At 35.3% G+C, this 972,771-nt stretch overlaps 7 protein-coding genes and 1 non-coding gene across 23 annotated transcripts; 4 read left to right on the forward strand and 4 right to left on the reverse strand.

Moving 5' to 3' along the window:
* Positions 1-32,831: 32,831 nt before the first annotated feature.
* LOC140748361 (putative ATP-dependent RNA helicase DHX57) lies at positions 32,832-47,777 on the reverse strand. The gene is made up of 18 exons (XM_073081249.1): positions 47,599-47,777; positions 46,606-46,765; positions 45,733-45,881; positions 44,414-45,386; positions 43,843-44,052; positions 43,149-43,428; positions 42,888-42,989; positions 42,434-42,612; positions 41,826-41,980; positions 39,907-40,089; positions 38,685-38,935; positions 37,795-38,042; positions 37,275-37,349; positions 36,732-36,938; positions 36,042-36,116; positions 35,503-35,749; positions 35,199-35,287; positions 32,832-34,929 (listed from the first exon to the last, which is right to left on the reverse strand). The coding sequence occupies exons 1-18, from the start codon at positions 47,664-47,666 to the stop codon at positions 34,786-34,788; spliced, it is 3,795 nt and encodes a 1,264-aa protein (XP_072937350.1). The 5' UTR covers positions 47,667-47,777; the 3' UTR covers positions 32,832-34,785.
* Positions 47,778-60,019: 12,242 nt separating this feature from the next.
* Ork1 (open rectifier K[+] channel 1) lies at positions 60,020-93,932 on the forward strand. Its single transcript, XM_073081319.1, has 6 exons — positions 60,020-60,699; positions 89,756-89,935; positions 90,388-90,509; positions 90,742-90,982; positions 91,231-91,493; positions 91,730-93,932. The coding sequence occupies exons 1-6, from the start codon at positions 60,555-60,557 to the stop codon at positions 93,812-93,814; spliced, it is 3,036 nt and encodes a 1,011-aa protein (XP_072937420.1). The 5' UTR covers positions 60,020-60,554; the 3' UTR covers positions 93,815-93,932.
* A 543-nt stretch (positions 93,933-94,475) lies between these two features.
* On the reverse strand, positions 94,476-291,876 carry IP3K2 (Inositol 1,4,5-triphosphate kinase 2). 10 transcript variants are annotated; one of them, XM_073081427.1, is made up of 7 exons: positions 291,709-291,876; positions 257,757-258,466; positions 102,046-102,225; positions 97,955-98,027; positions 97,309-97,436; positions 96,114-96,365; positions 94,476-95,709 (listed from the first exon to the last, which is right to left on the reverse strand). In XM_073081427.1, exons 2-7 carry the CDS (start codon positions 258,459-258,461, stop codon positions 95,362-95,364), a joined length of 1,686 nt encoding a protein of 561 aa, XP_072937528.1. In that variant the 5' UTR covers positions 258,462-258,466; positions 291,709-291,876; the 3' UTR covers positions 94,476-95,361. The 10 variants fall into 10 exon arrangements, with proteins under 10 accessions (XP_072937528.1, XP_072937756.1, XP_072937986.1 ...); XM_073081655.1 differs by lacking the exons at positions 257,757-258,466; positions 291,709-291,876 and adding exons at positions 178,481-178,965; positions 227,592-227,736; XM_073081885.1 differs by lacking the exons at positions 257,757-258,466; positions 291,709-291,876 and adding exons at positions 178,481-178,965; positions 227,605-227,731.
* Positions 291,877-299,779: 7,903 nt separating this feature from the next.
* Positions 299,780-310,691, reverse strand: sbr (nuclear RNA export factor small bristles). The gene is made up of 10 exons (XM_073082229.1): positions 310,368-310,691; positions 309,490-310,101; positions 308,874-309,064; positions 308,037-308,146; positions 305,329-305,365; positions 304,442-304,689; positions 303,870-304,038; positions 303,357-303,521; positions 302,413-302,564; positions 299,780-301,915 (listed from the first exon to the last, which is right to left on the reverse strand). The coding sequence occupies exons 1-10, from the start codon at positions 310,426-310,428 to the stop codon at positions 301,816-301,818; spliced, it is 1,845 nt and encodes a 614-aa protein (XP_072938330.1). The 5' UTR covers positions 310,429-310,691; the 3' UTR covers positions 299,780-301,815.
* A 1,282-nt stretch (positions 310,692-311,973) lies between these two features.
* mnb (minibrain) lies at positions 311,974-494,610 on the forward strand. 7 transcript variants are annotated; one of them, XM_073082412.1, is made up of 12 exons: positions 311,974-313,045; positions 343,608-343,789; positions 347,347-347,448; positions 478,817-479,005; positions 479,567-479,714; positions 480,812-480,985; positions 481,524-481,636; positions 484,380-484,589; positions 486,186-486,274; positions 486,729-486,858; positions 487,380-487,521; positions 491,216-494,610. In XM_073082412.1, the coding sequence occupies exons 1-12, from the start codon at positions 312,982-312,984 to the stop codon at positions 491,338-491,340; spliced, it is 1,668 nt and encodes a 555-aa protein (XP_072938513.1). In that variant the 5' UTR covers positions 311,974-312,981; the 3' UTR covers positions 491,341-494,610. The 7 variants fall into 7 exon arrangements, with proteins under 7 accessions (XP_072938513.1, XP_072938657.1, XP_072938814.1 ...); XM_073082556.1 differs by having other exon boundaries at positions 343,608-343,729; XM_073082713.1 differs by lacking the exon at positions 491,216-494,610 and adding an exon at positions 489,578-489,615.
* A 1,781-nt stretch (positions 494,611-496,391) lies between these two features.
* TRNAH-GUG (transfer RNA histidin (anticodon GUG)) lies at positions 496,392-496,463 on the forward strand. The gene has a single exon. It is a non-coding gene; the product is annotated as a tRNA-His (tRNA).
* Positions 496,464-496,887: 424 nt separating this feature from the next.
* LOC140749247 (uncharacterized protein CG43867) lies at positions 496,888-941,733 on the forward strand. The gene is made up of 31 exons (XM_073082324.1): positions 496,888-497,206; positions 562,994-563,017; positions 618,744-619,140; positions 631,953-632,112; positions 872,170-872,232; positions 914,076-914,171; positions 915,656-915,844; positions 916,231-916,347; positions 917,810-917,974; positions 918,546-918,645; positions 919,932-920,089; positions 920,921-921,046; positions 921,650-921,770; positions 922,165-922,398; positions 922,944-923,103; positions 924,358-924,565; positions 924,907-925,068; positions 925,956-926,087; positions 927,050-927,194; positions 927,455-927,567; positions 927,894-928,067; positions 932,746-932,865; positions 934,532-934,689; positions 935,200-935,377; positions 935,725-935,880; positions 936,212-936,386; positions 936,913-937,084; positions 937,696-937,825; positions 938,438-938,569; positions 938,935-939,015; positions 939,239-941,733. Exons 3-31 carry the CDS (start codon positions 618,989-618,991, stop codon positions 939,572-939,574), a joined length of 4,413 nt encoding a protein of 1,470 aa, XP_072938425.1. The 5' UTR covers positions 496,888-497,206; positions 562,994-563,017; positions 618,744-618,988; the 3' UTR covers positions 939,575-941,733.
* Positions 941,734-944,371: 2,638 nt separating this feature from the next.
* Positions 944,372-960,098, reverse strand: LOC140749769 (uncharacterized). Its single transcript, XM_073082962.1, has 16 exons — positions 960,024-960,098; positions 958,172-958,341; positions 957,515-957,675; positions 956,657-957,048; positions 956,128-956,351; positions 951,713-951,815; positions 951,255-951,382; positions 950,637-950,924; positions 950,025-950,309; positions 948,870-949,363; positions 948,344-948,527; positions 947,522-947,717; positions 946,394-947,163; positions 945,737-945,929; positions 945,134-945,247; positions 944,372-944,871 (listed from the first exon to the last, which is right to left on the reverse strand). Exons 1-16 carry the CDS (start codon positions 960,064-960,066, stop codon positions 944,798-944,800), a joined length of 3,819 nt encoding a protein of 1,272 aa, XP_072939063.1. The 5' UTR covers positions 960,067-960,098; the 3' UTR covers positions 944,372-944,797.
* Between the last annotated feature and the right edge of the window lie 12,673 nt (positions 960,099-972,771).

Below are 972,771 nucleotides of genomic sequence, written 5' to 3' on the forward strand. Positions count from 1 at the left end.
GCTCCAATGCGGTAACTTCAAAAGGGAGAATAAATACTAGTAAATAGTAATGTAGTACAAAGTACAAAATATACGAATTTATTTTAAGTTCATTTGAAAGTTCCCCATTTCTGAATGTTTTCTTTATATATGTACTCTGAAAATAATACTAAGTTATTATATAACTTTTAGCGGATAATGTACGACATATATCTAAATAATTGGCTATAAGCAATATGTATCACTGTTGCCATATAAAATGTTAACACTAAACTGCACGTAAGGAACTTTCTATATTAATAACTATGTTCAACAATGTATGCAATAAAACGTAACGTTACGTTAGTTAAAATAACCCGTGGTTTTAAACTGGTATTCAAATATAATGCTCTCCGAATTAGATTGTTGTATACGCTGCATCTGCCTATCGTTTCAAATACTCAACATTAAAATAGACCCCTTATACAAAAATTGAATAGAGGATTTGGCGAGTACGGTATCCCATTGTCATAGATCAGGTATACGCAAAATTGCAACATTCAAATTAATAAAATAATAAAACTAGTGCGCGTTGCAAGGGTTAAGCTTTTGTTAATAGAAAGGGTCTATCTATAGAACAGGAGTTTGATTCGATGCATGCATACTTTTCGAATATATTTAGAGTTGCCATTAAGCAAATTGTTAATAGAGTTTTAACTTTAACAAAATTAACCAATGCAAATATTTCATATACACTAATATACACAGTATACTTTTACTAAACTACTAAATGTTTACTAAAGGACTCTTCAAATAAAATCCGTAATTAATAAAAAAGGGTAAAAGGTCGTTAGGGTCATGAGAACTCTCGAATATCCGAAAATTTCACACTGATCGGCTCTTGACACCATAAAACATTGTGATTTCGCCAATTGGGGTAAAAATATCCCAAAAAGGGAATTGGGGTTAAAGGACATGTTATGACAAAAAAACGTTTGGATGACTTATTGTCGAGTAATTATGTTTGTATAGGTTTACGATTCGCAGGGTTATTTGTTGCTCTTTTTTATGTTTACTTATTTATTACAGATTAGTGAAATAAATTACTCAATAGGTAATTGTTTTTGAAAATGACGTAATTGCTTCTGTTTTTGTTTTCGAATTAATGTTGCTACGTATATATAACGAAATATCTAAATGTTAAGGAATAAATTAAATAGGGAACGTAGCACATTCTGAAATAGTTAGGAAAAAACGGCTCCTTTATTAAAAATACGGAGTAATGAAAGAATTGCCTTAAGTTCTTAATATTCATTTTAATCCAAGATTATGTAAAAATTAAAATAAGCAAATAATAAAGTAAACTAAACAAACAAAATTACCTATACCTATTTTTATGTACATTTTCAAACTTTCTAATAACAATAATAACGTAATCCTTCAAATCATTACAACTCTTCAAAATTAATGGTTGCCACAAAAAATTGCACAATCAGTTCTATTTAGTATTTCGGTAGCTTACACCGCTACAAATACTTTGGCCCGTTTTACACCCGAGCTATTGTAGTTTTTGCGAGAGTCAACGAGCAATTTTTTGTTACATTTTTTTTTTCAAAATCCTATTTCTCGGATTTAAAGGGATTTAGACACTTTGTTGTGGCAACAATGACGTTTGTACTATTGCACTATTTGTTTTGATTTAGTGCTGTTAGTTTTTTGGGATTCCCACGATTAGTTTGTGTTTAGGTTTTTTAATACAAATATTTTTATCTGCCTGAGTATCTTAGGATAGGTATTTAAATAAACATTTAATTCAACATTACTGTTTTCAAAAAGTTAATTAAAAGTTTTAAACTATAAAAAATCACAAAATATTATTAACTAGTTACTTGTACCACACTACAATATTTTGCAAGTTAAGCTATGATCAAAAATTCCTACGCAAGGAATCCACTCGATTCGCGACAGGCAAAAAACTTTTGGCGACAAATCCTAATCATTCCGCCCCTGCCTCCCCTATTGCCATCCAATCTCACAGCCCCAATGCTTGGCTTATCAACATTCGGACACCATAACAGGCCTTTTCTAGTCTCATACATATTTTAGGGAGCACACCCCGTTTGGTCAACTGTCAGTAATGATTTGCTGCTTTTTCTCCCTTCGACCACCCTCGCAAAACTTAGCCAATTTCGCTTGAGCTATGAATTAGATTCGTTACCCCGGTTATTGGCAATTGTCATTCGAACGTATGGCACTTGATGGCTCAAGGTAGGCTGGTGACGTGACGAGGCCAGGGGGCGTTTGGAAAAGTTAGATTATCTACTATTTTTTCGGACGCACGGATACCGGGGTGGATCTGTGGAAAATATGGCTTCCTATTCGTATATTTCGCGTTTTTGTAGTTTCTCTATTTGTACTGCGCGCCGTATCGTATACTAGCGTTTTACGGCCGCGGTTTATTCAGTGTTTATGAGTTCCATCTCCATATTTCCACGGAATATATACAAAAGAATATGCTAGCTTATTTAGTTGTAGCTGTCGTGTACCCAGTCTATCTATGGAATGATATGAATTTTATATTATTATGTCTCAGAATAAAGGCATATTTTTGTCACTCGTAGTTCTCACTAGGTAGAGCCGACTTGAGTTAATATATTATTCTATAGATAAGTTAATACCAGTCCAAAGATTTTCAATCAATAATGGGTGATGGTTGTGTAACCTAAGTATGTTTTTTTGCGAAATGTAGTTACCTTTATAACTGGTATAATATCTATATATTTATAAAGAACCAATTAATCATTTAATTATTCTTGTGTGCCTCTCACTCAATTTTTATATGTGATAAAATACCTGTTTCAAAACTGCTATATTGGATAACAATCTTTTACTTTAGTAAAGCATTAGATACACTTGCAAAAATTTTCATAAATGACACAAAAAATATTTCTAACATTCTTCAACTACACATAATAAATTACATCTGATACAAAAATCCAATTATTCCAAAGGAAAAATTAAAATATTATGCAAACGACTTTCATCAATTAGTAAAAACAACCCATCGCTGAAAAACCCTAACAATACATTCATATCGCTGTTAATATCAACAGAATAAAGTCAAACTAAATATGTAGTAACACGATAGCCACGTCAAGTTGTTTGCTTACACAAATGCTATTTACCGCCGAATCCGTCGGCCACTGGCGGTGTCACGTTGCCTCGCGAAATGCTCAAATAAACCTAAATGCTTGTTTGTGCACCTAAAACCTATATCTGCTGGCGACGTTTCAAATCGATCGGTTAATACGCTGTTACGATGTTGGATAGGAACTAGGTTTAATAGACTTGAGATAAGTGGTTAAATTAAAAACGAAAATATAGCAAACGTAGCCACGTAACTATTTAAAAGGTATTTATTCTTTATGAAATGAAATGAATGAAATGAAATGAAATGTTTATTTAAAAATGATAACATTCGTTTTAAACATTCGTTAGAAGCTACTTTGTAAGCATTAATAAATTTATACTTGTGACAAGCATTCTACATTCACTCTTCTATTACACATACATTATTATAATAAACAATAGACTGAGAGATCTAAATTGATAATACAATATTATAAATTTGATAACAATAACAAAACCAAACATTCGTTATTATAACAGTACCAAATTTATATGACTTCAATATATGACTTCTTAACAAAGGTAATTCTTAATCTTAATAATAGAGATACAACTTGGATTAGGATTTACCATAGGTAATAAAAACAGTCATGCAGAGATTATGCATCTTATAGCTATATTTGGCTTCATTAGGTAGGTAAGACTAGAATTTTTCGCTAAGCTATTCAAGACAGACATATTTTGTCGTCTACAAGAAATACGAGTAAGTATAGACAATAAATAGAAAGGTCAACCGTGAACGGACGTCGCGTCTAAAAATAAAGTTTCTTAATACAGAGTCAATATTGTTATTGATTCGAAGCCTCGAAATAGAAAAGCATTTGGTATGGACGAACTACAGAAAGTTAATTTGATTTGTAAAAGCACTTACAATGCTTAGCACTGTTTTTAAGTTAAAGTTGTCTCAAGATTTTATTTATTTATAATGAAACCATAGATAAGTATAGATATCTCACTGCCTTATAATTGAAGTAAGTCATTAAGTTACTTAAACAGCTGACAATTCTGTCAGCCATTTAATGGCTGTCATGGTGTAATTTACGCGGAACAATGCCGACATGCGCAGTTAAGACACGAAATCGAAGAAAAAGTGCGGATCGTTTCATTCGTAAACGATCTAAAAACTACATATTTTTAATATTTTTCAAACACGAAAATAAATGACAGTGACAATTTTCAAAAGGTTACATTTTCTTGTTAGGAGTGAGTAATCTTTACTAATCTAGGAATGAAATATACCTACATAAGGCTGGTGGCCACCTGATCGAAGTAGTCTTCATCGACTATGGGCATGCTCAGAAGAATTGCTAATACAGGCTGGTATAGCCTCAAGATGAGGTATTTCCACGTTGTTTGAAAAGATAATTATTATAAAAATTAAGTTGAACTGGTTAAAAATGTAGCCCATGTCACTTTCATAATTTGGACGAATCTACCGTCACCTCGTATGGTAATATCCTTCAAGTCATTTAAACTATAGAGTATGCTAAAGAATAAGAAATACAAACATAAATACGATCAATAAACAAAATTAACATTACGAGTACCTAGTACCTATGCTTTAATTACATAATAGTGGAAATAATGCTCTGTGCAGTTTGAAACAAGAGTTTAAAGTATATTAAAATCATAGATTAGTAATGATAACTCACTCCTAACAAAAAAAAATATGTAACCAGTTTTTTCCAGTCCAGTCCTCCTAAAAATGTAACCAGTTTTGACAATTGAATTTGTCACTGTCAGCTATTTTCATATTTGAAAAAGATATAATTTTTGTTTTTGCACCACTTTACTGCACATTTCGGCATTGTTCCGCATAAATTACACCGTGACAGTCGGAGACGTAATTTGTGGCTTCCTTGAATTACTCGTACAAGGCGGTGAGATATGTATACTTATCTATTTTAAAAATACTTAACGAGTAGTATGCTTGTGCAATTACATAGCTAGTAGCAGTAGTAGTACTAGTAGTAGCGTGCAGTCAATCACGCTCGTGTTACCTCGCTCCGTCTACCGGAATAAAAGCACCATGTCCCGTACGGCACTTTTATGGATATCTTTGAATAGCGAATGTGAACGTTCGATTTGTAAAATATGGGTTCTACTGCTATACGAGCGATGACATTGTAGAATGAAGCTTTGTAGACGAAATTTGAATACAAAATTAGTTGGGAGACGATACATGTTCCTAAAAATAAAGTTATCAAAAACAATGTCAAACATTATTATTGACAAAAAGTACTTTTTGGGTTTTATGATGACAACAATATTTTTCTTATTTTTTGTGCACAATAAATGTTAAAGTAAATATATTTTTTTGTGTTGAGGGTAAGTACTTCCCGCAGACGCACATAAAAAACGTTGGTAGTTCAATCCTTATCGTTAGGTATTTCAATTATTTAAAAAATACCTAAACATCTAAAAAAGTTATTTTTTTCTTTATCCGGGAATAATACCAATAATTAGTTTTTATTTCGTGTAATACCTTCTTTGTGACAAAAGGTAATATATTTGATAAATAAAGTATGGTTTAATAAATTAGTGACAAAACAACGAACAAATAATAATCTCATGTATAAAATCCGTGGTAAAATTAGAAATAGTTTGACCTCATATATTTCATAACCCTAACGAAGAATTTAACCCTACAGCCAAAGTAAACACAGTTGCGTCAACTAACCTTAGAAAAAAATTGCAAAATCCGGTATCATCTCGTGAGAACGCGGAAGAAGCACCCACCTGGTCTTAGACCGTAATATAACTGTTCACAAACAAAGACAAACCCTTTCATATCCGCTAGGGGTCCAAAAGACCCGTAGTATTAGAAAGGTGAAGGGTAATCATAGAATAATAGCAGGTGGTGGCAGATGCTCTATGATTCGCGTGAAATTATTTTTCTTTATATTTTTTTGTTGAGCATCTACCCGATTAGATCTCACGTTGCCTGATGAGGTGTGAAAATTAATAGCCTTCTTTTCAATTCACTTCAAGATTATGTCGTGACGCTCGGCTATAATTTTAATAACGTAGAAATTGTCGACATCGACACCAAAGGACAGATGTTTAAAAATCGCAAATTGGTAAATTACTCTAATGAAATATAAATTATTACCAATATATTTTTATACTTTTATAATTTAAGAGGTCAAGCATCGAATTTTATTTTAATAAAATTATACTTCGTATGTACCTATCTATTAATTTGGTTTCATAAACTTCATCATGAAACGATTACCAAGTAATCCAATTTTAGAAAAAAAGTTAAAAAACCAAGTGTTCATTTAAAAATAGCATCCATGAGAGTTACAATATCAACAGTCTTTAAATATTTTAAAATCAGTACTTACATTCCAAAATTTCATTATATATCTTGCATAACTGTCAACTGATTGGTAGAAGAAATATATTCCATACAAACTCCTACAATACACGTCAATCCACTCCACTACTGAATCCCACTTCAAATAATTAATACTCATTGAGAACATCGGTCAACCCTCCAAATGTCAAAAGAAACCGGATATAAACTAACCGCCTTTTCTTTACGCTTTCAATAAGAAAAAACTCGACAAACGTACCGGCAAAAAGGGTTAGTGGTACAAAAAAGTACCTTAGCAATGTTACGCCAATTTTGCTTTCAAGGAAATTAGATATCCTCTTACAATGCGTCGGGCTTTTTAACCCTTTATAGACGTGTGGGAAAAAATTGGCGACGCGCAGGTATCTGCCGGGTTAACGGGACAGCGGTTTTGATACATTTAAGATCATTTTTTTGTAACGGAAATGAAATGATACTACGAATCATATTTTTACATATAAACACAACTTCAGCTTCAGATGATCTTAATTTTGCCTTGAAGTTTCTATGAGAAATTGACACCTCTCCTGAATCAGAAAGAAGAGTCCTGGAACACCCTGGTAGACCACGATGCTCCATTACTTACAGGTTGGTAACCAATGCCTCTTTTCCCGTATTTTAAACCACCTAAGTCATATAAGGTTAATAACTTACAACCTGATGGATAGTATCAGAAATACAATTTGAAGATGGTAGAGCCCCTTGTGGTTCGACTCCAGCGGCACCACCGCCACACCTATTTCTGCCTCATAACAGCAGCTTTAAGCGCTGCTGTGTTCTGGTTTGAAGGGTAAAGGAGACATACTTTTCCGAGGCGATCCAGTTTAGTCTTCAGGGGTGCATCTGTGGCGACCTGTAGGAATATCTAATCCTATCTGGGATTGATTGCAGATGTCCGTGGGCGGCAGTAGTCACTTACCATCAGGTGGACTGCATGCTTGTCTGCTACTCCTATGTTATAAAAAATAGTATAATGCTTAATCAGTGTTGCTTAACTTCACATACCTTCGACATTCTACACACCACGAAGCCATGAGCTTATGGAGTCGCATTAATAATTAGCATTAAAATAAAACAAAAAGACAGTACTCGTGGCATGGCGTCCGGCGGGCATTACTCATCCCTCCTGAAAGGTATCCGGAGGGAAATTACGTACACCGCCGACGGTCTTTGCGTAATATTCTTATTCTATCTTGTGTTAGCATTTTATGTTAGCTCCGTTCTAATACTGCGCGGTTGCTGAGAAAAAATGTGAGGCGTTAGGAAGTACTCCATTGTTCGTAGTAATGACGGCGTAGGCAGTGGACTTGTTATAGGAAAGGTGTTGGAGGTCCATGGTTCGATTCGAGGCTTCGATACTGTAAAATATTATGTAATTTACCACAAGATTACAGGGTGATAAAAAACTTTGTAGAACTATATCCATTTATATGAGTATAAGTTGATAGAAATAATATAAGGTAGAAGTATATCCATTTATATGAGTATAAGTTGATAGTAATGACGATTGCTTGAAGAAATAGAGCAGCAAATAAGCACAATGCCTGAGAGTAAGCCGTCGCTATACAGGGTGATGTGTGTTTATATAACTCCATACAGGAATGGAGTCTTACCTTGTTATGGACTATGGAGGACAAAGTTCTTTTCTGTTGCTATAAAATTATTATTAATCATAGATATTAAGATAAATAGGTAGTGTAATGTAAGAGAAACAATACACTATCTTTTTATTGTTTCTATTTAGAAAAAATATTTTTCGATGGTTACGAACGTCGTACATGGGCATTAACCCTAAATACTATACATCTCCAACGGTTTACCAATTTAACCTACATATTCCCAGCAAAATAATGACGTAGCCATTTTTCATCGAATGATGAACAGCTCGCGCACAATACGAGTCGGCATAATCGAATTACCGATACATAATCGATACATCGAATATTCGAATCGAGTACTTGGACGTATAATGCTATATTGATGATTCTGGCACAGACTGATTAATGGTTCCGCGATCTAGCGTACAATGAAGGCCGTAACCCTGTGATTTAAGAGCGAAAAAATCGTATATCGATTCGCGGTATTCGATTTACATTGCTGGTTTACTAAGAAGGCACAGAATTGAAGTATAGTAAAACGAGCAATGGATGTTAAATGTGAATAATGTCAGATGTATCTCAAGGATAAACATATAGAGGTCAAATGTAGGGTTGTCGCCAGTATTGTGACTTGCGAGATTTCGTTGCGTGTATAATGTTACGTAAAAATATTTATGGAACTCCCATTTTTGCTGTGTATGCTGAACTGGAAAATTATAAATTCATAGCCTCAGTATAAAATAAGATTTTCTTAAAAGTTCATATACCTGCTTACTATATGTATAATCACCTACTCAAGAATAAAATATGCTTTTAATTTAATAATAAAATTCCCTTTAGGTTTTATTAAATTCAAATGAAAGAGCTATACGTAATACCTACATACAATTTTTGAACTTCATATTATTTTACTTCATAAAGTTATGTAATAATCCATCCGATATCGGCGACATTAAGTGTATGAAACGCAATATCAGACACGGTATCGGATGTAGTATCCGATACCATCAAAACGGCTACATTATTAGTGCTCATTGAATGGTAGATGTTAAGCGATAAGCTCTAATATCTTAGTAATGGTATTATTGTAATATGAATCTTTATGCAATTATGTAAAATAAATGTTGCAACGTCCTTATTTTATTTGTAAGAAGTACAAAGTCAAGCCTAACAACGAATTTTCACAACACAATCAACTTTATAATTATACAACCGAAGTTCTATCAGAAGTCGGCCACAAATGGGTAACTACCGAGCTGAGAGTTCTGCTATATATGCAAAGAGTCTACCTCTTTCCAGATACATATACAAATACAAACAATCACTACTTTGCATCGATAATAACGTCTGGGTACGCATATAACTGTGCTAACATATATCGGATCCGATAATTGTATTTTTTTAATCATGACATGTCTATAGATGCAACACCCTTAAAAGTTTGCAATGCTCCATTATGACTAAATATTTACCCGTAGCAGTAACTAAACGCAGTAGGGGTAGTGCCCGTGGTGAGTCGAATTATCGCACAGCGGGCGTCTTGCAGTGTGCATTGGCCTTAATTGACGAACGAAGGTTGCAATTTTAAATTATTGATAATGATCGGTTTTGTGCTCTGGCGCCTAAGATACACAAGTCCCAAAAGAATCTTAAAATTTAAAAATAAAAATAAGTTACTAAAATAGTTCTTTTCTAATCCGCAGTGAAGAGCATAGAAACAGAAACAAAGCATAGAAACGGTATAAAAAAACGGCAGAATCCAGCAAGTAATTACTCGTAATATATCAGTATTACAGCATACGTATGTACCCGTGTAAAAGGTGAAATTCTAAAGGTAACACCTATATACAAGATAGTATCTACCTATCTGTCTTAAAGCCTTTAAGGCCCAGCAGGGATGGGGTACTTTTAGTGTCAGCGATCGACAATTTATGTATTATTAAGAAACTAGATGCACTGCAACACTAGGAATACTATTGACCGTCGGTCGCAGCTACTTACGTCGATGCTAACAATTGCATACTTAGGCTGTTAATAAGTCATCTTTACATAGATCTCCCTAGTACACCACTTCGACTTCTATGCCCTTCATCCAAGGGTTTCTAGATATATTCTTCAGACCATCAGTTCACCTGGTAGGGAGACGCTCGCTACTTCTTTTGCCCAGCAGTCTCCATTCTCATTCTCAGTTGTACGCAATATTGCAAAAACATTTGCTCCACAAACCCACTTACACAACAACTGACAGTGCACCATTTGCTTCCAACGAGCATCAACACACAAGCTGTCGTTTTAAATCAATGGATTTTTTATTATTAATGGTTAACCCTTTGTCGCTGGCACCAATCGATTTCCGAACCCCGCGGCTCAATACAATGCACATTTTAAAATTTAAAATCCGATATCTGTAGTGAACTTTTTATACCACTACGATGCGTTTTTAACCCTTCACCGTATGTCTGTAAAGGCCAGTGGCTCTCAAACCAGTGTCAGTACGAATGAAAAGGTAAAAAAGTGATAATTTAATCATATTGAAGATATTTGTTTTTAAATTCGATTAAGTGCTCATTACATTTTTCATAAGGTCAGTTGGAATGTATGCTGATAACAATTAACGCTCGAGGGATATAAGTTGATATTCATGGTTGCATCTCCAAGGGAACACCTTTTATTTAAACTATGTATAAATAATTTAAGCAGTAAGTACTTCAAGTACTACTACGAGTATAAGTCAAATAGTATCAAGGTCGGAGCTTCGAGTTTTTTATGATTCATAATTTTATGTACGTACATTTTACAGAAAAAACTTAATAAGCAAACAAATAAAATGTAAAGTATTTAATAAAACCAACAAACTTTTAAAACCACTGTCCCGGGATTGTGTAACCGCGCTATGTCTGTACGTGACAATTTAAACAAATTCTGGGCCATTTGGCTTCTGGGGTCGCTTTTTTGAGGAGTTATTTTGAATAAAAAACGCCATTGATCCGGGCTCAGCCGGCGGACGATGCGGGATGAGTGTGTGGTCCATAATGAGGATGCACCGGTACTTTATTTCATACTGTTGGTGATTTTAAGTAAGTTTAAGCCCAGAATAACGTAATAAATCTTTGTGGAAGAAATGTTTAAGTATGTCTTTGGTTTCGTAATTACAGAGCGCTTAGCCATCTTATGGTTTGTAACAATACCGTGGTATGAAAGATAATACAGGTATTAAAGACTTCCTTAATAATACTCGTATAGCGAACAAATCCAGCTCTATAGTTTGTATTAGCTGAGTGCCTACCTCCTAACATTTAACACTGCTAATATTTATTTTTCAGTAATTTCATGTTATTACTTTTCAGCTGAATAGACAAGTTAATATCACTCTCAAGAATTTTTAAGAATATATTGTCACTGAAAAGGCTAAAGTATAACACACAAAGAAGCACCTTTGTGTTAACTAAGGTGCTTCTTTTAACCTTTTCAGTGACGATATGATAAGTACACCTAACTTAGGAAATTTAAGTTTATTTTAAGATTTTCAAATTTCCTTATTATAAAAATCGTCATAAGCACGTGTCGACTGTATAACTAAATAACCGGGAAACAGGCGCATAATATAATTTTATCACCTCTCAGTTAAATATAACATCAATTTGACAAAACAATGTAAAGACGACCGCGGATCCATCGACTACACTCACTGAATATTTAATACGTCGCCATATGTGATCTTGGTGATGATATTTTCATACACAGTTTTCCTTAACCATTCAAAGCCGTGAAAATTGGTCTAGCTTGCTTATTATTTTTGAAGGTGGTAGAACCCGCTGTGGTTCACCACCGCCACACCTATTTCTGCCTAATAACAACAGCGTTAACCGCTGCTGTGATCTGGTTCAAAGGGTGTGCTAAGGGAGACATACTTTTCCGAGGCGTTCCAGCTTAATCCTCAGGGGTAGCGGCGCATCTGTGGCCGACCTCATACAGAAATATCTAGTCCTATCTGGATTTGATTATAGATGTCCATGGGTGGCAGTAGCAACTTATCAGGTGGACTGCATGCTCGTCTGCTATTCCTATATTATATAAAAAAATGGATACTGAAAGTTAGTTGATACATTTCGAAGTTCGCCTTCGATAACAGTAGGTACTTATTGCTATCTTATAAAAGCAGTGTTAATCGCTGATGTGCTATGGTTTGAAGGAGTGGTAAAAGAGAGACACTTAAGAGGCATACAAACGTAATTCTCAAGGATACATATAATTTAACACTATTCATGTTATAACAGTTACTAAATATATAGCCTGAATAATTGCCTTATTTATGTATTTTGAATCATATAAAACAATAACTACTTTTAAATAAACTGTAAGAAATAAACTACGCCATAATAACAAGCTACTAAAGAATTTACAAGCAAAATGTGGAATGAACTATCACCCAAGGCACAGTATAAGGATCTATACGGTATTGTAACTCGGCCCTGTCCTTAAATTATATACCTACACCTACCCCTACGGGGCTGGGCTGGGCGAGAGATCGCGTTAGGGCTGCGCGCCTTCAGTATTTTAATAACGTCTGACTTTCTTCTAGTTTTTTTATTGTAAATATTATATTTTAGCCTTTACATAGCCGCTCCTTAGTAGGCGAGAAGTTGACGGACATTTTGTTTGAGTAGAAAATAATAAGTAAATTAAGAAGTTATAATAAATAAGTTGCAAATTAGTACTGCATTCATGCCTGTTCGCATACCGAGTGCATACCGACATCGAGGCACGTAGGTATAACTCGCGTTCCGTGCGTTTGTATGAAGATAGAATACTGTATACATACTTATACTGTGCCCAAGTTATCCAGCTATTTAATATAGGAAGGTATTCCGCGCTATGACGTAGGTCTCCAAAGGTGCAAAAAAGATCTTATTCAAAGCCTGTGATGCATTGACGACTCTGGTGTTGCAAATATCCATAGAAAATTTCCATTAGGACTATCGATGTCTAGGTTCGACTATTGATTTTTTTTTATTTAGAATATGAAAAAAATTCAAGTGTCTATCTATTATATCAAGAGGTAAAGCCCTGCGACAGACGGATAGACGGACAGACCGAAACACGGACAGACAGCGGAGTTTTACTAATAGGGTTCCAGCTTTACTCTTTGGATACGAAACCCTAAAAACTAAAAAAATCTAGGTACAACTTCGAAAAACAAATTCGAATTCTGAGTAATCCAGAAGTACGCTCACCAATCACAATCGAACTGTATATCATCTATAACAGACACCGCCTACACCGTGTTGTTCACGAGAAACCATTTATAAGGGAGAGACAGACCAATTTATATAAGCATAAACGAGGGACAGGAATAATTGAATGTAAAAAATAGCCCATTTGGCGCCCAACGTGGGGCTACATGCAAGGGTGATTTCGATACGCCATATAATTTTAATATTAAATGACGTCCAACGTATGGCTTCCAATCTAATAAGAAAGCAGCTTGATTCAATTTATTCCCTAGTTTTTCGATAGCTCAAGTTCTACGGAATCATAAAACCAAATAGGTGTGATATTTTGTACGTTACTATTACTAATTACTATTAAAAATTTCAAATAATAAAAAGGTGATTTTATTTAATTTCTTATTTAGCTCTTTAATAATTTTTTAATCTTTTAGTATCTACTGCTGGGCACAGGTTTCTTTCTAAAATGAAAACAAAATAGTCCACTACAACGACTAAGGTTGTATTCGTATTGATAAAATTTACATATCCTTTCGAACTTTATTGTACTATTTTAGTTTTCAGTTTCATATTTACCTACATACAAATTATTTATAGGTATTATATCATGTAAATTTATGTTTAGTCATAAGTCATAAGTATTAATATGAATAATTAACCAATTTCCCTATGACAAAATATTTAGTACGCGTATATAGAAATTTTATTAATGTCGATCATCGAAAAATTAGATCGATTTATTATTATTAATAACGGGCTTGACTAAGCGCTACATTCGACTACCCAAGGATATCTTGTACCTATGCAAGAATGCGCCATAAAGTTCGACTTTTTATATTTTTTCACGCATCAAGGTATCAATGTGAGATCCCCATACACGACCCAGTTGCTTGGCAAAGCTCCTTCTTGGAAATGTGAATTGGATACTGGGATAGCATTATGCAACAAGGATACAGTTAGCTATAGGGATACTACTTCGGTTACAAATAATACAACGATTGTCCTATTGATTTGTAATGACGTTTATATAATCTTTCATGTGGCGAAGTTTCTTTAAAATATTTCTTTCATAAAACTAAGATAAATATTATTATCAAGTTAAAATTAAAATAGCACGGTTTCGCGTCAATAACTTTTCAAGATTATTTATCTTCACTGCATTTATTATTACTAAATAATTAAAATTACAAAGAAGTAGTGAAATAAGGTTTTAATAAAACATCATTACTCCAGCCCTCGGACATATGTCCCTGTAGTTCCGGGACCAGAATAGGGCTACGGTATCCCCTGCCTGTCGTAAGAGGCGACTAAAAGGGGCTTCCGGGGTTGCGGGCGGCAAGAGTGGGAGCTCGAACTGCCCGGCTAGTGACCCCGGGAAGGACAGCGGTATGTGTGGTCGCATACCGTCGTGCCCACCAGACGGTGTGGCGAGCGTCAAGCTCACCTGAGCAGGGCCCGATGGGGCAACGCGCTAAGAGGACTCCGGTTGCGTTCCTTTGGAGATCCCGGAGTTCTCTACGCAGCGCCGAGGACGGCCACCGGGGGGGTTTTAGTGCGGTAAGAATCCCACATAACCCCGTGCCGCTCCCACGGCATAGGGTACCTTTTGAAGGTTTCCCCCTCGTAACCAAAAAAAAAAAAAAAAAAAAAAAGCCCTCGGACATAAAACTAATTAGGTACTACTGGATCAGTATATAAATACGTCACCTAACCACATTTAAAGTTTCCTGACAAAAGAAAGTAAGCGCCGGTGGATCTTTATCTTTTGCATAAACAAATAAACTCACGACATTCATATGGAAATACAGTATCTATAACGAGTTCAAAAATTATTACATACGTATGCAATATTCGAGGAAGACCGACCAGAGATGAACCCCTCGGACAAGTGGAGTCAGGCCGGTTTATGTTTGAAAAATCCCATATCTCCCTACAAGAATCATACGCTCACCCGCGCAAACTCAAGATTCAAACACTGATTGAGAACACGTGCTAGATGTGACAATACGGCAAGTAAATAGTAAAAAGTGGGACGTAGTAAATTACTTTACTTTTATTGCGTTTCTTTGTATGTTACCAATGAATATGACGAATCTTATTCTATTTAAAATTGAAAGCAGATATATCTGTAGACAATTTTAAACAGGATTCGATGTAACATCACATAACATCAGACATAAATTGCTTTAAAATGATATTAATTAAGTAAATAATAAAATTTAAATATAAATTTTATAATATCCTAACTCTTAAAGAATGACTTAAAAAGAAAAAATAATAAGTAAGTAAGTATAAATAATAGGTACCCATAATTTCGCAACCATATCTATGAATATTATAATCTAAGAATCGTCGTGTTGGGGAACCGCAAGTTAACACTAGTAGTATACGCTTAGTAGTAATGTACCTACTGGTAATGATAGTAGTAATAGTACTTATACTTGAATAGTCCGCGGCAAACTTCTAGTCCGCTCCGAAGTTTTTGCACGCAGGTGTTAGAGCCAATGCGGTCGAACACTACTAAGAGTACAAGCATATACTCCGTATCAACAGTAAGGCCATACTAACGCAGCTATGTACAACCTGTGGGCGAGAGCGGGCAGCGAACGAGTGCCAGAGGAGGTCCCACGCTGTCTTCGTTGTCTTAATATCTAAAATTTGGTATTGCATCACGACTTATTTCTATATTCAAAGCGGACTAGAAGTTTGGCGCGGACTCTACTCATACTAATAGTAGCAGCGGTCTTCCGAGGCGGCGACGCTTAAATGAACGTAGGTCTTCGTAGACCGACGTTGTCGTCTCATATAATGGCATATCTAGCCCCGCTGTACATTCACAATGCTACTTTTTTATACATTTTCTGATACATTTCTTTTCCAATGCATCTTCGGGGGAGATATTATTTGTGTGATAGTGCCGGTGAAGCGTTATGAATATAGAGTGTGCTTTAATAAAGTAGTTTGTTCCGATGTCGCTGAGATTTACCAAACATTTTTTTCATGTATCTGATAAAGCCGCCATATTGGTAAATTATTCGCGACGCCAAATATTCTGGATAAATATAAAAAACATAGAAAATAATAAGTGTAAATAAGTATATATTTTAAATCAACTTTTTACTGTTTTTTATTGATTGAGTGTTCTTTTATAACATAATATTTTTTCTTCTTTTTTATTGAGTGTTCTTTTATAACATAATATTTTTTCTTCTTTTTTATTGCGAGTACCTACCATATTTAAATGAATTGTCAGTTCTGTCTTAATTTAAATATAAGAAAGGATGTGGTAAAAGTATCACAATATACTATTCCATACGTAAGGAATTTTACTTTGAAAATTATACGGATTATCTACATTTGCGAACAAAAGTCGCCAAATACTTTTAAGACACATAAATTAAACATAATACGGATTTAGTCACGTAACATTTAAAGCTAAAGGATCAAGCATGGAGCACATTGAGTACAAACGATCCTTTATCGACGATAAAAAGTGTCGTGTATACGCTGTACGTGATCGGACGTAACGTTGGTGCGATGATGCCTTTACCCCGCAATAGTGCCACTTACACCAATACTTTTGTTTCGAGATGTAGATGCTCAAATGAGTGCTTTGTACGTGTGTGGAATACAACAAATTATATTCAAGTTATTCTAAGTCTTAGGGTAAAGGTGAAAGTGAAGTTTAAAGCTCGAAACTTCAAATGTAAACGACGGAAATAAAGGTTACTGTTGTCGGTTGAGAATGGTCGTTTATTATGACAAAATTTAGTTTTTTTTTTTTTATATGAGCATAATTTATACTGTTATATTGGTTTAGGTAGGTATTTTTAAAAATTAAACATTTTGTACAAAAACGATATATCGTGAAATATTTTTGTTACGAGTATTTAGTTAGGTATACAGAAAGTTCCTTTGCAGGTTTTAATTTTTAAGAATATCTAAAAACATTGAACAATTTAAAGATGACAAAGAGGTGTTTTAAATAATAATTTTCTGATAATTCTGATATTTTTTAATATCATTAAACTTCTTACAGTTACAAATCAGATAGCCTACAATGAGTAGAACGGTGTTATCATTTGAATTAAATGAATTCATTACCAACTTAGTTCAGTTCCGCTGAAATTTTACCCAAAAAACCAACTTTCGAACATATGCCGCCAACCACAACAAAACACATGACGTCATAAAACAAAAGTAAGCCCCGCCCATCAGTACAACGATCGTAAACTGGTTCCCAATAATCCACCGTCAGCAGAAAAAATAGCCATAGTAAAAACTCCTATCCGTACCTAATAACCCAAGAATATTATCAGTGAGTCGTCGGGTCATAACCCGAAATTGGTTTCGGGGTCCGTAAGTCCCCAGTTTTATATGTCGCATTATGAAGGCCGTCAAACGAATTCACGTAGAAAATCGAATCTATATACGGTGATATTGCTGTCGCCGGTCCTGGCTGGTTCCAGATAATAAAATAATATACCTCTTTTTACGCCTGTTACACGTTTTGTTTTCGTCCGCAGAAAAGGGTTAAATTGCTAATGATATCTAAGATCATTATAGAGTGTTCATTTTTTAAATAATAGATTTTTAGGTAACCACAAAGGTAGTTGTTATCAATACTTTAATATAACTATTTCACAAGATTTTCGATAGATTTTTATCTGTAGATTATTTTTGAAATATTACTATATTGTGTATTCAGATTATTTTTGAAATATTACTAGAGAACCAGGGTTTTTATTAGCTTTTAACGAGATGAAATAATAAAATGATAGAATTGAAAAACTTCTTATAAAACTTTATTTCTAGAATTATATTATCACATGTAGAACTTTTAGAACGTGTATACATATGATACTAGACCTACTTTATGACTTTCATATTACAGAACCAAAAAATACAGCCAAACTAAGTTTAGTTTATTTGTAATAAATAGCAATATTACACATTCCGAACTTTTTTCATCCCCACAACGTCTGAGACGAGAAATAACCAAAATTTAAGAACAAGACCGTATAAAGTGCCATAAAGGAGCTTCTCTTTGTGCCACAAAAATCTCCTGGATGGGAGTAATCGGGCATTTTACATAAGAAAATAATATATTATTCAAAATCCGCGCGAGCACACCGCCCCATATACTTATCGGTAATAATGCCCGCTACGGCGCGATGGCAAAGTAGCTTAACCAAAAAATGTTGCTTATACGCCACTTGTGACATTATTGCGTACTCTTTGATATTTTGTCAAAGCTTTCATATCGCCTCATTAAACGTATGAACAAATGCGAAAGAAAGTCGCAAATATACATTTCATATCAAATAAAGTGGTTTTAGTATAAGATTTCGTTTTTAAGTTTTACTATTTTCATTGATATTTTTTATTAATTTAACTGACAGTAACGCTTGCATAATTGCATGTAATTAATTATTATACATATCTGCATTATAAAAATATATATTTATATAATTAATTTACTTGAGATAATTAGATACTGCCTATTGCAGTTAATTAGAAATATTATCTCAAACATCTGTCCTTAAAGATTAGTCCAATTGCTTCAGGAGTCGTTAATTAAATTAAATAAGAACTTTATAATATCCAACACAACAAAAACTACTTCTTAGATTCTGATTACTTGAAATACTAGATATAAAATTTCTAAGTAATACAGGATTTTAAATTTATATATTTTATACTTACCTTCCTGCTTCCTATACGGCGGCTTACCTCACGGTCTCAGCTCTTTACAAATAAAAATAGAGCCAGCGAGCCCCGAGCCCTGCAAATCCACCTCGGTTATGATATTTGACGCACCCTCGCCCGACTTAATTTTTTTAACTCTATGTTTTTATAACTAGACGTACACAAATATCACCATTTAGCCAGTATACATCAGTAGATGATAGTGTGATATGTCCTTATTATCATTAGATGTTTCAATTAAAAACATTTAGTTTTATCTCATGTGAGATGATGTTTTTTAATGAATAAATATTTTCAAGGCAGTCAAATTTTAAATGAATGCCTCATTAAACTCCAGTTTGTCCACTGCATAAAGACCCTCAAACAGTTCAATATGCCTTTTTTACAAAATAACTTGCTAGACTGTTTAGGTGTTGTAATAAAGTGTTATCTATCTATAGTAATATTATAAAGAGGAAAACTTTGTTTGTTTGATTGATTGTAATGAATAGGCTCAAAAACTACTGGATAGATTTTAAAAATTCTTTCACCATTCGAAAGCTACATTATCCACGAGTAACATAGGCTATATTTTGTATGAAATTTGATAAATAGATTTTGAGGCGGTACAAAGTTTGCCGGATCAGCTAGTATTATTATAATAAGCGGTTATTTGAAACCATGATCAGACATGAATACTTATACATTATACAATCGCACATAATTAAATGTAAGATTTGTTTCATAGTTACTAATTTATTATTTTATTGTAATAACTACATTACTGTCACTGTAAATAGTGTCAAAATGATCGTACTTAAGTATTGTTTATACATATAATATGGTATTTCTTCGTATCATTATTTATGCGTGGACATAACACTGTTGAACGTAATGTAATATACGATGGGTATTGGAACAAAATAATGTATAAGGCGTCTGACAATGACCGTAAAACTTGTGAGACAGACCCGCGCCATAGACCAATATAATTTTAGTACGTACTCTTACTTGTTTTATCTTTCAATACAATGTTGGTAAGTTGTGAGTTGCCAATAAATAACACAAATCATCAGTTACACTACACATTTCTGAATTACAAAAATATTTTTACTATAAAGTATATGAAGCAACATATTAGAGTTACTGCCTTTTACCTCTTAACGATGTGAATATTTATTTTGAGAAACTTTTCATATTTTAATCATTAAAGCTAGAGACACACGTACGAATTTTAGGTTCGCGGCTTTGAAGATCGCGAACTTACACAGCTCGACGTCGATGACACACAGAAAGCTTGCTCATGCTGTATTTCGATGGTGTCGGCAAAATAAGCTTTGTGTCATTTAGGAATATTAATCATATTGCATTCCAAGAAACTATTAAACAAAGATGAAAATGATGGCTTGTGAGACGAGCTACAAGTAAGATTTCAAACAAGTTGGATCGCCGGCTACTTACGCGGCTGTTCTAATGTACGCGTATTTACGGTGACACACAGGCATAAAAACCATCGAGCCATAAGTACGCGTTCTTACTCGTCCGTGTATCACCCTCTTAATAAATTTTGTCACTTCTGATAGTTTTCGAACTCTACAGCCAATAGCTCATGACATCATGAATCTTAAACTAGAGAGCGGCAAATAAAAAGTGTCGCGTGTGTCCCCTGCACTTGAATTATGAAAACTTGTATAAATATTTGATGAAAGACGGCCGACGGGTGTGTATTGCACTTTATATTATATCACCCATTGTAGATGGAAATTTGAGGTGTTAAGCGGTCATATAACATATGTGTACTAAAATGTGAAGATTACTTGAAAGATAAAATACACGTTATCAATATGAAGTGCTTAAAGCTTTGACCGAATGGAACTGATTTTTAAAGTCAAGAAACACTGAAGGTGGTAGAACCCTTTGTGGTTCGACTCCGGTGGTACCGCCGCCGCACCTATTTCTACCTAATAACAGCAGTGTTAGGCGCTGCTGTGTTCCGGTTTGAAGGGTGTGATAAGGGAGACAGACTTTTCCGAGGCGTTCCAGCTTAGTCCTCAGGGGTAGCGGCGCATCTGTGGCCGAACTCAGGTAGGAATATCAAATCCTATCTAGGGTTGATTACAGATGTCCATGGGCGGCAGTAGCCACTTACCATCAGGTGGCTCCTCTGCTACTCCTATGTTATAAAAAAAAACTGCGGACATGATCGGGAGTTGGAGGGGGTGACCGATAGTAACTAAATTGTATGTGGTCTGTCGTGTTCCGTAGGACACCTTAAATTGTGAGAACAGGCTTGTTACCTAGGGTCGCTCATTAAATTGTAATGCCTTCGGTGTCGAACAACGAAGCATTCTACCACCCTCAAACCATAAGGGCTTGCAGCGAATGAATGAGCGAATAAAAATCACTAATTCTTATAACACCAACACCAACAGTTAACTAAAATGATTTCAAGAGTTTTAATCCGAGTTTCTTGTTATGTTATTATAAAATATTTAATACACAACCTTAATATCTCTACGTAGCGAAGACGTTCCACCCATCCTTCTTAAACCGCGAACAGGACAGCTCAGCTATTTATCATTGAGGGTATAATCAGAACAAAATACACAATTTGGAGCGCGGACGTACTCGTCCCATATCCATGAGGAAATTGTTGTGCTGGGTGTTGAACGTCCGTATCTGTTAACATCTACACGTTACAAATGTGTTACGTCACTAGCTAGGTACCCGTTACTTATCTTGTGCCTTATGGAGCTCAGGGCTATCACAAAGTTATTTAATTTATTTAGCTAATTATTACTTTTTGCTTCTTGAAATATTATTAAGTAGAATACGGACTTCGTTACTGATGTAACGGATAAACGTACTTACTTTGCTGATGTAAAATCTCTTTTATGTAACAAAAATAATTGTGATTTAAAAAAAAAAATCTAAAAGTTATTCACTTAACTGTAGCCATGTTATTTTAATAAACCAATAACCTAATTAGTCATTTTCAAGTAAATTAAGAAAATAATTAAAAAGTAATGAATAATATCCATAACAAAGAGTAAATACACAACTTTGCAATGGCCTTACATATCTAGAACGATCCTTACATCCTGCATGAACCACAAATCTGGGAAGACGACGGTTCGGTTCTTTATCATTGAGAGTATAATCAGAACAAAATACACAATTTGGAGCGCGGACGTACTCGTCCCATATCCATGAGGAAATTGTTGTGCTGGGTGTTGAGCGTCCGTATCTGTTCACATCTACACGTTACAAATGTGTTACGTCACTAGCTAGGTACCTGTTACTTATCTATGCCTTATGGAGTTCAGGGCTATCACCAAGTACTAAAGTAATTAAATAATTAACTTTTGAGTTTCAAACTGATATTTTGTAGAAACCATTACAAGCATTGTGCTGAATGTGCGATATTATTTTCTATTTATCATTTACACTCCCCTCTAACCTCCTCCCTCCTCTTTTTTAACATTTATCCATTTATAACTAAATTTAAATATTTAAATTTAAATATAATCGAGAATTCATGAACAGATGATACAGTTTACATACTTTAAACAACAAAAATTACACGTACCTGCTCATAAAACTTACGCTATTAATCTTACAAATGATTTAAATAGATCCATACATACACATGAATATAATTATAGCAATTTGTAATATACTCATATTAATATTGTTATAAAACATTTTATCACACCTTTATTATTACAAAATTATTCAATATTTACATTGATATTCAAATTGAAACTTGTAAAAGGCATTAAAAAACAGTAAGGTACCTGTATTACTTAACCACTTAAGTATCGAATTCCCCTGTCATTTACTATTACCCCAAAATAATTATGTAAATTGAATATCTGACCTATTGATCTATTCACAGCATCCCTCGTTACAGTTTTGATCTCCCTGACCACTGTATTATGGCTATTGTTGAAAACAGGTTTGGACAGCATCCCGTGATACACATTTAATCTTACACAAATAGGGATACTTGTTCCTTTACACAGATGACCTTTGACAGGTGAGGTCAGTACTCTGTAGCACAATTCTGATCTTATATTCAAGGGGTGGTTCAAGTTGTGAACTTCAAAACAGGTTTGAACAGCTTCCCTATGATACAGTTTTAATCTTATACAATGAAAAACATTTTTTATATAAAAATAATGACCTTTGACAGTTTAGACATCAGTATCCTGTAACAAAGTTTACATATTAATTACAAGGGTCAGTAAATTGTGAACTCCATAACAGGTTCGGGCAGCATCCCTGTGATATCATTTTAATCTTATACAATTGGGGACACTCGTTCTTTAAAAATGAACTTTACTAAGTAAGGTCAGTACCCTGTAACACAATTAGATGTTGCCTCAATAAGTTTGTCTTTTGCGATATAAGTTTGGTCAGGATTCTGTCACATGATTGTACTTTTAAATGAACTATGATTTCAAGAATTTTAATATCGAAGGAAGTAAATAAGATATTTTTAAAGCAGCATGAATTTCTAGTAAATTCTCAATAGGTAGGATTTCAAAACTTTGATAATAATTAATTTATGTAATTACCTATGTAAGTAATGATTTTAAAGTAGTACAAAAATATTTTTGTAGAGTAATGAAATGAGTAATGCTCTAAAAAAGCAAATAACACATTCAGATATTTCAATACGCGGGATAAAAAAAATCAAAACAACATATTGCAAAACGTTATGTAGAGACAAAGTGAAGGTATTAAATATCACATCACTTCAGAAATGTTGGTTAGGAAAATATTTTATGTCTTAACAGTGTCCTTCAGTAAATTTATTTTAATTCCATTACATACATCAAGCGACAAACCCTTTGTGCGACCAACCCTAGCGTAAGCATGTTACAGTTAAACGCGCCATATGTATATTTCAGGCAGTGACCAAACACCCGCCCACGCCCGGGCGGACCGCCGGAGATGGGACGAACAGGAAACACCATGGAGTCGCTTTATACTCAAAAATATAAATTAGATTAAAAAATAAGTTAATTATACAAACGTAGTCTATGGACTGATCAGTCCCGCAAGGTTCGGTCCCGGGTTAGATAATAATCTCAATAACATACTAAGATTTATTTTTTATGTCCATAATATTATAATTATAACATTGTAATTTTGATACATTTCCGCCTCATAAAAATAAAATCTGCGACACGAAAATTGTTTTGGTTTAATGGTATCCATTTCAACTTAATTTTTAAGAGCAACAACACATCTATGCTAGTTAACTATGTAAATGTTAATCTATTAAATATTAGAAAAGTCAAACATATTTTTTATAATATAGCAAGTGGCCATGTATGAGTTAAGAACCCTACTTGATTTTAGCCCAAGACGCGACTAGCCCTGAGGACTAAGTTGGAATGCGTCAGATAAGTATACCTGCCACCTCACTCCTACCCAAAATATGGCAGCGTTTAACTTCGGATTCCTCCGAAGCCGAAGTATACTACCATTTTCAAACACTTTTCATTTATGTTCATAAAAACATGTATGGAACAGCACTACGTATTTCTATGTGCTCAAAGACATTGTCGTCCGCACATTTAACAAGCTGATCCTAAGGCCGCGTCCCGTTAAACAAGTAGCCGGCGTTAATGCACGCGCGATTTAATTATTCACACATATCTCTACTATACAGAATAATTGTTGACGAATAATGGAATAATAATCCTTTTTAGCAAATGCAAGAAACATTGGAGATAAAATAGTAATTTAAACCTTGGCCCCCCTAGGTGAGGATCGTGGTTATCGTGGCATATGTTCCTTATCATAGATGCATTTTTACTACTTAGGACTGATATCTAGCTTATATGTATTCCGGCTGAATAGGTTTGACGATGACACCTCTCTGGTCGGTTTTGCCACTTTTCAAAGAAATCTTATACCGATTATATCCATATAATCGGTATAAGATTTCTTTGAAAAGACCTTCATTTTTTCATACCTCAGTGGAAACAAAAAAGATAATAATGCTTTCTACAAAAACAGCCCCACATTAGAATTAAACATCTCGTGGCTGACATGGACACACGCAAAGATGAACACACAGACGAAAAGAACTAGGACAGGCAAACTCATCATGTAAAGCTAAATTCCTAATCTGTCTGACCAACCCGATCGATAGAACCCGAAACATACTGCGTATAAGACTGGTATGATGCGCTTCCGACATGTAGATGGATTATAACGATAAATGATAATGAACTCTCCATTTACGTAAAAATGTAAACGAAAACAAACAGTTTCCAACAATTCCATACGGTTCCGTACGTAACACTCACCGAAACTTCCAAGTAACTAATGACAAATGTTATCAGCACTTAGTAAGGGACAGGATCTGTTAGTTGTATCAGTTGAAGCCCGCGCCCCAAAGTTTTCGGTCGAGGACAGCCCTACCCGGCCTCTACGACCTACGTAGGTACAACTCTTAATAACTTGATACGGAAATAAAATGTACATTATAAAAAAATACGAAAATTATAGGACAGAAACCTTTAAAATAATTTTACTATGATTATCATTTTTACTATACTGTAAGTGACTACTGCCGCCCATTCACATCTGTAATCAACCCCGGATAAGATTAGAGTCCTATCTGAGATCTGCCACAGATATATGCAACACCCATGAGAACTAAGTTTCACACAGTAAGACACAGGGAATCCTAGAGTGGGGCCTCATAGCCCCAGACTACCTAATAAACAAACACCCAGGCCCGGAATAGATTTCTAAATACATTATTCAGATCTGTCTGACCAGGGATCGAACCTGGAACCCTTTACGCAGACCGGCATGGTGACCCCTCCGGGTCGTCAGTAAGTAATAGTAAACAATAAATCCTAAAATGGCACAACAAAGCATTTTACTTAGAAACGGGTGGCGTACCACTAAGGCCGGGTTGGGTCCGGCCTCGACCTAAAACTTTAGGGAGTTCGGGTGCTTCTGATACAACAGATCCTCTCCCTAACAGCGCTGATAATATTTGACATTAGTTTGTACAACTGTTTCTGTGAATAACATCCGTGTTCAGTCTTTGTTATTGAAAGAATAGTCTCTGGTACCTATGGATTTTAATCCATCTGATGATAAGCGTTTTATTATTTAGATAGAGATACATCAACTAGGTACTTAATCCAATGAATAGATACTTAGTTCCAAGTCAGAATAGTTATCCAAATTGAAATTTTTGTTGCCGCTAAGCCGGGAATCGATACTTATGAATCTATCAAACTTTTTGTATGCTAAAATCACAATAGGGATCAGTAATTTAGTATGCGTATATTAATAGGTAATATTAATTAAGATTTCATAACGAATTATGAGCATTATTCAATAATTATATTATATTTCACATTAAATCTTACCTAACTATAGATGGAATATAATTTTCTTTGTTAAGACAAGAAAGACAGGCCAGTTTGTACAAAATTCACAATAACAAAATAATCTTATGAATACAGTACCACAAAAGCCTACATCCAAAAGATTTAGGTATACATCACACATAAAAGAGTTGGAACTTATAGCCGATCAATCACTGGTTTTTCTCCGCCCACGGTTCGAATCACAACATAATATAAAATACAACACATTCACATTATAATGTGTGATACCTACACACATGTAAATGTTACCCTTGTGTGGGTCACGTTACCCGTTTATCAGCCAATGGTCAAGCGGTCAGTGTAGAAAGAGATGGGTTTACGAGGGTTTCATTAGTAAAAAAGAGATAAGAAATAAGTGGCCCTTATTCTATCATATTGGGAAGAATACGGTTGATCTAAGTCTGCAATTTAATAATAAAAAGATTTGATTTAAAAGATTTTATGATTGTTGAAATTTTCACTAACTAGAGCGTGACTAATATTTCAAAGGATTTTATTAGTGTTGATTTTAGAAAACTTTACGGTTGCAGGTTTGATGATGAACTTCAAGAACTGAAATATAAATGTAGAGACATCAACAAAAAAACTTAGGCGTACACAACAAATTGATGACATGGAGATTTAAGTAGAGTAAGTAGAGTCGCCGTAAGATAGATACTACTTCGGTTAAAGTGTGCATAAAAAGAATAATTTTAATAAGTATGATTAAATAAATATCTATTTAATTTGGAACAATAAAGGTAAAAACTTTATTTCCTCTCCCGAGAATTAATTTTCTCCTAAGTTTCTCCACGGCTGTAGTAAGATTCTAGCCTCTACTCTCTTGAATGTCTTTCAGAAAATGGTACAGCCTTTGTAAGTCATAACGTGATGGACGTTTGTACGAATCACGTGTCACTATGTGAGAATCCATATGGACCTAAAGTTATTCATCTCATAAGTGATCAGGTTGCAAAGTAATTTTATTCTAAATGTAAGGTGACATGTATCTAGTTACCTATAAAAAACCCAATGTTACATTTATTACTTAAGTAAGTACAGGTAATTGTCACAATTAAATATTTACTTTTAATTAGGTAGACTCATAAAAATACTGATTTATTCTTGCCCATAACAATCACCTGCTTTTCAATAATATTTTTTAAAGATCCTTTCCTCCTCTATTCCTCCTCTCCTCTCCTCTATTGTTCTTACATCCGTTATTAATAATCAATCTATCCAATGTTTTGCTTAAGACATTTATGATACTTACTTACTTACTTTGATAATTCTAGTACTTAAGTCCAATTTGTTAAATTCCGACAGTTGCTACACTAAAAGCTATCCAGATTCAATATTAATAACGGGCATTACAGGATTAAGTAAAAGGCAATTCAAAACAATGACTAATTTCCGATTCGGCCACTTCCCTAAGTAAACTGTTTCAAATTAATGGAATACATTACGTATAGCTTTGGTTATGTATTTTTCAGCGGACCGAGGGATTACCCGCAGAATTACTATTGATTCGGGTGCGCACCCGCTTGGCCGCCTTTCAAATGAGCAGGCCTGGATGTATCTACATAGAGCGGTTAATACCACCAACGGATTATCTACACTAATATTATAAAGAGGAAAACTTTGTTTGTTTGTTTGGTTGTAATGAATAGGCCCAAAAACTACTGCACCGATTTTAAAAAATCTTTCACCATTCAAAAGCTACATTATCTACGAGTAACATAGGCTATATTTTATTAATATATTTGATAAATAGATTTTAAGGCGGTACAAAGTTTGCTGGGTCAGCTAGAATTTTATACGCTCATACTGTCCGTAGTTGTGGTAACAGATTTGATAAAGTGTAATGAATGTGTAATGAAAGATTTTGGATAGATAGGTATAATCTGTACAGTTGAGAATATGTAGGTACTTAATGTCAATCAGAACTGCACCGGCAATAAATATGTTTCTGTCTATCGACAAATTTATAATTATTGGCACTTACTGTCGTGTCTCGTGTCTCGACCGACCGTAGGGACAAGAACACAAGGAAACAATATATTTGTAATTCTTGCGTTTATGACACGTCCGTCTCTTGCCGCTACTAAAGTAGGACCACAGAACACCTATACTCCTAACGGAGAGTAGGACTGACACGAGTCGACCGGCGGGTTGCAATGTAACATTTATTATACAAACAGCCGGTAGAACAATACATTTTATTATACAGGTGGGTTGTACTTATAACATTTACTCTTATATAATTCTTATCCACACAAATATATCGAATTTAACAATAACGAATTATAATTATTTTTCTTTGGAACTCTTGCCTACCTACTTTGTAGAGATACTTAGGACATAACTACGCTGTCCGTAATTTAATGGCAAATAGATCTCTAAGGAAGATGAATCAATATAAATAATATTCATTTTATTAAAAGATGCGATTACAAGACCGTAGCAACATTATCGTCATTCAAGTTATTCTATTAACTATTCCCAAAGAGATCTTATTGGTTTATCAATAACATTAATAACAAAACAATAAAATATCTAAAACTAAAATGCTTTATTACATTTTACCTATGTTAATAATAATATTTATCGCACGGGGGTAAAAACTACTCGTTACAACTCCCAAAAGAAAGTTTGCAAGACCCAACCTGAATTTATTAAGCTGGACCCTAGAAAGGTTTGCCGTATGCAGATAAGGGATTTATTTAGCGGAAAGGTCCGTCCCGGGTTAGCGCTAAAACGCCTTTTGGGTCCAGATGACCAGGATTGGGACCAAATTTATTGTCGGCTTTCGGCTCCCTTGATTTATTCGACCTTACTGAATGAAATCAGGGCTTGCTGATAATGGGTAAGGGTGTTTGGTTAGATAGATGTGAAATATTGTTGGATGTTTCGAACCGTTTGGAAATTAATAGTTGTTGTTATTTCTTAAAAGGTTAAATTGTTTAAAACGGTTGAAACTTCTTATAATTTGTAGCTGATATTTTTGTAATTTTTATGTAAATCTGAAAACTGAAATATTTGAATTACTTATTGATAAATAAGAAGATATTAGGTAGGTAGACGCATTTAAATAATTACATTTCATAATGCTTATTTTGAATATTGCGTTTAATTGCATTTTTATAAAAAAAGGTTGTTAAGTTTTTTAATTAATTAAGAGCAGACGTTAGGTACTTCTACTTTATTACGTGAATACAATATAAACATGAGTTTCAATAATACTGATGGAAACTAATAATGAGAGAGAGGAAATAATAATGAAGATAGAAATTTCATTATTTACAAATTTATTTTCTATCGTCATACGAAAATATCACATTATTTTTTAAGCCCTTCATAACGGTAAAAGAAAACACGCTAAAGATACATACTACCCACCCAGGTACATCCTAAGGTATCACTTTAAATTTCCTATTCCCGCCACCTGAGCCCTTATCCAAATACAAGCAACCCTTACCAATGTTCGAAATTACGTAGCAGATATTGGCTTGCAACGGACGTTGTACCAAAAACGTGTAACGAAGCGACGGCCAGGGACGGTAAATGGCGCCAATTACGCCGCCGGCCCGTACGTGATGCGATTCAAAATGGCCACGGATGTTACGCGGGAAAACGTTGGGAAACTGTGGATGTGAATTTGCTAATGTGAAATGGGAATGTTTAATATATACGTAGTATTTATGAAATCGAAAGTAAATTATTTTCTATAAACGGGTTTGTTTTAAATAACTACAACTGCAATTTATTTTCTATTAACCCAGTCGCGAGTCTCTCATCGTCGTGAAGTACGGCTAAAATTGCAATGAATGCTATTCAAGGCTTAGAAAAAGTGAATACCTTATTTTAGGAAGTTAAAAAAGTATAACTGCTTAAAATAATGACATCATAGCCCATATTAAATGTTAAAAACACAACCACAAACAGACAAATAATTGGAGAAATAAAACGTTTCATTTAAAAAATATATTAGATTCTTATAAGAATGTATAGCAATTACTTATGGGAATTTAATTAGACCAATAAAAATGTGAGCAGCGCCATCTATATTTTAGAACAAACTCCAAATTGACTTCGCCTAATATTACCGCTATTGGACGATAGATGGTGTTGATCTAATTATATACGTTATAAAAAGAAAAATAAAAATATGATGTTCGATTGTAGTAAATGGTTATGTAACTATTATATTATTATAACTTGAAATTAAGTCAATAAGTTAATAAAACAATGTCATTTTCTTCTTGGGACACAAAAAATACGTAATAATTAGGTAGGTATTAAGATAGATATTTATACACGTCTGCTACCTTCTTTGTCATTTATTTTGCTCTTTATTATGTACCTTTTTCATCATTAATTATTTTGTTTTGTAACTAAGTGGGAAGCAGCCAGAATGTATTTGTTGATAAGTAGATACCCATATTTAATATTAATATGTTCGTGTCTAATAAGAAATATATTAACCGCATCCACGTTACCCCAACGAAGAAAGAACTCGGACGGTCCTAACCCGAAAGTTCGCCCTTTAAGCGTGTACACATGTAGAACAACCGAAACACACGTGCGTTTTACGACCCGACACTATTGGAATCGACCGAGAATGGAGGCTTTTCCAATTTTTTTACCTCCGCGTGAAATATTGCTACGGGCCTGTGACCGACGGTCGTTAGCCATTTTGTTGTTACTGGGGTGGGAAGTCGGACAATGTTCTCTGAAATGTGATTGATGGAGACCATATTTTATTTTGCGCGAGTCAATTTTATTTTAGGTTCTCTGGAAGTTTGTATTTTAAGGTTGTATCCGACACAGTGTAATGTAAGGTACCTGAGTTGTTTTTATTTTTTTAGGGAATTAGATAAATAATAGAATTGTGCAATACGTAATCTATTTACAGAAGTAGTTACGGGTTAGTGGTCCCTGCTGCATATGAACATCGTGGCCAACTCCATATAAAACAAGGGTTCCTCCCGAAATCGAAGACTCTCACTTAAATAGGCAGGTACATGTGTCATGCATATAGTTTCATTACGCACGCGACACTATAAACCAGCATAAGGCATTTTTATAAAGATTCTTTAGTAAAGTTTTGTTAACTACAGTCGTTCGTCTGTATACTTGATTATAATTAATCCTTGATAGCTACAAATTACAATAGAGAACTTAATATAATTAATAATCCTAATTTTATCTCCGCCTATAGATTTTTTCGGCTTGAAAAATAAAAATATTACACAAATTTGTCGGTAGTCGTGAAGGTACTTTAAGAAAAAAAAACGCTTTTTGTAAATCCAAAAATATATTATTATATTATTCATTTCACAGCAACATAATGACATTATGTACATTACAGACAAAAAAAATCAAATTACAGAAACATAATTTACTTAAACACAAACATAATTTGTAGCGGTAACATTCAGTTAGTCAGGAATAGTATAAAAATATAAATTTATAAAAGAGGAATACCTATTGGTTTGGATATACAAATATTAGTAAATAAATAGTTACATTACCTAGACAAATGTACATTTACATTAATTTTATACATTCATGAGATACATTTGTTATCGGGATAGATAGAAATAGATATAACTATTCAATGAAGAATTTTGTAAATACAAACATAATTATAATAGCTACAACATCATCCAAAAAGATAACTGCCAGACCAGACTGCTCCATCCAAAGGCACTGTGGAGATAGCCATAGCCCATAAGAGTGTTTGTCCACCGCCGCCGTCACAGGACCGTCACCGAGAACGAGATGACGGCGCCGAAGTAGCGGTACATACATTTACTATACCCGCGTGTCCACCGCACCTCCGTCATGTCATATTAAAGACGGAACAAAATAATCTCGTTCTCCGTGACGGCGGCGGTGGACAAACGCCATAAGCCTAAAATAAACTAAGAAAGCACAATTTTACTAATGCACTAACAACATACCTATACATGTATCAACGTCTGAAATGAAGTTTATTATTATTATACATCCGTTTACTCCATTTAAAGTTAAGGATCACTGCAGCGATGGACGTGTACAATCAACTTGAAATAAATCGTACAGTCTATATTATTTTCTATTTGACACCTACACTTCTATCAATTATTTAAAAGGGAACCCAGGAATTTTATTTGTAAATACATTTCAAACATTGTAAACATTGTATACACTATACACGCATATATAATCTTATATATAAAATTCTCGTGTCACAATGTTAGTTACCGTACTCCTCCGAAACGGCTTAACCGAATTTAGCCAAATTTTATATGCATATTCAGTGGGTCTGAGAATCGGCTACTGTCTATTTTTCAGACCTGTAAGTGATAAGGGTTTTTCACCCTTAACATTTTTTTTATTTATATGGCAACACACGTTAGCCGGGTCAGCTAGTGTATTATAAAAAATCTGATTTTCTTAAAAATATTTACTATGTCACATATTTGATGATCTAACACCTCTTGTTTTAAAAACCGTCAACCTATTTGGGTTGCAAGGCGCACCAAGGTATGTGGCATACTACATTCATACACAAATCCATACACTCGAAAGACATTTTGCCCCGCAGGAGGATAAGAGAATATGAATGACACTTATTATTGTATCAATAACGAATAATCGATTCGGTAATGTGAATGTTGTGATTTTTCCTACAATACTGGGTTTTATTCCGCATGCAAATATGGTCGACATTTGTACCACCCACATCATATCGTTTTATATACAATTTTTCCTGTCATATTTGACATACGCAAGAGGGACACGAGCGGACCGTTATGTGATATTACAGTTGTGCGGGTGGAACACTCGTGTGACAAGAAACAGGCTCTATCACTAAATCAATTTGTCAAGTAGAAAATAATATAGCTGACTGCATAAAGTCCCACACTTAAATAAAAGTATTCCTTGTGTGTTTAGTTTGTAAAGTTTAATGATTAAATTATAGTTGTAATATCTTAATATTGGCGATGATACGATGAGGTCTAAAAACATTTCAAGGTATAGTCCTTCTTCAGCATACACATTAAAATGAAATTTTATCTTTATTTAAATAACGTTAACATCTGTATAATAAAATATTTCTTATCAGTACATTAACATTACAACACACACAAAAATGTATCATTTAACTATCTAGTACAAAGAATTATGGTTTTAAATTCATTAAAATCATACTGATATTATCTGAATTCATTTCCTAACACAATTCCACAACAAATTTACAAGCACCAAACAGTAGAAATATAATTCGGTATAAGTTGCAAAGGCATAATTAAAATTATAGTTGATATTGATTGTAGAGATTGGGACAATTATACGGGTCTAATAAAAGGTCACAATTATTAAATTAAATTTTGGAAAATTTGATAATGATGTATGTAGTGATACCGGTAAAGGAAGATGTCCTAAAAAAACTTGTTCCTGAAAGTTTACCATAATTTTCTATTTCGCACTCGGCCAGCGTTGAAGCTGGCTTTCAACACAAGAGTTCTACCGATATCAAATAAAAAATAGTAATAAATTAAAAATTATAATATTACCCATGTTACATTAATCTATATTCGATTTTTTTTTAAATACATTACAACAAACCTATAGACGTTGCCAACTCTAAACAGGTTAAAATTGTAATCCATTCTGACTAAGTTGGAACGCCTCATCACCAGGAACGGTTCATTTCATTTTAAGGAGTCATCAGAATCTATCCAACATCGAATCTAAAATTTCCACTTTCATATTACATATATGTCATGTTTTATATTTAACAAAACAAATCGCATTGCAACATTCATATTTACATATCTTTCAATAAAACTATTAAACGAAAATAATACGCTAAAGAGATTGTATGCAGCCGTCACAAACTATAGACATTTTCAATATCAAACGAATTTGTTTGATTTTGAATTGTCAATGGTCTGGACGTTAAGAGCTCTTACGCTTCGAATTCACGGAGCGTTTTTCTACCGCACGCGGACACGAAATCGCAACACGTGAAGAAATAAGTAAATCTATGTAAATTATAGTTCCTGTTTTCACCGCAGTGTATGTTCACTGTGTCGCAACTGTCTGTTGTTTTCGCCGCGAAGAAAGCAACATATATCGATCTCTTTCTCTCCTACATTTATTCCGTAACGGCGAGGACTAATTTATCGCGGATGACTGCGGTCTCTTGAGTTTAAAAACAAAACAGCTTTTCAACGCCCGCTTGGGAGAAAAAATGTACTCAATATTATAGTAACCCAATATCATGTCAATTCCGAACAACCACAAAATAAAGTTTTACATTTTCTACATTACAATAACTATTCAGTATTATTCTAATAATTTATTTAATCTTTAGTAACAATTTGGACAATTGTCTTTATAATTCTGTTTCCCTTTTCGTAGTGCAGCAAGTTTAGACAGGGATCGTTTATTTTCTCTTCTAGAAGATTGATGAGTTCCACTCGTATTGTTTTCAACATTTCCGCTACCTGGGGGCAAATCATTTATTTTAAATGTGTACTTAGTTGAATTTTTATTTATTTAATAAATAATTCCTATGATTTCTTAACATTAGGATTAATTTCTTAATTATCTTTTTATGTGAATAGGCAAAGTGACATCCATAATTGTGACGTCAATAATGATTGTGTCTATGCATGTGTGTGTGTGCGTTTTCTTATGTGAAAATTTTCATGGAAATATTTCGAATTTTTTATCAGTTATTCAAAATTATGATATCGATGTGTTACACACTTACTTCATGTTTTTCCACTTGAAACATGATCCAACCATCTTCTAACGATACTATGAACGTTCCGTTATGTAACTCTACTGCCAAACTGCAACCTATAAATAAAAACAATAATTAATTATTTATAAAAGACAAAAAAAATTAACTTAAAAATGTACAATTGACTAAGCTGGAATGCCTCGTGTTCCTTGAGAACGAACATCTCAGTGAGATACAGATACGTTACCAGTGAAAACTAAGCTTGGAATACCTCATGTCCCTTGAAAACTAAATTGGAATGCCTCGTGTCCTTTATTAGACTGAATCTTACCGGAGAACAATACGAGTGGCAGCTGTGGCACCATGGAGCATTCTCGTATGAACACCCTGGACGTCTTGACCTTCTCCTGGTATACCAGATACGGGCTGGGGAAGTGGCCCACTGTAGAGTTGATTGACGACGGGTGTAAAGCCACGTAGCCATCGGTCTTCGTCTTAAACTTGAGTTCAGCTGGGCCAGGCTGGCGGGGGATCGCACCACCGGCTTGCATATGGAATGATTTCTCCGGTGTTAGCACCTGTACACAAAGTTACGATTAACGCCCATTATTAATAATCAATCTATCCCGACTTGACCTACCAAATATCGAAATTTGACAATTTGTAGTAAGCAGAAATTTTCAAATGTCGAAATTATACTTAAAGTCGATCAATAATGCATTGCCACGCTTGAGTACTAAGAACGTTCTCAGCCGGAATCAAAAACAAGGCTTCACGATAGAAATAGGTTTGACACATTTCTCTATACTATTTTCGTTAAAAAGCGTTAATGATTTCGCGGGAAACCATTTTATATCAACTACAACTCACCTTTACAACATTAGGATACAAAGCAGCGCATAATATTGCTGACAGCAGCTTGTCGTTGTTTCCATTTACATTCAACTGAAAAAAAAAAAAATAATGATTAAATTTCTATTAAATTTCAAGTGTTGAAGCAATATTAAATTATATATAAAAATAATAAAAAGTAGTATTTCACACATATAATATGGTCGCAATCATTAGTTTCAGAGTATATAAGGTTACTTTGCCTTGTTTATGTAATTTAAGTAAAATATGCATTTACATACAATCTATCTGATAGTAAGTAGGTACTGCCTTGCTTTGATTCTTATTTACTACGAAAGGTTCTACTAATACTGACCTCTTTGCCAGTCTAACTAAGCACGGAGTCCTTTACTCATCCGTCGTCATAACGCCGGCATGTCAGGCACGAAGCCGATGGCCGCCTGCAGTGCTAACAACTGGTGATTGATGTCCGCCAACATCACCAGCGCCTTGGATAGTTAATTCTAAAGCACGAAGGTTTCTACAATCTTCGACTGTCGACTGAGCAACAAAGGGAGTATGGCACCTTCCGTCCTGATCTATTTACAATACTCACCTCTTTACCCGTCCAACTAAACTAAACACGAAACCTTTCCCCACGCAAGATCGAAGCCGCATCTAATGTGAAGAATCTACCCCCATTTGTTCTGGTATTTTCACAATACTCACCTCTTCGCCAGTCAAACTAAGAACGGAGTCTTTCCTCATCCGTCGTCGCAGCGCCGGCATGTCAGGTACAAAGCCGATGGCCGCCAGCAGCGCTAACAGCTGGTGCTTGATGTCCGCCAACATCACCAGCGTTTTGTTGGAGAGATAGTTCTCGCTCGCGAACACTAGCGCTGCATGGGAACTCGATTTCATTGCTTCTTGCCATTTCTATAAGCAATATGAAGTATTTAAGATATAAGACAAAGATATTTCCTAATTCTAATTTCTAGTAATCTAATTCTTTCTTCTAATTATGATTATTTACTACTTTTTCGAGACTTCATCTGTAAGACTGCAATCTACGAAATTAGGTTAACTATACCAAGTCCGTTTCTCTTTAAAACAATTTAGGATGATTGTAAAAATGTCGTAGAAATATGAATATAAGTTCATTCTAACCAGATAATATAAAGTTAGAAATGTAGACTTAATATTTTTAACTACCAAGCACATGTAAAAAAATGTTAAACGCTTAAAAAGCAGTAAACGTATATATTCACTTACTCTATATGCTCTTAAAGTTGTCAGCTGGTCACTATTGAAGCATGAAAACTCTCTTCTTCTCGCGTCTGCTTCAGACTGAAATAAACAGCAAACATGTGAAATTAAATTTAGTAAAATAAACAAATACGGTGCAACCATATTTACAACCCACTGTATTGACTCGAACATTTGAACAACAAATAGTTATCAATCTATATTCAATGCTTCCACACTAACAACCGTCGATGCCATAAATAAAAACAGAAATACGCAATTTATCTTTAACTCTAAGCTAAAAAGGGTGCAAGAAAGCCACTAAAGGTTATTAATCAGACTCCTTACTCCGTCCAACATTGCATTTATAACCTACAACATTATTATAAGGTTATAAATACAACATTATGTACTGATATATACAAACCACGAGTCTACATACAATACACCTAAATTGCACGAGGCCACGCCACGACAAGACATCTACAAAAAGTAAATTATTTCTACTACATTTATAACCCAAACAGACATACCAAAAAAATCTCACCTTTTTCCCAAACGGAGATACAAAAGGACTCTTATGGCTCAAACAAGCCGCCATCGTCAGAGCAGAGTCCACACAACAGAAGATCGCCCCGAACAGCATCAGTTTCCCAATCCGGACGTCAACCGGTAGTGACGCTAGATGCTTGCCGAGCGCGGTCAGGGCAAACGCCTTGTCTAACGCACCTACGTCTTGGAGGCGCATTAGCGCTCCGTCTATGTTGGTTTTGGCTGGCGGTTCTATTGTCTTCTCTGGAAATTAAAGTTTTTTATTAAATGTTACCTGTCTCACAGCTGGTTACACAAAGGGTTAATCATAGACTAAAAGTCTAGTTAAATGAAAATTCATGTATTTTAGTTTCACTATATTTTCACCGGAGTTCCCAATCATAAACAGTTGAATTTGTCATAGAAACTATTTAAAAGAAACTGTATTATTTTAAAGTAAAAGTGCTCAAGTGATTTATCGTTCACCGCACTGATTTATCACACGGAGAGGTCGGGGTTCTAACCCTGGCCAGTCATACAATTAAATAATTATAGCTGACTGTTCTGAATATTTGCGGAGTCATAAAACGCATAACACAAATTATAGGGAAAGAACTTCGACTGTATAAAGCGTCAAAAAAAGAAAAAAGTGATACATCATTTCAATCAGAAGCATTGCATCATTAAGAACAAAGAATGTGGCGCTAGTGTCGCTACAATCGAATCGTTGACAACACGAACTCTTAAAATATTTCAAAATAAGTTTTTGGTATATTCTTTGCGACATTGACTAGCCAATTTTATGGCATTGATTTAAACATCGGTTTTGTCAAATCACCCACAATCTCATAGGCACCAAAAGAAGAACTTCAAATCCTCTTAAAATATACATAATTGTACACTTACCAAGCACTTCATGCACGCTCATATTCTGGAACAGCGGCAGTATCTTCAGCTTCAACAGCAGTTGCTCTAGTGGAACCCTATGTATCTCCGGTACCGGTTGGTCAGCTAGATGATATTCGTATCTATGCGACGTGAACAGGTGTATGCATACACCGGGCATCACTCTACCCGCTCTACCGCGACGTTGCTTCGCATTGGCACGAGACACCCAGACTAGGTCTAGGGATTCCATGTTGCGGTTGGAATCGAATCTGGAATAATAATAATGAAAATAATCTTAATGTTAGTCCTTTCCTCTAGTGTGCCATTTATCATTTCTTCCCGGAATTTGTTTCTTACGACTTACGACTCGAATCGATCTTTTTCGGAAACACTCGCCAATCTTCTCTTATAGCTTAAGATTGTCATCCAAATCCACTTGATAGTGTAAACAAAATCATAGATAAGTGTTCTGAGGAACTGTTCGATCTGGTGCCTACATCACCCTTCCTTCATCGCACCACTTGCCGAAGGATGAGGTTCCATCCACGTCAGCTTGACCCGTGGCGGTCCTCCACGGTTCGGTTTGCACGGTCATTTTTACCGCGTACGTGCAAAATGCGGAATGAACTTCCTTCTGAGGTATTCCCTCAGGACTATGACATGGGGCTCTTCAAGAGGGGTGTAAAAAGAACTCTCCTTCAAAGCCGGCGATTCTGGCTTTCCCGATGTCGGAGGAAGCTAGGGTGCTATTTAGGTTAGCTGACTTAGGTTTAGCAAAAAAATAATTTGGGTTCTATTCTATTTTTTTATTATTATTTTATCTAAAATCATATTCAAATTTGGTTTATTCAAAATTGATTAATATTGATTTTTTTTACGAACATTAACAAAATACCACCGCTTTGGATAGTGGTTCGTTATGGAGAGGAAGTGGGGAAAGAAACTCCGTATGTGCGCAATTTAAAATATTTTAAAAGTATGTACTCGTTTTATACAATGTTATGAGATGAATTGCTTAATAGTTTGTTTGTACGGGATGATGTGTTCGCCCAGCGAAAAAATCCCACTTTTAATTAAAAATAAATAAATAATAAATAAAGCCGGCGATGCATTGGCGACTCCTCTGGTGTTGCAAATGTCCATAGGCGACGGTGACTGCTTTCCATCAGGTAGCCCTTCTGCCTTATCGTTAGGTATAATATAAAAAAAAGATCATAAATAGATAAAGATAAGAACATACCGTTTCTCCTTCATCCGTCCACAGTCTATGACAAAAACACAATCGTCTATAGTCACAGATGTTTCAGCTATGTTCGTTGAAAGGACAATCTTACGAGCGCCGTCTCTCGGCTTCTTGAATACCATAGCTTGCTCCTCACTCGTTAACGTTGAATGGAGGGGCACTATTACGTATTTACCCGTTCTGAAAGAGATTACTTATTAAGTATATCGAATTTATTGCTTTATAGTCATGTATGCCTTTGATAATACCGCCGTCTCATTATAAATAGTTCAATTCAAACACTATGCAGAATCTCACAAACATGACTATGCTTGTTTTATTTATATTTTATTAACAAAGTGCAATCCATTTGATAGTCAATACGCGATGTCTAAAAAGGTATATGTACCTTAATCAAGAATGACAAATGCTTTGATGCCATGTTAACTAAGTTGGAATACCCTCCAAATCTTTAAGCCGTGCCAACTGCTATATACCTTTAAAAATATATGAAGTTTGCCGGGTCAGCTAGCCCGGCAAACTTTATACCGCCTCAGAATCTATTTATGGAATATATTTCATATTTACTCACCTTTTAAGCCTTCCCTGGACTTCCACAAATTATTCTAAACTAAAATTAGCCAAATCGGTCCAGCCGTTCTCGAGTTTTACCGAGACTAAGGAACAGCGATTGATTTTTATATACAGGGTGAATTTTTAAAACGGGCCTTCAGGGCCAAATCCGAAACTATAAGGATTAGCGAAAAATGTTGAAAGGAGTTACGAGGCCGATTTTGATAAAAACTATAAATGCATCATTACTTTTTTAAAATAACTTTTTCCCTAACCGGGAATCGAACGAGTTCATTTTGAAAAAAAATACACCCTCTATATTATTCCACTAATTGATAGTGTTGCTTATAACGATCAAAATCTGGGAAGTAATGATAAATGAGAAACTTAAGGAAAAGCCTCAATTTTAAGAAAATACATATTTTTTCATACTAATTTGGCAGTTAAGTTCCCGCCATTCATCAATTTAAACAATTCGTGGATAAACATTATTTTTGGCTCAATGTTTCAAATCATTCGAAAGCGGACGTTTTGTTCTCCAAGAATTTATGTTTTCATGTCCGACTTAGTTAAGGTTATTTTAAGGACCATTATAATAGGTTTAACTTGCTATGGGCGGAGTTTCGTTTAATACAGACGTAAAGTTGACTATTTGCAAAAATGACTTTTTCGAGTCAAATCCGAGTGATTACTAAACAAAGAGATAAAGAAAATCATATTTAACGTTTAAACGAAGTTGTAAACAACACACAATAAAAATTTACTATTTAATCAGTTATCTATTTCTATTAAAAAAATAATCCTAAAAACGGGGGTAACTTATTTGCCAAACTATTACTTTCTCATATTAAGCCGTAAGTCATGGTCATAACATCGAATAATTAGTTGATTAACCAACAAATTCTTCAATGGTATGACTTATGTATGTTTCTCAAGAATTATACATAAATCATTTGTTATGTATAATCCTTAAGGATTAGTATGTCAATGTATGAAAAAATATGTATTTTCTTCAAAATTCTCCTTTTCCTTTAATTTGTCACATAACATTACTTCCCAGAATTTGATCCTTATAAGCAACACTATCAGATAGTGAAATAATATAGAGGGTGTATTTTTTTTCAAAATGAACTCGTTCGATTCCCGGTTAGGGAAAAAGTTATTTTAAAAAAGTAATGATGCATTTATAGTTTTTATCAAAATCCGCCTCGTAACTCCTTTCAGCATTTTTCGCTAATCCTTATAGTTTCGGATTTGGCCCTGAAGGCCCGTTTTAAAAATTCACCCTGTATATAGATTCAAAGGGCACATTTTAAGTGTCATCATTTTCTTATACATACTGTATACAAAATTTATATACTTACTTAGGACTGAAAGTATGACTTTCAACGAGTTGGTCATGTAGCGACATTATTTCTGCAATGCCGGGTAGAAATATCAATATGGCGCCTGTTTTCGGCCATTTATGGTCTCCTTCCACGATGTATGCCAGCACATGCTCTACTAACTCTAGATTAATCTGTGAAAAGTGAATAAAAGAAAACAATTTTATTGTAAAAATCGAATACCATACATAGACAAGTAATATTACATTACAAACCGTAGATAAAATAGACTCCTTAGCATCAAACTAATGATTTAAAGTTATACAAAAACGATAAGCATAGGAAATCCTTTAGAAGGGGACTAGAACAAATATAACACCGTAGACGAAGTAAATATAGGCTCATAAAAATGAAAACCAACCAGACAATGATTTATGTTTAAGGGTCTATCGATGCTTATCGCATAGACTTTAAAACACTTCAAAATGTGAATCCCAAATTAATTTCGTCCCAAATTTGCAATAATGACATGCAATTTGATCTTTTTGTTTTTTTAATAAATACTTATTCTGCCAGAAATATTGTTTTTTATCTAAAATGCATAGTACATAGTAGTACATACTAATACATTTCAAAAGTTATTTTACCTTTTCGACGTCCATTAAATATAAGTTCTTGCACGTTGTTTTACCACAGCGCGGATACCTAGCTACCATTTGGAAAATGTTGAGGTTCTCGTCCCTTATTGAGTATTTAGGTGGCTCCATTGCTTCGCTTTTCACGTCGCACGTTTCTAACTCCGCCTCTAGGTCATATTTCTTATCAGCTGCATAATATATTAAATCAATTTTTAATTTCTTTGATAAAATATTTGGAAAACTCTTATGCATCAAAATTTCTTCACATTATTTTTCTTAACTCCTAAGCAAATAATTTTTAAGCACGGTATTACGAAAAATACTCAACTTTTAGTATAGAAGGACAATACTCATAACAATATCTTATAAGATACTGTAAAAATCATTTTAAAAAATGGAGGCTCTTTGTGAAATCTAAAGAATATTCTAGGCATGTTTATTTAAAGAATATATATGTTCTTACATTTTTTCACTTTACGGGCGTATGGTCCATTCTCCTCCATAATGTACTTAGTCGTTTCCATTATTTCTTCTAAAAACAGTTGTTCTACCGGGAAAGTTCGACCTGCGACATGAAATATAGTACATATTTGATATACCACAAGAATAAAATATAATGACGATCTCATACTGAGTTTTGAGAATTAATGACTTATTTTAACTTATACTTTGTTTTGGTAGTATTAATAAACAGATATTTCCAAAACTGTATGTCAAAACTCACCTGGTATTTCCAAAACTGGAATCTTGTCAAAGTAACTTGAGAACAGATCGGCGTTTAAAGTAGCACTCATGAGTATGACTGTAAGATCTTTTCTAACTTTGATAAGGTCCCTTAGAATGAGTAGAAGAAAGTCACTCTCCTCTGATCTTTCATGCACTTCATCCACTATGACATGTGTCACTGATTTCAACTGAGAGTCGTATTCTAATCGTCGTAGAAGAATTCCAGTTGTACAGAATGTTAAACGTGTTTTTGATGAAACTTTGCTTTCTAATCTAATCTGAAATTAAAAACATACACTTATGTTTAAAAGTTTATATATTATTGTATGTAGGTTTAATGCAGGCGCTCGAATGTTTCTTGTTGTAATGTTTCTACATTGTACATAAACTGAAATATGAATTAATCAAATAATTAATCTATTATAATTACAAAATGTTATAATAATAAATTATAATAAGAATATCTTTTTTGACATTAACTTACATTCTTAAGGTTTATAACTAATTTTATTCTGTTAATATTATTCATCATAAAAAACATGAATATTAATTGAAGTATTTAATTGACTTACGACAATATCCGAAAAAATACCTTATCAACTAACCCCATAATGTCACCAGACAAACAGATATACAAATCTATATGTATTTATTTACTTTTTATTTATGTATTTATAGAGACATTTAATTACCTGATACCCCACAACCTGACCGGTCTTTTCAACTCTTTCATCAGCAACTCGGTCCGCAACACCAATAGCCGATATCCTTCTCGGCTGGGTGCACACGATCTCAACATGTTCCTTGCCACCTTTGTTGAAGTTGTCCAACCAGTTGTCCAAAATGAACTGTGGCACTTGGGTGCTCTTGCCACAACCTGTTTCTCCACTTATAACAACAACCTAGAAATAAATGTCAGATATATTTAATTTCTGAATACAATTGCTTGTTGATATATACTTTCAAGAACTTTTGAAACTGTCCATCTTAAAACATGGTATTCTGAAATGTGTTTTCCATTTTTTCGGATGTTTTCATTCTTCTCATTTAACTCATAACTGGGCTAACAAGCTATTCTTTTATAAACATGTCAAATATATGTCCTGACTTATTGGTTAATTTTCTTTAAGAGAAGTGGACAACACATAGTCTTCTAGATTTTAAATGAAGCATCGTTTTTATAACTTGTGGTATGATTAATTAATTGTAAGACAATAATTCATTTAAATAAATTATAAGGCAATAAAGCAATATTTTACAAACCTGTGATTTTTCAATGGTGTTAAGTATTTCTTTCCTCTTCTCCCAAGCAGGAAGTTTCCGTCTGCCCGACATCATTTTGTTGTACCTATTGTTGTCTCGTTTCTGGTGCCATATCCTTGCTATAGCCTTGTTCTCTTTCAAAACTTCATCAAAATTAACATTAAGCCTATTATCTTTCGTGTTCCCTTTCTTGTAATGCGAGGGAAGATCCTCTTTACCATCGGGCTTTTCAACTAATTGAGGAAATAAAGGTTCAGATGCCTCTGGAAACTGTCTGGTATCAAACATAATGAAATTGCTAATATCTTCCTCATTATTCAACAATTCTACCAAAGAATATACACTGGGAATAGCATCTTGAGCTAATAACTTCGCCTCATCATATAATCTGGCTGTAATTAGCAAACAAGTTCTTTCTGGTATAACATTTGATTTATCGTTTGTTTTAAAGAATAACAAAGGCGGTTCATAAGGATACAAAGTACCTTCTGGAAATCTTATTTCCAATTCATAATTAATTTTCACACTATTTTTATTATCAGGTTCACTTGGTTCACTGCTTTCAACTTTGTTTTCGTGTAAAAATTTGCATTTAGCACCAAATCTACAAGGGCCTTTAAGAAAAAGTTTGCAGAGCTCCTTCTTTTTTGTATTATTATTATAATTTATATTTTCTTTTCTCTTAACTGCTGGGATATCTTTAGTTTCGTACATCTTAGTTAAATAATCTAGGTTTAGTTTAACAATCCATACATTTGTTTCTTTAACTGAAAAGCTTTTGTCATAGATAGATTCTAATACTGCTTTTTCGTCTGACCTCATCTCTAGTAGTTCTAACTCTGTGGCTACGTCCTCAGGTTTATCTTTGGGATCAATACTGAAATACTTATTGGACAAAATTTGCAATGCTTTTTCTACACTTTCAGCTGCAACGTCTAAAGCTTCCGCACAATGGGCCTTGTGAAATTTATATCTGTAAAAGTATAACATTACATTGAAAATATTGGGCACTTGGTGTTAGTGACTTTAGTCAATGTTATAAATTTTTATATAGTATAAAGTACAATTTGTTATAGAAACAAAAAAAAACAGCACAGCGATACCCAGTTTGATTAATAGGAACCTCTTACAACCCACAGATTTTTTTTTTTGTAAAACCGTAATTGATGTGTGAAGATATTATTTATAATTTAACACACTTTATTTTAAGAAAACCTATAATTAAAATTTTAAATTGAAAATTTTATTTCTTGCAGAAGCAGATTGTTTATTACTCCTTAGATGGTAGAAGATAGATTAAGTTTTAAAAATAAACTCACTTTTCTAATTTAGCTAATGCGAAAGCACGTAGCCTGGCTTCCGATGTGCCTATATCAGGCTTGGGCACAATTGAGTAGTCACATCCTCCTTGCACTACAAGGTTGCCTCGCTCCATCCAATACCGATTACTTAAATTAGACCCCTTATCCTGTTGAAAGATATATATTCTTGTTATAAATTAAACATTGGTATGTTTACAAAGCTTACTTCAATGTAGATTATCTTACTTCAATGTAGATTATAAGTTATGTATAATTTTAATAATTAAGGTAAAAACTAAACCGAATAGTGAAGTTTATTATGAAATTATATTTTGTAATAGTAGCATAATAATTATAAAGCTTTCTCCCGTACTCAATCTAATTTGTCAATACTTAAATTTTGATGATAAGAATGCTTTCTACACTCACAGCCCCACACTAGGATTCCCTGTGTCATGGGTACCATGGACACACACAGACAAATACACAAACACCCAGACCCAGAAACAGACACCTTAATTCATAATTTAGATATTTGTCTGGCCGGGGATCGAACCCGGGACCCACTGCGCATCAAACCACTATGGTGACCTCTCCGTCATGCAGTTCGATGGATCACAATATTAGATAATTTAAGTTCAAGTTTTCTGTCTTCTAAAATAATGTAATAGGGGTTTTACATATAATTATGCTCGTATAGTTTGAAGCCTGTGATATTGATGATAATAAATGTATATCATATATACTATAATGAATATTAATATTGATGGATTTATTATTTATTAGATGTACCAACAATGATGAGCTTAGAATTTCTCCTCTTTCCCATTGATAACTTTCAATTCATATCCCTCCATATGAAAAATACAAGAAAACAATACAAAAAGATACCTTATACAAACCGGCACTACTTAGTTTAAAGTCGGGACCGTGTATAAACCTCAGGGTATCCAACACCAGTTTCTGCGAGTCTGGGTTTAAGCGGAGAGTCTGCATTTCCACCTTGAGGTGAGGGTGGTGTTCCTCTTCGACGGGCTCATTTTTGACTTTTCTGTAACATTTTGATATATTTCTAGCATTCAATGTGGTAAATTAATTTAATTTCCTGTCTTAATACATGCTTTAATAACTTTGTATTGAATTTTATAACGACCAGGTACATACTTTGTTTCATTTGAATGAAAATCGGACAAAACATTATATGAAACAAACTTTAAAAGCTGTTAGGTGTTTAGCATATTAAATCAGTGAACATTTTATAACGGTATGACAGCAAATTCAGCGAATGACATAGCTTTAAATGTGACACAGTTTTTTGAAAAAACTTTATAGATTGAGTTAATACATTGCCAATCGCTGGTATCGCTGGCAAGCATTTTTGTTTACAAGTGTTTAACTCTATGTTCTGGTTTTTTGGGTGCACTATGCTAGAGGCCGTAACATGACCCTGACTTAATCTCCTTAGCTCAAACCAGTTACAACATTGATGTGATCGATCTCAAATATACACTGTAATCCTATTAATGGTCGATTATAGATGTCCATTAACCGCATGGTCCACACCAAAAAAAAATGTAAATTATCGAACTATGTTTATTCTATAACTTCAACGACTGATAGCTCGCTACAATCTACTACACTCCACACTGCTATTGTAGAGAACTTCCTGTATACTTGACACACACATAAGAAAACACGAACACAGACACTAAAGTAAAAATCTATCTTAATCCTTTAGATCTACTTGGCGGAGAATTGAGATTGGTATCCAGGGTATCAGACTTCGGGTCTGGCGATACAACGCCACGCGAGACATTGCCCCCTAACAAACACGATATCTTTATAGAAAACAATATTGTGCAATTGTTTATTGAAGTATTATACCTTATTCGAGCATCGGCGGGTTCCCTCAAAAAGAAGTCTTCAGCTAATTGCCTGCTTTCGTGATCCATGCTGTTTATGTTATTAATTAAAAGTTAATTCAAAATTTATACGCCCAATATTAGTTTCGAAAATCGAAATTCCAATGAAATGAACGTGCCCAAATGGAAGCAGTCACAAATGCCAACTTGACATTAGTGACATCAGCTCAGCTGTGACATGATATTTGAATACTTTTTAAATTGCGAAAGATTAATCTTAAATTTTACAAAGTATACAGCCAATATAATTTATTTATTTTTATCGGTAAAAATGTCAAATAGGGAATATGCACATTTTTATTTTATTATTTTAAACCACTTATTACATCGTTTTAACATAGTAAAAAATTTAAACAATTTTATTAGTGTTTGAAATATTTTTTTAAAAATTATTTAAAGTATCAATAAAATTTGACACATTTGAACGCCGCCATTTTACGCGCTCTTTGAATGACGTCACGTAGCGTGATTTGTATTGATAATGATGATAACTGTATGCACATAAAGGTATTATTAAACGTTTTCAGGTTTCATCGCTATTTACATCATGGGAACGGCTAAATAACCACTTTATAAATATTTCCTAGAGTTATTGTGCAAAACCACTACTATAAATACATTATATAGTGTTTTTTCTTTTGCAAAAGATGCGAAAATACGAAAAATGTGGTGCAATATTATAGGAAACAGATAAAGTATCTCCAAAATCGCATTAACATTTGCATTTACTGTAACAAACAATAATTTTAGGTAAATAATTTTAAAATATTGCATTGATCATCTACTTCGTTAGGTACTTATCGACTTCTACATCAAAGGCTATCATTTGAAACACACAAAATACATTATAATCTATTATAATTTACAATATTATAAAGATATGTGAAGATAGGTGATAGGCAGTAGCCACTTACCATCAGGTGGACTGTATGCTCGTCTGCTACTCCTATATTATAAATATTAACAAAATAAGTTATGATCAATTAAATATTTCTGAATTAAATAATACCAGTTTATTCATTTTCTTATTCATAAAACCAGTTTATTCATTTTGCATATTTTAGGTAAATAGTCCGATTGTGCTTTGACAAAACTACTTTCAATCATTGTTCTTGATTATTCCTAATAATACTATGTAGAAAAATCGCACTAGGTAATAAATAACACTGTAGGAATTTTCCTCTCAAACAGTTTGAATATTGACGCCGATAAACATCGTAACACGCTATGTGACGTCATTTTTCGATTCGACCAATGGGAATGCGTTTTGCAAATTTGAATTTCGCGCGCATAATTTACGAATTTTGATTAAAGTTTTAAACAATTTAATACGAAATAAAGAAGAAATAATGGTTTAGATGTAATTTCAGGACCGTAATGTACCAAGGAAAAAAATAACAAGCAAATCTAAATCACATGCATATTCCCTATTAAAAGAGGCAAAAACTAATAAAAATAAAAATTAAATCTTGTAAATTTGTAGTTGTAAATAATGTTATTTCAAATTATCGTAAGCTCGGACTAACTGAGTATGGATTCCGTTTCTTTAAATCTGTTGTTCCTTAAAATCAACGTGTAGCACTTTTGGTGTTTTGTTGAAATTTCTGCCCATGGAAGTGTGATATTGTATTATGTGCTTGTATTATGGCTTTGTATTATGTGATACGGCTTATATTTTATGCAACTATCTTGATGCTGCCGTTGCATTACAAAGGAATGCAGGAATCCTCTGACTGCGTTTCCCTGTTAGGCTCTGTCATGGTGACCATTTACGTCACCACACCTTCGTGTGCTTACAACGATATCCAGCCCATCGATACACATACCATCGCTTCCCGTCGCGACTTTACCAGGATTGCAGGCTGGGTGGTTAACCAATTACTCTTGCCGCCCGCAATCCCTGAAGCTCACTTTTAGTCGCCTCTTACTACAGGCTTGTAGACTTATTCTTGTCTCAAGACTACAGGTACAAAACAAATAAAGTTCAGAGGTTGTTACGAGTAAAAAAGATTGTGATGAGAAAGTAGTATGTATTTTATACAAAAATATTTTACATTTGCATGCGTAGATACTTTTATTAACGTACAGAAGAGCACTTATTTATGATAATACTTACGTGGGATCAATTACGCATAGCACGTATTTAATACGATTTAATGGCAATACTGCACTTCGGTGCGGTCATTTGGCATGTGAGTCGAATGCTAATAACAAATCTAAACAACAAGTAAATATACTTACTTAGTTCCCGTGACTTTGTGGATATAATTTTGTTTTAGTTTCATGCCACGCAAAGAGGAATCTCTGTGTTATGTATTTTTATTATTCTATACAAAATCTACTTACTAACGTAAATCGTTAATTTTACCACGAGTATAAAAATATTATTTAAGTGGTAACATAGAAAACATAGGATTTAACCGTAGTCTATTTATAAATAATATTTTGGTCTTTGCAGTAGGAAACAAGAGCATATCAATTTTTAACTCGAAATCGGAAACGAAATCTCACTCTAACATTATATTAATTCATTCCTCATGAGAATGAAAATAAACAGACACATTTCAGAATATATCAATATATGTTATTTGTAGGAGATGGATCAACTTGATGGTAAAATGGTCTCAATGATACAACTATCAATGTCACCGGGAGTCATCTAACTAGAAACTTCTGCTTACAATGTATGTAATTGGTAATAAATAACGGAATAAGAAAGCTAAAAACTATCCTTGTTCTGTGGTAGTAAATGGTAAACGGATATTCACTTGGATTAATAAAGAGGTCTTCTACGATGGGTATATATATGTATATCTAAACGATACGGACATACATACTATTATACAAAAGTTATTTGCCGTAGCCTTCGCAGTTTGCTGTGTGTGCTGGTGACTGCCCTAGATTTGTAACTTCACAGGAAGAGGTTGTTATCCACCTCCTGTTTTGTCTCATTTCTCTGTCTGAAATATTGAGAGATCTAGCGAGGAAGCCACATGGCTTAATCTAAGTATGAGAGTAACTAAAGAACAATAGCTTAAGTCACTACGTGACGCCTATCACGCCCATAGCTTACCATAGCATACCTTAGGTATATAAAAATAGTCTGTGAGTTAAATAAAAACACAAATGGTTATTTTGAACACTTCCAATCCCGGCAATAAACTCGATCGTCTGTTTATTTGTATTCAAGTAATTTTTCGTAACATTTAAACCGATTCAAAGACCTTTCAAGGAAAAGACTTTCCAATATAATAAGCTACTTTTTACCGCTCAAATACTTACTGAAGCCGCCTAAAAGGTAATGATCGTCCACAGACGGAGCTACGCGCAAAAACATTACCTTTAAACGCAGAACTATTAGTTACATGTCTAGAATGCTAATTTCTAAATACGTTTAGGAAGAAGATGCATCAGCCCATAAAATATTCTCAATGATAATAGTAGCAATGACAACAGGAAGATATCAAAACCTAATGAAAACTATTTTTTATAGCACCATTGCAATAGAAGAAGGTGACGGGGTTAAGGAAATAAGAAATTACTTTAAATTTTATTATCAAATATCAGATTTTAGTGCCTCCATTTTATAATGTTAGGTGATACGGTAAATCAGGGCTTGATCAAAAATAAAGTTATAAATAATTTTACCTACTTAAAGCATTTTTTTAAGACCAAAAAAAAAGGTAAAAAACGCCCATAGTAATAATCAATTCTAACCAATTTTTGTTTATCAACTTTATCTTTATCCTAAACTTTTAAAACATTTAGGTAACATTTTTAATACAGGTGGTATGAAGGTGGTAGAGCCCTTTGTGGTTCGACCGGCGTTACCACCGCCATACCTATTTTTGTTTAATAGCAGCAGTGTTAAGCGCTGCTGTTTTCTGGTTGGAAGGGAGATATAATTTTCCGAGGAGTTTCCGCTTAGTCCTCAGGGGTAGCGGCGCATCTGTTGCCAACCCCAGGTAGGAATATCAAATCCTATCTGATGTCGATTACAGATGTCCATGGGCGGCAGTAGCCACTTACCATCAGGTGGACTGCATGCTCGTCTGTAACTCCTACATTATAAAAAAATGCAATGGATGGAGGGGATCCAAGATTGTTAACAGATACCTAAATGTCCTCGTGTACCAGTCGCCCTTACGCCACATAAAATAGGCAATATACCCAGTTTAGCAGATAATCTTGCCAATAATAATATGGCCATCGCGATAAGAATTAGCCATGAGAGTTAGCTTATCGACATAAATGTTTTACAAGTTGTGGGTAGATGGACACTCGTATTGCACTAATTAAGGTTAAACAGATATTTTGTTAGGAAACATTCTTGTACGCAATAAATGGAATGTCTTGTTTAACTTTGTCATCCAAAAATAGGTGGAATTGTTAATCATTATTTACAAAAAAAAACGTTTTATTTGCAATGGATGGGAAAAATATTGGCATTGGATGGCAATCTGGATTATAAAATACATTGGTATCTCTATCATGTGGCCCTAAGGTGTATATAGGTGGCCTTAAGGCCCATAGATTAGTAAAGATACTTCACCGCCTTGAAATTTTGATTTTGAAGGTGGTAGAACCCTTTGTGGTTCGACTCCGGTGGCACCACCGCCACACCTATTTCTACCTAATAACAGCAGTGTTAGGCGATGCTGTGTTCCGGTTTGAAGGGTGTGGTAAGGGAGACAGACTTTTCCGAGGCGTTCCAGCTTAGTCCTCAAGGGTAGTGGCACATCTGTGGCCGACCTTAGGTGGGAATATCTAATCCTATCTGGCGTTGATTACAGATCTCCATGGGCGGCAGTAGCCACTTACCATCAGGTGGACTGTATGCTCGTCAACTACACCTATATTATAACAATATATTAAAAGTTATTTTTTTTTAATTCTTGACAAATAAAAACATTTACATAATAAATAAATAAGTAAATCAAATATTTTAGGGACATTTTAGCACGGAGACGTGGCAAAACTTTTTGACGCAAGTATTTCAATTTTCAAAACTGGTTACATTTTCTTGTTAGGAGTGGGTAATCTTTACTAATCTATGGGTTTACGCGAAGGGTGTACGTAACAGAAAAAAAATACTATTAAGTATTGTATTATAATTTGTTTTGTATAAGAAATAAACGTGTAATAAAATGTATTTAAAGATTAGTTACCTCATCAATTAATACCTAGACTAGACATCTAGACAATGTTAGTACATTGTCTAGATGTCTAGTCTAAAAATATTTTATTATATTATTAATTTTTAACATTAATAATACACTCATACAGTCCATAATTATTTCCTTCAATGAAAGTTTAGTTATAAAAAGGCAGCTTATTCGAAAAAAAAAACATTAGAGTAACTTCAACCTCTATTTAATCCTTCAGTCATAACAGACTAAGTACAGGAAAATGAAAATCACATAGTATGCGACAAACATAGTCATATATACAAGGACTTCCGGTACAAGAAATGACGATTTTGGCACTTGCATTTCAAATTAAGTTTTACCTATAGTTTGACTGTTAGCATTCAGAAAGCATCTTTGCAGAAACAGCAAAATGCACTCCACGCACAAGCACAAAATGTGCATTTACAATACCGATAGACGGAAGTTCCTGTTTGTGGCACTAATGTTTAGGCAGTTCTTAAAATAAACCCTCAAATATCTATTGTTTTCTGGAGATTAACGTACCAAAAGTTCATTCAGATGTATGTGTTAAGCCTGTTATTAATAAAATCAATCTGGTTTTTGAGTAATTCAATAAATTTCATTAATTGCAGCTCAAAAAATGTATAAATTTATTATTATGTTAAAAGCGGGCGTTAATATCTAGAAATTATCAGAGATTCGTCTCCGTGTTTTTATTTTTATTAAATAATATTATATATATGCAACTGTAACACGTGTTTGACTCGAATCTTTGATATAGACGACTATGGAGGCATTGATTGCTTGATGAAAATCTAAAAAAGGATTATTAATGCATATTCAAACTGAACCATTGTGGTTACTGCAGTGACTGTTATCCACACCTAATTCCTACCTACCTACCTACAAGGCAAGAAAATAGCCATAGATACACATTTACGACTACAATGCACTTACTCATTGAAAAAGCCGCAAACTGTAACGAAAACCTTTTATGGCCATGTAGGATAGAGAAACGTCATTATTTTTTATATAAAATACCGTTTATTGGTAGATCCCTAGGTGTTAAAAATGGTAACAAAATATAGTACTTTGTGTGGAAGATGTTATGGAAGTACCTAATTCTTATTCCTTTACACCCACATGATTGAGAAACATATAAGTTAGTTTGTACGGACGTTCTTGCCGCGAATGTGCAAGAACTTCAATAAATCTGTCTTCCAAAGCCGGCGATGCATTGGTGATTTCGCTGGTGTTGCAAATGTTCATAGACCAGGTTGACTACTTTCCATCGGGTACCACAACGGCTTTATCGTTAGGTTCCACTATAAAAAGGTCATGAATTCATGATAATATAGCTGAATGAATTTCCACATATGAGATATCGTTGGATTTGTCGAAATTTTGGAAGTGACATACGCTATATTTTTAAACGAGTTTTTGTTTTTATAATAATTATAACACTACTTTATACTACCATGGGATACACAGGATTTTTTACATTTATCTCCTTTTTTCAAATTGTCTGGTTAATTTAACCTTCATGTGACCATAAGACTGACGTCTAAGCAAGCAGGCTTTCCGATAATTCCTTAATGCTTGGCATCGGATTACGAGTGATTAGGAAGTGTTTGCAAATATGTGACAACAAACATATGAGCGTCTGGACATTGAACGTCAAGGGGAATCACTTCCCAGTAGCACTACCATGAATTTACAAAAGTATTACTCGCTAGCGACTGCGTAAAATAAATGTATGAAAAATTGTACAGCGCCTCTGGTGGTTACTCGTAGAAGTAAAATCCGTAGTGGCGTAACTCGATACGTAAAAAACCTATCGAAATCAAATCGCTAGCGAATGTCATTATGATTTATTGCCATACGATTTCGGTCAAATGAGTCATTAATTTGACAGACGTTGTCAAGAAATACCGTAACGATAGTAGTTATGTTATTCACTAGCAAAATGACAATAGTTTTCTATTTACAATTTGTATAGTGGCGTTTCTATGCCAACTCATGGTAGTGCTACTGAAGGCATTTGTCCGATCTATCGTCTATTGACTTTCTTATTTCAGAATTGTGAATCATTTCTATATAAAGCACTTCAAAACACTTACTTTGACCATTGCAGATAAATTAGCACTCTAATAAAATTAGTTATCATAAACATAAAGAAAGCCATAGATTAAGAATTTTTGTGAAATCTAATTTTTGAAAACTGGTTAAAAGGCAAATTAGATAATGACACCAATGCAATAACACGCCATTATGTTGAAATACGTCCAACCCTTTGGGATGTAGAGCGAGCCAATAAGACACAAATACATACATACTCTTGCAAAAAAACATTACTCTCTGCACCCGGGTGAGAAGAATAAAAGATAAATATTGATTTACATCACATTACTTATGTTCTTCTAGAAATATAAAAGATAGCTACAGAAAAAACTTAATAGAAGTTAAAAAATCAATTTCGTACGGTTGAAAAAAAAAGTAGGTATATCAGCAGTAAGAAACAAACAAACGAATCTTCGAAGACAACAATAGGTGACTTTATTAAACGAACTTCCGCAGAGGTTACAAAAATATTCTTTATTTAAATACAATTATTTGTAGTAGGAACCTGGGCTACAAGAGACTGGATTAAAAAGATCTTAAGTAGTTGTCCGAAATCATTCAACTGAATGCGGATATAGTTAAAGTATACTTAAACCTTGACACATTATTTAATCGGGTTTGTTGACTGTTCCACATTGATTACTTGTAATCAGAAAAATTGGGAAATCCAATTTCTTTTAGTCGTACGTACCGACTATTTCTCAATCGTCGATGATCAGATATTCTGAAACATTAATTGCAGAGTAATTGTTCGAATACAGGAAATTGTAGCTCCTTTATAATACAATTGTTGATTTTATTTATTATAAATAGACCAATATTAAATATAAGCGAGATTTCCAAAGATGAAGTTGTAAGTAGGTGCGTGTTTACCTGTTAATTGTTATTATTGATTTCATTATTAAATCATTGTCATCCGTCACGTTCCTTTTACTGTATTTTCTAGAACGAACTAAACCAGCGCTGTCCAAAGTACGGCCCGTGAGCTGTATGAGACCCGCAGCTAATATTTTTACGGCATGCGACGTATTTTTAATCAACCATAATGTCACACACTCTTTTTTAGTTACTAATTAAATTATATTATTTTATATTTACAACACATCAAAATAAGTTAATAAAAATTACGTGATCTTTTTTTCGCTATAATTCCAACTTATTTACATTGGTCCGTGATGACATCTCCCTGCATGGAAGACCGGTATGATGGTTTGAGTTGGTCATATTTGAACCCAATTACTCCCAGAAGCTTAGCATGCAGCAAGTAAGGTAAGTGGTCACTGCTTTTAAAAGTGAAGCTCTACCTGAAACCGATCATAGATTTGTTACCACTTGAAGATTGGCATGGTCGGCCCATATATAACTCAACCGATATCTACATCCTTCCACCGAAACGTTAGATATGCATTTCTAAAAATTTCCCCACACCCATTTCTAAAAATGGGTGTGGTTCTACCTCCCGGGTATATCACCTTCAACCTTCTGTTTAGCAAAAATAAATTTTACTATCACATCTTTCTATTAAAGGTATATTATTTGTCAACACGGGTACCCTATTATCATAATTTCGCTTTCACTCCATTATCAAAAAATAATTTGCTATACAACTTCCAACGTTTTTTCTTCAAGGAGATCTTAGGTCTACGACACAGCTGACTCGTTTCTGGGTCAATGGGTTACACATAACTTGTAGTTTATCTATAATATGCTAATGTCGGGAATTAATTGCCTCTACCTCAATTTCATTCTAATAATTATATATTTTAACTACTCAACTTTATTTCCACAACTCAGAGTATAACGCTATAAGAAACAGGATAAATAGTAAAGTGAAATAGTAGGGTTAAAATATCAAGTAAATAGTAAATATCAATTAAATATACTCAAAGTATTTGTAGGTAAAATGATATAATTTATGCGAATAAAGTTTTGCTATAAGTGAAATACTCTAAACAGGTTAATCATGTACCATTGTTAAGCGCACATAACATCAGAAAAAATATGCCTAGGATTGAACCCTGGACCACCACTGCGCCAATGATGTCACTTCCTTCCAAACCTATTAAAAACATAACATAATTATGATGACAAATTAATTATCATTACTATTTAACAATTAACAATATTTTCACATTTTTTTTATATAATTTAGGAGTAGCAGACGAGCATGCAGTTCACCTGATACTGCCGCCCATGGATTCTGTAATCAACCCCAGATAGGATTAGATATCCCTACCTGAGGTCGGCCATAGATGCGCCGCAACTCGTGAGAACTAAGCTGGAATGCCTAGAAAAGTATGTCTCCCTTATTACCACACCCTTCAAACCAGAACACAGCAGAGCTTAACACTGCTGTTATCAGGCAGAAATCGGTGTGGCGGTGTTGCCACCGGAGTCGAACCACCTTCAAGTTAGTAGTAACTTAGCAAAAATAGTAGTGTTGTGTAGTATGGTTTTTCTTTCCATAAACCGTCACTCAATAATTGTTTCTCTTAATGACTGCGTATTGACTTTTGCGTGTTGTGCGTCACTTTTCGGGGATAACTGTCAACGAACGAGGAAAACATGATAACGCGAATGAGACGTCTTAAAATTGAATCATTTCGTATAGCCCACCATAAAACGCTTTACCTACGTGTTGTTGGTAAAGACAACGTTTAGGAAAATATTTTTATATACACATAGGCTACGTTGGTAAATTTGAACGCGTAGCCGCACGTTATGAAAACAATAGAATAATAGCTGAGTAAAGGTGATTTGACTGTGGTAGCTTAAGCATAAGGGTAGGCACCAAAAATTCCCCCGGAAAATATAGGCCTGTAGCTAAAGTTGGTATTCATAACGGGTTATGGTATGAAGTGTAATAGGTAGGAACGTTATTGAAATATTTTCCGTCGCTCTTCATGTGATATTTCAATTTCATTTCAAGTGAAAATTAATTTCTAATACGTTCTTCATTACCATAGTCTGTTCGTGGGATTTCAACATTTATGGGCATGGCCGAACTTGCTACGCCATTACTTATTATCATGCATCTGTAATCAACTGCAGATGAAACACTAATAATACCTGAATTCAAAAGTGCATCAACAGTGCAATAGTGAACATATTCATAGTGCATCGTTGCCCTGACGACTAGTTGAAATGCCTCATGTGTTTCTAGCCTACCACACAGTTCAAAAATTAACACAGTAGGTTGTGTTAGATACCGTTGTGATTAATCAGAAGAAGGTGTCGGTGCCACTGGTGTCGAACCACAAAGGATACCTTTTGAACATGATTATTATTAAAAACCAAAAACTTAAACAATGTTTATTGTTTTTATTGTTACCATATAAGAGTTTTGCAATATTATGACGTTTATTTAGGGTTTTTACAAGGTTACATATTGTAAGATTTCATTATGTCCGAGAAGTCGAATCATTTTGGGGTTTACGATGAATATTTCACGATCGAATTATGATACATAGTGCCAGTATATACCTACTATGTAACGCACACATTTCCAGATTTCTATAAAAAATATTGTTTAAATATGTTGTGTGATCTTCTTTGTGGGATATTGATTTTTTCTTAATCCCTTTAGCTTAGGGCCTCTTAGGGAGGTTCTGAATCCGCCTCTGGTACCTAACTTGTAAGAAAAAGTGTAAATGAATAGTGGAAGATATGGTTAGTTATAAATCAATTTAACATCATCGCCTCATTATGTCAATATGTTGTGGCATCTTTAAGCAAATTTCTAAGTTAATTTAAATTTTATATGAATTAAACATACGTTCAATCAACTCCATGTTAGTATGATGGGTAATAAGGTATACATAGTTCCGAGGAAACTTCGACTCAGAACTTCACTGTTTCAACTAGATTTTTAAACAACTGAAGCTATGAAAGTTGTGTTGAAGTGTTGAAGTAAACCTATTCCATTGTCACAGTGAATAAATGCGTTGAAATAGTCACGTATTCTATTATTGAAGTGGGTTAAAAAATAAAGTGAAACCCATAGATAGTCATTGTTTAAGAATTGAAATTCATTATGAGGAAGCACATGGGGCTACATACGTCATTGAGGTACCTACGTGACCGATGCAGGGATATCCCGATCATGGGATGCAGCGTAGGCGAATATACGATGTGACTAGATTCCTAATGTAATTTATTCTAATGAAAACGGATTAACTATCAATGTTCTCATCGACTTCGATACTATACTTACACTTTTTATAGGAATGAAGGAAGAGATCAGGGAGGAGAGAGTTATGTGCGTATGAGAAATTAATTATCACTTGCTTAAACGGTGAAGGAAAACATCGTGAGGAAACCTAAAAAAAATACCATACCTGAGAAAAAAAGTTCTCAAAGGTGTGTGAAGTCTACCAATTCGCAATTGACCAGCGCGGTGGACTATGGCCTAATCTTTCTCATTCTGAGAGGAGACTAGTACCCTACAGTGGGACAGTAATGGGTTGGTGATGATGATGATGAAGTAAGAGATTACTATGCAGGTCATTGCTGCTGTAGACATTAGTACTCATCATCAGATACGATTGAAGTCCTACTTCAAGTCGGTAACAGATGCATTGCTATTCTTGAGGTCTAAGTTGGAATTATTAAAAATGTTAAATATTTCTGTTTTACCCACTTCCATAAATAGATCACAGCAGCGCTTGACTCCTTTTTCAAGATACGAACGTAGATTTCTACATTTATGTAGTTAAATATTGTGTTATATAAGGCATTTATTTTTATATTTACGACATATCACAAAAACATGAATATTTTAATATTTAGATAAAGCTTAGGCTTTTGCTACGTACATCACATAAAATTTCCACGTTTACAGCACCTAATGATTAAAGGATTTATCTGTTAGTTGATACTCGTGTGTATAGAGATTTACGTATGTTTGCTGTCAATCGCAAATTAATTACTTTCGTCATTTCAGTTAGGAGAGCTTATGAAACTAATCGCACCCAAATTACGTCAAAAATTTAAAAGAATTTACCATCAAAAATGATGTAATCTCATCCAGACGACTATTATCAAGCGCAGAATCCTCTTAATCTTCGGTCGTAAACGGAAATCTTTCGCTGAACGTGTTAGCATTATCATTGCGTTGTGGCTAACATACATGTATAATGCTGGCAATAACCTTACTTATTATCCTTTACGACGAGTTAATGCGACTTGCCAGTCAAACATTTAGAGCTGGCCGTATAAAAAAAGGACCCGTCCGCCGTCGGCACACGATTTGTAAGCGCGCGCGCCGGGAAAATCATTCGATCGCATCAACCGGTGGAGTCGAACGTCAACCAATCGGAAAGTGTCATCGGGGAAAAGTTTTTCGCGAACCGGACCACGAAAAAAATTTTTTTTTTTATTTTTTTTATTTCTGTGTCAGTGCTAGAAATTGAATCCTAAATGAATACGATATCATGTGCGGCACAAATTTCGCTCCAATTCGAAATCACAGTTTGATTTTGAATCGATCTACTGACATTTTGAAGATATTCCGGTTTCTGATGCTCCAATTGGTCTTACCGACTCAAAAGACGATGTGGATTTTAATTTAGTTGTGACAGCATTTCGTGATTATTAAGAACTTCAGCTGTGTTTTGTTTTGGAAAAGTAATAAGGGAACCTAGTCAAGATGATGTCCAAAAAGCAGCTGGCCTGCATGCTGGCCTTGCACATAGTGTATCTTCTTGTGGGCGCGAGCATCTTCTACCACATCGAGAGTCCGTTGGAGATGGCCCAGAGAGCAGAAGAGAAACTGGAAAGACTTGAAATCCAAAGTAAGTTACGGCTAGCATTAGTTATTCGTTCGAACAACTTGACCTTAACACTGCCTGAGAAATTGTATACGATTACTAGTTTCCTTTTTTATATCAAGTATCACCGTAATTATTGCAAGTTTTTCGCGTTCTTCATTAATCACTGCGTTTCACCACGCGTCAATATATCCATTATAAATCTAAACTAAGTAAGTTAATTTGCGTATAATTTGTTTAAAGAACACATCAAGAAAAAATAAAAGCTCCTTTGAATTAAATTTTCCAACATTTTACGCTACTATTATAATAATGTTTGTCAGTAATAATAACTGCATACTTAATATTACTAAGTAATTTAGACATAATAATATACATGAAATTATTAATGATCTATTTGCTTTAAAATATTTTTTAAATATTGCCTTATACAGGCAACTAGGCGCCGTGTCGTTGTCAAGCGGTGTAACCTTCCACTCGATTATTGGACAGTAAATAATGCAGTATTCATACAGTGGCACCACACTTATCGTTACACTTATGCCTATCTACACTCCACACTGATATTCACGACAATTAATGTTACATTGCTTGAATTATTCAGGATTTCTCTGTTAAGAAATCATACGTGAGTCAACGTTACCCGATGCTTGACTGTGAAGATAAGTTGGTATCTTCGTAATATACGTAATTAAACTGGCTCTACCTAAATATATTGTAAGATAGCGAGATCTTTGATGAAATATTGTATTTGATACTTATCGTATGATAAATAATCTTAAAAAAGCTAAACAGTAAACAAATGGTGTGTATCCAGATTAATTATAAAATAAGAAATGATTACTTTAATGATAAATTCATTTGGTCTGAAATAGCTCTGCTCCCACCCGCTTGATTATTTCAAGTTATTAAATTGTACATGTAACATTTATACATGTAACATTTTTATAAAAAAAACGTGTTATATTTTATTTTGCGGCATTTTCTCTAATAGAACACCTCGAGAAAGGTAGTTAATAAAAATAATTCTTTTTTTCTTCGTTCATATCTTGTAATGCGCACGTAAAATTGTTTCTTCGGACATAATATTAAAAATAGTATCAATATTGTAGTAAATTTATAAACATTCGTTTCTAATAAAATAAATATATTGCCGGTTCTTTATCAGGCATTGGTCTTTCTCAAAAAGGGGAAGAAATCTATGCGATAGTGCGCCACGCAGAACAAGTGTCTTAAATGCATTGACAATTTATTTTTAATATCTATCCTGAAACTAAAATTTGCATTATCCTGCCATTTACACTTATTAAAACGCATCTTCTACTTAATTTCTTAATTACTCAACTTTTCCGTGTTAAAGCTAGATATCCAACGCTCTCACTCAGATATCACTCAGAATCTGCTCTATTAAGCGTATTACTAACATAATTTGTCTATAATTCTTTTGTTCATTGGTTTCCACGGTTATAGTAAAAACCTGGGAACAATTGACAGCGTTAATCAATCGCACTCGTCATTCTGTTGACGTAAAAACTATTTATCGTCATGAACATAGAAATGACATCCTAGTTTGAAGATAATTCTGATTGAACCCATTATTTATGTGCTATACGTTTTTCTTTGTAGGCGCCTTAAAGAGACAAATTCATGAAAACAGAAAGATAAATCGTTTAAATGTATGCCTAAGACAGGAATCGAACACCATTAGCATTAAACTGATGTAGTGAACACTCGCCTCTACGCTAGTCGTTATAATGAAGAGCTACGTTTGGTTGTGTTTCTTTTTTTTTACTATTTTTATGATATTAGAGCAGCAAATGAGCATGCAGTGTACCTTATGGTAGTGGCGACTGCCGTCCATGGATCTGTAAATAATCCCAGATAAGATTAGATTCTTAATCGATGTCGACCAAAGATGCGCCGCTACCCCTGAGGACTAAGTTGGAATGCCTTGAAAAAATATGTCACCATTACCTTCAAACCCCCTTCAAACCAGAACATAACAGCGCTTAATACTGCTGTTAATAGGCAGATATATGTGTGGCGGTGGTGCTGCTGAAGCAAAACTACAGAGGGTTCTACCTTTGTATTTTGTAATATAACTTTAAATACTATTAACATTGCTTTACAATCGAGCTTGAGTGTTATACCCCTTTAGAATCTCAGTTTTCTAGATTTTGCTTGATCTAACTAGACTTTATCTTACTATGCTCTATATCATGATCGTCTACGATACAATACAATCGTCTTATAAACATATTAATCTATTATTTTGTTAGATTAACAAGCTGTAACCACGCGAATGATCTTATTCTTCAGATATTATGATTGTAGATAGTAGAGTTATGAAGATGTTCATCACACTAATCGCCTAGTTATTACTTCTTCCTATGAAGAATAAATCTATAATTACAATTAATCAAATAAGCGCGTTTGACTGTTGAATAATTCTAATAATTAATTGAAATAAATTATTTTAAATTAAAATAAAAACTTCACGAAATTAATAACTTATCGGCTGCGGTGGATCATTTTTGTGGGGAGGGAAATTGTTATGTTCTCAAGTTGGTAAGGTATAGTAAAGTGTAATATTGGAGTGGCAAAGAAGCTTGCAGTCCACCTACTAATAATTAGTAGTGTTTGAACTAGAAATAGGTGGTGTTTCCCTGATAAAACTACTGATTCTGCCGCCTAGGATTATGGTTAATATCAGTAAAACCCAGTAGACATTACACCACAAAACATCCAAATGGGATGTTGTTATTCAAATATTGTTAGAGATACCAGGGTATAAGTCATTTCCTAGAACTTGGCTGAGGAGCCTTAGTCAACTTACCAAGTTACGAGAATGGCTTTCGCAAAAAATATATTAATAAATTTTCCCCTAAGTTAATTAAAAAATACCGCATACCTATTAATGAATATATGCATTTGAAACAGGATATTGAAGGTAGATAAAAATATTGTTATAACAGTTTTAAATACTTTGTAGAATATTTTTAAATAAGTTGTAATATAGGTAATTGTTTTGCGTTCTTTCTTAAATACGCAGTCATATACATTACCCCACATATTCAAGAATTTTAAATATGCCTCACTTATAATTGCCGAGATATCATTCGTCTAGTTTAAAATGGATAAGCAAACTCTATAGACTCCTAAAATTACAGGCAGGTATTATGATTTAATAGACGCTTTCAGGAGTAATTGATGTACAGTAACAATTGGACTAAATACATATATGGGACGATTAATAAAGACATGATAATTTTTTATGAGATATAAAAATTAAATAAATATAAACATCTATTTTATTATTCCGTCTATCTGTTTTATAATAATAAAACACTGAATGCCATATTATTATTTTGATAATGACCAATACTTTTATATGCTTAACTGCAATATAAATCGCATTAATATTTTGATGGCGATTTTTTTTGTAAATATTATTAGGAGTCTATTTGTTCACTATATCTTTAACTAGTTTTTGCCCGCGGCTTCGCCCGCGTTTAAAAGAAAACAATATGACATACTCGTATTAACTAACATACATAAAACTGAAAATTCGTACCTTCATTGCAATGACAGTGGCGCCATCTGACGAAAATTGGTCGTACCAACTCTGAAACCTTCCTGGGCTCATGGACAACCACTTTGCTAAAGATCATCACTTGATCAAATGCATAGTTTACGATTCAATTCTTACTAATACCGATTAAAATAATCTACTTTTTTGGTTCAAAAGATCGATTCACCGATTAATCGATCTTAGATCGCCATTCCTACTTCTCGTGGGATTTCCGGGATAAAAACTATCCTATATCCTTTCTCGGGTCTCAGACTATCTTTGTATAAAATTTCATTAAACATTTCATTTCACATTTTGTACAAAATTCTGTGGTTTAGGCGTGAAGAAGAGACAACCAAAAAGACAGACAGACAGACAGAGTTACTTTCGGATTTATAATATTAGTAAGGATAAATACGTTGAATACACATATACTGAGAATGTGCAATGATATGTGTCCATAGATATCATTCCTGACGCGGTTGCATCGATGCAATCCAAATAATATTATCGCCACGCTAAGTATCTTGTTTATATTGACGCTTGAAACACTTATATTGTAATATTTGCTTTCTTTAACTAATCCATCTGATTCCATCCATGTTTCACACGTGACCCAATTATTGTTAGTTAGGTCTATTATAGAGTTTAACGTAAGGCAACTCTTTCCAATACTGTACGAAGCTACTAACACTACTAAAGCTGCTTAATAAACAACTTAGGTAATGTTTTGCCTAAAGAAGATCTACATTTGACACTTACTTCATACTACAAATTGTCTAATCGATCTTTGATAGGAATGGATAGATCGATTATGAATAACGGGTGAAAGAAATTAGGGAAGGGTTAAGGGATCGGAAACAGTGATAGTTTAGTGGTGTACACGCTCTCGGTCGGAGGGTGTAACGTTCATATCCTAAACTTTTATGTTTTGCAGATCTTACGGCTTATAGTGATTGAAAGTAGACATTGATAAATGTTACTCACCTTTAAGAACATCAAGAGGTATTCCCATCCATTAGGTACTACTAATAAAAGTTTCCTCAAAACCTTTTCGTATACAATTAAAGCTAGTTATGATCCATACATATTTACGCACAATTTTATCCAAATTTCTAAGAATAGAATATGATTTTTAAAATATTAAGGATGAAATCACTTACTTCGATTTTTTTGCTGCGTTCTAAAGCATTACTCAATTAAAATGTGAACCACGTAACGGCAAACGTCATAATTACCTATGTTACATTGCCGCAGAAGTTTGTGTAATTAATTGTAAACGAGATCTAAATTATCTCTATTATCAGCCTGCCCGAAACTGTGTCTTAAAATACTTAAATAAAAACATCTGCTTTAATACTAAGGTGAAATATATGAATAGACTAATTTAAGAATGAAAATAAAGAAATCATCAGCGCCAGCATGAATTCACAAACAAGATAAAAAGGCAAATCTGATCTCTAATTTAAAAATCTTAATCTCCAAGATCATTATTACAATAAATAATTACTTACATGATAGAAATATGTGTAGCCGAATTATCTCCACTTGTCCCATTTCAATTATTTTGTAAATTCCTTTAAATGGGCAATATACCTATAGGTCATGGAGTTTTTCATATCGCTTCTACAAAATCAAAAACAATAAAATAATAAATAATTAATCAGCGTTAAATGTTAAGAATTTTGGAATAACTTAATTAAACAATTTTCGGTGTTTTATAATAATGTTTGGGCATCCGGTAAGTAAAAATGTTTCATTCGGGAGAACCCCACTAACATTATCTTTAAGCAAATAATACTTCATCGTCACATGACGGACTTATGAAATTCGTGGACAGCAGTGGTCAATTAACACCAAATGTACAACATTCATTCGCTACTTTAATTTATTTTCAAAAATATATTTCGTACAAAAATCCTTCGGAATGCAGACGACTTATTGTAATTTTTCTCTTTCATTTGAATATTCTGTAAATACGTGTAAGCACATATAATGTAAGTTATTGTTAATTGTTACGTTTATGTGGTCTTTAGACTTCTTTGTATATGCAAATAAGACGATAAAATAATTAAAAGTACCAAAGCCTGTAGAAACAAAACATAGCAATAACTGTAAACGATGTTATTTTGAAATTGCATACACTTCCTTCAAGTAATGGTAATATGAATTGTATGAGCAAATGTGTATACGTTTACTATAATGTTTCGACATATAATGTAAAATATTTCATTGTAGGTACAGAGAAGATCATTTATATTAAGGATTCAATTTATATGTTTTTCGGAATAACTATAATAATTGGAATAATCTAAATAACTTTGTAACTGTCATGCCGCTTGCATTATTCATAATATAAGTTAATCCTAAATAATAATAAAACGTACCTATGTAGTGTAATGAAAAAAATAGTAAATCAAAAAGAATATATGTTTTGATAAATGTATTAAGCAATCTTAGGTGGTTTTCTTTTATATAATATTATCTACTACTGGTACTGAGAAGATACGGTGAGAACCTCAGCGGAATTGCTTTTGTTCTGTTTTCTTTTTATTTCGTCAGGTACATATTTTATTTATATTGTATATTTAAAATATAAATTATTAGGATTAGTTATTCGTATTAGTTATATATTGAGACGAATATTCGCTGCTAATATGAAAACGTTGAAAATAGAAATTAATAATCTTTTAAAATCGGCTGCGTTCTGGCTTACAACTGTAAAAAGTGTTTCTTACCAAATATAATTTCAGTTATCATTAGCAAATATAAACAAACAGTAATTCCTTATCCTACCCAAGTTTTTACACTACTATACGCACGTAGAAATATTATAAAAAAACTGTTAACAGCGCAGATAAGCCCCTACGAGATATTTTTAACTTTTATTGTCTATATAAGAACTACATTGTTCTATATTTTTATGATTATATTACTATCATTGTATACTTAGTCTTTATTATTTCAATATTATGTAATTGACTCATATCTGTTCCACTGTTAAATATGCCGTCAAACTATGTATGTGAATTTCGAAATTATGAAACTAAGGTACGAGGGTTGAGCTCATCCCCATAATAGCTGATCACAGGTGCTTATAAATATTTTTCACCCATAATTAATGAAGCTTTGTCGTCAACCGTTACTATCCGAAGATCAAATGCTTCGAAAAAGTGACTCTTCCTTATCATACCTTACAGTAATAGGTAGATATACCCCACATCTACTGCCATCTCACATGTTGCCACTGGAAGCGAATGTTTACATACATAATCCCAAGTAAGACACGCGACACACATGACAGAAATATAACGATCCATCTGGATCCTGGTCCTGCATCTGCAGGACATAATTCTAAATTCGTTACTAAATAGCCAGGCCGGGGATTGAACGCGGATCTCTACATGCTTATTAAATATCATGATCACGACAAGCGATGTGTCAATGATTTTTAAGTTAAACAAAATATTGTTTTGCTATTATATAATTATCTATATTAAAACTTTGCAATAATATAAGCGGGTCGTTACTTCAAGGAAACTGAAGTACGTACCTACTCTTTACAATAAATGGGTCGCGGCTTCACGGAGACTGAAGTACGCACCTACTTTTAAGTCTAGGCGCTTCGTTAAGTGCGCAATGATAAACTAATCTCTTCCTCTTCAAATGAATTTCCAGTACTTCTTTATAAGTGAAATAACTAAGTAAATTAGTTCACACAATAAATCTTTTTAAATTAGTTAATTGTCTAATCCTTACTAAGTTAAATATAAACATACCATAACAATGTTTCATGTTGAATCTCCACATCATTCATTTATAATAAACGCACCTTTCTACAGATTCTGTTTAAAATAAGTAAATATGATGAAATAAAAAAAAAATAAACAGTAATTTTCTCGCCAAATAGAGTTGTATCCAACATTATAATTACAAAATGATTTGCCTATGTTTATTATGTAAGGACGTTTTTCATGTCACGTCAGTAAACAAGCAGACACACAGGCTATGCATTGTTTTCGCGACCCGAGTGCGTGTGTCTCGCGTTTCAGGAATAACATCTATGTAACGATAGGTCGCAAGTGGTCCGAAAGCGGACCAGATCCGCGGACACGAACACCCGCGATCCGAAATCTGGGGTGATTTGCACCTTTGGTTTATCAATGTATACATATGGCCTAATAAATCCATCTTAATCATATGAAATGATATGAAATATATTTTATATAAGTAGGCCTGCGGAGGAACTCAAAAACTGACAGTTATTTTTTATACGACTACCGGATCGAAACAGATCAGTACCCTTAATATGAGCTTTTACGTTTTTACAAAAATGACTGTTTTTGTATTTGTTAACGCATTTCCCATACATTTTCAATCAGTTCTGATACAGTCCGCTAGGGGCGCTGATTGGAAATGTATGGACAAATACGTAAACAAATACTAAAACGGTCGTTTTTGTAAAAACATAAAAACTCATACTAAGGGTACAGAGGAGATCCGTGTCAAGAAGTGTGACAATAAGGGGTTCACGGATAATATAAAAGGTTACTCAATTAACTATATAGTTAACTAACTGTCAGTAAACTGTAAACAATCAACAATATTATAATCAGCACTTTGCATATATAAGTAAGACTTCGGAAGAGGATTACCAACACTATATCTTTTCCTCCAACCTTTCCTCATTACGATCGTGTTAATAGCTTCCTCTTCTAATTAATGATCCATTAATCATTATATCTTGTTTACTTTGATATAATTACGCCATCAAACGTTTAAGATAATCTGTATTAGTATATGGTTGAATTGGTAAGGTTATCAATGATATTGATAGCGGCTTTGTGCACTGCTGAAGGTAGTAAAACTCGTTGAGGTTCGTCTCCGGCGGCACCACTGCAACACTTATTTCTACCTAATAACATACTGCTGTTACAAATCAGAACACAGCAGCGCTTATCACTGGTTAAGCGTTGCTGTGTTCTGATTTGAAGGGTGTGGTAAGGGAGACATACTTTTCCGAGGCGTTCCAGCTTAGTCCTTAGGGGTAGCGGCGCATCTGTGGCCGACCTCAGGTAGGAATATCTAATCCTATCTGGGGTTGATTACAGATGTCCATGGGCGGCCGTAGCCACTTACCATCAGGTGGACTGCATGCTCGTCTGCTACTGGTATTTTATAAAAAAATGACGTTCTCAATCCTTTATTGTCCCATTGTTAGACTCAGGTCTCCTATCACAGTGAGAGGGGTTAATGTATAGTCCACTGGCCAAGTGCTCTTTGGTAGGCTTTACACATATTTGAGATTTCTAAGAACTTTCAGACGTACCTATAATGTACATAGATATTTAAGAAGATATCTGCTTCCACACTAGGAGTTTTATCAGTTAATAGATTTTTTGGTTTTGTCCCTTTTTACGTCCCATGGCAGGGAATGGATCTCTTAGTACAAGAAAGGCCTAAAGCGCTTACTTAGCAGATGTGCTTTAAGAAGGTCAGCGGTCAACTTGTGTCGGATGTTTTCAAACCGTCTCTTACTGATCAGATTTATGAATACCAATCAATGATATACACAACTGATAGCTTGACATACCCTCGGAAATGCTCATAAAAGCCACAGGCGGTCACCCATTCAACTCCCTACCGTACCCAACGTTGCTTAACTTTATAAATCAGGTACAATTGACATAAACCACGAGGCTACAGGTATTCTTATGTAAATTCATGGAATAGCAATGTATTTGTGTTTTTTGATATTATTACCAAACCACGTATAGTTTTGATTGCAGGACAAATTAATGTCAACAAAAACATAACTTGTAAAAAAACCAAGACTCATAAATTAATTCTTCTGCCATAAAAAGTTGTGAGATTCATGTAATACCAAGTCGGTTAATTTATTACCAAACTACGTATGATTTTGATTACAGGGCAAATTTTACCGTTATTTAATAATAAACAATTGGTGAATTGTAAGTATCAACATTTTCTTGGGCACTTTTAGGCAACTATAAAAAACATTTGTAATTTATAAATTAGATGCCGCTGGTTACCATTAAAATAAATAAATCACTTGATTCACCAGCGCGCGCAATATCCGTCCCTATACGTCTTATAAAACGCCCCAAAAGACGTATAACTTCAACACACAGCTTCAACAATAACGTATAAGATTCACGTACATGCATACATGTTGCTTATGTATATTGAACATGTACATTGAACACATTAAATCTTGACCTGCATTACTTTGGTTCCGGATTTTGACGGTCGCCTTTTCCTCACAACTCACTAGTGTCCTGATAACCTTTGATAAGGTGTAGGAAAACGTATTGTCACGTAGGGACCCCTTATTATGCAACAATGTAATGAATTGTAAACTATCGTATGTAACGTTACCAAATTCTAACAAAGGAAACCGCATATAATAAGGTCAATATGCGCGTGAGGGGTCACCATACCGGTCTGACGCGCAGAGAGTCCCAGGTTCGATCCCCGGCCAGACAGATATCTAAATGACGAATTAGTATTTTGTTTCTGGGTCTGGGTCCATAGCACCCATGATACAGGGAATCCATAGTGTGGGGCTATGAATGTAGAAAGCGTAGAAAGTGTTAGACAGCGGTAAGATAAAATTTGAAATCATTAAGAATTTAAACAGATTTCCAAAAGATATTCCCAGAATACCTATTACGTATTTAAAAAGAATTTAGGCATTACCTACCTCTGAATCGCTAAGAGTCTTATCCTCTAAATCCGATGTATCTTTTTAATCGCATTGTTCACATGTTCATAGACATGAGTAACATCATCAAAAAACCCAGTTTCACTTTTATTTTTAGTAACGAAATTCATATAAATACTAAAGCGTTCCGAAAGAAAGAGGATAAAATAACTATCAACGATTAATCATAAAAATACAGTCGATTAGAGAATCTCCTCTTTTTGAAGCCCGTTAAAAACCCACATACGTACTCACATGACGATGTCGTTCCATAACATAAAATATGTACCCTAGCAACAATAGACACTGAACTAAAGAGCGTAATAAATCAAACTTAATTAATCTATGACAAGGTAAGAAAGCCATAAATGAATTCTACGTGATCGAAATTATAAAATGTAGACTTTCAAGTTAAATAAAATAATATAAAAAGGCTATTGATTTAATGTATTAAGTCGACGCGTGACGATTTTGAAGTCTAAGACGAATATATACTTGCTGCCTCATTTTTATCTTATGACCAAAAATACAACTCGAAAATCAGTGAATTTTAGTGTTGCGTGACAATATAAATATCTTTTTCTCAAATTGGACAATAAGAGATAAGTCTCATAAAAGTCGAATTAGTGTCACAGAAATTGAAAAAAGATATTGTTGTTCTTCCGAAGATAGAAGCCCAGTGAAGGTCAGTTAGTACAAAAGCCCAATAAATTCGATTTATCTCTAAAGTCTCATTCAAGGCTTGTGAACCTATAAAACTGTATTTTGTGCAATTTTATTATTTGCATTTCAATAATGTTAGTGAATCAAGAATTTTCGTGGGTGCCTTTATTTGTGTTATTGTTTCTTAATCTATCCAGTTCAATGTCTCTTTATCAAAGATGCTGTATTTATACGGATTTAAGTTCATATTGTTAATAATTGTTAATTTTGCTTATTCTGTCTATATCGTCTATAGTACTAGGACTTCCTTGTGTTTCTTGATGTCTAAGAGTCCCGTTAGTGGAAAGCCAAATCAAAAAATATTTAGTATCATACTATCTTAGATTGAAACAATTATTTTGTATTTGGTAGTATTTATTTTGCATTTTGTTGTTGGCGGCCAACTTGGAGTAATACTATTTATACCACACTTGACATACATCCATTTCTACATCAAATCCTATAATTATATTTTTGTTTAGTAATTTATTTTTAATCTAAAAATCCTTACAATCCACCTAATTTAATTTACGCTAATGTATGAATCCTAATTTACGCTGATGTATGAAATTATTGTAAAGTTTAACCAAACTTTACAATAATTTCATACATCAGCGTAAAGATTTCTGGAAGTTATCAGCTTCCCCAGTATAATATCTATAAGATCAAGACCAGAGGATTTAATGTGTATATTTGTAGAATGCGTAGATTATGTAACTCATTCCAGACCAGATTAGCACAAGGTAAGATAACGGCACATACCTATATATCTACTGGATTATTGTCTCTAAGTTAGTTGACATTGGACTCTGTGACTATATGACTTTATTCGCGAAATTTGAAGGATAACCTTGTTTACTCTTAGGTCGTGTCGCATTACAAACACGCAGCGATAAACTTGATGAAATAGAAACAAAATAAGCAATTTGTGGTAGAATATTGATTTTTACACGGAATTAGATAAACATTGTTAGACGTCCAATTTTCATCATTATGTATTTTAAGTTCGCTTTCTCTTGAGAACTCAGCCTTTTATTGCATTTTGCAGTTCATGTGCTATGTGTTTCATGCGTATTTTCTTTAAATAGTTTATAAATCATAATATTATTATCATTATAATTTTAGCATTACAATACAATACAATACAATACAAAAACTCTTTATTGTACACCAAATTTATAGTTACAAATACAAAATATTTACAATAATTAAAGATACAACCGGCGGCCTTATCTCTAATTAGCGATTTCTTCCAAGCAACCATTTACTTATTGCAAGAAAGAGAGAATTATATAAAAGAGATCCAGGGTAGGGATGTACTTCGATATGATTCTTCATTAGCTTCTCTAAAATATCTATGGCACGTATGTAAAAGATCTGATGCATTTTCAAACAGTTCTCACTTTCCACGATAGGTAAAAAACAAAAAAATATACCTCTTTCTTGTATTTTTAGGATAAAATTTATTTACAATCGCTCAAAAACTATTTACAATCGCTTGTACGGTCACAGTGGGTTAATTTAGCGGAAATTTCTAGAAACATTAAAATTCTGCGGATGCCTTTAAGGAAGGCATAAGGAAAAGTAAGGACATCCACACGTCCTCTCTACTGTTCTTTGAATCTCTGATGACCACCGGGAAATGAGTTTTCCTCCTTATCATAAATCACGCGATTATTTTGAATTTAAGGTGATAGTCTAGTGATTTAAGTTTACGACGATATTTGAATATTAGAAATGTATTACCAATTATTTATCTAACAGTTATATACAGAGTGAATTTTTCAAATAGACCTTCAGAGCCAAATCCGAATCTATAAGGATTAGCGAAAAATGCTGAAAGGAGTTACGAGGCTGATTTTGATAAAAATGAAAACTGCAATAAAAACTAATGATGCAGTTTTAATTTTTATTAAAATCGGCCTCGTAACTCCTTTCAGCATTTTTCGCTAATCCTTGAATTTTCGAATTTGGCCCTGAAGGCCCGTTGGAAAAATTCACCCTGTATAGTGGTTGAAACTTGAGACTCAAGATTAACAAGCATTTCAGATTTTTTATTGTAAAGTGCTAATTACAAGCGGTGAAAGAAAATATCGTAAAGAAAGAGAAAAATGAAGTTTTAGAAGGTGTATGAAGTCTACTAATCCGCACCTAGCCAAGAACGGGCTAAAATCCTTGTCCCTACGAATGGCATCATGGCGAAATACATTTACTACTTATATTTGCATTCTATTGCATCTCTTAAAGAGGTATGATACTTGAGGTAAATTAATAAACAGCCTCATTATTTTCCCGTAAATTATAATTATCGATAAACAAAGACGCATAAATAATAATCTGTCTATAAGGTATTTCAAATCGATATGTCCTGGGAACATTTGCAACTTCCTTGCAATTCATAGATTCTTTAAGTATCATTGTAATTGCAACAAGTTTCGTGCTATTGTAAAGATGCAAATCATAATTAGTATTTTTACAATTACAACTTATTTGTAGGTACTGAAAATCCTACTAGACTAACGGAAGTCATGTAGATATGACGAATATTTATTATTATTATAAGTATTTTTCATTTTTGTATTATAAGTATAATACCTAAGTCCTAAGTCCTACACGATGTGTATTGTCTAATATATATTGGATTTTTCATACAAAATAATGTTTTTCATAAGTGGCAAAAAACCATAACCTACCATTTAAATGAAAAAAATGCTTTGGTATCAATATTCATTATAATCGAATTAAATAAAGTAAAATAGGTATATACGGTGTAAAAGAGACATGGAAACAGAAAAGGACGTGTATAGGTAAAGAGACATTCAACATATTACTAAAGCAAATACCGTTGGCCTCAACGGATTGGTCGTGATTCAAAAATTAGGTCTTTAATTAGAGATGTCGCTGTCACACCAACTTGCATGTACGTTATAAAAATAATACATACAACTAAATTAAAGCAAATTTACTTGTTGTTGTACTTGAAAAACATTTTATAGCAACAAAGTTAGTCACGATGGTTGGCGACCTTTTTTCTTTTTTCGTATTTTGGACGAAGGGCTTAGTAACTACGACACGATCGAAGTAGCGTTATTTTATGTTAGGAGGAAGGAAAAGTATTAAAATTGTTTGCTGGCGAAAAATATTTGTTAAAGAAATACGAAACGCTAATCGACAAGATAGTTTCCATCATTTTTAACAGTGGCAAGAAGTGACAGTGTTAGTATTTTCAAGTTTTAAAAGTATCGAGTAGGCATACAATCTACCTATTAATCCTAGTATGATGGCTGTCGCCTATGGAAAATTATAAAACTAGCAACAAAAACCATAATAGAAAATGCTTTCTTTCCTGACAACTCCGTACTGTTCTAGTTATTGCCTGAATAATACAATAGGTACTATGAATACAAACCAAAACTACTTAGTCTATTTACCAAATTTTACTATACAAATCTAAATTTATCATTAAGATCCCTTTCTGGCGAGAACATTACTGAAACCATCTACTTCAGACCGATATAATAAAATCTTAGGAATGGAAAAGTTATACTTACCACAATGTCTCCAAATGTTCTCTTGAAAGCTGCAAAATCCCAAGACAGCTAGCTTCTAACTTCTACGAGGTACCCGATTCAGAGTAAAATGCCAGATTACGTATGGTGATAAGAATAATCTCTTCTATTACTCACGTTCACGACCTTACCTAGGCCAAACATACTTTATGATGGCAATATCATCGTCAGCATAGTAACAAGATTTTTTAGTAGAAAGTTATATAATTCTTGTTTTATGTTCTACTTTTTAATTTTTTTTTCAATGTAAATATCTTACCCTTAACTAAGCTTCTGGTGTCTGTTCGCCTAGCCGTCAGTCCGTCTGGCAAAAGGCTCTATCGAAATAGATAGACACTTGAATTTACAGAGTATGTATTGCTATGAACGCCATTACAATAAATGTTAAAAATAAAAATATTTATTGTAATGGCCCCGGATAATTCCGAAAAAAAAAACATTTGTTGTATAAATGGTATTTTTTTTCGGAATTTTCCGTAATAACTAACTATTGAACTGTAATAGGAAGACAGTTTAAATGTTCACAATGGCTAATAATGAATGCATGTATTTCTATAGCTGCTACAACAACAAAATCAAAAAAATCTATGTACGAGTTCATCTCGTACTTGTCCAATTAATTTTCGTAAATCTTGTTAGTTGATACGTAGGCCGTACAGAACTATAATCACCAAACATCACGCGGGCTTCACGACGGCAAAACTACGTAAAGGCTACGTAAGAAACTTGGTTGAAGTCGTGCTATGACATTCATTCCTGCTAATTTATTACGAAGAATTCGCAAATATAGCTGAAAAGATCCGATTTTATATATATTTACGTGTTCAATTGGTGCTATTACACGATAGGATAAGTGGAGATTAAATTTTTAAACATTTAACCGGAGTAGCAAGCTATAAATACCATCACTATCGTACCGTTTAAAACAAGAGTAGGTACTACTTGAACTGGTTTACTATTATTATATCCATCCAACAATCCGTCAGCAGTTTGCCTTTATTGTCTGGGAAAAAAAAAATCAGCAGTCTGGATGAAGTGCAACAGGGATTTTGCCGCAGCTATTGCGCTTAGTTTGAAATCAAAGTAAGAAGGCGTAGGATGATAGCGATGCGATGGCAATCCATATTTTCAGATATCTTCTTTAAAATAATAATCTCGGGCACTTAGGAAATGGTTTTTTCTCCATCTGATTGATAAATTCTGAGAGTATAGTAAAAATATAATGATGAAATTATTTCTTACTTAAATATGTGTAGGCGTTTTATTAGTTTAGAAGCATGACTTGTATCTCCATAACCCTCTAATCGTATCCAAAGTTACCTAGGCAGTTATCTAGCTTGGTCCTTAGAGCTGAACTTGACAGTGAATTGGCCTTCAACCATTATGATGACTCGATTCAATTGTCACAATGCCGTAAATCGATTTTATGTCCGTTTAATGGTAATCGGACTACAACGACACCGCTCCTCCTTTTCAAGCGTACTATAAAAATCATTCAATGGACGCTGTTTAGTATGAAAAACCACTAATGACTTCCGTGACCGCAAGTGAACCTAGTCTGCAGCTATATCTTGTTTTGATTAGTGGATATTTTGAGATACCCAGTGTAGTTATTATCCTGATACACCTACTGCTATGAGTACTTTATTCATCATCAAACCATTACTGAAAAAGGCAATGATAGCCTAGTGGTTAAGAAACTCGGCCTCTCGATCGAGGGGTCCAAGGTTGAAATCCCGGCATGCGCCTCTGATTTTTCAAAATTTACTACGTATTAGAAATTAATTAAAAACCTACATACCTAAATTTATATTTAAAAAAAAAGTTATGTGATGTTTACCAATACGCACTTGACAAGACGTCTGTAAAGCTAGAAAGGTCAAGTCGGCAGAATCACTCGTTTTATATCTCAAAATTTAGTGCTCATTTAGTGCTAATTTAGTGCTGATAACAGATATTTGGTGCTGTGATAGGGGGACTAAAAATGAGAACGATGCTAACTTTTCATTAAGCTAACAGCACGTCTGTAAAGCTAGAAAGGTTAAGTCGGCAGAATCACTCGTTTTATATCTCAAAATTTAGTGCTCATTTAGTGCTAATTTAGTGCTGATAACAGATATTTGGTGCTGTGATAGGGGGACTAAAAATGAGAACACTGCTAACTTTTCATTAAGCTAGCAGTGACGTCTGTAAAGCTAGAAAGGTCAAGTTGGCAGAATCACTCGTTTTATATCTCAAAATTTAGTGCTCATTTAGTGCTAATTTAGTGCTGATAACAGATATTTGGTGCTGTGATAGGGGGACTAAAAATGAGAACACTGCTAACTTTTCATTAAGCTAGCAGTGTACCATTCGTGACCGCGCTATGATACAGTCGGAGCGAGAGGCACATCAGCTAATAATTTAGTGCTCAATTAGTGCTGCCTGTACAAGCAAACAGATTTAAAAAAATTTTTTTTTTCAATTTTTAAGTATAGATAACTGCTGACATAACGATACGAGCAATCATAGAGCTGAAAGATGACTTTAAAATCGGTATTGGTGAAATTGAAAAGAGTTACAAATTAGTGCTAAATTAATGCAACCGGTGAACCCAGAAAATTTTTTAGGAAAATCATTATTCAACTGCCCGCTAAAAAATCGAAGATTTTCAATAATCGAAAAGTTATAGGTATTATTCTGTATTGCAAATATCGAGTTTTCATCAGATCTCAACGTTATAAGGTCACAGGAAACGACCCTGACTCCCCTAGCGATGGAGCCGCTGTGTGTGTGTGTGTGTGTGAAAAAAAATTTTTTTTCAAATCAACTACTAGCAGTCTTGAGAGCTATAAAAAGACTCGAAAACGAAAACAAATGGAATCAAATGACGTCACCATTTAGTGCTCAATTAGTGCTGTCAATATAGCAAAAAAATTTTTAAAAATATTTTTTTTTATTTTTTTTTCAAATTAACTACTGCTAGTATAACGACACTAGCAGCCTTAAGAGCTAGAAAAAGACTCGAAAACGGAAACTAATGGAATCAAATGACGTCACTATTTAGTGCTCAATTAGTGCTGTCAGTACAGCAAATAATTTTTGAAATATATATATATTTTTTTTTTTAAATATTTTTAAAAAATCTTTTGCTGCACTGTCAGCACTAATTGAGCACTAAATAGTGACGTCTTTTAAATCCATTAGATTTTAAAGTCATCTTTCAGCTCTATGATTGCTCGTATCGTTATGTCAGCAGTTATCTATACTTAAAAATTGAAAAAATTTTTTTTTTAAAAATCTGTTTGCTTGTACAGGCAGCACTAATTGAGCACTAAATTATTAGCTGATGTGCCTCTCGCTCCAACTGTATCATAGCGCGGTCACGAATGGTACACTGCTAGCTTAATGAAAAGTTAGCAGTGGTCTCATTTTTAGTCCCCCTATCACAGCACCAAATATCTGTTATCAGCACTAAATTAGCACTAAATGAGCACTAAATTTTGAGATATAAAACGAGTGATTCTGCCGACTTGACCTTTCTAGCTTTACAGACGTCTTGACAAGCGCGGTGGACAATGGTCCAATCCTCCACTCGTGCCCAGTAGTGGGACAGTAATGGGTTCATCATCATCAACCCATCTCAGAATGAAAAGGATTAGACCATAGTCCACCGCGCTGGCCAAGTGCATATTGATAGACTTCACATACCTTTGAAAACGTTTTTTTTACTACATTATTAACAGAAATTAAACTTAAAGTTCCCAAACTCTATACTGCACATCTTATGAATTAAATCTATGTGAATCCTTTAGGCTTTTTATGTTTATTCATATTTTAATTACTGTACTCGATTACAATAATTATAACCGAAATACTTAAAAATGATATCCTAAATCCTAATACTATTTTATTAATTTTGAATGTGATATCCTGATAATTAGATATCTTACAGTTTTATAAACTTATTTAAAACCGATAAATCAAACGCATTGTAATAACTATATAGTGGCTTTCGAGCACATGAGTGCAGGAAATACAGAATTCCTTATAAGTAAAATTTATGGTGTCACTGAACGTACTTGAGAGTCATCAAGCTTGTACTTAGGTCTAGTTTAAGTATCCTTAACATAATTGTATCTACTGATTATAAAGTACAGTGATTATAAAGAGTTTGTTGATGAATACAAAATTTATCATCATTAGTAGCAGACGAACAAGTCCACCGAATGGTAAGTGGCTACTCTCGTCCATAGACATTTGTAATCAACCCCGGATAAGGTTTAATTCCTACCTGAGGTCGACCACAGGTGCCCCGCTCATCCTTACCTCGGAATAGCATGTCTCACTTACACCCTTCTATTATCTTACACTGTTATTAGACAGGAATAGGTGTGACGTTAATGCCACCAGAGTGGAACAACGAAGGTTTTTACCACCTTCAATATGAATATTTGATAATTACCTACATGCGTAGAAAATCGCTACAGTTTTCCTAAATTATTTTCTCTTACTATTACAGAATTAGCAAGCTGGATTGTAAATGACCCGCGTGGCGGAGCGGCCACCATACCGGTCTGACGCGCAAAGGGTCCCGGGTTCAATCCCCGGCCAGACAGATATCTAAATGATGAATTTAGATTTCTGTTTCTGGGTCTGGGTGTTTGTGTATTTGTCTATGTGTGTGTCCATGGCACCCACGACACAGGGAATCCTAGTGTGGGGCTATGAGTGTAGAAAGCGTTAAAAAGATATTAAATTTAAATTCGAACTCATACTTTTAACATAAGATGATAATAATGATACAATTAGCCTTAGACATAAATTTGTACCAATTCCCCAATGTCCTCATTCGAAGTGCCTTATTTGGATTGGAATTATGCATAATGCATTAATACAATTGCATGATAGATACAATAATTCAATTGTTTTCTCATTTATTATTCTGAATTGCATTTTCTATTTCATAGTTCATTAAGTAATTATTGTTATTGGCATATTACTATGATGTATAGGTATCATTATGTTTATTATTTGCTTCTATGTTATTTACTGTATTATTCTTTTTTTAATTACATCTGAATTATTTATACTATTTATTCTAAACTATCGCAGTTTATTAACCTTTATATATTTTCCAGATTTTATTAGTTAAAGTTTACTAACCTTACTCAAGATTTAATTCTTAACTCTTTTCAATTGTATACGAAATTCAATGGTGTTCTGATTTATTTTTTTGTGTCACTCAGTAGATAGTAAATTGTAACATACAAAAAACAAATTATCCAATTTGTGTTGGATCGAGCATAAAATTGTTCACAGTAAAAAGTTCGTTTAGTGCCTAATTAATGCCCTATATATAGTTTTTGTCGTGATTCTGAGATTAGTGGAATAGCTTTGTTTATTGTTCCTCACGATTTGTTTATGAGGGCCGACAATGTAGATTTAACAGCCTTGTTAATTGTAACAGTAAATATGGTAATAAAATCAAATAAGTCACTAACTACTCTAACTTAGTCGCAAATATTTTCATGTTTTCATTTCATGGATATAAATTGTCCACATTTTTTTTCGAATGACAAATTTAGATTATTAGAAGAAATCATTTTGTGCGAAAGACCTGGACATCGAATTTAATAAAATAACGTTTACAATCATATATGAAAGCTTTGAGCTCACGAAGTGATTTTCTTCAGCGTGAGGGCGTGGAATCGCAACATACGTAAAATCAAATGACAGGTGCCGTTTTCACCGCGCAATTTATTTCCGCGGCATTGCGATTGTTTGCAAGTTCCACTTTGACGATGAGCAAACTTTTTTTTTATAATATGGGAGTAGCACACGAGCATGCAGTCCACTTCTATCAACACGAGATAAGATTAGATAGTCCTACCTGAGGTCGGCCACAGATACGCCGCTATCCCCGAGGACTAAGCTGGAACGCCTCGAAAAAGTCTGTCTCCCTTACCACACCCTTCAAAACGGAACACAGCAGCGTCTAACAATGCTGTTATTAAGTAGAAATAGGTGTGGCGGTGGTGCCGCCGGAGTCGAACCACAAAGGGTTCTACCACCTTCAAACTGTATGGGAATTACACGAATATATTGATTTCTTTCCGTCTTACATCGACTACGTAAACGCGACGGCAAACATGCAAAAGTGCGATATCGTGGGTTTTAAAACAACACAGCCAATCTGCGTCCGCCAGCGAGGCGGAACAAAAACTATCTGTGCGTTCTCCCTCTATGAGGGTAAACTCTTATTTTCCTATTATTTACATTGCAATTAAAATATCCATACAGAAACTTCATAAAATCATACTTCATAAATATCATAAAGACATTGGTTTACTTACAGTTTCAATAATGACATCAACCTTAATTTTCTATGAAGGGCTCTCAAAACGAGGTAAAGTTGCTTTTCATGACTTTTGAGATGTGTGCCGAGTACCTACCTTCGTTATAAATTATACCATTACAAATTATCAGTTTTGGAGGTTCTTCCAAGCATTACTCATGACTAAGGATTGAAGAGAATCACGATCTTTGACTGACTCGTCAATTTAACAAGTAAGGTAGGCTTACCTGTTAAATTGACGAACACGACAAACACAATTAACGTCAAGAATCTATATATATCTTTCAGTTATGTTATTCTTATTTTCGTCCACATGTTATATATTGACCTTAATCACCATAGTTAGAAATTCGCCTTAAACAAAATTATCAAGAAGACATCTGATCCTGCACCGCCGCCGTGCCGTGGGAACGCTGACTCCGCACCACCGCTCCGTTTCCACTGTATAGTCCCGAACGTGGGAATTCACTCTGGGCGCTAACATTGCCCCAGCAAGTCACTTAGGATAGTTAGTTTTAATTTAGGTTAGGTTTAATCCAAAACATGTAATATTCTGTTTTGATTAAATACGTTTATATAAGTAATTCGGTCTTTCTGTATCCTGGCTGCTGCATCCCGACGCATTATATAACTCACACATTATATATATATAATCCTGAACTTACCACTGACTGACTGACATGCCGTTCTCCATGATGCCGGCGAGGAGCGACTTTGTTGTCTATGGCGGGTTTTCTCCTCTCCCCCCCGAGGCAAAGGGAAAAATATGAGATGCCATAGATTCAAGATGGCGGCCGATTTAAAAATTTTAACTTTTTTATTTATTGACTTTACGCTGATGTTTGTTTATTTTTCGAATAATATTCGGGTGGGGGTTACGATGAAATTGGAAAAAAATGAAAAACCAAGATGGCCGCCGAGATATTTGAGTTTGAAATTTTTCAATTTTCGAGGTGTTTTTGGGAGGTCGTATCTCTTGGGACTTTTAATATTTTGTTGCCATTTTTTTAAATTTTCTCGGATATATCCTCAATTTTGCCAAATCGGATTTATTTTTTTTTTCAACAAGATGGCGGGTCGTCTGTTAGGCGATTTGTAAAATGTACGAAAAAACGGATTTTTTGAAGTGAAATATTCGGAGGTTGGCAACGTTTGAGCGATTTGCTTTGTTCGGGGCGGTCATGGGGCTCGGTCCGAGGTGTTGCCAGGTTTGAGTTTTTTTCTCCCCACTCTTACAATTTTTCAAGCTTTTCATTCAAAAATATGAAAAGTAGAAGGAGAAATATTTTTGATGAAAATTTTTCACTGGAATATTTTTTTTGGCTGTCGTAATGACATTTGACCATTTTCGTCGATGTCGACTGGCAACACTGGCCGCAGGATTTTTTTTTCAGTTTTACGAAAAATCGACTTCATCGACCTGAAGGAGTGGTGGGGGGTGGGTTTGATGTATGAGTGGAATTTTTTATTTGCCTCCGTGTCTATGGGAAAAATCTGAAACTTTCAAAATTCAAGATGGCGGCCGAGCTGGATTGGGCAACTTTTTTTTTTATTTTGCACCTATCCAAGATCGGTATCGTTTCCGGCTAATTTGAGGGCGACTGATAAGATGAAATTAGAAAAAATTGAAAAAACAAGATGGCCGCCGAGATACTTGAGTTTGAAATTTTTCATTTTTCGAGGTGTGTTCGCGGGGTGGCACTGATGTGTTTTTTTAAATATTTTTTTTTATTTTTTTCGTTTTTTTTCTCGGATATATGCTCAATTTTACCAAATTGGATTTATTTAATTTTTTAACCAGATGGCGGATCGTTCGTCAGGCAATTTGTAAAATGTATGAAAAATCGCATTTTTTGAAGTGAAATATTTTGAGGTTGGCAACATTTCAGCGAATCGCCTTGTATGGGGCGGTTGTGGAGCGTGACTTGAAGTGTTGCCAGGTTTAAGATTTTTTTTCTTCGTTCATACTTTTTTTGGAACTTTCCATTCAAAAATGTAAAAAGTAGAAGGAGAAACATTTTTAATGAAAATATTTTACATGGGTATTTTTCAGGGGGGTCGTAATGACATTTGACCATTTTCATCCAAATTAACTGGCAACACTGGGAGCTAGATTTTTTTTTTCACTTTTTTGACATATCGAGTAGCCCAGCCTAAACTATTGGTGGGGGGTAGTAATAATGTATGAGATATTTTTTCGGTATATTATGGTGGTTATGGGAAAAATGGGAAACATACAAAATTCAAGATGGCGGCCCTCCTGCGATTTTCAACTTTTTTTTTATTCTGCGCGCCTATCTGAGATTGGTGTCATTTTCGGCTAATTGTAGGACGACTGTTACGATAAAATTAGAAAAAATTGGAAAAACAAGATGGCCGCCGAGATATTTGACTTTGAAATCTTTCATTTTTCGAGGTGTGTTCGTGGGGTCGTAGCGCGATGGTTTTATTAATATTATTTCGACATTTTTGTTTTCTTGGCCGGAGTGTATTCTCAATTTTATCATATGGCAATATTTTTTTTTTTAAACCAGATGGCGCACCTTGTGTCAGCCATTTTGTAAAATGTACGAAAAAATGCATTTTTCGAAGTGAAATATTTTGAGGTTGGCAACATTTGAGCGAGTCGCTTTGTACTGGGCGGTCACGGAGCTCGGCTCGAAGTGTTGCCAGGTAAAGTTTTTTTTTTCATCGTTCATACATTTATTGGAACTTTTCATTCAAAAATGTAAAAAGTAGAAGGAGAAATATTTTTAATGAAATTTTTTCACAGGACTATTTTTTTTGGGTGCCGTAATGACATTTGACCATTTTCATCTTAATCAACTGGCAACACTGGGATACAGAATTTTTTTTCGCGATTTTCACTTTTTGAGTACTTGGGCGGAAACCGTAGACAGAGCATATAAGTAATGTATGGGAGATATTTTTTATTTCAAATGGACCCTATGTAAAAAATCGAAAATCCAATGTTGCCATATACAAAAAAAATGTTTTCATACAAATGCATTTTCTACAGGATTATCGAAGATTTCAGGCTGTTGCCACCATTTGACGTGATTTTTTTGTATGAGGCGCTTAATGGCACTTATAGACTGTACCAATGTGTAAAAAAATCTTTCAGTGTTGCCATACAAAAAATAATAATTTTCATACATGTGCATTTTTGTATGTTACATTTCATGCTGTTGTAAATTTTTGACAACGTTATAATGTATGACGCGTTTGTATGTATTAATAGACTGCACATTTTGGTAAAAAAATATTTTAATGTTGCCATACAAAAAATATTAATTTTCATACGGATGTATTTTTGTATGTAATATTTCAAGCTGTTGTCTTGTATTGGTAGCATTAGAGTGTATGAGCCGTTTGTAGGTACTAATATTGTGCACATTTTGATTAAAAAATATCTTAGTGTTGCCATACAAAAATTAATAATTTTCATACATTTGCATTTTTGTATGTGGTGTTTCGGGCTGTTGTCTCCCTTTAAAGACCACCACCATCATGCCCAGCATCACTAAATATCAGTTTTCTGTATGAGGCGTTTAATGGTACTTGTAGACTGTATAAATTGGTGGAAAAATATTTCAGTGTTGCCATATAAAAAATAATAATTTTCATACAAGTGCATTTTTGTGTGTCACATTTTAAGCTGTTGTTTCCTTTTGATGTCATTTCAATGTATGAGGCGTTTGTAGATACTAGAAGTATTAACATTTGGGTAAAATAATATTTCAGTGTTCCCATACAAAAAGTAATAATTTTCATACATATGCATTTTTGTATGTAATATTTCAAGCTTTTGTATATTTTTGACAACCTTATAATGTATGACGCGATTGTAGGTACTAATAGACTTCACATTTTGGTAACAAAATATTTAAGTGTTGCCATATAAAAAATAATATTTTTCATATATATGTGTTTTTGTATGCAATATTTCAAGATGTTGTCTTCTGTTGATATCATTAGAATGTATGAGGCGTTTGTAGGTACTAATATTCTGCACATTTTGATAAAAAAATATTTTAGTGTGGCCATACAAAAAGTAGTAATTTTCATACATTTGTATTTTTGTATGTGGTGTTTCGTGCTGTTGTCTCCCTTTAAAGACCACCACCACCAAGCCCAGCATCACTAAACGTCCGTTTTCTGTATGAGGCGTTTAATGGTAGTTATAGACTGTATAAATTGGTTGAAAATTATTTCAGTGTTGCCATATAAAAAATAATAATTTTCATACAAGTGTATTTTTGTATGTCATATTTCAAGCTGTTGTTTCCTTTTGATGTCATTCCAATGTATGAGGCGTTTGTAGATACTAGAAGTATTAACATTTGGGTAAAATAATATTTCAGTGTCCCCATACAAAAAATAATAATTTTCATACATATGCATTTTTGTATGTAATATTTCAAGCATTTGTATATTTTTGACAACCTTATAATGTATGACACGATTGTAGGTACTAATAGACTTCACATTTTGGTAACAAAATATTTAAGTGTTGCCATACAACAAATAATAATTTTCATATATATGTATTTTTGTATGCAATATTTCAAGCTGTTGTCTTCTGTTGATATCTTTAGAATGTATGGGGCGTTTGTAAGACTTATATTCTGCACATTTTTATAAAATAATATTTTAGTGTGGCCATACAAAAAATAATAATATTCATACATATGTATTTTCTATTAAATATTTCAAGCTGTTGTATATTTTGACAACATTAAAATGTACGATGCGTTTGTAGGTATTAATAGATTTCACATTGTGGTAAAAAAAAATCAGTGGTGCCGTACACAAAATAATATTTTTTATACGCATGTATCTTTGTATGTAATATTTAAAACTGTTGTCTCCTTTTGAAGTTATTACCTAATACGTGGCGTTGTTAGCTACTAACAGTTTGAACCATAGATATATTATACTAATAGATTGGCAATCCGAAAGAGTCAGAGCATAGTATACGTATGTGTTAGAGCGAGATAGACAGGCGAGACATTATTAACATTATAAAAATAAATAAAATTAAAATTAGGTTAAAACCTTTCACTCGAAAAATAATGCTGGCCACATATTTAATTGGCTGTAACGCTGTATTCGTGATTTAAAAAAATAAACAAAAGGGTATTATGGCGAGAAACGGCAGATGTCAAGGACGATGTTTGTGGAGGTCTTGGAAATAAATAAAAATAACTAGGTTGATTCAAGTCTTCCATTGGAGATACGCCCAACAATTCAGCCAGTGGGATCGGGTGCGTAAAACTGCGTAAGTTAATTTATTCGATATATTTAAATACAACAAATTAAGAATCGATACAAATGTTGGTTGGCACAGATTGTTTTAAGTTTGCTATCTGAGTTTATTAAATAGATATATAGTAGCCTAGCCGGGCGTTTTTCAGGAATTTGATTTGATTTTGGGTCAAATGTTTTTGTTTTCATTTTACCTTAATTTGATATAAATCATAATAACACTATATTAGAAGTTCTTACTTACACAGTCGAGATATAAAATGGCAGTACCGTTGTTATGAGCAAATGTTATATTTGTTTAGAAGAACTTTAATGTTATAAGACAATTTTTGCAGGCTTCAAATTATTAATATTTCGTGATACATTTAACACCTCACGTTTTGGAGTATATGTTAAATATTTACTAGGGTTCATTGTGCGGATAATATCCGAATGTAATTATTGAATTTTAAAATTATCGATGTTATATTGTTTAACATTATATTATCCGTATAATAATAATGGGATTAGGTTATAAAAAGTTTGTTCTATTCCTAAGTGTCCATTACGTTACGGACAATTGGAAAAGTATGGTTACAGCTTGTACTTACTTACTTACATTTTTAAATAGAATTAATTGCAAGTTTTATTTTTGTTTTCATGTTAATATTGGATCAAACAATGAAGAATACCTGTGGTCTTTGGAATGTAATAATAACAGACTGGGCATTCAACACTATTAAAAGCACCTGTTACCATTTCGAAGGAGAAGAATTACGATTCATAAGATATGAAAGAAGAAAAGCAAGACAAATTGTTTAGATTATTTGGAGAGAATTTGATGGTTATCGGTTACAGGGTTTATAAGTATATATTTCGGAATTAATTTATGAGTCGTTTAAAAATGTATATGATTTAATCTTAATGAGCTAACTTATTGGTATGTTGAGAAAGCAATAACTGGTTTGAAATTTTTTTATGACTTGAGTTTTTGAGTATTCTATTTATTTTAGTTTAATTCGTTGTATGTGTTAAATTGTTTGTGGCTTAAGTTACCTATATGAATTTTACCCATGATTATTCTTTTTGGAGTGTAGCTCTACCATGCACATAGCAGGAAGGGGCGTAAGATGTTAGATTCTATTCTTACGTATTAATTTATAATTATTTATTAACAGACACAGACACAGATTTTGTGGATGTGGTATGTAGTCAAATAAAGGATACAAAATGTATTAATCTTCAACATTTTTGTGACTTTAAAAGAGGGGTAAAATATAAGATTTACTAAAGTAGGGCCATAATCTATTAGGTATATTTGGATATTTTCAAAGGATGGACAGGATAAATATGATATACGATTTACAAAAGAAGGATATAATATAAGAGGTATATTTTCTGCACTGCTCTGCTCCTATTGATTGTAGCGTGATGAAAAGTATACTATAACCAGCTCAGGAGTATGAAAAATAATTGTATCAAGTTTTGTTAAAATCCGTCGAGCAGTTTTTTTTCTATAACGGTTATATAGACAGACAGACAAAAATTTTAATGATTGCATTCTTGACATCAGTATCGATCCCTAAATACCCCCTGATAGTTATTTTGGAAATATATTTCTTGTACAGAATTGACCTCTCTACAGATTTATTATAAGTATAGAATTAATATAGATAATATAATATATAGAAATAATGTATGACGCGTTTTTATGTACTAATAGACTACACATTTTGGTAAAATAAGGAATGTAAAATAATACAATTCAATTATATCCATATTTTTCTATTGACAGTAAACAACTCGGTTGCCTGGAGACTTGATATTCAACAAAGGTGTTATTAATTTTCGTTACGGAATTTCTCGATTCGGTCGCCGCGCTCAAAGCCCGCGATAAAAGCTATGCAATAGCTTAAAAATATTTTAGTGTTGTCATACAAGAAATAACAATTTTTATAAATAGTTATTTTTGTATATAATATTTCAAGCTTTTGTCTCCTTATTATGTCTTTAAAATGTATGGCTTATAGACAAAAAAAATTACGATCCAAATTTTTGGTAATTTGCAAATATTAACTCATATCTTTTCCATACAGCCCCAAACAGAATTAATAAAACTTCAATATCGGGTAAAAAATGTAAAAAAATTTTGCACGCAAAACTAAAGAAGACAACCGTTTCGCGAGCTGCTTTAGCAGCGAGCGCACACAAGCGATACCTAGTTATAATATAATTGCCAAAACTTTACTAAACCTATAGTCTGATTCATAATTAGGTGTCCAAAATGTAAACAAAGAAATGTCACTGTCAAAATTAGCAAGAAACACAAACTTTAACAAACTCAACAAAAAACGAAAATTTAACAAATATACACAATTTAACAAACGCATTATGTAAACGAGAAAACATTGGAGTTTGATCACAATCACGAAAATGAATAATATCAGTTACGAAACTTAAAAATGACAGCATAAGAAATGTCTTGGATTCCGATTGTGTTACCATTATCACATTTTAATTTTCTACCATAAACTTTGTTTTTTATTATTATTACTGTATGGAACGAAATTGAGGTGATATAAATATTAGAAAATGTGAATTAATCTTAGTTTATTTAGATTATTATTGTATTATTGTTGTATTACTTAAATATCGACAAAAATAAAAAACTACCATTTCTAACATATTTTCTTGATAGGTCAACACCTTTGTTTACATTTTAGACACCTAATTATGAATCAGAGTATAGTAAACGTGATAATATGGAGCAGTATGGAATCTTTATGGATTTATCGGTATCATAATTGTGACAGACATGAAATTATTCACAAATGATATCCTTACTTGTGGAACATAAATCAGTAATGATACAACATTATGATGTCTTTAGTAAATTGTAGAAATTTTATGGTATTTCTTTTAAATTCCAGATCTTCTATACGAAAACTACATTCCGAACGATCCAGAGAAACAAGACACTATTCTTCGCAAACTCTCAGGCTACTGTGGCAAGTCCATGTTCAACTATACCACAGAGGATGAAGAGCCACCCGTGAAGTGGGATTTTTACCATTCCTTCTTCTTCTCTTACACTGTCGTCAGTACTATTGGTGAGTATAACTTTCTATGATTGTGTCATTAAGTACGAGCAGATCATGAGAAATTTAGTTTAGCAAATTACCAAGTATTATGTCTGCAAATTGCAACGTTATCGTAGTTTTAAGGTCTCTTTAGATCTCTTTAGATCGGCTTTGACTATATCGGCTAGGATATGAAATAACAAATTGAGTAGCATTATTTAATATGTTTTGTTGTTGTAATTTAGATTGTGTGTCAAGAGTGACTTAATCGCTTGACATATTCCATCTTAGTACTTGTGGGCGGTAATACATCAGAGACAAAGCCCTCATGGTTTTCCGTTTGAAGTTGGCCATGTAGGTTTGGTACAGATGGCCATTAGAAACAGACTTTAATTGTTGTTGAAATTCGTCACAAAAATAGTAACCCAAAAAAACTGATTTCTTTCCAGTAATAATAACGAAATCTCGTTTCCTTTTTCCAGGTTACGGCAACTTGGCGCCAACAACCCACTTGGGACGAATCTTGATGATTTTCTACGGTCTCTTCGGTATACCTATCAACGGTATCTTACTGGCAAATCTTGGTGAATATTTCGGGCTACAGGTATGTGTCACTTTTCTTTATGTATTAGCGCCTGTCAATCTATCAAATGTTTTTCGCCAAATTTACAATTTCTGTCTACTAGAAATTGTCAAAATTCGATCGCCGGTAGACTAAAATTGAAAAAAGTGAATAAATAAGTGGATTGTTACATCTTCTGTAATTAGAAAATGGTTATTCTTTCTTTGTTTTAAATGACTAGACTCTGTTTAATATTTCTTGTTTAAAATTCCAGCTCATCTCAGTATACCGCAAGTACAAGAAAAAGAATGAGAAGCGAGCAGACAATTTGAACTACTTCTTCAATAACCTTGGCATGCTGGGCCAGATCTTCCTGTATCTGATCCCAGGGTTTTTATTCTTCATCTTTCTACCCGCTTGCATTTTCGTAGTGTTCGAGGGTTGGGACTATGTTGCTGCTGTGTATTACGCCTTTGTCACCCTCACAACTATTGGATTTGGTGACATTGTCGCAGGTATGATTGTGCTACTTAAATATTATATACTTATAGATCTTTTATATTGATCACTTATGTAAAACCTAATTTGTTTATTTATTTTAATGACATAAATACGTACTAGAAAGGAATCCTTTTCAATTATCTGCGGGTACTTGTGAATTTTCGTTGCCCCATGAAAAGGATATAATTTTTGACTGTTATTTTTTTTTAATTTACTTAAATAGTATCAATTTTAATAAAACCTTTTTCTTTTTAAATTACAGGAACTGTCAACAATGGATTTAAATACGGCTACTATTTCACATATCAAATTTTCCTAATTGTTTGGATTACATTTGGCCTGGGTTACATCGTGATGTTGCTCGGTTTCATCACTAGTGGAATGAGATCCGAGAGTGTCCATAGATTAGAGCAAAAGCTATCTTATCAAATAAAGTCCACGCAGAGCAAGATTTTGCAAGGATTTACAAAAGATTTTGCCATGATAAGGAAGCTTATCAACGAAGCAAATTTATTAAAAGTAAAGGTAAGTCACGAAAAGTACTATTGACGAGTCAAAAAACTCACATAAATACTTTGAAAAATTAATTTAAAATTACTAATGAGTATTTAGTTTATATTTGTTTTCGATAATATGTAAAGGAATAATATTGAGAATTAATCACGATTCAAGTCTAATTATTATTTTAAATAACTAATTTTAAGTTAGCAAAAGTGTAGGAGTATGAATGATTACTAATAAACAATGTGTTTATTTTACAGCCGGTGTATGTTGAAGTAACTCCACATATGTATAGAAGTGCAAGTTGTCCAATCCTCACTTTTGATGTTGAACCAAGGTTCCCTGTGATTAAGAGAAAACGAGCTAATTCAGAAAATATTCAGTTATCTACTAAAGATATGCTTCGAATTCAGTCAGATACTGATTTACTTGGTATAGATAAAGAAAAGACATTTTCAGCATCAGCAATCGTAAAACCTGCGGAGCTATTGGCACGAGTGGTAAATGTTTTAGGTGGATTAGAACCACCCAAAAGTGACAGAGGTGTCCACATGTTTGACGATAAACATATTTTGGCCAGTGAAAAACCACCACTATTTAGCATTGATCCTGAATTCTTTAATAGTAGTCCTCCACGACATAGAGCTTTAAGTGTAGCCGTGCCAAATTATCGAAAAGAGTCCGTATCTAAAATGGACCCTGACATGACCTGGACAAATGGTGACACAGCTGAGAAATATAGGCGGGAAGCAAATATAAGAAGTGGTAAATTTTCATTACCTTCTAATGTAGTACCCAATTCAACAGACGACGGGTCCCAATCAAAAAGCTTTTTCACCAGGCTGTTTAGGAAGCCTAGTTCAAGTGAAAGTCCTGCTGAATACATAAAAAATACTATGAAAGGTAGAGTTAGTACTGCTCAAGGAGATAGATATGAGAATGCTGATAATGACCAGAAACCAAGACGCGGTAGTATATTCCCTTCATTTGGTTTTGGAGAAACTTCAAAAAGTGACGTCAATGCTTACAAAGAAAAGACAAAACGAGGCCGTCACAGTATATTTCCTACATTTGACTTCTCTGAAGATGAAGATGCTGCTGCCGCTAGGGAATATCAACAGAAACCTAAGAGACACAGTATATTTCCTACGTTTGATTTCAGCGAAGATTCGGGTTCAAAGCCTCGTAAGCAAAGCATCTTTCCTAATTTCTACTTAAACGATTTAGATAACAATGAAGCGGCTCGCTACAAAGAAAAAACAAAGCGTGGAAGGCATAGTATATTCCCGACATTTGATTTTAGTGACCCCACTAGCAATGATGATGATGATGATATCATTGATGAGGATGAAGTACAAAAATATCAAAATCGAACACGCAAAGGACGTGTAAGCCTGTTCCCCACATTCGGTAGATCGAAAAAAAGCGATGACGAAACTATGCCCGAAAGTTCGGATGAGTTAGTTGAATATAAGGAAAAAACAAAACGAGGCAGAAGAAGTTTGTTTCCATCTTTTGGAAAAGAGAGAAAAACAAGCTCACCTGAAGAAAGTACGAGCGATCTCGAAGCCAGTATTAGACAATACCAAAATCAAACTAATATGGGACGAAACAGTTTATTTGCAGGCGATATTGAAAACTACAGAAATGCTACTGAAGGTGGTAGGGGTAGTCTGTTTTCTAATGAATTAGAAAATTATAAAAGGATGACTAGTCGTGGTCGACGCAGTCTGTTCGATCCTGATGTAAATATTTCGAACCTACCAGAATCAGAACAAGTAGAAGTATTGGAAAATACGAGCGTGGCCGATTTACTCCGTGCACTTGCCATGCTTGAAACTGCGAACACGTATAGTAACGATGATGCTCCAGGATTACTAGACTTTGTATCAGATCCCACCAATGCTAATAATAGGAGACGCGGTTCAGTTAGACCGGACTTTTCGTTACCACCGATTCCTTCCAGATCGGATACAGAGGAAGCATCTGGTCCAAGACGGAGGCGAGTATCTGTAAGGGCAGCAGCACCGCAGTTTACACCGACGTTAGCAACGGTCGTTGCTGGTGCAGAGTTGCAGATAACCGCATCTGCGGCGAGAGAGAATCGTATGACGATGTTATCACAACCACCTCCACCATACTCAGAAAGTATTAGTGATGACGAGCCTCAACAGCCTAGAGTTAGGAGATATTCTCCAGCTCCCACGAGTACTGGGAGTACTAGCACTGGGCCAGTGCCCAGACTCTTTTCAAGAATGCGCAAGGAAAGCGCATCGAGTACTGAAGACACGTCACGACGAGGCAGCTTAACGGATATTGTAATCGATAGTAAAGATAAAACGTAATGCCTAACCTAGTGCCTTACAATTCCCTAGTGCAATTATTAGACTAAGTATTTATATTTAAGTTTAAGAGTCCATATAATAATTATTTAATTGAATTAATTATAAATCATCCGAAATATGTATGTGTATTATTATTTTATATTTCCATAATATTAAGTAATTTACTGACAGGTTAGTTAGATTACCAAAGCAAACAACTTTAGACGATACTATGTATACAGCTAAAACTAACACTGGTTGCATATACAAGATTATATAATAGTGCCGTAATAAAACTCTGTGTCAACTTATTCATAATCAATACAATAATAGTTCAGGTTACCCTCAGCTAAGAACTATATCAATAAAGAGCTTTCCTCATTATTCATCTTATATATAAAATTCTCGTGTCATAATGTTAGTTACCGTACTCCTCCGAAACGGCTTTACCGATTTTCACCAATTTTATATGCATATTCAGTAGGTCTGAGAATCGGCTAAGTGATAAGGGTTGTTCATCCTTAACATTTTTTTATTTATATGGCAACATAACGTTTGTCGGTTCAGCTAGTATTCATATAAGACAATTACATTTTATTTATTTATAGCGTAATGTCAAAAACAGAGTTTCTTTGAAAATAATAAAATAATTTAAAGGAGTTATGAAAGTCAAACACAACAGTATGTGATATGTTTTAATTAGTACCTCCTGATAATTTTAACTTACGTACTCATACCTACATTAAATCAAAATTAGCTAGTTTTACACTAATATAGTGTACTTATAACAATAAAATAAATTATAGCTGATTTGTTTGTAAGCAGTTGTAAATACAGTATGAAATTACAATTCATTACAAATTTCTTTAAATCAAACATTTTTATTATGTCAAAACTTTTTAAAAAACAAATTTAATTACGTCAAATAGTTTAAATATAATTCCCATAATAACCATTGTAATTATTGAATTCAATTTACCTTATTATAAAATATTAACAAATGAATCATTAACATTAATTAAAATGTGCTTGTCATTATTTGGTGACTTACAAAATGATGACTTATAAAACAATACATAATGGGGAGTTATGTAATATGAAGAATTTAATTCATGGAAATAGTTTAAACAAACAAGAAACTTCAACGTGAACTATTATTATATTAGCAATTTTTCTGTGAGAATAGTAGGTACTCTGTACATAAGCAAGAGTTTAACAATGTAATAATAATTATTCAATTGTAGTTTGTTGCATCTATGTTTCATGTCATCATCATTAAAATATGTCACCAGTCAATAATAATGTACAAAATGTACAACGTTCGTAAAGGATTCTATCCTATACAGTAACATTGAGTATTTTAACATCTTAGCAATAATACTAAAATAGTCATTATAGTTAAAACTATTTACAAGTCGATAAAATTCTTTCTTTATGTACACAGATTCGTCATCATCGACTAATACATCTAGGTCAGATCTGTACAACACAGTAACACTGTGAGAAGTAATACGCAATGCACCTTACAGAGAACCATCCTCTGGATAGGCATACGTAGTCTTCAAACCTCAGGTAGCTAAACTGTCTCTTCTTACGTTTTTGTCTATACTTAAATTTGAATAGCACTGGTCGATATTTCCATTATCGTCTTTGATTAGAGATTCGAAGATTGATATGAGATTGTCCAGACCAATAAGATAACCATCTTCGTGGTTGCCAACTTTCCAAGCGGAGTTGTGGTCGATGTTCACGTCTTCGGGTACTGGAACAGTTTTGGCGAAGTCGATCATCCAAATTGAAGCTTTCCTCTTATCATGAACGAAGAGTAACGAGCTGCCAATGAGTTCATGGGTTCTGAAGAAGTGTGATTCAATCAACGTTGCTCGAATATTCTTCAGACGCTCCAAGTATCTCGGCTGTAATTGAAAAAAATATTCATGTCATCACCACAAGAATTTAAAAGTTCAACCATTTGACACGACATAAATTGAATCATTTTGTTTCGCTCAATTAGATTATCTGATGTGTCACATAACATTTGTCAAATGATTACTCATAGTTGCCCTTCACCTCTATTTAGTCATAAATTAAGAAGGTTTTGGCTATAATTCAACACTCTGGACCAGTGCATGTAGTGTATGTACTTCGCGCATAAGACATGGAGAATTATCAAGAAGATTTCCTCAGAAGTATTTTTATCAACTACTATGGGGTACAATTTCGAAAAATTAGAGTACTATGGTATTCCAACTTCAGAATCCAGGCGGATAGCAAATTTAATACCATTGTTAAATTAAAACGATTTTGTTTCACAACTTACCACGGCATTAGGGAAGTTGTTTGTAAAATCTTTAAAGGCTTCGAGGATCTGTTCCCTAGTCTTGGTAGTTTTGAAGTCTTTAGAGCTGGTACCGTCTGCCTTCTTGACGCCGTCTATCCGGAAACCCAAGGTCGCTGTCGAGCTGATAGTCTCTCTCCAGATCATGTACCTTGGTTTCGTCACTCCTTTACTCCTATGCTCTTCTTCCGTAGGAGCTTTAGGGTCTATTTGGATCATCTTTTCGTACATGTCCTGGAATAATCAAACAAGTTCAATTAGGATTTGTGAAATGTGTGAAAACAATGATCTAATATGTACTTAAAATAAACAATAATTTGTTTAACTAATTCGATATAGTTCTTGTGAAATATTATTCCTATACAGTCGTATATCGAATTTTCTATTAAATGACTACTTGAGTTAAAGTTGTTACATAATATTTTATTATCTTATACAACTACTGAAATGTCTCTTTGACCTCATCATGTAATACATGGTTGATTTATTATTTACTTGTATTATTAATGAAGCGAGCCATGTTGTAAACAAGATTAATATGTTGTTAGATAACTGGAGAGTAACTATTTTAATGATAGTAAAAATTGTAATTTAATTTATTATAATATGTTGCTATAATAAATAATTTCCATATCATAATTATGTATTGAGGGATTAACCTCACATTGGAAAAATTTTGTCGTCCGATACATACATACACACATAGACAAGTTCACATTTTACAACATTAATCTCAGAACAGATATTTCATTTGATTATCAGATATATGTATAATTGGATATTGAACACTGAACTCTTGTATCGCACACCGTTACGGTAAACTCTATGCTATTTCGATGTCTACTCTGCCTCTTTTTTATAATATTGAAGTATTAACGATCTATCCACGGTTACTACATGCTACACCTAATAGTAAATGGCTACTGTAACCCATGGATTACCCTGTATTCAACCCCTGATAATATAAGATTCCTACCTGAGGTTGGCCATAGATCTTTGCCACTGAGAACTAAGTTCGATAGGTAAGTAGACACCTTTACTGCACTGATCAAATGAAACACAGCAGCTTTTAACACAAATGTTATAAAGCAGAGAAGCGATTGAAGTCAAAATATAAAGGGTGACCACTTCGGTTCTAACACCTATAAAGGAATCTTTATAATAATGTGATGTATACCTTTCGTAACTTAGTTTTCTCTTTTGCCTTAGCCAGCTCTTCTTCCAAGTACGTCCTGACTCCGATCTTGCAGTCCATGACACAAGGACAGTCGAAATCGCTGAGCAGATCTTGAAGCTGGAGGTATACTGTTGTAGGGTTTGGTTAAGGAATATAAAGGGTAAAGTTATTCGAAGATTTCTTGCATATGTGCTCGCGTTGGTGTTTTTAAGTTTATATTACAGTAATATTAAAGTTCTTGTGGCGCAATTAACAACGTAAGATATAATTAATAAGTATTATTTATTACCATCACTTTAATAGAAATTAACAGGTTCATGTTCTTTCCAAAAGTATTAAGAGTTAAAATTGACAAGTGAAACATGTAGAGCAAATACAAGAATTATGTTTTTTTATGTGAATTCTACATGATTTCTACAGTCATAGTCAAGCCTAGTCTATATATTTTTTTAAAATACAACACAAAAAACTTTGAACATCTAAATTCATTTAATTTTGCGCCTGGTAATCGAACCATGGACGTAAATGACTGCCTGATAACCATTGACACAAAAATCACTAATGTACGAATTACTGTACATGACGACTGACGAAGACGAATTTTGATGACAAATGACGATGAAATATTTTTTATGAAAAAGGATACATTCTCCATCTTCGCATGTGACTTGGCCTTTGTACTCAGGAACGAATGGCCGGAGGATATCTTTCATCAGCACCTGAAACAATCAAAATGTCACATTATCATCAACACTTTCCTGCATTTGAGGGACCTTCCTAAACGGGACGGGTTAAACTTTCTAAGTGTGAAATTGTATCAAAACATAGCCTGCATTTGTGTGAGAGATCAAGCGTCAGGGCAAGATAATATGACGAACAAGTACTTTTGTGTCGTAGTGTAATATTTGCACCATGTGACACACTATGGCATCATGACTCCTTTAGCAATACTTTCTGTCTCTCTTTTGCTTTTTATTCTGCTTAACTAAACGCAATCGCCATGATCTGTATAAATATGTTTTATACGTGTATACGTTCGTATAAAGTAGAAAGGGCAAATCCGCGTACTTTTGGTACATTCAATATTCGAATTGCGTTTTTCCTCATTAATCATAACACATTAAATGCAACAAACGTGTTTATTGGTAAAAATAAGCACGTATGTGCGTACGCAACTGACATTACCTATATACGCAATTCCAAGAACTTTGTACCTATAAAGCAATCGTGGAAATGTTATAACAACTTATTATATCGATAATGAGACAAGCTATTAGCGCCAACTGTAATAATATTACATGCAATTACGTTTAAAGTATCCATTTTCTTTAATTTCTTTAACCTATTTCCGTATATTCTAATTGCACCGCCAAAGAGCCACAGTTATCTAACAACATTTTTTTAAAAAAGTATTTTATCATAATGTTAATTGCAAAGTGCGTTGGACTCAATTACATAATGACGACGCGTTATAAAATTTTAAAACAATATGACGCATGCGCCGAAATGCGACGCCGTTTGACGTCAATTAAAGATAAAATTGTGAAATATTGTCGAGTTTGAAGAGTTATTGATGACGAGTTAAATTAGAAAGGAGAATCCTATTTCGTTAGTCAGCTATTGTTAGAGTCAAAGTAATTATGCTTATTTATGTTATTAAAATAGGGAAGGGACATGCAGATTACCTAATGTTTAAGTCTCCATTACTACTAAGGTCCCAGATGTTCATGATTAGAAATATTTAAGCAGAAATTCCGATCGTGGACATCTGGGACCGATAATGCCAAACAGTACAAGTATAAGTCTTGCCGATCACAGACTAATCCAAAATTATGCATGATTTCAACCTTCATCTGCTTCAGTGATTTTTAAACGGAGTCATCACTGTTAAGGTTGTTTCTAAAAATAATGCAGTTTTATATACATTTATTATAATATGTCCATTTATATCATAGTATTTACTTTACCCTGACACATAATTAAGTGGATTTTAAACAGACTGCGAGAGAAGGCTAATATGCCTAATTGGAACAAAAACAAATCACTGAGGAAATCATTACGGTATTTTAATTTGAGGCTGTTGATTTTTACTTCAATAAAAACCACTCAAGTGAGTTATTTTATCAATTGCCCTAATTATGTTCTTACTAATTATGCCGACATTAACGATAATTTGAAAAAAAATAATTATTGCCAAATTTAATTTTAGCAAATGTCCTAGACTCGGTATTTATAATGCCTTTTTGTATACGTGGAAAATTTCGCGTCCTAAATTAAGAAGCACAAAAAACTAGGACTCGATCATAAGTGACTCTCCTTTACCACTTTCAACCAGTCCTTCAAACCAGAACACAACAACGCTTAACATTGTGGTTAACAGAAACAGAGGCGGTCGTGCCACTAGAATCGAAACCACAAATTACTTATACATATTTCGGTTAGGTTTTTACCATTATTCACGAAATAATTTCCTAGAATTAAAAGTGGTCAGGATCACAAAATACCGATGCGTTTTCGTGTAAATAATTATTTCAAATTTCCTACTATAATTACGTCACCAACTAACGATAAGTAATAATTGGACCGAAAAGAACAATAAACTATCACGTACTCTGTGGTTTATGTGAATGGAGAGGAAATATTTCATTAATATGTACGGCGTGTGAAACCCCTCCTACGTCATAGGGTCGAGAGAATATAAAGTACTATCTACACCAACCGTAACGAAACAAGAGGTTATCATTTGTGTTGATACTTTTTATTGCGATAATGTAGTAATTAACTAAATATCTACCACAGTGTTCATTGACTATCAAAGTCATAATTATTGTAACCAGCATGAAATATATAATTACGTTCATACGTAGGTACCTATGTGCAATTGTAAATATTGTTCACGACTTATACATACTGACGTTTTACATATATTCATAGCACTACTAGAAATCTGTGTTTCGTCTCATCACCCTTTCACGCATCTCCAATGCGAGTTGGGGAAGGAAGGAAAAGGCCTCTGGCAGTCAAATCTCATCATCACAACCAGATTCGATGGCCTAGCATGTCCTCTTAAGCATGGAACTTAAGGTAGAATCGCTACTATTTACTTGGCAACTTGTCGCTAAAGTTACTGAGCAGTTATCTCGACCGATAAGGTTCGGGCGACCACTTTGTTGTTTGAGCAACAGACGAGTGGCACACGCCTGATTTCGATTAAAAATCTGTCAACATTCAACTGTCCACAAGTTTGTAATCTATACAATAAAATATTATAATTACCAAGCAACTTTTGACTACTACTTAATCGTCAAAGCTATAGTCCTCGTAAAATAAAATTGAATCGCGTCGCCATAGTAAATTGTATGACTACACCTGCTCGCAAGAACTTCAGCGCGGACTAGCAGTTTGTCGATGACTATAGCAGTTGCTCAAGCGATAGTAGCCAATGGTCGGTCAACCTAAAGGTCAATAGAGGTCATGTAAATCAATATAGAATTGTTATTAAATCCTCAAATAACTGCATGTCATCGTAACATAAAAAGTTTCATGCACGATACTTCGATGATGCACAGTCTGAATTCGTGTACACAAATAAGGAATGCTTCAATATTATATATTATGATGCAGCAAATTGTAGTGCTACCATATTGGACGTCAATGGATTTTTACTTACTGAATATTAAGCGAAAAATGACTTAGCAAAATTTTTGATACGATACGAGTTTCTGGTTGGTAAAATTGATACAGTAGAACTGAATTCACGCTTGTAATAATATATGAAGTAAATAATCGTCATCAACTGAATCGTTATTTATCATCACGATGACACAATATAATTTGTATTACCCGTAATGATAACGTTAAGAGAAGTATGCTTACTGTGACTTTTTTAAGTATTGCGTAGGCATTACATAAAAAAGTGTGTTAAAATTTTTCCTAGTCATCACTCATCCACGAATCTACTGTTTCACATATTTTTAGTGATTTTCTACATTTGTGTCACGCTGTATTATAAAACATCGTGATAATAATTGCACCAACTTTTCTCCTTTTCATAATATCAAAATGTCTCAAATCGATAGGCATATAAATTTCCTAATTGAAAAAAATATAAAAGAAACTCATTGTAGACAACCCTACACCCTAATTGACAACCCTAACACTAGTGATTTATAAAGTCGTTCTATAATTAATTTTATCTTGCGTTCGCGTAGCACGTCATAAAATTAGTTGTGGATTTCTCGAATGTATGACGCGTAGTGATTAATTACTGAACAGTAACCCGATATGGAACCAAATAGGAAAAAGTGGGGATTTACTGGCTGTGATTCCATCTGGTTCTGATAAAGCTGTTATATATGTAATGAGTTACGCGCATGATGCTGATTAAAAACCCATCTTTTTATGTCTTAGAAGTGAATGCGAATGGAACCCTGCTGATGTTTAGGAGTCACTGGTAAAGCCGAGGTTGAAGGAAACCTAAGAATTTCTAGTTCTATAAATGGTGAATCCAAAAGTAAAACAAATACCAGAATCTAGAATCCAAACCGAGAATAGTAGTAAATTTAGCATTTTATATGTACCTGGCCGAGGATCAAACTTGGAATTCTTTTTATATCAGACCGGTATGGTAACCGCTGTACGGTCGTCAACCTCTCGATTATGCTTCACAATATGCAGAGGCAATTAATTTGCATAATTTGACAAAGACAAAAGAAAAGCCTTAAAATATTGAATTACCTGAAAGCACCTCTCCTCTTGTTGACTCAATTTCTTCAGTATGGTGCCCTGGTCAGGGCCAGCTTTGAAGTTGCCCTGATGGCCAGCGAGCTGGATCCAGGGGTATCTCTGCTTCTTATAGGTTTGGAAGAATGGCGTCCATTGCACGATATTGCGGATCTTACGCCATCTCTCCGATTGCTGGAAAAGGAAAAAGAATCTTTAAGTTTCATCATTTGTTATATTATTTTTCCGAGCAAAATATATTTATATCTTTGTCTCGTTATCTACAACACTAGTAATATTATGAGAGACAGAGACGACACAGGTGGTTATTGACCGTTTAAAAATAAGGTGTGTCAATAGGTGCACCTTAATTTGTACGTCATTGAGTGCTGTGCGAGTGAAAACTTTACTTTCCACCAAAACTCTCTCTACAAAGTTATTTGATGTTTATATATAGAGTCGTTTGTGGACTCAAAAGCATTCTAACTGAAAATAATTTTAGGCTACATTTTTTCTTCTGTTCTATTCATTTTTGGCCCACTATCTCTTAGAATCACGTGTCAATTCAATAATAATGTTAATGATGATGATGATGATGTTAATGATAATGATAATAGTTATTTACGCAATACTGATGTCTTGACAATAGATAAACAGAACGTTCAATTGATAGTATATAACATAAAAGACTTGCAGTAACCGGCTTATTTTACGAGCTGCAATACAAAATGGTATTTAGGTTGAAACATTCAATGTCAACGATTTCGCGAAAACAAGAAACCTGTTAGAAGCCTGATAAACGTAGGTCAAGGTGACTGAACCTCACCGGAACAGGTTCACCGAAATACTTTCGGTTTTATAACTAACCATAAAAATAAAATGCAAGGAACAATTTAGCTAATCGTGATGTTTTTGATTTTGACGATCAAATCAAAAGCGTTTGGGTAAAGACAAATGTAAAATATACAAATTATTCAATGATACAAGATTTAGTGAGTGAAAAAAACGGTTTATTGTCGGATTTTGGTATGATAATAGCGGTCAATGATCCAAAAAAGATGGCCAAACCTTTTGGTCTGTATCAGCTTATAACTAAATATCATAAAATAACTTTAAAAAAATCATAGTCGTGTTACTTATATGATCATTAAAGAAAATATATTTAGAATACTTGTGTAGAAAAATAAAATTACACATAATGTCCTCAATGCACTGACAGTCATTACAAATAATTTCGTTGTGCATCGATGGAATTGGAATTATGTTTCATGTAATTTATAGAGTTTGTCCACCAGAAACATAGGTGTAAAATTTTCCTCCTATTTCATTAAATTCAGTTCACTCCGAGTAAGGTCAATTGAATTTGTATTTCATATATCTGTCTTTTCGAAATAACTGCTAATAAATAATCCATTTACTTGTAGCCTATCTCTCTCTATGTACATATTATCTTGAGAACTACAGATTCCGTTTCGGTTCGACATCCATGCAACAGAAGAAGACTTTTCTTGGGCAAAAATAAAAAATTTAAAACCCAAAATATTTGAAGGTTCAGCGTAATAATTGAAAAACAGCGTAGACACAGAAGTAATTAATTTGAACAACAAACTAAATTAGACCCACCTCTTTTTTATTGAAGACATAAGCGCAGTAAACAACATCCATAAATTCCTTCATGTCAAAACAGATATTACCGGACAGCATCTTAATTTAATCACTGATAACACTATCAACAGCACAGTATCACTTAACTATAACGTTTGTTACAACTCAATTGATGACACTTATGACGCACCTCACAACTTGTCGTGTCGTAATATAACTTTATTATTTTGGAAGGAACGTACTTCACAGCCGTTAGCAGTAAGCGTGTATGATACACTGAGATACAAAAACACGGCATCGTTAATATAAACCGCGTTATCCCTGAGTCAGTGGGAGGTTAGTGTGAACCGCAACCATAGCGACTAGACTCTGACGTCAATTATTATATTCCTCGTATGAAATTGCGTGCACAGGATTGGTGGAATTCCAAATGTTTGGTATCACTTAGCCTTATAGGTACTTAGTAATTCAATTACGGTGTCATCAGTTTTATGACTAATTTTCGCTTCGAGTTTAATTAATAATCGCCGTTTTGGGAAGTCGCTTTAAATGGAATAGATTAACCTACTGAATTTAATTCTTAGGTTTTCGAAAACGGATGTTGGGGTTTTACATAATTTTGAGTTATATTTACAAATGTCATACTAGAAACCCGCTGATGAAGGTTGATTTTTCGAAAAGGAACGAAGAAATTTTTGATGTTTCAAAACTGAGGACTGGTTTTCTATCGAATATAATAGGTCATAGTTGACCAAGTCAAGGGCGGATTGGTATATATCACGTACCTTTGGGAGCATTATGTAGAACTCTTACGTATGTCTGTTTTCTTATGGTTTTTCCTTCATAATTAAAATTATGTGCAAAATCAACAGTTCGTATTCCAGAAATCTAATATGGGATGATGAAATTCCACCATTGCGCATTCACTACTACTTCCATAATAATTGCATCCGCGTACAATTATGGTGACTGACGGTAAAATTCAATGGAATTTAGAATATTTCCTTTGAGTTGATTCACATACCAGTATTATGAGCTGGCGATCTGAAGAAACTGGACAAGAACTGACAAATAACAGAATCAAAGAAATGAGAGGAAAACGAGCGATTTTAAACCTCGCGATATGAGATGCAAGAGTTCAAGACTATGCAATTAGCCAAAAGTAATAATTAGAAATATCGGTAAGTAACAATTAACTAGATAATTATGTATCAAGTAAATTTGTAACTTACACTAATTATTTTGGATTTTATAAGCTTTTGTCTGGTAAGCAAAATAAGTTTTGTTTTCCAAAGTAAATTTCGATAGTAAAACCTTATTGATATTACATAATATGATCTAAGATTACAATAATATTTCTTACAACTATGACGTGTTCAATAGGCAAACGTGATCAATGGATCGATACGTCTTAGATTCATATGATAGGGTATTGTTTTATTAACAACAATGAACTGAAGGAAAATTAGCGTGCCTTTCCACATTTCTGCGAGGATTTGCGTGGTCAAAGCTAAACGAGTAAGATGTGCTATGAAACAATGTAGCTCTAACTCTTAGCTCGCATCCCGCAGTGGTAAGATAAGCAATGCAAATCAAGCAATTCTATTGGGAGACTTAATACATAGCGTAGCTTAATACATACCTTGCTCGTCAATGACTGAATGATAATAATATTTTTAATTTTTGTATTTTTTTACTTCTATATTATAATCCAACATGTTATATATCCGTAGATTACATACAAATAAATAGAAAGAATCCTTCCAGAAAATAGTCACAAGCATTTTCTGAGCTATAACTTTTCATTGCACAGGCAACTTTATTAAGGCGTTTGTACATCATTGACGATGTTTCATACTTATACACTCAAAATACAATGCTTGACACGAGTGAACGTAATAATGTAGAAATGCTCTTTTATACATCTTAAAATTATTTCAATAGTATAAGATATTAATATTTATCTCTTCTCGTTGATCGTTTTCAGTCTAACAAGTCTATTAAGGAAGTGTTGATTTATGACACTACTTCTCCCAGAAGCGTCATTATTTTTTATTGTGAGGTACATACATGTTTTGCATTATTCGTAAGATATATTTTTTGCTCATTACATTTGATATGTTATATTCATGTAATGCACGTGCATAAAAATTAATATATTCACGACTATGTTATAAATATTTATGTCTTACGTCAAAGACTTTTGTGTTTAGTCTAGTGTAATGTATCTTTACGTAAAAGTCATAACTATTTTAATATTACATTATATTGTTGTTAGATTTTTTTGTGGTCATTACAGTGGTCAACAGTAAGCAACTCGACATAGAACATCGTCCTCTTCTTACTGAAACCGAGCGACATACTCGTATTATGCGTTTCCTCTCCTGGATATTAAACGGGTCGCCTCATATTATCTAATGTACTTCTAAAAACACAAGAACTTCTTCACGCTTAAGGTGGTAGAACCCTTTGCGGTTCGACTCCGGCGGAACCACCGCCACACCTATTTCTACCTAATAACAGCAGTGTTAGGCGCTGCTGTGTTCCGGTTTGAAGGGTGTGGTAAGAGAGACAGACTTTTCGGAGACGTTCCAGCTTAGTCCTCAGGGGTAGCGGCGCATCTGTGGCCGACCTCAGGTAGGAATACCTAATCCTATCTGGGGTTGATTACAAATGTCCATGGGCGGCAGTAGCCACTTACCATCAGGTGGACTGCATGCTCGTCTGCTACTCCTATATTATAAAAAAACGCTAGAAATACTCGTATCAAGCGAAAAAGCGGTGGTGTCTCCCAGTAGAATCATACTCGTTCTATGTATCTCGCCTTTTTTTATGTTGCGCTGGCTATATATAATATTTTTTATTCCCTCGTCTATAGAATTGTAATATAATTATGAGGACGCACAACTCAAAAATTGTGGTAGTAGATGGTCATTGACTTTTCTTTGCATTTATAACATTTCGCTTAATTTTCTTTAACCATTTTATTTATTTTTACGTTTTTCGTAGAGACGCGAACTAAGGAGGATTATTAGACTTATACGTCACTTCAAAAACACCCGTTAGTAGTAATTCTGATAAATTCTAGCCAATTTTTGCTTACCTAAAAATTAGATTTTTACCTGACTATGGAGGGACTGATTTTCATGCGTAAATCATTTCAAAGCAATTATTAAGCAGTCGGGTTTATTGTTTTTAGGCAGTAGTTTTCAAATTTCGAACGTTTTTAGGTGGAAATTGGTTAATATTTATTATTACTAAAGGGCGTAAATATACAAAGACGCATTTCAACGGAGGTTAAGTAGAAGCTTCCAAGTAAATAAAATGTATTACACTGTAGGAAAACATAATGAAAAACTGCAAATTATTATATCAATATATGAAACAGGCGACGTCATTGTAACATAGTAGTGTGACGCACTTGTGAACCAGTTTGTAATCATCGAACAGTCCTCATCGAATAACAATATTACGATAATTGGTTTGTGCGATTACGTATTGGATAACGAGACGCTTTTATTTTATTTATTTATTTATTTAAAAGTTTATTGCATCACCTCTATAAAGAAATGCACAAAAGGGCAAAAATAATGCCTGATGGCATTCTCTACCAGTCAACCCTGAGCTGATATAGAGAATTTGCAGCAGGTGTGTACAAAGAAATAAAAAGCGACAAACAATAAAAAAAAAAAAACAGCAGATATATAATTAAATAAATATATATTATATTATGATATATATATATACATACATAAATACCATTCATCATATATATAATTAAATAAATAAACACAAATAGTAATAACAGTCGATTAAGAGTTTGATGAGGAGTTCAGATAATGTTCACGGACAAGCTTTTTGAACACAGCTTTACTGGGGGCTTTCCGGATATGCACGGGCAAGGCGTTCCAAAGCAGTATCGCCTGAACAGAAAATGAGAAATGATAAAAACCGCTAGAATGCAGTGGAATATCAGCTCTTAAATTATTAGACGACCGAAGCGTCTTGTCATGCGTTGAAAACCTATATTGGAAGTGATCCTTAAGATAAGGAGGAGTATTCGTATCATTCAAGATAGAGTAAAGCATAAAGAGAATCCTAGAATTACGCCTCTGACGAATAGAAAGCCACTTGAGTTGACTGCGAAACTGCGAAATGTGGTCATATTTGCGAAGGCCAAATATGAACCTGATAGAATTGTTGAGAAGGCGTTCTAGTTTATTCAGAAGGGCTTCGGTCAGATCTGGGTAGCACACATCTGCATAATCTATGATAGGCAAAATAAGGGTGTTCACAAGCATTAGTTTGGTCTTAACGGGAAGGAAGTGCTTTAGGCGGTATAAAGATCGCAAGGTAACATTGACCTTACGAGACACCTCTGTAACTTGTGTAGTCCATCCCAAGGAGCTGTCAATGTATATGCCAAGATTCTTCACCGACTCCGATATTGGAATTTGCGTACCGTCATAAATGACCGCTGGTAAAGAATTCCGGTCAATCCTAGCCAACAGTCTAGAGCTTCCTACGATGATAGCTTGACACTTGGCAGGGTTGACTGATACCCCATAGCGCATAGACCAACTCCGGAGAGCACTCAAATTAGTGTTTATTTCACCTATTGCACTGTGGATGTTATCAACTTCGGCTTGAGCATACAGTTGTAAATCATCAGCATACAGATGATACGAACAGTTGATAAAAGGAGTGATGGAGTCAATAAATAGAGAAAATAATAAAGGAGAGAGAATACCGCCTTGCGGGACGCCAGCATCTAAATAAGCCCAGTCCGAGGAGGCATTACCCATACGGATGGACTGCTGGCGCCCGCGAAGATATGAAGAGAACCAATTCAGGGCAGAGGGCGAGAACTGTAAGTGAGTAAGAATAGCGAGGAGAACTTTTTTTATCCTACACTAATTACGCTGGCGTATGTGTAGCTACTGTTTTGTCGGTGTTTGTGTGTTAATAATGTTATTAATAGGAAGTAACACGTATTAAAAGTGATGACGGCGTAATAAACACATATAATTCATAGATTGGGTTATGAGTACGAATGTCCGTTATTGATATGTATGTAGGTAGGAAAAAGTTGTCAAACGTTGGATAGATTGATTATTAATTACGGGCGTAAATTATCAAAAAAAATAATTGATAAACAAAAACATATATTTTTTGATAAAAAATTAAAACTGTAAAAATTTACGTTCTTTAGTAATAATAATCCATAAAACCCAATTTTTGCCTATCACAATTCGAAATTTGACTATTTCGCTAGGCAAAAATGGGATGAATTTTAGTAAACAAAGATTGTTTAAAATTGATCATAACTAAAAAGATTTGAATACATCTTTGGCACACGTAAGCACATGAGCTTAGAAAAATATTTAAATATGGAAATAATCCTCCGGTTTTGTTTATTCATAAACCTTAATTATTGTTGCAATCATCAGTTGTTCTTGGAATTCACATGGCATATAAGCCATAATTAGTGTAAGCTTAGAGGAAAATTATAAACAGAGGGGTAATCCAATTTAACAAATTGGCAAACCCAAATTGATATTTACCTATTTGTCCTCTCACTTCCTTCCATCGTTCCTTCCGTCCATTGAGGTCATATATGTATTTTAAATTGATTATAATTATCACTCGCTTCTATATATATGAAAATTAATGGTTGTCTGTATGACTTTTATAGAATCGTAAACTATGCATTTAATCATGTGATGATATTTAGCAAAGTTTTTGTGCATGAGCCCACGAAGGATTCTGACTTGGTACGATAAATTACAGATGGCGCCACTGTCATTCCAATGAAGGTACTAATTTTCAGTGATATGTATGTCATGTGATCTTTTAAAACACGGGCGAAGCCGCGGCCACTATTAGTTTTCAATAAAAAACCTAAAAATCTCAAGTCATATGTAGGTAATCTTCTCAAGGATATAAAGTCTACCTATGCACCTGGCTAATTATAATAAAAAATAAATATATTTACTCGCGATAGCATCTCGTCACTAGCGTATTCAAATAACATAGAAACATAATGTGTAAGTTTTAAAACAAACGTTATTAATATTTTTTGTCAGAACATAAGTATATGAAAAATTATTTAGTTACACAGAGAAATTAATAAACACAAATTTCCCGTTGCGTCACCTAATTCCATTGACGAAACGCTTTTTGGTTTCTATAATATATTAATTAGTGAGCTAATTAAATTTCTAGCCAACTTTTTCATCACCATTTTGACAATATTAGGTAAGTACCTACTATTGTTACATTTTTCAATTTAATCTGCAACTGTAGTCCTCCGTTAATATCACAAACTCTCTGTCCTCAAACATAATTAGCTCATCATCTTCAACCTGATATTATCCAATAACTGGGAGTAGGACTTTACTTAGAATTAGAAGGATGTAGACCATAGAAGGTACTGATTGGCAACGACGATACACGAGACACATTTAAGAACTTTTTTTGAAGATCCCTAAGACCTGCAGATATCTATCCTTACGATCTACGCACGTTATTATAATTATGTACGAAAGTTATTCATCATCATTATCATTAACCCATTACTGTCCCACTGCTGGGTACTGGTCTCCTCTTTGAATGAGAAAGATTAGGCCAATAGTCCATCGCTAGCCAAGTGCATATTGGCAGACTTCACATATCTTTGAAAACTTTTTTTAATTTAGATTTTTTTAATGTTTAATTGACGGAAGTTATAAATTTCTAATATATGAACTCAGGGTTAAAATTCATACCCTAACTATCATTGCTTACATAGTTATCTGGGAAGCTTATTAGTCGAACAAAAATATTTCCTTTTCGAAAAAAATGTTCCGATAAGGTCAGGTGGTAAGTCAAGAACACATGTGACGCACGGAACATACAGACACGCATCTGCAAACCTCGTTTGTTCGTCCTTAAGAGGTTATCAAATGTAAACATCTCGCAATTTTACTCTTGTATAGCATAATTATGTATAATAATTATTTATAAATAGGACAAGCAACTGACTGTTGACAGAGCTAAAAATAGTTGTGGAAAATTATGATGATAAAAATTGTTTTGTCTGCTTTAATGATTGCTTTAATGATTTATTGGTTGTCATGAAGATGATTAATAAATAAATGAGTTGTAAAGATGGTTTTATTATCTGCACTAAATAAATGTTGTTGGTTGATTGAAATTGATTTAATACTTATTTGTTTAATTTTTCGAATTCTTATTTTAGAATTTCGATTTGGGACTGAAAAAGGGTAGTATGGCATGTACTTCCACGAGTAAACTTTTTGCTGACAGAAAATCTCAGAATGCTGCTATTATGAAACTTATTAAATCAAGGAAATATAAAAACATAAAAATAAATGAATTGCAATATAGGCATAAACTTTATAAAATGAATAGCTTATTTTTTATATACTGCTTTCGTCATCACTTTTTTACACATACCTAAAATAAAATACATTAATTTATGAAATCGATAATCGCCTGTCATTTAGCCGGCCGTGGTCAAGCATGGTAAAAATACGGTTTGCGTCATTTGGAGAAAAAAGGCGGTTTTCAATAAAAAATCTCATTAAAACCAATCAATCAATAAGTAATTGACAGATTTTTGTAAAAAACCTATACCGTCTTTTACGTTTATTCTTTAGTCTTGACAGCGGCGGCTTTTTGTCAGTAATTAATGTTTTATAACTGATAGAGTTCCAAGCTTGTATCTAAATGTGATAAAAAAAGAACAATATAATTTTAAAATTTATACCTTGTACTTTGTTTCAGAAATACTAGAACTAATCCGGATCATTTATTGTTTTGTCTTATATAAGTACCTGCATAACTAAGTAGTACAAACTTTACAGCCCTGATAACAAGTGCTTATATTTTTGTAGTTAAATAGGTTTGATTTTGTTTTGTTAATTGTTAAAAATCAAATACTCGCAAAAATTAAATCACTCTCAATATAGATAATACAGAAATCGCAAATCGTGCTTGTAAAATTACATTATGTCAATAATTTCAAAATTGCCTTAAAGTACACTATTGTGGCTTCAATCACACATAGACCTTGTAAGAATATCGTGCCTCATTAAAACCTATTCAAAATAGTTTCTTATTGTATAATATGTTATTGTTACGAAATAAATCAAGTCAAGCCAAGTCAGCGAAGTCAGTCGAAAAGTACATCACGCTTTCCATTCGCTGAGGTGCCTGCAATGTTTCTTACCCTTAAAAACTAAGATCACTCTCGCTCAAACATTAATTGTACCCATTATCGACTATGCTGACGCCTGTTACTTGGATGCCACAGAGGAGCTTCTTAATAAACTTGAGCGCTTACAAAATTTGTGTATTCGTTTTATCTTCGGTGTTCGCAAATACGATCACGTCTCCCAGCTTCGTAAGGATCTCAAGTGGCTCCCAATCCGCCTTCGCAGAAACACAAGGATGCTATGTTTATTATTTAATATACTACGTAACCCCAACTATCCCACTTACCTGCGAGAACGTTTCTCTTTCGCTCGACCTCCTTACGCTCCTTGCAGAACACACGTTAAGACCCTACTTAAATTTCCTTCCCATAAAACTTCTTCCTATTCCCATTCCTTCTCAGTGCATGCTGTCAGATTGTGGAATGCGCTTCCACCAAAGATTCGCGAATCTGACACTATCTCTATATTTAAAAAGCGAGTTAAAGAGCACTATATTTCCTTATCTAAGTAGTTCATATATATATAGTAAATATGTATGTATAAGTATTTATATATTTATGTATATTTATATATCTATAGTATAACATATATATGTTATTTTTACATCTTTTTAAGTACACACTAATACTACCATTCTGCACCCTCTATCCACTCACAGGTCTGCTGGAAGAAATTTCTGACAGAAATAAGCAGTGCCTTTGTACATATTATTTCTTTATGTGTTTGTCTTTTTTCTTATATTGTGTGTGCATAAATAATAAATAAATAAATAAATAAATGTGTATAATGGCTTGAAAAGCGACATTCGTTGTGGCTTTTTCTAAAACTACTAATAAAAGAGCAGCTTTTTAAAAGGTGGTAAAACAAGTATAGTTCGCCTGAGATGGAACCATCGTGACATATATCTAGCGTCAAGCAGTTCTGCGTTTCGCTGTTACCTATTCAATACAACACTTATTCTATATACCTAAAGTTGATTACAGTATCCTTCGTATGAGTTTTACAGTTTTGCAAAAATGACTGTTTACGTATATGTTTACGTATTTCCCATACAATTCCAATGAGTTCTGAAACAGTCCGCTAGGGGCGCTGATTGGAAATGTATGGGAAATACGTAAACAGTCATTTTAGTAATAACGTACAAACTCAGACTAAGGATACAGATGTCTATGAGCGATAGTGCGGACATACCGTCTAAACCGCATAAAAATCGCAGTCATCGTCTAAAATAATAAAAAGTTAAAACACATGCCTAATATGTTAAATAACTGTGATTTATGTCTGTGAATAACATATTTAACATGTGAATCATATTAGTAAGAGAACTATTAATAGATTAGTAATAGTACCTACTATTACTCTATTAGTAATGGTTACATTACCTAATTGTTAACTGAAGCATATACTAGGTACTACGGTACAGTCGTTTCGCGAGCTCTTTTCTGCTGGCTGGCAGGGCAAGGCAGAGGTAAATGTGACGGTGATACCACCCTATTCAATTCGAAAAAATCCTCTTTGCCTATCAAAAAAAATCGAATATTAGTATAGAATGAAAAAACAATTCAATTATAACATTTAAATGATGCAGAAACATCCTATTCTGTAGTGCTAATTTATTTATTTGCACGCTAATTCGGTTAGCGCCGACCGACGGCTGTCACAAGGTCCGAATGCAAGAAAAAACATTTTGATTTCGTAAATCTTCACCTTCGATATGTCCTTATATCCCAGTGTCGTGACCGTCTGATCAATATTTTTGGGACAATAATAGTAAATAATATTAAAAATTATCAAGTTAATAAATCATCCATAAAGACTGGCTGTCTCGCAAACAGCAACATAGGTGCAATGATTAACAAACAAATATTTACAATTAAAATTAAACTTACAGAAAATTAGAAGAAATAAATTAAACTATAAATATAAAACAACTTATTTACAAAATTTACATATATACAAAAATGAAAAACAAAAATATAAAAACAAAAACACTACCATAAAAAATTGTCACCATCACTGTCTTTGGGCAAGGTTCCCAAGACGCTGGCAGCATTTCCTCTCTGAATTGCTATACCAATCCTTTGAGCGAAATGTATGCCAGCTCTCGGGTCCCCAGAGACGTCGACCAAACGAGTTGACAGCTGTTTAAACAGCTGCCAAGCATCCGGACCCCATGGACCCAAAGTTTCAACACCAAACGCCACAAATATATAGTTATTGCATAAACTAATGTGTGTGTTTTATTATGAAATTGTCTCCATTATTTTTTTTAATCTGTTTACCTAACGATAAACCAGACGGGATTCCTAATGGAAAGCAGTCACCGTCGCCTATGAATTTTAAGCAATAGCAGAGGAGTCACCATTGCAACGCCGGCTTTGAAAAAGAGCTCTTTTTGCACCTTCCTTGAAGAGCCCCATGTTATACCGATCAAGGAATTAAACCCGCTTTCTACCCTCGTGGCATACAAAATCATTTTTTTCTATACAATATGTTAAAGGGTAAAGCCCGTATCTGTAATTCTGTACATATAAATACTTCGATACAAAATTTAAAGGAGAAGATTTTTATCTGCCGCAGCACATGTTTGTCACGCTCTACATACGAGTAATAAATGAACCCTTATACTTTAAGAAACTGAATACCTATATACTGACACTTAAATACCAATTGACGTATTTTCATTACCTCTCGATTAGGACGTTAATTCCTAAGCTATTTTAGAACTGAGCTTCCAGACCATTAAATGTTCATGTTTATTGGATGAAGTCATCACTAATTATTTCCTGCGATCCTTTGCGGTTTTATTGTACAGTTTAGTTATAATTGCAGTAACTATTAACGGGTTCCTAGGAAAACCAGTACGGACAATCGTATGATGGATGCCGAAGGCTTCGATAAGAATTCCCAGAATAATAGCTTAAGGCTATAAGATACCATTGTGCTTTCCCACGTCGTTTCTGTGAACATCTGCATGGACTGTTTTTCGACTTAACGCATTAAATAATACTAGATACTTTCTGAGTAAAAAGAGTCTAGAGATCTCTATATTCGCAGGAAAGCCTAATTGAAATAGATTGTTTTTACCCGACTGCAGGGTAATTATTTTCTAGCGTATACGCTAACGTTATTACCGAGTGGTAATAACGTGAGCGTCATATATGACGTCACGATATGACATATCTGTATATGATATTCCAGCATATGCCTCTTTTTGGCATGCTCTGCAGCTCAAACGGCTTGACGGAATTTAATTAAATTTTAATAAATGCGGTGTCCTTAGATTTGTCTAAATGGTAGAAGGGACGTATGTTGTATATTTAAGTAGTCGGTTTTTGATTTGTTTTGTAATAATTATCTATTAGTAAATTAAGATTTAACTCGAACAATGAAACGATTTACGATTTTAAAAATAATATTACCCACTTTAGAAGATATATGTAGAGCTATGCTTGAAAAGCTTCTGTTTTTTTAAGATTCAAAGTGAATTGAAATAAGGAGTTAATTTGAAACATTTTTTTTATTTCTGAACATATATTTAGGTTTAAACGTATATGATTTTTTGGATGAATACGTAGTAGGCTATCAAGGTACTTAAAAAGGTAACCAACTGCAGAACAACAACATTGTAGGTAACATCAAAAAATAAAATGAAAAGACACCCACGTCTCGTCCAATTATCATTGTAATATATCAACCATTTAAGAGTTACTTATCTTAACGTCAGCGCATTCGTAGGCGGCTATAATGCAAGCGTTCGACCAAGAACGATATGCGTTAAATATTTTTCCTTCAAAATGTATCAGCGTTATGTAAAAAGCGTACGTAAGGGGAATTTTGATGGCGGCTTTAACATTACCTATTTATTCTACTTTAATAAACATTATTGGATAGAAAATACATGTATCTATTATTACCATTTTATGTTAGTCTAACACTAGCTTAAGCTTCAGCTTAAAGCTTTCGTGATTTTTCTAAAATTTAAATTAAAAATAAATGTCTACATTCAACTTTAGATTTCATAACGTGTTTCTACTTCGACATAAAACAAGCTGGACATGTAAATTTTTCCGAAAAGAACTGCTAAGGCGATTTCGTTTCTTGATATGACAATCAATGAATAATAGAGTAAAGGTTTTATCTAAAACATGTTATTAATTATATTTTAGATTCATCCGAAAGAGGTATCCCATCCTAGAATATACCATTTTTTACAATTATCTAGATGAATTTAAAAACATAAGTTTGGTACTGATAATTGGTACAGTTTTTTTTGTATAGGCATTAAAATGAACGCGCTGACTCGCTCATCACTACTAGAGCATGGTCTAACCAGTCACTCAAGCCGGTACCTTGTATGGAAGCTGTTATCTGTGATGAGTAAAGAGTTCTTTTATATTTAGAAGATTGATAGATAGCCACTTTTGTTGCTGATTTCGATACAAACACCCACGGAGTCCATACAAGATCGGTAATATTCACATTAAATCCAAATAAGAAGAGATATTTTGGAGAGATTGAAATCGATATACAAATTGTCTTTTTCTTTACGCACAAAAATCTCTCCTAATATCTTAAATAACTCTTCTGTAATCATCGCCTAATCTACACTAATATTATAAAAAGGAAAACTTTGTTTGTTTGATTGTAATGACTCAAAAAGTACTGGACCGATTTTAAAAATTATTTCACCATTCGAAAGCTACATTATCCATAAGTAACATAGGCTATATTTTACATGAAATATATTTGATAAATAGATTTTGAGGCGGTACAAAGTTTGCCGGGTCAGCTAGTATTTAATATTCATGTCTTTAATATTTTTTCTGACATCTTGATAAATACTTTAATGTCTCAATAACTCTTGATTTTGCGAAGTAGACAAAGATTTAGTTTTTCTTTAGGCAACCCGACAATATTTCAAATATTTTTAAAATTATGTCTTCCTTACCACACCCTTTAAACCAGAACACAGCAACGTTTAACACTGTTGTTATTTGGCAAAAATAGATGTGGTGGTGGTGCCGCCGGAGTCGAACCACAAGGGATTCTACCTTTATATATTTTACGAAATTTCTTCTAAATAAGTACTATTTTCTTACCAAGATTAAAACCATAATAATTCATTACTTAGTTACGAATAGATCCTAAAAAGACATCGCAATATAACTTGGATATCACATGTCACATACTAGGCAAACAGCTTTATTTAAATACTTTAGCCTTTAAAGCCTCTGATTTCTTAAACAGTCTTGGAAATGTAAAAATGTGGGTTACTCTATCCGTATTGACAGTGACACGTCCGCCATTTTGTTTCTTAACGAGCTTTCCATGTAGCTCTGTCTGTATGACTTGTCCTAAGGTTTTTCTTACAAACTCTAGGTACTACAAGTAGATCCGACATGGGGCAAAAGGGTATTTTGCGACTTATTTGTAATTTATTGGTAATTAATTGTTCTGAAATATACCTAAGTCAGTTGTTAATCAGAGATGGCATCAATGTGGAGTGTGAAACAAAGCACTTGTATAAAGATCTTGTCAAAGTCCGCTGTCTGGCTCTATGTATTTCATATTTTAGGGTTTTTCTTTTTTTATAAAATTTGTAAGTTATCAAATCACTCGCTGTCAAATATTATCGTCTTTCTATTTATAAATTAATTTGTGCTCTAAAATGATTTTTGATGTTTTTGTACCCTGTACGTAAATTTAAGCTTAAAATTCAAAACAGTTGTGTTTTCAGTTCAATGCATCATAAATTGAGAGTAAAATGATCTTAGAAAAGTTCTAGTTAAATCACAGAGAGACACTTCAATTTTATTTATTCGTATAGATAGTAAAATATGGCTAAGGTTAGATTTGAATCGAATAATTTAAATCGAGATTGATATCGATACGGTTTGATTAGACTCTCATGTCTTTAACCCATTAAGCAGATTATATTTTTTATGGTAATGAATTGATTTATGTAGCTTTTAATGCATCATACCGGTCTTTCCTACCCTTTCGGTTTAGAAATCTTTATTCTCAAAAGAATTTACATTCACTTATAATGAGAACTTATCTAAACTTAAAATTAAGTACAATATTCGGCGTGCGTACAAATAGGTTATCTTAAAATATCTTAAATGTTATATTCACATTACTAAACATTTACAATGTGGGTAGTTTTGTAAAATGCAAGGTATACGAAGCGCAAGCGACGATAAATTACACGGATGCAGAGTGACTACCCTTTTTTGTGTTCTATCCACTTATGTGAGAGATCTAACTGATTTATCTAGAATGCTATTTCGTTAGATCTTTCATAATTTTGAGGGCTCAAACTGCTTTTCGTAAGCTTGAACCGCTTGATCCGGTAAGATGTTAAAATCATTGGGTTTCAACATAAGCTCATTCATTCTAAATTAAAAAATATGACATTTTTGGCTACCAAAAATCGAACTTTAGAATTTTCTAGGAACATGATAATCATTTTAATATTTGTATTACTGAGTGTTTATAGAACAACATCAGTTTATTTATACACTGAAGACTATTTCAATGGTGTCGACGTGTATGTTTGCTAAAACAAGCCCAAAACAATACATATATTACACTCTCAATATATTTTATCATAACATAACACAGGCAGAATAGATGTTGATCAACATCAACCAGCTATCAAACAATCATAGTCAATCAGATTTACAAATTAATATCACTCTATCGACTCAATTGCTCAAGTACTGTTCACAATCAATTCAATCATAACGAGTGGTCGCAAGACCACGTTACTCTAATGAATAAAGACCTCTAATAAGGGTGCGGTCCCATAGTGAGCTATTAAATAGTAGCCTTAAGATATTTTGTAGCTTAGGAAGAGCTAATTGTCACTTGATATAAAAGTTTAGACGGAAATAGTAATATAATAGTTTTGCTAGTGTGATTGCCTACTACAATTGTTTCTCCTCGATAGAATTAATGCTACATTCACACTCTTGGCACTTGCTACAAACTTCAAACCTCTACGCATAAACTTGGACGTGGACACGTCGCAAGACACTTGTGACAAATTCCCTTTCATTTTCTAAAATACCGACACGGATACGAAAAATACGGCTACAAACGCTTACAAACCGACACAAACCAAGTCAAACTTCTGTGCGCACGTTAGAATTTGTAACGCTTCGTCGAAGTTTGGCGAATAATAGCTAATAGCTCTCAATGGGACCGCAGTCTAACTGTAATTTGATAGTAAATGCGTCATCACTACTTAAAATATACAGAAGATATCTTAATTGATAAGTCCATTGCCTTAATTACTTCTGAGATATTTTTGGAAGATTGCTAAATTAAAACAGTCTCAGTTAAAACAAGATCGTGTCTCGTAGATTAAATATTGCAACTAGTGTACAAAAGAATAAATTGATGAATGTGTTCAATGTTTGTACTAGCTACTTGAGAATTATATGGATTTAATAATTGTAGCTCTTCTTTTTTTTCTTTTTTTATAATATAGGAGTAGCAGACGAGCATACAGTGCACCTGATGGTAAGTGGCTACTGCCGCCTATGGACATGGGTGTTTGTGTATTTGTCTATGAGTGTGTCCATGGCACCCACGACACAGGGAATCCTAGTGTGGGGCTGTGAGTTTAGAACGCGTATAGCGTACAGTCGTAATGGTTGAGCCATGAGGATACAAAAGAGGATATTAACAACAACTGTAGCTATAGAGTATGAATTTTTCAAGTATGCATGGATGGCGGAACCGCAAGTATAAGAATTAGACGGTAGATTTTGATGAAAATTAAAACTTTAATGCACTCTTGAGAAATTCACCCTGTACCTATTAAATTGTCGAAAACAGAATAGATAGAAGGTGGTAGAAAACTTTGTGGTTCGACTCCGGCGGCACCGCCGCCACATCTATTTCTGCCTCAAACAGCAGTGTTAGGCGCTTCTGTGTTCCATTTTGAAGGGTGTGGAGGAGTAAGGGAGATATACTTTTACGAGGCGTTCCATCTTAGTACTCAGGGGTAGCCGCGCATCTATGGCCGACCTCAGGTAGTAATATCTAATCCTATCTGGGGTTGATTACAGATGTCCATGGGCGGCAGTAGCCACTTACCATCAGGTGGATTGCATGCTCGTCTGCTACTCCTATATTATAAAAAAGGTAATTTTTTTCTTGTTTTGTGTAAATCGATTTTTTTGGTTGGTAGCTAGTGTGTTTAATGTTAGAAATAAAAATTAACGTTACGTAAAGGGAACTTGTTGATCTCATATCGACATTATAACATCGCTGTCAAAACAAATAATATTAAATAATGTAAAGATAACGTACCCACTTCACGAATAAAGGTACGAATAACAATATAACTCACGTAACCGTTAGGGTTAGTATTCAATAAATATTATAATTTTATTATTATACAAAAATCGGGCATCACTACGGAAAAAATGTCAACTGTTTACTAAGTTAAGCAAAGTCGGGCGCGTTCAAAATTTGGATGGGTGACCGTTAGTGGTTAAATTTCGTATGCGCTTCTGTGCGCACTGGTTCACTTCGATTTGAGTCATCAATAACGTCCGTTTTGTTGTTTTTGTACTGCAGTCGTTAAACTTTATGTGAGGCCTTATGGACGGTTAGGAAACTCGCATCGCTGATTGACTATTAACCTTTATCCATCTATATACTTACCATATAGATACCATATACCATATACCATACCATATACCATACTATATTTATATACCATCTATGTCCAACATAGATGGGTAGGGAAAGGTTGGAACGATGGAAATAGCGCCAGGCTTCTTTTAGTAGTAAGTTAGTTTGAAAGTGATCTTATCGGTAGGTACGGAAGTTCCACCGCCATACATATGTCTAGCTAGTAGATCATGCGTTTTGGTGGAAGGGCGTGATCTCCAGCTGAATCACATATGAAACGACGACCTTGGTCCTCGGAAAAGCAACGAATCTGTCATTTACTTCAGTAAGAGCTCGTATCATACATAGATGGAGTTGGTTGCAGGTGTCCATGGCGACAGTGGCCACTGGCCATCGGGTGGATTGTTCTAGTTTATTACTTCAATGTCATTAACAAAGGAGAGATGCATATCCAGCAGTAAACTAAAGTGTCGCAGCCACTGAAGATGAAGCGAACCAAAATAAAAATTGCAATTTCATGATATTACTGAGTTCATTTCTAGAGGCCGACTTTAAAACTAATCGTTTGTCTAGATTATTGGTACCCAAAGAGATCTATATCAACTTCCTGGAGTCAATGATGACCTAGAATTGACAAATAAATTAGTTCAAAAGCACATCAGAAGGTAAATTTAGAGAAGACCATAGTAACTTGGCTCCTACCAAGGTTTACCCAAAATCGAAAAACGAAACAATTAATTTTGTGAAGTTATGTTTATAAATTCTAACTACATAAATTATAATTATTATTCTTATTTTAAACTCACCAAATGATGTACCGGATTCCCGTTATCCTCCTCATACTTTGTTCTTACCTGAAAAAACAAATACATATATTTAATACATTAGTCATGCACAAAATCTTTATGTTTTTCAAGTAAAATAAGCTAAACCCGTTTCAGATTTCGAAGAACAAGTATTGAAATATCCAAAACCAGGGCAGAAATTTGAATTCATAATTTAGATGTCCTGAACAGACACCAAACTAAAACTCTATCTGCCACCATGCTTTGTGGGTTATCAAACACTTTGTTAGAAATCTGAAACGTCAAATGTAAATATTTTGACATCACAGAATCTTAGGCTGGTAACATACGAACGACAGTTCATGTGATGTCTAACGTCATCGATTAACGTAACGATTGTCGCCACCGGTCGTTAGCGACTGTAGTCCACGAGATTCACAGACTTCTTTCGCCCTATGTGACTTTCGCCGCCGTCAGCGACTGACAAGCGACCAGGGTCATTGACGACAGTCTACAACAGTCGTTGACTATGACTGACGATAGGCAACGCGAAAAGATAACGGATTTCGACAAAAACAGTCGTTCGTATGGTAGCTCGCTTAATTGATTCTTAAGTATTACATGGTCAAATAGGTAAGTTCCCTTGCGGAACTTGGAAGGACATTAACGTTACATTGAAAACAAATGACGTTATGGTTAACGGAGGATTTGCGGTTACAACGATACATGACGTACCTGTGCGTAATGGAACAGAGAAACTTGTGATATTGGAGGGCTTCGGCGAATTGCGTTACATGTAATTTGTGCCATCGCAAGTATTTTTTATCGATTACGTGGAGGTATTTACTACAAAAAAGCAACGTAAAACATGAGTGACAGAACACTCAGTTAAACCTAGGTCCAGCAATGATATTTTTTTGTATCTCTAAGAACTAAGGCAACTTCTCGAAATTAAGTTAAACAAGTGCCCTTAAGAAATCGTATAAACGTCAGGGAGAGTCTTCATATTAGACATTGAGAGTTACGTAAAACTTCGTTAAATAATAATGCCATGGACAAAAGTAATTCATAATAACTTCCTACCCTCAAACAATAAATACTATAAACACAACTTTATAATAAAGAGCATTAAACAACCAGATGTAGATACACAATAGATAAGGAAAACGAGCTTCACGGCCTGATTTCTGCAGATTTCTGTAGCGTTTGACGTAAATTCAAGCGGAAATTAAATTGTTGAAAAAACATACCATTGAATGTGGCTCGAGCGTAGCGACCCGCGTCGAAAGGAGAAAAACTTAAACTGGCAAAAAATGTTTAAAACATATAAATTGCACGTCAAACATTCATAAAGGTATTCAAAAGACACTTTGCAGAAATATCACACAGGATTTTACATAAAATATTTTCGCAAGATGTACTGTGCAGCTGCGTGGATGCATGTACTCGTACTTTTGTAATAGTCAATGAACTTAGCAGACCTGTTACCGAATATTTTTAAATTTGTACCTCTTTTTCTCTAAAATATCATCGGGCGAAGTGGACCAAAAACCCTTGAGCAAAGGGTCTTTTAACTCTTTTTCTCCAAAATATCATCAAGCGAAGTGAACTCGAAAACCCTTGAGTCTTCGCTTTTGGCATACCACGAAAAGCTCTACCACCACGATAATGTTTTTTAAACTTCTAAATTTCTTTTCGAAGACATTATTTAGCTATTATTATTCCTATGTCTATCGTTTTTTTTTTAATTTTCCCTACTTTATTCTTCTCGCTGCTATTCTAAGAGCCTTTATTAATTTATTACTGAGTATAGTTCACCACTAGGAGGGCTTAACTTTTTGCTGCAATTACTTCGCTTGGGTGTACATATTATTACTATTGTGGACAAATTTCGTTAGCTGGCTATCTCTTGGATGTCACTTTTCTCTGCAATAGATATTCATGGAAAGAGTGTTATGCTGTTCTGGGCTAATACAACTGTAAGTTGTCAACTGTTAGTTTTTAGTAAAATTTGTTGAGTTTGTTTTATTTTACAATTGTCCATTATCTTTAAATCTTTTTTTCTACATTTTATGTAGTTTGAATCAAAATAAATAATCTTTTACAAAAAAAGCACATGTTATGACGTAACAACATGATCTTAATCTTACTACTCGTACGTAACAACAAATATTATTGTTATAGTAATAATTTTGCTGTATTTTAACTCTGTGACTCTAAACGTGTAACTCTTAAAAACCTGTGCACTGTACATAACTACATAGTACCTACTAAAGTCTGAAGCGTGACCCTTTTATACAAAACATGGAATATTTAGGTGACAATGTAAGTAGGCACGATCAACAAAGGCAATTCGGGTCAATAATGACGTCAATACTCACTAAACGTTCACGAAACGGCACCGAGACACGTTTAACACTTTGTAGACGAAAATAAACGCTTTTCAATTATTGTAACTGAAGGTTATATGCTACGTGACTTGTACTGTTGTTGTAATACTTTTCTATTCAACTGTTTTCAACAAAATTTAGCTGAACACAGGCTGAATGGAACAATTGTAATAAAATCCGATTTCGTATGATAGTTGTCTATTTTACTAATATAGATTAGTCTTTTAAGCGAATGTTCTACGTTTGAATTGAATTGATACATTGAAAGATCAAATACATGTTTGATAATTCTGCAATTAATTAATTGATTCAGGGTCCAAATCGGAATTGACAAGTGTGGTAAATTGTTGTATCACGCACTCTTGAATGAATGAATTTTGACTTTATTAACCATTGAATTGTATTTGATACAAACCGTATGTAAAAACGATTCCTAATCATAACACATTTTTAGAAATATCTGTAGCGTCATTTATCTCACTTACAAGTAGGTAAAAAGTAGTTGACGATATTATTAATTAAAACCATTAAGCGAATTTGTAAATGTTTCTTTGCGGCAAAAATATATTCAATATTAAAATATCTTGTATTTCATAGAGCCCTATTCTCTTTGTCATATTTGCCAAGCAATTAACTGCATGAGAGCTAAGCTCTATGCAACCTCTACTTAGTTTGCTCGTACTGTTTGGTTTCTGATACTGATACCTATTTATTTTCAAGATAATGTGTCTATTATCGTACTATTGTAAGGACACTGCATTCTAGGATTACATAGAATGATATAATATAAAACGATTATTGGAATAAAGTTAACTTTAGGATCATCTTTGATATGTTTAAAGTACTGCCTGTAGTCGGCTACAGGTGCATTGTAACATGCGAGGAACGTTAGTTACTGTCTCTACCTCAATAAATCCTTTAAATTAGAACATAGTAGCGCTAAACACTACGAAGTCTAACTACAGTGGTATACCACCATCGAAACAGTCCAAAATTGTCCGTTCCTGGAGGTTATTTCTGTAGTTTCTTGGTAAATGTAGTAAAGTAGAACTTTTAGAAAGATGTTGCTATCTGTGACCTTTTACGACATCCACAAAAATAAGAATACGAATCTACAAAATAAATCTATTATAAGAATAGCACCTTAGGTCATAGCTACTATAATAATATAGTAATGCACAATGGCCTAAACCCCTCTCACTCTGAGAGGAAACCAGTACCCTTACCATGAGTTTTCAAAACATCCCATAATTTTACGTTACGTTTACTCAATCCATTATTCTGTTACGTTTGCTTCAATAGAATGAGTAAACATAACAATAAGTAAGTGCTCAAGTCTTTTTGTCTGCCTCACATGTTCGTAAAAAAGAGAGACAAAACATTAAGCGCCATTTTGTCAATTTGGATATTTAATGTTACGTTACTGACACTATAGTTCTGATACAATCCGCTAGGGACGCTGATTGGATTTTGTATAGGCAAATACGTAAACAAATACCAAAACAATCACATTTGTCAAAACGTAAAAACTCATGGTAAGGGTACAGTACCCAGCAATAAAACAGTAATGAGTTGACGACGCTCGTATTTCGTTTTTATTACATTTCCGAGGTAAACGAGCCTTTACTCAATTAAACTAGGATATATTTCAAATATATTACCATTGATAAATACATCAATTAATTAAGTTTTACTTTAAACCAGCTGTCAGTTGAGCAAATTGGGTATAAGTGTGTTGTATAATGCAACATAGCGTGGAATGTCGTGTTCCGTGACGTGTATTAGGGTCCGTTCACACAGACCGGCTCGGAGAGGAGAGCAGATTTTTATCACGTTGGAAACAGATTTTTGAGTAATTGTATTACGGTTTATTTTTGCGTGTGCACATCTTTTGTCATTAAGAATGCTGGAACGCGTTTCGTGTGAAATAATAAGAGGAGCCGACCGGCTCTGACTGCGTGCGCATTCTTCCTCGCGCAGCCGATCGGCTCCGATTGTGAGCACTCAGATCTTTGCCAGCCGGTCTATGTGAAATAGTTGGCAGTTCCGCTCCGGCCAATTCCAAGCGTATACGATCCGATCTGTGTGAAAAGAAAAATGCGGGCCGATGCTCTCCGAGCCGGTCTGTGTGAACGGACCCTTAACGACTGAGCTTATTAATATTGTGTTGTAAATGTCAAATTTGTTTCCATTCATCATTTTCTTTGATATTTTATAAGGGTTTTTATAAATATTGGAAGAGAACAGATACTGAATTATACTGTACGCTGCTCCAACACTATATCGGGTATAGTCAAACTATTACTTATGGTCTTCGACAAGCTTTAAAGGTTAATATTAATTAAGTGATAATAACCGGAACGGTATAACACGAGCACGAAAATGGTTAGAAGATTTACTTAATTTAACTTTAGGTACATGAAAAATTTATAATACCCGATAGTAATAATCAATCTTAACCTATTTTCGCCTACCGGAATGCAGTCTAACGAATATTCCCAATAAAATATCTAATTTCAAACTTGATCAAGTTAGGATCTACTCAAACCGCGGGGTTCATGGGAACTTCGAAATAATACACCTACGTAAATAGAATGAAACGCTAAAACAAAATCATATTGCTATATATAGAAATCAATTACCTTCTGGGTAAATCACAATGTAAAGAGATTGAAAATAATTTCCTGTTATTGAAATATCCATGTATTCTTCGAATAAGTTGTTTTTACAATATTGTCTACGCCGGTATTAATTAATACTCATCCTTTAATATTTTTAAAGATGTAACTTGCTTTATGATATTATTGAAGTAGTAAGCGATCATGCGGTTCAATTGTAAGTGGCTACTGCCATCCGTGGGCGCATGGCGTGACGTACATAAAACCGATCACAGATACATTGCCATACCTGAGGACTGAGGCGACCTCATATATAAACATTGACTTTTTTCTAAAATTTAGTCTAACATACTACTTACACTAATTAAATCAAGAAGCACAAAGTGAGTTCGCCAAAAAGCCATTCAGTTATTCCAGCCAAGTGCACGTAGTACCGTGTACCACACGAAACGTTTCAACGTGTTTAAACCCCTATCATATCTTCGTTATCTTTCCACTCGTTTCGTTGAAGGTGGTAGAACCCTTTGTGGTTCGACTCCGGCGGCACCACCGCCACATCTATTTCTACCTAATAACAGCAGTGTTAAGCGCTGCTGTGTTCCGATTTGAAGGGTGTGTGTAAGGGAGACAGACTTTTCCGAGGCGTTCCAGCTTAGTCCTCAGGAGTAGCGGCGCATCTGTGGCCGACCTCAGGTAGGAATATCTAATCCTATCTGGGGTTGATTACAGATGTCCATGGGCGGCAGTAGCCACTTACCACCAGGTGGACTGCATTTAGAATGTTTGCCTAAAAAAATCAAAATTTAGGTACTACTAATTTATTAGACGAAAGTTATTTAAGATTGATAATTACGAACAATCGTGTATATTGTGTATAGAACCTAGTAAATATAAATAACGTTATACGTTATCACAGAGTAGCCGGATCCAGATAAGGAACAAAATAGTTATCAGTCTAGACGATGGTTATTTAACCTCATTACAAGGGAATCAACGGACAAACTAAGTGTATGATAAACTTAACTGTGTTACAAATTTTAACTGTTATACTTAAAGTCTTTAATCACCCCATAAATAAATTTAGTAAAGGTATCCAAAATGTCTGCAATTTTTAAGTATTAGCTACTTATTATAAATTGAAAACATATTTATTACTTATATTTTATTATATAGTTTATTAATTAATTATATGCAATTACAAATTTAACCTAATTCAATTCCAATTATGAAGTGCAAAATTATAACGGTGTAAGGTGTATAACAACATTAATTAAAGGCTAAATTCTAGGGACAAGTATGTATGCATAAACATATCTGAAACAAATTCTACAAGTCCTGAAACAAGTCCTTAATAAAATAAATATTTTACTTTACATATAAATTGTATATTTAGTACTCGGTTTTGTGTCTGCTCTGCGGTGTTTGCTGATCTTTATGTGTTTCATAACCCAGGGAAACTTAAGTGTGATTGTAATAAATAACCAGATTTACTTAATATTACATTTCAATTATTTTAACGTAATATAAAAAGATCACATTCTTACTGACGTTTTAATTAACATTGGTCCCGTAATTAAGAAAACGAAAGCCGTCGAGAATTTAAAAAGCTTGAAATGTGTTCTACATTATTTATAGCGAGCACAGCATCGCGTATAAATCGGTAATTTCCTCAGTTTTACAATTATGATCGATTAATTCAATCAGATAAAATTATCCGCTCTCTGGTCGGGTTTCTCTTACATTCGCACACATTTGTAGGTCGATTGCCGCATTTTATACCATAAATATTGCCACTTATTTCGCCGATACGCCAATCGTGTCGTGCCTGTAATTTTATCTCAATGACTGGTCGTAAAATTAAAAGTTAAAACATCGGAGTGAAGTTTAGAGAGTTTCCTATTGAAAGTTTGAAAACATTTAATTTGTCACTTTATTGAGAAGTAATTATGTCGGTTTATTTAAATTAGTATATAATAATCTAATATTGACGATATTTAACTTGAATATAACTTTAATAATAACTAGAAGATCTATTACCTATTATTTTTATTATTTAATCTAATCCAAATATATTTATAAAATAAAAATAATATAGTCTAGTAACCTAACAAATAGTGTAATACGAGTAAGTTAAAATATTATTAGCGATATGGCGAAGAATTTAACCAAAGTCCTTTGAATAAGGTTATTTATGTAAGTAAGTATGTATGTACATTGTCTTATACATAAAATTCTCGTGTCACAATGTTAGTTACCGTACTCCTCCGAAACGGCTTTACCGATGTTTACCAAATTTTATTTGCATATTAAGTAGGTCTGAGAATCAGCTACTATTTATTTTTCATACCCCTAAGTAATAACGGTTGGTCACCCCTTACATTTTTTTATTTATATGGCAACAACGTTTGCCGGGTCAGCTTGTCTTATTATAGTCATTATAGAACCAACATGTCATCACAATACCTTCATACGCTTAGAATAACATCCATGTATGATTTGTATCTGAACGATCATAATTCACAGCCCACAAACAATACCACAATCATATCATCATAGCTACCACAATCAGCTAGTCCAATAGCAAGACGACCTCTAATTACATACTCCGCTAATTGAGGGTCCATTGTCACTGACCAGAATCGCTATTAAGTTTAATGAGTTCATAATTATTTTCATCATTGCCTTAACTCGATGACGTCAAGTGTGACGTCAATGGGACATTCATCGACGATAAGCCCTTAGTCCTATTGCAAAATGAATAATTGTTGCACGGAAAAGCTGGTTACCTACACCACAATAGAGCAATTAAAAACTACGTCAAACCACTGGGCTGAGACGGGTGGAAGCAGTAGAGCGCAGAAACAACGGCCTGCTATGTTTCAAGGTAAATGGAAAATTGTTTGATGTAAATGGTCTAGTCCTATTAAACTAGGTGAAACAGAAATTCTTTTTAGTCAGTCATAGAAGGAATGATACAGAAATTCTATGTCATCGAACTTTAGATACAAATGTGGAATAGTGATGTACCTTAGATTCCAGGCTTGCTCCGCGAAATACCGAAATGTCTTATAAGGGAGAAGACGGTATACTTAAATATTTGAATCTTTTATAAATACGTATGTGTGACATGGTTCTAGTACATAATTATGTAAGGTACTTAAAACATATCGAAGTTTATACTGACAACTTTATCCTTAAAATTTGTTTGTGATTATACTAAAAATACTAAAATTCTGTTTAACTTTAACTGTACAGTAACATTGGATATGTTAAGGTCGTGTCAAAAATGTCCAATAACAGTGATAACATTCCGTGTTTATCGTTTATATCATTGTTTAAAGTAACATTGAACAATCAAAACCCATTGTAATGCTTTGGCATTGTCAATGTTTAGTATTCTGCTAACTGACGGCCGAATCACAGATTAATAAATAGTTACTACGCCGAATACAAGTTTTTTTTAAACAGAAGTAGCCAAGTCACATGCAATCCATCTCATCTTTGTGTATTTGAAGTAACACACGAAAAATAAGTCAGATAGTAACAGGATTACGTCCTGCAAGTGCCTCTAAACACGAAAAAAATATGATTCTGTAATACAACAGAAATAGATATGACGCCGGTTCCACCGAACCATGAAGAGTTTTACCACCTTAGACTTATAATAAAATTAAGTTTACGGAGACATCTGTAATCTATAAAATTATGTTTAACTGTCACCAAATAAAAAGGGAGTCTGTCTCCAACCATCCCTAAAAAGTATATTGTTGTACATAAACCACAAGTGTATGTTGTATTGTTGTTGTAAAAAAAGGTTTTTTTTTTAATTTTTACCGCATTTATCCAAATAGGTATCTTGATGACAACATAAAATGAGTTGCTTCGAAGGACTATTCAGCTGCTCCTATTTTGAATTTCAATTTGAAAAATTATCTAAAACTACATTTTAATAATTATACTAGTCTTCTATTACTCCTCAATAACCAATCGCCAAAATATATTTTAATATTACAGCTATACCTAAGTAAGTACACAGGTGTTAAACATTATTATGCGGAACACGCAGACAGAACTTCAAGCAACTAGCTATTATATATGGAAATTATAGGCCTCCATTGTAGACCACCATGACAACGCATTGTTGTAACACACGTAGATCTCTAAGTACCCCTATCTTTGGATACACACCATAATATCACGTAATTATACGATCGTTTAAATTCTTGGATCTCTATAGAGCTGCTAGTGTTTATATTTGAAATGTTATCTTGTGTGAATATACCATGGTCTAAATATTTTCTTGTTTATTTTTTACAAACAAACGACAGAACACAAAGCGAACACAAACGACAATTCATATCGATCATCTTTGTCGACTATCGTTGACAACCACCGAATGTCGGTCGCTCGTCTATTAGGTACTAGTTACGCCGCTTGATATTACTAACAAAATACCTTGAAAAGTAGTTGTAAGTTTTTGGTGTTTAAAAGTGACTCCAAAAGAGAAAGAGAAAGTACTCCAAAAGGAACATTTATTGTTATCAATAACGAGTGACAATAGCTCAGAAAAGTAATAATTAATAACATAACATAACTTTATATCACTTTAACATTATTTACTTTTCTAAGGCTAGTTACGCAGTTTGCTTTACCTTGGTAATGACAATAATAACAGAATTATATTAAGAACATACGTACATGAATTGTAACTCATGCGTATTTATAAATATCACGTAGTTACACAGTATCATAAAAATAACGAGACAATGAGTGAAAGGGAATTAAAGTGCGTATCTTATGACTGCGTCAAAAGTAATTTTTGTTCATGCGCAAAAAGTGACGTCACGATGCAAATTTGTATCTGTTGCACTTACTGTCACATACGGTGACACTAAACCATTGAACTGAATATCCGAATAGCGTAAACAGATAAACATGTTAATTTAAATTCGTTTTAAATGCCAACATTTAACATTATTTGTTTTTTGTCCGTAATTCCCAATTAAGTTCAGTGTGAGAGTTTGACCTTTGTAATTAAGAGAGTTGCTCAAAACATTCTTCTGTGAACTGATACGATCTGTGTTCCAAAATTAAGATTCATTTAAATAAAGTTACAATCACTTAATATGTTTGATATTTCAAGCAGGTAGATAAATTGATTAAAAAGCACATTTTGAAATTTTATACCTCATTTAAAACTGTCATAAAAATGTTGTGAACTTTAAGAACGAAACGAAATAAGATAAAACGTTTTTTCTTTGACAAGCGAATGAAAATTGGTACATGTTTCATTTTTAAATATTCATTTATATCGATGCAAGTATATTTAATAATTGGCCAAGTGCCTCGAACTCGCATACGGAGGGTTCCATACCACCAAAATTTCGTTCATTTTTTATTTTTAGTATTTGTACAATCAAACAAACTTACCAAGTGTAGTTCGATTGAAATTATGCTCCTAGTTGTCTCGTCCGAAGATGATCATAGAATACTGACTGTTAGTTAGCTCCCTAGCACTTACTAACGCCACATAAGTTTAAATAATCTTTCTGAAAATAAAAATTCTGCATAATCTGTACCTCGTTGTCTGTCACGCGCTGTCATTACGTCGAGCTGTCATTCAGTTTAAAGTTGTAAATATATTTTAGTATAGGAGTAGCATACAAGTATGCCGTCCACCGGATGTCAAGTGGCTACTGCCGCCCGTGGACATCTGTTACTACACTTAATTGATTCTACAACTTTCGGGAGCAGGTGTAATACCTGCAGGGGAGGGTGGGACTGATCATCTTCGGACGAGACAACTAGGAGCATAATTTCAATCGAACTACACTTGGTAAGTTTGTTTGATTGTACAATTATGCCCTAGTTGTCTCGTCCTCGATGATCATAGAATACTGACTGTTAGATGTTCAAAGACCTGTTGTAGAATCAATACGGACAAACATCACACAGCTATGAAATAAATACGCCACGCAGGTGCTGACCTGTGTGGTGGAACGGTCGCTGTACCGGTCGGAAACGCAGTGTTCAATTAGGAAACATCCTGAAAATCAAATAATAAATTCTGTTTCAACTCCGCGCTTCCATTAATTCTTCCCTGTGTGTGTTTATGTCTTCTTTACTTAAAAAAGAACCAATTATAATAAGAGAATGTAGCATAATTCAGCATCTTATACATTCAATACAAAAAAAAGCACAGTACTTATAAAATAAATATTTTTCGACTTGGCGGTGGCACTGCCGTGGCCCCAGAAGTCTTATCTATTACATAAGTATATATAATAAATGATAATATGTAACAACACTTATTGTATAACTTTTGATTGCATAGATGAGGCAATCTATAGCACAGTGTACTAAATGATACCACCAAAACGGTTCAAATGGACCAAATGTGGTTCCTTATGAAACATAAATAAAATATTTAAAATATTATTATATGAATTTGTTTTTTTTTTTTTTTACAGAGTCCAAACTTCTCAAGTTTCATAATTTTATGTATAGTTATCATTTATATTAACTTGATTGGTAATAGTGGAGGCTAAAGTATGTAATATTTTGTCTCGAACTAAAATAAATATAGTAATCATTTATATTTTCTCTGCATTTCAAATGTTTATTGCTACAGTAAGAAGGCTATCCACATATAGGTACTATTTAAATAATAATAATAATACTGTAAAGTATCACTTGTTAACATTTGTTCCCAATTTTGAATACAAAAACGTCTATCAGGAATGCTCCCTGATACCATTTTTCTTTTTTTTTTTTTTTTTTTTTTTATATTAATGTAATGTTCCACATATATATACTTGTATCACACGTATGTGAATTTCTCATTTGTTCTCAAGACGGAGTTATTTGAACGCACGCGGGATATCGGTGCGCTGGATCCTTTAGCGATTTGACACTGTGGGATTCAGCACAATTACCCATGGCGTTTTACAAATATAAATTTATATATTTATTTATTATGTACTACCTCTATATATATAATATGTATGTATATATTTATGTACATATATTTGCATAAATTGTAATTATAATTAAATATAATTTGTAACTGTCGAATTAATATAAACATTGTATATATTAATTAAGTGATATATATAATAATATATATCACGAAAAAATCACTGTGAACTCATCTTATGCTCAGCTGTATGAATAAATATATAATTATTTTGAGGGATATAATTGGTTAAGACTCCAATAATATTTTGATCAAGGTAAACAAAGGTTGGATATCTGATAGGTTACCCTGAATTCCATTGTTTCTTTATTCTTTTGATTTTGTCCTATAAAAATATGGAGACATAGAAGATAATATTTCAATGTTGTAAATATTATTGTGTATACTTTTGAAACTAAATATTTTATTTCATTCCCATTCTGTATGACCTAAGTAGTTCCTTGATATAAAATTTATGAATGAATTTATATAATTCAAAAATGCCTTGCTTTTTTCACCAAATTTACTTAATATAATCCTTAAGATTATGCAAGTGTAGGTGCTGTATACTAATAAAGCATTTTATCCACTAATTGCTGTGGCATATTATTAAAGTCATCTTAACAAAGGATTTCAAAAAGAAAGTAAATTTCTTTAATTTATTGATATATATATAATACAATATATATTTAAAGATAGCAATTATATGGACTGAATTTCAAGGAACTTACGTTTCCTTTAAATGAATAATTTTATTTATTTTTGATGACACATAATTGTCAAGTATGAAATACCAGGCTATGATATTTATATTCATAAAGGTACATAACAAGTGTATATATGCTATACAAAGTCAGCCAATAATAATAAATAAGCAATAAACTCTTATAAAAAACTGAACAAATTTTTATATCAACAAACAAAATTTATATCAAATGAAGTTCTTATTACTTACTTACTAGGCAACATGTCACTCCTTCAATAACACATAGCTAGGTTTATTACTTGGCAAAAATAGCCTTAGGTAACAGTTTTATATACAAAATATATTATCACATAGTACAATATTATGTAAGTCTATGCTAATTAAAATTATTTATTGAGCAGGTGGCCTATGTTAAAATTTGTTATGTTCAAATATTGAAATAAAATTAGTTTCTTTCTTAAATTTAATATGCGTATGCATTGTATTACCATGTTGCTGTTAAGCTAAGGAAACAAATTGTAAAGGAATAGAATGGTTGACTTGTGTTTTTTCCTTAAATATTGTTACTTGTACATTGTTACCCAATGAATGTTATCTATTATTTCCATTTCTCATTTTAGAGGGAAAATATATTCATTCATAGGTCAGCATAATTAAGATGGTAATCATGCCATCAATGGTATGAATCAAATTTGATATTTATACATACCAGTCTTGTACAGTTGAGTATGGTTAAGCATTGAGTAACTCCGGAATGGATGCCTGTCTTCCTTCCTGTGTTGAGTTGCAGGTTGGTTCAATCTCTTTCTTGCCATCGTCTGGACACTTGTATAGAGAGGTCCCTACTAGTTTAAAGAACTGGGTTAATTTTAGTTTTTGGTATTTGCTGTACAATTATTAAGTCTTCATGTTTGATGTAAGTCATCATAATATTAAAAAGTCGTCTGCTTCTCTAATAGGAGAAAAACACCTCTGAAACATAAATTTTTTAGAGATATAGGAAACCATATTTTATTTGTGGTCATGGTTACCTAAGGTACAGTATAGGTACTGTATAAGATACAGTATAAGTACTTTGCAGCAACATTATATCTGTGATGATATAATGTAAGATTTTGTTACCGTTGTGAACAACTGCAATGGATTACACCCCGGGATAATACCCACTTGTTTGTTAATCAATAATGAATGAGTCTCGTTTCATTATGGATTCAATAACCCACCATCATCACAGAATTGAGCTTTGGAAACTATATCTATTTTTTTTTTTTTTTTTAAATGGGAGTGTTTCCCCAAATACTCTAAGTTATTCACCAAACATTCGGTCACAATTCTTCTTCACAAATCTTCTATCCCAATTTCTATCCCACTACTGGGTACAGGTCTCTCCTCAGACTGAGAGAGTTCTTGCATAGTCCATGATAAAATAAATCCTATGTGTCTTATTCACAATCTGATTAGCAATATTTTTGTCAATAATTAAATTGCTTCATGAATAAGTTTAATTTTAGACGGGCTATAAATTTCATGTCGTTTCCAAGTATTTCAGGTATAAATAAATATTTGTTATGATAATGTTAATACTTTATCATTATAAATTGTTCACTTGAAATAAATGTTATAAGTAAGTTATCAGGGCTTTTCATTAGCCTAATCAGTAACCGTTCTTCATTTATTGTTGGTAAGATTAATCTCCCCTGCAATTCTTATAGAAACATGCTTCAAGTGCTCATACCAGCTGGATCTTGGAAAGACACATAGTGGTCCTATATAATATGGAATATTAACCACTGTTTACAATGAACAGTTATTAACTGTCATTTATTACATTGCTCTTTAGAACTAAACAATATCACAATAGTTGCAATAAATGTATGACCATGATATTCCTTGCGAATATCCATGGCAGCTTAAGCAAGTTTGACCATGATATTCCTTCTGAATATATGGCAGCTTAAGAAATGATCAGAGAAAAAACAAAGATCAGATAGGTCGGCTTTTGAGTTTTCAAATGTTTTGACACCGCCTCACCCCACAGGTGGGCCTGAGTGTCTATCAAATGATATATAAAGCCCATTCATTTGTTTTGAAATATTTCAATGCCGCCTTACCCATCTGCTGGGCATAAGTGTCCATTATCTGGGACTTGGTACGTCTCTGAGCTCCGAGATGTACCGACACGGTCACACGGTCACACAATGAAGGTGAGCCTAAGTATCCATCAGATATGTTTCAAACCCTTTTTATGAAATCTTTTGACGTTGCCTTAACGTACATCTGATGATTTTGAAGGACCGTCTTTGAGTTTTGAGATGTTTCAACACCGCCTCATCCCGCAGATGGGCCTGAGTGTCCATAACAAAACACAGAATTGGCGGGAACATAATAAAGAAAATAAACTTACCAATACATTCCGGAACGAACTTGTCGTTGTCGAACTCGCACAAACATTGCCCGTATATCCGCTCCGTCCGTATATCCATTGAAAATTCTTCTTGTTTGGTCTCCAATCGTCATTTTTTAACATAACACTATATACATTATACATAAAATAACATATTTTATATATTATTACGGTGACAAACATGTGGCGTCGTTAAGCGACATAGAAAACGAATGACAGCTCGACGTAATGACAGCGCGTGACAGACAACGAGGTACAGATTATGCAGAATTTTTATTTTCAGAAAGATTATTTAAACTTATGTGGCGTTAGTAAGTGCTAGGGAGCTAACTAACAGTCAGTATTCTATGATCATCGAGGACGAGACAACTAGGGCATAATCGTTATCATATCAGCCATAGACGTAAGTGCTTTGTGAAAATTAAAAAAATCTACCCATTACGGTTTAATACATAAAGCAAAAGAACGTTGGAAAGCACCGGTTTCTTGTATAGCGACCCCTATTTATTTTCAAGTTTTTTTTATTATTTTTAGTATCAGTTATTATAGCAGCCACCGCCTTACATACTCTTGTAAGTATAACGATGGCCGATATAACAAATTGTATTTTTTTTTTGTAAAATTTTAAGTGTCTATATATTACAGTTCAAGAGATGGAACCCTGTGACAGTCGGGCTTTAAAAATGTGCGCTTATTACTTAGTTACAATATTTGAATATCAATTGAACCGGTTTTCAAGTACCACAGAAGCCTCCTTTTGTTGAGTTTTAGGTACTACCGTTTACTCAATGAAATTATGCAAAAGGATCTTGTTAAATGTCACTTATAGGCTACAAACCGGATTTAAACAGGTATCCATTCCGACTATTGTTAAATGGCCATTTGGATGTGTATAAAAAACATAAGAAACCAAAATAAGATTGTTTTCCTACCTGTTAGGTGCAGGTAGATTTTTATATAAAGACTAACATTCATAGGTATAGAAGATTGGTCATGATATAAAAATGTTTCTAATAGGTATCTAGTCTTTTTCTTAGAAGCTCGCAGTTCAGTAGTAGGATATATACCAATGTAGAATTTAAATCAAATATAAATTATATGCTGTGCTTATTAAAACTGTAATACTGACTCAAGGATATAATACGTAGTAAAATGCAGTGAACCTGGGATTCTGGCAAAAATGAAAATCATGTAAAGCACACTTAAACAAAGACTGTTTTGTATTATTGTTTTTAACACGCTTTTATTAGCTTCAGACGTATGTATGTTGGTATGTTGGTATGTTAGTATGTAACGGAATCTTTCAACATGATTTTAACCCCCTTCAAAACGTCGGATTAACTCGAAATTTGGCATACTTATTAAGGACCGATGACAATTCAATATTTTAAACATTAATTAATAGTTTTGTACCATTGTCCTTATCAACATCCTCTGGATTAACGATTTTCGAGGCGAGATTTTTCAAACACCTTCAGCAAAGTTCATCGCAACTTTAGATTGCAAATAATTATTGCTATTTAGTTTCAATAGGCGTAACTTTTATATCGTGATTTTTAGTTTAGAAAATAATAATGTTATTTCCCTATAACTCAAATGTTCTGAAACATATCTATAATGCCCTCTTGTAGAATGATTTTTAGGATTCCGTACTCGAAAGGTTAAAACGAAACCCTCTGCGGTCTGTTCGTCTGTCGTTGGGCTTTATCTCTTAAATCGTAATAGATAGACACTTGATTTTTTTACAAACGATGAATAATGGTGGTCGCTATAACGAGAAATACTAAAAATTAATAAATAATTATAGTTCAAAAAACTAAAAAACACGCTTTTATGATAAAATCAACTAAAAAGTAGAAAATAATTTTCAATCTAAGAATCAATTAAGGAACAGTAAATAGTATAATTGTGGAAAAAGTGTGGGGTGCTCCATTTATCAGGTTCGAAAAGCACCCCACACTTTTTCCACAATTATACTATTTACTGTTCCTTAATTGATTCTTAGATTGAAAATTATTTTCTACTTTTTAGTTGATTTTATCATAAAAGCGTGTTTTTTAGTTTTTTGAACTATAATTATTGTATTATGAATTATAATCAATGTTATATGACATCTTATAAGTTTGCATTGAGGTTAAAAATATATTGCTTACAAAGTCGCTAAAAATGTTTTCTTTACAAAACGGTTAATGATGACTTTGAAACCACAGGCATCCATTAACATATTTACAACATTTACAACATGACTTCATGTTTTGACCACGAAAAAACAACAATTAGGTACCTATAATTAAAGAAATAATGATTTACATTAGTTAATGATATTATCACGTTGCCGCAGACTCAATAGATCATTGTTTACGTTTCATATTTTTGGGAATGATTCATGAATTTTGCACAAACAATTGAAGAATGGCTATAGTTCCTGCATACTTATGGAGGCACGACTTGATTGAATAAAGTGGTATGTATCACTACTATCACTGCCAATATATGTGTTACGTTTAGTTATATACAGTTTTTGTATGTTTATCCTTATGTTTAGTTAAATATTTTCAATTTTACCTGCCAAACATTGAAAGTTGAACATCGAATTATGAAGATATTCTCAAATATCGATCTTTGGTAGGCAAAACATTGGATAGATTGATTATTAATAACGCGTGTTAATCATACAGGCAAGGCATTAATTATCTATTAAAATAAATAAAATCGTAAAAATTAAAATACGAGATAGGTAAGTCATAAAATTCGAGTTTAAAATAAATCATACATTATCATACCAATATTTTATTTACCTGCATAAGTATGTGTTAAAGACATGTTTTAAGATGCATACGCAAGTTGAACGTGGGATAATGTGTGGGCGTGGGCGTGGCTCGAAGTACTTCGGTCAACATCGTAAATACGACAAAATTTTACCACATGAGCATATATCCATATGTAATGTTAGATGACATTGCATTATATAAACAGAAGTCAAAGTCACGGTCATTACTGAAGTGGCAAATGACCATGTATGTCACGCGTAAGTAACCATGAAGGCCACTGCACATCAATTAAAACAAATAATGTTATGATACACATACATAGGTCCCTATAGGATTGCACGTTGTGTCGTGGGTTCCCTGGACACATACATAGATAAGTACTTATTACCTAACAACAACCTACAAGTAATTACTACCTTTTTTTTTCTTTTTTTGTTTACGAGGGGGAAACCTTCAAAAGGTACCCGACGACCTGGGAGCGACGTCGGGTTATGTGGGATTTTTACCGCACTAAAACCCCCCCGGTGGTCGTCCTCAACGCTTGTTGGAGAACTCCGGGATCTCCGAGGGAACACAACCGGAGTCCTCCAAGCGCAATGCCCCGATCGGGCTCTACCCTGGGGGAGCACTTTTGGCTCCTCCCACACCATCTGGTGTTTACGACGGTATGCGACCACACATACCGTCGTCCTTCCCGGGGTTGCTTGCTGGACGGTTCGAGCTCCCACTCTTGCCACCCGCAACCCCGGAAGCCCCCTTTTAGTCGCCACTTACGACAGGCAGGGGATACCGTAGCCCTATTCTATTCCTGAGACTACAGGGACAAAGTAATTACTACCTAGCAAACTAGCTAAAGCAGTTTGGTAAGAGAGACTTATCCCAGGCGTTTCAACTTAGTCCTTGGAGGTAGCAGCGTACCTGTGGCTGACCTCGAGTACTCATCAGGATCTTATCTGGGGTTGGTCACAGGTCCGCCACTACCCCTGAGAAATAAGCTACAATGCCTCGAATAAGTATGTCTCCTTTCAAACCAGAACACAGCAGCGCTCAACACTGATATATTATGCAAAAATAGTGGCGCGCCCAACTTTCATACGATACAACTTAAGTAGTCTTTAGAAAATCCAGCCTTACTGCTTCATTTATATGTATCCCACCAAGCTCATTTAAGTTGATAATACATTATACAAGGAGAAAGCACGTTGTTGATTATTCAATCAGTTGCACAAATATACATGACCTTAAGCTATTTATAACGGCGATGCGAAGAATATACGATAATGCTTGCACTTCGCTAAGAGCACGCCTACATTATACTGACATAACCCGAATATAATCGAATGTCAGGAAATGAGTACAGATAAGACTACCCAACAGCTGATTGAACACAAAATTATAGCACATTGGAGGTGGTAGAATCCTTTGTGGTTCGACTCTGGCGGCACCACCGACACTCCTATTTCTGCCTCATAACAGCAGTGTTAAACACGGATATGTTCTGGTTTGAAAAGTGTGGTAAAGGAGACATACTTTTCCGATCCATTTTGTGTTCCAGCTTGGTCCTCAGGAGTAGCGGCGCCTCTGTGGCCGACCTCAGGTAGGAATGTTTAATCCTATCTGGGGTTGATAACAGATATCCATGGGCGGCAGTAGCCACTTACCATCAGGTGGATTGCATGCTCGTCTGCTACTCCTATATTATAAAAAAACATAAATCATTGTATTTTAATTCATACTTAAACTGTCGGACATGATATTAAGTTGACATTTTATCGGAACAATTTATAAATACATACATAATATAAGTATAATTCTGATTGCTTATTTACAACAAATCTTTATCGAGGCTATAACGTGACGAACCAATAAAATGAACCTAAGAACGGATCGTAATAAAATAATCCATAGTATTGACATACTGTTTATACACAATAAACACGGGGCATTGATGAATGCCCTTTATCTATCATAGTACTACGATTTATCTGCTCTCTCTAATAAGTATGACCGCAAAATATAATAAACACCGTACTAAAACCATCAATCGACTGTGAAAAGGTAATTTGTCCGGTTGTAAATTGCTATATTATTGAGAAAATCTATACCAATATGTTTTGATTATAAGAATTGGATACCTATATTTATTAAGAAAATGTTTTAACATGTTTAATAAGAGCTAGAAATTGTTTATTTTTTAAACTTTAGCACTCTCTTTTATACAATTATATTCAGTTATCACTTATGAAAGAACGTACGCTAAATACATATTATGAACATAATAATAAACATGAAATAATGTGGATTTGGCTTTGTATAATAATTACTCATGTAAATTTAATTGAAGTCTATAAGTACTCAATTAAAACGCATAAATAAATAAGTACTAAATTAAAGTATACATGTCGTCTCTACGATATTAAACTTAGATCATAAAGTGATCTCTACCAGTATAAGTTTATTAAGGTAATCTTTTTTCGGAATATTCACCGTCTTCAAATTATCACATGATAATATCACTTCAAATTATCACGTGTAAGTATAAGAAAATATCATAATTATATTATGATAAATAATTAAATATTTTTTTAAAATGTACTGAGATTAAAATATAATTAGATAATTAATAGATCAACTTCAACGAAATGGTTAGTAGAATATGGCTACTGTTCTGTATGCGTCGTCGTACTGCCCCAGTTTCGTCTTGTCAGCGATCGGCATCTGTAAAACGGATGTAGCCTCAATTTGTCAACCGAACATCTCTAAAATAAATTTATCACCAACCCATTACTATTCCACTTCAAAGCAGGTCTTGTCTGAGAAATTTTGTGCAACAAACCCTTGAAATTTTAGCCCTTTTCAATATAGAGGTGACAAACAACCTTGCAGTAAGTAGTTACCGCCATGTGAACTGCATGCCCTTAAATATCTCTAAGTAACCTTAAACAGGATTTTCGTCCTATCCGAGCTCAGCCATAGTGTAGTGCTACTCCTAAAGACAAATTAGAGCGTCTCTTATAGGAGAGTTTTCTTCACCACAACCTTCAAAACGGAACACACATAGCTGTTAGACCCAAACAGTCGTGACGTGGGTGCCTTCGGACTCGAGCCACGAACGATTCTACCACAGCTTAGTTCAAAACTAACCATATACGGATGTTCGTCTCATACTCGTATCTTCAAGAACATTATGTAGCACTTACATTAGTAGGTTAATACACGACAACAAAAAACGTAATAATCGGCCTGGGATTTGAACCCAAATACCAGCGACAGAAATTAATGCCACTGGGGTGTCTGTTACTATTATCAAAGTCCAATGTCCACGGTCTACGTCGTCCGTTGGAATTTCCCGCGATGTCCCAAAAAATAATTAACACTCAATACTGAAGATATAGAGCTTATATTTGACAAATTGTTGAGTTAGTGGTCGGTGTACACGAGACTTGGGGTTGTAGGTTATCAGATTAATGTTTGTTACATAATTATTTATACTTGTGCCGTTCATTGGAAAAGGTTATTTTTCTATAATAGTAACAATAATAAAGTCTTTATTTCAGGTCAGTTCCCATATTTAAATGTGTATCATTCTTGTCCAAAGCGGTCCAATTTAGTCCTCAGGCGTAGCGACGCATCTATTGCCAATTTTAAGTAGGAAGCGTAATTTTATCTGGGGTTGATTACAGCTGTCCGTGGGCAGCAGTAGCCACTTACCATCAGATGGACTGCATGCACTTCTGCTATTTTAATATTATTAAAAAATCAAATGAAAAGTGTTATTACTAAAAATGTATAATAAAGAAATTAAGTATATACAATTTCAATTAAAGGCAAATAGGTAAGGTTCCCAGTTTAATTTTATTAAAGGTAGAAATAGACGTGACTGTAGCTTTATATCTGAGAAAATCATTATTTGTAATTACAAGGCAATTAACTACAGTTTAATATGTTTACTTACTACAAGACATAAACATAAAGTGAGTACTTGGAAGTTTAAGCGTATTAGAAGTAGACCCGTAATTGCCCATACATTTCCAATCAGCGCCCCTAGCGGACTAATTGGAAATGTTTGAGAAATACGTAAACAAATACAAAAGCAGTAATTTTTGTAAAAATGTAAAAACTCATACTAAGGGTAAAGTTGTGACTACTTTGGTCCAGTTGGTTGGTACTTGGTTTGGTACACACCAGTCACGCATAATTCTGTCTTATGGATTCATAGGAGTGCTGAACGCTGCAGTGTTAAGTGCAGTAAGAGACTTAACACTAAAGTTAAAGCGTAACACAACCGAAATGTTCTTCGAGCGAATGTATGTATATCTCATTCTTTGGCATGGTCAACAGCCCAAATGGATATTACATGTGAGGTATGATTGAACTTGTCTAAATTGTGGGAGTGTCATATACCATTTTTAAGCATTCAGGTTTTTGTTTCCATAAAAAATGTTTCTTTTTAAACTTTTAATGTTTTATTTTTGCCAATTGCCAGTGGAGAGGTATTTATACTGATTATTTCATAAAATTTTATCACTCGGTATCTCAAATTTAAACCTATTTTAGTTAGGTACCTATAACAAGTTTGGAATCGATGAATGAGATTAAAATATCGCAATTAATTATTCATACTTACCCGAGTGTGTTTGTTATTCTTAGAGTATAAATAGACTGTTATCAACATTTTATCTTAATTTTAATCTATTCACGACATAATTAAATAGGCGTGTCACACGCTGTTTATTTTAACTTAAGTCACATGAGACATTACATTTTATAAATATAATAATATATCTAAGTGTAGCATGAATATTTTTAAAAGATTGCAAAGATTATGTTTTGTTCACTGAAAGTAAAAGTTACATTCACATCAATTAGTCAGTAGAAAATTGAAAATGTCAAATAACATTACAATTAAAAAATATACTTAGCTCCAAAATGCAATCGAAATAAATAATTTTAACGTAGGTCCTCTTGAATTACTTTAACATTAATTTATTTACTACCCATCAAAAACAAAAATAAAAATATTTTTAAATAACTACATACCTAAATCCCCGCAACTAAAAGAAAAATATAATTTCTATAAATCCTTTTATAAATTGTCTCTCTAATTTTAAACTAGAAACCAAGGCCTCGCGGGTCTACATCACAAAATAAAAGCAATATAAAGATAAATACATAATTCGGAAAAACCCACTAAATACATGAATCATTATAGACAAAGCAATCGAAATCGGCTCACGTCAAGATGTATATAGAATTCAACAAATATTTTTAATGCATTCATAATTCAGTTGAGCAAATATTTTTTGAAGTATTTAAATATATGCCTAGATGTTGCGTATGTAATATTAATCTCCTTCTTTAGTTGCTTAGATAATGATGACGATAATGATGATGCTGATATCTTATGACGTAGATACTTAAAAGATTTACAAATAAAATGGGATGACCAGGGATTGGAGTGAAAACATATCAAGCAATATTTTCAGTGCTTCAGGTGCTATTTAAATATTCAAACTTATTCCTTACGAGTACAAATGTATGTGTCTTCCAACTATTTTCATTAAACTTCTATTTGGGATGACGATTTTATTTATGTTGCGTGTCTAAATTTACATTTCCATTGTAAGAACCATAAGAATCAATTCAATTGACTAAAAACATAGACAATACCGTTAAAATCTAATAATTTTGCTCGCAAATTATGCTCCTATTACAATCTGTAATTACAGCATAATTTAAGACCTTGTCGTTAATGCAATAGGTACTTTTTATTCTCACAGTGAATGGGATTTTATTAGTCACAATCTAATTTCAATTCAGAGTTCTTTGTTCGACCCGACTTTTTATGTATACCATTTAAGTGAATAATGCCGGTAATGTTATTCACTTTAAAACAATCAACAACAAAAACAAATTGATTCGGACCATAAACATCAAAGCAGTCCAGTAAAAAGTCCGCATTCCAAGTATTTATTCAAGACATCCACAAGTAGTGAGTGATCGGACATAATTTCTCGAGTCTGCTACGTTTGCCTTACAGAATACTGAGAAATGCAACGTAAAATAAATCGTGCGTAAGGCAAAAAAGGTGCCAAGTGCGAGCGTGCAATTGTCAAGAATTCCGTAGCAAAAAGTAGGATAAAGTAAGTCGTGACTAAACTTAAAATTTAGAAAACCAGCGAATACGTATTACAAACGGGAAATGAACGACTTTCGAAAATAGTAATAGAAATTACGAAAAATATGCGAAAATTTAAAACTAAAAGAACCTATTCAGTAAAGGAAGAATCCGTCCTAATTCCTGTCTAATAATAGTATTAAGCACTGTTTTATTCATATTCGAAGTTTTAAAATGGTAAGGCGACACTTATACGAAACGTTCAAACTTAGTCCTCAGAAGTAGCAAGTCGTCTATGCCTATGTCATGGGACAGTCCAATCCCATGGGCCCTACCTCCAGATGTCCAAGAACAGTGATCAATACTAACAGATTGTCTGATACATTATTTTATGTAAAAAAAATCTGACGTATTTTCATTAGTCTGTCGTTTAACTGTCGTAAACATTGCAAGTTGCAACTCTATATGTTTATTTCCATAACATAATTACCATCGCACTAATTAGACATTGGATACAATGACGTAGTTAGCATATTAGCATATCTATACATCTAGTGCATGCACATGTTAGCATATTTGGTAAACCCGATCGCGATATGGCCCGGTTCTAACTCAATCAAGTAATTCTGCGCTTTTATTCAACTAGTCTTTCTTACAGACGTCGGCTGCATTTTTAGATATAGGTGGTTAAGTTTTTATTCTTTAGGTATTTATTGGGTTTCTGATGCAGGAATAACATGGTTATCTATTTTTAATTTTGGCATTTTTAGATATAATAAGTATGTAAGATTTATACTTTAGATATTTCTTAGGTTTCTGATGCAGGAATTAGATGATTACTTATTTTAAATTATGATGAAAGTTGGATTTTTTTTTTCACTAAATCCGAATTCATGCAATGCAAACTGACATGTTTTTGATGAAGTCATATAAATCTTAATGAAAGCAAAGTATCGAAAACTCAAAGACTTATTAATTTCAAAGCTTGGAATTTTATAATGCTAAGAGTTAGACAAACAATAATATTACAACAACAAAAACCTGCTTGAAAATAGGTTATCACTCCTACAATTTAGGCGGAACCAATGATATCTAATATTACGTCAAATCCGTCAAACCCTTAGACTGCAGGGTGTGACAAAGTATGAGACATTAAATATATACATACCAGCACATATTCTCGAATAACATTACCCTCCGCAAATGGGTAAAAAGCACAAACAGATATTTTTCTTTTACATTTTATACAGAGAAAATAAGAAAAAACGCCATAATTGACGACTTGGCAAGGAATCAATCGACATAAATTACTGGCTATTAGTGGTAAAAGGCCCGACATAGCATGACAGTTTTTATGTGAATCAAGTGGCAATTGCATATGCTGTCCACCTCCATTTAAATAGCTGCTGCTGATTATGCATAGTACCAACCACCTTAGGGCATCTTAGGCCTTTTTATACCGACTTGGCATTCTAAAGCGGCGTGTGTGATAAAAAGGTAAATATCGTGCTCGAAAACTTTAACTTTAAATGGCTTTATTCAAAATGGATTTCTATAAACGTTTTTGTACTTAAATGTTCTGCTTCGGTAGGAATTTTGTTAGAACGCAAGTAGAGTAAGAAATTATATATGTGTATAATAACTATTGCATTTTGTCTAACTGCTACGTTTATTATTATATTTTAAAGTTCGTAAAACTATAGTTCTACATGAGACTTCATAGTCGTATCCTACTCCGATCCTCATTTCGTCTGTGATCAACCAAGGACGACTCTAGTACTACTTGAAATTTGTTAAATATGCGCTAACTACTCTTCAGAACTGAGTTGGACCGACACGTGAAAATGCCTCTATCTTACATAGATTAGTAAAGATTACTCGCTGCGAACAATAAAATGTAACCTTTAGACAATTGTCACTGTAATCATTGTTACATCATCACTGTTACCAAAAAAATTCTTCAATGCCTGCCTCGACCTCAGCTTCTTTCCAACAGCCTGGAAGACAGCAACAGTTATCGGTATTCCCAAGCCTGGGAAACCGAAACATATTCCCTCCAACCACCGCCCCATTAGCCTCCTCAATGCAATGGGCAAGGTTTTCGAACGGGTGATCCTCGTTCACATAAGAGGGCACCTCTTCCCAATAGATGCTCCCCCACTCATCATTCCTCACCAATTTGGCTTTCGCCACCAGCAATCGTGCCCCCAACAAGTCCACCGCATTGTCGAGTACATCACAAGCGGGTTTTATCACAGACGTAACAAGACACTAGCAGTCTTCTTCGACGTCGCCAAGGCTTTTGACAAAGTCTGGCATGGAGGACTGGTATACAAGCTATACCAATCTGGCCTTCCTGATCGCCTAGTCCGCATCGTGGCTTCCTACCTTCAGGACAGAACCTTCCGCTACAGGCACGAAGGTATCCTCTCTTCACCACGCCCCATAACAGCCGGAGTCCCTCAAGGCTCAGTGCTCGCTCCCACATTATTCATATCGTACTCCAACGATATTCCTATCCCCAAAAATGGGGTGCAGCTATCACTCTTCGCCGATGACACCGCTCTTTACATCCAAGGGCAAAAGGAGTCATTTGTCCTCGCCAAACTCCAACGCTCGGTCAACGAGTTAGGAGATTGGTTTAGGAAATGGCGCATCGAAGTCAATGCGGAGAAAAGCTCCGCAATGCGCTTCGACCACAAACGCAGGCGCTTAAACAACCTGCCCTCCGTCAAATTACTTGGGGCCCCCATTCCATGGAGGCCCACAGTAAACCTAGGAGTTACCCTTGACCCGGGCCTCACCTTTAGACCCCACGTCTCTAAGGTCACCCACACCGCCCGCTCTTACATGAGCCGCCTCAACGCCATGATTGGCAGACACAGCAAGTTGTCAGCCAGGAATAAGCGAACGCTGTATAAGGTTTGCATTCGACCGGTGTTAACATACGCCTCTCCAGTCTTCGCTCACGCGAATCCCACCATCCTAGACAAACTCCAGGTCATACAAAATCTTTTTTGTCGTCGGGCACTTAATGCCCCCTGGTATGTCAGGAACGCTGACCTCCACCGCGACCTGGAGCTCGCTCCAATACAACAAGTCCTTAGACAATTCTCTGAAGCGTTCTTCGACCGCTCAGAAAATCATTCCAACCCCTTAATCAAGGGTGCAGCGGACTATGCTGCCCCTCTTCCTACCCGCTACAATTGCCGTCGGCCAAGAAATATCTTGACCGACGCTCCTAACAAACTCTCCACCGATGTGGAGAATCTTCTGGCCGCCCACAGGGGCGTACAACTCTCCATAGAGAATCGTCTTCCCGACGATTCTAGTCTTATTCACGATACGTTGACACCTTCAGTGTCATCTATCCAGCGGTCGCTCTCTAGGGAGCGCCGCTAGCGCCTCTCGTTCCGCAACGAGAGGTCGCTATCCGATGTCGGCTGTACGGTCCCCTTGGACGAATGCCTTTAAAGGAGTTTTTAGTGGGATGGTCCTCCCTTCAGGAGGACCTTTCATTCAGCTCCACACGACGCAGGCACCGGCCGTCGCGGCCTGTAAGTGCTTGGATGCATTTTTTTACTCCTCCCTCTCCGTAGAGGGTCAGCCCTTTTTCCACCTACATCTGGGCGCCAAAAAAAAAAAAAAAAACCAAAAAAATGTAGTTTTTAGATCATTTACGAATGTAACGATATTTCTCCGCACTTTTTCTTCGATTTCGTGTCTTAACTGCGCATGTCGGCATTGTTCCGCGAAAATTACACCATGACAGCCATTAAATGGCTAACAGAATTGTCAGCCGTTTAAGTCATTTAATGGCTTTCTTCAATTCAAGGCGGTGAGATATCTATACTTATCTATGCTATCTTACCACAACTTTTAATGAAATAATAATGTAGGTATATTTTATTGTATAAACAAATTCACGTATTGTTCACTTCTATGATACTTAGTAAATGTTAATAAACATGCATATATCATTGTCCTTTGTGAATGCCACAAATTTACCATGAAGGAAAACTGAATGGGAAATCGCGTACACATTTCGGCACATGTAACCTTCACTTTGGCATTGGAGAACCTCCGTATGTCATACAAAATTGAAATTTTAAACGGTAAATATTTCAATTTCACACACGTAACATCTACTTTGTGTCGTGTTTGCTGACGTTTTATGAATAACTTTCGAAAATTCTGTATGGACTAGAATTTTTGCTCAAAATTCTCTGAAATTCAAATTCATTTGTTTGTCACTTGAACGTTTTTGATCCTTTGATACCGATTTGAGTAGCAATCAACTTGATATCATTATTATTTTTATACAACGATTTGATATTTGGGAAATACCAATTTTGTATGACAGACATTATAGTTCACACGTCCATAAACGTTTAATTATATTTACATTCATTGAACTGAGTCAAATAGGTCGTGGCAGACAAAATAATAGGTTTTTCTCTATATTCATGGGGCCTATGGATCCGTTTACAATAGACAATGAGTATATAAAATACAGGTCGTGTCATACACAGTAATATTTTTCTATACAATATTATTAACATGCACAGCTTGTAAAAATAAGATTTATCTGCAAAAATTACGTACATATATAATACACATAGATAACATAATAAATAGACATATATATATAATAATAAACGAAGGAATTAAAAAAATTTTTCTCAGTTTTTAAGAACAAAGAACAGTACATGGATAATTATTACTGTTTACTACAATTTTACGACTTAGTTGATATACTTGCAAGATCAGACCACAGTACTGACATATTATATTACATAGGCACTTTAAGTATATTGTTCTGTACTGTACATATATTACCGTGAGAAAGATCGCTAACTAGGGGCAATTGGATTGCGGAAGTACCGTATTATGAATGAATAAGCATATTAACCCCCCACTGTATGTACCAGTATAAATAGTTACAAGGCTATTTTTATGTTATATAACCTAGGGAGATGATTTATGGCCATTCTTATATTGATATTACTATACTACTTAACAATAATGAGTGTTATGGTGGCTTCCCACGGTCCGCGACTCTACTGATTTGTGGCACACACGGACGGCAGACGACCACGAACTGCGCCAAGACTGCTGCAGGGCGTCGTTCTTGCGATTGAAGCCACTTTGTCATGCCAAAATGCAAAATGAGAGTTCGTTAAGCACCTTCGAAATAACAAACTCGAGGCGTGTAGGGTACACGGCTACAAATGCATCCGCGTTACCACAGACGATACTTTGTCGCTGTCGATCCATCTACCGTCCGTCCGTCAATAGGGTCCGTCCGCAATATAGCAGACCGTGGAAAGCCAGCATTATAGTAGCACGCTAGCAAATAGCGAACTGATATATTTGCTTACGTTTGAGACATAATGAAAAAGTCTCACAAATCAAAATAATTTACTTGGCTCTTAATAATTACTTTTGAAAGATGAGATTTTCATAAAACCGTTGTCTAGGATATGAACCCCAGACACCTATGAAATGAGTTATAGTTTCATACAACCGAGCCGTCACTACGCTAGTTCAATGATAACAGTAGTACAAATCAACATCAGTAGGTATTAAAATGTATTATTTCTTAAGACATAACATTGAGTCATTGATGGTTATTTATATAACATACGAGTACATTGCTATGCCTGCTACTATGAGTAAGTTCTTCTTTGAATTACATATGCTTTGTAAATCCGACTATTTGAAAATGTGGTCACTAAAATGTATCCCTGTTTGCATACAAGTTGGTTCGGTCATATTTCCAAAATCCATGGTGATTAGCAGTATAGCTAATGGTAATATATTTTAAGTGCAGTACACCTGATATGATGACTCCTACTTGAGGTCGACCACAAATGCGTTGTGACCACAAAAACATTGACTATGTTTCACCACCTGATAAGTATATCGCCCTTACCGCACCATTTAAACCGGAACATAACATGAAATTGCCCGTATAAGGGTGGAGCCTACTCCACCAACATTCTCCAAACGCAGCAAATATTTATATGTTCCACCATTTAAATACAGTTGATAATAAGAGATAATGATTATCATAGTTTAATGGGTTGCGTCCACTACTGTCTCTCTGTGTGGTCACTAACGTATCAAAGAATATTATATTTTAATACGAATATATAGATTTAAAAAATTCGAGTGCGATAATAACGCCAGAAATAAATATATGGCAGACCACATTATTTTATTATTATGGTTTATTTATTTTAAAGGCAAACAACATTTCAATTTAAATTTACTATCGTCATAAAGTTGCCCTAAAGGGGACACAGATAAGCCTTTGTGATATCTAAAATAAAAGTTATTATAAACATTCATTGACGCAATAAAAGAAATTGATTGTCCCGTATGACCTCAATTTATTTAGTCTTTATAATTATTGTGAAACGCGTGCGTCAAACATTTGTAGTTCGATTACATTAAAATTAAATTAAATATAATCAACGTACAGCTGTTGGCAACGTAATCTGTTACCGTTGACATATAATAACCCTGTTATATTCAACGGTCTTATTCATAAAAAATGCTTATAGAAGGTTTTAAGCACTCATTAGTTAAAGTGTTCGATAAGCTTATAAAACGTTCTATAAAATTGCTTATTCATAAACGTTCCATAAACCTTCTATAACTAATGTGTCGCTAAAGTCAACTATAAATGAAAATGTTGCCATTATAGTGAAGTTCGGCGAACAAATTGACAAATATCCATAGATAAACATCGTTAAATGACATTATTTCGTACTAAAAAAATATTCTGCCTTGACATTCTTGTCAATGCGTTGTCAATAAAACCAAATAACATGTCAGTGTCATTGTATTTGTAAATACCGCGAATTTAAAAATATTTATTTGTAAAAATAGGATTTTAAGCAAAAGTTGTTAAAAGATAAAGGAGTGAAAATTGGTTGGATATAAATGTTTTGTTAAGTTTCATTTTGTAAACATTCGCAATATCTTATGGCAGTAAACATTGTATTTCAGAAGGTGTACCTCCGCGATCTAATTTACGATCATTACGTACGAGATCAATTATAAAATTTACTGTCGATTTATTAAAGCGATAACGCTTCCGAAAGTCTTCGTCGTTTAAAGAAAACGGATCACTCTTTGGTGCAATGTTCGTCGAAGTGGACGGTTTTCTAGATTATTTATAATATCTAAGCTTTGTAAAATTTGCATTGTAATTTGAAATAGTGATATAATAATGTTATTTATCGGATATTTAAATAAATTATTTCAAGTTTATATACAAAACGGACATTGCCATCTAAAATTTATTAAAAACGTATTGTCAAATTAGGTTAGTAATCACGAATCAGCTGATGAGAGTCGGCCATCTTTGCCTTATAGCACTGTTATAGTAGGGTTCTGGCCTCTATAAGTTATAGAAGGTTTATAGAACGGTTTAGTGCCTAAAATGCGTTTATGAATAACACTTTTTGACAATCGTACTATAGCAACGTTTTAAGTGTGCTATAACTTTTTATGAATAAGACCGTTGGTCTTTACGCACAAAATCCGTAATTTTGTCCGAAGATTTGGACATTTTTTACTTAGGGAAATAGTATAGAAAGTTATTATATAAGTTACAAGTCGGGTATTTGTGTAAGTATTTAAGTAAGTTATATATATTTCAAACAGCAAATTTAGCGGCTACACGGCACGTGACGAGTTTAAGGCCGTCCAAAAATATTTAAATATTAATATTTTATTGCATTTATTTTTAATACAATTCATCTTATTGTGACTTGTTTATTTCATAAAGTAACAACTAATTACCAGAAGTATCCTTTGCTACTAACATTACCTACATGACAAAATATTATATGCCAAATACCAATTTAACTATTTAAGTGTATTTTTTGCGTCTTATTGCAATTTAGAGTACGTACTAATGGTAGTAGTAATTCATAAGAGTACCTACTTATTATGTTACTATGTAAATGTAATGTAATATGTGTTATAAGTGCATTAAAACATAATAAATTGAGATTAATATACTCGATAATTAAATTATATAATGATATAAAGTGATTAATACGCCTCGAAATACAATGCATTAAAAAGTAATTTAAACAGGATACATATTTCTTAATTACCTACCTGAAGACCAATAAGAGACCACCAATAAGAGTTGTAAGTAAAAACATAAATCAACTTTAAGCTGTTGATGAATACAATCGAATTTGGGTTTTTATTTATGTACCCTTAATTCATTTCAATTTATTCCATTATTATTTCATTATTATCTTCGCCTGAAGCAATATAAAATTTCTCCTACAAGAGAACAAGTAAACGCATAATTTCACATTTCGGTTGCCATTAATTTTAATAATTGTAATATTACTATACTCGTACTAGTAGTCGTACTACTTCTACTTACTATTATACTCGTACTAGTACTACTTTTAATTAATATTTACTACTCGACCTCTACTTTGATCAAACCACCTCTAATATATTTTCAATAGCCTCTTTTTTCCCAACTTCAAACTTAGACTTAGTCACCTTAAGTATTCAATACTATCATGATTTTTAATTACAAAGAGTACTGCCCGGCTAATTATAACATTGACAGATAGCCCGGTATCATCCGACGGATCAAACAAAACACAATGAGAAGAGGTTGTTGGCACAGTTTGGGTAACGGTAACACAGGTACCCGTACCTCGTTACCATACATCCCGAATTGGTCGGGACGGTCCGGCTTTCAAACCCTATCAATAAAGAAATACAAAGCTTACCTATTTATTTAGTTATTTATTTTCACGTATGAATCAATATCTATATTCCTTTTTTACAAATCAGACTTGATAATTATTTAAATATTCATAATTATTAAAATAAAAAACAAAAACTCATGTGCTTCAAAATATTAGTGTTACATAACAAATAACTAACCATATAGAAGAATGTAATGCTTACTATAGAAGGCACTTGTAGTGTTCTCGTTATTCATTAACAATATAACCTATATCACTTCCACAATTTAAACGAACCTAACAATACCTTACATGTCAAAGTCCGTCAAGCCATTTACTGCAGAATGTGCCAAGAAATGCGATATACCTCCATTTACATACACTTACATACACTTAAAACATTACCCTGCACAGGCAGGCAAAAATATTGTTTCGCCGACGTATTTAAAAGAACTGTGTACACTTAGATGTTATTGTTCTTTTTTTACACAGTCGTTTCACTAAAATGCCAATAATTTTGAAATAATGTCCCAATACAATGAAAAACTAAGTGGTCACATTACCCATATGCAAAGAAACAGATATAGAACTTGTATATGACGAGATTTACTTGGGTTCAGAAGGCGTACGAGCCAATAAATCAAGTTTATGCAAATATGACAGAGAATGAACGAATCATTAATGAATTAATAATGAGTAAGATCCGTATGACTTATATTCATACGAAGCAACCATGTACAGATTAAGGTGTAATCATTTTATCCATGTCTATCTCACTACTGGATACACATTTTATTTTAAAATAATTAAAATGATTTAGTCCACCACGCACAGTTTTAAAATAGATTGGTTAAGGCAGATTGGAGATTTTTTTTCAAAATGTCAGCTGTGTAGGTTTTCGATGATTTTATTTACTTTACAGCAAGTGAGAATTAACTGTATTTATTAATATTTAAATGCATTGTAATATACATATAGCATTGAAAAATAAACAATGTGTGCCTGAGACTCGAACCCAAAACCACTAGACTACGTTTGATTGAATTTCATATGAATACAATAGTTGCAAATGAAAAGTAAAATCTACGACGAATAAGATACGTATTACTGTTTTTAATAAATAACATTTTTTTAAATAACTGTTTTTATGAATAAAATTATTCAATTTCCTCGTTCAGTAATAATAAAATGAATACAACTACGTACAACGCAACTAACATATGATTAATGGATCTACGTCCTATAAACAAAGTATTGTAACATATTTAATTACGTAACGCATACTATGTTAATACCCACTTTAGTTATATTAAATAAACTTTTTATTTATGTATACGCAATACTTATATACAGCTAATAAAGAAATATCCGATCAAAAACATTAATGTAAAAAAATACAAATTTCAACAATAATAACAAATAATAAGTGTGTCCTTTGGAATTACGTGCGTTCTCTGAATTAGGTGGATGTCGTGCGTCTAGATAAGTAGGCACCTAAAACATTTTTATATAAAGCTACAACAAAGTACAAAAAATTAACAGATTTGCTCAATTTCTATTCAACACATTAAATGAGCAATTTTATATATAAAGACTGGAATACGGTTTTTGGTATTTGATGTTTATAACCAAAACTTGAAATTATTATAAATTATAAATAAGATGCTTCCGACAAATATAATGTGAACGTAGATGTACGCAATTGATTACCTTGAATTTCATAACTAGATAATTCGAAAACAATAACAAACGGTGACGTAACGTCTTGAAATATTACCAACTTGCTTTACTTAAAGTTTTACGAAATTGTAGAAATGTGTTACATGCGTGTTACATAACAAATAACTAACTAAAATAATGTAATGCTTAATTTATAGAAAGCACTTGTAGTGCCTCTTTCTTCATTAAATTTATTGATCGAGTAGTTTAGAAGTATCAAATTTGAATACAATAGCATACAAAATTGAATAAATTCGAACTGATGTTTTATTGACTTAACCTAATACTATTGCTTGCAAAAGACGAATGTGTACGAAATGTAAATAAAATTAAGATAGTGCTTAACATAGTGACAAACAATAAAATATTTTGTAACTATGACATCAGGTAATAAATTAAAGTATGACAATAAAAGATACCTGAAATTATGAACTCATTATTAAATTATAGTGAGAGTTAGTTAACTTATATAATTCAATATACAAATAAGATAGTAGTATTGTACGAATAGTGTATCTAATAGGTAACCTTGCAAGATATGCGCGCCACTAATATTTAAGTGATTAAGTGATTTACAATTAATGCTTTATTAATGATAGCTAAGCATTTGATACATAAGGTTAATGAAGTAAAATCTTATGTAATTGCAAGGTACTTTCTACATCTAGGAAATTTCTCTAAGGCTTAAGATATCTAGCTGAATCATGTACGGGAATTCTACTACTGTAATGTAATGTTGTACACTGAAAACCTGCTTTGTGACGCGGGACTCTGGATGCAAGTGCGTCAATCAGTTCTCAGTAACGGAGCTTCGAAGAAGATTTAGGAAGATCTGAATATGAACTAACATTGAGATTCTCAAGTAGCAGACGAGCATGCAGTCCACCTGCAGCGCTCGCCTTAATTTTTAACAAAACGAGATTTTATCATAATTCAAATTGAAATCATTGTACTTATTAGTTTTTTATAGTGTACATCTCTGCCCACTTAACTGCATCTCACTAGGCCTTCAAAGCACACAAGACCCCCTTGTTATCCACTTTGAGAAAATGGGCTAACAGTCACAGTGTTTTGAAACTACACCCAACATTAATAACTGTCTTTTGATAATTCAAATCATGCAATAAAAATAATTTAGTACTCAAAATATTTTGCTCAGAATGTTAAACAAAAAATAACAGAAACTGCTGTAATAAAAATATTCTTTGATGTCGCGTGCGATTAAATGGCTTGTTTCATCCACTACGCGTAAAGAGTAAAGAGTATAGTTACGATTTGGTTGGAAAATAAGTTTTGTTAACAACAATTATAAAAACACAATTTGAATAATGTGGTAAATTCATTTGTTTTATCTATTAGAACTATTTCGCCTCTCAAAAAACCGTGAGGGATTTAGACAGCTGATAGCCGACCTTCACTAGTTGGAGAGGCACCGCAAGAAGAAGAAGAAGATTAAATTTCTAAAGGACGTTACCCTAATTGACGACCCTCCTGTGGTCCGCCGGTAACTTGCTCTATGAATCCAGCGATTTCCTATATTTTTCTTCAAGGCACTGAGCAACTCGGGCGATGTGTAAACCGTGCTCTTATTTTGTTGTTTAGCATATACTCGTATCAAACAGTGTAATGCCGAAATAAAAATGTCATCTGTGTGAATTGAATTGGAATATTAATTTTATTAGTTGTCTATTTGTTTATCTTTCGCAGTGAGACAAGTCCTTTAACATATTTTTGTAATATTAACATTAACGAATGCGCATGCTTAGCGTAAAAACATATATATTTTAATTTTGTAAATCCACATCGTATAAGTTTATAAAAACTTGTTCTTTGCATTCGATTGTAAAACAGTTTGTTTAAGAAATCAACACAACTAGTTTTTATCATATAAATATTCAGATTAGAGAATTTAGAAAAAAATATACCACATAATCGTTTCAATTCCTTTTGGAAGTAATATGGGTTAATAGACATTGCTATTAACCGAAGTATATACCAATAAAATTCATCATTAAAATTACATTGGAACCGATCCAATCACTCAATTTAAAGCGTAACTGGTGCTACTAAATCGATCTCTATTTTTTCTATTAATATTATTACTGATTAGTTCTACGATTAACTCGTTTGATAAAATTCTCTAAATTTAATTATACAACTTGTTTTGTACCAGAGACTCTATTCGAACTTTAATAGAGGTAGAGTTAAAAGATACAAACTGGTAGAGTCTCATTGGACTATTAGAGTTCTATTGCATTTAACTTTGTTATTTGATTATATCACTTAAACAATTTAGTTAAATGATTGTGTTTCAATTTGTAGTTAATTACCAGTGAAGTCGAAATTAATTCATTATAACATTTCGACATGTTGCTGTTGCTAATTTGCAATTCAAGTGGCGACGCATAATTATCAGCTCTTTGCACGTTACTTCTATAGATATCTCATTTTAGTTTTACTTTACGACACGTATCTATACCTATTAATAGTCATTAAACCAGTTAAATATATTAAAGTTACATCGTCTTGTTAGAACGTCGTCATCTATAAATCTTTTAAAGTGCTCCAATTAGTTTTATGAGCAAAAAAGCAGATAGTCTTGTGGTTAAAAACTCTACTTTTGAATCGGGTTGTACTCGGTTGAAGCCCAAACTCTGATTTTTCATAGTTATGTACGTATTAGCAATTAATTATAACTTGCTTGAATGGTGTAGGAAAACTTCGTGATGAAACTTGCACGTATGAGACTTCTTAAAAAAACAAGGAACTTGGCCGCACTTGGCCAGCGGGGTGGACTATGATCCAAATCTTACAATATGAAACGAGTTAGTATTTATAGATATGTACCTTTGATATAGGTGGAGGTGGTTCCGGCACGTCGGAGTCCCACTCCGAACTGAGATCGTCACTCGATGCTTCGGTAAAATCCTCAGTCCAGGGCACATCCAACAGTGAACTCTTCATTTGATCGTATCCAGGGGATAACGTAGGAGGTCCATACCCAGGCGGCAATGGACTAGACGCTCTACAATCTTCACAGTTGCACGGCTTTGGGCCAAAAGTCTCTTTAGTTGGCGAATCACCTTTCAAGTCCGTTCTGGAGTTCCGTCTGCTATCACGTTTTCTAGCACTTCGTGGGGATAGTCTGTTGTTGCATTGCGGGGGGATGTAATACCTCGTGGGTTCAGACAACCGTCGACCACTGTCCGGGGTCTCGATCTTGACGGGTGCGAGCAGAGACATCTTCTTCGTCTTCGGCTGCTGCCTCTCATTGCTGTTCGTGGATCTGTCTTCGGACTCCATGGTGTATCTTATGATCGGTATTGTGAACGGGAAAGCATCGGGACACTCCGGCATATTGGCAACAATCACAGAATATAGAACTTTCTCCCACCTGTCTTCGGGAGAAGGGTCAACGACATTTTAGAGTAACAATTAACACTTATTTTGGAGTGCGCAAGCGCATGATCCGTGGGGCGAGTGACGCGGGCGGTGCCTCAGCGCGCGGTACGCAGACTGCGCTAGAGTACTCGATACTTGCTACTTCGCGGTTTCCTACTCAACATTTTTTGCCGTTTCGACAGTCAAACGTGAGATATTAACCACAAACGATTTTAAGAAAAACAATTCATATTTCAGAATCAAAATATTTTTGCTACAATCACTCGAAAATAACCAGTTCTACTTCTAAAATACAAAGTTAATGTTTGTTTGATTTTGTCCTGAAATTATGACGTTTTTGTTTGGTATGTACAAGGTTTAAATGGTGTTTTATCCTTGTTATGTAGACTTAAACACACAATTTCTATTTGACGTAACGGTTTGTTTTCTTAACATACTATTAACGCGTATAGATTGGAAAGTCATGAATATTATATTTACACATCTTAAAAGATAAAGCATGTTCTAGTAAGGCGTTGTTATAAACAAAGTTTTATGAACAGATAATGTTTGTAAAGCTGAAATAACTTATTTTATTTAAGTAATTGCTATTTAATGCCCTTTTCATGTAATCATTCTAATACATTTACGTCAAACATAACTTTTAAACAAAGTTTTTTTATAATGTCACACACATTTTTTGCTACATATAAAAATCGGATAAATTGCAGTTGAAGAACTAAGTTCACTCTGTCCATATTGTGTGACGTTGCACGCACCTATTCAAGTTTCACTCTCATCTTTTTGTCTAATTAACTAACACATCTAATTAAGCATGACTCCGAAAACCGCAATACGAGGCAAAGATAAGATTATTTTAATGACTCTATTTCTTAACACACATATATAACAACAGCACTTGTTCAACATTGACCCACACAGATAAACTTAAAAACCCATAAAGTACCGCTCGCATCCATTAATGAAATGGCAAATACTTACTACTCCTTAAAACTTTATCTTATGCCGCGTCCGCATGACCGCATGCCAAAACTCAACAAAAGCTTACGAATTCAAAAGTGTGGTTAGAGCATTTGACTTGATTTGTGTAGATTTGGAAGCGTTTTACGACGATCCAATGGAGTGTCGGTTATTTAACATATCAAACTGAATTTGCCGAAAACGTTCGGAGTTTGCGGCAAGTGCCAATGTGTGTATGCAGCATTAATTCTTTAAGGCAATGTCATTGGGCAATAATAATAAACTTTAATTCAGATATACCTAAGTATCATCATTTTTTTTATTTTTTTAAGAGAAATTTAAATAATTATATTTATTACGCAAATCAGATTTTGATTATAATAATAAACTACTGCAACCGTATTTTGACATGCAATCTTTTATTTGCATTTATTATGTCTAAAGAATGCATATTCATTAAAATCATTTAGATCGAGGCTATTATCACGTTTTTGCATCTTATACTAATATGTGTTATCAGTCTGCACACAGCTTTAATAATTTACCTTCAAGACACAACCATTTATATAAGACACGTCGCCGATTGTGCTAAAAGCCAATTTATATGCTTCTTCATTGGACTTCTTTATCTAAAAATAATTTCTTAACAGCATCTCGCGAGAAACTGGTTTGTGATATTAAAAACCACAGAGCTGATATCAATTAGAAATGGCTTGAATGCGATATGTACCTTTGATGGTGGTAGAGCCCTTTGTGGTTCGACTCCGGCGGCACCACCGCCAAACCTATTTCTGCTTAATAACAGTAGTGTTAAGCGCTGCTTTGTTCTGGTTTGTAACGTAGACAAACTTTTTCGAGGCGTTCCAGGTTAGTCCTCAGCGGCGCATCTGTGACCGACTTCACGTAGGATAATCATTAATCATTCCTATCTGGGGTTGATTACAGACGTCCGTGGGCGGCAGTCGCCACTTACCATCAGGTGAACTGCATGCTCGTCTGTTACGCCTATGAAGTGTCTTTGACACATAACTTTGTCTCGTTCCTCACACCTAATTTTAGGAGTTTAAAGAAATATTGTTTTGTTTCGAAATTTAATTGCGTTACAAAGAAGGGGAAGAACAAAATCTATTATAGGTAAATAAAATTACATTGCATCTTATTTGCATCCATAACACGTTCAATTATATTCAATTCAATATTCTCATGGTAGTGTTTAAGTTTAAAAATCGTTAAACTGCTTTAGACAAGAATGACGCGCAACCCTAAACTTATAATTACTTGAATCCCTAAACTTATTAAACTTTTTTACTTATTATCAAATTCTATCAAATTATCAATTCAAATTTTACAAATATAATAACTCTAACCTTCTTCTTTCTTTACTTTATCAAAATCTATCAAATTAGTAAATTCTACAATGATAATAACTCTAATGTTCTTGTTTCTTTCTTTTATCAAATTCTATAAAATTCGGGAAAATAAGTTTAGAGTTACCTGAATAAATTTTAAAAAGCTGTATATGACAATATTCGCGTTAAAAATCACGGACAAAAGTACATTTGACATTATATAGGTCACTTTTTTGCGGCCCTGATTTCCACGCCTAAAGGCGATGAGGCCATCAATAGGCACTTCTATTTTTTGTATGGTTTATGACAATAACAGTTGTCGAAATTGCATAACGTCATTCAGGTCAAATATGATAGCGTAATGATGATGATCCGGAAATATTAAATAACTTCAACTTTTTAAATAGTCGTAATGTTGGAAAATTTAATTATATATTCGTTTTTATGCCGTCATTACTTCGAATATTACCGTATAACGTCAGAACGTATAATTGTTTAAGTATTCAACATAACAATTCCAGAATTTTAATTAATCCATCCAATAAAGAACTGATTTATCGATGACGAACAACAATAAACATTTATAGCACTCTGTGACCTAAACCCGCATTTTAGCCACGCTTTTCTGTGTCCAAAGTAGCCGATTTTTACACTTTACGAATATCAATACACTACCCTCACAGTTGTAAAAAATAAACATCGCTATGAACGTTTCATGTCTTTTAAATGCCATTTAAAAATTAAAAGTGAGTAATGAGTATTTTGTTTAAAGCTATAATTATGTTAATATTTTATTTTGGACGTATTTATAAATGTTTTTGCCATTGTGTATATACTAAGCAATAACATCACTATAAGACTAACTGTTGAGCTTTATCGAGTTTTATTGTTTGTTTTGACTGTGTATTACGCTACACACCATAGTAGGAGATATTTAAATTAGGAATCATTATCAAAATTAGCCATAATACTACTCCAGTAGAATCTCGACTAAGCGACCAGTTTGTTGTCGTATTTGTGGCATTCGGATTATCGAAAATTTGGATGATTGAGTTTATGAAGAAAAGCTATTAAAACCGATTTAGGAAGGTAATGTTTTTCGATTATATGTTTGTTACGTGTTTTTTTAATATAAGATTACATAGGCTATATTTTTAGCAATCGGGTTTTGTTTTTTATAGTAACTTTTTAGTTGCGATTTGGCGCCTTTCCGGAATTTAAATGCACATGTCACACAAAATGTGACTGATTTGCAAGGGTTATTACAAAGTTTCTTGTTCACGTTTGCCAATCCGAATAATCGCGAATATTTATAACTGAGGTCCGGATAATCGATTTTCTACTGTATCACTAGTTTTAGTCATGAATTAGTTCATTATGTGATTGCTTATCATTTGTTTCTTTAATACGTTTAGGTGGAGTTCCCATTATTTATAAGTCATTGGTCTAGACGACTGTATGTAGCCTAAATAGCTTGATAGATTTCGACGTATGTGTGGTGTTAGATTTGTCTTTATCACAAAAGCAGAATAATTACTAAATTTTCTAAATCAAGACTTCTTCACATAAAATTTCAATGGTTTTGGTTGTGTCACATTTTTATTGTTTTTTTACTTCATAATTTTAGTTTCAATCATTTATAAGTTTCAAAATAATTATCATATTTTTTCATTCATATATTTTTTCACAAGTATAAGCGGGTTTATGTCACACGAGCTATAAAATAGTATACGATACTTGTGGCATAAGTAGCCTATTATGTGCACGGCGTTTAGCACCCTCGCTGCGCTCGGGCGCTAACTTCACGCCGTGCAAAAATAGGCTACTTTGGCCACGCGTATCGTAATGTACTATTATAGTTTTGCATAATAACCTTACATTGACGCACTCAATCGGAATAGGGCAGTCCACGAAAAAGCAAATGTGAAAAGGCAGTCAAGTCCATGGGTATATACTATGTAAGGTAAGGTAAGTACTACGTAATTCCTTAAATCGTAACTATAGCAATGTCCAATAATTATCCAATATTTCTTTAATTGATAAAAATTACCATACCATTACCATTTTGATATTGTTTTAATCTGATAAGTTTCTTGTAGTAGTTATTATTATCACTACAAACCATAAATAAAACAAATTAGATTTCAAAGTTTAGTGGAACACAATTTAAAGTTTAGTAAAATAAAATTTGCAAAGTTATTAATTGTGTATGAGACTAATAGTATTTTGAGTTACTATATTCTTATCGTCTGAACTTGTCCAATACACTCCCACGCGCGTAGATGCGATCAAAATAGAAACACATTAAGATGCAAAAAATCAATATATTTTATTTCGAGAACAGTATAATAGCTTGCAGTCATAATTAACAAAAGATCATCATTTTTTTAAATGTTCGTTGGAATTCCCTAATTCAAATTTGACACGCCGAACAGATTTGCATTTTTATTTCAATGACGTGACGTAAAATTCAAAACAAATGCTAATAAAATTATAAATGTAAAATTCGGATACATAATCAGCTTGAAATCATAAAGTTAATTCGAGTTCGACAAACCAAAACTTTACATTTGGGTTCAGTACCCTTACCATGAGTTTTGTTGTTGATTGTATCAGAACTTGGAAATTGTATGGGCCTATACATAAACAAATACCAAAACAATCATATTTGTCAAAACGTAAAAACTCATGGTAAGGGTACAGTATTACGTAAAATCAAACAAACACATTTGATTTGCAGTGTGTCTCATAATTCACAAGGTTATTATCAAACATCATCAGAATATCAATGCGAGTCCTTGACGTAATCCTAATGTCAATGGCTGCGTTCCTGCTTACATAACACTTTGCATAATGCACAACGTCATACGAATTACTTATTTGACTGACGTATAAAGTTTAGTATAAGCATTGCCTTCTATATAAAATGTCTACTTTTATGAGCTCTATTTGGAGATTAATTTATTAACGACTTTGGAAAACAATGTTTTATCGGAATTAGGCTACATAAACTAGTAAAATGCAATAGGTTTATCACAAAGACATAAATACGCCATGAAAAGAAAAACTCAATAATAATTGATGGATTTTTACTATATTTCTTTTAAACAATATGAGTTATCGTACAAGGTAGAAGCTCTTCAGTTTGAATCTCGTACATACATACATACATACATACATACATACAATAATCGTTTATAATTAATACCAACTTATATTTTTATATAATTAATAGTTTATATCAACAGCAATAAAAATAATATGAGACAAAAAATAACTACTTTATTAGTGTTACTCCGTTCTCAATGATCCAATACATACATAAGTGTTATTTTTCTTTTGTATATCGTATACGATCAACTAGTCGTGAGGTTACCCGAGCCTAAAAAACTTGAACACGACGCATACGTTTGCACATTTTATAAAACAATGAAAGAATTCGATCATGGTGCAACTGATAAAAATAGAAGTCTCACCATACCGGAGAAACATTCCGTACATAAAATTAATAACACATGAGCTTAGTCTACAAGTGACAACAAAAAGCTTGCATTCCACAGAGATAATGTAACCACATCGTGTATTGGTATTAGCGGACAAAAAATATCCGACAACATCGAATCCGGTACAAAAACACGACACGTGTTGAGCCTCTCGATGAGGTGTGATTGGTGTGACGGCCGCCTTATCGTAAATCTTGGATCGGGCATTGTGTTCCACTTGCGACTGAAGCGAACAAATGGGCTGGTGAAGAGCAAATTGACACCTGTTGAACGCTTTTTGCGTGCCGTGCGTAAGTGGCGTTAATTGTTTGGTATTGAGACAAAGTGAATATGATACGAGTATATAATACACAAGAAGCGAAAATGTAATACTACGAGGTCTAATTTGTACTGCATTCTTCATAAAACCGACCGAATTTGATTAGAAATAAATGGTCCAGAATTCGGATAAAATTGCGCATACGGAGTAGATTTTTATCCTATCGCTGGGCTTCAATCCTCCGCGCTGGTCCAGTACGAATTAGTAGTCTTCGCATAGCTTTAAGAACTATTTCCCTTTAAAAGAACTCTCAGACGTCTCGATTTCTTCATGATGGTTTCCTTCGCCGTAATAGCAAGTGATAATTAATTTTGTAATTAGCACATAACTTACAAAAATCAGCATGGGGGCAAACCCCCGACTGGGAGGCCTTGTTTCAATCATTAGGCTAATTAACCGTAAAAGAAAAGTTGATACACAATATTATTGTTAAAATTCAGTAATATTATAAAAGTAGACAAGAGCTTTAACATATTTATTTAAGTTTTTTTTTTATAATATAGCACGAGCAGACGAGCATACAGTCCACCTGTTGGTAAGTGGCTACTGCCGCCCATGGACATTTGTAATCAAACCCAGATAGGATTAGATATTCCCACCCGATGTCGGCCACAAATACGCCGCTACTCCTGAGGACTAATCTGGAACGCCTCGGAAAAGTCTGTCTCCCTTACCACACCCTTCAAACCAGAACATAGCAGCGCAAAAAAAGTAAAGTTTATTGCAAAGAACAAGAATAAGCTGTACATTTGCACTAAATATCAATTTTATATTCAGCGTATTACCTGTGCGCATAAATAAATACATAATGCACTTACTATGATATTTACCTACTGCATTCGCTTATCCCGAGGTTTATAAACCCATAATCATACATTATTAAGACAACTGGTTATAAATACAGTAAAAACACACAATGTGGTTATTGATTGTCAATAATGGATGAATTAATGCCGCAAAAACGGAGTGTTCAAAGTTTTCCTGATGATTATATTTATAAGCGTCAATACTAAACGTCAATGGACTTTATGTCGATAGACGTACCACAAGACGTACCAACTTGTTTGTAGATTGTGGTACGACATGTATCGTCATCATTGATTACTGTCCCATTGCTGGGCACGAGTCTTCAGACTGAGAAGAGTTAAGGCCACAGTTAAGCTGACAAAGTATCTATTGACAAAAATTTAAGAACAATGTTTGCAGAATTCTCAGATATATACATGTTCTCACGATGGTTTCCTTCAGTATTCAAGCAATATGATAATAATTTTCTGCTTATATTACTTAAAAAAACAGTGGTGAGAGGTATTACAATCTTGGACCCACAGTTTAAGTGATCAAATTTCAAAGCACATACATTCTTTATGTGATCAAGTTCTTTTATTAAAATTATCTACGATCGGAAAGCCATTGCTTTTTATTATAAAATAGACGTCAAATCCACCTTTAAACTCAGAAACCAAAAGTAATCTACAAAATACCGTAATACATTCAAATTGATACACACGCACAATACGAACTGGTTATTTATCGTTATTTAATTAACAGCTTAAATTAACGGCACTTTATATCGCTTATTGTGACATTTTCATTTACCAAACTTGTCATTGGGGAGAGGAATGTATTGACTGCAGTGTCCAGTGAAGAGAATTTACAGTTACGGTCATCGATCGATTTTGTATATAATTTTCTTAAGTGTACAGAATGTGCAATATTTTGGTATATGTAAAAATGCATGGAGAAATTAAAGTTTCGCTTTACAATAACAAGTTCAAGTATAAATATATTTATAGTTTGTATATAGATAGATAGATTATATATAATTATGTTACTTAATTAGAACCATTAACTACAATAAACATAATAATATTGGCTAAAAAAAAGTATAAATAAAATATATTTTTATTTTATAAAAAAACTAAATTTATGATAGGAAAAGGGGTAGGTGATTAAACAGACATAGGGTTCTTAAAAAAAATGTAGAGCTCTCCTTCAAAGCTGGCGATGCATTGGGGGCCCTTCTGGTGTTGCAAATGTCCACAGGCGCCGTTGACTACTTTCCAATCGAGTAGTACGCCTGCTTTATTGTTAGGCTCAAGTAAAATAATAGTTTAAAAAACTAAAAAAACGCACTTTTCTTGCTAATCGAACTAAAAACTAGAAAATATTTTTTAATTAAAAAGAGTTTAAGAGTGAAGAGTTTCAATTCAGAGTAAAAAGCGTGGGTGGCGTAGCGATATATTTGTGCTTGCATGCATGCCTGTGTAGTGTGAACATACACATAGTTATTATGTTATTTTAGATTTAGCATTTACTATTTACACTTACTTGTCAATCAAGATATGCCTGGTAGTATGTTTGCTCGTAGGTATAATATGCACAGAACATTTTATGATATTACGTATGAGATATTTTATTGGTGATAAACGCCATCACGTACTATTATAGTTTTATTGCTAATATTTTAATCTAATAAAGATAACGTTTATTAGTTGTCAACAATAATGTCAATACATGACTGTATCTTTTTGTATAAACGTGGTGGGAAAAGGTAATATCCATTATAATAAAAATATGAAACATATATTAACATAAAAATAAGTAAAGTATATTTTCAAAAATAGCGGTTAAGAATCTACCCACCACGTCGGTATTTACCCACAACACAAAACTCCAATGTAAATACGAGTGTTTTTTTTATGTATGTGAAACATCTAGGTTGTAGAACTCTCTGTGGTTCGACTCCGGCGGCACCAGCGACACATCTATTTCAACTTAGTATCAACAGTGTTAAGCAGCGCTGTGTTCTGGTTTGGTAAGGGTGTGGTAAGGGAGACATACTTTTCAGGGGTAGCGGTACATCTAACGGTAGGAAAGTTAATATTATGACGATTACAGATGTCCGTAGCAGCACTAATCACGTGTTGTTAAGTGTTCGTAAATTATTCAAAGATGGACAGGAATAAAGACCAATTGTGACTTACAAAATTCAATTCCGGTTCGACCCGTTCAGTCCCTATAATTCAATATCCCGTCTGACCCCTTACCAACTCATCAGTGACAGTCATGCAAAATGCAAATGCCCTTTCGAAATTACCGATCCGTGTAAATATGTATGAAGGACATTTCACAAAGACCGGAAAAGCAGGTCGCCCTTCACTTGTCGCAGACGTCAATACGTAATTGGAAAAATATAAATAAACTGACCGCTTACGTACACTAATAGAACAATTAAAATTAATAAATTTATAAATTAATTAATTAATTAATAAAAAACAAAACAATATAATTAAGGTACCGATTTAGAAAAACCAATATAGGTATTATAATAAGGGTCGCGTAATACTGAATAATTAAATTTTAAATTAAATTTATTTATATCAACCGTTGTAATTACCTAACTAACGTTTATTTTAGATTAATATTGTGCGTAATGTTTTTTATATGTATTTTAAAAGCTTGAGGTTAAACAATTGTAACTTGAAAGTTAATCTACGTATCATTCTCTAAAATTAAAGTTAATTATTTTGCCAAGTAACATCATCTTTAATCCGTCAATATCCTATTGCAAAACAAGTACAGGTCTGTGATCCCATTGCTTGGCACGGGTCTCAAAACTTTAGGACCTAGCAAGTGATGCTAGAAAACCCTTAGTCTATCTGGCTGGCCCGATTTAGGGACAATCGTTAATGGTTAATTACTTTATATTCAATTTAGTATGTAAAAAATATACCGCGCGTTAGTTTGCTAAAATACCTGGCTAGTTATATTAAAACTAAAATTCAGTTACTATGAAAATTTAAAAAAAATGTATGTTCTTAAAAATGACTTTTCTTTTGTCTATTTTGTCTTACATCTATGATAAAGGATATGTTTTTTATAAATAGTTTTTATAAGTGGCTACTGCCGCCCATGGACATCTGCAATCAACCTCATGTACGATTAAATTCCTACTTAAGGTCGGCCATAGATACGCCGCTAGCCCTGACGACTAAGCTGGAATGCTTACAGCTGGAATGTCTGATATACCTACAACCTCGTTTATATTTTAATAAATACAAATATGAATATAGAGCGTTGTTCACTCAAACATTTTAGCGTGCACACACTAAAAACATTCGATTGACGTAAATACATGTAAATAGGTATAGCCTGTAACACTGTACTGTAATAGTAACAGCCTGTGTATTAAGAAGCCTTGAGCTATGACTGTAATAGTCTGATGTTTATTTTTTATTTTTAGTTTGTATTTACTTTCTAGGTAAGTACCTGGCTAGCAATAATACATGTTTCCTATTAAAGGACTAGTAGAATCGTCAATGAAGTTGTGGTCGAAATGGTTTAAGCTATTTTCTATCGTTAATCTATAAATTTCAGCGTCGTTCCTAGGATCTGACGAAACAACCGCGGAACTCTAGAATTCACAGATATTTAAACCAAACATCTTGCCGTACGTATAGGAATTATAGACCCTTATAATCCTATAATTAATAATTTCTTTCTTGTATCATTCTTTTCAGTGGGTGTTAGTAGTAGCTAATTAAGCCCTCTTATTTAATACCCAACACAGCATCATTAAACAAATTCTATTTCTAGTAAAAAAATAAATCTAAAAGGAGCCATATTCAATTTATTGTGACGTCAAATAGCCAGATGATCAAGACGCTTTCAACGATACTTTAAATATGAAATAAACATACATTACGGTCAGAATTATAATCTTCTTTATTTTGTCATAATCGGTTAAAAATACTTAAATAAATTAAACTACAGCAAAACTTATCATAGTATAGAGAGTATAACGCATCGCGGAAGACGGAACACGACTCACGTCATCAATTCCCGTGGGCGTGTACGTGGGCTACTCAGTACTCAGTAGGGTTGCCACCCGTATGTATTGTAATATGTTGTATCATACATTTTAGTGTTCCAGTGTTTTATGTAGAGGTATAATATCACCCGTTTTAAAGGGTGTGGCCAAAGCGGAACACAACAGCGCTTAACTATGATGCTATTTGTCAGAAATTGATGTGGCGATCCATTCTACCATTTTTATCATTTTTATGTACGAAAAGTCGTATATTATTACCGGTAATTGGTAGTGTGGTGAGATTAGTGGCCCTCCTCTAAAACCGTTTCTTTAGCAATTGATGGAGTGGAGCGGATGAGTGAGTAATGAGAGAATGAGAGAAATAGATCGGCAAAAAATCAAAGGTCGTCAGAAAAATACAAAATTTGTAGTCGTTTGTCGACGACAAATAAAATAAATGTTCTTTTCGTATTTGGGCAACAAGACACCATCAACCAAAGCCCTAAGGGGCAACCCTAGCTACAATACAAAGTACTTTGTTGGATAACATTTTTTTACACCGTCATGCACAATAGAGTGTCGTTCTATTATATTTCACGCATACAATTGAAGTTTTATAACCTGGTTTCCTCGCCCATAGACATCTGTATGATAGGTGTCACTCCTGAGGATTAAGTTAGACTTCCACTTATTTTTTTTAACATAGGAGTAGCAGACGAGCATACAGTCCACCTGATGGTAAGTGGCTACTGCCGCCCATGGACATCTGTAATCTACCCCAGATAGGATTAGATATTCCCACCTAAGGTCGGCCATAGATGCACTACTCCTGAGGACTACGCTGAAACGCCTCGGAAAAGTATGTCTCCCTTACCACAACCTTCAAACCAGAACATCGCAGCGTTTAGCAATGCTGTTATGAGGCAGAAATAGGTGTGGCGCCGGTACCGCCGGAGTCGAAACACAAAGGGTTCTACCACCTTCAAAGTACGCTCAATTTAAAGTGTCTATTTAAAGTCTATCCTAACTATTCCCTTCATACCAAAGAATAGCGCTTCAATTTCTGTATTTCAAATTATAGACAGTTTGTTCCTACTAAGTGTTGACTTATAGCAAGCTTATAGCGGCTTACAGTATAGCACATTGAAATTACAGATAGTTTGATCCTACTAAGTGTTGACTTATAGTAAGCTTATAGCGGATTATAGTATGGCGTTTTCAAATTAAAGACAGTTTGTTCCAACTAAGTGTTGACTTTTAGGCAAGCCTATAGTGGCTTATAGTAGCTTTTTCAAATTACAGACAGTTTGTTCCAACTAAGTGTTGACTTATAGCAAGCTTATAGCGGCTTATAGTATAGCGTTTTCAAATTACGGACAGTTTCTTTCAAGTAAGTGTTGATTTATAGCAAGCTTATAGCGGCTTGTAGTATAGTGTCTTCAAATTATAGACAGATTGTTTCAACTAAATGTTGACTTTAGCAAGTTTATAGTGGCTTATAGTCATAGATTAGTAAAGATGACTCGTTCCTAACAACTTAACCAGTTTTGACAATTGAAATAGTTGCGTAAATAAGTTTTGCCACGTCTCCGTGCTAAAATGTCCCTAAAATATTTGAAATAATTATTTATTAGTATATAAATTACGCAGTATTAGTTATTTATTCGTAAATTTTCTCTAAAAATGTTTTTATTTGTCAAGAATTAAAAAAAAAACTTACAAATAAGCCGTTTGTGGCTTCATTCAATTTCAAGGCGGCGAAGTATCTTTACTAATCTATGCTTATACTATAGTATTTTCGCGGTAAAGGTATTGTTCTGGTTTACAGAAACCTCGCGCCAGTTTTAATGGCTCCATGAATTTGGGGCGTGCGAAATTACTTTACTCTTAATTGGATCATATAAACGATGGCGAACAGACGCAACGCCATTAATAAGTATGATTAATCAAAATGTTAAACGATAATTGGATCGAGCTTTCATATATATATGTTTACTATAGGTTACATATGACTCGAGACGATTCTTAATATATGTGTGAAAATAGGTAAAATTTTAATTTGTAACTATTTGTTGATAGACTTTTTACCCGACTGTTCCAGAAGTTATTTCACGCAGTACATATTCGATTACATAATATTTTGATACATAATATGCTTTAAGCATGGACTATAGACTAACAGACGCAACGCAAACAGCTTGTTGTTTTTTAACACTTGGGACTTAGTTAAATACTTGGTAGCGCTCGTAACATTAGAAATATTACAATAAAATTTATAAAAACAAGTTTAATTTCTTTGAAACGCGATGTATGCAATTTTAGTATGTAGGTACGAATACATTTATACTTATTTACAATTATGTGACATTTTAATTTCGTTTTATCTGAATCGAACAATCTATCACCTAACCTAATTGAACCTATATTATAGGTTTATCTTATATATAAAATTCTCGTGTCGCAATGTTAGTTACCGTACTTCTCCGAAACGGCGTTACCGATTTTCACCAAATTTTATATGCATATCAGTAGGTCTGAGAAATGGCTACTATCTATTTTTCATACCCCTAAATGATAAGGATTGTTCACCCTTAACATTTTTTTTTATTTATATGGCAACACAACATTTGCCGGGTCAGCTAGTATATAGGTATAAATATAAGTACTTCAACGTGCCTTAAAACGGAGGTTTCAGATCGCATGTCAAATTATAACCAAAAAAGGAAAACAGAAAATCTACAAGTGTACAATACGCCCAACACCGATGATTAAAACTAAAGGCTTATTAATGCGTATACGGTATGGCGCTAATAGTACTGTTATTATATTTTTCGCACCATATTCCATAGGATATCATATAGAGAACATGTAATAACTTCACCGGTACATATTTCAGTAAATCGCAGGTGACTGCCTCTACACTCCCGTTACGGTCACAACATTCGATACAACAGTCAATATTGCCAATTTGAGACGCAATTTTGTGACCATAAACATTCATTTTCACGTAATGCACATAAATATCGTTTATTGAGCCTAAAAGCACGTATTTAAGAGCATTTACGCAGCAGTGTATTGACTAAAAATGCTGTTATTAAATGTACGATGAAATATAACTGCTAAAGTTTTTTAATGCAGAGATATAAATACGAGGCTTTCTTACTAACTCCTCCTCGCATACTCCAACGTATTTGACAATGACATTGATTTTAGGTAAGATTCCAGTAGTAAGTAGTAGAAATAACTACGTACAATACTCGTATGAGGCCACCATCTAAGTGCTCAGGAGTGGCAACGCGTCTGTGATCGGCTTCAACTAAAATTCCTGTTAGGTATATATAGAGTTGGTAACCTAGTCAGACAGTATAGTACGGTATAGGGGCATGCTCGGTTGTCGCTTTTATTAAATAAATTAAGTACAGGTACTTAAGACAAATATTGCCTTGAAAATTTTAATAAAGGTATCAAACGCGTCAACATTAAAGAGAGACATTACTGTATATGCGGTTAAGTGTCATTACATTAATTGAACGCAATTGAGATCCTTTTTTGGTAATAATTTTATTGGCATTTCATCGCCATTTTAATACAAGATGAAACCCTATTTTTGAATTATTATATTTTTCCTCATTCCGGCAAGATACCTAATTTATACTTACATATTAAATTAAAATTAAAATAAGCGTCAATTAGTCAGTTTTGCGCTCTTTTTTGTAAATAAACCAATCATGAATAGCTCGCCTTAATTTACGCACACCTTTGAACTCTTAAGAAAAAAGAAAAAGTCGTCCATGCGCAATTTATGCGACATACTTTTGCCATAAACACTCGTACTGGATCGAATTCCAATAATTCGAATTTCGAAACTATCGACCCGAAAATGGCGCTAGAAAGCCGAGAGAAAGGAATGACGTATGAATGACGCACGCGCACCGCTGGACACCCGAGGCGCGTCCGGTGACGTCACCGGGACCTGTGTCAATGGCGTAGAATTTTCAGGAAAAATAAGCCGTACAACTAAGTTGTAAAGTCGCTTTTCGGTCCAGTCCCGTATGTGTCGTGTTCCGAGTATAATGTTGGAATAACAATGAATGTAAATACGTCAACCCGCTAGACCGTGGTGATACAATTTACTTCATTATACATGTTAATGGTGATTGGGGCACAGTCATCCGAATTCCAACGAATAGATTCGATTATTGGACTGTTGCGATCTGCGCAAACTAATACGTAAATACAACAAAATTGTATACCTATCTGTAATTTAATTATAATATGAAAATATAGTGAATCAATGTTGCAGTTCATGTTAATAATGCGTTAATAAGAATGTTTTGACTGTTTAAACTATGTAGTGCATTATAGTATGGTATATTACAACTAATGTTGCCTAATATTTGCGCAAAAATTCTACGAAAATATTTAGACTTTCCATAGGACACATCTCAACCGATTTCTGAGGTGTTGTTAAGCTCAGCCTAACATCAGGTGGATTGAATGCTCGATTGCTTCTTATACTGTTGTGACGAAGACAATTAAATATAACATAGAAAATAAGGTAGAACTTAGGTATTATAGAGGTATTATACAGGAAATAGATACACGACTAGGTTTTTGATTTGTATTTCGGTATGTCACTCTAGGGCCTCGGATACCTAGAATGATAAGCCGAGAGTACAGATCCTAGACTTCTTTAACCTTTTAAAATTTGGAAATTATGTAAATCCTTATTAGAAATTAGTTTTCACTCTTATTATAACGGTGAAGTTCTCGAAGACGTATAAAATCTCGATCTGCGCTTAGCCAGCAAGGTAGGCCGTTACTACCCCGTGAGTGCCTGAATATCTGAGAAAATACCTACACCCAGCGGGAGAACAAAGAGTTAATAATAAAATACAATGTTAAAATATGAATGCAGTCCAGTGGGCCTACTACCATCTCTTAAAACAATATTATTTTAATCATACTTTGAATTTTAGTACCACGACCACTTTAAAGTAAGATTGTTTTTATAATATTACAATAAGCAGTATTGTATGACATCGGCCGAAAACTTTCATACTTTTTTTTGTAGGAAATTTAACTTTTTAAGCAAAATATGACAATTTCAGTTGGTTTTATATATTGGATGAGCGAAAAATGAATAAGTGTCTAAACATTTACTAAATTTAATAATAAATTTCAAACATAAAAAAGATTTTCAATTGCGTATGATTTGTTTGAAATAATACTGTTTTAAGGAGGTCGTGGTATGAAACAAAATAATATTGATGCAATATTGAAATAAAACTTTCCTGAACTATGATGATTTTTAAAAGATGGTGGTAGACCCCCAGGGCATTCAGCCTTTACGGTCTGCGATTTGACGCATGCGCACAGTCGCCTGACGCACTATTTGACGTAAACGGGACGCACCGATGAATTTTACATTACATACCATAAACTTGGAATTTTAATTGCAATTTTAAATTCTAAGTTTTTATTACGAGGAAATAAAATTAAAATAAGTTTTCCGGGAAACAAATTTTGTTTTGTTTCTAAAATACTTGCCTATTGCAATTCGTGAGATTTTACAAGGAAATAAAATTAAAATAAGTTTTCGGGGAAACAAATTACTTTTGTACCTAATTCCTATTAAAATTTTAGACTAATAAATAGACATAAAAAATAGTAACAGGAAATTCCTATTACAGTTTTAGACTTTTGTCAAAATAATGTTTGTTTGTTATGACGTCTACATAAAAAATCAAGTTCAATAGAATCCAGTGACATTGAGACTTTTTAGATGGCAAGCTAGAATGTATGTTTTAAAGTTCATGAGCCCGAAACATAGTTGAATGATTTAAATATTTGCATGTGTCATAAAAAATGTTACGTAAGTTGTGGTAAGTGTTATGGTCTACAAAAAATAGATTTGACGCAACTGTGATCGTAAGCAATATAGAATAATAAAATATATTTCAATATCAATAACAGATCAAAAACATCATTATTTACACCAAGAGACTATTATCAAAAGTTAGAGTACTCTGTATGAGATTAAAGAAATTTCAATTTTTTTTCCTGTAATTAAGAATATTGTACGTTAAAAAAACGTTTTAGCAAGCAAGCTTTAGTGACGAAATTTTGCATTTTCGTCTATTTCTCAGAAAACCCTTTCATACCTATACCATGGAATGCTTAAATATAATGGATCTATTCAGAATAAATCTATAACAGTTCAGCTCTATTGATTAGGGTAAACTGGTTTAAAATTCAGCAAGATTTAACCCCCACAACATACGAACAAAGCAAGTTAAAAATAAAAGCGTATAGTAACGCTATGACACAAATATGATTTTTCATAATATAAAGTTAACGCAGCCAAAACACAATGAACCCGGTATTATATTTTTTCTTCTAGCACGAGTTGCGACGGAGAAAATACGTTAGACAGTTTCACCCACAGTTTTATAAGGAAAATCGAAAAAACACACATAAACGTTTACATGAGCGGAACAGCGCAGCAAAAAAGAACGCAATCTAATTGGGTAATTCTTCTTAAATTGAACACTAAAATATAATTAAACGGTTCTTTTGTTTTCTATTTTATATTGTGATCTATAACTGACTGCACAGAAAACTTTAAATATAAAAACACAAAGTTTCATTGCATTCAATTCCATTCTAATTCGTGAGATGTTTATTATTTATGACATACGTTTTAGGAAATAATGCGATTTTAGTATTTCTGGAACAGCCATAGATAATATAGATTACTCAATCCTAACAAGAAAATGTACCCAGTTTTGAAAATTGATATACCTAGTTGCGTAAATAAGATTTGCCACGTCTCCGTGCTAAAATGTCCTTAAAATATTTGAAATAATTATTTATTTATTATGTAAATTACGCCTTATTAGTTATTTATTCGTAAATTTTCTCTAAAAATGTTTTTATTTGTCAATAATTCAAAAAAAGAACTTACTAATAAGCCGTTTGTGGTTCCTTCAATTTCAAGGCGGCGAAGTATCTTTACTAATCTATGGGAACAGCGCCATCTGTGTATCACTCCGAGCTTCAATTTATGACTGATGTACAAGGCGTGCGCGAGCGCTTCCCGTAGTAGTGTACTAACGAGTGTAGTAACTTTTAAAGCTCCTCGTAGATGGCGCTACTAGGATGAATCTTTTAAATAACAAACGAAGACTTAGCGATACTAAATTAAAATTTTCTACGTTTGTTTACTCTTTAATGATAACGAGCGGATATTATCGTTTTCGATACTATTCGACTTCTGAAACAGTATTGTTCCTTTATCGTGAAATATTTCCACTGCTGTATTTGCATATAGCGTCATAGATTAGTAAAGATCCTTCGCCGCGTTGAAATTGAATGAAGCCACAAATGGCTTATTAGTAAGTTAATTTTTTTTTAATTCTTGACAAATAAAAACATTTTTAAAGAAAATTTACGAATAAATAACTAAAACTGCATAATTTACATAATAAATAAATATTTATTTCAAATATTTTAGGGACATTTTAGCACGGAGACGAGGCAAAACTTTTTTACGCAACTATTTCAATTCTCAAAACTGGGTACATTTTCTTGTTAGGAGTGAGTAATCTTTACTAATCTATGTATAGCGTACACTAAAACTAAAGGCAGACCGTTACCGATTAATGTTCCAAAATATTCGAATTGGTTTATTTAAATTATCACTGTAAACACGTAACTGCCTTGGTATCAGGAATAAATGCCAAATGGATGCCTAGGGTTCCTACTTTGCCAGGTGTGGTTCGGTTAGCGTAAGCATAACTTTGAAAACATTACGGAGAACTCTCGGAGAGACATGAGAAATAAGTTAAGTATGTTTTCAACTAAATGTCTGATTGTATGACTTAAAAAAATTAGAACTTTCGTAATTACTGCCATAACATTATTAATCGACTTCCCGAAGAAGAAAGGTTATCTATTTGTTATAAGTATATTTTTGTTATAAGTATGTTTCAAATTATTTTTTTATAATTCAACATTTTTTTTTACTTTACGCTACAATATTTTCGTATGAAATTGAAGTTGTAATTGAGTTAGACCGCCTGATTCGTCACTTCTATTATGCACTTAATATTTTACTACAAGCAAAAAGTTTATATTTTTCCGTTCTCTCGAAATATAAATCGATACTAGATACCTACTACTACCAGTAAAAATATGCGCTCAAATCAAGTATCGGGAAAACCACCATAGAAAAACTATGGTTAAGTGTACCATGGTAAGGGCAAATCCATTGTGAAATATTATTTACATTATTCATTTATAAAATCACATATTTAAATAACTCTACGACTGTTTTTATGGTAGATTCAGTAGAAAATATTATTAAGGCCTAATTTAATTTTAATTACTTATTTACTAATTATGAAAAGAAAAACAACTTACCTTTTTCAGGGTCTTATTCGCATCAGGGCTGGGCATATAAAAATCCACGATCCCGAGCAAGCAATCATCGCACCGACACACATCACTGGGCAGCGAGGACATCGATCCGAAACTGCTGCAACTGTCCATAGAGTCCGTCCGCACTAACTTCCCGGTGCTGAGCGCTTCCATCTTCGCCACTAACAGCGTCTCCATTAACGAGCGTGGCCTCGCCGGCGAGCGGGACCGCCTGGGGAAATCAGGCGAGAGCGTCCGCTCCAACAGGTCCGGCGATAGAGGTCTGTGTCGCGCAAAGTTCAGCGCTAGGTCCGGCGATAACGCACGATGTCGCGGCAGGTCCGGCGACAGAGGAATAGCTGGCCGGTCGGAAGACGACGCGCGTGACAATGGCGGAGTGACGCTGCGACAGTGGGACGACGTCATCTTAGTGGCCCGCATTGGTAACACCTCGTTAACACTCGCTTTTCACGGTCGATTGATGGTGCCTGTTTAGTTTTGTTGACGGGTTTAGAGTAGCGTTTGTCACGTAGTCGAGTATAAATATCGAGTTACTGTTAAGTGTTGAAGTGTAGATGTTTGTGTAGGTTGTGGGTTTATACTAGTTTGCACGTTGATTTTTATTTTACTTAAAGTACAACGGACGATTTAATGACGCACTGGTACAGGCTATGTGGAATGCAAAAATACGAGTATGTTTACAAGAAAAAGATATTCTATAATAATAACGATCGTTTGGATGACACAAGCGCACAGAAACACAAATATACAAATGACTATCATCAAAACAAAATGACATCGAAATCGTAATCTAATTTTCCGACTACCCGTATTTGAACCAAATGCGATAGACCGGAGTGGGGTTACATAGATAATAGCTGAAACAGATATTAATAACAAATTTCAATTAAATAGACATACGAGTACAGTGTTTACTCTACCAGTCTCAAAGTTATATTTTTTCTATAATATTGATGTAAAAACTAACTACACTCCACCTGATGGTAAGGGGTAACTACCCATGGACATCTGTAATCAGTCCCAAGTAACCTTGGATTCCCACCTTAGGTCGACCACAGATCCGTTGCTACCAACCAGGACTACATTACCTCAGATATATCTATCGCTATCGCTATCGCTATCACTATCACACCTTTTAAACCACCACAGCAGCTGTTAACAGGTGTTTTCTTATAAGGCTTATATCTTACAAAAAAATGGATGCGGCGGTGGTGCCATAGCGTCGAACTACAACGGGTTCTACCACCTTCAAATCATCATTTGCACCATGTTTTTTAAGAAAAGAAACAGAGTTATCTACAAACATATGCCTATACATAACTATAGCTTATATAAACATGTCAACATCACTGAATAATATGCTTACGTATTTTATGCTAATATCGTAAACCAGTTTATAATGTTTAATAAAAATGTAAAACCATATTTCAGTTCTGTTATCCTCGATTATAAGGCGCCAGTGAATTGTTGCCGAAGTTATGCGAAAACCTTATCTTAATGGTTAAGCCCTTTGAGATAAGAGTGTCAAAAGCATTACCGTAAAATTTTGCGAAATGTCGAATTTAAATAATGATGTAGATTTTAAAAGCTCGTGTTTCCTGAGCTTTATTTGTTAAATTTAAATGTTAAGTTTGTAAAAATAGATTCGGTTTAAGTTTAAAAAGTTATTTCATATGCTCGACTTAAGACTTTTGTTGCAATAGAAATTGTAAACAAGCATACAGTCAAATGTTAAGTGGCATCTTTAATCTATAATCAACTCCAAATAGACCGGACGTCCTACTTCAAATAGATTCATTAATCTATTTGAATATTATTATAGGTACATTTACCTAAATACATTCTTTCAAACCAGAATCGTACTAATCTGAGTAAGTTTTTGTGCCTATACAATACGCTACTTTTATGTGAAAAAGGTGATCGCATTGCTACACAATGCAATTCCTTCCAGACAACTTTAATATAAATAACATGGGAGACAAAAGTCAGACTGAGGGTATGCCGGCTCTACGCCAACATTTTGTTACACTGAAATCATTTCTTTAAGATGACTAAAAGAAAAGGTAAAAAAAGTTTGGAAAATCCAAAAGTGCACGACTCATAATGCTCATTTAATTATGAAATATAAAAAAAAAACTTAAGTCGTTCAAAATTAATTGCCGAAAAAACAGCTGTAGTAGGAAGAAGGTACTGCACAAGCGCCCCTGGTGGAATAAATGATTCCGTGAAATATCAAGGCTATAATAATAAAAATAGCCGCCAAAATGAAGCGAAAAAAATTTTTCGATCGTAAAGCACTCTCTGATGCTTCGCATCATGAGTCGTGCAATAATGGCATTATTATAACAATCGCATGTGCATCACCGACTTCAAAAATGTTTTTTGTTGTACCATAATCTAATCACAGAACTTTCACCTTTTCTCCACTTTATTTATGTCATTTCCCATAAATAAGAGCGCTTATGCTTATATTTACATCATGTATATCAAAACAGGAGGTTATGAATGCACCACACGCACTAACCGCTCCCCTTGTCAACACACCTGCAAACGCCGTGTCGCGGAAAATTATGATGGGGGCTTTCGCAATGTAATATTCTATGTGGCAAATATATTGGTCTACTGGACCTTTCTCTACGTAGCCACATACATAAGTCTAAATTTGTAGATACATATAGTTATGGTAATATTAGGATTAAGCGCACATAGGCTACTACGGCTCGAATGATAGTTGCTAAAGCTACAACGTGTCACTTAAACTTCAGAAGAGTCTTTAGCCGCTGTTGCTCAGGTGTCTAATTTGTTACTTGAGCAAACGACGAGCGGTATGTGTTTCATTTTGATATGGTCGCATAAGCTACTAAATAACTAAAAAAAAAGCAAAAACAGCAGCTCTGGCAGTAGAGTTCACCAAATACCAAACTATATCTACTAACTATGCCTTGCTGAAGAATATGTTAAAATAGAAGGCTGCTTATGTAAATTGGCAACGCATCTACCTATAATCGTAATTTCAATCCAGTTCTATATGTAGCTGGTTACAAATTCATCCATGAGCATTTGCTACTTGCATTGAAATGTTAAGTCAATAACTTAAAATCGGTCGGCAGAGAAAAACGCTAACTAGCTAAGTTTAAACTAGTAATATAGGAAAGAAGACATTAGAACCACTTCTCAGCGCGACCGAGCAGTCTACAAAGACAGCTAATTTAAACTATTAACTTGAAAATTACACATCATTACCGTACAGTAACTTTGCTTAGTTAAAATATTTTGCAGTGGATTTTTTCTAGACGAGGCTCATCCTGCGATTCATTGGCATAAATTAGGGTTGCTACATAGTTTTTAAATAAGTAAGGTGTGGTTTTTTTTGTTAAACTGATGCACCTATTTCTGCGGCATCATTTGAATCTGCATTGTTGCTAATTTACACTTGTTTTGGGAAGTTTCAAGAACTGACCAGATGTGTTAACATTTTCAAATAATGAGTCTTATATTGTGATGTCTTTGGCAAATGCCACTCGCCTTTAGTTACCATGGGCTAATTGTCTCAAATTTAAAATAAATTTAATTGAATCACTAATTATTGTAATTTACTGTACATTTCGGAATTAATGAACACGGCCCATTTAGAAACAACGGTTACAGACTCATTTAATTCAAAAGATATTTTTTTATTCGCTATCTCGTAATTTGACAGGTGACAATACATAACTAACACATAATTATAATTCATGTTTACACCCACATAAGTTCGAGAGAAATAATATTTTTTTCAACTGATAGCAACCGAGATTATAAAAGAAATAGACTCCTATATAACACAGTTAAGTCGTCCTTAATAAATATTAGCGTATAATCGATGATCTTAACAGTATAATAAGTATTTCTATTCAGTAGACCGACATTAATATATGAATTGAATTGAGAAGATAATTTAATATTTCCCCCGCGTAAGGCCTTCCTTCTATAAATCTTTCAGATATCGAATCAGGTTAGGTCCAGTCGTAATTCTGATTTATAATGTGAATGTAATTTAATAATTTACTAGAAGATATGATCTCTTTAAAGTTCATAATATTAAGCCTGATTTCATCTTAAAATGAACGGACTGATATATAAATCTTATAATATTTTCAAAAATATTGCTGTTAATATTGATAATGTTGAATAAAAGATTATGGTCTGTATTACCTACTTTGTAAAGCTTTATAAGAATTAAGCTCTACTTTAAATTGTAAACAAAATCCCCGACGCTTATATACTTGCTTAGGATTTGTTATTACCGCGCTTTTATTATAGAGTCAAGAGAGACTTAGTTAATAATATCACTGAAAGACAGTTTGACACTTTATTTTGTTCAAAAATATAATATATACCAAACGACACTTCCCTCCGTTTCATACAAAGTAGTATTCTAGGTACAATACCTTCTCTATTTTGTAACACATTACAAGACTTCTTTATTTTATAGATAAAATCATTGTCAAACCGTCTTATGATAACTCTTTTAAGTGGTTTATAAGCCACGGGTAAGGAATGACCTGAAAATTAGTGGATCGTGACTGCTATTCATATAGGTTGATTAAAAGCAGTAAAAAATCTATGAACATCCCTAGGCGTTAATTTATAATAAAAATGCACGGTGTGTTTGTCGATTGAAAAATTCAACTATCTTGTGCCCACACTGTACGTATAATATGGGACAAATTATAGAATCTTTGTCTACGTTTCAAACTTCATCAATTTCAAAATAACGTAAAAATCTGTTTTATTTTTTATTTTCTCTGCACAAAGCATCTTAACATTAAACTTGCTGAACCGACTTCCGTGAAACTATTCCGTCAAGATACAAGATTTGATAACAGAAAATATATCCTTGAAAACGACAGAACAGATTTGGACAATGACGTCAGATACAGGATTCCACATATTGATATTGAGCATGAAATAGCTACATTTATGCTACCGTTCGTCTTTCTATAGCGCATAAATAAATAAAGAAAACTCAGAATCCTTGTGGCGCCATCAATTGTAAGGCGGTCGAGCGGTAACAAAACATTACAGACACAACAAATCTGTAAGCAATTTGGTACCAATATCGGCTCGTAGATAAAAACGAACCCGTCCATCTAGTCAGCAGGTGTGATCTACGATGCATTCAAAACCCACAATACATTGCAGAACTAAGAGGAAACGTCAGTCTTGTTGGTAAGTTTTTATTCAATCACATCCTATCGACTCATTGCATCTGAACGTCCATTGCACATTGACAGCCGGAGATAACTAGCTGTGAAGTATTTAGTGCGGCAAACCAACAGCGATATACGACGAACTAGTAAATATACTCCTACAATTTAGATAAACAAATGATGTTTCTTGAAAAATTTCTGAAGTCGGCGCTCATATTAGACACGCTGTTTACATTGTTATCCAACGAAATATATTGAGCGCCGACTTCAGAAATATGTACTAAACCAACATTTATTTGAATTATTTTTTACTTTGTAGTGACATAGAAGTCGGTTGTATTTTTTGTTAAAAATTTTTTTCAATTCCAAAAAACAGTTCGTTCATAAAGTCTGTTGCTTTAAGATTTTTCGTAGAAAGAGAGGTTTTGCGGTAGCCAACTCCCTTGGCTATGCTTGTTAGTAACAACTCTAGCTACTGGTAGGAATAAATAAACTAATACACGAATGACAGACTACACCTACGATCGTCAAGAGGCGGCAATCAACAATCGTTGCTGAGGGTCATCAAGTATCGCGACACATTACCAGTGATCGTCGGCGACAGTCGCTGACTAGAACTGTCGCTTTTGTAGTAGCTCATTGGTGTTTGTATCGCTTAATAACCAGATAATGTAAATGAAAATAACATTTGAAAAGTGCATAATTTGTTTATTATTAAACATTTCCTCACGTTTTTAAGTTATTATTCTCTATTAACTCGCACCTCTTTTCTCGTTCTTAGTGAAACAAATTCCTTATAAATAGGTTAATTTTGTTTTTCTTTTGGTCATGTTGTTTTTACGGATTGATCTCATTACTACCGAAATAATTTCAAATTATCTTTAAGAGACATTTGTAACGATATCTAATTTAGAATAAACTGATATATCTAACAATAGAAAATGATGTAATAGAATTCAACTATTTGCTAATGTCATAATGGTGCCACGACACACACATAGACGAATGCACAAACACCCAGACCCAGAACAGAAATCTAAATTCATAAATGAGATCTGTCTGGCCGGGGTCGAACCCGGGACCCATCGCAGGTCAGACGACTGATCTCTTCGCCACATCGATTTTTGTATTTTTTTAAAAATTGTACTTATATATTTTGTGATATAACCACCCTATCGCCACCATATACATTCCTACTTGCTACGGCTTGCAGACGAGCCTCAATGTGGGTGGTCTACTATATAATTGTGACGTTCAGATTAGATCAATAAATCATTGGCGAAATCGCATCCATTTCTTTCTAAAGGTTAATGGAACGTGGTTGTCTGTAAATTTGGCAACTAATAACGTTATTTGTTGGTTTATGCTTAATGCAAAGTGGTTAAACGTGTTTGTTGGCTAGTAGGCCGGTAATGTTTTTATCGTATTCTGTAACAACAAAAGTGTCTAAGTAAGGAATTTTATATTTTAATCATTATATTTTATCATAAGAAATGATGATTTATAACATTTCGTCACTTAAATTGATGGAAGCCCTTTTTATGTCCCATTCCTATGTAAGATTTTTTTTCTTCGAGCGATGGAGGTCTGTAGATTGCTCCTACATTTTTCTCCAAAGCAATCCGCATTTGACGAGTTAGAGCAATTAGGAGCTAGCGGTCAACAAGCTCCTTTCAATAAAAAAAACTAATATCAATAAACGTATTATTTTGGTTTAAAATAAATTCATAAATCGAATGATATAATGGTCCACTCTGTAATACTATAAGAATTTTCGATATGACTTTTGAGTAATACGATAAGACTTATCTTAATGTACTTCAGTTTAAAATTAAGCTATAGTCTTAAATTAAGTTACTGTCAATTTTTTTTTTTTGTGATAGGATAATTTGACTAAGATTCAACCTTAGGGCGATGATGCAGTCTAGGAATAGAGATGCTTCACTAGAAAAAATAGAATTGTCTATATAATTACAAGCTTTCAAATTAAATTAAGCCTCAAGGCGTAGGTTATTACTGTGTCAGGTTATTCATGTGTCAGTACCATCTGAGTCATCTTTTGTTAGTCTTATACCTATACCTACCTATGAGCACCAAAAACTCTCCAGGTTTTTCCTATGTGATGATACACAGGCTTGTATTCTTTGTTCATACGTGGTTCAAGCAGGAATATTAGAATTTTACTTTTACTCCTACATTCCGTGATATGTAAAATCATAAGTGCAATAACTTAGACTTGTCGGGAATATGTCAGTTGCAGTAACCCTATTCCTTCGCGGCCCTACGATGCATTTATCAATACGAAGTTGAAAACAATACCACCCTAACAATAAAATGAAAAGTGAGAAGAAAATTTTTTGACTCAATTCTCATGTACGTTTTGTCCTATATATTAATGTAGAACTAAAACTGTCTATGTATTTAATGTAGAACTGAAAGTACATCGGATAAGTAAAACTTTTCCTACTTTCCACATAGTAGGCAGAGCGCGAAAAAAAAGAGAAAACTAGAAAACTACTAAAATGTTTTCAGTATTTTCCATTCCTAATAGCAAAATGTATCTCCCTGAAAAAAAAATTGTCTCGATTATCTCGTGCTCAACTGACGAAAAAAAAGATACTATATAGAACATATTTCATATAACCATTTTTTATCCTTAAAAAATAAAAGCGACCAAAAAACCAGCGCCAAACGAGGCATACGCAAGATCAATAACTTATAAAAGAATGAACACATAATTCATGATTATGAACGCCAATTAATTTATTCGGAGGTCTATACAAACGCCCACCTACTATCATATTACATTAATAGACTTTAAACATTACACGCGCTTTGCTCTTCGAGAGACGTGTGTGGTTTTTCGAGTTGGGTAAATATCGTGAGAAAACCTATGCGCTTGAGTGTTCTTTTTATAATACTAGAGTAGCAGACGAGCATGCCATCCACCTGATGGTAAGTTGCTACTGTCGCCCATTGACATGTAATCAATCGCAAATAAGATGACATTTATACCCAAGGCCTACCAAAGACGCGCCAGTACCCCTGAGGACTAAGTTGTAATGCCCAGAAAAAGTACCTATGTCTCTCTTACACACCGTTCAAATCACAACACAGCTGCTACTATGAGGCAGAAATAGGTGTGGCGGTGAATCCGCTCGATCGCACCACTGAGTTCTACCACTTTTAATTTAGTAGTAGTTCTTAAAAATAGTTCTCCAAGGCATGTCAAATTTACTTATACACACTTACCCAGTACGGTGAACTATGACCTAAACTTCTCTAAATCCGAAAGAAAACCCGCGCATGGGTAGCCCTATCGGGAGGGTTTCAGGTTCAATCCACGGTTAAACAGACATCAATCTTAAATTTAGATTTGGTTTTTATGTACTTTTCTTTACAAATGTCCATAGTAACCACGGCAATGGAAATTCTATAATCTTAAAGAGTGCAGAAATTGGCATTTACTACATTGCCTTAAGGAAACTCCTAGTAACTCCTAAAAATAAAGGCGACCTTGGTTCAATCATCTACTGAATTTTGAAAATGCCAATGCTTTTATCAGCATATAAATACCTCGAACATCAAGATCCTATCTTTGACATTAAATAAGAACTTTGCTGTCTTGAACTAACTGAACTATAATTTGATACAAAATTTATTTCACCTTGACATCTCAGAGTTATAAAAGAGCTGTCAATATTTGCACTCTGTAATTAGTTGAGTTGGTACTTATGATTGAAGGTATAAAATAGAATGTTTTTAGGCACAAATCTCGATATTTTAGCGGAGCATTTTATGTATATCTTAAATCTTCAAAAAGTCAAACACTTCATGGAGGAGGAACCCCTCAGCGAATGCAGATATACGTATGACTATATCCATATTTAATATACCTATAAAATTAATGAATAAGTTCTTAAAAAAAATCACCGATGCCGTGTTTAGGGTAAGGACTTTATAATTTCGAGACTGAACGAGAAATATATTCTTTTGTCACATAAATGAATACGCCCTATGGATTATCGATGGTAGAGCACATCTTGATTCGACCGGGCGATACCACCGCCACCCTTTATTCTGTCTTATAATAGCAATATTTATGAGAGAATGAGGTTTACGGGAGTGCCCTGGCTCTTTGCTTCAATAGCATAAAATACTAAAAGATTTATGAGGCGCCACAAAGCAATATCCTATAGCCGACGTGGGGTCACGAAGAAAGATCAGTAAGATCTAGACTATCCCAAAAATTATACACGTTAGAAGTCGTTAATCTGTCACTTTCAAACTAAATACAATTCTAATAAGGTTCGCCACCTCGGAACAGGTTGCTATACTGGCATACAAGTGTGTAATATTATAGCGAAGGTAACTATTAATATTTATTACCGACAGTAACGGTACATTGAGCGTTGCCAATTGAATGTAATGAGTGCAGGCAAGCCCTCGTAGACTCCACCCATATGACACGGCTCCTCCCCTTTCCTCCCCCTGTGTTCATAAACTGTGAAATAAATCTTATATTTCAAACGAGTTTTTGCCCGCAGCTTCGCTCGCGTTACGAAGTAATATTTTCATCCCTATTTTATTCCCTTGGGGGTAGAATTGATGAAAGTCCTTTCTTAGCGGATAACATCTATCTGCATGCCATCCATCCATCCAGTGGTTTGGGCTGTGCGTTGATAGATCACTATGTCAGTCAGTCACCTTTGAGTTATATATATTTAGATTAGATGTGGAGTAACACTATTAAACACTGTTTGTCAATGTATAGTGTAAATATAGCGAGAAAACCTATACCTATGTTTGTGTGTTTTCCAAAAGTTCTAAAGATGCGTGAAGTATTATTATTGTGCATTATAGCGTGGTGGATTTGGCAAACTTATTCACATTTATTAGACTCATGATCCATACCCAGCAATAGTATAAATGGCCATTTAAAATGCAGGAATTACTTGCTTTACATATTCATTGCAAAATAAATGTCTACTCTTAACGAATAATGTCGTTCGATAGGTCTCAATAGAATAAGAAAATAGTACATACGTACCGATACATTTGGTACTATCTATTGTATCGCTAAAACAACAACAACTATTATAATATTAGGTACTACTACTACTACTCTTGCTTACCTGAGGACTGACTTGTAATCCCTCGAAATTTTTACATATTACCGCATTCTTTAAAGCTGAACAAGAAAGTGCGATACATTATTGCTAGAGCCGAAAAAGGTGTGACGGTAGCGCCACTCCAGGCAAGTGTCAAAAACGTCAATCACATTCAACATTCCACATTTAACATAACTTATTATCTTATTGTAAGACAAAAATTGTAAACCAATCGCAATTAATACATTTTTAATTGGACGTGAATGCTTAGCGGTTGTACCGATCCTTGTTCTTAGCGCTACATGCTTGGCGCTAATGAAAAAATACATAGTACAACCATAAAACACCTGAAACATTGTACACGGAACAAAAAGTTGATTGCAGGAAATGCCACGCATCGCGACAGTGGGATCGTAATTTAATGGCTCGAGTACTTGGAAACAAGCGCATTATTTTATTAATTAAGCCACTTCCAGATAGCGTTGTGTGTGGCTTTGTAGCGGCGAGCGTGTCTGCTTACGTAGCGTTACGATCGCGAAAGGATTGCGATGATCGGTATCGTATAAAAAATGTCATTCTTAGATTACTGGGGGCCTACCACCATCTTTTAAAAACCATCATAGTTCAGAAATTTGTATTTCCTCCTTAAAACAGTAAAATATTCCATCATATACAGTTGAACAAACTTAAACCCTTATCAATTTTTCGCTTTCCATTGTATAAAACCAACTGAAATTGTCATATTTTGCTTAAAAATTTAAATATCCTGCAATAAAAGTAAAAGTATGATTAAAATAATATTGTTTTAAGAGATGGTAGTAACCCCCCTGACTGTCTTTTTTAGCTGTCCGCGGAAGGGAATGTTTTAGCGAGCGTATGCACTGTACTATGTATGTCTCATTATTTGGCACACACTGCAGCCAAAACCGTTTAACGAAGCGCCTAAATTTTAGAAGTGACATTGGCTACATTACAGCCAGTTCGAAACCGGTCATAGATGCTTAGCTACCCCCATGACTATGTTGATACACCTCATAGAATTCATAGAATTGTCTCTCCCTTACTATATTCTACAAGCTAGATAGAACTCAGAATTAAAACTGCTGTTTTAAGACAGTAAACGGTTCCACGAGGGGTTCTTTCACCTTTAAAATAACATTTAAACCAATTTCCATTGAATAAATACAATATATATGTTTAATAATGTTGATATTGTGTGTAAATGTACTGATGCGCCACTGAGCAATAACCTGAATCATTGAAATTTAAATGACCTATCAAAATGCCACTTACATACATAAATAATCTTTCATGTTTTGCAAAATTGTTAAACATGTATGCTTCTTGTACCAAAGTATTATGTAACCTCTACAGGAATATATTAACGGCTTTGGGAGACTACTTTTAGTATCGGCGATTTATGTTTTAAGGACTTGCTGAGTGCGGACGCATTATCGAATATGTGCGTTTTAGCTACTGTATTCATGGTACTTCGATTTTTTTGTGCTCACTTACTACATCGAGGATCCAAAATAAACTGCGACCGGCACTCAAACGTGTGCGTTTTTATTAATCGCCACACTTAACTTTCAAATAGCAGCTATATCATCAATATCCCGTGCTAAGAGAGTAAAATACCTGCTGCAAAATAAATTAGATTATTCGCTTATTTACAACAAAAACAAAAAAAGTTTGACAAAACGAACATTGACTACAAACCTCAATGATTGTGACGTGAAGTATTTCCCTCATATTGAATTAATCCGCCACTTCCCATCACTTATTTAATACAGTTCACTCGCCGCAACACGTTTATTTACATTCAAAGTAAATAAGAAAATAAGCGGTCGGTATAATCAATCCAGTTCTCATCTGAACGGAGGCTGTCGGCAGATCTGTGACAGATATCACACGCATCAAGGAAATGAGCTGGAAATACCTGCTTTAAATAAAAAAACAGGTACAATTTATTCAACACTAGTAGGCATGTTGTAGCTACGCGTTTTAGGGTTCCGTACCCAAATGGTAAAACCTTAGCAATAACTAAACGTTCGGTGTGCATCTATAAGAGGGCTCTATCTCTTGTAGAGACTTTAAATGTTCACAACGCATGAACTTCTATAACTGCTGCAATAACAAATAGTAACCAACAATTATTATGAAAATAAAAAATCCAACTGCTTAAAAATTTAACCTATGGCTACTTCTACAATTTAGACGAATCCAACGACACCTCATATGTTACAATCTTAAGCCGTTTGGGCTCTAGAGGATGCCAAAAATGAAACAATGATAGACATAAACAAACGCTCGAAAAACATCACCTTCTGTTCTGTTATACGGGACCCTCTGCATGCGAGTTCGACTCGCACTTGGCAGATTTTTTACGCATGGTTTTACCGTGGATGAGACTTGATGTTACTTTATCAGCAGATAGGTTTAAATAATTGTAATGACTGCACATCAGTACCTTTAACGACACTGCATTCGCTTTGCAAAATCATCATCGAACCAAACCTCCCACCGCGCAAACTTCCTGTCAGATTCCATATTTCCTCTCAAACTGAGAAAGATTTAGGGTAATCGCTGCTTTTTTTACGTTTAAACACGAAATACTTTTACCGTTAACGATAATTAATTTTACCCTTAATGATTATTGGATAATAATTAATTTTAAATACGCAAAGAGTTTGTAATGGTAATTAATTACCATAGCAATTAGCTGATGAAGGGCATCGAGCCATCCTTTAGCTAAAGGAGGTTTACTGGGCATAGACCTCCCCTGAGTGAATCATGTCGACCAGATCTGTATTGCATGTTGCACGGGGTTTTAACGTATTGAGGAGGGTAATGTACTGAGGAGGGTTTGACTATATGTACTCATATATCTTAGTTTTCGGCACGCCTATTGTAATAATAGGTACAACCCAAAAGTCTTAACATATGAGCTTGGATTCTAAATTATGAAAGTGATATAGGCTACATTACTTTCCTCCTCAGTATTTTTTTAAGCATTTGTTATTTATAATAATTCCTAGTAAGATTCCTACTCTTTTGTTAAAGCTTATTCTCAAGGACATATCATGCCAACCAGTTGTCCATCTTTCGAAATGCCAGTTGAATTTATCTCCGAAAACTTAAGTCCACAAAACATTACCTCCAATAATTAATATATCAAGCGAACATAATAAAGTTTACCAAAACAAAACGAAGCTTGATAAATAAGCTACCTCGGATCGATTCATCCATGTTATTATATCAATATTGATCTGTATTTATTAAAGTTAATGTGACCATAAACAACTATAAACACCGGATGTGGTTAGAGATATCATGAGCGGCAATATCAATGTGATGGACAGTTTAAAACCTATTACTTTTTCAATATAATATAATATTGTCATTTCGGATTTATTATAAAACAAGCTGTGCCCTGCGGTTTCACCTGCGTTAAAAAGAAATCGAACAATATCATAAACAAAAAGAGTCGTCAAGACTAAATGGTCTTTGAAATTTGCTTCCTGGAGCCTAATTTAATTTCAAAGTCTTCCTTTAGAATATGCACATAAAATAAAACAAAGACTCTTGCCTTTGGTGAACCGTTCCCTTCGTTCCCGAAAACCTACACCTCTGTTATACTTATAGATTACAATTCTAGAATGTGCCATCATTAATAATTACACATTATACTGTAGACCGGAGACTGGATATATGTATATATTTTGGACAATCCAAAAACAGACCGACAGTTCTAAGCTAGCTCTCCACCAATTTTCAGCCGAATCGGATCAGCCGTTCTTGAGTTATAAAATTACTTCACGGAAACACAGTCGAACAGGATAAAAAGTAATTTCCTGGTTCTAAGCTTCCTCTCTACCAATTTTCTTGAGTTATAAATAGTGTAACTAACACGACTTTCTTTTATTAATATAGAAATACTCGTTATAAGTACACAAGCATAACAAATGACAATACGGTTACGCTTTGTTATAAAATAATAATTCGTGACAGTGGAAACTATTGTAATACAAGACGAGCAACGTGGCGAAGTGGTAATCAATGGACCATGGCATAGTCTGAAATAAAAAGAGTTTTGGATTCAATCCCTGGCCAGGATTTATGTACCCGACGAATCAAAAAAATATAAATCGGGACCATAGATTAGTAAAGATACTTCGCCGCCTTGAAATTGAATGAAGCCACAAACGGCTTATTTATAAGTTCTTTTTTTGAATTCTTGACAATTAAAAACATTTTTAGAGAAAATTTACGAATAAATAACTAATACTGCGTAATTGACATAATAAATAAATAATTATTTCAAATATTTTAGGGTCATTTTAGCATGGAGACGTGGCAAAACTTTTTTACGCAACTATTTCAATTCTCAAAACTGGCTACATTTTCTTGTTAGGAGTGAGTAATCTTTACTAATCTGTGATCGGGATCGATCGGGAAATGTGTTCTCTAAAATATATGCTGGGTTTTTTAATCTTTTTAATAAAATCCAACTTAATTTAAGTAATAATACATGCTGATGTTTTTGATCGCTACGATTACTTGTTAAGTGAAGTCCTTTAACCACGCCGACATCTTTCTCATAGCATATACTTAGTTTAAAAGTAGCGAAATAAAAATCAAGCGATGTCAACACGAAACCATTAACCAGAAATGATGTTAAGTGTTTAAACGCATTGAAGGAAATTCGAACCAACTTACGCAAGGCAATGTATTTAGTGTCGAGTAAATAACATTATAATTATTGGTTATAGCGATACGTTGTTAAGATAATGAAGGTGCAAAAATTTCGCGCGACTTTGAAGTAAGTAGTTCACCGTCGAACCAAATAAACGATTTATTGATTTTATCTCCAAAAGCCCCGAAACATGAGTAATTAATTTTTACGATTATTTTATAACTTCAGTTTAATATTTCGTTTTATTAATATTAACACTGTTTTAAAATATGGGACGCGTGTATAGTGCAAATAATAATTTAAATGTAATAAAATTATTATACGATCAATAAATAACACAAATTGTATTTTTGAAAACAGGTGAAATATGACGACAGTTTTAAATTTAGTCCATGGTAAAATCGTAGTTGTCAATAAAATTATGAAAAATGCACTAATTGGTAGGTATTTTAAGATATTTTATATTTATATGATTCCCAAAAAAGCAGAATGATTTTTTTAGATCTTTATTTCAGTTTCGCCTCTTATTGAACATTTATAGCTTTTAACTTAGCTAAAATATTATAAAAAAGATACCCGTTATAACATTTATACTTAAAAGAAAAAAAATGTGAAAAAGTTGAGATTAGAAAAAAGGTTTTGTGTTATGTGGTACCACTTAATGTTAATATAAAATAAGGGACTTAAATTTTATTATGCAACACAAGAAATTTGAAAACAATTTTTCCTAACAATATAATCGTAACGAAGCTTTAAAGTTAATCTCCTATATCGCACACAATTCATTAGTGCATTCAGCAACCATGACGGTTAGTCACAGCTCAGTAGTTAGTCAAGTAGCGCTGTCGCAAGCTTACAACTACGAGCTAACTAAATCATGTGACACGTTTGTATGTTTTTGGGCACATTACTTTATTGCCAAAAAAAGAGCAAATGCCTTTTATCGGGTTCTCATTTCAGTTTTATCTTTCTTTATATTTTTAATTAATCATCTAATTAAATTGTATGACATTATTAAACAAAAGAAAATATGCAATACGGTTTATAACGTATTTTCTTAAACAACATCATAATCGAAACGAGCTTTAAAGTTAATCTCGTATATAGCACAGAATTCATTGGTGCATTCAACAACCACAACCGTTAGTCACGGCTCAGTTGTTAGTCAGGTAGCGCGGTTGAAAGCTTACAACTACGAGCTAACTAAATCATGTGACACGTTTGTATGTTTTTGGGTACATTAGTTTGTTGCAAAATAAAGAAAACTGCATTTTATCGGTTTCTTATTTCGGTTTTATCTTTCTTGGTATTTTAATTGATCATCTAATTGAAAGTTATAACATTTTTAATTAAAAGAAAGTGAGAAAATATACAATACCTTTTAAAACGTATTTTCCTAAACAACATATTAATCGAAACGATAAAGCTTTAAAGTTAAGCTCGTATATAGCACAGAATTCATTAGTGCATTCAACAACCATAACCGTTAGTCACGGCTCAGTAGTTAGGTACTGCGATCGCAAGCTTACTACGAACTAACTAAATCATGTGACACATTTGTATGTTTATGTTTCGTATCCGCTGCCTATAAATTAATGATAAGTTCTACAATATCATTATTTATGTGCTGATACTGCGCCCAAAACCACTGATAGCTTAGAAAAATAATAGTATAGTTTGAAAGTTACACTTATAATCGAAGGATCGGAGTTTCAAAAAGATCTTTAATTTTTAAAATTTAGAAATTAATTATCACTTAATTCAACGGTGAAGGAAATCATCGTGAAGAAACCTACATGATTGAGAATTATTTACAAAAACTTCTCAAGGATATGTGAAGCCTATCAGCACCTGGCCTCTATATCCCTATTACTATGAGACTTATCTCTCGATTCTCCACCTATGCAGTGAGACAGTAATGGGTTGACGATTATGATGACTTTACATAACATCAACAACGTATTTCACATTATTTTAAGCAGCAACCAAGACTGCACCCGATGGTAAGTCAACACCGCCGTTTATACATCCTGAGCTATATAATACGAGTAACTAAATTGCAATGGTAGTCGTGTTTCTTTATTAGGCAGAAATAATAATCTGATAATGTACTCTCGTTAACAGAACTATTATAACTCGAACGAATCGTCGAACTTCGATTGGTTCGACTTTGGCGTTACCACTGCCACACCTATTTCTACCTAATAACAGCAGTGTTAGGCGCTGCTGTGTTCCGGTTTGAAGGGTGTGGTAAGGGAGACAGACTTTTCCGAGGCGTTCCAGCTTAGTCCTCAGGGGTAACGGCGCATCTGTGGCCGACCTCAGCTAGGAATATCTAATGCTATCTGGGGTTGAATACAGATGTCCAGGGGCGGCAGTAGCCACTTACTATCATGTGGACTGTATGATCGTCTGCTACTCCTATATTATAAAAAAAATATATTAGAAGCTAAAGTACTTATTTAACTATACTAATGACCTAATTATATGTTTATTACGAAGTAGTTTGACTTGTGACTGACAAATAACAGTGAAGTGTGGGGAATTGGGCCCACAAATCAGCGGGCCGCAGTTTGTCATCCCTGCCCACGGCTGTCGCATAAATTGCAGAACTCGAATGAGCTATTTATTGTCTGTGGCCTAAGCACGTGCAAGATAGTATAAATGTACCACTAATGCTGGGGTATTACTAATATTTAAATAGACATTTAATATATCATAGAGTCCAAACCACTAGGCCAATTGTAAATAGTTATAAAGCTATATTTCTTGAGTGTATCACAATAAAAGAAACATTTGGAGTAAGATGATATTATATTGTCTATCCCGCCACCCCTCATCGCGCCTCACCGCACCAAAGATTAAAAATCACTCCGCCTCATAGTCTTTGACAAGGCGTAGGAAATATATGAAGAATACTGATACTATTACTAGAAATTTTCTACTGATAGTATCATCTTTATTTAAAAATCTATATTTTTTAAATAAAGATAAAAGCTTAACAATAATCAGGGATCAACTATGAATATACTCGTATATCTAAGTTTTATGGTCTTATGGTCGCTCAACTTAACTCACTCTTTCACAAATGTATTCATCCATGTATTCATTCTATGAAATAAAATGAAATAAATATATAGGTACCTATAGTGCCGTCTCCGGCCCTATTTATATCTACAGACATTGAACGTATCGTCTCAGACATAATCATATTTTGTATAGAATACATACATATGTTGCCAGGCCCTTACCAGGGTGGTCGTGTTTTGAAAGATATAAATAAATATATTCATACACATTGTACTCAACGTTATGATTTGTCGTCGTCTTACCACGGTCCGTGTAGACCACCGTACAATAATGTTTATTATATGGCAACACTGAGGGTGTCCCTTCCGCTCGCCACCGTTAAACTGGATGAACGACTGTACGTGTCTACTGTCTCAAAATAAAATAAATAAGTTTATGTCTCTAAACCAGTGTTGCCATATGCACTGTAATTACAGTACATTTACTGTAATTTTACTGTATAATGTATCACAATTTTGCAGTGTATTTGACTGTTGACTAAAAACACTGTATTTGACTTTATGATTCACTGTATTTTCTCTGTATTTTTTTCATCAGTGCACTGTAATATTACAAATCCAACCTGGAAACACTGCTCCAAACTATTCGTATCAGTTAATTTAATACAGTCCACAAGAAACCCCCAAGAGTCCGTATCTGACACATACGATGTCTGTAGATACTCGTATAAATACGTTAAACCCGAGAGTACCAATCATCACGCTACTATACTAGAACGATTAAACTTGACGATGTAATAAATCAAAGCTATGTTAAATTTGATTAGATTTCTAGTGCCCACGTCCGGTTTAAGCGATAATTACAGCAATATCCTGATTAGGAGGTCTAATTAAAACGAAATGCACATAGTTAATATCTAAACACGTTATGGGAGAAGAAGTTCATACACATTTTACTTTACATACAGCAGTATTCTTAACTTAACATAGAATTTAATGTTAATAAAATTAAACACAGTAATTAAATGATAAGAAATATAACTTGCACATATTTTTTGAATGTGCAAATTAATATTTTTTTAAATATCTATCTATTACGTCTGCCAAGAGCCCTACTTACATCTGAGTCCGAAACTCATTTTTAAAAGTTATTTGAGTTGTAAAAATTAATTAGTCTCCTATAATGGTATATAGCTCGACTTCTAATCTTAATACCGGAACATTTAATTGTCTAAATATAAATTAAAAATACGGGATCTTAATAAAACGTAACACTTCAGAGGCATTATTGTAGAAAGTTTTTCTCGAAAGATATGTGTGACATTAAGATATGTTCTCATATATATCTATCATACTCTGTAAAAAGTTCAAGTGTCTTCTTAAGTATTACCTTATGGAACCCTAAAAACCATACACGATAACAAAATTGAGAAAACAGGCATCACTCCGAAATACTGGCAATAAAAATTAACTGTTACAACATTTAGGCATTTAAACAAACATTGTACAAAACACTTGCAATAATTCTGTACAGATTGTGTGTTATCACAGTCCTACTAACTTAACTTTATTGTTATCAAGGGAAACACGTGCAGAACCCCATTTAAATGCATTGCGCAATTGAATGTGCCCTTTGCAAAAATACTGTTTACATATCAAGGAGAATCGAATGCCGCGAATATTTTACATTTATTTGCAATGAGCACCACTTATTTTGCAATAACAATGAGCATTGATTAATAGTCTTAAATTGCGTAAGGTTATGATCTTAATAAATACTTTTAACATGATTTTATTTATGTAAAGAATGAATAAGCTATGAAAGATATATTTTTGGCGTTTTTTAAAGTTGCAATTGCAGAGGGTAATGTTTTTCGAGTTTATATATTTCACATTCTTTGGCACGTCCTACAACCCAAACGGCTTGAGAAATTTTAACATATTTTTATACATTTATAAATAAATTATGATTTTAACACATAAGTTTGTCGAAATGACATAGGCCTTATACGCAGTCGATTTTTTTTGTTTTAATATTAAATATCTAATATGCAAGTATCATCACCTGATGGTAATTGACGACTGCTACCAATATACTCCTATATCAACCACAAACTAGAATACAATAATGGCTACAATAAACATTGTAATTTTTATTACCGTAAACCCAAGCTTGGGCTTAAGTTTGTTTTGACACGAGATATTTTATGACGAGGGTCAGTTGAAAAAACCGGGAGGTACAAATTGAATCTTTATAATGGCATATCTTTTTTAGTTTTTACCATGTACCTATTAATGTTATCGACAATTAAATTAATTAATCATTTAATGCACCTGTTTGACCGTAAAGCGACATGGAACCCCTTGCCTGGCAAGCCAGTATTATGACTAAGGTATCACTTTGAGATTTTCAAATATATATTAAAACTTTTTTCACATGTGAATCTGAATAAAAAATATTATGACGATAAGACGATCGCGGTAAAGTTAAAAGTCAACGATCTTTTGTAAAACAATATGTATAACGAGCAAAAGTATAATCATTATAATAATACGTACTCGTATGTCGCTCCAAAATCATTGGGACGTAAGCCTTAAGGTCAACAAGATGAGCAAAAACTTTTATTTACTTTTCCTGTGAACCTATAATTTACGACGCAAGTATTTATTGTGACTGTTATTAATAAAAGTAGCTTGACAGCCAAAACGTCTTGCTGTCTTTTTGTAGTTAAATTTATTACAAGGCTGTTTTATTAAATACAAGCGTGAAATATTGCCTTATTTTTGTACTATTTTCCTTAAATCGTTTAAAGAGGTCTAAGCGACTATGATAGCTTCGACAAAATTTGGAGCATAATATTTACCAATATAACATAAATGTCATTTTTATGCTGTCTATGCAGCAGTCTGATGGTAAGTGGATACTGCCGCCTATTTCGACTTGTAGTCAACACTATATACTCGTACAATAAGATTAGATTCTTACTTGGTACTGGAAACAGATGCGCCGCTACTCTTGAATACTAAGCTAGAATAATAAGTTTTTCTGAGGGGAAAAGTATTTCAGTAAGTATTCCTTTATATCAGAATAAAACAGCATTAACACTGCTGTTATTAGGTAGAAATAGATGTGATAGTGGTGTCGCCGGCTTCGAACCACAAAGTCCCCCCCCCCCCCTACCACCTTCAAAACGACCTCAGGTAAATTATAATTAGTGTTGAGCGAGCAGTTACCACTTTCCATCACGTTGACTGCAGACTCAATACTATGAGTAGTAATGCGCGGCTATATTTGCATTAAACGTAATTTATTCATTTATTTAAATGGTTTAAGAACCAGTAGATCAACAATACGAAAAAAATGCAGTCGAACATATACCTCCTCTTTATCGAAGTTCATAAAAACAGTAAGCCGACAATGTATGATACTGATTACATGACAATATTCGAGTAAAACAAGATTGGTCTCAGGTATTAAAGGCGCCGTGACAGGAACCCACCCCTATCAATACCACGACGTGATTGAGTGGAATAAATTAATGACCAGAGAATGATTGATTGACTCATTATTTCGGTGTTGATCGAAATAAATTTAAACTATTTATAAACAAAATGACCTCACAGATTTGGTTCGCATACTCATTATGTTACGATTCAGTAGGGAGGTGCAGGCATCGTGGCAGTTTGTGTCGTTTAGATCCGTGTTCGATTCCTGACGGATTTAGTTGCATCCGTACATTTTCTTTAAAGTGAAAGTAAAAAGTGACTTATCTTATTAAACCAAATGTGTGTTTATGATTTTATATTAACTTTGGCTGTAACTTAAATTGTAAGTCATTATAGCTTTACAGTAGACATTATAATATGTTAAAATTATATTCAAATTAACTATTTAAGGACTAGAAAACTTCCAACTTACAAAAAACAAACAACATTCAAGAGAATGAATGAAAAATATAGAAAAACGTGGAAAATGCGTATCTTAGATTTAGATCACAAATTCTATTTTCTCCATTACAAATTGCACAAGATATTTCACATAACGGCTATATCAGATTTTATCTCGTCAAAGCATTTTTATTACCACATAAATTGAATTTCCAATCCAGTTGTATTCACAACGGACGCAAAAAACGCTATGTGCAAATCATCTTTATTGCGACTCGCTACAAATTAAACTTCCTTCATCTCTAATTAGGAACAATAAAATTAAACCCTTATACTACTCAACTCTAATAAAATTCAGAGCATCCAGCTTAATAGCTTATGGTTGGGAACGATGATGGAGTACAGGCTCATATTGTTTCTCTGAATACCTCTTCAATTATGCAAGTAAGCCTTAAATGCTTACATCGCATTACAAGCTCTTTATAGATACTACTGACTGGTCATAACTGGTTGAGCGATGAGCGATAAACTATTAAACATTGTTTTTTTTTTAAATTATAGTATGTAAAGCTGAATATTTATTATTTAATAGTCCTAGTTGCAAAGGGAACTAGAAAAGCTGTGAACTAAATAAAAATATCGAAATCACAATCTTTTCTAAGTAAGAAAGAAAACTTGTAGTGGTAACATTATTTATGTAATTCGCCATACTATTTGACACATAATTAAAGGCATTTTTACTAAGGGAAAGCGTTATTATTTTTTTATAATGTCTTTCGTCCGGCTCATGAAGAATTACTTCCAATCATAAATCTTAAACCGAAAAAAGTAACATTTCTTTGCTCTCCAATAATATAACCGACAAATTCCCTTTTCATCATTTCGCTTATCTTTATACCTCACCTATTTCTACCTAATAACAGCAGTGTTAGGCGCTGCTGTGTTTCGGTTTGAAGGGTGTGGTAAGGGAGACATACTTTTCCGAGGCGTTCCAGCTTAGTCCTCAGGTGTAGCGGCGCATCTGTGGCCGACCTCAGACAGGAATATCTAATCCTGTCTGGGATTGATTACAGATGTCAATGGGCGGCAGTAGCCACTTACCATCAGGTGGACTGCATGCTCGTCTGCTACTCCTATATTATAAAAAAAAAAAAAAAAAAAATACGCCGAGACTGAGACACATGTCGTACAAAATTGTGCTTCCATCCTTTGTTGAATGTTCCCGAATGACTTCTGATGCCGTTTCTTATTGGATTCGCGGTATCAATTGCGATCGGCGTAAAAAGTTTCGGGACGAAAAGCGTGCCGCTCGGTAAATAAATCGTCCGAAATTATAGCCACTGGCTGACCGCGCTCGGACCTGCCCACCGTTTCAAAGTCTTGAGGCGGTTGCGATAAATATTTTTATTGTATTGTACACACGACTTCGTAATATAAATAAATGTTTTGCCGTAAACAAGTCCTTAGACTGTAAACAGCAGATAGGATTGAATTCCTACCTCAGGTGGACCATAGCTGTGGCAGCTTATGTAACGGGTATGCACGACTATAGTTATTTTACTTCCCCTGAGCATTAAGTTGCAATATTTTGTGCTATAGTCCCTTCCTTACCACATCCTTCAAAACACAACTGTTGTATGAGTTGCTATGGTTAAAAACAGACTTTTTCAAACTTGTCATACCCATGTTTGTTACACATGTGGTGACAAAAAGTGTCGAACCAATGATATTGTTGACATGTAAAAAATATGGATTATTAAGTAAATATGTAGTTAGTTTGAAGTTATAATAAATACATAGTGCTATAGATTATAGTTTAGGTAGTCAAAAATACAGTTTTACTATGTAAAGGGTACTCACGATATGCGTGTTTTTGTTTAATTTATTTAATGCCGATATTTAATCTAAAGTCAAAAATACAGTGAGTTCAATGCAGCTGTTAGTGTCAACCGAGCTCATATAGAAACATTTATATAGGTACGTATCACATATGGTATTGTTTTAATGAAATATGTATACGAAAAATTAAGTAATGAATTTTTATAACGAGGAAAATGCGATTTTATTTCACATCGATATATCGGAATGCTTATTTAATAAACACTAATCTAAAAAGTTATGCACTACATTAATGCCAAGTTTAATTTTATTCTTTAAGGAATGTTTAAAATGTTAGTATGAGGGATTAAATACTACTACATTACCATCGTTTCTACATTACATTCGTTCTCTATGTATTTATATGAAACTACGCAAATATTTATTTTATTTATAATATCAAATATCTGACTTTAATGTGATAAAGAATTTAGTACTTAGATAATATTTTTTTGTTGGAGGCGAAATTATTTCGTGAATCAGAACATACTTAATAACATTTAGGTACATAATTTTTATTAACAAGCGAAAAGAGAAATAGCCGGAACAAACAGACAACCAGACATTTTTTTTACTAATTTTGCGTTTGTTGTTGGTAAGTAAGTAAGTAGGTATTATATAGTCTTAGTAGTTTGTTATAGTAAGTATTTTATATACTTTCATGCTTTTAGATAAAAACTGTTTCTTGACATCAGACTCTTAAAGACTGACAGACTCTAAAAGACTCTCAAATTTTATATATTTGCATAAAAAGCATGAAAAAAATCGCGACAGTTCGAAGGTGGTAATTACACGAACTAGTTTTATACCAGTCAATCATAGGCGACCGTCACTGTTATGTTTTAACTAGTACAAAAAATGCGTAGTACAAACCTGATCACAGGCTATACTGATGCTAGATGGTAGAGATAGATCCTTTGGTGCCTTTTTTATAATATAGGAGTAGCAGACGAGCATGTCAGCAGTCCACCTGATGGTAAGTGGCTACTGCCGCCCATGGACATCCGTAATCAACCCCAGATAGGATTAGATATTCCTTCCTGAGGTCGACCACAGATGCGCCGCTACCCCTGAGGACTAAACTGGAACGCCTCGGAAAAGTCTGTCTCCCTTACCACACCCTTCAAACCGGAACACACCAGCGCCTAACACTGCTGTTATTAGGTAGAAATAGGTGTCGCGATGGTGCCACCGGAGTCGAACCACAAAGGGTTCTACTGACCTTTAAACTTTCTACTAACTCTTTGTAGTTCCATTGCTCTTTTTTCGCTAACCTTACTGCATTACTACTTCACGAGTATCGATATTTTCTATGTTCGTCTCTTTCTATACATCAGTGAAAGGAAGTAAGAAATTTGTAAGCTTTGACTATTCGCTACTGTGTTCTATTCCGCGATGAACAGGAGGCCAGCATTGAGTAGTTAGCATCATAATTCGGACTTAAATAGTATGGCGCAAGATTACTTTTGGTAATATTTAATGAAATCTGTCTCTAAATTTCCCAAATCCAACAATTTGCATCTGATTACACCAGTCAATCGAACGATGCATAATACGAATAGTTTAATACATCATTATTATTTATTTAATGCACCTTTAAAAATATTTTATTTATTTTTAAAATAACTACTAAAATAATTAAATCAAATGTTAATATAAGTAATTCGTTTTTAAACAAATAATATCTAATGCTATTTTTAGACTTCGACAAACAATTGAACCAAGACTTGTAACAATAATATAGCATTACTTATTTTTACGTCAGGGAAAGTAAACAATGAAGTTCAATTGCATCGTAAATTTAAACGACTATTGCATTGACATTTCAAAATATCGAAACGTGAATATTCAAGATGGCGGATATAAACAGGTCAATTAATGCGCATTCGTTGAAAAACGGTCCACTTTTCTTCACACTTCACGATAAACAAGTCATTTACACTTTCAAGAAACAACGTAAGTATACATTTACTCATTATAGTTAATTGCAATTTTTATTAACCAAAAAGAACGATTTTTAGCAACTTAAGCCCAATTTATGTCAGCTTGTTAATAAAGTTTAATGTGTTCTTTCGTTTTGAGCGAAGTCATTAATAAAGTTGGTATTTAATTTAAGTGTAAAGCTTTTATCGTGGGAATAAGATCAGAATACTTTTTAAACTACGAAAAACGGATAATTGTATTTAATCGTTACGCAAATATTATTTTTTCTATAATATCCCTGGACTGGGCTGAGGCGAAAGTGAGTAGCGGTGTGATACGATAAGCGGTTAGCGATAAGACTAAATGAAATCATGTAGACTAGAGGTATTTGTAAAATAGAATTAACACTACTATTTCCGATCGGAATGATATAAAACTTTTAACTTCTTTGTTAAATATAAACAACACCCATTATTATACTCTATACTGTACAACGTTCCTGGTACGTATTGCGTCATTTAATTACTTTTAGTTTATTTATTTATTAAATTTATATTTTGGATTTTAACAGCACTCTCAGCATGCTACGTCTTCGACGTTTATTTCTACTGCATGAATAGGTACGGCTTGAGGCGACGCTCATCGCTTCCGCTTATAGGTTGTACTCCAGTACGCTACTACTTTAGTACTAATTTTAGAACTACATTAATTTTCACATTTGCTTTTCGATTAGTTAAGTGAAGCGAATTGTATAAGCTTATGTTAATAATGACCGTTAGATCAAACGAGGTAAAGATTAATGTTTATAGTAAAACAAATCTTTCGAAATTATAACATTTAAGTAAAGTCATTTTATAAAAGATTTCTTTCTTTTTAGCTGAGTAAGATAATTCGAAACTATTTAACAAGGTATGTGCTTTAAACGAAATGGCTTTTAACATAACACGTAACTTAAAATTCGTCTTTATTTCATATATTCAATCATTTTATCGTCTTTATTTTCCCTTTAGGAGCAGCATGCAACTTACTTGTGTTCTTGTTTTAATAAAACACACTTAGGGTACTCTAGTATTTTATGGATAACATTGACTTTCAATAGATTAGCGTACAAGATCTTTTGCAAATAACCGTAGTACCTATTTAAGTCCTTATTCTAGGTGGTCTAGCAAGAAAATAAGCACACTTTGCCGTTTCTATCTCGGCTGACGTATCTTTAAGAGGATAATAGCCACCCATTACTACCCACTTGGAAATCAAGTATAATTTTATCATTACCACGAAGGCGGTAACTGTTTGTTTCATAAGTGCCAATTTGTAGGAATTAGAAGGTATACCTATCTAAGGATTTTTACTTTCAATATAGAGTTTTATAAGTTTATGTCCGCAAAATTCAAAGAACTTTATTTTCTTACAAATATGCATTTCTATATAATTAATTCTATAATAATATTATACATCAAACTGAGTCACAGTTAATTATTGTTAAATTAGTTTTTAACTGAACAAAATTAATTCTTTCGGTATAAGTAGGGTTTGTATTATTTAAGGGAGTAAAACTTAAATATAAAAAAAATATATAAAAATTATACCCATCTTAAAAAATGTCAACCTGAAATACCGTTTTACGTCTTGCTTGAAAAATATTTACCATCAGATAACGTCTGATACCAGCACTTAAAAGCCTAATTAATCATTCAAACAAACATTAGAATACTTGTTCAAAACAGGTGGCCATTAATTAATTTCTTTGAAAAGTAAATCTGTTAGAGTTCTAGTATCATTGTATCAAAGGAATCTCTAAAATGACAGCTCTATTAATGGTCGGCCTAAGGCAAATCATTTAGAATTAATTAGTCTAATTGACTACACACTGTATTAAGATCTCCGATAAGTTTTCTACGTGGATGCCTTGTTATTTATGCGCACCTAGTACCACAAGTTATTAATTAAAGTGTACTCGTTAAATTAAAAAATAATTATAGAATTAGAATTTTCAAAATGTAAGCTTAAGAGCTTATAATATTTTGACGATATAAAATATACATAACAGTGAAATTATAGTATGTCTATGTTATGTTTTAAAAATCGAAAACCAATATAAATCGAATTACACGGAACTTCCTCAAAGTCTAGAAGACTTTACTTGAATATAATAGATACTATGTTTAATTCCGGATTACTTGTAGACTCATCTTATACCTTATGTTTATATATTGTATTAATTGTTAGTGTGATGGTCAACATAATTGTCTCCTCTCAGCATGAAAACAGTTTTGTTCATAGAATATTGCGAAGGCCACAAATTTTAGAATTCCTAGATGGTTTCTTCAAGATTATTTCCTTCATCTTGGTGTGATAAGTACATTTTAAATATTAGCCACTACAAACCATTATCCGCCACTAAACCAAACTAAGAAAGTAATTCTCACCGAAATCGATTACAAACGCAAGCATCTAAAGATGAAGTTGTAACAATTTAATAACCTTCATATTAAAGTTATAAAATAAATATCAATGTATCGGTTTCGATCGGTTTGACTGCTATGCGCTTTAAAGCAAGTACTCATATAGTAAGAACTAGTTGCCATAACGGGAAACACAATTGAAGAAAAAGTAAAGAGGCACTACGCGCCGGTAATAAATTAATTTTATCTGATTGAAAGTAAGAAATTAACGCCGAACAAGACGAACAATTTTCTGGACGCTAAATACAGAATTGATTGTTTTTCTGTGAACAATTTCATGTCAACTGTTTTGTTTTATTTGTTGTATTTTAAATTGTTCTTTTTATTTAAACAATAGAATGTAAGATAATATTTATGTCAATAAATTATACATTTAAGCACAGACATGTAGTCTATGACTTTGAGTAAAGAAAATAAATACCTACTAAGGGGCTTGTTAGAACTTTTGCGCTTATTTTAAATGCATTAAAGTCAGAAAAATCTAGTTAAATAACTGACTAGACGCATAGACATCATACACGACTAGACATCCAGTGCGTGAATAAGTTATTCAAAATAATTAATTAATAATGAAATCGTTATTTTAACTCCTGCATATTATAGGACTAGTGAGAAAAAAATACTAAATATAATTTCTAAACGATCATCGCTTATCGTTTATTCGCTTACGGTAGAACATATCATTAATCAATCTTATAAATAAATCAAATTACTAAATTCAGGTGTAAAATTATCGCCATTTTCAAACGAAACAAATTGCTTTAGTCTAAAATAGTTCACGTGACACAGATCACTTATCAACAGACCGCTCTATCTGATAACATTTACACTATAGGTAATCACTCTATCAGTACCTACTCTGTGCACAAAGCGGTTGTTTTGTTCAATCTGGTATTGAGTACAATTTAATACTCATTTCATAATACAAAGTATATTCGCGCACATGTAAATAACATAGTATTGCTTAAGCAACATAACTTATGTTGTACAAGTTATGTAGTTCACAGTTTCTCACGGGAAAGGTACAAAATTGAGTAAATACCTCAAGGGTCAGTGAACTTTACAAAATAAGCGCGTTTTAGTTATTTTAACTATGAAGCAATTTGCTAGAGCGTTCTCCATGTAGTTGTCAAAAGTGTGTAAAGTTTTGCCAATCAGCACTTAGGCAGCATAATTTACCATGGAAAACTTCACATTCGGAGGTCTTCACTTATCACCAGCACTGAGACAGTAATCGATCGAGAATGGTAATATGACAAAATGATGATGGTAACCAGAACTCATTATTTTTACGTTTTTATTGTTAGGTAGAAATACAGTGACGGCGCTACCATGGCAGGTGGAACAACGAAGTCTTCTACCACCCGCAATAATTATAAATTGGCAAGCCCAGCTTTACTAAGAACACCTTTTGATTTTGGGGGAAATATCACTTCTACTCACTTTAACCCCTCGGTCTCCATCCTACACATAAAGGGAAACTTCGGGCATAAAGTAACGCACCGCTGTGCTTTCCTTTTTTTTAACGCGAAGGAATCCTCATGGATGCCCTTCTGCTCCGGAGAACAGAAGGGGTATGTCGGACTCTTACCGGCTAAAACTCCGCGGCGTTCCTCTGGACCGCTGTGCTTCCCTAGCGTAATTCGTTTAGGCTCTCTTCGCATCAGGTAACCTTGCATTAAGCAACAATTTGAGACAATTTGAGAATTTTCCCCAAATCCTTAATCCCCCAATCCTCTTAGAGCTACCTTATGGTTGACAACCCTAGCTACAAACCTAGCTTTTTCTGTAACTGCTCTGTAGTTTTTTCTGTAACTGCTCTGTAGTTTTTCTGTAACTGCTCTGTAGTTGAAAAATCTATAATAAATCAGATTAAATCTGATCACAAGGGGCAGTCTGTCCATATCCAATATAACATATCCAAGGAAGGGAACATAAAGTTTCTTCATAGACCAATTACAAGTCACCGTTTATTAAAATATAATAAAGTGCTACTAAATAAGTTGTCAGTTCTGAACCATAGCACTTGTGTTAATAATTTATATTCTGCATTTTTCTCCACAGTGCACACAGAGTTTAAAAAAATATTTTCTGAAGTTAGGTATGAAAAGAGTACTAGACTTAGTTTTTGTGAATGGGCTACTAAAGGTATTCGTCTAAGTAGAAGTAAACTTTTCGAGCTTTATAGTGAAAGAGAGAATAACTGTAGCCCTCACTTCAATGAATATGTTCGTAAATATTCTAAAATATTTAAATCAGTTTGTATGACAGCTAAATCTAAGTTCATACATAATAAAATAAAAAATGCTGATAATAAAATTAAAACAATCTGGAAAATAATTAATGCCGAAACACGAACTTGCAGATTAAGTATCAGTAAAGTATCTCTTACTACTGAACGTGGTCAGATTACCTCAGATAAAGAAATTGCACAAGAATTTGAAACTTTTTTCTCGAATATACCATTTAATACTACTAAATTTTTAAAATCATCCCCAATTAAAGCAGTGACCATCCTAAAAGAGAATTTAAGTCAGTGTCACATTAAATTTAAATTTAGACATATTTTAATTAATGACATATTAAAAGCTTTTAAAGAATTAACTGTTAAAAATACAGAGGACATTTGGGGAATGTCAGTAAAAGTTTGTATATCAATCATTAAAACTTTAGCTCCCTACTTAGTCACTATTTTTAATATGTGTGTTGATCAGGGCTGTTTCCCTGATTTAATGAAACATAGCAAAATAATTCCATTGTTTAAGGCAGGTAATACTAAAGATCCCAACAATTATAGACCCATCTCAGTACTGCCTGTTCTAAGTAAAATTTTTGAAAAGATCCTCTTACAGCAAATGTTGCTTCATTTTAAACTAAATAATCTTTTACATCAAAAGCAATTTGGCTTTACTAAAGGCCGTTCTACCACTGATGCTGGTGTTCAATTGCTGCGACATATTTTTGATTGTTGGGAACAAGCACATGATGCTATAGGTATTTTTTGTGACTTGTCTAAAGCTTTTGATTGTGTTGATCATAAAACCTTATTGTTAAAATTACAATATTATGGTATTCAGGGAAATTCTCTAAAGTTGATAAATTCTTATTTAAACAATAGAGTCCAACGAGTGCAAGTAAATGGAGCATTATCAGCAGGTTCTAATATTAAAATAGGTGTACCTCAGGGCTCCATCCTAGGTCCGTTTCTATTTTTAGTTTATATAAATGATTTGCCAAATGTAGTAAAGGATTTATCTGAGGTTGTTTTGTTTGCTGATGACACTTCCTTGGTGTTTAGAGTAAAACGACAATCACAGGATACGAACGATATTAATGAAACTCTTTGCTTGATTCAGAACTGGTTTGACGCAAACAACCTACTCTTAAATTCTAATAAAACTAAATGTATTAAATTTATGCTACCAAATGTAAGGAGTACGGGGATGAATGTCGCTCTAAATGGTGAGACTTTGCAATTCGTCAATGAAACTGTTTTCTTGGGGATTACCATTGATTCTAAACTCCAGTGGGGTCCCCACATCTCTGCTTTGTCCAGCAGACTTAGTACTGCAGCTTTTGCAGTCAGAAGAATTAGACAGTTAACAGACATACCCACTGCCAGACTTGTCTATTTCAGTTACTTTCACAGCATTATGTCTTATGGCATTCTACTGTGGGGCAGTGCTGCTGACATAGACTCTATATTTACTATTCAAAAAAGAGCAATAAGGTCAATATATAGTCTGCGGCGTGGTGAGTCCCTAAGAGAACTGTTTCCCACTATTAATATATTGACGGTGCATAGTCAATACATTTATGAAAATATTATGTATGTAAGAAAACACACTGATATGTTTGAAAAAAATAGTAACCACCATAACTTTAATACCAGAAATAGAAATAAATTAGTAATTCCTAAACGTAGATTATGTAAGGTGGCTAGATCTTTCGTGGGCAACTGTATTCGCTACTACAATAAAATACCCGACCACATTTTGAATCTCACAGAAAAAAAGTTTAAACATGTCGTTAAACTAACGCTATGTAAAAAAGCGTACTATAAAGTAAGTGATTATTTGACTGACAAAACGGTGTGGTCTGAATTAGCTCCAGCTCCACATGTACCATTACGTTAAGTTAACATTGTCAAAAACATTTTTTTTAAAAGATGTGTGTTATGGAGTTTCTTTCGCCGCTTCTTCTCCATAACGAAACACCTTGTGAAGTGGTGGTAGTTGCTTTGACATTCAAAAAGTGATCTGTAAAGAACCTATTTTGAATAAAAAATTTTGATTTGATTTGATTTGAACCAATGCAACAATTGACCCGACACGAAGAGAATACCACGCGCAAGCTATCACTCTTTGCAGTGATGTACCAAAAATCTATTACGATAAGCATCTCCGAATGATTGAGATTTTTTGTACAGCTTCAATAGATGCTGTTCTAATAACGAAAATGTTAAGTCGTGACTGTTAGTTTAATTTACAGAGTACTCGATTTTACCTTACATGAAATGCGAATACCGGTAGATTCTTATCTTAAACTAGCTGTGCCCGCGGTTTCACCCGCGTTAAAAAGAAATCTAACAATATCATTAACAAAAAAAAATCGTCAAGACTAAATGGTCTTTGAAATGTGCCTCCCGGGGCCATAATTTGATTTCAAGGCCTGCCAAGTCCCGTCAAAATCGGTCCAGCCATTTCAGAGATTAGCCAGAACAAACAGACAAACAGACAGACAAAAAATGTAAAAAAAAATATTTTGGTGTATATACCGTAGGTATTCATATGCATGTAGTAAAAAGCGGTTATTTCAATATTAAAAACAGACACTTCATTTTTTTATATGTATAGATTTACACGATGAATAGGCAGTGGGTTCTGTTAAAATTAAACAAGCTGCGATCTCTATCTAAACATTTCTGACTATCTGTTTAACAAAGTACATAGAGATGAACATAGAATGCTCTCGTCTTTAGAGGTCAATTCAAATATGTGTTTAAAAAGAAATGTTTTAGATGATTTGGTTCTTTATATAATACAGTGTTCTGTGTCTACAAAACGAACCGACGTCTTACTGAATTAGTTTTTCCAACTAAGCCTAATAAATGCCTCGTGTAGAACTTTTAGTAATTAAAAATAAAACTGCTAAAAGCCATGTATAACGTTAATTTTTGCCAATTTTCGCGCAAGTTAGGTTAAATTATTCATATGTATTTTTCATATTTTTATATTTCATTTAATTATTTCAAGTTTTTTGATTTTTCATAGATGAAACAACAAATATCTTAGTAGTAATCTCTATATTATTACTCGTATATGGTCATTCGTGTTTATACGGGGTAGCTCTATTAATAAAATCGTACACAAATACCTGACAGATAGGAACATATAGGATATTTTATTTCATTTGCGCTTCTGATACAATTGAATAAATATTATCGATATCAGCCCACCGGCACCAAATCGAGCGAACAAGTGGACTCTACAAAGATCAATACCGTACAAATCACTACCTCGTATGACCTTATGTGGGCTGTATGGGAAAAAAGAGCCAGTTCCATATAGAACTTCTATATCCAATTGAACGTATTCCTTTCAAACCGAGCTACATTCGTTTCAGTCGCGAATTCAAATTTCAAGCAATAACAATTTTTCATTTAATCTCATTGAATTCCGTTAAATTGTATAAAAATTAATACATTTCTATTTTGCAATATATTTTACTTTTTAGTAATATATCAGTCATGTGAGCCTTATATAATAACACTTCAACGAATATTATTGGTCAAATCAAATGTCATGTTTGTCCGAAATCAAAGCAGTACAAACTACCCGTCCGGTCCTGACGTCAGTCTTAAGTAAATGAAAAATTAGTGCGTAGTCTATCAAGTTAAGTCTTCTTTGCTCAAAATTGAATTTTCAGTTTCGCATCCCATTTCTATGGAGTAATTTATATGTAAGTACGTGGAATATATGGTACGAGTACATAGAAGACTTGAAAGGAATTTCCTTCTACAACATTTCCTGGGCTTTAGGTTATCCAAAAAAGGCGCAAAGACTCGTCAATAGCAGAATAAGCAATTTCTTTAGGTTTAGAAATCAATACATGAAATGTACTTATTAGATGGCTCGTCTAGATAGGCTTTTTGGTGGGCGTGTTTTTGTTAAGGAAACTAACATAGTTAGTTTCGTTAGTCTATTTTGTAATGTTTAAAATCATATTCATGAAAGGTTTCAAAATTGTATGAGCAAACTGAACTGCAATCCTAAATCCATCAATCATATAAATGGTAAAGGTAAAGTTAATGGACGGCAGATATTTTGCAATTCTCAAGAATATGCCGATTTTTATAATACCATATTTATTTGATGATAACAAATGAAAAAATCAGAGGTAGGACTGAACCTAATACATCTAGTATTAGGTTCAGTCCTACCTCTGATTTTTTCAAAATTATGTGCTTATTAGAAATTAATTATCACTTGCTAAACGGTGAAGGAAAATATCGTGAGCTACCCGCATACCTGAGAGATTTATAAAAAAAAATCTCAAAGGTATGTAAAGTCTACCAATACGCACTTGGCCAGCGCGGTGGACTGTGGCCTAATCCTTCTTATTATGAGAGGAGACCCGTGCCCACCAGTCGGACAGGAATGGGTAGATGATGATGATGATGATGATGTACGGGGTTGCACTGCATTTGTGATCAGCTTTAAATAAACCTCTTATCTGCTAACTTAGATTTTATTAACTTCATAATAAAATCTAAGTGATGCCCTGAACACTTAACATAAGGTACATTACACATACCCGTAGATATTTCTATTGCGCAAAAAGCAATCTCGTATTAATTTATATGTTAAGCTAATTCCACACTGGATACTTGCGTATAAATAATCTACATAAAGTACACAAGATAAGAAATGTTTGTTTTATGTAAGTAGATACACGCTCCACATTTAAGTATGGTGCACATAAATATCTGGGATACAAGTTGCGATGTCGTGTATACCAACCAGTATGTGTAGGATTACCATAAAGATCTATTTAAAAGAAATATTCCTGACAGGTGATCCCTCAACGTCGAACATAAACCACTGCGGCTAAAAACTTGATTTTTTATGGAAATGAAGTAAGAAACGACGCGGTTCAGCGTAATAGAGTTACTAGCAATTTATCGTTTTGCACGAAAGCTAGCATACATACATTTATTACTACATACATTTACTGTATTAATAAAGAAAGGAAAAATCTATAATTATATATATTTTTTTTTCAATTTGAAAGTTGGTAGAGCCAGCAACTGAGGGAGATACCACCGCCACACTTATTTCTAGAGGATTGCGGAGTTCTGAATTTCAGTGCAAAGGTGTAAAAGCTGGCGACCATCTTATTCCTATGAAATGGCAACTAGTAGTATTTTTTAATTTAGGGCAAAAAGTTATATAAACATATTTGTAGGCATAACAATGTGCTACAAATTATGACTTCAAAAATTTTTTGTAGGACGCATAGTATCCGAGTCATCGCAGAAAAAGTGTTTTCTAAGAAGGCGGCCGGGGGACAAGAGTGGCGACCCCACAAACTTGAGGTTAAGCTTCTACTGACTACCCACACATGTCCCAAAAATAAAATTGCGTCCACTAATAAATGAAAAGCTCATGTTACATTTCAATGGACTAAACGCATCTGTGATCGGCTTGAGATAGAACGTGTTTTGTTTGAAGTTGTTCCCAGATTTCTATGAGTAATAATAATTTACCATCAGATCGTTATAAGAATCTACTAAAAGATATAATGCAGGAATTCTCATAATAAAGCAAGCGTATGGCGAGCCTACACTCTCGTGGCGGGAGTCCGTGTACAACGCTGATATTATTTATAGTGTCCAGCAATATTTGACAAACTCACAGTAACGCAACTATTTCGATTTATTGCTTTATATTTTGTAGCAATTGATCGTATGGTTGTGTAGGCAGAACAAATTTTCTTACATAGTTACACACACTAAAACCATTATTATTCGTTAACTGAGTGTGGTGGACCCCGTACTAGTGCGATATGCAGGATCCGGATTCGACTCCCAGACAAGTAAGCATCAAGATTACATTTACGTTTCGAGTCTGGGTTTATATGTCCGTCTGTATGTTTCCACTGCACAAAAAATCCTAGTGTTGCAATAATATAGAAAGCTTCATTATTATGCCTAACCCAGTCTAACTTAGACTTACAAGATACTACATAATACATTTCTACCAAAGATATATTAAATCACATAGTTGTTAGGGTATTAAGTAAAGGCATAAACGTATACAAATCTCTTAAATTTATATGGATAACATGTAAATAAATAAATCAATTACAAATAAGTATTTACATTGAGTATTAGCACGTGCTTATATTTCACGTTTAATGAGAGAGGGCAAGTTCCGTGGCAAGTTTATAGTTCCCATGTCCCACGATACATGTATTCGCTAGACATGTAAATAATTCCCGACCAATTAAGGGAAAGTCTACTTAGAAACAGGGTTGCCAACTGTACCAGAGTTCTCGAAAATACGAGATTTGTGGTCTGTCGTACGAGGTACGAGGACACCATACAAATATATACGAGATTTGGAATAAAGGAAGATGGTATTGATTTCAAAAGGAATTTGTACATTTTGAAAATAAATATGACGACGTTTACGACACATTATATATTTCGCTGATATTATGTACACATTTCACAGATTGTTGATTGATCCTTACGACCTTTTTATAGGTAATAAATACAAATTTCAGATTTTTTCGCCTACATACCATCTTTCCGAGAGCGTTCGAGATTTAAAAGGCAAAATATGAAATTTTGTCCATTTATGTACAAGAAAAAATATACAGTTGGCAACCCTGCTTAGAACCATAGACGGACAATTGGAAGTAAAATCTGTAATTGGTATGGCGAAACTACTGGAAATATGTAATGGACTACGTCTATGGGTAAAACGGTTTACATTTACATTAAATCGCATGTATAGAGCATGTAATATGGACATTTTATTTACTTAATTAAAGCAACACTGATTTATAGACAAAGCATATGAATCGACAGATTTAGGAGAAAATTTTTTTTCTAAAAAAAACTTTATATTACGTAGAAGACATTTGAGCAAAGGTTTGAATAATATCATGCCTTAAAGTGTTAGAAATACTCGTATATTCAAATTGTTTAAGTATAGTATTATTTAAATTAATTATAATGTGTTATTTTTAAAATAATAAGTGCCCATTTTAGTCACTGGCTGGTACGATTGTATGAGTTAACATAAAAAAGAAAAAGAACGCTCTTGACGTTTGACTTGTATTTTACGCGGGAATAATAAAATGTTGTAAGTTGGACCAAGAAATATAGTATTTACTAGCTGACCCGGCAAACGTTGTGTTGCCATATAAATAAAAAAATGTTAAGGGTGAACAACCCTTACCGCTTAGGGGTATGAAAAATAGATAGTAGCCGATTCTCAGACCTACTGAATATACATATAAGATTTGGTGAAAATCGGTAAAGCTGCTTCGGAGGAGACTCGAGAATTGTGAAAGAGACTAAATGTAGTACGAAAACTTATGTTTTTGTGATTTCGTAAGATTTTTGTACTGTCCGGTAGGAGATGGCAGCACATAAAAAACTGAATCACGTTATCGCTATAGACTTGTATATACACTGAATTTTTCACTGTAGCGTGAATAATTGTATTGAGGCAGTATTTATGTCCTACCAATGTACAACCAAGAAGAATCACCGACCATGTAAGATTAAGTATCTCGATAAATAACTATCATTAATAACTATCTCGATAAAAAACGGATATAAGGAAACAAGAATAAAGATTTTTCAGTTTTAAGTCGAAATTAGTTTAAACTAAAGGAACTATTACGTACATGATGAAGCTTGAGAGATCCAGCTTAATTGGTTGATTTGGTTATTATGAGTCAATAATAATAACAAATAACATTTAATCTTAACTATTTTAGCCCTTTTTAAATGATTGTTGAGGGTAATGTTTTCCGAGCTTATGCATCTCTCATTCTTTGGCGTTTTTTTTTTTTGTTTTTAAATTAACTAGCTGACCCGGCAAACTTTGTACCGCCTTAGAATCTATTTATAAAATATATTTCATATTTACTCACCTTTTAAACCTTCCCTGGACTTCCACAAATTGTTTTAAACTAAAATTAGCCAAATCGGTCCAACCGTTCTCGAGTTTTAGCGAGGCTAACGAACAATAATTGATTTTTATATATATAGAAGTAGATATATCATCCGATTTATTAAAGTATAATATTTTTTTAATTACGCTTGGACAAGCGTAATTAAGAAAATATAAATTATTTCAAAAATTATCCATCCCTTATTTCAAAAAATCTCTTTGGCACAGCTCTCGTCATTTTATTTTATTTTATCGCTTTCCATACTTTTCACATGTTATTTATTGTATTTCCTGCCGCTCTCGCTACTCGTTACTCGTTTTCAATCGAGCAAGACCCTAAGGTCCGGCTTCGGAGAATTCCGCAAAACAACTTTTAATTCAAAGCCATATTTTACATTTTTAACTTCAATTACACCAATAGCATTTTCGCCGATCCCATGCATCTTATCGAATATCAAATCTATTAAGCGATACATACACATATTAGCTACTATTCGCCATAATCGCGTCCTTTGATGTATATTCCAAAGTGAATTACAAAAAGATTGTATTCGATTCATGCATATTGTCATGCGTCTGATTTTTTTTTTTAATTTCATGAGAAACGCATTTTTCCCATTTATTTTGGTAAAAACTTTAATATTATCTTGATTCATAATTATTATGTGTTGAAAATAATTCCTGGTAATGTGTCGGCTTAAAAATAATAAGTTACTAGTATATAGCGTTTTATTTAATATTGCTTGCGAATATAGAAAAAAATACTACGCGATCTTATTTTATTATTATTTTAATATACTGAGGTAGGTAGTTACTTAATTAATTAACCTTATAATATGTATTATTATTACACGTACAACTTGTTTAAATGAACATTGTTTCCAATATTGTGTTCTACACCTTTTATTTGTAGTCTATAAAAGGAATGTTAGGAAAAAACACAAATCCACAGTATTAAGTACAATCTTCGATAAAATAAAAAAGTGTATGTGTAAATGTGCCTTAACACTCGCTTTATCAATTAATATTCATTACCGCTAAGACATTCTTACAATTTGTCGTGTAAGAGCCTTTTTACAAGAATTTATTGCTTGAGCGCATATGGCAATTTTGTTTTGCATTTTATTATATCGCCAAAACGGGACTGTTATTAACTTTTGGTAATTGCTTCATCTTGCTTAATTAAGACGATAACATCAGTAAGTCACGCAGTATATGAACAAATTGATCGACATCAGGGGAAGTGTTAAATTATGAAGTAACAACTGATATTTTTTTACTCAAGGTATAACTTGATTCAATAAAAATGAAACCTAAAATTGTTATATTGGTATTTACCTATCGCTTGTTTTACTTTGTAGAAGCGAGAAAAGTACCTATACCATAGCTGTATTTTTTTCCATAAAATGTAGAAGTGAAGAGTATATCATTATCTACAGTAGTTATTATTTTGTTTTGTCTTTATTAAAAACGTAACTAATCTACAAAAAGTTAAGAAACATCGGACGAGCCGTGCAGTTAGATGTGTAGTAGTGTAGGTAACGCTAATTGCTGTTTTTTTGCAGATTTTCGTGTAGATGGCACAATCCCACGATCTCAGTTGTTAAACCACGAGAAATCAATCGCTAAACTTTAGAGCAATGTAGCGGAGAACACTTCTGCCACATTTGTGGGAAAGGCCCATGCCCAACAGTGGGATAAAGATTTTCTATGACTCTATCAAATATTATAAAGCAGTACATAATACGAGTAGGTAGTTAACTTCAAAAAATCTTAAGAGGTGCAAGTCAAACTCGCAGACGGAGCGTTCCGTACCAGAAAATAGAAGTCGAAAGATACCGGTTTGCAGTCTGTAAAAAAATTAAGCTTTTATCTATTACGGTTCAGGAGATAAAGTTCTGTGACAGAAGCACAAACAGCGAAGGCTTAGTAATATGGTTCCGCGTTTGCCCTTTGGGTATGGAACCCTATAAAGAAAATTCAATTTTTACTGGTACCACAGGCTATAAACTATAGAGGCACGGTATGCATTAATTGTCACATTACGTTAAAGTATTTATATCGATTTCAGTAATTATACAGCTAATTGTATGATGAGCAAATTAATAGCAATTTGTTAATAGCAATGTGCGCGTTTATCCGTATGTGTGTGTCTGTCCTGATTTAGTATAGGGTTGCTTTTCTTTAAACAAGGGTATATAAGAAATAAAATAAATTATAGATATATCTTATATATAAAATTCTCGTGTCGCACGCAATGTTAGTTACCTACCGTACTCCTCCGAAACGGCTTTACCGATTTCCACCAAATTTTATATGCATATTCAGTAGGTCTGAGAATCGGCTACTATCTATTTTTCATACACGTAAGTGATAAGGGTTGTTCACCCTTAACATTTTTTTATTTCTTTTATTCAAGAAATAGGTATGGCGGCGCTACCTCCCCGATCCAAAAGAGTTGCAAACTCAACTTTACCACCTTTTAAAATAAATCATTAATAAAATACATAAAGGCAAATCATTAATTATGAGTGAAATATTTTTTCATTTAAAAATAGGTACGTAAGATAATACCTAATTTAAAAAAATATTCAGTAGTTAAATATTAGTTAACATATTTTAAAATATATGTTAGTTTCCAATCGGTATAATAAAATCTACAATAAAGTAACAACGTTAATATAAACATAAATGATTACTAAAAGTACACATCCGACTCCTCAAAAAAAAACGATTTCTATGTCCTTTGATATAATACAATGGTGTTTGAATCATGTCGATCGGTCGCAGCATCCCAAATAAATCGCTGGACACACATAAATAAAAATATACGTGTCTAATAGATCGATAACTTCTCTTCTTTGGGAAGTCGGTTAAAATATATAACCAATGTCACACACAATTTAGACGAATCCATCGACACCACATGTGTAAAGTCCACCAAGCCGTTTGGGCTGCAAGGCATGCCCAAGAATGAGACATACATCCATACACACGCTCGAAAGACATTACCCTCCTCAATCGGGTAAAAATATCTCCCATTTATCTTTATTGGCAGCCCTAACAAGCCAGATTCTCTGTTAATTGCTCTTCGATCGCGTATTTAGCAGCAATTTGGCGATCTCTCGAATACCTACCACCGCGGGAAGCCTCTTGAACAGAAAATGGTAGCCCAAAAAATAAAATGTATATGCATCAAACACGTTCGGCGTAATTAAATTTGTGAAACGTCGCTTGGATTTTAATATTTATAAGTGCCAACGCTATGTGACACTGCAGTGGTATGCGTTGCAAAATATTTTAGGTTTGATTCCCGGTTGGGTCTAAGTATCTAAATTATGAATTTCGAAATTTGTTCTGGGTCTGGGTGTTTGTACTTGCTTTATGTGTTTATGGTATCTATGACGCAACAAATCATTGATAGCAATGAACGTGGATAGCTATTTGTAATCTTTATATTCCATCTTAAATAGGTAAGTACCTGAACACTTGCATTCAGATTCATAAGAACAGTATATTATACCCAAACCAATCGAATATTTTATCCTAAGACCACCCATCTTAAATATTTATAACATCAAAATACTAATAATACCACTACAGAAATATGTTCTAGTTCTAAGCTCTAACATTTGGAGTCATAAAATATCGCAGTGTTCTCTCTCAAACGAAGTGTTATATGTCAGAACAATAAATCTTTAGTGTTGTTGTATGTCAGATATTTCACGGTACAATGGCCCACAATGGTCCGACACGCCTCATCGCTGTTTCATGTACGATCTAACGATAGATAGTGATGGGCGGAATAATCCTAATAGACAAGCATAGACAACAAGTTTTTTCATAGACAACACAACTTTTTAAATGTAAGAAAAACTTGCTTCCTACATTATTTACATAATAATACATCTTAATTAATGAGCTTGTATGTCTCGTTGTTTAATCTTGTTACGTAAACGAGGATTGTAGATGGATACATAGAGACTTTCTAATTAAGGAAAATATATTGTGTAAATATGAGAAATGGTGGGGAGGAAAGGTTCTTGAGTGGCGACCACACCCGGGTTAAATAGAACTAGGAAACTTTGACCAGAAATGACCACTTGAAGATTTTTTTGCTGGTTTCTCAACTGTAAGAACTTAAGAGAAAGCAACAAAGTTCTGAATGCTTCGAATAAAAGAGATTTTTAACGTATTCCATCTTATACATTAATAAATTAATGGTTGAAAATCGTTGCTCTGTTATTAAGCTTCTTTTCCCGATACCAAGAAGGCAGCCTCAGATAGAATAAAATAATTTAGGTAAGAAAAAAAATATTAAACCGGGAAAGGATCGAAGACAGCACGTGAATTTGGGAGTGTTATAAATATATCAGTAAGGTATATCTGCGATATTTTAATATTTACCAAATTTCTGATAATTTGTAGCAAACACCCAAAATTTCTAAACATTAGTTTATTTTTACGATACCTTAAAAATTAAGTTCAGTGGACTCTAAAGCACATACTCTTAAAAAATTCTAGTGTATTGAAGAAGGTGACATTTTCAATTCATTTCGTATGTTTGGCCAAAACCAAAACTCATACACGAAAAAAATACTCTCCATCTCCTTATTAAAAAACGAGTCACTGAACAACAACAACAATCATAAAACTCAACAACATTGAACCGTACACTATGTTTCGCATGATAACATAAAACGATTTACGACACGGTTTTTGCCAACCTTACAACAGTAAAGCTCTGTATGCACTATCCTTAGACATCAATCAAGATATCCGTAGACAGATCCGTGGAAATGTGATATCTGTTTATATTATTTATCAGCCAATAATTATATGCTTAAATTCAGTTATTTCATTTTCTTCTCAAATTATGAATAATATAGAAACAGTTGTTTAAAAAAACATCGTTGGCTTATACAATTATTTAAAAGAACTAAGTAGCTAAAAATGGTAAAAAACAATAAATCGTAAAACATAAAAATCGTTTATAGTTAGATATGTGATACCAGAATTATTAGAAAAAATATTAAACTAACAGATTTTTTTAGAAACCTACATACTCGCATTAACACAGCAATGCTACGCTAGTCTATATAGAGGCTAATCCATGTACCTCATGCCTGCCATGATTTCTTTTTTACGCAAAAATAAGTGAAAAAAATTAACCAAATAATTTTCATGTTTAACATAATACCAATCTAATTACTTCATTATATTGAATTCAGATGAATTATAGAATTCATATCAATGATAAGGAGGATAGTGTATAAGTCACTTGATATAAGACAACGCGCTAAAAAATTCTAACTCAATTGTTCATACAACGCTGTTAGTTCAAGTCGATCGGTCATCGTAACGAGACATGCATATTTATTCAAAGTGGTGGTTCATATCATTTTAAACAAATAAAGAAGTTGTTTATGTATTAGACAAATAAATGAAATTATGCTATCGGTTTTTACCCATTTTTATTTTTAGGTTTTAAGATATTTATGATGAATGGAGTTGGATTCAAGTTTTTGGATACAATGATACGTCCGTTAACGGATTGTAATTAAAAAACCGGACAACTCATGAATTCATATTTTGTGGTAATTTGATGTACATAAATCTGATATGATTGATATAGGTAGACTCACAACCACACTTACACAACAATGTTAAGGTATTAATTAAAAAAATAGTCATAAAAACATTCTACTTAAGAGCCTAAACATATAAAATAATTATGTGGAAAGCAACAAAAGCGACATAAAAAAATAAAACTACTTAGATACAATGTCATATTTGCAGTACATAAAACCGCCCAACACTCGTTACCAATAAAATTGAGGAATACGAAAATGGAAACAATTCTAAATGTGGACCTAGAGATCAAATGAAACTATACCAACATTAATCAACCTAGTCAACAATATGAAAGGTACAAATGTAGGTACATACAATATGTACATATTAGTACATCGTAAAACATGTCCTACGGCTGTGCCTGTCGCCCGAACATGACACTCGTTAGGTGGACGTTGCGATATATTTTGACGTTCATGTATGCTAAATAAATTGTACGGACAAGACTACATGACTGCATGAATAAATGCATTCAGAAATACAATTTAGATGCCAGATACCGCATCTGGAAAGGAAATGACATAAACAATTGGCTATAACTTTCATCTGGAGCGGAAACTGTATTGAAATTTGTGTTGCTATTAGCAAAATATGTTTTGAGGTATCTATACTATGATAATAATTATATTTGGTAGAAAAACGTGTATTTATTTTGGGAATTTTATCACTGAAGAAAACAATGGTAAATAAAATAAATTGACTATTAGCATCATATTATTAATTTGTCAACAATGGTGTTATTAAATAATTTCTGGAAAAATACCCACCAATTTTATTATCTAATAAATAACTTTTTATATAATTTAAATTAATTTACAGTGACAATGACAATTAATGCATTAAAATTAGATAATACAAAACATTATTTGCACCATAACAATGAACAATAAAATAGTCATTAATTGCTTTGATAATTTATATTATTATAAATTAATTTAAATTAACCATTATTTATTACGTGAATAAAATATAATATTTGTTCAAGAATAACGTACCAAAACAACGTATTAAATTTCTGTCAACAAAGCTATTATTTTTATGTACAATGAAATTACTTATAACTATAATATTTTAATTTAAATGAAACTGGGGGAAAATATTATGTCGAAATTAAATATAAATACCATAATTGTGGTAACATAGAACTGAAGTAACAAGCATATTTTATTTAACTCTTTTTTATAATACATTTTAATAGTAAATTAATTACTTAAAATTATATCGCAACTTATAACGTGTGCAGATATTTATATCAAATTTTCTAAATTTAGCTTCAATTATTTTTCTAAACTTTTAAAACAATCCTTAAGGCCATACATCGAATACAAACAAAGCACATAGTTTTAGAGATATAAATAATTTATCACGGAATCGTTTCTTTGGCGCCAACATATAACATGTGTTGCACAGACTGCACACACTGACAATTTGTTATTGTCCAAAATCTGCCGTACGTATAAAGTAGTGGTTCTCAACATTTTGATTAAGGACCACTGGTATATTTGATTTTATATTTTACTCGACTGCAGAGGGTAATGTATTCGAACATGTGTGGATCGTTCCCTACAGCCAAAACGGTTAGACGTATTTTAATATAATACTTATGGCATGTTGCTGGATTTATCTAAATTGTGGAGCTGACTTAGCCTTAATTTTTTTTAATATGGTGCGTGCGAATAAATACACGGGATGGAGCGCAAATTTTATTTTTATTTATTATATCGTTAAGGATATCAAATGAAAGCTACTAAAGAATCCATTCTAAAAAGCACCTGTCCCCGGGCCTGAGGGCCCCCAAAACAGTTGCTAACCCTTTGTAACTGAAAAGCCGAAAGAAATATCTGTGTACACAATGTTTTCACAAAATGTTTTTACAAACAATCTGGTAATGTGTATAAAGAAGCGAAAATAAGGTCGCCGGAATCAAACCGTCACTGAAATACGTATTTGTCGGCGAATAAGTCTATGAGACATTTGTAATTTTGTAAAATAAAATCAACTTTGTATACTGGGGCCTCCATTCAACTTTCCTAGGTCGGCATTCGACGCCACTGTTCGGCTGTATGTATTTTTTTAACAAAACCACTATTTGGGAATCAGTGGTCCATATGAAATCTGGGCTCTTAGTTTTGGTAACGTGAAAATAACGGATAGGATTCGGAGTGATTTATAAATTGTTCAACGCCGTGGGCAGTATATCCATTTGTGATCGCCCACGATCCTGACTATAAAAATTAGGATGTGTTTCATACAAATGGTATACCACTAAAGTACTATTTATCAAAGACTTGAAAGGAATCTATTCAACATAGAATGTTCAAATACTTTGAATACTTAATTCATGTTTTGGAAGAGTAGGTAATGTTATTAAAGTTTTCGTATCACCACAAAAATAGACAAACGTTTGTCAATTTTTGTGGCTAACTTTGTAGCGTAAATGACTTGGTTTTAATTTATTAAATGCCGTTAATTTGTCATTATATTGAGGCAAGCCTATCATAGACAACATATTATTTTCAAAGATACTTATTATACAACAAAAAAATGCTTTTTGCTGCTGATGTTTCATGTTCATGATCTCTGTATTCATTTCTTTTCATTTCTTTTAGATTTCTTGTTCGAAAATCCTACGAACATTGCTTGTGTTTTATGTAACTGTTTAACGCAAATATGTTTCTAAAAATAATTCAATAAACTAAACGCAATTGCAAACGTTACACAAAATTTAATTGAAGTTTTAAATAGTATGTACAAACCCGTTCTTGTCTTGATATATTTGATGATACTAAATCTAAATACATTAAAACGATTAATAAACACATAATACTGACGCTTTCTAAAATTTCCCATTTAACATGTCCATCAGTTAATATATAATTAATAACTTCAATGCCATAAATTTATGCCACTATTATATCTCTTAGATATATTTTAAAATGCTTCTGCTAGAAGCGGTACCTCGAATTTACCTGCTTTCTCTTTGAGTTCTTATAGAAATACATATACTAATACTAATAGAAAAATATTAGACGTATTGAAAGTTAAATTGAATTTACAGGTTTATATAGATCATTCATTGATGAGTTGTGTACCAAATAATATTTTGATCTCTGCTTATAAACATATTTATCTAAAAAATTATGTAACATTTAGTGTTCCAATCGTAATTAATTTTATCAACAGCATAAACAAGGGAATATACTTACCATAGTGTTTGTTAAAGAAACTAAGAATTAATTCTTCTACGATTTCTTAATTCAATTACATGAAAATATTGTAATGCAAAAGCTACATACTTAACTTACTATTTATATTTTATTTTATAATAATTATTTTTGTGATATCTTTGCACAAATTCAACGTTTTATCACTGTCGAGTACTTATAGGTAAACCGAAAAATATAAAGGTTTTGATATTTTAGTATTGGACAAATACGCTTAAAATCCAACTTGAAATAATATGGTTTACGCATCAAATACGTTTATTTACACAGTTAAAAATACGCAAAAATTTTGTTTCCTAGCTACGTACGAGTACGAAGCGATCGGAAACTATAACATAAATTGATTGGATTTGATATAATTACGCACACTACCGGCAATTAACGTCACGGACGGCGTGATCACAGATTGCTACCTTTGCACCGAATATCGCGAATAACTTGACCCTGATAACTACTGATATTCTTAAACGTTTTGGTTATTACTTGTTGTAATTACTTCCAACTTCTATTTTTTTATTAAGTAGCAAACGAGTTTGCAGTAACCGATGGTTAGTTACTATCGCGTATGGACATCTATAATCAACCCCAGAATAAAAGTCCTAAGATAAAAGTCCTACCGAATGCGTTGCTATTCCTGAAGACTAAATTGGAACGCCTCGGATAGTATATTTGCCTTACTAAATCTTTCAAACCGGAAAAATAGACAGCGAAACCTATTTTCGGTTGTTTGTTATACTATTTAAACAAATGGTAATATTAAGGTCTGCCTAAGTATAGTTATGGCTGGCAGATCACATAAGCGATTATAGATAGATCTAGTCCAATCTCAGATTGAAACTGTGTTAAAGAATTTGGAACTTTCTTCAAGGTGATAGAAACCCAATTCAACTCCGGTGACTCTACTCCCACACTATTTCTTTCATGTCACATTTTAACTTCTACTTCTACGCTGTTCTATTTGGAAACATGTGGTAAGAAAGACACACTTACAGGAATAATTCCAACTAAGTTTCCCGACGAATTTCTTCGCTACCTGAAAAGCTTGTGAAAAGGTAGGATTTAGCTCACAACAATCACCTATCCTGTAGAGCTTCAGCCAACGGTTAAAGCAATATAACTTGCGCCAGTTATTAATATTCGATCTTAATCTTAACCGATTTTGCTTACCACGGTTCTAAATTTGTCAATTTAGGTCTTGAAAAATTGACAAATTTCGAACTTTTGGGAGACAAAAAATGGTTATCCTTGATTATAATTACGAGTACTAATTAAGAGTGTTCGACCTCATTATACGTTTGATTTTAGGTGATATTAAATTATGGATATATAATATGCGTTACTCATTCCTGTTTTTAGATATATAAAACATTTTTAAGATTCTGTTTTTATTTACACCAACGATTGTCTTAAAGTTAGTTTTAATGTGCTATACTACCCTGCTCTGCTGCTCTTCTTGCTCTTATACGAGTATAAAATGTTGAGACTTTAAATAAATGAAGACTATATGACTTATTTCACTTTTAGTTACCTTTAAAATTATACAATTATCCTCTTTTTGGAGGTCTCCCACTCCTACTCGGCAATAAAGTTTACAACTCATGACCTACTAAGACATCCTGTAAACACATTTAAACAATAAACAAATGTATACATGAGACTAGTGAAATGAATGAAAATCTTAATTTCTAATGTTGAAATTGGTAAATTTGTATACATACATTACGCAAACTACGCAACATGAACGTATAAACGTTGAGATCGTTTACCGAAACGTTGACGTAACGGGATGCGTTTCAGTGTATTGTCAACAAACAGGTGATTTGAATGTTGCAACTTGTAATGTGTAGAACAAACGCTTACTATAAACCCGTACTTTTCACACATACAAACACTGACACACACATCGTTAGCGATTCATTCGCGAAACGTACACCCCTCGAAACATTTTCGAAAACTTTCCGACCACGCGTGTAAGCGAGTCACGGGTTGGTACTGTACTAAGTAACGCTAACGCTGCAGGCAGTCTTGGCGTGAGGCTGTGACCGATGTATTAATTCATGATTTGAGATAACTCAGCGCAAACATGGGCCGCTTGCTCGTGGGATCGACGCTGTTCGAAGGATGCTACACGTGTATTCCCGCTTACGATACGCAAATTCGGTTTCAATACTACGAGTGTGTTACGTCGTATCTCCGTGACCTTGACGGCTTTCAAAGATACTACCAAAGGTTAAACATTTAAATTACAAAGAGATTTGTAGAAAAGATTGAACGAATGTTTTGGCTCGTGCTTTTGACGTAAAATGTGTTTACAGGATGATGCCTTATCTATGAAGATGTTCTAATAAGATAAATAAAGATAAAGAAATGAATATGTGTTGAAATACTTAAAGCTACTTTTTAAGTACGGTTGAAGTTTATGGTTGTTATTTTTAGGGTTCCGTACCCAAAGGTAAAAACGGAAAACTATTACTAAGACTTCGCTGTCTGTCCGTCTGTCACAGGGCTATATCTTCGTAGCCGTAATAGATAGACACATGCAATGTTTACAGAGGAAGCGTAAGGGTGGCCGCTATAACAACATATATAACTAAAAAAAATAAAGTTGAATATTAAAGGGGGTCTCCATACAACAAACCAGTATTTTTTGGCATTTTTCGATCTAACTGTTAAACCGTACTAGGGAAACCGTTGATTTTTTTACAATCCGTTTAGTACTATTACTGATATTACAATAAATACAAAAAGGAACCATAAATCATATTTTAATATAGTTATTTTAATTTTATTATACGTTGTTCACGTATCATTAATCATCACCCCAACGCCATCTATTCTATCTATCTATCTATCTATCTATCTTGTCTGATATAATAAAATATTGCTGAAAATAATAAAATGAGTGAAAAGAAGTAAAAAATAATGAACATTTGGCGGTACGGAAGCCTCCATGTGCGAATTCGACTCGTACTTGGCGAATTATTTTAAGTAACTTACAAAAATTTAAGATTTAGTTGTATGAAACGTTTTTGTTTAATGGATTACGAACATGACAGGCACACTTTGTGACAGATTTACTTATTTAGGTGAGTTTTGAACCGCTCTAGTATTTGGATTCGAAGACTACTTATTGTATTAGCATAATACGTTTGAACTATGACCCTCATAAATATTAAATATTAAAATGCAACATGTTGAAAAGAGGTGAAAATAAATACAAAATAAACCATTTTGCATTTTTGGTTAATTATTTTAATAGCTGCTAACTGGTTATGATAGATCAATTTTTGACTTTTTGACCTTTTTATTTTTATTATACTCGTAATAACGCTATACTCGTAATAACGTTACGAAGTCATTTTTTACATTAGTAGTATATTAATAGCACGCGATTAGACATGAAAGTGTTTCAATCTATAACTTTTATCAAACATGCTTATATTCCAAATAATAATTCGATTAGCTACAAGTTAATGCATGATAGCATCAGCGGTTATTCTGTTTCTGGTAAGGAGTGTAACAGAGAACTTATTTGAGGGAATCTAGCTTAGTCCCAACCAACAGCTTTTTCAGTCCACGGCTAGACATAGATAATTTTTACCACTCGGGGTTCTAATGTATGAGCAGTAGCATCGGTATTCGTCGCCGACAGTCATCGGCAGTAGCTGGCGACAGTCGCCGGCGACCAATAAAAACATAACCGTAAAACAGTAATCATGGTTTGTACTCTACCGCTGAAGACATGTGGCGACAGCCGACGATCGTTATGAGGGTCGCTGACGACCGCCACCAAGTAACGTCGACTGTTTCTTGGCTGACGATAGCAACAGTCGCTGATGACCATAAGATCGGGATGTATTGACTTACTGTAGCTCGTGTGCTATCACCCTTACCGCCCCATGCGTGACGGAATAGTAGGAACAAAGTACACTTTTAGCAAAAAATAATACGGGGTTTCACCGAAAACCAGCAGCCGCGATTTCCCGCGACACAGGCTGAGTGTAACCCTTTTTCGGTATCCATCCTCTCATTTAATATATTTGCTCACCTGTTATGTCATGTTATATTTGTCTGTTTGTTTTATGTATTAAGCACTATGTAACCTTAATGTAACAGGATGTTTACCGAAATAAATGTTTTCTTTCTTTCTTCTTTCTTTCTTTCTTTTCACATTACAAGTGGAATAACTCGTAAGCCCTTAACATAAAGAAAATTGTTATGGCCTCTATCAAAATAATAGGTAACATATAAATATTTCGAAGTCATAAAATGCATGTGTTTAATTAAGATGTTCATCCTAGGTTAAATTTACAACCTCCTAGCGGTGAACGAGACAAGTTTATTATATACAAGATATTAATTATATTTGTTACCGTATTTTGTTAATTAACAACTTTATGTATGAATACATTTGTAAATAAATAAAATCCAAATTGAAATAAAAAAACGTTAATAAAATATAAAATTCTGGGGCTAGTCATCCATTATTTTACAACGTACCTACCTAATATATTCCTATTGATTTGAAAAATATCAATCCTACTCAATTAGACAAAACACTACAACTAGATGTTTACAATTAGAGAATTATTATAAAAATAAAAAAAAAACTGCTTAAAAATATACGTATGCAACTCTCACAATTCCTACGGTAGCTCCTACGTTGCTACTAGGTCCCTACGGTTTGGAATACACTCCAAAACAGTCCTCTCCGTGGTCGGGCAAAAATACTCCACGTATTAACCTAAGTCAAGGCTAACATGGCCCGCTGCTTCCAGTTACTCAGTACTCGTGAAGAATGCTCTCGATTCGCAGTTAGATGAATAGTTACCATTACTCACGTGCTTCTTTCCTGGAATGACACTCGTCTGAAGGCATTCTGAGGGTATTTAGTATTAGCACTAGCGAGGGATCCTGGCCTCGTACGACTAATATACATTTTAGTTCTTTCACTTTTATTTCATAATACCGCAGCAGACAAGCATGCAATCCATCTGCTGGTAAGTGGCTACTGCCGCCCATAGACGTCTGTGATCAACCCCAGATAAGATTAGATGTTTACCTGAAGACGGCCACAGACGCACCGTTACTCATAAGGATTGTCACAGAATGCCTCGGAAAAGTATGTTACACGTACCACACAATTCAAAGCAGAACACAGCAGCGCTTAACAGTGGTATTATTAGACATAAATAGGAGTGGCGGTGGTGCCGCTGAAGTAGAACCACAGGAGGTTCTACCACCTTTTCGTTGCAGTTTGTTGGGAAGGCAACCCACACTTTGGTTAACTAAATACGGTTTCCACATCGTAATGTTAATTTTAATAAATAAGAATTAAGAATATTACCATCGCCAATAAACAGTATATTTATTGACCAGGGGTCCTTTTGAAATTGACATGGGTGCAACTAAAATTGACTTTTAAGTGTAATCTTTCCGAGATTTTACGCATTCTATAAAGACCTTTCACATATTGTAAGAAAAGTTATAAGAGACATAATATGTACATAAAATTCAGAGGTACGAAAACTTTAGATAAAAATTTCAATGTACACTTTAAGTAGAGTTGCCTAAATTCATATTACTGAGTTATTAGAAGTTGCTTTCAAATAAGCAATAATTATAAAAAATGTTTATAAAATCATCCATTCATTCTTTTTGCCCAATCTAGTGATGATAACTTTATCTTGAGTAGTTAGTATTTTATGGCGCCGGTTTGCCCACAAAATATTTCAAATACTAAGAAAAAGTTAATAATGATCATTATTAAATTTTTAATTAAAAAATGATTGAGATTATAGTATGATTCTAAATTTATAGCTCATGTTTATGCTTAAAAACACAATAAACGGACACACAGAAGTTTATCTTTATCTTATAGCTCAGAACTACAAAAACCTCGCTTTAAAAATGTGAGTTACGCACATTACTTTAATGATTGCGTCTCTACTAAGGATTTTACGTACTTTTCTCTTCCGCGAAACATTTATCGCAAATTGCTATAATTATATAGTAAAGCTGTTATTATAATCTAGTATTCTTCAATATTTTCCTTATGTACCTATCCATTAATAAAACAGTGCTTATTTTAAATAAAATTTAACAAAAAAACTCAACTTGTATGAACAATTCATACGTCATTCATACTAAAAATTATTAAAGAAATCAAATTAGACATAAGTTAAAAAATACGTGATTGTTTAGTAAACTTATTTAGTTGATATTTTTTTCAAAAACAAGTACTTAAGGGTTGTGGATCTCACTGCTGGGCACGGGTCTCCTCTCAGAATGAGAAGGATTGAAGGACAGAAGACAGAAGGAAGGAAGGAAGCCATAGTCCACCGCGCTGGCCAAGTGCGTATTGGTGGACTTCACATACCTTTGAGATTTTTGTATTATAATTCTCTTAGGTATGCAGGTTTCTTCACGATGTTTTCCTTCACCGTTTTAGCAAGTGATAATTAATTTCTAATACGCACATAATTTCGAAAAATCAGGGGTCAGTCTGGGATTTGAACCTCGGACCCCTCGATCGAGACGCCGAGTTTCTTAACCACTAGGCTATCACTGTTTCTTATGGTATGATATTACAAAGTAACGTAGTCCTCTTGGATCAACTTCAATTTCAATCGGCTGTGACCATTCACCGTTTCCTGATATATTAATATTAAGACAAATCTGTTGTATATACAGTTATATGTATGAAAGAACAATAGTTTAGAGAATGAAATTATTATCGAAGTTACAATCATGAAATAGATAACATTTTTAAATGCAGCCGGCACGATTCACATGTAACACATGCGTACAGTGTAATAATTAGTTGGGTTCCGCACAATTTCCATGTTTATTAAAAGTTTTCCTACACGAGGTCTTTTGCTATTTATTCACGGATACAATTAATGATGACGGATTGATGATGGCCCTTGCATTATCTACGCATATAATTTTATTTACAATATTCTCATTTAATTCATATGGTGCAAGTTAAAACATATAGTCATATTTGGAAAACGTAGAGGAATGTCTAAGATTCAAACCGCGAACCGTGCGACTTACTTTAGTACATATCACTACCCTCATTACTCATACTTACTCAAACTTCGTACTAATCTTGCTCCAGAACTTTAAATGAACACATCCGTAATATTTTACCACCCAAACTACCATCGCCTTATGTAATTGTAGCCGTCCGATTTTTACCGGATAACGGATGAGTAATAAATCTTTTATCCCGATAGTTAATTCTACGGGACCTTCCAACGAAAGAAGTTAGCTAGCAATTTATTTTTTCACTTCGTCTTAGCGCTAACAATAATGAATGAGCTTTCAGGGCGTCTGCCAAGCTGTCACACACGACACTCATTGACGGAACCCGTTTAAGGATTAAACACGACTCTATGTAGAGATAAAAAACTGATCCGAGTTTTTGTTGCATTCAAAATAGAATTTAGTGAAGATAATCAGCTAACGAGGTCTTAATCCTGATGTTTGTATGCAGAACGTGTTATGTTTTAATTAGGGCCCTAATAGGGCTCGTTATGGCTATAAAATTTATCTCGCAATTGTATAGTTTGCCATACTGTCTACAATATTATCTTGCTTATCTTAAATATCATAGCGTAACACTTGGAATATATGACGATAGGCATAAATATAGCAATATTGCCAGCGATACTCTCTTGCTGCACTAAGACTTCATGAAACTAGAAAAATTAACTGCAGTAACATTGAGCTATACTGAGATTGCTGCAAATATTGTACTACATCGCTCATAAGATGGGAGCGGTTATACAATTGCAGCTAGAACATGCGATAAACGCCAGTTTATGGCATGTTCTAGCTAGTTATAGTTACATTACGATGTAATGTCTAAATTCCCACAAACATTAGCGAAATCTTTAAATTCCATGTGAAATATTAGCTGTATTGCTTTCCAACCACTATGTATCAGTAACTCATAATATCACGTACACAAGAATATATATCAGACTTACACGACTGCCGTGTTCTTGTCATACACACATCAATTAAAAATGAAGCGTTTTTTCGCGTTCCATTTATTCCGACACGTGAAATCTATACGTAATTACAATTAATATCGTTGTTCTGCCCATAAGAGAGCGACGGCCGTTTTTTGCCGGATTTGTAAGTTTTGCCGGACTCGCGACGTTGTTCAAATAATAATGAAAATATGCGCAAGCGACACCGATCCGGCATTTTCTTGCGTAGTATCCGGCATACCTCGACGTATCGGAGAGCGATGTAAAAAAGTTCGTACAAATTTTAGTGACAGTAGAAGTGATGTTTTACGAGCGTAGATAGGTATGTAATGAAATGAAAATGAAATGAAAATTATTTATTGCCAGAATGTAGTAATGGTACATGGTGACAAATATTTCAAAATAGTGTGCAATGTCAAATTCATAATACAAGTAATTATTTTTAGTTATTTTAGTCAATTATGTATATTAATGTCAAATATGTTTAATTTAATTAAATTTATTTAAATAACATGAAAAAATTATGTATGTCAATATAGCTGATTATTTTCCTTATATGCAAAGTACTCGCCCAAGTCGTAAAAACATTTATCAAGGAGCCAGTCAGACACTTTATTTTTAAATCTACAAGAAGTATGTATGTACGTATGTTTGTTTCTCTTGAACGCCCTGCACCGCAAATGGCTTAACGGATTTTAACACATGAAGTGTTCTTAGGTTTTTCTAAACTATGAGAGTTACATGGGCTACATTCTAGTCAGGTTTGTAGTTTTTACGAATGAAATGTAAATGTAATTTTGTCAATCCAATCAAAATCAAATTAGGTAAGATACACATACTTACTATTGATTTTTACCTGATCTATTATCCGGTAAAAATCGGACGTCTAAACTAAAGAGCCCCTAATGATATGGGTGGTAACACATCATTAATGATGTGTTAAACAAGATTGTCTAATGATTTGGATATTTGAAAGTGAGTTGTTTGAAGTCTAAGCCCATGTACCACTTCCGGCCGGCTTAGCTAATCTCCAAATTTAATTATCAAGGTGTAAAATATCGCGACTTAATTAAATTAATATCAGCTCTTGTATCTTGGTTAATCATTAATGTAATTAGATAATATTTGAGTTATCACTTTTTCGTGTACTCGCTACTTTCAAGATGGGTTATCGACAACTTTATTAGCTGCTTTTTGGAAGCTTGATGCACCCCGTGCCTTTTTAAACACCGGTCGCTGCTACTTACGGTCGTCCCATACAACATAATTATACTAGCTAGTCGCTATAACAGAGCCTATGTTCTGATTTGCGAGTGTGAGAATGAAGTCATGAGGCTGTCGTCAACCCACGACTGGTCACGGGTCTCCTCTCACAATGAGCAACATCAGGCACGAGTCAACCGCGCTGGCCAAGTGCATAGCATTAGAGTTTTTTTTTCAAGATTACCGTTCAAACAAGTGATAATTAATATCGAATACGCGCATAACTTTGAAAAATCAAAGGTGCTCGCCTGGGTTTCGAACCTTACACCCCTCGAACGAGATCTCAATTTTAATTTTATAAATTGTAGCATATCGGAATAGTAACAGTTTCACTCCAATGATGCAGAGCTTTTAAACTATCATATATCAATAAATCGTATATCGTTATCACTTCAATGGTTACCAATCCACCCGTGTGATAGCAATCACTTTCTTTTGATTAACTTTACGTCATCAGAATAAATAGTTCGGAAATATTCATTACATTCTTAGCACGTCGCTCAAAAATTATAGTCTGCCAAAGCTTACAAGCTTCGTGGAACTTGACTGGTTCGATTGACATAAGTCACTTGATACAATTTAGTAGTTGCCTAGTTGGCGACTTCGGGTTATATTTTTAGGGTTTCGTACCCAAAAGGTAAAAGTGAAGTAGGTACGCCTATCCGTCTGTCACAGAACTCTGTCTATGAAGCGTTATAGATATGCACTTGATTTTTACAGATAATGTATAACGGTGGCAGCTATCACAACAAATACTAAAAATAAAAAATACGTGTGGCACTCGGAGACTGCCGCGGTAAAGCTATTGCATAGCATTTTTTATGCTATGAAAACGCTCAGAAGGAATTCCAGAAATACAATATATTCTTCCATAATCATCAACATTTACATTAATACATCTTTATCCACTATTATTTTATCATATTTCCATTATAAAAGACATTGCAAAATCAGCTGACAAGCCTGGAGACTTGATATCCAACAGTCCTCCACCGCTATTTTCACTTACACCACCAGGGGCGCCGGCAGCATTTGGTCAAGGTGACGGCGCACCAGTATGCCATTTTCAGTTCTGACTTCATAATGGAGTCTACCTAATCTTCGGATGACGACTCCGAACTCCCATTTAACTCTTGAGTTGGTGTAACTGCGGACTTGTACCTTATCACCTTGTCCGAACTCCTTCGTTGGCGGTGCATTGTAATGTAATCTGGATAGTGGGGCGGATTTCTTAAATAAGGCATGCATATAGGTTCTTACCTCTCTGCCAAACATTAACTGATAAGGTGATAACCCTTTTGTATTAGGTGTACGTCTTAAGCGTGCCTTGACAGTTAACAGTTTATCAAATAAACTTCCGCTCTTGCCGATATAAAAGAACATTCAGGTATTAGCCGATTATTTTCTTTTTGTACATTCAAAAATTTAAATTTTAGCTTTGTATATATTTCTTCAAATTCGTACCTGTATTTTATTTCCTCTTCTAAATTTTCTTCTTCTGTAAGCCATTCAATTTTTTCTTGAATCGCGTAGAATTTGTTCAAATTTTCTTGTAAAGAATTCAGTCGTATATTTATTTCTTCATTGTCAATTTTTTTCTATTCCTGAAATGTAATTTTCGGTTCGTTTCATTAACCCACGTAATGTGGCTCGTATATTCTTATTGTTTTTGAGTTCATTCGACATCTTGTCGCCAATATCAAATAAAATAATAAGGAATGTAAAATAATACTTTATTCAATTATATCCATATTTTTCTATTGACAGTAAACAACTCGGTTGCCTGGAGACGTGATATCCAACAAAGGTGTTATTAATTTTCGTTACGGAATTTCTCGATTCGGTCGCCGCGCTCAAAGCCCGCGATAAAAGCTATGCAATAGCTTAAAATAAAAACCTGAAAATTGAAAATAAAATAGGATATAGAAACCGCGTTACGACGTTTTTCGTTTTATCTATTAAACCGTAATAGGTATACAGTTCAAATTTTCACAATGCATTTATTTCTATGGCTGCTATGATAACAAACAATAAACAAAGTTAAAAAAAATGTGGTACGGTACTCTCTGTATACGATCGACTCGCACTTGGCATTATTTCTAAGGAATTATCTGATCTTGATAAACAACTTACATGTAGACAGAATAAGTTACCTGCCTAAAGAATTTTACCAGATATGTAATACTCTATGGCGTTCATTTTGCTACATTATATGACCTTAGAAAGGCAGCATGGTTTCCCATAATAGATATATCAGTATAGTTTAACTAAAAAACAGACACAGGCATTTGTTCTGATTTATTGTGCTCATGAAAGGTAATATCTACAAATCAACGTTGTAACCTAGCTCTTGACAGAAATGTCAATTCCAATTTATTTTTAAAATGTTGCTATTGTATTAACGATGCAACCAAAGATCTATTAAAACTATATATCAATGGCTGCAACTATAATTAAAGGATATCTGTTGAACGGACGACGTTTTCAGTGAAATTTTAATGACTTAAATATAAAGTCTAAAATATACCCTTTAAAGAAGTCGGTTAATTAGCTTAAACAGTTCCAAATATTACAGACACACAAAAATGTAGGAATTATTTTATTTTATTAAATGACAAGTACTTTAAATCAAATTTAGGGTTTATTTTCAAAGTTAAAGTGAAGTTAATTAAAGTGTCATTTTTTGCTTAATATAAATTTAAAATATCTTTTACTTCATGTATTTTCATATCCTGCATATGAAAGAATAAAGATAGACACTAGAATTTCTCTTATTTGTGTAGATTATGGAGCATTATAGATAAGCTTGTTTGTAGAGGCGGTAGATAGCTTATCCACCCCGACAAATTGAGACCGTATACGGCGCGGTACTAATGGGCCCTATTTGCCGCCCTCAGATCGATCTGCTGTTACTCTAGACATATTTTCTAATCAGCCACCGATTGTATCACCGTATGGATCGAATTTTTGCTGTTAAGTGTTTGTTTTTTATACTCTTGTTCAAATGATGTGTGTTACGTTATGTTTAAAATGTATGTTTGAAATATCAAAAACGCTAACTTTCCCCAAATTGTTAAATCAATGGAAAGATGTTATTAGTTACCATAGGTTTATTATAGGTACTTCTCTGTCATATTTATGAAAACTTTCTTTGTTTTGGAATTCTCCGGCAGGAATTAAACCTTAAAATCAAAAATATTGAAACATCTTATAAAGATAACAGTAAGTAATGATTTTTTATTTATTTTATTTATTTAATTTTCTTGTAACACCTTAAACTAGTGTAACAAAGTAATGATCACATACTATAAAGTAGATACCATTTACCACTCTTTTTATATAAGAAGCAAATGTATTATTTAATTCATCTGAATACCAGGCCTATAAAGGCGTAAGATATTTTCGTCAAAAAGGAAAAAGTGCACAAAAAGTACTCTATAAATCAGTAAACATTGCGGATAGCAAAAAGCATTCACATTCCTTGGCACATGAATAATGGAGGCTGCTATTTCCATTGGAATTTAATAGCGAAATGCGTTACCGTTAGGCCAAGATGGCTGTGTCCCAAACGTCTAAATTAATTGCGAACCGACATGCTGTGTAAATTTATTTTGAGATTTTCGCATTCCAAAAGTAGGAATCCCTGCCTAGTTCGCAAAAGAAAATCCAAGCAAAAGTATGGAAGGAGCTTGTTTACATAATATTTGTTAGGTTATTATTTTATTACGTCTTTCTGCGAGTTGTCAAGTTTAAGGCAAATAAATAAAAAAAAATTAGGCAATATTAATATTTTAATTAAATATTTTTATGATGATCTTTTACACTGTAAATCGTCAATTTAATTAAGTAGGGTTAATGTTAATATTAATATTAGATCCCTAATTAACTATATTTGGTAACATGTTACTAAATATTTTGTATCCATTAGGTAGTTTTGTTTCTATTTCTACTTATTACTTAATTGTCATCTTAATTGTTTCTAAATGTTTTTTGTTTTTAATTACCCGAATATTTTTCACGCTAAAAGAAAATAACCTATGCCTAATTATAAAATTTGAGTAATAAAAACGTGTGAACCTACACAAGGTCGAAAAATAATTAATTAGTAGCTAGCCCAGTATGTTAATATCATGAGCCTGATCAATATATTATTATTGCTAATTACTAACATAGCAAATGGCATATCTTAAATCAAATAAGATTACAAAGATAAGGTTTATTGCTTCGTGTGGATATTCTACCTCACCTGTTCCATATAACATAATGTAACGTGCTTAAATTATACACTTAGTAACAATTTAAGTTTAAAGCTAATTTTTATGAACTAAATTTAAGTTGACAATTAACAATTTAAACTATCTACCTAAACTAACTATCAGTTTCCGCATCATTTTATCACGCAAAGTATCATACAGTTAATACGTTTAGTAACTAATATTAGTGCAAGGTAATTTTGTAGAACTTCTACTATGACTATTATGAGCACGGACCTATATCTTGATCACCTACTTGTTTACCTATATTTTGCAATATCAAAAAAACAACAGTAAGTCCGTTTCCATACTATCCTAGCTCAACTCAGGCGCACTACGCAGACACGCGAATAAATCACGCGTTGACACGTCATATATCTCTGCGACCAATATTGTTTTATGCCTCATTCGATGCACAGCCTCCGCATCCATCATCTAAGTGTAGGTTCTTAGGAATCTCCTAATATGAATGAATTGACTCGTCCGAGCTATAAGTTTTTAGGCTCATGAGGTTACTTTGAAAGGGTTAAATGAAAGATGGATGAAATTATAAGCAGCATTTTAAACGAGATAATAAGGACTATATAAGTGAGAATCTGAATAGCTTAATTATTATCATCCAGATCTTCGAATTGACTCTTAATTTACATAACAATTCGTATTAAAACAGGGTGCTGAAGTAGATAATAGATATGCTTTATGCATCCCAGTTTTGCAAAGAAAATGGTTGCAGAGAAGCTTGAATGAATTGCGTAAATTTAATACAAACTCTTCCCTTTATAATCCTGGAAACTACCTTATATTTGACCAGAGCTCGATTTAAAGGTCTGAAAGCCCTAGAGGAACGAAAGAACAAACGCCCCTGTTTATTTTCCGAATAAAAGCGACTATTTTTTTTATCTCGTCTTTAATAAAATATTGCCAGTAAATACATTTATTTGAGTAATGCTGTACTTATATTGAAAAATATGAAAAAATACTGTTACGAAAAGAAAATGTAAAAGATTCGGAATCGTCCAAATTTGTTTCTTTTTTCTGTAGTGCACCTCTCTTATTGAGTAGCCGCGCCAGCCCTTCCCCAAATCTGACTGACTGACCCTGGATTTGACTACGCAAGAAAACCGCCATCACATACCACACCCGAAGTCACATATAGTGTGTCGATAAATATATTGTTCTACACACCACAACCCTCAAACTAGAACACGAGAGTGCCAATTTGCCGCAGACATTTAATTCATGATTGATGAGCTTCGCAAAACAATAACCTGCCAATTACTGAATCAGCCCACAGAACACCTATACAGCTAGCCATTAACAAAATGCCATCTATCATGTTTATTCGCCTGACAAATTTGTAGCCGTAAACAAGAATTGGTTAAATAGGGCCGGGTATTAAATCGATCAATTGGACGGATTGCCTTACAGATAACTATCGGTTAATCAATAATTAACCACGCGTAATGTGATAACGCCCAGTAAAAGTTTTGAAATATTATATCAATTAAGGCAACCAATCTGAATCACAGATCGGATTTTTTTTTATAAAAAAATAAAGAACACTTTCATATTGGTTTCATAAACAGTAAGTGTAGCTCTCTCCTCCTGTGGATATCATAGGACTCAATACAAGGATTGAAGAATAGCTCTTTCCTGAGTAAATATTCATCTATAAACATTCATTTTATATATAAACATGTAAATTATCTGTGTTTGAGTATTAGGAGTTGGCTTTGCCTATATGTTATGTTATAAGGGATTTAAAAGAAAATGCTGAATGTAATCTCTGTCTCGGTAACCCTGCAAAAGTCTATACGAACCTTAAATGTCAACAATGTGTAATAGAGCCAGTGTGACACGGACACTAGATATCTTAAACACTGGGTCAACGCTTAGGTATATATCGTGTATCGTCGAAATACATAGATTTTCTTACAATATTCAAGTTGCAAACGAGCATACAGTTCGCCTGATGGTAAATGGCTACTGCCGCCCATGGACATCACTGTAATCAACCCCAGATTAAGATTCCTACCTGAGCTTGGCAACATATGTATTGCTACCACTAAAGACTAAATTCGAACACCTCGGATAAGTCTACCTTACCACACCCTTCAAACCAGAACACAGTAGCGCTTAACTGCAATTATTTGGCAGAAATAGTTGTGGCGGTGGTGCGAGCGCAGTCACAGAGGGTTTTACCACCTTCAAATGTCAAAGTGCAGTAAAATATCAAATACAATATAAAATATTCGGAATACGTCTGCGTAAATTCTCATAGCAATAAACACTCCACTAAAGCGCCTATCAAAGTAAATAGCAATTTGTACATATATTGCTAATTTATGTTGGAAGGAGATTAAGAACTTAATATCAGTTTAAATTTAATTTAATCATATTGATAATGATGTTTAATTTAAATTTAATGAAAAAAGTAATTGACGAATATTAGTTATTCCTATTTTTCCCGTAACAATAGTTCCTCTATATGTTTCATTAATAAAATTATAATGTTTTTGTTCTTTCCATTATTGTACTATAATTAATCATTATTTATTTTAAGCCGTTAAATCGCATATGGAAAATAATAATGCATCAATGTATTAAATCTGTAAATAAATGACTGCATTTTTCTGAATTACGAGAATTTAACGTAACCAAAAAATAAAATACAATAGAAACTTGTGCTAATTTCTTACAATGATACATTAATCTATGTAATAATATAATTAAATGATTAAGCAATATTTGTTGCAAACGGATAGTTGGAAAACAAAGGACAAACATATTTAATAAATTTTATTTAAATTAATAGGTATACACGTAACTACATAACTTAATCGATATAGTATAGCCATAGACGTCACAGCATGCTATTAACGTTAACAAACAATAATCGTTAAAAACATATTGAAATTAACACCTATTGCGATCATTATAACGTCATATCAAAGTAACTTACAAATAAAATATGAGGGTAATTATATTACCTATTAAATATAAAACAAGGTCAATATTAAGGCAAGAAATAATTTGGTATAATTTATTGCAATAATTTCAAATAATCTCTTTGTAATAACATTAAAATAAATATACATAATATTAAAAAAACTAAGATAAGTAAATCTACAAATAAAATGATATGTTGTTATTCTGTAACATTCTTGATTGCTATATTTTACATAAATACTTCTTACGTTTAAACTAACAAAAATGTCCTTTGACGGAGATTTCTTAAAGAGTGAGTCAGGGTGATACCCACAGACCTTTATTTGTTTTTAGGTCTAAGGTGATACCTATAGGATGTTAGATTGACATTTAAATGGTCACAGATACGTTGATGGTACCCTTTCATCTTGACACTTGAATTGTAGGAGTTCTTGTTAGTACCTGTGACCTACCACAGACCACAAAGTTTACACCACAATTAATAATTTGCGAAACAAGACTTATCATTTAAACAGCGACAATTTTGCTATTAGTTAGAAATCAGATATTTAAAAGTAAAAAATAAGTAAATAAAATTCTTAGTTTAAATAAACCATTTTGATTTTATATTTGACTACCAGAAAGATTGTTTTAGAACCGTAGGTAAGCTTCAGAGATTATTAACGAAAATAATTAATGTTAGAAGTAATGAAGTCGAAATCACAGGGCGTAAGAATTATTTATTAACACATTAATGGTAATTAAAAATAAATAAAGACGTGATGATTTTTTTCGAAACTTAAAGATCAAAGTTAAGCCTAAGTATAATAATGCTGCCAAATTAAAATGGTAATAAATCCTATTTATTACATTATAGAGTCGTTTAATATAATTTATCTATTTAACAAAGTATAATACGTATTGCTTGAATATTTTAAGAAGCCTTTAGTGTTTAATAATAACATAATTACCTTTTTATGCAAATATTTACGTAAAACAATATCAATATCTGAGGCTGAACGCAAATCGGCTACTATAGCGTGAACAATAGTTGCTTGGACTACCATTTTGTCGCTCAAGCTACTGAGCAGTTGCTTAGGTAAGTCTGCATGAAGAAGGTGCTAAATAATCAAGCAACTTTTACGATGGTAACTCAAGAGTCTGAAACACTCTTTTACTCGCTAGTCGCTGAAACGTAGTAGCCAATGAGTGATCAGCCTAATGCTGCCAAGAATGACTTTTTAAATCTGTATCAAGTGAATTATGTTTTAAAAAATGGTATTTTGTAGTAAAATGTGAATAGAACGTAATATTTTATGTATAGAAAAGAGTTTGTTTGACTGATATAGGGCTTGCTCTTCTGAGTGTCTATGTAAAACATTTCGATATAAGTTGAAGATAAATATAAATCTAATATAGGATTGCGCCAGGTACGTACCTATACTATCATTGTTATTTAAGATTTAAGAATTTAGCAATAAAATAGATGTTCTTAACAATACTTCTGATCCATTCATTATCCTTGTGTGTGTAACTGTATATCCATTACTACATAGAATTAAAAATGGTGTATGTGGATGAAGACAATTAGTCAAGGACAGGCATCATAAACATTTTTTGTTATTATTTTATAGAAATAAATTAAATAGCTTTCAAATAAAAAATAATTATTGTAATTACATTTTTTCCTTCATCATAATGTATAATTATTACAAGGAAAATAAATATCACATGAATGACGTAGGTCGGCAAATCAATGTTGTTGATGTTATTATCGTAGTATTTATTGCATTTATATGGAAAACGAAAGTAGATGCCGTTAATTACATTTATTACGTGCATATATTCCTTGTAGGGTTGTCACTTATTCTAATTTAAATACTATATTTTTTATACATTGTAAAATAATTTCCTCTACTTTTTTCATATTAGTCAAATCGTTGTTTTTTTTTTCAAAGAGATTGAGTATATTTTGTTGCGCCTGCGCTGTTATATCAGGTAACCACAGATTAAATATATTTAGAGCCGAATTAAAAGTAATCAATATAAATAATCTTAGAAGTTTTAAAAAGATTCAATATTAAGTTAATAGCCTCATCCTGCAGAATCTTAATATATCATAAAATTACATAAATACTTTAACAATTATAATATCTATCTCATTCGCATCAATTTAGGTCACTTTAATTTAATTTACAACTATTAGTAAATAGTACATTACAATACGAGGACGAAAAATTTTTTTCTGACAAGTGTGAGTTTGCAGGCCGAGCCGCAGGCGAGGACTGCAATCACACGAGTCAGAAAAACATTTTTCGTCCGCGTGTTGTATAAAATTTTATATTACGGGGTCGGAAATGGGGGTTTTGCGCACGCGAAGCGTGCGTAAAACGTCCATTTACGCACGCCGTGATATAAAATACATTATATACTACTTTCCATTTAATCATTTTACGAGTCATTTTAATCATCGTCATTGGTTTAGTCACTTAATTGACTTAATATCCTCATAGTAATTATTTATAGAAATATCCTGTAATGAGCAATACTTACTTGCGGATGTAACAATTTGTTTACTTGAACATAGATCTAAAAATATTAACTAAAGTAGACAAGAAAGGCACTTTTGAGTTATTTTTTTTTATTCCTTATTTACTAATCAAAAATTACAGTGACATTGATGGTCTATGACCTTTTTTAATATGAAGATATTTTGTCAAATTCGAACCTCAAGCTACTAAAAACCGTATTTACAAAACCATTACGCATAAAACAGTAGAGTATCTCAAATTTTCATAGGAACTCAATGGACCACGAAACCTTATTTTAGCAGTGGCCCTTGTTTTAGTATCAATTTCATACAATTATTTTTTTAATATCAATTACTTAGTACTTTTTTAGAATTTGTTTTAATCTTAAATTTAGTCATATGATACACAGAATTTTCATACAGGAGTTTTTCAGAACAGTCTAGAAAATTGCATTGTAATTCCTTTTCATTTTTTTAAATGACTTGATTATTGAAGGTTTTCTCTCGAAGTCAACGAAGGTACCGCTGATCCGTGGCCGCCGCAGATCGCTCAGGAGTCAACCGCGCCCTCAATCCGCGTTAATCTGGAACAAGCAATTTACTCTTTAAGTCTCTTAGTTACTCTTAAAGTCTCTTTAAGTTACTTTTTAAGTCTCTTTAAATTACTCTTCAAGTCATTTAAAGTTCAGGGGATTGAGACCTGAGCGACCTGGACGACACGGTTCTGTAACTTGCAAAGACTTACTTATACTTAAAATTAATGAGTAGGTATTATATTAATGCGTTTAATCTTACATACAAAATGTCCGCTGGATTATTTGAAGGCATTGCAAGCTACATACAAGTGATTTAAGTGTTATTCTTCATGTACGTAAATATATCAAAAGTCCCTGTCATAACATAATTGCATACAGTTTGTATGAAGTGATAATGAAAGTAGTTTTATTTATTTATTTATTTTATTAAGTTCACCAACGGTTGTAACATTATACATATTTTTAAATTAAATCTAGTTACAATGCAAGCAATAAATGTACAACCACTTAGAGGTAAACATCACATGCAATACAGATCTAAACGTGGTAATGAAAATAGAATAACAACTTTATAAACCAAAAACTAAAACATCACAAAAAAGAGAAAACAAAAATAGTACAAGTAAATTAAACATTAAATTGAAACACTAATTATAATTTAGATACAGCCTTCCTAAAAGCAGCTAGACACATATTATTAATGTCGATGTCTGTGGATTCACTACGCTTATTATAGAGTATGGACATGGACAGTCTTGCAATAGGAGAGTTTGATCCCAATTTAGTTTTACAATGGGGAGGTACGAAGAGTTGAATCGGTTTGCGAGGCATGTTCACGGGTATTCTTCACGTTTTATATTTTTACGCAGTCCCATTTAACAGATATTGAGTATACTGACTAAAGTATAACACTTTTTGTTTACGAGCCCTATCCAGTTATTTTATGAAAATATATATCTTAATAAACGATAATAAGTAATGTTTATGATATCTACTTATTATGCAATTGATTTTAGTGGAAAAAAAATATAATGGAGCGCATAAGTAATGCTGAATAGTTACAGCAATTCATGTCAATTAATAAGCAACTCTAAATATGTCTTTTACAGATGCGTTACTCTCATTAAAGATTATCTGGTGAAAAGTAACGCGATTAGTAAAATAATTCAATAACATCTATTAATAAGCCCTTAAAATATTCTGGTTGACTTTTAGGTACCTCCACTAAAAATACTGGCCTATGCCCGCAATATTAAAATCATCTCACGAATATGCTGTTTTTTATTTCCCTGGTTTAATCTTCGTTGCACAATGGTTGCATCCACGAAGAAGAAGCACGTGTGGTCGACGCGAGAATAACTCCAAACTCTATCTAACTAAAGAAACAGATGTAGTACCATACCTATGTAGTATAGCCATGTCCCAGCTATAAAATAATGACCACACGCATAAACACGATTGCATATGTGACATGCAATGCAACACGCACACTAGCGAATGCTACGTAGGACGGCTTTACACGGATTATGTTACGACCGCGAACAAATAATATCATTTCTAAATATAACCTATCTTTTACATTTAAGATTATCCTATATGTGTATTCTAGAGTATAAGAATATGGGAAATAAAAATACTTGTTGCTTACACAAAGGTAAAATTTATCCTTACTAATATTATAAATCCGAAAGTCACTCTGTCTGTCTGTCTGTCTGTCTGGTTGTCTCTTCTACACGCTTAAACCACTGAACCGATTTTAATGAAATTTTGTACAAAGATAGTTTGAGACCCGAGAAAGGACATAGGATAGTTTATCCCGGAAAACCCACGGGAACTAGGAATGGCGATCTAAGATCGGAGAATCGATCTTTTGGACCCAAAACATCGATTATTTTAATCGATATTAGTAATGATTGAATCGTTAACTATGCATTTGATCAAGTGATGATCTTTAGCAAAGTTGAAAGTACAAATTTTCGGTTTTATGTATGTTAGTATGTTATATTTATTAACGCGGGCGAAGTCGCGGGCAAAAAATAGTGATTTATAATAAACAGGTAGGGTTTTAATATATTTTTTACTTTAAGTTTATTTTACAGGGTTGTCATAATTCAGCAAATGTTTCGGAAAATTAAAAATGTGTCTACTTTCAATTCTAATATTATTTATAGACTAAGATCTGATTAATATTTCGTTTAATAAATAATTGATGCAATCCGCTTATTTCATCATCTAAGCAAAGTTAGGATTCTAGCATTCGTAACTTATATACTAGCAAATATTATCAAAGCAAATAAGGTTTCAATTTAGCAAAAATAGGAGCAGATGTTATGTGAACTGCCTGCGACATTTCGCCGCAAGCGATTTGACACTTGCTCAATGCTATCTAGGGTTGACAAAAATGTGTTGGTTTATTTCTCTAATATTAAACCCCAAAATTTACGAATCATAAGTATAGCAGAATGAAATTGGTAAATGGACTAGTAGTTCTGGTAATCTATTTATACATAGAGGAATCTACGTAGGTTGCTACTTGCTAGCCTTCAATAATGTTTTTGTACGTGGTACCTTAGCATTGTGGTAAAAAGTGTAGTGGTTACTTCCAAATATATTATCTAAATGAATGTATAGGAATGATATTATCGTGAAATCTATAAAATAAATTTAAGAAGATGATAAGATAAATGACGTCATAATTTATTATTATTATCTATTATATATTTAAATGAAGTATTAAATATCTTTATGACAATGATTATAATTAATCATAAATACTACCTCAATTAGATAGATTTAATAACCAAGCAAACAACAAAAAATATTTTTAATTCAAACTTCACGTACCTTCTACCTACTGAAAAGTATTACAAATATGAACATTAAAAATACTTCAATAAAATCCTTAATGTATTTTATTCTAAGATCTTCCTTAAAATATATCCTTCGAAATAACCAAAACTCCATCCAAATTGGATGAATAGTTCCTGTGAAAATCGCGGTCATACAAGTTTACACACATAGGTACATACTAAAAATAGATCTTTAAAACCAACATTTCTACCAAATAACAGTTAAGCAGACATTACATTTTATTAAAACAAACACATCCGCCAGAGGAAGTAGTCGTTTGCGGTTATAATTTTAAATCGGCTAACCAAGTGTTACGTAGCCCTGCGGCCCTGTCACACACATGCACACGCACACACGCGCACGCGAACCGGTCGATTGACGTCAATGGTGGGTGGGCACGGCGATATAAAAAAATTAAAACTATCAGTTTACTACACGCAGGAAACGAGACATAACCATAACAAGCCATTGTCTTCTTATCTACTAGCAGGCTGTCTTTACACTGCGCTAAATTATGAAGTTACACTCATTTTCGTTTCGCGAATGTTTATACTGTAGTATTAAATATTAGGAGTGTCCCTTTATATATCTAAATCTTAGATAATTAAACTTTAATTATCTAAGATCTAAATCTGTAACCCTTACAGACCCAAAGTTTAAATTGATAGGTATAAAAGCACAGAAATTGATAGTTTTTTTTTTTATATAACTTATGTCCTTGAAAAATTTTCCCCTTAAAGAAATAACTTAAGCATGAGAGTTTGTTAAAAATACGCAAGTAATTTTAGGTTTAGACAAATTCCCTTCTATATAATAGTAGTCGTCGTGGAAATTTTAGCACAACGCCGATATTACTTCGTGTTAAGGGTATAACAGTTTAATGCTGAATATTAATACGTCCTTCACTTGTATGTCTGGAATTACTGGTTACTAAACCTGTTAAAACCGAGACATTAAAGTCAGAGTCGTCTATTTTCTCGATCCTCGAGCACTATATGTATATTGTTAGCTATGTAGCTAGCTAGCTGGCGGATCCTAGAGAAGGGTTGCTTAAGAGGTTCAACTCACCAAAATCCAAAATCATATATTTAAGTCTCTCCATTACATTTGCAGTCCTATTTTTCCTTTGGTGGACGACAAATTATTTGATTAAGCCTAGCTTCGGTTGGGTCTTCGGAAGGACTTGCCGCTCCCGATATAAAATCGTAATTTGTCCAAAAACAAAAAATAGAACTTTAGAAAAAAAACATTTATTTCGCCCCAACTTACTTTAATATAGACAAGGAGAATAATGTACTATCTACATTTTTGTAATGCCCTTGTTTTCGTCGAATCGCAATTATATAGGTTAAGACGACATACCTACTTTATATTTTGCTGGCGATTTATATTAGTTTTCGCCGACCTATTTATAAAGTATTATGCAATTGAAGCGATTTCTGGCTAGGAAATTGAAATAAGTACCGATAAAAATGTAGTTTCTTTCGCACCTAGCACAATAATATATTATTACTAGCTGACCCAGCAAACTTTGTGTTGCCATATAAATAAAAAAATATTAAGGGTGAACAACCCTTATCACTTAAGGGTAAGAAAAATAGATAGTAGCCGATTTTCAGACCTACTGAATATGTATATAAAACTTGGTGAAAATCGGTAAAGCCGTCTCGGAGGAGTACGGTAACTAACATTGTGACACGAGAATTTTATATATAAGATAGTATGGGGTGGCAGCCCTAGTGTAAACGCACCTTAACTATAATAAGCCATTGTCTTACCTACCCATAATTAACGATTTATTTACGAATCCCAACAAACGGACAACTTTTTGCGTAGCGTAATGATCAATTGTGATGATTGCCGTGTGATGTGAGGGAACTAGAACCTATTGTTTCATTTATTAATTGAACTAGTCCTTATGATGCCATTATAGTGTAGAAGATAAACAGGTTTATCGTATTGTAGAATTTATCAACAACGACACTAATATTATCGACATCCCATGGTTTATTCCAGGGATAACCTCACACAGATTAAGTCACAATAAGGGTTCCACAATACACAGACAATGTTGCAATAATCAGAGTTTTCAAATGGTTTTTTATGTTCCCCATAGAAGTAGTAGGTATAGGGGAAAATGTCCATTCAATGGGATATTTTCGCTAACCACTGCCTACTAGCGGAATCTCTATCCAACTAAAAACTGCAATAATTAATTTAATCTCCACTAGTATACGTTTTTTTATAAAAATTGCATTAAAACATGCACATTTCCTGTGCATTTTGTCCTTTACCTTTAACAAGATTGCATATTATACCAAGCAAAGCAAAAGTTTTTAGCTGACTTCCAAAAAGAAACAGTTTATTAGAAATACAAAATTAACTCCAATTAATACACACTACTATCATTAATGATCAAATATAAAATGTACCAGAGGTCAACAACCAAGAACCAATAATATTTTTTTGAAACAAGTATGCAAAAATAATGATGGTTTTAGTTTGTATCTACTGGATATGAAGTAAATTGTTTTGTTTTGTAAGTTTATTAGGTATATTGAATAAGATAAAATGGGATACAAATATTTCTAAATTTCATTGAAATCTATTATTTCCTCAATTTCATTAATTGTATGGAATCCACAGCTGAAAGAAGAAAAGAAAATGAAAATGAAGAAAATTTTAATCTGTCAGACAAAGCGTTATGTAAGTTAAGTTAGTTAAGTAAATTTTTTATACAAGATTTATTTTACACTGAAAATATCTAAAGGTTGTCTAATATAAGTAAAATTAAAAATTCATCGATCTTTAATTAGTACCCCATAAAGTCGTAAGTTTTACCGCAATATCAATACATTTAAATTAATTAAAAGCAGTGCATTACAACAAATCAATGGAACGGAATTCATACATATTAATTACGCTTTTACAGTTGATAATAATATTAAAGACATAAATCTTAAACGACTTATCCAATATGGTCGACTTCGACTCTGCATTAAAATGAGTTACAAGTTTAATGTGACGTCAATAGCGTCCGTGAGATGGAATCGAGTTTTGTGACACATATTGTGTCAGATATGAACAAATTTACATTCAAATAATGCTGTAACAATATTTGACACAATATTTTAGATTGGGTAGTTATGTTGACGTAAACTGAGCGGCGCTTAAACATGAAACATTTGAGGCAACCGAAGAATTTTGGAAAACATATAAATGTACTCGCTAAAAACGTGATCAAACTTGGTTGGTTAAATATTTGGTTGGTTAAAGCAGTGAAAACAGCAAATGTGACCTTTGCTCATATTAATAGGTATATAATTACAATAGACAGATCATCACATCAACACCGATTTATGAGGATCATAAATTCGTCACTATAAATCTAAAACTAAATGAGGAATGATCTTTAAAATAAATTGAAATTAAAAGTGTTAAAAGAAAAACACATTTTTTTATTAAAGGTGAATAGGAGACCGTTACTAAAGGTATAGTTTATATAAATCCAAAAATCCTAAACAAATAAGTTTATAAAAATACTTTTGAAATAACTCTGATACAAAATGTCTCTGTTTGTAAAAAATATTTTGTAAAAGATTATGGGAAAGTATTTGGTATTTTATAATGACTTTTAAAATTACAGTTTGTTTTTTTTAACACGCTTTTATTAGTTATGATATAGGAGTAGCAAACTAGCATGCAGTACACTTGATGGTAAGTAGCTACTGCCGTCCATGGACATCTGTAATCAACCCCAGATAGGATTAGATATTCCCACATGAGATCGGTCACAGATGCGCCGCTAACCCTGAGGACTAAGCTGAAATGCCTCGTAAAAGTATATCTACCTTACGACACTCTTCAAACTAGAACACAGCAATGGTTAACACTGCCGTTATTAGGCAGTAAAATGTGTGGCGATCGTGCTGCCGGAGTCGAACCACAAGAGGTTCTACCACCTTCACCTTCTTCAGTAGGTACCTATCATACAATATCAAGGAATTTCTAAACGACACTATAATATAACATGTAGTCAGTTAAACAATAATACAGGACTGGCAAGTTAGAACATTTGCTTATTATAAAATGCTACTATTTAAATTACTTACATTTGATTTGGAATTTTCCATTATTCAATGATTTTACTTTAAAATTAACAATGGCGCCATTATAATTTACGCATTTATGATATCATAAATAATATTTTAGATTAATTACTACATTATTTATTAGCTATTGTTTTCCTTTTGTGAATAATTTAATTAAATTCAGATTTTTTATGACTTTGAAAAAGTATTACGTTTATGCCTGCTTTAAAGAGCTTGGGTTATGTGCTTAAGCGATTTTATACGGTAGTAAATAGCCAAGTCTAAAGTCATTTCACAGGAGATCTAACCTTTATACAATAAGGCCCCGATAAAAAAAATTTTTTTGTATGGATACATTATATTGACAGACACAGCCCATTTAGATTTGGTTGAAGCTGGTAGTACCCTTTGTGGTTCGACTCCGTCGGCACCACCGCCACACCTATTTCTGCCTAAGAACAGCAGGGCAGCTTAGTCCTAAACGATAGCGGCGCATCTGTGACCGACCTCAGATGGGAATATCTAATCCTTTTTGGGTTTATTACAGATGTTCATCGGCGGCAGTAGCCACTTACCATCAGGTGGACAGCATGCTCATCTGCTACTCCTATATTATATTTAAAAAACCTACGGTAGATACATTTACGTCAATAAACATTATATAGAAGACAACATTTTGTCTGTCACGGCAAGCGTCTGACACGCTCTACGTCGGCGTATATAAATGAATCCGTACTCCATCCGAATTGTGACCGTCCTGGTTCGTATTGTATTTTCGAAAGATATGAGTAGTTTCACAGTTACCTAAATCTACTATATACTAATTTAAACCCGTCCGAAAAATGAATTTGACCGTTCATAGTAATGCCAAAGCTTTGGTATAAATCCGAAACTCTGCTATCAATATAGAGTGATTGTAAGGCGACCTGTACGCCACAAGAGGCCATCTAAGCCAAATAGAAGTGTATGAAATTTCATTCATGTACTAATATTACATACGTATGTATCTGTACAATGTACATACATAAACTTTGTTTATGTGAGCCTAAAAAATAGCCGGATGTTGATTTCGAAATAGCCGTTTAAACACGTGTATGACAAGATTACCATTTAATTACAGGCACAAATACTTGCATAGATTTGCAAGTTATCAAAAGTACATAACTATGATTATTATATTTATTAATAATAAAAAAATAGTTATATTTTCGGGCTTATGGTTTTTCGAATTACGGAATTAAATTTGTAACTGAATAGAAAGAGAGCCGCAGTAGTATATTGCAGATAATATTTATAATTTAGATTTATGGTTTTGTGAACTTAAATGGGTAGCTGAATAAAGTAAGAGAGATATTCTATTTGGAATAAATAGTTTTAAAAATATAGAATTCGTTATTAGAGATATATTCGGTATTATTTTCTATACCCAGTACCTTTTTATCCACCGAACAATTTTAAAATAATTCAAATAAAATTCAAGAGAAATAGTTAGGGATTTGGTTACTATTAAAGATTTTATCAATAACAAAATACAAATGCTATGTTAGTCGAGTTAATTAGTATACAAATCCCATTAGTACAGTAACACAGCTGAAATTGCTACGCTCTATTTACCGCAGACAATAACATTGGCCATGTAAATGACGGATGTCGCCATCCGTTTTAAACGAACAATAATAAAATATATAGTTGAAAGGTCAAAGTATTTAAAGGTGGAAGAACTCAATCCGGTGTTTTTGACTGTATTTCCTTTTGAAGACTATGGCACATCAAGCGTTTGTATTAATTTTGGTTTCATTGCGAGTCAGAGACAAATTGCGACGATGGTTAACCGCAAATACATAGAGAGCTAAAGTAAAATACTTCAAGGAAAAAGTAGTCCTATTTAATGTTACCGATATAGTAACTCTGCTTGACTAGGAACTATAACTAATTGGTTAATTACGTCAGATATGTGGTCCCAAATATTAATAAACCAAATACTTCCGTCGATATTCATGGGAAAAAGGAAGTGGTATCTCTTCCCATTAATACCGTAAGTAGTAGTGACGGTATGAAATCCAGGAAAATTATTAGCAGTGTATTCCTGCAAAATGTTCAGTGAAATGACTATGGTAAAGCCATCAGGTGGAAAGGTCAATAGAATGGCTCAAAATATCAATTGAAAATTTCTAAATCATAAAGATTAACTTGAACTACACTTAAGTAAATATCTATTATTCAGTAATGCAATACAAAACTGCAGGATTAGGATAAACAATGATGCTCCAAGCCTATAGGGCTATTAGATAACTTTATCAAGTCAAACGGAAGGTTCCGCATACCAGCAATGGAAATATACCAACGTTAACAGGATACTGTTAAACTGTTCATATACGATAAAAAATAATAAGTATGACGTATTTTTGGTAACGTTCCTGAACATACCGATAAGGACAATGATTTAATAATTACAACTTTGGTTGAAATAAACGAGTATGTTAATTAAAATGCTGAATGTGATTTTAATATGCAGTTTCCAGGAAAAACTGACGTGCATAATATTTTAGGAAATATCCACAATTACTGCACCATTTAAAAATCGAAGCATAAAAACAAGATAATATGAAGTAATGGTTTAAAGGAAAGTATTTGTATCAATTTTGTATCAATACAAATTTCGATTTTTGACACAAACTTACTTAGATTAGGTTAAGTTAGACTTTTCATACAAACTTAAATTTGGGTTTGTTATAATCATTCATTCATTCAAGTCAATTTATTCTGCTAAATCAGGGAAAAGTCCTCGAAACTACACATACAGGTTCACTTTCAAGTTAACGAAGTTATAGTTTAACTTACGTTAATGATCATTATAGAATTATATCATAAATCATTATATTCATTATAAAACTCTCAGGCATGTAGGATTTTATGTTTTTCCTTTATCATTAAGTAAGGGATGGTACGTGTAATGTAATGCAATACAAAATTGTCTGTCTTAGAACCATGATTTCTATTTACGTGATTAGATTCTACATATAAAAAAAGGTTTGGGTCAGATATTTATTTATATTTGGTTCTGATAAAGTAGGACCTAGTGCCTTTCGGAAAAAAAAATGTTTAGATATAGGTGACAGACAAAACTAGTAAATAATAATACAATGTTACTAAAATATCTTATTCGAATCACACCCTCACCTCCGGCATAAACACCCGAGATCATACTTACTATTAAAACATGAACCATTGAACACTATGAACACTACAGTGGTCATAGCAATTTCATCGTAATATTTCATAATACAAATTTATTAGTAATTGTTATTAAATTGCATAAACCAGTTAGACCTAACATAAGCAGGAATGAATGCAACTATTTTTATTTACTACCGGTTGACTACAGCGACCTTTTGACCCGCTCGTATGTGCGTCTATTATGATATTACTCTTATGAACTACGTCACTCATAGCGTTCGTTTGTTAGTAGTATCATTTCCCAGAATGACTACTGCCTACTTATCGTAAAAATAATGATTGATATTTATTAAGTTTATCCAATGATTTGTCAGATATTTTTTTGTATTACACTCGCCTAAAAACATTTTTGTCTTTCTAAAGGTCTTTTGAAGGTAGAACCTTTTGTGGTTCGACTCCAGCGGCACCACCGCCACACCTATTTCTACCTAATAACAGCAGTGTTAGGCGCTGCTGTGTTCCGGTTTGAAGGGTGTGGTAAGGGAGATAGACTTTTCCGAGGCGTTCCAGCTTAGTCCTCAGGGGTAGCGGCGCATTTGTGGCAGACCTAAGGTAGGAATATCTAATCCTATTTGGGGTTGATTACAGATGTCCATGGGCGGCAGTAGCCACTTACCATCAGGTGCACTGCATGCTAGTCTGCTACTCCTATATAATAAAAAAGGTAGATACTGATGCAACTGACTAATTTGGGAAACGATTAGTCAAAGGGTTATATGGAATGGTAAATAGCATTACTTAGACTTTACTTAACGCGTAAAATTAGGCTACTTTCATCCAGAAAACATAACTGATTTTAAAATATTTGCTTCAAAATAACTATTATTGTTTTTGTGCCGTGCATATTTCTCGAGGAACGTGGCAGACTCATTGTTTATTTGTACAGCGTCGAAATATCGACAGTATATTCATTTTATCTTTCATTTATACAAGTAGATATATCTAGAAATAATCAAACGGGATTAGTCAATCAACACTTGCACCAGAGATAGGCGCTAATCTTAACATTTAAATCCGAAGTTTAAACAGTTTACATGAGTTTTATTGCTTGTTACTCCGCATCACATATATAACATATCTACATTAGTTCAGATTTCCGTAAATAGCCTTTCATCATCAACCCATTACTGTCTATGGGCATGGGTCTCTTCTTATATTAAAAGAAGCTTGATGAGATTTAGTTTTAAAATGTAAAAACCTTAAGGTAGTATCAATCTTCGTCATAATGGTTTGGGGTACCTATAACCTACACGTTAACAAGTGTGGACAGATTTCACACGCCAAAATAACTTAGAAATAATGAGAAAGAAAGCTTGACCGTAACCTGTATGTTTTCTGCATTTACAAATCCAAATACTATTGTTATAAAGATCATTTGTTACATGCCTATTACTTCTACATATCACAGGCGTAGGTACATTCGTACTGGATTTGATTTAAATCCTCCTCTAATGTGCAATGTGGAATTCCACCAAAGGGTTTATTTCAGCTTGAAAATACCTATATGAATGATTGATGCGGTTTTGCCGAGGGTACATAATATTAAATCCGGCAAAAATAATACTTTCCTGTAAAGCTTTTGTACCTACCTATAGTATGTACAATTAACTTCAATATGTTTTTAGGTTGGATTTGTTTATTATTCACTAAAACTAATGTTAACTATAACTTGAACAATATTTGTGCCGAATTAAATATTAGAAGTCTTTTATAGTTTCGGACTTAAATTGATAAAAGTCCATCCAGCCCAATTTATATGAGCATTAAAATTTATTTAACAGAGTTAAACAGGATTTTGTTAAAGTACTTGTATATGATCTAGATTATAGAAAGTATGCAGTATGCGCTAAATACCTGCGCCTGCGACCTTGCCGACGATCATCGCCTTAAATATCGCGTGAGTAAATAAACAAAGAATACCTGATTGAATACAAATAAAACGAGCCCAGATTAATTATATCTGTCGGCTTCCAAAGACTTTTTTGTTTCGATAGTATACGCTCTTACAACAAAGCTATTTTTATAAGAAACAAGTGCAATAAATTGTGCCTAATCAATGTAGCAAAATGCAATATTATTTTATTGTTAATATCAACCTTGTAATTAAGTGTAGTGATTACGATTTTCTTCTTTCAGTATGCAACTATCAGCTATCGATTGATAAGGATTCACCTATATTTTTATCGTTCCTAACAACTTAATAACGTATGCCGCTGACGACTGTAGATTAGAATCTCCTTTGAAATTAATCACTAACAATAGATATAATAATAATATTTATACACGAACACTTTATGGAACGTAAAAAGACAAAATGAAAGCATATACACTGACCTTTTTGGGAAGCGTAGGCGACTCGAATTCCTCGTCATCACGACTGGACAGTGTAGAGCAGGAGGAGCAGGCGGAGTCCGCCGACAGGGAGCGCGCTCGCAGCCAATCCACCTCCTCCTCGGTAGCGCCCACGGCCACTCCGTCCGAATAGTCACTCACGACGACGCTCGGCGTCCTCACACACCTGCCCCTGGTCTCGCAACCCTCGCTGCCCCTCCGACCTAACTCCACCACGTGAGCCTCTATCAGAGTCCTCTCCCGCCTGGGCGACATGGTCTCAGGGGGTGGCGTCACGTCTCGGGGGTGCGAATGTCGTCTGCGCGGCTCCAGCTCCACGGCGGAGTCGTCGCTCAGGTCGCGACTGCGGCGGCGGACGGCGGCGCGGTCGTCGTCATCGGAGGAGGTGATGTCTTCGGGCGGGGTGGAGGCGCGGGGGATGCGGAGGTACTGCATGGGGCCGGGTTCGAACCGGCGCAGGAGCTCGGAGACGCGGGGCTGCGCGTGGCGAGCGACGCGCGCGGTCAGCGGCGCGCGCACGGGCGCACTGCCGCCGGCCCGCCGCGGCGACTGCGCCGGCGCAGGCTCGCGCGCGTGGCCGGCCGGCACGCCCGCGCCCAGCTTCAGGTAGAAGAGGCTGTGGCTCAGCGCTTTCTCGCGAAGCACGCGCCGGAAGTCTTCCGGGGGTGGCTGCTCGAGACGAGGCATGCTTTCTGGAATTATATGATAACAGGTTAATAATACAGTTTGTCAACATAAACTTGATTGTTTACATTAGATTTTCATTTGAAACTGATTTTGCTCATAGACTGTTCGCCTAAGTCCTTCGTTATACAAAACTGTCATAAAATTAAATATATTAACCAAAACTTATTAATGTACTTAATGATATAAACTTTGCCGACAAGCTGAAAAGCTTTTACCCGTATCCAAAGAAAGTCATACAAGGAAAATGCTTCGATCGGATGTAAGTCTATTCCATTAAACGCATTATGCATGCAATGTAACCGAACATGACTTCTCCATTGAGTGACGCAAGCGTCGGTTTGCAATCAACATACTATGAAGGTTCACGTTACATTGTTTCTTGTTTTTCTAGGACTGCCTTTTGAATCTTGAGAAAAAATTGCTATTCAGATCATTATTTTTGGATAATAAGGATAGTTAATGAGCATGCAATCCTGATGTTGCAGTCACTGCCGCCGATGAAGAAGATTAAATGGTACTTTATATGTGATTGTAATATAGTAACATGAAATTATCTTTACGCAATTTGTAACAATTGATTTTCTTAGTATTAGGTTTGAGCTACAGAAAGTCACAGATGTGCTGTTATAACCAATAATCTCCATACCGAATATTTTTAACGATGATAGAGCCTTTACGTTTCGTTTGCAGTTACTGCTTTTACAACCTCATATGTTTGTGCAAGTAGAGGTAAACAATACTGCTGCAGTGTTCAGATAAAATGGTGATAAGGGAAAACACTTCACCCTCAAAATTAGTGAATTTGTGGCCGACCTCAGATAGGACTATCTTCCTATTGGCGAATGGTTGGTAAAGTGACTCCGCTACATGACTAAACGAAAATACCACCACCTCCTTTAATATACCTACTCTAGTCATGCCGTACATTTTTTAAAATAAAATCGTCAAGTAATTTAGTACAACAAGTAATTTATTTGCCTCTTATCTCTTATCTACAACAAACTGCACGTAATCTATTGTTTTGCGTATGATATCGTGCAATTAAATTCCCATCAGGAACAGATAACACTGTAAACACTAGACTGGATACGATCCCGTGTCCTGTATTTAATGACTGGAAAGTTCCTTATCAAATGACGTCGGTATTTGTGCGTAATGGACGTATCATTTAATCCTGATGTTTTAAAGTCTTCTGTGTGATGTTAAACTTAATCGTTATCAGTGCATACACATGCACATAATGTAAAATTATGATGTCATTCTAAAATAACTACCTTTTTCTGTAAGTTTATTTTCTATAAAATATTAAAAATCTGTAATATAGAAATAGTAAAGGACCATGCAGTCCATCTAATAGTAAGTAGCTACAGTGGCCCATGGATATATTTAACCAGCCCCATATAAGATGCGTGTCCTCACCGAGATCGCCTACAGATGTGTTGCTACCCCTGGCTCCTTATCACACCTTTTAACCCAGAACAAATCCACGCTTGCTTGAAACTTGAACAAAATATTACTGTTATTAGGCATAGTGGCGATGTTTATGTCTTTGTGTATGGATCCCCGGTAATTATCTACATTACCACATCCTTCAAACAACTCAAATCACAAAATGGCAATAGGAATACTGCTACTATACCGACTGTGCTACCGATAGGAGAATTATCAAACCACACAGAGTAGGTAAGTATTTCCGGTCGCATACCGTTGTGCACACCAGACGGTGTGGCGAGCGTCACGCTCACCTGGGAGGAGCCCGATGGGGCAACGCGCTAAGAGGACTCCGGTTGCGTTCCTCTGGAGATCCCGGAGTCCTCTACTCAGCGCAGAGGACGGCCACCGGGGGGGTTTTAGTGCGGTAAGAATCCCACATAACCCCGTGCCGCTCCCACGGCACAGGGTACCTTTTGAAGGTTTCCCCCTCGTAACCAAAAAAAAAAAAAAAAAAAAAAGGTAAGTATTTTTTACTTCATATAGTGCATGGAGACTCCATACTTTCTGTATTCAAATGTAGTCTCTACCTAGATAAAAACTACTTACGCTATACTAATAAATATTCGAATTTCTTTCAACGTTCTCGATGAATACAGCTGTATATGTAACGGCAGATGGAATCAATAGCCACATTGTACGACATGTTACTCATCAGGCCATAACGTTCATCTAAACACTCGTATAAACGTATGCTCCTTACAGTAAACACATAAGGTTGAATGTTGTTCACATTGATGATATTACTGGAGATAAAAAGTAAGGAAATGGTGCAGAACGCTCAACAAAGATCTGTTATTCAGAAATTTCTTCGTTATTTTTCTTACATCTGTTTAAAGTAAACTATTTTATAGACATACTTATTGTGTACGTAGAGCGCTATCTGTTATTCTTACTTAATAAAATCCAATAAGAAATAAAGTGGATATATGTGATAAAATGCTAAATACAATCTATACCCGAAAAACGAAAGTCCGATCTGATAAGTGACATCCCATAATTTTAAAACTCATCAATTCTGCCCTGTATCAGTAGTGTCTAGCACTGCTATGTTCTGGTTTGAATCGTGTGGTAAGGCAAAGACATGAGACGTTCCAACTTAGTCCTGAGGAATAACAGCAATCAGCTTTTTTTTATAATGTAGGAGTAGCAGACGATCATGCAATCCACCTGATGGTAAGCGGCTACTGCCGCCCATGGACATCTGTAATCAACCCTAGATAGGATAAAATATTTCTATCTGAGGTCGGCCACAGATGCGAAGCCCTGAGAGCTAAGTTGGAGCGCCTTGGAAAAGTACGTCTCCCTTACCACACCCTTCAAACCAGAACACAGCAGCGCGTAACACTGCTGTTATGAGGCAGAAATAAGTGTGGCGGTGGTGCCGCCGGAGTCGAACCACAAAGGGTTCACCACCACCACCTTTAAATGTTGCTGTTGATACGACTAGACATCAATCCACTTTGAGGTCAATTCATGGACGGTAGCGACCCCTTACCATCAGATACCCATAATCATTGCTACTTCAACAAAAAAATGCTATCTATATATATTTTACATAGGATTAGATTTTTCCCTACACTCAGCATATGCAATACCCGAGAATAAAACGAATAATGCAAGTAAAATGTGTTTTACGAGTAATCGTGCAGAGTTATGACGCAAATGCGGCATTTTGCATTGTATAGAGAACCGTTCCGAACCTCTCAGTATGGATCCCATGTCTCGGCGCACGTGCTTACAATTCTACGATACCTATGAGTATGTGTATCTCATAAATACTGATTTTAATTACGTAGTCAGACAAAAAAGGGAGATAACGTATTATATATGCATCGAAACACAATTTGCGTATCTTTAAGCACTATGGTTTTAGTCAATTATTGCGAATATTTAGATACTTACTTAACATAACATAATAAAGTAATAAGAGTAACGGCCTATACGTTCTACTCTATGCGGCAAATCAATAGTTTTCGTATGCATCAATACTTTGTTTGATAGACTGTGTCTATTTTCTTTCTTAATCTAAGGTTTTAATTATCGATTACAAAACATACACACACGCATAGGGTAATATTAATACACTCAGTAACAAAGCTATTTTCAAATTAGAGACCTGTGGATAAAAATCTAAACATTAGTCTATCCATCCAAATCGCGAATAAGCTGATTGACTATTGGCCGATTCAGATAAGCTTTTAGGTCAACCAAGGACTTTTCTTAAATAAAAATTCGAAGATTTTCTAACAAAATAATTCTAATAATAGTTTTTATACACCATATACGAGCAATAGATCACTTTTAGTTTTTTTTTAACTTCTTATGAATACTTGAAGGTAGGTAGACGCTTTGTGGTTCACTTTCAGAAGTACCACTAGTACACCATGTTTTGCCAAATAACTGCCAAATAAGCGCTGCTGTGTTCAGCTTTGAGGCATAGGAAACAATCTTATCCGAGGCGTTCCAACTTAGTCCTCAGGGATAGTGATGCATCTGTGGCCAACCTCAGATAGGACTCTTTTCTCTAGGGTTGATTACAGTTCATAGGCGGCAGTAGTCACTTACTATCAATTGAACTGCACAGTTTGCTACGTTAATTATTGTTATAAAAAACTGGCTTACGTTTATTATATTTATTTACACCTGAACAAAGAACATACCTACCTACTCGCAAACAAAGAAAGAAACTCCCCACAAACTTGATGCAGGCCAATTAGCGCATCAACCAGGAAACCATCTTTAACCTTCCTCACTATCATACGACATTCTGATTTTTATTACACGCACATCATGGTTGATTTTAGGTAAGTTCGTGCCTGTTACGTGTAGGGTTGTCACTTGTCAATATTATTTGTGTAATTGTAGTATTTTTCAGATATCGTACAGTAGTATACTCGTATAATCTAGGTGGATTCGAGTAGGTACAAGTCCTACATTCTATAAGAAGTGAAATATTTTGTGACAACCCTCGAAAAAAATATACTCAGGTATTGTTTATATATATATTATATATTCCGCTATTCTATATAACAATTTAAAATATAAAAAAAAAACTAAAATAAATTAATATTAATTTCAGTCATAATTGAATACAATTTTTTGTCTGATTACTAATATTACGGACGACAACGGCCTAAGAATTTAAATGTAAATGTTGATTAATGTAACTTGTGTATGTAATTAAGACTATGTAAATAAGACATTTTATTGCAATAGATATAAGTCCTACGTAATAAGAATAGATATGTAAGAGTAGGATAGCAATAGAGTGTAAGCATAGAATTGTAAGAGTAAGACAGGCTATGTTAGAAAGGGACGGCAATAGGACGCGGTTGCTGACTGAGCCTACGCCTGTTGCGGTACCCAAAATAAGTACTTAAGCTCGCTTTTTTGTATGGAAAAGTGTGTACGCCTCGGAATAAAAACAAGAAGAAAAGAACTGAAGATTCAAGTTGGAGTTTTATTTGAAAACCCATAATCTACATTGGTCCTTCGAGAAGCCGGATTTAAAGAAGACTCAAGATGAATACGCCGATCGCAATGAACACAAGGGGTCGTGTTCGCTCCGAATCGGGGTACAGCGAGTCAGAAGCAGCCCCGGGCGCTAAGGGTGCGCCAGGGCCATCGCTACACCGAATTTATGAAGATTCTCCGCAGTCGCCGTCGACGGTCGCAGGAAATTCCCAAGAAAAAAGGATGGAGCACTTTCCGCCAGAAGGGGCGAGAGAGACAGCACCAGCGACGTCAACGCGGACGTCCGTCATGGGGCCACCTGCACGACCAGCTAGCACGCCACCAAGGCGTGAAACTTCATCGCCGGTGCGGAGACCTACATCGCCGGTGCGGAGACCTACGTCGCCGGCACACACCGCTCGCAGTAACACTTCAAAGCGAAGCATCGACGCACGTATGAAGATGGCACAATACGAAGCGGAGAAAGAACTCGCGGCTATAGAAGAGAAGCGGCTACTTATGAAAGAAAAGCTAATCAAATCGAGATTAGCCGCCGAAATGACTGCAATCGAAGCCGAATCTGAATATGCGGCGAGCTCATGCAACGAAAGGGTACAAGACTGGGTGGATAGAAGCATGGAACAACCAACGGCGACGAAATACAGGGAAGAACCGGAAGAGGTTCGCCCTCCCGTTAGTAAGCAACGGGGGGAGAACGCGAAATTCCAAGGCATTCAACGGCTAGCCGACACCTTAGAAAAACTAGTCGCCTCAAGACCGTTGCCTCGCCAAACAGCGGAACTACCTATATTCACGGGAGCCGTCGCCGAGTGGCTACCATATAAGGCCGCCATGGAAGATTCTACAAGACTCTTTAAGTTCTCTCCAACGGAAAATCTCCTTCGACTGCGAAACAGCCTGCGAGGGGAAGCGAGAGAAACCGTGCTGTCACAGCTATTCACCGCATCTAACCCAGATATCATCATGCGCACATTAGAGATGAAATATGGAAGACCGGAATTCATAATAGATCGGGCCATGGAAGAGCTCAAAAAGATCCCGAAATTAGGGAGCGCGAGCACCGATCTGTATGAGTTCGCGGTGAAGATTCAAAATATTGTCTATACGATAAAAAGTATAGATAGAAGAGGCTACCTACGAAACCCGCTACTCGTTCGAGACGTAATGGACAAACTGAGTCCTCATCTCATAAGCAAATGGGCGGAGTACGCAGCCAATAACGAAGCACGCATCATGGAAGATAATGAAATGATAGTACTCTCCGAGTTTTTAATGGCCGAAGCGGACCTTATGATAAGGTACACCCACACAACGAAGCGAAGCGTTCCGGTACCCGTCAGAAGAGAAGTAGCACCAAAGCGGGTTGCTACCAAGGGCGTATACACTGCGGGGGAAAGTCAACCGGAAGAAAGAAAATGCTTCATGTGTCCAACTGGGGGACACTACACTACTGAGTGCGATAAACTCAAAGCACTCGACGTCAACGAGCGATGGAAGTGGGCAAAGGACAACAAGATGTGCTTCAAATGCATGAAAAGGAAGCACAGCAGGTTCACATGCAAAGCCAAGGCCTGCGGAGTCCACGGATGTACCTACCAACATCACGCGCTACTACATAAAGAAAAAGTAACGGAGTCTACGACTACAGTGAGCACTCCGGACGACGGCAGGGAAGACGAAGCAGCCGCGCTAGTAATGAGCGTCACGACAAGGAGGTCGCCTATTACATCAGTACTGCTCAAAACCTGCGAGGTGAAACTCAGCGGTCCACGGGGGGAGGTAAATACGTACGCACTCCTAGACGAAGGGTCTACTGTGACGCTAATAGACGAAGAATTAGCGAAGCAACTCACTAACGGCGGACCGAATCGACCTCTGAACATAAGGGGTATTAACGATCAGAGAAGGATCGACAGCGAAGCGGTCAAGGTTCGTGTCAAAGGGGTACACGAACAAGAAGCCTACTTAGTGACAGCCCGCACAGTAAAAGGACTACAGCTACATCACCAACGCGTACCGCACAACTTAGAACGGTACAAGCACCTGCGAGTTGTACAAGATAGCATCAGTAAGGGAGAAGCTCGACCTCGCATATTGATAGGTGCCGACAACTGGCATCTAATAATATCGCGACAGCTGCGCGCCGGCAAGAGAAATGAACCCGCCGCGTCGAGAACGAAGTTGGGATGGGTACTGCACGGGTCGGTACCCAGGAAATCGATTTATCAAGACCAGGCGGCCGTACTTCACATCTGCGCGAGCGACGTCCAACTACAGAAGCTCGTCGAGTCACATTTCGACGTGGACTCGCTTGGCGTATCGACTAAAGAAAAAATTAATAAGCATGAGAAGAGAGCCAACGACATTTTCGAAGCGACCGCCACAAGAAAGGACGGCCACTTCGAAGTGGGTCTGCCCTGGAAGATAGATAACCCCACGTTCCCAGATAGCTACGAGTCTGCCCTTAAGAGACTACACACGCTCGAGAAGAGGATGACTAAGGAGCCGGCGTTTAAAAAGGAATACGCGGCTCAGATCGCTAACCTTATACAAAAGGGTTACGCGGTGCAATGCGACGGCAGCGAAAGGGATAGCAACGTAAAATGGTTCCTGCCGCACTTCGCCGTCACCAATCACAACAAGCCGGGAAAAGTTAGAATGGTCTTCGACGCGGCGGCTAAGGTGAAGGGAGTCTGTCTCAATGACTTCCTACTAGAAGGACCCGACCTACTAGCTTCACTCACAAGAATATTGTTCGGGTTCAGAGAAAAGAGAATCGCCGTCACAGCGGACATCGAAGAAATGTTCCTTAGGGTTAAAATCAGACCCGAGGACCAACCGGCACAGATGTTTTTATGGAGGGACAAGCCTACGGACCCTCCGAGAAGATTTAAAATGGTCTCCATGATATTCGGAGCCAGCAGTTCGCCATACCTCGCTCACAGCGTAAGAAACCGCAACGCCGTCGACTATGAAAGTAAATACCCAGAGGCGGCCACGGCGGTCAAGGAGCGACACTACATGGACGATTACCTAGACAGTTTCCCATCTGAAGAGGAGGCTATTAAAATGGTGAACGAAGTTACCTACATCCATCAACAAGCGGACTTCAACTTAAGAAGATGGAACTCAAATAGCAAGAGAGTTTTAGCTAGCATACCCGAAGATAAGAAGTCTGAAAGCGCGAATGTAAAGTTAGCAGCACACCAGAAGGAAAAGACATTGGGGCTGCGCTGGGACCCGAGCTCCGACACCCTCACCTTCAACACTGACATCAAGAGGGTTCCCGATGAGGTCAGACTGCGGTTGAGAGCACCGACTAAACGCGAAACCCTAAGCGCGGTTATGTCGGTGTACGACCCACTGGGGCTTATCAGTCAATATACGATCGTCGGCAAGATGATATTACAACGCTTGTGGCTCAAGAAGGTTGATTGGGACCAGGAATTGCCATCTGAAGACGCTAACCTATTCGACGAGTGGATAAGGCGACTCCCAGATGTCTCAGCACTAGCAATACCGCGGTGCTATAGCTACAACGTAACGCCGGAAACTCACATCGAGTTACACGTGTTTGTCGACGCAAGCGAGCAAGCCTACGCTACGGTGGCCTACTGGAGGATCGCACACGGCGATCACATAGAAACAATACAAGTAATGGCCAAGGCGAAGGTGGCTCCACTGAAGTTACTAACCATTCCGAGACTGGAGCTCCAAGCTGCGTTAATCGGGGCACGAATGGCTAACACTATAGTCAGGGAGCACAGCTGTTGGAAACCCAAACGAGTCATATACTGGAGTGACTCCCGCACCGTCCTTCAGTGGATAAGAAACGAGACGAAAAAATACACGCCGTTCGTCTCACATCGCCTAGCTGAGATCGCCGAGCTCACACATACAGAGGATTGGCGATGGGTGCCTACAACACTCAACGTAGCCGACGATGCGACCAGGCTTCAAACCGACGGGATCGACAGCCGGGACCGGTGGTTCACGGGACCGCAATTCCTACGAGCCACAGAAGAGCACTGGCCTACGGAGAACGGGGAAGGTGAAGAGACCGGGGAGACGTGTTACACCGTCTCAGAAGAGGACTCGGACCGCAACGACTCATTACCCGACATTAGAAGGTTCTCCAGTTACCTGAAGCTTATAAGGGCGACGGCACTTACTCAGCTATTCGTCGAGAAGCTTCGATCTAGAGACAAGACTCTACACTTAGAAGTGTCACACTTAGAAGCGGCCGAACGACGGTGGTTTCAACGCGCGCAGCGGGACTCCTTCAGCGAAGACTTAGCGCGGTTAAGTCACAACCAGCCGCTACAACGACACAGCAAATTTAAAAGGCTCGACGCAGTATTGAACGACGGGCTAATAACCGCAAGAGGCCGTATAGGTGCGCTCTATTCTACAACGCACTCTAATGAGCCGGTAATACTCGACGGGCAGCATCCCTTTACTCACCTGCTTGTCGAGCATTATCATCGCCGGGCGGGACACGCGAATAACGAACGAGTCGTCAACGAGCTCCGTCAACGATTCATCATACTGCGCTTGAGGCCTACAGTCAAGAAAGTAGCACGAGCGTGTCAATACTGTCGCGTGTACAAGGCGACTCCGACGACACCACCGAAAGGAGACCTACCTAAAGTGAGGTTGGACTCGGGCACCGCGCCTTCACCTATTGTGGCGTGGACTATTTCGGGCCCCTAACGGTGACTATCGGACGAAGACACGAAAAGAGGTGGTGTGCACTATTTACCTGTCTCACCACAAGGGCCATTCATTTAGAGATCGTCCAGTCGCTCTCTACGGACTCAGCTGTTATGGCGCTGCGAAGGATGGCCGCCAGAAGGGGTTGGCCGCGCGTCATATACTCCGACAACGCCACTAACTTTAGAGGGGCCGACGTCGAACTGAGAAATACATACGGAGCATGGATCGCAGCACTACGGGACTACGGTCTGCAGTACAACACCGACTGGCGTTTCATACCGCCGGGGGCGCCACACATGGGAGGAGCCTGGGAGCGCTTAGTGCGTTCAGTAAAAACCGCACTAAGCACCACGCTCAAAGAAAAGTCGCCAAAAGAAGAGGTACTGCAGACGTTAATCACCGAGGCCGAGTACAGCGTGAACGCGCGACCGCTCACGCACGTCTCCGTGGACCCCGAGGACGAGGAAGCACTAACGCCGAATCACTTCCTCATCGGCTCATCGACGGGGCTACCGCGGACGGGGCCATGCACCGAGGCGGACCGCAGCACGTGGAGAAGGGCGCAGGCACTGGCGGACCAGTTCTGGCAGCGATGGCTGCGAGAGTACCTGCCTACGCTCATTCCGCGGGGGCCGTCCAACGCACAGGCGTCACAACTGCGGGAAGGCGATCTCGTAATTGTGGTCGACTACGCCTTACCCCGCAATACCTGGCCGAGAGGAGTCGTCGAGCGAGTTCACCCGGGACCTGATGGCATCGTCCGGTCTGCAGACGTCCGCACAAAGGGAGGTGTGTTCCAGACGCCAGCGACGAAGCTTGCCGTCCTTCAGATGGAGGAGGCTTCGAAGAATCTACGCCGGGGGGAGAATATTACGGACGACAACGGCCTAAGAATTTAAATGTAAATGTTGATTAATGTAACTTGTGTATGTAATTAAGACTATGTAAATAAGACATTTTATTGCAATAGATATAAGTCCTACGTAATAAGAATAGATATGTAAGAGTAGGATAGCAATAGAGTGTAAGCATAGAATTGTAAGAGTAAGACAGGCTATGTTAGAAAGGGACGGCAATAGGACGCGGTTGCTGACTGAGCCTACGCCTGTTGCGGTACCCAAAATAAGTACTTAAGCTCGCTTTTTTGTATGGAAAAGTGTGTACGCCTCGGAATAAAAACAAGAAGAAAAGAACTGAAGATTCAAGTTGGAGTTTTATTTGAAAACCCATAATCTACAACTAAAATACTCAAAATTTTGGATACCTACTATATGTTAAGTACCTAGTAGGTATCTAAAACATAATCTCGAAATATAGTATCCTAAATATAACTCATATCCTAAATTTAACAAAACAATATTTTAGTCTTATATTTATAAGAAAACTAGCTGAACCTGCAAACTTTATGTTGCCATATAAATAAAAAATGTTATGGGTGAACAACCCTTATCACTTAGAGGTACGAAAAATAGATAGTAGCCAACTCTCAGACCTACTGAATATGCATATAAAATTTGGTGAAAATCGGTAAAGCCGTTTCGGAGGAGTACGGTAACTAACATTGTGACAAGAGAATTTATATATAAGATTTTATCAAACGAGCTTTCATTTCCGAGATTCAGCGCCGCACATATGTTTATATGCGTGCCTCCTCATTCAAACTACAAAGGTTCTGTCAACTTCTAATAAATTAATAGTCAATGATGCTCATGGCTATTTATTATTGGAGGGTTTGACAGCCCTAGTCACAGGTCATTAAATATCGCATCCGAAGGCGTTTCACACATCGCCCGCGTGTCCTTAGTGACGTCAACACCAGCCTTGTGGCGTAGGGCGTATCGCACGAAATGGCTCCATTTAGACAATTCCACGACAATTTGGCCCAATTACCGACAATGTTATTTATTGTTATAAATTATTATGTTCCGCCTTAAAAAATGTAAAGCTTGTAGATGGATGTATTACTTACGCTTCCTAGTTATTGTATTTTAGTATGCGGGTAATGTTTTTAAGGCGCATGTAATACGTATGTATATTGTTATGTATATACGAGTATCTACAGCCCAAACAGCTTGACGTGCGTGAAAATAATATATGAGATGTCGTTAGAATCGTCCAAATTGCTTTTTAGACCTAGAGACTTGTGTTGGGATTGACCTAGGCTATATTTTAAAAAGTTGTGTTTAAAAATTTATCATGAAAATTATTTGTATTTCAAGAATGTTTATCAAATTAGCAGGAACATATTCATAATAGGTTCTATCATAAACTAATGAAAGGTGTTAATTGTGAAATAATAACCACTGGTTTTGTGATCACATACAGAGCCTATAAAACGTCTTTGGAGAGAGCCTTATAAAGTCAAAGAAGATATGATAATTAGTGTTGCTGTGCACTGTGCAGTCGGTGACATCGTGACGTCAATATCTCATATACATTGTAAAAAAACGTGTCCAACCATATCCCTCTTTATATCCTTATGAGTGTTATTAAAGGTGATTGAACTCTTCACGGTTCAACACTGGATAGGTAGCAGTGACGAATTACTATCACATGGACTGCATGCTCGCTTTCTCAATTTTAGGACAGATTTTGATGCAGCTTTGAAATTTATTAGACAAAAAAAAGTTCCCGAAATTAAGTGACAAATCTTTGCTTAGCAAAAGATTATCCAAAAATAACCTCATCCTAGTAAACAGATTGTGACGTCATTATTAGTAATATGTGTCGAAAAACCTTAGGCAATCATCATCTAAAGTTCGTCATGTGAAATCCACGTATTACCTGTACTACATTTTAAACTTTGTTAAGTCATTGTTTTTAAGGAGTTCATAAATAACAATTACGACAATAAGGTCGATTCTCGAAATCGAGTTGTGCTAAAGATCATTCTTTGAACTTATTTCTCTTTAAATAATTATGTGAGTGTTTCGAGGAAGTGTTTGACCCGGATCCTACGTCAGCCATCCTCTATCGCAGCACTCCCTGAAGGATTAGGTTCTATCAACATCAATCACGTGGCGATCCTTTGAAGTGCAAATGCACTAATGTGCAATAATGCACATTTTTTTTCGGCAGGAGTGTGCAAGATGCTATGACGTGAAGTTATTCAGATAAGAGAAATGACCTGTCTTTCAAAGCCAGCGAAGCTTTGTAGCTGACCTTGCTATAGACAACCCTTTGTGGTTCGACTCCGGCGGCACCACCGCCACACCTATTTCTACCTAATAACAGCAGTGTTAGCCGGTGCTGTGTTCCGTTTTGAAGGGTGTGGTAAGGGAGACAGACTTTTCCGAGGCGTTCCAGCTTAGTTCTCAGGGGTAGCGGCGCATCTGTGACTGACCTCAGGTAGGAATATGTAATCCTATCTGGGGTTGATTACAGATGTCCATGGGCAGCAGTAGCCACTTACCATCAGGTGGACTGCATGCTCTTCTGCTACTCCTATACTATAAAAAAAAATGAGCCGTCACGGGACGCCTGGCAGATGTGAAACATCGACATTATTTTGTAAAAGTAATATGCAGAAAAGAACATATTGTGATAGGAACTAAATATGTCATAATGATAAAATAAAATATTACGATTTTTTTCCAGATAACGATGACTATTTATTGAATAAACATTTTTTTTCATTAAATACAAAAAATTACGAATTTATTTCAAATCGTGACTACTTAATTCGTTTAGATTGCGCATGGCGACGCGTCGCCACACCGTACACACTACTGTATATAGACTGTATATATACCATCGTATAGCGTGGCGACGCGCCACGGCATGCGTCGCCACGCCAGAAATCGGTTTTACGTGCGGCTATAGATGTTTCACATCAAAAAAATAAATTGGCTCCAATATATTAGTAAACTCAAGAATCTTAGCTAGTTATTTCAATATATTACTAAAATCGTAAATTATAAGTATCAATAATGAATGTTTCATTCCACTATGATTAGAAAAATTAATTGATTTTTTAATGTTCATATTTATAACAAATAAGAAAAAACTTTCGTGCGCTGCACGCCATCAGCTGATTTTGAAATACAATTCTGTCAGTCATAATAAATTTATTCTCTGAGAAGAATGACATTAAAATTAATTAATAATTTAAAAACATTGTATGCAATGATTTTTACGTGAATTTTAATCTACCAAGATAGTAGATTTTACATTTGCTGGCGCTCAAAACACACCAAATATACGCGTGCTTAATGCACAGATAAATGCATACTTTAATTATAAAAAAATAATTAACTTACTGATGACTTGATGGTGTGTCATAGTGTGATTTTGCTTTCTTTGCAGAAGGCTGATCACTTTCACTCTCTAAATTATCACAGTCAGACATTTTATTATCAGAAAAATAAGCGGGCAATACTTAAAACATACAAAATACGTCAAGTGGTGTAAAACGAGTTAAAACGACTCCAGTCGCTCTCGCGCGGCGTAGTAATACACACGAATGTCACTGAACACGTCAAACGTCATTATTTTGAATTTTAAGCCTCAAAATGCCTTCTTGTGCAATGCATAAATGCAAAAATTATGCTCGAAAAAGAAACAAGATTCATGGAATCACCTATCACACGTAAATGAAGAGAAATTATTAAATTTTGTTTATTTTTCGTGTTCGATCCGCCATGATTACATGAGTAACCAGAAAGAGACAAAGTATGTTTTTGTCAATGACTTTCATTGATTGAATTGAACTGTCATAGATCAATGAAAAAATTTTCATTGATCTATGACCATAGATCAACAGAACAGAAGTGACATTTTATTGAAGCTCACGATGTTCATACGTGTATGTTATAGTTTAAGATCCCACTGCTTAATTTTTATATTAGTGTGTTTTAGTCAAAATATAACTTTTTATAGTTTATTTTAATAAAATAAAATCGATATATGGGAAATTCTGTATCCTAATCTCTAAATTTTCTTCGATATCTGTGGTAAATAATAAAAAATATTACCATAAAATTTATATAGGATAGTATACGGTATTTTAAAATTTCTTTAATTGAATAAATTAACCTAAACATAATTTAATAAACAATCTTTGTATAGCCAGAAATTAATCCTCAAAAAGACCACGGTAAGATTATATAAAATTCGCATGTCACGATGTTAGTTACTGTACTCCTGCAAAACGCTCTTACTGATTTTCATCAAAATTTATATGCATATTCAGTAAGTCTGAGAATTGGCTACTATCTATCTATTTTTCATATCTCTTAAGTGATAAGGGTTGTTCACCCTTAACATTTTTTTATTTATATGGCAACACAATGTTTGCTGGGTCAGCTAGTACATTTATAAAATGTACACAACTTTGCAATTAATGGTCGTGTGTAAAATAAAACTGAAAATAATAAACATAAATTAGTAAAGATACTTCGCCGCCTTGAAATTGAATGAAGCCACAAACGGCTTATTAGTAAGTTTTTTTTGAATTCTTGACAAATAAAAACATTTTTAGAGAAAATTTACAAATAAATAACTAATACTGCGTAATTTACATAATAGATAAATAATTATTTCAAATATTTTAGGGACATTTTAGCACGGAGACGTGGCAAAACTTTTTTACGCAACTATTTCAATTCTCAAAACTGGGTACATTTTCTTGTTAGGAGTGAGTAATCTTTACTAATATACGATAATAAATATAAACAATTTTTAAATCGTATATTTTAAACCAGTCGATACATCTGTATAGATACATTCTTTCATCAAATTATATATTTATATAATAATAATTTATTTAGTTAAACTGTACTATAACATTTCTACGTAAACGATGTACTAAAACTATTATCGACAGTTCTGGACATTTTTTACCTTCTGTGACAAGCATGAGTATCAATGAGAAATATACGTCCATACGTCCCGTTTTTAACGGGACAGTCCCTTTTTTCGATGCTTCGTGCCGTTGTCTCCGAAATGAACCGTTGCCATTGTCAATTAAGTAACAGTAAATATTATAATTGTGAAAAAAACATGGGGTGCTCCATTTATCAGTTTTCATAAAGCGCCCCACATTTTTTGCACAATTATACTATTTACTTTTCCTTAAGTGATTCCTAGATTGAAAATTATTTTCTACTTTTTAGTTAATTTTATCATAAAAGCGTGTTTTTTATTATTTCTAACTATATTTTTTCAAGTAAAAAGTATTTGACATAAAAAAATCGATGTCCCGTTTTGACTGAAGTAATCATTGGTCACTATATTCCATGGTCAATATTTACGTTTGCGTACACTTGAAACGCAAGGTCAAACACTAGTTGTCTTTTTTTATCACATTGTTCTAATAGCTCTGTCCCTTATAGAACATTTGTCTATGTAGTTAAAGGTAATCGTCGCCACGCCAGAAATCTTTTTTACGTGCGGCTATAGATGTTTCACATCAAAAAAGACAACGGTAACTATTTTCCAGCTGGTAGCCAGCCTGCCTCATAGTGGTAACATGTTTTCATTGTTTTACTATAAAAATAACAAATTATGAAGCATTTCATTAAAATTTCACTAAAGTACACACAAAATCCTTCGTGTGAGGTCCTCGTATAAAAATTTGTTCACTGCTAAACCTGCCGGCCTAGATACGGCCAGATAAGGACAAATTAGTGATAACACGATCCCGCCGTGACGGATTGGGGGCACGCTACACTATCTAATATCATGTGGAAAATATAACTAGTAACCTACGTCTTCATTAGCTCCTAGTACTTTAATTACAAGAGAACCAAGTTTATATGGATTTAGAGATAATCGAAATAAAAATAAAAATTGGAGTATAAGTATGGAGTAGGTATTACAAACTTAAACGACAGAGGAGGTATCGCTAGATACTGAATATGTGTTCAAACGGATTTCTCAGGGGCAGCAACGCATGTAAGGTCGATCTTAAACATGACTCCTGTCCTACTCAGGGTAGATAATTTTAATGATCTACTATGATGAATGGATGGATGTGTGATGGATATGTGGACACATATGTCGTCCATCCACGGTGTCTATGATCTATGAATGTAGGTACCATAGATACTTTCAATTATATAGTAAAATAGATCGGACATAGGGAGGAAAAATCCACGACTTATTATTTATCGATGGGTAATACGTTGTTTTCAAATGTAACTTTGTCAAAAATGATAACCAATTCGAGGTAGTGATAGCCCGTTCATCTGTATTCCGGGAAGGAAAGTGTTTGTATGACAATTTCCGCACTATATCCATATATTTAATATCTTTAATAATCACATTAATAAAATTAAAAGATCATACATAGGTATAAATAACATAACGCCCAAGCAATAATAACCTCTTTTCTGCGAAGTCGGTTAAAAATTAAAAAAACATGACCGATATTCCTTATTTACATTCCAAAAATTCAGAGAACGTTGCAAAATATTTATTCCCATTATTCCGAACCACATGCGTCAGAGATAAAGTTTGACGTCTCAGGATGTGTCTAAAATATTTAATTTTGAGAAATATAAATTTAAAAATGCTAATTTAGAAAATCCTACAGATTAAAATTTATGATAAGCCAAAAATGACGCGGGCACAATGCAAACATGACGCACTTACTATTTAATTCATTTATGTAGCTTTTCGAAACAATTAAATGACGTAGATTTAATTAATAAGTAAGTGCTACTGAGAGGTTTTTGCATTCTAAAAGTAGATGTAGCCTATACGCTATTAGCGAGTAATTGAATAAATTAATATACAAAGAGAAAAAATACGTACACAATAATTTCTGCCTCACCGAGGAAATAATGGGAACCGCGGTCAAAGTAAAAACAACAACTGCACACGTTATCAAAGAAGGTAAACAATATTTAATGTCAAAATTATTTAGCATACTTTAATAAAAATAAATAAACCATTCTCCTGGGAACAATCACATGGTTCCTAGTGAACGTATAGTTCCCATATAGCTTGCCAAAACGCACTAACATTTTATTAAAAAGTATAATAATTATTCCAATATATCCTATTTATTATCTTACGCGCAAACAAGTCGCTAATACGCGTGCCTTGTACCATAATTAAAAAAATCATACGGTGCGCATTTACGCTCGCAATGTCACAAAAAAGGCAATTTAAAATTGAGTTCAATTATAATAAAAACTCTAGTTTATTAAGTTTTTACATAAAAGCGACAATAAAATTTAAAGTTAACAAAATTGTATAAATGTATGATGTAGGATTTACATTATATTTTACACTAAGGTCGTTCTTGTACCTAGTTTTTGTTATTTAGTATTTTCGTTTTCCAAATGAACGTTGTAGAAAGTTGATACTGTATTTTTCATTAAAACTTTAAAAATTATACATATTTATACATCAAATGCACATTTAAAATTATATTTTTTGTAGATGGTAAATTATATTTTCTATGGTTTATACTATAAGGATTAGCAAATAATGCTAAAAGCAGTTACGGGCTGATTTTTATAGAAACAAAAATTGTGTCATTAGATTTTGGAGCCGTCTATTTACCTAGCTGGGAATCGAACGAATTCATGTAAAAATACTATTCTGGGAGGCAATCATATACAAAATACTATAAGGAAAGTTATTTTTCTAAGAAACCACATTAGATTATTTATCACTTAGGTTAATTGGTGCCTGTCCCTGTAGTCTCGGGAATAGAATAAGGCTACGGTATCCCCTGCCTATCGTAAAAGGAGACTAAAAGGTGGCTTCCGGAGTTGCGGGCGGCAAGAATGAGAGCTCGAATCGTCCAGCAAGCAACCCCGGGAAGGACGACGGTATGTGTGGTCGCATACCAGATGGTGTGGGGGGAGCCAAAAGTGCTTCCCCAGGGCAGAGCCCGATCGGGGCATCGCGCTTGGAGGACTCCGGTTGTGTTCCCTCGGAGATCGGGATCTCCGAGTTCTCCAACAAGCGTTGAGGACGGCCACCGGGGGGGGGGGGGTTTAGTGCGGTAAAAATCCCACATAACCCGGCGTCGCTCCTATGTCGTCGGGCACCTTTTGAAGGTTTCCCCCTCGTAAACAAAAAAAACAAAAAGGTTAATTGGTCCTAAATTTAGTTGTATGAGTTGACCCTCACATACATACGAACTAACAAAGCAAGAATAAAATAATAATCATTTCTTAATTAACATTAGCGTTAAAAATAACATATGCAATTAAATCTTTAGGCGCTTTCTACACTAACGAAGTTTAAAACACTAAATTGTAACTTGTTCATTGTCCGTCCATTGCATATGCACGTTACGGTTTCTAATTCCTCTAATGTCCATTGTAAAAACAATCTTACGATATAATCTCCGTGTTAGATTTAAAGAAAGCAGATTTCACCGATGCATGATAAACGAGACTGTCTACGCTAAGATTAATTAATCCAGACGTTATTGTTCCGCTATTGTTCCGTGAAAAATGTACACGCGTAAAACGTCATGACACTCATGACAAAATATATTCGCTATACTATCATAGCTTAGTAGTGCGAATTTGGGAAAGAGAATTCGAATCCCGATCACATCGGATCTATCGAAGTTACGTTCTTAGGAATTATAGGTACACTTTCTTATTGCTTTAACACTAAAGGGAAAGATTGTATGAAAACCCTTAAGCTTGAGTTTTTCGTAAAGTTGAATTCTATTAATCCATACTTAGTCAGACCTTCTGCTTCTGCTGGTTTAGCAGAAAATTCCCATTGATAGTAATATGCCACTGAAACCCATTTAGTCAATTTCGAATAGTATTGGAGTTCTTCCTGAAATCAGTGGACAGTGCGTTACTAGTTTACTCATACGACAACTAAGTTAAATACTATTTTGTTCTAGTTTCAATGTAATAAACAAATATTAACAAGGTATATGTATGAAACGATCAAACTTAGTCCTCAAGAATATCAGCAGTATCAACAACTTCAGGCAAAAATCCTCCTAAACAGGAAAAAATGAAGCTCGGATTATAAGAGAAGGGAATTCCATAAGCATACCTCTTCCATAAATATCGCTATTGTTATTTATCACAGCAAACGGTAGATATCTTCCACCACATAACACCATTGTTTGAACGCACGATAAGTTATGTGTTACCTTATCTCCTCATTAAGTAACACGATTGCGTTTCACTACGATGTAGCGATAGTGATGTTCTAATTAAATATTTGCAACGGAATAAATTATATTTTGCTTGTTAAATTCGTGCGAAGTGACGCAAACTTCCAACAGTATTGTGGTGCAACCTCTGATAAGAGTTTGTTGTTATATTATACTAATTGTGTAAAGATCGCCATTTTACATGCTTTTATTTAAATCAATATTTAGACCTGAATGTAAACCAGGTAATCCCAATTGTGGTGAGAAAATCAAAGACTTTCTGAGAAGAAAATACCTATAAACAAATCTAGCTGGAATGAGGTCTTCTTTTGGAATGAGAGCTTAGGTTAGACTTAGACAAACAATCCGTGGACATAATGTGATTACAGCAGGTGGGCCGATGTCCTAAAATTTAAAAGATCGCGTTATTACGTTATGAAAGTGTTAAACGTATAACAGAAGGCGTAGTAATCAATGTTAAAATACCTAAGTATATAAATTACTACACATTGACTTTATGTATTTATTGTACTTAGGCAATTAAAAAAAGGATAATCAAAACTGTTCTCAGTACTTGAGCATAGAGTACCTATTGTGAAATGAAAAATAAATTAATTATCAATAACACATTTCTTTTATAAAATGCATATTTTGTAGATAAGAAAATCCAATTAATCCTGATAAAAGCTACATACAAATTCTTATGTCAACAGGTTACTAATCCTCTTGTCCTTTAAATACTAAATCCTCGACATAACTAACTTTATTTTTGCACAAATAGGTCACTAGCGTGTAGTAAACCTAATATCGTGTAGTTTATCATATAGTTATATCGTATAGTTATAGTTATAGCTAACCTCAGGGGTAGCGGCGCATCTGTGGCCGACCTCAGGAATATATAATCCTATCTAGGGTTGATTACAGATGTCCATAGGTGGCAGAAGTCACTTGCCATCATATGTACTGCATGCTCGTCTACTATTCTTGTATTATTTAACGAATAGATGGACTGCATGAAAGGTTGCTATTTCAATTTTACCTTTTTTAAGTGGTCAGTGCCATTCATGGACCACTGTTACGAATTTAGAATAAAATCGATCATGATACGTGTTTTTGTAATTAAACCTAATAATAAGGCAAACAGGGTATTTGTTGAACTAACCACCATCTTCTATGGACATTATACCTCAAACAACATAAACAATAATCATAAAAGATGAACCTATTTTCTCTCTTTTAATTTACTTATACCGTAAAATAAGTGATTGCTACATTTACCCCAATTAAATGTGGCATATGGAAGGAACAACTCGGCCGTTAACAAAGGATATGCACCAGATACAACACAAGATAACATTTGCAAACAAAACAATACCGAAAGTGTTTGAACCCATTTCAAAATTCAAATGAACGTAAACGAAATTTAATTGGTACGTATAACATTGTATAGTTGTACATTTCAATATACCGTATGATAAAAATTTTGCAAAATTTATTTCTCAAATTCATACTAATGAAATTTGGCCAAGTCAACGCGATAGCGTCATTACCCAAGATGTAGTTATCAATGGTACGCACGTGACAATTTAAACTCTACCTACCCATGCCATAGATAATACTTATAATATAGGACTCATAAAGTGAGAAACACGCCCTCTGATTGTCTGTGTCGCCTACTACTGGAATTGTAAGAAGTCAATCTTATTATTAGGTTACTGCCGCCTATAGACACCTGTATTCTGACCCAAAGAGTGTTTGCCCCACCTACCGCCAAATATAGTTATAATATAGCCTTACTACACTTAAGGATTAGTTTGGAATCAACAGTGTAAGTTACTACTTACCCACACTCCCACACCCTCAAAATACCCTCAAAATAGATATATTGTCTAGGGTTGTACAATCAATATTAAAGTACGCCCAACAACGCAATACCGGCTTTGCCAACTCTTCAAATATCATAAAAAAAGCGAACAATGTAAATATAATATTATAAATTGATTTTAAATGAAATAAATTATATGCATATGACTCGTACTTAAAACATGTGTTATTAGTACGTAGTATCTTTATTAAGGACGAATTTAATACATTTGCGATATTAGGTAATAACGTCACACAAGATTTTCTTAATTACCTTTTCACTAATTAACTAATTAAGAAGAGAAGTAAATAGAAATAGAAAAATTATAAATTATACGTCTGCATATTTTGTATGTTTAGTTGTATATGTTTCAAATTTGAAATGTAACTCGTATGCGTATTTCAGAATATTTAACTTAAATATAAAGTGATACTTGTCTCCAGCATTAAAATACGACAAAATCTCTGTTACTTAGGCTTTTTTTATAATATAAGAGTAGCAGACGAGCATGCAGTCTGTAATCAACCCCAGATAGGATTAGATATTCCTACCTGAGGTCGGCCACAGATGCGCCGCTACCCCTGAGGACTAAGCTGGAACGCCTCGGAAAAGTCTGTCTCCCTTATCACACCCTTCAAACCGGAACGCAGCAGCGCCTAATACTGCTGTTATTAGGTAAAAATAGGTGTGCCGGAGTCGACACAAAGGTGCCACAAAGGATTCTACCACCTTCAGCTTATTAGGATCATCAGGTTTATCCATAGTTTGCGGTCAAGAATTTATTCAAGGATGGGACTAAATTCTCATTTACATACAATGAGTATGTAGGTATGTATGTATCATAAGAAAAATTCAACTCATCTTTGCAAATCGGACAATCACAATATAACTCATCAATTGCAATTTATTGATCCCTGCAATTGGACTTTCAGTTGCAACATGATTGAGTTCCACGCAATTTGCTTCGCTTCATGTATTTATATGTACTTTAACTCTGACATTTAAGCGTCTCATATTTCTCTTCTAATCCTATAGTGACATTTACAAACGTTGAGCCCGTACTATAGGTTCTGAGACCAAGTTGACTTTTAAATCGTGATACTGATACCTTACTTAGTTCCGTAGCCACCCATTGCAGTTCTATTTATTTAACTGACTCATGTATTTACTTGACGCAAGAAATTATTTTACATATCGTAGGACAGTTCGTCCTTTGACTTCAGAGATACCACCGCCACCTCCGTGTCGGTCATTAGAGATTCAACTAGAGAATTATTATAAAAGTAAAAACACCCGACTTCGTAGAATATAGCCTATGCTACTGCCATAAATTAGACGAATCCGAGGACACCTCATATTTAAAAATCCGTCAAATCGGGTGAAAAAAACGTTATTTTCATAAAAACAAACTTACATCCAGGTTTGAAATTAGGTAATTAGTAAATTACATTTATTTATACAGTTAAGGAAACAAGTACCTTCGGGCATTTCTAATTACTATTACTTACATATTCTTTTGAAGGATTCATTGGATAATTTAAGCAATTAAAATCGATAAAAATCAAATGAAATAATGAATGCATTCTGTTATACAATACATACCTACATTATACATATTCATATTTGAACCCATATATACATAAATAGTTCAATTTAGCATTGAGATTGGGAAGTAGGGTAATTTAGGACACAGGCCGCGAGGGGCAAGAGAAACTAATTCAAACGTGCCACAATTACCGGAATTCAGAGGGTTAGTTAACCAAGACGTCAGAGACACAATCAATTATCTACGAGGGAATTCCCGACATAAATTATTCGTAGGTTTAGAACACATGTACAATTTGAACATATGTCAATTGCATAGTTATAATATGTTATTACATAAATGCAGAACAATCGATCTCCTGCCTAAAAATAAAAGTGTCAACTGCTGTGTTGATCTGGCTTAAAGAGTGTGATAAGAAAGACATAGTTTTCTGAGGCGTTTCAACTAATCTTTAGGGGTAGTCACGCATGCGTGGCTTACTTCAGGTAGGATATTATTCTTATCTGGACTTCATTACACATTTCTATGAGCGGCAGTTACCACTTATCATAAGGTGGCCTGTATGGTTGTTTGCTACTTCTATATTATATAAAAAACGGAACCCTTAAAACTACAAGAAAAAAGATTATTTAAATATAGATTGTAATATAGTAGGATATATACAGAAAAGTGGCAAGTTGTAGAAATCAGCCTTATATAACATACCTCACCTACAGAGCCAATTAATCCATGATCACTTTCAATTTTATTACGCGTCAGTAGAAAATTATAGGATGACGATGACATAAGGATAACTGCGTTTATTTGTATCCGTGTTGGTTATACATGCATACATATACAGGGTGAATTTTTAAAACGGGCCTTCAGGGCGAAATCCGAAACTATAAGGATTAGCGAAAAATGCTGAGAGAAGTTACGAGGCCGATTTTGATAAAAACTAAAACTGCATCATTACTTTTTTAAAATAACTTTTTCCCTAGCCGGGAATCGAACGAGTTCAATTAAAAAAAAAATACACCCTCTATATTATTCCACTATCTGATAGTGTTGCTTATAAGGATCAAAATCTGGGAAGTAATGATAAATGACAAACAAAAGGAAAAGCCTCAATTTTAAGAAAATACGTATTTTTTATATTAATTTGGCAGTTAAGTTCCCGCCATTCATCAATTTAAACATTTCGCGTATTAACATTTTTTTAGCTCAATGTTTCAAATCATTCGAAATGAACGTTTTGTTCTTCAAGAATTTATATTTTTATGTCCGACTTAGTTAAGGTTACTTTTAGGACCATGATAATAGATTTAACTTGCTATGGGCGGAGTTTCGTTTAATACAGATGTAAAATTGACAATTTACGAGAATGTCTTTTTCGAGTCAAATCCGAGTGATAACTAAACAAAGAGATATAGAAAATTATATTTACTGTTGAAACGTAGTTATAAACAACAAACAGTAACAATTTACTATTTAATCACTTATCTATTTTTATTAAAAAATAAATCCTAAAAACGGCGGTAATTTACTTGCCAAACTATTACTTACTCATACTAAGCCGTATGTCACGGTTATAACATCGAATAATTAGTTGATTAACCAACAAATTCTTCAATGGTATGACTTACGTATGTTTCTAAAGAATTACACATAAATCATTTGTTATGTATAATCCTTAAGGATTAGTATGGCAATGTATGGAAAAATATGTATTATCTTCAAAATTTTCCTTTTCCTTTAACTTGTCACATAACATTACTTCCCAGAATTTGATCCTTATAAGCGACACTATCAGATGGTGGAATAATATAGAGGGTGTATTTTTTTTAAAAATGAACTCGTTCGATTCCCGGCTAGGGAAAAAGATATTTTAAAAAACTAATGATGCCGTTTTAGTTTTTATCAAAATCGGCCTCGAAACTCCTTTCAGCATTTTTCGCTAATCCTTATAGTTTCGGATTTGGCCCTGAAGGCCCGTTTTAAAAATTCACCCTGTATACTAGGTTTTGCCAGCGACTTCGCTGGCATCCACGTATGTTTTTGGTTAGGTATGTCTGTTATGATAAAAAAATATTTTCATTGTGGTTTAAATACTTTGTAACTGTAATTATATCATAATTTTAACTTTTCTGATGCATCTATCATTAGTAACCCACGTTTGAATACACATACGCGTTTTTAAAATATAAAATAATTGACAATCCATCAATCCCTTTTTTTCAAAAATATCATCATTAGGTATAAACTTTGTAATCCATCCCAAAAAAAATCCCATGGATAAACCACTTAAAAATTCAATTGCTTAGTTTACAGAGTTACACCTTGTAACTTTAGTTATTACACTATTTTTTACCACTATAACTACCCGCTCAGGAAAATAACAGTCACCTTGATACTTGCTTTTTGACTTACTATTTTCTAATCATGGTATTTCCTGTGACTCAACATCAGTTCTTCGTAAAATACCTACACCATTTTTAAGTAAGTAAGTACATGATTCTCACCGCGTTATTTTTAAAACTATAATCTCTTATTTATAAATAAGCACAATAATAAATCACATTTGGAATAGCTTAAAAGATTTATAGATTATTTATTTGTAAGATATCAAAACATGAAAAGTTGCATTTAAAATATAGTTTTGTGTCTGTATTCAGGATAAACTACAAAATAACTTAAGCTACTTTTTTTTGTAGAATGAATTATCTTAAATATTAAGGATTTCTTGTCAAAAAAACTATGGAAGGAACTACGCACGCGCGTCAGTATGAACAATATATAAAATATGGACAATGTCTGTCCGTCTTATCAGTGTATGTGCTAATGAACGGAACATAAAGCATTCCCGACGCATTCGTCGCGGGATGAGTGACGCAAGCGAGGACGTGGTTATTGCTGCAGCATTCCTGAAGCCCATAAAGATGTTATCTCAACAGTAATTGTATGACGCAATGTTCAACGAGCGACACGCGATATATGTATGTGTGAAGTAGCTTTTGTCAGTGACTTTGTACGCGTAAATCACAATATCATAAAATGATTAAACCTCTATTTTATCCCTTTAAGGTTAATTTTTAAATATAAAGAAATAGGTGTTTCATTATTTCTAAGTAAAAAACATTAAGTTTCATAGAGCTTGCTTCAAAATTGGCAAATTTTCAAACCCTTTGTGGTTACGTCATAAAAGGAACCTATATTCAAAATTTCGTGCATCATCAGGAGTTTAGGCTCGACGATGATGAATCAGTCAAAGGACGAGCATTTTGCAAGCTTTTATTTAGTTTCACCTGTCCCGGTGTTTGTAATGAATATTGCAAGATAAATTTCACCCACATCCCAGTATCCGATTGAGCTGAAATTTCGCATGTATGTATGTTATTCATGATGAGTATTTATAAATAAATATACAGCAACTTTATTGCTTGTATGAAATTGAAGTAGCAGACGAGCATGCAGTTCAATGATGATAAATGAACAAAGATATATTTAAGATGATTATATATTTTTAGGAATAAAGATAACTACAGGACTTAGAATAATTATGAAAACTCCGTAGATTAATAACTTTAGTAAGTAATATAAGATAATGTTTCAGAATGATAGTTTACTTTCTTTTCGGAAACTAGCTAAACATAGCGATATTATTGACATCTTAATAATCGAATGGCAGAGGAAACGATGTTTCAAAAAAACGCAGTTATTTTGTAATTAGTCAATTTCAGTAATCACATAATAGTTGTTGTTCTAGCCACTAATGAAAATCATTGCAACGTCGGCCATATTTTTTTCGCGGCATATTTGCACGATGTCCACGTTAATGTCTTGTAAACACGCCGCCTCAGTTGACATCCAATTCGTAGTAATTTAAGAACCTTGCTGCTTATAAGGACTAATTACTTTTATTGCCTATGTTTCCTTAGCACTAACATATTAATTTGACGTAATGAACGTAACATTAATTGCCTTGCCGTAGTGGTAAAGGAAAACCTCAAGCAACCTACAGGCCTAAGTTTTCCATGATGTATCAGATTAACAAGAGTTTTTACCCTACAGCGGACAGTAATGCTCTTCGAGCGTATGTAGATGTTACGGGCATTCTATTATGATTTACGATTTTAACATTTTTTTATAATATAAGAGTAGCAGACGAGCATGCAGTCCACCTGATAGTAAGTGGCTATTGCCGCCCATGGACATCTGTAATCAACCCCAGATAGGATTAGATATTCCTACCTGTGGTCGGCCACAGATGCGCCGCTACCCCTGAGGACTAAGCTGGAACGCCTCGGAAAAGTCTGTCTCCCTTACCACACCCTTCAAACCGGAAGACAGCGCCTAACACTGATGTTATTAGGTAGAAATAGGTGTGGCGGTGGTGCCGCCGGAGTCGAACCACAAAGGGTTCTACCACCTTCAAGGATATCGTTCGATTCGTCGAAATTTTGGGAGTAACATGTGGCTATATTTTAAAGCAAAGCTTTTCTCTTTTAATAATGAATTATCCAGTAAAACCGTGATTAACATTCTACTGGATATTACAAACCGTACTCTCCACCCTCTCCCACCTTTATCTGTGAAATAAGCTCGAACATAGTACGCTGAAGTAAACTTAGTAAGCAGTCGATTAAGTGCAACACAACAAGGCGGAAATAACACAGTTTCCAGCAAGAAATGCCGGTCACAATAACGACGTGTCGTTGAGAAAGTGTGATGGTATCGCTGTTCCCATGGTTTTTCTTGACACAATGAAGGCCATGAAAAGACGGTCATTCGAAGCTACTGTTAAGATCAATGTGATGACGTACAAAAAGATTTACCACTTTTAAAAAACAAATGTTTTATTTTTATTAAAAGTCTTATTTTAAACGCCGTTTAAATTTGTTTTAGACAGGACCCTAATAATATTTTTCGTTTGAATATCCATTCTTGGATTCTACAGATAGACGGACAGACAAAAATCCGTCTTATGTATTTCAGTCGCAAGGCAACAGAATAAATTAATATATGCAATGCAATGTGTGCAATATGTTGCCCTAGCTCCCCGTAAGTTTAACTAAGACATGAAAAGAATAATTATTTGGTAATCATTACACTAAAGCTACACTATTACCCAATTTATCTCATACAAAATCTCCTCTCATAAATGTGCCTGTTTCAAGGTAACAATGGCTCAGCTCCTCATGTGACCAACAAGTCCTTATCACTGTAAGCAGTCCAAATATTGCTAAAACAGTAAGAAGGCAATTCTAATTTCAACACAACGTAAGACTTTGATCGGTTTGCTTTATAACGTATGTATAACGGATACGTAGGCTAAGAGTATGCAATAAAATGAATTGCTAACAGTTTAAGAGTAATTTTATTTTATAATTTAGCTTCACCAATTCGCAGGTTTGCAGTGCCTCCATCTTCTTCGTCTGTGCGCCAAATTTCAATTGCAAAGAATGACATGTGCTTAGCAGTGGGACTCATTGCTGTATTGCTGTATACAGCAAAATTGTACATCATTTGTAAATGCATTATGTTTCTTACATTCTGACCTCAAAACTTCGTCAATTCCAAGAAACCATAATGTTTAAAGAAATAATTAACTGACCTGATGAAAAATTTCATAAAATGTTGTACTGTATCAATAGATTATGATCCGGAAAAGTATCAGTAAAAATATACGTAACGAATAAATAATATCTGTACTTTGGAAAACACGATCTCGTATGAAAGCTTGGACTGTGACACATACTCGCAAAGAAACTAAACATGAGCAATATTTCGAAATATTGAACAACCAACGTACGTACTTATGCCTAAAGTAGCACATCATCGTCACTTGGTCCGTTTAAGACGGTTAGCTCAATTGAATCATCTGGACCGGTCGGAGAGCAATTGTTAATCCTGTCTCATGCGGGCACTAAAATTGTTTATGGGTGGGTATATATTCCTTTAGACGCCACACGCTCGGAAATTAATCGAGTAGCGGATACTTGTAGCGCAATATCACATAAAAATGACAGGATCAAAATATTTATTAGTATGAAAGGTGAAAGAACCAGTATGGATTCAACTATGCTACGCCCATTTCTATTAAGAAACAGATCTTGCGTTTCAGTGAAGGGGTATGGATGCCGACCTAAATATAAGGCGAAAAATAAATATCAACGTGTGTCATCATTTGAGTTTGGCTTGTTGGCTAGACACAGTCCCTCCATAGCCCTCTAGGATCACTGCATTTATAGAACTAATACTGATACTACGAGTAATAGTATTCCCTGTGTCGTGGGGTTTGTAATAACTTCTCTGTATATCGGAACCAGAATGGTGTTACGATTACGATTTATGGGGGCTAAAACAACACAGTTAGCGGGTCTGGGAAGGAACATATACATATACCTACTATGGTATATGTGGTCGCATACCATCGCAAGTACCTATGTTCATTATTAAGACAAAAATATTGCAGTCATAAGCAAACAAAATATATTTTATTATGTAACGGGCACTCACGATATGCGCTTTTTTAATTTCTTTATTGACGATATTTAGTAAGTACCCGTACCATAGGGAAAATATCTCAATTCCGCGAGAATTTTTGTCTAAAATCAAGTAATATATATGTTACGTAAATATGAATTGTACATACTAATTTACGACATACTTCTTGCAGATCAACTATCATTAATCTTTAAGCATCCGTACGACAGGTATCCATTTCGCTGTTAACAAAGAATGCTGTATTGTTTCTAACAGACCTATTAAATTTGATGTATTGCAATTTTATGCGAAATTAATCTTATCTATTATACTAGGTGGAAATGGAATGCGGCCTTTGTTTCAATGAATGAAATACCGTTATTGTTGTAGAGAATTATTGCTTCACATTTTATGATTTTATTAGGACTAATATATTTTATTTAGGGGGCATTGATTTGACACATATTTGATGATTTTCATGTATGATAATCGTCCCCATTTCATCACAGATTTGTGGCTGCAAATTATTTTAAGCATCACTAATCCCCGTTATTAATAAATTACCTATCCAGGTTTAGCCTAAGATCAAAATTGTATAGTATTTAGTAAGAAGAAATTGCCAAATTTCAATATTTGATAGATAAAACATAGGATAGATTGTTTATTAATACTGAGCTCCAGTCACTACTGAAGAAGGTGTTGTGCAGAATATTTCCACGTCTCTCCAATGTACACTGGTGTAAAATAGTGTGGTTCATGTCATCGAACAAACCATAAAGCTTCTGACAAGCTTGTCTTGTCTTGTTAAACCTAATGATAGCTAATGTACCGACGGCCTAACGTGCCCTCTGAAGCATAAACAAATACTGTTAGCTTTGAGAAACAATATTTTAAATATTTTATTCTAAGACGTTTTTCCAAATCAAAAATCTGTGTGGTTTCGAATTCAAAAAGAGTGTTTATCACGTACGTCTAATCGAAGTTGATGCAACTATTATAAAAATCTACCGACGGTACCTATATTGTACGAGACGTTCCTTTCCACGCATTTTAAATAACACGGCGTGCATAATTTTATAGAGCACCGCTATTGAACGTTATAGCACAATTGGAACTAAATTTCAACAAATTCGCTTTTCAAAACTCGGAAGTGATTTTAAAAAACGGTCGCCGGTTCGCTTCCTTCAGCAGTCACGCGAACGCAACTGACATTAGCGCGAAAATTAAATGTCTTCCGTATATCCGTTATCTAGTGAACGATCAATTAATGTTAGAAAGTGGGTAAAAAAAGTGTTTTTTTGTGCAGAATGCAGCGGTGTGACAAATGGCGGTGATGCATCAGAGCGTCGGAGCGTCAGAGCGTAATCTTCGCATTGCGGTACTTACATAGCTATCCAGCTTTGTTTTTATGTAATGAAAGCGACCAGCGTTCTGTCCGTTGGTGTTATGCTATAAATAATATAAAAAAACGGAATTTTATTAAGGAATTTAAGTAAGAAATGTGTATGTAGTCTGTCTGATTTTCTGGATAGTTAGTCTCTGTCTCCCTCCGACAAATTCAAAACCCAAATAGCTTAAACCTTATTCAATTTTATTATTCGGAGCAGTGGGTTGATTTGAAGAGTGTTATAAGGCAAATATACTTGCACAAGTCGTTCCAACCTAATTATCAGAGGTAGTGAACAACGCGTTTATGTAACCTCAAATAGGAATTAAATTCCTTATTTTTTTCTTCCAGATGCGCCGCTACCCCTGGGGGCTAAGCTTACCACACCCTTCAAAACGGAACACAGCAGCGCCTAACACTGCATTTATTAGGCAGAAATAGGTGTGGCGGTGGTGCCGCCGGAGTTGAACCACAAAGGGTTCTACCACCTTCCAAAATCTTATTTGGGTCTGATTTTCTATATACATAGACAGCAGTGATCACTTGCCATCAGTTAAACTGTATGTTCATTTGCCTTTATAATAACACTGAACATAGTTAACAAAATGATATATGTATCTACCAAAGCTTGAAATAAAAAAAATACAAAAAATATACTAACTTTACAAAATATAAGTGTATTGTATGTTTCGTTATTTGTGCGTAGGTGTGTACTGACCCTTAACCTTCATGCCGGTATGTGGTACATAACGGTCTGCCATATGGGGCTTAGTAAACCGTTGAAAAATATTTTTTGCTCATTAATCTACTGCAACCACATAAAGCTGTCGGTGCCTGTTCTTATTATTGTGAACGTTAAACCTTGTCGGAAGCCTTGTGGACCTTAAACATCTGACATCGTTTGGTCACTAACATACCTTTCGTCATTATGCATTGGAGCAGCATAGTAGAGTATGCTAGAAGTCTCCTTGTAAAGAAAGATCTGTTCCCAGCGGTGACACAAAACACTTGTGGAGGAAGCTCTAGACTTCTAGTAGGTGTGGGGAAACTCATGTCCAGTAGTGGGACTTAATAATCCTATTATTTTTATAGTAAACTTGTGAAAACACCTTGTAAAGTGGTAGTTGTATAGACATTCAAAAAGTGCTCTGTTAAGAACCTATTTTGAAATAAATAAAAATATTTTCATATTTACTTGTTAAACAATAGATATTTTTATATAAATAAGTAATAAGTTATATTATATATAATAAATATAGCTATATTATTATATTATATTATTTATAATTGTCTTAATTTATACATAAACAATTAAACCAGAAGCAAATTGTTATGTCAGTATGCTCATTGTTTGCTATAAATGGTATTGCAGCTTACAATAAGTCCCCGCCGGGATTGAACGCGGAACCCCCATACAGTACATAACAGTACTGCACTTCAATGCCATTATACATTGCATCTTATCTAATATTGAGTCTCAATTACTTAGAACGTTCGTAACAATAAGAACCATTTTAACTGCGTCCTCAACCCACTGATGGGTATGGGTACAGCTAACTATGCTAAATTAGAGGTAACACCCTGAAGGTCGAACCTCAGACCCTCCGAATGTGAAGCCGAGGTTCTAATTACTAGGCCTACCATTGCTTTACTTAATCCCTATAAATTACCCTTAGTAAAACATTCCCACGTATGGTATAGATGTTTTCAAAACCACAATATAGGATACCTACATAGCTATAACTATTACGATCAATTAGACTAATCTTGAGGGTATACAACTTTACGTTATTTCAATAATTTTCTTGACCGGATTTATTGCTACAAAGTAACAATACAAGTAGTATTGTCATTTAATATTTAAATAAAGTTTAAGTTAAAGAAAGATAAAAACAATTATGATTGAAGAAAAAACTAGTAATTGAACTATAATGAAAGTAACTACCGACAATTCAATTATTTTAAAGACGACGACGGAGAGTTAATAAGAAACCATGATTAATCAGTAGATTAAAATCATAAGAAAACCAACACAACAATAATAGTAAAAGTAAAACAGTAAAAGTAACTTTGAACTGCAATGAACTTGCCGGCGTTTCTTTTGCATAATGGAAATCCGTATCATATACCGTAATCCAGAAATCCGATCCGCACAAAGGGTTAACACATGAGCCTAACTGCATAATACTCGTATATAATAGGTGCGTTACATACCTCAGAGATGATACCGCACCGCTGTACCGTTACCACAACACTCATTCACACACAAACAATAATCCCAAATCACGACCGCTGACTACCAGTTGCGCACATCGACTACACTACAACTACTCAGATAAGTGAATCTAGATAGCAAGGTAAAAGTGCTAAAGCGGCGCACACACGCACAAAGGTACCCTGACTAATCTTGTGTTGGACTGAATTTTATCGGGACGTACTCACGATTGCGGGTAGAGCGTGAAGTTTTAAAATTGATAGGTCTATAGAAAGTTTACTGAATCATTGAACTGTATCTAATGTTTGTTTACTTTAGATTGTCTGTAATTTCATAGTACATTTCAAAGCTTTGTCGGTATGATAATAAAATAAAATTTTGTGACTAATCTACAAGATAATACAAAGGAACAAGTTGTTATTAATTTTTTATCGATTTGTACTGACTTATTTTGAAAACTACTGTTCGGATTTGGACCGTGTTTTGAACTTGATTTGACTTTATTTCTGCCTAATAACAGCAGTATTAAGGGAAATATACTTTTCCGTGGTATTCCACCTTTGCCCTTAAGGATAGCGGCGCATTTATGGCCGACCTCAGATAGGAATCTAATCTTATCTGGGGTTGACTATAGATGTCCATTGGCGGCAGTAGTCACATATCAAGAGATGGACTACATGCTCGTCTACTACTCCTATATTATGTAAAAAAATTGAAACGAAACTTGTTCTCTTATTTTCTTATAATGGACGCACGGATGACTGTACGTCTCCATAACGCTAATCTAGTTTAGATTAGTAAGGAAGACACGGATTAGTGACGATCTCGTGACGGATGTTCTTAAACCGTCTTAAAAGACCACCAAGATTTAACGGCGGTTATCCAATGATAATAGTGGGACCGACGACCTAGCTTACCCCTCGAATTTAGCCTCTACAGCGGTCACTCATCAATCTTCCAGGGCCTGACGTTTCTTAGCTATATAGATCACGATTCGCAGCCATGAGGTCGTGCGCACTTTTTGACCTTAAGTAAACCTATGATATTTAGGTTACTTATGTAACTATACAATTATTATAAAAACAAAAATCCCGACTGCCTAAAAATATAGCCTATGTCCCTCCCAGCGTTTAAACGAATCCAACGACACCGTATAAGACAAAGGTTAAAGGCCGTTTGTGCTGCTGGGCATGCATAAGAATGATATATGTAAATACAGACAAACGAAAAACATTACATTAGCTAATTTTTACAAGAATGTGGAGGACATTCCGGTAAAAATTTGCTAATGCGCTATCCTCAAAATTAGTCTAGATAACAACTTTTGCACTTCGAAAGCGACTCGAAAAACTGCATCGCATAGTCTTGATACGCAGTACATAGCGCGAGATAAAACTGATACTGCATAGTACAGTCACGAAATGTTTTCTCCGATGCCGGAGCACGGCCGATGACTTGATTGTCAGCCGTGAAAAATATAACAAAGTCCTCATTTAACGGCCGCTAAGGTGAAATTACCGGAATGGACTCACTGACCGAAAAGAGAGAAATCTCTAAGACGTTATTTTAAGACGGCAAAAATTGCTTAAGTATATAGGTGGATAAAATTTAGTGCAATCCAATTGGTATACTTCACACCTTATAGAAGTTTTTTTAGAACTCTCAGAGGTCCGGAATTTGAAGCTTGGAACCTCATTATGACCGGCGGAGATCCTAGCTACTAGGGTATCAATGCGGATATTTTTTCACGTTAACTTACGTAATATTCATGAATTGAAATTTAATATGAATCTAGCAAATTCTTTTTTGTTTCTTAAGCAATGTATGCTTAGCAGTTACTTAAATAAATAGATGTTTTTAGCAAAATAATTTCAACTTCGCTTAACAACACTAAGTAGAATATAAATTAAAATTTTCATTTATTACTTTATAAAAATTATAAGCTAAAATTTAATATTAATCCTACTAAGTACTTCGTAAAAGGAGAAATAATGCATTCGTAATCGTATGTCTGGATAAGTGGATAAGTGGATACGAATTAGTTTTTGTACTGCTAGCTATTTTATTATGCCATTAAAATGTGCCTATTGTATTACACCAACACACTGTGTAAGTAAATACATTAAAATACAAATTGTGGTCTAGATTCTAGCAACTTGCGAATCTGACCTTTACGCTGCGTGTAATTTGACGGACCACTCCTAACCAGTTTGTTTACCTACTTGTAACCGTATCTTAACCCCCGACACTAAAAGATGGGTTTTATAACTTTAATACCTTTGTCTTAATATATTTTCTACGGTTAAGGTTTATTGCGATGTTTCTTAACTAGATTTATCAAAAAATGTTCAACTGATTATTTTTTTTTTCATTTATTCAATAAAGAAGACTTACAAAAAAACAACATTTAAAATCTGCCAAACTGTAGGCCAGTTTGTCGGCAAAAGATTATAGATATTTTTAGCAACTGCATGGTAACTAGCCTCATTAACTCCATTGTGGGTCTTTAGGAATTACTTTTTAATTAATTAATTTAAAAGTATTAAAAACGAAAGCAATTTTAAAATAAGTACATAATAATTATTACAATTCGTGACAAATTTTAGCCCGCGGTTTTAAGTGCGTCATACACGAGGTACGGGTTTTTATATTTTGCACGAGACCTCTACATAACTTAAACTACTCGTATAAAGTAGCCTATGACCGTTCGAAGTACCTACAGTTATAAATAAAACTCTCCTCTCTTTGTTTGTCTGTAAGGGGTGTCTGTATTTCTGTACGGCCTACTCTTAGAATATACGAAAGCAATTCTAAAGGGTTTTTTGTGAATATACAAAGTTTTATTTCGATTAAAACAAACTCTTGAGTTCTTGGATATTCCCTTATTAATTTAAAAACTGCCGTGCGCACATACTGGTTAATTAAAACGTTATTACTTATTACCGAAATGAAAATGTAATCATTAATTTTATTTACTCATTACATATACTGTTTAGAAACCACCATCAAATGTTTTATGAGTGCCAATGAAAATGAAATTTGTTATTATAATTGTATTCACTTTCATGAAATATAGCTGCTTTTATTACACTCATACTAGAAAGTATGAAGCCACTGTAGTTTACCAGTTAGAAATCAAGCCAATTAACATGAAACTATGTAATAGGTATGTATGTTTGTATATGGTACCTATAAATATAGTTAAAATAAAAAATCCTTACTTCATAGTAAGTATTTTTATTTTTTGACCTTTCTCATACTGGATGTGACTAAAATTCACCCATAATTTTCGACGACTCTCCTTAAACGTTAATATTGTTAAACATACTATATATAAAATCCTATATAATATAAACAAGAAAGCAGAAACTTCGGGCACTGATAAGCGATATTAAAGTAAATAAGGATAATGTGGTTATCCTAAGAATAAGACTATCCGTAAAATAAATAATAAAGAATTAAATTGTATGGGTAGTATTTCATTCGTCTTAAGCATAGGCAGTGTTCTAACCAACACACAATTGCAACAGTGAAAACTTTTTATTTTATTTTTGATTGAACACAAAATTTTATAGGTTACACCGACATTTTATACCGACTGAAAGAGAAAGACTGAGGAATGTTTGTATCATTGCTTGTAATGTGGGATTCCCAGCTTCTAATATTTCTGGACTCGATTCATTATGTATACGTCAGTTAATCCTTAAACAATTGAGGATTATTTTACGTTTATGTATTAGGTACATTACAGTTATAGGTAGGTATAATACCTTTTTTTTTGATCACGAGGGGGAAACCTTCAAAAGGTACCCGATGCCTTGGGAGCGACACAGGGTTATGTGGGACTCTCACCGCACTAAAACCCCCCCGGTGGCCGTCCTCAGCGCTGCGTAGAGGACTCCGGGATCTCCAAAGGAACGCAACCGGAGTCCTCTTAGCGCATTGCCCCGTCGGGCTCCGCGCAGGTGAGCTAATCGCTCACCGCACTGTCTGGTGCGTACGACGGTAATGACGGTAGCGACCACACATACCGCCGTCCTTCCCGGGGCCGTTGGCCGGGCGGTTCGTGCTCCCACTCTTACCACCCACGACCCCAGAACCCCAGAACCCCCTTTTAGTCGCCTCTTACGACAGGCAGGGGATACCGTAGCCCTATTCTTGTCCCGGAACTACAGGGATAGGGTAGGTATAATACCTACGTTTTCTTGTGATTAAAATAAAAAAAATGTCGGTAAGCAATTTTGAGCTATTGTATAAATCCCACAGTATAGGTACAACAAATAAGTGCTTAATTTACCTATACCCTATTAATATAGGGAAATTTTCAAACAAAGTCTGATTTCATCTTCTCTATCAAGCCCTTTCGAAACAAAGTTCTAGAGAGAAATATTACAGAGGTAATCTCTAATAAATGAAGAGAAGGTATAACAAATTTTTTGATACAAATATTCCCTCTGCTGTATTCTCTATAAGTGACTCAATTACTATACTGAAATGTTGTTAGAAAATTATTAGCCTATTAGTTCATGATGAAATCACATAGGAAAATTGGAGTATTCCAGGAAAACTATAAAACGGTGTCTAAGCCACTTCAAATAACGCCATGTAATTAGGTACATGAGAAATTCCACAATTTACTGTATCACGTAACACGTTACTATTCGACTAGTGACGACACACGATTACGGTTTTTAAGGGACTGTCTTATTTTCACTGTCTGATAATGTAAGGTCATAAGGTGTCTGATGTGTTAAGGGACTGTCTGATAATTACAATGATATAGACTGCACATTATACTCAGAAAATTATGAAACGCTATGAACATTTACATGTAACTACTCATGTTGTACCTATTATTTCGCTGTTAAAACAATAGATAATTTTTATCATTATCAAACTGATAAGTATAAATTATAAGTCCGTAATTAACATGTCCCGTTCACGTAAATAAATAATGGCCACATGAACATTTCTACGAATACCGTTATCTTCAGTCAACAGTCTCGTTACGAGTACGTCTCGCGGAAGATTTTCACAGGGAATCCTTACGAACCTCATTTCTATTTGGTTTTCACGTCATATCTTTAACTTGCAATATTTCAGGAAATAGTTTAATGAATTCCATTTTAAAATTATGAAAGTCACTCGTGATAATATAAGTAAAGGTGGTAGAACCCTTTAATACGTAGGTATATAGTACTGCCCCGGAGCTACCACCGCCATACCTATTTCTGCCTAGTAACATCAACGTTAACTTGTTGAGCGTTTTTGTGTTTCACTTTGAAGGGTATAAAAGAGACATATTATAGGTGGGTCTATGGGCAGCAGTGACCATTTTCCATTAGGTGGACTGCATGCTTATATCTTGCCTTTCAAAAATTCACTAATATTTTTTGTTGCAAAGTTTTACTCTTTAACGATCTGAGATCGATTAATAGGAGACTCGATTTTGTAGACTCAAGTCGATTCTATTATTGTTGTTTGTTTAAAGGGGCTGGGGAAATAAATATGGTTCAAAATAAATCTTATGAAAGTAGACCATCAATAACAATATGCGGTCTTAAAAATCTCCAAAAATTCTCGTAGCTAGCGTATTTGAATTACTTCGCAAAAACCACGAGATAACCATCACAAAGGCTTATTGCATTGTAAATAAACTGTTTTCATTTCAGTTGAGTGCTGTTGCATAATTGGATAATGTTTATGACTTCCGTTCTATTGACACAAACCAGCTACGCAATTTATTGCCTAACATTAAGTTCTTATATTTTTATTTAGTTGAACAAACTGGATTTTTTATCTGACTTCATAAAACGAAGACGCTTTTCAATTCCACGCGTATTTTTCTTGAGGTACTTACGTAGGTAGTGCAGATGTAAGAATGCAGTTTTATAGCCAGATATACGTACATATATCGTAGTAAGCTGGCGGTGACACCACTGGTACACTCTGTTGTTGTATTCAGTAACAAAAATTAACTACTATATTCTAATTTAAAAGTTAGATAGGGCAAACTCACACTATTCTTCTTTGGGTCAGTTATCAGTGCGTCTCTTGGGAATCTTAGGATGCATGTATTCAACACATGCCTCATATTGTGACCAAGTTTTGAAAACGAGATCAAATTTTAATGTAATCTTGGAAATAACTAAACCCTAAAATTTCCTACCTACATAGGTACTTAAAGGTAAATTAATTTATAGACTTCGAAAATAAGAATTTATCCTGGATAGTACCTACTACAATGAAACCTTATGCCTAAAAATACATTAGCACATTTTTATAGTTTATTACGAAATCTGAACACAGTGCGGTTATCTACTAGCTCAACATTAGTATCTACCTAAATTCATGCGTCAATCGTAACCGCAAACCGCAGTTTTATCATACGATACTTTTTACCTTCGGTTATCTAAAAGCGATAGTTAAAAGTGAATGTAGGTAGTAGCTAATCTGTTTTATTAATATGCCTATCAAATTAACGGGCACATCGTAGTTGATATATTTTTTATAAAACATCATTCGTATTGTATATTTTTTCCGTAGGTATCTATAGCTAGGTACTATTGCCGTGCAAGATTAGATATTATCTTATTTTAGAAGTAGCAAACAAGAATGTGGTTCACGTGATGGGAACTGCCACCCATGGAGATCTATAATCAGCCCGGGATAGGATTGAAGACCTACTTGATGTTGGCGTATGTAACGCCTTACTGTCCTAAAGACTAAGTTAGAGCGTCTCGTGCTCTTGTGTGTCTCTCCCTTAGAACACTTCCTTCAAACTAAAACATATAAGGGTAGGCCGTTATGTAGAAATTGGTGTGAACTCTGACATTTTACGTTATATTGAACGCCATGGGCATGGTTCACATGTATTTTAAAGGTGGTAGAACCCTTTCGGTTTGACTCGGGCGGCACCACTGCCACACCTATTTCTGCATCATAACAGCAGAGTTAAGCGCTGCTGTGTTCTGGTTTGAAGGGTGTGGTACGGGAAACATACTTTTGTGGCAGACCTCAGGTAGGAATATTTAATCCCATCTGGGGTTGATTACTGATGTCCATGGGCATCAGTAGCCACTAACCATCAGGTGGACTGCATGCTTTTCTGCTACTCCTATATTATAAAAACATATTAACATGTATTTGAATATACGAAACAAATAAACAAATGATATTCTTCAATATTAACCCAGAGGTGTCTTTTTTTTGTACCTGAGCCCATGACAAATCGGGCGCCTAAATTAAAACTGGGTAATGATGTTTTGCACGTAAGCTTCGTAGATAATGACGCTATATTAACCTTAATAATGACAGTCATCTTCCCGTTATCAAAATTCAAACAACAGACTTGTGATGTGAGAGCAAATATTGTACCAAAATTCCACCTCATTTACCTATCGTAGTGTTCTAGAAACTTCGACCGAAATTTTAAAGGTATATCAGAGGATTACCTAATTGATCGAACACCGTAAAGTTACGCAGATTTTGGGCTCATTTTTATTAAATTTTCAATTTCATTATATCTTTGTTGTATTATTTTAGGAAAATATATTAGGTATATAATAGCAAACAATCGGTAAGTACACGATCTTCCATAAATTATCACTACAACCCAAATACATCTACACAAACTCATCAACTGAATTCTTATATAGCTAAGGTTACTATACAACCAACTAGCTGACCCAGCAACTTTGTACCGCCTCAAAATCTGTAAATGTATCAAAAAATGTATCAAATTTTTCTAATAAAATATAGCCTATATTACTCGTGGATAATGTAGCTTTCGAAAGGTAAAATAATTTTAAAATCGGTCCAGTAGTTTTTGAGCCTATTCATTACAATTAGATAACATGCATTATGAATAATTTTCAAATCGTGTGCAACGTAATAAATTCTATAAAAAAAAGTCTATTAAGACTAAGCGAAAATTTTGTGCATCAAAATTAGAAATCTTGTTTGGTGAACTTTTTCCTTTTTGAAATAGAGATATCTTATTTTGTCGCACAGTACTAAAAGATTCTCCAGTTTAACTCTATAAAAGGAAACCGTAAATAAAACAATAAATAATATAAAACAATACTTTTTATTTCTCTGAATTATCGAAACTAGTATTGGAATTGTAACTTAAATCAACCCTAAGCGCCACCCAAAGTCTACAGGAGGGGACTGGCTTATTTATTTACGAGCCAAAAATAGCCGGTGCCGTCCAAGCCATGGCTTTGCCCCCAATAAGACCTTACGGCTAGCCCACGAGGTTACTCCCAAGGGGTTCCACCGCAGAAATATTCCAAGGGCAATAGCTCACCACGTACTTTGTGGTATCAGAACCATCGAACAAGGAACGGACACCATGAAACCACCATGACTGTCAATCAATGCCGAAATCCACCAAACCTGTGACTTTACCCCAATTCTAAAACAAATTATTAACTATTTTATTATTATTATTTACAACAGAGTAATCTTGCCAGGTGTTTTTTTAATATAATATACTTATCAGTACTCACAACAGTTACATAAATATTAATAACTCGCTTTTCACACAGGTACAGAATTGAAAGCCACAAACATGATTTTTCTTATATCACTTACAATTTTCAACTTTTCTTTCACACAATAACTTCTTAATAATGGCAGTATTATGATAATAAATGTTTAGTCTATTTAGACTCAGAGACAAATATCCCTCAACAAATGTTGAGCGAAATCGCGAAATTCATCGCGAAATATTTCACGCAACATGTTGCGGAATATTGTCAATTATTAAATACGAAGATTAAATATTACAGCCCAAAAGTTTGACTTGCGTATCCATGTGTATATTTAATAGACTTTGGAATAGATAATCTACCCCGAAAATCAGACAAATCAATCTTTTTGGCCGTAATATCAAAGAGCGCATTTATAGCAAAAATCCTATCTGCTTCGTAGTCAAAGTTTAAAATATTCGAAAGCAGATAATTATCTTTATAAACGCACCCTAAATCTAAATACTTTGGATTATCAAACTTTTGATAACAGACAAAAAACTTTTTGTTATAAATAGCAAGTTTTCTATAACAAAAAGGCATTTATAGCAAACTGAATTAAGTAATAACCACTTCATATACATAGAGATATGTAATCTAATCCGAATTAAATATTTACACATTAAACAATAAACTTAATTATTATATTACTCGCGTATGTGAGCAAGATTATTATTTTGTCACGAGTGGAATAGTTAAATTAACTAAACAATGAAAAACAAACTAATACGCGAAAATTATTAAGATAATGGCACTGAAAACGCCGTACCACGTAAATGATTCGAACAGATTCCACTAAATCACGTGATACAAAATTTTCATTGCACAATTACACATCAGTTGTATTCAAAGAGGCAATATAACGAAACATTTCCATACAATTCTTCTAAATTGAAAATTCACAATACATAGTTGAGATAAAAAGAATTAGAAAATGTTTTCTAAACTTTATGTTAAAGAACAGTGTAAGAAAAATGTGTTACTATTTACAAACAAGTCTACTCACAACATACTGTGATAGAATACATGAGATATTCTAAATACATAATTCTAACTTCTATTTAATAACTCACTTAACTTATAAACCAGTCTCCATTGACACACAAATCTTCTTTCTTCATTAGCAAAATCTAATTTCACAAACATATTAGTCTTATTTTCAATTCCACATAAAATTTATTCAAATTGTTTTTCACTTTCTCAATAAATGTAGCTCACATTAGTGGAAATGATTAAATTCTATGTATATCTTTCTTCACTCTTACTGAGAAATTTATTCATTCATTCTTTTTTCTTTAGCTCGAAGGATTTTTTTTCTTTTTGTTTTTTTTTATTATGTGTGTATTTATTTATATTTCCTTTTAGGTTCATTCTTTCTCCTTTTCTTTTTTTATTTTTCTTCATTTACACTATAATATTTACACTTCTTGTACTACCTTTTTTTTTCTTCAAATTATCTTACTAATATTTCTCCATTCCTTACATATATTTACACGGATGAAGGCACAGCCTTAAGATCTTTCCATTCATGAACTCTTCACAAATGCTTTTCAAATCTTTGTGAAACTGTTATCACTTGACAAATGCCTCCGGTGGTATCTTGCCTTCTGATCGGAGTTGGTTGAATATGAACAGTGCGCGTTGCATATCCCAACCGGTTTCTTGAAGACAGCTGTTGACAGATAGAGATGGTATATTATAAATCAATGCAGAACAAATACTAAGTGCAGTTTGGTCTTAGATAAGTGGGGGTGTATATTGTATACTATACAATTTTATATAAAATTGAATTAACATGTAAGTATAACACCAAAAACACATGATCAGGGAGATAAATGATGGTAAAGTATAGAGCTAATAGCTAATAATAGAATCCTTATGTGTCAGACGCCGGCAGCGCCACCGCTACACCTAGCTGTCTAATAACAACAGAGTTAAGTCCTACTGTGTTCTGGATTGATGGGTGCAGTATGGGAGACATGCTTTTCTGATACCCCCTGGCTTAGTCTTAGGGAGAGTAGGACCTGTGACCGACGTCAGGTATGAATCTAATCTTATCTGTGGTTGATCTCACTTGGTAGTAGCCATTTATCATCCGATGGAATGCATGTTTGTCTACTCCTCCCAAAATAAGATTAAAAAAAATAATAGAATGCAAGTAATACTAACTTTATACTCCAGTGTTCGTTCATGCCGGTCTGCTGTCCGAGCATGACGACCATCATCTTCTGCGAGTCGTCTTGCGAACTGGCCGGCGGCGGGGCGGGCGCGGGGGCCGAGGGGCCCGGGGCGTTGCCGGCTGATGCGAACGCTCTGTCCTCCTGGTAACATCGAATCAAGGGTCATAGATTATTCTACCTAAACCACCTATTTCTACCTAATAACAGCAGTGTTAGCCGCAGCTGTGTTCCGGTTTGAAGGGTGTGGTAAGGGAGACAGACTTTTCCGAGGCGTTCCAGCTTAGTCCTCAGGGGTAGCGGCGCATCTGTGGCCGACCTCAGGTAAAAAAAAAAAAAAAAAAAAAAAACCAGTGTTGCCGGCTGATGGAAACGTATGGTCCTTCTAGAGACATTGAATGAAAGGTATTATAATACTTATAATGGTAGTACAAAACCATAAAGTATTGGATGATAAGGTAAACGTTGAGGATCATGATTAAGAAAGGTAGCCCCAACATCACACAAGGTCACAAGCTACATCACAACTGCATTATACATATGTGATTAATCATGATCAAGTTAACCTGTGGTGCATTTAGTGGCACAACCTTGTTTGTGGTTCAACTCTGCAGGCACCCACGCCATACTTTATACTGCCTTATAATAGTGGTAGCATTATTATGTTCTGGCTTGAAGGATTCAGTGAGGGAGATGTAAGAGGCATTTAAACTTAGTCCTCTGGAGTTAGCAAGACATTTATGGCCAATATCAAGTAACACTCTGCTACTATCTGGGATTAATTATAGATGTCCATATTACAGCTGTGGCCACATACCTTCATGTGTGGCCACATACCTTTGGTACTTCTATACTATACCAAAATATGAACAAGTGGAACCATATCACCAGCATATCACATAAGACTATCTATTACTTGACATAATGAATCCTCACCTGGTCCTTAGTAGTGTTGGTGATGAAGAGCATATCGTTGATGATGCAGAATCCGCCGCCGCTGTTCGGCACCACAACGAACGTGCGGTGGAACGCTCGGGACGGTGTGCCCGCTGTGTTAGTCTCCTTGAACACGCCGTTCATGGACAGCACTATCATTGCTGGCTGTAGAGAAAAAAAATAGGAAAGGTTTTATTTTTTCTATGTAAACTCTCCAAGAAACATCAAAAGTAGAGGGTGTATTCTGTTGCAATTCATATGATTATTACAGGTTTAAGAAAAAATATGTTTGGCTAACCGAGGCGCAAACCTAGAACCCTCTTCATATCAAATTGGTATGGTTACAGTTCTGTTACAAACAGTACAGGTTGTCAAAATTCATTAGTTGAGTTTCATGAATAAAAAACGTTATTAAATTATGTATTATTAAAAATCAGTGTTGCAATGATAAGTACCATCTCCATTAAATGTACCCAATCGTTTACTGTATATAAATAAATATTATATACATACCGTAAACACTAATAAATCGACTGCGAATCCCATCAGATCATGTGTGGTTTTGGGCAGATCTGACAAGAATGACACCACTTGTAATCTTCCACTTCTCAAGTGTCTTCTCCTACTTTCTCTCTCTGTGACTCGCAATAAATTACGACTGTTTGTAATGTATGAATTGAGTCTGAAAAAAATAAGAAAATGCAAATTAAGCAAGAAAAATTATAGTAATTTTTAGCACAAAATTATTTTCTACTTATATCCTATAAATTGACATACAGATGTAATGCATTATTATGAAATGAGTCTTTTTTTGAATACTATAAAAGGGGCACATATTAAACCTAATGTTATATGATCGTTGACATGGCCCTGTGTGAGGCATCAGACATTCTAGGTGTCATATGTACGTTCTAGTTGTCACACAATCATATACAAACTCTCACACACATAAAACTTATTTTACCCCACGAATTGATAAACACACCATATAATGTCAAGAAAAAATCAAACCAAATCATACAATACTTCGATTAGCCCCTATTATTATACTTATACTATATACTACTAATAAACTGTAAACTAACTTGCTAACAGACGCGTTCCGGACATCATTCGTCAGGTAGCTGGCCGCCATGGACATGATCGCGTTCTCATGGTAGGCCTCGAGCAGTTGTTGTCTGGACTCCGAGTCGTATATCGCGAAGTACTGCGTGAGGAACTCCCTGACAAGGTCCTGGCCGGCCGGGTCGATGAGGAACGACTGCTGGCGGGGAGGTAGGGCAACGTCTTCGGACACGTCGAAACCAATCGCCGGGGGCAGGTCCACTCCGTCCTGAGTTAGTTGAAGTTGGTGTAAGGAAAAGTTGGTATATGATTAAGAAAGTTAGTATTACAAAAGTAGATTAGTAAGTGTCCAAACACCGACCGATCGTCGATTAGTGTGTGGGCACCCTAAGCAAAATATCAAAGATATTATTTATAATAAACAGATCTAAATCAAAATCTGTATTTTTGTATGACGAGTTAGAATAAACCTACACAGCATAATAATATGTCTATACATCTCAGTTAAATTCAGATATCAAATCAGATCAGACTTTTTTAATTGCCATATATTTTGACACATAAAATCAAGACAAAATTATATAATATCTTTGGTATATTATGTACAATAGTTTTGTTCACATTCATGTTTAGTACCAGGTTAGTAGGTAAGTGATTGCAGTATTTTTAATAATTTGCAAGATTAATGCCATAGCAACGAGTTTTTCTCTTAGTAATACTTACATTACTTTGCTTCATTACATCTAAAAAGAATGTTAGAACCTCGACGTCAACAAACAAACAAAATTCATGTTCCCATCGAGGTATCGCACACTCATCTTAAATTGCCACTAGCAGTCGACTAAAACATTTAGAAATCATACATTATATTATATAAATTATTTCATCTGATGATTAATAAACTTACCAGTCTCACCAGCTTCGGAAACTTCTTCCGGACATCGCTGGACATAAGAAACATGGCAAAAGATGAGATGGATCTCTGCAACTTAACCTCATATCAGTAACAAAACGACACTAATGGTAAATGGTTGTCGAGCAAAAATATATACGATCAGAGTACACCACATAATAGACGCCTAGTAGAAGTTATTTACGAAATTGAACAATAATTATTTTTAATATTATTCTATGCTCACTGTACATAAAGATCATTTCATTTATTTGTCAATGTGTGTGACTTTGCACAAAGATACTGAATATGTATGTGTATGTAAAAATTACAATGACTCGTAAAAGAACAAAAAAGCAACCCTTTCTATGTTTATAAAACAGAGAATAGGACAAGGTCTGACGCATCATAGGCACACATATTCAACTCGCATATATACAAAATCTCACACACATAGGGTCACATATTTATGGAATGATTAATCATCATTTATAAAGGAAATTGATATGTTTATAATTCCTGCTAGACATCTATATTGAGGCGAAAAAATATTTAAACATTGTAATTTATAAACCAAATTAGTTCAGTACCTTTTTTATATAAATATATACTTAAAAGTGTAATCTCTTTTTATGTACTCATGACATACATGAAAGTACATTCCAAACTAATTTGGTTTAATATATTTTTTCAAAGTATGATTTTTTTATATTTTTTTTAAATATTTTCTGCACGTAATATGTTACCCTCTGATCAATACATTTAATTTTTGCTCGATAACCACAATGTTGACTTTAACATTATAAACATATTAAGTATAAATAAATATAGAAGTGTACTGTTCAAACCTGGTACCAGTGTCAGTTCATACTAAAGCTAGAAACATATTATTATACAGCAGCATTTTATAAATTATCTTTTGATTTCATTTGTGAAATATTTAACTTGTACAATCAGTACAAACTATTTGGATCCAATAATTATATTTCATATTCATGTGTATATATATGTTTATAGCTTTGAATTAACTGATATATAAATCTGCCTTTCCACAAAGTATCCAGCTGATGGGACATCCCGACACTCTGAAAAGCGATATAGATTTTATGTTAAGTTCAGAGAGCCGTGTTGTATGGTATTGCAAATATCCTCCTGTATTTTACGTGCAAATAAAACGAAAATATCGTTAACACTAGTTAACGCAAAAAGTAATATGTAATGACACAATTTACTCCAGCCATACCCATTAACCAATATCACTTCTATAGTTATTTAAATCAATGTTTTCAGTATAATGTGGAAGTCAACAGCACAAGAAATTTTCAACATGAATTAGCAAGAAGACAATGCAAATTGATTTGTTGACATTACGTTTTAGTAAAAAAAAAATAAAGATATTTAAAATATGTTTTACAGAAATGATGGTATATATTTTAAGTACCTTTGGATAATATTATTGCATTGCCTTTTTCACATCTTGTTCCACTGCATACTATATAATTATTTTAACATTGATAAATTATGTATTCACAGATTCACACATAATGTGTATGTCTCCTGATAAAACAATATTTCTGAATCTTAATATACATGTAATAAACATACTTGATATAAGATTAACTATGGGGATTTTAATGTGGTGCTTATGTATTTTACTTTCATTTAAAATATATGTGTATGAATGTCAGTATCACTAGCATATATTTCCCTATAAAATATTAAATAAAAAATATTTAAAGCAAGATTTATTTAAGTAAATCAATGCTTAAATAAATTACTTGTTTTCAAAAGAATGTTTAATTGGATGATAAAATAAATTATCATCCAATTACTGATTGATGAAATCAATTTCTACATAATATATAATATTATTATCTTTATGAACATTTCTGTAAGAGACATTTTGAAAGCAAATAATTGAATGTTTACTTGTTTTAATATATGAGATAACAAGCTTGTTTTATTGTTTTACTTTGTATCTAATTTATACATCACTGGCACCACATAATTAATAAAGTATTAATATTATATGTAGGTCAACCAAAATTTCACAGATAAAAGAAAATCTAAATTTATAATAAGCAACAATAAAGCAGCTTTGAGTAATTCAAAATTGATTACCTCTTGACTTGTCTTAAAGTTATTTTAATTGAATAAACTATTGATGATTTATGAAGTAGATTATTCTTATAAAATTTGTTACCTGGAAATCACATTATATTTTTTTCCAGTACAAACATCCATTTTACTAAAATTACTAGAATAAAATTACTTAATTGTAATTGAGTCTTACTTCCCACGATATTAAATTAACATTAATATGTGAATTAATATTTATATATTAATTAATTCACAAAATCATTTAAGAAAGAAGGTGACCTACATTATATTTATATTAATGGAAAATTATTCTCAAAATGTATAAAGTAGATATTTCGAACAGTGTCAATGAAATAAATGCTGAATTGTTTTATAGTAAGAGCAATTGTCAATTACTTCAACATTTGTCTTGTATCATCCATGTTTTTGATCATATGTCGATCAAATAACTACCATAACCGGCTTATGCATCAGTGGCCAGAGCCTTCTCCACATAATGCCTCAAATCCGGCATTATCACCTCCAACCAGTAACAATTTAATGTACTCTTCATTCTAGAATACATTATCACATCATTACCTTCAATGTGTCCAGACACATACCAGTGGATTTGTAAGGATTACCTGATGTAGATATCATGATCCTGAAACCTGGCTACCAACGGATTGCCTTTGAGGTATAACTCCACCAGCGGAAGTGACTTTAGTGGCTGCAGTGACCCGAGGAATGGTATCTGAAAATAATTTAATCAATAAGTAGATTTGTATTTTAAAAATGTGGGAATAAACACTAAAGCATATTAAGATAAGTTAACAGTAACTATTTATTCTGTATAATAATAATTTGAAGCATATTGACAAAAGTTTTGAACGACTAAATAACACACACATATAGGTTTCCTTTTATGTAGTTTACATAACAGATATCTGCCTACAGTGATAATAATATGCATTTAAATATGGACACATAAATTGTCATACAGTGTGAAATCTTTAAAGTACATTAAACCCTTATATTATATAAAAATTACTATTACTCTTATTTCTATATAAATCATTTCTTTCAGATTTTGCATATAAACTAATAACAAATTGGTATTAAGAAAGGAATATAAGACTTGGAAAGTGGTAGAACCCCTTGTGGTTCGACTCCAGCGGCACCACCACCACACCTATTTATGCCTCATAACAGCAGTGTTAAGCGCTGCTGTGTTCTGGTTTGCAGGGTGTGGTAGGTAAGGGACTAAGGGAGACATACTTTTCAGAGGTGTTTCAGCTTAGTCCTCAGGGCTAGCTGCTCATCAGTGGCCAACCTCAGGTAGGAATATCTAATCCTCTCTAGGGTTGATTACATATGTCCATGGGCGGCAGCAGCCACTTACCATCATTGCACTGCATGCTCGTCTGAGACTCCTATATTATAAAAAAAAAACTTTATTATTAGAAATACTTTCAACTTACTCTGTTATCGCCCAAATACAATATCTTCAAACTCTTGAATTTACTTGACAGTACTTTCAGGTGTTCAATACCATGAAGTTTGTTGTCATTCAAGTTCAATGCTTCCAGATCGGGAATATTTTCTGCTATTATATCAATGGCGGCTAACATGATTACTGGACGGAATAGTGCACAGAATATATCTGCTAGATCTGGTGACAAAAAATGCATAGTATAAGTATTCAGTTGCATGGTCATGTTACTGGTTTATCACAAAAAAGCTTTCAGGTTTGATCCAAGGCGAAGTAGGAATCTCAATTCTCAAAGTCTATATTTTAGGTCTAGTTGGTAAAATAGTCTTAGTATCCTAATTGTATGGTACTAAATACTACATGTGTTGACTATGTTTGGCACCTAATAATTAGAAAGTACTCATCAGTGAGCATAGAAATTCAAGTGAGGTATGCATGCAAAATTAACAAACATACCAAAGTAATTATACCAATGTAAACACAAGGTTACAAAAGTAGAATAAAAATTGTATACATAAGCTGCATACACACAATGAAAATAATAAAAACAGTTACATCATTCTGAAGTAAATTTAAAATATATGTACTTAATAATATAATCTTACCAGGGTCAGCATGGAACTTTGTTAGATCCAATGCCTTAGTGGTAGCATTGTACCGTTTTGCCATCGCAAGCTTCATTTTCTCTCTCATGCCCGCATCAACAACCACATTGGGTACAGTGTTTCTCACTATCACCACCAGCTTAAAACCATCTGACATGATTATCTTTCTATCAGCATAGAACAACTTTTCTGCAATCTTAACATCATCAACGTAAAAGACAGCTGCATTCCCATTTATCTTGTAGTAGTGTGGAATAAATATATCTGGTGTTATAAAGCCGAGTAATGCTCGAAGTATTACATCTTTGTCATGTTTTGATCCATAGGGAATGATAATCTGGTACCAAGGTAATAAGCCTGGTATAAACTTCTTTTTGGGCATTCCGTGGCCTAGTCTGGGTGCTGGAGAGCCTAACCGACCCCCACGGCCTCTAAAATGTCCCTTTCGCATCGGCGGACCGCCCATACCCGCGTTAGCTCCCATATCGACGTCATCGTCCAATAATATTTTGGTGGCATCATTCCAATTCCTGAATTTGTTTTTGCCTTTATTAGTACCAGGCTTGAAACTCACGCGCCGCGTGTTATTACTTGGCACGCGGTCATCATGTTCTGAAAACAATATCAATTATTAAAATGTAATGCCTATTAAATAAATACCTCACAACAATGAATACAAGAAATACATTTACAACGTGAAGATTTCATAGATATCTAATAATAGATATGTTTCCGTAGCAATAAATAGGATAATATTGTCAAAAGGTTTCTTCCGTGTCTTTGTTACTAATTTCTGAGACTTGATTTCACAACAGGAAAATTTTATGCAAAATCGTGTCTCTCTAATGTATATCAACTGTTCAACGTTTAGCCCTTACCAAAATGTTCATCTGTTTTCCAGTTTCTAATTCTTCCACCACCGCCTCCACGTTTAGGCATGTTTACAGTGGAATAAAATTATCACGCACACGCCACGCTAATCTTTCCTTATGTCGACCTTTGTAGGCAGCCTTCAGTATTGTTCAATTGTTTACTTTTAGGATATTTCCCAGAAAGATAATTGAAAATACGCAACAGTAATAGTAAATAATATTTGAATAGCACAAAATACAAGCGGAATAACCATAAAATCGTAAGTTTTCTATCATAAAGCAATGACCTCAGCTTCTGACATCTATAAATTGATGTAGCCCGTAGTTGCTGTAACAATACAATGTTGCCATATTAGCATTAAAATTCTACCATTGTTGTAATGTTTCTACCAAAATAATGTGTATGTAATATCAGGTAAAAAATAATTGATATTACATCTTACGATGTACCTTGGAGGTGTGCAGAAAAAAAGTTTTTTATAGAATTTATGTGCTGTCTTCGTGTACCTAATAAGAAATTCTCCATAAATTATGAATTTTGTATAAAACTGATTGTATAGCTAACTCGCTCTCATTTCATAATTAAATTATTTACAATATAATATATAGGGTAGCAAGTGGAACAAGGGACTTATTTCAGGACAAAGACGAAGTCAAGAATTAAAATACAATAATAAATAGATGATAATAGTCAGTACATGGCAAAATATGAGTCTTATTAAAAACAGACGGTAAAAAATTAATCGATATAATATCTTGTTGTGAGGAACATTTTACGTTTTTTTTTATTTTTATTTATAAAAAATATTCATATATTTCGATGGGTTTATAAATCATGAGTATAAATCATTATGTGCATGAATATGTCTATCGTTAAATACAACAGAAAAGTAATTTGTGTGTTTGATTTAGTTGTTTAGATAATAACTTAAATAAGAATCAAAGATGTACAATAATGGAGACATGTATGTTGTATCTGAAAAACCACAAAAACATATAACACTTTCGACTATATCATTTAAAGAATAAAATTAAAGTTATTGAGGGAATATAGCACATTGTTTAAGAATACACGAATATTTTGTTACACTACGTTCATACAATGTATTTTTTATTTCAGTTTGAGTTGTCCTTACTCCTCCTAAATTAAGTTCATAATTGTAATATTGTTAGGATAAAAATACCATGTTAGTTGAAAACACTTGATATAATTAAAATAACAAAACAAGATATTATAGGTAATAGTTCAAGTTTGCATATTCATATCTATAGCAGTATTTCTTATCCTCATAAAAGTATTTTCTACTATAAATCTACACTAATTCAACACCTGACAACACACAATCCATAGAATAGATTTTTCTTCTTTAGCATTTATTGTCTATGATACACGCTTTCGAGTTCCTATTTACGCAGAATAAAAACACGCTGTACTTAATTTATTTAGTATATAATAAGTTAATTAATTTTAAATATTGATTTTTATATTTATGACTACTGTATATTGACAGTTAAATAAATACCACAAAAACCCTATTTTGAAATGAATAGATACAAACCTTCTTATATCGGAACGTTCTTGTAACCATAGCTTTAAAAATAAAACGACCAAAGACAAAGTTCGTGTGCTTTTCGTCGAGTCTGCCATGTTTTGTCCTACTTGTCGCGCTTGATCAACGCGTTCGCGATTTCTGTTACAAACTATTATTTTACTGAATGTATTACGGGCTGTGTTTTGTTTACAAATAGTGTAGTTGATGACGTCGTAATTATCTTAGTGAAACTTTAAATCGATCACTTTTGATACTTGTGTGTATAATGGTGTAGTTCGCATTTCATCAAATTTTGAAATCGTTCACAAGCTTGCCATCGCTCGTAAGCTACCTATATACAGAGGAATTCCGTCGCTGTTTTTATAACGTTATATTGCGCGTATCGTGCGTTTCTCTCCGTCGTCGATCCCGTGACGCAACCCACGTGCACATAATACGGCGAGCATCTCGTGCACATTTGTTATTATTTTGTTCGCGGCTCACGAGTTCGATTCGAATCCGTCAGGATCGGATCGAAGAAGGGAAATCGTCGTCCGTCTTACTCCCTCCCGTCGCAGTACGTTCGGTTGCACTCGTCGATTTTGATAAATGGAAATAAGACTGTGATTTAGTCAGTGGGGTGTGCATAATTGTTTTGGTGCGCGAGGATAGTGGCGAGCGGCGATCGGTGGCCGCCGCAGCGCACACGTGACGCGGTCGTGTGTTTGGGTTCTCGGTGCTCAGTGGTAGGGTTCGCGGGCGCACGCTTCCAGTCCGCCTGCAGTGCGGAGCGCGGCGGCAGCGAGGTGAATCACCGCGCGGCGTGTTGATCGTGCTTATTTACCCGCGAGTGCATCGTTGAAGTGCGTGGAGCGGAAGTGCGAAGGCATGTGCGGCGCGCGTCGGCGCCGATGACCCGGCCGTCCGATGCGACGGCGTTTTGAGCCAGTGAGCCGAGTGTTAGCTATGCCTCTTGGGTTATGAGTGTGTGACAAAGTTGTGCTGTGCTGAGTACACTGGAGCCCCTAGACGGAGTTGGGCCCGCCGGGGCGGCCCTGGTGCTTCTCGGGGCTCCGCACGAAGGCAAAATGGCTGCGTGGAACCGCCACCACCATTTCAACATGCTCATGGATGAGAATGCCAAAAATAAATGTAAGTACTGCACACAATCCTACCTGAAACTTGTTTATAGTGTACCAAAACATGCATTAGCAACATACATGGAGTTGAGCTTGACAACACTGCCATGCTGGATGCATGTGTCTCTGTTTATGCAATAAATATTTTGCTGCCAGCTTGAGCCTGCATTCAGAGAAAATTTATTTAACTTCTGCTGTTGAATGTATTTAAACATCAACTGTCACTAAGTGAATGAAGTAACATGCTTTAGCATATCAATAAAGTTTGCAAATTGACATTCATTGACTTGATTTGTTGTTTAGGCAAGTGTTATTACTGTACTATATTTATTTAAGTGCATTTTTCTATTTATAGGATGAATAGAATTATCCTAATGTTATACACACAATTAGTAACATGATCAAGACATTAAAACTGTGCTTGCCTTCTGCACAGTAAAATTCTCTTAATTGTGGGTGCCATTGGATATGAACACCACACAGATGTCCAGTCCAAATATGTCTTTAAAAAATCTCTTGATTGGGATTATACAAACATTAGACATTTACACAGTCTTAAAGACAGGAATGCTCACCCAGTGTTCAATGGTATAGCACAATTGCTGCCTTATATTTTATTGCTTTATTATTTTCTGTGAATCTTAAAGATTGTCAATAGAATATATAAATTCTCATCATTGGTGTTAAAAGATCTGCCTAAAAAATCATGTGAAATTTAAATCTATTATGTAGTTTTTCTATTGATTGTTTATCTGTTGCTCAGATGAGTTTGTTTGTTGACAACAGTAAGAGTTCATTGACCTGCACTGGAATGTGGGGAATAGCAATGCACTTTACAAATATTATCTCAAATGGATATACCATGAGTGATTCAATATTTTGTTTTTTGGCTTTGTATATCACAGTATTTATGTATTAAGTTACTGACAGAAAAAAATATTGAAGGTTTTATAGGAATATTTTAAAATCAATAATGTTTGAATATAATGCATTTACATATATTACATTATACTTCTATGTTTATTTCTATAATTGCAAAAAGGTAATAATCTCGGCTGACTTTCAAGCCAAGGATAAACCCTGCTTATTATTTTGTTTACCAAGACTATTATATAACTACAACTTCAGCATGTATTAAACTTTACAATTTTTTGTAGGCAATTATTTATATGAAGTATTTTTTATTTTAAAAATCTGTAGCAAAAGTTTCAAGTAGAAAGAAAATGAAACTGTTTTTTTACTTTACGATTTTTTGTCAATAAAATCTAAGTGATTTTATACCATTTCTATTTCAGATATAATAGTAATCAATAATGAAACATTTAGAAATAAATATAGGTATTTTTATGGATTTAATATTAAAGTATAATAACTATAAGCATGCACAAACATACAGAAGAAACAGACAAACTAAAAAACATTGTTTTGGGTTCTCTTGTGTATATAGGCCCCCAATTTGAATTTTTAAATATATATACCATACACAGACAGCGATCCTTTGCAATTTTATTATATGTATAGATTTTGTATGTTTTTAGGAATGATCTTGAATAGTACACAGTAATGTAATAATTACTAAACACATGTAACTATAATATCATGTTCAAACCATTTTTTTTATATAATATGTCCATGTTTATGCATTGCATGAGTTTATTTAAAAGTTATTTGATTCCAAATAAGTGAGCTTAATTATAATACACTATCCTGTCTGTACTGCTAATTATTAAAGTTAAAAACTATATTTATTATTGCATGTTAGTTTAGTTTGTTTGTACTATAGTTACAAGCCATTTATATTGCTATTGTGAATACATGTAGTGAATTTCTGATAGACATGTAAAGTTGTATTTAAATTTTATTATTGTACACCAAATTTATTTTTAATCCATAATAGTTTGTAAAAATGTAATGCGAGTCTTTTGAGAGTGTATTTTTTTGCAGCAAGATTTTTTATGCTATACTTGTTAGTAGGTATAGTAGTCAAATTTTTTCCACATGTAAGTGATTAGTAACTTTTGTCTCTTCATTAATATTTTGAAACTCTTTTGACATATTAAATAAAATGGGGGTGTATCTGATCATAACAAAATTAACAACTTCTTGATCAATATATTCTACTATCCAAGTACTTCGACAATATTTATTATTTCAGGAACATTAAACACTCACGTAAATGCTGAATGCTTTATTAATCATCTGCTCCAATTACCCACATGTAACAATAATGGTCAACCATTATAATAACTCTAAACCTGTGAACACGCCGCCGTAAGCGTCCTTTGATGTGCCGACCGCTTACAATCGGATCACGAGTGCATCAAGTTACATGGACCCTTGATTCAATGGTCACAATACAATTTTCCGTCCTATCACCTCCTTTACAGTTCTGTCAACACAACTGCATCCGCGCTTGTGTGTGTTACGATACATTGTTGAATGCACACCGCCTCCGACTCACCTGCGGGTACGCGCTGCCCTACATCCCTTTGACCTGATTTTCCACGGCATTTGACTAGCATCGAGTTGCGAATCGAGTTACGCCCAAGTCAACGGTATGTCAGCGTCGGATATAAATATTGTCATAGTATTTTTTGATAATATATCTCGACGATTTCAAATAACTTCAGAGACATATCATAACCGGCATTTTTAATTGAAGTAGAAAAAACATAAAAGGTGACAAAAGGTAAAGTTTACTTGAAAACGTGGTAAGTCAGTATTTGTTATGTAAAATTTCGATTCTCGGCCGAATTACTCAATTCCCTGTTTCAAAACCTGCGAAAGTTTGGCGGGCGTGTAACAAAACAATATAACGAGAATCCCGGGCAATAATAAGGTTAGTGGACCGGAAAGTGAAGATTGTTTTATGACATAATTTGAAGTTTATTTTCGGACGAATTATGATCGCTCCATGTAGCCTCGACCCCAAAACTGCTTAACGCGCGTCGACCTCCCCAACCTTTAACCTAATTCTGTGTTCAACCCTCACAGAGATGGGTGTTCTGCTTGCATTGATGCTATTATTGGATAACACGACTTTTATGCTCCTTTTATGCTGGGGAAGACTGATAATATTCAATTGGAATACAATTATACTTATCGTTGCTTATTTACGATACGGGTAGGGGTGCCGCGTAGAAAATATAATACCGCAGCACCGATGTGGATGTGTTAACCTAAATCAACTCTCAATTTGTTTTTATTTGACGCTCTGAAATCTGATATAAGGGCCGAAAGCCGACAAAAACGTTCTCATAACAATGATGGCGAATTGGTGTCAGTTTTATTTTTGTTCAAACCTTTGTCTACTATACTATTCATTAGCATTTGTATAGCAGTGGTATTTTCAGTGTTAAAATTTTCATATCTTTGATTTTCCTCGTAAATCTGTAATTATCTATGGATTTGTCATGTTAAGGAACATCGAAATTGGTGCTAGACGAGAGGCTTAGGTACGACTTTGCGTGTTTTCATGTGTTGCCGCTCTCATGGAGCTGTAACCGGTCGCAACTGTAATCTTCGTTATGTTGAATTTTGTCGGAAGTTTCTCAAGAACTTCCGACTGTTTGTAGAGCATAACATTGAAGAGAATCGTGCCCAACAGATATTAAATGATTCAAAGTTACTTATTTCTTCTCGATAAACATATTACGTGTCAAACAAAAGGCGAGATATTCAAAAATCGTGTTAAGTCTCTAACATTATCAATCGGCGGATAATAACAGTAACACCTAATTCTTTGTAATGGTGCGATAACTGCACCTACATTCTATTCTATTAGGTGTTGCAATTCAAATTCCCACTACACCACACCCACGCATTTGGCACTTCATTGGAGATCGTTACGCCGGATCTACCTAAATAAAACAAAGATACTGCTCTGGATACCCAATTTCTGGGAAATTCGGAGCAGTCTCCACATCGACTTATTCACGTCTTGAATCATTGAAATACTTTAACGTATCGGGTGTTGGTTTTGGCGATCCGTGTCAAATGGAAAAATAAAACAATACTTTGCTGAAATTTATTAATTTTCTTACTTCAATTTTCTCTTTTCTAGTTCATAATTATAGTATTTTTAAAGAACCATAAAATTAAAATTAAAGTGTATTGAAGAGATTTCCAAATTATAATGCTATATTAAATTATGAAGTTTATGATAATGAATGTTAGTTAAATAACATCTCTGACGCATCTTTACTTTTAACAAAATAACTAACTCTCAAGTTTAGTCGGTAACTAGGTGTTTCGCATATATTTACTAGCTGACCCGGCAAACGTGTTGCCATATAAATAAAAAAATGTTAAGGGTGAACAAACATTATCACTTAGGGATATGAAAAATAGATAGTAGCCGATTCTCAGACCTGCTGAATATGCATATAAAATTTGGTGAAAATCGGTAAAGCCGTTGCGGAGGAGTACGGTAACTAACATTGTGACACGAGAATTTTATATATAAGAGATATCATAACGAGCAAGCTCGCTAAGTAATCAACAGGGATTTCGTGTCTCGACAGAGGGCTAAATGCGAATCTTTCCTACTTATAAGGATAAGTAATAGACCCCTGACAAATTCGCTACGGCCTCTTTTGAATTCATGAATACGAAATAAAACATGCTAATTTTGTAGAATTGTCGGAAAAACAAAATTTCACCCGTATAAATTAGCAGATGTGGAAGATTGAGGAAAATGCGGTCGTAACAAAATATTATAGTTGCTCACCCCAAAAAGCGGACGCCAATAATGTTGTAATTTAATACGGCAGGCTTTGAAAGGTCGCGTCAAATGTGCGAAAGCCGGCGCTCCCCCGTGAGAAGGGAACCGACTCCCAAATATTTGTGGCAACTTTCCACTTTCGAGCTATGCGATGTACACATCACCGCTACAGATACAATTAGCGGCCGCTCAATCCACGTTGGAATGCTTTAAAATTTTATAGCGAGTCAAATTAAACAGCGTAAACCCATACAGAACCTCGATCGCTATTAGCGCTGCGTATCATAAAAATTAATTCGGTTCGACCAACACACAAGTACGCTTATTCACCGTCATCATAAAAATAGTCATTCAAGGATATCGCAAAAGATCGTGTGGAGGTTAACGAACCCATTCGCCGGTCTCGCTCCAAAATTGCAAGTGTAGCGTTGGTTTTACCGCGAGGCTCGCCGGAACCCCAGCCGGGCTGCCGGAGTGGCATTTTTGCAGCGCGATCAACTTTCATTCACTGTCTGAAAGCTGTTGCTACGCGGATGCTGGCCTCACGGTGTGCCGCTATTAAACCCAAACGCTCGTGCGCCGCCCGTCATGTAGATGATATCGTGCTCTTTGGAAAGTAACTCGCTAAGTTTACTTGTTAAGCGTTTTATTTCGATCGACGAACGGGCTTGCCCGTTCGTTGGGAATGCTACGAGATACGCTACAAGGAAAACTTGACTCGTTTGCGCTAGCGCATACATAGATATTTGGGTAGTTCATTGTTTTTATTGGTTTTACCGAAAAGTCGTTCTAGTTGACGTCGTAAATCTTCTTTATTAACACTTTTATTTTTTATTTGGATAGATCATTCATATTAGACTGTTATCGATAAAATGTCTACATATTTATTTTAAACTAGCAAATAGGAAGCTTCTTATTATCTTTATTTTTACCTAATTTTCTGTTTTTAACCACCTAAGTAAATTTGATGTATACCACATAAGTTAAATGAGTATGCCTATTGCCTAACACATTTAACATAAACAACAATCCTCCTTGTATTCTTTCATGGCCATGGTTAACCACAACTCTTTAGTTTTTTTGCTTTCTTAAAGGTTATTACTTCCATATAAGTTAAAACAGCAGTTACACATAAAACATCGTTGAATCGAAAAGTAAAATTGAAAAATGGCTTATGCACGTTTCCGTCGCGGTGCATACATCTCGCGGGCCGCGGCAACGTCGGTGTTTAACGGTAACCGTTTAAGTGCCCATATCACGGCGGAAGCGGCGTTGTCTGGCCGTCTCGAACCGGTGAATGGTCACCTTTCTCCGACACACAGTCTAGACTGCGTTCCGACCGCTCAATGAATTTCACATCGGAATGCGGAACGCCCAATTTATTGTGCCCTACCAATATTCGTCAACCTCTATCGGACGAGTGAAACTGTCACGAATAATTAGAAACCTCGTTGGTCAATCATTGTCGGCGTATTTTTGATGCTTAGTGGTTGTTCTTGTTAATTTAAATCTTATATTTAACCATATTTTATTTGTTTACTTACCTAGGGTGCCACTCATAGTTTATGTCCGACCAGTTTACATTATTTTATACGAACGGATTTTAGGCGGACACAAACTACATAATTATAGAAGAATTCTTTGAATGGTTTCGTTGAATTTTAATACCCGATATAAAATCTGATTACATCTTTATTGTCGTATGCTACGGTTAAACATAAGACTGAATGAATAGGCGTCAAAGTATCCGTATCAGCCGTATCTAAGTCGTTTGACGCAATAAGTTTTTGCCTACTTTTGTTGTCATGTTCAAACGTATTATCAACACAATTCGATAACAATTCGTCGGAGACGAGTGTTGAACAATCTGAGCACAGCGCGGACAATGCGTGGGCCACGTGGGCATTGTCTGTGTGGGTATTCAGGTACCCTATGCAAATGGCTAAGATTTCTCCGGCGGTCTGTTGACGCTCGGCTCGACCCATTATTTCTGCGGCCACGATTTCATTGCGCACCGACAACCATTTGCATTTTAATTGGATTAAGTCTCGCTTATACATCACACGCTTGCTTTGTCATTCGAGACGTTTTGAGGAGTCCGAGTGCAGGGTTCTGGCGAGGTACCGATAACGTGTGAAGAGAAAAACGCAACTTTTCACCTGCAAAAGCGAATTCGAAATAAAAATGTCCGATTCGAAAAATAAAAAAATTCGCACACCAATCGTGCAGACAACAGTCTGTTACGTGAAATTCCAGTTAATTTCGCAACAACGGTTCATTTAATAATCGAGTTTTCATGTTTTGATGCGATGTGATTTTAATTGGCTATATACGTAGCTCGTAATGTTCGTTTGTCACGTCGCAGGAAAATAAATACTCGCCTAAGTAGGTATTATTATAAGGCGCGCTGTTGACGAAGTGTGACGAGTCAGCCCTAAAGTGCCCCTCGGTGTCAACGACCGGCCGCGAAGGTTTTTACATGGCCAACGGTGTTTTATTTTAATAATAATTGAATCAAATTAGTATGTGAAACTCCGAAATACTTTTTATTTTAAGAATGCCTTCGTTTTGGGGTGGTTTTTGTACATTAGCGGAAGGAGTATAAGGTAGAAGGATAAGGTAAATTACATAACTATTTACCTACACTAGATGACGAGATGTGACGGTTAAAATAATTTGTTTGAAACCAGTCGATCAGCTTTTATTCTTACTTGGAAACTATTTTTGCGACCTTCACACTTGAGTGTTCGTTGCCCTTCAATAACGTAGTGACGATTGGGAACCGAATGGTTGTATGAACCATATGCAAACAATAATGGCATGATCGGTACCAAAGCCGTTGATATCGGGGCTCACCGTTGAAGATAAATTGCAGATAAATAACCGCTGAGCACCTGGTTGGTAGTGTACGCCCGACGCCGGTTCCATTTTATTTTGTCTGCCAGGTGGCAGTCAACTTTTTATTTTTAAACTTTGTTAATTAAGTTTAACTTACCCAATTTACACACGTTGCTTTGTTGGTTTGATTGTGAATCAAGATAACTTGCGATCTGCTTAGTACTTTATAATTGTTCATGTGTTTACGGAGTAAATGTTTTACACCTTTTCAAAACAGTCGTCTTACGTATAATATATTATAATCAATTATTGAAGTAACGTAGTAAGACATACACCTGCCTGCTTGTCGATTAACTTAAACTTTTGTTTTGTTACTTTAACTCTTCAATCATGATCTATTATGTTATCACCAGTTGGTAATTATGTTTCTATTTTCCTTTTTTTATTTGTATTATTATAAGGGATTAAGATATATTGTTAAGTGATGTTAAGGATTATATGACAGTCGGCCATTCCCATTACATTATCCCTCTAAACGTCAAATGGTCCATTAAGTAGGCGACTATTTTTACATCGCTATCTCAAACAATTCGCGTTAGTCATGACGAATTGTCAATGATATGAAAATAATGACCTACAACTATAGCAAAATAAGTGTCGTAAAAAATAATGACTATACTTAATAGAAACTTAATGTTTTGGCGAACATCCCGATTGGGCCCCAGCGTCGTTGACCGGCGGTTTTTGCAAGAACACTGGCCGCCTTTGCGATCTAGAGCAGAACTATCTCGCGTGGATGTTGGACAATAGGCGAGATTTGTGAGGTGTGGTACTTACATTGTTATATTTATTTACATTTTAATACGTTTGTACGTGACGCTACATCCTTTTACTAAGTAACATCTATCGTAAGTAAAGCGGCCAAGAACATCCAACCAACCCCTGAGTAAAATAGAGTAAAATTATAACACGACAGAGAACGGCGATACGAAAATACAAGACGCACAAGCACAAAGATCCTTTTCTAGTCTTGATTTTTAAATTCAAATGCAGTAACTACAACCACGAGTTTCTTTCCACCTTCAAAGATTTTAAGTGTTCATTTATGGAATCATCAAAAATTGTCCCCAATTCGCACAAATCAAAATAGTTTACTCAAGATTCTTAACGACCTACCTAAAGCTTCATTTTGATTGACCTGGCACTTGAAGTTCCAACACTATGATAGGTTTCAAGACTGGTATATCATAATAAAACTGCGTCAGACGATATATTTTATTAAGCTGAATATTTATGTCCAATTTTATATTTACGAAGGTGGGTGATTGACTTGAAAGTGTGTGTGGTGGCTTTCCGTAAACGAAGTCGTAGTAATGCCGTAAATAGAGTTGGTTTACTTGGGTTTTGTACGTTAAACTTTAGGGCCTCTATAGTCACAGCTGCCTAGTGCGTATGGCTCATATGGACAGCTTTTTCATCGGAGCTTTCGCGATTGTATTGCATTTACGACAAGCCGTCATGTGTAAAAGCCCTTACTTCCGTAACTTTTAAATTACGCATCAGATGTTTTATCTCTGTCTATAAAAAATAATAAAATTAAACTTAATATTATATCTGGGATATTTATAGATATAGACTATAGTAGAAAATATTTTTTATCGGACTTCGAAATTGAAGGTTGGTACATACAACGTATACAACGTAACAAAGGTTACATGTATTTAAAAAGAAAAACATGAATGGTTTATTGTATCTTTATCAAAATATCAAATATTTCAGTTTTTGTATCTGAATAATTTCGAAAACTGCTGTTTTCATGGAAATTACAAAGGTTGTTGTGTAAAAATTGCAAAACATAGGGAAAAGAGGGACTGCTGTGAATAGGGCTCCTAAGATACTTATTTCTTAACATATAAACAACAATTACTTATTAGGTACAAAAAAATATTTTTCTTCAGTTGTCGTAATAAAAATACAATATAAACAATCATTTACAAACATATCGGAAGTAACATATCCATTTTATCATTTCATTTCCGGAAGCGTTTCATATTAATTATTTTACGCAAATTAATGTTACGTGTAATATTTTGTTGACATCATTTAAGTATACGGCTCTATAAATATTATCTGTTGTAATTTGTTAGTGCGTTGACAAATTTTGACACCTAAGCAGGTCACGAAGTAAATCCCTCGTGTATTAATATCAATTCGTCAGCGAAACAATTAGGGCGACATATTTTCTATGTCATTACACATAATTGAATTAAGATGCACGGAATAAAATGCTGACTGTCAATATGTTAAACGTGTTTTCCTTGTAAAGATATTTAGGCGATGATTAATTGGCATTTGGCATGTATCGCCAGTTATCTGTATGCGTTAATTAAAAAAATCTATATTAAGTACACAGTTTATTATTGCTTTATATATTGCCGTGTTTTATATTTACCTTCTTTAATACTTTACTCATTTATATTAAAATCTCTCTCTCTCCGCTAATATGTTTGGAAAACGTGCTTAAATCTCCTGCTCCCGTGAATAAAAAAAAACTTTTTAAACATAAAAAGCTTCACTGAAATCGGTCCTGTAATTCTATGATTATAAAATAAAATTCAGAGATGATGTATCTTGGACACATTTTTTTAAATTAATACTAAGACCATTATAACCTAACTGTTGGACAGGATAGATCGTAATTCATTCTATGCAAGGTTTACCTTTCAGTATGATCATTAAGACTTACCATATAGGTCTAATATATTGGAAAATACGTGTGAATATAATGCATACATACATTTTGCAACATTAAACATGTAGAGGATACATTATGTACTCGCACCACCTGTTTGTTCATACCATAACTAAAAGACCACCTGTGACATTACTATAAAGGTATCATACATTTTATTTTATATTAATGCATTTATGCTTTACAATAATGTATGCGTACACATTTCAGATGCAACATTGTTGCAAATGTTCAATTAAACCGTCAGCACACTATCGATGCATGCAAAAAGCATACAGGATTATAAAATTCCTTTTAAAACATCAAAATTACTTACAAATATCATGATGTGAACATATCTATATGAATTTAATATGAATTATAATGTTCTTATGCAAAATTTAAAATACCAGTCTCAATCTGTATAGTAGGTCTTATAATTATTGATAAAACGAACTTACCTGTATGTGAAGTTCTATCATAATTATGCGAGCTGCTCAATTCGAAGCGATTAATATTAACATATGTAGTACTGTTCCAGTTCTACGGCCATCTACACGATGAGTTTAAAAAAATACGATAATATTAATCTGAAAAACAGATAAAAAACACAAATAAATAGGTTTTACTTTGATATCCATCACATTTCTTCCTTAGTGTCAGGTTGACATATATAGCTTCATTTTGTTTAAAGATAGTAATTTAGGATACAAACTAGAAGCATACCACGAGGGGGGGTTTTGGGAGGGAGACCATATTAATCGCTTCGAATTGAGCAGCTCGCATAATTATGATAGAACTTCACATACAGGTAAGTTCGTTTTATCAATAATTATACTTCGCTGCTCAATTCTCGCGATTAATATTAACATATGTAGATGTTTAGAGATAATTGAGGTTTAGTTTGTATCCATCGTAAGTAACTTTTCAATATAAATAAACAATTTAGGTGTAGGATTCCCAAACTATTCAATGAAGTACAAAAATAATTTAAGGTATGTAAGGTTAGGTTAGGTTGGTCTTATGTTAATGTAACTCACACTAGAATTTAATACATTATAATGATAACTTTATTTAAGTTTAACTTAATTCGTTTTATTTAACAACGAAGAAGATTCGTTTTATTTAACAATTAAATTATACTATTAATACCATAATAAGGCAAATACATTATTTATTGCGAATCGATTGAGCAAATAATAAATGTTGCTAAGGTACTCAAATTTCAAATTCAAATTCTTTATTGCTCATGCTTATTTTCACAGTCAAGTCTTACAAATTGATATTAGTACAAGCACACACCCTGTTAGGGTATTGCTATATAAAATCTACATAATTTTTGAAAACGGAAATATCTTTGTCAATATTAAACTATAATTTTAAATTAATAGTAATAATATAATATATATAATTGTAACATAGTTTAGATAGAATTAGTTATACAATGTCAATTATTTTAAAAGAATTAAAATAATATAATAATAATAGTTACTAAGTCAATTATTTGTATAAGTCAGAACTTCAATGTCTGTAATGTAAATAATATTATTAATAAGCTAATTTGGTTAAGATTTATTAAAGTAAGTCATTTGAAAATCTCTTATAGGGAATAGTAATATTTGGTGATTAAAAAATCTCATAACCTTATTTTATTAAATTTCGAAAATATTAACGAAGACGAACTCTATCAAACCGTTTTTCGAATAACGTCCAAAGTTACACCGATATTTAGCATTTGAAATAGACGCGTGGCGTATGCTATAAGATACAAATACCTGATAATAATAAATAAATTGTAGTATCGATACTGATCTTTTTTTTTTTTTTTTTTTAATGTACTATAATTTATAAAAAGTCATGAATTATCAGACTTGTTGAAGACACAGATATAAAATTAGGTTCAATTAATTTCTTAAAAACATTAAGTTGACGGCGCCGGCAGTTTTAGTGTTAAGCATATGCAAATGATGGCATTTGCCCAAAGTTTATCGAGAGTAGACTACCAAAATTTAAAAACTAATAAATAGTGATCACGCGATAATTTGCGAACTGCATCAGATGTTACTTGATACAAGCAAATGGTTAGTGCCGGTCAATATAGTATGGTACTCGTAATCCCACTACTGGCTGATATGAAATCTTATAAATATTGTTACATGTCACTTGAGATACAAATTCTTCGAGAATTCGAGATCTATATTTATACCCCTTTTAGAAATGTCACGATTTTGTCAGCATTTTTACAGCCGATAAGGCTACCATGTTTGCATCCTGAAATATAAAGATTTGTTAAAAAACTAGCATAATGACTGAAACTTATGCGTGAAATTAAACTATATTTTGCGTAGGTAACACAGTGAAATAATAGCAGCAATATAGTTGTACAAGTGCATTATTGCCGAGTATTCGGGACGAAAATATTAATACGGTGTGGTATGAAGTAGCTTCAGCTCCACGTGTACCATTAGGTTAAGTTTACCATTGTAAATAACATGTATGTGTTATGTGCTATGGATTTTCTTTAGCTGCTTCTTCTCCATAACGAAACACATTGCGAAGTGGCGGTAGATTTATTGACATTCCAAAAGAGCTCTGTAAAGAAACTGTTTAAAGTTTAAAAAAAATGATTTGATTTGATTTAAAAAATCATTATGTCAATTGTAGACAGTGCAAGTATTATTTTTTTGTTATTATTCCCGGCTAAGACCACCACCAGAATAAGATTCTTGAGGAAGCTATTATATATCTGTAATAATGTGAAAGTAATAAATCATTAATCCAACTAAGTGCTACGATTTAGGAGCGACAATAAGAGACTATGGTCAAGTAGGCCAATTTGGTACCTCCAGTTACAATATATTATCTTTCACTAAATCCGTTATAATTTTGTTCAACATTTTGTAAAATAATAGCGAATATAAAAATGCACAGAAATAATAAAATTCCATCGAATTGCAATGAAAGCATCAATGTAATACGCGTAGGGATCAATTAGGTCTCCATGACATATATTTATCACATTTAGCATCTACTGCTACGTCTACTTTCCAACAATTCTATTTCCGAAAGTTCCAAAATTGAAAAAGAACTATTAATTCGTAAAGTACTATATCAAATGTAAAATCACTAGATTTACTTAAATGCCATGAAAAACGTAAGGCGGTAAAGAGAGCATTTGCAATAAAATTATCATAAGATTTTATATAGGAAGCAAAGACTTATTTGACTTTTAAGGATAATTATGAAATAGCTATTGAGTTATCAATTAATTATCAATAAAAATGACAATAAGGAATGTCTTTATCAAAAAATATAAAGGTAAATAATGCCATCGATAACTCTAAAAACATTTAAGTAATAGCAACTCTTCATTGGTCCAAAAAACCATGAGCTCTTTTACCAATACCTATATTGAGAAAAATACATTATATTGCGCACACAACTAACAAAAGAATATATTATCTAATCATACCGCCCATATTATACTCAAGATTTTCGTTCAATAGTTTAAAAAATATATATATCCTTGTAATTCAGGTGAAAGATGTTGGTTACATCTTAAAATCTTCCGAATGCATCCATCCATATACTACAGCAGAACGAACCAATATTGAAATTCTTATTAATCTAACAGAGAACATTTTTTTTTTTTTATTATTATTATTATGCGTCTTAAATTCATTTATGTTCTCCTGTAAGTAGACTTACTTAAAATATAATATAAAAATGCGGATTCAAATAACTTTTGTTATTTAATTGATAATAATTAATCCGAAATTACTTTATATTAAATACTTAGTATTTATTACGTTTGTTTTATATTCAATAACAAGTTAAATTAGTTAAGTAAACACCAGTGGCGCTACATTTAAGCCAAATGAAAATTAAAATTCATTGCACATACATCTTGAAATTCAAACTTCAAATATTTTTCTAAATAAATGGAAATGCGTCTTTTAGATTTAGATTGTTATTAAAATAATAAGTATTAATTATTATTTATAACAATTAAGACTTATTCTTAGGTTTCAATATGTTCATATGTATTCTAAAAACAAAGTCACCATCTAGTCGGCGACATGGAGACATAGAGTCGTTATGTAATAAATTTCTGTTATTTTGATTTTATCTAGAATAATACAGTGGAATCATAATGACCCAATTTGCAAAACGGTTACCAGTCTGGTGCGTGAGGTCTCAAGTTCGGTACCTGGCCAAACACATATCCAAAGGATGAACCCAAATTAATGTTTTGGATTCAAGTGTTTTGTGTACTCGTCCAAGCATGTTCATGGCATGATTCCCATGATGTCGTCCCCGCCGTCAGATGAACCGCCGTTGCTGCTTTTCGACCTTAGTTACTTCTAAGACAGAATAGGACTTCACCAAAAACGAAACAATGTCTTTTGGTGTCGTTTAATGTCCTTTAAAGTTATTATTTAAAGTGGAAGTAAGAAAACAAATGCACCGCATTCTTGTATACATATAATGCGAATCGTATACGCCTAGACTCGTTATATGTGCTTTCTTAATGTTGACTACTATCAGATTTATCTGAAAATTGCATGGCATTACTTACGCCTTATGAGTTTATTGGGTATGACACTATGAAGCCCTTTACCAATTACAGATTCCAATGTTCAGTAGGCGACTGGCTTAATAAGGGCAATATGTCATAATCAAGAGGAGATTCCTCTGCAGTTGAACATTGATTGTCGTTAGTACCACGTACTTGACAGGTGCAGGATGCAGCATTTCTTGTTCGGACGAAAGATCGTCCCAATTGTTTTGACAGTTTGTTCGATTTCGAGTAATCCTAGTACGGATTTTGAATTGTGAAGGCAATGATCCTATTATATCATTCGCATCACATTACTGTATATGACAAATAAACCATTAAGGTTTTACCATGGAGGTAGCAGTCCCCATATGTACTGCTCGCACCATAAATAGTCGATATAGGAAACGTAACAATTCATATTTCGTGAAGGTAACAATCCCAATGTATTATTCGCATCACTTTGAGAGACGAGACTTCAATATTTCTTCCATTCTCCGAGGTTCTTCAACACTTACCAAGTGTGTATCAGTTATAATTACTATTTTTTGTCAGCTTGCGAATCTTTCTCAATAAATATCCACCCGTATCTCGATGTTCTCCGTGTTTCTTCCCCATGTTTAAAGCACTATTACTATTTTGCGTGTTGAGGCCGCGACACGAAAACAGAATATGAAGCTATATATGTCAACCTGACACTAAGGAAGAAATGTGATGGATATCAAAGTAAAACCTATTTATTTGTGTTTTTTATCTGTTTTTCAGATTAATATTATCGTATTTTTTTAAACTCATCGTGTAGATGGCCGTAGAACTGGAACAGTACTACATATGTTAATATTAATCGCGAGAATTGAGCAGCGAAGTATAATTATTGATAAAACGAATTTACCTACCATGCCACATTTTATACCTTACCATATCTTAAATAAATCAGGGTTATAAATGATCATTGGCCAAGTTCAGACAAGACTCCAATCATGTTCTGTTCTGGTTTTATTAATTACTTATTATGATAGATCTCCATTTCATACAAAACAATTATTTCTAGTCACAGAAGTACTGTACGAAATAAGTACTTACATATTTTGTTAATTTAAATATTTTCATATCTCTACTCTTTTTGTGTGTACGTAAGTTATTCAATATACAAATCAAAAATTGACGATTTTTTTTAGTACCTTTTAAAAACTCTTTAAACAATATTTGTTTGCTTAAAGTTTTGTCGTATGTGTGCTGCGGCACTAACCGAGGCAGTGAAGGCGGTAAAGGTGCACTGCGAGTCAGGTATCAATGAAAATAAAAAGTTTGAAATACTGACCCTGATTACTGTTGCGCCCAATTTGTGTATTGGATAAAGTCTGACTTTTATATTTTCGTATTATTTGCTATCAAGATTTTGAAATGCCGAGCGAATTTAAGTAAACGTGAAAAGAATTTCAATTTAAAATAAACATACAAAGAGATTATTGGTGCCAAAAAGATTTTGTCACCGTGACCTAAATTTTTTCTACATACACATTGTCAAATATTCACACATTACTTATGGTGTCTCGTGACTGGGAGCATCTTCCCAATTGTCATGCCTTTCTGATACATGATCAATTAAGCGTTGCTCATTGAAGACGTGCCAATAATTAACTTTGAACTTTTTTGCCTCTAAGCCTCGGAAGTCAGTTACGGGTTCGAAATAAGGTCAGTCACGGCGGCACTACCTAAGTCTTAAGTTGAAAGATACAACTAAATCAGACACTTCGTTAGAGTTGCTTTAAACTTTTACATTTTTACCTCAAAGGGTTGTACAAACTTTCGAATCTGATGTATCAGTCGCGATATGTCGGTGTCTTAGCACTGCGCGATGCATACGTTGCGGTACCGCGGTGCCGGTACTATAGCCGTGTCGTAGCCGGCGCGGGCGCGGTGTTTTCGCGCGTTTGTTACCCGCCCGGGGCCCCGGGTGAACGGCCAGACACGCGGGCGGCCGGCCGTTAAACCTGCCCGGAGCGGACCGCGGACCGACCGATCTCCAGTTAGAATCGACCTCTGCTTGTCATGCGTCTAGCTCGCGTTTAGGGCAACGGATTTTAACCTTTCATCAAAGTTCTCTTAACAAACTCTCGACATAAGCTTTGACGTAGGATTAGGTCTCAGGTCGACGAACATCTGCCCAGACAGAGAAAAGAATCAAAATAATCTGATTCTAAATCAAGTTACGTGAATACAGATGTGTGGCCTTCATTTTTTTTAAACGCTAACTTTAGTCTATCGGAAAATGACGTAATATGATTTGTTTCTTTCCTTACATTTTAGTTATCTTTGATCTTTTACTGCTATTTTCTCATATGATTGTTATGTTTATCTATGTCAATGTTTTTCGCTTTCATATCATGTGCGCGCGTTCTGCTTTCAAATCTCTGTTAATAAGATTTTCTTTAGACAGATAACACTATCAGGCGTTACTTTACCGATGGGTATCTAATAATTATATAGGTACTTAATGAATATAGTTATAAAATATTTTGCAAAAATCCATAACCAAAGGACCGTCCTTTCTTTTCGACAATAAACATGTAGACCTCAAAGTGTTTATCGTCCTAAAAGAGGGTACATTAAAAGTAAGTTAATTAAAATGTCGTAGTTTCCAATTAGTAATGTTACAAATTGTTTTACCTAACCGTATAAGATTTTTCTTTTCTATGTAGGTATCTATATGTAAAATTATAATTATGTGTAACTGATAGTAATTTATATTCAACGATATTAATATTCAATCCTCCACCGGCGGGGCCAGTAGCGCGTGAATCAGAATCGCGCTTGTCTACGTTTTTTATGACACGTTACACCCGTTCTTCATACAGTCTGTGGCAGAGGTACTCAACTTGTGATTGCCAGTGGCCTTGTAAACAGTAAGGATAACTAACTTAACTTGACAACGTCTGGATATTTCCAAATGCGTTATCTATGAATAGAGATGAAGTAACTGGCTATGGCTTCAAAACTTTGTAATGTTTAAAAACTGTGATCCGTTTGCGCAATACCAAAATAACCCGCCTTTAAAATGTTTGTCTATTTCTGTTGGGTTTAATAGGCTAATATTAGAAACCAGTTAACCTATTTAGACGGAAATATCGCGAAGGGATTACACTTTTTTGCCGAAAATATTTAGAAGTTTTTATACTGTATTATCTTAAGTTATGTCAGCTAGCCTCAGGCAGTGAAAAGGTTATCACTATATACATGTAATTATATTATATAATAATATAATATGTGATTTTAGTATTGATTCTATAATTTCAGTAGATATCAAAGTCTAAGGTGAAATATCTGACGGCTAGAAATCAAATGGAATTGGTACTCTATCAGGATCAAACTTGTTTTGTTGAAGGTAAAAAATGTTGAACACCGCTGAAGCATCTCGGATTAAACAGATACAATTTGCAGTTAGTCGTAAGTCGATGCCGACAAAGAGTAATCGTTAGCCCAATTTCTGATAGCGTATTAGCTGTGTCACACTTTCAACAACTTCCACATTGTTAATTTTCATGATACTGACATACAAAGTTATAGAATAATAGTATTTAGTACTTGAAAGCATAGTATTGCTAGAAGCCCTTTGTGGGTTGACTTCGGAGGCACGGCCGTCAACTTATTTCTGTCTAGTAAATGAAGTGTTAAGCGTTGGCGTGTTCCGCTTTGATGGGTGTGATAAGGGAACCATACTTATCCAGGGCGTACCAGTTCAGCAATGCATCTGTGGCCTCGTATTAGAATTTAGTCTTATCATTATGGAGTTTATTACAGATGTTCTTGGACGATAATAGCCACTTACATCCACATCAGGTGGGCTGTATGGCCGTTGCAACTTCAATATTATAATAAAGATAAATATTGACAAGGTTCTATTAAATGTTTGTAACTTTTTGTACCACAAATTACTGTAACAGTCGTTACATAGAACGACTCTATTACAAAACGATGTTCAAAATTACTTCTGTGACCCTCGGGTGCTAATGGCGATGAACCATGACGAATTTTATAGAAACCAAGTTAAATAAATTAATATTAATATTTCGTGATTAAAGAGCAAATAAAATAAGATTTTGATTTTTTGGTAACTTAGGTGACTGGTATTAGATACAGTGTAAACTCTTTATAACGAATTTCAAGGGACCGAGCATATTTATTCGTTATAGAGAGTTTTCGTTATAGGGAGGGAGAAGAAAAAATCAACCCAAAACCAATTGCAATCATTTCTGTCACACTTTTTCGTTTCTTTAATGCTTACTGGCCATCTTGACAATTTCAAAGTTGATTTACAACTGATAATACGCGATAGGTGACCATGGTATGTATAGTAACTTAGACAGACAAATTCCTGCAGACAATGTAATCTAAGAATAATGGCACACGTGTTAAGGCAAATAACAAGAACAAAAGCGAAACGGCCGTTTATGAACCCCGTAATCTTTCTTAAAACTTTCGGCACCTCAAAAGGTTAGTTTTTTAGCTGCTTATAAAACAATTCCAGAGTAAAAATATTGTTCTCGTCTAAATATGAACGTATTTCTTCGTAATAGAGAGTGACTGTTGCGTTATAAAGAGTGAATCAATGTATGGGTTTTAATGTAAACCAACCAATTGAACTTATTTCTACGTTATAGAGAGTTTTTCGTTATAGAGAATGACGTTATAAATAGTTTACACTGTATTAGGTAATGCTTTCAAAAAAACCGAATCACTGAAGTGTTCGTCATCAGCATCACACAAGAATTTAAAAATATGTTACGTGCCTCATCGAAGGCAAATTATTGGTAACATATTTTGAGACAGCTAAAGGACAAGTTACCATATAACAGAATATATAGCGCTGATCTTATAAAACTCAATATAGAATGGCAAAATGTCTAGATTTCGATACACAGGTACTCCAAAAATATTATTTCAGCCTTTGGTCTACAAATTCGTAAGCAACTAATATAATATACTACATCAAATTGAAAATATGGAATTAAATACTATCAGCTTTCTTTACAAAGTTTATACTGTATTCATGTTTATATTATTTAAGTAATCAATCTCTTGGCGATATCTCGTTAATGTTGTTTACGTTTGTAAATGATGAATGGTACATTAATGAGTTCAAATGAGATTCAACAATCTTAATCAAAAACTACTTACGATAGTTCACTCGGCAGAAGACATATTATTTGATTAACATAATTAAAATACCTCTACGTCATTTTTTGTGTTAACCATAATAGTTTTACTTGGCAGCACAATGATTATCGTATTCTTTCTATTTTATGAAATTTGTCCGAAATATTTATGTATTAACATTACACTGAAATAGATCTAAATTAATCTTGACGTGCGAGAATATGGGTATAATTTAATAATGATATGGTTTTATTTGGCATAATTGGCAGTATTCTTTCTGTTGTTCTATGAAGTGCTTATACAATGTTTTATTCTAACTATGCATGGAACTTTTTTTGCATTGAAATCACCATTTATTTTTAAAATTTAATTGAATCATAATATTTTTGTTTTTTACATTTTGCGCCGACGTTAACGATAGTTTCGTCCAGAAACTATAGAAGATTCTTCTTGCCGAAGAAAAAATGTCGCAATGTAAAAATTACAGGCGAGCATGATACATTTAAAATTATTAGTATGTTTATAATACCTATGTTAGAATAGCATGTCTGACATGCTAATATTTAGTACATAAAATAAACGAAAACAATGCATTGATTGATTCCAAATCAATTTAAGTTCAAGAAAAAATATTAAAATTTTCTCAGCTACTTATATTTTCTTAAATGTTGTGCTACTAAAGCCTATAATAATTTCTAATTACTATTTTAACTTTACTCGTAAATCATAATCTAAGATACAAAAAATAATGTATATGTCCAACTAATTGCCATTTGTAGTAATTAGTAATTTGATTTAATAAGTGATTTTACGGTTAAGAAACAGTTATTATTTATTTTATAGTTGCCGCGTGGGGAAATCGGTTGCTTCATCTCCATGAATTTAATTAGATTTTTAATTAGTAATGAATTAAAAATTCGTACGTGTTTGAGTTTCATTATGATTTTTATAATCAATTATTATTGGTCAAGGAATACGAGTTATTAACATATATCTATTAGGTCCAATTACATCCATCCAATTAAGATTTATCGATCTGTTTTGTACATTTTGACTTACTATATTTTCAATAAATATTTAGTAAAATATTGCTTCTATATACGTGTTGTTTTACTCATCTTAAGCACGAATTACAAGATCATCGTCTTATCACAATTATCGTACATAAAAATATATCGCCTAATCCAAGGTACACGTCTATCTAGTGTTATTAATCGTTATTTAATCTTTTTAATTAATAGCGTATATATAACACGCTTACATATCGTGTCATGCATTTTGATTTATTGTTCAACATTTCGTAATGTGCATCAAACAATTCTATTATCGTATTGTGAGGTGTCTCGGCCAAGGTGATATACAAATGAATCCCCCAGTCGCTCATGTCTATGCGATGGTCTCGGCCATAAAAATCCACAAGATACATTATTCTTTTGCCTAAGCGCTTAAAAGAAAATCCACTGAATAATTCACCATTCGAAGACAGCTAATAAAAGCGTGCTCGACAAGACGGTGGCGGTCGATATGTAAAGAGATGAGATCTATTCAGGAATAATATCGTCGTGGGATTGTTTACGGTGCGGCTCTAGGACGCCGGGAGTCGGGAGCCGGGCGCCGCGTGCCGGCCGCTTGCAACGTTCGCTCTTTGCGCCGAGCTCAGACGGGCCGGTACATCGCACACTCCGCACACAGGTGGGATGGAGCGACCGTCTACATCGGTGCTTTTTCATTCTTTGTTTGCGTCGAGGATTTGCATACAATCGGAGAAATTGCGTGGCTGGCAGTAGCCGAGAAAAAAGGAATTCTCTTGTAGTTTTATGCATATGGCTCTTTCGAGTGCGGGCCGATTTTTTTGGCTAATGCATCATAGGGTTTTTGGCATTTGCGTTATTTGCAATTGCACAGAAAAAATATTTTAGAAAAGTTGCTACATTTACACCTGAGATTTATTTCCAACATTTTGAAATTTGAACTGTGTTTTAGTACTTATGCACCGAAATATTACCGATACTTTAATTTAAATTACGTATGAGATCATCGACTTCTTATTATAAACGCTTAACGTAATCAGTTGATTAGAAGAAATAGGGAAAGACGTAGCGCGCCATCAGCCCGATAGCGAATCTTAATCGATAAAATCACCGCGACGAGCGGTCAGTGCAGAGTACACCGACGTGCTTGTCATCTGAATCACGTGGCCTTCCGCTCGATTATTACTTACGAGCGTCGAGTTCACGCGTTAGTCGCAACGGGCTGCCCGCGCCGGCATACCGTCCTTATCGACGCCGATATTGAGAAATTACGCGTTCACAACACAACAACGCCACGTGTATAAACATTGTTGCACAACAATAACACGCGGTTGACGCGCAAGGACGCGCCGATGCGCTATACCTTCACCCGCTCGCGTCTCGCACTTTACCGCGTAAACTGCGCTTCACGCTAAAACAATGTCTGGCCCGAACGCCCAAAAATACGATGAGCGTTCTCGACTTGTGGACCCGTCGAACTATATTTCCTGATAGTGATGCTGTGATTGGAGTGCTTCTTTGTTTTACTAATACGGTGTTGTAGTTCGCGTCCTTTATGTCGGGGCCGATTGATCTTGTTAGTGATAAGTTCTTTGTTCTTGTGTTGTTTATTACGAAATAAGTGTTAAGTTCGTCGAACTGAGGAATGTCTATCATACAGGAGGACAATACCGATGGCAGTAAGTAATGCTGAGTGTAGATTTATCGCGAAGAATCTCTTCGCAGTTACATAAAGTTCTATATAGTGCTACTAGCAATATGTCAAGGATGTCGTCTTAATGGATTCTTCAAGTCTCGGTCAAAGTATTGCGCAGTTCACAGAAAGTCTAACGAGACATTTTTCTTTTTAGTTTTAATTCATCCTTTTCCTACACATTTAAAACTTCGAACACAATATTACAAAATCAGACGTGATAACTGTCACTATTTACGTACTTACTGTATGTATCTAACTGATAACAGTATCCTTGCCAGTTCTTGTCACGAATGCCAAAGTTATTAGACGCGTTCTAATTTTGTATTCAAAACTAGCCGGAACTTGATTATCCGTTACTATTTACTTTATGATACCACGATTTCGTGCATGCCTTTATGGATTACGTCATATTTCAACCGGAAGTCGGATTCTGTACTTAATTACATATTAACAATGAGCTAATACTGTTCCGCAATATAATAGAACAGTCGTAATACTTTTATTAAGCATACGTCGTGAATGCAAATAAATATAATTGCACAGAAAACTGCATATGCGGTCCGTAAACGGCAAAACGGACTATCTTGCACCTCCCACGCCAATCTACCGGCGGCTAGTCGCATTCCACGCATAGCTACCACAGGTTGTCGGCCGGCACCGCGGCCGGTTTCGAACCGCTTGCAGTGGTGACGTAGCAACTCGTCTCCGCGCGTTCGTCGGCCCGCACGGTGCCATCGACACACGAGGCCCTTGCCCCTCCCCCTGCACCGTATCGCTCGGATCTCCGAGGGGGAAATAAACACTGTCACGGAGGTCTACTTACTCTGGACGATGAACTGCGCAGTTTAAATGCAAACTAGATAAAGTAACACTGACTACGGTCGGGTACCGACATCGCGTGCGCTTTCGCCGCGTGCTGCCTTTCTGCGCCGAACCGACACATGGCCCTAAAATTAGTCCGAACGTATCGAGGTAAAGACGTTTCGGTTCCTTGGCATTGAAATCGTACTTTGTTGATTCGAGGTATTGGGCTATTTATACGACTCCAATATTGACTGTGTCAATATAATGACATAGCATTTTATTCACAAACAACTTGTTTAGTATTTACACATCCTGTACAATACAACAACCCTATATTTACCTTCGTACGCATTGCCACACTTCAACCAGATATTTCATCAATAAACGGATTAAAGTATGTGTATACATAAGCCACTTGACCTTTATTTACTTCACCTAACATTGTGTCTAGGTATATCACGTAACATAGCATTGTTCCGAGCCGTTATGCATTCGGAAGCTGCGGTGTGATAACTCAAAGCGGCTCGGATTTGTCGCACTAATGCGTGTGGGACAGATGTAATTATAACAGACGCAGGCTTCGTTGTCTCATCACTGCGTGCGAAATTGCACACAGGCGTGTTGAGCCATGTACACAACGTCATGAGATTTTGGATAGTTATATTGTAACAGGTAAATGGAATCGTTAGTGATTTGACTCTAATCGGCAATTTTATTTTTGCTTCATAACAGCAGTGTTTAGCTGTGTTTGCGTTCGAAGGGACACTTACCAAGGGTAACTTAACTTGTACGAAACACTCCAACTTAGTTCGGCCCAGATTCTCTTCTATTCAAAGTAGAATCCAGATGATAATGGGCGACAATGGCCAGTTACCTTAAGTGGACTACATGATCGTTTACTACTTCTATAAAAAAAATGTATTATTATGCATACAGTTTAATATTGACCTTTTACATCTAAATATATTTAGCGTTTTTCTTTCATATTGCGCATGCATTACGTCAGTGCAGTGCGCGTGTATTAGACTTGATTTACTATGGTTTATTTACAACGCAATAAGCTATATTTACGTACTTACTTTCTTTCCTCACTCGATAAATACTCGCATCATCATAGTTTCCCTCCTCCGCTCGCTGTTTATTTTGAATCAGCAATGTGATTATTTATGACTATATTGAGTTTCAACATGCGAGAAATTTTACAACTGGGTGCGTTACTGGGCTGCATTATTTTAAATAAGTTCCAGATATCCTTGTGGTGGTGTGGGATTGTGACGTATTTATTTTAACTTTAACTTCAAATACAGTTAATGGTAACTTTCACACTATCATATGGTTTATTTATTATATCTTAAAATAGCTCGTGACTAAATCAACTAGAAATTTCTTAATTGCTTCCACCTTATACATAGGTACGATTGGGTATATAGTAATCGAGCTTCTTCCATATTCGCTATTTTACCCTCGAATTGACATTGTCAAATATTATAATAATAAATAATTATCAAATTCGGACTAGCAGACCGATAAGTCTTATAGAGTAGTTCAAGTTGTCAAAGGATTAATATCGTTAGTACTTCATCAAACAGTTCGGAACGGACCTCCATTAGTGCACCGGAGTAAGAAATACCCGAAACTTCCCACACAACTTCAGATCAAACAGACACGTGTTTAGTTGAATGAAATCCGGTCCATTTTCCATTTCGTCCCATCTAAAACAGGTGACACATTAACCTGATCTGTATTTTTCAACCACGATTTCACGAACTGTATCAAATATAATTTATGGAGTTTGAATATTATTAACATCCTGACTTATAGATTGTTTTAGATATTAAAGTAACGTTTACATTTGTAGAATTTATGTTTTATTTTAACCTACTTTTTTTAAACCTATTGAATTTTTACATTTTATCGATTTTTTTTATTTATTGTCAGGATTATCTTAGTAAAAGGAAAACAATATTTTGTTCCATTAAAATGTTACGTGTATAAAAATTATGGATTAAAAAAATCATTTTCAAACATTTCGTAGGTTTACAAGACACTACAAACCTTTGACACACTTCAATTTAGAAAACCTATTCAAATTTATAGTTCTTCCCTTAGACAAGGGTAAAGAAGTAAATAATAGCTTTTCACTACAATAATATTGATTTTAATCCCGAATTTCCGAAGAGCTTTTGTAATATTCGTATTAATTTATATTTCCGGTAACAGTACAGATATGGAAACGTGTCAGTGTGCACAGGGCCTTAATGCTAATAGGCGGATGCGACCTGATTTTCAATCGGCTCCGTACCTACATCCATTCATCGGCGCGCACCGAGCTATCCGGATGTTGATCATTTACACGTTTATCTCGCGTCTGCCTTGCCAATATTATCACAAAATATTTCGTTTGACACGTTTTGGTCGCTTCACCCATATCGTGTTACGGGGAAGGGGTTAAAATGATTCGGCTCTACAGGATCAGTTTAGCCTTGAATACTACACAGGTGTTTTAGTATTTTTAAAATTATGGTGTACGTATTACGAATTGATAATGATTTTTAAAAGTAGCGAAGTATTAGAGTACCTACCTAGAAGAAAAGGAGTTTTTAATATAGTTTCTTTTTTTTTTGTGAAAACCTTTGATCTATTCTTTATTAATTTGAGAGGATGTGACATGGTAGCCAATATTTAATGTTCGGTATCCGTCAATGAAAGTACCAACAAAACAATTATATGTGTCAACGGAATGCAAATAATATTTACCACACATCCATTGAATAAAAATATATCGTACTACGTACGAGAATCCTGTTTTTTAGATATTAGTAAAGGATTTGAATACATCATATACATTTGTTTACATCGAATGCGTCTCGTCTCCATTTAATAGCAGAAATCGCTCTTTTTAGTTTTTCGTATTCCTACGCTTATGTCATGCATTGAACAATCACGCTATAAAATTAATAAGTTGGTTCATTAAACTACGAGCTGATTAATTTATCTAAAATTTTACTTATTAAGACTTTATTTAAATAGCAAAACAAGGCTTAAGTAAGACTTATTTCCCAAATAACAAACATTATATTTATTAACCAGAATAGGAGTGTGGGCTGGATTACTAGGGACATATAAGAGATATCTAATTTATGAATTTAGAATCCTACTCTGTTTTGTAAAATTTCATACACGTCTCTTTTAAGGACACACACAAGATAGAGAATCGAAGTGGGTATGAGAATGAGTAACATTTTTTATTTACGATTATCAACTATGATAAGTCATATCACAGAAGTCAGAAAACAATTTGTAATTTTGTTCGCATAAAGAGAAAAAATGTACACAATGACTCACACAAACTGAGATGCATCTATCGCATTCAGCTCCGCACAAGTACGTCGAACTGCGCAGTTGTTCTTCATCTCGATTCGATAACATGTGACTGAGCGCGTGTGAACTTGATAGATCGAAGGGCCTCGATCTAATCTTAACACTGTTTACTTGATACGAGCTTTGTGTGTGAGTGCCCATTGGTGTTTGTGTGCTTTGTTCATGCTGTATGGAGAATAGTGGAATGTTCTCTGGAATCCCGCTGGTGTAGGCTTGGACCGTTTGTTGAAGAAAGATCTAAGTAACACTGCAAGTAACAATGCGCAGTTTCTACCTTCATAGTTTTAATTTATAAATATACTATGAATGATTTATGATGAATTGTGTGGCGCAGCGGACGTTACACTGGTGTGACATGCACTATTCTAAGTTCGTCAAGCAAAGGCCAGATGACTTACAGACATCTATTGATGAGTACAGAGTTAGGGTCTAAGTCTGGGCGGATGTGTACTTCACCTTACATGGCACACGATTCATGGATAATTAATTTAGATAAGGACCTTAACGGTGGTGTAAGTACTCCGCGTAGGCTCCTAGGCCTACGCGGAGTACTAACAATCGGCGTTGTAGTGCTACTCGTAGTAGTAGAACTACTAGTGTGTCGATTACTGCGATAACAATATTCGGCGAGACCCAATGTTTGTTTTTGAGGTAAACATGAAATATTTGTACTATATCCTGACTTTTAGTATTTTTAAGGGTTCAAGTTTTGTAGAGGAATGGTCTTTTCACGATACTCTGAACATAAGTTTTATTATCTTAGTCTAGATTAGCCAGGTACATTAATATATGAGTTAGGTTTCGTCTAATACGTTACCGTGTGTGTGAATCTTACGTAAACTACACGTGAGCAATGTTCTACGCATTATATTTTTTTTATTTGTTTTGATTATCTAATTCGATTGCTTAGTCACGAATTGTGCGTAGGTTATATTGGATTGCGGACTTAATAAAAAGGTCAATGATCTCAATAACGTGTAGTGTCCTATAATAATAATAAAGTCTTGTATTTTCAATGCAATATGTACTAATTCTTATTAAAGAAAATCCTTTTGGAATTATTTGGGACATTATGATTGCACTCATGTGAAATAACCTTTAAGGTCATTATTTATTATTTTATGAGTAAGGTAAAGATTTACTATTGTATTAATATTTTCTATCTTATAAATGTTTAATAGGAAGAAAATGGAGTTCAAATAATTTTGTTCACGTCGCTCTTAATACCTCAGATTGCTTGAGATCGTTACTTAAAAAGGAAGCCATATCCATACAACCCGCGCCACAAATACGATTTAAGAATATGACTATTGATTGATTAATGATTTGTTGAAGAAAAATTACGTATTGTCGCTGTCACGGGGCTACTTTCCGACTATACCCCAAGATGGTAATGCTTAACGAAAATCATAATTACGAGAACGTACGAAGGTTTCCCAATATACTAGTCCTGCAACATCGATGATTAATGAACACATGTGGCCTACCTGTTGCCGCACACGAAAATCGGATACAGAAATTAAGTCATAAATTAACCGAGTGGTTACAAAGTAGAAACGAAGTTAGGAGACGTTCAACAAACTTTGTTGGCGAGAGTCGCCTTGAAATAAACGAGTGAGCCGAACGGTGGTGTTTTATTATGAAATGTCACGTCGTGCCAGACGGTACATAAATAAGACTGAATTAACTTGTCTGCGACCTCTGCTACCAGCGCGGCGAAGTTCACTCTAACACCTTGCGTTACAAAACTGTTAAAAGCCAAGTTGGCTAAGTGATTTAACAAAACATTGTTGATAAAAATCTTTTGTTTATATCTTCGACCCGTGAAATTTTACAGTACGTTGCTTTATTAAGTAATTTTGCTATATTATTCCGGTTACTTTTTATCTAGGAAACGATTGACTTGCCCTTATAATTCGAAGGTGGTAGAACCCTTTGTGGTTCGACTCCGGCGGCACCACCGCCACACCTATTTCTGCCTAATAAGAGCAGTGTTAGGCGCTGCTGTGTTTCGTTTTGAAGGGTGTGGTAAGGTAGACATACTTTTCCGAGGCGTTCCAGCTTAGTCCTCAGGGGTAGCAACGCACCTATGGCCGACCTCAGGTAGGAATACCTAATCTTATCTGGGGTTGATTACAGATGTCCATGGGCGGCAGTAGTCACTTACTATCAGGTGGACTGCATGCTCGCCTGCTGCTCATATATTATATAAAAAAAAAAACTTGTTAGGTTTGACTGCGGCGCCAACATCCCTGAATATGTTTGCTTTATGCAAGTGGTGTTAAGCTGTAGCTGTATTATTCTGACAGATGTATTATGAGTTGCTGTCATTTCGTATTATATAATAAAAGTAGTTTTGATACTTAATTCATAAAAGTTACATTTATCGATCGAAGTAGGTAACTCCAGTATATTTTTGTAGTTTATTGCATGTTAAAAAAATATGCGAATGCCCCTAAAACATAAAGGGTTTATAAAAACACATAAACACGCCGTATATAAATTCTCACATGGCTAATAAACCGCCAATTTTCTTGGAAAGCGATTGTACTTACCCACTGGAGTTTAAGAAACGAGTCATACTATACCTACTGTATAGTGATTCACACGATACCAACTAAACATTCGTAACCCGAGCCGCGTGGGCGGTGGCAAGGTGAATGTGGCTCGTTTACATGGAAATTTGAACTATGGCATCCGAATTGATTGACATGCGCTTCTCGGCCGACCCATCGAGCTAACTGTATACAACCGAACTATTCGTATTCACCAACCTCTGAGAGAGGCCACAAACCGACCCCCAACACGATTGTATACTAATGAAATGTTTACCAAACATTCAGCATTCACCAATGTACAATAAACCTTTAATTCCACGATGGACGTTATCGTGAAGGGTTATTTTTCCCAATGCAAACAGTTCACCATTATCTGGTGTTTGTGTTTTTGAATATCCAGTCGATTGGTATCGTACCCATTCTGGGTAAGTGTCCTCGTCCGCCCATAAACGCCTACAACGCGTAGGCTGCCAACGATTGCCACAAAATAGGGCTATTGGCTTTTGTTCATGTTGCCGCAAACTGATATTTAACGTTACTTGGAGCAAATATGATTTAGTTTATTACTCGTACTTTCAAAGGCTGCAGTTTCTTGGCCGTGTTCCTGTTTTACCTACGCATAGGTATTCGAATAGGTACTTAGGCACTCGAACTTAAAACAACTTACTTGATAGTATGTTACTCTATTACAAAATACCCTAAAACCCTAAAGGCGCTCTTAGTGCAAGTTTTAATTGCAAATAACAACCGCCTTGTATATATGTATATATTTGTAGTAGTCTAGTCAATATGTTCTGCATTATTAGAGAATGTTTGATAGACCACTGGTATTGGAATTGTCGCAATTTCCTATTGTTTACATTTTTACGGGACCTACCGGGACAGTCAAGAGACCAGGTCACTATGTTACGTAAATGTGTATTGTTAGATTCTACACCTAATATCCTTTAAATTATTACATAAATAAAATAGGTAAGCCGATCCGGATCTTGATTTCACACACTGACATGTTAATATAGTACTGGTGAGAATTATTATCTTAGGCTACGCATAGTAGTTAACCAACAGACATACTAAGGTACTTTTTGATTGTTTCAGTGGGCGTGGTCGGCGGCGGCATGCCGGAGGCCGCCGGCGGCGAGAGGCGGCACGTGCCGCTGTACGGGCGGCTGGTGGCCGAGGAGCAGCTGGCGTCGATGAGCGCGCCGTCGGACATTCAGGTGAGCGCCGCGGCGCGCGACCCGCCCGAGGCTTTCGCCCGCTTCCGCAACCCCGCTAAGGTAAATGATGCACGAGGCAGTTTGCGGCTAACATCCTACAACCCGTAACAAGGTCGGACCGTTCAGACTCCGGACGATCGGTTTGCAGCTTTATTTATGGTTTAGGCGCCCTTTTTATTAGCGCTAGAGCGGCGTGTACGCGACAGTGCGAATGCGCTCATAATTGGCTGATAGCAAAAAACAGCTTTAATACAATACAATACTAGAATTATAAAAAAAACAGAATAATAGATGATAGATAGATTTTATGGATTAAAGCAGGTAATCTAAGATAAATTTGAAAAAATACGTAGAGTTGTTTTTAAGTAAATTATAATATTTAAAAATGTAAGAATAGAAAGCCTATACATACCTAGATCCAAAAAAATATAGATACGTCCAAGTCGATATCCATATAGGTATTCCAATTGTTGTTATAGACTTTGCCCTTGTCGCTGACTTTCATGTAAAGGAACACAACTTTAGTTTCTGGTAATACGTTATACGTCCTTGGAAATTCCCACGAGCATCATATATGACCAATATTGTTGATTGTGACTTGAAAGTTTCCATTACGTTAAAATAAAACGAATGTCTGTTAGAGTTACATTGTATAACCACTTTTAGGTAAAACTGTATCTACCGAGTAAATTGGATCACAAACCGCGATCGTCTGAAGGACGTTACAGGGCATTGACGTATCTTTCTAATATTCTTATGACGAACTAAGTTTAGTTTTATATTTGCCAGTACTTTGCTTAATTTAATTACGTTCTATGAAAATGTTAAGTGTCACCGAAATAAATACAGACAATGTTAGAAAACTTTAGCTGAATTAAAATAATTAACTAGTAAAACGACATAAAATACTTCTTAAAACATTATATGTGTTATGTGGGAGATTTAAAGTAGGTAATGATACATATGATACGTTTATATTATAAAAAATTCAGTATTTTGAGACAAAATTTTCAAAATAATATAATTACAAAACATATAAAGGGTGGGTTGCATCGAAAGCCCGTTTAAAGTTAGCGTTAAAGTTAAATATAACAGTAATATTGACGGTAGCGGTGGAATGTAAAAATTCTGTGTTGCACCAATTTCTTTGTCATTAACGTCATTTGTGTCGCTGTCACCACAATTTTTAGTAGATGTTAACAGATAAGAACTTCACAAATACTGTTAGTTATGACGTAATTTCAACTTCAACTAAAATGGTGCAACTAATTATTTTTTTAACCATGGATTTGACGGTTGGTTAGGCTTCTGTAAATGTTAAAGATACATGACGCAACCCACCCTAAAACTGTAAAAGTAATTTTATATGCTTGATATAAGTTTTCTTAAAAACAAGCTTTTCAGAAAACTCTTTTATCAGATATCCATATTTAGAATGACGTCACTGAGGTTTTCGTGCATTGTCATCCAAACGTTGGAGTATATGGTTTCATATTAGGTTGCAAGTTTTGAGCTTTATATGTATACTAAATAACAAAGAGAGTTAAATAAAGGCTGAAGCAAAGCTGAAAAAATAGAGCTTATTTTTTTAACAAAATACCATTGTATATATAGAATGTAGAAAAAACAGAAAAAATGAGTGTCTATAATTTAAAACGTACTTGAAAAAAGTTGACGTCAAACATACCTGACACAAACGTATTATCGTAGTATTGTTATTTTCATATGCTAAGTTCTCTATCATTGTTTTATTAAAAGGGCTCTTAACAACGCCTGTAGTCGGGCATAATGCACGAGTAGGTAAATAAATTATCTCTCAAAAGTGCCACTAATTATCTACTAAGTTCTCCAACAGTGGAATGGCTGAGTTCTCGTATTTAGTGAATACGGACTGCTAACGGTCTATAATGCCCCTCGTCTAGACCGGGTTAATTAATAAATGGGCTCGACTTGAGTTTCCCGCGCGAAAAGATTAGGTTTCTTTCTTAGTCGTGTCGGAGTTAATTTGTTTCAATACTAAACTTTGTTACATAATTTGACGCTGAACGGAATTAATACGACGTATATATCGAGATAATCGCTTTCGTAATTGTACCAAACGAATATAATTGGTGGAGTGTTATATTTGACCTTTGCCTATATTACGAATCCATTATAGTATGATGCGTTTATGGTCTACAAAAGACCAAAAAAACATAATGCACTACTGTGGTCCAGTATTAGTTATTCAAGATATTTCAGTACCACTTATTTGTGTTTATTACGCATAAAAAACCTTTTTGAAATTTCGCTTTTTGAAATTTGAAATTTCCACAACAACAATATCGCTGTCTGTTATAATATAGTATGATGTATATTGTACAATTTTAACAAAATAAGTATATGTTTCGATTGAGATATGTAATATCTTTGTACATTCAAAAAATTGTATTCGGTAATGTTTTATTTTATTATCAACGGTCGTTAGCAATGATGACGGTACTGAGGACACCGAAGGCTTCAGGTGCGAACCGATTGTATTGAATGCATTCAATAAGTGTTTATGCAAACCGTCTCGTGTAAAAACGACTCAAGCGCTTATTTACCTTTAGGCAATATTATATTAATGACATCATTGTTTGTCATGTTTGTTATGTGATTTTCTCATTTCGATATTAGCTTTAGCGGTGTAGGTGTTGTAGACAGGTAGTTGAATCAGATGTATTTGGAAACGCCGAGGCTTTTTTTGAAATATATCTACTTTATATTATAACATAGTTACAAACATTATGACAAATTTTTCAATTGGTGTTTTATACTAACCTCTCCATTCGTCGAAAAATAATAAAAATACGATAATAAATGAGCAAATGTACAAATTGGCTTGAAAAAAATATGTATTATATCTAGGAGTAGAAGCAGCAGGGAAATCACAGTCATTATTATTATGGGCTCAATACATCTTGTTTGTTAAGGTGCTTATGAACGAACTAAATTTAACTAAAATTGTCATCCGACTAGATTAAAAACATGAGGGGGCACTACTTGCCCCGCAATCTCACTCTATTAGTCAGATAGCCAGGTAGATGATAAAACGCAGCAAGTTCATTTACGCGATACTTATCTTACGTGCGATTAATCTGTTTTATGAATTATGTAGCTGTTTCAATTAGCGGCCAGCCGCTTTATGATATACCTGATTCTACGGATTCACCACAACGTAAACCGTGCATGGCTTTTGTTTTCATTTTTATATATTTCGTGAAAATTCGTTGAATTAAATATTTTTAGCATATTAGGTATGTTGATGTAGATCATTAGATTTTTTTATTTCTTGTTTTTGGAATGGCAAAAGATGTAGGCTTATAATTCTATGTAGTAGTAGTGGTTAAAGATGTTGATGAACTGCCTTTTGCTATTCATCACCACAACAACAACCAGTTTTTTTTTATATGTATATGATATCATTCTCGTTTATCATAGGTAGATCTAACAGTAGATGTATACGATTTATACTACTTTTATGACCTGTCTCCATAAATCTGCCTCCAATTCTCTCCCTCACTGCTTTGCAAACACTTAGCTTTTTCTATTGTTACTATTGAACATGTGATAAGCTTATTTTCTCATTTGTTCAGGCTATGCAAGCGCGGATACCACACCACTTTCGGGACCCTTCAACGGCACCGTTAAGGAAACTCAGTGTAGACCTTATCAAAACCTACAAACACATAAATGAGGTGAGTGTTAGCAAATAGTCTTCATATTTTAATTACTTTGTAAATACTTATTTTGTAGGTAACATTTTCTACTAATGGATATATATTCTAATATGAACGATTGCCCATGGAATTTAAAGATATTTAATGAAAATTCTTACAAAATGGGAGCTTAAACGTTATTAGTTTATTTGTTCGTGTGTTATACCTAATAGTTGAAACTATTTCAGAAATCAATTTATCGCTCATATCATCTGCATTACGATTATACGCTAGCTACATATCTAGTTTCAACGTAAATAAACAGATAAAATCTGGTATTCCGCGATGGGATTAAAATCAATCCGAGTATAGCTACCGACCAGTTAACAGAAACTGGTTAGTGTTGTAATCATTATTTTATATCTTGTTATAGGCATATCACGGGATGATACGTGAATGTGCGTGGAATGGATTAAATTAGATATGGTAGTAATTGTACACAGTTAAGCTATCAATTGAACATGATTATCTGTTGTTTGTTTAAATAAATTGTAATTCACGTTTGAAATTCTTCGTTTAAATAATTTTACGGAAGGATTTCCTTGTACCATCTTCTCTTTAAGATTTTGATAAGATTATGCAAATTTTAATAATGTCAAATCTCCTACTTAGGCGAAGTTATCTTTGTTTATAAGATAGAAATAACAAACACCTTACTATTTATTGCAGTCTAGCATTTTACTATTTATATATTTTACTTGAGGTTGATTCCGGATGCAATAAAAAAAATACAAAATTCCTTACAATGAGTAATGCCATTATTTGCAGACATGTTAGATTGTATCTAATGAAAATGTGTAAAATATCAATGTCGCACTTGTCTTAAAATCGAGTAATATGTTTAAGGGCAATATAAAACTTCCAATAAAAATAACTAAATCAGTGTATATCAATAACAACGTTCCAGTAATAAGCCTCGACGGTTCTAATTATACACGTAAGTCGTCTTGCGACAACGCTCTCTAGCCGGCCTTTCGTAATTATTGTTTACATGTCGCACGCGGAAACGGCTCTACATGTGTTTTCTTTTTCCATCCTTTCTATTAATATACCACTTTAAGCGTTAGTGTATATATTTTTAAACGTCGGAAATATGTAGAGGAAACGAGAGTTGGTCGACCTTTTTCGATGCGCGTCCCGCCCGACCCGTTACATCGTACCACGTGGGGGCGAAATTTATGGTGTGGGTGTCGTAAAAAAAATAGAACTCTGAACTAACTAGTCAAGTTATGAATGAAACGGCGTGCGCTAACGCAGTTTGATACTAATTAAACGCATGCTTAGGTTTTCGTTTGTGCGTGCACTATGTATGCTTTAGATAAACAAGTATAATTTTTTATTCTGTTATTAAATATCATTTTTAACTCAATTAGGAGACCTTATCGGTATTGGATTTTTTTACATATTTGTATGTTATGGATGTGTGCGAAGCGTATGACGGGAAATCTTTAGTTAAACGTTCTATCTTTATTTATTTATTTATTTATTTTTTTATTTATTTATTGTAACACTAACAGAAAGTTAAGCTACAAAAGGGCAAAACATAATGCCTGATGGCATTTTCTACCAGTCAACCCTTGGTGAATGCAGAAAGTTTGCGGCAGGTGTTAAATAATATAAAACATTATAATACTTAGTCTAAATATAAATATAAATATATTATATATCATATATATTATACATACATATATATATATCTAAAATATAGCAATACATAAAAAAAATATATAACTATATATTATATAGGTGGTAATAAAAATGCTTTATCTGTCAGACGAGGTGCTCAGATGCTCTCGGACAAGTTTTTTAAACACGGCTTTGCTTGGAGCTTTCCTGATGTGCACGGGCAGGGCGTTCCAGAGCAGAACTGCCTGAACAGTAAAAGAGAAATGGAAGAAGCCACTGTTATGTGATGGAATATCTGCTTTTAAATTATGAGATGACCGAAGCGTTTTATCGTGTGTTAAGTACCGGTACTGGAAAGAATCCTTCAGATAAGAAGGAGTATTAGTATCATGTAAGATAGAATAAAGAAGGAAGAGAACCCTAGAGTTACGCCTCTGACGAATAGTTAGCCATTTAAGTTGGCGACGGAATAGAGAGACGTGATCATATTTTCGGAGACCAAATATGAATCGAATAGAATTATTGAGAAGGCGCTCTAGTTTATTAAGAAGAGCTTCGGTCAGATCTGGGTAGCACACATCTGCATAATCAATAGTAGGCAGAATAAGACTGTTGACAAGCATAAGCTTGGTCTTAGTCGGAAGAAAGTGTTTTAGACGATACAGTGATCTCAGAGTGGCGTTGACCTTACGGCATACCTCTACAACTTGCGGATGCCAAGTCAAGGAGCTGTCAATATAAAGACCAAGATTCTTAACTGTTTGAGCTATCTGAATTTGAGTACAGTTATATAAAAAAGGTGGTAGAGAGCTATAATCGACCTTTGCTAACAGTTTTGAGCTACCCATGATGATCGCTTGGCATTTGGCAGGGTTAACTGAAATCCCATGGCGCAATGACCAGTTATAAATGGCACTTAAGTTGAGATTGATTGTATCAATTGCGCTACGGAGACTATCCACATCTGCTTGAGCGTAAAGTTGCAGGTCATCTGCGTACAGATGATACGAACAGTTGATAACAGAAGTTATGGAGTCAATAAATAGAGAAAATAGTAATGGTGAGAGAATACCGCCTTGCGGCACGCCAGCCTCTAAATGAGCCCAATCTGAGGTATTATTGCCCATACGGACGGATTGCTGGCGTCCGCGAAGATAAGAAGAGAACCAATCCAAGACAGAGGTGGAGAGTTGGAGATGGGAAAGGTAGGCTAGTAGAATATCGTGGTCGACCGTGTTAAAAGCATTAGAAAAGTCAACAAGCACCATCACTGTGAGCCTTCTGTCATCCATTCCTTGTCTGACATCATCACATACCCTTATTAGAGCAGTGGTGGTGCTGTGACCGGAGCGGAACCCGGACTGATATGCACTCAGTAGGTTATGTTTAGATATATGAGAGGAGACTTGCTTATGAACACAGGCTTCCAGAATCTTAGAGAGGAACGGAAGAATAGAAATGGGCCGATATTGGTTAGCGAGCACAGGATGGGGCACTTTGGGAAGAGGACAAACAAAAGCATTCTTCCAAATAGTAGGGTACTGTCCAGAACTAAGGGAATAGTTAATGATATGGGTAATAACTGGAAGAATGCTGTCTATGATGTTAAAAATCATGACCCTGCTCACTTCATCACATCCTACAGCCTTGGATTGGATACTAATAATAATCTTTTTGACCTCTTCCTGACTAACAGAGGAGAAGTCGAATGTTGGGCACAGAGAAGGTTGCATTGAAGCAATGGAAGCAATAGTGAGAGAACGGATTGTATTGCTCATGGGTGACGTAGAAATAAAATGACGATTTAAGTCATTCAAAGATAGAGAAGAACAACAATCCAGTGAAGAAGGTTTGCCCACACCGAGAGACCTAAGAAATTTCCACATATCAGCGGCAGATGAAAGAGAAATAATAGAATGGATATATCGGCGTTTAGCTATTCGTACCATTTAATTTAAAATTATACAAATATAATATTATACAAATTCCCATAATCACTACGAATAGTACCGTACGTAAGGTATATTTGCCATAAAAAAGAAACTGTGAATAATGTTCAGGAAACAGTAAATATGCGATTGTTATTGTTTATTATGTACCTAAGCGCGTATTTACGACGTTTCGCCGCGCGTTGAATCTGACCTTTATGTGACGTGGGCTGAAATTCACTGCCGCTTCGGGCGGTCTTCATTGACAAATTTAATGTTTTTTTTCTTCTTATTTTAGGACAAAATATACATTGATCTATTCTAGATAACATCAGAGCTGGTACACGTTAGAGTAATAAAAACATCTGATATTAATTTAAATGTTACTTTGTTTTCCATTGTCTATACTCCTGGGTATATTCCATGCAACCTTTAGCAGGTCGTGGGCGTTCAATTTTCAGTTCAGCGTAGGAGGATCGACGTTCAGTATTCTCTTCACGATTTGTTAAAGCCCACTAATTCAAATTAATAACATTTTCTGTTTTTTTTTTTTATCTTTTTATGTTGTAATTTAACTGCTACCTACTTGCCACTAGATGATACATCGTTCCTGGGTTGTAAACTAATGGACCAATAAAATAAAAGTCTCATTGGCCACTTTTCTTTATTAAGCAAACACGTTGTGTAGTGGCTTTAGGATTTAAAATAATTGTGTAGAGAATCTACTTTCAATATAATATTTTGAATTAATGGTCAAATTCGGGGTTAGTAAATACCCCAAGCTTTGTTGTTACAAGACAAGGTGTTTGTACCTACCTACTTCTCATAGTCGATTTCACGGATAGTATCTATGAAAGGTTTCATATCCTCAGAATAAAATTAGTTTGCACAGGCTTGTTTTCCTAGAAATCTACACGGTTGTTGCATTTGACCTTTATGTAATGTCGCTTACAGTTCTCAGTTCTCAGTATTAGTTTAGTAAGACGACTCTAGGGTTTTCAAAACTTTACTTTTTCTATTTAATAAAAAAAGTAAAGTGGAAGCAGCGGAACTTTGGTAAACGTCAAATTGAATGGGAATTTTATTTGATGACGATTACCAAAATATTTACTCTTCAAGACTGAATTGGAACCATACCTGTTAAACCTTATACCTTGATGATCACCAAAATCACCATACAAGATTTTATGAACACTAAAACTATTATAATAGAACGGCAATTCTTCGTATTTCAAAAGTAAAAGCTTACAGTTCTGCCCGCACGCGATATGTACGGTACATATTTCAATTATATTATAAAAATACTACCGGTTATTGAGTTTACATCAATGCGGTTTGCGGTAGATATACTCGTTTGGGCGACGTGGGCGTAGAGTTTTCACTATAACGTAGGACGGCCGCGTATCGTGAGGGAACTGCGTCACAGTTTTTCGCCCAATGCTAGAATATGCGACGTAAAAATTATTTATTACGTCGTCAATCCATAACTGTCCTACTGCTAGCTACGGGTTTTCTCATAGAGTGAGTGGTTTAGATCACGATCTACCTTGTTGGCCAAATCTTTGCCTTGTTGGCCATTGATAGACTTAATACACCATTCAGAAGTTTTTAAGAACTCTCAGGCGCATAAGTTGAATTGATTTTTAATAAATACATAATTTCAAAAAATCAGAGCCTGGGTTGCGTACCTCGAGACCTTTGATTTAGAGGCTGAGTTTCCACAACTAGGCTATCACGGCTTCATTATAGTGAACATTACCAACGTACCAACACTCTTTCTTCTGTATACTGATGACCAATTTTTACTGAGCACCAAGTAGTTTATCACTAAACATATTTCTGTAAAGTGCACTAGACATAATAACCTTGTCCTTTATTAATCCATCTCTAAACACATCCGGTTTACGCAAACAAACAAATGATTCTATATATCATGCACGTAAACATCTGAACTTAGTAAGTATTCCTTATTTTTAGAGCACAGATAAACATTTCAATTTTATTATATATCTATATATAAATTATTTTTCATAGTTCGAGGAATATCCATTGTTGTTGTTGTTGTTGAAGGTCGTCAACAAATACGTAGGCGCGAAAGTTATAAATATACTCTGTGAAATAGAATCGGTATTTTCGTGTCGTCTTTATGATCACTCTGCTTCACTTATCTGAAAGCCACTTTCTTATATGTGTAGTATTTCATTATATATACATCGTCGTTAAATCATTTCTGTCCCACCACTATGTAAGGGTCTTCTCTCAGTATTAAGTGATATAGTAAGCGTGACATTCTTTTCCGAAGCGTTCTAAATTAGTCCTCGCAAAGAGGTTCCAACGCATCAGTGGCCGTCCTCAGGCAAACAAAAGTCCTATCCGTCGGTTAGTTACAGATATCTATGGGCTCCGGTGGCAACTTACAATGAGATAGAGGGCATAATTAACTCTTTATTATAAAAAGTGGATATTCCAACAAATAAAACCAACAGTTAATTTCTTATTAGCTATGAAATGGTATTTACAGTAATTTGAAAAATAGACCTAAATATTGTTTCAATGAAAAAAGATTTACATTAACATAACTGCTGTTGAGTCGCTGGTAAAATTCGTGCGGTTGGCAATTACAATTTGTGCTAATTGGTGGTGTAATTAGAAATGCCGGGCACCCGAAATTGATGTATGACCTAACCACGATAACGATAAATACCCAGTGGTACCCTAGAGGTCGGTTTAATTGTCAACACGATAGACGTTTAAGTTTACTGCTAATATATACAGTTATTGGATTTATGACTGTTTACATGCAATAATTGTGTAGGCATTGGTTAGTTAACTCTTGAGTTTCTGTACTCACAAAACTTAGAATTATTTCTATACATATTAAGATATGTGCGTTAGAATTTGTTCCTACGTTTTGACTGTCTGATTTTTATTAATTCTTTAAACTCATACTAATTGGATACCGATACTTTTCCGTACCAAAATATTACCATAACATTCCTAAAACTAGCCTATCGTACCCTACTGTAGATTTCAAGATTCCAAGTCAAAATTAAGTCATACTAGACTAGTTGATTGTTAGAAGATAAACGTATACAATCAACGTCCCATATATTACTTTGTACCGACTTTTACCCCAACGAACAGATGTTTGAAAATAATTCGTTCCTCCGAACTTCAAACATTTACTATTCTTGTACATCGATCGTGGGCGATTAATCTTAGCTTTTGAGGGACACGTGGCGTCCCCTTCTGTGGAGCGGTATTTATTTTTAAATGTCTGTTATATTATTAGAGTATATTCTATTTGTGTTCAGTATGGTCGTTGCCCTATTTGGTTGTGTGTTTACATGGCGCCACGCTGCCGTAAAGACTTCGTCACATACGCTCGATAGAAAGTGATCGGCAAAGGTAATTTGGTGTAAGAATAGGTTTGATAAAAGGTAATCTAAATATATTTTAGTATTGTTTTTATCATTTGTTATTACAAGTAAATATATTGTCTCATTTTGTAAAACAGAGCGATGTTATTGAGTATTGATTGTACTGCAAAGGACATGATACTGACAGTTGAGTTATTTAGGCAATACGTAAACAATATCATTTGATTATCATTACCTTTATCTTTTTATCGATTGAAAAATCAAGTCCGCCAGATGTGGCAGTGTCTCTAACAAGTGACGTGTGCTCACATATGTGTGGGCGTGATGATGTGCTAGGCACCGCAATGAGTCGGTTTTTGCGGAAGAGGTCAGTTGGGAGGAGATGCGTACTCGGAAATGGACCGTTTTATTTTTGGCGACTTGAACTTTGACCGTTTTGTTTTCCTTCTTTTATACGGTTACTAATTATGTGAAATTTGTAAAGTTATTTATTGTTATTTGAGAGACTTTGTAGGTATGCATTTGTGGTGGTTGTATATTATTAAACATGCATTTGTGGTGGTTGTATATTATTAAACATTTAAGAAGGGTTATTATTTAGAAAGAGTAGTTTGTTGCTCATTTGGTTTTTATGAAAACCAAGTGATAACTAAGTGTGCATTGCTGCTGGTAAGTGGTCACTGCCGTCCATAATCATGTGCAATCAACCCAAAATAGGATAGGAGGCCTAGTTAAGATGGACCCATAAATTCGCGGCATTCGATGATTTTTGATAATGGACAGGAAGTTGGAAGTTTGATCTCTATATTTATAGGTAGATAGATAGGAGGTCTAGTTGAGATGAACCTGTAAATTAGAGGCATTCGTTGATTTTTGACAATGAACAGGAAGTTGGAAGTTTGATCTCTATATTTAGCATTATACTTAATCCCACTTTTCGGATGATATCACAAGATCACCAAGTTCAAAAGAAACGAAAATAAACGTCTCGAAATTCTTTTTAAAGGTTCAATTTGTTTTTCAGTGTCCTTTTATCTTGAAACATGAATAAGGAGCGAGTGTGGGTGTCCTTATTATCTGCCCTCGACAATGGTTCGCGTAGGTGTAAACAAAATTTATCAACCTCTCGACTACCATTCGAGCCTTCAACATCAATTTATTATTACGAGGGTGCGTTTTTAAGTCCGCGGAATGGCAGGGTTGGAGGGGGGATAGCGGGCTCGTTAAGGGCGGTACGTGTTAAGTGACTCATAAATAGTATAAATATAAAGTTTTATCACAATTGCATCATTAGTTTTAAAACTATCGACAATTAAACAACTCAATCCGGAAGAAAATTGGAAGTATGGAGAAAATCGAGCATCGCGCCGTTATAAAGTTCCTTACCAAGCAAGGAAAGTCTGTGCAAATCATAATGGAAGAGATGTCATCGGTTTACGGGGACTCTTGCCCTGGAAAAACGATGGTTTACAAGTGGAACAACCTTTTTAAGCAAGGCAGGGATTCACTTGAAGACGACCCACGACCAGGACGGTCTGTTGGGGTGACCATTCCGGAAACGATAGCGGAAGTCGAAAAATTAGTACTGGAAGATGCTCGGCTAAAGAAGAAACAGCTTGCAGAAATGGTTGGAGTATCGGATACAACCATTTTTAAAATTCTGCATGACCATCTTGGCATGACTAAGGTCAGCGCGCGGTGGGTGCCGAGAATGCTCACGCCGCCTCAGAAACAACAGCGCGTTGAATGTTCCCGTGCGTTTTTGAACCTCTGTGGAGAAGATAAGGATATTGTACTGAATCGAATTGTTACTGGAGATGAAACTTGGGTTCACCATTATGAACCTGAGTCTAAACAAGACTCCATGCAGTGGCATAAAAAGGGTACAGCACCTCCTAAAAAGTTTAAGGTGTCACAATCGGCCGGCAAACTCATGGCGACAGTCTTTTGGGATGCAGAAGGAATTTTGTTAATAGATTACAAAGATAAAGGTGTCTCTATAACCGGAGAATATTACGCAACAATCTTGGAGCGGTTAAAAGAAGCCATCAAAGAAAAAAGACGAGGAAAATTATCCAGAGGTGTCCTGCTGTTGTACGACAATGCGCCCGTACACAAGAGCCGTATTGCACTGGCTGCCCTGCATAAGGTGGGCTTTGATATTTTAAATCACCCACCCTATAGTCCAGACCTGGCTCCCAGCGATTATTATCTCTTTCCAAAAATGAAAAAAGAGCTTCGTGGAAAGAAATTTTCTACAGACGAAGAAGTAAAGGACGCAATTTCCTCGTATTTTTCCGACAAGGACAAAACATTTTTTTATGAGGGTTTAAATAAGTTAATACAAAGATCTGAAAAATGCATTCGTCTTGCAGGAGAATATGTAGAAAAAGAAAAATAATTTTGACATTTTATTTTCGCTCCTTGTCCCTCATTCCGCGAACTTAAAAACGTACCCTCGTATATAACGTAATACCTCCTACTCACCCTACAAATACACTTGTTGTACTCTGACCTTAATTAAACATTCTAATGTAAACATATTTGTGCTCTATTAACTAGTTTCTTTTTGTTTTTCCTTTGTATATTCTTAATGAAAAAAATTACCCAAACATAGCATAGCAACCGTGTCTGTAACTAGGGCTTTATTTATTTTTTCGTTTTCCCCTTTTGATATTATCATGTTATGAATGGCCTTCAATCTAATAATAAGTGATTTGATTTTCCTGTTAAATGGACAATTTGATGCTTATTACGCATTGTTTCTATGCCGTTCAGTTCTACTTTAATGATGTGTTTCCGAGCAATACGTACGACTTCGTCATGCCTCGCTACTAGCCGTAGATGTTAAAAGTTAATCTTCTAAGAAAGATACGATTTGAATGCTGAAAATAGCCATTAGTTATTGAACGTAATCATTCAATTTTTTTATGATGGAGCCGAGCTAAAAATATTATTTTTTATGTCCCGTCCAAAATTGATCGATATCACATGCATTATGTTTAAATTATTTTTGAATTGTTGGAATTATTTTTGAGATACGGGTGTAGCGGTAAACTGTTTACGCATTGCCAAAATTAATTTATAAGAATCAGTAAAAGGGGCCTCTCGAAACCAGATGGACTGCTGCGTTAGTTGACCATCGTTTCACTATTTAAAACGCAGCCGCAGCCCGGATCTCTTGTACGAGTAAGTGTACCATTTCAGTAGGTAGTAGTAGTCGTTCATTCGTACTAGTTTGCGGTTTCGCCGTCCAAGTTATTGGTTTCGAATGACCCGGTTGCGTCATGTATCGGACATTCCGCTGACTGACAATGGATCCGCAATGGCGAAACGCAAGTTCCCCCCCAAGGGGGGAGTCGCTTGTTGTTTATCTACTTTTAAACGATTGGAAAAGTACACAAGTGGTTCATGTTTATTTATTTGTGCAAACAAAAGACCCTGTGACATTCTACATGGATAGTGAATGTTATTGCGTGGTGTTACTTAATATCCATCATAACAATACGTGACATTTAAATGTCCTAATTAAAGAGTTGATTTATTTATCTAGTAGAAGAAGCCAACGAGGCCAGCTGACGTTAATTTATCACTGCATGGAGATTTGTAACCGGTTTCAAGTAAGACAGGGAGCCTCTCCCTTAAGTCTCTAGAAATACGTTACTCCTCTTGACGACAAAATTATGTCGCCTCATATTGGCTTCGTACTGGATTAATCGCGTGCCCTTCATACTACAACCTAATAAGGCAGAAATAGGTGTGTTAGATACATATCCACCGCAGTCAAACTACAAAGAACTCAACCATCTTTGCATCACTCGCAGTAAATAACACTGTTCACCTTGTTTCTTAACTTCAATGCCTAGAACGATCATTAATATTTTATGCCCGATTGGCGGCAAAATATCCAACGATCAGTCGAAAAAAAGTGCGCAATTGGATCGCGTCGGCTGTTATGAAGCAACCGCTGCACTAGATGCTAGATGCAATCGGCGACAATGACTAACGGTTGTGGGCGAATTTCGCAACCGGCCGGCAACGAGCCGCCAATTCGAGTCAAGGAGAGCTCCGATCAATATTTATAGTTCGGTTACTGACTCCAGATTTACTTTACTGACCCCCTTCTGAGTCTATCGAAGATGATTTATAGCATTTTTATTTCTTTATACGATAAGGATAATGCATGTAATACGCACGTTCAAACCGACGTCCAGATCAGCTTCCAAGACGTACCTGTGACGTGAAGAGTTAAGATTATTCGTAACTGCACGTGTGAGCGAGACAAAAAATTTGGCGCCGTAGACGCGTGGTCGTCGTGTGGAGCGATTGCGATCAGCCGCATTGCGCTTGTCCGTTCGTCCTAACCGTTATTTTACCATAACCACATAATAGTATACTGTTGCTAACTGTTACTAAACAAAATGGTACTGACTACGAAGTTTACACTGTAATTAAAGAACTAGATTTCAATTGAAATCTATTGACATAATAGAAGACACTGATAATATAAACAAATAAACGGTAACAAGAGCTTACACAGTCATTTAACAAAGATTTATTCACTGGTGAGAGTTCGCGCGACTTGAAATTCATCCAAGTAAAAAAATTATCAGATGTTAAGTAACAAACTTCCCACAGATGTGTACCGGCGCAATTACGATTGGCATTGTCATTACCACGCTTTCGCCGCATTAATAGTATCGTGTCTGTGAGACACGAACGAACATCAGCTGTTCGCCTGTACGCGACGGCTATCTGTGCAAATTAATTGCAATATCTCGAATGCGACGCGGTGATTAGAGAAAAGAAAACACCGCGTTCCTATCATACGTGATCACGTGGTACCGAGTGAGACATTTTTCATAGCGTTCGCGTTGCCGGGGAACAGTTTGGGATGCGTTGCTTATGTATTGAAAATATTGACTGTTTATTCTACCCATTTGAGTTTTTTCAATTGTTGTAGGTACTTATATTTTGATACTCAATTATAAAACAAGCCACTTTCAGTGCATCGTCACTGAATAACAAGGAATCTTGTTAAAATCTAACAATACCTTTGTTCTTTTAGCATAAATGTATAATCGAATAATAATCTACTTCGGTATCAAGCTTAGATCCATTCACTTAACATTTTGATCCAAACATGGGATCCCAATTTGCTTATACCATAAAAGATTTATTCATTGCGAACACAATTACGGAATTATAAACGCATGATGTAACATTTGCTACAATTTAATAAACAAGCTAACGTGACCTTAATTTACACCTCGACACGTGTTTATTTATAACTAAAAAACTTGCTTACTCTTAAGTAAGTCATGGATATGTATGACGTGTGTGTGCTACTGCGCAACTAGGCGTATGTGAACACAATATGACCGCGTTTGGTGCACCCGCCGTTACACAATAATATCTTTCTCGTAATTATATTGAGCACTAAGTGTTGTGTTACGAAATACTTTTGTAAAACAATAGTCACAGTGACACGACGGAGAATGCAGTTAACTATATACGAGGGCGCGTTTTTAAGTCCGCGGAATGGCGGGGTTGGAGGGATGATAGCGGGCTTGTTAAGGGCGGTACGTGTTAAGTGACTCATAAATAGTATAAATATAAAGTTTTATCACAATTGCATCATTAGTTTTAAAACTATCGACAATTAAACAACTCAATCCGGAAAAAAAATTAAAGTATGGAGAAAATCGAGCATCGCGCCGTTATAAAGTTCCTTACCAAGCAAGGAAAGTCTGTGCAAATCATAATGGAAGAGGTGTCATCGGTTTACGGGGACTCTTGCCCTGGAAAAACGATGGTTTACAAGTGGAACAACCTTTTTAAGCTAGGCAGGGATTCACTTGAAGACGACCCACGACCCAGACGGTCTGTTGAGGTGACTACTCCGGAAACGATGGCGAAAGTCGAAAAATTAGTACTGGAAGATGCTCGGCTAAAGAAGGAACAGTTTGCAGAAATGGTTGGAGTATCGGATACAAGCATTTTTAAATTTCTGCATGACCATCTTGGCATGACTAAGGTCAGCGCGCGGTGGGTGCCGAGAATGCTCACGCCGCCTCAAAAACAACAGCGCGTTGAATGTTCCCGTGCGTTTTTGGACCTCTGTGGAGAAGATAAAGATATTGTATTGAATCGAATTGTTACTTGAGATGAAACTTGGGTTCACCATTATGAACCTGAGTCTAAACAAGACTTCATGCAGTGGCATAAAAAGGGTACAGCACCTCCTAAAAGGTTTAAGGTGTCACAATCGGCCGGAAAATTCATGGCGACAGTCTTTTGGGATTCAGAAGGAATTTTGTTAATAGATTATAAAGATAAAGGTGTCTCTATAACCGGAGAATATTACGCAACTATCCTGGAGCGGTTAAAAGAAGCCATCAAAGAAAAAAGGCGGGGAAAATCAACCAGAGGTGTCCTGCTGTTGCACGACAATGCGCCCGTACACAAAAGCCGTATTGCACTGGCTGCCCTGCATAAGGTGAGCTTTGATATTTTAAATCACCCACCCTATAGGCCAGACCTGGCTCCCAGCGATTATTATCTCTTTCCAAAAATGAAAAAAGAGCTTCGTGGCAATAAATTTTCTACAGACGAAGAAGTTAAGGACGCAATTTTTCCGACAAGGACGAAACATTTTTTATGAGGGTTTAAATAAGTTAATACAAAGATCTTAAAAATGTATTCGTCTTGCAGGAGAATATGTAGAAAAAGAAAAATAATTTTGACATTTTATTTTCCCTCCTTGTCCCTCATTCCGCGAACTTAAAAACGCACCCTCGTATAACTATAAATCATAAGTAGTTGTTTTATTTATAACCGTCTTAAAAAGAGATTCTTAGTTCGGCTTTTTGTCGCTGTGTGTAAATTACGCTATATCTGTGCATCTTGTAGACTATGGAGATGGTTAATAAAATAATTTTCCATCTTGTAAATATACCATTACTAAGTGTAATCTCACGTGAGGCTACCGACCTAAATAAAGAATCTGTTTTGGCTCTGAATATTTGTACCTACTTAATTATATCTTTACTTGTCTCTACCTGTACGCGATACAGAATCCTAGTAAGAGTGTAGAAAGCGTCATATGTGTACTTTATTATGCAATTACGTGATAACTTTTCATCAGTATATTTTCTTTGATAAGCACTACGGTAATAATATATTGCGAAATAATGGACGTATAAAAAACGGTACCGTACGTCAGTTACATACCTATAGTCGTTCGTTTAGTGACACTGGAAATTTTTACAGGCCTTTGTTTGGTTTCGCGTCGGGGACGATATGCAATCGCTACGAAAAAAAACCCCAGAGTTGATAAGGTGAATGTGTTCACGAGAGGCGATGTAAGACTAATCAACGGTACACGGTTCGCAAATAGTGTAATGCAAGCAGGCCAACTAAACTGAGTCAAGGTGAGTGTGGGACGTCACGCTCGTTCTGTTGCCACCCGGATTATTGTGCGGGCGTCAACCGGGCGGGGTGGTAAACAGAGAATAACCGAATAGACACCTAATGCTGTGTCGAGCAACGCTATCTGGTATTTGTTAAGTTACACTAGAACATAAATTAAAACAAAACAATACTATAAATACTTGCTCGTCTATTAATAAGCTTTGTTATGTTGCAGTCATTTAGCTTGGTTATGAGGATTTGTGACGAGTCGATGAGTAACTTTGCAAGGAAAGGCTTTTATCAATGTAAGCTAAGCTAAATTTCCAATTTGTTTTCTAAAATCTTAAGATTAAAGTACGATATAAAGCGATTAAAGAACATTCAATACAAGTAATTGATAAACGTTCAAATAGTTTTTAGGTAAATGACGTTATACTCTTTTACATTGCAACCTTATCCAAACAAAGCAGCGTAAGTCATCGCATACCGCGACAGAATTCACTTACCTGCAACAAAATTATTGTTCTTAAGATTAAGAGTCTATTTGCTTACTTCGTCTATACCATAAGAAGTAACCACCGCCGCTACACAAAGTATCACATGGTATTCAATAGAAACAGCGCTGTCGTCAAGCGGAACACGACGGTCTGGCACCGACCGCAGGCTAAGCACGGGTTGCACGGCGCCCCCCGTGTCGCTATGCCAGCGTCACTCGTAAATGCTAATGAGTCACACCGATCCACCACTTCCTTATGATCACTTGAATGTTCGGTTTTGCATGATCTAGGTAAGGAAGATTATTGGTGTTAATTGTGAAGTAGCTCGGTGATAGGCTAATGGAACGGAATTCGGCCGCTGGGGGCCCAGAATTAATAGTCTAGGCCCTTTTCAAAAGTAATATGCATATTAGAAATTTAATTAAATTCCCCACGCTTAAAAGGAGTATGTAGACTAGAGCTATGTCCATGTCTAATATTTTCTAAAAAAAATCTGAAAATTGTAAAGTCTACCAGTCTTATTTCGATAACGTGGCAGACTATAGACTTAAGTCTAAGACAATTTGCATTTGAACAACGTAATATTTATTTGTTTTAAGAGAACACTCGTAACCAGCAGTGATATGAAAAACGATTGATGGTGATTTAAAACTAAACTATATCATATTAATTTTTCCGAGCACTTATTTAACAGTTGTTTCGCCACTCATTTTAACGGATATTTAACAAAATATCCACCCAGATATATCGCGGCAAAACAATGTTTACGGCAGTTAAAACAATTTTCTCATTGAAAAGAATTAGAGCGGCAACGATAAAGTTTCGCTATATCGTACGGTTCATAACATAACTGACAGATTGCGTGCACAAAAACAATGATCGACATTTGTTGCCAGAAGCCTATTACGGAAAAAGTGCGTTAAGCACCCCAACAATAAAACTAGAGGATAAATAAATATAACCGTTCGGTGCTATGACATTCTTGTGACATCTAGCAATAACTTCAAGTATCGAATTCAGATAAATAGATTTTTTAAAGTTGAAGCTGCTTCGAGCTGAAAGTCCCTGAATAACCTAGGCTATCGGTGCCAAGGTGTCCGCTGGGTTACTAATTGCGTGTTAAAATTTACTTGACGTCGCTTAACCTTCATCTACGACTCGTTTACGTGGAGCCGCGACGTTACAGCTGAATGTATCGAACACAATAGCTCCTCGGGGGCCTTCGTATACTGGTCACGAACATGATTTACTCGGAAACGTTTACGTTGCTTGCAACGTCGTTTCTCAGGTGGTCCTCTGTCTACAACCTTGTCACAGTTAACCCCGATGGCGTATTGAAACTTCCGCGGGAATGGGAACTCTTCGCTCGTTGATCGCTGTTTAATTAATGAATCGGCCGTGGCTCTCGATGTTTCATCGTTACGGTCGCACTTTTGCCGTTCTTTTGTGTAAACACTTTGTTGAGTCCGAATTTCGAGACAATTTTACTGTTTCGCCCAGGTTTGGTCGCGCTATTATTTTTGTCTCCTGTTGTGTATTATCAGAAGCAAACAGGAAAACTGTTTCGTATTTATTTGTTTGTTATCGATGTTTCTACTTAGTTTTCCTCTTCCTAAACCCTTATCATATTCTATGTTTATTTGATAACGACTTGTAAAAGTTATTAAATTTTTAAAAGATTTCAACGTATATATTAGTACACAAGAGCGTACTACTATCACGATACATTGTATAAAAAGTACATTACTAGTGCTAAGTATGTCTATATGTATAGTACGCTTGCAGAAGCAGTCTGATAAAAGTATTTTAAAGGATAACAAACAATCTAAAAACCTTTTCATTATTTATTTCAATATTGTTGTTTATGTATATGTCCAGGCATATATAAACTAAGCCTAGTTAAAATTTACAAATGTGTGTTTAAATCCGCCTACTATTCGAGTGGTCAGTCATAACATCGAACGCATTCCACATAACACATAATCGCAGTCTATATAAGACTTGTATCAGTTAATGGTGTTTACAGGCGAAATTTGTGTCACGTCCACAACTCGGCTGATAATAAACTGTTTCAAGGAGACGATTAAGTAACATTGCGCCGCACCGCACCGCACTCGCTCTAAGTGCATAGTCGTAAATACGAGTATATGGAATACACGTGTGCCCGTGTACTCACTTTTTGCGTAGTAACATTCGCTGACGGGCAGCCAGTGCATAGATATAAAGGGATATGCGGTCGATTTTAGAATGTAAAAGTTAAGAGAAATTCGCTTCTGAGGTCTAGGATACGTTTGAGTAGTAGTCGTCTTATACATTAATGCAATCAACTTTGAGTACTCTATCCATCCAACGAAAAAATCTAGAGAAGGCAAATTTCTAGCTTTTTAAAGCAATTCCAATTAAAAATTACCAAAAAAATCTGAGAAAATGCTATAAGATGGATCTAATTGTAGAGGTGCCTTACAAGCTAACCATATTGTATTTCCATTTATTCGACAATTTTCTCAATGTGTATATTTGTTTACGATTTGCTTCCATATCACCGCTTGTTGGTAATAAAATTATCGTTATGCCATTTTAATAAATATAAAGATAGTTTTTAATATTCAACGATCATGAAGCACTTAGTAAATTAAGTTATAACTTTATAAGTTTTATTCGCCTTGTATTTTTTTCTTTTAATATCCTTCGTTGTTTCGTTAATAATTTAATTTAATTATCTCACCGCACTTCACTCAACTACTTATAAGAAGTAAATAAAACCTCTTAAATTGAAATTAAAATCAGAAAATAAACTTCATACGTTTACGGTTTCAATATAAAATATCGTAGGTACGTTTTATGTAATTATAATGTGTACCATAACCTGATTTGGAGTAATTGGCTAGCCTTGTCCTGTTTTATAGGTCATCCAATTAATATTAAATACACAGCGAAGGGAGTATAAGGTTTCAATAAAGTACCGTACTTTTTGTAAGTAGTTTTGTCATTAAGTTGTTGAGACTAAAACGTAAGTTAGTAAAATATAACTAACTAAAAACCGTTTTAGAAAAAAACATGACGTAAATAGGTACGTAGTTAATAGATTGGAGCGTCTTTTACAAGATATACAAGCTGTGATAAATATTTTATTATTCTAAATTGGAAAATATAAATAGTAGATATTATATTGAGCTGGCTAATAAAGCTATATCAGCAATGAGAACTAAAATTCTATGAAATATAAATTAGACTGTCACTTCTTATATTTGTTGAACTCAGACTGGAGTATATTGTTTATTCTAGATTAATTGTATAAACCAAGATCTAAAAATAAAATCTTAGTACAGAATTAAATTATAATATGAACAATAATCTGTTTAAGAACCAATAAAATTATGATGTCACTCAAAATATTAATATTTCAAAACAATCCGCCGCGCAACTTACGTTTCCTTCGCGAAATAATATTTTCATTCAATTTTAAGAGAAGTGTAATTTGTCGTGCCCTTAATTAATTTGTAAGTTTGAAAGATATTATTGTATTGCAAAGAGGCAGCTTATTTTGAATTGTTTAAGAATAATGAGCGATACGCTGCCCTAACCCTTCATTTACCCGCAATGTTTTGATTTATTTCTATCGAGTTTTGTTTTTATTAGCCGCCATGTAAGCGATCCTAAAAGCTGTTGAAATTGATATTTAAGTAGGTAGTGGTAGTCATGGGAGCAAAAAGAACAAACTAGTCATCTGATACTCATGGGTAACTCGATAACGCCATACTCTTAGGGCCTCAACCACGTTTCTCTACTTATAACGTGACCTAAGAATATAATAGTAAATAGTTGTTTACATTTATCACGCCTTGAATTGTTTTTAAAACGTGTTAAATAAATGTTTGCTCCAATTAGCTCTATACTGAGTAGCTACAGAATTATCCGGTTGGAGGCAAAATTGACTTAGAGTGTCGTCTTCTTAATTCCCGACCTGAAAGCTGAAGCGAGCTTCAGTTGGAAAAACGTGTAATCCGAGATGGGGTTGCGAGTGTAGCGTGAAAAATTCCGTTTTTAAAACAACAATTCCCCTTTAGTAATTGGATTGCGTCAGGCGCGATTGGGACGGGCGTCGGGATCCGGTGCCGGGCCGGCCGCCGAGCGTCCCGTTTTGTTGCCGTGAGGGCCTGTTTCCATTTTACATGGCTGGAAAATATATTGTTTGACGACAAATTTGTAGGGTTTGACGAATAGAGTCGCACGTTTTAATAAAATTTGACTCAATTTTAATAGGAGATTCCCAATAAAAATAACAGAATCACAATCTTTTAACTAATAAATTCATTCGAATAAAAGTATTTTCTATCAAATCAGTAAATATCATTGTTAAATAATAACAATAAAATTAAATTAATCCGTCACTTGACGTATCTGAACCGTACGGGTTAATGAAGTGGAAACGTTTCCCCCCTACGAGGGCAGTCCGGTCGGTAATCTCGTTTGTCCGATTACCGACAATTAGCCACCGTTGTCCCCTTGTCGCCTGATACCGCGTTAATCTTACCGGACACGATTGTTTTAAGTAATTTGTTCAGACTCTTCACTTTTTACTATTTTTTCAGTCTTTTATTTTTGTTTGGAAAAGTGCATTGGTCAGAGAAGGGTTCTCTTGTCCGGAATAGACCGGTCGGTATTCCCGTTTCTTAGGTTACAGAAAATAACGTACCATTTTTACACGCTTTTTATTAGCTTCACCTGTATGTTAGTATGTTTGTTTGTATGTTTGTTTGTATGTTTGTAACCGACTTCTTTGGGCGCGATTTTGACCCACTTTAAACGGCCAGATTTCGTTCAAACTTTGTAGATTTATTAAGGACCGATGAAAATACACGATTTTAATAATTTTGTACCATTGTCCTTATCAATATCCTCAGGATTAACGATTTTCGAGGCGAGAGAAAGCGCCTTATGGAGCGTTCAGGCAAAGTTACTAGATTGATTTTTAGCTTTGGAAAATAATAATATTATTTCCCTATAACTCAAATGTACTGAAACATATGTATAATGCCATCTTGTAGAATGATTTTTAGGATTCCGTACTCAAAGGATAAAACGAAACCCTCCGCTGTCTGTTCTTGAGTCACAGGGCTTTATCTCTTAAACCGTAATAGATAGACACTTGATTTTTTTACAAACGATGCATGATGGTGGTCGCTATAACAACAAATACTAAAAATAATAAAATAAATATAGTTTAAAAAACTAAAAAACACGCTTTTATGTTAAAATCAACTAAAAAGCAAAAAATAATCTTCAATCTAGGAATCAATTAAGGAACAGTAAATAGTATAATTGTGGAAAAAGTGTGGGGCGCTTTTCGAACCTGATAAATGGAGCACCCCACGCTTTTTCCACAATGATACTATTTACTGTTCCTTAATTGATTCCTAGATTGAAGATTATTTTTTGCTTTTTAGTTGATTTTAACATAAAAGCGTGTTTTTTAGTTTTTTAAACTATATTTATTTTTAGTTTACGCGCTACGTAACTTGCGCTACAGTGTATGAAAAAGTTTCTATATTTTATGAATATACTTGCTTCTTCCCGCAAGGTCTTGGTAACGCTATGTTTAATAAATAAAATAATATCTTCAGTTAATTACACCAAATTCTACATTATTTTCCTAATCGGAAATTCTAAAAACCTCACTTTTTACATACTAAGTCCACAGCTAAGTTACATCTACTAAGCTAGCTAAGTTACAACAACTGGGTAAAAAATAAGTATCGGCCGTAAACAAAACCACAATTTTTCTTTTTTCCTTTTTTATTGCACGAGACTCCTTTCTTGTAAAGGGTGTCTACTCTTAAATGATTCTTAAGCACACCTCTATTGATCTATCGAGCCTTTCCTACCTCCTCGCTGCGGTTTGTAACCCGAATAAGGGCGATACACTTACCGTACGTTCATACGGTGATAGATTACAGTTTGTTATGATTTCTCGGCTCGGTACGTACCCGGCTACATACAACATACGTCTCGCAAACAACTTTCTGAGATCCGCATCCGATGTAGACGTGCTGGATGTATTAAATTATTGCGGTCGGAGAAATTGTTTTGTAAATCAATATTGTTGCAGCAAACGATATGTTATTGTTGTGATAGGATCCCGTTCGGTTGCCCGTTCAATCGTTTTAAAATTCACGTCGATAATATGAATCTTATAGGCGTTTGTTACGATGTTTTGTAGGTTAAGTTAATTTTTAACCGCACTATGAAACAAAAGGATACCTTCTACTAATGCCGTAGTATCTTCGGAAGTTTCGGTTGTGTTAATAATAAGTCATGGTTATTATCATTTATTAACAGTTATCAAAGCTTGTCGGAGTATGTTCCTTAGTCTAAGCGAAGACTCCTGTGTTGTGACTGCCAGATTGATTTTATTTGTATTTTTTTTGTCGGGGATACATGTCACAAAGAATTGTGCTGAATCTGTGGGTAATAGATATTAATTTTGTTTGGAAACCGAAGCATTATTTAAACATTCGTATATTTATTATTATAGGTGATAGGCATGTAGAAAAGTAGGGTTTAGTGGAATTTTGAGGAACATTAATAGAAAAAGCCAGAAGAACCGATGAAAATTTAATGACAACGTTTGAAGGAAGAAGTGACACAGAAAAAACAATATATATAAGAACGTATTTAAAAGAAATATACATTAAAACCTTCTGCGCTAAAATAATAATATAAATAAGTAAATAGTGCGTCGCCTACAATTATTTACCTGGAAGAAAACTAGACTTCTTGTTACAAAAATATGAGCCGACACGGAAGTCGTCTCTGGGGAGTTCCCTACCGGCAGCGGTATCCATTTCTAAATGGAAAACGACGTAAGATTGTATAGATTAACTTATTGCCTATAAAATTTCTCATTAATCCAATTAACTAAATGGATCGCTGCCTGTAAAACATGTCGCCGCAGTTACTAATCACACATTCAATTCACACAGTCGGCCGACCACTTAATGGTGTTGGTTTAACGATGATTACCAAGTTGCTAAATATAAATGTTATCTCGACGTTTCTCCGTAATAAAATAAGTCTATTAGTGGTGTTGTAAAAGGAACGAAACCGGGGCGGTAAACAGAGCTATCCTCGTTTAGTGCTTCTATAGTGAGCGTTAATCTCGTTTTTCGCAATTAGTTGGCGGCTGCCTCTACTGCCCGCCCGTGGGGGTAAATACGCCTCGTCGTGCTACTCTTATTTTATATTTCTTTTAACAAAGTACCGCTCCAATACAATGTTGCTAAACTCGTGTTACCGACGCCCATGTAACGAGCTAATTTCTCCGCGCACCTCACGGTCTCACTTGTAAAAACTTTACGACTCGTAGTTAGGACCTTTACCTCGTCTCGATTAAGCGTTTATTACACTTGTTTCGTGCTTTGTAATACTAGGTAAAGCTAATTAAAATTCAAATCTGATATTGAATTAATATTTCAACGTGGTGACGATAGAAACATAATCGTTTCACGTAAATAACCTCTATCAAATCCAATAATATTTCATGGTACATAGTTTACACCATAAATAATAAGTTGGCAAGTGTCTAATCAGATTACCGCAAAGGTATACGAGGTTCGTCGAACTGCGTACGGACTCGGGTCACCTTTGGGTCACAGATGTCACCTTGCTTCCGAAACTTGATCGACGACATTTTTATCGCATGTATAAACACTAGTTTCATTCATCATAGTTTTCCGTTCCTCATTTGCTTATAATCTTTTTGTTCATACTATTATACACTGCGATATATGATGAAAGATATTCATTCGATATCTGTACCTATAGCCTCAAAATTTAAGCATTGATAGCCGGTGGTTGAGACTCAATCGAAGGTCTGAAGTTCGAATCACATCTGATTTTTCAAAGCTATGTGCTTATTAGAAATTTGTGTGTGAAAGCTACTCATTTGCACTTGACCAGCGCGATGGATTATGGCCTAAACTCCACTCTCTAAGAGGAGACCTTTGCCCAACAGTGTGATCATGGGTTGAACACAATCCCTGACAATAAATTCCAACTGCTTGGTCTATTCCTAGGCATATTTCCCAACCAGATGACACAAGATACAACGTAAGATCATCCTTTGTTCACATTTGTATGGATCTTCTCGACAGTACCGTTCTCAGCCATGCCCTTGCATACAAACGACAATATTTGCAAGTGCCGCTACAATCTGCAAGTCCAAGAACTCATCCTTTTACCTCATATTATGATCTCGTATTAAATTATAACTTAGATCGTTAGAAATGTTAATGGACTATGGCTATTTCCTTATAACATTATTTAAAACATGCAAAAAATAATCGTTTCTTTACTGCCGTTTTCTTTGTTCCTATATTTTATATAAAAAATTAATAAAATAAGAAACGATTTTTAATCAAATATATGTATTTTCAGTAGAGATTGAGTACTTCATACCGTAAATGTAATTTTTACTATACTACTACTATATTTATATGTCTTTTGATATTTACATATTAACATTTAGGGATCGCGCGTAATATTAATAAACCACGTGGAGATGTACGTCGCCAACGTCGTGCCGGGTAGCTAACGAATATTAAAAAACAGTCAACGAGGGAGTGAATATAAAACGACTGGTTGATTCGTGCGTTCTATCTATCGACTTTTGTCCGCTCTACCGCGAAAATATCCTGCTAAACAATAATTAGAGTCAATGACAGACGTTGCATTGCATGCAAGGCCGCCTAGCGCCTGCCCGACGAATGAATCAGCTGATTGCAATTGCCGTGAACTGAGCGCGCCGCGGCGGCTGTACCTATTTTCGACTCGTTATTTTTTGCACTAAACCGCCAGAACAAAATATTTATTTATCCACATCGATATACGAATGTTAAGAATAAAATGCGTTGCGTTTTGAGTAGGTTTTTGTTGTACCATTAAAGTAATTAATGACTAAATTTAATCTATTACATTTCATTTGCTAAATTGTATCCTCTCGTAAACCAGGAGTATTATTTATTCTTATATTAGATACCTCAATTGTTTTTGGAAATTATTGAAAAATAACAAAAGTTCGGTCTGCGCTTTCATTATTCTGAAGAAAAGGCCAAATTTCAAAAGAGTATATCGTCAAGAGATGTTACTATAAAACCTGGGTCCGCTGTTTTCAACCCTCCACAAAAAGCGTACATACGTACAGCACTATGGCGTGCGTTGACTGGTTAATGGTTACGTTGAGAACATGTTAACAAGTTCCTCTCCACGCACCTGTCGGTTTTACATCTGATTCCACGTTTGTGATTTAGAACGCCGCTACGAATCCTGTTACAGGGGAGATGCGCTGAACAAGATTAAGGGTATCTGCGAATATCCCGTAAATAGTAAATATTTATTGACCTTTGTCTGAGGTTTGTACTATTTTAATGTTATAGCATGCAACAACGTTTTCTTGGTACGTTACGACTATATCCAGAAACTGAACAAAATTATATTGTAGAGTAATCAAACAATTTGTAAGCTAAGGTATTTCATCCTAGAATGACTCGAACAACTCGAACACAAAGACAGTCAAAACAATTTAAAAAACAACCTTCCCCATGAGCAAAGCCATACTCAAAACATAGTACTATACTTACCTACATGTGCAAGCTGCAACCTTGAAAACACAATCACAGAACTTTGAACAAAGTGCTGATCAATAACTAAGGTCCGGTGCAAAATTATGAAAATAGGACAAAACGAGCTCCGCCAGAATCGCGTGGGATTGCGGATGTGTCACCTCACGTGGATTTACCCGACCGGAAAAAATTGGATCCGCAATACCTATTACCGTAATACATTGTATTAATATAACACGTATTATCCTTGTTGTTCACAATAAAAATATTATTAGAAACCGTAATGACGCACGGTTTGAATGTTTGTTTTTTTTTTTTTTTCTGGTGGTTTCATTTATTTTTAAAATGTTAGTACCTATGTATGGTATCCTATTAATTTTTCTTTTCGTATACTTTTAAAAGGTACCTCACCGAGTGCAATAGGGCTTAAGTTTTTTTATACAGATATATACAAGGAATAGTTATGTACCTATATCTAAACGTGAAAGTTAAACTTGTATAGTTATTTTCATTGACGTTTAATGTAGGTAGAAACATAGTCATTGTTTGTAATACCTAACAGCTTATGAATTAATTAATGTGAACTGAACTGAATGTTACGTGTTAATAATTAATACAAAATTTTGTTTTCATTGAACTCCATACGCTGACTTCTTTCTAGTCTAATTTTTAGACTATATTAAAAGCCATATTGATGTACTTTCTTTTTATTGTCTATAAAAGTAGTAATTCTGCAAAAAAGTATATTCTGTTCTAACTAGATCATATAAGAGTATTTTACCGTCGATAGAAATGCGTTCGAAATCACCATTTATTAAGTAAAACTTAATTACAAAGAAGCTGCCATCCTAAGTTAACATTGTAGATAACAATGAAACCCGTCTCTTGCTTTAGATGTAATTGGATGTAAATACAATAAAGTCCAGAACGTCTGTTTGAACTGTATTGCTCTAACTAATGGAATCAAGAAAATGGTAAGTGTATGGCTTACAGTACATAAAATTTGCTTTAACGACCATTGTTTCGATCGCAACTTCTACCCCAACAACACATCTTAATAACCGTTAACAGAATCGAATTACCACACGAATCGGCAGCACACTATTATCATAACAGCTGAGCAGAATTAAGGACGCGGCGAGAAACAATGGATTTCCCATTCCCATTCACCGGTGCACTGAGTCATCTGATGTGGCAATGGCTTGTGACTCACCGCTGATCTCATAGATTAAGAAACTATCAACGGATATGGCATGCAGCCTGTAGGCAACCGCCCGCGAGGCTGCAGCGAAGGGCGGACCAGTCATCCGAGTGCGGTGCAAGTAACCTATGGTGTCATTTTGAGTCATCGATGAATCTGGCAAATGATGAAATTTTCATATTTAAGGTGGCTACGGCATCTTTTGCCACCTTTGTAATTTTTGACAGTTTAAAAGTTAAGTAGATGGAAATATTGATTATTCAAATAAATTCTTATTTGTTAGTTTTCTAATATTACGAGCTCTAAGACTAGAATGAACTGGAATTAGAATACGGACTTTTTATGTCGGAAAGAGGTGATTTTTTTTTATTATATCTATTAAACGAAAGGTTCAAACGTGAAATTAACACCAATTAAAAACAAATCTACGCTCTTCGTACTACTTTACTTCTGGATCTCATGAACCCATATTTCAATATGCATCTTAGTACCTATAAATTTTTAAAATATCTAATTTTATACTAAATTTTGTCGGCTTAAAGAAAATTGTTACGATTTTAAACGTATGTCCGAAATTCTGTCGCATCCACGAGCTCACTCACACCTCTCATCCGTGTCACACACTAGCGGAACGCATCCGCAGATTCGGTCGAGGTTTTCGTCAGCGGCGGCGGGTATTTGAACCTATTATTTGCACGGAGCGAGCGCCTCGGTGATCCGCACTCGTACACCGCGTAACGATGATTTGCGTTTGTGTCACGCCCACGGTCACATCTAATAAGCAATTGCTCGCGATGATTGCACAATTAATTCTATCCTTAAAATTCAAGTAGCATCGATGATAGACTCATATATTTCAGGAGATGTCCTAGATGCAGTAGGTACGTACGTAGGTAGGATTTTATTTGATGATGATATGATTCTGCAAAGATTCTCATTTCAATAAAGGAACATTCACGGTATGACATGTTAAAGGAACAGTGTAGACATTTTTCTCCAGACTGCAATAATAAAATGGCTGTTCATATGTTTTCAATTTAATCATCCGTATTTTTTTCTTTTGTGCCTCTCTATAACTTTTCAGTGTGCGCTACGTGCGTAGAAATTATTTGTTCTTACTATACATTCATAATTATTTTATAGCACTCTGTGACCTAAACCCGCATTTTAGCCACGCATTTCTGTGTCCAAAGTAGCCGATTTTTACACCGTACGAATGTTAAGACACTACCCTCACAGTTGTAAAAAATAAACATCGCTATGAACGTTTCATACTTTTAAATGTCATTTAAAAATTAAAAGTGAGTAATGGGTATTTTGTTTAAAGCTATAATTATGTTAATATTTTATTTTGGACGTATTTATAAATGTTTTTGCCATTGTGTATATGCTAAGCAATAGCATCACTATAAGACTATCTGTTGGGCTTTATCGAGTTTTATTGTTTATTTTGACTGTGTATTTTCGCTACACACCATAGTAGGAGATATTTAAATTAGGAATCATTATCAAAATTAGCCATAATACTACTCCAGTAGAATCTCGACTAAGCGACCTATTTATTGTCGTATTTGTGGCATTCGGATTATCGGAAATTTGGATAATTGAGTTTATGAAGAAAAGCTATTTAAACCGATTTAGGAAGGTAATGTTTTTCGACTATATGTTTGTTACGTATGTAGTTTTCATTCTTTGGCAAACTCAAACGACTTCACTAATTTTGACATATGATGTGTCGTTGGATTCGTCTAAATTTTGGAGATAACAAGGCTATATTTTTAGCAATCGGGTTTTTGTTTTTTATAGTAACTTTTTAGTTGCGATTTGGCGACTTTCCGGAATTTAAATGCACACGTCACACGAAATGTGGCTTATTTGCAAGGGTTATTACAATGTTACTTGTTCACGTTTGTCAATCCGAATAATCGCGAATATTTATAACTGAGGTCCGGATAATCGATTTTCTACTGTATCACTAGTATTAGTCATATATTAGTACATTATGTGATTGCTTATCATATGTTTCTTTAATACGTTTAGGTAGAGTTCCCATTATAAGTAATTGGTCTAGACGCCTGTATGTAGCCTAAATGGCTTGATAGATTTCGACGTATGTGTAGTGTTAGATTTGTCTTTATCACAAGAGCAGAATAATTACTAAATTTTGTAAATCAAGACTTCTTCACATCAAATTTCAATGGTTTTGGTTGTGTCACATTTTTATTGTTTTTTTAATTCATAAATTTTAGTTTCAATCATTTATAAGTTTCAAAATAATTATCATATTTTTTCATATTACTTCACAAGTATAAGCGGGTTTATGTCACACGAGCTATAAAATAGTATACGATACTTGTGACATAAGTAGCCTATTATGTGCACGGCGTTTAGCACCCTCGCTGCGCTCGGGCGCTAACTTCACGCCGTGCAAAAATAGGCTACTTTGGCCACGCGTATCGTAATGTACTATTTGTACATAGATACGCTAGCGTTTATACTAAGTAGGGGCTTACAGGAAAAACGGAGAAAAAAAATAATAAAATAGCTTTACTAAAATCCTAGCATGACGTAAACGTTAGATATTCGGTGACGTTAGAGAGACGCAAGCGCAGTGGACGATAACCGCCCACTCTCTATTTCACCCGCTCACCCGCTGACGTCGTCGATAAGCTGATAACTTCACACAAACAGTAAACTATGTAAAGTGAATCAGTTTTGATGCATTAGGTGACTAACATATCAACGTAGTATACGAGTATAATATGGACGACACGTGTAGCACCGTGGTCGTTATACCGCTGGGATTTTCAGTCGCTGGGTTTGAATCCGAGTTTGAATTTAGAATCTTGATGATCGTTATAGTTTTAACAAATTGATCCCTACTCTTAGATAAGTAAGGGGACTGCAATTATTTAAAGTATGTCTAAAATTTAACAAGACATAAATAAAGCGAAAATCGGACATACTTATTCGATACTAAGAACTCGTATTTATTATCGATGCATACTTCATTATTTTTCATCATCTTTGTAGCTGATAGAGACTTAAAATCAGCTGGGTTGCGTGCTTATACACTACTTTTTATACAAGAATTAACTCTCAACAACCAATGCGACCCAGAAATTAAAAATATTATGCATATTGTAATAGAGTATTTAAAAATTACTTAAACTGTTATCTTGCCTGTTTCACCCCGGCGTGAGTGCCGTATATTATCCACGAGAATAATTATAGTAAGTACTCACTTACACGGAAGTCGTCAGCGCCGATAGTTAAATGATGCGAGATAACTTGTTATCGTAAACTAATAGTTTGCGCTAAAAGTACAAGCTTAGTGCAAGAGAACTAGTCGTGTACCTACGGCACGAAGTAGCGGTGATTCATAGAAAACTGTATAATTGAATTTGCCTACATTTCGTCCGTTCTGTCACTTACAAAAGAGTTGTTTTAAGGTGTAGGTACATTTTATCTGGCAAATGTCTGTAACTGTTTGAAATTTAGTATGACTGAATTGATATGTATTTATTTTGTATAAGTTTACGGGGTGCTGACAAATTATCAGTTACAATATTTGTTTTTAATCTACTACAGTATCGGACTAGTATCACACTCTGTGCTGAAAAGTAACTTGTTGCGACATTAAAGTTTATCTTACGTTAAAAAATTTCCTACAACCGGTGTCGCGATAAGTCAACGCTTTATGAATGGGCGACGGTACCGTAATAAAATTTAACGGTGACGAAAACGAGCGTTGTTATTACGCTACATATCAATAGTGGCGAGTTCAAAGTCAAGAGGTTAATAAACTGCTGAAAGTTTGCCTATCACTTATATAAACATCCGTTCAGATAGGACGGGAGCACCTTCGATAGCGGTCAGCTCGCCGCCCGATAGTGGCACGGTTTATACGCAATGTTGCTATTTCAATATTGTGATAAGGAATCTGTGAATGGGGCTCAATAACGTCAAACTACACACACCGGCGCGATCACGGGAACGCAAACAAAAAAATGTTTTTAAGATATGAATGTATTGAATTAAACTAATATTGTGATTTTTTTCGCTTAGTCTCCCAGGACCCACCAAGCAGACCCACCAGTGGGTCTGTGAAGACTGATATGTCTCAATGGACCCACCAGACGGTGGGTCTTCAAGTAGGTATTGGAATTTGTTTTTTTTTTAATAATACATTATTTCATTTTCTCTTTAGGTTAGTTCCCTTTTTAAATTTTGGACATCTTAAGACATTCTCAATATTTCTACTTCTTTTCCATAAAGCAAAATCTGTCACTGAAGCAAAGTGGAAATTAAATCCATTTTATTTGTTTTACATGTTTTTTTGTCACTAACTTCTTTAGATCAAATTCTAATTGAATTGCAAAAATACATAAGTTCTTATAGGATTTTTTTAAGTGTGATATTTATTGTGCCAATTAGTGTGTTTGCATAGAAATAGTTTGTTTCATTGAATTTATATTCAACGGCCTAATGTAAAACGAATGTGAGGTATCAAACAGGTGGATGCAGACGGTTTTTCAAACGGTAACTGTTTCAAAATATTAGATCACACGGTTAATGAATATCACTTCATTTAAATTGCCGGTGACCTATTATTTAATTGTATTTGTATAAAAAACGTGTTGATTTTAAAAGTAATTATAAATATCTTTTAGAGTTTACTTTTTAACTAATTTTAAATTGGCTGAAGTAAGAATTTTTCCTGCAGGGTTTGAGGACATATTCGTTTCTGCTGTATTGAATTCAATGTGCTACAGATAACACTAATAATAACTGGCTGCTGTTGCTCTGCAGTTTCTACAACTCGGCGACATAAAAAATGTACACATTTTTTTCTACTTTCATTATTACGTGTTACCTCAATGACTATACATTTTTAAATGCTACTGAGACACTTGTTTTTAGCATTACACTTAACCATGTGCGATGTACGAAAATAATCGAGTCAGTCGTTCTTCCTGCCCGGCTATATCGTTCGATAAAACAATTGAGCTCGGTGATAATTGCATTCGTTTCTGTCGCGCTGTTCACACTTGTTGGTTCGGCGACAAAGCAATCCCTCAAAAGAGACATGAAAAATAATTATACAAATTATTGCACTACCTATAACTTTTTTTCGGATTTTTTTTTGAATTACTATTCGTGGCGAACGAAAGTAATATTTACCTACTAGGCGCTTATTATTGCTAACACGACAATAAGTCACCGAATACGTAGGAGGAAAATTGGCCGTGGAAAATAGAAACGGCGTTGAAATTCTGATACGGAACAAATTAGTATTCCGCATTACATCCGGCACGTTCACGAATGTAGACACATTTTTTCGGTTACTGCAGAAAAATATAAGATGTAGCGTAGGTATTTGTACGGTTTCGTTTAAGTTTTTAGCTTCTTACCGTTGTGTGGAAAACGATCGTACTGATACCAATGCCTAATAACGAGTAGTGTTTTAAGGGAGTTATATTCATTCGAGGCGTTTTAACTAAGCCCTCAGCATGTATACTTTTGTTGTGATACTACGAACATATGAACAATTTTACCACCGGTGAAACTAAATCGAATACTACACTAAATATAATATCTAGATTTTTTTTATATAAAATAAAAGACTTGCATTTGGAACAATTGGACATTGGACCCATTGGTCCGCGCTTTAAGTAAATTATCTGGAATATCGGAATCGGATCGGAATAGCTCACGATCGGATTGACAACAACAATAATTATTGTCAGTGATTAGAGTTAATCAAAATAAATATCTCTGAATCACATATTATGAGTCATAAGCTGGAAATTAAATTATTAATACAAATATTGTTTTCGTTCTACATTTTGGGTTTTTTTGGAAATACATAATGCTGCATTTAGTGAATCACTACATGGAACTAGATTTACATCCGTTATGAGCTGACCTTGGTATTAATATAAAGGTGATAGTTTTTCGTGACATGATCGAAACCATATTATTTTATGGTCTAAGTGTTGTTCCTGAAGATATAGTAATAAATCTGCATTGTGTAACGTACATGCGATGTTAGACCTTATCAGCTTTCTGATCCCTATTCAACAAAGAATTGGCTTAAGAGGTCAACTGCAGGAACCACGTAATATTAGACGGACTGCATGTCTGTCTGCTAAAAAAACTAGTTGCAAATCTAATTAACTTCTGACATTTACATTTAAAGGTCGTTCTGTATGCAGCGATCAGATAAAGAGCGGTATAACGACCACGGTGCTTTGTCACAAAGTTTCGCTAACATTACGAACTAATCGTGTATTATGTGAAATAATAATTAATATATTTAATGCAAGCTAATACAGCTCTCAACTAGTAGGTATCCTCATCAACCCATTACTGTCCCACTGCTGGGCATGGACCTCCTCTCAGAATGAGAAGGATGAGTACATAGTCCACCGCGCTGGCCAATTGCGGTAGACTTCACATGCCTTTGAAAACTTTTTTAAGATTTCTCAGGTAGGCAGATTTCCTCACGATGTTTTCCTTCATCGTTTAGGCAAGTGTAACTTCAAATACGCACATTACTTTGAAAAATAAGAGGTGCATGCCTGGGATTCTCTGAAACCCTCGATCAAGTGGTCGAGTTTGTTAACCACTCGGCTATCACTATATTTTGTGCACCTACTAGACAAGACTACTAGTGCACAAAATATAGAAATACAAGATTAAATTCTGAACTTCGGTCGTCCGATCAGATAATCCCGATAAAATAGAAGGTGTTAGTAAAGCTCGTTGTTACAATTAAACTGACACCAGGTAGCCGAACCGGATTGCCTTAAGTGGAACGTCTCAAACTCAATTAGCCAGTGACGTGTGCGTCCAAAGGGCGTATTGTTTGCCGCGATGCGATCGACGGCGGCACATTGTCGACCGCTTGTGGGTGAAATATCGCCAGTTAATAATAATTGGCCGAGAGAGAGTCGAACTCGCACAAGGATGGTTCCATATCAACTAATTTCTATTTTTTTTTATTTTTTATGTTTAGTATAATGGCAGTCATAGAAGTATATGCAATGTGAATTTTCTACCTATTACGGTTCAATAGAAAATAGCGATTTCTTGTATAGTGACCCTGCCTATTTTCAAGTTATTTTTCTTTTTAATATTTGTTGTACCGATCACCTTTATATACATACTGTGTAAAAAATACAAGTGTCTATTATGGTTCAAGAGGCAGAGCACTATGGTAGACCGACACACAGCGGAAGCATAGTAGGTAATAGGGTTCTCTTTTTACTTTTTGGGGACGGAACCCTAATTATATTATCTGTGGCGCCTCACGAGCGTGATTGACGAGTATGCTTGTCTGTGTTGTAATTGTCGAATTGAATGACACGTTTCTGTAATAATACCCCGTAGTACTATTAATAAGGGTAATAAATTAATTTTTAGAAGCGTTCACAACTAGGTGGCGGATTCGAAATTTATTTGATAAGATACGTCGGTTCTAAGATTGGAGATAAATAATGACGTATATTTATAACACTTTCGTCTAAAAGTGATCTGGTCTGTCCCGATGTTGAATTGAAAGGTTAACTGTTTCAATAATATTTACTAGAACTTATTTGTTTTATTTGTACTCTTAAAATATCGTAAATAATTTAAGTGCCTATAAGGACAACGGATTATACACTTTTACACGTGTTAAACGCATATCGATGCGTAAACAAAAATAATGACAATGTTAACTTGATTTGACGCACCGTCCTCGTACCAGATAACTATTCCTATATAAATCGCTATCAGTAATTTGATTACGTTAATTCGTTTTAATTAAATAACGCAGTGCACTCCGCGTAATCGATTCGATACAAAGTCTGAATCACGCCGCCCTACAATATAATAGGTTTATTGTATTACTATGTCGTCACTGTTTTCCCAGCCGTTTGTCATAATAAATACGTTTGATTAGTAATTATGAGGTGCGCATAAAATAAAAATGGAATTTTAAATCATCTGCCTGAAACTGCATTTCTCGATAATTGTCTAGCTACAATGAGTTATTCACCATTGCATAGTAGGTTGCATATCTTTTTGGAAAATATAAATTATAAATAAAATGAAAGTGCTATGTCACTTCAAAACTAAATACAATTAAAATGAAAATATGAATGTGAACGAAGGAAAACATTTTTGTGTTAATATTTATGATGGATTTGGTAAACGCACAGCCGTCTAGACGCACACAAATAATTGTATAATTATAACTGGATGTATGGCACACACAGACCACACAGTCAGTACACGAGACCTATTATCACCTTCAGTTTTTTATTCACCTGTGGTCATCGACTCCATCAGCAATGATGTATTTCTTACCCACGAACTATTTCATAATGACGTTTAAACGTAGACAACGAAAAACAAATAAGTGTGTCATGGCTATGTGCCAGTTTGAAATATTGTCTGTTTCGTGTCATGGTGAGCATACATCAAATTGTTCTGGTGCAACGGAGATATTTGTCCGGTTGCCAAGCCAGGATCAGCTCGTCAGTGTTGCTATGTACGCATGATGTAGGGTCGATAAATGAACACTGATTAATGAATACTGTCGTATAGGTATCTAAAGTTTATTTTATACAAAAGTAATAATTTCAAATGATAGTAGTAATTTAGGTTATTTTTCGGTTATGGGCTATATATGCTTTAAATGCGAAAAATAATTTATAAATACCAATTAATAAAATCCGTTATCAAAACCGGAAAGGTGATATCATTCAAGTTTAATTTACGGGTAACAATCAGACTTAGAGCCAGTAGTCAATAGGCCAATGTGAACAATGACAAGCAAGACCCAAACATCCGGCCCCTTATCGTAAAAGTTCCATAGAAATACGACGAACGCTAATCGGCATATAGGCATGAATGAATGTGCTGACGCTGACATACTTGTGAATTTTTACTATTCATACTTCCCCTATTAGCTTCTTGATCCACATCTCCTGTTGGAAAAGTCGTATTTATTTTAGTTTTCGTATTATTCAGAGCGTGAAAAGTTTTTTCCTTTGATGTTTGATAATTTTAACAAGAATTTAAATTTAGCGCGTCCGTCGTACCCGTTTTATTTCATTCACATATTTTTTGTTGTCTACAACTAATATGTTCGAGTTGAAATGTAATTAATCAGTAGTATGCGGTGAATACAAATTCAAATGAGAAACTTAATTTGTGGTACTAAGCGAGAAAAACAACCGCCCCATCCGGTAACCTCCAGCACCGCTATCGCACCGCAGTCGTGCCATGCGCGGACATCGGTAGCTAACCTTGCCACCGCTCCGCAACCTCGGCGGGCTAATAAGCATATTCTGCTCACACGGCGAGACGGAAACATGGCTCTAGATGTAACGAATCTAGACTGTTACCAGCCGGTGCGGCCGGATGAATGGCAGCGCGTGAGTCGATTGCGCAAGCCGCGCGCGCCGGTGACGCAATGTCGCGCGCAGGCGCACCGTTTCTTGTTAGTATGCAAAATAAGTGAAATATTCGTGTCGGCGGCCGCCGGCGGAGCTGTGTGCGAGTGCGCTTACCGTTCCGTTCCGCGATGAGCACACATTAGTTAAACTTTACGCCGTGTATTGTTTGAGCCAGGATTAATGATCCCTCTTTTAATGGAGTAATGACACCTCATTGTTTTTTTCCTCCGAGTCGCAGTCGGTCACTTACGTCTTATCACCGCTATTCATCTACGGATTATATCTAACAGCTTAATGCAACAATCTCAACCTAATATACTTATGAATGAAATTCTTATTCTCTCTGTTTATACACAATTACTTAAGTATACTTTATTTTAAAATAATCACCGGTTTCGTAAGGTTTACCTTGTAAATACACAAACACTACAATTTCCTCAAGGCACTCTTTAAAACGACATCAACGTCTCGGACATCATTATTCATTATTTAAGATTAACAATGGGCGACACTTTTGTCACGAATGTCGTCACTCGTCACGAAAGAATGGCATGGGAGCGCTTCCGTTCAACTTGTTCTATGAGTGGCAAATTGCTTAAAAGAAATTATCAAACGGAAATCATTATTTGAAATTTCTTAAACACAGAGACTATTTACATTTGCAGGTGGGAAGTGTATTCTTTCATTTTAAGTAAACACACTTAAAACACATCGCCATCAAATGTTAATATAATTTTTCGAAACCGTATAACAATAGGTATAGTGTAATGTAAATGTAAACCTCTTTAATGTACCCAATGCAACATGCACATCTAATCCTCATGTTAACTCGATTCTTTGCCTCTTAACGTGTAATCTTATAAGTAGGCACAGTATTACAGTAGCGGGAACATTATTGAACGAACAGGTGAAGGGAGACTCGTGAGTGGCCTCTTTTCACTAAGTTCTAATAATGATTTCTCGCGCTCTGTCAAATTTTGTATCCTATTTTCAGGACATGTTGAAAGCCTTGCCACTTGCTACTTAATGTTACGAGTTAATATTAATATGTTTCTGAAGTTACTTTACAAAGTTTTAAACATGTATATTTTGTATGCTTTCCTCTTTTATTATTAGGCTCATGGCCATATTGTTTTATACGGAAGTTATAGGTAATACCTTTGAAAAATATGTTTCAATAACCAGTTGTTAGTTAATTAAGATGAATCTGTTTTATTTATATTTGTTTTTTTTTTTAAAGATATACCCTACTATTAAAAGAATAGTTTTTGTTTGCTGGCCTATAAATATACATTTTTATTTGTAATAACGAAGTATGTAACTTATTACAAATTAAAAAATATAATTCGTGGACCAATAAATAAATTATTATAATAACGTTGAAGTTATACAAGTACTAAAAAAGCTTTTTCATACATTCATACTTATATTCGTACATTAATATTGCATCCGTATTGCATATACATCCTTGTACTATTCAATAAACATCCATAATGCCGACATCACGATAAGAAGATTGCAACTTATTGCCGTGATAACTCGCAATCACCGATGCGAACTTGTTTAACTTTTAGCGCTGAGTCACGCGCCGCTTGCAAATTGTGAGATACAAGCATCTCGGACGCGGTTATGATGCGTTTACAAGTTACTAGCATACATCGAGACTAACTGAACGATTAATTGATTCTTACATGTCACCAATTGTACAATATGTTGTCGCTCTGAAATTTGCGTCACAGCTTAGTATAGATTTTAAATAAAGTTGGTGAATTTACACATTCCACAAAAATCGTCGACGTAAGTTATAAGACATCGATTATATTTTACAGTAGTACAAATTATATTTTACAGTAGGTTTACCCTAGCGGCCCTAGCGGACTGTATAAGAACTGATTGGAATTGTATGGGAAATACATAAACTCATTTGGAGTGTAACTCGGTTATATGGTCTCCGAGTGAGGCTAAGTACAAGACAATGTTGGAACGTATCCAAAATAAATTTGCCCGGTTTCTCTTCTTAAAGTTACACGGTGGTTATCCCGGCTATCCTTTATTGTATCCTACGTTGTTCGTTATCGGCATGGTAGGATTCAATAAACTGGAAGTGAGGAGAGAAATCTCGCTCACAAAGTACATATTCCAAGTACTGCGGGATGAACTTGACAACCCAGTTATATTGAAAGAACTGAAGTTGTGTGTGCCGGATAGAAGCGTGGAGCGCCGGCGACGTCCGCGTCTTCTGGCGTTGCCACACGCACGCACCAACCTGATGCGCGACGCACCCTTAACACGAGCATTGCGCACACTTAACACTATAGCAGACCATATCGACTTGTTTTGTTGCACACTTGGAGAGTTCACGAGGGTAGCCTTCCATGTAATTGAAAATTATTAATTAGTTTACTTGTATATATTATGTATATTGTATATTTTATGTAATTTGGACGTCAATTATTGTTATTTTTAAGCTACACTAACGCATTAGGATTTTTTTCCTGTAATGTTAGATGTAAGTTGTGAATAAATAAATAAATAAATAAATAAATAAATAAACAAATACAAAAACAGTCATTTTTGTAAAAACGTAAAATCTCATACTAAGGGTACTGTTCTGCAAGGAAGGATTTGGATAATAGATATAACGAAATTACGTCATATCCGCGTTAAAGTGATTAATTTGAATGTAATTCGCTAATAATTATCATAAGCTGTAGAGCGGTATTACGGTACCAATTTACAGGAAATCGTGCCGGATTTTTTTGCAAATTAATGTATAAAGTGACAAAATAATAAATTAGAGCTAATAATAATGCGCATATTGGAATTTAATTGTATGATTTGGTGTATGGTTTTGTATGTGAAGGTGTTAATACACGTTTCATGCTTTGTTTTTCGTTGCAAATAAAAATTAGCTTGTTAATAATTGTTTTACTGTAGTCAAACGCCTTAGCGTAATAATATAATCTATTAGCAGTAGACTTACTGACCGATCTGAAAACATGAATTGATATATATATTTTTAATAGCGAGAATTCAAAAAATATAACAAACGCTCCCTTTCTATTTATGTACATATTTAAGTAGATACGTATCAGTAATTACTCGTAGGTATAAACAATTTAGGCGCCCCTGACCGTAAATAAACTGTTTATCGTCTTAATCACACGCACCGTAACATTATTCCAAGAAATCAGTCCCTCCCCAAATTGTTTTAAGTTGACCGGCTTGACCCGTGAAATTAACGTAGGCCATAATTTATTTGCATTTAATCAATTAAACCTATTTATTATAAGAATGAGGTTTTTCCATCCAATTTCGTCCGTAAAATCCTGGTGCCCATGTTGTCACTTTTAAACATGCATCGTATTTTCGGGATAAAACTTTTTTAAGGACAGACGATAAAACTTTGTTTTAGTATCGCAAAACTAAGTAGGCAGGTAAGAAGGTATATGAGTTTGAAGATCACAAGGTTTTGAAATTACAAATACACATTAATTTACAAGGATTATTAATGGAATGGGTGCCGATCACAAAAGAATTATAACATAACCTTTATATTCGCCGACCTTATAATTAGGCTCGGTCTATAAGGAAAAAAACACAATGGGGTTTCGTGTGGGCATAACGCGAGTTATTGCAAAAAGAGATCGATGCATTCCAGGAACTGCCTTAGCTTGGACCGTGTCGCCCAGGTTATCTGTGCACCGCTCGCCATTCGACTCTGAAACGTATTCCGTTCACAATCGATTTGAAATTCACCCGGGCGAGAATAGAGCGGGAAGAATGGTGGGCCGATGGCCGGTTGAGAATGTTTGCCGCTGACCTGAGTGGTCAATAATGATCTGTTATACCGTTTATATAGCTACTCTTGCTTGCGAAAAGCAATAGATTTATTGCGTACTATATTTTGTTCCTGCTCGATTGGACTTTGTTCGGAAGTACAATGGATTTTTTTGCGAAGCTAATCGTCTAACAAAATGGCGTCATTGTTAAGTTTCGCGGTATCTTAGGGTAAGTTTCATGCAAAGTAGCTTAGTGTGACTAATAAATAAATAATGTTGACAGAACGTATTCCTTTTAAAATGTTTTTATCTGTTACACTCACCAAAACTACCAAGCACCTACGTGTCATATTCTTATATTCCACTGGTGAAACATATAATCTTGACAATGATCGGTAACAGAGTTGTTTATATTGGTATTTTCCAACTTCTGTTATATTCAACATTTTCAACAAGAAGAGTCGCGGCTATGAACTAGTCAGAACATAAAATGAGCCGGTGCTGCTCTTGCTCCTCGCGGTAATTAAAACGGCATCGCGAGCGAACTTCATTATGAGACTTAATCAGTGCACAGCAAGACAGTTACCTTAAAAAGCGAATAGGTACGCTAAATGATAGTTTCGCTTTTACGAGCTTATTCACTCGCCTTGGGTTCTTAAGCTAATTTTCACATTAATAATTATGAAGGTGAGTATTCTCTTTAATGAGCCGACGCTAGGACACCCGGTGTTCATTGGCATTTAGCATCAAACATTTGAGTGTTCGAGCTGCGAGATCTGATATTTATTCTCGTAATAGACAAACTTTGTCAAGAGCGTAATGGTAGTATCGCGTTTACGACCTTATTCTCGCACTCGCGTGAACGGATTCTTGTAGCATTTCCCAGTAACAATGATGTCTTCATTTTACATATAAGGTAATTCTTATTTACAATTTACATGAAAATTAAAAATATAATTATATTTAGAGTAAATTGTTCTATAGGTATAAAAATATTACTTTACATTAATAAGTCACCCTTCTAACAAAGGTGTCTTGTTTGTAAAGAAGTGGCGCCAAAATCTATATCTCTCAAAATATGAGATGAAGTCACGTGGCGACTTTACGTGGCAACGTGGCTTCGGCATTCATCGTTAAGCACTATAGGCGATTGTTAAATTTAACATCGAAATTGTATCTTGGAACGTTCACAACTAAATTTGAATCTTCGATAATCATAAAGCTTTAATTTAATAGTTAATGGCATTACAATGTAATCTCATTTTATTGGTGTCGAAGCTCAGTCGTCAAGCTTAAGTGCGTCGATAAAGCTATGCCTCGAATGATAAATGATTAATAGCGCATTCCGAGAAGTGCGATCAAGGTTTTTGCAAAATCCATAACATGGGCTTTAAACAGGATCCGTTCGAATATATCTATAGTATACTATCGACATGCCGACTGTACCTACGTTAGTTCTAAGATATGCTCATATAAGCGCATTCTTAGAATTTATCAGGCAGCGCGAAGTGCAATCGTTGCGGCACTATGTCTTACTTATGGTTGCCAAAAATTTGAACTAATTAAATATAATTAGTATGAGAATAGTAAGAGGAAGACTTCCAATAGAATACCTATCATATCGGTGCTTGCAACTTCGCAGGTACGTGTACTGTACAAATGTAACAAGAAATACATTTAAAAGATGTTAGGTTATCTTTCAATAAAAACCGAAATTATTTCGACAAAATGTACAACATTTTACTTAACAATGCCTCACATTATTCTCCAATGTTCTAGATTATATAATTAGGTAACCGACGGGAACCTCGTACTATCGAAACCTAAAAGTAGGTCTTATAATAATGTATTTAAAAAATTCAATTCTAAGTGCTTCGTTTAAAAAAACTTCTTACATGTTATTAGGCAATTAAGTGATTAAATACAATTAAGTAATACTAACTAAAATTTTAAACCATGACATAATTCTAGAAAATTTAAACTGCCTTTTAAGGTCGTAATTTGGTATCACCTTGAAAACGTAAAGTAAGTTCGTATCAGATAGTAGCCCTAGCGTCGTTCTCGGCCTAGATTGTGCACGGTCTGGGTGGCCGGCGCGAAGCCGGATTGTTCTCGATTCGCCAGTTTTTACCTGCCCACCCGATGCGCCGACCGCCACTGCTACGAAACGCGCAATACATCTCATCACCTTTATAGACTCTACTCTAGCAAATGTCACTCGCCGTCACATGGGCTAATGCGTACGCAAGCTTTTTTTATGAGCTTTTATTAATAAACGTTATTTGTACACATGTACACTTCGGAGTTTGTAACAGCGATTTATCATCCCATTATGAATTAATTTTGCTTGGGTATTTAGTTATAACAACTAAAGATTTTGTTGAAATAAAAAACGAAGTAACTATGAAACGATCGCCTCATATTAGTCATATGGCAATACATGTTTAAATTAACTTTACACACGTAAAATGACGCTTAAGTTGAACAGTTAAAAATATGATGATTATTTTCCAAAGTATATAAAAATTTTAGGATAAAAGACATAATTTCCCATTGCCGCGTTAGCTTGGTAAATAGCAATTACCTGCTCTGTAGCAATAGTTTCGACCGTTTCCTAATATAGTTTATTCTAAAATATTGTTAACTTGTTTTACATCGATACGTTTACTTATGATGATTTATTAGTGAAGGCATTGTAGGAATTATTCCATTTTTTATATGAAATTGGACGTTTTTATATCACCCTTAAGACAAAATTATCTTCTTTAAAACATTCCAGAACGATTATGTTTTAGTATTACTGGAACAATCATTTTCAACTTCCCGCTGTGTCTACGCCGCGAAGTTGGAAAATGATTCTTCCAGGAATACTAAAATGTAATCATTAAATCTGGAGTTTAAACCCTTGTTGAGAACAAACTTTGTTGAGTTATATTTAATTCAAACTTGGAGATTAAAACAAATTGTTGCCTTTACAACTGAAGTTGGCAGTATTGTATGATTAACGTTGCCAGTGGCCGGAACGGTTACATATTTTTATCGTATTTTGTAATGATCCGCTTAAGCGAAGCCAAATAAAGAATTCCAGTTGAGTTCAACTTTGAGATTTTATCGCGATTCTTATTACATTCCTTTATCGGATTTAAGTCTTTTGAAGTACACTTGTTGAATAAAAGTGGGACTTCGATATATTTCTTAACGTTCTTTACCTATAGTTCAAACATTTGTTCAGGTAGGTCAGATAAAAATAGTACGGCTTATTTTCTTAGACGCGTATCAGTTGAAATAGACTTGAACCGCGTGGGCGTTTCGCGTATCTCCTTCGAGAGCCGTCTATTTGTAATTTATGTGATGTTATTAATAGTACCATCTCACTGCTAAGGAAGTTTATCCTTGAATGGAAACTCTGAAAATACTCGCATAAATTGTACAGGTTCCCTATAAATGGCTTTATTTGGGTGGATGTATTCTTTTGTAGGTTTATGGGTGAACTGTATTAAACTATGAACTTTGGTGTCATGTTCAATACGCCACGTTGTTAACAATTTAAAATGCAACCGTGATGGTATTTAAGCCTTTCCGTCCACCAATCCAGACTACTGCTCTTTGCATCCAGCTTCTTTAGGTATTATAAATACAGAAATAGAATACAGATAAATAAATAAATTAATTGTGCATTAAAAATGTATTCTATTAGAAGGTATATAAGAAAATATGTTATTTCCTTTCCTAAGAAATACAGAAAATACAGAACAGATATAACTCAAGTAGCATGCGAAGTTAATCTAAATTAATAATTTACCAAATATTTTAGACCGCCTACACCTTTTACGACTGTTTACAACTTTATTTATTTAATTGGGCTTCTCCGGTATCAAGGCCGTCCTTCAAGATAGAAATAGAAATCGATTTGCGTTAAAATTAATTGAGATATCGTATTATGGAATCCGTGGGCTTCCCATGGCCACGATCGTGAGATGTACACAGAGGTGGAGAATGGAGGATTTACTTGAGAAACACGCTTTCTAAGAAACACCTTTACATTACAGGAATTGCTTAGTAACTCAGATCGTTAATGAATTTGATAAGTTTACTTGAGTTGGTTGAGGAGGTATGGGTTAGCTTTTATAATCCTACATATTCGAGGAATAATATGAACAATAACACGAACAACCGAGATTTATTAATATATCCCCTCCGAAGCACGGAAGTTCGTTCGAATTTTAACCAAAATCGGACGTTTGCATCCAATTTTGTTGACCCAAGCCACGGTGGTAGTGACAGTTGAACTAGAACTATGTGGTATGTATTCCGCTACTCTACCACTGTTACATTACATTTAATAAACAAAATTATTTCTATTCACATAACTGATACGAGGGTTCGCTTTTGCCAGTAGCTAAACAAATCTATTACATGCGTCCCGTATCGGAGCCGAAAGGACAAATCTATGGTAGCAACTGTCAATCAATGAAAGGCCCGATAAACACTTTGACGGTATGGCCCTTCGGCGCTCGCCGTCCCCAGACCGCCATTGAGCGTGCCCTAATCCTATTTCAGGGCTGCCAACAATGACTAGAAATATATTGGAAAAGTCGGATTATATATTTAACTTACATTAGATTAGATTATTTATTGTTGATATAAATAAAAGGTACTAAAATTTCTTTATTCTATTGTTATCATTCAAATTGTTAAAAATCTGGTTATTTGCCATGTAAGTGTTGTTTGAACGGGGTTTGGATATTTTACATAACTGACCTCGACTGTAATTTCATTTTAACGCCAAATTTATCATTGATATTCTCTAGGCAAAATGCAGAAAATTCGATAACATTCATTCATGTAATAAAAATGATAGAAAAATTAAGAATTATAGAATAACTATATGATATTGGCAGTACTACCGTAGCATCTACTATTTTTCATTATAGAAATAGTGTTAGCGTAACTGGAGGCTGACAGATGTGAAAGGAAGACTTTACTATGAGAAGTTCCAACTTTTTAGTCAAAGAAGTCCATATGCTTTAACGACTCTCACCGCCTAATGCAACCCTGCATCACTCCCACGTGCCTTCGTCAGAAAAAAATGCGTGGGCCGATCCTGTCGCTCGTGCGTCACACCGCTGCCTGCTGTGACGTTGACCATTGATTGAAATGTCACGATAATCCGACAGGATCACACGCTGCTACCGACGTATGGTGTGAATGAATGGACAACAGTTGCTAATTTGATTTATATCGATCGCTGAAGTAATGGACCTAAGAAAAGATGGGTCGCGTGTTGCTACAAATGATAGGGCTTGCCGCTTAGGTATTAGCAATAAGTAAACAGATTTTTAATAAGTACTCCATTTCGACAAATTGTTAGTCAAACATGAAAATCATTTCGTTATTTTCATAGACACTTAAAATAGTACATTACAATACGAGGACGAAAAATTTTTTTCTGACAAGTGTGAGTTTGCAGGCCGAGCCGCAGGCGAGGACTGCAATCACACGAGTCAGAAAAACATTTTTCGTCCGCGTGTTGTATAAAATTTTATATTACGGGGTCGGAAATGGGGGTTTTGCGCACGCGAAGCGTGCGTAAAACGTCCATTTACGCACGCCGTGATATGAAGATTTTTATAGCACTCTGTGACCTAAACCCGCATTTTAGGCACGCATTTCTGTGTCCAAAGTAGCCGATTTTTACACCGTACGAATATTAATACACTACCCTCACAGTTGAAAAAAATAAACATAGCTATGAACGTTTCATACTTTTAAATGCCATTTAAAAATTAAAAGTGAGTAATGAGTATTTTGTTTAAAGCTATAATTATTTTAATATTTTATTTTGGACGTATTTATTAATGTTTTTGGCATTGTGTACATACTAAGCAATAGCATCACTATAAGACTAACTATTGGGCTTTATCGAATTTTATTGTTTGTTTTGACTGTGTTTGTTTTATTTTCGCTACACACCATAGTAGGTGATATTTAAATTAGGAATCGTTATCAAAATTAGCCATAATACTACTCCAGTAGAATCTCGACTAAGCGACCTATTTGTTGTCGTATTTGTGGCATTCGGATTATGGAAAATTTGGATAATTGAGTTTATGAAGAAAAGCAATTTAAACCGATTTAGGAAGGTGATGTTTTTCGACTATATGTTTGTTACGTATGTATTTTTCATTCTTTGGCAAACTTAAACGACTATTAATTTTGATACATGATGTGTCGCTGAATTCGTCTAAATTGTGGCGATAACATAGGTTATATTTTTAGCAATCGGGTTTTTGTTTTTTATAGTAACTATTTTGTTGCGATTTGGCGACTTTCCGGAATTTAAATGCACAAGTCACACAAAATGTGGCTGATCTGTAAGGGTTATTACAAAGTTACTTGTTCACGTTTCACAATCCGAACAATCGCGAATATTTGTAACTAAGGTCCGGATAATCGATTTTCTACTGTATCACTAGTATTAGTTATGTATTAGTACATTATGTGATTGCTTATCATATGTTTATTTAATACGCCTGTATGTAGCCTAAATGGCTTGATAGATTTCGACGTATATGTGGTGTTAGATTTGTCTTTATCACAAGTGCAGAATAATTACTAAATTTTCTAAATTTCAATGGTTTTGGTGGTGTCACATTTTTATTGCTTTTTTAGTTCATAATTTTTAGTTTCAATCATTTATGAGTTTCAAAATAATTATCATATTTTTTCATATTTCTTCACAAGTATAAGCGGGTTTATGTCACACGAGCTATAAAATAGTATACGATACTTGTGACAAAAGTAGCCTATTATCTGCACGGCGTTTAGCACCCTCGCTGCGCTCGGGCGCTAACTTCACGCCGTGCAAAAATAGGCTACTTTGGCCACGCGTATCGTAATGTACTATTTCTTATTTAAAATATGCAGGTATTCAGTATCCATATATGCATTTGTTTACTTCAAACTTACATGACTAATTAATAACGGTTCTTTTTCTACCTTTTATTGTATGCAATGTATTATACCAAAGTAAATATAATTTACAGCGTTAAAAATAAAACAATAAATTACTCGAGAGTTAATTATTGTATAAGGGTTCACGAAAGTCAGGGTCGCCTTAATATGCTTCAGTTTCGCGTCTGTATTAACATGTTTATGTTCATTTATTAATGGAAAACCCCGAGATCGAAATAATGTATGCGAATACTTGAAAATTTAATCACCTACAGGAATAACTATTATTTATAGAACGAACTACATTGTTATCTCGTCTCGCGGAATTAAACCACTCGTTAATTGAATAAACAACAGTTCTTTCGTCAAACGGTTTTCCCGTATTTATAAATTATTATTGTAACGGAAAACAAATATCTAAAATTCTATTCACATTTACGTCACGTTAGTGTCTGGTACCGCGCATGACGTAGCATGGTAGGCACAGAAGGCATGCCAGTTTTCATAACTGCCAGCAGTCATTCCAGAGTCCAAGAGTTCCAGACCATCATCAGGCACATCTATGAAGTGCATACGGGTATTTTAAATGTTTCGTAGACAGTTTATGGTAGAACTTGTAGTAACGGTAATGAACACTATTCTTGTCGAGGTTGCTGGTCATTTTTAGTCTGTATCTATACGAAGCTACTCCGCCTACGTTCTGTACATGTGAATACGTTCAAAGTACTACCTATCTTATTATATTGTAATATCAACCCCGTTCCGTGTCTGCTAATGCTATGCTATGCTAGCGTTTGTTAATGCGAAAAGAGCTTAACACGTCGCGTCATCGGTTCTGAAAATTCTGGAAAAAAATTGCGTTTCAATTAGTGCGATACCGTGCGCCGATTTTCCTAGAACGGTCTGTTTACTTTTGAAGTGTTGCCAGTATCGACAATAGTTATCAGTTCTGATTATTGTTTACTTTCCATTCCGTCGCGGCAAAAGTGAACTCGGTGCGTCGTAACGCGTAACGGTTTGTTTCAACGCCCTGTCAGCTATAATTTTACTTAAACACTTTTTTATAATGCATTTGACTTATCAATATTTTTAATACAATACATGTTGATAAGTAAGTAAAATATAGTTTAAAATAGCAAATGATTCAACTTAAAGGTAAACTACTGGACTTAGGATATAGGTACCTACCTACATAGGCACAAGTTATATATGCATGTAATTTCATCACATACATACTTTTTTACCCGACCGCAAATCTAATCCGGAAACTGCGCGGTGGACGTTATGTCGATCTGGCTTAAAGTCCATACAAACATAAGCGTCACCTAAAATGGTTCTTATAATCACTGTGCTTTGTTATTTGTGTCGTTAACTATTTATATTAATATTTAATATCATAGAAGAAAGATAGTATTAGGTAGGTAACTACTATTCAAAACCGAACACACGAATTGCCCACATTTCATTAAAATTTTATATATTTTGTATAAATAATTTTATTAATAATGTTTAAAACGTTATAAAGAACGAATTGACACAGACGCAGATAAGAAACGAAGATTTGAATTTTAACAAGTCGGACTTGTTCCAGTTGAGTGAACGCTAATTCTAACAAAGTCTAGACTAGTCAATAGCTGAGATATGCAAATCGCCTGTGCGAGTGAGCGTTCACCTGTTTATACTCATGTGTGTGCCATTCAACTTTGTATTACCTCGCATTTATATTTTGGGTGTAATAAAACACTAACTGACGGTGACTTAATATGTTATGTCGAATACTTTAAAACATATGCATATAAAGAGGATATTACAGCTGGCGACGTAATTGACATAAGATTTTTAAAATTTTGGTTTTGTTGCTCTGTGTAGAATAAAGAGGAGAGTATGGTATAAATTCAAGTATTATTTACAATGAAAAAGACTTGTAAAATATTTATTTGATTGATGATACTATACCGTAGTTAAAATACTCAATTACGAATAAACAAACATGAACATAAGAATATGATGAATTTGATGAAATTATCATACTTTGATACGGCCCTAAAAATATATAAATGTCCGGCGCAAAGAAGATTTATTACGGTTTTGCTTACTAAAAACATGATCAAACGCTTGCAAGCGATGCACATAAATATGAGATTCCTTATGCCCTTAAACAAAATTACTACCGTTTTCGCTTATACTCCGGGAGGGTATACTGTCGACTGTGGTAGCTTTTTATTTGATGAATTATTTAAAAATCCCTCGTAACATATTTCAACGTGTTTTAGGACACGGGAATCTAGTCGTATTTATGCACAATGAGAGAGCCAAAGGTTGACCTTTGAACGCGTCGCTTTTAACCCATCGTTGCGAATGCCTAATATAGGAAATGAGTATTTTCATTCGAGTGTTTTAAGTCGAAAATAAAACTATTGTAAAGAAAAAAGAAACATACACATCTTAGTTTGGTATTGTAAAAGGTAACTGCAGTTTTTTTTTTTTTTTTGCAAAATTTCATGTTATTGTGGATACAATTAACGCTATAAACCATGTGAGATTGTCAGACAGAAATTTATAGTCAAACTATAATAATTATATCAACGTACAAATACCACAATGTTCGTGTACTTGTAAACGTTCCACGGTACATTCCAACGACGACAAGCATTCGCACGAAGACATCGCGGTTTAATGTCATATTCCATTATATAGTTGAAATTTTAAACGACGGCGGGTAGGTACAATAAGCCGCTCGCAGTGGGAGGGTTAACATCGAGAACGGCGACTAGTCTGGCCCAAACGTGACCTTTTGGTGGTTGGCCTCGCCCGATGCATTATTAATGACTCTTTATGAAACCACCACAGTTTCCTAAACCTCACGGATATGTTAACGTGTTCTCACTTATGATTACTTCGAAATCTTAACAGGGTAGTTTAGGATACTTTATTGTCTTGGATCAAAGATATATATTTTGTCGTAATTATTAGTTAGCGCAGTGTCTTAACGTTTAGCGATTTGTATGAAGCGTCACAGGTTTACAAAATGAAGTGATGTTGGGCGCATTTCAATGAATCGGTCCCGATTAACAGTTTTTAAACCTTTCTACAGTTTCTAAAGCCTAATTATCGATTTGAAAACATGACATAGATTGGTAGTGGCGAATGGTCTAGTGGGTTAGTGAAGCCCATTCATACTCCCATCCGCAACTTATTAGTAAGTTCAAGGCGGTCCCAGTTCTGGGAAAGACCCATAGTCAGTTATGGAACAAAAAAAGGGCTGCAGTCATATTATGTAAATCTTAAATATCCACTTAGATTTATATTAGGCAGTGAGCTTTTTATATATGCACGTGTTAGCTAATCTAGCTTCCAAAACATAAAATTTAGATTAGATATAATGTATGTAACTTGGAATGTAAATTTGATGGCTGTTATCGTATTAAATGATAACTAATTGCATGATCTGGGATTATTGGTTACATAAGTGGGATGTCAATTATAAGTTCACATGTCGCCTATCTACTTAAATAATATTGATACGAAATTAAACATTTTCAGTTTTATAACTTGTTTTTTTTTGTTTACAGGTAAGCGGAAAGCAACATGTTAATTTGTTTTGACGTAAGTAAGCTTGTTATAAGAAATGAAGAGTCATTTGCATTGTTCATTGTAAGAGAAAACATTCTTAGAAAAATAATAAATCCGCATAGGAATTCTATTACATTTTTATTTTTCCATTATTAATTGAAATGACTGTAAAAGTCATTTAGGTATTCACGGAATACCGCTTGATTAATTAATATTAAAGCTTGAACGATAAAATTGCTTGCGAGGAAAAACCCTTGCGTTTGTTTGTCGTATAGGTAGCAGAACTCTGTGTTTGATGGTGACGCGGATACTATCACGTAACATATGTGTAGTAAAGCAGATTTATTTAATTAATTATTAAATTTAATTCTAAGTATTTGGAAGTATTTTTTTATGGCTGCCATGTAAACACAGCGGCCGCGTGCCCATTTGCCCACTTCTATTGTTAAATGTTAACATTAGACTGTCACAAGTACGAGTATAACACGACTGAAATTTTGTATTCTTAACTTATTTTAATTTGTTTACATGAGATATATAAAAATATTTACTTAATTCAAATACCTACTCATCAGATATTATGCCCGGTTTTGTTCTCCTAGTATTCAATTAAAGAGTTCCATAATAATTATTTCCCCTTACACGTGTTATACCTAATAAGGAAAAAATATTTCTAATTTTTCACATTGTATATACAAATCTAAATATTTTTCGATAACTTGAGCTTTTCATCTCAATCATTTCATATATACGAGCAGATTATTGAGCTTAGCGCGGATTTTGTTGTGAATATATTACTTCAATGGCCACATTTTTTCGGTTTCACAATATTTTCTATTACATCGAAATCTTTTGTACGGCCGAGGATAAGGCCGGTATGAAAAGAACGTCGCAGACACGAAGTTCACAATAAAAGTTTAATCCGATTTTAATATAAACTTTGAGGAGGAGGTCAAGTCGCATGAAATAAAAATACTTTTGACGTACCTATTCTTGGAAGTATATTAAACGAATTTACAATCTTCGGATTGAGTTGTATTGTACTATCGCTATAGCTTGATAACGGCATATTTAAGTACTAAATTTAGTTGTGGTTTTTATTAAAAGTCTAAAGTCCATTTGATTGTAGAAGCTATTGATCAACTATACAAACCTAAACTTATTAAAATATTTATCTCTCTGAAACGTACTCTTGGCTTGAGTATTCTATAAATCCAATGGATTTTCGCTGTCTTCTTCAGGTCATCAATAGGTACGCTTGATAATGAGAGGTGGAGCGAGGTAATTGAGACGTTTTTGCCATAGTCCTGACTTAATACAACAAACATAGATTAAAAAACTATTAAAACGAAATCTATTTAATGTAATAAAACTATTATTAAACCCTTGCGTAGGGCATGACATATATAAACATTTTCTTATTCAAATCGTATTATTTTTAAATAGCCAGCATACCAAAATATCACACGCTCCAAACAATAACTTGACAACACGTATCGCTTGTGACATACGTTATCGCTACACGGACTTGATAACGGCTGAGGATAATTTGTATGTGGTATGCGATAATTCTTATAATAAACATTAAGGATTCGATAACTGTTCAGTTGATTCACCATGATCACAATAATATTGGCTGTCGATAAGTGACACTCCCTGTCTCGTAGCAATTTAATCGAACGATAATTTAAAAATGAGTATTCGATTTTCATGTGATTTCTGCTCCAAAAGGCTATTGATGTTTGTTTATAAGCGCTTTGCTATTTATATGTTCTTCATATCTCTCTTGATTCTCGCTTGACTGTGTGTATTCTGAGAATAAGAACGATAAATGCCCAAATGGTATGTTGGTTTCCTCTTTTATTACCTTGTTCTTTAAAGTAAATCATTTATGTATACGTTATATATTTTAAATGAAAACATGACTTCAAAATATTAAAGTCGCAGTCCTCCATTTGTCGAAATTCTTCTACAGAGCAAATACAGTTTTTAAACTCCGATTGCAACATCATTATTGCAACACCATTTCTATCTTATTTGGAGTTGTTAATTCCCAGAAATAGTCATAATATTATCTCTCTACGAAGTTGTTTACAGATGTACATAAAATATACACTTAGTAACCATAACCTATATACTCACTTGCTAATGTATAGCAGAAAATACTGAAGCTGTTGCATTGGCAACAGAGTTATTTCCCAGGCGTTCACAACAATTGGCGTACCCAAGCCGCCCGTCCACTCGACGACCGCCTCGTAATCGGTAAACAGACGCGCGTTGACGTCGGCGTGATTATTTGGCGCCAAAATAATCTTATCAGCGGTTAAAACTAGTTCAGCGAGCTCGTCTCGGCTCGCATACCGGTGCGACCGCCTTGTTCTCTGATAACCGGCCAATAAAATTAGATTTTAATGATACCGACTGTGCATTGTGCGGTATAGGTATTTAGGACGGTTGTAATGTTCTTAGTGTACTTGTAGTTGAGGGGGATTACCCACGTTTTTTATGGAGATACTAAATAAGCAAGTACTTATGTAAACATGATACCTATTAGTGATTTTTCGCCCCTCTTTGATCACCAATCTCATGTAGAACATCGTCGTGATCGTTTTCAGGTACCACCAATTAAGGGGTCCTTAACACAGATAAATAAAAAGGCTTACAGACTTTTATAATAACTATTTTAACTAGTAAACTAGCATGCATACAGAGTCCTACTGATGGTTAGTGACCAAATAAGAAGAGGTCTGTCACAGATATGTTCGAATAAGTATATTTTCCCTAACACACCCTTTAAAGCGCTGCTATTAGGTAGAATGTAGTGTGCTGCTCATTATGAGAATGCCAATAAATAAAAACGAACTTTCCGGTATGTAAAATACTAAAGTTAAATTTATTTTTTTGTTACTACGCTATAAATACAAAATCATTCATACACTTGTCACGTAACGTGGCAATAATTCACCTAACAACGATATCGATAGTATCGGTGCATTCGTTCTGAAAATTGATAAGCAGGTGGATATGTCTTCGAGTGATTCGATGACAATTTCACTTTTTACCTTAATAATAATAGTATGATAAGATTGTTCCTGTAATAGCTGTCAATAATATTTCAGTATAATCAAAGGTAATATGCGGTATCACAATTTTTTATGAGATAATTGTCAGTACTGCTCAGAGACTTCTATATAATCAACCCCATAATTTTACATTGCTATTCCTGACTAAATCGAAATATTGATTAAATACATGAGTCAATCAAAGCATAGCATTGCTTAAAAATCCTATAAGAAGGCAAAACTAAACATAGTGGTAGTGCAACCGGAGTAAAAACGATTAACGGTTTTATAATATTTTTATACTGTAATTAGTTTCCAATTGTATATGTTACGCAAGAGGTGAAATGTATTAGGCCCATTTCCTACTTTCAAACCGCAGACATTATAAGTGAACACAGCGGGGGACCGTGGCATGTTTTCTGCTGTAGTTAATCAATTGGTCGGCAAAAGCAGTCGAATGTTTAGAATGCCGCCTACACAGTTGTAACTCGTAACCTTACTTGTAAATCATGTTAAATCAGCTATTAATATTTTACGTAGCAACTAACGCATGGAAATAGCACTCTGGCGCCGTAATGCACGCGATAATAATGTGTCAACTTGAGAATCTTCGTACACAATCGCTTATTAAATGAATGAAGGTAATGATAAAAAATCATGTGCCTTTCCGTCATTCGGAGGATACGTCGAACGATATATTCCGGTTATCACTGGATAACAATTGTCAAAACTAGTTGAAGCTAGTGTTGTTATTTAAAAATAATCGATAGTGACACGCAGATGGTCTGTAATCTACGCTATGTAAAGCGTATATTTTAATCCCCGCCACGTCCTGAAGTCGTTAACTGTTCTGTATTTCCTCGCCATATTGTGGAGAAAGGTCAGTTTCCAGTACTCTCAACTATTACCAGAAGGTAAAGAAATTATCCAAAAGCTCCGAAAACTTTTTTGGCGATGACTGTACCAATATATTCGTTCCATCAGTCAGTTTCCGTTACGTAAGCATTCGCTTATAATTTTCAGGATGACGTAATAACAATCGTTTACACGCACCAGTCCGACGAACTGACATTGCAGGCGCCTACAATGTAACGTGTTGTAAATCAAAAGTATATGTGTGTACACAGTGTCTAAAACGAGCATGTGTTCTACGAAATCGTAGGTGACGTAGCGCACGTTCTCATGGCAACATAGGAGTGTGGCTCTCCTCTTCTCAATATTGAGAAGTTGTGTCACTACCCAAACTAAAAAATATCTTCGAGATCTGATTCCATCTACCTATTTCAAGGTACAGAGTATGTAGATAGAGCGTAAAGTATCATACCTATTTCTTCGTTAGAAGCAACGTGCAGTTCTGCTGTCTTCTGCATACAAAGCGTATCGTTTAAATTTAATTCTCAGTCGAAGCAATACATGTTTAATACTTTTGATGATGTAAAAAAATTAGCTTTTGATGATGTAAAAAAAATTTAATGCATACATTTCAAAATAGTATTTCTTACATAAATACCGTAAAAGTGTGTTTCTGTTGGGCAAGGCCTGCTCCAATTGTCTCTATTCCTCTCCGTTATTGGCTGTCATACCCCATGTCTTACCTACCTATACAACATTTCAATCATATATCAATACAAAAAAATAACTACCCCTCTTTAACCGCAGTGGAGTGGGCAGTCCTCGTGTTCATTCGTAGCGATGCGACGTCACCGTTCGCGAGTTGCAGCGTTAAGCGCACACGTCATTTGGCGGTGCGCCAGTGTGCAACTGACAACGGGCGCTAACTAACCGCGCACTAAACGCTTTTGCACTTGACGACCTTTGGCTCAATTAGTAGGGCGGTCGCCGACGTTGCTGGAGGTTTTTTTGTGTTGCGTTTTTTTTATTGGCGTATGTATGTATAGGTATAAGCGAGTTTCATAAACTTGATTTGTTGAATAATCTATCTACTAAATATTGCAATAACATGGAGTAAGAAATCATTTAAATATAGGCATTTTCAGTAGTGCCTTATAGCTGAAAAATTGTCTTAAATATTTACAGTGTAATAAAAAAGAACAACTTAAAACTTACTACTGCGACCAAAGCCAGTAACAGATTGTAGTATATTAAAAACATTATAGAATAATACAAACTTCAGATGTTAATTTTGAGGTAGAGACAGATATCAGAATATCTTCGAGCGATCTGGGAGCGTACACAAATTAAAAGAAGTCATTATTTATTTTGTTTAGATAGCATTTTTTCGCGCAGCTGTAGCGTGGCCGACACGAAACATTCGCATTCATTACAGGACCGCGGGACGTAATGGCGGGTGGTATTAGGGTTGTCAACCATTGGTTTTTTAATAATAAAAATATAGTCTTTTATGAAAAAAAAAAACATCAGACAAAAATAGTGTTTTTTAGTAACGTATTTCATGAAAACTGTATGTGATGACGTTTTATTTATACTTTACAACATAAGTAATGTATAAATTGTATGGTCAATACTGAAAAAAATCTGCCAAATTATTTTCCTAAATAATAGTCGATATTTATGTGTGTGAGTGAAAAAAAATAGTTTAATACTCTATAATCTATATTATAGTATGGTTAGCACCCCTAGGTGGATTCGGACGACCTTGGCTAGAAAATTTCTACTGGCAACCAGAATAACTCGAATACCGAACGAGCGTCATCCGTAGTCCGTGCATACAATATCGGTATTGTAATACGATCGTATTTTTATTGTAATTAGTAAATTTTTATTTGTGTGGTAAGGTATACTTAGTCTAGACGTTCCAACTACGTTCTCAGTGGTAGCAACGCATCTGTTGTTCGATTCGATCTCAGGTAGGACTCTAATCTTATGTGGGGTTGATTAAACAGCCATGGCCGGCAGGCTACTAACCATTAAGCGGACTGCGTGCTCATTTGCTACATATTGTATTAAAAAAAAAACTAGTTCTAATGACATGGTGTCATATTAGCGACATAGTCGTGGTTATCCCATAAATACCTATAAAAACCTTATGCCTTTTGGTCAAGATTAATTCGTATATGTGTGTGTTAATTTTATGTATTTATGTGGTCTATAAAGTACTATAAGACGACTCAATCAAGAGGACGCCACTTCGTTTCGTACGTCTCTTTGCCCTATACGAATATTTCCGGTCAGAACCTTTATCATTCCACTGCTGAACATAGGCATCCCATAAGGTGGGCCACAACACTCGGCCCTCCGCTGCTCTCATCCAGCCACTACCACCAAATCTCTTAAAGTCGTCGGTCCAGCGTGCCGGAGGGCGTCTTATACTCTGTCTGCCGATTCGTGGTCGCCATTCGAGAACTCGCCTGCCCTATCGGCCATGGGTTCTGCGACATATGTGACCAGCCCACTGCTACTTCAGCTTGCTAATTATTTGATATATGTCGGTGAATTAACTGTATACTGTAATGGTTTTGAAAAAAATATGAAACAGAAAATGTACATTTCTCAGAATATTGTAATAACACTCGATACCGCTGTATTTAATACGAATTCTGATAATCTATCACTTACATTTAAAGATGATTTACAAATTCTCCGAAGGACTCCTCGTTCCTTATTGTAAATAAGAGTAATATTTTCGGAGATTAATAAATACATTTCTGAAAAAAAAATCTGATATTGTTTTAGTCATCTCTTCAAAATAAAGCATTATATGTGAGTTATTTCCACTTCGGATGAAATTTAATCACACTTTTACTTTTATACATTTTGTGAAAGTATATATTATTATAATATCCTTATCTTTACCTATTATTTGTATTTTATTATTACAAGTGTTTCATTAACTTATCCGTATGTCTAAGCCGAATCTTTTACCGATCGGGTTGATATTTACTATACTTTCATCCATGGTTATTATATTACTTAAGTGGATTTCATAATATGTATACCCCAATTCCGGCAAAAGCAAACACATCATATAAACAATTCTCGTATTTATTTCTCTCGATATTGATTTATTTATCTCTGTCGATTGTATAGTCTCGAGTATGTACACAGTTTTCAAATAATCTTAAATTTTACAAATCTTTTGTAAACTAAATGAAAATAAAGTGATGCCTCTATTCTTAAACTTATAGCATACTGTTTCACTACGTTCAGAATAAAAGGTTTGTTTACGTTTTCATATCTAGAAAAAGGTTCTTCCGCGTGCCGCAAATAAGATTACGGATTGACGCACACGGACAATGTGCTTAGTCTTCTGCATGAATGGCTCGCGGTGTATAATTTAATTCAAGACGTTTCGACGCCCGCGGGCTACGGCTGCAGCCATCTCGAACTGGCGTCTGTATGCGTCCGGCCTTTGGAAATTGCGATTTATTCCCCGAATGGATAGTTGCTTGCTGTGTAGGCTGTTTTGAAGTTATCGTAGCCTCGGGAGCTTGGCCGAAGTGGAGAATTTGTTTAAGGGATTCAGAGTTTCATAGAAGTAACTTGTTGGTATTACTCTAGATTTTAAAAAAAATAGTTCAAAAGTACGTATGTATGTAGATTTCATTTCAGAGTACGTAATCACTACTTATACCATTCTGCTATAATAATATATAGGCAACACGTTCTGGTCTGAAGGCACATAAGTTTCTCTTGTCTAGTACTGTAGTTCAATAACATACTCGTATGTATGATAAACTTAAAAGATGGAATCCTGTCCTATTTTGGTCTTTGTTGCAGACGCATGCTGCAGTAACCACTTAACTCTGGGACAGAAGGCACTTTTGCAAGTTCTGTCCTGTAAAAATCTGATGTTCCACTCCGAAATTTGTGTAAGCAATGGTTCAAGGCTGAAAGGCCAATGCTATCGATAAAATTCTATTCAAGAAATATAAATTGTTTTGTTTCATTTACGAAGAAAGAAGGCAAACTAATTAGCGGTATTTACGATAACATCTATTTTTAACGTCGATTAAATTGGAAACGACTGTGACAGACTTCTACGACTATCACACAACATCTAAAATTCAATATATATTTTTTCCACACTAAATCGGTACATGACAAGAATGAAAATTAAATATGTAATACTATTGATTAGGTATCTAGAATACACCACTCGACTCCTATACGACTGTAATTACAATAGTACGTACCCGAGCGAGTCTATACTTCTTCCATAGGTACTTACGATGCTTTTATTAATCCAGTTTTTACGTACACACAGAGTTGATGATATTTAAATAGAACCCCAAGTCGTTTCAGAGTCGCGATCGAGTCAACGGCACGCTTAAGGGCCCGCAATTACATAGGCCTGCGGGCGACACCTGCCCCTAGATCAGTGTTGTCCAACCTGTTCAGGTTTTTTTTTTACACTACAATATATTGGACGAATTGTGCATCTGGTTGCGTTTGACCTATTTATATAAATAAAGCTTTATTCTGTTTTGTTAATGTTGAATAAAAGAATTTGTGTAGTTTAGGTTTTAAATTGAAGTGTCGTTATTTAATGTTAGGAGATATTTATGTGGTGAAAAATATATTCTTAAGATTACGATTTCCAATGATTTATGCTGTTACCTTTCAAATGTGATTTACTGTATCGCTTGTAGTACCTACTTCATGAGTTATTAACATTTTCATCTCATAAATCCTTTGGCACCGTTGTGGATTATGATGAGATAACGTTGAAAACCTCTGATCTAGGTAAACTGGTCTCAGTCGCTAGGCGCCGACCGTGTGAATGGACATGATGAATCTTCTCATATGCCCCCAAACTGGTTTTTGTGTGAACGCTATATTCAGAACGGTTTGAACAAACAACCTGCGAGACTATTTACTACACGCAATTAACGTTTCTCTGCATTGTTTTGACTAATTAGGATGAGTTATGGTGTTTCATATTCGTGAGTTCATGTGATTCTCTTGGTTTTTCGCACGTACTCGAAGGTTTAAGATTCACGGTATCTGTCATTATGTTTCGTTTATTATACTTCTTTTCTATCAAAACAATCGGATAATTAAACACGATACGTTTTTACTACGCAATTAATAAAAAAGGAGTTACATTTTAATAACTCCACCAGACCTTTGCTAGTGGTTCGTTATAAGTGTCCTGCGGCAGATATACTAAATTGTATCGTTATATCGTAAATCTGAGGTAGTGAATTTTTGCCTTCTAGCCTTACTGCCTATAAACCAGTACCCAAAAAATTTCGCGTTTTAAGGTAGGTAGGTGGGGCTGTTGTGCCGCACTCAAATTCCGCAGACGTCTTATTTCTATGAAATATAATAATAGTCATCTTTTATTATTTTTATATGCAACCCAGTCACGAGGCTACAAAAATTAGAAATGCATCGCATAACAACAGTCGGCCTCGTCCGTTTTCTTGGCACAGTTGTCACGCCACTGTGTCACGAGTTCCACCGAGTTCAGGTGGACCAGAAATAATGGACCAAAATACACCAAAATAGTGTAGTGCTCCGATTCAAGTGTTGGCACATCTTTCCAAAATATTAATTGGACTTTCCTCGGAAATTAAACATGAACAACGTAACGAGAGTCGACTTCGCCTGTTTCTTGGCACCGGTGGCACAACACTAGTCAGCATCCGAGCTTCAACCTCTCTACTCCTAATCCATAAATATAATTCATGATAATAATGTTCCAGGAAGAGTGTGTCAGTTTTGTTTGTTTGTCATTTCTTCCTACTTAACAGAAATTTATATGACTGCCAATTTAAACTTGTGATATCGATTGCTCATTTATTATTTTCTACTTATTTACATATCTTACAGTAAACAACTGAAAGAATTGCAAACATATAAATAATAGGTACTACATAAGTTGCAGATAGGTATACAATTTGTCATTAAATGATCTCGATGTTCGTTTGCTACTCCAATCTTTAAAAAACATCTTGAAATGTAGTAAAGACTCACTTATAAGAACAATCCCAAATTAGGTTATGTGTTTGTTGTACACATTTTAGCGGTCTTTAGATGGAAAATTGCGCACATAAAATACATTTCTTTGCCGACCACCATGAGCTTAACAAATTGTGCAGTCCGCATCGGCGTTTCTATCGCATTCACATAATAAGTTCCAAATTGTTTTAAAGTCGCTACAAACCGCATAATTTTGTTACAAAGAAAATCGCTGCGACCGTGTGATGGGCGCACCGCACGATTCGTACTGATTTGCCGAAATGAACACGTTGTAGTTTCTTTTTATTGTTGCCCGTTCACAAAGAACTCTTTTAGACACAGACAGACGATACGAGACTCATTCCTTTTGGTGACTTCGCGTTTGTTTTCGTGAAAACTCAAAGTGGATGCATGCGTTTTTGAATGTCCACGTCCGGTCGGCACTCTAATGATGATTGGCCACTGATGTACGCTTGTGTTCGTGAATGTGAAACGTTGATAACAAATATTAATATTTTATAAGTTGTCAAGTGACGGTACTATGTATAAACTAGTAAATAATTAATTACTTAATTTATCGTGTGTATTTGTTTCCCCAATTTTATGACTTATTTTACATGTATACGATATAATAGCGTGAGTTATATGTGCGTAGAAAGCGTTTGAAAGTAGATTTTGATTGTAACTATGTAATTAAGTCATAAATGTCAGTAGTGAAATTAATTGATTGGAAATGTTGTTTGTCATAAAAATATTTTACATGTTACACACATGAATAAGACCTTATTAACTTAACCGTGATTATAACTCGACAATGAAATACGACAACTAGGTTTTGCAAGCTACATCATAAGCGTAAATAGCCCCTGTATAACCCTCTTAGGGGTGGAATTAAATTGAATCGTTTCTTAGTGAGTGTCTACGTCATATACGGAACAAATTGTCCAAATTTTACGCTTCTATCTTCAGTAGTTTAGGCTCTGCTACGATTAATCTGTCAGTCAGAACAAGTCTTTCTATAGACATAGAAGGAAGATAATATCAACCCGCATACATCAAAAATACGAAGGATAATACGTTCTCTACAATTATATGGTAGAGCCATGCAAGTTATCAGTGGTGTTATTGTTAAGGTGCGCATAAACACCATTATGTTATGAGCGGTACACGTGGAAAGCGTTCGTTCGACATGGGGAATACCCGGCGCCGGCCGTGGCGTGACTGTTATTCAATTACCGCCTTACCGTCAGTTGGTTCGTGTGAAGTTGCTTATAAAATGTGAATTACCTGAAATGTTTCTTTCAATGTTGCCTAATAATATAATTTTATGATTTTAACGACTTTAAAAAAAATATTTGCTTTTAATATAATTTGTTTTTATAAATGCGCGATTACCAAAAAAATATGTTAAACGGTAAATACTTGTAATATAATCGAAGATTAGAAGCTTTTCTCTAGTTTTGTAGGTATTTTCCTTCCCGCTATTCTTTTCGCCTAAGTGATAAACCCTGTACGCAAGATTTAGAAAATTAAAACACGCTTCCACACTTTAGTGATGTGAAAACTACTTCCATCGTAATTACGAGAGTAAGTAGGTTCTTCGCTGCACATCGCAATTTGTTGTAGTACATATTAGAGTCGGATATAATGAAACATTGATAAATCATATAGTCGAATTATGTATAATATTTTGATTAACAAATAAATGGTTTGTTTGAAAAGATTTCGTCGTCAATATACATATCTGTCTACAGGCCTACTCAACACATTATATCCGTGACTACAGAAACGATAAAAATAAATAGAATTTTTCACGCTGCTTCTTTATCATAACCTTTACCAACTTTTTACCCCAAACTTAACTTCAATCTTCGTGGCTGATTTTATTTATAAACAGATTTTAAAATTCATACACAATACACAATTGTACAACATTATGATGGGATTTTATTGTGTAACGATTACGATAATTCAGTCGTGTTGATTTAGTCGCGGCGACGTGTCGGCACATCGCCGACCAGTGTTGCACCATTATTTCGCCATATCAAATATTGACATTAATGCGCTTCTATGAAAACCCATTCCATTTCCGCCTGTATTTCTATTACTGCGAATTTCGTACGTGATTTACCTTGTACTATTCGCAGTACGCAAGTTCAATCAGTAAATTTTAATATTATTTATATCAGACAACCGTTTTTTTACCAGAAAGCACCAAAACAAGCATTCACCTATCTATACTTTATACATTAATATTATAAAAAGGAAAACTTTGTTTGTTTGTTTGATTGTTAACCGACTTCAAAAAGGAGGAGGTTATCAATTCGGCCGGTATCTTTTTTTTTTTTTTTTTTTTTTTTTTTATGTATGTACAGCAATTACTCCGCCGTTAGTGGACCGATTTTAATAATTCTTTTTTTATTGTGTAGAGACGAGCTGCGAGTTGGTCCCATTTAAATATGGTTAGGATCCATCGATTGGTTCTGGAGAAAAAGAGGGGAACTCCTCCACCCATGTAAATATAACAGCCATAACTTCGCCGTTTATGAACCTATTTTAATGCCTTTAATTTCGTGTGTGGACAATTGCTACAAGTTGGTCCCATTTAAATATGATGAGGATCAGAGTGGGTTCTGGAGGCAAAATATGTAACTCCTCAACTGATGGGTATAATTGAGTTTTGTTTGAAGATATTTGGTGTAGGTTCTAATGAAATTGAAAAACCAGTTTATCTTTGACTATTTAAGGGTCTGATAATGTGGCTCGGAGTCAAAATATGTAACTCCTCAACCGATGGGAATAATGGAGTTGTGTTTGAAGATATTTGATGTACGTTCTAATGAAATTACAAAGCCAGTTCATCATTGACTATTTAAGGGTGTGCTAATGTGGCTCGGAGACAAAATATGTAACTCCTCAACCGATGGGAATAATTGAGTTGTGTTTGAAGATATTTGGTGTAGGTTCTAATGAAATTGAAAAACCAGTTTATCTTTGACTATTTAAGGGTCTGATAATGTGGCTCGGAGTCAAAATATGTAACTCCTCAACCGATGGGAATAATTGACTTGTGTTTGAAGATATTTGCTGTAGGTTCTAATGAAATTGCAAAGCCAGTTCATCATTGACTATTTAGTTAGGTTAGGTTGGAACATATAAGACAATATAAAACTAAGCGAGCAGGGCGCGGCAGCGCCCTGCGAGCGGGCGGTTCCAATCAATGTAAATTCAGACCTTACCTTAATTCGTGATCTCGTTTATACAATTTTATATTGTATTAATATAAATGTTATTATGTCATTACTAAAAAGGGTGAAAAAAAATTTTTAACAAAAAATACAACCGACTTCTATGTCACTACAAAGTAAAAAATAATTCAAATAAATGTTGGTTTAGTACATATTTCTGAAGTCGGCGCTCAATATATTTCGTTGGATAACGATGTCAACAGCGTATCTAATATGAGCGTATCAATATATTTCGTTGGATAACGATGTCAACAGCGTATCTAATATGAGCGCCGACTTCAGAAATATGTACTAAACCAACATTTATTTGAATTATTTTTTACTTTGTAGTGACATAGAAGTCGGTTGTATTTTTTGTTAAAAATTTTTTAATGAATAGGCTCAAAAACTACTGGACCGATTTTAAAAATTCTTTCACCATTCGAAAGCTACATTATCCACGAGTAACATAGGCTATATTTTATATGAAATATATTTGATAAATAGATTTTGAGGCGGTATAAAGTTTGCCGGGTCAGCTAATCTGAAATAAAGCAGTACATGTGCATTATGTAACTCGAAATGAATCTAATTAGTCAAAGCAATAGGCAGCAGAAATACAATTTCTGCTGCCTATTGCTAACAAATCATTGATTAAAATAATCTCTATTTGTCACTAAACCAAATGAAGACTGATTGCATTAAATTTCATTCAAGTTAACAGGTCCATTGTTCGCGAAACGTTGGCGCCACAAAACCACAAGCGCATGAAAAATAATGTTCACTTCTCTGTGTCTTCGTACATGTTTATATATAGAAGTGATTTTATAACACTGTTGATATGTGAACGAAGTCAAACCGCAGTTTATACCACGAGCTACGAACACATTCGCAGTCAAACTGTTGCGCGCGTTCGCTAAGTGCACAACAAATCTACCGCTCGGCCACTATTTATTTCGTCGTTTTACTTACGTCGGAATGAATGTGAGGCGTAATAATTTAATCAAAAACTCATATCGACCGCTTGACGGCCGCGCGGTTGGAACCGATCGGGGTTAGTGCTGATGGCAATGTACGCAATTGGACATGACGTAGCGTTGCTGTTTAAGTTTTCAGTCGTTTGTTTTCTTGCATTTGTGTTTACAATGTGCAGAATTAATTATATTAAAAATAATATAACAGGAAAATCGTAAAGGTATTTGTAGCCACGATATTAAGGAACTCACATTGACGCTGAGGGTACAGAATACGAACGCCAATTACATAGTCTTGATTTTTGTGCGCGTTACATATAAATTATCATTTACTTTAGCGTGGATTATGACATAAAACCAACAGAAATGGATTGTTCAACATGAAAATGCTACCACCATCAAATTTAACTAATATAAAAGAAATATAGTACCTGATCTTTTTAGATCTTTGCTCATCTTCAAACTAAGCCGAAAATATGCTTGTTAATAGTTAATAGTGTTTATAGTGCGACACACAATACCGCCACTCGTACAGTAGGGTTCGGATTGTAACCGTTGACATGTTATACTAATATTTCGCCATATTCCCCCACGTGTGTACTGTGTGCCTTACACCATCACACTGGATATCGGATTTCAAGTGTCATGCACTGAGGCTTCGCTCCGTATAAACTTTTTGCTCGAAGGCTGTTAATAGAAGACTCGATGTTTTCCTTTCGACATGTACCTTTTTTGCCAATGGTAAATTGTCATTACTTACGATGAGTATATAGGACTATAAACAGTAGTTTGAAATTCGAATTCTCACTCTGGGCGTGCGGTGTTGAATACCCAAGTTGAAGAAAATTTATGTGCGCCTTACAAATTAATAATTATCTCTTAAGGAAACATCGTAGTGATACGTAAATTATCTGTAAAAAATTAGAAAGGCAAATTAAAAAGGAAAATAAAAGTATTACACAGCTCCAATCATCATACATTACAATGTAGTTATTTTCTTTGTCTCTAAATTCCAACCATATTACGTCAACAAACATATCTCCAGCCACATATACGTAGCTGGCAGAATATAAGGGTGCCAAATATCCTCGATGAAAAAAGATCAACCACACTCACAAAGTTCGGTTCGAGAGCGAGACGCCGCTAAGTGCGCGCGCGTCCGCCGAGCAAACACTCGGAACCCAAATTGCCCTCACTTGTCACGCCGAGTGTGTGCTCGCGTGACTTACAAAAAAGCCCGTATTACTTTTCCTTATTGGCACAATTAGTGTTACATTAAAAAGGCGACGTTCCACCGACACACGATACGGTTCGCGGAGGGGGGGCCGGGGGGAGGCAAGGCAGGTGTCCTGCCAGATGGATGGCAGTGAACGCAAACTATGGTACGTTTTGAGATGGCCTAGACGAACGTTTGGTTTGAAATTGTCTTGTTTATTTATAGACCTTAAGAAATTATACAGTTTTAATCGTGTAGCTTGTCTGTACTGACGAAAAAAAATAATAGTAGGTATGAAACTGCCGACCAAAGTTGTCTGTCTTGGAACTATTTATAGCTTATTAGAATTTTATACATATAAATATATTCGTTATGTATATGTGACTTGATAGATCGGCAGTCCGAGTAGTGACCGACCCCGACTATAGGTCTAGAAATTTGAAGGCCACATGTTAATCGGTTCGCGGAAACCCTAATGCCATATGCTTTGCTAATGCCAGAGGACACGTCAGTCTCGGTTTATATAAACGATGATTACAACAAAATAAAATGAAGTACTAAAATAAGCACTAAATTTTTCTTTCAACCTGGATGCGTTAAAATAAGAAAGACGTATAAGGACAAAAATGCTAAAGAATAAAAAGGATGAAGGTTAAAACTGTTTAAGAATCGAGTACATAATCTATATTATCTTTATCTATCTTAATCTTCTATCTTATTTAATCATTTCTTGCGCTGCAATAATCGTTTAAAATCAGGCGGACTATGAAATTACGATAATTGGACGGAAGTTATCCGGTACGTACAAATTTAATCCCAGAAATTAATTTCGAAAGCAACATGAACTTCGTGAACAATTCGACAATTTGCCAAAGTTTCGTGTCGGTTCAAAATTGTCGCCAAAAATGTCAAATTTTATTTAAGTTTAACAAGAAAACTTGGCCGATTCAAAACATTGTTTTCGACGGTTGGAATTTTTTCTTATGCATTTGCATAAAGTGTTTCTTTTCTTAGAACATTGACCTTTGATTACGGTAAGTGGTCTAGCTGGTTTTTAGACTTTTGCGTTGTAATACTTGCAGCTTGCTTCCATTTATATTGTTTTTGAGTAAGCATTACATGCTAATTTAAGGACAGATACTTCTTAAAAACTTTCCTTTTTTATATTGAGGTACGGAACCCAACAAAATATGAGATATAAGCTCGTTGGAGCAAGGTTTTCTGACGTTATTATAACCTTGTAATTAACTATTAACTCCGGTTAGTCTTCCTTGCTTCTGTTGTAGTATAAGGTTAGCGGTTAATTAAATGTTAATTGAATTGTTTGTTTCTTTTTTCTGTAACAAAAAGGCAAGAATCTTAAAATGCATTTGAGGTTGAAAAAAAAAACAATGTGAGCCGTCACGGGACGCCTGGCAGATGTGAAACATCGACATTATTTTGTAAAAGTAATATGCAGAAAAGAACATATTGTGATAGGAACTAAATATGTCATAGTGATAAAATAAAATATTACGATTTTTGCGCGTGGCGACGCGTCGCCACATCGTACACACTACTGCGTATAGACTGTATATATATACCATCGTATAGCGTGGCGACGCGTCGCCACGGCATGCGTCGCCACGCCAGAAATCGGTTTTACGTGCGGCTATAGATGTTTCACATCAAAACATAACAGCTTTACAGTAAACCGACATTTTCAGAAAAGATCACAACTCACTTGGTACGTTGTAATTTTAAAAAAACCTCAGAAAATATTCGTTCATAAAAATGATGCGCAATAAATAATGTATGTGGATTTCGTTTCTTACAACCATTTTATTATGTGCATAGCTTAAATTATGTATGGAAGAGTATCTACAATACTTGATTGTATTAAAGATCGTATGTATCTATAGACAATAATAAATATAATCAACATCTTTTAAACAGTGTTAGACATTAGAAATAAAATAAGCACTGTGTCTAATATATACATGAGTGTAAGTGATTTAAATAATATATTATAGAGTTAGCACCCTAGAGAGTAGAGAAATCAATCCATTGACAGAAGCCGTCATAGTTGTTTGAGCGCGGTACGCAGTGGCAATGCAACGACACGGTGGTTGAATTTACTTACAGACGGAAGCAAATAGAAGCACAAAATTTTACGCACATTTTTTTTACATTTAAACGCAAATATTTCGTAATTGTAGAAAATTTTATTATTTTATCAGTCCATAGAAATCTATTACCCCCTAAAACGGGACTACCGTAAGGTTTTTATTTTAGTACACTATCTCACTGTAGACGCACAGTCAAGAGCGAACGACGAAGATCTTCGTAGGATGACGCCTCTGCCCCTCTCCTTCCCTTAAGCGCCTAGTACATAAACGTATATACTATATACAATTATATGCATACATGTGTGATGACAAATGCTGACAACGCATAGAGTATGCAAACTTTAACGGACATTTTATATTCGTGAGTTCGTTGTTTGTCGTTGTTACAATCCATTTGATGTTATTGTCACGGTAGTCTGATAACAAAACTACTGATCCGTTCTAAAGAGAGTATTACGTACTGAACCACTGAAGTATGAGTAGTGTTAACAATTGTTACAATATTAGTAGATGTGTACTTTAAATACAATCAACGTTACGATAACTATTGAATATGCCAGCTAATTTACCGTGCACGATGTAATCAGGAGATAAGCAAACAAAAACATAACGTAATGGCATCAGAGCGCTGACGCACACGTCGGACGGGGTTTTCCCACTACGAACCTCATCCCAGAGGAAATTAGTCTCTTATATTTCACGCATCTCGTCTTCAGACAATCGAATCCTCTCGACGCAAATTGATATTTTTTACCGCGGTTTCCGATTGCCAGATGCAATTTCCGAACGTCTGGTCGCGCCCGAACTCAGTGTTTCGACGCCTCAAAAATGTGACGTCATTGTACGCTAGACTTAGTTTTTTTGACTTGGGCAATCAACTGATCAACGAAACTGTCAGACATAAGTAATCTGATTTGTTGTTGTCTTGTATTGTTGTATCTTGCCGTTTATAAATACATTAGGTAGGGGTTTTTTTTTAACTCATCTACTAAATATTTTTTTACTAGTAAAATTGAATAGTCAAATAAATAAATAAAAAAACGCTTTCTACACTCACAGCCCACACTAGGATTCCTTGTGTCGTGGGTGCCATGAACACACACATAGACAAATACACAAACACCCAGACCCAGAAACAGAAATCTAAATTCATCATTTAGATATCTGTCTGAGATCGAACCCCGGACCCTTTGCGTGTCAGACCGGTATGGTGACCGCTCCACCACGCGGGTCGTCGTCGTCGTCGTCGGGTCGTAATTTAACAACGATAAGGTAAACACTTGAGTGAATCTTTCCGTTGACAGATTGTGTTACGGCTTTTCGAAACTAGAAGTAATATCGCGGCTATCCATTTAACCGAAGTTAATAAAACTGTCAGTAGTTAGTTATTATTGATCTCACTTAGCGAGAGTCGTTTTACGATGGATACACTATGAATATTTACAGTTTGGGTTGTAAAATGTAACTTAAAATAATCTCAGAAGCCGATGCGCTGCGCAAGGACAACAATATTGTAGCTATACGGCCACTTAGACAAACTGAACCACTTATAAGGTGAACTTTGTAAGTAGGATTCTTTATGGTTTAACTGTGGCCACGTTTTGTGCCTTGTAGTAAAAGTGTTTACAGTGTTATTTGGAAGGTACGGTACGATTTATATGAAGAATCTATATGCATCTTTGAAGATCGTAGCAACGGCATCACACCTACATCTTACCTAAAGTAGCGGTCTTAAGCTATATTGTGACCTGATATAAACGGTTTTATAAAGCTGAAATAATAAATTAGGGTATTACTACTTAGTCCTCGATGGTAGCAACTGTGGAAGTAATACTCCTATCTTATTTAATATCTGTTACAAATATCAGACTGACCACTTAATATTAGGTGGACTCTATGCCCTTTTACTACTTCATCGATGTCTGTAACATTCCACATTTTATGATCTATAAATTATTTTTGTTCCGTGACCCGTTCCAAATGCCGAAATAACTATACGATAATCGATTCAGTGCGCATGTTACGTGTTCCAGGGACCCCCATAAAGCAGTGTTTCCGCACTGCGCCTATTATAACTGTTTTACGACTGCTAACTAGGTATCTTCGGCGCATGCACGGTATTTTCCACCGAGGGTTTTCAAGTACACCCAATGTTCGATACTAAACGTGTAACGGTATAATCGCTCTCATTTTATGGGGGTTATATTCGGGGTAATTGCGCCCCGCTGCGCCGCTCCCTCCATAGGAAACGCTCGCGCTCATACCGCCGCTTCGACACGTTACGATACATTCTTTCGCGAGTATAAAAACACTAAACGTTAGTTAAGGTAACGAGGGGAAATAAAGGAAACGGTAACGTGAGGTTGAGGTTTTGTTAATTCCGCTAAGAATACGCTCCATGGTTTTGAGCACTTGTTAAAATTGTTCACTTGTTTATCGTGCGCACTTTGTTTCAGCACGATTCACAACGCTTAACCCTTTGGCGGCGCGAGGGGACCGCGCAGTTTATCGCGAGCGGATCGAGTCGTAATGTCCCTTGCAAGGGCTGACGCTAGAAATCGTTCGGCGGTCGGGCACTACATCAAAGTGATTGTGAAACGTTGGGCCCGGCTGCGGTCTGTTACGTACGCCGTCGTCTAGACGCCTACGGTTTTGATTTGAATAATGATACTCGATATTTTAATTTGCCACACCGATATCGGGAATTCGCGAATACCAATCCATCATTCATAAATATTCAGTACGGTTATAAAATTACGCTAATTAAGTGTCACCTCAAATACTGTCCGAACTGGACACTCGTTAAACATCGAGAGTTCCGCGTAGCGCAACTTTCTATGTTACTGCCGTATTGGGTTTAATCGCATTTAGCCATGCAAAAATTCACATCCGTGCTGTCGAATTGTATAAAAGCGGGATTCAAAAGGTTTACACAAATTAACCACAAAATTGAGTAAAAAAACCCGGGTTGCCAACGGCAGGTAATAGCTATTCACCGTAAGGTCAGTGAAACGGCACACGCCAAATACATTTTTCGGCGAGGATATTAAATCGAAACGCCAAAGAAAGTTCGGCGGCTATTTTAGGAATGCGAATTCGGGAAGTCGTGTACGAGTTCGAAACATACGGTGGGGATTACGCACGTCGCATTACCATATAATGGTGTTATTTGCATTCTGCCACGGCGGCTTATTTTACGCCCGTTTATTTTTCAGAAATCCACCGCGATTGCTGCAGCGCCGTAATTTATGCAAAATACCGTGCATGATTAGGCCGGTGGCTCCGTTTTATGCGTCTTTGCATACAGTGTTTGATATACTCGGCGAATCCCTGGCGCCTCCTGCTTACCGGATTACCTTGCGGACACTGCAGACGCTGCTATTTTCTTGAACATAAGCCGCTCGTTATGAAACAAATTTGTCCAGAAAAGAGGACACTTTGTTATTAATACCTTCCGCTCTATGAGACATCGTAAGAAGATTGCGTAAACGTTCTAAAATCAAACTGGAGCGGTTGGTATTTATGAAATCAATTAATGGGGGTATATGTATGTACCCTGTGCCATCTGGAATAATCGACGAGACCTCTCTGAGCGCAGTGCGCTCGACGTGTCTGGGCAAAGAATTTCAATAAGTTGTTTTCATTTGCAAATTGCGCGCCACGATGACACCTAATGGAATAGGAATCTAGGGCCGCGTGCCGTCCGACCGCTTATTGGATTATAAAGAGGTACTCTCCTGTGTCCATTTTCCAATTTACCGAGATTTTTGAACATAAAATTACACTTTAACCAACTGCTCGGTAGTTAGTAATGTCAACTTAGAGAAAATTCGAAAGTGGAAGCAATTTTTACAATTGATAACTTCTAAAGTCAAATTTATTTATATAAACATTATGAAACATGCAAATAAGACAGTTATTTTGGTATTTTTTAAAAATTAATTTACCAAACAGCAACTACAAAATCGATTTATTTCTTATAAGAAGAATTTAGTAATTTTATAATAGAGATAATAGAGATCGAGTCACATTAACTTTCAGTACTGTACAGTTTGAGTACCTTAGAAATGTTGGGACATTTATATTCAAGAGATCCATTCCTATTTTCTTTTTCTGTTAGCCCGTTGAGTCTATTAATTTTCTAGTGGCTGAGAACTCCGACATCAGGTGTCGATGAAGAAGGATATCCGAGGCGAGGGCGGTGCTGGTGAAAAATGCGAGAGTCACATTATTAGCATCTCGAGGATAAATTGGTATGCCGCGAGCTTGCTTCTCCGACCGCCATTATTCATTTATTCATCGGCCTCACGTACCGAGGACCTCCGCAAATTTACTATAATATACCGCCGAGATAAACACCCCCACGATTTTACACCTAATTTCGTAATGATCGGATGAATTTTCGTGCGATACGTTTATCGCAATACTTTATTTTTGATTTTAATTTTATGTTCTGAAGTCTAAAATAGATATATATATATAGAAGTGAGTCTAGTCAGTTTTTCTGTTGAGTTTATTTTAATAACTAATAACAGATTGCGTTACTCTTAAAATATTTTTACGTTTTATGTACTTTGGTTTCTCAAGGTTTTTAGAAATATAACTGCGTTAAGAATCGATCGTATTTTTCACCACTGGTTATTAAATATCTTTGAAAAGTGTTCTCCTTATAAGTAAAGGAAATAAAAACTTTTTAACAGATACCTAAATACAAGCAATCTTAATGAGAAACATACGATCCAGTAGATTTCATTGGAAGTATTAAATCGATCGAGCGAACCGTATCCGCGACCGCAAAAATGTAATGCGACGTATAAAGCCAATAACTCGAACACTAAACAAGCCGGGGGGGCAGGGTCGCGGGCGTTATGCTAATGTGTAACGGTGTATGCATGGCAAGGAACGCGGAAGTCTGTTTTCCAATAAACCGAGCAATAAACGCCCGATACTATCCCCAACATTCCTGATGCTTATTGAAAGGCCCGCTTTGACCGTGCACCGTACACTGCGTACCGTGCCCGGCGATGTTTTGAATACATTCACCCAATGTCACACGGTAGTTTACTGGGTGAGTTGTTCGGAGTTGGCCGATGTGGGTAGTGTTGTGTGGGTAAGTCGATTGATTCGAGACTCGGATAAACTTTCACGTTTGTAGGACAAATGGTTCGCGTTGAATAGAGCTCCTGCGTATAATGTAACATTTACAGTGTTTGCTGGAATATATGTTAGTACTATTGAGGAAGCTCATGTAGTACCATGTTATGTAAATAGATAGACTGATCGACAATTGAGCCTGGGATCTAAGCTTCTGGGACCACGACGTGTCAGACTAAAATTCTTACCTTCTGATGTATCCGATGCAACGGTTTAATGTCAAGGTGCTTATTCGAATAGAAAAGTGGCAATTGAAAATAGTTTTCTACTGAAAAACTCAAGCAGAATTAACTACACCACCATTCCCATTGATATTATTTCGTCGCTCATCTCGTTTCACTATAAGCGATCCACCGGACGTAACAAGATAAAAATAAAAGCATTCCTATACTGATGTCCAATCCGTCGTACATCGTTAACATAATTCAACCGTTTAAATTGCGAGAACAATAGAATAGCGATGTATTCCAATCGGTAGCGGTAGTTCGAGAACAATAAACCCCTGATTGGCGAGATTGAGCAGATTAACGAGAAAAAGTAGAGTTTGCAACGTAAAAATGTTCCGATAGCTCATGAACGTTTCAATAATGTTCCACCTTTTTATATCAGAACTGCAATTATGGGTTTTAGTTGTATCTGAATACTTATTTCACAGCGAACTTTCATATTAATATCAGGTAATGTAACAGTGTGTTAAAACTCTTCGTAGTACCACTTTGTGGCCTGACTTATATTCGCAGTTTTGGCGGATAATGACGAAGTACGTAAATGGTCCCGGACCAATCCGTCTTTCCGCTGTAAAAGGACTGATTTTTAGAACTGATTACAGATGATCTTGGGCGGCAATGCTGAATCAATCATTCTTATGACAAATAAATATGTGTAATACACTGTTGTGTGTAACATATAACATGTGTAATACAGTGTAAATACACTGTTGTTACACTACGTAAATCCGTAACTCCTAAAATAATGTTAATATTTTTTTATTCCTACGTTAAAATCGTATATTAAAGTCAATATTTACCTTAATTTAATGCAACGTCAAAATTTTACATGTAATAACTTACCGCGTTCGAATTGCGGCGGAACTTCCAGTTCCCGTAGGACACTTTTAATTAAGATAGAAATTTAGATATGCACCGTAGCGAAACCACAAGTGAATCTGGCATAACTAAAAACTTTAGTATTTGTTTCATTTCGTATTAAAATTATAGCAACGAGATGTATTAAGGACGCCTTAGGATATATGATGCTTTGCAATTTATTTGAAAGCATTGTGGAGAACATTCTGAAATGCTGGAAAAGTTAACACCCAGAGAAAAGTCAGAGATCACTCCGATGAGACCATTGCTTAAAGTGTTTTTGGGTTAAAGTGTGCTGTGGCAAGGAATGTACACCTACACAAACCAATTCAAGTTAGTCCTCTGGATTAGGAAATGAATTTGTAGTCAAGTTCACATTGGACTTTAATCCTATTTGGAGTTGATTACAAATGTTTATAGGGGGTGACAAGTTTCAACTTCATGCTCAAATAGACTGCATGCTCGTTTGCTACTTCCATTTCATATAATAAATCTAAGTTTCGTCTATATGTTTTTAAGTTAAGATATCAATTAAACATTTCTAACAAATTGGTAGTGTTCAGAATGATCCTGAGAACCAGCTAACATTGTCGTAAAGAGTTGACGTTTGAACGTAATAGCTTACATTGCAATAGGATAATTCAAGATTTCCTGATCGCTGTCATCACAATGGACTCGTCTCGGTTCCGTCCCGTATAATAGCCAAATGATTTCCTCCCGGTCGATTGTAGGTGTACGATTGGTAGATATTCACATCCTTGTGCGACGCAGTGCTAGCCGGTGCAATGCACGGTGGGTGCGACGTAATTTGATCACCTGCACCGAATCAATGATGATTCTGAATCGTTTTTTTAATTAGATCGTACGTCTCGAACGTTGGATGTTGCTCAGATCGCCCTTTGTAGCGCAACATGGCGCTTGAAATGCCTTTAGTATAGTATATTGATTTGTCTTTTTTAAGCCTGTATGTCAAAAACATTCAATTTGATAATTATACATCGTTGACGGATATACAGACAGTCAGGACTTTGCGCACTTAATGATAAATAGCGTATGTACTCCATAATAAAATAAAAAGTGTGTTAATTGAGAATGTTTACTATAATAAATAATCCGCGTACGGGAGTGCTGCCGCGTGCTACATCTCGCATGAATCCCATTAGAAAAAGAAGTTTTAACCATATAAACAATGTAAACAAACTTACGTAGCTACGTAAGGGATTATTAAAATATTTGTAAACTTATACCTACATCTATTCTCATAACATACAATTGGCTGCCGTGCGTGTAAATACATTCTTATAGCAAATAACGATCTAATGTGCTAGGACTTTACTAATTTCTAGAATAGTTTAGATATAATATAATGGAAAAGTACAAAATCTTGATTTTCGATCTATAGGTATGTTTTGGCTTTAATATTTTGCTGTAATTATTGTAGATTAGTGTGTGCTAATTTTCCCGCCATTTGTATTGTCTAACACTAATCATATATTGACTTATAGTGACTTTGGATTTTATAAATCATTTTCACGTAACCCGACGCTCCATCTAGACGTGTACAATATCTTTGATTAAACATAAGTATTCAATACGCGACTCGACGCAAATGAACCAACAGGTGTGCTTTTCCCTATAAAATGAAATAGACTTAACCAGCCAAGAGCAAATCTGATTTGACACAATCAGAATTGCGCACTTATTTGTTCCCTTCGGGTTTGGTGTCACTTATTTAAGCCTAATTTTATATATCGAATAAGAATGAGTTGTATCTTCCAAGTCGTAGAACAGCAAAGTATAATGTGCTGCTAAAAGTCAGAATATATCTTGCCACCGCATTCGACACACTAAAGAACTTTCTCTTCTATTTAGTTTTTACATAATACATCAGGATGCTAAATACACAGATATATGTTTATTAATTTGGGTATGTGGGTTGGCTACTATTACATAAATGTGAAAGGGTTATAAAATAAGTTTAGTATTTCCCTAAATTACTTCGGCCATGCGAGGAAAGCCTACCTCTTCATTAAAATTATGATGATAATACACTAAACGTCAGGCGTAGATACTCGTATTATTATACATAAATACTAAATAAATCCTAATTCCGTCGTACAAAGGGTTTAATACTCCGTTGGGAATAGGTATACAGGATTTTAAAAGTTACAATTTTGCTTTAAGAGTTACGGTATTCGTGAGAAATTGTAATAAATATCCGCAACGAGCCTTCAAACATTGTTTTTACTCTTAATCATATAACACTTGTTGTTGAATTGGGTGATCGAGATTTTGTAAACAGCGCCAATATTGAGTTCCATTCATACTAGGCATGCGATATACCCTAACAAAAACAGTTTTCATTCATACACAATATAATATCGATATATTCGTAGTGGACCGCCATAAATTACCTAATCATATTACGAAAAAAAAACATGATATTACGTGGAACTGCTTTTAATTTTATATTTGCTATTCAATAATTAATTAAGTGAGGAAAAGGAAGTCAAAACGAGTGCTTATCGTTATAAGAAAGCGATTTCTCATATCGATATGAAAACTAAATATCGGCTACGTTTTTTCAAATAAAACTGAAAACGATAATACCAGATTCGTACTATTCGTCTCCGGTGACCCATAAAAATTTATGTGAAACTCAATACGTCGCCTCCTTTGTGTATTTATTTGCACTTGTCCGCTTACTAGCTTTATTTATACCGTATGCGGCGTACGGTAATGGCGCCGAAACGGGATGGAGTCGGTCAGAAATAACTCAGCGGCAGTCACACGACAATTGAGTCGTGCAGCCGTTTCAAAAGGAGTAATGTTCCCGTTATTGTTGTATTTATTTGGTTGCATTCACGATGTGCATTTATCCGGAATGGTTTCTGAGTACGGGCACTTCCTCGCGAATTTGTATGCGACGCCGATGTCAACTCGCTGCTGCCTTGATGATTTTATTAGCATCTTACAATGTTTATTGCGGTCGTTTCACTACCAATTTGTGGCGATTAAGGATTCAAATAAAAGTTTACGATACATTAATAATGAGGAATTGTCGACAGTACTTAACCGGGGTGCATGCAAGTTAAGTGCGCCGTTAACTTGATGCTGTTTCTCTGTTCATGCTCTTTGTAACGTTGTGGTTATGCAGGATTATTATGTTGCGAATGAGAATGACGAACCGCTAGAACAGATTAATATTTTATTGGTGATTGATTTTACAGTTCAGTTACTGTACTAACTAAAAACTACTAACTGTTACTGTTCTGACTAAAAAATATAAATATTGATGATTTATAAAAAATAAAACTGTCTAATGTTAGCCTTATGATTTGTAAAGAAATGTTTAATTCATGGTGTGCTCTAAAATTATTCTTTATGACATAGCAAAGCCAACAAACCAGCCAAACAAAAAAAATGTTCGCTGAAGGCATGAACATTCCCCCAAACTATAGGAAATCCTATTACATCCCTTAAACCAGACCACAACAATAATAGACAGAGCTGTTATATGGAAGTATTAAGTGGCACCTTCGAAACAATCTACCACTTTTTATTTCCAAGAACTATTATGAAAGAAGAACTCGTATAGCTAAGATAAAAAGTTCCATTTGTGCTATGCGTTAGACGACTTGAAGCGTCAAAGGGGCGTTCAAGGCGACAGTCGCGTGACATTTATATCGGACGCTAATTGTCCGCGCGAGCGGTGCGCTCGTAACGACCGCTCGCTTTGAGTACCTACCCAACGTTCCTACCTTCGGTTTTCTCTAGGGTTGACAACATTATGTCGGGAAATTATAAGATATTTCACACTCAACTATTGGAATAGTGTTGTATGATATAAGACGGAAAAGACAAACACGTAATTTTTATAAACACCAGATTTTTATATATATTACTACATTTTCCGTACAAAATTGATAAAAAATAATGCTGACAAAAATCGGCTTATTTAATAAAAACATATTCTATGTATTTCTGCTTTATAGCAGCGGTATTAAGCGATAAGGGAGGTAGTAAGGGAAAGAGAAGGTTGTTTGTGACGTTCAAACTTAGTCCTTAGTGGTTCGACAGTATTAGGCCTCTAATCCTATTCAGATACTGCTCACAGATGTTCATGGAAGGTGATGTCTACTAACTATAAAATGGATTACATGCTCCTTTATATTTTCTATGGAGAAAGAAACGTTTGGCAACCCTAGTTTTCTCTTGCATCTGATTTGAACCGATGCAACTTTCGCTCAGGCACGATCTTGGAGCCGACGCTGCGGTTTGAACTGCATTTCTTTTTATCTTCAGTTACATTGTTCGCGTTTCAGATATTTGTTTTTCTATTTCATCCGGAGGAAGACGCCGCTCGAGATCGTAATATGTACTCGGCTGTATAGCGAATGTGACGGTCTAGACTCGCTTTGTTGGGGAAGAAATCAAGGCCCTTTAAATCGTATAAACCGAGAAAATGAAAATTGTCTTTTGAATATGAACTATTTTTGTTTACACTTCATTCAACAGATGAAACACTGTTTGGTGACACTTTAATATCACTCATTTCCACATTGTGAAGTTTAATAGTGCAAACTAATGGATGATATGATTTTATCTCTTCTGCTTGACCCGGGGTCGATCTGGCAAATTGGTATTTTGGTCCCTGTATGGTGACAGTTATATCATTATGAAAAAGATTTCACAATTTCTAACCCCTCATTATTTTCTACGAACATTGTCTGAGGTCGAACAATCTCTTATATAAACGCACAGAAGCTTGTCACATGTGCACGAATTAATAAATTTCAACAGCCAGTAACAGTTGGCCAATCGTCCCAGAATGCAGCGGTGTCGTCCGCCTCGGTACGAGCTGCTCTCGCCACTTGCCAATACTGACGGACTAGCGACATTTATAGATTCGCCTCGATCAAATATTTAGGTTTGAACCAAGTCCCCTAGCACCTGATCTATTCGGGGGATTGATGCACTGAGAATTGTTGTTCATTTGGTTTATGAGTGAATTGAAATATAACGCGTGGTTTCAAGTGTTTGTTTTGAATTATGAATACTGTGTAAATTAACAAATGCCTAATGTTAATTAAAAATTTAGCTTATATATTTCATGGAAATCTGTCATGTTCCGTCATACATTGCGAATACACTACGCTATAAGGCAAAACTACAATGTGCAATGAAAATGTATTTTAAAAGGGACTGAAATTACAAAGGTTTATAAAGTTATGAGAACTATTAAATATTAAGCAGTTACGCTAATTATATTTTAATTTGCTTTCTAAATTTCTGTATTTAAATACCGTTTCACTGCTAGTTATAATTTGATAATTATTCAATTTATTATGCTCATTAATATGCTGACAAATTAGTCAAACGTAAGCGGTGTGAAATTAAATAGATCTATCATTTATTTTTTAATGTTCATTTTTTGAAATAAATAGAGTTGTTATTGTATCGTAATGGTATTTTTACCCGACTGCCAAGGAAGGGTTATGTTTTTCGCGCGTATCTTGTATGTTTGTCTTTCTTTATTTGATCCGATCTAACAAACGGCTGGATGAATTTCAACAGTTAAGGTGTCATTATATTTGTCTCAATGACCCGAGTGTCCTTAGATAGGTGTTAGTAAAAAAAAATCAAAATGGCGGATTTTTGGCGCGAAATAGTAACACATTTAAAAAAATAAGTTAACCGAACCTATCGAATAGGGTACCAAATGAAAGGAAATTAAACGGAGATTATAAAAACATATTTGTATATATATATAACAGCAAGGTGACTGACTGACAAACTAACTAAATGACATTTTCATTTATCTGAAATCAACATACAGCCTTAACCAAGGACCTTACTGTTCTGAAATTTTGCACATAAGTTCTCTATATAGCGTGAATAAGTACTAAGAAAGGCCTTTTGGAAATTCTACCCTTAAAAGGGTAAAATAGGGGAAAACAGTTTTTTTGAAATCCTTTAATTTTGAAGCAACTACTATAAAATTTTATATTTGGCTTTCTGGATAGGAACAAGGACGCACTTATTTATCTCTCTCCAAAAAATTAACCTCGTAGAGGGTAAAATAAGGGTTAAAAGTTCATTTGAACAATCGTCAATTTTGAAACAAACACTATGAAATTTTGTATCAGGCTTGTTGGATAAAAATAATGAAATACTACCTCTAACGAGGTAAAATGATGACCGAAGCTTTGATTTACTGAATTTATATATTTTATAGATCGTAAATGGTGGACTTTTTCACTAAATAGTAACACGTTTTAAAAAAAGTTAACCAAACCTATCGAGTAGGGTGTCAAAAGAAAGGAAATTAAGAGGAGATTACACATACAATATATAATATATCTTATATATAAAATTCTCATATTAGTTACCGTACTCCTCCGAAACTGCTTCACCGATTTTCACCAAATTTTATATACATATTCAGTAGGTCTGAGAATCGGCCACTTTCTATTTTTTTTACCCCTAAGTGATAAGGGTTGTTCACCCTTAACATTTTTTTTATTATATGGCAACACAACGTTTGCCGGGTCAGCTAGTACATATATATCCCTATATACACATCGAGATGACTGCCTGACTAAATGAGTGAGTTGCTGTGCCAGAGATCAACGCAAAGGGAAACCGCTGAACTTAAGCGTGCTGGAATTTTACACTTTATATATCGTAAATGAACACTACGAGGATAAAATAGGATAATATTGTTTGAACATCTTTTGTTTCGAACCAGACACCTACTATGAAACTTTGTATTTGGCTTTCTGGATAAATATAATGAAATGCCTATTTCACTGCTTTAGGAAATTCTACTTCAGCCTTTTTGGTGCAGTCGGGTTTTTGATTTTTTTAATTAATTTTACAACGATTTGTTTGCTCTTTGGCAAAAGATAAATATTCGTCCGTAAGAACTCTTTTTGCTGTACAAAACTATGATAATTATATTTATATTATATAAATTTTATAATGTTGAAAAACTTTTATTCATTTTAAAATGTTTAATCTCTCAACTTAATTCTATTTTGATACAACGTTTTAAATTATATTTGCTTCATTATATTATAACTGTTATGATATGACAAGCAGTCTGATAATTCAAAGCTATTACACTCATTAAAAAACGATATCTTCAAGCAATTCATATTTTTATTCACATCATTAACATTCAATACAAACCGGTCATACCCACTTTACGCCAAGCACAATGAATATCGAATATGGATCAGACGTTATATCCGCGATTTAGGAATAGCTGCGTCCATAAATATTTACGAGATGGTAATGACTGTGAATATCTTAATATTGTTTATAAAGGCCACTGCTACGGCTCATGTACTCCACGCTAACTCGCCGATACAATAGAGTCCGCTACATGCTCTATTTTAATACGATGCAAAATCGCCGATATAAATAGCCGGGTTGCATCGCTACTACGGTCGTCTCATGCGAGATATTTTATCTCAGCCAGTGTCTCTTTTAGACGGCACAGTCCGCTATTGTTAACAGTTTCTTGATTTTCGACGGATTTTATCTTGTGCCGCCGTCTAGCGAAGCTTTCTCTACTATGTACTTGTCTACTTTACTATCTTATATCTTTTAACTCTTGTGGGCAAATATTTATACGTATCGATATTTAATCCCAATTAGTTGGTTTTACGAATGTTTGGTGTTGTCGAGAATCGAACCTGAAACTTATTAAAGTTTCAACGTTACCTAACAGTCAACCTAGTTAGGTAATATTTTCACGGCTTTCTTTACATTTTCTATTCTCAACTTTAGATTTTAATACTTCTTATGTTTAACATCTCTATATAGTTTAAGTAATAATATAAAATCCAAGTAATCCATTAAAAATACTTAATTTAACTTGACAATAGTTATTTTCTCGGTGAGCGTGATTTAATGTGTCTATTCCTTCTTCGGGGCGAACGGTAAAAGATTAAAAGTATTCCCGGGCTCTTATGTGGGATTTGAATTCGTTTTCTAGACGGATATCGGAGTTCACACTCGGTAAAAAGCCCCGCGCGCGGGCTTCCTTACCTCCTTTTTGTTCTTACTCGGTAGCTATATTTCGCGCCTTCACGTGCACACACTCTTTTAACGACTAACGATGTGATTATATTACGTACAGTTCAATTAATGGAGCTGGTTAGCTAGTTGAGGTCTTTCTACGCTTTCTTACGTTTTGAGGAAAAATAGATGTTTATGTTTTAATGTTGCTGATTAAGACGATAAACTGCCATTCTTCCCGTTTTATTAAACATCTTGGAAAGTATATATTTTTTAATAAAATATAACATTTATAAAGTATTGTATTCACATAAAATGTCTGAACGAACTCCGTCATATTATCTATGTAATCGCGACTGGTTTTTAAAAACTTAGCCGTATCGAGCGCTGCAGTCGACGCTTGTTAGTCGCGAATACTTTGTTGATACTTGTGTCGCCCAAGTTTTCCCTCTTATGCCTCGTTTACAGCGTGGAAGTCTGGCGCGCCTGTGCACTTAGCCAGCTGCTCGGTTTAGACCGTACACTTCATACATTTTCCAGACGACATTATTATTCGCTGCCTCGGTCAAGTAGGATAGTGCTGCGACAGTCTAAACGAGGCATCGGCGATAGTACAGTACGAGTACCTATTGCACGAACTCCTTGCAACCGCACTTTTGTTGAGAACGTATATACAAAGCGTATCGCGTCTAGATAGCTATTTTTTTCTTAAGGAGGTTCAAGTTTTAGCTCGAGAAAAATCATTGTGTAGAGCCGATCTCGGTTTAATGCTTGCAGTGATTTCCGATACTTATATTTTTTTAATGTTCGGAAATGCAATGAGAAACAATCGCTCGCAGTCGCAGATACATTTTTATGTTTTGTACCAGTGAAGGGTCTCATTTGTTGCGAGAAAAATTGAGGGGTATGCCGATTTATAAAAGTTAACTACCGTTGATTGCGTTGACCGTAAGCATCTCACAGCCTCTATTATCCCGAAGTAATAATGTATTTTTTTCTTTGGCACGATGCGAACGATAATTTAGAACGTGTTTACGTTTACAAACTGACGGTGGCCCGGAAGCATTCAGAGAGCGCCACTGCCCCCGAGCTCTCAAGTGGGCGGCGGGGTGGGTCTCTAATGTAAGGGAATAAATTTTAATGATATTAATTTCCAAACAGAGCCGCATCGGCCGCACCCTCTTACGGACAAAATATTCGCCGTAAATCGAATTCGTTGAATATTGACCTGATCATATTTTGACTCGCGTGTCGTGGCCTCATTGATGGAAGCCCGTGGTTGACACCTTTATTTAAGATGGCTTAAATTTACGGAACATCCATTAAGTGGAGTAGCGTTCCCTACGATAAATGGCTCAAGGGAGCGGTTTTATATGACAGCGTAATTATCTTATTAATACGAAAAAAACAACTCCAGTGAAATGTGATACTGAAAGATGTTATGATTCGCGGAAATTCTTTTCATGTCGATGATTGTGCGAAAACCGAGAATTGGGTTCTGTGGAAAAAACATGTAGCGGGGTTGCTAACCCGATGATTAATTTGGATAATGCTCCTTCGAAAACTGAAGGGTCGTATTAATTAGCTTAAGATTTTTTTATCTTTATAGATACATTTGTCGAAGCGAAAAAGATTTATATAACCATGTTTTTCTAAAGCCATGTCCTTATTAAAATAATTTATTTATATTTGAACATAAGTCCTACATAACGCTATAAGTGAGCGAAAGCTCGTTTCATAACATGCCGTTGTCTAAATCTGTTGGTTCAAATCAATCGCTATGCAATCTGTAACAATCGCATCTCGCAATTAGTATTACATTTATTTATATATGAAAAATTACTAGCAGTTTTTTTAGTACTTCGTCTACGTAGAGAATCAGAATTAATCACGAGAGCATAGCAACGTTGATAAGTAGCCAAAATGCGTGACAATCGACAGTTACCGTACCACTGTGACACAAGCACTCGTTGTGATTCGACGGGACTTGCTTTGGCCAATCCGAAACCTCATAATATGATACAGTTTTATATTAACAGATGCAGAATAATGAAGAACAGAGCGTACGTTTGATGACGTTGTTAAAAAATCTGCCTTTTGTGATAAGCTTGACCTTACCCCGCTTTTTTGGCAATAATTCGTTTTAAATTATTTTGAAACTATACATTTCTGATTTTCCGAAGTATATTTGAAATTACTTTTTTTTGAATATTACTTTCTTTTTACGGTGTGTATATTACATATTTAATAACTGTACACAAAACAAAAAAAATAGCGATTTTTTTTAAATATTTTAAAGATATTTACGCGCAATCCGATCTATAAACTCGCTATAATTTATACGAGTAAGTATTGTAATATAACAGGTGAATAGAACCTAAGGAAATTAATCAACGACCAATCAGAAAGAAAAACCTTTATTGAATAGCTATTAATAATTTTCATCATGGCAAGGATAATCAACCAAGTTGATATAATCATGCCGGGGGAAGGAAGAGATTTTGGTCACGTAGGATTATGTTTGATCCATTCTTTTGTTGGTTGGCAGAAGTTGGATTGATTAGTTGGGATTTAATAAGGAGGAAAATGTTGTAACGGGATTATGTCTGCCAACTTGCTAATAATTTTGTCTCATCACGACTCTGCTTATAATATCCTGTAGGTGAACGAGACGAACTAGCTAGATAGTAGCTATTCATATTATGTTGTACTGCTTGCGTTCGTATGGCTATTTTTTTTTAACTTACGCAATACTTCTACCTGTGCTTGTATGTGACAAAAATAATCCACTAAATTTGCATTTTTTTTTTTCAATTCTAACGTATATTGGTTTTGTTGATTAACTGGACATCGCGAGTTACACGCACGTAAACAATGAACGCGGGGAGCCGCCGAGGAATAACTTTCTCATTGTTACAAACATTGGCCGGCAGTAGGGTGCCTTTTCTATATTACGCTCCTAATAAAAGGGTACGAGGATGCGGGCGCATCACGCCCACGACTCTATACTGCTGTGAATTTTATATCATGTCATAACACTCCAAAAATGTTTTTCTCATTAACTGGTCCAAATGTAATTTTCGGGCTATAAGATTTCTAAATCAAGACTAAGATGTTTCTGAAGATTTAATTCTTTTTGGGCTTACTCTAAATGGTAAATGAATAAATATACGTATTAGTAATTATTGATTCACGCATGTTAATTTACACTATATATTTTTTAAAGTATGTTGACATCAGACGGTAGTGTTGACGTTTTCGGTTCGTCATTGATTATATTATTTATCTATATTATTTTTCTGAACACTATTTACATTGTAAACAGTGGATTAACAAACGATGTTCGAGCTCTCAACTAATCTCATTAATAAATTAAAAATAATATATGAAACGTTCCCGGTTTTGGGTATCTGAGTGGCGATAAATCTCCCGGCGATAGATAAATCGGGGTGATTCATAAGATACCATGCACGCACGTCGGAACCGCATGCGGGGACCATGCCATGGTTATGAACAAATTTCGTGCGACTAAATGTTAAATGTTTTTATGTATGTATGAAAATAGTTTGATCAAACAAAAATATTACATGCGTGAAGGAATTTTAAAGGTTAGGTACTTGTGTTTGGAGGGAGAACTGGACTCAACTGAAAGGGAATCTAGCTGAATCGCTGGTGATTCTTAAACGTTTAATATTAATGTTTAACTATGTTATATTGTCTTCATTCTATTCAATATTCAGAATTTTTGATAGAAAAATAAGAAACATCCAATACCTTAATGTAATATATACATATAAAAAGGTTCATTATATTCATAATGAATTATGTAGTGTAGTTATGTAAAAAACGAAGAATTTTCTCTTACATAACTAATAGGTACTTTCATGCCTATGATTACACCTCTGCATCTTATCATGATCAAAATATGACCCTACTCTATCTATTATCACATATCTCATAAAATATCGATCATTATCATATCTTTAATTTACGTCAGAACATCTCAATCTAAATATCGCACATTTTATATGTTTGATGCTGGGCATAATTTATCTGTATGTTGTTACTAAGCTGAAGTATGTTTTGAAAATTCAAACAATACAAACTTTTGTGTTTGTATTGTTTGATCGGTCTGTATTAGATTCAAAATTATTTTCTCGTAAATCTGTAAGATGTGTAGCGCGTAAAATACTATTGTTAGTAACTTATGTTTTACGATGAGTGATATCGTAAAAAGATTTGCTCGACTCGTATATACTACTAGATAGGAGATCTAATAGCAATATCGCGTCACCGATAATGCCATACGCATGTGTTACAATGTAAAATTATGCACATTAATAATCATTACGTGATGTAACGCGAATAAAATTACACCTACGTGGTTTTGTTGTCAACTGACCGCTATGTTTATATATCAGGAGGTAAAAGATAATTTAAATTAGCGTTTCATTTTTTTTTTTTTACTTTTCCTTATTCTGAAGTGTCGAGGATAATCGTGTTAGAGTTAAGGTTTAAGAATATTTCGTAGCAATATTTGCTGCCTTCAAAGGTATCATTTGACTGATAGTATTATTTGACTATCGTTTTAAGTCGAGCTCTACAGAGTTATCGAAAACAACCTTAACAAAATAATTTTAATCTTAACATTATAATTTTAGTATTGCAACTTTAATTAGAATCACAGATCATCTGGTACCTGTTTGTTTTCTAACAAAAAACAGTAAACCAACGAGAGATCAAAATGAGTTATATCACCGAAAATAGTCGCGTCAAGTAAGTGTATACTGGATGAAAAATATTTTTCCCTCCAAAGCGAAAGGTCGCGGCGAAAACGGGCCGTGTCAGTTTAACGCAATCATAATAGTGCGTCAAAACACGCTGACTTCGATGGTTGTCGACCCCGGTGACTTGCACCATTCACCTTCGCGATCTCGTATTGATCCCACCGGGCCGCTTACCCATCCTTCGTACGATTTTTTTACCAAAATAACAACCGACTAATAAAATGTTCTTTCATTGTTTCAGGTAAGCACGAAGCGGTTTTGTAAAGGAGGTGGTGCTGTCATATAGGTTGTCGCCTTCTACGTGGTAGTTACTGATAAGTTGTACTTTGTTTTGTAAGTATTAAGACGTAAAGAATGACATAAATTATATTACCTATAATTTCCGATTTGTTAATTATTAGCGGAAATATGAGAACGCTGTAGTAACCAAAACTATGATAGATACAAGTACTATTTGGGAAAGGTTACAGATATCTACGGGTTGCTTAGTATTTACGTTATAATAATAACAATAAACATGTCTTAGAAATTGTTTATTACGTGTAAATAAGGTAATATTAAAATCTTTATCTTTTATTTATCTGAGAATAAGTCAGAAAAAAATAATGCTAATATTTTAACACCACAGACTCCAATTTTATTTATTTGAATAGATAACCCATATAGTAATTGGTAATCCTAAATTAATTATCCTCATTGGAGTAACTTTAGAATTAATTAAACCCAAATTGAACCCATCACGCCAAATCTTCATTTTCATCCGGCTTTCATTATGCCACCGATTCCAACATGCCCCGTCTCAAGATATATGTTATGTAGAAAAGCCGTCAATTGTAGTGGTCGTTAGCAAAATTGGTGCCGTCGTCGTTCGACTGGAGATTTATTTGCACATCTGAGCGTCGGCGATTATTTTGGCGGCAGCCGGCACCACGTGGCGGCCGCCCGGTGGATATTTCAATCGGCCGCCTCGCCCGGTCAAGGAACTATTACATCGACACCGACCCACCATTATCTTCGCCTGGAGATTGATGACCCAATATCAGGATGGACTGCGCTCACATATCGAGAAATGTACACTAATAAAACCTGTCTCGTTTTTGTCTTTTGTAACCATCGGCCCCGGCTTATTTATAGACTGTAATAAAGCGCACCAAATCAGTCTTGCTGAAGTCTGAAGGGATTTTACGAGTTCCGTACCGTACGAACGGTTCGTTCTGTCGGACCGATACACGTTTATCGTTTAGTTAATTATCCCCGTTTGTTGGGCACGATGCCGTTTCTGCTTTGCTCGTATTCATCATTCTTTTTATTTGTAGATTAGGTACTATTAAATCGCTTATAATTATTATTTTAAGAACTTGGGTGTCTAACACAAATCTTGTTTAACAGTTTTAACACTCAACTTGTGTAAACAGCATGTAATGGAATTTAAATCCAGTATTGCAAACACTAGTTTGATTCCAGTCCAGCGCAGAATTGGCCCTCTACTTTAAAAGCCAGCGGTTGTTAACCCTTTGCAATTAATCGGCCATTAGATCAAAGTCGCGTTATTATTTTGATTCTTAGAATGGACAATTGTATACACTTCACGCACGCGTGCCGGCACGTAGGTACACGTGACTCATAGGGTTTTAATCGGCAAAAATGCATCACCCTCGGTCATCGGTCGTATTCATACTGAATTGACGCGGAGGCCAATATCGTAATGTGAAACTCTGGCTCCATTCGAGACTGTATCGCGCCGCCGATCTATTTGATGGACTCGCCACTGCCCCGGCCTCCCCTAGGTGTGCGACGGTAATCGCCCGGTGTGATCTAATACACCCGACCCGACCCGATACATTGTGTACCAGTTTAAATGCACTTGGATATCATTTTTGTTGACTGACGCCAGAGACGACTATGAACATTTGCCGCGATTCGTGTATGGCTCAAAAATTAGATGTTATGATATGTTAGCATATTGATCTGCTATACGGAGGGTTCCGGGTTCAATCACCGGTTAAACTGTATTCAGAATGTTGAACTTAGATGTTACTCATTTATGTAAATGCATTTGTTTAATTAATTTACAATAAAAAATAGTAACAGATTGCTGTTAATTATTTTACTATACATATCGCTGCAAATTCATAGTCTACGTAATATTTTTATGTAATCTAACAAGTAAGCATCAGAAGCGGTAAATTGTATGAAAAAGTAAATAGTATGCGTTTTTCACTTCTTTACGGTGTAACGACTCGGTAATGATATGATACTGCGTTTATGGTAAATTGCGTCTGGGTAATATTCAATAACTATGCGCCGTGCTATGAGCGTCCAGTGATTTGTTATTAGGCTGTGTACACACTGGATACATTCTTATCGTCTTGTGTGGTACTTTAAACTAAGGTAATATACACATTAAACACGTTTTGTGAATTCTTGTGAAATAAATCTCCTAAAATCATTATACAAAATATTAAGGATAAAGTTTACTGATTATAATATACCTATCGCAAAATCAATCACTAAATTACCTAATTAGTTCTTGCTTTAGCACTTGATGACATCGCGAGGAAATGTCAACGCGTGAAAAAGTAAAAAAAGTTCTGTGCGAAGTTTACCAATGCTAACATGATATACTTTCTATGATAGTGAATTAGACTATGATAGTTATTATATTCATTCTTATGAGGGGAATCCCGTGCTCGATATATATGAAAATAACAGGTATAATATGATTAGTTGAATCATATTTGTCTAGTGCGTACACACCCTTACCACTCAATTTACATTTTAAAACGTCTCATAATGAAGTTAGCCGAGGAGGAACAACAATATGCGCGCGCGCCGCCGCCCGCCGGCGCCGCGACGCTCCAGTTGCGACGTCTGACCGCCCCGCGCGTAAACATGCCATAATAGTAGGCAGTAGTAGGTATTACAGCTGTATAGCGTTGTACGATTGTTGATTTGCGATGCGTCGTGTGGAGAATTAACGGTCTTACGTTGATAATAGTAAGTAATATATAAATTTTTGAGTTCGGAAATTAACAATTTGGGTGAAAATTGTTAAACTTGGCCCATTGGTAAGGAAAAATTGGTTAATATTAATTATTTATAACGTGCAAATATCGATGTTTTTATGTTACATATGATGTGCTAAATGGAAAAATAAAATGATACAAAGTGAAAATGACAATTCTATTTGTAATCGGTTGATATTATCAAAATTAACAATAAATACGGAAATAAAACCACAGTTTTGTGGAATTTGACACGCAAAGTGTCTAGTATACTCATCTAAATCATTGGAGCATAGAGTCATGTTGTCCTGGCGGAGATCGAATTTGACACTTTGCGTAACAGAATGGTGCGGTCATGTCAATCTTTTAAAATATTTCTCATTACAAAACACTTATGAATCACACAGCTAGTTATTTTATCAATTCTTCGAGTTCATGACCACAAAGCTAATTTATGAACGTTTTAATGGGTTATTAAATGAATTTATTTAATTTTGAATACCGGAGCCAGTAAATTATGTAAAAACGTTACAGTTCAGTGACTCTTTCCTTTATATTTAGTTTTTCACAAATGACTCACATTAGTTACATTTTTATGGTTCATCTATTTTTGTTATGATTCCAATATTCTCTTGGTGTTATTGAGATGAAAATATGTTTCAGACAGGTGTTTAATTTCTTATGGCTTTATCATAACATTTCATTTGGTCAGACTTTAATATATGTGACTAATAAAAAAAATGACCCCGCCTCAAAATAGCCGAAACTCCAGAAAAAATATGTATCTGATGTCATTATATTTTATTCTTGTTGGACATCTCCAGCAACAATAAAATCTCTACCTATCATAAAAGATGAACTAAATCTTCTTAAAATTAAGAATTAAATATTAGAACACTTGCCAAAGTGACTAATGTGTCAATTTTCTAAAGCTTAAAGCATTCGCACACAAAATGTCGACACACGTGTTGGCGTGTTCAACTGAAACCGATAAATGAAAGTAAAAAATAAAAACACACACGACACATACACACAACATGTAAGCACCAACGGAAATAACAATGTGTTGACATATCCCATTCCTTCCAGTATTCGTGCTCCCGCTGACCGCGTTACTATTTCAATAGAGTCAACTGTTTTCTAATTATAAACGGACCGGCGAAAAAATGTGTTTTATGAATCGCGCTCAATGTGAACGAAAGTGGAGCGTCGTGTTAAAGAATTTGTGCTCGTGAACCACTATGGAGATTGTAACGGATATGTTTTTGCGTGTCGTATAGTTTATTATATTTCCAAGTGGTATATACGGTATAGTATATAACTGACACGTAAGATTTCGGATTTGATCAGCGGAAAGACATATATCAAAATGATGAATTTAGATTTTTGTTCTGGGTCTGGGTGCTGGTGTACACGTCTTTGTGTATGTTCAGGGTCCAGTGATGAAAGCGTAAGCTCTAAAGTATTTTAATGGAAAGCTAGTTTTAATTTGTATTGTTTTGTTTCAATTATATTGGTATATAATTTTGCTTTATTGAAAATTGTGTTTACTACTACGCTAGGTTCCAGCTCAAAAATATAGAATGATTTATAATTAAGAGGATGTATAACGTATCTGTTGCGTGTCTAATTTTGTATTTGCCAGACAAATTACACTAGGTATAATGGTGGAGTAATATTTTCTAGCAGGTAGCAAGATAAGCAAGCAAGGTAAGCAAGGTTTGAAGGTGGTAGAACCCTTTGTGGTTCGACTCCGGCGGCACCACCGCCACACCTATTTCTACCTAATAACAGCAGTGTTAAGCGCAGCTGTGTTCCGGTTTGAAGGGTGTGGTAAGGGAGACAGACTTTTCCGAGGCGTTCCAGCTTAGTCCTCAGGGGTAGCGGCGCATCTGTGGCCGACCTCAGGTAGGAATATCTAATCCTATCTGGGGTTGATTACAGATGTCCATGGGCGGCAGTAGCCACTTACTATCAGGTGGACTGCATGCTCGTCTGCTACTCTTATATTATAAAAAAAAAAAGATAGGTGTCTGTGAACCACCTCAGACTCCTTGGACCTGGAATCATGATATCAGTAGGGCTGCATCAGAGTGTATTATAAATCGAGTCCGTGCCAAAATAAACCCAATTTCAAAAATCCGAACTCTAAAAAATGTTTATATTTAAGGGTGCCGAGAAAGTATTCTCCGAACTTTTTATAACTCATGTAATTATAGAAATAGTCGCGGGCGCGGGATAGCCGTTTATATTTTGATGGCGGGCGTTAATTTAGAACTAACTTGGCGAACACACAGCGCCGAGCTGAACATTCGTCGCACTCCACAATCGTTAGTCAAGTTCGCTAACAGTTAACACGCGACGCCTCGGCGCAAGTTGCGGCCCCTTTGCACTTTTTCGGGTTCAACACCAGCGCTCCAAACTTTCGAGGACCCTTTGAACTGCATTAATTGAATGCCAAATCCATTGTGCAACGCTCTCCGCTGGCCGTAATGAGTTGACGGTTTAATTGCTGTTTTGATGTTTGAATTAATTTGTGTTTTTTCTTATTTCTTTTTTAAATGCATTGATTTGTTTCGTATTTGTTAACGTTTGCTGGGGAACAATTTTATTTATCTGTATGGCATAAGTGTGATTGTAGCGATTCATGAATATAAAAATATTTATATTGAATTACAAACAAATTGGGAGTCTGCGGAGAAAATTTACAGGTTTTTATGTAAAAAACTTGAAAAATAACCTAAAAAAATATCGGTTAGTGAAAAAAAACAGCTCTTGGCACTCGTCATCTGAAGGGCCTAATAACCACCATCCATGAGTACAAAAAACAGTCATCAATATCGGTCGTATAGTAGAACGCCAGTAGCGAAAATAGATATGGAGAACAATGTTTTGGCATGTTTTTTTAAATATGTAGTGCTATTTATACCAAGTCACGTGTCGATTTCCCAAAGGGTGCACGGTCGGTCAGTTACCGACCTTGCGGGCGTATTCCGAGCGCGCGCGGCCGCTATTTCGGCGCACCGGCATCGATCTCGGATGAAGAAACTGGAGCAACACCGTTGGCACCTGCACCGCTGTTGTACCCATCGGGCTGACACCTGCGAGATTGCTCGCAGCACTGTCAACACCTCGCCAATTGGGTCCTCGGTTTGGAATTCTAAACGTCAATCATTTTGTATTTAGGTGTGTTGCGGCGTTTGAACTGTTGCCGCGATTCTAATGTCAACGCGTGATTAATTGAGTTCTTATTATAAAATATGTATTTAATAGTAATTCATTAAATACATATTTTGTTATTTTTTGGCATTCGAATTTGTTTAGATTTCGCAAACAATTTAGGGACTACCATAACTACTTCATAGATGCAAGTTCAATACGATGAGAATAAGGCCATGAAGAAAGTCTAGCTTAACGGGGATATACCTACAATTAAAGTTGTAGTTCAAGTTCGTAATTATATTAATGAGATAGTTGTTGTAATATTATGACTGATGCCTGCTAATGTAAATATGTATCTGTATCTACCTACGTACTTACTTAGTCTTAAAGTTAGTAGAAATAATAAATAACTTTTCATTTAACTTATTTTATATTCAACCTTATTTTACATTGTGAAGGCAACTAACTATACGTTAAATACCAAATTGTCCAACAATGTATTACGTCAGATCATAAGAAAACGGCGCTAGTACAGTACAACGTACAATCGAAACTAGATGAATGTACCTACTTTGATAAAATATGCATTCACACAAGTAACGGACGTCAATTGTTACGTAAATAACATATTGCGTCGTTTTTAACGTTTTGTTCTCTGAAATACGACAGTTGTGACGCACTTTAACAATTTACATTTTCTTTATATTAAATTTTGAACGTTACTTTAATAATTTATGTTTCAATTAACTTTTCCACGACTTATAAGTCTAAATACTTAGTTTGGAGTTTACAAGTACTTTTACTGTCATTGGGATACTGATAGAAAAATTGTAACATAGCACAAGTCTAAACATATAGTCAGCGTCAGTTACGCGTCGACGAATTTATCATTGCTTTTAGGTCTTTTGACAGCCACAATATACCAAACCCATAGTAAACGCTACACGCGTACATATTTTTAACCACAATACGCCCCCGCTCACAGCCTATTTCGAAACATTTTTCAAGCGCCAGAGGTTAGCGCGCTGTATCGACCTCAGACGTGATAAGATTGTATCACATTCGCTAAATTTCGCCCGGCTTGATTGCGTAGCTCAAGGTGACCGGCCGGTGCGTTGACATTCAGACGCCTTTATCAGATCAAGCGACGACAAACGTACATCTATCGGCGACCCCGTTGTTTAGTGCGTTCGCAGCTTTCGGGGCGAAGCGGCTTGCGGCTGCGACGTGCGATTTATCAGCGGATCGAGTGAGATGTTGCGATTGTTTGATGTATGACTGTCTTGTGGCTCGGTATTTTTGAGCTTTGTTTAGTTGTGCGACAAGCTAAACCTTTATTCCTGAGGTGTTTCGTCTACCGTAGTCTGTTTTGAACGTTGAGTTAAATTAGACTACACTAGAATAGAAAGTACTTGTCCCGAGACTTAAGATATAAGGCAGATATAAGACGATGATTCGCAATATTTTCAGAAAGATTTTACATGTTAGACTCATAGTAGTTATATTAAACTAGTCGTTTTCAAAACAAAGATCGAAAAGGTTTCAAACTGTTATATAAATCTTTTTAAAAGTTCTTCATCCCCACACTTTACGAATTTGAAAGACACACGCACACACTAGTACATTACGATTCTTGAAGTGCGTGTCTCACAAAATATTTGCAAATTTTGAAACCTTTATACAGTTTTTGAAAACCTTTTCAAAGTTCGCTTTTATGCACGTTTTATTTTCTCGTCCTTCCTATACCTATATGGTGCCGCATCATTTTTTTGTACTTCATATAAAGGATGAAATAATAAACTTTCCGTTCTTGCCATCCGGCTACGGAATGCTAAAAATCAAGAGAGAACCGCAAGGTCGCATTGCTCAAAAGTCAAGACCGCGTAGATTCACTAAGAGAATTGCCAATGACCCACGATAAATTACATCCTGAAAGCATAATTTATGTGCTGCAGAAAAATTTGCAATTTCTCTTTTAGTTGTCCATTGAGAGAGCCGGAATGTCCGCCGCGTCGTGCGCCCGTACGAGGAATACTTACTCTCAGTCATTTGTCCCTGTCCACTACTGAACGTACAGTAATAAGGGTGTAAGTATGAAATTGCCGTTCTAAAGTACTGGTCATTTTAAAGTAAAATAAAATCGTTTTCGTGTAATGTTTATTTCATATTGAATTATTTGTGTGAGATCAAATTCGTATTATTCAAAAGTTGACTGTCAGTGACTGAGTTATGTCGCAATTTCGATTGTGCACATGAGATGAAATGTTGCGTGTAGAAAATTTTGCTTTAACTTGTGTGTTTGATTGTGTACGTCATTTTTAAGAGATTAGCGTCTCGAACGTCGAATTTTATTCTTATAGAAATACAAATAAATGCGACATTATGGTATATCGGATTCGTATTCGCGTCGGTATAAGCAAAAAACATTAAGGGATATAGAGGTAATAGACCGGACATAGGAGGATAAATATAATTCTCGGCTATTTAGGTACAATGCGTATTAAGTTGTTCTGAAATATACATATAACAAACGTCAAATCATCTGAGATGTTGTCAACGGGAAGTAAAATGAAACTACGAGTATTTGTATTGTATCTATGTATTTATTATTTTCGACTAAAAGCGAAATAATATTTTATCTACTCCAGATTAATAAATATTATTTCGCTTATATTTAATTATAATGTTATCTCTGAGTAGTGCAGGATTCGTTGGTCGGTTGGCATCCGTGGCTCCGGAATTCGCCATCGTCTTGCGCCAATTTATCGGACAATAGTTAGAATTGTGTGCCTTGCGAACTGTCCGAGACTCCGTTGACCGATACCGTCGCTGAGATTAGTCGGTCGGGTTAGATAGTTATCTAAACAGAAGTCTGGTTTCAGTTATATCTGTAACTGGTTGGATATTTTGTTTACTTTTTATTTTGTTCGATATATTTTTTGACGTAAAAACGTTTATAGACGAGTTAGGTGAATTTTGTAGGGGAAAATCTCATGGGTTCGCGTCAGCAACATGTCGTCAGCAATCCTCATGACAGATTTCTTGTGTAATAAAACATAAAATTTAATTATTTCGTGTCATACACTTCTTTGCACGCCAACTGTTTTTCATTTTATTTATCTGTTACCAAAATATTGTTAACTACGAGCTTTTTTCGACGAATTTGCACGTTTGATTAATTTGCCGAAGTTAATAAATAATGGAACCCCACGGAATTTAATTCTAAAATCGAATTGTTATTTTCTAACATCAAAGTCGTGACGTACAATATACAATATACATGCGGAAACAAACTGTTTTCCTGCTTCTACTATTCTCCAGTATGATAATAAATTGTGATGTACTCGTAGGTACGACTATATTTATTGACATTTCGCAAGAAACATTTTGTTTATGTTACCAGGTGTAATTATTTAGATACTGAACACAAATCTCAAATCGCCCACCGGTAGTAATAGCTGGCATTAGGCAACGGCTGGCTTGTATCGCAAATCGCGACCATCGCCCACAAGCGTCTCGTCCCCGTTCTAGTCGGAATCGAGTGCGGCCAACGATTGGGTGCACCGAAGAACTCTATTAAAACTGTGATCGGTATCTCGGTGCTGTCACGTGTTCCGGTCGCCCGCCGGGTATCCGAATCGGGGGCCAATTTCGTGTCGTCTTCGTATTTTACTGCTTTGACACTCGATGGCAATAGAGATTATTACCAACTGCGGCGGCTAAATCAAATAACGATTTCCTCGCTCCGAGAAATACGGGGCCCGGCTCTTTGAAATCGACGCTTATGAATGCCTAATATTTACGGCGCACCGTTTTAAACATAAAGCCGACTGCTTTAAAGACTTCTTGAACGTAAATGTATTAACATTCGACATGTTAGCAACAACTATGAACCGGACCTAAGCAAACAGTCGCAACGCGGACTCGGCAAATACGAGCGTTCAACTATAAGGTCTTGTACTTAATTGTAACTCGACAATATTAATAAACTATTCCGAGCGTTTCGTGCCAAAGTAATAAAGTTTCACTATATAAATAACTTTATAAACTTATAACATAAACTGTCACGTGTCGTTGACCGTCGTGGACGTATCGGCGGCTGTCCTTGGTCGGTGAAGGCTAAACAACGATATCGAATAGAAATAGACGTCAACGACTTTAATTTAAATGCCAAGTTTGAACGAGCTGCAGCGGTCGTATTTATTAAAATAGAAATTGGATGGCCTCAGGATGTGTTTACCTGATTGCGGCGAGCGGTTGTCTTCGTCGGCGACGACGCCCGCGGCTGGTCGCGACTGGAGGGAATAATGGGAATTATTCGTCGCTCGGTACCCCGCGAACGGGTATCGATGGAGGCAATTTGCCGAATAAATGGTTCGGTAATGATTGGCTCCCGTTTGCTAAGGACGTGGAATCGTTCGCGCTAATAATACACACTCCGTATGTGATGCGCGCGCGACTCGGTACGGTATTAAAATGATTTATGTTTTTAATTACATCTATGAATTACGCTCGTATAGTAATGAGGGTACTCAATCATTCCGCGTTATAAATGTCGAGTTTTTGATTGAGTGAGATGTCATTTACATTAATTTGTTTTCTCTTATTAGATTGCACATGGTAATTTCTTAATATGTAACAGTAGATATATTACACACATAACTTATATTTTTATAGGAACCGTATGTGTATAGTAACCGAAGCTGGATATAAGTTGATTTTTTAAATTTTGAATTTAGACACTGGGTATTTTAAATACATACATTATTTTGACATAAATCTAACAGCGTTTTTTTTATATTACCGTTAGTAGAGACGACAGTTTTTAATTTTGACATAGCATAATATCGTTTGATTAAGAATTACCTACTTTAAACGGTGATAATATAAGTACCTAGTTTGTGTCGATTTGATTTTCCTTATGCTTAAAGCTGGATTCACACGTCATTGTAACTACTGATCGTCTTTGTAGTATTAGATTTAAAACGCAAATGTAAAATCAATTGGCCTCAATTTACATAGGTACGTCAATCAGTTGTATTTTTATATTTGTATCGAGGCCACAATTCGCTAAAAAAACGCGTGGCCATAGCGCTGCGTTAAGACTAATAATGCAACACACTTTTGCATACTGTTAATATTATGTTAAAGATTATATGTTTTGAATGATAAGCCCGGTGGTGATTCGATCAAAGTTTCCAGCGGTGTACATATTCTTTTTCAGTAAAACGTCGTGTAAACTGTACTGTGTGCATTTTATGCGACATTTATCATTTGGTAAAATTTGTCATGCATAAAACGTACGGTGTTTACAACGTGAACTCAGCTTAATGCGACTTAACTAATCGATTCAGCTGCGCAGTTTATAGTTGGAACATTGAAGACGCCACAACAATAACATTAGCACGTGGCTCTCTTATCACGATTGTCAATAAAGTGAGCCGACACATTGTTTATACCTATAACGGGCGGATTACCCACCTTGTAGTTTGCAGTTTAGTTTCGAATGTACTGCCCGTTGATGATCAAATATTTTGCCGACAAAATTGAAATGAGTTTAATTTAAATTTAATTATTTTTTTATTGTATTCATGTAGCATTGGAATCGGGCCTGAGAATGGTCACAGATATCTGTTACCCCTGAAGACTAAGTTGGAACGCCTCGTAAAAGTATGTTTCCCTCACTACACCCTTTAAATCATAACACAGTAGCACTTAACAGTGCTTTTATTAAGGGTGCACAGAGACAGAGGCAGCAACGCATCGGTGGCCTACCTCGGGAAGGAATCTAATCTTATGTGGGGCCGATTACAGATGTCCATAGATGGAAGTAGTCACTTACCATCATATGGACTGCATGTTCGCCCATATTATAATTAAAAAAAAAACATAACAAATCGTTTAAAAGCTGCTTCATTAAAATTCCTCATCTTGCATCTCCACACAACAAATAATTAAAAATGCTCACTCGCAATATATCAGTCGATAGGACGACATCTAATCGTGACTTGCAATCAAAATTGAATTCCGTTTTAGTCATTAATCCGAAGCGGCTCAAATGAAATTCCCTTAAAATGCGTGCTTTATCAGGGAAATGGCTCGGATGTTTCTAGCCACCCCACTTTATGCACCCCTAGTATTTATTGTGGTAGCGCGGGCGTTATAATACAAAACAGACGGGAATATTCTAATGTTTTCGCCCCGTATTTCAATGTTAGATAGTGGTTTGTCTTGCTTCTCTGACGTAAGTGTAATTTATACAAAAATATAAGTATGTGTAGACTAAGATTTGTGTTACATACGAATCAAGAAAATACATGACTTTGTTAATAGAGTGAGTAAAGATTGTAATTAAAAATTACGAAAATTTTGTACGTGTTTTGCTCATTGTGTCAAAATTTCTATCTGACATTTGTTTATTTTCTGAAAAGTATAAAAGAAAACCATTAAATGATTTTTATTACTTTTTATTGACACAAATTATAAATAGCTACATTGGTACCTATTTGTATGTTCTGTTTGTTGCACTTAGGTGTAATTATTACTTAGTTGGTGATTAGAAATAATTAACGTATGTTATCAGTTATTCAAATATGGAAAATGCGTCATAAAGCGTCATTAGCTAAATGCAGCATTATGTACTAAGACTAATGTACTAACATTATAAATGGAAGTTAGTAATGTTAGTGAATCATACACATATGTATTTTGCTAAAATGCAATGTCTTGTTAACCGGAAACCAAGATGTTTCTCATATCAGTCATAGATATGTATGTAGTGAGATGCGAGTCATCACCTTAATCATCCTAATTTGTTATCAGAATTATTATTATTTTTTATGGGTCTGGGTGTTTTTGTACTTGTTCTTGTATGTGTCCATGTTAGTGCTATGAGTATGAAAAAAAATACTTTATTTAAAATTGTAAGTAAGAAATGATTACATTTTCCTAATACTTAATCCAAACCTGATTCGAACCTGGAGCATCTGTTATGCGGTCAGAAATTACCAAAAACCACTGTGAAGCATGTGTGCAGTAATAATCAACTCACGTACTTGATAACGTAAACAGTAATGTGAACAATAGGAAACTAACGCAACTATAACTGATGCTTCCTTATTGTCGACTTTGTTTGACAACTTAATAATAGCTTGTTGATCGCTTATTGGACATGTCGACACTCGTTTGTCAAACCGACATTCAAAGTGTGTCAGAATGGGAACGAACCGTAATGGATAAAAACAATATTTGGTGTTCGGTTTATGAAATCCTTTAAATTTAAAGCAATAATAACTGATGCATCCTTATTACAGACTTTGTTCTGTGACAACTTCATAACAGCTTGTTGATCGCTTGTTGGTCATGTCGACACTCGTTTGTCAAATCGAATTTCACGGTGTGTCGGAATACGAACGAATCGAATTCGATAAAAAACAATATTTAGTATTTGGTTTAAGAAATCCTTTAAAATATTGAAATCCTTTAAATTTAAAGCAATTATAACTGATGCATCCTTATTATAGACTTTGTTCTGTGACAACTTAATAACAGCTTGTTGATCGCTTGTTGGCCATGTCGACACTCGTTTGTCAGGACGGCATTCACAATACATCGGAATGCGAACGAAGCAAATCCGATAGAAACAATATTTGAACATTGATTTTGTTAAGTTCTTCGAACATAAACGTAAGTTTTATTGGGTAACACATGTACCTATATGCATTCATGTAATGCTTTTTTCAAACCAACAAAATATAAGATTTACTTTTTACTTTTCTTGTTGTTATTTTTGGATAGTTTGATAACTTTCAAGCATTTTTTTCAGGACTAAAGGGCTTAATAAACACAGTTTATTGCATTGTCTAGAAAAGAAAGTTATTTTCTAGAAATTCAGAAAAAAATACCAAGGCTTTTAACATTTCCTTTTTTAAATAAAAAAAAAACATGTTATAATTTATTTATATAAATTAGAAAGCTGAAAGACATCCAAGAGGAATTTTTTTAAATAGTTAAATTATTATTCAATAAATTTACGTACAAAAAAGAATAATGTACTCGACATAAAGTTCTGTTCTGGTACCAAGTAAAAAGAGTCCAGAAAAGTCCGTAAGCACTCGAAGTTGGTTATGAAAAGAAAGTTGAACAATCGGAAGCGAGCGGTCGCCGTAATAGCGGGACCCTATTATTGACATTGTCGTGTGACAACTTAATAATACCTCGTTGACCGCACGACGTTTCAACACCGCTACAGTGTGTTGTGTGTGTGTGATTATATCTCGGCTTTTTGAATTGTGCTATGAAACAATTTGTGGGCCGAAGTAACGAAACTAATACGGAACGACTTCCGTGTAAATTTATTTTGGTGTGTAGCCTACTACATTATTACCTATAATAAGGTAGTTGTTTTCTATAGTTGAAATTAGTTTAAATGGTTTAGTAAATGATGCCATATCGTGGTCTGACCTCGAAATTTTAAACAATTTGGTATATTTATATCTTGCTATTGAATTATCAGATTTAGCCGTCTCAGATGATTTAAACTGCCTTGTGGCTTCCGACAAGGTTTAAAAGGTTTTATGGACGAGGGTTCTTTTGGAGTCGATCACAGATGCGATGCCACTCTTCTTAGGACTAAGACAGTCGCCTTCTATTTATGTCGACCGATAGTCGGTACATAACACTGGTATTATAAAGCAAAAATTTGTTGCCAGTAGCGCCGTCGAACCATGATTTACCCTTAATGCTAATAACTTATTTAAACAATTTAATGCATGTTGCTTGCAAATGTCATAGCTTTCCGACTAACAAAAAGTAAAGGAAAGTAGGTACCAATAGAAATGTCGACAGAGTCGCAAAGTTGGGTGTGATGTGCAATGAAACTTAAGCAATCGGAATCAACCGTGACAGTAATTGTGGGTCCATTACTATTGACAGTGTCGTGTGACAATTTAATAACACATCTCGTTAGCGCTCCACGTCTCAGCGACGTAACGAGGTGCTGACAATACATATGAATTTAATTGAGTGATCGCGGTGTACGTGTGTAGTCATAACTATCGGTACAACTGTTATTAGGTTTCTATTACTGATAATTAAATTGTAAAATTTTATTTTAAGTTATATGCTCCAACAATTGCATTAGACATAAACAGGAAAACGTGAACTTTCGAAATGCAATCAATTTGGACAAACATAACACCGATTTACATACAAGGATTAATATTTAAAAATGAAATAAATCATAATATTGTTATTATTTTGTATTAAACAATTTAAATTCAACTTAAAAACGTTAAATGATTTCAAGGAATGGAAAGCCACCGGCGCATGTTTACATGTGCACTCGGCGCGGTGACATGACGCGGGTCGCGTTTGTATTTCGCCGGTGCACCTTTCGCGGCGATGTTTATCTTGTTCTTTATTTATTTTTATTTACCTTCCGCGGCGCGGATACTGTTTATGCGGAACGCCGATCGGTTGCGATTCCGGAAAAATCTTCCTGTCAACGACCGAACACCCGATATAGTGTGAGCCCGTTACCCGAGTGATCGACCTGGACTCCTGCCACCGGCCCGGCGCCGTCTAATTATAAATACTTGCATACGATATGCGGACGCTTGCTAATCGAGACAAGGAACAGAATCGCGCACACCCACCCAAGGATAAAAACCGATATGAGCACACTTTACCATTTCATATTACGTGCGATGCACCGATTGTAAATACTTTGTAATGCTAACCAGATTGATGAACTCTAGACTTGCGAACTCCGCCGCGCTGTTTTTACAAAAACAATGTTGCATCCCGTTCGCTACTCAGACGTGTTTTCCCTTGATAAAAGATGATAAGACTAACATATGATAAATACCCGTTTTAATACGTCGTGAATCCTATCCCACACTGCACTTCCCACGGGAGTAATTAGGAGAAAAAGAGATGTTGTGAGAAAGGATGGTTAATTATTTGAGAACGTAAACAGATCATTTGCATGCTATAATATTCCCAGGAAATGTAATTACCGGTCGCGTCCGAGCATCGGGGAGAAACGATGGAAGGCCGGCCAAAACTGAGAACTAGATGACAGATGTTTTGTTTTCATTGCGAGTGAGACGTGAGTCAAGTTCGTAGACGGCAAAATTCTTGGCGATTGACGTGTTAAAGTATTCCCGTAACTCGGACGCGACGCCGACATTCGGGACGCGCGTCAACTGACCAAAACAACGCGGGCGGCGGTTCCATTCACGTACCTACTGAAACGTCCACCCGTATTGAAGAAGAGGTGTCGTTCCGATAACGCGCCAGTCGCCTCCATGCGGCCGATTATTGCGGTTGCCACATTACTTCAATAAATCTCGGTCGGTTCCGTTTGTTGCAAGTTTTGTTTGTTTGTTTGCGTTCGTACGTCCGTGCGACCGCACTCGGTTCGGAGCGGAGAAAGTGAAGTAGCTAAGACGCGAGCGATTCTTGCGCGGCGTGTGTACTGTTAAGCCGGTGTGAAGTGCAGTGACCCACCAGCCGTGCGTGAAGCCGGGACGATGGTGCACAAGGGGGAGAGCTCCACGGGCGCCCTCCTCAGGACTCTGTCCGACACGCTCCGCTGGCGCTCCCTCAGAGCCCTAACAATGGTATGTTTTGCAACCGATAGCCACTACACTTAGCCGATACTCGTACAAACACAACTATAATCATATACAAGTATGTGCCGCTACTTATTTATTGCGGAGAAAAACACTAACAAATGCTTTGTTCTTAATATCACGCACGTAAAGTGATACTTGCGGAATGCGAGTACGCACGTATGTTTCTTATGTTATTATAAAAAGTTTACATCGTTATTTCAATAATTTAATCGACGCCGGCACTGGCTTTTTACCGATATTAAATCTATAAATTATTCAGCGTTTCATTTCACACGTGTACGTGTACCTTTTAATATGTTTTTGTACAATACTGCTATATATAATTGTCAGACAATTGTGCAAAGAGCATGGAAACGTATAATTACGATTACATATGGCGTCAGTAATAAATTATGGTATAATTTTTGTCTCTTACCGTCACATTTCCCATTGACGTCACGTACCGTTTAAGTATGGAAATTACCTTCTCACGGGTTAAGTAGCGTTATCTAGAAACCGATTGACAATAAACTGATAACGTTACACGTACGTAGTAGCAATTGGCTAAACCTTGTTCAACTATTAGTTAGTGTATTGATATTAGAGACAACTATAACTACCAACAGCTATTTTAAAGTCTCGTAGCCAACGGCAGATGCATTCGTTATAATTTCGTTCTACTTGTCTATGAGTTTTGTCTGTTAGTTTACCACAGTCATTAAACTGGAAGACTATTATATAAAAATCATTTATTATTGATTTGTTCAGGCTTCAAACACCCCTCATTTTTTGGGGTCAATGATAAATGATGGTTCAATTGAACACTCACGCGGTGGCCACAAACTGTATGCTAGTTTCACTGCAACTCTTTATATCCCATTGCTAGGATCTCTCCCTACAGTTAGGGGAATCTTGATATATTTCGCCGTACTACAATTTGAATAGATGCATGAAGGTACAGGTCAGTAGCCAACTCGTGTCGGATGTTTACAAACAGTGCTATAGACAAGGTTTAACGACTGCTATGCAATGATAACAACCGGTTTGATGTGCCCTCCGAAGCATGGAAGCGCGCATGTAGCCACTAGCGGTCAGTCACACATATCTTTACTTAACATTATAAACAGGCGGTATAGGTAATTCTTCGTTATTCGACTGCAGTGGCGTCATCACTACCACAACTCCCCAATAACAGCAACACTTTGTTGCTTTGGTGGCGAAGCGTCTGTGGCTTAAGTAGTACCTAAGTCTGTGATCGAGATTGGACTTAGGATAGGACTTCTGTCAGGTTTGAGATCGATTACAGTTAGTGCGGCAATGACTACTTGCAATCAAGTATAGATCATGGATTATTGCTATTTCAATTAAACAAAAAAGGTTGCACAATCCACACAATTCACGAGCCTATGCACGCTCCTTCGCCTTGTGGATACGACATAAATACACTTAGTTTATAATAGTAAACTAGATAAGGAATCCGTGCATATTCTCCAAGACGTGCCCCAGCCGCCGACGCGTGTGTCCACGTAGAGTTGGTGTGATCGCGTATCGCGACGTTCACGTGCAACTATCTGATCTGACCTTAGAAACGAGATCACGTTATAATAATGATGAAAATGTACGGAAGACACGCATCAGATAATATTAATGTGCCATAAAAAGAGTAAATATTATGACGGTAGTAGGTAGGTAGTACTGTCAGCTTGAATAAGTCGTAAAGAATCTTTAACGTCTACAGAAATAATTGTGTCTTCTAACATGTTTTCTATTATCAGAGGAGCACTTGTGTCAGAGACTGTACCTATGCCCGTTTGCTACTTTTCATATTTACCGATTTCATAAAACAATGTATATCATCAATATATGACTGGCTGAGGTTAGAACCCTCTATATGTCTGACCGTTATTGTAACAAGTGCGCCTACTGGGTCGTCGGGTCGGATCGATTGAATGCAAGTGAAGCGACACGACTCCGACCTCCGATGTAAATAATGTTATCAATTTTCAACGACGCCACATACAAATGCACACAACGCGTCAGTTTTGATTCGATCGCGCGGATGCGACGTATGTTGTGACGAATGATTGATATGTGCCTTTGTTCTGTGTTTATCATACACCGATTACTGTCCCACTGCTGGGAACTTGTTTCGTTTAAATGTGAGACGGATTGACACCTTCGTCTGCCAAGCTGGCCAAGTGCAGATTGGTAGACATCACGCACCTTTAAGATTTCCGTTGGTTTTCTGACGAAGCTTTTCTTCAAGTTAACCCACTTAATACCGAGTTTGGATAAACTCAAATACAGTAAATATATGCATATGTAATGTCTACAGCCAAGAATTCAACCCGGAAATGAGGCATGTCTGACAAGGCTAATAACCTCAATATCTACCTACAACAGTTATTGATTACAGAACCTAATTATATCAGATCAATCAAATCTATTTACGTCTAAATCTAAATACAGCCGTTTCAATACGGCGTCTGTATGTAAACAAAATATTTGACACGACAACATTGAAAGGTGACATACATAATTGAGATAGGTATTCGCGCGATGCCAAAATTGACTTTTGTCTGGTGACACTAGCGGGCCGGCGGTCAAAGCGACGAATTTCAGTGGGTGCGGCGTAGGGTTGCCAACTGCGGGAATGAGTTAAGATTTTTTATACCCATTGATAAATAATGAAAAATCTTTTAATCATTTTGTACCTTCTAAATTCCTTTTAAATTCTTATTTGTTCCGGCATCGTCAATAGGTAATTTAACTTACAATAATCTTACTAATATGTAGGTATATCTTAGTATGTAATACTTATAAGAAGCAATGATTGTCCAAATCCGATGCGTATCTACTTTCAAAATATTAATATTGCTCTTGAAATTAATATTTGAAAAGTAATCGTTACCAAAAATATTAATAACGCAAATCTTTTTGTTCAATAGATTCGACAATGATATTAATGTCTCTTATTTAAGAAAAAAGCTTTGGAAAACATATTTAAAATGTTTTTTTTAATCAAAAAGTGGGTCAACCCTAGAGTTGAGCCACACATCAACCGTCCCGGGAACAAAGCAAGCCGATACAATTGTAATTGTAACAGTCTTAAATTGCAATTTGGAACTTTATTAACTTGTTGCACTTTGTCACCCCGCTGAGGTTAACGACACCCAAGCTCAAAAGTTATTTTGGATTTTTATTTTCGAATGTTACATTTTGAACTGATTTGTTTATGTGAGAGTACGTAATGAGTGTTTGTTGCCAATAAGGAAGAGCCACTCGTTTGATTTGTTCACATTACCTTAACACTGGTTTTATGAAAGGAATAAACAAAGAAAGAAAAAAGGAATTAAAGAAAGAAAGTTTGACAGATGTTTTAGAAGCATACAGTCCACCTCGTAAAAAGTGGCAACTATGGTCCATGAACATCTATGATCAACCTTAGATACGATTACACTTCTACCTGAGATTGGCCACAGATGTGGGCTACCTCTGATGACTTCATTGAAAAACCTATGTTCTATACCTACCTATAAGATAGTTTACCTATAAGTAGGTAGATATAGATGATTAGTTATAATAGGTATGAAAATGTATAAGTGGACTCTAGGATTTCCACTTAATATAATTAACTTGTAAATAGACATTGTAGAGAGTTCGTGTATTACGAAATATTATGCAATACCTATATACTCGTGGGTACATAGGTCGGTACATACCTTTCTAGGAATACTCACTACTAAACACGTTTTAGGTATTAAAAGAAAGATTTGACGCATCTTCTTTGCTCCTTTATCTTATTTATTTTGTTTTAGAATAATTTGATTGGTATATGCCGAGATAGTTGTGTAGGTTCGTCCAACTTAAGGACGCCTCTGTTCTCAGTTCATTTTTGTTTTTATCAGACAAGCGTATCCATCAAATTCTTATTGTTCCACTGCAGGACACTGGTTTTCTCAGAAAGAGATGGTCTTTGGAGCTAGTGAACCACGCTGACCCATTGCAGGCTACTTAGACTTCACACTCTTTTGAAGAGCGTTATAGTGAACTTCTAGGAATGACTTCCTAACAATGTAGAAAGCGTCTTTAAATGTTTTCTTTCATATTAATTAACTTCGAATATATTCGGGGTTTGGTATTCCGGACTTTTACTCCTCGGTTATCGTAAGAAGTGACATTTCGATTTCGAATTTAAACATTTGTATTATTTTTTTGATACCCACTTCTGGTAAAGTTCTTCGCCGTTTAGCACCGTAATATCCTCCTAAATACCAACACTCGACACAGCGTAGGTACATTCACGTATTTAGTTTCGCCGGCAACGGCAGATGGCTTAATGACGCAAAGATGAGCCTTTCGGGGGACGCGTGACGGTGACGAAACGCAGCTGCCGCCGCGGCGGGCACAAAAAACGGATAAGCGCGAACCGGGCGCGACCTGAGGGTTTTATGTCGGGTAATGTTCAGATTTAATATATTTTGTATAGGTACCTAGTAGGTATATTTCAAGATGTAGAGAACTCTTTGTTGTTTGACTACGTGGTATCGAAGCTACTCCTAATGACTTATAAAACAGGCTCAGTGACTCTGACCTGGTTTTTAGCGTCTGATTAGAGAGATACTACACAATTTAATCCTCAGAGATATCAACTCTCACTCCTCTATTGACCTCACATTCGGTTTCTATAAAAAACAAAAGTTCTGGTAGTGGTAATACATAGGTCTGATCGTAATGCACGTGGCATCTAATAGTGGTTGTAAAAAATGATATAGAAATACTAACGAAGTAAATTAGGGTTTTAGGGCCCAACGACTTTTCTACGCGTAGTCAATGATTTTCAGATTTAAGATAGATTTAGCACAAGAAAGTACTAAAGTGAAATGTAAGTATACTTTACTAGTTTTTGGTAGTTTCTTTCTGTGTAATATTTCCTTACTATTATTATTTTCTCTAAAACCATTCTTCTTTGTAAGACTATGGATATATTAATTTTACTGGGTACTTTAATTATTACAGTTTAATATTGAGTCGTTACTGAGAAAACGGGTATTCGGAGTCAACTAACACATCCTATAAGATTCCATTTTGAACAGAATAGGTATGAAAGATTTTAGAAGGGAAATGTTGTTTGGATTTATAAAAATGATATAAATTTTAGACTGCTTTAATATAACTTCAAATCAGAATGAAACGCTTATTATTGGTGTACCTGTAAGGGACGCTTACATGTGGCGGTGGTTCTGCCAGTCAAATTTTAAAACACATTAATTATTACCTTGTAACATACAACAGGTATCTACCGGTAATTCCGTACCTACAGGTTCAGTACCTACCTTTATCAATAATCTTGACTTAGGAGCATGGATTACTTCTGACCCTTCGAACGTAATAACTAGATCAATGGACTTATTTCAGATTTTTTGTCGGGATCTTCACTTTCACTTGTAACTGTTACCTAGTGGTAGGAAGGGAAAAGTTAAATATATTTTATTTTTATCCGACTGCTAAGGGTAGGTAATGTATATGTGTTAGATTATTTAGCACGCCCTGCAACCCAAATAATGATGATGATGATGAGGTGTCGTTGGATTCGTCTAAATTTTGGGAGTAACATAGGCTTTATTTAGAAACAGTTGGGTTATACGTGTTTATAATATAATTCTCTAGTTTTATCTCAAGTTCATGTAGTCCGTGTGTTACACTGGTCGTATTACCGGTCGGACGTGTAGAGTTCCGGATTCAATCTCCGGTGTATCCTTGTTTGGACATATATTATAAACTATGTACTCATAACAGATTATTTTCGTTTAGTGGGCTTTATTATATCTCACACGGGACCCAAAATATTGGTTGGATTTTTTTTATAATTTTCTTTCGGTTCAGTTGAACGCAATGTTAGGTAAATATCCCATGTTTATATTCACCTAACTTGTCTTAAGAATAAATTCCTGTCGATGTTGTATGTTGGTATAGGTACAAATTTGTATTATTAACATGTATTATTAACGTTGTTAAATATCTAATCTTAATCCTAGGTATTTGAGGAAAATCTCACGCCAAGAGTTATTTCTAAGAAAAAGTTGTTATTCAGAGTCATCACCTGTGGTTACATGTGGTGGATTTTCCAATTCCTAAGATCATGTTATTGCATGACTTGGTGTTTATGATACGTATCTGAAGTTATTCTGCATTTTTTTTTTCAAAAATGGTCGAATGTTATAAGCACCGTTATGATTATTCCTGCTTGCTACATTTTGTAAATGACAATGAATGATAACGACTTAATTATATGTGTATTACAAGTGTCTTATAAAAGAAAACAATGAAAATCAGTTTATCAGTATTAAAATACCTATTTAACGCTACTAATTGTTTACATATACGCATATAAACGACAGTTGTACACAAGTTACAATTGCTTATATCCGAGAGTAGGTAGAGATATACGTAGGTAAACGTTCGGCTTTCCGGAAGCAGCAGCACATTCCTAATCGGTTAATGTTTACCTATTCTGCTCACTAATACTGATGGGTGCTTTTATAGACAAGTTTACTAACTATTTCAATAGTGGAATACTTTCCGCTATTGAAATATAACGGAACGGGACGTAATCGAAATATTGCCATGTCTGTCGTGTTTTTAAAAATGTAAATACATAAACAAATTTGACATAAACTTAGTAATTTAAATGTAAAGTGTATTTGTACGCTTGAAATCCGTAGTTCTATCTAAGTTACAGGCATTTCCTACTCGGGCATAGTATGGACGTTTATTTCGAACAAGTTTCACGAATATTGAACGATGCATTATTTCACACCTAAGCCCTACTGTATTAACAATTTAAGATAATCGATTTTTTTATTTAATTGTTACGTCTGATAGCTGCCTATGACTTATTTACTTTCGGACCCTAAACTTCGGAGACGGATGTGCCCGACAGATCGGTTTACATATTATTTACAAAGTAACCACCAGATTATTTGGTAATACGCTTAACTCAGTGAAAGGAAAGTTTACTGTAACTCCTGACATCTCAGAATTTATGCGATATATTTCCCATTATCTCATTATTTCATCGCCTGAATCCTGTTATTTATACCAAACCCAACTTTAATTGTTATCTGTTTGAAACGGTTCCAATATTTGTTAACACGAGTAGTTATGTAATAAGCAATAAGTTAGTTGCAGACCTATTTTGAGACCAATAAAACTACGTCGTTAGGTACTTTATATAGACTTCCCTTGGATAGAACTTGGCTTGTTTTGAAATCTGTTACAAATATATTCATTATTATATATTTCGAGTTCTATGAAGATGTAACGTTATGACGATGTCCCAATATATTTAAACGAATTTATTTTTTGATACAATTTATTTTTTAATATACCTAACTGGAATGTTGTGACATTAGTGTTAAAGCGTTGAAAGGACAAGATTGTATGGAGATGCAGGTATCTGAGGACAGGCGGGATATATTTAGAAGCGGCGGTGGCGTGCGAATTGATCAGCGTTCGGTTCGTTATCGCGTCGCAAAGCAATACATCGGATCGAGAGCACGGCAGAGTGTAGTCGGCGGCGGCGTGCCGTATCGCCCCAGCCGCCATCCGCAGAGATGACTATGTTCGCTCTCATTCATTAGAGGGGCGCGGGGAGGACGCAAGACGTCGCGCGCCGCCCGACGATATCGATTTTGTCCCATCCCCCGCCCGCCCCACACCCCACGCGCCCCCGCTCTCAGCATCCGACCTCGAGTGCTCTCCTCTCGCGCCTACGGACACCTCCGACAGAAACTACGCCTTAACGACATGACGCCACAGCTCAAAATTCCGATCCACCGCCCCGGCGCCGCCGCACCCCGCCGATCCCTAATGGACCCTACGGTCGAAAGTCACTCGGTCGAGATTGCAATGCCGCGACGCTCTGCCCTCGTCCACACCGGTGGAAAAAATAAGCTTTTTGTTACAATTAAAATGGTAAATCAAACCAATTTTAGTAATTGCGAGGTCAAACTTTGAAGTGGCGGGGCACGCCGAGGCGGGCTTTTTAAACGCGTATGATTTTTAATGGCCCGTTCTTGGGCTATTACGTACGAAGATCGGTCGAGGATGCCAAAAGAGGAAGTCTCCAATGAGGCGTGCACAATCTAGCCGATTTAATTATTGCTTTGAAGTATTACTCGTCGATGTTGTTTTCCTCTCGATTGTTCCTTTGACTTTATCGCTCACCAACCGTACCTTTCGGCGCTGCAATGTAGACGTAAAACGCTCGCGCTTATGATTTGGCACTTAATGTAACTAATTAAAATTCCCGTGTTGTCTTGATTTTACTTGTGCAGGGTGGGGCCCTGCCGGCCGATACTTTTTGTAATTTAGCACCACTCACAAAATGTAACACTAACAAATTGTGTGTTTAAGTAGCCACCGTTGTTTCTAGACAGGAGGACGATGACTTCGCAGCTTTCCACTAGTCATTCGCGTGTACTAAATAATAGTTAACCTTTACTTTTAATTACTAATAAAATGATTGCTTGTGCCTCGCAACTAAGCCTAAAACAAATTGCGGTGCTATCAAATTTATGAAAAATGGAATGAGCATCGAATAAATGGCTTTTTATTATTATTTTCTTACTTTCTTATTTTATTATTTTCTTACTTTAATGTTCATTTACGTCCTGTTAGCAACATGTTCCATTAGTCTGTCACATGTCGCAGATTTCTCGAAGCCTGTTTCACATATTACAAGCAATCTCTTCCATCCGTTACGTGTAGAATTACAGATGAATTATGTGCAATTACTGGAGACGATGAATTGAATGCTCTTCAGATCGATGATCCTAATTAGTTCCGGTAATACACAAAACGGTCTGTTATAATACGCCCCGTACAATGTTCCTATTCAAACTAGGCGACTCGAGTATCGCGGCAACGCTACCGGCGTTCCATTTACATCAATCCCATCGCGAAATTACTTAAGGTCTTAACTATTCAGAGCCTTATTATAAAGGTAACGTGGGCGTACGGCACATCGGCTGTATAGGGTTGCAGGATGAACTCCTGAAAATTTCACCGCTCTCGTCGGCGGGCATGCATTCTGCTTTATATATTACCTTCTTTGCTTTGCTAAACAGAACCAGGAAGCCATTGTGCGAATCGAATAAATAATTCGTGTTATTTGTATTATTATGCAGGTGCTACCCCGCACATAAGGGTTTAAATTGAAGGATTTAGAACTTCAACAAAATAAAATCATCTTTTGGTCCACTGTTGGACATCCCTTTCTGTTATTGTTATCTGTCTAGCCAGCTTTCGAATCCTTGAATCAGTAGTTTTCCAACTAACGTGCTCAGATCGTCCATATTTTTGGTTGAGAGATATGTGTTCCTCTGCTCCAAATGTTCGCCATTTCAGGTCAGGTTACAATCAAGTAAAAACTAAGTTTTAGGTGATTCTGAAAACGTCTTAAGTATTAGAGGATTTTTTTAGTATGAAGATTTGAAAGAAAATATTAATTAATATGGGATCTGGTGCAATTCATTGCCAAACAATTCGCTTTTACATAATTAAGTAATGCCGCTTTTGTTCCATATAATCATAAATTCAAGTCCTAAAGAAAATGTAATATTTTTTTCCAAACCAATTCCCCAAACGTAATTAAGAGTCCATTTACATTAGAAGTAAGTAAAAAGTATTAAACACAATATAAACAAAACACGATAAAATACCTACCAACTGAAGAGGAAATAAATTGCACATCCTTCACAATTCTTGCTAAAGATTCTTACCCGATTAAATCGTATTCAACCGAATGTTTTCAAACCTAAGAACTAAGTTTCGCATTGTGAAGTTCTCAAAAGGCCGTCGTGTATTGTGTTCGACATTCAATCGAAGCACCTGCCTTTATGTCTCAGTAGGCAGGTACGATTTAAGGTGAGCCCTCGTACTTTGCGACACGACACGATGCGGCTCGAACACGACACGACGAATGGGAGCGATACTGGATACGATGACGATTATTAAGACTATCACACGTAACGTTCTCAATAAATCAATTTATCTAATGGTTTGCATACCAAAGATCAAAAATTGACTTAAATACGGCGAAACATTGTTTAAAATAGAATTTCGACCTTTCGTAGAAAAAAAATTCTTAAGATTGATTTATTAAATAGTAATTTTAATAATTACCAGTTAATTTTATCGCAAAATCAATATAAATTTTTGTACTATTAACAAAATGTGCGTATGTAATATTTACAAAGTTTCGCTAGTATGTAAAACTGAATTGCATGATACAAATATTTCATAGTCATTCCGGTCGTCGTAAGTAATAAATATCTGCCAAAGAAAAATCTACAAGCTTCCTTGATTTCAAATGTAACGTTGAGATTTATTTTTTCTTTTTTCTTTGTTAGTGTTTTTTTCCTTCTGAATAACATGATTGCAAGGTTGAATTCGTCTCATTTTGATTTCTACTTTTTTAGTGTGTAAATTCTGAAGCAGACGAAAAGAACAAATGTTTGAAAACAATGTTAAAGCAAATAGGGGTAATTTTGTTTTCAATCCCTGTATTGTCGTATTTGGATCGTAAACTTATCTATGAATAATGTATTTTATGGGTCTTTGTAGGATTAATCTTTTTAATAGCACTATTAAAAGTTATAAGTTACCAATGTTTCTACATGTTACATAATGTATTCTATGGAGACTTCTAATACTTTTTTATTTAATGGACCAATCAGTAATGCGTTTCTGCCTCTGAGGACTAAGGTAGTCTTCTAACAGTGCCGTTTTATCCAGAATAGGTGCAGCAGATTTTCAACATTGTGGTATGGTTGAAATAGGCATATAAATATAATGATGATAATACCGCAATACAGACACCAAAGTAATGTATAATAAGTAAGTAAGCGATGGTTGTGTAGGCTAAAGTTTGTTGTATAAACTACTAATCAGTCGCTAAATCTGCTGCCGCGCAAGCGTCCTTTTATCGTTTGGGAGAACGACGAATTTTTTTTATGATTTTATACTAAAAACATCTCTGTCACTGTCTCTGTCTCTGTCCGATTGAATAAGCTACTCTGTCTGTATAGACAGATGTATAGGCTTCTAAATACTCGCCTAGCAACTTTTGCAGTCATGTTACCCACTACTTAATCGCTAAAGCTACCAGTTGCTCAAGAGGCAGTACCCAAAGTGTGGTCAGCCTTAAGCTGTACTTACTACCTAACTACCTTTAATACTATAACGCACAATAATAAAACCCACCGCTAATAAACAAACTTAATAGTAAAAACATTAGTGAGTCACTATTTCTAGTAAGTGCTTCTAGTTCTGACGGGGACTGTACGCGCCCTAACCCTTCCGTTTTGGAAAGATAAGGTTACGGTGGTGCGACACTGCAAATTTATTTACCGATGTCTTAATTAAAGTTGGTTTCCACACAGTGTACTATAGTTACTGATAGGTATATTCTACGTAACACGGGGTATTACCTAGCTTAGAACACTTCCTTGTCTATAATATGTATATTATCTATCGGCATATAATCTGATGATTGTAGATTTAAAGCTTCAAAATTGACAATATACTCGCTTCAATATTTTTGCATTACCGCAGAAAACCGTAACCATTTGGTATATATCTTGAAAACTAACAAAAGAGGCAACAAAAACTAATAAGGTGTCACAAGTGTCATAACATTGGTGACTACTGTCATTCACCACCTGCGCAACATTAAGCGATCTACGAAAATATCTCCCCCCCCCCCCGCAATATGCACAGCAGCTCTATATTTTTAACTTCGAGTACCACTCTCGAAGTTAAAAATATAGACAACAAATTTGTATCTAGTCTATTGTAATAATCAAAGCAAAAAGCAAAGCAAAGTAAAGCCTAATAATCTAACGACACTTTATAACCTAAAATTTCATCTGATGTATTACACATTTAAAAATAACAAAGTTTGACACCGGTTCGATCTAACAACAAAAATTAATTTTCTTTCTGTCAAAAGTGTGTCTACGTTAACTTTACCCTAATCAAAAATCCTGGTATTAGATTAGGTCCTGGTATTACATGAGAACATGACAAAATAATAAATCTAATGATCAGTTTAGTATCAAATACGTGTAATCGTTTTAACTCGCGGTTTTACCAAAAACCACTGAATAAAGCATGTATTTTTCTTGCATAACTTCATATCAAACTACGCTCCGTCAAAATGCAGGGAGTCAGTAATTAGCACTCTCATTAAAAAACAATGCCCATTTACACATTTCCAGCAGTGTTCCCTACCTAAAATACCTTCAGTTAAGTTTTTAATGGCAGTTAATATTAGTGCTTGCGTGAAAAGGCTATATCGTCGGCGATTTATGGGGACGGTTTCCCCCATTGTTGCATATAGCTTATTACTGTTTTATGTGACTGAGTAGTGAGGGTGTCTGATTTTTAGTTTGCGTTACTAATACAGCGAACATAAAATACGTACGTAACTGTTTGTATTGTCTGGCATGCGGGGTGAATGACCGCATTGTGCTTTGCGAGATTTGAATTGCGACTTTTGCAAATCAAAGCCTACATCTTTACACAATAGTCTACGTTCAACGTTATATGCGTTTTCATACTCTAACAATGATCTCTTGAACATTTGGTGGAATCGTTTATGAAACTTATTTAGGCATATCAATTCGTGCATCGGCATACATCGCTCCACAACTTTCATGTTTTAGGTTATGCAAATGGAATGCAAACGGATGCATCTCATTAATGACTATTTGTAAATACTCCGATACTATGTAAATGGCCTCGAACATCGTCTGCCCTGACCTGCCTCACAGAGGGGAACGCTTGGGGTAGGTTATGGCATTGCGTCCGACCATTCGCAAACTGCAAGGGGGTTTTTGCATACCTATTAAGTATGCCCCGTTTTATAGTTTACAGCCGTGAATGTGTCTGTCTGTCTTAATCATAGGATTTATGAATGCTGCGTTGTAATTACATGTTTTGCGGTTGTTTTCCGTATATGTTCCTGTTTTAATGTATCAGCAAGCACTACACTAGGAGAGAGTTTCACTGATATCTTGATACGTCATGTACTCGCAAACTTTTGTCGTAAATCTTCAGCATGACACAATGAGATTTGAAGTAGATGTTCTGAGTTCCAAGTGCAAACTGGAATGTTTATTTCCTGGTGTTTTTAGTGTCAAAGTTTCGTTTTGTTTTAATATTAACTTTTTAAACGACTGTTGTTCAATAGTACTGATTGGAAATAAACATTAAGTCGATGGGCCGCCGCCGGTTCACAGTCGTGGCGATTTTTGTCTGTCCTCTCGACGCTCTGTTTCCCTATGAATCAGAAATGGTATTCCGGCTGCATCCAGCGGATGATTAAAAAAAAGCGTGCGTGCCCACTTGACGCACGGTGTTAGCTTTTTGCATCGGTGTGCGGTGCGGTGGCACTAATGAAACGGGCCCCGGCGTGTGCGTCGCGGCCTACGTACGCGGGCCTTGCATTGGGTCGGGTCAGTGAACCCGCCCGCCCACTATCGGGGTAAATATGCCGAATGCACACAGATGCGCGCGCCGCCCTTCCCCCGCCGCCCCTCCCGTCCGCCGCGTCGCCGTCGCCGCTGCACTCTGCACGCATCCACCCCCGACCCCTCTTAAAACTCCTAATTGATTGCGCAAATTTTCTCGCAATAACTGTCTTTTTACGGTGTTAATGATGTAAACTTGCGCAGTTCCGCCGCTTTAATTGATGCTACGACGGTGCTACGGCGTGCGTCTGACGCGCTACGACGGAGACGCCCGACGTATCGCCGCCGCGACGTCGGCGGGGCTATGATAAATTAATTAGCATGCACTCGTATTTGCTTTTTGGGGATTCCGCTAGGATGGACCGCGCTCTGATTTCCCGCCGCGCCGTCGGAGTGCGATGAGTGTAGTTGCACTAGGAGCGGTGATTTGTTACCGGGAACGTGATGGACGCTGAAAAGCGCACATGCTTTACATATTTCATTTGAATTTCCTCGCTTCAAATGTGCATTCTAATATTGATTCTGGTGTAGTTTTGTATACTTAAGCTGAAACTACATCCGCTTGTTTTCGTAGCTTTGATACTACGTAGACGAATTCTTACCAATTGTGGGGTAGTTATTTTAAATCACTTGTATGCATAGCATATTTATTTCTATTTAATGTAGGCATCTCAAATAAGGTATTTCAACAATTTATATTAGTCTCAGCGCATGCTTTATAACGAGTTATTTTAATTAAAACCGAAAGCTTTCAAGAAGAGGTAACCGCAATATTTTTACGAGCTAAAGCCATGGAATGTAGTTAATAGCATCCCATAACGTGTTCTGTCTTAATGCATAAACAATAGCAGCTAAATAGAGTTGTTTCCCGCGGAATGAAAATGGTAGATAATACAGGATTGTACAATAGATTATTCTACAAACTACTTCATTACATAGGTCGTTACCTAGCGAACTATCGAGTGAGTCGAATTTCGCGCGCGCCGTATATTGTGGTGTAAGTTATTGGAAACAACTGAGCCCAAGGCACCTTCGTAGTGTTTCGAGAGCTTTGAGTGTCTATAAGACAAATTCTCTATGATTATACAGATACGCGGTGTAGAAATTCCTTACTCTATATCCGCTTCAATTTAGACCTTATGTTTATTAAATTAATTTATATATACCAAATCTGTTCTGTATATTGAACCTCACCCGACTTTAAGATAATATTTTTATTAACATTAATAAAAAATAATCTACAAAAACTTGTTAACATCCGAAACATAGAATTTATAATAATACGATAATCTTAATTAAAGGATTGAGCATAAAGTTGAGTCCTTTTTGTGACTTACCGACAATTTAATATTTATAAATTCAATGTTTGCATGAAATATTAACAAGGAAATGATTTAGAGTTAATTATAAGGGCAAATTGATGGTAAGAGTAACTGCACAAATATTTTAAAGCTGAACAGACTGCTCTCTGAAAATACTACTAAATCCTAACAAATGTTATAAATACTAATGTGACTTTGTTACACAAAACTGATTGCCATATTTTTTTTTATTAAAAATATGGCAATCAGTTTTGTAACTACAAAACTGATTGCCATATTTTTACACGCATTGTCGCAGGTCACAGAAAAGGATTATACCTTTTATCCTGAAAAAAATACAGGGATATATAAAAACAACTTTTGCTGGTAACCAATCGAAGTCATCGAGCTCTGACCGCGAGCGAAATTGCGGGTAAAGGCTAGTCATAAACATAAAATGCATACGTAAACGATTTGTTTGCATTGCAATAAACCACTGGAAGCTTTGTAACCTGGCCTACATACTATCAAGATGAACCTACGCACTGTCCATCTGTCGTACGATCCAGTGGGCGCCCAGCGCTAACAGATAAGCTGTGACATATAGGAGATCGCGGCGATTGAACCCGCCGTTCCGCACGTTACGTCATCACGCTCCGTACCGATGATGTCACGTTGATGTGACGCTGCTTGAAATATGTGGACGATAGATGTGGGCAATATTGTGCCTATACCTACTAAGAGTTGACAGATGATTGTTTCGAGCAGATTGAAGGTCTGGGGTTAATCCCAGTCATCACCTATTTAAAAAATATTGTTTTTTTTGACAAGCGGTATAATTTTATGTTTACAAATACAATGCTAACTATGTAGTAGGTATTGTGGAAAATTTCAGCCGTAGCATATTTTTTTTGCTCCAAATGAAGAATGTATACTATTAATAAACTGTAACTTTTTTTTAAGAAAAAGAGTGTTGTCATTTTTGAGATCAAAAGGAGTCACTTGGAATACTAGCACTGACGATGATGTCAGAAATGAGAAACTTCACTCGTAGCAATCGTAGCAGTCAATATTGCTACGGCTACACTGTTCGGTCAAAGTTGACATAACATTGTGTAAGGCTAGCAACTATATCGGGGTTTCGAGATTTACAGCTTATGATCGACAATCTGTACATGCTAGCGCTATTGAGCAATAGTTAAAAGTTTTAAAATATATGTTAATTTTAATTCCTATAAATGGCTCCTCGGACAAATAATGGATCTACAAAGTTAGCCGCTGGACATACCTTATAAACCTATGAGAAACCGTTCTAATTAATTAAATAATAATAATAAAATAAATGAAGCAAGCCTTAAAAAAATCCCTGCTGGTTTTTCCTTATTAGGGGTTCTTGTTGTATGCTATACCTCTTGCGTAACAGTTTTGAGTTTGGCCGTGAATATTGGTGGCAGTAATAGAAGCCATAATTTGGTGTCCATATTTTTCATTTAATCGTTTAGTACTCTACAGTATTTTCAGCAATAGAGGGAATTGTGATATTCAATACCGAACTGCAAATAAACGGAATTACATATAGTGGTTGCAACTTATTTAGCAACCGGATTGTCGGATCATTTTGTCACCCGAAGGCCTCCAACAAGGTTTAACGACTGTAAAACATGTCGTAACGACCGGGACCGATTTGTTAACGTACCCTTCGTGGTGCGGAAACGCTCATGACGTACACCTTTAGCGGCCGTTGACATCATTTTTTTGCAATTCTTGGAAAATTGGCATGATAATGATAGCCTAGTGATATGAAATTCTACTGCCGAGTGTCTGAGTCCTAATTCGGGATTTGAATTTGATTATCGTTTCCTTTAACGATGACGGGTAACCTGAGAGTTTTGAAAGGTGTGTGTGTAGTGTATCAACCCCCCTTAGTCAACGTAGACTTGACTTATTCGTCACACCTTAACTATATTAGAGTCCTTTCTCACGTACCTATGTCAAATAATATCTTTCAATTTTTCGTAGTCGTACCCATTGTAAATGCGTTGAATGCTATCGTAGATTTAAAAAAGTAAATATAGGCCACAGTCATGCACTAATAAAGAAATAATTTCAACAAGGAGTTTTATATAGGTACATTATATTATATAATATACCAATGTTAAGAGTCAAACATAATGAGGGTTTTAAAAATGAAACTCGTCGGAGTTTGGCGAAAACATTCTGGAACACTCATAATCTATTGTTCGACCCACACAATTGAATGAGTGGTAGTTTAGATCATTAGCCTCATAATATATTTTCCTGTGAAACCTATATTAGGAAAAATACTCGATCCGTCAATGACATTCGTGGGCGGATACAGCCTTGGTAATAGTTATCTTATAATAATAATGTAGAGCTGTTAACCTCCCACGTTGTATATGGATCTCCCGAGTGTATGAAGTCTACCAATCTGTAGGCAGCACGGTGTAGTCATTCTGTAACCTATTTCAAGTAATAGGAGATATTTTTTTGCACAATAGAAGCAACAAACGAGTGTACTGCCCATAAAACAAGTGCCGCGTATGAGCATCTCCCAAATACGAAAGATGTAAAACCTAACTTCTATCACAAATGCATTTCTAATCCTGAGCACTTGATTGCCACTTGTTAGTATCTTTCTATTGTTACACCAATCAAAATAACACTGTAGCCTTATAACTGTTGTAAGGAAGATCTATAGATGTGGCAATAATGTATGATATAATATCAGCTAAGTTTGTAATGATGATGATGATGAAGATAAATCGTCGTATTTCGTTGTACTCTTCACACGCAGCCCACACACGATCATCGGAAGCGAATACGTCACCTGACCGATATTTTAATAAAAATGGCATGTCGTACGTGATCGCACTCGTAATGTACGATTCATATGTAAACAATTTGCGTGTGACTCATTCAATATGCAACGAGAGTGACAGTCGCCGTATCAATACGAGATTAGAGTTGCACTCGTGTGGAGCGGACGCAATTAAACTTTATAAAGGACGAGCGACATCGGAAGGCTTCTTCCGCGTGGTGCAAGGTTTGTTATTGTTTAAATGAGAACCTATGATTCTATATATATCCCATATAGGATTACATGATTTATGAATTTGACAAAAGCATCAACGACACCATAGAGAAACGTCCGTAGAATATATATTTATCGTATCGATATTATAGTTTCAAAATATCAGGTAATCCCCAAATCCTTTACCTCAGATAACAGATTTCCCTGTCTTCCTAACTTTAAAAGCATTTAAATACTTTTAAATTTAAATATAGAAATGTAAAACTTAACTACTATTACTAAACGGGTTCGATGAAACGATTTGTATAATTTATAATTCATGAAAATTGTAGAACATGTTAACGAGTGTGTCGGCGACTGACTAACGATATTTTATGAATAATTGTAATTAAATTGTGTTTTAAGTCTGACTGAATATGTTTGTATAAGTTAAATAAGAAAAATACATTACGTAAGTTTTAAGTTTAGGGATAAGACACGGTAGATGGCGCTATCGGTCGCATTTGTAGTATTTTATTAGCATTTTTAGGCATTTTTATGAAAATGGTATTTAAGGTTATGTTTTTGAGTTTTATACATGTTTTATATTTCTAAAGTTTATGTTATCTCTTAGAATATGTTTCTAGCTTCATATTGATGTAAGAATAGTAAGAATCAATTATGATAATTTCGAGATAATTAGGATTATTGACATGTGAAATGACGTAACTTGTAAATTTTTGTAATACTTTCACGAATAACTTTGTAACGAATTTAGGTATGGTAATGGAACCTATGTAGCTAGATAGGGCCAATTATGAGGATTCCAACGATGTATATAAATGCATGTGTGTAAATTTTGGGAATTAAATAAACAATGAGTGAAAACTAGGTCAGCCAAAGTGAAAATGACACGAAAATGGGCCTAAAAAAGCGCGGCTCTCTTTACGGTATTGCTCTGGGGTAGCTCAGAAAACCAGTTTTCCGGCTTAAGCATGGTCTCAGCAGAGAAGAATACGAAGAAGACTCCTGAAGAAGAAGAAGACTCCCGAAGAAGAAGAAGACTCCTGGAGAAGAAGAAGACTCCTGGGGAAGAAGAAGGAAAATCTGAAGACGGAAGCGTTCCTGCGCAAGAAGAGGAAGTAGGGGTTAGGTCGGGATAGGGTAGAGGCTTTGGCTGGCCTACACTCTTGTTTCTATTGCACGTCAATTATTGTTTCTATTGCACGTCACCCCTTCCCCGCACCTACCCTCTCTACGGCACGGGACAGGCGCAACTCCCCGACGCGACGACTATCACCACGAGCGGGCTTCCGGCGCCGGACGGAAGAAGGCCGTCCGTACAACATCACGCCCGCACCCCTATACGGTCGCAGGTTAGGTGGCGGCGTGGCATACCACCACACCGCCGAACACACAGCGCCCCGCGACAACAGCTGGTCCTTCGAGCCGGATCATCATCGTGCTAGTGGTCACATCGTCGGGTTACTGACGCCGCCATGCCAGTCACACGGAGCCAGAGGAGAACCTCGCCGCCGAAACAGTCGACTGCGCCCCGCGCCACGGAAAGCGCGCAGGGGACAACTGACTCTTCGGGGACATCGGGCACCGCAACTGAGGGTACGCTTACAACATTTGAGTCTAGAGTCACTTCAGGCACCTTGGCAACTGTTCCAGCTGCTCCAGGTGTTCCAGCTGCTCCAACTGCTGCAACAGCTGGAACCCGGAAAACGCGGTCGGTGAAGTCGACGAAACGTCGGGAGATGGAAGCCAAGCTGGAATTGGCGCGCCGACAGCTGGAAGAAGCAAAGGCAGCTGCAGAATTCGCCAAGGCGCAGTGGGAGCTGGTCCAGGTGGAGAATGAAGAGTCCGAGGTCAATGATGAAGACTGGTCGCATAACGCGAACATCCACACATGGGTGCAGTCGACGGTGGAGAGGATGTCCGGGGAGGGGCATCAGGGGGAGGTGTCCGGGGAGGGGCACCGACTGGGGTCGTCCGGGGAGGGGCGAGCCAGTCAACCTCCAGTCACTATCGTCAAGCCTAAAGACCAAGTGGAACCTTCAAGCAACGGGACCAAGGAATTGGCTGAGGCCATCATGAAGGCCATTAGTGTTGCGCCGAGGAATGCATCGCAACCTAACTACGTACATGAATTACCCGACTTCGATGGAAGAAGCGAAGAATGGATCGCCTTCAGGACGGTATATGAGGACACCGCACCGCTGTTTACGGAAGCACAGAATATGGCGCGGCTGCGGCGGTCAATTAAGGGCACGGCAAGGGAGGCTATCAAGAGCCTATTATATTCAGAGTGCCCTCCTGAAGAAGTAATAGAAGCTCTTCGTCGGAGGTTCGGAAGACCCGAAGCCCTGATCCTGATGGAACTGGAAAAGGTAAAGAATCTTCCTAGGATCAATGAAAATGCGCGCGACATCTGCGTGTTCGCCAGTCGAGTGAACAACACCGTCGCGACAATACGGGGGCTAAGAAGACCGCAGTATCTACACTCACCGGAAATGGTAAGGATTATCGTGGGTAAGATGCCGGCGGTATTGCAGTATCGGTGGTATGACTTCGCCGCCGACGCAGAAGATCAAGACCCAGACCTGGTGCATTTAATGAAGTTCCTCAACAGGGAAGCGGACCGGTGTGGACCATACGCGACGCAGGAGACTACGCAGCAGCCGCGCCAGCCTCCCAGACGTCAATTCACGAACACCACGTCCGAACAAATAGAAGATAAGAAGACCTGTCCACATTGCCAGTACGAGCATCACCTCTTCGAATGTCGCAAATTTCTACAGCTGCCAATGAAGGAACGGTGGGACGTTGCTACCAAGTCGAAGATGTGTTTCAAGTGTCTTCAAGGACGACATCGGAAGGAAACATGTCGGCGTCCACCGTGCAAGACATGTAAGCGGTGGCATCACTTCGTGCTTCATGAAGAACGATGGGATCACCCGAAGCCCGAAGAGAAGAAAGAAATTGCGAATAACGTCATGCTCCCGGTGAACACTGCAAGGACAGCGAAGGCATATTTGAAGATGGTTCCTGTTGAGCTTTATGGACCGAAGGGAGCTGCCCAGATCCTGGCGTTACTGGATGAGGGGTCAACTGTCACGCTTCTCGACTCTGCGGTTGCAAGACAAATCGGCCTCAATGGACCCGTGGAAGCACTCACCTTGGAGACCGTAGGTGGGAAGACCATCTCCAAGCAAGACTCAATGAAGGTCAACGTCAGATTGAAGGGAATGCACCAGACCAGGAAGAGAACCATCTCTGGGGCCCATACAATAGATGACATCAACCTGACGCCTCAGAGGTTGGAAATAAGAAGGATTGAAGAATGCGCTCATCTCAAGCCAATGTCGAAACAATTGTATTATGAAGAAGAGTCACCCAAGTTGTTAATCGGACAAGATAATTGGGAGCTCATCGTGTCTAGAGCCACACGCAAGGGGAAAAGAGGTCAACCCGTAGCATCATTGACCTACCTAGGGTGGGTGCTACACGGGTCCGATGGAGCAGCATCGAGACCTGTGAACTTCGTAACCTGCGCGCACGTGTCTTCTAAAGAAGAGGATTTGGAAAAGGTCATCAAGGAACACTTCGCCGAGGAATCGTTGGGGATCCAGCCACGTCGACCGACCACAGACATAGAAGAAAGGGCTCTGGCAATTTTAGAAGAGACGACAAAGAGATTGGACAATGGGCGCTTCGAGACCGGCTTGCTATGGAAAAACAAGGAAGGGAAAATGCCCGACAATTACAAGCAAGCGGAAAACTGGTTAAGGAACATCGAAAAGAAACTGGATGGGGATCCGGCACTGAAGCAGAATTATGAAAGTCGGGTAAAGAATCTCGATAGTAACGACGCAACGAGAGATGTGCCCAAGGACTTCGGGAGCGGACACAGATGGTTCAATGGACCTTCGTTCCTGGCACAAGAGGAGGAAGATTGGCCGAAACCACGTACCTTCAAGGCGGAGCTCATGGGAGAAGAGAAGGAGAGGTCAACTGTGGGGGCAACGAAGCCCGTTGATCGACATCCAACTCCGAACCCAGTCAAGTTCTCAAGTTGGACTCGACTAGTGAGAGCGACCGCAAGGGTACTACAGTTCGTCGACCTGTGCCGGAAGAAGAAACACGCAGTGAACGTGTCCCGCAAGTCTCAGCGTCAAGATCCTACCTGGAAAAGAAATAAGAAGAAAGCCAAGGTAGTAATGAAGCCCGTGAACAAGAACACCCAAGAAAGAAGATTCATTCCCCTCGAACTCGACCAAATAAGAGAAGCCGAAAAGATCCTATTACGAAGAAGCCAAGAAGAGAGCTTTCAAGATGAAGTACGCTGCGTCAAGAAGATGACGCCGTTCGAGAAGAATAGCAGGCTTAAGAAATTGGATGTCGTCATGGAAGATGGACTACTACGACTCCGAGGAAGAATCGACGCGGCAAGACACACTCGGCAAGACAAGAAACCTGTGGTGTTAGACAGCAAGCACCACATCACCAGACTGCTCATCGCGTACTACCATGAAGTATTCTACCATGGTAACCACGCGACGGTGATCAACGAGTTGAGGCAGCGCTACTGGATCCTGGGACTACGGTCTGCGGTGAGGGCGACGGTTCATCGGTGTCAGTGGTGCAAGGTGTACCGCGGCACGCTACGACTCCAGCCGATGGGGAAACTCCCGCTGGAACGGTTACGGCATGGGGAACCGCCGTTCACATGCACCGCCGTGGACTACTTCGGGCCCATGAGCATCACGGTGGGTCGGCATCATGAGAAGAGGTGGGGCGCTTTGTTTACGTGCCTCACAACCAGAGCCGTCCACGTGGAACTGGCAGCATCTCTGTCAACGGACTCCATGATCCTGGCGCTACGAAGAATGGCAGCAAGAAGGGGGATGCCGAAGACGATCTTCAGCGACAACGGCACCAACTTCGTGGGGGCCAACAAGGAACTTCAAGAAGCCCTCGCCACCCTCAACAAAGAAGACCTCATCACCACAGCCGAGCGGATGAGCATCAGGTGGAAATTCATACCACCTGGGGCTCCGAACATGGGCGGGGCATGGGAGCGCCTGGTCCGTTCCATCAAAACGGCCTTGGCGGTCACCCTCAAGGAAAGGCATCCCAAGGAAGAAGTCCTGCACACTCTGCTATTGGAGGCGGAGCACCTGGTGAACTCAAGACCTCTTATCGAAGCCGACGAAGACAACGAAGAAGGTGCCCTCACTCCCAATCACTTCTTAATTGGGAGATCCTGCGGCACAAGATTGGGAACATTCACCGACGAAGACCTCACCGGCCGGCGCACATGGAGGACAGCGCAGCGACTAGCCGACCACTTCTGGAGCAGATGGGTGAAAGAGTATCTTCCAACTCTGATCCCGAGAAGAGTCGACGCGAGAGCTGCCACAAGGGACTTGCAGTGTGGAGACACGGTCCTAATAGTGGACTCCACGCTGCCACGAGGAGCCTGGCCGAGGGGTGAGGTGGTCCGAACCTTCCCTGGGCCCGACGGTCGCACCAGGGTATTGGAGGTGCGCACTACGAGGGGCGTGTTGAAACGTCCCAGCTCCAAGTTGGTGCTACTGGTACCAGCACGACGTGATGAAGAGCAAGCGGTCAACGACACAGGCGGTGGAGCATCGACCAGCGAGCCAGACTGCGGGGAGGCGGTCGTCACGTCGAGCCACGAGCATGGAGTCGCCGGGCCAGGAGTTGGTGCTACGCACGAGGGGGAGGATGTCGGCGACTGACTAACGATATTTTATGAATAATTGTAATTAAATTGTGTTTTAAGTCTGACTGAATATGTTTGTATAAGTTAAATAAGAAAAATACATTACGTAAGTTTTAAGTTTAGGGATAAGACACGGTAGATGGCGCTATCGGTCGCATTTGTAGTATTTTATTAGCATTTTTAGGCATTTTTATGAAAATGGTATTTAAGGTTATGTTTTTGAGTTTTATACATGTTTTATATTTCTAAAGTTTATGTTATCTCTTAGAATATGTTTCTAGCTTCATATTGATGTAAGAATAGTAAGAATCAATTATGATAATTTCAAGATAATTAGGATTATTGACATGTGAAATGACGTAACTTGTAAATTTTTGTAATACTTTCACGAATAACTTTGTAACGAATTTAGGTATGGTAATGGAACCTATGTAGCTAGATAGGGCCAATTATGAGGATTCCAACGATGTATAATACATGTGTGTAAATTTTGGGAATTAAATAAACAATGAGTGAAAACTAGGTCAGCCAAAGTGAAAATGACACGAAAATGGGCCTAAAAAAGCGCGGCTCTCTTTACGGTATTGCTCTGGGGTAGCTCAGAAAACCAGTTTTCCGGCTTAAGCATGGTCTCAGCAGAGAAGAATACGAAGAAGACTCCTGAAGAAGAAGAAGACTCCCGAAGAAGAAGAAGACTCCTGGAGAAGAAGAAGACTCCTGGGGAAGAAGAAGGAAAATCTGAAGACGGAAGCGTTCCTGCGCAAGAAGAGGAAGTAGGGGTTAGGTCGGGATAGGGTAGAGGCTTTGGCTGGCCTACACTCTTGTTTCTATTGCACGTCAATTATTGTTTCTATTGCACGTCACCCCTTCCCCGCACCTACCCTCTCTACGGCACGGGACAGGCGCAACTCCCCGACGCGACGACTATCACCACGAGCGGGCTTCCGGCGCCGGACGGAAGAAGGCCGTCCGTACAACATCACGCCCGCACCCCTATACGGTCGCAGGTTAGGTGGCGGCGTGGCATACCACCACACCGCCGAACACACAGCGCCCCGCGACAACAGAGTGTATTTCAGAACGCTATCAATTAAAACACGAGAACAACCTCAGTCAGCGAGATGAGCGAAGGTTTCGAAATCCCTTAAATATTGCTCCTTCCATTAGCGGAAACCGGATTCGAAAGGTCGCTCGATTAATCAATTGCGGACATAATGAAGTAACCTAGATTGCGCATAATAGACGAAAGACAGGCCACTCACAATAGATAGGATTAGACGTTTTAGAAGCGTGAAGGGATTGGGGTCGTCAGCCAAGTGGCGGCGTGCCTCGGCCTGTAAGAATCATCCACAATGACAGCTGTCATGTCTACAAAGACAACCGAGGTAGCTATTTCGTATCAATCAGATAAGATTTTAATACGTCGCAACAATTGTTAATCCCCTGTTATTTTGAAAGGTTTTGTAACTGGCAGGTTGTATTACATGCTTAGTATTAGAAGTCGTAGTGGTGGTGGTAATTTAAATTTAGAACTAGTTAGTTTCCAATTGTGTTTTATCTAAAACAATTATACTTAGCTGATAGGGGTTTCATCCAGTGTTTGTAACAGTTGACGCAAAATGGTACACCGCTGAGAGTGGAATTTTGGTGATCAGGAGTACTTATATAGGTAATATAAGATTAAAAATTCAATGTTTCCGGGCTTCTCCATGTCCTTTTATTGCGACACAACAAATGGTAACTTGTCATATTCCATTAATTCCACACAGTCGCGACATTCTAAATAATAACACAATTTTGATGTTAGTATTGAATTATTAAAAGTGTATATGAACAATCAAATAAAACAATTTTATTAGTTAAATGGTCTTAACCGTTACAGTGCCTAAAACGTCACGCGAGCAATTAACATATTGACTTTCCATATTGGAACATTTAACATAAATTAAATGTATGAATATGCCGCTAACGGATGTTTTGTGTAATTAAGCGAACTGCATTATAACAGGACTCCAATAAATTCCACCGCTAAACGGGTGTTGATACATCGGCAATCATTATTGTACTGTTTGTTTAGAAACAATTCCCACGACGAAACCGTTAATCAAATGAAATTGGGCACGAACGTAATGTATTATGTTGTAGATAAAAAAAGGTTAATAAACCATTTCTTGACCATTAAAGCTGTTTTAATGATAGCCGATTTATCGCTCAAAATGCTGTTAATTCAAAGTGTTCAATTCACGCTTCGTTATTCCGTGAGAAAGGAAACCCATTATGATTTCTTAAAGTTTTCGCCGCTGTCGCCGGCGATTTGACGGAGATTGCAACAAGTTTATTTTAAACCTTCGTAACAAATTTCAAACAATACCAGCTCAACAATATTTGATTCACTGCAAACTTATTCACTAAGCTAAGCTGCACACATATATTCTGATGAATTTGCTTTTGTTGCTCAAACTCATGAGGTGAAGAGCGTGCGAGCTCAATAGCGAATGTTTATAATAAATTCACGAAGTTTTCATAGTGGCGCGCTTACGTCGAGATATAGTTAGCAGATTTGAATTGAACCCGGCGCGGCTACGACCGACAGCCGGCGGCCGAGCAAGTTGCGCTCTTCGCGCTCCCATCTCCGGCTCCGTTCATTAGATAGTTAACCGACAACCAAATAGTGGATCACGTCCCGCTATCAGGTGCGCTGCAAACAAAACGCTGAATAGAGGCCGGGTTAAACATGCACGACGGGTGTACGGGTATAATTAAAGTTTAGGAGACGCTCACGTCGCCCGTTAACCTCGTTATCGGGCGCTGGAAGTGGGTGAGACGGTGCGGGGCGGGAGCCAGCCTCGGGGTGGGGGGAAACGGGGAAAATCAATGACAGCCACCGCGCGCCGTCTCACCCCGGCCCGACGCGCTCATCTCGCCACGTGCCGCGGTCACTGGCCCGCCTCGCTCGCCACCGCGCCACTCCACGGACCTCTCCAGCACCCGCTGATTGATGATGCGATCATGCCACCGACGAACCGCCGTCGACATCGACAACACTGACCTTAGCTACGGAAATTATCCCCCTCGATACCACCCTTCGATCAAACACCGAAGCCAAGAAAGTACCCGAGTGCCTACTTCATGCGTCACATAAACGTCGCGTGGACGATTTTATCCGCGCGAGTGGCTTAGCATCAGTCAACAACGGTTATAGGTGGGGTGGCTATATAACGAAGCCTCGCCGGTCGTCGGGCCGCCCGGCCGCCTGTAAAATATACTCTGTATTAGGTATGTAGGTCGCAGACTGAAATTTGGGTTATCGTTTGGCCGCGTCGATATGCGACACTTCCGCCACGCTGCGAATGCTATGCAGTCGCCAATAATATTGCCCCGCTATGTAAGTTACGTAACCGGGGCCCCGAATGCCCGATATTGTAGGTAGGTCATGTGACGCAGCTCTGACGCATCGATCATGTGTCTGATGCTTTGCGGCGCGTCGGCGTCGGGATCTCTCGCCTCCAACCGGCCGATTAGCTGCGAACACAACAAACAAACAAATGTTATATACACCTATACTTTTATAACAATATTACACGTTATTGATCAAATATCATGTCATGAGATCATGAGACTCTCGCACTGGCCGCATCTAATTACACGCGATCATCGTGAATACAATGAGTCATAATTATCTAGACGAGTCTGGACGGTGCCGCATAAAAAACCGGTAGCAATGAACTGCCTAGTCCCAAATCCATGCGTTCGGTACGAATGTTTTATATGAGCGTATCGCGAGCGTCGTCGATCAATGTCAACCGCATATTTAGGTCAACGTCCGTCAGCCGAATTCCCGCGCTCCTCGGCTCGTCATTTCCTATAACGCATGCGATGGGCCTTTTATTGTAGCCGCCGCGCCGCCGCCCCGCATACAAGTATTATGTGTCGCTTTCAACTTTTTCACGAGCCTTTTTTGTTGTTGACATTTATTAGCCTGTATATCCAACAAACATATGATCAAAGGGAGGGTATCGCAATCAGATTATCAAGCGGAGCGAAAAATTCTGATTCTATGTAAATTGTATTTATAATTATTATTATTGTCGTTGGATAGAATTGTCTGTGGTTACATTTGTTTTGTGTTATTTTTGTTACTTGTCAGAATGACACTCGTGTAATGGTTATCGACCAAATGTTATTATACGAAACACGGACGTGGTTTATTAATAAAAACTGGGCAACAATAAATCGACGATAAAGAAACACAAGGTGCATAAATAGACCAATTGTTACCACTTTAGTGTAGCTAATAACTACTTGTCACTACATTCATTGACTTCTATTACATATCGTTTGTTTATCGACGCTTTATTTATCAATATGAAATCAGTAGGTATATGTGTAATATCAGCTGTTTTCAAGTTTATATTAGCGGTGCGTTTATAACCTAGATAGTAGGGCCAACCGAGATATTAGGAGAGATTAGGCTCCGTAAATTTACTATGCACAAAGGTCCAATGCTTCCAACTTATCCCATCAGTGGGATCGTTGTAAGCCTTGCCAAGTAGTAGGTATTGAACTTGCAGGGATCAAATGGAAAAATATATTTTCCCTTGACCTTATCTCGACCTCTTGAATGTCAATGACACCTTGAAATTTTTCCGTTTTGGTTCAAAACAACGTTAACTTTACTAATATAAGCCAAATGTATTGGAAACATAGAACGTTTAGTTTGTATTATTTATGAGAATCGTAAATTTTGAAGAGCATCGTTCGGTGTATGGTTTGGGGTACCGGTCTTGTAAGGTATATATAATTGAGAAATATTAGAAAAGTGAAACTTTTATTAGTTTATTTGTTGTTTTAAATAGTCAGCATTTTCAGGAAATCCTAATACTAGTCCATTTTTTATCGTATTCCATACATTTCTTAAGCAATCATATTTCCCACCAACATATTTGAAACAATAAAAATTAAAACGTTCACCTTTCTCTTGTTCCAGGTATATTATGCTAAGAAGAAGCGGAGAGCGCAACAGTACCTGGGTGATGACGGTTCACATAAGAAGGAGAGGAAGTTATACAATGACGGGTACGACGATGACAACCACGACTACATCATCAAACAGGGGGAGAAGTTCCTCGACCGGTACGAGATCTCGTCACCGATTGGGAAAGGATCCTTTGGACAGGTGAGGAATTCAGTTTATTTTCGACACGAACATTCGAAACTGTGATCATTTGAATTGACGTCTTGCTGAAAGTCGCACTTTGAAAACCCAGAAAGGCAGTTGGGTTTTGTGAGGGTATATTTTCATATCACTTGTTTTAACACTGAAATAAAACAACGAGAAGAAATCTGAGTCATATAAACCATAAAGTTCTTCATAGAGTTCTTGAAGATGTGAGAAGAGGCGCAATTTCATCCCGTGCGGTTTTATGTTTGAAAAGTCGGTAAAAGGTGATAATTCTGTTTTAGTTGTTCAGAACAGCGTCTTAACACAACTTTTGGAATTCTTGCTGAGGGTTAAATGTGTTTCTACCCAAAAGCTTTCACTCGGCAAGCGTGATACACTAATACAATTTGTTTATACTTAAAACTCAGCAGCGCAATCATTGCTGTTGTTATGCGGTTCAATCATCGTTATGTCAATAATTATTTATATTATGTTTCAAAGAATGATGTAACGGAATCTTTTGAGATGTTCATTTTTTATACACCTGTGAATCTTATTATCAATATTTAATTTCAGGTTGTGAAAGCGTACGACCACGAGGAGCAGTGTCAAGTAGCGATAAAAATAATTAAGAATAAGAAACCCTTCCTAAACCAGGCACAAATAGAAGTCAAGTTACTAGAAATGATGAACAGAGCAGACGCTGAAAATAAGTATTATATAGGTGAGTTTATTTCATTAGTAGGAATAAGAAGTAAAAAAATCGTTCCGGCCATCGTATAAGTTAATAAACCTGAAGAAAAAGATAGATATTCTTACTTTAGTCGCCTACACACATTTAACTAGAACATACCAACTCCTAACTTTACTGTTATGAGGTAGAAGTAGATGTCACAGTTGCGCTATCGCTAGAACATACCAACTCCTAACTCTACTGTTATGAGGTAGAAGTACATGTCACAGTGGCGGTATCGCAGAAGAATCACGAATGGTTTAACCTTCTTCAATTATTACTATGAGGTAGAATTCACAATGACTGGCATGATTCTATAGTCAAATAAATAAGAGTTCTACCAACTTTGTACCTCGTAATTTCTCAATAACGTCGAATTATACGTAACACAATTTAATTAAGTATAACAAATGATTTAACTAACTTTTAAAACGAAGTAGAACGATTCAAATCGCGGACAATAATAATTTTATAGCAATGCGGTTACAGTTACGGCATTGTTTTTGTTGATATTATATTCATAAACCGTTTCTTGTAAATATCGTTCAAGTCAATAGAGTGAAGTAAAACGCTTGAAATTGTACCCCATAATTCAGTTATTGTATTTATAAGCGCGCGTGAAGGCCGTGCGAAAATGTGATACCGGTACGGATTACAAAGTTGAATTTATTCGCTTCGAGTGTTTTAGAGATAATCGGCTAATTGTTTCTGTATTGTTTCGTTTTTTGATTTGATTTAATATTCTCTGACAATTGTTTTTGTCGTACGTTTCAATTTAAGTTGAGTTAATGTGTACGGCTATAAGTTTGGTAAAGTTGTTTTGTTTTGTAATCAAGCCTCGAATGTGTAGTGATGGATTTAAGACGTGGAACTCATTTTCCTTATTATTCATATAATTATGTAATCAATAAACATGTCTGCTACACAGCTAGTTGTGTATCTGTCTTCCCCAGTGTCTGAGGAAGCCAGAATGCTTATCAAATTATAATTGTAGGTGCAATATGTAACGGATTTTATGGGGGTGACATACCCCTTTTTAATAAAGATTAAAAAAACAATCATTAATATAAAATTTCTTTGTGTTCCAGTGAAACTCAAACGCCACTTTATGTGGCGGAACCACCTGTGCCTAGTGTTCGAGTTGCTCTCGTACAACCTGTACGATCTGCTGCGCAACACCAACTTCCGCGGCGTCTCGCTCAACCTAACGCGCAAGTTCGCGCAGCAGCTGTGCACCGCGTTACTGTTCCTTAGTCAACCTGGTGAGTGTGTATACTGTGTGGGTGGCTGTACACTATGTTCTATTTTATGTCTGAAGATGAGAGTGGATATCTGATGGTAAGAAGTCACTGTTGCCTATGGTCATTTGCAATACCAGAGGCGTCATGCCGGCTTACAACTTTCCTAGCCTTAATCCTGACAGGCTAGAGCTGGTCTGATGGTAGGCACCGGCGCCTATGAAGATTCGCAACGCTGGAATAAGGTGCTTAGCATTATTGGCTTTAAAAGAGGGTTCCGTTAATATAGTAGTAGTTCAAAGAGTTCCATGACATAGCGATCCTGGAATGACTTAGAAGGAAGCAACTGTTGTACGTGCGCGAATTTTTGAAGACACGCGTCCAATTCCTGCATATGGAGCCATATCGCTCGACGAATAGAATATTTTGTAATTAAATGTTTCTTAACCGAATTTATAGTTGGTCATCAAATTGTCAGTACTAAAATACCAGTCCTAAAATAAGAGTAGAGTAAAATCTGCAAAACCAAATATTAAAAGCAATGTTTTTTCTTCTTTTTCAGAACTAAATATAATTCACTGTGATCTTAAGCCAGAAAATATCCTCCTATGCAACCCGAAGAGGTCAGCAATCAAAATTGTTGACTTCGGCAGTTCGTGTCAACTAGGTCAAAGGGTGAGTAGCATATTCTCAAAAATTTATTATTTTTGTATTATAAGTATACGTTTATAATGTTTTGTCAAAGTTAAGCTTTGACAAAATATTATAGAAAATTTTAACATTATTAGCTTAGTTGTAATTGTGTGGATAGTAACATCAGTTGCAAATTTTTTTTCATACACTTTTCAAACTTATCACATTTTGTAAAGAGCTACATATCCATGGGCATTATGTATCTATTCATCCATATAATCACATTTTCTTTTTTAAAAAGTACACATAAAATAAAAACTAAGTAAACCTTATTAATGTCACATAATCTCAAACTACGTTTATTTATAAAAGCACTTAGAGCATCGCGTACAAATTAATGGAATTACCTATAACACTTATTAAAGATTGTCTGGAGGCCTTCGCAAGGTTTAAAAATTAAAACCCATTAGCTACTAGCCTGTATAATTCATAGTTTTATAAATATGGTTTATTTAGATGCGTAAGGGCGTTTGCGTAATTCCACTCCTACGCAAATTGGATATTATCAATGAAAGTTGTAAACTTACGATTCGGAAGATATATTCCTTATATTTAGTCAATTCAAATTGTCAATGGACTTCAAAAATCAACCCCTAAAACGTTGTGGGTGTAAAAACCCTAATATGGAAATTTCTAAACTATTGAGGGAAATAGGTGGGTGTTTATAAGTATTTAGGATCTGTTGCAGTTATAATTATTCGGGTATCATTGTTTCCTGGCACCAAAATATAATTTGACAAAATAAGGGATGATAAACTAGTTATACTACAAATCATTGAAATTCAAACAAGAATAATTAACAAGATTTTGCCTAGCTGACTGAGAGTCGAACCCGAGACTGATATCAGGCCGGTATGATAATCACTGCTTCACACGGTCACGTCAAATTTACAAACTCCAAATTCATATGTACCTATTTTTGAAGATATGTACATATGCAAATTTCATTGATAAAATTGTTGTTAAACAGTCATACGTCACGCAAAGGAAGCGAGTAATGATTTAATATCTCGACACCCGACACATACGTACAATGTACATACATACTACCTTATCTGAACGTATTCGCTATTCACACCATTTATTGGCCCGCCACGGTCGTGTGTAAGGGCTCTCGACCTCCGTCGAAAGCAAGCTATACGATACGACGGTATTAAACTTCCTCTATTGAAGTTAGGCACAACGGTTCATTTATTAATCAACCCCGCAATATGATAGACCCCGTCGATGTATTACATTCGCCCCGAGGTGTTCCCTGAATATCGAATCAGATTACGTTGACGGGATATTTCTATGGGCGCGTACGACGGTATGACTTTTTTGTCGCTTTAGTTCAGTTTTAATAACAGTCTTTAAAGAATTATTTTATTTTAATATTCTTAGGTATACAAAGTATTCATGTACCGCGTGATGAAACGGTTGCTATCCTAGTTTAACACGCAAAAGGTTGAATCTTTGGCAAGACAGAATTTTGAGTGCTTGTCTTGATGTTTGTGGGAATCTTAATGACATGGCCGTCCTATAGGGTACCTTAATGTAGAGGTAAAAAAGCCTCAAAACACTTCCTATACTTATAGTAGATCGTGATTTGAAGCCTCGCAAAAGTTTTAGAAAAAAGTACCAAAAAGTACATAAATGTATATTATTTGTATTATTGTAAGCAACTCATTCAACGTAGTATCTTTGGATATGATAACTAAATGATGCATGAAAGATAAATGGTAAATAAAATTTTGCTTAATTATAGATATTGTAAATTTTTCCTGTATACATATCTACAGTTTCAACATATTTCAATTAGAATTTTGTGCCTTAACGTCCCCGTTTCACGGAGTCCATACGCAATATACGCTAATTGTTGAGATAAATCATATCGGAGCCTTCTGATTCAGTGGGCGATCGGGCAAGGGTTATCGTTATTGCGCGTTAAATATTATATTAATTTGATTACATTACCGAGACCTCATCGGCGGCGTAAACGTATTTTGATATATTATTATCGTGGTAAGTTTATTTTATTGGCGTTAGGACCTCTATGGACTGATAGCGCGGGTAATTAATTAAACTAATTGAGACCGAAGTGCGACATTGGGATGCTACGGTTGAAATGTAACGGTACGGTCGTGTTTTGTTATTAGTGTACGGTTATTGGCTGAATTGATTTGGTGTTTAGGTTTTTTCGGACTTACCGATGATTGGTTTAACGTTAATCGGAATGTGTGATTGTCTTAGCCCTGTATTTTAATAATGGATAATATCATTGACAATTTGCTTGGTATAGTATAGTGATATCGCATTCAGTTATTTTTTATTTATCAAAAAAAACGGCACAAAAATAGCAATTAGTATTTTCTACCAATCAATTTTCTGATCGGTTTATAGTGTTCCAGGTTCGATTCCTGATATTAGACGAACTCTTAATCACGAAAGATTCTTGTGTACCTGTGTTCCGGATAAACACAAAATCCTAGTATGAAACTTTTTTTTCTACAATTTCAATCACAAAAATTTTAGTGCGTATGGGTTCTTGTGATGAACTGAAGACTTCAAATAATCTAACTAAATTATAATACTCTCTAATGTAAATTCTTAATGATTAAGGGTGGTGGTCATCCAGATTAGCTACGATGCGTGTCATCATTTACTAGCACCGTATGTAACATTGTGTGTGACATATGTATATGAAAAAAAAACAAGAATAATAAACTTGAACTTCCCATTCCAGATATACCAATACATCCAGTCAAGGTTCTACCGGTCACCCGAGGTGCTACTGGGCATACCTTACGACCTGGCGATCGACATGTGGTCGCTCGGTTGCATACTGGTCGAGATGCACACGGGGGAGCCACTGTTCAGCGGCGCTAACGAGGTCGACCAGATGAACAAGATCGTCGAGGTGTTGGGCATGCCGCCGGATCACCTGCTCGATCAGGTTAGTGGAATAAGTGTGACTCTTTAAGCATTCAATAGTAGAATGTGCGTCAAACTGCTAGTCCGCTCCGAATATCTTGCTACCTTGCCTTTACGTGCCTTTACGTTGCTACGGAGTATATGCTTTTAGTTGTGTTCGACCGGATAGGCTCTCTGACTGACACCTGCGCGCATTAACTTCAGAGCGGACTTGAAGTTTTGCGCGGACTATACGTATCTGCACTTGGCTATGGTCTAAGATCCCACATGCACATTAATTACTTGGCTATAGTTTCTTCTTGAGTTATATGCGTATAAAACGATGAAGGTTTAACTGTGAAACTTGTGAAATGGATTGATTATGATGATTGTCTTACTAAGTAATAGATTTCGGGTCTACCTTCAAAAACGTCCCAACTAAAAGTGCTACAAAACTGAATAACTGATACAGTGACTGACTAGGTGTAGTTTGACCAAGCAGCGGACCAAACGGTAAGGGCATTTCGTGTCATAAAATTGTACAGATTTATTTTGCAAAGCAAAAGGGTAACGGGGCGCGTGTATTTAGAAATTAGAGTAATAGACTATTAAAAACCTCTAGAACTGAAATTCTATTTAAGGTAAGGTGGGTTACAGATATAGTTCGCTACTTATAACCAATTGAACCACGTATATTTCCTCCGCCGTTTTACAATGTAAAATCACAAATTACGCGTCAACACGTCAACAACGACACACGATCACCGAACAACGTAACGCGCTCACCACCACTCATAGTACGTCTCGGAACAAACAATAGTCAATACTCGTATGTACCGATGTACCTACACCACACATGTAATTGTATATAAATAAAATACTTGATAATATCGTAGACAACCCGCGTGTTATAGTAGTGATACCATACTTATTTTATTTATCAAAAATTGTACTTGTACCACAAGAATAGCAAATAACATTTTCTACCAGTAAATTTTTCGATCGATTTGTAGTGTCGATCAGTTTAAGTGATCGATTCCCGATTGATCTTGGAGGAGGTCATAGTCATAAAATATTTTCTGTACTTGTACTTTTATAACGTACGTCGCAGTCACAATCACACAAACACGCGACACTCATAGTATGTCTCAGAACAAACAATATGTACCGTACGTACCACCCCACATGTAATTGTGTGACTGTTCTTAATGGAGATAGTTTGACCTAGTTACATTGTTATTGGGATTGAAAGCGAGTTTAATGATGTACGGTAATAATTAACATCCCGAGACGTATTGGTCGGTGTAATTTATTGAATTGTAACCTTATAATTTGTTTGTGTGTGGGATATAATTTATGCGTCTGTGGTGTACTCATATCGAATATACGGAATTGTTTATTAAGGTGGAAAAACTTCGTGGTTCGACCCCGGAAACAATAATTATATCTGGCTTGTGACAGCTGTGTTAAGAGCCGCTATGTTTTGTTTTCAAGGGTGGTAAAGGACAGGACGGACATTTATATGAGGCATTCCAGCTTAGTCTTTAAGAGGACATTAGATTAGACTAGAGAAGATATTGTGCTGTGGATGATGGTGATGTTTTTGTAATCTATATTAATAGAAATATTATTGTTACAGGCTCACAAAACTAGAAAGTTCTTTGATAAATTACCAGCCTCCGAAGGTGGAGGCTACGTACTGAAGAAAGTCAATGGGAAAGACGGCAGGTAAGTTTGAAAAAAATGTATATTAATTGACATAAACGATATAATTGTAGCACTCGTGATTAGTGTGGGGCTGTGTTTAGTAATCGTTACTTATTTACCGCAAGGGTTGTAGAATCCTTCGCACTTATAACAGTGTTAACTGTCCAGGATTCCCCGGAATATGTAAGGTAGACAATTAAACGAGGCATTCCAATTTTTTTCGGAGGAGTATTAATGCATCCGTGGCTGACTTTAGGAATAGAATCCTATACATGTAGTTAACATGGGCGGAAGTTTAAAAGACTAGTTGAGAATGAATATCTTTAACATTCGTCTTATAAATTACTTAACAAACCCTTAAACTAGTCTAAAAAGATTATAAGTTGACATAACACTATAAATTCATTATTTCTTAGAGTTTAAAGTTTAAATAAATGCAACTGGTTCTCAAAGTGTTTGTGTGTGTGTGTTCCAGCGGCTACAGGAAGTACCGCGCGGCGGGCACGCGGCGGCTGCACGACATCCTCGGCGTGGAGGGCGGCGGGCCGGCCGCGCGCCGCCGCGGCGAGCCCGGACACTCCGTCTCCGACTACCTCAAGTTTAAGGTGGGTTTGGGAACCGCTTAGTATGTGATGTTGTTTTGTTCTGTGGGATGTGGTTGGACGGGAAACTCGGAATTTTAGGAAGTGAAGGTTTAAAGCGAGTTGGGGAGCTACTACTAATTGATTTTTCTGTATACGGTTCTTCATCTGGATGATGATGTTGTATTATAATAAGGTGGTGTGTTGGAGATGTCACTGGCCATACAATGTTTACCTTTACCTTCACAACGTACGTTTGGAGGATACCTTGGATTTGTAGTTAGCTTACGCAGGTTTCAAATGTGATGCGGGCGTCATGACATTATTTTATTATTAGGTCGTTAAAACAATTCAATATACTTGAAGCTTAGGGTAAAGCTTGATTTGAAGTGTAGCATCCCGAAATACCTTGTTTCATGTGGTTAACGGCTTTTTTTCTAGTTATTATTAAAGTTGTATTTATTGGCGATGCAATACCAGATTCTTCAATTCTTTTAATACAATTTTGTTCCATTTATACAACTAGTCCACAAACGAATTTCCAGGACCTAATCCTGCGCATGCTGGAGTACGACCCGAAGCAGCGCGTGACGCCGTACTACGCGCTGCAGCACAACTTCTTCAAGCGCACCGCCGACGAGGCCACCAACACGCAGCAGGCGCAGCCGCAGACGCACCACCAGCACGGTGAGGCGACGATACTGTACACATCACATGGAATTACATGAACACTGTACATGAGGGATCGGAGATAGGGGGGTAACTGCGAAGATAGGAACTACATAGGGAGAAAACTAGAAGTTATCATCAACGCGGTGAGATGGTGATAGCGTACATGCTCACATTCACACTGTACAATGGGGATGTGAGGGTAACTGCGAAAATAGGGACTAAACTAGAGGTAACATAACACGGAATGACATGAACTCTATACAATGGGGAAAGCAAGTAACTATGAAGATGGCCATAGTATGAATATAAGGGGGGTAACTACGAAGATGGGGACGTAACTAGATAGATAGACTGTAATTACATAGATCCTGTCGTATATAGGAAGATTGGGCCGTAACTCCGAGAAATGGAGTAAAAAATTTCGCCTCTTGAAATAGATTTTTTATTTTGAGTATACATTCCGTTCCTATACCCTAAAATGGGCAGATAGTATCATTGGTGAAAATATAGTACGACCGTATAGTTGTAGCCGTTTATGAAAACTGTCAAGTTGCAACATCCCCGTTATTGCAAAGGTAATTGGGAAAAAGTACTAAATCCTTTGCACGTAGGGTATATTGGGTGACAATTGACGTATTGAGTGGGAAGGAGAATCTTATTAAACGAAATGCCAATATGGGGACATACATAAAATTGGGTAACGCAAGAACTCCACATCAACTACACTGCACACAATAGTCAAACTAACCTGAATACACATTGGTAAGGAATAAATCCTGACGTGATAGTTATATATTTTACAAATACAGTACATCTAAATAAGCTAAAACTATTCTCTAAGCCCATATGCTTCTAACAAAACAAGTTTCTGTCAGTCTGTCTGTCTATATGTTTGTTTGGTGTGATCTTGGATGAGGCTAATTCGATAATGACTCTTACCCACAAAACAGTGATTATTTATTAGTAACAAATTTTATACATTGTTTATATTGTCCAAAAATTATCTATTTTATATAAAATATTCATAATTATCATGAATGGTATTGACATTAAATGACTGTGTAGTATACATTCAAAATTTTTAATACATTGGTATGTATGAGCATATTCATGTTCTTGAAATTTTAATTCGTTTTTCAACATCGTACGGATTAGGGGCGTCATTCACTGACTCATTCTTTCAGTCTCATTTTCTATCATTCAAGTATGAGTAATGATTACTAGTGATAACTTTGTGGTAAGTTATCATAAAATATCCTTTACAATGGAACCAACAAAAAGTCAATACTTTTTGCTTAATTATTATTAATTGTATTGAAGGTCTTTAAAATCAATATTTTAAGTTACGTCATGTTTTTAAGAAAAATACTGAGAATGAATGAGTCAGTGATGACTCCTGTCTTACATATCATCATTTTGAGCTTGTGTCGTGTTTCGCTAACACATGGAGCTTCTATCATTTCATTGTGACTAATGAGTATGTTTTATTTTATGGGTGCCTTTATATGGATTCGAGGAATTGCAATGTCATTGCGTCAATGTACCAGTGACTAAATGTTTCCCAATGTTGTAATTTTAAATTCGATGTTCAAAATTAGTTGTGCAGTTTTCGAAATTAAAAGGATAAATCTGATTATGAAAAATACTTATTTTATCAAAGTTGTAATACAAATAATTAAATATTCTTGACATTTAGTCTTGTGTGATATTAATTTCATCAAAGACAAATTGAATCTGATAATTGTTTAAAATTGTTGTTATCAAAAAGAAAACTGCCCTTTCAGTCTTAAATCCTTTCATAGGTTTATATAATGGCGACTTTATATGTGCATAAATATAATATTGTCAAATATGATAGTACATAATCTTTTCTTTTTATATGCTTTCCTACTATTCGTCACGATTCTCTCCATAACTAGGAGGCCTGGGATAATGAAATATAACAAGAACATGAGGGTAATCTGCCCTAATTCGCCACTATATAAACCGTTGGTCACTGGTACAACCGCATATCGCTCCGTATCTGAGCCTATCGACCGGCGTGTTTATAATGTGATCGTTCCGATGGCAGATGGTCCGTCGGACCCGCGATGACTAGAGCGGTCCGGCGGCACGCCCGCGCGACACTAGCGCCGCCATGAGCCTAACCATTGCCCGACAGGTCTGCGAACATGTAACGGAATGTTTTCACCCCCCTATCCCTCCCCACCCCTGTCCCGTTGGTCCCGTGTAAACGTGATTGCAACTTGTTATCGCAATTGTTTTGAGTGGAAGTCGGTGTACTAAAGTTATTATGTGTACAGTGATTACTTAATCCATGTCAATATTTTTTGCAAGTGGTATGGTACCTAATGTTGGGTAATTGCAACATTCCATACAGTGCCTGTTTTTTGGATAACTGCACTTATAAATTAATTGTGCCTAAGTTATTCTATGTTTATTTACATACATTAAATTAAATGCTATATTTTAGCCATTATGCCATGTGAACGAATTTATGATTATCAAATAGAGTTTCAAGAAAATATTATTTGAAAGATAATTTCTGTATAAGCTTTAAAAAAGCTTATTTTTTTAAACTCTTACCTTTATGAATATTATTATTATTGATTTTACTTTTGAGCAGACTTGAACCGACTCCACTCACTAGAATTGCATCTGCTAGTGCCGCTCGAATCAAAGTAATGGATGTACCCTATTCGATCCCTTGTTGTATGTGCAGCCAATTACAATTTATGTCTTAATCGACGTAAAATATTATTGGCACTCGCTCTTTCATAATATGATCCCCCTTCCCCCATTTTGCATGTCCTTATGTCCCTATATGCATGGCTTATTGATTTCGAGTTTCTGATATTACTTTTAAAATTCCGATGAGTTGATAATTATTTTTATAGTTAATGAAAAGGAACTAGTGCTTTGTGGAAATTTAAAAGTAGTTGCAGATTTCAGTCATTCTTAACTTAGCATCGTTACTCGAATATCAATATATTTATTATACCTCTTATTAGGTGTCTTTCATAGTTCAGACGACACAAGTACAATTCACTTCACTCTTAGCTATATCCTCAAATAGAATTAGGCTGTTAGTCACGAATCATGTAACACTAGAATATAGTGATTCCTTAATTTTAGTGTTAATTACTGCTAATTCCGTATCGAAGCCAGAATTATACTACGGACTAGTTACTTTTATTAGTTGATAGTTGTTTTTCTTGTGAATTACTACGGGCTACTATGGAGTGCAAGTTAATTAAAACTTATGGCTGAAATGTAGTCAAGATTTATTCAGCATCGACCTACGATCCCTTCAGAACCATTGACTTGTTTAATTGCTTGTTTAATTCTTGTCATTGTCATTTAAAGTCTAATGATTGTATATAAATTGTACCAATATACTCAATTAAGACTCAATAGCAGACAATATTAAAATATAAGTAACTGGTACTAAATTTGAATACAGTTTTAAGTTCTCATATTAAATCCCCAGCAGCAAATATTGTAATTCTCTAAATTGATTTTTGTTTAATGTCAGTTGGATATTTGGGAAATGTAAGGTGTGAATTTCCAAGAACCTGTTCTCCATATGTAGCCCGTTGTGTTATAAAGTTAGATGTAGGCATAGATAGCGTCGTTGTGTGTTGATATCGCTATAATGCTGGCTAGGCGGTGCAGAGCTGGTGAGTTGAGGGCGCGTTTGTTTGCGCAGTGGGCGGCGTGGTGGGCGGCGCGCGGCTGTGGGGCGAGCGCATGGAGGTGGAGGCGGTGCGGCGCGACGACGACATGCTGCCCGCCGTGTGCCCGCGCGCGCACAGCCCCGTCGCCATCCACTAGCGCCCGCGCCCGAGTGGGCCCGAGCGCGCCCGAGTGCGCCCGAGCGGGCCCGAGCGCCGCCGACCGCGCCCGAGAGTCGCCGAGCGCGACCGAGTGCGCCCGAGCGCCGCCGAGCGCGACCGAGTGCCAGTGAGTGAGTGACGCGACCGGACGACATTCGATCGATATCGACGGGACGGACTGAATCCAATATTTATAATTCTATATTTTTATTTAATGCGATAAGTCTGACTGTAAATGGATACGTTATGGAGACGATTTGTTACGTTGTAACGTGTATTGTATTATTTGTTCTTAAATCGCTTCACTCGACAGTACTTAGGAGGTTCGGGGGACCGCCGGGCCCTCCCGCGCGCCCGGCCGCATCGAGGGCATGAAAGCTAGGTTTTTTTATTGTTACGCGATGCATATCAAGGACGCAATATGGTAGAAAATAAATAAATATTGTACATAAAATTTAGGAAACCGACTAATAATGGATACAGACTGCAACCTTACCGGATAATCTATAGTTTAGTTACGTCTATGCTAGTTAAGCTTTCCTTCGGTTTACTATCGCAAGCTTTATATTTTTAAAGTGTCGGCAACTGATGACTGAAAATAAAAGGGCCAATCGGAATTTCGTTTTATCGACCCGATCGAATATAAATAGATTTTGAACATGTATTTTTTGACTGCACAAATTTGATTCGATTCGATGATCCTTGACGTGTTAAATTATTTGAAACATTGCCCTCGCATTTCAGAGTTGTTGTATATTGTAAATGTTTTATTTGAAATCTCGGATGCATAAGATTCGGGGTTGTGTACATCAATCGATGCACGACTGTTGTGTTGTCGTGTATAGGTTATTTTTGACCCATTGGACTATTCAGGCGATATGTAAAACAGAGTATAGTGTATAGGTAATTCTATATAAAAAAAAAACACAAAATGTACTTGTAGGTTACGGGAATGTTGAATCATATATAAATTTTTTGGGTATTTCAGATAGGAGTTAATAAATTGAATTACTGACTTGTTCAACCTTTTTGGATTTGAATCTACAATAGACTAACCTCATCGCAACAGACTGGTCGTAATGTAACGGAGATATTTTGTATAGCGTACACTGAATCACTGCCTTATTGTGCCGGAACTTATTACGGTGAGGCCCGCCACTCACAGGCCGACTTTTGCACGACAAACGCAAAAACGTGACTACACTACGTAAGGTTGTAAATCTAATTGTAGTGTTGTTTAGCTCTTAGAATTTTTTATAAAATACAAATGAATCTGTTACGACTATGGCGGCATAAATGCGTTGATTTCTGATTGAAATTTCATTCGAATGAATATCGAATGACTGTAGGCCATTAGGAGTTATCCATGTGTCGAACTGTGGCAATGTGGCAATGGTCATATTGCATTGTGATAGTGGTTTAACTACATACTTTCAACTAAAATCAGAGTCCATAATATTTTGAATATTTGATGACGTAGCATATTTTAGACTGATAATCTAATTAAGATACACTGTAACTAATAGGTAATCCATCAGAACCATTCAACGCAGCCGAATTAAAAATTGAAAATTGTAAACCTCGTTCAAATGTCAAAAAAACTATGTATGTAAGTGTAACGTGTAACGTGAGTGGCGGGCCTTAGTTAGCGTCTTTACTCTGAACTCGTTGTGATTTAGCGAAATGACTAATTTTTCAATTGTTTATAGTTTATGATCGACTGAAGCGTATTGTGTATACCGTTCAGAGTAAAGCAGCTAAAGGTGCTCTTAAACGGGCTAGGGTTTTGATAATATCTAACTGCAATAATATATTCGACTGTATAGGGAATTAATTGCAATACTTGCTGCAATCTTGTCGAGTCAAATGTTGAGATTGTGGCAAACATTGCACGATGTAACGAACTAAATGATTGCAGTTAGATGGTACCAAGAAACTAGCTAGTTTACGAGCAACTTAAAAGATGACATTGCAACTGATAGCAGATGTTTTTCTTTCTGCGATGTTGCTGTGAATTTTTATAAATCTCCCCTCCCCCAAAAAGATTATTTTATTGTAACACGTTTGTATGGTACGTACTATTTGTTTTCGTACATGAAGCATGAAAGTATTTCTTACGTTCCTTTTATAGGACAAGTGCTGCGACTGTTTCTTCCTCTGTATTTATTTTTATTTCATTGTAGATTTGAATCTATTTCTAATCTTGCTGTTCTGAAATATACATTTTTGAAATGTCTGTATAATATATTTACTGTAATACTTTTTTGCTTCATGAGGTTATAGGATTGTTAGGTATATAAGAAATAGGTATGGGAACATATTTGATTTGACTCTAGGGAAATAACGAAACTATTCAATGGGCAGGTTTCCAAATATCTGTAATAACTTAATTGTAATTATTGTAATACTTTTATTATTGTAATTGTTGACTTATTTTTTAATATTCCAATTGTTTAATGCTCCACTCTGTATTGTATTGTATATGTAATATGTGAAGGTATAAAAATACTGTATTGTTTTAGTGATTAATTTCACTATTTATAGTAAATAAATATTTAGTTCAATTGTAATTCAAACTAAGACTGACTAATATTCCGTTGTTCGCGGGGAGAGCTACATGAGCGTATAGTAGCGAAATTGTTCACAAATTGTATAATAATAAAAAAAATGCATGAATATCGACACAGCTTGTTAGTTAAATGGTACAACGCTGAACGGTTAGTCAGTCTGATAACGAATTAGAAGTGAATATAATTTAAATTAGCTCAAATACACGAGGCGGGCGCGACTCGGGCGGAGTTGCAACTGTACGTATCGATGGCATGGGATCGCATTAAGCATTCATTGTATACATAATATATATTGTTATAAATCTCGAGGCTTGTCCGTTGTTCTCTCGCTGTAGTTGCGATATCTCGTTATGTTGCGATGCCTTCGTGTTAATGCCTATAGGACGCGGAAATCTGCCGTACACCTGTATGTAACATACCATGCTAGTCTGGATGTGAGTGCCGAACACGACCACCGACCTTGAATAGTTGTAACTGAATCCAAGGATGGCCCTAGACGTTCGCGCTTGAGTATGTATAGTATACTATTTATTTGTACTGTGACATGGTTTATGTGGAATGTGTGACGTGTGGTGATGCGCGAGGAGCTATATATTTATTTCCTATCGGATTGTCAGTTCGCAGGCACTGTAACAATAAAAGGATAGAGCTTTATGTCACTAAGTTTTGTATTTTAAATCAATAAACGATAGCAATGATTTGATTTTTTTATTATCTCTCCCTAATTCAGGCGTTGATACAATAAATACATTGGTTCGGTCATTGTGTTGTTTTATTTCCTTTTTATTTAGTAGCCTACAAAATATCCATTATTTTTCATTTATGTATCAGTATACGGGCCTGATAAATACTCAGGGTTCCGGGTTCGATTCCCGACCAGACTGTCATTCTGCTCATGGTATTAAACACCCGTGATTACAGTAAGACATCCGCTAAAATTTGCACTTACCGATGGTACCGGTGTTGCCTATGGACGACTTTAGCAGTGTTTTTCAAAATAATCGCTATAGTTTTAGCGGGGATACTCAAACCAGAGTTAAAAGTATAGAAAACGGGGCTATAAGAAATAAAAAAAGTTAATTCGAGATAGGTGCAGATTGCCGACTAGCTGTCGTTTTAAATGTCCATTTATACACGAGAGAAACCTACTTACCAGTCTTCAGGGATCAAAAGTAATATACCAAAAAGCCTTCGGGTAACAAAAGCATGTTGCTTCAGATAACAATAGCATAACATACTTACTAGTCTTCAGATAATATAAAATTGTTGCCAGTTGCTAGTTGTCGCTTTGTTGCCAGTTTAAAAGTACGACTTTTGTTCGGAATAATTTCGCAAGTCGAACAAAAAAATAGATATTTATCTCCATCACATTGCATCACAATTATATGAGTAGCTAAGACATATTTTAATGTAGATTTAAGGGGAAGAAACTTAACAGTTATGGAGTTGTTAAATGCCGAGTCCGCAGTGAGTTACAGAAAGTACCTACTTAGGTACGCAATAAATTATATTACCAGTGGATGATTAGGATGTACTAAGACGAACTGAGCGTCTGTGCGCCTGCATTTGTATTAGGACAATGATGTTGCCAATTTAATATATTACGAAATAAGCTTATTGTCCTCTTACTATTTACATCTGAGTTCGATCGGATACGATTGAATTGAATGAATACGATTGGACGCATCATAATATCACGTTTAGGATGAGGAACAGTTTGCTATTGTCGACTGCGTCATAAAGATAATCACTGTTGGCTGTATTTTTTTAAGAATATTATTTCCAAGGTTAAAGGAGAAAATAAGCGTAATGGGCAATGGTAGTCGAATAAAAATAAAGGGTAATAGAATAAAAATAAAATCTTGTACTTCATGAAAATCTTACTTTCGAAGTTTGGTAATCATCTTCAGAGTTAATTCAAGAAATACAACATTTATGATTTTATCTACACTAATATTATACAGAGGAAATCTTTGTTTGTTTGTTTGGTTGTAATGAATAGGCTCAAAAACTACTGGACCGATTTTAAAAATTATTTCACCATTCGAAAGCTACATTATGTACGAGTATCACAGGCTATATTTTATATGAAATATATTTGATAAATAGATTTAGAGGCGGTACAAAGTTTGCCGGGTCAGCTAGTTAGATATGTAATTTGATCGATTAGTTAATTAGGGAAAGATAAAACTACTAATGAATGAAGGTAAAAATTGACAAATTTTTGATTTTTTTAAAATGAAAATTAGGTTAACATTGATTATTACATTTTTATTACTTAACTTGATCGATTAGTTCATTAGGGAAGGAAAAAAATTTTGTTTAGGAAGACAATATTCTTAAATTTTGAAATTTAGTACATAAAAAATAGGTTAAGATTAATTATTACATACAGATGTAAAAGTGTTAAAAATGAATAATTATTAAAGAAATGAAAGATCCATTCCTTAATTTCGATAGTTCATCCATCGCTCCGATAGCCGTGATCGTCTAGTGGTTAGGACCCTACGTTGTGGCCGTAGTAACCCAGGTTCGAATCCTGGTCACGGCAGTGTTAAATCACTGTCTCGGCGGAGCTTTCTTTTTATATTTTGTCTTTTTTATGATTATTTTTTTATAATTATTATTTATGTAATAATATTAGTGAGTTATAAATATTTTTTTTACCAATTTTTTTATTACCAAAATATTTATTAAATTATTATATTTATGTTTTAAAATATCTATCCAATGAAAAATATTTATCCAAAATTAATATTTTAAAGTATTTGTTATATCTTCTGCATTCAATACTACTTTAAAATATATACTATGTATTGCAGAAAAGCGCCATCTGTGAATAAGCATCAAAACTATTTTATAGGGGACTTCCTTATGAGTACAACCAGTTGAGGTTACGTCACGTAAATTGTTCGTTCTGACAGTTCTAAATGCAATAGTAGATGGCGCCACAAGTATTTGTTTTGGTACAACCACGCACCGCAGCTGTTCGCTATCATAGAAATCTGTGAGAGAAAAGGAGTGGTGATTAGGCTGTCTTTCGCGAAAAATTACGTTTTTTATATGGTTCATGGCCTTAGATGGACTTGTGGGCGACAAATGTGATAGAGTTAGTGGTGCTGCATAGTGTGTGTTGTTGTCAGTGCGTAAAAACATGAAGAAACTGTGTAATTAACGATGTAAACGTTGATGTGACGTTTACTACGGTTTTGTATGTGTGCGTGTAACGTTCGTGTCAGCATTGCCGTTGATTGTTGAAGCGAATCTTGTAACGGGAACATAATGCTGGTTCGGGTAAGTCGTTGATATTGTTTTGGTCGGTAACCTAACCTCTGACCGAGATGGTCACGCGTTCATCGGTGCTATACATTCATAGATATGCCGATGACCCCGATACTTGGCGGTGCTCATTCGTTACTTGCCTTTGAAAGCCTATTTCTCGCGCTGTCAATTTTTTGCACTTGGTATTGGTATTACGAAAAGAATTTATTGTTGTTGCTTATAAGTGACTTAAGTTAAAAATAAGTAATACTTAATTAAGCGTTATCTACTGACACGTTCGTTAAAATATATATTACTTACTTTTATATTTTCTGATTTTATTAATTTTAATAATTTGGAATTTAAGCAGGTAGTTCTATGCAGGTACTTAGAAAGTTCCAACTGATTGTATACCTATTCTATATTCATATATAGGTAAATAAAAAGTCACTCATCAGTCTCCCGCAATCAGAAGTGGAGCAATATGGTGAAGTATTCCTTAGACTTCTATTAGTGAGGTACCGGATCGGTGCCCAGCTGTGGAACTTAGAATGGAATTTACATAATGAATGACAGCCACACACAGTACATTTTTATAAACGGTATATCCTATGGTATATCGGAGGTACAGGTATGGGATTTGTATGACATATCAAACTTGTTGAATAATATATTCGGTTACTTTAATTGATTGCTGTTCCCAATAGTACCTATTTACTATAAAATATATTTTTAAGTAATTGTGCAGGATAGACCTACAACAACAACCTAAGAATTAAACAACGATTGTTTACTTCTTACTACGTTTTGTTTTGTTTACGTATTTTATTTACGAATCTAATTGCTGGTTACCTAATACGAATCCCGGCCAATATGACAAATGCTTAAATAACTTTTATGAATACCATGGGAAGCCTTGTAAATACACCCTTGGAGGAAAATATTGATGAACTAAATATAGCGATATCCTTACGTAATTTGTGGGCGACACAACAAATACAAATAAATTAGCAATGCCAATTTTAATACATTTTCTGTGATTTTAAAATAACTTGTAAAGAGTCGTAAAAATTGTTGAATCTACTTCAGGGCTTTCACGAAAATGGTTAAAACAGTATGCCTCCACTTAAGTCTACTACGGGATCGTTTTATCCAGATGTTCATGGGTGGCAGTGTTAACCTATCAGGTGGACTGTATGCTGGCTACTACTACTATTGTACTTCAACGAAGCCTCGTGTATTCATATTAACCTCATGTAACTTCGTATTAAAGAAGAAGCATCGTCGCTCACTTTTTTACAACGTAAGAATTATGAAACATTAAAAATATGAATTGTAGATAGATAATTTGATTTATCTCACAGTATACCGTTAGTGAGAAGTTAGCTACCAAGCAATTTGTTTGTTGTCACTTCTTAAAGTTGGTAATGAGGTCACCTATGCAAATGATTTATTTAATAAGTAACTCATTTTAGCGGAAATAACGGCGGTAAATCTCCTTTTTATACTGTATACATTTAACAATAATATTAGCGCTTAGATCTGATTAAGGATGTGGTAAGGATACTAATAAACGGTGGACGCAAGTATTTTTAGATTCCACAGCTGGGCATGGGTCTGTCTTAGTGATGAACGGTGGCCAGAAGGATTTCACACGAATTTAACTTATACTGTGTCACCATGACTAATCGACAGAACATAACTTTTATATTGTAATACAATGTCTTTGAGGTGTATGATGTCTATGAGCAGGTGTACCTACTGCATATACATACAATTTTATTTTTATTAAATATACAGATGCTTTTTCAAGATTAGGATGACAAGCGTCATCATACACAAACCACGGAATAATCAATACATGGAAGTTCGAAGATGTCGTTCTTAAACTCAAGTTGCATCAGATACCAATCCTTACACTGGTCTTAGAATAAAATGTATGATACGAGTACAAAACACTCAATGAAGTTAGTATACTTGATTCATTTACGACCACACATTTACATGGTAAATCTTAACAGTTTGACTACGGTATCGACATATTTGCATCTGTTTCTGTCTTAGTACACTGTTAAGATGCTGTGTTCTGGTTTGAAGGGCAGATATACCCTAGATAAGATAAGCGCTCCAGTTTAGTCAAAAGGCGTGCTTTAATATGGATATTAGGTTTCTACGTAAATGCCTTGGGCAGCATCTACGAATGGTGTTATGTGGAATCTCCATTATATTTAGCGTTTTTACAGATGTCCATTGGTAACACTGACCATGACATTAGATCGACTTCATGCTCGATTATTACATTCACAATATTCCCTAATTAAATCGTCGAACCTCAGACCGTTTTACTGATAAATGTGTACTTACCGCAATTTTTATATGGGTAATCAAAATATTAATCAGCTTAGTTATTCTTAGTCTTATCACGTTACTAAAGAGGCATTTAGTTTTTACGATATTTTATGCAAATCGAATCTGGCATTCTTGATTCAACCGACGCAAATGTCGACCGAATACCAGCCAATAGTAACACGAATTACATTTAAATACATTGTATATGTTTAACAACCGGTTCCAACCAGTTTACTATTTGATTTAAGTACTTTGTTCACATTCGAATTGCCGACGATAGTGTGTAGGATGCTTTATATAAGTATACTTACAATATGACAATGAATATCACCGTTATCATCAGAGATGCGGGTCATTGATTGTCTACTAGTATTTTTAAAAATTTAGACAAATACACGGAAATAATTTTTAATCTCATTGAGTTTGGAAATATATTTAGTACTAGCGTATGCGCTGTGAACCCTTTTAACTGCAAAGGGTAGTCTAACTTTACTTATTTCACGTTTTAACTTAAGCCTCAAAGGTAGCAAAAAATCTATGATCGAACCTTGTTGTATTTAGCGGTCGGTCGGTAACATATAACGCAATATTTGGATTTGCTGGTATCTGGTAGTCCAGTAAGGTATAGCTGTAGTCCAGTGGTAGTAAGGAGTCGCCCTGTTAAATATTTCCATCCAAAAATACCTATAAAATCTGTAGATACGATCTTACAAGTAACTGTAGTCATAAGTAAATTAGGTTTCATCTATTCTGTTTCACCGTAAAATTAGTGATTGTATCTACTTATGTATCAACACGACTTCAAACAATCTGAGATGAGTATTACATTGTACCGGAGTTTAGCATTACCATTACGTTTACTTTAACAATATTGCACTTTTTTATATAATATAGGAGTAGCAGACGAGCATGCAGTCCACCTGATGGTAAGTGGCTACTGCCGCCCATGGACATCTGTAATCAACCCCAGATAGGATTAGATATTCCTACCTGAGGTCGGCCACAGATGCGCCGCTACCCCTGAGGACTAAGCTGGAACGCCTCGGAAAAGTCTGTCTCCCTTACCACACCCTTCAAGCAGCAGCGCCTAACACTGCTGTTATTAGGTAGAAATAGGTGTGGCGGTGGTGCCGCCGGAGTCGAACCACAAAGTGTTCTACCACCATCAAGCACTTGATTTTGCTTGCAAATTGTACAATATTATCTAACAGAAAGTTGACGTTAATTTTGTTGGTAACGGGCGAGCGGGCGGTGCCTGGACGTGGTAATTACTAGGCTAAATTTAAGCAATTATGCTTTAGCCTTGGGCTCTTTGAGCAGATTGTTAAATTCGCACGATCTCCCTTTTGTGATAGGTAGGCACTGATTTTATCAAAGGTTTAATCTAAACTCCAAAATATGTACACAAATAAAATTCAACTGAGTTTGTTTCGAAATGAGTTTCGTTTTGTATTATATGATACAAAATATAAAGTTGTTTTTATTTGTTTGTTTGCTTACTGGTTTGTCTATATAGATAACAATAGCTATACCGATCTTTCAACGCCCTTAAACCAGAGAATAGCACAAAGGTCAACACTGTTATAGGAAAGAATTTTGTGCCAAATTTAGACAAGAGGCATTAGACCCGTCTAATCTTACTACGCAGAGTTCTATCTTCTTTATACCTTAAAATACTAGAATAACTCAAAATAGCAATGTATGAAGTCGACTTTGGCTAGAATTTTTATTCTATTACAGAATTGTTTACAAATATTTACGAACGGCAGTAAGAACGTCAATTGGACTAGATACTTAAATAATGCGAATCTCACAATATAAAAAATCCTTGCTGGAAGATTCATAAAATGTCATGCCGTTGGAGGTTGAATGGACGAGAAACCGTTGCCAAGATCGCTTTGAAAAGCCAAAAGAGTGGCATAATACGGCGGTTACGAACAAAACGATTGAGTAAGGCGAATAATAGTGCAAAATTAAACGTTTAGTGGCTTCCAACCGCAGACGTGAGGCAGTAATGGCAGTAATTTGGGAGTGAAAAACGCGGCTCACGGTAAATTATGCTCATTTTTGCATTGATAGTTTCCGATTAACCGTGATGGATTGCGGTGGCGAAATACATAATGGGACAATTTCAATTTCACATTATCTTGTAATGTCGCCTGAAATATTAAACTGTTTTGTCACTGACAATATCGACTTTATTTTTGAACATGATGTGTTACAATATGATATCTAAATATATATAACTCAAAGGTGACTGACTGACATAGTGATCTATCAACGCACAGCCCAAACCACTGGACGGATCGGGCTGAAATTTGGCATGCAGTTATGACGTAGGCATCCGCTAAGAAAGGATTTTGATCAATTTTACCCCCAAGGGGGTAAAATAGGGGACGAAAATATTAATTCGTAACGCGAGCGAAGCCGCGGGCAAAAGCTCGTTTTTTATATAAGAGTGAAGTATGCATGCATTTTATCTGATGGTAAGTGGTCACCGTCGTCCATTGACATTTTTAAACCACTCCAAAAAGACCAGGGTTCTTCCTGATCACACATGCACCACTCCCTAGCACCAAGCGGTCGCCTCATATGTAAGTAAGCCATTGATAGTTGAATGACTTAAGTAGGTGTTACTATGTTATCTTTAAATAATTTCGCATAAATAAACAAAAGATAATAATAAGGTTCATTGTGAATATTTATGCCGTTTAAGATAACAAAGAGTTGCGTAAATTGCAGCCTTGTACATACAGTTATTATTAACGGAAGTATTTACTGTATTCGATACAGTTGCGGTGCAAATACGAATCCAGATTGTAAATTATTATCTACCGTAAAATAAAAATGATGTTGTAGAAATATTGTTTTGTAACTTGTCACTACTTTACGGGGCGTAAACCACAAATTCCCAAAAGTAAATCATTGTAAAAAAAAATATTAAAGGTGGTAGAACCCTTTGTGGTTCGACTCCGGCGGTACCACCGCCACGCCTATTTCTGCCTAATAACAGCAGTGTTAAGTGCTGCTGTGTTCCGTTTTGAAGGGCGTGGTAAGGGAGACATACTTATCCAAGGCGTTTTAGGTTAGTCCTCAGGCGTAGCGGCGTGGCCGACTTCAGGTAGGAATATCTAATCCTATCTGGGGTTGATTACAGATGTCCATGGGCGGCAGTAGCCACTTACTATCAGGTGGACTGCATGCTCGTCTGCTACTCCTATATTATAAAGAGGTATGTACCTACTTGCAACTAATTAGTAGCATAGTACGATGTATTAGTATTAATTAGGTGATTAACAATCCATTATTTCATTTGGTGGAGCGGTATCTATACCGGTTTTATACCCATTCCTGATTCTATCCCCGACTAGATGGATATCTAAAATATGAATTCAGGTTTCTATTCTAGATCTGGATGTGTGTGTATTCGGTTTTACGTGTCTATGGTATCAACGACACAGGAAAAACCTAGTTTGGGACAGTAAGTGTAGGAAGCGTTATTTATTTATTTATGTCCCACTGCTGGATATGGATCTCCTTTTAAAAAAATAGAAGGATTTAGGCGATAGTCGTAGACTAAAACACATTTCTCAGAATGACAGACATACGACAGTTAAATTATTCTTTGATCTTACCCATTCTTCATCGGATATTAAAATGGTAACAAGGATCAATATCTCAGAAATGAGGGCACGGTAACTTGTAGCCACAAATCTTCCCCCGATAACATATTACAAAATACCACGCCACGAAACTAGAGCTGAAAACAATAGTTTCACTCGGTTCTTTGCCAACTAGGGGACCGTTGAAAACAAACGCAACCTTTAGAAAAAAGAAGAATAAAAGAAACGTAAAAGATAACATTTATGGACAAATATTATAGTTTTGTAACTTGTAAATACTATTTTATGAAAAAACATATAAGTCTATGTCTTAAAATAACATCCACTACCTGAGTGTTTCGACCTTTAGGCATGTGAATTTAATATTTGATAAATCAAAATTATAAATAAAGAAAAATAAGTATGATTTGTTTAAAAAATAGAGACCAAAATGGCAGCATTTCCATTTTAATAATATTTTTGCGAGGTATAAACAGACGCCGCCATTTTTTTGAATAAGAATCTTTATGTCAAATAACATTTCCTAGGCATTTCATCAACGTATTTTTTAATCTTTAATCGTTACTAGAAGCTTTTAAGAGTACGTCTTTGACCTAATTCCACGAAAAAGCTATTTTTTTTTCAAATACAAAGAACAATATGCGATTCTTTCTAGTCGCCCAAAAAACTTTCCGATCTGCTTATCGACGGACATAAATCAGTTTAGTGAAGTGCAAGTTGGGTCCGATCCGACCCGGACCCCGGTCCGGCATCGGATTAGCAACGCTGCGTAATTGCCGTAATAGTTGTGTGATTTATTACCTGATTTATGGGTTCCGTAATAATAAGCCCTTTTCGAATTTTTTGGCTAGAAAAGAAAGGGCAAACGTAAGTTGATTTGGTTAAATTAAGCGTGGATTATTTATAGAGCTACCTTTTGGGTGGTGGTTGAAATGTATTGCAGAAATAGAGATTTTTTTACATGTCGTATCATTTATTTAAATTTTTGAAGAACGTATATTTTAGATAGCATTTTTTAATGAAATTAATGTAGCAAACGAGCATGTCGTCTCACTGATTGTAAGTGAACACTACCGTCAATGGACATCTAAGAATATCCGGCGTCAAACTCAGCCGTTTTTTCTTCTTCTTTATCATTGTTAACCTATATTTTTATTGCGATCTTGTTTTACGGTAAGCTATACATATTGCTTTCATGTCCTATACGTACTACGTAATCGGAACTTACATTAACAACTATATTTTATGAACTCCGCACTTCTGAGCGGTTGCTAATAATTTATTGTCATTAACGCTGTCATGCAGCCCATGTGGAAGTGATTCGTACAAATTTATACATGCGTTAATATTATTAAGAGCATATTTCATACGAATGTCAGTAGTAAATCAGGGACGCAACTGTACCGCGGTACTGAAGAGGTTGAATCACCGTTTCACTGTAGGGACGTGATAAGGAGTGAGAAAATCGATATTTCCTTGTTAAAAAAATCGATTATTTTAAAAATTTTAGGTTGTGGCCCATGCCAAGACCATCGACCGCTCATTTTAAATAATCAATTTAAAAAAATATTTTTTTTATGAATGGAATATTGCTATCTTAATAATGGACTCATAAAAGCAGATTATTACCCAAAAAAGTAGAGATAGCTTATTACTTGAAGATCGGCCTCTTGATCGAGGGGTCCTAGGTTTGAATCCTAGGAGCCGACTCTAGGCATAACCTCTATTTTCTCAAGAATTATGTGATTGTGTATTAGAAATTAATTATCAGTTCTAAAACACTGGGTCAGATCAGGTCAGCGCGGTAGATTATGACTTAATCCTTCTCATTCTGAGAGGGGACACGTGCCCAGTTGTGGAACAGTAGGGGGTCGACGATAACCCAAATATAATCGATTATTTCGTCACATCCCTATTTTACTGCGTATTATTATTGCCCGCTAGCTCTAAATCTAAAGATAACGCGTTTTCACGACGTGGGAGGGCCATCAAAATCCCTTCCTATGTTTAAAATAAAAATGTAACCCTAAGAGCGGTCTTATTTTATGTCCCGTTTACAACCACTTCCGATGAATGTAATAAAATTGTTATTGCGATAATTTCGCACTTCGTCACGTTACGGAAAGTGTGAAGCTAAGAAGTTATAGATAGAGATAGTCTAGTGGTTGGAAATTCGGCGTTTTTAAGTGACGATCACAAGACCTCTCACATTTGTAACTTATGTGCGCTAGAAATTATTTATTAGCTGTTTTATGGATAGTATGTTAAGAAAAACATCGTCAGAAAAATGTCTGAGAGCTCCCTGAAAGATGTTGTCGAAGGTATGTGAAATCTTATTATTAATATTCTCTTATTCGCACTTGACCGGTGTGGAAAACAATGGCACACGCCCTAAACTCTTCAAATCCTAATAAACCCGTGCCCAACGATGGAACTGAAATGTGTTTGATAACTAAACATTGAAGCTTTAATTAAGGAGTTTATTTTGTATGTTTCCAAAGCTCTAGATTTCATTAGTCCGTTTACTCGACAATTCAAAACCATATTGCAACGGTTTAGTAAATCTCCGTAGAATCTCCGAGCAGTTTACAGAGAATTTAGTAGAAAAGGAGAATTGCGAAATAAAATCGCAGATGTAAATTAAATCTGGACCGCGGTCAGAGCAGGCGGGGAATTTAAGTTACGAACGGGAATTTAAGATGACTTGCTTTCCTTTTTCGCCATACCGGTTGGCGACGAGAATTCATTTTTACGAAAACACTTTTCTTTGTCAAATTAACTAGATTAATACAAGACGCTATTCTCAACGGCTTAGGATAGTTGCGACTTTATTACGTTGAAGTAACAGATACTAGAGACGAACATATGGATTTGATACTTGATATGAACTATCTGTACAGACATTTGTATCTTTAAACACCTGGTTATTTTTTTTTGAATTGGATCCCCCGTTAATAATAGCAGTAATAATAATAAACAGGTTAATATTAGCACTGCTGTGTTTGGTTTGAAGGGTGTGGTGAGGGACACATACTTAACCGAGGCGTTCCAGCTTAGTCCTCAGGGGTAGCATATTTGACCGACTCAGGATGACACAGCACGCTATATATAAAATGCATGCAGCCCATCTGCATGCTATATATTCTGTATTATAAAACAGCAACAATATTCGAAATAGCTACCTCCAAAGTAGAAATTACCTCTAAAACCCATTAGGATTCTCTAAAATTACCGATAATAACAATAACAGAGGTCTTCAATAACGGTACTGCATTCGTCATGCAGTTTCTATTCGAGCAATGTGATGTCACCGCCATTTTGTATTTTGTCCTCTGAATAGATAATCGAAACTGGTTTATCTTGTTTACAACTTTTAACAATGTTTCATCTAGTTCTGTTGCATTTTGATTGTGTTTTAGCTTTGTTAGGGCTGTTTATTCTGATTCATAGTGATGACGTTATTGTATCTCTAGGGAGTCTATGGTCTAGTTAGCTGACAGGATTACGCGTTCATGCGAAATTTTCATCTTGGTATTACAAATTATAGATTTCATGTTTAAGTGTGCGTTTTCTTTTGGTAAAGAATCGCAGTAATATTTGTAGGCTTAAGGGTCACTTTACAGTCCACAATTGGACTTAGTCGCCCTTATAAATAAGGGTTTTGCTGTACCAGGCTTGACAGTATAAAATCCTGTTGTTATATAGAGTTTGTGTAAAGCTGTTGCTGTGGATATTATCGGTATTATTTTATAGGAGAATATGATTATGATATTTCCCTAGAAATCAAGATAAGGTGAACATGGTCGCTTTTAAAAGTGGTAAAATCTTTCATGGTTTGAATTTAATTACACCACTACCCATTTATTTCTGCCTCATCACAGAAGTGTTAACCGTTACTGCGTTCTGGTTTGAAAGAGAAAGAATAGTACTTCGCAAGGCTTCAATAATATGTGAAGTTGATTTAATGGGCATCGACAACTTGCCATCAGGTGGACTGCAGAATACAATACCTCTGGATTTAAACCTAATTATAATAGAGGAAGAATATTATGGACCAATGCCACATGGATTTTTAAAAACCTGGTGCATTTAGCTTTGAATGTGTAGCGGGTTACCATACAAACCCGTTCTGCGCCCCTCGCCACCTGCTTCCTGCCAGCCATCCTAAGTAACTGGATATGGGGGTAAGTTTTTGTCGGTACAACTCCTGTCGTTGTATTGAACGTCCCCTTGCTAATTTGATTAAAAACCGGATTTAAGTTAATATGTTACTATTTTTTGTGTATTAACTTATTAGTCTTTTCAGTTTGAAAGAAATATTAAATTTTATACTTTAATTATAATTGTCATGATATTTTTTCAAATTAATTAGAAGCCAATTATTTAATTTTAACCAGTTGTTTGAGTTGTTTTTTATTAATATATCATATGTGTCGTGTTTACTGTGCAGAGGTGTGGTTCAATGTTTCGTCATGCAAATTTCGGAATTGTGAATTTCAGTATGCGTGTGGAAAATGGTATGACGTTTTTAATAAATATTAGTTGTGTTTTTATTATTTTACGTATTGAGTAAAATAAAGATTTATTTATTAAATTATCGTTATACATAGATACACTCGATGCGTACGATGACGCAATGTTTTTTTTTAAATATGCACAATTTTCATCGCATTTTTGCGTTTTATCATCCCTTTACCCATTGGATTGTTTTTATACTTTGTAAAAGTTTCCGAGGACGTCACCCTTTTCCCTGAATACCCGAAACCCTTTTCCATTTTTTGATAAACGGCGAGCTCGATCGGCTGACCGGAGGGTTCTGGGTTCGATAATATCTCGTCACGACAAATTTGGGTGCCGTGTCGGCTTAGCGGGGTACATCCGATAAATCTTGTACGCTTATGTAATACTTATTTGGCTGTATATATGTGTGTAGAGTTTTGAGGGTCAAAATGTATGTGTATGCTTGGGCTAAGTACGCTTATGATCTTCCGTAGTGTATAGTACATTGTATAAGGTAAATAGACCGTATGTACAGCTATTCGCAAGAATATGATAGGTTATTTTGTGGTACGATTGATTCCACCAATCTTGATGCATTTCGACTGATTCAACATGGTCTTCTCTGTCAGCATTGCATGGATAGCCTAGAAGAACGACTGCCCCTCTCTCTTCTAAACAGAATTCAGCAACGTAACACTTCTGTTTTAAGGCAAAAATGCAGCGAACCCGCAAACGTTGAAAAGTTCTACCTTCAAAAATAAGTCTAGTCCAATCAATAATGTTCGATGCTTTATCATCTTCCTACTTTTAGAACCAGTAGGTAGTTGACGGCCAAAGACAATTATAGTCAGAACATCTGCCAGCTCCTAATAAGGACATCTCAATTGAGTGGTGTTTAGAGCGAGCTAACGACGTATTTGCGTCAATATCTGTGTCAGCCTATTACTGATTGTCTGGAACCGACACTGTAGGTATCTAACGGTATTTACTTTTCTATTATCTCATATCTTCTAAAATAAAATGATGTTACCAAGAAAAAATAATGCTTGAGGCTCTATTAGATAACCTAGGGATGATGCTATGGATTTAAACAGACAAAAATATGCAAACTTTGAAGGTGGTAGAACCCTTTGTGGTTCGACTCCGGCGGCACCACCGCCACACCTATTTCAACCTAATAACAGCAGTGTTAAGCGCTGCTGTGTTCCGGTTTGAAGGGTGTGGTAAGGGAGACAGACTTTTCCGAGGCGTTCCAGCTTAGTCCTCAGGGCGGTAGCGGTAGTAGCGGCGCATCTGTGGCCGACCTCAGGTAGGAATATCTAATCCTATCTGGGGTTGATTACAGATGTCCATGGGCGGCAGTAGCCACTTACCATCAGGTGGACTGCATGCTCGTCTGCTACTCTTATATTATAAAAAAAAAAAAAAAAAAAAACTGTTCAGTAGCCACTTGGGAGCTTTAATGTTAGAAAAAATGGAAATAAACTTTGTCTGGGAGAATAATCGTAAATATATAGTGAGGAATTTTATGGTATCTGAATAGACCGTTATTATATAACCAAAGAATAAAGTTAAAAAAGAAAGGAAAAAGAAAAGGTATATTAATGGATGGATTACCATATACATTAATGGATAAAGTCATAAGCTGTAGTATTTCCGATAGATTCATCAGAAATTCATGTACACTCCACAAATCCCGAGATCACCTATACCACAGTAAAAGTATCAATACCTTATACTGCGCCTATACAGTTATTTAAAGTGGAACAGCTTGCAAAGGAGATGTGTCAAGTTTAATACATTGTTTTATTCATGATCGTCACAATACTTATCCATTCACCCACCGTTCGACAACCGCCATAAACCATCCGAACTTTAAATATGAAAGGAGAAAGAAAATCGCGCGCTTTTTCAGACCCATAAATATTGTTAGATAAATATGTATCATTGGACGTTGTCATACGTATGAGTCCGTATGTGGGGTGGGATTTCAAATTTCCAAGTTGGAGGGCGCGAAATGAGCGTACCCTCAAAGAAGGCTTTTTACGTGTCGATTTGATGTCATAACGTTGTTTTGTCGCTTTTGCTCCTTGGGTCGGGATACGATATCAAAGATTTCAATCGATGATTCCGTAACACAAAATATGAGTGGTATTTATGTGTTTGTAGAGTATCCATGTAAAATAGTTTCGAGACGTTGTAAATGAATTACGATAAATCATAATAATAGCTTTGGTGTCGGTATATTATAATCATTTATGGTTTTTTAAATAAATATCCGAGGAACAAATCCTTTCCACTTTCATAGCCCTACCCTAGGCTTTTCTGAGTTCTTATTAAGAACTATGAATATAAATAAAGACGACATAAGCTTTCAAACCAAAAACATCAAAAGATCCATCTCATTTTAGTAATTTCAACTGTGAGTCTAGTCTAAATCAATTGATCGCTATTTTTTACATATATAAATATAAATAAATACATGATTTACAATATATTGCGTACCATATGGCCGATAGACTGAACTAAAACCCGCTTCACAGTAATACCATCTTGGATTGAATGGTTGTATCCACTTACTACCAATTGGTAACAATTTCAATGACACTTTTCATAATCGATCTGTTGCTACTATATAGCTGAATGTTTGTTTTGAACTCATCCAATTCAGTTCAGATAAAGTAGAAACGATAAGTTGAGAGAAATATGTTATCATCTGTCAAAACTTCAATTGCTGTTGAAATAAGTTTCAAGCAATAAAATATGGAGAGAAATATCTTTGCAGACTGACAAGTTCGAGCTAAAACACTGAAGATATCTATAAAGATCGTGTCGACTGAGTTGTTCTTCGATTGATTTCTACTGGGAAATAAAACCTGCAACTCTACAAGATGTTATATTGATCCATTTTGTTCTTGAGTGCCTTCATTTTAAAAAGGTGGTAGAATAGGTAATATAACTTAAGCTTCAACCCTTTTTATAAAATCGGAGTAGCAAACGAGCATGTAGATCACTTGGTGACGAGTTATCACTCATTGCTCTTGCTGCCCTTGGAAATCTATAATCAATTCAGGTTGGACGCAGATTTGTTGCAGCCCCTGAGGACTAAGTTGGAAGTTCTCGGATAAGTATGAAATATATTTATTTTTTGTATAGGCCAACGGCGGCACTTACAAATTGTCAGTTGCAATATGTCTTCCTTACCTTCAAATGGAATACAACATCAAAATCCTGCTGTTATTAAGTCGAAAAATGTGTGACGGTGGTGCCTCCATAGTCGAACCACAAAAGGATCTACCACCTTGAACTTCCGATAGTAGCCGGCGTTGCTCCACTTTGTAATTTGGTTAAGCCTATACGTGCTTCGGTTTGCTTCCACCATATAAAAAGACATGTCATCCATAACTCATTCACGCTAGATGAAATTGCAGTTCCAAATGTATCTTGAAATAAGAAATCATAGGCGTCCGCGGAAGTCGTGACGGACGAGCGTATCTCCGCGCCAGGACGGGGTATATAGAGCGGAAAATTACGATATCTCAAAATATTTACTTTCGTTTCAGCGTTTTTGTTATTTATTTTTACATTATAGCAGTAGCAGACGAGTATGCAGTCCAGTTGATGGTAAGTGATTACTGCCACCCATGGACATCTGTAATCAACTCAAGACTAGATTCCTATCTAAGGTTGGCCACAGATATGTTATTATCTCTGAGAACAATGCTGAAACGCCAGCTACATACTCGTACACGGTATATAGAGCGGAAAATTACGATATCTGAAAATACTTTTGTTTCAGCGTTTTTGTTTGTTGTTTTTATTGTATAAATGTGTAGTCGAATATGTGTTATTTCATCTTTCTTATTGTATTTGCTGTGTCTGCTTTTTAAAAATCAAGAACTCTTGTCCCACGATCGTAATCTTAAATAACTTTGTGAGGAAAATTTTGTCATAATATTGTATTAAATCTCACTCCGATGATGCTCCAATCATCCCAATGTAGAGAATATTACAATACCCGGAGAGAAATAAAAACAAGCTGAAAACGAATTTTGTTTTAATAAAAATAAAGTGCGGTGGTCATGTAGTGAAACCACGAAGAGTTAATACTACATATAATATGTGCTAATTGTGATAAAGTATCGTTTTAAATAATGTGAACGTTAAGTACTTTGAACAGTAATTTACTGCTAAATTATAAGTACGCGTGATATAGCCAGAGTTAATTACCCAAGTCCTTGATAAATATGCCTTTCAAATTCCTCCAATCTTGACCCGCAAGACAACTTCGTTATTTAATATCGGGCCCAAGGCGACGTGGAGTGTACTTAATAGATATTTTGGTGGATGTAAAGGTGATAGTAGAGGAGTAGGGTTGTCGCTTACGTTAAATGGATTTTGTGTAAAAATGTTGGTATTCAAAATTTGGTATTGTAATTTGAAACGGAAAAGATATGGCTTATATTGTGTTTTATTTCGTGAAGATATATTTTTTTATTTTCCTATAATGATTTTGTATGAAACAAAAGCAAGACATAGTTTTAGTCAAACAAATATCCTTAGGACTGAAAATTCCTCGTCTTTAATAAATAGGTATATAAAATAATTTTCTCAATAGGTAATTTAAAATAACAGAATTGGACCTCAATTTTATTACGATCATAACATTATTATAGGAATACCTACATTTTTGTCAAAATACAATATTCGCTATTAACGTTCTAAACTTTTCTGGAAGAGTAACAACCCTAACAACAACCCTTATTAAAAATTCAAATACAAGAGATAAAGTGGGCTTGTGACGGGGTGGAAGTGATCTTTGGGATCACGAGAGAACATTTTATGTTCGTTTAAAAAGCATCGATGTATCTCCGCTTAAATTATGCTAAGTGTGTTTAATATTTAGTGCCGTTGAGTCTATTCAGGGCTGAGGGCCCCCTGTTGAATATTTAATGGCGATAATCAAGCGAGATTCCCTTTTACGGGACCTCTCTGGGATAAGGTCGCAGACTAAATACAGGACTAAATAAGGCTAGAGTGATGAAGACTGTTCGTAGGTTTTATTATGTTTTAGAGTAGCTAACCAGAGGGCAGTGTGTGTTAAGTGGCACTGTGTTAAGTGGTCACTTTGCTCCAAAAATATCTGTAAGTAATTTTATATAGAAATACATCATCATTTCAAATCTTCTTCAAATCAATCATGCATTACTTCTTTTGAGAATGAGATGGAACGCTTCGAACGTGAGTCTGATTCACCACCGTAAACCACAAGACAGCAGCTCTAGTCTCCTATTGTAGAACAGAAATAGATATGGCTGCTTTGACAGTCACCACTGTCGCAGGTGAACGTCAATGATTTTTTTGGTTAAATCCACTTATGGACATCTGTAAGCACTTCTAAATAAAATTATATTCTACCTAAAGCCATATTGTCCTTTTTTGAGGACTTATAAGTTGTGTGAAGAAGAAGAAATATCTATTATTTTAGGAAAGTATTCCGTACATTCTAATTGACAACCAAAATATGTTCTATGTTTTTGTTTAAAAAGTCTAAAGACATGACCCTCATTTACGAAATTACCCTAGAAAGAAGCTCCTTTTAATTGGTGGATAGGAATAATGCAATTTATGAATTGTAATCTCAGTATAAATTCTTCGTAATTAAAAATTCGTCAAGAAAAGAAATTGCCCTAAATTAGGGAGGGAACGGCCTTCGGAACATTTTATTTAATAAGGCTTTGTGCAGCCCTTCGTACATAATTGTAAATTAATTGCGTTCGCACGAAAAGGGACCTTCTAATGGTTAATTAGACAAACGATAAATATATTTTGAATAGGATCCTCTCTACTCATCTCTAAGTTCCCGGTTTCTTGTTCTACCTACATTACCTATATTTATATATTTACCTCACAATAGCAGAGTTAGGTGTACCGACGCTTGTCCCTGTAGTTCCGGGACCAGAATAGGGATACGGTATCCCTTGCCTGTCGTAAGAAGCGACTAAAAGGGGGCTTCCAGGATTGCGGGCGGCAAGAGTGGGAGCTCGAACCACCCGGCCAGCGGCCCCGGGAAGGACTGCGGTATGTGTGGTCGCATACCGTCGTGTCGCATACCGTGTATAGACGGTGTGGCGAACGTCGAGCTCACCTGGGCGGAACCCGATGGGGCAACGCGCTAAGAGGACTCCGGTTGCGTTCGTCGATAGAATACTTGTTGGCTATTTTAACTATATAAAAATAATTGACGCCGTAGTCGAATTAGTTCTAATTGTACAACTCCACAAAAACAAATTGTTAAGACTGAAGAAATTTCCGTGCACTGATCGTCTGATTTAAAATCAGCCTTCGCATTGTAGATACATTTAGTTAATTAATTAAATTTTCTCTGAGGCGAGACCTAATAAACAAAGAAAGAAACCTGTCGAATAATCTATTCTTTACACGGTCTGGCGGGAGCGCTCCGTGGCAAAAAGATGAAATATTAGATTTCTCACGGCCAGTGGTTTCGATCCGACGCTATTTAATTAAACGTTGCCTCATGGGGTTTCGGGTTCACTGGAAGCACGATTTTGTTTACTTTCTTCTCGATACTCGTTTTAATTTTCCCTTTTTCAATTGTAGCCACCACAAACCTCTGTTGCTAGAATATTGATGGAATATTTCGATAGTTTGTTTTTAATAGGCAGAAATTGTCAAATTTTAAGGTAGAAAGAATTCTTTGTGGTTCCGGTGGCACCACCGCTACACCTCTATGTGCCTAATAACAGCAGGTTTAAGCGCGGCTGAGTTTTGGTTTGAAGGCTGTAGTCAGGTAGACATACTTTTCTGAGGCATTCCAGCTTACTCCCCAGAGGTAGCGGCGCGTCTGTGGCTTACATCAGGCAGAAATTCTATCTTACATGGGGTTGTTAACAGGTGTCCACGCTATATTATAAAAAGATATTGATATTAATTACCAGCGTATTTAGTATACTTTGTTTTAAATAATCCTCCTTTTGTATCTGTAGCATATAGAACGGAAAAAGCTACGAATCTTAATTGTTCTGTCATGGAATTAATATTCATATTGAAAATGTTTGTATTTACAATATCCGATGATGCATATACTAAGAGATAAGCTTCGGGGACCCATTTAGCAAATTCGTTTCGGTTTACGAAAAGCCGGCCACGTTAAGCTATCGTCCAGTGAAAGCGATGCTATACTCTATAGATATGTTGCAATTGTATAATGAAATTAAATTAACTATAATGAAAGTTGATTGAGCTCTTTGTTTATTTTAGTTTAAAACCATGTTCACCATTACTTTTTGCTGTACAGAAACAATAGTGATTGTACCACGAAATTCTGGTTTAAAAGATATTTTACTGAATTAGAATTACATAATCATATTAATCATATTCCTATGCAAAGATATCCTCTACATTTTAAAGAACTGTTTCAATTATTCCATCAAAGTTGTATGCAAATTAAAGTGAAATATTCGGTGGAACTTCACAAATATCATTATCAGTTCCACTGCACTCAGAAAGTATAATTAAAGTGTACTTGTAGAGACAAATGTAATGGTAGAATCAATGAAATGAAATGAAATATTTTATTTGCGGTAATAGTGGTACAATAAGATGTTCACAATAGTTGCTAGGAATCTCACAATCAGCCATTTCATGGCATGCAAATTGTTATGGCAAGTTATATCAAAGTAATATAAACTATTTCTAATGGTAATATGTGTTGTTAATGAATATATATATTTTTTTATCTTAACAATTTATTTATTGGATAATAATAAGGTTATATAAAATATTTAAAACAATAAAATTAAATACTAATTAAAGTAAAAAAAAATATTAAATTATACACTAATAGAAACTTATTTACAAAATGTACATATATACAAAAACGAAATACAAAAATATAAAAACATAAAAATTAAATTTATGAATAATGAATATAATTTTCAAACAAAGAGCTGTTCTAAGTTTTTATATCCTGACATCTCTACAAAGTAGTGGATCACAAGCCTGTCGCTATTAACTGCGACCCTCTGCCGCGTTAGTTTCTGAAGTCGTTTTTCCAGGACTCAGGTGTCCCTCGAATTGTTTCAGTGCGAAATCATTTAGTTGGACCCTTGAATACATTCCCTCAAGAATAATTTACTTTTATCTCCGGACCGAGACCTTAAGAAATCACTATCTGGAGCACGGCTAATGGCTTTTGAGGGGTCCATTAAAAGCATATGTCCCTAATGTTTAAGTGCCTCAAATGTTGAAAAGGATTTGGTACATTTCGAGGGTTCAACTTGTGTTTCGTGTTTTATGACTTTAAGTACGAGTAAATGTCTGTTTCACAATATTTAAGTTGTTTTTAATCCAAAGGAATATATATGGTTATGTATCAGAATTGTTGTATTGTTTACGTATTTTTCTATTACAACCATAGATTAGTAAAGATTACTCACTCCTAACAAGAAAATGTACCCAGTTTTGAGAATTGAAATAGTTGCGTAAAATAGTTTTGCCACGTCTCCGTGCTAAAATGTCCCTCAAATATTTGAAATAATTATTTATTTATTACGTAAATTACGCAGTATTAGTTATTTATACGTAAATTTTCTCTAAAAATGTTTTTATTTGTCAAGAATTCAAAAAAAGAACTTACTAAAATAAGCCGTTTGTGGCTTCATTCAATTTCAAGGCGGCGAAGTATCTTTACTAATCTATGATTACAACAGAGTGTATCGTACTTTCAATCGTTTTTTCGCTTCGAAGCATTTTTCAAAGCTTTATTGCATTTCAAATGTGACTAAGCGGATAGGAAACAACGTTCTTTGTACACAGTATCATTCCTCATGTAGTAGTTGTATGTCAGAATAGAATTCATCACAGGGATGTTTGTTTGGTTAAATTGGCATCGTGACCACTACGCTACGCGGGTCATTATTTATATGAGACTTCCTCCCAATTTAGACCTCTGAGGTACTTGGTCCAGTTCGAAACGGCAGAGGCTATTTAACATCATTTTTTATAAACACCATACTTTTCCACCTAAACTTAGAACTACTTGATGCTAATGGAATAGGTGCGGGGGTGGTAGCTCTTCGGTCGAATCATAGTGGCTCTAGTGCCAAGTCTGAGAATAAGAAAATCACTAATAAGTCCTTAACCTAGTTAACAAAAACGTACAATCACGAATCCACCTTACAATTCAAATCCTCCCACGCATCTACACGGTAACCAATCAGTAATGTGCTCGTCACAAAGAAGCCGACCACCACTCAAATCCTGAGAATCTCCGCTTCATCGAATACATTACCCGCTTACAATAAATCCGCGCGCTCCATTTCGGTGCGAAATTTTCAATGGACACTGATTTATTCGGTCTATATGATTGACGTTAGAAATGATTTCCTCTAGCTATTGCGTCTGTTTAATGCGTAGGTTTGATTTACCTATAACCTTTAAGAAAATTACTTGATGTTGATGTTTGAAGGTGGTAGAACCCTTTGTGGTTCGACTCCGGCGGCACCACCGCCACACCTATTTCAACCTAATAACAGCAGTGTTAAGCGCTGCTGTGTTCCGGTTTGAAGGATGTGGTAAGGGAGACAGACTTTTCCGAGGCGTTCCAGCTTAGTCCTCAGGGGTAGCGGCGCATCTGTGGCCGACCTCAGGTAGGAATATCTAATCCTATCTGGGGTTGATTACAGATGTCCATGGGCGGCAGTAGCCACTTACCATCAGGTGGACTGCATGCTCGTCTGCTACTCTTATATTATAAAAAAAAAAAAAAAAAAAAAAAAAAAAAGTGCATGTTCTCTTAGAAAGTATTTCATTTTTGCTTCAGTTTTGCCTATATTAATTTAACCTTACGAAAACTTAACATGTGATTACTAGTTATCCTATACATATATGTTAACGTGACTTTAGACGAAAATTACAAATTTTGATCTTTGATAAACAATACATTTGATTGGTTATTAATAAATGGACGTAAGATAAGTATAACTACAACTAAATAAATAAATAAATAAATAACCTGTGGTCTGTGGATTTCGGAACGTATTAACATTTTTTTTTTGAAGTGGGGTGGAAAAGTGTCATCTACCAATTGTTAATAAGTCCATGTGAAAAAGTATTTTAGCCATCAACCCATTTATGGTGGAGTCAGTGTGAAGCAGCATGAAAGTTTTTGTGTAAAATTGTGACAATATCCGCATTAAAGTTGATGATTACTTTGGCTAAAAGGTTTTTTTGATGTGAAACATCTATAGCCGCACGTAAAAAAGATTTCTGGCGTGGCGACGATTACCTTTAACTACATAGACAAATGTTCTATAAGGGACAGAGCTATTAGAACAATGTGATAAAAAAAGACAACTAGTGTTTGACGTTGCGTTTCAAGTGTACGCAAACGTAAATATTGACCATGGAATATAGTGACCAATGATTACTTCAGTCAAAACGGGACATCGATTTTTTTATGTCAAATACTTTTTACTTGAAAAAATATAGTTAGACATAATAAAAAACACGCTGTTATGATAAAATTAACTAAAAAGTAGAAAATAATTTTCAATCTAGGAATCATTTAAGGAAAAGTAAATAGTATAATTGTGCAAAAAATGTGGGGCGCTTTATGAAAACTGATAAATGGAGCACTCCATGTTTTTTTCACAATTATAATATTTACTGTTACTTAATTGACAATGGCAACGGTTCATTTCGGAGACAACGGCACGAAGCATCGAAAAAAGGGACTGTCCCGTTAAAAACGGGACGTATGGACGTATATTTCTCATTGATACTCATGCTTGTCAAAGACAATGAAATAATGGAACAGAAGGTAAAAAATGTCCAGAACTGTCGATAATAGTTTTAGTACATCGTTTACGTAGAAATGTTATAGTACAGTTTAACTAAATAAATTATTATTATATAAATATATAATTTGATGAAAGAATGTATCTATACAGATGTATCGACTGGTTTAAAATATACGATTTAAAAATTGTTTATATTTATTATCGTATATTAGTAAAGATTACTCACTCCTAACAAGAAAATGTACCCAGTTTTGAGAATTGAAATAGTTGCGTAAAAAAGTTTTGCCACGTCTCCGTGCTAAAATGTCCCTAAAATATTTGAAATAATTATTTATCTATTATGTAAATTACGCAGTATTAGTTATTTATTTGTAAATTTTCTCTAAAAATGTTTTTATTTGTCAAGAATTCAAAAAAAACTTACTAATAAGCCGTTTGTGGCTTCATTCAATTTCAAGGCGGCCAAGTATCTTTACTAATTTATGTTTATTATTTTCAGTTTTATTTTACACACGACCATTAATTGCAAAGTTGTGTACATTTTATAAATGTACTAGCTGACCCAGCAAACATTGTGTTGCCATATAAATAAAAAAAATGTTAAGGGTGAACAACCCTTATCACTTAAGAGATATGAAAAATAGATAGATAGTAGCCAATTCTCAGACTTACTGAATATGCATATAAATTTTGATGAAAATCAGTAAGAGCGTTTCGCAGGAGTACAGTAACTAACATCGTGACATGCGAATTTTATATAATCTTACCGTGGTCTTTTTGAGGATTAATTTCTGGCTATACAAAGATTGTTTATTAAATTATGTTTAGGTTAATTTATTCAATTAAAGAAATTTTAAAATACCGTATACTATCCTATATAAATTTTATGGTAATATTTTTTATTATTTACCACAGATATCGAAGCAAATTTAGAGATTAGGATACAGAATTTCCCATATATCGATTTTATTTTATTAAAATAAACTATAAAAAGTTATATTTTGACTAAAACACACTAATATAAAAATTAAGCAGTGGGATCTTAAACTATAACATACACGTATGAACATCGTGAGCTTCAATAAAATGTCACTTCTGTTCTGTTGATCTATGGTCATAGATCAATGAAAATTTTTTCATTGATCTATGACAGTTCAATTCAATCAATGAAAGTTTTTGTCAATGAAAGTGATAAAGACGCAAAATGCATGGTCATGCATTTTGCGTCTTTATCACTTTCATTGACAAAAACATACTTTGTCTCTTTCTGGTTACTCATGTAATCATGGCGGATCGAACACGAAAAATAAACAAAATTTAATAATTTCTCTTCATTTACGTGTGATAGGTGATTCCATGAATCTTGTTTCTTTTTCGAGCATAATTTTTGCATTTATGCATTTCACAAGAAGGCATTTTGAGGCTTAAAATTCAAAATAATGACGTTTAACGTGTTCAGTGACATTCGTGTGTATTACTACGCCGCGCGAGAGCGACTGGAGTCGTTTTAACTCGTTTTACACCACTTGACGTATTTTGTATGTTTTAAGTATTGCCCGCTTATTTTTCTGATAATAAAATGTCTGACCGTGATAATTTAGAGAGTGAAAGTGATCAGCCTTCTGCAAAGAAAGCAAAATCACACTATGACACACCATCAAGTCATCAGTAAGTTAATTATTTTTTTATAATTAAAGTATGCATTTATCTGTGCATTAAGCACGCGTATATTTGGTGTGTTTTGAGCGCCAGCAAATGTAAAATCTACTATCTTGGTAGATTAAAATTCACATAAAAATCATTGCATACAATGTTTTTAAATTATTAATTAATTTTAATGTCATTCTTCTCAGAGAATAAATTTATTAAGACTGAGAGAATTGTATTTAAAAATCAGCTGATGGCGTGCAGCGCACGAAAGTTTTTTCTTATTTGTTATAAATATGAACATTAAAAAATTAATTAATTTTTCTAATCATAGTGGCATTTATTGTGAAACATTCATTATTGATACTTATAATTTACGATTTTAGTAATATATTGAAATAACTAGCTAAGATTCTTGAGTTTACTAATATATTGGAGCCAATTTATTTTTTTCTGTATATTTTAATAACATATTTTTTATAAATATTTCAGAACCCAACAATCATCACAGGGGTCACAAAATATTATTATTGGAACTGGACGTCACCAAGATCAGTTAAACACAAGATATACTATTAATGTTATGTAAGATTTTGTAAATCTAATAGTACCAGAATATACTAATTTTGATGTGAAACATCTATAGCCGCACGTAAAACCGATTTCTGGCGTGGCGACGCATGCCGTGACGCTATACGATGGTATATATATATGTTATAGGCAAACTCCGAAGCTCCGGCGCTCCTAGGTTGGACTGGTCAATCCTCAGGTCAGACTGAATGACTTAGTCAAAGCCCAAACAAATGTAAATTTTCGGCCTTTGACTAAACAATTTTCGTCAAACCTGGGAGAGACTAATTTGGTCAGGCAAACGTCAAAACACAATTTTATTAAATCGGGGTTTGACGAGTCAAACTCCGATATAGGTATGAAGTGTCTTATCTTCGTATATTTGGAAGCATTTTATCATTTTAGCAGCTTTCAAGTCTTAAGAACCGCTTAACTCTGCCAGTTCTGACACCTGATTGGTCAGCTTACGTGATTTTCACTTTTATATTTGAGATGCTTTGAGAGAATGCCGTGTGGCATTAGGCCCACCTTTTGTACGATGTGCAATAAAGTATAAAATAAATAAATAAATGCTTTGGAATATACGGAGGTTAGTTTGTAAGATTAGGTATAAAAAAATAACATTTTTAAAATTTTGATGTTTATTGTTTTAATAATTTAAAAATACCTAACCTAACCTAACCTAACCTAACCTCACTCATCTTCAATTTTACACAATTACACGTCCGCACGCTCAATGAACGAACATGAAATGACAAAACAATCGGTCGGAACACCGCGAGAGACATTATGAACCTGTTTAAACATGTTCAGATCAACGTTTGACCGAGTTTTGCAGTCGCTTCTAGGATTGACTAGGCCAAAACCGAAACAGAATAATTTACTTTCGACGTTTGACTGAAAAGTTAGGAGCTCCTGGGTTTGACTAAAAATACTTCAGGCAAAGGGCGAAATTGAAATGTATTTCGGGGATTGCCTGATGGCTTTGGCCAAACCTAGGATAAACCAGTCCTTCCGCGTAGAGACTGTGTATCGGACTTTGACTATAACATATACAGTCTATATGCAGTAGTCTGTACGGTGTGGCGACGCGTCGCCATGCGCAATCGACTGTGCGATAATTAAGTAGTCACGATTTGAAATAAATTCGTAAATTTTTGTATTTAATGAAAATAAATGTTTATTCAATAAATAGTCATCGTTATCTGGAAAAAAATCGATTTTTTTTTATCATTATGACATATTTAGTTCCTATCACAATATGTTCTTTTCTGCATATTACTTTTACAAAATAATGTCGATGTTTCACATCTGCCAGGCGTCCCGTGACGGCTCACATTTTTTTATAATATAGGAGTAGCAGACGAGTCCGCAGTCCACCTGATGGTAAGTGGCTTTTGCCGCCCATGGACATCTGTTATCAACCCCAGACAGGATTAGATATTTCTACCTGAGGTCGGCCACAGATGCGCCGCCATCCCTCAGGACTAAGCTGGAACGCCTTGGAAAAGTATGTCTCCCTTACCACACCCTTCAAAACGGAACACAGCAGCGCCTAACACTGCTGTTATTAGGCAGAAATAGGTAGTCGAACCACAAGGAGTTCTACCACCTTCAAATCATCATATCATAAGGTATCATAAGACATCAGTCTTATGATACCTTATGATATGATATGTTAGTTGTTGTGATAGTTGTTGCACCAAATACAAAATCTATTAAACAAGTTGCGAACAATTTGCCAGCACGATGCTTGAAAACTTTAATCACAGACTAAATCAAGTCTTATTCGTGGTTTAAAAATTGCTCGCTTCTTCCAAGTAGTCTGGGGTAGTAACCCGTGACGCGTCATATTTTCTTTCGGGTCTTGAATTTTTCATCGAGACTAAATGTTTTTGTAGCTGATCTGCATGTTTTTGCAGTGTGAAGCAGCTTTTTATGGAGATTGGAGCGCTATATTATCCCCGAGTGCCGCGTTCGTTGTCTGACGTTTATTAAACTATACCTGCTTTGTAATTACGTTGTATTTGTATTTAACTTAAGGATCCATTTAGTTCTGATACATATTATACGTTTTTAACTTCTATCTTTGAATATAAAAATGAATTCCCGGTGTCACAGAGCTAAGTTGAAGTTAGGAAAGTTAATTCAATATTACGATGTCTATTTCACTGAATCAGAAATGTTTGAGAGTTTGGTACAGTGATTTTTTAAATATTGTTTGCCTAAAGTATTTTTCACATATTAGAACCCCTTCCTGCTGGAATAATCAATAACGTTATCATTTCTACTAAAACCGCTTGTTGTCTCACAAATTATATGACATCAAATAAATATTTGAAAAAAAAAAGATTCGAACCGACAGATAGTTGTGACACTATATTGTCACAGATCAATGTGACCTTCCATTTCTAAACTTCCCTAGCGAAAATAAACAGTGGCACTCCAGGAGTGCCGACAGAAGTGAAAAATTGAACAATGTGTTTATTTTTTAACCGTTAGTAATTAATAAAGAATTAAATTTGTAGGGAAAAGATGATTAGGACATTAAGGGGAACAGTAATTCAGTAATAATAAAATTAGTTATCATAGTCAGTCGGTCGAGTATATGGCATCGCATAATTTAATAAAATTAGTTATCATATTCAGTAAGTCTACTATTATATATAGCAAAATAACTATAGCGAGGGCTAGGACAGTCTATTGAAACAGACAGCGATCCGTGCACCGAGACGCATCCAAACCAAATGCGTGCTGATCAAGTGCTTCAACCCTTTTTATAGGAAGAGCAGGTAAAGTAATCAGGTAGATGGGTCATAAGGCGATAAGGAATGTCGTCCGGTGCAGGTGCCGCCAGCATCTGGTATTACGTCATCCGCTTTCAACGCCTAGACCTGCCCCCGACACGGCCATTCTGACAATCGCACGTCCTCGTGCGTAGGTACAATCTTTATATGTCTGCAAGAGCAAATACGGTACATGAAGAAAAAGAAACCCATTTCAATAGCTCATCATAATTCACTGTATAACACTAGTAAATTAAACCATAATAGATAGTCTCTTCTAGCATAGATGAGATCCTTACAACTTAATAATACTGGTCTATATCGTCATTTGCAAAAGCTAAGGAGACCCCTACAGCCACACAATGCTGGTCTAGATCGTCCTTCACAACAGCAAAGGAGACCCCTACAGCTACACAATGCTGGTCTAGATCGTCCTTCACAACAGCAAAGGAGACCCCTACAGCTACACAATGCTGGTCTAGATCGTCCTTCACAACAGCAAAGGAGACCCCTACAGCTACACAATGCTGGTCTAGATCGTCCTTCACAACAGCAAAGGAGACCTCTACAGCTCAACCAATGCTGGTCTAGATCGTCATTCACAACAGCAAATGAGACCCCTACAGCTCATCCAATGCTGGTCTAGATCGTCCCTCGCAAAAGCAAATGAGATTCTTACCCTTTCATCAAATTACGACAAATCGACAGATAACGTTTCTTCAGAGTCATTAGACAGCGTTCGAGAACCAAGAAATAGGGTTTCATCTACCTATTTGAATTGTTACTATTCAATGTCTGAGAACTAGCTCACAAAGTCAATTTTAAGCTTCTCCGAGATAATGTATCTGAATTTCTAGCATAAACTAGGTATATTAACGTTGGAGACATCATTACTAGGTAAGTTAATTTTCGGAATATCATCCAATACGGATAAATCCTCTTTATCAGGATGAAATTATATTAAGGAACATGTGACGCTGCCGGAGAATTTGGATGCTTTTTAACAAAAATTGGTACTATGTTTGTTGGAAAAAGAAAGGGGAGGGTTTATTACTGATAACTAATCTTATCATTACCAAGTCAAGGACTTCAACACACAATGATCACCATCAAGTAACTATGACTTTAAACGGACCCTTCTACTTGAAAATTAGTCAGATTTCTTTCTTCATTTTTAATCAAAACTAGTTTATTTTAGCTTTACTTTTATCAAACCTTCAAATTCAAATTTTATTTATTCAAAATTGATTCATATACTTAGAATACTTATTGAAAGTCAACCAACTACCACCGCTTCGGAAGGGGTTTCGCTATGGAGAAGAAGCGGCGCAAGAAACTCCATACGTGTGCAAATTTGCATCTTTTTTAAAAAAGAAAATAATTTGTTGGAAAAAAAATAGAAATGAAGGTACGGTGGTCCAAATTGTGGCGCTGTAGGGCACACAAGGACCACATGCTCTTCGACCACTCACTTGCAGTAGGTATCTGTAAACATATTTAAATAAAATGTTAGAACACGGTCAATAATTGTTAAATATTCACTATGAACCCTATTTGGAGAAACGCAAAAGTTCACTGGACACCAACATTAGTCAGTTATACAGCTTCGGAGCAGAATAAGGAAAAAGCTAAAAACAGATCACTTTTTTTTTCGAAATGTGTGACGAAGACTGAGCTGAAAGGAAAGTATAGTTTTAGTCATCGTTGCTGGTTTCCTAAAACGTCCACCTTCGCTAGAGGGTCGAGCAGACTTAATATCTCTTGCGTATATAGGCGGCAGCGCAGACAATACTCAAACGTAATCACCGACAAACCGCTTTTGATGTCTCCAGCTAGTGCCATCTCTTAGCGTACTAAAACCAACTCCCTATTGGCCATCTGCCATATGGCCATCGTGACAAATCAAACGACCTCGTGTGCTGTTCCTGTAAGGCAGAAAAACCAAGCGAATATTAAAATTTCCGCTCGGCCAATCCTGATTAACTCGTATTAAGGTTATTCGCGACGTTAAAACTAAAAGTCTAATGATGAATAGTTCATTTCAAATCACATAGTCTCTCAACGCACAATACAACCGTACTCAATTTCGACCTCTTTTACATTACTACTACTTTTCTTGTTACACAAAATTTTACACAAAATCGATCGGTCGCCTTATCTTTATAGGATTCCACATTTTCTACAACACCATTTAAACAAAAGAATTAGTCCTTTAATATTAAATTCAAACGCGTAAAATAAATTCCAACGAATTTTTTTTTTATAAACTCAAGAGCTTAGCTGACTAATACCTTCTACATAATTCCTTAGACCAAATTCATTCATTCGAGACACTTAAGCACTACATGTGATCGATGGATACGCATAGCCCAGTAACCTTCTGTTACTTTTCATTGGCGCAAAGCGACTCACATGAATACAGATATAGTTTCCACTGAAACTAGACCTCCGCCATAGCTGCCTACCCACCGCATACTACGGCTATACGACAACCTCTGGTAAGATTCGATCAACATGTTTACTCAAGTTCTCAAGTCATTATTGTAATTACTTTAAATGAATTTAGTCAGCTTAGCTCCAATCACCCCTTATTTGTATATAGAAAAAAAATGAGAGATCTCTGGAAGCTCATCAAGGACATTAAAACCCAAATTTTTAATGTTCCAACCTAAACCACCTTCACCTTGCTCAATACAACACACTGTTAAATTCAAACGCGAGCGCCTCTGAACGCTACGGTATCGTATCTTCGCCGAACCCATATCACAAACACATCTATTGAGCCTTTACACACCAGTGTCTCCATTGAGCAACGCGTAGACCATTAAAATTGCATCAATGCGACAACCTTCAGAAATTTTTCATAAGAAATAATGAATGTACCCGCAAATTCGAGAGAAAATTGTAGAGACTAAGTAAAGTAAAAACCGTCAAGTACTTCAATTACATTTAAATAATAAAGTCACTTACCGAAAAGGCACTTACTAACTCACCGCCTTGGTTTTACCAGAGTCAAAAAGTATCCTGCCTTATTTGGCCACCTTCCGGTACGTTCGCGGTCAACACAAGTCCAGTGTCGTTACAATACCACCAACAAGCAGCTATAGTAGTTTATTATCCTGTAAACACTCAAAAATTAGGTGAACATTATGAAATTACAAGATAGAAATAAATTGAAACAATAGACCACCAAAGTGATTATAAGTATCAAAATGGCAACGTGTCGCCCGTATGAAATAAACTGTCATACTACACTAGGGTACACCCTATATTGCACTGCTCCATTCGTTCAGTCCCGCTATAATCAACGCATCCAAAGGCTGTCAAAGGCTTTACCGATGGCGTGGCTTCCTAAGGCTCCCCAAGAAAATAACCAAACGCATGTGCGCGCCATTGCCCCGAACTAATAAACGTCACCATTGGTCGCCACAATGACCATGTGGGCACGTAGGTCCATCCCACTTCTGATGTAGGGAAAAGATGATTAGGACATTAAGGGGAACAGTAATTCAGTAATAATAAAATTAGTTATCATAGTCAGTCGGTCGAGTATATGGCATCGCATAATTTAATAAAATTAGTTATCATATTCAGTAAGTCTACTATTATATATAGCAAAATAACTATAGCGAGGGCTAGGACAGTCTATTGAAACAGACAGCGATCCGTGCACCGAGACGCATCCAAACCAAATGCGTGCTGATCAAGTGCTTCAACCCTTTTTATAGGAAGAGCAGGTAAAGTAATCAGGTAGATGGGTCATAAGGCGATAAGGAATGTCGTCCGGTGCAGGTGCCGCCAGCATCTGGTATTACGTCATCCGCTTTCAACGCCTAGACCTGCCCCCGACAAATTAATTTAATTGTTATTATTTTTTATTTTGTTTGTTTATTACTATGTACGTACATACACAAAATATGTACATACTTATATACAGAGGTGTTGCTTACGGTAACAGTGACACAAGTTCAAAAGATTTTGCTCATCTCAAAATATGCCCAACGCGACCTAAGAAGTTTTCACTTGAATTCTAGCCTATGTTCTAAACACATTTTAAAACTACTATGTACCTAATCTATCTAAACATCTATGTGTTCGCTCAAGCCAGTGTCGGATTTTCCCGGCTTATGTCATCCGCCCTCGTTTCCTATCTTTTGTCTCGAAAGTAGGACTATTGGGAAGTCGGGAAAGTTCCATTTGTTTTCTTTAGAGAGCTCTGAGGTTTGTAGGTTGTTTGCAAGGTTCTTGATATATTCCAAGAAACTTGATGCTTAGTAGTTTCACATGTTGATTTATTGTAATTGAGAGCGAGTATGATATGTAATGTAATCGTGAGTTTTTGGGGGATATACTTTTTTTAATTAAACTAGCTAGAATTTCAAATGATATCCACGTTTTGATTTGAAACTCCATGATAAATAGCATATAAATGTAGACACCAATATAGTAGATACTCATAAATATTTCTTGATCTGAGACACACCATATCAACTTTTCCCCGTTATTATTAATCAATCTATCCAATGATTTGCTTACCAAAGAGCTACTAGAGTAGCAAATTTCTGACTACTGAAAATTCTTTAATATCAAAATTTCATAGATAATCATTTATGGCACTACATTATATTTCAGTGTAACATGCACTTGTGTGAGTCGGCGCAATGTTACGAGTAAATACGGTAAATACGAATTTTATATTAATGAAACACTATGGCATTGTTATTATTTTCAAACGTTTAATATCGCCCAACAATGTAGCGACTCATCCGAGATTGTCTGTATCGAACGCAATCAGCATTTGTATTGTACAAGTATTTGTGAATAATTTGCAAATCGGCACTTTTTGTACTACAATATTTATTTTTGGAATTGTCTATTTTTTCAGTCTAAGGGTTAGTAGTATTTTTTTTAATTAAAAGTTTACGTGGTTGGCCACAGGTGCGCTGCAACCCTTGAGTACGCAGTTGTACTCAGATAAATGTCTCTTAATACACCCTAAAAACTGGAACAGAACATCGCTTAACACTGGTGTTATTAGGCAGAAATAGGTGTGACGGCGGTGCCACCACAGTTGAACAACAAAGAGTTCCACCTTCAAATCAAATTGGAACGAGTGAGGGATAATAAGGCGTCAGGATTACCGCTTATGTGTGAGTAACACAGATGTTCGTGGAGCCCGCTCACCCTTTTTGTGTAAATATGGAGATGGTTCCCACTTATTACGAGACCCACTTCACTCGGTGCGGTGAAGTGGTGAAATAAATTAAATGCTCCACGAAATATGGTCCCTTTAGCGCAGATTATTGGGATTTACATTTTTGTGTTTTTGTAAGTTGAAAGATAAGTCAGTTATAAGATAAGTTATGTCGATTATTGCAACTTTTAAACAAGTTACGTGTGTATCCATATAAAGACTGGTACCTGCTTGATTTGTTTAAAAGTTTTTTAGAAAAAAATATTGATGGCCTGCACTAACTATTTTCCATTTAATTTATTTAATTTATATAGCATGTTTCAATTATTTAAACCCTAAGCTCCTGAATAGGACACCTGATCGATGTTCTGTATCGCGAACTATTGAGAAACCTCGAAGAATGATTACATGGACATTTCATAATATGATAAGTTTCTTACTATCCCCCCAGATTTGTCTATCCGAATGAAAATGCCTAGTATGATATTAAGTAAATAAGGGCTAATTTGCAACGGTTGATGGGTAGTTAAAAATCCTCTAAACCGAGTCTTAGAATACCGATAACGCCATCTCGTATCGATTTGTGGCAACTTCTAATGCTTTTACATAAAATACAATTTTTTCTTTCATTAATTTGGGTCAAAAATACAAAGCAAATGTATAAATAACGTTTTAAAGGATGTTGAAAAAAGAAGCGTGAAGTCTAAATAGGTAAGCCTACATATTACCCATAAGTCAATATACAACGCAAGCTTTAGTGGTAAATGGCACAATAAATTAAGCGTCTCGCAAAATATGGACTGTTTATACCGCTTAAGATTACTGGGATTTTATTCTAAAACTTCTCGCCTCCCGTTCCCAGAGTTTGCCGTGAAATATTTGCTTTTATAGTCTTCGGCCGTATTTCACCGCTCTGCTTAGGCATTTAGGCTTTTAGTACGCGAAATGAAGACGAAATGAAAATGTGTCGAGTTAATTTAAAAGGTACGGATGCTGCGTTACTTTTCTTCGCTGGAATCCGGGAAAATTAAATTAGATTATACTAAGTGAAAACTCCATACCTGAGAAATCTTTAAGTTTTCAAGGGTCTATGAAGTCCACCAATACGCACTTGGGCAGCGCGGTTGACTATGGTCTAATCCTTTTCATTCTGAGAGGAGACCCGTGCCCAGCAGTGGGACAGTAATGGGTTGATGATGACGATACTAGAGTGTACTATATGACGTGTCCCTCAGTACTTATACATACAAGCTGTATTTGACATTTATAATGTAGGTTATAACATTCAATGATAAACTTTTGAATTATACTTGATTATTCCCAACGGGATATACATTGCTAAGTTTGGGCAAACCAAAATACTAATTTTACCATAGATATTAAATAAATTGGGTTAAAGTTATAAGGAAGAAATAAGCGACATCTTATTCTGAAATTTAATTTCATCGACACCTTATGGAAAGGGACAGTACGCCCTAAAACAAAGTTCTAATTAGAAAAAAATATTGGCTATGGATGTGTCCCCATTCTATTATAAGCCAATTCTGAACACTAAGACTTGATAATATGATACGGTATATTAATTTAGTCCATCCAAAGTAATTACTGTGCCCAGTCAATTAGAAGTTGACTGAGTTATGGACACAATCGAAACTGTCTCAATTATTACGGAATTAATTGGCTTTGTCACATTTATTGATGCTAAAGTGACTTTTATGGCCCTAACGACTGTTATCATGATCGTAATTGGGTGTTTAGTTGGTAGAAGATTGAATATTCCTATCCCATATAATTTTATAGGATTTGAAAGTATGTTACCGATGAATAAAGAGTGCTATAAAGCAACATCGCTTGCGGTCGGAAGATGGATGTAGCTGAATATAATTGTGACCATATATCTAAGGGCACGTTACCAATCGGTCTCAGCCGTTATCATTGGACACCAGTCATACCACCTTATCCGAGGCCTTACGGTAGAACCCCACACAAGTTGGCCGCCCTGTACCGTTTTTTTATCAGGCCGCATTGGGTCTATGTGTTGTATCATTGGGACTGAATATCATTCAGGTCTCCTCTCGTTATGAGTCCTATGCATTTGTTTAGGGTCAAAATGTTTTTTCAATCTAAACACATCTCCACCATAAAGGTGCAATCGTAATCAAGGGCTAGACAGAGTTTGCTTTTATAAACAGTTTTTTTTTTAATATTTTAGTTGGAAAATTATTATAAATGGTTTCAGTTCAGTTCTTACGTAAATATTGTCATATATCTTCCTCTTTGTCAGCAAAGTTCTATTCCAGTTATTTCCGCTGAAATGGAATAATATCCAGGCGTTGGATAAAAAATGAACCGCTGGGAATTTCAATTCAGAATGCATTTTGCGTTTTCAAAGAACTTTGAGAATTCTCCGAACGGACGCCTTTGTCTATAGAGTAAATAATGGATCATTTTATATGGTTTTATACAAAGACGTTGGTGATAGAAAATATGGTAATAAATGGTATGATTTTGTTTATGAATTTTAAGTAGAATTGGTAGGAGACAAGCATTCAGTCTTCCTGATAGTATCTAATTGATTAATTCCGCTCATGAACATCTACAATCAATCCCAAATGGATTAGGAGATATGTATAAGGTTGGATACAGTTGCAAAGTATCGCATATTGAAGTATCCTCAAAGGTAGTATTTGAGGATTAAATTCGAGCGCATAGGCATCTCGTTTTATCAAACAAAGAGACGGCAATGCTTAATACTGTTGTTATAAAGGTAGAAATAGGTGTATCGATATTGCCGCCGGGCTGGAACTGTAATCTATTCTGCTATAACAACTTTGTGTACTGTTTCGCCGTAGTACAACCGATCTAAGGTGGACATTTAAGTGAAGAATTTGAAGGTGGTAGAACCCTTTGTGGTTCGACTCCGGCGGCACCACCGCCTCACCTATTTTTACCTAATAACAGCAGTGTTAGGCGCAGCCTTGTTCCGTTTTGGAGGGTGTGGTAAGGGAGACATACTTTTCCGAGGCGTTCCAGCTTAGTCCTCAGGGGTAGCGGCGCATCTGTAGCCGACCTCAGGTAGGAATATCTAATCCTATCTGGGATTGATTACAGATGTCCATGGGCGGCAGTAGCCATTTACCATCAGGTGGACTGCATGCTCATCTGCTACTCCTATATTATAAAAAAATGTTGAATTCGTAGTTTCAAGTCTATCGGGTCTGTACACTACGTATTTTATGTATGTGTGTGAAGTAGACATACGGAGTGTGGTGTGAGAGTGTTGTCATTAACGTTAAACAGTTTTAATTTAAATAGTTCAATTCTATCGGAATAAATGTTTTATTCAGAGACAGTGTCCGTTTGTATACAGATAAATGGTCACCCTACAAAGAAATCGATCTCTGTTCTTTGCTTACCAACTATCAATGAGATAACTGAAACTTTGTTGAAATATTGGCGATGTTATCAGAAAACAAATGTTCTTTGTCGCCGATATAAAGTATTTTTATGAATGATTTACGAGTTTTTCTGATCTAGAAACTTTCTAGTACCGTAAGTAAAGTGATGATGTATAAGGTTGTAGGTATCTATGTATTTGTTTGAGATTTATAGACTCCGGCAACATTTCACCGATCAGTATAAAAGTTTATATTATCTAAGTATGTTATGGGAAACGTTGTGCTAACAATTTTTGTTGTCATTCGCCTCTAGATGGCGTAGTTGATGATGAACCCATTACGATTTCTAATCATTATATTTTCTATTAAGTTGGAACGTTTAATGTAATTTAGGTTCACATAGATGCATTATGTGTACTTTAATGACGTATACGTATCATTGTATGATAATGTTTAAATAAGTATATGAGAGCTCATAAAAATAAAATCTATACGACAATAATAGAAAATAAAAACGAATACTAACTAAAATTCTAAAAGTAAAATGTAAATGAACACATATTCCTTATTTTATTTATTTCATCATTATTTCGGACTATCTCTTCTACATTATTTCTAAATATTATACATAACTTGTCATTCCTTAGCTTTTGAATTATAAATGAAAACGTCGCATGGACCAGCTCAGGAAGCATAAATGATGGAATAAAGAAAATTTAATCGTTCCTCCGAGATGTTTAATGACTGAGGGAGATGAGATAACTGGGTTGAAAAACAGTCTCGCCCTGTTTTTGGACTGAATTTAAAAATTGTCCCTGTTTTATGATGGTGCTTGTTCTATGGCATACGGGTGAGCGATAGGCGATAGCAGATTCTACATCTTTTACCTTTTATATCGTAAACGTTTGATGATTTGACTACTTTCAAATCTCCAGATTTTCGTCTGTTACGTAGCTATGTTAGAAGTTGCAGTGCCGTATTTTCGTAGCTCCGGAGTTGTCACAGGGTAGCTGACCAGTCGCTGTTGGGACAATAAGTGCATTTTAGAAAGTCCCTTTCCTGGTTTTCTTAGCTGCATTCTTATGATTATAATACTGGTATATCTTTATTCGCTTCTCGCTACTCGTGAACGGTAAGGCAACTTCATTAAGCACCTGGTGATCACACGGGCCATTTGGCAAATGCAAAAACATTATTTCAGAGTATCTGTAATGGTATCAAGTGTTTTGGTAAATAATGACGTTTTCAGTGATTACGGAGAATAGATTGGCTGATGGTGGATTAAAGGGACGGAGTACTATATTTTACTTTTTCGGTTTGCTGTTTAGAAATGTGTGAAATGTTTGGTTGATTTTTGATTTATAAATATCGTCACGCTTCCTTTCCTTTATGGTTTCTCTGAATGGCATCTTTTTTATAATACATATTGAGTAAGCTAGTTAATCCGATGGTAAGTGGTAAAACTAGATGCTCTATTTGATGCCAATGTGTTGTAACACAAGGAATTAGAGGGTGGTCTCGAGTTAGTTAGCCGAATTAGTTTATTTAACCGAATAGACGATATTCTATTGATTATTAAGTTTTTATAAGTAGAGTATGGCTGGTAAAGAGGTATTTCTGAAGATGAAGGTCAAAATATTTATGCCAATCAGGTGTTAGTGGTTTTAGTGTAATTGTATGCCATCCTATCCTCCCATTCCCGAAGGTTGATGAATACTGCATGGTTAAAAATACATATATACCATCTTACATGTTGCGAAGTAGTTTTATCTTAATTCTACTACCCGACATTCACCAAGACAACATTGAAAACACTACTTACTATCTACTTCCACGTGGCAATATCGAACAATAGCCAGCTCTATCCAGCACCGCGTTATAAATATTTAAACTGAAGTCAGTTTAACCAGCTTTACGTCGTCCTCTGCTCGGCATAATCCCTGAACAGATAAATCTTTTCAGGGACGAGTCTATTTACTGTGCCATCTGAGCCCACTAATACGGTTCTTTGTTTTTAGTTCCGGGTTTCTTGGATTTTTGCTAGATAGTTTGTGTCTCATCATCAATCCATTACTGTCCCACTGCTGGGCACGGGTCTCCTCTCAGAATGTGATGGATTACGCCATAGTCCACTGCGATAGTCAAGTGCGAATTGGTAGACTTCACATGCCTTTGTAAACATCTTTTAAGACTTCTCAGGTATAGGTCTCAGGTTTCCTCGCGATGTTTTCCTTCACTGCCTTAGCAAGTGATAATTAATTTGTAATTCGCACATATGTAATATTGAAAAACCAGAGGTGCGTGCCTGAGATTTGAACCTCAGAGCCCTCGATGAAGAGGCCGAGTTTGTTAACGATTAGGCTATCACTGCTTGTTTAGGTGACTCTTCATTTATTGTAAGGTGCTATAGACACATTTATTTGTACCTGAAAACAGGAGTGTTAAATACTGCTGTATTCCAAATTGAAGTCTGTGGTAGGGATACCAGTTCTGGAAATAGATTTACATTTGAATCTAATTTAATAATGAAAATAATACCAGAACAGATAAATCTTTTCAGGGACGAGTCTATTTACTGTGCCATCTGAGCCCACTAATACGGTTCTTTGTTTTTAGTTCCGGGTGTGGATGCCTGGATTTTTGCTAGATAGTTCATCTTTAGGCGACTTTATATTTATTTGAAGGTGCTATAGCCACATCTCTTTGTGCCTGATAGTAGAAGTGTTAAATACTGCGGTGTTCCGATTTGAAAGGTGTGGTAATACCTAGTTCTAGAAATAGATTTCTAGATACATACGTTTGAATGGAATCTAATATTAAAGAAGGGTTATTACTGACTTGAATAGTTAAATATCTGTATTTAGAATTAGTTCATACTTGGCTAAAAATATTTAACATTTTTATGTAGATATCCTCTTTGCACAAATGATTGGCTTCGAAAAGGCTATATCAAAAACTGCGTAGAAACTTTCGAGATAAATGACATTATAGTGGAATTATGGATCCATGATATACATAATATGGTCCACGAATGTCATGTAATAAAGACACCATCATATAGACCCAACATGTTGATAGATGTAACTATTGATACATGGGTAACATATAAAGAAAATTGGTTAATCTTAGAAACGCACCCTACATTTCATTATTTGCTTTTAACCCTAGCCCGGTCATTAGGGGTTTAACGTAATCCGGGATTTAGTTGCCACCTCGTACATCTGTCATCCGATCGCTTTGAGGGTTAAGATTAAGATTTTGGGATTATTGGACCTGTATATTGGTTTCTGTTAGACGCCAATAGTTCAGTGGGAGTTTTGTGGCTTAATTCATGTTTGCGTTAAACTTTATTGTTTCGCAAAATGAAGCTCGTGTACTTATTTCGTGTGTTTTCGTGTCGTTATTTACAGACATTTTATCACGACTTACTTTAGCTATTTTAGCTATACAAATGTAACAGATAATATTGACGTCAGTTAAATCAAGACCTACATAAACTCGAAGAAAACAAATTGATGCTTACATTAATCACTTATAAATAATCACACTATGTATTTTTTTATTTTACTAGTTTTTGCCTGTGGCTTCGCCCGCGTTTAAAAGAAAATAACATGACATACTAACGTACATAAAGCTGAAAATTCGTACCTTTATTGGAATGACAGTGGCACCATCTGGCGAAAACAAGTCGTACCAACTCTGAAACCTTCGTGGGCTCATAGACAACAACTTTTCTAAAGATCATCTATAATGAGCTGCTATACAAAGAATGCGTTCTTTAAAATTGATTTTCGGTTCATTAAGTTCAAAATAATTAGTAATTTTGCTTTTATTGTGAAATTGAATACAGTTACCACGCCCGTCTAAATTCTAATGCACCTGATTCTAGTCTGCACATGAGCTTACTCGAGCAGAACGCTTGAAAAGCTCCAAAGTCCAACGACATAGCTTTAGTAAATTGTTTCTATAGTGAGTAGCAAATAAGCACAAGCTTTTCCCAATCGCCTCTGTATGATGCTCTCGTTTCATTCCACCTGTGTTAAACTTTCTGTTCATCTGCTTTTCTTTCATTCATTTAATGATATCGCTAAATTGACAAAGTTGCCTTATTTAGGTCATTTTGTTAAAAAAATGGACGTGTGTTTGTATCTCAGCAATAAAGTAGTCCATGAATTGGCTTAAAATTTCAAACATCGTTTTATTTATATGTAAGAATGTGTTGTTTACTTTTTATTCCATAGTTCACATGGGAACGGGAAAGGAACTTTTATTTAATACCCAAAATGTACCTAATATCAGACGGAGCAATAGCGAAGTTCAGCTAGTACGCTAATGTTTTGTATATAATCATTGTAAAGAAAGTTATAAGTAAAACAACACACACTTTGTCATGTGATCTCAAACTAGGTAGACCAGAGTGAAATATAGCCAACTATAGTAGCAATAGTCTAGAAATAGGGAAGAAAAATATGAGTCACTTTTTACCAGTTATTATAATTGTCAAACGTTAAATAATCAAAAGATTGTTTTTTTTATGAAAATGTTGACAATGATTCTATGGACTTATATGTATATTTAATATCTTTAGTCAAAGCACAACAGCTTATAAAACCATTATTATAAATCACATAGTTGTGGAGTTGGTACCGTGTTCGAACTGCGAAGAGTTCTACGTTTAAACGTAATAAGTAAGCGCAAACTTTGCATAAGGCCTTCGGTTATAAGTTTATCTGCATAACTAAGTTACGTCTTGGTTATAAGGCTACAGCGCTGTTTGCCTTAAATTATAAAGCTTATTAAGCATTGTTCCCCCGTGTGTCGTAACCTGGCGCAATGAAATGTACTACAGTAGTGATGTACGTTTTCAGTTGCGTAGCCGCTATTTGGTTCATATCGATACAGAACCGGTTTTGAATAGCGTTGCCGGAAGCACGGCTTATCGATGTTGAGTTGGTAGTTTTAGTTGAAAACGGTTGATAAATCGTTGACTCTTTGGAATTATTCACTTCATCTTTTTCTAGACTTAGAAATGTTGAGGTGGAACAGAGATGTAGCGAATATGATACTTATAACAGTTCTTGCATTTGATTATTTGGCTTCGTTAGTCGTTTTTTCATAAGGTTTTGGTTGTAGTGTATCGATATTTTATGATATGAATATAAACGGTTTTTAGTAACGGTATAATATCGATACCTTGCTTATGCAGCCTTCATCCAAGTTGGTGGTTCCGTGAATTATTTACATTTGGACTGTAAGTAAACAGAAGTCGTGACCCCGGCGTCCTGATTAATTAAATTTCATGCGTGAGTGCCGCGTGTCTGCATTCTTATCTGGATGTATGAGATTGGACTCCTTATGTCTATGTGTTAGCGTATATACTTACCGTATATAGAAATGAGGACCATGTTTTGCGGATGTGTTTTTTTTTATAGGGTCAGACGAGAAGTCCATCTGGTAAGTGGCTACTGCCGTCCATGTACACCCGTAATCAACCCCAAATAAGATTAGAATGTTATCTAAGGTCGACCACAGACGCGGTACTCCTGAGGACCAAGCTGGAACGTCTCGGTAAAAGTATTTCTCCCTTACCACACCCTTCAAACTAGAACAGACAGAAATAAGTGCAGCTGGAATGGAACCACATGGTTCTACCACCTTCAAAAGTAAGTTAGTATGGAACCAATATGGTTAAATATAATCCTATTTGCTACACATAAGGAACATAATATATTATCATGTACATTCTACTATGCTTTAAAAAAACTTTATGTAAATAAATTTTAACAATGCCTTAATGGACATTTGAAATAACTTGTACTAATTTACCAAAATAAAAATATTAGACTCCATTTTAGTTCAAAAAATTAAATAACTTAAAAATATACGGCATATTGCCAATGAAAACATCCGGAAAGATCATTGCAGCGATAATGAGGACGGAAATGAACCGGCGACATCAAAAGCAAATTTTAATGATTCGAGCCAAACTGCACATAACGTTAATGATTTGAAAACTCTTCAATATGGTTCAGTTGATGAAATGACTCGAATGGAGTATAATTAGAATCAAATTATAGCTTCACGCATGTATTCAAGCTACAAGAGCTTAGTGGTACAAATCACACTGATTCACTTCCCGGAAAAGTCAAAGTTTAGGTAGTACAAATCAATCAAATCAAATCAATTATTTTTAATCAAAATAGGTTCTTTAGAGAACACTTTTTGAAAGTCAATACAACTACCAACACTTCATAAGGTGTTTCGTTATGGAGAAGAAGCGGCGAAAAAACTCCATAACACACATCTTTTTTAAAAAATAAATGGCTTTTAACTTAGTGGTACATGTGGAGCTGGGGCTACTTCAAACCACACCGTTTTATCGGTCAAATAATCACTCAGCCTATAGTACGCTTTTTACATAGCGTTTGTTTAATGACAAGTTTAAACTTTTTTTCTGTGAGATTCAATCTTTGCCTTTTGAAAGTTATGTGTGTAGAATATAATTATCACATGACGACGACGAAAAATAAAATACTTGTGTAATGCTATAAAGAAAAATCTCAAAGTTGTGTGTAGTCTACCAGTCCGCACTTGCTCATAGGTAATTGTTCCCTAATCGCTCTTACTCTGTTCGTAGGATGATCGTTAATAATGAAAATGACAGCACCTTGTTGTAATTGCTTATAATAGCCGCTTAACAACAATAGCCGGTTAACAAAAACATTAAAGCTGTTGTTAAGTAGCTATTTAATTAGCTACTTAAGCAGCTCATTGAAGATGTTACTGCTTAAAGCGCTACCAGTTATGGTATTCTTAGGCAGAAATAAATATGGAAGCTGTTGATAAACAGCTTATCAAAGTTGTTGTTTTATAGCTCATTAAATGTATTATTTAGCAACTCATTAAAGATGTTGTTACTTAAAGCGCTACCAATTATGTTATAAGGCAGAAATAGTGCCGGAGAATCATATTGGAGAGTATTTATTACTATCTCAAATCATATCGAATTGAGTTTCCGATTGGTTATCGAGCGCGCTGTCAGTAATAGATGGTTCTTGTTCCTAGTTCATCGGATCGGTAAATGTCGAGTTATTAATGTGGAGGACTGGTTTTGATCAAAAACTGTTATTTGTTTCAAAATTATGTGGTTTTGATTAAAAAGTGTAGTTATTTGTTTCAACATTAATTTCAACGCGCTGTATCGTGTTAATGTTACGCTATTTGAATAACAGGTTATACCTGAGAGAATTTGTAGGGAAATTGGGCTACATTTTATTTCAGAAATATCTGGGGTAGGGTCAATGTGTTAAAAATAAAATAGATAAATGAGGATTTAGTCCTCTTTAATCATAAATTGTCGTTATTGTTCATAAACATTCATTGTCATTAAATAAAAAAAGGTAGAACTTCCTACCTAAACACCAAGATCTTCGGTACCACTTTTTTTAAATGAGTGCATAGCAGAACTTGATAACTACTGTTATAAGGTACAAATAAAATGACGATAGTGTCACCGGACTTAAACTACGAAAGACTCAATTTTCGTTCAATAAGCTTTTTTATTTAAATTATTTATAATATTATTTTAGTGATAGTGTCTAGATATCTTCTAAATCCACTTAGAGACAACAGTTGTCTGTATTCAGTGTGTATCGCTTAAAGCAATAGTAACGTGAACAATACTCTTAGCGCATCGTATCATAACGGAATTGAATTTGTGATTGGCTCCCCGGTGCACTCTCTTGAACGCTTGTCGTTATATTTTAGGTATTGTATTAGTAAATATTTATTTTAGGTATGTGAGATTAATTTAACCACAAATACTTTTGTGTCCATAGTGACGTAAAATAACGTAACGCAGTGCAATGTAATGATGTTTGTGACCATGGTGATGTAAAATAACGTAACGTAACACAACGTAACGCAACGTTATGAGAGCGACTGACCATTTGTTACGCTTTACCGACTAAAACACTGAACCGATTTTGATATTATTTATAGAAATTTTTATATACACATAGAAAAGGCAATCATCCATAGGCATGGTGATGGTGCTACCGAAGTTAAATTGCATAACATGCTACTGATGTTAAATAATCTATTGTATATAAATTATTTGTAATATTACTATAGTGCTAGTGTCTCTATCTCTAGATATCTTTGAAATCCACTTAGCAACAACAGTTGTCTGTATTCAGCGTGTATCGCTTAGCAATAGTAGCGTGCACAATACTCTTAGCGCATCGTATCATAACGGAATTGAATTTCTGATTGGCTCCCCGGTGCACTCTCTTGAACGCTTGTCGTTATATTTTATTACTAAATGTCTATTTTAGGTATCTGCGGGCTAATTTAACCATGAATACTTTGTATCCATAGTGACGTAAAATAACGTAACGCGGTGCAACGTAATGATGTTTGTGACGTTAGTGATGTAAAATAACGTAACGTAACGTAACACAACGTAACGCAACGTTATGATAGCGACTGACCATGTGTTACGCTTTTACGACTAAACCACTGAACCGATTTTGATATTATTTATAGAGATTTTTATATACACAGAAAAGAAAAACATGCATAGGTATCGCGATGGTGCTACCAAAGTTGAATTGCATAATATTCTACTACCGTTAAATATATTTTTTTAATAAATTATAAATAACATTACTTTAGTGCCAGTGCCTAGATATTTTCCAAATCCACTTAGAAACAACAGTTGTCTGTATTCAGCATGTATCGCTTAAAGCAATAGTAACGTGCACAATACTCTTAGCGCATCGTATCATACCGGAATTGAATTTCTGATTGGCTCCCCGGTGCACTCTCTTGAATGTTTGTCGTTATATTGTAGGTATTGTATTAGTTAATTTTTATTTTAGGTATACGAGGGTTAATTTAACCGTAATGATGTTTGTGGCCATAGTGACGTAAAATAACGTAATGTGGTGCAACGTAATGATGTTTGTGACCATAGTGATGTAAAATAACGTAACGTAACACAACGTTACGCAATGTTATGATAGCAAATTATTTTGTTACGACTAAATCTTTGATCTTGATCATCATCAACCCATTACTGTCCCACTGCTGGGCACGGGTCTCCACTCAGAATGAGAAGGATGAGGCCATAGTCCACCGCGCTGGCCAAGTGCGTATTGGTAGACTTCCTACCTTACCTTACTTTATACCTTTGTGATTTCTTTTTTCTTATAAATCTCTCAGGTATGCAGGTTTCCTCATGATGTTTTCCTTCACCGTTTTAGCAAGTGATAATTAATTTCTAATACGCACATAATTTCGAATAATTAGAGAAGCGTGCCTGGTATTTGAACCTCGGAACCCTCGATCGAAAGGCCGAGTTTCTTAACCACTAGGCTATCACTGCCTTTTATAATATAATAATATAATATAGTATAAGTTTGAAATCCGATCCTTAAAGTGTAAAACGGGAATCGAAATATTGCGTACGAATTATTTGTTTGAAGAATTAGAATTGTAGAAATTAGTTTATGAGTTAATAAATAAATGACAGAAAATGGTCATGTTACAAGTGTCAAGATTTATAGGTACACATTATGAACGTGAGACTATACTTCTAGTAAATACTATTATTTTTATGTTTTCCTTCATGGTTACCGATTAACACAAATACGTTAAAACACGCAAAACAATGCTTAGTAGCGTATAATTTTTACAAATGTGAATTATTTCTTATATTACGATAAAGTATGCAAATTACCTATATATCGCCTGACAGAAAAATCATCAAATGTTTATTGTTTTGCCGATTTGCATGATGTAATTCTCTTCCTACACAACTTGACGAATTTCAATGATTTTCTTGTATGTATGTGTCACTCACATAGATTTTAGTTATAGCTAGACTCGGCTTCAGATCCAGTCTTACATCTTTTAACCGTCCACCTGATTATAACAAATTCGATTTTTGGATTTCTAAAAAAAAAAATTTTTTTTGATTCAAAAGTTTTAGCTCCAGCGTCTCTCGATCTTTTATGAATTATTAATGAGTCCGCTAGTTCTATATTTCAAATTTATTCATCCGCAATACATTTCAAGTCTCAGTTAATAACCACAGATTATAGCCTATTTAGAAGAAACGCATCAATATATTTTTATTATTTTTCCATTTTATTTCGTCAATGTTTCTTGTTCCTGTATATTAAATTTTACGAACAGTTTTATCTGTTGCATAAACTCAACCATGTTTATTTTTATTTATTTGATTTATTCACCCTCGTGGATTTCATCCGATGTTGAAACAGAGAGAGGAAGTCAAATTTCCGGTTTCTGTGTATTGACAGTGTTTTACGTTTGAAAGCTTCGCACAAAAGCTCCGGACGCATTTCCATGAATACGCACGTGTTATTTTGTGCTTGATGAAAATGTCACTGTATTATGAATGCGAATAACCGATCTATGTAGTTATGTAGAATGTACGATAAATTATTTGGTTGTAGACGTGTATCAGTAAAACGAATACTCGTACTAATTGACAGACAACGCAAAGATAATTTAAACTGATTCTATAAAACGTATAAAAAAATATGGTGTGTATTTATTTACCGTTAATACCTTATTATGTTAAGTGTTGGTGGCAAAATAGTCGCTGTTATAAAGTTGTATAAACCTTCTTTATACATTGTAAATTTTTATCTGCAATACAGCTGTGAATTTATAATAATGAAAAATGTAAAAATGGGTCTACTATTTCTGCGCGGTTAGAAGTAGATCTAGAAATCTTGTATTTTATTATTTTATAAAATAGGAGTAGCAGACGAGCATGCAGTCCACCTGATGGTAAGTGGCTACTGCCGCCCATGGGCATCTGTAATCAAACCTAGGTAGGATTAGATATGCGCCACAGATGCGCCGCTACCCCTAAGGACTAATCTGGAATGCCTCGGAAGTCTGTCTCCCTTACCACACCCTTTAAACCGGAATACAGCAGCGCCTAATACTGCTGTTATTCGGCAGAAAGAGGTGTGTCGGTGGTGCCGCCGGAGTCGAATCACAAAGGGTTCTACAACCTTCTGTGTATTAATAATTAGGAAAAGATTTTGTAGTTAATCAGCTTTAAAACATTTAGAGCATGTGTATAAAATTATATTCACAAGCTTGCATTATATAAATCATTCAAAACAATACAAATCAGTACATAAAAGTACTAGTATAAACAATAGTACATAATAGTACATATAACTACAAAGGCAAGTAGCAATTTTTTAGTACGTATTTCCACTCTACCCATTCGCCTAATTGTGACTCCCTCTTAGAATGTGGCGTCAAAATAGTAAAAGCTTTCTGTTTTCCTTCATTTTCTCTGCCCTTGCGAAGTGCAAAAAGGCTAAAAAGTACCGTTTCCACCGTCTTGCGAAAATATTGTTGGACCATTTTCTTTTGTTAGTAAATAAATTACTTTTATCTTGACCGCGTATTACGTAAGTTGTAATTAATATAATCGGAGAATTCTATACTGAATTTGTCATAAGTTTATTAATTTTGAGAAATTAATAAATCTAATCTAACCTAGTCTAGTTATTTTGAAGGAAAGTGGAGGTCTGCATTTTTAAATTTAGTAAAGTTCCTTTTTATATAACTATCTGTTATAGTTTTTCTATGTGATAATATCACAATTTCAAAGGTCTGACTACATTTTTTCTACGTTTGTATTTTAAGGAAAGAGTAAAACAATACCAGAATGGCGGAAAAGGGATGTAGTTTGATTAGCGATCCTACGTTAAAAAGATTTATTATAAAAATAATATCTAAGAAACATTATTACTTATATTATAAGCCAACCCCTAGTAATGAAAACATTCTTTTAGCGTCGGAAGCTATTTTATTTGAAATCCAAAGTTTCTTCCATAAAAATAATACAGTGTTTTTCCTCCATTGTCTGCTTGAGGGCGGCTAAAGAAAAGAAAGAGTGAAGTGCGACTGGACTAGGGTTCTAAGTGTTCTGTACAAACATATAATATCTGTTTTATATTTAAGCAACATTTTATTTTATTTTAATCTAAAGTTTATTTAATATTCTTTATTCAATCCTGATTCACTCGTGGCATCCTATTTTACCCGACTGCGGACTGCAATATTTATATGCAAATATTTATATATATTTATTTGATACATCCTGCACCGCTTGACAGATTTTAAAATCCGGGATCACCCCAAAAAAGCTATGGCGCTGGTGCGACTGTAGTTAAATAATGGATATTTCTCTAAACCATTTTATAATCAATTGACGACCCGCGTGGCGGATCAGTCACCATACCGGTCTGACGCGCGGAGAGTCCCGGGTTCGACAGATATCTAAATGATCAATTTAGGTTTCTGTTTCTCGGTCTGGGTGTTTGTGAATATTGTCTATGTATGTGTCCATAGCACCCAGGGAATCCTAGTGTGGGGCTGTGAGTATAGAAAGCTTATAAAAAATACATATACGGGTAACTCGGGTATATCAAGTGACAGTATACATTACAGTATAGTATATTCTGCAAATCCTGTCTGATACTGTTGCATTAACAAGTAGCGAGATGCGTTTACATATTGCATTTCAATTTTAAATGCGCGATACGTCATACATTATTTGCTGTACCGTGGAAATTTTAATGGAGATTTACATACATGCTGTAGTTGTTTCAGTTTACGGATTATAGATGCTTTATTTACTCAGTTGGGTTTTGTTTTTATAACATTAAATCAGTAACGTTTTTCGTATTGATACCTGTAGCCAAGTTACTTTTTGCTTTGAAAATATTAAAAGTCCTTGATAAACGTTAAAAACTAAAATGCATATATGGGATCAAGCTTTGAAGCTTCGGAATGAGTGGTTCTAGAAAAAAATCTAAAAAAGTCAAATTTTCTAATTGATCAAAAATCGTGGAACCATTTTTAATTAACACTTTCCCTATTTCTGTCTAATAACAGCAATGTAAAGCGCTACTATGTTTCGGTTTCAAGAGTATGGTAAGGGAGACAATACTAATTTGAGGCGTTCTATCTTAGCCCTCAGTTAGTAACACATCTGTTGCACATCTCAGGTAGAATTTTTATCCAATCTGAGATCTATTACATATTTCCTGAATGTACTTGCCATGCGGTGAACTGTGTGCCCGATTGCTACTATACTACTTTACTATATTACTTCTATATTATAAACAAAGAATCATCTTAAAAATCATCGTTTCTCTTCACAGTAATAAAGAACACAGTGATTAAATCATTATTTAGAAAGATACCGAACATATGAACAACGGTAGTATGGTCTAATAATGAGCTATGGTCCCCAGACGGACCGTAATCTGTGGGTCCGAACTTGAACAAGTTAAATTGCGTTTGGTAAGGGTTCGAGTGTCGGGATGGACAACGCGTGTTAATCGCCTGTTTTGATTAGTTTAATTACTTTTGTCGTTGCTATGCTGGTAGCTGGGGAAATTTGGATTTTTGTAACTTTTTCACGTGTTTGAGTTGGAAATTGTTAATTTATCAGCCGGGTTATTGTAAGGTCGTTTTATAATCTCGAAAGGTAAATTTGTATAATATCACATTTGAGTGTTGTTATCGCTATTTTATGTACTAGGGATGGGACAAAGCCATTCAACTATATAGTAGTAGTAAACCGAACATAGGAAGGAAAATGTCATCCACAATTTACTGGCAATTGGTAAGTGTCGATAAATCCGTGATGGTGTCAGGGTGAAGGGAGATGCATATTTTTGTATGAAAGATATGATAATCCCCATTCTATGGCCGATGAAATGATGAAACGATGAAATGATGAAATGAACTATCTATGTACGAGAATTTTTACTTTAAATGAACGTAAAGCATATGAAACAAATTTGTTCAAAATTTAAATTGAAGCGAGAAACATATACTGCTATTCAGAAAATGTAAGAGACATAAGATAGAAATAACATTAACAGCATTATTCCTCAGAATTTAGGTTTCAGGGCGAATCTATGATTTACGTCTATGAACAAAAGCATCGTACAAACAAAATGGCAACGGAAGACCCTTAGGCCGCCTGTTGCCATAACTCGCGAAACGGCATTCAATTCAAGAGTGATTTATGTCACCGGCAGAATATCATCGCGTCGCCGGAGGCTGACGTGCGAACTGATAACGGCTTTGTAACGTAAACAGTGAATTTATCTCATCTCGGGGTTTGAGAAAATTATCTTATTCCGTTTAAAAGTTGGGGTTATTCCTTGCACATATAAGACGGCTCTGAATCAGTGGTCTATAGCGCAAATGGCTATGCAGTAAATTTAAATCTAAAATAGTGTAATATGGACCCTTCTTTTTGGGAATTATATTTTATGCTGATTTGCCTTCCTTTTTGGAATTAAATTTTACGCTGATTTGTATAAATTAATGGATAACGTAAAGTGTTTAATCCGATAAACACTGATAAAATATTCTGAATTATAAGTAGTATATTATAGTAATATGCGATATGCTAATCTAGTAATATTTTGTAGGAAAGCGTATCCCTTGTATTACTTCCTCATATTACTCGATAGCATAGTAGCCTATTAACTAGATAAGTCAAGTCTATTCAAGTCTAAAAAAATAAACAATAAAAATTAAATTGCCAATTTAAACCTGAAACCGAGTGTGTTACAACACCTTAACAACAATAATAACAATGACTTCGCACCGCTACACGCCCGTCACACGTCAACTGATAAAGGACATAAGGGCCCATTGATAAGACGAATTTACGCTGTCATCTTTTGGGAGCTCGCGGAAATATCGCAGATAATGTCTCCGTGGATTTTTGATGGATTCTCCAAAGGGGCGTTTAGCGAATGTCAAATCAAAATTATAATAATTTATCAAGTCGTTGGGCTGTACAATGTGAAGCAAATGTTAAAGTAATTTATGATTCCCTGCTGTGTTGCCAAATTAGGAAATATTCTCCTTAAATTTGGGGAGAGGATCTAAGTTTCAGAGGATTCAAAAGTATGAGACAAGGAAGTTTTAGGGCCTTCTTAAATACTAAATCTAAGTCGTAATGTTACAGTTTAAATTAATTTGAGAAGTTTTAGAACAACATTTGTATTAGGTAAAAAAAAAATTTAAAAGTTAGCAACTAACTTTGGTAAACTAAAGTTTGGTATGTTTTCTAAAACATAAGAATGGTTCGTGAATTTACTTTAAGAATCTGATTACCGACTAACTAAATGTTAATTAACGTAACACTAGTTTTGTGCCGATTATAAGTGAAAAATGTCTCACGATTTCCGCCCATTCTAATCTGAACAATGTTTAATTTGAAGTTCGTCTATTTACCCTTAAGCAATAACCTAATACACAGTGCAGAGATTCCTAATACTACTATAAAAGAAGGAATTAATTAAGGCAACTTGCATAGTTTAATCTGTATGCATCATGTTTTACTTGGAAGTTTTCCATTAGCTGAGTTCCCGATGAGTCCCGGAACACGAGGGCTGCTTGCTTAGTTAATAATGAATTAATTAATGCATCGTTCGGCAAGTTCCGCGACGCAATGGCCGCACCGGCACCGAACTTGGGAACTCAAGTGTAGTTTACTACTTTAAGTATACTTTGACTCGGTTCGCTTCTACTTTTATGTAATGGATATTTTAGCATTATTGAAGTCGCAAATGAGAATACTGTCTAGATTAAGGAATTAAAATGGTAATAAGTATAAATGCGAAATTATTATTAGGTATGCAAAGCTTAGCTTAGACCTCGCGGACTATACGAATCTCAATCCTCATTTGAGCATTGTGTTGTACGAACTAAGCTATTCTACATTATAAGTTAAGTCTCCACATCTATTCCTAGCGTAGGTCGGTTTCTGCGTTTTGGTGGAAGATGTGGACGCTTGGGTATACGCGATCAGCTTCAGGCTTCAGATAGATTAATTCTATTTGAATCTTGATGTCTTTGACGTTAGTATATTTGCTATTTCAGTCTCTTTGCTCTTTTTATAAATAGAAACCTGTTCTCAACAAAGCGATATACAAAGAGTTGCAGTGTATCCCAGGCATACAACATATCAACTTTTCGGTTACAGAATTCATTTTCATTTTTCATCATTAGTTACTTAAAATGCAGCTTGTAAAATATTTCGATTATTATAATTATTCGTTAAATAAACGAAAGATAAACATACCTATACTAAGTTAAGGTATAAGACCGATGTAAAATAAAGCTCAAGCGAACAATATACTGGCACCCACTCCATAAAGCAGGTTGAGTGAAGCCTACTCAAAATAAGTTGTGCGAAGGCCATAAATAAAATCGTCGATCTCGGAGCCAACCGCGAATGTAACGACCATGCATCGCCATCCCGAAGATGATGTACTGCGCGTCATAAAACCTTCCATCATACCCCGTAATATCCAATACAGCCTTTTTCACAGTATTAAAAATGGTTTACGGGTACAGTGACACCAAGGTTCCGTAGTAAAAAACCCTAATTTCCTGCACCCTTTCATTTATATCCCAGCAATCTGGAGACCCTGTAGCTTATTTATAGAGGTCCCGCCGTTTGATGGGCGGGAGTCAGAATGCGTAATGATAAAGGTTATAAAAAGATGCGTACACTTGCGATTTTGCGGTTGTTGTGTCGCCCGTTTACAAGGTCTGATATTTTCAAGCTTTAGAAAATTTGAGAGTTTGAACATTAAAAATGACCCCGAATATGGCTTAATAGAATCTATATTATGGGTAATAAAAAGTTTTCTATGTATTTATATTCGTTAGATTGTATTATTTAAGTAAAATAATAGAAAATGAAATGGCCTTGCCTTTTGATGTTCGTATAAAATCAATTATTTAAATTGCAAACAGCAAGTACTATTATACAAGACGTAAGCTGCCTAGACTAATTGAATAAAATGGCTTCATAAAGATTTGCTCGACAACATAAGCTTTAATATATATTTATTTCTATGCAATTGTAACCATGATGTTACATGTAGGCGACGATTTTTTCTAAGTTTATTTTAATTCAGTTAATTTAAGTTTATTTTATGAAGGTGGTACAACGCTTTGTGGTTCGATTCCGGCGACACCATCGCCACACCTATGTCTACCTAATAACAGCAGTGTTAGGCGCTGCTGTGTTCCGTTTTGAAGGGTGTGGTAAGGGAGACAGACTTTTCCGAGGCGTTCCAGCTTGGTCCTCAGGGATAGCGGCACATCTTTGGCCGACCTCAGGTAGGAATATCTAATCCTATCTGGGGTTGATTACAGATGTCCATGGGCAGCAGTAGCCACTTACCATCAGGTGGACTGCATGCTCATGCTCGTCTGCTACTACTATATTATAAAAAAAAACATGAAAAGTAGAATTCTATTGTATTTACTTTACATAAAATTACACATATACACCATGAATATAGGTCTAATATAGGAATATGAATATTAGCTAGACCCAAGGGTCTAGACTAAATATAGACTTAAGAGTCTATAAAGACTGGGGAATATTGAACCACGATGCTCCATAAATATATTAACATAGCCGGATATTCTTAATTACAAAAATAAATAATATATCATAACTGGCGATTTGTAAATACCCTGTAAGCCTATACAAAATAAATATATTTCATTTTATTCTACACATGCAATTTTAGTCGCAAATCTGCAACCCCAGTACAAATGACTCTACATCCTCATGTAGAACGCAGTTTATGAGTGTTAGTTTGGCTGTTTGACCGTCTGAATGACACCTTATCATCGGTGGGATATTTTTGGATCTTCCACCATCACGGACAACCCCTTCATTCGTATTTTTATTAGCGCCCAATCTAATTTTACGTGGACTTCCCGATTTTGTACGCCCCGATGCACTCGTGTTATATTTTTTGTTTTATTGTTTGTTGTGGCTTTAGGACTGTGATTGGTTTTGGAAATTCTTAGCTCCGGCCTTTTTTTTTCGTTATGTGATTTGATTTTCTTCTCATAAAAATAAATAAGACAAAACTGTTAGTTCATATATAATTGCTGTATTTTTTCGTGCGTTGCATAAACAGCGTTTTTAAGCTTTCATCTTTGTGTCTTAAAATTAAGACAATGTCATAAAATATGTAGATTAAAAGTTAATTAGAAACGTTCATTGTGCATTCGAATTTTAATTTAATTTACGTATTTTTTAGATAATGAAATTATAATTGAAATTGTTCATATTTTTTCTTTTATATTTAAGTTATTGACATTTAAATAGTTACAAAATTTAATTATTCTAAGCTGTTATCGTTTTAATGACGTAGACGTACTAAGTATCCAAGCGTTATTAATTTGATCAGGAATTTGTCCTTTCAAAGTTAAATATGAATTCCTAAGTTTGAATAGAGCATCGCACTTTAAAATTGCCTTCGTTTCAAGGAATTTAATTAATATTAGTTGAACAGTTGGGAATTTGCAAGTCAAAAGTTAAATTTAATTTGCAATTGTTTAGTATCATTGTTTCCGCTTTTATCAATGAAGTAATTAATTCTTTGTTTTATATACATCTATTTTTTTGCTTTTTAAGAACAGTTGTTGTGTTCTGTTCTGAATGGAAGTAAGGCAGACTAACTTTTAGTCTTACACGAGGTGTTCCGATTTAGGTGACTCTATTTGACCCTGTTGATCATGTTATTTGACAATTTCTTCACACTTTCATACTAGACATTATTAAATTTTGATCTTTAAATTTTTTTGCTAAAAGTTAGACTGATTTTTAATAACGGGCGTAAATGGAAATCTATCTGGATTACGTGGTCATTTGTACAAATTAAAAAGCCTTATTATTTTAAGACCTCATCTCTCCATTTTGAACTCTTACTTAATAAACATACGTAATTATTTTTCTGACAAATTTCTCTTATTCATTGCCGGTGCCTTTAATACCTTTACTTTGACCGTCAAATTAAGGGCACATTTTTTCGGTTGGCGGCGATAAATTTTCAAAGCCATTCATTGTAACCCCGAAGCATTAGTTATTAGGGTTGCGTAGTCATATGGCAGGAGACGGAACCTTATGACTGTATGGTGTCTGTTTAAACTTTAAACTCGGTCTGCCCGAACGTCTGTTTGTTTGTTCGTTAGTTTTTCTATCCATCTGGTTGTCTGGTCTGATGGTTTAAAACACATTTTTTAGTTTAATCAATAATTAGCGACATATAAGTTTCCGCACTCATAAAAAGTAGGCTTTTAAGCTATGGGGTGGACAAAAAAAAATGTGTTAAAAAAACGAGTTTCAACAAAATTACTTTAAGATAAGTTATATGTTTGAAAAATTGGATATATTTTGTTACACACCATTTTGGGAGTAGCGACCCAGAAATAGTTTTATTTTTCATATGAATTTTGAGAAATTTCTATGGAATACCAAATAGTAAACGATAGCAAGTCCTTAAAAACAATTTTGGCTGAACCCTTCACTGTGCGCAGTGTAATATTCACTTGGCTTCTATTTATTTTTGTCGGTGTAATATATTTAAAGGGATGTATAATAGAATCCATCAAATAGACTTGTTAGAATGTTGGAAAAACACAAAATGGTAGTATTTAAAATGGATCTCACGATCGTTAGTCTAGTAATTATCTTATTCATAATTTTTGCCAAATATACCTAGTTTAGTTCGTTCAAAACAGTACATAATCGTTTCCTTTTTAGGGTTCCGTACCCAAAAGGGTTAAAACCACCCTATTACTAATTATTACTAAGGCCACCCTATTGCTAAGACTCCGTTGTCTGTCCGTCTGTCACAAGGCTCATCTCTAGAACCGTAATTGATAGACACTTGATTTTTTTAGATAAAATATTCCATCGCCTATCACCACTCTTTACCTGTTTGACAAGTGATCAACAGTGTTTACTTAACTTTTTTTCGCTGTAATATATTAAGTTAGGCTTTTTACAAAATCCGTTCAAATTCACCCGTTTCACAGACTCTCGACTTTGTCGGCGTGAATTTAAAAAGGCAGCCTTAATTACGCTTAGCTGGGATTTAGCGGAAAAATAAATTACACTTCCTTATTGTGCTCCTGAATTGTTTTCGGGCTTTGTCGCTATAATTTGTGTGCTTGAAATAATTCACCATCTTATTGTTTCAATTCTGCGTGTGGTAAAGGGTATTTTGGTTGAATCTTTTGGCTGGGTACGTTTTTTACGTTAAACAATCGAACAATTACATGAGACGGGAGAACATCGACTTCATGTTAGAAAATATATGTAAAAATGTAGGTTTTGTTTTTCACTAGTGGATCGAACCAGAATATAAAAATGTTACTTTACTTTTACTCTTGTATGTCCGGAGATATCACTAGCGAAATTTCCTATACTTTTCAGGAAGATATTAGCAACATTGATTGTAACCATTCGCTGTACTACGATGCATCAATGAACCCGATATTAGTGAAACCACTATTATTAAACATCAATGAACCCGATATTAGTGAAACCACAGATTAATAGATAGTTACTACGTGTAAAACCACAATTCTCAAAATTGTGAAACAAATTTAAAGGTGGTAGAACCTTTTGTGGTTCGACTCCGGCGGCACCACCGCCACACCTATTTCTACCTAATAACAGCAGTGTTAGGCGCTGCTGTGTTCCGGTTTGAAGGGTGTGGTAAGGGAGACAGACTTTTCCGAGGCGTTCCAGCTTAGTCCTCAGGGGTAGCGGCGCATCTGTGGCCGACCTCAGGTAGGAATATCTAATCCTATCTGGGGTTGATTACAGATGTCCATGGGCGGCAGCCACTTACCATCAGGTGGACTGCATGCTCGTCTGCTACTCTTATATTATAAAAAAAAAAAAAAAAGCTCAGCTGAGCGTCGGTCAGCAACTTGAGTGAAGGTTCTTGATCTAGATAACTAGCCGGCTAGAAACACTCATTTATCATAAAGTACTGCTTAATAGCTAGTCTCGCAGTTTGAGCAGATTTTGAAATTATTTTGAGCAAAAAATCTTTTGTGTACACATGGAGCTATAAAATGCTTATGGTTATTACTTATAGAATATGCTAAATACATATAGGATAGTCATATAGCTTACAAGTGCATTGCTCCTCCTAAGAATGGCTAGTGCTGTTTATAAGAGTAAACACATTGTTCAAACTAGAACACAGTTTTTCAAGTCCGCGTTACATTCCATATAATCCCATTAGTACATATGTTATCTTGTAAGCGACTATTATTGAATTCTTCGATATGTCTGTACAATACAAATGGATTCCATTTCACATAACTGTAAAGAAATAGTGATTAAAGTGATCTTGTGGAAGAAATGTGTATAGAAAGTGTTTGTCGATACGCATGACATTTTCCATCTCATATTACATGTGTCAGTTTTCACTTCTTCTGTACTTAGTGTATCTACCTACACTGTAAATGAACCGCATCTATGTAAGTAAAATACTTTGTCATTGACCCATTATTTTTTAGTCATCAATACATTACTGTTCCACTGATTAATTAGAAGTGCATAGGATCGAACCTCGGAACCCTCGATTAAGAGGCTGAGTTGTAACCACTAAGCTATCACTGTATTTTTTTTAATCTGGTAATTATGTCAATTGTTTTTCTTTGCCCTTGAATCATGTGATAATCGTTTTTAATAGGTACATAACATTGAAAAATCGTAGGTGCCTGATATTCTTGGATCACTAACATCAAAAGCCAAATAATACCTGAAAGAGTCAGATATTGAAGAATATCTTAAATACTTCACTATCTTATCTTAAAATCTTAAATATTAAGTATTTAAAATACTCAAGTTTTAATGTAGCAATGTTTAAGTTCGTTTGAAATGGAAATGTTCATGAAAAAGCACTAGCTCTCTAGTTCAAAAGCCAAGGACCGTTCCCGACGTGTTTACATGACTTACGAATAGAGATATATGACGAAACCGCAGAACTATACAACACCTAATCAGTTATCCCAACTTCTTAATTAAACCAAGAAAATGTCATTGTGGGGTTTACAAAAGCATCTTACTATGTAAAGCACGTGTTGTTGCATTTTACTTAGTAAAGCAAGTATGTTGTTTGTGTGCTAATAATTTATTTGTAGTTTGTCGATGGTAGGAATGGCTCATTGAGTCAGCGTTGGTCATTTTGTGGCTGTATACAATTGTTTCGTTTAGCGTCATACATGGTTTCCCTAATTATATCAATTGTAATATTACCATTATTATAATTAGGAAACCCAAACCATATATATGGAACAGTTAATTATTGATGGATATTTTAAATCCTGCAAATTTCTACTCATATACAATCCCCATATCCCAAATATTAAGTATTACAACATTACGTATTTAAGATATTTAATTAATGTAGTAATGTTTAACGTTCCTTTGAAATGGAGATGTTCATGAAAAACCACTAGCTCTTTAGTGCAAGATCCAAGGACAATTCCCGACGTGTTTATATGACTTACAACTAGAGATATCTGACGAAACCGCAGATTTATACAACACCTAATCAGTTACTTACTCCAACTTCTTAATTAAACCAAGAAAATGAAAGTATGTAGGGGTTTGCAAAAGTAAACATGTTACTAAGTAAAGCATGTGTTGTTTTTGTATGCTTAACTTGTAGTTTGTCGATGGCATGTGTTGTTTTTGTATGTCGATTTGCTCCCCCCGAACAGGTGGACCGACGACCTGAAGAAGATGGCGGGAAACCGCTGGATTCAAAGGGCACGGGACCGGTTGGAGTGGCGCCAATTAGGGTAGGCCTTTTTTTTGTTTACGAGGGGGAAACCTTCAAAAGGTACCCGGCGCCGTGGGAGCGACGCAGGGTTATGTGGGATTTTTACCGCACTAAAACCCCCCCGGTGGCCGTCCTCGGCGTTGCATAGAGGGCTCCGGGATCTCCAAAGTAACGCAACCGGAGTCCTCTTAGCGCGTTGCCTTGTCACACACATACCGCCGTCTTTCCCGGGGTAGGTTTTAGGGTAGGCCTATGTTGCCGCAGTGGACCTCAAAAGGCTGATGGATGGATTGTCGACGGCACGAATGGCACATTGAGTCAGCGTTGGCCTTTGATGTACAGTATGATTACACCTTAGTGCGATTGATAGGGTTCTTTCATTCTTTCGTTTGTTATATTTTTGACTCTTGAATTTTTATGTGTTAATTCACTCTGTGTTATTTTAGTTTGAAAAAAACAGAAACTATAATATTTTGTGATAGTAATGTCTAGTAATTACTCTCATCTCTCGGTTCTTACACAACCATTGCCGAAAATAAAAGGCATTCCAGAAGTAATGGATTTAAAAATGCTAAATCCTACAACATGAACAGACAAATAATTAATAACCTACTAATTATAGAACACTAATTTAAAAGAGTAACAATTTTAAGTAATCAGAATAAAACGGTTTGATCACACATAACATGCTCGAGTATGTATACTCGTATACCTGACCATTAAGTGTTGTAGATGACGCGAATGGCTCGTTGGGCAAGTGTTGGCTATTTTGTTCGAATGGTTTTAATCAAGAGTCCTTTCATCGCTACGCTTGTTCAACTTTTAACACCGGCGCTTTCCACGATTCACTTAGTTTTCCCAATGTGCTTTCCATTTGAAAAAATAAATGTTTAATGTAAACAGTATTCAAAGAAAAAATAAAACTCTATCAAGTTTTGTCATTTACTATCCCTTACGGTTTTCCCAGAGAGCCATTTGGCTTATTTTGTTCCAAGAACTACAGGTACAGGTTATTCAGGATATAATTATTTCGTAATGTCATCTACATTCCTTCTAATTCTTCTATTAGTACCTTTCAAATATTTATAACAGAAAGGTTAAGGCCGATCGGCTTATCTTAAAAAAAGCGGAGCCGAGACTTCTAAATTACAAACATACTCTTAAATTTTATTAAATGTGTAGATAAATTAAACTGGTAAAAGATAAAACATAGTCTAGATGTGTTCACGAAACTTTGAGCATGTACACTCGTAACGACTACCATTAAGTGTTTTTGTCGATGACACGAATGGCTCGTTGAGCAAATCGTTAGCTCTTTCGCGTAAATGGCTTTAATCAAGCGCTTTCAGCACTGCGTCTCATATTACGTTGAATGAATTTGTTAATATAACTTTTAATAAAACGGCTGCTATTTTTAAAATGTGGCATAATACTCTCTATATTGGATTAAACATTTAAATTAATAAACCAAATAGTACTATGGTTGTGCGTATGATGGACACACATATAGATAAAAAAAAACTTATATAAAATATAATGATAAATTTGAACTAAGGGCGTAGAGAATATCAAGCTATTAGTGATATTATTACTGCAATAATTATAGTACTCATAATACGAGTAAATACAAAATTTTAAAATATTTTTGTTAGGACTCAGAAAGCTGCTGTGGTCCTTAGAAATTTGGTTGTGGCTTATTTAGCTATTTACAACTTAAAATTCTAAATTATTTTTGTTTTATTATTTTTCGTATGATAAATATATTCACCACCTTAATCCAGTTCTACTATTAAGCCCTAAAACCATCGCCAAAGATGACATGAATGGCTCATTGTCAACGCTTCAAGTGAATGGCTTTAATCAACTCGGTCTCACTTCTACTTTTTATATCACTCTGAATACGGCATGATGATGGACAAATTGTGCTTTTCTTATATGTATACTTTTATTATGAGACATATCGCGAAAATAAAATCTTGTATAGACTAACGGGATTGCTTACAACTTGTCAATTAGTTTTTAAATGTAGTCTACTAAAAGTAGTCTATTACGAAAAGTTAAAATATTTTATTCAAAGTCGAATAGAGTATTCTTTACATAATTATTTTGGCCCGTTAATATACGACCACTTCGGAAGGTGTTATGGAGACGTTTTTTCTCCTTTAAAATTGGAAAAAAACATTTTCATTCTTTACTATGATATCACCATGTCATTCATCAAACTATTAGCCGCGTAATACCTTTGTCAGAAGGCAGTGATAGCCTAGGATAAGAAACTCGGCCTCGCGATCGAGGGGTTCGAGGTTCAAATCCTAGGCACGCACTCTATTTTTCAAAACTATGTGCGTATTACACTTAATTATCACTTTGCTAAACGGTGAAGGAAAACATCGTGAGGAAACCTGCATACCTGAAAGATTTATAAAAAAAAATCTCAAAGGTATATGAAGTCTACCAATACACACTTGGCCAGCGCGGTGGACTATGGTCTAATCCTTCTCATTGTGAGAGGAGATCCGTGCCCAACAGTGGCACAGTAATGGGTTGAAGTTGATGATGATGATGAATACCTTTGTCGATTGGGCAATATACGCGCTTGAACTATTGCATAACAGTACTTACCATAATACCCACTACCAAGTAACTAGAATCCTGTTATTAATGTAGTTGCTCTAATACTCGCTAATACAAATTAATGTGTCGATCTACCGCTACAGTAATCATTATCGATGCTGCATCTTATACGACAGACTCGCTTGATATATTGTGCTTGATTATGGATTGGGTGCGTTTATACAGATGTCGGTCTTTTAAAATTATGATCATGTTATTATAAGGTTCCCTTTTAAAAAAATGAGGGTTGTAGTTCATCGTCTATCACGTTGGCCAAATGCGTATTGATAAATTGTTCACAGTTTCCAGAACTTCTTCCAGACTTATGCTTCATCACGACATTTTCTCTACTCTTAAATCGGATATTGTTATAATATGATCTTTCTTAAATTATACGTGCCTCGGATTTATACGCCAGGCGTCTAACCATCCAGGTAAAAATATAAAATTCACATCAGTATCACTGTTTCGTGTTAAAACACAATTTCATAATTTCTATGTTTTTGTATGAGATTTGCAAATCATTGGTTATAAAACGTGGTTTTTATATTTAAAGTCAATTTCAGTTATTCAGTGTCCAGCAATCACCATTTACTATCACATGTGGACTACTTGGTTCTTACTTTACAAATCAATCCGCCACTCATTATTTTAGGGTCACTGCATCTTAATTCGTCCCTAAACATGACCAACGTTCACTTCCACTAAGTGAGCGACTAAATACACATTTTTCTTCGACATCAATCAAGGATATGACGTCAAACTTCCCGGAAGCCCTCCGGGCGGCCCTAAACGTTCGGCCCTACGGGGTCACTAATGCCCTTGAAGCACATTACCAACCTTTCGGCAGGAAGTTAATAGCTCCTCGAAAGGGACAAATGGTTGGTGTAGATCAAAGGACTTTTTCGCAAATACAAAATATGGGATACGGCATACTGCGTCGGGCCAAATGACCCGTAAAGATTGGCCCGCTCTTTGTTGCGACAAATTTGAATGACACTATGTCGAAAACTAAAATGGCGGGTAAATATTTCCTTTTTCATGTGATTGATCACACGGGTTTTTTATAAAATAGTTTTCCCTGCGACTAAGTATGTGTAGTTGTGAATCTACACTAATATTATAAAGAGGAAAACTTTGTTTGGTTGTAATGAATAGGCTCAAAAACTACTGGACCGATTTTAAAAATTCTATCACCATTCGAAATCATTATCCACGAGTAACATAGGCTATATTTTATATGAAATATATTTGATAAATAGATTTTGAGGCGGTACAAAGTTTGCTGGGTCAGCTAGTATTTGATATTTTTCTTCTTCTTTGGTGTCTCTCTTCTTGGTGTTTCTCTTCTTTGGTGTCTCTCCAACTAGGGAAGGTCAGCATTGAAAGGTTGATATTGTAATAGGTAGTAATTGATAAAATTGTTCTACCATGACTCTTTAATGCCGCGTGTTTTCAATTTTTCTTTTTGTCGTGTACTACTCGTATATACAACATTGGTTACTATATCAACGCTGGTTGTAATGACTGCAATGTTATTCAACCCTATACCCTTATGATGTTACTAGCTGACCCGGCAAACTTTGTACCGGCTCAAAATCTATTTATCAAATATATTTCTAATAAAATATAGCCTTTGTTGTTCGTGGATAATGTAGCTTTCTAATGGTGAAAGAATTTTTAAAAATAGGTCCAGTAGTTTTTGAGCCTATTCATTAAAACCAAACAAACAAACAAAGTTTTCCTCTTTATAATATTAGTGTAGATAACTAATGAACCAGTTAAATATAGGCTTAATAGACAAGAGAAGCTTAATTCGAGCCTCTATACAAGTGTTTGCTGGCGACACGATGCCACACTCAGTATAAGGTCAATAGTGGCGTTTTAGTCGAGTCGGCCATTAGTGTAGTTTGAAGTAATACTCCTTTAGGCGTATTAGGCGAAAGATGTCTTGACTAATGGGCTAGTTAAATATGGGCATAACAAACAAGAGAAGCTTAACTCGAGCCTCTATACCAGTGTTTGCTGGCGACACGATGCCACACTCAGTATAAGGTCAATAGTGGCGTTTTAGTCGTGTCGGCCATTAGTGTACTTTGAAGTAATACCTACATCTTTGGACGTACTAGAGTAAAGATGTTTAACTAAATTTCTTGGTAAATAAGGCCAGAGGTCTCATGAGTGTCTTTGAATACTGTGTATAAATCGTCAGAAAATATTGCTAGTTTTTTATGTAATATATGTATACTAATTACATTACTTATTTTTTTGATATTCCACTGTATTTATCACGATGTAAATAAGTAGGAATTGTGTCTATTACCTTCTTTAATTGTTTAAGTTCATGTCATTAAATGTTTTCCCAACAATATTAGAATTTATTCGGTGAAAACTAGTCTTTAATTCTAAGCGCTAAGTCTACATCTTGTACTCTTGCCAATAGTCGGATACCCTTTATTTTTTACAGCCCGTATGGTTTGGACGGCCAAATAACTTGTAAGCCGAGTTTGACGGAGACCCGGGTCTATAACGGGTTATTTCGCACGAAGGGAAACATTCTTGCTGGGCCCTATGCATAGGCTTTAGTTATTTGTAGGGAATTTTGTAGGGATTCAGGTTTAATTTAAATATATGATATAGGTACCAGTTTTGTCGGACCCCTCTACATTTTTTGCTCATATTTTATTGTGAGATTTGACGTTTTAGTGTTTGTGTCAAATATTCCTGTTCCTTTTTATTTTTTTATTAATATTGGGAGCAATACGAACTGTATGCTTAGTATAGGTACATAGTTAAATTACGTAAGCATAAAACGTTGTATTGAGTGTCAAATATATTGTAACTATTATTTACAAATCGTTTTTTAATTTTTTATTTTTAGTACCTATAAAAATCTGCAAATTGTACTAATTAGTAGTAATCTTAATTCCTTTTGCAGTAATTTTATTTCGTCTTTTATGAATAAAATGATATAAACATACAATCAAAACATTTCATTAAAAGTAGATCCTTTATATAATCATTTTTGAACTTCATTAACCTAACACGTACGATTTTTTTTTATAAAAAAGAATTTTCAACTCTCGATTTTTAGCAAAACGTTTATGTAAAACTTCGAAGATACAATTTTATTGTATACGTAACGTATCAACTTCCCCCAAACACCCTTATGTTGAAACCGCGTACGTGCCGACACAGAACGTGTTATAGCTGAAGTTTGTTATGGGCTCGGAATAATTAAAATATTGTTCTAGTGCTCTTCACCAACCTAACGACTTCGTGGAACATTAGCTTTGGATTTGGTCTAAGATGAAAGGTGAAAATTACAAAAAATGTTTGTTCAGTATTGCTGTCTTCTTTTAGGTAAATAGATTAATAAAAGATATCCATCTTATTTCTAAGAATCAGTAATGAATTTGTGACCGATTTCGGGAACGAGATAAAAGATCTCATTCTTGGCCGGCGAACACGGCTCCCGGTACGATTCTTGGCCGGGCTAATGCCTAAATAATAAGTATATTGTTTGTTCTGATTCTAGACTATTAAATAGTATAGTTATTTCAACTCATTACTTAATCGTTAAGAATCTAGTTTTTTTTCTAATCTTTGAAATATTGTTTTCACAACGACAAACACGTTGTTGCTTTTAAGGATTAAGTTGAAATGCCCCGCACAGTCAACCTTAAATTATATAAGGGTGGTACAACAGTCTGCATAACACAAACCCCTCATTTCATTACTAGCTAAGTCTAAACATGCCCCGCACTGGAATCGTGGCTTAACTACTGCCTTGGGAGTGATGTCGCGAGTTCATTTTAACTAATGACTCGCTGTCAGTACACGCGAGTCTATTTCCAACAGTGTTGTTGATATTGCACTAAGTAGGTATCAACAACAACAACATACCTGCTATCTTGTAAAGCAGAGACAGCCCATAAACTTCGCATCTCAATTGAGGGATGCAAGGTAGAAATCCCAGACCCACCGCTGAACTTTCAAAGATTTGTGCGTACTATAAATTACCATTTGCTTTACCGGGAAAGAAAATATCATGAAATCCGCATACTTACCTGAGATACTTAAAAAATGTTCTCAAAGGTATGTAAAGTTTACCAACGGCCTATCTGCGTCTTTCTATAGCTCTAGCAGACTTGTCCTAGTTTGATTGTTGCATCTAGCATCCGAAATGCAGCTAAATCGTCGGTACTAAAAGTACCGTATATGCTGCCCTGAAAAATTATTGTCGCCTTGAAAAAAAAACTTATACATTCTGAGTAAATCTTCATGAGTTTCCTCACGATGATTTTATCAAGCAGATATCTTTAGATTTAAGATTTCTCTTGTGTGTCTGGGTTTTTCTGTATTTGTTTTTTATCTGTGTACTTATAACTTAGGAAATCTTAGCGTATACCGAATACGGAAATGTATTTAGTATTCAAATTTTGTAATTTTATTAAATTGGTTTCTGAAAAAACAGATTTTTTGTGCTTTGTTCGGTAAATATTTCGACCATCAATTTGTCTATTCAGCGTCATTCGTGGCACGTCCGTCCATCTAATTGATGACAATTGGTAGCCATGAATTCCGCACCGCGTGTTATTTCAGCGGACAATAAATCCTCTGTTTTGGACATCGTCATTTCGTTAAATTCAAACATAAATCCCTAAAATGCATTCAACATAACTTTTATACAAAGCGTTTACTATACAATCATATAATACGATATAAGTTTCAAAGATTTCAAAGATTTATTGAACATAAAAACATTAATGCACAAATTGTTCGTAAACGACTGCTATAGTTAAAAACTGTGACGCAGCCATTTACGCCCACCTCTGGACAATGAGAAAGTATGTTCTGTTTACTGAACTATTACAATTTTCTTTTACAACAAATGCATAATAACTATAAATACCTAATTACAAATACATTTATTAAGTTACTTAATTATACATACATAGTGTATAAGTGTTTTATACACTATATTGTAGTAGCGTTGTTTTTGGTTAGTCGATAAATTTAATTTCACAGTCGTAATCGTTTATTTATATAAAATAAATTTAAATTTGTAATTACGTGAATATGATACCTTATCTGACCTTTCAATGTGAAGTCTACATCTAAGGCTGCTAAAACAATTTATTTTAATATTACTTTGGGCTCATGTATTATCATATTTTCGCCGTTTAATTTAGTTAATGAAGCAAAAAATACGTATTTTTAAATAAAGTATGATAAAATGACATCTAATAATACTGACGCTATAGCTTCAGACCAAGAGTAATATTACGCCTCGCTGCTACTCTAATTTACTGTAATTGTAGAAATAGCGTGTATAAGTTAGGACATTTCAGCGATACGGAGCCAGTCCTTTGTCCTGACGAATGCCTGATAGAAGCGGTCTTGACTGACAATAGTGTAAAACCCTGTGATTTACATGCAAATAATTGTAACAGATTGGGAGCCGCGGGCCGTTTTGCGCGGAATCGGCTCAATTTGTATAAATTGTCTCAATTTGTATAATTTGCCGGCGCCACTTGATTCAGTTAGTGCGATTGTGAGGGTCTACGGCGCTCTACTAATTTCACTTTTATGCTTCCAGATGAATGTTCCCGTTGCCGAAATTGTGAGTAGAAAGCCCTGTATAATTCTAGATGTGAAATTTTACATAAGCAGCGTGGAAACCTCTTGATTTGTGACGGTTAATTTTGTTACTATACAATATAGCTCTAGTATTTACTATTTTTACCTTTTATATACAGGAATTATTTTATAATTTTTTAAATGCGTTACTATTATAAAACATGTATGTTTGACGGTTGGAGTAATTTTAGAAACGAATTATTTTTATGAAATAGGAATTACTATTGCAAAACTTTATAAAAAGGGCCACAAGCTGCTTTAAAGTCTACAAGTAATATATTTTTATATTCGATGGTATATGGTATATGTACAGTGGTTATATTACTGCAATCGGACAACCATTACCTGCCACCACTTTTTTCTATGTACGATCAATTTCAGTGTACAAATAGACATTATACATACAGAAAACTCAAAGAATCATATAAAGCCTAACGACCTCAGTGAGACTCAGATAACTATATAATACCGAAATCTACATAAAATGATTCATAGTACACAATAAAAGATACTGGGAGCAATGCATTTCTTTAACGTCCCGGCATCTGTTCTCAACAGTGGGAATTAATCTCGCTGAGACGATAACCGCAAGGCGCCGGCTTAAATATTTCAGCGGACCGCTGAACTTCAGTCGTAAAGTAAACGCTGACTCGACTTGGTATTTCATTAACGGTTTTTAATATTTTTCTGTCGTGCTACATAGGAACAGTTTTTTTTATATTGTATTTATTTTTCTTTTAATATTGAAATAGCATAGTCCATCAGATGATCAGTGGCTACTGCCGCCAATGGGTATGCCCCATATAAGACTAGATTCGTATCTGTCATTGGCCTATTATTATTAAGAGGTCACAGAAAATCATCGAAATTTTATGTAGATTAGGAATACTGACTGAAATCAGTCACATTAGGCACATTGTCTACGTTGTTTCCCCTGAGGGTTAAGATGAAATATATCCAAAATATTTCTGCCTTATCACTTTATACCCCACAACACCAGTTCCATACTGCTTCTATAATTCGGAAATAAATGCATTGGTCCTATACATTTATATTTTTACTATAAATAGATATACTTTTTTCTGTTGTACGATAACATTATCTACGCACGATAATAATGAGATTTAGATTAGTCAACATTTAACATACCCGTGTAACATAACATATTGTTACGAAACATGCAACATATCAATTTTTTGGTAATTCACAGAGGCCACATTTACACAAACAAACAATATATTACATTCGTCTCGTTCTTTCTACATAATGAGGAAAGTAACAGCTGCGCTTAAAATATTTCAACTTGAGTGTAGCGGAACTTAAGCCATAAAGTAGCGCGACAAAGTCCGCGGACATTTTTCATTAGCGCCGGGATGGCGGCCATTCCCCGCAAACAATTATAAGATGTGTCCGGTTAAGCTAATTGTAGCTTGTTTTGTTTTATGGGTGTTCATTCGTAGTGAGAAAAGCAATATAATATTAAGCTAAGTGATCGCTTAGAAATACATATAAGTAAAAAAAAAAAAACAATTATAATCTAAAAGCTGATAGTGCAAATAAAATCTGGGAAGGGGAATTTATACAAAGTTGGATAAATTCTTGCGCACTACAAAGTTTAAAAAACATTTTTGTAATATATTATGATAAATATAAATATTTAATAATTATTAATTGCATAAAATACGAGCATGATATATAGTACATGAAATTTAAAGTAAAAAAAGTAATAAATTTAACTATTGCATAAAATGATTATTTCAACTTGAGTGTAGTGGAACTTAAGCCATAAAGTAGCGCGACAAAGTCCGCGGACATTTTTCATTAGCGCCGGAATGGCGGCCATTCCCCGCAAACAATTATAAGATGTGTTCGGTTAAGCTAATTGTAGTTTTAACTGTGTTGCTTTTATCTACTGGTATGTTCTATGGGCGTTGGTTCTAAGGTATAAGTAATATAAGTTGAGAGATCGCTGAAAAGTATAAGTAAGGAAAAATATGTGTGAGAGTCACAAGCGGTAGAAGAGAAACTTTTACAAAAGGAAACTTGTAGAGAAGGTATCTATTTGAAACAACAATTCCGCTTCAATCATACTGATTTCATAGATAAGTAATACAAACTTTTTAAACAGTGATTAAAGTCATGTTGTGGTATTTGAACTTTAATTTTTATTCTATCTCATTCGATCGCAGTGTTCATCCTCAAGATGTGTACATATATTTGTCTCTTTATATTATCCCTTTAAGTTTCATCGAGTGCTATATCCATCACAGTAGTGCTATATTCATCCAAAATATCTAAAGATTTTCATACAGATTGCAATATTATATTACAATAATTTTGTTTTTATAATCGTACAAATAATAAAGATAAGATAAAAGGACATTATTTACAAAAACATTTAAAAACCCCATTATTTTTCATTGTCCGAGCCTCAGAAACGTAACGTTATCTATACCGCTTAAGCTAAATGTTTTATATCAGATTGCAAAGGACGCAAAAAATACGACTGTCATAAAATGTTTGTTTAAATTAAAAACAGAATCTATGAGGACAAGCGCGTTCCGTATTTTAGAGATGCTCGCGATAGAGGAAGTTTTTAGGGTACCGCGGAAAGCTTCTCATTTCCTTGTGTTGTCTTATTTTTGAAGATTTTCTCTTCGCAGATTTGACTAGTTGCATCTACATATGTGCATTTTCGATTTTTAGAGTTATCTATCTATTTGGTGTATCTCTTATCGTTGTTATTTCTTTGTGCCGTAGTTTTATTTTTGAAGATTTTCTCTTCGCAGATTTGCCTAGTTGCATCTATGTGCATAATTTTTCGATTTGTAGAGTTATGTATTTGGTGTATCTCTTCATAGTTTTGTGAAGATCTAACATCAGATTTGACTAGATAGTGCTAGATCGTATCAATAGCTTGTCAGATTGAAACATGTGATACAAAAAGTTTAATGAAAAAGTACGGTTAAAAGTTGATATGATGAATATTCTACAAGGCCAGAGAGCAAGACTGAAGACATAGGCTGTTGGAAGCATAAAATAATTAACGGCACAATTAATTTATTTACCAATATATTGTATTTAACATCGGCGGTATTCTTTGAATGAATTTCGATAAATATCGGTATAAAATTTGGTGGGAAAAGTGTGCAATATCGTTACAGAACCTTAGGCATTTCTTGTCAGTCGTTCTTAGCCATTTCTTTTTAATATCGCTAAGTTAAAGTATTTACTTAAAAGGATTTAAAATAAATTTATTGTTGTCTATAACTTTTCTATTACTCATCAAGCTTATGTGTTCTGTTGTTTCGTAGATCTAATCTTGTACAATGTTGAATTAAACGGAAAATCGTAAAAAATCTCCGCTTCAGAGTATAACCTGATCGAATTAAATTTTTATTCGCGGCAATTCGCTCGGCGCCATATAATGCTGCGTATTTTAATAAAATGGAATTACTGAGGCGCGTGTTACACTTGCGGCGAGCGAGTGGTGAGCGATGAACTATAATTTCGGTGGAGATATTTTCAAAAAGGTTTACACGTTACCAGATGACCTTTGGTAATGATTTTAGGTTCTATGTTGTCAGGCTACGTCAATAATATATTTAGATTTTCGTTTCCGCGATGATCTTCTTCACATAACTCTTTCTTTTCATTATTCGTAACACGAGACATTCAAACATTGTCCTCTGACCAAGCATGGGTCGCATCAGCCGGCTTCACATAGGACACAAATTATGTTTCAGATAAACTGTGTGTTCAGTTGTTACTCAACTCCAACATTAATTACACATTTCAATAATTTATAATTGAATAAAAATAAATTCTTGTCACTCGTGTTGTCAGATCAAATAGTAACAAGCTTACAATACAATGTCCTGATTTCATCGCTTCAAGCACCTTGCGCTAGATATGGCTATTACCTAAGGGTGGTTGTAAAATTTGAGGACCTCTGAATTAATGTTGGGTAGTAATTGAGTCCGCGGGATTTACGTACCAAGTCGTTTTTACGTTTGTTTTATTTTGTACGCTTTTTGTTTGTCCAATTCTTTCCGACGCAATTATTTCGCCGTTCCATTCCGAATGTGTTTTTAACATTGTGCAAAATTATTTATTTCACGGAAGAGTATTTTAAACGACATGTTCAGGTCGTAATGAGAAAATAATGCTTTTATAAATTAATTGAAAAAGATTGGACATATTGTACAGGTACATATTGCTTCATTATTAATTTCGTTAGCATGTTTGCTAGTCATTCCTTTCAAAAGAAAAATACAAATACAAATACAAAAATCTTTATTTGTAGAATAAGGTGTATACATTGGTCTTATAGTCAAGAATTTTCGCTCATTTTGCCATAAATGGCGTACAAATATAATTTTAAGTGGCATTTTATAAGTTCAAATTATTAAATTGTAGATATTAATTTCCAATACTTCCCAAAACTTTCATTAGTTCTATCCTTAAGACAACATTGTAATTATTTATTAGATTGTAGGATACAAACAAACACAAACTTTATAGTCTACAAGACAAATATTAATTAAACGTTGTTACTTAATCGTTCTCTATCTGAGTCAGTTGATTCATTCGTCAAAAGTCAATATAAAGTTTTACTTCAGTACATCTGAAGGAAACCATTAAATCCAATTGATGATTTATACCGTAACAAATCACGGCTCAGATTAAATAGCATCATTCTAGAAGCAGTATAAAAATAAGCTTCATTCGACAAAAGTTAGGAAACTTGATTGAATCTAGTTGAACCTGCGTTTGCAGTCAGAACTTTAGAACAAAACAAAAAAGTCGAAGTCCAACTAGACGTATGGGAAAAGTTTGGGAAAGTTGTCGAGAGAATGATAAACACTTGCGGCCGCGCATCCGGTGTGCCGTAGAGTATGAATGACAAAAGCTCGCCGAGCTTTTGTATGTATGAAGTAAGGGTGTGAACGGAGGGTTTTTTTATAATACAGAAGTAGCAGACGAGCATGCAGTCCACCTCATGGCAAGTGGCTACTGCCGCCCATGAACTTTTATAATCAACCCCAGATAGAATTAGATATTCCTATATGAGGTTGGCCACAGATACGCCGATACTCCTGAGAACTAATTTGGAACGCCTTGGAAAAGTATGTCTCCCTTACCACACCCTTCAAACCAGAACACAGCAGCGCTTAACACTACTGTTAATAGACGGAAATAGGTGGTGCCGCCGGAAGTCGTACCAAGAAGGGTTGTACCACCTTCAAAGGTAGGTGTCTGTTTACAATATGTTCAATTATTCAGTTTAATTCGTTAATGGCAAAGCATTTATGATCGACTTCAGATAAAATTTATATGAATGTTTTATATGAATTGAAGTAGCCACTTGCCACTTATAGCCACTCAACAGATGAAAGGCACTTACTCGTGTGCTACTTCAAAATTCAATAAATAATTCTAATTCAATAAAAAAAATCTAATTAGTTATTTTACTTATTTCAATATTAGTAAAAAATCAACAATTTATCGCTCTCTGATTAGATATCGCAAAACAGGAACGTTATACGCGCTCTATTCTCTTCGTAATTCGTAGGCGCGTATAAATCAGAAAAACTACGGAAAGCGGTAAATGTATTAACTTGTGCAGTAGCGAGAAGTAATAATTGTTGCTATCCGCCTCTTCGCCGGTAAATTACTGCGAATAGGGGCCATAATAAAACTTGCAATAAATGTGCTTTGTACCTGATGTTTACCTTTTCTTTGCTTCTTTTGTGAAAACTCACCGTTGGAATATTTAGTTCTTCTGATGTGGTGTCATTAACCTTTTAATACCTTACTGCTGGGCAAGGGTCTCTTGTCAGAGTAAGAGGGCCTTAAATTGCGCTGATGAAATGAATCTGTAGACTTCGCATACTTTTCAGACATTTATGTTTCACAATTCCGAATGGTAAAGAGATAGGTTTCAGTTGGTTCACATTATTTTAACTGCGGGCAAACTCTGTTAAATTGAATTACCTTCATATTCTTTACCTAAAAGCCCTATACAAAAGAACCCTTATTATCTTGCTGATGTTAAGAAATTTAACAAACTTTTTAAAACCAATACCTCATATTTTAATTAATACCTTAATTATTAAATTCAAGATATGTATTTGAGAGCGTAATAAGGAAGTAATTTTAGCTTGTAATTGGTTTTGTAATTGGGAAATTTGCCCTACCTATATCTACCTATATATATACTCGTATCTATCTATATAGCTGCAATTCAATAAATTAGCACTAGCTGACGAAGGTTAAGAGCATTTTTGTCCATGCTGACCCATTGCGAAATTGAACTACCCTAAATCTTCGACAATAACAGTGGACATGGATGGCAGTGAGGTTTGACCTAATAATAACAGGGAATTACCTTTTACCATTCCCTTCGAAGTAATGTACTTAAACGACAGGAACGAAACGAACTTAAAATAATCGTTGCTTTATGTTAGTAGGTACAACATGTGGATAATATAATTAGGTCTTACCAGATATTATTTTTATACTTCCTCAATAGTTACTTTCCATCGAAACCACTACAAATCTAGATACAATATGTGTGTGTCAACGCTACTATGTTCTGCATTGAAGGCTGTAATATGGTACTCGAATTGCCCGTTAATAATGTTACAGTTTACGCTTACCAAATATTGACATTTGGCCATTTCTTGTAGTCAAAAAGTGTAGCAACTGCTATTTTTAATATATTAGTACTACGTTTTAGTCCTCTCCGAGAGAAAACCATCTATCATTAACCTCATGTAAGACTCCAATGTTATTTGGAAATTGCAGATACCTATTTATAGCTGGCAATGCCTTTTTTTTTTTTTTTTGTCGAGGGGGGAAACCTTCAAAAGGTACCCGACAACGTGGGAGCGACGCCGAGTTATGTGGGATTTTTACCGCACTAAAACCCCCCCGGTGGCCGTCCTCTGCGCTGCGTTGAGGGCTCCGGGATCTCCAAAGGAACGCAACCGGAGTCCTCTTAGCGCGTTGCCCCGTCGGGCTCCGCCCAGGTGAGCTTGACGCTCGCCACACCATCTGGTGTATACGACGGTATGCGACCACACATACCGTCGTCCTTCCCGGGGCCGCTGGCCGGGCGGTTCGAGCTCCCACTCTTGCCGCCCGCAACCCCGGAAGCCCCCTTTTAGTCGCCTCTTACGACAGGCAGGAGATACCGTAGCCCTATTCTAGTCCCGGAACTACAGGGACAAGCTGGCAATGCCTACTTAACCTTAGTTAGTCTTTATGTCCGCTTGTTTGTATTAAAACTAGACGTATACATAAGCAAGTAGCTATTTACTTACATAAGAAGTACACAGCGATATTTGTTCAAGCTCTAACTGGGAGCCAGCTTGTTTAAAGCACAGCAAACAAGTGTAAATATGAAATATTTAGCTGTGAATTGCGAATGGAAGGTACACAGTGCATGACGAAGGTGTTTGAACTACTGGAACTACAAACGTACACTGATACACGCAAATCTTGCAATGAGTAATACACAATGGTATTTGAAAGGTGGTAGAAACCTGTGTGGTGCGAGTCAGGTGGTACCGTCGTCATATATATTTCTGTTTTATAACAACAGTTTTTAGCGCTGCTGTTTTGATTTCAAGGGAGATATACTTTTACGAGGTGTTTTAACTTAGTCCAGAAGAGTACCAACTACTAAGGCTTTAGGTAGGACTTCAATTCTATGTGTGGTAAGTAAGACACTTATAAGAGGCGTTTCGACTTAGTTCTTAGGAGAAATGCATCTGTACGACCACAGGTAGTAGTAAAATTCTATCTGGGGTTGATTGGAGGAGTCCATGGATGGCAGTTTACACATACAATTAGTTGGACTGATTGGTCGTTTTCTACCTTCAAAACTGAGAGAAGACACGTGCCCAGCGGCACATAAATGAGTTGAAGATTATGACATGACCTATACACAAGGCAACGTTATTTTATGTCAAACTTTAGTTTCGCTTTTGTTATTTCTTACTGGAAATTCTGCTTTAGTGAATGCACTTGGGGCGCCCGATGTACAGCACTAAGCAAATAGGTAAACTCGTGCGCTCTGCAGCTTTCGCGAGAAATGACTTCGAAATTAATTTAGAAGGGAGCGTCAAGAAATGAGATGTAACATTTGTTTTTTAACACTGTTCTTGATGGAATAATACTTTTCTTTACTTTCTTTAATTGAATTCAAGTTAGTTTAGTTTAGTTTAGTTAGTGTTATAGCCTAATGGTTAGAAATATGGCCTCTAAATGCGAAGTTCGTATCCCAGGTACTCATGAGTAATTTTTGAAAGTTATTCGTATGTGCAATGTGCATATTTCATTTTTTTCTCTCTTCAACGGCGAAGAGTAACATCGTAAGGAAACCTATACGCCTGAGTATTTTAATAGAAATTGTTAAATGTGTGTAATCGATTTTACACCAGCACTTGGCGCGCGCTGGATGGCTTGAACCCCTTTCCTGAAGGGAGATGTCTGCTCAGTAGTAGGACAGTGTTGCGTTGACGACGAAACTTAGTTTTAATGGTTTTAATGGTAGCACATAGTGTTTAACTCTAATAGCAACCGCTACTCGGATTGCTGACTTATAACAGCAATGTTTGGCGCTCGTATATTTTAGTTTATATGTACATTTTAAGTTTAGTTTTTTAATTTTGGTAGACAATGTCGTGGCGAACTAATCGTTCAGTACAGTTCCTCTGGTTGTACTGCAAGTACCCAGGTGGAACGTTTCGTATCAGCATCTCTACCTAACTAGCTACCTGAGAACGACTTCGTCAGTAACGTATATTGTTGCGTTTATTTCTTTAATTTCACAAAAAATAAAAATGCAAGAATGGTCCTTTTGTATTCAGTTTTCATTTCATTGTTCTTTACTTAAATTCTTATTATTTTAAGTTTAAAATATAAACGGTCTTTAATAAAACAAATGTATGATATTCCAGTGAAATGTACGAGAAACTTAAACCTCATTCAGGGTAGTTAGCATTTAGTCTGCTCTCGTATGCTTAGTGGAATTAAAATATTAGAGCAATTTGTATGAGTTACGCCACTCACTTCTAAAGTTCATGTAATGTTGAATTAGAAATGTTTGAAAGCTTTAAGCTCGCGCGTTTGCGGTGTGCCAGACCCTTTATAAACGTATGCATCGTAATACGGCTTTGTGTGTATTTTTAAATTAAAAAGGACTTTTCTTGCTCTATTATTTCGGGTTCTATTTCTATTATTCCTAGTCTTAAATAAATAATTTACGTGTAAATAGACGATGTTAAAAGCAAAACAAAGATTTAGACTCTTGATCGAACCACTCGGTATTAAAGAAGAATACAAGCCTGTGAAACATCTTAATGAATCAAAATGGGGACTAAGTTGGAACGCACTGTTATGAGGCAGAAAAAGGTTAAGCATTGATATTGATGCTTGTGGCCTCGAAGCACAAAGGTCCCTCAAAATGCCAGATTAGCAATTTCTACTTACTACTATCTAAGAAAATTTCTAAAAGGCGATTCTGATAGTGATATACTATATGGAAGGGTCCATAAAACCTAGCAAAGTCCTGTTAAGTCCGCAAACGTATTCCTTCTGTCATCAATCTCTGTCGGGATCCAACTGTTACAGAGGTTTTTATTGCGACCACGGTAAAGGTAGGTTTCTTAAATAATGATGAATTGGGTTTTTTGTATGGGTTTTAGTATTCGTGTGTCTATAAATATGTAATTATCTTAAATATACGTAAGTATCTTAAATATACATACATAATTATTTAATTTGTTTAATCCTACGGGGTCTCTTATAAAAAGTCAGTTACCATTTTCTTCTTCATTTATTAGCAGTCTGAACTTCATAATGAAATAAAATATAAATATTTATTCAAACTAGTTCCTTCAGAGACATGCTGAGTTGGAAATACATATTTCAGTTCCTAAATTTTTATGATTTACTTTACTTATACTTTTACAAGTAGTGTTAGTGTTTAATGTTAATTAACATAGTTAACATACGATAATCTGGATTTATTTCTGTATTCAACTCTATCTCTGCCTTCTTGTGAAACATATATGTGGGTGCCAAATGACTTAAATAAAAATCCTACGGTTGTAGGGATAAGCGTCAAACGGCGTCTATCTCCGTCTCCGACCATCCGCCAGTGTCCGTCTCCTTATCTCCGATGACACGGGTCTTCCGAAGCTGGAGATGTTGTCGCCTTACTGGCTGTCTGTCTGGAACGCGAAATATGTAGCGTTTCTTTATTGCTAAATTTCAGTAGAAATAAGGGTGCAGTGGAGTTGTCTGAAAAATCTTTGCCTAAAGGAAAATATATTTTTTAGTCCATAAATAATTCTTAAAAAATGACTAATAATTACACGATAGGGCAGATCTGCCAATAGGTGTATCTGATACAATACAAATATAACAATGAAAATGTCTTGTTTCTGTTTGCTTGATATTAATGAAAATCATGCACAATTTTTTGGGAAAATTGTAACGTGATTTGGATATTTACAACATGACAAAAAATACTCGGGATTTATTAAGCTATTGCATAGCTTTTATCGCGGGCTTTGAGCGCGGCGACCGAATCGAGAAATTCCGTAACGAAAATAAGTAACACCTTTCAACAACTCGGTTGCCTGGAGACTTGATATCCAACTATCAAGTCTCCAGGCAACCGAGTTGTTGACTGTTAATAGAAAAATATGGATATAATTGAATAAAGTATTATTTTACATTCCTTATTATTTTATTTGATAACCTTAATTCGTCAACTTGAACACAGATGGCAGTAATACACATTTTTTTATAATCCGTGCAGAAATCTTAAAATTGCGTGAAGTATATTTTATATTTATTTATTTATTTATTTATACTTTATTATACCATAAAAATCGGTACAAAAGGACTTAATGCTAGAAGCATTCTTTACCAGTCAACCTTTGGGTAAAGCAGAAAATAAATAGGACGGTATTTATACGTTCAAGAATAAACATGTACTAAAAAAGAAATACAAATGGATTATATTTATACTACAAGACATATAAAGAACAAAGTGTACTGTATAGAAATTAGTGTGAAATATTATATTTTTTTTAGAAAATAATACTTAACGCTCGTTTTGAACCTCTGTCTACTGCAAGTTTTACGTAATTCATCGGGGAGAGAATTCCAGAGTCGAGTGGCGTGAATTGCGAATGACTTGGACATAAAGCAGGAATGATGAAGGGGAATCGTTAGTACGAGAGAATTGGAAGAACGAAGGTTGCGTTCATGGGAATCACTGAGATACTGAAACTTTTGCTTCAGGTACGCTGGAATAGACGCTTGAAAAAGAATAGAAAAGAGAGTGGAAAGTAATCTAACCTGTCTACGCTCACGAATTGGAAGCCATTTAAGCTGGCGACGATAGGAAGAAATGTGATCATATTTGCGTAAACAGAAGATGAATCGGATGGCGTGATTAATTAGTCTTTCCAGTTTATTGAGGTGTTCTTCACTTATATCCGTGCAACACACATCAGCGTAATCGAGAATGGGTAAAATGAGGGCTTGTACGAGAGTGACTTTAACTTTCATAGGGAGAAAATTCCGTAAACGATTTAGCGTGCGCAGCCTCGCAAAGACGGAACGGCTGATCTCACTAACGTGGTTAGTCCAGCTTAACGTAGGGTCTAAGTGTAGACCAAGGTCTTTAACAGATGACGCGAACGGAACAGTAGAATCCTCAAACATAACAGGAGAGACGGAACCGTAATCTAACATCGCCAATTGCCGTGAACTGCCGATAATGATGGATTTGCACTTGGAGGGATTAACTGCGATGCCATATCTACGGGACCAGTTACTTACATTAGGGAGATTATTGTTAATGGTACGTATAGCATCGTTAATATTAGCAATATGGGCTTGAGCGTAAATTTGGAGATCGTCGGCATACAAATGGTAAGAGCAGTCAAGGGAGAGGGTTAGGAAATTTATATAGAGAGAGAAAAGTAAAGGTGACAAAATTCCGCCCTGAGGAACGCCGTTGGCAAGATTGCACCAGTCTGATAACGTGCGATCAACCCGAACAGCTTGCTGGCGTCCTCGAAGGTAAGATGAAAACCAATCCAGTGCCGTGGATGAGAACATATAATGTTGGAGGGCGGCAAGGAGGATGTCATGGTTCACCATGTAATTTTATATTCCCATTATAAAATTCAAAATTATATTACCATATTATACAAATAATATGTTTTATCAACATAAGCTATGTTGAATTCTGGATTGATAAAATAACGTAAAAGAGTGTTTGTTATTTTTAAACGTACAATTACAACTGACAGACTTGACAGCACAAAATCAAAACGCCATTATGATTTATGGTACAAATAATTTGTGTACAAAGTGTTTTAAATATGAATAAACAAAGTGCATTTATTAATGAAAAATGCGATGTACCTGTAACATTCGGCCAAATGTCACAGGCACATCGCATTGATCCATTTATATTGCTGGTTGTTAATACTTTATGTCACTTATTAAATACTTTTCTATTTTATATTTTAGAATGTTCAGTCTTGCTTGGAGTTATGAAATGTCAGCTGATATTTGCAATGTCTTATATAATGGACATATGATAAAATAGTGGATAAAGATGTATTAATGTAAATGTTGATGATTATGGAAAAATATATTGTATTTCTGGAATTCCTTCTGAGCGTTTTCATAGCATAAAAATGCTATGCAATAGCTTTACCGCGGCAGTCTCCGAGTGCCACACGTATTTTTTTCTACTTAACACGAAATCGACTGTCCCTATTTCGTGTGTAAGATATAAGCATTTACGAAGTCAAATAACTTGAATAAAAATCCTACGGTTGTAGGGATAAGCGTCAGACGGCGTCTATCTCCGTCTCCGACCATCCGTCAGTGTCCGTCTTCTTATCTCCGATGACACGGGTCTTCCGAAGCTAGAGACGTTGTCTCCTTACTGGCTGTCTGTCTGGAACGCGAAATATGTAGCTTTCCTTTAGTTTTAGTGCCGAATTTCGTAAGAATAGGGCTGACATGGAATTGTCTGAAAAATCTCTACCTAAACCAAAATATTCATTTTAGTCTAAAAATAATTCCTAATAATGACTAATAGTAGTTCCTTTAGTGTTCAATTTGTGTAGGAATAGGGGTGCCGTGGAATTGTCTGAATAATCTCTGCTTTACCGAAATTACCTTTTATTGCGTAAACAATTCTAGACAAGTGAATATAGGTTTTAGGACAATTCTGCCAATAATTCATCACAGATATAACGATAACAAATATTTTGTTTGATATCAGTGAAAATCATGCATAATTTATGTCTGTTTACATTGTTGTATAACCGTGTTTATTTATTATAATCATGCATTATGTTTTTCATAATAAATTAAAGCTAAACTATTGGAAACATGCAAAACTTTTTAAAGTTATTGCGGCTTCACCAGTCGTTGATTCATAGTCGTAGTTTGAAGGTTGTAGAACCCCTTGTGGTTCAACTCCGGAAGCACCACAGCCACACCTAGTTCTGCCTCATAACAGCAGTGTTGGGCAGCTGTGTTCCGGTTTGAAGAGTGTGGTAAGGGAGACATACTTTTCCGAGGCGTTCCAGCTTAGTCCTCAGGGGTAGCGACACATCTGTGGCCGACCTCAGGTATCTGGGTTTGATTACAGATGTCCATGGGCGGCTGTAGCTACTTACCATTGACCATTGAGGTGGACTGCATGCTCGACTGCTACTTCGATATATATTATATAAAAAAACAAAGTTGTCGATCACAGATACGTTGGCACACTTCCTCATTAGTGGATTAAGATGGTCGTTTCATATTATTTTGTAAATCGGTTGGTATCCAAACCTTTCAGCCGCTAAGCAAATACAGCCTTATGTTAAAAAAATTGTAGCGGTGATACCTTGAAATAATCGCAGAATCTTGGATATTCTTGTGCTTTTGGTATTTTGTGAGACAAGAAACACAGATTTACTAACATTTATAATGTTTGGCAAGATTACAAAAAAAAAAAATAATACACGAAAATATTTAACAACAAAAAATACCCTAGTTAGGCTGTACGTCACAAACATAAATTGTTTAAGGCGGGTCCAACTTGCCCTAACAACACACCGCCCTACGTACTAACACAATTAAACTTTTCACAAAGAACCCGAAATCCCTTTTGTCCTTATTCAGTATATTTTAAACCGTTCCACCTAATCTCGCCTTTCTCTATCAAAAGGGGTAACAAAGGATTTTTTAAGAGCCTCGAAGAAACGCCCTCATTCCAAATTTAGATAATGCTCCTTCACCTATTCAGGCTGTTTTAATAAATATTAAGTCAACTTTCTGTTTAGGCGATTTACATCTTTACAGAAGTTCTTCAAAGATCTTTTCTTTTTACAAATAATTTTTTCAAGTTGTTTTAGTCAAATAAAAATAAGGCGTACAAAATGTGTTCGTAAATTAAGTGAAATTTGTGATTTTTCAAACCACAATATACATCTACGTTTGCACAAACACATTATTAGTGTGAAGTAATATAAGGCGTACAAAATGTGTTCGTAAATTAAGTGAAATTTGTGATTTTTCAAACCACAATATACATCTACGTGTGCACAAACACATTATTAGTGTGAAGTAATATAAGGCGTACAAAATGTGTTCGTAAATTAAGTGAAATTTGTGATTTTTCAAACCACAATATACATCTACGTGTGCACAAACACATTATTAGTGTGAAGTAATATAAGGCGTACAAAATGTGTTCGTAAATTAAGTGAAATTTGTGATTTTTCAAACCACAATATACATCTACGTGTGCACAAACACATTATTAGTGTGAAGTAATATAAGGCGTACAAAATGTGTTCGTAAATTAAGTGAAATTTGTGATTTTTCAAACCACAATATACATCTACGTGTGCACAAACACATGATTAGTGTGAAGTAATATAAGGCGTACAAAATGTGTTCGTAAATTAAGTGAAATTTGTGATTTTTCAAACCACAATATACATCTACGTGTGCACAAACACATTATTAGTGTGAAGTAATATAAGGCGTACAAAATGTGTTCGTAAATTAAGTGAAATTTGTGATTTTTCAAACCACAATATACATCTACGTTTGCACAAGCACATTATTAGTGTGAAGTAATTCGGCGGTTCGAATATAAAATGTGGATGCTTATACTGGTTTACATTGAGACGACCGTCCTTGTGATGTTGTCTGTGATCGGCTTTCGATAGAACCTGTTCTGTGTGGAATTGGCCATAACCATGGGCGTCAGTGACCATTACCATCACATGGACTGCAAGGTCATTTCCTGCTCAAATCCTAATGAGAAAAGATGACAATAGACTTTGAAACTGATTTTGATGACTTCTGAAATTAATGCACAAAGGTCTTAAGATATTCCTTTAAACGCAATTCATCATTTAGTAACAAATTACCCTAATGCCCTATGTAGGTTTCGTACACAGACAATAAAGCAGCGTAATTTTTCCATCCAAATATATGAATAAAACAGAAATAAGAGAAAATTTTGCGCAAACACATATTATTCAGGGTATTTGCGCTAATAAATAGCTAGCAAGGAACCACCCTGAATACTAAAGTGCTTGACAAATACACTCAAATCTTTCGTGCGATACCCATTTTCGTGATAACGTTTTATTCGGAACAACAGGGCTTTACGTCTTCATGAGTGTGGAAATCCTCTTCCATTAACGTATTGAAATGGTGACGAAAACTTTTAGAAGAAACGTGATTATATAACATAACGATTTTCACACTTACTCTAGACTTTACAGACCTAAAAAGTAGTTTAAATTCATAATTAGATCTTTATATGCTCGGATAGTGGGACGAAAGATATAAGAGGCGTTGTTACTTCGTCTTCACGCGTTCTTTTTATAAGCTACAGGCATTTATGCTATAGTTTAGTTTAGAAATTAATAATCACTTTCTAAACGGTGAAGGAAAACATCGTGAGGAAACCTGCATACCTGAGAGGATTATAAAAAAAATCTCAAAGGTATGTGAAGTCTATCAATACGCACTTGGCCAGCGCGGAGGACTATGGCCTAACCCTTCTCATTTTGAGTAGGACGTTGATGGTACCCATCAATTGATAATAAATAAAAAAAAAGTGTGTGTGTGTCAGCTACGACGCACGATTGGAGTTTACTCCTTAGAACGATAATTATGATATATATCGAATAGAAAATAGTTAATGACGTTTTAATGTTTTATATATTGCTAATTATTTTTATTGTAATAATTACTTTCATATGGGATTTGAACTTACTGTATTTTAAATTAATAAAAGCACTCTTGATTCATATTTTGGTTAAAAACGCTACTTCCTTTTTGAGAGGATATGATGATTGTAATATACGTTGCCGCCCAGCGACATGTATACATGTCCGAAACGAAATGTACCGTAACCGTCCACGGACATGTATACATGTCCGAGTTTAGCACCTTCGTATTTGGCTTATTTTCAATTAACTATGTTTTATTTGTGGCTAAAAATACTTTTAATATGTAGTCTGTGAACCTATTTTACCGATACAACGCATTCCTTCACGTCACTAGTACAAAAAAATAAAATTATGACATTTCTATTCAGTGACTTCACTGGTGTTGCGCGTAAAGTGTGGATATATATGTTTGTCTCTTTCTAACGCCTCAACTTTTCGTGTTACACTTGATTTTACTCCTCATAAAATTTCCGTACCGGGCCTTATAACTCAAATCGTTTCTTAAGGAGTAAACTCCAAATATAGTTTAGTTGTAGTTTAGTTTCCAAGGCTGCATCTCAAATAACATCAGGTAAGATTGCAACCAAACGCAAGCCCATAATAAGATAAAAAAAGTTTTGTGAGGCGTTCCAATTTAGTTTTATGCATTTACTGGGCGAGGATTCTGGGTATTCTATTTACTAGATAGGGATTGTCAGTCCATAGCATGAGACATTCTAAATTAATCTTGCTTATTTACATGAAAAGTGACCTAACTATAAAGCGTATTTTAATGCTATTTTTCAGAACATTAATCAAAACCACTTAGCAATCATAACCGACTAGCTCTACAACCGTAATATGACTAATCCACTCCCAGCCTTGTTACGTGTCAAAACAAAGAGGAACTCTACATTGGGTCTCTACATCGCAAAACGTTGTTTCGATCCCATTAACGACAAAGAGAGCACCCGAGCGTCGTGCCTCTGAATTGAAATATCAACAATGCCGCTGTAATATGAACTGGTTTCGGATTATTCAAATTGCAATGGGAAATGGAGTAATGATTTTAGAGTTAAATTCATGTGACGTCAAAAAGGTCTTCCTACTCTCTCTTTTCTCTTTTATTTCTCTTTGGCTACATTAGTGTATTAATAAAACAGTCATTTTGGTGTAAAGAAATAATGACGTCAAAAAGATTTTTTCTTTTTTTCCGAAACTTCTAAATCCTGAGGATTAATCTGATATGCCTCATTTGTGCTCTATGCTGTGCTCATGTGTATATGTGGTTAATATAAAAATAGAGGGAACCCTTTATTTCTCTTTGTCATTTTTTTTGAGTGTTGCAAAAATTTAAACAAAATGTTTTTTTTTATCTTAGTACCAGACAAAATGCTCTTCCTCAGATTCACATATGAAATATTCAAGATTAACTTAGATTTTGATCTGTTTATCATTTAATAAAGTTATCTGAAAAATTGAAATATGTTTATTTTTGTGCCTTTTTTCTTATGTAATTTTTTTCGATATGTCACGCTCATTAATAGCTGTAAAACCAAAAATGAAGTTAAAGTAGAGACGTGACAGGGTTGCCGTGGCATGTCACCGAGCAGTTAGCACACAGCAATTACAGTAATTTGTGGGTAATATCTAGATGTGGACGCACTTTATCTGTTACGAAGCTTTGTCCGCGGCTTTGCTCGTTTTAATATTTTTTAAGAATTTATTTATTTATTATGAAACTCGTTAAACTAAGGGTAATAAAGATGATCTTATTGGCCAATTAAATTCCATGCTAATCAAGCCTGGGCGATGACGATAATCGGTGATAGACACGTACATAAACGTAAGTTAAAGTATTCGAAATAAGTTCCGTGTAGAAAGTAGACTTTTTCATGACTTGTAAAGTTGTCAGGAGTTGTAGGGCCTATTTGTACTAAATACACAAACAAAACATAAACAAACATACATACAGATTAATGGTCCAACAGACACGAAGATAAATAAAGAGATACAAAAGAAAAGCAAATGTTAACAAATAAAAAAAACAAACGATTTTTATAATATCCACATAACAATTTGTGCCTAGAAACGGCAGTTATTAAGGATTTAAAAAAGGTTATTTTAAAATAACACATAGACAGTACAATTTATTTCATGTGTATATTATTCCGGCAGGGAATTAATATTTTTTAATTGATCGCGTGACCGTTTAGTCGTCGAATGGAAGTAATGTTGATTGAAGTTATTGTTTTTCAATTTGTGTCTATTATTTCATGAGTGATGACTTATTTTGATAATGCGATAAGTGAAACGGTTATTGCTTTTTATTTATCAGTTTTCGATTCAAGATTTTCAAACAGTATTGATTTCAAGGTTTTACCCTTCACATTTTGAGGATGCACCACCGTCACAAGTATTTCTGCCTTTATCAGGTAGTTTTACTAGGTCGAACCAGAACCGGCTGTTATATTCCTAACCCTTTTGTGAAATGAAATGAAAACGGTTAATCCCCTTAACTTCATACTTTTCCTTAATTTATGATGTAAATATTCAATCACCCCCTTAGTATATCATTGACAAAGTTTACCAAGTGTGCTTAAGTATATTTATATTTCAATGTAATATTTTAAGTGTATTTTTTTCCATTTCCCCTCAAACTAGTCAGTTTACAATAAAGTTGCACGCATACCGCAAGATTTATGTTTCCCTAGAAACAGTTGGGAAATTGCCTGCAATGGTGCAGCTGCTACCTGTCTCTCATAACTCCGTGACGTCACGCTCGCCTAGACATGTCTTGTGTTGTTTATTTAACTACCGCCACTTTCCTGGACGGTTGGAAAAACCGATGTTCCGTAGTCAGGATGCGCGGGATAATAATTTTTTTCGTCAACCCATCACTGCCCCACTGTTGGGCACAAGTCTCCTTTTTTTGAAGTCAAACCCCTGTTGGTTGAGACCATAGTCCATCACCGTGGCTAAGTGCGGATTGGTAGACTTCATAGTCATTCGAGAATCTGTAATCAACCCCAGATTAAACTAAATTCCGACCTAACGTTACGTTAACGTTGGCCACACATGCTCCTCAACTCTTGAGGACTGAGCTGGAATGCCCCGGAAAAGTCTTCCTTACCAACCAGAACACACCAGCACTTAAGACTGTTATTACAAATAAGTGTGTTAATCTCTTTTGTGCTTATAATAACAGTTATTCTATAGAATTATTAGTTTAGAGAGACAACGGAAACTTTGCATAACATAAACTACTTAGTCTCAACAGAAAACTGTAACTGTAACGTTACTGAGCGTTAGATTAAATATGCATAAGTTCTGAAACTTTTAGCGTGGCGAGAGCTAGTAACACCGTTGTTTTATTCATAATACTATTATGACACCATCTTTTGAGAGCTTGATTTTAAAAATGGAACATTGGCTTGAGAACACTGGAAGTATTTTTAATACACAACGAACGGAGTTATTTTATTTGGATCATTGACGAATTGTTGTATTTTTATTTGGTTTAAAAAATAAGAAACATACTTTTGATATAATATTAATGAAACGAATTTTCATTTATATTTATTCAATGTTACTGTTGTTTAAGTATTAGCTATAATTATATTGGTTGAGTTTCGTAAAAAATAATTTCGACTTTACGATACCTTAAATCGAATAATTTAAAGAAACTAAATGATTCCTAGTATTAAAGTCCACTTATCGTAAAGCCGTTTATTTTACACGACTTCCTAAACCGCGTTAAAATTAACTCCTAGTTAAATCTAACAAGCAATCTAACCCATTGTCATAAATAGAGCCCGTAACATGTCATCAACCCTGTGCCTGCCGGCCTTATCTCAAAAATTTGGCGCAGTCGGGGCCGGAACGACCAATTTAATAAACTCGATCGTGGGCCCGTAATGTTGGTAATTTCATGCGGGGGGTTAACAAACGAGGTCCAAACAAATGTGCTGCATCAGTCAACCGCTCATTTGCAAGGATCAGTGGTTCTCGGCAAGTTGTTCTCAAAGAGGCGGTAAGACACGATCTAAGCGACGTTTACGGGAGCTGAAAGGTGTGAGGAATTTCTTCCACACCAGTCTGACACCGACACGTCGAAGGTTTCAGATTTGATCCTTTGGCTCTATGATAAATTCATTATTATCATCGTAATATTTGAATTACAACTCCTTAAAAAAAGATTTTATAACAATTTTTCTTAATGTTAATTTTGGTAAATTAGTAGATACAATTACGCAATCAATTTCGTCATTAAGAATCGTATGTGCAATGAGTATAGTAAACGTAAATACTTTTTTGATTTGGAATGGAAGTTTATCAAATTATGTGAAACAGATCATCACAACTTTGGGAAACCCTGACCTAGACCGCCTCGCGCGTTTGTCATAGAGTTAGCGCAGGTGACTGTGTGAATCGTTTTGTTGGAAAGAAATTTTCTTTTAGTTAACTACAAATTTAACACATTTTCCTGTTTTGTGTCGACGTTGAAAAAAGGGATGATGTTGACTATTTCAATGATTTGTAACTTTATGAGGTAAATCCATACCTTTGTTATATCTTATAGAAGTATAATCATTTTAATTATTAAGCCCGATTGATTCGCTTTGATAGGTAGATGATATTGTCGTTTTAAATGAAGCAAAATGATTTTTTTCTATATTTTTATTAAATATTTTTGCTTACGTACATTGAATACTATATCATTGAATAAAACACAATTATTATTATTATATTTAGTAAAAATCAAACTAGTCTTCATAGTTTGATATATGAAATCGAGGGAAAGAAGTATTCGCACACGAAACCTTGATGCAAAACAAGTCAGCGGCATTTAATAAATCACCAGTTATCAATGTCTGCTTCTTTATTTTAGTAATATTTTTTAGTATGATGTGGTAGAACCCTTTTTGGTTCGACTCCGGCCATACGTTGCTGTGTTCCGGTTTGAAGGGTGTGGTAAGCGAGACAGACTTTTCCGAGGCGTTCCAGCTTAGTCCTCAGGGATAGCGGCGCATCTGTGGCCGACCTCAGGTAGGAATATCTAATCCTATCTGGGGTCGATTACAGATGTCCATGGGTGGTAGTAGCCACTTACCATCAGGTGGACTGGTTGTTCGTCTGCTACTCCCATATTATAAAAAAAAATATCACTTTAAATACTAAAGTAATACTACTAATTTAATTAAGCAAAAATGTTTATATGTCTGTAATACGATACTTAACGAAGTAATATTTATGATTGATGATGATGATGAAGATGATTTTTACTAACGTAGATTGAATTTTCTATTGAATAAAATGCAATTTATAACCGATGTTATATCTAGCCATATCTTTTACCAAACAAACTACCAAACGAATACTAATAATGATCAAATTACACTCTATGAAGTATAGTATGAATATTATACGAAAAAAAGTATTTGCAGACAAAACCTTATAGATTTTGCATCTATCCAAGTCAAACAGTTATCAATGTCTGCTTCTTTATTTTAGTAATTCAAAGATTCAGCGTTGAATGAGGTTTCCTCAATATCGCTCGACTATCGACATTAACTTGCAAATGGTTTGCAATTTTCCCTCAGAGGACAGTATCGGTATAGCTTTTCAATTACTTTTTTCTCAAAGCTGTCTACCGTTATTTAATTTCTGAATAGTTTTATTATGGACGAGTAACGGAAGAAAGGACAAGCGATAGTCTGTTCTTTCGTCAAAGAAATAATTTTCTGTACACAATAATAAATTAGATGAAGATAGTAATAACTAACACGCAATTTTATTAAATTCTAAGTACTTCAATGATTTTGTAAACATATGTGTGTAAGTAGTTGTTTGCTTATAAAAGAAGTCGGTTAAAAAGGAAGTCGCAATCGAGTATGCCGTCCATCTGATGGGGATAACCCAACATCCGTTGCTCATCATGAAGATCGAGTTTACACGGTTCTTCTTTCATCCTCACCACTCTTTTCAAACCAGAACATACCTCTTTTTAAGCAGAAATAGGTGAAGTATTTAATGTTTTTAAAGATGAACTTTCATCATTTCTACTATTTTTGAATCATACAAAGAGATGACGTCAAATCTCTAGTACATTTCAATTACGTAAACAATTTTAAAAGCAGTGATAGCCTAGTGGTTAAGAAACGCGGCCACTCGATCGAGGGGTCCGAGGTTCACATCCCAGGCACGCACCTCTGATTTTCAAATTTATGTGCGTATTAGAAATTAATTATCACTTGCTTAAACGGTGAAGGAAAACATCGTGAACACCTGCATACCTGAGAGATTTATATAAAAAAAAATCTTAAAGGTATGTGAAGTCTACCAATACGCACTTGGCCAGCGCGGTGGACTATGGCCTAATCCTTCTCATTCTGAGAGGAGACCCGTGCCCAGCAGTGGGACAGTAAGGGGTTGATGGTGAAATAATTTTCTTCAGTATCAATTCATTTTCCTATGAAACGTTTCCTAATTAAAATTCCCTATACCCCACCCTATGGCTAAAGAAACTATTTTCCAGGTCGGCATCGTATTTTCACGTGATAAGATCTCGACATGATTATTTATGCGAACATTAGGGGAAGTAACCCCATCGATATTCCACTTTATATGCGGTCTGTGTACAGGCAGCTTGAGAAGTGTCGGGAATAAAAATAAAGGATTGCTTTGTTTACGATATGTTTGTGGGAGAGATTCAGGTCATGAATAAGACCTAGATTAGTCTTCATGTTGTCGAGTAATGTTTTGCTATTGTTTGTTATGAAAAGAAACGAGGTGAAGCTGGTTGTGTTGGTTTTAAGATGAATAGAAGAATTGCGTTTGATCATACGTATGATACTGTATTTTTGTTCCTATGTAGTGCCTAGATATTATCACGGTGAAAATATTTATGGAACTTAAACGGTAGCCTCCATAGAAATAGACTAAAACAATATTAATAAGAAACACTTTAAGGTACAAGGGTTTCTGAGTCTAGGGTCTACAAAGATCCATACAAATACTGGCTCAATAGGACTGACCCAAAAGTGTAAATTCTTTTTCAATTTCTTTTGGGAGTCTTGGATCGTGTGCATTACAATTTGTTAAGGTATATATTAGCTTTAATTTTATGCAGCAAAAAAATCTGATACATAAAAAATATACACACACACTGTAACAGAGGTTTTTTTTATAATATAGGGATATCAGATGAGCATGCAGTCCACCCGATAGTAAGTGGCTAGTACCGCCCATGGAGATCTGTAATCAACCTGTAAGATTAGATCTGAGGTCACAGATCCACTACTATCTGAGGACTAAACTGGAACGCCTTTGGGAGAGCGTTAAAACTTTCGTCCACACCAGTACTTGACCCCAAGAACTAGATAAGTTTTTCAGTTGACTCGTTAAGTGGCCCGTAAAACAGCGATTTATTGCACCTTAACTCAGATAGTTGCGCCCTACGAAACTGTATCTTTACCCTCTTCAACGAAACAAGGGAATTGTAATTTATATGTATTTTGAATATTTTCTTTACGTCTTGTTTACCTTTTGAACGACAGAACTGACATGAAAAAAAATATTTGTCCTAGAAAATTTTCTATTGAGACATTTATTTTTGTACATTCAAATTTTATATCCAATCTTGAGGATTAAAGAAAATCTCAATTGGGAAGACTTACGTCCAGTTGTGCATTTATTTTAAAATATGATATGATTGCATGATCTCATATTAAAATGCCCAATTTTATGATTATGGCATCCTTTCCCTCGGACCAGTTCATTTTGTTATAATTCATTCACATGAAAAGTTTCACAAAATCTTGTGTATTGATAAAAATACTTAGAACCTACTTAAAAATAAAATATATTAATAGTCATATACTTTTACAATACGCATAAATTAATGATTAATATTTAAAAAAAAAATACATCCCATATCACATACACCTTTAATTCCGTCTTTCAATATCTCATATATTATAAGCAAAAATGGTACAAAAACATTCACTAACATAAGATTTACAATAAAACACACAACACATTATACTTTTATCGAGCTGGGCTGTCGCTCGGGACACACTATGGTTATTTCAGAATCGCTATTCAAATCACGTACTAGCATTCATTCAAATAGTTATATTCAAAGGGTTTATTGCACCACTGACTGCACTAAATTGAATGCTGGCGACACTTCAGGAAGTCACTTCAAAGAACGTCGGAACCAATAAAATTGCTCTTTCAAATTAATTTGCTTTGCGCTTTGCAACTGCAATCACTCTGCACTTATTCTGGTTGTTATGCAGAAATATGATCGGACTTAGTACTATTGAAGTATGAATAACGTTACAAGTTAGCAAAGTAGCTGTAAATTTCATTGATACTTTTTATAAATATGTATTTATAATTTGTATTTATTTATAAATAGTATTTAGTAAATAGCGATTGAAAAAATTTAAAGCATAGTGCAATTTGTTTGTAGCTTTTTACAGTGAATAAAATAAGTTTTTAAATTAACTACCAGAAGTAATCGCAAATTACTTTGTGTAGTTTGGTTATCATTACTTTGTATAAATGAATTATTATTTAATTCACAATTCACGATATCGAGATATTACATAATTTTAATACCACGTGTTGTAAAATTGAATACATCACTTGTCCAAATGTCTAGTAAAATGTTCGATCGATACAAAACTATTTGTAACAGAAGTTTCAGCAAAAGAAACAAAACTGTGCCGTGAAAAATGACGAACAACGTACACGTTACGATCCCAAGTGAAACGTTAAAACTTGGAACACGACTTTGCATCCGTCAACTATTTTTGTTTTACCTGAAGGTCTGTTTAATGTCTCGTTTATATACTCGTAACATTAGTTTCTCAAAGGATACGAGTAGATTATTATCGAAATTAAATCGTTTGGTTGAGTTTCTAAGTTCATTGACCAATTGCCAATTTAGCAAAAAATATCGCGATGTTCCATTGTCTTCAAGTCTATCTTGTTAGTCTCATACTTCGTTTGTCTTGACGTAGTCGCCACAGGATGACTTTTCTTCCTAAACGACTATGGTCCTTCTAGCAATGTGGCCAAAAAAACTTCAGCCTACTCTGTCCTACGTTGGTAAGATCTGTCTGTTTATAAACGTCATAGAGCAATGAAACCAAAAAACTTCAGCCTGCTTACTCTGTCCTATATCGGTAAGATTTTTTCGTCAATAAAGTCATCATTCCAAATTCCATCGCGTAGGCAAACACCGAGTAGTACACTGACTCTAACTCTGACTAACTTTTGGATGAGCTATGGTGAAAGACCTCTTTTCGATGCCATTTTCGTTACACTGACCACAAAGTATCTGAACTCCCACTCTGTTTACCAACTCTGTTCCAACAGTTAATTCAAATTTTAGAGCAACGAATAAAGTCATTTAACATAAACAGGCGAGCTTTGAACAAGATAAACAGGATGGTTGAAACACATAGTCAACAGGAAAGTTCGTAAACCACATCACTGAGCATAGAGCATTCGCTTAGACTTCTGAACGCCGGTTTGTCTTTACACGTTCAACTTTGACCCAGCGCTTTGAGTTAGTAATAATATGTACATTTCGCTGGAGTCGAGAGCTCATGTGGAAATTTAAATGTTAATGTTGACACAAATATGGATTCGTAGAACTAAAACAGAAATTTAAATTAGTCGTTTCTATATCTGCTACACCGGGTAGCAAACATCTTTTTTAATTTTTAACGAGGAGTTTTCTCCTAACCTAATGAAGGTTTCCCTTCAAAACTTACGTGTCGTGGGAGCGCCACGGGGTTATGTGGGATTTTTACCGCACTAGAAGCCCCCCGGTAGCCATCCTCAGCGCTGCGAAGAGGACTCCGGGATCTCCAACGGGTCGAAGTCCTTCGAACGTGTTGCCCCATCAGGCCCTGCGTAGGTGAGCACGGCGCTCCCCACACCGTTTAGTGTTTACGACGGTATGCGACCACATCGTATTGCCTTCCTTCCTGGGGTCGCTTGCCGAACGGCTCGAGTTCCCACTTTTGCCGCCCGCAACCCCAGTAACCCTCTTTTAGACGCCTCCTAAGACAGGCAGGGGATACCGTAGCCCTATTCTGGCCCTGGTACTACAGGGACTACCAAGTATCAAACCTGGAACTTAGTGTCTGGTAAGGCGATAATCGTAAATGACGGTTTGTTTTGCACTAGTCTGAATTTTGTACGGGTTTTTTGCTGTTTCAAAATGTCTGCTCAATGGCAGTGTTATCTTTGTTCCGGGTCATGTTTCGTAAAGCCTTGCAATGCTGGAATTTTAACGGGCTCATTCTGAAGTACAAAAGAATACGACAGAAGCTGACAAAAAGGCAAAGGATCTGTGTGTATTTTCCATCCATTATCCATTTACTATCTCTAGTAATGGGCATATTAAATGCTAAAGTTTGTCAATTTGTTTGTTCCATCTTTATGAATTAGTAAGGAGTTGGGAAGTTGGGAGACTTTTAATCTGTATTATCATAGAATATTCCTAGAGTTATATTTATTCATAGAATATTATTATTTATTGGATTCCCAAAACCAAAAAAATTCTAAGAATTACTATTTACATTTTTCACAAAATTCGTAAAGAAAAAAGGGCATCCATCGCACGTGTATATTTACTGATAGAGTTAATAATCACAATAATGAAACTAGGAGGTAACAAATGTAGCCTGTCTTCATATACCTTCGTAGCAAGGCTAGCGTATTTCATATGTTTCGACTACACGTACTCCGCGCAATTTCGAATAATAAATAATACCTGCATACGAGAACTCGCGTTTGAGATACGGAGTTCAGTCACGAAGTAATAAATACTTTTATTATGGTATGGAAATGCAAACAGATGAGCAGTCTACCGGCTATGTAGCTACTACAAGTTGAAAACTATAGGAACAATTGCAATTGCATTCCAATTTGGTAGTAGTAGTAGTAGTAAAGTATCTTTTATCTCAGATAGGACTCATGTCACTACGTCAACTTCAAGAGGGCTGTATCGTTTCTTACATCCTCTGTGAAGACTTTTTCTACAGGAACAAACGATAATAAAATTGGTTGTAAACCATCAATGCCTTAATCTGTAGTCATCTCCAGGTAAGGATAGAGTCCTGCGTTCCTACACCTGGGGATTAAGTTGAATGTCACGGATAAGAATGTCCACCTTCCCACTCCCATAGCGGAAAACAACAGCGTTTTACATTCTTCTTAATAGGCGGAGATAGGTGTGGCGGTGGTGGCTCCGAGTCGAGAGAGAAAGGATTCTACCACCTTTATCACTAGATGTAGTTCTACTCATGGGGGCTAAGATACTCCGTATGGAAGAAGCGAATCATTTCACATCTTTTATACAACACACTTAAAAGGCAGAAATAAGTTTTGAAGGTGGTAGAACCCTTTGTGGTACGACTCCGGCGGCACCACCGCCACACCTATTTCTACCTAATAACAGCAGTGTTAGACGCTGCTGTGTTCCGTTTTGAAGGGTGTGGTAAGGGAGACAGACTTTTCCGAGGCGTTCCAGCTTAGTCCTCAAGGTTAGCGGCGCATCTGTGGCCGACTTCAGGTAGGAATATCTAATCCTATCTGGGGTTGATTACAAATGTCTCTGGGCGGCAGTAGCCACTTACCATTAGGTGGAATGCATGCTCGTCTGCTACTCTTATATTATAAAAAAAAATATGTTCCTGTAGTATGTTCTTTCTCTATTGCCTCTCCTAGGGATCGTTTGCATAAATTAATCAAGATTCCAGCGTGCTTAAAGCAACGTTACGAGAAAAATAACGTTGTCTTGTCTATGAGCTTTGCTTTTTCCTTGAAAAGAACCCTGAGCATTTACGGTGAATTAATTTTCTACTCCCAGTTAATGAAAAATTGCTGAGAAGCAATTTTTCATTAACTGGGAGTAGAAAATACGAAATAATCTCTTATTTCGTATTTTTAATCAGGTTTAACTAAGAAGTGATGTGTAACGAACTACTTTTACATCTTGTGTAATTTTACATAGTGGCATTGTGTACCTATATGTGATAGGCGGATTAAATTTTAATGTTAGAAAGTGCTTTTAGGCTATAGGTACTTTTCGATTTACCTAGTACTAAACGATTGTTTATGATTTACTTGTAAGTTTTTTGAACTATATTTACTTTATTAATTTTTAGTATTTGTTGTTATAGCGACCATCATTATGCATCGTCTGTAAAAAATAAAGTGTCTATCTATTACGGTTTAAGAGATAAAGCCCTGTGACTCACGAACCAACACCGGAGGGTTTCGTTTTATCCTTTGAGTACGGAATCCTAAAAATCATTCTACAAGATGGCATTATAGATATGTTTCAGTACATTTGAGTTATAGGGTAATAACTTTATTATTTTTTCAAAACTAAAAATCAAATTAGTAACTTTGCCTGAACTCTCACTCAGGCGCTTTTTCTCGCCTCGAAAATCGTTAATCTTGAGGATGTTGATAAGGACAATGGTACAAAATTATTAAAATCGTGTATTGTCATCGGTTTTTGATAATATTTCAAAATTTTGAATTAAACTGAACGTTCAAAGTGGATAGAAATCGGGTTCAAAGATTCCGTTACTGTTACGTACATACATACATACAAACATACAACCCAAGCTAATAAAAGCGTGTTAAAAATGGGATAGATTGAATATTAATAATATGAGATGGTCGACATGAGTGGCAACTGATGCAAGATATTGTTATTACTACAAGAAGAACTCCTAACCTACTTTGCTGGAAGCATCTATTTCTGGTATAATAAATAATTAAAATATTTTATTAGCAGTTCTGTAATACACATCAAGCAAGACATCGTTTAAGAGGGAACATTATATATTTAATTGGTGAAATTCTACTTTACGACAACACGTCACAATACGTTTACGCACTCGCTGTTATCCGCGAGATGGCGCTAATTAATTGGATCGCTTTATGCAATATGTTGCAATGTAAAGGTTTATGTTTTGTGTTATTTTTTTCATATAATTTTTGATATATTGTGTATAGTGTAAAAGAGAATATAATAAACATATGTAAATAACAATATACTTCAAATATTAATAGTATCTATATGAATTGTGTCAATAATTTCATAAGTTTTATTATTATAAATAAAAATAATAATTATCAAAATAATAACCTATATTAACTTTATTTATAAATACGTTAAGAGTTTTATAAAGTAAAATAAAGTTGGCTGCCATATTTACTGATTTTTATAAAATTTAATTAACTGCATTAAACTCACATTACAACGTAACCCATTTCACATGCTAATAGTACAAAGTGACATAACACAATCCACTCAATATCTAAGAGGCTGCTTTACGACGCCCGTTTACGATCCACCCCCACCCCTAACCTCGATAAATTAAACGGAACAGCCCCAAACAGACATGGTAATTTCGGAGCTTCATTACCGGTTTTTGATCTGTCACCTGATTCTGTTGTCTTATATTACTACTGTTGGTAACTCATTAATAAGTGAGGACAAGTAACAAACATAAATTGTTGTAATTTAAGTAATTACAAGAATATCTAAGCAACGTCATTCTGTTTACCCACCTGTGATTCCCTCAGAAACTACTACAAAAAGTTATTCTTAATTGAACTAGTAAATGTTACAAAAAATATATTACGATATAAAAAACAAATTAGTCGTCTTTGAACAGTTATTTAGTTAGTTAGAAATTAATTTTCACTTACTTTATCGGTCGGATGGTGAGGAAACCTGCAATCTGAGAGATTTAAAAAAAAATCTCAAAGGTCTGTAAAGTCGACCAATACGCACTTGGCCAGCGCGGTGGACTAAGGCCTTATCCTTCTCATCATGAGAGGAGATCTGTGCCTAGCAATGGGACAGTAATGGGTTGATGACGAACAGTTGCATTGCCCCAACGCATACTTAATTTTGTTCCCAGGAAGAGCATTACACCAAGACATCGACAAGAGAATTAATGCATTAGTCATTGACCCGTAAATTGAATTAAATGTAAGGTTACACGTGCGCCCACGTGCGGGTTACGTTAATTCTTAAACAAATTAAGATGCATAGAACATTTGCATACGTTGCTTAGTTGACGATATTTTTGTTTTATTATACAAGCAAAACCGTGCCTATTGTTTGAAAATTCGAGATTACTAAATGGAAAAATAATTGTAGTGTGTAGTAAGCTGGTTTACTAAATATGTAAGATAATAATAGACATCATTGTTTATAGATGTTGTCACTTTAATAATTTGATTTACATAAATAAAAAATACCATTGATTCTTAAAGGTTAAATGAAGGTGGTAGAACCCTTTGTGGTTCGACTCCGGCAGCACCACCGCCACACTTATTTCTACCTAATAACAGCAGTGTTCCGTATTGAAGGGTGTGGTTAGGGAGACATACTTTTCAGAGGCGTTCCAGCTTAGCCCTCAGGGGTAGCGGCGCATCTGTGGCCGACCTCAGGTAGGAATATCTAATCCTATTTGGGGTTGATTACAGATGTCCATGGGCGGCAGTAGCCACTTACCATCAGGTGGACTGCATGCTCGTCTGCTACTCGTATATTATATAAATAAAAATGTTATTAAATCCTGCTGTATTCAAAGTTTAATCAAAATAAACCCACTACCAAACCTGGTAGAATGTATTTTATGTAATTTTAATTTTATTCAATATAACAGATTTCATTTCCACGTACTTATTTATACCCATGTTAATATCATTGTCATAGTGTATGTATTTGAAATTCAAAGCAACAAGCCATTAGCTCCTGTAGCACTCGAGTGGCTCAAAGCCCTGTCAGCTTCGCTTTGGCAAGGTTTCAAATAATTCATATTCGAATAATTTACTCATGCGTCATCATTGCTTTATGTCTGCTTTATATTTCTATGGCTTATCGCTTGACATTTGAAATACATGCAAAGCTATACCATATTCGCTATTTGAAAATATCGGTGAATCATATGATGTGAATCATTTGAAGGTGGTAGAACCCTTTGTGGTTCGACTGCGGAGGCACCACCGCGTATCTACTTCTGCCTAACAACAGCAGTGTTAGGCGCTGCTGTGATCCGTTTTGAAGGGTGCGGTAAGGGAGACATACTTTTCCGAGGCGTTCCAGCTTAGTCCTCGGGGGTAGCGGCGCATCTGTGGCCGACCTCAGGTAAGAATATCTAATCCTATCTGGGGTTGATTACGTATGTCCATGGGCGGCAGTGGCCACTTGCCATCAGGTGGATTGAATTTTCGTCTGCTACTTCTATATTATATAAAAAATGTCAGCTCTTCTCTTCCTAAAATCAAAATGAGTCATATCCGAATTATTCTTGTACAAATACATATTTCAACATTAGATAAGTTGATATCATTGAGTATTGTACTATTTCAAGTGCTAAGTAATAAGCCATTAGCTCCTGTAGCACTCGAGTGGCTCAAAGCGCTGTCAGCTTTGGTTTGGCATGGTTCCAAATGAGTCGTATACGAATTGGTTTGATATACACAAGCCTCATCATTGCTTTATATTGGATTGGAGGTTGCTTTGTATTTGAGTGGCTTATCACTTTAAACAAAAAAGAGCTATAGCTACCGAACTTAAGACAAAAGCTATAGCTACCGAACTAGCTAGGCTAAAGAACTCCAGTGACTCAAATATCTGGCGTAGAAATAAAAATGAGCGGAATTTGAATAGATTTCATATCAGTACCAATTTCGACGTAATATATGTTGATGATATTGTGTATTATTGTACGAATTACTATTAAAATTGACCTTACATTCAAAGTAATAAGCCATTAGCTTTTGTAGTGCTTAAATGGCTCAAAGTACTATCAACATTAATCTGGCAGAGATCCAAATGAGTCGGTTTGAAATAAATGTATTGCACAAACATATACTAAGTAAATACTTAATATACAGAGTGTCCCGTAAGTACCACGACAAACTTGGGGAGAACATAGGTGAGGGTCTGACCTCTCTGGGGAAAAAAAAAACTTTAGTAAAAGTGTCACCGTGTTTGCACTATCAATGGTTTTAGATTTTTTGAGAAGTACAGCCCTCTTCATCTTCTTTCGTTCGGATATGGATGGTAGATCTCATACCAATTTAGCCCAAACTCGAGGGATTTACTAAGAAGTTAACCATGCACCTGCTGGCTCCATCATCAGATCTGTTCCAAGATGTCAAATTATGGTATTGTCATTCAAATTATATACATGTACGAAATTTCACTTCGAAACGACAGTTCAAAGTAGGTAAAAATTGACTTAATAAATTGTATTACTTTGTTTGCTAGTTAGTTACTAAATAGTTTTTTTTACGAATAAAGAATTATACTTTTAAGTGTGTAACTAGGTAATAATGTGATTTAGTACTGCCTGACACGTTGTGAGTCGGTAGAAACCGTAATTTAAATAAAAACTCGTTTTAGTTGGTTTCAGTCCCTTTTAAACAAAAATGGCCTTAACCTTTTTTCTTCAACTTTAAATAGTAAGTGTGGTATCTTTTTGAAAGCTCTATTAACTGGGCATATTTTTATCATATTGCGCGGTGTACACATATAGTCTAGTACATTTTTTTTTCACCGAGACGAGTAAAAGTTGAGTGAAAAATAGTAAAAAAAAAATCTAAGAATATCCCTATTTTTTTCATGGTTCCTTTACATCTTTTAACCAATTTACATTTCAATATGATAGACCAACTATCTGATAGTATTTAACAGAAAAAATTAAAACTGCATCACCAAATTTGTACACGCAGTTAACGAAAGAAGATGAGGAGCGCTGTATTTCTCAAAAAATCTAAAACAATTGATAGTGCAAAAACGGTGACACTTTTACTAAGGTAATTTTTTTTTCCCAGAGAGGTCAGACCCTTACCTAAGTTCTCCCCAAGTTTGTCGTGGTACTTACGGGACACCCTGTATATCACATAATATATGGCTACGATGTATGATGGCTACTACCAATATTTGCAATATAATTTTTCTCAATCAATGTACCGGTACTAAATTCTAGTTCGAAGATTCGCGAAATATTCGGGAAATAGATAAAAAAATCTAAACATGTAGTTTCAAGTTTTTATCAAAACCGGCCTTTGTTCCTTCTTTCAACATTTTTAGCTATGTCTTATAGTTTTGAATTTGAGCTTGAAGGCCCATTTGATGACTTCATCCTGTATGTATACGCCCCAAAAGCATTAACCACCGCGGTTGCTTAACAATACAAATATGTATAGATATATGACAACACCAATTATATGTGTGTGTCAACTAAAAGTAACAAGCCATTAAGTGCTCGTGTTGTTCGTGGCTCAAAACCCGCTGAGCTTCCACGTTGGCGAGGGGCCAAATGTCATGCAACTTCTACGCTTTTAGGCCTTTCGGGGCAGCATGTGACTGTGATTGGCGTAGGTACGAAATGTGGGTCAAAAGTGAATTGTTATTTAATGACTGATCTCAAAAAGGTAAAAAATGATGTTTTTGTTAGTAAGTTTTGGCAATTAGAATATTCATAAATAAGACTTTTTCATTTTATAATGCTATTTGGTTTCAAGAAGAAGGAAGAAGGAATGACTGCCCTAGTCATTCGTCGGTATTGTAAATGAAAGTCATCTTGAAGGTCTTGAAGTCGTGTAATCATATAGTCACATAAAAGGTACAGAGTAACGATATAATATCTATACGTAAGTAAGTTCACACTAGTGATTAAAAGTATTATAACTACACAAGTAGCTCCGTTATTCGAGTGTTCTTGCTGAAGTCTCCGACCAGAATGTCGTTCTCTGTTAATTCTAGCGCCGCCAAGGTGTCGTCCCCACTTCACATACCCGCATCTGTTTTTAAACTGTAGTAGCAAATGAGTCACTTATTACTTGAATGTAATGTTATAAAAATGTGATATCGTTAACATCCAAGCTTCCTATTAACGACGATAACAGTAGTATATTTTTACTTACGTCTGTAACTCTGATGTTCCCATACTGGGTCAGATCACTAAATTGGGATATAACCTTAACAACCTTACTCCAATTATCTGTAGACATTAAACTGTTATTAAAAACAGACTGTTGTTACAATTACAGAATTTGCTCATCAGTGATAGCTTGCAAAAGCTCGTGCTTTCGTGTATATGGTGTTAAATCTTTCAATACAAAGTAAATTTTCCCTAAAGAAGCGAAAAACTGTTCAGTTTAGTTTTAGGGTTGCAGTCTCAGGGGCATACGTCCCAGATGTCTGGTACTGGCGTAAGGCCAAACGACACGCACTGCCTTTATGGACTTGTAAGTAACAATGTACCCATATCTCAATAAGTATTGGGTACCGTTATTGCCAGCATAACAGTGACATTAACATTATCAATACTAAAATTTAGTATCTTGCAGAAATAGCGAATTTATTACTTACTTGCGTTAAGTAATAGCTTAAGAAAAATAATATAATATCAATAGAAATCTGGATTTTTGTGTGACAGGGTGTTTTCGTTTATCAACATTTGCATTCGATCTAATTCGTCTAATTTAAACATACAATATCGTCATAGTTGAAAAGCATAGCAGCTACTACTTCGGATATCGCCCTCGACGCCTAATTGCAAAATCCACTTATTCAAAGTCTCATTTAAGACAGAAAAGTTTAAAAATAAATAAACAATACTATTTGCCATTTTGTTACAAATCTTTTAAAAGAAAAATCCATGCAAATCCGCTATGCTTGTAAATAAATTAATTTAAAACAAGCAGTATAAAGCTGTGCGGTGGACCATTGCGAATATGTTTAATTTTTCACGGTGTACGCTCTGGACGCGTTCAGCCGATTATCTGCATATATTAAGGTGTGAACATAGATGGTGTGGTTACCGCTCTAGTACCCTATGGGTAAATCGAAGCACTTGTTATGTCATTAAAAGAATCAGTACGAATTATTGTGCCGTGTAAGTTGAATAACACAGCTATATGCTCGCAGCTATTAATGCTTTGTAGTCTTCTTTAAATAGTCGCTATAATCATAGTTCTGTTTCAAGTTTGTTAGGTAACTGAAATTTTTAGCAACAATAAATTATATTGAATTATATATGCCAGTATTGTGTTGAAATTATCAGTTTCCTTACTTTCCTTCTATAGCATAATACTAATTGGTTCCTCGAGCCGAACTACATTACATATTCGTCAAATAAATCATAGAGCTCTAATTAGAATATATTAAACTATTAATCAATAGTTAATTCAAGTGACACACAAATGGTAAGTGTATTAACAAAGTGGACCAAGCGACACAGAATCGGTAAGCAGCACCACCACACCTACACCCTTACCCAGTATTATCTCTTCCGTGTTTTGCGCGCTCGTTCATTATATTTAATGGCGGCACAGTCCATTCGTTTTCAATCCTTTTCGTTTTGCAAATATTGTTCTCTTGTTCCACGTGCTTGTTGTTATTTCGATGCTTGGGGTAATCTTTGTAATGAAGTGGTGTCTAGACTTTTATGGTTTTCTTTCCAACAATTTCCACTTTTATTGTCATGCGCTAAGTGTTCGGTGAGCATGTTTATTACTTTTATAGATATTACGGCGCAGATGAGCGTGCATTTAAATTTTTATGCTTTGTTACCTATAGGTCTGGATGTCAGTGCAATTTATAAGATCTGTAATGATAATATCTGTACTAGTAAACTTGCGAAGTGGGATGTGTCAGTACATTGATGATATGTTTGTTAAACTGACTGATATCATGAATTAACTAGTTTACGGACACAAATTATAATATAACAATTATGTTTTTATTATGGTGCGCAAAAAATGCTTCAGTTAGGAATCAAGAGAAAGCGCTTCAACTTGATCCCTGTATTGTATGAAACGTCATGCACAGGGGAGGTCAGATGAAAATGGATATTGGTTTTTCAAGCAGTATGTATTCAAACAAAATAGACTAATAAGGGTCCGATTTGAGAAGTCATTTTATTAGATGATCACATAATATAACAATGACATCACTGCCGACAGACTCGACTTAAAAGTAATAACATACGACGACGTAATATTATGCTATATAAAGCCAATATTAAAACTAAGAAAACAGTTTTTATAACATGTACTATCAAAACAGTTAACGCACAAAGCCGCGAGCAAAACCTAGTTTAATAATTAAAATTCATCTCACATCATTTACGTCGCATTATTGCATAACGCCATTCAACACGTCCGTAATGAGTTACTCGCACCGCTAACCTGGATCTGTTTCCGGCCTTTTATTTACGGCTTCCAATTCTGAAGATGCGATTACTAATACTAAATGTGTGCAAAACAAAACACTGCCGGGTGAGATTATAGTGCTGCGGAATAAGGGTGCTGTCTTCTTGACAGTTTTAATTTTAAATGCGTGTACTTCTGATTTTTATTGCAGGTTAGACCATATTTTACATTAGTTCTGATAGTATAATAAGATGGGTTATCTTAAGTGTGATATTCTAGTGGGAATTCTTTTTATGTACGAGTACGTTTTTACTTTTTAAATTGATTTTTAAGTTTGGTATTTGATTTGAAGTGTGCTGTTATTATTCTATTATTTTTATAATTTTCAACATTGGGTACAAGCAGAAAAAATATAGGATTTTCAAGGGTATGTTTGATAATATCATTTGCATAAAACATAGATTTTTTTATGGTTCGTGTGGTGCCAAAGAAAATTAGCATCTCTATAAATGTACCTTAATTTAATTATTGGGAAATAAACGGAAATCGTCGAACTCTTTTATCTAACGGGTTTGTCGGGAAGAACTCAAAGTGGGTAATACCTTAAAATACTTTCTGTTGTATTGGAAACGGTTTATTTTTAAGTAACCTAGATACTTTTATTATCGTCAACTGGAATCTTGATGTAGGTATTGATTTTTGTATTTCGATGCATTGTGGAAATAGATTACATTTTGTAGTAAATAAGGTGGATTGCCATGAGCAAACACAAAGATGAATACACAAACATTGAGACCCGTCTAAATTTTATATAAGTCTAAATTTATCAATTGAGAATATCTCTGTATGGTTAGGTATCGCATCCAAGAATGTATTAGAGCGGAATGGTCACCGCTCCACCACACGGTTAAAGAAACCCGAAAGACCCTCTTAGAGTGCTTTGTTTTGCATTGCATTTAAAATTAATATAATAGAAAAATGTAATTCCACTACATTACATTAAATAAGCACAAATTCCACGGACAAAATTAGTTACACATTTTAACATAATGCCTTTGTCTACATAAAGTAACATTTGTCTGTTTCGAAACATGTAATTTGGAATCGCCAAATGTTGAACGGCGGCACGAACCTAAAATTTAGACGCATTTTGCATTTCAATCAGTTTTAGTGAAACTAATTTCGCACGAAACTGAAATAGCAATTTTGTGAAAATATATTCACGTAATATAAGCTTATGACTTTGAGTTTGAAATGATAAAGCATTTGAGTTAAACTAGTGACAATTTTTCAAAACGGGAAACGCATATGACGCGCCAAAAAAAACTTTTTTTACTGGAAACTCGAAACTCTCGACTGTAAATATGTATATCGCATATGCCGCGTAGAAAAAGCGCATCAAAAATGCTATTTATAGTTTTGAAATTTTAATTTTTCCTGTGTCATCAAAATGAAAACAACACCTGCTACATCGAAATTCGTTGAGCCTATCGTATATAGAATGTATTTTGGCATCTTTGGAATGTGTTTTATCGTATATAGAATGAGTCAGTAACAACACACAAAACAAACGTACAAAATTTTAGCGATAGAAATGAATTATCGCTTACTTTAACGGTGAAGAAAAACATCGTGAACTTTTCTTTTCGTGGGGAAACCTGTCATGGGTTCCTCTCAGCCGCGGGGGCAGCTGAGAGGGATTCGTACCGGTTAAAACCCCACGGTGTTCCTCTGTACGCCTCTTGTCGAGACTGCGGGTACGATATGCATTCGTCCGCGGTCACGACGGCAATCGTGAGGAAACCTGCATACTAGAGACATCTTTAAAAAAAGACGTGCCAAAAGGCATGTGAAGTCTATTATGCACTTGGCTAGCGCGGTGGACTATGGTCTTATCCTTCTCATTGTAAGGAGAACGGTGCCCAGCAGTGGGACAGTAGTGGGTTGCGTATTATAACAAGTCGACACCAAAACACTATGTAGTTAACCTAATCAGACGACGATGGCTATCATTGTTTCAATTACTCATGAAAATAAATTTGTAGAGATAATGATCCTAATTATTATCTGGTGACACAAAACCAATATCATTAAATTAAGGTTAGAGTAATTTACAGTGTATAGGAACTGTATTTAGTAATGGGATCCTCATTATATGTCATATGCTGTATACATTTAATAATTGTATCCATACCAGATATAACATGTATTATGGTACGTATGTACTCGTAGATACTTATTGGTATATATCACAAAGTAAAGTCATTTAAAATTCTACTTAAATATAGAATTTATGCAATACTTTAGCTTCTGCTTTTCGTAATTTATAATGTATATTTTTTAAAATTTAAAACAAAGGAATTTTAGTGTTTTAGTGTTAGAACTCGACGTACTTGATACTTGTTTATAAAGTTACCAAAAAATAAGAATATCCTACACTATACAAATTTGAATATTATGTATTCCTAAGAACATTATAGCAAAGCAGTGATAGCCTAGTGGTTAAGAAACTCGGCCTCTCGATCGAGGGGTCCGAGATTCAAATCCCAGGCACGCACCTCTGATTTTTCGAAGTTATATGCGTATTAGAAATTGATTATCACTTACCTGAGAAATGTATAAAAAAATTCTCAAAGGTATTTGAAGGCTACTAAATCGCACTTGGCCAGCGCGGTGGACTATGGCCTAATCCTTCTCATTCTGAGAGGAGACCCGTGCCCAGCAGTGGGACAGTAATGGGTTGATCATGATGATGATGATGAAGAACATTAAACTTAACATTAAGAACTTAAAACTGCCTATTGCCCATCGATCACTTGTCGCAACAGTGTAAACGCCGCTTAATTTCCGTCTGCAAATTAACTTTATTAAGTGAGCGAAATTTTTCAAAAGCAAACAATTGCAAGAACAATGAGAATTCATTTACAAGAGCTCACGTTTTTACGATTATTTGTACGGACTTCACGGAACAAATTAAATGTACGTCGTATTTAAATTTTCATTACCTGTTTTCACGACTATAAATTCCTTAGATAAGTATAACATAGAATTAGTAGTTATTGAGTAGATTGTATAGGGAGTTCTCCTTGTGGTTCGACTCGGCACCACCGCCACATCATATTACACATAATATTAGTGTTTAAGCGATGCTGTGTTCTAATTTCAAGTGTGGTAAGGGAGACATACTTTTCCGAGGCGTTCCAGCTTAGTCCTCAGGGGTAGCGGCGCATCTGTGGCCGACCTCAGGTAGGAACATCGAATCCTATCTGGGGTTGATTACAGATGTCCATGGGCGGCAGTAGCCACTTACCATCAGGTGGACTGCATGCTCTTCTGCTACTCCTATATTATAAAAAATAAGGAAGTGGAATAAGGATCTGAAAACAAAAGTTATATGTGAAAGTTTGTGTTAAAAGATGTAGGTAGTATATTAAATAAAATATAGTATACAGTTAAGTTAGAGTGAAGCTTAAGTTCCAACAAATAATCAGCTACCAATTGTCTGTCTGCGAGGGGCTTTCAAACGTAATAAACTAGAGCTTTAAAAGCTCTCGAAAGAAATTGAAATACACATCTATTTAGTTGCGTTCTAAAGTACTCTACTAAAGTTTAATGTTTAAATAATATAGATAAAATAGCTATTTATATATACTAGCTAGTAACAATACTGCTTTAATAAAATCGTTTAGTAACACGATTAGAATTGGATTAGGATTAAAATCTGGCAATGGATTAATTTATAATTTATTGTTATTTTAATCTACGAGGTTCTAACTGTGTTTACAGCCTAAAAAAGATTGGTAACTAAAGAAAAGTATACGACAAAACAATATATATTATAGTAAGCTCACTTTGCGTCTTCGCATTGGTTGATATTGAATTGAAAATAAAAATATTAAAAAAATATATTTATTAATAAACGATAGAAATAATAAAAATACAAATCAAAACCTTCTGCATGTTTCAAACGACAATAATTTCAAATCCAACTACACTCCATTTAATCACACATAAACTAGTAGAATAAACAATATGTACAAAGAGCCGGCGACGAGCCGCGCTTCGTGTGCTTTCAAATGAAAGTTAAATACCGGCGGCGATTAAAATGTGTCCGACGGAACAGAGGGCGTTAGTGTGCAATGGACTGGTCTGTTCGAGCTATGTGTTGTCAAATGGGGAAATACGAAGCACGATGGTAACGGAAACAGAAAATGAACTTGTAACCCACTTGAGTGATTGGTCACGCTCGTGCAGAAATATTTAGAAAGGAAACTAAATATTAATAAAAACGTAGTTTTATAAAATTGAATGTAATGAAGGTAACAACTGCAAATCAAACACTTTAATATGTTTTAAGCGACACTCATTCCAACCTACACTCCATCTAATCACAGAACATAAACTAGTAGATTAAACAATATAGACAAAGTCGGCGACGAGCCGCGCTTCGTGTGCTCTCAAATGAAAGTTAAATACCGGCGGCGATTAAAATGTGTCCGACGGAACAGAGGGCGTTAGTGTGCTACGCTAGGGAGACTGGTCCGTTCCTTGCAATAGTAGTGTTTAAATAAATATTGTTATTGAAGGTTACATGTGACAACAATTGTGTATTTCGAAATGTTACTGAGATTAATATTGTATATTATGTATCATCGAACGATATAGTCGAAATAAAGGAATAGCTGGCGTAATCATGGAAACAGAAAACGAATTTGTAACCGACCTGATTGACTGGTCATTCCCGCGCGCAGAGATCTGGAAAGGAACCTAGATACAAATATGTAATTGTTTTAAAGATAAAATATTACAATTACTGTGTGTTGCGAAATGTTGATTAGGGGAATATTGCTTCATAATATATTACGCATTGTCGAACGATGTTGTCAAAATGGAGAAATACGTTGTAACCGAAACAGAATAGGATCTTGCAGCCGATCTCATATTAACAGGTCACTCCCGTACTCGGAAATCTGGAAGCAGACTTTAATATTCTAGAACATGGTTCCCACCTGACGTCAATCACAGATACATTTCCCTGAGTAAAGTCGGAATCCAATGCATTTGCCTGTTGATTTTTCACAAAATCGGAATGCTGCAGGCAAGTGTAGGGCAAAAATGAATATGACGTTTGTACCACATTCCAACCACAAAGGATTTTAACTCATCGGCTGTACAGATCAAAACCAAACGGCATGAGCACGGTACAACCCATTTCTATCAGAATTCTAGATTCAGATTTAGTGGATTTGTATGCTAAACTGACAATCACAAAATGTTTGCACGTGACATATCGTTTCAGCGCGAACGCTTGGAGAATAAAATATAATTGTAATATTCTAAAAGCAACAAAGCGAAATTATCTGTCATATGATACTGTACAAACATGAACAACTGACTCGAAGCGCACAAAGGCTCGAAATGAAAGTTACTCGAGCCTGCAGGCCGTTTTCGTAATTAAAATCTGCCTTTCGGGTCGGCATTGTCTGGCGTATGAGATAGGCTTAGTGATGTGATGCGATTGCGGTTTCGTTTATCGATGTTTTTCTTGAGCGTTACACTCTTGTCAGAGCGGTCGTGGTGATTATCCTTGTGGCATGCTTAACACACGCCGTCACTCGTTTCTTGTCGCCGCCACCCTGGTGCATTCATGTAGGGGGGTAATCTAGTTTATCGCTGTACGACGTACATATTTAGATATTTGGAACATTTTTAAAGAAAGAAAAAAAGAAAAGAAAGAAGAAAGTAAATACTTTATTCATTTTTTGGTGGTAGAACCGTTTGTACTTCGCCACATCTATTTGTGCCTAATAACAGCAGTTTTAAACCCTGCTGTGTTCCGCTTTGAAGGGAAAGGGGTGTACGGGAAAACAAACTTATCTGAGACGTTTCAAGTCCTTAGGCGTAGCAACGCATCTGTTGTCAACTCAGGAAGGTAATCTTATCTGGGATTGCTTGCAGATTTCCATGGGCCGCGGAAGCTACTTATTATCAGGTGGACTGCATACTCGCGTGCTAATTCAAGATTATAAAAAAAAACTTTGTATCATCTCTATTTTTAACCGAATTCAAAAAAGGAGGTTTCTCAATTCCACCGTATAATATCCTTTTTTTTATTTATTTTAATCGTGTTCAATATTTGCATCCCCTAACTAAATAGTCATTTACGGCAGTTTATGGCTAGGTCAGATAAGATTACGGAGACCGGAAGTAGGTCGTAGAGGCAAGATATAGCGCGCTAACGCGGGCCGCTTGCCAAATCGATTGCTAGACTCTACGCACATTAGTGACACGACTAACCGAAGGCTCTTAAAGCGTGTTTGTTTACAAAGTATTGTTATCGTCTATAAAGTATGTTATAAAGTGGATAAAATTAATTACTTAATGATATAAGTATTGTTTTGTGAAATTAACGTGGAAACCCATAATTTCAAAAATTATGGATTTCCACGTTGTATTTGTACCGCTTTTTAGGGTTCAACTTGTTGTTTAGAAATTTAATAGACATTTATTGAATTTAAATTTAGAGATTTTTAATAAACGCATTCCTTTGCGTAGTTGACATTAGGTTATATATTTTATTCTTGTGTCTCTCTCACACGTTTTGTATCGCATTTTTCTTCTACTTCTTACTGTTATGAGGTTCAAAGATATCATCAAAAGCTGCCTAAGTTTAGAATATACAACGACATGATAATTTGTTTTTGCAATATCAATTTAGCCAGTTATGAGAAATTGGACGTATGAATGTCACGGACTGTATAATTATTAGCTATTAACTTAAATTTGTTGTAGTGTTGTTTTATTATAAGATTGATGTCATTCCAAGTCTTAAACAGTTAAGGTACGAGTACATTCTAATTCGTTCTATCTGTAAATATGAAGACCACGTAATCTTGAAACAGACTTGATTACCGTGTGCTCAAACACTAAGTACTAATGGCATCTCAAGAGACCTACTGTTGACACCAGGCTATAGATTAGACTGGCGTTGTAATGGTGTGGTCATCGGCTATATAATCAGATATGGTAATGCAATGGAACTATTGTCAAGGGACGTTGATATTCGTACTGATTTAGCGTTTATCGATAGGTTGAATGAACTTCACTAATTGCACTTTTCTAACTATGAGCTACGTTTGATATGTACTATCTATCTTCTATTCGCATTGAGTACGATTCTTCAGTTAGAACGAGAATGGTCTAGGTCAGTAATTGGAAAACCCGCTCCTCCTCTATCTTTATCGATAATGTTTTCGTTTCTTTTACTTATTTATAGTTTTTACTTTTACATAGAACGAGTGCGTAATTACCTACTACGTCTCTTTACTTTTTAATAAAAAATATAAAGTTTATAAATAATATAAAGATTAATATCATTTGGAGTTGCTATCAGAATTTTTTCAATTAAATTATAATGTACTGTAAAAAAATGACAAATTAATAAATAGGTAGTTATCGAACTTGTTAGTTCGATATATAACTTTTCATTTATGTTTTTTTACTTGCGAAAAGAAAATTTCGGTTTTGGTTTATTCGTCGAAAGTGTCAGCAACATGAGGGTTAAGGTAACTCAATCTTTATCTATGTTTAACCCGCCCACCATTCCAATTAACCCTCAGATATTTAATTAAGGGCCGCTTCCGCAGAAAGATTTCCACATGTATCCGAGTTATTTAATACGTGAAGGGACGATTTGATACCACCAATTACAATTCGGGTCTTGATAGGGGTGAAGTATGTTGATTGTCAAGCTGTGTGGGTAAATGGTAAATATTTATTTGAAAGTAAATTATTAAAAATTTTAAACGCGTGTCTCCTTAAACGCATAAATGTCAACGAAAGTATGTTTTAACCTAAATTTTATTGCATTGTTTCAACCGAAGTTTTCATATGTTACTCTAGGCTAGTAGTTGGGGGTCTACTTTATGTTAAACGAGCTTTTGCCCGCGGCTTCGCTCGCGTTTCGATGTAATATTATTAACCATGAAGATTTATACAAACTTTCATGCCCTATTTTATGCCCTTGGGGGTAGAATTGATCAAAATCCTTTCTTAGCGGATGCCTACGTCATAACATCTACCTGCATGCCAAATTTCAGTCCAATCCGTCCAGTGGTTTGGGCTGTGCGTTGATAGATCACTATGTCAGTCACCTTTGAGTTATATATATTTAGAGATGGAGATCCTACAGTAAGCAAATTAAAGGCACTTCAGTTGAACATTTGCTTAATACAGACGACTAGACCTCTGTCACTGTTCTGAGCTATTCAAGGATACAGTCGGATAGTATACATCCACGTTATAGAGATCTTGCAAAGCAAAGTAGACACTTGAGTTGTGACTGATCAAGATTGACGACTTGCTGACTCAAAGCAATTCTGGAGACATCGGATTGACCGATACTAATTCCAGAAGGAGACTTACCAGCAATCTCTATTGGGATATTGGGTTAAGTTATCGACTATAAAATATAATTTCGAACTTTTAGAATGAATATGACGTAAGTCGTATAACTGACTCATGCACAAAAGCTTTTTACAAAATTTCTAAACTATCCAATCCAACATTGACTCATCGTTGTCATTAAATAGAAATAGTTTCAATTTCGTATTGAAAGGTATTCAAATTCATATTATTGAAGTATTGAAATCAATAGTATCGTATTGCATTTTTCTCGAGTGCATGTTATTAATACTTGTATTTTGTAAAATGTGATATAGAAAAAACTTATACAAATTAATAAAGCGGGAAAACACGAATAGGCTAATTTGAAACACAATTTGAATTACACTACCAATTTTGCTTTGTAACATCAAATGTCCGTTGAAATGTAAAGCTGTTAAACTATGGAAATAGGTCACAGTGTAACAATGCCCCCAACTGTGTCACCTGAGTGGAAAGAACTTGTAGGTACGTACAATGAGAATTTTGAATGCCGTTGGTTTTCTACTGGCGTTACCTTTTATTCCACCTTTTTACCTATTAGTCACGTCACACATGACGACACGGCTAATTTGTAAATGGTTTGAGAATCACTGACCTATTAACTGAGTGGTTTGTAATTTTGTATGTTATTATTGTTATGTTTTAGAAGTATCTACTATATGAAGGAAATTTGATGTTGTGGATGTCGTGATGTTATGATATTGTTTCTGGGACTGCCTAAATACAATTAGTAATTTCTATAAACACTATATTAACTGCTACTATATTTTTGCAGTTAATATAGCTGCTACTATATAAAATACTTTATTCGATTGGAGTCCTATTTGAAGCTAATCGCAAATGTGCCACTACCTCTTTGACCAATGTTGAACTAGTAATCAACGTTTTCATTGATTGTATCTTAATCTTGCATTATAATCCAAACAGAAATCCGAGCTACGGATGTAACACTAAGAGTATGGACAAATCATAGAGGGTTCATTGATATATCATTATATGTGATAAGAAACTGCGTATTTTATCAAGGATACTCATTACTAACCTACATACTGCAACCCCATAAAACCAGCCCCGATACCTTAACGACGCCGATAATACCACACTGATCCTCGCGAGTGAATCGACCATTTATTTATAAGGTCAATCAGCTTATCGCCAAAACGCAGGAAGGTGAACGACGCTCTTGGGCGTTTCCGTGTTACGGTGGAATAAATGACAGAGTTGAGAAAGGATAGAAATGGTATGCAAACTTGCTCCGTCGTACGTTGGCTTCGAAGTATGATAAAATTAATTTATAGTACGCGCTAGACACTAAATAAATTTGAAAATCAAATCTGCTTGCCTGGATTTTGAACCTCGGATACTAGGCTATTACTGCTATTTCAGGTAATTATTGTTATGTTTTTTTTTATAATATGGTGAGCCGTCCATGGACATCTTTAATCAACCCTAGATAAGATAAGAGCCTTATCTGAGCTCGACCACAGCTATTTTGCTTCATCTGCTAAATTGGAAAGTTTCGGATAAGTATGTTTACCTTACCAGCTCCCTCAAATCAGGACACAGCGGTTTATATTGTAACTTGTTATGAGATAAAAATAGGCAAGGCGTTGGTGCCTGCGGGGTAGAATATAAAAAGGTTTTAATTTTGATCTGCAAATAAATTGTTGTTTCTGTAAGTTCCTTTAGTTCAGCGGTTAGTTATAAATGAAGAGCTCAGGCAGCTCAGGATTGTCATTATTCATTAGTCATTATTCAAATTATTTGCATTTTTTTTAATTTATACATTAAGCATATGATATTTCACCTTGAAATTGCATAAACATCGGAATGAATTTCTAACTATTAGTTGATCTGTGGAATAAATGACGTGAGATACTTAGACCTGCCTGGAATTAGGGTAATCGATCTTCGGCACCGCTTTAAGTAAATGAGGACTCGATTTAAAGGGCCTGATGGTCTTATCGGGTTCTTTGAGGCCCGATATTGTTTGATGGGGTTCGCGGTGGATGGTAAGGTACATTAAAGTTTGTTGGTTGTTTGTGACTCCTTGCAATTTAAATAAGAGAATGGTGAGAATAGATCTCTGACCCTTAGGAGGATTCGTTTGACAAAATTTAATTATTTATAGTAGAGGAAGAGAAGGTTATTTATTCAAAGATTTATGATTTAATGTATGTCAATGTTTTTCGCTAACACTAGTAGATTTATTTTAATCAGATTTACTCTGGGAATGAAGTTATCTATGACACTTGGTACGATTTTAAGTAAATGGGGACAAGATTTTGGAGGTTCTTTTGGATTCTCGAATACAATACACAATATAATTTAATTTTTACATGTCATAATCGTCACAATGTCGTAATCACAATTTAATTAACATGGTTGCGGTGAGTAATATTTTTTGCATACCAAATGGACTTAACCGAATTAAAGGTGAGGTTAGAAAAGCTAACCTCTTAGTACTGACTATAGTTGCTAAAAATATATGCTAATCTCCAAGCCTCTACATTAAAACCTACGTGGAAACATTACAAAAAATAATCGTGATACTGTAAACTGAGCGAAAAAGTACGCCTAGGCGCCTTCGAAAGTGATCTACAAGCGCCCTCTTCTGCATAAAATAGTGACTAATGAGAACTGTTATACCAACAAGCCTCTTGGCGTGAGAAAGTAGCTGTAATTCTGTTTTTTACTGTGACGTTTTAATACTGGTGTAATGCTTTTTATAAAATGCATCTATTATAAGAGATATAAAGAATAAGGTACGCTATATTTTTTGCCCTGGATTATAATAATAAATTCCAATTATTATATAACTAAAATCCGACTAGTTTGAAATAAAACCTGTGGTCACTCCCACAATTTTGACGAGTCCAACAACACATCACATGATAAAAATCGTCAATCCATTTGGTCTGTAGAGCATACCAAAGAATGAGACATACGCTCGAAGAACATTACCTACTCTCCTCAGTCGGGTAAAAAATATACTCGACATTCATAGCTTCGAACCTATTAATTGTTACCCTTTGGTGACGAGTTTTCCTTTCAAACCCACACACGCAATACCGCTAATATACCAGTAGTATGTCAACAAAATTCAGCAACTGCTTCTAACGACACGGTGCCACGCAAAAGGCTTAGGAAATAACATATTTTAAATCGCAAACAATTTTATTTATTTGTATGGACGCTAATCCGCTAGTTGTGGTAGCGCTACGAATACGGCGTCGACTTGCGTCGCGACGCCGGATGTCATTTCAAATTTCGACGCCCGCCACGAGCTATTATTAAAAATTTGCCACAAAATATATATTAAGTTGTGATGTGTGTACTTAAAATGTTTTAGGGTTAGGTTTTTTATGTTAAAATAATGTCCATCGGGTAAGACTTTAGAGGGTAAAGATTTCATGAACGGTTACATTTCTTATAAGGGCCAGGTGGACTGCCTGTTTATTAATTCAATTAAAAAAAAAGTTAATAAAATTTCGAAATTGTCTTGTTATCTTCGGATGATACACATAGTTAGCTTTGCTCTAAGATAAAATTAATTTCTAATTGTTTTAAATACACGTGTACAAAATCATTATAAAATACCAGAAATCAGAAAGTGCTTTAAATATCACCGTGCAAATACAAAAGGCTTAGTAAATAACAAACATATTTTAAATCGCAAACAATTTTATTTATTTGTATGAACGCTAATCCGCTAGTTGTGGTAGCGCTACGAATACGGCGTCGACTTGCGTCGCGACGCCGGATGTCATTTAAAATTTCGACGCCCGCCACGAGCTATGCAACTTGTTTACTGAGTTATTGTTGAAAATTTGCCACAAAATATAAAGTTGTGGTGTGTGCATTTTAAATGATAGAGGTATAGGTCTTGTATGACAAAACTATGTTCGGCGGGTAAGACTTTAACCCTATTTAGGGTTTATTACAGATTTCCATGAATGGCAGTGAACACTTATCATCACGCTCAGGCAGTATGCTTGTTTGCTATATTAATTTCGTAAAAAAGTCTATGAGGACATTTTGGGAATTTATTAGCATAAATAAATTCATTTCATGTTTCATAAATTAATTAATTAATTAATTTCTTATACGAACTTTAACCCAAGATACCAATTAATATTAGAAACCGATTTATAACAATGTGCTGTTATTTTAATAAGAGAATATTTGTCTGTATTTCGTAACTTCTGTAACTTGGGACTTTTCAAGGCACTTTAAGGCATCTAACAAACAATCAGCAGATGTAGGCCAACCAATGAAACGATATTAAAAATACATAATATACGTACATCAAAGTATTTGTACAGGATCGCGTTTCATACACGAAGTTGTCAATAAATATTTTATTACAGTCCCAAAAGAGGATACTTCCGCCAAATCTGGATAAGTACGCCAATAATATTCGATCAAACATTATTCTGCTGTTGCCGATATCGAAAACTCACAAATTGCCCGAAATGAAATACTTTTCCGTTTGTGAATCAATTGATCTTTCATGATGTTTATTACTCGCGGTTTTGAAGCTCCAACAGGTGTGTTGAGAGTTGAAAGTGAAAAACAAATGATTTTATTTTTATTGGAGTTTACTCCTTAAGAAACGAATGATTAACAATCTTTTATGAACGTTTTTAAAGAAGAGTAACATATAAAATCAGTAAGCAATTGAATAAGATATAATATTAGCAAAATAAGTTTTTAACATAAAGAGGCTTTTGTAAGTTACTGATATATTAATTTAACTTATAAAAATGGATGCATTATTGATCAGCACCATCTATCAACGATAAACGGGCAAAATCAAAACAGTATTATTTAATATTTATTACAGAATTATTGCTAATGAATTATGTTCAAAATAAGTTATATAAAATTAGCAATACGTTTTAAATGAATTCTAGAATTATAAAACATTCAGAAACAATCCAAATTACATATAATAACATGTTTATTGAGTCTCATATAAATTGCATCCGTAAATTGCAACAAGGATATTTTATAGATGGCAAAGAAATTATAATTATTAAGTTTTAAGTTATAAAACGTTTAACATTGTTTTAAATATAAATAATTATATTATATTAAAATTTACTTTAATATAAACAATTATATTAAGTTACCATTATAATATTTGGAACCAAAATACATAGATTGATAAACTTGCAAACTTACAATTTATAAAACTTGCCACTAGATGGCGCTATTATACCCATGCGACCATATATACATCTATTTACAACGTACATAAACAGCAACCTAACCATCAAGTTTTAATGTTTTGATTTTAAAGTTTTCTTGTACTTCTATGCATACGTGTATTTTTATGTACTATTAAACAAATCATCAAGTGATTAAAGTTGAAAAAATATTTGAAAATATGCAAGAAATTGATTTAGATGATAATGAGGAAGAATCCAAAAAACACATGGATGCGGTTAATTGGTATTTTCTATTCGATATATATCATAATTATCGTTCGTAAGGAGTAAACTCCAATCGTGCGTCGTAGCTGACACACACACACTTTTTCTAGTCCACTTAGTAACGCTACTTTTTCGATCAAAATGTTTAACGTTATAGTACTCATACTCGTACTCTATAGTTAACTAAGTACTCTGAATAATTTTGAATTGAGTAATTTAACACTCAATCGTAATCAGAGATTACATTTTAATACTTTCTTGTTCAGGAATAACGTTCTCAAAATTCTTGAAGTCGGTGACACCAAGCGCCGTATTAGTAGCCGCGTGGTAGCCACGTAGCACAAATGGCTCTTGTCGATATCGGAGGAGGCGACAAAGTGCTTAAATGTTACATTTCAGCAACGTCCTCCTACGAAATTCTTTATCTGCTGCAATAACCAACACACAAAGGCAACCAGGGTGATTATGGCAAAACTAGTTTAGGAGACGACAATGTTTAGATGAGGTAGTCTTCAGGTTGTTATACGAGTACACGACTAACCTTGTCTGTACCCTTACCATGAGTTTTTACGTTTTGACAAATATGACTGTTTTGGTATTTGTTTACGTATTTGCCCATACAATTTCTAATCAGCGCCCCTAGCGGATTGTATCAGAACTATGGTGTCAGTAACGTAAATACTTGAGCACTTACTTATTGTTACGTTTACTCAGTCTACTGAAGCAAACGGAACAGAATAATGGATTGAGTAAACGTAAAGTAAAATAGTGGGATGTTTTGAAAACTCATGATAAGGGTACTGATCTGGTTGTATGGCGGTACTTCCTAATGAGTGTCACACAATTTGCATACTTGTTCCTATTTTTGTTCTATACCTTGCAAAATACTTTTTCTTATGCTATATAATATACGACATAACGGATGGCATGTAGGTTAACCTGACGTTAGAAATGTTAATACGTTAGAAGACGGCGCTGAAATTCAGTCCAAAGTGAAGCCTGACATTCCGTCAATAGAATGCCTCGTCAATATCTAGGTCAGAGGCTCTCAACACAGCACACAGGTGTCTAATGAGACGCGCTATCGTCAGTGGAGTTAAGAGTACCTACTTGGCAACCCCTGAGTAGCATTCTGTGCGGTTTTAGATACACAGAATTTATTTGCAGACTCTATATGAAGAAAGATAAGTGGCTACAACATTTTTAGATTGCCTGTATCCTCGTTTTGACCAATGAGGTGGAGGTTGATGTCCAAATGTTGTATAAGTTAATTACAAATTTGTCTAACATTCTGCGTGCGTTTAGATATAATGAGGAATAGATGATGATATTTTTTATTTGTTATTCAGAGTTTTTTTTTTTTAATTTTCAAGAGTATTGATTTGTTTGGGGCGTCCTTAAGCAGAAGTATACAAATAAAAATGTATAATCGTTAACATGCCAGTAATTCCTGAATTTACTGTAACTTTAACCAAACACTTTTCAAGCTAGGCTTGCAATAAAGAACCACATTTAACTTTCCATGACAAATACAGGATAAACATCGAAGTTTTGGGCCTCGTAAGTTTTTCTCGAACTACGGTACAGGATTTAACGTAATCTGGAAGAAAAGTTGCTACTAGGCGATTGATTACGCAGATGAAATGTTTTGGGTCATGGCAAACTTATAAGTTGTATGTATGTCTGTGATTTAATTATGTACAACTTATCCCTAGTTAAATATTCTAATGATTGTTATGTAACGACTAATGAAGCGATTTCACCTATTTATATTATTTATTAAATTCACCGTTGGCAACGATGTGATTTTTTACTGTTTATTAATCTAGTTGGTGAATTTCACTATTGGTGTTAGTGGACGTCTTTCTTTTAGGGTTGATAATCTTAGTAGAACTTTTTGGAAAGGCGTTGCTCATCCAAGAATAGATTCCTATGTGCCCTCTACGATCATCTTCAGCCCACGTTAGTCCACTGCTGGACATAGGCCTCTCCCAAGGTACGCCACTGGGCCCGGTCTTCGGCTCTTCTCATCCAACTAGTTCCCGCCGCCCGGCGCAGATCGTCGCGCCACCTTGCAGGAGGGCGTCCCACACTACGTTTGCCTAGACGCGGTCTCCACTCCAAGAGCCGTCTACTCCAGCGGTTGTCGGCTCTTCGACAGATGTGGCCAGCCCATTGCCACTTCAACTTGCTAGCCTTCAGAGCTATGTCGGCTATGAGCTATGCCCTCTACGATACGATGATGCTATTCTTGATGACATCATAGTTTATTTTTTACAACGCCACATAGGCAAAAAAACAGAACGAATCCTGTTATTACATGGTAATGGTGTAACAACACAGCTTTAAGATATTTTTTTTGCTTTAAGATTGAAGGTAGTTTTAGTTTTACCTTGTCGGGTCTGAATACTTCTTTGGTGCTTTAAGATTAAACATAGTCTTATTCAGACGCGACAGCACCGTGCCTCAAAGTTTGAGTTCTCGCTATTAATTACTCCAAAACTTGGGAAAACAGTACCTACATCTTCCGTCTGACGTTAGACTTAACTTAGATTCTATTAGCCTGTACTTCAGTTTGACTTGCATCATAATTGCGTATAAGCGGGCGGGAACTTTGCATGGTTCATCAAGAGCCCAATATCTTAGAGGAACTTGCACGTCTACACCGCTTGCGATATTGGTACTCTGGAGCAATATTCTTGTAAGCATTTCCTATGTAGTGTGGCTTTGATTATGAAGATGAATTTATTGATCTATTTTAATTGAATCTCTTCAGACTGGCTACGGGTATTTGGCATTAGGAAAGCCTGAAATATTCCCCATCTGGCCGGTACAATGCCGATTCGTAAAAGAAGTTGTTGGTTATTAACCAAGCCATGTCTGATGTTTTGCAACTGATAAGGTTCGAACTAGGTTTTTAACTATTTCTTTCTTTAACTGATATTTCAATGATACGGAATTAATGATTTACGTTTTAATAATCAATCTATCCAACGTTTTGCCCATCTGAGATAGATATTTGAAACTTTTTTCATACCAGACATTGTAATTTTTCGATATTTGGTAGACAAAAAATGGACAGATTGATATATAATAATAGGTGTTAACGTATACAAGTTACTCTTTAATATACTCGTACTTGAAGTTGTGTTGGACTATTCGTACTTTTCTTATTTTAAGTTTATCTTGTCATTCGAAGTGAGTTGATGGTAATAGTGTATTCATGTACTTAAGATGTATGATAACGTGTGAGCCTTTTAATATTTTAACGCATACGAATGTTATAGAATGTAATGTAACAATTTTAAATTCTTTGTGTGGATTTTTATAAATTGTGAAATTTCAATTTTACTTTTCCGACGGGAGATATCATTGCAAATATTTTAAAACCCTAAAATACATAATCGGATCAGATTAAAAGGGAATGGATACAAAAATTGGGTGACACAGAGAAGGGTTGACCCCAATAGGAAATAATGTGCTTGATAACATTAATCAAAGCGCATGTAACTTTGGTCCCGCTTGAGGTCTGGACATCGTCAATTTTCTGGTCATTGCCCTTTTAATTTTCCAACATATTAACGTTGATTATTTTTGAAAGTAAAGATAAGAGGCGTCCGTGTGAAAGTTATAAGAGAGTAATAAGTTATTTACGTTTAATGATAAAAGTAGAAATCCTAAGGGAGGGTTATATCAGTTAAGCTGGACGTGGTAGAACCTTTTGTGGTTCGACTTCGGAGGCACTAAAAGCATACTTATTTCTGATTTATAACAACAGTGTAAAACGTTGCTGTTCCGCTTTGAAGGGTGTAATAATAGAGACATATATACTTATCAGAGGCTGTCCAACTTAGTCTTTTGAGGTTTATGGATATCTGTAATCAAACCCAGATAAGATTAGATTGCTACCTGAGCTTGGCCAAATATACAAACTATCCTTGACTAAGGAATGCCTTGTATTAGTATATTTTTCTTATCACAGCTTTAGAATAAAGAAGTGATTGACATTGTTGTTATAAGGCAGAAATACGCATTCGTGCCTCCGAAATGTAGCTGCGATAATTTCTACTGCATTATTGGCACAGATATTGCAATGACCACTTAACATCAAGCGGACTGTCTACCATTGCTTCTCGTAATACATAAAATAACGTTTTAATGTATAGAATGAAACGTTATAATTAAACATTAGACTGTTTTACGACCACAAACATCCGGTAACGAAAGAAGAGAAAATAACGAACAATATATCATCAGAATAACGTCATTCTACGCCAAGACTAGTTAATGTACCGAAAATAGTTTTATAGTCGAGTAGTGTGATAAAAATAACGCTGATTTAAACAGTTTTTAATGAGTAACGAATAGTATAAAAAGTATGTTTGAGTATGACGGAATTATCGGGATGTGATGGTTGATAGTTTTTGCAATGGTTTTTTGCACGTTTAGACATATTATATGTGTCATACTTAATATAATTTTAGTGTATTCTCTAATATAAAATAAAATAACTATAATAAAATCGCCGACATGTGAGTACGGGGCACTCAAAAACAGATCTCAGGGAATAAACACTTGTTTGTTATGGAATAAAGCCCGCGAGCCCGACTCGCACTTGACAAAGTTTTTAATCACCAGAAATGAAATTTATTTTACCTTTAAACTTTTAGCATTTGAAAAATATTTGCGAACATTTCATACGAGCGATTATATGACGCATAATAGCAAGTTTAAACTGGCGACCTATGAATAGTGTTCAATAGGATTACTGCAACCCATGGTCATAGTACTAAAGAATATAACAGTAAGCGGATTACGTACTTGTTGCGTTATTATCCACTTATTGCATTACCCGGCTCTGCTCGCTATCGATTCAGGCGCTTTACAACCAATTTACCTCATATTGTGGTACATCTAAAACTTACTTGAATAGACTTTCTAGAATTTTGAAGTTAATTTAGACTTTAAAATGATGAATGACGGTTTAATATTATGGAATGCAAAATAGATAACATTCATAAAATTACCCTTATTGTAAATTGTAGTAATTTTATCTTTAACTGTATTCTTTGCGTTCTTTATCTTGGAAGTTTTGGGTTAACGAGATACACATTGAAAAGGAAATACGAAGTTACGTCAACGCTAATAAATTTAAAGCAACAATCGGAATAGCGTCGCCGATGCGTTACATGAGTGATTACTACGTGTTGACGTCTCATTTTCACACGAGCTCAGGCACGTCCCTAGCGCCTAGCTAATTGACTCACCTTTTCCGATTAGCCATCTCAACACGACTTGAACTAATAGTATTTATTTTCTTTTTCAGCGTTCTAAATACGGCGACTGCGCAAAGGCACATTAAACCGTGAAAAACAGACGGCGCAACATGGCGGCGGCGTTTGCGCGCCAATTCCCGCGCCGCAACGTGCAACGCCATCTGTCGTCGCTGCGCGGCAACCGCTCCCGTGGTTCGAATCGTACGGACCGTTCGAAATAGTCATTGGTGATTTTACTGTGACAGTGTTGAGTCGTGATGTGATTGTGTTTAGTGTTGTGTAGTGTTTGTCGAAGATGTCGGAGGAGAGATCGCGGCGGCTGTCGCAGATCTTCGACCCGCTGTCGAGGTTCACTGACCACAGCGGGGCGGGTCACTCGGCGAGCACGCCCAACAGCCCTCGACTTACCCCGCGTAGGTCGAGGGACCCACCGCCGCCGCCGCCTAGGTAAGATGACACTTAACCTTTTTCATATAGGTACTTATGATAATATTAAAAGAAAATTTGAATGTCTTCTAAATTAAGGTCATTTGCTAATTTAGGGTAAGTTCATCAAGTTAAATGGTATCGTAGTAATCGTAAATTTAGATAATCTTCCTAGGATCAAGATTTTATGACGTAGATTTTTTATTCAATCTCAGAACTTGGAGGTTAATACATAAAATATGCAAATATCTCCAATCTCGAATAATCCCTGCTTATTAGTATTCAAGATTTTACCATCCATATTCTCTTAATACATACCTAATGTTCGTTGACATTTCTCTTGTAATCGCGTCAAATGCAAAAACATCGACAAGTAGTTGGTAAACAGAGGTGTAATTTATCACAGACTTCAACCGACGCAATCAAGTGTTACCAGTTTTTCGCGCCTCCCAAGAAACTCGGTAATAATCTCTAACACGAACGAGACGGGTTAAAATCAACTCTATTAACGTTCATAGAATAATAACGGTTCGCTTTGTATTTTCACACGTGCGATATTATTACGGCTTAGGGAGATTACAAACAAGCGACTGTTCATGTCGATGATCGCCGTCGATTGTCGCAGCGTCCTCGATTATGGCTGCTTGTCGCCAGAGATCATAGTCGTTTGTCTGTTGCTAACGACACGAAGTGACGACGACGACAGTTGGCGACAGCGATGACAACAATTAGCGACAATCAATGACAGTCGGTGACGGTGGCTAACGAAAGGCAGCGACATTCGAAGACAGTCGGCGAATATCGCTGACGACAAGTGGCGACACTTGACGACAGTTGGTAACGGTCGCTAAAGATAGGCGGTGATATTCTATGTCAATCGGCGAGTATTACTGTCGACAGGTGGCAACAGTGGACGTAAGGATTGTCGCTGATATTAATCTGCAACTATGGTTAAATTTTGGCGACAATTTATGTCGTCACATAAACTGTCGCTCCAGTATAACCTGACTGTCGCTCGTGTGTTACGTCCCTTAGCTAATTCGTTGTGCATTGCATAACATGCATTTGGTATGCATAAGTATCTCCTATTAATGTATGCGTATTGAGGAAATTGCTCGACACTAATTAGCGCATCACCGTACGCTCTGCTTTCCAAACCGTGACGTTAAAGAGCTAACATATATTATGATGTAATATTAATTAACTAACGGTTTTATAATATAATGTAGCAAAAAAGTTTGTTTCTTTGTTGGTTTGGATTCGTAAATAAGTGGAACGACTAGTCGGATTTAAAAAAATGTTTTTGTATTTGGTTAGCTATTATTGAGGAAGATTTTGACTTACCAATTTGACTTTTTGGTTACCCAATTTGATCTATTTGTTGTATGTACGTTGTATTAGTGGAAGGACAATGAAAATGGTTAATGAAATATTTAAATGGGGAAATTGCGTTTTGGGTGGTAAAAGAAATAGTGGAAGAGTGGGGAAAGATAGGTGGAAATTGTTTTTAACGCATCTCTGATGGACCTCAGGCCGAACCTATTCTATATGTTGTCTCTCACAAATCTTCGTGGGCGGAAGTGGCTACTTACCATTAGGGGGATTCCAAGTTTGTTTGCTGTCAATATAAAAATATGCAAATCATTCAAGACAAATTAACGTTTGTCTTCTATAGATAATTTGCACTTTTTATGTGTTTTAGAAATTCTGTCATTTACAAAAATAGCCACCTGTTTTGATATGCAAAGATAAATATTATCGGTTTTAGTTACTGTTTTCGCTTCAAAAACTTGTTTGATCGGATGACAGCTAATGCGTCAGTGTTTGTGTATTCAAACTGGAAATCACACATCTTACAAATGAAAGAATTATTTGGATTATCGATGATAGAACGAGTTAAAATTGTAAACGATGTTTAATAGTGTTAAATATACAAACTGTAATAATCGAGTAAAGAGTAGAGTGGTACGAAAATTGGGATTTCGTGCTGGTATAATAATATTAAGATTGAAGGGTTTAGACAACATTGTGAGAAAACCGACCCGAGTTTTTCACTCATGTTGCATGCATTTTCGTGGTGAACCCTGTCCAGTGATTAGATGATTATAAGTTATAATATATGAATAGAGTATGTCGGAGTCCCGTTTTGGGTTTCAGGATAAGTAAATACGACATGCCTTAATATTTCATTTAGGAAACACAAATAGGAGATTACTTGTACTGTTTCTGTAACTTTGTACTCGTACATAGAGTTCATTATTCAAAGAAACATAAATAGTTATAGTATATTAGATTCACACCGGGAGACATCAGTTGCCTATGTTACAGGTTCTTGCCCAGTTTAGGCAACTGAAGATAAATGTTATGTCCAATCTTACTATAGTGTTACCCTACACCTAATAACATTGTGTACTAAATTGTGGTACTAAAGGTGATTTTTCACTATTTTCTGTTAGTATTACAGATTTTTATTGTATAAGTAAAAGTAAATGCTGTTGCAAAATGCAAAGCAATGCAAAGTTACGTAACTTTCCTATAACTTTTAATTTACTCGCTTCTACTTGGGAAATCGCAAACAACTAGGAACGCATTACAGTAATGTCATTACGGACCGCTAGCAAAAAATTACAACGAACCGTATATTTATTATTTGATATTTGCGGTAGGATCTATTTTAGGTACTTGTTTCATTGCTTACGATCAGCATTTTATCGAGTATCGCTTTAGTATAATTATTATACATGGCGTATTTTCAACTACTAAATGATCTCACAACTTTTGTAGATAGCAACTGATCTGAAAAGTTATGCGAGGACAGGCCCGGCCAGATGTTGGATGGGTTACCGCTACTGGCTAAGTCTATATATTATATCCAGAAAAGGAAGCCATCGCTTAAATAGTTATTATTATTATTAGAGATTTGAACCATCTCGGAGGCCTCATGGTTTTTTATAACATAGGAGTAGCAGTCGAGCATGCAGTCCACCTGAAGGTAAGTGGCTACCCCATGGACCATGGACATCTGTAATCAACTCCAGGTAGGATTATCGTGGTCGATGAAAACATCAAATACGGGTTCATAAAGCTCGTAGGATTAGCGTAGTGAACTATGCTTGAAGTGTACTCCAAACCTAGGATTAATGCCCACCAGTGAAACAGTCCATCTATTGATAAGACATTGATCCTTGGACACTTCTGTTGCCCTATTTCTATAACCCCAAAACTTTGAAATCGGTCTCGATATTCAACAATGGTATCTTGATATGTTTGTGTTCATAGTGACACGTCGACGATACGAGTCGTTCCTTACCCATGAAAACGTATTCCACTAATGGAAAATGTAATTCTCGATATTACATTATGTATCGGTCGGCGGAAAGACAGCGTCAACAATATCGGGTCCTTGTTATTTTATCTTTTGTACGTCTTCCGTCCAAGGGATACGATATGTCGATTGTTATCTGTACTGTTAGTATGAGTTTTTACGTTTGATCGAAAATGTTCACCGTTTACGTATTCGCTCATACAGTGCCCCCGTGGACCGTATCGGCACTAAAATTTCGCATTATGAGTTTTAAAACACTGAATAGTCAATTGTAACAACATTTAATTTTACTAGAATGCATTTATTTTAAATTTAATTTTGATATCGTTAAAGTTCCGTTTTTGAAACTTAATTTAGTTATGTATTTTATATGAGCGAATATATAAACGGTGAACGTTTTCGAGCAAACGAAAAAACTCATACTAAGGATACAGTAGTAAGCTGAAGGCTTAGGTTCTTTTGTGTTGTAGATAGTTCAATTGATAAGTATTGGGCGTGGTTCTAGGTATCAGATAAGCTTTGGATTTTTGGGTAAAGAAGGATGAATAAATAAAAGATTTATGAAATACGCTTTCTGGCATTACATTAGTCAAACAGATCTAATTTACGGCCATGTCAAGTATGTTATTGATTCACACTAACATTCAAAACACATTTGATAAGCTCATGTGTTCTAACTTTTTACAATTGTTATAAAACCAAATTTCTTTATTATCTTAGTCTTAACAGATTTTGCGAACATTATGTAGTTGAAACTAATAACTAAATGCATATCGTTAAAATGGATTGTTAAATTTGTATAAAGCTATTTTTAATAACCAATGACTTTTCACCTGTAAACATTAATTGTAATAACGAATACGTAATATATGTATGTGCACATTGTATTCGTAATTTATACTAATAAATTACTAATATACATTACAAACAAATTCTATGCAATTATACGGTTATTTGATCACAAAATTGAATTAAATGGACTATTGTTCACAATATTGCAACACAGTGCTTTGTGCTATATTATGATTGTGTTAAGGATATCGACTGCATAAAAGCGGTTTAATGCATTCATGTAATTAAGCCATTAGTAGTAATGGAATGTGGTCATTGTGAAGCTTATTGATTTTATTAAATAGACCTCCAGATACACTGGTTGGACGGGTTTATACAATATGTAGACAGCGGATTTTATTCATAAAACAAAAATACAAAAGTCTTTGTTTATTTTATACATATTCATTGTCACCATCGGCACAATATTATTCCATTGCTGGGCACATAGATTAGTAAAGATTACTCACTCCTAACAAGAAAATGTACCCAGTTTTGAGAATTGAAATAGTTGCGTAAAAAAGTTTTGCCACGTCTCCGTGCTAAAATGTCCCTAAAATATTTGAAATAATTATTTATTTATTATGTAAATTACGCAGTATTCGTTATTTATTCGTAAATTTTCTCTAAAAATGTTTTTATTTGTCAAGAAATCAAAATTACAATTACTTACTAATAAGCTGTTTGTGGCTTTATTCAATTTCAAGGCGACGAAGTATCTTTACTAATCTATGGCTGGGCAAGGGTAGTTAGAATTAGAAGAGGCAAAGCTGGTTAAGTCTGGATTGGTAACCTTTACACAGCTCTGAGAACTTTTTAGGGTTCCGTACTCAAAACGTAAAAATTGAACTCTTAACGGGTTTCTAAGCATTCACTGTCTGTCCGTTCGCCTGTCGGCCTGTCTGTTCGTCTGTCACAGGGCTCTTCATCTTCATGTTTTAAACCGAGATACATAGACATCTAAATAGTGTTTTAAAAACGCTTTAACGCTTTCTACACTCACAGCCCCACACTAAGATTCCTTGTATCGTGGGCGCTATGGACACACACAGACACAAATACAGAAACACCCAGACACAGAAATCTAAATTCATCATTTAGAAATCTGTCTGACCGGGGATCGAACCCGGGACCCCCTCTGCGCGTCAGACCGGCATGGTGACCGCTCCGCCACGCGGGTCGGGTTTGTATGTAGTTTGTAGTGTTGTGGGTGGTTAGAACACCCGGTAAGAATTATTTAGTGATTAAGCTTTCTTAATTGTAAAATTTTGTGGTAGGTAAGAATTGTGTCTTTGATTTTCGATTATTTAATATATTTACTGACAAGAAAAAGCTTTGCTGGCTTTTAGCACAAACTTTAACTTTGAAAATAAAACTCTGTAATCCAAATGCACAAACATCCTTAATAAGGATTAGCCGTACTTAAAAGTTCAGGCTTGGCTACGTTGTACTACGAAATCCAATTATATTTAACTGCTGCATCTGAATACACTATTTTTATATTATACCCTCTACATTATTTAAGTATTTTTCTATATCTAACAAAAGCTAAACCTAACGGCGCTACCACCTGCACCCCGAAGATGGTAGAACCCTTTGTGGTTCGACTCCGGCGGCACCAAACGGCGCCACACCTATTTCTACCTAATAACAGCAGTGTTAAGCGCTGCTGTGTTACGGTTTGAAGGGTGTGGTAAGAGAGACAGACTTTTCCGAGGCGTTCCAGCTTAGTCCTCAGGGGTAGCGGCGTATCTGTGGCCGACCTCAGGTAGGAATATCTAATCCTATCTGGGGTTGATTACAGATGTCCATGGGCGGCAGTAGCCACTTACCATCAGGTGAACTGTATGTTCGTCGGCTACTCCTAATAAAATAAATAACTACCACCTAACAATACCTAAATGTGGTTAATTTGATGTTAAGTGATTATTATAGCGTAGAATAGATTTAATAAGATGTAGCAAGAAAGCATGATGTCCGCCTGATTGGTCTATTGGTGATAAGTGGTCTTTGCCCATTGACACCTGTAATCATTCTAAAGCCGATCACAGGTACGTTGCGACTCCCGAAGGATAAGATGTGAGGAGACGCATGTCAGCCGGCACCCACTTCCTTCCACCGAAACGTAAGAACTGCTTCTCGCTAAAAATAGGTGTTGGTAACTGTAACTGATCAGATACCTAAAGTCTATCCCAGATATGTTCACACATCATAGGTGCACTTCTGAGGATTAATTTGAAACGTCACATACTCACATCACCGATCCATCACATCACATCCTTCAAAGCAGAATACAGCAATAATGGTACCACGAATAGTTCCTAAATAATTTCACGCAATAATTTTGCATTAATGCAATCAAACCATTACTGAATAGAATGGGCGCAGAGCTTATTGAAACCAATCAACGCCATTATTCTACTACTTTACGCGATAATGAATCTCATTCCAGACGGTAATCGAGAATTAATGATGGAAATCAGATTTCTGGATAATCGCAGCCGACTGATTGAGAAATTACGTGTTGAGTTGAATTGTGTAATGCGATCTAGATTTTCCAAGCAATTTTATAATTACGATGCTTGAGTTTCTTTAATGACAGCTGATTTAAAGGTGGTTAAATCCCTTTGTGCTTCGACTTTGGAGGCACCATCGTCACACCTATTTCTACCTAATAACAATTGTGTTAAGCGTTGCTGTGTTCTGCTTTAAGGGTGTGGCAAGGAGAACATACTTATCCGAGTCATTCTAGCTAAGACCATCTGAGACCTACCTCAGGTAAGAATCTCATCCTATCTGGGATTACAGATCTGGGACTACAGATGTACTACTATGGGCGGATGAAGCCACTTACTATCACGTGGACTGGATGCTCGTTTTCTACTTTAGTATAGAAGTAAAAAATAATTAACAGCAACGACTATTCCGGTCGTAAGTAGAATCGTGGTCGTGTCGTTTAAAATAAATAAGCGTCGAATTTCGTGTACGCAATGGTGAAATATGGTGTGTTTAAATTAATGAAGTGCGACTGATATTAATGCACGGGTAATGCTCTTGCGGTCGACGGCATTTTGAAGGGCTATTAGTGCTTCATGTTATTTACCGAAAATGCTTCATGATTCTGAAATACCATAATATTTCTTCGTTGTTTAATTTTTGACAAAGTTTATAGGAAAATAATTTTAAATTTTATAAAAAAAATCTTGTATTACCGCAAAATAGAAAAGTAGGTACGTAGTCAAATTGATTCGAAATGTACACAGTTTATATTTATAAAAGTGTTTTGTATATTTCCGTGAAGTACCGATGGGAACCTTTCAAGGAACTATATGAATCCAATAGAAATAATATTGAACTGAGCAAGCATCTTAAATTTTCGTAAATATATCTTTTGTATAAGTTCTTAAGCAAGCAATATAATGCTAGTTCTAATAAAACAAGACCTAGAATGAAACCTTGTGCAACGCCTACGCGCTATTCAAGTAAATATAGATAGAAACTGTATTAGTTTGTTTATAATGTAAATCGTGACTGACTTACAACACCACAACAATAATGTAGTAGTAACATTAAGGTATTTGTTTCACCATTGGCGAGCGACGCGTGGCGAGTAAACTAGTAATAAATGAAAGCTTTTTAAAGATTTAAAGTCATTTTAGACCAGGGTCGATAATTTTTGAACCCAAATAAAATTACAATAGAATGAAACCCATTGGAAAAGGAGGGGAATATGATCAAAATGAAAGGAAAAATAAATTACGGTCGATCCGAGTTCGGGAAGTGGGAGGGGGTGAGTTTTAAGGGTAAAAAATGGTTTATCTTGATTTCCGGCTAATCTACACGTCCTATGCGAAAAAGTTCAATGGCAAAGTTGTAGGTAATAAAAAGATCTACAACTTTTGTATTTGCAATTTTTTCACATTACCTCAAAATTTGGGTGAAAGATTCAAAAAACCAAGTTTTTGGTTTTTTATTTATATCTTATTCAAAAATTATTTTTTTTTTTACGAAATTTGGTGAAAACTTACCTTATTATGTCCCAAATACACTGTAATTTATTTGATTAAAAATATTTATTTTTTCGCCTTATTTTCACTTAATATCAAAAAAGCACCCTAATTTTCAATCGAAAATTCTGACGTCAAAATATCAGCTTTTTTCAAAAAGTTTGGGGGCTTTTTGTTCGTTGAAATATCTACTTTCTGATGGTGTAAAAAAAATATACATTACTATAGGAAATGTTCTCAGAAAATGCAAAAAATTGAAAAAAACCCGATTGTATTTATTGTCGATTCTCTTCTTGCTAGACTCCACTAAACGATTCAAAGCTGATTTTTTTATTTCATACACTTGCTTGTCATCTGACTTATTGCACATTATACAAACAGATCCATCCATACTGATAATCTGAAAAAACAAAATTAAATTAATAATGCCCTCAAAGTTTTATCATGAGTATAACTAAATTTGTTTGTATAAAATAAACGAAATTACTATTTTTTATTCTTGTACTAAAATATCATTCAATTTTAATTTTTTAGGTTATGTTATGTTAAACATATTATTTATGAAAGAAAATATTACTATTTTTATTTTAAAGTTGATTAATATAGATTAAAATACAGATTGTATTTACCTTGCTATGTAGATTCCAAACGATTTTTTGAATAAAGTAAATTTCTCACAATTCACTTAGAGTAACTGAGCCTGCACGTGTATTTTTAAAAACGATGTTGTACACTGCTCTGTATCTCGAATACTGGCTAACGGTTTTTACAGCTGCTACGAAATAGCAGGTTTGTAGTAAGGCCCAGACCCTCCTAGGTCCGTCCCCACTTCTCTATGAAATAACTTACAATGGGCTAAAATTTACCGAAGGTCACTCAGGTATATAAATTATCTTAAAACAGCAGTAAATAGACATCTACAAATATTATTTAAATAAGATTCTACAACTTTTTCAAAATATTGTAGATATCTTATTAAATATTAACTTTATTAACTTATTTGTTTGTTAATTATTGAAGTATATTTTAATTTGCTACTTTTTCATTTATCAATAAAACATGAAATCTTACGTTTTTTCAGTTATTAAAGTGTAAATTTTAATAAATACCTCAAAATTGTACATAATGATATAAAATTTTCGAATTTGGGTTTTTTTCAATTTTTTGCATTTTCTGAGAACATTTCCTATAGTAATGTATATTTTTTTTACACCATCAGAAAGTAGATATTTCAACGAACAAAAAGCCCCCAAACTTTTTGAAAAAAGCTGATATTTTGACGTCAGAATTTTCGATTGAAAATTAGGATGCTTTTTTGATATTAAGTGAAAATAAGGCGAAAAAAATAAATATTTTTAATCAAATAAATTACAGTGTATTTGGGACATAATAAGGTAAGTTTTCACCAAATTTCGTATAAAAAAAAATTTTTTTGAAAAAGATATAAATAAAAAACCAAAAACTTGGTTTTTTGAATTTTTCACCCAAATTTTGAGGTTATGTGAAAAAATTGCAAATACAAAAGTTGTAGATCTTTTTATTACCTACAACTTTGCCATTGAACTTTTTCGCATAGGACGTGTAGATTAGCCGGAAATCAAGATAAACCATTTTTTACCCTTAAAAACTCACCCCCTCCCACTTCCCGAACTCGGATCGACCGTAATTTATTTTTCCTTTCATTTTGATCATATTCCCCTCCTTTTCCAATGGGTTTCATTCTATTGTAATTTTTTTTCATTTTTTACCATTTTTAAAGGCTTCGGCACTGGTCTATTTATAAACATCTTCTTTTTAAATGAACCTGCGAATTTATGAAAAAATATTAATATAAATATAATATTAAAATAAATAAAAATATTACTATACTACACACTTTAATAACTAAATTATACGTTACTTCATCATCAACCCATTACTGTCCTACTGCAGGGCACGGGTCTCCTCTCAGAATGAGAAGGATCAGGCTATAGTCCACCGCGCTGGCCAAGTGCGTATTGGTAGCTTCACATACCTTCGAGATTTCTTTTTTTTTTTAAACTCTGAGGTAGGTATGCAGGTTTCCTCACGATGTTTTCCTTCACCCTTTAGCAAGTGCTAATTAATTACGCACATAACTTTGAATAAATCAGAGTAGCGTGCCTGGGATTTGAACCTCGGACCCCTTGTTCGAGAGGCCGAGTTTCTTAACCACTAGGTTATCACTGCTTTACTTAATACGTTACTTAATTATTTGTATATTATACCAAAATTCAAATAAAAAAATTACATATAATTCCTGACTTCGAATATCATTGCTTGATGTCGATTGTCAGGGAAGGTATTTATGGTTAAACGAATTCTTCGGTCGTGCCTGCCCTCAAACAAGTCACTTATGTTGTAGGTTGATGTCAAGTGCATGTGATGTTACTAACCTACTTTCAATCTTGGTAGTCTATTCTATAAACACTAAGTCCGAACTTTGATTTGGTCTTTTTCTCTGTTTGACTATTAATAAAATATGTTGAATGATGTTAGTAATTAAATACTTTTATTAAATTAACAACATATTTCTCTTTGCAACTTTATCGGCCGTCTGTTTTAAACGGTTTTATTTTTTTTAATAAATATGTACTCTATTCTTTATGGTAATCTATTCTTTATCTATATAAAAATAGATAGAAATAAATAAATAAATATATATATATATATATATATATATATATATATATATATATATATATATAGAAAATATATATATAGAAATAGAGCTGTATCCCTGTCGAAAATGTTAACGGTTGTTTCATCTTAATATCTCGTTCCTATGTTGAATAGATACCGGATAACTTTCGGAAACATCCGAAACTTCGTTGACGGATACTGAATATACCTCCAGACTAGCAACAATAACATGCACTTCGAGTTACGTTCGTGATTTTATTCAATTAACACCCAACTCTAACGCTCATTAATACTTGCCAAGTTTTAAACTAACAAAGCTTTATTAACACTTATCCAACATTAGATAAAAACACCTACAACTGCGTTTTTATGTAAGTAAAAAACTGCTTAGTGTTGTTATTGTCGGCCCCGATATATAGGTTCCGTAACATAATTATCATATTTAATTTTTATTGTCAATTTGTTATATATTATTTGTTATTGTTATATATTAAGTGCCATATTTCGTTACATGGTCTAGATTTTTAACACGTTTTTATTAGGTTAACCAGTATGTATGTATGTTTGTGGGTTTGTGTGTAACTAGCTAAGGGGGATAAGACGCGGGTCTTCGCTGACGTCATCTCCGCGATTCAGCGGTCGTGGGTTCTAATCCACGCATAAATGGAGCACCTCACGCTTTTTTCACAATTATACTTTTCGAAGGTGGTATAACCCTTTGTGGTTCGACTACGACGGCACCACCGCCACACCTATTTCTACCTAATAACAGCAGTGTTAGACGCTGCTGTGTTCTGGTTTGAAGGGTGTGGTGTGTGGAGACAGACTTTTCTGAGGCGTTCCAGCTTAGTCCTCAGGGGTAGCGGCGCTTCTGTAATCGACCTCAGGTAGGAATGTCTAATCTTATCTGGGGTTGATTACAGATTTCCATGGGCGGCAGTAGCCACTTACCATCAGGTGGACTGCATGCTCGTCTGCTACTCCTATATTATAAAAAATACTATTTACCGTTCCTGAATTGATTCCTAGATTAAAAAATATTTTCTACTTTATAGATGATTTTATCATAAAAACGGGTTTTTTGGTTTTTTAAACTATATTTTTTTAACACCCATGTTCCACATGGTATCACTGAGTTGGTATAACGGAGTCGGAAGATGTTTACCTTCGCTCTTCAAACCAAGTTATATATATTTGTTTTTTCACTCGTAATGTACGGCTTTTTTAATGTTATGTTTTATTGTGCGGAACCCTAAGGCGATGCCCTCTTCTCGAGTCATTGAACGGAATAAGCGATTCCTACTAACTAGTCGTTGCCACAAATATTTGATGCAAATTAATTCCAATAGAGCCATTATTCATGAGAATTATTCGAATTTTTAGAATATCGATACGGTGTTGTAACCTCATTAAGGAATTATTTATTTAAATGCATATTTTAATTAACATTTATGATCTTGTACTAATCAAACAGGTCATGAATGTCATAAAACTCATTATAATTAACTGGAGTTGTAGGTCGATGTATTTTCTACATTTCTATAAAGAATCTTCTAGTCGTCTAAATGATTGTATTACATTAAATGGTCAACAAGAATCATGGAATAATTTAATCATGGGTCGTAAATATTTTCATTTGTTTTGTATCACAATTAAATATATATTTTTGTCGGCTCTCTTTCTGGTTCATCTGCAGTGGTTCTACATCCACGGTTTCAGTCATCAACTTATACATTTTTTCTAATCAGCGCACTGATTTTAGTCAGTGCAAATGTAAATGAACCAAATACAAAATATTGCTATCATGTTTACAGTATTCTCGTTTTCTTTTCTATTGCACAAAAAGTCAAGCGAATCTTAGAATGTACCATAAAAGTTTCAAAAGAAATAAGATTGAACTGAGCCAGACTAAACTTAGTATTTTTGAGTCTAAACTTAATATTTAGCAGGCTAAACTTAATATTTTTGAGCCTCTTTTCAAAACAAAAACTATTCCCATATTCCCACAGGCCAATAGCACACTCCTCTCGCCTGGACCCCCTGGAGTACGAGCTGGCAGCCGCTGACTTCGCGTCCGTGAACTGGCAGGAGCGCTGCCTTGAGCTGCAGCTGGAGCTGCACAGGAGCCGGCACCAGGCTACCAGGGTCAGGGATATGCTGAGAGATAAGGTAAGGGCTTTCGTCTTATCAAAAATATATTCAGATTTTTTATGTGCTGTCTGTACTGTGTACGTGTATAGTATACGGGGTGAATTTTTCAAAAAGGCCTTCAGGGACAAGTCCGAAACTATAAAGTAATATGTATTTGTATAATGTATTTGTGTAATATGTATTTTCTTTAAATTGAGGCTTTTCCTTTAATTTGTTACATTAAATTACTTCCCAGAATTTGGTCTATCAGGTAGTGGAATAATATAGAGGGTGTATTTTTTTCAAAATGAACTCGTTCGATTCCCGGCTAGGGAAAAATATATTTTAAAAACCTAATGATGCGGTTTTAGTTTTTATCAAAATTGGCCTCGTAACTCCTTTCAGCATTTTTCGGTAATCCTTATAATTTCGTATTTGGTCCTGAAGGCCTATTTGAAAAATTCATCGTGTATATTACACACGAACATAAAAATGGCTTGTGTTATATGAAATATTCTACGTTCCGAAAAAAATATAGTGAAGTTAGATTTATTTCCGAGGTTGGTCATTATTTCATCTTTAACAGATTTTAATGCCACATGTATTATTGTTATAGAATGAAACAGATTTGGCCAAAGTTCTATATATTTGACCACAACCATCTTGAGAACTTCTAAAGAACACTAAAGGAATAAAACATATTGTTTTGGATGTTTTTCTTCAACTAAATAAACTATATGCAAAGACCAATTTGAAAACCATTCAAAAATTATACTTCGTATCTGAGATTCGACTCCAAGACCTCTATAAACTCAAATAGTCTCGTAGTCTCCAACGCCATAACGTCTACTCTATTGGGCATCATATCAGTTCCGCTAGCGTCCGATCTCAGCTAAACATCTGCCACTTGTATCGTTTCACTTTAAGATCGAGATTCTTGATAGCCAAACTATGATTAAGCGAGTTAGTGACTTAAATGTCGTTAGTGTAGTTCAGTGGAACATCTTTAGATGAGATATCCATCAATATAGGCAGTGGTAGCCAAGTGGTTAAGACACTCGGCCTCTCGATCGAGAGGTCTGAGGTTCAAATCCCAGGCACGCACCTCTGATTTTTCGAAATTATGTGCGTATTATAAATTAATTATCACTTCCTAAAACATCGAATGGAAATGGAAAACATCGTGAGGAAACCTGCATACCTGAGAGATTTATTAAAAACAATATCTCAAAGGTATGTGAAGTCTACCAACACGCTCCTGGCCAGCGCGGTGGACTATGGCCTAATCCTTCTCATTCTGAGAGGAGACCCGTGCCCAGCAGAGGGACAATAATGGGTTGATGGGTTGATGGGATAACAATATCATCAATATTCACAAAAATAGAATTTTGAGATTTGTTATGTACAACAAATCTCAAAATTAAATAATATAGATAGAACAAATTTTTAAATTACTGATATACTACGCTAATTTTGGTATATGGAAAAAGTTGTATATAATCTACCAATACAAACTTGGGTTCTACTTAAATATGGCGTAAATCCATCTTATTCTAAAATGAGGATTGTGTTCTGTAAACAAGACAATAATGGAATGTCGATAATAACTTTCGTTTCTTATAAATATATACTTAGTAGTCCAAAACAAATTGTGAGGTTTGTGATAATCGTAAAGCTTTTTACCTATAAAAACCAACTTCACGAAATCTTTCTCCATATTTACACATAACGGCGCCCAGAGGCCTAATACGAAATTGGAAGGTGCTAACCAAAAAACCCGCGTCAATATTACGTCGTTATCGCCTGTTCTGCCTCAAAGTTGAAATCAGCGCCTCAAAGGTGTCTGTTTACTCTTATTTCGAACCTGGGGCTTTCAGACTAGCTTTGATGATTAGCGATTTTTGTCACTTTACTAAAATTTCTGCTGAAATTTTCTGAAACGGGACTGCGGCGGGCGAGCTTTGCACATTTTGGATTCGAAATAATTGTGGCAATTCTCAAAAAGTTAACGAATCGCGTATAGGTGCAAACTCACTCTCATATAAAATGTAAATATGTCTCATGTAAATAGCTAACTATTCCAAAATGTTATCTTTTCTTTGTGTAGCCCTAAATCCATTACAATTTGCATTCGGCTACCCACTGGAACCAGAGCTCGAGCGGCACGTCATCTGCTCTTTATAGCCGAGGGTTTAATTCCTCGTGACATTATTCAACGTCCCGTAACTTTTTGCGTTGAACATCGCAGCTTCCGAAAGAGTTTATGATAGATGTTTGATCCATTTTTCATTGTTCTTGCTGAAGAACCGAGGAATTATACTTCATATCTCATTCTTATGCTTAAGGAAGGGAATTTGTGGGATATATTTGGGGAAAATGCATTTGTTACGTTGGATGAGTCGGTAGACTCCTACACGCAATATTCTAGATTCATGCTTTGGGCTAGGAATGTGGCCAAACATTCTCGTTACTTCATCAATCGGCTATAATCGAATATATTTTATATAAATCAAATAAAGAAATAGTCTTCGTTAGCTTCGGGGATTAGTAGAAGCCATAAGTTTCCAATGGTAGCTTTGAAAGCTTTGTGGATAATTTTCCGGTATAAAGTTTCTTCACAATATTATCCTCCGTTAAAAGAAGTGATAAAATATTTCTAAAATGCATATAAATTCGAAAAATAAGAGGAATCCATCCCCTAAATACAATCAGATGCTAACTTCAGTATATTCCGTTCCCTGTGTATCTAACATCAATGTATTTATTGTATAAATATGTTCAGAATCTCCCACGTATTCTGAAGCTAAACTCAACCAATAGACTGAAAATAATACGTTCGGGATGTGTACAAAATATTCGTTAAAAACCAATCGTGTAGAAGTTTTTGATAAAGTTAGTTAAACGGCTGTTTGCCTGCCATTACGTATGTTTATGGTATCTTTTTCCACCTCATTTGTTATTATGAAAGCAGTTTTGCTTATGTGCTCTGTGCTCTTATGTGCTCATACTTTATATGTAAAAGTATTCAGACGATCTTAAGGACGTCTCTTAAAGGTCTAACGTATCACCTATTGGGTTCTTCACTTCTACCATATTCCTTCCTCGGAACAATTAGAGTTCTATTATTCTCGAATAATACCAAGATATGAAGACAGTATAGTAACGCTAGTCGCCCATATTTTGATGTCGCTTGAGCTATTGTCATTTAAACTACTGAACATTTGCATTTCGGGGGTTGCTTGAGCGACCGGTAAGGAGCAAGCGGTATATATTTGATTTTATTCCTAAAATTTTCTACAGTCTATTGTCTACGCGTACGTATATATGCATAAGTTCAAATAATACAACGCAATAACACATAAACGCTAAAATTACTAGTAGCCAATGGACAGTCGGCCTAGGAGTTAACTTACAACATAATGACGTCATTTATGTATAACATCTCTTTAAAAACTAACCACTAACTTATATATGTCTACCATAAACACTAAAATATACTAATCCCTCTAATTTCTGAAGTAGGCCGTTTGCCCCGACATTTGCATTTCCCGGGTTTTTCCGTAAAACTGCTATTCAAGCAAACAATTCTCAATCCGTCAAGCAGTAAACGGCGAATCGACGGCTCGAATCGGCGGTAAAGATCCATGATTGGGTTGTAGAAAACTTTTAATTAAGCAGTGCCGTTTGGACCAATTTGCCGAGTTTAGAGAACTGTGCACCGGACGCCTTTTATTGACTTGGTAGGTTGGTGGTGTGTTAAAATGATGATTTTGTTCTTTTTACCACGCTTTTATTAGCTTGACCTGTATGCATGTATGTAAGGGATTCTTTAAACACGATTTTACCCACGTTGAAAGTTGCGAATAATTAAAAATTTTGAACACTTATTAAGAAACGATGACAATACATGATTATAATAATTTTATCCCATTCTCCTCAGGATAAATAAATAAACGCTTTCTACCGCCATGGACACATGCCATGGACACACACATAGACAAATACACAAACACCCAGACCCAGAAACAGAAATCTAAATTCATCATTTAGATATCTGTCTGGCCGGGGATCGAACCCGGGACCCTTTGCACGTCAGACCGATCGTCTGGATCGTCGAGGATCGTCAGGATTTACGAATTTCCTTGTGCGATTTTAGCGTGATTTTTAGTTTTTAACTATAATTGTTCTACTCTAGATAACTGAGTAACACTGAAAATGGTCAGTTTTTACATGAGTAACGATTTATCATTTACATTTTGAGTTTTCATACCCTTTTTTGTCCTTAAAGTTTTTGAAAATGTACATTGTAGCAGTCCGGACTTATTAACGTGAGATAAAATTGTCCTAAAATGTATCTTTGTACACTCATGTATTACAGTCATGTTTTGATTTTATATCTAAGAGGCAGTTAATCCGCGTAGCGGCAGAGTCGAAAATTCACCGCGGTATTTGAAATAAAAGCGTTTTTGGCACAACTTTTTAAGAAAACTGCATTCCCCATAGGATTTCATTATTGGGTCTTGACCTTAATGCCAGCTTAGAACCCGTAACGTGTCAAAGATTGAAATACATATTCACATACTCTCGAAAAACATTACCCTCCGAACATTACCCTCTGTAAAAAAAGAAACTGTAAATTTAATCCAAGCAACCAATTACCATTGTCATAATATTCGGTTAGCCTTATCTCGTTTCTATATTATTGCTAACATACGTACAAGTGCACTTGAAAATGTAAATTCCGTCGCTTGAGACTCTTATGCAAATACGGCTGCTTCAGAAGGATTTTTGATGCAATAATAGCGCATTTTTCTCCGGAGTAACAAGTACGCCTGTTAGGAATTTTATACTTGATATTTGAGCTTAATATTTCGAGAACGTAAGGAATATCATTAATGTAAGGTTTCGTTATTGTGGGAGCTTTTATCGAAAAATATAATAATGACATTAGGCTATATATTCTGTCTATTGATCTACAGATATTTGTAGATTGCTATCTATTGATGTCTGTAAATGTCTGTAATCGATTCTGATTGGAACTTAATTCTCATCTAAAGTTATCTCAGGAAACGTTGCATCACGAAAATATTTATTGCTTTCTGCTGCTAATAAATTGTATTTTCTCATCATATGTATTTAAAAAATAAAAAACACTTCAAACAAAAAAGCACTCTAAGATAGTAAAAAACCAAAATTTTCTTAAGCTGCATCGCTTATCGTCAAAACTTAAAGACTTGGGGAAAGCTTTGGGAAAACATTCAAGTTTTGTATGAAACATCGTTCTCTACAGTTGTGGAGACGTCATACATCTCCCAAGCGCATACTTTATTGCAGCAACTACTGGAAGTGAAAAATGTGGGTATTTTAAAAGAAATATTACTTTAAGTAATGAAATGAAATGTACCAATTTTACTTGTGTTATGTGGTCACTTACACACATCGGCAGCCCTTGAAAAATGGCAATATTATTAACTAAGAGAGAGGGCCCAGATATGTCGGAAGTCTTAATTAGGTTCGGCCAAATATGCCAAATATTCCCTGAGAACCAAGTTGGAGCTTCGTGAGAGTTTTACAGAAGCCTTAGAAACTATTGCTATGAAGTAAAAACAGGAGCAGAAGCATCGCAGCGATCGAGCTACCAGTGGTAGTAGATTTAAATACATTACATAGCAACTAAAAATACATATCACTCCTATTGGATTATTAGTACTGTGTTGGTAGTTGCCTGGGACACACAAAGCTACTTGGTAGACAGTCAAAATAAACACTATGCGACGTTAATTCATATTTTCTTGAATGTGCTACTCTTAAAGCCAACAATATTTTCATGTGCATCGCAAATATCAATAAGTTTTATTCCAAGCAATACTATACATTATACAAGCAACATCACGTGTACACGCTAGTCTAAACTAAGCGGAGATCTTAACATGTCTCCCGTGCATGTTGTACTGCAGAAGGATAAACTTTCGCAAATCGTGCCTTTAAACCTGCATGTGTGCACAGAGTAGTTTCCAACAGAGACGTGGTTGTATGCAAATGACTAGGATGTAAATATTTCTCGATTAAATAAATGTTTTGTTGACTATTTATTTATTTAAAAGACCAAAATAAACTAAACATTTTCTTATTGTTGTGTGAAACGGCTGAACAAATTTATTTCATTCTAAAGTTAAAAGACTTATTTTTAAAAGAAGGACGTATTTTTAATAATGAAAGAAACATGCAACTTTATCTCGGGAAGTGTTTCAAAAGGTTTTAAAAGTTGTAAAGTAAATTCACACTAGGTCAGCGTTACGGACGATGGTCTAAACCACAATCCACTTTCCATTTAAAGTATTCAATTGTTGTAGTATGTAATTTAAATAATATCCCGTAAAATATTTAATAAGTGGAATTTTGATGGATAAAAAAATTGTAAAAAGATTCGTAATTTCATGTCTTTGCAACATAAACACATATAACTTCATTTCAATTTGCCTCTACTGTGTACCTACTCTATACTAATCTCAATAGGGTGATACATCACCTCGGTGCGGGCCCGCAGTCCCAATAAATCAATCCTCCCCAAATAGTTGCGAATAACAAATATTTTATCTAAACGCCATTGACCAACCCCAACGCCAATATTGCTAATGTCAAATGCTTGATTTGTTGTGTGACATAGATGTTGTGCGAATTTGTTTTTGTTATATTTATGACCCCGTTTGTATTTTGTTGTGTCTCTCTTGTGATTATATGTTTGTTGTGATATTTAATTGTTGTTCAGTATTTTTACCGACTTCGAAAAACTAATTTCGACCGCTGGATTTTTCTTTGTTGAAAGGGATGGCACAAGACAAAACTTATATTGTTAAAAAAAATAAACAAAATTATTTTATTATGTTCTTCTGATATATCTTATATTTATTTTATTTTGGTATTTGTATCGGCTTAACGTACTATTTTTTTTATCCTCAAAGTTTTCATATATATTTACGTATGTTTACATAGTACACAAGGACTTAATTCTTTTCTTTCTGAGTACTGACCATTCCAAGGGGCCATTTACGGGTTAATATGAATACCTATTTTGAAAACTTTATATACATATCCGCCTCCATGAGTCCAGAAACTCGAAACGTTAAGCAGCAAGCATGTAACAGGTTCAGTCCACTCGGAAACACTTTCCTCCGGCGACCGGGCGCATGAAATCAGCGCAATACAGTGAAAGATACTGCAAATGGAATGGCGATCGCGTCAGTCGCGCTACGTAACTGCCTCGTACGAGATCCGAGGGCTATACGCGACGCATACTGGAAGGAAAGTGTAGACATTCAGAAAGATGTCACTACAAAGCGCTACGGTGTACTGCTATATTCCTACGAGTATAGCGCTACGGCCTAATGTTACATTTTTGTAGCGCTACGCTCTACCATCAGATCCTTACACGGCTACGGTGTACCTTGACGTACCTTATACTCGTAGTTCTACGGTTAACTCTTTTGTCCTTGTACGCTACGGTACCGTTACATTCTTGTAACGCTATGGCGTTTAATGTCTCTTTGAACGCTACGGTGTACCGTCAAATTCTTGTAGTGCTACGGAGTATCGTTATATTCTGGTGTTGCTAGGGTATCACTTAGACTTTAAGCAGACTTCCGTATTTATTTCTTAACTTAACTTAATTTATAAAGGTGCTACAAGACAGAAACAGAAATAGGTTCTATAGTTAATTTAACAAATAAGTCAAATTCTTAATTTAATGCTCAAAAACTTATGTTTAATAATTTTTAAACTCAACATAATAGCGAAATTTACTTATGTTATTTTTATCATTCATTTTTATGCTTAAAAGTAAGCTGAAATTTTTTTTTGACATATCAGAATTTGTCAAAAAAAATTCAGTGTGCGTTTATCCTAACTCCGTGCCATTCGCTCGGACTTCCAGTAAAATAGTCATACTCGTTCAGCACTCAGTTGCTATGCAATGGCTGAAACGTTATCCCGGGCGATATTAAATTGATACACCGTTTATTGCAGATTCTGTAGATACCTGCCCTCTCGAATTTAAATTGTGTCGGATAAAGGAATTTTGCGAAATCAAAGAGGCGTAATATCCGGCATGGTATAGTAGTTTTGCAATTCTACGTAGTTGGTTTCAGGTTCATGTCCGGGTTAGGAACATTTTTATTACATTATTGTTATGAAGTTATTTAGATAACTATTTTTATTAATATTTTAACTCGTTTATATTAGTAGTTGAGTGTAATAAGATGGGTAAATATTGTATCTTCATCTTTAGATTTAAATTTATTTTTGGCAATGGTTTGTGATAGAATTAGGCGTTATGAAGTTTTGCCCTTTTTGTCTCATATATTTCTAGAAAACGGATATCTTAGAAAAAGGAAAAAATATAAACGTTAGAAAAATTAGAAATATCAAAACATCAAATATTTTCAACTTTCAACTCCTTTTAAACTGAAATTCATCTCAAATAGCTGATAATCTTCAAGCTTTAAAACTTAAAGTAATAACGACTCAGCTCAAAGTTCAAAGTTCTAGACTAGACGGTCTAATAGTGAAGTAGTATGATATATCAGAGTAAGTTCTGAGAGCAACTAAGATCAGAAACTACAGTATAAATGTTAAGTGAAGCAAGTGATGACACGCGGACCAATATGATACTTACTTAAGTAAAGTTTTTATGAGGAAATCGGACTAATACTTAGTTCATTTGATGCATAGGAATCATTGCTGCCCATGGGGATTTGTATACAACCATTTTAGCGTTTACACTGCTGTTATAAACCTGAAATAGATGTGTTGCTGCTGTCGACGCAGTAACTACTTGTGACATATCCCTTAGAACTCTTGCGTCAAACTTTTTAGGGTTTTTTTTTCTAACGCTTTTTGGCTATGCTAGTTCTAACTCATATAAGACCTCCGACAAGATTTAACGACTGCGATATAATGGTAACAATTGGGACCAATTGCGTCAAAAAAGGGCGGCGCGACAAAATTTTACCACAAGCGGTTACTTAACTCCGACCTAACTTGCGACCGCACCGAGCGTTTCGTAGTTTTATAGATTAGTTGAGATCTACACAGCTCGTCAAGCTAAGCTCGGTTCGCTCATAACACTTCGACCATCATATTCGCGATCAGTTCTCAACTTGGACCACCACAGTGTAGTGTTGCACACATCCAACCAACCGCGCCCATTTCTTAACTTTACAGAATAGTTTAGTAGAGACTCAACCAGTCAAGCTAAGCTCGATGCGCTCATAACACTTAGACAATCATAGTCGCGGTCAGCTCACAACTTGGACCACCACAGCGTAGTGTTTCCATAGACCGCAGGCCATGCAAAGGAGATGTTTCAAAATGTATGGGCTCCCGGCCACCTTTTGTACACTATACTAAAAACTAAGAAAACTTGCAAATAACAATTCGAAGGGGTTCATTTCCTTCAAATCATGTTCGTTTAATTGTTAAAAAACAATAATTTACACTTAAACTTGCAACACAACAGTGGAAAAACATCATGGCGGTAGTGATTACGGTAATAATGTCATCTGTCATTCTATTTTAACTTACTATATACATTATATACTTTTTAATATATTTTTTACGCGAATGGGCGTAGATATATAAATATTGTATTGTATGTATTGAGAAACAATGCCTATATTTGATAAACGTTAATTATATTTACTTTCATAAATCTTGACTTAAAACAAACATTCCAAAATATGTACTTCTACATCAATTTATTTTAGTTAAAACATTTAAGTGTGTAAATAAAACAACTTTAAGTACACATTTGATAATATTTTACTTATTCTTCACTTAGATACATTATTTATTTATTTTCAATATCTTCCCTTATCAATATTTTCATCCAATCATGTAGCAGGTTCTATTATATCCTGTGACGAGCTCAGCCTTAACATCAAACAATGGTCATAATGTGAGCGCAACTACCTACGAGTACGGTTCGTTGCCCAGCGATGCAGTTGCAATAATAACTGATTATTTTGTCATCCCAAGAATGTCCTTGTCTTGCTAATGTAATTATCTAAAAAAAGAGAAATGTAAAAAGATTAGCTTCTCTAGTTTAAAATTATTAACGATTATTTCACGATTAATACAACTAACTGATGTATATTTTACCTGATGATATTGAATCCTTGTCAACACAATCCACAGCGATCGCACGAAAATCACAAGAGTCCATAAAACATAAGCTGGGCAAACAAGTAAGGTAGAATCAGTCCAAAATCGTAAGCAGCACAGACCAGAAACATATTCAGTATTAAAATGGAATCTTCTCATCAGTACATATTTATTCAACGTTTACATTGGAGTCCTATATAAAATGTATATATCCACTTTTACACATATCAAATTGACAACTTCTTCTTTTTTAATTTGACATGTCACTTACATCTATAAAACCAGATACTATTTAAAAGGTGGTTTTGTTATAATTATTATAAATAATTGATTAAATTCAGAAAAATGACGGGATACCCAAAACAAAAGCCAGGTTGTAAAGTACTAAGGTAACAATAACTTTACGACAAAAACAGCGAAATACAGAATTACCGACATCCAAAGAGTATAGTAACCTATGTGTGGGGTAAACATAGGTTCCCTGACCGACATCGACAGTTTTGAAAACTTGACATTGACAGTATTCCGCCATATTTAATATTTCAATGAGGAATGCTTATTTTAAATATTTTTAAACAGGAATACTTTAGGTTATCAAAATATATGTGTATTTTTCTTCAATTATACAAATTATTCGTGTTTTTTAGATATAGTGTACATGAGATGGCCGAAAATGAAACATCTCCTTTATACGCGTGTGGCGATTGGCGAGTGCCGTGTGGCGTGGCTGTTCTCTTAATTACAGGGAGCTAATGCCTTTCCGATGCCCGACCGCTGGGGGCTTAATTGAAAACGCACTGTGATCAGCCTGTGTTTGTCTTGTAGCATTGTTTACGTGTTCGGACAAATGTGTGATGGATGGTTGTCATTGATATGCAAACTTGCTGGCCATGAGGAGTATGTGGAGGGGTGAATTAGGTTTGTCTGTTGTGGTCACTACAACTGAGTTGGATTCAAGTCGTGGGGTAGAAAATTTGTTTGTACCTTTATAATTAGAACTTCGTTAATTTATAGACATACTAGTTTTTGCCCGCGGCTTCGCCCGCGTTACAAGAAAATAATATAACATACTAACAAACATAATACTGAAAATTCGTACGTAAAACGGAAAATTTGTATCTGCATTGGAATCACAGTGGTGCCATCTGGCGAAAATTGGTCGTACCAACTCTGAAACCTTCGTGGGCTCATGGAAAAAAAATTTGCTAAAGATCATCACTTGATCAAATGCATAGTTTACGATTCAATCCTTACTAATATCGATTAAAATAATCGACTTTTTGGTCCAAAAGATCGATTCTCCGATTAATCGATCTTAGATCGATAACCCTAGTTCCCGTGGGATCTCCGGGATAAAAACTATTCTATGTCTTTTCTCGAGTTTTAGACTATCTTTGTACAAAATTTCATTAAAATCGGTTCAGTGGTTTAGGCGTGAAGAAGAGATAAACAGACAGACAGACAGAGTTACTTTCGGGTTTATAATATTAGCTTCGTTTAGGTTAAAATGTGCTGCAGCTTTACGCAACTTTTTGGGTTTTAACATTAAAATACTCGTATATATTTCATTATATTATTGTTTGCCTCTAGGTATTGATTTTATTCGTATTTCGAGTGCATGTATTTATGATTCATTTTGGTACGCCCGGCAGTCCAAGCGACTACAAGGATTTTAACATATGAGGTATCGTTGGATTCGTCTTAATTGTGGGTGTAATATAGGCTATATCTTAAGCAGTCCGTTATTTTGTTTTTATAATGATTCTCTAGTTTTCCTACAGGCATTCTAATAGCTCTGAATATAATTGTCCCGTCTATATGTCGTGGTGTGTTATCACGTAAGGATCATGCGTTAAGAATGATACACACGGATATTAGCGTTATGCGTTATTTTCGGTATGATTTATTTGGGGTTGGTTGATGTTCAATGACTATTTGTGATGGCATGACGTCACTTGCACGTTGGTTTATCGAGGCTTTATCAAAGGCATGTATACCAACCAGCAGTTAGCTCGCAAGGTGGATATCCATCTCTTTTATTGTAGTTATAGATATTAACTGAAGCAGTTAAGGAAGATTGGTCCACCTGATGGTAAGTGGCTACCACTGCCAATGAACATCTGTAAGGCAAGCAGACATAGGTGTGGCGGTGGTGCCGCCGGAGTCGAACCACAACGGGTTCTTTAGCATCATCTCCACCTTCGAATGTTTTAATAAGCAGAACCACAGTTTTTATTGTTGCTTATACGAAGCGTTCGAGCTTAATTATCAGATGACTTCAAACGTATTTGAATTGGATGCCATAGGCACACATCGACATTTCCTAGTATGATGAAATTAGTCAGGTCCATTAGTCATGTATATGTGTTAGTTATGTATGTAGTCCATGGTGGTACACTAGTCTAAAAGGCTTTTTAAAAGGATTAGTTCGCTATGTCTGTATGTCGAACTAGTGTCGCACGAAATTCTGGCATGTCGGCTGCTTTATATTCCCGGAATGCCTCCAACCCTTGAATACTAATTGTTGTACTAAAGTTTTATCCCTCCCTGCTTATATGGTTTTATAATTAATGGTCCTTATTTTACATTTGTACTAATGTGTACGCCATCAAAAATAAGGAGGTGACGAAAATGGGGGAATCATAACGTACATAACCTTATTAATTTTTATTTCTACTATACTCATCCTATGTTTTGCCTTTCAAAGATCGATTTGACATTTTTTTTATACTAAATAGTCTTTTGATTGTCATTGGATAGATTGATTATTAATAACGAGCGATTAATCACTTTCGAATTTATTTTTTGGACAATAAAGTCGTGCCGAGAATAAAGAGATACATTACATTTTTGGTTACATGGCTCATTTTTGGCCTTAAACGATATGCTTAGACATTTTACGCCACTTTCTATAAATTTAAACTTTTATAATTTTAATTTTCGATAAGGAATTTTATTTAACTTTGAGAGTTAGAACTACGTCTATGAAAATTGTGACGGGTGAATGATGGATGACAAAAATTAACTTAAGTTTGAATTGTATGATTTGAGTGTCATTTTAATTCTAAACGCTATGGCATGAAACTTAAAGTGTTAAACCAAAAGGAATAAAGGAAAATCTGTGTTTTATTCAAGCGGCAATTTCTGTTGCCGATTGGTTCATGGGAAGACATAAACGTGTTACGTGTTACCATGGAACATTATTATGAAAATGTTAAGAATTCCCGCTCTAGATGAAGTTGAATTCTATCATGTATACTGCGTGCAGTATTTGCTTCTCTTAAGCAATTTGATAAAGTAATCTTAGCTCGACCTAGCTGTGTAAACAGATGCGAGCTCCAATGCAACATAAATGGGTAGCGGACATATAAAAAGAGTCGCGTTGAAAAAAATGAAATATAAAAACATATTTTTATTTCTTTCAAAACAAAATCCTTGTTTAACCTTCAAAGCAGTCGACGAAATTCAGGAGCCCCGACATAAATTACGCCAAGTTTTGAGACTTTTGACGTCCAACTAAAAAGTAATTATGAAAAACCCGATATGTCTTGATTAATACAGGCAGCCACAAACGATTTATAGGTCCACCTAATCAGGTATTATACGTTTTACAATGTAATTAATGAGTTTTCCTCTTATCAAAAGAACAAGTTGTTGCCGTTTATTTGTGGTAATTACTTGGTATTTTTACTTGACGACCAAAGATTACGTTTTGATTAATTACACTGCTGGTCACGCAAATATTTTTGTTAAGCCTGTATAGGAATAGTATTAACTTGGAAATAGGTTTTAATTTGAATACATATTTTTCAAGTTACAGTGAAGTGTAAGTTATAGTTTTTATAAAAGTTATTAAGAAGGTGGCAGAACCGTCTGTAGTTCGACTCTGGCAGCACCACCGCCACATCCATTTGTGCCTAATAACAGCAGTATTAAGCGCTGCATCATAATACAATTTTCGAAAGGTGGCGACCGTTAGTAATAGGTGTAACTCTTTCCTCTTTATTAAATTGCGACTATTCTCTTTTCTCTTCTCTTAATACTAAAATGCCTAACTTCTCGTGTGTTCTCTCCAATTAACAACAAAATCAGGGTTTGTAGACGTTTCAAGTACAGGCTACATCAAACATTATAACTTTCGATCAACTCCGTTTATAGAATCAAACATTATTGAGAAAAGCATTCGAAGGGTTTTCCGAGCGAGTTCAACGACCCCGCTCAGGTGAACGATGACGTCACGGTCGCAGGTCATTTACTCAAGAGATGTTTTATCGCTGAAAAATAGTGGTACGTGGAAGGGATCTATTGATAGTGGTTAATACTGGCCATTACTTACGTTTCGCTGCTCCACGGCTAATGCATCCGGGATTGGACGTCCGATCCGATATTTCGAGGTACTTCCAGTGATCGAGTGCCGAGATACATTAGGATCTTGGTGACGTTTCCATTGGTGACGTTCTTGCGGTAATCCTGCTTTGGAAGTAAATGAACGTGCAGTAGACCTGATGTTAGTTATTACCGCATAAATACATCTGTAAGCGAATACAGATACAGTACCCTTACCATAAGTTTTTACGTTTTTACAAATATGAATGTTTTGGTATTTGTTTACGTATTTGTCCATACAAATTCCAAACGTAACATTAAATGTCTAAATTGACAAAGTGGCGATTTATGTTTTGTCTCACTTTTTTGCGAACGTGTGAGGCAGACGAAAATACTTGAGCACTTTCTTATTGTTACGTTTACTCAGTCTACTGAAGCAAACGGGACAGAATAATGGATTGAGTAAACGTAACGTAAAATTGTGGGATGTTTTGAAAACTCATGGTAAGGGTACAGAGGAGACTTACATAAGGTCGATCGAAGATGCGTTATCACTGAGGACGGTATTAGGACTATAACCCGATATACATACTCATTTAAAAATACGTTTAAATGTTGTTATTCTTTATAAGAAATGTATTTTTTTTTATCTCAATTAATAAATAATATTTTAAGTTAGACTTAGAAGTTATCAGATCTTTTATGCTATCAATATACTCGCATTATTACAACTAATCATTATTAAATAAAGAAATTAAATAACGGAATATCGGTTTCTCCATACGTCAAAAAAGTCAATGGAAACAGCGCAGGTGAGGTATATTGTTTGTTGAAGGTAGCTAGGAGTAGGTTCCAATCTCAGAAAAATTGGTTCCCATTCTATTAGCTTTTTAAACTTTCTTTCAATATCGGTTACTTAAGTATGGAATCTTGTTCGGTAAAAAGTAATTCGATTGGAACTTTTTTGGAAATATCGTATAAGTATATCTAATTACTAGTTGACCCGGTCAATGTGTTGCCATATAAATAAAAAAAATGTTAAGGGTGAACAAGCCTTATCAGTAGGGGTATGAAAAATAAATAGTAGCCGATTCTCAGACCTACTGAATATGCATATAAAATTTGGTGAAAATCGGTAAAGCCGTTTTGGAGGAGTACGTTAACTAACATTGTGACACGAGAATTTTATATATTAGATTGAGTTTTAACAAATATAGGATAAATATTTATTATATTTTCAAGGTGGTAGAACCCTTTGTGGTTCGACTCCGGCGGCACCACCGCCACACCTATTTCTACCTTATAACAGCAGTGTTAGGCGCTGCTGTGTTCCGGTTTGAAGGGTGTGGTAAGGGAGACAGACTTTTCCGAGGCGTTCCAGCTTAGTCCTCGGGGGTAGCGGCGCATCTGTGGCCGACCTCAGGTAGGAATATCTAATCCTATCTGGGGTTGCTTACAGATGTCCATGGGCGGCAGTAGCCACTTACCATCAGGTGGATTGCATGCTCGTCTGCTACCCTTATATTATAAAAAAAAAAAAAAAAATAGTATGTTATGGAAAAGCGGTGTCTCTCAACACAAAAGTAAAGCCTAAAGGGTGGCCTTAAACTCTATATTTCCATCCGTTTTTATATTAAAATAAATTATTTTATCGATACGAAAATAATGTATGATACGTAGATACTAGCTCGTAAATATAATAAGACGCTTTGACGCTTCCTACACTCACACCTCCATACTAGGATTCCCTGTACGTAGATGGACACACACAGAGACAATTCACAAACACCCAGACCCAGAAACAGAAACCTACATTAATCATTAGATAGCTCTGGCCGGGGATCGAACCCGGGACACTCTGCGACTCAGACCGGTATGGTGACCGCTCCGTCACACTGTTCGTTAACGACGGTTAAATAATAGATTAAAATAAACAAAAATGTTTTTCTTTTATCAAATAAAATAAATGATAGATAATATTTTGTTATGATCCAAAGACAGTCACAATACCGGCGGACCGTACTAATTGGCGACTTGACAAGAAATCGAAATGTAGCCGCCAGGTATGTTTGTACCTACGAGTTTCTCGATTTTGTTTTTATTTCATAATTATGGTAAAATTATCTGTGCTGTTTATTTTTCTGATCGTAGTAAATTTATCTTTATCTGCACGAAAAATAGTTATAATTATCGTTTCTTTTACGAATTCTGAGACATGAATAACAAGAGAGACAGACTTTTCTGAGGCGTTCCAGCTTAGTCCTCAGGGGTAGCGGCGCATCAGTGGTCGAGCATGTAAAGTTATAGCAACTTAAAAAGGTTTAACACAGTTTAAGATTCATCATAATTTTAAAGGACAATGCCCATGAAAGTATGGACCGCCGTCCAGAGTTGCATCAAATTGAAACTTGTTGTGGACGATGTATATTTAACCAAATACTACCACCAATATTTATTTTTTAGATCAGCACCCGGGTTCTGAAGTTATTTACCGAAATGTTACATAACCTCAAAATCGAAAATATCCGACGATAGATAGATGGTCGGTTTTAACTGATAGTAGGTACCTATAATGTAGTTCGATTAACATATTCCATTTACTTTTAAAGGTAGTAGGTAAAAAAACCTAAATTAATCCTAAAAACCTAAAATAATGAATTCCGAGTATAAAATACCGCCATTTTAATGTTTAAGAACAACAATCAACATTTCGTCTTATTTTATCTTAAATGGAACCCCCTTGTTGAACAAGGGGGTTCCATTTAAGATAAAACTATTCTGAAACTATTCGGAAACTATTCTGATCGACAAACTATGTAAAAAAAATACGTGTGGCACTCGGAGACTGCCGCGGTAAAGCTATTGCATAGCATTTTTTATGCTATGAAAACGCTCAGAAGGAATTCCAGAAATACAATATATTCTTCCATAATCATCAACATTTACATTAATACATCTTTATCCACTATTTTATCATATCTCCATTATATAAGACATTGCAAATATCAGCTGACATTTCATAACTCCAAGCAAGACTGAACATTCTAAAATATAAAATAGAAAAGTATTTAATAAGTGACATAAAGTATTAACAACCAGCAATATAAATGGATCAATGCGATGTGCCTGTGACATTTAGCCGAATGTTACAGGTACATCGCATTTTTCATTAATAAATGCACTTTGTTTATTCATATTTAAAACACTTTGTACACAAATTATTTGTACCATAAATCATAATGGCGTTTTGATTTTGTGCTGTCAAGTCTGTCAGTTGTAATTGTACGTTTAAAAATAACAAACACTCTTTTACGTTATTTTATCAATCCAGAATTCAACATAGCTTATGTTGATAAAACATATTATTTGGATAATATGGTAATATAATTTTGAATTTTATAATGGGAATATAAAATATACTTCACGCAATTTTAAGATTTCTGCACGGATTATAAAAAAAGTGTATTACTGCCAGATGGCACAACTTCAACACAACTGGCTAATTCGTCAACTTGAACACAGATGTGTTCAAGTTGACGAATTAAGGTTATCAAATAAAATAATAAGGAATGTAAAATAATACTTTATTCAATTATATCCATATTTTTCTATTGACAGTCAACAACTCGGTTGCCTGGAGACTTGATATCCAACAGTCCTCCACCGCTATTTTCACTTATACCACCAGGGGCGCCGGCAGCATTTCGTCAAGGTGACGGCGCACCAGTATGCCATTTTCAGTTCTGACTTCATAATGGAGTCTACCTAATCTTCGGATGACGACTCCCAACTCCCATTTAACTCTTGGGTTGGTGTAACTGCGGACTTGTTCGGATGACGACTCCGAACTCCCATTTAACTCTTGGGTTGGTGTAACTGCGGACTTGTACCTTATCACCTTGTCCGAACTCCTGCGTTGGCGGTGCATTGTAATGTAATCTGGATAGTGGGGCGGATTTCTTAAATAAGGCATGCATATAGGTTCTTACCTCTCTGCCGAACATTAACTGATAAGGTGATAACTCTTTTGTATTAGGTGTACGTCTCAAGCGTGCCTTGACAGTTAACAGTTTATCAAATAAACTTCCGCTCTTGCTGATATAAAAGAACATTCAGGTATTAGCCGATTATTTTCTTTTTGTACATTCAAAAATTTAAATTTTAGCTTTGTATATATTTCTTCAAATTCCTACCTGTATTTTATTTCCTCTTCTAAATTTTCTTCTTCTGTAAGCCATTCAATTTTTTCTTGATACGCGTAGAATTTGTTCAAATTTTCTTGTAAAGAATTCAGTCGTATATTTATTTCTTCAATGTCAATTTTTTCTATTCCCGAAATGTAATTTTCGGTTCGTTTCATTAACCCACGTAATGTGGCTCGTATTTCCTTATTGTTTTTTAGTTCATTCGACATCTCGTCGCCAATATCAAATAAAATAATAAGGAATGTAAAATAATACTTTATTCAATTATATCCATATTTTTCTATTGACAGTCAACAACTCGGTTGCCTGGAGACTTGATAGTTGGATATCAAGTCTCCAGGCAACCGAGTTGTTGAAAGGTGTTACTTATTTTCGTTACGGAATTTCTCGAATCGGTCGCCGCGCTCAAAGCCCGCGATAAAAGCTATGCAATAGCTTAAAAATCAAAAAATAATTTTAATATTACTTTCATTTTGATGCATGAGAAAAATCATTAGTCAAAACACTAATAGATCTTAGTGAATTCAGAGTATAAAATTCCGCCATTTTAATTTTTAAGATCAACGATCAACATTTCGTCTTATTTTATCTTAAATGGAATCCCCTGTTCAAAGAAACTACTCTGATCGAGAATATATGTAAAAAAATCAAAAAATAATTTTAATATTACTTTCATTTTGACGCATGACAAAAATCAGTACCAAGAATGGGCATTCTCCTTTATATATTACAAACATAAACTGAAAATTGGTCAAATATTTTACTGTAGCCCACAGCCGTCGATTTTGTAAATCGGCTTCTATATAAACATACCTAAGTCTAAGTTATTTAATTATATCCAAACAAAGAGCGAGTACATAATAGACGTTTGTAAGGACAAACGGTAAAGGGCCATGAAAAACGGCCCTTAAAAAAAGTCATTCCTCCGGCCATTACTACGCGTGTATTCTATTTAGGGTTGTCAGAAACTAAATTAATTAATGTTTGAAAAATATTTTCAAACATTAATAATCTGCGTATATACTATTTAGGGTTAATACTCGTAGGCTCTGAAGTGTATTTTAGTAAAACAGAAACAAAGTATTAAAATTGAATAAGAACAAGAAATCATGTTTATAAACGTGTAATACAATTTTAATTTGTCTAAAATTATTGTAAAATCATTTTTAAATATAGCTTATATATAGGCCTACACTAGTATTTTACAATTTTAAAGGTAACATGGACATTGGACACGTAAGATTTTTCTATCTGGATGGTGCCATGCACAATTGGACGCGTATTCGTTTACAACGTATTACAACGACGTGTATTCGTTTACTCAAATCCAGAAAAGAAGTCTAATATTGGTCATTTAGATGTCTGTCTCGCCGGGGATCGAACCCAAAGCCCATTGCGTGTCAGACCGGTACGATGACCGCTCCATCACGAAACATAGAAACGTCTCATATTTTTAATTAACCGTAAGTGGCAACCCTATTCCCATTCTGAATGTGCTGAAGGCAGTCTTTGTCCGCAGCGCTCATTTATTCGCGCACAAAACTTTTGGGACTGTTAATGTGCAAATTAACCGTCAGTAAGTCGTGTTCCAACAATGCTACGTATTCCGGTTTATTTGGTTAAAAAAACTTTAATGGGTATGTAGCTATTTTAGAATTTTAGATGTCTGATTCTATTTTTGTCATTTAGTGGTTGTAATTTCACTGTTTTAATATCATATATTTATATAATATAGGATGAGCAGGCGAGCCAGCAGTCAATGTGATGCTACGTGGCTACTGCCGTCCATGAACATCTGTAATCATCCCCAGATAAGATAAGATTCCTACCTATGGTCGGTCATAGATATACTGCTAATTCTGAGGACTAAGCTGGAAGGCTTCGGAAAATTATGTTTCGCTTATGACACCCTTCAAACCAGAACACAGCAGCGCTTAACTCTGCTGTTATTGGGCAGAAATAGGTATGGCGGTATTTAATTAAGCAAGCGCAGGTTTACGGACCATATATACTCGTATGCACGAAGATAAAAGATAAAATATGATTGATAGGCCCCAATAAATAGAATATGATTGGCTCCGTTGTAATTGGGTTACGTTACTCAATTAATAAAATTGTTAAAAAAGGTATAGGCGGTTCCCCCTCATCAAACATAAGCCAGGCCGGGCTTGATTGAATTAACACGAAACTTTGTGGTCTCAGAAAATTTATCGACGTAAATTTTTTTACCGACACGGTAAAGCAAGTTTAACTCGCGAATTTAATTTTGGTTATTGGAATTGTATTTTTATGTTTCCAATTTTCAGCGTATTTTTTATGATATAGGAGTAGCAGACGAGCATGCAGTCCACCTGATGGTAAGTGGCTACTGCCGCCCATGGACATCCGTAATCAACCCCAGAGAGGATAAGATGTTCCTACTTGAGGTCGGCCAAAGATGCCTCTGAGGACTAAGTTGGAACGCCTCGGTAAAGTATGTCTCCCTTACAACACCTTACAAATCAGAACACAGCAGCGCTTAAGACTGCTGGGGGGCTAGCCATGTTACAAACTTTGCATTCTATTCGTTTTCTATTCTCTTCGTTAGCTAATGTCATTCTACATATACGATAAGTCTATAGTTAGCTATCACATTTACATCAATTAGGCGTCAAATACAATATCGTCTGGTTTCTACACCAGCCAAAATAGCTACATGGTAATGACTAATTATTTAATAGTAATATTACAATATATCATCATAATATAAATAAAAAATATACCATATTTTATGGCACATGTATTTTATTATTTAAAATTATTTGCAAACACTAAACTTAATAATGTGTTTATGGACGGTAACTATGGTGATTGGTGATTGTTTACAAAGAGTACACAAATTGTTCATAGCGATATTAATGACAGTGACAGCGATTGCATGTATTTTGTATAAAATTACCTTCTTCAACTTAGGATACGTTTGAACAAAAGAAAATATCTGGACGTCCAACTTGTTAAGATTTACTGGCTCATGGCACGAAAGTCTCTCAGCAACACACTTGTCCACTACAAATCCATACTAAAACCGATATGGTCATATGGATCCGAACTTTGGTGAATCGCATCCAACTCAAACTTGGACATCATACAGCGCTTCCAATCGAAAATGCTTCGCATGAGAGCTGATGCCACAGAGACAACAGTGAGAGAGAAAGTGACAAATAAACTACAATCATATACTCGTACATATAAAGACACTCCAATGAACTTGCTAGTGAACTTATGAATTCCACCCGCACTTTAAGGCTCATCAAAAGGAGAGGTACTCAGGATCTTCTTCCATCGTAGGAGCGGATTCCAAGGAGGCAATTATTATAAATTAAAATGTCACTGAGTGTATACCATACATGCCATGCCAACAAATGAAACCTAACCAGCTTTATTCCTAGACAGGGAGATTGCTGGGAAACAGGAGATAATAATGAAAAAAAGGATACAGATATTAATATTATATTTTCTTTTAAGGTGTAAATAAATGGTTTAGTTACAAGTAAAGCTAATATTAGAAGCATTAATAATGATGCAATAAAATAGTTAAACTGAGACAATATTTTTATTTAAACACTGGAATAACTCTAAGTTCTATCGTATCTATCTATTATATTATATGCTCCTATTAATTTAAAATAGAAAAACGACTGTGTAATTCATTTCTATAATATTTTAGGGTACCCTAGTTATAGAGAGCCATTCAAATTTCAACACATTTAAAGTATACATTTTCAAATGATGAAAAGTAATTAAAGTCTATAATGCAGTGATAGCGCGTAGTGAAGTGACAAACAGCTGATACAGAATCCGCCATTATATTAGCGTTTACGTTTTCTACAGGGTCGGCACGATTGCTCACTATGACATTTATCTTAGAATACGCTTCGCTAACAAATTTGACAAAAAAGTCAAAAGGTTATCAAAAGGTTGTCAAAGGTTGTCATTTGTATGGAAAAAAGCAATGACATGAGCATTGTAGAATCGCTAGCGTTCTATTCTATCGTGTAACTTGGCTACGACTTTTCTACTTCGCTATTTTGATCACGTGATCATTGATAATTTCATACATTTTAGCGTTTCTATAGCGTTTCTACAGCGCAAGCGACTGTAGAATGTCAACTTGGCTAGCCCCCCTGTTCTGACGCAGAAATAAGTGTGGCGATGGTGGCGCCAGAGTCGAACCACAAAGGGATCTACCACCTTCAAAAGCACCTTAAAAACGATTGGAATACTGTATTTTTACCCTTCCAATTTTCAGCGTATTGCTTTGTGACGTGTATCAGTTTGGGATGAGTTCAATGGGAATGTTTTGATTTTGTTCGCGATTTTTTTTTAATGCTGTTTTCAGTTTGAATGGAAAACGCTGAGTAATTGCTTGGTTGTTGAGCGTTTTTTGCGATTCTGCTGTGTTAAAACATTTTTGTGACAGATATGTAGATTAGTGTATGAAATAAAATATTATAAAAAATGTCAGTCAATTAAACAATTACATGTTTGCTATAAATGAAATAATATTACAAATTGTGGTATGAAAAGGACCTTTTTACGCGGCTTTCCAACTTAGGAGTAGCCATACATCTATAGCTGATATCAGGTAGGACTCCAATTCTATGTAGAGCTGGTTTCAGATGTCAATGGCAGTGGCTACATACCATCATCTAGACTACATACTCGTAGTGTTTTATAATGCCAATTTTGGAAAAAAACTGAACGTAAATAATACTTCGGTTACTACATTTCAGTGCCTATTTCATTTTTAAGTTTTACCAAGGATCCCAAATAGACAAGCGAAAGTACAGCGTTCGCAATCTCATTTGGTACATTTTATGACCTTTTCCAAACATTAAACGTTTAGGTGGCATTTTTTTGCGAATGAAATCGGAGACTATGGGGGGTGACGTAACGTGGAGGACGGTCATTAAACAAGATCGCTATCATAATTGAATTAAAAATTCCGACACGATCTTCCCCCTTGGAGGGATGGACGTAGTAAATATCTACGTGATGCCCGGATGCTATTGTTTTTAAGTTTTTATGGAATGCAGGAAACGGGAGTTTTGCATGCTACGTGACATCTCTGCATCTTAGAGACGTCTATTATAAAATCTAGTAGTTCCAAATTTGCCAAATAGGCATAAGGCACATCCCCAGACTTGTATCTATCATGGCTATGTTTGTATCTACCGCTCGTTGGAATAAATCCGGCTCGAAGGACCACGTAACTGCGCTGGTGCATGGAGGTGGATTACTTTTATATTATACAACCACACATATATAAAACAAATGTTTTTTGTACGAAGAGATGTGTTTGGCAATTATGGTGTGACACTACTTAAAGTAATAAATACGATGTTATTATATTTACTAACCTTATTTTTATGCGTAATATAAATTAAATAACACGAAACGTTTTGTCTCAAAATATTTAGGCGGCAATAGACTAAATGCCGAAGACTAGTTTAGGGAATAGTTATTTCTCTCATTCGTTCAACATTCAAAAAATTACGCTTACTGACATCCTGTTAAAACTGACGACATAACATGGATAAGCATTAATTAGGCATTAAATAAATAAGAATGAACAATAAAAGTTCTAGTACAATTGACAACAGTCTTCCAAAATTCATTTTCTTCTTCAAATACGAGTACTTTCTTTCATTACTGTCGACGACAGGTTAATTTCCACTTATGCATAAGAACCCTTAAAGAACTTTTACCTGAACTAAGAAGTGTCTAAGAGCATAATGTTCTAGTCCGTTAAACTCGTCTAGAACTGTCGCGCCTGAGGCATAGATAAGGAACTAGTCTAGCACGCTTTGCGGCTTCTGAGTACATAATGAGAGCAAGTTTGTGATAAGCTGTGCTTTAGTGTTGTTTGACTGACTCTCGGTTGTGATATGAATGGAGTAATATAGTCAGAAACATAGGGAGGTATGAATACTTATGTATGTTAATCATTTAATACAAGTTACGTTTACCAAATTATGTAGATTCAAACACGCCTTATAACCAGGATGAGGTTTACGTGCTGCTCTACAAAGAACTCTAGCTAAGGTTGATTATTGATTTCTTTGGGCAGCAGTGACCACTTTGACGGTTGTGACGGTCAAATCATACCGGTTCTACCACCTTCCACCTTTTAAATTTTCATGCTATTTGAAGTCCTTAAAAGTGTATGAATTTTGCCCCTAAATTCTCTTTCAATTAGAGTGAATGCGAAAGCGTCACCCTCTCTGGCTTAACGTAATAACAGTTTGACGTGCGCCGTGCCTTCACCTGCCTGCTGGAGATTTTGCAAAAGCCTATACGTGTATATTATGTTTAATGTTACCCATTTGGCGAATAATAGGGCGTCTTTCTTATATTATTTATTCAATGAAACTTCTTGGCTTGTGGACTAAAACAAAAGGTTGACTGTTAGCAGGTTTATTAGGTAGAACATTTAATAATAATTATTATTAACGAACTTTCGTTGTTGTAGAGACTAGGTTTCGTCTGAGTGAAATAACTACAGTTGTTTTCAAGATTAAAAATAGGGAAATTTGAATACAGTAATGATGTTTCAAATTTGCATTTATTTGATAAAAATAACTATTTTTTTTCATTCTCGGTTGTATATATTTGATACGATTTTATAAAAAAAAATGTTTGTATTTTACATAATTTTCGCACCTTTATTGTTTTACAAAAAGCGAGCATTGTCGCTACTCGAATAGCATGTACAATTTCTTCGTCTCAACATCTATCTATACACGTCTTAATTTACGATATAGAATCAAAGGAAGCCGTCGTCTTTCCTATTACGTCATTTGATCCAGGAAGAACCCCGTCTTTATTACGTGGAAAGATTACGGAATTCAATTAGTCCCCTATATTAGCATACCAATACTTTCTAAGCTTCCAACGGTTTAACGAAAATGTTCTAATGAAACAAGTATCAGATTCGGTTTTTCGGATGTATTTAACATACTTACAGTTCTGTACCCTTAGTATGAGTTTTTACATTTTTACAAAAATGAGTGAATGAGTTTACGTATTTGCCCATATTTTTCCAATCAACGCCCCTAGCAGACTGTATCAGAATTGATTGGAAATTTATGGGAATTACGTAAACAAATACAAAAACAGTCATTTTTGTCAAAACTTTAAAAATCATACTAAGGGTACTGTTGTCAATCAATGTCATTTTTCCTAACGCTCGTCCGAAACGTATATCCGTAAAAGCGTCGGAGTACAAATTGTCCGGAACTTCGATATTACGGATCTCGTGCGTACATCGAAAATCTTCTTTTAGTATAAAAACTGTTATGTTGCGGCAGTTGTAAAATTTCTACTTATTTTTTTGCCTATCTCTATTTATCTTTTGGACGAAACACGTATGTAATTAAGAAATAATTTTATGACGGATAAATTTATAAGATACTATAAAGTAGCGGGTGCTTATTATATAGAATACACTATATAACTATAGAGGATATTAGCGAACATTTCTCAACTAGTTTTTAAAAGCTTTGAAAGTTACCTCCGGGTCATTTGTTGCTATTCAGCTTAGTCATGCAATTTCGAGAGCAAGCCGAAGCTAAAGTTGCCGCTGAAAATTTTAGTAACATTAGAAAATTTTAAACTCCGCATATTCAAGTAATGGGATGACGTTGTGATTTAACGGCACTAGATGGATGAATAGGGTTTGTTTAACAAGAAATTGAGTTAATTAAAATTAGTCTTAAAATTTACATAACTCTATGATAGTCCACACTTCTGAAATTTGTAAGCTTAATTATTAAAAAAAGACGAGACTAAGGAGTGAGTTTTTGGTGTAACCATTCATTAAATATCAACTGTCAATATCAGTGTAATTTAACTCCTTTATATACTTACACCGAACTAAAGTGCATTAGTTTTGTCGACCAAATCTTTTTGTCATTTTACTTACGTACTATTAAAACTAACTGTTTGCCTGACTACTTTAAAAAAAAACATAAATAATTTTAGCTTCATATTCATTATTTTTTATAAACTAGGGCGTTATTATTTAATTTTCAGAGGCAACGCGGCAGTTTTGTTTTTATATATTTTTTTAACCAAAAACTCCCTTTAAGCTAAAAAAGTTCATTTTTTTTTACTGTAAGGTATTGTTAACTTGCTTAATTAAGCAAGGCACTTGCCTTAAGCATAATCCTCTATCTTAACACTACAAGATTCATATAGTTAACTTAAAACCTAACTAGCTGTATCAGTCTCGCTCAGCCCGCGGCAATTACCGCCAGATTGAGCTCAGTGCATCGTGTAAACGTGTAACGTGTAAATCTTAAGAGTCTCACATGTGGGATACATGTGAGACACTTAAGATATACTGAAACATTGTACAGAAAATACCTAAACACATTTTTTTTACATGATATAGAAGTAGTAGAGGAGTATCCATTCCATTTGATCTGAAGTAGCTACTGCCACCCATGGATATATACAATCAATTCTAGATAAGAGCAGATTCCTATCTGAAGTCGGCTATTGATGCGCTTCTACCCCTGAAGAATAAGCTGGAATGCCTCGTAAAAGTATGTCTCCCTTACCAAATCCATCAAAGCAGAACACACCAACGCTTATAACGCAATAACGCACTGCTGTTATAAGGCAAAAATAGATGTGCCAGTGGTGCCGCCGGAGTTGAACCACAGTCTACCACCTTTACTTTGGATATTATTTCGCATATATTAATAATAATAGTAATTTCGCTGTTAAAAACGATATAGTGAATATAAGGAAGTCTGTGATTTATCTTTGTTGACTTAAGACTACAAGATTAACATAGTGAACTTAAACTTAACCAGCTCTATCAGTCTCGCGCAGCCCGCGGCGATTACCGCCAGATTGAACTCAGTGCATCGTGTAAACAGCCCGCATGTGAGATACTTAAGATAAATGGGAACATACTGAAACATTGTAGAGAGAATATACAGAGGTAAAGTTAGTTAAGAGATTAACTTGAATAGTGGGTTGATAGTAATAATAATTACGCTGCTAAAAATAGTTTTTTTTTTAATTTGAAGAGCTGTGTGCTTTGTTTTTGGTTACTAAGGTACTATGTTTACTTCATATGTATTATGTTATCATTTATACTATGTTAAGGTACAATGTTTACTTCTTTTGACTGGTCTTAATAATCTTCCAAAAGTTATTCTTACAAAAATATTAATTATATTTTTTTATCTGGCGAAAATCACTCAATTTGAGAGATAGCAAATTGTTGACAGATGGTATTTCAAACTAACTAAAGGAAGCTCACTGCATCGTGTAAATAGCCCGCATTTGAGATACTTAAGATAAATGCGAACATACGAAATGTTGTATGGAGAATATATAGAGGTAAACTTTGCTTGAGATTTGAATACCAGATTGATAATTATAATATTTTGGCGTTACTGTGAATTTGAAAAGCTCTGTAGTTTGTTGTTAAACTGTAGTTTGTGTTAATATATTATTAAAATTATTTAAATATTTAATAATAGTAATATTTTAATTAATTATGTTGTGTTTTTTTTTATAATAACAAGTTCTCACTTATATAATCACTGGCCGGTACGATTGTATGAGTTAGCATAAAAAATAAAAAGGACGCTCTTTGACGTAGCAGTTATACAACTTGTAAATTGGTGCCAGATATAGTTTTATTCCTTCAATAAGAAGTTGAATATAGATGACCATGACGAACATGGACGGCAGCCACCACGTACAAGGTGGACTTCATGCTCGTGAATTTTCATGTAACCCTAAATAAAAAAAATACTTCTTTTTTTGTATTGCGGTTTACCTAAACCATTACGGCTTAAAACCATTACCAAGATTCCGTCAGTAAATCCGACAATGTGTAGCAGTAAATATTTTCAAAAAATGTGCAATTCAAAGGGGCGAGAGCGGTGTATTCGGAAATGAAATCACTAGACAATTCGGCAGATCGACACGTGTGCGTTCAGGGTTGTCGAGTGCGATGTTTTTTTTAGTTTTTAGTCAGCGAGTTGTTGAGCGCTTTGATAAATAAAACTTGTTTCAGAAAAATATTATTTAAACCTCGCAATGTGAGAAACGGTCTATAAATTAGAAAAATAAATGCTTTACAAATTAGTCCAACGTTGAATTTTTGGCCACTAAATATATACGTTGCCGACAAAATATAAGAATAGAAGTGATTTGATTTGGAAAATAAATTACAGAATTCAATCCTCTTCTTGTTAACATTGTATTATTTGTGTAATATTGCAAACAATTATATTTATTTTGTAAATCCTGCATAGTTTACTTTGGAAGCCTATTGTTCGCTAAGCAAGTCCTGAATTAAATCTAATTTTAAAATCACTTGTGTATAAAGTACACATGACAATTAGCACGCTCTGTGTACATATAAATTGCTCTTAAAAAACCCACATACATAAACATTCCAAATGATGCCAACCCTATTAATAGTGAATGCAATAAACTGTTAAACGCTCGCGTGTGACTGTGCATTAATGAGTCGAACGTAGGGTTGTAATCTCTTGATATTAAAACGTGGAGAGCCCTTGCCGACATAGCGTGGGGAGCATGTTCTTCAGAACTCTTCACTTTTAAAATTAAAACGCGTATTTTATTGTTTATTGAGCGTATTGTTACTTACAAGTTGTTATTTACAAGCTCTCTCTAGTGTGGATGTGATATATTATGAAACGTAAAGTAAAAGCTTATTAGCCGTTTGCCTTAGCGTTGTATTTTAATGTAGGTAATATTGTTTATTTATTACTGTTACGAATGATAATTTAGGGTAAGGTTGCGATCATTGAACCGGTTCTTTGATTGGACCGCTTAGGTTTCTCGAAACCGAACAAATTTAAAAATCTACCGAGGCGACGAAACATAACCTATTTGTACTATAACACACCCCTGCTCCCGCCAGTGCCGCCGTGTGCTTCGTTGGGGAAGGACGTACGTTGGATTGTCTCACGCGCTCCCGATGTAATATTGCCCGAGACTTTTTTACCATGTAAGTACCGATTTTTACGTGTTGGCAATGTACTTTTTTAGTATTTGCACACCTTATTTATTTGTTCATCTAATTTTATAAGCAAAATACTTTGAAAAGTAACGTTTTGTTTTTTATATAATTTTTGTATTTGAGCAGAAAATTGCCATCATTGGACCAGTGCGAGAATCATTCATTGAACTGGTCCAATCATAGCAACTTTTAAAAAATAAATTTTCATCGGTTATTTTTCTATTTCAGCATGGCAAAACGTGGCGAATATTATGCATGGAATGAAGAAAGTATGAAACTGGCATTACAAGCCTTAATCAAACAAGAAGCTGGTCTAAATGAGGCAAGCAGGATATATGGTGTACCAAAGGCGACACTGAAGCGAAGATTTGACGACAAAAATTCAAAGGCTAAAGGAGAAAAGCAAATAATTGGTTCGACTGGTGATCTCACTCCTGATTTGGAAAATAAATTAGTTGATCATATTTTGGAATTAGAAGGTTGTTTATATGGAATTACACCAAAAGATGTTAGAAGTTTAGCTTTTAAAATTGCTGAAAGAAATGGTTTAAAGCACAGATTTAACAAAGATAAAGAAACGGCTGGGAAAAAATGGTACTACGGTTTTTTAAAGAGACATCCTGAATTAAGTCTAAGACAACCTAGGGCAACTTCTTTTAATAGAGCTACGGCGTTTAACAAACCAACAGTGAAAGATTTTTTTGAGAAGTTAGAGAAAGTTATGAACGAAAATAACATAAACGACCCGAGATACATTTTTAATGTTGATGAGACAGGGCTCACAACAGTTCAAAGAAAGCCGAGAAAAATCCTGGCGCAGAAAGGCAAACACCAAGTAGGTTCCGTTACTAGTGGCGAACGTGGTACCACTACAACAGCCGTTTGTTGCGCTAGCGCAGCTGGATATTTTGTCCCGCCGCTTATAATTTTTAAACGTAAACGAGCCAAAGACGAACTACAAGATGGTGCGCCACCTGGAACAATTTTTGCATTCAACCCCGAGAGTGGCTATATAAACAAAGAAATATTTTTGGTCTGGATGCAACATTTTGTAGAAAGTGTTAAACCAACGCCCGAAAAGAAGGTTCTTTTAATACTTGATGGACATACGAGCCACACCAAAAATTTAGATGCCATTAATTATGCTAAAGATCACAATGTTGTCCTATTATCACTTCCCGCTCACACTTCAAATAAATTGCAGCCACTGGACACCTCTTTTTTCAAACCGTTGAGCTTATATTTTATAGATGAGACCGAAAGATGGCTGCGCTCTCATCCTGGGCGATGCGTCACAGCATTTCAAATCTCAATGCTATTTGGAAAAGCATATGCCCGAGCAGCGTCCGTAGGAAATGCAGCAAATGGATTTAAGAAAAGTGGTATTTGGCCCCTAAATAAAGATGTATTTCAAGACTATGAATTTATAACACTAGCAGAAGATGGAAACCCTCTGATTGAAAACAACGAAAATATAGATATTGATCCTTTATCGTTGACGTCAAGCACTCAACCAGCTACTCTCAACATCCAACCAGCTATTCCCAACATCCAACTCTCTTCTCAAATGATGCAAAGATATAACCACCCCGTTGCAAGCAGTTCTTCTGAACATCAAATTGAAGTCGTAACGCAGCCTCTTATGTGTTCAAATTCCATTGATCCGAATTCAACAGGCACCACTCATTTAGAATCAATTTCAAGTAAACAGCCCATTCAATGCAATAGCGCTGATTTCCAAATTGCTAGTATTTCTCCTGGAGTGAAAAAGGTTATTGAAGAATTGCGACAAAGAAGCCGAAAACCACAACGTGCATTGGAGTTAACGTCATCTCCATACAAAATGGAATTAGAGAGAGCAAAAGCTAAGACAAATAAAGCAAAACCTAAAAAAGTTAAGAAATCTGTAAACTTAAAAAAGGTTAATGAAGATGAAGTTGAAAAGTGGTTTTGTAAGATTTGTCTGCTGTGCTCTATAGAAGATATGATACAGTGCTTAGCTTGTAAAGGTTGGGTGCATGAAGAGTGTGCCTGTGTGAAAAAAGGGATAAAGAGATATTTTTGTCCAACATGTCGCTGATTGATCTCATTAATAGGTAATAAATATATAATTATACAGAACATGGGAGTGGTCCAATACCTTTTTTAATACTCTATACTTATATCAAGGAAACTTTTTTGTTTTATTTGTTTGAGTTTAAAATTAAAATGGATAAAGATATATTTTTGTCAATTATGTTGCTGATTGATCTCATAAATAATAAAAATGTACATAGAACATATTCTATGTTCTATATGTATGTCAAGAAAAAGCTTTTATTTTGTTTTATTTGTTAATTTTATTTGTTTGACTTTAAAATTAGTGTTAAGTTTAAAAGGGATAATGTTGCTGATTGATCTGATAAATAATAAATATATATAAGACATATTTTATACTCTAAACTTATAACAACCTTTTTTTGTTTTATTTGTTAATTTTATTTGTTTGAATCTAAAATTAGTGTAAGTTTAACATTGCCCATATAGAAAAAGGCGTTAAGTAAATAAAGCATAAGACTGATGATTATTATTCCGTATTTTATTCTCCTTAATCCCCATGGGTGCGTTAAATGGACCACTACAGAAAATTTCCCAAGTCCAATGATAGCAACTGGCTGGTCCAATCAAAGAAACACTGGTCCAAATAAAGCAACTAGTAGAAACCTGTTTTTTTTATTTTTTATTTATTTATGCTGTTTTCAAAAAATCTAAAGTTGTACATTAAAGTAATATTATATTAGACTTACTAAAATCATAAGTCACTATTCCCTTTATCATAATATTTCTTCTGTTACGGCCACCCAAAGTTAACTGGTCCAATAGTGGCAACCTTACCCTAGATACAATTTCCTTTCCTTTTTTATTTCATCTTATCTAAAAAATATATATTTTGTGCTTGAAATACATTTTCTGTGCATGTTTCTTTCAGTCAAATGAGATATACCTCATATTAGCTTAATTGATATTATCTTTATGAGTTGCTAAAAAAAATCTAGGAAAAGATCTAGACGAATCTTGTCAAAATCTAGTCTATATAAGTACCGGTATATCGTACAATAATCCTAAAGATAATGTAATGAAGGTATAACCTAAAAGAAGATTCACCCCAAAAACACGTGGACACTTAGACGAGAGATCGAATACCTCTCAATATTCGATCCATTACGAGACGCCTCTGTTTCTGTCACGTCAATTAGCCCCCGGCGTTGAGAGATAATGCTCTTTTTAATTAAGTTATTTGCCGATACTTTGGTGCTTTCACTTTGATATAAAAATTGTTTGCTGAAATTTTTTTTAATCAGTTTGTTTGTGGTGGCTTTCGCCCTTATTCAGGCCATTAAAGATATTTAATTTTTTTCCATACATGATATGAAAAAAATTGTTTCATTGATATGGAAAAATTGTTCAAATTCAAATGTTAAGTTGTAATTTATGAAAGTATATTTTAACTAACGGAATGTGTTAAAATGATTTCAAATACTTTAACTAAATACATTTTTATCAAGGTGGTAGAACCCTACTTGGCTCGATTCCGGAGGCACCACCGGTAAACTTATTTCTACTTAATAATAACAGTATAAAGCATTGCTGCGTTCTAATTTGAAAGATGTAGTAAAGGATGCAAACTTTTCAGAGGCATTCCAACTTAGCAACGCAACTGTGGTCGGCTTCAGATAGGACTCTAATCTTATCTGGGGTTGCTTAGAATTACCTTGCCGTACCTAAAACTATATAAAGACCCTACCCTGCTACCCTGTTAAAGTATATGCATTTTGTAGTAATAACAAAAACACTTCAATACAATTTTTCATATTTACATAACCGTCAATGGAAACCGGTATATAATAGCCGTACATCAGAATGCACAATATTGCCGGCTAGTCGAAGGCTGGACGTCACAAAATGCAAGCCACAGACACAGGACAGGGAATTCAATTATGGGGCAGCTGTCTGGCTTTCATGGTGGGCTGCTCGTATCAGTTTAGCTATCAAATATTAGGCTTTGGAAATGTTCGGCTATTTTAAGGCTATTTTAATGGTTTGGGTTAAACTCCTTTTAAAAAAAAAATCAAACTTTTGAAAAATGCATACATTTCAATACTCGTTTAATTTGGCTGTTAAAACGAGAACTTCACTACTTTTATGATAAATATAAAGTAGCGTATAAAAATCACTATATTTTTCCCAATACGATTAACCAAAAACAGATCTTCTCTAAAATAGATCTGTTAGCTTGTAAAAAATAATTGGAAATAATAAATTTTAAGGCACATTATTTCGTGTAGTAGTAAATACGTCATGACACAAGCATACCTTATGTTTATCCATGTGCACACACACGTAAACAAGAAACCCTCCCAGACCTACCACCTTAACCCAAAATTAAAAATAATACCTATTCAGGCATCAAACCCGCACCCCTCATGGCACCATTAGCAACCAATACCATACATCACTCCTTATGCACTTAGTTGCATTGGAGTACTAAATAATGCATTCGGGAGACGAATAGGGCTAACACGAGCCATCCGTCAGCTGGGTGAACGTAAATCGTCTGCAACCTTCGCACCCACACGTAAATTATGGACCCATGGTGAGTTATGGCTTGGGATCTGATCTGATAGAATCGTCTAGACTGGTTCTAGGACTTAGCACCGTACATTTGTTGATTGCTGGTCGTACTTACAACTGTCTCTGAAAGTCAACTTGTTCCCAAAATTCGCGAAGATCAAAGTAGTATCTTGGTTCTACTCCAGAGGCACCTTCCTCATACCTAATTCTGCCTAATAACAGTGTTAAGCGATACAGTGTTCTGCTTTGAGGGCTATTATGATAAAGATACATACGCGACATTCCAACTTGGTCCTCAGATCTAGCTATGCAGCTCACCTCAGGTAGAACATTAATCTTATCTAGACTAGGATTAGAAAACGCACTGTGTTATAATTAGATATGTGTAAGCTTTAACGCCAGGTTTTCTGTGAGCTTCAGATAATTATTTATACGTCAGACGTAATAAACATGTAATAATGTATTTTGAACATTTACATGTACACAAGTATCTATAGATTAGATTTAATAAATAGTATTTTATTATTATCATGTTCAAATTGATAAAAGGTAAAGTCATCTATTCGATATCCGTTGGATACTAGATTAATAAATATAGCACACATTCAGGAAAAGGCATTCTCAAGTGTCCTCAATCCCATCACTATTAAAACTCCGCTTATATATACCGATGATCCTGGGGGGAGAATTTAAAAGCGCACTAAATTCCACAATCACAACGGGCCTTGGTTTACGGCGTGGCTAGTGGCGAGGTGCTGCAATAAACGCTGAGTGCATTAGGATCGGTTGCACGGTAAGCGCCCTCTAGCGACGCTTCACTGTCTTGGGTAGTTTTGGCTCTCAAGTACCGCTTGGGTATATTTATGTGTAGAATTTGGTGCGTGGGGAAGTGCGTGACATATAGGCTATATTACACGTGTATCATGACTATAGTTTTGTTGTTTATTATTTTTTACGTTTATTTGAGTATACGTAGTATTATTTTCTATTCATAGGTATTATGTTTATTACAATCTTTACTGAATTAAATTATATATATATCATCGACATGCCTACCACATACATTGTGTGGTAAGGGAGACATACATTCCGAGGCGTTCCAGCTTAGTTCTCAGGGGTAGCGGCGCATCTGTGGCCGACTTCAGGTAGGAATATGTAATCCTATCTAGGATTGATTACAGATGTGACTTACCATCAGGTGGACTGCATGCTCGTCTGCTACTCCTATATTATATTTTAAAAAAAAACTAGACCTATCTACGTACAGTAGAAAGTAAGATATACATATATAACGTTCAAACTTAATGAAACTAAGTTTAGTTCTTTTTGAGCTTGTCTACATAGACGGCAGTATACCAGGCGGATTGCGTACTCGTTACCAGACTCACTGTACAAAAACAGACTTGAGCAAACAGGCAATAAACATCTTAATTCCGTCTAAGTGGGCATCCAATTAAATTACCACTAAGGCAGCACCCTCACCCCACGTCAAATCGGATTGAAACAGTGCGCTCAATCTAAAAACAATATCGCTAAAGTATTCATGACAAATCGTACTGTAACGAAGAGAAATAACTACGTAAACATCGGGTGTCTTTAGCGAGGGAAGGGAAGGGTGTGGTGCTAGTTCTAGCGGTGATTGTAAAGCGGTTTAATTGGGCAATATTTTATGGCATAATAGGACTAAGCAAGTGTGTTGTTTACCTGAAGGAAATGGTACTGGAAGGTAGAATTTGAGTTTAATCCGAACAAAGCAATGTGAAAGTTTACCTTTAAAAGTCAATTGTAAATGCACTAAAAATAGGTAAATTGTGACTGGGATGATTAAAACGCACTTTATTATCTTATCGGATATTATATCGCTTTGATGAACTTTTATGTAATACTGGAATCCTATAACAAAAAAAAAGCACCAAGGCATAAGTGTAAATCCACTGATTAAGTTGAAATGTCAGTTTGATTACATGTGTTTATTTAAAAGCGGCTGCAAAAATTGGTTACACAATCCATGTGTTGAAATACATAACCATATTACATCTGCTAGCCACATCCGCTATCGCTTACACTAGCGCCCAACCATCAATGGGGTGCGTAACTACATAGCGCCGTTTAGATTGATGGCTGATGCAATTTGCGACCGACTCGGATTTATTGGCTATGATAAAAGAACATCGCGGAGACGTAATGGATGCCACCATTGCAATTGTTTATGGAAGTCCTCTGTGTTACCTTATCGTCGTGCCTAACGTCTTGTTGTTCTGTCGTTTCCTACCTTTTTTCGATATACCTTTAAATGGATTCTATATTTTGTGTCCCAATAGTCTTTGTTGTGTGATTTAATTTTGTTACTATACTGGGTAATGATGAAATAAGTTACTTGAGGAACTAACTTACCTAATCTATCCGTAATGGTCTGGTAAAATGTGTGAATTATTTTCAGTACGTGGATAGTGGTTAATGCGACAGTGATAGGGCATATATATTTTTTTATTATAAGTCTTCAGATTTTTTTTATATTTTGCATCTTGTCTTGGGCTTTAACACTTGTTTTCCTAATGTTGAATACAAGACTCACTTAGAAGACCGGAAGCATAATCCACCAGCAGGTTTAATGCGCATTTTTTGACTAAATCATACAATGAATGTATGATAATTCAATTGCTTTTTCAAACAAAAAAAACACCAAAATCCTCGTACAAATATTATACAAAAAGCGCACTATAAAGCTCGGCGTATCGCATTCAAATTTTACACATAAGAGTTACAATAACATTATTCAAACAACGTTTGGACTCCCCTCTACAAAACGACCACACTTAAAACAACGTAATGGCGACGCTCCATCACTCGACATTACCGAAACCGCACCACAATATCTTAATCGGTAGGAAAAGAAACAAATCGGCGTGCACACCGCACGTACCCGGGGGACAGCGACATGTCCCCTCGTTGCATCCTTGTATGGTTCAAGTTATAAGCGGAAGCTTTAAGTTATGCCACAAAAGAAACGAAAGGACAAAGCTACAGTACAGCAGCGTATCATTCGTATTTGTTTTTAATTTTTCTAAAAGTTAGTACTGATACCACAGAAAAAAATTGTAAGTAAAATGTTCTCATTTTACTACAATTTTTATACAAGATAAACTAGGAATCCTAGATAAAATAGAATAGAAGATCCACTAGAAACCCAACTACGTGTATGAATTTATAATTAAATATCTAAACATGTACATCATGATACTCCTCACACACTACAAGTTGTTTTATTTTTTGGACATTTTCAGTTTTCTATTGAGCTTTACCCAACATGACTGTATTCTGAGAAGTGTTGCATATAATCTTTCTTTTTCATTAATTAAAAATAAAAATTAATCTGTTTTAAAAACAATTGCTGTTTCACGCCCTAACATATTAAACTAAATTAAAAAATATGGCTACGATAGAAAGTACTTCGTCCGCCTATCGCTAGTATTTTGTACCATACATATGAGACAACTGCAAATAGTGATAAAATGGAACGTAACTCTCCCCATTGCAACCGACTGTGATGGATCTATCTTCCCTTACACACCTAATAAACTAATGCGTTGAGGTTTCAATGTTTCTACTAAGTGGGTATTAGATTGGTAAAGGGGAGGCAAATTTATTAGGAACTACCTTTTTTGGGGTTTCCGTTGAATACATTATTTATCGAAACTACTACTGTAGTGGCGTTTATTTTTTTTCATTTTACTCTAAATATTGGTTACGTCGTCGTAGTATAGTATGTTGAAAAAACTGTTTAGTCTTATATTGTTAATAGTAAGTTTCTAACGATAAACGGTTTTTAGCGATATTTCAATAGAACTCTATTTAAATTTCACCGCGATAACGATCCATGCAATTTGGGTGACCGTGAGTAACTGTTAACATGCATTCACGTCATTGAATATCTGATTTAAAACTGGTTATTGTGAAGCTGTTACTAGCAAATATAAAAAAGAAAACACAGTTTATCGATGAATGAAGAAATAGAATAACTTTGATCAACACGAAACTACAAACAAAAATTCCTAGCACAGATTCCTAAAAACGAACCAAACAAATGATATGGCTTCCAAAGCCCTTAGTGCTGATATTACGAGCTATACATCACGGGGGTAGCAAACAATCGGCGTCATTTGACGTACAAGCAGGTGTTTCCCCCCGGAGCCATCAGAGTGCGCCACTAGAGGCACGTGCATGTAAACGGTACGTACGAGTACGATGCTGTATACGCAAGCATAAACAGAAGTTATTTTTAGCGTTTTACGCGTGAGAATAAAAATGGTATTTTTTATCTTTGCTTCTATTTTTGTCGTATAAAATGTCAGTAGTGGTACTAAGTTTGTATCGCAGAGATGTGGGTACATGTGTCTATTTGTATCTATTAAATTAAAAAAAAAATCCGATCACGATTTTGAAAATATGGATTGGGTTCGATCCATTTTCTAACAGTAATCTTGTAAAGTTAAGTATTAACGCTATCCAACACAGTTGTCTACATTGTTACAAATTTTCAACTACATATACGTTCAAACAAAACGTAATTCAATTGAAATGGAAACACCTGAATTGGTAGTTGAAATAAAAAAAACACACAGCCAGCTAGTTGAAAGGTTGGAACAGGATCCCCGGGGCGACGTCGATCCAGCCCGTATTGGAGACGCTTTGACGTTTTAGTATTTTATTATTCTGAACACTGTTTGAGGTATTTGAAATGAGTATTACGTAAAATACTGTTTTGTATAATTACTACATTATTTCCCACTGCAAGGAAGAAACAAGTAATTAATTTGAAAAATCAAAAACCCGACTGCACCAATAAGGCTGAAGTAGAATTTCCAAAAGCAGTGAAATAGGCATTTAATTATTTTTATCCAGAAAGCCAAATACAAAGTTTTATAGTAGGTGTCTGCTTCAAAAACAAAAGATGTTCAAACAATATTATCCTATTTTATCCTCTTAGTGCTCATTTACGCTATATAAAGAACCTATGTGTAAAATTCCAGCACGCTTAAGTTCAGCGGTTTCCCTTTGCGTTGATCTCTGGCACAGCAACTCACTAATTTAGTCAGACAGTCATCTCGATGTGTATATACGAGTGTATATGTACTAGCTGACCCGGCAAACGTTGTGTTGCCATATAAATAAAAAACTGTTAAGGGTGAACAACCCTTATCACTTAGGGGTAAAAAAAATAGATAGTGGCCGATTCTCAGACCTACTGAATATGTATATAATTTTTGGTGAAAATCGGTGAAGCCGTTTCGGAGGAGTACGGTAACTAACACGAGAATTTTATATATAAGATATATTATATAATGTATCTGTAATCTCCTCTTAAATTCCTTTATTTTGACACCCTGCTCGATAGGTTTGGCTAATTTTTTTTTGAATGTGTTACTATTTCGCGAAAATTTCCACCATTTACGGTCTATAAAATATATAACTTCAGTGAATCAAACTTTTGGTCATTATTTTACCTCGTTAGAGGTAGAATTTTATTATTTTTATCCAACAAGCCTGATACAAAATTTCATAGTGTTTGCTTCAAAATTGACGATTGTTCAAATGAACTTTTAACCCTTATTTTACCCTCTATGGGGTTGATTTTTCGGAGGGGGATAAAAAAGTGAGTCCTTGTTCCTATCCAGAAAGTCCAAAAATCCAAAATCCAAATACAAAATTTTATAGTAGTTGCTTAAAAATTAAAGGATTTCAAAAAAACTGTTTTCCCCTATTTTACCCTCTTAAGGGTACAATTTCCAAAAGGCCTTTCTTAGTACTTATTCACGCTATATAGAGAACCTATGTGCAAAATATCAGAACTGTAAGGTCCTTGGTTTAGGCTTTACGTTGATTTCTGAAAAATGAAAAAGTCATTTAGTTAGTCAGTCAGTCAGTCACCTTGCTGTTTTATATATATACAAATATGTTTTTATAATCTCCGTTTAATTTCCTTTCATTTGATACCCTACTCGATAGGTTCGGTTAACTTTTTTTTATAAATGTGTTACTATTTCGCGCCAAAAATCCGCCATTTTGACTTTTTTTTACTAACACCTATCTAAGAACACTCGGGTCATAGAGACAAATATAATGACACCTTAACTGTTGAAATTCATCCAGCCGTTTGTTAGATCGGATCAAATAAAGAAAGACAAACATACAAGATACGCGCGAAAAACATAACCCTTCCTTGGCAGTCGGGTAAATTTTTTTCGATAAAAATATACCAAAACCAAAAATTAACAAATAACCATTTATATCAAGTCTCTTAACTCAGTTTGCCTTTTGTAAAACTACATAGTAATTGTCGATTTATCCTTTGTATAATTTAGCAGCTAAATCATGTGAATTTCGCGCCGTAAAAAAGACATAACTTTGCGGAGACAGAACGTGTGTTGCTAGCAGGTAGTCGGGAATAAAATAAAACACCATATAGCTGGAACTGACTCCCACGGGCGATGTCGATTTGCCGCGCGTCGCTCTACGAGCATTGTGGAGTTATACCTTTATCTAAGTATATATGTATTGAAGATTGTTGCTGATGTATGACGCATCTGATGGGACTTTCATGTTATTATACTTATTTGTATAAGCGCAGGAAAATTAAAAGGCAATAGATTTTTTTTAATACTGAAGAAGCAAACAAGAATGCAGTGTACCTGATGGTAAGTGTCTACTGCCGCTCATGGACATCTGTAATCAACTCAGATAAGATTAGATTTCTGCCTGGAACTGGTTGACCACCACCATAAGTACGACACCGTTTAACCGGAACGCAGCAGCGCTTAACACTGCAATTATTAGGCAAAAATAGGTGTCGGTGGTGTCGCCGGAGTCCGCGGTTTGTACAAAGTACAACCATAGATTAGTAAAGATACTTCGCCGCCTTGAAATTGAATGAAGCCACAAACGGCTTATAAGTAAGTTCTTTTTTTGAATTCCTGACAAATAAAAACATTTTTAGAGGAAATTTACGAATAAATAACTAATACTGCGTAATTTACATAATAAAAAAATAATTATTTCAAATATTTTAGGGACATTTTAGCACGGAGACGTGGCAAAACTTTTTTACTATTTCAATTCTCAAAACTGGTTACATTTTCTTGTTAGAGGTGAGTAATCTTTACTAATCTATGTGTACACTGTACAACCTTCAAAGCAGTAGGTATATAATATGGAGTTCATAAAGATACCTTTAAAATCTTTCGACAAAAACATATTCCGAAACCAATTCCAAACATCATAACATGTGTAAATAAAAAGATACATCATAGAGATATTTCTAATTACCTGTATGTATGTTATGCCATAAAATATCTTGCCTATATCAGCCCTGGAGCGAGGTATAATGGTGTTTACTTTCAATAAGCGGTCATGTTTACCCAAGATCGTGGGAACCAGTGGGCTTGCAATCCCTCCCTTAAGATAACAAAAGAATTGGTTCAATCATTTCGGTCCCCTATGCAAGCAATGTACAACGTTAAATCACTTTGTTTCTTTGTATGTTCCGTGATTTTTATAATATCACGGTGATGTAAGCATTTCAAAGTATATATATATATATATATATATATATGAAGGTGGTAGAGCGAATGTGGTTCGTCCAAATAGGTACTGCTGCTGTACTTATTTCTATTGTCAAGCATTTCAGAGCGTTGGAGAAAAAGTATGGATGCCGCTTGTCTTACAAGGAAACTATCTTGGTCCTTAAGAGTGACAACGAATCTCTGACCGACTTTAGGTAGAACCTCTGTTTCATACTCATGGTGCCGCCGTCCGAGTCGAACCACAAAGGGTTCTGCCACCTTCAAAAATACCTACAGTACCTACATGCTGGAAAAGAAATTACGTGTGTTTTTGCTACTTTAAAACTGTCCTTGATTTTAAAGTAACTGCCACTTTTTAAACTACTTCATATAATAAAAATTGGTATCGGAAGATTACATGGTTTTCCTTTTGATTGTTTTCCTGTACCATATAGTGCATTTATTTAAAAGATCTTAATATATGCAATTGCATACATTTAAAACATAATAGGAAATACATATCATACTCGTACTATAACCCAGTAGAATTCGCGGCAGTTGGTCCAACAATTTCGATTCCTTGTTCCAAAGGAAACTTCCGTTCATTCATTAATTTATTTTACGACAAACTGTGAACCTGCCAATAAATTTTAATAAGAGGCGAATTAATCAACAACGCGCCCCTTAATGTTTCGTCAAGCGAAGCGACATATTGCGAACTTCGCGAATTATTGGCCCTTCGAAGTTTAATTCGTAACTGCAGGGCACCTATCGCTCCCTAAGGGCTCTTTGAATTATATAAGTCTTTGAATTCTCCCTTAATTTGGTTTCAACAAATAAGTGCTAAAGCCCGCGGTTTCGCTTCTGCGTTTAATATTGTCTTGGTTTTGTAACTATCAACTTCGTAAAATACCCCTGGGTAAGTCTTTGCAGAATAAAATGTTGTCTTCTACTTTAATAACATCCAATTACTGTTAGCATACTAGCATATAAAAATTGTCGTAGTAACCTTATAAATATATTATTATCTATGTATCAGTATCCAATACATGTTAAAAACCCTGAAAAGATTTACTCCTACATAACATTAGCAATAGGAGCGTTACTGCACCTGAATACTTAATCGGAATGTCTTGAATAAGTGTTTCTGCCTTACTCCCTTTAATCCTTAATACAATAGAAGTTTGATTATCGAAATTAGGTCTAAATAATAATTTAGATAGCTACATATGTGTATGTATATTACATATATAGATTCCATAATTCGCATAATTCGAATCAAGTTATCGATATGTATAAAATGCATATAGCGTATGTAGTAAAGAGAATTTACAATGCATTGCAAAATTTTAAAGGGCACAGTAGCTACTTGTTGGATAGTACTCCTGATTTCTTCTCATAAAAACACTTAACTGTTTCAGTGAAGTGGACACTAGGCAACCCTGTATACAGCTCCCCGCGGTCCTTTTGAGTCCTGCTCCCCCAGTCTCGATAAATAATGCTCTCAAACTCCGTTAAGGTGGAAATAACGTGGAACTGAAAACTAAGGAACTAGGAAATTAAATTGTATACAGTTCTTTGAAAAGTCCCAGTTGGTGGTGTAACTGAGGTAATTTAGTTTTAATATGAAATACTGGAGTTTATTAGTAGTAATAAAGTTGTTGGTAGGAAAAATTTTTCGTACTTATAAATTTCTAGTTAATTTCAGTTAGTTTTCTAGTGAGTTTGGTTACATTTTTACAATGTAAAACTTAATAATCTTCATATCATTCATTCAACATGCGGTTTGTGGTTAAACCGCAGCCTCTCAATCTAAGGAGCCAAGGTTTGGATCTAATTTTGGCACGGATATCAGATTTTTTAAAGATATGCGCGTAGTAAAATCAGTGATCACTTGTTTTAAAAGAGTAGGAAAACATGTATGCTTAAGAGATCTTTAAAAAGAAAAAATCGCAAAAGTTTGTGATTGCTACAAATTCGCATTTTAGCTATAGCCTAATCTTTATTTGAGAGAATACCAGTGTCCGAAAATAATGATGATGACGTTCTAACAACACTTTTAGTAGACAAAAAATGAAAATAAAACCTATTTAAAGCACAAAGGGCACCCAATCAAAATTTCACATGCAATCTGCGATGCAAGCGCTATCTTAACTGCATTTGCATAGCAAAAAGCAGGTGCCGTGAGCGAGTTTTTGCACTTCATCTCGCCCTTGTTAATAATAAATGCATTACTTACGTACAGCCTTCAAAAATTCTTCTCTGGCTGGTGCGAATGTTTTTAAAAATTACTTTTGAGTTATGGTCTTTGGTCTCGATATAATCTCAGAGATTTTAGTGATGCTTCACTTAACATATTTCGTATTTATTAAGCATACATCTAAATATATATAACTCAAAGGTAACTGACTGACATAGTGATCTATTAACGCAAAGCCCAAACCACTGAACGGATCGGGCTGAAATTTGGCATGCAGGTAGATGTTATGACGTAGGCATCCGCTAAGAAAGTATTTTGATCAATTCTACCCCTAAAGGGATAAAATAGGGGATGAAAATAGTACTTCGTAACGCGAGCGAAGCCGCGGGCAAAAGCTCGTTGTAAACAAGTCCCTTGAAACAGTTCAAAGGCTCTGTTTGCGGCGATATTTATGTCTAGCATAGGATAGAAGCTAATGAGCTTAACTTCTTTTGGACTTGTAGAAACACACATAACCTACTTTACATACATATCTATTCAAATCTTGAGTGTGTAATTTTGATTTTAAAAACGTAGCAAGCTTTTCCATTCACTTACGATAATAAACGCGTGCGTTTTATATATTCACCATCACATCGACCACTTCACTCGCGTCGTTATAAGGCTTTGAAGGACGTGCGATCACACTTTTATTGCAATTCGGTGTAGAGTACACGTTCGGAGCACCTTGAAAGGTAATAGAAAATTGAATTCGCATCCTTAGCGAGATTGCTCGCACAAATCTGACAGGCAGCTGAGTTTTATCGAATCTCAACTGATTTTCAAAGGTTTCCCATCTGCTTACTTGAAAGGAATTCGGTATCTAGCTTTGTTGCACCGTGTCGGGTGAATCGAATTCGTTGCAAAGCGAACGATTGAGTAAGAGGTGCTATTCACGGGAAACACGAATTACGGTGTCTACACACGAACAACGTTGATTATGTTTCATTGATTTAAAAACTTGTAAGGCGTTTTATATTGACGCGCCATAATGTAATATGAATTAAATAATATATAAAAATGAAAATCATTATTATTCAATGTTAAATTATGAATTTGCTTAAAGTAAAATGACTAAGTGCCTTTGATAATAATTTTATTTGAAATTATAGTATTCATGAATTCTATACAAGTCTGCGCTTACATACATGCGTTTGACGTACTTAACATTATCATATTTTATTCAACGTATAATTTTAATGTCGACGCAGCAATATAAAGTTTCAATTACGCGTCGAATAAATTGAATTTCCATTAAAATAAATAATTTATCAGCATCTGAATTTCACTCTGAAATTATTTTCTCCGATAATGCTTATTAGTGCTGAATGCAGAAACAATATTTACGGCGTATGACTGAAAGGTAAATTTACAGTCGCTTTTCAGTGAATTATTTACTTGGAATTCGAAATGTCTGTTTCGGTGCTGATTAACTTAATTTTATAAGAGAATAACGAGTGAAACATATTTACACGTTGAGTGATTGTTGGTTCGTTTTCTGAATCAATTTGGAGAAATTTTAAACACTTGTTTTAATTGTACTGACTCATACATATATTTTAACAAGCGTAAAATTATTGATAGTAAAAGGTGACTTATTATAATACGTTTTGAAGTGAAATATCAAATGGTCATGAAATCCAACTATATTAAAAAGCTACTGCCATCTGTAATCAACCCCAGATAAAATGAGATTCCTACCTGAGGTTGGTCACAGATGTGTTACTACTTAAGGTCTTAGTTGGCTTCGGATAAGTATGTTTCCTATCCTATACTCTTTGAACCGGAAAATAGTAGCGCGGGACACTATTGCTATCAGGCACAAATAAGTAAGGCGATGCTTCTAGAGTCTGACCACAAATGATTCTAATACTTTGAATACATGCATCAATCATACTCTGTTAATAATTATTTTTTCAGTTACTACTACTATACTATACTAAACTAATAACATCTTGTTTATGCCCATCTTACTTCCTGAAATCTCAGCAAAGCAACTGACGTAAACACAATTTGCGAAGCACGATAAGCAAAGATTAGAAAACTCGTTTCAGCCACTAGTAATTAAGCCGCAAGGAAACTAAGACTTGCAATTTAAATGCAATTCGAACTGACTTCAATTAAAAATCCGGGAAGCGAGCGGTTGGTTTTGCACGTAGATATAACTAGGAAAGGTAATTAGAGGAAGTGTGAAATCTAATGTTCGTATGGTGTACTTATGAATTAAAAACATAACCCTTCCTTGACAATCGGGTTATAAAAAATAATAAATTGGGACTTGATAAGTTATAAAAAGGGAAAAGTAGCATGCAATGAGTTTAACGAACGTTATTAATAACCAATGTATCCAATGTTTTGCCTACTAAAGATCGATATTTGATAATAAATTCATTCTAGAAATTATTAAAAATCAGTCACTATATGACGCGTAGCACAGTGCGCTTCGCTACGACACCGCTACGATGCTTGTAGCACTAGGTAAGGAATTTATCAAAATATTGTATGTTAACTACACACGTTACGTAAAGATGAATGGTTCTTGATGAAAAATAATTATATTCTAATCTATTTGGTATTTTCTAAGATTATAATAGTTATAATCTTAGAAAATATCAAATAGATAAATCTTACAAAATACATAATGGACTATGAATAGGATTTCCTGGTAAATGGATCGTTCGAGGTATGTATATTTAGGTGGTAGGCTATTCTCACTCATCCAATATACTACTGCATATAAAAAAAACCGGATAAACATTATAATGTTTTGTCTAACCCCAGCAACGTAATTATACGTTTAAGTACAGTTGGTCTGTCCGTATCGCGACAGCGTTGAATCACTGGAACGTCGCAGTAAAACACAGGCCGGACTCGGTTCCGCAAATCCACCAAATATATTTCCGACGACTGCAGTCAAGTAATGGCCAGGACGTACTCTGGTCAATGCTGTAAATGTGATGAGGTTTTTTGAAAAATATTTCATTCTGACTAAAAATATTCTTAACTCATTTTTAGGGTAAATGCATTGTGAAAATTCAGATGCTGAACAAAACAGCTGTGATAAAAATATGAAAAATAAAAAATACATAATTTGGTATTGATGAACCCTCAGTGTGTTCGACTCACACTAACACAAATATTATCCACTAGGCACAGATCTGGTCTCGGTGTGACATTTAAACCACCACTTTTAACAACTATTTTAAATATTCTACCTATTTTTCGCTGCTGTGTTCCGTTTTGAAGGGTGAGGTAAGGGAGACAGACTTTTCCGAGGCATTCCCGCTTAGTCCTCAAGAGTAGCGGCGCATCTGTGGCCGACCTCAGGTAGGAATATCTAATCCTATCTGGGGTTGATTACAGATGTTCATGGGCGGCAACAGCCATGAATAACTTTCAGATGTGTATGTTTACACAATTCTCCGTTAAACATTTGTAATACGCACACAAATTTAAATAAAGAGGCGCGTTTAACCAAGGGTTTTATTTGATTCGTACGTGTTGTTAATCAACTCATCTTATTATTTTGCAATAAAACAACTACAATCTTTGTATTATCTTACTTCTAGAAGCATTGAAATCTATTAAAACCTTTATGAATATACCTGTGTCAACCTGATACCACAGCTACAAACACCATTTTACAACCAATGCATGTTCTAATTCAAACCATTAAACTCAAAATACGGTAACCCACTGAAATCATGCTCTATATCAAACTAGAGCACTCGGCGGCGATCGTAAAACCGAATTGACCATTCAATTTAATCTACTTTATGGTAAAGCGGGCGCGCACGGTGCGCCAAGCACGTAGGACTATCGAAATCATGACGTGACGTTCGAAATGTTATTTTGTGTGATTTCTTTCTGTTTCTACGTTAATTTTCTGTATAAAGGTAGCCGATGAATGAACAGTTCATCTGATATTACGCAACTACGTCTTTTGGAAAAGCTTGAAGCCCTAATGAAGTACATCTTCTAAAAATATTTATTGAAATTAATGTGAATTAAACTTAGTAAACTTGGCATCGCTCAACATCACATCCTAAGTGCCACGCATCATACGATAGTCAGCGTATACATATAGGTGGCGACATTTAGTGTGATGCGAGGTGAGACTGTCGGTGGGCTGGTTCCCCGGAGTGTGCTCATGGGGTAATATGTTGTTTCGAACTTAAATTTAAATATTCGATTTCTCGACAAACTAACAAACTTAGCAATATATTATTTGACGTAACTCGAGCAGGTTGCGTCATTTAATTACAGAGTCTCTATGACCAATCATGACGACCTTCACTTTCAGACCCTGGATATCATCTAGGTACAGAGGTGCCTGCCCAGCGTGGCAGGCCGAGCGGCAGATCCTGGTGCAGAAACCCTATGTTTTCGGACCTCTCCCCGGAGACTGTGGTTGCAGCGTTGGTCCGTTCTGGCGAAGCGTGGGATAGCGTGGTCGCGTTCTGCGACCGCGTTATGCTCGCTAAAGAGGACGCCGAACGGGCCAGAGAGCGCGCCGATCCCGCGCGGAGAAGAAGACGCCGAAGGCGCAGATAGCGCTCCCCGTCGCGGTGTCCCTGTAGTTCCGGGACTAGAATAGGGCTACGGTATCCCCTGCCTGTCGTAAGAGGCAACTAAAAGGGGGTTTACAAACGAGCCTACACGTGCTGGTTACTCTATTTCATTACAGAGATCTTATGGCCACTCACCGATTCCCACCGCTTTACAAAATAAGTTCGTGCTTGACCAACTCTATATGGCATGCAATTTCGTTACATTTTAACGGTACAATGTAAGCAAAAAGTAGTAAAGATGATAGTTTTACGTTCCTTCTTTATACTAAGGATCTAATAAATTTTGTTTCTTAGTAGTGGGCAACTATTTATATTGAAGTCATATGAAAAGATATACTTCTAATGTTCAAATATAAAGTAAAACTCGTCTAAAAATAGTAAAATGCACAATTGATTAAAGCAACAAATTTACATACATACATCTTTTATTATTTTTTATATCGTTAAACAATCATTTCTTTTTTAGCATAGACATAACATAGATAGATAGAATACTCGTTATTACATACTTGTAGTTAAATTTAATCAATAAGCAATATACATACACAGGTCAAACAGTATGCAATAGGCGGTCTTATCGCTAAGTAGCGATCTCTGCCAGCAACCATAACAACATAATAAGTATATTTTAAATATAATTTATACGATAAAAAATATTGATTTCACACATTGATATTATTCATCTATTTAAACATGTAGAAATAAGAATTAAGATATAACCAGATATTTTTATACATTTTTAGATTTATTATTGGATACGAATTTCAATGTTAATTTTCTCTTTGTTTCAGGTAACCAATTAAACAGTCAACAAAACAGCGGGGTGTTCGTTGAGTGCTTTTAAAAGCTCCATAAAAACAATATAGCACGCAATATGCCACCGCAGAACCTCTTTTGTAAGTTTTCACCGATTATAAAATTATTTTTCACCGAGCCACGAGCAAATTGAGCGAAATATTTCATTACCTCAGTGTATGAAATGGAAGTCAATTTTACTGTTTGGAAAAATGTTTTCATAAATTGTATCATATAAATAGGGGATATTTTTTTGTATGGGAACATTTTAAATATTGAGTTCTCAATTTTACTCACAAAAAGAATCAAATTAAATTGCGAGTATTTATGACGTTGACGAAGCGGCAAATAATTTGAATACGAAGTCCCCAATCGAAAATAATTATAAATATTTTTCTTTATTCTTCTTTATTTGTTCAATATTTTAAAAATAACATTATTTTCTCTTTTTAACCCTTTTCTTACTATCAATATATTTCCATTGGTAACGAATCTAACAATACATTTATATATTGCCTTCAAATAATTTTAGCTAGAAAAACACATAAACGCGAAACTATAAAAATAATATTACCCGCCAATCACAGGTTGTATACGATTACGATGTAATAAAGGAGTTAACGTGATATACTTGTATTTGAGATATATCTTATTAAGTAGTCGTTTTTATATTTTATATTATCCTTATCCAAATTTCAATAAATATGTTATCACGACCTTGTTTTGCTTAGGTGTATTGAACTCGTTACTATCCAACTGCTGAGCAGAGTACCCTTACCATGAGTTTTTATTATTGCGGTTTGTATCAGAACTATAGTGTCGGTAACGTAATATTAAATGTCTAAATTGAAAAATGGCGCTTTATGTTTTGTCTCTCTTTTTTGCGAACATGTTAGGCAGACATAAAGACTTGTGCACTTACTTATTGTTACATTTACTCAGTCTACTGAAGCAAACGGGACAGAATAATGGATTGAGTAAACGTAACGTAAAATTGTGGGATGTTTTGAAAACTCATGGTAAGGGTAAAGGTTTCCTCTCAGAGTGGGGGGGGGGGGGGGGTGTAGGCGATAATCCATCGTGCTAAATTTATTAGGATGATGAAAACTTGTATTAAGCGACAATTAAAGTCAGAGTTTTCTTCTCGCCTTGGTTACATTTATACTGAAAATTGTTCTTAAAAGAATCTCCGTTTTAAAATATCGACCATTAGGGACATCCAGTTATCTAGTAACCCTGTTCAGTCGTAGCGAATGGATATCTGCAAGTAACGACGCCGTGGCGCTGCGTTTTATGGTCCATATTTAAGATTGAGAAGACTCCTTACATATAAGTTTTATATGTATAGATTTTGTAAAAAAGTATAAGTAATTGTGGCCTTTGTTGTTCGGTCTTCCAACAAGAAACTGTCTGACATATAATTAAAAGTGGTAGAACTAGTTAAACTTAGGAATCACGACTGTCAGACATATTTTGTTTTAAAACAATAATGTAAATAGGCAAAGGAGCATGCAGTAGCGTAAATGGTGAATGACTATTGTCGTTCAAAGATTTCGTTATCAGCCTCATATAAGAGTAAAATCCTTCTTGAGGCCGGCCACGGATGCGGCTTATTGGAACGTCTTGGAAAAGTATGTTCCCCTTCAAACCAAACATAGCAGCGCTTAATTTTTTTTTTTAGTATAGGAGTAGCAGACCAGCATGCAGTCCACCTGATGGTAAGTGGCGCCCATGGACAACTGTAATCAAACCCAGATAGGATTAGATATTCCTACCTGAGGTCGGCCACAGATGCGGCGCTACCCCTGAGGACTAAACTGGAACGCCTCGGAAAAGTATGTTTTCCTTACCACACACCCTTCAAAACGGAACACAGCTGGTTAATTGGCAGGAATTGGTGTGGTGCCTTGGGTGTTGAAAAATAAAAGGTTCAATATGTGGTCGACGTAAGTTAAGACTTCAATTCTTGGAATTTTATAGACGCCCGTGGGTGGCAGTGACCACTTGTCATCACGTAGGTTTATTTGCTACCTTAGTTTCATAATTAAAATATTTTCTTCAAATCGACCTCAGCACATGTGCATATATGAAAGCATGTGTATATTGCTCATGTCAAATCATTTGTGAGTATAATCTATAAATAAATAAACTGAAGTTCTTTAAAAGGAAAAATGCCAGCAAGGTCCACCGACTTGAATTATTCACTGAGCTCAAACTTAACGAACCATCAAAACATGAATGGCGAAAAAACCGCAAAAATTTTCAAGGAAGGAAGCAAGGACCCTATTGATTTTGTCAATAAACAAGCCACGGGCAGACGCACTTATCGGGACACCATTAAAAAATCCCATTTCGAAACCATCAAAGTTGTCAGTGCCGCCATCATCCACCAATCAAACTTGTACAGTACACTTAGTACACGGATAGTGAAGTACTGAATGTGGCTTCATCTTTAAATGTACGAGTATGTATGTTTTTAAATCTAATCTATATTTTAGAATCTAAAACCTTAGTAGTGGATATCTACGAATATTGACGCCATATTGTCTTCACGTGTTGCTGACGCTTTTCGTCATAGGAGGCTATTTTTAACCGACTTCCCGACGTACATATATATATTTACAACAATATTTATGTATGTTCAGCAACGTATGACCGATCGACATGATTCAAACACCATTGTATGCGACTAGTTTCACAGGGGGTCCCGTTTTGTGGAAATTAAAAAAAAATTGTTAAACAATATACATAGTTTTATCTATTACCTAAGATTTTTATAAAATTCAAAACAGCACCTAGAAAGCAGTGGGTATACTGCTTTCTAGGTGCTGTTTTAGTAGATAGTAGATCCCTGCCTGTCCTATGGATTAAGTCATTTATGTAAGACATGTCATATACATACACACTCAACCAACGAATCCCAACAACTGCTCCACGCTAGATATACTACTACCCTTGAAGATCGAGAATAGACAGTTCCCTGGTCGACTCATATTGCTTCTACCACTTTTTATGGTTTATGTCTTATCTCGTAGCTCGTAGCTACGTAGCAATTCCCGTAGCAAACGTAGCTTTTAATATTGAATACAATAGTAATTTTATCACAAGTATGCTGTCTTTAATGTCCTTAAAAAACGTTTTCTAAAATTAAATGTACCTTAGACAATAAATTAAATTATAATTCCGCTTACAATAATTGTTATTTAATTGATTTATTTTTTATTCTTATTTTTAAATGCATTTAATATTTTTCGTCGCCGCGGCATTTCCAGTATTCCTAAACCGCGGTATTGGATCGAGTTTTATAGCGTCCGACTTCATTATGCTAATAGGGGTTCGATTTCCATCCCTCACCGATAGCTAGGCTCTTGTTTTACACTTCTTATCTTGGTTAACTGAAAAAGTATCACGTTTTCGGCTATACGCATTAAATAGGCAATTTAACTTTGTGTTATATGAATACTTTACAAGAGATGAAAGGTATAAAAATAGATTTTGTGTTTATATCTTAAGTAAATTAAGTATAGTGCTGTAATTTTATACATTGAAGTGTTCATAGCCTAAAGGGATTACAAAGTTAACCAACGTAAGGTGCATCTGGACTTAGATAATTGATATCAAGTCTAAATTACTTGCACGCCATAAAGGGCCCGAATATATGTAGGGCTGGGACATTTTCGTGATAAAATCTTGTCAAAATTCTCATGAGTTTTATTCGTTGGACTATATACGCTTCTTTATAATCACGCAATTAAGATACCTGCTGGAGTATGTTTCATGCCTCCCCAATAAAGACCCGTAGCCAGCAATGGGATATAAAGATTATTCGAAATAAAATATTTAAAATTGTTTTATTGGTAGTCTTATCTGCAAATTTGCGATATTCCCTGTCCAAACTCATGGTGTCAATTTTAGTTGTCGGTTTTCTACAAAATCTCGCACCAAATGAAGAATAACGTCAAAAACGCGTTTTTCAATCCACATCGCAGTCATTTCCCCGTTTATATTTTCGTCTTGTCCACGATCGAAATTGTTTATTTCTAAGATTTATATCTCAGATTACTTCTCGTCTAGACTGCGCGGTATAATGAGCCGATCTCTATTCGAGTGTTGACGTGAGCGCGAGTATATCATTGTAATGGTCGTTTTATATATGAAAATTTCTTTAGCCGAAAACTGTATGGATTTATTCGCTAAACGGAGATCCTATTTGGATTTTTTAGGGATATTTCTTGGTTTGGATGTGCGAGTTCAAAATAGATTTTGACTTCAATGCTTTATTAATCAACGTTTTATTTAGAGTATCTTAAAGTTTATAGTGTGGGTTTATTTTTTGATGATTTGTTTCTTTGTAGTATTTCTTGATTTGTTGAAACTCACGATGTCTTGTATTGCTGGGCTGGGGCTTTGACACGGGATCGTCAAAAGAGGTGTAAAAAAAGCTTTCATCCAAAGCCGGCGATGCATTGGCGACTCCTCTGGTGTTGCAAATGTCCATAGGCAACGATGTTTACTTTTTATCACGAGGAAGCACGTCTGTTTTATAGTTAGGTTCACCTACAAAAAAATACACCTTTTATTAACTCACAATGTTTTCAAGTGATCATGTGATAATTCATTTCTAAAACGCTCATAGCTTTGCTCTTAATCAGTGGTCTGGGATTCGAACCTGGCTCCACAACTCAGAAACGGAACATCCACATTGCTATCACTCTTCAACATACGCCATAATATCTCCTATGTACTTCAGAGAAATCATATTCTCGTCAGATTAGGCTGAAGCGGATAAAAAGTGTCCTCCCAACTTACTAGGCGTCTTATCCTTGACGACCGATCAAATATGGCTGGGACGTTAGGTTTTAGGTCAGAAGACATATTTTTATTTCTAGATTTAGGCAAGAGTCTCACTAGTGGCGATAGGACGAAATTGAAAGAGGAAATTCTAATATATATAAAAGTCTGAATATATTTTTTGTGAGAAATATTTTTGTAATATAGAAGTATTAGGGGCATGCAGTCCTCCTAATGGTAAGCTATTGCTAGTATATAAATAATAGTTATCAACCCTAAAAAAGATTATAGACGTCGGCCACAGATGCATTCCTACCTCTGAGCACTTAATTGGAACGCCTCAGAAGCGTATGTCTTCTACACTACAACCTTCAAAGAGGAACACAGTAGAGCTTGACACTGCTATTATCAGGCAGAAATAGGTGTGGCGGTATTGACTCCGGAGTTGACCCACAGAGGCTTCTACTACGAAAATTTTATGCACTATTACATTTCAATGATTATTTTCCTCTTTTTGACTATTCGCTTGTAGTAAAATAAGCACTTTAATCGTTAAATCTCAAGATAAGGCTTCTCTTATAAAGATTCGGATGTTTATTCTGGCGTCCTCTGTTGTATTGTATTTATTTGACGTAAAAGTTCCCATTAATTTTATCTCTAAGACATAAACTTTCGTATTTTGCCAATGTAAATATTTACTACATAAGTAAATACCTACCGAACTAGTGCCTAGTCTGACGACGTAGTGTATATAATGTAATAACATTTAGGTACTCTACTGGTACACAATTTGAATGTGGTGTTTCATTCAAAATTTATATCATGGGAAAAATTTAGTGATATTTTCGAAATCATGGCATAATCGCTCACAAAATTGCTAAGTTTAAAAAGTTGAAGAACCCCTTTATATTTTAACTCTGGAGAAATCAGTGTACACTACACTTACTTCTAATAAGAAGAATATTAACCGCCATGTTTTGGTTTGGTTATGAAAAGAGAAAGATACTTATACGAGGCCCTCCAATTTAGTCTTCATAGATTGCAAGGCGCCTGTGGTCGACCTTAGGTACGACTATGTGTGATCGATCAAAGGTTACTATGAGCGGCAGTTGCTACCTATCATCTAATCGTCTGCTTCATTAGGTACTCATAAAGTATAAAAAATAAAATCGTCGTCTTTTGGTCTAAGTTTTGTACACCTACCGGTTTGTACACAGTACCTACACACAAGTGCTATTAGTATAAATTGTTAAATTTATGAACATTTTAATAATACATTGCGTGCATTTTAAAATCCACTCAAAAAATTGTTCTTATCGACAGTTCAAAATCGTCAAAACGCGGGCTTCGACGTATACATTATTTCTATTAGCCCCAATAAAAAACTTAATCACCAATTTGGGCACCACCGCACCGAAATAACTAATCTAAATTAAAACAAGTTTCACCGGAACATTCTGAAATAAGTAGAGTAACATAGAGAATGACAAACAGTTCCAAGTCACACTAGTGCGTGTGGGTTCCTAATAAATTCACTGAAAAAAATGTCGGCGGCTACCTAAGGGACTTGTTCTACTGATACTGGTGATTTGAGGCGATAAAATACGGAGTATTCCATCGGGCTTGTGGAAAATGATAACATAGATGTAAAAAAATAATATAGCAGCAAAATCAAAGCAGATGAACTTTTGATTTTGCGTTTTTATTTGATCTAATTAGGTTTTGTGTTTCAAATAGTGATTCGTCTTGCATTGTATTTTGATCACGACTTCATTAGAAAAGGGGAATAAAACTTTGTAAAATATTATATATTTTTAATGTTTTAGTTTAGGAATGGTTGTCTTTAGAGTGTGTCACAATCAATAAAACGAACATTATTATTTAACTTTCAAATAAATATAATTTATGACCTTATACTTGTATCCGTCATACCTATTATGAAGTGCTTAAGGATCTAAAGGCAACAATTTACTAAATCTACGAATTCTGTTTTCAAAAAGTACGTACTTAAATTAGATAAATCCATGATTTTAGACCCCTACAAAAATATATCGCTTTTCGCTTATTGATCCTTGTGAGACCACTCGATATCATAAGTACACTACATCCTACAACGCCCTTTGTATAGCACCCAGACTTTCTCATTACATTCTTTGATATGGGTTCCAGCACAAACAAAGTGGAAAATAATAATCAACATTACTTTCGAATGTCGGAAAACTTGGGCCCTAACTTAACGTAATTTACGTAAAGTTTTTGATTACAAGTGAAATTACTTTTTTTATTATGTAATTGCTCTTTGTGTTTCTGGAACTACTTTGAAGAAATGTTGGTTTATTTGTTAATAATTATTCGTTTTCTATAGTAGAATAATAAAAAACATTATTTATTTATTTTATGAAGTATCAAAATGTATGCTTATGTCTATATATGTATGACTTATTCCTGTTTTCTCTTGGCATACTTTTATTTTGGGTAGAAAATAGTAATTCTGTGAAAATTTCATCTTTGTCTGAACAGAAACTCACATCAAAATAGGTGAGTTTATTAGATTAACCCGTAAAAACAGATAGACAGTCAAATATTATTATAACTATATTTTTATGTATTATACAAATCGATTCAGAATACCTTACGAATACCTTTTAAAACAGACACAATATTTGTTTCTATATCTTATTAGTATATTTAATTTAAATATATCCTCAGGATAAAGATTCTAAAAAGACATTATTAACATATTTATGTCCTCACACGAAAAAATACACATAACCTCTGACATTTACTTTTAAAACTGAAAGTACTATATTGCCGTCACTTTGACCTTTAATCCTCATCGACCTTAAAACTCACCTGTCCATTACTCCATCAACAAGTAGACCACTCCACTTCACTGCCACTTCCATTTAGGGTACGGTCGGCATAAAAATACCAAAGCCTTTTCACCGCGATCTATAATGCAAAGCTTACCGAAAACTGAAGTAATCCGTTACATCTGGCTCGGGGATCAAGCACACCCCTATATTTCGTCTCTGTCACTCTGTACCCATAGTACGAGATTTTACGTTTGCTCGAAAACGTTTAACGTTTACAAATTCGCGCATATAGCGCCCACGTGGATCATATCGACAATTTATTTATATGTAACACTTATAGAAAATTGAAGTTATTATATTCTCCAATTATTGTATATATGATGATTAATTTATATCAACCTCAAATGATTTTCTTATCTTCCTGATCAATAATTCATCGACATGTAAACTACATCCACTTCCATTTTAAGTACAGTCGGCATAAAAATACCAAAACCTTTTCACCGCGATCTATAATGCAAAGCTTACCTAAAACTGAGGTAATCCGTTACATCTGGCTGGAGGATCAAGCACACCCCTATATTTCGTCTCTGTCACTCAGAGGTACAATCCTTGCCACTTGGTTGTCGTCTGCCTCTATTAATATAAAGACAAAAGAAGGAAAATACTTATTTCTTTTTTTAACACGCTTTTATTAGCTTGGATTGTATCTATGTATGTAACGGAATCTTGAACTCGATTTTTCCCCATTTTGAACGGTCCGATTAATTTAAAATTTTGAACAATTATCAAGAACCGATGACAATACACGATTTTAATAATTTTAAAACATGCTCCTCATCAGTATCGTCAGGAATCAGGATTAACGATTTTCCTTGTGCGATTTTAGCGTGGTTTTTAGTTTTTAAACTACAATTATTATCTCAATATATAAATAAATGTATAAGAAATACCGACCATTTTAGTAAATACTAATACTCGAATGATCGTATATATGATGGTTACTCTATATCAACCTCACATAATCTTCTTACTCCATCAACATGTAAACTTCTACCACCTCCATTTAGGGTACAGTTGGCACAAAAAAACCTTTCACCGCGATCTATAATGCAAAGCTTACCTAAAACTGAGGTAATCCGTTACATCTGGCTGGAGGATCAAGCACACCCCTATATTTCGTCTCTGTCACTCAGAGGTACAATCCTTGCCACTTGGTTGTCGTCTGCCTCTATTAATAAAGATTTTCTTACCAACGGTCCGTAATGCTCCGAGCTTGCCAAAGCCCCAACGTCCCCTTATCTGATTGTGTCAGCCCTGTCATTTTATTTACTGTATGGTTTTAGTGGGGTGGACAGTGTTTATAGAATTATACGTAAGTATGTTTGAAGGTGGAAGGTACATAAGTCTTATTCATCGAGATGTTTTCTAATGTAAACGTCCTGTTCATTATTAGTCCTCTTAGAGCAGCGCGGAGGCATTTGTTCCAGTCATTCCTAATTATTGCGAACCCTAGCCAATCTAAGGATTGCAGCCAATCAATCAATTGTATAACAGCTTTAAATGCACAGTTTATGCTCGTATAGTGAAAAGTATGTACCAGTTAATAACTAATCTGCTTACATATCTATATAAAAGAAAGCGACAGCTTCAGGTATGGATTTCATCATCTTGTATAAGAGGCAATTTTAACCCTAGTTAAAATTCGATCACCTGTCTTTTTTTTTCTAAATTATGTCCGTTTTAGAAATCAATCGTGTGTTTAATAAGTAATAAGATAACTATGCTTAAAAGTTTTCTTAAAAAGTTGTAAAATGACTTAAATATGCAGTTACGCAAACTTGGCTAACTCGGTGGAATAAGACCTAGACCGTTCCCATTCTGAGAAAAGAGCTGTACCGCGGATGACGACGATGTTGATATTTTAAACACTCAGGGACCAATTAGTAATTTATAAAAAAGGGTCGTTTATACCCCATCTAATCCTATAGTAATACGTCTGAGTTCTCGCTGAGTGGCAATAACACTAAAATGTCCTCGGGGAGTGCGTTAGATTTAAGAAGATAGGTGCCGTGTGCCTTGTGCCGTGGAGAAACTGTACTAACAGATTTATATGCGCTAAGGACATTCATACACCACTATTGTTTGAAATAGTTTTTGTACGTACACAATGTATCGTTTAAGGAAACGACAGATAAAATTAGGTGGTGTTTCATAATTCATAGTATTTCTCGAAGTCATTAATTATTAAAAATTTTAGAAGCGTATATTTTACAAATTATACTTGTTATATAAATTTTAATGATCCTAGAACACAGTTTTCTCATGCCAATATTATCCTAATAAAATTGCTATGATAAACGCGTAGATGGATTTACAGACATGACAAAATTATAATTACTTACGTAACATCATTATTTATCTACCCATCATAAAAATGCCTTAATAAGGACTAATACGTACAGAGAAACAAAGAATTCATTGTACTAACCCTCTTTCCGCTCGTAGGGTTAAAAAGTGCACTCTTCGTATTAAAAGATATTAGCTGTGAAACAAATAGCAGGCTCGTGAATCTATGCATTCCTTGAAAGAATTGCTACTAAAATCAGAAACTGTAAAAGGGTAGAAGATGCGACGCCTTCTAATTCTACGCGCCATTAAATTAGAAAATAGTACACGGAACCATTCAGCGCCACTGACATGCCGATCCCTGCCGAAATGTATATTAATACCATCATTGGAATTTCGGTAAATTCGTTCAGTATACACCGACCCCTAGAAGTTACTATATCTGAAATAAACTCATGCTAGCGGAAGGGTCAACTTTGTTTGATTGGTTACTGAGTGTTGTCCAGTATATTTAGATCGCCAGGAACCTATTATGTTCATAGATAATCGTATAGCTCGTACAGGTCAAGGTGGTTTGGTCAGTCAATGTTCATATAGCTGACTGTGCACTTTGTAGATTATTGTTGGGGAAATACACGAGAAATCTCGGACTTGATACGAGTGGTTAATTTAGAAACAGTAGTTGGAATTCGACGTACGTATTGTTTGGATTTTCTTGTTTATACCTACAGTTGGACAGCAGATTGTTTTGCTACTGCGTAATATTAGTATTAGTATTCGTCTAGTATATTGTAATTAATAATTGAAAGCCTATTCATTATCAACTCGATACTGTCCCACTACTGGGCACGGGCCTCCTCTCAGAATGAGAAGGATTAAGCCATAGTCTTAGCGCTGGTCAAGTACGAATTGGTAGACTTCACATACCTGTGAAAACTGTATTTTTTAAAGATTTCTCAGGTATGCAGGTTTCCTCACCATGTTTTCCTTCACCGTTTAAACAAGTGATAATTAATTTCGAACCTATTAGTTATAAAAATTATAGAGACCATTTGAAAACATCTGTCATGGGTCGGTCGCTTATCCTTTTGTATATGTTTAATATCTAACGATAAGTTCCACGTCATGGAAAGTAGTCAACGCCTCCTATGGTAGTTGCAACACCAGAAGAGTCGTCAATGTATCGCTGGCTCTGAAGAAGAACTGTTTCATTCTTTGCAGAACCCTATGTCATTGCGGTGTTGGAATATCTTGGAAGGCAGTTCATTTCACCAGCTTCCATGAGCCTAATTTGTAGCAACTTAAAGTATTCTTCAGGTCTCCCCTGTTTGTGGTGGTGCCTCTAAGATCTTGTACACCTTCTTATCTTCAGGAAAAGGGACAAAAAAGAAAAGACAAATAACGCAACTACTACTAACTTGGTCGAAACTTCCTTGATTAAACTAGTATGTATAGTAAGTAACATTGTAAATGCTATTATAAAACGTCTCACAATACGTGGCTGAAGCTTACAAAGTCCGCATCACAAAGTTTTAACATCCCTGTTTGAAACTCGGAGATAATGGCGCGGAGTAACAAAACGATCTTATTAACGTTAACAATTCAGTTACAGTCAATAATGTAACAAAGTTGAGCTGTAACAACTGTAAGTACTTGATTATTCCATTTCGCGTGTTCTCCAACTTAGATCCTTAGTATTCAAAACGTAATAGACGTCGTTTCAATAATTACCAAATATATGCAAACAATTCCGGCAAAACTTTGGGAGTTCGAGCATAAATTCGATACAACTTTCAAATTGATTTACTTGTGAGTGCATTTCGCTCCAAAACGGATCTTACAGCATCGCCTTAGAGGTCGATTTGGAGCTGTGTTTCATCTTACCACCTCTAACGTTTGAGTAAGACCTTAGTTGAGTGTCCCAAGGTTTTGCGAGGATTCCTCTATGACTTACCAGTGTAAGCTGAGCTATCACAATTGTTGTGATGTATGGGCATCTCGATCATACGCAGCTGTGTGGAGGGTCAGAAATGATGGGTGATAACGTTTGTTGCTATATCCCTCTGGGACGTTTAACACGGAATTCGGGTCTTAACGCTTAGTCTTCAGTAATTACAGGGGCAGTGTTGATACGTACTTCGGGTACAGTAAAATACGATGGCCCGAAGCGTAGCCATGAGGAAATTATTTCGTTGGTGTAATCCCCTTTGTGGTGAGAGGCCGGCTCCGTCTGTAATAGGTTCTTAGTATTTCGTCTTAAGGAAATTTATATAAACACGGTTACTTGCGACCGTTTTGCTACCTCAGTTGCTGTTATTTGTGACGAGTATTCGTTCATGGAAATAGAAATTATATTTAAGTTACTATTTCTCTATCTATATCCACATTATATATTCTATTTTTATCCACGATATACTATACTACTACAGCTACTGCGATATATAAATCGATCTGCCAATTATGTATCAAGCGATTGAATTTTTTGTTTATATCGTATTGGTGTATTGTAAAATTGTACACTTACTAATAATTTACTTGTACAATATACATAATTTTGGCACAAATTACCAATCTTATACATAATATTTATATTAAAGCATTGGCTGAGTCTATTAATACAGGTACTGTACGAACAATTTATAATTATTAATACGGGTACTGGACAAACAATTTATTATTATCCGATTCGAACCGGTAGATTTTAAGAAATCTCAAAAGAACTACAAAAAATTTTTTTTTGAAATGTTATTTTTTAATAACTTTTAAACGGCTCTACCGATCGATTTTAGAAACTAAGCTCTTAACATCAAAAAATGACGTCGATCGCCACCAGCCCGTTCGAAATCAATTAAAAAAAAAAAAAAAAACCTAACCTAACCTAACCTAACCTAAAAATTGAATAAATGTACGAATAAATATATTAAAAAAAAGCAATTGAATTTGTCATATTGTTTAAAGAAAAAAAAATTGAATAAATGTACGAATAAATATATTTAAAAAAATAAAATGAATAAATGTACGAATAAATATAATTTATTAGTCCAGTACCTGTACAAATAGTCACATTGTATAAAGCATTTGTCCCAGTAATTTGCATGAACTTCATCGATTTGAGTGTTTCTGAACCAACAAATTTGTATGTGTAAAATCTGTGTAGTTGACGTCCATTTTTGTTTTTGTTAACATATTTATTTACAATATTTTGGTCCTTGTAATCGTGTAATAATTGCATATTGTAAAAATTTTGGTTCAGAAAAATGTAATAATTGTGGCCATAACTTATAGTATGCGTTTCAAACACAGACCTGTAGCACTACCATGAGTTGGCATAGAATCGCCACTATAGAAATTGTAAATAGAAAACTATTGTCATTTTGCTAGTGAATAACATAACTACTATCGTTACGGTATTCTTGACAACGTCTGTCAAATTAATGACTCATGGGACCGAATTTGTATGGCAATAGATCATAATGACATTCGCTAGCGATTTGATTTCGATAGGTTTTTTACGTATCGAGTTACGCCACTACGGATTGTACTTCTACGAGTAACCACCAGAGGCGCTGTACAATTTTTCATACATTTATTTTACGCAGTCGCTAGCGAGTAATACTTTTGTAAACTCATGGTAGTGCTACTGTTTGTTTTGTTTATATATAGATCTGTCGTTTCTAAACTTGTATGTATTCATTGTAACAGCCGCTAAAATCCAAGTTCTGATATAATCCGCTAGGGGCGCTGATTGGAAATAGTATGGGCAAATACGTAAACAAATACCAAAACAGTCATATTTGTCGAAACGTAAAAACTCATGGTAAGGGTACAGTTTTGTTTCTATACGAACATTAATTATAAACTATAGTACTTATATGGTGTCGGTCCCGAAATTCCGACCCAAACCTAACAGAAGCACGTGCGAACCCACCAAAATCCTTAACACGTAGTTGAATTAAAATACCTCGTGACCCTTTTTCATTAATAAGAGATCTTCGTTCCACGCTGAATATTTATGACGGTGGTTTAGGTCCAAGTGACAAGAGAAAGACTATTTATTCTGATATACAAAATTACATTAACAGAACATGTTATTTAGTGTGGCTTACAATTTTAGCCTCGTTTAGTACATATTTTTAACAATTTTCCATTTACTATAGAAAATATGTTGTCGAATTATGCAAAGAAAGTTTTATATTGACGTTTTTCAAAAAACTTTTAAATTTTTACGTACGCGTCTTTCTTCGGCGTTCCCTACTGTTTAGTTTGTATCGATAATGTAGTTTGTATCGATATTTGATCAAATTATATAAATTCCATTTTACAGTAAGATATGGAATTGCTCAAAATACTGTGTGAATAATAATTTTAGCCAATGTTTAAAGTAACGAAATATTATCCTAACATAGAACAACATTTTTAATGGTCAATGAATGAATTTATTTCGATTTAAAAAATATTTTTGTTAAAAGTTCAACAAGTGTTTTTTTGTTTATAAAACAATTAAATCTTACAACTTGGACCACACTCTAAACGGAGGTGGGCTACTTGATTTTTCTGATACATTTTCATGAGGTGAGGAGCGTATGCCCGGGTCGGAGATTGGGCCACTAAACGTATTAGCCGGATTGTTTGAATGTAGTGTCAATGTTATTGCTCCTGTTGTATGTATGAGCTTCGGTTTGTTTCCTGTAACGTTGGAATAAAATGGTGTGAGTGATTGGAAGTTTGTTTGGTAAGCTACTAGGTTACTTGGTTTTTATTTAACTCTTAGATTTTGTTTTGTGTCAATGTTATTGATTTGTTGTATGTATGAGATTCGGTTTGTTTCCTTTAACGTTGGAATAAACTGTTGCGAGTGATTTAAAGTTTATTCGGTGAGCTACTGAGTTACATGGTGTTTATTTAACTCTTAGATTTTGTTTTTTGTCAATGTTATTTCTCCTGTTGTATGTATGACATTCAGTTTCATTCCACATTGGAAACAGTGTGTAGCAACAGTGAGCGACTGAAAGTTTTATTTGCTCTGTTACTGTCTTACTATTTACAATTTTTAAATTATTTTGATTATGAATTAAATTATGATAATATTATTTTGCCTTAAACGCTAACTAGTCTACTTGACTTTTCGACATCGGGGACAGCTAGATGTTAGGTTATATAAACAAAATTAAGGCAATTTTTGGCTTTATCCATTTTTAAGATATTCAGTTATAAAAGAAAACAAGGTTTTTACTGCGTATTTAAATCTAATTTTACTAAAAATATTAAAACGCATGATGTTAAAGGAAGAATTTGGTATCGCAAAGTTCAGAGTAGCATGATCGTATTTACCTTAAAACAGTAACCAAATTTTTGACGCGAAATAACTCAAATCTGTAACTGGGATAAAGTGTAGAAAATAAGTTTTCTTAGAGGCAGTTGGAGCTGATAAAATGTGGCGACTGGCAAGGGCCGTGGACCCGGAATATATTTGATTCCCAAAGCCGCTGCGGCTCGCGCCTTGTCAATGCGTTACGTCAGTAAGTCAACGTCTAGTTTAACAATTTTTTAACCGAGTTCAAAAAAGGAGGAGGTTTCTCAATTCGACCGTATTTTTTTATGTTTGTTCCGGCGATAACTCCGTCGTTTATGAACCGATTGTAATGATTCTTATTTTGTTGGAAAAAATATATGTCCAAGGTTCCATTTTAAGGAAATCAGGGTCTGATAATGGCAAACCAGAGAAATCGAGGGGAACTTTCAAAAATGGCGACTAGTGCGTTTGTATTTTTTTCATTAAGTATTTTTACTTATTGTATATTATATTAATGTAAACGTTAGTATATCATCATTAAAAAGAGTGTTTTTTTTTTTAACATAAAATACAACCGACTTCTATGTCACTACAAAGTAAAAAATAATTGAAATAAATGTTGGTTTAGTACATATTTCTGAAGTCGGCGCTCATATTGGACACGTTGTTTACGCCGTTATCCAACGAAATATATTGAGTGCCGACTTCAGAAATATGTACTAAACCAACATTTAATTCAATTATTTTTTACTTTGTAGTGACATAGAAGTCGGTTGTATTTTTTTGTTAAAAATGTTTGAATATAATATTTGATTCCCAAAGCCGCTGCGGCCTGCGTCACGTCAATGCGTTGCGTTAGTTCAGTCGTGGATGTGCGATTATTGAGTTCAACACTTGTTTCTTTAATAACTTGTACTTATGTCTTGTTAATAATGTTTTAATGCTCAATCATCTCTTGTTCTTGTTTTACTTAAGGTTAAGTCAATTCTCAAGGCGGCTTTATTGCCAGATTTTTCATTTTAATTTTATCCTAAATTTTAAATGTAATTCATATTAATTTAAAAAAATGACTGTATCCTTTCTTTGCATTCAAAGTTCGGTTTCTAAAAAGTTATTAATCTGTAAATAGCTTTATGTATATCTAAGGATTTATTAGTTGGTTATAAATGTCCATAGGCGGCACTTGAATGAAACGGACTGCGTTACTACCATTAACCACTCAAAATTAATAATGCTTTAAAGACAAACTAATGTTTTAGTAACGCATTGGCCGCGTACCGCAGCCGCAAGCCGTCCAAAGTCACCCGTTCCGGAATAAATAGGTTAACGTTGATTCAGTTGGCAAGTTTAAACAGTTCGCAAAGTGGCCTGAAAGGCGATTAGGAGTGACGGTTCTGTCACAGAATTAACTATGGAATACCTTCCATAGTTAATTCTGCGCCGAACAATGTATTTCACCAAATGTTGACCATGATTCCGTTGAAATGAGATTTTCTATGATCTGTCGTAAGTGTCTGTCGTAAGTCACATATTCAATGTACCAAAATTCTGTGAGAGTTTTAACAGTTTGCAAAGTGGTCTGAAAGGCGATTAAGAATAATGATTCTGTCACCGAATTAGTTATGGAAGGTGAAATATCGACCACGATTTAGTGGAAAAAAGTGTTTTTCTATGACCTCTCATAAATGAGTTAAAAATATGTGATATGTGAGACTTTCCAGTGAGCCGTAGCCCACGTGGATATAATACAAGATATCTTGAGCCTCATAATGGTGTCAAGCAACGTTCCAGTCTACAAAGGTAACAACGCATCTCGACTTAAGATAGGACGACAGATCCACAGACGGTAATGACAATTTACCATCAGGTGAACTACATGTTCGTTTGTTCTACGTATAATTATTTAAAAATGTTGTCAAATGTATGTGAAGTCTACCAACAAGCACTTGGTCAGCGCGGTGTACTACGGCCTAATTCATTCATTCATTATGAGAGGAGACCCGCGCTTAGTAGTGGGACATTAATGGATGGATGATGATGATAATAAAGTCAGCTATGTCCAATACATAGATTAGTAAAGATTACTCACTCCTAACAAGAAAATGTACCCAGTCTTGAATTGAAATAGTTGCGTAAAAAAGATTTGCCACGTCTCCGTGCTAAAATGTCCCTAAAATAATTGAAATAATTATTTATTTATTATGTAAATTACGCAGTATTAGTTATTTATTCGTAAATTTTCTCTAAAAATGTTTTTATTTGTCTAGAATTCAAAAAAAGAACTTACTAATAAGCCGTTTGTAGCTTCATTCAATTTCAAGGCGGCGAAGTATCTTTACTAATCTATGGCCAATATTACCCCGTAATTCGCGAAAAAAATATAAATTTAAAATTTTATTATCGTGCAAAAAAGCGGTAACAAAATGTTTTAAACTACATATTTTAAAATATTACATACAGATATTTTTACAATTTTATTTGCAATACAAATTTTCATTTCACAATCCGCTGAAAGGTGGAGTGACACCTCGTAAACTCTATCTATCGTTCTATTATTCGTGGATTGCGCTCTTAATGAATGGAGAACGAGTGAATGGGAGCGGATGTTCCAGTTCACTAACGATTTTTACGTAGAGCTTTATAATTTAATTTTAAATTGTACAATTACTTATTTTTCCATAATACTTAAGAATTGATAATTTTTAATAATGGTATTAAAATTGAATAAGAAATTATTTTTAATAGTTATGTGAAAGATTCATTATTTTAACAGCGTAATATAAACAGGGTGTCGGTTTCGATCCCTGGACGGACAAACATGTTCAAGAAAAATTTCAGTGTTTGTGTACTTATCATTGTGTGTGTCCATGACACCAGCAACACATGGAATCTTAGCTTTATAAGTGTAAAAAGCGTTATTATTTATTGCTAGCTCCCACCCACAACTTCGTTCGCGTGCACTATGAAAGAACATCGTAAATTATCCCTCGGGGACTTTTTACAGGGATTAAAAACACTATGTCCGACTCCAAGTTGTGCTTTATCTGCGTACGAAATTTTATTGCAATCCATGCAGTAGTTTTTATTGTGATTGAATAACAAACAAAAACTGTCACGGTTTTAAAATTAATAAGATAATAATATAATAAAGTTAGTCCTTTACTACTACTTTATTATAGGTAGTAATGTAGTCAGTATCTAATTTTTATAAATATATAAAACAAACTTAAACTAAGAAGCTAACCTAACCTAACCTAACCTAAACGTAAACCTAAACCTAGAGAAGATAAACTAAGATTCTATTAAGATGGATCAGAGTATTAATAAGTTACCTTTCGGGCTGGTCTTGTTGGACAAAGTTTGTGTGTTCTTAAGGGTTAGTTAGATGTTTTGTTTTGAGACCGATATTGAGTAAACAGTTGGTTCAGTAAAGGTCGAAGGTCTTAACCTGTGTTAAGACAGACGTTTTAGGTAAAGATCAAAGGTGTGGGACTTCCGAGAATTTATCAAAATATTGAGTTTGTCTACTGAAGATAGTCGAGTATTGTAATCGCTATTTTTATAGCCAAAATTTTGTAAATTATAATTTGTCTTTCCAGATATTTTTGAGCAGTCGATGTTTTTTGGTAAGAAAGTTTTGATATAAAAATAACTAAAATTTATTTTGAAAATATTGATAACGTACGTCGATATGAAAGGCAAACATCTTCAAACGATATTTTCAAGTCGCAATCTCGGTATTGGCATCGAACTTTTCATATTACAGCTTTCAAATTTCCTACAAGTCGAATGTAACCTAGATAAAATTTCTCCTTTAAAATATCCGCGCCTTAGTTGCAAGAACTTGCTGTATCGACAGCTAGTAACGAGTTAAGTTGAACGAGGAAATCGCAAACAAATGTTAAAATATCTCACTTTTGATATTGCGAATGAAAAGCAATTTAATATCATAATCTAATCGCATGCATTTAACTTCTAAGTAAGGCTTATAAATGTTTTGCAAATAGTGATAAGTAGTTTGACGACCCGCGTGGCGGAGCGGTCACCATACCGGTCTGACGCGCAAAGGGTTCCGGGTTCGGTCCCCGGTCAGACAAATATCTGAATGATGAATTTAGGTATCTGTTCTGAGTCTAGGTGTTTGTGTCTTCGTCTTTGTGTGTGTCCATGGCACCCACGATACAGGGAATCCCAGTGTGGGACTGTGAATGTAGAAAGCGTTTCTTTCTTTCTTACTCTATCATTTAATTCGCTGTCGTCATTAACTAGGTCAATAGCATGTACTGTATAGCTCTATACAATAAAAATAAATGTAATGATAATTAATTCATTGACATTTTTTTCTAAATTTATACTGACTAAACACTAAACACGCAAATACATTTTAGCCTTTGTATTACGATTAACAACATATAAAATATATATTACAGTATATATCTTCAATAAAATATGCTACCTAATAAATTCGCTTATCGCTTCCCCTCTCGTAGTGAGACAAGTCTGTAAAATTTCTCCTTTAAAATATCCGTACGCTTTAGTGCCGTGTTTAAACTCGATGTTCAATCAAATTTTCAAAGTAGCGACGTGAGTTTGCGATAGAATATCATAGTAAATTGAGATGTATTGAGAAATTGTACGCTTCTTGTTCGTAAATATAATAATGTGAACTCAATTTTATTTTTGCAATATACCTCTAAGGGATATTCGAAAGAATTTCGCGTATTTTATTAAATGTTTGGTTACAGTAAACATGGTGTCATGGAGCAGCAAGCGTTAAAATTGGCAATTTCTCTCTTCGTTTTATCGCAGTCTTTTTCGTTTAGTTTTTAATCAGGCGTCAATTGCAATAAAATGTTGATTGCAATTAATTGTTGATTGCAATAAAAAATCATATAGTTATCAATCCATTCGTATAAGGACAGGACAGTGCATGGGTCTTACCTCGGATAAGAATTTAGGATTTCAGCATATCAACCAAGTGCTGATTACTAGACTTCACATATCTTTAAGATTTTTGCACAGAACTTTTATGTACAAATTTATTGATGTATTTTCTTCAAGAGCGAGTGTTAGTTATTGTCTAATATGCACATATCGCAATTACACGTTTTTGTCTGGGATTTGAACTTTTGACTCCCAGTCTGAGTCGTTAAATTCTAAGCCACTGGGATATTACTACTCATTTTCACACGTCAACAGATTGAAACCCTATAATTAAATTCCAGAGTTGATTAATTTATTTAATGGCAAAAGCGCAAACTATAAAATAAAACCGTCTGCATCCTGGATATTTATGTTTATTTACCATACGCAAATAGTCGGTATAAATCGCAGCTGATGTTCGTACAGTTTCACATTTGCCACAAATGCTCCGCAAAACATTAGACCGTAAACAGCGCTTCGAACATTTGGGGGACTCAATTATTCCACATGTGAACCACGCAGATTGTGTAAAGTTCCGCAATCACCGACATAAACTATCTCCATTGCGAGTTCAACAATGTTGCGCTATCTAACTTACGATTTAAGCCCGCAATGTACTTCAAACGTGTGCAACGCTCAAGATAATGCTCGTATGTAACCCGATGTTGGTTGTGAAAATTTACATTTCAAACGAACAGTTATCGTCATGCAGGAAATGAGACGTTAGCGCTAACCTTCCGTGAGCTACGAGATGCAAACATGTGGACTGTCTCGTAGCTCAACTTCGTTTTACCTGAAGTTTTGCTGGTTCCCGTAATGAATTCATTCTGCAATTTGTGGCTGAGTAGTGAGAAAGTTTTACTTAAGCATGATTGTTACATGCACATACATTTTAAACTTTGAAGAAACTTTCCCGGTACGATTTTGGTGGTACTTCCATTACACTTTTGTTGTATACCAGCGATGCTGTACTCTGGGTAGAATGACGTTTTAAGGTAGAAAACGCTTCATAGATAGCGTTCCAACATACCTTCATACATAAGGGGCAACAACAATTCAATTGTCCGCACCCAATACCATTGAGGGCCTTATATCATTTGTATGAATTTGCCTCCAAAGAATTCTGTCCTACTTTGGTCATATAGCACGCCGGGGAGATGACTGCTTAGAAAAAATCATGGTAGTTGGGAAAGTGGAGGGAAAAAGACCTCGGGGAAGATCACCAACTAGGTGGTCTGACCAGATCAAAGGCCTCACCAAGATGTCTGTTACGGAGTGCTTTAGAAAAGCAGACGACCGAGCACACTGGCTGGATATGCAGCACACCTGCATAAAAGACTTCCAAAGCAGGCACGAACTTCAGTCATGAAGGAACGACTAAGAAGAAGATATCATTTGTATATTTCACTCAAATGCCATGTTTTGAATGGATTGGATCAATGTGACTTAGAGTTCGCTCTTTAGTAGCTTTGCTATTTATTTAAGTCCATGCAATAAGAAATGCTCTTAACTTATTCTTTATTCAGTAGTTTATATAAATAGAAGCGTTTATAAATAGAATAGTCTATCTTATTTTAAAAATAAAAAAGATTACTCCCCATTCAATAGTATACTCGAACAGAGCAGCGTCATTTAGCGCAACAAATCCATTGCAGACGCGCTGGCTCACGACAGAAGAGCTTCAGGAAGATGAAACTTCAATAGATTTCAAAGCTTTATTGAGTTTGGGATCCGAGTACAGCACTATTGTACCATTGATTCATTGTGATCCGAATGCAAGCTCAATATGGAGGAATATTAGGTACGTTCAGCGTTCTAAAAAGATAAAAGGCTAAGCTTGAAAAGGCGCACTAGAGAATTCACAAAGCCTAGTTGAGAAACAAAGGACTTCGCTCTAAATTGACTTTCATAGGCTCGTGGACTTAATAGACTCCGACGGGATAAGCGAGAAGCTAACATTAATATTGCCAGATATTAAATAGATATAGGTAAAGATATAAAATGCGATGAAAACAATTTCTGCCAAAGACAAATTTAGGAATAAAACCAAAAAACTTTTTATTAAAGTCGGGTTAAGTAATTTCAAATTTATGTCTAGATAATGGAAGAAACAGTATAATACTGGGACATCATTCTTTCTCAGCTATTTACCCACAGCTTCTTTCTCGTACCACTTTTTTCTTACGCAGTATTCAGAACTAAGGCATTGCCTTACAGAAACAAATAGTCCCACAAAAGTGTTTCAATGCGGAACAATGCAAACGCATCTGTTCTCCTTTTTAGTATTATGTTAAACCAAGGCGTTATTCTATATATTTCATCGCTTACCTCGCTACTCGCTCTCGGCCACATTCGCTAACACATCCCTAAGTCAGAGCGAGAGGGAATATGAAGGAAATGAGGAACAACACATAAATATTCAAGAGTGTTCACCGCGTAATGAAAAAGCTGGGGTTATTTAAATTCGTACGAAGTAACCTGCGATGTTCACAGTCATCTAATGATGGGGACTTAATGAATCGTGGAATTACACCTTAACATTCTACAGTGTAATGAGTCTGTCATGTGTTGTGTGGGTTTTAGTTTCGTTAACCAAAAAGGAAGGTTCCTTCAAATGCGTTGAAGTGTGTGACTAAGTGCTTTGGTACATTTCGTGATGTGGTAAGTATGAGATGTATATTATGTTGATTTATTTGTACTACTTTTTAACACACGGTGATATTTTTATGTTTCCAGGCTTTATTTTATTCCAGCATTAATTCTGTATCACTACTATATTGAACTGCATTAATAGGTTCTACTTCCGGTTGTACAGGCATCTAAATGGCCCGCGGGCCATGTGGCCCGTGAACCTCTTTGTGACTCCGATCCGCGTCTTCTCCTAGATCTTGTCCCTGTAGTCCGCGGACCTCGAACTTAGTTTTTCGTCTGTGTTTTTTTTCGTCAATTTCTTTTGCCTTCCCATTTCAAAGACTATTTATATTTTTACTTGACGAGTTTTTTTTTCGCCGCCAAATTCTCAAACCTACTTGCAAATGCGGCTCGCTATTACAGCATGTGGCCTTTTTTTTTTTTTGTTTACGAGGGGGATACCTTCAAAAGGTACCCAGTATCGTGGGAGCGACGTAGGGTTATGTGGGATTCTTACCGCACTAAAACCCCCCCGGTGGCCGTCCTCGGCGCTGCGTAGAGGGCTCCGGGATCTCCAAAGGAACGCAACTGGAGCCCTCTAAGCGCGTTGCCCCGTCGGGCTCCGCGAGCTTGGCGCTCGCCACACCGTCTGGTGCGTACGACGGTATGCGACCACACATACCGCCGTCCTTCCCGGGGCCGCTGGCTGGGCGGTACGAGCTCCCACTCTTGTCACCCGCAACCCCGGAAGCCCCCTTTTAGTCGCCTCTTACGACAGGCAGGGGATACCGTAGCCCTATTCTGGTCCCGAAACTACAGGGACAACAGCATGTGACCTACTATGTGGTCCGTGTTGTCAAAAGGTTGCCGGTCGCTGATTTAAATGATTATTGATATTAATGACTATGGAACTGGCTATAAGTAGAAACAGCGTTATTTTTACTATTTCTATATTTCATTAAACTAATATTTCTCGGTGGTATCAGTTGGGGCGGAAGTGTCGCGTGCCAGAAGCCGCCGGAAGCTGTCGTATTGACAGTTTACGACACTGCCGCCATCTACCGCCTGAGTTACTGATCGAGAAATTAGGAGGCTGCGTTAAAATGGATATTTAATGTACTTTATTTATCTATATTTTAGAAGGAACATGCGCATTGTTATGCTATTTCATTATATTAGAATATTTAAAAATTAGAATACTCCGTATACTTTCAAATATTGATATAATAATCTTTGCCCTTGAAAAAATTGATTCCGAAAATCGTTTTTGATCCAATAAATATACTAAAAGAGTGTGTAGCCCATGTGATGTGGTCACTGACACCCGTAGAAATCTGTCACGAGTGGCAAATGGTATTGAAATCCCACCTGAGCTTGGTAAAAAATGCGTCGCTACCTGGGAGAGCCAAGTTTCCTTCCCTTCAAACTAAATTTCCATTTTTTTATAAAACAAATGTCCTATACGAAATCGCTCTTACCTATGTTATCACCTAAGATGTAAATGATTTAAAAGTCCTTAACAATCCTTACCAATTCTTAATAAACTAAACACAGTAGACAAATGTGGAGGCGGTGACACTTTATATAGTTCAACTCTTAACCAACAAGTATAGCTTCAATACTATTCATTAATTACTATTCCTATAATACGTTTTTATATATGGGTTATACATAAAGTCCATATATATCGCTCGCTCGTGAAATCAGTTTCTATTTTTATGGTAAATGGAAAACGTTTTGGTGTAACGCAACTGCAGGTTTTTACTTGTGAAAATAAATGGACTTCGGTCGTTCGCTATCAACGAAGAATATGTTCGTAACACGCGAACATTGGTAACAAAGATATAAAGTAACTGGATGCGCCACATCTTATATATAAAATTCTCGTGTCACCATGTTAGTTACCGTACTCCTCCGACACGGCTTTAACGATTTTCACCAAATTTTATATGCAGATTCAGTAGGTTTGAGAATCAGCTACGATCTATTTTCCATACCCCTAAGTGATAAGGGTTGTTCACCCTTAACATTTTTTTATTCATATGACAACACGTTTGCCGGGTCAGCTAGTATAATATAAAAGCTTGATTCGTCTACAATAGTTATAAGTGTCAACATTTTTTAGTGGTTCCGTACTCAAAGGGTAAAACAGGAACTCTATTATTTGGTCTCCGCTGTATGTCTGTCTCACATAGGACTCCATTTCTTAAACTGTCCAATAAATAGAAAACAACATATACTAAAAATAATAATACTGATAATAAATAAACATTCCGTGACACGGAACTCTTGGCGTGCGCTTTCGACTACCACTTGACCAATTATTTCTAATTATGGTTTAGTCTGATCCAGCATAATACAAATAATTAATAGTAAAATTACGGCCACCTCCATATTTTCTACGCACGTGGTTCCACGTACCTAGTTAAATGAAGGTTTTCGGCAATGACAGTTGTTGTGGAGAGGTGTAGTTTTTCCCAGGGATGCATTGTTTGTAGGGATTGTATATGAGAGAGACTATTACTTGTCTTTCTCTAAGTTAATGGTTTTCATTATGGGCTCAATACGTTATTGGTCATAAATTTTGTCTTCGATAACTCGTTTTAAATGGTTATTAAAATCGGTTTATATTTTGTGCATAGAACAAACTTCTTTTACATGTCTTGCACATATACTCACAACTTGTGAGTATATGACAATTATTATGTTAAGAAAATTGCACAATTTTGACATTATAATAACAACGTAGCACTGAGTGGCTGACGTAGTGTTTTTTCTACTTTAGGCTTAATCAGGTTTTAATGTAAATGAGCACTAAGAAAAAAACAAAAACGATTTTACAAGAAATAGATGATAGCTTGTCGCTTACTTTGATGTTATTCCATACATTCACTTAACTTGAATTCATTTAATTTGAAGGTGCTAGAACCCTTTGTGGTTCGAGTCCAGCTTAGTCTTCAGGGGTAGCGGCGCATCTGTGGCCGACCTCAGGTAGGAATATCTAATACTATCTGGGGTTGATTACAGATGCCCATGGGCGGCAGTAGCCACTTATCATCAGGTGGACTGCATGGTCGTCTGCTACTCCTATATTATACAAAAAAAATGTTATAATAAAAATTACACGTATTTCTAGATAGCTCAGCTCAGAAATACCTACAATAAATAAGAAAACACCGCACCGCAGTACAATACCCTGCAATTTGCGCAACAGTACCCAGAAGTGGTCCAAAGTTTCCCCTAGTTGGGCGATATTTTTTAATTAAAACCTATTGTCGTACGTCCCATTCATAACAAATGTCAGCCGGTAATGGTGGAAGTTGGGTTTTCGCGTGACTCTTAATAACTGGAAGCTTAGAAAACTTAGCGAGACTTGTGTTCATATTGTCTTGCATTATTGCATCGTATGCAAGTTATTACTGTTCTAATCCACGTTTCACCACGGAACAATAACAGCCACATTTTAAATGTGATAAAACCCTTTGGTGTTTATACGAGGCACCATCACCACACCTATTTCTGCTTAAGATTGTTAAGCGCTGCTGTGTTTCGCTTTGTAGGATGTTGTAAGAAAGACATACTCATCCTAACAGTTCCAACAGGAGATTTATTAGTGCAGAATTATTCAGACTTTTTTTAATTATTTACATCCTGGCAACGTTTCTTTAAACATTATTCAAAATACCCGGTAAAAATCTAATCTAATTCTTTATCAATTCATTAAGAATGATCGTTATAAGAGAAAATTCGTCACTTAATAGTCTCGAAAACTGTCAAAGCCTTTGAGAAATGTTTGTCAACTATACGAATATCTCAGGTAGGTACAGAACGACCCCGTAGTTGGAGATAGGTGATATTTTTTAATTAAACCTATTGTTAGTACAACCATAACAATGTCAGTGGTTAATAGCGGATGTTGTTAAGACGCGGTCCAGAGGCTGAGGGGCTACCAGACTCACCCTAATTGCTAGCATCTCCCCACACTCGCTAATTGAAAGCGGACTCAGTTCTTGTGCAAACAATTTTATTGTCGTTTAGGATTATAGATAACGCACGTACTCGTATGTTCTAATAGGATGATGGGAAAATAATAATGAAGCTTGCTCCCCTTTGCGAAACGGAATGTCGTTTCCGATAATAAACGGTTTTCGTAATGTTCTTTAGTTTGCTGTTATTTTAACGTTACTAAATTCCATAATATCACGAAGAATATTTTATAAACTGCATAGATTTATTAATACACTGATCATGGCTTGTCTAGATCATAATAAATATGAAAAGTTAAGCAATGTCAGGCGTAGCCCGAAGTTTGATGAGTAGTCGCTAACTATTTCATGCGTTTTTCATAGGAAATCAGATAAAGTTTGTTAGAGATACGGTGGATAGGCGGGGGGTACTGCCTGTGAAGTCAAATGCTAGAGGGATCTACTACCTTCAAAACTGACCTCCAGGTCTTCCCCAATTTTGGAAACATACATCCCCGGCATTGGACCATAAAAAGTTACAGCCAAATAGATACTTCAGCAAGCTACTATTTGTTTGGTACGACGAATAAAAATATAGCTGAATTTTATTTATTTTTTCAAGAATTTAAATTGAAACAGCCATGTAAATAAAAATCAAAATTGAACCTTCAGGACCATTCACTCTGTAACGAGTAGCGAGTATTGCGATATTGTACGATGCAGTTACAATCAGGTCTGGCTGTGACAGATTAATTGAATGAGATTCTTATCGTATTTTGTTCACTCGTCTGATTGGTACGATATTTTTTTATAATATACGAGTAGCAGACGAGCATTCAGTCCACCTGATGGTAAGTGGCTACTGCCGCATGGACATCTGTAATCAACTCCAGATAGGATTAGATATACCTAACTGAGGTCGGCCGTACATGTGCCGCTACCCCTGAGGACTATGCTGGAACAGCTCGGAAAAGTATGTCTCCCTTACCACACCCTTCAAAGCGGAACACAGCAGCGCTTAACACTACTGTTACTAGGTAGAAATAGTTGTAGCGATGGTTCCTCCGAAGTCGAAATACACATGTCTCTACCGTCTTCAAAACTGATCTCCAGGCCTTTCCCACTTCGGAGTAAAATATACAGCCAAATACTAATAAGAATTACTTCAAAAATTTATTAACTATTTGTCGAATATAATCGAAATATAGTCGAATTTTATTGAAACTGAAATTTAAGAATTTAAATTGAAACTGTCCTGTAAACAAAAATCAAAATGGAACCTTCACTCTGTAACGAGTATTGCGATATCGTACGATGCAGTTACAATCAGGTCTGGCTGTGACAGGTTAATTGAATGAGATTCTTATCGTATTTTGTTCACTCGTCTGATTGGTAGGATAATATTATGTTACTGAGAATTTACATAGGTTTTATTGTAGATTACTTTTACAAGCTTTTGCAAGTACTGAAGTCGTTGGATATATTTTAGGAGTAAAGTACGAGTATCTTATTGTGATCCAACTGTGGCGGGTAATCTTTTTCGAACGTATGTATATCTGTGTGTCCCATTCTTTGGCAAATGCTTGGGCCAAATGCTTGACTGATTTTAACATAGTATATACGGGATGTCGTTAGATTCTTTTAAATACTGAGTGACATTAGCAACATTACTTTTCTTTTCAGGGATTATTTTATACTAATTGCTAAAATTTTTTTCTTAAAATATATTTTTTTCGGGTTCAATACTTAGTGGCATTCCCTGTCGTGTTACTTGAATCTTAATAATTTAGTCATTTTTATTTTTTAAAACATTAAAAGTGTTTTTTAAATAAGGAGTGTATCCATTTTAAGTGAAAAAAAAATATATATGTGTGAAAATAACGCATAATCATTGGTCCCGGAAGTTATAATACAATAAATACGGTTTCACGATCAGTTCCTCAATAATTGGTTCCATGTCTCCCCCAGCTAATTGTTTGTTGAGGTTTGTTTGAAGATAAGACACGTATGTTTTGATGAGATTTCTAAAGCTTTTGTTACAGTTTAGCTCCATGTGCATTAAAATCCTTTGATAACGCTCATCTACGTTATATAAGGAAATCATCTACTAAAAATCGTACTTTTACGTTCACTCGTTGAAGTTGAGCATTGTTTGTAGTTTCAGTAATTTAAAATTTACTTTGTAGAATATAATAATACTTGGTAACACAGAAGTTGCAAACGAGGTACCTGATGATAAGCGTCCATTATCAACCACAGATAATCAGACATCTGTGATCAATCCCAGATATGATCGAAGTCGTGCGTGAACACAGCCACAGATGCTTTGCTTCCCCCTGGGACTAAATTTGAATCAGTTACTTATGTAATGAGTCTTTGTATGAGCCTTTTACTAATTCAAACCTAACACAATAGTTTAAAATTGTTATTATTAGGCAAATATAGGCACAATTTTGGTGCCTACGGAATCAAACCATGAAGAGCTTTACCACCTGCACTGTAAGGAAGGTAAGGAATTACTTCGTCAGAATTTAAGTGTTATTTTAATTGCTTAAGTAATTCATTATCTCACATTCCATCGTATTCGCAAACAGCAGAAGCGGCTTGTTTATACTTAAGTTTTTGTTTCAGGTAATGCGCAATTCCAGCTCGCGAGTAGTAAGTACTTGCAAAATATTCGTTTTAAATTCCATTGTTTCAAGAAAACCCACTCTAGTGAAGCTAGAGTGTCTTGTCTCACTGCAAGCGGTGTACGAACAAACGAGATTCTCGTCCGAAATATTAATTAAAATAAGGACTCAATAAAATTAATTTTATGTAGCTTCGCTGCTATCTTTTTATTTCTAGTATTTCTGTGGTCCAGTTTTTTCCACGGTCAGTGCCTTATATACAATGTACCTAAAAGTGAATTTATTTACCAATTTCCTTTATTAATTAATTACATCATTTAAGTATTTCAATTTAACTGAATTATTTTTAAATGTACACATTTTATTAATCATAACATAAACAAAAACTATTTCATACTGTATAAAACTCAGTATTATGTATCTATTGTTAAAACATCACTATGATAAAAACGGTTCAGTGTCGCATCACTAACCGTCACTCAGACATACTAAGCGCGACTTTCTGTGAAAAAGTATAAAAATGCGGTTCGTAAGCTATAATCATTTGTTGTTGATAACACAAGTATTACTTATAAATACAAAGTCGATCATTACTATAAATGTTTTGTTAGTTAATTGCTACATGCCGGCGGTGAAACAAGGTGGTGCAGATTAAAATTTGCTTACAATTTCGCCAAGTTTCGCTCGAAAGCGATGAAACTGTGCAACTAAATGCAACTTTGAAATACGCGATTGTTCTTACATTGAAATGGTTTCTAGAATAAGTAAGTTTTTGTGTTACTGTCAAATGAAGTTTATATTATAATTTATACAAATACGTGATAAATTAAATGAACTTAATTCATTCATAGTAATATACAGTTACGAGTACTTTGTTTTCACCTCTTATTTTGCACCTTAGGGAGATGACATTCCAAATTTATTTCTTAACTCTTATCTACGTTATTTTAGAAATTCTATAGACCGAAATTTTATGAGTCAGTGTTAGTTTCACTAACTCCCATTATTAATAACTAATCTGTCCAATATTTTGATCTACGAGTAAAGGCAATTCTGCATACTAAAAGTTGACAAATTTCGTACTTTAGTAGACAAAATTTGCAAGAATCGAACTTTCACAACGTGTTAGTAGATACATAATATAGATAGATAGATAGATAGATAGATAGATTATTTATTTCAAGAACTTAAGCAACAACAACAAATTATAACACACAATAAACAATGAAATCCAAAAATACACATATGGAAACACAAACTTAATTATGAACTTATTGACTAAATTTTCTTAAGAAATAAAATTACACAAAATATAAAAAAAAAAAAACTGAAAATAATAAAGTAAATTAAAAAATAAAAACAAACAAAATACATAATCGAGTGTTGCAGCTAAAGTCTGTGAAAAAGGTTCCGAAGAAGAGCAAGCTGAGCAGCTCAGAAAAAAACCGAGATTGGATCTCGGCAACTGATTTTCAGCCCGGACCGTATGCGAACCTAACCGAATATACATTCTCATGACGACTAATCCGGATAACCGGATCCACGTTATCCGGATTCGTTGTTCGTCGTCCGTTATCCGTCATCTAGTCCGTTATCCTCGACATCACGGAGTTACGTTGCAATGTAGTTGCCGAGGGGGTTTTAGTGAATACACATAATAACAACCCCTACCAGTCCTATTGTTAGTTAATAATTAAATTTTACATAATGCAATCGTTGAGGTACAAAGTAATATGAATAAGTATATACGTCGATTGTATAGGTAGTGCACACAAAAATATTGCCAAAAGTTATTTCAGTTTTTTTTGTAGATACGGTAGCAAGCATCTTTAGATGTTACTAGTTGTTTTGGATAAAATTCCAAGGGACACTAGTTCTTAATTTTTATTATGCCTTGTAAGAGATACTTACTGATTTGCTACGGCAAGCGCGTCACAGAATAATCCAATAACATTCTTAGGCATGACCTTACATTGGATCTATTTGACAGATAATAACAGAAAATCTGTCTTGCATTGTTGTCCTATCTGATTACTATTTATTATTTACTATCGCTCGTTATCAATAAATTAATTGATGTAATGTTGTGGATACCAAAGACCTAATTTTGACAATTCGAGTAGGCAGAAATTTACAAATATTCACCTTAGGTAGGTAATAATAACGGGCAACGAAGACCACGACGTAGTAGACGAACTCTACTATAATAAACATAGAATAGAATAGTAATTTATTCACGGCAAATAAAATAAACAAACAAAACAAAACAAATAACACCTATAAAGATCCGTAACAAATGTAAAGTATATATAATCATAACATTTTATATTATATAAACCCTTTGTAAATACGCAAATAACTCAACAAAGCTGAAATACAAGATACAGGGTGCTCTGTGAGACGGCGATAATTGAAGCATGATGTATAATAACTCGACGTGCCTTTGTACAAAATTGGCAAGAGGTTACCATGGCAACGGGATCACGCTAAGCTAATGTACAGGGAACTGAGGCGGCGCTGATGAAAATTGTTATTAAAGATTGTATGAAGAAAATTACTTGTAAACGAAAATTACTTCTAAACGAATTGTTTTTGCGTAGCTTGGTGATAGTTGACACACGGACACACACAAAGTACACTTAATTTTTTTTCGTTTGGATATCCTTCATGTGTCGCTCTGAGCTGCAGAGGCAGCGGAGAGGATATACCGGACTCCTACCGGCTGAAAACCTATCCTAATCCAAAACAGTTGCCTAAATTCATTATTTATACATCTACTTGGCTATGGATTGAACCCGGAACCTTTTGCGTATTAAACCGATTTTGTGACCGCTTTTCATCGCGGGAAAATCAATAAGTTACAACTTTTTCACATGACTCTAAAAACATTGAATAAATTAATAATGCCCTATGCCGCGTTCGTACGCTTGGCGTTTACCGCAAACTTCAAGTTTGGCTTGAAAAAAAGCTGCTACAAACTCTTGTACACCTACGCGAACCATTATGATGATTTGTGCAAGTGTGTAGACGCTTTATATTAGGTATGTACTAACACTTTTATGCCAGTGCTTATAACGTCTTGTGTTGAAACTTCCAACGAAATGAGTTAACCGTTCTCAACATCAGCTGTTATATAACTGTATAGAAGGAAGGATACAAGCTCATAAAAATCGTTCAATTCGTTTATGTTACGTTTACATTTAATTTACATATGTTTAATTATATATCCATGTCACTTGTGTAATATGCGGTTAAGCTTGAATCACTTTCATGTGGTTAATAATATATTATTCCTGATATATATGTATTGAAGTACATAATTGCTTCATGTTTACCAGATAGGAGTGAGCGAAACGGTGGCTTTGTGGTTGACACGGATACATTACGTAAATATAACTTCCAGTAGCGTATAATGTATAAATAAAATTAATAGCGAGGCGTTGGTAGTTTAAATTACACTACGCGGGTGTAGCTACTATGTAACTTGCAGTGGTAATAAAGATTACTTTATCATGACAAAGAATATGTGTCTTTGATATCTACGTGGGTAACCTTTTTGAATGCGATGTTTCTTCGGCTTTATTTTTTAAGGTTAGAACAATGATATATAAAACTATAGATACGTTACATGCCCACTAAGCAAACAAAAAAGTATAGTGGGCATGTATCGTATCTATAGTTTTTATATATCATTGGTTTCCTCCCATGCAACGAAGTATGTTCCAAAATTTATCCTCTTAATACGAGTACAAGAGATTTTTGAAAGTAAAAACATTCCAAAAAATACTTTTTACCCCCCCTGTGGAGGGTAATGTATTTATGTTTATATTTGACATGCTGTCCAGCCCAAACTTGACGGATTGTAATATAAGCCGTTGGGTTCGTCTAAATTTTGGTAGTATAAATTTACTTTATTTGCTAATTTTATGCTTCTTAAAATATTTTTAAAATTATTCTATTAATTATTATATCTGAAAAAATATTGGAGTATTTATGCAACATCAAATATTTTTTAAATTATTTTAATAGAAATCATTATTCATGAATGTTACATGTTTTAGCAGTACATTCAAGCAGAGGTCAATATTAATGGTTATATGACGCGTAAAGTCCCAAAATAATTTTCAAAGTACAAAAACAAGATTAATGTTTACGTTGTCATAGCGACGCCCTCTGTAGGCTTCGTAAAAGAACTCCGCTCTAAATTTAGCCTTTTCAAAACGGTTAAGTTCGAAGGTTAAGCTGTCTGCTCGTTAAGGTCGTCGCTAATTGGTATAAAACTGTATATTAATTGGATGAGATGATCTCTAACTTAGAAAGAAATATTTTTTTAGCTATTTTTCTAGTACTTTGCTAATTTGACTAGTAATAAATTGATAATTTTAATTATTTACTTAGGCACTAAACTTTACTACAATTTTAAGATTAATTACACTCCAATTCGCATCGAAATTATACTAAGGGTTTTAAATCATGTTTCATAGGAAATTACTGCTTGTAAACCTAAATAGGAATGTCAATTTTACGAGTAATTAATTAAGTGTTTTGGTATGTTTTCACTTTCATAAAATATGCAATTAAGTTTAAATAAATAGGGGTAATGGCGAACCCATTCGGTATAAGAATAAACAGAAATGAACGATACTAATCACCCTGAAACAGTTATAAAAACGATATCCAAAAACACAATTTTTTTTGATTCCGAATTTTATATTCAATGAGATATTCAGGCTAAACATTTTGTATTTGTCTGAAACGGCAGATTAACGGTCGCGTTCCACCAAAAACAATTTCCAAAAGAACTAGACTGGGTATTTATAATGACGAAAATATAAGTCAATAGTTTCCTTGACTTTCAGTTGGTAGCGTGACACATGCTAGCTATTTGTAAAGCAAACAGTTTTAAACTACGTACATTATTACCAAAGAAAAACTGGCGAAGGACGAGGAATATTGAGAAACTTGTAAGGATAGGGTTTTGTTTTATTGTCAGCGAGGAAATTAGTGCGAATGTTAAGATAATGTAATTACTATTGAAGAGAATTTAACTTAACAGTGGAAAACCGAAATAATGTCCTGAATTGCTTCGAGTAAAGAATGGTTCGGCTCGGACGTGCCCCCAGATATTGAGTCAGTTGGAGGCATGTTATGCTTATATGATTTGGACGGATTTTAATCGGGTTAAAGTTATTAGTATTTTAAATTTAACCTGATTATTAATTGATTGATGTTTGATTTTAAGAATGTTCAATTAAAAAATTCTAATATCTCGTAAAAAAATTAAAATTGAACACATTTCATTTTAAAGGTATAATGCGTAAGTGTTTGTAATATTGTGTATTAAAATCCGAAGCTGCCAGAAATATAAACTTTAGACCAGATTTTGTTGTATTTGATTTTTTAAAATCTAAATGTGTAATCTAAATACCTTTCGGAGTGACTGTTTTAGCGTTAGCACTTAGCACACATTATGTTCCATTCAAACTGTTACCAAAAACCGATAAACTCTTTCACTCGCTTAAAAGACGTTTATCGCACTCGTTTCCATTTCGAAATCAGACAAGCGTACAAGTTTATTATAAAACTTCGTTTTGTATAAGCGAACATGACTTAGTTCTCGTGTTTGCGACATTGTAAACGAAGATTAATTTCATTAATTAGACAGGCTGCGTGGCTTTATTGGTTGTTTGCATTCCTTTTAAATTTACTTCAGACTACTTTTATACTGTCGTGAAAGTTCTGTTGACAAAATGGATTCCACAGTTAAAAAAGGTTTTCGTGTAGGAATTGCCATAGCGAGTTTTAAGAAAATGAGGTTTTTAAAAATAGACAAATATTTTAAATTGCAATACTTATTAAAAATCTGTATGATATTTATTATCTTAGTGCCCTAAATCAATTAGTGTGCACAGTGGGATATTTATAGACAGACATACTAGTATGACATTTACTAGTATGACATACATTTCGTTAAAAATTCAAGTTTTTATATTATGTTATATCTACCAATACGCACTTGGCCAGCGCGGTGGACTATGGCCTAATCCTTCTCATTATGGGAAGAGACCCGTGCCCAGCAGTGGGACAGTAATGGGTTGACGATGATGATGATGATGATATTACGTTATACCTGTATTTTTATGATTCCCCTAATTATTGTCCTCTTTATATTACCTAAATTTAGAGTGAAGTTCTATCCGAGTTGGGCTACAGATGCCTTTGCTATCTTGCTACCGTTAAGAGCCCTTTTTCCTTACCACGCTTAACTCTGTAACAAAGTTGAAATAGAAATATAGTAAACATAATTTTCCAATAAATCGAATCATTTCATTCATCACTGCTCTTAAAATTGTCTTCTTAATAATATTTTAGGACTAATACTATTAATAGGATATAATTTATATAAGTAACAAGCTATAATACGACCATATAGGGATGCTACAAACTGCCGGTAAATTTTACAGCTTAAACGTATTATTGGAGCATCTATTCCTTATGTTTTCAATGCACTGGGACTATATTCCGTTTTCGAATCGAGTTTGTAGTTCCACACTGCTAATTTTGCAAATTTCTCCCCAGAATGGAGTTTACCTGAATTGCAGTCGATTCAAAAACTTTTGCCCGGAAACATGTTTGAACGAAATTGGTATAAATGGTCATTTTACAATAACAGCTTTAACTTTGTTTTATTTACAAAGCTGGTATACTCTTCGTCGGTGTAGTTCCTTTTTACACGACTGAATTACATTACCCTCCAATGTTTTTGGAGCGTACTTTTCGTTTATTTATTTTTAAGTACAAATGCTCTGGTTTATTTTAGCAAGTTGAATTATCATTTTGATTTATTTAAAGGTGGTAAACCCCTTTGTGGTTCGACACTGAAGATACCACAGCTTTATCTATATCTACCAAAGAACAGCAATAGTAAGCGCTGATTTGTTGCCGTTTGGAAGGTATGGTAAGGGAGACATACTCATTCCAAGCGTTCTAACTTAATCATAGTAAGAATCACACAGCTACCTTACCCTTCAAACCAGAACACAGCAGCGCTTAACACTGCTGTTATTTGACAATGGGTGTGGCGGTGGTGCCTCCGGAGTCGAACCACAAAGGGTTCAATTTTTAATTTTTTTATCTTTTATATTATACCTACGCTACTACTGTATACTACTACTGTACCACAAACTAGTGGTTCTTAAAATGTTTTCCCAACATTCCACACAACGGAGTCTGGCGAGTGCGGATAACATTAGTTATTGTCGGCTCGGATATTGATATCGCGAGGTGATAAATGTATTGTGCTCCTGACCCATATTTTCTATATAGTTCGAGTTCGCGCTTTATTGGACGTAGTCATAAAAATATCGACACATGTACGCACTTAGCTCTTTGTTTACTACCAACTTACTCTCGTTATTGATATTCAATCTATCCATTGTTTTCGCTACTAAATATCGATTTAATAATTTCTTGCGAATAGAAATTTTGTTCGATCTTTCAGCAAAACTTGATTATGATTGATTATGAATAGCGGGAGTTTATTTATTTGACTTGTGATGATTTTTTTCTTGTGTAGCATACACAGCGTGTTTTTATTTTATGTTAAAGGTGTAATTTTATTGAATTTTTAATTCTGTTTTATTACGTAAACCAATTTAACCTTAGATAGGAATTTTCACAATTTATTAGTTAGGTATCGCTCATGTATCTAGTACATAATTACATTATTACAAAATATTCATTAATTGCTGTATTCGGCCATCATGAATGTTTATTAATCTTTGTTCTATTTTCAACATTCCTCAGCCATAAACATCACAGTTTACGTAACACCAACTTTGCTTAAAACAGAAACCAAGCTTCCATATTTTCCATAACATTTTACTAACTCTGTTGTTATAATAAAAACGATAGCTAAAGTCCTCTCATTATCCGAGACAACGTGAACGACGCTAAAACACGCGGAAGTTTCATAATGACGGCGTCACATGGTCTTCTTAATAGTTGGACCCACTTAGAGGTTTTGTTACCCTAACGAGAGGGTAAGGGCTCCAACACACTGGTATTTTGTGATTTTTTTTGTAAGACTGTGACTTACTATGACTTTTTTGTATACTTAAGATAGTATAAGCTTTTTAGGATTCCGTGCCCAAATGGTAAAAACGGAACTCTATAACTAAGCTTCTGCTTTCTGTCTGTCCGTCTGTCATGGAGCTCTATATAGTTATATACAATTATTAATAATACATATGAGAACGGTAAAATCCTGCTTAATTTTTGTAGCATCTGTATATTACTACGGACTATAATAAATATGACCGAAGTCATGTCATCAAAATGTATCGAAATACATAGAAAATATGTCATAAATATGTAAACTATCTTCAAAATCACATATAAGACTCATCTGTGAATCACAGACAAGAAACACTTTCTTAGATATTTATTATAGTTTTTTAAATGAAAGATTGCAACCCACAAACGTTTACAATAAATAAAAAGCTAGTCTACTATAAATAAAAATACAGTCACCAATATTACTTTATCCCTATAAAAATATAAGCTGTTTCATTGTGTGCACAGACTTTACAGAGTTTTAATTTAAGGGCCACAAAGGCTTGACAATAGTGGTACGTAGTCTTCAGTTCCCCCAACGCTAATGCATCTCCCGAGGTACCTACTTAATCAAGGGAGAGATTTACCTCGTAGGGGTCGTGGGTTATACAGGATGATTTTCTATTGTCATTCTATACTAGGTTTGTTTTGAAAAAATACTAGCTATAAAAGTAAAATAACCGACTTAGTGATAAGTTATAGTATTTGATAACAAATTTTATAATTATCAGTAATTTGTTTCTATATTAAAAATGTGTATTATCATAAAAATAAACTCTTAAAAAATATATATAAAAGATCAGTATGAGTAAAGAAAAATAATAAATTAATCAAAGTATGGCTTAAGTGCCTACCGTCTTTTTGTACACCCTTTTAATGCCGTGGTAGATTCGTAAAACCTTATAAAGCAAGTTTACCACAGATTCTAAGAACTTATTAAAAATTAAAAATAGAATGACGATCTAAATGCCTTCCAATTTTCTACGTTTTCAAATTATGAAACCTCCTGTATAACGCCATAGTATACTCGTCGAAGTTTATTCGCAAACAGTAGGCAGTAAATCCGTTGCAGGGATATATCATTAGGAACTTCGGTCAGTACCCTCGTTATAAGTTTTACCGCCTTAGTTTACCTCATATCGACTGTTTAATCTGTTCCACGGACCTAACGAATGCCATAGTTTTCGCTATTTGAGGCATTTGTTTTGTAATGTCCATCATCTATGTGTGTATGTATTAGTTCCGAATATAAAAAATATTAATCCTAATTTTATTTTAACAGTCATGTCATTAAATTATGTATCCATTTTATTTAATAAAATACTTATTTATATATTTTCATATGAAATACTTTATTTACAGGGTGTGATAATGACAAATCTTCCTTAAATTTTATAAATATTAATAAACGGTTTCTATTTGTTCCACGATATTTTTACCACTAGAAACAATTGTTTGTTGTCAACTACAAACATACAATATTTATATTTTGAAAGTGTACCTTACGGTATATATTTAAGTGCATTCCACAGCTTTAACCAAAGTTTATATTATTGGAAAAAAAGGCGTGCCAAATATCAGAAATACATCCGCTCGACATACATTACCCTTCGTAGTCGGATAAAAATAGTTATCAACCTTAGCAACTAAAATACTGAACATTACCCTATATATCACAAACATATCAATAACTATGTAATATATGGTGGAAAATGTTTTAATCATGGACAAACCCTGGGCGGTCGCTTGTAAATCAAACATTGCACTGCTTCGCGCGGCAGGGTGCAGTTTTCACGAAGATTGCTATGCGGTAATAGCGTAGTTACTAGCCATTTTTAGTACACTTTAATACATACATATACTTTAGTAATAAAAAATCCAACCAAAGTTCGAAATTTGTCAATTTTTGCTTAGTAGAAATGAATGAATAAATTTCTGCATTTTAATACTTACGATACGCGGTGTTTAATACCTTTATTGCTTATATTTTGACTGAGTTGCATGGATTCGCTACATACCCGTTACATATTAAAATGTCTCAATTCCGCTATAATATTAGTCTAAAATCATAAATTTCTACTTACTAGAATTGGTAGGTAAAGATCAGATAGTTTGATTGATTTAATTTGACCAAGAATCCTGTAAGTTGAAATTGAAGCAATATGATTCGATAGTGACAAAGCCCCTGTCATAGCTATTTTTAGGGTAAAATAGTCCTTACTTACGGCTAAAGGTGGTAGATGCCGACTGAATCCTTACTAATATTATAATCCGAAAGTAACTCTGTCTGTCTGTCTGGTTGTCTTTTCTTTACGCCTAAACCACTGAACCGATTTTAATGAAATTTTGTACAAAGAGTCTGAGACCCGAGAAAGGACATAGGATAGTTTTTATCCCAGAAATCCCACGGGAACTAGAGATGGCGATCTAAGATCGATTAATCTTTTGGACCAAAAAAATCGATTATTTTAATCGATATTAGTAAGGATTGAATCGTGAACTTTGCATTTGATCAAGTAATGATCTTTAGTTTAGCCCATGAGCCCACGAAGGTTTCAGAGTTGGTACGACCAATTTTCGCCAGATGGAGCCACTGGTATTCCAATGAAGGTACGAATTTTCAGTTTTATGTATGTTAGTATGTCATATTATTTTCTTTTAAACACGGGCGAAGCCGCGGGCAAAAACTAGTTACATATAAAGCAACCATATTAGTCCTCAAAAGTGACTATGAATCTGTGATAAGTGTCCGGTAGAGCCTAGAGCCCTTGTTCTACGAGTATATGGAGTTTGCTACTCATGCCTTTAGGCGGAATTGACCACATATTATTGAATATGTCCATTATAAAAATGTATTCTCTAAACTAAATGGTATTGAAGCAGATAATCCGTAGCTCAAGCTTGCTGGATCAAGTGGCCTTGTTAAAGTACTAAACTGTAGTCTTAAAGTGGTCTTACTTAAGTATCGAGTGGACTCTTCTCCAATAACAGCTTGAAGACTTCTTGAGACTGTATCGAGGTCTCCTTCTAACGATTTAACCTTCGCTCCAGTTGGAAGTAGTTTATGCCACTCTCAATAAAGATTTCTCTTTGGCAAATCCCTTCAGAAACGATTCATTGGTTTCCAAGATATGTATGTACTATAAGACATATGTACATGTAAGTTACAGATTTTTTGTAGTTTTGTTGTTTCGTTATCATATATACACAATAATATATGCCTAATTACGCAGCGACCATCTCAGTCCTCAGGAGCGGCACGCACCCGTGATAAACTTCAGGTGGAGCTATTTTAACTGGAGTTGGATATAAATGTCCATGGGAGGCAAGGATCACAAACCATTATGCTCGTTTGTTACTTAAATTTTATAGAAATTAGGTACATAGCAGTATAATTGACTTATAAGTTGTGATTCCAGAAAAATGTCACATGAAAAGATAATACTGACAACGCAAGATTATCAGCAAAAACTGGATAAAACAAAACCTTGCAGTCTTCCTGTTATAACTGAACAAAAATTCTAGATATTACGAGTATTTGTTCTGTGATCTCAACAGAAAACTCCATTGGACGAGATCCCGTAGAATTTTCATTAAACAGCAACTAAACGGCCATTCAAACCGTTTACGTTCTGCATTAATGCTCTTCATCAGAGTTTCTCAAAGTTATGTCAACCTGTCTACATTTCAATTAATTATGTTTTCACTTTATGCATAACTCGAATAAAATAGCATATGATAGATACTAACCTGTCTTTTAAATAGGTCAGCGAAAGAACCATATACAATTTTTGGACCTCACGAAGCTGAAAAACACAAATCAGATATCGCCTCCTAATTTGTTTTCATCGTCCCCCTGACCCCCAGTAAGCCGTTCACTTTGAGAAACACTGCCGAACAACATTTTCCGTACTAGAAAATAATGCTTAACTCACTTCAATAGGGAATAGAATTGTAAAGTATAACAGGACTGGGTCGGAATGAAGTTCAATATAGTTTAGCGAAGGATTGTTTGCAACGTAACGTATAACCTTTGTTAATGTGCATTGCAGCCTTGTTTCTCATATTGTTTTACAAGTGCTCTGTTTGTTCTTTTTTCTTTTATTTATCTTTTGTATTTCTCTTATTTCCATGTTTCTAATCGCTTACTGTGGATAGTGGACTTTCTCTCGGATTATGTTTGAAATATTATTTTACGTACAAAAGAAATTATTATATACTCGTTTTAATTCCCAACAAATTTAAAAGCTTTAAAGTTGCTGCAGCAGCTGTTTATTTGTTTAGTAAGGCTAAATCATGAGCAGACATTATAATTAAATGGATAACAAAGTGCTGTATCGGTTTTTTTCTCTATGTCGTTCTTCCAGCATTTAAAGAAATAAGAAAATTAAGAAAAAAAAATATCATTATTATTTTATTATGAAATATTTGAACTATAATGTCTACTTAATCTGCGTCGCGTCGAAATGATTCAGCTCTATTTTAAATGCCTCGTATTTAATGGTTGTATTAGTTTTCTTCAATTCAAAGAAATTTAATTTCTAAAATAAAATATCTTCATGTGTTTATTTCGTATACGGCAAAAGGTATCTTATCAGAATCACTTACAAAGGCTCCGTCCAAGCTCTCGACGACATGATACAAGCCATTCAGCAACTTCAACTGAATTTCATACTTCAATATAGATAGTTCAGAGAAAATATTTGTGGAAAATTATGAAATATATTTTATGTTGGGAATATTTTTCTAATATAAGTCTGGTAATGTAACGCTTCGATCGGCATAAATAATAAACCTTTTACAATATTAAAGGTTTCATTATTATAAGTGGTTGAATTTTATTTTAAAATTTGTATTCTAGTTACAAATTTAAGTGCAAAGGAGATGTTTCATTTTCGGCCATCTTATGTACACTATATCTAAAAAACACGAATAATTTGAATAATTGAAGAAAAATACACATATATTATGATAACCTAAAGTATTCCTGTTAAAAAATATTTAAAATAAGCATTCCTCATTGAAATATTAAATATGGCGGAATACTGTCAATGTCAAATTTCAAAACTGTCGATGTCGGTCAGGGAACCTTTGTGTAACCCACACATAGGTTACTATACTCTTTGGAGGTCGGTAATTCTTTATTTCGCTGTTTTTGTCGTAAAGTTATTGTTAAAGTACTAAACTTTACAACCTGACTTTTGTTTTGGGTATCCCGTCATTATTTCTGAATTTAATTAATTATTTATAATAATTATAACAAAACCACCTTTTAAATAGTATCTGGTTTTATAGATGTAAGTGACATGTCAAATTAAAAAAGAAGACGTTGTCAATTTGATATGACAAGTGGATATATACATATCATATAATAGTGGAATCCAATGTAAACGTTGAATAAATATGTACTGATGAGAAGATTCCATTTCAATCTTGAATATGTTTCTGCTCTGTGCTGCTTACGATTTTGGACTGATTCTACCTTAATTGTTTACCCAGCTTATGTTTTATGGACTCTTTTTGACATTTTCGTGCGATCGCTGTGGATTGTGTTGACAAAGATTCAATGTCATCAGGTAAAATATACATCAGTTAGTTGTATTAATCGTGAAATAATCGTTAATAATTTTAACCTAGAGATGCTAATCTTTTTACATTTCTCTTTTTTTAGATAATTACAATGGCAAGACAAGGACATTCTTGGGATGACAAAATAATCAGTTATTATTGCAACTGCATCGCCGAGTAACGAACCGTAATCGTAGGTAGCTGCGCTCACATTATGACCATTGTTTGATGTTTGGGCTGAGCTCGTCACAGGATATTACAGAACCTGCTACATGATTGGATGAAAATATTGATAAGGGAAGATATTGAAAATGAATAAATAATGTATGAATAAAAAAAAGTGAAGAATAAATAAATTATTATCTAAATGTGTACTTAAAGTTGTTTTATTTACACACTTAAATGTTTTAACTAAAATAAATTGGTATAGAAGTACATATTTTGGTATGTTTGTTTTAAGTCAAGATTTATGAAAGTAAATATAATTAATATTTATCAAATAATGGTATTGTTTCTCAATATATACAATACAATATTTATATATCTACGCCCATTCGCGTAAAAAATATATTAAAAAGTATATAATGTACATAGTAAGTTAAAATAGAATGACAGATGACATTATTACGATAATCACTACCGCCATGATGTTTTTCGACTGTTGTGTTGCAAGTTTAAGTGTAAATTATTGTTTTTAAACAATTAAACGAACATGATTTGAAGAAAATGAACCCCTACGAATTGTTCTTTGCATGTTTTCTCAGTTTTTAGTATAGTGTACAAAAGGTGGCCGGGAGCCCATACATTTTGAAACATCTCCTTTAAGTGGTTTTCTATATTCTATTTTCAAGAGAAATAAGTTAAATTTCAAAAAATACAACTCCAAAATGCTCTAAACAATAACACTAAATAAGTGCAAGTAAATTTCATGATCTTTAATTCAAACTTTTGTATTCATTATTTTGTATTTCTTATAATTAAATTTATGTAATTTAAATTAAATTTATGTTCATAATTTTTATGTTTCACGTTGTAATTTTTTTTTCTTTTGTATTTCTTATAATCATTATATGCCCGCTTGCGGCGGGAATGTAGAGGAATATTATTTTATGACTGTACATGTACCTAGATTATCTACATTCCATAATAAACGAATTTGATTTGAAAAAAAAAACTTCATAACATCGAATCACTACGTTAAATACTGTTTTAAATCTTCAAGGTTTGTAGAAAATCATAAAACTATTCTTGGTTGTCCTATTTTTTACGAACTGTGTAAAATTAGACGTAAAACGTTTTTCGAGCCGGAAATATCCCGCAATTCCCCGATATTTCCGATAGGAATATTCTTTGAAGTTACAATTCAACTTTTCTAATTTGGCAACCGGTAAAACGTCACAAATTTAATTATGATCCGACAGAGGGTTGACGCTAAGGGCTGCGACTTACTTTGACGAAGAAATTTGTGAGTTCAGTTAACCGTCCATTAAATTTTTAATTAGAATGCCTTGTCGTGGCCTGTCTATATCTCTAAAATGAGTTATAAGTTCGTGATGATTTAAATAGTCTTTTTACAGTTAAATACTTGCAAAAGATGTATCTTTATAGCGGTATTGACGGCGTAAACATAAACAATCTTAAGTATGGAGACATAATCTCCATAATAAAATGTGGGTACTTGAAAGGATTGACGTATCCATTTGGAGCTCTAAAGAAATTAATTAAAAATTTAGTGTTATTACGTATATTTCTTAGCATATTCAATATAAGTGGAGAGAACTTTTGTTAGTGAAGATATTGGTGTATAAAAATCTAGCAGGGAAGATCAGTGCTCATACTTTTGGACCTAAACTATAACGAAGCGGGACTGTGATAACGGTTTACAGTCAGCAAGACTAAAAAGAACTTGTGTAACAATCTCCAGCTGTGTTTATCGTGTATTATCTTCTGTGGTGTAGAAAATCAACAGTTAACACAAAATCTTCAACAATTGTGAACTCACGTTATAACCTAACAAGTTAATATTCAATCAATACAAAAGCACGACAAATTATAGTTCCCCAGCAAATTCAAAAATAATTCCGGTCATCTTGGTCCTTGGTGGAAACAACTAAAAAGAATAAATAAGAAATTGGTGCAAGAAAGGAAAAAATAAGTTGTGCAGCAAGTTATAATTAAACAAGACGTGTTAAATTATGTCACTTATTTCAAGTATCTCAAATCAATATTTTCCGCTATGAACAGTGTTATATGAACAGTGAAGCAGTGTAACAATAAGAAATTACTTGTGCAAATACAATTGGATTAAGAACTAAACCACATAAACTTTCGAATTACAATTTTTGTAATACGTATTTGTCGTGAAATAACCTAATACAATATTTGAATTTTATACAGAATACTAGTATGGTGTAATGCACAAGAGTACCGTATGCAATTTACTATCCTGTGATGTGAGATCGAATCCCAGCTAATATAAGTATTTTTTTTTTTTTCTCTCAATATTCTTTTAATTTTTGTTATAACTTTTATTAAAAAAAAAAAACTAAAAAAAAAAAAAAAAAAAAAAAATAAGTTAATATATTTTTTCTCATGTTTACTTCATTTTTATATAACTTTGCATTTGGTGTCTAGTAGGTGTTTGTTTTATATTTTTTTTTTGTTCTTCGCCTTTTGTAATTCAGTAGTAATAAGTTTTTTTTTTCCTTTTGTTCTGGTTTTGTTATAAAATGTATATAGTGTATAGGAAATTAATTATCTTATCAGTTAATATAGGCATACTTAAAATATACTTTTAAGCTCTGGATAAATTGTATAAACTGAGGTACCTTTAACCAGTTTTTGTTTACCATTTTCATTTATTACATTAATTCTACTATACCATTTTCATTAATTCTACAAATATAAATATACTAAATACAATGAACTAACTGATTATAGGTACCTATGTATACGGTTACTATAAACTTTTTTGTACATTGATATAGGAACTGAATTTTGTATGACAGATTTACTTTTTTTTTTCTTTTTTTTTTTCTTTACTATAGTAGTATAATATGTTTGCATTTAGGTAAGTACATGTGTATTACTGTGTGTCACTAGTAGTAAGTTACAATATTATATAAATACTTAGAATAAGTTTAGAAAGTAGGTAATAATAAATTATAAATTGTTGTAGTTATTTTATACAAACCTCAGTGAAACGGTAATACCTAAGTTCTAAGGACAATTTATTTCCTTGTGTACTTAATGACTAATTAATACTTTTTTTAGTCTCATAATGTCTACTACGGGGATGTCTTGGGGATGTTGTGATAAAGGTATAAGAGAGGGTGATTATGTTAAATGCGTGAAGTGTCATAAAGCCTATCATCATGAATGTTTAAAAGCAGCAGATGATTATAACAGGTCAGTATTAAAATCACAAAATTGGAAATGTCCTCTATGTAAAAACTTAAGTAAAGGTATTCGGAACGACGATACACCGGTGAGCAGAAAAGACCAATCAGGAAGAATAAATACTAATATAACTACACGTCCATTGAAAAGAACAGCACTATCATCACCTCCGGGAACTGAAGATAGGTCATGTGAGGATATGCGCGCAGTGGTCCGCGAGGAAATGAGAAATATAATGAATGAAATGATGAACGAAATGGTTGAAAATATGAAATCGATTTGGAGCAATGAATTTAAAGTTATGAAAGAAGAAGTATCTAGCATGAAACAGTCTATATCCGTTATGAATACGCAAGTTGAAGATATAGAAAAAGGACGTGAATTAACACGTAAGAAACTGGAATTGCTACAACATGAACGTGTCGTAATGGAAGATAAAATCACAGATTTATCTAGTAGGATAAATTCTATGGAACAATTTGCTCGTGCCAGTAATGTCGAAATACAATCCTTACCTGAAAGAAAAAACGAAAACTTAGAATCTATAGTGAAACAAATAGGTACTATTATAGGACTTGATGTGGTTGATGAGAAAATATTGCATTGTTCTCGTATTCCCAAATTAAATCGCGGGAGCAATCGGCCAAGGAATGTAATAGTGCAATTTAACTCACCTAAAACACGTGACGATTATCTTGCCGCAGTTATAAAATTCAACAAGTCCAGGAAAATAGAGGATAAATTAAACACTAGTCACATAGGATTATCAGGAGAAACACGCCCTATATTTTTAATGGAACATTTATCTGCGACCAACAAAAAAATTCATGCTGCGGCTCGAATTAGAGCTAGAGAAAAAGGGTATCGTTATGTATGGGTACGCAATGGTAAAATATTTATACGAAAGAATGATACTTCCGATTATAATATCATAAAGGATTTGAACTGCTTAGATAAAATAGACTGACTCCCCGGATAGACAATTATGAACTCGCGGTGTAATACATTAAACTTAAACATATATTACCAAAACATTCGTGGTCTGCGTACCAAAACTCACGATTTTTATTGTAATTTAACGTGTTGCAACTTTGATGTCATTATTTTGACGGAAACCTGGTTGAATAACAAAATTTTTAATAATGAAGCCTTCGATAACAGATATGTAGTTTATAGGCGCGATAGAGAATCAGTAGTAAACATTAAAAAAAAAGATGGTGGAGGTGTTCTCATTGCCGTTAGAAAGTCAATAAGCTCTAAAAGGCTATCGCACCTAGAAACTTATAACGAAGATCTTTGGGTAGAGTTAGCTATAACCTCAAGTAAATCAATTGTAAAAGTAAATATCTGTTCAGTATACTTTCCACCACCGGTAAATAAGAATTTGCTAGAATCGTTCGTTGATAATTATAACACTAATAGAATCAACATAAATAATTCATACACCCTCATTGCTGGCGATTTTAACATGGGCGGAATCAACTGGAGTACAGCTAACAATACAGAGAATTCAATAGGAAACTCACAAATACAGCAGATTTTAGTTGATTTTATGTCTGTTAACGGTTTCCGTCAGTATAATGATATTACAAATTCAAATAATCGTATACTTGATTTAATTTTTACAGATATTGTAAATACTCATATCACTAGATCAAATGATATACTTAGTAAGGCTGACCTATTTCATCCACCACTGCAAATTAATATTCCATTAGATACTCCAAAGACGTTTAATACTAAATCAACACCAACAAAATATAATTTTTTCCGAGCTGACTATACTTTAATTAATGAATATATTAAATCAAAAGATTGGGAAAATATTCTAGGTTCTTGCACAGATATAAATGAAATGGTTGACAATTTCGAATGGATATTAAAAGACGCAATAAATAAATATGTACCTAAATATAAGGTCAAATCTGCTAAATACCCATATTGGTATAGTCGTACGTTAATTAAAATGTTAAATGAAAAAAATAGAGTAAGATTAAAATTTAAAAAATTTGCTAATCCTCGAGATGGTATAGAACTTGATTTATTAAAAAAGCGTTGCGATAGTCAAATAAAACATTGCTATAAAACATACCATGATGTTATTGAGAGTAATATAAGGACTTCCCCTAAATTATTTTGGTCGTTCATTAAAAATAAAAGAGGTGGTACAGGATCTTATCCAGGAATTATGAGTGACGGTACTAGGGTAGCGACAGAAGGCACTGATATCTGTAACTTATTTGCATCTTATTTTGCATCTTTATACCAAAAAGACACTGTAACGGACCAAAACGTTAAATTTACTATTAGTTCAGATTACTTATCAAAAATCAATATGCATAGCGATTCTTTTACCCAAATTATTTTAAATGAAGAAGATGTACTTGACAGCTTAAAGAACTTAGATAAGAATAAGGGATCGGGACCAGATGGTATCCCACCTATCTTCATCGCCAGTTGTGCTTCTACTTTAGCGAAACCCCTGACAATCATATTTAATAGCTCGTTAAGAAAAAGTGTATTTCCTGATAGATGGAAAGTAGTTAAAGTTGTGCCAATTCATAAAGATGGTAATAATAGTCTTATTAACAATTATAGACCCATATCTATACAATCTACTCTTGCAAAGGTTTTTGAGGGAATGATATGTCCACATATACAGCGTTATTTTCAGAAATATTTATCGGTTTATCAACATGGCTTCACCAAAAACAGATCTACTTGTACGAACTTAGTTACATACGTCGAAAAACTGATAAAATTAATGGATAACAATAAGCAAGTGGATGCCATATATACTGATTTTAAGAAGGCTTTCGACTCAGTCTCTCATTCTATATTGTTACAAAAGTTAAGCTATTATGGTATTGCCAATCAAGTACTAAATTGGATAAAATCATTTTTAAGCAATCGTGCTTTTTATGTGGTGGTCAACGGTTGGAATTCAGCACATTATCCTATTACATCCGGAATTCCTCAGGGGTCTCACTTGGGTCCAGTGCTATTTATTATTTTTATCAATGATATTATAAACTGTTTTTGGCATTCATCGGCATATTTGTTCGCGGACGATCTGAAATTCATAAAAGTAATTGAAACAAGCGAGGATATTAAATTATTGCAATCGGATATCAACAGACTTCTTCAATGGTGTAAAGAAAATAAATTGCAGTTAAATACGACTAAATGTTATCATATAAAATTTTCTAGGAAGTCGCAAAATTTGCCATCGGACTATTATGGAGAGGGCTCTCAATTTAAAGAAGTTGATTGTATCAGGGATTTAGGGGTAACAATTGACGCAAAATTAACGTTCTTACCTCACATTGATAATATTATTAATAAATCACTAAGAATGTTAGGATTCATCAATCGCAATAGTAAGCATTTTCATAACCCTAAAACAAAAATGATTCTATATAATAGCATGGTTCGTAGTATTCTGGAATATAATTGCATTATTTGGAGACCGCATTACGCTACACATACGTTGAGGCTCGAACGAGTACAGAAACGTTTTCTGTGGAACCTGGCTTATTCTGCCGGTATTGCGAAAAAAATAACATCTTATAATGAGAGATTGAAATTCTTCAAAATCATTAGTCTTGAGAAGCGCAGAGACATCTGTGCTATAAATTTTATGTTCAAAATCTTAAAAAATAAAATCGATTGCTCAGAATTATTGTCAGAGTTTACTTTTAGAGTTCCGATTCGATACCCTCGTAAGCAAATAGACCCTCTCGTAATACCAATCAGAAGAACTAAATTAGGTACTAACTCTCCATTCGTTAAAATGTTTAAACTACTTAACAGCCTTAGCGAATTAGATATTAATCAAGATTCATTGACAAAGTTTCGTAATTCAGTAGAATTAAATTAATCAAAATCGTTATTATTACGTTGTCAAATTGTTTAGAGTTGCAGTGTACGATTAAATTGGTACGTCTTTCCGTTTCTGCATGATGAGTTTATCTGTAAGTAGCTGTACATTTTAGACTTTATAACTTTAGATGTATAGTTTGTAAGGAAGATTTTATTAATGTACAACTGTAGATAAACCTGAATAAATAAAAATAAAATAAAAATCTCAAAGGTATTAAAGGCAGTCAAAGGTGTGTGAAGACTATCAATTCGCATATGGCCAGCGCGGTGGTATCTATATGCCGTTTACTTCTTACTCGAAGAGGAGACCTGTGCCCAGCAAGACAGTAATGGAGTGACGACGACACTAATCCTCTACATAATAAAAAGCAGCGACGCAAGTACAAGTCGAAGTAAAAAATGACCAGAGTACGAAATTCCTTGGCGTCGGAAAATAAAAAATCAACACGCGTCACCGCTCCCCCCGCTCCATTCTCTTCGCGCTTTTCCCTTCTATTTCATTCGAGTAATGCGAAAAATATGTCGAGACGGTCAAAAGAGGTCCGATCCGGCATCCGTCATAAATCAAAGCCGGAGAATGTTCCCGGAACGCTCGCGGTACGTCGAAATTTTCAAATCTTTCAGCAATATTAGTTCGGGAAACGGTCCCGGTAGCTTTCCGAATATATCGAATTACAATGAAAAATGTTCAACGCTTAACTTTCGAAGTGCGAATTTTGAAGTTTGTATTTTACATTTTACTAATAGGAAAATTGTTTAAATTGTAGAATTCTGTAGGACTACCATGAGTTTACAAAAGTATTACTCGCTAGCGACTGCGTAAAATAAATGTATGAAAAATTGTACAGCGCCTCTGGTGGTTACTCGTAGAACTAAAATCCGTAGTGACGTAACTCGATACGTAAAAAACCTATCGAAATCAAATCGCTAGCGAATGTCATTATGATCTATTGCCATACAAATTCGGTCCCATGAGTCATTAATTTGACAGACGTTGTCAAGAAATACCGTAACGATAGTAGTTATGTTATTCACTAGCAAAATGACAATAGTTTTCTATTTACCATTTCTATAGTGGCGTTTCTATGCCAACTCATGGTAATGCTACTGTACGTATTTTAATTAATTTACGAAATTTTATGATCACTAAATTAGTTAATGGGTAAATTTATCAATTTTATCATCTTTCACAACTCCGGTTACTAATTTATTAATTAGAAATTTCAAATTACTATATTTATTAAAAAAGTTAGAAAACGAAGCTAACAAATAATTTGAACGCAAAGTAATAACTTTACTTATACCTTATATGAGATTTAAATTTGGGTTTAAACTTTTTTACTCTGATAACACCGGTCTACAGAATTTTTGAGCATGGGTTATACATACGTTATTTTTATTCCTTTTATACCTAGAAATAAGAAAAAGAACAGAAAATAGTTCTGAATTTACTTTTATGTGTACAAATTGGAAAATTCAAATCAATGAAAATATAGGGTCTTCTAACAAGGACTTCCGAACTTTGAAAGTTGATAACGGTCATCTTACTGGAGCAACATCTGTCAAATTAGTTTTAATTTATTCAGTTTGTTTTGCCAAATTACCATGGACGTTTATAGCATTCAACAACATGAACAAATAATAAAATTATTGTATCAAAAAGCTATTCTGTTCGGGCAACGCGTGCTACAATCGTCCGCTACCGCGTGGTCGCCATAATCGTCCTACCGAGAGGACTATTCGCAATCTGGTGGATAAATTAAAGTCTACTGGGTCATTAAATGATTGACTAACATTCGTATATCAACGAAACGGAAGATCTGCCGAAAACATCGCCGCTGTCCGTGAGCGTGTGCACTAGAATCTGAGACAGTCGATTTCCCGTCGCCCATAAGAACTCTGCCTTTTGCAGACCATAACCATAAAAGCCGTGCGGACATTTGAACGATGTTATATTCTACACATAATGGCAGCAATAAGTCCTTCAAACGAATAAATAAGATCGATAATATATCACACACAATTTGTTTTATATAATTTTAAAGATAGGAAACGCTCAATAATACATGAAAAATGGACACAGTTGATTTATTAAAAGATACACAAACATCAATTAATGATACATTCTTATAACAGAAATTTTAAAATAGAATGCAAGTACTTATTAATCAACACTAAACATCGTTGGTAGATCCGGATAATATGTTTTCTTTGATTTTATTATCTTTGTGTGGATTCACAATACAAAAATAACAATCTATGCGATGATTACTGAGTATCCTCCAAAATCTTGGCACTGCAAACTTCATTGCTCTTTTTTCACCTCGGTACCAACCTACAATAAAACGTACCATATTATAACCTAATTAAAGTTATTATAAAATAGCTATTAAATTAAAAAAATGAATATAAACTCACCGTCCAGAATATTTCTGCAAGTGTTACCTGACACAATATGTGAGGCCCATTTTTTATCTTGATTTTTAACAGGTATACAGTATACAGATGGAAGTAAGTTGGTATGCCTCGGAAATATTTAAATTTGTACATAAATCGTCCTTTTTCTCTCATATTTTCATAAATTCGCCGCAAATATAATAAAATATGTCGGCGTCTCGTTTACAACATCTCGAAGTCATTTTGTACAGACTGATACAACGAAAAAAAAAATGAATTACGTTATTCCACTGAAATAAGCAATCACTTACTTTCGTACACAAGGAGCGATGCAAGAAACACTACACTCCGCCCCCTTGCCACTCTTTTGACAACGTTAGTGTGCCAAGACCGACTTTATTGGACTCGAAAATAAAAAAAATGTTAAATTGCTCTAATTTCTATAAAAGCAAATATTATCGATTTGTAATTTCATTTTTTTATATATATTTGCTTATATAATCAGAATATATTAAGTAAAACTCATGCACAAAAAAAAATTAAAAAATTGTTGACCTATGTAATAGTTGTATAATATAATGTAGACTAGTGCAAACATTAAAACAAGTACTAACTAAAGTTAATTAAACATAAAATAGTTTTAACACTCAAGTTTTTCATCTACAAAGTTTATGTAACAAAAGATTTACAAGCGAACCCAAGATTTACGAGGTAATTAAGCGTCTTAGTCACATCAGAATGTCTGATGAACCTCAAACGTTCCAACTCGAATGAATATTTAATTGTTCATCTCGCTTTTATTTTAATTGACGTAATTTTGAGATATTACCCAACTTTAAATCTAAGCCGAAATTGCCCATAAAACTGTAGAGCACTAAAAACTTGTCGCGGTCTATAGTTAAAACTCCGCGGTAATAAATTGTGAACTCTCTTGTTACAATATTTTTTAATAATATAGAAGTAGGAGACGCATGCAGTTCACCTGATAGATATATAGATGATAAGTAGCTACTGCCGCCTATGAACATCTGAAAACAACCCCAGATAAGATTAGAAGTCGGCCTCAGATGTGAGCCAACTCCGCGGTAATAAATTGTGAACTCACTTGTTACAATATGTTTTAATAAAATAGGAGTAGGAAACGAGCAAGTAGTTCACCTAATAGATAGATAGATGCTTAGTAGCTACTGCTGCCAATGAACATCTGAAAACAACCCCAGATAAGATTAGAAGTTGGCCTCAGATGTGAGCCAACTCCGCGGTAATAAATTGTGAACTCACTTGTTACAATATTTTTTAATAAAATAGGAGTAAGAGACGAGCAAGTAGTTCACCTAATAGATAGATAGATGCTTAGTAGCTACTGCTGCCAATGAACATCTGAAAACAACCCCAGATAAGATTAGAAGTCGGCCTCAGATGTGAGCCGCGGTAATAAATTGTGAACTCACTTGTTACAATATTTTTTAATAATATAGGAGTAGGAGACGAGCAAGCAGTTCACCTAATTGATAGATAGATGCTAAGTAACTACTGCCGCCAATGAACATCTGAAATCAACCCCAGATAGGATTAGGTCGGCCACAGATGCACCGCTACCTGAAGATTAACTTAGAATGCCTCGAATAATTATGTCTTGTATACTAAACCAGAACACACCAGCGCTTAACACTGCTGTTATTAGGCAGAAATAAGTGAGGCGGTGATGCTGCGGGAATCGAACCATAGAGGCTTCTACGACATTTAAACCAACTTACCCATACCCAACTTTAAATCTAAGCCGAAATTGCCCATAAAACTGTAAAACACTAAAAACTTGTCACGCTCTGAACTTAAAACTCCGCGGTAATAAATTGTGAACTCTTGGTACAAGAAATTGGTATGAACCCTCGAGTGTTGTAAACGCAAGTTTCCCGCAGTATTTTTTGCACTACTATCAATAACTTCTCGTAGCGCCGTTCATGGAACTTTATCGTCAAAAATTCCAACTACATCTCATGTTAACACCACTATAAAATAAACTCTTGTTTATAAACCGAAAATACAGCCTGCACTCTACATATTTCCGGCGCGTTCACTCCGCAAACCATCTTTAAAAGCGGTGCCATTTTATCATGACCTACTCCCCTCTGTGACTGTACTTTTAACGACGCACAGGAGTAGCATTAGAGACTTATAGGGCTCAAGTTAATCTGGTGCGGTATCTGTAAGAGCAGTATCATAACTAACCATCAAACGCTCGCGTACTCTGAATAAATTTTCAATACTCTTGAACACGGATCGTTAGTTCTTTTCAAGGGTTATCGCGTATTTACGCACTAAGTACGTGGGTGAGGCGTTTGCGGGGGAACAATGAGATACTGGTTAGGGGGACCGCACACTAACTGCTTTTACGATCATACGGTGCTAGCAGACTAGCTACATTCAGTATTAGCGAGTTTGCGTTTTGGCGATTGCATCGCTGCAAGCAGTGATAGCCTAGTGGTTAAGAAACGCGGCCTCTCGATCGAGGGGTCCGAGGTTCAAATCCCAGGCACGCACCTCTGATTTTCAAATTTATGTGCGTATTAGAAATTAATTATCACTTGCTTAAACGGTGAAGGAAAACATCGTGAGGAAACCTGCATACCTGAGAGATTTATAAAAAATCTTAAAGGTATGTGAAGTCTACCAATACGCACTTGGCCAGCGCGGTGGACTATGGCCTAATCCTTCTCATTCTGAGAGGAGACCCGTGCCCAGCAGTGGGACAGTAATGGGATGATGATGATGTTCAGTTGTTAAAGAGAGCTTCTAAAGGTATCTGCGATCGTCTCTCTAATATATGCACTGTACACTGTGCAGTGTATAGAATATGATCACTGTATCTTCGTCAACCCATTACTGCGCCACTGCTGGGGTCTAGTCTCGTCTCAGAATGAGAAGGATCAGGCCATAGTCCACTTCACCTTTTAGAACTTTTTTTAAAGATCTCTCAGGTATCACGATGATTTCCTTCACCCTTAAAGCAAGTGATTCGAACCTTAGTTATCGCGGGATCGTTGTATCAGACCACCAAAAAAGCATCTAAATCCTCAATCGCGTTCCTAAAAGTAGCACGTTTGTTGGACCCCGTAGGTGCCATCTCGTATAGAGCTTTGCGTTGTTGAGAAGCGATAAATAATACATGAGTGCTATTACAATCAGCTTAGTCATAAACAACCTAAATTGCCTGTGATAAAATGTCTGCAGCATTTCTAGCTAATAAAATAAGGTATTTACGGATAATAGCCGTAATATTATTCGCAAATATATTATATTATTATCATTTTATTACGTGTCGGCAAAAGGAGTACAGGATGCCCCCCGACCTGGACTGATGTCCTGAAGCGGTCGGCGGGTAACCGCTGGATTCAGAGGCTCAAGACCGGTCGGAGTGGCGCAGATTAGGGGAGGCCTATGTCCAGCAGTGGGCTATTAAAGGCTGATGGATGGAAGGAAGGATATAATTTTATTTCAAGTTAAATAACACTAAACATTATGTCTGAATTTAGCATAGTTACAAAAGGCAATTATTCCAAAAAAAAATATTACAAGTATTTAAATGCTTAGAAAACAAATTTAATTTAAAATTTATTACACGTAATATATCTTTCTAAAAACAAAGTCAACATACTCCTACCGCATACTTTGAATAGTTTATCAGTAAATCGAGCATCAAAGTAGCAAGTGTGCTGCATCCTTATTGTTAGGGATGAGTTTCCTTAAAGTTTCTCGCTTAATGTGTTTCTAATACTTTATTTAGACTCCGATCTCAATATGATTGATTGTATCGAAGATTGAATGGGATTTGAGGGTTCTGTACCAAATATGCAAATTAGGTAATGGCTCGTTTACTTGGGAATTTATTCGTTGCTTTCATGCGAAGCTTATGGAAGCTTGTATAAAGCTTAATTAAGTCCGGTCTATGAGCCTAAGCTAAGCACATTTTCATTATTTTACAAAGTCTAGACAAATAAGGGCTTATAAATGTCACAGCTATTCAATTTAAATTTTGATACAGTCGACTCTCGATAATTCGAAACTCGAGGGACTCTTAAAATATTACGAATTATCGAGTGTTTGAAATATCAAATGGTTCGAAATTTGTGAGAGTAAATAAATAAAACTTCGAATTCTTAAGTGTTGATCAATTATTATTACTCCTATTCTATAACAATGACAAAAGTTTAGAGGTACATTCGTGTACATATATGTAATCATAACGTGAATTAATTAATCTTTCGAAAGAACTCTGTTATACTGGTTTGCTTCAAAGCATATTGCTGCTGCTCAGACTTCTCAATAATTTTTTTAAGAGAAAAAATGCCTGAAATGCTTTTTCATCACTTTCGTTTTGTAGACAGAAGGTTTGTAAGGTATCGAATGAGGATCTTGCTTCCTTAACTGACACTTCTGCTAAAGGTTCTGATGTATCGGCCTCATCTTCATCGTTACTTTTTTCATTAGTATCTATCACAGATAAAATTTCGCCATCGGTTAGTGTACCTGAGACAGCAACATCAGTTGAACAGCATTAATTTTCTCCTTATGTTTTATTATGGTTGAGAGAGTACTCAGAGGAATCTTAAATTCTTTTGCAACATCACTTTTCTTCTCACCTTCCTCTACTTTTTCGATTAACTACTTCTTTTCAGCAATCGTCAAACATTTATACTTTCTAGGGCTCATGACTAACAGAAAATTTTAATCTGTATACACAACGAAAGAGTAACAGTAACTGAGTGAACACAAACTAATTCGTTAGAGTGTGTGTCAAATAGTCAAACTAATCATAACAAAAACAATACACGTTTGAACTTGTCGCAAAATCGTATTTGTACTAACAATCTTTCCGCCTCTTTCTCTCTGCAACTTTGAATTGTCGAATGTTGAACGCCGATGAGTTCGAATTAACGCGTCGTTTTGTTATAGAGCAATGATTTTTTCGTTTGAATTACCAAGTGTACAAAAATGTATGGATTTAGTTCGAAATATAAAGAGATTTCGTAGGGAACTTGTGATAACTTTGAATTATAGAGAAGTTCGAATTATCGCAGGTTTGAATTAACGAGAGTCGACTGTATTTTCAGAATTGTGTAATAAAATATGAAAGGATAAATGCGTACTATATACGATTAGATTATAAATGTAATAAAGATGTTATTGCTATTTTATTGCTATTTTATTTATTTATTTGTTATGTAACACGCGTCAACTGCGTCATAAATATAATAATTTCAAAATTCGAACGCACATTCAGAATTTATTTATTTAGGTAACACAATTAATAAATAATACTTTTAAAAATAACACAAGTATAAAGATTATTTTAATTATTTATTTGTTATATAACACGCATCCTGCATCATAAGTATCATAATTTCAAAATTCGAACGCACATTCAGAATTTATTTATTTCGGTAACACAATTAATAAATACTATTTTAACAATAACACAATTATAAACGTATTTTACACATAACAATAACATAGCATAAATAAGCTTTGTGTTTCGTGCCAATATTTCGAGATGAGTGACTGTCGCTCGACTCGCAGTGTCGCTTTGGTACGTAATGACTCGGAATAAGCCCCTCTAGAATTTATTTCGAGAACGGTATTATACAACGCGGGGAAATAATGGCATTTGATTCGATTGAATTAATAAAATGAATACTGTGGGTTGAAGCTTGGTGGCACAATGTCACATTGAGAATAGGTCTCCGTATACGATTGTGTGAAACCTAAGGTATCTACGTCATCCAATACTACAAAGTGGCAAAAGAAGAAGAGATTCTACTCTTTGGTCAAGTAATAGATGTCATTTCAAAATGTCCGTTATATATTAAAATGTCCGAATGCCAGATAGATATTCCTACTTGAGGTCGGCCACATGTCGCCTCGACCCCCGAGGACCTAGCTGGAACACTTCGGAAACGTATGTCTCCCTTAGCACACCGTTTACACGAGAACACAGCAGCGCTTAACATTGGTAATAGGCAGAAATAAGTGTGGTGGTGGTGCCGCCAGGATCGAACCACAAAGGGTTCTACCACTTTCTCTATTTCTGTAGTTCTCTATTTCATGTAGACCCCGCCACTAAGTCGTCGCGTATATAGTTGTAGATTATGGGTTTTCAAATAAAACTCCAACTTGAATCTTCAGTTCTTTTCTTCTTGTTTTTATTCCGAGGCGTACACACTTTTCCATACAAAAAGGCGAGCTTAAGTACTTATTTTGGGTACCGCAACAGGCGCAGGCTCAGTCAGCAACCGCGTCCTATTGCCGTCCCTTTCTAACATAGCCTGTCTTACTCTTACAATTCTATGCTTACACTCTATTGCTATCCTACTCTTACATATCTATTCTTATTACGTAGGACTTATATCTATTGCAATAAAATGTCTTATTTACATAGTCTTAATTACATACACAAGTTACATTAATCAACATTTACATTTAAATTCTTAGGCCGTTGTCGTCCGTAATATTCTCCCCCCGGCGTAGATTCTTCGAAGCCTCCTCCATCTGAAGGACGGCAAGCTTCGTCGCTGGCCTCTGGAACACACCTCCCTTTGTGCGGACGTCTGCAGACCGGACGATGCCATCAGGTCCCGGGTGAACTCGCTCGACGACTCCTCTCGGCCAGGTATTGCGGGGTAAGGCGTAGTCGACCACAATTACGAGATCGCCTTCCCGCAGTTGTGACGCCTGTGCGTTGGACGGCCCCCGCGGAATGAGCGTAGGCAGGTACTCTCGCAGCCATCGCTGCCAGAACTGGTCCGCCAGTGCCTGCGCCCTTCTCCACGTGCTGCGGTCCGCCTCGGTGCATGGCCCCGTCCGCGGTAGCCCCGTCGATGAGCCGATGAGGAAGTGATTCGGCGTTAGTGCTTCCTCGTCCTCGGGGTCCACGGAGACGTGCGTGAGCGGTCGCGCGTTCACGCTGTACTCGGCCTCGGTGATTAACGTCTGCAGTACCTCTTCTTTTGGCGACTTTTCTTTGAGCGTGGTGCTTAGTGCGGTTTTTACTGAACGCACTAAGCGCTCCCAGGCTCCTCCCATGTGTGGCGCCCCCGGCGGTATGAAACGCCAGTCGGTGTTGTACTGCAGACCGTAGTCCCGTAGTGCTGCGATCCATGCTCCGTATGTATTTCTCAGTTCGACGTCGGCCCCTCTAAAGTTAGTGGCGTTGTCGGAGTATATGACGCGCGGCCAACCCCTTCTGGCGGCCATCCTTCGCAGCGCCATAACAGCTGAGTCCGTAGAGAGCGACTGGACGATCTCTAAATGAATGGCCCTTGTGGTGAGACAGGTAAATAGTGCACACCACCTCTTTTCGTGTCTTCGTCCGATAGTCACCGTTAGGGGCCCGAAATAGTCCACGCCACAATAGGTGAAGGCGCGGTGCCCCGAGTCCAACCTCACTTTAGGTAGGTCTCCTTTCGGTGGTGTCGTCGGAGTCGCCTTGTACACGCGACAGTATTGACACGCTCGTGCTACTTTCTTGACTGTAGGCCTCAAGCGCAGTATGATGAATCGTTGACGGAGCTCGTTGACGACTCGTTCGTTATTCGCGTGTCCCGCCCGGCGATGATAATGCTCGACAAGCAGGTGAGTAAAGGGATGCTGCCCGTCGAGTATTACCGGCTCATTAGAGTGCGTTGTAGAATAGAGCGCACCTATACGGCCTCTTGCGGTTATTAGCCCGTCGTTCAATACTGCGTCGAGCCTTTTAAATTTGCTGTGTCGTTGTAGCGGCTGGTTGTGACTTAACCGCGCTAAGTCTTCGCTGAAGGAGTCCCGCTGCGCGCGTTGAAACCACCGTCGTTCGGCCGCTTCTAAGTGTGACACTTCTAAGTGTAGAGTCTTGTCTCTAGATCGAAGCTTCTCGACGAATAGCTGAGTAAGTGCCGTCGCCCTTATAAGCTTCAGGTAACTGGAGAACCTTCTAATGTCGGGTAATGAGTCGTTGCGGTCCGAGTCCTCTTCTGAGACGGTGTAACACGTCTCCCCGGTCTCTTCACCTTCCCCGTTCTCCGTAGGCCAGTGCTCTTCTGTGGCTCGTAGGAATTGCGGTCCCGTGAACCACCGGTCCCGGCTGTCGATCCCGTCGGTTTGAAGCCTGGTCGCATCGTCGGCTACGTTGAGTGTTGTAGGCACCCATCGCCAATCCTCTGTATGTGTGAGCTCGGCGATCTCAGCTAGGCGATGTGAGACGAACGGCGTGTATTTTTTCGTCTCGTTTCTTATCCACTGAAGGACGGTGCGGGAGTCACTCCAGTATATGACTCGTTTGGGTTTCCAACAGCTGTGCTCCCTGACTATAGTGTTAGCCATTCGTGCCCCGATTAACGCAGCTTGGAGCTCCAGTCTCGGAATGGTTAGTAACTTCAGTGGAGCCACCTTCGCCTTGGCCATTACTTGTATTGTTTCTATGTGATCGCCGTGTGCGATCCTCCAGTAGGCCACCGTAGCGTAGGCTTGCTCGCTTGCGTCGACAAACACGTGTAACTCGATGTGAGTTTCCGGCGTTACGTTGTAGCTATAGCACCGCGGTATTGCTAGTGCTGAGACATCTGGGAGTCGCCTTATCCACTCGTCGAATAGGTTAGCGTCTTCAGATGGCAATTCCTGGTCCCAATCAACCTTCTTGAGCCACAAGCGTTGTAATATCATCTTGCCGACGATCGTATATTGACTGATAAGCCCCAGTGGGTCGTACACCGACATAACCGCGCTTAGGGTTTCGCGTTTAGTCGGTGCTCTCAACCGCAGTCTGACCTCATCGGGAACCCTCTTGATGTCAGTGTTGAAGGTGAGGGTGTCGGAGCTCGGGTCCCAGCGCAGCCCCAATGTCTTTTCCTTCTGGTGTGCTGCTAACTTTACATTCGCGCTTTCAGACTTCTTATCTTCGGGTATGCTAGCTAAAACTCTCTTGCTATTTGAGTTCCATCTTCTTAAGTTGAAGTCCGCTTGTTGATGGATGTAGGTAACTTCGTTCACCATTTTAATAGCCTCCTCTTCAGATGGGAAACTGTCTAGGTAATCGTCCATGTAGTGTCGCTCCTTGACCGCCGTGGCCGCCTCTGGGTATTTACTTTCATAGTCGACGGCGTTGCGGTTTCTTACGCTGTGAGCGAGGTATGGCGAACTGCTGGCTCCGAATATCATGGAGACCATTTTAAATCTTCTCGGAGGGTCCGTAGGCTTGTCCCTCCATAAAAACATCTGTGCCGGTTGGTCCTCGGGTCTGATTTTAACCCTAAGGAACATTTCTTCGATGTCCGCTGTGACGGCGATTCTCTTTTCTCTGAACCCGAACAATATTCTTGTGAGTGAAGCTAGTAGGTCGGGTCCTTCTAGTAGGAAGTCATTGAGACAGACTCCCTTCACCTTAGCCGCCGCGTCGAAGACCATTCTAACTTTTCCCGGCTTGTTGTGATTGGTGACGGCGAAGTGCGGCAGGAACCATTTTACGTTGCTATCCCTTTCGCTGCCGTCGCATTGCACCGCGTAACCCTTTTGTATAAGGTTAGCGATCTGAGCCGCGTATTCCTTTTTAAACGCCGGCTCCTTAGTCATCCTCTTCTCGAGCGTGTGTAGTCTCTTAAGGGCAGACTCGTAGCTATCTGGGAACGTGGGGTTATCTATCTTCCAGGGCAGACCCACTTCGAAGTGGCCGTCCTTTCTTGTGGCGGTCGCTTCGAAAATGTCGTTGGCTCTCTTCTCATGCTTATTAATTTTTTCTTTAGTCGATACGCCAAGCGAGTCCACGTCGAAATGTGACTCGACGAGCTTCTGTAGTTGGACGTCGCTCGCGCAGATGTGAAGTACGGCCGCCTGGTCTTGATAAATCGATTTCCTGGGTACCGACCCGTGCAGTACCCATCCCAACTTCGTTCTCGACGCGGCGGGTTCATTTCTCTTGCCGGCGCGCAGCTGTCGCGATATTATTAGATGCCAGTTGTCGGCACCTATCAATATGCGAGGTCGAGCTTCTCCCTTACTGATGCTATCTTGTACAACTCGCAGGTGCTTGTACCGTTCTAAGTTGTGCGGTACGCGTTGGTGATGTAGCTGTAGTCCTTTTACTGTGCGGGCTGTCACTAAGTAGGCTTCTTGTTCGTGTACCCCTTTGACACGAACCTTGACCGCTTCGCTGTCGATCCTTCTCTGATCGTTAATACCCCTTATGTTCAGAGGTCGATTCGGTCCGCCGTTAGTGAGTTGCTTCGCTAATTCTTCGTCTATTAGCGTCACAGTAGACCCTTCGTCTAGGAGGGCGTACGTATTTACCTCCCCCCGTGGACCGCTGAGTTTCACCTCGCAGGTTTTGAGCAGTACTGATGTAATAGGCGACCTCCTTGTCGTGACGCTCATTACTAGCGCGGCTGCTTCGTCTTCCCTGCCGTCGTCCGGAGTGCTCACTGTAGTCGTAGACTCCGTTACTTTTTCTTTATGTAGTAGCGCGTGATGTTGGTAGGTACATCCGTGGACTCCGCAGGCCTTGGCTTTGCATGTGAACCTGCTGTGCTTCCTTTTCATGCATTTGAAGCACATCTTGTTGTCCTTTGCCCACTTCCATCGCTCGTTGACGTCGAGTGCTTTGAGTTTATCGCACTCAGTAGTGTAGTGTCCCCCAGTTGGACACATGAAGCATTTTCTTTCTTCCGGTTGACTTTCCCCCGCAGTGTATACGCCCTTGGTAGCAACCCGCTTTGGTGCTACTTCTCTTCTGACGGGTACCGGAACGCTTCGCTTCGTTGTGTGGGTGTACCTTATCATAAGGTCCGCTTCGGCCATTAAAAACTCGGAGAGTACTATCATTTCATTATCTTCCATGATGCGTGCTTCGTTATTGGCTGCGTACTCCGCCCATTTGCTTATGAGATGAGGACTCAGTTTGTCCATTACGTCTCGAACGAGTAGCGGGTTTCGTAGGTAGCCTCTTCTATCTATACTTTTTATCGTATAGACAATATTTTGAATCTTCACCGCGAACTCATACAGATCGGTGCTCGCGCTCCCTAATTTCGGGATCTTTTTGAGCTCTTCCATGGCCCGATCTATTATGAATTCCGGTCTTCCATATTTCATCTCTAATGTGCGCATGATGATATCTGGGTTAGATGCGGTGAATAGCTGTGACAGCACGGTTTCTCTCGCTTCCCCTCGCAGGCTGTTTCGCAGTCGAAGGAGATTTTCCGTTGGAGAGAACTTAAAGAGTCTTGTAGAATCTTCCATGGCGGCCTTATACGGTAGCCACTCGGCGACGGCTCCCGTGAATATAGGTAGTTCCGCTGTTTGGCGAGGCAACGGTCTTGAGGCGACTAGTTTTTCTAAGGTGTCGGCTAGCCGTTGAATGCCTTGGACTTTCGCGTTCTCCCCCCGTTGCTTACTAACGGGAGGGCGAACCTCTTCCGGTTCTTCCCTGTATTTCGTCGCCGTTGGTTGTTCCATGCTTCTATCCACCCAGTCTTGTACCCTTTCGTTGCATGAGCTCGCCGCATATTCAGATTCGGCTTCGATTGCAGTCATTTCGGCGGCTAATCTCGATTTGATTAGCTTTTCTTTCATAAGTAGCCGCTTCTCTTCTATAGCCGCGAGTTCTTTCTCCGCTTCGTATTGTGCCATCTTCATACGTGCGTCGATGCTTCGCTTTGAAGTGTTACTGCGAGCGGTGTGTGCCGGCGACGTAGGTCTCCGCACCGGCGATGTAGGTCTCCGCACCGGCGATGAAGTTTCACGCCTTGGTGGCGTGCTAGCTGGTCGTGCAGGTGGCCCCATGACGGACGTCCGCGTTGACGTCGCTGGTGCTGTCTCTCTCGCCCCTTCTGGCGGAGAGTGCTCCATCCTTTTTTCTTGGGAATTTCCTGCGACCGTCGACGGCGACTGCGGAGAATCTTCATAAATTCGGTGTAGCGATGGCCCTGGCGCACCCTTAGCGCCCGGGGCTGCTTCTGACTCGCTGTACCCCGATTCGGAGCGAACACGACCCCTTGTGTTCATTGCGATCGGCGTATTCATCTTGAGTCTTCTTTAAATCCGGCTTCTCGAAGGACCAATGTAGATTATGGGTTTTCAAATAAAACTCCAACTTGAATCTTCAGTTCTTTTCTTCTTGTTTTTATTCCGAGGCGTACACACTTTTCCATACAAAAAGGCGAGCTTAAGTACTTATTTTGGGTACCGCAACAGGCGCAGGCTCAGTCAGCAACCGCGTCCTATTGCCGTCCCTTTCTAACATAGCCTGTCTTACTCTTACAATTCTATGCTTACACTCTATTGCTATCCTACTCTTACATATCTATTCTTATTACGTAGGACTTATATCTATTGCAATAAAATGTCTTATTTACATAGTCTTAATTACATACACAAGTTACATTAATCAACATTTACATTTAAATTCTTAGGCCGTTGTCGTCCGTAATAATAGTTTTACAATATTTTCTAACCTTTTAAGTAATTGAATAGCACTTTAAATATTTTCTATATAAGTACGAATTGACGCTTGAGTAAAGTAATACTTAGCATCACTTTACATAATGACATGAAATATGCCTCTCTCAAAAATGAATTTTGGAAAACGATATTAAATGGAAAAATGTGATAAATATTAGTTTGACATTGTGGTGCCTTTGACATTCAGAATTCATTTTTATAAAATGTTTTTTAAAAAGGTATTTCAAAATTTATATCCTACATACCCACTGAAACTAAGTTCAGTGGAAAATTTTATGTTCTGTATCTCACTGAGTTTTTTGTACTCATATTTTGAAAATACCACATAGATATTTATGGCATACTAGCTGACCCGGCAAACGTTGTGTTTCCATATAAATAAAAAAATGTTAAGGGTGAACAACCCTTATCACATAGGAGTATCAAAATAAGATAGTAGCTGATTCTCAGACCTACTGAATATGCATATAAAATTTGGTGAAAATTGGAAAAGCCGTTTCGGTGGAGTTCGGTTACTTACACTGTGACACGAGAATTTTATATATAAGATTTTAATATGTATTCAAAAACATTGAGCGTTTTCGTTTTATCTCATTATTCCATTATTTCCAAACATCTAATATATGATACCAATAACGTCACTGTTAAGGTAACATGGGAAAATAAAAGGATTGACTCACGGGTGCGTTTGATCTGATGAACGATAAACCCCCAATTTGGGATGCAGGTTGCAACATTTCTAAAGTTGCAACGTTGCTTTATTGTATGATTGTCATAGTTGCATTAGTTATTTGGTATCTATCTATCTATCAGCCTTTAAAAGTCCACTGCTGGACATAGGCCTCCCCTAGTCTGCGCCACTCTGACTTGAGCCGTCTGCAACCAGCGGTTACCCGCCGTCCGCTGCAGGTCATCAGTCCTCCTGGTCGGAGGGTGTCCTGTACTCCTTTTGTAATTTTGTAATTTTGCATACTTATTCCTGACACGATTTTATTTATTTCGTTTCCTTTGTATTTACAACATTTAAAATAATATTTTTACGCAAAGAAAACCCTAAAACAATGTCGGTAGCTACAGATTCTTATATATATTTCACAATTGTTAAATTTAGGATTGTGACAGAATAAATCAGTCGACCATTCGAGATTTTCGTAACACGACGGGTTTTATTTTCGGCGATCCCTTACACTTACATTTAAGCATGTTTATGAATTCACATATGATACAAATAGTACACAAAGCATCAATCGTAGACACTTTAAGCATTATTCGCTTTTAGACACATTTGCAAAAACATAAAACATATTTCCGGTACTCCAATCTGCGTAACATTGCGAAAGTACAAAAGCAGGGACATTTGAAACGAACAATAAAGACACAATTCGGAATGCACAAAATAGTCCCGATAGTCGCTAGCGCAAAAAGCGCATTTAGGAAACAGACATGTAGTCTACAACATGTCCAACTGTCTATATTTATAAGCAACTTTAGAATAAAAAAACTAAAAACAAAACAAAAAATGTGGACTACATGCTTATTTTCTACATTACTTTCATAAACAAAAGTATTATGTACACACCCAATACTCATGTGAGATGTTTAAATATATAATAATTTTATGGTTTTGTTTTAAGGGAAATAATTATATAGGTAAGCATAAACATTTTATTGTATTTAAACTTCAAATAACACATGAAGCATAAATCGCAGTCACTTTAGCTTTATTCGCTTTCAGACACATTTGCAAAAACATAATCATCCGGTATTCCAATCTGCGAAACATCGCGAAAGTACAAAAGCAGGGACATTTGAAACGGACAATAAAGACACAATTCGGAATGCACAAAATATTGCACCGTTAGTCGTTAGCGCAAAAACCGCATTAATTCAGGTGTGGAAGATAGGGGAGGGTTTTTGATCTTTTTGCACCGGCCAGGGCTGTCTCGATTGTGAAAGAAATTTCCTTTTGACTACGTACTGTTACGCCCGGCCTATGTAAGCTAGAGTGCAGTGCCTAGTGCTGCACATACATTATCTAATATATAAAAGGGCAGGTGGGCTCTCACTCGGGGAGTCAGATCTAATCATTCAATTCGGCCACACGTCTTTTAATTTCCGTATTTTCTCTTCATTGTTATAATTCAATTAATTAAATAAACAGTAAACTCTTTGTGTCTTCGAAATTTCCTTTTTTAAAAACCCTCGTGAAGGGACCCGCGTAACATTGGTGGCAGCGTAAAGGGATATCAAATCTATCCCCGGGTTCGTCTCCGCGAAAGTGAAAGTGTAAAAGTGAACAAAAGTGAAGTGGAAACAAAGTGACATTCCATATCGTTGTGGCCACGGATATCCTCTCTGTATCTTCTGACTCCATTGTTCTCCGCTGAATCTCTACAACATCGTGTCTCCACTGTTCTCTGCTGATTCTCCGCTGTTCTCTGCTGTTCTCCGCTGTTCTCCGTCGTTCTCCGCTGTTCCGTGCTGTTCTACGCCGTTCTCCGCTGTTCTCTGCTGTTCTCCGCTGTTCCGTGCTGTTCTACGCCGTTCTCTGCTGTTCTCCGCTGTTCTCCGTCGTTCTCCGCTGTTCCGTGCTGTTCTACGCCGTTCTCTGCTAGAAGTCGTCGCCGCTGTTCCTGGAAAGAAAAACGTAATACCGCATACTAAATCGTCTCTGTTCCCGTCACCGTCTCCTAGACTACGTTCGGTTCAGATAACACCGAATTCCGCTGTGTCAACATCTAGACATCGCGTCGCCATGCAAGTGCGCCTTATCGCCGTGTTCCTGTAAGTCTTTAACTAAATCCTATTGTGTACTTGTATGTGTGTGTATAATTTTGTTTTTTCTTTCGATTTCGTTGTTGCCAAAAAAATATACTATTCATTCGTAACATCATAGTATGTCAAAAAGTGAACTTCAAACAGATAATTCTGAAAATACTGCTGAAAGTGAAAAGTCTCCAATCTTACCTAGAGTCACTCGTTCAAAAAATAAATTCGATATGGACGTAAACACACTGTTCAAATTCATTAAGCCATATGATGGCAATCGGGAATGTCTCAATTCCTTCATAATAAATTGCAACAACGCAATCGAACTAGCGTCAGATGTGCAGAAACCAATTCTATTAAAATATATATTATGCCAACTTGAAGGAAAGGCTGAGCTTGCCTGCTCAATTAAAGAATTCCAAAACTGGGAACAATTAAGGGATTTTCTAAAATCTCAGTTTTCCGATAGGAAACATTATTCCCACCTACTTACTAATTTACAAGAGAGCAGGCAAGGCCAGCATGAATCGGTAAGTCAATATTCACTTAAAATTGAAACCTGTCTATCACAATTGTTAACTGAAATTTCTTTGTCAAATTATAAACATTCTGAAGTGTTAGGTCGCAACGCGGCTATGGAAGACCTAGCCCTTCATCATTTCATTATGGGTCTTAAGCCCAATTTATCATTAATTTTGCGGTGTAAATCACCCAAAAACTTAGGACAGGCAATAAGCATCGCCATAGGTGAAGAACGCATAATGCAATCTACGTTCAATCGACAGCAGCAGCAACAATCAAGAGGTTCAGAACAAACTTCGTTCCGACGGCCTCCCGTTTCCAAATTTCAGAATAACAATAATAACAATCAAAAATTAATTTGTAGGTATTGCAAAAATATAGGTCACACTATTGACCAATGCCGCAAACGGGAATATTTTAATAACCATAATCGTCCATCAACCAGTTCATACAGACCACAACCGCGTGTTAACTTTGTGGCTGAAGATGAGACAAACGACTATGGCCGTGACGAAGTCGACATTCCAAAAAACTAAATCAAGTCTCGCGTCGGTGTCGTGCGAGACACCAGTCTAATCTTAAAATCGACGCCTGTAAATCCGCTGTATCCACTGTATCCGCAGTACCGACTGCATCCGCTGTATCCTCTGTATCTGCAGCCCCGTCTGCAATCGCTGTATCCACTGTATCTGCAGCACCGTCTGCAATCGCTGTATCCACTGTATCTGCAGCACCGTCTGCAATCGCTGTATCCACTGTATCTGCAGCACCGTCTGCAATCGCTGTATCCACTGTATCTGCAGCACCGTCTGCAATCGCTGTATCCACTGTATCTGCAGCACCGTCTGCAATCGCTGTATCCACTGTATCTGCAGCACCGACTGCAAACGCCGTATCCTCTGTATCCGCTGTATCCGCTGAATCCGCCGTAACCTCTGAATCCGCTGTATCCGCCGTATCCACTGTATCCTCTGAATCCGCTGTATCCGCTGTGTCCTCTGAGTCCGCCGTATCCTCTGAGTCCGCTGTATCCGCCGTATCCGCTCCTGAACCTGAAACAGAAAACAAAGTATACGAAATTAAAACTAATCCTCAAAAAATTCTGCTTCCACATATTCTTGTTTATTCCTCTGTGTCTGATATTCCATTATCCTTATTAATAGACTCTGGATCCGTTGTTAGCTTAATTAAATCCTGTTCTATTCAAAATCCGCCGAAACTAACTAAAGAAAGAATAAATTTAAAAGGTATAGATCCTGTAAAATGTACTACAAAAACATCCGGACACTTTCCATTAAAATTAAAAATCTGCGATATTTCTAATAAAACTATATCACACAAATTTCATGTAATAGATGATATCGATCTTCCATATGATGGTATAATCGGCACAGACTTACTAAATCTATTCGGTTGTAATATAGACTATAATCAAAATCGATTGAGAATCGATAAAACAAACATCGAACTCCTGTTCAATGAGCCTACTTATACTATTCCTGCAAGAACCGAAATGGTTATCGAATGCTCTGTTTCCAATCCTGATATTAAAGAAGGACTCGTGCTAAATCAAAATCAATTCAAAGATCTTTTAATTGCGAATTGTCTCGTTAAGGTAAAAACCAATAATAGGGTTAACCTTACAGTAGTTAATACTGCTGAATCTGCTATATCGCTTAATTCTAATTTAAATGTAACTCTTATTCCGTGTGATGACTCTCAATCTTCCAATTTTATTAATAACGATGATAAAATTCAATATCCTGTAAACAATGTCCAATATTCTAATAGTTATCATCGAACTCGAGAAGTCCTAAAACAACTACGAGTCACACATCTAAATTCTGAAGAGATTGATGCTCTTTATGACCTCTGTTCCTCTTTTTCTGATATATTCCATCTTCCTGATGACAACCTAACTCACACTGATGCTATAAAACATTCTATTAAAACTACTTCTGAGAATCCTATTCACGTAAAGTCCTATCGCTTTCCTGAAGTTCATAAAGCTGAAGTCCAAAAACAAATAAATAAAATGTTAGACCAAGGCATAATTGAGCCTTCCAAATCACCATGGTCTGCCCCTATTTGGGTAGTCCCCAAGAAACTAGATGCTTCTGGGGAGAAGAAGTGGCGAATTGTTATTGATTTTCGCCAGCTCAATGACATCACCATAGGTGACACTTATCCTATTCCTCATATTAACGAAATCCTTGATCAATTAGGCTCCAGTAAATATTTTTCCACATTAGATCTTTCTTCTGGTTTCCATCAAATTCCTGTCGAAGAAGAAGATAAACCTAAAACCGCTTTCTCTGTTCCTCATGGTCATTACCAATTTACTCGCATGCCTTTTGGGCTTAAAAATGCCCCTTCTACTTTCCAACGGTTAATGAATACCGCTCTATCAGGCCTGCAAGGCACCCGCTGTTTCGTATATCTAGATGATATAGTTCTTTACGGTTTTGATCTAAAATCTGCCATTCAAAATCTTAAATGTGTTTTCGAAAGGTTAAGAGAATTTAATCTTAAATTACAACCAGAAAAATGCGAATTCCTTAGAAGAGAAGTAGCCTATCTTGGTCACATCATCACCGAAGAAGGTGTCAAACCAAATCCTGAAAAGATAGAAGCAGTTATAAAATTTCCAATTCCTAAGTCGCCCAAGGACATTAAATCATTTTTAGGTCTCGTCTCTTACTATAGACGTTTCATTCAAGACTTTTCCAAATTAGCGAGACCCTTAACAAGTTTATTAAAGAAAGATGTTCCTTTTAAATGGGAGAATACCCAACAGTTATCCTTTGAATCCCTAAAGAATAAACTTATTTCTTCGCCAATACTAGCATATCCAGATTTCACTCAACCCTTCATACTTACCTGTGACGCCTCAAATTATGCTATATCCGCCATTCTATCCCAGGGCACAATAGGACAAGACCGCCCTATAGCCTTCGCTTCTCGCACCCTCAATAAAGCTGAGTGCAATTATAGCGTCACAGAAAAAGAATGTCTTGCAATAATTTTCGGTACTAAAACATTCCGCCCTTACCTTTATGGTAACCGGTTCTCTATTCTTACTGATCACAAGCCTCTGCAATGGCTCTTTAAATGTAAAGACCCTGGATCCCGTCTCATTCGTTGGCGACTCAAGCTCGAAGAATACGAGTATGAGATTATATACAGAAAAGGCAAACTTAACTCTGTAGCAGATGCCTTATCTCGATATCCCTCTGATTCTTCTGTTCCTGTAAATATAATCGGAACTGGTGCTAATCCTATTATTAATCCTAATAATATGCAAAATCCCGCTGAATCGTCTCCATCGACTCTTCCTTCTACTTCTCAAGATCCTCCGAATCTTGAACATGTCGATATGGAACTCCTGAATAGCCCGCTGAATCCTAATGAGTGGAACTTACCTTTCTTAGATCCTCTCCAAGAACTTGGTGAACTCCCAATTCTTCCTCCTAGTCCTGAAAACGTTAACTTACCTTCTAGTTCACCTAATCTTGATACTATTCCTGAAAACGTCGCTGAATCTAATAATGAATCACCTCCTTTGGACTTACCAACACTCGATGAACTTCTAAGTCCTCCTGCTATTCCTGAAAATGAAAACTTATCTAACCCTAATACTCACCTTAATAATACTCCAATTCCATCTCCTCCTATTTCTGATAATATTCTAAATCCTTCTACTAGTCCTAATAATAACTTACCTTTGGATATACCAAGTCCAAATGTCTCTGATAATTCTTATTCAGAATTCCTAAAAGCTATGTCGAATCCTAGAGCTAAATTTAATACTACTATTCATGAATATACGAATAGCTTATTGACGACAGATTCTAAAATCATTATTCTACCTACTTCTATTGATCTTGATGAATCAAATCCTTACGTTGAAGAAGTCCTTGCTAATCAAAGTGATACCGCAGAATTCCTTAATAGAGAAAGGAGACTGCATTCGTTTCTAAAACTAGAAACAAGTTCTAAATCTTACTATTTCCTTTTTAGTAAAGTCCATCACTTTGATGATGTGCCATATCCAGATTTATTCGAATCCTTAAAACAACTCCGTAATGAGTTATTAATCATTTTGCATGAATCATGCAAAGAAATTGCTATTTCCGACTTCAGAGATCCTTTCGTAAAACCCTCGTATGCTAAAGTCTATAATATTCTTAATTTCCTATTCCATAATACTGATATCATTATTAAAATATACAGAAATACTATTATTTATCCAACTCCGAGGGAAATTCCTAAAATTCTAAAAGAAAATCACGACATACCCATCGCTGGTCATGTGGGCATGGGCAGAATGTATAACAGAATAAAAGAGAGGTTTTATTGGAAAGGAATGCGAAGTGATATAGAATCCTACGTTAAACGTTGCGAACTTTGTCAACAAAATAAAGCCCTTAGAAGGACTAATCGCGCCCCTATGCAAATTACTAGTACTTCGACTACACCTTGTGAACGTGTAAGTCTCGATATCGTAGGGCCCCTTCCAGAATCAGGACCAGCTAAACTCAGATTCATACTGACCTTACAGGATGACCTTACTAAATTCTCCATGGCCTATCCTATTCGTAGCACTACAGCCGAGGAAACCAGTGAGTGCCTTCTTCATTTTATCTCGGTCTTTGGAATACCGAAAATGATCCTTACAGACCAAGGCACTAACTTCACGTCAGAATTATTTAAGAAAACTTGTGAATTCTTAAAAATTAAACAACTTTGGTCGTCTCCTTATCATCCTCAGACCCAAGGTGCCCTAGAGAGGAGTCATTCCACTCTTAAGGAATACCTAAAGTCATATGTCAATGATGACCAAACTGATTGGCCTCGTTATGTTTATACGGCAATGTTAGCATACAACACAGCCGTCCATTTCACAACCCATTATACTCCTTATGAGTTAATGTTTGGTCACAAACCATTTATTCCAAATTCTCTCTTTGATGAGACACCTGGTACAACCTATCCAGAGTATGTAAAGATGCTCCAGAATAGATTAAACTATTCTCATAACAAAGCCCTTGAGAACATTCGTAGATCCAAGGACATCTCTAAAAATTATTACGATTCCCGCACTCGTGCTGTACGCTATAAAGTTGGTGACTTCGTGTACCTTAAAAATCATCCAAGGCAGGGTAAGTCACTGTCTCCTGTTTGGAAAGGTCCATTTAAGGTAGTCAAAATTCATGGAAATAATACACTATCCCTTCTCATTAATAGACGTCACGTCAGACACCATTACGATCAAGTCAAACGAGCAAATGTTAACACTGGCGCTATTAATGTAGACTAAATATTATACAATTTCAATATATACAAATTCTAATTATACAAGTTCTAATTATACAATTCTATTTCTTATACAAGTTCAATTTATACAATTTACGTCTTTCTATTTCTTATACAATTTCAAATTATACAATTTATACAATTTCATTTCTTATACAATTCTATTTTATACAAATTATACACTGCTATTTCTTTTGCTATTTCAATATATACACTTTAATTAAGGTATAATCATAAATTTTTATTACACTGTTTCTTTACATTGTTCATTATTAACAATGTCATTTTAATCGTTTTTTCCTTAAAAGGAAAACATTATTCAACCTTTAAAATATAGGTTGACTTTTATATTCTACTATTATTTTACTATATCATTTTAAAGGTTTGTTAAAACCGAATATTAACTATCTTACTCGTATATTGATTTTAAGTTTTAAGTTACTATTTCGTATTAGTCATTGTAAGTAAATTCTATTCTTGTTACTTACCTTTTGCTGTTTCCTTATTATTTTTCTATCCTATTTCAGCCTGGCATTACATTGTCACGGTTTCAAATATGAAGAATTCGTCGAACAAATAACGAAGAGTCCAGGAATTTATTTCAATCCCTCAGGTTCTGTTAAATTAATTAGCGATTATATGCATATTTTAATGCCAATAGAAATAAATTACATAAAATCTCATGTTGATAACATTAAAAACGCTTTTGATTCCGCGCAGTATCTTTGTACTCAGACTGATGCATTAAAAGATTACGAATGTCAAAATTCCTTTCAACCGCTGGTTTCAATGTATAATGAGATCACTAGAGATTACTATTCTATTTCCCATTTAATTCCTGCTAGATCAAAGAGATCCGCATGGATTTCCGGTGTCGGTACAATTTTCAAACACGTATTCGGCACAATGGACGAAGACGACGCTATTAAATACGATAACGCTATCCAAACCTTAAAACATGGTAATCAAAAACTGTTAGATCTGGTAAAAGATAATATTATGTTTTCTAAATCTGCTATTACTAATTTTAATAATTCTATTTCCGAAATAAACAAAAATGAGAAGCAATTAAATACTATGCTTGAAAATCTATCTTCATATGTGAATAATTTAACACTTATTTCTAATTCAATTATGTTAAAATCTACTATTCATAGTGCATTTAGCGTTCTTCAGTCTACTATGTTAAGTCTATCGTATAAATTAGAAGATATTGTTAATTCTATATTATTTGCTAAAACAAATACTCTGCATCCATCAATTGTAAAACCTCGTGATTTATATACTGATTTGGTAAACAATGTAAAATATTTACCTAAATACACAGAATTTGTTGTAAACTTGGAATTAGATAACATAAATGTATTAATTAATCTTTCTGAAATAATAACATACATCATAGATAATAAATTAATGTTTATCCTTAAGATTCCTCTTGTTCAGATAAGTAAATATGATTTATATAAGAATGTTCCAATTCCTGTACCGCATGATGATGTTAATTCTAAGTCTTATGCATTAATTATTCCTACAACTGCCTTTGTAGCTCTGAATCAGGATAAATCCAAATATATAACTTTAAATGATATTTCTAATTGTAAAAATGTTAATTCCGATATTTATATTTGTAAAGATCTTAATGAATTTAATGTACAAGATTATCCTATTTGTGAAACAGAAATATTAACGAAAGTGTTAACAATACTGCCAAAACAATGTAAAACTAACTTTTTATATGGTCATACTAACATCTGGCAGTCATTAGATAACAATCGATGGGTATTTACCCAATCTGAACCTTCAAAATTAAGTGTAGAATGCCGAAGTGATGTTAAAGAATTTACTATTTCAGGAACAGGTATTTTAACTTTAAAACCAGACTGTATTGGTTATTGTGGAAATGTAAAATTACTAACTAAGAAACATCCTATGTATAAAATTAGTCACTTCCATTCAGATTTCAATTTAATAAATGATTCATGTTGTAATTTTGATAAATTTAAGAAATTTAACCTCAATAAAATTGTTCCTAAGCTTCCTAATTTAGATTTTCATAGATTAAGTCAAATTGATGTAAAATCTGATGATTTGTTAAAGACTATACAAAAACTAAATTCAGAAAATGACTCTATTCCTGTTCTAACTCCTTATTCTATTTCTACTTATTTGTTTGGGACACTTTTTGTAATTTTTCTTATATACTACTTTTGTTATAAAAGATGCGTGGTCTTTTCTCGTAAATTTAAAGTAAATTCTAATGCTTCAAATCCTCGTGAATCAAGCCCTGAAGAAATCGAACTCAGACCGCGATTAAGAGTAGATAATTAATTTCCATTTTTCTTTTCTTTTCTGTGGAAAACTTCACGCTTCGACCGTGTAAGTTTTCACTTAAGCGGGGGGTTGTTACGCCCGGCCTATGTAAGCTAGAGTGCAGTGCCTAGTGCTGCACATACATTATCTAATATATAAAAGGGCAGGTGGGCTCTCACTCGGGGAGTCAGATCTAATCATTCAATTCGGCCACACGTCTTTTAATTTCCGTATTTTCTCTTCATTGTTATAATTCAATTAATTAAATAAACAGTAAACTCTTTGTGTCTTCGAAATTTCCTTTTTTAAAAACCCTCGTGAAGGGACCCGCGTAACAGTACGGATTATCTCGAATTGGCTAGATTTTATTGCGGTATTGCTTTTTGGACTAGGAAATGGTAATTTAGTCCACAAGATGCAATTATGGATATTTGATTTCAATCTTAGAGTAAGAACTGATTACAAAATAAAACAAAAAACAATAATGTGTCGACTGCATGTTTATTTGCTAATTTTATTTCCTTAAAAACTAGTGGTCTGTCCTGTGACAGACCACTACTTTGATTATTGATTGATTAATAGATTGACTGATTTGATTACTTTGATATTGAAGCGTTGATACGCTACATAATCATCACTTGAATAGCTTCCGAACTTAGATTTTTGTGTTTATATACGTAGAAATATATTCTATCTATCTTTATTAAGCATATGAAAGTTTTTATGCGCACCAATAATACCCATTTCATTTGTTTTAATAGACAGAACAAGGTTATTTAGCAAGGTAAATAAATAAGTTTTCCAAAATGTATGAATAAATTATAAAAAATAAATGAAAGCCTCTGAAAAATAAATACATACATAGGTACTCGTAGTATTACCGCTCTACAAATCTATTTTCTAGCCAACTTTCTCCCACAAGCGATAGTAGTAAATCACAAAACTTCCAACATACATCAGGTTGTAATTTTTGCATGCAAGCTGCAAATTCGATTAAATTTCACCATTAATACTGATCATCCGTTATTAACGTTCGATGGTGTTATAATAGGTTTTATTCAGGGTTGATGTATGGTGGGGTGTAATGTTATCACCTAACCCGCTAATTGCATCCACCGCTGAGTTATTGCCACTCGGCCCAGACGCAATAACCGTGTCTGGTTTACCTATGCATTGAATGGGTTAAACTTTCCAATGCATTTGATTAAAGTATAATCACAAATAAGTCAATTGGCCGATATAATATTGTCGTTTATAACTGACAAAAAAGGGAGGTTCTGTATTTGACCGCTATGTGTGTAAGTTTGTATGTGAACGATTTTCTCAAAAACTGCTGATCCAATTTGGATGGGGTTGGTTATTTTTTAAAGTAACTGATCCTAATGTATAAGACTGAAATAAGTTGAATAATATTACTTTTTTGTCTTTTCCTGCAATTTTGATCTTCATTTAGAAAGTTTGAGAAACTTATGTTTGTACAAACAATCTTGTGCCGCTTTAAACCAGAACACAGCAATGCTTAACGCTGTTTTCATTAGGTAGAAATAGGTGAGGCAATGGTACCGCCGAAGTCGAACCACATACGATTTTACTGCCTTAAAAATGTATAATTAACACAATTTCCAGTTTCGTTTCCCAAGTTCATTAATAGACATTACATGTGACACTTGAGTACATCTGAGACACTTCCGCCATTTCTAATTTTTCCCGCCGCTCCGGTTCATACCATTATCGTCAACGTCTTAGCGTCTGGTCCACTAATGGAGGTGTCATGTTGCCTCTCGAACGACGTTAGCTATTTACCGGGTGATAGTCAAATCTTCAGGATGTTGATCTATACGTATAGTATGCCTTTTCTATATATATACACACACACTACAGTGTAGTACACTATACTCATATCCCCGTACTAAGATGTCTAATATTGTGGATGCCTTATGCCTGGTATTAATGATTAATCTATACAATTTTACATACCACAGGTCGAATTTGAAATTGTCCACGGGACATTCTCAAATTATCAAGAATTGTGTAATTTTATTATTTGGTAGATAAAACATTGAATTTATTGAGTATTTATTAAGAACGTTATACACGCGTTAAAGAAAGTATATAAGTACGCAGACTCAAAACAAGAATCTAAACTTGGCCGAGAATCGCACCCGGTACCTTCTGTTGTTGTGGTATTTACTTCCACACGCAGAGTAAGCTGTGATGTATGATGCCTGAAAACCTGCTCGACCCCATGGTGGACTAAAGTCTTAGTTAATTCTGAGATTTCCAGTTTAACTTCCCATTTCATCTTAATTTAGATAAATTATTTCAGCCAATTTTGTGTCTCTGGTGTAAGAATAGTTCCTCTCTGCTCAATCAGTTAAATAAAATAGCGATGTCAATGTCAATAACTTGATAGCGTTTTCAGATATAATTTCAGAGTTGTCGGACCGAGAAATACATGAACTACAAATAACCCTATGTTGTTCCAAAGAATTCGATGAACACAGTACATCGACGCGAAGATTTTTTGATCACATAAAGGGGGCTAGATTGATGTACGTATACCATACACCTGTGCCTCTTCCGCTAAATAAATCACCTGCGTTGAATATTTTCGCGTTGAATTTCCGCACTCAGTAAGGCTGCTTCGTTCATTTTTTATCACAATATCTTAAGTGGTAGTTTGATCAATGCAGACATCAGACGCTGTTTGGCTGATGGAGGCGAGGCTGCAAACATGCATGTCATCTATAACAGCTTATGCTATCATACGAGTAACAAGAACATGTAAGAGTATTATAGAAAAATCGAAGTTTAATGTGGTAGCAATCTTCGTATATAGCATCAACTACTTCTGCAGAGTTTCTGTAGGAAGTAGGTTAGTAGGTAAGTAGGTACAGACAGAAAATAAAGGGACATAATAGTTCTGGGATGATATAATAACGTAGTTTTGCATTATATCGCATTTGTATTTACACACAAGCAATTAAATAATGCTATCTTTGCTCATATCTCTCTCACTGCGTGTTCGACGTGTCAACTCCGCCACACGTGTCGTCAATGTTGCTTTAACATGTCCTACAAACACGTTTCGTTCGCCCGGGGACAACAAGATCTGCATACCGATTGTTTGCACACGTGTCCGCATGCCCCGTGGCTCTCGAGGCCTGGGTTCACTATAGAATTGTTTTGTACTGTTAGTTAGTGTGCTAATGTGTGTCTTTATACCATGGTTACATCGTAGTAGAATCGTTCACATGCCAAAATTATATTTAAACAATAAAACTGATTATACTGCCAGTTCAGTGTTGTTTACAGAGGTCCATCGGTGTAAGTACCCATTTATCATCAGGTGGATTGCATGCTCGTCTACTACTCCAATTAAGAACATACATATATACGAGTACAACAACAAAAATATACGAGTACAAAATCGGCGACTCCTAGTGAGAAGTAATGGAGACATGCAAACACACATGTTGTGCGCTTGGGGACAACGAGATCTGCATACTGATTGTCAGTACACATGTCGGTGTGCCCCACGGGTCTATATTTTGCCTACGGAATGATTGTATATTGCGGTTTATAATGACTTTCAGATATCACGCTGACATGCCACGCCAATCGTGAAACTACTAGGTACTTGCTACAATTACGTAATATTTTCATGCTTCTCTCAGGGGTAGCATATTAGTAATACGGCCGACCCTAGTTCTCTTATTTTATTTGAGCTTGATTTTCCATGCTGTCTTCGGGCGGCAGTAGTCACTTAGATGGACTGCATATTCATTTGCTATATAAGAAGGCAATACTGCCATGGCAAACACGTGCATTACGAGCACGTGGCATACGCCTGGGTACAACAAGATCTGTAAACCGATTGTTTGCACACGTGTCCGCGTGTACATGTCCCTGGTATTTGTACATTTTTTAAGAAATTGAAGAATGTAAGTAACTAAGCATGCTTTCTTATGGTGGTCAGTGGTATGATTTCTTATGGACATCTGTAATCAACCTCAAATGTTATTGGAGTTATATTTTAGTTTCGATCTACCATATATACTGTGCTAGTCCTGAAGACGCAGATAGAATAGCGTGAACTTAGCATTTACAAACACTGTTTTATGGTAGAAATAAATAGAAATAAAAATCATAGCGCGTCATCAGACACTTGAATTCTTTGATGTGAAATAAAAATCCCCACATCGAATTATGTTCCCTTTTAAAAGAGAAATATTCATGAAGTTATGACTTAATATTGCTAGAATGATTTTACGTAACTCCTTATTAAACAATAATGTACCTGTGTTGCCATGCGGTTAGGAAATGGAAATACAAAAATTGAACAAATAATTCTTGTTATCGTATATTCTACAGTTAGCCCGTATTGCACCAATATATATTTTTATTTATTCCCGTCAGTGCGTGCGACGCTGTTTTTAAATCCGGGTGTAATTGAGAGTTATGCAAATTGGACCTTCCGGTTAACCGGCCGGGTATGAAAGGATTTTGAGGGTTTTATACTAAAAGACCTGATTGATGGGCCTTTACGAAAAACTATTTTTACGCAATCAGCTTTTCTTTATATTTATGCATTCATTGGGAAAAAATATATCAAACAAGAAAAATATCGCTTTCTCGCTCACAGTCCCACATTAGGATTCCCTGTATTATGAGTGCCATAGACACACACATAGACAAATACAAAACACCCAGACCCAGAAATAGAACTCTAAATTCATCATTTAGATATCTTTCTGCCCGGGGATCGAGCCCCAGCGTCCCCCTCTGCGCATACAGACCGGTGTGGTGACCGCTCCGCTAAGGGGGTCGTCAAAGTCATCGGAAGTTGGCATTGATAGGCTAGGCTAGTGATGTTAATTTTAGTCTCCACCTTAAGGGGATCCAAATCTCAGCACCAGAGTACCTAAAAATAAAAAGCGATAAATCAGAATTTATGTATGTCATATTCGTAATAAATTATTAATTATGACATGCTAGATGTAGAACCTTTGGGGGTTTGACTAAGGCATCACCGCCACATGTATACCACACCTGCCTTATAACAGTAGTGTTTAGCGTTGCTGTGTTCTAAACAATGCAATACTGTCTAGATTCCAACAAATCCGATAAGGCATGTCGTGAGTCACGCGAAATGTCAAAATGCGATTTTGAGTTAAATAAATTGGATTATCATGAAGGATTAGTAGTCCATTGAAATGTTACATTTTTTAGGCCTTAGTGTGCATTTGTCAGAGGACGCAATTTTATTTTTTTAATGTGTAGGGGGGGTCAGTAGAAGCTTAAGTTCAAGTTTGTGGGGTCGGCACCCTTGTCCCCCGGCCGCCATCTTGGAAAAGGGGGTGCAAAGGGTTTTCGCGCTGTATCTCGTAAACTAGTTACCCTACAGAAAATTTAATCAAACATAAAATGTAGCAAATTAAATTTCCTACAATTTTATTTCTATTACTTTTTATCGTCAAGTGACCAACAAAAAAGTTATAAACAAAAATAAATGAAAATTTTGTAACAAATTTCCTTTTGGAGGTTATAACTTTTTTTCAGTTCATTTTACAATAAAATGACATCACAGCAATTTTGTAGAGGGTTTTTCAACGAACAATTTCCTCTATATAATTGTTTCATTTTATTTATTTATCTAGGTTTTACAGCGCTCCAAACTTGAACGGATTCTCGAATGCTCATAGGGATGCAATAAAAACTAAAAATTAGGCTTACTTTTCTATCTATATTTTTTTTATTCATACAATTTATTATGATCTTAACATTCCTATGCTATTATTAAACTATGTTTGACCCTTTTACCCACCACCTATGAGGTAATCCACGGGCAATTTCTAGACAAAATAATGTTATTTATTATTATATATTGAAAAATGTCTATCAGCTATTATTTTTTCATTCTCTTCGATGGTCCAGGCTGCGAGAAAAAATCTGAATCAGTATCCGAGGTGAATTTTTGTAGTATAATGGGAGTTGGTATTGGCGTCATTGGCGGTAATTCATCTTCTAATTCATTTTCTTCAAGTAATGTTGATATGTCCACGATGTTGCTGCAGCTTTCAGAGGTGGATTTTACTGTCGACCAGGCTGAATCGGATGCAGATGCAGTCATCGTCCGTTGTGCGCTTGCTGCATCACAGTCATATGATTCGGTGACAATCATAGCAGAAGACATCGACATCCTTGTATTGCTGACGGCATTAGGAAGGAATCAAACAAATGTATTTTTTTTAAAACATTCAAAAGGGCGTACGTCCGAACAATTGTACTGTCCTTCAAGTTTTAAATATGACGACGTAATAGCTGAGAATTTACTGTTTCTCCATGCCTTCTCAGGATGCGACACAACGTCAGCAGCGTATAACATGGGCAAAGTCAAATTTATAAAAATTTTGCAGAAGCATCCAGAGTTAGCAAGTGGAACTAAATTATTTATGAGTGAGAAAGTCGAGTCATCGTTACTCAGTGTTGTTGGCGAACGTTTTTTCGTCTCTTTATATGGCGGAAATAAAGACGATACTGTAGACACTCTGCGATACAAAAGATTTGCTAAGACAGTGACAAAAAATGCATTTAATCTCTCTTCACTTCCTCCAACACAAGATGCAGCCCGTTTCCACAGTTTCCGAGTGTATCACCAGATTCAGTTATGGCTCGGTAAATATTGTGATCCAGAAGAATGGGGCTGGAAAAGCATGGAAAATTTTGGATGCCAATCCAAGCTTCCAAGCCTCCAGCACCCCCCGAGCTTATGAAATTAATATTTTGCAGATGCAAAGGAAATTGTGGAAGTGCGTGCGGTTGCCGAAAAGCAGGCCTTAAATGTTCACCAGTTTGCCTCCATTGTGGTGGTGAAAGCTGCAGCAACATCGTGGACATATCAACATTACTTGAAGAAAATGAATTAGAAGATGAATTACCGCCAATGACGCCAATACCAACTCCCATTATACTACAAAAATTCACCTCGGATACTGATTCAGATTTTTTCTCGCAGCCTGGACCATCGAAGAGAATGAAAAAATAATAGCTGATAGACATTTTTCAATATATAATAATAAATAACATTATTTTGTCTAGAAATTGCCCGTGGATTACCTCATAGGTGGTGGGTAAAAGGGTCAAACATAGTTTAATAATAGCATAGGAATGTTAAGATCATAATAAATTGTATGAATAAAAAAAATATAGATAGAAAAGTAAGCCTAATTTTTAGTTTTTATTGCATCCCTATGAGCATTCGAGAATCCGTTCAAGTTTGGAGCGCTGTAAAACCTAGATAAATAAATAAAATGAAACAATTATATAGAGGAAATTGTTCGTTGAAAAACCCTCTACAAAATTGCTGTGATGTCATTTTATTGTAAAATGAACTGAAAAAAAGTTATAACCTCCAAAAGGAAATTTGTTACAAAATTTTCATTTATTTTTGTTTATAACTTTTTTGTTGGTCACTTGACGATAAAAAGTAATAGAAATAAAATTGTAGGAAATTTAATTTGCTACATTTTATGTTTGATTAAATTTTCTGTAGGGTAACTAGTTTACGAGATACAGCGCGAAAACCCTTTGCACCCCCTTTTCCAAGATGGCGGCCGGGGGACAAGGGTGCCGACCCCACAAACTTGAACTTAAGCTTCTACTGACCCCCCCTACACATTAAAAAAATAAAATTGCGTCCTCTGACAAATGCATACCCAAATGTAACTTTTCAATGGACTATAGTTACGTGGAATGAAATTAAATATATTTATCTATGTAATAAATAGAAAAGATTGAGGAATATGCAGCTCACATAGTAGGCGATCAATATAATCTAAAGACATCGGACTAGAAACATAATTATATAGATCTGGGTCTGTATAAATTCCACCTTATTCGTTCTTGTTGTACCTTAGCGTATCCATAGTCGACTTCACCATGAAACTGCTGATTTATACGGGGGTGATTGCAAATCTCCATAAATGATAAAAATCTTCAGATGGAAGGTGGTAGAACCCTTAGTGTTTCGACTCCGGAAACCTATTTCTATCTAATAACAGCAGTGTTAAGCGCTTCTGTGTTCTGGTTTGAAGGGTGTGGTAAGTGAGACCTGCTTTTTCGAGGCGTTCCAGCTTAGTCCTCAGACGTAGCGGCGCATCTGTGGCTGACCTCAGGTAGGAATCCTAATCCTATCTGGGGTTAATTACAAATGTCCATGGGCGGCAGTAGCCACTTACCATCAGATGGGTTACAAAAAAATGTAGGGCTCGTGAGCTGCTTTAACTCCTTTTAAAATACCATTTAACGGACTTCTATCTATCTGTCTATCAGCCTTTAAAGTCCACTGCTGGACATAGGCCTCCCCTAGTCTGCGCCGCTCCGACCGGTTTTGAGCCCTCTGCATCCAGCGGTTACCCGCCGTCCGCTTCAGGGTTTTTTAACGGTGGTTTAACGGATTTACATAAGAAAATTAGACCACTGTGCCAAGTTAAACATAAATCGCAGATAACCCACCAGCGAACCCAGAGAAATTAATTTTGCGAAGACTCAACCGAAATGCTCCATAATTCAGTTACATTATCACGAGTTTCCGAACCACTGACCAATGTAACCACATTGAGGAGGTCCCCCTACCTCGCATAATTGTCTCGGCAAAATCGACCGGGACGGCTCAACTTACGCTGGATATATCCTAAAGCATCCAATTTAACGAGACCTTATACCTATCGCTTGTGTTAGAATACAGAAAATATAGATGAGGCTTACTGATACCAATGCTTTGCCAATTAAAAGGATTACAACCAGACATGGGCTCCCCATGTATAGGTAGCATAGACGTACAAAAAAAACGAAAGCGGAAACATTCGAACTGAAAACAGAAAAAAATGTCTGATCGAGGATCGAACCCGGGACCCTATACATGTTAGATCATATGCTGCACGCTACTAAACGAAATGATATATAGAAACATATATAGAAAACCCATGATTGTCACTGTAACGAAGTATAATGAATTTATTCATTTATTTTATACAGATTCATTTTTTGAGAATGTTGTATTATAGTTTGTCAAAGGGACCTGTCCCAACGGGCTAGGAGATTATGTCCTGAGAGCAACCGTGCTCCCGACAATGTCGGAGCTTGTATATGTTCAGAAAAATGTGGCGCCATCTCTTGGCCATTTGCAGTAAACCGCTACAGTAGTAAATTCGTGGTTTATCGATATTTTCCTTCTAGGCCAACTAATTAATATGAAGATATATAAAGTAAACATACTTTAATGACCATTATGTCGAAGTCTGGATCGGATCGAAAGACTGGATTCGATCCAAGGCATGATTTTTCTTGGACAGCAGCATCACTATAACATAAATACGATAACATACAATATTTTACATTCTAAGGTATATTCATACAGCTATTTAGAGATGTATGGTTCAACAATCCGAGGGATCAAGTTATAATGGAGGCTTTTGTTTATGGCTGCGATTGTGAATGACATACGAAATGAAGTGGAATTGATAGGTTATGGGGGATAGCTGTCCATGGCAGTGGTCGTTCCAGTTAAAATTGAACCAGATTGTACCTACATGTTTATTGCCAATATCCTATTGCGTTCTTTATCGCGCCGCTATTCTTATTCTTTGTTCGTTTGACCTATTTTTTAGTTTTTAAGGTTTTGTACCCAATGGATAAAGACGGTAATTCACTTCTGTATTTGGCTATTTTTTGAGATATTATTATATTAATAATACCTATGATCCAGACGTTAGTATAAGAAAAAAGTTTTATAATTGACAATCTGTTAGTCTATACTAATATTATGAAGAGGAAAACTTTGTTTGTTTTTTTTGTTTGTAATGAATAGACCCAAAAACTACTGGACCGATTTTAAAAAATCTTTCACAATACGAAAGCCACATTATCCACGAGTATCATAGCCTATATTTTATATGAAATATATTTTATAAATAGATTTTGAGGCGGTACAAAGTTTGCCGGGTCAGCTAGTGTCCAATAACTTACTTAAATTAAATACATTTTATTTAATTTAAAATCCAACCTTGTTATTATTATTTGGTTAACTAAAATATTAAGTACACAAACTCTTATGAGCTCGGAAAGTTAATGGCAGTTTAATATTTACCTATTTTTAGCATCGGCAATTCGCCTTTTAGCGATTATGTCGATGCTTCATCGTATATACGATTTTGGACTTGCGTTCGGTTATGGTATCGAAAATGCGCATCTTAGCGACTAGCGCTTTTCGCGTTCAGTTCCTGCAACGACCATTCAAAAATAGCTTAAACCATTCAAATGTGTACGGGATGAATCATCTAATCGATGAATATGGCTTAATAAAAGTAGTTGACGTTGTTAGTAATAATCAATCTGTGTCTCCCATACCGAAATTATTCTAATGCGACTAAAAAATTGTCGATCAGCGACGCTGAGAGTACGTCTGTTGATGCCCTTTAATAATCTTCAAATAAAGGACCAACTCCTAGCATGAAATTTTGCACCCATACCATAGGAATAGTGAATCCTGTAGGTCGATGACAAACACATTCCACGTAACACACCATACATGTCCGTGTTGTATTAAAATTACACGTAATGTGGGATAAATTTCCCCTCCATTACCCGCTGGGGTGCTCAGGGCAGGTGCGGGCGTGTTACTTTTAACCCGGAAATTGGGTAGCCACCATCATTTTGGAACACCGCTCTGTTATATTGCACGCGAGCTGCGATAAAGTAGCGAATAGCAATAATGATGTGAGGTTATCATGGGTGGTGATGACTGCTCCAAAGAGACGCTACATAACTTTTCACTTCTGTATTATCTTATATATAAAATTCTCTTGTCACAATGTTAGTTACCGTACTCCTCCAAAACGGCTTTACCGATTTTCACCAAATTTTATATGCATATTCAGTAGGTCTGAGAATCGGCTACTATCTATTTTTCATACCCCTAAGTGATAAGGGTTGTTCACCCTTAACATTTTTTTACTTATATGGCAACAAATGTTTGGGTCAGCTAGTATATTGAAATTAATGGGATATTAGGAAGAATTTACTTAATAGTACTTATCAGCTTGTATTCATTTCTTTGCTGTTTTCGACATATTATTGCAGCACAATTTATTGTGACAAAGTTTAAAAATTGAAGTGATATAAGATTAATGTACATAGCTTACTATAATTATGAATATACCAGCAACATTGAAATACCACGGTCTAATTACAAATATATGACCTTAGATTTCAGTACAGTCGTACTAGAGTTTTACCATCAGTACCCCTACCATGAGTTTTTACGTTTTGTCAAATATGACTGTTTTGGTATTTGTTTACGTATTGGTTCATACTATTTCCAACATCTGACAATTACATGTTCACGAAAAAGAGAGACAAAACATAAAGTGCCGTTTTGTCAATTTAGACATTTCATGTTACGTTACTGACACTATAGTTCTGACATAATCCGCTAGGGGCGCTGATTGGAAATCGTATGGGCAAATACGTAAACAAATACCAAAACAGTCATATTTGTCATAACGTAAAAACTCATGGTAAGGGTACAGACCCGTTATTGTTTGATGATTGTTTACTCGTGTCCAAACATCGTTATTCGCTCACAGTCAGTAGCGATCCTAATTTTGCAACATTATTCTGACACACGTCCTGTGGCGAGGATGGATTTATAGGGACTGAAATTTTGAAATATAAATGAATATAGCCTTTATCTCCTTTTAGGGGTTCGTAAAGAAATTTAAATGAGATTATCACCTAACTTTTATCATTTATCAAACAGTTGTGAATAAAGTTGACAGATATAAAGTTAAATATAAATCTGTTTGTAATGTAAAAATTAACAGCCTTTTACTAAATGCATATGAAAGCGTACACCTTTATATAACAACTCAAAGGAAATAGCAATTAATAGAATGTCTGTCTGTTTGTTCCTATTAATTGTGTCTACTAGTCTAGCACTTACTTAATGTTGTAAGTATATCTTAATCTACTTTTTTTAGGATAAAAATTAGGGTACCGCTCTAAAAAACCTATGAAAACTCCCGAGTATTTACACTTATAAACGCGCAAAACCACGAGACACGACTCGTATTAAAATATTTATGTAACCGGTTTAAGCAATATCGCCTACGTTACCATTATCCTATACAAACAGTTAAACGTAATAGACTAATAAAGAAACTAAACTAAACTCTACATCTCTGAAAATAAGTCTGAAAGTTCCCTGTTTAGTTCCACTTTAGAAATGGCCTCCCACGCAGATTGGCCAATTGACAGCAACCTTGGTTAAATCAGATGTTTTGTAGTGTAGATAAGCTAATCGCTGTTTTAAACATACTTCTGGCACTAATGTCACAACTATTTGTGTAGCGAATAGTTTGTCTTCTACTATGCTTTGACATGCTCTTGTATAAATGTCAAGTGCGAGTCGATCGCACACTGAAGGTTCTCTTCCGTCGTGAAGTATTTAACTCACAACAATATATATCACCATGCAACTAATATTCCCAGATTTTACAAGTATTACATATCGATGCCTTAATTCGCAAATTAGCCAACTCCACTTTTTTCAAAATGTTTGTTTTTTGTTTTGATTTCGTTCAACGCCATTTATTATGAAAATAAATAAAAAAAAAACATTTGACGACAAAAAGTGGAGTTGGCTGATTTGCGAATTAAGGTATCGATATGGTAATAAATTGTTATTATTAACGGCAGTTTTGTATGTCTCTCATTCACACATATAGAAGAAGATACGAATAGATATAACACTATTTTGAATTATACTAAATATTTAATAAAACTTCGTGATGGTACTTTGTGCTTTTGTTTCTCTTTGTAATAATAGATAACGACTTGCATATTTTCTATTGGTTTCGTTTGTATTTAATTTTGTATTACAACATGAATGTAATAATAGCGTAAACACTATATTATACCTAGAGTGTTTGTAGTAGTGATAGCTTAGTGGTTAAGAAACTCGGCCTCTCGATCGAGGGGTCCGAGGTTCAAATCCCATGATTTTTTCAAAGTTATGTGTATATTAGAAATTAATTATCACTTGCTAAACGGTGCAGGAAAACATCGCGAGGAAACCTATATAAATGAAAGATTTATAAAAAAAATCTCAAAGGTATGTGAAGTCTACCAATACGCACTTGGCCAGCGTGGTGGACTATGGCCTAATCCTTCTCATTAAGAGAGGAGACCCGTGCCCAGCAGTAGTACAGTAATGGACTGTTGATGATGATGATGTTTGTACGTTAAATTAGACCATATTGAACGATGTTATACGAGTATAACTGGAAAACGCGCATTCTGTGGTTCGCTCCGCACTCATTTCATTAATTTAATTAATACTGTTATTTTACATCGTATGAAACATCCTGGCTGTAACGGTGTTGTAATAAACGAGATATTTCGAAGCAAACTGTGTCTTATACCACAGGCATAACATTGGAACTAAGTGCATTTGTAAGCTAGTTTTCACGGACAATGTTGGTAGACACCATATCGTAACTAAAAACGGTTGTTCATGTATCATGTCGTACCGATACACAAGATATATATTACAATTATAAGAAAACCAAATCGACAAACGTACGAAAAGATATAACCAAAGTGTCTTAAATCTTATATTAGTTACATCACTGTTCCATTTTCAACAGTTATTGTTGTGAGAAAGAGATGACGCGAATAAATTTAAATGTATCGAAAGTGAAATAAGCATGTTTGTCAACCGTGCAACCTTTTATTAATAACTAATACATCCAATCCGTGCCTACCAAAGATTGAATTTTTGGCAAAACATTCGATAGATTGATTATTAACAACAAGCGTAACTTTACATACTACGCTTCTGATATCGATATGAAGAAAAGGTTTTCCATATCGTTATGAAAACGAAACGGTTACAAACTGGTTAAAAAAACGAAAAACGGCCATATCTATTAGCGGTGTTCAGTCGGCCGCCTGTATATGGATAGTTTTATGCAATATGTGGCAATTAGCGTGAAAAAATGTCGCCAAGTTCGCAACATCTGTGACTAGGTAGGAGTATGGGTGGCGGAAAATTTTTATTTTTCTAGTTATTTTCCGCTATGTGTAGAATGTAGAGAGCGCTGATATTAAACCTGCAGTGACAAGTACGGGAGTGGAGCTCGCTGTAGGAACATTTTTGTTAGAAATTAAAAGTGTAGGTAAATGAAATCCTGTCTTGTGACAACTGGTACTTGTTACTAAGGTACACATATTATATATTTTTATACCTATCAAGACATGAAATGTGTTTTTGAATGTTTATTTATTTAATTGTTATCTGTTATAATACTATGTTACTTATTATATTCTTGATAATTATCAACTTTTCCCCTTTTTTTGTGGGGAAACCCTTCATGGGTTCCTCACAGCCGCGAGCTAAAACCCTTCGGTGTCCCTCAGGACGCCCTTTGTCGGGACCACGAGTATGCTAGTTGCACTCGTCTGCGGTATCAACTATCCCCCTTCTGGGCTCAAGGCGAAAGCGAAAAAAGTTTAGGTTATTGTGTGACTGCCTGAAAGAATTTACATTTACATATTGATTACCAGTTTCAATGTTTTCTTTCTTATCAAAGTATACCAAAAACCATAGTTCGAACTTCGGACACTGAAACATTTATTCATTTAATCTAATATTTAAATTACACTAGTACAGACGCGAACGGAAACCTAACGCACAAAATACGTAAGACAGAAAACCGCAGAAATCGGATTGTGCTTCTCGAGTTACATGCGAATAAACACGCGGGATTAAGGGAAGGGATATTGTTCCACTTGGCCGCAACTTCTAGTTGTTTCGAAAGATTTCAGTGTTTGTTATTATTTCGGTTACACGGTTATGCTGACGTGTGTGTATAATACATACATATGTATCAACTTGTATTGCCTATTTCTGATAATTTGTGAGCTTCGAATAAAGTTTGCTGCAACTGTAAATTATGTTATTAAATAATGTTTGATGTATACGAAATGTGCATAAGCAAACTTTAATAAATAACATAATTTATAGTTGAATTAATTGTAAATTATGTTATTCATTAAAAATAACTATTCAAGTAGTTAGTAGTAACAAAAGTAAGTGCACATTTCAGATATGTCCCGCTACTTTTTAAAATTTTACTACTCAGTACGGTTTGCTCTCACTCAAAAAACTGTACGTATTCTCTAATACACTGCTCTAACGCGGATTAGTGTAGGGACAGTATGCTAAAAGCATACTCAAAATGAAAAAAAAATAATATAAAAAATATTTCATACAAAATAGACCCTTTACAGGATGGACCAATCTACCACTACTTCGCAAGGTTTCACTAAAGAGAAGAATCTCGGAAAAACAACTCGAACGAATTTTCTAGACATGCAAAGAATCGGGAATATTTTTATTTTACATTATTGGCAACATTCCAAATACGTTAAAGCGTACAAATAAAAATTATCTAAATCCCACTACAAATAAATAGTATCCTAACATGTACAAACACTGAAAGACCCCAAACGAACGCAGATTAAACCTAAGCACACACTTAACATTGTACACATTGCTTAAGTGCTTCAATACACTGTTGTTAGGGTGCTTACACACGAACGACACAGGATAGAAAAGTCTTTTTTTGTCTTATTTCATAAAATAGTAAAAGGTAAAAATGACTAGATTCAGATTTTAATGCATTGCATTTGGTGTCGATCACAGATAAGTTGCTACACCACAATTGAATTGACTAACTTAATGCAGTTATCCTTCTATATATCCACTTTAGCCACTATGGTCACCCTACAATCTCCCAACGTCGCTGAACTTCCCCATCAAAAATCCACACAAACCGCGATGCTATAGGTGATAATTATAGTATTTTCGTACTGATTTAGAACTTAGAATCTAGGTAGCCCGTTTGTTATCAGCCTTAGCTGTAAAACCACACCAAAGCCGTTCGTAAGGTATGTCTAGAATTCGTCCGCCACAGCCCGCGCAAGGCATACCGTGAAGGAAAATTTGGCGAAATTTACAAATTGATACACATAACATTTAGTCCAAAATACATGATCTCACCTTGTTTTCTTCTACTAAATGTTATTTAAAATTTGATACAAATAATATTGAATTGAATACATGATTTCACCTTGTATACTCCTACTAAATGTTATCTCTAACAAGATTTTGTGACTAAATGTTATTTGCACCAATTTATAAAATAAGATCTTGTCTGTAGGAGTTCGGTAGTAGGATTTTAAAGATGGTAGAACCCACAGTGGTTTGACTCCGGTGGCACCACCGCCACAGCTGTTTCTAATAACAGCAGTGTTATAACTCCTATGTTATAAGGGTTATAAGACTGAACATTAGTGGACTGCATGCTCGTCTGCTACTCTTATATTCTAAAAAAAATGATCCCCTACTTTGTAATATAAAAAACTTAGAGTTAAGCTTATTGCAGTCCGTTACGACGCCATGGGAGAAGTATATATACATTTCGAATGCGTATGTATTCCTAAGACCATAACATGAAACTCCTGGTATTGAAAGCCAAATATCCTACAACTGTAATACTGCATTATTATAATTAAACGTACACATCGCCATGTAAGCAAATACCTCTAATGTAAATGGGTATAATTGGAGTCAGGAAATACTGAAATCATGTACAGCAGCAGAATTCATGCTATCTCGCTCGCACTGTATTTGCGTCTCTGTTTTACCATTTTTAGGTAAGTTTTACCATATTGTTAGGTAAGTAACGAAGTCTATGAAATTATTATTATATGCTTAGATGTTTTACATATACCTAAAAAGTTCATATTTTACAGCTTATACAATTTAACCAATTGCGTAGAAAAACTGCCAAATTTTGAACTTCATTTAATTTAGATGATCTATCTAAATTCAATTGTGTTAAACAACTTAATGATAAAAACTAACCATTATGTTACTGAGAACTAAATATTAAGTCAAATTAAAATATTCATATTATTTGTTTACAGATAAGCTATTTATTTTATTCTCATATCTATACTAAAATGAGTAAAATAAATATTATCATTTATTCAGTTAATCCTAACTTCCATCTAAAATAATATTAAAGTATTTTGGACACACGGTTTTTTGTGCTGTCTCCACCACTCAAAGAACATGCGGCCACTTTCCAATCTAACCATCAATGACACCATTTATACGTTATGTGCTTGTATCTTTGACTAATACCCAATCAGCGATGGCTAATGAATTTGTAACTTGAAATCCGTTTCCATTAAAGCGAACGGGTTAATGCATAGTTAACAGCGTAAAGGTGCGTTCATACCTGAATGCTTGATGGTCTGATTGTAATTGTTTTTTAAATTTTGAATGAAGAGGTTTCCTGTGGAATATAGTTTTTTATTGGAGTTGTAAACAATCACGTTTGGTAGGCTCTCTATGTCCCAATGCTGAGCATGACTGCATGACATTCTTCCTACGATTATGGTAAGCCTTTAGCATACTCGACCAACTGCAGACCTACTGCTTCAATATCTCTGGGGCAAGATGTTTCCATAATGTTCCTAAATCTGCATAACGTATGTCAAGCGGCATTTGGCCAGTTAGTTTGCCAACGGCCTAATATTTCTCGTTCAAGAGAGGCTGTTGTCCAGCAGAACTTTAATGAGTAGATGATAATGATGTTCCATTATCTTATAAAAAATATTTATGCTACTTAGGTATATCACCTTTGTATGTTGTCAGAAGTATAGTACGAGTACCTATGATGGTAAAGTCAAGTAGTGATTGAAAACCGCAATTTTTACTTAATACATACAATATCGAACATGTCGTTTCAATATACTTAAGCAAAATCCAGATGTAAAATATGACATGTCATCAGATGTGAAATATGATATGTCGTTTGACTATTCTCAAGCAAAATCTAGATTAAAGTTCACATTTTAAACTCTTTAGCGTATAACATTAAACCAACATGCCACAATGAATAAACTTCATCATGAAACTACTTGCACTACAAAGTTACATTTCATACATGCTCATGAAAACCAGCTTCGCTGTAATGCATTGTTTGGAAGTTTGTTTTATAACTGTGTAATGGATAAACGGACGGATTTATGTATGTTTATGCGCGTGAATATTTTTTTATATAATTTAGAAGTTTGAAGTATCCAGTTCACCAGATGGTAAGTAGTTACTGTCGCCCATGGACCGGTCTAATCAACCCCAGATAAGATTAGATTTCAACCTGAGGTCGGTCACAGAAGCGCCGCTATCCCTGAGGAGAAAAAGTATGTGTGCCTTACTACACCTGCTTTTACTAGGCAGAAATCGGTGTGGCAGTAGTGAAAAGTTTAAAATGGAAAATATGAACTTACGTTATTTACCCTGACTTTTGCAGTGATTCAACTCAATTTTATTCGACTGTAGAGAGTAATGTTTAGACTAGGCTAATAGGCTAAGGCTAAGTTTAGGCTAAGTAAGAATGTTTCGTATCACAATTTCGTATCTGTCTCACAGTACTCATAACATCTTACAGGTCAAAACACAACAGCGCTTAATGCTTCTGTTATAAACCAAGCAAGGTAGCACTGATACTCTCAGGGTCAAACCACAAAGCATCTTACAAACTTCCTATATCATGATCCGTCTAACATATCCATTATAGTTCATATTACAAAGTTCCAGTCGCCTATTAAATGCAGTACCTTTCGATCTATGTCAAGTATATTATAGCAGTTATTAGGATATACCGGTTATTAGGATCTCATGATTAATGCAGCGGCAATCTGTCAGCAGTCTGGGCAACAGCTGCGTGATTGGTCGACAGATGGCCCCAGTTTAGCTATTTAGTCGCTTACGGGTTGATATTCATTTCAGGGAGCATTAACGGGTTGAAATTATTGAAATTTCCTAACTTATTCAAATTTGAAGCGCTTTAAAAGAGAATAAAATATAAATATAAGCGCTTAAAATATTTAGATGCTTTATACTACTGAGTAAGTCAAAAAGCTATTCATTTTCGTTATCAAAATACAAATAGAAGAATATTTCAAATTTATAATAAAGTATCCCTGTTGTTCGCTCTTAACACAATCCGAATTGTTACGTAAAACAGCTCGATTACTTATACAAAAATATCCTTAAAGGCAAACAGCGTAAGAGTGTGCTAATAATACATAACGTGACACAACGCGAGATATGTCAAAGGTTAAAGGAGTAAAGATACAAAACCTTTGAAGTTGTTTATTCACGACAATCTGTCAGCGGTTCGTCATAAAGGGGCACATTTTGAATGTAACACGACTTCGCACGTTCGCAATTCGCTATACCCGTACGCTACGTAGCTACGGTCGTAGCGCTACGGGCCGTAGCCGGCGGGTGCTATAGTAACCGCTAGGCTCAGTCTCCGCCGCGGTCGCGCACCGCGTAGACGCGCGTACTGTGCTACGAAACGATACGCCGGTTGCATTCCCATCGCGTATTTTCCGAATATTTTCCTTTCAAAAGCCGGATTTTAATTAATGTGTTGAGCCAAAGATGGCCGACGGCTTGATGTGAGATTGTGATTACGGTAACCAGTGATTTGAGTGTTTAGGTTTACAGGTTTTTTTTTAATTTTCTTAGCAATTTTTCATGTGACGCCGCATTGTTGGTGTTTATGTGTTTATATGCGTTTTTGCATTCGGAAGACGTGATTTTAAATTTTTATTTTTTTCTTTAAAAGTACCTTGTTAAAAATTACCTTGTTATTAATTTGCTATAATTAACGTGATTATTTATTTAATAGGAGTGTTACGAGTTCTTCTATAGTCGACTAGTAGCTTTTGTCTTGTCGGTCAATGGCCTGCGGGCCTTATCTCTTCTTAATGAAGCACCTCGATGCCAGATTCGGCTCTGAGTACCTATTGAGTGGTTTTGTTAGTGAAATGGATGTATTGTTCGCTCATGTGAGTATTGTATGCGAATATAGTCTTGGTGATAAGCAATTACTTCTTATTTGGGGAATGATTACTTTTTACAGTGTTAGTTTATAGAAGAGAAAATGGTTTGATTTGACTATTTTGATTATGGCTTGTGGTGATTATGATTAAAAAATATTAGAACTGTTTAAGGAGCTCTTTTTAATACTTGGACAGTATTACGGGCTTTGGTTGTAAATGTTAGTAAAGAGCTCTTACAATCATACTTTGTCCTATCCCTTTCGTATTTATTCACCTGTGAACTAAACAACATTGTTATTTTATTACTTATAATATCGTATAATATCGAGTAATATCGTATTTCGTAAAATATTCAGTATTAACACTGAATGAATATTTTAACAAGATATAAACATTTAGAAAACTGAATATGAGATTTTTAGTGGGATATTTATACTTGTCTAAATAATAGAATCAGATGTGAGATTTTAATTTATTTGGCAATATTTTATTTTATTTCTATTGTTAAACAATATAATCTGTGAATAAAATAAATATTAAACTTTAGAACGTTTTTTGAGTGGAACATTATGGGCTTACGGTTTATGACTTTGAAATTTTTCTTCTTTGATAAGAAACTTGTGCCCAGTTGTGGGTCAATAAAAATCTGAAGACAATTTACTATTTCTATAATATTAGTAATAACAACAAACATAATAACAATTATCATACGTTTTGGAAAATAAAAAAATATAACAATTCAACATTCTTACTATATCGGTTATAATAACAAACTTAATAACAATTATTATACCTTTTAGAAAATTGCAAACAATTAATCAAGTTAAGTTAAATACAAATTTGATTAGGGCCGAGAAACAACTAAAAGCTGTTTCTCATACAACGTTAGGGCAGATGTTAGTCGAGTTGCGAGATTGATCACAGTTGTTGTTTCAATGCCGCATTATCAGTATTATCTCTTTTGTTCACTGATGTATTGTCATTGGAACTTAACATAAAGTTCATTTTGTTTATTTGTGGAGTTTTCTGGGAAACTTAGTAGAAAGCCATATAAATATATACCTAGATTCCTATGTTATTCTATTCAATTACAGTAACTATTAAATAAACCCACGTATACTATACGTATACTGTATACGTGTGCGTAACAATATTTTTTAAAGAAAATATTCCTCAGAAATATTTTTTGTGGTGTGGCTAGTTATTGTTTTCAAAAACAGGATTTAAGCGATCGGAATATCTAATACTTTTTTATTCTCTCAAAACACAAGATTCGCGCTAAGTTTACATTCAATGTACATGTTAAATTTACATTTAAAGTGAAAGTTACATTTTTCTATTATGAATGATTTTGTTAATAATATCATTCAAATAATTTACGTTATTTACTCGTAAATTCATTGAATTCTAGAAATTCGTGATGCTACAAGTGGTAACATTAAGTAAATAATAATGCTGAATTACCACTTAGTATAGTAACTTTCTAGTCGTCATCGGCATCAACCCATTACTATCCCACTGCTAGGAGCGGTCCTCCAGACTTTAGAATTGTTTAGTTTATAGTCCACCGCGTTGGCCAAGTGTAAATTGGTGTTTTAAAGAAACTTTTAAACGTATAGAATACCTTACATGTTAAAGTTAGTAATAATTTATTAATTTCTACGTTCACAAAAAACTGAAAATTCTAGGGTGCCTAGGATTCAAACCGATTGAGATGCCTAGTTCCAAACCATTAAGTTATCACACATTAAAGTTATAAACTTAAGTTTTTACTCCTAACTTAACATCCCCTAAAACATTCAAAACTTAAAAATATATCCATTCAAATGAACAATAAAGAAAACAAACAAAGCTTCATACCTAAACTGATCAATTTTCCGCAGTAATACAATATTCAGGAACAGCGAGCCATAATCTAAAAGCAATTAGATAGCAGGTCTTATAAATGTATCGCTGCCGCATTGTACCGCGGGTTTTGCATCGGGTTTCTGTATAAATTTGCATAATGCCTTGACGTACTATCCGCGTACAGTCAACAACTTGAGGTTATTGTTAAAACGGACTAGAATTATGAGTTCGGCAGAAATACAACGGAATTATGTGCTGGTGGTGTTAGTTATATATTAATTTATATTTTGAGGTATTAATGGATGTATTTAACATCATTACTTCAGTTTGTACTTTAGAATAATAAACAAAACATATTTAAGTTAAAAAATAAATGTTATTTTAACGGTATTTTTTTAAACTAATATACCTTTCGTAGTTAAAATATACTAAGATATACTAGAAACTTGCAGGTGGTAGAACCCTTTGTGGTTCGACTCCGGCGGCACCACCGCCACACCTATTTCTACCTAATAACGGCAGTGTTAAGCTCTGCTGTGTTCCGGTTTGAAGGGTGTGGTAAGGGAGACAGACTTTTCCGAGGCGTTCCAGCTTAGTCCTCAGGGGTAGCGGCGCATCTGTGGCTGACCTCAGGTAGGAATATCTAATCCTATCTGGGGTTGATTACAGATGTCCATGGGCGGCAGTAGCCACTTACCATCAGGTGGACTGCATGCTCGTCTGCTACTCTTATATTATAAAAAAAAAAAAAAAAAAAAAACTTTACCAAATATACAAAGTAGAAATAGGAGTAACTTTTAACATTATATTGATTGTAAATAGTGTTACATCAAATTGATGTAAAATTAAGCAAATAAGTAATTCACACAAGGTTCTTATTATAAATACTTGCTACGAGCCTTACTAATTGTTAAATACCTTATGCTTATAAGCAAAACACTAGACCTTATAAGGTTACAACGGTAGGTTTTGGACGGTCATTACGAACAAACCTACTAGAACAAAATTAGTACCTATATAATTTTTTTTTATTCGATTTCCGTTTTGATTTTTTACTCATCTAAAAAAAATAGTTTTTCTAACCGTACTTCAAAGTAGGCGTAAGGCCTACAATGCCTACGGTACACGCTAAGCTTCGACGTAGCCTTCTGCTACGACCTCGGCCCTCGACGACCTATCAGCCTACGGACGAAGCATGCCATGGGTCTCAAGACAAAGCAACTAAATAGGCACGTAATGTAAAATACTTCAAGAATAAAGAATACGATATTACCAAAGACCTGTATCTAAAGAACAGTGATATTATAATACCTATAATATAATAATAATAATATAGATCCTTTGTAAAAGTTTTAAAAACACCAAATATTGTCGGTCGCCAACAAAATCCAAATCAGAAATTTAAAATAATACAGTTTTTGTGCCTGGCCGGTATCGAACCCAGAACTCTAGTACGAGTAGCTCGATTAAGTCACCGCTACGCTACGTGGATAATAGTTTTCAACTTACAAATAATCATAGCATTTTTATTTTAGCTTTAACACTTTAATTATTATGTTTCAACAGTTATTGTAATTCAAAATGCCGTTATTACTATTTACTCCATAGCATGTGAGATACATAAAAAAACGGCCATTTTGATCAACATTTTTACGCACAACTGATCCAAATCCGCATATAGGCTTAACTGAAAAATGACGCGTATCTCATAGTGTTAACTTTTTCAGCAAACACTATCATATGTCAACGGCTTATCTAAGCCCGGTTTCCGACTAAATGCGAATTGTTCGCATAAAATTGCTGCGAAAGATTTTTCCTATGTTAAAACTAAATCGACGAGGATTACGCTCGACAGTGAAAAATAGATTAAGAGTGAATGGAAAATAGTTTTTGGAAAATTTTGTTTTTCGTCCTCAATTTGTCATCAGTGGAGATTGGTTTTCATTTTATATAGATTACGCTATCGATACGCAGAGTTTCAGGATTATTAATATACACTTAATGTCTTTAAATTATGAAGACATGTTTGTCATCGACCCATTACTGTCCCACTGTTGGGCAAGGATCTTTTCTCATATCGCAGACTTTAAGTTATATAGTTATAGTCCATCGTGTTGGCCAAGTCAAACTGGTAGACTTCTCGCACCATTAAGATTTTTTAAAGAACTCGCAAGTATCTAAGTTTCCTCACAATATTATTCTTCGCTGCTTTAGCACGTGATAATTAGTTTCTAATACCCATATGACTTTGATTTGATATTCGTAGTAAATGGCTAATAAGACTCGAATCATAAGTAAGGTTGACCAGATGCGATGCCTCATGACTAAGATAGAACAACACAAATATCTGCACTTTAATTCATACCAGAACACAGCAGCGCACAACACGGCCATTATAAAACAAATACTAGTCGTGATAGTACTGAAATCAAACCAGAAAAGGCGTTCTTTAGCAACCTATAACTACTTCTTTCCGAAGCAATCCCTTTCAAATAAATCTTAATACACATTCCATTCTTCCAAACCGGCCCGGAAACTTCCAACACTTCATAACTCAACCGCATGTTACATCCCTCCGAATATGTGAAACTTTACTTCAAGTGCTTGTGAATTGAAATTAAAATCTAATGAATATGCTCAAGTGGTGTTGTGGTCGGCTTCGTGATGAATAAACACTCGCTTTTACGACCACTTAAACGGAATGGGCGATATAATTGGTCCATGTTGTTGTTTTTTTCATGCAAAACTACGAGTAGTTTTGTTTATGTTGATATCAGCGAATATTGTATTGGTTGATAGCGTATTGTTTGGTTTGTGTGTAAAAACAATATAAAGGTGGTAGGGATGTAGTTTGATTGCGATGGTGCCACCGCTGCAACTATTTTTAGCGATAGCGCTAAATAATCAGTGGGTCCACTTGTGAATTCTAGTTTTAAGGTTTGGTAAAGGTTTCATATTGCTTACTTATTAAAAGCAAATTAATGAACTATAAACATAAGTTACCCGGCGCCTTGCAGCTGTTTGGGCTGCTTGACGTATCAAAAAATATGAGGTATCGTTGTATTCGTCCAGATTGTGGAAGTTACATTAGCAATATTTTAAGCAGTCGCGTTTTTTAGATTTATAATCATTCTCTAGTTTCATATTTCATTTCTCGAAATAAAAGTAATGGTAAATTCGTGCATTTATTCCTTACTAAAAATCCCAAGTGTGACCGCTGTGAGTAAAAGTTCTGAAGACGAAATTTAGAGAAAAGTCGACGAATTTAAAACTTGCGCAACAACATTCAACAGTTGCTTTCAATGACCACACGACAATACGAGTCAAATGAGAATCGAATTTAAAAGTTCCAGAATCTACAATTCAATGTAAATACATTCGGTGAATTCCACCATTGGGTAAGCCCAGCGGAGTTTGTGCGTCGACGAATCTTTTGTCTGGAAATTTCTTTGACTTTCGTCGGAGTCTGTCTCGTCGGACGGTGCCCAACTCGACGAAAATTGCGAAACCCATTGTTGCGGTCCCCTTTGTTTTATATAACATTCGGGAATAAGAAGATTAACAGTGATTGAATCGTCGGCCAGGAAATATAATGATAATATTAGGAGAAGCAATTATATAAACATCAATATTGGCTTCGTTTCTGTTTCAAAGTAAGAATAAAATGTTTTACAATTCTCAAAGCTCGCTTATCAATATAATATGAACAAGCTCGCGAATAATTTATGGCCCTACGGTCAATGATTTCATGAATAAGCATCGAATATTTCAATTGAAATTTTTCGTAACAATAACTTCATTTTTATTAATGAAATGAAATAATTTGTATCAAAATTATCTGGATTATAATAACAACATTATGTAGAAGCTATTATTTTGACAGGGTTTTAAAGAGTACCCACCTATTACTTACACTTATGTCAGCTTTGTTTATTATATAGTATTGTGGTTTAATGGTATGAAAAGCAGGTATATAAGGCGGTCAGCATATTTCTTACATAGCTTTTGCAGAACTTTATACATCAAATGAAAAAAAAAAATGCAGTTACCACCAATTCATTACGTCTTTACCGATATGTGTTACATTATTCTTAGCTCTAAGCCTTTGCGGAACTTTATGTATCAAATCAATAAATTGCAGTATAGACCAAATCATCATGTTTTTACCAATATGTTTAACATTATTTTTGGCTCTAAGCCTTGACTTTATTTCTTTATTTTTTAATATACCAACAGAACATAGAAAATAATTATCTAATAGCGGTCTTTTATTCATTTCTTTGCCATACTAATAGGGCATTGCTTCGTTAGCGACAATTCCTTTGTATACCTCCTTCATTTCCTTTTTATGCCCCATTATTAAACTCGGTTTGTTAGAACGGAAAGGGAGAAAAACAACTAAAACTTCTAACAGCCTCGGACGAAAGTTTCCTTTAAACTATTCTTGCACAAAAACTGCAGTGGGAACTTCTTAATCGCGTCTTCACAATTAATTATTGTCCTGTAAGGAAGTTGGTAGACTGAAATAATTATTCGCAAAAAATCACTTAAAACTTCCCCCGCGGTGATTTGACAAAGGGTTGCAGGCCCTGTCTTGCCGTGGCTTTCTTACCAAGCTTCTGTAAAGGCTTACCTTGTGTTGCTATAAAGTTCTTACCTTAAAAGTTAAGGTGCGTACAGACTTTCTTAAAGGGGATAACCAATCGATTTATCTTTATAGCAGTCGATGATAAGAGCGAGTTCTAGTTTATAACCAATCATTGCTACCACTGTTGGGTAGAGTAGATACAAAGATTCGAATAAAAATAAGAAGAAGAAATAAAATAATAATAATAGAAATAGATAAAATAAATAAAAATAAAAATAAGAATATGATTTATAAAATGTCGTAGGTCTTGTGCTCACGGGCTTTTACTCTATAATCTGTTAAAGCTAAGTATGATGTCATTCAAATATTTTTAACTTTGCCTTAAGAGCAGGGTACATATACTAATAACGTTAGTGACTTACGAGTAAAAGACAAATTAATAGTTGGTTCTAAAAAAATATCTTTGGTCTGAATGTGTGTATGTGTCTGGCTTTGTGAACATATGTGCAATTGTTACGTGGAGGTGTAAACGTAAAACCTAAACTTTTTATCGGATTATACAATTATTTATTTAAGTAGCCGGGGTATTGTTATTGTCCACCTTTAAAACATCGAAATCTAAAAGCCTGGACCCTATAATTTTGTAGACACTCATTATGTTATAAGCTGCTACTTGGTATATGTATAATGATACAGTTCAACTCCATTCCTGCTTCAGTTAAGACGTCGGACCTGAATGCTGAAGTTTTAGACTTCCGACTCAGTTGCAGAGCTTTGCTTTTGGCAAACTTATTCTTATTTAAGACACTCATCGAAAAGATCACGTCGACATCATTCCATTTAAATAAATTATTGTAATCATTTATGTGGGTGTTATAATATTAACATTAAAAAACATAAGCATTATATTAACACGCAATAAATATATTTAATCGCTGTAGTAAATTAATCGAAAGTCGGGTAAGTCTCAATTGTCGGAGTGACATGGGCTATATTTTTAAACATACAGCTTTTTTGTTTTTATAATAATACTCTACTCACATTCAAACATAAAACAAAACGGACTTATAAAGAGAAATGGCTGAAGAAACTTGCTTACGGCTATCTATTCACTTTTATAAAAGTACAGTACACGTACATTTCAAGAGACTTTCCAAGAGGCTACAGAAGGATATAATAATTAGACAGATTGCAGTCTCCTTTGGCACTCTTAAGTTTTTCATTAAATAACAGGTAAAAGCATGATGAGCGCCTACAAACTTATGCTTCCTTATGTACTCGCAACTTGTGTTCTAACATTAATTGCAGCCGAAACTTTAACTTGCAGTTTACTCCGTATTTATTATACGTTGCTTGAAACATTTTAAAGGAGTTTTCAAGTTGTGAAAGTGAAGGCAACTTGTTATTTGTTAATTCAATTTAAAGTTGCTACGTTTCAAACATTTAAACATACTTTATTTTGTATGCATTCCGTGTAGTTTGTAAAACACTTTGACGCTCACAGCACTCCATTGTTTCTGTGTAAACACACACATAGATAGATAAAAGATAAAGTCATAAAAACCCATGCCAAACCTGATCAGTACTAAGACAAGAAACAAGGTATAGTTTCTTATTAAAATTATATAAATTTACTAGCTGACCCAGCAAATGTTGTGTTGCCATGTAAATAAAAAAATGTTAAGGGTGAACAACCCTTATCACTTAGAGGTATGAAAAATAGATAGTAGCCGATTCTCAGCAGTAGGTCTGATATGCATATAAAATTTGGTGAAAGTCGGTAAAGCCGTTTCGGAGGAGTACGGTAACTAACATTTTTTTTTATAGTATAAGAGTAGCAGACGAGCATGCAGTCCACCTGATGGTAAGTGGCTACTGCCGCCCATGGACATCTGTAATCAACCCCAGATAGGATTAGATATTCCTACCTGAGGTCGGCCACAGATGCGCCGCTACCCCTGAGGACTAAGCTGGAACGCCTCGGAAAAGTCTGTCTCCCTTACCACACCCTTCAAACCGGAACACAGCAGCGCCTAACACTGCTGTTATGAGGTAGAAATAGGTGTGACGGTGGTGCCGCCGGAGTCGAACCACTAAGGATTCTACCACCTTAAAACGTTGTGACACGATGCATTTAAAAATGTCGTATGTCGTCCGATTTCATTAACGTCCTATATACTTATGTGTACAAAGCTTAATTGTAATATCTGTCATTCGAATACAAATTGTAGTAATTTTTAAGTTTAAAATTATTGACTAATGTTTTCAAACTATTTCATGTGCTTACTTATACATGAAAATTATATTGTTGTTGAAATACAACACTTAACAAAAATATGCTACTATCGGGGTCGAAACCGGAACGCTGTGTCCGTAAAATGGTAAAGGTAAAACTAAAAACCTTACTTCTATCAGTATTGACAAGGCCAATGTTACACAATGGACGATATCAATAATGTAAGACCTGATCACAGGATGCGATATGCATATCCGACACGTTAAACGTTACCAATTATCATTTTTATTGATAATATTTTAACTTATTTATTGTAGACTGGTATTAAAGTAGTAAGTTATGAATTCTACTAGAATGCATAGATATTTTGGGGGTTTATTATTCTCATTCCACTGACCTATTTGCTTTGAAACTTTTCTATTAAAATAAATATCTTTTAATTTGTTTTACTTTTGAATACCCAAAAATTATATAAAAATATCGGATCAAGCTTGACATAACTAATGCTGTTTTATTTTGTAAATTTCGGTTTTTATTTTTTACATTTGATATGGAAAAACCTTTAGTATTCTTTCAACATTATTTAAAGACGTTTTTAAATAATGTTGAAAGCATACTGTATCCATTTTAATTTAGGTATATTTTAATAGATACTTTTGATAGATGTAACAACAAGTTTATCCAGTGACCCAATTTATTAAGAAACTTAATCTTTATTTAATTTCCTTTCATCCATGTAAGTAATTGTCCATAATCCATTTGCCACACGTATTCCATTTGTAGATACACGTGTCCGAATTCATAAATACACTCATGAGATATCGGCTCCAGGGTTGTCACAGTTACTACAACATACAGTGATAACATAAAAATAAACAGAAATTAAAATAGTGTCGGGAGTTTATTCGAGGGTTGTTTTCAAACCTAACATGGATACACGTTAAAATGAATTGTAAAAACATCCAAAATAATGATATAGTTTTTTTGAAAGGATGAAAGCTGTCATTGTTCGTCATTAGTGTTAAACACTTTTGTTTTGATTTGTGAGTCAAATATATTTTTATAAGATATTAAATCTTAGTAAACTCATGCTCAAAATAAATTTGTTATTTGGCAAATAAAGATGTTTGATTTGATTTTGAACTTTATTTTGATTTCATTTCATTTGATTTGAAAGGCTGCCCTTCAGTGTGTCTTTAATACTTAGCGGTGAGCGGTTACCATCGCGTGAAATACAAGCTCATTTGTTATATCAATTTCTATTATTTGCTGTCTCAAAATCAATAGTATAAAATCGTGTTTATCGTAAAAAGTAAAGACTAAAATACTATTGATTATAATTCGCTTACCTTACATTTTTCTTTTAACTTGTCTTAGTTGACAACCCTAGCGGCCGGATGCCGTACGTATAATGACAACATAATACGTCGCTATTGCATAATGCGGTCCAACGTGTCGCGTACGACGGCTGAATAGCAAGAGTTCATTGAGTATGTAGGCGATGAATGAGCCAAGGTGACGTGACTGTACACAGATATTTATAATTAACATACTGTTCCTTGAAGTTGTGGAATTGAGTTAAATGTGGGTAGTGATCGCTTACTTGGTGGGTGTTTCTAGTTCAAACCAATGTGATTGATCTCTCTAATTACTGCAAAGGAAACTGTAATGTACCAATAAAAATATATTAAGCACTCGCTAATTAAAATGTATTTTTTTCAGTTTATTAGAGGGTTTTGGTGTTTTAAATGTTGATAGGCCTTGATGTAGGATTTCCGTGGTTTGGGCTTGCGACATGAGAAAAATGTTTTGGTTTAGGCACATTAGGCGCACACTGTCAAACAATCACATAGTGCCAAATGGCAAGCGCAAAATGACAAACTATCGCACAATGTCCAAAAAGCAAAACTCCTAAAACACGCACAGAAAACTAATAAGTGCAAAGAGCAAAACGTCCAAAATATGAATATTTTCTTTTATTTTTACGTTCAAATAAAAATCTAGTAACTTAATAACTTGTATATTTTTTTCTGGAATTTGTTCCACAAGCTTGTACTTGTATAACACTTGTTAATTAAATTCAGATTAGTACGGAATTATTGGCACATTTACCTTCATTGGCGAATGTTTGTCTGCAAGTCTGTTACGTCACACCAGTTCACCTTGGTTCATTCACGAACACCTACGGAACACTTGCTCAATGAATGAATGTAGTATATTACAGTGAGAAAACACTTATCTACCTCGATAGCTAGCTAAGTAAGTGTTTTATGAATGTAATACTGGTAAACAAGATACGATAAAGATTATGAACCACAGACCAGTAGGTACCCTTACCATGAGTTTTCAAAACATCCCACAATTTTACGTTACGTTTACTCAATCCATTATTCTGTTCCATTTGCTTTAGTAGACTAAGAAAACCTTACATGTTCACGAAAAAGAGAGACAAAACATAAAGCGCCGTTTTGTCAATTTAGACATTTCATGTTACGTTACTGACACTATAGTTCTGATACAATCCGCTAGGGGCGCTGATTGGAATTTGTATGGGCAAATACGCAAACAAATACCAAAACAGTCATATTTGTTAAAACGTAAAAACTCATGGTAAGGGTACTGTATTTGTTTTATAGTCAAAGGTCTGTGTTACGACCAGAATATTGTGCGTTTTTAACAAAAAATGAAAATTGAAAGGTGAAAAGTAATATGATTTGACCGGGGATCTAACTCTAAACAAATTATACATTTCGGTAGAATCGGGTTTGAATGACTGACTGCTATATATCCACTTGGTTACAGAAGGCTATGAGCGGCAATGAATACTTAAGATCACAATTGCTATTTATAAGCTAGAAATAGGTGTGGCGGATATAAGACAAGAGATAAAAGGAGAAAATTGGACGCAGAATTGTACCAACTTTGATAACTATTGCTCAAATACTTCGATGCAATTGATGTCAACTTCTTTCTCAATACAGTTCACTCTTACTCAAATTTCATTACCAGCCACGTGTCACATGTCCCGTGTCACGTGTCGCCGTGTCAAAGGACAACAGTTTTAGCTTCGCCTTTTCGTTTGACATTCGAGCGGAATGCGGCCCGGAATGCGGATTCGAGGACGCTTTGTTGTTTTGTTTTGTGCTAAAAGGCTAAAAAGGAAGCGGATTATAACTAGAGTGCTGTATAAAGGACATTGTAAAAGTGTACGATAAATGATTTTAATAGATTGTGTGATAAGGTAGAAACCTTTCCTCATTAATAACAATGCATGTGGACTTTAAGGAGGATACCAATTCTATTTTAATTCTAGATCTATTTGGATCTAGAAAGATTATTTACTATCAGATGGATGGCATATTCAATGTAGTAAGTATTATAATTGAAAGAGTGTTTTCACTAAGGTGTTAAAGTGGTTGAAAGATTTCAAAAGTTACCTGGACTACTCGATAAAGTTAAAATATTTGACGTAGGTAAGTTAAAAACGTATACAAAAATTATGTCAAAATTATATAGTTTTCGAACACCTTTTTTATTACCTATTATTTAGAGATATTTTTAATTGAACAAGATTTCTTCTTCAAAATCTCGAACTAATATCAGCTGATAACTTATACAATAAAACCAGTATTAAAACTACCTTACCCAAACTAAAAGGCGCAGCAGGTTAGCTAATTAAAAATGCAAAGCGCATTTGCGCACTACACTTTATTCACGATATTACCGCTTAGAGCTACGCGGAGTAGTAAATAATATGTGCCATGTAGCTAACATTACAAGGGGTCATAAATATCAAGTAACGAATACAATAGTTCACTTGCCTACTTCGCCGCGACTTCGCAAGGCTCAATATTTGATGTGGTAGACCACAACACTAATATTTCATTTTGTACAGGAGTATACAGTTACTGGGTACACCTGGCCTACGTACTATCATCTGAAGGATTTGTTAATCATTGCATTTGACTGTTGCCGCATTTAGCGGTGTGTGTTGGTGAAAGCATTACTTAAGGAAATTAAGAGCAAGATGTTGTTTCCTATTTCCTGTTTGTGTTTAATATCTTGATCACATCCAAAGACATCCACGAAAATTGGCAAAATTAGGTCTAGGTTTAGATAGGTACATTTAGTTAATAAAACTAAACAATAATATTTTATACACCACTCTAGAAAATAAGTGAGGGTGTCCCTTCAATCGGGATTGTTTTGAGCTTTCTAGCTCAAAACAATCCCGATTGAAGGGACACCTTCCTTCCCTCCCGTCGAAAGCCTGACTATCGACGGGAATTAACTTTTGTTTGTTGATGTTTTTTACGATAACAGCGTAACATTTTATATCAATTAATGCATACTCTATTTCTGTTAAGATTAAACGTCCTTAGTATAGGATAGGATTTTCAAGTCAAGGGTCCAAGACTGCATCTCACTTAAAATCAGGTAAGACTGCAGCCAAACGCAAGCCTATAAGATAAAACAAATTAAGATCCTATAAGGTATTGTTTCCGAATTGGTCTACAGTGCCCTCGAAAACAAACATAACATTCCCATCCTGCATACTCAGAATGGACATAACAACCATTTAGTTCCACCGGATGGTGGTTCAAACGAGACATGAACCATACAATCATGGTGCCTTTCACTCAAACTCTACTCTCGTTTAGCATGTCACCCGTCGCTGCACCCATTGTCACTGGGGTCAATGACACGTTGACACTGTTCCACGTACACGTGTCGATATTATAATTGTGATAGGAATTTACACTGATTGAAATTGGAAAGAACTTTCAATTTAACTGTGTGTGAAAGTTTGTCAGTAATAGTCGATCAGTGTAAAACTGTCATCATATACTCGTTGGGTACACGGAGATTTCAGGGTTCGATTATTGATCCATATAATAATGAATGTAGATTTATCTCTTGAGCCGGTTTTGTACTTGTCTTTGAGCGTTAAATTAGTCCACCGCGCTGGCCAAATGCGAATTGGTAGACTTGACATACCTTTGAGGTTTTGTTTTTTTTTATACAAATTCTTTCAGGTGTGCACGTTGCCTCAATATATTTTCCTTCACCGTTTAAGCAAGTGATAATTAATTTCTAATACGCACAAAACTTTAAAAATCAGAGGTGCAGGCCTGCTATTTGAACCTCGGACCCTTCCATCGAGAGACCAAGTTTTTTACCCAGTGACTTAAGCAGTGACCTTATGCTAACTAATATCCAGTGTACCTATAGAAGTGGTAAATGAGACAGTTGAATCATGTAATACTTTTAAACTGATTACGTAAATGTCTCAATTAAACCTCACTTTGTAGCTGACTTTTTTAATTTATTAACACTACAACGAAATTGAAACTCGTTAATGAATTCCGGCCTACGCAATTTGATTTCTATTACGACAACCATTTATAGACCGAGTGCCGACTATAATCTGCTTAATACGTACGATACATTAAATACATAATAATATATTAATATTTACAAATTATTACATAATTTGTATGGTATTTCGTTAAAATTTTAGAGTTTATCTGTGCAATTATGCAAAAAACATAATTGTAAATATAATTCAAATTTAATTCAATAAATAATATTTATTTTCATTTATTTATTTTTGTATGGGCTATTTATATCATTATCTATCTTTTAATCCTTATAATTACTGCAAAAGATTCTTGGGTTAAAAACAATCTCTAAGAAACTTCTTATTAGCACCCATTGTATACTTGCTTTTGTAAGCTGCTAACTTGCAACTTAGACATCACAAGACCTAAAACTAAAGTTTAACTCTAAAACTAATCTTGGCAGAGTGTAAGACAAGGACACGCACAAAGTAATACGCACCAGCAGGAGCGGATAACGGAATGGATAAACAATCTGCATAAATGATTAAAATATTGATTATATTGATTATATTTTCAGAAAGAGACTTGTATTTTTGATATCCATATAATTCAATTTTTTTTGTCATGTCACAAAATCAAATTGTGAAGAAAATCCGCATTCTGTATAACAACAGATATCGCCCGTTATAAATAAGCGATCTATCCTATCATATCATAAATACCAAATATTGACATGCCAATTTCTTCTTCTAGACATTGTCTAAGTTCGATCGTCGGTAGGTAAAAATGGGAGAGACTGATTTTTAATAATAGAAAATGAGAGATGTCGGCCCTGGAATTCCGCTCCGCCCCCACTAAGCTCACACACTACTGTCCAAAACATCGACAGCTCCTAGAGCATTCCAAAGTGAAATCCATTATCGTAATTGAACCGACGATCCGGAGTAACAGAATATTTATCTGTAAATTATACAGAACCCTTCTATTTATACAAGTTTATATCCTGACTGCGCTTCCTTACTTGATTTATCAATTCCTTTTATATAACAAGATTGTGTTTTAATAAAATAAAGTACCTATATTAATACAATACAAAAATGTTGTGCTTATAACAACTTATAAATGACAAATATATTTATATACATATACATTATGAAAAGTACAACAGGCGGCCCTATCACTTAAAAGACTTATTAAAAGAAAACATTTCATATACAAGAAAAACATACATAGAATTAACTTGACACAGACATATTTCCTGTAACCTTTTGTAGACTACTGATCAATGAATGATACAAAATAAAGACACATCTGATTTTAATGTCAGGTTTAATTTTAGTAAAAGTATCATCAATCTATTCCTGAACTATAACGTCCGTTGAATATTAAGAAGAATTACCTAGGATAGAATATTAATTTGTATGTCACTCATATCTACCGTTAAATGTGTACCCAATTTATATATTTCTGGTCAATATGCTGGTCAATATGGTTATGTGCTGATTAAAAATAATTTACAACGCGCGGTTGTCAATGGCCTAAACCCCTTTCACTCGAAGTACCTAACGTGCCCAGCAGTGGGACATCTCCGCAGAATATTAATACCACGTAAATGCTGTGGGAGACGTCTAAGTGAACAAATCCAAAAGGACCTGCGTCCTTCAAAATGGTTCTTCTACTGCTATCACTAATAAACAACCAAAATCCCCGATCACTATTGCAGCAAAATTTCTAACTTATTCAATAATATCAAATTGATAAATAAAATAAATACTAGAAATAAATAAAATATATGTGACCACTTCGTTTTACTACAACCAATTACTCAGAATAAATTGCTTTCAAGGAATATTCGAAAAATATTTGACAGGCAGACAAAATATTGGACAGATAAGTCGTCTCAGTTGCCAAAATCATGCGTCCTTGGGAATGTCATGACATTATGACATTATTTATCGGTAACAAATAACTGTTTTTCGTCTAGACGCTAAAGTTTATATTTATTGTTACTTTTAATGGATGAAAAGATATTAATGACTTATGGTTTGCGGGTATATTTTTTGGCAAGAATTTCGATCTTTGGAGTAATGAAGCGCAATATTGTTTAGTCAAAGAATATTTCGTTTCATTTGTCTGTCATTAAAGGTAGTTTTTGAAAATTGTAAATCAGCTCCATCCCGGACCGCGGATGAGTGCTACTAGTGTACCCGTGGTCCCGACAAAAGGCGCCCAGAGGAACACTGTGAGGTTTTAGCCGGTAGGAGTCTGGCATATCCGCTGCCCCCGCAGCTGAGAGGAACCCATGTAGGGTTTCCCATTAGAATACTTGGTCACAGTACAATACATACGTATATTATTATCCTGATAAAAGTGCTTTAAAACCATTTTAAACTTAGAGTCCGATGCCGAGATTTCCTATTCTGTGGATGTCATAGACCCACACAAAGAAAGAAACTAATACCCAGACCCGTAACATACCTCTAAATTAATTATTGACATCCGTTTGTCAGTTAATCGAACCCCGAACTTTTCCGCCCCACGACACCATCTACCAAGCCCTTTCATGTAAAGTGGAAAGATGTTTCAAATCATAAATTCCTTTACAAAGAAACTCAGTCGTGTGTACAAGATAATTGTGTTTGTTCTTGCTAACTGGATGTCTCGAAGGGTTGTTTGAACATGCCAAACGGGTGGAGGGATTTTTCTTTGCTCCCGAGAATTTCCCTCTCGTCAACGAAGGGCAAACTGGGAAAGGAACAATTAAAATATTTCGAAAAGTTTGGAAAATTGTGTTGGGGATTTTTTATTTGTTTAATTCGGAGGTGTGAAGACAAAGATAAATGTTTATTTTACATATTTTAATTGGCTTTCTGTATTTTTTTACGTTCAACTAAAATAGGATTTTAATTTATTGCCTAATCTTAATATTAAAATCTTCCCGATTTATATTTTATTCTTGTTAATTTTGTAACCCAAATATAAAGTGTATTTTCTTGTATCGGATAAATTGATTTTTATGCGGATTTTAATTGTACTATTTGTAGATCAAAAGCAATCTTCTTGGCTGATAGGGATTAAGTCATTTATATTTTTTAACTTCTACAAATACAATATAATAAATTTCATAAGAATTGGCAAGAACTAGTACATTTTCAACTGCGTTTATCTGTCTCTCCACACTGCGTTATCTCAGATATTTGAAATGAAGAATGTTTTGTATATTCTCGGAGTTGCTTGCATTCGTTGAATATACCAAACAAACTGTTTTCTTTCAAACAAGATCCAAACCGAACTGCTACGGTATTTGAATAACCAAGCCCTGTGGTGCTTCGAAAGTTTCGCAAAATGCACAATTGAACCAGTATCGAACCTGTATAGAATAAATAACGAATCCTATACTCATAATCCCACAATAAGAGACTGTCATGGTTATCGTGGATTAACTATAAAACATAGATATACATATCTACATGTCTCAAGTGTCAAAAGATTGGTAGTAAAGTTGCTATTAAGTAACGGTAACGGTATCGACTACTCCGTCACATCCAAGCATCCGTCCCACAAAATAAAATCGGAAACATTAGTGAAATATAAGCAGTTGATTTAATACCAGGGATAAGTTGGAACACCTGGTCTAAATTTTTCTGCAGTACCATACCTTTAACCGGTACCACAGGGGCACCTAATAACTATAGTTCTACGAGTATACTGAGGTAGAAATTTTTTTTTTTTTTTTTATAATATAGGAGTAGCAGACGAGCATGCAGTCCACCTGATGGTAAGTGGCTACTGCCGCCCATGGACATCTGTAATCAACCCCAGATAGGATTAGATATACCGACCTGAGGTCGGCCACAGATGCGCCGCTACCCCTGAGGACTAAGCTGGAACGCCTCGGAAAAGTCTGTCTCCCTTACCACACAAATAATAAAGAATAGGTTTATTACTACCCAAGTGTAACTATACTGCGCGAATCTTGAAGAATCTTTCTGCTCCCAAAAATTGTTAGTAACTCTTATGTACTTAACTTATTTACTAATAATATAATGGCCACATATTTACTCGGCCAATAAAAACATATGTTATGATTAGGTATCTATAGTTTAATCGTTCTGCGGCAAATTAGCGGTGGTCGCTAATGAAATTTCGATGCTCGTCATGTTTGATGGTTGATGTATGTATGTATTATATTCTAACAAGTATCGGGCTTATTATAAACTAGCATTTGTACGCGGGTTTGTCTGTGTGGATGCAATTTGGATAGGGTTTCTGTGGCCAACCTCAGGTAGGAATATAATCTTATCCGGAGTTTACATGGGCGGCAGTAGCTAGTTACCAAAAGGTTACTGTATATTCCTTTGCCACTTCATGGACATTATAATTTAAAAAAAATGTAAGATTTTAATGTAAGATTTCTATTCCACTGCTGACGAGGGCTTTTTTCCTACAAGTAATGGAGTATTGGATACTCCATGCTTCTTTTCTGTGGATAAATAGGCATTTCCTACTAATGTACATTACTCCCTCTTCCTTAAATACTTGTAGAAATACCCCAAATACCCCCTACATATTCCTCTATATTCCCAAAAATCCAGACAAAAGCCGTTTCCAAGAATAATGATAGTAAACTGACATATAGAAAGGTGAAAATACACAGGCAGATAAAAATATAGATTAGATTTTTGAGATTTTTTTCATCTCATGAATTTAATTTTGTATACTTAAGAAAAACACTTATTCCCAAATTACACGCAGACATTTAAATTTTTATTCACATGTACGAATTCAATATAACTAATTGGTATTTATTCAAAATCAGTCCCAATTAGTTCTGGCCACAACGTGCGCTTTAAACGTTTCAAATAGTTATTAAATTTTCACCCTCGTGTGACGTCAAAGTTTGAAAATGTACATAATTCAGTTATTAGACATTATTATGCAGTGGCTTTGTTTGCGGTTTATAGAAATTTTGGATATTTCGACCACTTGTAATATGAATTTGGTTTTTGATTGTCGCGGGTGGCTCGACTGGGGAGATATCACCGCTACGTCTATTTCTAACGCAAAATTGATATTGAGATTCGATGGGAAGATGTCTATGTCGGCCGACATACATATTCATATATCATCTGTGATTACAGATTATCACTTGGTTATAGATGTTTAAGCAACCATTGCTTTTTACCACCTGGTTAAGTGCATACTTAGTTGTTACTTCAAGCTCATTAAAAAAACAATTTTCGTTATCAAAGATACCTTAAAAAAAATCTTATAAGCGATGTCTGATAATACATTGTTGAAAATAAATTGAATATGTAGTATTTTAATGTAAAATATAAAGTACGAAAAAGTTTATTTAAAGATGACATATAAACTTTTTAGTAGTTAAACTTTTACTTCGAAAAATAATAAAGTAGGTATTCAACCGTCACGTTTTAATAGCTAGTGTTATATTTACATTTACTTCATGAATAATGTTTTACACGTCTGTTATAACAAATCTCCCACAGATAAACACAAGACAGAGACACACAGACGCTCCAATCCCTCAGGCTGAAGCACTCGATCTGCGGCAGGTCTGAACAAACACAGATAGTGGTGCGGCGACACGTGTGACTTTGCATACATTTGGGACCCGTCTCTGTATGTGTACTCTGTGCTGTCAGATAAGTTTGGGTCTTCGACGTGATGCTTAGACTGTTTTGAGGGATATTTCTGTATGCTTTGTGAATATTCAACACTATTCCTGCCACACCTAATAATAGCAGTGCAATTAAGCACTTTCATTACAGACGTCCATCTTTATTTAAATATAAGTAAATCGTGTCTTACTTATTTCAAAGTTATCTGAAATCGGCAACCCTAAGTGCGCAACTTCGACTTGGCCTTGGCTTGAACTTGGACTTTGGCTTGGCCGATTTTTTTAAACTCACTAGGAAGATATTCCATTTATCCATTTACAAACTTTTTGATGCCTCCCTAATTGGCGACGCTCCAACCATGATATGAAGACATCGAAGGTATTTTTTGTCAGTCAATAAATATTACTAGTACGAAACAACAGAGTATTTACGGTTCAATCTCCGGTCAGCCACATCTAAATAATGAATAAGGTTTTTTTTGGACTTACGTATATTTAATACGGGGTAGGTATTTATTTTACAAAATAAAAGAACGAGATCGTTCGAAATTGCTCACAACATTTGCGAATAGCATCCGTGGTACTTTAAATAAAATAAAAATCCATAGACTGGCCGCAAGCAATCACTTTTAGCGGTTACGCTTTGTAGTTCAAAAACAGTTGGTTACATTGCAATCAAAACGATGTTTGAACGAAATTGAAATTGAAAATGCTATTTGCTTCCCGGTTCCCGTAAAAGAGTGTAACAGATGTTTTACGGGTTTTTTGGTCGGTTTATATAATAAAATTGAAAAATTCGTCGATATTTTCTAATTCTATTTTTAATTTTGTCTATGCATACTTGCAGTAAGAAAAAAGTAGGTATTTGTTTTTATTAAGAGAAATTGAAAGAATTTTGTTTTGAATAGCAATTGAATAATGAATTTTAATTGAATTATATTTACACAGTCGGTGATTGTCTATCATCCCCACTTACAAGACCTGAAAAAAATTATATTTTACATGGCAACAAACATTGCAATCCGCACTTTTCCTGTGCCGTTAATGCAAGTGAAAATGAATTTCTTACTCATGTAATTCTATCAACAGATTGCAAATTAAAATTAGATTACTAACCCACCTTACTTCACGCACGTATCGTGATCCTAAACAATAAACGTTCAGTATCAATCAGGATCGATACCGATCAAAATTTAATTTGCAAAGGTCGGGCCTATATGGTACGGATGATCCCGGAACTGTTTCACAATTTATCACGTCATACGCGCTGTACCGGACCATCAATCTTCGTCTTCCGCACATCGAGAGGATGCGAACACTCGCCACTGTCAGCTGTAGCATATTGTTTCTTTTTACCATGCTTTTATAGCTTTACTTATATATATGTATCAGGATATGTAACGGAATCTTTGAACTCGATTTTTACCCACTTTGATCGACAAATTCAAATATGTCACCCTTACCACACCCTTGAAATCAGAACACGGCAGCGCTTAACACCGCTGTTTGCTATCATTTTCAATCAGGATCGATACCGATCAAAATTTAATTTCCAAAGATCGGGCCTGTACTGGTTCGGTTAGTACAAATACAAAACAAACCGGTCCACAACACGTCCTACCCGCACGGCGTCCAAACTCAGAGTGACTCAGCTTGAGCAACTGACACCTAGATGTCGCCAGAACGCCCCACTACCGCACGCCCCAGTGCTCGTGATTATGTGTAGTGTCTAATTATGAGTGTATTTATTAAACCACTACAGGGCCTATATGTGCGCGGATGATCCCGGAACTGTTTCACAATTTATCACGTCATACGCGCTGTACCGGACCATCAATCTTCGTCTTCCGCACATCGAGTGGATCACTCGCCACTTTCAGCTGCGGAATATTGTTTCTTTTTTTATTTATTGATAAATTTTGGAAACCATTTCGAACTTACTTTCTATATACATACTATTCTGATTTAATATCAATACCTTGAGTTACTTTAAAGTTCGATAATCATTAATTCATTAAAACTTGTTGAAAACCTTATGTGCGGTATGAAATCATTTGTCACTGACAAAATTTTAGGCTCATTCATCGATTAGACCGACATTTAAAAGATCAAATTAGATTTCTGTGTTAGGTGTCGATATTTATGCACGTGAATGTGTTTTCACACCACCCAGACCATAATTAATCCTATTGCCTAGTGATAAGTGTAAAACATTATTTCGATCCGTGTATAATCAAAGCTAGTTTTTGAAATTTCATACAAATGTTTTACAGCAATTTCAACATTTGTCATTCTTTACAGCTTGTGAAAACATATTCGTCGTCCACCATTGTAATATTGTACCAAGACTGATTTCTTGGAATTCGCTAAGCTGCAAGCTCTTTGAGACTATCGAGTTATTGCAGCTTTCCCTTTGTAAATTGTGGAGGTTTATTGTCTCGGTATTCGAAGCTTTTGTATGTTTTTGCCTGTCTGAGCTGAAAAGTTAGACATTGTCTTGTAGATTGGAAAGAACTGTCTGCATTTTAGTTTTTTTAAGAGTTTATCTTTAATACTGGTTTATGAAAAATATACAAAATTTTAAAGTTCATAATAATGTTTTGTTGTCAGAGTCGAGTGGCGGTCTCCTTACAGGGAATCCGAACGCTAACAACTGGAAACAACAGTGTTTCGATGCCTTAAAATACATTTTAATTGCTTTTTTACATGTTGTAGGCTTCTACATTTCTCATTTTGTTCAGAAATCAGTCTTCCGAATGCAATCTCGTCAAACTAATTATATAGGAAACAGTGCAATAAAACCCTGAAACATAAGTGACGACTCGTTATAACAAATTTTGCGATATCTATGACAACTATTTGCAATCTACATCGATAAAAACGAAGAAGTTATTTTGCTTACCACATGATGTAGACATACGAGGCAGTCTCGCTACTGCGAACGACAAAATTCAGTGTTATGAAAGTGGCGGTTTTGCTACGTCGAATCCAGTGAACGACATCGGCACTTAAAGTTGTGTTTATCGAAGTGGTGTCGGTGATGTGATGTGAGAGGCGGTCTCGCTACGCGGAACCCGATGTGCCTATGACGAACAACAACAACTCGTCGAACGGCAGCGCGGGCGGCTTGCCCGCCTCCGCCGACATGGACTCGCTCGAGGAAATGCTGCGTAAGGTAGGAGACAATTGAATTCATTAGTAAACATAACTTCCTTGTAATTAGTAAGAAATGATGTATAAGGTTTAGTAAACGAAGTTTAATGAAGTCGCCACCATATTCCATTCCCCTCCCTACAGATGGACATTGGATTGTACTCAAAATGTTCAGTATATAAAGTACCAAAATATGCTACAATAGTGTACCATTTTATGAAATAATTGATCCGATGTCATTATTCAACCGTGCCACTTTTAATCACACCCCACATGTGAAAAAAATGTTTATATATGGGCGGCAGCAGTGGTCAGTTACTGTACTCATCAGGTCAACCGCATTGTACGTAGTTCAATTACGAAACTATTACAGTTGCATAATTCTACTTCAATTAACACACACAAATACAAGCTACAAACAATCCCATTTCAAATAAATACAAAATCTTGACATTTTCGCATGATTCATGTCACATTAATTACCCAAACTCACCTACGACTATTCCCATATACGTATTTCCATCACAGTGATACATCATAGCAACAAATGGGACAGTGGCGTCCATCATTTGTCACTGCCCGTGCACAAGTGGCGCCGACTACGGCGAATTAATTAAACTAACGCGTTTACCGTTAATCAGGGCGTCTGAACGCTCGGTGTAAGCAAACCGCACTTATATACGTGTAACGAGATGTATTATATTCGTGTACGTATAAATGTATGAGTATGTACGTGTATGAGTTTACTATTACTATTTTAATATAAAAGAGGGGTGTAAAAAGAACTCTCCTTCAAAGCCGGCGATGCATTGGCGACTTCTCTGGTGTTGCAAATGTCCATAGGCGACGGTGACTGCTTTCCATCAGGTAGCCCGTCTGCCTTATCGTTAGGTTAACTATAAAAAAAAAAAATAGATATGACCAATGACACGATTCACTTCAGAAAATGAGATTTTAAGTCATAGGCTAACCAAATGCGATTTGTAGACTCGAGACATCTTTGTGAAGTTTTTGATGATTCTCAGGCGTGTAAGTTTCTTTACGAATGTTATACCGAAAAATTCAATTTTTTGTTGGTAAAATAGTGAATTAATTATGTTCATACGCGTTATTAAGTGATAATTGATATTTAGAAATAAATTATCACTTCTAAATCAATCAAATCAAAGTAGCGTGTGAAGCTTCCTGCCTTAGTCCTTAAAGGCAGCAAAGCATCTATAGTTGACCACACAGACACATAAATCAATCACATTTGGGTTTAATTATAATACATATATCTATAAACGTACATCAAAAACTACATCAAGGACTAGAAATAGACATTTAAATTCATAATTTAGGTATTTGTCTGGCCGGGGACCAAACCTGGGACCTTCTGCGCGTCAGATCGGTATGGTGACTCCTCCGCCACGCGGGTCGTCAAACGAGTAATCCCTGACTATTAGGTGGACAGCACGCCAGTTTAGTACTCTAGTTTCAAAACAAAAAGTTAATGAAATATTGACACAATCCATTAGTGAACTTGATTTGTTTGCGCCAAAGCCGAAAAGGTTTATTGACACTAATTACAGTAATTAACATTGTTTATCGTCCACCGGTCGGTTGGTTTACCTCCACTAAATTGGGATATCATTTTCATATAATAACTCATGTTAGGCGTGAGTATTGAAACGAAGTTTTATGGTTTTGATTAAAACATGACTTTAATGAATTATTTATCCAGTTGTAATTAATTTCGTGAATTACATCTATTACGGGTTGAGTACAGAAGTTTGTGAACGATGACTTTATCCAGGTGGATCGCAAGCTCATTTAATAAATTTATCTCGTAAAAAATATGTGTGTGCGTTTGTATAACTAAATTACCGTGGTTCTTATTTAAAAATATTCAATTAAATAGTGTTGATTCATTTTTTAATTTTCGTTAGCGGCGCACGATATTTTCACAAAAATATAATTTTCATTTTCCTAACACCAAAAATGTTGTAACTTAAGAAAAAATCAAATAAATAAAGACGTTAGACGTCCAGCTACAAAACTAGTTAAAAGAAAATACTTTACCGCACCATACCTCAATGTAGTTGAACGCTAAAAGCCTAAACACTTTACCGGGCAAGCTACGCTACAATATAAATTAACCTTACTTAACTTACTTAACCGTGAGATAGTTAAAGGCCACTTCGCACCTCGGCCCGCTGAGCGCAGCTAATTAGCGGAATGAGAATGGTACTCATAAATGAAATGTGTAAGGGCTGCGTGTCCCTTTTTATCTTTTTTTTATAAATTGAAGTAGGAAACATGCACTTTGTCTGATGGTAAGCAGTTATTGTTGCCTGTAGACATTTGTCATACATCATATAGAATTGGAATTTTATTTAAACTAAGCCACATGATGACCAACCAAAAATCCAGTCAAACCAAAGATCGTAAGTTATCAATTTTTAGTTGGCAAAGGCTTTAGTAGGCAAAAAAATAGATAGATCGATTAATAATAACGAGCAGAAGTATCTCTAGCTTAACACACTGTGTAAACCAGAACGTAGCCTCGCATATAGCTGCTTTAAGCCGAGAATAGGAGTAGAATAGTAGTGGTAGAATTGCTTGAACCACGAAGCAAACTACCTTTAAAAGGTACATTTATATGCAAATTACTAATTATTGTTTACTGGTTGTGATGTAGAGTCGTAATGTCTAAAAATTCTATTTGTTAATTCCCTGAATTCGGGTTATCTCAATATGACTAACTTGCTAAATTCCAAGACATGCACATTACACACAAGTGAAGTTAGATAAAAGTTTTGACGAAGAAGATTTAATTTAAATTTTGAAATTTCCACACAAGTTCAGACTCGCCATTCAGTCTCTTTAGTAACACTTTCCATACAGGCACATACATATTACATACATCCACATATCCATTCAAACGGAGGTACGTCTGGACCACACGCGCCTCAGTCGTTAAAATGAAAAACGTGGTGTTAGAAATTGAAAATATGGGGCTGCGATGTCGTTACATGGTTTTTCCGATCGGGTAGTGTGGGGAAAATATTGTAATTGACAAATTGAAACTGCCCTCGTAGTACTCTGTATAGTATACATAAATAGACATTCAATTACATTAAATATGCTATTCTAACTAACTTTTTTATTAAATAACTAAAATTAAATTAAACGTATTATATGTTTGAAAAATGTAATTATTGAATATTGTTTGAATTAAAAAGGTTTTGTTGTTACGAGTATTTCTATTGAAATATAATGTATTTGATGCGAACGCTAATGAGTTTTAATTTTATAGAAAAAATAAACTCATTTTCAGGTGATGTCATATAAAAACGCTTTCTATATTCATATAAGCACGATTTTCACTTAGTGATACGATAGACACAAAAGAGGAATCCAAAGCCTAGATCCAAAAGAAATGTAAAATCATCTCTTATACAACTGACTATATACATATCTATCAGAAACTACCTGAAATATTTTTTCATTTTTTATTTCATCCGTTATAAAAGTGACGTATCTATCAAAAACTACCGGAAAGAAATTTTCAGGTTTTTATCTCATCTCTAATAACAACACCATGTATCACGTATCAAGTATACGTGCCAGACACAACAATCGTGCCTTACGGATACATATGGGTAGGTAGATATTGGAAGCACGTCTAAGTTCAAACCTCAATCCTGCTCAATCGTTAAAATGAGAAACGCGGCGCGTGTAGATGCAAAAAATATGATATTGTGCGGCGTCGACGCCTCGGGCGAGTACAGGGTGTTCTTATTTCTACACGAAGTTTTTTACACGTCTACCTTGCGGGTTTCATCTGTACAATATTCTTTTTATCTTTTATTAAAGAAAAAAGTTATAAAGGTAAAGAAAGAAACATGTGACTGTCCGTGATTTTTAAATTGTGATTTTCATAACTCATTACTGCTTATATGTAATACATTTAATTCAAACGGATAATTTCCTTCACTCTTTGTAAACCCTATTGTATCTCATTTAGATACACTCTTTATAAACCCTATTGTATCTCATTCAGATACACTGTGTGTGTCTAGACCAAATTCTAGTCTTGCCGCCTAAAACACCCCCTATCATAACTTATTTATCGTTCCACATAAAAGAATAAGTTATTATTTTGAGTATTACTTCTACTTATTACAAGTTAATTGAAAGAAGCACTGATGTATGCATAAATATCCCGCATGTTCGAAGTATCAATAACAATTACGGACTCGCATTTTGTACGTTAAATTATTAATTAACTGCAAGCGTTCTTGTATGAGGTTTCGGGGGAGAGCGAAAAAACCCTGTTTATGTAAATACTTTAAAGGTGGTAGAACCCTTTGTGGTTCGACTCCGGCGGCACCACCGCCACACCTATTTCTACCTAATAACAGCAGTGTTAAGCGCTGCTGTGTTCCGGTTTGAAGGGTGTGGTAAGGGAGACAGACTTTTCCGAGGCGTTCCAGCTTAGTCCTCAAGGGTAGCGGCGCATCTGTGGCCGACCTCAGGTAGGAATATCTAATCCTATCTGGGGTTGATTACAGATGTCCATGGGCGGCAGTAGCCACTTACCATCAGGTGGACTGCATGCTCGTCTGCTACTCTTATGTTATTAAAAAAAAAAAAAAAAAACTTGTATGGACGCCACGCGCTGATCTCCCTTTGAATGCGAATCGTGGACTATTCTGGTTGAAATGGTAATTTTGATATATTTTGTAGGACGGATCTATGTGCCTGTGTATGTTTAATAACAGTTCGACTCCGATTTTACTAAATTCTTTAGTTAATTTACTTGTATTAATTTTTTTGTTTTGTGTTTTTGGGTTGATTTGGTGGATGTTTGTGTATTTATTTGAGACTTTCCAACCCAATCCACATAAATAGTGACGCATCTATGTTAACCAAGCTACAGTCTATTTGGATTACAATTGATGCAAGGTCTACGATGTACTGTATGGCTGTTTCGTACATCATTCATACAATTTAAAATAAATAATTATCTTAAACTTAATTAACTCACTTATTTCACACGTCGCTGATGTTAACCATGAATATTTGGCCGACTGAGTCGTGACTCAAAAATAAAAAATCATACATTCTAAAAAAATACTTATTGAGTATTTTTTCACACTATTAATCTCTTTCGAAATAAGTAGTAAATTTTATAGAATTTGCAGTGAATTTTATGGACTTCCAAAATCCGGTGTAAGTTTTTGATGGCTTTTGGCGCCAAACAACTGGCGCCGCAATAGTATTTGCATTTGCTATCGTGCATTTATTTCTCAGTGACGTGAATATAAATGAGTTCCATCATAGCGCCCCGTGGAAATCATAATAAACGTTATATTTAAGAACATAAAGCTAAATTATTCATGAAAACAATATTTAAATTTAATTAAAATTTTGTTATATCTAATTGTGTATACTAGAAAATATTTCGATGTTTTGAATATATAAAATTCTTAGAAAATAACTTGCTTTCTTAAGAAGGTATTGTCTTAAACACTTAATGAAAATTCTCTTAGTTAGAAATTAAATTGTAGTAGTAAATAAATAAATGATAATAAATAAATAAACACTTTCTACACTCACAGCCCCACCCTAGGATTCCCTGTGTCGTGGGTGCCATGGACACACACATAGACAAATACACAAACACCCAGACCCAGAAACAGAAATCTAAATTCATCATTTAGATATCTGTCTGGCCGGGGATTGAACCCGGGACCCTTTGCGCGTCAGACCGGTATGATGGCCGCTCCGCCATGCGGGTCGTATAATTATATTGTTATTAAATAGCCTTAATATAAATAGTTATATTCTTTTCATTTTAACAGCTCTTTAGTTTACTTTAAATTATTCCTGTCAGTTTACCACAATACAGAAACGTATCATCACACGAACTCAGATACCGGATATCTGTGATAATTGTACAAAACCATGAATAATAATGGTATTATTGGTCAAAAAAGTACGAACGAAAAAGTCACAAGCCAGAATACGGCTTTGTCCGCCAAAATCGATTTGCAGCTCAAATCCACAACAGGCTGACGCTTCCCAATTTAATTATTCAATTTATTTATTCGCACGAATGATTATGTTTTCAATTATTACAAATTGGTACGCTGATCGAGCAATAATTTCGCAAACAACACGATATGGACATCATTATTAATCGTTTTATAGGATTTTCTTTTTTAAATTGAAGAAGTAAATTGGCGTGCAGTCTACATGATGGTCAATGCCCCTCATAGCTTTATATAATAAACACAAAGTAGGTTAAGATCTTATGGTGCCTTTCTACCAGCGTAGCTAAGCTATGGACGTGTTTCAAATCCGCCAGTAGGTTAACTTAGTTTTCAATTGTTTAGTATAGCTCTGATAGTTAGCGATATTTTTATCTAGAGGAATGTGAGCTGAGGATCAGAGCTACGCGTGCGAGCTAAGGACGCGATCGATGTAGCTATGTATTTTGATAGCACATATTCGATTTGCTCAGCTTAGCTTTGACCTTGCATATAATTAGCTACCTCAGACATCTCTAGTGGAAAAGCACCCTAACGTAGGTCGACTACAGATTCATTATACCCTAAACATTATATTAGACCGCCTCATGTGTATGTCTCTGTCTTCCGTACCACATCTATATAGGAGAATGCAGCAATGCTACACAGCTGTTATAATACAGAAATAAATGTAACGTGTTTTGATTCATTGCAAAGATAAAAATCTCTATATCCCTAAAAATAAATTTTGGCATGTTGTCTGTACACCTTTATATAAATAAACAATGTTGTTTACTCCTTTACTCTATACTTAGAATAAAAAAACTTAGATGAAGCTGGAGTAGTTTTGTGGAAAGTTTCACAAAATTTAATCGAGTTTCAAAAACGATTTCAGGCCCTAAAATATCTCACAACAACCCGAAATACCCTGAACTCTTGTATACCTACAATAAAAAGGGCTTTTTTATTTTGTCCCGGGTTACATTTTATCGGAACCCCCACGCAGATCAAGCCATCTCGGCCCTTAATTTGGCCTGGTCCCGTTTTTAATCTTTATTACCCCTTTTGGTCGTACGAGGCATAACTTTACGAGTGGACACAACATGGAAAATGAATTAGGGCTTGAATTTTATGAACATTGGGAAGAGAATGTGTTAATAACAGTATTTTACTTAAGCCAATTATGACCTAATATTGGGATTTGATGAAGTCTCTGAAATTCATCGGTGAAATGCTAATTGTCTACTAAATAAACTGATATACATATTTAACTTTATAAAAAACGTTACATCCATTAACCAGCTCGGTGAAGGTTTTTATAATATGGAGTAGCAGACGAGCATGCAGTCCACCTGATGGTAAGATGGTAAGTGGTTACTGCCGCCCATGGACATCTATAATCCACTCCAGACAGGATTCGATATTCGTACTTGAGTTCGGCCACAGATGCGCCATTACCCTTGAGGACTAAGCTGGAACGCCTGGGAAGAGTATGTCTCCTACCGTCGACCTATATTGGACCTTAGACCAAAAGCTACTAACATCTTATCCTGATTTTTTGTATAAATTTCAGCTATTTTATTCTCTGGCTCTAGATCAGTACGACTGTATGCAGTTTAAATGCAAATCCGAAATGACAGACGCCGTGAATAACTGATGAACTCTAACCATCTTCGAATGTTCCATTAGCGATCGATGCATTCCTTCTGCGTTCTTAGTAGATAATTTAAAGGTGGTGCCATTAATAAATTATACCGATTCAATTCGAATTGTAATTTTACTTGAACGTCCAGTGTTACTATAGCGTCCGCAAGTTGTTTCATTTATGGAAAGAAGTAGCTTAAAAAATTAAATCTTAAATTAAACCATGCAATATACCCTACTCCTCACATAGGATAAATGCGTATGCAAAAAAATTACAACACCATGCATGCAGTGTATGTTTTTTTGCTCCCATAATAAATTAGGTCTTAAATAGCTCTAAAATAATGAAATTGTTCACAGATTTCCTATTCTTTAACATAGCATGACCACCTAGAAAAGAATTTCAAGATACACCCCCTAATAACAGTGGATGTAATTTAATAATATTATTTAACATTGTATAAACAGAGCTGATGACGTATCACGGTACAGTAGGCATAGTAAATATTGTTCTACACGGTACCCCTAAAACCAACAGTTAACATCCTTAGACGGAATTATTCAAGCGTGCAATACAGCCTCCGTCGGGAAACCACGACTGAATGACCGAATAGACCGGCTAGAGGCCAGCTCAAACGCAAACCGACCGAATACCTTTCATATTAAGTAAGGTATATTGAGGCAGATATTTAATAGACACTCATAGCACCGCTTGTGTAGATCGTCATCGATCCGTAATTTTAAGTTACCTCAGGCGCGGTCGGTGTTTGGATGGGTAACCGCTGGTGGTTAAATTTCACACGCTTTCGCAAGAAGACGTTCCCGGTTGTTTTGAATGCATGACAGTCCTTAATCTTGGCGTAGAGCCTGATTCTCCCGCAATCCACATCGGAACATCATAGAGGAGATTATCAGACCCATGGACATCTGTAATCAATCCCTGTCAGTTGTTAGTAGTAACAGTGGTAGCTCTGCTGCCGGACGGGAACCACAAATTCCCCATAATTTCCCAAATAATCCCTTAAAATTCCCAGTACACTTCCTACAAAACCTATACAGATTCCTACCTGTTCGAATCCGATCATATCCTCAGCTGCCCCGCTCAGCGATAGCTACGTCTCGGTAATGGAAATATCTTGTAGGGTTCCATAGGAAAGACAACAGAGTTTAGATACGGGAGCATACCGACCCGCCCCTTAGAATAGATAAAAACCGTCTTCATATATCTATTTATTCCTCCCCCCCTTCACTTTAGCAGTAAGTCTTCCCAGACCTTGGTCTGGAACCCCGCTTAACGAGGATATAGCAACATAAAGGTTTTTTTTTTCAAATTTGGAAATAGCAAACGAGCATGCAGTCTAACTGATTATAAGTGGCTACTGTCGTCCAAGGACATCTGTAATCAACCCTTTGTTACTACCACTGGTGCCGGAATCGAACCACAAAAAATTCTCCGCCTTCACAATAAATTCCCCATAAATTCCCTAATTCCTAAAAATTCCCAGTACATTTCCTACAAAACCTACAGGTTTCCACCTGTACCCGATCCGATCATATCCTCAGCTACTCCGCTCAGCGATAGTTACGTCTCGGTAATGGAAATATCTTGTAGCGTTCCGTAGAAGTTTCCGAGTTGGCTGTTTTAGTTACTGCTTTAAAGATTCCGTATTAATTTGATATGCAGTGGATTAAATGTGATATTACGTCACTTATCAATAATCATTGTTGAGAGCTCCTAAAACAACTTCCAAATTTTGGTAGGCAAAACATGGACAGATTGGTTATTAATAACGGGTGCTAGTGCATTCAATTAACAGGATGTAACGGACACATAAGAGTATATATTTATTATTATTGTTCATATAAATGCCGCCTTGCATATTTTTCTGCTGGTCAAAATGCTTCTAGCAATAAGTCCGCCTTTTGTACCAATGTCTATGGTTCAATAAAGTTTTAAATAAATAAAATATGGATAAAACTTATATTTTGTTAGAAATATCATTGTTCTTTCATTTAAACGGAATATCAATATATCTATATATGAGGAGTAGTAAACAATTTAATATTTTTAAAATAAAAAAGTTATTTAAAAATTCTTTCATTGTTTTAATTGTTCTACGACACTCGGTTCTTAAAGGTAGAACCCAGTGTAGTTCGACTCCGGCGGCACCACCGCCACACCTATTTCTGCCTCATTACAGCAGTGTTATTTGTCGATTTGATAGGTGGCTTAATTTTTTTATCGACTAATATTTATTGTTATGTCCATAACACGCATATGGTCAGTACCAGTTAAAATAGTTTATCCCATACAAAGATATAGTAGAGCCCACCTAGAAACTCTAAGCCTTGTAGCCTAATCCCGCCCATCTGAATGATCGCTACGAGCCGGGCGCATCCATCTTGCCACACCTTAATGGCGAAACTAGTATTTAAGTTAAACGCTGCGCAAAATACGATTTAACGTGCGAAATTATAAAGCTTTCTACTTCAGCTATCTTGCCATATAAATAGGGCTGAGTCTATTAATACAGGTACTGTACGAACAATTTATAATTATTAATACGGTTACCGTACGAATAATTTATAATTATTAATACGGGTACTGGACAAGCAATTTATTATTATCCGATTCGAACCGGTAGATTTTGTGAAATCTCAAAAAAACTACAAAAAAAATTTTTTTGAAATGTTTTTTTTTAATAACCTTTAAACGGCTCTACCGATCGATTTTAGAAACTAAGCTCTTAACATCAAAAAATGACGTCGATCGCCATCAACCCGTTCGAAATCAATTTAAAAAAAAAAAATAACCTAACCTAACCTAACCTAACCAATTGAATAAATGTACGAATAAATATATTAAAAAAAAAACCTAACCTAACCTAACCTAACCAATTGAATTAATGTACGAATAAATATATTTAAAAAAAAATTGAATTTGTCACATTGTTTACAGAAAAAAAAATGAATAAATGTACGAATAAATATAATTTATTAATCCAGTACCTGTACAAATAGTCACATTGTATAAATAGCCATTGGAGCATAATTCTTTTCTTTCCGCTTTCAAACTTTTTGTGGTAACAATCTGAAAGTATTTTGAAGAAAAAAATATGTTCTTCTAATACAAGTGTGTTATATACATTACAGTAAATACTTAAGGTTCACCTTTATCACATTCTTGGGTCACCACAACTTAGCCAATTTCTATTTTGTAGTCATATTGTTACTCATATGTAGTCATAGTGTGACACTATACGGTGTTTTGGTTTGAAGGTAAGGTCTACTTTATGTAGGAACTTAGGTAAAACTTCAGTTGTATTTGGCTATGATTGCTGATTGCAGCTGTAACGCATCTGTGGTAGGAACTACACTCCTACCTAGGGCTGATAACTAATACCCATAACAATGGTTTCTTATCATCAGATAGACTGCACACTCTTAGCTACTTCAATTTCATAAACAAAGATACCTATAAACCCATTTCCCACGTCCATAATGAACATGTGTACATAGTGGAATATTTCTTTACCTTGGCACAAACACCTCGGCGTTGCCGTGAACGTAACGACCGAATCTAAACCGACCGATTTATTGTGCTCGCCGACAAGTGAGAATTGCCTGAACTCTAGCGTTTAAACCTTAAACCCGGTAGACGTAATTGATGCTAGCTTTATACGGTACAGTCTAGGTATTTACTACTTACCATCAGATAGACTGTACACTCGTAACTACTTCAGTTTCATAAGCAAAATTACCTACAAACCTACTCGTATTTCTCACTTCCATAATGAATATGTGCAAAGTGGAATATTTCTTTACCTTGGCACAAGCACCTTGGCGATGCCGTGAACGCTATATAAGATCGACTTTAAGTACTACCTTAGGTAGGAGCTTAGATAAGACTTCAGTCCAATTTGGAGACGATTACAGATGTAACGCATCTGTGGTAGGGACTACAATCCTGCCTAGTGTTGATAACTAATATCCATAGACAGTGGCCACATACCATCAGATCGTCTGCATACTCTTTACTAGGACAGTTTTATAAATAAAATCACCTACAAACCTGTTTCCCACTTCCATAATGAATCTGTACAAAGTGGAATATTTCTTTACCTTGGCACAAACACCTCGGCGTTGCCGTGAACGTAACGACCGAATCTAAACCGACCGATTTATTGTGCTCGCCGACAAGTGAGAATTGCCTGAACTCTAGCGTTTAAACCTTAAACCCGGTAGACGTAATTGATGCTAGCTTTATACGGTACAGTCTAGGTATTATGGATGGGTGTTCGGGGGGTGTTTGTTTATGAAAATACAAGGTATACCTATCGCAAATAGAGTTGCCTCTCATACTATATTGTAGTATCATTCTGTATACCTACTATAGAAATATCTACTTTACTGTATAGTTGTATAATTAATGTATGTGAATACTTCGATTATCCGCAAGTATATTATACTTTTGTGTTATTTTAAAAGATATATTATTTTCTTCAAAATTAGGTAGCAACCCTAGTTATAAAAATATATTACTTGGTAAGAATATTGTTGACGCCTGAAGGATTGGTCGTAGTGGACTAAGTTATAAAATACATTATAAAATACATTATTAAAATAAATAAAGGCATATTATTTCATTTGAACAACACGTTAATATAAATATTAAACTTAAAATGGAAAATAAAATATTGTACGAGTATATTGGAAAATAATAAAATCTACACCAGTCTAGTGTGCATAATGTGATTTCACCAAGTTATCCAAATAACTGCTACCACCTATATTTGAAGAGACAATTTGGTTCTTCATGGCTATATCTGACTCGTAGCATCGATAATGAAGCACCAGCGAGCTGTACATACCGCTCAATACCAAACAACTCCCAATTTTCAGCGTTTTCATCACTCCGCCAATCCATATTGTCGTCAGCTACACAGCATTTGTATTAAAACTTGCTCTCTCCCACAGGACTCAGGAATAACTCTACCCCGCTTTATTATTTATTGCCCGGCATAATAAGTTTCAGCCCCCGTTTCACTCGGCTTTATTTGTTTTCAACTCGTTACGAGAAGATTTGCCCTAAATTCGTAAACTCGATTATTTATTCATTTTAACCACCCTTCCGGTTTGAGGCTTCTTTGGTCAGCGTCCTCAATATATATAATAATATTGTCATGGTGAACTGTGTATACACACATGTATATGTGGTTACATATTCGTATCAAAAATTGTGTAAGTCAACCTTTTTTCAAAAAAATAATGAAAGCATGAAGCTATTTACGTATCTACTCGTAATATGTGACTTTAAACTAGCTAACGTGGACGTATATACCATTTAAATAATTTTCTGCTTTTCTTTACTTGAATAAAAATGAAACAGGTAAATAATATATTTTTAACGCGTATAAATCAACCCAATAGGGAAATAGATTATTACCGCTTAAAATTATGACGAACGGTATCCTATATGTGCATGACTGCCTAACAAACACAATAGCGCGGCGCCTTCTAATAATATGCCTGTCTGATAAATGCACTTTTAATATACGAGTACATCAAAAGTGTCAGTGGCGTTGGTATCTTAAAAACTCAAGTACCTACAAATTCTATCACATTTTTTTATTTATTTATTTATTTTAGACACAACAACAGCATAACATACAAACATTCATATAAGTAACATTCACAAGATATAGGCCAGTATGCATGCCACTTACTGGAGTGTACAACTATCGCCAAATTTGAGACATGTTATTGAAAAAGAAAAAGTAATAAACACATATTAACTGCATACATATGAAAAAACAAAAATAAAATATATGTGGCTTACTCGGGACAGAGAAGAGAGATGAGCCTTAAAAAAATGTTATATTAACTTCTCAATACTATTTTCTTTGGAGAAACTTAATGAAATATAAAAATGAACTACAAAGTGAATTGTTATGCCTGCACCCCACTGCACAACCAGCGAGCGCCGTGTCCTACTAACAGTGCTAGAGTTACACTGATGTGTGTGCGACACGCGACCGCGCAGTTAAACCTGAATTGCTCTACTTTACAACTATTTCGGACTTATTATTATACTTAATAACCCACACTCATACTCATACTAATTCTGAGCTGAGAACCCTCACTAATACATACACAATATTGTTATTTATGAAACAGGTGATGTACTTCATGATTCTACTTGGACCAAACAATATTCATATACTATTAACAATTCATAATCGGCGATTGGCGATCTACGAATAATTCTACCCACCAGTACCCTTACCATGAGTTCTTACGTTCTGACCAATATGACTGTTTTGGTATTTGTTACCGTATTGGGCCATACTATTTCCAAGTTCTAATTTAATCCGCTAGGGGCGCTGATTGGAAATTATATGGGCAAATACGTAAAGAAATACCAAAACAGTCATATTTGTCAAAACGTAAAAACTCATGGTAAGGGTACTGGTTTGACAATAGTAGTATCCGTTAAGAAACTATTTGTTGGTTTTGACATTGTAGAGTGTGACCTCTGTAACCAGTGTGCCATTTTTTCGCTCATTCCTACATACATAATACTAAGTTGCAATTTATTTTACCAAAAACATTATGGAATTTTAAAGCATAGGTGTGTTATAACAACTCTTAATAGATATCCAACTTAGTTTTCATGCAACGAAAACAGCGCTCGGCAAATCCGAATGTTACCGACGATTGCCGAATCTTTCTAAAGCTATAAACATTTACAGTCTAATACAAACTATAAAAGAAATATAACTAGTTACAATAAGTATACTATCGCTAACGACTTAACGATTACGATCAGCACTTGAACTATCACGGTGCTGAAAGTAATTTACTATATTTATAGCTGGACAACTTAATAAAGCTGATACTTAACAATACTTTAATCGCTGACTAAATTAATGTGATATTGTCCGTACCGTCGCCTGACAACTCTGTTTCAAAGTTGTTATCGGTTGAATAACATAAAAAAACGTGTTTGTTCGTTTTAATGTTAAACAGACACGCATTTAATAAAAAATTAAACTAGTATTATAGATATGGAAGCAGGATTGAATGTTTAAGGGACATACTCGTAACAAATACATATAAAATCTTTAAGTAAGCGTTTTAGTAACGTCATGTTTACCTTTGTATTTCAGAATTTTCTCAGGAAACCCTTTTATTTGATACCCATATCATGGAATTAGGGACATAAAAAATAATTGGTCCGACATATTAGGATGTTTGTGATATTGGATTATTAATGACGTCACTACGATGGTATGTTTTGTTTTTGATGACAATGTTGATAGCAAACGTGTATGAAAATTGCCAGCTCAATCGAATGTCGAATATTATAAAAGTAAAATATTTTTTACGAGAATATTGCCATTAATTAATAGTAAATGATTATCGAAAAAAAATTTTTTTAACAATACATCAAGTTTTTACGATACATAATAGTGGTTTCAATTTTATCTTGAAATCGATAATTTGGGTTGCGTCCAAGCCGACGTTACTTTATAGCGGCCATATTGCACCGATAAGGGCTTATTACACGTTGACAGTTTCACCCAATTCTGTGCAGCCCTCATATAACAGTACTGACCAATTACCCGATATACTTAACATGTCGTGCCCCGTGATGCGGGCCTAATTCACAAGTATTTTTTTAACATAGACTATAGGACATAATCGACAAATGGACAGAGGCGCCTTCAAGCGAATTTATCCACCGTTTTTTTAAATATAGAAGTAGCAGACGAGCATGCAGTCCACCTGATGGTATGTGGCTACTGCCGCCCATGGACATCTGTAATCAACTCCAGATAGGATTAGATATTCCTACCTGAGGTCGGCCACAGATGCGACGCTACCCCTGAGGACTAAGCTGGAACGCCTCGGAAACGTATGTCTCCCTTACCCACACCCTTCAAAACTGTGGAAATAGGTATGGCGGTGGTGTCGCCAGAGTCGAACCACAAAGGGTTCTACCACTTTCAAAATTACCACCATCTATTTGTACGACAATTTTACTTTAAAATAGATCTGAATTAATTCGTCTATGATCAAAGACTGGATTGCATTTTGCGATCGTGCGAACAAGCTTAGTCATTATGATATTACAGAAAGATATTTCAATAATAATTATATGTTGATAAGGGAATGGTTTTTGCCCCGCGATCAGCAGGAAAAATCTCGACAAAAGCGGTTTTTACCGGTATCTCCCAGCGACCCCGGCGGGACCGAAAGTGCTTACGTTTGTTATCGAGACAATCGATTAAGTATCAAATCATCGCAATCCTGTTCTTGCGTCCCTAAAAGGTTACTCGCGCCGTAAAAAGTTAATAGACGCCCGATTTATGTGACTTTTACGTCACGCTCCGTTTTACGGAAACAAATGCAGTTTGTAATTTCGTCGCTCGGGGGTACCGTACAATGGAAGTTTACGTTTCTTTTTTGAAATTTTATTACAGGCGCCATTGTCGCGATCAAAGGGAGGCTCAATAAAATGTGTGCCTCGGGCGGACGGCAAAGGCATTCGATTTTATGTACCAGCTTTAATCCTAAACACATGTGAGCTGTACTGCTTGCAGTGTTTGTTCAGCGTGGGAATGACACATTATGATATGCAATGAATGAAATGTAGTTAGTTTGTATGGGCCTAGGGGGTAACCTACCAATTGCATTTTTTTTCTTACGGATATTGCTTCGAACTCCATTCAAGTTTTTAAGGTAGATGAGGACTATGAAAGTAAATACGGAAAAACTTGATTATGAAATAATCTTCACAAGAATAGGTTAATACTCAAGAGGTAAATAACCATTGCAATTGCATTTACGAAGAGCATTATCCAGTGGCAAGTTGAGTAGTGATGAGTAAATAGAGTTTTTATCCGACATGCTGCTCAAGAATTTCAGATGTTTAGTCTGCCACCTGTAATAATAAGAATATTATTGCCTTTAATTTTCCTTACAAATTATCTTGCACCAAAGTAAGCAATGATTAATTTCTGCTGAAATGATCATATTAACATTGATATCAGCCAAACCAGATGACATGATAATGATACAGAATTGTCCATCTTTTGAAAAAAGAACTTTACTTCATCAAACAGAAACTATTTCACAAAGAAGATAGTATTCTTAATTTCCCAACTAAACGTGTCAGCCGAGACACTAGGACAGTAATATTCCTCGCGCGTTACGTCTGTGGGAAGACCAGAAAAGTTTCTTGGAATAGAACTTGTTTGCCGCATTTCCTCCACCCGTTCGACAGTCAGCGACCAGCAGTTAGGGTTCCACCACGAGCGGGTTGGCGACAGGCGAGAAAATGTATTGTAGCTAGGATTTCTCTTTATTCCTTGAGAAACGAAGAAAGAGAATGTTACAAAACAATTATAACTTGCCTTAAAGGCAATGGTACAGTACCCTCTTCCAAGTTCACGAGCTATTTGACTGCATCCATCCTTATGTGTAAACTCTTTTTTTGAATAAAAAGATCAGGTCAAATGTTTTTTTAAGTCGCCCATAAGACCTTCAACAAATTTAAGTAACAATGTATCATGAAAACAATCGGAGCTTAAATCTCAACGTGCTCTAAGAAATATAAAAATCTACATAAATTTGTAGCCACCAGCGACTATCCTTGAAGACTTAAATGACTATTATTTTTAGGCGACGTTTCAAAGGAAAAAGGTTTTCTATTCGTCAATTATCTATTATTTTTTTGTGTGTTTCGATCTTTAAAAAAACTAAACTAACTTAACTCTTCAAAGTCTGAGAATACCATCTTTTTGATGACGATGACGATGATGAAATGCCCTACAATATTGCGCATTTTGCAAACTTCGCAAATAGTTGTCAGTGGTCAAAGTCCCCAAGATCTTCCCGGCGAACAAATGTCGAAAACAATTGGCTAAGTTTGAAAGTGGTCGGCGAAGTGTAGAAGTGGACGAACTTGGAAGTGGCTGAGCGAGTGGACACCTCGGTACGTATGCATTCTAAAAGTTCCCCAGGGAGACCTTTCAGCTGTTATTCCCGATAAAGATCGCGGTTTACGCTACGTGAGTTTAAAGCAAATAGCCTTTTTACGGTTTCAAACTGAAAAGTTGGGTACGTTAGTAGGTACCGTTGTGATTCAGGAAGCCTAAGTGAGTGCGCTGCTTTCCTCTCAGGATTTTAGCAATTTCGCTCAAAGTATCAATTTCTAGTAGTTACCATTCGTTTACTGGTAGCAGTTACAGTACTTTATCACATGCACGGCCAGAGATACATATCCTGATTAGGTTTGGAGTGTATATTATAATTGGTACTACTCGGGTTAAAATAATAATGCACCAGTTATTGTATCTATTTTTAAATAGACATAAGTAGCAAAAATGTAAAGCGGTCACTCATCCAACAGTTGACCACACTTAGCCTAAACTGTCATATTACTTGCGATACGCCTCAGAATATTAAACGATATACTTAAAAATCTTAATACTTTAAATGAGACCTTTCAATCTCTGATTTCGTCCCTTGGACATGATTTTGCCCCTCATCCCTTGCCATCCTTAGCCCTTGCCCTTCACAATTTTATTGTGGTCTTCGAGTATACTTCACCAGGCTGCTTCACTTTGTATGATATTATTATATATGTTTCATATTACTAAAACTTGAAACTATTCTCCATATACACCTCAATTATCTGCCAATTCCCTACCAATGAATATTAATATCCAATTTGTAATATTGACATATTATTATGATGTTTATGATGTTGACATTCGATTAAGAGCTTTCGGTAAGACTTTAATAATATTTGTATAAAGCAATTTAATGTGGTATCACAATATTAATACCGAATTAATTATTAACATTAACGAGGTTTCGCCGCGGGTGTCTTTATTATGGAATTTAATTTAATTTTGTTATACAAATTGATGTTAAAGAAATGTATGTATTTCAATTAATTCAATGATTAAAATAAACATTGTCGCAATGTCAGCTATTTCTAAGGCTAACTTAGACGTATAAGGCAAAAGTAAAATAGAAATAGTTTTGTAACACATTAATGCCTTCGAAAGTTAGTGCCTATGTTTCGGGCCACGAGCTTAGATGGTCGCAATTCACATACGGCTCATTGGAAGTCTATTTAACACAAACTCGTAAGTACTCTAAATCGTAAAATTATAAACCGTACAATTACCGGTAAAACGGGATTGTTTTACCGGGACGTTACATCTGTACCTTAACCGGATGGTTAAGGTACAGATGTAATGTCCCTAATGTATTCGCGGCGCGTCGGCTACAGCGAAACCCGGGTGAGGTGTACATACGCGCAGGTTAATCTTATCCGGCTATACGAATAAATGATAACATAATTAATTTGTAACACATACAAGTAGAAAGTAGAACCTGTGTTTCAGATCCGGAACAATAGCTTAAGAAGTTGAAATTCACATTCGACTCATTAGGAGTATATTTAGTACGTACTCTGTACGAACTGTAAAATTATAAATCGTACGATTACCGGTAATACAATCCGGTTAACGTACAGATGTAACGTCCCTAATGTATTCGCGGCGCGTCGGCTACAGCTAAACCCGGGTGAGGTGTAGATACGCGCAGGTTAATCTTATCCGGCTCTTTGATTTATTATCCTCGCGTTTTGTTAGTGCGAGCTCCTTCTGTGATTAATATCCTTTTATTCTGAGGTAAGTGTTATAAGTTGGTCGAAAACAAATACTAAAATATTTCCTGATAGTCTAGTATACATGTCCTTATCTGTTATTCAACGAATACTCCACAAATTAGTAAAGCAAAAAATGTTAGAACCATTTTTCTCGGCAGTGGAGGGTAATGATTTTTTGGGCATTTGTATGTAATTATGTATTCTTTGGCGTTTTTTGTGTATGTATCGGTTTTACCATATCCGTTTTCAATTAATTATTTTTAAGCGGTCGTATTTTTGTTTTTTAATAATTACTATTTACTATCTCCGTCGTTTAATTTGTACAAAGTATCTATCTATCTATATATTCTATATATACCGCAAAGCATCTATGACTGGTCTATATTTAGTTATTTATATATCCACTGACCATTAGGGGTGGTAACTAAACGTGTTACAATATACAAATATAGCTTTTTCATTATTTAAGAAATAATATTCTGAGGCGATTGTGACATTCGTCAATTCAGTAATAAAAAGATAATTCGTATTTCTTAATGGTCATATTTAATCGACAGATGTTTTTAATTCAGCATTAAAAGTCACCAAAAACACTTCTATAATAGCATGCTTCTAAGAAACATCTTTAAACAAAACGTTCAATACTAAGTGCAAATATTTACCGATTTCGTTAGCTTACGGAACCAACAGATCGTAACTCCTTAACAAGGTTGATTCAAGAGTTTAAAGTTTTATGCGCTTAGCCTTGTTGGGTTTAGCGCACTTATTTTCAGATTTAAAAGTGTTTAAACAGAAAACACTACACTTTGGAACTTCTGAACATTGTTAGGACTTTTATAAAACTGTTTCTGAGATAAAGTTGTTTTTACACGCTTTTTATTAGCTTCACCTGTATGTTTGTTTGTATGTTTGTAACCGACTTCTTTGGGCGCGATTTTGACCCACTTTAAACGGCCAGATTTCGTTCAAACTTTGTAGATTTATTGAGGACCGATGAAAATACACGATTTTAATAATTTTGTACCATTGTCCTTATCAATATTCTCAGGATTAACGATTTTCGAGGCGAGAGAAAGCGCCTTATGGAGCGTTCAGGCAAAGTTACTAGATTGATTTTTAGCTTTGGAAAATAATAATATTATTTCCCTATAACTCAAATGTACTGAAACATATCTATAATGCCATCTTGTAGAATGATTTTTAGGATTCCGTACTCAAAGGATAAAACGAAACCCTCCGCTGTCTGTTCTTGAGTCACAGGTCTTTATCTCTTAAACCGTAATAGATAGACACTTGATTTTTTTACAAACGATGCATGATGGTGGTCGCTATAACAACAAATACTAAAAATAATAAAATAAATATAGTTTAAAAAACTAAAAAACACGCTTTTATGTTAAAATCAACTAAAAAGCAAAAAATAATCTTCAATCTAGGAATCAATTAAGGAACAGTAAATAGTATAATTGTGGAAAAAGTGTGGGGCGCTTTTCGAACCTGATAAATGGAGCACCCCACACTTTTTCCACAATTATACTATTTACTGTTCCTTAATTGATTCCTAGATTGAAGATTATTTTTTGCTTTTTAGTTGATTTTAACATAAAAGCGTGTTTTTTAGTTTTTTAAACTATATTTATTTTTTAAGGTTTTAATGGGTAGTTTTTTTGATGCACCAATTTAAAGTACAAAGTTATGATGAAAGAGTAGAATTTTTTATGGTTTGACTACGGCGACATTATTCAGCTATTTCAGGTGTATAGCTCTGCTATGTTATAGTTTGAAGTGTCTTTTGGGGCCTTGTCGATATGAATTTTTCGAATTTAATACTTAGAGAAGCAACTGAGGTCGTCTTCAGATGGAGCCCCATTTATTTTTGAAGTTCGTTACCAATACCTAAAATACATTAAATGACGTGTCTGTTTGCTTAACTTTACGGATCGCTTGCAAGTCACCTACTCTACTAAGGAATCTAATATACAAGCGATAGCCTCTCTCCAGCGACCGACAGTGACTACCGCCGACCCTCGCGATCACCAGCGTCCGTTTACGACACTTGCCGAAATGAATCGTCGCACGTTTATTAACGCATTGGCGCTCGTGTCCACCCTTACTTGCACGAGTGCAACGTCATCAGTATCATCAGTGCAACTTCTACCCAACCGTAACAACATTATGTTCTTTAGATCTCATCCACAACTGGGGAACTCTCGATACATATAATATCACTCCGCTCCAATACATATTGGTGGATATCCAATCTCTGCCTACCTAATTCATAACAGTAAATTGAGCTAAGACGGTTCAGATAATTAACGGCATATATTAATTACTAGCGTGAAGATGGATACTCCCAGTTAGGGCTTAAACGATGATAAATCAATACAAGACTCTATTGGAGATTGGAGATGCATTATTCAAAATGCTCTGAATACCAAGCTTACCCGTTTGTTAATAATTTCGGTGTCTGGTAAAAAGAAAAAGCAGCATAGAAATTCCACGGACCAAATTACAAAAAAGTTTTGTTCACACTGCGCTGATTTCGAATTTTAAAAAGTTGTACTTTCGGTTTTTGATGTGCAAAGCATTAGTCATGTTTCAAAAACCCACATTAATTATTTTAAGGTACCCAGGTATCCTCCATCGTACACACAATGACGCTAATAAATCAATTTTGATTACTATGAGCCGCTTCAAAACCTATTCTGCTATAAATGTCGCTTGTACAACGTCTAATCTCCCGAAATTCCTGAATAAATCCAAGCATTTCAATATCGGATGGTTTAGTGGCAAATTGCCTTTATTCCCCAGGATTCCATGCTATTCCTTACCCAAATTTTACTATTCAACCGATTATTCGCCCGAGATCCCCGCTCAAGGCTAAACACGTATTAACGGCAAATGTCAGTCGGCTTAATTCAAACGCGATTCGGGAAATTCCGGAAAATTCCCGGAAATAGGGATTTAATCCGCGGATAACTGGGTCAACCTTCTAAAAAATGTAATGAGGAAGCTGACTCACATTAACGGTGATTTGTTTGCCGCCGCCGTGACAGGATCTTTATGATGATATCAAAATATTTTCGCAAGACTAATTCCGGTTTGTGAATAGTAATATTTTTACAAGCTTTTGTTCAGTTTACTCAGTTCGAGCTGAAATATTTTTGGTTATTATTAACTTTTGGCTCGGATGACATGCAATAGCTTAGTACTGTCATTCTAAATCCAAAATGGCGGATGCTCTATATGGCGGACCAATTTCATTTTTAATGCACCCCCATATTGTATGAAATAAAAGGTTTTTTAGAAGAATACGAAAAAGAACAGTTTTTATTCAAAAATTTCTACAAAATGTTAAGAGACGCATTTTTTCCTCATACAAAAAAAATCGTGTTATTTTTTAACACGCTTTTATTAGCTTGGTTTGTATGTATGTATGTATGTACGTAACAGTAACGGAATCTTTGAACCCGATTTCTATCCACTTTGAACGTTTAGTTTAATTCAAAATTTTGAAGAATTATCAAAAACCTATGACAATACACGATTTTAATAATTTTGTACCATTGTCTTTATCAACATCCTCAGGATTAACGTTTTTCGAGGCGAGATTGTTAAAGCGCCTGTGAGAAAGTTCATCGCAATTTACTAGATTGCAAATGATTGCTATTTAGTTTCAATAACAGTTATAGCGTGATTTTTAGTTTAGAAAATAATAATGTTATTTCCCTATAACTCAAATGTTCTGAAACATATCTATAACGCCCTCTTGTAGAATGATTTTTAGGATTCCGTACTCAAAGGGTAAAACGAAACCCTCCGCTGTCTGTACGTGTGTCACTGGGCTTTATCTCTTAAACCGTAATAGATAGATACTTGTTTTTTTTTACAAATGATGCATGATGGTGGTCGCTATAACAACAAATACTAAAAAATAATAAAATAAATATAGTTTAAAAAACTAAAAAAAACACGCTTGTATGATAAAATCAACTAAAAAGCACAAAATAATCTTCAATAAGAAACAGTAAATAGTATAATTGTGAAAAAAGCGTGGTGTACTCCATTTATCAGGTTCGAAAAGCGCCTATACTACTACTACTACTACTACTACTACTATAAAGTTTTTTTTTTAAATCTACAAAATTAATTACTCTATTACGACACCTAAATCCATCATTTAGATATCTGTCTGGCCGGGGATCGAACCCGGGACCCACTGCGCGTTAGACTACAGTCAGGTATGGTGACCGCTCCGCCACGCGGGTCGTCAAAAGTATTATATTATTATAACTGGTATCAACGTTGACGAGAGAGGTTCTATAAATATACGGATGTTCTAATTAAATCATTAATAATTCACAGCGTTTGCCTGCCTACCCCATCGTCCTCATTTATTATGGACAAACAATTTAACGATGTTAACATGATAAATGGCATCAGGGTATATTCCAAGAATACACAAAGGTGTCCAGCACAGCTGACAGATAGGACACATTTTAATCATTAGTGTGTAACATATACAAACATAATATACTGAAAGTCTACACCCACACATACAGGTCGTATATGTTGCTTTAAGTTTAAATAATGTTTTTTCATGATAAATATTGTTGTTTTAATGAAAAAAATGGTGTGGCTATAGCGAATTTGAATATAAATAAACCTAAAAGATTCTACCATTACTTACTACTGCACAATATAAATAAATAGTTATGCTTTAAATGTATGACAAATGTTTTGCTTAGAAATCTAGGTTTAGAATGCACTGCTGGGCACGACTCTCCTCTTAGAGAAAGAAGAGCTTAAGCCATAATAGGTACACCACGCTAGTTAAGCGTGAAATGGTAAATTTTACAGGCTCTTTGAATTTTTTTAAGAACTTTCCGGTTAGTTTAAGTTTCATTAAGATTTATCCTTTGGCGTTTAAACAAATGATTATTAAATTGTAATATACGAATAATTTTGAAAAATGAAAGGTCGAACCTCGGGCCTCCCAATTAAAAGGTCTTATAAATAACTAGCTGACTCGGCAAACGTTGTGTTGCCATATAAATAAAAAACTGTTAAGGATGATCCTTATCACTAGGGGTATCAAAAATAGACAGTAGCCGATTCTCAGACATACTGAATATGCATATAAAATTTGGTGAAAATCGGTAAAGCCGCTTCGGAGGAGGATAATACAACACTAATACAGTATTTTCTTGTCATATAATACTATTATAACAGTTGGCTGTCATTTCTAGTAATTTTATCTAGAAAGACAATCCGTGCGGAGCTCCGTTCACGTTTATTCCCTTGACTGGACTGGAAATACGAACCAAATAACTAAAATTGAAGTATCCGTCCATTTTAAAATAACGGTCATTTGAAAATTTATTTGAAACATAGAACTAAAATTGTTTGTTTCTCGATATGTACAAGATAATTTTGGGTATAGTTGGGAGAGTTTGACAAATATTGACTAAACGCCCATTGGCTAGTATCGCTTAAACAACCTGTACCTAGTTATATCCGTTATTAATAATCAATCTAACCAATGTTTTGCTTATCAAAGATCACCATTTAACAATTTCTTCATAATTGTCAAATATATATTTTTGGTAAAAATGGGTAATTAGATTGTTTATTGCTCGGTACCGCATGAGAGGATTAAATATAAGAGTGTATAGGGTACATTTACTTCGGAAGTATCTAAGTTAAGCATACAAATAATTCTTAATAGTTCACGTGACACCACATGGTATGTACATGTCCATATAATTGTATTATAGCAACAACCGGCTGCAAGTACCCGTAGTTTGGTGTAATTTCATCAAGAAGCAAGGACCGTGCAGCACACTGTTTATTTTCATTTCCTTGACTGGACAGAAAATATAAAAAAGTCTTTGTCCTATTAATAGAGTCGGGTCTTCTCTCTGAATGTAAGAAATTCCAGCTATATTCCGATATTCATCAAGTGCATTCATGCACTTGATGTGCCTTTAAGAACTTTCGAAAATTTCTGAAGTATTTTGATTTACTTCGCAATTAATTTTCGGTAATCGGTAATCGGAAACGTACCTTTCAGTGATTGAATTTTTAAATTAATTAACATTTAGCTTACTACGTCATATAACTTTATTAGACGTAAATTATTTTGAAAAAAAAAATGTAACACTGTATAAATAAATAAGGATTTCTATGATAAAATAATTCGAACCAGAATGTAGATACTGTTTTAAAAGTAATTATTATTCAATTTTTAATCGATTACATTTTCGTTATATTTATCTGATTATTTACTCAAATCAAATAACTTTATTGTGGAACATAGGTTTAAAAACATAGGTGTACATTGGGTAATTATCCGCCATATTCCGGCCTCATGGGCATACAACATTATTATAGCAAATTGTATTACTTAAATGAGCTTTTAAAATTATTCAAATCAGTAAGCGGATAAAGTTATTACCGTCATCGATCCGTTATTAGCAAACAATTCGATGGTTTCTTAAATATCAAAATACGAACAATGGTTCTAAAGTTATCAATTTCGGATAACAATATACTAGCAGGAGTGCGGGAGAAATTTAATTAATATACCGTTAAAAACATAATGGGGCTTAAACAAAGAAGTGCGGAACAAAGGTCGGCTCCGTGATTTAATCTCGACGAAAACATCGAACTTTGCATATTTGAAATATGACGGCGCTTTTAGGTTTTCAAGAGGTACTTCGGAAATTCATAACGCTTTATACCTTTTCTCGTCTAGTTTTAAATGGCGGGATATGAAGCGTGAGGGTGCGTTTATAGAGAAGCTGAAAGAAGGTTTGTTTGACGTCGGTCGATACATAAGAAAATATTGTCAGAAATTGAATGATACTTTTAGGAGTGATTACTTATTATACTATGCTGCCAATTGGTGATTTTTGATTTGATAATCCTTGCTATGTTATATATACCAAGTAATAAAATTTAAGATGAGATTAACATAGCAAAAAGAAGGAAATACAAAAATATCCTTTTTTACTGTACCACATCAAAAAATAAATAAAAGTTTCATACACAGTAATAAGAAAATTGAAGACGCCCATCCCACTCAACCGCCGGTCAACAAATGTCATTGGCTGTATCGGAAATTGAGCGGGAAATGGACCACGTGACGCGACAGGATGTGACGTCGAGCGCGTGATATCAACTGGCCAATCAACGCGTATTCAATTATAGACGCCGTCAACGGTTGCTATAAAATTGGATTTCGAATTAAAATTCGACGATTCGAATGTTGTTTGCAAGACGTAGAGGTAGGAAATAGACCACGTGGGCGACCGGACGTGACGTCTAGCGCGATCTAGCCAATCAAAGTGCATTCAATTATATTTCTTCCGGCGATGTGATTTAAAATTAAATTTAGATCTGAACTATGTTTTTAATAATAATAATTTCTTTTCATTAAGACTTTCGATTAGGTAGTATCACGTACACATAAAAAATTCTACATTATTATAATAATGTAGAATATTATAATAATTACAATAAATAATAATAATTATAATATAAAAAATACATTAATTGAAAAATGTTTACTTAAGCATGGGGGAGGGGGTAAGAGCTTTGCTTACTTTTACTGACAAGAAGGATGGGGGGGTAAATAATTGTAATAAATCTGCTTATGTAATAATTGAACGGCCCCTTAGCGTACTTTTTACTTTTTTAACTATAATTATTTCCAAATCAAATCTACTCGTATACGGCACACGATTAATAACTAAGTATCTCTTGATACTATTCCATGTAAATAACTCTCCGAATGTTGTAAATGGGGAAGCCCCCTAGTAAAGCCGCTCCTAATCAAACTAAAGGTTTCCAAACAATCTGTTGGCCGTCTGTTGGTCGACAAGCCTTTGCACTGTTCCCTTTTGATAACAGTTCGCCCTCCGGTCCATGAAAACGTGAATTTTGAATTCAGGAGCGCTTTAGCTATTAGCCCTCTATGCAACTGACATAATTGTTTTGTTATAACAACCAAATTTATGTAATTTTTAATTTTGTTTCAGGTACGATCAACATGGCAATTTATACTGGTATTTGGTAAGATTAGATTTAGCGCAATATTTTTGCTAAGAATTTTATGAATATTTCTCCTGTCATAGATTTTTGCATACAAATGTCTACATTACAATAAACCCTGCATACATTTCTCACCATATTATTAGATTCTAAACGGTTTTAAAAGCATACGTATGTATTCACACGATTCTGGTCATTATGAGTAAGGAATGAAGTATAAAGTTGGGATGTATAAACGCAGACGTGCATGTACACTTGAGGAAAATTATCGGTCCATTAAAGCAATGGTACTCGTGTTTATTTCGTTGAGGGCTCTCCGCGCATACAGTTTTTATCGGTACAGTCGGTGAAATAGGTTATATGTTGTTTAATGTTTTAACAGTCAAAGTTGAAATATATATTTTTTAATATTGACGTAGCATGATTGATAGTCTTGAGGGTAAGTGGTCATTGCTGCCCAAGGACATCTGTAACAAACTACTTATTACAATACGTATCTACCTATCTAAAAATCAGAGATGCGATGCCACTTTTGAGGTCTAAGATAGTATAGTCCACTTAAAACTGCTAGTCCGCTCTGAATATAGAAATGAATCGCGTTGCCATAGTAAATTGTGTGACTGCACCTACTCGCAACAACTTCAGAGCAGACTAGCTGTTTGGCGAGGACTACCTCTTATGTAAGCCGGCAACCACACCTTGACCGCACCGACACGTACAACACTACATTAACACTACAATAAGTTATAACTCAGTCGAACCCTATTAGCCTTACCATTTTAAACATTTTTTTAACAACTCACTTGAACAAGAACAATGTAGAAAACATTCTATTACGAGATTTTTTTAAATATTAGGTACGAGGTAAGTTTCAATTTAACGGAGATTACCTTTTCAAATTTCACGTGGTTAATCATTACGGTACAAAAAGTACAGCTATTTAAATAAAACACAGACAGACTGGCAAACGCCGTAGGCTGAACAATGGAGCTCGACATGGAACCCCAAAACCTAGTGGTTAAATCACTTTTCACCCCGACTGTACACAAACAGGCGTGGTGCCGGGTATTATTAAATTTGCGAGCACACGTCTCCAATCGAATGCCCTGAGTGCTCATTGTCACCTTGTTCCGACACCTATTTTTGCCTTATAGCAGTGTGTTATAGTTCTCTTTACTGATTTGAAGGTGGAGCGACATACTCTTAATGTTGCATCTATATGTGGTACACTAGTGTAAAACTGTGGTCTGGTTTGGAAGGTCTTTCTTTGCCTCCTTACGTAGTCTGATTATTTATCAGGTTAGCGTAGATTCACATATTAGTGTTATATTAGGCTAGTTTGTAATTCACATAAAGCTCTTATTGCTCAGTCGGTGCTTTATACAAACAAAAAAAACGGAAGTCTTATCTGTCCGTCAGCAATGTTAAGCTAGAAAGTTAATTGTATCAGGCGTGACTTTGCGGAAATCTATGCTGTTAAGTTACGATTAAAATTACTTCGCAACAATCCGTTAAGTTAGATTCCAAGTCTTATTTCGACGTCAGGTCTTATTTTAAGACCTTTTAACATTAGACAGACTGTAGGTATGTGCATTGTGCATTTGCTTCTTCAATTACTTAATCAGAATCAAAAGAATAAATACAATCTTTAGTAAGATCTAAAACTCGAAAAGACCCGAAACAGGTAGCCAGAGGCGCATTTCTATTCCAAAGAGTTGGTTCACCCGGTTCCGCAAAATTGATTCAACTAAGTCTATTTTCTGAAAATGGGTGAAAATTTTCAAGAGCGATCGCTTCGCGCGGTGAATTCACAATCACTTGCCGATTGTTTATTGCGAGTTCAGACCTTACTGGTTTACCGACCTGATACTGTGCACGTCTGGAATGATTCTGATGGCCCTGTTTAGTTTTAGAAGATTTTAAAGGCAGTAGAGTTTTTCGTGGGTCTCTGATGACATCACCGCCGAACATATTAGCAATTATTTTAAATACTTATTCTTTAATGTAAAATGCTAAAAGAGTATTCAATCCTGATGGTAAGGGGTTATTGCTGATAATACGTATCTGTAATCAACCCCAGATAAGATTAGATTCCTGCATGAGATCGGCCACATGTGTGTTACTATTCTAGATAAATTGACAGTCTAATTATTCCAATTGACAATCTAAATGGCAATCAATTATTTCAATTTTATAACAAAAAAATAGAAAAATGTAAAGCATTAAATGTCGATATTTCAAATATTTTTTTCAAATATGTACACTGTCACAATCGCTATACATTTTACCTACATTTACAAGGTTCCAAAAGGTTTAATAAATAAAATATCAGCCCTCCTTTCCATCTTTGAAGCCCGCCAAGGCCACTCTCGCAACTTGTTAGTATGTATTATGTCGCACGTGAATCGGGTGTAATTCGGGACATTTCATATCCTTCATAAATCACTCCTTTGACAGACCACGTGGAAAACCCCGCGTTGCCTCCAGAGACGGTACAAAGGAGCGCGCCCTTCACGTCGAGATGATTAAGTTCTAATTCTGACTTTGAAGAACGAAATGTCACTGTTTGTAAATCCCGTTGACTTTTTTCGGTTGGAACAGTAATGATTTGACTGTCTCTGAAAAAATAATTTGACTAAATAAAAAAGCAAAGTGTGTTAAATTACACATAAAAAAATATTTGAGAATAACTCATTTTATCGGCTATAAAAATAAGTTTGTCAATATTGCACAGTATCAAAAATGCGTGAAATACGGAGTCACAGCTCTCATTCAAAGATTACTAACAAATAAACAAACTGATCGGCAAAAGTTTTAACTATTAATGTGGTTTTAAAAAGTGTATAAACAATTCAATCTTATTCACTTATTTTTAGAGACGGGCTCAGAATCAACAAGAAAATAAACTTAAGCCCTAAACTCTAATAATACAATCAACTAGCAATCTTGCGCCAGACAGTAGACTAGACTATCTGACGCACTTATCTAAGGCATTATAGACTAATAGGATTTCAAGAATGGGTTCTTTTATAGAGAAACCGATAGACAACCCAGACATACTGCCGCCTTACCCAAATATGTTTTTGTCGTAAATAATAGTTATAAATAGATTGATGAGGCTGTTCAATCAGTAACAAAGTAATGTAGGAAAATAAATAATGATATATTTTTCCTTCGCTTCGTTGCCTTCATTAAAGTTGTGTTTAAATAAATCAAATAATAATTAGCAGTGCATCTAATGGTTAGTGGTCACTTCGATTTAGTCGTCACTGCCATCTACCCTAAAAGAATTAAGGTTCTCTCCTTTTCCAGTCGACTTACATTGGGGACTAACTTCGAATGTATCTTTCTTACTCCCTCTACTTTATCCCTTTTATGGATATATATTAATACCTACTATTTAAAAATATAGTCTATGTTACTGTCATAATTTAGACGAATCCAAGATTGGGCGTACCGAAGAATAAGAAATACATTTTTTTTATACTATAGGACTAGCAGGCGAGCATACAGTCCACCTGATGGTAAGTGGCTACTGCCGCTCATGGACATCTGCAATCAACCCCAGATAGAATTAGATATTCCTACCTGAGGTCGGCCACAGATGCGCCACTACCCCTGAGGACTAAGCTGGAACGCCTCGGAAAAGTATGTCTCCCTTACCACGCCCTTCAAGTTGGAACACAGCAGCGCCTAACACTGCTGTTATTAGGTAGAAATAGGTGTGGTGGTGGTGCCGTCGGAGTCGAACCACAAAGGGTTCTACCACCCTACAAGCTCGAAAAACATTTCCCTTCGCAATCGGAAAAAACTCCCTTACAAGATTGTTCATCCGTTATTTTATTGTCCCAACACGCCTCTAGAGGCAGCTGTCTAAAGCCTTAAGCTTCATTAATCTAATCAAGGCGCAATCTCCGAGCCAGACACTACTTATCTAGCATTGAGCACTAATGCACTTTTCGTCAAAGCCGTCTAGCCTTCCCTAAGTGCATATCGGAACGTAACAATGCTTCGCTGAGATTAAATGTCTTTGGAAATAAATAAGGAAAACAGTTTTATTTTAAACCATTGCTATTTTAAGCGCGTATGTATTGGGTAAGCATATTTTCAATTGTTCAGGATACCAAAACGATATTTTTTTATATTTTATTCATAGATTAGTAAAGATTACTCACTCCTAACAAGAAAATGTACCCAGTTTTGAGAATTGAAATAGTTGCGTAAAAAAGTTTTGCCACGTCTCCGTGCTAAAATGTCCCTAAAATATTTGAAATTATTATTATAAATTATTTATTTATTATGTAAATTACGCAGTATTAGTTATTTATTCGTAAATTTTCTCGAAAAATGTTTTTATTTGTCAAGAATTCAAAAATAGAACTTACTATAATAAGCCATTTGCGGCTTCATTCAATTTCAAGGCGGCGAAGTATCTTTACTAATCTATGATTTTATTCACTACTCGTCTGATGCACTGAGCACTAATGCACTTTTCGTCAAAGCCGTCTCGTCTGCCCAAAGTGCATATTGGGACTTCTCTGGGCTTAAATATCTTTGTAAATAAATAAGCTAAACAGGTTGTCTATGATTTTAAAGTAACTGCCATTTTAAGCTTGTATGTACTGGGTAAACGTATTTGCGTTAAGATATATATGTGTACAATATTTTAATATATTTTATGTAGTTTAGTATATAGATAGATATGCCCCTCAAAGGCTAACTCCACGTCCGGCATGACCATCGATGCCACGTGAGGGGCGGACATTGGAAACTCCTAGAGTTAGATACACACCAATGACTAACGGAGCACTAGTGACCTTCAAATATGAAAAGAGTATTAAGAGATTTGCATTCAGGGCCGCTACCCGGGGTTCGCCGGGGCACGCTTGGGGCTGGCGCTGAGCGTGACAGCATACGAACCGCCAGTGGCTCCTTGCTGAACAGGCGGGCAGGAGTCGGGGAACCCGAAGTTACTACAGCCGAAATATTCAGTGATGCCGATTGCGCTTTGCAGAGTAGTGGACTTCCCACAAACTCTGCCGGTACATCGGAGACGACCACTACACGTTCAACAATATCTGAGGATGCTAGAAGAAAGTGGTCACAAGATGAATTACACGAATTAATGTTTTGCTACTACAAAGCAAAAGCTGAAGGACCGGGTTACATTAAAAGACTCGAACGAATATTTAAACAGCGTAATCCCAATAATCCTAAAATCAATAAATATACTAGAAACACATTGTCGACTCAAGCGCGAAGCATAATTAATCGTAATTGTATATCAGAAGAAGTCCTACAGGAGATTAAACGACAAGCTGAACTCATTGTAATAGGCACAGATCCAGTCTGTACTACAACACATACACAAACATATACAACAAACACTCAAATCAATCAACCCAATACAGATACACAACAAACAAACTTTAGGATAAACGTTGAAGTAGCCACAGATGACATTATTTTAGATAATCATCAGAATGAAGATGTCATAGATGCAGCTGAACAACAACAATTTATTGATAATACTGGAAACATAGGCACAAGCGAAGACCAAGAACAAATCATCTTAGATTTCCTACAAACACTGGCTGAAGTTAAACACACACCAATAGACAAAAGAAATTTCTTACCGAAACCTAAATTCAATAAGCTCTTTATCAACAATTTACGTAAAATCAACGATTTTCTACCCACTTTGCTCATTACAAATTGTACACTAAGAGACACAAATGATGTTATTTATGCTGCAGCAAAAACACTAATAATTACAAATGGCCAAAAACCTTACTATCCATCAACAACGAAAAAACCCTCTAAAGATCCACCCTGGAAACGTAGACTAAAAACTAAAATAGATATAATTAGAAAGGAATTAGGACAGTTAACAGAAATAGGAAAAGGAGTAAATAGCAAAAAAATACTTAAAATAAAAAACACACTATACAATAAGTACAATATATTTAGTCAACAAGATCATGATAAAATGGTAGAAATTATTAAACAAAAACTTAAAGCTATGGCAGCTAGACTTAAACGTTATGAGGATATAAATGATAGAAAAACTCAAAATAATTTATTTTTAGAAAATGAACACAAATTCTACAGAACAATATCAGGACAACACAACAAAGCCCGTGACATTCCTACACAAGAATCACTTGAAGAGTTTTGGAAAAATATTTTAGAACAACCAATAACATATAATAAAACAGCAACTTGGATTAAAGAAGTTGAAGAATCCACCTTAAATTTCAATGAACATAACTTTAGTAGTATCAGCTTAGATCAGGTAAAAACTGCAATAAACAAATTACATAATTGGAAGACGCCGGGTATTGATAAAATACATAACTATTATCTTAAATATTTTACAAATGCTCATAAATTTATAGCCCAACTTTTTGATAAAATATTCACAGGTACCGAAACTATAGAAGATTGGTTTACTACGGGACAAGTTATTTTAATACCTAAAGATAAGAACACTACAGATCCTAAAAACTGGCGTCCAATAGCATGCTTACCAACTATGTACAAACTGTTAACATCTGTTATCGCTGATCAATTATATACACACTGTGAAAATAACGACATTATAGCCCCAGAACAAAGAGGATGCCGCCGACGTGCCAGAGGATGTAAAGACCATCTCATGATGAATAAAGCTATACTAGAAGACGCCCACCAGTCTCAAAAGAATCTCAGTATGGGATGGGTTGATTATCGAAAAGCTTTTGATAGCATATCACACGATTGGTTACTAAAAGTACTTGAAGTTTATAAATGTCCAACGGCGATTAGGAATTTTTTGCAAGTGGTGATGCCCAAATGGAAAGTTGTGATGACAGCACACAGCATGAACGGCTCGATAACTACAAACCCGATTTATATAAGGCGAGGAATATTCCAAGGGGATTCGTTATCACCTCTTTTGTTCTGCTTAAGTATAAATCCTTTGTCTCACATCCTTAACAAGTATGAGCTCAAAGGATATCATCTGAAAGATAGTGTTTACTTAAACCATTTACTTTATATGGATGATTTAAAATTGTATGCCAAAAATAAAAATAGTTTAAAAGTTTTATTAGATAGTACTGAAATATTTACACATGATATTGGAATGAGTTTCGGTCTTAACAAGTGTAGCATTTTACATTTAATAGCAGGAAGAAGAAAAGGTCACGAAGGAGAAGGACACATATTGTTAAGTGGAGAAGAATTTCAACATTTGCAAAGTCATGAAAGATACAAATATTTAGGGATTAACGAATCAGGAAAAATAGACCATAGTGAAGTCAGACAACAGATCCAAAAGGAATACTTCAGACGCGTTAAATGCCTTACTAAAGCACATCTTAATTCTAGAAATCTCATCAAATCTATTAATGTGTATGCTGTACCAATTTTGTTGTACTCGTTTGGAGTGATCAATTATAAAAATAATGATTTAAAAGCAATAGATACTAAAACCAGGAAACTATTGGCAATAAATAGAGCTCAACAAAAAAAAGCAGATGTTAGCAGATTGTACATACCCATAGAACAGGGTGGAAGAGGACTTACTAATATAGAAATGCTTTACAAAACTCAAATCATAAAATATAACAAATATTTAAAATCAGGTAAAGATGATCTTATTAAAGCTATAGTAGTACATGACAAAAATCGAGATAAATATTCAATTTATAAGGAAGCCAGGCGATTTTCTGAAGAAATAGGAATAGAAGATAAAGAATACTATACAGAAAAAGAATTAAAAGCAGCAGTCATAAAAAAATACATTAATAACTGGAAATCAAAAGTACTTCATGGACAATTTCTGAAAGCAGTATTAGAAAAAGAAAACATAGACACCGAATACTCGTTCCGGTGGTTAAAAAAACAACCGGTATCTCCAATACTGGAGGCTTCCATATTTTCTATACAGGACCAATCTATTATTACAAATCAGTTTGAACGAGATATTATGAAGAAACCTGTAACTGGTAAGTGTCGAGTATGCTTAGCAAAAGACGAGACCGTACAACATATTGTCTCGGGGTGCGAGAAACTGGCCGGTACTTACTACACAAAACGCCATAACAACATAGTGCAATACGTTCACTGGGCAATAGCTAAAAAACATAAGTTTAACGTAAATCCGTTGTGGTGGAAAGAAACACTAACACAACCCCAAGTAATAGAAAATGAAACAGCTAAGCTGATGTGGGAGATACCGGTACAAACTGACAAAACAATTTCACACAATAGACCAGATATCATTTACATTAATAAACTAGAAAATCATGCTTATTTAATAGACGTCTCAATCCCATCAGATTATAACATCGGAGCCAAAGAAATAGAAAAATTAAGTAAATATCACCCACTTAAAATTGAAATAACTAGACTTTGGAAAATACCCACCACCGTCATACCAATAATAATAGGAACCACTGGAATAATAGCCAAAAGTTTACATAAATATTGCGATAAACTAGACACAAATATAAACATACACATTATACAGAAACAAGCCGCTATTCACACCAACACTATATTATCAAAAATTTTAGGGAATAATATATTTATTGGGGAAACTGAATCCTTCTCCCTGAGAGTGTCAGGGCGGGGGTTTCAGAATTTACCGACCTAAAAAGTCGAGAATGGGAAATTACCATACAAACAAGATAGATATATTTTTGTCTCTCTTGTAACTTAATGGGGAAAAGCTGAAGTAGAAAATATTCAGCTTGTCAGGCGTGGACGGCTTGACTTGTCCTTCTAAACAATATAGCACGTAAGATAATCCACTCGCGGTCACCCATCCAACTTCTGGCCTTGCTCAATATTGGTTCACTTTGTAAAATTTAAACAGAACATTAGCGGTGAGCGTTTTGAATCACGTATTATTTAATTGTTATATCCTAACCATATAAAGATAACCGATTTAAAGACTGAATTTCCCGCACGTAAAGCACATTAACTTCAGGGTATATACGTGTGATTAAACGACAGGTCACATTTGGGAAAAAGCTGAAAGCAACGCCCCAAACTCCAATAGCGATGTTATCACAATCGTAAAAGGTGTTTTACGGCATCGGGTTGTAAAAATAAGCCATTATTTTATACTTTATACCACCATAAAGTTTATAATAAACGGGGCCTTCGTAAAAAGGCCTGTAAACCTCTTCACATGCGCAGCTCGTGCGAACGGCCATATTTCATATTTTCCTTTTTTTAATGTGTAATATTCCTTTTATTTTTAATCTACGAGACCCTGAAACCGGGTTGTTCGGTTATGAAATCCCTGTGGTCGTTTTTCCTTTGCTGCCAACGCTTTTTCTATCCCCGATCCAGGAATACGTGTCTAAATAAATCTTTCGAATTTTTGGAAAGTTTGAAAATGCTGGATTTCATTGGATATAAAAATACTTTCATGGCGTTTTGCCGGTTTCGCTAAATTCTTTTTCGATGTCGAATGTTTTTTGGGTTGTATTTTAACTACCATCTGTATTCGTACATGCCTGTGTATTTTAAAATATATTTTATTATAAATATATGTTCCTAACAATTTTTGACGCTTTACTATAAATATATTACTTAAAAGGATAATTAGTAGATATCTTAATCGTATAACAATAAATAAAGGCATGATGGTGATGCCTCTGTAATCAACCAACGAAGGGTTTTAAATTTTTGAAAAATTCTATTAATTGTGACGATACACTTAGTTCGTCTGCGGATTTCATAATAACGAATTCTTTAAAAAATGCATAAGGTCTACGAGTATAACGATTTTATATTAGCACTCATTTTTAAATAGCTCGTGTAACATGAATAATTAAGCACATTATGTAAGTGTGCAGTACATTGCGTTAGTGAGCGTGGCGGCATTAATTTTACAGACAGCGTGCAGCTACGTCATAGGTTGGTTAACAGCGAAGCTTTTTAGTACTTACGATCCTGTCACGACTTACGTCACGACTTTGGAATCGGACGGAATCTTTTGCCACTCATTTCGCTGTTAATGTTGATGTTTATTAATTTATAATTTATTTATAGTACGTATTTTTTTAATACTTAAATGTATTTTATAGTGCCTACAAAATATAAGAAAATACTATTAACATAAGCAGTAATAACCTAGTGGTTAAGACACTCGGCCACTCGATCGAGGGATCCGAGGTTCAAATCCCAGGCACGCACCTCTGATTTTTCGAAGTTATGTGCGTATTAGAAATTAATTATCACTTGCTAAATGGTGAAGGAAAACATCATGAGGAAACCTGCATACCTGAGAGATTTATAAAAGAAAAATCTCTAAGATATGTGACGTCTACCAATACGCACTTGGCCAGCGCGGTGGACTATGGCCTAATCCTTCTCATTATGAGAAGAGACCCATGCCTGGCAGTGGGAAGGTCATGGGTTGTTGATGATGATGATGATGATGACCTTTAACTATTGCATTGGTCTCGAATATTAAAAAAATCCAAATTGCAAGCTAAAGAATATTTTTCCAGAGCATGAATAAATTGAACAAATCGTGTCGTGGTCGTGTCATGACTATTAAACAACGTTTGAGGGCAGACAAGTGGGCAAGCGTAATGATTTATTAACAAGTTACACGCTTAGAGTGCCCAAGGGTTTGTACATCAATGTATTATTGTGAGTGACATCGAGCCCTCTTCATTATCATTCCAGTGTTTGCTCTTAAATATTTAAGTTTGGAATTCCATGGCTTTTAAAAGATTTTCCTTTTTTTATTTTTTATTTTTACTTACTCTAGATATAGTGGCAAAACATTCTATGCTTGCACGGATAATTCCTGTGGTCCATATAGCCTGATTATCGGTATGTTTTATTTTAGCAAAATATGACATGATATTTTCGGGATAAAAATGGCATAATGGTAAATTAAAGTTCAACCAGAAACAGTCGAAGGCAAAAATGTTTACAAGATTCAATCGTGTTGGTCCTCAGAAGTAGCATTTCTGGTCAGCTTCAGGTAGAAGCCCTGCCCTGCATGGAATTGATCACAAATGTCCATGGACAGCAGTGACCACTTTAAATCATCATATGGACTGCACTCACGCTTACTACTTCAATCTTATAAAAATATTTTTTTTTTATAATATAGGAGTAGCAGACGTGCATGCAGGCCACCTGATGGTAAGTACTACTGCCGCTCATGGACATCTGTAATCAAACCCAAATAGGATTAGATATTCCTATCTGAGGTCGGCCACAGATGCGCAGCTACCTCTGTGGACTAAGCTGAAACGCCTTAGAAAAATATGTCTCCCTTACCACACCCTTTAAACCAGAACACAGCAGCGCTAAACACTGCTGTTATAAGTCAGAAATAGGTGTATCGGTGTGGCCACGGGAGTCTAATCACAAACGGTTCTACCATCTTTAAATAAATAAGTAAATACGATTTACACTTTATTTTTTTACCTTACTGCTTGTACTTGACAATGCATGACATATTAAATGAAGTTTCATTTTAATAAAATAAAAATATAGAAAATGCTAATGAGATCAAAAGATTGAATATTAAATTGACTTATTCTAATATGCCCTATGAAACACAAAATATGGGAACAGTCGAGCTTTTACATTTTTTAACAAACTCGATTTCCTTAAAGACGGGGATGAAACCACCCTACGTCTTTGAAGTCATGATTGGGTTTATTTTCGTATAACGATAACAGAGATATGTATTTTGAGTTTGCTCTCCCTTGAAGGATTATTTCGAAGATAATTCAAAGCGCATTTTGTCAGAAAATTGTGTTTGATTTTGAAGATTTCATGTCCAATTTGTTTGCAAAAGGGTGCATTTATTATGCTTATTCACCCAAATGTTAATTTTAATGCGTTGTTTGTAAAAGTTATAGAAGATTTAGTATAAAATGTGTCATTTGTATTAAATATTGATGAATTAAAAACTTGTATTGGCTCTAAGAGGAGACCAGTGCCCAGCAGTGGAACAATAATAAGTTGACAACAATATTTTCTTATGGCACTATTCAATATTATTAAATTATTTTATTAATAAAATAAATAAGCGATCTCTCATTCTTTATGCGAACACCCTGAAGTGATCTTTAACCCTTAATTTACTAACACTTATTCATAAATACTCGTATATTCCCACTCACGAGAATCAAGTTGAAGTTGAACATGTTTAACTCTAAATTTTATAATTAATTAAAATTGTTATTTTGAGTCTAAGTATAATTATTGTTTATGTTCATGCCATCTATAATACTAAAAATCCAAACAGTAATCCGTGTAAACAGCGGTATTATAATATTTATTGAAGAAATTATGTCAATGAAGAAACAAAAACTTAACAAATTGTCCAAATTCCGTATACATTACCAAGTCTACATATTAATTTAGTTAAGTACACAAAATCTATTCTTAAAGCATTTCACTAAAACTATGGCAAGCATTCAGAAACGGCCACAGCACGGATTTATCCATGAGACGTGCTCGGTGGAGCTCGCCTCTGCATTTTAATAACAGAATAACCTTACAAATTTATACCCCTCATATAAAGTCATGGGAACATACGATAGTGTGGAAATAGTAATCTTAGTTCGGAGGTAGAGTCCTTAGGAATTTGAATTTATACGGGACGTCCAGATTTTATGGCACGTATTAGATTAGATTCTTAAGATTGTCTTTGAAATATTAGTTATTTTCTGTTATCATAATATATATGTTCGTTTAAATTTACACAATTAGTCTATAATATTTAATTCGCACATCGCTTCCATAAATTAGTTATCGAAGCATTTTGGGAATTCAAACATAATCATTGGGGATTCAGTGTGAGAAGCCAAAACCATTCTAAAGAACAAAATTTTGACGTTTTTTTTTAAATTATGATTTTTTTTTTAGGTTTTGACTTAAAACATCTCTTATAGTGATAAGTTCCATAAACTGTACAAAGTATATGAAATCTCCCACGCCGTACTTATAGTTACCCAATCCTTTATACAAATACACTTAATAATGGTCTACCAATTCGTACTAGTCTACCGACTCGCACTTAGCCAACGCGATAGATCTGGCCTAATTATTTCATATTGTGAGAGTCGACCTTTTCCAGCAGTATGACAGTACTGGGTGAAGGATATGCAAATTTTATTCCTTACTACAAAATCCTTTGTTAATTCTAATTTCAAAATTTAGCCAATAATTCAAATCAACGTAAGTGTTAAAAACAACATTTCGCAAGTAACACAGCTATCGCAAGTTATGTGATTCCAGAGCTCACACGATTATCTTAAACCGTGTAAATGACGAGTTCACTCATCATAGGGTCACAGAGCGGCAAATTGGAGAAGATTGCATCGGATATCCGCCGCTGGAGTTACGCCAAATAACGCCGGAAAGAATTCTGTACCATTACGAAATTCTATGTCGGAATACTTTTGTGTTCCGGTGCTTTATATGTTTGAGTTTAATTTTCTGTAAATCTACACTTATAGCGATTAATATGACGATTCGTGTGGTGGAGCGATCACCGGTTTTATATGCAAAGTGTACCAGGTTCTATCTCCGCATGGACATCTCAAAGACAAATTTAGATTTCTGTTCGGAGTCTGGGTGTTTGTTTTGTATATTTGTGTGTATTTATAGCATCCATGACGCAGGAAGTCCTAGTGTAGAAGTATATAAGAATAATAAAGTATTATGTAACTATAAGGTTTAGATAAGCTGCATAGATTTTAAGCCCCCTGTTGGGTACGAATTTCTTCCTAGAATTCAGAGGTCTGGAGCATTCTCCAGCATGATCCATTGATCATGCTCCACTCTGATTTAACAAAAAATACAAAAGAAAGGTACAGGTTAGCCAACCTTTATAATGTTTTCAAACAACACAAAAGGCCTCCAATTTTTTTAATAAATGTTTAGAATATCAATCTATCGTGGTCAACCATCCATTCCCAGACTGTGCCCAAATTTGAATGATAAGCCAAATATTTGCGAGACTATGTGCAACATAAAAAATATTCCAATTTTAAAATATATTATTTCAACACTGGAGAAACTTCATGCGCTTCTGTATTCTAGATATTATTATGCATAATTTTAAGAACATTTATCTTTATAAAGCAGCATTTTTATCAGGTTTACTTTTACAAAATAAACTAAGACTTTAACTTTACAAATGCACAATGTTGAAATGAAATTATTTGAATAAAACATTAAAACTCTATTTTCCAGTGAACTCGTGAAAAGTTCGTAAGCTAAGCTAGGGTGACCATAAAACTGAAAATTTAGTCCGAAAATGTAGGGATAAATATTTCTATGGATTTGATTAAAATGTGGTAAAATGTAATATACAAAACCTTACATAATAAACTTAGTTAAGAAAGCATTATTTATCATTAATCGGTCGCTTACAAGGATTTTATACTATGTTTTTGATTGCAACTAAAATCAAATCATAGTAATTTAAACGATAAAACCTTACTTACTAAATTATGTGACTTTTATTTCACTTTCTTCAATAACACTTTGCTGAAAACTTTTAAAGTTCATTTCCTGCATTTGCATTTCCTACTGGGAAGTGCCCGATGAACATAAACTAATTATCCTCAAAATTTAAATATTAATAATATGCTTTATTACCGTAGTTAAAATGTAGTTTAAAGGTGGTAGAACCCTTTGTGGTTCGACTCCGTCGGCACCACCGCCACGCCTATTTCTGCCTAATAACAGCAGTGTTAAGCGCTGCTGTGTTCCGTTTTGAAGGGTGTGGTAAGGGAGACATACTTTTCCGAGGCATTCCAGCTTAGTCCTTAGGAGTAGCGGCGCTTCTGTGGCCGACCTCGGGTAGGACTATCTAATCCTATTTAGGGTTGATTACAGATGTCTATGGGCGGCAGTAGCCACTTACCATCAGGTGGACTGCATGCTCGTCTGCTACTCCTATGTTATAAACAAGTAATTAATTAAAAAAATCAAAAACCCGACTGCACCAAAAAGGCTGAAGTAGAATTTCCAAAACAGTGAAATAGGCATTTCGTTATTTTTATCCAGAAAGCCACATACAAAGTTTCATAGTAGGTGTCTGCTTCAAAAACAAAAGATGTTCAAACAATATTATCCTATTTTATCCTCGTAGTGCTCATTTACGCTATATAAAGAACCTAAAAAATGTGTAAAATTCCAGCACGCTTAAGTTCAGCGGTTTCCCTTTGCGTCGATCTCTGGTACAGCAACTCACTCATTTAGTCAGACAGTCATCTTGATGTTTATATACGAGTATATATGTACTAGCTGACCCGGCAAACGTTGTGTTGCCAAATAAATAAAAAAATGTTAAGGGTGAACAACCCTTATCACTTAGGGGTAAAAAATATAGATAGTGGCCGATTCTCAGACCTACTGAATATGTATATAAAATTAGGTGAAAATCGGTGAAGCCGTTTCGGACGAGTACGGTAACTAACACGAGAATTTTATATATAAGATATATTATATGACGTATGTGTAATCTCCTCTTAATTTCCTGTATTTTGATACCCTACTCGATAGGTTTGGTTAACTTTTTTTAAAACGTGTTACTACTCGTATTTCGCGAAAAAATCCACCATTTACGGTCTAAAAAATATATAACTTCAGTAAATCAGAGTTTCGGTCATTATTTTACCTCGTTAGAGGTAGAATTTCATTAGTTTTATCTAACAAGCCTGATGCAAAATTTCATAGCGTTTGCTTCAAAATTGACGATTGTTCAAATGAACTTTAAACCCTTATTTTACCCTCTACGGGGTTGATTTTTCGGCAGGCGATAAATAAGTGCGTCCTTGTTCCTATCCAGAAAGCCAAATACAAAATTTTATAGTAGTTGCTTCAAAATTAAAGGATTTCAAAAAAACTGTTTTACCCTATTTTACCCTCTTTATGGTAGAATTTCCAAAAGGCCTTTCTTAGTACTTATTCACGCTATATAGAGAACCTATGTGCAAAATTTCAGAAGTGTTATGTACGTTGATTTCTGAAAAATGAAAAAGTCATTTAGTCAGTCAGTCAGTCAGTCACTTTACTATTTTATATATATACAAATATGTTTTTATAATCTCCGTTTAATTTCCTTTCATTTGATACCCTACTCGATAGGTTCGGTTAACTTTTTTTTTTAAATGTGTTACTATTTTGCGCCAAAAATCCGCCATTTTGTTTTTTTTTTTACTAACACCTATCTAAGGACACTCGGGTCATTGAGACAAATATAATGACACCTTAACTGTTGAAATTCATCCAGCCGTTTGTTAGATCGGATCAAATAAAGAAAGACAAACATACAAGATACGCGCGAAAAACATAACCCTTCCTTGGCAGTCGGGTAAAAAAAGCTTAAGTATTAAATGCCGTAGCTTAAAAATTAAATGTAAAAATTACAGTTAAAAAAATCTTTTGTTCATAAACATATTGTTCATATCGCTGATATTGGAATATCCAGCTTAGTTGCATAATATGGTCACAATAACGTAGCAAGAGCGAATTAACGTAAAGTGGGTCAGAGACGCATTTTTGCTCCGACGTTAAGTTTTTTAGCATAATGTGCTTACCTTAAGTTAGTTGCGATTTTATCATGTTATTTTTGATAAAATGCTCTTGCTTTTACAATGTTTGACTTCTTTAAAATGTAAAGTTACGTTAAAATATACGTATCATTACGTATTTTTTATTTTCTTTGAAATGTTAAAGTTTTGTTCTAAAATAAAGTCCATTATATGTAACTGAATGATATGTATAAATATTTTTAACCCATTGCAAAAGGTAATATGAGTATACAGGGTGAATTTTTCAAACGAGCCTTCAGGGCCAAATCGTAAACTATAAGGATTAGCGAAAAATGCTGAACGGAGTTACGAGGCCGATTTTGATAAAAACTAAAACTGCATCATTAGTTTTTTAAAACATCTTTTTCCTTAGCCGGGAATCGAACTAGTTCATTTTGAAAAAAAAAATACACACTATAATATTCCACCATCTGATAGTGTCGCTTATAAGGATCAAATTCTGGGAAGTAATGTTATGTAACAAATTAAAGGAAAAGGAAAATTTTGAAGAAAATACATATTTTTCCATACATTGCCATACTAATCCTTAAGGATTATACATAACAAATGATTTATGTATAATTCTTTAGAAACATACATAAGTCATACCATTGAAGAATTTGTCGGCTAATCAACTAATTATTCGATGTTATAACCGTGACATACGGCTTAGTATGAGAAAGTAATAGTTTGGCAAATAAATTACCGCCGTTTTTAGGATTCATTTTTTAATAAGAGTAGATAAGTGATTAAATATATTTTTTTATTGTTTAAACAGTAAATATGATTTTCTATATCTCTTTGTTCAGTTATCACTCGGATTTGACTCGAAAAAGACATTCTCGCAAATTGTCAATTTTACATCTGCATTAAACGAAACTCCGCCCATAGCAAGTTAAATCTATTACAATGGTCTTAAAAGTAACTTTACCTAAGTCGGACATAAAAATATGAATTCTTGAAGAGCAAAACGTCCATTTCGAATGATTTGAAGCATTGAGACAAAAAAAATAGTTAATACGCGAAATGTTTCAATTTATGAATGGCGGGAACTTAACTGCCAAATTAATATGAAAAAATTTGTATTTTCTTAAAATTGAGGCTTTTCCTTTAGTTTGTCATTTATCATTACTTCCCAGATTTTGATCCTTATAAGCAACACTATCAGATAGTGGAATAATATAGAGGGTGTATTTTTTTTTCAAAATGAACTCGTTCGATTTCCGGCTAGGGAAAAAGTTATTTTAAAAAAGTAATGATGCAGTTTTAGTTTTTATCAAAATCGGCCTCGTAACTCCTTTTAGCATTTTTCGCTAATCCTTATAGTTTCGGATTTGGCCCTGAAGGCCCGTTTGAAAAATTCACCCTGTATTTGACCGTAAATGTGTCTACGTCTTGCAGCCCAAATAGCTTGATGACTTATTTTGGATTATGGATTCGTTAAAGTTGTGGGACTGAAATAGACCTTAGTTTTAAGCATCCGAGTTTTTTGTGTTTATAATCATTTTCCTGCTTCTTAACGTCTAAAGTACTTTCAAATTATTTTGTAAATAACATTTTTATTTCCATTTTTTTTTTTGGAATCCGGAGTCTATTGAGTTGCTTCGTCGGTGTAAGGATCATATCGGAGGAGGCGGGGTGCGTCGTGACAAATGGTCAACGGAATGGCGCTATTGACGTTAATAGGCGTTAGAAAGATTTTTTATAGAAGATTCGGAAACTTTCGGCGTTTTTGTCTCCGAATAGTGCGAAGTGCTTAACATAGTTACTAAAGCTCACAAAATAAGTAAATACTTATTAATTAATTATTTATTAACGGTTATTTACGGATATCAGATTTGGAAGATAGAAACCTCTGTGGTTCGACTCCGACGGCACCACTGCCAAACCTATTTCTGCCTTATAACAGTAGTGTTAAGGGCTGCTGTGTTCTGGGTTGAATCTTGTAAGAAAAACATACCTTTTCAAGGCATTCCATCTTAGTTCTCAGATGCAGCGGCGCATCTGTGATCGATTTAAGTTAGGAATGTAATCTTATCTAGGGTTGATTACGGATATCCATGGGTGGCAGTAGCCACTTACCATCGGGTAGATTGATGTTGCCTTAAATAAAAATCCTTCTCATTCTGAGAGGAGACCCGTGCCCAGCAGTGGGACAGTAATGGGTTGATGATGATGATGATAAATAAAAATGTTATGTAATAAAAAATGTTAAAGGTTAACAACCCTTATCACTTAGGGCTATGAAAAATAGATAGTAGCCGATTCTCAGACCTACTGAATATGCAAATAAAATTTGGTGAAAATCGGTAAAGCCGTTTAGGAGGAGTACGGTAACTAATATTGTGACACGAGAATTTTATATATAAGATATATCTGTATGGCAGTGATGACTTGCTATCAGAGGAACTACATGCTATGTTACTACTTTAGTTTTACAAAAAAGAGCTATGCTAGGCGTAACGTTCGTGACAAATGGTCGACGATTGACATTAATAGGCGGTGGAAGTTTTTTGCTCCAAATCCGACGAAAATTTCGAGAACTCCGAAAATAGATAAGATCACGTCCATTACTAGAGCTCTTCAACTGGAAGTGCTACGCCTACGTAGGAAAAATAGAGGATCATTAAATAGTATATTTTTAATTTATATTATAATGTAAAAATCTATACCCACTTCTTAGCATGGTAGTCTACGACCTTAGGGATTTTGTGAGGAAACATGTGGCCTGCTGTGGCATGGGTATTTAATTTTGAAAATAATAAATGATCACTAATCTTATTATGTAACGGGTACTCACGATATGCGTTTTTAACACGCTTTTATTAGCTTCAGACGTATGTATGTTGGTATGTTGGTATGTTAGTATGTAACGGAATCTTTGAACATGATTTTAACCCCCTTCAAAACGTCGGATTAACTCGAAATTTGGCATACTTATTAAGGACCGATGACAATTCAATATTTTAAACATTAATAGTTTTGTACCATTGTCCTTATCAACATCCTCTGGATTAACGATTTTCGAGGCGAGATTTTTCAAACACCTTCAGCAAAGTTCATCGCAACTTTAGATTGCAAATAATAATTATTTATTGCCGATATTGAATTACACAAACCTCAGGTGATCTCCACTGAGCGTCATTACTTTCCTCGTTTAGTAAGAGAAGCAATAGAGATCAAGAAACATCCTAGGAACTTCAATAGAGAAGATGGTTTTAAGTTAGCCCAAACGTGGAATCCAGTGGTTAGTTTATGCAAGTCACAAATAGTGCAAAGTACGGAGCGTAAGGATATTGTCAGTGTTGTGTGTCGTGATATGAAACCTAGAAAAGAAAAACGAACTAGACGTAGGGTAGATAGATTAATCTACCACTAGTACTTGTCAACGGTTTCTCCCCTCCACCTCAGTTTCGCCGTGACCACGATCCATGCAACTGGGTCGAAATATCGGCAATAAAAAACGCATATCGTGAGTACCCGTTACATAATAAAATGTCTCAATTCCGCGATAGTTTTAGTCTAAAATCATAGATCACTAATCTGTATACTTATATAAAAGTATGCTCACTTTGACTAATCATCACAGCCTAAACTACTAAAGCTAGAACCATGAAATTTGGACAAAAGGTTCAATCTATAATGTGATGAAAACTCTCAACTAGAAACAAATTTTTTGTAGTACAAATATTCAATTCCTAGGCTTAACAACTTTAGGGATCTAAAGTGGTTAAATGTTAAATATTAGAATAATATCGAGGCACATGAATCGCGGATAACAATTAGTAGAATGATATGGTTACTAAACAGTACATATATACAATTTATGCTTTATTAATAAAAAAATATTGTGGATTTTTTACTATATGGTATCAATTAGGTAAATATGTGCTTTCGTAAGCGTGTAAAAAATGAAAATATTTCATTGTATTTAAATATTCACCAGTTTAGAAATATTTCCGGTACTTGTATAAAAGAACTCAATATGACGTCACGTGTCCCAAAATAAAATGTTTGACACGTGTCTTCTCTCAATCTCGCAGCACCTCTATTATGAGGGTCCTACGAAACGGTGGTAATTTATGGGGGATATAAATATGAACGTATGGGCTTTTTCATTGTCCGCGCCAAATATATGGCGAGTTCGGCCGGTATGTGAACGTAATAGTGGCAAATAAATTACTAGCTCGGACAGTGTGTATGATAAATAAATAATAACGCTTCGTTTTAGAAATTCTCTTTTGAAGGTGGTAGATACTTTTGTGGTTTAGCTGTAGTGGCAGTGACGTAATACTTTAAAGGTGGTATTATTGTGATTTGACCGCGAAACTACATCGTTTTGTAGCGAAAAGCAGTTCTTGCCGTTCGGTGTAAGGCTGTGCATGACTAACTTACATGTGAGCTGACCATTTTAGTCCACAGAAGTGGCAGTGCGTCTATGATTTGCTTCTTTTTTTATAATGTAAGAGTAGCAGACGAGCATGCAGTCCACCTGATGGTAAGTGGCTACTGCCGCCCATGGACATCTGTAATCAACCCTTGATAGGATTAGATATTCCTACCTGAGGTCGGCCACAGATGCGCTGCTACCCCTGAGGACTAAGTTGGAACGCCTCGGAAAAGTATGTCTCCCTTACCATACCCTTCAAAACGGAACACAGCAGCGCCTAACACTGCTGTTATTAGGCAGAAATAGGTGTGGCGGTGGTGCCGCCGGACCACAAAGTCGAACCACAAAGGGTTGCTTCTGATAGAAACCCTATTCATATCGAATTAATCACTGATCTCCATGGATGGTCTTCAACCTTAGTCTTTTCAGCACTTGAAGCTAACTTTAGGTAGATTTGAATCGAATTCGGGATTCACTACATATTGTTTTGAAAGGCTTACCTCATTTCATTTACTGTCAAAAATCACTGAGCTTCCCATCTTGTGGGTGTTCTATAAATATACGGTAACACCCAGAACCATGCCAAATATAAAAATTATCGATCAGTTGTTTACCTTTCAGAGCATCGAATATACTTTACCAACTTCAGAGAAACCTTCGCAAACCTAATTATACTTAATCCTTTTAACTTCTATTAAATCTTTAACTTCAAAGGAGGATAAATCGGCTTATCGCGGTAATAATATATAAAATCTGTATTAAAAATGTCTATAAGCTCACGTACCCACTTCAAATATTCATCAGGCTGCTACAAAGTATCTTACGGTAATAAAGAGATTATCCTTTCCTAATCTATCTTTTGTACGCTTTTATTTTGTGTTGTAACGTTTTTAGGGAACATCATGCTAGCTGATTGCCCGGGATACTCATACTGGATTCATGATATTAAAGATGATAGAACCCTTTGTGGATCGACTTTATAGGCACCGCCGGCTTCACATCTGTTTTTGCCTAATAACAACAGTTTTAAGCGGTGCTGTGTCCCGGCTTAAGGCACTTTTTCTGTCGCGCTTGTGAGCGCCCGCACGCGCGTCCCGCCCGCACATTTCTTGAGTCCTATTGTGTCATACACACAAGCATACAGGTCACGAAGGCACTGTGGCGAGGTGCGTGTGGCACGCGCGTGCGGGCGTAGAAACGCGCAACAGGAAAAGCGCCCTTAAAGGGTGTTGCAAGGGACAAGACATATGTATTGGCGGAGTTTCATCTTTGTCCTCAGTGGTAGCAACACATCTGTGGCTCACTTCGGGTAGCACTCTTATCTTACGTTGGAGTTGGTTGGCTACGGGTGGCACTAGCCAGCTCAGCTACCATCAGATGGACTGAGCCTCGTTTGCTACTCCAATATTATTAAAAAAACCTCTGATGAGTGTTGAACTCTGTAGTCGGCAACAGTGACTGCTTGCTATCACTTGCATGCTCATATGCTATTTTATAAAAATACGCATTAAGTTATTGGGTAAATATTTTAAAGTTATTAACGTTATAAAATATTTTTATGACGTCATAACTTCCAAAGTACCCTCAAAGTATTTTTAGCACTCGAATGGCTTGGAATGCATGGGGTAAGTATTAATTTTGGAAATTCTGAATCATTTCCACCATTAGGGGGCACTTTAATTGCTCCGTTATTTAAAATAAACGCTACTTACCATGGTTTATGAATTCGTGGCTCAAATTTAATAATGCGAAAATTTGGAAAGAAATAAGGAATTTCTTTTATGGTTCTCAGTCAACAAAACAAACACAATTACATTAAAAGTTATTGATTAAATGACTATGACTTAATTTAATTCAAAAACATCTATAACTAATTAATTAGAGAACAGGATTTTCTATTATATACCTATTTAGTAGATATTAACTTTGAATTTGAACCTGGTCCTTTAACACTTTAGTCCAAAAATTACACTACCAATCTATATCTATATACTACTAAAATGCTATCAATATTTTATGTGTAAATTCTGATTCCATTAAAAATAGTATTAATTCCTACCGTCCTTTTCAATACACGTCCTCTTAATGTCACTTCTACTTTAATACTTCGAATACAGTTTCGTATCCTCGCAAATAACTTCAAAACTGACAAACAGCGACCAATCAGCGCTGACAAATGCACAGCGACACAACAAGAACAAAGCGCGGCGATTATTTAAATGGCCCTTCAAACAAAAAGCGCGGAGGGCCGCTATCTGCCAAGTGAATAAATTGGCGGATGGTGACGATTTTGACAAAATATTTCCAAAATACGATACTTGATGATAAGTCGAAATTTCATGCATTGGTAATGTGTAACGTATGAGTTGGAAAATGACGACTTTAAAAAAATATAGTCGACGAAACGTCAAACATTATATGATTTTTCATATACCTCATCAATAAACACATGAATTGATAGGTTACCATGATATTTCCAAAATATTTAGATGATATTCCAATTTTTTTTAATGAATTCATGAATCTGCCCAAACATGAGTGGAGTTTGGAGTACCATAATCACCTAGTTGTACGTGTAGGTGACCATCCGAAATAAATAACTTCATAGAGAAACGCTATTACTCATTACTTGAACTTGAATCTCTTAGTTGCCTTCTACAACTACAGGCATAGCATTCATGCTATTCACGATAGACTGACATTATATGGAAAATGTATACCTACTCAATCAATACTACAGTAGACATTTTTAACTATTACGCCTCGACACAATTTTTTGTAACTATTACACCACAACATAAAACTGTTGTAAAGCAGAAACAGGTTTGAGTTGCTCAGCTGTACTCCAACCAAAGAGAGATCTACTTCATAACATGACCACCATAATACCATGCCTTACGCTCACCGTCACTAAGGATTATTTAAACAGCGCTCGCAGCAAAAAGCTCACGAGGGGTCGTTATCCGACTGAATAAATTGGCGGCATGAAAAAAGTCTCAAAAACACGCCACGGTAAGGCTATATCAAACGTATGGGGTACAGTGGCTGACGTGCAGTCGGTCTGTTTTTGGTGGAATGTTTTTCTATCGTACAACTTCAACTGCAGAAATATGTTGAGTGAATAGGTCTACAATAAATATTTGCGGGGTAAATAGAATAAAATTTAAACAAACACTAAATTCAATAAAGTATAGTCCGCGTAAAACTGCTAATCCGCTCTGAATATAGAAATGAATCGCGTCGCCATAGTAAATTGTATGACTATATCTGCTCGCAACTTCAAGCTACTCTATTTAATTTAAACTAAAATAAACTGCTTTGTCAGGAACCTTATAGTAATAATAAATGGACGAGGTTAGCGCAACGGTGGTTGACAAAAGATAAAATTATTAATTAACTGTTTTTCTTTACCAACGGCATAAAGTGTATTATACTGGAATCCCTGGTTATATTGGCCATTCCTGACCCACTTCTGTGTAATACTTGCTTAAACGGTGAAGGAAAACGTACCTGAGATTTCTTAAAAATAGAACGTTCCCAGTGTGTGAAGTCCACCAATTCGCATTTGGCCAGTTCAGTGGACCGTGGCCTAAGCCCTTCTCGCTTTAAAAGGAGGCTTGCCTATCATTGGGACAGTCATATCTTGACGACAAAACCAAACAGTAACATAATTTTAAAAGCCACACTAATCCCAAACATAAACAAAATAAAACCACCGGAAAACTGTAAAACCGTGGGAAACGTTGTAAAAGGGAACCACGAGTCAATTTCCGTACAAAGAGGCGCCCCAGATAAATTGTTATAGAGTACAGACAAGTCATTTAACGAAGATATTTATATGCAAAGACGGTGCCGCAATTCAATTATCCCACCTCGTGCTCTTGATAGAGAATCGGGAACTTCGTAAAGAAATTGTTGGTTTGAAAGAAATCATGTTTCTTTTTTTTTGGTTTATAATATAATTTGTTTAGAGTATTTTGTTTTGATGATTTCAAAATAGCTTTTTTATAATATAGAAGTATAATATAGAAGTTGTATGGTAAGTGGCTACTGCCCGCCATGGACATCTGTAATCAACATCAGATGGGATTACATATTCGTAACTGAGTTCGGTCACAGATACGGGGTAGCGGACCCCTGATTACTAAGCTGGAACGCCTGTAAAAAGTATGTCTCCCTTACCACCCTTTAAACCTGAACACAGCAAAGCTTAACACTGCTGTTATGAGGCAGATATAAGCGTGGCGGTGGTGCCGCCGGACTCGAACCACAAAGGATTCTAAATTAATGCAAAAAGAAAGCTTACAATTCTTCTTACTCTACGCGGCAGCAGCCACTTACCATCAGGTGGACTGCATGCTCGTCTGCTACTCGTATATTATATAAAAAAAATAGGCTTATCATAACTATACAATAATAAAATATTTAGAGTACCCGTTAAGTAATAAAATTTACGTAACGGGTCTAGATGGGCGGTTGGAGCCTTAAATAAACAGATAATAGCGTTTATGTTGAGTACCTAGTATATACGTAGTAAAATGTGTCAATGCGATAACATTAGTCTGAAGTCATCACAAAGTAGTTCGTCGTCATCTACCCATTTCTGTCCCACTGCTGGGCACTGGTCCCCTATCAAAATGAGAAGGATTAGGCCATAGTCCACCGCGCTGGCCAAGTTCGTATTGTTAGACTTCATACATTGTTAGACACATACCTTTGAGATCTTTTTTTTATAATATCTCTCAGGTTGCAGGTTTTTTCGTGATTTTTTCCTTCACCGTTTAAGCAAGTGATAACTAATTACTAGTACACACATCAGTTTGAAAAATCAGAGGTTAGGTTAGAGGCCTGGGTTTTGAACCTCGGATCGAACAATCGATCGGGAGGCCAAGTTTCTTAACCACTAGGCTATCGCTACATTTCACACAGTAGTTATAAAATCATTATGAATGAAGCTTCCTAATACTTATTATAATGGCACTATTGCACAAATAACAATGTCGCTAAAAATAACATATTAACTTGAGAAATCCATGCTATTAAGTTAAGATTATAATTAGTTTCTACGGAATAATAAGTTATAATTCCGTAGAAAGTACCTACTGTTTATCTCCTAGATTTAATCTCTTAATCTCCTACATCTACAGGAAGAGCGCGTATTGTTCTAAACCATCTTTGCATCAAAGATATTACGTAAAATACATTCCCCTCCTGAATAAGCCCTTGCAAGGAACAGTTAGAAACGGTACGTTTAGCATTTCAGTGTTGGATTAAATACAATGCAGCCATGAGGGAAGGAGGTTTGGCATTGTGCTAAATTTACATGGGTATAATAATCGTATGTAAAATGAAGCGCATAATTATAGGGACTCGTTATATATTTTCTTCACTTAGGATTTAAATAGACGAAATAATAATTATACGAACTCGTAAAAGAAAATTGAAAATTAAAACAAAAATTTTGATAAAAAAATCTGTTTCAGCTCTTCGTAGAGGCTTGGGCGTACGCCATACTGTCAAAAATTATCTATCAATAGTTTCTCCAAAATCAGTTTAGTATTTTTTAAGATTAGCTTAAAGATTTTTTATAGACAAACAAACGAGCATGTAGTCCACCTAATGGTAAGTGGCTACTGCCTTTCAAATGTCTGTACCCTTAGTATGAGTTTTTACAAAAATGTCTGTTTTTGTATTTGTTTACGTATTTCCCATACATTGCCTATCAGTATGATACAGTCCGCTAGGGGCGCTGATTGGAAATGTATGGGCAAATACGTAAACAAATACACAAACAGTCATTTTTGTAAAAACCTAAAAAGTAATAATAAGGATACTGTATGAGTATCTAAAACAACTGGTTAATACTCGTATTATCCGCATTCTATAAATTAACATCATTCTTTTCTTTCTCATCATTCGCACCACAGAAAGTCGATGAAAGCTCAAGTGTAGCCGAGCGTGAAAGCTCCGGGCTGGTGCAGCTTACTTAAGTTCAAGCGCCGTTACACCAACGTATATCTTTAAAATGAGCTTTTCCCCGGGGATATAGTTTTACATTAGCTTTATACTGCACCTTTCGACGAATATATTTAAATAATAAAATTAACTAAACTTTAGAAACAGTATGATATTTGTCTAACAAAATATATTAGTATTAATATTCATTTACAGTAGTTTTTGACTGACCTGAAGCCAGTGTAAATTATTAAAGAAATTAAGAGTCCCTAGAGATAAGTTTACTTTATATTTTCCCTTTTACAACCTAATGAATATTCTAAAATAACAAAATTAACTAAACTATAACCAAAATATATTTATGATATAAAAAAGTATATTAATTTACTTTTATAATTATAATTTATGTTATTATAATTAAGAATTGCCACAAGAATTATGCTGAAAAAGGTTTTTTTATAATGGCAATATTCCTTATTATTATGTAAGCCTTATTATGTCCCATTTCTGGGAACATGTCACCCTACAACTGAGATGTCTAGAGCATACTGCCCTTATAAACATTAGATACATACAACTCTAAACTATAGACTGCAATAACACACTCATACGAATTATAATTGTTTAATATAAAACATAAAGTAGGAAACAAAATAAACGTCATATATACGGGTACTTACCTGTATATATGACTTTTTACGTTATACGTTACTTAACGTTTCTTGAAACTCGTTGCAATTATACTTTTCCGCGCCGCACTTTTCTCGAATTCAAGTCTAGTAATTACTCGACTTGAGCACTTATTTACGGCTGTCGTTCGTACTTGTTGAATCGAGAATAATTTGAGCACTAGAACTTTCTACAGTTGAAGTTTTTATAGTTACAGTTTATTTATATTATTGAAAATGACCACAATCTAATTATACTGAAAAAAGTTATTTTATAATCTCAATGTTATTTTCTAATTACCTGAGATACTTTTTATATCTCAAGGTTGAAATCATTTCACCATACGACTGAGAAGAATGGAGCACGCTAGATTCCGCTCTAATATAATTTCTCATTTATGAAATATAAGCTGTACACTAGTAAATAATAGAAACGTCATATATACAGGTAAGTAAAATATCTTGAAACTCGTTGCAATTTTACTTTTCTTCGCCGCACTTTTCTCGAATTCAAGTCGAGTAATTACTTGACTTGAGCACTTATTTACGGCTGTCGTTCGTACTTGTTGAATCGAGAACCTTGTTTGAGCACCAGAACTTTCTACAGTTGAAGTTTTTATAGTTACAGTCGAATTAAGCGATACCAATTTCGGGGTTCGTTTCCCAAACTTCTTTGTGTAGGTGAAGTCGTAATACCCCTTGTTTCGAAACTAACGCTCGTATGCATGTACGCAACTATTGTAAAAACTTCCGAATTGGAACTGCGTATGTTTGATTTCTTTGTGTTTTCTTTTAGAATTGGTTTTTACCTTGATAAAAGATGAAACCATTAGTATGAAACGCGCTTATAATTGTTTAACATCCTATTATGAATAAGTCACCTAAACAATTGTGCTGTATTTACAGAAATTATGCATGCAAAATGTATGGGTTAAAATGGCATTTATTTTGCTATTATTGGAATTCATTGTATAATTGTATAAGTTAAATTATATATTTTTTTTTATTTTGGAATGCTCTTCGTATTCCATAACATGATTGTAGTCCAAAACTTTTAACAACAAAAAATGTACATGAAAATGTTTTTTGAAGATAAATACTCAATTTCATTTTTAACTCACCGCCTAAAGGCAAGATTTATTTCTTCGTAACTGCATCATATATTTCATAGAATGTATAAGTTAAACGTTCGTTAACCTAAGCACATTGTTTGCTAAGACTTATTTGGCACAACCACCCGGGTCTTACAATGATTTAAATTCGGCTGTAAAATATCCTTTAATATCATCTGTTGGATACAGGCCAACCTCACCTGCTCTAGCCTGCTTATTAACGTATGTGCCAAGCGGAGCGTTCCCGTATGCCTATACAAATTGCTCCCCAGAATTATTTGAATACTTAAACCTTGGAAGAGCCATAGCTCACGAGACTATAGCTTTCTCGGCTGAGTGCCAACATTCGGAGAGGGTCTCGCTTCTTTAGAATGATTTTATGCATTATCTTCTGGTGTTGAACAGCAAAATAGTTTTACGCGACTAAACCGAACAAAAGGTTTTTAAAATCCTGCGCGCAGGGTCATAAAATGTGAAAGCATCCCGCAAAAGGTTGTCACATCACAAAGCATTGTATGGACATGGCTGCAACCCATTTAATGTCCCAATGCTGAACACAGTTCTTTGGAAAGTCTGACAAAGGCTTGGAGTGTATTCCACCACGCGGTTCCAATACGTGGTGGAGGGAGAATGCATTAGAGACCAACCCTGGGAGATGTTACACAGACTTGTATTCTTCATTGTACATAAATGAATCGAGCAGAGAGCAATCGAGAGAATCCGAATTTTAGTATGATTCTTGTATGCCCTATGATATGCAACATAGACCTGCAAGTTCGCAAGCGAAATTACATTTATACAACAGGAAGATCTCAGTAAAGTCGACCGTACCATTCGCGTTGCGATGGACTAATTAACCCGATCTTATAGAAAACCGGGTTGATAGTTTTCAAAGCCTCTGAGGTTTAACAACTGCCATCCAGGACGATGAATGAAATAGGTCAATCCGTTCCCATTAAGTGTAAACTCGATCTATCAAGCATTTGTGACGAGTCGTTCAAGTTGATGATAAATGATCTGGTCGCGGAGTTATTTTAATTGCTTTTCGGAGACGATGAAAACTTCGCATGAAAATTGGAATTCGCCGCAGTGACATGTTGATGGATTGGCACCCACTCTGTTGATTGGCGGTGGCGTGTGTTCTTTTTGTTTTATCTTTGCAACTGGCTCTAGCTCCGGGCGTGCCTTTTCAATCACATTGTTTTGTGGTTGACCTTTTGCATACGTTTCCAATTTTTTAAACTTAGCTACTCAATAATTCACTGACATTGTTGGAATATTTTACAGAGTGTCGCATCATGTCGTAAATTTTCATGGTTTTATATAAGTGAACTAGGAAGCCTGCGACCCGCTTGATGGTAAGTTATTACTGCGGCCCATGGATAATTGAACGGATTGGAGTTCTACCTGTAGTTGCTACCTGTAGAGGGACAAAAGAAGGGAGAGGGGAAGTAGCAACAGTTCGCCTAAGCTTTTCAGTCTAACGACACCTTTCAACCCTTTATAACACTATTAATGCTACTGTTGTATGAGATAAAATTGGTTTGTTGTTAATATTGTACAGCTGTTGCCTCAACCAAACCAAATCAAAACCAACGAAGGATTACACCCCATTCGAACAAACTTCGAGAAATTAGAACTAAAGATGTAATATAATGGATATAATTTTAGAATATACTAAAATGCAGCCAAAAATTCTCAGCATAAAAACCACCGCTCAAAGGGTAACAGATGTTGGTGTGTATTTTGGTGCATATTTTTTATGCTTGCATGAACATGTGTAAAGGAGGATAGAGCATACTGCATAAATAAAATGTTATACTAACATATACATCCATTGCATATTATTGCAATAAAATACTAAGTTTTTGGCATAAATTTCCACCAAGTAAGCATTTAGCAACAAACCAAGAGTTTTACTAATTTTATAGCATTTTTTTTTGTAAAATCCTATGATTCTATTAACTATCTTAGTACGGCTCCGCTTTTCCTAGTAGTGTGAATCCCTACTTATAATAACATAAAACACAACATACAAAATTGCCAGCTGGCCCACAGATCAAAGTTTTTTAATAAGGACAAACTCGTAAAATTAAAATTAAACGCGTATTCATGTAAAAAATAAAGGACCATTTATCAGTAGTGATATCAATAAATGTGTTTGCTTATCTTACGTAACCTTTACCTGTATTTTCCCAGAAGGGCATTGAGAATCACAAAGGTACTAAATGGATACGCAACTAAATCGCGGGCGAGCGGTACCGAATAATTTATTAATAGCGTCCGTACTTGTTATGTTAAAGAAATGAGATAAAAAGCGAAACATATAAGATTTTCCTGTACTTTATAACTTGGTTCAATGTATTTTGCCATACAGAATGAGATTAAAATACTTAGCCTGAACTTTTTTTATAATATAGGAGTAGCAGACGAGCTTGCAGTCCACCTGATGGTAAGTGGCTACTGCCGCGCGTGGACATCTGTAATCTACCCCAGATCGGATAAGATATTCCTACCTGACCCACAGATGCACCGCTACCCCTGAGGACTAAGCTGAAACGCCTCGGAAAAGTCTGTCTCCCTTACCACACCCTTCAAACCAGAACACAGCAGCGCCTAACACTGCTGTTATTAGGCAGAAATAGGTGTGGCGGTGGTGCCGCCGGAGTCGAAGCACAAAGGGTTTTACCACCTTCAGTAGCAACTTCAGTACCACCTGTATATTTCGGCTCGGGTTAAAAGGACATTGGAAAAAATCAAAGCATGCCTAATTCAGTCGACAGCGTTTATCGTGCTAGTAAGAGTCTCGGAGTGTTATAAGAGAATCAATATCATCATCTTTTTAATACATTATTAGGCAGATGATGAAGAATCACTGTAAGTATTGTCTTGTAAGACGAACTATGTCATTTTATTTTCTACGCCACTAGTGTATGTTCAAACAAAACACTTCATCTTCCTCATTCCGTTGGTCACAATGATAAAGATCCTGGAGCCTAATGTCACTTTTCAGGAAACTAAAAAGATTGTATTACATAAGTATTAACATGACTTAAAAATGAAAGAATTACAATATAGTTGAAAGCATTAAAATATGATTACTTCGTCTATGGTGCTAAATTAACTTGCAACCCATAAAATCATACTTCAGTCTCGAAAGCTTTGCCGCATTATTACTATATTATGTGATTGTGTGGTGCATAAAAGGCATACTCATGTGAGCCCAGTTAGCGCAATTACAGCCCTTGTGACGTAATCTGACATTGATTGGCACGCCTGTAAGCCGGCGGCCTAATTCGCATTTTTACACTGATTAACAATGTTCGGACTTTAACAAGCTTTTTAAATTTTATAGAACCTATACCGGTAGCTAAGGTTGGTAACTTAATTTTTTATTATTTGTTTTGTAGGTAGAGTAAAATAAACAAATTATTTTGTACAGTTATGTGTGAAGGTTTTTAATAATTGTAATAAGACCTCTTAAGTTTGATTATATTCAGTGAAAATAATGGTCTAGGTATACCGTCGTACGCATCAGACGGTGTGGCGAGCGCCAAGCTCATCTGGGTAGAGCCCGATGGGGCAACGCGCTAAGAGGTCTCCGGTTGCGTTCCTCTGGAGATCCCGGAGTCCTCTACGCAGCGCCGAGGACGGCCACCAGGGGGGTTTTAGTGCGTTAAGAATCCCACATAACCCCGTGCCGCTCCCACGGCATAGGGTACCTTTTGAAGGTTTCCCCCTCGTAAACAAAAAAAAAGGTATACCTTTACGGCACGATAAAGTTATTTATCGTGTCATGAAGATTCCAGTGAAAATTGATAAAAAAAAGTCACAGCTACTAATAACAACTGAATTTTATAACTGTAATTTTAGACATAAAATGGTTAAAATATTTCAAACAATAACAGCTACTCATATCAAATAAATAGATGAACACTTTAAATAGAAAACTGATCAATTAAAACATAAACTAAAAGTGTATCTTTCATTCATCTTAAGAATATAAAAGATTTGTACGAAAACACGCATAAAAACATTACAATTACATCAATGTAAGTCCTAAGCAAACGTCTTCCAGATAGATCTTGAAATCCTCGCACAAGTAGAAATCCTCACACTAATTGCTGGAGCGTCAACATGTAATCCCTGGACGGTTAGACCGTAGCACACGTAGCTAATGTGTAATTACATGATACCCTCTTTTGTCGCGGGCATTTGTGCTAAGTGCTTTTCTTTAAAATCAAACAGAGTTGTTAAGTTTGATAACAATTAAACTATTGTTGATAATTTCTACATTATACAATTAGGTAATTATAGTGTTATTTTTGTATCTCGTCTTCGGTGGCAAGCTAAGTGGTGTAAATTTTGACCTCTCTCGCCTGAGGTTCACAGTTCTAATTATATATTGTTTTAACTTACGCCCTTGGTTGCAAACCTTTTCAAGTGACTTTACTGGCTACGATTCTCCTTTATCAAAGAGGATACTACACCACATTTTCGGTGCCTATTCTTTTTTCGAAAACAAAATCTGCATTTAGAACCCTACATTTTAGTTTTTTAGTTAATTTTACAAATTACCACAGTCAATGTTACTGCACACTATAATTAACAGTCACACCTAAAATTAACTGAAATCACTTACCTGACATCGAACATTCATTCAGCAGTTATTATAATATGTTAATTAAATTACCCAAAACAATGGGTGCACGTTTTCCGATCTACACGGTCCACCACCTGCTAACAAAGTAATTAACTAGTCCGCCACTAAGCTCACATTTCAATACATTCATCATAATTAAATTAATTTGCTAGCGGATTTTGTTCCAATCGATTATTGAACTTAAAATATGCACCATTGATTTTATATGATGAATTTTGAAGGTAGAACCCTATGTGGATGGCAATACCGCCACACGTCCTTCTGTCTTATAACAGCATCCGTGTTATAGCTTGAAGGATATGGTGTAAAGGAGACATACTTTTCAAAATAAAAACACAATGAAACAAAAACAAATGTTTTAATATAAAAACACGAGAGACTTTACCTCTTTTACATCAAAAGCTGAAATATAACAAAATACCTCATAACAAAACAACATAGACAATCCGTAAAACAATGCAATAACCTTTATCTGATGACCCATTTCAAGTCGTAACCTTATAGCCTTGTTTCAAAGCGATAAACGTTTACGGCAGCACTCTCAAGACGTCCGTTCTCCGCGGCGGTCGTACGATAAATGACCCCGGTGCTACGAGACGACGTGCGCACTCAAATATTAACAAACTACCCTCCCTTATCGCGATTCAAATGTAGCGGTTTATTACTGCAGCTCATGACTCTTTGCTGGAGCTGTTTATGTGATACGCTTAAACTCGTGAGTTTAAATTGTTAATAGAATGTTTCTTGGGATATTTTTATTGTTTTACTTCAGATGTTGGTATTGCTTTCGTATTGTTGTTCTAATTGGTATGATTAATGTTTTAACCCGTACAATTAAATAAATTGATGAAAGTTATTCCTATGATTTCATTATTATTTTTTTGCCATGATACCAAAATTTAAAAGCCCGTTTCTTTTATTGTCGTCTGTCTGTGAGAGTTAATTTCTGGTGTTTGAGTTTGGGTGGATTTTAACAGCATTATCTATCGCTTATAAATTTCAGACTGTTTTTTCTTGAAATATCTAGATAAAAATAGAAAGTCAGGCCTTGGATGAGGGCGGTTGAAAAGAGGTAGGTACTTTAGAAGCGTGATTAGAAGTAATTTTAAATAGTTTGAAACAATAATTATTTTCTAAAGATTTACCACCTCTATCACAAAAGTAAAGCTTCTTATAAAGTCTTTATCATTACCAGTTGGGCGGAAATGGGAGTCTGGGCGGAAAGTTTAAACTACAGTTCAGTAATCTCATAGTTCACTGAAATTACCTCAGCCAGCGGAAGCGATTCCAACTTTAAGCGCTACATGCCGGCGTAGAGTTGGTAGAGTAAGGAAATATGTCCGAAATGTGTTGTTCACGAAAATGGTTTTCTTTTAAACATGTATATGTAGTCAGTTAACGATTGTAAGTGATTTGTGGCGCCTATGGATATTTGCAATAAATTAACAAATGTGTTAACAGATGATGATGTTAGACAAATATTATCGCGGTATTGATTCTAGTATGTAACTGGTACTCAAGATATGCGGTCTTGATTTTCTTTACTTCCGATATTTCGCGTCAGTTATATGGATCGGGTGTAAATTGCTTTTTTATTGGATTGCTATATTTTACAGAATCAAATGTAATTAACGTACATTAAGTATGTACGATAGCATGTAACATTTTTGATAATTCTTATGTTGCTATATTGCTTTACGTATTATTGATGTTAAAATTATTCCACAAAAAAAATAGGAAGAGCTACAAAATAGAGTCCAATCCATTCAAACTTTAACCTTTACCGCAGTTAAGGCAAATTGTAAAGGGTCCGTTCCACAGGTGCGAGTAACTGGGACGACGCGAACTTACTCTGCGGTTATAGCCGGTTATAACCGGTCGTAACCGGGCATAATGGGCCCGAGTTATAATCTCCCTTTAAGGGACTGATAACGGCTTGACGGATTTGCTTTAAAACACTCATGAAGTACTATCCTTAGGGTAGTAACATCTGTGACAGATGGACAGATGAATTTATTATAATAGGGGCTGGTTTAGTTAATATTTTGTTGTAATTAATAATATTTTGTTATGAATCGGAAAATTTTTGAAAGCGAAAATTAAACAAAAGTAAAATTAAACGCTTCACACACACAAAGATAAGAACAAACTCGTACACCTGGAAATAGTTACAAAATTAATCTTTTACATATCGATATGAACAGGAATCGAACCCGAAAATTAATCCAAAGTATCTTGTCTATGAAAGCATCGTTTGTATAATACTAATACATAATATGATGATGATGATGATGACTAATAATTTCGTACTCAATGTTTAAATGAATAATCTCGTGAATGTATTAGATTAAATGAAAATTCACAAACCTTTCGTTTCTCAGTATTATAAACGAAGTTACTTTAAAACCATGGAATGTGGTATGCGAACAGTTTTTCGTTTAATTAAAACCATTTGAACGTAGAGGTATTTGAAAAGATTAAAAGTTTAATTGAGGTTTAGAGCACTGCGTTAAAGCAGAAATGGATGGTGGCCGTCGCAGTCAGACCACAAAGAGTTCTACCACATTTAAACGTATATTTTTTAGAATAAAATCACAAATTGTTAGTTTTATATTTAGTGTCAGTTAGTTTTTTAAAAGGCGATAGTATTGTTGTCAGATGACAACAGTACAGGTATACAAAACGATAAAATACATTTATAATCATATGTTTGAATCTTTTTTCCATATTTATTTATTTTCTTATCTTTGCTAAATGTAAGCTGGGTAGACACAAGTATCTGTCTTTTTTATATATTTGAGCCTAACTATAAAGCAGACGTGCTACCTGGTGGAAAGTAGTCAACGTCGCCTATGAACATTTGCAACACCAGAGAAGTCGCCAATGCATCGCTGGCTTTGAAGGAGAGCTCTTTTGTTACCACTGTTCAATATGGTACATTAAAGCCGCCTATAGACATTAAACAAATGCCCCGATTCCATTCGTTAAAGTAGCTACATACTACGTAGTGTTAATTTAAACCCCTATTCATACTTCTTATGGATAAAACAACCCTTCAAACCATACAAATGTGGTTTTGAAGGTGATAGAACCCTCTGTGGTTGGACTCCAGCGTCACCACCCCCGGTGTGAAGCACTGATGTGTTCTGTTTTTAAAGGGTGTGGTAAGGAAGACATACTTTTCCGAGGCGTTTCAGCTTAGTCCTCAGGGGTAGCGGCGCATCTGTGAGCTACCTTAGGTTGAAAACTAATCTTATCTGGAGTTGATTACAGATGTCGGCGGCAGTAGACTTACCATCAGGTGGACTGTATACTCGTCCCCTTTCCCTATATTATAGAAAACCAAAGCTGCATCACAAACCTGTGTTATTAAAAGGATTAAAGACACGTGCCCTCATAATAAAACCGGTCATTACGTGCACGAGGAAAGCGTTTGACCTTTCGCAAAGTTCAAGATCATTTACCTAGGTCTCGGCTGTTCAGGTTGACATACTTTCCAGATCACGTGGATTTACGGTCGAGTTGGGAAAAATACGGGTTTTAGATATAAATAAACTGCTAGAATTAGCGTTTAAAACACGTGGGTGGTTCTACTGATGTTCGAACTCTTGATTCATCTGCAGTGTTGATGGCCTATTCGTTCATTTGTTTCTTTCAATAAAACTTTTTTTAACCAAGTGCAGAGAGAACATAATGTTTTTCGAGAGTATTTTGGCCCTCAATAGCTCAAACGGCTTGCCGGATATTAACATATTAGATGTATTTTGATCAACATGAGCTTCAGAATCGATTATATTCAACTTTAATAGCCATCTAAACAGAATAAAGAGCTACTTTTATCATTTAGATGTCTGTCTGACTGGGGATCGAACCAAGAACCCCTGCATTTCAGGCCGGTATAATGACCACTCTGCTACGCGAAACGGCATTGCAAATAACCTTACTAATGCATATAGGAAGGGTCGCAATCATAAGCCGGTGTATTTATAAAACTGACGTCATCAATCTGATTACTAAATGAAAGGTCCGTGAATTTGATTACTGCCTCATAATTAGATTAAAGTGATTCTTAATTCTTATTCGTTATAATAGACGACCCGTGTGGCGTCACCATACTGGTCTGACGCGAAGGGGGTTCCGGGTTAGATCCCCGGCCAAAAAGATACCGAAATAATTAACTTAGACATCTGTTCTAGGTCTGGGTGTTTATGTATTCGTCTTTATATGTGGCCATGGAACCCACAAGATGGGCTATCCCAGTGTAGGGTTGTGAGTGTAAGAAGCGTCTTAATAAATTTGCGTTTCATATGTTTTATCACTTTGTAGTGAAAATATAGACTACAGTGAAAATAGAACTGTTGGAATCGTTTCTTTTTTAATTAGTAGCGCTAACGTTTCAAAGAAGTTTGCAGTTCGTTTCAAATGAAGTTGCTACTGTAATTCAGTAATAGAGTAACTAAAGCTAGACTGTAATGATCAGTCTACTGGTGATACGAAGAGGTTTTTCATATTTTTACAGAGTTCTATAAAGCAAATAACTTTCTACAATCCCACACTTGAATTTCTCCGGTCGCGTCTTGACCCTACGCAGATATGAATCCAAAAAATACACGAACCTGGGACAGATATTTTAAATTTATAATTTAGAGTTCTCTTGAGCATTTCCAAAACTAAATCCACGTTATGTCCGTTCGAACAATTCCCACTGAACACGTTAACTATAATGAAGGATTCCCTCCAAAACATAGTAACGCGTTTTCAAAACTTGCAACCATTTAGTTCTGCTCCACTAAGGGTTTCGTTAGTTCCGTGCGAAAGGGCCTCCGTTTCCGTACGAAAGGGTCCGAAGGCAAGTCCGGTGGAAAATTCGACGAATCACAGTTCCAATCTTTGGCCCCGGATACGATGCAGAAAATTGAAACGGATTTAGGTTTTACCTACTTCGCCGCGCTCGCAAAATGTATTTTATGCTCGGTATTAAGTTTTATATATATTTGTGGATATTTCCAATAAGCAGAAGCAGAAATGCAATATTGTCAACTGTTTACAATGTACTCGTAGTATATTTATGTAATAGTTATAAAATTAAATGCAGTTTATCTGATGTCTAGTAGTAGGACTACATTCCTACTTAAACGCTAAATAAAATTTTCTATCTATTTCCATTGCACGCGAGATTCTTATTATTAGGTAACATAAAACATTATGATTTTATTATATAACAAGTTATTGCAAACGGTGAATATTTGGATTCGGTCTTTCATATTTCACAATATGTACATAAATAAAATACAGTTGAGATTTCGAACTAAATAATGAGTTTAAAGATATCATTACTTCAAACTCGAAAAAATCCATTAATAAAACCTATTTCTAAGGTTTTTTTACTACCATTAATTATTACGAATTATTTATATAAATAGCGCAAGCTTAAAGAATTTTCAAATCATAACCGAGTTTAATTTAATCGTGTGAATTTTCCTTCTATTTTCTCAAATACACATCCGATAGCAAACACAAAGCAGTCAATAACAAAAAAAGTGCAAAACGCATGCTTTCCGAATTCGACATGCAAATGTTGCAGGGTGCATCAAAAGAGAGCTCGCGATAAATCGAATAATTCAATGCGGAGCCTCAAACTCGAGCGACCTTCATTTGCTTACGATTGTGATTTGAAATCGCTGCGATTTAAAGTAGTTAGGTATTTATAACAGTTAAATAGCGCCTCAAAGGACTATGGCTATATCATCGCTAAAGTTCTAATACCGCGGGCCTAAAAATTACCAACTTTTCAGGGTAGCAAAAAAACCCGCCTTATTTAGTTATTTTTAATTATCGTGCTCGGCACCTCTCAACTCAATATGGAACAACACTGACTTACGCGTAATTTTCACCGGGTATTTGGCCGAGTCAGAATACTCTAGTGTTGTTTTTTCTCGCTTGATATGTGTATCTCAAAATGGCCGGAGTTTACCGGTATTAGAACTTATGATATCGAAATCAAAATCGAACTCGTCATTTACATTTATCCGTGTAAATTTTCCTTCTATTTTCTCAAATACACATCCGATTGCAAACGAAACAGTCAATAATACAAAAAGGTACAAAACGCATGCTTTCCAAATTCGACATGCAAAGGTTGCAGGGCGCATCAAAAGAGAACTCGCGATAAATCGAATAATTCAATGCGGAGCCTTAAACTCGAGGCACCTTTGTTTGCTTACGTTTGCGATTTGAAATCGCTTTTCTCTTCTGTCGGGTTATTGAAGGAGCTATTTATATGGTTATTGGTTGTGGCATTTAGAATCAATTTCATATGTTTAGATTATTTGATGATTGTATTATGTGGATGAAAATGTGCACATGCAAATGCAACATATTTTGGCTGTTTATTGTTATTTTTTTCTACTTTATTATTAACACCTAAGTTGGCTGAGCAGTAAGCATTGTTCGGCTCTCACATTTAAAAATAGACCGTACCAAGCTAGCCAAGTGTGGATTGGTACACTTACAGTTTTAGATCATTGTGGAAAACCTAACTGCGAGTATTCTAATGATGTTTCATTACTCCATTACAGCAATTTATTATCATTGTGTCAATTAATTTCGAAAAAAATACAATAAATAAAAATCTGTAGCATTTAAGGCCAGACCTCATATAAAGCCATATATTTCCTTTAAAAACATAATAAAACGATGACATAGACAGATATTACGTAAAAGTAGTATCTCCTACTAAATCAGTTTTACTACAAGTTTACTGGATTGCAACTTAGATCCCCGTTATCTGTTAAAGCCAATCGAGCATATCCCCGTAGTTGTCAACACGTGTTTACGAGACAACACGCGCAAAGCCGGGTCACACATGTGTACTAAATTGTCTTAATGGCAAAGCCCTAACCAATGAACAGGGCCCTAAGCTGGCGTACGACAGTTTTGTGCGAATTCGGCGGGGGACGGGTTTCATTGGCGGCGTGGAAGCGATGTCTTTTCACTATATTTTAAAGGTGTTTTTATTGATGCAAGGAAACATGCAGTGCAATTGTTGATATATAGTCACTGTCGCTCGTAGACATTTGTGTTCAATTCCAAATATTGGTAGTTTTGGCGTTAGCGCCAGACGCGTTAGACCACCTAGTTTAAGCAAGTCGAAGAAAATCTTGGATTGATCCTTTAAAAATCAAAGCGCTTGAGAGTGGAGTCTACCTATCCGCTTTGGTAACGCGGTGGACTATGGACCACGGATCGGCAGCTTGGGGCACGCGGGTCTACCTGGAACCTCTCCTTGCGACCTTAAACCCAATGTCTCACCCGCAATTTTTTCCCCGGTAAATTTCAGGAGCTATTTGTGTTTCTACATTGATGATCCTGTTATTGTTTACTGGCTGGCCAATTCCGAATGCAGCACGCTATAACGTGTATGTACCTACTATGTTGCCGACAGCTGACCTAAACCCTTGTCACTTTGAAAAGACCCGCGCCCAGCAGTGGGACAATAACAGATTTAAGACACTATTTCATCATCAACCCATGACTGTCCCATTGCTGGGCACGAGTCTCCTCTCAGAGTGAGAAGGATCAGGCCATAGTCCACCGTGCTGGCCAAGTGCATATTGGTAGACTTTACATACCTTCAAGTTTTTTTTTCGCAGTAGTGTTGTTCATAGACACTATTTCATTACATATAAATCTTTAGATATAGATCTGTGCATAAAACGAACCAAGCGACAGGATAATCATCTCTTATCATTCGCTTTCATTACGTCACGCGCCAAACCGTAAAGCGAGGGTCCGGGATAGGCCAAATATATTTATAGCTCAATAATATGACACATCTGGGTCACTGACAACTAGTGTCGGGACACGTCAATTTTATTGACGTTTGTCCCGTAATAGATCTTGTATGGGGCTGTTTATGAGCTTGCGAGGGAATTTCGTTCCGTTTTATAGGATGTTCCTATAGGACTGATATGTTGTAGAAATGACTTAGCTTTTAGGTAGGAATTTGTACTTACTTTAGAGTTACATAATACGGCAAGTTTCCGTTTATGCACAATCCCTAGAAATTATCAGAGTAAATACCTACTTTATCTATCTTTATCTTTTGGTAACCGTGACATCAGAATTTGTAGAGTCGCCCACGACTACATATACAGAGAATATTATAAAATAAACACTCAATATTTTGTATTCGATGTAGCACAATAAAATCACTCTGTTGATGGTTATCTTAAGTCTCTTTGCAGCTAGCTGCTAGGATCTCGTTTAGAGGTGTGGTAAGGCACAGATAATTACACTAGGCACTTTGTCTTAATCTTCAGGGATAGTACCACACCCGTAGCTGAGCTCAAGTAGTGCTCCAATCATATAATCCAATTTGGGATTGATTACAATTATCCAACGGCAGAAAACACCATCAGAACGCACGCTTGTTCCCTACTTCAATTTAATAAAACAAAACAACGATCACAAGTTAAAACGTCTCCTCTACAACATTCCTAATCGTATGTCTCATTGACGTATGTTTACTCGGGATACGGGAAAGAATGCCTGTAGAGCTGTTGGCGAAGATGTAACGCTAGCTATCCGGATAAGGGATAATTAGGATCATGCCTCTTCCTGAAATAAGTTGCTTGTTTTATTAGACACTTCTGAACCTTTTTTCGTAGACGTTCCGTTGTAGGCACTTGGTTTTATACACAACAGTGGTTTATCGTCATCAGCCCTTTACTACTCCACTGCTGGGCATGAGTCTCTTTCGTGATAATAAATGGCTTGATTTATTATATTTTTACCGACATTTTCTGTACGCAATTCGGACCGTATACATGATGGTATATTTAACATAGTCTATGTCATTTAGATCAAGTACGTATCATAATGTATGTCTTTAAGGTATCTAACAAAAAAAAACTATTTCAATTTTATATAATGTATCATTTGCACCTTAACTGTACTTTTTAGTTTTACGCAATATCCGCCTAGGATTTATTACTAAAGGCATTAAGTTTACATGCCTGCAGTACCTTTACGTCCATTGCTATTTAAAAGATGATCCAATACAAAATAAAATAAACACAATAAATAAATATTACTTCCCAGTTAGCGCAGTAAAGCGGATTTGTGCACTTCGATATTTTTATCGTAGTATGCACAAAACCGCATTCGTATTCCGAGCGCGCGGATGTCAGAAGTGCAACGGATTTCCATCGTATGCGAAATATGCAATAAATCGAATAATTCAAAGGAAGCCATCAATGTCAGGACGGATTCCGTTGAGCTGAGCTAAAAGAAACAAACAAAACGTTTGATTGTCTTTCACAAACACTACAATGTAGGAAACATTTGCAAGGGCCCTGATGTGATGCTGACTTTTTATGCCCACGCTTTTGATATTTTTTTTATCTAAGTAGCTTTTGTGTATTCAGCAATATAGGTAAGTAGCAAAACTTTACAAAAAAATACGGCATTATAATATTAAGAAAAATTTTTGGGAATTAATATCCCGTTAGTTTAAGTTAAAGTAGTAAGCAAGCATGCAGTCCACTTCACGATAAGTGGTACCTATAGTCCGTAGCCATCTGTAAACAATCTCGAATAGGATCGGACTCTTAACTAAAATCCGTAGTAAATGAGTGGCCAAATCTGAGGATTAAGTTGAACCGGTTCATATTAGTGTATCCGCCATAACACAGTATTCAAACCATCTAATGCAGATATAGGTTCCACAGTCGTATCTTTAGACGATTATAAGACAAACCACGAAGAGTTCTAAACCGTTTAATTTGATCTTATAGTAAGAAGTTATACTAATTGGATCTATTTATAGTTTAGTTAAGCTATTATAGCGACACATGATTTTGAAAATTGTCTTTACATATCACTGACTATATCCAAAATATGTCTGTAATATGATTGCGTCGTAATAAACATTTTGCGACTTCATATTAAGAAATACGGCTAAAATTATATTCCGATTTGAGCAAGAAAACATATGTCGTATCCAATCCACACAACCGCATACAAAATCCTCGCCCGATGAAATAAACCTCTCAAATACAATCTAATTCCTGTTACATACGCACTGGTATATCACTGCTACATTTGCAAGTAGCATCCACCCTTTAGAGCTTTCACCTCCCCATCCCAACTGCCACCCGCCTCAGAAACCGCAGGAATACTCTTACATAACAATAATATACGTTTCCTACAACCTCCCTGATAGATGTACCTATGTTGTATAACACGGAACCACGTGGTTCAATAATCTATGCGACTGGACACAACGCCATCTGCCGGGTGGGTGCGAAGTTACGTGGTGAGGTGGGAAACGAAACACGGTATGTGGAGCGGTTCCCGTTTCATGAAGTTACGTGTTACGCCACATTTTCCGAAAGATGGCGTTGCGAACGTGACTTTAGATTTGTATCATGTCGGATTTCTTTGTCTAGATTTCCTTTAGGACTCATACTTAAAAATACGGAGTTCAACTTTCTGGTTAAATATTAACTAATGTCAGAATAACATCGGAAAATAAACAATATTGTAACGGTTTATCAGTAGGTACTCGACAAAATGTTTCATACTCCTTTTTATACCTACCTACTTACTTTAGGTATATATTAGTTATTACATAATATATTATCATTAAAACATTCTAAACTGACTCGAAGTACTTTTATATACCTTATATTACATATTTTCAGCTTGTATAAATGATTGCATTTTTTCTCAACGAATTTCCTACACCAAGTTCGAGATTCGAAAACCTTTATTCAAAACATGTGCATAGTTACTCAAAATATTTAGAACATTTATTAATTATATTTTTTCTATTGTTACAGCTCTCAGAGCTCGAGCAAAGGGTTCTGGAGGCAGAGGGCAGAGCGGAGGAGGCGGAAGATAAGGTAAGATCTTTTAATCTCAACATTTTTGGAAACATTACTTCTAAGTAATTCAAATATAGGTTCTCACTTTGCCAACGGTAATTATGTCACTTTATTACTTAGATAGTATTTTTATAATTATATTATTTTATGCTTAGTAAGTTAGCGATTTATGTATGATAAAGAAATTACGAAAGTTTTACGATCTTTAAAGTTGAAAATCTTAACGTGACAAAAGCCCAAAAATACTTCTTTAAATAGCCATTTTCGTCCAAAAAAGTTTTTCAGGCGTAAAGATAAGCGTTCATGTTTTCAAGGTAGGCGATGTGCAAGTCAGGACGGTCAGCAAAAACGATCCATTACCAACCGGTCAGGGGTTACGCCTTTGTTTCGTGTAGACCGTCCTTCGTCGGCGTTGAAATAATTAATGATACAAGAACTGTCATTAATTATCTTTTTTTGGAAGCTGTTCAGTATAAAGCGTCTGTTGTAAAAGAAAAGGAGTGAAGAGAGAAATTTTAAATCGTTTTCTTTTAAATTCTGATTTTATCATACCAGATACTTCGGTATTCATTTTATTTTTAATTTTCAAGTTTTAATAACATAATTTGGTATATTTTTGGTTCAAAATAATTATCTTTACATGAAAGTGACAATATAATTAGCTTTAAATGTACGTATAAAACATCAATTAAAAAATAAAACTGTTGTTATTAAATAATGAATCAATGAAAAAATTATTAAACGTATTAATGTAATCCAATTGTATCAAAAATTCATTACAAAATGTAATTAGAGTTCTGACCAAGGTTTAACGTCGCGAGCTTATTCAAATTTTTAATTCCATTTAACCCACAACTTTCATTACCTGTCAAGCATTTACTAATTAACGGTTTACACAAATATTCATCCACAAAGTATTCAAACAAACTTCAACATTTCAATCTCAATGGGGTCTACTTTAATTAACACCGCCCAATAAATTAATTAATTACGAAGAGTTCAACTTGAGCTCATTAATGAAACAGAGCCCAGTCGTAAATCTCTGTTTACCCCCAAAAGGGTGTTGAAACCGGGTTTTGTTACAAAGATGTTTACCACCTCATGTGCGCAAAATTAGGGTAATACATCCTTATTAATACTTTGTTCTTAGTGAAAGTAAGTGCTCATATAAATGCATGTTTATAATTTAAAAAAAAAGTAATATATAACTTACGAATTTCATAAATTATAAAGTCGTGTTTCCAACTTTATACATTTTTTAACGATATTTAGTGAGTGCTATTTTTTTGTCATGTGAAAGAAATAAATAATTTGCATCTGCTTCTACACTAAGTTCTATCACAAAAAAAGTTTATACTACAAATAATGATTTGCCTCGTCACCACTGGATTATCCAACCCCTCAATTACAGCAACGCCACCTGTAAATCTTTAAGGTAATATTGTATGATGGTGTCACCACATTAAAACCACAAAGAGTTCCCAAAGTAAAACTGTTACCGTAACAGAATTTCTTAGCAACAAAACCAAATCCCTTAAAACATATTTGCAATTGCAACATCTACAAAACATAAAACTATTAACTACATTCACATCGATATATGAAATTGTATCGTTATAGGCGGCACATCATAAAGGGACCCTCATTGCGGGGTACTTGTTTAAACACTGTCGACAGGGGAGCTGAGTTTGGGGATGGACGACGTGTACTGATTGCAAAAAAGTTATTTTATTTATTAACGGTTTTTTGCAAAAAAAAATGCCTCGAAGATATTTTTTATGTACTTAATACATGTAGTAAATGAATGGACAGTCCCCGACAATAATATACTATTGTCCAACTGTTGAACACATATCCGAAAAATAATCAAAATATTCGTTTCTGGCGAAAAATAGTGATTTATAAAATAAGTCCTAAATGCAAATTACAAAATAATTTTCATCACTCTTCAAGACGTTCTCATATTTTACTATAGAGCAAACTTAAAAGTCCAACAACAAAAATATGTTAATGGAAATCGGGCTCTTATTAAATATCCTGGGTTGAAAAAAAGAAAACTTTTTAACTATAGTAAATACACGACACACATATAATTTTGCAAAATGGAATTCAATAACTCATAAAAGAAATTAAGTCATTTATGATCTTTAAAATGTAAAATATCTAATACCATAAAAATTATGGGTGGTTTTTGCTGACGCTACAAACACGAGAGCACTGTTCAGTGTTCACACTATTGCAGATCGGAACGGCGTTTATTGATTTTCAGGATTGCACAACAGTGACTCACCCTGTTCTATAGATGCTCTGGACTACTCAGATTGAATACTGTCTATTTATTAATGGATAGGTTTTGATCTTCCTGAACTTTAATAGAAAACTTCCGTAATCAAAATCAAATCAAATTTATTTGTGAAATGCTTCATATACATATTTTAACAACACAATACTATGTCTTGTGGCATCACTGACGTACAAAATGATTATAAATTAATCGTAAATCAACGTATCGTTATCAACCCTAAATTAGTTTTGGTGATAGTAGCATCTGTTGTTCGACTCCGGTGGCTCGAATGCTACACCAATTTCTGCCAACAACAAGCAATATTCAGCGCTGCCGTATCGCTGCGCTGGTCGAAGGGTATGGTAAGGGAGATATAGTTTTTCCGGTACTGCAGCTTTGTTGGTCGTACAGACGCTCTGTAGCCGACCTGAGGTAAGAATGTAATCTTATCTGGGGTTGATTACAGATGTCAATAGGCGGCACTCGCCACTTACCATCAGGTGGACTGCATGTTCGTCTGCTACTAGATTATAAAAAAGTCGTATCTAAGGTCGAGCCTAATAGTTATTAACCTTGAGGAATTTGAAACATTTCGTGACTCTCCTTCACCACGCCCTTTTTTATATTTTTTTTATAATATACGAGTAGCAGACGAGCATGCAGTCCACCTGATGGTAAGTGGCTACTGCCGCCCATGGACATCTGTAATCAACCCCAGATGGGAGGACTAAGCTGGAACGCCTCGGAAAAGTATGTCCCTTTAAATAGAAACAGAAAAACCTTGTAGAAAGAAAATATCGTGTACAATTTTTGTTTTCATATTTAATACAATTTTAAAAATGTGCTTTACATCTTATTTCTAATATCAATAACGGTTCTACAACGAGGATCAATTGAATCGTTACATTATTACTTCAATCTTTCTTTGAATCTAATTGGCAGACTGATCGGCTTAAGTTATAAAACGTTATTCCAGTATCTTCCGGCCTTTTGTTCCGCCGCGGGAATCCCTGTGGGGTTTTCGAATTTTTAAAGCAACGATATTAAATATTACGGGAAAGTGATTCAAAAAAGGACGCAGCAATGTTTCGGTCATTAGCATTTGCTTCAATTTTTCACTGAATAAATTACGACATAGTGAATACCTATAATAATTTTTAATGTCATGTCACTTAAGAAAACTCACTATATTTACTTTCAACCACTTTTGTCGGAAAGTTATGTAAAGTGCGAGTATTTATAACAATTCTTACACAATTCTATTATTTACTTTATTCAACGTTTTCTTCTAAGTAAGTTATAACTATTCACACTAGGGTTGTAGAGCATTGTAGAGGCCTACCTAACCTTGACTCAGTCAAGATCACTCTAATTGCCACTTCACATACGCTCTTACAACACCTATGAATACACATAAGTGTTTTTCATATAAAAATAGAGTTCATAGAAGTATTCTATAACTTATTCTTTTGACAAATATGTATAAAATGTCATGCTTTTGAAGAGTAGTAAAATTCAATGTTGAAAATATCGCTGCCAAATAATAGGTGTCTATTGATTGATGTATCGCCTAAAGATAATATTAGGCGATTAATAAGATACCTATAAAAGTTGAAGTTTTTTTATATGGCGTATGAAGGCAAGAAATTCGGACATACATTTTTAGCGCATACATTTTTATTATATTAAATTATATTCGTTTGATAGTGCAGCAGTTGAGCAGTGATAGTCTATTGGTTAAGAAACTCGGCCTCTCGATCGAGGGGTCTGAGGTTCAAATCCCAGGCACGCACCTCTGATTTTTCAAAGTTATGTGCGTATTAGAAATTAATTATCACGTGCTAAACGGTGAAGGAAAACATCGTGAGGAAACCTGCATACCTGAGAGATTTATAATAAAAATCTCAAAGGTATGTGAAGTCTACCAATACGCACTTGGCCAGCGCGGTGGACTATGGCCTAATCCTTTTCATATGAGAGGAGACTCGTGCCCAGCAGTGGGACAGTACTGGGTTGTTGATGATGATGTAGGTGATGTATTCGTTTATTTACAGTTGCGTTTCTTTCTATCTAAAGATTTTTTTGTTTATCTTTCCTTTATGGTCAGCTTGCCTCATACTACTTCCGCTTAAAAAGCTTAACGTAACTCAACAGGCAAAAAAGCCACGAATGCATTAAAATGGCGGGCCCTACCCAGCCTCATTGTTGTAAACAGAAAGGCATTATGGCGAACTTTCCCATTGTTCTCTATGAATTGTCTCGAACAGCACGATGCAAGTCATTAGCGAAGCGCGAATCCGCTCATAGATGAAGTAGACAAAAATATTTGATGTATTTTTTGTATGGTATAATCGGCGCCAAACAGCTAGTCCGCTCTGAAGTTGTTGTGAGCAGGTATAGTCATACAATTTGCTATGGCGACGCGACTATTTTCTATATTCAGAGCGGACTAGCAGTTTGGCGCTGACTATACCTTTTCTATTTTATTTATACGAGCATGCATCCACCTGATTTTTAGTAGCTACTGCAGTCCGTGGATATGTGTAATCACATAACGTTAGAATCCTACTTGAGATCAGCCACAGATGCTTTGCTACTCCTAAGGACTAAGTTGCAACGCCGCTGATAAGCATGTCTCTCTTACCACACCTCTGAACCCAGATCACAGCAATGTTTTAGCACTGCTGTTATTAAGTAGAAATCGGTGTGACGGTGATGCCGCCGAAATTGAACGATGAACCATCTACCATCTTACAAAAATGTGCATATAAAAGCTTAAGGATTCTGATTGATTTATAATTTGGACAATAGATTCATTTTATGAAGATACTTTGGTTTGAAGTATGTGATAAGAGCATTCCATCTTAGTAAACGAAAATAACACTACTACATATTAAGCAGAACTTGAATCCTGTTCGAATTTATTACCGATATTGGATGGGCAGCAGTGAATTAGCAGTAATTAGCGAAGATTTGTAGTAACAATATTCTGATTTATACCAGCAGCAAGGTGTTTCATGCCTACACATGGACGAGTGTTAAATAAGTAGTAAATAAGTGACCTTAAATGGGAGACTATAACAAACAACAATTCAAATATGACATATAACGTCAGTTACCCAATCGTTATAACTTGATACAAACATTATCGTACTCTTAAAATTGACCCCGCGTCTCATGTTGCTTATAATACGACATAATCGATGACATAATAACCCTACCGTTATCGCCCCATGCGTCGCCCTATGCACGCATTTAAAAAATAACCGAACGAAATCACGCAATATTAATCCCTACACAAATGCAGATACGGGTTGAATCAGCTGCAAGAACAATAGTAAATCTGTATTTTTTTTATAAAACGTCTGGTTCTGGCAACAATACGAAGTCACCCCCAGCCACCCTTCGCGCATGCGCTCAGTCTCTCCCTGAAGTTGGGAGCTACACGATACCAAGCCTCCGTCCGCGTCAACTTCACTCCTAAACTGTATATACATAACAAAATTCCCTTGTTATTTTAACTGTAAAATAATCTGATACATCCAACGTATTCCGTCTAAATAAATCGAAAGTTCGCGTGTCGGTACAGTCGTTACACCGTTCGCGTATCGTCGCCGCGTGCGAATAACCGCAAAGGACATTAGAAATAAAGTGATCAATAGAATCTCCTTATTAATTATTTGTGTTCTTGTTCGATAGCATCTCTATTTGAAGGAGCGTGTTTATCAATAAGGTCTTGTAAAGTTCTCGTTTAGAAGCCACGCGTCTACGTAGCGTGTTTGTGTTCGAGTCAATTGCTAGTTACAGTTGTTACTGTTAAGCCAGTGATATGTCGAAGCCGAATACGTTGAAGGCCCACAGGCTGAGCGCGGAGTTCGCTGAGAAGAGAGGTCTTGCTTTGAAGAAGGCAGATCCTGCGAATCCATAGCAATCACCAGTAAGTTTTAATGTCATTTAAATGGAGTCTATACGCAATGTGTGTGTATGTGTTTACTGTGTGTGTGATGAAAAGTATGTCGTTTCCGGAGTTTTAGTGATAATTATACAGTCGTTTAAGATAAAGTAGCAATAACAATACCTTAATGCAAAACGGCTACTCATCATGTGTGATGCTCTACTCGCATGTGTAGCTAAGTACCTACTTACTGTAGCCTATAAGAGACATAGCCATAAAATCGCTAAGTGGGTACTTAACCTATTTATAGTCCCCACGTGCCTAAGTTTTATAGCTAATTTATGAAAATAATGAATTAACCTAATTCTCTATACATAATGACAAATTGTCTAATAAAATTTCCTTAAGTAATACGTTTTATTTACTTTTCCTAATCTTTTTTAAATCATCACATGCAACAATATTTATAAGACACACTTTAAGGCAGTCTCGTAAATTAATTATTTTCATAACTTTTTAACCTTGAATTTTACGCTTTTATGAATAATACAGTGTCATCTTCATTTGACAGATAAGTTATCTGTGCGCATTGCATAAGCGGCGAAGTAAAACATTATCCTTATTTACTCTAATCATATTTTCCCTTAGAAAAGCTTACTTAAATCATTTACATTAACAATTTCCGTGACGTAATATTAGTAGGGTTTCAATAGATAAAAATCAGCGTACGAAGCGTGGTAGGAAACATGGCCGCCTTACAGCTGTTTGGTTCGCGCATGCGCGGCAGTTTCGCGCCATGTTTGACGTTACGCTACTCACGCTCGTGGCACAAGTAGTTCGTTCATTCGTTGAGTGACATTGGTAGTAAAATTGAACTTTTTAATTGAGATCTCATCTCGGTTTTGTAGAAACAACGCCATTTGCGGATGCCATTAAGTGGAGTGTTTTTGGCGGCGTGAATGTTTTGTCTTTTCAGTTTTATATTAAACGGGATTCTTGCTTACTTTTAGAAGGTTCTCAATTCAAAACATTTTTTCTATTAAAATTATGCTAACGATCTGCTGTAATTTTACTGGGATGGCATTCGAATACCTACTCGAAGGATGAAGTCATTACAAAAACTTCATTATCATAAAAACGAATCTATTTTTATGAGGGAACTTTGTTTTTAAGAGTTAAAAACTATGTTACTATCAAAATTCACTTTACATTAATAACTCATATGAATAATCAGCAAAACTGAAAATTATTGGCACATAAAAAAAACTCTAGATAGAGTCGTTAGAACTTAGTTACATTTGTCGGAGATAAAACATCTAATGTTACTAAGTAAGTACTAAAGTAGAGTGAAGCAATCGATTCTACATAATTATTTATACTGAACATGACACATTCTGGAAACTTTCTTTAGACTGTGTTTATAGGTATCGTAGCTATAACAAGCGAAGACACTGGAATTTCCCCGCCCACGTGTCTAAACGGTATCGGCGTTAACTAGGGGAACATAACATCGTTTCTTGTACAAAGTATTATGGACGTACTTAGCTATTATAGTGTTGATCAGAGTTACATATGAGACGACCATAATCCACAAAGGTAGCAACGCATCTGTGGTCAACTTCAGATCCCTGTTATATATGGAGTCGGTAGCAGATGTCCATGGGTGATAGTGGCCACTTACGATCAGGAAAACTCACTTGCTTATATACTTCAATACCTCAAGCACAAGAAAAGTATGATGTATAGTAACGCCTTCCGGAAAAGTTATCTACTGTGGTCACCGGACACTGCCAAGCCAAGATACATCTTATAACTGCCTAAAATTATCTAGTTTTAGTGGAGTAGAATACCTACATAAGAAATAATATGTACTCTACTAAGGTGCATTGACCATATCTAGCCGATTCCGGTCATGATAAACTGGTTGTAGACATCTGGACTAGAGATGGGCAAAGGGTTTAAACCCAATGGGCGGATACGGGTTTAAACCGGGTATTTTGGGTGAGATAGGGTTTAAACCCAAATAAACACTCAAACAGCGGGTGTAAACTATTTTCATACATATTTTTATTTTCTTCATGTAATATCATTTTTAAAATAATATTGTAAACAATTCACTAAATATGCACTCTAAAAGCACATATTTCATTTAACTACGCTGTTATAGTCCATTCGGATGTGTTACATTTGGGTTGGAATTTTCGAAGACCCAATTTTATTTTATAGATGTCAATGATTAGTGTAAAGGGCTTAGTGTACAGTTAAATCCTAATTTGTGGAGTCCCAACTGTTGTCCCTCGGCCGCCATCTTGAAAAAAGGGGCACAAAGCGTTTTTACGCTCTACCAGGCAAACTATTTGTCGCACAGAAATTTAGTAAGAACAATTATGGTTTCAAATTGATTTATCTATAATTTTAGTTCTATAACTTTTTGTCGTTAAACCAAAAATAACAAAGATAATAACAATAATAGATTAAACTTTGGGAAGACATTTTTTTTAACTTTTTTCTACTTAATTTACAGAAAATGACATTGAAACATTTTGATAGAGGAGTTTTTATAGTCCGTTATTTAGACATAAAAATAGTAATCAAATAACATAAAGCTAAATTTCCGTAGAAACCTTGGGTTTACCATCACAAGTAAAGTTCCAAAAGTCCTCATCGATGTGTGTGTCGGCACTTATTCGGGGTCAAACGTCAAAATTTTCGGGTTTCTGGATTTTTCTCGAAAACGGTAAATTTTATCGAAAAGTACCTTGAACCAAAGTTGTAGCACTTAAAATTTTCTATAAAATAATGCTTATATTTTTTTCTTAAAGCTATAATTATTAAGATATTACGTAAGAATTACATTTTACATTATATGCCCATATTCCCACACCACCTGTGTAATAGTATACGAGAGGTATATTTATTTGTTTTAGTTGTGCGCTATTTGTTTCGTCAAACAAATAATAATTAAAAAGGTAATAAAAATAGATGAACCCCTAAAAATGTAATATTTAAAAATGTTAAAACATTAGAAATACAGTAAAAACCTATAGTATATCTATTAAATAAACATTTGAACTATTTTAAAAGCTTTGTGTAGATTTTATTAACTCATTTTATAAACACCCAAATAAATACCCAGTGGGAAGAAATAAACGGGTATTTATTGGGTTTAAACCCTGCACAGGGTTTAAACCGGGTTCTTTGCCCATCTCTAATCTGGACAAAGTATCAAATCCTTGCCATAATACCTAAATAAAGTTTTGAAAGCACTTTTAAGAAACATCAATCAACTTCTTAAATTGCATTGCATAATAATGCAATTATACATTTTAAGTGTGTGGTTTCATTAACGTATTCATGTATATTACCTCTGTACTACTGTACCTCTTTACCTACTTTGCTGTAACGGCGAAGAAAAACCATAATGTGGACCCTACGCGCCTGATGTCTTTAAAAATATATATCTCATAGATTTGTAAAGTCTATCAATTCGCACTTAACCAATGCGATGGACCATGACCTAAAGCCGTTTTGAGAGGTGACCTGTGCTTAGTATTGGGAAGTAATGGGTTGACAACGAACAAAACTTTCGTAGTAAATTGCAAGTTGGACTCTTAAATCACTCAGATCCAACATTCCGCACTGCAGTACAGTGAAGTGTACTTCCTGCCTTCCCCAGTTGTAAGAAGTAGGACATAAATTATCCAATAAACTCCCGGTAAATGAAATATTAGCGTGACATTACCTATAAACGTTGAACTTCCGCTTTAGGCCGCAACCACACTGTGCCATACATTTTCCACCAAGAATTAGCTGGACGAAATAAACAGACTGTGCTCACAATGAAATTCATACTAATGAGCGCCAACTAAAATATTTTCCATTTTTAGTTATATTTTTTGTCATATGTCATGATTTTTCTTTTAATTGATAAAACCTTTGTAAACAACAAAAACTTTACTAGTTACATTGTTAAACTGACATTATTAAACTAAGTGAAGATGGCTACACGGTATTACAAGGCGCTACTAGTAAAAAGATTACAGCATGTTTGTCGATGGTAAGTGAGTTTCAATCTTGACCGACAAATATATAGGAACTAGGAATTGCGGCTCTCTACGTGAGATTCTTGGTAAAAGTCCTACAGTAGGCTTGTACTTATTCACAAAACAATCATAGTTTCTTTTAGAATACATAGATACAAATAATAGATCTAATACGTACATAGAAAAATAATTTATATATAAATTAGTACAAAATACATATATAGTATACCTATTACTACCTAAACATACCTGTTTATCATAAATATTTACGCTTATTAGCAACGCTTAACAAAGCATGAATAGTTGTCAATCAAATCAGCCAAAAGTTGACTAAACCGTTTACGATACAATATGGGGATCACAGCCAATCAAACCACCGTCCAAATTTATTTCGCAGCCTATATTTTTCGCTCAATTTCGAACTTAAAAACTTACGGCTTAAGATCGGAAATGCTCGCAGAATATTCATATTCGTTTATAGAAAATTATTGATCATAATCATCCTTTTGAGGAATAATGGTTGCTATTTTATAAGTGTTTGAGGATGTTTTAGCGTGACAACAGATCGATGGATAGAATGAGTCACGGGGCAATAACCTCGCCTAGACAGATGGCAAGGCAGACCCGTCGGTGGATGTGTCGCTAGATCGATCAAGCGACTACTGAACTAACTCATTAGACCTACATAGATAACAGGAATAAATTATCTTGAAAAATTTCTTAAGGGAATTGCATGAACGCATACGAGTGGCAATGTATCTGTAATCGACTCCAGCTAGAACCTAATATGGAGTTGATTACAGATGTCCATGAGCGGCAGTGAACACTCACCATCAGGTGTAAGTTCGTTTGCTTCTCCAAAACTATGCAAAATTTTACTTTTCCCTTTTCCTTAACGTCATCACCACAAAGAAATGTATTTCGCCGTCTCAACATTCAATATTTCGTTGATCATTTATCATTATACTAGTTTTTGCCCGCGGCTTCGCCCGCGTTTAAAAGAAAATAATATAACATACTAACATACATAAAACTGAAAATTCGTACCTTCAACTTTGCTAAAGATCATCACTTGATCAAATGCATAGTTTACGATTCAATCCTTACTAATATCGATTAAAATAATCGATGTGTTGGGTCCAAAAGATCGATTATTAATCGATTAATCGATCTTAGATCGCCTTCCCTAGTTCCCGTGGGATTTCCGGGATAAAAACTATCTTATGTCCTTTCTCGGGTCTCAGACTATCTTTGTACAAAATTTCATTAAAATCGGTTCAGTGGTTTAGGCGTGAAGAAGAGACAACCAGACAGACAGACAGACAGACAGAGTTACTTTCGGATTTATAATATTAGTAAGGATTTTATTTCTTTAATTTCATATTCCTTAATTGCTGGCTGAGAGCGACAATAAAAATGCGCAGAGCGTACTTCAATGTCATAGGTTATAAAAGATCTGAAAGCATAGAATCCCTATTATTCTACATTATATTAGAATGGCATAAGTCTACCTTATATGAAATATAGAGGCAGTGCGTATGTACTAAGTAATTACTTTCAGGATGCATTTAAACAATAGAGTTTGAAACATCAGGAACGGTAAGTTATAAAAGTACAATGCAGACTGCTAAACGACAGTCCAACTTTAGTTATTAATGCGTTAGTTGTAAAACAATACGTCGAGATAGGAAGTTTGCCGATACTCAGTTGCATGGCGCGGGTATATCCACAATAATGCTGGGGCAACACCAAAGGCTTCGCGATTAGATGCTACAGAAAATCATAAACTATATGTTTTAATCATGGTATATTAAAATGATTGCACCACTGCCACTTCTACGTGTATTTATTCCTGAAAACGGCAATGCTAAGCGCCGTTTTATTATTTGTTTGAAGTATGTGGTAAGCAAGAGCTATACGAGATGTACCAACAAGTTGTACAAACTACAAGTTGGAAATTTAATCCTATATGGACTTAAATTACGAACAATCCATGTACGACGCCAGTTGCTCCATAACATTAGATTGATGGCAATTACATTTCCTATTCCTATAATATAAAAAGCTCAAGGATTCCTTCAGTTAGATAGCGCCCAACCTAGACATAGACTACAGTTCGCTAGTTACTAAGTAGTCGGACGTAGCACTTAGAATGGTACGGGCTTTTGCCTTAGGGCTTTCCCACAGACGCGTTCTCAAGCATTTCTAGTGTTACAATATTTCCTTCGTACGTTTCGAGCTCACATAGTATTTTGTGGGCGGCAAAATAAAAAAAAGCCGTAGAGCACGCGAATTTAAAACTTGTGGGATATGACTTATCGCTATATTTGCCGTTAATATATTATGCCGTTATGTATAGGGAGTAAAGACATTTAATCTATACTAATATTATAAAGAGGAAAACTTTGTGTGTTTGTTTGATTGTAATGAATAGGCTCAAAAACTACTAGACCGATTTTAAAAATTCTTTCACCATTCGAAAGCTACATTATCGACGAGTAACATAGGCTATATTTTATATGAAATATATTTGATAAATAGATTTTGATATTGGCGGTACAAAGTTAACCGGGTCAGCTAGTTAGGAATATAAACAATTAAGACACGTCAGGTATTCAAGTTAAATTATAATTATTTCCTTGATATATTGCGTTGTAACGCAATTAATTTAACATAACGACAGTTGTATATTTATTTTATTTTTTTCCTTTAAAATACATTTTAAAACTTTTCGTTCTGTTTAGTGTAAATAAACATTAATTCAACTATGTAGCTTTATGTACTACAGTACTAATCTCCATAGTCACCGCTTTATTTTCACGCACCAAAACAATTACCAAATAGTAATAAGGTCGTTGAAGAACTTGAAACTAATCAACACTTTGATTAATAGCGTTAGATTTGAACTCGATTAATGCGATTAAAGCTTTTCGGAAAGTTAACGTAAACAAAAGTTTGTTCGTCATCTATCAAGGACACTTCCACGCGAGCTTACGCACGCGAGCTTTAAACGGATATACTATTATGGTGCGAAATATATCTTTTATTGCTTATAATAATAAAACTAGCTGACCCGGCAAACTTTGTACCGCCTCAAAATCTATTTATCAAATATATTTCATATAAAATATGTAACTCGTGGATAATGTAGCTTTCGAATTTTGTGAAAGCGGTGAAAGAATTTTTAAAATCGGTCCAGTAATTTTTGAGCCTATTCATTACAACCAAACAAACAAACAAAGTTTTCCTCTTTGTAATATTAGTGTAAATAATAATAATTATATTTTTTATTCTCGTTGGCACTCTGATATTTAGCTATCTAAGAGCTGTCCAATTATCTGATCTAATAGTGTCATGTGGGTGATTTTGCCTTTATTACAAAAGATGTAAAATCGGGGTCACTAATATAAAATGTTTGTTCTTCGATATCCTGTGGCAGTCCTGCGTACACTAGGAGTTACTGCTACTTTATGGAATTTAAATAGGGTCCGAAAATTTTATGGTTCAATTATATTACCGATCAATTTATCGAACTTAATCGTAGCTAATATGATACTCATGGTGATCGGATTACTTTGACAAATGAAAATCTAACCTAATGTTACTGAAAATTTAAATAAATTTATTAAAAATGAAATACTAAAAATAAAACAATAACTTAAATCATACTTGGTTATACATAGAAGATAGTAACTTAGAAATTGCAATATCAAATTCATAGTGTATATAAATTTGGGTATTGGCGATATAAATAACACACGCCATTATAATAAATCGCTTCAACGGTTACTGGCGGCGAGCGCTCCATAATTCATGAGTATATTGTATAGCGTTGCGCATTTACATACATTCCCAAATATACCCCCCGGACCCCGGGCTACCCCAGACCCCGGGGTACCCCACGAGGTATCGCCCGGCCATCGGCCACAGCTGTCGAGAGAATAAATGTTAAATATATGCGTTGGTATTGAAAGTGAGTTTACGTTACGTTTTTGACGACCCGTGTTCTAAAACGGTCCTGTACCCTTACCAGGAGTTTTTACGTTTCGACAAATATGACTGTTTTCGTATTTATTTACGTATTTGCCCATAAAAATTCCAATTAGCGCCCCTAGCGGATTGTGTCAGAACTAGGAAATCGTAAAAAAACTCCTGGTAAGGGTACTGTGTAGATCCTGGTTTAATTTGTGGTTAGCCTTGTGAGTGTGAGTTTGTATGCTTTTGCAGGTTTCTTGCAATTTATTAATGATGCGTTAAGCGCTTCTCCTTACAATTTACAGTAGTGAAATTAGGTATATTTTAGAGTTCCATATAATTGTTATAAAAAAAAAACGTACATATTTTTTCAATATATGTAGTATTTTTTTCATTTGAGGTTTATTCGACGGTATTATTACAAACTAGCTGACCCGGCAAACTTTTTACCGCCTCAAAATCTATTTATCAAATATATTTCATATAAAATATAGCCTATGTTACTCGTGGATAATGTATCTTTCGAATGGTGAAAGAATTTTTAAAATCGGTCCAGTAGTTTTTGAGCCTATTCATTACAACCAAACAAACAAAGTTTTCCTCGTTATAATATTAATGTAGATATAGCTAACCCTTAAGATTACAAAAATCACATCTTGTACCATAATGACTACATTACAAATAGAGAAATCGTTATAGTCAGAGTGAGGAAATAATAAACGTATGTCCCAAGAAAATTTAAAATCCCATAAAGTGACGTCATATTTTTGCACAGACAGATACGCCATAAAGTCTACCTTTCTTCAACAAACACACCGAACATGAACCATTACATTCAATACATTGCGGACATTACACATAATACAACTAATTGTCCACGAATCACACAGGAAATCACGTACTAAAATGTCACAGGAAGCACCACCACGTCTACGCCATAACATTAACTCAACTTATCTATATTCGTCCGATGTCCCTGCTGTCCGTCCGTTCACATAATTATAAACGGCTTGAAGGATTTCGATTCCGTTTAAGTTAAATATCTAGGAAATTGCGCTTTCATTTTTATTGTTTGGATTCTTCGGAAATTGAAGCTAAATAAAATATTTTACTGGTCGGAGGAACTTGACACTATGCCATCAAGCTTTTTTTGAAGGTGGTAGAAGCTTTTGAGTTTTGACTCCAATGGCACAACCGCCACACCTATTTCTGCCTAATAACAGCAGTGTTAGGCGCTGCTGTGTTCCGTTTTGTAAGAGAGACATACTTTTCCGAGGCGTTCCAGCTTAGTCCTCGGCGGTAGCGGCGCATCTGTGGCCGACCTCAGGTAGAAATATCTAATCCTATCTGGGGTTGATTACAGATGTCCATGGGCGGCAGTAGCCACTTACCATCAGGTGGACTGCATGCTCGTCTGCTAGTCCTATATTATAAAAAAAGCTGCTCCAAGGATTAAAGACTACCTTTTTACCTGACTGTGGTAATGTTTTTCGAGCGTATGTAAGTATGGCTCATTCTTTGGCACGTCCAAAACAAATGCCCAAACAGCTTAATGGATTTAACATATGAAATGTCGTTTATTTAGTCTAAATTTTGGGAGAGATTTGCTTTTGATTCCAAATCATAAAATAATCTCGTATTATAGGTATTTAAATTTTTCATTTCACATCTCTGGTTTCAAACTTGTAACTTATCTTTTCTTATTTCACATCTGAGTTCTGCAATGACATAACCAGACTATTTAGAAATCGGTATAGGGGTATCATTGGGGATATCTAAGTATTTAACGTTACCATAATCTATTTATACAATCTGTCTAGTATGTTATTGTGCATCTGATTTATGATCATTATTTAAAACAAATTAATTCAGCTTTTGAACTATAAATCTACTTTTAGCCTTGTAGATTTCTTGGCTGCTAACTACTACCTTACCTGGTACTGCTTGCCAAAATTATGACCTGGATTCATAAATTTCTTCTCAAGGTTGTTCTGTTTTATATGAATCTTGAGTGCAGGATGAAGTGTGCACAACCCCGCTTATATAAAACTGGACTAGCAAAAGAACTTATAGTTTACCTGATACGTCATTGCCGTCTATAGAATCCATATCGAACAAGTTCTACCTGAAGACTAAGATGATTACCTCATATGTAAGTAATCTGATATCCACATCCTTCCTTCGAGATTAAAAATTGCTTCACGCTAGAAATGGATATTCCAACCATCTGCAAGCAACCTGTACTGAAATGTTTCCCAAAGAGTATTTCTTTAAATCTTCTTGTAGAAATCGCCAGTGGTGAACCTCTGGCTTAGCTAAAGCTAAGATTATCTTACTCTTCATCATACAAAATAGAGAAAGGACAAAACGTGATTTTAATGTGTGATGTTTGAAAGGGCGCATGAAATCACACTTCACAGACACGTAAATTATACGATCTTATAAATATTGATTGAATTGAAGTTATTATCAACACGCATAACATCAAATTTTGTAAATGAAAATTGCTGCAAAAATGCGTAATGAAGATCTTGTCAATTCAATAGGGCATTTAAACGTTATTATAGCGATGAATTCATCTATTGAACTTGTTTAATAAGATTTCCATATTTTTGGTTTTCGAAACAATAGATAATTCTAGCCCATTATGCGGATAACAATAATATTCATCATGTTTGTCAATAATTGTTTTCATTTGCATCTCTAACGAAATGATGTTAATTTAATTATCCACAAATCTGTGATTACGATATAAAAGATGCGATGTTTTGCATTATTTTTATAAAATGTAGGAATATTCATACATTATTATACGTGTTTTTAAAAGTTACTTGTTCACGGTAAAAAAACTTGTAAAAATCATCGATACCATCATCCAGATATAGCTGTCCCACTGCTGGGCTGCTGGATGGTCACTTAAGAAAAGGAGTGTCGGACTTATTTTACCAAGTTGGCCCAATATGGAGTTATGAACTTCAGCCACCTATTACCTGTAAGAGCGATTTTAATAGAAATGTAATTTCTTCGTCTACACTCACAACATAAAAATATAATAAACTTATCCATTCGCTATGACATCCATTTTGACATTTCACACCGGTTCAATCCACCGCATATCCGGTTTTGGCCGGATGCCAGCGGCACTGGCGCCGAGAGCTCAAAGAAGGAAAAAGAAACAAAAAGAAGTAGCTCTCATACGCTGAACGATTTAGTGCGATTCGGATCGTCAGAGAGCGAGTTGACAGTTGGATCTTTTTTCCAATTTGCTAATAGGATCTTATTGTTCTGGATAGTGGCTGAAAGATGAAAGGGTTTTGAAGTCATACTAGCTATTCAAATGATTGTAAAGCTCTACGGTTTCTAGCCGGAGATACCTACTTTAACATCTACTCGTATATATGCCTTCACTTTGAAATTGAAATAAAATATGTTTGTTAAGGAATATGATAGAATGCATCATTAAACACCTTTCTTTTTTTTTTTTTTTTTTTGTTGACGAGGGGGAAACCTTCAAAAGGTACCCTATGCCGTGGGAGCGACACGGGGTTATGTGGGATTCTTACCGCACTAAAACCCCCCCGGTGGCCGTCCTCGGCGCTGCGTAGAGGACTCCGGGATCTCCAACGGAACGCAACCGGAGTCCACTTGGCGCGTTGCCCCGTCGGGCTCCGCCCAGGTGAGCTTGAAACTCACCACACCATCTGGTGTTCACGACGGTATGCGACCACACATACCGCCGTCCATCCCGGGGTTGCTGGCCGGGCGGTTCGAGCTCCCACTCTTGCCGTCCGCAACCCCGGAAGCCCCCTTTTAGTCGCCTCTTACGACAGGCAGGGGATACCGTAGCCCTATTCTGGTCCCGGAACTACAGGGACAATCATTAAACACCTTAACAACTTTGCAACTTAAAGCACCTGAAATCCTATTTTCGTTTACAGATGACCAAATACGGCAGTGACAACTTACTATTAGGTGGTGAAAACTCGTAGGCTGTCCAATTTCATAAATATACTTGTAAAATCACAACATATCAACAGAATCACAACATATCACAACGAATCATTATAAGCTTCTAACGCCGGTATTAATAATCTATCCAATGTTTTGCCTTCCAAAGATCGAAATTTGATCATATGTGCCTATAGCCTGTGCCTATAGAATTTTTCAATCTTTGTAGGTAAATACATCAGACATTAGCAATTCCTAAGGTCAGTACCCTTACCATGAGTTTTTACGTTTCGACAAATATGACTGTTTTGGTATTTGTTTACGTATTTACCCATACAATTTCCAATCAGTGCCCCTAGCGGATTGTATCAGAACTATAGTGTCAGTAACGTAACATTAAATGTCTAAATTGACAAAATGGCGCGTTATGTTTTGTCTCTATTTTTTGCGAACATGTGAGGTAGACACAAAGACTTGAGCACTTACTTATTGTTACGTTTACTCAGTCTACAGTCAGTAGTCAAACTGAACAGAATAATGGGAGTAAACGTAACGTAACGTAAAATTGTGGGATGTTTTGAAAACTCATGGTAAGGGTACAGTTTATTTTTGTCTCCGTAATGTATTAATGGCTGCAATCCAGCTACTCAAACGCCTAAAAGTTTATTACAAGTGTCTTTGTCTAATTCTCCCGTCTGATTTATAGCTTCATACTAAACCTTGGTTCACATTACATAAGTTCACGTGTTACCTCCCACGAGACAAAGATAAAACAACACGACCATCCATTTATGATACCACATCAGTTCACCTACATGCAGCGTGTCCGTTGGCCACGTGCCAGTAATGTTGAAGTTAAAAGAATAAAAGATAGAAACAAAAATAGAAAATCCATACATTGAGCGATTTAGTGCGATTTGGAGATCGTATGTTGTTTTAAGAGAAAACAGATATGCAGTCCGACTGGTTGCGCTGTAGGAAAACAGAAATCCTAAATTTTCTAGCTGAAAATAACAACTAAATGTAGCACCGTAAATCGAACTTAGAACCCTCTGCGTGTCAGACCGGGAGGTCGGTATTTTTTTTTATAATATAGGAGTTGCAGACGAGCATGCAGTCCACCTGATGGTAAGTGGCTACTGCCGCCCATGGACATCTGTAATCAACCCCAGATAGGATTAGATATTCCTACCTGAGCTCGGCCACACATACGCCGCTACCCCTGAGGACTAAGCTGGAACGCCTCGGAAAAGTATGTCTCCCTTACCACACCCTTCAAAACGGAACACAACAGCGGTTATCACTGCTTTTATTAGGCAGAAATAGGTGTGGCGGTGGTGCCGCCGGATTCGAACCACAAAGGGTTCTACCACCTTCATGTGAACACTGAGCTACTCATGTACTCAGCTTATATTGTTTAACGCATATCACATAAGTACTGGATAGTTTTAAATAAAAGTTTTTATGATAAATAGATCTAAACACTTTATGATAACTTCAAAACGTGTTTATACTTTATATTGATAAATGGCAAAGGTAAATGATAAACTAATATATCATACTTTAAACACTCGCCGTCTATCACTATTTCAGTCGTATACCTTCCCATTACTGAACGTGACTATATTTCAGGAGTACTGTCCGATGCAGTACATTTACTAGCAATGAGACATTACCGACCCGTGCAAAGTTTGATATATGACTTTAATATACATAAGTGGAAAGCTTAAAAACATATTTCAATCTATACTACTTTCTAATTTTTGGTTTTAAATTGTAGAGTCTGGCTGCGTACACAAAAATAGTAAGGCAATACGGTACCGTTCATCGTACCGATTTCTGAGGTTCTGGGTTTGATCCCCGGTCATCATCAACATCATCGTCATCACTTCAGCCTTTATCGTTCCACTGCTGGACATAGGCCTCCCCTAGGGTGTCCCACAACACTCGGTCCTCCGCTGCTCTCATCCAGCCACTACCACCAGCCTTCTTAAGGTCGTCAGTCCAACGTGCCGGGGGGCGTCCTACACCCCGGTCACGTTTTAATAATGAATGTAGATTTCTGGTCTGGGTATATCCGTCTTGTGTTCCCCTGGTGTCCACGACTTTATTGTACATAATATTGTTATTTTTGGATTTATTTTATTTAAATTATATCAAAAACCCTTACATTCAACGTAATGTTTTAAATTGTAAGTTTTAAATCATGTTTCAATCATTCATATTTTAGTACATTGCAAATAAGCTATACAGCTTAAAGATTACAGTAATTTTGAATTATTGCTATTATTTACGTATAAGCAAGATTGAAATATTGTTATCAAAATTGGCGTGGAGTCAAGGTTGTCGAAACATGCATTGTCAGCGTTATGCAAGCACGACTAACTAAGAGGCACGGACCAACCTTGGCTGTCCACCTACGCATTGGCACTCCTCCAAGCATATTTATTGCGATAACATACAAGTACATGCAACTTAACCAGAGGTTTATGTAATAACTGCTTTTCTTATCTTAAACGTCCGGGCAAAGGCTGCTCTGGTTCGAAAAATAAGTCTCGAAAACATCGCCACCTTTATAACCTATAAATAAGTAAATAGGTTGGAGAGAAATGATAAGTAAAGGTTGATTTGTCGATTAATTTAACCCTATTTCTCAAAATTAAAGGCTTTGACGCCGTTGACCGAACGTCAAGATGTTCATGATATCACGATATGCCTAAAGTAATTCTTTTACTACACATATAAAAATTGATAGACATGTAAACATGATAGAAAATGACAATTAATGTATAGGATCATAATACGTAATACACTATATACTTCAGAGTCTTCAAACACATTAGGTACTATCGATCACGCAATATGAGTCTGTAATCCATAAACGTTTATGTACTTTGGATACCATACACTAAGAAAACTATTTACTTATATTTACCCAAATTAGAAACATTATATACTCGTATCTCGTATGTAAACACAACAGTTAACAATTCTAGTTAACCGCAAACCGAACCTATCATATCAGCTTTGGTATTCAAAGGATTCCGATTGGACTAGAATATTCAAGCCGGCGGTTCCCACATTAATTACTATTCGCTTTGACTGAAACCTGTCTGGTGCGTTAATTAATTAGTTGAATACACAGGTATAAAGATAATAAGTTTATCTAAATATTTGTGGACGATTGTGGTTAGTTGTAATATAGTTAACTTCAAAGTAAATACCTTTCTGAGGCATCTGTGGCCGACCTCTCTTAAGTATGTAATCTTATTAGGGGTTTCTTACGGGCGTCCATGAGCAGCAATAGCCACTTACCATTAGGTGGATTGCATTCTCGTCCGCTTCTTCTATATTATAAAAAAAAATCCTAGCTTAAACTTTCCCCGAATCTGGCTGTTAATATTAAAATATTAGAAACTAACGAACCAATTTCAATAGAACTTACACTCAAAGATAGAAGATTACGAAGAGTAGGTAACCCAAAATTTTACCTAGAAAATATTTATCGCATCTTGTAAAAAAACTACGCGCATTTGCATCCATCACATTTCAAATTGTTTGAAACTAGAACAATATTTAAGATTATTTTTTTAAATTTTAAACACAATCAAAGTAAGTGAATGAAAACGATTCAAAAGCATAGCCTCCGGGAATAAGACATCACAACGATAAAAGCTAAATGTTAGCTGTAAAGGACCATCTCCCAAAGCTATTACTTGCTTACCTTGGCTCTTGTTCTTAGTGATTTTTTATGAAGGGTTTGAGGGTATGAAGGTGTTTGAGTGGGTGATAATTTTCCACTGAACGGTACTCTAAAAATGGGGATTTTATCTCATATTTCAAAGTGGAAAGATTTACAAGATATTTTGGTAACCTGCAATTTTTATCGCACTTAACCAACGGTGGATGTTCTCAGCGATGAGTAGGGGGTTCCGGGATCTCCAACTGAAGGGAACCGGAGTTCTCTGAGTGCGGTGTTACTGACTAGTTCCTAACCTAAACTACTACTAACTACTACTACTTAACTACTACTAACTACTTTTACTATTTAACGCTCCTTCCACTCCTTCGAGTGTTTACTACGATATACGGCCACGCATACCGACATCTTTTCCAGCAGAAGCAGAAGTCCTTGTGGGTGGTGACGACGGAATCGTACCTCAGAGGGTACAATTCCGTCGTCTACCTTCAAATATGTCTAACAGTACGTAGGTCTAACAGTATCCAAGTATGAGTTATAAGTGTAGAAACTATTACGCACACACACGAAGCGTCCCTTACCTAGCACACTATAACTAATCGTATCAGTGAATCATGCTCACCCCATCCGTTTATTAATACCTGTTACTGAAGGGCCAGGGCTGCGATGAGTAAGCCATTAGCGTCGCTTGTTTAATGAGCACTAATTTTAACACGTGACGACATAATTTGTACCGACCGCTGAGATCTGGCACGTGTTTTGCCATGTTTGTTTAGTGAAGTGTCTAAGGCTTACTAGCACTAAGGAAACAGTATGCAAAATCTTGCTTTAACTACGGACGGGAAATTATTCGGGCTCAATATTTTTATTTAATCTTTTGTCTACCATCGATCTTTAGTGAGCAAAAATTTGATAGTGAATATTTTATTTTCGGACCTAATTTTAAAATTTAAATAACAATTTTTGTCATATACAAATTAAATAACATTAAAAAAAATTCAACATTATTTTTACCTAAGAAAGGTGTATAACTCTGTAATCTGTAACTTTATTATATTAAAGAGCCATAATGACTGAGCTGTTATATTTATGAGCAGTTCCACAATAAAAAAAAGTAATCTTAAGATTAAGCTTATTTCATTGAGTTCTGTAACCTGTCACATATACCTATTTACTTTCTAGTTCCTACCTCACTTCTATTATTTCTAAGTAATGTCTTAGCCAGATTTTAATGGCACAGTCTTAATTTTCCTAATGCATCTCCCAACTGTCATTATCTACTTCAGTCCTTTAAAGCAAGCGAAAGTTTCCAAGTGCCTGTTAGATACTAACTTCACAATCCCTAGTTTCTCCGTCTGCTCTTAAATACTTATGAGATTTTCGAAATCACGCCGACGGAAGACGGGAAGCCGGCTTCAAATGAACTGAGGAATACGGAGAACTTTATTTAGAAACTTATTGTAAATAAGGCACTGTGTAAGTCTGAGATTTTCAGATGTTTAGCTTATCTTATATATAAAATTATCGTGTCACAATGTTAGTTACCGTACTCCTCCGAAACGGCTTTACCGATTTTCACCAAATTTTATATGCATATTCAGTAGGTCTGAGAATCGGCTACTATCTATTTTTCATACCCGTAAGTGATAAGTGTTGTTCACCCTTAACACATTTTTTATTTTTATGGCAACAACGTTTGCCCGGTCAGCTAGTGTACTTTAAAATACAAGTTTCCTAACTTAGCGTTTAATTTTCGTAAGAAGATAGGTAATACTAAAATATCCATTGTGGAATTGAAGATTCCATCCAAAATTGAAGAAGCAAACCAGCATGTAGTCTACCTGATGGTAAAAGTTGACTACCGCCCAAAGACATCTAAAACTATGGTCTATTCTATCTGATGCCGATCTCACATGCGTGGCCTCTCCTAGACTAAGATTGTCGCCTTATATGAAAGTCAGCCGGCATACACGTTCTTATCGGAAACGTACATCTGCTTCACGCTATAAATAATGTAGCGGTGGTCTTCCTACTACCACCTTTTGATTACATACTCATATTAACTATTACTCCGTCGGCATCAACGCCACACTTATATCTGCTTCATAACAGCAGCGTTAACCGCTGCCGTGTTCTGGTTTGAAGGGTGTGGTAAAGGAGATATACTTATCAGAGGAATTCCAGCTTAGTCCTCAGGGGTAGCGGCGCATCTGTGGCCGACCGAGTCTAATTCTTTCTGGGATTGATTACAGATGTCCATGGGCGGCAGTAGCCACTTACCATAAGGTGGACTGCATGCTCGTCTGCTACTCCTATATTATAAAAAAATGAAGTATTTACCAATGATCGGTATCATAAATCATTGTATTGAAACAATTGCGCCTACCGAAGAATCAGCGCATGACGCAGATGCACGGATCAATTGACGGGTTCAATAATCGATTCAAGGAAGCAATCGATTGCCGATTCCCCGAAATCGATTTTGATCGCATTTATTGCAGCAATTTTCAACAATTGGGTCTAATCATTTCGCCTACAGTACATACGAGAATTTTATGAAAAAATAGAAGATAGATACTTTTATGAATTATTATTAACATCAATAAGAAACTAAGTGGTAGTTTAGATTAATAATATTTAAGTTAACCAAAATACAAGATAAGAAAGGATAAGTGATACAAGATAAGTAAATCTTTATAAATCTTATATGCACACAGATTTTCATCTCCAACCCGTATTTATCGAATGAAATCTAAATTAAATCTTGACAACTGTCACAAATGACAGCACAGAAGCAGAGATAACCCACGCATTGCCATTTGCGAAAACAAAGTATCGATTTGATTTAATCAGCGATGCAAATGCTCTTATGTTGCGAGTTGCGACTCATTCTGTCGATCAGGCATGGGAGCTGGCGCCACGCGTGGGAGAAAGGTTAGGTTATGAAACTGCACTAATGTCGCAGTGAGAAGTACTCCTTTGGAACCGCTTTGTTTTTGATTATACGGAAAATTCTCGGTTGTATAAATGTTGTTAGTGAAGTGGTAAAATCTAAAGTGGTATTTTGATAGATAGGATAGGACCAGTACCCTTACCATGAGTTTTTACGTTTTGACAAATATGACTGTTTTGGTATTTGTTTACGTATTTGCCCATACTATTTCCAATCAGCGCCCCTAGCGGATTGTGTCAGAACTTTGTAAATTGTATAGGCCAATACGTAAATAAATACCAAAACAGTCATATTTGTCAAAACGTAAAAATTCTTGGTAAGGGTACAGGCAGTATGGTTCGACTGGGCAGGATACTACCACCTATTTCTAACGTGAAGCAGTTGTTGAGTCTTACCAGCTCACCTATAATGTAAAGTTTTGGGAATCGCGGATTACAGGCGAACACACGCGAGTATAAGTATATAAATAACCATTCAGTTGTATTCGGTACTCGCCACGATACTCGTCCGTTCTCCGCAAGCGATAGTTTTCTTACTTGTCATTATTACGCGAGTTACTCGGCGGATAACCATAGAAAGTTCAACTATAAGTCTGATTCATTATTAGGTGTCCAAAATGTAAACAAAGAAATGTCATTGTCAAAATTCAATGACAGGTATTGTAAACCTTAACAAATTAACAAGAAACGAAAACTTTCACAAAATTCAACATTAAAGACAAACTTAATAACTGCACACAATTAAAAAAAACGCGCTATGAAAACTAGAAAAAATTCGAGTTCGATCACGATCACGAAAATGAATAATATCAACTACGAAACTTAAAAATGGCGGTACAAAAAATGTTTTGGATGCCGATTGTGTGACCATTATCACAATTTAATTTTCTGTCATAAATCTTGTTTTTTATTATTATTACTGTATGGAATGAAATTGAGTTAATATATATATTGAAAAATGTGAATTGATTTTAATTTATTTAGATTATTATTTTATTATCGATGTATTAATTTAATATTGTCAAAAATAAGAAACTGCCATTTGACACATATTTTCTTGACAGGTTAATACCTTTGTTTACATTTTGGACACCTAATTATGAATCGGACTATAGAAAGATATCGGATATCATACAATGTTAAGAAACAGTTGAGACGACACTCAGGCGCCGGCGGTGGGCGGCGCGTGGGTGAAGGAACGCGTTATTGTCGTACAAGCCTCTGAGCCGTGACAAACTGCCCTTAGTCGCCTAACATCTCGGTTAGTACGTATTAGTCATAATGTACAAATAACCTAAATAATTTGTAACTATTATTTAGATGAAAGCAGCCGACACAACTAAAAGCAACTCGAAGGTAACTATTTTATAAAAGATCTCTTTAAACGCACAGTTTGTAGATATAGCAATTATTGGCAAAGTTTTGCAAAATTGGACGTCATTGGTCCAACACAACTACACTACCATGCGGCTAGAAAGACTAATTAAAATGACGTAGACATACCCTTAAGACAATAGTCACGTTACAAGTAGTACAAACATAGTAGCCGGTTATGTAGGATTTTCACCCGGTATAATTCCCTCGGCACCAATATAAACACATATAGACTCTCCAAATGAACGCATTTTTCTCTGATCTCTACTGTCTTCCGAAAAAGGAACTTTATATAAGCACTCTTTATAATATAGCAGCAATGGCAGCATCATATATGAGTATCTTTCCTACTTCACTGAACCAAGACACGCTTGACGCTGTTGCTATTGGATAGAAATAAGTATGGAGGTCGTGCCGCCGGACTGGAACCACAAAGAGTTCTACCACCTTGAAGATGATATTGTCGTGATATCTCCGAAGTCGAGTCATCAAGGATTCCATCACCTTCAAATGAGTAAATAAATAAGACAACAGAATCACCTACTTCGTTTTTTTAATTAAAAACTTATGGGCAAATATTTGAACAAACGTTGGTATGCTTTTCAATATCTCAAAAATGTCTACCCCGACACCTTTATTAGAACGAACGTCACGTTTGTGAGTTTAATCCACACTCCTCAGTCAGAGGTATGCGGCCCCCGTGTACGTAGTTTAATTAAATTTCCCGTTCGCTTCACTACTATTTATTTAACTAAAGGTTATTGCAAGAAGGTGCTCTTGGAGTAATAGCGTGTTATTTAACAAAGGAATTGTTTGGGTACCTATTTTTTTCTATTATTCTATTATAATGTTTCTATTATAATCCTTGATATACCTCATGTACCCACTGTTGGGAAAGGGGTTCTGTTTACAACAAAGAGAGGCCTGAATTAGTGAAACGTACAGTACCTTCACCAGGAATTTTGACGTTTCGACAAATATGACTGTTTTGGTATTTGTTTACGTATTGGCCCATACGATTTCCTAGTTCTGACATAATCCGCTAGGGGCGCTGATTGGAATTTGTATGGGCAAATACGTAAACCAAAACCAATACCAAAACAGTCATATTTGTCGAAACGTAAAAACTCCTGGTAAGGGTACAGGTTATTTGCAAACCCATGACGGATATTTTCTAACCGCACATAACAAAGTCTAATTATTGTTTTCCCTTAAACAACCGTGATCCATGACTTAACTTGCCACAAAACTTGGCCACTAGTGCTCACCCATCCAATTCCCGACCACGTCCTCTGTTACTTAACTTTTATATCGATTACTTCAAGCCATGGAACTATACAGGCTTAAGACTCTTAATTGTTATTTATAAAAGTAGCCTATTATGAAACGGAAAACCCATTTCGCAGGGAAAATAATGTTTCATTTAGCGGAAGCCGTGTTATCTCAGGTCGGGTTGCTTGCTTTTGTAAGTCTAGATTAACTTTGACCATTTTTCTCCGGTTGTAACGAGTTTGAACCATTTGTACGGCTGACTGTTTCAAATTACTCGCTCGGAATGCTCGTGGAATTATCTTCTTTTCTTTCTAATTGAGTTGCTTTAAGGATGGAGTTGAATAAGTTTTTTAAGGATGGAATAAATTATTGTTTTTGTAGTTTTTGGTTTACTGTGCACCGTCGATTAAGGTGACAGAAGTCTTTGTGGTTCGATTCTGGCTCTACCGCTACACCTTTTTCTGTCTTATAACCGCATTATGAAGGGTTTTGTTCTGTATTGAATGGTGTTGTATGGGAGAGATAAATATGCGTTCCAATTTACGCCAAGGGGCAGTAACGCTATGGTCTAGCTCACGTAGAGCTCTAATTTTTGGGATTGATTCCTGATGACTTGATTTCTGTGGGCGGTAATAAGGATAGAAAATAAATAAATATATACCCAAATATCTACACGCCGAATTGGCACTGATGCGCAAAACTAATTTCGCGTAAATAAATCGGGGTCACATCTTATTTTTTCTTAGTCTCCCAAATATTCCACGAGTAAGACTTTGCTGATAGCAAATTGCCGTAATCCAAATATTGGACAGTGGTCAAATGGACCGGCCGCCTCGGGCTTACCGTTTCATTTACCAAGGGACGGTTCCGTATAGAATCTGACATTAGGGTTAAACCACCTCCTTCGATAGTTCTGCGAGGAATAATAAAATTGTATGATATGACTCATTTTCATGAAATAGTGAAAATGCGCCATATTCCGCTATAGAATGAGTATCATTTACTTTCTTTTTATACAACTTTTTGCAAACTTTAGTAAAAAGCAACTTAATTTACTACCTTATAAAACAAATGGTTGAATATAATATAAATGAAACGTGATGAAATATGTGATTCATAAAATAATATTAGCTTTAACTGTTACGCTATTTAACCTCCGTAAAACATTTTTTCTTATTTTCTATAGCCTGAGCCTGATCCTCAGCTATTTATAAGGTCTTCTTATAAATAGCTGAGGATCAGGATCAGTTCCCCTGAAGATTTTCTTTAAGGTCTTTCAGCTATTTATAAGAACTTCTGTGCAAATTTTCATTCTTCTACATCCGGCGTGTCAAACTGTGCCTTGTCTATTAGTGCATCACTGTTACAATATCACTAAATGGTTAATTAACGCCCAATATTAATAAATAATCAATGTTTTCCCATCAGAGATCGAAATCTGATAATGGCCTACTCGAAGTTGCAAAATTATTTTTTTCGGTAGGCAAATATTGCATAAATTGATTCATCAATAACGAAGTAAGCAATGCCGCGTGAAACACTTAGTTCACTATAAACGACCAAACACCACTCTTATCGTATCTTAGTAATAAAACAGCATCGTCTTTCATCAAACTAATGGTCAAATATTTGGTCTCATGGCCATAATAATAAAACTGAGTGCAACTACAAACACACTCCCCTCCTCTAAACACTCTCCCCTATTACGAGGACATACAGGCTATTTTATTTTTAATGCCCCTCAGTGAGACCCTTAGCTGAGGGGCTGTTTTGACTCACTGATCGATATTTTTGCCCCAAATTTTGTAATCAGATAAGGGAAGCCATAGAAATAGGTCGTGACCTACAAGGATAACATATTCAAGGGGTCCGTTTTTATCATTTTTAACTTTCAAATACTTATTTTTTTAATAGTTATTAAATTTTATTATTAAATGTCTTTAGGTGGTAGACCTCCTTATGCTTGACCCTAGAAGCACCTTTGCCACTCCTATAGCTGCCTAATAACAGCAGTGTTAAACGTAACTTTTTTATGATATACCTTAATATAATTCAATTGCTACAAAAGTTCTAAATATCGTTATAGTTACATATTCTAGAAGATTCTAATCCAGTATTCTAATATGGGATTAGTATCATGAATTGTAAGAATCATATAAACCTAAAAACTTATAACGATAGCCGCATCAACAAAAGTTAACTGAATAGAGTTTAACGAGCAGTTTAATCTACGTTTAAACCGCAACCTGGTCATTCGTTTTTCCACCCCGCTGTTCCCCTGAAGATTTTCACTGAGTAATCTCTTTTCACTATGTGGTTTTAGTTCACGAGGGTTGCACTTTATATTTTACACCAACCGTGCGTTATTGCGGTTAAATTCACTCATTTAGTGAAATCATAGACAATTTAAAAAGTCTATATCTATTTGGTTATGGTTTTACTTATGGCTTCGTTCTTGATTTCCATTTTATTATTTGAGGAAATGTCGAATTAATGTTGATTAAAAAAAGCCACTTACCCACTTAAGATGCATAACTATTTATTCTATAAAGGTGAACTAAAACTATAGGTAACCTGTAGTAAAAAAAATGTAGATTTAGTATTTACATATTCAAGAAGTATAGATAGTAGGACCACTGGGGTGGTGAATCTTGATTTCTGAGCATAAATGAATGGACAGATAAGGCAGGACGGATGGCCATAAGTTTTAGCGAACTGTAAATCCTTACCCTAAGCATTTATCAAAAAACCACAGACTTTTCAAAGAAAATTGAACCTATAAATGTCAGGATAACGTAGGGTGAACAGGTATTTTGGTTATATAATATCAGTTGGGTGGGTAAACACAAGTGGTGCGGACGACCTAAGGAGCGTCGGGCGAACACAGATAAAAGGAACATTATTACACTCCGCTTAGTAATAAATAAACAGGTATATATGAAGCGCGCATAATCCCGTAGTAGATCGTAGCTCGTATTCAAAGTTAAGCAACGTGTGATGTGGTCGGCAATAGGATGGGTGATCGCTGTTGGTCGCTAAACTAACGTTTCCGTGCTCAGAAGGACATGGCAAAATAAACTGTGGTCCCGGTGTTATCATCGAATAGCAGTCATTAAACTTTGTCAAAGGTATTACGTACGGGTTGACTTCTAGATAAAAATTAATCTTCATTTGAGTTATCCTTACGCGTTTTACTTATTTTATTAAACGACTTATATATTTATCTCATTTCATGAATAAAGGTATTAATAGGAGAAAAACAATTATTATTCTAACCCGCACCTATAAATCGGCTCATTATTAAAATATTAACAACTGGCTTTATCTCTCAACGATTGTAATCATCTGTAGAGCTTTCAACGGTCATTCCTTATCATCAATACGTATCAGTGCATTCGCTCCCATCCAATACATTTGATGGAATTGGTTCAGTGAGGCGGAGTTTCTTTATTATCGTATTCTGATTTTATGGTGTGAATCTTCGTACACTACACCCATTCCAATCCCACGAATCCCTCTTAGTGAATGAGGGTTAGATCATAGTCCACAGTGCTGTTCTCATAGGGTTCCAACCATATTCCACAGTGGTAACTAAATACGAATTTTGCAGACTCGACCCTCTTGAAAACTTTTTTATGCAGGTTTCCTTCACCGAACCAACCAAGTGACAATATTTTTTTAATAAGGACATAATTGTAAAAACTCATTGATGCGGATCTGACATACAAACCTCACACCCCCGATTGATACATCAAATTTTAAAAGAAATATATTTGGTCCTTTGGTTGATAAAAAAACTATATTCGACTTGGCGGGGCACGGCCGTGCCCCCAGAAAAAAATATTTAAAATGGGTATATAATATTTTCTTAGTGTCTAAATACTACAAAGATCAAATAAAGGTCTATGCTTCTGTTTCTTTTACTTTTGCAACGTTAGAACGATTAAGGAAGAACCGGACTAAAAAGACCTCTAGCCTACCGCATTGATAGCATTTCACAGTACATCAATTCTGGACTCATTCCAACTCAATTGATCCTTCGAGAGTAATCTGTCTTGCTCCAAGTCCGCTTTTGAGATAAATAAAACTAAACATTGCCTTTTTATCTTTTACTTTAGTTAGTCTTATTTTATTTATAGATGAATAATCGTACGTATATCATCATTAAGTTGTTGTTCCTCTGCTGGGCACGTGTCTCCTGTCAAAATGAGAACAGTTTACGCAATAGTCCACCATGCCACCCAATTACAAATTGGATCATTGATTATTATTATATTATTTTGTAATTAGGTATTCTGAAAAAAATTGAATTCTATCGATGCGGTTCTAAGTTATTTTATTATTAGAGCCTTCAATTCAATATTATAACAAAAAATCAAATATTTGATCTTAATGGACTATATATTTAAGCTTAATGGACTATAGTTTAAACCCTTCTCGTTTACAACAAATCTGTAACCAGCATTGGATAAAATAAAATATGATGAGAATCAAAAATCTTCAAATTAAAATCGTCATGTTGCCTATAGTTCAGCAAAGTATGCTTTTTATATAACTTTATTTTAATACAGTTCACGACAACGCAACTTCCATGCAGAGTCGTAAGAACGCTCATTAGAGCGAGCACACTCGGCGCAATAAGTTTTGCATTTACCGCGGAGCGCCCATTCTCATTCTGCGGCACAACTTGCTCCAGTTTCCTCAATACGTACGCGCGGTAATGGCATCGTACGTATCTTTTGATATCAGAAAAAGCCGTACTCGTGTGTTCCATTCATAATGCACAATTATGCTCGCACTGCTATATTTGTGTTAGATTTTGTAAAAAAAATTAACATTTTCGGTGGCATTTTATGTTGATTATTTTTAACTTTAGCTTCTATAAAGCTCTATTATTTTTGCGTTCAAATCGCACCATTCCCATTTGTTTTGGTATTTCTATGACAATGTTATTTATATGCCCAAACATAGATTTTATGAACTTATAAATGACAGATGTCATACAATTTAAGGCAGACTTTAATTTTACTTGTATATGCCTTCCCTTTTGAATGTGCCTTTCCTTTTGTTTGTGTGTGCTGCGGTGCTTTGAGCTATTTCTTTGTTCCTTTGGCTCCACTAGTAATCCTACTAAAATTAAAATTCTCCATCCACTCTTCGCAACAATTCCCGCCTTAGCAGATAAACGTCCTCCAGCTTTTTCTGGATCATTTCCAAGATGCGTCACAACACAAGTCGCAAGTCGCTAAACCCATGGCAGTATATGCAGAAGATACGACGCGACAGAGCGCAATAAACCAGTGAAATTCTTCCTTTAAATAAATGCTCTATGATTTGTGTGTCTAACTTCGCAGATTGTCGCCGTAATGTGATTCAACGTGGCGTCGCTCTTGTAGCCTTTTTGTATGAATTTTTTTTAGTGTTCTTTTTCTTTTATGTTCGAAATTTTGTGATTTAGTGGTTGGAACTGTAAACCCACTTTCGAAGATTTTAGAAATTGCGCTGATTTGATTCAAATCTTTGAGTCTAATGGCACATACAATATAACATAATCCATTAAAATAATTCCATTTTGATTATTTTTCCAAACTCAATTTTGGTTACGCGAATTTATGTTGTCTTCTTTTCCTTTGTTTTTGTAACTGTCAGTGTAACAGTATTAAGTTAATACGACACGTTTCTTAACTTTCAGTCGCAAACCGCTTTCAGGCATGCTTCTGTGCTTTTGCTTTTCCTTTTGTCAAAGTTCCGCTTCATTTACCTTTTGTTTCAGACAGTCTAAAGCTTGTTATATTTCTCTGTAATAAATTGTGATTCATAGAATATGACTCGACGGACCGACGTCGGCGCTACGATTCTTCATATGATTAATGTTAAATTTAAGCCATACAAATCACATACAAGATGATAATACACAAGTTCACGTGTGTAACTTTGATTGCTTTAAACTTATTATGAATTTCTTCGAATGAATGAATATTTATAGAGATTTCATTGATTTCTATATTAGCTGATTGTAACATTATGGAGAATCCATCGGAAGACAAAGAAAATCTGGAAACCATCTAAAAGTCATTAAAAAACGAAAATTATTTTATTTACATAGATAAATTACACACACTATATTTTAATTTTTGTTTTTTTTCTATATCATTCTCTGACTACTCATTACATTCACTTCGCAAATACTTTACCCTGGAGGTCCGCGGTCGGGCCCAAATATTTCAAAGTCGCGTCACGTATTGGAAATTAATTATCACTTGGTTCACCGTGAAGAAAACATCGTGAAGATATTTACATGCCTGAATTTGTCTTTAATGTTCTCAAAGGTTTTGTCTTTAACGTTCTCAATTTTTTTCCTATTTATTATTATTATTATTTATTTATGTACCGCCTTCAATTTTTCTGCACATCCCTAAGGTTGACTGGGAGAAAATGCTATTTAGCATTAAGTCCGCCTTTTGCACCACACTGTTTTTAACATGGTCAATAAAGAGTAAATAAATAAATAAATGAAGGTATCACAAGTTCACAAATGGTGTACTCTTAATCTAGGAGAAATCTGTTTAAATAATAATACATACAAATTGAAAATAATGATGTTGACAATTTTTACAGGTAGGTATATAATTCTTCTGACAGTTTGTTAACTTACTTGAAGATTGATCGTTATCTAAATATCTAAAACTGTAGTATCTAATATTCTTCTTCTACAATATGTATTAATCTCCATTCAATCTCAGATAATAGTAATTCTATGGAGAGGTTGCCTTTTCCTCAACAAGAAACCGTCTCATATATATAAACAAAGTCATCACCCAAACGAGCTGTTGCTTCTCCCGTGTTACGACCATATCTATAATATTTTTTCCTTATTATTCCGGCTTGCTATTTCAAACGCTCTTAGTATTTATTTAAATTTATTTCACGACGCCCTCAGAGACGCTTCAAGATCACACGCCCAAGTGCAATCTTAGTCGTAAAGATAAAAATAAACAAGTCAACGGTGGAATATTAAAAGCACTATGTAAATATCGATCCATATAGCGTAACGCGGCACGTCCTGTAGGATATCGTCGCCTCGGTTAGTTCGCTTCCGCACCGCACCGAGCGCGTACGTCGCATTCCGTGTTCGAAATACGAAATAGCCCGCCCGGCGAACGAACTCGCGAGTCAAGGATTCCTGTTCACGATGTGAATACGGTTTATGAATGGAATTCCTCATTTGAAAGTTTTTGGTGACGTTTTTGTGTGGACAGATAGATATGAATGAATGATTTTTTTTGTGTCGTTTTTGAATTTTTAGTGCCAGTGTAAATTAAAGTGATTAAGATTTAAGTGTTAATTTTTGCATGGTGCTCAGTTCACATTTTACCGGCAAAATGGAAGGTAACTATTGTGTTTTAATTTTATTTTTTATTATTTCCATTGTCATATTTGATAAATTGTGACACTTGTTGATCTGTCATTATTTTATTTTATTCACTTGTCACTAGTTTTTTGTATTTGATATTTTTATATAGTATTTCTTGAATCCAAAATGTTCATTGCCCCATTGCCATACTACCATAGATTTATTAAAAATATCATTGCATACTACCTCTCTTTTCATATAAATTATGAAAAAAGAGGTAGAGTTAATAATCACTTGATTAAAAAACACATCCATATTAATTCTAGTTAATATTTCAAAATAAAATCCAAAATTATACAAATATGTAATCTAGGAACCACTGGTGGATACATTTTCATATCATAGTCGTTAACTGGAACATTGTACGTTACATTCTAAATATTTTCTGCTAAAAAGAAAACAAAAATGTACGTTATTCATGAGAAGACTTTCTCCTAGTGTAAAAATATATCATAGATTAGTAAAGATACTTCGCCGCCTTGAAATTGAATGAAGCCACAAATGGCTTATTAGTAAGTTCTTTTTTTTTAATTCTTGACAAATAAAAACTTTTTAGAGAAAAATTACGAATAAATAACTAATACTGCGTAATTTACATAATAAATAAAAAATTATTACAAATATTTCAGGGACATTTTAGCACGGAGACGTGGCAAAACTTTTTTACACAACTATTTCAATTCTCAAAACTGGGTACATTTTCTTGTTAGGAGTGAGTAATCTTTACTAATCTATGTTTTGTGGTTTAATCCTGCGGTTTAAATCGTATGAAAAAAATATGTATTTTAATTAATATTAAGTATTTCAATATTCTCTCCACTACATTGCAGATTTTGTTACTATCATAGGTGCTCAAATCGATCACAAATGCATTGGTACAACCGAAAACTAAGTTCGAATGCCTTTTGTACTTATTCCTTTTCATCGATGCAGCAAAAAAGAATGCGGCTCATTTGATGTCTGATCGATATATATGGGTCCAAAATAGGCCAGAAAGTCCTGGAATCGATAGAAGCAGCATCATTTATGAAGAACATAATTATGTCTTGTAATACCATATATAATTATATTAATATCTCAGCCTTACCACGCCCTACCCTTGTAAGTCGCAGGCACAGTAAAAAAAATCCACATACATACTTCACGCATACATCGAAAACCCTCCTAACGCAATTCAGTCGAGAGCCAAATGTATGAGATGAGGCGTGAAAACAAAAATCGCACTTAAAAATTTACAGCCAATTTTCTAATGCGAGAACCTCGTTCTGACCGTAACGCGGGTCTGCGAATTTATTATCAGTGGGAATAGCGCTCGGGTTACTTAGGCAAAGTTAATTAGAACTTGAGATAAAGGCGGGCTAGTGGTGTACCTTGCATCTGATGCAAGATAAGTATTAAGTTTAGTTTAGCTGTATTTAAGGATTTGTTTTTTCTTTAGGTGTACTTGGTACCTGCATGGTACAGCAGTGATCAGACCTGCAAATGGTTCCGGGTTCGATCTCCAGTTATGTAGATATAATAGAATAGATTAAGATTTATATTTGGGTTCTTTATGTGCATTGTGTACTTACTGTGAAACTAATTCTATATATTGGATTATATACTTCATCAATTGTGGTACTTCACGAAGTAAAAATAAATAAACGAAAAGTGTTCTACTTAACTTAGTTTTCTGAAAATTATTAATTGCACGGAAATGTTCATACAACAAAAAACTAGAGTACAAATAGGTACAAAGTGGACTTACAAACTTTGTTACTACCTTCTTTTTGTTGAAAATTCAATGTCCAGTTTGTAATAAAAGTTTTGAGTGGAAGTCCCAGTTGGTGCCGATGGACGCTGGTTAGCTGAAACTTGTATCACACCTACATATAGGTACAGAATAGTACATGTAGGTACAACTTTGTAGAACCAAATTGTAGGTTCTATCGTCGAAGTTTGCACTTTGCTTTCTAGTTCCAAGTTAAAGCAAGAGGTATGGACGGAATAAGCAAATATACTCCTAATGCACGTGGGACCTCTGTGCCATGCAAGTTGCACTAACGTTGCCACTTAGCAGTTATTTGTATGGATCATGGAGTCTATTTGTTTACTTGCTTAAGGTGCCTTACCTAATCGTACTTATACTGGAACACGTATAATTACTATATCTTAAAATGATACGTATGTGTATCATACAATTACTTGTTATATTAGGGTTATATTATAAAAGGTTGCTCTCTGGATAGCAAAAAAGTTACGTCACGTTTGTCATTTTTTTATTTTTGAGACATTTGCACTTGGGTCATTTCCTTCCCTAATTCATGGCTTTGTCCCAAATATTTATAATAAATATTTTTTTCTTTAATTTTAATATATTTTTTTATATTATATTATGATGAATACTAGCGACTATCTCATTAAAAATCACTTTTACTCGTAAGTTAGGTAAATACACCTAACAAAATCTAAAAAAAGTTAACAACCAATTTAATCGGATAAATATTTATCGTACACATACGTTTTCTACTAACCCACTGTTTTGTTATACGTCATGATGACCGTACTCAGAAGCAGTCTTAGGGTTGTCAAATTCAAAGCTGAAATCTACTAACAGCAAGGAAATTAAAATAATAAAAAAGGTATGTCTATTAAAAATCGAAGTATGTTTATGAAAGTTTTGCTTAAAAAGGCAATATTTGTCCTCGTGTATTTAAATTGTATGATGGGTGTAATAACACTAGACATTTTTTTTTATATTTAACCTAACGATAAGGCAGACGGGCTATCTGATGGAAAGCAGTCACCGTCGCCTATGGACATTTGCAACACCAGAGGAGTCGCCAATGCATCCCTACAGTCGCAATACACCCCTCTTGAAGAGCCCCATGTCATAGTCCTGACGGAATACCTCAGAAGGAAGTTCATTCCACATTTTGCACGTACGCGACAAAAATGACCGTGCCAACTGAGCCGTCGAGGACTGCCACGGGTCAAGTTGATGAGGATGGAACTTCATCTTTCGGCGAGTGGTGCGATGAAGGAAGGGTGATGTAGGCACCAGATCGAACAGTTCCTCAGAACACCCACCATTGTAAAGCCGGTAGAACACGCAAAGGGAGCCTATGTCCCTCCGCAGACATATGAGTTACATTTAGTTCAGGGAGAGATTTTCAATGTTATATGCATATTACTGAAAAAAAATTACTGAAAGAAGCAATTACTTAATTGTAATTAAATTTAACATCTTGTATTTCACAAACTTTTTAAATTTTCTACGTAATCCTTCTTTAAGCAAACTGATGTGGGACGGTAATTAATTGACGTTTCTGCTAACCCTATAAGAACGTGACGTCAACATCGACCCCAAAAAAACCATCCGGCTCATCTCCGAGACACTTCCAATTGCGATTCGGGGGAAAACTTTGATCTATTTAAAGAGCCAAATGGTGCGTGTCGTTGGTAAACATTGAGATTGATTGCACTGTACTACCGTAAGCTATACAAACACTGGCCGGCGGAAAACGCTTTTTTACTCTGTGGATGTAGAATTTAAGATTCCACATTTGAATATTCTAGTTCGAATTACAGAATGTTTATAGGAATTTTGTTTTTAAAGGACTATAACGATGAAAGTAACTACTATCTACATTTTTTATCAAAAATGTGACATTATAGCACTTTAAGAAGTTTACACTTTACATTATATTGCTTTTCGAGAAATATGTACCGATTGTTTAACTCTTTACAAATAATATTCTATTTAAAGCGAAAAATAATCATGAAACAAAAATATATCAGCAAGCTTCTAATAAGATGTTTTTATTACATCCATAAGTACAAAATTGATAATTTTCTTTTACACTAGTAATATTACCGCGTGTAGGTAGATGCTATTTAGACTACACAAATAAAATTTGTTATACTATAAATGATTTTAGCAATGCATTCCTCTGCCTGGAGTAAATGGGTCATTAATAAAATTTTGTTTCCGTAACATTACACGAAAATAAATCTACTATGACGTGTCTCCGGTGATGCTTACGGGTGCGTTCAGGAACGGGTTATTTTGTTAGTTACGGTTACATCGTAAATCAAAAGTAAGTTGATTGAATACTAAGAGCATAAGTTATTGTGAGTTTGAAAGTTGAATATTTAAATAAAATTTAAATATTGTTTTATGATATTTTTTTTTGTAATCGGCACTTACTCTTTGATCTGCACATCATTTCTAATACTAATTTAAATTAGTATTTGGTAGTGCGTGTATAACCTTAATATAAATAATATTTTTTTTACAACATTCTTGTCCTTTGCAGACGATTTATAATTATTCTTATTTTTTTTTAATATATTTATTAATGCAGAATGAGTTGTTTTATTGTTATGTAGTGTAGCGTATACCAATTATATTTGTAATTAATAACTGTACCTGAAGAAAATATACGGCCAGTGCTAAAATTTAATTAACTTCACATAGCTATTATACATTTCTTTTGAACTAATGCCGGTACTTACAGAATAAATACGGAAGATTCTAACTGAACAATTCATCGCTGGCAACGGTTTAATTAGACAGAGGCTGATAATGAACGAAGTCGTGTGTTTGCTCCTACGCCCTATTTACACTTGACCGCAAACTGGATTGAATTACAAACAGTTCATTTGTATCAAATTCATTTAGGAGTTCACTTTTAAGTTATCTCGATGAAAATTACACGCATGTTTGTGTTTAACATTTCGTTTTAATTTATATTTTTGACTTGTTTAAGCAGAATTTTGTATATACAATGTACCAAAGTCAGTCTTGATTCACCGTGTCTCTGATACCGTCACTCTGATAACCCCCGTAAAAATTACTTGTGAAACACACATAATCAATACTCTTATTTAGGTAGAATTGCAACATTGTATATGTTATTGTGTATGTATGTTTTCATGATAATTTCATTGACAACTTTTTGAGTTTTGTAGAAACAAACATACATAGAGAAATTATTTTTTTATTAATAATGTTATAGTTATAAATATTATTAATTAAGTAATTGTTTTATTATTCGCTATATATCACAGTTTGTCGGCGTGTTTTCCCATGTTAGGCGTCTGGTTCCCGATTTAGAAACTTCTCGATATTTGTGGCGTCCCCTCGTGTCGTGAGTCAGGCAAATTACGGCGTTTTGTGATTAATGTACTCTATTCCTGGGTGTATTCTTTACTTGCCGCCTCACTTTTCTTTGTTCCTCTACCTTGTAACGATATTTTGCAAGTCTGCCCTGACATGACACTACAAGACAACCGACTCATCTTCAAGATTGCGTACTTAAAATTCGACCCAACGTCGAAACACTTTGATAAATAATTTATGTAAAACAAGGCTACAAATCTCAAACAAAAGTAAAGTTTTATTACACAATAAAGATTATATAGGTAGCCTTAAACGTTTATGGACGATTAATTCGTCGATTTTTTTACTCAATTAGGTTAATGATTTGATTTTACTGGTCAATAAAAATCGTCTTCGTGTCTATAAGTAGATAATGTAACCATGTACTGTAATGTAGTAAGGATTATGGGCTGTAAACTGAAGTTGGGTCGATGATTCAGCGTCAAAATGGCGAGTAAGACGTGAAGCCATCGGAATGCTTTCTACAAAAGCAGACACGAACAAAACCAAGTACTAGTACTGTTTACTTACAAGTTGTTGTGATAAACTCTTTGAAGAAGAGATTTGCAAATGTAAAACAACTTTAATAAATTAGGCGAAGTTTGTAAAAACGATATCTGAATGTATATAGATTAAAATATATATCTTTTCTAATGAACCCATGCAATGTATATACAAGGATTACTTACCAGAAACTAATAACACTACGGTAACCTAATCCATATCCATAAAATAATATGCAAAGCTATACAAAAACATAGCTCAATATGCTAGACCGGTGGTGTTACAAAAAGGGGACGACATTAATCCCATGGAAATGGAACTCCCGTTGTTTCAATTCGTCCGACCATTCGATAATCCCCGAATGCCATAACGCGATTGGTCTAATCCTTCCATCGAAATTGTGATAGAGCGTGCTTTGAAGCTCATATAAGCCCATAGTCGATTAAAGCGATTGATAAATAAAGCTTCCGATTAATTGAAACGGATGTGTGGACCGTGGAATTTCGAATCGTGTTTATTGAACATGTTTGTAGTATTGATGATTTGATAACTGCTTTATAGTACGCCATGGCATTAAATTACTAGCGTGCTTGATACAATTATCTGTAGATTATGTTTATGATTTAATTTGAATTCACTGAGGGAAAATAAAATGAATATTTAAAGACGCAACGAGAATAACTATTCCAGACATTTGGAACGAACTTTGATTTATTCTGACTGAAAGTTTTGTTGTATCTCACTGTTGGGCATTAACTATTGAAGGATATCTAGGGCATACTCAACCAGGTGATTTTAATCTGATCGGTTCAGGAATAATCTCAATTAATATTCTAGCAATATTTTTGATTTAATGTCTTTTGTGACATTATATTGCCCATAGTTAAGGATATACCTAAATTTTAGAACAAATTACGTAATTTTCATTAAAATTTATATGAAATTTTATCTGCATGAATACTAGATACGAAATGTTTCTGTAACTTCACCCACGTGCACACTGCACAGTATCGTAACATTATATTTCTATCTCGGAGGTACAAGCGGTTAGCCACATTCGTATATTCTAGTTATGATAGCAGCCACACAATTCCAACGCGAGTCTACTGTGATTATTATTCTTGGTTTTACTGCACGTCGCAAGTGGATTATAATTCGCGGTTTCATGAGACATTTGTATAGTATCATTCATGACACGACTGAGAGTTGAGGTATTGTGTTATTTATCATGATTATTTCTAACTACTGCGTTCTTTCGGTATACTTTAGTTATTCTGAATAAATTGTATACTCTCTGAATATGCTTTAAGGTAGCAAATTTTTAAACAAAACTTATGAGATTGTTTATATTTTCCAGGTCCGCGCCATGGAGCAGCGGCTGTGCGAGTGGCCGGCGGGCGCTGAGGGCGCGCCCAGAGCCATCACTCGATTAGAGGGCCAAATTGAAGAACAAGTATGTATCGATTAATTACTCGACTTCTACTTAATATATTTATTTACTATTCCTTTTTAAGTGACTATATCGTTTTTTTTTTCAATTAAATCCTTTCAAATACGAATTTAATGGAACATTATTTTATTGCTCTAATCAGGGGAAACTTTGCACTATTTATAAATTTATTTAAGTATATTCAAAACAATTCAAATTAGATACTATTATTTTTTAACATACTAGCCGCCATAGCGTCTCAAATTCTATAGCGACAGTTCAAGAAACTCCATATCCATTTATTACCCATTCAAAATCACACTCGACGGTTAGAATGAAAGCATTTTGAATTTCTATTACCCTCGCCAGCAGTAACAGCTATTGAACCGATAAATTCACCTTTGTGAAATGAAGCTTCCCATTTTTCAGGATATTATTTTAAATTTTAGCTCGAACGTTGGATAGATTGAGGGTGTAACAAATGCCGTGCTATGAATAATAAACGGTTCATGTGGGAATATCAAATATGATTTCTTCTATGCTTATATATATTATTTATACAAATGGACAAATTTTAATATATGGACAATATTTAATTTTAATCTAATTTAAAACTATAAGCACTACATAACTACAGCTTTACATTTTTTTAATTATTCTATTCATGACGTAAAAATTACGTAACATGAACGCGTCTTAACCGTAACGTAACTTGTGTCGTCATAACCGGTTTAACGTCACAGAGAGTAATAACGTCATTAACGTCGTACTGTCAGTATGACATTTTTACGATAGAAAGTTTGTGTTGGTGGTTGAACTCTATTTGAATTTAGAATTAGAACATGGTTAAAAATGGTAATTCTGAATGAAAGTGTGCTTAATGTTGATTTTTCCAAAATGTTTGTAATACGTGTACGTTATAAATTATTGACTACAGTGATTTCTGCGCGGATTTTCTAAAACATTCTAACGCGTTGCTTGGTTTACGATGGCCCAAACAAACAATACACAGGTGAGTTCGAAACAAGATAATGAAGTTGGTCTTATCAGCTCGTTTTCGAAATTAGAATACCTACTTACATCACAGTACATACCGATTTTATAGATACTACAAATATAAAAATCTTTGAATGCTTCTATTTAGCTTTCGCTTTTAATTAAAACTAAATAAGTAATAAATGTATGCCAAACTTAATTCGACACTTGGAAGGCAAAACTTTATGGGAGAGTCATTTAAAGTTAAAATATACATAAAAATGAAATATACCCACCTATTTTTTGGATTTAAATGATTCTGAGAGACAGAAACATTATTTTTTGTAACTAACTCAAGTAATCAAATCAATCTTCTTTAAATGTTTTGAAATATTTTTTATACACTACCTAATAAAGTAAATAACAGGGAAATGTATTTCCCTACCACAAAACTTTTTTCATTACATGATTTGACTAAAATTATCGCAGAATTGATACATTTATTTAAAAAATCTTATTTCCTTTGCTATCAGAAACAGCTGCGACTCCAAGACGCGAAGCAGGTAGAGGCGAAGGCGGCCCGGATCAAGGAGTGGGTGACCAACAAGCTGAGGGAGCTGGAGCAACAGAACCAGCTTCTCCGGGAACAGAACGACCGCTGCAACCAGCAGCTCGAGCTACTCCGGAACCACATAGCGGCACAGGGCAGTAGGAATTGTGCTGTGAGTGTCACTATTTTGTTATAATTGTTACAACTATATTGTATAATATTCATACTCATTCTTCGATTTGAATTAGTTTTTCATTAAATATAGACCCTATGAACACTATTTATCACAAGAAAATATAAAACTACTTGTTTTTTCATGTAGTTGACATGACTTAATAAAGGTTTGAAAGATCATTAAATAACAAGTAGCCAACTTTCATATAAATCCAATATTTTACTTCAAATAAGTGTAACTAATTCAGACAATTGTGACAACATTGCTGAATAGGCTTCAAAATAGTTATTTCTTATCATTTTATAACATTTAAAGTTAGATAGTTATTAGGTAACATTTCAATCATTTCATTTAGTTTGTATAACTAACCATAACCTCCCCAGTTTCTACCGAGTCGTGGGAGTCTATCCCTCGAAGTGAGGAGTGAAGACTCCGCACGAGCCTCCTCCAGCCTCTTAGCCGCCAATAGGCGACGATCAGAAAGTCTAGAAGGGCCCCAGGTAGCCTAGATGTTGTCTAGGCACTGAATGTCTTGATGTTAGACAGGCTATGTTTGTTTGCTAGCACATTTTGTATTATTTGTTGTACATTGTTTAAGGGTCATGATTCACTAGACCTGACAATGCCTGATCAATACTGGTCTAGCTGAGATATGACATAAAATTGTGGGATTTGTACCATTATCACTTTAGCTTTAATATTGTGAATAATTATTTACACAATGGCCTACTTGTGTTCTTAAATATTCAATTACATATAATATTTGTATGCAAAGCTTAAGACATTGTCTGAAGCAAGTGTACCCATGATAATGTAAAGTAAAGTTTCTGCTGGACTAATGTAATATCATATTATGTACTGTCACTCACATAGATGTAATCATTTGGATGAGAAGCTCAAGAAATATGTGAATGATGACCATAAACAATATATTGTAAGATCGCTGGACACTGAATGTCTTGTCAAAAGAAGCTATATTTATTTTGCCGACACAGTTTTTTCTGCACATCTGTGATTTTTTTATTTTCGGTTTAAAATGTTATACAAATAACACTATTAATACTTCTAAATACAGACAAACTATATAAATAATTTAACGAAATATATTATTTTGAGAAATAGGTAGATGTAATTAATTGATTAAGATGAAAAACATTGATTAATTTATAGTTTTTTTTTTTTTTTATGGAAATGATAACTAAATTTTATTATAACTGTAAATTTTGTAAAACATACAAATTTAAAAGCAAAAATCACATTTTATGTAATTCATGTCAGATTCGCACCCTGTATTTTTTTAAGAATATTTGTTTATTGGTTAAAAAATTGTGTATATTTTTTGTTTCTCCAAAGCTTGACATGACAAGTTTCTCATAGTTTATAGAAATGCGCACCTCTTTTCAACTTGCTGCTTATTGACTACTTGTGAATGTGACTTAGATATAGTTATGTACAAAGTATTCATTTTATGTTAGCATTTATTTACTGTATTTAAGAAATTACTTACTCGGCAAACAATATAATTTTGGAAAAGAAAGGTATACTTATATTTGTGATATTCTCGCATTATTTATGTGGGATCAAACTGCAACTCATTACTTTTTGGTCATGAGGACATTAACTACTACGCTAGCCAAGTCTTTAGATGTAATGAAGAAATCCCTTTATTATTTGTCTACTATAAGCGATAATTTGTTGGTTTTCCATACATTAGTCACATTTATTTAGTAGACCTCTTCATCAACGGATTATGAAAACCTTGTCTTTTTATGTAATAGAAACAAACCTAACAAGTTGTTCATAGAATATGACTCATAACAACCTAGACCGCTTCTATGCATAAATAGTAGGTGTAGAAGTGGTGACAGCAGATGAACTACCGAAAGCCGTGTCATACTACCAACCTGTGTATAACTACTCATGTAGAACCACTTAACAACTCATTACACCCAATGTCCACAGCTACCTAACTCATCAGAGCCTCACTACAGCACCCCGGTGCGGCATAGACGGAACCTGTCTATTGGTACTACGAACTTGGTGCAAAGTAGTGGACCCAGCTTGAACACTATGAACAGAACCATGGACGAGAGGACAACGGCCAGCCTATTGGCTGACGATCTAGCGGTAAGGACGGCATGGTCACACGTTCGCGTGTTTGTTCATAAGCTGAAGTTCATTAATTATTGTAGTGTATGTGGGTAGGTCGGTATTTGTCTCAAACGCATACGTCACTAATGTCATAAGGTGAGTACGACTGCCGACTGTAAGTCAGTCTGCGCTGCCTAAACAGCAGACACAAGGATACATTTTCGCCGCGCGGTAGGAAGAGAGGGGGATACTTCCTCTCCTACACCGTGTCGGCGGTCTACTCTCCCTTCGCGTTATGAATTTTCGACCAGGTCACGCGTCCTGACGCGAGTTTAACATTATAACTGATCACAAAAAGTGCACAACGCCGCTAACAAAGTTTTCATTAAAAAAAACAGAATGTAAAGAAAGGAGGAAGACGAAGTAGGTAAATATGTAAATAAATTCACTATTAAGACGTATGATCGGAAATCAAATCCAGAAAACTAATCAGTTATCGTTCTTTACAATGCCATAACTTACTCTCCCGGTTTCGTAAATTTGTAGCAGGAAAAAATTAATCATGTTTACTGCTTGCTTGTTTCATATATATTATTATTGTTTACAGGCCGCAGTCGAAAACCTAGTAGTGTTACCAACGACTCCAAATACATCGACTGACGGAGATACAACGCACGATTACGCCGAGATCTACACTCCAAGTAGAGGTAAGCAAACTCCAAATAGCCCTAAATTACTCCAAATGGCCCTAAATCTAATTCAGCAATAGTAGGTGCTCCACTGCTCCTTTCGAAATCTCAAACAACTCGGTCAAGATACTTTTACCTAGCTACCAACTACACACTTAAAAACTTCGTACAATTTAACTAACTTGCACTACTCTGAGAACCTACGCTACTACCCCCTTTTTAAAACTTTGTATATCCCGATCCAATTCTACCACTAAGTTAACCCAAATCTACACCAATTCTACAACTAACTTACATTGCAACTTAAGCTACTAAGTACAATTTATCAAAAAATACTAATTATACCACTATAAAAAGTAGCATTTATATATACAGCAATCCATACATTTTTTTATTATAATAAATAGTTAACAAAGCAAATGAGCATATACAGTCCACCTAAATATAAATAGCCATTGGCACCAATGAACATCTCTTATCAACAGCAGATAAGGTAAGATTCTGTACAAGCTAAAATGTTCTGTTTGAGGTTGACCCAGATGCATTGCTACCCCCGAATATTAAGTTAGAACTGCAATTAGTACAGTGGCGGATTTACCAGCAGGCTGAGCAGGCTTCAGCCTAGGGCGGCATATTTTTGGGGCGGCAAATTTGGGGACCGAATTTTCTTTGCTAGTTCGTTCATGCCTTAAATGTGTCATGAACTGGCGTGACGAGCAAAAAAAAAAATGGGAACCGTATCGTAAGCCGGCGCGGCGAGCAAATAAAAAAGGGAACCCGTGTCACGAGATGGCGTGACGAGCAAAAAAAACGGGAACCGTATCATGAGCCGGCGTGACGAGCAAAAAGAAACGGGAACCCTAGCATGAGCCTGGAAACATGACAATTGTAGAAGCAGGGGCGGCAAAAACTGTACAGCCTAGACCTTATTTTTTTTAAATCCGCTACTGGATTAGTATGTCTTACTTATCACACGCTTCAAACTAGAACACATCAGCCTTTAACACTGCTGTTTTAAGACAGAAAGAGATTGTAAATGTGGAATAAACTTCCTCCTGAGGTTTTCCCTGAGCGTTATGACGTGGGGCTCTTCAATAAGAGTGCAAAAAGAGCTTTCATTCAAAGCCGGAGATGTATTGGCGACTCGTTTAGTGTGTTATTCTTAGGCGACGGTGACTGCTATTCACCAGGTAGTCCGGCTGCCTTATTGTTACGAATAAATATTAAAAAATATATTTTTTGGTGCCTGTGGCGTCGAATCACAAAGGATTGTTCCACCTTCAAACCAATTAACTCTTCACCAGAACGGACGCCCGCGTGGCAGGGCAACGTGAACGTGATAGTGCAGGGCGGGCCCAGCCGCGGCGGCTCCTCCACCGGCGACAGCTCCGCCTCCGAGCAGCCGCGCCCGCCCACGCCGCCCCTGCACAGGTTCCCCAGCTGGGAGGCCAAGATATACCAGGTGACTTACCCAATGTCATAGATTAGTAAAGATTACTCACGCCTAACAAGAAAATGAACCCAGTTTTGAGAATTGAAATAGTTGCGTAAAAAAGTTTTGCCACGTCTCCGTGCTAAAATGTCCCTAAAATATTTGAAATAATTATTTATTTATTACGTAAATTACGTAATTATTACGTAAATTAGTTATTTATTCGTAAATTTTCTCTAAAAATGTTTTTATTTGTCAAGGATTCAAAAAAAGAACTTACTAAAATAAGCCATTTGTGGCTTCATTCAATTTCAAGGCGGCGAAGTATCTTTACTAATCTATGCCCAATGTATACGCTGAGATTCAAATTAATTAAGAGCACTCTGTCATAATTACTATAGTGTGAAATATGCCTATAAACACTTTATGCGCCCGGGACACTGAAATATGAAATAATATTGCTAATTAAAATAATAACATAATTGAAATACCTTGCCTATTTATTTATTAAATATGTATTGGAGACAGTAGAGCGATAATCCTATCGTTGGTTATTGCTCTGATAAGTTATACTTTTGTTATGGGAATCCTATTAGACCATATACAGGGTGTGTTAAATTAATACATACATCGCATAGAAGCTTGGTAGTCTTAGCACCTAAGATTACAACTTCTTTCATACGCGTTGCTGCTCCTACGAACTATATATTTACATTGTACCTCCTTGCACTTTACTTAAATTGAACACAATTAAAAAGCATAATCTAGAAATGGTATCATTACGTAGACGTCTTACTTACGACAGAACGTGATTTTATCAGAGCCCGACACATAAAACCTACTTGAAATATGCTTTCCCAGGTGGCAGACGACGGTCTCCAACAGTCTGTCGATGAGGAACTCAGTCCACCGCCCTGCCCTCGGCCGATGCACGAGTCCACTAGCTATCAGGATATATCTGTTCCCGTATACGCTACTGTTAAAGGGGTAAGCCTTTTAATATTTTTAACTGCCATCCCAAAGAAAAGAGTTATTTGTTCGCGTATATATCATTTACGATTTCTTCTCAGAATTGACCGATCCAAAATAGGATGACCTTTAAGTGACATTATCCGCACATAGCACAATATAGCGCAATACTACTACTAAACTGCGCGTATTTACCGATTACCGGTATTCGATTACCGGCTAGAGAAAAGGATTTTTAAATGATCAAAAGATGCAGCTTTCGTTTACATAAAAGTTGTTTTCATCATTTTGTCCATTTTTATAGTTTCAGATTTGGTCATCCAGGCCCACTTGAAAATTCATCCTGTATATTTTTGTTGTATAGACTAATATTTTCTAATATATAGAAATGATAATCGAATATGTTGTCGTCTTTAAATAGCACTACTCTACCTACCTCCCTTCTGTTGGAGGAGCCGTCTGAGGGATTAGAGCCAGGGGAGGGATTGGCGTCCCTCTGCGATGTTATTCATCTACTGCGGTTACGATCACTCATACCTAAAATCAGTAATGTAGGAAATTCAAAACAAAAGTTCAAATTTAAAAACTATTGTGATATTTAAATTAACATTTTTTTACCAGAGAGCAAGCCAAATCCGGTCGATGCCTTTCACGGGTGATTCGTCAGATGACTCGTCGGATGGCGAGGAGTCAATGGGGGTGACAGTTCATAATACACCATCACATCACAACCCTGCGTATGGTAAATGACTTTGTTTTTACTGTTTACTATTTTTGTACTTTTACTATTCACTATATATCGCATGTAGCATTGCTAATGGTTAGAAGTTATTATAGCACTTGTAAGTCTGTAATAAATTTGAACTAAAATAAAAGTCGTACATAATGTCGGCCAGAGATGCGTTTACTTTGGGAATGAAGTTAGAAAGCTGTGAGTCTTTTGACACACCCTTTACGCCCTTAGCACACAACAGAATTTGACACTAAAATTTAGGACTCAGATTGAAGGGCTGCCAGAGTCTAACCACACCTCTAAAATTACTTTATATGTATACAATGTTACACTACATATTAAAGATTACTATTTATAGTATACCATTCTTTTCTATTCTTTAAAAATATACTGTTATCTACAGGTCAGCCCTCCCAAGTGCCGATAAACAACGTGAACCTAACGAGTGTGCTGCCAGCTTCCATGCAACAAACCTCAACCCACGGTCTGGTGCTAACTAACACCAATGGACAGTGCAGTTCATCTGACACGAGCCTCAGTGCTAGCAGTCCATCGAAGAGCGTGAAGACCAGCTCTAGTCTGAGTCCAGCTAAGAGATCCAGCTCTGGCTCTCCGAGTAAACAGAGTAAAACTAGAGGTGAGTTTGTTAAATCGACAGCGTTTATAAATAAATACCTGTAATACCTGTGTAACAAGAGATCGCTCTTACTACGATTTTCGTCAGGATGGGTGCCATTGACAAACTAAAGTAAGCAAACAAAGATATAGAATAAAAATTGATTTTCCTTAAAATGTCTGAATAGAAATTCAGATATTATTAAAGTTTACATGTTTATTTTTTGTAATGTTTCCAAACGTGGATTGTATGTAATATAACTTATATCAATAACAATTGTAATTTAAAAACCACTCTATTCACCTCTCGCTCGTTCTACAAAACCCGTGTACGATAAATAGAAAAGCAGTCATTTTTTTATACTACTAATTAATCTTATATGCAAGTAGTAACAATGTCACAATACGAGTATAAAATGCGTTACAACACAACAAACTGGCTAAACTCATTATATTTTTGAGCAACCGCGCCTTAATACCAACGTATTAGCCAGTTTGTGTTTAACTGATTTTTCAACTGCTGGGTGGTCAACAAACTAGTTCAAACCGGATCCCACTCGTCCACAGATACATCGTTCGAGTCGGGCATGTCGGACGACTACGCGATCCCGCCCGACGCGGTGTCGTGCGAGGGCGCGCGCGACTCTCCGCGGCGACACGACGCGCTCGAGAAGAGCGGGCACCTCGCCAAGCTGGGGGGGAAGCTGAAGACCTGGCGGAAGAGATGGTGGGTGTTTTTTGTTCTAGTTTTTTAGGAGAATGAATTTTTTTTTAAGTCCGTTAAGGGTGATTTTTAAAGGTATGCAGCTGGAGATTTTACAGGGATGTAACCCAGGGGTTGGAAAAATGTTTTCGTACATAAGACACACATTTATTTATTAAACTGCTTGTGGTCTGAGTTTTTATATTTTTTAGGAGACAAAACGACCATACTTTTAGGTGCTCCCAGGTGATCGCTTTAATTTAGCCACCTTAGATAGTAATTTTTAACAACGACTAAATCAATTCGATCGTAATTAAAAACGCTTCGAAACAAACGAGAACACAGTTAAGTAGTCACTTTAGCTAATGACAGTCAAGTCGGGTATGTCACGACTACGCGATCCCGCCCGACGCGGTGTCGTGCGAGGGCGCGCGCGACTCCCCGCGCCGACACGACGCGCTGGAGAAGAGCGGACACCTCGCCAAGCTGGGCGGGAAGCTAAAGACCTGGCGCAAGAGATGGTAGAGAACTTTGGTTGTTTGGCCTCTTAGTGGATTATTTGTAATTGTCGTTTTGTAGCATATGTCTATTTAGCTCATCAAGGCATAGATTTTTAAAGGTTTGTAAGCGGATATTTCACAAATGACACAGGGCTAGAGCGGGAAGTCGAAGACGTGGCGGAAGAGATGGTTTGGAAAGGAGCTTTGGTTGCTTGGCCTCATATGAGACGATTTGTAATAGTCGTTTCTTACTAAAAGGATATGTCTGCCTTTAAGGGATGAGTTTTTCAAAGGTTTGAAGGCGGATAAATAATAGGGGAAACATGGGAATGAATTTCTATATAAATTTATATCATAAAAATAATATGGAGATTTTAAACATAAACATGTATGCAAATAGAATTTACAATAGTTATGGGAGCCGGGCGTCGAGGAAAGAATCGAAATAATCTATTTCGCGAACGAATTAACAAGTTTATTTAAATTTTACACAGCTTGTAACAAAAAGTATATGATGTGATAGGTAGAGTCCGTTTCCGCGATGGAGGTGAACTGTTCCCATGGCGGACGGCCACCTGCACGTGGGACGCGCCTCGTCAGCGTTGGCCGTTCCGCGAAGGCACAATGCAGCGTGAGCACGGTGTAGAGCTGGCGCGATGCAGCCTTCACGTGTAGGGCTGTCCCTTACACATCACACAACTCACTTGAGTGCAATATTCCGTTTAAATACAAATACGTATCACTTACTCGTATTAATTTGGTAAACATAATTTCCCAGGTTCGTCCTGAAAAACGGCACGCTATCATACTGGAAGTCTCAATCAGAGGTGAACCGTAAGCCACAAGGGCAGATCGGTCTCGGGGAGGCGTGCAAGATCTCCAGGAACGAGGGAGCCGCTACCTTCGAAATCTACACCGGCAGCCGGACGTACTACCTCACTGCTGATAGCATCGCGACAATGGAGGACTGGATACGAGTGCTGCAGGTCAGAACTGTTTGTTCTATTGGAACTCTATATAACATTTAAGTAGTCGCCGAGCATATACGAATAGGCAATAATACGTGTATCCTTATAAATTAGAAATATTTTGTGTGTCGTCAATTCATTACTATCTAAGAGCTGGTCATGTGGTTCCTCTCAGAGTTTAGGCCATATTCTATTGCGCTAGCCAACTGTTGGTAGACTTCACATAATTTTTAGAACTGTTTTTTAAAGATATCTTATATATCCTCACGATATTTTCCTACAACATTATAGCAAATGATAATTAATTTGTAATACACACATAACTTTGAAAAATTACTCATCGCAATTTCAATTCACAGAACGTCCAACGACGGAACGCAACGAAGCTGCTCCTCAGCAAGGAGGACAACAAGCCCACGATACAAGGATGGTTGACCAAAGTGAAGAACGGTCATGCGAAAAAGAGTTGGTGTGTTCTCCTTGGGAAGATGTTCCTGTATTTCAAGTCTCCAGGGGATCAGGTAAGATCTTTATATCACTTGTAGAAAACTGGCTTACATTCCACACAATGTCAAGTTATAGACTGTATTAATATTTAAAAAATAATATAATACTGCATTATTGATAGAAAGCTATGAAGTAATAAGTATGACGTAAGAAATAAATATGACGGCTGTGACATAGCAGTTGAACTACAAAGAGTTCTTACAATGATAACAAAAAACGCTATTAAATGAAAACAATTCTTAACCAAGTTATGTTCTTAAAAATATTTTTATTATTGTCTATTTGTCGCATTAGGAAGACCACATTTATCAGCTATTTCAATCTTAACTACAATATCAATACTACAAGACCACATTTTTGTACGGCATAATTTTAAGACCACAGATCTCGTTGGCAGATTAAACTTCACACATCAACTTTTTTTTATTTTATACTATAGGAGTAACACACAGTCCACCTGATGGTAAGTGGCTACTGTCGCCCATGGACAACTGTAATCAACCCCAGATAGGATTAGATATTCCTACCTGAGGTCGACCACAGATACGCTGCTACCCCTGAGGACTAAGCTGGAACGCCTCTGAAAAGTATGTCTCCCTTACCACACCTTTCAAACCAGAACACAGCAGCACTTAACACTGCTGTTATAAGCCAGAAATAGGTGTTGCGGTGGTGCCGCCAGAGTCGAACCACAAGGGGTTCTACTACCTTTAACCACCCTTAACCTATTTGATACCTTACAATAAAATTTATAATAATAATAAAAAAATATATATTCACGGAATAGGTACATAGCAGCACACACATGACTAAAAAAATAAGAATCAAAACAAAACAAAAACATTTTACTTCTACATATAAACTAATTTAATTCTAATTTACTTCAATTTCCTTATTTCAGAACCCAACCGGCCAGATCAACATGCGCGACGCGCGTGTAGAGGACGTCGAACACGTGTCGGACTCAGACTCCGAGGAGAAAAACGACGACACCAGGAACCACCTCACCGTCGCCATCTACCCGCAGCACCAGGTAACAGGGGTCAGTGAGATTGGACTATAAGAATGCGTGACGAAGCTACTGAATAGACTCGTATTTTTGTACTACTTCCTTTGGCGAGAGGTAGTTGGTAGAAACGTAGTTAGTTATTAGGAGTCTGTTCGGTAGTTTCGTCTGTGGTTGTGAATGTCGTAGAGCACTTAGTAAGTAATTGAAAATCGTAAGAATTATATGTATAATTAGTTTGGTGCGTTTGGATAAATATGACAATGAATTTATACAACTACGACAACTAAAATCGACACATAACTTATAGACGTTTGGCTAATAAATGTCACAATAAATGTCATGAATATGTTTATGAATATGTTTTTTCTATAACATTCGAAGTCTGAAAGAGTTCCTAATGAAATAAGTTGTATGCAGCAATAGAGTATTGTAAAAAGAACGAATCTTTAAAAAGTTAAAAAATAATAATAGTGATTTGTTGTAGGTACTTATAATTGGCACTTGTAATTTGTTGTAACATGCATGTATTTGGCAAAAAAATTGGTGTACAAAATCCTTTATATTTATTTATTATTTAGTTTCTGTCTAAGTATTCAAAAAAGCATGACATTCGTTATATGTAAACTACCGTAATATATTTGGTTTTCTTACCACTTTCATAATCATTCAGGTGACCTTTCCTCGTCATCGTTCTTTTTAAAAAAATAAAAGTTATATAATAGGATCTGACTGATTGACTGCACAACTTAAACGAAATTGTAAAAGCATAAAATTTTACACAGGATTGTTTTATAAGGTATTTCTATTACTATAAATTCCTAAGAACAAATCTTTGAGGACTTTTAATACTACACTTCTGAAATATGAGCTGCACTAGAAAACCGAATAGTAATAAATTTTTCACTTAGTGTTTATTTCACTTATCACGAATACCGAGACATATATTGTTATGTTAAAGATTAATTTGTCGCTTACCTTAATTCCAGGGTCCAACGTACCTGTTATTCGAGTGCAAAGCGGACAAGGACTCGTGGTTGTACCACTTGACGGTGGTGAGCGGCGGTGGTCTAAGCCAGGGCACGCACTTCGAACAACTTATACAGAAACTTATGGAGACTGACGGTGATCCTAGTAAGTATCACATTTTTAAATAAAATTAGTACAGCTATACCAAGATTCTTCCGATTAAGGAAGTTTAAAAACGCTTATAAGAGGAATGTTTCAGACTGGGCTTTATACTACTTAAGCCAATTTGGAGTATAAAGCATTAAGATTTTAATGCTTTTTACTCCAAATTGGTAAGGGCTAGGGCTTAATCTTTATAAAGAATATTTAATTATCTTTGGTATATGGATATGTTATCTTTATTGTTATTTGTTATATATTTCCAGATTGCGTGCTATGGAGGCATCCCATGCTGCTATATTCTAAAGAAAATATCACATCGCCACTGACATCGCTGAACTCTGAGGCATTACAGGCTGAAGCATTAAAACTATTTAAGGTATGAATGTTAAATAATATTATTCTTTTTGGGTTTTTATAATTACTATGGTTTAAAATGATATTCACTATTATTTATTCAGCGCATCTGTGGCCGACCTCAGGTAGGAATATCTAATCCTATCTGGGGTTGATTACGGATGGTGATGGGCGGCAGTAGCCACTAATCATCAGGTGGACTGCATGCTCGTCTGCTTCTCCTATATTATAAAAAAGGACCTTATCACCTTTCTTTCTGTCTATAATCTCTGTACTCCCCGCAGTGCGTGCAGCTGTTCATGTCTCTTCTCAATTTCTTCCTGTCTACAATCTCCGTATCTCCCACAGTGCGTGCAACTGTTCATGTCGGTGGCAGTCGAGCACGCGGGCATCGACTACCACGCGGTACTGGCACAGAACGCCCTGCAGCAGTGCCTGGAGGTGCCGGAGCTGCAGGACGAGCTGGTCTCCGCGCTCGCGAAGCAGACCGCGCCGCACACGCACACCAAGCACGGCGTGCAGGTAACACCGGCGACAGTAAGACGGAATAGGCTAAACGTTAGCGGCAAGCTTAAGAATGTAAGTTTTGGTTTGTTGTGGTTGGGAGTGGTGGTTGGGGTGGCTTGTTTTTGGACGATTGCGCGTGTAAAATGTTGATCGTAGGTCATGTTAATACATATGCGAATTCGTTGGGGAATTAGTGGAGTTGATTACACTTTTGTTTGGTTTTAATACTAGAAAATACTTGGGATTAACTTTTAATTTCTCTTATTATATTTTATATCCAACAAGGTAATTTAAATACGTAAATAAAATATTGAACATATTGATTATTTTCCGCTTATTAAGATTTTGGGTACGTCTACGGACACATATACTTGCGCACATGAATGCGTTAATGTTTAAATTAATCTGTACACATCCGTTTGTATGTACTTTTATTACTATAATACATCTATTTTAAAAGATTTCACGGATATAATAATTTAGTAAAAATTATGAAACAAACGCCTCAACCACCACTTGCAACTTGATTATTATAACATGCAAATGAATAACGTTTCTTTTTACTAAATTGAAATTGAAATGCTAGTTATTAACATTTTCTTATTAATAGTATAATACAATAATGCTATTATTTTGTTATAACGTAAAATATACTATATTAAATAATTATTAAAATATGTTATAGACAATATTTGTAATTTCAAAAATAATAGTAAGAGAAACGTTATTCTAGTATTATTTTAATTTGCCAATAATAACGAACAGAATAACTTAATTATTAAAGAAACTGTTCGTAGTATCATGACACTAAATTAAAAAGCATGGCTTTCGGTGTTACAGATTATACAAACCAATAGCAACATAATTTGCAAGGATAGGATCACAAAGACAATTTGGTCCTCACACAACTAAGGGCCAAATTCCCGTAACAAAAAGACGGTGAAATATATAAATATTGGCTTTATATGCAGCCTAAGCTTCAAGCGATACGCTTAAGTGCTTTTCTCATATCATATATCATCATATTATTATCTACCCATCACTCATTGTACACAGGTGTTGTTTACTTGCAACTCACTCTGTATAGAATAGATTGTAAACGGAGTGTCCATTTTCTAGAAACATGATTCGGTTAGTATTCTTAAGTACAGCTATTGATAACATAAATAAAGCAATTTAACTTCTAGATTATCAAAATTTGACTCATTATTAATATTTTTTAATCTGAATTAAGAATCTGATTACAAAACAAAATGTTTATGTTTATTATTTTTAATTTATGAAAAATTTTATGGGACAGATATTTGTATAGCAAATTAATAAATTCACTTACTTGCTTGCGATGTAAATTATAATTTAATAACAACAAAAAATTAAGAAGCTTTGTCTGAAACCGTTTAAGGAATCATATTTTTTTATTTTAATATCACATAACATAAAATAATAATTAAAAATTCTATATAAAGTGGACACTCTGGTAGATAATATTGTGCTCAAAAAGGCTAAGTACCTTGTATCGGTGACGGTGACGTAGATGTCGAATTTGGGCTCAAGTAGTACACAAGCTGACAAGAGCACAGTATGTACAATATCGCTTCAACGCTAAGTTTTGTTCAGAACGAATATACACTAACAAACCATTGTAAGTATACAGCTTTGAGTGTCGCTGAGATTAAAAAGGCTTATGTCACGTGGTTGATCAATTTGGAATTGTGTGTGTGAACATAACGTTTTATTGGCTTCTATGGAAAAATGTATCAAAAACACGTAACGGAATTGTGTCTCAAAGACTTATTATTCCAACTTGATCGGTTAGTTTTGGCAACATTGATGGGTTTTTAAATTAGTATTCCTATTCGTTATTAGCGCATATTACTAACATAAAATTAAATGTAAGTATGTGCTGTAGAAAATGCAAAGTCGGTAAAGATTTTCGCAAAATACTAATGTTGCCATAACAAAAGCGGTTTTCCTTGTCGCAAACTATCAAATGGAATGTTGGTGTAAATTTTCCCCGTTTTTTTATTTATTTTATGATATTTTCATCCAAGAATGTCTACCCCCACCCCATAGTTCTAGGGAATGTTGTTGGTTTCGTATACATTTATCATTCGTACTCTATCATACCTATAGCTAGACTCTTCGCACTTGTATCTCCTTTGTATTGAAAGGTTGACTTGCAAGTTTGTTTAGACTTCCTATATATCCTATGTATATCACCATATTATCCAGGTAAGTATTTAAGTTTAAGAAACAGTACAGCTGCATTAGATGTCCAATCACACGAAATTAAATCACTAGTCACATTTTGACGATAAATAGCAAAAAACTTAGTTGTAAAATTTAACAGAGTTTCAGCACAAAAACACATACAATTATTTAAACTCTTTCGTATAATAAGCACGAATGTATTCGTAACATTGTAACATCGTAACATCGTAACATTGTAATGTTAATGCTATTTTTATTGACTTTCTCTGAAATTAAAGTAAAGGGTACATCTATTTGATAGTAAATATTAACTGCTACCTATAGACATCTGTAAACAACCGTATGAACGACTGAACCGTACATAAAGTCGGTCATGGATGCGTTTTTAAACTGTACCCCTTACTACACTCTTCAAACCTTATCACAGCAAGTAACACTATAGTTGTACAATAAAAATAAAGTTGGTGGTGGTGCTATAGCAGTCATACTACGAACTCTTGGTTCAGCACGACCTTTAGCTATGGAATAAATAACATATATTGCATAACTAATATTCATTGATTTTTAAATTGAATTATATGGTCTGGTTTAAAACTGAAATATGGTAGATATTCAGTTCCAACTAACACTCATAAATACGAGTTTATTACTGATCTTATTAAGGTTTGTTACAGACAATCATGTGCTATAAGGTCTAAGGATTATCACTTGAAATGACAAATACACTAATGAAATAATTAAAGTAATACGAAAAAAGAGAACAAGTAACACACTTAACTTTCTTACAAAACCTACGACTACTTTGTTTACATTTTTTTACCTAAATTAAAAATGATAATTGAAAAATAATCTCTTTATACAATCATCGTGCAGCTGTACTATTTATTTATAAATAGTATACATTTAATTATATATGAAATTATATATAAGACATCCGCCACACACATAACAATCTGTATATACAAAAGTAGCGGGGCAGGTGCATACATATATACAATTAGTAGAATTCATATTATATGGTTTTAGTACGGTTATTTGTAAATGGTGTTTGATTTTTATAAATATTAGTAAATCGAGTTATAAAGGTGAATTTGTCAATGAATTTGCTTTCAAAGAATTTCATCAGACACTATTTTCAGTATTATTTAGTGATGACGACACGTTTTACATATAACATAAGCACTACACATAGATTTGCCGACAACACACTTGCACTAACTATACGGTGTTGCGTGATACATAACACATGTTTATATATTGTTTGATTTATTCATATTTTTTATATTACATTTTCAAGTATTACACACAAGTATTTCATTTTGAATCAAACCTGTATAAGGTTCATCAAAATTTCAAAAATCTATTTTATGGACATATTCAAAGCATTATAATGATGTAAATATTAACCGAAAGTAGTGCGTTTTAAATAATTACTTTGTTTTAGTAATTTGTATCAATTGCTAGAATTTGACTGTTAAATGAGTTATCAGCGGGCTAATATTGATCAATGAAAAGAAAGATAATAAATTAGCAATGAACCAAGTTGTCTTGAACCAATCTTTGAAACTTTAATACATTTTTTAAGATATTTTATGTAAAAACAATGAATATGGGGACAATAATATGATAAATAAATCATTTTACGACAGTTATAGGTTTATTGTACATAGATTTTATATGACACAACATTTAAAAAAATATTAATAAAATATTATTTATCAATTTCATATAATATATGATGATATTAGATTACTGATACGAATATACACGAACAACACAAAATATATATTACATATATACACTTTTATACAATATGTCACATAAATCCAGCTAATACGCCCCAACGCCCCCACGCCCCAATAGCAAAAAATGTACTGAAATAATGTAAAGAATAAAATTGTACTCAATATAATATATCCATCACTATTTACATATCATTTAACACAACTAGAAACCAACTGATAACAACAACTAACAACAAAACGCAGCCAACACATATACACACCGCAGCGTTCTAATAATAAAAAACAACTATAATAAGGTAGTAAATAACATTGTACTCAATATAATATATCCACCAATATTTATACATAACATCACATTACAATATTTGACACAACTACAAGCCAACTGACAATAACGAACGAACGAAAGCGGTCGTCCTATGCCGCGGCGTGACTTCGCCGCTTGGCGCAGGGTCTGCGGGCCTTGAGTGTTCCTCACATAACCACCAAATAACAAAACGCAGCTAACACATACACACATACCGTATCGACCCAATAGCAAAAAAACACTAATAAAGAACGACATTGTATTCAATCCACTACAATTTATACATTACCCTGTAACAAAACTACAAACCAACTGACAACAACAACAAAAAAAACACAAGCAGCAAGCCAAAACAACAACAAACACAAACACCCGTAGCCCCCCAAACAACTGGCCCCTCCCCGCGCGCACCAACATTTCATTTGTGCAGCAACTGTTGCTGTGCGCGACCCAGTCGCTGTTCACGTGCGACACGGGCGCGGCGGCGGGCGGCGACGGGCCCGCCGGCGACAGCGCGCCGCACGCCGCCGGCTCGCCCTCCTCCATACAGGTACTCGACACCCGTACTATCCGTATTTACTCACCAAGGATCGGATTTTTTTTGTTTCTTTTTTTTTAATTGCAGCAGACAGTACAATTTTTATAACTAAATGTACAAAAATAAAAATCGAAAATAAATTGAAGAAAAAAACAAAAAACACAAAAATAGTAATAAGAAAAGTTAACAAAACAATCAAATGGCAATAAACAAAACAAATAAGGTTATAATTACCTAGTGCTGTTAAAATACTATGCGTTGCAACAATCGCGAAAGGTAACAAACTCAGAATTATGCCATGAGCGGTTAAAAACACCTACCCACAACTCTGGTTTTCAGTTTGCCCCATGAATCAGTCATATTTACAAATGTATGCAGTTTGCATACCACATTTTAGATGTATATAATATACATATAATTTGACAGTCTAGTACGAAGAAATTGTCAAATGTCGATCTTTGGTGGGAAAACATTGGGATTTAATATTGTACGGGCGTTAAAGATTAGACTCATATGTCGGTGTATGCTAAGCTAGCGTGAAAATAATATTTAGAAATAAATAAGTATGTTTAAGTTCTAAGAGTGTAATATTGAATTCTAAATCGGCGATTACCAATAGAAATAAGTTTTGAATTCAGCTTGATTGTAACGTTGAGTTATTGATATAGACTACATTTAAAGGAAAGATTTTTCATTGCATTGTTCTAAAATGAATATAGTCAAGTATAATACAGTACATATTAACAAAGGCAACATTTAATACTTTAGTCGGTCTAGTATTACTATTCTCCAAAAATATCCTTAGTTTCATATTGTATAAAGCATGACGTAACCACTTTCAAATGTCACGTGACAATTGCCTCAGATATAAATCACAAATAAAACATACCATTTCAATACGAATATTTCATGTTTTAATCCTTATGATACAAAACAAACATAGACTGTAGTCTAATAGTTATTCTAGTCTTATAGTCAATTCCAATCGGGAAATTAGAAATAAGTTTCTTTTATTCAAAAAAAATTGCAAAGATATGTTGCTTTGAAGCAAATACGTACGTCACGGAGCTCAGGAGTGACAAAAGGAAGAGACTGAAGAAGAAATCTTCCTACAAGTAGGCAAGTAATAAAACAAATAAAATTATCATATTGATCCCATAATCCTTATCGCTTCTCAGCACAGTGGACGTTATACCCACAGCAGTAGACCCAGAGACTACCCCCTAAAACGTAATGCCATAGTAGTATTGAAGCCAATAAATGTTTGTTTACATTATTCTAGAATCTACATGTATGAGAAAGGCAGGTAAAGTGTATGAAGCTAGGATGTTCAAAATGTGAACGTTGGAATTCCTATATTTTGTTTCTATCAATGTTACAGAAAGCCCATGTATTTTTTTTTTCCTCTTTAAGGGAAATATGCTTTGAGTCCAACGAAATAGGACATATTGAGGTAATTATTAGTACAATAGTAAAAATAAAAGGGAGTTACAGTATTAAAACAGTTAATTTATTTGCCTAATGTAAATATAAAAAAAAACCTTACTACATTAAATATTAAAGATAAACAATATATCTATTATTAAATACCTCAATATGTACAGAAGTAATAGTTAGGTATGTATCTCTTTTTTTTGGGATTTTTTACAATTGCAATAAAAATGTCGGAATATTTCAGGCGCCTCTCCTCTCAGTCGATTGCAAGAGTAACCCACCGACGTACAGTTTCGTGCAAGGGTGGCAACTTTTAGCTTTAGCCGTCAGTTTGTTTGTGCCGAGAAATAACAGGCTACTCTGGTACCTGAAACTACATCTAAGCAGGCATTCTGATTCTAAGTAAGTACTTTTTCTTTTACTCGTTTTCTTTTGTAGTTTTTGTTTTTCTGGAAACCTTTAACGCTATCTTTATTGTATTGTTTTCATTTTTTAAATTTTCATTAGCTATGAAAGTGTTATTGAATATGATACCCTATAAAAATATATACTATTTGTTTGAACGTCAGGCCCCAGTGGTGTGCTGGGCGTTCTGGCTTAGTAATAAAACTTGCCAAGTATGGTTTGTAGAATGTATTTCATAAGGAATGACCGGCGTGTGCAAATATAGTGTGTTCGCGGACGGGTGGTCAGGACGCGAGGAAGGGGTGCGGAGAACAATCTTTTTCTTTTTTACTCCCGGCCTTTTCCCCGTTCCATGATTTTTGAACTACCTTAATTATATCTTATTACTGCGTAATGAATCCCCCTCTACCATTTGTTCGCTTATGTATTTAAAGTATGCCCCTTGTCTACTATGTCTACATTATTATTTTTTAAATCCCATTCGCTGATCTATAAAACTTATCACAGAACGGAGTGCGGAAAATACGCGGCGTACTGCGCCCGTGCATTGGAGCGGACCATCCGCAACGGCGGGCGGGCGGCGCGGCCGTCGCGCATGGAGGTGCTGTCCATCCTGCTGAAGAACCCCTACCACCACTGCCTGCCGCACGCCATCCCCGTGCACATGCTCAACAACACGTACCAGGTGCGTCGCGGGGGGTGTGGGGCGGCAGCGCACTGGGCGGACCGTCCGCAACGGCGCGCGGGCGGCATGTTTAAACGTCGTGGTGTATAAGGATAAGCATTCGCATGTATTTGCCATACACATTTCTGTGGTAAGGGAGACATACTTATCCGGGACGATTCAACTTGGTTCATATGAGTAACGCATTTGTAGCCGATCTCTGTAAGGTATATGTAATCTTATCTAGGTAGTACCTACTACTATATTGTAAAAAAATCTAACGTTCATTTTAAGTCTACGCCCATTCAACATTGCCCTTGCAACGTATTTACAAAAATAGTAAAAAGTTATTGTGTTGTATGTTCTAGGTGATAAGTTTCGACGGTTCGACGACAGTGGAAGAATTCCTGTCAACTTTAAGCACTGAGCTCGGTTGTCGAGAGTCCGCCTCTTCGGGCTTTGCGCTGTTCAGTGACGACCCCATCGAGAAGGATCTAGAACATCACATCAAGCCCGATAAAAAGGTAATGACTAAAATGGTACATTAATGACGTAATGAAAACAAAAGAAAAAATGCATTGCTTTTTATAAGTTCTTTGTTTTACTTGATGCATCATTAATTATAACGATGAAACAAGAGCAAATCTCCATTTTTGATCCATAGTCTTATGTGGAGCTATAAATGTAGAGTGACTAAATTATATAAAAATAAGAACTCAATAGACAAACACGACATTTAATTAAACCAATAATTTCGGTAGACGTGTCATTGTGCGGCTTAAATAAAAAAATAGTTTTTTTTTTCATATTATAAAATCAGTATAAGATATCCTCTATAATCAACATTTGTTTCAGCTTTGCGATGTAATATCGAAATGGGAGACAGCACTACGAGAGAAGGGATCAGGGAAGTTCGAGAACTCGCGAGTGATACGACTGACTTATAGAAACCGACTGTACTTTAAGAATTCTGTAAGGACCGAAACAGATAAGGAGCGACTATTGCTCTGCTATCAGGTTAATCAACAAGGTTAGTAATTAATGTATTAAGTTAGCTATTACTTTTTTTACTTGATGCTGATGTGTTTTTTGGCCATTTTGGTCATGTTAACTAATATCGTGAACTAATATTAATTACAGTTAACTAATATGAACGGAAGTGATAAATGTAAAGGCGAGAGAATGAAGAATATTATTTAGAATGAATGAAAGAATGAAAGAAAGCGATTTAAGACTTTAGCAATTAAATTTAAATTACCTATTATTATAACGTGCCGGCCGATTTGCCGGCGCGTGCGCCACGATGCAATAATGGTATACAAAGGGTTCTGGCCCAATTTCACAAGCGGGAGCGATTTAATTCAAAATCAAATATTGGTCCAATATTTCATAAAGATTTTATGGCTATGTAAATGTGTGGTATAATGAATACGCAACAACATTTCGAACGAAAAAAAATGTATTCTCTTACGGAGGGAATGTTATTGTACGGAACCATTTCTTCTGTAATTCGCTTATTTTTAGTCTCGCTCTTAAGCAATCGTGTTTGTTCCCAGTGGTGGCGGGTCGGTTCCCGGTGACGCGCGAGCTGGCGGCCGAGCTGGGCGCGCTGATGGCGCAGCTGGACATGGGCGAGCACGCGCCCGCCGCCGCCGCGCACAACCAGCCGCTGGCGCACCGCTTCTACCCCTACCGGTACCGCGCGGGGCTCGGCAACGACGAGCTCAGGTACGCGAAACAAAATTACCTAACTAGTTTTAATCAAAATTCTACCGTAAACATTATACACAGTTTGAAGTATGTGCCCGCCGCGCTGCAAAAAATTCAGCGATTCGCGCGCCGCTTCTATCGGTATCGCGCCGGGCTCGGGAATGATGAGCTCAGGTACGCGAAACGAACATAATATACGTAACTAGTTGGTTGGACTATAAACATTATAGACAATTTGAAATACGCACCCGCCGCCCCGCCCAAGCCATACGCACGCCGCGTCTTGCCTTGCCGATATCGCGCAGGACTTGAAATGATGAAGTCAAGTGCGTGAAACTTATAATGAAATAACGATCATCAAACTACAATACACCAGCGGTTACCACTGCATTATTAATAAGTATCTGCATCATAAGTTAATTAAACGACAAACTTTTATCATGTTATTTACATAAGATTACATGCAAATATAAATTAAAATTCCACTTTGATCTTTCTCCTATAACAAGGTTTTTGTTACGATGTTTGTATCAGGTAACATTTAATTCACAATTTCCTTAACTTTTACTGTGTCATTTTTGTTTTTCGCACGAAATTCTACTCTTCTATATGTACATAATATATTGCAGGGAAGTTGAAGAAAAACTACGTGCCAAGTGGGTGGCGCTAAAGGGCCGCAGCACGGCGGACTGCGTTCGGATCTACCTCAACTGCACACGCAAGTGGCCCTTCTTCGGCGCCACGCTTTTCCAAGCTAGGGTGAGTAGCTAGCACTATAATACATATGTGGATATTTTTTCGTGATTTAATATACATATTATAATGAATAAATGAAGGAACATATATGTAGACAGACTTTTCCAGCTTAGTCCTCAGAGGTAGCGGCGCAACTGTGGCCGACCTCAGGTGGGAATATCTAATCCTATCTGGGGTTGATTACATATGTCCATGAGCGGCAGTAGCCACTTACCATCAGGTGGACTGCACGCTCGTCTGCTACTCTTATATTATAAAAAAAATGTAGAAATCTTCACTACGTTCGCATTCTAGTTCGGTAGCGGCAAGAGGAGGATGTCTCGCAAGCGCGCGAATTACAAATATGTAGATTGTTTCCTTGACTTTCAATACCTGTGATCGAATCACAAGAAGGCCTCCTATTAGAAATTTGAGGACTTTAGAATAGAATAGAATAATTTATTTGCATATAATAGGTACATAATCAGGTGTTACAAAATTTAGGTACACTTATTCTGCTAATAATACGGTAGAATGTAAATTAAATAGTTGACATAAAAAAGATAAACAATACAATAAAAAAATATCTTTGACAAATTCTATTCTCTTAACACTTCTATCTAAACTTGTTTCCAGATAAAACAGCCAGATCTGTCCATGGTGTGGTTGGCAGTATCGGAGGAGGGTGTGACGGTGCTAGAGCTGGCGTCCATGGCGGTCATCGGCCGCTACGCGCTCAACTCCATAGGACTCTTTGGCGGGTTACAGGTTCGTTTATCATTTTATTTTTAAACGTTATATAATTTATACGATCGCGTGATCACAAAATGCACACACATACACATCTAATAATATATCATGTGTATATGTGTGTATTTGTGTACTAATTTTAAACGTGCTAGAACACTGTGGTGCGACTCCGGGTAAGTATCTTGGGCCGGCTTAGTGTAAGAATCTTAGCTTATCTGAGGTGTCAACCTCATACAGATGTTCATGGTGTCATCTTTTGAACCATATATCATCTCATGGACTGCATGCTTGTTTGCTACCTCAATATTAAAAATTAAACTTTTCTACCATTTTAGTTGTATAAGTAATTTTATTAAAATTTTGATTATATTTTGAATTTACAGGATGATTTAATGATGTTGATCGATGCGGATGATGCGGCTAGTCCAGTTCATAAAATGTTGATCAGTCTCAATAAGCCTAAGGTAAGTTTATTTTCTGTCAATATATATACGTTTTTACTAATTACAGTTTTAAATTTTCTAATAGATTAAATGTATAAAAACGCTTCCAAAAAAATTTTAAATTCAAAAATGTTCTATAAAACATTGTTATTCCAATACAATTTAAAGTGTGCGAAGATAAATTTAATTGTATCCTTATGTTTTTTGTATTGTGTATATTAAATAAAAACTTGCTCACTTCCAGATGGCGGAGCTAACGCACCTGATAGCGGACTACAAGAACGCGGTGCGCGCGGGCGGCGGCACTCCTCAGCTGTCATCACTCACGCGCACGGGCAGCGCGCGCCGCCGCGCCGCCGCCACACTCCCGCTGCCCCACGCCCACGCGCACCCGCCGCCGCCCCACGCCCACAACACGCTCAACTCCCACGCCACCACCATGACGCTGGGCTCCGAGCGCAACGCCACGCTCACGCTCAGCTCCCACGCGTCCACGTTCACGCACGGTCAGCCCGACATCCTGAAGTCCACGCCGGACCACAAGAAGCGCGCGCACGCCCAGGACAGCGGCGTCGCGTGACTCCGACCCTAGGCGCGCGCTCGCCCGTGATGACGTCACGCAGTGTAACTGGCGCGCCGGCGTGATGACGTCACACGTTCGGTACAAGTGCACGCTCGACTCGCACACACCATCAACCAAACATCCTCAAGTATACGCCTAAAACAAGCGCGAACTCAAGTAAAACAGCGGCGTCGCTTGACTGCAATGCTAACGTACGCGCTCGATGGCAGTGATGACGTCACGCGATGTAACTAGCGCGCTGTCGTGTACGTTCAGAATGCAACAATGACGTCATACGTTCGGTACAAGTGCGAGCTGAGCTCGCACATCCACTTTCCCGCACAATCAACCAGGAATACTCAAATTGCGCCTAAGACAGGCGTTAAGGCATGCAAAACAGCGACGTCGTCTGACTACAATGCTAACGTAAGCGCTCGTTGGCAGTGATGACGTCACGCATTCGTAAATAGTGCATTTGTGCTCAGTTTGGAGTGATGACGTCACACGTTCGTAACTTGTGCATGATCGTTTGTGCTCCGTCTGACGTTACACGTTCGTAAGTTCGCGCTCGTTTAAATGTAAATTTTTGTGTGTAAATATTTATCCCCCGCCAAAGGGTATCGTGCGTAATCGATTGTAACTAACTGTGCTGTAGTGTAGTGTTAGCAATGAGTGATGTAACACGTTGGTAAGTGATACTACGTTTAGGACGGTGTGACGTATGTGCTCCGTTTCGATATAAATTTTGTATTTTGTAGATATTACTGATACGTTAAATAGTAAAAATTGTACGCATAATTTTGTCTATTTAACTTTCTACTTAAAAATAACTATTTATAACACTTCATGATAAGAATATACTCATGTATATCTATGTATGTTTAAATATTAAAAAATAATGTAAAATGTAAATAATGAATTCTAAATCCTTGCTTTTCACATGCTTACAAATCCTACAAAGGCTTTTCATAAATCGTATAGAAACAAGTTATGTGTATTTGTACTTAAATTGAAGTCAAAGTAAGTATTTTAATTGTTGTGTTAATTTTTCAATTATAACACAGGAATCTACAAAAAATAATTTAAAAACTTTGTCAATCAGATTGAAATGACTTCAATAGTTTAAAAGTTTAGCCCATAAAGACAAAGACAGAAGTAAAATAAATTATTTTCTTATATTTTGATATAAGTGCAAGTATAGTACGCAAACATTGTTCACAGTATTAAAATGGATCACAAAATATCTAATTTATGTTGAAACGGACTGACACTTAGGCGTAGCAGGTAGACGCGTTGATTACGACCAAGTAGATAGAATTGTCTCCGAAGCTTCGTTAATAACTGAAATTTTCTGGCTACATCATTATTATTACCAGTTAGCGTAAAATTATCACAAATAAAACACATTTCTATCACCTGCAAATGTTTCATGGCTCATTTAGTTCATTACATACTTAATTTTATATTTAAAAGCCAATTTTAAGAAACATTGTTTTTAGACTTTAAAATTAAGTATAACAAGCTTAAATATAAATCTGTGTCGTTCGCCAATCGTAGGATAATCAACTATTCCTTCTAGACACACCTCTTGAGATCCTTTACAAATAGGTGAAAGATCTCCAAGCCTACCTTTATACAGCTAGTCGCTGTATTATTTTGAACAGAAGTTTTCATACCAGTATGCATCAATGATTTTAAGTCCACCTCTAAATATCTGTTCTGGATCATGGAATTTAGACAGTCTTCTCAGTATGTTATAAGTGTGGAAGGTTTCCTTTGATTTATTCCCAATTTCTGCGATTGGCCTTCGACTTTACACAGGGACTTAAAAGACTCAAATAGTGAGAGAATAGTTGTAACTGTAACGACACGCGTGTTATATTCACTTGGCGCTCAATTACGATAATGTACCATTCCAGAGCGGCTAGGAAATTGTAACGACTAAATATACCTCATATTTTGTAGCGTCTATTAATGAGCCTCCGTATGATTGGCTTGTTATAGTTTTAATATAATTTGTAATGGTTGCTATCTTAGTGCTGGTGTGCTTTTTCTACTTGTATATGAATATATACGTTTCTATGCAGTCCAAAACGCCAATTAAATATATGTAGCTATTATACATGTGTGATTTGTCCGGTGAATGAAATTAAGCAAGTGATTTGTTATTTTTTTTTTTTGGTCGCTCTGCTCATGCTATATGCTATGTGTTATAGACTAATGCAGGTATTGGTTTATTACATGTATGGATTCAAATTATCTGATTATTAAGGAGTGCCAAGGTTTTTAGGAAAAGAAAAGGTTTCTTTGAAATACATGGAATAATACATGGGTCAATACATATTTAATTTATTTATAATATATATAATATGGCTTAAAAATGTGACTGTTTAGAAGTAGAATATTCATACAACTGATAAGCAAGTTGACAATTATTTCAAAAGTTTTAATGAATTCTTCCAAATAAAATAAATTACAAATTCTTGCTTAACTTCTGTCACTGAGCGAAAAACATCCTATATACATATGTGCAGGGTATAATTATTGCTATGTAGTCGAGGTACGTAGCCGTAGTGTTGTACGAGTTTATTCGACGTAAACGGTTAGATTTTCCAAAGATATTCATAAATAATGACATGATTACATAAAATTGTACTGCATTCTCATAAGAAAATGAGCTATGGTGCAAACTCTTGTAAAATATCTGTATGAAGAATGTGGCTTATAGTTTTATCTTTTGCTGTTTACATAATAATGTGGAGTTGCCTGTACGATCATAGAATGGAAGCGTCTTTGGAATAATCTTTAATATCTTTTCATATGAGACTGGTAATGGCGATGGTTTTTCATAGATTCATAGACAACTTAATGCTAGCAGATTCTAAATATGATTTAAAAAAAATGATTAAAATATCAATACATGCGTTCAATACATCTTTGAATCTACTGTAATTGTTAATCTAATGCTTATTATCTCAAATTCAGTTTTATAACGTATGTTACAAGAGAAAGTATTTTAATAAATATGAAAAAGGTGCATCGTGCTATTTTAGTTTTAGGGTAATGTTACTGTCATGCTGATAAAATGGGGAGAGCAGTCAGAGACTAGATAGCTCAAGCACTTTATGTACCACATAATATTATGGTCTTATGAGTGCATGAAATAGTAGAAAACATTTTGGAAAATAAATTTTTACTTACGTTATGAGTTCGTCAGGTACGTCAAATAACGTATCATATTTTTGGAATCAGATGATAATTATCGTAATAATAGTACTGATGTTAATTATCTCATTTACTGTGACGTCATAAATTATATCACGGCAAACAGTGACACGTAAAACGTTTTACTTTCAAGGTTGCTGACCGCTCACGCCATTTTTTTAATATGATTGCATCTACAATAAATAAAAAAATCTTCAACAATATTATCGACATAACTGCCAAAATTCGCCTTCATCCAATCGAATATACATTCTTAGGCTATGACTGTAAGTATAAAATACTAAATGCGAAGAAGTCTACGAATCGATATGGACTGACTGTAACATTAAGATCTTCAACGAATCTCGGTATTTAAATTTAAGTGTAAACAATTGATCTTTTTCATACCTTATCTATCATTGTTGTAAAAAAAAATGTTTAAATCTCTGTTCATCAACTCAACATGAAATTCTACAAATTTTATTATTGTCATTTTTATTTTTCTTACAGTCTAAATTAAAATTTCTGTGTATTTTTTATTTATTTATTATATTATTAAGATTGAAACATTACAATATAATATAATGATTTTTGATCTTATTCGAATGATTAACTACGAGATATAAAATTAATCATTATGTACAATCTTTCATAACATTATTATAACAGTATATTTGTTATATATTAACTTAAATATTATTACAGCACAAGTCAAAAGAAATTTCATCAGCAAATAAGGAAGGAATATGATGTTATTTCTCACTTCAATTGTACATAATTTACCTGTATTTTTGGCGTATAGTTTAATTATTTTTATTGACGAAAACATTTTTGTTTTTAACAAACTAATGGCATTGTTAATTTAATTTTTTGGTATAGAAATGAACGATGTATAGAACCTTGATGTGTGTTTTTTATTATTATAATTTAATTAGAATATAGGATTTTTACCTATATTAAGTAATTGTATCAAAGATTATGTTACCATCTCGAGTAATAATAATTGACACTAACTACTTCTTACAATAAAGGGACTTAATTTAGTTCACAATAATTATGATTATTTTGTATTTATTACGTAATTTTGATACATAATTAAACCATTATTTTAAATAATAAAGGTGGTATAATATCCCTTTATTGTATGTATGGTAACGCTAATGAAAGCTACAAATGAATGGCGGCTAAATAGATGTAGTTATTATGGTAGCTCGTATGGTCCATAGAAGCTGATTATCATAACTGTATGTAATATTCGACCAACTCGCTTCGTGGCCAGACGCGGACTTCATTGGATATGCGATTATAGCACCTAAGCTTTATTATACCACAATGCTTCAAGACTTAGTCGATAAATGCTTCATGATTATTAAATAATTAATGATGAAAAATTATTTAACGTATTCTATAATCGCTTATCCATCCAGCCCGTCAAAATGTTAGAGTAATAAATAAATATTAAATAAAATTTGGATTGCACTTTTTTGCATAACACTTACCTGTTGATATAATTGTGTATAGACTATGTATATTTTACATTAGGACCGACGATTTTTTAATTTCCTAGTATTTGTAAACGAGATTAAGTTGTATAGCGAAATAATGAATTAATAATTTATTATAAGTATTTATTAATTTTTATGTTCCGGAATTGGTTGATATTTTTGGTATTGATTTTATAAGATTTTGTTGATGAGGCCTAATCTATGCCTAATTATGTAATTAGGGCCTAAATTGTTTTGATTACGAATTATCTAATTATTTTTTGTTTAAGACGCAACAATAAACGTGTATTAATGAAGCAATTGTGATGTTTTATTAGTTTTCAAACAAAGTATAGTATAATAATTTTATATAATATAACTACGTTGGAATTTAAATCCAAAAAAGTAATTGTTAAGAGAACAGGAATGAGGCATGGAATCTTTATGCATACATTCTGCGTTATCAGATGATAGAGGCTTAATAACAATAAGTCTTAATTATTATCACACAAAGTTAAATAAAAACAAGTTTACTTATGTTTTTAAAAAGTAACTACGTAGTAAGAACGAATTCACTGTCTTTTACATTCAACGCCTTCAGTATTGATTCCGTTGTGTATGGTATTTCTGAAATAAAAATAGCTCCATCTTAATATTCCTCTTATATAGGTACGTTAATAAAGTAGCATTGCATTCAAAATTTAAAAGAATGGAGATGTACCGTCGAACACCCTAAGTTTCTGTAGAAGCGTTCAGATGCTGACTGGCTTGTGGCGACCATCTTAGCCTTGGATTGATAAAGCATTTGTGATCTGCTTCAGGCTCCATGCTCGTTTGCTACTTCAGTGTTGTTGTAGTAATCGGGATAAAAAAATGTAACAAATCTCACCAATATCGATCCATTCATTGGGGTCGTAACCGGAATCCTTCCTGGACTCCATGATACACTGACGTAGCATATGTATCACGCCGTTTGATGTGCATATGCCCATTTCACCAACCGCTGTAATAAAATACTTAGTTAATAAAACGCTTTCTACACTCACAGCCCCACACTAGGATTCCCTGTATCGTGGGTGCTATGGACACACAGAGACAAATACACAAACACCCAAACCCAGAAACATAAATCTAAATTCATCGTTCATGTTCATGTTTAGAATTATTTAATAAGAGATTGAAAGAATGGATATACATTTGTTTTGTTTTTTTTTTTAATGGGTATGAGCACATTGTCACATGATTTTTTTTAATAACTATTAAAAACGAAGTTAATAATAAAATGAGTTGAATTTTAATAAACATTTGGAACTAAATACCTACATAGTTACGCGAGGTATGTAATAAAAGCTTCAGAGTTTGATTTATAGTTCTTTTTTTAAGTTTCTTCACAAAAATCAATAAAATGTTTCAGTTTTCGCAAATACTTGCTTGTCGGGTCAGTCGAATTTGTTTATTCTTTTTTATAAATAAAATTACTAATAAGACTCACCTTTAGATCCCAAGACACCTTTAACATTCTTAGAATTATATCTAAGCTTTACTCTCATGTCGACTGGAATATCTTTAGCCAAATAAACTTCGTAACTTAAAGCATCGTTTGAAAGTAATGCTCCCGTTTTTTTATCATAACGAAATTCTTCCATGGTATAATAGCCCAATCCTTGTACATACGCTCCTTCGACCTGTAATTAAAAAAAAACAGTGGTTAAACGTGGGTTTAAAGTGGTTAAACGTATTTGCTGCAATATAAAGATAAAGCATAACTTAATTTTAAATAACTTATTTCTTACCGTCTAAATGTGCGCCAGGGGAGGATAATAATTTATAATGCAAAATGACTGTAATTTTTAGTAATGAATTACTGCATATTTAAGGGAGCCCGGCTTACTCTACTTTTACTATAAATTATGTTACATAAATTGCCTTATTATACCGATTACATCAGTACATCGTTGTAACTCCTATATTTCAAATTAAAATTGTAATTCCACTTGTGTCAAAACTGAACATAATAATTTATTTAGATACTTATATGGGTATTTGTGACTTTTAATGAGCTTTTACGAATTTCCAAAGTCTTTCAAAAATTCATGTTTATTGGTATTAGATAATGAGTAAATGAAATAAATTTAAATATTGTACATACCTGTCCAATATCAATAGTTGGGTTTGTACTCAATCCAACATCTTCCAAAATGTCGACTCTGTTTAGCAAATATCTCCCCGTGGTCACATCCAGCTCCCCTTCCAGAATAGTAACAGTGAAAGCGCTGTAACCTTCCAAATCAGGTTCTTTGTCCGTCATCATATATTCCGCGAATAGGTCCACTTGCTCATCGCCAGCCTTTTTTATAACCTCCAACCATGTCGGATTAGTTAAGGTATCTCTTATTGGTTTCAACCTCTCCTTCAGTATAGCACAAGCTCTTATCACGGCGTAGCATACACATTCGCTCACGATACTGGATCCTGAGAATATATTGTTCGCAGCAACGAAGTTGTAATGTGGCAGGACTGATACATTCTCAATGGAAATGCCTAGTTCATAGGCGCATACTTGTCTCGCTTTCGTGTTAGCTCCTTGGCCCATTTCAACACCTCCTGTGGTTACTGTTACAGTTCCATCTGCTCTATAGATGGCCACCGCAGCGGTATAATTCCCATAGAACACTACCGGGAAGAGCATAACTGCGATGTTCATTGCTTTCTTCACCCAACGATTGGCTTCATTGAACTGTTGGATTTCCTTGTATCGCCTGTCGTACTCTGCTTCTTTTTTAAGAGTTTCTATTAGCTGTGGAAGGTCGTTGTCGTCTGTTCTCATGTTAACTAACCGGACGGCCGTGGGATCCCTTTTAACTTCAAATGCTATGTGCTCCATTATGTGTTCTATGCAAGAGATGCCCTCGTGAGTTCCTAGAATAGATTAAAATAGACAAATATGCTTAAGTACTTTAATCCCACATAACCCTGTGTCGCTCCCACGGCATCGGGTACCTTTTGAAGGTTACCCCCTCGTGAACAAAAAAAAGGACTTTAAAAATAGTGATATTAAAATATTAAAGCAATGTTTAATGAATTATTGCAATTTGTTTACCTTTTACTTAATCTGGCCAATTCTGACGAGTGTGCAATGTGACTTATCTTTTAAAATAAATACATGATAACTTTTAAAAGTCGCCTGCGTGAAATTTTACATAAATAATAAAACATTTGGTAAATCCGAACGATTGTAAAAGCAAAGTGTTGTTTTAACTTTTTATTTCATACTAACCAGGAGCCCTTGCGAATGTGTTCGAGGGAAGATTAGTCAGGACAGTAGCCAGAGTTAAGCTGAAGTTATCAGTGTTGTAGCAGTTGGGGAAGCCACCTGCGGTGTAGCTCATGATGTCTTCATTGTTGGTGCATCCAGCGTCTTCTAATATTGAAGCGTTTAGATATTGGATTTTCCCTAGATCGTCTACTCCTACCTAAAATAAAAATGATATTAATGGTTTTTAGAAAATTCAAAGGCACGTTTGTTTTTGTTGTTTTCCGTTTTCAAGACTTAAGCATGTGATAAATATTTTGCTATTAATTTGTGCTTCGAAAAATCCTATCTTCGAAAATACGTTCCTAGGTTTTGAGCCCCACGAGAGGCCAAAATTCATATCAATTCATTCATAGCCTACCACACTCATCACTGCAAACTCAACTATGGTAAGCAAGTTAATTTGGAAGTCTTTTCGTCTACCATAGATTAGTAAAGATACTTCGCCGCCTTGAAATTGAATGAAGCCACAAACGGCTTATTATAGTAAGTTCTTTTTTGAATTCTTGGTAAATAAAAACATTTTTAGAGAAAATTTACGAATAAATAACTAATACTGCGTAATTTACATAATAAATAAATAATTTATTATAATAATTTCAAATATTTTAGGGACATTTTAGCACGGAAACGTGACAAAACTTTATTACGCAACTATTTCAATTCGCAAAACTGGGTACATTTTCTTGTTAGGAGTGAGTAATCTTTACTAATCTATGCCGTCTACACATAGCAACATAATCAGACTAGGCAAGGTAAACATTATAAACAACTCGTACTGCTTACCTCGTATGCGCACTGGCAGGCAAGTCTTCGTCCCGCTATGGTCAGGTTGGTCCGCATCGGCAGTATGAACCGACACGGGCGGCCAGTCTTCACCGCTACCAACGCACACGACGTCGACGCCTGCACGTTTCTGCTGATTTTGCCCCCAAAACCACCTCCAATTCGAAGGACCTTTACAATAATACTGAAAAGCAAACATTTTTAAGCCTCATTAAAATTACAAGTAACAATTTTGTTTCAGATACAAAAAAAAAACATAATTTTTGCTGTCGCAGACATGGGGCAGGCCAATATTTTGACTACTTTAACTCAGTCTGAACATACATGTCTGTGGTATGAACTCAAGTTTTCGATATTCAAGTTAAGTCGTGATGTGGGTCAAATACTTTTTAATAAATAAATTTTGGTCTACCAGGCAGAAGGTAGAAGAAGATCAAGAAAAACAACAATTGAAATCAATACCTCAAATGTTTTAACATAAATATAACAGTTTAAATGCCCAAAAGTCATCGTAATAAAAACTTACTCGCATTCCTTCATATTAAGGCATCGGGAGATCGCAATCTGTGTCAAATCCATCCATTGGCTCGAATCGTAGACTACCAAGCCCTGGTCAGCAGGAATAACCACACACGTCATCGGCTCCATGTAATAATGATACTGAGCACCAATTTCGTACACTCCTTTGATTACCTTCTTTACATTGGTACCTCTGCCCTTAGGCTCGATTTTGCTGTCACTTGGTATAACTCTAGTACTGTCTTTCTTCGCTTCATTTATAGTTAACACTGGAGGTCCTTTATTAGCATTCTTGTACGTTACTTTAACTAAGGTTGCGGCTTTGGCTGCTAAGGCTTCGGATTCAGCAACTATAATACCCACTGGCTGACCATGGAACTGGATATTGTTAGACGCAAGAATAACTTCGTCTTCAGTTTGTAATTGTATTCCGGGGTAGGTAAACGAATTCACTCCCGGAATATCCTTTGCTGTGTACATCGCTATTACTCCCTCCATTTTCTAAAAAATAACACTTTGTATGAAGGAGATTTATAATAATTACAGACATTAATAGAAACTTGATTCATACCTAAATATGATTGAGATAATTAACTTATTACAAGTTTAAATACTGAGTTAGTAATAAGTACTCTGACGTTATATCAACTAATTCCATAATTCAATTGGGTTTCGAATCCTAAATAATCAGATAATATTTTGATTGTGCGTTTCAGTTTAAGTGTGTATCAGAGAAAATCATCGCAACTCTAAAATTCGATTCCGTATTAATGGCTCATGCTTAGTTTATTAAATTAATAATAATAAATTTAATTAAATGAATCATTTAAAGGTGGTAAAACCCTTTGTGGTTCTACTCCGGCGGCACCACTGGCACACCTTTTTCCGCCTCATAACAACAGTGTTAAGCGTTGCTGTGTTCTGGTTTGGAGGATGTGTTAATGGAGACATACTTTTAGGAGGCGTTCCAGCTTCTTCCTCAGGGTTAGCGGCGCATCTATGACCGACCCCAGGTAGGAATATCTAATCCTATCTGGGGTTGGTATATATTAGAGAGTTGGCCGTATATTACAGTTGTCCTTGGGCTGCAGTAGCCACATCAGGTGTAATCTGCATGCTCGTCTACTACTCCTATATTATTAAAAAAATCGAAACAAGTTACCAGGACTTCAGACGCATCTATACGATCCACTGCCCCGCTATACACAGTGGCTTGGACAAATGCTGCGAAGACTTCCCTCGTCATTGGCGGTATATCATTAGCGTAGCGAGCCTCTCCAGAACTTTGGATGATCGCCTCATACTTTGGCACTGGCTCGTTGAGAGGATACAATGTGGGGTCAGTTTGAAACTCTTGCTTGCCGCTGGACACTGGACGCTCGAGGAGGTTGGCGCCGGATTGGAGACGAGGCGATGCGAAACCAACCGGACAAATACTTAGGACGAACTGTAGAAAATATTTCCCAAATTTAGTATTGATCATTTTCATGTATCGTATGGGAAAAAGAGTTTTTATCATACCGAGACTTCTTGGCAATCAATCTTTCCATGGATTCGTTGAATTGTTCACATATATGTCTCGTACTCTTTTTTCACTTTCAATGTGTTGTTTGTAAAGAACATCAGACAAGCATACTTACTTTGGCAAGGGGTAAATCTATGTAACTTTTCAACTCTAGAGTAACAAAAAATACGACTTCCCAACTAATTGCTAGACCATTGACATCAAACGGCCATTATAACACCTTTAATATCTAGGTACAAGATTTTTTACCTTATAAAAGAGCCCAATAGCCAACTTCTTACGGCAAGCTGGTGACGGTTTCGCCGGGTCATAGGTCGGCACGATATCAACATTCAACAGACTAATTGCACCTTGCAGAACTGCGTTGTTCAGAATGTTCTTTCCAATCAGATACGCCTGTGTCCGTTTCGCGTATATGAACGACGCTGATATGTTCCCATACACAATACTAGCGTACTCTATGATATTCTTCGCATTAATCTTCAAGAGAAACCCAGCGTTGACGATTGCTAATGCGTTTTGACTTCTCGGTAAAATCTGTAAACAATTATTTAAACCATTTATAAATACCAATGAAATTACTGAAGTAGGTCATTCAAGATATAAATCAACGATCTTAATCGCGATTTAAGAGCGTATATTTAAGTAAAATGAACGACCTTATGAAAGTTACTTGTCTCGATTTTTAAGTTTATCTTTTTAACTTTCTATTAAAATCTTTAAGAGTCAGATATATGCTAGGTGATGTATTTAATATATCATTTAATTATTAATATTAATTTAAATTTTACAATAATAAATTGTGTCTTCACTTTTTGTGTGGCAATGAATTATTAAAGATTTTTGTAAACACATTTTGGTATTTACCTTGTAACTTTTAAAAACGTAAGTGCGTCCAAACGGCGGTAGTTGGAAGCTGACGATCACAGCTCCACACATGTCTTGTTTCAGAAACTCTGGCATTGACAAATACCTTTTATTACATTGGATGTCTTCTGCAACAATATAATTAATATACTTACTACTTAACCCTTAAGAGTCCACAAGAGTGCGTTGTATTCAATATTTGTGAAAAAAATATTGTTTTAGGATAATTTTATAATATAAATCATAACCCTTCCTTACAGTGAGATAAAAATTAATAAAACATTTGTAAATTGTTTTTCCGACAAAAAAAAACAATATAAAAATGAATTATTGTAACGGCAGAGAATGCCATTAGGCATTAATAATAATTAATAGCATGAATGTATCCGCAATGAATTGGCCACCAAAAACGCATAAAATTACTTAATTTTCGTAAAAAATAGTAGATCATGGCTTACCTATTATCATCGTGGCTCCTACGGTCGCGAACAAAACGAATAAATCCGATTGGAAATCTGGTTTTCTGTGTTTTAACATAAAGTTACCAGCCAGCGACCCGTTCTGAAAATAAATAAAAAATAATTTATCTCCCAGACCAAAAACAAAAACACAGAATAATACTTAAGTACCTATATGGTATTTTTTAGTTTATGTAATCTGTGATATAGGTATAGGCAAAATTTGATAAAGAACCTACTTACCTATATTTTTTACATAAGTACTAAATCCTAACTGAACCTCCTGAGTTCCAGAGGAACTTTTTTGAGAGATTTTGATTGAAACTTTTATAGTGCATTCCTTTAGTAAGGCTTAGCATCGAAAAAATAATTAAAAAAATATTTTTCCGGAAAATCTGGATTTTCACTATGTCCTTTATAAAGAACAAGGGAATTTATTTTATATGTTTTCTGTAAAGTACAAAATAATATTTTGGTTTAAATTGTGTCAGTTAAATTAAATTAAGATACATTTAGGTTTGTATTCATTATTATTTATAATAATCTTTAAAATCTACGCAAAATATACATCTTTCTAAAAGTATTAAAAAAAAGTGTTGATCAAAAAATTGGAACCACTCCCATTCATCACTTTTCTTCTGGATGTAAGCCGGTTGCATTAAATAATTAACTTACGTATTAAGCGTATCATGTATCCAGGTGTCTTGGAAGTTAGTTCCAGGACTAGAATAGGGTTACGGTATGCCCTGCCTGTCGTAAGGAGCGACTAAAAGAGTACTTTCGGGGTTGCAGTTGGCAAGAGTGGGAGTTCGAACCTTCCAGTAAGCGAGCCCGCGAAGAACGACGGTATATGTGGTCGCATACCGTCGTGAACACCAGGCAAAGCCTGATTTGGAGCGCTTGGAGGACTCCGGTTGTATTCCGTTGGAGATCCCGTAGTTCTTCAACAAGTGTTGAGGACGGTCAAACCCTGATTTAGTGCGGTAAAAATCCCAAATAACCCGGCGTTGCCCCCCACGTCGTCGGTTAGGTACATTTTGAAGGTTTCCCCCTCGTAAAGAAAGAAGAGGCGTTTTGGAACTTAGCATTATTCTGTCGATTTCTTATGGCAATCTGTCGACTAGTCTGTCTGTCGGTTGTGCTATTCAAGGCTGACCACGGCCACGGCCACGTCCACGACGAACGCGCGCTCGTAGTGAACCTCTTAATGGTGAGAAAGATGTTGCTGTCATTAAATCAGAGTTTTCCGATAGCACTGGAGATGGTATTGGAGCCATTCACTATTAAGATGGTTATTATATCTAGAGGATAATTGCAGCTGAAGAAATTCCGGAACTTCCTCGGAATCGTTACCAGATTAATCTAACTCTGACTCTTGTAAGGTTTGAAAGATTTCTGCCGCCCGTAGTGTTAAAATCAAGAGAAAATCACACCATGTACTATATATAGTACAGCAGGATACAGATACAAATAAACAATAATACATTCTGTTGTACTTTATAAAGAACATAACAATGAAACGCGACGTCAGAAAGGTTTTTCATATTTTGAGTAAAAAATAATACACTAAACTATGAGATTGAACTGTAATATAGTTAATTATAACATATTATTTCAGAAATAATGAGATAAATACATATTAAATTACTATTGCGTGAGCGCACGCTCGCACGGGAGCCGTGCGAGCGTGCGCTCACGCATCCGTCGTATTTAAAAAAAACAGATAAGTTAACATTGAACGTTTGAATTTTAAACATACCTCAAGAGGCCAATAGATGTTGTGGTGGTGATATTACAGTGTTTCAATTTAAAAAACGTACAAAATATTTTTTTTTATTTCTTATGTACTATGAAAAGTACAAATGTACCCAGGAGGTTAAAATAGTATAAAATACTTTTTATTAACGTAGGTATATTCCAATGTACACATTGATTAGTTACGATTGTTTGTTACAAGTAGATACCCACAAGACTCGCAAGTCACACATGGTAATCATCATCAATCATTACGCCGTGCATCTAAATTTACTTTGAAACAATGGAAACCACTCTGTCAATCAGTCTGTCAGTAATAATGTGATGCAAAATACATTAATGCCTTCCGAAATGGTCATGATTAAAAATGTAAGTAGTTTTAATTTACTTTGCTGCACACATGCAAACAGAAATGTACGGGATATGTGCTGGAGTTTGTATTTGTGCAAGTATCTACATTTTATAAATTTACATAATTTTCTTAAAAACCTAAACATTTTATAGTGTAACTAAATGATTTCACATCTGTCATGTTGCAGGTACCCCGTCTTATTTCTATTTGCCGAAACGCTGGTACTATTTAATATTCATTCAACTTTGATTATATTACGCTATACGAATTACGAATACCCCTTATTTTTTTCAATATAATATTTGTTAAGTATTCGCCAATATCTAGCTGTCATCATTTTAAACATTATAATTCAATTCATTACAAAAATATTTGATCTTATTTTTCCGCATTGTCACTTTCACCAGATAACCCAATTGCAGCGGTAACTGTTATAAAGCATGCACAAGTGCACACGTCCGTTTTTGTATCGTCCGATAAATCGACATACGATTTTTACCGGATTTTTTGGAAAGGTTTCCAATGAAATGAAAACATCACATAGCGAGATAATTCAAATTTATATCTATCAAAAGTATTATTCCATAACGTCAACAGATTTGTACTCTTCTACACCATTTTAATTTAATGCAGTGTTCCATTTTACTGCACATTGTAAGGGGTCATTAATATACGGCATACTGTTTTAATGTCTGTAGGATTTCTGCCTCATTTAACCGGTAGCTAATATCAGTGCCCTCAACATCCCAGTTCTATTTCCGGTATATAACAACGGTAATATGTATACTCAAACAATAGTAAAAACATGCTAAATGCCGATTGCTAACAGACCTAGAGGTAAGTATATTACACCTATTTATCTATCATCATAATTTAAATACCGCAATCCGGTCTCAATGATCCGGTAAAACGGACGACTGCATCGAAGTGCATAAGCGTATTTATTTCGTATTCCAGTTCTGAATTTATTTATTGTATTTATTTCATTCAAGGTTACATTTTGTTGCAAAGGTCGACTAATGCGCCTCAAGCTGACTTGCTCCAGCTGACCTTGTAGTATTGCGAACTTGTATTATTTAAAAACTGCAGTGGCCACTCATTCAAATGCATGCTGCAAAATACGCATATACATCTACTAAAAAGATAAGATAAATTTGTTATGTACATTGTCTTTTACAAACAGTCAACAATACGATAATAACTTTTACTTGATAAGTTTCGACTGTTTTTATTAAACCTTCAATTTAATTCTCTATTAATAATAAGAATCACAGTTTACACAAAGAATAAATGTACATTTTACAGTAATATTAATATGACAAAAGGTATTCGGCTCAGCATTGCTGTCTCAGAATCAGGGATTCGAGTAGCGCTGTTTTTCAGCCGCTCCTATAATCCCTGTGGTGTTAGGTGGGATAAGAGGATATGTATTGTATGTAGGTACTTAATGTTGCATGATATTCGTTGATTGGTCTTATACATAATAACATATTAATGTAAGAAACCAGATAATTAGTTAAACATAATTAATAAAAAAAGCTCTTCAAAAAAGGTGCAAAAAGAGCTCTCCTTCAAAGCCGGCGATGCATTGGCGACTCCTCTGGTGTTGCAAATGTCCATAGGCGACGTTGACTACTTTCCATCAGGTAGCACGTCTGCTTTATCGTCAGGTTCAAATATATAAAAAAAAAAAAAAATTACCAATTAAAACATTATAAGCTGTATTGTATCATTTTGTATCTATTAAAGGTACTTACTGATTAAGTAAGTATAATATATACAACGAAACAAAAACAACAAGTAAGCTAATTATATATTTAAAAAATAATGTGACTTTCTTATCGTATGTTTTATCAACGTAGTTACTTTAATGCGTTACATTTCCTTCTATGCCAATCAGACCTGTTTATAAAATGTTTTTCACTAAAATAATCAATGAAATAAATATTCAATAAGTAGGAAAAGCCCATAAAAGATAATTTCACGGATTATCTACCGATTATTTTTCACTATGTACTTAATATGAATGCGTACAATCCATTCGATGTAGTGTTGTAAACATATCCACCACAAATAATATGTACGTAACTAAAAGACCGCAGGTTGATTGCAGGCTCATTCACTACTTCAATCTTAAAAAAAGGCGAGTAAGAGATCGAGGGGTTATCATTATCCCGTAACGCCTAAGTTTTCAAGTATTGCAGTCAACTAAATACACAGCTAAGCAAATACTACGGCAAAATATCCCTTACTACTAGAAGTCTATTTCCAGCAGTAGACTTTTACGGACTGTTGAAAAGAACATTACCTTTCTGACAGGAATCTGAGCAACCAATAGCAGATGTTTGGCAAACTCGTTCAGATATGCGAATTCACTGCGTGTCTTCGGGATCTCCTTGAACAGTGTGATGCAATCTTGTAACGTTATGTTTGCGCCTAGGATCAAGTTCTGGTCGAACTCGTACTGCTTCAATGATCCAACGTCGCGAATGTCGATCAACATTGAAGGAAGATCGTATATTCCGAGGATACCTGACCACAAACACAAGATTATTTTGTTACGAACATAAGAATTTTCATTTATATTCATAAAATTTGCAATCAAGCATACGCGTAGTAGGTCCTACTCCAAGTTGTCATATAATCCCAAAAGTATGACTAAATCTGTAACCCCAACCTACGACACAGGACAGAAATCAATCGCAGATAAGTTCGTTGCTACCCCCTAAGTATAAAAATATTACTTTTAAGTCTGTTTTACTTCACGATTCGAAGCAAATCTCATCGGTTCAAAAATATTTTGTAGAATTACAACAAAGTAAATATGCTAAACTCACCTCTTGCAGTGTTTCCATCCACCAGCATGTACGAATTAACACCGTGTTGAGTTAAAATTTGAAAGATCTGTTGTTTGGTGAACACTTTAAAATACTTTTTCACTCCGAAGTTTAGATAAATGATATCATCACCGGGTGATGACGTAAATTCATTGATGATACTCCAGTCGCTACCTTCACTGCTAGTTGAGCATTTTCTCTCACATATTTTATTGGTCTTTTTACAAATAGTCAGGTCTTCTATATCTCTAATCTTTTGGCAAAGTTCTGGACTAGCGTCAGTTGCGAATGATTTGATAGTGTCCAAAATTGGTCTGTACCCTGTACATCGACAAGTGTTACTGCCGAATGAATCCTCCAGCTCTGCCATTGTTAACCTTTTGTCTAAAAGACTAAGAAATGAAGAACGGTAAGTCTTATGTTCCGAATTCCGACTATTACATGATGGCATAACTAAAGATCGAGAAAATAATAATAATAACAGTTCCAAAAAATATATTACGAGTCTCCCAAAACCGAAACAATGAAAAATAAAAATTTATGGTCTTTTTGCGTTCTAAGCGGGTAGAACTATTTTAATTCGACTGTGGCGGCATCTTTGAAATAGCGTCCAATTTTAAATTGTACGTAAGTATTTGCGATTTTTGACAAATCGTCTAGAAATTAGAATCCATCAATTGAACTTGTTTATTCAAATATAGAAAGTCAGATAAAATGACAAAATAGAAGTGTAATGGGTGTAATGGTCCAGTTGCTTCATGGTCGACCTATGATAGTTGTTACCTAACGAAGGACATTACTTATAACATAAAAAATACCAATATAAACGTTTACGAAGTAAATATACTCATATCTGACCTGTACAGCTGCATTTCCCAGCCCACAGTGCAGTATCCACATTGTGTAGCGTTGAATAACGCCGTGCGTTTCTGTATGGTGTTGTATCCCACCGTTTTGTTACCCACTCCTTCGATGGTGGTGATATCCCATCCATGGCAAGCGAAAACCAGCACAAGACACTAAAAGAAGAATATGTAAACAGTATATTCCAAATACAAAAAATTGAATGTCCTATTGTCTGATGCCCATTTTTAAACTAACCTAACCTAACCAATTAGTAGAACTTTTATGTCGAAATTACACACTCTCAAGGTTATGAGGCCTGAGTGACATTCAAATTTAAATCAAAAACACAATGTAATGTACATACATATTCTCTGACAATTAAAAGATCGTTTCCGCGCTCCAAGGGCAAGTTTTACAATTATTAAGATCGGTCATTAACATTGGATAATATAAAAGTCATTAAACGTTATACTTATGAATCTTTTGGAATAAACAAATAAAAAAAATCTTTAATTTCACTCTGTACTTTGTAAGAGCTTCCAAAAAGACACGTAGATCATCTTAAAAAAGAGAGACACAGGAAAAGCCAAAAATGGGAACATATCATATCCCTATCGAAAACAGATTATCATTTTTGTTTCTTTAGACTTTAGCTTTATTTTAACTTACGGAGTTAACGGAAAATGTCTCGAGTGTGGCATCCGTATGGTTGTAGGCCCGCACTGCCACGAGGCAAGCGCCGCATGCGCCCTGGTGGCACATCGCCTTGGTGCCGGGAAGAGCCAGGTGGTAGCGGAGGTACGCATTCAACGTCGTGTCCCTGGGGATACATGTATCCACTACGAAGAAAACAGTATTTTACATTATAGTTACAATATAGTACATTAAGTATAAGTATAAGTAGATATACTCAAATGTACACAGTTAAACACACTTAAAAAAATTGAGGAAAAAATTATAAAAAATATTAAAGCGATCGACGCGTCGAGCAAGTTTTTAGTAATACCTAAGATTCAAACAAATTAGAGAAAAAGAAATATCATCTTTGAAGGAGCCCAGTTATACAATAAACTTCCAAAAACTACTTATAATGAAAACTAACTCATTTCAAAGTAAAACTAAAGGAATATATTACTAATAATTATCTAAGCATAACCAGTAAGTAATAAAATGCATTAAATGAGGGAAGCAGCTGCTGCCGATTCATTAAACGAACGACTAATATATTTAGCTATGAATTAAATAATTGTTCCCATGTGAGTGATTGTAAGTCTTTATGAGAAAATAAATTCTTTAAACCCAAAAATGCAGTTACATAACACAACAAAAAATGTTAAGCAAATATTAATCTACTTATAATATTTTAATGATAGGCAGCTACTTACACTAAATAGATAAATATTGAGTTTCGAACGTGCATAATTATAAAAGAAACACGTGTAACTTGCTTTTATCACAATTTTTTTTTTCATGTTACCATTTTATTTTAGGACTACGCAATGAAGATTAAAATAAATTTATTCAGCGCTTTCTATTTAAGTATTAAGTAATAAATGCTACTTCTGGCGATAAGCGTGCAGCCGCCACAATGTTATGAAGTCACTGTTATTTTTCTGGACATTGGTTATTAATTACAAATTTAAATTCCGATATCCAACTGGAAATCTGTCAAATGCGTTACTTTTTATGGAGCCATACCCGTGAAAAATGATAAATTGAAATGATCACACAATATTCTTGAAAATATATATTGTAAAAAACAGCAAAAAAATAGAAAAATGAGATTTTTGAAATAATCTTACACGAAATGGGCATGGCCCCTTAAGATACCAGTTATTAGTTAGAACACTTCGAAGAAATACCCTTTGTGATTCGACTACGAAGGTGAAACCCAGTGCCCACCTAAGTATTTCTGCATAATAACAGCAGTGTTAATGTTAAACATTGCTGTGTTCCGATTTACAGGCTTATATGAGGCGTTCCAACTTAGTCCTCAAGGGCAGTAACGCATCTAGAGCCGATCTCGTGAAGGACTAATTTTATCTGGAATTGATTTCAGATCTCCGTGCACGGCAGTAGCCACTTACCATCAGGTGGACTGCATGCTCGTTTGCTACGTGTATATTGTTAATACGAAAGACCCTGTTACTAAAACCCATGGTTGGTAACTTTTGCAGATGAACATCAAATATGACCACTAAGTTCGTAGCTATTAATTACAATTAAGTAATATTATTTTATGATAGCTATATTATAAATCATTCACATATTTAAGTAAAAGCTGTTTTGCACATAAGTACAATAACATTAATTATTATGAGGCAAAAAATAATTATTACGAAAATTAAATTCGATATTAATTTGACTACTTCACTATTCCAAAAAAAACAGTAATCTACTTACTTATGTTCGCATTCTACAACAATAATTAAAGTTGTTCACAAGCAGTTTAATTAAAGTAATCATATTTATCAATCTACAAATATAAGTAAAAGCAATATTTGCGTACTAAAACTCGTACCTGAACATTTCTGCCCGTTCACCGTAAACTCGATGCAAGACATGGTCCACTGATATATCGGCTTTGACTGGAAGACTGAACTTAAAGACTTGTTACCATTGCGTTATTTTATAAAAACGGCCCTCCATTCACGAACGATGCATCTTTAAATGTTTTATATTATATCTTTAACTGTGCGATGAAAATTAAATTTGCATTTTTAAGAAATGCCCCATTTTTTGGTTGTTGAAGTTGAAGTACTATTAGGGATTATAATTATTTATTATGTCCTTGTGGTTTCGGGACCAGAAAAGGGCTACGGTATCCCCTGCCTGTCGTAAGAGGCGACTAAAAGGAGGCTTCCGGGGTCGCGGGTAGCAAAAGTGGGAGCTCGGACCGCCCGGTAAGCGACCCCGGGAAAGAAGGCGGTATGTGTGGCCGTACACACCAGTATCCTTACCAGGAGTTTTTAGGTTCCGACAAATATGACTGTTTTGGTATTTGTTTACGTTGGTCTCTATAACTTCTAAACACGCTTAAATATAAGTTAAATGTCGTTGAAGTACCATAAGTAATCACAATGTCCCGTACGCAACAACTAAGAAAAAAAAAATAATTTAAATATTTCATTTAATTTAAACCATATATTGATTTGAATATTTTTGCCGTCGATGGCAAGCTTTATTCCACTGAAATTATTAAGGCCTTGTTGGCTAACAAATTGCTTCGCGTGTGTAGTGTATCGTCAGTTTTTCAACTCTTGTATTATCTTTTATGTACATATAAGTATGTTACCATACAAAAGTATATCGCAGTGATAGCCTTTTTTTTTGTTTACGAGGGGGAAACCTTCAAAAGGTACCCGGTGCCGTGGGAGCGACACAGGGTTATGTGGCATTTTTACCGCACTGAAACCCCCCCGGTGGCCATCCTCTACGTTGCCAAGAGGACTCCGGGATCTCCTACGGAACGTAACCGGAGTCCTCTGAACGCGTTGCCTCTTCGGGCTCCACCCAGGTGAGCTCCAGGACTCGCCACACCGTCTGGTATTTACGTCGGTATGCGACCACACACACCGCCGTCCTTCCCGGAATTGCTTACCGGACGGCTCGACCTCCCAATCGCGCCGCCCGCAACCCCAGAAGCCCCCTTTTAGTCGCCTCTTACGACAGGCAGGGGATACCGTAGCCCTCGCAGTGATTGCCTTTTTTTTATAATATAGGAGTAGCAGACGAGCATGCAGTCCTTCTGATGGTAAGTGGCTACTGCCGCCCATGGACATCTGTAATCAACCCCAGATGGGATTAGATATTCCTACCTGAGATCGGCCACAGATGCGCCGCTACCCCTGAGGACTACGCTGGAACGCCTCGGAAAAGTATGTCTCCCTTACCACACCCTTTAAAACGGAACACAGCAGCGCTTAACACTGCTGTTATTAGGCAGAAATAAAATTGCCTAGTGGTTGGAAGTTCGGAAGGTTTGAATTAATAAAGAGACACTTATACAGTGACAGTCCCACACCAGGATTTTGTGTCATCGGTGCCACAGACACACATAGACGCACAAATCTATATTCATCATTTATATCTGTCTGGCCCGGAATCGAACCCGTGACCCTCTGCGCGGGTCTCAGAGTTATCTACAAATGTCCTTTAATTAACGTTTTCTTAGAATACATAGGTATGTCACTTTGATGACAGTGCAATAATAATATGATATTAGCGAGCTGAATTTCTGGCCGTACATCTCTACTAAACAAGACACCTTTGAGAAGACTTTGAAGGTGATAGAACCCTTTATGGCTCGACTCCGGCGGCACCACCGCCACACCTATTTCTGCCTCATAACAGCAGTGTGAAGCGCTGCTGTGTTCCGTTTTGAAGGATGTGGTAAGGGAGACATACTGTTCCGAGGCGTTTCAGCTTAGTCCTCAGGGGTAGCGGCGCATCTGTGGCCGACCTCAGGTAGGAATATCTAATTCTATCTGGGGTTGATTACAGATGTCCATGGGCGGCAGTAGCCACTTACCATCAGATGGACTGCATGCTCGTCTGTTACTCCTATATTATAAAAAAAAACCTACGTGTTTAGTTTGTCTAAAGTACTAATCCGTCTAGGGTCATGTGTGCCTTCGGCGAGATTTGAATTTTGCGCCCTGATGTTTTAATCTTAACATTAGTAGGTTGTAATCTTAAAGCGACTTAAAGCTTACTAATATAGCGACTGAGATTATTTTTTTAAGAGGTAAAACTCTTTGTGATTAGACTCCTGCGGCACCACCGCCACTATTTTTGCCTCATAATACCAGAGTTAGGCGTTGCTGTGTTCTGGTTTGAAGGCTGGTGAAGTTGTAAGGGTAATTTATTTTTCCAAGGCATTCCAGCTTAGTCCTCAATGGTAGCGGCGCATCTGTGGCCGACGTCAGGTAGGATTATCTAATCCTATCTGGGGTTGATTACAGATGTCCATGGACGGCAGTAGCCACTTACCTTCAGGTGGACTGAATACTTGTCCAGTACTCCTCGGTATATTGTAAAAAAATGTTTTAGTAGGTACATGAGTTCATTAATTAATTTTTATAATTGAATTTGTATTTGAGTAAAAAAATAAACGCAGGCGAAATGGAAAGGATAATTGTAACAGGATCTTCAAATCATCGGATACAAAACAGGTTTACATCGTGCCTACAACTGTCGAGTTGAAACACCTAATTGGCCTTTCCGTTCTTATATATTTTTACAAGCTGTTTTCCGCGATTTGACTCGTGTTTAAAAGTATCGGTAAATATTTGGGAGATTTCATGGATTTATTTTTGATTATGCGGAACTATAATTCTTTTTCAGAAGCCTAAGCCTATACCTACTTCTTGTAACATCAACTAAGTGCCGCTGAAAGCTAATTCAACTGTTTCGAAGAATGGCAGGGAGACAACAAAAATTTTAACAATACTGTTTTTATAGGTACCTACCTTATACTTAGTACTTACATATGCATATAGTTAAAACTGTTATTTTGAAATTACAAACATATATTTCAGGTTTCACATGTTTCAGTAATTTCTTGTACTCATAAATGTCCATACATACCAAAGTGACATACCTGGGGCCGTTCAAGTATTACGTAACGCAATTTTTGAAGATTTTTGACCCCCCCTCCCCCCCTTGTAACGCACCGTAACGTTTTTCTATATACCTAAACGTTACGTAACTCTCACGTGTCAATTTTTACCCTAAACTCGCTAAAAAGTTATGTTATAGTTTTTATCCTTGGGCGTGTTCAGCCCAACTAGGTCTCCTGAGTATTCTAAGTTAGTTTAAGTATAGTCAAAGCATATATACTACTATACTGTACTTTTTTTTTTTTTTTTTCTTTTCGAGGGGGAAACCTTCGAAAGGTACCCGGTGCCGTGGGAGCGACACGGGGTTATGTGGGACTTTTACCGCACTAAAACCCCCCCGGTGGCCGTCCTCGGCGCTGCGTAGAGGACTCCGGGATCTCCAAAGGAACGCGACCGGAGTCCTCTCAGCGCACTGCCCCGTCGGGCTCCGCCCAGGTGACTTTGTCACCACACCGTCTGGTGTATACGACGGAATGCGACCACACATACCGTCGTCCTTCCCGGGGTCGCTAGCCGGGCTGTTCGAGCTCCCACTCTTGCCGCCCGTAACCCCGAAAGCCCCTTTTAGTCGCCTCTTACGACAGGCAGGGGATACCGTAGCCCTATTCTGGTCCCGGAACTACAGGGACACCGCGCCTGGGGCGTTACGTACGCCCGCGGCGACTCCTCCTTCTCCTCCGAGCGGGTTCAGCGCGCTCCCTAGCTCGTTCGGCGTCTTCCTTTGCAGACATTACGTCATTGCAGAAGGTGATCATGCCGTCCCAGGCTTCGCTACGCTGAACCATCGCCCCGATGATGGCCGATGGAGAGAGATCCGGTCCCACTTTTTCGACGAGGATCCGCCGCTGAGACTCCCACGCTGGACAGTGCTGCAGCGTGTGCTGTGCAGAATCCTCATCGCACCCACAATGATGGCACTGGGCCGTCTGCTCCCTCCTTATCCTATTCAGATACTCACCGAAACAGCCATGTCCGGTGAGCATCTGAGTCAAGCGGTAGGTCACACGACCTTTGCTTCTCAACCAAGCCCTGAAGTTCGGCAGGATTGCGTCGACCACCCGTTGGCGTATGTTGTGTGGTTCCAGGAGCCGATTACGCCAGCACCTCAGAGCGCGCCACCTGGCTCTCCTACGAAGCGCTGCGACCTTCTCTTCGCTGAAGGGTTCAGCCCTCTGGCGGAGGACGCGGATCTTATGGAAGACCCGTGCGTCCATATCCGCCAGAATGTCCAGAGGCGGAAGCCGCCCCAGGACAGTCGCCGCCTCATACGATATGGTACGATACCCACGGGCGACTCTGATAGCGATCATACGTTGCGCGGAATTTAATTTCCGCGCACGGCGCTGGCAGGGAGACAATCTGTCCGACCATACCGGCGCCCCGTAGAGCGCAATCGAGCGTATCACACCCGCGTAGAGGCGGCGGACTTCCTCCCTTGGTCCCCCGAGATTTGGCAGCAGTCTGTGCAAGGCACCCGCTACCTTATGAATCCGGGGGACGAGACGGTCGAAGTGCTCGTCGAAGCTCCAGCGGTCGTCCAGTGTAAGGCCAAGATACTTCATGTACCTGCCTATCCGGACGTCCGCTTCACCGACGCGCACTGAAGTTTCAGCTGACTCGACTCTTCGCCCACGGCCATGGAACCACATAGCCTCGGTCTTCTGGGACGCAACCCGTAGGCCCAACCCGTGGATCTTCGCTATGACGCGTGCCACCCCGAGCTCTGCTAGCCGAACCGTTCTACAAAAAGACACCCCTTCTGCAAGAACGAGAGTGTCATCGGCGTAGCAGACGATGCTCACTCCTTGTGGGAGCACCGTTCTCAGCACTGCGTCATATGCGATATTCCACAGTAGTGGGCCCAGTACCGAACCCTGCGGCACCCCGCGCACGACGTTCCTTCCGCGAACGCTCCCATAGAATATATACTATACTGTACTATACTAAGTCTAACTCAGAATACTCAGGACTTAGTTCGGCTGAACCCACTCATTCAAGGGATTCCCCGTAAAACGTATATGAAAAGGGTTGCCAATTTAGGAGTTTTAATTCTCTATTTTTTATTAAAATATGTTACGTAACGTGTATTAACAAAGACCCCCTCCCCCCCCCCAAATTGCGTTACGTAATACTTGAACGCTCCCCCTACATTATGTTACGTTGCAATAATTACTTGACAAACAATTGATAACCACGATGTCGGTAGGGTTAACGTGCCTAACCTTTGTAGATAGCAAACTTTTAAAATTATAGTTACTTAAATATCTACCTAATATTATTGTTCGATAGGAAATATCGATACTAAAATGAGAACTAAGTATATAATGATGAAGACAAACATCATTATGTACCAAATTGAATGTCACAATTAGGCGTATCATGCAAAGCAATTTGTTCAAATACTATGAGCTGAATTATGAATATAATATGCAAATGGGTAAAATAAATGCGTCTGAAAACATAGGTTCATCGAATCGACTACAATAACTGAGTAGAAGAGATATTTGAATAAGAATAATGTGACAGGTTCATAAACAGGTGTTTAAAGTCCAAGGTTGTAGAACTGCGGAGTTACCACCGTCACATTTGTTTCTACAGAAACGTGTAACGTGGCTTTGTCCTGGTTTGAAATGTGCCACTGACCCTTATTGTCGCATTGCTGGGCACAGTTCTCGTCTTCTTACCATAATCTTAAGAGTATCATCAAATAGAAGGATGCTTCGGCACTTTGTAGCATATTGAAAGGCTGGACTCCCGAATCACTGACTTTGCCGGAAGATCTGCGTATGAATTCTCTTTGGCATATGGGCTCTCCTTGGTCGTACCCGGCCCTACAAGGGTACTTGATGTAGATACCCATAGTGCTTCTTTGCTGGATCTTCTGCTGACTAAACAACCTGAAGATTATCAGGTAATGGTCAAGGCTCCTCTTGGATCATCTGACCATTGCTTGGTAAGTTCTTCTGTGCCCTTTTCGCGTCCCAAGAGGGCTCGAATGTGTAATTCGAAATCAAATTGACAAGCCACAGAGTATATCTACTACTCATCTCCCTCTTTAACATCAATAATTTCAATTACAATAATCAACTAAGTATGACGGTTTTCTTATGACTCTGCCGGTTGTTGGCGGTTCTTATGTTGGCCGTGTGGCTCCGGCGGCGAATAGACCACCCCATACCTGCCCGTGGGTGTCGTAGAAGCCGACTAAGGGCATCTACCGGGTAGATGGGCAGCAGCGTCTACTCGGGCATTTAACATCCTACTGCGACGGTCCCACTGGTTGCTGGGTCTGACACCGCCTGGCGTAATTCCCGAAGGTGTCTCGCTTGGTGGTAAGATCTCTTCGTGGGATCTGCCTGGCTAGCTACCACCCTCAGGTCGGAGTCTACCGCTAATAACGACTCGTCGTGTTTCGGTAGTGCGCCTGGGAGCCAGTTCATCCCCTTATCCCTCCCTTCCCATCCCCCTGTGGTGCTTCCGACGGCGTACTTTACGGGTCCGTTGAGTCTCTTTAAGCATCGTTGCCCCCGGGGGCGTGGTGTGTTGGCGCGGGGGCCAGGGAGACCCGGTGAAACGGTTGTCCGCTGGCCGCCCGCCGGTTAGTTGAGGACCCGAACCCGGGCAACACTGTTAACCTCTGGCCCGGGAGGCTGTCCCGCCAACCGGCGAAAAATCCCGTTGCGCGGCTACCTTGCCGGAGTAAGAGACCGGAGTGGAGCCAGGTAGTCGTGCACGGGGGGGACCGGGGGCCCTTCCGTCCCCCGCGCCAGCATCCCACATCACCTCCGTAGGCTCGGTGTCACGAGACTCATACTTTGTCCCGTGAGGCGTCGGCGGAGCATTGCAAATCCTTTCAAATTCCCGCCCTTTTTTGAACAACCACCAACTATGAGAAAGTCTAATAAAAAGAAGAAAAGTTGCACAGCGGCGACCTCTTCCACATTTACTGTGGATATGTGCAATATCAGAGGAGTCCATTCCAATCTGAATGCCGTCCACCACCACCTTGAGACGGTAAAGCCGGCTTTTCTCTTTTTGACGGAGACGCAGATATCTACCCCGGACGATACATCGTATTTGGACAATTAGAACAATTTAGAACATGCCTTCAGGCGTCGTGCCGGGGTATGTGTGTATGTTCGGGGGGACGTCTGCTATCGCCGTCTCAGCTTTCTCGAAGACAAGGACCTATCATTGTTGTGGCTGCGCGCGGACGTCGGAGGTCTTACCCGTGTCTACGCGTGCCTGTATAGGTCCTATAGCGGAGACGTGGAGACAACTCGATTATTCGAGCACGTCCAGTGGGCAACCGACAGAATGCTGCAGCAGTGTCCTTCGGCAGAGTTGGTGGTTCTCGGTGATTTCAACGCTCATCATGTTGATTGGCTGGGATCTCGGACCACCGACTTTGCCGGGAGATCTGCATATGACTTCTCCTTGGCATATGGGCTCTCTCAGGTCGTACCTGGTTTCACTAGGGTGCCTGATGTAGAGACCCATACTGCCTCTTTGCTGGACCTACTGCTGACTACCCATCCGGTGGACTACCAAGTAATGGTCAAGGCTCCCCTTGGATCCTCTGACCATTGCTTGGTAAGTTCGACTGTGCCCTTGTCGTACCCCGTGGAGACACGTCCCCCCGGGAGACGACAAGTTTGGCATTACAAGTCAGCAGACTGGGACGGATTCCGGGAGTTCCTGGCTTCGTACCCGTGGAGGCAGCTATGTTTCGTCTCGGGTGACCCTAGCTCGTGTGCTGAGTCTGTAACCGACGTGATACGGCAGGGTATGGAGTGTTTCATTCCAAACTCTGTCGTGTCCGTCGGCGGGCGGAGTCAGCCCTGGTTTGGTGGGTCTTGTGCTAAAGCGCTAAGCCTTAAGCAGGAGGCCTTCCAAACCTGGGCATCAGCACACGCTAGCAAGGACCCAAAAACCCCCGAGCTCCGAACCGCGTTTAATGCTGCCTCCCGTTCAGCGAAGAAGCATATGGCCAAGGCGAAGTCTAAGCACATCGGCAGAATTGGCGAGCGGCTACTTGGTTACCCCTCCGGGAGTCGAGCCTTCTGGTCGCTAGCCAAAGCTGTCGAGGGTAATTTCTGCCGGTCTTCACTACCGCCCCTGCGGAAACCAGATGATTCTCTGGCCCACACGGCAAAGGGGAAAGCCGATCTTCTTGGTACCCTCTTTGCCTCAAACTCGACTCTTGATGACACAGGGGCCACACCGCCTACCATCCCGCGGTGTGAGAGCTCTATGCCGGATATTCGCTTTACGCAGAAGGCTGTCAGGCGAGCTCTATTGTCCCTCGATATCAAGAAGTCGAGCGGGCCAGACGAAATCCCCGCAGTGGTGCTCAGGACGTGCGCTCCCGAGTTGGCTCCCGTCTTAACGCGCCTATTCTCGCTTTCCTACACCACAGGACAAGTACCGTCTTCGTGGAAGGTTGCCCTTGTACACCCTATTCCCAAAAAGGGTGACCGCAGCGACCCGGCCAACTATAGGCCTATAGCGATAACCTCCCTGCTCTCAAAAGCTATGGAGCGTGTTGTAAACACGCAGCTCCTTAGGTACCTGGAAGAGCACCGGCTGATCAGCGATCACAAATATGGTTTTCGCAAGGGCCGATCAGCTGGTGATCTTCTTGCGTACCTCACTCACCGTTGGGCGCAGGCTGTTGAGAGCAACGGGGAGGCATTGGCCGTAAGCCTGGACATCGCTAAGGCCTTTGACCGGGTCTGGCATAGGGCCCTTCTCGCGAAGTTACCATCTTACGGTCTTCCCGAGAGGTTGTGCACATGGACAGCCAGCTTTCTGTCTGAGCGGCATATTAAAGTCGTAATTGACGGGTGCTGCTCAGACACGAAGCTCATCAACGCTGGCGTGCCCCAAGGGTCTGTATTATCTCCCACGCTTTTTATTCTGCATATCAATGATATGCTGCTAAAAATCGGTGGCATTCATTGCTATGCAGATGATAGCACGGGAGATGCTGTGTACACAGGCCGTGCGAACACCTCTCGGACATTCGTGGAAGAAAGCAGAATCCGACTTGTGTCTGAAATCGAGAACTCTCTGGAGCGGGTCTCGGAATGGGGTCGTCTTAACCTTGTTGAGTTCAACCCCTCGAAGACACAAGTCTGCGCGTTTACCGCTAAAAAAACCCCATTCGTCATAGCGCCTAAGTTCCAAAGTACCCCGCTCACCATTGGTAAAAGTGTAGGGATCCTGGGAGTCGACATCTCGTGCGACGTGCAGTATCGGAGTCATTTGGAAGTTAAAGCCAAGTTGGCTTCAAAGAAACTGGGCGTCCTAAACAGAGCCAAGCAGTACTTCACTGGGGGGCAACTCCTGCTGCTTTATAAAGCGCAAGTGAGGCCCCACATGGAGTACTGCTCGCATCTCTGGGCAGGGGCACCACAATACCAACTTAACCCACTTGACTCCGTACAGAAACGCGCGGTGCGAATCGTCGATGACCCAGTGATCTCTGATCGGTTAGAACCCTTAAGCCTTCGGAGGGACATAGGTTCCCTCTGCGTGTTCTACCGACTTTACAATGGTGAGTGTTCTGAGGAACTGTTTGATCTGGTGCCTACGTCGCCTTTCCTTCATCGCACCACTCGCCGAAGGATGAAGTTCCATCCACATCAACTGGACCCGTGGCGGTCCTCCACGGTTCGGTTTAATAGATCATTTTTGCCGCGTACGTGCAAAATGTGGAATGAACTTCCTCCTGAGGTATTCCCTCAGGACTATGACATGGGGCTCTTCAAGAGGGGTGTAAAAAGAGCTCTCCTTCAAAGCCGGCGATGCATTGGCGACTCCTCTGGTGTTGCAAATGTCCATAGGCGACGGTGACTGCTCTCCATCAGGCAGCCCGTCTGCCTTATCGTTAGGTTACATATAAAAAAAAAAAAAAAAAAAAAAAAAAAACTCTTCCATATTTGGAAGTACTAATGTTATTTCCATTATTGAAACATGGTGACTTAGAATTATGTAATGATGAAAATGAATGGTGCAATGGTGGTCGAACATCTGGCCATTCTTCAGTAACATTATCATCATTACATTCTTCTGGTCTTACAATATTTCTATTTATTTCTACAGGTTCCCTTATAACATCAGACACATCTGGAATTGAATTAAAATCTACACAATGTGAATCAGACTTAGAATGTTTTATATACAGAGAATTTCTAATTAAAATTTTACCTTTACTACTGACAACTCTGTATGACCTAGGATTGTCAGTTTTATCTATAATCACACCTGGCTCCCATGTTTTATTAATTGGATTTGTTACAACAATCTTATTCCCTTTTTTAAAGCCTCTTTTAAATGAAGCATTTACATTATAATACTTTTTTACCTTATTATTTCTATTCATTTGCTGTTTAAACGCATCACGTATCACTTTAGGCTGTAGCTGCTGTTTTACTGCAGGTAATTTTGATCTTAATAAACGTCCCATCAACATTTCTGATGGTGCATAATCAGTTCCCGCAACTGGTGATACTCTATATTCAAGCAAGGCTTCATACAATTCCTGTTCTGAATCACATTTTTTTATCATATGCTTTGCTATTCCCACCGCTTTTTCTGCTAATCCATTAGACTTGAGATAATATGGAGATGAATGAATTAAATCAATATTTCTCTCTTTACAAAATTTAACCATTAAAAAGCAATTAAACGGACTATTATCGCATATTATTTGATTAGGAATTCCATGAACAGAAAATAATTGTTTTAACTTTGTTATTATTATCTCAACTGACTTGTTCTCAAAAGCAATAATGTCAAACCATTTTGAAAAATAATCTATTACAATTAAATAAGATTTTCCATCATACTCAGCAATATCCATCCCTAGTTTCATATAAGGCGATTCAGGTATTTTATGTTGTATAATAGTTTCCTTACGGTTACTAGATATTTTTCACAAAGATTACATGATTTAACATACATCTTAATCATTGTTGACATTTAGGTCAATATCGTAGATTAGGCCAATATAGTAAATTTCTAGCACGTTTTTTTACATTTATCAATTCCTAAATGAACATTACCATGAATTTGTTTAAGCATGTCAGTATACATACTCCTGGGTACAACTATTTTGTCATTATAAAACCTAATATCTTTAAACGAGCAGTTCTTGTATATACGAGTATATATAGTACCACGATGACCGAGCTTTGCCCGGTGTTATAATAATAAAACAAAAATACCGATTATTCTCTATAATATGATAAGTAATTTAATTAAAAAATCAAAAGACCGACTGTACTAAAAAGACTGAAGTAGAATTTCCAAAAACGGTGAAATAGGCGTTTCATTATTTTTATCCAGAAAGCCAAATGCTAAAGTTACATAGAACTTAGAAGGTATCTGCTTCAAATCAAAAGATGTTCAAACAATATTATCCAATTTTATCCTCGTAGTGCTAATTTACGCTATATAATATATAGCGTAAATGTTATATAAAGGTATAAAAGCTATATTAGTATATATATATATATATATATACACACAATATTTATTTTTTTAAAACGTGTTACTTTTCCGCGAAAAAAATCCACCATTTACTCTCTATAAAATATATAACTTCAGTAATTCAAGGATCTAGCCATTATTTTACCTCGTTAGGGCTAGAATTTCATTATTTTATCCAGCAAGCAAGATACCGAATTTCATAGTGTTTGCTTCAACATTGACGTTTGTTCTAATGAACTTTCAACCCCTATTTTACTCTCAACGGGATTGATTTTTTGGAAAGAATTAAATAGGGTCCTTGTTCCTACCCAGAAAGCCAAATACTAAATTATATAGTAGTTTCTTCAAAATTAAAGGTTTTCAAAAAAACTGTCATCCCCTATATTACCCTCTTAAGGGTAGAATTTTCAAAAAGCCTTTCTTAGTACTTATTCACGCTATATAGAGAAACTATGTGCAAATTTTCAGAACTCTAGGTCAAGGTTTCGGCCGTACGTTGATTTCTGAAAAGTGAATTAGTCTTGTTTGAAATGAATCAAAACATTCACCATATTCTTACACCCTTTTGAAGAACTGGTAACGACTGAATATTTTTCAAAATATTTTTCAAAAACTTCGACGAAATTCTGGAAAGTCCTTTCTGTCGTTGTAACCTACTTCCCCGAGTCATTTAACTTGAATGAATTATATATTCAAAGCGCTTCTGGACGTGCAGCATTTAAGAGCATGGCCACTTTTACTTTGTCAGATTTATTTTCGTTAGCAATTAAATAAATTTGAAATTGCTGAATAAATAGGGACCAAATCTCGGCAATATCACCGCCCGTTTGTAATTTAGGCACTTGATTCTCCATTTTTATTATTTTTTTCACCTGACACAATGCGTAATTCGAAATCAAACTGACAAGCCACAGACTATATCTACTAATCATCGACCCCCTGGGATGCGACAAATTTGGCCATACAAGTCAGCAGATTAAGATGGGTTCCGGGAATTCCTGGCCTCATAAAAGTCTAGGCGGCTGTGTTTCGTCTCGGGCACTCTCGGGTGATCGGGTCAGGTCGGGCGTGGTCGGGCCCACGTGCGCTGAATCTGTGGCCGACGAGATTCGGCAGGACATGGAATGCTTTATTCCAAACTCTGTCGCGTCC

This window comes from Epargyreus clarus, unplaced genomic scaffold (genome assembly GCF_041222505.1).
Source record: "Epargyreus clarus isolate Ecla_fem2 unplaced genomic scaffold, WU_Ecla_fem_2.2 ptg000001l, whole genome shotgun sequence".
Taxonomy (NCBI): domain Eukaryota; kingdom Metazoa; phylum Arthropoda; class Insecta; order Lepidoptera; family Hesperiidae; genus Epargyreus; species Epargyreus clarus.

Excerpts from the sequence above, each read along its gene's own strand:
- LOC140749247 (XM_073082324.1), top strand. The coding sequence starts at position 618,989 with ATGTCGGAGGAGAGATCGCGGCGGCTGTCGCAGATCTTCGACCCGCTG. Across the intron at positions 928,068-932,745 it reads ACACCAAGCACGGCGTGCAG|CAACTGTTGCTGTGCGCGAC; the intron begins GTAACACCGGCG and ends TCATTTGTGCAG. Across the intron at positions 938,570-938,934 it reads GACTCTTTGGCGGGTTACAG|GATGATTTAATGATGTTGAT; the intron begins GTTCGTTTATCA and ends TTGAATTTACAG.
- mnb (XM_073082412.1), top strand. The coding sequence starts at position 312,982 with ATGGCTGCGTGGAACCGCCACCACCATTTCAACATGCTCATGGATGAG. Across the intron at positions 480,986-481,523 it reads ACTGTTCCTTAGTCAACCTG|AACTAAATATAATTCACTGT; the intron begins GTGAGTGTGTAT and ends CTTCTTTTTCAG. Across the intron at positions 484,590-486,185 it reads CGGATCACCTGCTCGATCAG|GCTCACAAAACTAGAAAGTT; the intron begins GTTAGTGGAATA and ends TTATTGTTACAG.
- LOC140748361 (XM_073081249.1), bottom strand. The coding sequence starts at position 47,666 with ATGGATCACGAAAGCAGGCAATTAGCTGAAGACTTCTTTTTGAGGGAA. Across the intron at positions 45,882-46,605 it reads GTAGTGCCGGTTTGTATAAG|GATAAGGGGTCTAATTTAAG; the intron begins GTATCTTTTTGT and ends ATCTTTCAACAG. Across the intron at positions 36,939-37,274 it reads CAACTTTAAGAGCATATAGA|AAATGGCAAGAAGCAATGAA; the intron begins GTAAGTGAATAT and ends TATTGCTTATAG.
- LOC140749769 (XM_073082962.1), bottom strand. The coding sequence starts at position 960,066 with ATGTCTTGCATCGAGTTTACGGTGAACGGGCAGAAATGTTCAG. Across the intron at positions 951,383-951,712 it reads AGGAGCCACGATGATAATAG|AAGACATCCAATGTAATAAA; the intron begins GTAAGCCATGAT and ends ATATTGTTGCAG. Across the intron at positions 945,930-946,393 it reads CAACTATTGATATTGGACAG|GTCGAAGGAGCGTATGTACA; the intron begins GTATGTACAATA and ends TTTTAATTACAG.
- sbr (XM_073082229.1), bottom strand. The coding sequence starts at position 310,428 with ATGCCTAAACGTGGAGGCGGTGGTGGAAGAATTAGAAACTGGAAAACA. Across the intron at positions 303,522-303,869 it reads TCGATTTATTAGTGTTTACG|CCAGCAATGATAGTGCTGTC; the intron begins GTATGTATATAA and ends TTTTCTCTACAG. Across the intron at positions 302,565-303,356 it reads CCAACACTACTAAGGACCAG|GAGGACAGAGCGTTCGCATC; the intron begins GTGAGGATTCAT and ends CGATGTTACCAG.
- Ork1 (XM_073081319.1), top strand. The coding sequence starts at position 60,555 with ATGATGTCCAAAAAGCAGCTGGCCTGCATGCTGGCCTTGCACATAGTG. Across the intron at positions 60,700-89,755 it reads GGAAAGACTTGAAATCCAAA|ATCTTCTATACGAAAACTAC; the intron begins GTAAGTTACGGC and ends TTTAAATTCCAG. Across the intron at positions 89,936-90,387 it reads CACTGTCGTCAGTACTATTG|GTTACGGCAACTTGGCGCCA; the intron begins GTGAGTATAACT and ends TCCTTTTTCCAG.
- IP3K2 (XM_073081427.1), bottom strand. The coding sequence starts at position 258,461 with ATGCCTCGTCTCGAGCAGCCACCCCCGGAAGACTTCCGGCGCGTGCTT. Across the intron at positions 97,437-97,954 it reads CACATGCGAAGATGGAGAAT|TATACCTCCAGCTTCAAGAT; the intron begins GTATCCTTTTTC and ends ACCCTACAACAG. Across the intron at positions 96,366-97,308 it reads AGAAAACTAAGTTACGAAAG|GACATGTACGAAAAGATGAT; the intron begins GTATACATCACA and ends TGATTATTCCAG.